The sequence below is a fragment of the Nyctibius grandis genome, chromosome 9 (assembly GCF_013368605.1).
Source record: "Nyctibius grandis isolate bNycGra1 chromosome 9, bNycGra1.pri, whole genome shotgun sequence".
NCBI lineage: Eukaryota > Metazoa > Chordata > Aves > Nyctibiiformes > Nyctibiidae > Nyctibius > Nyctibius grandis.
In genome coordinates, this window is record NC_090666.1 from 32,296,658 (window position 1) to 33,317,280 (window position 1,020,623).

At 44.0% G+C, this 1,020,623-nt stretch overlaps 10 protein-coding genes across 14 annotated transcripts; 3 read left to right on the forward strand and 7 right to left on the reverse strand.

Moving 5' to 3' along the window:
* The first annotated feature begins 17,856 nt into the window (after positions 1-17,856).
* On the forward strand, positions 17,857-544,243 carry KALRN (kalirin RhoGEF kinase). The gene is given in 64 exon segments (XM_068408148.1): positions 17,857-17,935; positions 184,887-184,961; positions 197,845-197,959; positions 228,445-228,637; positions 232,754-233,266; positions 254,798-254,920; positions 264,842-265,033; positions 271,927-272,058; positions 275,039-275,269; positions 300,225-300,347; positions 322,969-323,160; positions 337,158-337,327; positions 343,337-343,511; positions 355,164-355,359; positions 361,089-361,255; positions 367,232-367,344; positions 370,084-370,309; positions 373,694-373,843; positions 374,793-374,907; positions 377,508-377,623; positions 378,189-378,311; positions 380,862-381,044; positions 382,120-382,238; positions 383,486-383,552; positions 384,454-384,563; positions 386,390-386,459; positions 388,162-388,251; positions 392,555-392,647; positions 393,842-393,953; positions 395,752-395,942; positions 396,362-396,463; positions 397,169-397,311; positions 398,680-398,782; positions 439,547-439,576; positions 441,157-441,403; positions 481,801-482,084; positions 482,943-483,047; positions 487,056-487,125; positions 487,128-487,150; positions 488,820-488,888; positions 488,890-488,951; positions 492,693-492,723; positions 492,725-492,760; positions 494,045-494,148; positions 496,681-496,750; positions 497,321-497,407; positions 498,182-498,274; positions 499,334-499,384; positions 499,728-499,805; positions 500,726-500,911; positions 504,462-504,633; positions 509,020-509,258; positions 510,162-510,409; positions 513,593-513,716; positions 515,061-515,120; positions 523,924-523,951; positions 524,349-524,520; positions 527,100-527,220; positions 528,718-528,850; positions 530,619-530,783; positions 531,665-531,743; positions 532,931-533,131; positions 534,046-534,184; positions 538,938-544,243. Coding segments are annotated over 64 exon segments (8,949 nt in total). The 5' UTR covers positions 17,857-17,862; the 3' UTR covers positions 539,484-544,243.
* A 674-nt stretch (positions 544,244-544,917) lies between these two features.
* UMPS (uridine monophosphate synthetase) lies at positions 544,918-550,923 on the forward strand. Its single transcript, XM_068407915.1, has 6 exons — positions 544,918-545,067; positions 545,529-545,682; positions 547,242-547,910; positions 548,596-548,771; positions 549,321-549,435; positions 550,221-550,923. The coding sequence occupies exons 1-6, from the start codon at positions 544,924-544,926 to the stop codon at positions 550,400-550,402; spliced, it is 1,440 nt and encodes a 479-aa protein (XP_068264016.1). The 5' UTR covers positions 544,918-544,923; the 3' UTR covers positions 550,403-550,923.
* A 19,672-nt stretch (positions 550,924-570,595) lies between these two features.
* Positions 570,596-634,825, reverse strand: ITGB5 (integrin subunit beta 5). The gene is made up of 15 exons (XM_068407338.1): positions 634,685-634,825; positions 630,501-630,586; positions 622,002-622,206; positions 616,447-616,696; positions 612,545-612,713; positions 606,300-606,461; positions 604,762-604,857; positions 603,601-603,690; positions 600,415-600,549; positions 596,495-596,924; positions 577,580-577,802; positions 576,794-576,897; positions 573,115-573,231; positions 571,772-571,938; positions 570,596-571,190 (listed from the first exon to the last, which is right to left on the reverse strand). The coding sequence occupies exons 1-15, from the start codon at positions 634,794-634,796 to the stop codon at positions 571,095-571,097; spliced, it is 2,442 nt and encodes an 813-aa protein (XP_068263439.1). The 5' UTR covers positions 634,797-634,825; the 3' UTR covers positions 570,596-571,094.
* A 13,663-nt stretch (positions 634,826-648,488) lies between these two features.
* Positions 648,489-661,598, reverse strand: MUC13 (mucin 13, cell surface associated). The gene is made up of 10 exons (XM_068407209.1): positions 661,457-661,598; positions 660,437-660,543; positions 658,768-658,826; positions 657,184-657,329; positions 655,737-655,862; positions 654,468-654,579; positions 653,345-653,382; positions 651,067-651,154; positions 649,795-650,002; positions 648,489-648,539 (listed from the first exon to the last, which is right to left on the reverse strand). The coding sequence occupies exons 1-10, from the start codon at positions 661,596-661,598 to the stop codon at positions 648,489-648,491; spliced, it is 1,077 nt and encodes a 358-aa protein (XP_068263310.1).
* Positions 661,599-681,840: 20,242 nt separating this feature from the next.
* HEG1 (heart development protein with EGF like domains 1) lies at positions 681,841-739,877 on the reverse strand. Of its 2 annotated transcripts, none has more exons than XM_068407385.1 (23): positions 739,483-739,877; positions 720,305-720,583; positions 719,054-719,284; positions 718,384-718,677; positions 716,357-716,554; positions 715,548-715,856; positions 714,820-715,134; positions 713,063-713,395; positions 711,850-712,158; positions 710,808-711,134; positions 709,772-710,077; positions 708,912-709,253; positions 706,550-707,914; positions 704,262-704,381; positions 702,540-702,634; positions 700,726-700,784; positions 700,110-700,270; positions 698,129-698,263; positions 692,885-692,927; positions 692,736-692,773; positions 691,714-691,801; positions 690,061-690,235; positions 681,841-688,453 (listed from the first exon to the last, which is right to left on the reverse strand). In XM_068407385.1, exons 1-23 carry the CDS (start codon positions 739,649-739,651, stop codon positions 688,304-688,306), a joined length of 5,841 nt encoding a protein of 1,946 aa, XP_068263486.1. In that variant the 5' UTR covers positions 739,652-739,877; the 3' UTR covers positions 681,841-688,303. The 2 variants fall into 2 exon arrangements, with proteins under 2 accessions (XP_068263486.1, XP_068263485.1); XM_068407384.1 differs by having other exon boundaries at positions 710,808-711,137.
* An 8,956-nt stretch (positions 739,878-748,833) lies between these two features.
* Positions 748,834-808,605, reverse strand: SLC12A8 (solute carrier family 12 member 8). Its single transcript, XM_068407853.1, has 14 exons — positions 808,542-808,605; positions 800,075-800,294; positions 799,294-799,440; positions 796,254-796,445; positions 792,548-792,779; positions 773,618-773,731; positions 766,114-766,201; positions 765,089-765,176; positions 761,806-761,952; positions 758,242-758,917; positions 757,045-757,142; positions 754,725-754,842; positions 752,431-752,491; positions 748,834-749,837 (listed from the first exon to the last, which is right to left on the reverse strand). The coding sequence occupies exons 2-14, from the start codon at positions 800,141-800,143 to the stop codon at positions 749,672-749,674; spliced, it is 2,196 nt and encodes a 731-aa protein (XP_068263954.1). The 5' UTR covers positions 800,144-800,294; positions 808,542-808,605; the 3' UTR covers positions 748,834-749,671.
* Positions 808,606-814,091: 5,486 nt separating this feature from the next.
* On the reverse strand, positions 814,092-855,904 carry ZNF148 (zinc finger protein 148). The gene is given in 8 exon segments (XM_068407817.1): positions 814,092-819,379; positions 819,381-819,794; positions 820,139-820,257; positions 826,302-826,385; positions 827,052-827,175; positions 830,220-830,345; positions 831,553-831,898; positions 855,828-855,904. Coding segments are annotated over 7 exon segments (2,376 nt in total). The 5' UTR covers positions 831,883-831,898; positions 855,828-855,904; the 3' UTR covers positions 814,092-818,200.
* Positions 855,905-882,032: 26,128 nt separating this feature from the next.
* On the reverse strand, positions 882,033-917,951 carry SNX4 (sorting nexin 4). The gene is given in 15 exon segments (XM_068407628.1): positions 882,033-883,971; positions 884,290-884,404; positions 885,796-885,941; positions 886,755-886,854; positions 888,118-888,207; positions 892,315-892,380; positions 893,885-893,946; positions 895,498-895,570; positions 900,155-900,210; positions 903,912-903,959; positions 905,071-905,220; positions 905,297-905,435; positions 916,509-916,624; positions 917,642-917,770; positions 917,772-917,951. Coding segments are annotated over 15 exon segments (1,386 nt in total). The 5' UTR covers positions 917,820-917,951; the 3' UTR covers positions 882,033-883,923.
* Positions 917,952-925,343: 7,392 nt separating this feature from the next.
* On the forward strand, positions 925,344-961,147 carry LOC137667399 (TGF-beta receptor type-2-like). 3 transcript variants are annotated; one of them, XM_068408131.1, is made up of 8 exons: positions 925,454-925,520; positions 937,560-937,699; positions 944,676-944,826; positions 950,495-950,697; positions 954,347-955,155; positions 955,271-955,412; positions 956,667-956,794; positions 960,643-961,147. In XM_068408131.1, exons 2-8 carry the CDS (start codon positions 937,594-937,596, stop codon positions 960,853-960,855), a joined length of 1,752 nt encoding a protein of 583 aa, XP_068264232.1. In that variant the 5' UTR covers positions 925,454-925,520; positions 937,560-937,593; the 3' UTR covers positions 960,856-961,147. The 3 variants fall into 3 exon arrangements, with proteins under 3 accessions (XP_068264234.1, XP_068264232.1, XP_068264235.1); XM_068408133.1 differs by lacking the exon at positions 937,560-937,699 and having other exon boundaries at positions 925,344-925,520; XM_068408134.1 differs by lacking the exon at positions 960,643-961,147 and having other exon boundaries at positions 954,347-955,159; positions 956,667-956,745.
* Positions 961,148-964,299: 3,152 nt separating this feature from the next.
* On the reverse strand, positions 964,300-1,007,968 carry OSBPL11 (oxysterol binding protein like 11). 2 transcript variants are annotated; one of them, XM_068408055.1, is made up of 13 exons: positions 1,007,798-1,007,968; positions 990,988-991,056; positions 989,715-989,890; positions 988,853-988,932; positions 988,372-988,554; positions 984,030-984,231; positions 980,294-980,439; positions 978,151-978,291; positions 975,424-975,922; positions 972,927-973,113; positions 968,942-969,124; positions 968,170-968,323; positions 964,300-966,258 (listed from the first exon to the last, which is right to left on the reverse strand). In XM_068408055.1, the coding sequence occupies exons 1-13, from the start codon at positions 1,007,920-1,007,922 to the stop codon at positions 966,181-966,183; spliced, it is 2,223 nt and encodes a 740-aa protein (XP_068264156.1). In that variant the 5' UTR covers positions 1,007,923-1,007,968; the 3' UTR covers positions 964,300-966,180. The 2 variants fall into 2 exon arrangements, with proteins under 2 accessions (XP_068264156.1, XP_068264157.1); XM_068408056.1 differs by lacking the exons at positions 990,988-991,056; positions 1,007,798-1,007,968 and having other exon boundaries at positions 988,372-988,528; positions 989,715-989,803.
* Positions 1,007,969-1,020,623: the final 12,655 nt, after the last annotated feature.

The window sequence follows — 1,020,623 nt, forward strand, 5'->3', positions numbered from 1 at the left end:
GGAAAACCAGACATATTTTGGGGAATGTAAACCTCTTTTTAGGGAAAAGTATTGCAAAGACCTGAAGGAAGACTTATGCACCCAAAAGCATATCTGATATTTTCCAATTATATCTGCTGAACTAATAAAAGATACTCCTTGTCTTTGGAGACCATATCTCTTTTTGTAATAGCAGTGTGTCTTAAGATACAGGATCTTTGCATTTTATCCTATTTAGTTCTGCTCATCCTCTGTGATGTGGAGCAGCTGGAGGAGCCCATTGCTGCCTTACTTTTAATCTATCATGGGAGAAATGCCAGGTGACTTAATAAATTACAGTTGGAGAGAGAGGTTTTAGTAAGAGCTCACTATTTTCTAGCTGTTCTGTCCCTTGTGACCCGACACAGAGCAAGGGCTGGAATAGCTGTGAGGTTTTGGTAAAAGCCTGAAGCGGGAGGACCATTAAGGTAGTGAAAAGCCACCTTGGCGTTACATCTCACTTTCATTTTTTCTCGCCTTTAGATAAGGAATAAACAAAGTTGAAAGGAGGTATATGTAAAGAAGGAATTTTATCTTGCCTCCTTGTATTTCAATGTGTGTTTTCTCTTTGCTTGAAATAAACGGCTTTTGTTAGTGGTTAAAACATCCAGAACTTTCAAGGCTAACTTAAGACAATAAACCTTGTGTCTAAAGACAAGCACAGCTGAATCCCAAATCTTTCTGGCCACATCATGAAGACAGTTTAGAAGTAAAAGTTTTGGAAATATTTCCAAACTTTGCCAAGTCTTTCTTTAACACCAAAACCCGCTTTATTCACTGCAGATGCTTTTCACTTTAGTGTGGTCTGAAATACACAACTTTTCCTTTTATTTTATTTTTTACCTTCTTCCTCAATTACTTATTTCCTTCCTCCTCTAAAATGAAAAACCTGGGTGGAGGAAAAAAATGTGTAATTGTATGTGCTCATTAATCCCTGTGATTCTAATTATACACAAGGCAGGATAATTGTAGTTTGAACTCAAGGCTGGCTGTACAGGTCTCATCATCGAATTTTAAAATATGTTTCTGACAAATGGTTTTAATTAGATTCAAGTGATGGTGCTGCTATTTTGGGTATGTAATCTTCACAAACTATTTGTCCATGAAGATTCAAAAGAAAAACAATAAAATGTTTTTGAACTTTAAAAGAAGTTTTCATCCCTAGAAAAAGCTGTCCTAAGAGTGGTCAGTGGCACACTTTAAATATGCAGCTATGGTATTTCTTTTTCTTAGTCATGATAATGTCAAATTCAGAAATGCTTGGAAGTGATATTGAACTTGTGTTCTCTTTTACTAGCTCTGAAATTTTAGGCTAATGATTCACATTCATATATTTTAAACTAATGCAGATTTATGGGACTTCAAACACAAAGAGCCACATGCTTCCTCAAGCAGTAGAGCACGGGGTGAATAAGACACTGGAAACAGGCTCCCCAAAGCGCCTGACACATGCTTTCTTGCACAAAAGAAAAAAAATTCTGTGTGTTAAAACACAGTCACGATTTCAAACCCTTAAAGGCTGCAGAGCGCAAAGATCTGATCCATAGCTCAGTGAAATCAGTGAGGATTTTTCTATTAATTTCAACCAGTGGTAAAATGAGAGGAGGAGCTTTGTCCAAACTCAAGAGTAGAGAGTGTGTTAAAACAAATTGGCTGAGAAGCCTTATCCTGCGTAATTAAAATCAGTAGAAAATGAAAGTTCTCTCATTCCTTCCTGTAAATAAATATTTTAGAGAAAGGATAAAAGGGCCATTAACTTTCAAATTGCTCTCTAAATAGCTGGGAAATTTGGAGGTGTATGAATCTTCTCTGTTCTGTGGATCTTGAGGATCTTTGTCAAAGATGCTGCTGCCTGTGCAAATGCCAGCTGGGTCCAGGGGTGATGTTCCCACACGTGCCTGCCCTCCGCCCCTCCTTTGCTGGACTCCCCTTGCTGCTGATTGCTTTGAACCGTAGAAGGGACTAAGAAAGAGGGAAGGCAATTTTAAATTGCCTCCCAGCAGGAATTTTGTATGAAAAATCTAGCAGCTACATTCTCTTTCTCCATTACTAGAATATTGCAGAAAAGATGGAAGAGGCTTTTTTTCTTAAATTACAAATCTCTAGTTGCAAAGGAATAAAGCCTTTGAAGAGAGCAATTTGGTGCTGAGGCAACTTCTTTCTGTCCTCTGCTCAATAGCGATCTATTTTTAGATCATTTGGATAAAATTACGTTCAGCCTCTTTGGTCTTTGACAGAGGATCAGAGTTTGTTTGAAGACTTTCTGTGCAAGCCCAGCACCTCGTCAATGAGCGCGTTTGGTTCTTCAGCTGAGAAATAAGGTAGTTCTTGTAACGAAAGACTGCGTTATTCAATAATCTGCAGTCCCATGCACGTAGAGTTCAGCCTGGTAAATCTCCTCATGAATCACCTTCTTGTTTATTTTCCACTCTCACTGATTAATTCCTTGAATTCCTCAGTGCCAATGTTTGTAATGGGAGGCTGTTCAGAAGGTCAAAATACCTCTCACTGGGCACTTACTATTTCTGTTTTCCCTTTGCCACTAGGAAGCAAGAGTGTGATCAGTGGCAGAAAGGTTTGTTCATGTGTTTATTTTTTTAAGGTAATGGACGCAGCTATCCATTTAATGCTTACTTACGACTACAGCTAGAATTAAAGCCTATGGATACCTTACTGGTTTTTTATATATTAAAAAAAAGGCATCTTATTTCACTGGATATTCTTTCCACTGCATTGCTAGGGAACATAATAATTTGGTTATGCCACTCTGAAAACATGCGGGTTTTTGTTGTGTTTTTTTTTGATTAGTTGAATTATTGTTAATGACTTGGATTGTATCACCTGTAATAAGAAATAATGAATATTTACAGTAGAGGGAGCAATAGTACCATTGCTGCTCTGTTTCTCTCTGGGTATCTGTCAGTTGTGTTATAGCTTTATATAGCAGATATGTAGAAAAACAGCAATTATCTAGATGAAATGATGTGGTCTTTTCTGTAGTAAAGTTTCCCACATGATTCATATTAACTATTAAAATAATACTTTATTTTAGAAGAAGCAGAAAATTTTGCTTAGGGAGTTGTCTTACAATACAGCTGGATGAGCTGAACAGCAATACTGTTTCTACCTGAAAGAGATTTCCTTTTTCAATTGCTACCTTAAAATTATGCTCTTATCAAGAATTTTAAATTATAATCAGTGCATTTGGAACCTTCTTTTCGAGGCTTGCTGAATGGTTTAAAACCTTTGTGAGTGTTTGTGCTACCTGTGGTTAACAAGACCCTTCTGGTGTTGCTATGGAAATCGTGAGGTTACAGTGTGCACATGCTGGATCCTCTGCACACTCAAATGGGAGTGGGAGAGGTGACGGTGGCTCAGCATCTCTTTGCTCAATCAAATGACCCTTAAGTGGGAGGAAGTCAGAAAAATTAGGAAATGATTTGGGGAAAGGCATCTTAATACAGGATGTGTCTTAAGACTTCTATCTAGTGCAGTGTCCCTTACAGGCTGTTTGTAATATATGCATCAGCCTTCCCAGCTTGGAATTTAACTGCAGGTCAAATAAAAATCAATGCCATTACTGGGCAACCCATTTTCACTAATCCTTTGGGTGGTCACTTGAGAAAGATTTCTGTATAGTAGAATATATTTCCTTACATGAAAGAGCCTCTTGAAAAGGAGGAAGAGGATGTGTTTGGCACTGACGCCAGCTGAAGTTTATGTGGGAGGCTGCGGGGCTGCACACTGGTGTAGGGTTCAAGCTGGTGCCTCTCCAAATGCACAAGTCTGGACAATGCAGCTGAGAACAGAAATGTGCCTAAATGCTGGTCTGAATTGCAGCTTCTGCACCATCTTCACTTCAGTGCAATTACAGGAAGGATATTTCTCCTATATGGGTTGAGACTTCTGAACAGATTGGCTCCTACAATGTGTGGTGGCTTATTTAGGGCAGAGATGTGACACATCATGGGAAGTAGTTCAGGCTGGAGGACTAATCGTAGGTGAAAATGAAGGGGTGAGGGATTTGGCCTGAAAGAAAGAAACAAACAAACAAATTTGGAGTTTTCCATCATAAAATGGAAGAAAAAAGAAAGTAGACAAATCTGGAATTTTCCCATGGGGAAATTTGGAATTTGGAAGAGTATTTTTCCTTAAAAAGTAATACTTAAATTGAAACTTCCCAGTGAGTTCTGCTGTTCAGGCTACAAACTCTTCCAAACCAGGAACTGTCTGCACATACAGTCTAGATGATAGTACGTGGCAAGATAAGGCTCTGATCTTAGCTCGGTCTCTAGATATTACAGTAAAATGAGACATTATAGGCAAAAAAACGTATGAATATAGCTTCTCTCTGGTGATCACTGACAATGAATAAATATTGGTCTCCAGAGTGCTGTCTTTATGAAACCACTCTTCTTATCAGAAATGCACTTTATAATCTCTTTGGAAGGTGATTATACTTACAAATACCTTAGGGGTGGGTGTCAAGAGGATGGGGCCAGACTTTTCTCAGTGGTGCACAGCAACAGGACAAGGGGCAATGGGCACAAACCGAAACATGGGAAGTTTGAAGATGAGGAGAAACTTCTTTACTTTGTGGGTGGCAGAGCCCTGGAACAGGCTGCCCAGGGAGGGTGGGGAGTCTCCTTCTCTGGAGATAGATACTCAAAACCCGCCTGGACACGACCCTGTGCAATGTGCTCTAAGGGAACCTGCTTTGGCAGGGGGTTGGACTGAATCATCTCCAGAGGTCCCTTCCAACCCTGACCATTCTGTGATTCTGTGATTCAGGGAGCGAAAATAAAAAAAAGGCTTATGGCTCAGATGATCCTTTTGCCATTCAAGATTAACTGTCAAAACATTGTCATTTATTGTAACTGACTCATTTAAAAAAGCTGAATCACAAATGCATAACTGGCTCTCGTTCATAACATGATTTAAATGGAATGTCTTTCATTTTGTTTTATAATTAGGACATCATGCCGTCTTTGCAGAATCGTGTTGGTGTCACTTCCATTTTCCTGTTAAATGTTGCTTATCAACAATTCACAGCATTGTCCTTTCATTTCACTTTGACAATCCAGCATTACCTCCATATGTGCACACTGACATTGTTTCATTCTGGTATCATAACGTCATCTTGATAGAACCATGGAAACGTTGTTTTGTCTCCATAGCGGTGTTATAATTACATCATACTGTCTTGAAGCAATTAGTATTACAATAATATGCTACAAAAAGTATATGTGATTTGTGCATAGCAGTCTGTGCTGTAGCATTTGTTAGGATTGTAGTGAAGTTTGTTTGCAGGTCTCTAAAGAGTAGTAGTTTGTAATAAATGTTTACACGCTAATTAGTGTTTGGGTACCTTTCAGCAAAAATCCCAAACTTCCTACCTTGTCATAAGTAATTGCCTTATCTGTGTTAACTCAAAAAGGACTGACTTATTAAAGCTATTTTTAACCTAGAGGATGACTGCAAGGTTGACAATTTATGAACCAATTAACTCTCCACTTTTCTTTAGCACTCCTTGAGCATCTCGGAACTATAAATTGAAACGAGGGCTCCTTGCCACTCCTATGAGGCAAATAAGTATCAGTATAACCACTTTACAGAAGTATAGAAGAGAGGCACAGAACTGTGAATTGCCTGAGGTCATTTTGCAAATCCATAGAAGAATTGTTACAAGAACCAGAGATTCCTGTGCGTGTATAAGAATGTGCGTGCACACACACACACAGAGTAACTCATATATGTGCAAATCACCCACAGGCTTTATGTATGAAAATGTGGTAGTATTTAAATCTTATAAATAGCAAAATATATTTAAGGCAAAAAAAAAATCCAAATCTTTGTGTTCATGTTCAGTGCATTCCTCCTGACCAGAGCTACCCTGTTTCTCCCTTGTGGACTGTGTAACTAGAAGGCAGAGAAGGGCACAGGACTGGGAGGGAACTACTGGGTCATCAAGCCCTTCCACCTACTGCTGACAACTCTGTCACGCAGTTGAGTTTTACTGATCAGCCCCCAACTTCATTTTTTGTTTAGATACTTTGTCTTTCATTAAGATAACAGAGAAGAAGATGGGAAAATGAGATTTCTAAAAATATGGGTAGAAAACGGCCAATTGCAGCGAAACAGAAAGTGTTGCCCTAAAGAATCACAAATTACAAATAAGAGTCAAACCCTGCAGTTCTCTGTTTGAAATCTGGAAGAAGGCCAGTGGCAATTTTGCTTTAGCTGAGAGTATTTCCAAAATGAATAAGGAAGTGACAGCTCTGGAGCTTGAACTGTATTTCTGTTGACTTCTATGAAAACTATACTGGGCTCTGAAGAAGTGCATGTCTTTGGTTGGGGGGTGGACAGAAAGCAATGTCTGTTGGGCAGGCTCAGCTGGAGGTTTCTGAAACCTTTTCATGGATCAATTTCTCAGAGGCTGTGGAAAACTCTTTTCCAGAGGGGAACTTTGGAGTTCACAGCAGATTCTGAGTCAGTAGCTCCTCTGCCTGATGTTAGTGTCTAAAAATGTCCACCCACACTGTTACGGACAAAACTATAGCAAGGAGGCAGCTCCACGCCTTGGCAAAGTGTGGCAGATATAGTCATTTCTTTAGGGATATTTGAAATTATTTTCAGGGTCTTTGGCAGTTCATCTCTACAGAACTGTAATGGGAGTGGAGTGCCTAACTCTACCAGGCTCTTAGCATAATCCCAGTGTGGTGATGCCTTCCCTCCTTCCTTCATCTTTTCCTTCTCATTTGTCTCCCTCTCCCCAACTGGCTTTGCAGGAGATGGCAAGAGCTCCTAGAAGGGAGAACATCTTCCCAGGTACAAGGAGGACTAAAGCAAATGCAGGCACCAGTGATGCAGTGGGGATATTCAGCTCCCTTGCACCAGAAGCGTTAGAAGCATTAGGCTCTATTTTGAGTGTGTGCTGTTTTGTTAGCATACTATAAACAACAGAAAGTGTTACTGGGCCTGGAACAACAAACCACTGAGCCCCTGGTGAGGATGGGAGGTCCATCTAACTTTCGTTTTCTTTAGGGATGTATGTTGGAGTATTTTTCTAATGCTTTCATGGTTGTGTTTCTTGCACCGCTAAATGTATCCAGCAAAATCCAATTCAATCTTAAGAATAATCACTTTGTAATGTATCAAATGTACCTTTCAATACACTTCATAAGGAACTAGAAGATTAATTGAATGATGAGGTGGTGAAACCAAGCAAGAAAGTATGGAGGACTGGGAGGATGTCCAGAAGGATTTAATAAAACTGGATGACTGGGCAATGTGATGGCAAATGAAATTCAGTGAAGATAAACACACAATAATGCATTTGGGGAAATAATTTAAGCTGCTCATGTGCACTGATGAATTCTGAATTAGCTGCAACTTCTCAAGTGTAAGAACTTGGTGTTATTGTGGGTAGTACAAGGTCTAATAACTGATGCAGAAGAAAGTAGTGGGGGAGATCCTGGAGCACATTAGTACAGGGTGGAAGGATAATTTTCTGAACAATACTGTTTACTAAAAACATACAGAAAGGAACAAATGTTGTTTTTAATTAAAGTAAGAGAAATTGCTCCTGACTAGACTTCCTAATATTAGTTCCAGTTTCACAATCTAAATGGATGATGAGTTGTGCTGATAGTAGTATTTGAACCTGGGATTTTCAGCAATAAAAACATCTTATACTAATCAGAATGAAAAGCATTTGTATGAAATCTGGTCTCCTTGATGTTAGGGGGACTTTTGCTTTTAATTTCACTAGGCCTGGGATTTTACTCCAGTTCCACAGTTAAAGTCAATAGTAGACTTACGACACTTAGTTACACTACTGACTAAAACTAAATGCTGTTGTTGTGCCAATGTTGCAGATGCAAGGTGTAGAAAACCTCTATAGTCTAATAAGTTAGACAAGATAATAGCTATTGGTAAATAAAAAAAAATATTTAGTAGAGAACTTTAATCTTCATTGCCAAAATTAGTTTTACTTTGGTTCCCCACACTTTAAAGAATATATATATATAAAAATAAGAAGTCTGTGTGAAATTCTCCTTTCCATCGACTGGAGGAGAATCAGCCCAAATATGCGTGTATATACATATGTATATAAAGGGAGCAGGAAGGATGGCCTTGGCAGGAGATTAAAATAAAAGAATTAAAATGCCATTACATATAAACAAATATGAATTCATGGATTTTGAATTATATTTGACTGCGTAAATGATAATAATGACTGCAGTGTTTACTTCTGTTGCCTAGGAAAGCCGCGTATGTTTACAATATTGACATTTGAATCTTAAATGCATTTGTCATGTTGTGCTGTTCCATTTTATAACTGATGAAGCGATTTATCTTTGAGATAAAAGCTTCTCCTGGCAGAACTTGCAATCGGATATTATTTAGCTCTTCCAGAACATCAGACTTGGAGCAGAGGTGGCGGGTTTTTGGGTGTCACTCCTGTGAGCAAATGGGGACCAATGTGGCTATGGCCCAGACTGTGCTTGCAGTGCTGGCTGGGAGGAGTAAACAGAAGCTGGAAGGGGAATGTGTGTCTTTTGGGCACCAAAATATCCTGCTATAGCTCTATACCACCCACCATAAATGGGAATGTGGAATTCACCTCTATGCAAAGGATCCGCCAAGGCTTCTCATAGCAGTAAAATTCACCCTGAAGTAGTGTGTCATTCAGCTGCAGATCTAAGAATATTTCACTGAACCATAATGAATTTAGCCTTTCCCTGAAGGAAAGAATACACTATAGCACTGTTGCGGATGATAGGTTAATTATTATTTAGAGAGGTAATTGTTCTCTGGAAGGTCACAGTTCACAGCACAAAGAAACCTTGGATTTGAATCTAAGAATCCCTACTCCCAATATTTGTTTCTACCTAATATATATTTGTTGTTCTGGTTTTGGCACTGGAGTAAAAGTATTTTTTCTTTGGCTGCATACCACACTGAATATCGTTGAGCATGTACTGCATGTACGCAGGTTCAGAGTTTTTCCAGTAGCCATAACTGCTCGAGATGCACAGGCATCCTGTATCTGTTTCACTTTCAGGATACTTGCCTTGTCTTTAACCACAAACCATTTAAAACAAAAGTCTCGGAAGAAAAAAAACCCCAACATTTTCAGATAGACAGTCAAAATGTCAAATTTCAAAAGGAAAACATTCTGAATTCTTTCTCACTACTTCTAGCGGAATTCTTTTATTCAGTTTTACCAAAGCTGTGTGTTACAGCAAATTTATTAGATGTTAAGAACTGATATTAGCCCAACTCTGCCTTGCACTGCAACAAGAAAGGCTGCCCAGCCTTCTCTTTCTGGGTATTTGTTTGGTATCCTGATCTCCCTGCTGCTGCCCCAGACAGCACTACCCAAGAAATGAAGTCCTTCTTCATTATTAGTTATGCTTTCTCGGATCACTGACAAGACAGAGTAGGAAGCCCTTTGTAGACTTCTGTCTGTGTTATACACCAGGTCTGCTGGCAAAAAACATGGTTCTACCAGGATCAAAGAGGCTTGGTCCAAAGATGCTGGATCTTGGTAGCCAGATGGCCAGTGGCCTGTAGCTTGGAATTCTTGTAGCTCTGGACTGTGAGCTGTCTAGTGCTGTCTGTGAAATAAAGTGCACTAACATAGCATAGCATGGGTTGGGTCTCTTCCAGATGTTCACCAGAGCAGAGGGAAGAGCTGACATGACATACTCAAAGAAAGGAAGATGGTTGGTACTTGTGTACAGTTTCTAGATTCATTATGTCAGTCATAACGATACAGAGAGCTTCCTTTTAGCAGATATCAGTGTTTCTAAACAGATCCAGATGACCACTGAAGGTTTACCCTTTGAAGGAAGGGAGTACTTCAGCTCCAGCAGCTGTGAGGCATTATGTTTTCAAAGAAAGATATTCAGAATCATGTGTGGTCCTTAAGAATTTATAGCACAGCTTCCCTGGAGGGCAATTTTGATACCAGCCTCTATCAGACCGACAGATGGGGCTGTAGAAATACTTACCTTGAAGGCAGCTCTTCGACTGCAGAAACTATGTCAGCCTTACCTGCTGTCATATAAATGACCTCCTTCTCAGAGCAAGTGTCACAGTGGTTAGGAACATTATTGTTTTGAAAATAGTATCTTCAGATACTGTCTTGCCCCTTCTGCAGAACACTATCATCTGTGACTTCCCATCTGGTTCCTAATTTTATCTCCTTCTAAGTTCTCAGCACACCAGGTCTGCACTTCTGCATGAATCTTGGTCCCATCAGCACTGGAACTAAAAATACAAATATCAAAGTGGCAGTTGGTACTGAACCCCCCAATTTGGCTTTTGGGCCTTTCTGTGGTACTGAGGTTCTTCCTTGAATGTTCTGCCACTGAAGCATCTCTTGTAGGGTGAAAAACATTCATATCTGAGTTGTTGGAACTGGCACAAACCTCATCAGGAATCTCCAATGTATCACATGCACATTATCATCCCTGTCTGTCTGTCTAAGTCTCCTTGTGAACCATGGGAATCCATCCCTGACCTTTTAATGCATGGACAGTGTAAGATACCCTGAGCAAGACGTGGTGGCAGTAGAGACCTACTTTTAAAATTCAGAGATAAGGTGGACTTTGAACCGGGTGAGATCTGAAGTACCACTGCAAGCAGCTAAGCACCAGGTCTGTAATCATTGTGGAGCGGGGTGGAAGGCTGGCCCTCAGCCCAGGGGGGCAGGGAAGCACAAGGATGTGGCTGGTTGGACATATCTTCCTCCTTGCCTAGTTACTACTCTTTGGTTGCAGTCACATGTGCTTTGTTTGTGCTCCCAGTGTCCCAACACCTTCCCTCCTTCACACTTGCCTGTAGCAAGCAATACTGAGAGGAAGCTGGAGCTACTCTCTGTTCATGTGAACCCCTGTTTACAGGCACCAGAGAAAGGAGACCTGCTATTAGATGGAAAAGAAAAAGCCAGAAGGATAACAAATGAAGGAGAACATCTGGAAACTCTCCAGCCATAGCTGTAAGCCAGGCTGAAAAGATATCTGGGGAAGGTGGCAGCAGAGGAGATGTGCTCAGCAAGGCTCTTAAAGCTCTCTGGAGAGAAGTAGTTACTGGAAAGCAGGGAGACGCTGAATAACCGACCCCTGCTCCTGGTGTCAGGAAGAGTTATGACTGCCCCTGAAATGTAGTGGAAAGCAACGGCTGTGTGTGCTTGCAGGATCGTGGGTGACAACTCAAAGTCACTGAATGACTCCGGTGCATCAGATTTGGCCTCAGTAATTTATTGATTGCTGCCTTCAGTAACACTAATTCTGTTTTAAAAAAAAAACAAAATCCAAACTGCCACAAAAAAACAACTGAGGGGCATCTTGTGACAGTTCCTCATGTGAGGCTCTGCAGATAAGACTTATCCAAATTTGTTACATGAGCGATACTGTGATGTTCACTTAAAAACAAAACAAAATTTATTTGATTAACCTTATTAAGTAATTCAGGAAAAGCCATTCCAGTTACTGGCTGGAGTCTGGTGTGAACATTACAATGTCCATTTTCAGTGTTATAGATCTTGTAAAGCACTAAGCAGGATAAACAGCTGCCAGGTATAGGGTCCGTAAAGACTGCTGGCAGGATTTATCAGGACTGTATAGTATAGTTGTAGTAAGGAGGTCCAGGGGACTTTGAAAAGTTGTAAAAGATGACACCACCTGATTCAATAAGAATGCATGAATCATTTGATGTCCTAAGGATACTTTTAATGTGTTAGCTGATTAATTTTAGGTTTACTAGGGCTTCTTAGGAGAATCCAAAGCCTAAATACTTTAACACATTTAGATATCCAATAATTTAGTTTTCTAACTTTTTATAAAAATAATAAACCAAGCTCATATTGTTTTTGCTTTTGCATACAACACCACGGCTTTTCTTTATCCCAGGAAGAAACTTCTTTCTCACACTAATTTATACTGGTGAAATGGAAAACAGGTTAGTATTTATGTCCAATCATGTGTGAAATTAGTATCCTACAAGTGCATTGAAATGAATGCTTGTGGTAATAAAGTGCTAGTCACTGTTTAATTTTAATGCATGCTTCACCTTAAAATTGGTTTTCTGAATAGCTACTATGTACATTTACATTCTTCCCAAAACACTGCAATATTTAATACTTCCTTTTCTGGTCTAGTTCTGTCACTCTTTCTGCACTGGGCAGAACTTGCCTGGGAGGTTGCATTGAGTTTAGGAGCTCCTGGTAAATACTGCTCAGGATCACTAAGAATCTGGCAAAATTGCAGAATCAGGATTAAATGTTTGCAGGAAACTTAGTTAGAATTAAGTGTTCCATCTTAACAGTGCTTAAGACTGATGTTCTTTATGTACATAAAAATACAGCGTAGACTTGGCCAACACAAGCTTCTCTTTTCTACCCTGCTGTAGCAAGCAGAGCCTGTCTAAGGGAGACCGCCTTTGTGATTAGATTTTTTTTTTCATTAGTTAACAGAATCTGTGATCCATTAGCACTAGAAACTTACTTAACAAATGTATCCAAATAGGTACTGGGGAGAAAAGAATTTTCAGTCACTATTGACTCTTTCCAGATTCATATCTGTAAACTTAGAGAAAGACCTGTATCCTCTTCTTGGACGCATCAGCTGTTTTGCTTGCTGCTAATTCTGTTTAAGCTTCTGTGGCCAGAGTGGCAAATGCAGTTCTGTATCTTATGGAAGAGGCACATTTGTCTTTCTGTCTGATGCTAGCAAACCTCTGCATTGCCACAGTGATAAAACTACTCTATATTTTTTAAATTGTCTTGCTAATTGTTATCACTTCTGCATGGGGTGGTGTTTCTGAAGAGGAGTGATTATTGCTCAGCTTTCTGTCCAAGTTCAGGGAAACTGGAACTAATGTCGACTCTGGAAGCAGAAGACTAGATGGCAACTGAGTAGTCCTTCCCACTTCAGCCTTGATCCAGATGGGGAGGATAACAATAGAAGAGATGATGCTGGAACAAGGGCTTTGGCATGGGATTAGAGCTTGCACTATGCCTGCCCATACAGCTGTTCCACATCTGAGCAAAGGGTAGAGCTAACCTATGTGTGTAAATGTATATGTGAGTGCTGCAAAGCCAACCTTGATGTGCATGTGCTGTCTACTGAGAGCAGAAATAATCTCTGGTGTAGATGTGTGCATTTGAGTCTAAGCATATGAAACATGCCTTCTGCCTCCTCCATCCTGCCCTAGAGGCATCTCTGCGTGACATGTTTCTGGAGACTTGCAGGTTTTCCCTTGCAGCATTCCTGGTAGTCTAGAATACGGATGGAAACTTCCACCCCCTACGCCTGGTCCCATTTAAGAGCATAGTAATTTCAACTCTAATACCTAGACATAGGTCTGAACAGGTCTCTGGGTGCGAGAAATTATTCTCACATACCCGAGAATGTAGCTGCAAAGAACTTATTAACAAGGCAGCCTTAGGTGCTTTTAAGACTTGTTTTCCTGCTCTGCTATTCAGGTTTTCTCTTTGATCCTCCCTATTAACACTGTATTTAGACATTGCTGTGACACTGAAAGGGAGGGACTTTCTGCACAAATAACGGGCTCTGCAGCACCTTGCAGACTGCAGGTCGTCTGCTGAGCCTGGCAGGATGGTTTTTCTCCCTGTACCTCTTTGAATGAGAACCCTTGGCGCGTGTACTGTGTTTTGCAGCACTTGACTCCTGATCCTTTGTGCAGGACACCCACGTTGCATGTGCTTTCTTGGAGTGCTGTGCTGTTTCCAGCAGTGCAGCTGTCCTAGAGCCTTCAAATAGATTTCTCCTGTCTTGGATCTGCTGTCTTGGAAAGATGAATTTTACTGATTTCTTGTTAAAATTCTTCTCCCTCTTCCCATTCTATAGTTTGCAAGCTCATGAGATATAGCTAAAAAATGTTTCAGCTCAGATGCCACCTATTGCCATCTCATTGGAAAACTTGACTGTAGCAGAGGCCTTAAATCAAAAGCCTGTGTGACAGTTTCTGATCTTTCAGCACCTTTAGGGGCTGTCACAAATAAAAACGTTCATACCTAGTTAAACTAAGTTGTTTGGTATGGATTGAGGGATTTGTCAAGCAGAGTCATGCAAAAGATTAAAGCAGTGTCTGTCAGTGAAACTGGTGTATTTTGGCTTACGTAATTCTACAGGGTTTTTTTTCTTGTTCTGTTTTTCAAGGAAACAGTAGGTGCCTTCAGCATTATATCTAAAAAGTGAATTATACATTGCAGAAAGTATTTCGTTCTATATTTAACAGCTCTTCTTTGAACAACAAAAACCGTAAACTTGTCTCTGAGACTTGAACTGAAGTCGTGGTGGTTTCTAGTTGTTAATGATATTTTACAGTGACAGCCCTGTTCTGCTTGCAACGTTAATAGAAACAGTAGCTCACTTAATGTCTGGGGTTGCACTAAAATTTACTGATATCCGAATGTGGTACTCCCCGTCCTGCATTGCCATGGTGTGTGTATATGAGAGGTGTGTGCAAAATGTGACAGCAGGACTGTTGCTTCAATGATAATGCCGTGAAAACAGTGAATATATTATGCAGGGCTTCCCTGGCCAGTGGAGCTGCAAGCACAGAACAAACTTGCTGTGCCTTGCACAGCAGACATGGGCAACAAAAATGCATGTCTAAGTCTTGATATACTTTAATGAAACTGGATTTAAAAAACCCAAACACCTTTATTCTTTAAAAAGTGGAAATTCCCATTTGTTTCACAGTATGAGAGATCTGGGACGATTCTTGTTCTAATGAAGTTCTTCTTTGAAGAAAAAAAAAATCATTTGTTTTCAGAAGATATCAGTATTTTATATGGTTAAAAATGTAAGTGCCTTAACTGGTTTAATCATTAACCAGGAATCCACGTAGGTATCAGGATAGTAGGTCAGCTAAATGAACTGCTCTCCCTCCCTCAGCATTTTCTAATGCATTTGATTGCAGGTTATTCAAAGATGCTTTCTGTAGCCTATATGATTTCTACAACTGATGCTGTAGGCCATGCCTGCAGGGTTCATAATGAAAGGGGAATATAAATTTCTCTGTCATTGACAACATTAATTCCCTTTGGATGATGCTAAACCTTCCCTGCTTGCTTACAGGTAACTCATGTCTAGCTTCCAAGAATGCTCCTGAAGGAGGAATGCTTTGACTCTAAAAACCACCAGATTGTACAAAATCCTGAGTGGATTCAAAGTGCTTCACGAGGAAGCCACGTTCTTCCCAGCTACGAAGGCTTTAGCCCACACTCACAAATCAACCTGTATGTAAGAGTCTGGGGGAGAATGAGGGTTAAGGAGGGAATTGGTTGTGCGTAGTGAATGTTCAGAGATGAGATCTCAAGGCGGGATTTGAAATGACGCAGCTTGCTTAAGGCTGGAAGATGGAAGGCTTTTCTGCATCGTAGTGTGATGTGGAAGAAGGGGTGAATGGTCACTGAAGGAAGTCTGGTGCCCAAAAGACTGATTGTAGTCAGGTGCTTTCACTGTGGCAATGCCTTACTGCTGGCCCTCCTGATATGGAGGTTGTCCTGGCATCCTGGTTGTCCTAAGGAGGTGAGCTCAGAGGCAGCACAGAGGTCTGCAATGAGCTTTGGCAGCCTGGACATACCTTTTGTGTTGATATTTTCTGCAGATATAGTTGTGAAGTGACCCTTTTTATCCATGAACATAAAAAGATAAAAGGCTTCAGTTAAAACCAGCTGGCGTTAGGCTTGGGAAACGGGCAGTCGACCAGAAGGGAGGGAATAAGGCAACCAGAGGGAAACTAAATGCTAGATAGATCTCTATAGGATGTTTGCTCTGATTTCTGCAGTCCCCAGGCATGACATATGATTTACTTCTCAGTTCTGTTTCAATTCCAGTAGCAAAGAGTAAGGTCAGAGAAGATGTGCCAGGGATCTCTGTGCTCAGCCTGCCTGGTCAATGCCATTTTGACAGTTAAGTTTCTGCAGGGAAAGTTTCAGCCTTTTTATCAAGTGCAATATATCTAGTCCGTGAGTGTACATCCAAATCCAGCCTTCCTCTACACTTTATTGAGATCAGATGGAGGAAACCCATGTTCCTCTGTTGTCTGAAATATTCTGGGCTGAAACAGGAAAGGTTCTGCCAGCCTCAGCTGCTAACCCACCTGACAGATTGAGATCTGATCCTAACAGTGACTGTTTGGAGAATTTTCTTTCTTGAGATGCACTAGCCTGATGCTTAGCTCTTTTGAAGAGCTCCAGTGAGTCCCTCTGTGGTGACCGGGTTCCCAGAGATGTTTTGTCCTCATCTCCTACAGCTGACTTCCTCCTGCGCACCTATGGAGTCCCTTAAACATCAGAGTTTTTCAGTCACAAAGGAGTGGTGACTGGGCATTACCCCCACAGGATAATGACACTGAGGGCATGGGGACACACTGGCTAAAAGACTCTTGGTCTTGAGAGCAGGGGATGCTATTTTGCAGCAAGGATGGGTTATCCAAGGGTGATACAACCCGAGGGGTGACTACTACAACAGTTGCTTTTTCTTTCTCATGGTAGAGGTAGCAAAGACAAGCAACTGTGAGGTGTGAGAGTAACACTCCTGTTTTACAACGGTGTTTTGAATAGGTGGTACAGCAACATTTCTCCTTAAGCAGGCTGCTAGTTCTAGAGCTGTTACACAATTATAGAAGAATGAGGAGCTGGTGAGACTTCAAATAGGTGAACAGGAGAAGAAAGTGCCCAAATGGCAACCATCTGTCTTTATCTCTGCCTGTCTGTGCTTGAAATCTTGATAGCTGGGCTCAGGGAATAATATTTAACACAGCTGCTAACAAAGTACAAACAAGTATTCCTCGCAGCACTCCTTTTGAGACAACAATTATTGTCCCAAATCACAAATATTGGCTCTACAGCAGAGAAATAAAAATAATTTAGCTAGTTGAATCGATGTCTGAGCTGGGACCAGGATCTTGGCTTTTCAAACTCCTTTTTGGCTCTCTAGTCATCTAGGACTGTAAAGAATAAAATATGAAGGCATACCTGCAACAACGTGCAGTTTCAGTGATCGTTCCCAAAGCAATCGTGCCCCACAGCCCATGAACAACCCCCAACCCCCAAAACAAAGAACTGTTTTTCCCTGTGAGCACACCGGCATTCACTTTGGCTCCCCGAGTACCTGCCCAGCTGACAGCCGAGCGCCGCGCCGTGCCCCCTCATCAGAGGGGAGCCATGGCAGCGGTGCAGACGGCTGATGCACATCAATCCGGCTGCGGAGCGCACAGGGGTAGGCAACAAAAAAATCCACCCCCGGCTGAGGCGCCCGTGCCCGCACCTGTGCCCGCCCCGCCCCGCCGGCAGCAGCCGGACCCGCGCTGCTGCGCGGAGCGACCGCGCCCCGCGGAGGGGCTGCCCCGGCGGCGGGGGGCGCCGCAGCCCGCCTGGCCGCCCCGGCCTGGCTCAGGAAGTGCCGGTAGGGAAGCGGCGGGGGCGGCCGCCGGGGGCTGGGCTGCGCTGTCAGCGCTGCGAGGGGCAGCGGCGGCGGGGGGGAGCGGAGAGGAGCAGGTCGGAACAATAGCGGGTGGAGGGGAGGGGGCCGGCGGCGGGGCTCGGCACCCGCACCCCGCCCCGGGCCGCGCCGCCCAGGGCAGCCCGGGGGCAGCGCAGCCCAGCCCCGGGGCAGCCGCCCCGCAGGCACCGCGGAAGGGATGATCCGGGCGGCGCTCGGCTGGGCTCGCTGCTAAACGCGCCTCCATCCCTCCCTCTCTCCTTTCCTCCCTCCCTCTTTCTCTCTCTCTCTGCTCTCCTCCTCCCTAACTCACTGGATATTACCAGCCGCCGGGCTCGCCGCCGCCTCTCCCTCAGCCATGAATCCCGCCGAAGGGGCGGCGGAGGAAGGCGCTGTCCCCGACTCCGAGGTGGATGCTTTCTTCCGAACAGGTAGGGGAGCCGCGGGGAAGGGGCCGGGGCAGCGCCGGGCCCTGCCTCCGCCGCGGGATGCGGGGCTGGCGGCAGCGGCGCGGGCACCGCCGGCAGCGCAGCCGCGGGGAGGGGAGCGGAGGGGAATGGAGGGGGTCCCTGCCTGCCTCCTCGCTTTGTCCGCCGCAGCCCCTCGGCTCCTCCGTGCCCCGGTCCTCGCTCCCACCCCCGGGAGGATGCTACCGCGGGGCTGCACTACCGCCGCCGACCGCCTCGGGAAAGGACCGGACGGACCCCCGCCCGGGCTGGCACAAAAGCCCCGCGGGGATGCTCGGGGAGAGCCGCCGCCTTGTCGCCCCCGCAGCAGGCTGCGCTGGCTGGGTCCCGTCGGGCCCCGCCCCGGGCAGCGGCGGCCGCCTGGGCACCGGCCGGTATTTGGAAGCGGAGCCGGCTGCCTGCCCTGCCCGCTCCGCCCGGGCGCAGCGCTGGGCGCTTCCCCTGTCGCCCTCGGGTGGGCAGCGAGGGCAGGGGCGCCCCGGGCAGCGCCTGCCCGCAGCTCCGCTGCCGGCCGGGGATGCTGACTGCGCGGGGACGGGGTGGCAAAGTATCTCAGGGCTGGGTGAGAGCCATGCGTTTCGCTCTCGGGTTTCAGAGGACGCTGAAGTGGGGCGGAAGGGTAGCTGTGCTACAGCAGAGCGTGGCGTGGGGCCTTTGCTAATGATGCAGTGGTTAATTAAATTCTCTGGGCAATGGGTATGTGTTGGGGTCCCCACTGCGCCACCAGTTCATGAGGTGGTGTTTGTGTGGGAGCCCTCAGCTCCTAAACATGGCTTTGCCACAGGATCAGCATCTCAACTGAAACAACTTTCAGTCTGCTTCTCCCCCACCTCCCTGCTTCTATAGACAAAGTCTTGAGAAAGTATTATAGGCTTCTTGGTAGATTTTTAATTAAAAATTATGAAGGATTAAATGCTTGTTTCATGAGGGGATTGACCCTTTTAGGCTAGGACTGACACTTATTGCCACAGCTGTTTGTCAAGACTTGGCTTTTCAGCTGTTTTCCTCCTTCTACCTGCTCATTAGCTACATGCAGTGCTTTGAGCTCCAGTTACAAAAAAATAATTATGTAATGACCAAAACTTTAAAGAATTAAAATCCTGAAGGCCTGCAGCAGGTCCCTGCTGTGGTAGACTGCACCCCATTTATGTGAAAACCCTTTGATCTAGAGGATAACTATAATAAGGTCTGGCTGTGTGTATCTTGTGATCCACAAGCCGTTAAGCTATAGGATATTTGCCTGTTGATAGCCTGCCTGGTTACAAGCTAATTTCCTAAGTCTTAACAATGACAGATTTGTTTTAAAAAAGAAAAATAATCCACCAATTTTCATTTTAAAAGGAATCTGTTAATTAAGGTTCCCCCCACCTTTTTTCTCTCTTCCCTCCTTCACCCAAAGCTGAATCATTTCTCTGCCACAGCCTGCTCACCATGAGCATGTTAGCAGAATTGAATTTGGAGAGGGGCAGGTCTGTGTAGCTTCTATGAAAAAAGTATTCCTAAATGAGGAAAAAGCACAGGGAGCCACGTGACTAGACACTTCTCCCACTCTACCTCCTTCACCTGAAATTTCACCTGTAGATCCATGAATACTCTTGGCACCTGCCTTACACAGTTAACCTGGAGATTTCAGAAAGTCTCCTAACACTTCTGCTTCTCGAGGAAACAAAATCCCAGGAACCTGGGCTTGGAACAGGGGCCTGGGCCACATCCTTGCTCTGAAGCACGTGTGCATAGGCCCGTCCTCAATGGTTGTCTTATCTACCTTAAGCTTCATTGAAGGAGATGGCAAAATTCTTGTTCCTGTGCTGTTATGTAGCATCTTGTGTCCAAAAAGATGACATAAAAACCCCCAAACTATTAGTAATTAATTTTGATTGTCAGCTGTTACAATGGCCAGGCAACATCATTGAGATATGGGGAAAAAAGCACGAGAGCAGGCACGACTCACGTGAAATCGCAGTGTTGGTTTCCTGCGTTGTTTGCGCACCGTTCACTTCTGGGGTTTGTGCGCTGCTGTTGTGCCTGTCTGAAGGTGGCTTTAATGGGTGGCAGAGAGAACAGCTGATGTGGGGCTTAGGAGAGCAACTGTAGACAGGACACAACTGACTCTCCCACTCCTCTTTTTGGCTGTCAATGGCAACCTTGCCTGAATAAGGATTGTGAGACGGAGTGATTTGTAATAGCGGCAGAGACTGGCATTGACTTAGCATCCTTTCCCCCTTAACTTTAGCTTTTTTTCTTTTATTCCTTCTCTCCTGACTTGTATTCTGGATTTGTAAAGTATAACCATTGTGGCTTACATGCCCTTGCACATTCACATCAAATAAAAAATGAATATGTGTGGTTTAAAGATTAGCTGCTCCAATAGCACAAGTGTACACTAAACTGCTTAAACTCCTCCTGAATTCATAGCTACTACATGAAAAAGCATGAACTCATTATTCTCAGTAAAAAAGCCCCAGAGTCCAAACAACTAATACCTCACTCAGAGGCTTTTAGCAAGCAGCTGGGCTTTGCACTGAGCCAGGAGGCTGGACAGGCTGCTCGTGAGTACCAGCAGAGGAGGCTAATGCTGGGAACGGCTCCGTGCACTGAGCGGCTCCCCCAGCAGCACCCAAACACTGGGAGGTAGCAGTCCCTTATCAGCGATGACAGCTGAGATAGTAGCTCTCAGAGCTGTACCTGGAAAGTAAAACTGAAGGAATTAACATGAGGTAATAAAGGAGGGTCTATTCTGGTGCTTACACTGCTGAGAACTGGGAATGACTAAGGGTGGATTTAACACCTGTGTGGTTGATGCTGGCAGTCAGTTAAACCTCCCTGAGAGAGGCAGGGTAGGGACTATTCTAATTTTCACCATCAGATATACACAGAGAGTAATTCAGTCTTCTCTTAGAGAATCACTCTCATGTAATCGGGGTAAAAATTAACAGGCAGAGGGACTTTAAGGGCAGAAATGACTATTTCAGTCTCCAGCTCTGATTTCTGGGATAACACTGGCTGCTGAATTGAGGCAATAATTTCTGTGTGGTATCTTGCCAGTTCTGTTTGAGCTTATGTTTGAGTAGGAAACCAAGTCTATGCCTAGGTATGCCTTATTAAGTTTCTTATGTCTATTTTGGTGACAGATAATAAAATATGAGCAAGTTCTCTGGAGCTCTCAGTAGTCTATATTACACGCAATATAAAAGTCTCGGTACACGTTTAACTGAATCCAAATACTTGTTGTTTCAAACATAAAATAAGTCACTTTGTAAAGCGTACAAATGACAGATCCCTTGGATATAGACACAGAAGGAAAGCTTTACCTTTGTGCCTAAGATGCAGGAATTTCTGCAGTGTATTTTGGAAGCAGAAGTGAAACATATAAGGAAATGCTGTACCAAAATTTTAAATATTTATAGAGGTCAGTGACAGAACAATTTAGCAAACTACCAATTACTGGCAAGGGTAATCATCAATATTTCTTATCCACTAGCAGGTACAGTTTTATTTTCTAATTTATTTTTCTGGCACTTAAGTATAACATCGATTATGTTTGATACGAAGATGCCGACTTTGTCATCGATACTTCCTGTGAGTGAGTTGAAAATTGATATTGTTCCATCTCCTTTGACTGTGATGAATTATTCTGTTTGCTTTCTGCTTTCCACCAGCCGGTTATACTTCCAGCGTTGTTCATTTGTGCACTAGTGACTGGCAGCTCTGGTACTAAATAACTTTAAAATGATTGGCAGTGGCTGGGCTGTTTGATCAATAGATGTGCTTGAAATGATGTCTACAGAGAAGTGCTCCTCGAGGTTGATGGAATCAAGTGTCTCCTCGTAGAGCAGATAAATTGATTCAATCGAGTTGTCACTGGGAGTGAGGTGCTTGCCTGGCTTCCGCACCTTTATAAGGCCCAGTCTGGTAATGTGTGCTGATAAAGGAGGCTCTGTTGTAGAAAAGACTGTCAGGTTGTGCCTACCACTTGGACAGCTCCTGTGTTCTTTAAGGTGATGCTGTTAATTAATATCTGTACTGCTCTCTGGAGGCTTTGACCTCTGACCCTGTCAGGAGTATGAGTTTTGTTCCTTTCTTTCCTTATTATCTAATGTAGGTGTGTTTTCCTGTGATTGACGTGGGGGAGGAGGATGGTTATCTCACTACATGTGAGGACCCATATCCTCCCAAGCCTCTGTCACCGGGTACCCCAGTGCATGGGGAAGGCTGTGTGGCTCTGCCATGCGGTTGTCCCATCTCCTCCTCCTCAGGACTCTTGGAGGGAGCTCTGCTAGTCCGGGAATTGGCACGTAGACGTGGCAAAAGATGTGTAGGTGAATCAAGAGGTCTTGGTGGGAATGACTGTTCTCTTCCCCCTCTCGCCCTGCAGACGCTGCTCAGAAATGGGGCAGAACCTGCTGATTTGTGGGGTTTTATGACAAAAGAAAAGGATCTGTTTTTGTCTGATCCTGGAAGGGAGCAATTTAAATTGGTGGTTTATGTTCAGAAAAGCATTTCTTTCCTGTACTCCTTCCTTCCTCCTCACTTAGAAGTACATACAGGGCAACAGGGGTGACATCTGATAGTCATTTACAATGTGTTTCTTCTGGTTGAGATTGCATTGTGTTATAGACCAGTAGGAAGATATTTATTCTATTTGATATTGTCAATTAATGCTGAACGGAATTACTTCTGGAGGAAGAGGCCTTTCACACCCAGCTTCTGTTCAGAGCCGGTATGTACTGAAGTTCACAATCATTGATTTCCAGGACAGGGTGCAATATGGAACATAAACTTATAGCACAGACATTAGTTAAGTGCACAGGTGATGCAATAAGGCTCGATATGGCACCTGCAGAAGTTATTGGGGGGGAAACCTGTTGCCTGTGCTGTGTTTTGGGGTTGAAACTCTGAGACAAGAAAAGTGCTATCCCAAAGTCATCAGAGGAGCCTTGTACAACCCTCCCAGTGCTTGTGTAGACCCTTGTGCATGTGGCCTTAGTTGGCCATGCGTATCTTGGCATGATGAGCCGCATGGATACAAGCAAGCATCCAACTTGGCCAGGCAAATATCACTATTCCTCCTCCCCCACCTCCCATAGTGTATTTTATCAAGTCCCATAATAATAACCTTCTGGGGAAACATGAGGGTTTAAAAATGGGAGCAACTTTGATGGATTTTGTGGTTTTGTTTTTTTTTGGTTTAATTTCCAAGCACGCCCTTGTGTTAAGAGCCCGCTGGGGACTCCTCCAGCCGGACAGGTGCTCTGGGCCTCTTGAAGGTTGGGGATGAAGTATTCTGTTGTTTCAGCTGCTGTGACCTTACAGTCCCTAGGAAGGTTGATTATGGATGTATAGCAGCTTTATTGCTCCATGGTGACACGTACCATACAGTACCCAGTGGTGTTTTAAGTACTTCATAGTTATATCAAAGAAAATACTTATGGAGTATTAGGCCTTATAAACCCATAGCGCTGTGCATTTTATGGCTGGAACTTTAAGTCATGAAACAACTTAGAGGTATTTGTGCTTTTGTTTGATTTGGACTCGTGTCCTGCTTTTAATATTTCTTTGGATAAACAACTCCCGTTTTACAGCCTTGCATGGCACACGCGCCCTGTGTTTAACTGAAGGGACTCTGGCACTTGGGGAATTTTGCCTAGCGAATCTGGCAAGAATAACAGCGAATATTATGATATATGTGTTGCAAAAGAAAGCTGGATACGAAAAGAGAAGTCAAATGGTCTGAATGGAGAACCCTAGAATGCGGTGGGCTGTAAAAGAAAAGTCATAAGATTTTGGAGTTATTTTTTTTCCACTCAGTTCTGGGACAGATTGTGTTACTGTCGTGCAGGTCCAGAGGACTTCAGAGGAATTGTTTGGGAGTTTTCATGGGTGTAACTGAAGTTGGCCCAGGCACTGCAATGGCAATCGTAAATCTAGGTTCGAGTCAATCACCTGTGCGATATGTGGACTGCAGTGTGCTGCAATGGGATTTAAAGCATTTCGTGCTAAGAATGGAGTAATAGTTCAGCAAAATATCTAAGTTTTCATGTTGTATTTCAGATTTGGTTCAGAATGAGCCCTGTATTTGAATCCAGGGCAAAGACTTTCTTCTGTTGTAGGTCATTGTGAAAGTTATGTATGTGACTGCTGTGGAGTAACATCAGTTTCAGTTGCTCTTCATTTATTTTATTTTGAACTATTCAGTGAAGATTCAAAGTGGTGTATTAAAATTATGTACATTGAATGCTGGAGTGTGAAATACCATGTAAAACATTTACTAAAGTTTAAATGATTCCTGTGTCCTAGCCAAGGGCTTAGGAGATAATTCTGTTTCTACATTTAAATATAAATATTCATTTTCTGTGCTCATTTTCATTAACTAGTGCCTAGAATAAATTGAGGTTTGTTGGGGTTCTTTCTCCCTTATCAACGCGTGTGGTTTTGTTACTAAAATCTAGGAGTATTTTCTGTTTCTTCCAAGCTACACAATATAGTGACTGAGAACATAAAGCTACCTAGGCCTAATTTGTCACAGTCCCACTTCAGGGCAACAAATTGCCTTTAAAACTAAAAACGAAATATTTTTTTTTTGTAACCTTAATTATATGAACCAGCATTTCAGTTTCACTGATGGAACAAAACTACCATAATTAGCCAGACTGTAGTTTTTAGTGTAAGGTCACATCATGCTTTGCTGAGAATAATAAGAGGAAATGATCTTCAATTTAACATCTCCGTGACTGACAGACCAGCTGCTCTGGTCATTTCTGTTAGCGAAGTGGCCTTGGGGAAAAGGGTGAGTGTGTGGTGTTTGTGAGAGAAATTAAATTAACCTCGTCACGTAATTGGTACCCATGTAGACTTAGTGGTGTTTTCAGGTTTTTTAAACTACTTCTTTTTTGTGTGTGTGGAATAAGCTGTGCTGAAGTAGCAGAAGACATGCCTTACCTTTTAAATAATAAAAAAAATCATTATAAGGAAAGATTTGACTCCAAGATGTTGCTCTCTTCGGGGGGTTGTGAGCCTTTCTTTGCAAGGTGAGTGCTCGGTAAAACAGTAAAGGCAGTAGGTGAGGCATGCTCCGGTGCAGCCAGGATATGAAGAGTGGTAGTTGGCCCAGGTTGGTTTGTTACCTGAAATCAGAATATATATAGCAAAAAGAGCTTTGTAAAGGTTCCCTGGTAATATCAGCACTGCTGGCGTGGTTCCTGACTCCTGGAGTGTACCCTGGCACTCCTGCTGTTTTAATGGCAACTGGCAGCCTTCATGGGGAGCAGCATCGTCAGCTGGAAACAATAGTGTCTGATTCGTGTTTGTCAGCTGGGACAATAGCCCTGCTGATGGGCTGCAGTGGAGGAGAGTGGGCTCCCTTTGTATGGCAGCGCAGGCATGGCAGATGGCTAATTGGACATGATAAACCACGGGGGCAATGGGGGAGAAAAAGGGGATCTGCAGGGATTATCGGCTTGTATCCTCCACATTAGGGGGGAGAAAAAATATGTATTTTAAAGATGTCATCAACTTTAGCTCTTTGCCATGAATATATCATTCAAGAACGAAGAAGAGGACACTCTAACTAAAGTCTTTCCTCAGCTGATGTGAAGTCTACTCGATTAGCTGGGAGCAAACCATATTTCTGTATGGGAAGGTAGGCAAATGCATGGCCCCCGGAGATGCTGGCATGGCACTTAGGAAAATTAGCAGTGCACATTTTTCACCAGTCTTGTAAGTGAATGTCAAACTGTTGTGCCAAACAGCATCCAAGCTGAAAACAAAGACCTTTGCAGCAGTGCTTTTCAGGAGTGGAAAGTTACTCTCTACCATAGTTTGTCTTGATACAATTAGACGTCCATTATTGTTGGAGCACTGAAAAGCTAAGCTGATTAACGAAGACAGAATTTATTTATTTAAATGTATTTTATTAGACTTAATAGAGTACATATGATGAAGCCAAAACCTGAGGCCCTTGTGCAAACAAACTTTTGCTTATTTAAAACAGCTTAGTGAAAAATGGAATGAAAGCCTCAAGGTTAGGACCACAAAAATGATCAAAGAGGTAGGACACCTCTCCTATGAGGGAAGGCTGAGAGAGTTGGGGCTGTTCATCCTGGAGGAGAACGTGGCTCCAGGGAGTCCTTATTGTGGCCTTTCAGTACTTAAAGGGGGCTTATGAGAAAGTTGGGGACAGACTTTTTAGTAGGGCTTGTAGTGATAGGACCAGGGGTAATAGTTTTAAACTAAAAGATGGTAGATTTAGACTAGATATAAGGAAGAAATTTTTTATGATGCGGGTGGTGAAACACTGGAACAGATTGCCTGGAAAGGTGGTAGATGCCTCATCCCTAGAAACACTCAAGGTCAAGTTGGATGAGGCTCTGAGCCACCTGAACTAGTTGCAGATGTCCCTGCTCACTGTAGGGGGTTGGACTAGATGGCCTTTAAAGGTCCCTTCCAACCCAGATTATTCTATGATTCTAAGGTGTGTGTCAATCCCAGGTAGTTTTAGGTACGAGATGTGTAAACTTAGCTGGTGGCTTCAGTGGCTCTGGGCTATGAGCACAAGGCTGTGCCTACAGCCCAGTAGCAGCAGGCAGAAGTTCATCTCATTGGATGCATTTTAATTCCTTTTTTGCTCCCCCCTAGTTAAACAGCAAGAGAAATCACACCACAGCTTTGGGAGTAATGCCACAATTTTTGCTCATCTTCCACAGAGGAGGTATAAGAAAGAAGGCTGAAAGGGTGTCATGTGCATTGGCGGCTGCTGCAGTGATTGCAGTCATCGCTGGCTTTAATTCCCTGTTTTGTAAAATGGTATCAAGTGCCTAGAATACTTTGCTGTTTTAGCGTCTCTCATAATAATAATGTTATGGCATATAACAGATACATTTAAATTGTAGTAAAAATAAATCTGCAAGAAGTTAAAAATAATAGCTAGCAAGAAATATGCAGCACTCTGTGGAAGGAGATTTACTTTCTGTGGAAATGTCTGGACTGTGTTTCTCTTCCACTGTTTACTACTGTCTTTTCCCACGGGACAAGTTTAGTGGAAACTCCAGATGAAAAGTTTCAGCGCTTGCCATTGGTTTCAGCAGGCCCTTCAAGGGCTGTGCCTGTCACTCTGTGTAGCTTTTGAAGCTATGGGTGCAGGAGACCATTTGAAGGATTGTGAGTGGATGCAACAAAATGTCCAATAGGGCTATCCTCCTATAGGACCTACAGTGTTGTCATTATGCTACAATGGTTCTCTGCCAGAGTTTATTATTTGTATTATTGTCTCAGTCACTGATTAGTTCCTTCTGAAGTAAATGCTGCGTGGAAAAAAAAGATGATTCCTGCCATCAAGTGCTTATGATAAGAGCTGTCCAGTGGATTGTGAGTTCGTTTAACCAAAGAGTTGTCTTTTGCTTTGCTTTTAAACATGTCTGAAGGACAAGCCAGAGTTACAGCATCTAGCACTGGGTGTGGAGCAGAGGGAATGGCTGAGAATGAGGTAGAAGAAGAAAAATAGGGGAAAAATGAGAAAACTGTAGGGAAGCCTAAAAAAACATGGAAGAATGCAACACAGTTATCTAGCAGAGCACTTCAGAGCTCGAGGGCACTTGGCTGAGAAAGGGATTGCAGCCTGCATGCCTGCGTCCTCCATGGAAGGGAAGCGGGTGATATCAGTGTGGGGAAGGTCAGAAGCCAAAGGAAATCACAGAAATGAGACAATAAGAGGTTTGATTGGAATTATAGCTTTTGGGATGGAAAACCAAAGGTGGATTTTCTGACACATTAGAGAAAAAAAAAATTGTTAGACTTTGGCTGGGTACATAGTTAAAGGAGGGAACAGGCAAATCCTGTGCATGTACCGTGCTCAGAACAGGGAAGGTGGCAATAGGAGGTACTGCAAAGCACAGGAAAAATAGCAAGGTTTTCTCTTCTAGCAGATGCTCCTCACCGTCGAAGACCATTATTATCACACTGCAGTCTTTTAATGGTGACTGCACCAAATGCCTGTCTTGCTTTGATGCTGCAGAAAGAAAGCATTTCCCTATGAAGCAAAGACACGGAGCCAAAATCCTTGGGTGTTCTGCTTCACGTTTAATGCCTCTTGGTCACAGAAATATGTCACGAAGAGCAAGCCTCCTTGGAACTGGCTGCCACTGTGTTCACATCAATTTAACTTTCCTGCTCTGCTTTTCTGTGCTGAGGCAGAGTTCAGGAGTGATGCTAATAGAGTCTGTCTGAAGCATTCAGATAAATTTAGTCTGAAGGAGCAAGTCAGGCCTACTGGGTAAATAGTAATGATCTTGTGAGCTTTGAGGACTTAGATCTACAGTGTGCGAATCTCCTGTTAACAGCTTGCTCCTATTCAACACAGTCCTGCTTGAAAGTTAGCTGGGGTGTTAAATAGGTCAGCTACCTGTTACAGATTCCTGTTAGTCTGTAATCTGTCTGCTGCTTCAGGTTATTTATCAAATACATGATGAGTTGGTCTTGAACTATTTGAGGCCAGGAGAAAATTGTTAACACCGGCTCGGTTTAAAACACCTCTGGTGCTAAAACTGAACAGAGGGAAAACTGTGTTGGTTAGATGAGTTCAAATCAATTAGAACTGATGTGTTGTAATGGGAGTTTGTAAAAATGACGCTTCCCAGCGTGTAAGCCCTTATCATGGGAAAAGTTGTGGGTTTGTTTTAAAAAGCTGCTTGTCTACATCATTGAGTTGTGCAGTAAGGTGTAACTGGCAGCTTGAACCTGGTTGCTGTGATCAGGATTGATTTCAGTGCTTGATCCAGCTCCAGCTCCGTCGTAATGTTGTGCCTGGGAGCCTTATGATGCTCATGTGCAATAATTCAAAACCAATGGCTGGCAGGTTCTTACTGGAGTAGTCAAATGACAGGTTTCTACAGCATTCACCTCGGAAGTCAGGCAGTGCTCAAGATGGGCAGGATGAACAATAATTACTTTGCCTGGCTCAGCCATCCTCAGCTCCCCTTGGTAATGGGGATGATAATAATTAGAAATAATACACAGAATTTGGACAGCATTTCAGAACACTTAAATAGTCACAGTCTTTGTGTAGAATAGGGAAGTATCACCAGACCCATCTGTAAAAGTGGAATATTCAGGCACAAAACTGTAGCAAGTGGTTTTCTTGAGGTTGTATGGACTTCCTGCACGTGCTCTTGAAAAACCCACGTCCTGGTGGTGGAGCGAACCCTGACAAAGTGCTGCATGGCTTTACCTTCTATGGGCAGGGCACAGGCCAGGAAAAGCACAGCAATCCCTTTTTTCTGTAGGATTGTCAAAAGTCATGGCTAAAGTGACAGGTGAAATCAGAGATGTGCAAACACTCAGCTCTTCTTAAACCACTTTATGGGTGCCTATATATGGATGTGGGTGACCTACTTCAGACAGGTTGTACGTCTCGGCCTTACTCCTGGAAATGGGATTAACACACCTTGCCTATGTCCACACCAACCAGTCAAACTGTCTTAAGATTTTTATTACACTGACCCTATTTTTAAATATACTTAGGTCAGAGCCACATCTGGTATAAAAAATGGCCCGATGCCAGTGACAGCAGAGGAGCTGCAGTAATTTACACAGGCGGAAATTCTGGCCTGTGTTCAGCTGACAGACTTGTGTGGGGATGGGGCCAAAGAGGACTGGTAGCAAAGTAAGGATATTTCTAATTTAATGTGTTAAGACATCAAGATGATTTTGCTCATCACTGTGGTACCTGAATGCTGACAAAATGAGGCACTTGGGCTCTGGGTCTGTTCTGCTCTCTATTTGGTAGGGTCTCCTGTGCCTTTTTTTGTAATGAGCGTGCTGCTGTGAAAGTTATGTCTATTAAATGCTAAATGTAAGAGAGATTTAATGACATGCTATTAAAAAGTTCCACCTACCTAAAAATGCTTTGCTTTCCAGCCCAGGTTTGCTAATATATTCCGTATTTCATAGAGATCTCTTCATGAAGAGAATGGTCAGGAGCCATTTACAGCTCTGATCCTGATTTTGTTGTCTTTTATGAGTGCCAGATTCCCTTTCACTGCAGAACCAACCCCTCTGCCACGAAGTTTATGCTATGGATGTCTCCCGTGGGTACGTTAGTTACTTGGGGCATGGGAAGGTACCTCCCGACTGGTTCCATACAGCGGAGTTTAACGGAGCTATAACCGTAGTATATGATTTCCTTTTCTTGGTCTCATTTTTCCTCATACTTTTTCCTCTTGGCATATACCTAGCAAATGTAAAACCTGTGTGTTGCTATTCCAAATGGTGCCGTTGGCTTAACATGGCGTTGTCTGGGGTAGAATAAATACCCATGGCCTTCCGAAGAGCGCTGAATTGATTGCACATACCACCTGTATTTACCAGTAACGTTTCCCATGTAACACGTGAATGAGAGAACTGCAAAGAGTTGTCATTAAGTGTGACTCTGAAGAGTAATTTTCACACTGACAAGAAATAGAAAGTCATGTTGCATCTTCCTGTGGGAATATATAGACAAAGGAAAGTTTCCTCTTTGGAGATTATCTTTATATTTCTTTTCTTTAGACACAGAAGCTGTGGGAGGTATAGCACAGGCAGTGGTCACCAGCCTGTGGACTGCAGAGATTGGTGCGGGAGCTCTCTGCCCCTGTAAATGCAACTGCCCTTCCATTGCTCCCCAGTCCAGAGCACAGCCCTTACTTTTTGCTGGCTGCAGCTCCCCAGCAAAGGCTTCCTTTGACTCACGTATACCTGGATGATTTAAGAAGGAGCAAACCTGCTCCCTGGCTCTGTTTTCTAGATGTCCCCAATTCAAAAGGGCCTCCGTCTTGTTGAACTGAATGAGAGAGTGCTATGGGGGGAGTCTGTCGCTGCTTTTCCTCTTGTCCTGCTCCGGGGGTGCTCAGTGACCTCTGTTTGCACACCAACTAGCTGCATGTCAAAAGGACAAGACAAACTTTATACAGATTAAACTGAAAATCTTGAAACTAATAGGATAGCATGGAGGGCAGACGTAGGGTGCCTAACTAGCAGGCATGCAAAGTGCACAGGTGAACAAAGCAGGACTAAGATCTTTTTTTTTTCTTTTTCTTCATCAAACATGCAGCTACATTAATAGCTGCAGATAATGAGTTCTGAAGGGGTCTCTTCTCCTGGCTCCCTTTTTGCTCTTCCAAGGTATGCATGCATTTTCCCTGAGATGAGAGCTGTTTCAGGAGCTGAATTAAAACTTCTGTAGCCATTATTTTCCTTTTGGTGTGTGGACACCCTGTGAACGGTGGCTTGGGCAGCAGCCTGAAGCAGTTAGGTTTCAGAGGAAGCCAACTGTAGCAATCTATTTTTAAAAGGTTATTTTGATGAATTGGATTTTGTGACCTGATCTGAACTGCTCTTGGGCACTCACGTGTTGTGCTGCTGCAGCCTGAACCCACAGGAGCATCACTCTTTGCTGTTTTGCCATTGCAATCCTATCTTTCTGTATCAGACAGCATTAAATTATTTGCTCTATCCTCAATCTTGCTTGTCTTGTGTGTTGATAGTGGAGAGTTGCAGATCTTTTGCTGGGGAAAGCAAAACTATGCTTGTCATATTGTAGTTTCTGGTCTGTCCTCTTTCCCTTCGAGCAGTGGGGGTCTGTAGTTGGGGCTGTCATCTTTTATGAAACAATATTACATTTTTTATTTTGACTATCTGTAGAAAATGATTTTAAAATACTCTATGGCCAAAGAGTTTATGCAGGAGTTTACAGAAGTTTCATCCTTAACTTTGCTATAGAGTTACAGATATAGGTACTATGTAAGACCTTAAAACACCAGTTACAAGCACCCACACCTCTCAGCTACAGTAAATGAAACTTGAACAACCTTGATGCAGAAAGCCATGGGCTGTTGCAGCATCAGTCCCTGATGCCTTATCTAGATGCACCCTTGCACAGCTGCTCTTAACATCAGTGGCGCAGGAGCTTTACAGTGGGACTTTGGTGGGCACTGGCCTGGGCTTCTACCTCCTTACAGGAGGCATTCAGCATGTAGGAGTGAATATAAATCTTATACTCAGTCTCTTGAAACTGTCTCAATATTTTTATTTTGTAATTCTACACAATATTTCTATTGTGCTGAAGTAACGTGAGTTTATTCTCAATCCAGAAACAAATGGGAAAGCTGTAATGGATTGCTTTGAATTAGGTATTGATGCTCAAGAAAGCTGTCTGTTTCAGTGTCACCTTTTTACACATGGCTAAGTAAATGAATGTGTTAGTTTGGAAGTTTAGGACTTGTCATGGAGGTGTTTATCATACTGTAGTCCTGCTGGGACTCTGATGATAAATGGAATTTTTGTATAGAAAGCTTCTCTGGATGAGTAGGTGCTGATGGCTCTGTTGTTGGCACCCATCCATTTGAGCCCCTAAGAGACACTTAGATATTAAAACTACACTTTTTTTTTAAGTTAAGACTTGAGGTTCACAGTTTTGAAGCTGTTGGTGCAAATAAGGAACCTCCCTGAGCAATTTATGGAAAGGAAGGCTGTGTTCCTAATATCCTGGCCAGATTCCTCTTGGGATGGCTGTATTCTTCTCTTGCTTTTCTACATTTCTACTCTGAGGTTATGCTTTGTGATGCTGGTGTGCATGAATAGTTGCTGAATTTGCCTGTATGAATTGCTGCGTTTTAGTGTTGAGAGGTAATTTGTATCTGTGACTCTTCCATAGGGCTTCAGGATGAAGATGCTGTTATTCTTAGCACCTCCACTCTCTTTGCATAACCTCTCTCACTTTAGGCAAGGTAAAACAAACACAGCCTCTGGCAGCTCTGCATCAGGAACAGCACATGCAGACACCACGTCCAGGCACCTCATCCTTCCCAGCTGCTACCGAAGCCGTCCGGGAACTCGCGGGCTTCCCCTGCGTCACGCCCCAGCCTGTACGCCTGAAGGAAACCTCCTCGTATCTGCAGCTCTTCCTGTCCAGCTGCGCACAGGTCCAGCAAGTCACAGCTCATTGTTTAAGATGGCAAAGTGCATTGCAGTCCTGCAGCATGAGAGGGGCTGTAAAATGTGAAATGATGTTATTGTTGCTAAAGAAGTTTATAAGCTATTAAACACCATGTGTTGATCAGGCAGAGCTTTCCTATTTCCACTGCCTGATAAGAGGCTTGTGATTGAACACCCGCTGTATGCAAAGAAGGGCAAAGGCAGGCTCTGGTTGCCTCCAGTGTCCCAAATCAATGGGTGTTTTTTCTGGTGCTGACTGGAGCTGAGTTCCTAATATCTCAGCCCTCTTCTGCTTTTTGGTGTGTAGTGTTCATATAGGGTTAAATTAGGGCGCAGCAGCAGAATTGCAAGCTTTTCTGACAGGAGCTCTTGTGTGCTTCTGCATCCGTAACTTTCCTGAGGCTCCCTTAGGCAAAGCCTGGCATGCTTTATCTGACAGACAGCTCAACTGATATTTCTAATGGCTTACTCTGCCAATGTCAGTCTGTCTAGGTGCAGCCAGAAACTTTCATCCTAAAGTTGTAGGCATCCCCAAGTTACATTTACAAGTGGCAATGTTCTGACCGAAATGCCTCCGCAGCAAGGCTGTGGTACAAGAATGAGTGTCACATCCCTGTAAGATGAAACGGTTGTACCATTTGGGTGGGAACCATGATATGGATACAGGAATCTTATGTGCTAGAACAGCATCTTTTACCGGGCTCTTAATTTTATGCATCTCCTCTTTTCTGGTCTATGTCAGACCAGAAGGTTCCTCAATTATTCTTGTTCATCTTAAATATCAGTTACCCCTTGCTGTGAAAACCGATCCATTGCAGAACAAGGGGTTTTTTTGCATTGGAGTAATCCTAAGAGAAAAGATTGCTGCTGTGAAAAGCAAAGCCCTTGGTCTTGTTGTTCTGTGTTCCTCTTGTCATCTTAGAGCTCTTCGTGTTAGACCGTGAGCAGCCCACATCATCACTGGCTTTCCCTGCTGCTGGAGCCTGCAGTGAGACCATAATCCTGCATTTGCCATCACAGTATCTTCCCATATAGTGTGATTTTGACAAATCTAATATTGTGCTTTCTCTACAGGAACAACAGCAACAAGAAGGTAGGCTGCAAATAGCAATGGTAGCAGAAGTAAGCAAGTATCCTGTTGTCTGAAAGTGCTGACCAAACAGCAGCTAATTTTCACCTTGTAGTACCAAGGTTGTAGATAAGTTTAGTGGATAATGTAAAATTCTGGAGATGAAGGTCTTACTTCTGCTGTGGCCTACTGGATGACGTTAAGCAATTAGCGTTGCTCCGTGCCTCAGTTTTCCGCTGAGAATTGGGTAATTGACTGTGGATGAAAAGCCCTATAAAATAATAACACTTAGAGCAGTGCATATAACAGTTATTAATGCAGAAAGCTGTCATCATCTCCACTTTATAAATGTGAGGAACTGAGGCAGAAAATGGTTTGCCAAAAGCTATTGATGCAGTTGGGGCAAGAGTCCTCATTAGACCTCTGGAGCTGGCGGCTGGCCGGCCTGCCTGCAGGCTTCGTGCTGCTCATCACCCTCCTGCCCCTGCCTTTGAGTGCCCCAGCACTGGTTAAATGCCCAGGACTTTGGGGTGTGGAACAGATTTAGGCTCATTCCTTTCACTGTTCCTGCTGAGTGAATTGGCAAAGTAATAAACAAAATGGTTTTTATCTATGAAAAAGGTTTTAGAGCCCTCCATTTTTAACAAGCATACATTAATAGTACAAAGTATATGGGAAAGCATTGTCCTAATTAGTTTTCCGTCAAAATTAACGACCCTTGAGTTCAACAGGAACAGATTTAGGCCAACACAGTGTCTTTGAAAAATTCACAGGACTTTTTGCTCTGTGGTTTTGAATATGAGCTGAAGCTTCACCATCATGGAACTTCCTCTGAGCAGAGCTTTACTCTTAATTTAAAATGTTCTCCCTCTTTAAAAGCCAGCTTCTTAGTGTAATTTGAATCCATCTTATTTTAGGGTATATATTTAGTATCCAGCTGATTTTTTTCCCTCTAAAGTTCTTGGACAGCAAGTCCATTAAGAAATCTCAGTGTTGCCAAACCAGTTTAAGACATTTGGAACTTCAATTACCTGCTGAACTCTTAAAAAGTAATTTGGTAATGAAAGCAGTGAATGCATTCTGCAGTGTTTAAGGATTGCTTACAGAGATAAAATGGTTTTGGCTGCATGTCAGATAAATACTTTTATGCTGAAGCGTACGTGCAACCAGTTCTTCACCTTTTTTTGAATGAATCTGAGAGTCTAATCCTTCAGAATATCCCCAAACAAATTCTGGGTTACTAGATCCCGTGTTCTTAAACAAAGATAATTTAGTATTTTGTACCTGAGGAACATCTTTCATCTCTGGATCTTGATGATTTTACAAAGCCAGATATGTTCAGTCCAACCAAACTTCTGGGAAACAAGAAAATATAATTTCCCATTTTACAGCTATGTTAGCCAGCAGGAGGACAGGATCTGGCTCTCACATCAGGCTGGTAGCAGAGATTGCTGGAAGATGAGATGGGCTGGCATGCTTAGGTAAGAAACTTGGGGAACAGATTCTTGGAGTCTCACTATTTTTGACACTGACTAGAATGTGATCCTGGACATGGGTCTGATGCTTCTTGCAGGTGAACAAAAGAAGGGTGCAAAACTGTTTCCCTCCCAGTCTAAGCTGCAGATTACATTTGCTATGGGGCCCTCGGCGAGGTCTGCCCATGCCTGGGAAGCCAACCAAGGGCTCTGGTGTGTGAGACAGCAGCCAGCGCAGGGGAGAGAAAGAGCTGAACTGCCTTGCTACCGTACAGGTAACTACAGGTAACAGATGGCGCTTTGCTTATGGGAGAGAAGCTTCCCAGCTCTTCCAGTGTGATTCCATTTTAAAATTCATCTTTCTGGAGCTGAGTTGGCTGAAACAAATGCACACTTAGCTCTGGTTAGGGAGGGGATTGAAGCATGCCCTGTACTGTGAGATGCCTATCTGTGTGTGGCAATGTACATTTAACAAGCCAACCCTAGTTATCCTAAAATGAAGAATTTAGTTGAAAAATGAAGACCATTAGTACCAGCATATTTTTTTTCTTGTGATAATGGAATCCAAAACTGAGTGGTGTTTCTCATTAATCATACCCTAACTTTTTACACTACATAGTTCATCTGTGACACTGAATGAATCCTCATATGCCATTTTTTTCCTGAACAATATCTACAGCTGTGGCCAGATGTGCTGCTTGGCTTGCAGCTGAGCTGGGTTCAAAGGCTTTGAACCCGAGCCAGGCTCAAACTGCCAGTAGGGAAAAAACCAGCCACTACCAGGCTCAAAGTGGCTGGGCACTGTCCCCACTGCTGCAGGGTCGGTATCTGCAGGCATAGCTGCACGTGCAGTCCTTCTCTAACCCAATTCATTCAAAATGATCTGGGTTAAAGAAAACCCTCATGCTTTTAAATAGTAAGCCAACCTGGATCATTTTGACACAACCGGGTTAGGGAGCGACTGCGTACAGCTACAGTGACAGATTGGAGGGGGTGGTGGGAACCCAGCTCTTCTGCAGCCGAGCTGTGAGTTGGACCACAGGCTGAGGAACGCTGATTGTGGGTGCGTTCAGCAAGCCGTCCTGACTTTTGTTCTATACAATAGCCTTATTTTATAGGAAATAATGAAATAGTCGAAGGGCTAGAAATGCAGCTGATGTTTCCCAGGTTTGGCCTCTGATTATCAGTTTGCAGTCTGATGCTGTCTACAGTAGATGTACTTGTGTGTCCTGCCCAAGGGCCTGGTAGTGGCTGTTTTTTTCCCCTACAGGCAATTTAGAGCAACTTCAAAGTTTGCCTAAACTGCACTTGCTTTCATGTGCTGTAAGGAAGCTGCTACCCAGGCAATATTTTCTGGATAATAGCAGTGATTTCCAGGTGTTTATGCATGCAACCAACACATGTGGTCTTGACATGAGTGAGGCTCTGTGGGTTTTCACAGCTTTCTAAACATGCTGATAAAGGGCAGATATATCAAGGCTTTCTGCAAAAACCGAATGGAAACATTCAACTTTTAGTTCACAGAGGACAGCATAAAAATCCCTGTAATGCTACCTTGGGCAGGTTTGTAAAAGTGTGTGTTTGACATTGGGCTTGACAGTGATCTCATTGATTTCTGCTGTGCTGAGACTCAGTTACTCTGGTTTGACATCAGTGTGCATGAGAGCAGAGTTCGGTCTGCTGAAAGGATAGATACTTTCACCTTGGGGAACCTGTTGGCAGTGGTTGTGCAGGTCATGTCCACGTGCTGTGACCTATCTACATGACAAGCCACCACTATGTGTCACTTGCCAGCAGATGTTTCCAAGATAACCTCAGCTATAAAAGAGCATCTTCTCACCTGGTCTCCCCTCCCCAGGACATACAATCCACTTGCTCCTGTAGCACATGCACTGGATACTGTGATCTAGCTCCTCACCAGGGCAACATGTTCTGGCCAACACAGGACCTCTTTTAAGTTGCTGGTGGAGGCAACAGTAGGGGAATCCTATTTTGGTGCATAGGCTCATTCAGGAGAGTTGAGCATCCATGTAAATAAATGGAAGAAGCCATGCTGCAGTGAGGTGTATGGTGCATGGTGGTGAGGAGAGATGCTTGGGCCATTGGACAGGGTGCCTCTGAATGCCGGAGCCCATCTCGTTGTCTTCAGTAGTCCCATCTGATGCATGTTGCAGGTGTGTTGATGATGGTGTGTGACAGATTCATGTCTTCTAGCCCTGAAGTTGATGACAAGCAAAGAGAAATCTTTTTCCCTTTTCAGTGTTTACTTCCAAATGCGTTCACAGTGCGACTTGGTGCTTCCCCAGCTCTGGCTGGCTGAGGCGAAGGCTTGACCTCTCCTTCTTTCAGCTCTCTTGACATTTACTTGTAACGAACAGACCTAGATGTTGCAGTATGTTTTTCTGGGTCACCGAATGCATTATATGCTTGTCCTTCACAGAAGAAATATAATATCTTTCGTCTCAGCCCATCAGCTTGGTTTTATTGGTTTTAATTTTGTTGTAGTTGTTTAAACCCAGTGGTTTTGTCAATAGGCATTATTCATATGTGGAGAAAGAAATTGATTCTTACTTGAAGCGCATGCCCTTGCGCACACACACAGGGTTGTAGCACCAGGGAACAGCCACAAGTGCAACCCAAAGGGCTGACACTGCTGCTGTGCAGCCTTTGGGCTCATTTACACCTGTGAGGATGGGATGCAAAATCCCATGGCGGTGCTCAGACACTGGTGTGGCTGAGCAGTCCCAGAGTGGAGTCTGGCCTCAGCTGGTTGCCTTTGGCAAATCTACAATTTCTCCTGTGTTATGAGCGTGTGCTCCCAGTCCAGGTCCTCCTGTTTGCTATGTTATATGCGGAGGCAAGTCTATATGCAGCCTACAGGCTGTCTTCAGCATTTTGGAAACTCTGTGCATGAATAGTTTATCTGTATTTCTGGAAACGAGCTCGATTGACACAAAAACACAGGAAAAGCTGCATCCCAGGTGCTTCCACTATGATTTGGTTGTGTTTTCTGGGAATACTTGGCATTTGTAGCACTGTGTGGTCTCCTTCAAATCATATACCTGCCTGGAGGCCAGGATTCTGCGAGCTCATGGCTTGAGCTGGAACTGGCTACCTCCAACTTTAAACACTACTTTTCTGCAACAACTGTCTTTTATTTGTAGAATTTCAGTCCAATTTCATGGTATTCAGGCTGTTTCACTTACCATTTCTTATGCTTTTTCCATGCTATCTCTGCATCCCAGTAGTGCAATGGTCTCCACATCATCTCATCCTGAAAATTTTGGTGGTAACAGTAAAAATGTCCATGTTTATTGATGGTTTCCGGAGAAGCCTCTTCGGCTTTCAGCTGAAAAAAAGAAAAACAGATGAATTGATGTGCTGGACAAAACCACTAATAACTGAAAAATTTTGTTTGAAAACTTATCAGAAATAACAGAAATTGTCAGTTCATGAGTGGTTTGCATTTTCCAACAAAAATACTGGGTTTTTTGGAGACCAAGTGGCACTTTCCTTTGATTATTTTGCTAAGTCAAAGTCATATTTCATAGTGAGGAGAAAATTTTGCTGGAAACTCCTTGTTCATCCCTGCTCCTTCAACTAGTTTGTTAAGCATCTCCATCTGCTTATGTTACTAGTAAATTACCATGCTTTAACATTTACGTTTAAAATGAGGCTGATTATATTAAAAAACAAACAAGCAAGCAAGCCTGCGAGCTGCACGTGCCAGAGTTAATGGAGCTGTCGGCTCTGTTCGTGCTATAGTGATTGATGGGTGCTCTGATGGAGTTGCCTCTTCCCTCTCTCTGTCTTGTCTGCTTGTTAACGCTCCCACTCATTGAATAATGATGTACTTTAATACAGATTTGTCTTATTTTTGTCTCTGAGCGCTGGCAGAGATGGGGTTATGTCTGTGTTTCTCTGAAGCACTCTTGTATGCTTCTGGTCAGTTGGAATAAGTCAGCAGGAAGAATTTTACCTAGAGATGAGTACACCCCTGCCTTACAGGAGCACCAACCAGTGAAACCAGTTGCCATGTTGTATTTCAGTGAATCTGCAGATTTGGTGCTAGGGGTGGAGGGGTTCCATATCTCAGAGCATATGGGATTGCATGGATGTGCGTGGGTATGCCTGGCATTTTGGCATGGTTTCAGCATGACAGAGACGTGGGTTAGAGGGTATGAGCAGCACACAATGGGCTGTTGGTGGGCTTCTTGCAGGAGTTTCCCCAGGCAGCTTGTGGGGGAACCCCTGTGTAGAGAACATACAGGCAGATCTAAGCCCATGTTGTACTCGTGTCTGCTCCTGAGCCAATTTTTGAGGACCTGTGTGGACACAACCAGTGGAGTTCTACATGATTCCCTTGTGGATGTGCTGGCTGAGTTATACCTCACATGATGGATGCACTTGGCTTTTATGTTTCAAGTACAGGCATCCAAAGCTCATGTAAACCTTCAGAAGCAAAGGGTCTCTCTGTGGACATGATTCCTTATGGAAGGATGTTCATAATGCCCTCAAAAGAGTCCAGAGCTTTTCCTTGTGACAAAGATGCTCCAAGGGCTTGCAAATTTAATAACATGCTGAGCTGGGCCTACCATAAATAACTATATCACAGAAGGTAGTATCAAGTAGGACAAACCAGAGGCCCATTGCATCAGGAAGGCTATATACTGTCATCCCACAGATAAGTGAATAAATAATGATACAGAATCATAGAATTGTTTTGGAAAGGACCTTTTAGATCATCAAGTCCAACCATCAACCTAGCATTGCCAAGTCCACCACTAAACCATGTCCCTCAGCACCACATCTACACGTCTTTTAAATCCCTCCAGGGATAACTCCAACACTTCCCTGGGCAGCCTGTGCCAATGTTTGATAAACCTTTCGGTGAAGAAATTTTTCCTGATATCCAATCTAAACCTCCCCTGGCACAACTTGAGGCTGTTTCCTCTCATCCTATCACTTGTTACTTTCCAACCAAAACAATTCTATGATTCTATATTGCTATTTATTCACTTCTCTGTGGGATGAGGGCAGATAGTCTCCCTGATGCAATGGGCCTCTGGTTTGTCCTACTCGATACTACCATCTCTGATAGTTGTTTATGGTAGGGCCAGCTCAGTGTGTTATTAAATTTGTAAGGCCTTTGTTCTATCATTAGTAAGAATAAATATTTCAAAAGACAAGGGCAATTTAGACATCTTGGGTTAGGTGTAGCAATTCAAGCAGCAAAGGCAACTGATACTCTGAATGGCGTGTACAGAGACTGGATATTTGACAGTGTGGGAGGAAGGGGGCTTCAGGGACCTATGGCACCAGCGAGTATGGGATAGTTTCGAAGACTGCAGAAAGACCTTAAGATATTTGGATGAACTACTGCCTGTATGATTACAGTGTGTGAGGAATAATTAATTTTTAATTTTTACAATTTAAAAATTTTACTTTTTAAAATGATATTTTGGAAGTCTGGTGGGTCAAAGAGGTCCTGGGGCTGCTGTCTGTGTAGAATACTTGGAAATCAGTAGACCTAAGAATAGTAATTATTTCTAGATGGCAATTCCCCCCCCTTGCTCACTTACTTCACAGATAAGTCTTGAAATAAAAGAAAAACCCCTGCTCCCACTGACATATATTGCAGAATATAGCATGAATATATATAGTGTGTGTGGGGGGAAAGCAGCAATTTACCACATAGCTGCAGTCAATTTTCTAGCTGTTTGGAAGTCATAAAATATCACGGTTCCAGAAGGAGAACAGAGGCTGCAGTTTGCACACTCTGCTCCCTCCTGCTCTCCTGCAGTATTTATTCACCAAACCGTGCAAAGTGCTGTTAGCCACCAAGGCAGCTTGGGATTTATCTCCCTTGCTTGCTTTGTTTCACTAAGGGTTATGGAGCTTTCATCCCTTCATCAAGCTACTCTGGAGAGGTTTAGTATTGCGAATATGCCAGTGCATGGTACAGCTGTCATATTCCTGCTGCTCGAGCAGAAATTTATGGCAAGGAAAGACAGATACATGTGGTGTTGGGTTATGAGACTGACAGATTTGCTGTCATGTCTAATAGCAGTTTAGGTGAGATAAAGCTGGTTTTTATTTATTTTATTTTGTCATAGAGTGCAAAACTTGAGCAGAAATAAGGGATGTTTAACAAGTAAATGGAGCCTAATTCTCCTATGAGTGTGAATTTGGAATTTCCCCACTGATTACAGATGACTAAAAAAAATTAAAGCTCACTGAAGTAACTCAGAGGAAGGAGACAGCGTACCAGGCAGTGATAAGCACAACCTCCAGCACGCTGGGGATGGCATCCCAACCCTCACTTGGGACATGAGCAGCGTGCATCTGCAACGGGGTTATCACAACTTGATTGAAGTTGTTTTCATGTGTGAATTGTTGTCTTCCTTGCAGAAGCTGTCAAAATCCTGCCTTGGGTAACATCTCAGAGCAGTCTGATCCTGCTGCAGGAGGCCACGCAAGCCTGGCTCCCCTGAGAGTTTGTTACATGTGGCTGATCCCACGGAAAGATGTGATACGCAACATTTAAATGAAGCAATTAGGGAAAAACCTGGAAACTGGGTTTTAAGCCAAGATTTTGAATAGTTGCTACCAACTTATTAAATTTTCTGGGGCCTGCTGGTAATTCCTAAAAAGGTGTTTAGAAACCTGTTCTAGTCCATGCTGTAGCATCTTTTGTGGTGGTTTTTGGTTAGTATTTATGTTCTGAGGCCATATATGTGACTATCATCTCAGAAGCTCTTGCCTTAAGCAAACCAAGTAGTGAAATAAAGGTCAGAGTTTCCTTCTCCTCTTCTGCACCTTCACAGTAGGTCTGTATGCCCATAAACTGTCCATTGAATGTGATTTAGGATGTCTAAGTGGGAAAGGATATTTTTCCTCTATATATCAGTGAATTTTTGTCTCTGAAGTAAATGTGAAGAATTAAAAGGAAAAAAACCATTCATTATGTAATTTCCTCTCCCACTTATTGTATTTCCTTTGAAAAATGTAATCCATATGACACTTGGATGTTACAGTGAATTTGTTTTAAAAATCTAACAGGTGATTCCAAATACTTATTACTTCCTTAGTGGAAAATCAGTTTCTAGAGACTTCTTGGCAAATGTCTTTTTTTTTTTTCATTTTTTTCCTACATCATGATCACACTTTCTTGTCTAATTTATTTCCAGAAAAATAAAGCCAGCTTTCTACATTTATTTATTTGCTCTGCGTCTGGCTTGGGTATCATTCAGCCTTGCTCCTATTTGGATAGTTCCAGCTTTTTAACTTGTCTTCACGTCCTCTTTGTTTCTATGGGGTGGATTGTGTTACGCTCCTCAGTCCTTCTTCACAAGTTTCAGTATTCCCACAGCAGGGCTGGTCTGGATAGCACAGCGTACTAGCATGGGCAATTACTGGCCTTGCCCTGGGAGGGTGAACAGAAAGAATTAAGATAAATACTGGACATTGTGCTCTGGAAAAGCAGCAGTCTGGAGCAGGAGAACAGTAATATTGATATTTGCATGGCTTACTGAAGATGTGGAATATAAATCTTATTTATTCTAGGAGTTTTAGTTTTGCATTTAAAAAAATAAATTCAGATGTACTTTTTTTTTTTTTGACTTGTCATACTTGGCATGACCAGAGCCATAGAGAGAACATTGAACTGGTTGTGGCTTGAAGCATCAGAAAATCTGCTCCATCCTTCAGGCTGTGATGATTCCTTTGGGATTGCTTAGAAAAGTTGGCAACTGTTATAGCCTTGTCTACCCTGGACATGACTTACATGTGCATGTTGGAGTGCCTTGGCATTAGTGCAGGTTCTGCATTTACCACATTGCCAGGGTGGCACGATGTATTGCTACAAGCTGTCTTTTGTAACGCTTAACTTCATTCTGTAGGACTTCTGCCAAATGTAATTTTTTTCCCCTTTGTCTTGCATATCTCTCTGTATCCCAACAGAAAAGCTGCTCTGTGTATAGGTCTTAAATAATAGTGTTTTTCTGATCCAGATACTCAGCTCTCTGAAAAGGAGACCACCCTATTTTGGTCCAATATACATGTCCTAAAAAGGAAAAAACCATAACCTTCATGATTGCATTGAAAATCTTGACATTCACTGCCATTTTTTAGTGAATGGATTTCTTAGATGCCTTTTCCCATAGAGGAACCAGAAACTGAATGTCTGCAATATTTGCTGCTTTTTGTTATTTTTATATTTTTAGTACTTCAGGAAGAAATTCTGGTATTGGGGAAAAAAGCCTGAGATGTTTTTTCCTGCTCATCTCTGAAGTTGTCAAACTCTTTTGTTTAAAACCTGATATTAAAATGTGTTGAACATCTTCTGGTGCCTTTGGTTGCGAATGGGCATCAGTTCATATTGTGCCTCGGGTGAGGCATTTTGTTCTTAGCTTCCTGAAGGTTAATTTCTGCGTTACCTGGAGTATTCCTTCAGCTATTGCAGCAGTTTATGGTTCTCTCTCCTTTTTCCTTTAGACCAACAGGAATTGTTGACATCTAAACACCTTTAAGTAAAATATCAAACCTCATTGCTTCATTCACTAGGCTGCTGAAGTGCATATACGCTGGCAAATTTGCTATATTGCTGTGAGCCTTTAGTAACTAATATACTATGTATCACCATTTTGTTAAACAAAACCCCAAACCAGCCCTATTGAGTACCTAAAGTAACCCAATTGTTACAAGCACCAATGCTGCAATTTGTAAGCAACACATAAAGGTCTCTTCTCCATCATGGTGAAAATGTGTTGATACCAGAGGCCTTATGGATGCGTAGGCTAAAAGATTCAGATTGCAGTTCCTAATATTAGACATGAAAGTACCTTTTGGACTTGTATATGAGTTGAGACTGCGTTTTGGAAAAGAGCAGTAACAGCTCGCTCTGGCTTCGAAAAATGAAGTCACTTGTTCAAGAATGTGAAATAGGTCTCCAATGTTAAGTAGCCAAGTTGTTGGCGGTAGCTTTCAGAGTGTATGAGATATGGAATAACTTACACTGGTGGTTAGCTGGAGCATCCCTACGCCCACCGTGGGGGCAGGACTTGTGAGGAGCAGCCTGTGGTGGTGTGCCGAGTGCTCACGCAGTGCAAACGATGAGGTAGTTTTGTCTGTTCTGAACAAGCCGAGAGACAGAAATACTTCTGGTCTGATTCATTAATAATAGCATGTTTGAGCTTCCACACCAAATAAGGCTGTGGTAGCAACAAAAGGTCAGATTTCTGTGACTTTTGCTATCCATGGTTGCTGTTACTGCTTAGTTTGGTGATCAGGTGCTGTGATAGAGCAGTTCACTTAATGTCTCAGACATGCAGCGTAGAGCCTAGTGCAGAGAAAATTTAAGAAGAAAAAATATGTTTTCTCTAAACAGTGCAATTAGGAGCTTAGAAAGACAAATGCAGCTCTGGCAAGTATTAAATGGTGGGTCTCAGACCCTTTTCTGTTCCAGTTTGTTCTTCATGGAGTGAATTCGTAACTGGCTAAAATGTCAATGTTGTCAAAGGTTAACGCCCTTCAAAGAAGCAAGGACTTTGTAGGTTATTAAAATGATAGTTAGAATCTGCGATCCTGACACCTCTAGTGTAGCTGTTTTCAGTAATCCTCCTTCCAGTGAAGTCAATGAGAGCTTTGCCACTGCCTTCAGTAAGGTTAGATCATTCTGCAGCAGCGAGGAACAGAAAGAGCAGTGATTTCCTGAGCCAGCCAGGTCTGCTTCAACCACCAAAAATTCCCTTTCCTGTAGTCGCCAGACCCTTTCTTTCATTGCTGTTCTAGCAGAGATTAAAAGCAGCAGTGTAGCAGCAATATTGGAGGCTTGCTCAAATTCACATCTATCTGCTGATGTATCAAAGCTCTGTGTCCTGGTATCTGCAAGTTTTCCCCAAATTATAAAGTGTGCACATACAGAGAGGTTTCCCTCTGTCTCTCCCCAGTGCCATCTGGGCTCTGTTTATCTGTGTGTGAAGTGGGAGATTTTATGTGGCCTCCTTGTGGGTAGCCTGGTGAAAGAAGTGGCTTTTGCATCCTGCGATGGAGGTACTGGAGATCATGATCTTGATTTTTTTTTTTTTTTTAAAAAAAAAATTTTGTTTTATTTCCTCCCTGAGTTTCCATTGCCTGTGACCGAGGGAATATTGCCTCCTGGAGAAGCAGGGAGCTCACTTGCAGTGAGTAATCTGGGATGAAACCCAAGTCTTCGGGCTCAGTGTTCCTTGTTGCTGCGCCATCCTAGTGCTTGTGGACTCGGCTAACTCGCACATGAAATAAGCTGGGTGCTGCGAGTCACAGCCCCTCAGCACTGAGGCTTTCACCAGGAAAGCGAAGGCTCAGCATGTGCTCAGCTGGTGCCAAGCTGCCCTCCAGACCCATATCTTCCCAATCTTGAGGATGCAGTATGAACAGTTTGGGGGATGTTGGGAAGGCAGCTGAAATGTTTGAGCTTTCATTTGGTGTTTTGTGCTCCCATGAGCCTAGATCTACTCGGTCTTTCCTCCAGTTCCATCCATTGCAGTTTATTCAGAGTTGTCCCCCGACAAAACAGCCTATGACAGTTTACACGAGCTGAAGAATAGCTCCTGTCTGTAATTTTGCCTTCGCACCAAGTCACACGGTGCTTTTTAAACCAATTGAGGACTAAAAAATAGAACCAAATGTTACAAGAGGCTATTCTCTGTGCATGAAACAAGGGGCTGCCTGTCTGTCCCTCTCAACATATCTGCAGTGCTGCCCATCCTCCTGAGTGTCAGGGCTGAAAAAGTGTGTTCTTGCTCTGCAGTGGTTTCTCTCTTTGATGCTCCGTGCTGGACTGGGAGGCTGCAGTGGGAAAGTTAGAATTTAAACTTTAAATCACGTTCCTACAAGGTGATGCTATGGAAATATGGAAAGTGAACTAATTATTTGGTGGCTGTTATTTGTTGACTATGGCCTTTCTATGTTTTGATTTGATTTGTTTTGTGTTGTTTTGGTTTTTTTTTTTTTTAACAATAAAATCCAGTTTGGGTTTTTCCAAATTCTTGAAATCTCCAGTCCCACTTTCTGTGAAGCAGAGTATGACCCAAACTGGACTGCAAAGGCTATTCTTGCACAAGTAGCAAGGAAACCACATATGGTCACAAACCTGATCTTACTTGAGATCATTTGAGATCTCACTTTACCACACACCATCCTGAGCTGTCAGTTACATTAAAGCTGATAAGATAAATATATTTCACTGGATTTCCTGCTCTGAAAGGAGCTGTATATTTTGCTGACGTGGTTTGATTTTGCTGAAATTGTGACAGAAGTTGTACCTTTCCCAGGGTCCCCAGTGTGGAGCCAGCCAGCTGTGCAAACCGCTGTGGGGCTTGCGATGCCCTCCTGGGAGGGTACGTGGTGCCAGGGCAGCTGGGCATGCAGACCACCACGGGGTGGAGGATCCTGGCATCACAGGATCTGTGGCTCAGGAGCAGTCTGCCAAGCCACTGGGGCCCCATTTGTCTTTTGGAAGAAAACTAGGTTTCTAAATACTGAAATCCTGCATTAGGCAACAGCCTTTCTCTTCTCAGTGCTAGTTATTCCTGACCCAGAAGGAAAAGGACCATCCCAAATCCCCTTCTCTCAACAGTTCCTTGGATGTTTCCCATTTAAGTATTTGTTTAATGTGCTCTTTAAATCCCAACAGAAGGAGACACAGCCCAGACAACATGAGAGAAGTCCATTCAGTCTGAAGCAAACTGTATGAAAACTTCCTTGGTTATGCCATGAAGTTCTGCAAAATCTACCATGACGGCTTTTTAGTTTTAGGATCTGCTATGGTTATAAAACTGTTGCTGTCTCACATTTAGGAAGCCGAGTGAAATATGTAGTATAAACATGCACTTTGTGTGCAGGCTTATCCAGTACAACTGAAGGATGAAGGCTTTGGGCTGGCATTGTTTCGCATTACAGAACTGTTTAATACTAGTCCAACAGGAGACATAACCACAATCAGCAGTAGGCAGCAATACGGCAACACTCATTAAAGCAGGGTGAAAATTATATATTGATTAGAAGTTTTGTCGTATGTGACAGATGGTTGATTTATAGGCAGGGAAAGGTTATTTGCTTTCATTTATTTATTTCAGCCATTAAAACACACTCAGTTGCAAGACCTGGAGAATGTGTGCGGTAATTAATAAACTGACAAAGAAAAGAGGTGATGTTGTGTACATCCTGTTAGCTCCCGTCACCAGTACTGAAACGCTGCTGAGCCCTGGTGAGTTAATTCATAGAACAGCTGTGAGACGTGGGGGATTATTAGCATCTCTGTTTTACAGATGGCACTGAAGCATGGAGAGGTGGATGAAATGCTAAGATTTGTCAGTGGTGGGGGAACAGAAATAGAACTAATTTTCTCTTGGTTAACTGCAGGACCTCCTTTCTCCCACTGCAGCCTCTTGCAATAGAAAGTAGAACCTGGCTCTGACGTGGTCCAAGTTTTGCTTGAGCATTTTGTTTGGTACTCCTTGAGTTAGTAGTAAAGGAGGACGGAGAAAGGCTTTCACAGATCTGGACCCTCAGAGGGATTGCTTGCCTGTTAATGGGTTGGATTATAAACAAGAAACCAGTGAGAAGCTGGTCAGCCTGGCTCCCTTAAGCTTCCTCCTCCTGTTGCCCCAAGCAAGCAGAAAGCTGCTGGCTCTGTTAGGTGAAATAACCCCTCTGTCACCCATGTAGTAACCTCAGACAGGCTCTGGGAAAGTAATGGTCAGAAAAACTGTCTGCATTTGATGGAAGTGAGAACTGAAGGGGATACATCTGCCTATTTTGGCAGCCTCACATGCGCTTTTCCAACAGAAAGATGATCTCTCATATGTGATATACTGGTGCAGATCATAACAGCCTGAGCCTGCTTTGTTGGATTTCAAAGAAGAGAGCAGAAGCACTACAGTAATAATAGCTACCCTTATAAGCATCTGCCAGGCAGTCGAGAAAACCAGGTTTTCAGCACCAAGCCTTCACGCTGCCCCATTAATGTAAGTGCACTGCCCAGACTCCTCCATGAGCTTCCTTGCTTCTTTGTCCTCTAAAAGAAGGCAGAACTCCTTGAGACCCTCAGTGATGGTGAAGTCATTACCCTTGTGGTTTGATGGCAAGCAGAGGTAGTTGATTTTTTTATTTATTGCAAAAAAATTGAGGCCTCAGTCAGATCTGGCTGTATTGGTCATTCAGGTGGTATGTGACAGTCTACACCAGCAAGTATTGAGCTCACTATATGCATGAGGTGGGACAGATGACAATGAACAGTTCAGATGAGTACAGAGGGAGAAGAAGTTAGAGATAACAATGATGGATCCATGAAATCGTGTACACAGCGGTTGTCGAAATGAATGACAACTTGTAAATAATAGTAATTTTAAAAGCTCATCATCTCTGGGAATGCATGGTTTGCTCCATGAGCTTGCTTGACTGCCTGGCATCACTATGATAAGCTATGCTCTGTGCTTGTATTTTTTTTTTTTTTTTTTAAATAAAAACAAACTCTTTTGAGTGGTGTCTGTGTTTCCTGAATGCTGGCATTAGCAACATACGGTTCTGAACAGTCATCGCATAAATAGAAGGCAGTGATCTTCAGAGAGCTACATGCTCGTCTTAAGAAATAAGTTAGCTTTCAGGGAATAATGTGTCGGATGTCCCTCTAAGCTTGTCCGACTGGAGCATTTGGCACATATGAGTGAAGTTCTGAGATTCCACTTAAAGCCATTGTCTTCAGCCATCCCTCAACACTGGGACCAACGGGATTCCCCTCATTTCTTTCCTTTTCTTTGTTGTCTTGTAGTGAGTTTCTCTGTATCCTGGGCACATCTGTCCTTTCTATCACTGGCAGTTTTGGAGGGTGGTTTTTAGCAGGTGAAGATCATCTTCATGTATAAAGAGCTGGTGGATTAAGAGCTTTTCAAAATCTTTTAAAAGGGCTGAAATTCTCCAAGTTCTAGTTTCAGATTTCTCATTTAGACAAACAGTGATGGATGACATTTCTTGTTCACCATTGCGCTGGTGCGTAATTCTAAAAACAAGGTGAGGGAGGTACCCACTTTGCTCTTTTTCTCTGTGTATGAAAAAGTTAATCCCCAGTTTGTCAGCTCCCAGCTTCAATTTTATAATTTGGAGTTAGTCAAAGTACAGTTTGTTCAGCACCCTCATTAGGTATTTACATTTATAACTGCTGATTTAAACAGTTTCAGCTTGCAAAGAGCCTCAGAAATCTTCAAAGAGTATTTACCAAAGGACACAGACAACAAAGTTCTTCTAATTGTATCCTAAATTCAGCAGGGACATTATGCTGCTGGTTTCATGCTAAAAATATTATTTGTATTCAACAAAAGAGACACTTCCAATTTGCACATCTATCGCTTCTTACAGAGCACAGTTGTTTTCTCAGGATATTTCTTACCTGTACACTAATAAATAAATAAATAAACCAACACAACTTGTAAAATGGGCTGAGAAATAGAATTTCTCTAAAAATACAGGGAATGCCAAGCCAGCTTGTGTGTGGGCTAGATAGCGATACGGGGTGGTGTAGAGGACTAAATGGTAGTGTATCAGATCCTCTAAAATGACATAAAACAAAGCTACTCTTCTGATCATAGTTTTGGAGAGATTGTGTTGCCCAGAGTGCAAGTTTTATAGCACTTTAGTGGTTGCTTTTGTCTGTGACACAGTTTTTAGGAAGCTGTAGCTAAAAGTAAGAGAGAGATAAAGACTGGAGGCGAAACTCTAAACGTTCTGGTCTAATTTGTAGATAAGGGGACACATTTTGGTGAATTTAGAAGATGGAGGTTTCTTGCTGAGTAAACCCAGGCTCTCTAGCACCACATTTTATTCTGTTACAGCATTGCTCAGCTACAGTGAATCCATTTTTATCAGTTAAGGTACTGAGTGATATATTAGAGCCAAATTTACTGCTCTGGGGATTAAAAAGACGTAACAGTGCAAAGCTGAAAGGAGTATGTGTATCTAAGTAGGGCAAATCAGCTTTCTGTCATTCTAGAATTCATATAAAACAGCTTAGTCACATTGAGGCATTGCTACAAGAAGTACAAATTCAATTCTGAATGCACTTCTTCGCTTGCCCTGTTGGGCAGTATAAAGGTCAAGTTAACCAAAGGACATCATGAGATGATACAGAAAAGATACAGTAGGAGAAAATAATTGAAAGTGAGTACCCAGTTACTTGTTCCGATCCATTTCGTAAGCGGTAAGAGAGGGATGGAGTAATGCCATTAGTGCACAGTTGCTGTAGCTGTGACTGACATCCTTCCATGCACTGTCATGTTGAAGCATGGAGGTTAAAAAACAAAACAACAAAAAAACCACTAACTTTGCAGACGGTTAAAGCGGATTAATTTGTATTAAGTGTTTTGTTTTGGAATTACAGTTTTTAGCAACAGAAAGTCCTTACTGTGCTGACTTTTCCTTATTTTGGTGTTACAAATGAAAATAGAGATGTTATGTAGTCCCAAGAAGGACATGACAGAGTCCTCTGGCTGATTTGCAAAAGCAGAGCTGCTTATCAGGTCTTGCATCTTCTGAGCAGAGTAGGAAGGTCTTTATCATGTCTCAGTGAACATCGCAAAGACGTGGTGTTCGCCCAGTAATGATTTAAACCAGACAGTGGATACTACGAGGAATTATCTCAAACATGAGAATTTTTCCTTCTTTTACTGGGAAAGCTCAGCAAGCTCTTATCGAGTCACTGGTGACATTTGAAGGCAACCATCAGGGTGATAACTGCCCTGGGAAAAAGCAAGGGAAGTTTCAGGGGGTGGCATGCATCTCAGGGAAAGCAGAGCAGCATCTGAAGTGCATTGCTTGATGATGTCTTTGGCATACTGCGTACTTGACAGGTCCCAACAGGCGTCTTCTGAAAATTGGTCCTTTCAGTAGTTATTTTGTGTAAAGGTATAAACAAGGTTTGCTTGTCAGGATTTTACATGTGTTTCTCATAAACTCCACGTCCAGGTATCTAAGGAACAGTTTACAACTTAGCAATATGTGAGAATGGAAAATATTATTTTTCTTGTAAGTATTATTGGCTGGGTGACTGAAGTTTCTCATAAAGCATCCAGTGCTTCTGAGGTGCCGGTGTCCCTGAGGAGCCTCTGTGCTCGGAAATGGATGTAACTCGTGGCTCAGGACTGACTGCATCACACACTCGATAGGAATTTGAAATTTCCATAGGAACTGAAATGCTGTATGTCATTCAAGCTAGACATTTTTTGGCCTTTTGAAAGTTTTCAGTCTACACAGGCCGGGTCTGAACCTGCTCTCATTAAGGCTATTGGGAGATTTGCCATCAACTTAATGGGAGTAGGAAAGAATCTGTCACAAGCTGTGCCTACCCAAGCCATGGATTATTTTGTACAAGTCAAGGTCTTTGCTTTAGTTGCTCTTTTTCTCATTGCTAGTTTTTTCGTTCTTATTTGTATTCCAAGCGTACCTAGAGACCCTGACTGAGATCACAGCTTTACTATGCTGTGCACTGTACAAACAGGTACTTGGAGGGGAAACCTGCCCCAAAGAGCTGTCATGTAAATAGGAAGATACAGGAGAGCTGGCAGGCGAACGACAAGGGGTGTGCAGAAGGGACACAGCTTGGTTGGAGTGGCAGGCAAGGATGAGGATTGCAGCCAAGTCTCTTCGGTCCAGGTTCAGTGCTCCAAGTGCACTACTCTGTTCTATCCTGGACTAATTTTGGATCTATTCTGATGGAATTGAGGGAGTTTTGCAACTGATTTCAGCTGGAGCACTATCTGCCCTTTACTGTCTGAGGGCAGCAGGAGAAGGGACAGACTCTTGTCTAATGGGGAATTACAGTGCCTGTTATCATGGGGAATAGAAGGCACTTATGCCATTTCTCTTGGGCTTATCTGGTCCCGTGAATAACCATTTGCCTTCTCAGGAAAGTTGTCCTGATGCTGAATGGTTCAATGTGCTGTGTGGTGGAGTGCCAATAAGATAAATAAATCGAAGTTTTTCCTATTGGCTTTTCAGAAATGCCAGAGATCCTTGTTAAAACAGGAGGGAAGTAAGGCTGCTGGAAACAAAATGCACCATTATAATTAGTCTTAGATGTTTTCAAGGTGGCTGTCATTTGGGTTTCTTTATTCATTAGCTTGTGTTGGAGAGGAGGAAATGTATATTTTCATTTGGTTCATTATTAGTGAAAGTTCCTTAACTTCAACTACTGCAAAGTTTATTACTTTCATTCCTGTACTACTTGTAATTATTTTCTTTACAGCTCTATGGCTTTACATATCCACAGCTTCTTCAGGAAAGAAGATTTCTTTTCTGTTGTTACACACGGGCTGTTTTATTCCCTGGACCAGTCTTCACCTGTTGGAGAAATGAATTAGCGAAGCTTAACAAGTACTGAGTTTGCCTCAACTAATTCATCTAGTCTCTTCAGGGCAATATCCCAGGCTTTTCTGACTATAAGGCAAACATGGTATCTGTTTAGCACAGGAGAACACGAATTTCAACTGTGAGCAAAGACTACATTGCCCACATAGGTATATTTGTTTTAAATATGTTGGTACCAGACTTCATGCCAGGATGAAAATCACTTTCTGCTTTCCAAAGTTTAGAAATGGCTGAAAACTCACTTCCCAAGTTGATGTTGGGGGACATTTTTGTGCTAAATTTTGAGTGAAATTAATTCACTCTTGCAATAAGAAAAATGACAAACCAATCTGCTTCGTCCCCGTAGCAAAAATTGCCAACATGTACAACGTGACAAGTTGGCATTGCTGTTAGGAGCTTTCTTTGGTATGTGATACTATTTGAGAAATGGAATGCTATGGTGTATTTAAAGGCTGTGTTGTAAAATGCATATGCACAGGGGGTAAAATTAAGGTTGCCTGGGCAACCTTAATTCTGGCATTTCCTGATTTTTGAATGCTATTTTGTGCAACCTTCTCATTGCCTCGGAGTGGTGCTTGCACTGGGTTCTGTTTATATGCAGACGGTATAAACTAAAATAAATGTTTTGTAATGTTAGTGTTGGATTTCAGCTAGTTATTTGTTCTTCATTTCATGCTGGAATTGTTTTGTCTTTTGGGTTTGTTTTTGAACATTTTTAGCAGTTAATATTCACAAGAAAATGTTATCGATTTTGTCCTTACTGTACTGAAGACAGCTCTTTTCAATTGAACCTGGTTGTGCAGGGGTAAATCAGGAAAGAATTTGGCTCAAATGATTTCTATTTCCTTTGGTATTTTTCTCCCTGTTTTGCAGTAGTTCTGTATGCAGCTTTTCAATGAGCAATATGTTTCTCCTACGGTTTCACTTTACTAGAGAGATCGAGGTGGAAAACGTAACATCCAATCAAAGTGATGTAATCTCCAAGGGAAAAGTTTTTTCAGCCTGCTATAAGTAGAAATTGCATTTCTTTTTAGCAGGTTTCCTGGATCAAGCTGACTAGGGCTTCTAGAAGGGAGTGATTGCATCCAAATGGATCTTCTCCAAAGTAAAATGTTCTCTTTTTTTTTTGGCTGTGCTTTTAATAGCAAAAGTTATTTTAACCCTCATCAATTTCTAATAAGTCGGAACAGTGAAGTTCACTGAATCATCTGAAAATATAGCTGATAGGTAATCTTAAAAATCAAACTGAGCAAACAAGGACTGCAGAGTAACCTGTGATGTATGGGGAGCTCAGGGAAGCAAAGGTGAATGAAATGGGTTTTATTGGAGATGGGAGCGGGAAGGCAGCAGGTGGGTAGAGCTAGCTCTAAATCAGGTAGTTGTAAATATGGTCCAGGTTATTTTTAATATTATGTCACTGTTTCTTCTAATGTTGGGGAAAGTATTTTTATTTCCTGAGGCCCAATGACTGAACAGTGAAACAAATGTTGTTCGCAGCCATGACTGATGGTGAAATCAGACTTCCAAGATAACTAAGGGAAGAACCAGGTCAGTAATTAATTAATCTTGACTACCAAGCTCAGTAAATCTCATTGCCCTTTTGAACATGAGGGATGAGGGCGGGTAAACACCTTCCCAAAGGCGTGGAGGGGTGCAGTGCTGCAGTAGCACCTCCATCCACGAGCTCATGGCTTTCACCAGCCCTGTGTCCAACCCACTAGATGTGACCTCTTTCTAAAAAATGTTTGCTAGTACTGTGATTTAAAATTAGCAATCCACTCCGGCACATCATATGATTTTCTAGCAGGGGTAGAGTGAATAAGAGTGTTCAGGACACTCCCAATATCAGCTGCTTTAATCTAAGTACAACTAAGGAGGGGTTCAGTGTCCCTGGGACCTGCTTTCTAGGCTGGAACATGCTGTTCCTTTCTCCAATCCTGAGATTTACAGCATTCTTTGGGCCAAATTGTCTGCTGAAGTAAACAGCCAGAGTACCATTTGAGTTTATACAATCCCAGACAGGTCTTCCTCCCCATGGGGGCTGGGGGAGGGTGGGGAGTATTGTATCGTGACTTCCCCAAATCTAAGCACTGCAAGCACAGGGAGCTTGGAGTTAAGGAGACATTTAAAATAAATTAGTATGATATTATAAGAAATGCACAATTAAGTCAGTCAAATAATCTACTTCATACAGTAGTATACAGATTATAGCCCCGCAATAATGTGATATGCAATAAATATGTGATTAAGGCATTTTAGTGGTTGTGGTCCTAGAATAGATGCAACTGGTTATAAGGCACATTCGAGTTATTTCTTCTTCTTCTTGTCATGTCTTCTAAGACAGAGACATTTCCTGCGAGACAGAGGAATTGAATCCTTGATTTAATTTGTAAAATGAAATTCAGCCTAAGTATGGATTTTCTCGGAGTACTGTCATAGTAAGATCATGCAATGACTTGCAGCATTTTGTGCCAGCTTCTGTTTCCATCAAGATCCCTGGGAACTTTGTCACTGATTTCCTTGGGAGCAACTCTGGGCTGTTCACATGTACTTGTAGTGCTACTGCTCCCACTTACCAGGGCCTGAGGACAAACTGGTCTTGCAGGTGACAGTTCACTGCTCAGAAAGCCAGTGGGGAGAGATGTAGATTTTTTGATGCGAGGTTTTCAGTCACTTCCCGGACCAGTTGTAGCCTCAATGCCAGGTGGTTATCACCACTAAGCTCCTGTATCCACCGCTGCTCTTCTGGCCAAAGGCCCTTGCACAGGTGCACCTCTACCAGCACAGCTGCGCTCATCCTGCCCTGGAAAAGACTAGTATAAATCTGACAAGCCATTTTACCTTTTTTTTTTTTTACTTATAAATGCTGTGCCCACAGCCCCATCAGCACAGTTGTCCTGGTTTAATTGCATTGACTTGAAACTCTTACACTGGCACAGCTCTGTGAGCTGGAGCAAAGACCTCGGCGCATCCCTAACGGATACAGTGTGCAGGCAAATATACATGGGCATTTCGACACCTGCTTTGTGCTGCTTTTAGCTTTCACTTTCCTGTTTCCTTTTCTCCAGACCATGACATCCCCAGTGATTAAAATACAGTTCTTTATAAAGGAGTGACATAAACTGGTCTTGCTCTGGAGATCTGCTCACTGCACACGGTGAAAGTAAGTTCTTGGAATTTGTTACTCTGCTGTACAGACCCACCACAACTCTGACCAAAAAACCTGAAACCTATCCTATTTATACGCTATCAGAACTGCTGTTATCTGCATTTATCTTGCAAAGCCACCTGTGTAAACTCATTGTCTTCATATTTACAAGCTCATTGTCTCCAAATTACACTGCCAGTGACACATGTACAACCCCAAAGAAGGAAATAGAGTTGGCCAGATGACACAGGAGACATAATTCACTAGTAATGGATTTACACAGCACTGGACCTGAAAGGATTTGACTTACTACTGATGATACATGAGCCAGAAAAAAATTGAACTTGACTTCCAACCCAGGGTGAAGTTTGTAGCAGTGTTGTTTTACTTTTAATCTCAAGGTCTTGCCGTAGTGGTTCTTAATAGTTGTACAAGCCATGTAGACCTGTTGTGCAGAGTCACTGTGTGGGGCTGAATGACACCACACAGGAAGACAGCAACCCGGAACAAAAGGAAAGCTCTTCCTAAAGAGGCAACAGTCCTCTGATGAGGAAGACAAAACTTTTTTTTTCTTTTTTGACCATGAAAATATGTGATGGAATCTGAAAGTCAGGAATTCTTTCCATCTCCTAATTCACAACTTTCAGAGCAACATCAGGGTATGTCATTGTTCAGAAAATTAATAGCTTCAAGCTGAGTTTTGTCACAACATCCACAAGTTGTCCTTTATAGCCCAGCAAAAGCACAGACAGTGCTGGTTAAATTGCTCTCTTGGTCAAATCTTCTGTTTTATTTACTTCAGCATTGTTTAGTTACTAAATGTAATTTTAGGGCCTGAGTTTTCAATGTTAACACTTGGGTTAACTCTGTTGTAATTCATTTGAAGCCAGTGATGCTACATTGTCATAAGAATGAAGTAAAAGAGAAATCTCTCGCTTCCATCTAAGGAGCTACTGGGTGCTAACAGTTATGAGGAGAAAGGGCCAATATTTTCAACGCAGCATCCCAAAAAACTTAGCCATTTAAATCCATATATGGACATGTCATTAACACATGCCTACTTTCAGACATACTGAATCTCTGCAGCGCTTGTTAACATAAATGGAAATCAAGATGTTTGTTGCTTATGCTCATGTAAGGCTTTGGGTCTGCTTTACACATGTGCATGCCCAGTACTGGAGCATCCAGGACTTAGAGCCAGATGTTGAGCTCCCAGCTCTCTGGGCTGGGTGGGCTTGCCACTAGCTCTTCCTTTTTGATTGATTTCCTGTAGCAGCCCTCAAAATTTGTGAGCAAATAAACCAGCTTGAAAGCATAGAAGACCATGACAAGGCTTTCTTCAAATCTCATCAGTGCTTTTCCTTATTATCTAGTTTCTAGCTCCCAGGCCATAAGATCGGGGCCAAAGTGGGCTGTTGGTCAACAACATGAGATGTACACTTTTCTGAAATAAGCTGCTTCTGTTGCCTCTTGAGTGCTCTCAGCCCTGGGAGCAGCCAACAAGGACCATCATTCAGACGTGGCTTGGCACAGAGGTGCAGTCACTAAGCTTTCGGGCTGGCTACAAGTTGGTTCAGTTGAGCAATTTTATACAAGGCCAATGCAATTATTCTAATTATTCTTTTTTTCTTTTCTTTTCTGTTTTTGCCTGTAAGTGAAGAAAAAATTCAGATTCTTTGAGCTTGATTGGAAAGAAAATGATCCTCTACTACTGGATTTCCCAAACTTCCATGTAATCCAAATCATTCTGGATCTGATTGAATTCCCCTAAGAGGCTTAGTGATATCTGAGCCATTGTTTTAACTTAATGCTGTCTGATGGGATGATTATACCTGGTGCTGCAATGCTTAGAGTTTTGTTTTCTTCGTTAAATTGTGGATAAAGACGTTCATTTGAAGATGAGGTCCCTTTAGTCTCTTTTAGAAATGAACAAGTCCAGTAATTGTTCATTTGAGGAGTAACAGTTTGTGGGCTGTCTCACTGCACGGGCTTTTCAAGTTGCTTTCCAAATTTGCACTTCTGATCAAGGATCTGTATGATTTTGGTGGATCTGTGTGCATAAGGCATGATGATCTTTTGGCTGTTTCAGTTCTTTATCGCAAGTGTCTTGCTTAGTGGGAGTCAAATAGTAAACTGAAACTGTCAAAGGGCATATTACTAGAAGCAGAAAAATAACTCTGTGCGGATCTGATATCGTATAGTAAAGAATTTTTTCCTAAGAACTTTACCATCAACTATTGGTGTCAGGAGAATATTATAAATTGGCATCATTATAGTTGCAGTGCCCAAATTGTGTTCCCACTCGTGTTAGATGTAAACGACCAGAGCAAATTCACAGCATAATGATGGAGTTATTAAACACTGAACCAGATTGTGTCCTAGTTATTACCACCATGAATGTGTTCTGATCAAGTGGATATTTCATGAGGGGATGTGCACCCGTCTGGTCACGTGGCAGGAAAGGCACGTGCCTCTCCCCTGTGCTGCGCTCCCAGCATCAGCTACGCGTCCTGCCCTGATTCCAGGCCTGTCCTTGATGCTGGTTGGGAACGAGTTTTGCATCATGAGGGCTCTGGGAATAACAGGTTCTTTAATTATAACATCACCTGGCCAGGAGAGAGTTGATACCAGCGGGACATGTGAAACTGACAACCAAAGAGGTTCTGGAGAAAGAGGAAAATTGATTCCCCCTTCTCATGCAGGTATCTTGTCTGATATTTAAGTGACATTTGCATTGATTAAATAGATAGAGAGGATCTGTAAACCTGTGATTTAAGTTTTTAAAAAATTTTTTATTTTAAAAAAAGCTCATTGGGGATTTGGAAGAAAACCTTTACGGTCTCTTTAGTTATCAGTAGGGGAAGAACTGTTACTACGCCAGCTCATGAGAGGCTGGTCTCATGGCCTCTCTTTTCCTGAAGAAATAACTGTCTCAGCTGTAGTTTGAACTAACCAAAAAAGTATTGCACACTGGGGAACTGCTCTTTCCAGCCTCACTTTTTTCTGTTATTTGTATGAACAATGCCACGTCTCTGACAAAAATGTGTCGTGTGTTAGCATCATATACTTCCCGTGTTCTTGCCATATTTTGAAGAATCAAATTCATCTTTCTTTCCCTCCTCCTTGATGTTTTCTGTGCTGTTGCATTCCTGGTGTTTCAATCGATCCCATATGAGCTAATGACAGCAGGCAGTTATAATTCTGATCATTTTATGTGTTTATCATTTAGTGACACCAAAAGCCTCAAGGAGGGTCTGAGGTCCTGTACAGGTGCCTGCTGCCTGGCATCCAGATTTGAGAATGTATTTATGCACCTAACTTTTATTTTAAGCTCCTACGTCCCTACTGAAATGAGTAAGAATTCAGGGTCCAGATTCATCGGAATATTTAGGCTTTTATTTTCCATTGATTTCAGTAGCTAGAGCCTATATATGAAGACTTACTAAGTCAGTAAGTGCTGTAGCCTTTTAAGTATTTTAATAATAGTCCATAAGTAAACTCTTAATGAGTCACATGTCAAAATGCCTTTTGAAATCTGTGCTTTGCTGTATTAACTGCTACAGCTGAGGCACACGATCCTCTCGATGTGGCCTGGCAGCAGGGGGGACAGCGCACCAAGTCCTGCTCATGTTGATTAAGTACCTCCAGAAGGGAAAGGTCTTTCCTTGCCAAAATTATAACCTCTACACCGGGACACTAGTCCTGTTTATAACTTAAACGGACACATATGGAGCTAGTTTTCCAATTGGCAATAGCAGCTTATTTTTATTTGATGGCACTTGAATCCTAAGTGGGGAATATGCTATTATTAATGACTTATGAAAATCTTTCGTAGCGAATTTATCGCTAATGCAAAATGTATTTTTCTTTTTTTTGGAATAGCTTCTCTGATTGCTTGTTGCATACTGATGGATATGGGGGCAACGGCCTACGTAGAAACTTGGATTCGTGGTAACAATTTCTTCTCTGCCGTCTTTGAAGCGATTACATTGGAAACTTACTGGTTTCATTTTGTCATTATTATTAATGTAAATCTGAACTGTAACTTCTAGTTATTCACCAAATGTTTCTCATAGGTACTGTAACCAATAGCTAAATTTGGCAGGGAGGGGGTCCTATCCGAAACCCACAGAGAGCAGTGAGGCAGAGATCGCGTTGTCGCACGCAGTTGTGTTGCTGGTATTACGGTATATATGAACAGCCACATTCAGGGCCCCATTACATTAGCGGCTGCTCGTTCACACCTGGGATAAGAGGTGTAACCCTCACCTACCAGGAGGAACTTCGTCTCTTAATAGACAAGGCATACAAATTGTGGGGAAGAGAGACTAATATAAAGCCCTAAAAGCAGGCAGGTGACACTCCTGCTGTCTGTACCTCTCTGAAGCATTTTGTTTAAGACTGAGGGTGACTTTAGGGCAGGATCAGGAGATTTTGGTCACCAGCTAACCTTCAAGGGGAGAAAAAAACCCTTGAAGGACAAAGTGCTTATTTACTCACTGTGCTGTACATCTGCATGCTGCTTCTCAGCAGGTTTTTATTTCAGAGGGGAACATATGATATCCCTCTGCCCCTGCCTGAATCTATTCTTTTAAATTTATCTTGCCAGAGCCTTGGAGCTGCTGCCCCAGTTTCTGTGATACCAGAGTCAGGGCAGCGTAGCATGTTGTGCGGATGGCTACCCATGCCCCACCAGCTGTGGCTGCCCTTGGCTGGTCTTCATGAAGGCCCCATGGCCCATGCTACAAGGCACAGATCCTCACTGGGATTTGCAAGGCACTGGTTATCCATCTCACTTTATTTTCAGTAAGATCTCAGTGCTGTTTCACCTTCCCCTTGCTTGCTTGGAAGTTGCACCCTGACTCCTTCCCGAGCAGGGTAGAGGAGCTGTGCCCTGCGCGCAAAACTGATGTCTCGTATCAAAAAGGAGGGCTGAGGTGCAAATGGAGTTAAGAAACCTTAACAAATCTCCATTGATGTTTTTCAGTCCTAATAAACACTTTTAGTATAATCTCTCAGACTGCTGGAGAAAGGCACTGAGATGGAACTAGTGTAGCCTTACACCTTTGAAGGGAAATAATAAGTAACTGCTCAATGAAGTAGGCTGATACTCAAATGCAGTCGGTTCAGTGATGAAGAAGAGCTGTTTAGTTACATACTGCATCTCTCCTGTGCTCCGACATGTAAATTCATCTGTGTTAGCTCTCAGTTAGGTTCCCGTGCCATCAGGTGCCTTTCAAAGCCTAGTGCTAGTTTTGATGCCATCGCGTCAGGGCAGTGGTGCCCACATCAGCAGCGGGCGTCTGGGGAGCCTCTTCAAACACAGCCTCAAAATGTGCAGCCCGTTTGTGCTGCCTGGAGAAAAGGGCTTGTAAGGTCCTACATCACTCTTGCAAGCACCAAATTTAGAGGGTTCTTGTGTCATTACAGATAGGTTTGTTGTTTGCAGGCAAAAGAGGTCATTCTGGAGACCTCTCCTTTCCATAGATGTTAGTTTTTCATTAGTGTCAAAGAGACTGTTTGTGCTTCTCAACCTGAACATAAGGCCAGAGTGATAACTGCTCTTACTCTTACAAACTACTTCAAGCAGAAAGAGGAAATGTCTGAATTTGTATATTCCAGCTTTGAAAAAACATTGGCTTTCCCTTTGTAAGAAGAAAGATTTTGTGTTGAAGGAGAAATGAAAAACATTCCCAGACCTGGGTAAGGCTCTTACATAAGCCGTCCTTTCTTTTCAGATGCCTGGCAGTAAATGATGCAAATGAAAAAGATACAGTGTGGGGAGTACTATTTCAGTGTAATCTTCCACCTCATGACTGATGCCTGAATGATTTTATTATAAGAACAGCATGGTTTGGGGCACAGTGTCAGAAAGTCAGCTCTTGCCTGGAGCACGCATTTAAACATCAGTAACCCCTCTGTTGCCAGTTGTCCAGAGAAATCCTGTTTCCTTATCTTTTAAAACTTTTTTTCTCTCTCTCTCTGTGCTGGATCCTACCACTGAATTTCAAACACAAACTCACTGAAAAGGGCAATGCCCTCATGTGGACTGGCTTTTCAGTGCCATTACCGAATAGGCTGTAACATATGTGGATTGCTTCTTGTTAGTGTAAATTAATATTAGACATCAATGTTTATGATGCCTAATGTCAATGATGTCAATGACTAGATCTTACCAGGTTGTGATGGAATGGCTTCGCCACCGTCACTTGCTTCAGGAAACTCCTGCAGGTGCTCTTTGGGAGGGTGCTATGTTAGGGAGAAACGTGTTTCATCTGCTCTGTGCAAGGTGGGCTATAACAGTGGTTCGTGGCACTGCAAGTATGAGGAGGTGTAGAGGTATTGCACGAGTGACTTTGGGTTTCAGCCTTCCCCCGAAAAGGGCTTTTTCTTCAGAAAAATGCATGCTGTGTTGGTACTGCAGGAACAGTTTGCTCGCATCAGGGAGAAAATACAATCCCAGAGACCGTGCGGAGGGATAAATGAGCATCAGTGAGATTTACCTTATGTAAACATATACTAGGCAAACTGTCAGTGCTCTGTAGCTTGTGCTGTCCTTTGGGGGCTACACCAAAGCCTGTTTATTTTGGGAGAAGGACATCCCGTCTTGACTCTTGACTTAGTGTCTAGAGGGTATGTGCTATAAGGAGCAGCTGAGGGAACTGAGATTGTTTAGCCTGGAGGAAAGGAGGCTGAGGGGAGACCTTATCACTCTCTACAGCTACCTGAAAGGAGGTTGTAGCGGGGTGGGGGGTTGGCCTCTTCTCCCAGGCAACTAATGGCAGGACTAGAGGACATAGCCTTAAGCTGCACCAGGGGAGGTTCAGGTTAGACATTAGGAAAAATTTCTTCACAGAAAGGATTATTAGGCATTGGAATGGGCTACCCAGGGAGGTGGTGGAGTCACGATCCCTGGAGGTGTTTAGGAAAAGACGGGACATGGCACTTAGTGCCATGGTCTAGTTGACACAGTGGTGTTAGGTCAAAGGTTGGACTCGATGATCCCAGAGGCTTCTTCCAACCTGATTGATTCTGTGATTCTGTGACTCATGAGTGCCAGCTATATTGAGGGATATAAATAATTTTAAGTATGTGATCAGTCCATACCATACCTTACCTTCAGGCCAGTGCAGAAGTGTTGTACTGAATTACAGCCTCCCACAGGGAGTACCAAATGGGTGTAACTTGCAGAAATAACCACCTTTCTAAGACAACACGGGGCCTGTCCTCCTGCAGCAGCTTGGGTTGCCCCATACTGCTCCCTGCTTGGGACAGGGAGATGCTGAACCGAATTCTCTCAGTCTCTGCTTGTCATCTTATTTCAGACGTTACGCTGTGTGGAGTGGATGTTGTCTTGACTGTGTGTATGGTGGCCAGCTCAGTTTTGGTTGAAAGCTTTAGCTGCTGCTGCTGTATCACAAACAATAGTGAAAAGGCAAATAGCTGCTGCTGGAAGGAACACGGCCTGTGCCGCTGACCCAGAGAAGCAGGCATGGGGGGCTGCTCTCCCACCCTCTGTACAGATCGTGTGGACCCTCAAAGGAGAGTAGCCTTCCTCACCCAACAAAAGCGCTGGCCTTTGTTTTCTGGGAATCAAATAAACCCCAGGGTGGCTGGGATGAGAGAAGCAGCAGCAGGAGTACAAGCAGGAGCAGGAAACCTTTGGCTGGCGTACAAGAAGGGGTTTACATTGCCTTCGGGAACATGCGAGGAAGGTTGCAATGGAGCAACTGCTGCAAAGTGGAGGGGTTTGGGTGCTGGCGAGCTGACATGTTAAATGATGATTCAGTGGCTGATATTCAGACCTGCTCACCTGGCCACTCTAGCTAATAGAAAACTTGATGAACGTTTTTCTCTGGTGTAATTTTTAACTAAAGCATGTTTCCCTTGAAGAACATGCCTCCTTTCCCTTTCCAGCCTCCTCCTCTGTTTGGTGCCCAGCCCCAGGCAGCAATGGGTTCCCAGGGCTGTAGAGATGAAGCTTTCAGCACTTTTCAGCTTCTGCACTTTTGAACCTCACATTAAAACCTTTACTCTTGGCTGGCTGTGTAGGGCCAGTCTTTTAAAAGACTGAGGGTGTCTTGCACGACAGGAAAGTATTGGAAGTGAAGGAAATAGTTTTTCTGCCCAGCACATACATAGGAAATTCATTGTCACAGGAGGTTGTAGGGATTGAAATGATAAATGGATTCAGAAAGGGATTAAATGAATTCATGACAGAGAAGTCCAGCAAAAAAGTTTACAAAACAGTTTAATTAGAATCTGTTTCTGAGAAAACTCTTGAACCACTGCTTGCTGGAAGAAGGGTCACTTGGCAGGTGTCTGGGTCTTATACCCACTCTTTGAGGTTCCTCTAGTTATATCAGTCCTTCTTTGGCTCAGGCTTAGGGCTGAGCAAGTATCCGAGCATCAGAGCCTCAGCACTGATGTTCTCCAGTATGATGCCTGTTTCTTGGTGGCTTAAGAATTATTTTTTTTTGCCGTGCAAAGTATGAGGATAAAGAGTTAATAGGATAAATAAAGGTGAGACAAGTGCATGTATATTCTCTCTGGTCTCAAGACACCAGCACAGCGAGGGCTCTCCCAAAAAACAGAAGCAGCTTCTTGGGACCCATGAGCACGAGTCTCGTGGATGTGGATGCTCTGTTCCTGCTCACGGCTCTTTGTGTGTCCTGTGCAAACTGAGCGTTAAAGACAGCATAGAAGCATTTTTTTTCTGCCTTAACTCACTGTGCAGGTATTGTTTGGCAAATTATTTTAAGCAGCAACACATTTGAGAAAATCTGCAAGGTTTTGTTTGAGTAATCTGTAAACAAAATTAGAGGCTTAATTTGGCAACTGAATTAGTTACTCTGAAGCTTTTGCTGGTCTCTGATTTTAGGCCAGGTAGTATTATTTTTGTAGTGATATTGCTGACGTACCTATTTAAATGTCATCATGCCTTATTGAACTCTAAATATGTCACTTGTAGTAATGTGTAAGGAGTCAATGCATTTTGTTTTTTTTTTATCAAGCATGGGAAAATACTTGATTTCCTTTACATCTTCTTTAAGCGCTTAACAACTGCAAAAATGCAACTTCAAACACTTCCTGCAACTACTTAGGGATTAATTTGAATTAAGATAATTCAAGTGTTGGCATATAACTACATGTTGTGCTTTTAAAAAAAAAATCTTTGCAAAATGAAAGGATTCGATTTTTTTCCTAATAAAAACAAACAGCTGTGTGTCCCATATGGTATTCTCTTGTAAAATATTTACATTTGAAAGGCGCCCAGACTCCTTGCAGTAGAATACAATTTAAACAATGAACGTAAGTGAACAAAAATCTATTGTTGTCAGCTCTGATCGCAAAGGTTTTTAACATGCACCTTCCCCCTTCTGACCCCTCTGCGCTCGGCATTAGGCTATCGTCTTTGTGTTGGAAGATTTCCCCTGTTGAGTAACTCAGTGTTTCCTTTTCTGAAGAAATAATAATTTTCATCAAGGCTCAACCTGGTGCAAGTCAAAGAGTGTGTGTGAGAAGAAGGATATTACGAAGGAATTGGGAGGAAAAAAAAGGATGAAGGAAGGGAACGAACTATTAGTACATGAAGTTTTGTAATGGTTCACTACTCTGAAGTGCAGAAAAGTTGGCTGTAGGAGAGTCTCCCTGGAAGCACCGTCGCTCCTTGGTTAGTGGAAGCAGTTTCCTTGGCTGCCTGGCTGCCAGAGTCTGTCTTTTTTAGCCTACTGCAAGGATAAATGTTAACTTTCCAGCTGGAATTGCTCTGTTTGCTTTCACAGTGAAAACAGAACTAACAATTCTGGTAATGTTATTAAAAAATATTTGTCATGTCAAAAAGTCTTGCTGCCTGTAATTACATTTAAACATCCCAAACTGAACAGCAACATTCAAGCTCAGCTCGAGTATTTGATTAGGCTCAGTTCATAGTTACTAATGGGTGTGCAGCTTTTATGTATGACTCGAAGGAGAGAATGGGGGAATTAATGGCAAGCTGTGAATGACTGAAGAGCTACGAAGTCTTGAACCTCATCCTGTCCTATGCATAGGCAGAGGGGGGCCTAGTGCCAGCCCTGTTTCATAAAGCAAAGGGTCTGATTTTACCAGATTAAGGCAAGATCTTAACAGAAAACAAAAACAGGTTTTATGTCTGATGAATGCAAGGGTGATGGGATTTTCTTTTTTCTTGCCTTTTTTTTTCCCTAATTTTAAAAAAGTTTCTGTTTTGTCTCAAGCCCACAGCAATCTCTTTGCTGGCTCTGTTTGCTGTTGACGTTATGCTCTGCAGAGCGACAGGGACCTCAGTCTGTAGTGTTTCAGCAACAAACTATGATTAACAGGCTCTTTCATGGTGTGGGACACATCATCTCCTGAGTTTGCCAGATACCCACAGTAGTTGACTGAGGCCTTGCCTCTTGGGGAGTTGTATCACTAGTAACACCACCAGCGCTGCTAAAGCAATATATTGCTCTCTAATGTAGCCACAGTTTGGATAAAGGCGCTTTTCACAGAAGAGGCAGTTCCCCAGGGCAAGGTCTATCTGCACGGATAGAGGTGAGCACTGCAGTCATTCAGTGATGTCCACAGCAGGGCTTAAGCTGGGACAATGTGTTTGTAACTGTATTGGTATAAAATCACACTCTGGCCAGCAGTCACATGTGGAGGAAAACTGGGTGGAGACCTGGCTTTGGTAATTAGAGAAGTCCATGCAGTTTCGGTATTCATTTTATGTCACTCCTGTTTACCAAGGCCCCTTGGTTTAAGCCTCGCTAAGCTCCCCTGCAGTCCATGAAGATGTAGAAGTGTATTATGAAGGAGGTTGTTTTACCTTATGTGGTCATTGTGACATCCCAAAGAATTAGTTTCCAGCACAACTTCAGCCTTTCCCCTGGTTTTCCTGTTCTTCCCATTCTGAGTGAGCGGTTTCCTAGTCATAGCAAAAGAGTATTTCCCTTTTGAATTATTTATCAGCTCCATCCAATGCATGTTGCTCTTCAGGAATAAACATGAACTCCTGATAGGAAGACAGTTTTATGCTTTTTGGCAATAAGCCACAAGATGGTCCAAAAACGTGCATCTTTTTATTATATGCGATGTTTGGACTTTGGGAATAGTTTATATTCAGAAATAATATATTGCTAGTGCCTTGAGAAAAGCCGTAAGACTAAAGAATGCTTGTTTTTGTTGCTTAAAAAAGATTGTAAGGATAATGTTTATGACACATCTGATGTTTGAGACAAACTTGTTATTGGGGTGTGAAGTAGCATGTTGGTTTACTTGCTGTTTTGAATGGAGGAATTCAACGTTCTGGGTTTACAAATGCATTTTTTCTTAATTGAAAATGAGAATCTCAAGAAGTCGGAATACACGAGCAGATAATCTGCATGCTAAACTGGTGGTGTCTTTGAATAAGTCTGGATGATGGATTTCTGACACAAGGGCTGGAAACTAGTGACCGTTTGAAAAGAAACACAGGAAAGACACAGCTATTTTATAGTGGGAAGGAGAGCACCTGGCGTGTTTGCATTTGTTTCAGAGACCTACATCACCCGTCTGTGCTTCTGGACAGGTCTGGAGGAGGTGGCAGGAAGATAATAGCAAGTTCAAGGGGTGCTGCTTACAGCAAAAAAACCCAAAGCAATGTTTTTAACCCCTTGCTGGCTGCTGCTTTTCTCTTTCGCCCTGTGTTGCCCTGGCACAGCTGTCGGCAGCTCTGAGCTCACCAGGCTCAAAGCACACAAAGGCTCGGCGACACGGAGGTTATGACCTAATGTTAATAGTGCTGCCATTTATTGTGTGGCTGCCACGGGACTTCCCCTGCTTTGTCTAGGGTCCTGCCTAACCTAATATTCTCTTTAAAAGGCTTCCTTGCACAAGGAAGAATTATGAAATCAAACTTTCTCTTTTATTGAAGCAGTTTGTGTTTACTCTTGATGTGCTTTCTCAGAAAAGCTATTTTTGTCATGGCTGGGGAAAAGAGAGGAGGTTCCTGTGCATCCTGTTTAATCAGAGTTTCAAATGGTTGTTTTCTAGAGGACAAAAAAAAATCAGGTCAGTAGTTAAGGGATCTTTTTATGTGGATGGTGACATTTTTTATTCTGCAGAAGTTATCTAGATGAAAGAGGCAAATATACTTGGGGACAGATATCTGGCTCTGCAGAGTAAAAATGTTAAGCGTTGCTGCAAGGCTGAACGTAAGTCTTTTTCAGTCAAGTGCTCTCCTGTATTCAAACATATAGTGGTGTAATTTTTCACCATAGATTTTTGCCTTCAAATTTGCCTGTTGAGATCAGCGTGTAAAGTCTATGCACATCTGGTTTTAAACTAGCTGTAGTTTACTGCTTCCTACCAATCAGATGGTGGGAGGCATATACTTACTACATGCTTGGGGGTGTCTGTTATATTCCTGCAATGATAATGTGAATAAATACAGCAGATCAGCTATGATTAATGATGATAATAATAATTTAAAAAATCAGTCCTTAGATATCTAGAAGATGTCTATCTATCTGTCTATCTATCTAGAAGATCTTCTATCTTATCTGCAATAGTAGATAAGCCCAGTTCCAAAAGGGCAGCAAGGATGGAGCATTGTCCTCCAGTTCCAAAAGCAAAAGCTCTTTGCCAGTAGCATCTGTTCAAATTTGTCTGGGGTTATTAAAGTATAGCTGATGTGTAGTGCATATTTGGGCAGTTCTTTTCGGTATGGTGAAGAGCAGTAGTGCATATACATGCTCACCAATTCATTATAATTAGTTTTGCAAACTGGGAAATCTAGAAGAGCAAAGGTTGATTGAGCACAGCATAATTGGAGCTGCAGAATTCGGTAAAATAGTATTAGGTTTTTACTGTGCCCAAGGGATACCTAGAGGAAAAGCAGATTATAGATACATCATGGTAGAGACAATGCGATACAGTCCTGTCCAGAATTATACTCGATTTTTTATTTGTCTGTAGTTAAACTTTGCCTTTGGTTAGACAGATTTAACTTGAGATTCCAGTGCTAGAATGAGTAACATATAATTCAGGTTCTTGTATCTCTTGCCTCTAGCTGGTGCCTGAAACTGAGGTGCCTGAAATAACTATGTGCTTGTTAAAATCTTCATGTCGGGTTTTCATTCAGAAAATGATAAATGGATGGGCAGGAACAGGAAACATTTAAATCCTGTGAGCATAAAAGCCTCATGTGGCAGTAGAAACAGAATAGCGGCATTTTGCCAAATGCCTGGGACAGACGCAGGGCCCTGAGCACCCCCACATACTTGTGATGCCGGCGCTCAGCCACATGGTGAAATTCTAGCTCACCAACTTTGTTTCATTACTTGGAGAATCTGTTTCAAATTTACTTATGAAAAAAAAAAACCCAACCTATTAAATATGGCTCATTACCAAGTTTAAAGGATATCTGTAATGGATATTTCTCAAACTTGCAGGTAATAGAGGCTGCCCTTTGGAGAGTTACCTAAAATGACCCTTTCTATGTTTAAACCATTTGCTACCACCACTGCAAAATGAATTATAAGGATATTTTAAAGGAAACATGTATTGATTAACAGACTCCTGGGATTCTTTAGCTGTGGTTCAGATTTGTCACAACGATGATGCTGTCAGGTGTCTGATGTTTCACAGCTGGATGTTGCATAGGGGGACACTCAATGTTTTATGTCACCAGAGGTATACAAAAGCCCAGCGTCTCGGACAGGGGCCAGTGGTGTGGCATGTTGTTCAGCTTCAACATATTACCTTTTGAAAAGTTGCTTACCAAAGTTGTTGGCAGGTTGTTTGCAAAGCAAATAATAAAAAATATAAACCTCAAGAGGTTGTCTAGTCTGTTCCCTGCTTCACAGTGGGGATGGTGACTCTTGCGTTATATCTAGCAGCTCCAGCGAGGAGATGGCACAGCCCTCACAGTGGGGTCTATTCCAGCACTTCACTATGCCTCGTTTTCAAACATTTTTCCCAAAACTTTATTTCATTTGCAGAAATTTAAGCAGGAATCTGCAAGTTTGAAGCTGTCCTTTCACAAATTTGTTTGAAAACCCTTAGTGTGTCTTTTCGTAGTCCCTTCTGATGAAATAAAACCAATTCTTGTAGTCTTTCCCAAGAGCTTGTGTGCTCTGAACCTCTGCACATTTCATTTCACATTTCGTCTGCACCTTTCTCTTCTGGCCTCTCTCCAATATGACCATATCTCTTTTTTTTTTTTTTTTTTTTTTTTTTTGGTGGGCAGGTAAGTTACAGAGTATTTGCGAACAGATGATTGGGTAAAACAGAAGGCAAAACTGAAGAATTAACATTTTATTATGCAGCTAATTCAGCTTGTTCCAGGTGGCCCAGTGCCAATTTAATGAATTTATTGTAATTCTGATGCAAGTGATTGGCATGCCTTCATTTCCTGAATGTTGTAATTCACTTGTTGTCTCTTTATTCTCTCCTGCTCTGTTCTAAAGTATTTACTTGCTGCTAATTTTCAGATGGGATTTTTGAGTAATTGAGAATGGAATGAAGAGGTCCAGCATAAGAAAGTGGAAATTACAGGCTGCTTTGTTCCATCCCATCCGCACAGTGATTTATCTCTATCTTCATCTGTAAAGCAGCTGCCCTTTCTACTTTCTAACTCTGATTCTGTTCTCCTTGCTATTGTTGCAAGATGAGATATAAGAAAACTTCTCGCCTGGGAAAGAAAACTTGAAAACTTGTTGTCTGGGATATAAGAAAACTTCTCTTGTGTTTCCTTGCTGTCCTAAGACTGCTGAGGTTCTATCATAGCTTTTACTTTGTGTCCAAGAACAAAAGTTTCAGCCACAGAAATAACCTGACCTTAATTTTTCTGTTTGTGAATGTAAATCTTGGATGGCTGTTTGCTGAGACCAGCGATCCTTGTGGCTATAAATGAGAACAGAATATGGTCCTGCTTGTTTATAGAAAAAAAGAAAACCCGCATGGTTTGGGCTTTCAGTGATGTTATCTTTTGGTTGCTGATCTGTCCAATGGTTTTCAAATTATGATTTCTAAAAAGTTACTCATAAGGCATCTGCTGAAGGATTTTTGGCCTAAGCAGTTTGGCAAAGTGCTGGTTTTATGGGATCTATATCTGGGTTCTTGACTGTTGTTGCCTCTAGTGGGTTCTTGACTGTTGTTGCCTCTACTGGCTTATCATTTCTATGCTGATTTGCCGCTCTGAGTTGTGGTTACCTGCAGTAATAACTTTGGCCCTTTCCACTGAACAAATGGACCACATTCAGAAGGGGAGTTGCAGAGAGGTTGCAAATGAGGGCCACATGTATAGACTTAATATTTGCAGGAGTATGGATTGAAGGCACATTTCTGTCAGGGGAAACATGCCAAACAGGACGGTGTCTGATGGAAGCCAAAAATTTGGGTTCTGTAGTGAAAATGCTCCAGTTGCAGTGGTGCTGAGATGACCTGGGAGAATGGCTCTTACCTAAGTTGGCAACAAGACCATGAAGAAAACATCTCAAAGAGCACTGCCCTTTATGAGAGAGAGGCAGCAACCCTTGCAGTTGTGCAAGCCTCAGAATGAAACAGCTCCTGTGATGGCTGCATGTCTTCTTCCAGTGTTCTTGGTTTTGTAACACAATGTGAGAGAAATTCTCATTAACCTAATATTGTAGAATAAATTTCTGTCATATCTCTGTGCAGAAAAAAAAAGAAAGAAAAAAAAGAACTGAATTTTCCCAAACCTCAGAGTGGTGTCTTGGGATGATGAAATGGATAATGGAGACCTGTGCATGACTGTCCCCTTTCTGCATGTTTAGTAGCCACAGGGTGCAATGTGGTGACAACAGGCATTTCCTGACTGGGCTTGTGATTCTGAGAGTAGAGTATTTTCCATGCCTAGAATACGATAAGATCTGAATGTCCTCTTTTTATAGCTGAAGAAAACCATCTATCTGACCAGTCATTTTGTTCACTTACTCGCTGTGCTCGGGACTTTCCAATCCACATTCGAGTAAGTGATAGAGAATAGTTGGATCGGACTTTCAGTCTTGAAAAATGCATCTTGTGGAAGGCACCTCATGCTGTTTCTGCTTTTGGAGCTCAGGACACTCAGAAGTGATGGGGAATCCCCAACTGGTACGTGCTGCTACATGTACAGTAGCAAATAGTGTGCAAGAGGGAGTGAATCTGCAGTGAGAGACGGTGTGGAGGAGCCTGTGTTTGCATGCTGTGCATTTCAACTGTTGCACTTTGGAGTGGCCCCGTGGATGCCCAGATCACCCGTTTGTGATGGGTATGCATCAGCCATTTGAACATCATCCAAAAGGATGGACTTTGGATGCCCCGAGACCACTCTGCAGCACAAATCAAAGCACGGTAAGTGGGGCCAGTTGGGAGATTTTTTCCACAGTGCATTCCTGACCCATGCTGTGGTGCCAAAGCAGCTGCACTTACTCTCACCCTAGTGAGTGTGAGGGGCCACTGCCTGTGCGCCCACTTTATCACTTCTGTTCCTCTAACCAGCGATGATAATTATTGCGGCTCTGAGGGATGGATGCACCTCTGAAACTTCTTCTTTATGTTCCACTTCTTCAGTGTATTGCGTTTGCCTCTGGCATCATCTCCTCACGATGCAGCCCCCACCATCTGTCACATGGGCTGTGCTCTGCCTTCTCAGCCAGGCGAAGAGCAAGCATCCAGCTTCCCCCGCCCAGCCCCTCCACCTCCATCTCTCCCAGGAACATCCATGCACACATCAGCACTGCTCCCACTCAAGTGGTTGCTATTTTGGAAAAGAGCAGAGAGGATATCAGCCCCTGTGTAAGAGCACTTACTGGAAGTGCCTCACTGACTCACAGCAATTACTGGGGTATCTGAGGTTAAGGGAGTGATGAGTAATTGAGGTCTTTTTCACTTCAGGGATGTCAGATCTGGGCTCCCTGTGCACCCTATGGAGACAAGTAATTTGCAAGCCTTAAGTAAGAATTTATAACAGGTGGATTTCTTTTTCCCCCCAATAAGACTAGCAGTGTCTGAAAAATGTCCCTTTGCATTGACTGGAGGTGTTAGCAAGGGCAGAGGGGGCTGCACACTGCATCCTCCATGAGAGGGGTGCAGGGCTGTGCTCTATACCAGACCCGCAAAAATTGTCCTGAGAACTGACCTTTTCCTGTGTAGCCCCTGGGAAAGGTAAGTTTTGTATCATGTACCACACAGGGTCATGCCTAAAATTTACCTCTGGGTCAGCGTCTATGGAGCAAGAGACCAATGAAACCAGGGAGGATCAGAGTCTTGTTCATAATCTTCCAAGAGTGCTGTGCGCCTCTTCTTTATCAACTGGTGCGACACGTCCTCGGCAGACTAACGATTGATGCCTGATAGCAGACGTTCCTGGGAATACAAATCCCCACGCTGCCATGTTATGCATTCATAAGGCAATTATCAAAATGGAGGTGATCTTGCTGAGCGTATAATTTGGATGCTGAATAATCTCACTCAAATGTAGTATCAGTGCAGAGTGAAGGAGGTGTTTTTCATGCCTGAATATGTATATCTGAAAGCAGAGAATACAGCCCAGCAGATCTGGTAGATGAAGCTTGTTAGTGCTGTGCATCCACAGTCAGAATCTATTTACTGCAGTTGCCTCACCCATTCTTCCTGAAGCAGGTTATGTTGCAGAAATGCTTAGCAATTTATCTGACACTGTATATTCCTATGGATTATTGACTCCTGTATGCAATTCCATCAGACATACTAGATGGTTGCTGCTTCTTTTCTTTTTAGACTCAACATGGTTTTACTTTGGGCTTTTCCATGTGTCTATAAGATTCAGAGCAAGTTTGGCTGTCGTTAGTCTCTTGCCTGCCTTCCGTCACCAACTTTCCTTTCCTTTGTCGTGATGCCTGCTGTGCCATCTCCTCCTGGAGGATGCCTGCCACAAGGGACTGGAGCTGCAGCCCATACACACTTAATTCTCAAACTAAAAATACAGAGATGTCATTCCAGTCACTTCTACCCTGAGGCCAGACAGGCTTGTGGGGGTTTTTATCATGTAATGAAATGCTTCCAGTGACACAGTCTAAATGAAGAATAATCTCTTATGCATCTTGGGGAAATAAATTCAAAACTGAAACGTAATTAAAATAGCTTTTAAAGGAGGACAAATCATGCTGAATTAAAAATACAGAAAATTTCTGTTTAAACACTCACTTTTCTGAAGAATGTTGGGTTTGGGTCTGATTCATTGAAATAATGAGAGGTTTTCGGAGATCAATGTTTGTCTAAAAAATATTGGCTTCCAGTTATGTAGACCGCATGCAACCTGAGTGGATGAGACCTTTCCCTGGAGAACAAGTCTTGGTATCGCTATTTAAAAGCAAGTAAAGCAAAGAAAGCTTTGCTTGAATAAAAACCTTCATCCTAAGCTCTGGGCAGAGTAGATCTGGGACTGAGGAGTAGCTTGGAGGGTCACAGCTTCATCCTTTCTTCTTAGGATCGAGGGAAAGTGAGCTGTGGCAGCTTCTGAGTTTTGTTGCTTTATGGGGCTGTGTATAGTGTGGGTTCACAAGGCAAACCTCCTCTGGCATCACACTTCCCAAAACTTTCTGAACTTGGAGGGGGTCTTCTATCACACTCATTAAGCTTGAGATCTAAACCCAGAAATGAGCCAAATTAAAGCATTTTTTCCTTGGTGATACTAAGCCTGGTTATGCAGGGTGGTTTTCTGACTATTTTTTGGGGCTTACACCAGGAGCCCATCACGGCTCTTGGGCTTTCCGCATCCCGAGCAGGGCGCAGGGGGGCTGACCCTGGGCAGACCCAGCTTTCTGCACCAGCAGCCGTTCAGCCACAGCCTGCACAGTAATTGTGCAGCCAATTACTCTTTGTTGCAAGCATCTGTGACAAAATATACTTTGTTTTAATAACAAGCTTTATTTGACAAGCCACTGAAAATTAAAACAGATGCAGCTATTATATAGCTGCTTACATTTTGGTGGCTTCTACCTGCTTTCTTCAGTCATGAGTGAAATTGTAGCTTGTTCAGGGAATATGACAGACCCCTAAATATGGTGATCAGGCAAAATATTTTCACCTGGCTGCCTTCACACAGAGGAGCTCACACATGCCTGTGCTCCCAGTGGCTCAGAGTGAGACAGCGAGCTGACAGATTTCTGAATTCAAAATAAATTCAAGTCAGCCTCAAAGGCAGTGACGGGAGGGAAGCCTGCCTCTCTCTCTCCCCCTCTTCCCTCGTGTGAGTGTTAGGTCTTGGTAAAGCTCCAAATTCATATATAATATGCAGGTTATAGTTGTGTGACCATTTTTGTGCTTTTGAAAAATTTTCTCCCAGGAATTCAATTAAAAAAAAAAAAACTTTCCTCCACCTGTAATGGTGGGAATGTGTTTTCTGGTAATAACAATACCCGCAGTTATTGTTCTTTACATTGTTCAGAGACTATCCGTTATTTTCAAGGGAAGAATGTGTAAGAAAAAAATGCATCAGCTGAACTCTATTTGTATGAGAAATACTGTTTGAAAATGTCTGTGTCATGGTTAAGAAGAGAGCAATGTCTTGTCTCAAAGCCTGTGATTATATTCTTCCATTTTCTTAACATGCTTATTATCAGATAACACTGCAGTGGGGCATATAAGAAATGCTTATATCTGCTATGAGAAGTAAAGGGGACTTACTGAATGTTTTCAGTGTATTGTTGTCTAGAGAATATGAGAGACCAGGAAAGGACTTAAATGAGAGAGATGTTTCAGTTTAGTGCAAGCCACACTTGCTTTTTCCACGTTGGCCCTTATTTGCCCAAAGTTCCCTTCCTTTTGGTGCACAGTCCATGCCATGATCTCATATGAACAGCAAGGTCCATATTCTTCATTTGCTAAGGAGAAAAACAATGGTATTCTGTTCTTTTTCTAACCTTCATCCTTCACATCAGATCCTTCTTCAGACATCTCTCTTCCTCATCTGTCCTTATTGCCTCCCTTTTTCTGACTGTTCCCTGAAGTTACAGTTCTCAGTAATGAGCACTAGTTACAGACTTAGTGCTTCATGGGGAGCACCAGGATATGTAAAAGGAGAGAAACCCATATAGCGATCTTTAGTTGTTGCCCCTCATTCTCCTTTTCTTAATGTTTCCCACTGTGCCATGTGTCCAGTAGCATCCAGTTAAGCCAGTACCAGAGCATTTCTATTAAAATCAGTGGGATGAGTAGTGTCAGCAAAAACTACTCACCCAAGGAAGACCTAAAGCATTACACTGGAATTGCAAGTTAGATCTCCTTAGGGACCTATTGGCTTTTATTTCTATTTTCTTAATTTTGTAAGGCATAGTAAATGTTGGTGATATCAGGGACATGAAGTGAGGAGATAACACTCCCGAGCAAACGCGAGTGCTGAATTTGTGGTGTCCGTCAGCAGAACACAGAGGTGATGTGATGGAGTTGGTGCTGGGCGTGTGCCAAGGTCTGCCTGAAAGGGCTCTTAGCTGCAAGCCTGTATCTCATAGATTCATAGAATGGTTTGGGTTGGAAGGGAACTTAAAGATCATCTAGTTCTAACCCCCCTGCCACAGGCAGGGACATCTTCCACTAGACCAGGTTGCTCAAAGACCCATCCAACCTGGCCTTAAACGCTGCCAGGGAGGGGGCAGCCACAACCTCTCTGGGCAACCTGTTCCAGTGTCTCACCACCCCCCCCCCCAGTAAAGAATTTCTTCCTAATATCTAATCTAAATCCACCCTCTCTCAGTTTAAAACCACTGCCCCTCGTCCTATCACTACATGCCATTGTAAAAAGTTGCTCTCCGGCTTTCCTGTAGGCCCCCCTGGCAGTGCTGGCCCAGTTCAGGGTCTCATCAATCTTTTGTGCAGGTCCTTTGCAGTGGGAAAGAAGCTTCTCCATTGTTGTTCCTCTGGATGTCAGTGCTAAAAAGATCCTTAAATGACTTTTATTAATTAGAAAACCAAAAAAACCAATAGCGGAAGAGATGCATACACAGAGTATATAACTTTGGAAAGTTGATTAGGAACCATAGAAAATCTGCTGTAAGTACCTTAGGAGACCTTACAAGTGAATCTCCCAGACCTTTCATAAAATAATTGTTCCTAACCATAGTTTTGTAGAGGAAGTTGCTGAGTAGAAACTTTTTCCACATTTTTCAAGTGATAATCTGGGATGCAGTCATGTTAGTGGACTTGTCCAAAACGCAGACAGACAGTTTCAGAAGGAGATTAAGAGAGCAGGAATTCCTGGCTCTTGGCCCTGCGTTCAGACCGTTTGCCCTAACAGAGAAGAGGAAACCACAACACACCAGGCACTTGAAGTACACTCCATTAAAGAGAACATGAGACTTTTAAATTAGACCCTATTTCAGCAAGGTGCTTTCAGCGTGCACTTAATGTTGTGTGATTTATGCAACGATTTCACATGTTTTCCACAGGGTTACTCATGCTTAATGTTCTTTGTTTGCTGAATCAGGGCCTAAATCAGATCTTTTAAAACTTTCTAGTTAATTAGAGATCTCATCTTATCTTGTGCCCAGAGCAGTTTCCAAACTGGCATTTTAGAGCCTGTGGGTACAGTTAGCTTAAAGTAATCAAGATAAATGTTAGATTTGGAATGCTAGTCCTATCCAAATTGCCTGTTAACTAAAATACTGTTTGGATAAGCACTATTGAATGCAAATAACATTAAAGAACTGAACTGGCCCGTGCGTATAATTTAGGAGATGTTAAAGATGAGGAAGAAGAGGGAATAAACAAGAAAGCTATTGACATATTCAACAATAAAACACTTATTTCTGTCAGACTTGTGACACAAGGTTTTGTAGTATCTAGAGACCAGTATTTTTCTCCAACTATTGTAACTTGGCTTAACTTTAAGGTTAATTTGTCAGTTAAAGTAGAAGCATAAGACAATGGAGGAAGAGTGGTAATGTGATTATGCTACGTGACAGAAAGTCTGCGTTCAGTTCTTGTCCTTGCTATAAATGTCCTTTTGGACCATGGGCAAATCTCTTAAGCTTTGTGTGCCTCAGCTCTCTGTCTTCTTCTTCAAGTTTCTTTTATCCTTTGGTTGCATTATCCAGAGTTTGGGCTTTTCAGGACACAGCCCAGTGTGTGTATAAAATTTTAGCACAATGGGCACTACATCTGATTAATATATGTAGGTGTATACAAATAATAACGTCAGCCTAGCCTCATGAGACCTAGCCTATGAAACTAAATAATCCCAATTACACTTTAGAAGCACCACAGAGTAAGTTCAGATGAAATGGTTAAAGAATGAATGCCATCTTGTCATCATTTTAATATTTTTGATATAATAGTAGAATTGTATTTGTTTGCTTGGCATTGGTGCTGATATAACACTCTTGTGCATTAACTCTGAAAGCAAGAGGATGTATTTAAAGTTCATCTTTATCACATAGGGTTTCAATTTCAATGTGATGTAGCTTCCAAACCAGTTAGGAAGTATGGAAAAATTTACTCACTGTGTAGAAGTCATCTATTAATTTGAACTGCAATAGAAGTCTGTGTAGATGATTTTAATCTGCATGTTACCAGTAGTTCTCTATGGTGGAGTAAGATGACATTTTATGATCTGCCAAAGTTGTCTGCATTTTTGACACAGATACATGGCATTACTAAGGTTAAGTGAGAGGAACCTGAGGGAATTAAACATGAAAAATTTATTTAAGGCAGAGAGAAAAATGTTCTTAGTATAAGTAAAACGACAGCCACCCATCACCGATAGTCAGAAACTGAAATAGATGGACTTTTTTTTTCCTAGAGTCCTTGCAAAATAATCCTGGAACTGTCCCAGACTATTCAGGGAATCTCTTTATGGCGAGAAGTATGAAAATGTATTGCAAATCTTGCATCACTTTTCAAGCTGTCATATTAAGCATTGCTAAGATAGAGAGAAGGAATTTGTGAATATCCTCATTGTCAGCCTGCCTCATCCTCTCTGATTTTTGAATTGAAGTTTTACCAACAATATCTGTAGGGAAGCCTGACCGACAAAGAGCTCTGAATGCACCCTTTTCACCTTATACAGCCAGCCTATAGATGATCCAATGCTATTGGGTCATGAATGTGTATTCATCCCCGGGAATACACAGAAAAAAAGGCATTGCATAATGCATAAGGCTTCACATCAGCAGAACTCCTGAATGTCTGCTTAAGCACAGGATTTTTTTTATTGGTACCCGAACAGACGTTTACAGGGGCTGCATCGTTGAGGATGTAGTTATTTGGCCAGCAGTATGCAGCTGCACTAATGCAGAACCTAAAGCATGATTTGCAGCTAGAACTGGAAAATTAGTCTCTGGCTTTTATACCTGTATATTAATCTGAGATATGTAAATACCTCATTTGTAAGTTCATTCAGATACAAAGACAGCTGACTGATCTCTCCAGAAAAAACTGCAGGTGTAAAAAGGTCCTTAACAATATTCCATGAAAACAAAGGGATAAACCAGATGCCCAGCTGATTTGAAATTAACTTGGAATTGCAGGTCGTCAAGGTTTGCCTGAAAGTCCGTTGAACTTGATGGAGGGATTCTCATTGCATTACCTAGGACTTGTGTTTGAGTGCAAGTGTACACCAATATTTTAGAAGTGTAAAATACGAATAATTGTCAAAGCAGCATATGAAAGTACAGCAGACAGTCTAAAAAGCTGATGAATGAATTAATTAAGGAGATCCTCCACAGATTCTCTATTTTGTGTTACAGTGCTGGGGGTTTGGAGATAATAGTATGTGAGGTATAATTAAAGGGCTTTTCAATTTAATGCTCCAAAGTTTGAGGTCTGCATGGTAGATTATCAATCACTTAGCCCAGATTTTATTACGTGCCCTATGCAGCTCAACAGCTTCTGAAGAATACTAATTTAAATGCTCTGGAATGTAACAGTGCAAAATTGATTTGATGTATATCCTACTCAATTTGAAGATGGAGAGCAATGTTAGCCTCTGTGGTCTTTTTCCTGGATTCCTGTGGACAACACATGGTATATCCATCCATGAAGCAATCATTGAAATCAACAAAGTTTCACGGGCAGAACAAGTGCACGGTCCACGGTGCTGCTCCCCAAGGGTCTTCCTGGCTTTTGGCAGACCAGCATACCGTTCTGCCATTTGAGTAAAGACATTACCAGTGGGGAAAAAAGTCCCATTCTCAGTTAAACTTGTGTCAAGTCATCAACATCACTCAGGTTAAAGGGGATTTAACTGCATGGGGAGATTTAACTGCAGGCAGAACTTGACAAAAATGAGAAAATTATATGGAAAATAATAAGTTTTGAGCTTGGGAATAACTGATCAGGCCTTGTGAGCATTTAATGGATAATTTTCATTCATCAGTCCCCTTTTTCTCCCTTCTAAAGATTGGTTATGATGACTTGTGGATTTTTTTTTTTTTGTTTGGCTCAAAAGACTTCTCTCAACTGATTTTTGTCTTTTTGTGTTTTTTTTTGTTTGGTTGTTTGGTTGGGTTTTTTAATCAAACCATGTTGCAAAGATTATGTGCAGGGGGGAGCAGTAGCATCCAAATCCACTCAGAATAGGTTTTGGACAGTACTTTGCTGAACTGCATGTTGTGGGGCTGCTCCCTCGTGCAGATAACATTCAGATGCCAATGCAATTGTACAGGTGTGAAAAATTTATCTGTGGTATAGAAGTGGCTCAAACCAGCTGTTCTTTGATAAGGTATTTACAGATCCTTCGTTTGCATTTAATACCATATAGTATCACTGAGGCAATGCAAAAGGTTGTTGCCTGCAGTTACAATGGCACTAATGCTCATGGGACTGAGATGATAAATGTTGACTAAAGTGAGTAAACGGACCAGATAGTGAAAGGCTTCTCTGTAGTTCTGTGTGAGGGGTACAATAATAATTTGCATTTTGTTTGTACTTTGTGGGAAACCTCCAGTTCCTGAGGAAGTATCGTTACTGGCATGGGTCTTCTCATGTTGCATCGTGAGCTGTTTCTATCAATATAGTGGGAATTTCAGCATTTCCATTAATGAAGAAGTGGTTTGAAAACCTGTGGATCTTTGCAAGCAGTGTTTCATGCTGCCTTGCAGCGTGCATACGAGCTCTCAAAGTAGACAAAAACAAGTCAACAGGCTTAGGGTGAAATTTTGCGTGTTTTACGTGAAATAAGATACAGGAGGGTTTGAGCAGGCACTCAGTGTTGAGTAACAGGAAAGTCTGTGGGAAATGCAGCCAAACAGCTTTAAGGTGCTTTAGGGGAATGAAGGAGGCTGTCAGCAATTGAAGGAGTTAGGAGGTTTTAATCATTTAGAAATGTGTGTGGGACTGTCATCACCAGCCACCGCTGACCATAAAAGCCCATTCCTGCAGCCCTTAGGCAAGGCTTTCCGTGCCTGAAATAGTTGTACAATCACACCTAAACCGCCCCACCGGTGTTAATGTCTGGCAGGCCATTTCACAAAGCAGCTTTTGGTTATAACTATGTAAGCATCTTTGAGCTCCCAATAACTAAACATTATTATTAGCTAGTGGTTAGTAGCTTATAGCTTGTGCTGCCTGTCCACAGACGAGACCGAATGTATTTACATTTCAGCACAGACGCAAATTATATTGGGATGCTTTGGTAAGCATTTATAGATAGTCTAACAGCTCCCATGCCATAAAGAACCACATAAAAAGAACGTTTCTTGACATGGCCCACACAGTTATGTTTGATGAACCATAGAAACCTTGCAATGTTTTGTCTAATTGTCACAAAATAATAATGATATATCCAAGTTGCTGTTGTTTTCCAAAATACAGCAGTAATAACGAATAAGGAATCAAATCTTACCAGAATCTTGAAGAATGATGTAATATGTTTAAATATGTAAACTGTGTAAGTGGCCCTCTGTATGATTTGAAGGAAGTCTATAAAAAGAAATTGAACATTACCCTTGTTTGCCATGCAGGGAGGGTCCTCTCAGCATTTTGGTGTGCTCAGGGTGGTCACTGGTGCCCGTGGGACATCTCTGACTGGGGGCTCAGTGCTCCTCTCTCCATTTCTCAGAAGTAGACCATGCCAGGTGCCAGCTCTTGAGTCCCCATCATCTACAGGCTGGCTGAGCGGGTGATTTATGTTGTTAAATGGCAGTTTAGTGCTGGTGAGAGTCCCGAAGGCTGAAGTCATTTATTTATGCAGGAAGCCGTCCTGCACACAGCAGCATAGTGTCTGGCCCCACATGAGGAAGCACCCAGGGGTGCACGGGACCCGGCGGTCCTAAGCATCCTGGTGACTTTCTGACATGGACGTGTGCTCAGAGGAACTGGCCAAAGGCCACTAATGCTTCTCCCATCCACCTACAGTTCCTGGGCTGAGCTGGGAAGGGTCTTGGTGGTCGTCCCTCGGGATGGGTGACTCAGGCAGCCCCGAGCTGCAGCCGTGCTTCCAGCTGCCAAAGTGCCTTGTAGGGTGGCTGTGGAAATGCTGGAGTTTTGCATGTAAGCAGTGGCCAGAGCGGGCACGTGTGTGAATGGCATGGGAGGTGTCTCATAAATGAGAGCAAAAGAGAAGTTGTTTTGGGAAAGTCTGGAAAACATGAATGCTATAGAATCATAGAATCGTTTTGGTTGGAAAGGACCATTAAGATCATCGAGTCCAACCATTAACCTAACACTACAAAGTCCACCACTAAACCATATTCCTAAGTACCACATCTACTCGTCTTTTAAGTGCCTCCAGGGATGGTGACTATAGTACAACCTTAAGGCAGCACAGGGCTTTTGCTCCTGGGATACCTGAGACAGGCTTGAGCTGGTGACTTGGAAGTGGCTGCATGCTGCTCCCCATGCCCTGAGTTGTCCCACTCCACCTGAGGAATTGCTATAATATATATTGGCATTTGTCATAGCTGCAGTGCCAGTAAACAGTTTCTTAAGGCAGTCACAGACTGGCAGAACAGTTAATTTATGGGTTGTTTTTTTCCTTTGTCCAGTCCATATTCTGCTTCTCACTGGAAACAAAGATGTTTACAGTTGAGCTGGATTACCGAACTTCCACTGATGTTATCAGGAGTAATGATTTAGCATTTATTTATACCCACCCCTTAGGAAGTGATGGACAGTGATGCTTCTGGCAGTCCACACCCACTATTATTTAAAGAAGCCAGTCACAATTTCATGCAATCGTGGCTTCTTGTTGTTGTCTCAGAAAGCAATTAAAAATTTAATTAAAATCAGCACTGTCTTTATTGGCTACAACTGTAAATATCTTAAAATGATCAGACATGTGTCTGCAGCCTTTAGAATTGTGAATAGTGAATGGTTGCCAAACGCTGAAATGAAGGAAAGTGTTGGCATGCATTTAAAACCAATATAAATGCTAAATTAAATCTTTTAGATTGGATAATAATCTCCATATTTTTTAAAAACTATTTTAAGTATATCTGTCTCAAAATAAAGCAAGGAGGCAAAGGGAACGACATATACTTTAGACAGAACAACATTACTCATCAGGCCTTTAACGTTAATGATCACAAGGCTTTTAAAAGACTCTCTGTGCAATAGTGTAATGTAGACCATATTTTCAGCTGAGTATTTAGGACAAATAAAGTCAGTTGCTAGAAGACAGAGTTCAGCCTCCAAGAATAAGCTTTTGAGAGGCACTGGGACGGCACCGCGGTGGGGAGAAGCTGGTTGCTTCTCGTGTAGTTCTCTTCTCCTTCCCATTACATGTAGTCCTGATTTAAAGCTCAGTAGATTATGGAGTTAGATTATGTTTACTTTTTAAAAACTGTAGTAGACTTTTGTTGAATTCATATTTCTTCTATTTTAATTTATGTCTTCAATTTAAGAAGGTTTTGGCGTATATTACAGGCAAAGAGTTGTTCAGGAGAAACATGGTTTGAGGAGGAAACTACCAGCATGGCCTGGGTCTAAGTGAGTGCAGATGTATAGATTTAAACTAATGTGGATATACATTGGAAAACTTCCTCTATTTTGCTAGTTAAAGGTTAAATCACAGGCTCAGTAGCTAACCTCTCCTTGATTAAAGGAAGATGTAGAGCCAAGGAACATCTGCATTCATGAGGTGCCAGGCTGTCAGCAAAATGGAGGAAAGAATCAAAGACAATGTAAAAAAAAAAAATTATTTTTTTTAAATGTCCCTTCTGTTTTGCATCCTTGACCCTGACGGTCTCAGCAGCCCTGCAGGAGAGGAGTGTCCTTCACTTTCAGACGGCATCTCAGGGTTACCCAACGGATCTCACCCAGGATGTCATAAAAGCCCTTATGGTCCATGTTGTGGGATTTAAAACCGTGGGATGCTTGAGTGTTTGCCTTGTTTGTTGTGTTTTTTTGCATGCGAATAGGAAACCTCAGAAATGTGCATAATTACTAATACTAAAGAGTCAGTGTGCGGTAAAAATAACATTAGATCTTGGTGGAGTTATAGCCACAGAGCTGTTCTTGCTGGTAACAGCCACGTGCTCAGCCACTCCATCAGATTATGTCTGCCAAGAGCCTATTGGCAGTCTGTTCTGCAGCCTGTATGTACAGAGACTATTCTGCAGTCTATATGTACATAGAGACTGTTGCTGTGGACAGAGCTGTTATTAAAAAGGCACAGAAATGATGCTTTCTGTTTTTTCTGTCCCACCCTGAAATTGCCCTCCCAGTGCCCATTGCAGGAGTTGGTTGGTGTGGGAAGTCAGAGGTGCTGAGAGGAAAGAGTTTGCATTTTCTCTTCTGTACGTGGGTGCTCTGCTCAGGGCTAGCCGTTGATTGCAGCATGATAGTGCTGTTTTTTCTGTGTTAGAAGGTAATATTTTTCATGATATATGTGACTCAGTAACACAGAGAAGTCTAGATTTCCTTCTGTCGCTGAGGCAGGCGTTCTTCAAGTGTAGCCCCATTCTTCTGGCCTGCTTTTGTTAATCGTTATCATAAAAATTCCTAAACAGGCCAAAAACCTCATCTCTCAGAAAGGAGAAAGTAGCAACAGTTCTTTTGGTCAGTGATGTGTAGAAGGAAACATGAACAAAAGTCCTCGACCTGAAATGTGGGAAATGTAGAAGTGCATGTTTTGAAATATGTATGTGGCAGAGAGCAAAAGAAAAACCAAATTTTAAAGGAATTCAGAATCTAAATCTTAGTTTTGCAGGCTGGACTCTGCACCGGTGAAGTTTATTCCCAGAGAAGTGTTGCAAGTGGGCTTCAGGCAATAAGATCAGTTCAGCATAAACTTGATAAGCATCAGTAGTGTCCTGGTACCAGGATGAAAGCAGTAATAGTAACAGAATAAGATGTTCAATAATGGAAAACTTGAAAAATATCTTGTGTTCTGTGCTTATAGTTGTAAACATATCTAAATTGAACCTCTATTTCTCATCTTCCTATCAGTTAAAAGATATCACCAGACGTGAGGGTTGTTTAGGTGTGCAAGTTTTCACCTTCCTTTCTGGCATATGATAGGGATCATTTAATAAACATAGTTAGCTGGAAGCCTTAGGTAGTGCTGTGAACCTCAGGCTTTCAAAAATTGTGGGCTGGGTTCACCAATGCCTTAAAAATGAGATTTGCAAACAGTATACGTTTGCTTGCTTTTTATATATGTATTCTGGACTTTAAACCTCTAGGATCTGTCCTTTTCAAGTTTACAGTGATAACGAGTTTCAAGGGAAGTTTCAGGAGGCTTGTGCTAAAATCAGGAACAATCCAATCTCTGTTTTATAGTACGTTAAGTCCAGTATGAATAGTAATATAGAGCTGAAGTTTTACATAATTTTCTCTTATGTGTAATATACATACTTCCAGATGAGACACAAATGGGACTTGTTGATATTCATCCAACACAATGCACTGATCATAATTTAATCATATGCAGTAATATTTCACAGACTTTATTGAGATAAAATTTTGGAGTATGGAAACAAATTAGTCTGGCTTATTTGAACACATTCAAATAGACACTCTGGGAACCTGCAGAGCTCTGGGTATTTTCCATTTCTTGTAAGATCTCCAAGGCCAAATTAGAGCAAAATGCATCATTAAAAGGCCATATAACTGCCACTATTGTCTCTCACCAACCTGTAATTACAAATAGTTCCCACCGATTTGCCCCACTGATCTCCAGTGAAGGCAAACGAGCGTTTATTTGGCACTGTGTTGCAAACTGTCCTGCGTGTTTCCTGTTGTATGTTGAACTTTTTATTCTTTCTGCTTTGTTTCTTTGTTTTTTGGGGAATCATGCGTTGGTAGTATTTGCCTAAAAGTTATAAAAACAGGAGAAAGAAAAATTTGAAACTGAAGGGGGAATGTGTTGGCAGAAAAAATCCGTTTGAAGTCACTGGGGAATTCCTACTGTCACTTGAAATGGCTTTTGTGGGGGAGGATAATACAAAGGCCTGGATTTTAAAATGTGATTAAGATAAACAAGCAGTGTTTCTTATCCTTGAGCTGGTTACAATCTAATCCAAGCAGCTCAGTGTAAAAGTGCATTTTTGGCCTTAATTGATATTTTTACTAATGTCAGTGCACAGTCTGGAACGATCACATTTTGCTTTGACAGCGTAAAGCGTTGTGTAAGTTTTCATCCGTACCAGTGAACTATAAACATTGCCTTAGCCAGCCCACCAGAGCTTGAACGTTTGAACTGGGAGCCGTCTTGCCACGAGGATGGGAAGGGAGCTGTTTTTCTTGCCGAGAGCAGAGTTGTCCGTGGTGGTTTGGGGGGACATCAGCAGGGGCTGGTTGCAAAAGTTTTAGATTATATGGGTCTGATCCCATAACCTGCCTGGCCCTGAACTCTCAGGGCAGGCGAAGAAGTTGTGTGTGTATGAAAGCCAGGTAGGACTAGACCCTGACATAGTTTAACGTCAACTGCCTGTTTGTGGTGCAATTTTAGTATTAACTGTGAAGAGAGACATTCTTTAAGTACTGATGGATGCTAAAGCTCCTGCGTGATGCCTGTCACAATATATCCTCCCTGGTTATTTGCTTTAAGAGTGTTAAGTCCATCTTATTTCTTTTTAAGTCTGAGGCTAAAGTTTTTGTTGGAATCCTTATCCATGAACAGTGCCTCCACTACAGGTGGGTTATTCCTCCTGGCCCTGGAGCATGCTCACTTCCAGCCAAACAGGACTTCTGCCAGAAGGTGGTTCCCTCTTACTTAGAGCCACACTGCCCTGTGCTTAGAGGGGCAACAAAGAAGAAGGATCTCAAAAGAAAAAGTGAATCCTTATTTTTCTTATTCATGGTACAAATCAATACTTTGTCTGCTTGTTGCTGTTCCCAGGGTGTGGGGAGCAGGTGGTGGTTGCAGAAGCTGCTGTAGGTGCTGAGAACCATCCAAGTTTCTTCTCTGAGTTTAGATGCTCTTGAAAGCTTTGGGTAGCAGGGCATTGCTTCCAGACTGCTACCCCAGTGCAGGGGGCCTGTCTGTTCCGGACCTGGCTGAAACAATGCTGATATAGGTAATATTATAATGTAATACAAAGAGATTTGCAGGCTTTCTGCAGCAATTTCCATCACTTGAGTTCAACTCTTCCATTTCAGTACTTTGGCACCTCAGCTTCTGCCCTGTCCCCAAACCCGAGGGAGCACAGAGGGTGAAATCTACAGGAGGGACAAAAGACAACTATTCCAAGCAGCAGTTATGGTTTGATTTAGAGTTGATTGAGGGGAAAAAAAAACCTCACCAAGAAACAACAGAAAACCAAAAGAAATCAAAGCAGAATGCAGCAACATTAAAAAAAAAAAACAAAACAAAACAGGAAGGGAAGATAAAGTAATGTTCTGTTTGCTTTTGAATTAAAAAAAAAAAAAATCAGAATTATTTTGACAGGCCACATTCACAGGGTAGTGGTAAATAGCTCCTTCTGAAACTCGCAACCTGTCACAAGTGGGGTCCCCCAGGGATCGATACTGGGCCCAACATTTTAATATCTTCATAAGTGATCTGGATGATGGGATCAAGTGTACCCTGATGAAGTTTGCGGATGATACCAAACTGAATGGGGAAGTGGACACTTTGTGAGAGCCATCCTGCAGGAATCACAGAATCACAGAATCACAGAATGTTAGGGATTGGGAGGGACCTCGAAAGATCATCTAGTCCAATCCCCCTGCCGGAGCAGGATTACCTAGATCATATCACACACGAACGTGTCCAGGCGGGTTTTGAATGTCTCCAGAGAAGGAGACTCCACAACCTCTCTGGGCAGCCTGTTCCAGTGTTCAGTTACCCTCACCATAAAGAAGTTTTTCCTCATATTTATGTGGAACCTCCTGTGTTCCAGCTTGCACCCATTGCCCCTTGTCCTGTCAATGGATGTCACTGAGAAGAGCCTGGCTCCATCTTCATGACATTTGCCCTTTACTTATTTATAAATAAATATGGCTGGATAAGCTGGATAAGCTGGAAGAGTGTGCTAACAAGAACCTTACGAAGTTCAACAAGGGCAAGTGTGAGGTCTTGCACCTGGGAACACATAATCCGGGAGTGCAGCACAGGCTGGGATCTACCAGCTGGGGAACAGCTCTGTGGAAAGGGACCTGGGGGTCCTGGCAGACAGCAAGCTCAGTAAAAGTGAACAGTGTGCTGCAGCGGCAAAGAAAGCCAACAGGATGTTGGGTTGCATCAACAAGAGCATCACCAGTGGAAGTAAAGAAGTCATTATCCCACTCTACTCAGCGCCTGTCAGGCCACACCTGGAATACTGTGTTCAGTGTTAGTCCCCACTATGGAAAAATGATGTGGACAGGCTGGAGAGGGTCCAGAGAAGGGCCACGAAGATGATCAAAGGACTGGGAAGCCTGCCATATGAGGAAAGGCTGAGAGAACTGGGTTTGTTCAGCCTTGAGAAAAGAAGGCTTAGGGGAGACCTCATCACCATGTTCCACTATTTAAAGGGTGGCTACAAAGAAGATGGAGACTCCCTTTTTACAAGGAGTCACATGGAAAAGATGAGGGGTAATGGGTCCAAGTTACTCCTGGGGAGATTCCGATTGGACACAAGAGAAAATTTTTCACAATGAGAAAAATTGGCCATTGGAACAATCTCCCCAGGGAAGTGGTGGATTCCCCAACATTGGACGCTTTTAAGATTCAGCTGGATATGGTACTGGGCCATCTTGTCTAGACTGTGCTTTTGCCAAGAAAGGTTGGACCAGATGCTCCTTGAGGTCCCTTCCAGCCTGGTATTCTATGACTCTATGATTCTATGAAATTTCATAATGCTGTAAAACTGCATCAGTTTTATCTTAACCCATTTTCTTTATTTGTAGTAGGAAAAGTTTTTCCTTGTATTCACTTACTAAAACAAACTTATTTTTTATTTTGGTGTAATTAGTGTTTATGGGGATGCAGGATAATGTTGCTGAGAGCCAAGCACCATATGCAAACATTGTAGGCTCCCCACGTCAGTGTTCAATGAGGGCCAGACTCTGAGCCATTTAGGACATCTATAACTCCCACTGAAGTAATTTAAAGTTCTGCCATCCAGTACCTTCCACCTATATTGTTTTTCCTTTAAATCTATTTGCAGTGTATCTGTCATTGTCCTTTTAAAAGAAATTTCTTAATACTTCCCTTTGTTTTCAGAAGCATGAGATGGTTGGTTTTGATGGTTAAGAGTTTCAAAAGAAAAGAAACACACTAATTTGCTTCATGCAGTTTGTTTAAACAAATGAGCAATGACATTCTTTTTATTATTACTGCTTCATTCTAAATCCATATATCTCTTTTACAGTCTTCAGTGGCCTAAAATAAATATAAATAAAATTTTAAAGTTAGTTTGCCTGTGGGAAAGAAAACTTGGGACAAGCTGGCTGTGCAATCATCAGGCCAAACCTACAGTGTCAGATGAAAGAGCTGAGAGCAAGCGCTACTGAGCAGAAGGTACACAAATGAAGGCACAGCTCCAGTGAGAAGGCATGAAATGGGTTAAACTTCAAAGCTGTGGCACATGAGAGTAAATGCGAAATGAGATGTGCAAATGCCATACCTCTGTGTGTACAAATGCAAATGAAGTTTGTCTTGACCATAAAAGCCGATGTTGACATGACAGAGCCCATCCATACATTCCAAGGCTGATCTGCGCAAGGGAGAGCACTGGGCTGTTACCAGCTTGTCCTCTTGCGTTCTTTTGTGCGTCTGTGAGATGACAGGAGCTGTGGTCATGCTTGACTCCATCACGAGAAAACTCGGAGCTCTGAGTGCTGAGCGAGCTGGGATTTTAAGAAAAGGAACAGCTTAGATACATGTGTTTGCATCCAGGGGCTGCTACTGTGCATGTCCTCCTTTTGCCTGCTTCCAGTGCTGTAAAGCACAGGGTTGCTCTGAGTTTCCTCTCGGTTCATTGCTCCCAGTGTACAAGCGCTTCAATTCATTCAAAATATAAAGTCAGGAATCCCTCTGGACCAGTTCCTTCTTGCTCAGTTAGGTATATAGTAAACTCAAGAAAAATTGTTACTACCATGTGAAACACTGTGCTCGCTGTGTCTGTGCTGACTCTGCATCACCAGCCAGCTGGCTCCTCAGGAAGAATTTTAGTCCCCTCTGAAACCTGTGAAACACTTCACAAGTTCACACAGCCTCAGTAGCCAGATCTTGCCAAGGTTGGCTGGGATCCACGCCACCTTGCATGTGTGTAGTTCAGCATGCCAGACTCCTGAGCAGTTTATTTGGAGCTGGTTGATGACTGTGTATTTACCAAACAAACCTTGTCTGATTATATTAATTCACATCTTCTTTGTGTATCATTATCAAATGATGTATTAATCTCTTCTTAGTTTCCATGACACACATCTGCTCTGGGACGGGGACCATAGACAACTGTACACAAACTCAAGGTCTGGTGTCCAGCTAAAAACTGTCTTTTCACATGGTCTTCCTATGTCCGTCTTGGTATCTTCCATGCCAGTTAAGAACTCTTTCTACTGTCCGATAACGTCTGTTCTGATCCAGTGATAAGTGGCAATATGACCATGATTTTCACTGCACAAGATCTAATTCATTGCACCACATTCTGTTTTATTTCTTTGCAATTTCGAGATCATCAACGAGGATCAGTTCCATGAAGGCACTCTTTAAGACATGGCTTTCCAGAGGGCACGACAACCTAGCCAGCCGTCTGAGCAGGAAGTTTATTGGCACATATGAATCAACTTTAAGTAATACAGGCAGTATTCCTACTTTAGACCTGTCTACTGTCAAGGAAATAAAAAATATTATTACTTATGTTCTAGAATGGCCAGGGCCAATGTGGGATTTGGAGCTCCTATATGCACACCATCCCAGCCCAGGGATCTTCAAGAAAATCAGAAAGCTCCGACTAAAATAGATTTAACATCCCTAACACAGTTAAGACATTTTGGTTCTTCAGCCTTTGATATATGGACTCTACAGTTTCTTATAATAATTTTTCTTAATCCTGAATTTAATCTCCTAGAGACAAGGCCAGGTTCAGCACCCTCCATGTCACCAAATGGGTATTGAATGGCTCTTTGGAAGAGGGAGCTCACATAAATATTCAAGACATCCTCACCTGCAGCAGAATAGGCTCAATTAGAAACACTTACCTGGCAAGGTAGGAAAGGATTTCAGTTTGGCTCACTGACATCTTCTATCTCTATCCAAAGCACAGAGCCAAGGTATTTTGGGCTTGCCAGTGCTGAAGAAGTCAGGCCCCCCAACGAGATCACCAGAAGTTCTATTTTAGAAATGGTCTGGTTTTGCCTTCTGCAAAGATACAGGTTTAAAATATTTAAGAAAGGAACATGCATCTTCCAGGGCCCATAACTCAATCTTGATGGGACTTCTGAGACAAATTTTGCAACCGGTGTCCTCATTCTTTCCATTCCGCTTATAGGTGAATGGAAGAGCTGCAAAGTTTTAACAGCAGGGCTCCTTTCCAGTCTTTTATGTGCATATATCGCATAGAGGCCTCCCAGATGCCTATCAAAAGTGAATTCCATCCAAACTGGCCAATATATCCATCAATATTCTTTCCAGAACTTGAAGAAACATGGAAAAGCTGAGCTTACAGGACATTTGGGTACACTGAACTTTAGACAGACATATATTTTAGATCTACTCCTCAGCTTTTTGCATCTTCTGCAATAATAATAATAATAATTATTATTATTTTTAAAAGCCTATCTGTATCAGCATAAGGTAAACTAAGCCCAGCTCAGCCTGCGTTTTGGAGACATCCTCTTCACCAGACAGCTTGTGGCACATGTAGGGCTCAGCTCTGCATGGACTGCTCAGAGGACCAACACTTCCCAGGATGCACGTCTTTTACTCCAAGGGTGCTCACAACTGCAAAGCTCTTGGTCTGTCTGCAGTGGGTTGTAAGAAATACCTGAGCTAACTTGGGTACCAAAGCAGCCTCACTGCAGCCAGGAGTTCCCAGCAGGCTCGTTTCTCAGAAAAACATAGGTGAGTTCTGAGCAGTCACAGCTTTAGTGGTTCTGGTGCTCATACTATCTCTTTGCACTGTAGAAATACTCTGTGACACTTTAGGTTGGATACAAGTTGGTAAAAATCAGATACAGAAGCAAATGCAATCCTGATGAGCCATAGCGAGTGTGCAGGTAAATAATCGTTTAGATTTGCTTTGGTAAATTATCAATTTCATCATTATCTGTTAGTGGAGTGTTATCAGTCATGACTGAACTGATCTAAACTATTCTCTGCTGTGTTGCAGTGTCCTCCCTCTGATCTACAGGTCATGGTATTGAAATAGTCCTACAAGCAAACGTATTTGGAGTTGTTCATTCCCCAGTGTCCAAATAGACCTCTTTTGCTAGCAACTGCAAAGAAATGAAGACAAGAATTCCTTAAAGTTAAAATATGCCTTTGTGACGGTTCAAATTAATGCTTAGTGATGAGTTTGTGGGGGTTGGGGTTTTTTTGGTTTTTCACTCAAGCAATCTATCAGAAGAGCACGTTTGCTTACTGCTTTTCAGCTATAATCTGTGATAAAAATTAAGATCGTTTTCTTAACTCAGGATCAGCTATGGTAAACTTCAACAATGTGTGTGTATGTGCATGAGAAAGTGAAAGAAAACGTAAATGTTAAGAGAAAGACTTAACGAGTAGAAAGCTAGGAGCTGTGTTGGTTACAGTACAGTAAGTCTTTTGCTTCAGACATAAGTGGTGGAGGCTGGTAAAGCGTAGTTGATTGAGGACAAAGACACTGAAGTTATTGAAAACATCCAGCAAGTGGGTAACTTCTTTGTTCATGGTGATGCATTTCCCTAAATCAGTTTGCTTAGAATGAGTTGTCTGATAACAACTTTGCTTGTTGTTTGAACGAGAAGTGGGGATATTTAATTTGTGTAATCAGAGGTTTGATAATGCTAAATCAAGGCGACTGTGCTGACAGATGGGAATGCTTAATCACAACCAGGTGCTTTAGGAGTAAGTCTATGATCTATCAGTACAAGTACGTTTGTTTTCTTACAAATGATAAGGGTACAAGAGACCCTCTACAGAAGCATTGATTAGGTATTATTTTCTCTCCTAATGCCTTAAAGTTCATCTGATCCTTCGTAAGAACATGTGTCTTCCTATCCTATTTAATTTAATGGAATACTTTAAGGCAATCGAGTTATCCACAGGTAGTACAGAAGCACTGATAAAAAGCTGATATAAGTGTCTCTTTCAGCAGCAAAATTTTCTTATTTTACTGAGGCTTGGAGGAGAAATAGATGCCGACACTGAGAGAAAGCCCCGCTGGTGTGCTGGATGCATTCATGGCAATTAGTCAAGGAGCTACCAGCAGGAATTCTTACATTTCTTTTTTCTGTGGCATCTTGAGAATATCCTTTCCCAAAGTACAATAAACTTTAGGAGGGAAAGAACGCTACAAGGAAATTCCAGATACGAAATCCAGTGCTTCTTCAGTGTTACGGTGAGGAGAATATTTGGGCTTGTAAGAGCATGGAGACTGCAATACTAGATCAGGCCAATAGTCCCTTCGGTGCAAATTTCTGGGTGTTTTTTTTTTCTGTGCTTTTAATAGTCCTTTGTTTTTTTTCTGTGTCTTTTTATTTATTTCATCTCTGCTTATTGAGAAGGAAGTGCATGTAAAACACGTAACAAAAGTAATGATGCTGTTTTATTTCAGAGTGTTACATTTGTCATATAATTATCAATCTATTTGGTGGAACAGTTTCATAGCATGCTTTGATTGCAGCAGCTATTGAGAAATGGAGGTTTCTATCAGCTTGTATGTCTACTTCTTTTCTTTAATGATTGCAATCTTCTGCCATTAAATTCATTGTAAAACTAACAATCTTAGCGGAAACAGGATTTCACCTAATGTCTGTGTGTATGCAGAAAGATCTAATCATCTAGCCTGAATGAACACAATGAATACATTGACACAAAGTTAGGATTCATAAGGAAAGTCTCACAAAAGCGTCGTCAATTTGGGTCTGAATTTGAACAATTTGAACTTTTTTGAACCGACATCCTCCCTCCCAAAAGCCACAAGAAAGTTTTCAAGGCCAAATGATTTGTCATGAAAAACTGCATCTGGCTCAGGGACTATGGTCTGGGCTCCCCTGAGCCGGGGTTGCTTAGGGGGCCACAACAGCAAATTCAAAATGTCCACCATTGTTGGACATTTTCAGGGGAGCACGAGTGGGAGGGAATTTGTGTCTGGGGAGGGGGAATTTGCTGGAGAAGAGAGGAAGGGAGCAAATGGAGGAATTGCAGGAGGAAAAAAGGGTTAATCTGTGGGCTTTGTGATCTCCTTTGATGATGCATTTAGGGGTTCACCACTGTAAAAGCTGTAAAGGCTTGATGGGTACCTCAGTGTCCCTTGGCATATACACAGGTTGTGGTGTAGCACTGTATCCAGATGCTCCCGGAGCAAAGAACTTGTCCTTCATTACTGTCCTCTGAAGATTTTGCCCCTCACTGAAACAGTATTTGGGTTCATTCCTCAGCATACTCTTTTGCAACCTCAATTAAGAAAAAGTTCAAGCAAAAGCTCTGTATGCAACCCCTTGAAAAAAACGCTGTGGCCTTGAATCTTTCCTCCCTCTTCAGATGTTGCTGGGGACGCATTCTTTCAAACGCTGATATTGCGTTGCTTCCAGACTGAACCATTTTAGGATTGTGGTTAAATATCATATTGTTGAAATTACTGCTGTTGATATTAAATTGGCTGGATGGTGACTCTTGCTTGGGGTTAGCACAAGAATAAATTCCTTCTCTAACAATTGCTTTCAGGTTCAGCGCCACTAACATTGTGCAGCAAATCTGTTCTGAATGTGCTTAACTAAACCTCTTGGCATTAACAGATGTGTTGCTTCCACTGGTCTACACAAAACAGATCTTGCAGAATTTCTTTGTTTTGGGAAATCTGGAGTCCTGAAATCGAAGAGGTGAACTGAATGTTTAGAATAGATTTATATATGTTTTAATTCTTGCCCTGTGGAAATACCATACTGTCTCTTAGATGAGATACCTTTAGATTTACGTCCAATACCGTTGACAAGATGTCTCTTAAAATTTGACATCTCTGTACTGAGTCACATACTATTTCAATGTGGAAAACTTTTCATTCATTTTATATTCATTTAAAACCTACTAGTGCCCACAAAGAACCCCTAAAAAGTAGTACTTCACTGCCAAAGTAAGCTTGGAGATACACAGGGGATAGAGCATGAGAAATGCAATGCTCTGCTCTACTATTTCTCATTTGCTTGTTAGAAGCAACATTTCCATCTCGGTTCTTCTGTTTGGGTTGTCTGACATATGTGGATGTTGCTGTGTATTTGTTAAGCACTTGTCATTTTCAGAACACTGTAAGAGATGCAAATATCACAATAATCCCTTCCTCTGGGATTTCACAGCCCAGAAAACAGAAAAACAAAATAAGCACCTGAGTCAGTATGTAGATAAGTTGCCCAACCTAACTCAAGGGGACAGAGCAGCCCTATAGAAAATTTACATATGTACGTGAAATGTATGTTCTGATCTTGGGAAAGAAATAAACCTCTTGGAGAGGTCAATATAAATGGAGAACATGAACTGTACCAATGTTTGGGTGAGGGGGAACTGTTGGATTGGTTTTTTTGGATAGTAGCTGCAGAGCATAAGTCAGGGAGGCAGACTGAGCTGGGAGAGGTGGGACCTGTGTATGCTGCAGTTTGTCAAGCACATGAAGTGAAAGCAAAGGTGGTAGGTGGGCAACCTACAGTAAGTTGACTGAATGAGCCATCCTTGAGATGGTGGGTGGTGAGGAGGCCATGGCTCAGCTCGAGGACAGGGTGGCCATGGTCAGCATTAGGTGTCTTCCTAGGCAGCCTGTTAGCCACTGTGTTTAGCTCAAAGGTCCTCTGCGGGGATTTGCAGCCTTGCACCTTCTGGCAAGAGGGTCCTGTCTTCTGAACAGAGAAAGGCTGGATTGGAGAGGATCACAAAGCAGAGTGTGATTTGTTTTGATGATTACTTTCTGACTGTTGTTTACACTACTGATATGTAAACTCTTTCCTATCTCTCTCCTCTCTTTTGTACCATCTCCTGCAATCTGCAGCATCCAAGTGACACTAGTTATGTTTATTTAAACAAACTTTTATATTCTGCCCCTCTTACAGCTTGCTTCAAGTCTCTCTTGATTTACTTGAGCCACTACTAGTGTGACTCCAAAGGGCAAATAATCTTCAGAATTATTCCTGGTGCCTGCAGGGACAAAAGTTCTGTGAGATGACCTAGGTGCTTAATTTTGTCAATCTGATATAATTCCCAATAAAATGGTAGAAGGCCAATATGCCAGTCAGAATGAGTATATGCAAAATGTATCTTGTCAAGCTAATTTGACAAGAGGGCTGGGAAGTTGGACTAGATGACCTTTAAAGGCCCCTTCCAACTCAAACCATTCCATGATTCTGTAATGTGGGAGTCACTGTCTTAACAGACCCTTCTGAAGACTAACAAAAAGCAATTGCTTAACCAAGGGGGAGTCAACTTGTACTCTATGCACATGGAGTGATTTTGGGGTGTTCTCTTAGCAGGGGAGATTGCTTAATGACAAAGGCTCTGCTAGAAGAGTTCACTGTGCATTAAAAAGTGTCAGATTTTTATTTATAATGTGAAACTGAGTAATTTGCTCCTTTCATTAACCTGTAAAAGTGCGATTGCCAGAGGTCTAACAAAATCAGCAGAGCTGAGGCCTCCCTAATAATTACAATCAGTTTCCAGCTTTAAGTTATGAAAAAGAAACATGATAGTATTATGTGCGAAGCCATTATTAACTGTGTAAGTCTTGTAATTAATTTTCTGCCTTCTCCTAACAGTCTTTTTGCCTTGGTCATTTGCATTATAAATCTTTCCTGCAATGCCATGGGTTTAAATTTTTAAAATTGAATGTAATTAGTGTATACATAAGTCCCTTTGTGTTGTAAACAAAGATAGGAATCCTGACTGAATAACTAAACAGATCTTTTAATTCTTCTGTTGTTACTAGACTACCAAACACTGTCAAGAATTTTAACACCATCATCCGTAGTGATGGATCTGATATAAATTGCTAGACAAAAATCTTCTTAAAGCCTAAGTTTTCCATTGTTTACATAGTCCAAGTTAGCTATTCACGGAGCATAATCAGCTCAGATAAACTGCTGGCATGTTTAGAAATACCTGGGATGTGCAAACTGTGACATCTCTATACAGAGCAGGAGAAGATGTAGAAAAGGCTTTGCAAAATTTATTGATAAGCAACTGCACAAATCCAGTTTGTTTCTTAGCCCAGATTCTGTATGACCAACACCATTGTGGTGGTTGAGAGATACTGCCAGTTCTCCGGATAATAATTTTTGAGCCCAGTGGGAAAAGGCTGGCTATGAATCGAGTTATATCACTGTTAGACCGCAGAGAAGCCCTATTGTAAAGGGCGGTTCTGAAAGCTCAAGCTGTAGAGAAGGCTTTGGATCGAAATGTGTCTTACACCCCAGGGAACCCCTCCGCAAGACAGAAACCCATAAGAAATGGGCATTGTTAATGCTAGTGTTGATTTTATTTAATTAGAGCATGAAGCAAGGAAGCAGTAAATCTGTTTGTTGGTTGGGTTGGTTTTTTTCCTCACTCTGACCTTGGCTTGCTTCAACTGCTTGGGTTATTTTTTTTTTACCCTCTTGGATAATCTTTAAAAGGATTAGGAAGTTTTGCTCTCTCCTACTCATGGCAATAACATTATGCTTTACCTAGAGAAAAGGTATTTAGGCTTTGTGTCTTCCAGACCCACTTTTCAATACTACGAGTGTGATATTAACGAGGATATTCCTGGAGACTTATTCAGCCAAACGAGAAGGGCAGCGTTACTGAACTTGGATACTTACAATTTATTTGACCCTACAGGAAGCTTGATCTAGTATTAGCATAAGGCCCTTTCAGAGGTTGGAAGGGCCAAAAAAAAGCTCTTTTGTGCCATCATTATTATTTCTAGGGAAGCACAAACACTAAGCCAGTGTTAAGGTTAGGGTGGAATCTTTCTGAGTAGAATCAGTGGAAGCTTTCCCAATTGCTTTGGTAAACCCAAGCTTTTAACATATTGATTGTTAAATATTCTCATTTATAACTCATGTTAAATTATTCTCTCATTAATTGATAATTAATGAGAGAAAATCCTCACAAGGAAACTCAAGCAGCACACTTTCTACCTTGGAAGTTCAAACTCAATTTACACTTTGATGAAAACAAGAGAATGTTAACAAGTTTGGAAATACCCCCTGGAAATGAACAAACCATAAGCCTCGCCCTGACTGTGCTTTTCATCCATACTTCAGGCTGTTAACCTAATAGGAACTCATTGATAAGAGCACTAAAAACCTATTGACAAATTGATTAGAGAGGTCATGAAAAACAGATGGGCCTGGGAAGACTCTGTTCCCAGCTCCATATCAATCTCAGATACCTTCCAGCCTTTGAGCAACCAATCTGAAAAGCCGATTACTTTCAGACATATCAGGATGGAGTTCTAGCAGCTGGACCTGAGTGAATAATTACTTCAATTAAAATGCATTCAGCAAGAGGTCAGTGAATATTTGGTGTAACAACATATATAGTACTTAGCAGCTTAAATGTGTGCAGATTTTTCAGCTATGTATATATACAAAGTGTCACTTTGCGCCAATTGTGAGAAGCTCAGGATAGCAGCCAGGAGGTCTGTTTTTTTACAGCCTTGCTGTCAGTGGTGATTGTGGTGGGTTGTGGGGCTGGAGGTGCAACGGGGGGAACAGCAAGCCACAGGTGAGGTGCTGCCCTCCCTGGGATGGGGCTTGGAGAAAACTCCATTGCGTGTCTTGGAGTAGGAATGCAGACTTAGTGACACCCGAGACATTATGTTTGAACGATACTGAGCACGCAGCTGGGTTGCCCTCTGTTATTATTATGCAATAACTGCACAAAAATGCTATTAAGCTACACATGAAATTAATTGAAGATAATATGGAACAGTCTGTCTCCATGGTCTGTCTGGGACACCATGGTCTGGTATCCACAAATACGGATTTATTTCTAGGTCTTTTAACCCATTTTAGTTGTGACAGTTAGTTAAGGCACCTGACAGGGTGTTCAGGGAAAAGCGTGTCCTAACTCCTCAGTGACCCACTTGTCCTATTTGTGAAGTAGAGATATTAATTCTATCCGTCTAAAGACCATGAACACTTTATCTAGATGGAAAATATTAATTTGAAAGCACTTTCCTTTCCTCTATTTTTAGCCTTTCACTATCAGTATCACTGTCTGCAAATCTTTTCTCCTTTCCCCCTTTTTTCTTTTTGTCTTGCAAATTGAATGGTTCAAATCGTTGAGCCTACACCATCTGAAGGGCAGCAGGGTGCTGCCCAGGTAAGGGGTCAGACCTGAATTATTCATGCACCGAGTTCACAGTTAATCATCGAGGAGTCTGTTGTGTGACAAACAGAGGATCACACCATTAAGCTTTGCTGCTGTGTTTTGGATTAAGTAGGAGACTGTGGGTCAAGATGCATCTATTGACTTTCACACTGATTGCACAACTTTCTGAAGGAATATATTTTACTCAGCCAGGGTCATTAAAGATCTGAGCCTTAGCAGTTCAATTCACTTGGCTTTTTTTTTTTTTTTTTTTCCTGGAACAAAAATCCAATTTGATACAAAGATAATGAGAATGGGAGAATTGACTTAGGTCTTCCTACAGTCAATCCTATGGCCAGTCGTGCTCTTTCTATAGTATTTACCATCTGAAATTTTTTTATAAGTGGCAGTAGTTAGACCCTGTAACGCAGTCAGATGTTTCATTATGTAAACTAAGCTTTTTAAAGTCTCATTGTAATATTTTTTTTCTATACTATGATTTTTTTTTTGATGGCAGTTTTCTGCATCACTTCCTAAATTTCGATCTCACTGTAGCAATACCAGTTATAATCTGCAGCAGTTTTCCAGTTGTTCTCCTTTTGCAGTCCTCTGCAGATCCCTGTTGCAACATCCCTTAATAAAGGACTTGGGTTCAGCTGCTGTAGCTCATTAACCTAAATTCCTTCAGAGCTTCTGCCTTCCAGAGAGAAATCCCACTTTCCTGCTCACCTTGTTTCTTGTATCATTTTTCACCTTGCTGTGTGAAAATACATGGTTTTGGAATGGATTCCCAAGCAACCCAGACAGCTGCTGTATTAGACTGTCCTGCTTTCATCACCACTTGCTGCTTTACCAGGCTCTGTATAAATCAGGCATTATATTACCAGCAAAGTTACTTTTACCTCCTGAACACTGATGAAAATGTTCAGTGGCTTCAAGCATAATAATAATTCCTGAAGAAACCTCTGCAAACACTCATCCCTCATGTGCAGTTCCCCACTGATAAATAATTTTGAGATCTGTCAGTTAGCCAGGTCTGAATTCATTTAATGCACACTTTATTGGTACTCTATCATGCTAATTTTTAATACGAGTGTTGCAGTACACTAAATCAAACATTTTATAAAAAGATAAGTGCACTATATCAATACAGCCAGACTTCAGCAGCCAAAGTTGCAACCTCATTAAAGAATGAAGTCAGATTTGTTTGACAAGATATTTCAGCGATTGAAATATGCTCTGAGGTATTGACCGTATTCATCTTCATCAGTTGCATTTTGTATTAACTTTTACATTCATCTGCCTGAGGTTGATGTCAGACTCTATAGTTTATAGTTGTCCTAAATGTCTGCTTGCACTTTTTCAGTGTTGGCGCAGCATTAATTCTCTGGTAAATATTTTTCCCTGGCGTAATTTGCAGGCCAAACTTCTTAGCTAGGCTTTAAGACCTTTGAGTCTTGCTGCTTTATGTTTTTTTCTTTCCCATAGATGCTGCCTGACAATGTTTTCAGTTTTTCATTACCTGGAGATGGGTTCATCATCTTCACATGATGGGAATTCATTGTCCTTCTTTCAGGGCACAGTGCTTTTGTCACTGCTAACAATTCAACCTCTACTGTCTAGCAAAAAGGGCCTACATAATTGCTAGGATTATAATTGCTGGGATTTCTTTTTCTGTAAAAGTTTATATCAAAATTTAAAGTGTACAGAAATAACAACTGAGGAAGAATAATTTACTGTGGGAAGTAGATGATCACTCTGTTCTTACAGAATGCTCGTATCTAAAATGAAAGTTCAACTTGGTTTCTGGAGCAGCATGCTGGGTAGTTTTCCCTTTAAAGACTTTTCCTCCTTTTGCAGTGAAGTCTTTTCATGTAGGGCTTTGCTTCCTTGAGCAGATCTCATGCTGCTTAATGTCAGTAGATACACCCACGGCTAGTCAGAAGGTAGATGTCAGAAAGGCGTCCTGCTGGGTTTGGATTCCCAAGGCAAGCAGGGTGCCCTGTTCAAGGAAAGGAAAGCAGCTGAACGCTGCCTCTTGCAGCAGTCAGTAATTTTCCTTGGTTAAAATGAAGCTTTGAATATAAAGCCCCATACTCCCTCCCCCACAAGCCTAATGGAAATACTTCTTTTGTTTAAAAAACAGAAATCACTATCATTTCATGTACTTGTGCATGGCTTAAGCCGAAGCTATCTACTTGTTCGTTATAAAGACCTATATTATTGTGACTTGTATTATATTTGCTTTTTGCTGTTTGAACTTTTAGTCTTTGATGTTATCGTGATCTGTAACAGTATGGCCAGTAACTCATGTTTCCTTCTGTCCTATCCTGTCCTGCCCTGTTGTATCCTATCCTATCCAATGTTTGTGTACTGTGCTCATCATATCCAGAGCTGATTGTCTTCCAGTGGTGCATTAGGCAATCTGAAGAAGGGATGAAACACATGACAGCATTACCACAGCTTAAGGAATTGCTATGGTTTAATGAATAACTGACTACTACAAAGACACAGTACTCCCAGCCTCAGTATAAGACGCTATTAATGAAATATGTACAGAAGCCTGGACATCTCTGTTCAAGAAAGGTGCCAAGAAGGGCTACTAGGATCATCAGAAAACGGGAAAAGATATATGTGGGGATTTCATTGAAAAGATACTGAAGATGTGGCTTGTTTATTTATCTAGAAGAATGAAAACTGAGGGTAGATAAGGTTTGTTTTCCTGTAAATACAGGAGGAGATACTCTATTACTCCACCACTAAAAGAAATTGAATTCCATGTTCTTGTCTAATCCAGTTTGTCCCAGAATATCAGATGAAGTTAGATTGGGTTAGTAGCTGGTCTTTGAACTTTTCTGTGAGTTTTCTAGGAAACAAGAAGCTTGAACTTGGTCATCATTTGTGAGAACGTTGTGAAGTTCTTCAAAGGTCCAGATAGATCGTTTCAAATCATGATCTGTGTCTAGTGGGCTGGATCAGACATCTTGGCGTAACTTGGTTTCCTGTGGCTTGCAAGCATCGTGTAAATACTTTTAATGATAGACAAAAGGAGAAGATGGAGGGTCCTGTGACCTACCAAGCACTAGGTACATGTACTGCATGGCTTAACTAGTGCACAGATGTGACTCTTGTTTCGATCAGCTTGTACAGAAAGTGGGAGACTGTGGAAACCATGGGTGGTTATTACCTACACGAAAAGCAAATTCTGGGCTGTGGCCAATCATCGTTGACTGGTCCTCCCCTTCCTACCCTGCTGGACTGTGGACCCAGGAGCCCAGTCTTCAGAGAGCATGATTGGTGTTGCTCAGCAAAGGCTGCTGTTATGGCTGGTCCTCCTGTACTCCCTAAATCCCCACAGCTCCTACCACTGCTGGGAACACAGCAAAACCAGGCACAAAAGTTTCAGTGAGAGCATCTTTACAGTGCTTTTAATTGTCATCCAGTTGATCACCTGCCTTCCCCCTCAATGTTTTCTGACTGATCGGTAATTTGATAGATTCAGGATGATCTTGCAAATATGCTTGGAAGACTTTTTTGTCTTTTGTTTTGTTTTGTTCAAAGATAAATAATTAATTACCCTCCTGCTGAATTCAATTCTGTTGCAACTTAGTTTTTATGCCTCATCTTACCACTTGACAGGCAAATATGTTTGTGTAAGAACTGGCTTATTAAAGTGGGATAGCCCAATAAACCAGAAATAAACCCATTGAATCCCAGTAATATCCTTGCCTAACAAAAGCCAAATCCCATGCAAGTGTCCTTGTTTATTGTTTTAGATTACATAAAAGTTGTGCCAGCCAGTGATGGGAACTAAACTCTTGTTTTTCTTCTGATATTTGAGTTTGCGGGTAAAAGAAAAGAGGAAATATTCAGCTCTTTGAACGGGAATGCCATCTAACCCCAACCCTGAGGTAGAAGCCAGACGTCTGGATGCTGTCTGTGTGCCTATCCTGGAGGTCTGTGGGAGGGTAATTTCAGGACAGAGATGATCTAAATTGTTGGGTGCCAGATAGCTGGATACTGACCACAAATATTCAGTCACATTTGGATGACCTATGTTTGTGTTATTCTGGAGGTAAGTGTTTCTTTTTGTCTTTTTTCTACTGCTAGGGCTTTGTCTTTTCATGAACATCTCTGGTGAGGGGGAGGCAGAGCTGTTGAGTGCAGCAGGTCGGCAGCAGTTCCATCGTTTAGAGTAGTCTCAAGCTGTTCGGAGAGAATAACCTTCCTTTCTCCTTATTAAATGCTAATACCACATTGGCTTTTGAAAACCTTTCTTTGGTCAGGTATTTGGCTGGCATCTGCGAATCCTGGTATTGTACGGAGGTGGGCTGAATATTTCAGTAGCTGCAGAGTGCTGTGTTCCCATAGCAATGGAGAAACCTTCATACCTTGCACAGGCACTTGCATGATTCACAGTACGGAGAGGCAATCAAGGGAAAAAAGTGGCAAATCCTACACAATCCTAGCTCTTTGGGACAGTTTGTCATGTCTGTTCCTTGCTGAGGGGAAATGCTGATGTGGCAGCGCTTGATAAGTTGATCAAATCAAGCTGAAAAGGAAGACGGCTGGTATGATTGCGCATATGGGGGTGACAGTGCGCACCTGGATGCATGTTTAGTATCCTGGCTGTCCTGTCCACCACTGACCACAGGCAGGGTCGTCCTGTTTGTGTTTGACCACCACACTTTGCCTGAGGAGAAGGAATCTGGGGATAGCATTTTCTCTGTAGTGCCATTCTCCACTCAACCTTCATTTTACTCAATGCAGAGTAAAGAAACTATGCATTGTGAATACTGATGCACTGGGGTATTGAGCATACAGCTGCCTAGTTATGGTTTTGCCAACTTTCAGGAGCAGCCAAATTTGGGAGAGAGTCTGACACAATGAATCAAGAGAGAGAAGTATCTGCATATATTTTCTGTAAAATAATCTATTATTTTTATAGGGTTTTTTTGCTTGATAAAACACAGAACCAGAGAAGCAGGGAAAAAGGGAATCTGGATTGTGTAGCCAGATTGTCTTCTTCTGAACAATGGATCTTAACAGATAACCCCAAGCAGGCTGGAGAGCCCCTCAAACTCCTCCCTTAACAACCTCTCTCTCTTTGGGAACAGAGGTTACAGCCATATCACCTGGGTTTGGTGGCAGAAAGGTTTGCTTGGACAAGGACATCAAGGGCTGGGTGCCATCGAGTACTTGAAAGCAGGTTAGGGCAATTTGTGCCCTATCAGTAATGCAATGGGGATGTGCCAGGATGCATTACTCTGGCTTGCCAGACAGAAGCAACGATGACTCTGTATGTGTGAATGTGCAAGAAGGAGCTTCAAGGGCTTCTAGACAGCACAACCCTTGAGACCACTGTTGTAGTGACCTTTAAGACCATTTGTGAAAACAAGGCTCAGAAATCACCCATGAATACTTAAAGGAGGGTATACTATATTAAAGAGCTTAATTAGTAGGAACAGGCATATTGAGATCCCCTATTTGGAAGCTGAAGTCAGATAAACTGAAACAAGAAAGATGGGTAACACTTTAGCAATCAGGGTTATAGCATCTGCAGTAGCTTACCAGTGGATGTGGGAAGTTCTTTAATTACCTGGAATAGTTCAATAAAGATTAAATATATTTCTGAAGTAAATGATCTAATGTGACCACAGCATGTAGCTTAATTTCTCAAGAAATGCTAGGAAGTTTTTTCAACTTGTCTGAAGTGGCGGATCTAAATTCCTGTGCTTATGATAGTCTCTTCTTGCTTCAGAACATAGGTATCTATGCGTTGATTTTTTCTGCGGATACCTAAGTAGTAAAATTAAGGGGGTTGATAAAGCAATTGATTGACACCAATTTCTGGACTTTGTACTTTTAGACCTAAAGAATTCTCAGGATGAGTTTCAAAACACTTTTTGCCTGAGGCATATTTATTATACGTGTCTTACTGGTGAAAAGAAAAAGCATGCTGAAGTAAGGTGCTATGCGTAAGGTCACAAAGGAGTGCTGTGACGTGACTGAGACTGGAAACCTGTCTTGATTGATGGTGTTTGGTTTTTTTTTCAGCACTGAGGAGAGCCCATAACATCTATGCTGGTATATTCTCTGCAGTTAAATTAGCTCGGTAATACTGTTACCTGATCTGGTGATCTGGAGAATTAGAGTCCTCTGCCCATTGCTAAGAAATAATGGGCGAAAAATGCAAGACTCATTCATTTTGCAAGTCTCATTCATTTTGCATCCAATTCCTGAGCTGAAAGAAAGGTTTAGCTCATGAATTTAAATCGCTGTTAGCAGGTACTCTTAGCTGGCTGGCTGAAAGAACCTTGGCAGAAGTTGTAGTAAAAGCAGATGAGAGATATTGAATATTTTTCACTGCATATAACTTTTGACCATCTATGACGGTCTACTGATAGATTCTGGCAAAGACAGACCAACAGAATCATCATGTGCGTGCCATTTTTGTATTTAATAATATGATATTTCCTCTATCAAATCAGCAGAGGTGAAGTTTGAAGCTCTTTCTCAAGGCTGCCCATAGTGTTCCTAAAAAAAGAAATGCACAATCGTGCCTTTTTACTACATTAATTAATGAAGAGCAACACAATGGGAATACATATAGTGCCTTTTGTTTCTCAGCTTTACAATACATAACAGAGGTAGATAACCTTCTATATTCATTCACAGGGAGAAAAATAAAGGTGAGGACCACGTAACTCAGTGAATCAAACAGTGCTAGAGCTGACAGCAAAGTTCCTCAAGTTCAGCTCCACTTACAAGTGGTTGTCAGCTACCAATAATCAATCCATTCAATCATGACTTGTGGCTTCTGTTTTGTGATTTGACTGATGACACTGGAATGCATAACTTGAGCTCATTTTCCAAGTCTGAGCCATAAACAATTTTAAGAGCAAGTCTTCTTAATTGTCTATCAACATCACCTGCCATTTTTAAATATTCAGGCCTGTTTTCATATAAATGTTGTTGATCTCTTTGTCTTCTCAGGAAAATAACATGTACTTTTGGGCTGATTTCAATCTGAGGAAAGCCAAGCTATCACAATCATTCCCTCTAGCAGAAAGAATATGTTGTTACCTGAAGTATCAGAGGGATGAAGTTTAGCTTTTCAAAGAATTTAATGTAAATCTTGAAATGTATCAAAGAGCACAGTGAATCAGCAGAGCTTACCTACAGCCTTCTAGAAGTTCTCCTTTAATGTTCACTCTACTGAACTACTGCTTCTGAAGGTATTTAAGAAGTCTGAGAAGTCTCTTTCTCTTTTTATGGAACCCTCTCTTGATTTACCCCGTGAGCAACAACTGTGAAATTAAATAGCCCACTGTGGCAAGTTTTTTTAGCAAGAAAGAAAAAAAATATGGTTTTAGAATAAAACTAGAAGGTTGTTAATGCATTTCTCGTGCATTAATAAGATTTCCTAAGAGCTTCTGCATAGATGTATACAGATTGGAGTAATTTTTAACCCAAGTGGATATTAGAATAAATATTTAATCAAACCGCTTATAATGTGAATCATAGAGTGAAACATAAATCTCATGTACAAACTCTCTATTTCTTGTTCTGAATTTTGATGCAATATTTATTAAGATCAAGTTAAATCATTTTGGCTAGCATGGCTGGATTTCCCAGAGTTATATGTATCTTGCTTGTCATTTACTCAGCAAACCACCTATGCACATACCTTGTTTGCTGTCGTTCCTTCAGGAACAAATTAAATAATAAATTTCCCAGTATTTTTCATTTCTGCATCATGAACTTACAATCAGTAAAACTAAAAGTAGAGATAGTGTCAATAGGTTGCTCAGTAACAAAAGGGGAAGAAAGCAAACACAGCTGTAATTCACTGACGTTTTTGGTCTCAAGTGTCTCTTCAGCAGGTTGGTTCGGGTTTTATTGTCTGGTTGCGCTATGAAGAGTATTAATGATATAAACCAATGCATACCTGCATTGTTAGAGTGTTTCAGGAGACTGGGCTGTCCCCAAGCTGCCTGTTAGAGAAAGTAAGACAGTTTGAGCATCTGATGTCTGCTGATGTGGTACACTCTAAATTCTTTTTGGTTTCATAAATATACAGGCAAGTGCCTCTTCTTCCTCCCAACTCTCTGATACCTGAAGATGTTTCTGTGGCCTGGTGTCTTAGCTCCCTTTTTGGACATATAAAGTTCCCAGTTGTCTACTGGCCTTGGGGCAATATAGCATTTTTTTTTTTTTTTGCTACTTAATATCTATAATTTGAGGCTAAAGTGATTGCTTGTAGTCAGTTTCTTGCAGAGGAGATGTTCTGATCTACATCCAAAGTACTTCTGGTTTGATCCCTCACTTAGTAGTGAGGCAGATGGCCCAATTACTGAGAGGGTACAGAGCCGCTTTCCTGATGTGCTGCTCACAAATAAACATTTTATGCTGCTTCTAAACCAAATCCTGAGACTTTCCTGCACTTCCCATTCAGTGCTGTCACCCTAGTGCTACAGGGGAAAGGGTGGAACCTGACTTTTGGTGTGAGAAACTGAACCTTGTGTAGGAGGCCCCTAAGTGATCCGGTGAGTGTGGTTGAGCTCTGAAGTGCAGCAATTTTTCTGTAAGTTGCCCTGGCTCCTTTGCTACTCAGGTACTTTAGTGATAAGCATAGTATAAGCATTAGGATCAAGAAGTTAGAATGAAAAAGAAGCAGAAGAAGGAATTTTGAGCACTGTGGATAAAGAAGAAGCTTTTGAAGGATTAAAAAAAAAAATGAAGTGTTTCTGACCATAGGGATCTCAGATACCAGATTTTGATTGGCAAAGTAAATCTGTGCTTTATGCAGTATAAACATACAGAGCAGCAGTGACCAAACAAAAATGAAATCCATCTCTTGTCATTGAATTATAAATAATGTCTAACATATGCCTGTAATTATGACCAGGATTACATATATACAGAGAGCCAAGGGAGAGCTGTAACATCTATGCTTAAAGAACCAGGAAGATCTTTCCAGTTCTGTAGGGACTACATGACAGCGTGTTAATTTTACAAATATGTTTGTGGTCCTAATACACCAATTTCTGTTCCTGTTGAGTTACTGTTGTCTTACCTCTTATCTTGACAGATGTTTAACCTAGAGATCCTTAGTAACGTTGTCTGGGAGACCTGGAAAACTCAGGAGACAGATGAAGGGTTAAACTTCAAGGCCAGGTTGTCCTCAGATGCCATATGTGTACGTACCCTGCTGAACAAAACACTGACTGTGACAAGGACTGAGCAAGTGAAAAAATGGGAGAGATGAAAACTTGATGAGAATGTAACCAAAATGGTAGCAAATCTGTGGTTAGTTTTGTAAGTGGTTTCTTCACTTGTGACCAAATTACTGCGCCGTTCACTCTTATTAAAACGGCAACACCTGGACCACTCTCACATCTCTGCTACTGGCATTAAGTGTCAGACGCAGCAGAGAAAATCCAACTGCCCAACAGAGAGATAAGGAATGCCTCTCATTTGATAGCAGCTGAGCTGCTTATTGCACATATTATGACTGATAGTTATCCTTTAAAAGCCATGTATATCACTTGTTTAAGCAGGCAGGGAAAGTCCATTAGTTTTCTCTGCTGCCTCTTGGAATAGAATTCAGTTAGCACTTGGTTGCTTTTAGGAGAGGTGGCCAACTTGAAACTCTCACCATTAGAAGGTCCCTCCTTACTTCATGAGTCCGGATATATCCTGCCTGAGAAAGATCTTGCTCTCCCTGACGTCATGTGCCTCTTGGCAGTGCCCCTGGTGTGAGCTGCTGGTCAAGGAACACAACAGCAGCGTGAAGAGCAGGAGAAAGGATGGAGCCTCCTATTCCCATTGATATGCAACACTGGTCAGACCCTTGCATACTTTAACTCCTGAGTACTTTCGCACCAAACCCACTAATGTCTGCAGTTGTATTTTTTGAAAATCAGTTATTTGTTTGCATTTCTGGTCATGATAATGCAAAACAGAAAAAAATAACAGTCACCTTAGATTTCCTACCAGGATAAGGCAGGCAATTTTCCCCTGCAGCTTAGTTGTAGATCCTTAGGGACTAATAAAAATTATAATACTGTATCTTGTTTAAATCATTAAGTAACTTTATCCAGTTTTGTAGAAGAAAATACTGTCAGATTATCTGCCTGCTTTGATGGAGAAACTTTTCCTTGGGTAAAGCTTTTTCCATTGAAATCTTATTCATGTCATTTTTATTATTTTATTGTTTTCACACGTGGACCCTATTATCAGCTTAGGGATGAAATGGTTCTTCTATATTCCTTTAAATAGAGAGTTCAATGAAAATATTATTAATCTTTCTGGGATATTTACCCAGCATTACGAGTAGCGTATCTGTGGCGTCAGTGTTAATGATTTTATGTAGGAAGGAATGACATCTCTCTGTTGACCCTAAAACACTGTGGGTTTGCCAACTATTATTTTGCAGCGCAGACATCTACTACTGATTACTCTGGTCCCATGGAAGGGTGTATTAGCTGTAACATTGATTTTTCTTGTGCTCTTACATAGATAGGAAAAACTGTGTTTGCTACAATTCATTTGAAGGGGAATCGAACAAGTTTTTTGCATTCCCCCAGCCTCAGCTGACAGGAAAGCTTGGGTCCTGCCTGCCTAGGTGGTAGCGCAAGAAAGGGTAGATTTTTAAATCATGGGATAAAGAGCTCCGTGTGAAACTTTGTGAGCCTGTGCTGCCTTCTTCTACTGGAAACTGGGGTGGAAAAAAAGAAAAAGTTGGCTTTCCCCAGGAAAAAGCAAAAGTCAAGCTCTGAAATGGAGGGTGGTAGTGTGAGCTGGTGCGGCATCCTGGCCAGGACATGACCACTGCCCACAGTGGAGGATGCCGGAGAAATTGTTATGGGCATATGTGTTCTCTGAGCAGATCAGTTCTGTAGCTGCAGAAGGCATTATGGGCCCCCAGTGCTGCAATTTAACTCTTGTCATGCCATCAGGCCTGGATCTGGCTCCCGACTTTATTTTTAGAAGTGATTTGACAGAGAGAGAAGTGCCGAGACTTGCCCTTTCCCTGTCGGAGGGGAGCTCTGATTATCCCTTTAGCTGTGGCATTCTTGTTTGGCTGTCTCTAATCTAATCTACCTCTGGAGGCATTTCTATACTGTGCTCATTACTGTGGTATGTGAGCACTTTGTGCAGTGAGATGAAGAGCAGAGTGAGAAACAAAAATCCCCTGGGCAGGATCCTGCTCCATGTTCCACTTCTGCTTCTCTGTTTTTAGGGAGGTGGTGGGTGGGGGACTGTTGAGTTTGCCATCCGCTTTCTGTGCCTTCTGTATCTGGCCCCAGGGTGGTTATGGCTTGCTGTGTTTCCTGTCCCACCACCACATGCTGGGAGGAATTCCTACGTGGAGGTTTCCACCAGTACCTATAGGTCCAACTTGCCATAGTGACATTGACTGTGATGGGGCTACTCCAGCTCTACCTGAATAGTACCCCTGAGCTTCAAGCCCCTGATATCCTGCATTAGCAGCAGCACATTTTCTCCTTTGGACCATTTCAAAGTGACGGGTGTTTTAAAGTCTCTTGTTTCACGTGCTTTGAACTGCCGATTCGCCCTCCTTCTCCAGCTTGGGCAGTGATGTAGCTTCCCACAACCCGTGACACTTCCCTTACAAAGAGGTCTTTATCTTTTCCCTCTCATGTGCCTGTATGATCCTTTAATTGCAGTGTGGTCTGCCCGTGCCTGGGTTTGGTCACGAGGCTCACTGTGTGTTTGTTTCGTGTACTTAATACCTGGAGGAGGGCGGGTTTTGTCCTATCCCTTGGTGCAGGGGTGAATTGCTGCTGCCAGATATGCAGAGTGGAGAAGAGCCATGCACAGAAAAGTAGAAACACAGCCAGCTCACACACTTGGTGGCAACCTGGCATGTTAGGGTCACGTTTTCGTGCAACTTTCCCCCTATTATGTCCAGCGTATTAGAAAAAAAAAAGAGGCTGAAAAGTGCCAGTTTGGCTTGGAGCCTGGGTCTCCAGAAGATGCAGTTCACTATGCTGGCTTGCTGGCTACCCACTGCCGTTCATGGTGCTGCTGAGGTGCCTATTCTTCTCAGGTAGGTCTCCCAGTGCAGCGTTACAAAGAAATGTACTTGTCTGTGGTGGTTCAAGTGCTCTGGTAACTGCTGAGGTGTTTCTTTTTTCCTCTTTTTGGCAAGGGATCCCTGTGAGGTGGAATTACTTCTGTTTTCAGCAGTGATGGAGAGAATAAGAGGTACTCGTTTTCCATCTGCTTAGCTCCACTTAAATTGTTATTCCTTCATGCTTTCTCCACCCTTTAAAACATAAAATTGGCAGAAACAAATGGAGCTGTAAAATAACAGCTCTGAATTAATAAAGCATAATTGTACCAAGTGCTGTTAAGAGAGCATTGCCCTCAGTACGCTCTTAACACTTCAACTGTTACGGCCGCTAGGAAGAGAGGAAAGTTGTTCATTTTTACCTGCCTTGGGTACTGTGGGGTTAATAGACCTCACGCTAGGTCTGTCAGTGTTAAAATCTTGTCTGGAACAAGTGGAAATCCTGTGGAAACAGCTACGAACGCAACTGAGGAGCACCAGCTAAATAGCCTGGCTGTTAATACCTGGATCTATGGAATTGCCATTGAAAATACCCAGAAATGGGCTGGGCACTGCTTAGATGAAAAACCTAGTAGGAGCATGCACAGTGCTGCTGGGAAAGGGGTGGGATTTTTACTTGAGTCATCGAAGACTGATGTGGGTGTCATGTCTCTTGGATGAGACTAACTGAGCAGTGTAATGCTGATCTATCATAAACATTTGTTTGAAGTCTTCCAGGAGACTAACCCAAACCCAGGCAGGGGTCCCGGTGCTTTAGCTGACTGTCAAGTAAAACGGCTTTGTATTTGTAGGCAGGTAGCAGCGTGTCTGAAAATCAGCCAGATTTTCTATTTAATTATCTACGGGGGCTGTTTCACCATTAGGGCTGTTTCCTATTTTGCATTCTCTGAGGAAACACAAGAACAAGCTCTCTCTGCCAGTTACAGGCAAGCTCAAGGATGCCAAGGAAGAGTGGCTTTGCTGGGACTGGAACTGTTAGGGCTGGTCAGAAAAATTTTGGCAGAGTCCACGCGCTGTGCATTGAAGCTGAAATGTTTTGTGGTAACATACTGGTCTCAGGGATGTTTTCTAAAGGAAGAATTTGGGAAACAATGTAGACCCTGTTTGCTTCTGGAAAGAAGGAGAAAGGTCATCTCTATCAAACCCCTCACTTTTTCTACCTTGAAATAGTTATTTTGACTGTAGTAGTTTTCCTGTAAAATTTGAAAAGGTTTTCAGTCCAATGATGAACTCAAAGAAAAGAACCTAAAATTTCTTGCAAATTGAAATTATCCTTTGTTCAGCTCTACGTTATGTTAGAGCAAGGAGATTCATAGGCCAACACATCTGAGAACCTAAAAGCCTGTCTTTGTTTTTGTCAGTCAGAGGGCACGTGTCCTGTGAAGCACAGGCTGAAAAATATCTTTAAAGACACATGCTGATTTTCACTGAGGTTGAGGTTGTTTCTTTCTTTTCTTTTGATTATCAATTGTTGCTTTCCTCCAAGGTAAGGAAAACTGGTCACTCAGAGCAATAATCTCAAGCCTGCGCTTGTCAGATAAAGATGTGTGGTTAATTGGCTGGAGCGAGAAGGGTGTCTCATTTAGATTATTGGTTTGGTGATACTGTCGTGGGGCTACAGGTGAGACTGTAGCTGACCGGCTAATTACAGCCGCCTAAAGGTCCTGTAGCAGGACTGTCGCTTATAGGTAGCAGTAAGTCTGGAAGCTGCACTGCACTTTTATTTGCATGTCAGGTCTATGCACTAAACATGATTTATTTGGAGCCTGATGGAAATATTAGACGGTAGAATAAAATGAACAGATCTGGTTGCCAATGTTCTGAGTTATTTAAAAATTCAAATTAGAGGTCTTAGAGTGCAGTGCTCCCAAGAAGCAGAATATCCAGGGGATTAAATCAAGAAAAGCTGAGCTCAGATTCCAGCTCCACCACTGACATAGTGGATAGTGCTGGGAAAATAATTTTCCTTAACATTTTTCAAAGGCGGGCATTTGCTTTGGGTTACAGAAGCTAAAGTGCTGTGTGCTTGGTTTTCAATGCCAGAGCCGGGAGCCAGTGCAAACGCTTAGGGCTCACCACTTCTGAGGATTTGTCATGGCCATCCTCATATTTGACGTGAGGACATTAAAGAGCTCAGAGGCATGGATGCCTTTTGAAAACTCTGGTGACGGGCATGTGTAGAACTGGGGTGGCAGTACATGCCTTAGAGGTGCTCTGAGTTATCCTTCAGCATCTTTCAATCCCTCATACAGATACTGAGGAAAATGGCAGATTAAATGGAGAAAATAGCAGCAAGGATTTTGGTACAGTAAAGCAAGTAGAAAGATGAAATTTGCAGAATTTACAGTGGTTCAGCCTTGAAAGCCTTTGGAAATCAATGGGAAATACAAGATTTATTTACTTATTCAGGCAAAGTATGTTCCTGGTGTACCCTTTCCTTCAGAAAGGGGTGTTAGTGAGTGAGCCTTGGTTCAAGAAGTTATCTTGAGAATTAATTTTTTAGGTCAGAGAGGAAAAATAAAAGCGCTTTATGGACATTCAGGGAAACTTAGATTGAGAGCAGGTCAAGGTGCAAAAGAGGCACTACTCTACCCTTTCCCTGCAACTTCATACAAATAACTGGAAAAATACATTAGCAGATGCTGCACTTTTCTGAGGAGAGTGAAAGATGCCATAATTAAGAGAGGGCTGATGTATTATTTAAGAGTAATTTGCAATTAGTGTTCCTAAGTGCTGTGATGTATTATTAGTTTCTTTTCTCTGTCTTGATCAAATGCAGTTGGATAATCTGCAAACTAACAATGATGGAAAATTCACTATGAGTACAGCTCTGACTCTCTGGACTGACAAAGAGCTGGAAGAGAAACTGGCAGTTTGCTACTCCGGTTGCAGAGGGTGAGTGGCAGCACGATGGTGGTGGGACCCTGGGGCACCATGGGCATGAGAGATTTGGAAGGAAGTTGGTGTCTGGGACTTTTCAACCAGTCCAAAGCTGTGATGGCAGGAGCCTTGTGCAAAGGTCCTGTGGGACCACAATTCTGTGAACACTTCCCCTCCTAGGGATGGGATCTCTGCACAGCAGGAGAAGCAGAACTTTGATCTCAGACCTCCTGGATGTTTTCTAGAAGAGAAACCCACCTGTCCTCACCCCCCTCACCTGATCCTAACTTTATCCCTGTGAATTTGATGGAAAAGGTCATAATTATGCTTCAAATGCCCAGTGATAATTGGGCAAATGCCCATGGCTTAATTATTTTCCTTAAGGTTATTGGTGTTGAAAAAATGGATGTATCTTCCAGTGTCCATGTGTCTCTACCTACATGCTTTGGGACCACAGAAAAGTTTTCTGAAGTCTGTTGGAAGCTCTTTCTCCATGTAGACAGGAGGCGGCACATGTCGCCACTGTCACATAGTGCCAAATGAACAAGTTTCTCAAGCTCTTTGTCACCTTCTTGTGTTGTCACATTTTCCTTTCCTTTGGCAGATTTATCCTTGCAGTGGCTATGGCTGAGAATAATAAAATATAATTGATTGTTTCAGTCTGTTCCCCACTGTTCATGGCTTTAATAATGTGGTAGGAATATAAGTGTTCAACCTGTAATGTCAGTGCCAGGAATTAAGTATTTATCATATGTATAGTATTCTAGGGAGTGATTCAGAAGTGATTAACATGTAGATTTGCATACAGGAGTATTAAGAAACTCCACAAAGTGGACCATTCATTTCTAAAAATATATGCAGAAACATGTTTTGTTTTAAAATTTTCAGATATATGTGTTTAAAAGAACCCTAAAGAACTTCGATTGACATGATCTTATAATTCTACGGGCTTCAATGTCTGATTATGCTACATATCCCGTAGGGTGGTTATCTCAAAAGCTTTTGGTCTATCTGTGACTGTCAGTCTTGACTGTTTCTTTCTGAATCAGCAGCAGTTTTAATTTGAGCTGGTGTCACCATGAGCACGTAGTCTTTCAGCTAACAGAATAATGATGCATTTACATGGTTGGAAGCAGTCAAATAGATGTGGCTTAGCAGATTCTAGTTTGTCGGGCAAAACATGCTAATCTACTGTTAGTGTGCTCTTAGCTTACTCCAGTTGCTAACGTGGTGGGTTTAAACCTGTGTGAAACAGCTACAGATATCCCCTGAAGCACGTTTCCAGCAAATATATTTTATTTCAGTGCTGAAGTGGGCTTAAAGTGCGCACATAGTTATTGCAACTCAGTGGATGGGCAGTAAATTGCTGAGCTGTACAGCTCAATTATTTTTGGTTATGGGAATGTATCTACGCTTTCTGGTTTTATTAAGAGTTTGATTTTTTGTTATAGGCCATATTTGACTTGGCAATGGCAAGCTGGAAATGCTTTTGATTCTTTTTCAAAATCAAGCAGAACAACTTCACTTGCAATATTTTAAAGTGTTTTATATTCATTGTCACTAGTGCTACCTCACTATATAAGCAGAGGAGCTCATTTCTTCCATCTGGGTGAATGAACTTGCTATCCAGAATAGAAAACCAGGAGGATTTAAACCCCTTTTCACTAAAAGGGTATTTCAGTCTCTCCTATGTTTAGGCCGGCAGTAAGTGAGACACACACCCGAGAGTTAAAGACCTGTTTTTTTCTCTAAGCTGGGTGTATTAATGCATTTGACACTGGTCTGGCTTGTAGAGCTTGTGCTGAATCCTGCTGTGGACCTGGCAGTTCTCTTGCAGCGATCACGTCCCATCGTCCTGTCAGAGGTTACGGCCGATGGAAGATGTGTCTGTTCTGTAGCTCTCAATTATCTTTCCCTCTCCAGAAAGATAGGAAGAACTGTCTTTCATCCCACAAAGCTCTACAGATGTTAGAGGGAAATACAGAATAGAACTGAACTAACTTACAGGTATTGCCATATCTACCTTGCTATCAAGTTTTAACAGAAAACTGTGGCTTTCAAAAAGCCTTTTGCATTTAATTAAGGTAAAGAACTACAACTGGAGTCCCCCCATCACGGCTGTAATCCTAATAATAACAATTTCCAGCATGTTTGCAATAGTCAGTGTGGCTTGAGGTGTTTAAGAATAGTAACTAGTCAGAATTGCCATAATCTCTTTTACCTAATATTCCCTCCATTTCAAGTTTCTCATCTCCTGGGGGAAGAGTGGATACCTACAGGTGACCAGAGGCCCAGAGATGCAGATCATACTAACTTATTTCCTGTCTTATGAACAATATTGGTTCTAAGCAGTGGCTTTTTTTTAAAAACTGATTTCCTCTAGAGTTATGAGGTTTATTTGTTGCAATAGGCTTTTCTTGTGATAGACTTGGCTTAAATATCCAAGATCTGTAAATGTCCAATACATAAATGTTGCTGTTTTCTTTCGTCTTTTAAGTGTCTAGAGCACCAGTGTGATACGATGCTGGGACTTTGGTTATTAATAATAGATACAGTGATGCTACTCTGAGGATTAAATTAGACTCAAGGTACAGCCAACAATGCTCATTCAGTTTCTGACTTTCTTGTAGAATTCAGACTAATGAGGAACACACTTGATAGAGAGTTATCATTTTTATGTACCATCTTGAGCGTGATGGGGTAGCACGTGGTTGAATCAGCTGGTTTTACAGCCCACGTACCAATCCTGTGGTGTTGATTACATTCCATAGAAAGGAAAAATAAATGGAAAAGAATAAAATCATGAACTAAGAGATGAAATATTTTATGAAACACATGTTAAATCTCCCTGCTTTAGGACCAGTGGCCTACAATGGAGCAGAGCACTGGGCCAGAAAGAGTAAATCTTACTGTAAATGGGTGAGACAATTTTATGCACAGCATGAATTTAGAAAGGGGAGGAAGGGAGGAGGCCCTAAGACCAAAACAAAGCTTAGCAGGAACAGAAAGAGGTAGAATATGTCTGTGAGAGAATGCAATTGTAAAAGGAAAGGAAAATTAACACAATATGAACAAAATGAGATGAACTCGCTTTTTTTTTTTATTCTATGGCACTTTGTCTTCCACATCAAATCTTATTATACCATTACATCATTCGTGTGCTGAGCACTAAGCTGTGCTTTCACTTGGTCGTATGTTGTTCCCAGGAACTTTACTACCAATTCAGATCACCTCGAGCCTTGATTTTGCATTACGTCAGTGATACTGGGGTTAGTCCTGATTTATATCATTCTAATCATATAAAAGTCGCACACTTCATTGGTAACACTTAGCATTTCTTTAGAGTTTATCATTCACTGATCTCGGAGCACTCTGTAGCAGTAAATAATGATCATTTCCATCGTGCAGCAGAAGATTAAAAAAAAATAGGAAATCACAGAGCACTTGCATGTTTTGCCTGTGATCACATGGCATGTCGGGGAACACAACCCAGATCTCCTGATGCCTTGCCTATGAGATCATGCTGCCTCCCTAAATAAAATTAAAATGGAGTTCTGTAGTAAAAAGGAATGACTCTGCTTTGATACCAGTTGTAGTGAGATCAGCAGTGGGCCTCTGCTTAATAACACCACGTTACTGCCGGGTTCACTGGGAACACTATTAGACTCAATAACTGGAGAAGAAAGTGCCTGAGCTTTGGTTCCCATCTGTACACAAAATGCTGTAGCACAACATGTCAGGAGTGCTTCAGCAGGTGAAAAAACAGTCCGTCACCTCACAGTTTACATAGCAAACAAAGTATTTGCTATATCCATCCAATTTATACCGTAGCCCAAAAAAACCACTGTTTTTTTCCCTAAGGTGGCAGTGCTCCATATTTATCTGTGATCTTAGGAGGCTCAGCTGTCTTCAGTGGGATGCATGTGTATCCCACTACCTCTCTCCTCCTCTTTCTGCCCCATTCTGATTGGAAGTGGTTTTAATATTGTGAAACAGCAATTGTGTTTCCATGCTACTAGTGCCACAGGAAACTCAGCCCTTACTAATAAAAAAAAATTACTTAGTGATTCACTCGGAAGGGAGTTCAGGACAAGTACAGTGTACGTGGGAGCTGGTCTGGTGTCCCACCACGGTGATGCAAGGACATGGGAGCTGGGCAGTGATGGCCACTGGCAAGGGCTTCGGCCATGTGGAAAATACACCGCAACAGGAAAAAGAAAAAGCAATATCAGGATATGAAGTGGTTGGGATGGCTGCTTAGGCCTGTCCTAGTCAATGTGCTCAGATGCTCAGTTGGCGCCATGTTTGCTGCCGCACGGTGATGCTTCATGGAGAAATGGAGGTGCCAGGGTCATGTTGCTGAAGGACACTGAGCTCATAAATTCCCCAGTCAAAATTATAAATTTGGGTCTTCACACTCCAAGGTGAGCGATGTATCCTGTAGACAAAACTATTTACGCCAGTGTTTTCCATATGAAAGAAAGGGAGAGAGAAAAAGAGGTTACTGTTTCACTGTTTTTAGGTCTACCATTTTTCTGGTTTTCTCTGGAAATATAGTCTTTTTATCCTCCTGGATTTTTTTTCCCCCTGCTCAAGAAATGCTTTATATCAAAAGGTCTGGACAAATGGTCCTAGCAGATGTTTAGGCCACCTTGGTGCACATCTGTTTATTTGTGTTGGACCTGTTGGGCTCTGTGTGGTGTGTGGTCCAAAGATCCTGCCCACCCTCGGCAGAAAAGTTCTGCTTAAGGAGAACAGAGAGTCTCTGCTCCACAGTGCAGACAACACCCCAGTTCTGCTCACCTTTTCCGTGTGTGTAGCCCATGGCTAATGGTAGAGGCATGAAGGGGCTCGAGGGTTTGTGTCAAGTGGCCTGACCTCAAGGTATGTGCTGGTGACTTCTGCAGTAAAGCTGCCTGATATCAATGCAAGCAAATGGGAGGGTGCCCTTAATTAAGATGCAATTTGCTGGGAAATAATAAACTTAGGGGCAATGGAGCCGATGTACATCAACATCAAGTAGTCTGTGATAAAAGACAGGACAAAGGCATAGTGCTGGTTCCCTGAAATGGAGCCTCTGTTTTTATACCTTTAGAAAATACAGTGATGATTCATCTTTGTGGGTTAAGGTTTGTGATCCAGTAGAGGAACATGTAGGAATCTGACTGTGAAGTATCCTAATATTGCAAAATTGACCTGCAATACTGAATTTCTGTGGTGGCTTGCAGTGACCTATGGCACTTTCACGTGCTTCTTCACAGGTGTGCATGGTCGGGGCACCTCCTGAGATACTTCTTTTGTGATAACGTGTTTGATGTGTGGCAAACTAGGTCTGTGGTGGGCCTTAGGTGCTTTGCAAAGGCTGACCATGAGGGCTGTGTTTTCTTAAAGGGTTTTAAAAGACATATTTAATATATGTTTCCTTGATGGCAGTAAAATAATTTGATTGCTTTAAAACATCATAATAGGAACCAAGAGCAACTTAGAAGTTGGTGTGGAGTTCTGGCCTTCCTCTGCTTCAGTACTTCAGATTTATACAGAAAAGAAATACTGGGTCGCTATGGTAACTGCTTTTTCACAGGTTCACCCTGTGTAACATGCTATAAATCTTTCTTATGTGCTAGATGGATGAAGAAAAGGAGGTAAAATCTAGGCTCAGAGATCAATGTATGGAAAGGTAAGTATAAAGTGTGGTCACATGGTAATTCCAGCAGTGCAGAGCACACAAACTGTGCCAAGCTATCTGTATGTCTCTCTATTTTATTTAATTAATATTCCTCTCTCAGGAATACCTGCTTCATTGAGTTCCCCTTATTCATAGGCCATCCAGTGGAACCGAAATTGTAATGTTACGGCTGTGTCATGTGGCTCATGGTTTTCTTAACAACCACTGCAGCCATCTACTTATTGGTGGGATTGGCTCAAAGCAAACTGATAAACAGTGTCTGTGATGACCTCTGTGGGAAATCATTACTGCCTTGCAAGGCAGTTAGTGTCCCATAAATCAGCACGATTATAACTCCAGTGCTCTCCACAAAACACAACCTCTGCCTCTGCCTCCTCGGTTACCCTGCTGGATTTGCACGTGTTTGCTGGGGATAGTGCTGGGATAATCTCCCATTGCAGGAGCAGATTTTCTGCTAAGTTTTTCAGACCTGTTCAGCATGTAATTTGTAACTAGTGTCTAAATCCTAGCAAGGAAAAGCTTTAAAATACAGAAAACCGTGTATCATAACTGGCAAACATCACTTGGTTATTTTTGGTATTGTGGAGCACCATTCTGGCATTAGTGATTTCTGCCTTGAAAAACCTCCAGACTAAACGGAGGCAGCAAACAAAAGCTCTGAGCGTAAAAAGGAGACATGCAGGGGTGAAAGAGCTTGCCAAAGGGCCTGTGGGGGTGAAGCAACATAGTGGGAGGACAGAGGGGAGCTGAGCCCTTGGTCCATCTTGCTGTGAGGCATCCCCCAGGTTTGTCCTCAGTGCAGGATTCTGCACTGATTTCTGTCCCATCATGATTTTGCATGGGACAGAAAATTGAACTTCTCACTGTCCCCAGGTGATTGTAAAATTGGTGTATGTTGCAGGGTGAAGCAGGCTGAAAACTCTGAAGTAAGAATCTTTTGAGTGAAAAACTATGAAATGGTTTATTAGCATTTGTCCCAGATTTCAATGTCATCGTGGGTGCTTACAGAGGAATATGAAAAAAAGCAGTCCCTGGCCACACACTGTTGTGGTAGTGCTCTCCCAGGTGTTTGAGAACCTGGTATTAATGAGTTTCTCTTGCTCACCTCATCTTTCCACTGTTTTTCATTTGTGGGGAATGTGTTTGTAGTGAAATACAGCATGAGAGACAGTACGTTAAAACATGAATAACTGGGAACATACAGTACTTCTCTGCAACAGGTAGATCAAAACAGCCCACAACCTCCAACAAAAGCCTGGCTTTGAGTTCCCTTTCTATTTTTACTGATGGCATGAAAGCCTAATGAAAACCTTGATAGAAAGCAAGGGCATGGAGCTGTTTGGCTTCATCTCTTTCTTAACAGATACTGAAAGGCAATTTTGCTAGAGCTATGAATTCTCGATCTGTGCTTCACCGGTTTGGTATAAAGTGAGATCTGACACCTAAAATACTGGTTTCAAAGGCTGTCCCATGTTCCTCTGATGGTCTGCAGCACTACAGCACCACATTGGTTTTCACCAGTGTGGTGAAAACCCGTTTCACCTCTTTTTGCCAGGCAATAAACTGAGTTGAGCAAATTACCCACATTTCATAATTATGTTAGAAGTGTTGTGACAGATTGTAAATATCCGTATTGTCTTTAGTTATTCTGGACCTAGGGAGCAGCTCAGACAAAAACCTAAGACTGAGACTCTACTTAGTGAAGGAAAAAAGTTGGACAGTGTCTGATTTTGTTTGTATTGATTGCTTTATCCATTAAGCTTACATACAGGAAAGCTTTTGTGAATGAGTATCAGGCTGTAGGTAGGCAGCACGAAAGAGCTGCTAGCAGGATGCTTTGCTTATTACCAGACATGCTATGGATGGGGGCATCAATTGCCAGGAAAGTATTGAACGGTGAGACAAATGGCTGACCTTGTAATGGGCAGCGTTAGGGACTTGTTATGGACCATTTCCTCCACAAGTCAGGCACTTTGGCACCAGTCTCATCCCCATCGACACTAGAAACAAAAGTGCCTGAGAACCAGAGCCAGCCTTGGCCGCCGGGCTGTTCACAGCACAGGGCAGGGTCACTTTCTGAGATTGCTTGGGAGCTTCTATGTGTAAAGAGAAGTAGCTGCAGCCTTCACCAGACCCCAAAAAATTTATCCTTAAAAAAGGGTGACAGATACTAATAATTAAAAAAAAATTATAATGTACATTCTAGAGGATGAGGTTGAAAAATGACAGAGCAGAGGTGGCTGGGTCACCAAAGACCTTTACAGGCTTCCTGGGTGCTGAGTTTTTTCAACCTTCTATGAGTCTGGAGTCCCAAATGATTTAACTGGTGCTGAAGCAGGCAGGGCTGTGCCCTGCAGTCCTGATCATTCAATGTGTTAGAGCATAGCTTGGGTTTCCTGAGTTACCAAGGTTTTCCTCCAGTTGAAAACAGGACCTGGAGAGGAGACAGTGGGACTTAGCACTTGCCCTGACATTAAGCTGGGATATGGCCAGAGTATACATTCAGAGCAGGAGCTGGGAAAATTTCCCAGACACCATAGTTTAGATGTGCCCATGTAAACAGTCTGCTTTTCCTGATTTATTTGATGGTGTCACCTGGATAAACTTCTACAATGCTAGGCAGTACCTTTGAAACTCAGTCTCCAATGGGGAATACTCGCATCCTGATTTTAGGCATTTGATCCAAGTACTTCAATGAGCAACGTAGGTGATCTGTATGAACTCACTGGAGTCTCCAGAGGCAATTCAGAGCCTCTAAGCATCAAAATAGAAGCCACTTCTAAAGGGTAGGGTTTTTTACATGCCTTTTTCTAGATCTGAAACAATGCAATAATGCTGTTTAACTGCATTGTTGGAGTCTTAGAAGAACTCATTCAGTGACTGTTACGAGAGACCTGGGACAAAAAGATAAAAAACATCTTCACTCTTACTGCGGCTGACTGTGTTGCAGCCAGATGGAGGATAATCCCAGTTAACTATGTCTCAGCAAGGAGCGTATTAGGTTCCTAGGTGGTCTGACATTAGAGGGAGCAAAGCACAAGGTGAAATTAGTATCGGAGATGATGAGGATGTCGACTTTGAACACGCGCAACAGAGTAGAGATGATCGTATTTTTCTAGTGGTCGCATAAAGCTTTGTTAGGAGGTGGAAGTGAGGCCTTCTGTCTAGTTGAGGTCACTCAGTTTCTGCGTTAAGAGATGAAATCTTATGCAACTTCTGACCAGCTTGAAAGGTTTTGTGAAGCACTGAATATCTTTTCAGCCTGGGTCTCATACAGAGCATGGCACAGTGAAACCCTCATCTGGAAAGGGATGTTGTGTTGTCACTGTGCTTTTAATACGTGTGCTTCTTGGGTAAAACTTCGTGGCTTTGTTTGCACTTGATTGAGCTTCATGTAGAAGTTCCAGATGCATCCATGATTTTGTTAGTAAGAGAACTAAAACCAGTTTACAAACAGAAGGCATCCTCTCCTGTTGTCATGATTCTTTTTAATGCATCAGTAAAAGATGATAGACAATTTTTCTAGAGAATATGTTTTTCATGCACTGAAGTTTACTCATACTGTCATTTCTTCAAAAGGAAAAAAAAATGTAGTTTCTTTGGTTTTGCTGGGTGCAATCATCAAATCGTTAACACAAAAAAGGATAAAGCAGCAATGAAGTGGAAATAATTTAAGTGAACCATATTTAAAGATTTATATATCTGCCTCATTACTGTTTGTCTGCCTTTTTCCTTTCTAACTCCAATCTATGGCAGATTTCGAAAAATTGAAAGCTTTTCTTATTTCTCCACCTTTCAGAAATCTGTATGGTAGGCAAAACATACAGGCACATGCACAAATCTGTTAATGAATTAGCATCCTATTTGATTTTAAAGACTCCATCAGGAGACAAACCAGAAATAGTCAGTTATGAAATTGTGCCTTTATATGTAAACTACCTACCAGATTCCCTCAAAAGAAGATACAGCCCAATGAAAATTATATGCCTGTGTCCTTGTATATCCAAAGCATGTAACATAACCTTTCCTTTAAACGTTTATAGTGATTAAATATAAGCTCATTGTATTTTTTTGAAGTATCCATAATTGATTGACCTTACGGAAGTGTGACAGCAATTCCTCTTTTAGGAAAGTATGTTGCTTTGCATTAATCATACTTGGTTGCAGGGAGAAGAGTGGGTGTGACTTTCCAAATTAAGCAGCCACAGAGGAAAACACTTAGTGATTTTCTTCAAGTAAGTTAATGTTTTGAAAATTATTTTAATTTGAAAGCCAAACAATCTTGAGATCTGGGTTGGAGAAGGAGGAGCAATGTTTTATTTTTATTCTCATTTAGAATTCCAGCCTCTTTCTTGCCTTTTTTGTTGCTCTAAAAAAATTAATTAACTTAATTGAGTTCATTTGGAAATAGTAACAGAAGGATGACAGACGCGTTTGTCACCCCTCTCCCTAATGAGGGAGCATTGTCTCATTCAGGAGCTGCCCAGCGCCATGTGTATGTGGAAGGAGTACAGTGGTGGTCCCTCTCCCTCTGCCTCTTAATGAGCAGAAAACATCTCCCCGCTTCATCACCAGTCTGCAAATAATAGCTGCCAAGATGGTCCTGCTGGTCCCCTGCCGTGGGTGGCAAGGACCATCTCTCTGGTCCCCATGTGGGGGCTTCGTTCTCTAGGCATCCAGAGCAAACAACTTTTAATAGGACAAAATTCACTTGTTTTACTGCGTGTTTGCACAGTAACGTGCATGCTGATTCCTGATTGCAGTCTGAGCCTCCAGGTGCAACTGGTCTGCGAATAATAATTCTGTACACATGAGTAAAAAGCTTCACCTGTAACAGGAGGGTCACTCGCAGGGAACCATCCAGTGTGAAGTTTTAGTTTATGCTGGGAGTCTGATCATGCAGTAGCAGCTGACTAGACAGAAGACTGAAATAATCATTTGGGCATTGAGTCTTTTTACTCACATGGATCATCCTTTTAAAAAGAAATACCATTTTCCAGTTAATTTCAAAGCTGAAACTGAGGTAACTTTTTTTTTTCTTCTCTCTCTATTTAATCTCTATTTAATCCAAGGAGACAGCCCAGAAGTCAGGAATGGGCACAGGGGGGTTGGGGGTTGTCTTTTGTGGCTCATCACGCCACTGGGGTTTAGGCATCCTCCTCCTCCCCCTGACCGCAGTGGAGGGGCTCAGTTGCCTGCGTTGGGGCAGCAGTGCAGGCACGGGCGAAGGCAGCTCCTCTCCCTCCTGAAGCCTCACATGAACCTCCTGAGGTCCAAGTTTGTCTCATCATTTATGGTTTCAGCCTGGATGTTGAAAACATCTGCTAACCTGTCCACAGGCATGAATAAAAGGGGGATTTATGTATTTTAGTCAACTTGATTTAAAGGGGTAAGAGTTATTGTGAGACAAGGAGGTATCAACTGTTCTTCCTCGTAGAGGGAAAGCCACCACATGGCTGCAGAGGACTGTTTTTTGGCAAGAATAGCTGAAGTGCAATAATGTGTGTGTGTTTCCTATGAAACTCAGGGGATCAGCCATGAAAAATGCCGAGAAACTCTGCAGGGGCAAGGCACGCTCGGCTTTCCTCGCTGCCGAGCCCCGTACCCCCAGGGTGCTTCAGCTCCTGAGACCTCGGTTTACCACACCTCCCCTGTGCAGCAGAACACAGGCGCACATGCTTGATGTTAAACGTACTCCGAAGTCTTAGATAACTCATTAAATACAAGCATATGCGTTTAAATGCTCTCCTGAGTGACACCCTCACAGCACATGCCAGCAAGCATGTATTTAATTTCATGCATTTGGTGAAATGTTGATTTTGTTTTATTTATTTTTGTGCGTGGTGGGAGAGAACAGTTTTGTTACTTGATTTTGCTGTAACTTTCTGTATAAGGAGTATTGAAAATAAGGAGCTTTGCTACCTACTAAATCTAATTACTTCCCCCTGCAGTTTTTAAAATGAATAGTGATTTCTAAATTAGTGCAGTATGTAATAAATTAGGTTATTTTCATGGCAGCTTGTATATTTAATATCTGGCTATAAGGTAAGAGGTGTTAACAAGTGTAAAAGAAGATGCATCATTCCCAGGGCCCAGTATACCTTTGACAATGAACAAGCAGTTACATTTATGCATTAGAGAAGGAACATGTATTCCTGCAAATGAGATGCTACCATAGAGTCCCAGCTCCGCTGAAAACATCCTGGCTTTGCTCGAATGTTGCATGAGCACAACTTTACTGGAGCAAGGGAGAATTTTGAGGAGATTTCTCATACGCTTTTCTTCCCGGTTAACACCAACTTCCCCCTCGCATGAGCTGTGCAGTTTCCCTATTTAGATTGGGCTGATCATTACAGGCTTAGTTCAGCAAAGCTTTTAAGTATGTTCTTAACTTCAGTGTGAAGTTAATGAGCATGCTTTGATGCTTGTGGGTTCATCGCTGTCCTACCTGCCACTGGGACTTGAAGCCAGATAAAACTATTGCTGAGGCAGGACTAGAGTTACCGTGCTTCAGACATGTCTGGGTCCAACACTTCCAGGGAGCGTTGGGTGGACCTGCTTGGCATCTGCTGCCCAGTTTGCTGCATGCTGCATGTGAACAGCAAATTTGGCATGTCCAAAACTCCTCCTGGTAATTTTCAGGCCTGGAAATCCCACACAGGAGTGTTAGATGCATAAAACTCAACTGTTGAAATTTCTGATCTACAAGTGAATGGCAGTAGGTCCTGTAAGAGTGGAGTGGAAAGCATGGTGTCTAAGATCTCACTGCTGGTAGGCCCTCTTTAATATTTGTATCAGTGATGGAGGAAGGAGACTTTGGCCTAATTGCTGGATGCTAGGTGTGAGCTGACAGCACGCCTGTCACTGTGAGCGAGCATGTTAAATTTGCATCAAGGACTGGTACAGTTCTAATTAGAGTCATATAAAATGGCGTTAGTCATCAAGCAGCCGAAAAAGACCACTAACCAAAGTCTTTATAGCCTTTAACAAATGTTAGAAACATCATTGTAAAGCATTCAACCCTTCTACTGGGCATCTTGCCCACAGCTCTGATGGTATTTTATAAAGGGCGTCAGTGTGATATGTGAATATGTCAAGTCTGGTCCTTTAGACTTTCCGTCTAATGTACATCTGAAATAGCTTCAAAACAAGTCAGTGTAGGTAGACTTTGTGAAACTTGTTTTAACGAAAGACTGGGCCACCAAGGAAGAATCTAGAGCAACCTGCAAGGGCTTGAGTATGTGTGGTTTGGGAGCCGTAGTGCTTCAACATGCAGGTTGACATGGGATGGTGCCCATTCGTCTGGGATGCTCAGGGAGAGACTTGGATTTATCATGTGTCTGAAACCTCTGGGTTTGTGGTGTCTGCCATAGCCTTGCTGTTAATCTAACATAAAATATTTTCTTTAAAATAATATACCAATATCTAAAAACATAAGAGGAAGAACAATGAAGGAAAAAATGAGACTTTTTTTACAGTAATGCTGTGATAAGAGCTCTTAAATTAATACAAGTGGGCCAGTTTGTATCAGCAGAGGTTTTGGCCTAGGGTCTACATGGGGAAAGATGAAATGCCTCTGCTTTTCTAAAAGTTGTATTACTGTATTACTCGAAATCTATATTGATACAAATGCATGTAATTGCATATATTCATCTCTTTTGGACACAGGAGGGAATTCTTCTTGTTCATCTTTAAAGGTCATTGTCCCTGGTCTAACTAATAACAAAATATTAATTAGGGTCACTAGTATAATCTACTTTTATTCCGGAGAATCTTCTTAAGCCTACATAACCTTGCAGGCTTACTGCGAAATTTTAGTGAGTGCAAAAGATGCCTTGGGTTTGTGGTCGTGATCATTTCTTGTGCTGTAAGTAAATGAAATGTTCAAAATACACGAGCAGTCTGACATTAATTGTATGAAGTACAGTTCTGTTGAGAGTTAAACAGAAGAGAAATTCACTGCTGGAGACTCCTTGTCTTTAAGATTGATGATACGTGGGACAACAGCCTTAAAGTTCATTACTTAAAGTTCATTGGAGGCTGCTGACAGGGGAGGCCATCTCGATGAAATGCACTCTTCATGTGGGATTTCCTAGTTTCCCAAACAGGGCTTGGGCTTCAAAGAAGAGCATGTTAACAGAAATTAGTTCTTTCGGGTTTTCCTTATGGTATCCGTAATCCCCAGCAAATCTGTGTGGCTGCCTCGTATTCTTGGATTCAGAAATGAGGTGGTGCAGGTATAGACAGGTGCTTAGTTCACTCTATTTTAAAAATGACATTTCCATTGCTGTTTGGAAGCAAAAGCACTGTGAAGCTTATTAGTGCTCAATTAACATAATATATTGCAGTTATTATTCTCAGAATGATACCAGACATCCCCCTCGGAGGGGGTAAATTGAATCCTGATAACTGGCATTTAAACAAAACTGGAAACCAGCACTTCATAATAGGCAGTAAAAATACAGAATATCATTGTTCCTCCTTTTTTGAATTCAGTTAAGTCTGGTTATGGGTGAAGAATTGACCACAGACTTCCATCTTTTGTTAAGAAAAAGTAAAAAACAAAGCAAACCTTATGCTGAAATAATCATTATGCTTCATAAGATGGTTTGCTGTCAGTACAGAGCTTAGAAAGGAGGAAGGTTTTATGGTTCTTGGCCTAGTGCTGGATGGACATTTATGGACTTTATCAGGCATTCCTTCCCAGGCCCTGCTCTCATTTTGTTAAAAGACAAGGATAATAATTTTTCAGTCTGCTGCAATCTCCTAGACCTCTTAATGTGATCCTTTAGTGCTAATACAGAAAAAAAAAAAAGTGTGTTCCAGCTAAAGCCTTAGGCAGAATCCTCTGTGTCCTCTGCAACACGATCCTGAAAAAGTCCAGTGTTACGTTAATGCCTCAGAAAGAGGAATTCAATGGCGTCTGTGTTGTCCACAAATCAATATGATTTTCAGGCTTCTGAACAGAGCTTGGAAATGTTTTGATGTTACAAACAGTTTATGTGAAAATCTTTTTCTGTATATATGTGTTTTTTCCATGATCCCCAAATCACATTCTTTTAAACAAAATCATTATTGCAGATACAGGAAGTTTTAAGACATTACAGTGAATTGCATTTAGTCAGTTCTTCCTCATGCCTAAAAGAGAGGTTGCCCCAGCGAGCTGCCAAAGCTGTGTACGTACATTGGTGTGCTCTGTAGGCTGAGCTCAGTGCAGGAAAAACTCAGGTTGGGAACGACCTGTTGCTTCCATTAGAGAGCACTTGGGTGGGAGGTTCTCCCATCACTTCATTCAGCGGTGTCTCTCTGTGACGTGGGGTGCTACTCAAGTAAGAATATTCGGCACACAACATTTTGGAGAACTATCCTTGATTTAAAATGTAGCCCCTTCTAGAAAACGCGAGCTGGAAAATTTGTCAGTTGGAAAATTGGAAAATATACAGGGAAAGAAAGCGGAGTTGCAAGACGTGTTAAAGATGTGGGGATTTATGAAACAGGAAAAAACGGTGATGGGTCTGAGGGTATTTAGTTATTTTCATCACACATAAAACCCAACAGAAATAACTTATTAGGTTATTTCATGTCTAACCTGAAGTAATTATGACAAATGGCAGAGGAGCTGCCTTCATGGGCCAGTAGTGACCACACTCTCCTCTGCACCACACTTTTCCCAGGTCCTTGTTCACCACACACTCACATTCAGCAAGATGCTTGAGGCCATGCTTACATCTGTTAAAGCACACATCAACATATGATTGAGTATCTTATTAAATAGAAGCCTTTGCTGAATTGGGGTGGTCGGTACCAAGTCAGCCTTTACTCCGATTTGCTGTGGTTCACCCCATCCATGGGGCTGCATGCCCTCAGCAGAGCCAATCCCCTCTGCTGTGCAGCAGCTTTGCACGGTGTTGAAGGCTTGATTAGTGTTTGTGAAATGATTTTAAATCCATGGAAGGAAGTTGTCACAGGAAGGCAAAATATTACAAAATATGTATGTTCTGCTGTACTTGTTAATAGGTTCTGGGATCCCTTGGAGATGGAAAGTGTTACATAAATGTGAAATTTTAATTATTTCATGTAGCATTACTCATGCAAAGGTACTGCAGACCTGCTTCTATCTGATTAACATCTGTGCTGTTTCATTTCAAATATGTTTAAATATTGTTATTGGACAAATTGAAACTATAGACAAAGCCTAATTTGTTGTTTTATATTGATGGTAAAACTCCATTATTATTTTTAATGTAACTTAATAAAGATTATGTGCATGTATTAATTATGAATAAAATTTTACAATGGAATGGGTCATGAATGTCCAGTGATTAAAATAACAAAGCACAGTGGAAAGAAACATAAATAAACTGAGACTCATTTTTAACTAATATCAGTCTCTTTTGAAACATGTCATGCAGGTCAGAGAGTTGTGCTGCCGATGTCCACTGCAGTTTAATAGCCTCCTTTGTGTGGTTCCAATATGCATGAGATTTACTTGGGAATTGCTTCTGCTAGCTGCTATTTTGGGAAGACAAAAGGGACCAAGTATGGTGCTGTAGCTCAAGCATAGGGCAGGATTTCAAGAGCTGAACCCCGATGGGCTTTGTATGGCTGTCAGGCCGCTTTGTTTGCCTGAGCTGCTCCGGTCCGAACGCTGAGCTTGCGAGCTTTCCGTCTTACAGAACAGAAATAATAATAGTTCAGTTATTTCTAAAAATAGAAATAATAGAAAGTCCCATTTTCATTGGACCCCAGGCATTTAATAATCTTTTAATGATTTCTGCAAGTTTTGAAGATGGGGAATTGCAGCTTCTTTATAGCACATGAAGCACAAATAAGTGTCTGCATGAGCTCCTTACCCCTGCCCTGGAAGCCCTGTTCCCAGTGCAAGGAGTGGGGCAGTGCCCAAGCCCTTCTAGGATGGCTGTTTCCCTACCTGGGAACCCAGCTGCCTCCCCAGGGTCCTGCAGGAAGGGTGTGAAGTGTGTTGGATAGGAGGCAAGGGTATATAAGGGACATGGATATACTAAGGAGAGTGTGACTGTGTATTTGACATACTGCAGTATAACCATAGCCCACAGGGCCGGCTAGAGAAAAGGCTGTAAGGTTGAGACATCATCACTGAATTATGTTTGTGGCCTTTCCAGCCCCAGGGTGGTGGGATCTGGGGTGAGCAGAGAGGGCTTTGAGCCACCCAAGGCTCCTCTTCCCCATCGTCTGTTTGCTTTATGCTGCAGGTCATAGCACGGTATTATGGCAGGTCACCTTATTGAAGTGACTCTTCATGGGCAGCTCATTGCATTTTATTTCTGTAGGGACTGCAGTCTTCTGGGTTTTTTTCTTTATGACACTGGCTGAAGCTAGCTTCTTATGTAAGTGTGAACATGGCTGCGTGTGCATGTAACACCAACTTGACAAGCCTGTGAAGGGGTACAGGTACGGTACCAGTCATGTCAAGGGTACCATCCAACAGAAGATCAAAGGTGGGAAGTGTAGTTTACACCATAGCCCTTGACATCTCTGTTGAGTTTGCAGGCAAGGTTGTCAGGCAGTGCTGGTGGTAAAGTGATTTTGGGGATATAAGACCTATTTAGCAGCATCAGCACAAAAAGTTTACAAATTTGAAGTGGCTGAAGATGTAAAATCTAAATAAACAGAAAGAAAAGCTCAGCTGAAAAATGGAGGGTGTTGTGGCAGGTTTCTATACGGTCTTCAAAGTAGACACATAACTCTAGCACCATCTGAGCCTCTTGGAGAGGCCAGTCCTGCACGGTCCAGATACTTGTAGGAAGCAGAGCGTTGGTGGGAACTGAGATGACGGAGCTCCTGGCAGGATGAGACCAGGAGCTGGCATGTTTCACAAGTGGCTCTTTTTGCTGTTAGCAACCAGCTCTTCTTTGACGAGTAGGAAAATAAAATGAGTGATGTGCTTTTTTGGTTCAAGGAAGAATTTTAAAATGTGGTGGAGAGCTGCCAGGATAGGAGCAGCACTCCTCCCTTGCTTTGCTTTTGATATGCAGCGAAGATGAAGGCATTGCCTTGAAATAGTCTCCTGCACTGGGCAAGCAGGAGAAGATGAAAGGCAAGAAAAGTGGGAAAACTGTCCTGGTTTAGACCATGGCAAAGGCACAGTGCAGAATAGCCTCTGTAAAATGTGTCACGATAGGAAATCAATTTTGAATTACACTGACGCATACTGTATTTTCCATCCTTCATTATAATGAGCAAGCACACCCTTACATAATGATGGCTTTTTAAGAGATTGCCTTTGACTGAATTTATTGCCAGACAGATCTATCCCATGGCATTTAAACTTCATAATGCTATGAAATGTGCAAGCTGGCTGAAGCAGTGGGAGGATGCTTGTAAAACTTCATGCCAGTGAGGGCCATCTTTCTTTTACTCTTATGCCTCATTGATCTCTTGCAATGGGTGAAAAACAACACAAATCGATGCCACGTATCTCTTGGAGGAGTTGAGTTTCACCTCCCTTTTGCTGTACCGCAGCAGCAGCAATGCTGCTGTAACAGGAAGAGGTTTTCCGTAGCATTGAGGTCCTATGTCCATGTAGCATGTCCTACATGTCTGTACCAGCAAGGCTGAATAGCTGGTGTGGCCGAGCATGCAAAGATGGTGACAATTGTTGAAATAACTCTTTGCACAACACTGGGTAGAGAAGCTCATGCTATGTGTGTGGAAATCCCCAAACGGCTTGGAAGTGACTTGCTGGAAGTTGTTGGCATGCAATGTTGGCAGTTTCCCATTCCCCCTCAAGAGATTTGGGCACATTTTCCAGTGTTACCCCTGTTTTGAGGCACAACAGTGGCCTTGAGTGAGCCTGTTGGAGCAAACGGAGGGGTGACACACTCATCTTCCATGCACATTTGCTTCCTCAGCCTTGCAGCTGAGGATGCCAGCAAGGATGCAGGTTGTGATAGTGGCATTTAGCATGTGGGCGTCTGTCCCTTCCAAAGCTGATGGATGGAAATCGTTTCATGGAAGCCAGATATTGCGTGTGGATAATAACTTTTACAGGCTGGATTTGAACTAGATCACTGTGGAGGGAGTGCTGTACTAGTTGGTTGCTACCTTCCAGCAGCCAAGCAAATGCACTTGAACTTGAAATTGCAATGAATTGTCCTCATTGTTTTAGGGGGTATTCGTAATTGACATGACAGATAAGATGTTCACATTTTCTGTATTTTTGTTACTAACTCTCTTTCTACAAATAATGTAGTGAAATTCCTCCTCTCTTCTTTTCTTTGCAGAAACTGGAGTAATATTTAATTAACATGAACTCCCTTTCAGCTTGGGTAACGTTTTCAGCAATGCCCAAAATGAAACTCAGTGATTTATTTACTTCTGGAAATTTTAGCTGGAAATCGCTAACCATCCAAAATTCACCCTGGAATGTCAGAATGCTTCTCACTGAGTCGTGTTATAACCCCGCTCAGCTCCATGAGATGCCAATTCACTAAAAACACAAAAACTGAGGACCTGATTCCTGGATTTATACAGTGAATTAAAATGATAATTTGAATTAGAAATGTTTTTGAGTGTCCATATTGGAATCTAAACTGGACTTGGTTGGATTATTCACTGTTCTTGCAAATTCTTTGAAGAATGTTGGTATGTGTTCTAGACGTGTCCATTGAAATGAGGAGGTATCTCCTGGGTCTGAGATAGGTGAGAGGTTCCCAGTGTGGAGCCTTGTCCTGACAGGTGTACAGGAGCTCTTCAGTGTAAATTCTCTCAGCAGCCCCACTTCACTGGCTCTATAAGGGTTACTTCCCTCATGTTGAGAAGGTCAAAATGCCAGGAGGAAATTGAACATAACTTCTTGACATTTGAGATAGTGAATTTTCCTTTTGAATAAGAGCAATAAATTTGCAAGTTAGTAAGAATAAAACTCTAAACCCTTCAGATGGTTCAGGGAGGAGGAGGGGGCTCTAATTAAATACTCCACATCAAGCAGTCATCGCTCGCCTGGTTTGATTTTGGTGAGCTGCCTGAATTGGTGTGTATAGAAGCACGCCGCTGTTTGTTTTGTTTCCCAAAGCACAACTGGTACGAATCCCCCAGTGACAACAGTGGACTTGGACATGACCTGCTGTGGCAGATTGATCGTCTTGGCTTGCCCGTGCACTACCCTCTGCGTCACTGGTTGTTTGCATAGCACGTAGGGATGGATATACATCACTTTATCCCTTAGAAGCGTGGTGAGCTGGAGTTCCCCAGCAATATAGACTAGGGGATGCTTAAGTGCAGATCTTGTTTGTACCTGAACAACATTGTCCTCCCTGTCTCCTTTGTGCCTTCACCTTGTCCCAGCTGGTCCAGAGGGTTGTAGGGTTTGTGTTTGTGAAGTGGTGGGGGCAGGAATTTGGTTTGCCCACGAGGACACACAGTCTGTCCAAGGCTGCTCTCTCCATCCTAACATGCACAGGGCCTGCATGTGTTATCTCTTGTCGGGGAAGGAGAGCCACCACCAGAAACCAGTGTCCCCCTGCATTTGCTCATGTGAGATGTCAAGGAGAAGTAATTCCTGTACTGCAGCATAAGGCTAATTAATCACCATTTTATTGAGAAAGCCACTGAACTTAGGCTTGGGAGTACATCTGGACCAACAAGTTGAATGTCATCGAGACTGTTGTCTAGCAGTGATGGCATCTGGCATTGGACAGCCCAGGTCTGTGATGATGCCGTGGTATAGTCTCCAAAGCAGGGTGGCTACATGCAAATTGCTCATGGGGAATGGTCCATGGCCTGTGCTGCCCTGCTTGGAAATTGTTTAGGAAAGTGCTGCGCTGCCCAAGCCAAAATCCTGCCAGGCACCATTTATTCAACAGCAAAGAACATTGGCCTTCCAACCTGCATTTAGTTTACTCATCAAATGCAACCTGTGTAGTCTGAGTTCAAACAAATGGCTATATCATGGGCAAACCACCTATTCCAGCTTCTGGAGGAGGCGAGAGGAACTGGCTGCTCCCCAGCTCCTGCAGACACCAGGAGGCCAAACTCCCCCAGCACATCCTGCAAGGTGAGCAGGAAAACCGGAGTTGTCTGAAGAAAGTGTGAGACCTGGGCTTTTTCTAGTCTGGCTGGGATCGAAAATTGCTGCGCCGATGCAGAATAGTGCAGTATTTTATTAGAATTTTCCCAGGGAAGCACGGAGTGGTCAGTGAGGGTGTCTGGAAGCAGAAATGAGCTCTGTTTGATCCATTTGTATAAACAAGTGGTAAATCTAAAGCCAAATTCAGCTCTGGTTTGCAGCATGTAATCCCCCTTGGCTTAACTAGGGTTAACAAGGTCTAACCCTGGGCTGGTAATGGTCCCCGAGAGTTTCCTACTCATCTCTATAATGGACCATAGATTCCGCTTTGCTCACTGATAATTATTTTTACAACAGTGCTGGTTCCAGAGCCAGGAGATCTATTTGTTCTACATAACAGAACAACTTTCCAATTTATCTATGTGTTTTACATTGCTATTTTTGTTAACACTGAACTTACCCAATCAGTCTCTTCCAGTTCCAGTTTCTATAGGTATTTGCAGTACAACTGTACTGCAGATACAAATAGGGAGCATTTCTCATACCTCCACTGTCTCCTAGAGGGGGTGCCCCCAGATTTTTGGGTGGTTTTGTTATCCCTTCCTACACAGGTATGTTTCGGCTCACAGTCCTCGCTTCATCCCCTTAGTCCTTATGGGGTCTTCGGTCTGTGTCTGAGCAAAGCATGGAGCCTTCCTGGCTCATGGTCTAATGTGTGAGCATAGGAATATTAGGCACCTAAATGGGACAAATATTAAGTCATATATTTTCTAAGAACTACTTCTATCTACTTTCCTGTATGGTGTCACATCTTCCAAGATTTTAATGACTTTTTGTTTTCTTTTCAAAGACAAATATTTCCTTTCCTTTTACATGCTTCATGCAGCTTTTCAGAAACACACAGGGGAGTTTAACACACCAGCTGTTTCCTTTCAAAATCTCTTTGAAGGTTCCTGGGCCATGTACTCCTTACTCAGCTCCTGGGTAGCTGCAGAGTCCATGCTCTGTGCAGGCTGCAGTGGAACAGTTTCCAGCCTCTCAGCCTCACCCAAGGGTACCTGGGGCTGTCTTGTCTCCGACTTGTGACAACTCAGTCATCCTGGTCCCACCGTGGTGGAAGCAAGTAACATATGTATGACTGTCAGTGATAAAAATTCCTGTTTCTTGTGCCCTGCGAGATGTGTGTTCATGTTAAAGAGCAGCCATGGAAAACATTTATTGTCCGTGAGAAAATGCATCCCCATGCAATTTGCAGTTAGAATCTGGATAAAAATTATATAGGAGAGGTGGAAATTATCACAGCTGGCCTGTCCTAAAGAATGAAGGGCTACAGCAGATAAGATGTGCTCAGCCTTCAAAAAGTCTAAAGACACCTGCTGAGAGCTGCCAGTGAGGAAATGTAGGAATGCTAATGCCGGACTTGCTTCTGGAAACATCCCATTGCAGTCACGGGAAGACTGTAATGGTTGTCAGGTTAATGTCCTGACTGTCCCCTGGCACATTTCTGGGCATGTCCTGCATTTGGTGACATTACTGCCGTGCTGGAGCTTCCCCCATGAGCACCACTCCCATGACAGCAACATGTCTGGCGTTCCCATCACATTGATGCTGCCCATGCCTGGACACAGCCCATCATCGCAGAAAGGTTGCTTCTGCAGGGATGGACATCCCTCCTCACCGGCTCTGTGCCAAAATCCTTATACAGCCAAGAGCCTTGACATGTGTTTGAAGCTGAGAAGAGGCAAACTGCAGCTTAGTCCCTCCATGAAGGGGATGGCGTTGCATGGGAAGGTGATGGGGTCCCTGGCTGTGCTGTGAATATTGCCCTCCACAGTCCCACCTAATTGCCTCCATCCCTCTGTCGGTCCCACAGAGAGGACCTGTCTGTTTAGCCCACTCCCAGGGCTAAACAATAATCTGTTGTTCTATCACCCAATCTCCCCTCCCTAAGCAAGAAAGGGAATTGAGAAAAGGAGGGAGACCCGTGGGTTGAAATTTAAACAGATTCAATAAAATAATAATAAATACTAATACAAAAGACACAAAATTATACTTATCTCATAGAGTGGTGGCAAGTCTCTCCAGGGATCACAACCATCAGGGGGAGAAGGAGGGCAAAGAGCCCTGTCTACAGCAGCTTTCCCATTTATAGTGACCCTGACGTTAATGTTACAGAATACACCTGTGGGCCAGCCTGGGGCAGCTGCCCTGGATTTAACTGCTAATGGCCTTGATCACCATCCCACAGCTGGCCACAAACTGAAACAAAATGGAACAGAAAAGTGATTCTGTAATTTTATTCCCACAAAACCAGGACAGGACCTAAGGTGCTCTGGCTGCCCCTGTGCAGTTGCAGCTCTGTGGCTCGGCCATTGATGGCATCCCAGCATCTGAGTGGTCTCTGGACTTTGCAGCCGCCACAGAAGTGCAGGTTGGCTGTGTCCATGCTGGTATATCCATCACCACACAATGCAGGAAGTTTTCCTCCCTGAATGATGCTCCATCATTAAGAATATTAGCACCAGGTGTAACTATTAAAGCACAATTATGAAATATTTGTTCTAATGATGAATTCACAGTGTTGCCTTTGTTGCTCTCAACAAAGGTAATCACTTAGGTCTCTGGAAGACCCTGCAGCTAAGAGATAACCATGGCCTTTCTACTGCAAATATGCCTATGGGTAACTTTTTACACATATGCAGCCTCATTAAGCCATATGTAGAAAATTAGCCTGCTTAGTGCATAATTGTTTGCAGGAACAGGAACCGGGTTCATTGCCTTTGTAACAAAAATTGTATATCTGTCTAGAGACAGATGACTTTATTTTAATTTACATCAAGGCCATGGTAATGAAGTAGGCTTGATGAAAATGAAAAGCAGACTATGAGAACCTGGCATTGGTGGTGAACTACTTATAACATGGTCTCGTTTTCAGTTCATCCTGGGACTGTGTTGTGCTAGTGCTGGGAAAGTGTCAGCTCCTTACTTGTATCCCGAGAACATCAGTCTTTTAAAGATCTGTATGCCAATACTGATGTTGTGTTCTCACTAGTTATACCCATATACAAGTATTTTTTTTTAAAGGAAATATATATTAGAATTTTCCTTTTTTTTTTCTTTTCACAGAATCACAGAATGTTAGGGATTGGAAGGGACCTCGAAAGATCATCTAGTCCAATCCCCCTGCCGGAGCAGGATTGCCTAGACCATATCACACAGGAACGCGTCCAGGCGGGTTTTGAATGTCTCCAGAGAAGGAGACTCCACAACCTCTCCGGGCAGCCTGTTCCAGTGTTCGGTCACCCTCACCGTAAAGAAGTTTTTCCTCATATTTATGTGGAACCTCCTGTGTTCCAACTTGCACCCATTGCCCCTTGTCCTGTCAATGGATGTCACTGAGAAGAGCCTGGCTCCATCCTCATGACACTTGCCCTTTACATATTTATAAACATTAATGAGGTCACCCCTCAGTCTCCTCTTCTCTAAGCTAAAGAGACCCAGCTCCCTCAGCCTCTCCTCATAAGGGAGATGTTCCACCCCCTTAATCATCTTCGTGGCTCTGCGCTGGACTCTCTCTAGCAGTTCCCTGTCCTTCTTGAACTGAGGGGCCCAGAACTGGACACAATATTCCAGATGCGGCCTCACCAGGGCAGAGTAGAGGGGGAGGAGAACCTCTCTTGACCTGCTGACCACACCCCTTCTAATACACCCCAGGATGCCATTGGCCTTCTTGGCCACAAGGGCACACTGCTGGCTCATGGTCATCCTGCTGTCCACTAGGACCCCCAGGTCCCTTTCCCCTACGCTGGTCTCCAACAGGTCTGCCCCCAACTTGTACTGGTACATGGGATTGTTCTTGCCCAGATGCCCGACTCTACACTTGCCCTTGTTATATTTCATTAAATTTCTCCCCACCCAACTCTCCAGCCTGTCCAGGTCTCTCTGAATGGCTGCGCAGCGTTCCGGTGTGTCAGCCACTCCTCCCAGTTTTGTGTCATCAGCGATGACACAAACCTTTTCTCTGGGAAAGGAAGGACAGTCCTTTACTTGAGCACTTTACACTGGATTGAGACAATTTAATTCCCAGTTTTTCATCTCTCTGATACTGCAGTTTGCTCATGGCATAAATAGGATCATGCTCCTTCCATTCTCCTATTCTGTGTGTATTTTCTTTAGAGATTGGCTTGTCCTTGGGAGTTGTTAACTCCTCAGGTTCCCAGCTAACGCAAGCAGAGGTTGCCAAAGGAGGGGCTGGCATGTCCCACGTGCCTAGAATTTAATCCTAAGTGCAGCCTGACTTTGCCCACCTATGCACAAACCTTTCAGTGGAGGCTGCTAGAAAGCAGAGCTCGTTGCTGCGCTGGTGACCACAATGTGAGGCAACACACAATGCACTTGGGTGTCTACCATGTGTTAGACACTCAAAGTTTGGCGGCTTAAGTTAGCCAGCAGAGAGGTTTCAAACATATGGATGGTTGTTACACCATCAGCATTTGCCTAAACTGTTGAAAATCTTCCTTTATGCCACGGTTAGAAACCTGTGCTGTTTTCCAAAGTGTTCACCCTCTAAATCAGGTGTTGTGCTTTTGGGCCTAAACACGCTGGTTTACTGCTAATGGCAAGACTCCAGGCAGAGGAAACTCAAAGACAGCCAAGCAGCTCGGCTCTCTGAAGGTGCTGTGGGTGGGATTGATGGATCCCACTTCATAAGTTTACAGCATTTACACCTGCATCTGGGCTAATCAGGAATCTCTTTGTTGTTAATTACGATATATAGACACTCTTAGAGTGATGCATCCAGGTTTTTTTAGATGTCTCCTTTAAATAAGGTTAATTGTCCCCTATATCGCCCCATTTCTCTGTTCTCTCCTTTGATTCTGTTGTAAGCCATTTGCACCCAATGAAGGAAAACCACCGAATGTTGGCCTCTACAGTTGTCTTCCAGCGCCCTGCTGCGAAGGGAGAGCTTGCACGCACCACGGCCCTGTGCAAAGCAAAGGCTCAGCAGGGATGGAGGAGTTAGGAACGCTCCAAAGTGTTCTTAACTGGAAAAAACAGTGATCAAAACCCACAACTGAACGTATTCCTGAGCTCTCACAGTGCCATAGGGCTTTACTGCTTTCTGTGCAGTGTATCTTCGCAACCTACTCGATTTCCCTCACTCACTTTTCTTCTGCTTTACTTGATCAAGGAGCATCTTTGACTTGGAAGGAAGCAGCGAGAGACTGCAGTGATCTGCACTCTTCCACTCTACGTGCTATTTGCAGATGAAAGGGAAAAGCTACTTGAGATGGAAACCTCCCAGCTTGCATTTTGCCACAACGTGCAGCCGTATATTATAGTCAGGGAAGCAGATATTGCAAATGGGGAGCTGATTTATTTCATACCATGCTCTTGTGAGGCAACCATAGATTGAAGTGGAAGCACACAAATAGGGCAACGCCATTAGAGGGCCTTAATGAATATTAATATAAGTGTGTGCTTTCCTGCTAAGAAAGAGTGACTGGTGAGCAGAGTGCGTGCTAGCAGCTGTGCACAAATTAAGCTGTTCTGTTTGCTGAGTTCATGTATGGCCACAGAATTACAGGGGGAGAGGAGATGCACCAAGGTGGGCAGATGCACCCTTAACGTCATCGCACTGAGTGTCCATCTAGTCTCTAGAATTAACGTGAGAAGTGTCTTTGTTTTTCATTTTTCCTTTTTGATCTTTTTATGAGTGAGGCTTGGTTTGGTGTTATTTAGTAAACAGAAGGACATGATGATTTGCCCAAGTACATAATTTACACCAAATCTGGCAGGTTTTGCCAGCAAGAGAATACACTCTACCCAAATGTAAGTAATTACGTAGCTTCAAATTTCTTTGTCAGATTTTCAACTTTTAGGCTTTAATCACTTAGAAAATAGTGAACAACTTTATTTTTATTTACCAGCTTGCTTTTCATTCTTGATTTGTAACAAACTTGCTAAGGATTGGATTCAGTCAAATTGGATTTCAGTCAAAATGCAGAAAACCTGCACTGTAAAATTGCTTTAGTATTAGTTTAGTAAAGGTACTTTACTTGTGCTGGATGCAAGAGTTTTTTGGTTGTGTTTTTTTTGTTGTTGTTGGTTTTTTTGTTGTTTTTTTTTACTAATCCAAGTATATTTGTATTTCAAAATGTTTAAAATATTATTTCTAGGTAATAAACTAGGCTGATTATTTTTGGTCAGCCTGTCCTTCCGAATTATTAGATCCCAGTTTTCCACACCCATTTCTTTTTCATGTGTCAGAAGCAGAAAACAAATCTTCCTGTCGTTTTTTTTTCCCCAATATTCGGTCGTTTTTTTAATCCTGGATGAACTGATTACACTGGCTTTATTGAACTAAATTAACATAAACTAAATGTATCATCCCATTCAGACAGTAAATGTTTGCAAGGGTGGCAGAATCTGGCCCTATGATAGATAAAACAGTATCAAAAGGAAATAGATTTACTAGATTTTAACATTTCCAGTACTTGATGATTATTTTCCAGACCTTGAAATGTTAAAGTTTTCTGTAAAACTGTATTCACCTGAATGCCTAGCTCAGGCATTCCTAGGTCCCTAATGATCAATTGGTGTTATTTGTTATTGATTCCCAGTGCTATTTTTGATCTAAAATGGATGAGAATTGATTTTAGAATGGTACGTAGCACTTTTAAATGAGTTTAAAGTTTTTTTATGTCCAGAAATATTCACTAAGAGATCTAACCTAAGTGTATAACCATCATATGATTTCAAAGTTTAATATAAGTATAAACCGAAAGACTTTTTATCGCTAACAGTTGATATTTAATACAGAGTTCTAATTATTTATCTTTAAGGTTTGTAAAGCTAAGAGTTGTTTATTGGAAGTCAAATACAAAATAAGTATTTTATATGCAAAAGAAAAAAAGACATGTAAATATATTGGGTTGGATTTAGTTGTGAGAGGTTATTAAATTATTCAGTTCTTCATGTGATATTTAGATAAATAAAGTCTCATTTTCCACTATGCAGCTGATCTCATTAAAGGGGGAAAAAAAACCCTTTAATGTTTAAACCATCCTCTAATTCTGAGCAAATCCCTAAGAATGTTCTAAGGAGAGAGAATTCTTAAATCGCTGGATTTTGTATCCTAATTAAATCTCTTGACAGGTCTCCGCATTATGTGCAGCAGGGGCTCAGTGCAATACAGGAGGTGGAGTTCAGCTTTTCATAGTTCTCATTTTTTACAAAATAAGGCTTATATTTCCTTTTTATTCTGTGTACTGCGGAGTCCCGTTTCCGGGTGATCCAAGTTCAGTTACTCCTTGGAGATGTATGGTTTTTTTGGGGCTTTTTCTTGGATGGGAAAAGGGGACTATCCAGAGGAGGGGTGGATGTTGCTAGTAGTGCAACAAATTAGGAGGAGGAGTGGAACCGTTTCTGAAGTTGTGTTAAGAATGAAGTATGGGATTTGACTGATAGATTTTTAACTGTAAATGGATTAATTAGAGTGTGACTGAGGTCATGTATAAAAAAGGAGCAAGCTAATTAAGTCTGAGCAGTGCTCCAAATGCCTTTTGTACTGATGACTGGAGATCAAAGGCTAGAGCAAGTTTTAAAGATTATTATTTCTATAAATGAATAAATGAGCCTTACTAAGGGTGGACAGGGCACTCCTTTCAGAGGAGCACAGACAATCCAGGCATATTTTCTACCTGGTTGATACGCTTAGAAGTGTCTTGTTTTTAATTGATGCTTGGGTATTCAGATACTTTATGCCCCCATGCATTATGTCAGAATAGATTTGCAGTTTTGCTTAATTTAAATGCAAGGATTTTTCTGCTATGCCTTGGGCTCAATTGTCAGAGATTGTGGAAATTGTGTTTGTTATGATTAGACTGTGTTTATTAAGGTTAGATTGTAGCTGCACCAATCCAGGAGTTGGGTGTGCCTGAGTGACTCACTTGTTCTCCCTTCTTTTGAGGGATACAGTCAGATATTCTCCTGTCCTCTGTCCCACCTCTCTGCTGCATGCTCTCCTTTCTGCAGCTACATGGGAGGTGGCTATAGATACACAACCAGATTTGGGTTTTGTGGAAGTTTATGGCAGCCAAGTTATAGTCGTCTTGTATCGCTTTGTAATGTCACTTAGGACAAACTACACCCATGTCTTCTTGTTTTGCACCAGGCTTTCGAAGAGTTATGGATTCAAGGCCGTAGTAATGCACAATAAAAAGCATCTCCTGTGATGTGCTGAATGCCTGCAATCAGCACTGAAGTCAAGGGAAACTAAGGGCACTCAGCTCAATACAAAGGAACCCTGAATGTCGGTGAGGATTAAGAGTCTAAATTTCTTTAAAATTCCATTACTGCAGTTTAAAGAGAAATGATGATTTCCTTGAGCAGAACAAGCTAAACCCAGATACAATCTTGTGGAAGTAAGGAGTCAGTAGCGAGGCAACTTTAAGGCAGAAGGACAGTTGTACACCTCACTGAAATCTGCTTCTCTCCGTCAACAGTCACAACAAACCTATTTAGTATAGTTTTCATACGCTGTGTTTGGAGATGTTTTTGCACAGTTATTTCTCATTTTTTGACCTGATACAGCATGATACTTAGATGTTGACTTTGGCATTTCCACATGTGTGTGATGTTGATGTAACTTTTCTGTGTTGAAGTTGAGGGAATTTTTTTCTTCTAGACAAGAAAAAGGCAGGGAGGGGGTTGCTAAGTTTTGACAACTCCATTCTAAAATGAGAGTTATTTCCATTTGGATTTTGAAGTGAAAAGAGTAGGTTTTTGCCTGTTGTGGGGGTGGCATAGACCAAATGATGTCTTGAGGTCCTGTGTTTTGATTTTGCTGAATATGTCTTAGAAGTGACCCAACCATTCAGAGTTGCACCATTTAATTCATGAGGTTTATCCCTTTTCCTGTCCTGTGGTTCAGCTACCAAAATTTGAAGGATCATTTAAGGCAATGAGAGTCACTGGCTGATGCCCAGGTGTACGTGCAGAGTCTCCTGCTAGGGGTGCTGAAAAGCTGGACAGCAGATGAGATTTATAAGATATTGCTCCTGGCAATCTCATCGGTCAGATTTAGTCTGATGGGCGAAGACTTGTGAATAGGATTGAAGGAGGATTTATTGTCCTCCTACCCTGGATGGCCAGAGGTGGAGTGCTGTTCTCCAGTCTATGGATTGTTTGCACCATCTCTGTTGCTTCCCATGCATCACAGCACAAACTGCTTCAGTCTGTAATGCTCTTAGAGAAATATAACCTTTTGATGACAGTAAACATCACTTGATGGATACTCCAAAAGAGGTTTTATTGACCTTTGTGTCTTTTTGTATTTTCTGATTTGTTTCTTTTTCTGAAAATCGTGGCTGGGATAATCCATTGTAGAACTATATAGTTTCAGAAATGAGAGTAGCTGCTAGCTGGAGGCTTGAGAGCATCTCCTATTGCCAGATTTAACCAGCAACATAGGAAAATAGGAAATAGTTGATTCCTCAGCATTTTCCTCTTGTATGCAGACTGAGTTGATGTTTGATGTCTTTCAAATCTCGGCACTGATTTAAGCCAAGAAGGGCCTCCACCGCCCTCTTTGCAGATGGGTGCTCTGCAAGCACCTCTTTCTTTCTCCACCTCAAAATAGAGCACCCAAAAAATGGTTGCAGATGCTGACAGTGGTACTCAGACACTGGTGAGCCCACAGTGCAGCCTTCAGGATGGTGTTTTTTAAACCTACTCAATAGCAGAGGCGTCCTTTGAGTATCCAAATCAACAGCAGAACTCCTAGACTTGAAAAAAATCCTAAATACATCTAAGGACAAATCTGTGTATGAAGAAGTGTAAACATTACCTCGTGTGTCTCGCCAAAGCCACTTAAACAGCTTTCCTATATCTGCAGGCTTTTTTTATTTGGAAGACAGATGACTATCAGCCTGTGCTTGAGCCATGTCTGCCTTTCTCAGGGCCTAATTAAATGAGATGATGCCTCACAAGCATTTTTATTTCCAAATAAAACTGCTAGAAAGCATATTATGGACAAAGGAAGAATTCTGCAGAGAGGGAGATGGGTTATATTATGCCTGATCATAGAAATTTAAACTGGGTTATTCAGAGGGGCACAGCATGCATACAACTGCCTGTATTATGGAACATTATTACTGTATGCAGTAGAAACAAATTCAAGTGCTATTAGATAAAAACGTTATCATCTCTGTTATTCTAAGACCAATGGCCGTTTTGCCCAGTTCCGGTGCTGTGAAACAGCGCTGGAGCCACTCTCCAAGTGTACAAAGGCATTCAGGTGGCAAAAAGCTGTTTGTTGCTCAGTTGCTTGTCACATACTGAGAAACAAGTCTACAGTAATGCCTTGTATTCAGGTACATCAGCATGAGCAAATCTGTTATAAAATTGGGATGGTATTTCCATTCTCTGCAGAAATGTTAAGTGAAGGTACATTAGGGACTTTAAAGTTATCAGGAGTTACAGTGGAAAGGACAATTCATTTCTATGTAAGAGTACAGTGTTACTCAGCCTCTGGAATCAACCGTGTCACTCACAACATCTCAATCTGCTGGCAGCCGAAAAGAGTCAGGCCATGGATGCAACACAGCCTGCTTTTGGACGTATGGCATACACCATCTGTGGAGCCAGAGCAACACACACAGTGAGTCCGCATCCTGTGGAAAGCCAGATATCTCACAGATACAGATGGCAAAGCAAAAAACCCCCTCCGTGCAAAGGCATCTCCAAAAATTCTCTCTCTCAACTCCTAGCAGTGTTGTACTTCTTTTACATAGGCTGGTAATCTGACATGTTCATACCATGCATACCTATATATATATGTATATATGGATGTGTGTATACATATATAGGTGTGTATATATATGCATACCTATACATATACGCACGTACGCCTATACATGCATACACACATCCATATATACATATATATATAGATATGCATTGTATACACACATGCATATACACACACATGCTCAGTTGCCTCTGGCTGTATTTCACAACCCTTGACTTTTGCAAGTGGCCTGTACACCACATTTATAACGCAAGTTACATTCTTTGATTATTTTTTTTCTTGTTATCTGGACGAGTTTCTAAGCGGTGCTCTCACTGCCCTCTCTGAGCCGTGCTGGTGACTAGGAGCTTGCTTTAACATGGTACAAGCAGAAACCTGAGTTTGATCTATGCAGCAAGTAGTCAAAGCGATTTGAGATTATTGCATGGAAGAGGTGACGGTTAATGCAGAGCACCTGGGTACAGCTTTTGAAGCCCTGAGCCTTTCTTGTGGTTTTGAAACTTGTAAATGAATTTAGGGTGCAAATCAGAATATTCTCTAGGTCTTTGATTTGCAACCACGCAGAAGCAGAAAGCAGCACAAGTATTCAGCCTGGCTCTTCCTTCTCAAAGGCTCGCACACAAATGGGGGTGCCCTAATTATGCAGGAAGCAAAAATACACCTGCAAAACGCAGTTCTCATTTGAAATCTAGCCCTGTGTGAAATGCAAGACGGAAAGGAAATCTGGTTTTGTCAGTGAATTGGGAAAATGTGGAACTTAAGTCAGAGCGACTGCTCTTGTATGTGCTGCTGCTGTTCGTCTTTCACGGGAATAAAATTTAATACGAATATGTTTATTATTACCTCATAAAGCCAAGCAGCATTTTAGAGTGGAGTAAGTGAATATCTTTGATGGATTGTTTTCGCCCATTGAAATGAAATCCCAGTGAAAACAATAACATGTTTAAGGAGTCCTTCGGGAAGCAGAGGATGACGGGGCTGGAAAGCCTTCTGCTGTTTCACACAGGTCTGTAAATAAGCTCACGTCTCTCTTCTGACTCTTCATGTCTCTATCCACCTGGGAAGAGGTTTATTTTTAGGACACTACCTATATTTATATTACTGTCTCTGGAACTAGAAGTAGTTGTTGTACTTATGGGATTTATCTTTAAAACTGTGCATATAAATTAGAGTTGTCCTGTCCCTTTTTAGAGTTACTTGGATGTGCAAGTCCCATTGTATTTCACACCTCCAACTGCTTGTAGGGCAGGGTAACGTGCGTGTGTGCTGGGGGGAGTTTTGCAGCTGAGGTGGATCCTATTCTTGGGGTGTGTAGGCGGCAGTGGCCGTATCCACTCCTCTGTCTGTGTGCTTTGCTCACAGTGAGGTGCTTCTTTTTTTTTCTGATGGCAAGAAACCTGGTCCTGGTTCTTCTCTATCTCTCTGCTTGTAGGACATAGGCATGGACACAAATCACTTTGAAGTTTACAGGGTAACTTCTTTGATTTTAATGGACACTGGCTCTTCACCATCGTTGATCTCTTCAAATCAATGTGAGATCTTAAAATGAAAAGTGCTAAAAAGGTGAACAGTATTTTCCCTCCGACACATACTAGAATGACCTTATTTTTCTGCTTAGTGATTTGAAGGGTTGGTTCTTTACCACTTGGTAGAAGAGCACCATAATCTGTTCCTGTCTATACAGAAATATAGGCAATTTGAGTAAAAAAAAAAAACCCCAACAAACACAAATAACCTTCACTACTAGTCATCAAAGGTATTAGTAAATAGAGCACATAAATTTTATGTTGACTATGTGTCTTAAATATTACAAGCCCTGCAAGATAACCTTCATTATAAGGATTGACCTGTCTGTGTGTTGAACTTGTTATAGAATTGTAGCAATGCCCTGAGCAAGCATTACATGGGGGAAGCAGCTTAAATTACCTGTAGATTTTAAGGTTTTCTTTTTTTTAAAAAAAGACAAAGAAAAGCCAAACCCGTTGCCTCAAGATTCGTGGGGGGGAAATAACCCTTTAGAAAAGGAGAAAATTTAATTAAAAGATTGGGCTTGGAGGCAGCAGCTGAATCAGATTTATATTCTGAAGATCTGCATCTCTTCAATCTGTATCACTTGCCTGTTTGGAAAGGAATTTTTGTGCTGTAGATGGTTTACTATTACTAAAGACACAGCTAACATTCATAAAGCAACTGAAATGAAAATGCTTAAAAGAAAAAAAAGAACACTTCAGGGCAGTGAGCTGTCTTGCCCTGGCCCTTGCTGAACGTCAGCTTTGGTTGTGATGTTTTCATTGTGTCTTGCTGTGTTTTCATACAAGGCCACTTTTCTATTCATCCTCTCAGAGATGTCATAGAATCGTTTTGGTTGGAAAAGCCCTTTAAGATTATCAAGTCCAACCATTAACCTAACACTGCCAAGTCCACAACTAAACCATGTCCCTAAGGTCCCCACATCTACATGTCTTTTAAATCCCTCCAGGGATGGTGACTCCACCACTTCCCTGGGCAGCCTGTTCAAATGTTTGATAACCCTTTCCATGAAGAAATTGTTCCTGATATCCAATCTAAACCTCCCCTGGCACAACTTGAGGCTCTTTCCTCTCATCCTATCACTTGTTACTTGGGAGAAGAGACCAGCACCCACCTCCCTACAACCTCCTTTCAGATAGTTGTAGAGAGTGATAAGGTCTCCCTTCAGCCTCCTTTTCTCTAGACTAAACAACCCCAGTTCCCTAATCTCCTCCCAGCAAACCTCTGTACTGTAGAAGCTAGAGATCTAGGTGGTCTTGTCCTCCATCTGTCCCTTGCAGAGTATTGTTCTTGGGTATAGTTATCGTTTGCTACTTCATTATGTTAAAATTGGGTAAGTGGACACACTGCTGGAGATTAAAGTAATTTGAAAGTGCTGTCTTTCAAGGTGTTGAGCATCCTTGTGTCCATTAAAGTCAGTGGGAATTGATAGCACTTAACACGTCATAGGAGGCATTTAACACCCTGGAGGGTTTGAGTTGTACATTACAAAGCCACTCAGGGAGGGACTCTGTCATGATTTATTTGTCTTTGAATCTCCAAAGTCCCCTATGGTGCTATATAAATAACAACAGGCTTCCAGAAATGCCATTCTCAGTCTTTCATAGCTGACCCACTTATCTTAAACATCTTAAACTTCTTTGCTACTGTTAGGCTTGAGGGTGCAATGTTTGTTCTCTCAAGTGTGCTGAGCAGGGGGGTGCTGGGGGACATGTGGGGCACCCAGACCAGCAACCTCCCCTTCAGCATCACACTGCGGGATGGGCTCAGGGGCTTCCCCCGCCCTGGGAGTGTGCAAGTGCCTCACTCTTCATTAAAAGTTTAGATGGAAACTAGTTTATCAAAGAGGTGACCTGCAAACAGTGAAGAACAGAGAATTTTAGGACAGTGTTTCAAATGTCTCAAAGACTGAGCAGGTGGGGGAGACTCATGGTTTGTTACCTCCCTGTCCTCCTTAATGGGCTCCCAGCTGCTGTTTTGGGTGGCTGGTGCAGGATACACTCCGCTGCCTGTATCATGGCATTGGGGCAAGTGCTCATCCTCCACCACTGAACATGACTGTGTTTTGCCACTGGTTTGGTCAGAGTTTGGTTTGAATAGTATAGCAGACTAGCTCACCCTTGCCTTGGCATCCTGCTTCCAGCCTGCAGTGGGGTGTCATCGTCACGTCAACTTTCCCCTGAGAGGCTGGGTCCCTCCGGGTGATCCACACAAGGTGCATCACTGCTCACTTCCACAAGCCTGATGAAGCGTCCGTGTCCTCAAGTGGAAGCATGTGAGACCCACTGTCTAGACTTGGCGGAGAGGAAAAGAAAAAGATAAAATCTGCATCAGTTCTGTGTCAGATGCCCTCCTTATCCTGCTGCTCAGCACGTCGACTGACTTACAGATTTACTGCAGAGAATGAAGGCTCCCCCTTTTAACACAGCCCAATTGATGCAGGTTTAGAGGGCTAATTTGCTAGCTCCTTCGGATAGAAAGGACAAATATTCCTTTGTTCGTAGCAAGTGAGTCCTCAGCAACTGCAGAAACCCTCAGAGGGGTGCTGCACGTGCGTTCGGCACTGGGAGCACGCAAGGTGGCGAGGCAGGACACCGGCTGCTGTGGGAACTAGTGTGTGTCTCTGCGAAACTGCATGTGATATTTATTTGTTTTTTTTCAGGAAGCAGCAAAGAGTTTGTATTTACTTCAGTGGGGCAGGGGTAGGATTTCGGGCTCAGCTTTCTGCAGCTCGAGGTGACCGTATGCTCTCAGTTAAGTGTGGTAGGTCACAATGCAACCCAGGCACTATTAGTGCTGTCATTAGAGCAAACTCGTTTGCTTCTCACCCATCTTCAGCTCAGGATGGGGCTACCCTGGGGCTTGTGGCACAGCAGTGAACGCAGCCATGCAGGAGGGAGTTTTCCACTTATTTTTGGACATTTTGCATTCCCCAGTTTAAGTTTACCTGGTCCTTAGTTAATTCAAATATTTCATTTTTATACTCTGCTGTTGTTTCCTCCAGGGGTACGTGGAGGCTGAGCAGAAACGCGATTTTCTTCTAGCCATACCAGCCCCACCATTTCAGCAACGGCAGGAGCTCCATAAAAGCTTTTATACATAGATTATGAGAGGATTGCTTCATACTAAAGTGCTTTCTGATCAATGGCTATCAAGGTCAGCTATTACTCTGTAGAAGTTTCAAACCTACTTGTTAAATTAGGAAATATTTTAGGCATGCAGTCCTGGAAGTGCTGCAGATCAGGTGTGTACAGTCCTCTGGCAGAAAAAGCTTCCAGTCTACCTCAAAAATACTTACTTCTGTTTTTCAGTCATTTTACAGCTTTCTTTTTCCCTCTTTATTACATGTTCATCACTAATTAAAAAAAAAGGAGAATCTAAAATCCAAAGTTCACTTCTGTGGTCAAATAATATTTTTGTCTCACGTGGAAAAGTTTTGCTGCTAAATGCGTTATCTGCTGCAGGAGGCAGAGCCGCGAGGCTCTGGGCTGGGAGTTCGACTGTTAAATCCTACTGACAAGGTTGTTGATGACTTTGACAGATAGCATGGCTTTTATGTTGTGGCTCAGCTTCACATTCAGATTTTCTTAACCTCATAATATCGAGATCTTCTCATGAGGAGATTCTCTGAGAAGGTGAAATATTATTTCAGTGGTTGCCTGCCACACACACCTGCTTATCAAAAATAAATCCTTTTGGCTTTCTCTGTAATTATGCAATGGGACAGGGAGGCCCACAAGGTGCTCGGTGACAGTAGAGGGCTTGCTTGGGGACATATCTGTTGATGAACGTCTGAGGCTTGTCTTTAAAGTACCTCTGCGAGGGAAGTCAGGACCACACAGAGGCCATGGGACACCCCAGGGCTGGGTTGCATCACAGAGTGACATGATATCCAACCTATAAGTGCAGAAAAGGGGCCCAGGGGTAAACCGTTGTGCGTTGCACACCCTCCTCCCCATGCTGAAGAGCCCTGAATAGCAGAAGCTTTTCTCCCTCTCTCATGCAAAGGGATGGGTTTATCCATGGATTTTGGAGACACTTCTCCCCCAAGAGCCTGGCAGCCATCCCCTGCACAGCTCTTCCTCTTCCCGTGTGGCCATTTTAGCTCCATGGCTGATGATTCTCGCCCTCTGCACAGAGGCCGGCCCTCAGCACAGAGGCCGGCCCTCAGCATCCTGCAAACGCCGCTTCTCTGCTGCGGCACATGCACTGCCACGGACGGGGACAGGCGGTCCCCGCAGTGTCTGAAGGGTACACATCAGAAAAGCAACAGAATGAGACCAAGGGAAAACCACTGAAGTGTGGGGGCTGGTCTGTGAAAGTATATTTGAGAGGTGTCATGATGGCTGTCCAGACTAGTCTTGCACAAAGTACCTTGAGGTTCATCTCTGCCTGTGACGTTACTTCCCAAGTAGCTCACAGCTTCCTCTGGTCATTACATTGTGTTGCATTTCGGAGAAAAGTAAAAAGGTTGTTTTTCCTCCTTTTTCTGTGTAGGGGATTCAAATCTACAAAGTGCTGAGCTTTATGTAGGACTCACTTGTGCCAGTGAATGAATTACAGAGTCATGGTGATGCAGCTGATTTATATGCATTGGATGCTGTAATGTAGGAAAATGCACAGCATTATCCAGTGCAAAGACTGGTGCTTCAAAGTATGAAAGGATCCCACGCAGGGGTTTATCTCCCCACCCAAATGTGGCGCAGGGTTGCACAGCCAGGTAGCAGCTCAGTGGAGTCTTTCCTTCCTCTCCTCCCTTTAAAGTGTCAACCCCTTGTGCTGCAAAGCCAGATGGCAGACTCGATGGCACCGCAGCCTTGCTCCCTGGTGAAGCTGCTTCCCTTATGATGTGATCTCTCTTGTGCTGTGATCTTCAGCTGGGACAAATCATAACAGGTCCCTGGGTTTCACTGAAGTGATGTGAAGTTACAGCTGCTGACTCCAGCTGCTGAGGATCCGGCCAGTACCAAACAAAGAGCCCAATGAAAACCTTAGCTCATGGAGATGGCTGCCAAAAATTGAGATAAACAGCTGTAAATCCAAAAGCAAATCCGGGCTGTGATTTCATTGCTCACCATTGTACTATTGTACCAGTGCTTTAAAACCTGATGTTGTGATAAATGCAGTAACAGTGCTGGCTACACCTGCACAAATCCCCTTTAGAGCCCAGGGCCTCGCAAGTCTGCGCAGACGTACCTGAAGTCAAAATTTGGTGCTTGGCTTTCCACCTCATGCCTTTGCTGCCTACTGTTGGCTCCTTTGACAGGCACTGGCTGGCCCTTTGCCTTTTGCCTGGCTCGGTTTTGGTGAGCAACACTTTACCTCCATGCTATAGGTGGACAGCCAGTTGTGACGTGTTTATTCTTGTTGAACTGGTGAAACACTCAGTTGGGAGAAAAGCCTACCAGTGAATTTGGTAAGAACGGGACCATTTCTCATGTTGTGCCATTCCTGACGTAAAAGCCACAAGTCCCCTCACACCCGCAGGAGAGGCTCTGGGGTACAGTTCCATGCAGGGTTTTGGAAGATGCCCACCGAGCTGTGAATGAAGGGCTCCAGTTGATTTCAGCACGGCTTTGGTCCCAAAGCATCCAGGGTTTCTGGCAGCAGACTTCTTCCAGCATCACACTTTATATGTATACATAAATATATATATTGGATCTCACTTAGTCGTGAGTGTTTTTCTTTTACAGGAAGGAGGAGATATACAGAAAGGAAATGTAATGGCTTCATATAGGAAAAATATTACTTTCTTTGGCTTTAAAAGTTTAGTTCCTACTAACCTCAGGAATATTCCTCCTCCCACTGGGAGAGTCAGGTTTTGTCTGGGTATCATGTCATCTGTCCACATTTATTTTGGATCCAGAAGAAATTATTAAAAGTGATTGAAAAATCAGGCTTTGAAACAGTTGGTATAGAAGTGTGAGACCTGTCTATCACCTTCCATCAAAGAAGTCTTGGCACCTTTCTCTCCATCTGACAGTTCCCCTCACCCTGCTTCTGTAAAACAGAAATGCTGGCTGCTTTGGTAGGGGTGCACAACCTAGCTGATGCCAGCAGACATGCCATGCTCATCATGTGACCTGTTGGCAAGTACCCCCATTAGAAAATTAATCCTTTTAAAAGAGAATTAAGGAGACTGGAGGCTACCACTGTACCCTGTGAAACATATTGGTCTCTGGGATATGGTCCACAGAAAACCTTTTTCTGCTTTTCGTAAAGGAGGTGCTGTTCACCAGTGATGCTTTACCATCATCAAGGTAGCTGGGTTTCATCCTTTCAGCTATTTGTTTTCCAGCATTATCCCCCCTCTCCTGTGTTCTCAGAAGTGAGTGATCAAGCGATTTTCTTGTTTCTTCATGTCTCTGCATCTGGTCTTCCCCTGTGTTATTACTAGCAAGCTGAAGTGTCACACACTAATCTAGGAGAACAGCTCTGTCCCAAAGAGGCATAGCCATATGCCTAAGTGCCTTCTCAAGTTTAGACCTAAATCCATGGCCTTCTCCTGTTGTCCCCTGCCAAGAGTGAGCTGTTTCCAAACTAAGACTCGTGTCACAAACCTGGGGCTGCTGCAGGATCAGTATGTGGAGTCAGTTTGGCAGCCCCAAGCCGTGATTAGGTTAGAGACTGGGATTCAGAGCTGTTAACTACTCTGCTAAACAGCTCATAGGCACCTGAGCGGCTGCAAGATGGGAGCAGCAACTTTGGGCTTGGTGCTGACACAGCCTTTCGATAACCAGATGTCACGGACACAGAACACCTCTATATACAATAATACATATATACAGCTTTATATACAATAAGGAGAATTAGCCCACATATGTTACTTTTTCCCCTCCTAATAAGTTATCACATATCTACACTGTCTTCTCCACTTGCTGTCATTGATTACAGAGATCATACTTGCCTGCTGAAAACCAAGTCAACGAGATTGGCTTATTCATCCTGGGTCTGTATTCATTGTCATCTCCCTACAGGAAAAAAAATAGGTCTGTCCACCTTGACATCCCTCCTGTGAATGTGTGTCACTCTTTATTCAAGTTACTGCCAGTAGCTTTTCCCATTGCTAAGGCCAGGCTCAGGGAGCCCAATGTTCCCCACTCTTGGTCCTGAACCTGAGCTCGCCCAGTCTCTTGTCTCTTCCTCATATGCTTCCACCATACAAGTTCTTCTTCAGACTATCGCTCCTGCCTTGCTGATCCCCGTCCCCTTCAGAGCATTGTCTGCTTATAATTGTTCTTATCTCTTTTTTCTTTCATTTGACATACTTGGGTGTTATCTTGCATTTAATTCATTTTTCATTTTCTGCCCCCGTGAAATTTCTCTCCATTTTTGGCATGTTTCGCTCATTCTCCCCGCAGAACACTGAGTCAAAGAAATCATTTAGTTTCCTAGCAATATCCACCTCATCTGTCACTGAGAGATAAAATTACTAAAACAATGAACAAAAGGTTAAAAAAAACCTGGATGTCCCCAACTGCCGGATTGTAGGTCCCTGCAGTCAAATACTGGTTGCGTGTATATTTTCCCCGTATGCCTTCACATTTGCCTCCTGCCCACTCTCTCCTCTGTGCTGAAACAGCTTGGTTTGATCCGACCCATCTTTCTTATCTGGAGAACTGGATAGGAATCTCTTCTGAAAGCATCATTTTTGTTGATGTTGCAGATGGAAGATCTTTCTGGGGATGTCTCTCTGTTGACTGTCATTAAAAGGAAGTTTGGAGTGGTTTGTAGCACTAGAAATTTTATTGGGATGCTTGTGAGTGGGAACGGGTAAGCGCCTTTGCCCTTTCTAAGCACGCAGGTAATGCTCAAAACATTAGGCAGGCAAAGCCAAAAGTAAGGAGGAACAAGACGTGAGGCTGCTTACTGGGAAAAGAGGAAATTCTTGTTTTATTGTTATTCATACTGTAAATGAAAGTGGTTTTCTTGGCCAGCAGATTATACACAGCAGAGTATTAGTGCTGAGGACAAGGATTTCCAAGTGGATATCCCTACTGTCATGGGTACAGAAACTCCTCTGGATGACAGTGGTTTACACAGACGTGATGTACGTAGCGAATGACTGATGGCTTCCTCCGGTTTGCCTTCTGGCTTTTGAGAAAGCAGTTGTTAAGCGTGGTGTGCTGCGAGGTCCTCATCGAGCTGGGTGTGGGAGGAGAGTGCCAGGGCCAGGCTCTGCCCGCTGTTGGGTGGGTGCAAACCCAGAGGTCTCAGGGGAGTTACACCAGATTGACACTCGCATAGGTCTGGTGTGCTTTCTTCTAACTGGGAATTGGTTGAAGATCAGGTCTGTGAAAATTAACTTGCAGGTTTTTCACAAGAGTTATGTCGTAAGTTTGAACAAAAAGTTGTCCGAGTTGTCTAAAATTTGTACTGGGGAGATTTTGTTCAACAGAATGAGGCTACCTCATACGTTTCAAACAGCTGTCAGGCTGAAGCTTGCTTTTGTCCCAGATGTGTGAATTTCCAGCAATGTCATTAACTGGATTGTTCATCCTCAGTGCTGTATGAAATTCTTTCCTGCTATTGCCATTGAAGGAAACAAATAAAGAAAGAAAAGGCTGTGTGTGGGGCTTGCGGGGTGTCTTCTGCTTTTCTAGAGTGATTATAGAATAAAGGTTCTGACAAAGCCAGACTCTGTGCAAGTCAGTGGATACATTTCATATGATAAAGACAAAAAGGGGGAAAAATCTCTATTTTGTGTCAGTTTTGAGAGTTCTGCTTTAGGCTTCTGGTAATTTTGGTGGTTATTTTAAAGGTGGAATCCAAAAAGTGTAGAAGCGTGTGATGGCTTTGTGACGTGTTAGCACTGGCCAAAGCCACTGAGTCACCCCTAGCAAATGGGGGAAAAGTATTTTTCAAGCCGTGACAGCAAATATCTTCATGTTTTCTGTTCAAGCTGTGGTTCAGTTTGCGCTCTTTGAAGATCTCCTCTGTGCTTCTCTGGGTTGGGATTTTCTCTTTTAATATGTGACAAGGAACTTTTCCTGATTGAGAAATGGCCATGACCATGTCCTTATAGTCCATTGCTTTCCATATTGTTTAAGCACATGCTTAAATAACCCCACAGAGCAAAGAAATATTACCAAATCATGATCTTTATTTACAGACTAAGTATATATTGGTAAACATCAAGTTTATATCAAGAAGTCAGAGGAAAGACTTGTGTCTGGTCACTGATTGTCCAGAAAGCATGTGTGTGGTCTGTCCTTTACAGCTTGTGGCCGTACTCTGTTATGAATTTGCCAGAAGAACTGGTCTTTTAAAAAATGTGTATTTTTCCAGACTGCTATGGGAGTAGTCCTAGACCACTTTCTATTCCATAGCTCAGGTTAGTAAAACACTGTAAGTTTGCTTTTCTCATTGTAGCTTGATGACCTGCGATGAACAAAAATTGTGCAAGGTATTCCAGTTTATTTCCCATGTGCATTTTAATTCTGCATCTAATGTGGGTTACTGCATCAATTTATATTTTTCTTAAATCAAGCGTTGCTATTCAGTTTTTCCAGGTATTTCGGCTGTTTAAATTTTGCTCTTTTAAATGCCCAGTAAAACATCAGGATGACAGTTGGTCAACATTTGGAAGTCTGTTTCATGGAAAATTTTGACATTACCAAATTTGTTTTCTTTCAAAATTAGAATAAAGCCAACCTTGTTTGAATTTCTCTTTGGAACAGAATTTGCAAAGCTAGAGGTGAAATACCACTCCTTCCACCATAATGAAAACTGGCAGAGGGCTAAAAAAGGCTACGGGAATCAAACCCCATCTGTTGGCAGCACAGGCGGAACTCCACTACTTTCTAAAAGATGAGGGAAGGAGAGGGATTGCACAGGAGACCTGAATTTTGAATCCATCTCCATGGTGTGTGCCAATTGTTGCTATTGCTTCGTTGCATTTAGCTTCAGTGCCCATCAAGGCGTGCTCCCCGTCCCTGCAAATGTGGCAGATGGGGACAGGGTCCTGGAGAACAGCAGGACTCTGAGCAGAACACCAATTAGGCAGGAGCTAAAAGCACCTTTCTGGAAGACCTGTCCAGAGAGCAGACATCCAAGGGGACAAGGGTTTGTCTTTTTGCCTCCTCTTTATCTCTCTTTTTCTTGTTTTTAAATGGACAACTCCAGTGAACTGTAGTATGAATCACCAGGAGAAAACATATGACTCCTTTTATGTTTTTATTCAAAGGAACTGGGATTCTAAGGTGACATTTCTGGAAGTCTCTAGTGAGCAGGTTTGTAACATGTACGAGCATATGTATGTTCTAGTATAAAATGTCTACATTATGCTGGGGCACCATGTGACTTCACACTGTAAATGTCATTAGTGCCTTGTATGTTAACAACTGTAATTGCTTTCAGTGCTCTGTTGTGAATTGTTAACTGAGGACATTAGTTCTTAACAGGAGAAGTTACACTAATTGCCCAGCTTTCTCAGGTTGGCTAAAACCTGTTGGCCTTTTGAAGTTTGTGTGTGTGTATGTAATCTTTGTTAATGGCATACAGATCATTAACAGAGCATTCAGCTGTGCTAGCATCCTCTAACAGGGACTACAGACCTTAGTGGTTACTACCAGTGAGTTCCTGGGAAGAGACAGTCAGATGATAACTTGACTCTGGCTGCAGTGTCTTTATGCTCAGAAGCTCCTGTAGAAAAAAGACACTACAGGACCTCACATTTGTGTGAGCCCTTGTTTAGCTTTGAATTATTTGGGATATCATTTCTTGGAATCTGAGATCACATTATACAAACATACTTCAGCCATAAAATCTGCAGATTTGTAGAAGCGGTTACAAAAACCAATGCTCTAAAGTGGTGGAAGCCCTTCTTTGGTGCTTTAAATGATGTCTCAGTTATTTGCAGCTGGTGAGATACAGCTCCAAAAATTAATTTCTTAATGAAAGGAAATTCTGTACTAAATAATTCTGACATCTGTAAAGCAACTAAGAATAACAGCCATCTTCAAAGTAACGTGACTTACAAATTTCTGGTTACTTGCACCTCTTTGCTCTTTTCTTCCCAGAGATATGGGATGTAGAAAGCCAAAATAACTTACTGCTGTTCTGACTCTGCAAGATGCATTTTTGCAGTTTCAGGATGAGGGCCATGACGAAAAAGCTATTTCAGCATGACTCTGAGCTTCACCTCTGGCATTTGCTGGCTGCAGTGGCTTCAAGTTGCTGTAATAGTTGGGTGCTACTGCATGTGCATGTTTGTTTTCTCTTAGGTCATCTGCAAGACTCAGGCAATCACTATTGGCTTTCAGATGTTTTTTTAGGGCAGAATTACATGCTTCAGACACTCGTATAGGAGATGTTGATCCCGCTGGAGAGCACCCACTATTATCAAACAGCTTCTGAGGGCTGGTGGTAATTAAACAAGCCTCTGTGTGTTCGTGTCACTTCTTTGAACTTATTACTGCAGATTTTATGTAGGTAGGAACAAAGAACAGATGGAAATGTTTCTGAGGTGCACTGATGAAATGTGAGCATTTGTCCTTGAATCTCAGGCAGAATGTCTCCAGAGGAAGATCGTAGGGATGATCCAGGATGGTAGAGCCACTAACAGATAAATATACGCTGACCAGCTCTCTTATTTGTTGAGTACAGCTGATAGGGGATTTTCTGATTTTTGGCTCCATAGGCTGTGCCTATGCACCTATCAGCATAAAGATCTCATGAGAGTAATTTAATGACAAAAGGGGATTTGGACCAGAAGAGCAGGAAAAACAACTTAGGGGACAGAAAGCATTTCTCTTGCTGAGCAGCTACTAGAGCGAATCCCTCTGCTGCCTGGTTCAGCACTTCCCACCTATGGGAATTTTGTCCTGCCATATTGAACCTGACTGTAAGGTTCCCTGAGCCAGGCTTGTAACAGTGATGTCCCTGTCCACAGCATCACTTCATGCTGCTCTGTGGTGACAAATAGCAAAGCTGACAGGAGATGCCTGGACCCAGGTAGATGTGCTGGCCAGCAGCGAGCCCTGCTCAAACTGCTGTCCTGGGGCCACGGGAGGCAGAGGCTGGGGGCAGCAGTCTGCAAACAGCAACCTGATGGTTACTGGCAGAAAATGAGCCAAGGTCTGGGGAACTCTTCTGGTTTTAAGGTAACCAAGGGGAAGGAGGTTATTTTTTGGCACAAAACTCCATTTCCATCAACCTGTGTTAACAGAGCAATTGTAACTCCCTCATACTTGTCGCATAGATTTTTTTTCCAAAGAAACAAAAAAAGTAATAGATTCTGAAAATGTAAGACTTTGCAGTGCTTGTGTTTTGATTTATGGCTTCTAATGGTGAAGGAAGCAATACTGTGTGAACAAATGATTCAGAGATCAAAAAAAGCCAGGGGGAGGGGGAGATGGAGAAAACAAGAGACCACTAAAGAAAGTTGCCTGAAGAGGCACCTAAAGTGATTCCTGTTTCCCAGTGGAGGGCTGGGATCAAGTGTGCAGCACTGAAACGCAACTGAGCAGGTCCCAGATGTATGTACAGCAATGCAGAAAGAGGAGGCAGTAGTGGAAAGCAGAAATGTTAAATGTGGGAGGAAGGGGGATGTTTGGTGTTTGGGGGTAGGAGAGGATTTTTTTGTGTGTGTTATGTGGTGCTGCTCTTGCAGCAGTGGGAATTAAGAGGCTGCCTGGTACCACAGCAGGTCTGTTGAGGACTCCAGTCTCAACCAGTACTTCAGCATTCATGATACATAGACTGAAGTGCTGACAGTCCATTCAGCGGGACATGTGAAAAGGACAAAACTGCCTGTGTTCTGCTCAGCTGCACTGCTCTCTGTTTCGGACTAATTGAAAAACTCCCCTCCCATAGTAAAAGGAAACTCACATCAGAGTGTAAAGCCTGATTCTCACTAGCAGTGGATTCAGCAAGCCTTGGTTGTATCTGATATTCCAGCTGCTGAAGTGTGGGGTGAGACATCAGGACGTTATGCTTTTAGAATTGCAGGTTGAAAGAGTTTGTCATTCAATAATCTGATTATACAATTCTCTTTAATCTCTTTTCCTAGTAGAGTCATTAAGTACATGGGAATGTTTGGCAGAGAAATGATGGAGTGTGATATATCTTATTTTGGGAACTGACATTCCTTTTTAATAACAATGAACATTTTTTCCGTCCATCACTTTTGAGACTGACACAGGAGATGTAGTAAAACGCCTGTTTAGAAGAAGTGTTAGGTCAAGCTGCAGCATTGCCTACATACAGAAACAGATAACATCATTGTCTGGATAAACCCCTCAGATTTACAGCCAAGTGCTTGTTTGAACTTCCTAAGTGTGCCGAAAGATTGATTTTAATGGAAATGGGACCTGCTTGCAGCACTGACAGAAACCCCTGTTTGCTTTAGTGGGAGCAGGAGAAGGATGCAGAGGGGATCAGATGCAGGAGGCTGTGCCTGATACAGCATGGACTGAGATGTCACCAGTGGAACCAGATGTTTTGAGGGTTTATATTTTCAAGTTACTTGCTCGAGCTTCCTAACAGGAGGCTAGGTTTAGAGCATGCTCATAGCTTGTCTTCTTTAAATCTCTACTCCTTATAGGTCTTCTGCAGTTGCTAAGAAACTAGGATCCCCAAATGGACATCCCTTTGAAAATCCTAGTCTATTATTAGAAGCCTTTGTGGTATTTCAAAACAGCCACAAAATGCTCAATAGTGCTTTTTGTTAATTTTGGTTTGCTGCTATGGGCAAGAATAAAAAGAACCATCTTTTCTTTTCATGGAGATACCTGACAGATGAGAAATTTGGCAGAAGAAAGGATGTCCGTCATCGCTGGGCTTACGATTGTGATTCTTTCATAATACAAGGAAATCGATCCATGTACACAGGGCCAACTTAACACAACCCCACCTCACTCAGGTCTTTTTTCCAAGCCTGCGTGGCTAATAGTGGTGAGAGGGGACTGTGGGGGCAGAGCAAGGAGCATCTTCATCCTGAAGCAGTATCCAGCTGTTGCTGCTCAGGCTCTGCTTTTTCACCACCCTGAGTATCACCATTCCAGACCCAAACTCCTGCAGTGAACAGGCTCAAAGAACAGATGCTGGATGGCAGAGTTGTTCTTGTGGTTACAGTGGCAAAGTGGCCGAGAGGTTGGCTCAAATGGGGCTAACTCAGACACAAGTGACACAGCAGGTTGAGCAAGTCATTTCTCTTGTCTAGAAGATGGGCAATGTCTCTGCCAAGCTTTTTACTGTGGTAGCTTCTCAAGTGCACTTATAGGTGCTTGATTACCTGTACACTCCACTGCTGTTTGACCTGAAGACGTCCTCATGTGAGCTGTCCCCCAGATCCTTCTCTGCTTCCCTGCTCTGCACCCACAGAAGTGGAAAGGCATCATCACACTTTGCACTAACATGGTTTTGTGTTCTTCCCTGAGAAAACAGACATCATTTGAGCCTATCGCCAGTCTCTAGCTTGCTCCATTTTCTGTTTAAAGACATATTATCTTCAAAAATATAAATGAAGGACAAGCTGCTTCTCTGATTTGTACACTCCATGCTGCTACCTAGTCCTGAATCTGTAATCACTCCATGTCAAGATTTCCCATCTCTTTCAGAGGGTGTTTCATGCGTGGATGGTACATATTGACTTGGCCTTATAATGATATGTTTGCTTGCAGTATGTTATGTAGTTGCTAGTTATCTTTGCGCACTGTAGAGAAATTCAGACAAGATTTGCTGCTTGGTAAACAGGAAGGCACGGTAGCAACCAAAACCATTTTATTCACTTAAACTGCTTTAGGTTATTTCTTCAACAAATTTCTTCTCTAAGAAAACAATGCGTGACAGGAGTAAAACAGGTACAAAGTGATCATGAATTTTCACCTTGGGCAAGAAATTGCATATTGCTTTTATTCCAGATTCTGGATTTGAACATTATCTTGTCTGGAAAGGTTTGATGAGGTTTTACTGCCAAATATCAGCACATTCTTATCAACCCCACACCCTGTCTTCTGATCAGTTCAGAAAAATGGATCAGTCAGGCCTGGTTTGTGTCCAAAAAGGGAGTTTATAACTTGAGCAAGTTAGCCTGGAATAAAGAATTATGGCTTGGGTGTATGTCTTCCTCATCTGCATGAATTTACAACATCAATTTGAACTGGCACTGATTTATAGTCTTTAAAATAGCACAGGGCATTTAACTGAAGAGGACTGACAATATTCAAGGAATAATAGGCTGTGAAAGGAATAATTGATTATGAGTTTACATTGCTAGAGGTTTTCTTTTTCTTTGTAATTTGCCTTTAAGCCAAAGTTACATTTCCTTTTCTGTGCATATAAGATACACCATAGTTATTGGTCTTGTTTGAAATGATTTCTTGATTTCATTAAGGGTCAAAATCATCATTCTAGAAAAAGAGAGGTACAGCCCCTGTGCACAAACCACACTGGGCCAGGACTATGGGTCTGTGATGATGTGTTGGCCTCAGACTCATGGATTCCTCCCTTGGTTTCTAGATCTCCTTGCTATCAGGTTTCTTCTCTTTAATTATTTTCTTTTTTTTTTTAAACTTCTTTTTTTTCTTCTAAAAACGCTTTCCACTATAGTATCATCCTAGCATGGCCACTGACTGTTGGGTGTCTCTCATAAAAATATGGACACAGGTCCTATCCATGCATCTAGAGAAAGCATGCTGTGAATTTTCTGTTTCCCATGAGTTGGATATTGGGGCATAGCTGTAAGTGATGACCCAAGTAACCAACAGTAAGTTACTAGTCTGTTTGTAAGCAGAGAGAAAGGGGAAGAAAAAGAAAGGACACTTGTGTTCAACAAATTATTCTGAAGCTTTTCCCCATCATCTTAACTGTTAGTTCCTCATGATTTCCTTCCATAAGTAATCATGAAGGAGAAAAGTCATAAAATATAACTTAATTTGCCCTAATTAATGTTGAATGATCAGTGCAGTTCGCAGTATTGAGTGATTCAGCTGCACTAATGGATTGTGGTGAAAATGGGTTTCTGACACATTATATAATGCTCTGTTATTGTCTTTAGCTCAGCTGATGAGATGTTAGAAAATCTCTTATTTGTGCTTGCTTGGAAGCTGCAGCCTGTCTCAGTTTGCCAAGCAAATTATGTGGGTTTTCTCCTCAATGCTGTTACCAGGAATCCTGACAAAGTCCAAAGCAGGAAATGGCTGAATTTCTTATTCAAGGGTTATCTTTATGGCAAAAAAACAATATGGACTCATTACAGATAAGTGTATTTACTATATCTTTCTCTAAGATCATGATCTTATATATTAATTTCCACGACTACCAATTTCCCAACTGTTTGACGGAGATCTGCAAAAGCCATTGATAAGAGTTTATTTCCTGTCATGAGACCAGACTCTGTTTCCAATTACCATCCTACAGTTTTATGTGCAACAGATTATTGACTATTTAGAAGACAGGATTAAAAAAAATCTGTATAAAAATGTAATTCTTTTAACTTGTACCATGTTCAAATTTTCTTCTTTTGACTTTTAATCATGCAATTTAGCAGGATAATATTTTATTAAAAAGCATGAGAGTCTTCCTTTCTCATTTTCTATTTTTTGACTCATTGTCCTCATTTTCACTGATCAGCTGTCTGTTTTCACCCCAGCTTTCAGTTACAAAGGCCTGGCAGTTCTGAGCTATCACACAATCTTCTTCTTTTAGGAAAGTCCTACATACACCGTTAAATTCCAATAAATTCTGGTTGGGTTAAAAGAAGAACATGGGATAGCTGGATTACCCTGTTTTTAAGCAATAATGTGTATCTGTGGCTTGAATAAAAAAGTATGCAGTCTGAATAAATGATCAGCTTCATCTCCCAGATGGCACAAGTTCTCTAACAAGAACTTCCTATAAACAGATAGTGCTCCAGCCTGGAGAGCTTGGAGATGAGCATGTCTCTTTATGACTTGCTGACTGGCTTTCAGCACAAGTCCCCTCACAATAAAATCCAGATCTTGGCCTAAAGAAGGCCTTGAAAAGGCCTTGGAATTTGGCCTTCTGTGCCAGAAGAGCATGTGTCTGGGACCTATGGTGGTAGAGGTGCATTTGAGATCTTGTTCCTCCTGTTTGGAGGAACATATTTGACTCACAGCTACAACCAGTCCTGTGTGAGACCTGGTTTCCCTCACAGGAAAGTGGGACGAAGGACAAAGATTATCTAGTCGTTGGTATCTTCATATAACATTTCTCTGTTCCCCATTGCCATTTTCCCCCCATTTTTATATGAATTTCTTTTTAATTTCTTTGGCCACATTATTAGTTAGCTGACCCAATTTAAAATCATAGACTCTATCAAACCCAGTATTTCTCGAGTAGGAAGATATAGTGCAACTAATGAGTTTTCTCTTTAGCAATATTGGATTTGGTCTAGACATGACTCTGGAAGACTGAAAGCAGGGGAAGCTTTTCTTTTATTTTCTGCATAAGTCTTTGTTTTTTAGCCACATGTCAAAGACCACTGGCGGCCAGCTTCCTCACCGTGCCCTGCTTAGCACCTCACATGCAGCCTCATGGGACAAGCACTTTAAATGAGAGGTAATTTGGTGCCAATTCTGCTTCATCTGAGTCTCACCTGAGTAGAGACCAACAACTGATGACTCCATATTTCAATGCGTAGGTTTTCCTATTGAGTACAGTATCTTCAGACTCATTTCACTGAAAATCTCACACAGAACTGGGGCATATGTCTTAAAAGTTGAAGGTGATAGTTTTGGTAACCAGGTGTTCTCACTTCTGCAAAAAAACATTTTACAGAAGACTTGTGCTTGTTGCCCCACACTGCAGCTCCTTTTTGCAACTGTGTTGGCAGCTTTCAGGCTTGTAGATAGAGAAATTATATGGTCCAGCACCCAGGTGATTAAGTACATGGTTTCATGTTTTATTTTCAAATCTGCCAACTTTTGGAGCTATTATTGCTCAGAAATTTGGTGCAGTCATTGTCAGATGTAAGGAAGGCTTGAGGAGGAAGGGATCTGGACTAACACCCACTTTATGCTTAAATGCCTCTTCCACCACGCAGACTACGCGTGGTACCACTCCATACCTTCTGAAGATCACTACTTGCTGTGGTGGGAATTTCAGATCTAATGAAATGTTTGAAAGCCCAGAAGACTGAGAATGTGTAAACAGACTCCTGAGACAAGCACCTTTTTGAAGTGTTTATTAAAAATGCCTGTAAACATCTGCAGCGTGGAGGATAAGCAAGTGACTGATTCAGTCCTGGTCTTCGTCAGGGGAGGCAGTGCATGGTGCATGGCACAGGGCTCTGCGCAAGGGGCGAGGGGCTTATCCTGAGCCTGTGATAACCCCATGCATGACCTCAATGAGGGACTTGGTTTTCCCATGCTGCTCTTCCTTCACCCTCACAGTAGATGCACTTTGCCTCCAAGCACACCGTTCTCCATGGCGTCCGCTCTGGGATATAAGCGATCCTGCTCAAGGACGTGCATGTTAAAAGCTCAGGGATGACTCAGACAAACTGATTCTCTTTCTGAATGCAGTATTCTCCACTCTTATTTCTCATTTACCCCACTAAAAATTGGCACTGGGTTGTGGGTTGCACCTCAAGGTCTTCACTGGATCAAAACAGGCCAGTGGGGCAGCTGAGAATAGCTGTCTGTGACCACCATGTGCTGGAAACGTCCTGTGGCTTGGACTGATGGTAAGTTAGATTACACTCAGTGAAGTTCAAGCAGTCAGCAGACTAATTGCTCGAGTCTTTACTTGGCAGCATTGCTAAATGAGTGGCACTTGAATATTTTCTCAGCTTTCTAGAGCTGGACATGTTTTCTTTCAAGAACAGCTTTACATCTTTTCTCTCTGCCTTTTAATTTCCCTTTGAGCAAACGGTACAGAGAAAACACCCACTTACCACTGATGGTAAGAAATTTTCTTGGCCGCTGAAAAGACAAGATGCTGCTTCCAGGCTCTGCGGCTGCTCTCAGGAGGTAAGGAAACACGCTGTCCCCAGCATATGGGTGAACTGAGATGCAGGAAGAGCGAACGATTTGCATGTGATCACGTTACGTCTGTGGCCAGGATTCAAAAGCAAATGTTTCAGGCTAACCCCAGTAACCATTATCTTTCCTTATCTTGGGACCATCAAGGAAAATGTCAGAGCTTCCTGGAGACCAGAGTTGGCACAGCAAGACCCCAGGCAGAGCTGCATGGAGCTGGGGGAAGGTCTCACATATTGGGCCACCTGCAGCTTTTATCGTCGCTGTGACATGAGTTAGTTCCTTCACAGGCATTTGGAGAGGGTACGCCAAGGAAGAGAAGGATGTTTCTTTCCAAGGAATAAATCGCAAGTGTGGATTCAGTGTTAGTTTCTGGAGAGCTCTCTTAAACGAGCCACAGAAAAGGGTTGAGACCTGCACTGATGTCTGGGCATCTCCACCAGCTCCTGTTTTTGCAGGAGAATAGGTAAATGAAAGGTTAGAAACATCCCGTGTTTATGAGGCAGTAACTGTTTCCTGGGCTAAATTAATTTATAAGCAACTTCCGAGTAAGATATACATCCTGAGGCTTTGAGCCAAGGGATTGTCCATGATGGCTTTATTACCAGATTAATGTGGTATACCTCCGTGTTACTCTTAGCAGACAGATATGTGGTCTCCTTTTTCTCATCCTAAAATAATTTGATAAGGGAAAGATAAAAAATGAAATGGGCTTTCAATATCAATGTAATCTGCAGCTATCAGTAGTACTGCACACTAGCCATAGCTGTGCACTTGTTCCCTGGTACCCCCGAAGGCTCTCTGCAGAGTTGCTGGTATGCCTCAACGCTGATTTCCATACCTTAGCCTTGGTTTGCTTTTACATTTAACTCAGCTCTGAAATTTCTGGATTTCTCTTGGTTGTCTGGAAAAATTACAGCTTCCCACAAAATGTTACTTTTGCTTTCAGATATCTGAATTTACTGATATTAAACTCAAATTTACTGTTATTTTTCTTGAGAATCCAGCAGTAAGCATTGAGGTCTGAGTCGGTAACTGTGCAATGTCCTGCATGGTAAATGGCAAGGCAAATCCATTTCTTCTTATAAGGAATTAAAATAATTCACAGAGAAACCATGAGGAAAGTTATACAGAAGTGTGGAACTGAAGGTTGGTTTCAGTGCGGTAAATCTGTAGGTCTCTGAAAACTGCATAGAGCTGCTGCTCTCTGCATCGGCATGACTAAGGACAGGGCTTAATCCAAAGTCTAAAGCCAGTAGTATTGGGAGAGCTCTGTTTTCCTTCCAGCCCAAAGCATTTCATTGCCTACCGTCCTACCATCCCATCCATACAAGGCCCCTTCCCCCCGATATCAAACAGCCCCCGGCTCTTCAGGACTCAGCTCAGCTTGAAGCATCATGAGAGAGGCTGAGCTCTAAGCCTGCGAGCAGAAATGCTGTATTACTGGTTGGGAACTATTTGCATTCTCAGATGGGGATGACTCAAATAGCACGAGCTGTGACTACGTGCTGGGAAAATATCATCCGGAGGATGGAGTGAGCCACAAGTACGCCCGTTCCTTCTCGCTGTGCTCGTTTCAGCGTCCCCCTGACAGTTTATGAAGGCAAGTCAGCAGTGGCTTGTTTGCAGGAGCAACAACCTTGTCTTGCATGACTATGGGTTTCTAAAATCTCCAGGCAGCTTTCATCATTGCAAGCAACACCTTGACTGGGGAAAAGTGGGAAAGGATTGGCAATTGCCTGGCACTAAATAGCTCTGTGATTGAAGAGGCCCTGGAAGGAGCTCCTTGGGACTGAATATGTCCTAAGCAGTGCAATTAGCATTTGAGGCTGCACTTTCCATTTGCTTTACACCTGATTACAGAGAGCCAGAGAACAGAAATACATCTCTCAGCGCCATAACCGCTGTAACTGGCCTGATGTTACATCAATCACAGTGCTCCTTAATGATGAAAGCCAGGCGCGGTGCTTTCCAAATCAACAATTGTACACTTAGCTAAAAATGATAACATTAGGATTTAATTAAACACCCTTGCTTATCCATGTTGGAGGAGGATAGGAAAGGGAGGAGAGCCACAGTAAAGCTGCAAGGATGGCCTGGTAGGACTGCCTCTGCAAGGAGGCACCTCCAGCTTGTGAAACCAGTGTGGAAAGGCCGGGTGTGTAAAACTGGCTAATAGTTTGGAAAGTTCCTCCAAACTCACTAACTCGGTACATCTGTAAATGTTGTCCATGTTCCCAGCCTTTATTTTCAACCCACTTTTCCTGTAAGCTCTTATGCATGATCTCTTTGGTTGCCATCAGACATTGTCATTACATCCCAAAGGCGCAAGGCAGGAGGAGGCAAAGCCCAGATCCAGACGGGGTGGTCAGCATTAACGCAGCTGTACCATGGGTCATGGAGGAATGCTTCGTGACAACTGGTTAATGGGGCAAATATTCCCTCGATTTACCCTCGGTAAATCTGTGTTTCACATACAGCTGTTAGCTAAGGCTCCTTCAAATCCTTTGCAAAGCTCAAGGCAACCATCATACTGGGGTCCACAGAGCAGCACTGGGGGTATAATATATGTTTGACTGGTGGCATCCAAAACCAGTTTGCACAGGAGCCCAGAAGGAAAGACCTGGACATATTGAGGGGATGAAATGGGGAGAAGCAAAGGCATGGCTGAAAAGTGGAGGTTTTGCTGTAGGGAGCTCGTAGACAAAGAGTTGGAGGATCTGTGTGTCAACATGGTAGGATGCTAATCCATCGCAAACCAGGTTTCAGGAGTTCCTCTTCCCCTAGAACAGCTTCTTTCTTTCATGTGCATGATAGCGGGGCTCAGACACCTGATTACGACCCGTAGGAGTTGCCATGAGGGAACCCTGCTAACCCCTACAACGCTGAGGTTTTACAGACAGACAGCTGGGGAATGGTTAAGTTACATGTACACACATGTGTCTGTGTAAGCAAGTTGGCGATGTCTGTAATGCAATAATTTGCAGCTGTCAAATAGTTAATGTAGACTCAGCTTGCAGACTCATAAATTTTAGTTTAACATGCAATTCTGCTCCGACAAGTGTCTATATAAAAATAGCACCTTCCTACTGAAATGATCTGCTATCTGTGTGTCATCACATGCAAATCTGATTAATTTCCTGACTAAATTAAGGGGAACAGTTTTGAAAAATGGATGCCTAAAGTTAGGTACATATTCCTTAGGTACCTAAATATGCAGTAAGATTTTAAGTGGTACTTAAGTCTTGACACTTTGAGTTGCCCTTGGAGTAGCTTTTAAAATTAGATTACCTTTCTGGAGCCCTGAAGCGCAGAATTAGGTAAGTGGGTTTGAAAATATTGTCTTCATTTTTATTCCTTATTGTCTCTGTTGAAGCTGGAAATACACAGCCATGCCAGGAGTGGGCAAGCAGAATTCTTTTTCATTCCTGTTACAGTTGTACAAGTCAAAAAGATGACAACTTAACTTCTAGATCCCAGCATGAATTTGTAGACCTGGTAGTTGGAAAAACAAACCAATCATCTTTTTTACTTGTAAACTGACTGCATTTGATCTGGAAATCATTGAGATGCAATAAACATGAACTCCATTATCCTATTTTTATGGAGTCAGTTTTCCGAGTAGAACCACACTTAACAAAACAATCATTATAAATGAATAGCAGTGCTTGTGAAAAGGGCTGGATTGAAAACACTGATGACAGAAGCCTTCTGTTTATCCCTGGAACAGCAGTGACAGTGGTAGCATAAGCAACAGCACACTATTCCTCAAACAATTGACACCCAAGGGACTAACTGGTGTTACAGCTTCAAGTGCGCTATTTTGGTGGGGACATGTTTTCTAGCAGTGGTGGGTGCTCCTGAGCTAGTGGTAGTGCAAGTGGTTGCACAGCCACGTTGCTAAGCAGGTAGAGGTGGCTGAGGGCACTTCAATTTGCTGGCCCTTTTGTAGCTACACTATTGCTAAACAGTTTTTGGAAGCAAAGGGTTGAGGAGGTACCTCAGTTGCTATTGCTTATTTGGTCTCCACGCATAAGCTCACTGCTCTTTTGTCAATTACTGCTGGATGCACAGAGCTTGGACTTTATTTTTCCCCCCTATCTTTTTATGCTGACATCTGTCTGTCAGGCATCAAAGCGCAATCTTTCAAAGCCACAAAGTCATATGACTTACTGAACACTTAAGGGATGATCTGTACAAATGCAGGCAGGCTTGCTCCTGGAGGAGGCATTCTTCTGTCATGATGCGTTAAAACAGCTCTTTGTATTTGAGCAATAACAAAGATTCATTTGAAAGTATTAGCTATCATCAGGGCTTGACCTCTTCGGGAAGTATTCTTTAGTGAGGGTTTTAAAGTGGATTTGGAAAGATAATTATTCTTGTCCTTGGGTAGAATATGGGCAATTTATGTGCTCAGCTGACTTGCCACGTTGGCTTCAATGGATATTTATTCCCATAACGCAGGATTTCTGTGCATGGTTGTGTTGTGGCGGCTGAGGATGATGGTAATGGACAGATTAGATACGTGCAGACAGAGATACTGCTCAGGGTGACACATCCTTAATTGTCAGTAGTCTTATAGTAGGCAGTGTGCTCAGTACTGTAGCTCTTCAGTGCAGGGGAAGAAGAGACTATTTATCTCTTTGTTTTTCTCTCTGTGAGTTCACAAAACATTTCCAAAGAAGCATTTCATTGCTTTGAAAAGGTTGTTTGTCTGTATCATTGAAGCCAGTATACAACTCAGAAAATTGAATTTTGTACCTCTCCTGCATGGCAACTTGCTTTCCATAATATTTCAATATTCATTTTTTTATTCACGAGCGTGTCATTATTGCATCTTGTGTGCGTGTCATCCTGCAGCTTTCATTAGTTGTCAGTGTCATGTATCTCAGCTTTCTAGAGTTAATGTATACCTTGCTATAAATTAATATTGCAACAGTTGATAGGGCTTCCCAGGGAAGTGATAGAGAGGGTAGACGTATTTCCGCAGGCTGCATTTTCATTAGATCACAAAATTTAAGCAGGCATTACCAAGAGGACATTTTTCTGGCCCTCTCAGTCCCATGTAATATCCCCAAACCCTGCTGATGGGCACTCGGCCAAATCCTGCGGTGGGATCCACCAGGTGAGGTATAAAACAGATCTGTGGACTCATGAACATTTCCACGATATGTTCCTCAGGAACAAAAGTTCTGGCTGAGAAGTTCTAGCTACTTTTCCAGTGCAGGTCTATAAATTTCAGGTTTATAAAATGTTATTATAAATGTCCTGCCTCAAATCCTTGGCCATGACACCTGCGCTCTGCCATCAGTCCGCTGCCATGAAATATGGGAAATGCCATTACATGTTTGGTTGTCTCCAACCATAGTTGGCTGTGGCCATTTTAGGCACTTTTGGGCAGAAACTGCTCTCCACGATGCTTTTGTGCAGGCCTGTACCAGTGATGCTGACCGGACCCCATGACAAAGCTGCAGGCCAGGCAGGATGCAGACGTAAGATGGATGGTGAGGGGCATCAGCACAACTACTATTTCCTATGACTGACACCCGCATGTTGTACCAGCTGGTGGTGGCAGAGGGGTGGAAACACATCTTCTTAATGTGCACCTGCTAATATAAATTAATTATTATCATAACGAAGCCAAACCATGATGAATCTGTTCTCTCCAGCCCATCTTTCCTTCTGCCTTTGCTTTGGAAGCAGGCAGAAAAATATCTGTGCATTTCTTTCTTTTCCTTTGTGCAGTTAACTTGCCATTTTTGTTTTGTCATTGCTCCTAATATTTCATTGACTTCTGACTGTGACTTGTCATTTATTCAAAGCCCTATTAGCGTGGTAGTGTGTAATAGTTGTTGAACAACTAACATAATGGACAAGTCATTCCAGCAGCAGAGCTGGAATATGCAGGAAAAGGTCATGGAAACCCCGGGCCAAGTCATAGGCTGGAAACATGGACAAGGTCTGTCCTTTTATCAGTAAATCTGGAGCTAAAATATGAGAACATGCATGTTGGTGCATGTTTGTGTTGGAGAGCAGGGATGCCTTGAATGAGATGTGTATGCAGGATCGACTCCTGGCTGGGGAAAAATATAAAAATGGGTTATTAAATCTGGTGTGTTTTCCCCTCACCTTTAGTTTACTGAAGGTAACAAATGTCCTTTTGTTGACTTAGCTGGGTTTAGATTGGGGTCTGCTCCTCAGTATGGTACTCAAATGAGGCTTGACCGCCGCCTCTAGCAACTTCCTGGTAAGAAACCGCAGGCTGCAATAGGTTGTCTGCGATCAATGTATAATTTCACTATCTTTAGGAGACCTTTCTAATGAACTTTGTGGACTATTACTGACACTTTGCATGTGACGGTTTTCTCCTGCCTGGAATTGCTGTTTTTTGCAGAGTGTGCTGTTCAGCGAAACTGAAATCAGGGAAACCACCGACCAGTAAAATCACTTCAGAAGCAGGGAAGATGTACATGGGAAAAGGATTTTCTAATGCAATCTGTGAGATTAAAAAAACGTTGCCAATATATTGCACTTCTGTCACCTCTGTTGAAAAAAAAAATGAGACAATGTTACGTCTGTGGCTGTTGCATTTGCAACATGGCAGTGGGCTGGGAAGAGGGGCCCCAGACTATTTCCCCGTGTTCTAGGGATGAGCTGGATGGTCATTTGACTCCAGCTGTCGAGGATCTATAGAGCAGCAGCTTGCACCCTCTGGAGATCAGTCAGATCTCATTAACCTGTAGCCAGTTATTTGTGCAGCTCTGAGCTCCCCCTTAGTGAAAAGAAGCCAATTTACTGAGTTTAGGCGATTATCTTGTCAGATATATTTTAGCCCCTTCCATAAAGAAAAGTACGTTCGGGATGAAGAACATATTTCTAGTAACTCTGGCATCTAGTCTCACGGTCTAATGGGATATGTGAGATGAGATTAAATGCGTATCCTCTGTCTTTGAAGGCTGCCCAGTGGCTTTGTGTAACTCTACCTTCTGGTGACTATCATTTCAGCAAATTTAAGGACTGCTTGTCCAGGAAGAGATCCAGACAGCTAGTGAGGCTTTAATCCCAGTCATCTCTTTATATGTGTCCTTAGCTGGAACAAACTAAAGGAAAGCTGCATTTTCAATCCATTGGTGATCCTTTTCTATTTAACATTACAGAAACATTGCACATTTTTACCACAAAAATGTCAAGCTTCTTACAGCAGTAAGTCTTAGGGCTAGAAACATTTATACTAGCACGCTAAAGAGATTTGGGCATAAGGGGACCTACTGGCATTAGGGAGCGGCTGAAAATATGAGTAGGCTGCTAACATTAGATTAAGCAGAGGCAGGCAGTAATTTAATTGGCATTTATACATTGAGAGAAGGAGAAAATAGTAAGTTTAAAAAAAAAAGGCAGCTAGGAAGCTTTTAGAAATCAGGGAGGTAATTTGCTTTCCAAAATGATTCACAGCATCTCGTGTTAGCTAATTAACAAAGCAGCAGGTTTGTGAATTTAACAGCAGCGGGGTTAGGACTCAGTGGGCTCAGTTCTCCTCCATGTGCGCGTTAGGGTCTCTTCAGCCCCCTCGGTGCTTTTGCTCTGCTCTTTGGCATTTGGGGTAGTCCGGCCTCTTTCAGGGGACAGAGTTATAAGTGGCTGCGCTCCACGATAGGAGCCAGACTATGAAGTGAAATGATAGGAGCCAGTGAAAGGGGCAGGTGGAGAGGCAGGAGATTATGCATTGACTGGCATGACTCAGCCATCCATAAAATGATTTTCGTTAATGTTTAATGCGTGTCAAAAATGTCAGCATCCGCAAGAGAGGCAGATAAATTATTTAGTTTTGTGAGTGTCTTGCCATCCCCCTCCCGCTGATGTATGTAAAATGTTTGCCCTGGCTTTGTTTAGATTTAGGATGTTGTCAGGGAAGTTAAACCTATCACTGTTACACCCAGAGCGTTTCCTTGCGAGACCCTCGGAGGAGCTGCTGCTGACGCCGCTTTACAGTTCAGTGCTTCGTTAGAGAGGTCTGGGCAATCTGAAGTCAGCTGTGAGTGCGTTATGCACAGTCCCTGTTGGTGGGCTGGGGTTGTTTTTAGATTGGTTTGCAGAGGAGTAGACCCTGGGAAACTGAAATAAGGACAGACGAGTGGGATGTGAAGGGAGGTCCTGCTCTCCAGGTAAGGGCTGCGGGGAGCTGCTGTCAGAGCAGCCCAGCATCACAGCGTAGCCCGTGCGCCTTCCCTGTGCTCCTGTGGGTATGTGCTGCAGCTGATCTTAGCTCGAGTGCTTTCTTCTGCCATTCGTGCTGCCTTGGTTTTGCTGATTTTGTCTGGAGGTGCATGACCCAGAGACCTGTGACCACCTAGTCTGGATTAAGTGTGTCCTGCTCAGGGGTGGGGACAGCCTCTGCGATCCTGGCAGGGCTTTGGCTGCCCTCCCATGTACGCCTCTGCAGGGATGGTTTCTACTTGTCTGTCCTGTTTCGAGAGCTTAGGGCATGGATCTTGCTTTATCCCTAGCTGGGAAACTCATGCACAGGAAGGGAAAACTCCCCTTTGAGTTGCAGGTTTGGGTTTTCGTTTTGTTAATTCTTTTTAAAATCAGCTTCATGGTATGACACAGTAGCTGCAAGCTGAAATCGTAAGCCCTAGCAGAAAGAAAGAGGGATTGAAGGGGATGAGCAAAGGAAGAAATATATCTGATCAGATGGGATTTGAGGCGAGGTGAGACAGAGGGAAATCACAGAATCACAGAATCACAGAATGTTAGGGATTGGAAGGGACCTCGAAAGATCATCTAGTCCAATCCCCCTGCCGGAGCAGGATTACCTAGACCATATCACACAGGAACGCATCCAGGCGGGTTTTGAATGTCTCCAGAGAAGGAGACTCCACAACCTCTCCGGGCAGCCTGTTCCACTGTTCAGTTACCCTCACCGTAAAGAAGTTTTTCCTCATATTTATATGGAACCTCCTGTGTTCCAGCTTGCACCCATTGCGCCTTGTCCTGTCAATGGATGTCACTGAGAAGAGCCTGGCTCCATCCTCATGACACTTGCCCTTTACATATTTATAAACATTAATGAGGTCACCCCTCAGTCTCCTCTTCTCTAAGCTAAAGAGACCCAGCTCCCTCAGCCTCTCCTCATAAGGGAGATGTTCCACTCCCTTAATCATCTTCATGGCTCTGCGCTGGACTCTCTCCTAATGTAAGCCTAATTAATAGTGAGGCACTAGTTTGTGAATATTGGATGAACCACAATCAAAAATGACTAATTTAACACCCACTCTGACACATGCACCAGACACAAACATCCTTCCTGGGCAGGGATCTTTCTGCAGGCAATGGGAACTTTGTCAGCCTGTGCATCTGTTCGGATGGGGCACGTTGAACCTTGTCAGAAAAATTAAAAAGATAACTTTGTGTTAAAAGAGAAAATGTACAGATTGTTTTTAAACATGGGGGCAAATGCAATTGCTTTGTTTGTTTGGGGTTTTTTTTTTCTTTTTTAGAGAAGTCACAGGCCTTGGGACAAGGATCTCAATTGGCCTCTAATTAAAGTTGCTTTCTTACTGTCTGGCATGCAATCCCCCTGAGAGGCAGATGTTTGCAAAGCACACTTGAGGCACTGGCATATGGTTCCTTTGTAAGGCTGGCGTTTCAGCAAAGTGCCTCCTGAATGTTGTACATAATTAGATATTTTATTTTATTTTTTTTGTCCCGGAGAAGTTACTGGCGGCTGGGGACCGCCAGGATTCGAGAGGGAGGCTTTCTGAGAGACGGATGGGAAGTCCTAAGCACGTCAGTGATACGTGACAGGTGCTGGCAGATGCCCTGCTGCAGCTTTTTGGAAAAAGCCGGTCGACTAAACCAATGCTGGTTAAAGGAAATTATTCTAACCTACAGAATTTAATAGAGGACGAGACCCTGGGCACCCAACCTCTACAACTTCGCAGAGGACTTCCATGCTTTCTACAGTAATCCATCAGCAGGTCTAAACTTTTTACAGGATTATAAAATTCTGAGGCATGTTTCCATAAGGAATCCAACTGTAACTGAGAGGGGAGTGAAATGAAAAGAAAATATTCATACACACTAGGCTTGAGAGAAACCATGGCCATGCTGAAAATGTGACTTCAGATTACAAATGGCCCACAGCTCTTTATTAACACCATAAAAGACTGTTGCATCTGGGTGGTCACTGATGCTTAGTGCAATCTACAGCAAGACACAATGACTGGAAAGCTCAAGGTGTTGAATACACTCATTTCCCTCTGGGGCAGCACATCCATCCCTTGCACAGTTAAGAAATAAAACACAGGATTTTGTGTCACATGACCTAATTTTTCCAATTCTCTTAACATCTCCCTCTCCTGCCCAAAAAATCCTTTCTGTGATCACCAGAGCAAGTTTTTCCTACTGTCAGTGCCTCATTTTTGCCTATCTATAAAAGTACACTGCAACAGTTCCCTGCCTCAGAAAGGTTTTTTGAGACAAAATTGATTCATGTTTGTAAGGTGCTTTTGAGGTCTGTGGACCTGACTGTGCTTTACTAATGTGGGCAGTCATTATTTCCATTCTGTAGAGAGGAAAACCAAGATCTAGCACAGTTAAAACAGCTTGTTCGGCACCACAAAGCAGTTTAGGAGCAGAACCACAAACAGAGCCAAGTCTTTTGACTAGCAGTCAGATGTGCAATCCACGGGGCTACCTATAATGTCTAATTATTTCTCTAAGGGTGGGAACTGAAAGATCTCAGCCTGATTCCAAAGTCCTGATGAAAATAAAAAGGAAATGCATAAAAGATTGACTTACAGCCATTGCATTCTCTTAGCATCTCTATTAGTGTATGTTTAAAATGAAATTAATAAAATCCCCCATGGATGGAGATGAAGCAGAGCCTTCGCTGCAGATTGTGCATTAATTTAGTATCCCTCTGATGCTTTGAATGGTTTTGTGCCACGTATGAAAAGGCAAAACCTGGGTGTTGGCCTAGGTGGGGTGTACAGGGTGTGATGTTTTAGGCTTCAGATGCTGAACGCAGCTTATGAGAGGCCACATGTGCGCAGAGGCTAATGACTTTGCATGCTTGCTTCAAGCGGCTGTATCTTTCTTGAAGCCTTGCCTATTCTTTGGCGTGCTTTCAAGCTGAGGCTACTGTTTAAATGTGTGGACGTTCAAAGGCTGTGCTGGGAGGCTGGATGCTGCCAAGTACCTCGTGGAAGGAATAACAATCTCAGCAATTAGCAAGCTCCCCCAAAGCCCAGCCCTGCCTCTCTCGGTGTTACAGGCAGGGGAGGGAAGGGGGCTGTGCTGGCAGTGGCTGTCCATTTGCAGGGATTCAAGCAGTGGGAAATCAGAGGGACTGACCTGTCGGTGTAGAGGGGACAGAAAAGCAGCTGGACCTCTGGCAAGCACTGGCAAAACTTGGAAGTGGAACTAGCCTGTAGTATTGCCATCCAATAGCTGTGACCAGAAGGATGTTCCAGGGAGCAGTAGCGGTGTATAATTAATAAAAGGAAGGACAGAATAAGGAAACACAGAGAAAATAATATTAATCTTTGTCTGAGCCTAGGTATTACATATAAAAACAACATTAATCTTTTCATTTTAGAATAAAAGCAGCAATGTAATGAGCATGACTTTTGTCTCAGCTGGGATAAAGTGCTTGGCATGTGGTGCAGTGATATTAGTCTTCTGTGCAGACCATCTACTTAGTGTCCATGGTTCTTGCAACTTTTGAGGCTATGGCATGGGTCTGTGTGTCAGTCTGTGGACTGGATCTGGTGACGTGAAAACATTTACTCCGTATAAGACTAACAGGAGTACTAGATATCAGATTCACAGCAGATTTATGGTTGGATCCTCTATGAGATACCTGTAACCACTTTGCATACCTATAAGTCTATAATCCTGTGTTTATCTACACTTACACGTGCGGAAATAAGTAGACTTCAGCCACAAGCTTAAATGCTATGTGGGTCTTCAGTTATATAGCAGGAAAGCCATCATAAGCCTGCAAAGGTCCCAGGGAATATTTACATTTCCATTGCAGAGCTGAAAGCAACCTCTAGCCCCGGCTCTGCATGGGGTGAGAAACACAGCCAATGCCAGCTGTGCTTCCACGGAAAATATCGGCAATGTCCGTGTTAGCTTTTGCTGGTCTCCTCAGATGAGTGTTGCATGCTGTGACCACGCTTACTGCTCAAGGTGTGTCGGATGCAGACAGTCTGTTTGCTGCACTCGTTCGTTTAGGAAGGGTGGACATGTCAGGAGCACCAGGTGAGAGGTTCTTGCTTGAGCAAGTGAACTGAGGATGGAGGGGGACAGCCGCCATCCTTGCCCAAGGGCTATGGTGTTAGTCCAACCTGCCTTTTACCCTGTCCCTGCCACACTCTGACCTGCAGTCCTAGGACTATAAATGCTTCCTGTGAGGTATTACTTTTTATTGGTTATTAAGGAGAATAATAAACTTTGTTAGTGAAGTATATAGCTCTGGGTTAATCTTCAATAATAGTTGGTAATGATATTTACAGATTAATTTTGTATTTTTTCTGGCTGGTGCTGCTTTTAGATTCAATTCCATTCAATCCTTCCTTCCTTCCTTCCTTCCTCTGTGAAGTCAAAACCTGCTCTTCTGCTGCCTGCAGTGGGGAAGCGTGGCAGGAGAGCCTCGCAGGCTCCTGGGGGGCTCAGGGAACTAAAATGCTCTTTCTTTGCATCAGGGATCAGGCTGTTGTCCACAGAGGAGTGATCGGCAGATGCAGAGTGTCCAGCCCCATTTATCTCTGCCAGATGGTGTTAAAATACTAGTCCGGAGCACATGTTGCTTCTATTCAACCAAATGCTTGTGCCATGCTGTGGCCTCTCTGCCTCTCAACCAATGAGCCTCAGCCAGGAAAATCCCAGTGGAAAAGGCCCTGAGAGCCCTTGGCTAAGTCCCCCTCCATGGCTTGTAGCAGAGAAATTAAACTAGGAAGGCTCACAGCCCTGCGGGGACAGATAATAGCATGCAGGAAAGGGAGGAAGGGGTTAAAGAGGGTTTAGCATAGACAAAAAAGTAAATATTTGAGGCAGAAATGCAGAAAGAAAGAATAATGGAGAGAGAAGGGCAGGAGGAGGAAGCAAGAAGTGTAAAGAGAAGAAAAAAGGAGGATTATATTCTGCCAGAAAACAAAGGGATGGTTGTGTGAGAAAAGCTTTGGGGAAGCAGTGGGGAGATGAGGGTTCAGCTCTGCACAAACTGTCTGTCTGACACTGGACAAGTCAATCTCTCTGTGTCTCAGTTTGCAAAGGCTACAATGGGAATAATAAAGTCTCCTTTGTTCTGCCTCTCTCTGCTCCCATCAGACGTCCCTTCTGTTTGTATGTTGTAGAAAGCCAAGATGCTAACGTACTGCAAACAAACCCAAAATCCACGGAGACTTTGAGGGAAAAAAAAAGAGGTAGGAAGGCAAATAGGCTATGGTAAACCTAGGAGATAACAGCTCCAAAAACTGGGGAGGGAGGGTGAGGGAGAAGTACGGGAGAGGCCTTTACTGAGGGAAGAAGAAAGAAACAATATGGACCAGATTAATCCTACTGTTGCCTCCTGGACTCCAGTAGAGTTCCTCGAGGGATGGGTTTAGCCCAAGGAGTTCAGTTTTGTTTGGTTAAAGAAACTTCATGCCAAAGTTTTTAAATAGTCAAATCTGTTCTCAGAACTACGAGAATGTGGGCTGCCTTTCCTGAAACATTGCATGGGACTTGGGATGAACAACTCTCGCTGAAGGCATCAGGAGCCGAGTGATTAAGCCCCATGCGGTGCTCTGACAGGAGGCCTTCTTCTTGCCTACACATACTTTTTTTAAGTGTAGAAAGTATTTCCATATTTCCAGCAGCTGATCTTTATATGAAGCCAAGAGCTGCATTTTTCAGATTAGAACTGAAGCTTTTCTAGGAAAAGCCCCTCTGGAGCAGACCATTGGTCCATCTAGCCCAAGACGGTGTCTCCAGCAGAGGCCCTGCACTCTGCTTAGAGAAGGAAATCCTAAAGCCCACAGGGACCCCTCCAGGGATAATTTATATTTCATTCCAATAGTTAGAGTTTGGCTTTCACTCCAAAGTCTGTAGGCTTATATTCTTTCCAAAACCCTTGCTTATTTTATTAATCTTTACAGTTCCCTGGAGATGTTTGTTGTTTGCATACCTCTAACCCGTTCAAGAAGCCCCTTGAGCTGCTGCGGCAGCAAGTTCCCCAGGCCAAATGGAACATTTGTGTGGGGAGAAAGGAATTTTCTCAGTTTCAGGTTTGCTGCATTTAACGTGGAAGCATGTCTTAAGCTTCCCATCTCACCCAGCTGGCTTCTCATTACAGCATATCGCCTGCAACTGTGAGCTGCTTCTGCTGTGCAGGGAATCCCTGCTAGGAGATGGGCTGTGCATGTGTGACACTGCTCTGCCCTGAAATGTGACTCAGCCATGCTGAGGATCCACTTTTAAAATTTTTCAGTGCTTCCAAGTTTACCAGAATACATTATTCTGTCATCTGCTCCCACGGGCATGGTGTGTTTTCTTCTCGTGTCACTGGAGTAATAAAAGCTTGTGGATAATCATAGTGTCCCCACTGTGTGGACAGCACACTAAGCCAGGACATGATAAAGGTGTGGGGGACTGCAGGGTGACTGGGACATGGCACCATGCTCTCTCTGCCTCTCTTTTGGTAAAGAGGTAATTGCAATGCTCAAGCTTCTTTGTAGACCATGGTGAGACTTGCAGGCAGAAGGGCAAGAGGGACACCGTTGTGTAGTTCCATGCTTATGTTGATGGTGAACCAGCAAACCAGCACATGGACAGTGGGCAGGATGACTCAGTGTTCAGCCTGCCCTTGCTTTGTCCATCTGTCCTTCTGCCGCAGAAGGGCTCGGGTCTTACAGGGGTAGGAGAGAGGTGTAGGGCAGGATACAAAGTACAGCCTTCGTCATCGTCTAGTAATGAACTGGCTGGATGGTTGTATGCCCGGGGCTCTGTGACAAAAATTAGATGGTGCTATGCAGACATGGCTCCGGATCCAGCACACAAACAAGCAAAACAAATGTATTAGAAACAGCTGGGGAATAGGATGAAAATGAGCATTATTAGGGCTGTGCTTATAATAACTTATGAACTGGAGAATGCATCATTGCTGCACTGGGCCCTCCTGGAGACAGATTTGCTGTTGCTTTTGGAGCCCTTCTTACAGCCATTGGCTTTCCCATTTATGCATCCTTTCCCCCAGCCCTTGTTGGAAAACCTGACAGCGTGCTCTGAGATGTAGCTGCTAACGCGAGGGTTTTGTCAGGAGCTGAAGTGACCTCTGAAAGAAGCAGCCATGGCCTCATCTGTGGGTCATGAGCTGCCACTTGGGTGAGCACGTACATCACCCAGAGCAAGGGCACTGCTTTAGGCACTGATCTACCTTCAGGAGTTTCCTTCCTCATCCTAAGGGAAGTTTTGCAGCTCTTGTGAGTTTTTATTGATTCCCTGGCTGTAGGACAGGCTCACAGTTTTCTAATTCATTCACCATTTTGGAGCGTGACTGACCTGTCCTGGGAGATACTGAGAAAGGTGAAAACACCTGCTGGCAGCACTGTCCCCATTCGTGTCTTTTCTTGCCTCTTCTGTGCACAGTCAGAACACTGAGGCTGTTAGCAGTGAGCCCCTTGCCTGCAGCCTGCCCTGCTGCAGCTCAGGAGGTGACGCGTTTTTCTCCTGTTCTTCATGCATGTTACCTCTGTGAGATGCAGTCCTTCCTCGTGGGAGAGTGTTTGAAATTGTCCTTCAGCCCTCAGCATAGTGGGCTCTTGCTAAGAAGTCCTTACTGTGTGTTTTAGCCATATGAATACTGCACCAACTGACATTTTTTTGATGTTCACTAATACTTCAGTTGTATAATGTCTACTGCACAGTTAAGTGCCTAAGAATTGACTTTGCTGTTTCCCTGACAAATTTAACAAATATTGGCCAGAACTCAACTTGCACTGACACTGCTGATCTTGCAGCTGGAGAAATTTGGCCCAGTACTCCGCTTCAGTGTCTTCAAGCCATCGTGATGTGTCTAACACGTTGGCTGTTCTTGTTTGCTTCATGGTTGGATGAGATTCTTGTATACAAAGCTGCTTAAATTCCAAATGTTGCCTGTGGCTGAATGGTTCCTACCTTTGATGTGAGTGCTACCCACAGCCTAGGATCTGAGAGGTTATTCTTATTAAGAGGATAAGTTAACAGCAAAGTCTCATATATTTAACACAGAGTGCACAAAGTCCTGCTTACTTGAACACAGAAAGAGTTCAGGAACCAGGACTAGTTTCCCTGGTGCCAGAACACTTTACTGACACAAAGCAGTCTTTAGGGATCTCTCAGGATCATGGTCCAATGTCTGTTTGAATTGTAGTTACATTGGGCTTGGCCTTGCATTGAATTACCTTATCCTTTGTGTGCTGATTTTCATGAGCACAGGCTCAGCGGGTGAATTTGCTCATCTTCTGGAGCTGAGTGTCGCAGAGGTGACACCTGAGAGCATGTGGGGACATAGAGAGGTAGTTGTAGCCATTGGTCGCCAGTGAGGGACATATTTGCATGTACAAGGCAGTCTTGTTGCACAAGCTGACTGTGAATGGCAAATGCTACCTCATTTGCCATGAACAGTAACTCAACTATAATAATAACAGTACTTGTAGGTACACAGGTTCAGCTGCAGTTGAAAATGGCTGTTATAGTCTTCATCCTGTCTGTTCCATATGTCTGCAAGGATCAAACCACTGTACCTTTGCAGGCTGCGTGATGCAAGAAACAGATGACAATATATAGAGGGGGCTTTTATCCCCATTCCCACTTTCAGACGCAGATGGTCCGGTGTCATCTGCTGTGTTCAGCAAGGAAGATGTGATGGCTGGAGCAATGTTGCTTTGTTTCTAGCCAGTCAAGAAAGCTGCTTAGTAAAAAGACCTTCTTGCCCTGGTACCACATCAGAAGAATGGTGGTTGCTGCCTGCCTGTGAAAGGCAGAAAGTAAAAATACAGGGTTTCAAATGTATTGTACTCTTTGATGAACTGGAAAAGATTTAAGGCCATATTGAAGATCACATCATGATGGGTATTCACTACCCAGTGACGGATGAGTTGTTTTTCAGAGCAACTGCAAAGATGTCCTTCAAACCCACCTTTTGTTTTGTAATAGCGCTGATGGAATAACAGTGTCTGGCTTGATGTGGCGTGATCTGTTACTGCTGGTCTTTTGCAAAGCAGAAAGGTGCTGCTGGTGGCTGAAACCATCGGCATTTTTTTTTCCTAAGGCTTCCAGGAGAGTAAAAATCTGGGATTTCTTTGGTGAAGTTTCAGGAGACATGAAATAACTTGGCACTACAGGGAAGGCAAATGGCCTCTGCAAGTATATTTAACATGTAATCAAACAGCATGAATTACACGAGGATGTGCTGTGTCTTCAAACCACTCCTTACCCAGGGAAAACTTTGGTTGGCTCGTAAGGAGCATGTCCTCCCTCTGAGCGTGGTCCCCAGCTTGAGCTGCTCCATCTCCAGCTGTGCTGTGTAGAGCAGAAAGGGGGGAAGGAGAAAAGCCTTTTTTAAGCCAGTCCCTGTGCAAATGTGTCTCAAGAGCTGATGCTAAATGGATGTGTATGTACTGTAAAGTTCCCTGCAATTTTACCTGGACTGTGTTCAAAACAGTGAAGGGAGAAGGCTCCTGGCTCAGTTTGCAAGCTGGGCATCTCCCAGGCTCAACAGTATGATCTGTGAAAAAGGCAGTGGGGATATATCTGGTTACTTGGTGGGAAATTTGTTAACCTTTCAGAACTTCTGAAGGATACAGTGATGAGCTGATTCTCTATATTTTCTTTTTACAAACATATGTCTATTGATGATAATGCTGTTTGTGTATCAGCCATTAGGGTCTGTTTCTTGGTGCTTTTATGTAATTTATAGACTTTTTCCAGGCTGAATTTGAGAAAGATGAAGTGTCCATGAAGCTGGGAGCAAGGACATGCTGCTCTCTTCTAATGTGGCTTTCCTGTTTTTCTCTGTTTTGCAGGTTCTTTTCGAAATGATGGTTTAAAAGCTGCTGATGTCCTTCCTATACTGAAGGAGAAAGTGGCCTTCGTGTCAGGTGAGCACATCTTTTCTGGATCCCTCCAGCCCAGCATGAGCACTGCCTGCTGCATCCTGGTCCTTATGATGCTGCAGAGTCATGAGGGACCAGTTTCATGTTTGGACTTGGTAGTACTTACATTAGCTCTGCTGCTAAGGAAAGGGCTGTATGTGAAGCAGGGCTATCCAGCAATATTCAGTGTGTTGGAAACTGGCCCATGTTGATTTTCTTCATATTCTGAGAAACAGGTAAACGGGCAGCACAGGTGGGATGAAGTGCAACTTCTCAGCTCCAGCCCAGACCTGTGCTGTCTCAGCCTTCAGAGCGGTTCAGGGATCTTGCTTTGGGTTCAAGGTCAGTGAATAGCATTAATTCCTGTTTGTAGGAAGCGCTCAGACCTGTAAATCACTGGTGTTTCATTTGCAATCCCAATCAACTTGTGGTTAAAACTACCATTGATGCTGCATTTACATAATAACTCAGATGCTCAGAGATCTCCTGCCATCCCCTACAAAGATTTACAGCCTTCATTCAGGAGACAGATCTCAAGGACCTGGGGGTGGATGAGGACTAGACAATATGGAAAAGGCTTTGAGAATGGCTTGGATGATATTGTTTCTGGCATGAATTACAACTTGTCAGGGAAAGGGGGAAGAGAAAGTCTGTAGCAACCATAATCTTGCACGAAGTCACTCAAATTGGCAGGATAAAACCAGGGTATTTCCAGTGCCAGCATTTCTGATTATTGCAAACCATTGAAGCTGCTTTTGATGATCTTCCCTGTTGCAATGAGAAAACCTGCATCAAAAGTAGCCAGTCCCCTTGTTTGCAGTCCTTGCTTTTTGTTTCCTTTGTCTCCGCAGCAATGCTGACTGCAGAGGGGAGGAGAGTAGCAGCGAGGCTGTTAGCTGCCCTGACTCTTCCTCCCTGACTCTTCCTCCCCGGGTGCTGGAGTGGGGCCCATGATGGGGCTCATCAGCCTGCTGAGCCATGGAGATGACTGGCCAGGCAGGAAAAGCTTTTGCCTTGACTAATCGTTGGTGTGAGATGTCTTCCCATGTAGCAACAGTTAAATGGTCCAGGGATCATGAGTCCAGCAGTGACTGGGGCAAATGATTTGTGGCTCTATAAACTCTGAACTTTCTGACCAATGACATGAAAATCCAGGACTTTGAGGGAAGTTTGCGAGACACCAAAAGCCTTGTGTGAAAACCCAAGACTATCCCAGCAGTACTCATGTGCACGACTACTTTACCTTGCACTGGTGTCTCATTCTGAATGTCCTGAAATGTTTTACGTGGTTGTTGTGTTTCACTGCTCTGAAGAGGGGAACATAGTCATAAAAACACAGTCTTGTGTACCTGCAGATTTGTTTGCAACACAAAGCTGAACCGGGCGCTCTGGGGAAGTGAAAGGGAGGAATTTATGCAGGGACTGTACAGGAATTTAGTTCTTGGCTCCTGCTGTTGCTTCACATGGAAATGACTGCAGGATCATTTGGTAATTCATGGAATATTTAATAACGACAACCTGTCTGGAGCGTTTATATAGCCCCTTCTGTGGATGGTGCCTGCATTCAGCTCTGAGCCACAGGGTCTCGCACCAAATCATCAGCTCATTAGATGCTGTCCTGGGCCAAGCTTGCCTTGTGGGCAGGCATTAAACAAGCAGCACTGAAATGATCCCCTAGGGTTTCAAACCGTGATTAGCTGCAGGCAAGGGACAGCTCGCTCTTGGTAGACTCACCAGCCTCCAGACTTGTATCTGCTCAAACGTGCCTGTTCCTGACAGCTAGCAGTCCTAGGATTTACACCTCCTCTCCATGCTCTCCAAACGCAATGGCTACAGGCAACAATTGTCAGGGGTCTTTGCAGATAGAATGCTCTGAGCTGCTAGTGTCTTATTGCAATAGCCCCAGCATCGCCCTCCAGCCCAGAGTTTAAGTACTGCCCAGTCTTCCCCTGGGTTGTTGTAATAAAGAAGATTAAGAAAAGGATTTGAGCACTTAACTGATGGACAAGTTTTTTTAATTAAAATGGAATAACTTCCTAGAGTATGCTTTGAGCACAGAAGAGAAAATGTTTGCCCAAACAGAAAAATCAAATAGCTGGACTTTGCAAGATAAAAAAAAAAAATTGTTCTGTAGTTAGCAGACTGTGGGAGCACATTGCGTTTGTAATCAGGCATCCTCGAGGAAAAGGAGAGTTTTATTGAGTCTTCTTCAGAGTTTTATACTACAGTTAATTTTAACAATAACAGTACAGTGAAGTTGTCAAGGGGGTTCTCCTTACACCAGCAGAATTTATCAGCATGCACAAAAAAATCCCAGCTGAACATCTCAGTTACATAGTTTATTTCTTTTCTCATCTGCTGTGGCTCACCAGCTTGTTTTTTAGTCCATGATTCGACAGGAAAGCTGCAGAGAACAAACAAGGTCCTTCAGGCAGGGGCTATACCATGCCTTGTGTTGCAGTGTTGTGGATGCTCCACGCCTGGACCACACGGAGCAGCAGGGCAGAACAGGCAGGAAAGTGACACTGGCTGCCCCCTGCTCCAGAGCAGGCACAACAGGACCTGCCTGCACAGACGTGTAATTTCAGAGGAGCACTCAAGCTTTCAGAAAGGCATTTAATTTCAGAGTTGAAATACAGCTCTAACTAGCTGGGCATGGATTCATCCAGCCTAAATGCTGTCTGGGGCTCTGTGCCTGGAGCATCTCCTCGGCTGGCTCAGCCGGCAGCGAGCAGCAGGCGCGGGGCTCTGCATCTGCATCCCTGCGCACCGGGAGAGTTGAGGGGCAGATAATGTTAGGATTATTTCCTGGAACTGGTTCTTGATTTCTTCCAGTGATCTCATGTATGAGCTAGACTGAACCTGAGCAAAGTTCATGTGTATGTGTGTCTAAACAGCCCCTGAAAATCCCATTGCAGCACTCGTAAGCAGAGAGATGGCCTGAGCAGTCGAGGGCACAGTGCATCCCGGCCGTCAGCGTCTGATTGCTCCCATCGCTGACCTCGTGGTAGCAGATTAAGCAGGGGGTTGGCAGGGGGGAGGCTTTGGCCACCTCCTTGTTACCTAAACCCTAATAAAATCTTGGCTTTGCCTGGGTGGTTCACTGTGTTGCTTCCAGCAATGGAATGGCTTTGGGAACCATTAGGGAGCGAGCTACAGGCTGGAGACTGATTTTTGTATTCTGAGAAGGAGCTGAGTGCAGAGGAAAGGAAATAAAACAGGTTGTAGATTATTTTAGGTGGGTTTTTTTCAGTAAGAGATGGTGAAATATTTTGGAAGCTGGGCTTATAGTCTTTCCTAGGAAACATAGATGCTGTTTTAGAAGAGTGGTTTAGCTTGGGATGTTGTTCAGCTGCTTGATTATATTTATAGGAGATTTTCTATTGATGAGTGCAATATGGGAGGAAGCATACGAGGCTCTCAGGAGAGGGAGGGGAGTGTGTTGCCATGTTCCCTTCCTGTGCATGGAGCTTTTCATACACTTAGGCTGTGAAAAGCTTGTTATTTGACTAATGCCGTGGGTCTCACTGAAAGCATTTGCCCTTTCCCCACATCCCCACCCAGAGGAGGTTCTCAAGATCCTTCCCAGCACCTCCCGTTCCCCTGAGGGCTCAGAAGAGCGGCAGAGCGTGGGCTCCCGCCTCTCACCCAGGTACTGTCTGCTCATCTGCTGAGGTGGGAGTACAAAGGAGGAGGCTGGCCAGGTTTCTGAGAGGGTGGATGTGCATGGAGGAATCAACAGCGAAAGGCAGAAGGGTGTAATGAGCCGGTGAGCTCTGCAGCTGTGACAAGCAGAGCTCCCAACATGTGTTCGGCAAAGCAGGAGGTTTTTCTGTGGACTTTCGGCAACAAAAGGCACGGGGCAGGCAGAAGTGGATGTGGTGACAGTTCAGCCATCTCCATCCTTCAAAAGCCCACTGTCCCCAGCCCCACATGTCTCGGGAGCAGCCTCGTGAGCTGGGTCACAGCAACGTCTGAGCCTGGCTGAGAGCCTGAAGGAAAAACAGAGAGAGATTTCCCGAAAGGTCTTTCAGAGGAGGAATTTCAGTGTAAGTAGATCAGATGAAAGGACAACTTTGCAATTAGGTTCCACTAAATTTAGGCCAGCAGGATGAATCAAAGAGGAAGGCTCAGAGGGGAAGACACTGACCTTCCCAAAAACTTGTCTGAAGACACCACAGGTCACTTAGTGCCAGAGGTACACGGGACCACATGTGGAGAGGCATGTTTTTTCTTTTTCTGCGATGGATACACTTCACTCTTCAGAGAAAGGGTTGAAATGAGACCCCAGGGCCCTCCGGGCACTGGAAGAGTTCAGATCCAGGTTTCAGGGGGTCTCAGATACTGATTTGTGGACGCTGGAATTTGTATTGGGTTGGGAATAGAACTAACCAAAATATTTAATTTTTGAATGATGTAAATGTTTTGTATTTGCCCAAAAAGTTTTGATTTAAGTTAAAAGTTTCCATTCTTCTCCTCCTCTGGAACGGAAATTTCAAATGAAACATCAACAATTCTTCTATATTTTGTCACAGAAAAATGTCTTCCATTTTATACCATTCCCTGATGTAGTTTGAAATCAACAGAAGTTCCAAAAAGAGGAAATATGCTATTAGAAAAACATAGCATTGCTTGACTATTGAATTTTCCTAGTGGTTTGGGCCATCATGCTTTCATCTAGAATTTGCTGCTGCATTGATGCAGATTTTTCTTTGAAGAAGAAAACGAGGAAGTTTAGACTGTAAAATTTCCAGGTCTTTTGATGAGGTCTGAGACCGCAGAGGTTTTTTGTTGTTTATTTTTTTTCCTTTTGTTTTTCAAGAGTGTTAGGTCATTTCTGAGCATAAAGAAGAGCCTTTACCTATAGGGGCTGTTTAGATATCCTCATCAGGACTTTAAGGTTAAAGTAGAAATCAAAATGTTTCCTGGGATTTCTGATTTCATTTACAGGTTGTAAATGTAGTGTGCAGAATCAGTTGCTGTATTTCATTCCATGTGATTTAACCATAGCCATGGACTGAATTATACAATTTCTGTGGAGAATGTCTAGTCACTTCCGGCACTTACTGTCCTGGCTCTTGGACACCAGCAGCTTGCCAAGATCCACCAATATCTCCTTAGAGCAGGGAAATTTCTTCTTTATGTACATCCTTAATTAGCATGAGTGAGATTAGTGGTGCAACCTGTGCTGCGTTGTGGAGAGGCAGAAAGGTTCAAGTGCCTTACAAAACTGGGCAAAAAAACAGCCCAATCAAAATTTCTATCCAAAAAGACTCGCAAGAACTTGTGGGATCACGAGTCATTGATTGAGTGTCATCCAAATGTACTGGAGTCTGACCACCTCCTGGTCGATGGGTCCCTGCATCCTGTCACATAGGTATAGCTTCTCGATTAATGATAGGGGCTTTCAAAATAACAATAAGAGGAAGGAACTGAGCCCTGTGAAGCAAGAAGGTCTGTATACATCCCATCCTGTTCCAACTCACAGGGTTTTCTCATCCTTAAAGACACAGTGAGCTCCATATGTATCTCAGCAAAGGTCTCGTCTTCATTTATGCAGGCAGTCAAGAGTTGTCCTTATATAGAAATAAAGGCTGGGAGCTTATACATCAATATAAGGACTCAGGGAGGTGACTGTAGCACTTGAGATAATGAATACAATAACAACCAACCATTTTGCTCATTTTGCAGTAAGGTGTGCTCTTCTGTCCCACTAATGAGACTTGTCACTGCTGAAAACGTCCTTATTTCTATGAAAGCGCTTTGGTTTCTAGGCTTATGTTTTTTTCCTAAGGAAACAATTTTAACTGAGAAGAAGCACTGAAATTCACAACTGGACATCCTCTCTGTATTAGCAATGCTTGGGGTTTCTTTAATACGTTTTTCTTGTGGGAAAAGATAATCTATTTGAAATGAAAATACTTTGCTGGAATGTGCAATTTCAGAAACATTTTAATCCGCCAGTGTTTTCTAGCTCTAGGATGAATTTCTTCTTAAAACCAGAGGGGAAAAAGACTTCCTAATAGCAATTATGTAAGTAAGCCCAATAGCTTGGACTCTCCCCTGAACTTTCATTAATTTGTAGGATCCTCTACTTGGCTGTAGCTGTTGAGGACTTACCTGCTGGGGATGTGTCAAACCTGAGCAGCCAGTTATATTAAATCAATTTGTCACATATTTCACTTTGCTGATGAACATCAGAAACTTTGCCATTGCTGTTTCTCTGTGCTTATCTCAAACAAGGAAGACAAACTGTGCGTGATCAGGGGGAATTTGATTTGATGTGTGTTTGGAGTGCCTGTCGATACCACCATCAGCAGCGTGACTGGCATTACCACATGCTGTGTTGTTCCCTTCCCTTCTCCAGGGACAAGAGGGTGTGCAGTGGGGTGTTTTGTTTGAGAAGATTTGGGGTTTGCTTTGTTCATTTTCTCTATTGTTTTTAAAATATATACAGCTATTCCCATACATCTGCAGTAGAGGAGGTGAGATCAAAAAACCTAATTTGCAGCTGGGGCAGAAGGCAGCGAGGTTTGCATAGGTGTGAGTAAAGGTCAGCGTTGAAGAGGAGGGTACTGGTGCTCCCTTGATACTTCATGGCAAACCAGCTTCTTCCAGAGGAAGAAACGGGCTCCTCTGGACTCTCTGTTGAAGTTTTGCCTTCCACATGAAGAAGCTCTTCCTTCGTTTTAATGAGTCTCACTTGTCCTTAGTTTTGCTTTGCTGGGGCAATAACTTTCTCCGTGAGAAATGAGACAATTTTTCCAGTGGCTTGTTGGCAAGTAAACATTTAAAATTAAGGAAGTACCCCAAAATACTAGCATAAATCAGTGAAGGTGTATTACAAGCCACAACAGGTTGTCTCTTCAAATCTATGAGTGGCTCTGGGTGATTGTGGAACAAATCTACCTGGTGGGAAATGGGATCCTCTGGTGGCTGCTCTGAGCACCCCATCTACAGCCTCTGATCTGCTTTGCCAAGGGATCTTCTGGTGGGAACATACAGCCTTGTTTTTGGAGTCATTAACCTTAAATGTAATGTTACAAATGTTGGCTGTTAGGATTTGATTCAGGCAGTTGATTCTAGGATATGGGATGCTGCAAAGAGCTGCACGCTGGAGGCTCAGGCCCTGGTGACTGCATTGCAACTGTGTTAATTTGCCTCTGGGCTTGTTGGGGGAGCTTAAATTGCCGTCACTGTTGCACTAGAATCACCTGCTTTGGAACCAACTGGATTTGAGAGTGGTCATGCAGATAATCCTATATATGACCCTTACAACAAATTAGTCCTTCTTGAAGCTGGAGGAGTTTTAGCATAGAGGTCTGTTCACAGGAGGCCTGGTAGCAAGCAGACTTGCACAGAGCTCAGCTATGACAGGAATATTATTTTAAGACTCTGGATACCAATTCCTTGATACTTTGCTTTCCTAGGAAGTCTGTCGATTAGATTTAGAAATCCAGAGCATGTTGTTTGTCATTTTATCGAGGCGCCTGACATCGGCTGAGCTCATTCTGTCTCCCAGTTCTCTTCATTGTCATTCATTTTTTCACCATCTTCTGGACTGAAATACCTTTTGAGGAGTATTTCAGCTCCTCTGGAAACTCACTTATGGTCTCAGCAGAGTCTGCCACATCAAGATTAATCAGCTTATGATCTGCAGGGCTCAGATGAAGCAGTGTATTCATTTGAACTGCAGTAGACATCTGAATGGAGGCCAGAGACACTGTGTACTGCTTCTGTCTCCATTGCTGATGTGTTGCAGGACCTTAGACAAGGTACTCAGGAGCCTTTACGTGTGTGGACATTTGTCTGTGTCTATGGTTAATCCTTTTGAATTCATGCTTATAAAGAGAGTGCAAAAGGAAGCAGGGGGCTTGAATCCTTAAATATAGATAAATACAAACAGGTAAGTATCACGGTAGAATGGCTGATAGAACTGGAGAGGTGCAGCTTGAAAACAGAGGTTGATAAAATCATTGTCAGTTGTGTACAAGAAGTCTGCATTAAAGGAAACTGATAGTTTTCTGTCCTAAACAGGATTACACAAAGCTGGAATTTCAGCTTTTTGTGTATTATCAGGGATAGATGTGCCTCAGGACTTGAAATTGGGAAGGCCCGGACACAGAGTTCACATTAATAATGCTCTGGGTTGGCCAACGTCTTGACTTACCTGTGGGCAGTTGGAGCCACCATAGGCAGAAACATTTGGGCCCACCACTGAGGGGATTAAGTCGTCAGTTCAAGCTGCTGCCAGGACAGGGATCTTGTGTCTGGAGTCGCTTTCCTCTTGGTTGCAGGCTTGACCAGAAAAGTGGTCATCAGAAGGTCACTGACTGTGCTGCCTACTTCCATGCAGGTTTTTTGAGGTTTCTTTAACGTTTTCTTTTGATGTGGTATGCATCACGATGCCTTGTGCCATCACTGCAATATCCCCTGTATGATTTGTGGAGGACAAATGATATAATCCTACTGCTGGGAACAAATGCTGAATTTAGCAACAGTTTCTGTGTAGGCTAGAAGAAAGAGAGATGGGAAGAACCAGCAAGCAAGACACTGACAGGCAAGGCCATCCACAAAGCATTTTGTAGGAGGAATGTAAGACATCTATGGCTAAATATTTGTTCTCAGTGTGCTTTGTGCCCTGAAGAACATGTGTTTTTCTGTCTCCTGTTTCCAGAGCACTAATAACTAGACCATCTGTTTGCCTCTCTAAATCAGAGCAAAGCCCATGAAAACCCACCTTGAAAAACACTTAGAAATTATCAGCTGTTTGTTTTAGCATTTAATAACTGTAATTAGCAAACCTAATGGCATGTTTGATTATTGAATCCCATGTCTGTGAGCCCAGTGGGAGGCAGGAGATGGGACATATTGATTAGAGCAATTGAGACTCTTTACTTCCTTCCATTTTTTATTTTCTTTTAAAACAATATGCTGGGTAGTTGACTGAAGAGACTGTGCATGTAAAATTGATGTTGAGATCATGGCTGACTTGGGGCAAGATTAGCCTCCTTGGGTGGATTTCTAACAAGGAGAGACAGAGTTTCTATAATGTTCTTAATTTCTGCCTTTTAGCTGAAGCACTACAAAGCTCTAACACAGTGGACTGACTCAGAAAACTTCATTTCTACTCCTGGTTCTTCAAGTGACTTGCTGTGGGATCTGGGCTGAATTTCTTCCCCTCTCCTGTACCTCACTATTCCCCTCAGTAAAAAATGAGACGATAATAAAGAAGAGGAAAGGTATAGACTCCCTGTACAGCCAATGCCAAAAGGTTTTCTTCTCTTTTAGTGGCTGTTGCTACCTGGAGGCTCCGTCAGAGGAGATGAGGGTCCTAACATATAGGCATGTTAGGTGTGTAAAGTTTGACGGTGGTAATATCCCATTTAATCTGCCTAGAAAAGCTGAGATTTGTGATTAGAAAGTGCAATGGAAAACCTACATATTATTAGCATTTAAGAGCGTAAACCACAGTTACTGAACTCCGCAAGTCTTATGGTGAATTAAACATACCATGGTTTGTTCTGGAAGAAACCTGACGTTTCTTCATACAGGCTCTTCATAAAATTATAAATTATGCAGGCATTCATAAAAATTAGGGATTGCTCATGAATAATTTGGAAACAAATAAAGGATTTTAATATGTACGATGCACTTGTAATAGTAATTTCACCCTATTGCTCAAAGCATAGAGCAGTACTTCTATCACAAATGAGAAACATTTGTTTCTAAACCTCACATTTCTTGAGACTGGCCCCATGTCTCCTTGTTCTTCTGTGCCATAGGACTAGAAGGAATCGGTCCAGGCACTTATTTATCTTTCCATCATCCAGAAACCTCCAACCAGGTCATCATGTAACCTTCCTCCTCCAATGGGAAATTAACCCATTTTCTGTGGTCTGTCCTGGTAACTTCTGACTCTGCGCTAGAGCCTTATTTATCCTGCTCTCCTGAGGACAGTTTAGATGAACTGTTGAGGGACAATTTTTATCCTGAAGCAAAGACAGGACAGGAATGTTCTGGACCCTGTTTCCTTTTCTGTAGCTGAAATCCTTGTGTTACTCTTAGTAAAAGGGTCAAGAATTTTCTGATTTAACTTTTTCAGCCTACCAGAATTTGGATAACTTTTTTTTTTATTTATCTTTTTTGCAGAGCTCACTTTGGTGGAACTGTAGATGGGAGAGGGGTCTCTGGCCAGAAACGCAATTTTTGGTTTAGTAAGCTGAGGTGAATGGCCAGCATCAGAGTGATCAGGGCTGCTAGGCTATGGGAAGCTCATGGCCTCTCCTGGGTGTTTCATATCCTGGGAGAGGATTATAACTGTGTACTTGGATGTCTTCTGATCTCATCTCTTAGTGCTTTTCCACTTTGTAGAAATATTTAAATAATTGGGAATGGAGGAGGAGAGGAAGCCTGACTGAGTAATGGGTAGCACGTTCTTCTGGGATGCAATTCAAGTTCAGGTCTCTGCTTCACTGAATATCTGGAAGCTTTTGAAAGCCCTGGTTACATCTTGATATGACGGGAAATTTTTCAAAACCTTGAAAAGCTTCCTGTGTTGAAAAAATATTTCCCTCCACTCCAGCTTTAGTTACTACATTGATTTGCCATTCTATAGGCTGGCTTGCTTTTCTGTTGGACACATCATGCATGATATAATGGTTTTGGCATTGTTACAGCGTATGAAAGAATCTTGACAAAGGGAGAATGTGCTTGAAACCAGGGAACTTTTTTTATATTTATATATGCATATAGGTCTGTAAATTAAAAATGAGCTTATTTCCCTATAAATTGAATCCTTGTTAGATTACAGCCCCATTCTCATGCTATGTGGCAGAGGCATGGGTCATCCACAGTGACACTGAATTCCCATGGACCTTTCGCACCTTCACGGTGTGAAGCCAAAGGCAAACATCACGCACAGAGATTTGGGTGGAGATTAGGCAGGACAGTTTTTGGACTCCATATGTACCCCTGGCTGCATGAGGGCATCTCTTGTTTGCCTCTCCACTTGTACCCTTGGACAAATCAGACATGACCTGCCTCCAGTGGAGAGTTGCACAACGTAGCCCTTCAGATACATAGCATCCATTGAAAGCAATGGGAATTTCAATGCTGATGAACCATAGCACAGGGTAACACTGGCATCTGTATAGATGAAGTTTATGTAACAGATTTTGACTTATACAGTCTGCAGTGCTGTACAAAATTCTTTAGACAGGACTTAGCAATTTAAAAAAATTATATATATTTAAAAAGATATAGTAACAACATTGCTATTTTTAGCTGCTTCTGTGTGACTCTGGTCATGTAGAGAGACACTTTGTGCTAGAATGTGAGCTTGTACCTATCATGGCATCAACTGAATGGACACTTTCAGAAAAAATGGACAGGGGGTATGTTGTCAGATGGGAGCTGGATCTACAAGTGACTTCTCTGTTCTGTAAGCAGGGCCAGCTGGAAAACCTGTGCCTTGGGGATACGTACGTGTATCTCATCAGTCGGGTTTCTCATTTGTCCACCTGCAGGAACTCCTGCCATATGAGGCACCTCCTTGATTCATGATCTAAATTCTGCCCAGAGCAATTCTTTGTCCTGTGGTGATCCAGGATACTGTTTTTCCAAGTGCACATGTGCTCTCATGCTGATCCTACTCTTACAGCAGAGCCTCTTAGGACTCTTCCTCCTGAATTAGGGTGTTTAGGACCCCTACAGAAGTCATGGCCCCACAGAGTGCGGGCATCCTGTGTTCTGCACGAGAGAATGCAGCATGGATCGGCGCTGGAGATGTCTGTGTCTTTTAATAGCTTTTTCTTCATGTTGGCCAGGTAAATTAGTTCAGAGAAGCACGTGATTTTCCTTTCTCAGAAGTGGTATTTCTGTTAAAGGGATTATACTTTCAATTGAAAAGTGCAAACTCATCTGCATTTTTATGGCTTATTTGCAAGGTCCTTGCAGTTCTGTGCTAGCTTTTTGAACTGTAGTTTTGCTGTGACTTTTTTCCTAGATATCAATGCAAACACATATCTAACAACACACAATTCCTGAAAAAATCCTGTGACAATATGTGAAGAAAGAACTAAACACTGAGTGAGGCACTAGATTTCAGTTTCAAGCTTACTAAACTTCACTCACAGCAGATAATAAAATAAGGTACTGTAGAATAGATTGCACTCACCTCTATATTTGTGATTGTGTAATTCAGGGTATAGTCATTCCTTTATGGTTAAGCCTTTTCACAATTTCTGTAAAAGACGAAGTGCCAGACACTGGCAGTTTAAAAGGAGGGGATTTTAAGACAGGAAAGCTACAGGAAAAAAAAACAAACCAAAAATCATTCCAATTGCCAACAACACTCTCTAAATAGAAAGCATAGGAGGCATGAACTTCTAATCAAAATTTCAATTTCTAATGAATTGCCAGATAGATTAGGACATTTTACTGCATAAACATTACTGGGATACATCACTTCTAACTGGCAGGACATTGTAAACTGTCTGGCAATGAACGATGCAACACGCTGAGTAACAGTGATAAAGACTTTCACTTTCTTGGTGTTGACTGGTTTAAAACTATCCCCACAGTAGGATTTCATTAGCATTGCTTGGATTGGCAGTTATGTTAGATTTGATGGGATTAGGTGAAAGTCAGAAGAAATGCTAGTAGCAATTTTCCTTGTGAGTCCTTTTTTTTAAATTATTTTTTTATTTTCCCCCTTTGGAGCTCCAGCAAACGCAAGCATGTCTTCCTCAATTAGGCAAGCCCAAAAGCTACAAAGAGTGCACAGGCTCTTGAATGTGCTGTAATTTCTGTTTATCAATTCAGCGCACATAGTTTTTTTGACATGTGCTTCCTGCCTGATTTTCTAACAATCCTTTATTTTCCGCAGGTGGCCGTGATAAACGAGGTGGTCCTGTCTTGACCTTCCCAGCCCGCAGCAATCACGACAGAATAAGGCAGGAAGACCTTCGGAAACTTGTGACTTATTTGGCCAGCGTGCCAAGGTAAAGTTAGAAAGAAAACACTTCAAAGCTTAGGGTGGATGGGTGGGTGGGGAACTTGTTCTTGGCAGTTGCTGATTTCCAAGTATTAACATTTAGTACCTTCAGTTCTTGGGACAGAGGAACAAAAGTGTTCCCTTCCTCCTCCTGTGTATGCTCTGATGGTTTTTATCGCACACGCGGCAATGCAGGAGCCCCAGAGCAGAGACAGTGGGAGCAAACCCAGGCTTCAGGCTAGCGAGAGCAACGAGGAGCAGCTCTCATTCCCCATGCTTCTGTGTGACTCTTCTAGAGGAGTGGCACAGGAGTGCTAAGAGGTCTGCAGTTAAATATAGCAAGCTGGGGAGAGCCTGCTGTCTGCTGTTACTTTTTAATACCTTGTGGGAGGTTCAGGAGAGCTGGGGTAGGGGACTGTAGTTGCTGGAGAGGAGAGCCTGCCCCATGCAAGGAGGCAGATCTTCCTGCTCCAGCACTTCCCAGAGCTTTCTCCAGGCTCGGGAAGGAACATGGGTGGACTAAGGGAGAAGCTTTCAAAGAAAGGCATTTCAAATGGTTCTGCATGTAAACCAGCACCTTTCTCTGCGTTAGTCCCCATGTCCCTCCTCCAACATGCAGGTCCACTTCCCTTTCCCAGGGCACTGGGGGAAAGGTCTGTTGCCAGTGCATACTTATCTTTGCAAACTCTGGGAGACAGTTTATAGGGCTCAGTGCCCAGGTGGGTGTTTCTGAGCCAATGTTTAATGTCTCCAAGAGTACAAGGCTATGTACACCCTCATTCAGCTTCCTTCCCCAGTTTTCAAGCTTGCCAAATATCCTTACCCAATAACCACTGCACCGGTTATTGAGGTGGAGGTTATCCCAGGGCAAGTGAGGGGCTGAGAAGGGATGTTCAGGGTTGCAGTAACACACCCTGTGCCACCCAGGAGCTCCTTCTTTTTTAAACCCATGGTATGACCTATTAAACAGTGCTCATATTTTTGCAGAGTGTGAAGTTAACCCCTAAGGGCAGAGGGGTTGGCTGCATCTCAAAGTCAAGAGGTAAGGGTCTCGGAAATGCACTCAGTTCCTTAAATGTGCGATGTGCAGAGAACAAAGGTCCCATGTTTGATGTGGAAGAGAGTTGAGGGCTGTTCGGAGACTCATCACTCAGCTGTGGAGAGTGAGCGGCAAACGCAGCCGCATGTGCCAGATCTGCCAGTGCTCGTCTCCTGGACTTCGCAAGTCCTCTGGCGATGAATTTTGTTCTGCATTGGACTTTTGCTCATCAAGGTTTTACTAATAAGCTGAATTGGTTTGTTTTTCTCCCCACCCCCTACCCTTTTTTTCTCTAGCCAGCTCTATTTTCAACCATATTGTGAGAGAGATTATGGACATGCTGCAGGGCTGGGAGAGCAGTAGGGTCACTCCCTGGGAGTGCGTGTCCCAGGGCTCAGCAATCCCCCTCCAGCTGCTGCAGTAATGAAACTGCTCCCTTACATCTTATCATTTTTTGCATGGTCGCAAGTACAAAGATATGACATTGCTTGGGGTTGCAAGGAATTGCGCGGCAAAAATTACCTTCTAACATGTCAACTTTTTCTATTAATTGCTCTTCCCTCATGGAGGTGGCAGTAATAGCAAGATACATCCCTTCTGTTCCCCGCTCTCACACAAGTAAATCGATTAGCTCAGTCTTTGATGCTGCTTTTGGTTGCCTCACTCTGAATCAGTCCAGCAATGGTTTTTCTCTGATGATGCAGAAGCTGAGGGACAGAGGTACACGCTGAAGGAGCTAATGCAAGATCCAGCTGCTTATCTCTCTAGAAAAATTAAGAAAAGCATTCCCCCTCGTGGTCCCCACTGCAAAGCCTTGTTCTGCCCTCATGTGTGATGTCTTTGAAGAACATCTTTCTAGTTATACCAGAGAACATTTCTTCCTCTGTGGTACAACCTCCCATCATGAAAATGTGCCTGGCAGTGAAGGACTGGCTACTTATGAAGGACTTTCACCAGTTTCTCAAGGATCCTTGCAGATTGGTACTGTGGAGACATTAACTGGGGTACTGTCTTCTGTTTGGAATATTGCACATCGAGAGGTGTGGAGCAGAAAGCAGCAAGAGTGGTCAGAAGTCTTGAAAAAGTGGCCTGTCAAGGAAGGATTGAAAGGGTAGAGTTGCTCAGCCTAGAGAACAGAAGAGAGTGGGAAGAGTCTTTGAAAGCACATTGTGATGCTGCAAAAAGAAAGGGTTCGTAGGGTTAGGACAAGAAAAAGAAGTTTTGTACTGAAGCAAGGGAAGCTTAGGCTGGACATGAGGAAGAAATTTTTAATGGATTCCTGTTAGCACTAGGATGAGTCATCTAATCTCTTCTTTAAATCCTCCACAACTCTATAGGCAAACCTCTGGCACGGGTATAAATGTTAGGGAGAGGGGATGATGAATCAGGAGGTGACTTCTTTAGGTTCCTCCTAGTCCTGTTTTGTCTGGTGTGAGCTCACAGCCCACAGCTCCACAGCTGTGAGCTCACTGCTGTAGGAGGGAAACGTGACCACAAACTTCGTGGGTTTGGCACGCAGGATTGTGTAACCTGTGTGATGTGAGAAAACACTGAAAACTCATTTTTCCATAAACATTTTGTTCACTTTAACAAGGGCAACCAGCAGAGCTTTCAAATTTACTTACTTTTTGGAAACAAGTATATGGAAGGAACAGTTTGAATTCATATCACTGGCTCCCACCTCATATTTATTCCAAGATGAGTGCTGTAATGAATAATTGCATCAGCCATCCACCAAAATAAACAGTTTCATTAGCAGAGACTCTGAACAGGATGTCAGGAGAAACTGCTCTGATGTTCAGAGTGCTAAAAGGGGGAGAGTTTTCTGTGCTAGTGAAAAACTAGAAATCCTTCTTTAGGAAAAAAAGAGACTGTAATTTATCATATTGACACTAGTATAATAATTCTTTCTTTATTCCCGGTGTAATGATTTTTGAGTGAGACAGATTGCTATCCACATTGATACTATCTGTCACTTAACCCATGTTTTATATCGTAATGGAGGGGGCAGAGGTGGCGCATTGCTGGGACCTTTGAACAGGTATGAGATTGGTGATGAAATATGATGATAGATTAGGGGAAGTGAAACCAGGGTCTTGCAAGCAGTTTTCAAAGTTTCTGATTCAGCTTTCTACAATTCCTTCTTCAAAATCAGAATAATAATGTGTTTTTTCTGAAAGCAGCAATGTGTGTTTGAGTTAGAGCAGAATAGCGAGTGCTTTCATGCAGCTGGGAGCCATGGTCAGGCAGGTGCCTGCAGTCAGTGGGATTTCCTGCGTGGCTGAGGATGGCTGCTGGGGGGTTAACACTTCAGATCTAGGAACGGGTTTGTTCATATCCCAAAAAGGTAACCTTGCAGTCCATAGTATCTGGGGTGACTTAGGGGTCCTGGAAGATTAAAAAGCCTGATCCTGCTGTCTTGGGTACTAGGAGGAGGTTGTGAGTGGGTATCTGACACTGGGGACAAATGAGGTCCTGGTTCCGTGCTGTACACTGGTTCTTTCAGGCATATCATGGGGTCCTTTTCTCCAAACAGTTCCACTATAATTAGTTACTAAGAAACGAAGACACTATTCATTAGAAGTAAAGATAATTGCCATGGATGCCAGGTTTCTACCACTCTAGCATTTTCTGCTTGTTTCACATTTTCTCTAATGCTTTCTGGATAGGCGAGGCTGTATTTCTTGTGAATCAGATAGCTGCTTTTTACATGCAAATTTAAATGGGATGTGATGTTTAGAAATTTGGAGGGCGTGACTGAATGCAGGATAACACGGTGTTTATGATTGGGGGAGCTGAGGGGGAATTTTCTGGCCTCGCTGAGGATTTTATTTTTTAACACCAGTGCAGTGCCATCTATTCCGGTAGACTGAGCTTTGATTTATATGTGTGTAAATGAAACTAGCACTGGGCCAATCTCCCCTGCAAGCCCTTGGGAGTTACAAATTAAGTTATGCGTAGGCTATAGGAGGGTAAAAAGGAGACAGAATATTATTAGCCTGAGTTATCTCCTCGCATGGCGAAGCAATACGATGAAGGAAATGTTCTCTGTCAGCTATAGTGAATCTTCCGGCTGAACACATCAATCTGTTTTGGAGCCAGGATAAGCAGTCTTCTGTGCTCGCTGCAGAGGGGGAAACCCGAGATGCCTCGGAGGCCTGTATTTTTAAAGACATCTACTTTTTATTTGTCCTCTGTTTTAAAACCTGCTCAAATATTTCCCTGTTCTGGGGGACATCCAGGGCTCATAACAGCAACAAAATGTTTCCAAGGGACAGCCCTGTGCGTTTGAACAGCTCCTCAGAGCTGCCCGAGTTCGCTGAAAGGTGCTGGGATCAGTAAAACAACTTGAGTGCCTCTAATAATTAGTTCAGTGATCGGGGCTTTATAAAATTCAAAGAACAATACAGGGGATGGTAAAATGTAGCAACACTCACCCACTCTCGGATTTATTTTAAGCTCTTCTCTGATGACCTGTGGTACTGTGTATATTAGCTCCTCTGGCTGGGAGTAAGTAGTGTGAAACTCATTTTGTTGATTGATTGATAGGAATTAAACCCTAGAGCTCTACTTTCTGTTACATGATCCTAGCACAAAAGAAGCTTTCGAGTATAATTTTTTTTTCTGGAGGCTATTGTAGATCTACAAAAATAACCATCTATTTTAAAAATAACACTAGGGACTTCATACTAATTTTAGTAACTAAGTATCTGATGCCATCTATAAGATAATTATCCCACCATACACTTGTATCAAAATACCACAGTAAAAAATGAAGTGAAGCTAAAAGGCTAATGGAGGTTTAGTATTTTCTTCAGATATAACTTGATTTTTTAAAAAAAAATTTTAAGTGTATTTTGGAGAAAGCTCATTGGGACTATATAACTGACATGAATGCTAGTGAATTTAAGAGCCTTTTGCCACTCAATAGCCAGTTCAAATCCAGCCTCCACTATATGTGGCGTTGGTACGTGATGTTATTATCACCATCTATTAGGGACTGAGGGACTTCTGTGGAAATAGTCAGTGGTCTCACCTTGTCCTGTTAGAAGGCTTCTGACCACATCACTCTGTTTTGCTTCCTGTGTCCCTTTACTGATCACCTCAGGACCAAGTTACGTGTTCACCTCTTGTTGGAGATCAGCTCTTCAAAAGAGGATCTCTGATTTCCTTCCAGCTGCAGTAATGACCTGTTGAGACATTTCATTCTGTATAGTGGCTATAATTGATGTTGGAATTCTGCAGTAAGTGTCTACAGCTGCCAGCCCGATGAGCTCCCCTGTTTACCAGAAGTTGCTAGAAAATGTGGACTTCCTAGAAGTGCAGAGGGAACAAGAAGAGCCATCAGAGCCTGGGGAGCAGGAGTTACGCGAAGAGATTGAAAGTGTTGGGGAATGCTCAGGTTAAAGAGAGGGAAAGTAAAAGTTACATGATTACAATCCAGTACACAAGACTGAGCTAAAGGAAACAATTTGGTTGATTCTGTGATTCTGTGATTCTGTGGTCTTGGTGTACATGGCAAATGGGACAAAAAGAAATGGATTAAAATCATAAATTGAAGAAATGAAGGAGGTTTCTGTAGCATCTCCATCTTGGAGACCCTGTTAGAAAGTGTATTAGGAATGACCCAGGTATTGTCACTCCTGTCTTGCAGCAGAGGGATGAAAACAACGGCCTCTCCAGCTCTTGTGTCGATCTTGTATAAATCTGTGGGTTTTTTTAAATAGGTACAAGATTTTCATTTCCCATGTTTGTTTATTTTTAATCCCTGAAATATTTTTGAAAATTAGTCCTAACCCAAGGTAAATGAGGGCTTTCTGTATCAGTTTCCAAATTACTTCCTGCTTTCATTGCCTGTTGCTCTTTTCCTGGGTAGTGTAAGGACCGATACTGCACAGCTCTGGACCTAAAGCAAATGTCCTCTATTCCTCTGCCCTCCGTGGGAGTTGAGAGTGCTCTCAGACTGGTTCCAGCTTGGTTAGCTGCTGAGCCCTGCTCTGCCTTCCAGCTGGATAACACTGCAAGTGTTTTCAGACTGGCTTTGTGATGAACACCACAAATAGCATGATACAGAGCTTTGTAGTTAATGTACTGTGAATTGCACAGCTCATGTAGCCTTTTTCTTCTAAAGACCAATAAAAGGCAGGGTAAGCTGGGCTCTGCGTATCACTTCTACCAGCAATCATCGATATCTTCTGTTTGGTCTAGCAGAACTATCTCTCATCTCTCATATTGTGAAATAGAGGCAAATGAGAGTAACACAATGTTGATATTGAGACAAACTCATGGAGAATTTGATTGTCTTTTTTCAGAACATGAGTTTGGGGACTCAAATAAATAAAATAAAGGTTGATGTTATTTCAAGACTGAATTCCTTATTTGAAATAAATTCCTTAAAGGACATAGAAAATACTTTGCAAATCCCTTTGTCAGTTGTCTATTTTGTATCCAAAAATATTTGCACCATTTTAGAAGACCTGAAAATCTGTTGCTGTTTTTTCACACTAACTTCTTCAGTATTTCTATGTTCTTAAGTAGGAGCTTGCTCCATATTATTATATATTAATTGTATTCCAATAAATAATTGAAATTACTGATGGCCACATGCAGAGAAACTAGAATTTCAACTTGCCATTGTGTTTTTAAGCATTCTATTCAACACTCAACATCTGCTTAATTTTAGACTATAAATCTGCAATTGAAAACAGTTAATATGAAGGAATCCCTCATTTATTGTGTCTGAATTATTTCCAAGGCAATTGTTCCTTTTTACAGGGTAGAGGATGGGGTCCAGTTTTCTCTTACTGACAACCATGCAGACTCATGCTGAGATTTCAAAGTCATATTGGGTTCTTTCTGGTTCATCTAACGTCGCCAGCATAAAGATTCTCCAGCAAGTTACTCATTTGACAATTTAGGATTGCAGAGGTAGCCCTGCAGGCCAGGTTTAACGTACAAAGAAAATGCACAGGTCTGGAAGAGAAGTTCCTGTTCCCAGCAATGTGCTGCTTTTCCAGCCCAGTGAGAGCTCAGTCATGCCTTCTTCAGCGGAGTCAGCGGATAGGGCTCAACGAGGGGACACATCTGATGAAATAAAAGGTCACTGTTTTACTTTGTGCTCTTCCCAGTCAGCAAAGCAAGTGTCTCTATCTGGTTCAGGTCCAATGCCTTTTTGGTTTTACTGGTCTGGCCTTTTTTGCTCGAGCCCTACCCTCCCAGCTGCGGGCTGTTTCTCCTCCACAGGCAGCACATTCAGGCTGCAAATTCAGAGCAGTCAGAAGGACGGCAGTGAGTGGAGTCCTTCTCTGCAGCCCCCATCTTTCCAGGTCGACCGCACAGAAAATAGCCAACAGGCTGCTGCTGCCGAGCCAGAGCTCCACAGCATCACCGCACCCGGCTTCTCTCTTTCTCACTGAGAGAGGAGGGACTGGAGGGCTCCTGAAACCCTCTAAGCAGAGGCAGAGATGCCTGTGGCAGTGCTTCCCAGCAAAGGCATGGCCAAGGAGGGGCTGACCTGGAAACAACAACCTCCTGTAAGGATTGTGACCCCATGCAGCAGCATCAGCTGAGCCTCCTCAAGGTGTCCTGAGGGGCTGATGGCACAGGGGTCTGAGCTTTGCCAAGGCACTGAGGAAACCCCAGCTGTCTTCTTGGGGGACCCTCAGACACTGCGGCATGCGCTGGAGGCTGCTGATCTCTGGCTTTCCTACACGGGATGGGTGCCTGTCCTGAGCAGCCTCTCCCAGCGTTGCTGTATTACTGTTAGCAATGTTGTAGGTAGTGTCTGACTGCATTTCCAACAGGAGGTTCGGGCTCGGAAAGATTCTGCTTGGATTTCTCCCAGTCTGGAGCAAACAGCAAAAAAAACCCCCTCACCGTGCTCACCGCCACTGCTAGGATGTAGGAGCCACCATGACCAAGTGACACCCGCTGGAGGGGTCTGGGGCCTGATCCCATCCCCTGAGCTGTCTCACGTAGAGCTGCGCTGCTGCACTCTGCTTCTTGAGCTCTGTCCAAGCCCTCGATCTGGGGATTAGATCAGCATTGTTCCTCCTTGCTAAATGGCTTTTGCATATTGGTTGTACTGGCATTTTCTGCCTGGAAGAAGGAGCTGAGGTGATGGAGAAAAGGCAGAAATTTGTAAACTAGGATATATCCTGCACCCGTTCACTGGTGAGGGAGCCAGTGGGCACCACAGCCTGCTGTAAATTTTATGCAGAGCATCATTTTCTCCATCCTCTTCCTCAGTGGCTCTCTGACAAGTAGTCTGTGAGTCTCTGCAGCACACTTTGCCATGCTGCCCTCTCTGGCCTTTTCCATGCTAGTGCTGATTTAAAGCTGTCGCGTGCTCCTCATGGGCTTTTTAACCACCAGATTTGTGGCTCTGCAACACTCTGAGGGGTCCAGGCAGCAGCGACCTGGAGATTTCCGTGGAGAAGGCAGGTTTGCCCTAATGTGAGCAGTAATTCAGAAGAGCTAAAATTAGCAAACAGAGACCTTTTGTGGGAGTGGTGTGCTGGCAGCAGAGCCGGCACCGGCTGCGTGAGGTTCCCTCCTGAAGCTGTCAGCAGAATATGCAGCGGTTCAGCCAATCCTAACTTTTCTTTTTGGTGATCTCTTTCCTACGGTTTTTGCAGAGACTATAAAATGGTTTTTGTCTCATTCCAGCATGGGTGCTTGTGTTCCTCATCAGTAACTCCAGTACGTGCTACATCCTTTTCACTCTTAGAAATTATTATCATTTGGAAGTGTCTTATGCCACCCTCTTCATGGATGTCATTAGAAGCAGGAAAACAGCTGCTGTGCTCTACACTCTGCTTTGTAATGGGAATATTGTCAAAGGTATCTTAATGTCAATGGAAAGCTCTTCTAAACTCCCATGGAGAATGGATGAGACCTTTACTGTGTGCCAATATGGAGCAAATAATGGGAGACACAGAAGTGGAGTCATCTCAGTCTGGAATGCCTGGTCCTTATCCTCATCAGATGGATGGAGGTGTTGTGGATGTTGCTCCAAAGTGCACAGCTTGGATAGGACTGAAGATATTCCCGTTTTCAGGAAGATATTTTTAGCCTTGTCTCCAAATGATAAAAAGCTTACTCAGTCGCACTGTCAGTCAGTCACTGTTTAAACCAAATCTGTCAGAGAAGACTCTCAAGAATATTAAATGCCTACAAATTTAATGAGAGTAGACAGCTGCATCAAGGAAAGAAACCTAATTAGTGTCCACAAAGAGGGAAAGGTGGTCTGAACTCACCCCTTCTTAGAGACTGGAGGTAGAGGGGATATCTCCAGAGCATGTAAGAGGCAAATTTGCTATTAAATGTTAGAGAATCAATGTGCAAACCACTACCAAGTGTTCGGCAGTTCCCGTGCTCATAAAAGCGCGTGCTACTTTATGGTATTAGAAAATTGGATCATACTAAAATAGAACAATGACCAATTCATGGTAACATATGGTATTGAGCAGGCTGATGCTCTTATAGCATGGAAAGTATGGGTTTGGGACTGGCAAAATTTGTCTCAGAGGTTGGGATGATGCTCAATTCCCTGCTGTTTGCAGAGGGAATTGGTATCCAAGTTTGGTAGGCAGTTGTAAATCTCGTCAATGGTTTCTTCTCATTTTCCACAAGGTGCTCCTAACCAAGTCAGTCTGTGGTATTTTGTTTTCCTTGTGGATCCTGGCACAGAGTTCCCTGTGGATCCTGTAATGCTGTGTGCAGCAAAACATAATTGTAACTATGTGGTGTGAGGCTGTTGGGCTACTTAGATTAAGGAAGAAAAAAAGAGACAGAGAAATACCTTAATACAAAATAAAATCATAAATAAGAAAAATAATTCTAGAATCTTTCCTTCCCCCCCAAGAAAAGGCAGAAAAGTGTAACTCAAATATGCTTTTGGCTCGGCAGATATTGTCTGGTCTGCAACGTGTGCCACAGTGTACTTTTCTACTATTAACAAGGGAGCAATGTTTTCCCTGCCTGTGTACACAGGGCTTTATTTTATGTCTATGTTTAAAGAGAAACCTTAGTCTCTGGAGAATTTTCCAGCGATGTAATATTTTAGAAAGCTCCTTTGTGGTACTTCCTCAAAACAGCTTTCCCTTGTCCTGCAGCTGCATTCAGGGAAATATCCTGCACCTCTGCCACACACACTTCAAGAAAGATGTTGAGGTGTTGGAGCGAGTCCAGAGGAGGGCGACCAAGCTGGTGAAGGGTCTGGAGGGTCTGACCTATGAGGAACAGCTGAGGGAGCTGGGGTTGTTTAGCCTGGAGAAGAGGAGGCTCAGAGGTAACCTTATTGCAGTCTACAACTACCTGAAGGGAGGTTGTAGTGAAGTGGGAGTTGGCCTCTTCTCCCGGACAGCTAGTGATAGGACAAGAGGACACAGCCTCAAGCTTCGCCAGGGGAGGTTCAGGTTGGACATTAGGAAGAATTTCTTTTCAGAAAGGGTTATTAGACATTGGAATGGGCTGCCCAGGGAGGTGGAGGAGTTACCATCTCTGGATGTGTTTAAGAAAAGACTGGACATGGCACTTAGTGCCAAGGTCTAGTTGACAGGGTGGTGTCAGGGCAACGGTTGGACTCGATGATCCGAGAGGTCTCTTCCAACCTGGTTGATTCTGTGATTCTGTGAACCTGCTGTAGGCTCAATGCAATGTTTACAAGGGACATCTTTGCTGAATGGTACTTTTGGTTAAAGTCATTGAACAGAAATCATAGTAGAACATTGGCTTTGTAGAACAATTGCATCTCTCTCTGAAAATTGTAACAGCAGCAGCAGTTCATCTCCAGCCAAATTCAGGCTGCTTTCATATGCCTTTCCTGCACACTACTCAAGTGTGTATGTGATGGTCATATAATGTAGCTCCCCTCTATCACCCTGTTTCCCATGAGAATACAAGAATGGACAATCTCGAACATCTATGCAGTGGTATTAGCACTTAGTCTTTTAGTAGAAGGATGAGTTAAGTTTGATTGTTTATTTACTTGAGCATTGGGCAGGCCAGATGCCTCTGCTATTGATGTTCACAGAATCACAGAATCAACCAGGTTGGAAGAGACCTCTCGGATCATCGAGTCCAACCGTTGCCCTGTCACCACCCTGTCAACTAGACCATGGCACTAAGTGCCATGTCCAGTCTTTTCTTAAACACATCCAGAGATGGTGACTCCACCACCTCCCTGGGCAGCCCATTCCAATGTCTAATAACCCTTTCTGAAAAGAAATTCTTCCTAATGTCCAACCTGAACCTCCCCTGGCGAAGCTTGAGGCTGTGTCCTCTTGTCCTATCGCTAGCTGCCTGGGAGAAGAGGCCAACTCCCACTTCACTACAACCTTCCTTCAGGTAGTTGTAGACTGCAATAAGGTCACCTCTGAGCCTCCTCTTCTCCAGGCTAAACAACCGCAGCTCCCTCAGCCGTTCCTCATAGGTCAGACCCTCCAGACCCTTCACCAGCTTGGTCGCCCTCCTCTGGACTCGCTCCAACACCTCAACATCTTTCTTGAAGTGCAGGGCCCAGAACTGAACACAGTACTCAAGATGCGGCCTCACCAGTGCCGAGTACAGAGGGACGATCACTTCCCTAGACCGGCTGGCTACACTATTCCTAATAGAGGCCAGGATGCCATTGGCCTTCTTGGCCACCTGGGCACACTGCTGGCTCATGTTTAGCTGGCTGTCGATCAGCATCCCCAGGTCTCTTTCCACCGGGCCGCTTTCTAACCACTCTTCCCCCAGCCTGTAGAGCTGCATGGGGTTGTTGTGGCCGAAGTGTAGGACCCGGCACTTATTCTTGTTGAACCTCATGCCGTTGGTCTCGGCCCATCTATCTAACCTGTCCAAATCCCTCTGTAGGGCCTTCCTACCCACCCAGCTTGGTGTCATCTGCAAATTTGCTGAGGGTGCACTCAACCCCTACGTCTAGATCATCTGTAAAGATACTGAACAGCACCGGCCCCAGAACTGAGCCCTGGGGAACACCGCTAGTGACTGGCTGCCAGTTGGACTTTGCCTCATTCACCACCACTCTCTGGGCTCGGCCATCCAGCCAGTTTTTAACCCATTTAAGAGTCCACCCATCCAAGCCCTGGGCAGCCAGTTTGTCTAGGAGGATGCTGTGGGAGACAGTGTCGAATGCCTTACTGAAGTCTAGATAGACTACATACACAGCCCTGCCCTCATCTGCTAAGCGGGTCACTTGGTCATAGAAGGAGACCAGGTTGGTCTAGCAGGACCTGCCTTTCATGAATCCATGTTGGCTGGCCCCGATGCCCCGATTGTCCTGCATGTGCCATGTAATGGCACTCAGGATGATCTGTTCCATCACCTTGCCTGGCACCGAGGTCAGGCTGACAGGCCTATAGTTCCCTGGATCGTCCTTCCGACCCTTCTTGTAGATGGGCGTTACATTTGCTAATTTCCAGTCAGCTGGAACTTCTCCAGTTAACCAGGACTGCCGGTAGATAATCGAGAATGGTTTGGCAAGTTCGTTTGCCAGTTCCTTCATTACTCTGGGGTGAATCCCATCCGGGCCCATAGCCTTGTGGGTGTCCAACTGGCACAGCAGGTCACTAACCGTCTCCTCCTGGATTATGGGAGGTTCACACAGCCCCCCCGTCCCTAATTTCAGGCTCTGGGGGCCGAGTCTCCTGAGGACAACCGGTCTTGACATTAAAGACCGAGGCAAAGAAGGCATTGAGCACCTCTGCCTTTTCCTCATCCGCTGACACTACACTACCCTCCTCATTCAGCAAGTGGTGGAGGCTCTCCTTGACCCTCCTTTTGCTGTTGGTGTATTTGTAAAAGCTTTTTTTGTTATCTTTGACTGTAGCAGCCAAATCAAGCTCTAATTGAGCTTTGGCCCTTCTAATCTTCTCCCTACACGACCTGGCCACATCCCTATAGACCTCCCAAGTTACCCGACCCTTCTTCCAGAGCAAGTAGGTTCTCTTTTTTTCCTTAAGTTCTAGCCTAAGTTCTCTGTTTAACCAGGCCGGTCTTTTTCCCCGACGGCTTGTCTTCCTACACACCGGGACAGCCTGCTTCTGAATATTTAGCAATTCCCTTTTGAAGCACGTCCAGCCTTCCTGGACTCCTTTGCCCTTCAGGACCAATTGCCAAGGGATTCGGTCCACCAGCCTCTTAAACAGGCTAAAGTCAGCCCGCCGGAAATCTAAGGCAGAAGTTCTACTCTTGCCCCTCCTTACTTCCCCCACTATCGAAAACTCTAACATTTCATGGTCGCTACTCCCAAGACGGCCACCGACCCTCACATCTCCCACTAGTCCTTCTCTGTTCACAAACAACAGGTCAAGCAGGGCCCCTCCTCTAGTGGGCTCATTTACCACTTGCATGAGGAAGTTGTCCTCCACACATTCGAGGAATCTCCTAGATTGCTTCGTCTCTGCCATGTTGTATTTCCAGCAGAAATGTTGTCGGGGATCAAATAAATATTACTTTTTGAAATTTAGTTTGAAAGAATTACTCATTAAAAATCTTTGCTTGGTAAAATTCAACCCTTCTTCCTCCTCCAGTCCTAAACCAGGGTCCAGCATCCAAGCAGTTATTAAATGTATCCGTTTAAGGAATAGAGATAATAAGGATACCAACGCAGCATTAATATGGAGATGGGTGGGTTCCTTAGCAGGAACTTTATGGCATTTTAAAATACACATTGTACCCATGGGGCTGTGATACTTTGGCACTCCAGGGAGTGATTTCAAATTTTCTCTGCAGGTTAACATTCTGCAAAGCATGGTGAATGGCTTTGGTGATCCTGGGGGATGATCAGCAAAATACTTTGTTTCTGGTCACAGATGAATGCTATGTTCGGAAGTGCTGTTGCATGGCATCACGCAGCTCAGTGGGCAAACATCACGTCCCACTAGGAATCAAAGTTATTTTCCCTTAGAGACCTCCAAATGGGCTTCCTGTACAGGTTTCATCTACCATGCACTTTGTATGTCACATGAAAAAGGCATACCATCAGTAACAGTGGATGGAGACTTTTGCATTCCATATTTTCAAATATTCTTTAAATTATTTTAGTATAAACTATACCTCTAAAATAGTTTCCTACCATTCCTCTCTATTTGGATGTTAATTTAATGCTAGTGAAAGATTAGCTGCAAGAAATGTAGGCTTATGGTACTGATTACTATTCTTTCTTGGCAAAGTACCACCAACATCCCTGGCTAGGATGATTTAATAGGTCTCCTCTGTCTCAGTCTTCTGTGATTCAGCAGTTGACCGCCCTAGAGGCCAAAGTCCTCTGCTAATGCAGCTATGCAAATTTTTCCTTCCATTGTTTTTCTATTGTGAGTCAATCCTAATTGGAGACTAAAATTCTGTTTCCTTTTCAGCAGCCTTAGCAGCTCTGCTTAGACCACCGACAGAGGACTGTGTTTATTAGCAGCTCTGCTTGTGTCTTTTGTGATCTTTGTAGACGGTAATCAGATGGGAGCCTCAGGTTTAATTTAGGCTACCCATTTAGGTCACATTTGCACTAAGGTAGGTGCCATCCTGGAACATCAGGGAAGACAAACAGTCAGAGCTTCCCAAATTTAGTTCTGGACTCAACATTGAGTTCTCTTCTCCCTTGCTTTAACTGTATGGCCTGAATTTACCAGTCCGTACAGGAGACACCTCACAAAGGTTTGGGAAACCAAATTAGCTAATATTTTTACATCTTGAAGATAGAAAACCATAAGTGGTTTTATTCTAGTTATGCTGCATGAGGCAGAAATACAGGTCCCTTTAATAGTACACACTGATTAGACCTCTCATTTCTGGGAAGCAAGGTCTTTAAAGTTGCATTTCCTAATACTGTCTTGGGAGCACCATGTAAGAAATTGGCCATGTACTGTGTCACCTCCTGATCTTAGAAAATGAACTTGATAAAAGCATCTCATTACAAATTCACCATTTTGCCATTCAGCGAGTCTAGGGAGTAGAAGAAGAACTTACAGAAGAACTGTAATTCCAAAACACAATCTAAATAAAAAGCAGGTACCTGATAAACTAATGAGTGGTCTTACGCATAGGAAGAATGGCTGGAAATGCTGCCTTGTTAGTAAACTGTTAGTCTAAGAATTAATCAAATAGGCAATATGTCCTTTTTCTTTAAGACTTCTTTTCCTCCATTCTCAAGACAGAAGTGAACTCTTACAACACTGATTAATCACATCCAATTTTGTGGTTATGTTCCCTTATTTCTCCATTCTTCTGTTTCTACAACATTTGTAATTTAGTTCAGAAACTGCACCTGGAGAAGCAAACGTCTCTGGGATCACAGATTAGATTTTGCTTCCCACTGGAGATTTGTGGGTAGGAGCTGCAATTCCATTCCAAAAGCTAATTATAAAGCAGGTACATAGGAAAGTAGCGAACAATCTTGCCCATAGGAAGAATGTCTGAAAGCTCCGTTTTGTTAATGAACTGTTAGACTAGGAATCAAATACACAAGCAATATGTGCATGTTTTTTAGGGTTTCTTTCTTCTCCGCTCACAAGGCAGAACTCAACTATTATATCACACTTACCAGGCTTACTGGAAATCTCAGTTTCTCCTTAATTTCCAGAACAGCCAGCCCAATGATTTTGCAGTGTCAGATGGTGCCTGGTAGGTGACAGGAAAATAGGATCAGCTAAAATGGTTTCCTGGGATTCTCATTTAGGAATGAATTCTGTAGGACACTTCATCTCTGTAGTTTTATGGACTGTTAAATTGCATCTGTGGTATATTAGCATCGGCAGCACTTCTCTGATGACTTGTTGGGCACTACTAATTATATGAAAAAGGCATACATTTTTGTTAGGTAAAATCAACTCAGTACCTTTGAGAAAGAGGCCACTTGAGGATCCACCTGCCCTAACTTAGACACTAGGTTTAGAAATATTTACCTTAGTGAATAAGATGCTAATTGTCCTCATGTTAAAATAGGTATCATGTATTTCATATATTCACAGTGGCACTTGAAAATTAAAGCAGACATATTTGAATAAGGTACAGAAGACGAAGCAATATAAATCAAATAAATGTATCGGATACAGTACCAGTGCAGAGTTGTCTTGATGTCCATTTCTGGGCTTTTAAAATTGGTGGCAAGTCAGTATTTCTAGAAGCTGAAGTCCATCTTGCCAACATTGTGCTCACTTTGCCCACTTAAAGGTAGTTGACTTATAAGTGTTTTTACAAATGAAAGCACATTTTTGCCTTTTTTGGGGGAGGACACAAATGCACAAAAGAACTTTAACTGTGTTCATGCTGCCTTGAAAACATGCCAAAAGTCAGATGTGTAATTAAGGATTCTGTTAAAAGTCTAATTCCTGCACCTGTGAACATTTTTTGGCACACAGCTTTTTAAGTCCTTGCTTTTCTTCTCATATTTCTCATTTTCTTGGCCAAGCATTCAGTTCCTTTTCAAAGGAAATTGTCAAAGATCTTCTGGGGTGTATTTTGTTCTTTGTCTAAGTCCAATACAAAAAGGCGTTCCCTCTGCTTTTGTTGTTGAGTGAAATAGTCTAAAGCATACTATTAGACCCTGTTTTATTTAACGCCTGATTACTCATGGCAAAGCTCTTTAAGATCCTTCAAGATGAAAGATGGTACAACAGGTTATGACAGCATTTTTATAATATAGGTTTGTTCTCCCAATGCTAAAAGTAATGTGTGGGGCACTTTAAGTTTTGCATCACATAGATTCAAATATTGATCAAGTTCTAACAAAGCTGATGATAAAATATTTTAGTTCAATGGGGCAGAGTGAGGAGCAAAGAAGTCATTATCACCAGATGATGTAAAAGGATTTTTTTGGGTGGATTTTAAAGTAGCTGGAAACAAATTAATATATCAGGTAATTTTATGAGTGAGTCTGGATTGATTTCTCAAACTGTTTCTCTTTAGCCCACACCCAGGGCTAAGCAATAACCAGTTGTTCTATCACCCAATCTCCCCTCCCCAACTGAGAAAGTGAATTGGGAAAAGGAGGAAGACTTGTGGGTTGAAATTTAAACAGATTTAATAAAACAAGAAAACCAATATTGATACTAATACAAAAGACAAAATTATACTTAGCTCATAGAGTGGTGGCAAGTCCCTCCCAGGATAGTAACCCTTGAGAAGAGACTAGAAGGACAGAGAAGGAGAAAAGCAGAGAGGGAGGACAAAGAGCCCCCCATCTCCAGCAGCTTTCCCATTTATAGTGACCCTGACGTTAATGTTACAGAATACACCTTGTGGGCCAGCCTGGGGCAGCTGCCCTGGATTTAACTGCTAATGGCCTTGATCACCATCCTACAACTGGACACAAACTGAAACAACATGGAATAGAAAAGTGATTCTATAATTTTATCCCCACAAAACCAGGACACAAACCATTAGTTCTTCCTACCTTTGATAGGTGCCTCCTGTAAAAATCACAGGATTCATCTGTTGGTTCTTCCAGGCTACAGCTGACTTTGACAGAATCTGAACGTACTGGAAATATATATCTGCTCTTATCTCAAAATAACAGACTAGAGAGGATCTGTCTAGGCAGCCATTCACCAAGCCTACGACCCTTCCACAACTCTCTTACATCTTATGACACAACAAAGATATTTATAAATTGCGTAAATTGCCAGGGGTGTAAAAAGGAAATAAACAAAGTGGAAACATTCATTCACCATATCTGCTCTTAGTCACAAATTAAAGAAGAATATCAATACTTTTTTAGGCTAACATGTTAATTTACTAAAATAAACTTGCAAATCAATGCAAGAAGTCAACTGAAGCGGTAAAAGGCCTGCCTGGCCTGCAGGCTTCTACTTCCCATGTCCTTTTCCTAATTCCTGTTTAAGTACTGTGATCCTCCTCCAGAAAAGCAGTCGAGTGTGTACGTAAGTCCATCCATATCCAGCAAGTGTAAACATGTGCTTCATGCACCATCTTAGTTGCTTAATCAAGCTCCCTGTATTGTGAGGCACAACCATACAAACAGGAACCAGATGGAAGGTTTTCTTCAGGCAGACCATAGGATTAAAGAAGTTGGTCATTGCACATTAATGTCCCTTAAAAACCCAGTGTTGGGATATGACTGCATCCACGCAGCATCCCCACAAGGTGATAATTCAGGCAGCAACCATTGTCATAAACTCAGACTCAATATTACCTCATTATTTTCAGATATCAACAACCTGTGTGAGCTTGCTTGATGGACATAAACATACATGGTTAATGATTTTAGGAGAGCTTATATGAAAGAGGGTTGAAACAGTTATTCAAGTTTGGAATCAGTAATTACAGAAAATGCAGGAATAGTCAGTTCTTTTTAGAGTCATTAGTTTTGTGGGTGATTTTAGCATTGAAATACTATGAATTGTTACAGTGTCACTCTCATAAGAGACCAGTGCAGTATTCTTGTTATTTTCAAGTGGTAGGAAAAAGCCTGAGTCTATTTGAGCTATGGTTTCTATGCTGTTTGTAAAGCATGTCATAGCAACAGATATTTTAATGTGTTTTCCTTAGTTTTATATCATAAGGCACTTAAAATTATATATTAGGCTGGTGCTCCTGTGGGTTCTGCACCAAATCCAAAGTAATTGTGGTTTTGCAATCTTTTCCACTATAGGCTTCTACTACTCGTTGTCTGATAACGCTGTGATCAGTGCTTTTACTCCACATATTAAAAAAGGAGCAAAATCCTTGATTATAATTGAAGGCATATATATTTGACCAGGTAGTTGCCTGGTCCTGATTCACAGCCTGAATTGCACAGCATGGTCATCAAAATGGGCAAGAGCTTATGTGAATAATTCAGGGCATTGACAAGGATTTTATCTGCAGGTTTGGTGGCAAAATTAACAGCAATGAAATAGTTAAGAATCCTGGTATTTAGGAGTCAGAATTGGCTTTTTAGTTAACACCCCAATAAGATGGAGGGTGCAAGTTCGCTGTTCTTCTAGTCTCATTGTTTCTTTCCACTGGCTGCAGATTCAGCAAGACAAATGTGCATTAGTTTGTATTGTCAAGGCTATCTTTGCAAGCAGATGGGCTGGAAATCTAATTAAAAAAACCAAAAGCTTTGATTCTGGCAAAAAAAAAGCAAAATCTGTGGGACGTCCCTAAATCCTCTGAATTAAATGGATGTTCTATGTCAATGCAGTTCTATTGTCCCACTTCATAAATAAAATATGAAGGGCTCTACTCTCACATAGACCCATAAAAGTGCTCATTTATGAGTTTAATAAAGCATGTGTATTCAGTACAATTAGATAAGCATATGCATAGAGCAATAAATGCTCCCTATATAAAATCAGCACATGTGTAACAGAGAATATAGCCCAGCATGGATAAATAAGTACATGCTTAGATTATTAAGTGATCTCTCTTAAACTTTTGCGAATTAACCATGAAGCAGCCGTGACTATTTGCAATTTGTAATTCTCTTGCAATTATGTATCCTACCTGTGTCTGAAAATGTGGTAAATATGATACATTCATTGGAAGAATGCATTAATTTTCAATAAAGAAAAGTACGGTAACATCCATTTTACAGATGAAAAAAACTAAAGGTAGAGTTGAGCTATAACACAGAAACACAAGAAGCAGGCAAGCAACCCAGCTAGGATCACCTGACTCTCAGTCTCATCCCCTGGACTGCAGTGCTCCAGTCAGATGTAAAAAATTAATAAATTGTGAAGCTATAATTGAAAGGAAAATACTTACATTTATTTGTGTTATCTCAGTGTCAGGGAGATATACTTAGTAGGCTTTTCTTATACTGGGTGATGTGTCCAATGTGAGGCTAGAGGTTTGCAGAGCAACTGCAAAATGCTTTCTGTTGTTTCTCTCCAGTTGTTGTCCAGGGGGGTGACTATGGTGGTTCAACTTGCTACAGAAACCCACTGCATTAGGCCCATTTCTACACAGGATGTTGTATGGCATTAGTTTAACTCACAGGTAGGAAACCCATTAGTTCAGTGGAGTAGATGTGGCCTGTGACATATCTTTGATGTGTCTCTTCCATACCAAATAAGCCACTCCATATTAGGCCAAATATCCTTAGGTGCAGTGCTCCATGAATCTGCTCTGTGGTTTTTATTACCATGGGCTGGCTGATATCTACAATAAATTGTAAGAGTTTTCTGACTAGCAGATTCTTATCATTCCTACCCTGGCATACTTTAATTTGTCAATATAAGTTTCAGGTCTGGCAGCAGGAAAAGCACCACCTAGGGTACGCAGTTCCTGAGATGAACAGGATGATGCACGTTCACATGTGGCACTTGTAGATGGACTTGCCTGTGAAGTTTTATTCTGCTTTTGGATAGAGAAGCAGTTTAGCTAATAAGGGAAAGGGAGCAGGCAGTTGAAACCAGGCAATTACTTTTCGGAGCATTTGTCTGAACCTGCTTTAGTTGATGAAACAATTACTCTGGGTTTTTCCAATTAGTGGTGACTGATGGGAAGAGGTAGTGATGGACAATTGAAATTATTAATGGTCATGATGGAAATTCAGGATCATAAGGGAAGCAACCTTAAAAGTATGTTGGCATGACACCAATATGTGAGTTCCTATCAGGGTGGGAAAGTGCCTTAGGACCACACACAGGCATCTAAGGAGCTCAATCTCCTACAAAGGTGAAAGTATCCAAGGCTGGAGAAATACCTCAAGTGCTCTTGGGAAGACAGGCAGAGTGTTAGCTCAGAGACTCAGTCAAGATCTGTATGGTTATTTCCAGGTTTTGGTTCCGTTATTTGACTGTTGGATTCATCTTTACTCTCCAGAAGCTTTTTGGATCCAGCTTTCTCACTCTGGGGGTATCTTTTGGGTCTTCTGTTCCCTTTGAAATACTGAGTTATTGACTTGTTTGTGCTTAGTCAGCATCAGTGATTTTGATCTATCACACATTTATGTCTCCATACAAATAATAAGGGATACCTCACATCAAGTAGTTTCATTCACAAGGTTTAGTCCCCCTTGCTAGACAGAGTGAGGGAGCCTGGCCTTGCTATGAGAGAGATTCAGAAAAAATTGGACATGAGCTAGATGTTTTGAAGCTGGATTGTGAATAGCACATCAGTATCCACTGTCTCTTGAGGATGCAGTAAAAAGGACTTTTTCTCCTCTCAGTATCATCATGGTAGTTATTTGAAAGAATGAGTAAAGTCTGCTGTGTAAAGGAATACACAAAAATTGATTTTACAAGTGTATCTTATAACACAGGTTGATTCTGTAACTTCAGAGCAAGCCCTTCTTGATGTAATACCACAGGCAGTCTTCACCCAGCCTGGCATGGCAGGAAGGATCTATCTGATAAGTGAACTATTTTGGGTAAATCATTGTGCCTACAAAGACTTGCATTGTTTGTGTATGGGTGGAGCTCAAAAAAAAATGAGTACCACTGATTTGTTAGTCATAGTCAGTCCTCGTTGTCCAGCCTGGGGAAAATGTAGGCATCAGCTTTTAAATCGTACACTTCTAAAGAGAACTCAAGTTTTCACGTAGTGTCTTAGCAAAACAGGCTCATTGCAGGGACCGCAAAGTGTTTCTGGGATGTAGCACTCAACCTTTCCTCCTAACAGATGCACTTGGATCTAGTGTGTGCCCTTAAATAAAATGAGAGTGTGGACTCCGGCCAAAATCTTCTAAGCCTCAAAGAATGGTTATATCACTTCTGCTTAGGAGATAAAAAGTGCAAAGCAAATCTCATGCTGAACTCCACACTGCAAATGGGCAGAAGCTGAGTTAGTTACTTCTGGAAGAATCTGCTATTTTGAAGTGTAGATTTTTAAATAAGGAAAAATCCAAAAGCTTTAGAAATTTCTCACCAAAAATACCTCTAAAATATTTTGTTCTAATGAAATTGGAAGTTTTTGTTCTTTTTTTTTTATGTTGTCTGATCAAAAAAAAAAGGAACAAAATGAAAAAAAGGCATTTCATCTGAAAAGGCCTAAACAGAATATTTTGCTGTTATAAAAGCCTTTTTTCATTTTTTAATTCAGTACAAACTTTAATAAGAACCTGCACTCATCATGAAACATCTTATTTTGAATTAATGTGTAATTTCTCATATTCTCTCCTTAGTTCCTTATTTTAATTACAGCTCTTCTGTACATGGATGTACATTGCTCTCCTGTACTGCCAGGAGCAGTGTATGAGACCTGCTGAGTGCTTACTGCAAGAAATGTCAATACTACTTAGAAAAAGTGATTTTAGCATCTTTGAAGAGTATTTTTTCCTATCCTCATCTATGAGCCCAATTGAGCCCTGGATCAAGTGTGCTAGTCCGAGAGTGGTTATACCTGCTTACATCAGGACTGAATTTGGCACGGTGTCTGCCCCTGGACATATATTGGATTTCACCAGGTGCTGCTGTCTATTGTCTAAACCTACATTAATCATTTTTTTGCATGAGCCAAACATGTTTGCAGACTTATATTTCTGTAAAAGGTCTTTCCACTATGGGTAACCTACCTCCCACAATGCATTTCAACGAAATGTATGTATTTGCAATCTGGAGACTTTCCATTCTGGGATGACTGTGTTTTACTATGATGACTGGAATTCCTGGAGCTGCTCACCATGCTCCATTCACTCCCTTGTTAAGTCACTGATGCCTTGAACTGATAAATCAGTATCCCGGGTCTAAGAGCCCCAAGCAGTCATTGCCCAGATGAAGTATCCTTTTCCTTATGTGAAAATCTGGCAGTGTTGACTGTAGACTAAACTTTATAGCGACTGCATGTGAAATGGACTTCATGGTCTCCTTGCTTGAACTACAAAAAATGCTTAAAGTGCAGGCAAAAAGATAGGTTTATTTTTTAAATCTTACTAGTTTGGCTGTGCTAAGCACAACCATATATATTTATTTCTCACCTGGAATCCAATGGATTTGAATCTCCAAACATATTCTCAATGGCTGTGCTCATCCAAACACTTTCAAGAATGGGGTGTTTATATTTCAACACAACTCTAATATTTATTTTTTCCAGCAAATGTCAATAACATATAATTTTCATTTAGTAAAGCGTTTTTGTTTTGTTTCTGCTAAATCATCTCAAACACAAGACTTTAAATGCTCAAGAGATAGTTGAATGGTACTTACTGTTCAAATATTTCTTTGTTGTAATAACAAATCTTTAAATGTAGCCCTGCTTCAACAAAAACAAAGCCCTGATTAATTTCTTATTTATCTCAGCAGCTGTTTGAAGGAAGACCTGCCAGATATTGATCCAAATATAGTAGATGTGGGGCAACAAAAGGGGAAGAGGGTAAAGGGATTTATATGAAGGCATCATTTACCAGCAGAAACTTAATAGGAATGTGAAAAATTATAATATTCGTCCTCCAGATTTGGCTTTAACAGCTGCAATCATGCATTCTTGGACACAGCTGTGTTTTATATCTTTGCTATTTGAATGAAGACAGGAAGCTTTTCAAATAGTGTTTATTTGCTCAATTAAATAGGAAGACGAATGCCTGCAGAGCTCTGGGTCCCAGTTCTGGTCCGGGGTGTAATGATGTAGATCAGGATTTTCACCTGGGGAGAAGAGAACACAACACAACCCTGCTGAAGCCTGACAGAGATACCATATGGGATCTGCACCTCTCACAACAACTCTCAGGAGCTCACAGGATCATGATTACATATTGGGATTACATATTCTTACACCTAGCTGGTGTCTGAGTTCTTCCTAGCTTACATCACTTTACAACAGAATTGCTTTGACTTCAGAGCCATTTTTCTTAGAAGTAAAAATCAAATACTAAAATAAGTTAGTTGCTTGAGAATAGCAGGAGCACCCATTCTGGCACCAGTTACCTCTGCCAAAATATTTGGAGTTTTTTCTGTCTTTCTGTTCCCTCCTGTTGACATGGGACCAGAGGAGGGGGTTGAATGTGGACATTGTGCAGCCCACACATCTGCATTCTTGTGCCATTTGCAATCACACCTCATGTCCCCTAAGAGCAGTGGCTGGAAACCAGAGACAGGAGGTTTGTCTCTGACTGGACCTCACTGGCTCCAAGGCTTTTTACAATATGTCACTGAAATTTCTCTAGATCGCTGCTTTATGTCCAGCTCCAGCCAGTGTGAAACTGGCTTCGATTTCTTTCTTTTTCTTTTTAAAAAAGAAAAGTGAGAATGAGTGATTCCTTTTCAGCGCTGAAAGAGAAGAAACAAATTTAGGTCACAGTAAGGAAGAAAGGATTAATTGGAAATGGGGGCTGGATGACTGTTTCTCTTCTAATTACAAAAAAGCATTGTGAAACCAAGTTAGAAAATGTAAGAAGGAAAATTTAGGATGAAGTCTGTCTACCTACAGCCTTTAGGTAGCTGAAGTTCTCTGGTGGGAGCTTTCTGTGAATTGTTATTCCAGAGTAACAGTGATCTCAGGATGTGCATCACCGACTTCCGCCGCCAGTCACTGATATACCAGCACGTAAGGGAGACGTGAGGATTAGCAGTCACAGATGTCCTGGGATCTTGAGAAGCCAAACTGCCTCATCACACCAAACAGCCACAGTCACTAGGGGATGTGGGTGGCAACTCAGACTGACATGTGTGAAAGTTCAGGAACATACCTGGTAACTGTGATAATGAGCAAGGTACATTTTGCTGAGAATTATTAAATGGAGTAAAATATTTCAATAAATAATCCTGATTCAGGAGTGCTTGACAAACAGATTGGAAAGTATATTGTGAATATAGATTACTATTTCTATTGACAAAGTGATCTTCAGGCTCAACATAGTAATGTAGAACCAAAGTATGAAAGTCAGTAAGTGATGATGATTATAAACCTCCCCATCTAGCTTCATTTTTGAGCTGAGTAAACAAACCACAGACAAGATGAACAAAAATTACAATTGATCAAAAATATTAACACCTAAGTTACCAAAGTGATCCTTGGCACGTTTTGATATAGAAACTAGGCAGTGGAGTTAGTTTGGTCTCAGTATGAAATGAGGCCTTTGGGATAACAGTCTGTGCTTGGAGACTTTCACATACCCATTTTTCTCCTCTTCCTCTCCCTTTTCCACCCTCAGCTTGTGAATCAGTTGGCTGACTACAGCCACATTTGTCAAAGGAATGGTGATCTCAAAAATAATTAAGTTCCTGCAGGTTTCTGCTTAGAAATTGATGCTTGTAGAGCTACTTGTTATGCTGAGAGTGTCTCCTGACAAGGTTACACTGACCGTCCTTAAAGGAGATCTTGCTCTCACTGTTAAAAAAATCATATTTTGAATGAGATGCTATACCTGTCAGATCTGTGCTTTTAGTGGTCTAACAGGCGTGCTAAATGTGCTGCTTTGTCATTAACTCATGACTGCAAAATGGGAATGGAGATATTATGTTATTTCAGCTAATCAAGTGCTGAAGCTTCTAAATGCCAGAAGCTTTGGCCAAACCATAAGCATGAAAAATACACATAATCAATGATAGGTATTTGAAAGATTAATCAGAAAGCGAAGTCCTTAAACTCATTTGGTACCCAGCAAGCCAGCTCTTGCCAAAGAAAATACAATTTAGAATGTGCCTGAATTAAAGAGGAAATTTGAGAAAATAACTTTATGAAAGTACCCTAGAAACCAAAATAGAGGCATTTATTTTGACAAAATTATCACATCTGCTTCTGAGTTTCAATTTTATGCTTTTTTTTTTTTTAAATCCAGATTGTAAGTATTGTTTTCACAAATATTCCAGGGTATTTTTATTAAACTTAGAAGCTGGTCTTTGTCTTTGCTTAAAAGCAGTGTAGCAACTGAAATGACATATCAACTGTCAAATACTTTGTGCTCACCGTTGCAAATCTAGTCCAGATGAGCACAGCCAAAAGGCTGATGGATTGTCCAAATACCTTGATCTGAGTGTTTTCTCCAGTTTCTGGTCAAATATCAATACCGGAAAAAATTAAGCACCACAATCAACATTAATTGCTATCCTAAAATAATTACTTGTGCGTAATAGTTCTGTGGATTGATGTAGCATCTTGGGAGCCAGGGATAAAGCACGTCTTGCTCAGGCAGTGTGGAGAAAGCTTGATTGCTACTGATGCTTTTCCCAATCAATTGCTAAACTAGGAAGAGTTTGAGTTGTTGCTTTTAAACAATAAATTTAATAAGCATGGCTAGACTGTTCAAAAGGAACCTAGGGTCATTTCCTCAATGCATGTTGAGGTAACTGAAGAAAAATGACTGTCAAAGGTGACAGATCTTCACAGATTGCTCTGACTCACCAGAGTTTATGAGTGCTTCATTATGTCTACACAAGGCCAACTTTTTTAGGACCCTGTCAATAGCTGTAAATACTTGGCTATTGCAACTTAAATTTTGGCCTTTTTTATTTTTTTTTAACTAAATTGACTATGAGGTGTCCCCATATCTGTGTAAGCCTTTTGTATTTTCACATACGTGTTCAGTTGTGTTTTTGCAGACTGTTATTACTCATTATTTTTAATTCTTTGGATTTGCATTTATAGTTTCCTGAAGAGCAGTTTTTTGGAGTCCATTCTAGACAGCTGAACACTGTAGTGTTGAGTATAGGTACCTGGAGGCCTCCACCAAGGCAGGCTCCTTAGACAAACACAGCATGGCAGATGGTCCCTGCCCTGAAGAGTTTACAATCTAAATAGTTTCTTATCTCCCTCTTCTTTCTCTGAGGTATTAGTACCTGATTAGTATCCAGCTGCCTGCTTGTATAGTATAAGTGCTCTCAAAGGCACACCTCTCCACAGCATGCTCGGCAACTGGAAGTAGAAATAATGAGCAGGCAGCTTTCTGGCTTGCAACGGTTTAAACACTGTTAAATAATAGTTTTTGACAACTAAGTTTAGAAATCAGGTCCTAATTTTCTGCAAAGAGTCAGAGAAGGATGTGTAGAATTATCACTGTGTTGGGGAGATCAAATTCTGTAGATGAGACTACAGACCCACAGGTCTTGTTACAGGTTAGTACCATTCATCTCATTAAAGAAAAAAAGTGCAAGCAGAGCCACTTCTGCAAGACTGTGAGCAAGGTTCTTGAAACAGAGTTAGATTTGCTCAAAATGATAAATACCATCCATTTGTACATTATCTGCACTATAACTGAAAAGGGGTATCTACCTTTTCACTTATTTTATTTCATACAGGAACTTACATGCCTATGTGACCAATCAAGTAGGGAAATCCTCTTTGTAATTAAGAGGATTGTACTGAGTTTTGTATTACTCGTGAAATAGTTGTTACTTGTTGATGTGTTTTGAACCTAAGAAATCTATGATTATTTTCCTTCCTTTCCTCCTTCTCCATCCCTGCATCTTATCAGTTTCGTAGTTGAAAATGTACGAAGTTGTTGAAAATTTGGTCTAGTTACAAGGAATATGGATAGTGATGGTAGGGAATGACTGCTTATTATCAGGAAGCATCTTGACCCTTACCCATGGGCTGGTGTCCCAGCCTGGCCCACAGGGTCAGTGGCTGTTCTGTGTCCACCAGAAAAAGCTGGGGAATCATTACCCTTTCTTCTTCCACTGAAAACATACTGTGAAGTCTCCAAAAACCTGAAAGTAGGTATTTAGGGTGTGGTGGAGCTTTTTTTCACGCACACATGCTTAGGCATGGTGTGCTGATGGGAATGGGCAGCAGTACTGTCAGCTCCCTCCACTGCTTCTCTGCACCTCCAGGGTCCGGGGAGGCTGTAAACCTTCAGTAAACACAGAATCCAGCCCATAGTTACATCTCTTAGTTCCCTATCTGCAATATCTATCTTACTGCAGGCTGAACTTCCAGTTATGGTGGTATGTAATTGTGGGTGTCAAGATGATATCACACTGCCTATGCTCTAAAGCTGGGGGCAGGGTCTGATTTTGGGTCTAAGACTTTAGTTCACGTTCATAAATGGAAGACGTTAGTCCCTCAGGACATTCCTGTTCTGCTTACTGAAACAAGTTTTTCTGTTGTTCATCAGTAAGTATTAAGTTATTGTTTTAGATCAGCTTTGGTAAGTTGTCAGGTTGGCAGCAGCCATGGGGAGTTGGAATGAAGTTAATATTGGCTATGCCTTGCTGTGGTTGCAATGGGGAGTGGGTGGGTGGGTATTTATTTATTTGTGTCAGAAAAGACAGATTGTGCTTACCTGTTACTGTGTCTGCTGTTGGGGCTGTCCACGTGCCCGTATGGCTCCTGGATCTCTTCACCAAGTGTTTGAAGAAAAATCAGTCCTTGGAAAAGTCAGTTCAGTATAACAGGAATCGGTGACTTGGCAGAAGTTACTGAAGACCCTATAAACCTTTGCAAGAAAAAAAAAAAACAGCAAAACACAAAACTCCTTCTCTTCATCGCTTTCTGATTGATTCTTTGTCTCAGCTCTCTTTCCAAAGGGCAAGAGGCAGTAGCACCACCAACAAAGCTTCTTTTACAGCCTTTTTGGCATTAGTTACGGAAGGATCAGATGTCTGACCTTTCAGCAGTAGGTAAAAGGAGAATAAAAAGATCTATATTCCTGACAGTGTCTGGAAGTGCCTGGCCTCCCTAGTTTTTCTTTGTACTGACTGTTGTATGTGGTGTGCTCTAGATGTGCCAGTAATGTTAAGGCAGAGGACCAAGTTTGTTGGCTTTGACTGCTCCTTCCTGGCACTAAGTTGAGACTGTTCAAGTTAGCAAACTCTTAACATGGCAAAATCTGCTTTGCCATGGGTGGTCCATCTGTGCACAAACCTTTCTAGATACCGGTAAGGTAACCAAGGACTCTTAAGTTATATGTGTTAATCCAGTGTGCCTCCTATGAAGGACATCCCTGTCCTTGTTCCAGCCCAGAAACCTAGTTATGATTTTTATAGACTTGTTTTCAGTGAGATATGTAGGAGCTGGATCTTATTAGCAGAGAGAGTGCTTTAAGAATTTAGAGAGGTAGAGTATAGTGAAAATCATCCTGCGTGTTTGTGCACTGAGAGTATTTGTGTGGAGGCTAAACAGTCTTACAACTTCTGCATTATAAGCATACTTAATAATATCTGTCCTCAGCATATTTCAGATTCATTCCAGTGATATCAACACTTACTATTTTAAATTACCTTACATATGCCTTTATGTCCACAGTATTCATCCTATTTGTGTTGATGGTCAGTTTGCAGAAAGGTCAAAGGTACTATATTCGTGTATTAAAGAGGATTTTTTGTTCTGTACCTCACTGTTGCATTTATTATACAAAATTTGTTCATGTTCTGCCATGTTTCTCTTCTTTATCAACTGTTCTTTCTGTTTTCATCTTTCTTTCTTCTTTCCACACTTCCTTTCTTCCAACAGCTTCTCCTTCTTTGGAAAAGGCTGTGACCTCCACTCTACCTTAAAAGAAAAAGCAAACAAAAATAAGATCAGTAGGTAGACTATTCTGGCATTTTTAGTGCATCACCAATGAATTCTACTCATTTACCATACCAATAATGTTGCTGGGGATGGAGAATTTCACATTTTCTGAAAGCGCTTGAGGCCTAAAGCAGGCACCATAGCTCTCAAGACTTCAATGCCATGTATGGCAGATATATGAGCCCGTCAGTCAGAGGAGTAGACTCTTCCTAAATCTCATCAAATGTTGGATGCTGAAGATGGAGGATGACACTTTTAAGCCATACCTCTTTTTCTGAGGAGCAATACCACATCCCTGGAAAAGCTATGCTGAAAGCTGCCCAGATTTGACTTGAATCAACGTGTCCTTTTATTCTTTCTCCTCTCTTCTCCTGAGGAAAAAGGGGGGATGTGTTTGCAAGCTAATGCTCTGGTGCTTTTGGACCGCATGCATTGGCAATGACCAGGCCAGATAACTGTCTTGAACTTTTGAGAAGCAAGGAGCACAGGCTGGCAGAAAAATATGACTGCAGATTGAAAAAGATCCTGCAACATTTGGAAGATCAATCAGGAGGGGAAAGGGCCCCGATTTTAACAGTGCACATGCTGAGTCACAAGGACCTTCCTTGCAGGGAATGATTGCCAGGCACTTTTCTGGAAATTACACTTTTTAAAAAGCGCTTAAAGGGTCCTCTAAAAATGAAGGCACACAAATTTACAAGTGGCCAGCAATGTTAAGGCACAGGACCCTGCTTGTTGGCTTTGGCTGTGGATTGCATTCAATATGTTGAAAGCAGAATCGGTTGTGTGTACACATAAGTAGCTTCTATACAGATATATTTGATTCTGTTTTCAATTGTGTGAAAGTATGTATGTTTTCAGGGAAAATTTGAATTACATGTATTTGGGAAATTAGAGATTAAACTGTAATATATACACTTGAATTTCATGTAAATTAGATTATGGTAAAATTAATATAGCCTTTCATATAGCCTTTATGCTGTGCTATCTTTTGCCTTTTATTTTGAAGTATATAATTTCTTGCTTTGCTCTGAAGCACTGAACTCTAGAAACAAAAGTTAAGTCTCAGTGTGACTGTCCACAATATTAATTATCTTGACATGCTTTTATTCCTACAGCGAAGATGTTTGTAAACGAGGATTCACTGTTATTATCGATATGCGGGGATCCAAATGGGATTTGATCAAGCCTCTCCTAAAGACCCTTCAAGAAGCCTTTCCTGCTGAGATTCATGTTGCCCTGATTATAAAACCCGATAATTTCTGGCAGAAGCAGAAAACTAACTTCGGCAGTTCCAAGTTTATCTTTGAGGTAAGAGCCATATGAGAGACATATGGTAAAGCATTATCTCTGATAAGAAATTTTCTTCGGGTAAAAAAAAATTCCCAAGCCCTGTGACTGAGAGGAAAAAAAAGACATCTGAGGACTGTTTGCAGGAGCGGGGTGATGCCCTGGCATCAGGTTGCCTTCTGAGCACACTGGTGGAACAGGATGCACGTTTTATCTCAGAGGTTCACGTAGATAGTTCATGTTGGTGAGGGTTTTTTGTTGTATTTATTTTTGGTGGTGTTGCATTGAGTCTTTCCTTTGTTTCTCTTAGTAAAAAACCCCACCAAATCAGTCAATATACTAAAGACAAAGTTCTCTAGATGCTAATGTATGAGTTTGTTAGTTGACCTCTACCCAAATTCAGGTAGTGGCTTTTTTTAATAAAAGACATTTATACTAAATTTATCTATATATTGTTACCGCTTTAATTTAATTGAGATTTACAATTCAAAGGTAACATTAACAACTCATTTTAATGATAAGTTGCCTTGGCAGGTTCTTTGAGCAGTAACCAATATACAAGAACTGTATAACTAAAGGGATTTTACTAACTTTGTCATTGGTGAAGACAAACCAGCTGTGTTCTCTTAGTGCATTTTTGGTTTCTGTGAATTTCAGCTTCTTACCCAAAGAGAAGCAAAGTTGAGGTGCATGAAGTGCTCATACATCAGTCATGCCCAGCCATGAGTTAGTCGTGGTGTTTGTTTTTTTTTAATTTGCTGAGAAACAATTCTGTCATTGGCCGTCTTACTTACCAATCTAATTTCAGAGAGACACTCAGATTCTGCATCTCTGGAACTCAGAAGAGAATTTGACTATAGTTCTTAATGTTGACTGCAGTGGAAGACTATATTTAAGTACATATTTAAGATCTGTTGAAGTCAGTGTGATATAAATATGTCCTTATTTTCAACCTCTTCTTAAAAGCACTCTTGAATTGCAACAGGCAACTGGATTGGTGTTAAGCATTAACAATTCCTCACACTTACTGAAATCGCTGCCCTGGCAGAAGTGGCTGCCATTACAGTGCAATGAGATTGGCAATGCTGCCTGTGGGGAATGAGAGGGATCGAGGCAGTGGGAAGGAGAAAGGAGATGTGTCGGTACAGAAGAATGTGGAGCAGGAGGGAGCCTGTGCATAGACTAGTAATAGAATAGGTTTTGGTGATGAGGAGCTTCTGTTTAAAATATATATGGGCACTAAGGGGCAGTCCCATAGTAGCCCAAGAAAAGACAGTTTATGCATGTATATCCAACACTGAATTTCAATCCTTTAGTGCTTTAGTAAACAAAAGCAATGTCTTCCTAGAGCTTCAAAACCCAGACGTAAAGTAACAGAGTTCAAATATATATTTTTAGAACATTTGTTTGTTCTTAAAATGAGTTAATACTTTCTGGAGGTTTGACATATTTTTTTATTGTGTGGAGCTGGTGTGATGATAGTGATGATAGTGAATCACTATGATAGTGATGATAGTGAAGAGTAAACTGTGGTCAAGCTATTCTTCATAGTTACAGCTCTGAGTCTGTATTGTGTGAAAAGCTCTGGACTCATTTGCCGTACATGCTGGCACGCATTAAAGGTATATTCATTTTGTGTGTGTGCCTTTGAGCCTTAGTCTGTCTGCTGGGCTATTCACATGGGTGTCTGTAACGGTTCACAAATTTTTTGACTGGATGAGGAGAGTCAGTGCTTTCGCTGTCTGTTGGACCACCTGCAGACACCCAGAACTGATGAGTCCTTCAATTCTATGATTTTAAAAAGATTTCTTAAGCTGTGGTCCACTGTACAGTAGACCCCCTGCAATATACACACCACAATCCAGGAACTTCTGTTTTAAAGGATTCTTGTGGATGCTGCTGCTTATCGGTAGGCTCTGGGGCAGCTCACGCTCACTTGTAAGAACTGTGAATATCAAATAAGCATCGCAGGTCAATATGACTTACATTTATTTGATTTCTGTGGGGCAGCACACGGGTACCCTCTCTGCACTGAACCATCATGGTGATTTCCCACAGCTGTGATCAAACACAAGGTCCTTGGCAGGAACAGACTGCAGTGGAAGGCAATGGAAGTCTCTGTTGAATACCCCCATCTACAAACTCAGCAGTAACCAGTGTCAGTTTTAAGGGCAGATTCTGCTTTTGAGCTTAATGAAGCATTATGCATGTGCCAGGGCAGTGTATGACCCTTAGTGGAGGCTAATGATCTGGAATTTGTGTTGTGAGACTCTGGCAGAATGATTCTGTCACAGTCCAGGGAGTGAAGCATGCCCGCAGATCATCATGTGAAGAGAAGAGGAAGAAAAGGCTTTGGCTGACGTATGTGGACTCCAGAGCTTCCTGTCACTTTGAGGAATGGACCAGGCAGCTTAGTTAGCATTAAATCAGAAGCGCCTTCAAGATTATTTTCTTTCTCCTGCCAAAAGGGTTTAAATAGTGGGCAGCACTTTTTAAAGTGATTTCTAAGAGAAAGATGGGTGACGCCTAAGAGACAGCTACTTACCACTTACCTGCCTAAATGAGGTTGTTTTCATGAGAGTTTCAAGAACAACTTAAAGAAACAAATCTGAATAAAGAAATCTGCTGCAGAATTCATGAAATGAAAAGCCTTTCTGCTATATCATCATGTCAAATTCTGTTCATGATAAGAGCAGTACTTGCATTAGCATGACACACTGCAGGGGGAATGCCCAGGTATTAGCCATGAAGATAAGCCTTTTCGTGACAGGCAGTTAAACTCTAAACTGAATTATCTTCAAGGGGTCAGTGTCCAGGTCAAGAGGTTTAGAAATTTGAAATCCCTCTGAAGCTACATACTTACCTTCCCATTGTTTGTTGGCTCTTCCCTCTCTCCTCCCCCTTCCCCAAAGCAAGGAACATTGCAAGAAAGTTTTAAAATAATCTTTCTGCTGAGCATAAGTTCAATACAATCTCAATTTTAATACATTGCAGAATGCCTGATATTTTTAGATGGATACAAATTGGAAGAAAAGCCTATTATTAACTTTAAACCAGTGGGCAGCCTGCTATTTTGGACATAATTTAGGATAATGGACAGGACCTGAGGTATTTTTCTTTGTAGATGACTTTTACAAGATTGCTGTGATTATTGGGTGCCTCCACTTCCAAAGAGCACGAACTCTGACATTCTTTAGGGCCTGATCTTTAGGGGACAGATGTGCAGTCACTGATGAATATCACAGGCTCTAAAGGGCTGCCAACTTGGGTGTTAACATGACAGAACTGAAAATCTCTAGTAACATACGAAACCCTGTGCTCATATGTCAGAAAAAAATAATTTGTCTAAAATAAATTGGAGCAGCCATCAGTTGTTGAGTCCTTCAGCTGTAATCTGCTTTCCAGGCACACAGTGCATTTCTCTATCACTGATTACTGAATCTGAATGAATTAAAACCTTCTCTCATTGATTGTGTATGATTCGTGAGCAGTACTTTGTATTAGCAATAAATTCGAATTGTTAATACTCCAATGACATTTCACTTTTACATTGATTTTGGCTTAATTACATTAGAAATTACTAATATGAAAGAGATCCGCCTGTGGCAAAAGCCAACTGGAATAATCTGGAAGAAAAAAACAGCACATTCTGTGTTTTGGCAGGTCACAATACCTGCTTTGGTTCATATGCCTAAAACTTTTGCTGCTCTGTAGCCACTAGCCTGAGTGTAACACAAGTAGCAGAATCCCTGTAATCCCACGTATCTGTTTAGTGAACAGTCATGTCCAGATATCCAACAGCTGCAGTAAGAACTCTTCAGTGTCCAACTGGGTTAAAGTAATCTGTGGCAGAAGCATTCTCATAATGTGTTTTTGATAGTCAGGCCAGCTGAAAAAGATAGCTATTATTCCAGTAAATATCATGTCTCTTAATAAATACATAAATAAGTGCCATTAATAGAAGAGTTTTCAATCCAATTAATTCATCAAAATAAACACAGTCCTCATCATCTTTTACAATGTTCCTTCAAATATATATTGATGAGGAGAATAATCCCTTCATGCTATTTATGGATTGCACTGTTATTTCTGATTAGACAGTCACTGATTCAAATGCTGTCATTTTCCCTTCCTTAGACAAGTATGGTATCTGTTGAAGGCCTGGCAAAACTCGTAGATCCTTCTCAACTGACGGATGAGTTTGAAGGATCCTTGGATTACAACCATGATGAATGGATAGAGTTGCGTGTCTCCTTGGAAGAGTTTTTCAACAGTGCCATCCATTTATTATCAAGGCTGGAGGATCTCCAGGAAATGCTGGCTAGGAAGGAGTTTCCAGTTGATGTTGAGGGTTCAAGAAGGCTGATTGATGAACACACACAGCTTAAGAAAAAAGTTATTAAAGCTCCTGTGGAAGAACTGGATCGTGAGGGTCAGAGGTTATTACAATGCATAAGAAGCAGTGATGGTTTTTCTGGTAGAAACTGCATTCCTGGAAGTGCAGATTTTCAAAGTCTTGTGCCAAAGATCACCAGCCTTTTAGACAAGCTGCATTCTACCCGGCAACACTTGCATCAGATGTGGCATGTCCGCAAGTTGAAATTGGACCAGTGCTTTCAACTCCGGCTTTTTGAGCAAGATGCTGAGAAGGTAGGGAATAATCTCTTCCTTTCATACTTTGACCAAGACTTTATTGCAAGGACACTGTCATCATATTTCTATAATTAGCAACATGAGGTTGCCACATTATAGGTGTAAATCTCATGTTGCCAGCAGATGTACTTGATGTGACTTGTAAACCAAATTCACTGAACTAATTGTTGGAGGTAGCAGGCATAATAATAGCCAAGAATAACTTGTCTGTGTCACTTTTGATGAAAGTTAACCTGCTTTTTTGTGCCACAATGGGTACATTTGGTAGACATTAGCACGAGAATCAGGCTTTTTTTCCAGGTTTCTTTTACTAAGCCTATGAATATATTTATCTACATGTCACAGCACCTACAGAAGAATGATTTTAGGGTTTGATTCACTATGATTATTGTTTGCACTTCTTGTGAGTCTATGGGAAATTTGTAGTTTAAATCCTCCTAATTGTTATCTCGAACAACATTTTCATTTTCCCTTTCCTGGGAAATCGCAACTGAATTTGCAACTGGTAAAATCTTTAGTAATGGCTTTGTACAAAGGACATGGCCACTTAGTTCCCACAGCATGAGATCTGAGACTGTGTTTAGGTTAAATATATAAACAGACCAAGAGAAAGTATTCTGAAATGACAGCAGCATGCAAAACTCAGTGTGGCTGTTTTGCATTAAAAAGCACATAAGGATGGCATTTAAATTCATATCTGACACTGAGTCAGTGGCCAAGATTCCTGTTCACCAGCACAAGACTTTATCTGAGAAATATTTAACATTAAATTATTTCATAGAGATTGCATTGCAACTTTGTATTTCTTAGATGTTTGTAATGTAGCGTATCAGCCTGAAAAGCACATAGGGTGTCTCGAAATGAAACACAGTATACAAAAGTATTTAGAGCAGCAGAAGCACAGGTAAGTAACGTGGCTTTAGGAAGCTGTAGTTTCACAGGTGTGCAATACCGCTGCGGAGTTACATCCCCACTCCCTGCCTCTTCAGAAGATACTAATTCAGGAACCTGTAGTAGATAGGGAAGGTCCCTGCAAGCAAAGCAGAATAGCTTGTCATGTTTGTTAAAAGGCTGGCTAAAAACCAACCAGAGTTCCCTAACCAGGTCTCATACACAACATCACCTCCAAATTTCAGTAATACACAGTAAAGCAAGCTTCTTACTACTTCTAGTATTTGTCTGCTGTTTGCCTCTGGAAGCATATGCAGGTACTGATTTCAGTGAATTTATTTTAGAAAACTGTGTTGTGCTAGAGTCTTGGCAGTCTCACTTTCTTAACACAGAAGTGCTTGACATCTGGTTAAGTGGTTTCGTGAGAAGTCTTTGCTGCACATTTAAAATTCTAGGCCACAGAAGCAGGATATTCTCAGTGAAAGGTACTGAGCTCTTGGACTCATGTTTTTCTAGTCTGTATATCCATCAAAAGCACCAGTCTCTGAATCTTCTCCACTTAATGTATGATCCAGTTGTTTGACTTCTGTGTCTGCCTGGACCCAGGAGGAACAGCGAAAGAAACGGAGACCTCATGTGCAGGGGGTTCTCACTGAAGATTATTTTTTTAATCAGCTGCAAATTAATATTATTTTTAAAACATCAGGGAGAAGCTGAAACAAATCTAATCTTCAGTAGTGCAGAGCAAGACAAGACATTGGTTTTCAATGCATATACTAAATATATCTAAGGGAGGCTAGGACTGGAAAGGCTCCGTCATTGTATGATCAATCCTCCTATTGGGAAAACTTTGAATTCAGATGAGTCCCTCTAAAATGCGAGTCACTGCAGCATCACTCAAGAATGCATAAGAGCAGAGTTTTTCCTCCAAATGCTACAATTTTTTCTTCTTCTTCCTTTTCCTTCTGTGTCACATGCTATAAGGATAGCCCTCACTGCTGTCCTTCCCAGCGGTGGCTGTGTTTCACTCAGTGCTTCGGTTTGGATTTTCAGTTTCTTTGGGATTATTCAGATGACCACTGCTTACTAACATAAATTTTAATTTTTATTTGTGATTATTATTTGCTAATAATATTAGCCAATTATTATTTTTTAGCAAATTATTATTATTATTAAAGTTATAAGCTGTAAGGCTCTCAGATCGAGTGAGTGTCTGAGAAGTTGTTGTTGCCAAGCACTGTTCTGTAATGTTGAAGGAAGTCTCCGATATATTTTTCCTTTCTGTCTCCTGAACAGGCATAAAAGGATAGTGTGATTCAAGTCTGAGCATTGTGACAGCTAGGTTCTTTGCATTTGTTATTCTGAGGCTGTTCAGTGTAAAGTTTAGGCAAGTCAGCAGCTAAATGAAACTTTTGAGGTGAAGAAAGAAACAGTGAGAACGCGATTCCTGCCTTTTTAACACTGTCTGCCTTGAGCAATTCCTGATTGATAAAACTGGCATTTTGATCTTCTCGCTCTCTCTTGTTCATCCATCTCACATTCACTAAACACACAGTCTTGCTTTGGCTTCTCTGAGTGGCCCTGCTTGCATTTCCTTGACTACTACATTTGCTCGAATAATAGAAAATATTTTGTGGTTTTATACTATCAGATCAGTGTTTTTAATCTTTTCAGTTTCTGAGTCCCTAAAATTCTTCCAGGGAAGGTTGCAGACCCTTTTACTTCACATTTTGCACGTGTAGATGTAAAATATTGATGTGCTTATTCTCCTTAGCTGCCTTTTCCAGATCTCTTTGAAGTAGTCTGACCATCCCAGACTGGAAAATACTTGTCTCATAAAATGTTCAGAGCTAAATCCAGTCTGAGCGCTGTCTCCACTGTATAAATAGCCACCACAGTGTGTCTGTGTCTTGAATTTTAAAGTTTCCTGGTACCTCCATTTGCTCAGTTGCACTCTACCCTCTACAATTAGGTATGGTAGTAGAGCCAGGATGGTCTTCGTCTCCTGGGGAGAGGCACAGCTCTTTCCGTATAACCTGGATATGTCATTTAGTGCTAATCAAATGACAGCTCTAATACCCTGTGAAAGCTCAAACTCTTAACATAAAATTCTGACTATAAATAAGGTTTGGGGGCCTTTTAAAATATCTCTGTATACTCGTTAGGTGATATTTTAGGAAACCTGTTCTAATAAGGAGAAAATGGACAAAGACTTTCCGTTTTCTGGACACCTCTGATTTTAAAAAGTTCAGATGTCCTCATTGCCTCAAAAGTTCCTAAAGTCAGAAAAAACAAGGGGACACAAGAAGGAAAAAACACACAGTATTTTAAGGTAGGTTAATTTTTGAACCCCTTGGTATTAAAATACCCCAGATGTTCAAAGCAAATCAATTCATTTTTTTCCACCCTATAGATCCCCTCTATTGGAACATTTATAAATGACAGTCACTGGCTGGACACAAATTATTCAAATTACAGGTATTAGAACTTACAGAAGGTCTGTATAGTTGTGTGCTGAGCAACTCATATTATTAGCAAAATAAAAGGAGGTGGTGACAGTCACACCCTGGCTTCTCCCACTCAGGTCAACGGGAGAGAGCAGAGCTGTCTGTGGAGAAACTTTGTCTCCAAGTCAAGCCTTTTGGGTTTTATTTTGCTGTGCTGGGGCCAAGGGAGAGGAAGAGTTGGGCTCTCACATAGGCACAAGCAGTGCAGTGAGACTGAATCCCCAGATGGAGACTGGAAGCTCCTTGAAGCTCAAGTCAGCAGGCGGGTCAGCCACATGGGGAGCTTTGGCAGAATGGTGTGAGGAAGTTCACATGCTGTGCAGCGCTGACTGTAATGATCTGCTGATAAATAACACATTTCAGCCGCTGGTGTAGCCCTGACCCTCACCGCTCAACAAATTCATTCCTCACCAACTAATATATACATATGTATGTACATATATATCATTTTGAAACTAGAACTGAGGCTTCACTGTGTTTTTACTGAGTAACAGGGAAAATATTTTTAGCCATTAGTAACATGAAAAAATGTTTTCCAGTCTAAATTGAATATTGTTTAGAACAAAAAACCCACAATCAACTTAGATCCAACTGTTAGAACTATCTGAGAAATGTTAATTGGTTGGTTGAAAGCTGGACAGGGAGAAGAATTCAGGCAAGAGTCCACATGTTTTGCACTTGAATAAATACCAAAAAAAGACGAAAAATATCCTTACACTCTGCACTTTCCAGCTCTTCTGGAAATCATTTGTAACTGGAACCCAACTTGACTTTTGTAGGAATTTCCCCATCATTCTGGGTTGGTTCCATATCAATTTTACTACCCTGGCATGTATGTGAATGAGAAACAGTTATTGTGATCAACATTGTCCACGTTAAGTATAAACAATATAGTCATCAACTGGACTGAACCAAGGATCTCTACTGTAAACTTGTTACACCAGAGCAAAGAAGGAGCAGGCTGCTGTAATATCATTAGGGTCAGCCTCTAACGGGAGGCAGAGGAGACCTCACATGCTCTCTCTGTCCCCTCCTTCCTGACTTTCTACAGTAGAGAGTCCACTACACAAAGACAAACTCCAAAAGATGGCAATGGTAGTTAGAAAATGCTATGAGTTAATTTCACTGGAAGTTTGCAGTGGGAGAAATATTTTATTTGGATAGGGCCAGCTCTGTGGAAAGTCTAGAGGGAAACCACAGGCCACATCTAGTCTTCAAGGGGCAGTGAATTAGCAGGCTTGCAGTCAAAACCGTCTGCCTCATCCATACTAAAGCCTTCCTTTGAAAAACACAGCTCTGCCTCTGATTTTCCCTGTGGAGCAGGCTATGGGAAGTTGTGCTGGCTGCCGGGGGCTACTGTGGTACTGCTGCTCTGCGGGTGGCTGCAGTGAGAGGGAGCGGAGGGCATGGCCTGTAGCTCCTACCTGGAGTTCCTGGTTTAGAATCTAACTTAACACCATACAGAGTTAGTCTAGAAAAATACAGAGACGCTCCAGCTCCACAGCAAAGTCAAAGGGAGAGAAGATTATCCAAGAAGTGTATAATCTGAGTATTTGAACCATGCTCACACTGTTATTGGAGTATTACACCTGCCAAAGGTTCATGTTCCTCAGAAGGAAGGAATGCTCTGCAAGCTACTCTTTGTCTAAAAAGATGCAGGATAACTTTGATGGAATAATAGAATGCAAAATGTGGAAAATTACCCTGTGGTTTAGGGGGAAAAAAGATGGTTTTCAGAAAGAAATATTGATATATTGCTGTTTGAGAGAAGGGAAACTATCAGTGCATATGTGATTGTATAATACATATCCACTTCAACGGTTTCATACATTACTTCCCCTTTTGCTGCACTTAAAAATTCTGATGCTGTATGTTCTGTAATAAAATGCATTGCAAATCTGATGATATGATCCTTCTAGCTAATAGGAAGCGGTTTATTTTATTACAGTCCATTAAGTAGAGCAATTGTAGCTGCTCCTTTAGCAAGTGATGCTGTGTGAGGAAGCATTTCCTAGAAATGCGTCTTAGCTGACTTTCTGAAAAAGCAGCATAAGAAAGATTAAAAAGATCGGCAATACCTTCACTTCTTTATTTCCCATCACCTCTACATTTTCTTCTTCTAGCAGTGTTGAAAGACCCTGAGAGTGATGCATCAGCAGACGATAGAGTTTTCCTGTTTACAACATGTCGTATTAACCCTCAAGGATTTGTGCAATGCCAAAAGCCATAGCACCTGGGACAGACTCCTCTGACTGAGATGAAATCCACTTAGTGAAGGACCATTTCCCCTCTCTTATTTCACTGCTGGAAGCACTTGCTTTCTTTGATCTGTTCTATGTGCCATATATACAATTGCCTCCAAGATTTCATGTGAAATGTTGGCTTAGAAATCACAGTAAGGGGGACGTGTCCCAGGGAGTGAGACTGGGAAACCAGTGAGGAAAGTACTGAGGAGGTGATGTTGGGAGCCGTCATATGTGAAATGAGTACCAAGCGCATGAGTTCTGGGGAGGTGGTTAACTAGGACCGGGGAGGAGGCAGGAAGCATATTAAGAGGGGAAAGAACCAGAATCAGGATTAATAACGAGAGCACATCCTTAGTGTCTTGCACCAAGGAGAAGTACATACACCTCCTGTGCTGTTCCACTGCGAAAGGATTTGTTACTGAATGAATGGTATTTAACAGTTAACAGTAATAATCATACAGGCATAATAAGCATGGATTAGACATGGATTTTTGCATAGGATTTAGATTTCATTTAAGCTACATGAACACCGCATTTGTGTGCAGAACTCAGCATGTCCTGGATTTGCCATCGAAGTACTTACACCATGGATATCGTAACAGCACAGTAAGTGAGTGTCACAGTAAGGAGCTTTCCTGGAGATTTTGAACATGGGGGGTGTGGTTAGACCTGAGGTAAGCTCCATAAGACTTTCACAATAAAAGGAGTCAATAAAGCTTAGTGTCTTCTGCAGAGATATTTGACTGAGGGTCTAAGTGAGGCTCATTTAAGCGTGTTACTTTCATCCTTAGCCCATCCCAAATGCCTGTGCAGACAAAGAAGGACAGAGGCCTTGGGGTACAGATACTGAACGGGAAAGGCACTGAATTGGGGCCTGTGTTTGTGAACATGCATGTGTTTGCAGAGAGCTTTATAAGAAGAGTGACCAAGAATTTACTGCTAAGCATAAATGAAATCCCTTACCCATAGTCCCAGAAAAAGAGTTCTCAGAGATCACAAGGGCTCCATTTGTTGTTGCTACCTAACCCTCTCAACCCAAAGCAGCTGCTTCTCTATTCATCAGGTGAAACCACTCAGTTTCAGGCTAGTCTTAGCTGCAGCCCCTGACCTGACTGCATTTTGGTACTTGAGGTCTCCCTGAGTTGTCTGCTAAAAAGACAGAGGCCTGGTCCTGTAAAGCAGAGAGAGTCTCAGCTTCTATTGAAATTAGTGAAAGACTCACGGTCTCTTACAGAGTTCCCACTGACAGGTATTCAGTGAGCCAGTGCTGTTAGAGCCCAACGTCCAGGAGCCGTGTAGCCACCATCCCTGGCTACTGTCTCTGGCTCTAGCCTTACTGATTGCAGGGTTAGCAACTCTGCCACCCACTTACAGAAACGGGACCTTATTTCCAGCTGTCTGTGCTGGTGCCTCTCTGCAGTATTCTAGTTATGTTAGTACACATTTGCAACATTATGGGCAGCCTGATTTGCCAGCGCTTGCAATAGTCCTAACATAAGAAAATCAAGCTTTGCAAGTGTTCCTCACACAATTGGTTCTTATTTTTAAGCTATAGAAGAAATACACAGATCTCTACATTTATGGATCTGGAATAAACATTGCTCAAGAGCAACATTTAGTCAAAGTATTTTAACTTGCTTTAGCCAGTCTTTTTCTCTGTCTTTTCTCGTGCATATGGACTCTTGCACAGAGCACATAGTGTCTCTCCTCTCCTGAAACCGTGTTTCCATATCTGGCATCTACTATCTCATACTGCCAGTGAAAAATGCTTTCTTTTATCATCTGAAGTTTCCCTTAGCATATGGTGCCTTTTTTGGTATAGAGATTCTCACTAGATGACTGTTCTTCCCCATTAATAAAATCAGACTTGGGATGCCAATGCTGGGAAGGAAAGTCAGATATCCATCTAAATAAGCTGCCGTATGAATACAAGTTCATCATCTTGTGCCATCCTTTGTACTTAAGCCCTCTCTGAAACTAAAACAGCAGAGAGGATAAGCTCCATGTTCAACATGAAGTGTTTGCTCTGACAGAATTTCTAATACCAGGCAGAACACGAAAAATGGGTGCAGATAGGTCCCTAAATTGTTGAATTGGCAGACACCATCTTACAGTATCAGATCCTAAAGTGTTGGAAAGATAATTATATAGAGGATATGGAAAGCAGGCTTAAATTGAGGTTGAACTGGGTGCACAAACAGTAGTTAAGTGCATGTTCATATGGCACCTAGCGCAGTAAGGTACTGAATCTGGTTGGGGTATTGGCCATTTCCAACAAAGTAATGCAGATTTACAGTTGAAAATTGCCCTTGGAGATGTGGGGGTATGGAAACATTCCTACTGAATACAGATATGTGTATATGATTTGGGTTGCTTTAGTGTAGTACTGGGAATATTCTGCTTCACTTAAGATGTTTTGTGCAAGACCTTTCTAATAGCATTGATCAAGGACAAAGGATCAACACAGGAAAATCATATCAAAGGGAGAAACTGTATATCCATCCTTAAAAATCTGTGTATTTCCCCAAATGAACCTATGCCAAATGTAATCACTTTTATTTAATTACTTCACACATCTTAGAACAAAGGAGGCTCTAATAAAACAGGTGAGAACTGAAAGCATGTAGCCATTACTCTATTGTAACAGCAGTTTTTCATTAATTTTCAGTGTTTATTCAAATGTGTTCTCTGTCATGTTTCTTTTTTTTTGCATTTTAAAATAATTGAACTCTTGCTACTGAGTACTGCTCCTGCTTTGTCTTGAAGCACATCAGTGCTCTCTGTCACGGATGAGCCACTATGAGGTATTCCGATGCAGCCGAATAAACAGTATGATGTTCTGAATGCTTCTTTACTGATTTTTTTTCTGAAGCTTGGTGGTAGCAAAACATGGCTTAGGTTCATGGATTCCCCAAATTACTGGGTTTATCTAGTCTCAGACTTATTTTTTTCCCTTTTTTTTAAAAAAACAAACAAAAGAACATAGTTTGCCTAGAAGCAGAAAAAAATGTTATAACAAGGGGTGGTTTTGCACGGAGTGTGTGTTGACAGTTCCTTGCAATGCTGTGAGCATAGATGTCATGTGCTGAAGTTTTCAGAGTGGGATCAGCACTTTCCACTTTGGAAGGCTCTGAGAGTGGCAGCTAAACTGTGGCAAATCTGCAATCTCCCTCACCTAGTCATGGACATGAAAGAATTATTGGGGAGATGTGGGGTAAATCCTCTTTGGCATCTATAAGGATAAATTACCTGCAAAAACCTTCATCTCTTAACAGGAAGATGAATCCTGCATAGCTGATATCTTTCAGTTCAGGAACCTACATGCTGGGACTTAAGTCTTTGCAGACTCTGGCTCTGAATTAAAGATGCAGCCAGCTGACGTTTGCTCTGTTTAATATGAAGTAGGCTTCTGACAGGTTGCTAATGCCAGCCTCAGTTTGTTGCCCCCCAGTCTAAAGTGGAGAGTTGCTGGAGTAAGAAGTAATCGTGGGGGGCTCTGTGGGAACTGTTCATTACTTTGACCACTGCTAGTCACATTTAACAAGATCTTGTTCTTGGTATCTGCAGGAACGAACAGATTTTTGCAAGACCAGGAGATCATTATAGAAGTTTTTAACTTCCCTCAAAGCACAGAGTTAATTTCTTCTAATTGGATTGTAAAATCAAAATGTCTTCACTATTAGTGATATTCCAAAGGAGCCTGCAGCTTTTTCACAGTGTTAGGCTTTTATCCTGCTACTTTCTTATTTATCAATCAAGGCCACAGGGGGTGTTCCCCTATGTACCAACAGCTTTTCTGCCTTTCCATCCACTAGTAGAAAGTTTGGGGACAAATCTAATAACAACAGGACAAATTCACAAGTACGTACCAACTGCTTTGTGCTGCTCCTACAACTGAAAGCAGCTACAAACCCAGTTTTGCCATCTGGTTTCAGGAAGTGTGGAATTGCCTTGCCTGCTGAGCAGAGCAGTACAGGGAACTGGATAAATATATAGCAGAAATCGTCTTCCTGGTGGATGTTATTCTAGCGGTGAATGTCACCCACCCTTGTTGTAACCATCGTTTCTTTCCCTGTGGAGGAGGGGGCAGGACTCTGTTTGGAGCCTACCACTGACATTTCTGTTTCTGCTGCAGCGAGTCTGTTGCTGGTTTGACAACTCTGAGGGTACAAACTTTCTTCTGTAACACTTCCATGACCTGAGTTCAGACTCCACAACCAAAGCACATAAGAATCTTCTGAAGGCATTTGTGGTGCTGATTTTTCAAATGTGGACAGCTGTCCATCAGGAAGGGCAGTCATCTGCCAGAGACTGATTGCTGTTGAGCTGGTTTGGCCTTGGAGCAGCAAAATGAAAGTATAAAGGATGCAAAGTTCAAAGCTAAAAGTTAGGAATGAAAAACCACAGGGGTTAACTGCCTTGCCTCCTGTCACACAGGAAGCCTGTCCTGCAGTAGGAGTCCCGATCTGATGTATAAAATGGATATCTCAGTGCTTTCCATCTTTCTTTATCAATTCATTCTGCCCTGTGCTGCCAAATCAGCTTTACTTTGCAGACAGCTAAATAGGTTGCCTCCACAGCACTTGGAATTGAACCTGATCTTTTTGATGGGAATATAAAAACAATAACGCCTCTCTCCACTGCTGCAGCTAGGGATGAGGAGGACTTGCGCATTTCCTTCACGCTAGGTGTGCCCTATAGCATAGTTACAGCAGTCTGGGGCCACTTTCTATCTGATTTGCACTGGATCATCCAACACACTTGTGACCTTTCAGTGCAAGAGGACAGAACATTAACCGAGTGATGGCGTAGTTCCTGCTTTATGTTTCCAGACTCTGGCAACAGTCACCTCACAGTCCGTCAGCTCCTGACTGTAAGGAAACGGCTCTGAAGCTGCTGAAACTGGAACATGGTGTGCTGTGCTATTTGTAGTTTCCTGCTGCCGACACTGGATATGCAGTTACTATTCCTCTTGCTTCCTCCATGAACATTAGAATGAGTCCAAAAATAATTGAAGGCAGTATGGTCTGATGGAATATATTTGCATTTGCACAAATTTCCTCTTTATTTTGCTTGCCAATTATGATAGGGAGCATTTCAAGGCTGTTTCAGCTTCTCCAACTTGGCACCGCTGGGAGGCACAGGAATGCTCCCCTGATCAGTATGGCAAGAGAAAGTGTTTTGGCATCTAAATACAGACTTAAAACTCATTTTTAAGGATGAATATAGCATATTATAACCACAAAATTCTGCTTTAACTAAAGAAGACAAGAAGACCCAAATGCTCTAAAGGGCAACGAAGCCCACACATCTAGAAAAAGAGAAGAAAGAGGCCTGCGCATATAGAAAAAAGAGAAGAAAGCTGCTTTTTTTTTTAATTTATTGCTTTGATCCTCAAGATGGTTAGGTGATAAGAGCCTAGCTGTCAGGAAATAATGTTATTAAACTGTGCATGAGGTTCACAGACTTATTGTGTGGCATCTTTCAGATGTAGCTATGTCATTATTCCTAAATGAGTGTCTTCCTGGCCTGGCTGAAATGCTTTAAATGGCCCACACTTGGCAGAGCTTTGGGTCTTAAAAGTATATCTTAAATTAGCCTTCATATCTATTTATAGGGAACACATAAGGGTGGGTGTGCAGTTGAGAGGTTGTCTCCTCAGGAGCTGCTGGTAGTTTAAGAGGTGAAACCAGGAGCATGGTTAGTGAATCGTTTCCAGGAGTATCAGTGTCATTTTAAACCAGGTCACTCTGGCTTTTCTTCTTACATATCATGCACATTATGAAAACTAATTCAGAAATGTTTTCTTCAACCTTCATGTATTGCAAGGCCCGTCCATATTGCTTGGCATTGAAATCCTGGATGGCTTATGTCCTACACAGGTGCTGAAAAGATGTCACAAGCAAAACAGTCTCGAGTTGAGGAATTTTGCTCAATTTATTGCTAATCAACACAAACTTCTGATCTCAATTTGGGTGTTGAGAGGACAAAGTAGGACACACTCCCATAAACAACTGTTCTTCCCCAATTTCCCTGATTTTTGTCATGGTTTATACCCAGCCCATCAAAATTCTTCTGGTGGGGTGACAGGCAGCGGGGGATGTCAGGGATAGTATTTGCAAGAATTTCTTTCTGCTGCTGTTACAGCTGTTCTCTGATTCTTAGATTTTTTCTGCTGCTGTTCCTTAGTGTCCCTGCCCTGGCACGGGCCACCCGCCATCCCTTGGGGCTGTCCCTGCCCCCTTGGCCATGCAGGACCCCACAGAGCGTCCCCAGCCCTCAGCAGCCGCCATTTTCTTTCCCTCACACCTTGTACCCAGGCGCTTCTCTGGCTGAGGCCGTTTTGGCGGGACGGGCGGGCTCTGCCCTGTGGTGGTTTTCCCCGCTGGGGCCCCCTCAGTGCCAGAGCTGGCGGGAACCGGCCGGGACCGGCTTGGGGCAGCTCACGGCCTCCTGACAGGCCGCCCTGCTGCCCAGCCTGTCACGGTCATTGCACAGGGGAATGGGCGAGCACCCTTACACCCAGCCAGATTAGCTTTTACCGTCCTTTCAGCCCTGGGGAATCAGAAATCACTGTGAGGGGTGAGTTGGATTTTAAGGTTTTTACCAACAAGACTGTTCACTGAGGTAGGCCCGAAGGCAGCCCCATGAAAACCAGGGGCACCGCTGAGGGGACAGTGAGGCCTGGTGCCAGCTGTGGAGCGCCTGCCCCCAGGCCCGGATGCCATCCGCCCTCCCAGCTTGCCAGGTTTGCCAGCGTCAAGGGAAAACATTGAACCAGTTGGGGAAATAGCTGGGGCACAGGGGTAGGCAGTGCTGGACACCCCAAAATCCAGCAGAGAGCTGATGTCCTTTGCTTTCCGTCTGTGCAGAAATCCCTGCTCCAGCCCCAAAGTGTTATGTCATATCAAGAGTTTTAACCTATGATGACACCACAGCTGTATCTCTGGGTCTCAGACACAGGTGATTTTGGTAGGGGAAATGCCATGCTTCTGATAAAGCAGTAAACATCTGTCTGGCCGTTTTGTTTTTAATGGCGGCTATTTGGAGTCACAGGAATGTCGTCGCACATTAAGCCAGGAACAGAACCAGGGTCTATAATAAAGTCACCAAACTTGTACAGCATTTTCAACTGAATGAAATTGTATCATCTCAGAGATTCTGAAAGCTGAGAGGAAGATCCCTCATCTGGGGACCCACTCTGGTCTTTTAATAATTTACACTTTTTTCCATTCATGAGGCTGTTGTCTATTTATCTCTTTTACTGTTACAGATCCTATCCAGCCAATGAATTAATTTGCACTTAGACAGCAAGCCATTCTCTGTAGATGATCTATGCCCAGGAAAGGCCATTTCCATTTTAAGGAACAGAAAATCCTTTCTAGGAATGCCTGAGTGTTTGATGTCACTTAAGTATGGTGGAAAGGTACAATATTTCAAAAAAGCAAAGCAAACACGCGGATGCCTAAAACACGCCCAGATATCATTAGTCATATTTATGTGTTAAGTATCTGTAATTTTCTCCCACCTTCAATAATAAAATTATTGCTTCTCTATTCGGCATTATAGGAATCACATGCCTTACTTTGTGCGTGGCTGTGGCTTGATATCTGTCAGGAAAAAAACACAGATCTCTTACTCTGGCATTGAACATTTAGCGTGAGCATGTTGGAAATGGTGCTCTGATATTAATACAAAGCTATTTGTCACATCACACATCTAGCTAATTTTCTAGTGGGTTGACATTTGGGCCCATTGTCTGGAATAATTTAATGTGTTGTAGCTTAAACTTACTGTACTCTATGAATCATATACACAGATATTTATAATGGAAAAACTGTGTTCATTCAGCATCGAGGTTACACAAATACAGCTGTGGGTCTGGATCTTCAGCTGGTGTAAATTGGCCTCATTGGAACAACACCAATTTACCCTGGCTGTGGACCGCACCGAACACATGTGAAAGGGAAAGATCTGGCAGAAGCATCAACTTGTCCGTCACCATCTGTAAACAAGAGACAAATACAAAAACAAACACAACTTTGTATTTAGGCCCTGGCTTAGCAAAGCATTTAGATGTATGCTGAGTTCTATTCTGAACCTACAAATACTTTGATTTAATTAAGGCTGTATTTGTAGAGCAGCAATAAGAATTACAGCAGATTGGGATTTTTTTCTGTTGAAGAAGTTTTCATCAAAACTATTGATTCATGAAAAAAGATGAAATGTGCTATCAAAGTTTTCTTTAAGTCCAAAATTTATTCTGGGGCCAGTACACTCCTGTCTGCGAACAGCCATTTTCCTAGTGATCCTTCATGTAACCAGCCCAGGGTCAGGGCCCTGTGGGCACTGATGGGTGTTAATGGCCCTGACCAGCCTCACCTGGGGCCTCCCCAATCTCTACCCGTGGGCCAGGAGCCCCATTGTGGCTCAGGTGTGGGATATCAGCCTCCAGCTTTGCCACAGCCCAGCCCTGCCCTGCCTGGCCATCGGCCCTGCTGAGCAGACACTGATCCATCAGCTGATTTTGTGGCATGACCTGGTATGTGTTGTCCCTGCGGACCTGTGCTGTGATCATGGGGCTGTGTCTGAGCCTGGTTACCCTCACTGTACCTGATCCTGACATGCTCATTGACTTCCTAGCTTAAGCTTGGACTTGTCTTCTCACCACAACTTGTCTGATGATTTCTTGATTAAATCTGGCTGCTATTAGTGCTTGGGGGTTGTAGGACGGGCTCTGACTAACGAGGCCCCTGCCCAACCTGCTGGGTTTTTGTTCCTGGCTCCTCAGAATCCTTTAGGGAGCAGCTAGCCTGGACAGCCAGCATCAGCCATTGTTCTGCTGAATTTAGCTTGGATGCTTGAGTGGAGGGATTTTTCTGTATTCCAGGTAAATGTCCTGATTCTTTAGACTGTTGGCTCTTCTCAGGTGCTCCTTTGTGGAGGTGTTGCAATTCTGCTGGCCTTTTCCAGATGTACAGGTGACCTTGGTATGGCTGGTTCCAATGAAACTCTAGGTGTGATTCTTGTCTGGAGGAACTAGGGAGCTTTCTTGATTGATTGCCTTTTATAAAGGTAGCTCATGTGGAACTCTTTTTCAGGATCAGGCCCTCACATATTAGTATAGCCTGCTTACATACCACAACTCTGTTGCATGGTATTCTTTTTATTCAAATACTGGCTAAATTCAATTGCAAGAGATGTAAGGAATATGGCTTGATTTATCTTTAATTGAAGTGTTGTGGGTAGTTCAACTTGCTTAATGAGATACTGTATTTGAGCATTGTATTTGGAAATTTAGTAAACCTCGAGAGTGACTCTGACAGTTACTGTTCTAGGTGTTATTTTGTTTATATTGTGGAAACGTATGAAAATGAACTTGCTTGGCTGTAGATGTCCTCAGAGCGGAACTTTCCACTTTCTGTTGTAGATTCATCAATTTAACACTGGCTGGATAGTTTTGAAAATCTAAAAGGTGGATGGACTTTTATATAGACCTATCTTTAATAAGCAATTTATGCTTATCTCCAGCATTTTACAACCTGTGGATCATGGATATTAAGTTACTTAGTAGTTGGTGAAGGTATTCAATAAAACAGAGTTATTGTCCATAGACTTTAATTTGCTATAGCACTTGCCTTGAAAAATTTTATGGAGTCCACAAATTGGAAGAGATTGAAAAGCACTTACCTAACAGGGATTTCAGCTGTCACCTGCCCTCTACTCAACTACAGGCAAGACATTATTTTAGATTAATTTTTTTTTCTCTTTGTTAGCAGCATATGGACTCGTAGTGGGAGAATATATTTATGCCTGGTGCATTATATGCAAGACTGTCTGGAGTTTATTACAAAACCCTGCTTTATATTGTTTCCAAGTGCTCCTGAATTTGCTCTTCTTATTTGCGACATAACCCGAGTTGCGCTTGTCAGAGCAAATCCAGTAAACACTGCTGGTCTTTGTCAATATTTATGCAGGAGGCTACCAAGAGAAAAGATAGTGAGGTAATGCAGAAGGTACTGATGTTGATTCAGTAGCTGTTGATCTCCCATTTTTGTATCTTCTTGTCTAAAGTTGATGCCAGAAGCACTGCACAGGTGATCCTAAATTATGTCAGCTGGAGTATTTCCAAAAAAAAAATCAATATTCCACAAAGTCCTATTAGGACCTTAGCTTGCATAGAACGATAACCGTGAACTAGAACAAGTGCAGAGAGAGGCTGTGTATCTTATGAAGAAATAAAAGAGCTGGGCTCTAGTGAAACAAACAGCAGGAGAGACAATGAACACACCAGAAAAGGTTAAGCACCTGGGAGGAGAATCCTTTTACTTAAAGGACAGTGTTGACCTAAGGGTAAATGTGTATAAACTGGCCATGAGTCTGGTTTAGAACTGCTATTCATAGGAGGAGCTCAGCTGAGGCACTCAACTAGTTGTCAGGTGGAGCTTCATCCCTTTATGAAAGAAAATTTTATACTGTGGTTAGCTGCCAAAAGCAGTGATTGGACTTGACCTGAATGTCCCTTTGGGACTGTTTTCTTGATATGTATCCTATATTGTTCTTCAAGATGGTGTGGTTATAATGGTTATCGTTCTGCCCTTACTTAACTGTATGATTTTGATATTTATGGCTGAGAACTTACAGAGAAGATGATTTGCTACAAGCAGGTTCATAATTAATTCCAGCCCTAGTATAGTGTTAGATGGATTTGGGATTTAGTATTTTTAGCATGTATAAACAATTTTGTTAATAAATATATTAAGTTCACTGGCTGCCAAAACCATGAGGGCTGTAATCCTCCCATCAATACCACTTGGCATAGGATGTGCTGCCAGCTATGTGATGGGAACACCATCCTGTTTCAGAATCCAGCACTAATGCTCCTCAGCAAGCTCTGACAAAAGCCTGAGAGCAGAGGTCATTATTTGAAATGATGTTATAAATCTCATTTTATCTGAGGTAGGGCTGGACTGCACACAGTCTGCAAACATGCTGTTCCATATCTGTGTGTTTCTTCTCTTCTCTCAAACAGCTGTTCTCGCCCTGTACTCACTAGCCTGCCAGATGGTACAAATCCAAGGAAAGTATGGAGCCACATTCTCCCTCTGTAGGACTTAGTCATGACCAGCTTGAGTCCTGCTGTTTGGTCTAACACTTAACCTGGATTTTCTAGTAACTCATCAACTATGATGACAAAACATGAGGTTAAGAACTCATTGTTGCCAGCATGACTGACATTGGAGATATGATCTGATACCCTCACTCTCAAGTGAAGTGGCCTCAAGACCACATGTGTAATAATTACTGCTGGTGCATGTATGATCTTTAATGACCGTTAGGGTAGATGCTTTAGCAAAGCATTGGGCAGAGACCCTTTGGATCATTCTTAGTTCTTCTGACTCTCTCATAAGAGACTAATTTTCTTAATTAAATGTAGCACTTAACGTTCTTGAACATATGCATTCACTTTCCTTTATGTATTGTTAGAAACAGGGACTAAAAAAGATAATCACATTGAAAGTTTATATTCTGTTTTAAGTACACGTAACTCCTCCCCCCAGCTACTCAGTCACTGAAAACCTCTTGACTACTTAATTGGTCTCCAGGTTATCTGCAGCACAGTGGAGAGGTGCCAGTCTGGGAGACACTGAGGACAGTTGGCTCACATGTTTTAAGGGATGTAGTGTCCAATCTTCATTATTCTGCTCTTCTGTTCAGTGTGAATTCATGACTGCAGGAATGATTAGCAGACTTAGAGAAGAATTAAGTCACTGGCAGTCAGCATGACTCCCAATTAAGAAGTAAGTCAAAGAAATAATTAAAGATCCATTAATTTTATGATAATCACTAGGCTACGTGTTTTAGGGCAGTCTTTTTCATGAATGGGATGTGATCAACTGATACAGTGCTGTATAGCAATGTTAAATCTCAGTTAGCTGAGACACTGTATCTGGTTTTAGCTGATCTCACAGGGCACATTCTCCAGACTCTGCTATTTACTGAATTAAAAACTCATTCCTTTGTCAGGGAAACTAACTTATCAAAGGATGTTGAACATTTTTCCAGGAGCCCAAGTTAGCCCCTTGAAACCAGGGCAGTCCTCGCAGGGTTGCGTAAAATAGCAGCTGTTGGGTCACTGCCATGCTCACATCCTTAATGGTGTACTTTAATTAAGCAAACTAGGCAGCACACTCACTTCAGGAACACAGGAAGCATCAGTGTTCCTCATGTGGAAAACAAGTTTGACTTGAAAGCTTTCAGGAAATATTGCTAGTAATATGGGCTAGGCCAGACAACGTTGACAGACCTTCATATTGAAACCTCCTTGCCGCACATTGCAAACTCTCACAGCATCATCACAAGTCACCCAACATCTGGTATTTTCAGAGCCTCGACTTTCAGTCATATTATTATGAGAAAATTGTTTAAGTCCATTTGTAGACTTTGTGGTCAAAGAGAAAAGTTTAAAAACACAATCCATTAGATCTCAAAAGCAAATAAGACCCCTCTTTTATCTATGTATGTATTTAAATCCCATGATTGTTGGGCAAATCTCATGATCTGTGGGACTGTGTGATACTTACAATTTCCACACATCCTTGATTAGGAGGGTGAAAGTACAAAGTTTTCCATGGTGCCAGACCTGTGCAATAAAGAAAACCCAATACTATCTTCTGGGTATTTGGGAAAATATCTACAGTTAAGTAAGCATGAAGCAGAAATGCTTGAGAAGTCTCTGAAGGAACCAGCCCTGGAAACAAGAGCACTATAGTCAAAGCCAAGCAGTACTGTGCCCAGTTTTGGAGGGTCAAGGTAGTATTTCCACGTAGCACTGAACTGTGCCATGCAGAGGTACCAATTCATCTGGGATTTGTTTGGGTATCTCAGATACAGTAAGGCATTGCATAAGGTAGACATGTCTGCAGTCTTGCAAAGCCCTGGTTGCTGTGTAAAGCAAGAGTGATTGTAAATACTGCTTATTATTTATTAAGAGCCAAGAACAATGAAAGTTTTTACAGAGCAAAGTGCATAATTAACCCTACTTTAGACCGTAGTGAATCTGCATCTTTTTTTCTCTGCATTCATTCCTAGGCATCTTGCTATATTTTCTCCCTGCTCCAAACCACATGAAACACAAAGCTCTTAATTCTCTGGACTTTCAAGTGAGACTTGAGAGAGTTGGAGAGAGACCCAGACCATATTGATGGGGGATAATTTGCTACAGGCATAGGCTAGCTGAAACCAAAGTAATTTTTTATGAAGAACATAATAGAAAGATGCAAAGTCTAAACTGAAATTGAGTCTCTTCCAAAATATGCTATTGTCCATGAATAGAAGTTTAAAAAACATACTGTTTTGGAAGATGGTACAGATCTCATCATTGAGGTCTGTTGCTCAAAATCCCTGAAGGTCATCCTTTCAACTGCTATTGTGTATTTCAGTTGATTAAACAAGACAAAAAGATTAATCATCTTTTAAATTTCCTTTTTTTTGCCTTGATGGTTTATTATTGTATTTTAAAAGGCAGAAGCATGGTTTAACTTAACCTAGATTCTCATCCAATAATATGCGTATAGATTAGATGGAGGAAATGCTCCCTATCCACAGAGTAATAGATTACTAGTTTAAATTGCTTGTCTTAAAAAGATCCTGATTCGGCTTTGCTGAGCATAAAATATTAGATTTACTGTTTATTTTTAGTGGATTGCTGCCAGTTTTCTTCTCCCTGAATGTCTTTAGATTGTTTAAAACATTAAAAAATGTTCACATCAAACATGTATCTACTTACAAGAAATCTGTGTTGGTTTCTCAGCCAAGATGTAAAAGCTTGTTTTTGGGACATGAACTTTGCTGTTATGGAATTTTTTTTTCTTTATTGGCTTTATGGCTTTTTTCCTTTAAGCTCACAAGTGTGGCAAATTATTTTGTGCTTATGTTGCTTATTAATTATTCATAAAGTGAGTAAAAGGAATCCAATGAGAAAACTTGAGGTGTCTCTTCAGGTTATATTAGGTTGTTTCATTCTGTTTAATTGGCAGTAACATTTGAAATCCCTGACCTCATCCTTGCAAAAATCTTGTTATTTATACTTTCTGAAAAAATGACGATAGGCCTGATTTTGATCAGGTACAGATGAGAAAGTAACAGTGTCAATGATACTACTTTGGACTGCATCATTGTAACTGGAACCAAATTTAGCCTTTAAGAGTATTCCTCAACACAAAATACAAGCTAGTGTAGACTCTGTGTTTGCAATTGTATTTTCATAAATAAAAGATTAAGAAGTCAGGCATACGCGACAGATTTTTGGAACCAGGTCAGTGTAGTGTGTCTGGTGGCATTGGAGCACTTGCAATGTTTATTTCCATTTTGATGAAAGGGATATTCAATATTCTTTCTCCAAATCCCCTTCATAAAGTAGTGCACTCCCATGCCAAATTGAGTGCTCAGCATGAAGTGCTGAATTTATTGCAGGAATCTCAGGTGACCCATACAGGGCCTTTTCTCTACTCTTAGGAGCACCATCTCTACAGGGAATGGATAACTTGCCCTGAGAAACTACAGCAACATACAGTGCCTGAGCAGTGGGCTCTGAGTGTTCTTCATCTGTCACAGGTCAAAAATTGTTATTCAGTGCTAAAGAACAAAACAGCTCTTGACTGGAGGACACTTAAATGTTATCACAAAGATTTGGCCTGATCCTTTGACTGTAAGGTGGCTGCTTAAAAGCTGCATCACTTGCCTTTTCACCTTAAAACACTTTCTTTAACACCAAGGACTGTATTGACCTGACTTCCACTGGCTCTATAATTAGTTTTTCTTTCCTTGTAATGAATTAATAAGTTGGTTTTCTTATTATGAGAGAGTCCTTATTAATGCACAGTTCCCCAGCTTGCTGGGATGGAGATAAGGGAACATGATTCTTTAGAAAAATGTTTGCAGAAAAGAAGAAATATGAGATCGTAATGCCTGCAGAGCTGTAGACAGGAGCAAAGAATGAAAGGTTCTCACTCTGAATGCATTTAGTCTCTAACAACACAGAACAAGCCAAAACATGAGCACACTATCTCCTAGCTGACTTGTGACAGCTTATAATGAATGAACGTGATGCAGATTGAAGTGTCACGTTAACGTGCTACAAAATAAGGAATGAGTTTCACCAGCTTTATTCAATATATTTCTATCTGTGTCTGAAGTGCTGAACTATCCATTTTACTTGGAAATATATTTGGAAGTGGGAGAAGTTGAAATGTGTACTCTTTATAGATATTAATAAAATACTTTTTTTTCTTTTTCTTTCTTCATCCCAAAAATAATAAGTGGAAGATGATAGACTGGGTTCTGGCTTTGGAATTGCAAAGATCTAGGAAATATAAGTGTAGGAAGTCATCTGGCTATTTGGATGTAACATTTGGAAACTTCACATATAGACAGAAAAAAAAAAAGGGAGCAAGAAAATCCCATCAATAATATTTATGGAATTTTTGGTCCATTTCTGGATTAACGGTACTTTATGAACTGCTAGATCTCTGGTCAGTGGAGCAACCCCTGATTTTAGGTCTCTCTGCTGCTGTCTTTCTATATATGAAATTCTCATTACTTATAGGAAAAGACTATGGGATTAGCTTACTGAGGAACATGCTTTATGAGTTATCTTTCCTGACCTATCATTCTGTTAATAATGAAATACGGTGATAATTTAAATGCTCCTACTGCTCGACAACAGCCCATTTTTATGAGGAACATAAATGAGTTTTTTTTTGTCTGTGTTGTATATACATTTGTTTCAGAACTGTGGATTTTTACATTTTGTACTCTCTAACTTTCTTCAATCCCATTCTAACACTTTTTTTCCCCCCTCTGTCCTGTGTGAATACTTCTAGATGTTTGACTGGATCAGCCACAACAAGGAATTGTTCCTGCAAAGTCACACGGAGATCGGCGTGAGCTACCAACATGCCCTTGACCTCCAGACGCAGCACAATCACTTTGCCATGAATTCCATGGTGAGTTGAGGGCACGCTGTGAACTGTGGGTCTGTGTGCGTGAGTGAGGAAAGGGCCGGCACATGAGGCCACCTCCAGTTTAGAGACCACTGTGGACCAGTGAGAGGTGAAGTAAGGAAGGTCAGGCTGGGCTGTGGCAGCAGCCCTCTTTCTGGGAAGCAAAGTGTTGCTCTGTCCACCCAGACACTGATACATGATTATTTCCTTGACTTAAGAGCAGCACAGTCCTGTGGAGTTTGTTTACATTTTGGAGAGCAAATGCAATATTTTTTTGACATTTCTTTGACTGGGAATTAATGAGAGCTGTAGGTGGCACCTTAATAATTTATGCTTCTTCACCCATACCCTGCAAAGGTACTTTTCAAAACCTTAAAAATCAGACACTAATCAAGCTGTCAATTGTGGCCACAGAGAGATTTTGGCTTTTTCAGTAATTAATTGGTCATTCTTTTTGAATGCAACTCAATTTACCTTAGGGGTTTTTTCTTAAAAAAAAAAAAAAAAAGACATCATTATATATTTATAAGTGCTTTGCTCACTTTCTTATTCTTTCCAGGCATAAGGTATTTGTTCTGGAAACTGCTCTGCTTTCAGCACAGAAATGAGGACAGAATGTATTGGTGTTTTGATTGTTGCACTGGGTTAGAAAAGTGCATGCATACCCCTCCTGCTGGAATTGCACAATGCAGAGATGAGCCCTCTCTGAATACTCTGTCAACTACACAAAAGCTTTCCTTGAATAAACCAACTCCTACAGGTGTACCTCTTCATGCTGTGCATGGTCAAACTACAGTTGCACTGGGGCTGAGATCTCAAAGGTGGTGGTTGACGTTTAAGTTGTTGGTGTAAGTCACTAGAGAGCCACACCCTACTCTGCTGCCAAAGGGCAAGGTACTTGAGAGCAGCTGTCTGAAATGGGAAAAAGAGGTCCTGACTACCTGAGGTCATTAAAGACCGCACACTGCTTTCATAAGACTACAGGTGTTAATCCTGGTATTCTGGCCAAATTCCAGATCAGGTAGTTAACTTCTCTGACCTAAATTCCACATGCCATTTCCACCTACCTTGCTATTCCTCACTAAAGCACTGTGCTTCACTAGGGCATTGAGTAACAGTGGAAGATGAGAAATGTTTTTAATGTCTATTGATGTATTTATTGTGATTGAAAGGAGCACTGGAAAACAGGCTCTAGGCACCTGATTGTTAAGTTTGCCATCACAATGCCATCTAGCAAAATACAGGATAGCACAGCCTCCATATAACGCTGCTTCTCACAGAGTCCTAACAAATAACTGTGTCCCGGAGGTTAGTGCATTAGAAGTCGTTTGGATTATGACAGATGCAAAGTCAGTCATAATTCTTCAGAAAACACCACTAGAGTCAAGCTGGAGGACCTCCCTTTGTCTTTTTTGTGGTACTGTCTGGTATGATTTTCTTAAAATAACTGGGAGTTAAATTTGGAAAGAGATAATTTTTGTTAATAGAAAATTAATGAGTGACAGGGAGGGTGCCACCTAATGGAAGGAAATTTATTTTCCTCCATTCTTCTATCTGTCCCCAAGTGAACTTTTGGGAATGAGGAATGCAAGGAAGCAAGACATTTGCAAAGATCTTAGGGGAACTTGTGGGGGCAGGGACCTCTCAGTGGCTGCGCTGTGGCTTGCAGCTATACCTCCTCACCATCTCAGTGCTGCCAAACTCCTGTCTGATAGAGCTGCCCAGGAGAAAGCCCTTTTCAGCTGAGGGGAAAGAGTGCGACACATGATGCACCTCCCATTTTGCGCTGTCTCTAGTATAACCCACGCACGTGTGTAGTCATATGGAAGCCCGTACAGTCAGCGTGAATCAATCTACAAAGAAAATTGTCTCCTCCACCTCCTTAGCATAGAGGATCTATGTGGAAGGGCGTGAATACTGGGCACCTTTAACTTTCAACCTATAAGTATGGTGAGAGATGGCACTCAATCCTGCTCTAATTAATTGGACTGAAATATATGACTCTGTGGAGGAATCCCACAATATAATGAATATGCCAAAAAATATATATATGTTCTCAGATAATCTTTCTTATAGGAATATAACTCAAAGAGCAGTACACCTGTATGTCATTTTCGATATGCTACTTTTCTTTTAGCTTTAGTTTAATTTTAGACCTAGAATCCCCTCTGATGATGGGGTGATGTCTTCCTTTTGGTTTTGGATCAACATCGATTCATATAGCAAAGTGGCACAGTTCATTCAGCTTAGATTTATATTTTAAAAAATTCTTGTGATGTGCTCTCTCAGTAGGAACTTTTTTAAAAAGTTCTTCAAGAGATTTCAGTTGTCAAACAGAGGTTACATAAGGAGTTGTGGTATCGTTATGGACATTATGGCAAAGTCAGGATAAAAAAGACTGTAGAAATATTTCAGGATACAGATGCAACTCAGGACTACACTTTTCATTTTTTTTCTTTCATTTTTTTCTTTTTTTTTAAATACCATGGAGGCCTCATTTAGATTTAATCAGAAATATCAGAGGTTTACTCAGTGCTTGAAATTTCTTATGATGAAATAGGTTTCTCAAGACTTTCCATATTGCTGAAAGTCCTGTATTTGGGTTATGTGTCTGCACAATGGCCTTTCTAGAGGGGATTTCAATGCCAGGGTTGTGCAGGCTGGCAAATGAGGGGAGTTTTACAGCCTGGTGAGGTTGGGTTGTGGAACTAAACAGGGCTGCTGTTTTGCAGAGGGCTGGGCATCCTATTTTTGGAATACCAGGCGTGGGGGTATATCAAGCTGAAAGAACGTTTGGAAATAGTGGGAAAAAGGTAATAACCTTAAGCTGCAGGCTACTTGAACTAACCTGGAGCTGCTGTTCCTATGTCAGTTTAGTGCTGCTGTCAGCAGTGATGCTCTTTTTTTTAGATGGTGTGTATTCTTTGCTAGAAGAATGTGGAGTGACTCCTGGTGTCCCCAAAAGTCAGTATTGTGAATATGAAGGTGTTGGCATGCAGGAGATATCAGCTTGCTGCCTAAGGGTGTTGAGCTCCTTACTACTCACTCCATTTGTGGTAAAGCAAGCAGGCAGAGCAAGAGGAGACTGAAACTAAAATGACCATTTCCTGGGCACAGCCCAGCTCCTGTGTTTGATGGTTGTTTTGTCTCTTGGCACGCACAAGAACTCTGTGCAAGCCTATGTGAAGACACTGTAGTAAGGATGATGCCCCTGCATGTGTTCAAGGCAAGAGGCAGTGATGATAAGCAATGGACTCAGGACAGATCGACTTGCTTGAACAAAGTAAAACCAGAGAAAGTTTGGTGATGACTCGGAACATAGTGGAGGATATTATATACCCCAAGCCTACACAGCGACCTGAGCCATACTTTAGTTGTCAGAGAAGCAGGGCTAGAAATATGGATGAGGTCTGTTTCATGTGTAACAACATTTTAGTGAAGGAGAGTCTGGCTGATAACAGAGAAACTAGTGGGAAAGAACCACCATAGCTAACTGTAGCTTCTTGAGGCAAGATATACAAAGTCTGTATGTTTTGCCAGGTTTTCTGATGCACGGTCGGGTTACGTGGGGTTTGTTTTTTTTATCCAATATCATTTTCTCTAAGAAAATTACAATCAGTGGTGTTAGAAGTACATAATCATGCAATTGCTACTGCACAACTGCCTTCATTCAACTATCTTCTTTTTATGGTGACATCTTAGTTCAGTTGTTCATACTACCATTTGATTTCTTTTGGAGACTGTTGGAAAATGGCTAGAGCACATTATTTGATAATATTTACATTACGGTAAAAGTAGGAGGTTTATGTCACTGTTCTAGGTGTTGTACGCTTTCAAAGGAAGAAATGGTCTTTGCCTTACAGTCTGTTGCCATCAAGAATCTTCTTGCATTCAGTTACCTACTGATAAATATTTGTGAAGTTAAGGATTAGGATTAAGTAATATAATGCAGAAGGTGTTAGAGAGAAAACTATACCTCTGGTGAATTTACTATTAGATATGTACTCATTTGTGTTTATAATCCAGTATTCCTCAATCTCTTCATGTAATACCCTTGGCTGCAAAAAGAAAATGACAGGAATCCTTTCCCATTTCTTTACCAGAGAATGGGGAGTTTATTACCCTCAGATCTGTTTGCAGTCCCAGGTAGAGTATTGTGCCCCACCCAAGACTGCAAACTTAAGATTCTGGTGAGTTCTAATAAATTAAAACATTCATATCATTCATATCAGATTCATATCTGATGAGTCTTCAAGCTCTTCCGTGCTAATTACAGAACTCAAATATTTAGCTACCATGCTTCGGGCTCGAGACATGGAGCTTGGTTCAAGAAGAATGGCTTTTCAAACCCGGTTAAATGATGCTGTGTGGGTTTTTTTTTTAATAAATCTTTTGATTTCTGAGTCTCAAGGGTGAACTAGATCATGCTATAAACTTTTTCTCTGAGAATTTGCTTTATAATTGTGCTTTTTATAGAAATTTGCTTTATAATTTAGCTAGATATTTTTTTTTTTATGCAGTATATTAGTCCCAGCAACTGTTGGATTGAGAATAGTTCAGCTATCATGAATCTGAGCAACAAAATAATGAAAACTTGAAGCACTGTTATTTGTTTTGGGGCTTGGGGTTGTTTATGGCTTTTGGGATTTGTGTGGGTTTTTTTTGTCAATACGTTGAAATCAGTATTGAGAAAAGATATGGAGGAGGGCAGTGTAGCTGAGGATGGCTGTATGTTTTGCAGGGAAAAACTCTACAAACTTCAGTGGAAGTTGGATCAGATCTTGGATCTCTAAGGTGTTTTGATTTTTTTTCTTTACTCTATGCCTAGTGTCTTTTTAAACCTGGCATAACTAGTAATAGTTAAAATATTCTCTTCAGTTCCTCTAGAAAATACACTCTCCAAATGTTTATTGGGTCATGCCTTTTGTTGCATGCTCTTCCTATACATCTCTCTAGGCATGCTGTGACCAAAGCTCCTCTTGGAAAAGCAATTTATTATTCTTTTTTTACAATAATAATTCTTCCTTTTAAATGAACAATGTGGGATGTGGAAAAGTCATGTATTTGAGGTAATAAACTGTAGTGTGGTATTTTTCTTTCAAATAAGGACCATAGATTATTTTTTTCAGTGATTCAAGGCAGTGTTTGTTTTCACTTCAGTTTCAAAATAAATTATGTTAGTCTTTATCACAGCTATATAGTGTTATACTGAAGCAATAACACTTTTCACGAAGATGAATATTCAGCTCCAACATTTTGTGAGTTATCTCAGTAATCTAGTAAATTCAGTAGAGAAAAAACACCAGTGTTTCAATATGACACAAAACATACTGGTTTTAGCTCTGCACTTGGATACAAGTTATTTGTATTTCTTTTGCCAGGACCTTTTTATGCCTGGCTTTGTTAACCTCCTTAAAGAATGATTTATCACTTTCTGTGGGATGTGCATAAAAATGGCAGTGTTCAGTGCTGGCATTGCTGCCTGTCCTGCTGTCAGGGAGTTAGCTGTCTGACACTAGATGGAGATGCATGTTGTCCTAAGAAAGTTGCAATATATTTCAAACATGTTTACAATTACCATGTAAAGGCTAGTGATCTGTTGAAAATTCCCAACATTTATCTTAAATAAGTGATGTTTTTCTCTATGTAGGCTGAGCTAAAATGCCATCCAATATTATTCTGCAACAAGCTATGTGTAATTGGCCTTGTTAGAGAAACCTAGAGGTTTTAAAGATATCTCATGAGTTTATTTTGTCACTGAAACATTCTGCTTTGGATTTATGTGTTAGATTAATTTCACAGATGATTTCTAAACTCACAGTAATACAGTGCAAGCTGGTTATTTTTTTTTATTTTATTTTAAAGAAGAGCTCTTCAACAATCAAATTTCACCTTCAAAACCCTTTTCTTGCAGCCCACCTTCGCTGCTTGCCATCACAATACCTCAACTAGTTCTCTAGGAAATGAGATGAACTCAGCCAAGTTCCTTGCAGAATTAATGCTTCTCACTGCTCATTTTTCTTTTGTGAGTGGAAGATATTCTTTTTATATGTGTTAGAAGAAAGTATTGTTCCAGCTAGAGTTGGAGGGTTTAATTAAGAGGGAAGGTCTCCCAGCATGCCTGCTAGATGATCAGGACTGAATTAGTGTATTTCCCTCTGGGAGATCATTCCACAATTGAAACTCCACTACTGTCAGTGCTTATTGCTGAGACTGAGTGCTGTTATCCTACCAGGTGTTAGGGACCTTAGCAGTGATCGCTTACACTGATATGTTATAGACATTGATGACCAGAATCAAGGCCTTGTTTAGGTGACAGAAATGGACTAAGAATTGGTGGACAAAGAGGGGTATGTCCACTTGCAAGGCATTTGCACAAGGCTTTCCTAAACTGTAAAAGAAACTCTTGCATATTATGATGCTGATATACATGTGGGGAAATCTTTCTTTTGTTTGCCAGTCAAGTGATCTTTAGAAGGGAAAAATACCCTTTTTTGACTAAAGTTTCAAAGTTGAAATAAAGTCAGTGAAAAATTAACTCTAACATGGGGAATGCTTTTGGAAAGTCTGCAAATACATGTAAAATAAAGGTTTTTTCAATGATAAAGGAAATATATTAGCCAAAACTTGGGTGTATCCTAGTGTCACTACAACACAATGTCAACTGAAGTGCTTTTACCTTTACTTCTAGACAGTAATATATTGTTTTCTCATTGTTTGACCTATTGTAGTCCTATATAGCCATAAATCAGTGATGGCTTGCAGTCCTCTTTGGGGACACCTCTCTGTTTTGAAAAAAAAAAATGAGGCCTTAGATTACATTTAAAGTGAGACTCTCTATGAACCTGCTAGCAGTGGATTTTCCAGCCTAAAGGAAAAATAAAGTCACAGGCATTAGTTGCTCAATTTAATTTATTTCCTGTTAGGATAAAAATTTCTATACAATAGTGACATAGGAAAATCTCAATTTTAAAAAACCTCAGTTTTTAGCAGTGAACAAACCAGACTAAAAGGAAGGTTTAACTTTGTGAAGTGCCAACAGTTGAATTTTGTCAGCATGGATTTTTGTTCTGTTTTACTCAGAACATTACATGTTGGCAGATAAAGATGAATAAAGTGGCTTACAATTTTATTCTACTTCAAGATGGAAAAGAAATGTCTTGCATTTCTTACATAGTGGTCAATTAAATGTTTTTCTCCTGAAACCAAATTCTGAAGTGCCTTGAATCCATAATGCATTTTACCTCAATCCACAACAGAGATCCCATCTTTCCCAATAATAGTGACACTGGGTAAAGGTCCTGAGATTGTAAAATGTGTTATGCCTGGTAGGATGTGCTATCCCAAGTTCCAGATCTTTAGCCAAGTGTTTGCTCTGTCTTGTTTTTCTGTGAAGCCTTGGACAACTCTTATGTGTCCAAGCCCCACTTCAATGTCTCTGCTTCACTAAAGTGGAGCAAATAAAGCAGAGGTAAAGAATGCATGTGTCCAAGAGTAGGAGGTATCTCCATTGCACTACCTGTTGGAGCTATACGGAAGAGCACATCACATGTGATATTGCACTTCAATCCATTTATTGCTCAGAAAGCAACAGGAGAAGCTCAGGGGTCTCTGTTTCCTGAGCCAGTTCCACTTGGTACACTAAGAACAGAGGTGTGAGCAGGTGACTCCCAAACTGCTCCTTGCTTTGTGTTGGAAAAGGTACGGAGTTAGTGGGTTGGCTACAGGATGGGTTGATACTCTTCCATGAAAAATTCTCATCTAGGAAAGTCAAATTTCATCCATGAAAATCCTCATCTCTGTATAAAAATATAAAAAAGAGACATAACAATATATAAATCTCCCTAACTTATAAAACAGACTCTAAGAACATCTGCTGTATTTCAACTAATCTTACCTTTATCCTTCTACTAGTTAATACATCTATATACTGTAACTACAGGGAACCAAGGAATTCAAAGTTATTTTCCTCCATGCTCATTGTATTGCAATGGCTGAGATAATTCTGCAGGGGAAAAAAAATAAAAGCAAGATGAAGGCAACTATTTTTTACATAAATCAAAACTTATTCAGCAACTTTCCTTTTCCTTCAAACAGCAACGTTCCATCTCTCCATTTGGTGCAACCCATCCAAGCTCTAGCAGCTGTAGTGATGCTACATTGCTTTCTACCAGAAGAGCTGACCTGAAATGTTGCAAAATGGTCTTGGCTGGGGCTCAGTCATGAAGACTTTCTGGGAGAAAGGCTTAAATATTTAGTCTAAATTCCAGTTTCTAACCTAGAGGGACACAAAGTAGTTGACTGCGACTGGTGGTCAAAATTCCAAATCAGAATATCTTTTTAGTATACTTTAAACTCCAGAAGAATTTTGATCAGTTTCTCTAATTGTACCGGAAAAAAAAAAATATTTCTTTAAAACTAATCTAACCATTTTGAGCCAAATGCAATTTTTGAGAAAAGCTATGTTATAAGGGGGGAAAACACAAAACTAGAGGCTGGGTATTGCTTTAGATCTGTGTTATTTATCTGACAGCTGTCACAGTCATGGTTCTACCAGGGAGAGCAGAGTGGCTGTAAGGGCTGTGGCCCCATCCTTCTTTCCTTTAGCACCTACAGGTATGATGAATGTACTTTGTAGTTATCCCACACACTTTGTAGACATACTCCGCCCTGCTTCACAACTTAGTTTGGACCTGTGCTTGCCTTGGCAGTGCTCTGTTGTGTTTCATGTTTGGATTGGCAGATACCTTTCCACATTGTGCTCCCACTCACTATGATGAGATCCTGCTCCAACAAACACTTCCACCTCTGATTTATTATTTGCCCATGAGTAATACTGTTAAAAATCATCAGGGCTGTGTCTGTCCTTGTCCATAAGGGCCTTACAGATTCTACTCTCTGAAATTCCTAAAGCCCTTTTGAAATACTTTGGTGAGACAAGAAAGCAGTGAGTCAACATTAGCAAAACATCTCAAATTCTGGGATGTTCCTTTCCTCTGGTGAGGAGGAAAGAGAAAGGAGAAGTGTTTACATCAAATGACATTCCGGAAATCTGCAAGACAGTTGTCATTTGTCTTTTGGTGATGCATCTTTGTAAGACGTTGTCATGATGGCTATTTATTTTCAGGTTTACGTTCCTATGCAGAACAGGGGTATTGTAATGCAATTACATTGCTGTCTGCAGTTCAGTTTGAGAAAAAGCTATCCTTCCACTGCTTCAAGCTGAATAAAAACATCATGGAAAATTCTTATGAAAGAACAGAAAATATTACTCCTTTAGTAGGCTTTTTGAATCATTCTAAATTCAGAAAGTAGTTAAATGATATCTCTGCTGAGGAACAGCTTAAAATAACCTGCAGAAAAGATAACATTTTAACTGAAAAAACAATTTAATAGACATTTCTATGGAAACTCTTATATTTCTATAGAATATCCTTATGAGCTCTTTTAAATTCTATAAGACTTTTCCATTTGTTGACACTGCATTTCTGTAAAGGATTGTCAGAGAGTTCTCAAAGGACAGAAAGCAAACATTTCACTTATGAATATGTGGATTTAGCATTCAGAAGTATGAAGTAATGCAACACAAATATCAAGAATAAAATATACGCAATGAGTAGACCCTAACAGGTGAGTAAATAGCTAAAGTATGGCAAATTAGTTTTACATAAATAAATTCAAGGGGAGAGGGGAAGATAACGGTGTTAGATAATGGCATAGATGTGCAAAAAGATGCCCGAGGGACGTATTTTTAGAGTGGAAGGTAGTATGCCTGCTATTCATGCATATTTAAGCGGGTGGTTGATTGCTCTCACTGAACTGCTCGGCTTTACTCCAGCTGATGGTATTTGGAATGTGTAATGAAGGCAGAGGGTGGTCACGGTTGTTCCTTCTCTTTATTTATGTGTGCTTTTTAATTTTCAGAATGCCTATGTCAACATCAATCGGATCATGTCTGTTGCGTCAAGGCTTTCCGAGGCAGGCCATTATGCTTCTCAGCAAATTAAGCAAATATCTAGCCAGCTGGATCAAGAGTGGAAGAGTTTTGCTGCAGCTCTGGATGAGCGCAGCACCATCTTAGCCATGTCTGCCGTCTTTCACCAGAAAGCTGAACAGGTGAGCTGCTTTTGTGACTGGCAAAATGATCCACTGCTACTTTGATAATGATGATGCAGCAATTATTACCTGACGGCTTTTGGCTTGTATGCAGTGAGGTTAAGAGCCTTGTTCCTAGTGGATCAGTGTCTCAAAAACAAATAGTAACATTTCCCCAAAAAAACTGGCACATGTTCCCTGAGTGGGTAAGAAAATATGTTTATGCCTTAGTGATGAGAAAGAATCTGATCATAAGTGAAGTGCACTCATGCAGTAACATGTCGACTTGTTGCCTAATATGTCACCAATGCTGTGGATAAATTCATTATTATTACGGTCAGGAAAACAGTATGATCTGCACTCACATGTATATGTGGTGTGCGCTATGTGCACGGGAATATTCACGCATATGACATAGACCCATACCAGCAGGCAATTTCTAGGAGCCCAAGCACATTATTGTTAATGAAACTTATGGAATTCGTTCCACCACCTACTCTTGCAGTGCTCTCCATAGCCCCAAACTTTGTTAGACCTCACTACATAGAGACTTCCAAGACAGCTAGGAACATCTAAGAAAATTTCCCATGTCCCTGAGCTCTGGTTTGTGTCTTTAACAACTACCAAAATTGTTCCATAATTTCATAGCTACAAAAGATTTGAAATATGTCAGTGAATAAACCTGCTTTTTTTACACCTAAACCAGGTCCACTTTTTGAACCAGGACAGTTCAACTTTGATCATATGTTGATTACATTCATTTTCTAGTGACAAACACTGCTTTGGGGCTCTCTTCAGTATTGTTGTGTGCTTGTTTTTCCAAGTAGTTAATATCAAAGCTACTAAGTGGGTGTGCTTGATATTTACAAAATGACCTATACTTCAAGTGTCTGAAGAAGAAATTATAACTGATAAGCCAGAAACTGTGCCTCATAAGCCAGAATATATGTATGGAAAGGTTTAGCTTGAAGAGTAAAGATTTTCTTTATTGTTTGTTTCTGGCCATAGAATTATAATGGAATTTTCTTTATTTTGTGTTTCCTATTGACAGCAGGCCATAGCATAGAGCAATTACTCACCCTACTGGGCACTTACTCATGTCAGCACACTCAACGGCTCTGATGAGACTAACACACCAAGAAAATGCCCAGTACAAGTACTTTTATCTTTCTGCAATGAGCACTGTAGTGTTTAGGTGTAGTCTTCATGTTAAGAATTGTCAGTCATCATATGCTCTTAAAGAAAAATCAAAAAAGGATTTATATCCAGTTTATAGTCACAATAAGAATGTTTAAGGTTTATTAATGAATTAGTTCTTTCTTGTTTGTTTTGGTTTGTTTGATGTTTGGGTTTGATTTTTTTTTTCCTCTTTTCTTTTTTTTTTTTTTTTTTTCCAAGTGATCCCCTATTTTTTCTGAAGTGTCAGTCCTGTTTGCAATTTATGAGGAGTTACTGAGGTATTGGATAGCATGCTTGGACTGATGACTGATGATCTTAAAGGTGCTTTCCAACCAAAACGATTCTATGATTCTATGAAAGGCAATAAAACAGCAAGCTATACTGAACTGCTTGTCAAGCTGGAGGTGAATTTTTTTTTTTTTGTCTTCTTACCTTTTGGATGCTGTCAAAGGGGGTATTTTTCCTCAGCTTTAACTTGAAAAAAAGCTACACTAATGTCACTTTCAGCTTTGGGTCTTTTTTCTGTACAATTGTAGGGATGGGTCTGAAAAACCCAGTCCTGCCTTGGTACCTCTTCATAAGGAAGGGAATTTTGTGCTGCCTGACAGAAGCTAGTCTCGCATTTCTAAGCAGACAAGAGAATTTGCTAATTGTGAATAGCAGTTGCTCGTCACTTGCAATAAGGGACAATTCAGTGGAAGATAAGTGCTGATGTGAAGCCTGTAAACTCAGACTGCTGCAAAAAAGAAATGTGAGGGTCAGCGTGTCCATTAGTCAGGATTAAAATTTCGGCCTTGCTTTAGTAACTCGTAGGATAAGCCAGTGACTTCAATGCTAATAATTTAGTCATTTGACCTCTGTATAGTATAAAAAGGGAGGTGTTTGGGGTTTGGTGTACAACTCAGTTTGTTGTCTACCAAACATTCATTATTTGGCATCACCCAGGGTTTGTTTTTTGTGTGGTTTTTTTTTTTTTTTAACTCAAATCAGGGCTTCATTATTTTACAATAAATAAGGCTTAAATCTCTGAAGCAAAGATGTAGATAAACCCACTATTTCCTCTGTCCCAGATCAAATCTTTTTTTGCTTCCTTTGTTCTGTCAGTAAAGGTAGTCTTGTCGCGGATCCAACCATTTCTCCCACAGCGCATCCCTGCTTCCCTCATACCGATCTGATATGCAGATTGTCTTTCCTTCTCCAGTGCAATAAGCTGCTACGGTCTCTTTGTTCATTCCTTCCTATTGATTGAAGCTCTCTGTGATGCCAACAGGAAGCAAGTCTATTAGAACGGTAATCTTTCAGCCTTTGGCACACCCCAGCCTGCAAGGAAGTTGTTTGCTTGGGACAGAGATTTATGAAAAGCTCTGCGATTTCTATAATATGCAAGCTGAGCAGGAAGCAACTTGTTTTTCAAGGTCTCTTCCTAAAAAGACCCCACACAGAAAACTGCACAGAATACAATTTGTCTGGCTTGGAAGGATGAAAGGCTGAGTCAACCCTGCTGGGAATTGAACCTCACATCTGTCTTCACGTGCCTCAGAATCGCATTGCTTTCCTGGCTCTTATAGCAGATACATGTGGCATGTTGAATGGAACTTGGCTGAATGTGTTCCTGGATCAAAGTTGTTTTTTTTTTTTCTTTGTTTCTTTCTTTCTCTTTTATTTGTGTGTGTGTTTGTGTGCATGTGTGTGTCTTAATTTTTTTAAACACAACTTCTACATACCAAACCATCATAAAGAAAAGGAAAAGAAAGAAAGAAAGAAAAGACAAATCTTGCCAACTAAGCCTCCAGCCAGGTTCCCTTCAGCACGTGTGTTTGATCAAAAGCCAGTAAACTAAACTCCAAACAACCACTATATCCAGGTCAAGGTGCAACTCAGGATACTCAGTGGAGGTGTTTCCCAAATGTCCCTTAATTCCACCTGCTACAAATCTCTTGGTATTTATTTTTTTAAATCTTTTCTCTTTTTTTTCTGTTTGTTCCCCGCCCCCCCCCCCCCCCCCCCCCCCCCTTTCTTATGCTAGCATGAAGATTTTCTAGTGCAAAAGAGAATCTGCTTCTGTATCTTTAGGTATGTCTGAGGCTATTCAAATTTTCAAGAGAGAAGGTGGCATGTAAGAGAACATGCCTTGTCTCGCTGTGATTTTGAGAGAACTGTGCTGATTTACACCAGATGAGATTCTGGCCCACTAACTGCCAGATGGGTGAAGCAGACATTCCAGTTGTCCTCCCTTTCCTGGATGTAATCTCTGAAAATGTGCTAAAGTATTCATAAGGTGCTTACTCTACAGATCCTGTCAGAATGAACAAATTAATGTCTTCAATCAGCTGAGAGATCTCAACTAATTAATTCTGGGTCAGAGTCTACCCTCAGAAGTGCACAAGAAGAGTTACTGTTTAAGGTAGTAGATGCTAGGTGCACACATTAGACATTTATGTTGATTGTCTGAAGACTGACCCCTGACCATTTGTTTCGTATTACCTTACTCCACAACCAAGACAATCACTGTTCTCATCTCTGCCTGGATCTCTCTAAGTACATCCTGAACTCCCCTATTTGAGGAAAGGAAATGAAAAAGAGAGGAAAAGAAAAAAGGGGGGAAGAATTTGAGGAAAGGAAAAGCCAGTTGATATCTATAAGATGCAGGGATAAGACCAAGATAACTTCTGCATTAGACAGGGAAATTCCAGGAACAACAACAGGAAATATACAATTAGCCTCATACAAAAAATTCAGGGCATCAAGAGATGTTATAAGTCACTGAGGAAAACAATTGCATAGCCTTCTTCCCATCTTTCTCTACAGCCATTCTGGAGCATGAAAATACACTAGAGTTTGGTTTTAATTTCTCTGGGGCCTAGGTGAACCACCCTGGTTGGCCTGCAGCTTCCATGCAGAGGCCTAGCAAGCCATAAGAAAGGACTGTGCAAAAAATGTGGAGAAATATGGACTGTAAAATGTCTGAGCTGTGTTTTGGAGAAACCATGTGATACAGCATAGCAGTAGGAAAGCTAGTAAGAAGTGGTCTGAGAATACATTATTACCTGACCTAATAAAGAATTTGCAACTTAAATGAATAGGTTGTGAATCAGGAGTAAGCATAGGTCATTACTTTAAAGTTACTTTTGGATTGGATCAGAGGCACAAAGGTATCTTAGGGACTTCTTTATTTTTTAGGAGAAATTTTTCTTGATCTTTCTTGAAGTCTTGAAAAACATGGACAATTATTGGAGCCTGTGATTTCAAATCATATTTAAGCAGCTTTTATGTTCCAAATAAGAGCTATTCTAGTCTATGGGCTAACTAGAAATTTAAGCAATTAATTTAAATGGTATTGAGTATCCAGTGGACAGTAACAGCTCCTGTTCCAACCTAACAGTTAGCAATTTACAATTTTAATGAATCTTTTTTCAACTCAGTCAAATGGTGATTTTTGTGATATGAATATGTTTCTAGCATGAAGGGTTACATTTAATAAAGCTTTTTGTGTCTGCCACAGTGTGTGACAAATAATAAAAATTAACATAGCTGCTTTTTTTCAAAATACCTAAATCAATAGTCCTATGGTATGAACTAACACTTTGCAAAAATCCTTAAAAAAAACTTTGCTCTCCCTCCATGAATCTACACACAGAGAACAGACCACCATGCACTCTTTCAGGGTATCAGAGTAAAATGCTGGCAGGCTGCATTTCTTAAAATGTCTTAAACTGGATGGTGTCAACTGCTCCTGCTAGTGGCAGAAGTGAAATTACTGATGTAATTGTTGATGTGACATGGTCTATATACAACAGATTCACAAAAGAAAGATAGATGTGAGACAACAAGGTGGAAATGTGGTTATGTGCATAGGATCTTCTTGAAACTTCTCCCACCTACTGTGCAAATCCCAGTCTGGGGATATGGCACTATATGAGTAACAGGACTGTAAGAGCTTGTACTAAAATTGGTAGAATCCAACAGTGTGATTCCAGCAGCAGGGACAAAGGTCTATAAGGTGTAAAGGTCTTTTCTTCGCCGTTTTGACCAAGAGGTTCATGTAACAGCCCCAAAAGGGATTGATCTCAACTCCATGCTCTTAAAACTACATAGGAAATGATGTGAATTCCACTGCTTTGGCACAAAATATGATGACTTCAGCTCATGTTGCAGGTGTTTGGGGATTTCAGCTGAAGAGATGCAACAGATCAGGAGTCAAACCAACACAAGAGAACCTGCCATCCTTGCCTCCAGTCTTCTAGAAAGCACAGTTTTCACTGGTAGATTTGTACTTTATAGACATGAACGTTTAGGAATTCATCTTTGTCACTGAATCTTTGTGCACTGAAAAGAAGTGTTTACAATGCAAACACTTTATAGCCTTGATTACACAGCAGCATAGTAAATAGCTTTACACTGCTAATAAAAAAGGATGCTGATGCTAGAGCTAGAGTTGAATTGAAATTCTTTGCTTTGAATCTCACAACCCTTCACGCTGTGAGCAAGTGCTTTGCTAACAAGCCACAGGTGAACACTTCAGGAGGGGATAAAGCTGTGATCCTGGGGTGGTTTTGTGGCACTATACATTCACCCTACAGGGCACTGCATCTGTTGTATAATCAGCTGTTCTTTTTTTATAAAAAGCCTCAAAGTATGGCAGGATGGTTTAACAGAAACATGGAGGAAGAGAAAGTATTAATGAGAAGTAATGAGGTGGCATTAGGCAGTTAGTATGGACAAAATATGAACATGTGAGCTGTGTCATTGAAGTAAGCCCTGCTTAAAAGAAAAACAGGATAGGAGCCTTAGAGACTAAATTCCTCTTTTCTATTACAGAACAGTCAGCACCCAGGAGAGCTTCCCCAATTTGTTCTGCCAAAGTGCATCAGCATTGCTCTGGAGGCCTTTAAGAGTGGAAAAATATTTTTTTTCCATCCCTCTGCTCCCTGAACCCGTGCAGTTTCTGGCTGTCTGTTAAGGCTTCCAACCAAGGTGCTAAACCATATCAATTGCAATGGCAATGATTTTTTTCTCCCTTTTCGTGGATGTCTGCCCACTAGGAACTGGACTGAGACCAGCAGCTCATTTTGCCTTGGCTGTTTAGCAGCCGTCAGATGGTAATGGTATCTGATCACTGCTGACCTGGGCAAGAATCAAATGTGTGACCCGGGGGTTTAAAGCCTTGGTATCCTATTAGCAATCCCACTGAGCTGGCCCTGGGTTGGGAACTGCTTGAATACAGACTGTTTACCTTTCACTGAAATGAATGTCAGCAGTGATTTTAATGGGAGCTTTCTATTGCCCAAATTATAGTAGCGTTAAGGACAGGTAAGTGACTCAGGGAAGACTGACAGCCAAGACAATGCCAAATACAGCTGGAGCTGTAACTGTGTCCTTTTGTGCTTCATGCTGATGTTTTTTTATAATTATGTTGCAGCCTCCCTTTTTGGAATGCAATGTAGCCTCCCTCTGTGGTATGCAAAGACTCTTAGAATGGATGTTTTCTGAGCCTGGTTAAAGGAGCATTTGTTTTTAATCCAGAAGAAACAGAAAATATTCCTTTGGATCTAGGTGTTCTTCAGGTACTGAGGAGGTGACAGGAATGTGCTGTTCCAGGGTGCCCAAAAGGACTCCTTTCTAACTGTTATGTTTTCCTCAGTCCACGCTGCAGTCATCTGTGGCACTCTATAAACAGTTTTCTAATGTTGATGAGATGTTGTTCTGTGTCACTCATTGTTCTGGAATTGTTTCAGTTCCTTTCAGGTGTGGATGCCTGGTGCAAAATGTGCAGTGAAGGAGGCCTCCCCTCAGAAATGCAAGACCTGGAACTGGCCATCCATCATCATCAGACCCTGTATGAACAAGTAACACAGGCCTATACAGAGGTATGTGCTTCCCAGAGAAGAATGTGAGTATCTGTTAAGCAATAACAGATATTTGACTGCATTTTGGACCTTAGCTTTTCTATAATGAGATAGGTTCTGCTTTCCTTTTTTGCAACTTTTTCAAAGAAGGAGCCAGATCTAATCCCAGGCTGTAGGAGGTGACTCCAAGCAATTTGCTTGTAAGGGCACAACAGAACAATCTGGGAGACAAACCCCATACAGAAATGAAATCTAGAACTAGCGTTGGCACTCCAAAGAAGAGCCACATCACTGCCTTGGCTGAACAGGGAACCCCTTTAAGCCCCCAGTAGCTTTACTGCTTTTGCTTTCCTTCTGTGAATGAGTCCTGGCTCTAGCACACGTATGCTGATGGGAACAGAGGATGCCAAAGGCTTTTTCCTTCAATATGCAAAGTCACAGGAATGTCAGGTCCTCATTACAATGAATGCTGCAAGAGACTGTCCTTTAGATAGAAACGTAGAATCTAGAATCACGTAGGTAGGAAAAGACTCTTAAGATCATTGAGTCCAACCGTTAACTTAGTGCTACCGAGTCCATCACTAAACCATGTCCCTGCGTGCCACTTCAGATGTACTTGTATGTACTATTGTCAAATATCTCAGACCTAAAAAGCAGGGCATATAAACTGTTGCCTTTGAAACAATCTTTTTGTTCTGTTGCTCCTGCCACTGAGACTTCTTATTGTAAAGGCCTTGTTGGACATATTCAGCCACTAGTCAGTTCTGGAAAAGAGCACTTTTTTGTAAGATGACTGAATTTAGTCTGGTGTTTTGATCAGTCATGATTAGTATACAGAATATTTCACTCAAGGATCTGGCCCCTCGAAAGGGAAGAATTGCAGGATTATACCTCTGGGAGGCAAAAAACTGACATGCAGGCCCTGCACTTGGGAGATGTATAGGTATGAATAGGTCTATATTATGGCACAAAGTTCCCAGGAAAATTTTCCCGAGTAAAGCATGTCTGTCATATTGTCTGTGCAATCACATATCTCTTACTGGTAAACTTTTGAACCTTTATTTTTAGTCCTGATTCTGCTGTGATTTCTATCTGTGTAAATCAGCAGGGACTATACTAAAAGCATTGTAACACTACTCAGGGACAAATTCAGACCAACTGTAAGCCCAAAGGCCAGTAACAGGAACATAGTGAATTCACACAGTGAATTTAGCCAGTGCAAAGAATGAGTTTCTGGTCTAATAGGCTGCTCCCAAGTGTGTGCATAGCCTTGATTTCCTGTTCCCAGTGATTAAATTGTTGCTGATTATCTTCCCACAGATAAAATAGGATGTAGCATGCCTTGTCTCCTTCCCTGTCTAGAAGCTGCTTCTTCCTGCCTAGCAGTTATTGCCACCTCCATAATGTTGCCAAGGTAACACCTGTGCCTCAGTGTTTCTTCCTAAAATCTCCCCCATATTGCCACTATCCACTGCTGTCAGCGAGTTCATTCCCTCTGTGACCCCAGTAGGCTTCAGCATGTGCAAATTGTTCCAGCTGGTCTTCAGCAGCAACTGAATTTGAGTATGGAAAGCCACTCCCTATAGACTCTCCAGTTATTTCCTGATCTAATTCCAAATTGCCCTGAATATTTAAAAAATCTCCAAGGATCTGCCTAAGCCCACCTAATAGTCACATAATATGATGACATTTGACTCCTACTTTTACCAGTGTAAATCTCAAAGGCCCTCTTGATTTCTCTGAAAATGCACCAGATATACACTGCTACAACAGACTGGGATGGTGGCAAGGCTTGCCAAAAGACACAGGTTTGGATATTAAAGGATCTTTGCTACTTTTGAACAAGCAACTTATAATACAGAAATAAATGAGACTTGGAAATCCTTAAGATGTGTTTTAAATTTGATAATGTTCAAAATATAAATTAGATGAAAAACCTTCATTACGCCATTCTCTAGCAAGGTTGATGATTGTGCTTGCATAGAAATAAAAACAGTTTTCAGAAAATGTTGTCATTTTCACTGCAGTTTGTTTCAGAGGGAAAAGAGAAAAGTGGGTTGGGAAGAGGAGGGAGGATTCCAATAGTGTCCTTGTTTACCATTTCTGTTGAACAAAATATTTTAACTTTGCAATCTGCAACTGAAAAATATTTCAGAAAGCCATTTTTAGAGAACTAGTGCATGTACACATTTGTTAATAGCAGTTTGGTTTGTATGGTTCCATTTTTCATTTTGCCCCTGCCATATGAAAATGCTCCAGGAACGTTCCAGGAAAAAATCTGACATTAAAAAATCTGGCATTCTGGGTTTTTTTTTAATGCCCAAATACCTCTGCATCTGCAAATGTGTTTTAACATGCTCAAAAAAGGTTACATGTGTGCAGAGGGCTTTGCATTTGCCAACAAACTTTGTAGCCCATTGAAAATGGAGACTGTAGGTCCCTCTGAGCTGTTCCTAGGTAAGAAAAGAATCACTGTCATATACTAATCTATTTTTCACTGCCACTGAATGAAATACAGAATTGGAATGTCACACTTCTCAACATACATACATACTTAGTGATCCTATGAAGAAAGGACCCTCCCTCATCATACAGAATATGAATGACTCTACCATCTGTGGTTTTCTTACAATGCCACCTCCTCACAAAAATAGGCCCGCTATTGCAAATGCCACCTGTCATCAACTAGTACATGTCAAGAATTTTCAGTGCCCAAGTGTCAGAAAGGAATACAGTCTTGGGATCTCTGTCTCTATGTATGCAGTCCCAGCAGTGCAGTATCTGTGCTCCTGCTGGGTGACACAGCAGGCCCACTGGGAAGCGAAGGCAAGTGCTGAATGCATAAGTACAAATCAAAAAAAAAGATGCTATGAGGTCTTTCTTCCTTTTTGACTAAAATAAGGAAAACATACAGGGGAAAAAGAATCAGCTAGACTGTTCTCTGTCAGCTGTTGGATGTTTAAGTATCAGTGCAGTGAAGTAGACCTATTTCTTCACTCAGGTGAGCCAGGATGGAAAAGCTTTACTGGATGTCCTACAGCGTCCCTTGAGCCCTGGGAATTCTGAATCCCTCACTGCTACTGCAAACTACTCCAAGGCCGTTCACCAGGTGTTGGATGTGGTACATGAGGTCCTGCATCACCAGCGGCGCTTAGAGAGCATCTGGCAACACAGAAAGGTCCGGCTACATCAAAGGCTGCAGCTCTGTGTTTTCCAGCAGGACGTTCAACAGGTAATCATTACTAAGGGAGATAAAGAATGGTCCTTTCTTTGCAGCCTTAAAGATTGTTTGGTGACTCATCTAGAGGATACTGCCACAACCAAGATTTCACACACAGGTCTACCTATGCTAGAAATATGCTAAAATCCTAATGCGCCTTTCAGTACCTCTTGGTTTCATGTTGGAAATCATCAGTCAGTACATTGATTATTGGTCAGTCCATTGCTCACAAGAATGTGACACTATTTTTAGCAGTTAATTTTTCACAAGTGAGCAATTAGCTGTAGGTACTCCACTGTTCTTGAGGAAATTATGTTTAACAGAAAAAAGAATTTCAAGTGTAAAAAGCAATTGAACTGTGGTGTATTTCACCTTCCTATGTAGAAACAATAGAGATACCAGGATTTAGTGGTGGTTAGATGATCTTTGCATTATTACCACTTATGGAGTCCACATAAGTTTGTTGGCTCATATGAACTGCGCAACCCAATGTGCAGAGCCCACCTCACAGAAATACAGTTTATACTGTACAGGCTCACCTCTGAGAACTCAGGCTCCAGATTAGCAACTTTTCTCTCCCAAAGGAATCCATTGGAATACCAGCACAACACCGTAACTGACGGTAAGTATGAGATGCCGTGTTCGTAGCTGCCAAATATGCAAGCACAATCAACAATGTTACAGGACTGCTCATTCAGGATGGTGTGGTTTGTTTAAGGGCCCCATTACAGCCCAAAGCAGATGTTGATAGCAATATGGTACTTGCTTTAAATGAAGAGGCTGAATGCTCTAATTATGTTTATGGAGCATTCTAATGTCTCTGGGGTTCTTTATGTCATTGCCTTCCTCTAAGTGAAAAATGAGGTGTAGACGGAGCGACAAAGCTGTCACATGCAAAATAGACATGCACCAGCAAGGACAGGAGACAGGCAACATGCAAATTTGTGGTCCTGTTAGTGCCACAGTTGAAGTCCACCAGCACAGACAGAACTGCAGCTATAGATATCCTTTGCAAATATGTATGACCATTTCTTTGGCAGTTTTGAAAAGTTTGCCAGACTGTCTACCTGCTCAGTTTTTCCTATAAAATCACACAAATATTTATGCTATATATATAACTAAAACTGGAATTGAATGTAACAGATGTTTAATTTAAGCAGGAAATGTAAAAGATGTTTAATTTAAGGAGGAAATTTAATATTTTCATTATGTATCAGCAAACACACTGCATGGTAATGAAATTCATAAGCTATATATTAAATAGAGTATGTACTTGGAATTCAGTTAGAATATTCTCTGCAAACTACATGAAGTTTGATGTATTATCTTAATACAGTTTTGGGGTTAAAATCTGAAAAAATTCAGTGTTGTAAATTCTGAAGTTACTATGCTTTTTGCATTTGTGGTATATAATATCAATAAGAATCAATATTATCTTAAGTATTTTTCATCCCCAAGGGTGATTTACATTTTTGTTGAATCCTTCCAACCCAAAACTTTCTCTCTTACATCCTCTGAAATCAGTAGAATTGTTTATGAGGTTCATTCATGAAACAGATTCAGACTTTTACTTCCCACCTATGCAAGGCAATGAGGCTGTGTCACTGGTTTTCAAAAGGAACGCGTCATTTGTACATACTGCGACTTTTGGTGAGAGGAAAAGAAAAAAGCAGTAAGAGTCACGGGACTACAATCACTTTAGAGAGCATCAGTCTGTGTGAGTTCCGTTGGCAGCAATCTTTCCAAATTTTTCTCTTAATGGGTAGTTATTATCTGGGAAGCAACAGCTTAATGACAGACATGTTTCTGTCCTAGCAAACGCTTCCTGGAGGCATCTCTTTGTCCTACTTAGAAAGTGGAGAGGAAGAGATGAATCATTCTGTTCACTAAACATCTGTACTATTCAAGATAAATGCTTTGTAACTCATAAATGAAATTATCAGCTAAACAGAAATATGAAGTGTAGATTCCATGAGGAGGAGGAAGATATCTGAGTATGTTGATGGGTTTTTTTTTAAAAAAATCACCTCCTGTGTATCTGTCATGCAATTCCTATTATGCTTATTTTGTTAAATGCCCATCAGTTGGCAAGTGAAGCTGTCTACTTGTATGTTGTCACTAATCATAAGTAGCATTTATGTATAATAATTTGTTGCCTTGTCAAAATTTAATAACCTTACTCTAAGTTCTTCTTGGTTCAAGGCTAAAATGAAAAGATGTGGAAGAACAAATCCTGACAGGAGAGCCCTGAGTTTATTAGACCTCACTGTCTTCTAGACAAGTGATGATACAGTGTAGTTTCTCTAAGGAAGATGTTCCTCTTCCCTTTCCACCCAGCTCAAAATTAAGCGTGTTCTCACAAATGCAGTTTTCCCTGTCAGGATGTCCCATGGCTCACCCTCTTCAGCTGTTGGCCACTGCAGTAAAAGTTCTGGTGAAAGATGATCTGTCTCAGAACTTACACTCCCTCACTTATTCAGCTATACCTCTCTGTTCATCTCAGCTGTTCTGCATCGATCTTGTCTTAAAAGCAGATGTGAATAGGGACAGGTTTTGTTGTGTTGCATGTTCTTAATACAGACTCCAGGATTATTTTGCATCCTCTCAGTCTGCCATTAAGAGCATTAATAGCTTCTGGCAAAGACACATCTCCAAGAAGAGATTCTTATGAATCTTGGGAGATCAATTATACCTTCCCTAACTACTCTAGTTAGTCTTGCCAGAGGGATCAAGTATTTAGGCATGCAATATCAAGTGTTCATAGGGAAGTCTTGCAAAACTGGTTAGCTGGATGAAGGCTTTATGTAGGTCAAGTGTGTGCCTTTTGAACTGGAATTAAGGGTTAAGCTGTGTTAAAGAGGGCTTATTCATGTCATTCCTAGTGTATTCTGCACCATTTGCAAGGCCAGAGTACACGCTGTATGCATTGCTGGCAGGTGAGGGCTATGTTGTCAGATAACTTCCCACTGTCAAGGAAATGCTTTTGATTCTAACTGGGTTTCGGTTTGAACAGCACAAAACCTGAAAACATTGAAAATGATGGATTAAAAGATATAAAAGTAATTTTTATTCTGAGATAGAAAGTCAGGCATCCTTACAGCCATGTCATAGCCAAAATACAATTTGTGCTTTAGGAAAAAAAAAGTTTAAATAAACACTGTGGATTGCCAAGTTACAATATTAATGTAAGAAATGTTATGCTATAAAATATCATTACAAGGAATCACTACCTTACACCATCAGACATTTTACGACATTATTTGCTATTACATCTATGTATTAATACAATTACATCAATTTGCGCATGTGAACCAAGGTCAATAATGGTGTGCTAAGGACAGTGAGTTATGAATGTATAGCAATTTAAAGAAGGAAAGAAAATGTACGGCATGAAACTGCATTTGACGTCTTCACAGGAAATGGAGCGCTATTCACACAAAAGGCATAACAGATAAGACTATTTGTGAGCTGTTATGAGGCTCTACGCGGGCAGGAACTGACAAGGAACTCTTTTAACACCAAAAGTATTTAGGATAATTATAAAAATGTTGGGTTGTCGAGTGTGTAAAATACTTCATTGCTTCAGTTGTTTTTTGGAAGCTCACTACCATTTCAGACAGGGAAGAGCTTGCACTGTGTGACCCTTTTAGAACACAGCTGTGGGAGGAGGTGCTGAGATTCTGTCCTGCAAGGGAGGAAAAAAATCCCTTTGACATTCATACTGATATTCTGTTATTACTGCAGATGCTTTAGCCCATTTTTGGTAGCTTTTCCTTTGCCCCACCTAGCTCTGGGTCTTCCCCTTTTGCAGACTGTTTACCAGAAAATTAACACCATTTCCATTTCTGTTGAGATTTTTAATTGTTCTCAGGTTGTCTCCAATTTCCACTGTTTTCCACTGTTACATCCTGAACAGCAACACTGAAGCAGCAAGGGTCACATAAGGGTTGTACCATGAGCAGATGTTACCAAGCAGCCTTAGAAATAGCTGAAGTAAGTTTATAACACTGTTCTTCACCCCGTTGCCTCTCCCATCCCCTTTGTTTCATATGGGCAAGAATTTTGTCTGAATTCTCTCACTTCATAAACTCATTCAAGTGAAGCTGTAAAGCCTGAAGCATGCCTGTTAAAAGTAGAAGGAAAATGGAGACCCATCAGATGCATTATTGAAATGGTCTGTGCAAGCCTTGAACTTGGTATTTTAAAGCCCTTTTGTAGCAGAATAGTTGAACTGCTACTCTTATTCTGCAGGCTTCATTCCATCTCAGGGAAATTCTCAGTCTTTCCATCATTTCCGTACATACTCACCAACATGTAGCCTGACACGAGCAGCCTTTTTCTGCACAGATTCACATGATTCTCTCAGGGTCACTGCTGGTGCTGCTTCCTTTTCGCTTCACTTTGGTTATGATGGTTGTCTGTAAAGGAAGGGCTGGAAGATAGGTGGATGTAGAGGTACTGTGTGTGCTGGTGGAGTTTCTTGGATATGTACAAAGCCTTGTGTTATCTGGGGTGGCTCTGCATGGCAAAACGAAACAGGCCGCTCGTGCCAGATGAAGACCTTTGGTAAACAGCAAGATGACACTACCTAACGCTTACTGGCAAGAGGGTAGGCACATGCTAAGAAAGCTAGGACTGTTGCCACACCAGCTGTAGTGATGTCTCAAATCCTCTTTGTTATTGAAAAGGTCATGCTAGACCAGTGTCAGGTTCATCTGGATTTCTCTAAATTTGTGGATCTGCGTTCTGTTGGCTTCGCGCCCAGATACATTAATGGACATAGCTTTGGTTTCCTTGTGTGGTTATCTGCCTCTGGTGATGGATACAAAGGCCATGTGGCCATACTGATATTACATTTACCAGCTGCCATTGTTGTGGGAGACTGCAAAATATTGCAGAGGAAAAGCTGTCTCTCTTCATAACCAAGCACTTGTAATGTGTCTGGCTTTTACTGGCCGAGAAAACAGATCAGGGCATGATCCTGACATCACTTGTATGGAAAAATGTCCTGCCAACATCTAGCTGTCTCCATACAATATCTGAGAACACTGAACACTTCATGTGTTGCATGTGATCTACGTAGTCCATTTGCAGAAGAATGCTAGGATATTTGAGGCAGTTCATGATTCATTTAGCGCTCACTCAAGATTTTAGAGGATTAGGTCTGTACATCCCCCCACACATGCATGCATACACTCAGTTGTTTTGATCAGTTCAAGGCGATGAAGAGTTCTCCAAAATTCTGTAGGTTTCCAACTTGTCATAGTTTATTTTAAAGACAGAAGAAATCAGACTATATATATCCTTTTATGCTTTGTTTACAGTAATACCTTCACTGGGTTTGGTAAAACAAGAGATTTATTTGTAAACAATAGCTAAGAAAAAAGAACATTATAATCAAGTCAAGATTATATTTACTACCATATGACTTCAGCCACAGCACGAAAAATGCATCACATGCTCTGTGCGCCATCTGAGCAGATTTAGCCTGTAAATAGCTACCACTGACAGATCAGTAATTAAAACATTACAATTCAAAGCATCCTAGAGAATTTTCATAGCCCCTTTGGTAAATATATCAAGTAACGAGATGCACTTAAAGTTTGTCACTTATATGTTTACATTTTCAAAATATTACTGCTATACTTTCTCTGAGCTTAGAAGGTATATATGACCCTACCAGCCATAAGGTTGACCTGTTACTTGATAGTGAGTAGGGATTCTAACTATGGTTGTATTGTCTCCAAAAATTAATGAAAAGGGAACTCAGGAGTCAATACTCGTGAAACTACTTGGCAACCTTCTCCCAAAGGGATGTAAGAGGAGAGAAAACAACCTTTTGTTATCCATGACTGAGAGATAAATACCCCTGTTTCCCTAACCCCATCCTTCCAGCAATTGTTGAGGCCAGAGTGTCCACACCTGGTTATTATCTGATATAAATATCTCACCATGCAATTCTGATTGACCATACCACTTTTTTTCTGTACTGACTATACAACTTTTACCTACATAGCTCTGAAGGACTAACTTAATAAGATGTGCACATGTTTCCAAACCCGCATTATGTCCTTAACAGCCTCTTATTTAGTACTTGTCTGCGTTGTTATTTATGCCATAAAGGATGGTATATTGGTAGTAAAAGGACTTTTTGTTTGTTTCCATCCACTTTTTGTCACAGACCATGCAATAAAACATGTTGGCAACTGCTTCTTTAGAGCAATTTTCATTTCATTCCTTTTGTTCCTGCCAATGGAACTGGCATGTTTTCAGGCGAAACGAGTGAAAGTCTAGGCAATGAAGAGATTTATGGCCCCACTCATCTTCTGAAGAGGACTAACAAGTAACACTGACACTGATTTGAAAGTAAAGTGGTGGTATATTTGTGCTGATTAGTATCCTGCAGATATTATGAAATGAAGTAATAATGACATGGCCATTTAAATAACACCAGGGTTGCTGAGTGACTTAGTTGCTTATTTTGAGCTGTTAAAAAAGGACTGTCATTCCTTAATTTGAACTCACAGTGCATGGGATTATGCAGAAATATCAGATGATTTCTACTGGCTATATGTGTATCTCTAAGCTCTGGTGGCAGCAGAGTAGTAGAATAAGAGCACCCTGCACAGCTATACAAACCCTATTACTCAATGACCAGATTGTGTTGGATTTGCCGCACACAGCAGCCATGCTAGGAAGGAGAATATTGCCCACATATTTCTTCAGTGGCTGGTGATTTCATACGGATGTTTCTCTAATTCCTTTAGCTTGCAAAGACACATAGCATTTACAAACAGCGTGCTTAGGGTTGTCCAAACCAGACAGGACAGGGTTCTTGGAAAAAGAACATAGCTGACAGAAGGAACACATATTTTTCCTCTTTACCAGTGAGTCTGGCATAGAAATCTGCCCTTCGAAGGGCCACAGCATAGCTTCCCAAGTGAGGAATGCAAATATGTGGCACTTTGATATTTGAGCATGTTCAGACAATGGCTGTTGGTATAGAGCTAGGCTCAGTGTTTCTGTGCAGGCAGTCACATTTTCACCCTGTAACCAGTGATCAGTGTATGGTATAAAAACATCTAAGAGATGTCTCAGGTTATCAGCCTAAGAAGTTAATTGCTTTAAATACTTCAAACTCATGTGAGAGAGGGGGAGCTCTGTTCTAAACTTCTGACAATGCTCTTTGAATATAGATCATTTTTATCTTGTATTTTTTGTGCCACAACTCTTCACAAAGAACTACCACTTTAAATTATTACATTTTCATTTAATGGTATTTATTCTGGAAATTCCTTAAGAGTTGCTCATTAACAATACTCTATCCTCTTCATAATTTGATTTAAAGTGTAACTTGAAATTATCTGGAAACAACCTTTGTGTCTTTCTTCCTCTATATATTTATTAAGCCAAGCAGATAATTGTTCTTTGTGCTTTTAAAGAGTCACTGATTAAAAAATAATAATGATAACTTTTTAATTTACACACAGAGCAGTAGTGCTAGGGATATCAAACTTCAGGGGCCAGCTTCAGTTACCAACTGAAGTTTACTTAGCATTGATGTATAAGCAGTGCGAGAACACTTTGATGAGCTCCACAGCTGTCTTGGGAAATAGGATCTGAAGAAATCTGAACCAGCCAGCGTGATCTCTGAACCTATTGAAGTGAGAAGAGGAACTGGAAAAAAAAACCCACCCCTTTGTGCCCCAAAAGGTGTTTTTCTTGTTTAGAGCACTGTCTGTCCTTCAAGACCTAGTCCTTTCAGATGGTCTGTTTTGCTGTTTCCTGAGCTGCAAATGTTTGGATTCTTACTGAGAGCTTAGGAACCTCTAAGAAGGTCTTCTGAAAACCCTCTGAAATCCTACCGACTCTTTGAGATTTTGGATCTACCTCATAGTGGATGAACAGGACATAATTCATAGTATAAAAAAATGGAGAAGGTGATATAAAGATACAGTTAGTTTTCTGTAGGTAGATGCAGTTATCCATGGTCTGGATTTATCCTGCCTATTTTTAGGAGTGTAACTGAATCATCCAAGTCAGGAGCCTAATGCATAGTCTCCTTTTATAGTCAATGGAGAGACATTGGCATCTTCAGAGAATGACTCTGTATAAGATCTGAGTTGTACCCTGGATACGTCCCTCTCTTACTGTTGATTATCGGGGAAATAATGATAAGGTAGTGTCTTCAGACAAGACCTTCAGTTTATAACCTAATGTTGGGTGAGCTGTATTAGGATGCAAGAGCCCGATCCTGTGTGGTGTGCAGCACCTCTAGCCATCATGCCAGGCCACTCAGTGCCTTTCTGATCCAGGATGTGCTTTGCAGCAAACTGCAAGGAAGTCAGTCCTAGGCAAGCTGCTAAAATTTGCTGTTACGCTTAAGCAGAATCGTCCTCCTTATATAGCATATACTCATTGTCTATTTCTATCCCAGGATTGTTTGCATGTCAGCATCCCTGAAAATATGATGTGTAGTTTATTGTTTCTGAAAGGAATCGTTGGCTTTCATTGTCATGGCAAAGGAGGAGAAAGACTCGGGCTTGTCTGTTACTGATTAGGCCTACAAAAATAGTAGGGCTGCGTGGGGAAGGAAGAGAAATGAAGTAGAGTTTTCTCCAGAAATATGTATATTTTTTGAAAGCAGTTGCTAGAATGAGTAATCGTCACCAAGAACATCAAGAAAAATAAGGTATTTGAATAAACGTAGGCTGGAATGCCAGAAGGCTTTCTCCCCTGTAACTTTAAGAAGTAACAATAACAGTAGTACTTCTTGCTTATTGTGGCTTCTTTCATCTCAGGATTATGGGTTTTCTAAAAGGTTGATGTTCAGCGACTTGCCAAAGGTCACTGAAAGCTTCATGACTAGAACTTTTCACGTCAGGATGTCTGACTCACAAATCCCTGCTCTAAACCCTCAAAGTCGTTGCTACTCCGGTTTTACCCGTTATGAAAAGGTCTTATAGGATTTATTGGGACTACCTACGAATGAAATAAGGGTCTGTTATGCTAAGAAGTAAATATGCTAGTTTAGGCATTGATTTAAGAGTCCAAAATAGTCACTCTTTTCTACTCCATTTGTTTCCCTTGATCTTTCCTCCCAATTATCTTCTCACATGGCCTTTCAGCTTTTTCATGATCCTGCCTGTCACTCAGAGTGATCAATCCTCTTTCATATTGCTTTTGACTGATGGCCAACAAAAGGTAGTTTCATTAAAGTGAGAAAAAACCTTGCCAGACAACAAAGAGGGTAATGATAGCTAGTTCCTAAAGTACAACTATAACAATTTCACTGTGTTTTCCCCCACGGAGCAGCTGCTCAGCAGCTGGTTACTTTCCCCCTCTGGTAATGAATTGCATTCATGATTTGAGATTATTATGTATTGTTGGGTAGCAAGGCCCAGTTTAGGTTGAGCTGATCTGGCACCATGACCTGTTTCTGATAGCTGTTCCTCTCCGTGCTAGTCATTCCCACTAGCTCTCCTCCTTCTAGCAGCTGTACCTTACTCCATGTCACAAACTGCTTTTACTAGCTCTGCTCCATATGGCTGAGCTCTGCAGCAGCTCGCTCTTCTGTTAGCATCTCCTGTTGGCTGTGCCTTTTTTCAGTAGCTGCCCCACCTACCCAACCTGACTGAAGAGTTCTGGTATTATTTCTGTCCTTGGAAGAGAGATTGTGCACTATTTAGGACTAAATACAGTGTTTTAGCTCACAGGAGACTTTTAAGCAACTACTTTTGTTTCATATTCCTCATAGGGAACTCTTACACAAAGCTCTGCTTATTTGCTTTTTTAAAGTTGTAATCTTTGGATTGTAGTTCTGGAAGCTATTGCCTAGGCTGGGGTGACCCTTCAGGCACATTTAGACAGAGGTGGTTGGCTCAAACTCCTGTATACTATTACAGCTATAAACTTTCTTTTATGTTACGCTATGGTTCCCTTTTAACAAAAATGTCCTTCAAGTGTAAAAACATGCAAACCAAACATATTTCAGGCCTGTCCATTGGTCTTTTACCTTTCTCCTCCCTTTGTTTTGATAGTTCTTTACTTGTTGTTTCTCTCCTGCCTTTTAGATTTTTTTGGATGGGATGTGTGTTGAGGGATGGAGAAAATAACTTTTATTTTTGGCTTCAGCAACATACAAAACATTCTGACCTTGAGACAGTTCCCTTCCCAAATAAGGAGGAAAGTTGCGGGGGGAGAGGGAACCACAAAATGAAACTTTTTTTTTTTAAAATGCCCTCTCACTCCAGCAAAAACTAACTTTAAACAATCAAAATGTATTTTGGGGTATTGTTTCTGCTTGCTTACCTCCTCAGGTTTTCAAAGTGCATGAGGTGTCAGGAAACCAGAAGAGAAGGAAGTTCAGGATGAGGGAATGCCATATTCTGTCAGCCACCAAGCTAGGAGAAAAAGATAAGAAAGCAAGCAGTTTTTCACAGAAAACTTCAGTCTGGGGGAAACTGAACTTTTCATTTAAAAGGTGCTCTTAGGGAAAGTCCCCAACCACTTCTGTCCATCACTCTGCCCATGACTCTCACTCCTGGAGTCTTTCAGGTGGCTCCTCTTCTCTCTTGAACAGCTCAAGGTTGTTCCTTGCTGAAAGGGCTTTTCATAAGTCTGGTCCTGCTTGCACATATATTCTAGTTTATTATTGCATCTCTACCGGTCTGCCAGGGGACTCATGGCTCAGCATCCATTTGTTTACCTCCCCACAAACATTGCTATTATCCATGGCCTCCTTTGGTGAATCTGTAAGGTCATTGGCCTTTCACCCTTCAAAACCCTCACAGGATCCATTTCTGCTATGACATGTAGAAGAAATCAGCCATACTGTTATGGGTAGAATACCCAGGGATGCAAACATCCTGGGCTTTTTATTTCAGCTCTGCTGTGTCTTGCATCCTGAGTACCTACCTCAGCATGGAGTCTGTACGCTACATGCAAAGCTTCTCACACACCAAGGCAGCTTAGCCTTTTTCCCCACTTATTTGCAGTACTGAGCTGTGACTTCTTTGCCCTGGGACACCATGTGTAAGGCACAGCTGGTTTGCCTGAGCAGTGATTGATAGACAGGCAGTGCAAGTAGAAGAGATGCTGCAGTGGCCCTACAGCAGGAGAAATGCTGTGAAGCAGGTTTGAATCCCTGGGCAGGACCCAGTGGCAGAGGACCCCTGCCAGGAGGTCAAACACAGCCTTGTGCTGCATTCCTTTCTCCCTGCACGCAGCCTGACACATAGAGTATCTTAAACTGGGAGATAAAATGTTTGAGACATCAGGCTATTTATTTAAAAGACAAAGAAGAGGTCCTAGAAAAGTCCCTGATGGAGAATAGCCACTCCTGGCATTCAGGGCACTTCTTCCATCCTTGTTCTCCTACTTCTCCTTCCCTACATGGTTTGAACTTTGATATTTTGCCTCTAGTCTCAAATGAGGTCAGACCCTCATGGGGGAAAGGTTATGTTTTCCTAGGTGTTGTCATGATGCGCAGCCCCAAGGGGCTCTGACACTGGCAGGGGTGTTTAAGACTACTGCAGCATTGTACCATCCTGGTGAGTTTTTCTGTTACTGAGATGAGACTATGCACCAAGACCCATTTGTCCCAGTTGGGATTAGTTCTCTTACTAAACCTGTCTTTGATGTGTGCTGAGATTACAAGCCTTGTTAAACCAAGGTGATAAGATCATCTGCTCCCAACAGTAACCTAAAGCAGCACTTTAATATCCTGGTCAATCAGCAGTTTTCTCTGTGGTGAAGCAGCCAACTCAAACACAGTGGGGAGTGCCTATACGGGGCCTAGAGCATAGTGCTTGCATTAAAGACTACTCTGTTGTAAAGCTCATCCTTGCTTTATCAGTCCTTTCTAAGTGTTAATTGCCTTTAAATATCTTGTTTAAACTAGTGACAGTTTAGGTGGGTTGATACTATCAAAATGTAGACAGTACTGTCTTAATTCATGTCTAAATTAGGAGAGCAATCTCAGGTTAGTACAGTGGTAGCAGTTGCAGACAGTGAACCAGAACACTGAAATTTGGAGCCAACCATGTAGGGTGCTTTTTTCCTACTGAGTAGATGAGAAGTGTGTTTCCCAAGGTAGGTGCCTACCCGACTTAGCTTTAACTATTACACTTCTGCCTACACTAACACAGTTATGCTCTGGTTACAGCTGGAGCTGAAGAAACACATAGTAAATGTGTTCGGGGTTTATTTTGTTTTTTTCCCCTGAGTGTTTAGTGGCTACCACTGAACATTTAATGGTAGCAGTAATGATATCATTATCTTAGTCTGACATTTATCTATCAGGGGATTTCTTTCTTCATTGTACAGACAGGGAAACCAAGGCACTGAAAGGGCCACTCTCTATTAGTTTTGTTTTGTTTCCTCTCTTGAAGCCCATAGGCACATCTGTCACTGGCAGAGTTAAAATCAATTGCTCTGTTTACATACTTGGGGATAACGTACTTTTCTAAAGAGTTCACATAGCTCCTTTTCTCCCTCCTGTGTACTTGCTGTATTTCTTGGGGACCTTTTACATTTTGGACAGTCCCACTGAGAAAAAAAATGAAGCAAACATATGCTTTGGAAATACATCACAAGCCACAAAAGGCCACACTTTGAAGTGCACAAATTTCTCTATAGGATCGGAATGCTTTTCCTCACAGACATGAAAATCAGCGCTGTGATGCTGTGTTCATAAGCATGAAAATTAGCTGTGATGATAGCTGTCATTAGTAACAACAACTTGGAGGTCAACATCTTAGAAATCTACAATCTGCTCCATCAGGGGGATTGGACTAGATGATCTTTCGAGGTCCCTTCCAATCCCTAACATCCTGTGATTCTGTGAAATCAGAGCTTCCAATCAGAAACCTAAATCAGCTGGGTCCCACGGGTGTCTGTACTTACTATCAGGTCTGCAAATGCTGTTTTTCTGTTGGTCTGATGCCAGAGAAGCAAAATAGAGTTACTAGAGGTAGGAGAAAACACAAGGTACTAAATAATTATTTGAGGAATTTCAAAAGCCCCTAGTACACAAGGTCACAGCATAGTCTGAGCACAGTTAACTCAGCATACAAGAGGTTTCTAATAATTAGGATATTGTTTCGTCTGTTTATGCTTAAGATGCCCTACTTCTGTGCACATGAGGAAGAAGCTGGGCCAGACATGGAGCGTGCTCAGGTATTTCTCTTCCTGGGAGCTCCAGAGCACAAGCTAAAATGGTGGAAACAACTGTAGTGGAAAATAAAAGGGAGGTTTACTTGAGCAAAAAATCAAGAGCTTTTCAGGTTGACTTTGCTTCAATGCCTGCTCTGCCTGGGACAATGTCCTTCCCCATCCTCTTGAGCTGTGAGAGACCTGGGATATTCTTTCAGAAAACTCTGATTATGTCCAAGCAAACAGCTCAGAGAGGGGGGGAGCCAGACCTAAGACTGGAGCTGGCCCCAGCCCTGACTGACCTGGCAGCTGGGACCTGTAAAACTGATCTGGAAGGACAAACATGGGACAAGAAGTGGAGACCTGGGGAAAGCGTGTTAGCCTCAGAAGGAACAAAATCACTGTTCTAACCAGTGCTATGGGCAGCAACAACCAAGATCTTCTATATGCCCTAGGTAATAAAATATTTCTGTATTTCTGAATATTACCATTGATAAGAGACTGACAGTTCTGATTTGTTGTATTGCTAATTCATCACACTACAGCTAAGTGCCAGGTATGTTTCCTGAGAGTTGGAGAAAAGACTCACAAACAGCAACACTGGCAGTATAACTGCAAAAGAAATAATCTACCTGCCAGTCTCAAGAAGCCTCATGCAGAGCACAGCAGCATCTTTCTGTGCTGATGCAGAGCACATTTTCTGTGTCTTTTATAGAAAGCACATGCACAAATGTGGTTATTTATAGCTTCTCCACCCACACGCAGCTTTGAAACTTGCTCTAAAAGAAGTTCAGTGTTTAAAGAATACAACAATTTTTTTAACGTGAAGATATTTTTTTTCTTCTTTTGATTTCCTTTAAAAACAATATTCTGGGAACATTAGTAACAATTCAAGCATTAAGGAAGAAACATGAGTTCTTCATTTGTCTGTCTATTGTTCTCTTACTTGGAATGTTTTTAGAGAGGCAGTTGCCAAATTTTATCAAGTAAAACATTTAATCAAGAGAAAGATAAGTGGGATACATTTGATGAATGGGAACTTCACCAAAGGAAAGCAATGTTAAGCTGAAAGAAGTTCTTTCTCAGGGTAAGAGAGGCATGTGTATTCCCCCTCTCTTCTGAGGAGCTTGCATCCTAGATGACAGCATTTGGTGAAGCAGCAGGTTGGGGCTGCATGACCCTAGCCAGTGTTCAGAGGAAATGGGCAAGTACTGCTCTCAAAATGCCCAGCCTACACTCAGCCAAATCTGGCAGAGCCCTGAGCTGAACGTGCTGTTCCCAAGAGAGACACATGACTAAATCCTGCATCTGCCTAATTACTAGGGCTGGGATCAGCTCTTTTGTTTACATGGCCTGAAGGTGGATAGGGCCAGAACACATCCTATTCTCACTCTTCTCCAAATGCATGTCGGTTTTAAACCATTATAATATGTTTATAGATGTGAAGAACTGTACAAGGTACATAATAGCCATCTGCAGAAAGGAGACATGAGGTTATTTTCGCCATATAAGCCTGTGGAAAGGTAAGGAGTTAAGGTGGAGCAGCTGTGTGGGAGACTGTGCATACCTCATCATCGCATGAAGTGAGCAGCCATGTTGCCCATGGGAGGGCGGCATATCTGGGAGCAGACGAGTATTTGTGACTATTGTACAGGTTACAGGTCTACGGTAATATGAAAGCTTTAGGAGGGGGGTGGGGAATGGAAGAGCAATGCTACTGCAAGCTAAGGCCTGAATCAGCAAGTCACCATGAACTTCTGAGACTCTGCTGGAAAAGTTGGGAACAGTCTTGTTGGTGCTCAGACCATTGCCATGGGAGATATTGAGGATGTCTTCACTCAGTCACACACTTAACTCTGGAGCCTTTTCACAACTTTTTTTGCATACTGCTGCAATACAAGCTGCTAAAAATAGGGTAGCCAGGGGGAGTTGTTATTCTGTAGCGATTTCTACTGCAGAAGCTGTTGATGAACAAGGAGCCTGCTGCAGGGACTGTCTGGTCTGGACAAACTCCTACAGCCCTGTTTCCAGATGGGCTTGTAGGCTATCAGTGGGTGCTAGAAGCTTTGAGGAGTCTGAAGAAAACTATGTGTATGTATTTTTGCATATCGAGGACTTTTCTGACACTCTTCTAAATTGGTGGACCCACACATCTCAGCAGTTGCATAGTTTACTCAGATGTGTTCACTAGTATCAACTGTGCTTTGCAAGGCTGTCCCCACTGGAAAGAACATAATATGAATGTTCTGCTTTTGGCGAACTACTGGGTTTTTAACTACAGAGGTTAGATTTTTGTTGTTAAAATGAGAAATTGCACAGAGGTGAAACTTTCACATAATGTCCAGAAAGCTTATAAAACCACCTACAGTCTGATTTCATGGGGAGTTCTTTTTTTGGTTGAATGTAGACAAGGGAACAAAAGAAGTTTTTTAAATGTTGTAATTGGCTCTGCATTTAATTCTTCTTGTTAAGTTAGTTGCACTGTGCAGCAAAATCCTGATAGGTCTGTAAGGTTGCTTTTCCCTTCAAGGGTAAAAGGGACTGCATGGTTTTTTCTTTTTGAAAAGACCTCTTCAATTATGTGGTGGTATTTGGAATAACTACAATTAGAGGGGAAAAGCAGAGAGTGATTAAAAAATCATACTTAATAGCAGCTGCATTAGTTCTCTGGCTTTTGAAAGAGACCCAGCTGAGTACATACCACACAGAGGAGTTGTGGTGAAAAAGAAAGGCAAAACGGAGGTGATAAACTTTTGACTGACTTCAGGGAAGGTTGTCTGTTGTAGCATTTTAAGAGATCTTCCTTGGGAAATGATTGAAGAAGTATCAAAATTCATCTTTCTTGTCCAGTCCTCAGACTGTGTTAATGAGTGTAGTTCTGTTCACTCCATTCCACCTCTTCTTTAAAAAAAAGCCAAAAAAAAACCCCCAAAACCCCAACAAAACCTCAGATTGCTTGATTGGTGATAGTGGGATACACTGATTAGGTCTCTAACCAATTTGAAAGAAGTGATTCTTACGACTGACCGTCTGCGCTGAATTAAATACAGAAGAACTTGGTTGGCTGGCTATATTATTTTCTGAAGATGAATTAGTCATCATCACACAGACAGGTCAAGCTATAGTATTTCAGGATTTATAGCTATATACTCAGCAATTAGGCATTTATACCACAGTGAATTTCGAGCAACTAATACCTGATTTTAAAGCCCTGCCTTTCGATGGATTGCCTACTCACTTTTGTACAGCTGCCATGATGTTGTTTACGATTTATGATGTTTCAGTATGTTCCCGTATTGGAAACGGTTCCTAGAATCCCAACCAAATTTGGAGCTACATATTGCTAGAAGCTGCAAGAACTTAAAGTAAAAGGCAGCTTTCACACCAAACACTTTCGTTGTCAGCCTTGTTTGTTTTAACTGTAACTGTGGTTAATGCCATTTTAGAAATGAGAATGGAGGCGGGGAAGTTGAGTCATTTACTGAACTGCAGTGCTGGGCATTGAACCAAATCACTTGAAATCCAGTCTACTTTTGATATGAAATCCTTGTTGCTTTTTGCTTATTTCTTCAAACTTTTGCATAATTTGACATGCTTAACCAAAGAGAGTGAACAGACAAAGGCGCTGTTGCCTTCCACTGCTACTGAACTGCATTAGCAGAGCTGTATCTGTACATTAGGAGTGCACTTATCTGCATTAACCTATGCAGCTTGTAACATGCTGTCATGCAAACTACATTTGTTCAGAAGTTGCTAAATGGGAAATAGAACATGGTGTTCAGGTGTGTGTCCAGAGGCTCAGATTCTGCTGGATGCGTAACTCGCCCTTGCCTATGAACTTTACAAACATGGGGTCTTTGATCCACATTTACTGAAGTCAGTTGAAACTTTGCTGTGGATTTTGGTGGGAACAAGATCTGAGTTTGAGTCAGGTATAGATGTCTCTGAAATGAAAAGTAATGGAGCCAAAGATGATGTTTCTGGTTTAAACATGAGGTGTGATTTCCTTCTTCAAAAAACGGTTTTTTAAAATACTTTACTGTGCCACCAACTTAAAACTGTAATGAAGAAAGAAGTGAAAAATGGAGCTCAGTTTTTATTAGGAGGTAAAAACCACAAATGAGAATGTCTGAGTTTTGTTTTGGGTTCTATTATAAACCATTAATAATAGCAGGAAAAGCCAGAGGATAAGTTCCTTTGTATTTTGGTGTATTTTCTCAGCTAGACCTTTACTTGACATTACCCTGCTGTGACAGGGCCAGGGATAGGAGGGAAAAGACATCTATTTTCAGCAATGATTTGGAATACAACAAAGAAACTATATTTTAATTTAAATCAGACTTGGTGTGCATTTTACTCATTAAAGAGGTTTAGGATTTATTAAGTCTCCCTGAGTTGTTGTGGGTTTGGGGGGATTTTTTGTTTTGTGTTTCTTCTAATTCTCAGTGTTTTTTCTGTCTTCTCTGGTGCTGTTGCTGCCACCAAATTCTCCTGGAGGGCATCTTAGCAAGTCAGGGATTGGGCTGCCCATGCCAGCCTGCACAGAACAACATTATCCAGGAGCAGTTGTAATTGCAATGGATAGAAGTTGACAATCCCACACTGGCTACTGCCTCCACCCAGACATTCAGTGTTCTCCCTGGCAAATGTGCACTCTTTATCGCTTAGAGTCCATTTCCTTTTACCTCCCAAGAAGGGAGTGGTTTGTGAGTATCCTGAGAGCACGCCTACTTTGAATTGTGTTGCTCATAAATGCATATATGATGTGTGGCTTCTAGTTCTTCAGTTGTAAGAAAATTAATTCTTTCTCTTCTGCCAAGAGATTATCTGTCTTGTATCTACAAATTCTAGTTCAGCCAGTAAGCTACTAACTAGGCTTGTACAATTTTGAAGGGCTTTAACAGAAAAGATTGGAATTTGTTGCTGTGCGGTATGACAAAACATTTACAATAAGCTTTGGATGTAAAGTACCTGTGAAAGCACGGTGTGAAACATGAACCTTTTAACTATACTTCCTGGTTACAGAAAGCATGGTTGGCAAAGGCAGAGTTTCTGGAATACATGCAAGGCCTTGGAGTTACTCAGCATTCATAATAGCAGCTACAGAAAAGTTAAATATAAGGTTTGATTATTGTGACTGGAAATGGTGATGAGACTATAAACCCCCAAGTTTTGAAGTGCCATATGAATTCCTGGTATCACACCGGAACTCTAGTTAGCCCATAGTATCTCAAGAGCAAGCAATAAAGTGCACATAGTGGCAACTTGATACTGTTTGGCTTCCTTTCACTGACATAAGCCTAGCAGATTTTGGAGGCTCTGTCCATGTGTTTAAAGTTAGGCAATGCTTATGCACCTATTTGAAATGGGGCCTCATTTAAAAAGCTGAATAAATTGGGTGTACTTCACTGGAATTGCTCTGGAATTTATTACAACTCTGCTAGAGTTACCAAAGAGTTAATCTAACCCTTTTGAGTTTTGCCAGGTTTGTACCATTTTGAGAGCAAGATCTGACTCTTAGCTGCTTAAAGTGTAAAATGTTGTAATTTATTTTCAGTTTTCAGAGTAACCTACTTTTAAGAGTCACGATGGCAACAACAGTGGGTCTTAGAGTAACAAAGATTAATGATTTCCTTGACCAAGGCACTTCAATGGGTCATCTCGCTCGGGAGCAATGCAATTGTTCACAAATGCCGAAGTCAGGGTGCCCCGTCACTACTAGCACAAAGCGCTGCATCTTATTATTACTTGTTTAGTCACCAGCTTACACTTCTCGTCTCCTTCCTGTAGGACAAGGGCAGGGTTCAGTAACTGGTGTATTTGAGCAAGCCTTTGTGTTCAGGCTGCCCAGAGAAGTGGTGGAGTCACCATCCCTGGAGGTATTTAAAAGAAGACGTGTAGATGTGGTGCTTTAGGGACATGGTTTAGTGGTGGACTTGGCAGTGTTAGGTTAACAGTTGGACTTGATCTTAAAGGTCCTTTCCAACCTAAATGACTATGATTCTTACCCAAGTCATTCTCATTTCATCTTCATTCATTGCTGCTAAAAGAAATACAATTTAAAAGATGAGAAAATGCAGAAATTTTTCAACTACAACAACAGATATAGTTCCTTAAAGAAATGGCTTTACTAATCCTTTCACATTTTGTGTTCATGTAAAATGGGAGCAGAGCATGGGAACTTGCTAGGAAAGAGTTGGTTCCCAAGGAGATTTTAATTTCAAGTCAGATAAAGTTATGAAGTGCTTCTTAGTTTTCACATTTACTGATTAAGATAGATACCTACAGGAAGAGGCTTCATTTTCAAAGAGCTACATTGAAAAGTCTGCTCTTTAAAAACAGTGCCTGTTGCTTTTTTTTTAATTGAAAAATCAAATTAAGTTTTTAAGCTATTAAAAGAATTGACCTTAACTGTACTAATGAAATCATCTTGCCATATTCCCTTCATACAAATTAGCCTAGAGGAAGAGCAATTATCATCCCAGAACTTTGCTTAATTATAGCCTGATTGCTTCTTCAACCTTTTTCCTTTAAAACCATTCTTCCATTTCTTTCTTCCTATGTTTTCCTACCTTGTCCCGTACAAACTGTCACCATTCTCTGCAAATGGACTCTCAAGTATGTTTTTCCCTGACCTCACCTGGGCAGTATTTATTTTGCCAGTTTAGGTATGCCATAGGTCTGACTTCCCATAGGCAAGAGTTCGATCATCAGCAAAAAGGAGTGTGGAGAGGCCTCTGGAAGCATTTCTCTTCTAAGCACCTGCTTCCTGATGCTGTTCTGAGATGAAACCTGTCTGAATTGCCACTAGTAGTATTTTTGCAGTTACACAGATCATTCAAAAGGGACAACAAGGGCTGTTCTTCCTCCAGCTAGCATTTTGAATCTTGTGGTTATCCAGCCATATAATGACTGTAATAGCTAGTGCAGGCAGCCTTCTGTAATTGTACTGGACCTTTATTTAATTTTCTTGGTGACCTGGGTTTGCTGCTTATTTTGTTGGGTGGGTAATTGTGCCCCTGAGGACATAAGGAGAGAGGACATGCATATCATTATAGAAAGAAAATAACACTCCTACCACTTTTGATCTTAAAGTAGGTGAAATAAAAAAAGAGATATTAACACGTTAACATGTGTGTATCCTGCAGTATTCCCGCCAGTAAGTATTGCTGACATCAGATGTGCTTCTTGGGCATTTGGTTTATGTCGTTCTTCTGTTAACAGGCGCCTAGCAAACATTTCATGCTTTTGAGCCTGGTGCTGTATAAACCTTTACTAGCTGGGAATTAAACACAGAATTATGAAGCTCCATCCAGAAAAGAAAGGTAGATGCCTTCTCACCTCCTAGCCTCACATTTTCTGGAGTCCCATGCAAGCCACCATCAGAGTAAATGGAACAGCTCATTTATTTCCTCCCATGGACATCTTATGGAACTGGGCAGAGGAACAGCAGAAACAGCTACCCCAGTCAACTCACTGATAGCAATTGGGTCAGTAAGGTGTGGGATGGGGATTTGCCACAGGTGAAGGTAAAATACCAAAACTTTATTATCCTCCAGTTGTTTCAGAAGGTGTTTGTGAGTTATAAAGTTTCCTAGGCGATTCCAGGGACAGCTTTTTACCCATGCTTGGAGATGTGCCTTGAAGTTTGAACTTGGCTACGTTTTTATTAATGTAGTATTATCTAATGGACAGCAGCCTGGACTGGGAAAAGCTGTCCTATGTGGGAAGTGTGTCCACACAGCAGTTAGCCTGTATTTAAATTGCAGTCAGGCAGGATCAGGCTTTACTGTGCTAGGAGCTGCAAAGCAGGAGGGAGGTCCTGGCCCCTGTCCCAAGCACCTTTCAAACTAGTGGAAGTGCAGTAGTAAATGCATACTAGAGAGAGAGTTGGCATATACCGGAGTTAAAAATATGTTTCAAGGAACACCTCTGATGATGGATCTGTCTGTAGCACAGTATTTTCATTCCAAAGAATTCATGACTTACAGCCTTTTTCTAGCTGTTTTAAGAAAAAATAGCTTGGCAATAAAGGACAATTAGGAGATTTGAAGATGTAATTTGGAAAACAGTCTTAATGGCAGTTTAAATAGCATCTTCAAGCTGTTTCTGTTTTTAAGGAGTAACTAAATTATTTGAACTAAGTCACTGTAACTTCAATGGCTAACTGTATCTCAGGACGTTAATTTTCAGCAGTTCAGTAAGTGATACGGTCCATGCCCTCAATTAAAATGTTAAATGTTTATCTTGAATTATTACACAGTTATGCTAGTTGTAAAGACATTTCCTTTTTTCGGGGTAAGGGAGAATGTCTCCAAACACACTGACAGGTAGTTGTTTACAAGTGCTGGTGATTTCAGGTTTAACTGTGACCTTTCAGAGTTGTTCCTGCATTTGCCACAGACTCATTGCTTAACATTTCTCATTGTTTTCACTGGAGAGTAAGTGCTTTGTGTCTCCATCCAGATTTATTCTTGCTGTTGCTTTACTCACTCAGTTATCCTCATTTAGTGTAAAATTTTGTGCCTTGTATGATGGAAACAAAGATGTGATATTTCTCCATGTTTGCAAATTATTGTGAGCTTATTAGATGGCAAATGCTTTATATAAGGAAAAACATATTAGCTGCTCATATAAATGCCAAGGATTCTTTTGATAGGGCTGTCAGAGCATCATGCTAACATCCTGTCCTCCGCCGACTTCCTGGGACACCTCAGCAATTCACTTAGTCTCTTTATATATTTTTTTCCTCCCCTCTTCTATGCAAAATGAAATTATAGCATTTATGTATTTAACAGAATGGTTGTGAAAGCAAATGCATTGAAGACTGGAGCGCTCAAATATGTTAACATGAGTTTCAGAGCCACAGAAAATACTGTTAAGCAAGTTATTCTTTAAAAAGTCATGATTTGTTTCTTGTGGGAATCATGGCAGAAGTAGAGTTTATGGAAAAATTTGAACCAGAAATTTTTAAAGAGCAGATAGGGTCTATGAAATTTGAGCCATGGCACTTGAAGCAGGGAAATGGCATAGGAAAGAAGTAGTCAAATAGGGTGTTACAGCCAGTGTCATTAGTGGATGGTTTATAGATTTTATTTCTTTTTTTTAAATCTTGTTTGCTCACGTAGTGTTGATTTATTAAGTGGATATACAATTTTGTCTTCTCAAGGAGGATTTTATGTCTAATCTTATAAACTAAAGGATTTGGAAACCTAATCAATACCTGCATATATGACTTCAAAGGGAAGATTTCATGTTACAGGAAGGATTTGGTGAATCCCCAGATGATGCCCTTCTGTGTCGGGCAGTATGGAATAACTGCCCAAATGTAACATGAGACTTTGCTGCAGAAGTTGCCAGCTCCTGGATGAGTCCTGGAACAAAGGTTTATTCCCTATGGATTAACGTCCTAGCACTTTGGTTGGTTGGTGGTTGTTTTGTGTTGAGAGTAAAATATCCATGTTTTGACCAGTATTCTGGCCTAGGTTAATTGCCTTTGTTTTCCTCTTTGTCTAAAGTGGGCATCATATGTTGTATTTCTTGTTTTGAATTGAAGCATGTAACAAAAGATCCATTTATAAAATAAAAGTGGCAATCTCTGTCAATAGTCGTCTAACAGTGATTAAAGCAGCCCAATATAACATTGGTTGGGATAAAAATTTTATCGTTATGTGATTACTACTTTAATGCTATAAGCATGAAAAAGTTACTAGAATAATTTGCTGTAGAATTACAGTGAGTGGCTATGAAATATTAATAAATAGAAAGCACATACTGCATACTAACTTCATATGAAATGTTTGAATTAAAGCCATTTGCCATTTAAAAAATGTTTTAAAAATGAGGCCTCATTAGATGAGATTTTTTCAAAATTGAGTTTTGATCTGGTTCCATTTTTAATAGATAAGTTGAAAACTCCTGACAAGAGGAAAGAGGTTGTTAATGGAATTATTTACAGACTGTTAATGACACAAATTCTAGAAGGCTACCCTCCAATAATTAATGTTATTACAAGTTATATACAGATTCCTGGTCAAGAATATATTTCAGAAAAGCTCTTAGCAGACCAACTGGCACACGGCTCTCAGACAGTTTGAAGGAATGTATTTGGGATTCTCTACCTGGAGCAAATGGGAAACGAACTGATCAGAGAAAGGGGAGTACGAAGTGGTGACTGAACTGCCAACACACCTGGTCCTGCTTCCTCATCCCTGTGACATCACTTATGCCAAATATGTGTTGTCCCTGCAGGACATAAAGTGCTTTGATACCCCATTGTGTGAAATGATTTGTTCTCTGTGGATGAAAAATACCTTGTAAGCACAAAATATTAATTAAAAAAATGCTTTTTCCAGCAAAGAAATAGGGTTGGGAAAAAAGTATATGTGTGTAAAGCTTTGTTTGTACTTCGAACTTCTTATAAAAATATGCTTGGGATCTACAGTACAGAAAAGACTCAAAGCCCAGGTGGTTTAGATTCTGTACAACCAAGCCATGAAATAGCTTTACTTGCCTGAAATAAAAAAATTATCACATTCTCCATTTTTCCAGTCTTAGGTTTCTAGGCTTAGTCAATAATATCTGCTCTTTTATCGGCCCCACACAAGACAAGTGGCTCTTTGCACAGCAGCTCCCTCCCTCCTCGGTTCTGTGCCCTGGTACCAGAGCACTTCTCAGGCCAAGCTGCCCCGAGTTGCAAGGCGTCCGGCAGCCCCTGCCCGGCATCACTGGGGCCGTGCTTACTGCTCGCACCCCAGCACTGCACAAAGAAAGGATGCAGCTCTGAGGCCATTTGCAGGTCCAGCACTCTGTGGTAGTATCACTATCCTGGGGATGCTTGTGGTGTCTTCTCCCTCGAGCGTGACAGAAATATCAGCTACTCTTTGCTAGTCGATTAGCATCAGTAGCAGTGAGGATTAACAGCTCGCTGTGAGTGCAGGGCTCCTTGCTGAAAGAAGTCCCAGCTACTTACACAAATACCGGTACTGATCTAGTACTATTTATTCTCTTAGCCTCTGTGTATTGGGAAAGAGATGTAGAAAGAGTGGAGATCACATCCTGAAGTTTCCCAGTCTCATATTGTCAAGTTCAATTTTTTTTTCCAATGTGTAGTAGACCCTGAGCAGATTTGATCTAAATTTTAGTGCCAGTGTTATTGTGAGAAGGAGCTCCAAATGGATGGTGCTCATACAGTTGATCTGTTTTTCAAAGAAAATCCTCTTTAACTCCCAGAATATCAGATTTGCCACTTTTGCATAAGTATCCGGTTAAATTTGGAACTGAAAACCTGAAAGACTTGGAAGGTGCATACCATGGCCTGCCGTGAAGGATTCTTAGCCTTTTTATTCTACTTACTCTGAGAATGCTTTCTCCCCACATCAAAATAAATTTTAATTGATTCCTATATCATGCTTTTGGACTGATTTAAGATGCTTCCTATTGACGTCTGCTGTTTTTCAGTTTACACAAGGAGCTCTTAAGAGGAGGGTTCTTGTTGTAAAAGATTCCAGGTTTCTGATTTCTTCCCCAAAATTCATTTATGTGAAAGTAAATATTTAATATCTGCGAGGCTCAAATAACTAAGCTGCACTTCAAAATAAATTGAGTAGTAAAAATCCAATAATGCTAATTTACCAGTAACATCTATAAACATTTATCTTCTATCCAGCTGGAATGGACTTTGACAGATCTGCATGTGTTTAGCCATAGCAAGCACAAAGCAATACCTCTGCAGCTGTTTTATCCTCGCCTTGAGAATTTCTGTGTGCTGCTGAGACAGGAGAGGTAATTGGATGTTCTTCTTTCCTGGCAGGTACTGGACTGGATTGAAAATCACGGGGAAGCCTTTCTGAGTAAACATACAGGAGTGGGGAAGTCTCTACACAGAGCACGTGCGCTGCAGAAAAGACATGATGATTTTGAAGAGGTAGCACAGGTAAGAGTCTGAATCAGAGGCTTCTGCTTTCTGGCTTGATTTTTGTTACTCCTCTTGTATATTGAGAAAAAAACTATTCCTGTTTTGGATCACACTGCTCTCTTCAAACATTTGGAGCTGACCAGGATCCTGTCTCCCAGGTTTGAAAGTTAGCAGGCACATTGCAGAGCATGGTAGCAGCAGGACTTACAATCAGAAAATCACCACATTGGGTCAATGGGAGGTCTCAAAGCCTATGAGAAATTGCAAGCAGTTTACGGGACAGTAATGCAAAGTGTTGGGACATAAAGGAGGATATTTATGAGCAAGAGTGATAAAAAAATCAATTGTAACTCCTACGGTGGAAACTGAGGACCTTGAGAATATGGTGGAAAGCAGCAGCTGGTAAAGAAGCAGGGGAAACACTGGAGTGTGTTTGCAGGAAGGGCAACTACCCTTCCACTCTTCCCAAGAGTACAGTGTATTATGTGGAAGGGTTTTTTGTTTGTTTTGGAATGCAAGGCAATAATTACAGGTAGTCATTATTATTATTAATGTTATTATTATTTTCCTTATAGCACAGTGTAAGCAAGGCTTGTCCAGGAATTTTGGTATGAAGCCAAAAGCTTCCACCTAAAAGCTTATAACTTTTCCTTGAAGCATGATGATAGTACATGTTTGGGGTTTTTTTTTAAGTATCTTACGGCCAGAAATTATCCAATCTCAGCTCTGGCTGTCAGATCATGTTACATCATTTTGGTTTAGATTTGAAGCATCCTCTACCAGAAATCGATCTTCTGTAAAGGTACTTCTGCTTTGAGTATTTCAGATAAAATCCTGATTAATCTGTGTAAAGCAGAATGTATCAAATGCTTTGTCTTCCCTATGCACAGAAGGCAGGTTATTGCTCAAATACTCCACTGTGGCATAAGACAAAAATGTAGTAGTATTGGTTTTATGTATATAGTTTTGGTTTTCTGTAGTACCCTTCCCATGTGCTGGCCTAGTTTAGTTGTAAGATGTTTCCAGCAACAGGGACATACCTCTTTCACTGTGCCTTCAGGGAAACTGTTTCACTGCCTGATGGCAGCTACTGGTTAGATATTTTTTTTCGTCTCCCTCATATTCAATCCATATTTGTCTCAATCTCCTCCCCCTCCCCCATTTATATCCCTTTAGTCTTATTTATCTTTCTTAAGGAGATAAATGCCAGGGAAGGAAATGAATTACTAACCCTATCTAATATCTGTAGAATATTAGCATGTCTTCTCCTACGTGCCTCTTAACCATGTTAAACATATTTAATTCTGCTAGCATGTTCTTATTAACCAATCCCTTAAATATCTTTTGTTACCTATTTCTTTGGATCCATTCAGTTTGCCAACATCCTTCTTTTAATTAGATGTTCAGCTCTTGATGGAATATTCCATTGCTTGGCTTGCTAGTGAACTTCAGTGTTACCTTTCAGCTGTGATGGGATGTCTTTGAATACCATTGACAAATCACACAGCCTGAAAGCAGCAGTTCTAGATTGGTAGGTCTCTAAAATTTCATGGTACCTCCTGTGGATTTAAGTCTTCTGGTAATAGGCTTCAATTTCTAGAATTACCTTTTGCAAATTTATTAAAATAGACCTTAGGCTGGAGGTTGCAAACCACATTTCTACAAGGCCTCATCCAAAAGCACAAGTTAGCGGGAGGTTTCGTCCTGAAATCAACATTAGGTGCCTTTCCAGAAAATGTGCTTGAGTGAGCTGTTACTGGATGCAATACTGGGGTAATGAACGAAAATGAAGATCATGCAATATACAGGAGCTGAAACTAGGTGATTTAATGTCCTTTGTGGCATTAATATTTTCTAAATCTCCCTTTTCTATGATACATTAGCTTCGTAATTCCAGTTATATCTTGTATCTCTGGATCACAGCTTTTTTTTTTTTTTTTACCTCCTCTTTGGATAGTACTTGACTGGACATGTAGGAAACAACTTAAGAACAAGTGAGAAAAAAACAGAAAAATAACATACTCTTGACAATAGAGATGAGAGCAAGCTTGTGTAACTTCTGCACATGGAAACAACAGCTCACTTAAGGCTTGCTTCACTTGATGATGTAATTGGGAGATACATCCCCTCATCAGGGTTTAGGAACCTTACAGATGTGCAGCTTGCATGCGTAGGTACTAGGGTAAGTCAGAATAGAATTATTTCATTTAAGACTTTTCTAACCCCTCTGTTAGTTCTCCTTCTATACTATTTCAGCATGTCTGTCTGTGAACAACTTTAGACACGTTTCCACTCACTTCACGAGGCCAAATTCAGAGCAAAGTGTATGAATCTAGTTCACTGGATGACCACATGTGTTCAAATGAAGGCAAGTGTTTGGGAGGAGAATGGAGAGGAAAGAGAAAAGTATAGTTTGCATGGGTATAGAGTCTCTTAGGTTCCTCTGAATCTGATTCTTTTACATCTTATGTGATAGTATCAATGACTGTCTCATTGCTGCCTGGACAATTGTGAACAGTCATGATCAGTCCTGCACTCTGAGTATGAAGTTTATGGTACCTCCTAATTAGAAATATCTGACACAAGTCGAACTTGGTTACTTCCCCCCTGATTTTGACAGGAATAGTTTCCTCTGGTGCATTCACACCAGAATACCATTGCTAATTTATGAGGCCTGTCTGCAGTGTGACACTGGAATGTGGAGCTGGCAAATGGACATGGGGACATGTGCTGAGGGGAAGTGAAAGGAATCTCAGGCTTTATCCGAGGTCAAGGACTTAAGAATATAATACTCTGCTTTGGAAAGAGTAATAGCAAGGGTAAGAGGGGAGGCCATAAATTTATCACACCTGGAGTTCTCCTGCAGAAGCTTCTAGTGAGGTCGATTTTGTGGTTGGGGAATAAATCTCCTCCCGACTCTGATTATGACCAGCTTTTATTCTTCCTAACTCCCTTCTTGATGCTTAACTCTTTAGACTTGGTTGGTAGTTAATTCTAATTTAAGTTTAATTATTTGTCCTTTTTCTCAAGATAGCGAATATCTTTGCCATGGCTAGGGTGGATAACTCGCATCGCTTATTCACAATATAGCCATATAATAAAGCACATGTGCTAAGATCCTTGTCACGGTTTAAAGCTGGGCCAGCTATTAAACCTGTGGCAGATGCTCTCTGTTAACCCTTCTTCCCCCTTCAGAAGGGAAAGGGAAAGGGAAAAGGGAGAGAGACTTACGGGTTGGAAAGTTAAAACAGTTTTAATAAACTATAATAATGAAAAAGAGTATAATAATAATATTGTAATAATCAAATATATACAAATATATACAAAACCAAGATCGAGCTACCCCGGTGTCGGCCACGTCACCCCCAGCACTGCAGGGCAGGCTCCGGGAAGGCCCAGGCTGGGCCTAGCAACGGTCAAGAGCTGGATTCAGGGATGCACGGATCAGGATCAGGGGCAGCAGGAAAACGGACAGAGTCCTCTTTGGACACCGGCCATACCAGAAGGGCAAGAAGGGAGCAGAAAGGGCCGAAGGCTCAAGCAGCAGAAGCAGCCCAAGCCTCAAGCAGAACCCCGAGACCCCCGTGATCCCCCTGCTTTATACTGAGAATGACGTGTATGGGATGGAATACCTTCGTTGGTCAATTTTGGGTCACCTGCCCTGTCCGCTCCTCCCTGCAGGTGCGACCCCCCTTCGGCTCTTCACTCGTAAGCAGTGAGGAATTTAGCAGTGACCTTGGTTTCTCTAAGACTAAGTACAGCAAGAGCCTTTCTGCATAACATCCCTGCCGGTGCCTCAGTGATAATTATCAAACTTTGAGCGTTATCAGTCCTAGAAGCAGACACTGTCTGCAAAACATGCAGTTAGTTTCAGAACCATACTGTATAAATTTATTCTTCAAAATTGACTTTCTTTTGGCTCTGATATATTTGTTCTTATCTACTACTGTTTGAGGAAAGCATTTGCAAAGGTCAGACCAGAAGCAATTTTCATGAGTTTTCTTGATATTTTCAACAGTGGGCAAAACATTCCATGTTTTTGAATGCAGCCTCACTGCATGTAAAGAAGAGTGGTGTATCTGGGATTGCTGTGCTGAGAAATGCTCTGATTGACTGACCTGCCAAGGCACTAGACTGAGAGGTGGAACGTGCTCCCTCCCTCTATGTCTGATTAGAAACTCCACAGATTTATAAATCTGGATGTAATGATCCAATCAGGCATGGCCCAAATAGATCACATTCCTGTATACAGCTGGGCTTGGAAAATGTCAGTGGTTTTAGAGCACTGCATTGTGGGCATAGGAAATATAATTTGGGGTCCCTTTCTCTCATAACTGCTGTTTAGACAATGCTCTGGCAATTTTTCTGACTGTATTTATTCTACATGGAACACACAGATGGCAAATGTTTGAATTTGGATTAAAAAGCCTGAGCTCCTGGGACGGGGGTTGTTGTTTTGTATATACCTGCAACCGTTTCTCAGACAGTGCTGATGCTGTTCACAGACTGCCACCCTGAAAATGCCAACCTTAGGCACAGTGCCTGCTGCACAGTGAAATTTAGTAGTCAGGCATTATCGATGAGGTAGGTATCAAGATACCACTAAAGAAAGACCACTCTGTGGATGTAGTTGCAATGTTCCTGCAATGACAGCCTCTTTGTCTGGAATTACTTTGTGTGAATCAGGTAACCATAGCTCAGCCAGTTATGATTGTAAATCCAAAGATAATTTCATTTTAGACTCTGTCGTTTCCTTATTCAGGGCTTTTATCCTGAAAACCAGTGTGCCTTCCAACTGGAAAATTCTGTTAGCTGGCTTGCGTTCCCAAAATCTCCCAATGCTTCAGCACTACTGAGTTGAGCTGCATGTGTTGGAAACCGTTCTCCTGTTCTTTGTATATGCAGAGATCGGCCACAGGTCATTCTCCTCCCCCTTGACATTCCCACAGTTGAGGTTAAAGTGGCCTTCTCAACATCCTCTTCAGCTCACAGAGGGCATCACTGCATTTGTGCCTGTGCAGAATTAGGAAAGATACCAGGGAAACTGCTCTGTTAATCCCTTGCACTCTGCTGCCGCATGACTGAGTGCTTTTGTGCTTTGAATGATTTGAAACAAGCATTTCTGTAGTCTTGCTGCATTTATGAGCTTTCCCATCAGATGTGCTGTTAAGATTTCCTATCGGGCAGGTTTCTCCGCATTTTTGGCATGCGTGCGCCCTCCTGTACGTACTTGAGCCTGCAGATGGCACTCGCAATGCGTTAGAAAAGCCTTTCACTCCCCTAATGGGAAACAGAGCTGAGGTTTCTAACCCAAACTAACCAAACATTGTCTCGAAGTAAAATGAAGCAGAAGTGGAAGCTGGCTCGCACGCTGTCCCCTTGGTGTTCTCCCACCCCTGCCAAAACTCACGTTGTTCAAGGTCACCCAGAAAAACAACCCTCCTGTTATTTTTTTTTAAATGCAAAGCTGGGCGGTCCATGCTTCAGTGCAAGGTGGTGCTTGTCATCTGTGTTTATGGGATAAGCTGCTCTCGGATCTGTGGAGCTACTTTCAAGGCTCTTGGGCCACATTATGCTCAGAGCTACAACTGAGTTTTGTACTTAGTACCTGTGTGAATGTTTGCATGCAATAGTTGGTGTATTTTTCATGGTAATCCAAAGACGCTGATGTTTACAAGGTAAAATATCACAACTCCAGCATGCAACAAAGCACATGTTCTGAACAACCTTGGTTCAAATTGTGCGGAGTTGTCCCTCATTATCAAACGCAATGAGAAGGTTGACTGGAGGCTGAGCTGTGGCCATCAAAGTTCATGGGACTTGTCTGTATGTCCAGTGCGGCAGCTCTTGGTTCAGGCCTTGTGACTAAACCAGTTTTGATTTAGGTACATGGCTGGGTCCTGTATTCCTGACTTTGAAAGTTTTACAGGATCCATTTTGCCAAGGTATACATGCAATGCAGTAGACTATTCTTGAATTATTACAAAGGAAGAGCGCCAGACAAAATGCGAGCAAAAATGCTGAGCTGGGCAGTATGCCATTTGGGAAGCTGTTCAGTTTTCCTGATCTTGGGTGTCTATGCTTGCTTTCCTGCAAGGCAACTTTTGGAAGATGATGATTAAACACCTGAACACTGGCTTTAAACCGTCAAAGTTAACCTTATGTGTACATATATAGTTCCTTTAAGATTCAGCTCTTCCTTTTATTCTTCTCAGGGAGGTAAATGTATTTCCTGCAAGGGAAGGCTTTCAGAGGAGACCTTGAAAGCCAAGGGCCTGTATTGTCTACTAGAAATCAAAGATCAGATGGTGTACTTCATCTGAGAAGCAATTTGTGCTCCAGTGTTCCTGCATAGTGTATTCCCTTCCTCCATTATTCCTAAAATGCTGTCAGTTCAGAGTTTTTAAAACGCTCTTGAAGATAAGAAGAACTTTAAGTGTAAATATGTAGAAAAATATGATTAAGTTGTTTGTCATGTGAAATATCCAGTGGATTCAGTAGAAACCCTGCAGGTAAAAATGGTATTCTGTGATATCTTAGTCCCACATAGTTTTACTTGAACTGCTTTAAAACTAAGTGAGGTAATGGAATAGTCAGGCCAAAGCTGAATTACAAACAGCTACTTGTTTGGCCTTCAGGATAAAAACCTAGTGCTTTCCCATACAAATTCCAGCTCTGTTGGATGTCATTGTTCTAAAGTTTGGCATGGAGTTCAGTACTGATGTAAAACAACTAGGCATAAATTAGGAGCCCGTGTTGATAATGAGCACTTAGGGAGCTCTGTCCCAGGGTAATTTTTTTTTAACTATTGTAATTACTTTTTTAAATTTTGTGACCTACCTGATTGTTGAAAGGAATAACTGACTGGACATAATGGATTTTTCCCTTTGGTTGGGTGACTAAAATCCTGTGTAGGATGAAATACTAGGCCAAAACAGGGAGAAAGCAGACAATTAAAGCTGGTAAGAACTATGCTCGAAGTTAGCAATAACAACTGTGGTTTCAGTAATGCCAAATCCTTTTAAAAATAACAAAAACATGAAACAGGCAACAAAAAATCAGTCCTGCTCTTATCTTCATCATCTTTTGCATAGTCACTGGCAAGTTCTGAAGCTATAATCTGCAGTTTCCTGTTCACTTCATTTATGTAAATGTATTTACTTCTACACAAAGAAGAAGAAATGCCCACTGGCAGCAGATTGCACAGGCCTTTGCACAGTGGTGCAGGAGCTCTGGGCTCCAGAGCTCTTGGTTTCTTCTCCTGGCTGGCAGCAGGCTGCACCGGGCGGTCACAGGCAGCAGAGAAAAATGAAACTGTCTATATATGGGTTGTCTGAAGCTGGAGAGTCAGATATTTTATCATGGAAGCACTAGTATAACTTTTTGCATGAAGTCTAGCAGCTTCTGGGTGACTCAGGACATATCTGCATTGCAAGTGCAGAGGTACTGGAACTGTTCTGCACAGCCTGAGCCAGGAACCAGAAAGGCTGGGAAGGGCAGAGCAGTATAGCAGTGTTAGCTGTAATGCTATGGGGACTCGGCTGCCAGACCTAAGTCAGACACAGGTCATGTAAGATATGTTTTCCCTGAGGAAGTGTGATACTCCTCAGAGTACGCTGTGGATGTTAGTACCATGCTCCACTGCATGATCTAGACATACCCATGGGGACTTCATTAGCAGGGGGTGCTGAAAGAGCATCTTGGCTAATCTTGTGGAAGTTTGCACAGCAATGTAATTGAGTTGGTGGCTGTTGCTACTCCACGATCTAGTGGTAATAGGGAACCTGTTTTTAGAGAGGCCCTATAACGGCACAGAAATCTTCCTGGAAATCACTTGAAGAGCTGTGCCTATTATGCCACGTCTCTGAGTTTGCATTTCAGTGTCTTTCTCCTTGAGTTAGAGGTGATTTTTTTTTTCCTATTTCTTCTCTTCCAAAATCACATGACAGCTGGATCTTTTCATTAAACTGCCTGCAGCATGATTCACAATCTAAATACTCCCTATAAAATCTCAAGGCTTGGCAACACAATACATTTTTGACAATTGCCAGGAGCTAGCTTCCTATCGCTGGTTTATTTGGGTAGGTTTATTTTTGTACCTTTAAAATATGTTCCTTTACTTTGCCTATAAATGCAGAATGCTGTTCCCATGGCAGACTGGGAGAACAATGAAGCTATTTAAGAAATATGTATTTTTAATTCTAGAGGCTCTGGAAAATGGAATTTCTATTGTGCGGGGAATTCTGAGTTTTTGAATTCATTTCATTTTGAATCAGAAAAGAAAGCCAAAATGTCCTAAAGAAGAAAAATCCTGGAATTTGTTTTTTCAAGGCCATAGATTTCTTCGACAACATTGGAAAATTATAACACTGATGCATTATATAACATGCATACTAAAAATACATTCGATATGGTACTGATGTCTCAACTGAATAAACATCCAGCTGAAACAGAAGATATTTACCACTGACAGTCTCTGTGAAATACACTTGAATGAACCATAGCTGTTTAGACTGACCTGTGTACGTTGGTGAAAACCATTGTCATCTAAAGGCTTTTGATCACTTCTGATCGTTTTTCTTTGTGCTGTCATTGGCAGGTCAGTGGGTTATCAAACTGTACCTATTGATTCAGGAAGATTAATTGCAGCAATGTCCAAATCTCATTTGTAATGATGGTGGACTAGTACTCTTCAGTTCAATTTCTTGTAGCTACTTATAGCAGAGGGGCTCATGGGGAGAAGGGTGACACTATGAATCTGATCGACGTTTTTACTTTCTGATTTTGTCATAGGGCAGTAGAAGGAGCTGCTTGTGGCTGTGCTGCTCCCTCCCAGCCAGCCAGTGGTGTCTTTAGGAGAATGGCACATTAGCCATAGCATCTGTATTGTGACATTGCTGCAAATCACAAATATGCTGCTTTGCAGACAAAGAAAATTCCATGTAGATTAAGCCAATATCAGAGAGATTTGTATTCAGTAACAGAGCAAAATATTTTTCAAGGACAGGTTTTAAGTGGTCATTGTCATTGTGCAAATGTTCTGGGAATAGAATAACCGGGTCCGATTGATCACTCTGCTGCACAAGATTTAGAACAAAATCACACTTCCAATTTCAGATAACTTGCTTATAATTAATTTGTTCTAAAGAATGGAGAATCCAGTTCAGTGTCTGTATCTATACTGCAGAGAAGCTGCTTGGCAGTGTGGTTGTTCCTCTCTTCTTTTCCTGTCACAGGTCCCTAATTGTCCAGATGAAGGATGTCCTGTTATTCCCACATAAGGTGTTTGAATTGCCTAAAAACTGAACTTGCATTATGAGACTATTGCAAATGTTTTATACTGATTATATATAAATAGAAAGTATTCAACCAACATTTTATTGCATATAAACTTATTTTAAAAATTTATTTCCCTGGGATAGAGTTCAGATCTCAGTTTCTCTTGTATAGAAATAGGGCAGCATCAGTGGATTTATAGAGGTCTTTTGGAATTACATGTGTGTGAACAGGGACAAAAATCCTAATGTGTCTATAAATAATTCACTTGTTGATTCAGGGTGTGTAATCCAGCCATTAATATTACCCTCCGTAACTGTGGTCTGTGAGGTCTGGTTTTGCATAACCAAGCCCCAGGAAAGCACTGGTTTGTGTCACTATGGAAATGGTATATGGTTTGAGGCATTTAGGCATCTTTGTTTAGTGTCTGGTTCAGAGCACTACCACATGCAAAAGCTCAGGTTCCTCTCCCTGTACTGCCTCTGCTGAGCTAGGGAGAGAAATTCTAAGATTAACATGAGAAAAGCAAGCAGAATCAGCCTTCTTGTGTCGCTACACTTATAATGGAGCTTGTTTGGGGAGAAAGAAATTGCAGAATTTGCAAGAAGTCAGGGACTGAGACAGGAGGTGTTTCTGAACTGTCAGAGTGTGTGTGCATGTGTTTGTCTAGCGTGGTAGCCTATATTAGTATGCAGCTAATACAAGAGAAACCGCTATGCGCTCCAGTGACACCGTGCCCTATTAACATGCAACCCTCATTATTATTAGAGTGTTTGTTCAATGCATAAGGGTTGTTTTTTCTGCGCAGTGTAGGTAACTCCGCGTGATATTAGCGAGATCCACAGCTATGCAGCAAACGGAGAACAGAGCCTGCTTTTGCCTCCCCCGGCGTAATATTAGGGCTGGCTGCAAAAGTGCACAGCGTAAAAGGGCATTTGTGACTCATTAATATCAGGGAATGGAAAGTGCAACCGTCACGTAGAATGTGTCAATTTGAGAGCTGAAGCGAATGCATTGAGTGTTCAGTGAAATGAAGGTTGTTTCTGCATGGAGAGGAGAGATGGCTGAGCGCTAGTTTTTGGCGACTGGCTCCTGGTTGTTTTGCCTGTGGCCGGGATTTATATTGACAACCAGAACTTGGATTTGTTAATGCCCACATATCAAAGTTGAGTGCAGGAAGGACTTGAAACCTGCAGTGCTCCATGGTTTTACTTTGAAATAGGTGATATTAAGTGGGGAGAGAGGTCTAGTACAATTTCAGTGTTACTCTCTGTTGCCTTCTGGGGTTTGTTTTAGGCTCAAAATGGACCTCGTTGAATCCTTTTTAAAATCAGGGGTAGCTGTTTGTTCGCACCACAAAAGCGGCTCAAACAAATACTGCCCTGCCAGGAATGCATTCACACCATTCCTCCTTTGTAAAAAGTAACCATTGCTGACTGGTTTCACAGGGTGGCAAACTGTCCCTCCCAGTGCCAGGCCCTTTCCCGAAGGATTCCTAGTTATATCTGTGCCACAGCACAGTTTCTGGGAGCACACCGAGTGATGGGCTCCATTCCCGCTCCACTCCTCTGTCATGCATGGAAAACCAAATGGGAGAGAAGCAGCCTCACAGCACAGCCAGGGCTGTGCAGCCATGCTGAAATATCAGTCAACTCACCAGAGTGTGTGCTGCCCCTTGGGACTGGTAATTGGGTCACTAGGTCATTTAATCACTGTAAATTTAGTTTTCTTGTAGTCGCATGTAAATGTGGGACAGAAAAAGATACTTCAGAGCACAGAGCAGAATCCAATTTGTATGCTAGGATAGGGACACAAAATAAGTGAGATTATTTTGGGATGAGAATGGTGAGAGGAGTGTGAATTTCTGCTTGGACCTGCTGGGCATGCCTCCAGGGATGGGGGCAGGTGCCCAGATCCCACTGCTTGGGGTTTGGCACAAAACTGGGACTTCGGGATAGCAGGCAGAGAGAGATCAAAAGACAACTCAAAGATATTTTCTCTGATCTTTTTGTCTCATATTATGTCCAGTCTTATCCTTTGGGGGCCTGATTTAGGATTTTTGGAGGAAGGGGGATTGGATAGGGAGAGGGAAGAATTTGGCAACATTAAATGTACACTAGAAAGCTCTCAGGATTTTTTACAGTAAAAAATTTGGCAGATGTTGACTGTACAGGCAGTATCTCATATGCCTGCAATATTCTTGGAGATCATCTACATGCCAAAAGTCAATACATTTTATAGCATGAAGATCTCTGGTGGGAGTACTGTTCTGTACCAGATCTCTCATTGTAAGTCATTATTACAACGTATTTATCTCAGATCATGTGCGGTCGCCTAATAAGAGCCAGAAATAAAAAAAAATGTTATCTTTCTAAATCTTTGTTGTGATTATGGATAACCTGAAGAGTAGAACACATTTTTAAAATGCACCCCATATGAATGCTTTCTGACCAACATGAAAAATGTTAGTTCCTGTCTGGAACTTTTCTGAAGTATATGAATAAGTCTGGTATAAAATAAATAAATAAAATTGTTTATGACTTGCAGGGTAGTGAAAACCCCTTTTATTTTTCCTCATTATAAATATGCAGTACTTCTCACTAGCTGTTACAGAATATTTTAATCTTTTTAAGTTTTAGGGAAGAGAAAGCCCTTAGTCCATTTTGCTTTGGTGGCACCTCTGAAGAACTAATTTGATGGGTAAGCTGTACAGACAGTTCACATGTCAGGGAAATAACAGTGGTGAAAAATTGGTTTATAAATCTAATAAGAGTCAGAGAATGGTTTCTACTCATTTGAAACAAATTCCAATGTGTAAGCCGTGACTGAGAGCTGAATTAATGTTGACAGTGAAGAGATTCTGACTATCTTGCTGACCTCCTAAGGATGCTGAGCTGGAACAAGGAGATGAAGTAAAAAGTTAGTCCAACTTTAATTGAAGCTGGGGAGGCTTCTTTATTCTTGTAGACAGCAGAGGGGCATTCGCCATCAAATTAATCTGAGGTCCAGAGAGTAGGGGGATGGGGACAGAGGTTATCTGAATGGTGGGCAAGTGGTGTGTTACCGTTCCTGTTCACAGGGTATGTTGAGAAACCTCCTCCTGCCAAATGGATATATCCAAATTGTCAACAAAACAGAGGTGTTGGTGTTTTATTGTCGTCATGTGTTTTGTCTTCAGCAGGCAGTGTACTGAAGTGTGAGGTTTACTCGGGATGGAAAGACCAATTTTTAAGTGAATCTTTGCTACAAGTTAAACTTACCTGGGCAAATAGAAGGGATCCAGGAGAACACCAAGGGACTCCCTGCTTCCCTCCGAGTCTAGAGAGAATATAGACAGTGCTAGCACATGGTACTAACTCAGCTGCACCCCAAGACATGATGCCCATTTCCTGCACCACTCCCACCTGGGTCAGTGCATGGGAACTGATGCAATCCAGTGTGTCAGGGAGGGAATCTGTGTTTCACAGGAGCAGCAGCAAAAATGTCATTAAATCTCTGTATCCTTCCTGAGGTAGCAGCAGTGCACTAACCCTGCTAAAAGCCTTTGGCATATCTTCCTCTGTATTTTTTCTGCCAAACATCAGTTTGCTTGTCAGAGGTGGCCTTTAACTTATGGCAAAATAGAGTTCACTGCAAATCTCGAGGTCCTATGATGCATTCGTGGTAGACTTACCTTTTTGCAGAAGCTTGTGTTGCATATAGTAATAATTTTGTCATGTATTACCAGACAGAAAGGAAGTATGATTGTTAAGTGATGTGTTGTGCTCCAGACTGCCTAGTCTCTATACCTGGCTATACAGGAATTCTTAAGCTGAAAGCTTTGGAGAATTTGGGACAAAGTTTTGCTGAATTTTCTTCTGTTAAACATTATTGCATTCTATGAACAGTCCCGTGTCCCTCAAAATGTGCTTCAGGAAAGATGTTATAACCTGTCTCTACATTAATGGAAATAAAGGCACAGCTGAGTCAAGGTAGTGGCTCTGGGGGAAACAGGGAGAGGAAATGCTTTGCTGTTTTATTTAAAGCGGGTTTCATAAAAACCTAGACACTAGAAACAAAGCCAGGCAGTTTACAGAATTTACGTCCTCGTAGGTTTATTTCTGCCTCTGTTTTCAAGGCAGCAGTGCTGTCAGTTGTATTTGGTACTGACTTTTCCCAATGCTGCTGACAGTCTGAAGCCTTTTAATACTGTAATTGCTGTGTCTTTGAAATCTCCAGACTGTGAGCATGATATTAAACCCTGAAGTTATTTCAATTCAGGAGACCAGCAGGACTTGATAAAGCTGTCATGATTGTACTCATGTCTGCAGGGCTCAGAAAAGATGTGAGCTGAGCCTTTGGGACAGAAAACAATACTGTGCCCTCCTAGATTGCTGCTCACCTCTGAGCTGCCACATGTTTCTTTGTTTCTCCACTCACCTTCCCTTTTCCCCCTATCAAAAAGAAGTTGTGGGGCTTTGCTGTGAACTGTCTGGGCTTGTTGATGATATTTATCATTTGAGAAGCTTTCAAAATGCTGCATTTCCCTCCTGACAGTTTGCCTTCTTGTGCTCCCTTGTCATATCTACAAAAAAAAATGCTTTCCTCACCTTTGCTGAGTTTCAAAGGCTCAGTTGCCTTGTAGTCACCTGAGCAGCTCTCATTCATACACTCTGCTAATTACCCAATTATCAAGTCATTGTGCAGTGGTAATACTGTTTTACTGGCACACTCACAGTGCCGCATAACACTAACCAATATCAGATTATATTTTTTTGGGGGGCCTTAAAACCAGTTTGGTTTCATGTCTGATACCAGAGCTACTGTATAATGGCATCTCAGTTGGTTATGTTTTCTTCATGGTTCTGCTGTCCTTGCTGTTGCTCACGTCCATGTGCCTGTTACTTTGCAAGGATGTTCTCAGAGAGAAGAGATCAAGCTCTTTTTATGGATACTACCAAGGATCAAATGCTAGAATAAAACTTTGCCAATAATCATCAATTTCAGATATCTTCCCTAATTCTTATACATCCTTATAGAGTCCATGAAATATTGAAAATATTTAGCAGCAACAGGAGTATTTCATCATCTCATTTTAATATGCTGTTTAGGTGTGCTTCTCCCAGAAGAGCAGTAAGGTGACAGAAAAAAAATATTCTGAAGAGTATTAATCGAACTTTACCTGCATAACCCTGTCATCATATTTCCTACTCCTTCCCCTATAAGCACAAAATGAGCCTCCATATTAAGCAGACACTCTTTAGGGTGCCTAATATTTAGGGTGCCTTAAGGTGCCAAAGTGAGGCATAACTGCTGGCTTTGAAGGGCTGTGAGACCACCTCAGTTAAAACTGTCAAGTTTTTTCAGTGCAGTCTCTGAAAAGTGTTTCCTCTGATGGTTCTTTAGTTTGTAAATGAAGTTGTTTGTGTGTTAGACCGAGTGGATGAGCCTTCTTGGGGCAGCACTGCTGTCTCAACTGGCAACCTCTCTTGCCTCAGCAAAGATGCCGAAGATGGTTTTGTGGGATTAAAACGTCATTCTTGTTCATCCAGCGCCTATGTGGAGTTTTGTAGATCAAAACTTCTTAAATCTCATCTCACAAAGTGTAAGGGTGCATGTATTTCTGGTAGCTTAAACTGCACCTTCTTTAAGGATGTGTATCAGACTCCAGTGAACTCCCACAATGATATACACTCCTTATAACATGAAGTGTGCAAATTGCTTCCCTGGAAAGAGTAGGACTATTTACTTATCTCATGTAAAGCAAGTGCTTAGTGGTTTATTTAATAGAGGAGATAAAATAGGGAGGAAAGAGGATGTTTACCAGGCTTCAGGTGAAGCCTTTGGTGGGTGTAGTCTTTCTGCTTACAAAAAGAATGAAATCCCTTTTCTTCCTCCTTGCAACAAAAATAAAAATGAATCTTGCAACATTTAAAAATAAAATCTAAGCAGAGAAAAGTCTAGGTCTTTTTGCCAAATATGCTTTTGAGCATTCTGATTTAGAAGAAGAAAATAGCTTTGGAAGCATTCAAAGTAAAGTCCTTGCATAAATGGTACTTCTCAGTAGTGACAGAAGAATTCAGTGATGGTTAAGCTGACCACACTGAGCTAAGAAGTTAGCTTGTTCTTTGTGTGTGTGTGGTATGTGCATGCACGTTGCATCTATGTGTCTTTGCATACTTATTAATATTGGATATGATGTGTGATATTAGATGGCATTTAAAACATATTTCACTATATGTTTCACTGGCATTTCATTGAATAATGGTTTTGATCACACTGGAGTTAATTAGCTTGATTGTGGTAATAAGAGTATTCTCTACTTGATGTATGACTGCACTCCTGATTGAGATGAACAGTTGATGTGATAAAATGTACCATAGGCAACATTTTTTTAATCTAAAGTAAGCACTCAGTATGAAATAGCACAAAGAAGAATTATTTTAGCTAATGTATTTCCAGCTGTTAATTCTAATCTTGCTTATTTATTAGTTTGGAGGTCTAAGGTAGCTTTTACACAATTTATCTGGGGTTTCAGCATTTGATATAATGTTTAAGTGTCATTCTTTTAAATTCAAATAATAAATTCATCTCAATTTGTATGTGAACCCTGAGGGAAAATCATAAATAAAAGATAACGATACATGAAAAAATATCTGTTTCTTGGCGATGGTTAGTGAGGATGCTGTGTGATATCCACCTCGTCATTCCTGGGAACTGTTTATTTCTAATTTATGATGAAAAATCCCTTATGCTTAGATAATCCACTGAAATGATGGAATTACTGGAGGTGTAAAGCAGTAATTAGTGCCAGGGTGGTATTATATCTGGCCTCTTAGCCATCTGAAATGGGAGCAAACTTCACATTCCCCAAATCTGTGGATGTTCCTGAGCTGAGCTGAGCTAAGCTTCAAATGTCAGCGAGGAAAGAAGTAAATACAGATTCTCAGCCAGAAAATGTCTGAAGAAAAATAATTTAAAATATTGTGAATGAGCCATAGTCCCACAATGGGAGATGAGAGGCGTGAAAACCTTTCAACCCCATGTACCAGGTGCAAAGATGACTTTTCCAGGAGTTGAGAGAGAGGTTTTCTATGCATTGCTGGTGTGCTGAAGCATAGGTGACATTCCAGGCACTCTGGTTCCTAGACTGCGTTTGCAAGTAGATGCAGTTCTGAGAATAGTAGTAATTTCGTTGAAACTGTCAAGTGGTTGATACTTGGACACACACTCACACATGCTTGCACTTACAAACTTACCTGAGACCCTCATTTGTTAAACTACTTAAACAGATGGGATTCACTCATTTAAAGGTAGGCATGTTCTTACATGTCCATCAAAAGATGAATATAGCAGGCTGTAGTATTTGAAGAGCTCAAACTTCAAGGGCGGTGCAAGGAGAACTGGGGCAAAATTATGACAAGAAAAACTTAAGATGAATTGCCATATCTAAGGGAAGAACAGTCTGCAAAAGAAAGTGATGGAAACTTCATTAACCTGGATATTTTTTAAAAAGGTCTGGAGAAGTTTCCAGTCTAGTGTACAGTAGGGAACAATCCTGTCCTTGATAGAGCAAGTGGCTGCATGACCTCAGAGAGATGTTCTGCCTTTAACTTCTGTAACTGTAATTCCTGGTAAGTCTGTTTTGAATTAGAGCAATAGAGCACAAGTAAGAATACAGGTCTTGATTTGATTACATGAAATTCAAACTGTATAAAATCACATCTTACATTAGATCATCATATGCACTTAGCCTTTGCCCTTCTTAAGGGAGGAGGAATTTTGACAAAGATGGATGCTTCCTTAAACCCCAGATTTATTTATCAAAGAAATTGCTTCATTGTGGTCACTCATTTTAGCTTTAGAATATCAAATTGCTAAATATATAATTCTCCACAAAAGCCTGACTGTGAGATCACTTAACCTAAACAAAAAACTGGAGCTAATTTTAACAAAATGGCTTGAGCAAAGAATCTGATAGCAGTAACCGAGCTTGATAATCAAGGATAACAATAGTTTATAAGGATTGAGAAGAAATGCAGAATCAACTCCTTAATTACCATTTTATGAATGTGGATTGTGCTAGAGTTTCTGCAGGGAGGAGTGCTACCTGCTGTCAGTGTACAGAACAGGGGTGCGAGACTTCTGGAGTTCTATTTTTAGCCCTTTGCCATTTTTTGTCTCCTCCTGTGATCTTGAGTAAATGTCTAGGAGACTGACCCAGTTCTCACTGAAGTCAGGAAGATCCTTTTTACTGTTTTCAGTGAGAGATAGATCAGGCTTTGAACTTCGTCTCAACATCCCATCTTCACAGCAGGAGTAATAATACTACGATTTCATCTTTGGTGTTGAAGAGTCAAGTCATGACCCTAAAGAACATAAAGGAGGTATCACATCAGATAAAGCCTGAGCTTCAGCCTACAGGCATAAGGTGGGATTCACATCACTAGTGTTTAGTCAGGAAGATCAGATCTAAGCTAGTCATCTAAGTTCTCTCTCTAGTCAGTACTTACTGGCCTCTAGAGATGCCATGTCTTCCTTTTACATGGTAAAACCTAGGTGACAAAGCTCTCCGAATCAATATGAGGAACCTTTGCCTGGAACTGCCTTTCACAGCCCCAGAACTTGATTAACACAGAATAATGCAAACCAGTGCTGCCTCATTCCCCTTCAGCATATCTAAACATCTACTTAGGAAGTGCAGTGTCTAGGGTATGTCACTTGTGTTTAATGAGATAGTGTGTCTGATCACTTGCCCCATTCCCCTACCCCATGTTTCTCCTGATGCATACAGCTAGACGTATTTCTCTGGCTGATTGGCGTGGTTCATAACACATTGGAGACCTTGGAGACAGTTACCATGAAAACCTCTCAAATGAAATAAACAATAAACAGCTGTAAAATACTGTGCAAGGGGAGATTATTCTGGAAAAAAAATGCCCAGATTTGGGCCACAAACTCTGCCCTGGACTACCATTAGACACAACTATTTTCAATGTAATCTGCCTAGAAAGAAGCAGCAATAAAGTAGTTACAAGTGTAGTTGCTAGGAGTAGAGGGAAAACTACATGGAACCGTTTTCTGAAAATGCACTTGGGTTGGAATCAAAACGCTGCACTACATTGATTGATGCCTTAAAAATGTGGGGAGGGCTCAGTGAAAAGCACAAATACGTATGATCGGCATGTTTCTTTTGGAGAAAAGTATTTTGGAGAAAAGGAGGCTGAGAGGTGACCTCATGGCTCTCTGCCATGGCTTCCTGAGGAGGGTAAGTAGAGAGGGAGGTGGTGACCTCTTCTCCCTGGGTTCCAGTGACAGGACGCGTGGGAAAAGTTCAAAACTGCACCGGGGGAGGTTTAGGCTGGCCATTAGGAAGCATTTCTTTACTGAGAAGGTGGTCTAACCCTGGAACAGGCTTCCTAGAGAGGTGATTGATGCCCCAAGATCAGTGTTTAAGAGACATTTGGACAATGCCTTTAGCAGCATGCTTTAAGTTTTGGTCAGCCCTGAAGTGGTCAGGCAGTTGGAATAGATGACCATTGTAGGTCCCTTCCAACTGAACTAGTCTATTCCATTCCATTCCATTCCATTCCATTCCATTCTAATTTGTTTATAAGTGACTAAGACATTAGACTTCTTTAGCTTCAATACATATCATAAGAAAGGCAAAATATTTCTGTTCTGCTGCCTCTAACCATATACTGGTCCAAGAATTAACTAATGCATTATTCATTTTTTTTTTCCATTTAATTCATTTTTTCATTTAATTTTTTTTTAATTAGGAAAAAAATGCCAAATACTTTCAAACCAGAACTGGGGCCCTTTTGTTGATCTGTACTGAGCACTGCAATGCTATTTTCTGTATAACAGATCAGGCCAAGCACAAACTGCATGCAGGCAGCACGCTCTGATGTTGAGAATCAGTGCAAGTCCTACTGTGGGTGAAAAAGATTTGGAGAGAACAATTGATGAAACGCTTCTCTGGCACAAAGATTATGGACAAAGTAATGTTTGTTTCAACTTTAAAGAAATCTCTTGGGCAGTTTGCTGAAAGACCTGTGTTTGGATAGTGCATTTCCAATGCAGCGATGGCTTCATACGCATTAGCATGGAGACACAGTGGAATCTCAGCTGAGATCTGCTACCTGGGTCAGAGATGGAAATGGATCCTTACATTTTGGTGCTTGTTGGTCTGAAATGCAAAGGAAAGCATGATAAATGTAACAGGCAAATTTCACATCAGCTTTTTCATAAACCATTTTTTTCACCTTGCTACAGAATATCAGACTCTTAACAATTAATGAACCAAGGTTATAGGAATCCTGTCAGTAAATATTGCCATGGGATAAGACAACAATCACCTCTGATTCCAAATTGTGGAGGGGATTGTATAGGTTTTGTTAGTCTATCTCTTTTCCATAATTGTTTCTTTTTGGTTATTTGCAAGAAACAGAAGAGAGATAAAAGCCTCTTGGTTCTGTCTAAGATGAATTCCAAGAGCATATATTACAGCCATTTCCATTCTAAAACCTGAAGGGTGCAGTTTCATTTTCTTGTGATTGCAGATTTCATTATTGAAATAGGTGATTATGCAAAGATCAGTATAGAAAGATTATTAAGAGATTTGAGATGGAAGTTGGTTTTGTGCTTGAAACGGTGCAGAAGTATGTAATGTCAGTTAGCAAATCACTGAGAATTTCAAGGGTTTACACATGACAGTTCTCTCAGGGGTTAATGTAACGTTAGGAAAAGATGCCACACACCCCTGAAGTTTCACAGAGCATATAATTTTATAACTCATAGATTATATTTCTGTGGAACTTGTGCTATTATTGTTTGACAGGAGCTAATTTCCACAGATGTAGAAGAGAGATTCTTCATGGGATCCTCCCTTTGGAGGGATTAGCCATTTTTGATGTCACCTTCCTCAGGATGCCACAGAAAACCTTCCATGGGTCTGCGATTTGCAGAAAAGAGGACAGCCATGATTGTCCTTCTAGTAGCAAAAATTTCCTTCCACAATTGTATTAGCTCTTACCTTCTTCCAAAGTTTGGAATCTTGATGCCAGTTTGGAGTTGTACTTAGATCCCGTGCACCTGGTAGATCCTTCCAGATGTCAGAAGGGCTGGGAATTTGAGGTAACCTCTTCTGGCTGGGGGTAGCAGGACAAGGAGGCATTACATGCTTTTCTTCATCATGAGACTTAATTCTCTTTTGGATTCCCACCCTGCGTGACCCAGGGTTATGTCACACCAAGAAAGTATGAAGTGCTTCAAACAAATGAAATTAGGATCTCTAAAATACAGCAAAGCTGTATTCATACTGTATTTCAGCAAAGGTATTTGTGTCTCAAATCTGTGCCATAAGCGGAGAGTGAATGCCTTTGAAAATATACTAAATATTATAAGTAAAAGCAGAGGACAGCCTTCTGCCCAGGGAGCTGGACTGGTGTTTGAGCTGTTGTAGTGGTAATGTGTGAAAAACCCTAAAGTGGAGTAGACTTTGAAAAATAGTGCTAGCTTTGGCATTTGCTCCAAATACTATTGGAAGAGGATCATTCAGAAAGGATACTGTTAAGTGAAACTGGACCCTAATTCAGATCATATGAAGTGGAACATTTTTTACAAATTCTCAGCTAAAGAGGTTTCAAAAAAATGATTGTTAAAACATAAAATTTTGCCACTGTTAACAACCTAACCATTACAGCAGTGGCCTGAAAGTGAGGGAATAAAAATTTACTATTGGTAACAAAACTGTCTAGAATATGTTCTTCACAGTCCAAAAGGAGAAATGCAAAACTGTATATTTATAGTTAGCCCTCAGAAACTGGGAAAATGAACAGTGAATGAGCTGTTTTCTTTCTGCTTTTTATAACTGGAAATATTTCCCCACATTAAACACTTGGAGGCCAGCGTTCCATCTTTGTATTGAGTATTTTCTCCAGCAACTGTTATTGACTGCAGCAGGATATTATCTAAGTAAGAACAACATGACTTGATTCATGGCTTTTATGTTTGGCAGTGTTCCTTTAATGCTCAGAAGTACATGTGTGTCCACAGTGTTCAAAGGTATTTTGTGCATATGTGTAAAGTTAATGCATTTTTAAACTGAGAAGGACTCTCAGTAGGAAATTGAAAAGGAAACTGCTACAATTGCTTCTGTTGATGGGGAGGTTAAAATTCCCACTGAGAGCAGTCTTAGGCCAACGCTGAGCATTTCTGAAGATCTCACCCGGTGCTGGAAACACCCTTAAGCTGATATCTTTGTCTCTCCTTATTTTTGTTAGGTTTTAAATGCCACAGAGCTGTTGGCCTCAACTTGAGTGAAGAAAGCTTTTCTATGACAGCAAGGGCTGGCTATGTTTAGTTAGCTAATTGTAGCTGACTAAACTGTTGCCCCATGGCTATGGAGAAGATGTCTGCACTCCCTTTCCATTTCTGCTGTTCTTTATGAGACTCTCCGGTGTATTAGTTCAGTGGTGTTTTCCAGAAATGTGAAAGAGAGAGAGAAAGATGGACAGATAGTTTGAAAGCTGAGATAAGTTTGATGCAATTCACCTCTGTTCCTCCAGTCTGGCATGACTTGGGTACAACGTTTAGCTTCTGCGTTCTTCAGTTCCCTCTCTATAAAGTAGGGGTAATACATCTCATGTATTGCAAAGGCCATGGCTATGGGATAAATCTGTTCAGAATGGTGAAGTGTTCAAATTCTTATGTAATGGATGGCAGGTATGTACCTCGGACAGACTGGAAATGACACCCCTTGAAAGCAATCTGAGCATTGCATATTCGCAGCTGCAAGCTAATCAAATAGACTTACTCCGTTTAGAAATATGATGCAGAACAGTAGACGAGAGGAAAAAACGTAGAAGAAACTTGAAGAGACAGTCTTCTCAAGTTATCTCAAAAGCCAGTGGAAGGCAAATGTTTCTTGAGGCTGAGACATCTCTGGCCAACGTGATTACGTGCTGTAATGTGATAGCTGTTGGGAGGCCTTTGCAACAAGCTCGTAGCCGAGTGTCACGTGAGGCACCGTAGGCTTCTGAGAAGGTTCGTCCCACTTACTTCATCACATTATCTTTGAGAAATTCCAGGGGACTTGGAAATAAACAAGTGCACAGTCCTGTTCCTGTGCCTAGCAGGATTGGGCTGGGATGGTGTGTTTCAAATAAGAAATTATTTCATGTATACTCAGGGATTAATCTATGTGGCTTTATACATTTTCCTTTCCCAGATGGCAGTACCAGTAGGAATTATTACTATTGTTTTAAAACTCTGGTAATCGCTTGCTTTCATGCCTTTGAAAGTATAAACAGTCTATTTCAGAGTTTTGCTTGCCACAGTTGTATTACTCATACTCTGTTTCTTGCTTTTTTGCTGGTAGAATACGTACACCAATGCAGACAAGCTTTTGGAGGCTGCAGAGCAGTTGGCTCAGACTGGGGAATGTGACCCTGAAGAGATCTATAAAGCAGCCCGGCATCTGGAAGTACGGATTCAGGACTTTGTCCGGAGGGTGGAACAGAGAAAACTTCTCTTGGACATGTCAGTCTCCTTCCATACCCACACCAAAGAGGTAAGATGTGCATGAGGGCATTTTTCTGTGTATTGCAGAGTGCTGCAAGAGGCTGACTCTGAAAACTCAGATGACATAGAAAAGGCATCTTCACTGTGCAGGGCTGATATACAGTTCATCTGATGCATATGAGTAACTGTTGTAAAGAGGAATCAAAATGTGAATGAAATATATAATGATACAGTACACTAAAACGTAGGGACAGCATATCTAACATATCAAGTGGTGTTTAATTCACAACTAGACTGTATTGTTATAAAGCAAGAATTCTCTTGTAAGAACATGAGTTGATATTAACACATTAGGTATAAACATGCTAGCAATGTCACACATATCCTCAGAGGGATCCATTTGAATGTAATGTTAATTAATGTAGCCATTATTAAGTGTTACTGGAAATCTTACATTTTTTAATGAGGCAGACACCACTTTTCAAAATTACGGTTAAAGAGCAAATAGCCACATACTGATACAGTGAATCAGTGAGGACCTGAATAAATGCTGTTTAGTGTAATTGAAAAATAGCCAGAGATAAGGCTGTCTCGCCAGAGATACAGTGGACAGGACATCAAATTGGAGGCCACTGGGGATGTAATTAAAGCATACTTCACATTTTTCTGCAGACCAAAGGCCATTCAGTGATGAGTGACTTTTAAAGATAGGGTTTCTGCTGAGAGAGATTAATTTAGTTAGAATGGTTGTTTTCATGCTCTGCAGCATCTGTTTGCAAAAACACACTTGATCAGAAAGATGCTCTTAGAAGCTGAAAGCTTTGCATGTGTTTGTTGATTTACATGTTACAAAGAAGTTGTGTATAGCAGGCTTCAGCGTGTTGGGTAGCCTCCTTCAATAGGTGTATGCACACGTTCATGTATATTTATGGAAGATAGTTGGAGTTACAGTGTGTCCGTTATAACTTTTGCTGCATGAAGGTTTTCCTTTTACATCCTGCTTCTGCAATATACTAAAATCTAGTTACTTTAAGCTTGTGAATAGCACTATTGTTTCCAGAGTAGCTCAAACGCTTGCAGCTATGCTTGTTTGCCACAGGGGAAACTTAATTGGTTATTTCCTCAGTCAAAATTATTTCATAAGTTTCCTACTGTGATTAACCTTGCTTCACCTATGCAGGTGGTGACTAGTAACACAAAGATAGGCATGAGTCCAGGAAGTTATCAGTATAATATGTTTTCTATCATCTGAATTTCTTCTGATTATTACTGGTACTGTGTAGCCTAATTTGGGTTTGGGAACTAGAGCTTCTCTGTATGAAGGGGTTTGGATTGCAGTGCACTGTATTCACTTCTACCCTTCTTCAACAAGAAGGGAATTTGCCTGCTTCACTCACCTGGTTTTAACGATCCCTGTGTTGGTGTATAGAAATGCAGATGTATAAAAATGCACATTTTTTTGAAATTATTAAAAAACCAGTCTTTTGTGAGCGTGTCAATGCTGTTTACTAGATATTGAGAGCAAACTCTAAATCTCTGTCTCGTTGATGTTTACCCATGGGACAGACTGGTGCTGTGATGCCTTTTTGGGAAGCTCAGTAAGTACTTGCTGTCAGTTTTAGGGAGATCCAGAGTGGACAGGCTCCAGGTGCCCCTCTGTCTCCAGAGGGAGAGACGAGGGAGCTGTAGCATAAAACTGGGACATCACCAAAGTCAGGGTGGACCCAGGAATCCACATTCATCAGAATGAATGACAGCCATTGGGTTGGCTGCAAAGAGGCTGCTAAAGTTACTGCAGTCTCCAGCAGCACCCCACCGTTGGAGGATGCACAGTAGCTCTGCAAGAGAAAGGAAGTTTTCACTTCCTTACCCCTGTGTTAATTCACTCCTGTGGGGGCCAAACACTCTGGTTTTCTGAAGGTTCATTGAATTTCATTGTGTGACACTACCTGCCTCCTTCAGTGGCACTTTTCTGCACTGGTGGGAGTCACACAGCCCAATACCTTTTTTTTTTTGCCAAAAATAGTAAGTGAGGAGATCACTGCGGTTTTAGTATTTGTCTGCCAGCTGTGAGGATCCCCACAGACACAGTGAAGTAACCAAAGACTGCCAGGGAGGACCTGGTGCAAAGAGCAAAGCATTACAACAAGAGAGCCTTAGCACATGTTTGGATCTATATTGGCCTTTTAATGCTATAAATGGATTGGCTCAAGTAGAAATTACTCATTTCTTGGCCTTGCTTGGCCCTTCATGTCTATTGTAAAATGGTGAGTTAACCAATGTAATTGTCATTTTCAATATGAATATGAAACAGATAGCTAGATTCCACAAAAATGAAGAAATACAAATGTCCTTCCTTTGCTACCATGCCTGTGACAGTATGTCCTTTTTCTGTTTCATACCAACTGATCTCAGTTGGTTCCTCCCTGGGCTCTGCCTAGGAAATGTGCTTGGCCCCAGTGAGAGCTCCCAGCCTACACAGCTGGGCTAGACCAAATGCAGGTCCTTGCTCTAGCCACTCTCCTACTTGTCCAGGTCAGATCTGCACCATCCATGCTCATTTTATGAAACTGCTTAAAAATAATTTTGCTCTATTTGCTGTGATTTCAGTCCCAAACAACAAAGATAACATTAGATTCCAATTTTAAAGTCAGGATTTATCAACCAAAATTCCCTTTGAGTGAGTAGCAGTTTTAGTTGGGTTAAAGAGTTTGGAGTCAGATTTAAATTCCAGCAGATGTCAAGGCAAAAAATCCTTTTGCTGCAGCAGTAAAATACAGGGAGATCTGAGATCCATTGCTGCTGTTTTACCAGGAGGCATTCCAGTTACAGTGTGGACACATGCCTCCCTGATTAACCTTGCCCCTCCTGCCTGCCATGCTGTGCCTGATGTTGGACTGTGCCCATCCAAACCCATCAACTGGGAGTATCTTGGGTTGAGGAGAAAGTAGTTTGGCTGGCATGTTAACATGTTTAACAACTGACATATTTTCCATTATTCTAGAAGGCATTATTAATTATGTAATAATAACCATCATTATTCACTTCACCCTTTGTGGTTCTTAAAACAATTTCTGAAACTATTAACAACTGTTTCTCTTATGTCCTTGGAAATGAATAAACAGTTCCCTTCATGTTTTCTTGGCAATAATGAAGGAAACTATGGCCTAGATGTATTTTTCATCTAAGTTTCCCAAATTCTCATTATTTCTTGATATATTAATCTACTGAGACAGAACTGGTGAAAGGGAGAATTAAGTATAAATAATTGGTCTTACTGACATGGTTTTTATGGAAATATTCTAAATATCTTTCTGCAACGAACATGTCACTTCTGCCAGTCTTCCTAGAACAGATGAATTACATTTCTGATGCGATAATTCCCAGGCGTGGATGAGTGCATTGATTGTGAACTTCTCACTGCTTCACCTGTACTCTGCCCACCCCTTCATCTCCACGTGTGACTACTCAGATTCCCAGCACCTGAGAAATTTTTACCAGCTCCCTTTTTTAAAAAGTGATCTTGTCAAAGAAATGTTTCCTTTTGTAATCTGCCTTGCTAGAATTTCTTCAGGACAATATATAGTGTTGAATTAGGGAACCATTTAAATCTGGATATCCCACAAGCAATGAAAGTTAAGAGTGGCTTTTTTATAGTACAGTAGACTTGAGTCACTGCCCATTTAACGTGAAAACATTATAAGAGGATTCCTGCCGCTAAACACTGACTTATACAGTTGAAGGAATATGGAAAAGGCTGTCAATTAAGCATAACAATAATTTTGATATATTTTTTTAAGTGGCTTTACTTAAGAATACATGCAATAGGCTGAAATTATGACTTTCTGGTATGGTAAAAACATTTTAGACGCATAAATTTAGAGCAGTTCCCTAAGTGGTTGTTAGTGTCATAACTCATGAGAAATATAGTTGTCCTATTGCCATGCCTATAAAAGAGATGTTGTGTGTCCCACTGTCCTACAATATTTATTATGCTCTCTTAGTTTATAGTCAATAGTTTCATACCCTTTTAGGCCAAGGCATTCTTGATGGTGTGAGCAGAAACCTGGTACCTTGGGAATCAAATCCAATTATCTGCATGGCAGGGTAAAGTTATAAATTATTATCAGTGGGATAAATGCATTCAACAGACTTGTACCCAAATAATTTCTCTCAGGATTAAGTGTGATTGAATTCAGATTCTTAATTCAGATCTGAATCAATTATTGGCAGGATTGTCAGATCTTGCAGTTTTATCATAGATCTCATGATAGTTGATGTTTTTCTGTAAGCTCTCAGCTGCTAGGATCAAATGATGATACAAGATTCTTGGCTGTCATTTCATTTTGTTTAAAAGAGAATAGTTTTTGAGCCTTATGGAGAAAAGGTTGCAGATGGGATAAAATCACACCCTGAAGACTTAAAATCTTCAAGACAAATAATAAAAACATCTCATAATTCATTCTCTGAATCTTAGTATTTTGCATTGGTCTCACAGTTTTATACTTATGGTTCTGAAGTGTACTTTACAATTCCAAGTATAAAAATGTAGACACAAAAGAGCAGTCATCATTTCCGTGTCATTAAAAACTTCTAAAATCCTCTTGCATAATTAAATGACAACTTAGCATCTTGTAAATGTCTTTACTTTCCATAAAGATCTTCTCTATTTAGCAATCATAGTTTTGTTTTTCCTGGCTTAAAGTGGGAGGAAATACTGCTACCAGCAGTTTCTGATACAGCTTCAGTGCAGGGGTTTTAAACAGCAGTATAGAAAGGCCTGGGAATTACTTTTGTCAAGTAAGTGTTGAGATGAGGCTACACATAGATAGCTGGGTGTGACGTCTACATGCAAATAAATTCTTGGCTTCATCGGCGGGATTTTAAACTTTTAGGATTAATGTAGGTGTTTAAGAGCAAGTATATGTACCTCAGTGTATTCTCTATATAACTGAAGTAAAGGTTTGTTGTGTTACTTGTTGTATTGGCTGATAATGAAGTTGCTAATTTAAGAACAAGAAGGTACTTCACTGAATTTAGATCCATTTACAGTATATGGGTGTTACCTGAATGAAAAAGGAGTTTTGCAATTGCTTCATAGCTCTTCGGGGCATTAAAAGCATGTTTTACCACCTATAGGTTTCTCATACCTCAGTTGGTTTCAGATTACCAGTTTTGTGTTGTCTTGAGTCCTGCAAAACAGCAGCAAAAAGCAGGAGCGGCAGTACTGTGGTTTCAGGCCATGTGCCCTGTGCTTTGTTGGCCCTTGGTAGGTCAAAAGAGCAATAGCATGAGGTGCTTAGTGCTTGCAGTTCCACGTGGAGCCTGCCAGGTCTATCTGGCCCACATAATAGGGGGATGAGTATGCTCAGGAAATATTTAATGTTGAGAAAAATGAACTGCCAAACTCTTAACAGGTTCTTACTGAACATGTGCAAGCTGGAACTTGGCGGAGGTCTTCTGAGTGACCAAATTTGGGCAAATTTTCAGAGGGATGACATAATGTATGTTCTTGACATCAAGGCTAAACCCTGCAAAATTTCAAACCCTTGCTTAAAAGCGTGGAGGCTCTGGAGCATCTCATATGAGCAGAAATAAGACTCCTTTTCTAACACAGGCAAAGTAAGTCCTTTTTCCCCTTCCTCTCATTTTGGACCTTTTACCTCAAAATTCATCAAGTTCAGCCTTAGGCAGATAGCTGGTATGGAAAGTTTCACTCTGAACAGCTTGTCTGATAAGGCCATGAGAAAACGAGAGCAAAGTCCTGGACCATTAAGTGTCAGGCAGCTTCCTATATAGACCTAAATTATTTGTGTTCAGCAGGTCACCTTGGTCACCCCATAGATATCAGTGAGGTTACTCAATTGAGTAATGGGAGTGGGTTTACCCTGTCAGTTAGGAACAGTAACAGTGTTTTATTGCAGGCACTGCTAACTTAATTTTACTTGATAACCAAGGCCTGTGAAATTAAATTCTCTCTGCTTCAGTTGAATATCTGAATATAGGAGATGATTTCAGTGCAAGTCACAATTTTGACAGGGCTTGGCCCTTGTGTTGTGGCAGAGTTGCTGGGAAGCAGGGAGCAGAAAGCTCATGGGGCTAAGGTCTGCTGCTGTTGACTCTCATCAGAAGAGTTGACCGAATGAATCAAAGTTAATCATGGAGCAAACATGACAGTAGTTCTGGGATATATTGTATAATCCTGTCATTCATTGTAAATTGACCCAGGATTCAAAGTTAATGTTACTGAACTTAATAATTTGTTGTTTGACTTTAACTGTTAATATTGACATTTCAGAGCAATTGCCCATTAGATAGTAGAGACTTGTGGTGAAGGGGATAATCAGTTTAGCAATTCCACTTGCTGGCAACTTCTAGAAGTCCTGAAAAGGTCTTGATCTCTGAAGATGTCTGCCACAAACTATTTGTCTTGCACACTCGTGCACTACTCCTGTCCGGGACAGTGCTTTTGTTCCTTTTCTCATATTACAGCAAGATTTAAAAACCAATGAAAGCATAAAACACTAAAATGACCCAAACTGTCTCTCTGCACATAAGTTATCCACCGACTGGCCATTTCACATCCCAGCACTTTTCAGGGTTAGCACCACATGCCTTGTTCAAAAGCTAGAAATTTTGTTCCTTCAATGGGATAAAATGAACAGCTGAAATACATACAAAGCAGCATACAAAATCGGACTTTGAGAATACCTGCCCCTCCTCTCACTGCAGGGCTGTGAAACATCAAACCTTAAATTTATGCCTCTTACAAGTATGAATGTTGATTTTGCTGGGAGCTGAATCAGTGTAGTTTGATGGGTGGGTATTGTAAGCAGAGAAATAACAAGACAAGGGGGTGAAAAAAGCAAATGCTTTTATAAGGGTTTAAGTAAATGCTGATTTTTAAAAAAACAAATGCTCAGTTCATAAACATTCTGATATTCCCATCAGAGGTGGATTTGCAGGCAGAGAGCAGAGGACTCTTGTCTGTAAAGCTACCAAAGATCTGGGACTGAGGAACCAGGACAGCTGGGGTGATGTGGGTTGCCCCTCTTTGCTGTCCATTTGTTGTCTAGAAGCAAGGTTTTTTCATGAAGGATTAAGAAGCTGGGAATGGAGAGAGCTGTGGTATCCTGGCAGCACATCCTGCTCTTGAGCAGGGGAGTTTGAAGCACAGCCAGACTGCTAGTGAATAAAATTCTTCCATCTGTGATGGCAAAAAATTGCGAGACAGAATCAAGGTAATAAGAGTTAAATGTTTGTAAATGCAGCCATATAGACCAAATCTCAGGAAGCTGAACCTACCCTTCCATGCACCAAAGGGCAGGTGCATAGAAGAGAAGTACTTTCCATCATTCTGCTATGTGGTAGACAAAGGATTCCTATAGACTGCATTTAAGTTCACACTTTGCTGTCTGCATTTTTCAGGCCATTCAGCAGCATCTTGACTGACTGCTTGGCTTCACTCAAATACCATCATTGGCTTTTGAGGGCTTTTGCATGTGTTTTATGGAGATGGGTCTCCAGCCTGTATGCCTTGCACTCTGCAAGGTTCATGCTGCAGCTAGAAGGGTGTTTTATGAGCACCTTTAAATAGGATATGCCAACTCTCATAAAGTACCCTTTTATTAGTCATATTACAGCCCATTTTCCTGATTTCCTGAAGCTGAGGAAGATGATCTTCTCCCAGTTCCAGCATGTGGCCTTGCAGCTTCTACTGCTGTGTACAAAGCCAACAGAGTGGGCAGCCAGTGCCTGTGATAATTTGCGTACTGAGTAAATCTTCATCAAAGCTGTACAGGGACACTCCTGTAATTCACTCATCTCTCAGAAGATGCATTCTGTTGTGCCTTAAGTACACGTATGCAACGGAGTCTACACAGCTAGTTTAAAATTATTAGTGTCAGCGTAATGGTTCAAGTTGATGGATCCAGTAAGACTGTTTGGTTAGAGAAAGGTGCCACAGTTTGTTTAAACCTTAGCAAGTTTCAGAATGATTCAGAATTGTCACAAGTGATTTATTTCTGAGATTCCTTTGGGCGCAGAGTTGCACAAAAGGCTCAAAGTGGCATATCAGGGTAAGACTGCAAGTGATATGGCCAGTCACTGGAAAAAGCACAGAGGGAAGAGGTAGGGCAACTCCCATTTGAGACGTAATGAAATGTTTAGCACCAGTGAACAATTTAGAGGAAAATGTAATTGTACCTGCATTTATTTAAGTAAATTGCTGAATTTGTAGTGTATATTTTACAGCTATGGAAAGCTCCTCCTGCACCAAATTGTACTGTGTTAAACTGGTGTAAATCTGAGTTGATCTTTTGATGTAGGAAGAACTTGATCAAGTGCAGAATTTGGTTTGTTTAGTACAATTACTACAGTTAATTACATCCAGATTCATAATTAAAAATAAGTTCTATTAAAATTATACTAGAAGAGGAACATGTTTCTATAATTCGTGATGGTAGCAGAAGAAGAACAGAACATGTACATCTGATTCTTCAGTTATAAGCCAACTTTCTCTCCTAGAGCGAATAGTCCCTGAATTACATTTACATGACCTTGGGCTGGGGATCTACACACTCCCTGATGTAAGCACGGCTACCCAAATCATGTTTCCCTTGAGAGGAGATTATTTTGTGCTGTATCAATCTGGTCCATGCAGGACTTGGAAAAAGCATCAGATGTTTAGGCATTGCAAATCCTTTTGCCATAGGCAAGGTTACTAATTAAAAAGTATCAGCATACAGAAGCACCAGATGCAGCCCAACCAAGGATGAATGTCAAGAAATTGGCAAGGAAAAGGGAAAAAGCAAGAAAGAGGTTAGGGAAAGATCAGATGGATTTTTTTCACAGAATGTTCCCTTTCTTTCCACTTGTCGTTTCTTCCCAACCAGTTTGGTGGTATCTGACAATGTTACTTCTTGCAGCAGGGTGTCTCGTCAGCTGTATCTTACTGTGGAAGTCGCATATTGTGGCATTTCATATGTAGCGTCTGGTCATATCCCATCTTGTCACATTTTATTAGGTATGCTGTCATTGTGTGACACTTCACTGGTGGCATGTGGTCACATTACAGCTCATCGTTACATACATTGTTTTCTGTTTACTTTGACATTTCCATGAGACCTTGAATGTGACTTTGGAAAATGTTGTTGAGATATGCTTCCAGTTTATAAAGACCATCAGTTTTTTCAACTGAAACAGCACTGGATGCATTTTAAGTGTGAATAAATATCAGCTGATGAAGGTTAATTGTGCTGAAAAGTTTTATTATCTCCACCATGTTGGTGCAGGGAAATCGAGGTAGAAAAAGCAATTTCCTAAAGGCTGCGCAGTGAAGCCAGATTCACAACAGCATTTGAACAGATGCTTAAACCTAAGCACAGGCTTAAGTCCTGCCATAAATTAACCTGAACTTGGGGTCTAAGTGACTTCCTAATGCGTATTACGAAAAAGCTAGACGTTAGTGCTCAAAATAGGATTGTATAAGCCTGGCATAGTAGCAGAGGAAAATAGGGCCGATGGACATCTCTCTCTGGAGCAATTCTGTTTGTGTTTGCTTTTTTCCCCTCAACCCGCCCTTGGTTCTCTGCACGCTTATGTTACAACTCATGGAGTGGAAGCAGTGCAAATCAGGTGGGAAAAGAGGGTCCCCATATTTCACTGAATTCTTCTGCATTCTACTCGAGCCTTCATTGCTGTGATGGATGTTCACTTTACTGAGTTGGCACGAGCATCCTTTTGGGGTGTGCTCTGCCACACGTGACACTTCTCTGACACAGTAAAGGGGTAGAACATATACCCTGGAAGGTTGCTTGTTTACGTTAACATCCTTCTTTTGAACAACTAGCAAAAATGTTGTACAGTGGTAATTCTCATGGATTGAACTGACTGGTTCTTTGCTTTTCACTGGTCTCACTACTCAGTGTTTTTAAACTCGTTTTGAGGGGATTAAAACTCATCTCTGGCATTTGCAAATAGCAGTGTATAAACACCGAGTGTTTAATAGGGATTCCAAACACGCAGGCAAGATTTTCTTAGCAATCTCTTTAGGTTTTAGATTTTGTTTAAAGTGGTCCCTTGCTTGAAGTCAGAAGCATTAATTTCTAGGTAACAGGCACAGATGTCCTTCAAACCTCCAGTAAGTGGTCTCATTAAATACTTGAGTGAAATGAAGGGTATGGCATCAGATGAAATAGCTGGGAATAAAGAGCTGTATTGTCTTTTGGATGGAGGGAAACTGCCTGTGTTTTATATCCAAGAAAGATGCAGAAGTTGTTACAATGCATGAGAGGTGCCAGATGCTCCCCCAAAAGAAGGCGGGAGGGGGGGGTGTCATCTTTTCCACTGGTCTAGTAATCAGAAGAGAATTGTTTTTCTTGTTTAAAGCCATAGTTACCTTGATAAATAAAGCCTCAATTCTGGAGCCTCTATGGACCTTCAGCATGGACGTTTTAGGGCTAGGTATTTGCCTTAGACTTTTGTGTAGCTGACAACTATAACATTTTTAGTTTGCATGAGTCAGATTTGTGGCTCCATCTCTCTGAGGGACTTAACGCAGGTTTTACCACTAATGCATTAGTATTTCCATATCCAGTTAATCATACCAAAGCATAGATCGATTTGAAGGAAGCACAAAAACTATTTTTGTGTTATTTCTTCATTGTTTTCCAGGATTTTTTATCTTTGGTTTAGTCCATATTAAGTAATGCAATGCAGAAATTTTCTCCCTTTCTGGATGTGCAAGCTTATTAAAAGTCACCACAGCTGGATGTGGAAATATTGTGTTAGTATTTGAAATGTTTGTATGCATCTACATATGCCCCCTGTACAGGATCAAGTGATACATTAGCAGTAGTTTGGAGTATGTATGTGAATGGGACAGCTGCTCACAGATTTTGCTCGTGCTAAGAATAAAAGAACAAAGTCAGTTTCTGCAAATATGAGATAAAAGTTGTCCTGTGTAATAATCAAATTTCAATGAAAAATTGAAACGGTTCACTCGGTCTAAGCTAGCTAGCTGTTTAGAGTAGGTCACAGCATGAATTAGTAAATGCACAAGGCATCTGGTGATTTGGGGTTTTAATAGTCAGGATTTTTTAAAATCAATTGAATAGTTGCATTGGAATTAAACATCCAACCCTAATAGGGACTGATTTTCCTCAGCTGTGACAAACAGGATGTGTTTTCGGTTTTATGATTAACAGCTCTTCTGACTCTGGTGTTGCAGTGACCTGGAGTTCATCTTTTCATTGCTGTGGCATTCACAAGTGGGGCTTGGTAGTAATTTATTTCAGGTGATGTTAGTTGTAACACATAACCTAGGAGGTTTTTGAATCAGGTTCCTATTGTAAATTGTTCCTGAAAGATCTTCCTAATCTTATTAATATTGACTGATTCTTTGTATTAGGATTTCCCAGGGATTGGTGGAGTCTAAAGGATTAAAGGCCTCTGAGTCAAGGATGACCTAGATTCTGATAGATTTTATTATGCAAATCCTTACAATCAGAGGTCATTAATGGAAACATCTGAAGCTAATATGAGTTAATACATTTGAGTGCTCTCTGAAATTAATGTGTTTTGGTTCCAGGTGAGTACAGTACAGTTTAAGTATTTCAACACTGCTTTAATTTAGAAGTGTACTCAAAAAGTGACTTAGGAACTTAAATGTCCAAATCCTTTTTGCTGCTGCTGAAAGTGGCATTCTGGAGACACTTTTGAAAACTGGGTTTTCCTCTGAAGTCACAATAGGGGATCAGAAACTTTCTCCTCCACCCTTTCCAACGTGATAATTTCAAGAAAACAGTAGATTCCTAACAATGAAGCAAGTTCTCAGTTTCACTTTCATTTTTGTAAAGGAAGTTCCCTGAGCTTTTTTTGTTATCTTAAGTGGAAAAATGAAATATGATGAAGAACAGCAAGAAATTAAAAAGCCACTGGCTTTCCCAGCTGGAGGCAGAAGGATGATTTATACGCATGGCCATTTTTCTTTTCTATATTTACAAAGTACTCTATTACTTGAAGATATGATAAGCAGAGAAAATAATATTCCCAAACAACCTGGTCCTCGCCAGTTATAGTCCAGCTGTCCCTACTGTTTGATTGGGTGCAGGGACCAGATCAAACCCAGGAAGATTCTGAATGTAACTCATATATAAAAACATTAATGCATTTTTGTTTATGGTGGCTTTCCAGAGTTCAGCACCTGGACCTCAGGCCACATATGAAAATGCTCTCTATTTAGTTCTTTAAATATGTTTTTGTTTTTTTATTTATTTCATAAGCCTGACTACTTAATTATATTTGTTTCTTTCGTTAATACTTGCCTTTTGAAATCATGCCTGTCTCCTGAGAATGTGAAAATATGTAAATAAACTGAGCAAAGACATTCAGTTTTAGGCTAGTAGTAGGGTAGGCCATTGTGGTTATGCTGTTTATGAATAAACAGAGGCATTTACCCAAAATATTCAAAGCTGACTCTGACAATCTAACTGAAAAACCTTCAAATTAAGCATATGTTTTAAAACTTGTTTTCGTAGGTGGCTTATAGTCTGTCAAGCAAGACAGAGTTGGTAGCGGAGGTGGGGACAGAGCACAGGGAGCTGGGCTCTCCCTTTTCTGATGTCATGAGCAATGATGGGAAAGGTTTTGATTTTTGTTACTTTGGTTTAGATCGGGGTGATATCCTTGAAGTCAGCAGCATGCCTTTAGTGTAGTGTTTGATGACTGGCCTTAGGTTTGGACCCTAATGGCGAGAAGCCTTGCCAGCTGGTGCTTAAAACACCTCCCTCTCCTCTCATTTTACATAGACGTGCAGAATTCTCAGTCTCTGAAGAAATCCTGTAGGATTTGTGTGCCTTGTTCTGAACAGAAACGTTTTTACCAGCTCTTTTGCTACCCCTACACAACGTCTGTCGTCCTCATGTGTACCTCCAGCTCCCTTTGAGACAAGTTGCTTTCCAGCTCCTTGGAATGGCAGGCAAAAGTGCAGCCCGGCTGCTGCCAGCACCACGTCCTTTGACATTTCCCAGTGCAGTGATGCAACGTGTTGTTTCTCGCTCCTGTACTTCTCTGCTACTTTGCAGAATATACCAGCAGAATGTGGGTTAATGGGGCAGGCATGGCACAGAAAATAGTCTCTCTGGTGGAGTCATTAGGATTTGCTGGCAGAGTGCCAGCTCAGTTGGTGCGATTTTACACTCACTTTTCAGAGCATGCTTAAAGGGGAAACCTCTGTTCGCTTTAAGCCTTTACAGCCAACGAGAGGCTGCTGGGGCTTACCTGCCACTGTCCAGATGTCTGATGAACAGCTGGCTGGAAAGTCTCATCTAAGCACTTACTCAAATGGTTTGTTGTTGTTGTTTTGAAATTGGTAGTCAAGGCTATTTAAAATTAATGGATCTGCATGGGATTGATTGGTGATATTGCTCTCTGCTACATTTGGATTTTCCCAAAGTTAAAAAGCAGAGTTTGAGGTACATTTTGAGGAGGAGGGTAAGTAGCAGAAACCCACAAAAAAAACCAACCAAACAAGCAAAAAAACCCCAAAACCTCCACAAACGCTTCTGCCTGGGAAGGCATAGCTGGGCAGGCAGAGCTAGACTTCAGCCAGTACCATACATACATACCAAAGATTTTAGGTCTGTTCTGCAACAGGCTTCAGCTGCATGTGAAATTAGTAGCAGCTGATAGCACACAGCTCCTGAAAGGGTCAGGTTTTCAGAGCTGTAGGGCATTGTAATTTGTTTCTTGTGTAAAGAGTTAATCAGAATAATGTAATTAGTTATTGTCATATAATAAACTGAAATGCAAATTAATTTTGGAAAAAAAATGACCTGATATTATATTTACTTTACTTTGTTGCTTAAAATGGAATTGCATCAACCAGAATCAATAATCAATGTATCTTTTTGTTTTTAGAAACTTTAGGTCAGTTTTCATGTGAAACATGCAGCCCTAGTTAATGCTTACTGATCTGGAATTAGAGTGCAAAAGGGTTAAATCTCAATCCCTCTCTGATTTATATTTCCCTCCCCTCCTTCCCAGCTGTGGACATGGATGGAAGATCTGCAGAAGGAGCTCTTAGAGGATGTCTGTGCCGACTCTGTGGATGCAGTTCAGGAGCTTATCAAGCAGTTTCAGCAGCAACAAACAGCCACCTTGGATGCTACCCTCAATGTTATTAAAGAAGGGGAAGATCTAATCCAACAGCTCAGGTAAGCATCCACCTGGAGGACAGGTGCTGAGAAATCTGATGTATGCTGTGGTTTAGGTGTGCATAAATAGGGAACTGTAAGTTAGGATTAATTGGGAGAGTTTATTTATTCTTTGCTTATTTATGATTCCTCAAATTCTTTGAGTATTTGATTGAAATTGCAAGGAGTGATTTGTGTGGACTGATTAGAGTAGTCTGTGGATCAGCATGGGTTCCTGTTTGACAGAGAGATTATTTATAGACACAGTGAATTGAATTGAAATAAATGTGTTTCAGGTGAATATTTTTAGTTGGTATTTATAGCAGATTGTTAAATGGTTGTGAGCTGAGGCCCCATGATTTATATGGTTACTCCTGATGTAGAAGTATATTCCTCTTAATAAAATATACATGTGTGTAACAATCTTCACTCTTTCATTTTGTATGCAGCACCCTTCCATTTATCTTTGTTCATGTGAGGTTTATTCGTACTGTCAAAGAGAGTCTTATACTGCCAGTTCTACTTGTATTATGAATTAAACCAGCTCATTTTACCTGATTTAAGATACATGAAGAGACTGGCTCCAAGAAGTTGGGTTTTTTTTTTGCTTTCTCAGTTTGTGAGTGTAGTAGAACGAATGTTTACAGAGTAAGCTTACACAAAACTTGCAGTTGTGAGATCTCTGTCATTTGTTCTTATTTACAGTGGTTTTCTAAGGCTTTAACTTTGACAGCAGTGGAGTTTTCCTGCCTTTTAGTGATGTTACTGAGCTCAAAACCAAGTCCAATACATCACTTATTTTTTAAAACTTTGTATTGTTACAAATTGCCCTTATCTATATGTACATAGTGTGTATGTTCTGTATACGTATATAATATGCAAGTCTGCCAGGTTTTATGCTTTTCACCAAAGGCTGTCCCAGAGAGTTCTGTCATCCTCCTCACCCTGAGCTTTCCTAATCTGATGCCTTCAGTTCTCACGTGGGAAGTGCAGAAAACCATGAGCCACGATAGGAAAAGCCTAAGGTGCTCTAGAGCAGAGCCGATAATGAACTACCCTGGTGTGGCTCTGCCCTAAAGAGCCCCCCTGGAGTCCCTGAGTCTTCTACTACAGCCACGTGCTGAGCTTTCCTCTATACTTTTTCCGCTCACCCTGGATGCAGAGTCGTCTCCACTGGGTCAGAAAAAAAAAAGATGAGAGATTTGAAAGGGCTTCTCTAGGTTTTGATTGTCATTGAGCCCTAGGCAGGCACACAGGAGAGCCTGTGTAAATTCCTAGCCTTGCTGTATGTGGCTTGCCTGCATCACAGAGGGAGAGTGAGGGACGCGAGCTGTGGTACTGCTGGCTGAGATCAGAGATGGAAAGGAAGGATCAGGAGTAGATACAGCTAGGCTCCATCCATCCATTCATCTTTGCTGATGAGATAAGTAGGAAGGAAACATGCTGTGTTCGGTAAGTGAGCTGCCAGGAGGAGAGGGTTTTAGATAAGAACATATGTGTGGCCAGCCGTAACAGGTCAGTCAAAGGTCTGCATGGTAATTTCCCTTTATGCAAAGAAACTTTTTGCAAATTTTAGGGCAATTCTATGAGATCACAAAAAGGGCAGTGAAATTCTGGACTAAAGATTTTTTTGTTGTTCATCCCACCTATTGGCATAACATCATTTCAGTGTGAACACCCATGGGGAAGAACCTGAAAGGGACCCTGTGTAAGCCCATCAGGTGGAGTGTGAAGTGGTTTGTGGGGTTGCAGAAACTGTGTGTATTGAAGGAGTCCTGGTGCTGGCTGTAGGATGGTCCTAAAGGCTTTTTGCCTGCACCTGAGTTAGTAGGAAAGTGGCATGTGGAGTTGGAGAGTGGCCAGGGCAATGTTTGGAGCTGAGAAGTCAGTGGAGCATCAGTATGAATAAGTTATTGGAGAAACACTGGTGTACCGGCTGCAAGGTCATGCAGGGGAAGAGGTGAACTGGGAGATGGAGTGTGGGACTTCAGCTTTTTTTAATGTATACTTAGTCAATTAGTTTCAGTCTTTGAAAAGTAAAGGTGGCCTCAGGTTTGAGACTTTTTTGGAATTGGTGTCATGTCTGAACCTTTGTGAAATGCCAAGACAGGTTTTGTGGCGGCTGCTTTTAACAAAGAAATAGTGTTGGTGGGATCTGGCTTGTATTCTAGGCAGTGAGCAAGGTGGAACTGGGTGAACATATTTGTGCAACGTGATCCTCTGCTTCTGATAAAGTTAAGACCAAACACAGAGAGAACATTTGTCTGAAGGACAGAAGCCCTGAACAGACGCAAAGATTTGCAGAGCTGAACTGTCAAGACTATCTCTGATTCAAGTGTGGGTTTTGAGCACTCTAACTGCAAAGCCTGTAATGTGATCCTGGACTCTTTCAAAAAGTGAAGCAGAACTATGTAAGAAAAATATGAAACCACCTCTGTGTGTGCCCACTCTAATAGCTTTTGTGACTGCCAGCAAAAGTAAAGAACACACAGATAAAGGAAAAGAGGAAAAATTGGATTTGCTGCAATCTTTCCTTAACACAGCATTGCATTTCACAGTGTGGATCACCTTGTACCTGCCATGAAGAATAGCTGAAGCTTGCAAACGCTACAGCAATGAAGAGAATTAAATACACTGCTCTTATCAAGCATGTCATAGCACAGGTTAAAACCAATAAAATTAATGGGGCCTTGAAAAAGTTTACTTTTCTTGTCTTTATCTCTGAGAGCACAGATATTGGTTTAGAGAAGATCATTTGTGTAATAGCACTCTGTGTCTCCTCCAGATAGCTTAGAAAAAGCTCAGCTGGCTGAACTAGTTGAATACAGTGCCTGGGACTACTCTTTATAGAAGGTCTTCAGGGCCTTCAGTGACTCTTTGAATCAGGAGACCATACCTATCAGGAGTACAACAGGCCTGGCTTGCTACACCATATATATAATGGTTAGCACTGGAAACACTTTTTCCGCTCTTCCTTATCAGTATTTACCTGAGGTGATCATCATTCTCAGCAGTCAACATGTAGCACATCTTTTAAACTGCATTTCTGGGAGTGCTGCTGGGGGCAATATTTTTGCACATTTGTGAAAGGCAAAACAATGACTTGCTCCAGTGAGATGTGAAAGAACAGGAATGTTAGGGACAGAAAAAAAAGACAGTGAAGAGTTATGTATCTTACTTTTTTACAGTAGTTCACCATATGAGCTTTTGATGATGGGTATGTTTCACTAAGCTTTCTCCCAGTTAAAGCACTGAAAGTGGTTTCAGGAGCACAGTGTTCATTCTGAACAAACTCAACAGCAATGAACTAAGCCCAATTTTATGTTCCCCAAAGTTTATTTTGTATTTTTTTTCAATAATTTCTCTGCATTTTATAAATCTAAGTCATAACCTTTCAGAGACTAGTAGGGATCTTCTATTAATTCTTTCCCAGAATTTCTCATCACCAGACAGAGCAAGAAATCTTGTGGTGGAAGCAACCAATCTCAGAAATTTCTTTTTCCGGAAGGACATCTTTCTCAAACCAGACTATATAGGGATTGTCAAGTTCTTACCTGAGGAGACTGTGAAAAAATACCAGATTATTACACTTAAATTTTTGTATTGCATCAGCCACTGAAATGCAAGTGTGGCTTGATTTGAAGAGTGAAATGTTTAATGAAAAGGAATTTCTAAACCAAGTGTATCTTTAGATCCCGTGAGAGATTATTCAACACCAGTCTTGAATAATTCATTGAGTCATTTAGATAATATATGAATAGTAATAAACCTGCATTTGAATGAAGACATATTTCATGTCCTTTTATAGAAGACAGGTGCTGACTGAAGGAAACAGAACTTGATTGAATGTTGCCTCAGATTAAGCTGTACTTTCAAAATCTTACCTTATCTTCATTCATCCTTCCTCTGTACAACCCTAATGTGGAGGCAGAGAGAGACCTTGTGGTCACCAAGAAGGTGAAAACATAAGACTGACAGAGTGGGGCAGAAACCGTATCACCTGCAGAGACTGATATTGGTGTAATATTCCATAATAAGCATGGGAAGTTGATAGTATTGCTTCAGAATAATGCTGGAGCATCTGAAGATCAGTGTGTCAGACATAAAGTATTTGAGGGAAAAGAGGTGAAACACATCCAAAGAGCAAACTACTATGCAGTTAATACTATACTGTATTTTTAATTTTATTCTTAGGCTTCAGATGTTCAGGCAAATGCTTCAAGACACATAATGAAAGCAGAATAACGTGTGTGTTTTGTTGCCATAGAACCTCAAAGGTGTGTTTTAAACTTGCCTAAAATGACTCTGTGTGTCAGTGCCTAGTTTCAATCTAAGGTATCTGTAAAAGGTTATACTTTTTTTTTTTCTCAATTATGTTCACTGGCAATGTTCAATTAACATTTAAGTTGACTGTATGTTGTTTTGATCTGGCCCTACATGATGATAATTTGCAAAGAGCAAGGCACAAGCATTTCAGTCAAGTTCAGTAGAAAGCTACGAATGCTTTGCTAGATGTTTAAGGAGGGAAAATTCAATCCAGAAAAGGGAAATAAAACCCCCAAAATTAGGAGCTAGCACTATTCCACAGTGGGGAGACTCCGTGGGCACCTCTACTCAGCAGCCCAGGTTAGCTGGCCAGAAGAATGGCTCCCAGCCACACTTGGTCCCTGTGGGACAATGCGGTGACCTGGCAACATTACCTGACACTTCGCTTGTCCTCCTATATTATCAGCCGGTTCGCTGCACATGTGGCAGTTTGTTGGTGCACCAGTAGCCCAGTATGTGCTGTCGGGTTTGTAATTGTCTCCTCCACCTTCTCTCGGGCAGAACTGGAGATTAATAGGAAATATTGATGGTAAGACCTGCTGGCTTACCCACTTCATCCTGTTACCCTGCCAGTGCACAGGTCTTTCCAACAGTGTATTTGATAGTGTTTTCTGTTGGCTTGGTTTAAGTATGCCAAATAATGAAGCTGCTATCACACACCTCTGAGCGGGATGGACAGAGGAAACCATTGCGTCTACATATTGTTTTAGCTGAAGTACCAAAGCCAAGATTAAATTATGGCTTCAGAGTTTCCTTCCTGGTTCTTGTTAAAGTTGAGGGACCTTTTGTGGCACATTTGAGGATAGATTTCAGCTCTTTATGCTTGCAGAGGCTCTTTATCCATAGAACACCCACTGAAAAAAATTTACTGAAGATGTAACAGGCTGTAGGGGAGCCTATTAATGTATGTGAGAGCACAAGTAGAAAAGAAACTGTCGGGACTGTCCTATGTCCATGCTAAGACTTATTTCAGGTACAGAAAATTCTCCTTGGTCCTAGCCCACCAGTTAAAGGGCTTGCTCACCCCTGCTGCTTGTATAGGGAAGGTGCAGATGGAGCAGTATCTGCCCTCTCACAGGCATGTCTCCTTTCACTTACCCTAGTGGAAGGACAAGTGAGTGTGTGTCTTAGTGTCTGAAAGGTGTTTTCCTTCAGTGGAGTTTTTTGCACTGTATTCTGCATCTATTGCCATACCACGTTATCCAGAGGAAATCAAGGCATACCTACCCCTTAGTCTAAAATGCTGGTAATTCTGATTCAATTAGTCTGTAAGTAATAAAGCAAATGCTCAAAATTAACTTGTAAAGGTCCAGGTGGCTAAATAGCATCTCTGAGCTTTGTGCCTCTGAGGCATTGCGAGTGTAGGCTGGAGCAGGTCACTCTGTAGGATTAAAGGGGATTGCCAGCCAGTGTCCTCAAGAGAGCCATTGAGATTGGTGTGCCATTCTCCCCTCGCCCCCCTCAAATGTGTAAGGTCACAGTGTAATGACACAAGAAAGGATGATCCCCTTGTTCAAACTTTCTGCCGAGTTCAGGAGCTGCAGGATTTCAGCGAGCAGAAGAGATGAGTGTTGCATACACCTTCACTCAGCCCTTTGTGCTTGGGTTTGCTTCTCAGCAGCACGCAGAATCACAAATGTGTAGTTCTTGCTCTTTTGCCTGCCTTAAAGCTCAGCTTTAACCATGCTCTCTGCCTTGCTACAGGGACTCAGCTGTTTCCAACAATAAGACTCCACACAATAGCTCCATCAGCCACATTGAATCGGTCCTTCAGCAGCTCGATGAGGCCCAGGTACAGATGGAAGAGCTCTTCCATGAGAGGAAGATTAAGCTAGACATTTTCCTTCAGCTCCGGATTTTTGAACAGTACACCATTGAGGTAAGAGCTGGCTGCATGACAGGAGAAAGGTAGGATGTGGGAGAGGGAGTATATGTAAACATACTCTGTTTGGATACACCTGGAGGAGTTTGATTGTGCTCAGCTGTCCAGTGAGAAAAAGGGAAACTTACAACCAGGTTTTAAATTTGGCATGTTGAAGCTAAAAATATGCTTTAGGATATACTGCTAGAATGCACTGAAATAGATTCATGTCTGCTTAACTGACCATGCTGAGAATCTGCCTGCTTTGCAGAGAAGCTTTATAAGATGCCCTTGTTATAACTCTGTATTGACACTAGTCACTCAGGGATTTGAAAGTTCAGTATCACTTGTCAGTGAAGTTTGTCTCTTCAGATACAAACATAGATGCATACAAACAGATACATGCTTGGCTTTAAACCACTGAGTGAAAAACATGTTATGCATGAAAGGAATGGATATTTAAAAGATGGGCTTTAAGCATCACAGTAAATTTATTTAAAAAGGAAAGGAATAAAAAGGGGAAAGTTAATTTTTATGTCCTCATGCAAAAAAGATCTTTTGGTTTGGTTTTGTACTGCTGGTTTGAAATCAAAAGCACTGGATGGAAAACTTATCAAAACATTAATAATTGAGGTATTGGACAGAGAAACTTTAAAGAGACTCTAGCCGATCTCATTAATTACTTGCTGTAATTCTGATAGAACATGATGCAAAAAGAACAACATGTAAACTAACTTGTGCACAAAATCTGTGAAAGCCATGTGTCAGCACTTATGGCCCTTCTGGGGTGTGTTTCTCCTACTGTATCCCACTGGTGCTTATTCAGTTCCTGGAGCACTTTTAAGTGGTTTGATGATATATTCCTGAAAGTATTGTTTGTAAATCTGTAGGTAATCTCAAGGTGGGTACTGAAAATTAATGGGAGCTTTAGAATGCTGTGTTATACTTTGTAAGTGTTTAATACATGGCACGATGAATTATAGTGGAATAAATAATAATAATAAAAGGCTGAAAACAAGGGGGTTTAGGTTTGGATGCCAGAGAGAGAAATCAGTGAGGAGTATCTGAGCTTTCCTGTTGTGACTGAATAGTTAGGTATTGTACTGAAGTCTATTCTACAGTTCTTGTTATTTATGTAAATGAGAATAGTTTAATTTTACGTACCAGTTACATACAGCCTTCTTGATACTGGGAGATAGTATTCTTTATTAGTGTGTGTGTGTAAGTCTAAATGTATGTATTTCTATGTCAGATAACATACTTTACTGTGTGAGCAGTGGTTGCCTTAAGAATGCTACATTCAAAATTCAGGAGCCTGCAGTAACTGTAGTATCTCCTATGTTTAAATAGAAGATACTTCGATACAACTGTGTGGCAAATGTTGAATAATTGAGACGTTTACTCTAAAGATATAAATGGTGTGTGACTGCATATATTTGTACATACCTTTAAATGGCACCTGTGTTTTCAAAAATTAAGCAAAAAAAAAAAGAAAAACTCTGTGCTTCTGTAACACCCAAATGTGTCTGTGGGCAGTATATGGTGAGCCCATGCGAGTCATTTGTTAAGATCTCAGCCTCTCTGTGTTCACTGCAAATTCTAGATCTGAACCTAGAATTATGTTGGTTTAAGTAAAGGTCTAAAAAAACCAACAAACAAACAAAAAGCCCCTTTTTTCAAATTCTTTTTCTTTGTACATAGTCTTTCAATCAAAGATGTCAAAGGCCATTACCACCTTGGATTGCTTTACTGATGGGGCAACTGAGACATCAGGAGATGATGTGACTTATCCTAGTCCCCTCCATATGTGGTGCCAGAGATGAGAATACTGTGTGGATCCCTCTGGTTTGTTTCTGCGTGAATCCTACCTCTGTGTATTCACAGACACATTTGGAGTGGCTGTGATACATTAAGATATTTAAAATTGGAAGTGTGCTTCAGAGTCTTCTAAAATCAGATTAGCTAGAAAGGATTTTAAAGAAAATCACCACTTAGTTGTCACTGTAGATTTGCTATTTTTTAATCATAAGAACATCTGAATTCCCTCTGCAAGATTAATATTACAGGGAAATCTGAGAACATGTTTCATAGGGAGTCTATGGGCAGATGATTTTATTTAGAAAGCTCCCTGTTTCTGAAAAATATTTATTTTAGAATAATTTTGATATTTTATTTATAACTGAACACACAATGAAAAATACATCCAGGTCAGTATCTTAAATTTTACAAGTACATTTTGTGCTTAAACAAGAAAAACAGTTTGGTGGATAATAAAAAGAAAGGCAATTTGAAATAAAATATTAAATGACACGTGTATGCTATGCCTTTCAAACAACAGCTGAATTGGCTCAAATTGACACAGTAATGATCCTTAGAAAGTGGATTGCAGTCAGTTGCCTCAGCTGTATAATAAAGATTCCAGTTCACTAGGAAACTGTTATCAAAATTAACAAAATTATCTCACGCTGTTGTTGAGAAGCAAAAAGGTTTTTTCATCACAGTAATTAAAAAGCACGTAGTATTTCTGATGGTTGACTATTCCAAGCTTTTAAGGGAAAAAGATAATGAAATTTAAACCAGGAAATTAAGTATTTTTTCTACTAAAGACAAATAGCTTGAAATATGACTGGAAATATATTTAGGTTTTAATTTTCCATAATAGCCTAGATTCTGCATAGATTAAGAATAGTGAAATAATGTGTACCAGTGTGATTGTCAAATTAATTTCTCCATTTCTAGTCCAGATAAGTCCCCTTCCATCTGCCCAAAGAGCAGTACCATATTGAACGCATCCTTAACAAAGCCCCTCTACCTGCTGCAGCCATGTAAATCTCTCTCCTTCCTGCACTCACACAAACATTTTGCAAAAAGCGGGCCCTCCACCTCCCAAACTTGAACACTTTTGTCCTCTTTGCTGCATCTGTTTTGTCAAGCATTGAGTTTTCCATTTTTCTCCCTTAGGTCTGTGTTCTCACCCTTGGTTCTTGGGTTTTTGTGCTCCAGGGAGTCCTTTATGATGAAGACCCTTCCCTGGGAGCTCTGATGAGAGAGAAAACTTCCATCTCTCCAGTGGAAGCCAGAGGGATGCAGCTGTGGGAGCCCATCTGCTTCCATCTCTCCAGTGGAAGCCAGAGGGATGCAGCTGTGGGAGCCCATCTGCTTCCAACAGCTTTAGGGAAGGCTGTGCATTACAGCTCGGTCTCAGAGAATAGTTACATCTCGTGTTGTCTCTTTCTGTCTGGTTTTGGTACCAAGTATTTTTGATTCCATTAGTTTTCCCTGCTACCCACTCCCTCTCTCCTTTCTAATTAATAATGCAAACTGAAAGTATCAGGAATTTTTCAAACTCGTAAATAGCAATTGAGTGATTGGCCTGTAGTTTTATTTAGAAAGTGTCTGACTGTCATTTGTTCTTTGGAAGCTTTCTGGCTTTTACAGTTCTCCAAAGATACTGAAGTTCATGCCATAGACCACGTAACCATTTCCTTTGGCACTTCTTCCTTTACTTGCACTGTACCCGTTTGCTTTGTAGCCCTCCTGGTTTTTGAGCTTTTCTGTAATCTTCTGTTCTTGACAGAGGTTTGGGGTCCAAATAAACTTCAGAATTAATGATTACTGCACAAGCAACACTTCCTTCCATCTATTTAGGCATCATTGGACCTTTTCTTCTATTTCAGTGAAATCTGTCAGCTATTGTTGCATTTTCTCTTCAGGAAAAGCATTTTACCTAAAGAGAAGCCACCTGCCTATTTCTTTGGCAGGACAGACCAGCTGCGTTCGTTTAGAACTTCTGAGGACTTCTAAGCCTCACAGGCAACTTTTGTGTTGTACTTGAGTCAAGGCAGGTTTGTCAGATATGAATTTGGATACGAACCCACAGGCACATAGCATGTGCTGCCTGTTCTTTCTTGCCTTAATCTCGTTATATTGACTGATATTTACACTCTGGCTTCTTGGGATAAAGTATGAAATCCAAACTTTGACAACACCTGGAAACAGGCATAACAGAAACATGAGAGAGCCTAGCTGTCCCTATGGGAGGCTGTTCTGCCTTAGGTTTTAAAACCATAAAATGACAACCCATTCTTTATTTAGGAAACGTGTCTAACTTTGATGCCTGATATGTTTTATTCCTTTACCAAGTCATTGCGCATTTCAACAGAAGATGGAATCATTAGGATTATATGGTTGGGCTTTCTATATGATGCAGACTTCAGCTGTGTTCATGCAGCCAACCAAGTAACTCGGGAGATTTCACGCAACATGAATGTGGTAGCTGATCCACTACAAGGAAATAGGATGTAAGACTCAAGGGACGATAGCTGGCAGGCTTTAGAGGCAGTGCTGGCACCACACTGAGCACATTATACATATGAAGCACAGTCTTATATCAGAGTTATATCCTCAGTAAAATCTGTCAAGTATACTTTGTCCTTTGCTCCAGCAATAGTCATTTAAAGGCTTATTATCCATTATTTGCATGAGTACTAATATACAGTAAAGTGTTGAGTAAATGCGTAAGAAAGGAATGGTAAAATGCACTGAGTTGCAACCCCTAACAAAATTACTGCCATCCAGAGTCTTTCTGCATATTTTTTCTTTGTATCTTTTGTAGAGAGATGATCAGATTCACCTGTAAGCTTCTATAAAACTCTGTGACTGAGAACAGAAATTATGTCAGCCAATATCTGTCTGGCAATAGTCGTTGGTTGCATCCAAAGAAACTTCCCCCTCCCTTTCCAAGAGCTGCCCAGCTCCTTCCCTTGTGTGTGTTGTTCTGTTTCCTGCAATGCACATGGATCTATGCACGCTAGAGAGAGCCTATGCACTGCAGTCTTAAAGCAACGTGGTTCCTAGGCCAAGACATAGTCCTGAAAGGGATTATGGGGGTTCCCACTTTACAATATAAATTTGATCTTGTATGTTGTTTGTTATCTTTCAAAAAGCCCTGTGATCACTAAAATCTTCACCTATCTAATTTTCCAATCTCTTTTCTAATTCAATCTCTTTGGCTCCATTTCACCTGCTAATTGAATTTTTCAGCCTTGATTTCATTTGCTGACTCTTTTGGCTGTTCGCATCCATCCCTGAGCATGAGTTTAGAAGGGAACAGGAGCCAGCTTTCAGACATTAGTTTACTTCACTGTTATTTACGACTCACTTGAGTTCCCATTCCAGGTTTGTAACATTAGCAGAATTGTTCAAGTGAATTAGCTACCTGCGTGAAGGTACGAGATGTTTTATAGCCCCTCACTGACTTATAGCTGGCACTCAGATGTGAGCTTCTTTATGAGAAATAAGAGTTACAGAGATCTTGAGAGACGTTTGAAAGAAAAGGAAAGGTGAGAAAAAATTCAGCCTCTTCTGTTCATAAGCTGGAATCCTGTGATGATTCACGTGAATATCCTGAACTCATGTTCAGTGAGCTTTTGTTTTTCTTTTCCATATGTACCTAGTTTTCAAACTCTCCATCACTTCACTTTAACGGAAGGCGGGCACTAAGCTGTCCTGGGCACCCTGTCTGTCTCTTGGAGCTGAGTTCCATAGTTTCTCTTGATATTTTTGGGATTCAGGAGCCAAAAGCACCAAAGCAGAATCATCACTGTGGCAGCCTTTTCATACTTCAGTGGCCCAGGTTCCCACTAAGGCAGTGTGGCATCTCTGTCTCTTGTCAAAAAAATGGGTGACAGTGTTGTCATACTGCCCAGCGTCAACCCAAACCGAGGCCTGAGAAGAAGGAACAGCAAACTTTCTGCTTACATGATCTGTAGAAGTGACAGGTTCGGTCACCCCTTCCTACCTACATCTTCTCTACCATATACCTTCAGTATTAGTCTGCTCACAGATCCACTTACAGTGTCACATCCAGTCCTCTGCTCTTCTAGCCTGCTCTGAACGCTGAAGCAGAGCTGAGTGCTGTCGCCCCTGACACCCCTGGTGCCCAGCCTCTAGCATGTGCCTTAGAGATCTGTTCTCCCCTACTCCATTATAAGCCCTTTCTTTCTGCACTCGCAGACACTCCTTTAGCATCCAGGAGTCAGAATTACCTTTACTGATTCCTTCCTGGATCACATCTGACCTCTCATCTCATCCACCCTCACTCTCTGCTCATGGCAGATGTATGGCTCCCACCTTTTTTTCTCTTGAAATGAGGTTGATATTCCCTTTTCTTGATTCTGAGATCTGCACAGATCTGCCCTGTGCCTACGTGACTGTCCTGCCTCATTCCCATGCTCTACCCACTCTTCTCACCTTTGCTCCTCCTCCTACTTGCACCATCATTTCTCTTGCAACCTGCCTCCTACATTTGCTTGTTCTTCCCAAGCGTCTTTACTCTTTTTTGGATCCCTCTCATAAGCCTACCCTCTTTGTGTTGATAACTTCTGCTCCCAAGATAGAAGTTGCTTTCCCTCCTCCTCATATGCCCTTCCCCAGCCCATACGTCAAAATATCAGCCCCTATGTGATTAATTCACCACATAACATTTGTTTTCTTTTGCTTGATTCCTCATTTCCCCTTTCTACCTCCTTCAATTGGCAAACAAAATTTTCTGGTTGGCATTAAACAAGATGCCTTAGGTGTCAAATGCTGAATTTAGGCCAACTAAGCAGCATTCAAGGCTCAGCAGCACCATTTTGTAGCAAATCTCAGCAGCATCATCAAAAAAGAAGATACTTAGGATTTACTTAGATATGAAATTATTGCAAATGTGCAGTTGCCTGCACAGCAGCTGCTGCAGCTCGGGTAGTCTCTTTGGCCTAATTCACAACCACACTGCAATGTAGGCAGGAGATGGCTGGACTGCTACTGTTGTTATTATTACTGCTATTACTTTTCACCTGCGTACCTCTTCCCTATACCTCTTCTCTTTCTGCAGGATTGAAGACGAACATGTCTCTCTCCCTTCAGTCATGTTATCTGCTGGTGTTGCAACATGATAAATCCAGGAAGCAGCAAATGCAGCAATATTGCAGCAGTGGGAATTTGGGTGTATTAAGTTGCTGCTTTAGGAAGATGTCTGCTTAAAGAGTATGTGGTCTAGACTGTGGTCACTGTGTCTGCATGAACCACAGACCTGGCTGACATAAAAGTGTTAGAGCCTTGTGATAGTAGCATGGAGCTCAGCACAAACCCAGTATTTGATTGCATGCTGAAGTGAACTCTTGTGCTGCCTCTGTTGCTCTGATGAGGATATCTCAGGTAGCTCATTTAGTACTAGATTAGGTTCACTACCAGTATTAGCTCCCCTCCTGTTATGGCTGTGGGAGCATCTCTTTCAGGTGAAGAATAAAGAAATGTGCTTTCTAGTCTCATTGTCAATCAATAGCTTTGTTGTGTCTTCCTCACTCATTAGTACTCTGGAGTCACTTGACCTTCCTTTAGTATTAGGAAGCTGTTTCTTGGCCACCAACCTTGTATGACCTGCAAGGAAGGAGTGTGGCTCCTTCCAAGGAGTCAGCCAGACTGTGGCTGATGATGAGGCACGTGTGCAGCTTTTTTTGAACAGTGTGGGCAGCTGGGGAGAAGTCTGCTGCTTTTGCTAATGCAGACCTGTGCACTGCCACTGTTGCTGCTTTCATGACCCTTCTGCTTTGGTACGATTTCTCACTCATGCCACAGCAGAACAGAGCAGAGCTTGGGGCTTCCCTTCCAGAAGGGCTTCTCTTCTTTCAAGGCATGTGAGGGATGCTAAGGTCTATTTAGAATTACAAACACTGGGAAGTAAAGTGAATAAACATAAGAAGTGCTGTCAGTTCTTCCCACCAAAAATCTAGCAGATGAACAGTTCATGACCACGTGAGCCTCATTTATGAGACAATTCCTGACACAGAGCCGGTGCAATTGGTTCTTACCACAGCTTAGGAGACAGGACACTTTCATCTGATGCAGTCCAAGTTTCATCATACATGTCAATGCCTGACCCAATCTGTGAAAGCATCCAAGGTCCTTTTTTAGACTTGAAAAATATACTTCTGTAGTTAACAGAGCTGCCTAATTACAGCATCTTCCTGAAGAAAAAGAAATAATTTTCCCTATACCCAAGTCAAACCAGTTAGGGACTCAAATTCAGACTCAGGGACAATTTCCAGATGGTCCAGTTTGAAGTACAGAAACTGCTGGGATTTTGAGGCATTGGCTGTACAGACAGAAAAGGAAATGTCTTAATGAGATATGCAAAGCAGCATGGTCTCTGGGATAGGGCACCAGATTGGGATTCAGGAAACCTGGGTTGTTATCACAGCGCTCTATTGCTTCTTTGCCTTCGTGTGCTTTAGATTCTCTTCTAGCCATCTGTTTGTCTCAGTTACTCAGAGCAATGTACCCAACCTTCCTGTACAGACTTCATCTGAGAAATCTGATGATTTTCCACCTCTCGCTGTGCCTGACTCCTTCCTCTCTTCCCCTCACCCAGCACATGGGATGATTATCACTCCTTCATCAGCCTCCACTCGAAGGCAACTTCCTTCCTTTCTTCCTTCCTTCTCCCTGCCATTGGTGGCTGTGCTCCTGGCCTTGGCAGAGCTGGCACTGGGCTCACAAGCCCCACTGAACCTATCCAACTGTCCAGAGCCACTCAGGTGCAGTCTTAGCCCCTGTTCCTGGTCCTGGCAATATGACATGGAGCACCATGGGCTGGCCTTGCATCCCATGTTGTTTATCAGCTTGTGTGCTGCCTGCCTTTACTGTCCTTTCCTCTTTAATTGGAACCACTGATTTGAGCTGGGGAGTGTGGATAATGGAGCATAAACCCTTCAGTGCTTTGCAATGGCTGATAGGACAGGTAGATATTTAGGAGCAGCACCTCCTGTGCGGGGAGCCTGGTGAAAACTGGATGCCAACGTTGAGTATCAGGAGCACTGGTTGCCTGGGGAGGTAGTCCTTCTTTTGAGTGTTTGTAGATGCCTCTCTGCTAGAGACCTGTCTTGGACACTCGAGCCTAAGCAGCAAAAAGCACTACATCAGGAACAGCCATTTCGCTGTCCTTGGGTGGGAATTGTTGTAGATTTAACGACAGAAGTAATGCTGCTCAGTGTCCCTTCCACAGCCAAGTGGTGAAGTTACAAAGAGAAACAGCACCACAGCAGAGGAGTTTACCCAGGCAGTTCTGTAGAAGTGCTGGATCTCAGCATACTTGTGGGAACATCTGTTGATTCCTTCATACGTCCGTCTTCAACTCCCTTGACAGTTCAACCCTCCAAAAGATTTGTATTTTCCTGTCCTGGAGATGATGTCCATAGACATAAATGGGATGGAGAGATTTTGTTCTGATCAGAATCCCCCTATCACAGCTGCAAGAGCAAACTAATGTAACATATTCTTTGATTGTTTTAATCTTTTCTATTACTGTTACTTATAAATGCTTTCATACGTCTTCCTGAGTGCACATGCATGGGAATGTTCACAGAAAATCGGAAAGTACTTTGTGAGCCCTTTCATAATTTCAAATTATTATGTTTTAGCAGCCTGACAATCAGTGCAATGAATTCAGACAGTATTTTTAATAGCTCATAAAGAAGAAAATTCCTCTAATTCAATTATATCACGTGCCTTTCCATTAAATTCTATGAGCAAAAAGGGCTTTGCATTGAACTTTTAAGTGTTATTGTCATGACTGTAGGAACCTGTGCTTACTCTAAATTCATTCTGTTGTTTGTAGTTTGAAACAAGATCCAGACCACCTCAATTCTGATTACTGTTAGCTGAGGATCTGTCTCTAAATGTAAATGTATCTAGTAAAACCCTTCTCCGGCGTCTACTTTGACCATTTCTACATAACTGTTAAATCTGCCAGTAAGTCTCCACCGTCCAGGGACTTCAGCTACGATGTGTGAATGAATCAGAGGCTGCTGGAATCAGGAACGGGGCCAAAGAGACTGTAGAGGTAGCTATTATTTAAAGGTAATTGAGTGGAATGGGCAACAGAACAAGCTGAAGAAAAATAGAAGCCCCTCAGGATGTCCACACTCTGCCTTTCACCCTGCAGCTGAGGTCCCAGGTTCTTGGTTGAGTAAATCTGCTTTTCTGCTTCTCTCAAAAAAGAGCCTAAAAACTGCTTATGTTTTCCCTTCTAATGCAAAGCTGTGTACTGCCATCCATGCTAATGTGAGAAGGGCTGAGAGCCGGTCTGTTTGGGATGCCTACCTGTGCCTGTGTTGGATATAATGTATGCTTTCTGGAAAGAAAAAGGAATGGAAAATTTTTAGTCTTGGCTGCTTGGGAAGTTAAGCATCTCACTGCACACAGGCACTGAAGAGCACTTTTAGTGAGAAACAGAACTTTTCACTACATCACATTGTGCACAAGTGTGAATTTAGATACCTAGTTTTAGGTCTCCTGAATCTAGCTATGAGGAATTGACCTACGAATCAGAATTAAGGCATTTATTTAATAATTTTTAAGTACTTAAAAAAATTGTATTCTGCTCAGTACTAGCCTATATGCATGATTTAATTTCGATTTCCCTTGTCCCCCCTCCCTCATTCATTGTCACTAGCACGTTCCCTCTTTTTTTGTCCGCAGTAGCAGAATGTAGTTTGAGGTGAGACTGTGCTGTTGTGTGGGGGCTAGATCTTGCTTTAATTGAACAAGCAAAACCAGAGAAGGACTTTGATACTGGTTGGCTACTTGTGGGCTAAAATGTAAAATACAGAAGATACAGTAAGTGGACTGCTAAAATCATCAGTCTGTGTGCTATAATCAAGAAGCAAAGAAACCAACAGAAGATTTTGCATGTTCCCATGAGTTATTGGCAGGTAATAGACGTCTTTGGTTAAAGCCAGGTACCATTTGTCATTCTACTGGTGATTCACCTAGCATAGGGTATGATGTTTCTGTGCTGTGCTTTCCCTCCTTGTAAAAGTGAGTTATTTATATTCTTTCCCCAGTGTGAAAGCTTTCAGATCCACAGGAGAAAAAAGTTATACAGGGCCTGTTCCCAAGTCCACTGAAGACAACAGACAGACCCTTATAAAAGACTGTGAGTCCCTGAAAGCACAGGGTGGGACTCAATGCAACTGCAATCAATGCCGTGGGGGCTAATTCACAAATTCATAATAAAAGATCTAGTGTCATGATGCATTTTCTGTGAAAAATGGGTAGATACTGTTCGGAGTACATTATATCAATAATAATAATAATAATTCTGAAAATGTATTAGTTATCCCTGGTTTAGGGCTTGATGGAAGCAGCTTATCATTTCAATTCAATTAAGATAGAATAAATAATATTTCCATTTGTAATATGTAACATACAGCGCATTGCAAAATATTTTTAGAAATGTTCAGGCCTTTTTGGGATTATGTGGTCACAGGTGTTACAAATTGTTTTGCAATTCTGTAAGCATTACTTCTTCATTTAAATTTGTATTTATTCAATAACATTACCATCAATGTGAATACAGTGAGTCTTCTCTTACAGTGCCCTTTGGAATGTGTAAGGGAAAAAGAAGATGTCAGGTTCTTGTTGGACGGATGATCTTTTCATGGATCCTCACCTAAGCAAGGTGTTAAGCATGACCATTAAGTGGGCAGGACCCAGAGTGTACTGAGGGTTTGAGGGTTTCTGGATCAGAGTCAAAATGTGAAGTACTTTTGTGATCCAAACACAGTTTGAGAATAAGATTTTTCATTGATCTTGAGTGAATACAGTGTCTGTCTTCTGCCCATGAAGGTTACAGCAGAGTTAGATGCCTGGAATGAAGATCTGCTGAGACAAATGAATGATTTTAATACCGAAGACCTCACTCTGGCTGAGCAGCGTTTGCAGCGTCACACCGAGCGGAAGTTGGCCATGAACAACATGACCTTTGAAGTCGTCCAGCAAGGGCAAGATTTACACCAATACATCATGGAGGTCCAGGCTTCAGGTGAGCAGAAAAATTTGATCTCTGTTTTACATGAGAAAAAAAAAAACAAAAAACAAGAAAAACACCAAAAATGCATATCAAGCAAAAATAGCTCAATACATACCAAATACATCACCTTTTAACATAAATAAGTATGGGCAATACCTGTCTCTCCACTCCCAGAACTGTTCCACCAGTTTTGAGAATTCTTTGATTCAGGGTTATGTGTCAGAAATTGCTGTTTTTTTGAGACAGAAACTCATTGAGGAAATAAAGCTGACTTTCAAGTTTCAGTCAGAAAGGTTCACGACTGCAGGATGGAGTTCATGATCAATTCCAAAGTGGATGGAGAGGAGAGGGCAAGACAAGTTACACTGGTAGGTCCTTGTCCTTGCACCAGCTCAGAAACAAGCACTGCAGAGCGAGTCATGAGTTACAGATACTTGAGCTGGGCAGTCAGACCTCAGGTCTGGATGAAGTGTAGCCATTCTAGACTCCTAAGCTTGTTAACCTTTCTGCAACTAGACTTTATTGAGAGGCAAACTGACCACATGTGCTGGCTTCATTGTCCACAGACTTGAGTACCTTTTCCCTGCGCTACATTTCAGGTGCAGACATACCCCAGGGGGAGAGAGAGAGAGGGGCGAGGGGAGAAAGAAGCTAGTTATCCAAGAGCCCTCTGGGAAAGAATCAAAATATGAGAGCCTTGAAACTGGTCATGAAATGGAACTCTTGTTTCCAGCCAGCTCTAATTGGAACTATTTTGTATAAAAATGGAATATGATAAACCATACTGGAATTTTCCTTTTCCGTGTCCACTTGAAAGTTAAAGGTAGCAACTTGGATATAAAAAAACCCCTTTGACCTGTGCTTTTAAATGACAGACTTGATTCATGTTGATAGGGAGCCTGTCTGATACTTTTACTCTGCTTCTCAGCAGTAGGATCCTATTTCTAAGGCATCCTGTGAGTCAGGATTTTTGTATCCTTGCATTTTGCATTTGGAAAAGGAATATCATAATTCAGATTAATCACTTCATAAAGTCCAGAAATGAATGTTACTTGTGAAGTGTTTTAACATTCTTAAATGTCTGGAAGGAGTGCAAAGCAAGAGCAATTCCTGTTCTTTCCCTCCCAATTTGCAGTTTCAAATTAAAAAGGATTTTTATGATTTTATTCTTTGGCAAACATTTTACCTCTAGGCACCCACCTCTAAAAATTCTGGCAGTATCCAGCCTGATTTGGCAAGCTGCACTCAACAGAGACTTAAGGACGGCTACAAGAGTATGTTGTGAACCAGACAATTCAGTGCATTGTGTGAACCATGTGTGTGAGCTCTGCCCACAGTACACTTGATCCTGTGCTTCAGCTCCTTTGCTTTCTGGGATAGAAAACTTGTCTGAATACATCAGTTAAGATGCTTTTTATTTTTTTTTTTAGATCCTAGAAGAATCTTAATATGAGTAGGAATTCATAGGAGGTAAAGAATATGATCCAGAACAGAGCACAGTCAGGAGTCTCAGTGACTGATTTTTAGGGCGGGGGGGAAAAAAACCTGTGTTTGTCAAGAAGTTAGAAACAACTTCTTTTGGATCGCAGACAAAAGATAAACAACTAAATGAAGTGACTTTTAAAATGTTTTTATAAGATTATCTAAGATCACTTTCTGGGAAGCCTACCCAATGAAAAGCCATAGGCCACAAAGGCAAAGAAGCAGAAGCCTCATGGGGATGTAGAGTGACTGTAGTTAATCAAAGGTAATGGTCATGTCTGCCATGCACGGAATGCTGAATGCTGGGAGAATGGCAAAATAAGGGAGAGAAATTGCTCTTGGGAGCCTACTGTTTCATATTTCAATAAAGGACAGTTATATGCCATAAAAAATTAATTTAATTTTTCTCCCTCTTCCTGAATCCTGTATCATAGTCGTTCTGTGCATAAGTTAAGGGATGATTGTTCTTACTGCCAGAGCTGTGAACTTGCAGGGGTTCTGGGAAATCAGGTGCTATTGCTGCTTCCTATTGTACAGCATCACCACTGCTACAATCAAAACTCAGCTGTAGCCACAGAAGATAAAGCCAGAAAACAATGTGATTTCTCAGGGACATTCTACCTAACCAGCCACCCTTAATTGACCAAGTTTCTTCCTTTCCGTATAATTGTCTTTGATCTTTATTCTTTTTATCATGTCACACGGGAAACTGATTCAATTTTGATCACTCTGGTGTTTGGCTTGGAGGTCTTTAAGCTAGTAAGTCTGTCAGATAAAATTACATCTAGGTGTTTCCATGCATGATGCCTTTTCCACTTGGAAATCTTGTGCAGGTAGAAAAAGAAGGTTTTAGACATTTGCCCATGATTTTTGCATGTCCGATGAAGATTTGGAGCAGTGATTCTTATCAGGCTGTGGAGTGTCTGGAAATACCTGTGAACATGGTCATGTTGGTACAATAAATCCAGTGGTCCTGTTATGCACCATATCAGACTCTGTGCAGATATTCAGAGCATCAGTGCATGTGAGGCATCTATGCAAGTCTGGTATTTCCAAAGCTCCATACAGCTCAGAGTTATGTTCCTGTGATTCCTTCCCCTACTCCAGCACATGTGGGTGAGCCTGGTTTGGATTAGCCTGTTTTCACCAATAGAATAATTATTTTTCAAATAAATGTTTGTTTTTGTTAGGGGATATGTAAGATCTGAAAGTCAGGTCGTGTTTTCTGAAATTTTGCAGTACTTTCAAATTGTAGTCATGTCTCATTAAAATCTGTGTCCTTCAAGAAACATATTTGCATTTAGAGAATATTATAACAGTATTCTCAAGAAGACTGGACTTTTTAATGGGCCAACACTTTTTATTTCAACAAACCTATCTTCTATTTTTCCAGTTTGATTGTAGCTCTGCTACTGATAACAAAGCTAAATACGTGGCCAAATATTCTCAAAAATGGATATTGATTTTTGAGTGTCTAACTTGATATGTTGAAAGAGACTGGTGTTTCCAAAAGTGGCAGCTTAGACATTTCTGAGAAATCCATTTCCTATGGAAAGTTTAGGATCATAATTCAGCAGTGATTTAACACCTCGACCCGAGCTGCAGTGATGATGTGTTCATGTAATCCTTTAGCATACACACCTTAGTCATTCTGCTTCTAGGTACTAAAAGTAGTTACACTCTAATAGGTGATTAATTGATTGCACAAATTTGATTATTAAAGTCCATTTGCATTGTCAGTGTCATTGTCATAATGAGCACCACAGTTAAGAGTCGCTCATGCTTTCCAGAGCTACATTTTTAAGTCTTAGAAGCAAATTGTCTAAGTCAAGCCTCAAATACACTGAAAAGCTGACGTTGAGGAAATTTATACAATCCCAACCTGTTATGTGGAAAATTCAAAGCCCTTTTGTTTCCTGCTTGCCAAGCTGAAATCATTCATGTCTTTTCCCAGTGTTGTATTGCTTAAAAGGGAAATGCAAGTCTATTTCATTTTGTTTGTGATGTCGTTTATAGTTAGTTATAACTGTAGTTTATATTGCAAGGAAGAGGATACCAAACTTTCCTGTTACAGGCTTTAATAGTTCAGCCTAAGAACACGTTCAAAGCAGTTTCAAAACAGCTTTGTAAAGGTCAAGAAGCAATACTCCTTCCTTACACTGAATAGTATCTCACATTGCAAATAGCTCAGATGTAATTAGTGTATATTTTGTAGAATGCCAGTTAGCGTGGCTTGGTACTCTCTTCTGTCATACTTTTAAAAAACATTTTCAGTTCATTATCTTTCACTTGATATCTGCTGCACTAGCTGAGACATTAGAGGAAAACGGCAACCAAGTTCAGTTTATCAGAAAATCAGCTGTGCTTTTCTGTCTATCAAAACACAATGTAAGGATAATATGTATGAAATTATTCTGAAAACAAAGCTTTCTATTTTGCAAACCCATCTTTGAGAAGAATAAGTGCTCTCACCACATGCGCTGGCACTATAGAAAAAATCTGCATGACATATAACAAGAAAGAAAGGGCAGATCATTCATCATAGGGAGCGCAGGCTGCCCTTGGATAGCATCCCAGGCAGTTCACTGGTTGCTGATGATGAGTTAGCACAATCAAAACCGTACCAGCTGAGTGTGCACGAAGGAAAACTCTGCATTTAATATCGAATAGGTGTGGTGAAGTCAAGCATACAAAAAGCCAACATGTCTTGAGGATACAGAACCATATGCAGGCTAATTGTAGCAACAATGCCTGGTGTCTGGCACTTGAAAAGAGCTTCACTCCCAAGAACAGAAACATATATTAAGTTTCCAGTTCTAAATGGGAAGCCAGGGGCCATTCCACTTTATTTGGTAATGAAGAAACTGTTTTGTTTTGGCTAGGAAAGGGAATAAGCCAATCACTTGCGTTCCCATGTGCTTTTTCTGATAAAACCAGAAACCAGGAAAAAGGGGATGGGTTCAATGGTAAGGTCGTATTTATTTTGTGTACTGTCCTCTGTAGATATCGCTGTGAGAGAGAATGAAAGTCACAAGTCTCTGAAGAGGATAAAGGGGGAAGAAAAGGCATCTTTCTAAATGGTTTTTAAAAGTAGTGTCCAAGCCTTTTGTACAGCAGCTTCTAATTAACACATTTCTTTTTTAATGTCTTATTATTCCATAAAATCAAATGGCTTTGGAGAAAAGTGTAGTGTTTTCTCAGCATTACTGCAATCTGATTATTTTTATATTAGGTTCCCGGTCCTCCCTGTATTGAGGCCAATGGCAAAATTCCGATAGACCTCAATAAGGGAAGAGTCGGGTCTTTATTAGTTTATAATAACAGGGATTACAGTAACATGGGATGACATCATACTTCCTCCAGGCCAAACTTTCACAATTACACTGGTAATATACCCAGCAATGCTATTGCACCAGTGTAATAAAGAAAGGAGATGTGAAGCTCTGTCTTGTATTTCATGTAACCACTACACACAAGGCTCTTAGGGTCATAAGAAAATTCAGGAGATAGGAAGGGACTCAGGAGGTCTCTATTTCAACCTCCTGATCAAGTCAGAGTCAGCTGTGAAATCAGACCAGGTCATTCAAGGGTTTATCAACTTCATGCAGGATGTGAGGGATGAGGAATGTGGTATTGAGCCACCTTTTCTCTCTAGTATGTGAGGATTGGATGAAGTCACTCTGTGGAATAATTCTAAATGAGCTATAGGTTGGTTTAAACTAAATTGTTGTTAATGATCCTCTGAAGTGCCCAGATGGAAAAAAAGTTTGCACTGTGGAGTTCCATGCACTTGTGGCACTACTGTAGATCTGGCGACTAGAGTTTGCTTCCTTTATTTCACTTTTCTATTTTCTTCCTCATCTTTTTTCTTTTCTAAGTTCTTTTCTACATGCATTTCTAAAGTATAAGTTAATGAATTACTGTAAGAAAGGAAGGGTTTTTCTGTCTTTCTTTTTTCCATTCAATGTTCATGCAAGTTTTTGAGCAAGGCTGTGGTTAAATCATGTCCTGCTAGCCAGATGCTGATGGGTGAGATGAGCAATGATCACCAGAGAAACATTACTTTGTAGGAAAACGTAGTGATGCGGAATAGGAAACTGGGAAAGCCAAATATTACATGTGAGAGAGTTTAGTGAGAAAGAATTATGCACAGAGTTGCAAATTAATTTTTAAGTGGCAAAAAATTTTGAAGCTTTTATTTGTGCAACAACTGGAATTTCGAATAAGTGCAATGATCTCTCTTTTCTGGCATGTTGCAGGCATTGAGCTGATCTGTGAAAAAGACATTGATCTTGCGACACAGGTTCAAGAACTGCTGGAATTCCTTCATGAGAAACAGCACGAGCTGGAGCTTAATGCTGACCAAACTCACAAGAGGTTAGAGCAGTGCCTACAGCTCCGGCACCTACAGGCTGAAGTCAAGCAGGTGAGAGTTTTTAACTACACATAAGGGTCTTAAACGCGTTTTCAGCCGATACATACATGCAAACTGCTGAACCAGCCTCTGCCAAGTCACATACTTTTAGGTGGACAATCTTAATCCCCCTTTCCTTAACAGTACTTGATTTGCTGACAGATTGCAGCATGACCCTTTACAATAACAAAGGGCTCTGTTCCCTCTAGTGTGCATATATTTGGCTTCATGCATAGTTATGGGAAGTTTGTGCAGAGCTGACCCCATAACTTCTCAGCTGGAGAAGCTGCCTCAAACTCCATGTGTTCTGGGAATATAATGATATGATTTGGGATCCAGACTTAAGCAGTTGCAGAGAATTGGCCCAAAGCAAAGGAAAACTGAGCTGCAAGTTCTGAGTATGACATTACAGTAGTTTCACCTTTTCATTCGTTGCTATACATCTGTTGACCTGCAGGAATCTTTAACATCTTCTGGGTGAGATAAAAAATTCTGTCTGTGGTCTCTAGATCCTAGGACTTGTTTAGCCATCTTAGTATTGTTACATGCCTGCCTTCCAGTTTTCATCCTAGCGCAGGCAGTCATGTTCTGCCTCCCTAGGTTTCCCCTGATATTTAACTGGGATGCCTCACATTTCTTTGTTTTCCTGTGCTACACAGGATAATGCTACGCTTCCTGCTTCCTAATCCATGGTGGCTTCACACTTCAGTGTATGTCTGGATTTCAATGTAATGGTCTTGGTTTCATTTGGAAAACCAGGAACATTTTTCCAGACACCTGGAATATCCAGGTTTCCATTTTACCAGTACAAATGGGGTTTCTTTGTGGTTTTTTTTTCCTAAATACTACAAGGTGTTCATGACAAAGATTTTCTTCTTTGTTTACTAAAAAAATAAACAGAATATACTGAGTGCTCAGTAACACATGATTGTAGTTATTCTTTCTTCAAAAGTGAGTACTTCAGTTACTCTTTATCTGAATGGTTTTATCATTGCTGGCAAAAAATCCTTCATTCTCAGACAAGTCTCAAGCTAGAAGCTGGCAGCACCAACACCAGTGCATACATTTTTCCTTTCGAAGGTCCACTTTGATGTGAGTATTTTGCAACCCTAAACAAAGTAGCACAGAACTCTCCTAAATTTTTATTTTGAGAATGTAGTCATTTTTCAGTTGTGATAATTGAAGTCTAACTCCTCATGAAGCTCCAGAGCTCTATAGAGTGCTTTGGCTTTCTTCTGGGGAAAAAAGAGACTCTGTGATATTAATAATCACCACCTTAATGCGATTATGAAGTGTATCCTTTTTTCCATAGGTTTCCAGATTTTCTTTTTGGAGTTTTGTGCTGTATATTTATGATGAGCAGAGCCATTTTAACTTATGATAGAAAATAGCGAGGATAATATGTGTAGCAGAAATGATAGAATGTAGGTTATCACTAGCAGATCAAGTCTCACCAGCCCAGTTGACCAGGGATGAGGTGCCAGTCAGCCCTGTGGCTGCTTCTGGGAGCCATACAGTGGCAGTGCAGCACTCTCTGCAGGTACCTGATGTTATTTGCCTCATTATTGAGTATCTGCTGGACCTTAACTATTTCACAAACCAAAATCTAACCAAAGGAAATGGTTTTAGGACTGAACTATCTAATACTTACTGTGAAAGGAGAACAGCTGCCTTGAATTAGTATTTCCTTAACAGAGCTTGGGACCATCAGAGCCTTCATTACTATGTGACCTTTCAGCAAATCTGTAGTGAAGAATCATTTTATTTGTTCAGCTGAATACTAAGGACTCCTTTGCTTTTTAACCTATAAATTACCACAGCTACAGTATCCCTTAGAAAGAGGCAAGTTAATATATATCTGTGCCCTGTCTATTTGGTTTCCTGTAGGTGAGTCATATTCCCAACCATTCAGTAAAATTGGGAAATATATTGATTTTGGCTTGTAATTCATCTCCAGTCTGATCCAGATTTCATTCACTTTCATTTTAGTGCATCTGAGATGATAGATGATCTCATTACCAAATTGCTCTCACTCTTGTGAATCAGTTGAGATGTGGTTGCCGCAAGATACCTGCTGTAGCTGTGGTTAACTTCTGCTGACACAGTAAAATTGGTCAAGGCTGCTACGTGTACATGTGTTTGCGTTTTGATATAATGGCTCATGGAAATACTAAGTCTTTTAACTGTCTCTATCTATTTAAGTCTTAGTTACCAGGGATTTCTGGCTTATATCATATGCACCAAGGGTTTGAATGCCAAGACAATGAATTGAAGTTTGGGGCCATGAAAGCGGAACAATTCCAAACAAGATGTTCTGTGAACTGCTTTAGAGTGGAAATAGTATAGATCAGTGATTCACAAAATCTTTGTTATTAAGAAATGCCTGCCCAAGACTGATTCCCCCTCATTTAGATCCCACTCATTTCCAACAGAAACTACAGAGCTTGGATTGCTTACATAAAAGTAATAGCAGAATAGAGTTGTGGAGATCAGTTTAAAACCCAAACTCTCTAATGCTGTGCTTGCAGCTGTTTGGCTTCCCTAACCCCTTATTTTTTCTTTGCATGTTTTATTTCTTTTTTTGATAAGTGTTGAACTTGACCTAATGTACTCCCAGATATCCTCACAGTGTCCCACTACACTTATTTTCCAGGCTGTTTTGAAGTGTATTTATTCTTTTTCTTGTGCCTGTTATGCATCCGCTTTTGCTATTTGGCATTAGATTTGCTTGCAGACGAATACACCCAAAAGATGATGAGAAGTAGTCATTTGAGAGACACTGAGTATATTTGGTTTTTTCCCAATCTCATGTCACAGATCTCCTGGAAACCTGATGCAGTTTTGAACATGGCTAAAATTACCAGAAGGTGTCCTTGCTGGTGGTTGTGTCTGTGGTAGTAAGAGCCTCTCAAAGCAGCTGAAAAGGGACTGGACATGTAAAAGATTCACGTACATTATTTTACCTTTTAAACTTAAAAACCTTTTCCAACATAATTTGACGGGTATCATTAGCAAGGCCTTAAGGCTTTTTAGAAACATCAAGGAAGGCATTCTGAATAAACTGAACCAGCAGACAGAAACACTACATGACACAGAGCTCTCATTTCTTAAGGAAGGTTGCACAAGAAGTGCCTCGCTTTTTATTTTCCTGTAGCATCTGATTCTGTGTTTATTGAAGATGGCAGAGTTTCAGGGTATGAATTTTAGAAGAATTTAGTACTGTTATTTAATTACAGAGGAGCCATATACAGAAGTAGCCTGTTTTAAGCAAATTCGAGTCAAAGGTGGGAGTTGTTTCAGAACTGTGGTGGTTGCCATGTTAGACAACCCATGCCTTGCAGTGTAATTGTTCTCCAGTGGCAAGTGGCTTTTATCTAAGATGCTGTCAATGTGTTTCTGCTTCTCCGTTATAAAAAAAATGGTTAGGTTTTTTAAGAGAGTCTTTCGGGATTTATTTAACTCCAGAACTGTTTAATCACTACTTCTACAAAGTTGATAAAGTCTGTAATTTGTAGGAAATGTCTGTTTAGAGCCATCTTTTGCTGTTGGTCTGCACATTGCCAGATAATGGTGAATCTGTTAATACAGGAAATGATTGGAGAAGTGTCTTGGTGTTGTATTACCAGCTTCTATAAGTATTTTAAGGAAAAGGTATTAAGCACCATATAAGTAGGAGTCAATTTGTGACCAGGTCTTGTAAACCAGATACAAATGTGTAAATACTGTCTTCCAGCCATTTCACAGTCTACTTGCAAAGCAGTGACACAATGAAAAGCTCTGCAGGTGACTGTTTTTGCACTTAAACTTAAGAAGCTTTGGGTGTGCAACTGGATTTTTTCTTACTATGTGTAAATGACACACACAAAAGAAGAGGAGGAAAAAAAAAATAAGAGAAAAGTATTACTATGGAAAAAGCTGATGCAATCCCAGTTGAGGCGCTGATAGTTAAGTGTTAGACTTTTGGAAGTAGAATGGGGTCATTATTTAAGTTCTTTCAAGCAAAATTTGCTAGTGCTTGGGTTTCACTGGGCTTGGAAGGGGGAGTGCAGAAGCCCCACAGTGAACACCTGAACCCACGTTCTCGAGGAAGAAGAGGGGGACACAACTCAGGGCTGGCAGCAGGCTTGGTCTAGACTGCTGTAAGCATTGCTGACAAGGTGTAGTCCATCAGAGCCTGACCTGAACTGCTTTACCCTGAATATTTTTGAGTACACAAGGCAGTTGTACAAAGGAATGCACATGTATCATTAACACTAGCGGAAACCTGGCTGCTTTCAGTTGTGTGGTCCCTCTTCCTCCTACTCAAACTTGTTGCTTGTTAGCTTTTTGCTAATTGAATTGCTAAGGCTGAGGTTTGCAGTGATTTTTTTTTTTACTATTTAGAGACTCATATATTTGTATGAAATCTGCATCAAAACCTCTGTGGCAGGTTTTGAAAATTTCAGCTCAAATGAAAGCTGCTCCCAAGAGGACCCTGTCATGCCCATATTGTATTGTTTAAAAAAAAAATTAAACTGCTGCATTTTTAGCATACATACTCAGTATTTTCTACACTCAAAGTGGCCCAAGCCAGGATATATCACGGTATATAAAATGTGAAAGCATGTCTTGCTTTATGATATCCTCACTTCAAGTCTTTCCCAGATACAGTGATCCTTTGGTTAACTTCAGCTTTTGATACCATGTAGTCGGTAATAATGTAGCTTTCTTGTCTGATGGATTATAGAAACCGCCAGCCAAAAAGATTGCCATGTGATAACCCGATTTCTTTTCCTTTAAATCTTTGTTGCATTTCCCACAGGAACAATAACACCTGCTGATGAAAGAGAGAAAGCTGACAAATGAAATCTTCCACACTGTTGTACTGAGCAGAATGTAATTTTCTACAAATTAGGGTCAGCTACATGTGTAGATGGCTCCTCTTTCTTTCTCCTAGGGAAAACTCATTTTCCTACCCTACAGGGAACTGAATGGCTATAACTAGGGTGATACATGATGTAGGGATAAAAACCAAAACAACAGAAAATCCCTATTTCTTTCAGACAATTTAGTGGATCACTTGGTGAAAACGGATTGCACAAAAGGGAAAATTACTATGTAGAATATTGCAGCAAAGTAAATTATGGAGCTTTTGTAAATCATGAGCTAATATTTAGGACAGTGATTGGGCAAGTCAGGATTTCCTGTACATCTGTGAATTGAATTCAGCAACTTTCTGGCGTTATTGGAATAATTTGACAGCCACACAGGTAGAAAATAGGCTTTGAGACAACACAGCAAAGAACTTGCACATGTGTTCTGGGTGTTAATTTTCCAAACACGTGTCTTAAAATAGCAGAAAATGTTGCTGCTTAAATGAATAAATACAAGCTTGATAGATTAATTATGTATATTTAGGATTTGATTCTGCCTGCTTGGACATAAAATGCAAGACCTGGGATTTTTTCCTAGCTCTGCATGCAGGTGGAAACTCCAACTGCATCTTAACTCCATGTCAGATGAAACCAACTGTGTCTTCTCCCTCCTCACGCCTAAACTCTGACTTTTGTGTGAAAGAAACACAGGCAAGTGGAGCAGAAAATTCCATGATTTCAGTTGGAAATTTGAAAGAGAGAGATATTTATTTTTAATTTCAAATCTCCCTCATTATGCTTTGTGGGTTTGCCCTGGGGTATTTGCATAGGGGAACATTCATTTTTGTGATCAAACCTTGGAAATGAAAGCTCTTTGCTATCCAAATATCCATAATACCCATTAAAACTTTGGGAGTTTAATTCAAGCAATAACTTCTTCCATAAGATCTTTGACCTCTAAAAATTTATTTCACTAAGTCCTTATCCTAGGATTTCTTCCTGCTTACTGCTTCACCCTGAGACCACACTGGGCAAAGTACCTTTTTGTCAGCCAGGCTGAAGCATTTTCTGATCAGTGACTACATAAACCTTTGTACTGAAGCAACCTTTCCTTAAGCACATCCTTTCTTTACAGGTGCTTGGCTGGATCAGGAATGGTGAATCAATGCTGAATGCAAGCCTTGTCAATGCAAGCTCCCTCTCTGAAGCTGAGCAGCTCCAGCGGGAGCATGAGCAATTTCAGCTGGCCCATAGAGGTAACACTTAATAAGTTAACTTTGTTTCTCCTTCCCAGGTGAACATCATTCAAAAGGTTATCTCTTCGGCATCAATTGTTGCTTGCTTGAAGAAGGGAAGCAATAAAACTTTAGAAAATCAACTTCATCATTAAACTTGTAATGCAGCCAGAGGTAATAGTGAAATAAATTATTTGTCATCTGCAGCTAATTCTTCTGCTGTCAGATATCAGCCTTTCCATTCATGAAAATGACACTCGCACATGTCCTGATAATTTTCTTTGGTAGAAAGTAAGAAGATTAAAATTCACAAAGTGATCGGAAATGAAAATTTTGTGAAGTCAGTTTGTTCCCACATCCATGATTTGCACATGATTTCACAGCATTCATTTATGAATATCTTGTTACTGGATAATGCTCTCACATGAAATCTTTGTTTCATTCAACCTCTCTTTGTTGACAGCAGGAGAGACATTCATTCAAAACCCATATTCTCAATAACTTTACATTGAAGAGGAGGCAAGAGGGGCGATTTTTAAGACTTGCCTGCTAAACTGAGCTTTTGCCCCTGCAAGTAGCACATCCCTGGAGTAGCACATCCCTGGAGTAGCACATCCCTGGAGTAGCACATCTTTGACCTGGCCCTTGAAAACTAATTGTGAGCCAACTCATTTGTCTCACTCATGGGGCCAGGACACAGCAGGAGGAACAGCACCTCTTCTGAGCTGCTTTCCTTTGGATGAGGAGGTAGTGGAGGGCTATGTGCTCCCCTGAGCAGGGCACTACAAGCCTCACAGTTCATCTCAGTACTTTATATATCTTTGTCATTGTGAACAAACCCTCCGCTCACAGGGTGTGCTCGCTCCAGTTGCAAGAAGGAGGGTCCATTGCTTTCTCCTGTTCCTGCTGAACAAGGTCTATATGCTTCCCAGATTATGTTGTTACCTTTTTACAGAACAAAGAACAAGTTGCAAAATCCCTTTCTGTGGTTTATATATATTTGAAAATAACCAAAACTAAACCAAACTTTAAACTATGAAAATAATATTTCTATAATGGAGTTTTGAAGAGATGCGTGATTTAGGGGGCGGAAGTGGTTTTATGTCTTCTGGTAAACTTTAAATAAGTCAATATACATTATAATGTCCCTAGTAATTATGGAGTTTAAATCTCAGCTAATTACCTATTTTGATCCATCTCCACTCATGCTAAGGAGGGAGCAGCTGTTGCAGCTCCTAAGGGAAAAGGAAGAAGTTTTCTATCAATTCTGTGTGAGCTGGCTGGTACTAAGCTCTGCTGACCTCATCTTGGCAGCCATCACCAGACGGCAGTGGGGAACAAGACACCCACTGACTGTTATCGCAGCTTGCTGCCGTTGGGGTAGTGCTTGTATTTGGTGGTAAATGCAAATCACAGAGGGAGAAGAGGGTTACGCCGCAGTAAGGGGAAAATAAGTTTTCAAAGGGAGAAAACAGTAGATTAAATATTTAAAGTGTTTAAACCTCAATATGGGAAAGAGATCAGCAAAGCATACAGGGCAGACTGTTCTCTAAAGGCATTCTGGATGTGGAACTGATTTTCAGTTGAAATCCTTTAAAGTCTATTTAAAACAAGTAGTACGACTCTAACACCAGTAAAGCAGCTGGATATTAAATTTAACCAGTTGTTCTTTAACATCTTCCTAAGTGTTTCTGCCAAGTATTAATCCTTTTTTTGCTAATAGCTTTCTCTACATTGCATTATTCATAGTGTATTACCAGATGATTTCAAGCTTCTTTCCAGGTTCAAGGATTAGATCATAAAAGTATCACATGAGAATTTGTCAGCAGCAGTTACAAATGGGATGCAGAACAGAGGAGTCTTTGGGAGATTTTAGGGTATCTGTTCAGAAGACTAAAATCAAGTATTGAGCTAAACCGTGCCTGAACACAGTTACTCAGGAGGCTGTGAAGGGCCGGGGCCTATTTTTCTCTCAGCAACCCACAGAGGAAGGTGTAACCACCACTTGGTTACTCTGAGAGGAGCTGGTGTAGGCTGGGGAATGGGGCAGATAATTCAGTCCTGCCTATAAAGTGGCTACTGAGTAAATTGGGGAATGGTGGAGAAAATGGCTTGAGTCTCCCCAGCTCTGCCCTTAAAGGTAGCACAGGGTAGCTCAAATATGAGTGACCTGATTTCAGAAATGTATCTTGTAGAGGCTGATACTTGTGATATAGTTCATGTCATTTAATAAGGCATCTTCCTGTCTCCTGGGGTTGATGTTTTGTACCCTGCAGACAGGACAATTAGGCACATGAGTAAAGCTGCTGATGCCAGCAAACTGCCTGGCAAGAGTCAAATTAGGGTGATTAGGCCCACAGTTTGCTAACTCGTTGGTGTTTGCTTTTGTATCTGTAGATTGTGTGGGATGCAGTCAGCACTGAGCACAGGCTGGGTGGGAGCTCAGCACAACAGCTGCATGCATTGGGGTTGTCAAAATGGATCCACTGGGAACCCCACCCAGGTGGTTGCCCAAGGGGCAGTAGCTGATCAGTGGAGCAAACCCATCTTAGCCAGTGCTTGCCTGTCCCAAGCTTTAATAACGTCGCAAATGTGTGTGAATAATTGAAACTAAAATGCTTTGCAGAAAGTAACTGTTAACTGAAGGTAACTCTGAAAATGTCTCGCTTTCTCGCATCTCCATGCTCACACCTTGCTTCACCTTTCTGTCATACATCTGGCACATCTGTACAACCTCTCTTTCCTCCCCTCATATACAGTCCCTCTTTCATGCCACTTCCTTACAGAAGACACACCAGAGTGCCCTGCAGGTCCAGCAGAAAGCTGAAGTGTTACTACAGGCTGGACATTATGATGCCGATGCTATCAGAGAGTGTGCCGAAAAGGTGGCCCTGCACTGGCAGCAGCTGATGCTGAAGATGGAGGACAGGCTCAAACTTGTCAATGCCTCAGTGGCCTTCTATAAAACCTCTGAGCAGGTGAGTTGAACAGTATCATATCTGTATCATAGCATATTGCTACAGCCTGGGGTTTAGCTCCCAGTGTATAGTGTGAAGGTCTTGCCTCTCAGCAAGATCAGCGGTGCAGTCTCTCCACTCTTCCAGAGTGTTGAACTGTTCCAAATACCTGCTCTGCTAATATCACTAAAGAGCAGTGCTCGTTCTTCTCCCTTTTCCTTGAGTAATCCCAAATGTAGAAGAGTGTGGCTTCAGACAGCCCTGCTTGCCCTAAAAAGCTGCCCTTCGTCTTTTTACATATGTTTCCAGGTCTCCATCTACGCATTAGGTACGTAGAAACCTTTGTGTCACCTGAATAGGGTCAGTGTTGAGCCCTCAGGTGACTCCCAACTGGTAAACACCAATGTGAGTGCACTCCATGATGTAGCCAGCGCTGCTAGGTGTGGGTTTTTCTACTGTGACCCTGAGTGCAGACAGTCGTCTTTCCAGCAAGGATCCCACAGCACTGGCAAAATTAACTGAAAGGACATTTGCTCCATTGGCATATCAATGCTAAGCCACACATGGAAACCAAAGTTTGAGCTAGTCAAAATTGTTTCTCTGACAAGTCTTGTAACAAAAAAACCCAGAAGAAACAAACAAAAAAAAGGCAGCAGTTTGCAATAACATTCATCTTCACGTTTTCAGTGAAGCAATGTAATTCTTGATTTTTTTTTTTTCTAATTGTCCCCTTTCCAACGGGAAGAATTTCTGAAATCCCATCATTTTCGTTTCAAGTTCTCATGATATCAGAGTTAACTTTGAGGAATATAAAACTGCTCTTCCTTGAGAACTGCTTGCAATTTATAACTTGTTACTTTGTGAGCAGTACTAGCCAGTGTTTTCACTAGTAGTTAAACACCACCATGCCGAAAAAGGTGACAAGATATGAAGGGATTTCTCTTCATTCCTTCTGCAACACAGATAATTACAGCAGTAACCATTATATGTTGACACAACTTTACTTAATTCCAGGCGTCCATGAATTGCAAAACACATTCCAGTTGGCTGCTGGTACAGTGGGATTATTCATCCCTTGCACAAACAGGTGCTGTTTATACTGTAGTCAGTGAGAATTAGTGTCCTAGTGTGGATACCTCGAATAGCCTTGCCTGATGTAATCATGCAGTCAGGCAGTTTTGTGTTAGCATGGACGTTGCAGGAACCTGTGGTTTTATACAAAAGGCAGCAGTCATTTCCATTAAATTTTCTATTGTTATTATCACACAGTAGTTCCTCAATTAGAGACCAGACACGGGAAGTTTTTTAGCACAACTAAATATATCATTATTGAAAGGGCTTATTTTTTTCTTAACATCGAGACTGTAGATGATCCTTGGGCCACTTTTTGGTGTCATTTGTTTAATGCATTTTTAAGATTGTTTAAGAATAATTCATTCCTTATAATGAATGTCTTTCACTGTGAAGAGTTTCAAACAGATTTACAGTCCCTGATGCATTCAAGATTGAAATGAATTACTGCTGGTGGAAGATTGTGAGAAATGAAAACCATTAAGGGATTCATTAGTGCTTTAGACAGTCAAATGTGGTGGCCAAAATATGCATAGCCAGTAATTTATCAATTCAGTCTCTCTTCCTGTTTCCAAGTCATAGACAAGCATACTGCAGTGCCCACCAGCTCATTCATTAATTGTGTCTATTCAGCAAATGTTTAGGGCAAAGATCGTTCAGTCTTTGAATGCTCATAAACTCACTGCTGCATGTAGTCTGTCGTCTTCTCTTGGGTTGCATGACTGATCTACGGTCCTTAATGGTCTGCTCCCTGACTGGATGACAGTGGATTAAGTAATTTACTGATCCTGAATTCTCCAAGTATCTAGAAAAAGCAGCTAAAAGGGTGGAGAGACTGTCACAACTAGCCAAACTTTTTCATGCCTGTCTTCCCCAAGCATACTATGTTCTTGATATAACTGGTGTAGCCCTGGCTTTCAAACAGCCCAGTTTCTCTCTGACTTCATTGACAGCCAACTTCATATTAATTTCTCTCATCGTCTTAACAGAAAGATGATATTTGCATGTGCAGGTCCCATCCTTTCTGAAAAGATGTGGACCCCAGGCAGTCCATCTACTTTCATTTTTTGAGTCACCGAAGTCCAATAGCGTACCAAAGTTTTCATAAACTAAGAAGTAAAATGGAAATGCTTTTCTGTGCCTGAATAACACATGGGGCACTTGCTCTCCAATAAATCTTTGAGTGTGAATGCTGGTTTGCATCCAAGCAAGAAGATAATTTCAGATTGTCAGATGCATAAGGTCCTTGAACAGCCTGGCAACAGAGTAAGTTGATCAGTTCACCTCAGTTCAACAGTTTTAAAACTGAATTTTGTGTGTTCATGAATGGAGTTATATGAAAATTCCTGTGATAGTGGGGAGGACTGGTGGGTGATGCTGAAGTCTCTTCCAGATTATGCTCTTGAGCATGTAGTGTCCTCTGAATTATAACTGTATTCATATAAAAGATGCAGGAGTGAGCGAGAAAAGGGTGAACATGGTTAGCTGGACCCCCAGCAATAACTGACTGGATCTTGAGTAACCTCAGCAGTGGAGTGTGTAGGGAAGGCCCTCTGGGAGAGAAAAGAAAGTTCCAAATGGCCCTGAAAACTTTTGCAGTGTTTTTGGTGTCTGCACAGGCCACTAAGAGTCATTCCCAGGATCTGCAAAGCAAAAGAGTCAGCCTTGTCTAAGGCCACTGCACGCACAGTTTCCAGACTGTGTTGGTTTATTTACCTCATTCCCATTATTCTACAAAGGTAGAAGATACTTGTGTAAGCCCTGTACAGTGGAACACCTGCATCCACCTAGGTTGGACACTGATTTAATGTCTGTTGGTTTCCATCAGTCTTTACAAAAGCTGTATAGGGAGCAACAAACATGCAGCTGAAGAGAATTAGTTCCAGCTTCAGACTTTGTTTCAGGAAAGTATTTAAGCATGTGTTTTTCTTTAAGTATGTGCTAAGTCCTTCGACTTCAGTGGGATTTAAACACATCTAAAACACTGTTCCGGAATAGGGATTGTTTCCTGAATGATCCCTTGGGGCCAACACTGACCCCTGCCTTGGTTCAACCTTTTGAGCTTCCCCCCAATTATCCATTGGAAGAGAAGAAGGATTTATCACCCTTAAACCAGATGAATTGCATCCCAAACAGTAGAGATCCCTATGGGTAATGAGAACTGCTAGATCATTCTGTCCAGGGCCTATTTCATGTTGACTTATCCTCCATGCCATGGCCCATAGTCCAAAACATTTAGATTTGAAATGTTATTGATCATAAACTTTTACTGAATATGTTCCTCCTGATTATGATTGTAGATAACTGAATTGTTGTACTATGGGCATGTTTCAGGTGTGCAGTGTATTAGAGAGCTTGGAGCAAGAATACAGACGGGATGAAGACTGGTGTGGAGGTCGAGATAAACTTGGACCAGCAGCCGAGATAGACCACGTCATCCCTCTGATCAGCAAACACCTGGAACAGAAGGAGGCTTTTCTCAAGGTCTCATTTTAGTTCTCTAATAAATCAGGAAAACTCCCCATTAAGCAGTCAATTTAGAGCAGTGTTGGAGAGTTTGAGAGGAGGCTCTGAGGTGTAATTCCAGTTCAGCTACTGGCTCGCTGTATAAGCCTTAGGCCTATTTCACACTGTTATAGTAGGGGTAGTAAGCATTACCATCAATGCATATCTCAGAGAGATATCATCAGGACTAATTAGATGGTATTTGCATTGCACTTGGAGGATGTTAGTTGTTGTGCTGGTTCAAAGTTCAAATTCTCAAAATTGCATATGATGAGCATTATAAATGACAGGTATTATACGGCATTTTGGTATTGGCTTATACAAACCATCCAGCATTTCAAATTCTGTCCTGCAAGCCAATAACTGAAGAACTAGTAACAACTGAAGCAATTGTGTCTCTGCAGGGCAGCACCAGGATGGAGACAGAGATTTCCTCCTGTGTGCCAGGTGCTGCTTTATAAGAATTGTAGAGCTGACAGGCTGACAAGTCAATTGACAGCCAGCCTCCCACCTTCCACTAAAACTGATATACAACATGAAACTATGCTTGCAGGCAAGGCTTAAGAAATTATGCCTCTAGATTGTACGTTTTTTGAAACAATGAGTACTTTTCTTGAGAGATGAGTTAGCTTTGGTTAGATTGAAAATGTATGATACACTAGCTCTTTACAACCAGTTATTTTCTTACGGTCATTAATTTGCCTTAATATATAAAATCAGCCACTATATTCAAAATTACTTGTGTTTTAATACATTTATGACGCTGTTAGTTTATTAGCTGAGTTTATTGACTCTTAGCTGAAGCTCTCATGTTCCCCTATGAAAGATAACTTCTTCCTGCAAAATAAGCAGAGCAACTCCCTTGGGTCTCCTTTGCTTTCTTTGCTCATCTTTACTGATTCTTTTTGGTGGGGGCTATTTGTCTTAGGCCTGTACGCTGGCACGAAGGAACGCTGAGGTATTCCTCAAGTACATCCACCGGAACAACGTCAGCATGCCCGGAGTAGCAAGCCATACAAGGGGGCCCGAGCAGCAAGTGAAAGGTTGGTGCACTGGTGCAGTGATCAGCATGAAGTTTTGTTTGCTGCCCTCCTCTACTGTGGTGGTCATCCTAAAGTTTGTGAACATCCTCAGGAGGCACCTGAAGTTTTGCCATCTGCTGTCGCTAAAATGAGACATATGGCCTGACACCGTTAGCAATGGTAGTGAGGCCTCTCAGAAAGTGGATCCCTCCTCTGCTAGGCATGAGTTCTTATACAGAACTCTGCTGCTGCAAGTGGTGGCAGGGGGAAAAAAAGGAAAGGGGTTTGAAACATGGGCTCTGTCTGGGTCCTTCTTGTAAGAGAAGAGTCCATGGAGTGACACTGTGCCATCCCCCATCGCTGTATGTTGTCAGCTGAGATGATCAGACACTATTGTACCTTAATATCTAAAAAAGCATAATCAAATAAGCACATATCAAATACAAGGTCTAGATGCATCCTGTTGCTGCTGAGCACTGGAAAAACAATGAACCCCATACTGTTTGTCCCTAGATGGATCTGCTATTTTTTTGTCCCTGGAATCCTTTTTGATGTCCCACCACATCATACAATCACCAGCAGAAGTATCTGCCTGTAGTTAGTTTCCTTTGGTCAAAAGAGCACTGTTTACAATCAGATCATACATCTGAGATGTTTGAAATGTTTCCACTCCTCTGCTTAAATTAACATTGTTAACCTGGCCTAGCAATGCTGCAAGGTACTGATAAGAATGAGCAAAGTGATTCTGCAGAAATAAACCATTTTTTGTTATTATTATTGGCTTTCTTACAAACTGCAGAAAGATACAGGTTAAAAGCAGTGCAGTCATTATATATAATATGTGGGAGGGATGGGAATTTTCATTATACACAGAAGATGAAAAGGTTGCTGCTGAAGAGATTATTTTCCTTCTTTTCTTTCAATACCAGCTCTCAATGTTAACATAACTTTGTTCAACTTTCCTCACACTACTGTGTCAAATGCTTGTTGTTGTTGTGGACTTTTGTTCCCTACAGTTGAAAATCATGGGAAAATTAGTTAAATCCTTACTCAGCAAGCCTTAAATATGCACCTGATAGAGTTTGTGAGTGTTCCGTCAACCGAGCTTGTTTTAATGACTCACTTATACAAAAATCAGCTTGTATATTAGACTTTTTCTAAGCCAAATGTGTAATTCTTATGCTTGGCGAGTCTATACCAGAAGATCTTTGAGTGGACACTTTAGTTCAGATATAACCACCATTTAGTAGGAAACTTATGTGTTTTCCAAAGCAAAGTCATTCATACAGAACAGAATTAGTTTTATTTGGCATAAACTGTTTATGCAGAGACCTGATCTAGAGCACCCATGACAAGCTTCAAGTTCATTTTGTCATTCAGACAAAGTTCCTTCAGCAGGGACTGGACTAGGTTTTGCAATTAACTGACGTATTCCATTTTTTTTAACATATCATTTTCACACTTGTAATGGAGAGGGATACATCCAATCTGTTTTCTGCCACCAGTGCTGATACATAAGCAATGAATATCAGTACATCAGAAGGCTTGGGTGTGAAGAGATTATTAACAGGTGGTTGAGAAGCCAGACTCCATGTTTAATATAAGTGAGTTTGGCTGCTGCTCGGCTGCATGTGCCTAACCCCCCTCTAATGGATGCTCCACTTTGAGGATAAGGGCAGGAGAGCTGCCATGCCCTTATCATGAGCTCCGGACATGACTGGGATGAGCCACACTGCTGCCAGCTACACATGACTGAGCTCAGTTTAATTAGAAAAGCTCAGGCTTTATGGCAATTATATAGTGTAAATCTCTTGCACTCTCTCTGCATGTAATCTTTTCAGTCAAACCCATGGTACTTTTTAAAGAGTTAAATCACACCCTTTTATCAAGTTGATACAGTCTGGCTGAGCACTTGGATTTTGAAGGAGAACACATATGTCCTAGACTCCGAGGAGCAGCAGGTCTCCTGCTAGTCTCTTCCTGAATCTGAGTGTCTGTCACATCCCTGTCACACGGAAAACAGCTTAGAGGACCAATACCAGGCCCCGACCCAAAATTGTAGCCCAGCAATAACTGCACAGGGAGCAGCACACAGAGGATTGCCAGACAGCACAGCTGTATAAGAAACCTTACCAGGTATGTCAAACTGGGGGCTCAGGTCTCAGTTAAATTCAGTCATGACCAGAGCTCTGCATGGGACTGTAGGCTTTGGTGCCAAGTGCTGGGTAGCCTGTGGCCAGAGCAACAGACAAGGCAGTAAAATCACAACTTCTCCTATGTCAACCAGTACTCAACTCCTGAAATAAGCAACAGAAGAGAACGAAAGAACTAGAAATCATGTACCCCTGTGTATTTACTGGGATAAATCCCAAACTCTGTTCTAGCATCTTCTCCTTTACCAGATAACCCTGCAACTGCACTTTTTTTGTTGGTTTTTAGCTGCTTGGGTTTTTTTAAGCAGCCCCTTTGAATTAATCCTTGGTTTTAAGAAGTACAATCTCAGGGACTCTGCTCTTGGGAGTGTGGTCCAGGCACAGTGAGTAAATTCAGCTTTTTGTGGGTTATTTCTGTATGCACTCACAGAATCACTAATCATGCAGACATTTTCCTTTGCCCTACAGCCATTCTGAGTGAGCTACTGCAGAGGGAGAACCGGGTCCTTCACTTCTGGACCCTGAAGAAGCGGAGATTAGATCAGTGCCAGCAATATGTTGTCTTTGAGCGCAGTGCCAAGCAGGTAGTGTAAAAACCTCACTTTGTCTTTCTGTCCTGACAGTGTGTAAATATTTCTTGTATCTGTGTAGTGCCTCTGTGCGGGGTTCCTGTTGCAATCTCAAGTTGTATCTAAACACTGTAACACTTGAGAACATGGCAAATGTAGATTTTTAAAACAATTTAAGAAATTTCCAGAACCCAACAACGAAACTCAGTATTTTTGACAGGTCAGATTAAATTCTGGATTTGTTCATTTGGTTGAAAATAAATATAAGAGCAAACTTGTTTTATTGAGCTATTACTGAATGAGAAAACTACTTTCCCTTCATGCAGATTTATCTGTATATGGGTAGAATTCCCTAAATTCCTTTTTCTCCTAGGAAACATACAGCACCTTTTGTATGCTCTCCCCCCTGCTTTGATGTCTTCTTTTTATGTGTTCCTAGACAGTGTTTTAGTATACACAGCATTACATCGCAATGGATTTAATATCCTTTATTTGACAGATTTTTTTGTCAGAGGATTAGTTCTTGAAATACAAAGACTGTTTGTTTTGTTTTTCATTTGGTTGTTTTTGACATTCACAGGCCTTAGACTGGATCCAAGAAACAGGTGAATATTACCTCTCTACTCACAACTCCACAGGGGAATCAGCAGAAGAAACTCAGGAACTCCTGAAGGAATATGGGGAATTCAGAGTACCTGCCAAGGTAAACAGTGACTTTAATCCAATTATGGCATCTGCCTTAGTCTATGTTTATGATCCTGTTTCAATGCCTTAAATCTCTGTAATAATATTCTCTTGATTTTGTATTTTCCTCCTGACATTCCTAGCCCAAAAGATAAATGTCTTTTGAGAACTGTGACCTTTCATTTTTAGCAAGACATAGACACAAAAAGGAGGTTTTCTCCCCCTTGGTCTGTACTGGTTATGGAGCATTTTTGTTCTGATCAGAAGAAAGAGAAAGTCCATTTGCATATAGAGTTCATAGCAACCTAATTAGACATACCCTAATTCCATCCTCAAACAATCATACAAGAATGGCATACTAATTGATCTGAAGATATTGAGGTTGTCTTGGATTCCCTATCTCTTTCTTCTGTCATTACAACCACAATTTATTTCATTAATTCCAGCTGGGCTGGTCACAGATGGTCATTTATCTCATTAGAAATAATCTGCTGATCCCAGCAAAATACTTTAAATAAATACGTTTGTAAACTCTGGGGTGAACATTTTTTAATACAAAACTGCATTACCAAGAATCTATTAATTCATATGGAACAATTCTGAGAAATCTGGTGGGGTTTACAGAGGAATGGTGATTGGATCTGATTCAGGCAAATTAATTCAAACCATAGGTAATTCACAGACAGTGAATCCACAGGGGTATTAACAGTCACCGATAAGGATCTAAATTGCAAAGTCGAACTGCAGCAAGACCATGGCTTTGGTATTATGTAGTTTCATTTCACCATGCCCTGAAATTGGTCTTCTGTAATCCTTAAATTCCCATTAGGCTGTCCATACTTGCATGGGTTTGATTCACAGGCTTTGTGGTGTTCTTGTCCCCTTCTTTTTTCCTTAGCTTGCATTGTGAAAATCGGAGATAACTAGCAGTGGGTGGAAGTTAATTTAATCAGACAGGACCTGTACAACATTTCTTTAAACAGTACTCCTGGCCTCTAACCACCCATAATCAGTCTGCCTGAAATCATGTTTCAGTTTATAATTTAATTTTGATCAGAATAATCCCTAATAATCCTGAAGTTTCCAAACTATTTCTGCTTTTGACTTAGCCTAGGATTGAGTTTTATACCTTGTTCCTTATTGACCGTTACTGGCTGTTCCTTACACTGACTCATCTAGTCTTGCTCCCTAGGGCTCTAGTAAATCACTTTCCTACTGCTGACCTAGAATATTTTCACTGCCATGTGTAATCTGGTAAATGCATGTCACTCCCAGACCGAAGTTATTCTCAAGTTAAGCTGTAATGAAAAGCCTTCCTGATACCAACAACTTTCTGGCCAAACCAGTTGATTGGAAAGCAAAAACACCAGTAACTTTCGGGAATGAAACACCCTTTAAATATAACAGATATATTTTTACTTCTCCATAACTAGCCTTGCTTAAGTACTCGATTAATTTGTTGAGATGACATCTGATTCAGTTGTTAATTTATTTTGCTGGTGAAATTTCTTTAATTTAGTTTTGTGTTTGAAATCTGCTAGATGTTTTCTAGTCTGACCTGCATTTCTCCATTTGTGGCCAGATTGCTGATGATGTCAAGTACCTGATAGCGTGTCTTGCTTCAGGCAGTGTGGAAAGTTCTCCCCATCTCTGAAAAGCAGCTTGCCAGTACCTCTGGGGATACGACTGATTCTCCTGTTGCTTTTGAGGGTTAACATGTGCGTTACAGCTGAAGTGCAGTCTGTACAGTTGATATCTCAGTTTTTATAAGCATTTTGCACTTGAATTGGCTCAACCATAGGGTCCAGGCACCTTCAGTTCCTAGGATAGGTTTGGAATCTAAGCTAAAATTTAGAACTAGCTCTTCTGTGCCTGATTTGCACAAAATTCCTCAACATGGAAAACCGTAGCGACTAAGGGGCAGACAGAGCCCAAGTGGAATAGAAAAGACCTCTGGAAGTTTTGTGGTCTCAGCGTACGTTTTGGAGTTCAGGCATCTTTTAGTTTGTAATGTTCTAACTGGAACTAAAATACTGATGGGAGATTTTATAGTAGACAAGGAATATGGATTTAAATTCTGCTTGTTTCTGAAACAGAGTAGCAGTGACTCAAACTCACTTCCTGGACTGATATCTGGTGTATTAATGACCTGCCTACACAGGTTTGCAGAGCCACCTAGGTATAGATTCAGAGTAACTTGGTGTGTTTTATGAGGTGTGATTTTTGAATCCTGCCTTCTACTCCAAGCCTCACAAAAAATAAGTTTTCGGTTATAGAAAGGAGGCATGTCTACCTTCCAACATGTTTTCCTTATGTGTTTGTGTGTGTGTGGTTTCAAAAACTTGACTTTTTCTATCTCCTGTAGCTTCATAAGTGTCCTTATAAAAATTTCATTCTTTTCATGTTTGACTGGCCAAAGTTTAAAGCATCTTAGCCTGTGTACGATGAAGTACAGGCACTCTTTAATGATGTATTAAAAATTGTGAGCTGCTTCTGACTGCTGTGTGAGTTAAAAGCAAAGGAAATAATAATAATAATGCAACATAACCAAGGACCATATTTTGGGCAGCAAACAAAGGAGAAAGTGAAGCTCCTCATCCAGCTGGCTGACAGCTTTGTAGAAAAAGGACATATACACGCCACTGAAATTAGGAAGTGGGTCACCACCGTTGACAAACGCTACCGTGACTTCTCTCTCAGGATGGGGAAATACCGCTACTCCCTGGAAAAAGCGCTTGGAATCAATACAGAGGTACTGTAAGTGCATGTCCTGCCGGGGTTTTATACCAAAGCTGAAAGTCACAGAGGGAAGTGAAGGCTATGTTATGAATGCTGCAGGTTATCATGTGTCTGTTAGAAATACTTAAAACCTAGCCAACCTACCTAGCCAAGCTCAAAACTGTTTCTGAAGAGAAAAAGTTTTTTTGTGGCAGATCAGTGATATGAGGAGGAGACAGATGAAGATTAGAAAGACTTTCTAAACAAACGTTTGCGCCATTCTCCAGGAGACCATACAGCTACTGGAAAAGAGGGGGAAGCACATTGTTTGAACAGAACTCTGTGAGAATGTTAGCGTAAGCCATAAATCCTGCTCCCACACCATTATTTTGAATCAAGCTTAGGCTTTGACTGTAAATTTCCATTTTCTCATCCTTTAACTGACCAAAAAATTGGTCCCCAACCTCATCTCTGAGCTCTTTTAGGTGAAATAGAGCAACACAAGAGAAACAAAAATTAGAATCTCTTGCTATTCCCTGGCCACAGTATTAAGGGGGAGTGCCAGAAGCAGAAACACTTAAAAACATTTTGGTCAACCATCCTTCAAAATTAAGTACCAAAGAAAGAGAAATAAATTCCCTCACTTACACCCTCAAGATACCTTAAATGTACTGTTACTTGTAGGGTCTCTGGTTTACACAAAGCTACTAACCGCATCTGGAAAGGTATTTCCATGGCAGAAGGCCATTGACAGTTGGGGTTGTCTCTACATAGTGCCCTACTTTATCAGACAATTTATGAAGTCCCATACTAGGCAACTAATGTAGGTGTGAAGAAGCAAGGTAAAATTTAGACATTTGTTGTCAATACCTGTTTCTAGATATAAGACTATAATAAATCTCATAGTTGGTGTTTTTTTAAGATTTCTCTCTCACCTTCTTCCTTCTCGCTGTAGTTCTTCTAAGTCACTTTGAATTTCCTTCTTTCTGACATTGGTATCTTTATCTTACTTTTGTCCCTTCTTATCCGTTTGATCTCATGAACATGCTGCATTTTGCACAACAGTAGGCTTACAATGAATTTAAAATATGTACTGTCACTTTTTCTAGGATAACAAGGACCTAGAACTAGATATTATTCCAGCAAGTCTTTCAGACCGGGAGGTAAAGCTGCGAGATGCAAATCATGAAGTCAATGAAGAAAAAAGAAAGTCAGCCAGAAAGAAAGAGTATGTCCCCAAATGCTCACAGTCTGCTATGACACATTATCTAAGAGTGATTTTATGGTATTTACATGACCAGGACTGACTGACAGTCCCATAACTTCCAGCTGCGGAGCTATTGAGATAAGTCTACAGGTGTAGGGCAGAAGTTGTGACTTGTAGGCTAGAGAATTTCAGAACATACAAGTTGAATTTTTTTTGGTTTTAATCAGAACTTACTTTTGGAAAGGGAAAGGAGCGAGTCAGGCACTTCGATTAGACCCTGATGTCACTGAGATACTCCTTGTAATGATTTGTTTCTGGCTGTATGTGAAAGGTAAAATGAACAGAAAAAGTGAAAAGCATCTTTATATGGCTAGGTATCATGTAAACTCCAATGACAATCAGAGGAGTTAACTGGGTTTCAGTGCCACAAGAGTTCACTTGAAGTTTAGGTTCAAATTTCAGTGGGTGTAGAACTGAGAGAATTGGAAATGTTTCATGCTAGAGGAAATATTTGGAGAGTGCTTGTTGCACTTAAATCTAGAAACAGTCTAATTTCACAGTATTTTGCCTTAATTTTTGTGTGAGAACGTTCTGTAAGGCATTTGTATGTGCGATGCTTCTCAGCCCTCTGAAATTGTCACTGAAATTGTGCATAACCTTGATAAGAAAACGTTTCTTCTTTAGGGAACAGTGGTTACACTTGGTCTGCCTGTGGCATATTTTCACAACATTGGGTATTTCAACTTTGAGGTACCCAGGCACTACAGATGTGGTTTTTGGGCTTCTGAGCAGTCTGAATTTTCTCCAGTCAGATACTAAGCTGTTGAAACCTCTTCAAAGTAGTGGTGTCTCGAAAATCCATCTGTATTGCCACTGAAGTTCAAGTTTCAGGGTGACTTACCATTGACTGTTAGTGAAAATGCAAGTGTTGTTGGTGAATCTCAAGTCCTTATGCCCAGGGAAAAAAAATTCTGAAAATCAGTTGACTGCTAAGGATGGGCATGTAGATAATAAATCACACCTCAGGGTTGCAGGAATACAGCTTAATAAAATTTTATGCAGAAAAGGTATTTAGCAAATAACCTTACAAGGGACTAGACTATGAAGTGGTATTTCATTCCTGGAGCTAAAAGGTGCAAAGTGAGGCAGCTGAAGGCTTACAGTGGAAGTACACTGATTCATGAAGACAACAGAAGGATGTTTTGGTTTCTGTTCATTGTACGAATGCCTATAATGTCCAAAACACCTGAAATACTGTCTTTTTTCAGATTCATTATGGCTGAGCTGCTTCAGACAGAAAAAGCTTATGTCAGGGACTTACATGAATGTTTAGAGGTAAGTTACAGCCCAGGAAGTCTCCAGTATTTTCAAGAAGGACATGGTGTCCTTTGCAGTGGTGATGTTCACTATACTGCAAAGGCTGACCTTGACAGGAGTCTGTGTGAGGGTAGCACCGCCATGCCCTGCTGGTGGTGGGAGGTGGGTGGGCAGCAGAGGAAGCTTGTCTCCCACTGGCAGAACCCTGCTCTGTGCTCCCCACACATGGCTGCAAATGCCTGCACCTCCAGGGACACCTGAGTGTGCCTTTATTTACAAAGCTGCGCTGACCCCTGCAGAGTGAGAGCCATGTCCTGGGACTCTGTAAAGAGCAATATATTTGTATGTTGACCTGAAATTTGTTGATTTCTAGTCTTTTTTGAATCATGGAGCATTTCTTAAGAATTCAAATCTATTCCTTTGGATCATCTCATGCTAGAGAAAGAGGTGGATTTGCATTGTCAAATACCTTGCCTAGCTCTACAGCAGGGTGTTCCTGAAGCAGACTGGGATATTCAGGGCAAAGAGCAGAGTGTATTTGAGTGAAATCTGTCAGCTTTCACATTCCTGCAGTTTGAAAGAGAGATTTATGTATCTAATGCTACTGAAGTGGCAAATCCAGCTTATCTTTCAACTGTTTCTGCCTGCAGTTTTTGGACACCATCAGTTGGACAGCAAAGACAGGTGGTGTTGGCATGTTTCTGCTTTTTCTTCAGACAACTTCTGAGTGTCAGCACTTTGAATCTCTCTGGAAAGCTTTCTGTGACACTGGAAGATTTTTTTTTTTTTTTGAGCTTGTTTGTTTAATCTCAAAGTATATAGTTCCCTTGTCAGCCTGTGCCTTTGGCAATAAAACAGGGAGATCTATTCTTTTTCACTGCATTTATTCACAAAGCTAAGAATTGTTGGTGTCTTCCAGACTTACCTTTGGGAAATGACAAGTGGAGTGGAAGAAATACCTGCTGGGATCCTTAATAAAGAACACATCATCTTTGGCAATATTCAGGAGATCTATGACTTTCATAACAGGTAGGTTTTCCTAACAGTTCTGTTAACGTTTACTGACTAAGGAAACCAAAGGCATGTGTATATCTGTACATCTATGTGGTGTCTGCACCACATCTATGTACATCTATGTGGTGTGAACACCTACAGTATAATGCACACAGGAGTGTAAAGTAATTGATTTGCAAAATAACGTGTGATTTCTTGTTTTGTTTCTTTTACAAAAATGAATTGCATCTTAGTTTAAACTTCACCTTCAGCTGATTAACCATGTTAAAGTCGTATTATAGCAATGCTTTGTAGTCCTCACTGCACTAGATCTAGTCTGGAAGCTTGCTTGTCAAAAGTATGATCTCATGGAAAACACGAGGGGAAAAAAATGGTTGACATGAGCTGGGTTAGTAAGTAACTTCCCTGCCACTTCTTGGAGACACTCTCTATTTAATCTGTAGCTAACAGTACTCCCTTTTATCAAGATGAGGCTGTGTATCAGATCAGCCTAGAGGGCATTGTTTCCCTGCTATAATGTGAATGCATCAGCAGTTATAAACTTAACATTTAGGGGTGCTGCATCCCACAAGTTCAGTCTGAATTTCGAAGTCTGGCTTCAAGTTACACATCAAAATCAAAGCAGTTTGAAAAACAAATCAGAAAAATCTTTCCCTGTTGAAGGTCTGGGAGCCTTTCAGTGCTTCAGCCAGATAAATGCGCCATCCTGTGCACATAAATATGACCATCACATACACGTAAATGTGGTCCAGCAGAGGCTGCCATAGGCATGCTTTTGTGCAAGCAGCTTCAAAGCATAGCGGGATAGTAGATTCAAACTATGTATTACATTAAAAAGGCCTTAAGTAATAGACGAATTGACTTCCAGCCCACAAGAATTGCCCTGTCATATGAGTAAGTATTCTCCTATTTAAAACTATGCTAGGATCAACAATTGCCTTCCCAATTCCTCTCTCTTTGTGGTGCTATATCTTCTTTTTAGTGACCCTGACTGATGCCATCTGATTTCTCTCCTTTTTGACTTTCCCTTGGTCCCAGCTAACACCCCTTCAACACTCAGTCATGTCCCTCAACTCCCTGCTGCTGTCATTTGTCCTTTCTCTGACCCATCCTCCCCCAGCCTGCTGCTTTTGCATAATCCTTTTCCCACTAAAACTTCTAGCAGCACTAAAATAAATTGCCCCACCTTGCCTCCCCCAGCATCCTCCACAATCTTCTCCTTTGGCTGGTGATGTTAAGGCATCCCCCAGCCTGAGCCAGGGCTGAGGAAACAGCACATTCAGTTGCTTCTCCTTCTGCAATTTCTGTTTCACGTTCCTCTTTCCACACAGGCATTGTACAGGGGACTATCTGCAACCAGAGATGTCTCTCATAGTACAAGGTGTTGGGAGACAGTTGATTACAAAATCTGTATTTTGGGCGTTTACTACTTACCTATGAAGTATTAAGTTTGTTTAAATTGTTGTCCTTTGTCCAGTGTGCTGAGTTTGGTGATGGGAAGCTGGCAGCTGTGGTCTTCTCTTTTTGCTCTTCCTCTGAACCACTGCACAAGATGTTTTTGCAGATTCACGATCTGGGTCTTGAATATCACTTTGCAGACCTGAATACACTGTCCCCCTACTAGGGATCGCTACCTTTTCCTTTCTAGTTGAGTCAGGCATGACTGTGCTAAAAACCAAAGCATACCTTGGCAAGGACACACTTTTTCCACAGTCAGGACATTTGATTAGCCTCATAATTAAGATACAAGTATTGATCATAGCACTGATTAACTCACTGGTCATTCTGCTTCTCCTGGGCATTTGACTGTAAATAATTACATCGGTGTCTTCTTTTTTCAGCATTTTTCTGAAAGAACTAGAGAAATACGAACAACTGCCTGAAGATGTGGGCCACTGCTTTGTCACCTGGGTAATGAGGCTTCTTCTTTTCATTATTTATTCCAATTAATTCCTCCAACATGGATGGAAACAAGATGGGAATTGGTGCAAGGGTTATTTCCTTAGCGATAAGTGAGATTAGGAGCTAATCTGGAACTACGACTGCTTTGTCCTTCACCTCTCCCAGGGTGAAAGGTTCCCTCCCTTGACTCTTCTCCTGGGCAGTGGCAGGGGCTTTCCAGAGCCTCTTTCCTTGTCCTGCACTGACCAGCACAGCTTTTACCTCTGCTGGTTCCTGTTTAACAGGACTTCGTCAAACCAAACCTGTGTTTAGGGGTGACATTCATTTCTTTGCAAAGGGCCCTGGGAGGGTGGATGTTTAAAATCTTTTTATACCCTCCTTAGAGAATTTTAGTCATGCCATGAGACCTCTATAAAAGCATGAACAACACATTTTATCAACATTTTTCTTCAGAAATTAGTGTCAAATTGCTGAGCCGCTGTGCTCTCTCATTCCATTACCCAATGCCAGGATAATTTCCAACAGGACTTTGAAATCTTGATGCTAAGAGTCTTCAGGCGCATAGGAGGCTCCAGGAATTGGCTACAGTAATTTATCTGTATGAAAGCTGTTCTCTTCTCAAAATATTTACCACAGAAGTCAGCCATCTTTATGTTTTCTCTGATGGTTTTATTCATATTTCAAAGCTGGAAATTAGTGTTTTAAAAGTCATTATGGAACATTTTTACTTACCAAAAAAATGAGCATGTTTTGATGATTTCAAATGGGTTTTTAATTTAAAAACATGACACAAATATTGATGAAATGGATTCAGAAATATTGTCTACAAAGAAGAGGTTACATATTTATGAAAGATGGACACATTTACGTATCATTCTGTGCAAAATCTTCACGGTACTTTTAAGATACTGCCACATCATCTCAGCAATAGTACATGTCCAGAGCTGTGTGTGTGGTTACAGACATACATACAAAGCTGCCTGCCCAATTGTAGGGTCCTATTATTTAGATACCTGGTATACAAAATGCAATAGTAATAAAAGGAGGCCATCTTCCTCTTCTGTTTGCCTGCCTCTTCCTGAGACCAGAGTTCAGTAATGTGAAACTGCTCTAAGGCAGGAGTGCACAGATGCTTTTAATTTCCTCTTAAAAATAAATAAATTAGGAAACGAAATGCAAAACACTCCTAGCACAACATAAAGTTTGAGCCATTAAAGTCTGAACCAAGGTAGGAAAGGCAAGTTTGGGACAGGCGTCACAAATCTGAGCCAGTCTCAATTCAAAAATGTTGACTCGAGCTACTTTAAGCTAGGTGAGTCTTTTGCCCTGAGTTTGTACACTGGCTTGGTGGTAGAGCCAACATTTCATGACTGAGTTTTGAGACCTGCAGACTTCTGGATACAATCTGTGTAACATCATTAGAGCTCTTAGAAATTATTTTATAGCTGGATTAAAGTTTTAGGCCTTCCCTCTGTGACACTTGTTAAAGAAAGCCTCCCATAGCTGTTACACAGTGCACCTCATTCCCCTCAGAACTGCTCAGGTAAGGTATGAACTATCTATAAGTCTTCTGTTCTTAATTTGCAATCCTTATGTTGCTTTGAGAGGTAGGGGGTTTATCACCTGTATTCATCCTGGTGAGCCTTAATGAAAGACTGTGCGAGCAGTGAAATAGCTTATCTTGCTTTTCCCTTGATGTTTGTTTTCACAGGCAGATAAATTTCAGATGTATGTCACCTACTGCAAAAACAAGCCTGACTCCAACCAGCTCATCCTGGAACATGCAGGGACTTTCTTTGATGTAAGCAGCCATTGCCATTTTCCTTCAGCACACATAGTGCAGCTGAAACACCTCCTCTTTACATCTGAGCAACGGATTCCTTTTTGTGCTTTGGCATTTGGGTTTTTCCCAAATTCCACTGCAGATACCACATGCTGTGAAAACTGATAGGCTGTGGTGTGATGTGTGATCTTCATCAATGTGGCAAGTCATTTTTAATGGAGACACGCATTCTTATGGGAACGTTTGGGCGTTTTTCAGACTCAATCTTTCTAAAGGTCTGGTTTAGATATATGCTCTACTTCTAGGTTTAGTGGTAAAATGAAAAGCAGATCCCATTGTATTTTATGACCCGAAATCCCTAAGTCCAAAATAAGATCCTGTCCTCCTGTTCTGCAAATTTTACCCACCCTATTAAACCTTTGCTTCATCGTGCTAGTAAGAGACTCCATTGACTGCAATTAGACTATTTCCCTTACAAGCACTACACCTGGTGATAAACATTTGCAGGCTTCAAACCCAGTTTTGTAGGCTCAGAAAAATCTTTAAAGTTTTTGAGTACTTTTAAACTAAGCTTTCCCTCTGATTTTTGGATCCTCATCCATTTTGCCATGCTTGTCTGCTAGCTTATAGCTTTAATTAGTTGTCTTTCTGAAAAAAAATGCCAAGACCTCTTTTCCAAAGCATTGAAAATCTTTTTACAAATGTAACCACTCATCAGGATCCAACCTGCCTGACACAAATCAGCTACTCTGGGTTTTGTAAGTGCCAATGATTATAGCATTTCAATTAAACTCAGCACTGAAAGATCTCACATGAGCCAGAAGAAAAGTGATGAACACCTTTTTCTTTTGCCTTGTTTTTTGCCTTGTTATCAAATGGTCTAAAAGTAGAATTGAACTGAAAGGGATTTTCCAGGAGGTGGCGCTTGAGCCTGTTGAATGGTTTGTACTGGTTGGTGACTTGTGGAGGGTTTGAGCCGCCTGAGGCTGTTAGCACAAGTTAAAAGTGTTTCCTCTGTTAAACTTTTCCACCCCAGCTCTGTGTATGGGCTAGAAACCTGCCTGATGTTGCTTAATAGAGAATATTCATGTGTCAGCACCTGCTGTTTTGCAAGGAGAGATGTTTTCCTTCCATTGGTGTGAATTTCACTGGACTACCAGGTGATGCCTGAGCAAAAAGAGAAAGCTGGCTATCCTCCCAAAAAAATCCTCTAGGAGTCACTCAATCTGACTAAGGTAGTGCGAAGTACCTGTAGATCCTTCTTATCTTGATCTTGGAGTGGCAGGACAGGGGAAAGTCTGGCCCAAGGAATACAGAGAGAATGGCTGGTTCTTTTCTTCCAGGAAGAACCTGGAATTTCCCAAAACACCCTGATGATGAGAGTGAGTTATCTAGAATAACACTCCTTAGTAAGAAGCCTGCTTGAATATCACAAGTGTACAACCCCTTTAAATTGCATGAACAGTCACAAAAAGCCGCCTTTGAGATGAAAAAAAGTAGTCCCAGTAATCTATCTGAACCCTTCAAGTCCATGGAAAATTCACAGCTTCAAGGCTTGCCGCAAGGGCTTCAGCTGGTGGAAATCAGCATATTATTGAGGTGATTTTAGTGTCTGTTATTTAAGCAAGCTTTGGTCCTCAGGACAAAGTCAGAGTTTGGTTCAGTCATCTACATGCTTCTGCCATTTTGAATATTTTTTTCCTCTAATCTTGGAAAGGATCAGTTGTTATATTCAAGAAGCCACAGGGCACCTTTAATTTGCATGACCAGCATTTACAGAGTGGAACACGGTAAAGCTTTTTGACAGGTAGCATTGCAGAGCATTGTGTTTCTGTGTGGATGATGGTTCTTGGACAGTTTCTCCGCTGAGCTAGAGTGACCCTTAGGAAATGGGCAGAGGTGCAAGCAGGGTCTCATTTTGTCCGTAGTAATACTTTTTTCTGAAATTGCTCACCAAAGATTTGTGTCATGCATTACAAAACCTAAATGTTTCATGAGATTTTTAGTGCTGAATCAGTCTACTCAGCAAGCCATTGGTCTCTACACCCAGTTTGGGATGCAGTTTGTCCTACTACTAAGCAACTGTACACAATTAGCTGACTTATCTTAATTTGTGAATCTCTTTAGACATTTGATACAAAATCTGGGCACTTTATCACTGCTTCGTGGTAAATTCAGCAATTCTTACGGTATGAAATTGTATTCAAGTATTCCTGTCTCCATGTTGTCCATCCAAGGGCCTCTGAGGGTCCCGTGCTACCCTATGCAGAGGATGTTTTTGGTGTTTTTCTGGGATTCTGTCATTGCATGTAAGACTTTACATGTTGATCCAGTTCTGTAGCTCATCTAATTTGCAACACACAACTGCCAGCACATGGTGCCTGTCAGATACCTTCATTTCATACAGGCCCTTGAGACACTTTTCCACCCAAGGAATAACTAAAGTTGTGTCTAATGGTGAGCCATGGTGCACTATAACATGAACCAAGCTTGCTTTAAACAAGAAGCAGGGCAAAGTAGAGAGCACAGAGTCCTGTGGCTAGCTTGCTTCTGAAATCTGCCAGTTGCTTCAAAGCTAGCCCAGATATCTCTCTGCTTCATGTTACTTAGAGGGGTGGGAGATATCTCTGCACTACCCTGCTCTACCCTTCACAGTCCTTTCCAATTTCCACCTCCACCCACAGTAAGTTCAGACCTCTCCAGCTGTTACAAAGCCATCCCAAGACATGCTCCAGCAGGCTGCCATCTTACTCCAACACTTCAGGGACCAGAGGAAGGAGCTGCAGGGAGAAGGTCCCTCCACCAACCCACTCTGTCTCTGCACAGTCAGGCTGGGGAGCATCCTGGCAGAACAAGGAACGCCTGAAGGGCATGCATCTTGCTTGGAGCATGCCTTGCTATTCAGAGAGCTGGGAGGAAGGAATAGCGCTAAATTCATTACTTGGATCCTACAAAACAAGTGTACTTAGCCAGCTCCAGGAAGCTCACAGACATGGCTGAGGTCTTGCTGGCTCCCACAGTTACTAATTGAGTCCCAGCCATGTGCTCTGCAGACACTGTCCCTGTTTGGAGCCAGCCATGACTCAGCTTCATGCAAACCCCATTAACCCCCACACAGAGCCCCTTCCCTTTTGGGTCTTGTTCATGGCACCAGAGATATTTTTTTTCTAAAACAAACTTGCCTAGTACAAAAAAAAAAAATCTGTTGGCACATTATGTGAAAAGTGGCTATTTTTACGTCCCAGCATAAAGATAAACAGTGGAGCTAAAAACACCAGTAACCTCCCTCGTACTCAGCAGAAAATCAGACTGTATACAGAAAGAAAATCTCTGTTCTTGGCAGCTCTTCCTCCTTCATCTTCTGTAACTTCTTCCCTTTACAGCCTCAAATTTACCCTCCAGTAGCTACAGATAAGTCCCATTCCCCCTCCCCATCTGCTCCCTTAGGAATCAAGGATTTCCTGATGGCCAGGAGCAAGGATGGGCATGCCCAGGGCCTGGCAGAGACAGAAGGAATTCCAACCTGTTCTATTTCAGCAGAGAGCTGCCCCTGTAGGGCTTGAATTTGCAGTCTTTTAGATGGCTAAATATGTGCATTAGGTAGGATTTTCAGGAGCTCCTAACTCCCACTGGAACCAGTTGAAGGGAGGAAGCTAGGCCCTTTGCAGACTTCACCAGGTACCTGTCTGCAGTGTCTCCAGAAGTTCATGAGCACATCACACTGATCAGCGTCGACATTTTGTTTGAGATTCAGGTGACAAAACAGAAGTATTCAGTGCTGTAAAAGGTATCATAAGTGTATCTCTCCTGCCCCCGAGGTGCCACCTTAGAATAGCATAGTTCTGTCAGCACAGTGTCAGACCTGTTACTCCCAGGTGGATATTTCAGCTACCCCAGGTAGCTCTCAAATGGTACTAGATGCTTATGTTTAAACAGCTAAATTACACCCTATGCATGCAATCTAATGTAATGTCACTCCATTTTAATTAAACATTAAGACTCTGCTTTCAGCCTTCATAGCTAGAAGAAACCAGTTGACATGACAGATAAGTCATATTTAAATCGAAGCCTGTGTAGTTTACTCAACATAGCCTTAGCTTGACTTGCGTAGGGCCCAGGCAATTTAAGTGGCCTTAGGGGGACTTGGCAGTTTATTGCCAGCCTCTCTGAAACCACAGGTATTTGCATGTGAGCTTAAAGAGAGTTAAAAAAACTAAACAAAGAAATGCAGAGATCCAGAGCTAAAATTAGTTATGGGTGGTTCTGTCTGGCAGGGGGTTAATAGTTTTCCATGACTGACTGCTGTTTTTATCTCTTCTAGGAAATTCAGCAAAGACATGGTCTGGCCAACTCTATCTCTTCTTATTTAATCAAACCTGTCCAGAGGATCACAAAATACCAACTCCTACTGAAGGTACCTTAGTGAGCTGCCCAAACCAGCTCATGCAGAACAGTTCCCAGGTGTGATGAGTTAACTTATCCTTAAGGGAGCTGTTCCATCACCTGTTCATTACCTGTAAGCAGCTACTGCTGAGCTGCTACTGCTGCTTCCCAGGCCTGAGCATGGCAATAAAGTGTTTTAAAGGAAAAGACTCATAGAAAGAAAAAAAAAAAACAGTAAAAAACTGATCACCTGTTTCAACTGGGCTTTTTTGTATCCAAGTGGACTTAACCCTAAAAAGCGAGAACTGGGAAAGGGCCATTGAAGGGATGACAGAACTGTTTACTTTCCTTGTTGCTAAGTTTGTGACACGTAATAATTCGATTAAAGGCTTCAATGACATCAGTAATGAACTTTGGGAAATTTCACTAACTCTTGGCTGAGATTCCTTCACTGTTGTCAGATTCTATTTGGGAGCTGATGCTTTTTGATGTTTGAAAAACAAGGAAAAGCTTCATATGCAAAGCAATGGACTTCCAAGTGAAACATTAACATTTTCCATTAAAAAAAAAACACCTTTGTTGATTTGTAAATTGGTTACAGGTCTTTGCAGTATCTTGTGAGTAGGTGAATTTTAGATGTAACTTAACCAGCCACTGTTCACTTCAAAACTAGTAAACCAGAGAAGAAAAAATATCTGGAGGATAAGGGAAGAGACAGATTCTGACTTTGAGAAGCTAGGACCAGGTATAATACTTGCATCTCTTTAAAGCTTCCTGTGTATATATCAAAGGAGTGATATGCTGTACTAGGAAGGTACTTATTGAGTATGTCTCCTTCTCAGGTGAATCTTTCCTGAAGGGACCTCCCTGCCCTGGGCACAGCACACTGCCTGCACTGTGGTACTCACCAGCACTGCTGGATCAGGCGGGGGTCCCTGCAACCTGGCTGGCACAGCTGGACTGACTGATATCTGCTGCGTAGACATAAGTCCCCAGAAACCTTCTGAGCGCACAGTCTCACTCAAGAGCACCTTGTTTTGTCTTACTTTGTAGTCATTCCCATTTGATCCCCACTATCTGTGAGCATCCACAGTGGGTTTTGATGCAGTTCAGCTTTCTCCTGTCACTGTTAGTGAAGCAGTTGCACGTACCAAGTAACAGAATTGGAAATAAAACCAGCATGTTGGTCAGAGTTTGTTTATAGGTGTTCTGCATTGCTTCTTAGGAGCTGCTAACTTGCTGCGAGGAGGGCAAAGGGGAACTCAAAGATGGTCTGGAAGTGATGCTCAGTGTCCCAAAGAAGGCCAATGACGCAATGCACGTCAGCATGCTGGAAGGTAGTGGATGGGCAGGTGGCCGGGGCAGGGGAGGGACCCGCTGATAAATGAAGCCTTCTTGTAATTTGTGTAGAAAGTTAGTACAGGTTAACTGTAGCAATAATGTTGATTGATCATAATTTTCAAGTACTTTCTAGCTCCTTTCTGATATTTCTCCAAAAATCTTGGAAGAAAAGCTGGCTAGGGAGTTTTGGGGTTTTATTTATTTATATCTTGTCTGTGTGTATGTATTTATATGTGTATATATATATATGTACATACACGTATGTGTGTGTATGCATATACAATGTACATATATACTTGGTTAAAACATTCTTACTTAATGAAACAAAAAAAAACCCTCCTGAAACAGTGTCAGTTTAGCTGCTGGCAGCCATAACGATTATTGGATGAAAACGATGAAAACATTTCTAAATACTGTCTCAACATTTCAAAAGAAAAAGTCCTGGTTTTCTGAGTCAAAACAGCTTGTGTTTCAAAATGTTAGTATAATTATCACAAAGATTAAAAAAAAAGAAAAAAGCATTATTAAAAAGTATTTCAAAATTACAGAAAAAAAATATTTTGATTGCCCCAAAGTTAAGTCTTTTATTGGCTTTTTGATTTGTGGAGTATTTCTAAAATTTTAAAATTGTATTCTGGACAGAGATGCTTTATTGTCTCTCAAACATTTTGTTGGCCTGGGAAAATCATTTCCAGCCTGGCTTGAGTCAGAACCAGGAAACAAGAAGAATACTAAAGCAGGCAAGAAAAAGGAAATGGTGCCAGTAGCTAAGCAGCACATTAAGACCAGGTGATTGAAATTGCAGGGGGGCAAACTGACCCAGCATAGACAGAAACACTGTAAAGATGGTTTTAACTGTGGTGTCTGGTGAAAAGCAAGGCTTCCCAAAATAACACCTGGATAATCTGTCCCTATGAGATGACCTGCACCATGCAATAATAAAGAAGCAGGGATGACTTTGTTAGGGTAGATAATCACTTGAACAGTTGTCTTCTGAATAAAACATTATTCCTGAATATTTGGAGCAAGGACCAGGGCTGCTTGCTGCTCTCCCAGGGCTATCTCGCATGAGCAACAGCAGGCTGTGCTAGTGGAGGAGCAGTCCCCAGCTTTGGAGAGAAGTGTGATCCACAAGCTGCTGAGGCAGCAGCTGCTGAGTCAGCAGCTTGGAGGGCACCTTGCACTAGGGACTCACTTTTCCCTCAAGCCTCCCAGTTATGTGGGGGGAGTCCTGTGATCCTTAGCCATGTGAAGGTGTTTTTGACAGCTTGGAAGGTGAGAAACTCCTCCTGGAAAGCTTGTTTCAGACACCATACCTATTCGCTCTCCTAGATGTAGCTCCCCCATGCTATTGCTGGGGACTCACAGGCCCTTGAAGTTTGAGTTAGCATGCTTGAAGACATCATGGTATGATGAGGCATTTCCAGCTACCACGTCATGTTTCTCTGAATTTGCATTGACGTGCATAAGATTCCTTGCATTGCAGTTCTGTGTACAGTAACCACCACTGAAATCTTTATAATATTTATCTACGTGATTACTACTACACTTCAGCAGCAGTTTCATTTAGCACGTATGACGTATTTGCTTCTGGAGAAATAATTATTGCAGTAGGGGGAAAAAAAAAAAAAGAAAAATATTTTCACTGGGGCAATGGATGCCCATTAATGTCCTTTCAGAATATGCATAAAAAAAAGAGAAAGACCCTTTTATTTCGAGTCCTTACTGCTCTGGCATTCCTGGGCATTACTGGTCCCACGAACAAATACAAGCCAATGTATTTTGTGGTTTTAGGGTTTGATGAGAACCTGGACGTCCAGGGAGAGCTGATTCTTCAGGATTCCTTCCAAGTGTGGGATCCCAAGTCTCTCATTCGGAAAGGCCGTGAGAGGCATTTGTTTCTCTTTGAAATCTCTTTGGTGTTTAGCAAAGAGATCAAAGATTCTTCAGGACACACAAAATACGTTTACAAGAACAAGTTACTGGTAGGTTGGCTGCAAAGAAAATATACTGGGTGTTGTGTTTCTTGTAAGTAGAGGTGGAGTTTGGGGGATGGCTCACATGTCCCCATGCTGGGTTGGGGGTACTCATGCCACCTGGAAGGACAGGCTCTGGGCCCTGTGAGGCTTACCTGGAAGCCAAGCTTGCAGTGAGTCTGGAGAGGTTTAAGATAGTGAGATGTGAAGGGTGGGTGGAAAATGCAAGTAGGATCTCTCAAGCCGTTCACTTCCTTGCCATACCCTTCTGGTTTTCTGTTTCTTTTATCTGTGTGTAGCAAAGCAGAGACAAGATTTCACTCCCCTATCCATCCCTGTCTCCCCACTTCTCCCTACAAATGTAAGGTTTTCTGGACTCATGAAGCTTCATATATATGAAATCTCTCATCATCTCTCCTCCACACTAGACCTCAGAACTGGGAGTGACTGAACATGTTGAAGGAGATCCCTGTAAATTTGCTTTGTGGTCTGGACGAACACCATCCTCAGACAATAAAACAGTGCTGAAAGTAAGTCTTTTCTGCTTGTTTTCTTTGCCTTTAGAGCTGCTAGTTGAGGCCTTGGGAGCACTAAATGAAAGGTCAGTTTCTTCCCTCCTAGTATTCGCATGGCTTCCATGTCTGTCAGCAGGGTCGTGCCTGCATCAGGAGCAATTCGGCTCTAAGGCCTCAGTATGAATCAAGACAGTGCAGTTGTGCAGCCTTGCTGAAATTGCATCTCCTCTTGCAACCTGGTCTGAGCAACTGCACACTGACACAGGGCATGTCTCAGGGTGTTTGGCTGGGAGGTATAATTCTCTTAGTCCCTTGCCACTGGGCTTATTGACAATCAACCTATTCTTCAAACCTCCAGAGCTGACAGCCATTTCTGTCAAGTGAGTTTCTAATGAAGAATTCATGTTATAGTTATTTTGTATGAGGAAATCCCAGCTGTGCACTGATAACCTATTTCCCCTCCACAGAGTGTTGTCTATTGCTAGCATTATATATATTTAACCAGAGCTTAGTTGCTTTACTGTTGCTTGCCAAGTAGGTCTGGTAAAAATACTTCAGTTCTCCTGGGATTACCAGGTATTCCAGCAGCTAAAACAATACAGCAGAGAGAAGAAACAGTTAATCATGCATTTTCATCAGCCAACCACGATTCTTCTACATAGGAGGTGACATGCTGGGAATATGATAAAGTGTCTGTCTTTCTGCCTTGTGGAACTTCAGGCATCCAGTATTGAAACAAAACAGGAATGGATCAAAAATATCCGGGAAGTCATTCAAGAAAGGATTATCCACCTGAAAGGAGCTCTGAAAGAGCCAATTCAGCTCCCCAAGACACCAGCAAAGCAGCGAAACAACAGTAGAAGGTAACCTCAGTCGTTCCATACAACATGAAATCACTAGCATTTTCTTGACCAACAGCAGTGTAGTGTCTGTGGGCTTTTGACTGGATTCACTTACCTTTTCTTACTGTAGTCAAAAGCAGTTTTCATCATCTTTGGTTTTTATATGTTGTCTTGGCAAAAGTAGCTAGAAAGCTTTTCTATGATATACATACAGAGGTCTTTTATTTTAGTACTCCAAAGTATTGGAGAGAAATGAACAGTAAAAGTTCTTCAGAGTCCAAGGTTATGTTTCTTTCCCGAAGTAGAATTTACTTCTTCATATTTGAGTATTAGCAGATTTTTTTTTTCCCTGTTTGGCATTTTGAATTGTTTGACAATGAAAATCTCAGCTGGTCATGACAATATATTACAGCAGTGGAGAATCTGTGTTTTGTCATCAAACACAAACTCATTTCAGCCTGTGAAGTAATATTAATTTTTTTTTGTCAACTTCTTTGAATCATGGATTAAATAGAAATTATGGAAAATGAATTGTTCTTTTGCTGTCATGCTGGCGTTCCCAAAAGCCACCTGTAATTCGAGCATCTCCATTTCCTCATCAAGTTTTATCACTCTCTTACTTCAGGCTGTATTATAGAGGCATCTAAAGCATGAGTAACCAAGGTCACCCAGGAGATCTGTAGCAAGGCAGAGATCCAGACATTTCTTCCTGGAGACATGCACCAATACAAGTGTTTTCTAGTCCAGAACAGGGATCTTACTTTTCTTTTCCTTTGTTCTTGAATATGTATTTTGTATTATTTAAATGTTTATTTTGAAAGACCATTAAAAATGTAGGAGAACTATATCTATACAACAAAAGAGAATACCCTGTTAGCAGACTCATAGAGGTAGACTTGTAGAGCTCTACACTGTCTTTATTTATGTTTGTTTGGATATAATTTTTATGGTTTAGGATTAAACTCTTGTAGATGAGGTTCCTGTGAGACAAGAGAAGTACCCCTTCCTTCAGTGTCATGTGTAGCCTGGGCTGAATGGTTTTGGTTAAGGCAGAAATCTAATTGAAGGAAAATTTCTGCCTGACACCCTCATTACAGAACTATTTCTGAACACCAGAATTTTCTGTGCTGCAAATATGCAGGCAACAGCCATCCTGTTTCCAGCAGCAAACGTTGTGATTATGTGCTAATCCCAACCCTATAGCTGAGGGTGACATAATTTTAAATTACAAGCTACATAGCAACATGGGCTGCATCAGGGAGGTAATTTTAGCACAAAGCCAGCTCTGGCATGCTGACTCGGCACTTTGAAATCCACCTATAAAGTAGTGCACATTCCAAGGAGGTGTGTTAAGTAAGTATCGTTGCTTCCCTATTATGTCTTTTGCAGAGATGGAGTAGATGATGCAGACAGCCAAGGAGATGGCAGCAGTCAACCCGACACCATTTCCATTGCATCCAGGACATCACAGAACACAGTGGACAGCGATAAGGTAGGACTGAAATGTGAAAATACACTGCAGCTAATCGTCCCCAGAAAAATGTAAGCGAAGAGCAGAATAGAAGACAAAATAAACCCACCTGTCTTCTTCTGAGTGAGTCGAAACTTGTATTCCCTTATGGTAGGCTATTAAAATCCAGTCTGTTTCTAGGTGCTCATCAGTACTGCTGTTTTACATGGTAACATCTCTGTTGCTGCAGCTTCTTTGTGTGTAACACACAGAGGTTGAATTGGCGCTGAAGAAATGCAGCCCAGAGCAACCTTTTCTTCCCTAGTAGAACTTGCCCTGTGGGAGCCAACTTCTGAATCAGCAAACAGTTGGTTATGTTCCATATTTGCCCTCTGAGCTAAAATCAGTAGTTTGTTGGAGGGAATACAGGTGCATACACACCAATTAATACAGCAAAATTGGGATCCTGGCTGGTATCTTGAGAGCCTGGGAGACCTACCCTTTCCAGAGACTGTGATTCTGGACCCCTCTCCTCACGGACATATGGTGGAGCATATGGATAGCCCTGAGACGCGTTAGATTCTCTTGGAATGCTGCACGCTGTCAGCACGTACGTACTCGTCATTTTACTTATCAGACAATCTGAGTCCAGATTCCCAGCTCCACTAGGATGGCTGACTTGAATTTGTCACCCCAATACCTCCAACTGTGGTCTTCAGCTGAATTAGCAGTTGGTGGTAGGAGTAAATGGGCTGTTAGTAATAACTGACCTTAGCTACGCTGTTGGGATTTGCCATATCCTCCAAGAGTGTCCATATTGTCTTCATGTGTTGTTTTGAAATAATGTGTAACTTGCAAGAGGATGAATTCTACAGAACTGTTAAGAATTTATCTGTTTGTCGGGGCTTTAGTTATGCTACTACTTACAAAAGGTAGAAGGGCGTCTTGACAAAATCAGGATTCAAGTTTATGGTTTTAAAGTTCACAAGTAAGGTTCAGTGCAGATGTTATTTTGAAAGCTGGACTCAGAAATAGGAGTTAATTACAAATAAATTACCTTTGTGAGACCACCTGTTGTATTTATCTTAAAGGCATATTCCCATGCTTTTGCTTTTTTTGACCAATAATGTGTATTAGAAAAGTATTAATCTTCATAATCCAAAGGCCACTGTAATGTATGCAAATACTTTGCCTGATGTCAAAGTGTTTTCTTATGTCTTCAGTCCACATGGACTTGCCCTGCTTTTCCATGTTTTTCACATTTATCATTCCTGAGAAAGGCCATGACTTAGTAGAATATTGAGCTCATGCTTAATTTTAAGCATTCGCATAAGCTTTGCTCATTACCCCAAGCTCATTGACTCAGTTGCATGAATTATGGTAGACAGACAAGGTCTAGGTAAGGTGCTCCATAGTGCATGCTGCTGCTGCATACAAGATCTATAGTGCCGCCAGCACAGGAAACAATCAGACTGTACCCTGAAAGAGCCCATCATGGCAACAGTTGGTTCAAGGATGCAAGACTGGAAAGGGTTATAGGAATTTCTATCTAAAACCTTGTTTGAACTGAATGGCAAATGTGTATGAGATAAATTGAGTACCGAATCATACAGGGAAAAAAATGTTACCGCTGGGAAAAGGCTGAATCAGTTCTAGGGTAGTGTCATGTTTTTTATTTTTTTTAAGGTGGGTAGGTTCACTTGCTTACTTAAGGCTATCTGTGTGTCTGTGTGTCCTTATATGCAATTAACGTACAGAAACAAATGCCAGTGTACCACTAAAGCTTAAATATACATATATGTGTTTTGTCAAATTTGAGCAACTAGCATATCATCCTTAGACAGAGAGGCAGTTCTTGCTGAACAGTTTCCTTATTGTCACTGATGCTAATGACAGAATACTGTGGAGAATTCAGCCCCAGAGTGCTGCATTACTGTGTCTTTGCTCCAAGGAAAATGAACTCCCTGCATCGCTTTATAGTTCTCTCTCAGTTTTTCTACACAACGTTACCCAAATTAACGACAGGTGGAGCTGGATTGCCTTACTTCCCATTGAAGTGGCATGGAGGCATGCCTACGTTCAGACTCAGTACAGACATTGGTTCTTGTGCTGCTTGCACAAAGCCCTTAGCACATGTTAGCATCTGCTGTGAGAGCACTCTGTTAGCAGATCCCAAAACTGTGCAAGGACCTAACAGACACAAGACTCCCAGTGATGACGTTTCACCATGAGGGGACAATTCACTATCATTTGAAGCTATTTTACTCTACAACTTTGAAACGGGATTTTTTCCTTCAGTGTGTAGTTGTGCTTATCTTCTAGGATGGTCTGTGTGAATCTTGTTGAACTGGGAAAATTTATCTTCTCACATAGACTGGTACTGAGTTATCGGCATTGGAAGACTGTACCATATCATGATCTCTAGCTAAGGTTTCTTGGCACAGTTGATAGTGCTTGGTAAACATGCTGTAAATAACTCATGTGGTACAGATAGCAGCACTGACAGGTCACATGTTCAGCAAATAGTGGTTTCCCTACCTATTTAACTTCAGCATAGTCAGCAGAATTACTCCCAGGAGTTCAAATTCAGGCTGAGTTTTTCCACAGCTGTAGCCTCCGTGGGTGACCTCTCTGTGTGCCCCAGTGAGATCTCCATCCAGAGGAGCCAGAAGAAAGAGCTCTCACCTTTAAAAAAAAACCTCTCAAAGATTTCCAATTTCAAGTAGCACTTCTGCTTAATAACACTCCTTGTGCCTCAAGATATATGTATTTCTTTCAACCTATTTGTGAGCCAACTCCTTCTGGGTTTTAAGTAGCGATGCTGTCTCCTCTCTCATCATCGCGCAGCCCCAGAGCAAAGCTTTACCTTTGCGTTTCAAACTCCTAAAAAGGCAGAAGGTTTTTTGTTTTTAAGTGGGAATGAGAGAACATTACTGTAAATTCAGCAAAGATTTTGCTTTCTCTCAAGACAGCTGAACCTAGCCATTACATTTATGGGGGGATCATTTCATGCAGAGGATAGAGCACTTGACTGGGGGCCAGAAGAGATGACTCCTAGTTCTGCTCTGTCACTCACATGTTGGATGCCATCACAAATTGCATCTGATGGCACGTTGCACTTTTTTTTCCTTGTTTGGGTTAGGAATCTAGAGGGGGAACAGGAATTCTTGCAGGCATTACATTTGTACATTAATTATAGCATTGTCTTGTGTTGTCCCAACAAACGATACAGACCCAAATTCAGAGCCCTTTTTTTTATATTGAAGGAAATTCACAGCAATCTTTATGGTACCAGACTCTGCTTTGAAAATATTCTTAATTATATGCCTGACTCCAAAAGTGTTACTAAGTCTTTCAATATTCAGGCTTTCCCGGCTGCAGGCAGTGGTCAGGTGATTATATGAGACTCTTCAGATTAAACAAAGTCTAAGTCTGTTTAAAAAAAAAAAAAAAGATTACTCCTGTTTTTTAAATTAAATACATGTTTAAGTAGCTTCTTAAATCTGAATCTTAGTCCTTAATATCTTTAATTTTCTTGCATTTTTCTCTCTCAAAAATATATAAAGCAATTATCCCCGGGCTCAAACATTTCATTTTCATAAAATACTGCATAGTAGAAACACAGATTTCAAGTAAGGTCTGTAAGTCTGCACCATTGTAAAAGGAAAGAAAGAGAGAACATGTAAAATGATGTTTTTCCCATTTGCAATCTATGACTTTTTCTATATACAATCTATAATCTAAAATATTTTATATACTGAGAAAGAATTATTCGGATTGTCATTTGGGAAAGTATTATAGAGAGGGAAAAAGTGGGTTCATGAACTGGACTCAGCACTGAAGAATCAGTAGGTAATGAATACTACTATTTTAAATGTAATTCTCATTGAGCATCCAGGTCAGGTCCTAGGTAACCTACTATGCAAAATTTCTTCATCCTTTTCCAAAAGGCAAACTAGATGGCTTTTGTTCTATACAATAAGCCCTCTTCAGCATGTTATCTAAAAACCTGTCCTTAGGGAGAAATCCTTGCCCTATTCAATTCACGGCAGACAGGATTTCAGTCTTTGTATTTGGGTTCAAAGCAGTGGGGAATTGCATGAAGAAAATGCTAGCATGCAGGGCTTTCTTATTTGTTAAGCCCATTGATCTATTGGCTTATAAAACAGCTGTTTCTGGCGATACTGGTCCATCTTCTAATGGCTTTTTTTTTTGTTGGCTCTTGCAGAACACTGAGCAGAGCAGTTCTCATTTCCTCCTGTTGTTTTTGGATGTGGAAAAAAGCTCTGAAATGTGGACCAAAAAGTTTTTACTCTCTTAAAAATAAATATACATGATATACTTTAGCTTTTCCATTAGATACTGGACTCAGCTCATCATTCAGCAGTCATGAGACTGAGATCTTGACCTCTTCCACATCGGTGGTATTACATAAAATCTGGGAATAACAATTTTTCTAATTGAAGGTAATTGGTATAAGAGGGGAGATTTTAGAATTAAAGCTTGTTGGAACAAGTCACCTAGGGGTGGATTCTCTTTTCTTGACAGGCTTCTAATCAAGGCAAAATAGCTTTCTCCCTGTGATATTGTTACTGAAGCAGAAGTTCAGATCTGATGCAGGAAGCACTGCTTCAGATTCTTCGTTAGGAAGAATTCTCAGTTCCTTAGACATTTCCTTTGCAAGTAACACAGATATGAAAAGTGCCTTGATCCCCCACTTTCTTCCTTGAGGCTACAAATCATTTTGGGTTTGAACTCCATAAAGTCGTGCACCAACATGCTGCATGTTTTTCTAAATAGGTGGTATTTCCTTGAACTATTGCCTGGTGTTAATATGTGCGGTTTCAAAAAAAAACAAAATTACCAAATGGAAATGCCCACTCATTTAGGAGTAAAGGAAACTTCTTCTATTACATATTTCACAAGGAGGACATAAGGAAAATAACTATGTCTATTAGATATCACCATCAATATATGCAATACAAAGTGGTCAATCATTGCTTCCCAGCATAAATTAATCTGGAAATTAAGTATTGAAATTAAAGTGCCTAAAACCAAAGTTGAAAAGCCAAAGATCCCACTCTGACCAGGCAACTTGTAAAGAAATTAAGTATGTTAAGGTGAGCAGGAAGTTTATAAATACTACCTTCTCTGAAACTGTTGATCCCACCAGCTGGAGTTCAGCCACTTGCTTCCAGCAGTGGGAGTTAGAAACCTGACTATGGTAGGTAGGGAACTCCTGGTTGCTAATGGCTGGCATCATTCCCTAAATGTCACTGAGGCTTCTCCCTCATACTAGTGCAAAGCTGACCTAACCGCCCACCACAGTACGTGCCCTGCTCTCCCCCTCACAGGACCTGGATCCTGCAGATAAAAGGTGGGTTTCCACGGTTTGTGTTGACATGAAGGCACAGGCACTTCAGAGTAGGGTCCAGTTGCATATTTGTATTTACACATGAGCCCAGCTCTCTAGCCACTTGAAGGTGGAACTAGCCCCTTGGAGCATGCTAGCCCTGGGACCATGATCCCTGCTACTACCAGCATTGCACATCAGCTCTGCCTGGATCATAAAGCTGATCCCACCAGAGATTTCTCTGGCTTTGGTACTGATAACATTCTTCTCTTCTGTGCTCTCAGACTGGCCTGGAATCAGCAGCAAGCCTAAGGCTCCCCTCAAAGGTGGAATGACTTTGAAAAGCTTAGTTTAAAGAAATGAAAGCATTTGCTACAAAATAATGAAATAATAATAATAATAATATTTCAAATAAAATCCCCTTGAAATTTTGAAATAAGAACATCAGCATAAGGAAAAAACATTTTAAAAAACTGATGTCCATATGAATCATTACCTTGTCAGAGACAGAAAATGCAGACCTCAGATAAAAATGAGAAATATCTCCATTTTCAGAGAGGGAATTAAAGGCACAGAGAAATTAAAAACAATACCATAAGGCAAATGTATACATTAATTTTGCTAACAAGAGCACTCTTGCTAAGACTGAGCTGACAATTTAATTTCTACTTAGTTTCTCAGCAAGGGAACTGGTATACCCATCAGAACTAAAAACTGTATAGCAGATCTCTGTCACTCTTCAGTGCTGTTTTTCTGTAGCTTTCAGTTATATACTTTACTTTCCTGAAGTATTTTTTCCTTTGAACACCTGTTACTAAGGATTTTAAGATCATCTCTAGGCTCTTATGAAGTATTTACACAGCTAGTGATCCAAGCCCTCTATCTCTCTGGTATTATTATGGCACAATGTGTGCATCCCATGATCCGAGTTTCAGCCTTTTCCATCTCTGCTAGTGACTTCTGTATTGACTCATGTTCAAGAGACACGTTCTACTGCAGCACTGGAGAAATTTCAAGGGACAAGAGCTGTTGACCCCCACGAGTGCTTGTGTATGGTCAAAACATGTACACTATGGACAGAAGTCTAGGCAGTACTTGAGCAGTGGGACTGAACTGAATAGAAAACACCCATCAGCAGAAAGTCACTCTGCCAGTGGTTAATGGCTGCTATAGACTGTAGCTGATGTGAAGGAAGTTGGAATGTATGATGTAAACTCTGGCTATGGCAGAGCTAAGGGAGAGCATGATCATGGGAATATGGAGTGGGTCGTAAAGCAGGTAGTCACTTAAATACACAATCTGGAGTATTTCTTTAGAAATCTTTCTGTTTTCTGGAGCCCTGTGAAAGGTGATGCATATAGAGTTGTCTGACAGGTGAGGCTGGGCATTGACTTGAGGAGATTTCTTCCTCCAACCTATATATTTTACTTTCATTAAGTTAGATTTGATTTAGCAATTGTGAGTTTCTAAAGGGCAAAAGAAGGGGGTCTCATTTATGTAAGTATTGTGGTTATTCTGCACTGATCCTGTCCAGGCAAGTGATGTGCCAGAATTCAGCAGTATATTGTGTGGAGTGCTGCTCCCTTACAGCAACTGATGATTTGTGGTACCACAAGTAAAATTAAATTTATGTAATAGAAATGACTGCTGACTGTTAAGTGATTTTTTTTTTCCTGTGAAGATATGATAAAGAAAAGAGGAGTGAATTATGACCCCAGAGGATATATGTCTGTTGCCTAGCATTAGTGCAGTTGTCATACTGAGTTCTTACTGCCCTCACCTGTGGAAAAGGGAGAACATGATAGCTAGCAAAGGAAATCCTGACATAAAATATTTTGGCACTTTAATCAGCCTCCTTTAATGCTCACTAGCTATAGGTTGTTAACTCTTTTCAAGATACTGTCATGTAGTAGTAAAATGTTTATCTTATCAAGGAAATAAATTGTTCAGCCAGGAGCTGACATCTCTCTCTCTAATGGTAGAGTCTTCAAATTTCCTTAGGCTTTGTGAGACTGCCTCTCAGTTCTTGCTCTAAATCTTGTCTGGGACCCCTGTAAATTCAACTCTTCCCTGGGAAAAATACGCAAATATACGTATCTTTTGTTTGTTTGTTTGTTTGTTTTAACTGTGAACGGCTCCCTGAAACTGTGATCATTGAAGGGACACTTGGAGCTGATAAAATAAGACTGTTTCATCTCTGCTCGGAATGCCTTCTTCGATGTAAACTTGCCTTTCTAATCATTCATGCTCAGTAATATTACTGTGGCACCTTTTTATTTTTTCCCCTCTCTTTCCTAAGTGTAAGTAAGGACTTTCCCTTTGCTTCCTGTGTTTCTTATCAGGAATGCAGCACTGCCAGCATCATTAAATGTTCCAGCTTTTGAATTGCAGGGCTGTACTTGTCTGTCTCCATTCGAGATTTTTCAGTCTTTTGGGAAAAAAAAAATTGAGCCTCTTGGAGTGAAAAATAATACACTCAAACAGACAAGGTTTGAATTACATCTTTAGATTTCCAAATGCGGCCATCCCAAGACTGAAGTACTACACACACCTTATTTGACTCATTGTGCAAAGGTGGATCGGCACTCACAGAAAACTGTGAACCCCAGATGTGATCCAAGTAGTTGAAACTGTCCCTTGCTCAGAGAGTCAGTGTCAGGCCTACGCTCTGCCTTGGTGTAACTTAATCTCTGTTTTGGGGACTTGGATGATAGGTCTCACATTGCCTTTTTTTTCTCTGTACACTGGTCACTGTGACTTGCAGGTTTACAGGAATTTACCAACCTGTCATCTACAAGTGGAGTCAGTCAACAGCTCTTCTTTTGGATTTATAATGCATGTAGCACACGATCTGCAGCTCCTCAGCACAGGTATTAATACTGGCACTGCCTACAACACAAATCTCCCAGGACAATTCTGGGGCCTTTGGCCCTTTTTACCTCGGAGAACTTTATAAAAATGGACTTTGGTCTTCCCTGGATTGGAACCAGATTTCAAAACAAGGGAAAATGTAATTCTTACCAACCTTGGTTTTCAGCTAAGTTTAATCCTGGCTTGAATTACGTGTTATCTGTCTTCTCCAGCACCCATTCCTAAATGTAACAAGGAGATGATCAAAAGGTTTACCTCTGAGAACTGATCTGTCAAGGGTGCAAGTGCTGCTGAGAGTAGGGACATTTGTTTTCTGTTGTTGCCAGCAAGTATTTGTTGCAGCTGTGGGTGGAGGCAGCACTAAAGACAGGCTGTCTTGTTTTGAAGAGCTTTCTCAGAAAAGGTGTGTGTATTCTTTTGAAAAACAAAGTAAAACATGAGCAGCTGCTTTTAAAACATCACACTTGTTGCAAGCACTTGCAAACTTCATAGTTAATTCCTCAGGAACTTTGTCTAAAGTCTTAACCATGTAGTGGAGCCTTATCCATTTCTTATTGTACTGCATGCCTGGACAATTCCCCTCACATCTACTTGAGAGATCATAACAGTGGATGAATTTCACCAAAGGCCCCCATTTTTATCCGGTAATTGAAGTTTAGGAAGAAATTTCCCAGAGGTTTAAATGTTTCATGCAACCCTGGCTTCATCACTGTGAAAATATAGCAAAGCCAAAACAAAGGAAAGAAGGTGGCACAAGCTTTGCAAGCGGTTCTTTCTTTGTCACCTCAAAGAATATTTAAAGTAATATGAATAGTGTCATATTTTAAATTACATGATATAAATTTTTTTTTAATCCCAGTGTAATCATTTCTAATGTGCCTAATGCACACTGAAATAATAAAAAAAGAAAACAACGGGCTGCCTATGGAGAGTTCCTGCCTATGGAGAGCTTGCTGGCTGTGGAGCAGCCTGTGGTTTCATTTCATGAACAAAAATGAATGAATATCTGGAAATGCAGAACATCTGTAATGTCCATGGGAATAGAAATCATATTGTCCATTGGGTAATATTCCTGGGAAATAACTTCATAAAAGGCACGCATGAAATTTGCCATGCATCTTCAATATCTCAGCTGGGCTTTCGGAAACTGCTGTTGAACTTTCGTGGGACCTCTGCTGTCAAAATACTTGGGCGCAGTCCCCAAAGGAAAGCCATTCCTCTGGTGGTCTGTGAAGGGTAACTGGTCAGCACTCACAGGTTTATTTCCAGACCAGTGCAGAAGCAGCAGATATTTTCTTAACACCTCTCCTCGTTTCTTATTTGCAGCTATAAATAACTGCAGCTATGAATCCAGATTCAGTTGGGTGATCGGATGCTGAGAAGAGATTCAATTGAAAGGCCCTGAAAGTGCAGTTATAGGGCAGGAGATCCTTCAAAGATTTCTTTTCAACATTTTCCTCCATGCAAAACTGGCAGTTACACCCAGGGCAGATTAAGTACACTCCACTTCTTATAAATTGCATTCTTCTGTAACTTTTCCGTTCTGTTGCTATCCATTTCATAAAGAACATTTGTTACTGATTTTCATAGAATTTTTTTTCATTTAGGAAATAAGAATCAGCATTCAGTCTGCTTTCAGTCTTATTCTTAGATTCTAAATCATGCTCTGTATCCATAAATCTATATTACCAAACAAAAAAAAAATGTTTTGATGCCTTCTGCAAAGCAAAAGGATGTTTAAGTTATGGGGGTGTTTAAGTGAATCAGTTTGATTCAATCAAAACAGAATAAGAAGAAAGGAATGCAGTAAAATCCCTCTTTCTTTGAAAGACATCACCAACCCGAGTTTAGTACATTTTAAAATAGAAGGATTCAAATAAATTTTTTATTTCCACAGAAGAATTAAAGGATATTCTGTTTTTCAACTCTAAAGAGAGACCAGCTGTTGTTTGACTTTTATAAATGTGCTGTGATTTTCAAAGAATCAGATGTCAAAGATTTGTTACCATTTATGTTACATTAGAAACTGAGTGGGATTTCAAATGGCAGAGGAGCTTCTAGATCTGAATTCATCTTTGACTGAATGGGAAAGAGTTAAAATTGATTCAGGTTAGTCAAAAATAGTATTTTTTTTCCCAGTAAGATTCCGTCTGTAATGGTTAGACAAAAATACATATATTAAGAGATCAAGTGGCTGAGTTCCTTTTTCCTCTAAATATATGCTAATGAGAATGCAAGCTGAACTGTAAGTCATTGAAGGTCTAATGAACAATTCCTGTTCACTTTTGTTCTTGCACCTCTTGCACAGCATAGAATGACAGTATTGGGCTATGACACTGGTGAGGTGATTCCTCTGCTGTCCTCAGACATACTTGCCTTGTCATATCTAATGAGAGTACACTGGCACCTGCTGAGACCTATGGTCTGAAAGGCCCGAGCACCACTTTGTAAGCAAGCCTGCTCAAGACATGAAATAGATGCTCCTGGTTCAGCATCATGCTGTTTTTGCAAATTTGTCTGTTGATAGAAAGGACAAAAGGGTTAATTAGAAGTGGACAGATTATATGGTCCCTCCAAAATGAGGAGATAAATAGAATAGGAAGTGTCCATCAGTATTCTGGGGTTGTCTTTGTAGCCATTCTTGGGCCAGACACTAGATCATCAAAAGTGCTAGGCTTAGACAGAAAGGAGCAAGCAGGATTCAGAACTTGTTTTAAAGAAGAGAAATTTTTTTTTTAGCTCAAGTTGTACCTTCCATGTTGTCATTAAGCAAGAAGCTGTTCTTCATCTAAACCTGATCATTCTCCTGTTCTTCAAAGAACTTGAGTTCATATTTATTTATCCTGTGCTGTTGTTTTGAGTTGTTTCTGAGGTTTCATTCTGGTGATTACAGCATGTTTGTTTTATTTGGCTGTACAATATTAAATACATCCCTCTGGAGGAACAATATGTTTTCTTGTTGGCAAAGATTTTTTTTCCTTTTAGAATTCATCATTTTTGTGTGGTTAATGCTTATTAGCTGTAAAGTGCCAGGTTTGTTCAGGAAACTTAGAAAACCTTGGAATGGCATGGTTCCAGCTATAAAGGGCGTACAGGGATAACACAGTGTAACTGTCTAGAAAGGAAGAAAAGTTTAAGCATGATCAGAAATTAGTGTTAAGAACAGGTCTTTGAGCAACACTGTTAGAGTTCATTGATCAAGGATGTTAGAGGACAATGGAGATCATCCAAGTTCAAAGTTAGTATTAGCAAGAGGTTTGATATTGGAAACAAAACTGTGTGTGAAGGAAGGGGATAAGGGGAGAGAGTTGCAAATTCCCTTTTTCGTCATGTAGGGGATCAAGTCAGAAAAATGCAGATCACAGCCAATATTTATAAGAACACCTCTAATTCAGGAGTGGAGGGTTGTACTGGTGTGCAGTAGCTCTTAGGTGTTCAGAAAGTCTTGGAGGGTCCTTTCTTTCATCAGTTGTATATGTGTATTTGCATACAGCAGTCACTGCCTTCTTGATTGTAGTCTGAGTTATACAACCAGTTGTTGTTGCTGCTGTGTGCTGGTGGCCTTATCCAGATTTGGTTGACTCTTGGTGCACTGAGTTTATCAGTTCCTGGGGAAACTTGTCTCCAGAGCTGATCAGTTCTTGGGAAAATTTCACAACCTATTGTCTCAGCTTGTACTTTTCCTCTCTTCAGGGTGCTGTTTGCTCATAACCATTTCTCCATCCAAACCTGCATATAAAACCTGTATAAAACTCATTCACACATTCTCATGTGGAAGAGGCCTTTATGGCATGGCCTCATAAAAGGTGCGATGCCTGAATATGGGCAAATGGGAGCAGACAGACAGTGAGTTAATTGATTTTAACTCTTTGAGCAAAGCCACATCTACCTCAGTCTTCATGTGTTGCCTGGCCAAGTACAGCTGTGAGCATGGAGGACCACGAAGCATCACAAGAACATAGATACTGGAGTGGGAGGCAATAGAAGGAGGCAGAAGAACATGGAGGGCAAGCCCCAGGGAAGCACAGAGCTGGGCAGGCAGCAGAGGGAGGTGAGAGCTTTCATGAGAAATAGAGATGTTAGATGTGAGGGGACCGGAGGAAGAGATCACACCATGCAATGTGCCATTATTTTGTTTTCTCTTTCCCCTTAGATCTCAGTAATTGTTTACCTCTTCTCACCCCTAAGTCAAGTAGGGAAGAAAAGGCTTTAAGTTATGGGGAGGGATATTCTGGTTGCTTCTGCTAGTCCACAAACTCACAGTCTTTTCAGTGATCTGAGGCAGTATTTATTCTGGAGCCAAGTATTTTTGCTGTAGGATGCCCCAGGAGGTACTTCCCTGCCTTGGAGTCAGCATTCTCCCCACCTTGTAAACCGCATGCATGCCTTGCTACTGGCAAACTACAGCTGAGAGAGAGACATCCAAAGCTTTCCCCAAGCCTCGGTTTCCAGAATTACAGTGCTGCTGCTCTCCAGACCAACTTTATTTTTCTGTTTGGATCTTGCATTAATTTAAAACCCACCAACAATCAAAATCAAACTTACCCTCTTCAAATATGTGCGGGCGAGAAACAGAGGGGTGTGAAACTTATGGCACAACTCCACAACCCCTTTTCTCCTTGGGTTCATTTTTCCTGACACTACAGCATCACTTCCTGACCGTACTCACAAATAAACAATTATTGAAAGAGCATGGCTGGACCACACATGCATATTTTCCACTCTTGCAGAGAAAAGCTGTGTGTCGGCTGGTGGTTATTTATTTTCACGAGAGGTGGTTGGGTTTGTTGTCATGTCTCTAGGGCACCATCTCTCGAGGTGCTGAGCCTTCTCAGCTTGCAGAGGCTGCAGGAAGAATTGAGGGTGGGAACCAGCTGTGCCCCACAGATCTCGGGCCTCAGTTGGCGTTATTACTTCTAAAAGTTTTCCAGTGTTGATATTTACTACGTGATCTTGAGAAGTCAATAGAAAAGGACAGCAGGGGGTCTACCAAGGGAAGGAACACTTTCCTTAACCAAACCATGTGATGTTCCTTTAAACTTGGAGTTGTTAAACCATCAGTTAGAAGTGTGACATAGAGAGAAGAAAGTAAATTGAAATACACACAGAGAAACTTCAGCTTTCTGGCTTGCTACAGATAATGCAGTGAGACCTGATTTTCCTATGATTTGAACTGATTCTCCTTAGAAAGATAAAGGGCCACATTCCATATCTGTTGCTACACAGAAAATGAGAAAAGTGGCATTCAGCTGGCTGGTCTTCGCCTTCACAGCTGGGCACCGCACACCACGGAGGATCTGCCACTATGCAGGCTGTCCATGTGTGGAGGCACTTGAAAGGCTGAGCACCCTGTCTCTGCCACCCCCATACCTCCCCAGCGGCAGACCCAGCCAGGGGACACCTTCCCCCAGCTTTGTGCTGGCTTAGACACCTGCTGACTGCAGGGTACAGGTTAGGGGCTGAGGGCTGTGGTTCATGAATCACCTTTTGTTGCTCAGTCGTTTTTGTTGCAATGGTGAGCAGACTACGGCTGCATCCCCCCTCCCTCTGTGGCTGAAATATCACAGAGGCTGTGAACCAGGCCTTCAGTGGTTGTTTTTCCAGGTTATCTTTTGAAATCTGTGAGGTTTTTTATTCTTTCAGAGGTCCTGGTCTCAGTGCTACATGCAGTTATTTTGCAGAAACTCTCTTCCAACCCTGAAGTTGTTGCTCCCTGGCAACTGAACCTTTGGTACCTTTCACCTTTATGAAACCTCTCCCCTTAAAGCTTTCTAGGAGAGAAATTTCAGGACTGAGAAAGGACTTTAAAAATCAAACCTTTCTGAAGCTTATCGAGTTGCGCCTTTGTGACCCTCTCATTGTGTGATGCCTATGTGTTATTTATGAGTACTTGGTCGCTTATTTCCATAAAAAAGATAACATTGTTGAAACCGAAATGCAATTAGTTATGAGGTACTGCAAAGAGGGAGGAAGGGGACAATGTGAGCTGTTGCACTGGGTTAGGCAGCTGCTAGGGTCAGACATGCAAGGCAGAAAAGATAAGTCAATTAAAGAATCAGAGAGAAAACAGGATGAAATGTAAGTCAGTTTTGTTTCACCGAGTCAAGGAAACCACTTCACTATGCACCAGATGAATATCTGGCTCTGAGCATCTCATAGCTCCATGCCACATCCAGCCCTTCAGGAATCTGTTGGCTGCTCAGGGTTTTGTTTTGGTAGGAGCAGGATTTGCCTCCAGCCTTTGAACAAAACACTTTGCCTTTGCAGGGAGAGAGAAATGAATAAAAATAGTTCAGTAAGAGCTGGGCTAAAGCGGATGTCTTCTAAACAAATATACAACTTATTTTCCATCTGCTAGTTCCTGGTCCTTGGTTGCTGTAAGAGAGAAAGAGTAGCAATGTTGTGTTTCAGGGGAACCAGGCTGTGCCTTCCAGGGTGCAGATCTGAAAGGTGGCCACTTGCATCCATGAACCTGGCGTTTTTGTTGATAGGAGTAATATAGTAACTGCTGAAATTGATCCTAATGAATGAGAGCTTTCCTTTGCATTTCTTAATGTTGTATCTGACAAATTCCCCAAAGAATTCTTCTGGGTATCCCATCCCTATGTAAAGACTAAGGCTAAGTGACTTAATAGGATAAGTGCTTTATAAAGCAGCTCTGTAATATTTTAGTTGTCTTCTTTCATTTCAGTAACAAGCATAAGGGAGGCTAATGTCCCAGTAGACAGGGATTTGTAATCACCATTAATGGAGATAATTCCCTTCATGGGACACAATATAAAACACCATTGCAAGAGCTAGAACACTTTTCTAGCTTTTCTTTTCAATCACAACAGATTGGGTCTCTCTTGCTAAGTTTCTTTGTGCTGTAAAAGAGAAAATAAATCTAGCAGAGAGAAGTGATTTTAAATCCTTAAGATAAACTCTTGTTGGGGGACAATAAAGGAGTGATTCTGAGTGTCCCAAGGCAGCATCTGTATGATTGAGAAAAATGAAATAAAATCGTGGCAGCTGATAGCAGTTTAGTGAGTATTAAATGAGTCCTGAGCGATGGCAAAATTAGGAAGAGTTTTTACCTTTTTCACATTGTTATCACTAACAGGAGCGGTCTCACTTGCTTTTCATTTCATTTGATGGTAAATCCTGATTTAACCAATATGCAGACAAGCTGCAAAAGAGCAACTAACTTCAATTGCATGGCATGTCTGTCTTATATTCTGTATTCATAGATCTCAAAGTCTCCTGCAAAGCAGCCGGAGTCATTTTATGGCTGAGAAAACCACGTCACAGAGCAGTGATGTGATTTGCCAGAGCTCACACTGCTGGCCCAGCATGAAGAGAAGTTCTGTTTCAGTCTCACTTTATGCTGAATCCACTGGACACCCTTTCTTATGGGAGATCAATGGACAGTACTTGTTCAGAGATTTTCCTGACATTTTCATAGTGGTACAATTCAAAATGTTATTTGTGTGCATCTTGTCTTCCCCACCTTCAAGTTTGGTCTGAATTAGTGGGCCAGATTTATCTATTTTCATTATTCAAACTCTAGTTAGGCGAAACCTTCACAGATAGGGTTTGCATTTCTGCTTTGAGAGAGAAATTTGGCCCATTTCAGGAAAGATTAGATAGCCACCCCATCTGGAAACAAATTACCTGCTTAAGGAATGTTAGTGTCCACGCATTTAGGATCCATTAAAAGCTACAAGTGAGCCATGAAATTATTTCTGAATCCAAATGCTTATTTTCCCGAGATCGTAGTTGTCCCATGCCAGAATTTCAACTCAGCAGTTTTGTTAAGCATCATATTTTAGTGGCAAATAAGATCAATTTAGTTTAAAGCCTAGCTTTATTAAGGAGTGATTCAGTTTTCTGTAAATGGGTCTGAGCAGCTGTGGAAGCAACTAGCAGCAAGGTTAACAAGCCAGGAGAAGAGAGTGTTCCTACTGAATCTTGAGCAACTGATGGGAGGCTTGGCATCCCATGCCAGTGACACAACACGTGACCCATACAGCAAAAATTAGAAAAAGATTTTCTATTTTGCTTTGTTGGAGGAAGAGCAATGAACAGTGAATCAGACTGTGTTTAATATAGTCAAAGATGGACAATGAACTGCGAGGGATTTTTTTTAAATCTATATTGAAGTTCTTCATCAAGATAGAATTTCATATGAAATTTCTTACCTTACTGCTTGAGACAGAGCTGAAGTCATGCTCTTACCTGCATTTACCTGCGGGAAGAGCAAATCACTTTAGCCATCAGGTTTGTAGAGGCTGCCAGCCACCGTTGCTCCACCACGGGGGCTGAGAGAGAATCACTTGCCGTGTCCTACATTTTTTCCAGGTACTTTATGTGTTCCTAAGAAAGCACTGGGCAAGGCTTGATTTGGCACTTTGTAGATTTAACCAGAAATCTGTAAGTGTAGCAAGAACCTTGTTTCATTCCTGGAAGCATTTTTGAGTTGGGAAGAAAAAACCTCTCTGGGGCTGAATGCCAGGTTACAAATGAAATGTGCTGTAAGAATGAGAACATGCAAAGGAGGAAGCCTTTAAAAAGCTGATTTAATGTTATTTCTTCTTTCTTTTCAAAATGCAGAAGCAGCTTGCAGTGCTCAGAAGCTCTTAGAATCTGTTTTTCATGTCTTTAAAATATACGGCAGCGGAGATTAATACATTGGTTTGTTTTTTAATGAAGTGAATCTTGGAACTGGGTTTGAACATTTGCTGCAAACTCTTCTATTTAAATGCTTTCTTATTTATGGTGCCACGCTTGGAATGTTATACATAGCATTATCTGACTCTGAAGTCTTACAACAAGATGGATTTTAGGATTAAATAAATTGTGTGCAGTCCTTTTAAATTCCTGGAGCCAAAAGGGTTAGGCATGTTAGAATATCCAGCTGCAGCCATTCCCCCTGCACAGCCCCGTGGCATGTTACAGGGACAGTGGTGGCTGAGCAGGAGGGAAGAAGCCGCTGGAAGCAGCAGCTGGATGTGGAGTTTGAATTGCACATCCTCTACTCACCACATAGGGTAGGTGGCCTAACTGTTTCACCAGCAGCAGGCAGAGAGAAGGAATGGTAGCCTTGATTCAGCACGATATAAGCTCCGTGCTGGGCATGTATTTATCATCCTTTGAAGTCAGTGAGATTTGAACCTTATGTGCTTTGTTTGCGAAGTTGTGGTCAGTACGACAAGTTACTCTTTTTGCATTACCAGGTTAGAGACAGCATTGTGGGCTGGTGTAATGTGCTAATGCAAGTGGTTATTCCAGGAGCTGTTGGAGGGGCAGCATGTGTGACTGGTCACATATTTTGGTGCAGAAAAATAGATGTTTTCTCTTTTAATCGATTGCAATATAGCAAATACAGAACTCACTCATGTAAAAGCGTTGTGTAAAAGTGCATATATGAGCTGTCTTGGATTCAGCTGCCCATCACACCTGTGAGTTCCCACCTCCACTTTTGGAAACCAGTTATGAGTCCAGGCCAAACCCTGTCCCTTTTAAGCATGTGGGAACTGTCTTTAGCAGGACCTGAATTTGTCTCGCCTCACAAGCAGGTTATTGCTTTGAGCCTTTATGCTTGAAACTGGAGAGTTTTATGAGCCTGATGTTGGCTTTGAGCCAACACTAATGTTTTAGTCAAACAAGGAAGAGTCATGTTTTTAGATCCAAAGATTAAACATTTCCTTCCTGCTGTCACACCTGTTTCCATTGAAGGGTGTTAATTGGATAAAGAGTTGCTACCATTTACAGTCATCTCTTCCTTGGAACAAGTCATCTTCTGTACACTCCTCTCCAGCTTCCGCTAAAGTGTGTTCTTGGGTGATTAAGTCTTACGCAAACAAAATCTTGACTGGATGATCATTTCCTTACCTGATCTCTCATATTCATGTGTTATTCTCCTGTCTGCTGCATAGTACATAGTGGTTAACGCCATCTTCAGTTTTTTGAATAAAAAAATGAAATTTCCTATCCTTCATTTCTCCATACATCAAGGATGTAAGATTCAGCCTCTTCATTGCCAGGAACTTTGTTCACTGATGCTGATTAGTCAATGAAGTGCTTTAGTCCCACCATGCAGTTTTAATTTCATCTAGTGATTTGGCTGGATGAAATGACTGGTGCAGCTACTCAGGTCAGTATGGCTTGGTTGTACCTGCAGGCAGGGATTTTTTTGTCACAAAATGTAGTCATGCAAAGGTATGTGGTTTATCTTATTTTGTTGACTTCAAATACAGCAGAAATCAATGTCAAGTTAAATGTCATTGTTGAGTAAGGCTTTTGTGTTAATGGAAAAGGAGAAGGAACAGGAAGAGGGAGGACAGTAAATAGTGAGCTGCTCAGTTCCAAAGAAATGACAACAAGGGATGTGAAATTTAGTAAGAGAGAACTAGCAGAAAGAGGAGAAGGTATCAGGTGAACCTGTCTCTTAGATCAGTGGATAAATTGGGCATGTTTCAGCAAAATGGGCAATGAGAGCAAATGATACTGTGACTTTCTGGTCTGTTCTATAGACTCGAACAGTAATGTGACTGTTTTGTCTGAGATTCCCTGTAAAATGGAGAGCACGGGGTACTTGTGACAGCTCTTTGGTCTCACCGCCATGGCTGGTATTTTGCAAAGATCAGAAGCACTGTCAGGCAGCGTGACTGCCTAGCAAGAGGTGGGAATGAGGAATCATGCCTAAAGAGGAAAAGGTGGGGAGCAGGAGAATGGGAATAGCAATAAAGCCTAGAGGCTGAGATGAGAAGAAGAGCAGGGAGTGAGGGCATATGAAACAGCCCCAAGAAGTGGATGGGTGTCCCTCACAGAGCAGAGGGATGGGCAAAGCCCCACCAGGTCCACAGCCCTCTGGGAGACTGGCTGTGCCCGAGTGGCCAAATGTGTCTTGCTCACCTGAGAGGAGCCTTGTGAGAGCAACCCATAGCAAAGGACCCACTGATTTGGTTGTCCAGCTGCAGCTGAGGAAAAGTCTGAGACCCTCCAAGGATACCAGGGAGCCTGTTGGCTGAGATTGCTTCTCTAGAAATGAGACGGTATCACTTAAAGATGCATTTTGTTCTGTTGTGCTAATGTCTTTCACAGAAGAGTAGGAGAAATGACAGAATACTGTCTTTTGGAGTAGGCTCATTGCGAGCAAATTATAGACCGTGAGTAATGAATGCATTTAACAGCAGAGCTTTTCATTTTACAACACATTCATAACACCTTGGAGCACTTAGTACCTTGTTAACCCAATTAGCATATACGCTAAAACTGCCAAAGCAATCTGAACAGCTATTAATCACATGCCAAACTGTCCCAAGATCATGCTTTGTTATTACTGTAGAGGCAGCTAAGAGTAGATCGGGAAAGAAGCATCTTTAAATGACTAAATGCACAGACAGTTGGTTACAGTAAAGCCAAAGAATACTGAATCAGAAATAGATACAATAAAACAAGCCATCATACCACAAGCTGTCATGCGTCACAGGCAGTGGAAGAGCTATAGTAGTGTTTAAGTGGAAGTTGCTTATCCTGAAGCTATAAAAAGAGCCCTGAATGGTTTGTGCTGAGCAATATCTGATAGTACTGCTCCATCCCGTAGGCTGTGCAGGTTGTTTCTAGAATGTTGCTGAAAAAGGAAGCGTTAGTGAAACATGACTGCAGTGTGCAAGCAAACAGATGTGCACCTATGCTTGCGCTTACGTACTTGTATTGAGCAACTTCAGATTATACCCATCGTGAGTCATTTTCAGTCTTTAGGGTTCACGGCTAACGTTAAAGTACAGTTCAGCTGTACAGGTGATCCTGGACCGCAGTTGCAAGATAGCTTTTAAAGTTGTTAATGTAATGGGATCATTTGGTCCTGTCCAGAAGGACTGGGACAAGGGACCTCTGTCACAAATAGGCTGCATTACCATGTCCATAAGGGAGTTACTTTCCAATTTCTGTTCAAGTTCTCATAGCAGAGTCTCTTGTGCTAGAAGAATTGTCTAACTTACAGTAGTCAAAACTGATGTGGTTTCTAATGACACAGTAATGGGTATCTGTGTTCCTGCGTGAGATATAAATAATACAAAAGATCCTGAGAAACCTTCAGAAATGGCATTTGACCTAAAAATGAAAATACTAAGAGGATTCACAAGTGTCAAATCATTCCACTTCACCTGTGACTTGATGAAGAGATTGCAGTTCTCAAAATCCGCTATGTCTCATTTTTAGTTAATACAACTGAATTGCAAACCTGGGATACTGACTCCAGGTATAATAATGAAACCACAAATAAAGAGCATGAGATAACGATGCATTAAATCCGGTTCATGTAAGTAATGCCAGTTAGCACCTGTTTGTAGAAAATAAAACAAAACTAGCTTGGTGTTTTTTTAATGAGGTTATAATTCAGCTAATAGAGGAAATAGTGTCTCAGTGATAGACTTTTGTGGGCATTTGATTTGGGCTACATGATATTTTTACTGACAAAGCAGAACAATAGAAAATAAACATGGCATGTATTAAATGGATTGAAACTTGGCTAGTTAACAGATATAGATATAAATAGAATTATTATAGGGCAGGAAAGTTTATAGAGAAATCCTGAAGAGATTTGTCCTTACCGTTGTGATAGGAGAAAGTTTTTAACCTAATTTACTAAGGAAACAAGGTTTTCTTTCTTGTTTTCTACATCTGTTTGTGTTCTGCCCTCTAATAACTTTTGTACCAATTGGACAAATTTCAAGCAAATTGGCAGAAGCTTCTGATCTCAAAAATAATTGCTGTGGAGATCAGCATAAGGATAGGAAGAGAGACACAGAAGCTGCTTTCATTAGGAGAAATGCAGTAGTGTGAACACGTGTATTTGTGGACACACACATTACTAGAGAATCCACGTGGCTGAGAGACCTCATAGATGCTTGAGCTGCAGAAAAAGCTTCCACTGTAGCTGGAGACTGACCACACAGCCCTGATCTGTGGGGAGCTGGACTGCACTGGTTCTGCTCCATGTGGACTACTAGTTATCTGTGAGAAGCTGAAAAAATAGAAGTATGCCAGTAATGCAGCTGGGTGAGCAGTCAGGATCAAAGAGAACAGCCTGCTCATCCAAATACCTTGGTAAGCTTGGCGTAGGTAAACAGGACAAGCCCTAATACCTGCAGATCTCATCGTCATGGAGGGAAGAATATCAGCCACGCTCATAGGCGCAGGGGTTAGCAATGGTGTTGAGGAGACTGATGATTTCACCAAAGTTGTGGTGGCTTTTACAGTGCTAGAAATGTGCTAATCCAAACTGAATGTTTGTTGCAAAAATACCTGTTAGTTCAAACGCAAGCTTGTACTCAGTCTCACAAAAATGTGACTGGCACTGTTTCTGTTTCCAGGACACAGAAAGGATATAGGAGAGTGAAGTGGTCCACGTTAAACACTGGACAAGAGGCAGAGTTGGAGTTAAAACCAAGATCTTCTATGTTCCAGGCAGTGGCCTTCTGCTAGGCTATTTTAGCTTTCATATCTGTATGTTCCCATCTTTAAGCAGCAAAGCAATCCATGTGAACATAAAAAAAAGCACCTTCCTTATATGAAAGTTCATAACAGCCCGGGGCACTCAGCACTCTTGAGACATAATTATGCTCTGCACTGTTGCTAACTCTTTAAGATTTTAATTATTTTGAAAACACATCTGTAACAGCATATACAAGAGCAACAGGGTATCAATAACAATAAAGTTGTGTTGTGTTCTTGGTATAAACTCTTTGGTTTGGGGTTTATGATTTATGTGTTCTGGAACTGGATTATTGCCTCATAAAACAATGCAGCAGCCTTTTCTCATTTAGTTAGCCATCCATTTTTATTAGGGTGCTCTATAGAATGCCTGCAATAATATTATAAAGGTGCAGAAGGTTCGTTATTTCACAACAAGCGGCTAGCCAAGACCATTATTATTTTTACAACAGCCGGGCTTGCTATTGAAATATAGTTTTGATTATAACCTTTTTTTTCCTCCTCCTTCTTTCTCTTTTCTCTACCAAAAGCGGTGATGTGCAATTGTTCCTTTTCAGATTGCTTTTCCACTGCCCCACAAACATGTCATTTTCAGGGAAATGGATGGATTATAATGGGAACAGATCAGTGATAATGCGTTACTGGAATACAGCCATCCCCGAGAGAGCTTATAATAATAATATCCAGTCTTCCTAAGCTTTAAAATCTGCAGTTTGGACAGCCTATAGTTCTAATATGGAATCTAGTTCTGAATTTTCCCTGCACTTACAATTCTTTGATGCTCAGTTATTGTTTGGGCTCTCCCCTCCCTGTCACGTTGCCGTGACAACTGCCTTGCATAAAATCCAGCCCTCAGACAATACAGCCACTGCTTTAGAGAGGGGCTTCGGGCTCATAAAAGTTGAAATTGTTGCTCAAAGAGATTACTGGAGATTAATGACTCTGCTCTGAGCACCGCAGAGCAAATTTCCGAAAATCATGGTAATTGAATAAAAAATATATGCAGGTGATACATTCTCCGAGTCAGGAGTGTTGGCACCTTCTCGGAGTGGTGGAGTTACTGTAAATCTGTAGTTAAAACATCTGTGGGTATTATTCCTCCATATAGTTTCTTTATGCTAAATAGCTACGGTGTTTAATTAGCTGTGGTGCTTTTCCTTCGTCCGTTCTGTGGCTGTAAATTGAACATACTGACCAGGGCATGCTGGAGCGGGTTGGCTTGTCCTGGGCTGGTGCTGTGTGCCGTACTGGTTCAGCCTAATGGCCCTGTTGATGAGACCAGTGCTCCGTTTCCTGCCACCGGCCTGTTGTAATTTCATGGGCACATTACTGCTCGTAAGGAAAATGAACACAGAGCTGCAAATTGCTTGTGCTGAATCACGAAACAGGACTTGTTTCATGAGCCCGTTAAGCACATGCCCCTAATGTTAAGCATATGCTGTGCTCTGCTCAACAGGAATAGAGTTAGCACTGGCTTGAGGTTAAGTATGTTTTTTAAAGTCCTGCACTGGTTTGAGGGTCTTAAGAGTTGTGAACCTCACTGGGACGATGAATTAAATACATTGATTATATTTGCAAAAGTGTTAGCTATTTTCATATTCCGTAATAACATCCTTAATATTACATGCCATGTTACTTGTAACCAGCTGTCATGCAGCAGGATTTAAAATGATCTTAACAGGAGTCAAGGAAAGGCAATTTGTCTTCCCCAAAGACAATAGTACACCGTTGGTTTAGAGTTTGCTTCCCTCTGAAGGTGAGCTGTACTCCTCAGGATAGGCTCCAGAATCACATCTGTTTGAGAGCAGTATATTACAACCTTATGTTGCTAAAATCAGAAGAAACATGTGTACTAGGAAAAGCCTAGCTTAGGAAAAAATCTCATGTATTCTGAGGGGATAAAAATATTAATCCAAACCAGATGCACAAAGGCTAGGGCCATCTTTGTTCACTATAGCAGATCTTTCAAAATCTGTTTCATGTAGGGGCTGTCTGCCACTAAGATCTCTGTTTGTGCCCATCAAGAATCCTTCAAGTACAAGGAATTAATGACAAACTCAGAAAGCGTCCACGCTGCCAAGCAAAGAAGAAATACATGCAGTCTGAAAGGCAACAGTAGTTCATTTTGAGATCTAAACCTGTTTTTAAATTAGCTGTTTGTATGTTAACTTCCTCAAATCAGCAGCTTAGCCATCTGTTTCAGTTAATTAGTTAGCCTTTGGCTGAAGTTTAATCATTGTAGGAACAAGAGGTAGGGGAATTAGTAGTCCTAAAGGGTTCACAGGGACTATGCCCATGAGATTGAATTTACCATCAAGCCTCAGTGCTTAAATAAAGGGTGTACTTGCGTTGCTGCACAGGGTAAAATCCCTGCCGGGACCAGCGTGCTGGTGCGGATGCGCAGGTGTAGTGAAACCTATTTCAGTGCTCCTTGAAGATTCTCGGGTTTTGTTTCCATAGCCAGGATGTGATCCTCTTTGAGGACTGCTAGATTCTCCCTCGAAGCAGTGAGAATAGCAATGATAATAAATAAATTTGGCCCTGCGCATTTGCTAACCTGGTGTTCATGGCTGAACTACTCTGGCCTTCTCCTGTTTGGTGAGCTGTATGCTTGGGGTAAATTGTAGCAAAAACCGACGAAGCGTTCAGGCAGCTGGGCCAGCCTTTTCCATTGGTGTTATTTCATGTCAATTGCTGCAAATTAGACACATATAAAATTTATAATGTGTGGGTGCCTGTGCACAGAAATTTAGCTTCTTCAGTATTTACAGAACATAAAACAGTCCTCCTTGTTTAAGGCTAGGATGAACGTTTCTGTCACATTAGGAAGGAAACCTTATTTCATTCTGCAGCTGCTATCTAAACATTACGAGATCTCTTTTTAATCTTCGGCAAAGTTCAAAACAAGATGTTTCAAACATCTGCTAACTATTAGGGGCTATGCCTGCTAGTAGAGGTAATAAATTATAGCCAAGAAGAGAATCAAATGTCTTAATAGTGTTTTTTGTTCATTGCTTCAAAGTTTGTCCTCTTTCAGTGTTATCTGTTCTCTTTTTTAGCATGGTAGTCAACATGCCTGCAAAGAACATTGTGCTGTGGGTGAGGTGGGTGGGATGAGGGTGACACCCTCTATTTTAAGTTAGGGGAAAAACAACAAACAACTTGGCTTCTCTTTTCCAGAGCAGAGAGAAATTGAAATCAATCACAAAAACTCACCCTCTGTGCTACGTGCCAAAAACAAGATGGGTGGTTCTAGCAGAATATGGGAGAGAGGGCATTTCGGTTTCCTCCAAAGGGGAGATAACAGATCAGCTTTCTCATTTGTCATGGAAACCTTTTGTCAACCCAGTAACAATGACGTCAAGGTGGCAGTGGTACGGAGACAGGGTTAGCTAATATAGCACACACCTGTTGAACTGCCAGAGGGGAAGGTATGTTGGCTTTTACAATTTCCAACTTGGGGTGAAGGTTTAGAAAGTGTTATTCAAGTCCCAGGGCAGTTTTCCTGAGCTGTAGCAGATCCATTCTGTGAGCAGGTGGTTCTGGAGCTTTCACTCACGAAGAAATCCAGCTAAGAGGCATTTGCTCGAGCAATGCCATTCTACAGACCCTCCTAGTTTGGGTATCCTTTTGGAGGGTGGTGAGATCTGACTTGTACCTCAGAAGAACACCAAATTCCTTCAGTGTATTTGTTTTGCTTGAGAGTAAAGGTTTTGCTAGTGTTTACCAAAGGAGCTTCTTAGAAACACTTCTATAAAAAGGGGAAACCAAACCTATATTTATTACGCCACATCTATAGGTGTAGATGTATAGCAATAAGCTGTAGCCCATTTTTGGAATGACTGTTTTCCTGCCAATTTTTTACTGTAATGTTTTCATGTTTAGTGTTGTTGACTGGCTGCATTTTCTTTTTGTAAAGTGAGATTAGATTGCTTTTTCACTTCATTCAGTGTTGCTTTTGTGACTGCCTTCCCGGTTTTAGAAATTAAAAAAATGCTTTACCAATTTATTTAAAAAATAAGCTTACCTCTTTTCACAAGAAAAATGTGTTAACGGGGAAAGCAGTCTCTTTTTGATGGACTGTTCATGTTTACCAGCAAAATGATAGATGATGTGTTTGCAAAAGACTTTGAATCAGTTAAAGAATTGCACTGTGTCAATAGTTGATGCAGTTTCTGTTACCATGGCTAAAACATGAATTTACATTAGTTGCATTTCTTGTCTATGGTAACACATGATAATTCTAATAAATTAAAGTGTGCCCTTGTTGCTAAACAATATGCATGAAACTGAATATTTCCTATCATATAATTTGTAAGAGGAGAAGAAAAGCTTATGATATGGATGATGATTCAAATTATATTGGGTTGCAAAGTGGAATTAAGGCTGAGAAAAAGAATGGCTTAAAATGACATAGGGTGATCAGAAAAGGAAAATGGAGTCAGCCAATGTAAATGCCATTTACTATACAAATAGCAACCAAACATATATAGCAGAGCCAGCAAGTTGTAGAAATCTTTGCAAGAGAGAACCATCTGGGATTGTAATTTTCCAAATAGCCAACGAATTAAGATAAGTGTTCAACTGATAACCCATGGCATCCTAATAGAGACAGATGATGTGAAATGGCTGCCAAGTTTCAAGGAGGTAGAAAAAAAAAATGGGTGGTAAATATTTTGGTTTGGTAAAAGATGAAGTTGTCCTTCATGTGAAAGGAATAAGGTTTAGCTACATGAGCACTTAGTGCCATGGTCTAGTTGACATGATGGTGTCAGGGCAATGGTTGAACTCAATGATCCCAGAGGTCTCTTCCAACCTGATTGATTCTGTGATTCTGTGATACTATTGCTGTTGTGGTGAATATGCATAATTACTCTGGAAATATCTACATAGATCTATAATTCCCTTTGGCTTCAGTTTGGCAAATGTTGTACACTCCTCTATTTTTTTTTAAACTCCTGACTGGTGGTTTCAGCCTTACAGAAAGATATTTTGTGTGATCTAAAGTCTCTGTAGTATCATTAAATTTTACTTGGGGACTATGTGGCTGGAAGACAAGAAAAAGGCTTTATAGACATTCTTGAAATAAGACTCAAAGTTCTTTCTACCACTGATAGGGAAACTGAGACATCGCAAAATGTACGGTCTAGTTTTGCAGGTGCTCCTTTTGCCTCCATCATCGATATCCATGAGATATGACTGCGGTCTCTATAATGAAGTTGCCACGTGCTCGGTGTAGCACAGAGAGGAGAAACAGAGACTGGGGGATAGAACAAAGTCTTTTATTTCTCAGTGACCCACATCCCTCTCTCCAGACATAAAATAGCATCCACCCCATACGGATACTGCAGAATCATGTGATCAAATGGTCTCACCAAATACTTAAATGCTTCTCCATATTTATGGACTGCTCCTTGTTTTGTCCTGATTGCAAGTACTCACATCAGTCCTGACTCACAAAAGAACACAATTTACAATTTAAGTCCTATCAATTTTTACTGAGCTTGTGCATATGTGTGGGTGCTCTCCTGAATCAGACCTGCAGTGGGTGCCTCTTGCATCAAATTCTTTAAATTCAGGGGAGGAGCATGAGACATTTGTTAGGGTACTGAAGTATCTGTTTGCCCCTCTACTTTTCTTTCAAGTTTTCTGTGCAAAACTGTCTCTCCAGATCCTGCAATTTAGGGATTTTTTTTTTAAAACGGAGAAGAATTTTGGCAAAAAACATTATCCTGATTTTTTTTCTCAGCCATCTCCTTTTCTTTAAAGCTCATCTAGCTGGAAAGTGGATGAAAAGTCGGTACTGCTCCAGCTGACAGAGCACTCTTCACTTTTTGAGACCAGCAAACTCCAGGAGTTTTTTAAAACTTTTAAGATTTGGCCATTTGATTGATATTTACTCTATCCAACATTAGGCATTAAAAGCAGGTTACCTGCAATGCCAGGGAAGGGGCCTGTCTCAGAGGACCGCCGCATCTCCTGCTCCCCATCCCCAACAGCTGTAGGCCAACTCTCAGGACTCAGGAACCACAACTGTCCCCTGCTGCCCCTGCCCTCCGTGGGGAGCAGCCCGGGTCCCCGACCCAGCAGGAGCAGGGCAGTGGGGCAGGCTGTCCCTGGGGAGCCCAGGAGAGCAGGAGATGGCTTGCTGCTGCAGTTGGACGGTGATACTGTGGTGGCCAAAAACCTCTGCCTGTCTGCCAAGAACTGGCCTGCCTCTCAGTCCAGTTTCCCCTGAGTTCCTCTGTTTTCTGCTGGGACTTTTCAGACTCTCTTTGCATTTTTCCCATGCCCCAATGGTGCATATTATGAAGGAAAATACCTTTGATATAGAAAAGAGGTGAATTAATTTATCTGCACCTTAGATCAATCCAGACATTAGTTATGGTACAATACAAACCAATGTGATAAACAGTCCTTTTTTTGCTCAAGGGACAGAAAAAGGAATCAGAAAGAAGAGAAGGAAACAATGCAGGCTGTGCTAAGTTACGTACGTGCTCTTAATAGGGTCACTACTTGCTAAGGCCATGCGTGCAAACCCTGAGAATGAAAGAAAGATGTTTTACATTGTGCTTTCATAATTTTCTTGCAGAAAATTATCATTGAAAGAGCCACTAGCTCATAATTATGGTGCTATGTGTGGTGATGCAACAGTAAAATCCCTTTCACGCAGTAAAGGCTAAGTTCATTCTCTTTTAGTTCAAGCATGTTTTCCATCCACTTAGGACTCCTTCTGGCAACCAGAGCATTTCAGCAGTTTTTTCTTTAGATTGGGTAGTGGTTAATAAGGTATGGACAGACAGCTCTGCTACTGTATTGCCTGGAATAGAGGAAACTGCTTACTTACTATTTATCATTATCATTCTTGTCCAAAATGTGCTCACACTTTATGAAAGGAAACAGATGCTTATGCCAAAAATCTTACCACATAAATGAAGAAATAATGAATTAGTGAAATGAAATTTATTAAGGGAACACAATTCTGTGACTGGAAAAGGAGATATTCAGCCAAGGAAGTGTCCTGTTGGCTATTCAAGTTAAGTAGGTGCAATTAATATAATGTTAATACCGTACAAACACATGTACGGAGGGTAGGCTGTGGATGTTAAGAGTAATAGTGGAGTTTAAGAAAAGGTTAATCCTTTCTTTCCTCATTTTAGGGTTCTCCAATATGCAGTTTGGGAAACTTATCTCCAAGTGAATCAAGGTTTTGGATGTGAATTGCGCAGTTTCATTACAAGTGCTGGTCAGCACTGAGGGCTTTTTATTGACCTGTTAGTTACTACTGCTGGTATTCACCATCTTCCCTTGTCCAACCCCAGGCCCTCATTTTGTCACCTGTCCTCCATCTCTGCAGCCCCAGTTCTGCCACAGCCCTGTGCTTTTCCCATGCCTACACTCCATGCATGGGCTTTGGTTGTCCCTCTCGTCTGCAGCTAGGATGCCACGAAATCCCTTGCTATTCCAGCTGAAACAAAGCAAGTCAGATCCACTGTCAAACTCTATGAATTCACTGTCTTTCTGCAATAGGATTTCTTACACAGTTTATCTTTATTTCCCAATTGCTAGCAAAAGGCCAAGTGTAGTTCCCCTGAGCACATATCTTTATATCTGCCAATTATAAGGATAAGATATTTAGTCTAGGATTTTCAAAAGAAACCCAAAGGAAGTAAATGTTCAATTCACACTGAACTTCACTGACTTCAGGCTCTACCCCTCCTCTGTGCCTCTGAAATCCCCAGCAGTAGCTCTCCAATTAAGCTGCCCTGAACACATCCTCCACATGGCTTTAGAGCCTCACTGAATATGGTAATGTCAAACTTTAAGTGCATTTGGATCTCATGCTGAGAATTTTACACTTGTCTACCAAAATCTTTTGTTTATCCTGGACACAGTTGCATTTCACACTGTTAAATACCCTGAGAGTGTTTTAAGCTCAGTTCATGTCACCTTCCTCTGCATGTGTTGTGTGCAGAAGAGAAATGTGATTTTGGGGAACTAAAGAACACGTGCGTGAGTGTTGTGGGTAAACGTAGACATCTGTCTTTGAAAATTGAGGCCTCTGTATTGATCAAACTGAGTCTAGCAAGAACAGAAACGAATGTATTTGTTGGGAACTATTTGCATATAACAGTGATTGCACAGGACAGAGTATTTTATCTGAAGTGTCTTCAGTGAAAGAAATGAAGCAGGAGCTGGGAATGTACTTATCAATAGACCTTATTGTTCTGCTCATCCTTTGATAAATGAACATAGCAAGTTCTTTCAGACTCCCCTCAATCTTCTGCTTGTTTGTGCTGGACTTCATTGATCCATATTTAGCTCTCCTTGATAATGTGACATGACAGCAAATGTAAAAGGCAAAGTCAACGAGCATTTCCTTTCAATTGAAACAAAGCAAGTCAGATCGACTATCAAGCTCTTTGGATTTATATTCTTGTTTGAAATAGAATTTATTACCTTGTTAGAAACTAAAACAAAACACAAAAAAAATGTGCAACCATTTTTTGTTATTGTAGTTAAAGGAGAACAATTTTATGGGAGGCGTGTCCTCTGGGCATGCTCCAGTCAACTCTGTCAAACAGAGAGGCCAAGAGCGATAACATTCAAAATCTGCAGCTGCTGGTTCCTTTAGGAGTCACATTACAGTAGTACAAGCAACGGTCTGTCATTTTAAAAAGGGAAGCATACAACTGCAGCCAAAGGCCTTTCAACGCTATTTTAGGTAAGCTGATCTGCATAAAGACCATTGTAATCTCTTGTGCTGCTCAGGTTTTAGGCGATATTTTTGTTTCATAATGCTGTTTCTGTGTCCACTGAAAACATCTGCTTAGATGTGCCAGGCTCAATCGTGCACCCTGTTACATCACTTGGCAAATGAGGTCACCTCAAGTAAATAGCAGTATTATGGAGAGGAGAATGAAAGCCCCAAGATTTAACTGTTAGGATGCAAGCTGCAACCCATCGTGATGGCTGAAAGTGATGCAGCAATGCTGAAAAGGCTCAGTGGCTGCAGTGGATGAGCCAAGCAATAGGGAGGACTCAAACACAAGTAATCATGTCTCTCAAGATCCTTTTTCCACAGTGCCAAACACTGACCGAGGGCATGGGCATGCAGATGTTGTGCAAACTCTCCTGCTCAGAGTCAGCATTGCTTCATGTGGAGTCATCCCTGCAGCCTATGTGTAGCAGCAGTAGTGTGTTTTCACATGGTCATTAATTCACATGGTGATTCACTAAGCTGGAGCATATTGTTAAGATGAGACTTTAATATAACAACAAGCAAACTACAGGTATTAGAGAAAACAGCTTGGGAGAGAGGGAGAAGGGTCTGTGGGATTGCCTGGCTGCCTCCAACCGCTACCAGACTAACTGCAACCACCTCACCCAAACAGGGTCCAGAGCTTGCACCGCAGCCCCAATCTCCTGAAGTATGCTTAAAATGTACCAGGAGGATTACGGCTTTCAACTGATGAAAATTCACGGGCTCTATTGGGTGCGATAGAAGTAGGCACTAGACAGCCAGGCTGTGCTGAACCCAGCCGTGTGCCCACTGTGGTGCTGGGGCAGGGCGATGCCCTCAGCCATCACACCTTCATTCAGCCTGAGGCCTGCCTGGCACCCAGCGCTGTCTAACAATCTTGTTAGGAAAATGTGCCAGCTGGGACCAGGTCTTCCTTCAGCAGCTTGGGTATGAATGCCACTCACTGTCGTCATCCTTCTCGATGCATTTTCTGTCATCTCAAATCTACATTTCCCTTTATGTTCTGTTGGACCAACCGACTACTGAAAACCATTGAAAGCAACTTATCCAAATCCACCTTCGAGTTAGTTTTGGGCCCGAGGCCCTGATTTATAGTAACAGGACCTAGGGACCAACAATAAAAAAGAAAAATAGCAGCTATTAAATCTGTAAAAAGGAAACGACTTGGAAAAGGAGAGGGATGCCAAGCTAGCCTCTCCAGCAATGGGCAGGGGGGAGTCAGACTTACAGGACCATATGGCTTAAACATAGTTTGAATAATCCCCTCCAATTAAAAATAAAGCCAGTTTTATATAAAACATCTGTTCTGTGACTTCAACAATTTGGGAAAAAAAACCATCAGGGGATACTTTTAAGTCCTTCATCGTGTTTTTGGTTTCTCTGTTCAGATCCTTACCCATATTGAGAAGCCAATATCCCTGAAGGAGGAGTGTTGTGGTTTCCTATGATGCTACCAAGCATCAGTGCAGGCTTTTGCATTTCTGTGTGCTGGGCTCCCCATCTATGCTGCCTTCAGATATCCAACCTTCATTGCAAAGGTGCGTGTGTTTTAGGAGAGCCCAGAGCACCCGAGGCAGGCCAGCGAAGATCAGCAGAGGGTCTTCAGTGAAGGGGCAGCGCTGGGGCTGAGCTGAGACACAGGAAGGCAGATCCTCCCACCAGCCCTGTGTGCTGCTCTCTAACAGTGCTGGGAGCTGGGCATGGCTGTCCGCCGGAGAGGGTATCTATCTAATGTAATCAGGCTTATATGTATCTAAAACACAGTGGTACTTAGCCACTAAATCCTGATTCCTGCACGTTAGCAGAGGTAAAGAAGAGACCACAAAATTATCCCTTTTCTGCCTTCACACAAACCCTTCTTACAGCAGGACCATAACAAGAAAACATAGCTTTGAAGCTATCTACAACTGCTTGTCTTAGAAATGTCTGGGTTTTATTTGACAAGGGAGACTTGTTGCAGGTATTGTTTGAAATTATATCACTTTTCATAACTCCATTAGAAGTGTAACTGTGCAGACAGCAACATACCTGTCTAAAATAATTATCTAGATTACAAAGGAAGTACAATCTGGGGATATGTGTATCAAGCAAATTTGATCCAGTGCGCAAACTGAGTTTTGCTTTGTTCTAAAGCATCCCTAGGGTGATCGTATTGTGCTTTTCCTCTGAATATCATTTGCTTCCTTCTCAAGAGGACAACTGATTGTTGTGAGCCATTGTTCCTAGTTCTTCAGGTAACTATTTTTATTTCAATGTAATTTAAAAGCAGAGGTAGTTAATCAGGGACCTGTAGGTCCCAATCATTCCCTGATGTTGACATCAGGGAAGCTGTAGATTCTCTGCTGACAAGCAAATAGCGGGGGTCATACCCAGCTGGGAACACTGTCTGATTGGGGAACAGGGCTACTGGAACATTGTTTGATTCCTCCCTTCTCAAAACTCTGGCCAGGGCAGAACACCCTGGTTATCACACAGAATCACAGAATGTTAGGGATTGGAAGGGACCTCGAAAGATCATCTAGTCCAATCCCCCTGCCGGAGCAGGATTGCCTAGACCATATCACACAGGAACGCGTCCAGGCAGGTTTTGAATGTCTCCAGAGAAGGAGACTCCACAACCTCTCTGGGCAGCCTGTTCCAGTGTTCGGTCACCCTCACCGTAAAGAAGTTTTTCCTCATATTTATGTGGAACCTCCTGTGCTCCAGCTTGCACCCATTGCCCCTTGTCCTGTCAAGGGATGTCACTGAGAAGAGCCTGGCTCCATCCTCATGACACTTGCCCTTTACATATTTAAAAACATTAATGAGGTCACCCCTCAGTCTCCTCTTCTCTAAGCTAAAGAGACCCAGCTCCCTCAGCCTCTTCTCATAAGGGAGATGTTCCACCCCCTTAATCATCTTCGTGGCTCTGTGCTGGACTCTCTCTAGCAGTTCCCTGTCCTTCTTGAACTGAGGGGCCCAGAACTGGACACAATATTGCAGATGCGGCCTCACCAGGGCAGAGTAGAGGGGGAGGAGAACCTCTCTTGACCTGCTAACCACACCCCTTCTAATACACCCCAGGATGCCATTGGCCTTCTTGGCCACAAGGGCACACTGCTGGCTCATGGTCATCCTGCTGTCCACTGGGACCCCCAGGTCCCTTTCCCCTATGCTGGTCTCCAACAGGTCTGCCCCCAACTTGTACTGGTACATAGGGTTGTTCTTGCCCAGATGCAGGACTCTACACTTGCCCTTGTTATATTTCATAAACAAAGTGGGTTAGATAAAGACAGATGTGCACAGTGCCCACGCTTTGCCCTTGGAAAGTGTGCTTTGCCCTTGTCTTTCTAAAGCTTCTGTTGGACTTGAATTCTCCTTCTCCAATGGTACCAGGTATGCGATGCAGACAACTCGGTTTCTATTTTAAACTCATCAGCTGTGTAGACCTATTACTGTGCACCCTTCACCTGTGCTGTTTGTACCTTGTTTCTCAAAGCTCCTGGCCAGAATACATGATCAGATTTTGTGTACTTGCTAGCAGTGTCTTGGGAACTGATGTCTGATGAATCATCTGTTGACTGAAACCCCTGGCCTCCCGGGTCAAGACTGTCTGCTTTGCTCAGACTGTGCTGGACATACGAAAGAAAGCACCTGGTCAGTACTCCTGATTTCAGTCTATCCTTGTGCTTTTATTAACCTTGGGTGAGTTTTAAACATCTTGTGGCTGTGAAATATAGCAGGTGGGGATTACCTTGGAGGATTTCAGCCATCTGCCTTTCTCACCTTCTGCAACACTGGTTGCAAAGGGATTTGGAGCCAGTTGTGCTGGCTCTGTGTCACTGAGGAAACACAGATTATATCTGCTCCATTTTGTGCTTCTCCAGGGAAGGGAAAGGAATGGAATTTGGGTACCAGCTCTGTGAGCCAAATGCCATGAGAAAACCTTCAATCTTATAGGATCAAACACAGACTGACGCTCTGGTTCAATTCATTGGGTGAAACAAAGTGAGTCTGGTCGTCTTTATCTTCAAAAGCATTTTTTATAGTTGGATGTGCAGTTTAATTTGCGTCGACTTTCGTCTTACTTTCTGGAAAAAAGGCTCCAGAAATAATTCAGACAGCTTCGTTCAAGCTGTTCTGCAGATGTCAGCATATGCCAGAGTCCAAAATTCAGCACAAATCAGGATATGGTCGTCTAGTTGGGACTCCAGCAAGAGGTGCTGGACAGGAAAGATATGTGCTATTTGAGACCATAACACCAGATTTCCTTTCCGTTAGCATATTTATATGTCCCACATGCCATCTCTGTCTCTTTTTCCCGCTGTGGAATAACTTATTGTCTCTTGATTTATTGAATGCTGCACATCCAGATGCCTCTGTTGTTATCTCCTCACTGAGAGGAGCAAAGTTGGTACATTTGGGCTACAGGGCTGTCACCATGATCCCAGCCATGTGTTTAACTAATTGCTTAAATATAAAGAGACCTCCTGGTGAAGCTCAGGCAGTGTTCATCTTTGGTCAGCAAAACAGAAAGGGTGGGAAGCACCAACTCCTTCTTACTGGAAGATGGGTAGAGGGGCCTGAGGACCAAGGAAGACTCAGAGATGAGCCAGGTATTCTCCACCGAATTTCTGGTTCTGAACTCAATCTGAAGCAATTCTGCTGACTGTAACAGGTTATCTCTGGTTCAGCTCATAGCTCCTGAAGTACAGTCCGTCCCCATAGAAACACCTCCGTACCGATGCAAAGAAGCATTCACCAGAATTGACAGGGCACTCAGCTCAGCTCAGCGTCCTTTAGAGCTGTAGAGACTTTAGAGGGAGGAACATGGGTGACTCGGTGTTTGCACTCCAAGCAGAGCCTGTTACAAAGTAAGAACACTAAAGCAATTTTCTGGTACTGAAATTCCTCAAAGGCTTCTTCTGAACTTGATCTCTCTCTCTAACCTCCCAGTAAAAAGAAAATCTCTACAAAATTATAGAAATTTTCACAAAGAACTCTGTGGGGGATAAGATTTCTCATGCCCGTCCCCCAGCTAGAGTGACAGCTCCTGGATCTGTTTCAGTGCAGACAGAATCAACGCCTAAGCGGTCTTATTCACTTTTTTTAATCTCTTGATAAGAATGCAAATGCCATTCTTGCTCCCACTGCCTCTCTCAGCCTCTTGAAAGAGGCTGTTTATGGTGACTAAATGCTTCTCTCCAAAACTGGCTGTCATCCAAAACCAGATGGGCAGAAAGCCTAAGAGCAACAGAAAACTAGCAATTTATATTAGGACACAGTGCTGCACCACACAGAATGCTTTGTTTAAACTAACAGAGCTCTGTGTCCTGTTGAATATATGTAAATAACCAGCTAGTGTGGATTTCTACAACGATGTTGGCATATTTCAAAATACTTAAATACTCTGAGCAGCTCTTCTGACCCTGATAGATTCATTCTCTGTTGCTGATTCTTCGAAAATCAGATGTTGGCTTGAGATTTGTACTGCAGAGCCAACAACTTCTTACCTACCCGAAATATACTGGGTTTTACCTCCATCTGCAGATGCTGTGCACTGCTGATTCTGCTTCTGAATATGATTTTATGATTGAAAAATATACTGAAGGGGAAATGGAAGCATTTTAGGAGCAGAAAAAGGAAAAGGAGATAAATATGAACAAATGATACAGCAATTTTAGTAACAGAGTACGCTGGATAATTTAGTATAGTGCATTGGGCTGGGCATGGTTCTTTATATTTTAATCTATTTTAAATAGCTTAATATTGCATGAGAAGGTAGTCGTGTGTTATGTACTGACAGCATTTTTGGCAGTCGCGAGCCCTTAGGCCGGACAAATGACAGTCTATAGGCTTTGGCAAAGGTACGGCAGCTTGAGCTTACTGCATTTTCGGGCAGTGTGACACGCAAAAGGAGTTGATGCAGAGGTGAGAGACAGGTATAATGCACTGACATTGATTCTCCTGTTCTCTGTTACTACTCAGTTGTGAGAAGGGTCTGACCAAACCATAGGCATATTTGGAAATGGGGAACGCCAGGTATAACTGATCTGTGTACTTCACTTGGCAGTGAGTGGTGACTGGCAATGAGATTGCTTGAGCTGTAGCCATTCCTCAGCATCCAGCCCAGGGATTCAAAAACAGCTCGGAGCCAAAGGAACCACTCAGGCACACACAGCATCTGCCCCAGGGCTGTCTGGCAGGAGATAGCAGCATCAAAACCCTGGCTGTGGTCCAGCTCACAGGGTCTCCCATGAGCATCAAATGTAGTTCCCTGAGGGAATAGGCAGACAGGTTGTCTGTTATATGCCTTCACATGTACAGACCACAGCGTGGTTCGCAAGCCTCTAACAAACTTAAGACCTTAATTACAAAAAGACTAAAACCTTAATTATGGCACTGTGCCACAGGAGAGGAGACCAAGCACACCAATATTTTGCACCCTTGCAGAAACGGACGATTGAAATGCTGTTGCATTTGCTGGGGCAGCTGGTATTTGTTCACTTATGCTGACATAGCCACCACAGTATCACTATTACCAGTTCTCTGCCTTTCAGAGCTTGGTTTCATCTTTTAGAACCAGTGGGAGATCCATTGTGATTTGAAGGATAAACCATTTAGTTACCTGTTTAAGAGTGCCTGAGGAATCCTTCTCCAGACACCTATCTCCCAAATCCCTGCTCACCCTGTTAGAGAGCTGTTCATTCCCACTTTTCTTTCAACTGGTGTGGATTTAATACTAGTTAAGATCTATTTTAGAGGGAAGGAAGGACAGCCTGTGACTTGATAGGTCTTTTCCATCTGCAGTGTAATGATAAATATGCCTCTGGTGTTCAGCCTTCCTTCCTCTGGCTGCTGCTTTGTGGCTGGAAACTAAACAGATGCAGCAGTGGCCGTGCACACACACACACACACGCACTGTGATTCAGGAAAGACCATCTCATGGTAATCCTGCACTAACTGGTACCTGCTGGTCCCTGGAGCTGAGCTGGCTCCTGCGCTTGGAGCAGCCTGGATGTCCCTGCAGCAGGATTTGTCCGTGCCTGGGATCGTTTTGGTGGCTTGCACTTCACCCTCCCATAGCTGACAGGCAGTCAGTTGGGTGTTCCCAGAAGCAAAAAGGCTCATGTAAGTCAAGACAAAACTCATTCACCAGCGTCAGTGCCTGACATAAACTGCTCACATGGGTGCACAGAGGTTAGAATATCCTGCAGTACGGAGGGGAACTTTCAGTTGCTGTGTGGCTGGGTCCCTGCCTGCACTGGTGACACAGGGCAAGCCTCTGTTCTAGCTCAGGTTTGGTCTGTTTTAGAACATTGTGATGAGAACACTTACGTGCTGAATGCACAGGATGCTTTCTAGCCCAGGCACAAGGGAACGCAGAGGATGGGAGATGGTTTGCTGGTGGCAGGCGGCATGGAGACAGGCTGCGGCTCCTGCTAGCTGCTTTCAGGACATACAGCACGTTTGCTCTGGACTGCTTGAGGCCCTCTTGCTTCCTCATTGCATTTTGCTATTTGCTTCTGCCATTGCCTTTTCTTCCTGATTTTAAGGCTATTGCTTTCTGCGTAATTCATTAGATTTGTCCGTGTGTCAGATCTTTCAGTTACGCCTTGTGCTCTGCAAAGACATGCTGCATTGTCATTTTTATTTTAATGTCTCTCACCGATCTTGTTGTACCATACACAGATTAGACTGCTGTCTGGGTTTTAAATATATCCAGTCAGTGGCTTTAATGGTGTTTTTTTATCACAGGAATAATAAAAGTGAATGTTACATGTTAAAATATGGAGACAGTTACCTGTGAAGTTCAACCTTAAGGGCATTCTCTATTTTCTTTCTCTTTCCAAACCAAATGCAATATGTGTGAGAAACCAGCAGCCCATCTGTATTCCAATTTGCATGCTCCGAGGTAGAGAGAAGCATGATGTACTTCTCTGAGGTTGGAAAATTACTCTCTAAAAACAAATTAAGTAACTAATAGCTTGAGGGATCACTTCATAGGTGAAAGGATTTCTGTCATTGGGAATCAGATGTATTTGCATTATTCCTCAGTGGCTTACAATTTGTATACATATTTGTATGATACAAGCTTTCTAGAGGCATTACTTTGCTGTGGATTAATTTGGTAAGTAAATGTTCTTTGTGGTGTGGTGGTATGTAAGACACAGAACAGGCATGGTAAGCACTTAGAAGTCCTTGGCAAAAGGAAGGAGCTCCTTTTCTGTTGTTTGTGGCCAGCACCTATAAACCTAAAATCTGTGGGCCCCCACGTGAGCTAACTTCTTGCACCTACCACCCGCACCTGTAAAAGGGAACCTGCTTAATTCCTCCTGCCAAAGAGGGGTTTTTCCCAGAAAATGTGTTATTTTAGCACCAGCTCCTCCAGCAGTGAGTTGGAACATGGGGAAACCCTGGTCCATGTTTCCATCCAGACGATGTTGGAGGAACAAGTGATATAAATTCATACAGTTTCCAGGGAGGTCAGCTCCCCCCATCACATATCAAAGGTAGGCTTCTAAAGCCGAGGGGGAGACTATCTCCCCTGCTGAGGAAGAGCTTGGTCACACCAGGCACCAAGCAGCTCCTAGAGGGGATTATTACTTCCCGTTCTCAGTATATTAAATAGCTATTTCTAATGAATCAGAGGAAAACAAGAGCTCAGGGCTAGATGGTACCTGAGGGTCATGAAGCACACCTGCCTCCCCTGGGGTAATGTTTACAGGTGTTGCCCTAACTGAAGCATCTGTTTGTATCACAGATGTTTAGTTATTTGAGGAGGTATTGACAAAGGCCTGTGACAGAGTGGTTTTAGGTTAGCTGCCCCTTGGGCTGCCCAGTGGAGGGCAGCATCGCAGGTGGGGAGTGAGGAGCTGTTTAGGGCAGCACTTCCCAGGCTGATGCTCCCTAGAAAGTACCTTGTGACTCCATTCAGCCCACACCCAGGGCTAAACAATAGCCAGTTGTTCTGTCACCCAAGACACCTCCCCAGCTGAGAAAGGGAATTGGGAAAAGGAGGGAGACTTGTGGGTTGGAATTTAAAGAGATTTAATAAAATAAGAAAACCAATATCAACACTAATACAAAAGACACAGAGTTATACTCAGCCCCTGGAGTGGTGGCAAGTCCCTCCAGGGATCACAGCCATTGAGAAGAGAGAAAAATGGAAAGAGAGCAAAGAACCCCCCCTCCCCAGCAGCTTTCCTGTTTATAGTGACCCTGACATTAATGTTACAGAATACACCTGTGGGCCAGCCTGGGGGCAGCTGCCCTGGCTTTCACTGCTGATGGCCTTGATCACCATCCCACAGCTGGCCACAAACTGAAACAAAATGGAACAGAAAAGTGATTCTGTAATTTTATCCCCACGAAACCAGGGCACCTTGTTAGTCCCAAACTTTCCCAAGTGCTGTCTTCACCAAGCCTTTTTCCCTGTGATATTTCAGGGTTGTTTCACCTTTCCTGCTTAAGCAATAAAAATGATTTATTTTTCAAAAATCAACCTGAACCATCTGAAGAATTTTTTTTTTAATATTCTGGAACATCCTCTGCCCATATCATTGGAAACGATGGGTCTTGGGATCCTGTCTGAACCAGCTCCTTCATGCCCAGACACCGCACATCACGCTTAGATATGCACTTCGAAGTCAAGCGAGAGTTAATTCTTTATAGCAAATTAGCTTGCTGTGTGATGGCAAACACGGACACCTAGTGGTACCCGAGCGCAGGGCAGGGAGGTGCTTTCAATTTATCTCTGGAAGAGAAGTACATACAGCAGTGTTTGGTTACATGTTTTCCCCTAAAAGAAGGAGAGATTTGATTATTTTCAGAGAAAATATCATAGATAGCATAATGTGGGGAAAGCAACATTTTCTTGGCAAGAAGTAGTGAAAGAATTAGGGGAAAATCATCACATTTGGTAAGATTTGTCAGTGTATTTACTAAGAAGTAATCAGGTTTTTTTTCTTGTGTCTTAAATATCTCATACCATACCAGATCAGACACCATATTGGATCAGAAAGGTTTTCTACTCCTAAATTAGTCCATAGCAAAGAAATCTCAGTAAATATTATAGCAATACCTTATTCTTACCATACTTGTGAATGTTTGCACTCCAGTTGTGGGGAGATTATGTGAGCGGGATGAATGGTGGGTTTGCTGATAAACTGCAGAGCTAGGTGCTAAACTGATCTCTTGTGCTCTTTCATCAACCCCCTGAGCTCTTTCTGCCAGGATTAATGCGAGCGCTCTGTCTGAATGGCCTCAAACAGCTGCCATGGTTTGTTTTGTTTGTTTTTTCTATTTATTTACAAATAATCTTTCAGAGAACTATTTCCTTCTTCTTCCCCAAATCTAGCATTTCGTCTACGGCAGAGACACAGGACAGGTGAGAACCAGTCCTTGTCCACTGACCCCTTTCTGTAATTGTAACTATCCCCTCTGTGAATGGGATTTCTTTCACACCTGCCTTAGACACACAAACCACTGTGCCACTGAGTGGGGAGACGGGCTGTTCCCATGGGAGTGTGCATTCGGGGCTGCTTGGGCTACGATAAGGGATTTTGAGATTGTACCAGCTGAAGAGTGAGGTCTGTAGAGATGAGTGTGCTCTCCTCAGGGGCTCCCCCATTCAAACTGATAAGCAGATCCTGGTTCTCATTGATTTCACAGAGATACTCAGCATCTTACAAAATTTCTCCCAATTCAGTTGTATTTAGAAGCTGTTACTTTAAAAAACATTTTATAATGTGCTTGGGTTAAACTTCATATCCTAAGAAATAGGGAGATTTGTGGTATTACACTGGTTTGAATCAGCTTGTACTATTCTCATCTTAATAACTTTTGAATCAGTGGACTAATTTCCATCAAATTTAACAGTGGAATAAGGATCTCAAAGGTTTCTGCATGCTTCAGGGAAGCAGGCAGCACATAGAGGAGAAAGACCCAAGAGAGCCCCTAATGACAGACAAACAGCAAGAAATCCACACTGCAGAGGAGCATTAAGAAAGGTTCCTCGCACCAGAAAAACTTAGATTTGTGCTTGCACCTTTTCAGACACCAAGAATCACCCCTGAGATCCAAATCTGTAAGAGAACAAGCTTCATTAGCTCTGCTGCTTGTGCAGTGACCTACTCTGTTTTGTTCTGCTGTGTGCACAAGCGCTTATATATCCGGTCTCTGGTTATATAGAGACTATGATTAAACAGAGACCAGTATTGTTCATCGAGAGTCGCAGGGTGTGAGGCTGAAGGAAAGCAGCAGGTTGCCAGCGCTCAGTACGGAAGTAAGACGATACATTTATTCTTAGATACAAATCCTGGAAGTCAGCATATAATCAATCACTCTGTGTTTATATATTTACACCTCTGTTTTCCATCAGAGAGCAAGGGAGGAGCTTTTCTGATCTGCCCGGTCAGGATTCCCTAGTCTCCCAAGAGGTCCCTAGAGCGAGTTTGGGAAGATGAGGGCACGTTTCTTGTCTTGCAAAAAATTTGTAGCTGTTTCCTCACTGCACTGGTGGCATGTGGGAATGTGTCTAGCTCATGCTGTAGAGGGGTGATCTGGAATTTGTCCTGCCATGAGGGCACAGCGCTGAGGCAGCCTAGGCTATTGTCAGTCTAGAAAGTCACACCAGAAACTAAAGCAAGAGAAAAAGCAAGGTTTCTGATGGACACCCACAGCTAGAAGATTCAGAGCTAGAAAATTCACCCACAGCTAGCATTCAAAAGGTTGCTGGGTGGGTAGCTTTGATTTCTCACTTCAGCACAGCAGAATCAATAAGGAGTAAAGGAAACCAGGGCCACAACATGTTGACCTTTGACAAAAGAAATGATTAACTTGGCTTCTAAGGAATACAAATCCTGTCTTTGCCAGTGTAAATATGATGCAAAGATGATTGCCTTCATCCTGCCCTCTCTAACTTCTATTCCTGTTCCTTTTTTTTTTTTTCCTGTTGAACCTGGGCAGTTGTCTGGAGGGTGTGAACTAACCGTGGTGCTCCAGGACTTCACAGCGGGCCACAGCAGCGAGCTGAGCATTCAGGTGGGGCAGACAGTGGAGCTGCTGGAGAGGCCAAGCGAAAGGCCAGGCTGGTGTTTGGTCCGGACCACGGAGCGGAGCCCGCCTCAGGAGGGTCTGGTCCCCAGCAGCGCGCTCTGCATTTCCCATTCCCGCAGCAGCGTGGAGATGGATTGCTTCTTCCCTTCAGGAAAAGGTAGGCAACAGTCTGGCAGGTTTAAGACTGTTTTGGATTTCCCCTTTTGTATCATGTAAGTGCAAAGCTGCTTGGGCTGCTCTTGCAGTCGGCATGGGTAAAAGACTGTTTAGTCATGAGTGAGTTTTGTTACCAGATCTCTGTGAATCGGCACAGCACTGGCCTAACTCCATTTCCATGAATCTATGTTTGTACGTGTGCGTCTTTTGCTGTGTGGCAATCATTCTTGTCTTGAGATTCTGGGTAAAAAAAAAAGACCTTTAAACAACAAAGGGACTGGTTTTAGTGCCTAAAAGCCTAGAGGGAGGGAAAGTCATGTGGTATATACACCCAGGGTGCCCCAAATTGTGGATATGTTATTTTATGAGTACCACAGTGTACACTAGTGCATGGTCTTTTAGTATATCCCTGCTGCCTGTCTATTATTGCAAACAAGGCACCAGTGAGTACCGGTACACTCTATTGACTCGTGAACTGGGGACTTTGGGTATAATGTCACAGCACAACGGGGAAAGATTCCTTTACAATTAACGTGCAGCAAAACACATCCCTGGTATTATCCTGAGAACTTGGGCTTCACCCGCAATGAATGGTGAAATATTGTTTGTCTCTGTGGTGTCTGTGGCCTATTTAGTTGATGTTCTGTTCTGAGCAATGTGTGTCCCACATACGGCATCCACACACCCAGGTGTAGGAGGCACCTCAGACTGATAGACCAGAACCAGTTCAGTTCAGCGTGGCCAGAGCAGGTCTCCTTTCGGCTGTGCCCCAGCTTTTGGCCATGCACAACGCAAGTAAGTTCCAGGGAGGAAACGTTCCTGTCATCCCACTCCCAACTTCAAGCCCACAACCTGAACTGGCTTTTTAAATTTTTTTTTCCCTCTACATTAAGGGAAATAGAATTTGATCCGTTCTTGTTTGAGCAAGGTAAGCTTAGTGGTTTTGTTTGTTTTGAGAGCAAGCATTGAACCCGGGCTGTAGTCCATCCTTGCTGCCTGCCTGCATTCCCACTGCAGAGGAGTGGGGCACCCCCAGGACAGAGCAGCGCAGGAGGGCCAGGGTCTGCAATCAGAGTTTCCCTTAAAGAGCCTTCTGATCCAAACCGGGGGGAGGAGAGCTCAGCTTTTCCTCTCAGATTTGATCCCCTCAGTCAGTCTCATTCAGGTAGGTGCTTCCCCCTGCCCTGCTTTGCAAGAGGGAGGAGGTGAAGTCAGTGCTGGCTGTCAGCTCTGTCTGCGGTGCAAACTCCAAACTCGTCACGCGCTTCTTAGACCCGCTGCCGCCTCTCCTCCCTGCCTCGTGCCTGGGGACTTGCCCTTCTTCTGCTGCCACAGAAGCCTGTCCTGGTCCTCAGCTGTCCTCTGAGCACTGCAGTTGCTTACATGCAAATTCAATCTGTGAATAAACAGAAGGGTAAAGCTGAAAATCAGCCTGGTCTGCATAAGAGAAGTCACTGCTTGATATGACTCATAGGAAGCCAGAGACGTGTCTGCTGGCTGCATGGTCTGAAGGACACTGTGAGACACCATTCAAACCTCATTTGAGTGCCAAAGGTTGAAGAGTTCCTCCTCAAATGAAGCAGAACAAAAAAATTGCAGTAGGCTGTGGAAAGGGAGGCAGAAAATCCCGAGGACGATGGAGACAGGGTGGTGCAGGGGCTGAGGGCTGGCAGGGGGCATGGGGACTCTACCTCCAGCATGATTGCGTGAGCTTCAGGGCACAACTACACTGCAGGTACAGTGTGATGGGCACAATGCCAGGCTGCAGCTGGTGGACCAGAGCCGACCGATGCCTGGAAGCCACCAGGCTGTGTCAGCACAGCGCCGAGCCTGCGCTAGCACGCTTTGCCTGCCTGCGGGGCAGGTTATCTCACATAACGCACTGCGACTGCTTCCAGGTAGGAGCTGGCTCTTGTCCCATCATCTCCAAACAGGTGGAGAGTGAGTCTGGGGCCGGCTGGCTCCAGCCATGGCCTTTATTTCCTTACATCTCCTTTCCCCTCGGCCTCAGTTTTCTTCCTGCACATACCAAAGCTGTATCAGGGAGCCTCAGTATTAATGGGATCTCCAGAAGTGCTGCTAGAAATAATAAAAATAACCACCCAATCCACAGTTTTGGCCAAAGTACAGCAAATAGGTTCTCCCTCTATTAGGAAAACAGGAAATTTTTTAAACTGAATGAACAGATGCTGGGAATAAAGGAAGAGGGGTAAGTTTAAAGGGGAAAATGCAGTAGTTACTGGAAGAGCCTGCTGATGACATGAGATGCTGGAAGGATTAGCTTGATAAATGGCTTCTGACTATTCAGATTCGTGTCCTTCTCTACTTCCAGTAGCATTAGGCATGGGTTGGACTCAGAATCTCTTGGTCCAGGCTTCCAAAATTTCTGGCCTTTCTCTACAACCCAGAACAAAGGCTGGCACATTTTATATCAACATCAAATGGTGTCCCCTTCTGTTTCAAGTGTGTAAACACACACAGTTGCAGAAGAGCAGGTTAGTAGCTGAATTTTGCTTGTAATTACCAAGACACATAATTCCTTGCTTCTACAAGCACTGTAATTTCAAGAACAGAAAGTATCTGTACTCAAAACTTAACATTTCTAATAATAGAATTTGCCACCTATGATAGAAACATGCAGAGTTTTGACAAGTGTTAAAACATAGTTACATCTGCTTAGTGGGAAATGGCAAATTACTGTGTTTGGTCCTGTTATGAGTTATGGTGGACTATAAATATAAATCATGTGTCTCATAGAAGCTACCTACCATCCTTGAAATGAAAGAGTAAAGAAAGTAATATGTCAGCCAACACCTGAACAGATGAAGGATTGAAAGATTTGGTGAGGTCACCAGAACATTTTGTAGAGCATCAATGCAAATCCTCATCAAACAAAAAAATAAGCCTTTTTAAAGTGCAAATATAAGAGGACAATCTGAAAGAGAACACTTCCTACCTTTTGTAATGAAATATCTTTACAGATTTCTCTTGTTGTTGATGAGTAAAAGAGCAGAGACTTTAAGGACTGGTCTCCCAGCCTTCCGTCTGACTGCTGGCTGCGTTCCTTTGGACGATACACATTTGATTTCTTCATGACTTGACTACAGCTCAGAGCCCTAGTCCTGCCTGTCCTTCCTTTCTGAAAATCTGACAGTGTTTGTAGTCACCCTCTGTAAAAAGGCAAAGAGGTCTCTGGGATTCACCTTTTGCAAGTGATTTACAGATGACTGAGTAAAAGGGACTTGTCTGCAGTCTCTGGTACTGTACTCAATTTGTGGGATGTTTTTTCTTCTAACTAGCATTCCTAGGAAGGAAAAAGAAAGACCTGTGACACTAGGAATGAAGCTCTGTTTGAACTATCCCACATGGCTAATTACAGGAAAGCTGTGACTTTTATTCCTGTCTCTTTTACCCTATAATTGAGCTCTATGGTATTAAGCTATAAATTTCAAATTAAGAGAGAAATCCACATGGATAGAAAGCAACTTAATGACCTAGCCAATATTCATTAAGCACACTGCGACAAGCATATTCCTGGTGTCAGCCTGTAAGCTTTGACTGAGTGATTCCAAATTTCAGTTTGGCCCATGAAAAATTTAGATGAAATCTTGATCTTACAACTCCTCACCCGGCATTTGCCTTGTAACATCAAAGTCACAATGTTAATTCAAAGAGTAACAAAGGCTAGTTCTTGCAGTAATTTTAAGCAACCTCCATCACCAAAGGGAAAAGAAAGCATTAAAAAAAAGGGTTTTATGGCAGTTGTTTTGGACTGATGATATGCGAAGGGGTCCCATTCAGGGCCCCAGACCAGATCCTGCTGCAGGATGCCTGTGTCTGGTACATCCTCTGGAGAGATGAGGAATATATTTTTTTAAGATGATCTGCAAACATCTTGCTGTGCAGGCAGATGGCCACTTAACAGCAGGGCTTTGGTGGCAGTGGTGGGTCCTTGTAACAGAGCAAACTGAGAAGCAGTTGGGTCTCTTCCAACTGAGAAAGGAACATAGGTCTCACAAGGTGTATGTTAGCAGGATAAACATCTCGCCTGCACTTCCCAGATGGGTCACATTGGCCCTGGTGCATCACCTGGGAGAGCATGAGACTTCCGTCAGGAGGGACAGGAATTTCGGAGCTGCTCAGGTGACAGCTTGTACATTTAGGGGGTTGCCTACCCGATCCTACAGCCAGGGAGAGCCTGTGGCTGGTAGGTGCGATGGCAGGCTGGGCTATGAAAGAAGGAAGCAGAATAAGGACTTAACAAGGCTGGTGAGAAGAAGAATGGTATCAATGAAAAAGAGGTCATGGTGAGACCTGCGTTTTTGTGACTGCTCCTTGTGGGAAAGAGCAGATCATTTAATGGGTTAGTGTGCAAAGCCGGTGAGGCTAATCTGGCTCTTGTTGGGGTTGGAAGTCTTTCCTCCAGTCCCTATGTAGGGAAAAGCATAATTGTTTCTTCACATGTCTCTGTTCTTAAAAACATCATGGATTTTAGTGGGGGAAAAGAGTCTAGGCTGCTTTTATTGTGTCCCTGTTCCTGTCGAGTATTAAATTGCGATCTGCATTGGCTCACACACTTTCTCTGTTGTGTTTTAAACAATCTCTTTTGCAAAACATATTCGATGGTAATGATTCCTGATGTCCTGGGGGAGCTGTGTGAGGACAATTCAGAAGTTTTAGTGCACTGCATTAAACCTTCAGTCGTCTTTGTAGAGGCTGAGAAATTGTGTTTGGTTTTGAAGGTCTTAATTAAGAGCAGTCGATTAAAATGATTGTAAGGCTCTGAACTAAAGGAAACATTTCATTAGGTAACACAGTTAATTTAACTGACACATAAACAGGTCATGGGGTTTCTATTAAGCAAACAATGTTCAGGCTCCCATTGTCAATATAAATATGCAGTATTTAAATAAAAAAACAAACCCTCACCTTTGTTCCTAATACCATTCCAACAAGGATATTTGGAGTCAAAATTTCATAGTATAGACTGTCTTTCAAGAGAGGTCATGTGGACCCCTCCTGCTGGCATTTATGGCCTCATGGCATCCTTGTTACAAGTTCAGGACATGGCTTACGTAGAAAAATCACATCAGGAAAGTTTTTGCTGCATTTTCATTGCTTTTCAATTATGATAGAGCAGCTGGAAACAAGTTGGCTAACCAGCACGGTGTAACACAGCTGCTCTCTATGGACTGGCACCAAGGGCTGCCAGGGCCCAGCTTGGGACCACTGCTCTACCTCAACATGGAAGTGTGGCTCCGTGCAGTCGTGAAAGGAATGGAAATAGGAAGATGAAAGAACTCAGAACTACTTTACTATTTCAATCAGGTCACCGTTTCCCTTGTTTTTTCTCCACTGTGTCTCCCTCCTCTCTCTCATCAAACAATGGCTGTTTGTCTTCACTTTCACAGCCTTTCACAGCTTCTCCCCACCATATTGCTCCTTTCTACCTCAGTGGGCAATGTCTGCCCCAGTGCTGGAGAGCTGATGATGCCTTGCTCCCCTACCTACTAGTATCTTTTGATCCCAGACCTCTGTGCGTTCTCGTACTTCATAGTCACCCTGTGGAAGAACTCAGATACCCATTGTCCTGGTTTTGCAGGGATAAAATGTATAGAATCAATTTTCTGTTCCATTTTGTTTCAGTTTGTGGCCAGCTGTGGGATGGTGATCAAGGCCATTAGCAGTTAAATCCAGAGCAGCTGCCCCAGGCTGGCCCACAGGTGTATTCTATAACATTAATGTCAGGGTCACTATAAATGGGAAAGCTGGTGGAAAGCAGGGCTCTTTGCTCTGCTCTCCTCTCTCTTCTTCTCATTGCCTCTCAACTATTACTATATGTGGAGGGACTTGCCACCACTCTATGAGCTAAGTATAATTTTGTGTCTTTTGTATTAGTGTTGATATTGGTTTTTCTGATTTTATTAAATCTGTTTAAATTTCAACCCATGAGTTTCCCTCCTTTTCCCAATTCCCTTTCTTGGTTGGGGAGGGGAGATTGGGTGATAGAACAACTGGTTATTGTTTAGCCCTGGGTGCAGGCTAAATGGAGACACCCATAAAGTATCCATCCTTGGTGTTGTTTATGCATACACCTTCTCCTGGACTCTGTTATCTCCAAAATAATTTTAAAAACCCCAAATATTTAGCAGCAGTTGGCAATATGGGTGATATGTTCTGATTTTTGTTGTTTCTAAGAGGTAGGCTAAGCCTAAGAGGATGAGCAATATCTGTGTAGGGGTATTCATATCACTGTGACAGTAGCTCTATCAGGGATTTTACCTGTTGGGTGCATCACTACATCAAGAAGAAAAACTTATGCTGACAAATCCTTGCATAGTCAAGCTCTAGAGGCGGCATCAATCCAAGCACCACCTGAGTAACTAGATAAGCTAGGCACGGCCTGGCCAGGCATGGCAAATACTTGTCCTCCGCAGTAAGTTGCAGCAGCTACAAGTCATGGATGCAGATTGTAAGCAGGCTGTTGGACCCATGTTATGATGGCTTGTGAATACCCATATTTCTCAGACTTGGTGTTTCTATTTCATTATTTTTTCTTATTTTCACTATGGCATATGGCATCACTAGATATTTAAAGCTAGATTCAGCCATGTGGACTTGTTTAGGACATATCAGGTACCAGTAAAGTCAATCATACTTATTGCTTCAGCTGCTCTGTTATCTAATCAAAGTAAAAGGCCTCTGGTGTTCTGCCTGGAACTTTATTTTTGTGGAGAAGCACAATTTTGATGAATGCTTTGATAAAACAGGAAAGGCTATTTTGGGGGAAGTTGCTTTGCTTTTGTACAGTGGATTTTTATTATTTTAAACACAGGAGTCTTTGTTTAAAACAGAGAAGGCCTGCAAATTTTCTTATTTACTTTGCCTTTGCTTCCCCATCTGACAGAGGGTAAAACTTTATCCATCTAGTCCCCTGTCAGCTTAATCCCAACTTTCACTGTACAGTGGCCGTGCTGTTTTTTTCACTTAAAAAAAAAAAACAAAACAAAACAAAAAAAACACAAAAAGGGGAGGGAATTTAAAATGCTGTGGCCAGCCGAGCTCATCAAGAATGCCAAAGGGTTCAGCACCTGGTCTGGCAGAGAAACTGGGGAGGAAACTCCGCAGTGGTACCTACAGTGCTGTAACCCACATGTACTGTGATCACAAATGATCTGATCAGGATTAGACCATTGATGCTGCAATATTTGGATATGTCACCATTTGTTGGGCCTGATTCTCCTTATTAATGTGGGACCCGTCTACCTGCTTTTCCTGCTTTCTTCTCCCATCATTTCCATAGGTCACCCTCACTATGTGTGTACCAGGAACAACTTGGGGAGTGCAGCAAATAAGGAGAGCACAGGATAAAGCTGGGCATAATTCAGTAGCTGATATTGCATAAAGGTCAGGGCACCTGAGCTAAAGGTCCCTTCTGGCATTACAGTCTCTGACAGCTTTATTATTTTGCAACTCATGCTCAGTTTTGTAATGCATAGCTTACAGCACCTTTGGGACGTTTGCTTAATTTGGCTGGAAGGCTTTCAGGGAACAGGGTTTCCTGGTAGCAGATATCCTTTTGATCACCTGTATCTCATCATTAGCATACTGGCACCAGCATCCTAGGCTGTGGCTGAATATGGAGTAGAAGTGCTGCCTATTGAGATAATAAATCATTCTGGTTTTAGCATCAGATTAGTCAAGGCCAGCTAAAAAAAAGGAGGAAAACTGACAGAGACACCCTAATAGTGGTCAAATGGGAAAGCATCAGTGAAAATGTAGTGCAGGATGTTTCCAAACTCTGTGTGGATCTGTAAAAGGACAGAAACATTCACATTTCAGAAGGGTTAAATGCTAGTCTTTGTGGAAGGAAGCCATGGCTATCATGTGTCGCTGCTACAAGGGTTCCTGTTAACACTGTGCAGAGTGATGCTCATGAGATATCTATTTCCAAAATGAGGAGTCTTCTCTCAAGATAAAGGGTCGTTTGTTTCCTTTAGATATGTGTGTGGGTTTGTTGGTCAGGCAGTTCTTGGAAGAGAGTAGACTTACTTATTGCAGCTCTTCTGTGTTGTGGAGAGATGGTGGTACAGCTGGCCGGGCAGACTGGGTCTTCCTGTCAAGGACTGGAGCTGTAGGGAGTGAGGGGAAGGTAGAGAGGGAATGCAGCTCTGAAGAGGCTTTCTCTTATGGCCTCCCTGGACATGTTTCCTCTCTTCACTTGTCTTATTTCTGTCTGAGACGTTGAGAGCAATGCTTAAGGAAATGTGGCTAAGTGTTTTAAGATGAGGCAGAGAAGGAGAATTGAGTTGTCGAGACATAGCCATGCCTTCTCCCAACTCTTTGATCTTCCTTTAAGACTCTCACGTCTTGCTGAAGTTTGCTTGTAAAGTCATTGTTAGAAGACACTTTCATGCTTCCCTTCAGGAAAAAAAAAAAAAAAAAAAAAAGAAAATGTAACACAGAGACCACATTTCCTCCCAGAGCTTCTGCCAAAGACCAGGGTCAGAAATTCTCCATGCCCTCCTGGCTCTCCTGCCTGCCTTCTCAGCTTTCTTTCCTAGGGCCAGCCCATGCTTTTCAGGGCCAGGTTAAGCCAACCCAGATATTCAGAGCTCTGTGCAATGATACAGGGTTGTGCTTCTCAGCATAGGTGTTGAGAAGCCCCAGAGCATCCCTATCCTGCAGAGAAGCAAGAATCTCCCTCTTCAGCTGCAGCCAACTCACAGACAAAGGGGGGGTCCTTGACAGTCCCTGCTGCCAGGACCTAGCTGTGTAGGTGAGGGGTGAATGGGTGGCCACAGCCCTCTCCTGGCCCCATGAGCCATCTGAGAGGACTTCAGCTGTGCATACCTGGACAAACAAGGCTGCACTGGTCCTATTTTCCCAACTTGTCTTCAAAGACATGCTGGAAAAAGGAGTCTTTAATTTTTATTGCTCATATAGTGATGTCCCAACTATTGGGACATCACAAAGGCCAAAGACAGTTCTACTGAGTAAACACTATACTTTTAATTCATTAAGTGAGATAGTTTCCCAGAGGAGTGTGGACTCTGCAGCATCCCATATGGCCTGGGGAAGACCAGAGGGGTCTACCATACAAAGGACCCTAAGCTGGGAGAGGACTGTGCTGCCCAGTCCCCAGCTCTTCCAGTGATCCGAATACATGTGCTTTCACAAAATGGCTGAGCTCAGCCTTCCCTTGGGTCAGAGCAGAGAGAGGGGCCTTGAAGAGAGTCCACAAAAAGTGCTGATTGAGTCTGAGCAATGGTGGTTGTGCTGAGAAAGGACTCAGGCTCCTGCTGTGGTGCTGAGGTTCAAGAGATCAGGTCAGGTATTATCCAAGGCTCTCTGCACAGTGATCCGGGGGGGCACCTACTGAAAATGGTCTGAATAAAATGCCTGTTTCTTTTTATTAACTGCATAGGAACCTTAGAGATGCATTCTGTTCCTTCTCCTCCTTGGAGCTGTGGTACCTCGGTGCATTGCAAACAGCAGAGTGACCAGGCGGAGCAGCAAGTTCAGTTTTAGCATGAAGTTTTATATTAGCTCTGACCTGAAGCCAGCAGCCATAACATCTTCATGCCTCTGCCCCACTAGTGAAAAACAAGCAGCCTGGAGGAAGCGTATAAAAATAGCTCCTTGAGTAAAATCTATTTCCTCTGTCTTTAGTTGTGTGTCTTGAAATATATGTAGTGTGGTGGGAAGGAGGGAGCTGGTCTGTAGCACTTGGCCCATCGAGCTAACAGGAAGGTTATCCTGGAAGAGCGACAGGAGCATGTGCATGGCTTGCGTCTTGTGTTTCCTCAGAGGCCAGACTAAATTTAGCAGGTTCACAGATGGACATCGGACCGTAATCCATCTGGGACTGCGGGGAAAGAGTGGGATCTGGGTTGTTTGCCTAGGCTTTTTGCTGTGTAACCAGCTTCAACGAGCCACCATTCATTATTATGTTCCTCATGGTTTTCTGCATTGCTGAATATGCTGTAACTTGCTGCCTGATCCTTTTTCCCTGAAATGTTTAAAGTTTAAGCATGAAGTAAAAATAAACTGCTGGTTCTGGGTTCATGCCTAACATCCCTACTAGCTTAATGTCCAACTGTGGATGTACTTTTTAATAGCATCATCACAAAGGTTGGACCTATAACTGGTACTTGCAAGAATGGCAGTAACACAAATACTAATGACTGATGATTTTGGCTTCCGCAAAATGTTGTCTCCTCACTCTTTCAGCTTCCAGACAGTTAAAGGGACTAATCCTAAATGCAGTATTTGCACCCTGCAAGGGCCTGTACGCGGCTGGGCTGGTACTTCCGTTGCTAATCTTAAACAAATATTTTATGAGTATGTTTTGAAGTGAACTAGCTCTGCTAAAAATCCCATTTCCCTGACCAGTCTGAGCCGGAGATAGACAGACTGCAATGTGTATTAAATAATGTATTTCAAGTAATTGAAATTATGTTTCTGTGTATCTGCTTCAGCACGCTGCACAGATTTGATATATTGATCCTGATGCAAGAAGCCTGATTTTCCTGTCGTTTGCACAAGCGTTTTGTCAGAGCGGTTATTCCCAGGTTACACATTTTGCAAAAGAGCCTGAACCACTGTCAGCTTTGCCTAGTTCAGATTAATCCCAAATTTTAGAAAATAGAGTTAATTTTATTGTTACTATGATGGTCTAAAAGTCTAGGGCAGGAGGTTATTTTCATAAACACCAGTGTATTTTTTTCTGTTCGTATTAACTGGTCTCATAAAAGATATTATCTCTTCTTATAAAAGTTGCCTTTAACTCCAGAATTGCATTTTTCTTTTCTTTAAGGCAGAGTCCATATTTGACTATATTTTTCTTAAATCTGTTTAAATAAGTCTCTCACAGTTCAGAACAGCTAAATAACAGTTCCCTTTTTTATTATAAGAGGTTAATCCATTCTTGTCTTTAGTTGTCCTCAGCATTTATTAAAAGGCTTTATCTTACATGTGTAAAATACATATGTATTGTTCATAAATGCACTGAAGAAGTGCTGATTCTGTAAAATTGTAATGCAGTGAAATAAGTATTTTCTTTCTTTCTGGAGTTTGCAGAATACAAATTACATTTCCAGCAGCATAAAAAAAAAAAAAAAAAAAAGAAGGATAATTGCTTGCATATTGCGGTAAAGCTTGGGATGGTATTTCTTCTGTTTTCTAGACTAGGGAGGAACACTGAAATCTTTCAATTCAAGACAGACTTTTAAAGAATATTCTTAGATCTTCATACACCAGTTTTATTCCTTCCAGACTGTACCCAGCTCTTTATTTTCTCTGCAGATTTCATGAATCTTCAGAATTTTAAGTTAATAGCTGCATTTTGCCAAGGAATATATACCCAGTTTCCTTGGAAATCTATGGGAATTGCATTTAGGTATCAGAGAACAGATTCTGGCCTTAAGAGCCAAACGGCATTCTTCGGAAAAGCACTGAAGAGTTTATTAACTCTGCAGGACTCTTACTCAGTGAAATATGTACATTTTTCCTTCCACTGACTGCAAAAGTCAAATTAAGTTTCATGCAGTGCAAAGGAATCAGGGCACTCTTGCTGCGAAGGAAGGGCATTCTCACCCATGAAAAAGCTCAGTAAAAAAAAGTTTTGTGCATGGATGGCAGGGGAAGGTAGTTCAGGCTTTACACCTCGGTAGTCTTTATGGCCATTGCACATCGCTTCAGACAAACCTGCTGTAGTTGTGCTGTGCACATGCAGTGCTGCCCCACAGGACAACTGCTTTGTACACAGCCTACACCTGGGAGCTATTACACGTTCTGCAATGTTCAGTCTGCTACAGCCTTCCCTTATTTCGAAGATGTGTCTTTCTGCACGTAAAGATGCAAAAATGTGCATTCCACTCCCTTTCAGCTTGCTCATTGCCATCATAAAACTTGCTATGGGACATGCAGGCACAAGAGAGATGGGCCTGACCTCAGCAGCACTGGGGGCTGGGGCTTCCCTCTGCTGAGCAACAGATAGTCGGCCAGATGGAGGTACCCATTTTGTCTTGCACGGGGAGGCTGATCCTCTCTGAGCATCAGATATGTGTCCTGTGCCTACCCGAGCAGCCAGGATCTACCATAGTGAGTGGGATCACTGAAACCAGGAGATAGTACACCAGTACAGGTGATGCGTCAGTCATATAGCTTGAGGCTTTTTCAGTAAAATCTGAATAATCATGACAGGAGAGCCGAGGCAGATCAAGGAACCAAGCTGGGCTAAAATGAACTTTTTTTTCCACCCAAGGTTAATTTTAACCCGGATCCGTTTGCAGATCATATTCACTGTGAGGCTGCACAAACATTTCTGTTGGCACAGGGGAAGCAGCAGGAAGGAGCAGGCACCTGGGAAAGCCAGAAAAGGCAACAAAGGGTTTTGGCAGGGCTCTTGGCTCTTGACAACTCAAAGTGCTTATGGAACTATCATGTAATGTGGAGCTGTTACGTACCAAGAAATCGGCTGAATATAGGAATTAAAAAACACTCCATGACATCATGTACTTGTCCCTCTCACAGAAAGACAACGGGTTTTTCTATCTTGTGGTGACTGGAAATGCCCATGTGTAGAATTCTGGCTTTTGGCAATGTCTGATGGTACCAAGCAGAAGGGGCATTTCTAGAGTATTTGGTGCTAGATTAGCAATTGCTCGCTGACATTCCCAGGAGCAGCATTTCTGTAGAGGACATGAGCAGAAATCCTGCCTGCCAGAGAGCTAGCATCCTAAAAATGCCATTATTGCTACTATGTGGACACTAAAGAATGAAAGCAGGCAGAGGTGCTCCACACTGATGAAAGCAGAGGGGTTGTTTTCCAGCCAGTTATTCCACCAGCTGATAAAAACAGCTTAAAACCTATTTTTTTAAAAAATTCTCTGCACAGCAGGCTGCCTGTTATGTGTGCCCTTGTTATTTATACCCACCATAAGTTTCAATAACAGCTTTACAGATTCTTTTATGCTTGTCTTAGATCTGGTATTGTAAATCGGAAAGCTTTGCCATCCTAAACATTGCCTGGTAAGAACTCCTCTGCGTTCTTTTTACCCTAGGAAAAAAAGTGAAGTGGAAAATACAGTTAATGCAATAATTTGGCCCAAAAAATCAAAAGCTTTTACAATATTGACATTGAATTTTATTTTAATTCCAGTCCAATTCCTCCAGACTGGCCAAACAGAGAAAATTTTCTCTCTAACTAGCAAATGTTGTGTGCCAGTTTTTTAGTTTTTCTTTTAGCTTGCCTTGAACCATAATTGTGTTGGATACTGGGTGGGGATAGGTGATGAACAGAACTTGCAATTTGCTGCAAAACATCCCCGGAAAATAGTCTGAATACTCTTCCATAAAAACAAACGAACGAACAAACCCCAAAACAGGTAACAACTTACTCTAAGGAAGGAGCAATGCCATTTAAAGAGAAAATCAGCTGTGGTTTCTACCATCCAAAAAGAACAACCTCAGGCAAGTTGAGACAGGCCGGTCAGGAATACTTTGTTATGCTATTAGTCTGTAGTTGCTAAAACAACAACTCACCTTTGTCATGCAGAAGTGGGTGAGGCTCCTGTTTGTCTTGGAAAGCAGACCATGATGGGCTGAGATAGGCTCCTGATTTCCCTGCTGAGGCCCAACACGGTAAGACAGGAGTCAAAACATATCCAAAAGGCAGTGCTTTAATGCTTTGTGTCTTCCCTCCTTGGGTAGTGCAGTAACTCCCAAAGATGTGTCTCTGCTCTAATGGAGATAAGTGCTTCAGGAAATGAACACAAAACCTGCTTTAAATTTTTATTTCACTCTTTTCTGCTGAAGGGTTGGGGTTTTTTATTCTGACCAGTAGCTTGTTCAGGATGTGTCCACCATCCAGCGTAGCTCTCCAGCAACCAATCAATACTGTACTAACATAATGTGGTATGTAGCTCCACTTACTGGACCTCTTACCTTAAACTGCTTTGTGAAGTGAGGGTCTTTTCTGCAGCCTCATCTGAGTGTAACTCATCTGGTGGTACTGCTGGCGAGTCAGGCAAGTCCTCTCTGCTCACACAAGACCTTGCTGAAGCAGTAGGGCCAGTCCAGGGGCAGGTGACCCTGCATTGAGGTCTTGGAGGAAGGCAGCGGGGCAGGACCGTACGCCAGCTTCTAACTGTTTTCTTAAGCATCTCACTGTCAGCAAATGGTTACTGCTTAGAAAGAAGCTGTATATATAGTGGAATTGGTCCTGTGCCCAGGAAACCAGAGGAACTGAACAATGTAGGAATTTGTTCTGAGATATCTGAGAGGCAAAGTTAGGCTGGAGGTTGAAGGGACATGTGTTCTGCAGGTCTGTTCTGCTCCCGAGAGCGGGTGAAACTCTCCTAGATTATACCTACATGAATATTTTGGGTGCAACTCCCAAGTTCCCTTGAAACAGATTGAATCACGTGAAAGCAAGTGTATGTATCTTATTCTGCAGTCTGCTCTACAGCCACGTACCTCATGCTGTTTATTTGGTGAACTTTTTAAGACACTTTCAGGCATAAGTCTCCAAGCAACTTCTCTTTTTTTTTCGGAGGCTCTTCCTTCTTTATAGGATGCAGAGAAACTAAAAAGATGGGTTATAAATTAGGAAAAAAAGTTAGTCTAGTGTTAGTAGGGGACTTCTGATGTTTGGGAGAGGTGGGTTGTGCGGTACATAAAGGTGAGGTCCATCTCAGCAGAGCAGACAGGTCTGGCTGTGGCCTTTAAGGCTTTACAGTAGAATTGGTGGGCCAGGGTGCTGTTTGCTCATGGCAGCTCTTCTAAATTGCCATAAACCCATCCCATGACGACGTCTAGAGCAGAGGGATCAGGAATGATATATTCTAACATTTGCTGAACATATGCTTACATTGCAGTTCAGCGTGGAGTTTGTGCTGGACTGTCTAAATTTCTTCTTAATTTGTTTGTTTTAGCTAGTTGAGAATGTTCTTTTTTTGCCTACCACTGTGCTGAACTGAGGAGCCAAAAACCCCTCCTTGGAGTTGTGCTCCCTTGCGCCAGGAGGGAATAAGACTCTATTTATTTATTTATTTTTAATTTATTTGATCTGTTTTAGTACCCAATAAAGTTGTTGTTTTTTCCAATTGGCACGACAAGGCTCTGGCTATTTTTAAAGAACGTGGTTCATTTGATTTAATCTAATGAATGTTTAGTGCTGTTGAAAATAGCTGGAGCCAGAGCCAAGAATAATGTACTGAAATGTGCTGGTTGAGCAAGGACTGCTTCACTCTGCCAGTCTGCTTTCCCTCCAATTGTTCAGATTTACCTGGTTTTTGCAAGTAGCATTTGCAGGCAAAACATATTGATCGAGGTGCTTTTTAATACTAAATCTAAAGGACGATAATGTCAGAGCCATATTTTGCCACACTCGTTTCAAAACACATCAAACAATAACAACTCTTCTTGTTGTTCAGCGTAGGATGTCTAATCTCTGTTTCAGACCACTTTAAAGGAATGTGAAATGCTAGTATCCTTTTATTGCACAGAGGACAATTGAGGCATGAAATGGTCATTTTTTTCCCGAAAGTCAGTCAGAAAGCAAGTGGGAGAATCAGTGATGAAAGTAGTCAGCTAGCATCTATGGAGCTCTAAGCAGCTGTGTAACTCTTCATTTCGCCATGAACTGAAACAAGACCATAATCAGAAAACAAGTTCTGCTAAGTCCTTGCTCCTGGTGTTTCTCACTGACTGGTTCCCAGCATGTCCATGTCTACTGTCCTGGCTGCACCATCTGAATTGCTCTCCCTATTAACAAAGCTTAAATTTCATGCACATCCTTTCACTATCTGAATATGTCTCTGCGAGACATATCACATGGTTAAATGATGGATTTAAAACTGTACAAATCCATCTTCCTTTTGCCATCCATGAGTTATTTCTGTTAGTTGGTTTCCTATTCCTTCCTAAGAAATTAGTAGCTAATACTTAAGCTTCATTGGATTAAAAAATTAAATCAGCCGTAATACATCTTACTCCATGATAGCGGTGCCCGTAGGGATGGATTTTCTGCAGAGATCACTTTACACCCTAAAGCACAATGTAGGACTGACTTGCATAAGTAACGAACAGATGCTCCTGATGGCTATTACATTATTCATCTCTATACGTGATGGGGGGAAGGCAACAGCACCTGCTACTATGGGAGAAATGTTGTTGCTGCTGTTCCGCATTACAGACCTCCAGGGCAATCTGGGCCAGGCATGTTTCACTGCATCTCTATTGACCCAAATGAAGCCATGCCAGTTTATATCCACTAGTTATTTTGTCCTGTGTTTCCCTCAGATAGGTCCCTTGGTTTATAACCTAAGAAAATGAAATAGCTGCTACAGGTATGAGGGAGCACTGGAGACAGTGTAAAAATTGATATGTTCCATCTTTCACCCCAAAATTTTCACAAGAGGATTGGGTATTAGAACTTATTTCCCCTCTACAGCAAAGGTAATTTCTACAGACTCTCAGATTTCATATGAAAGCAACTCTCATGCCTGGGGACTTTCTAAAGATGTATTTAAGAGCAGACAGAACTAATGTCCTCTTCATCCTGACATTAGACTGAGATTACTTGCCTTCATCGTCTGCATTGCACAGGGCAGCACACTTGGCCCACAGTGCAGGCACATTGCTAATAGCCTTAGCTTCAGATGCAGCGAGTCAGGACCCTAAAATTTTCTCAGCCACTCCACTGCAGATAACAGCGATTGTGCTTGGAGTGTCGTGCCAGGAGATGTTTCCTCGAAGAATTCCTGTGACTCAGGCATAGCTTAGAGCAAGGGCAGGAATGTGTTCTTTGCCAGGGGACATACAGGTTATTCGGGGACCACGGAGTCACACATTAATGCACCTTGTCTAATAATAACAAGAAAAATATAATGCAAACATAGGAAGTGAGGTTAAGGATCCTTTCTAGTCCCAGGCGAGTGCCTCCTCACCTAGGGCAAGAGGACGGGGCAGATTTCCGCCCCCCGCCCCGGTGGGATCTCTGCAACACTTGTACTTCCCAAAGGCTGAACTCCCTACTTGAAGCTAAAGGCTCAGTGCAGTTGGCAGCATAGTTCCCACTGATGCTGATGACAGAAGTCTTCCTCTGCCAGGGCTGAAGCTGAGCTAGTCTGTGCCCACAGCATGCCTCCTCCTCTGCTTCATAGGAACTAATTGATATGATGTGATTATTAAGAATATGTCTTTCAGGCTTATTTTGTGAAACATTTATTGCATGTATAATTCATCAGTGAGTATGCATAGATACACATATTTTTAAAGAGTAACTTTTCAGATATAACCTTCACAATATTGCTAGAACTGTAGGTTGGGGGTGGGGGAAGCCTGCTTCCCCCCACAATAATGACTTTAATTCTCTTTTAATTAAGCAGTTTTTCAGAGCGGAGGTTGCACCTTAATTATGTTTTAAAGTTTGGCTGCAAATACAAGAGCTACTAACTTGCTTCAAAACCCTCCTGAGAGTCTCCAGCTCCACTGCCTGAGCACTGTTTCACTGACACTTCACCCCCAAGCATCGTGTTATTGCTGTGCCTTTGCCGTAACACGCACCACATTTCTCAGGTGCGCTCTCTGGGCCCAGTGGCTCAGACACTCCTCCAGTGAGACCAGCCGAGCCCCTCTCCGCTCCCAGCAGCGCGGATGGGTTCACCCTCTGCTGTGTCAGGCCTTGTCACTGGGTGTCCCTGCCAACCGCCCGGTTCTGGGGGCAGTGGCACCCCGGGCCGGTGCTGGTGGGGGCCCACACACCCCCCAGCCCAGGCTGCTGCCAGCGACATGGGTGCTTGTAGCAGCCAGCTCCTCCAAGAGCCGCAGGAATTTAGGAGTGAAATGCTCCTTTTATGATGTTTCCCAGTTTCTTGAATGAGGAAGCTTAAAGATTTTCTTATGATGACTTTTAAAACCTACCAAGAGCAGGGCTCTGGCATACTGGGCACTATATAGGGACTGCTCCTGCCTCAGAGCCCGTATCGCCCATCCAGGCAGACACCACATGAACAGCAAGACCCCAGTGAAGGGCATATTCATCTCGCCCCCTTTTTCCATTTGCACAAAGCGGGCTGAGTTCAGGCGGGAGGCAGCCAACCGTAGGGCAGAAGGTGGATGTGGTATGAGAGAGTGGATTAGAAAAGAGAGATATGTGGTATGAAGCAGAAAGCAGAGGAGAAGTGAAGAGCTGCCTTCTCAAAAGAGCCCTGCTACAAGTTTCCTGAATCACTCAGAGGCCCCAAGCTGGTGCCTTCTTACTGCCAAAACAGCCACCTGAAGAGCTGCTGTCCCGGGGCACCGTGGCAGGGACAAACAGTCTATAGGGAAAGGGAGAGGAGCAGAAGTGTGGGGGTGTCCTAGCTGGTTCCCAGTCCACCTCTTCCTTCTCCAGATGCAGCTGCGGTTTCTGCTTCCAGTGAGACGTGCTATCTCCTCGCTACAGGCACAAGAGCCCTGAGTGCCCCCCCGAGACATTCCCTTGCATCTCCCAGATAGGCAAAGACCCAAGTCAAAGAAAGACACAACACACAGCAAAGTGGAAACAGAGTTAAGCTTCCCTTCACTCTTATTTATTCAAAAGCACCTTGGTGCTCAAGGGCATTGGCAGGAAAATTTTGTGCACTCCAGGCTTGTTATGAGGTTGCCAGTCCTTCCAGTGAGGCTGTAGTCAAAGAACAGTTCCTACAGCGCAGCCAGAAGAGGAGCAGGAAGGTTTCATATTTGCCATTGTGGTGGAGGGAGTCTCTCATGGAGGGTCTCTGGCACCCTGCTGGGACCAGGTACTGGAGACCTTCTGCCAGGGTGGCTCTAGAGTCTGCAGGATCCCACCTGACAGCTACATGAAGTCACCCAGCACAGGCCTCCCCCTGGCCAGCACCACCCACTACATAGGTGCAACCCAAGATGGGTTTGCGAACACTGTGCTGAAGCTGCATCCCTCACCTCCTGTCCAGAAATGGCCCTTGGCCCACAGGAGTGTTGCTTACTCCAAAGCCATTACACAGCAAACCAAAAGCCTTAGTCCTGCTCACCAGTCTGTGGCATTGGTACAGCCATGCCTGCTCAGGCTGAAGTCCTGGCACACAGGGGCACAAGACACAGCACTTCTCCCCTCTGCTGCTCCCTCTCCATATGTATTTACACCTGGGAGAAGCAGCTCGTTGGGTTTGTTCAGCTTTCGATGCAAGAGCACAAAACTATGATGCTGCCGCTCTGGAATCCTGCCCGACCTCTCCTACCAGCCGCCTCCAGCAAGGTTCGGGATGTTTTTGGCACCTCCAGTTTTCCATGCTTTAGGTGGGAAATCCTAACACAACAGGCTGGCACCTTCCAAAGCAAGCTGTGCTTCTGGATCTCAGGTGTCTCGGTCCGTGTGTCAGAAGGGTAATAAGCATTTATGCTGCAGTGCTTCAGGCAGGTCTCCTACTGCAGCAAACAGGCAGAGCTGCAACAGGCTAGTTAGTATTTTCGACTAGTTGTAAAACGCTTTAGCTGTCAGATGCTTAAGCTAAGGAATGGGGAAAAAAAAAAGTTGTGAACTTTAAAAAAAAAACCAACCCATGGCAATACAAGTTTTGCCTTTTAAAGACTTTGGAGGAACCTCCCTCCACCACACAGCAGAGCTTTAGCGAACTTCCTCCCAGGCAGTTTTTCTTTCTCGCTACCGGCTTCGGATGCCGCCCGCCTGAGCGCAGCTACAGCATTTCTCCCCCCTGAAAACTCCTCGTCCTCCCGGGGGGGGCGGGAGCCCCGTCTCGCCGCAGCCCCCCCCCGCCCGGCCGCGCGGGGCGCTCCGCCCGCCGCCGCCCCGTTGCATAAGGCGGCGCAGTGGCCGCGGGCCGCGCTCCGCCCCCGGAGCTGCGCGGCGGGGACAGCGGCCGGTGGGCGAGCGGCTCGGGCGCTTATCTCGGCTATTTTTAAATATTTTGTTGGCTTTACAGCTTTTTTCTTCTTTTTTTTTTTTTTTTTTAATTGTGATTTGTTGTTTTTCCCAAGCGGGCCGGTGGCTCCTTGCCATGAGCAGCCCGAAGGCAGCATGAAAGCGGGCAGGCGCGGCTATCCCGCCCGCTCCGGTGTAGGATGGCTCTTGGCGAAGTGCTGCTGCTGCTGCTCCTGCAAAGGTCGGTGGCGGCCGGGGTGTGGGAGCGGGTCCGCGGCGGGCCGGGAGCTCAGCGGTGCCCGCGGCAGGGCAGCATCCCCCCGCCGCCTGCGCCGGGGACGGGCGGAGGGAAGGGGCGGGTGAAGGCGGAGAGCAGCCGTGCTCGGCAGCGGGGGGGCGGCCGGGACCCCCCGGCGCGGCCGGAGCACACCCCTGCCCCGAGAGCCGCGGGGCCGCTGCCCGGAGGGGCGGGTGAGCCGGCCAGGGGCATCGCGGGGAGAGGGCTAAAGTTGACAGGACACATTTTATCCTTGCTGGTAGGAAACACCCTGGGACTGTAAGGTCAATAGGGCGGGGAGAAATATTTGCTTAAATGAGATTTCTTTTTTTTTTTTTTCCCCTTTTCCAGTCTGTCTTGGGCTTGGATAGGAGCAAAATGCTTTGAGAACATCTGTTTCTCACAGTTCATCTGAATGGTGATGTGGGAAGGTCTGGGGAAGCTGGCTGAGCTGAAACGCTGAGTGAGATGTGGGAAAGCCGCGGCAGCTAGAGCGCCTTGTAAAAATAAAATAAAAATGTGGCTTTTACAAGGAGGAACAGTGCAGCTCAGAGGCATTGACCAAAGATTTCCCAGCCTGCAGTCTTTATGCGGTGTTATGGCTCTTGAACTTGTTCTGGATAATGTGAGTTTTTTGGAGATGTGTGTGTGGTATTTCAGTGTTTGCTGTTCTTTGAATGGCCAAGCAAAAATGTCCCAAATAAAACTTGCTTTTTCTTTTGTTTTGGGTTCCATTTTTAAAACTAAAGCTTTTAAATGCAGGTTATTGATAATCATGGAACCCATTCGTACATCCCCAGATAAAGATGACTTTGAGGATAGGTGGGCTTACTAATTTCTTGAGGCACACATTTGCGATGCAGGAGCCCTGTTTCCCCAGTTATTGAACTAGAATCACACTGATGTGGTGACAGCAGTGAACTAGTTGGTGATGGAGTTTGCCATGATTTCATAAGACGTTGATCTTTTTCAGCCTGGGGAGAGCACACTACTTCATGCCAAAAAAGTGACTCTTGAGGTCAATGCAGAAAACCCCGCTGTTTTGCAGCCTTTAAGAAGCAACGTGTAACCTGGTTGTAGGGGTAGGGCTGCTAACAGAAGGGCTGTGGTACTGAATTACTGGGAAAGCCAAGTCTCTCGGACAGCCTCTGCTTTAATGTGTTGGCCCATGCAGCAGGCTGGAGCAGTATTCAAGCTCTCTGACATGGCTCTGGTCTTTAAAATACTGATTCTAACAGATTAAAGTCTCCCTGCTGCCTGTCCTGCCTGCAAATGTCTCTAGAAGGGGGAAGGGGAAACAGCTGGCTCTTCTCTCTCTTTTTGAAATGTTAACTGTGTTTGCAGTTCTACTTTACCAGGTTAGTAACAAAAGGTGTTTTGTGATACCGCTTGCTTTACTTCTTTCTTGTCTTTGGTAGTAAACTTTGGGCAAAAAGTTGTAAAAGGCTGTCTGTTATGCTGTATTTATTAAAGAAAACCAGAGGTAGTCAGATGGTGGAAATACTCCCTGAATGTAAGCAAGTACCAAACTTGACATTTGATGAGGGTTTTGGGTGCCCCAGACTACAGCATCAGTGTGCTGTTGTTGGCAGCTTCTGCCATTAACCTTGGAGATGCTTTAATGTGGCAACCAGACCTTTGAAGCTCTAACTTTATGTATTCTGCGTTGTCAGTCATCATCTTTGCATCTGGGGGGACGCTGTTCGTCCCAGGGCTTCTCACTGATCTTAGACTCGCAGTGCAAACAGGTGACTGTAGGTTGTATATAGGATGGATGTGAAGCACCTGGGAGCTGTACTCACTCTGCCCCATAAATGACTACATTTGCCTTTGAAAATGTGGCTCTGCTTTTTCCTGGTGACAGATGCCTGGTGTATTGAACCTTTGCAACAACTGAGTAGGTTTTGTTGTGCCGATAAGAACTGTCCGGTGAGGGAAATTGAGAAGATGAGCGTACAGTCTCTGCTCGAACAGAGGTTGTGTCAGTACAAGCTGTGTCAGTGCTTTTTATGCTGTGGAGCTTGGAAGTGGTGTGGATACTTGATCTCCTCAATAGCAACACTAATGCAGAGCTGAAGAAACCCAAACTCTAGGTCCCCAGTGTATCATGAAATATGTAAATTTTGTGTAACTGGGCATTTCTCTGAAGGATTTTGATGGATAACTCAAACTACTCCTTTGCATTAATCTGATCCTGTCTGTTGCAGCAGTAGAGACCTCGATACTGCTTTTTTGCTTGTTTCTCTTGGTGAGTTTCTGATTTTGTCAGCTTTGCCCGTGTACAAAGCTATTGGGATCAATCCAGAGAAAGCAACTGACACTTAGTACCATTTGCAGTTTTGCTCTGACCCCGATAGTCCCCTGCATGAACTAAATAAGGACTACTTGTCTGTTCTGAAATATGGAGAGCTATGAATCCTAATATAGGAGTGCCTCAGAGCAAGAGTCTGTCACTTGCTTTCAGCCATAAAAAGGGGTAGTTAAGAGCAGTAGATTTGCACAGCCTTTAGGCCAATGGCTTAATCAGCCAAGAGTGGGCAAGCAAGGCTTTTTGCAGTATCTCCTAAATGCACAAATGCAGTGACCTAGTGTAATGGGATGCTTCTTAATGCTGCAATGCTGGCCCTGAAAGCAGACTGATAAGAGGGTTCAAATTCTGATGGTCTTCTGATAACTAGAGAGTCATTGAACTCTCCTTAGAAATCAGTCCAGGATTTGCAATTGAATATACCTTATTTTCTTTTAACATGGAGCCCATCTCCTCTGTTACCTATGTGGTTCAGATTAGAGGCTCCTTTAAAAGGGTCAGTGATGAGGGAAAGCGAAGAAATTGGAGGGATTCCTGCCTTGTGAAATGTATTTTCTAAAGCAAATGGTCAGCTGCATGCCTTTGTTGTGATAAGGTCAAAACTTGCCGTTAAGCACAGAGCAAAGTCCAGTGGGTGAGTGCCATAACTCTGCAGTACCTTCAGCACAGAGCTCTGCAGCTCAGCAGTGCACGGAGCTTGGGTCAGGTGGAGACTGAACTCCAGGCTCTGGTGCACGGGGGGGGGGGGGCTGTAAAGACTAGTCAGTCACTCAGATTTAACCTAGAAGTTAAATTTGATGTGCTGTGTTGTAGCCAGGGCCTTATTTAGAGGACATTTCTTTGTAGTAGTTCAGATCATTCAGTTCTAGACCTACCTGGAGCACACTGGGGTCTCATTGCCCTAAGGGGCACCAGGAAAGTGGAAAGCACTAACAAGGTGTAGGAAATGCTTTTCTTTGAGCATAAGTAGAGAGATGTTCCCATCTGTTGGACTTGATGCACTCATAGCTAGCTTCTCAGGTACAGCCCAAAGAACAGGGTCTGTGGTTGAAAGTAATCTATTGTCAGCATAACTTCACGGTGCAACACCTTACACCCTGTTCTAGGTAATATGTGGCTGCAGAGTGGCTTCAGGTGAGAATACAGAATGCTTTTTACTTGAGGGTAGACAGAAACAGGGAAGGTGGATTTAAATAGATGCATCGTATCGGCTTCAATAAAGAACATGTCCCTCTACCTCCTTGAACAGTTGCTCTTCTGAGCAGGCTGCTGGTCACAGCCATTTCAGAACAAAAGAAACTTAATCTGAATGTCAAACCTTTAATCTCACTGTGTTAAAAACAAAAGATTGAGTGGGTTTGTGTCCGTGCTAATCTCCTGGTAAAGCTCTTATTTAAATTTCCTATCCCTCTGGCTTCTCCTCTCTTCCATCTCCTACAGTTTTGCTCTCCCTTCTGCATGTTTTTGTTTTACAATCTTCTTTTTCTTTCTTTCCTTCCTTTTCCTTTTCTTGCTATCCTTCCCTGAGTCTCTAATTTGTTACTGGCTCAGTCTGGTGAACCTGTAAGATTAACAAAGTAAGCTTCTCTCAACAGAGTGGTGGTGACTAATGCGCAGTGAAGGGAGTTCAGCCAGCCACCTTGTACATCTTTGCTAGCTGGTCAGAAACAGAGCCTTAACTGGAAGTTGGGCAAACCAGCATCATTACAAAGGCTGTCAACAGCATGTTAATAAAAGTTATTTCTTCATTAGGTAAAAAGTGAGATCTGATGGTGCTTTTTATAGAAGGTGCTGACACTGTTACAGCGAGCTGCAGAGCTTTGCTAAGGAAACTGGTACCTTTTGCCTAGTGGTAGCAAGAGAGTGATCTGCAGTAATATATTCAAGCCCATAACATTTCCTAATTTGAACATATTTTATTTAGTGTTTCAGGCTGAGCCATGGTTACACTGTGTAAAGCGTAATGGAATGCATGGCCAAAGCAGTTCCGTCAAAATTGAGGCAGAGGAGAAAACAATAGTAAAATTAAGGGTGTCAACCAAAGTTCGCTTAGCTTCCTGGTCCTTCCTGAATGAGAAAAATGAGGAAACTGTTGCCTTCCCCAAATGTACTTCTTGGGTGAAGTCCATCTGTTGCTCATTAGTTGCATCTCAGTAAAGTCAAGAGGATCAAGTGTACTGGTCTTCTGTGGGCAGTTTCTCTCTCATGCCAGAGTTGTGCTCGGCTCTTTCTCCTGGCAGGTTCACAAGCAAATGGCTGTGGTGAGGTTTGGGAGAGTTGTTGTTATTTTCTTCCAGTTCTATTAAGAGAAAACTGGTAAGCCCATGACAGGAACGTCTCTTCCAAGTCCTGTGTTTTCCCACCTCCGCAGGCTGAGTCAGGAGTCGGAGTAGGTCATGGCAGATGGTTTTTGGAAGGGACAAAGAGTTGATGAAAATGCTGCTCAGTTGAGCAAGCGGGATTAACATGAAAATGTGAATACTGTTAGCAAAAAAATAGCTCTTTTGTTAGTCTGGAAACGTGCTTTCCCACATCTGCTCTACACCCTCCTGACAGATAGTCTTGAGTTAAGTGTGTCCCAAAAGCGTGCCTGACAGTCCCCATGCCAGTCTTTTGGGGTATATAAAGACTCATTGATCTGAACCTGTTAGTATTTGTGTGTGCGGGCATGTCGTCCCTTGAATGTGGCAATGAGACGTAGGAGGATTTCAGCAGGAGAAGTCCTGAGGCTGACAAGCAACCTCCGAATGTGGACAGTTGAAGGAGAAGCATGGCCTCTGCTCTGTGGCCAGGCTGGGGGAACTGTGAGCTCTTTTTAGGATTATTTAGTTTTAAGTGTTGTTAAATCTAAGTGTTGTTAAATCTTACCTGTTCGCAGGAGGGTTTTTTGAGGGTAGAAGCCTTGTTCATGTATATATCGGGTCAAGTTTTCAGTGGGTCAGTGTTACTGCAAAATATAAAGTGTCCAAGAGCACAGGAGGTTTGAGGTTTTTCAAAGTGCTGGTTGCTGCACGTGAATCTCTGCTCACCGCTCTCATCTTCTGCCGGCCACTTTCTGTAAATCTTATGCTTATCGTATCAGTGCCGCTGTTCAGGATGCTTTAACAATTTTCTCTCCGTTCCCAAGATCCAAGTAATACCAGTGTTATTTTCTTCTTTATTGAAACTTACACTGCTAGCAAACCCTAACTCTCCTGACACAAGTTAGCCCTTCATCCTCAGACTTTGTGTCTCCCTTTTGCGACTGATCTTGCAGCCTTATCTTTTGAGTTGTGGTTATATACACGATGTGAGAAAAGTTGTGCAGAAAATAAACTTTCAGACCTTAATTCATATGTGTAACATAGAAAGAGCTTCTATAAGATCAGCTTTCAGTTACTAGTCTGGGGCTGAATGCGTGGTGGGGATCCTTATTATTCAGATTGCTGCATTGTTTTCAATTTTGATAAATTCATCCAGCTTTCAAGAAACATGGGGTTTGATTTTACAGAAGCAAATCTCCTAAACTTCCCATTTGCTCCAAGAAGCACATAAGAATTCACAAGGCTTTATTCATCTTGTCAAAAGCCTGAAGAAGGGAGACTTTATTCTAAGGGAAAGAGAACAGATAATAGTGAAAAATATAGCTTGAGTAACTCCCTGTTCACTGCAAAGGCTGTGGGGTAACTAAACATGCTGCTTTCCTATAAAATAGCTGCCAGATAGATGTATTGTTTAGGAATTCAATGCACGGATGCTGAAATAAAATCTATCCCTTTGGAAGTGGAACAAAAAGGGCAGTTATTTCACATGACCCCAGAAGGATTTGATTTTTTTTCCAAACTGTTATGTTTCAGCATACACCTTGTTAAAACTTGTGTATGTATTAGGAAAACTAATCTATCATTTTAAAGTTAAAAAAACCCCAAACCTCAAAATGCTTCAGTCTAAAAATAGCATCAAGATACTTCTCAAACACACCAGAACACTGTTACATTGTTACATTTCAGTGTCATTCTTGTCTGTTAACAGGCTTTATGAAAATATTTTTGTCTTTGGCAAAGGTTGCATTTTTTTTTCAAAAGAGAAGAACTGGTTGGGCAGTTAGTGATTACAGCAGGGATTTACAGATGTGGTTTTCAGTTCAGTAAGGAAATCCAATTCTCTGCCAGTTTAGCCACTATTTCTATTGCAGTTGCTATTGCAGAACAGTTCAATTGCTAATATTGCATCACTCAATTCCATGTCATGTAAAGATACTTTTTAAAACAACTACAGAAGCACATCTGGCTGTTTTCTTAAAGAAGATCTGTGGATCATGAGTAGGACTTCAGCACGTGTAAAGGATTATTAGAAAATACCTAACGAGCTATGCTCAAAAACGTCTCCCTTGGCTAATGTTCTTTCCCATTAGAAAACCACAAACCAAAAATTAACCTGTTTGCTTTTAGTTCATAATGTTTGATGTGGTTGATTATGCTGAAACACAAAATGTTCCTTGGATTAACGGTAGTTAGTGCATCCCATCGTCTCCCCTGTCCAGTCGATGTGCCTCCCACTCCGTCAGCCTCTGCCCTGGACCAGCCCCACAATCCTCTCTGCGGCAGACTGAGAACACGGAAATCACACACATCACCTGGGCTTCTTTCAGATAATTAGGACAAAATGTGAAAACTTCACCAGTGAAGTCCTAATGAGATGAGAAATAGAACTGCAAACTGAATTACTGCAGGTGATAGTAGAATAGCCATAGGGGTTTCCTCTCTTTGATGGGGAGAGCGCCATTATATATGCATCAGTTTATGTACTTGTCATTTGCTTTTCTCTAACGTGGCATGTGTAACATCACGTTGCAGAAAGCTCACTATAGCTCTGGCGGGTGTCTTGCTCCCTCACCTCCCAGCACTTCCCAATGCTTACGGGTGCTCCTCTACTGTACAGGAACTGTGGTTGCTCAGTGCTTTTGGAAAATGGAAAAAATACATCTCCTGTTTTGTGTGTTGCCACATGAGGAGTTAGTAATTGCTGTTCTGTTGCCTTTACTGCACCCCAATGAGTTTGGTTGTTCCATGTGTTACAGCCGTTGCTAGTGTTGGTACAACTGTGAAATCTTGGATCCCTGCAAAATGATCTTCCAGGCTGTGTAAGGCTGTAAAGTTGCACAAAGGGGTGAAGCTGGGGAGCCAAACCTGCTGGGAACCCATTAGCAAATGGGATCCTGAGGAGCCAGTCGGTGGTTTCTGGTGGAAATTGTTATCTTTTGTATTGGAAGGCTGTGAGTTAAACATGGGAATTTAATGTTGGTGTATGCAGGAAAGCACAAGTACAGTCTGTATGTCAGTTTTGAGCAAAGATCCCTTGTTGGCTAGCACAAGACAGCGCTGAAGTAAACATTTAGGAAAGAGATGGACTCTGACCTGTGATAAGAAGGGACTGGATTTATCGACCCTGGAGGTGTCTCCAATGTTAAGTTTACGGGAATTTTTCCATGTTCAGATTTCTCATGGAGCAAGCAGCTCTGAGCACACAAGGAGAGCTGGGAGTGGCACATCCCCAGCTACAGCTAAATCCACTGAGGATACTTTTGCATGCAGTTTAGGCTTGCTGACAATTACAGCCATAGAGTATAGCAGCCAAGGATGTGCCCTGGTATGCTGTGTTGTTTTTTTTTCTCCTCCCTTCACAATGCACATGCCGCTTTAGTGAACAGAGGTTTCCTGCATCCCCAAGACATGTGTTAGTCTTAACCCATCTGAAAAAACACTACAGGTCAGTGAGCGCTCCGAAACTATCTTGAGGTCACATAGGAAATTGGTGACAAAATGAGCATTGAATAATCAGCAGTTACAGCTTCCAGATTTCTATCTACCAGTTGATTTCAGCCTTTTAATAGACATGCGTGTCCTAGGAAGCACATCACACGTACCCGAGATCATCTGGTTCAGCAGCACCAGTTAACTGTGCCCCCGCTGCGCAGTGGGGAGCAGCAGGGTTGCATTAGGGGGGAAGGCAGCGTCTAGGTGGTTGTGAGGCCAAGAGCATGAACCAGCATGTGTGTTCCTCCTCGTTGGCCGGGGTTCACTGCGGTCCTGAATCAGATTTGCCCATGTTGAGCACCCTGACGAACAAGGCCCCGGCTGTCTGCTGTCGCAGAAGCGTGCGCCCAGGCAGGCTATGAAAAGTGTTGCACAACCCAGTGTAATTTAACCACATGCTGAATAAATACACTTTTGAGAACTCTTTTGAAGAGATGTTGCCTAATTAATCCTGCAGGGGGTATAATGTGTATATTTTTGAAATCCAGTTTTAGCATCATGCAATTAGCTTTTATGGCCTAAGGATTTTGATTTAAGACATTCTTTAGTTACTAATGGTAATCTGTTTTAATTAGAAATGCAAATGTATTTTAGATCCAAATGTATCTGAGAGGTACAGTGTAAAAAGATGATTCACAGCTAATACCATGAAGTGCCTCAAGTCTGGTATTCTTTGTGCCTTCTGTAGTTTGAACCCTGAGGATCAGCACAATATTCAAACATTGCTCTCAGCTGAAGCATGTGGAAGCTGAATAGATTTCTTTAGGAAATTGAGTAAGTATTAATCAACAGGGATCCTTTTTAGGGCAGCAGAAGGAAAATCATAGCTTTAGGCAAGAAGGAGGCAGACACTTTGAATGTTACAGTAGTAACTTCAGCTCCGCAATAGCAGAGCACAGGTCCTGCCAGGGCGCAGGTGCTAAGCAGGCAGCAGCGTCATCGTTGATTTTGTCTTAGTATCAGAGAACTTACTCAGGCTTGAACATCCCGGGCTGCTCAGGGAGGGCTGTAGCTGCTCATAGCTGTGCTGCTGTAAAATTTGATCTGGCAGTGTGTCTAAGAAAAGCCTCAAGCAAGGCAAGCTCCAGACAAACATCTAAAGGCTAATGCTTGCTGAATATTTACTGCAGTCACTTGTCCTGGAAATACTAAACTATCAGGCAGGTGGATGTCTGTGATCAGAAATTGTACCTTGCAGTAAGAGATCACCCGTATTCGACAAAGGCTTTCCAGAATCAAAGAGCCTCTGCTGCTAGACCAGTCCAGCCCTTGCTGTTGTGTTCAAATAAGTGTTTCTTTTTCCTAATTACTTTGAAAGATGGGGTCAAAAGAAAGCAACTACTCAGCAATAGTGATGATGGCTTTTGTAATGATAATCACTTATTAGGATAGGTTGCTTGGTAGAGCCTTTTTACAAGTATTTGCGATTAGACGCAGTGATGCAGCTGGGAATGAAGCAGTGCAGTTTACGCAGTGCACCTCTCCACATGTCTGCTAAGCTGGACCTAGAATTTTTTCTGTGAGGAGGCTGCTGGTAAGGAGCAATAGTGTAGGCACCGTAAAAGCCATGGGAGGCTCCGTGTAGCCCTCTAGAAGTCAAAATCAATGAGTTTCTCAGGATTAGCCTTATTGGGAAGGCCGGCGGCAGGGTCAAGGCACTCGCACAGCTTCAGAGGGCTGAGACCTCGGCAGGGTGCTGCAGAGAGCTCTCCTGTTCCCATGCAGCAGATGCTCTCTGAGAATTTAAGTTCCATCCTGTCTTTCTTGATGACGCAGATAGAGTGTAGTAGTGATTTTGTCACCTGAAATTTGATAAACTTGTTGACCGGCACCATGAGGAAGGTTCCTCACAGAACTGCTCCCTGCCCTGGAGAGCTGTCAAATGAAAAACCAAGACGTAGATCGCGTGAGCCTGTTATATGGGACAGCAAGTGATGTTCTGATTTTCCTACTTAAGCTGAGTGAATTAAAGCTTCTCACAAGTCTGATAGTCTTGAGTGTGCAGTTAAAAGTCTCCGAGCTGCTTAGCCATTTCCCTGTGCCGTGTTCAACGAGCAAAACATCACAAGCACTAGCAGTTCTTATCTGTGTGTTTTATTTCCAAACCGCTGTTTGCATTTACTTCATTCATTACTTCTTTTAATTCATCCCAACCAGTACCTTTGCTGTGAGCTTGTATTTTCCGCTGGTATTTCTGGAGGACAAGGGCGTGGAGGAAGCTGCTTTGGGCACCAGCCCTGGAGGCTCTGGCTGCAGTGTGTCTGTCGTCAAACACCCCAACCTCGTTGTTCTTGGTGGTTACGTGGTGTCCGCTCTTGCCCTGCACCACTTGCAACTTATTCTTATTCCGTTCTTTTCTTTTCAGGGGCTGTCAGAGCCTGAATAATTTAAGAGTGAACAAATGAGAACCGTTCATGGAGGACTCTGTTCTTACCTAGGCACAATTTGACAAGCATGTAGATTGCCTTGGGTTTCCACTGCACCTACCACAACTTTACTAAGAGAAAAGCCCCCTTTCCTAGACATCTGTGTCACTCTTGCTTAGTAAAGTTATTCAAGATCAGCGCCTTTGGAATTGGTTGGTAAATGGACAAAGACTTTCTCTTTGCCCGGAGCTCCTGACAGCCTCCAAGTACCAAAGAGAACTCCACAGCACTAGAAAGCAAGAGACAGCTGCTGAATGTTGGAAGCTACTGCATTTGGCAAAAGAAGCTGACGCTAAGATGCACACAGTTGTGTTTGTTTGTTCTGCTTGTTTTTTGTGCTTTCTGAGCCCTGTGTGTGCCTGGAAAGTTGAATGACCAATTCCTTCTTTCTCAACATGCAGTTTTTCTTCCAATCCCAAAAAGCTTTGGGTTCTGTTCTTGCTTTTTTTTTTCCCCAATTCCAATTTATTTTGTCACTGATACTCTTCTGTTATTTCCATGAGGAATTGTTTGGGTACATAGCCACAGTTTCCTCTGAGGTAGGGAGACACAAATACGATGTTCAAGTGTCATCGTCCTCCCTCCTCTCCCCCCATTCAGCAAAGTGGTCCACCTTGTCGTAGAGGTTGCTGGCTTCAGGCATAAGGCAGAGTTGACCTTATCAATGATATCATTTAACTGAGAAATTACTTCAAAATTCTTACAGTAGCTCAATTTGGGAGCTGCTGAATGAAGCTGACCCTTGACACTTCGCAAAAGAATAAGGCTTGTGTTGTACTAACAGCTGCTTGGAAACCATGTGTAATAAAGTTTGGTTTTGTGCCCACCACCAGGATAAAAGATGGTATTTGCCGACTCTGGTACCCTTATGCTCCCAGCAGAGTAAAACTGCTTAGATCAAAGTTTAAAAGTCTGCTTCTATGTGGGTGTCTTAAGCATTTCACAGTTCCTTATGCTAAAAGTAAGTGTACTTGCAAAGGCCAGCAAATGCTGCTCTTCTTGTTCAGCTTCAAACATGATATTTTCCCCCTCCATCCCATATCGGTTTCCATAAAGGTTCAGGGTTAAAACTTTTTTACAGAACATGCGTAAGTCTCCTATCAAAATATATTGGGGGGATTTTTGCTTTGTGTTTGGGGCTTTGTTCTTTTTGCTGCTAGCGACACTTATTCTAGAAACTTCAGGGTTGGGAATCACTTTATTTTTGTCACAGAACGAGGACAGTGTACATACAAAATGTAAAGTAGAACTTCTTGAAGTGCTTCAACGAGTTGTTTGACTAAATTGAAATAAATGTTGATTTGTTCAAAAAAAAAAAAACAAACATGCCCTTTCTGGATCTTGTTAGTCTTGACTTTTTATTTCCTTTCTTTGCTAAAGCAAAAAGCGTGCCTCTTGCCTTCAGAAATCTGCTCTCCCAGCTGTGAGGCATTACGGGAAGGCTACTCCAACGTGCGCTCCCAGCAGATGTGTTGGACTTGCTCTCGCTGTGCTCTGGGCTGGTTCGGGATGAGTGCTGGGCACAAACCCGAGGCAAGAGAATGGGTGAATGCAATCGAGTGCTTAGAAATACTGCGTCTGGCCTCAAACTCTGCTGTGTGGAGCAACTTTTTCTGAGCTTTTCCACATCCTTTTATTCAGGAAAAACCTATTCTAAAAAGTTGTTGCTTTGTTGGGGAGATAAGCGAGGTTCTCTTGAAGGACTCAAGGCAGGCCAGTAAGGTACCTATCTCATAGTATTTTGGGATAGGAGCTGGCTAGGAGTACCTCACTTACCAGTAGGTTGGTGGATTCACTCTGGATGTTTGTTCTTTTATTATTCCTGTTATGAACTCACAGCAGCTTCTGTGAAGGGTCAAATGGGACTCGGAAGCAGGACGAATTTTTCCAGCTGATAAATGGAGAGAAGAAGGCTCAAACCTCCCACCGGAGAAGTCATAGATACGTGTCACAGTTGTAAGCTATTATATGGAAACACGTTTCTGAGAGGGACGCCCAGAGAGGAGGACTGCAGATGTTTCAGCTGCTGTTCAAGTGCTTGGTGCTGTGGGGTTGAGCAGCACACTTCCCTGAGAGTCTCTTCAGAGGCACAAGAACATGTTCTGCCTTCATGTGCAGCAGCTCCTTGGTTAAATGCTCATCTGTAGGAAACAAGACCCTGCCCTGTATTCACCGGAGGACTCATCTTCCTCTTTTCCCTGTGCCCTCCATACAGTCACCTCTGACAATAGCTTTAGGTCCATGTGAAGCAGCAGATACAATAGAAATTACTTCTGTAGCTGTTCCTCTCACTAGGCACTCTTGGACAGTAATGAAGTCATGTTTTATTTCAGCGGGCTCTCTGTGCCTTCCCCTTGTGCTGTTTCTCTCCCTGGAGACCCTGCTCACTCATTCAGCACACTCTCAGGATTTCAGTAACTTTTCTTGCAAGATCTCTTGAGACCGTGCGCCTCTGTGCTGTTTCTCCAGGCTTTTGGTTTTCTCTGACTTTGAAACTTTCCCAGAACTGCAGTGACTTTTCTCTGACCTCCAGGAACTGGAGCTCTCGAGCCCTGACACTCCGACTGGCACGACCAAGACCTGGAGACTACTTTGGGATGTCAGCTTTCCCAGCGCATGCTGGATGAAAGCTGCATCTGAGCAACACCAGCTAAAAATAAAAGCTATTCAACTGAAGCTAATGGCGGGTTGCCATGAGTTATTGCTCATTAAAGTGAATTGTCAGATGCTTAACTTGAGCTAATCATTTCCTGCTGCGAGATTGGCCTGGTATGAAACATACTCAAATGTGGGAAGGGGGTTCACAATAACTAAATTTAGCTAAGGGTGTAATTTCCTCGGACTCCCTCTGTAGTTAATGGAAAGAGAGAGGTTCCTACGGGGGGTGATTCCCGCTCCATGTCACCCTTGGATAGCAGTGCCCGCGGCTCCTTGACTGCCGGAGCCTGGGGTGAGCTGCTGCCTGCCACAAACATGAGCTTCGCCAAGTAACGGTGCTTGCCCCAGCTAGGTTAGTGCTTGTTTTCCTAAGCCTTCCTAGGCTTAGGTTTCTACCTGGAAGTAATGATCAGGAAGTTGAATATTAAAACCAACAGATTGGTGACCATTTCCCAAAGACAAAACCCATACGCAAAATCTCCCAGGAGCATCCCTTGCTTTGCAGTGTAGCTAAAGGGAACTCTGCAGATAATCCTCTCTCTCAAAGCAATTCTTCTTTCCCATTTCCAAGAAATACCAGCTACTCTATAAAGAAACAGTGCATTCTGATTGTTGTGTGACTATTTTGGTTTTAAGTCCTTTTTTTCCCCTGTTCTTTTTGGAAGTTAGTCTTGTTTGCATGTTTGGCAGTGAAACAGAAAGTCAAAATTTGAGTTTTTGCATTACAGTGACTGGAAAGTTTGTCAAGTACATCTGCTTTTAGCAGTATAGGGTACTTTCTCTATAGGACTAGAAACTTTTGCATAAAATATTTAACTCCATCCCACTCTTCTTGAATTTGGACAGAATTCATTTCATCCATGTAAACAGAATTGTGAGAATCCTGCCAGATTGATTTGTGCCTTTTGATGTTACTTCCAGCTTGAAGCTTCAAATGATACTCCAAGACACAAACAAATTCAGTTGAACCTTCTCAATTCTTCTCCAATTCCAGGAGATCATAAAGTTAGGGAGAACATTTGAGCCTCAGAGCAAGATTTGCATTTAGATTTCAATGGCGTAGTTTGAATGTGCCTTTACCCTCTGGTGTGAACCCAGGTCCTACATGGTCTCATCTCATTTTTCCCTCGAGCCAAAGCGTGGGACAGGTCTGCGGTTGGACACGTGTAGAGCAGCTGAGCAGAGCTGGGAGCGAATGGGGAGCGGTGGAGGACTCCAGGGCGAGTTTTGCAATTCCATTGCAGAAGTTTAACATACTTCTAATCCAAAGGGCTTTTCAAGCCAGTTGTCCTCTATCTTTGTCTGACATGGGCACTGAAAATTTCCTCATGTTCACTTACGTTCTTCGCTAGAGCCTTTTTTGGAGGCAGTGCCTGAGGAGACAGTTTATCTGTTGACATTAAAAGTTGTCCGATTCATTATTTATGTTGGTATGAACTAGTGTTTTCGTTTGAGGAATAGCTGTGAAGTGACTTTGTATTATCCAAATGTTGTTACTTCCCGAATTTTTGCAAATCCATGCCAGGTTTTACAGGCAGAACAGGCTCTAACACTAAAACTGGGATCAGTACTGTCATCTGCCTAAGCCACAAAGTTTTGTAATGCTGACTCGTGCCAATAAAAATGTCTCGCTGAATGTGTTTTGGACATTTAATACAAAAGCACAGAAGAGACCAAAGAAGCAGTTTTCATACCTCTTTCTGCCATGTTTGTGTCCATTGAGTAGAGCTTCAGCCCTGAAGCCCTCGAGCAGATCCAAGGTGGCTCTCACAGCAACTTTTCCCGAGGGAGAGTATAAAGCCTCAAGGGGCTGAGAGCTGTGAACTGGAGCCTACAGCCTGTATGGTGAAGGAGATGCTCTTGAAAAGGGCGGGAGAGGGTGCATTTTGATGGTTTAGATGATTCTTGTTTGTTTAGTGTGAAATACTAACATAGAGGCTTTGTTTGTGCATCAGATGGGTCTAGATGACTTCTGCTTTCCAAGATTTTCTGGTACAGAGATTCCCGTTCTTCAGGAAGTAATGGCTCGAGTAAAGACTGAATCAGTCTTTCACCCCCATCTGATTCAATTCCATCTTTGTCAGAAATGTTATTTTACAGGAATCACTAAATACGGAAAATGGGCTCTGTCAAGCACAGCAGAGCTAATTTATGTGCTCATCGGTCAGATTGTCGTTATTGGCTTTCATTCATGAGTGGAATTATTTCTGAAAAAAAATGTTGATTTAAATGCACATGCTAATAGAATTACAGAGTTCCCATTCTGGCTCATCTTCTTTGACTTCTGTGGAAAAATCCTTTTCTCTCAGGCTGTTTTTCTGGAGTGAGAAATGGAGCCATACATAAATCAGAAGAAGATTCACCTCTTCTCTCCTAAAGCAAGATTGTGTCCTGCTTGTCACCTGTCTTCATAGCTATATTCTGTACTAAGTTCTGATCATGGAAGTGTATTTCCTTCCTATCATATATGATCCGTGGTTCGTACGGATCAAAAAGAGAAACCTGATGTTTTCTTCGGAGTTGCTCTGAGAAGCCTTTCCCTTTCCCCCTTAGAGATCTGAGTTCCTGTAGATGAGTCTGGTGCTGCATGAGACTGATCAGACAGACGTCCCCTCCCATGCGTGCTCTGGGGAACAGGGAAGTAAAAATAAAATGCCTGGTATTTATGTTCCAGCAGTAATTCCTACTGACTCAAATGGGAATACAACTGTGCCTCTAAAACGGTTCTATGAGATATTCATTTTTCCTTTCACCCAAGGTTGCACTGAACTGGAATCTTCCATTTTTCAAGTAAAAGAGCTGTGCTTTTATAGACGTCTGTTCATTTGAGCAACAGCAACAAATATTTCATGCCTCTGGTGGTGCAAAAGCTCCGAATGTTAAAGCTCTTTGGTCTGGCTGAGTATCTGTCGCAGTCCTATTGCCAGAAGTTTCTTGGAGGTTTGCTTAGGGGTGTTTTGGAAACCATCATTTCTTCTGTCTGAATGAATGGTTTGGCCAGGAAATCAATCTAGCCACACTAGTCTGCTGACCTCCCTACACCCATTTCGCTTCACCAAATACCTTTTTTAGACGCGTGTGTCCCGGAACATTGGTGGCAGGATGGCTGCTCGCTGCAGCTCTCTGCCGAGCCCTGACGTTCCTGCAGACCCGCTGCAGTGCGAGGGCAGCCACTGCTTTGCTGGTCCTTGCGGGCAGTGGTGGCTGCCTGAATTACCATGCAATGTGCTGCCGTGTCTTCTCCAAAGTGCTCTCTGGCTTTTCTTAAGCAAACTGTGTTTCCAAACAGCTCTGCCAATACAGTTGGCAAAGCACCTACGTGCTAGTGCTTTGCCAGAAGAGCACGGTAACATGTCCTCCTTTTCCTCCTGATCCACCTGGTGTCTGGATCTCAGGCGCGTATCAAGTGTCGTGGTTAATGTGTTTGTAGCTGTACGTGCCACGGAAGCAGTGGAGCTCACACAGGCACGGCTTAGGAGGTTGTCTCCAAAGTCTTTCCTGGGAGATTTTGTGTGTTGCATGTTTCTGTCTCTCATTTCATGAGCTCTTCCCTTCCTTGAGCTCCAGTCCTGCCTCTGCGATCATGGCGAGGTGACCTGCTTTATGTGCAAAGGAAATCATTCTCAGCAGGGCTGGCAAACAGCAAGTGTGACGTGTTCACAAATGTGTCCGTATTTGCAGTTCCTTTAAAAGAGAGAAGGAAAAAAGGTTATGAATATTGTGCGTGGACTCTCGGTGTGGTTTTTGGATAGTGCATGTTTGGCAGTGGTGGGAAGTGGGATGATGAGATGGGAGTGCTTTGTATGTGTGTAGGGTGCTGGGCAGAGCAAGCTCACCCCACCTCGAGGGGCTCTCATGGTGGCTGGGGAGCAGGGGAATTTATACCTCTCTGCCTGTCCTCCAGCCAGTGGAGAGTACATTACATGTAAAGGCAAGATAAGGCCTCCAGTATCGGGCTGCATGGGCCAAGCGAAGCCCAGGCTCTGTCCCAGATGCCTTACAGTGGTCAGCCAGGGCACTTCAGTGGACAAGGAGAAAGAAGGAGACTTCATATCTGCCAGGGCAGCATACAGCATGGCACGACCAAGATTTAGTAACCCCTTGGTAAATAGCCTTTTTCATCACCAACAGCATGACCTTAAACGGGGAAATCCAGAGCCTTGTTCAAGTGGGATCGTTGCACGGTGTAACACACCTCCCTCTGGAGACCTTTGGGTTGGCTTTCCTCATGGCTTGTGGCTCTGGAGGCCTGATGTTTGGTCTGCAGAGGTGTCCTGGCTCTAGGTTACACTTTGGACAACATTCCTGCAGCAGGCAGGGTGGGCTGTGGGCCAGCTCAGGACTTGGGCTGTTTCTGCCCACCCGCTGCCTTCCCCGGGATGATGGGGGACAATGACTGACTGTCACTTCCCTGGGACGGCCTTGAGCAAAGAGCTGTGGTGTGAGAGGTGCTGTGTGCCTGTCCTTGCCCTGGCCATGCTGTCTGGGGAAAGGAGAGGGAGGCAGCAGGCTGGGGCTTGGCCCTGCTCATAAAACCAGGGGTGTTTCCTGGTGGGAAGGGAGGTCCCTGCACCTTCCATCACGGACTTCGGGGTTCCTGCGTTTGGCTCTGTCTCGAGCCCGCTGGGCTGAGTAGGATTGCGTGTCTCCGTAACAAGTCCTTGGGGCGGAGGGGGTTGTTCCAGACTCCATTTAGCCTCCTGTCAGATCCCTCCCTTGCTAAAAGTTAAATTGGCAAGGTGCCGTCAACTGGAGGTAGGGGTTTGGACTGTGTTACTTCCAAGCCGTAGCAAAAACCTCTCTGTACATTAATCAACCGAGACGTGGGAAGATCAGCTTGTCCTCGGTTCTCCTCAACTTCCCCCTGAGCCCAGTCCTCAGCAAAGGCGGTGAGTCCGTGATGTGGCTGCTCGCCCCAAACCATCCCTGACAGTGGCAGCCTCCACAGAGCAATCGCTTCCAGCACTTCTCCTTCCCTGACTGCGGCCCGGCTCCCTCTGCACCAGTAATTCCCAAAGTTAATCCTCCCGCAGCGGCAGTGGGAGCGTGAGCACCTGAGGGCACCCAGCGCGGCGCAGCCCCTTGGTGAGGAGCCCTCGTGCTTCCCCTGCCACCTGCGAGACTTTCGGTGCTGCTGGGGGGACCTGGAAAATCAAATCACCATCGCGAAACCCTGAATGTTGCTGACACAAGGTGAGCTGATAAACTCCCAGAGCATCACGTGGAGCCTGCGAGAGGAGCCTATCTGAAGCCTATTGAGTGGAAGATAAGCTGGCCACTGACAAATATTATCTTGCGCTAGTTGATTTAACGCCACTTCGTGTGCATAAAATAACATCAACGGGAGCTGGCTAAACCCAGGCCTTTTTGAGGTAAGACTGCTGCTTTGCCCTTACGGAGGAATGTCAGAAAAACCCCAGCAGCTCCACCTGGGATCCGTCCTCCTCCCAGCCCCTCTCACGCTTGCTCCTGTTGTCACAAGACAGATGATTTGGATTTTCTTCCTTTCTGGGAAATGAACTTTGACTTCCTCTAGCTTGTTACAATTATTTCCGTATGTTCTAAAAACCTAACTTTTGACCTCAGGTATGTAATAAATTATTGGTTCAACTGCTGACTGTGGCTCTCTATGGTTATAAAATATTATAAAATGCTATAACTCTCACAGTTCTGCGTTTTACAAGCTGGCAGATGAGGCAGGCTGCAATCTCTGCTTGGTGCATAGCTGGCCATGAGCAGCAGCTCTGCCTGGCAGGTAGGAGCTCTGCATGCAGGCAGCAGGAACTGGCTTCTACAACAATATAGGTAACGATTCTCTGGGAGAGTGGCTCTCCCTCAGCGTGTGTACTACCCAGTGTCTCTAATGATTTTTATTGCTGAACTGAGAATATCTGGATGCACCAGGCCATTTTCATGTGTTGTAACTTGTCTTTTCTTTTTCTGCTGGAGCTGATAAAAGATTCAGAGATAACCATCTAAAAATGTTTAATAACATCAGCTGACTGCTTTCTGATGTGCAGTCTGAGATGTCTCTTACAGGAGTGTGACAGTTGCTTAATTCTGTAAAAAAATTTTGTCTTAAACTGTGTGGGATTAAAACATCTTGGTCCCCTGATTGCTCCTGGGAGAGAATTGCCTTGCCATGGCTTCAGAAAGGTGAAAGCGGGGCACTTGTTCCTAAAGGGCAATTGAGAAATCTTCAAGCAACTTGTTTGCTTTTGTTTTAAGGACTTATTGACATTGGCACATCTTTGGTCTGTTGCTTTTAGGGGGAGTAAGGGAGGTTGAACCCATCTGTAAGGTGCTAGTCTGAACGTGTATATTGATAATTGCAGTTGGATACAGTTCAGCACAATCTCCTGCTCAGATATAATGGAAATATTTTTAATTTAAGCCTGCTTTGTACCTCCTTCTTGGGAGTTTCCTTCGGTTTGAACAATTTGTAATCTTTGTAACTGTTCACTCCAGTTTCTTAGTTCTAGGGAAGGTGTGAAGTCTTCTGACAAATTGCTTTCAGAGGCAAAGGAGATAATTTTAAGGCGCTTCAAATAACCTTCAGAAGTAATAAGTAGTCTAACTAACAGTAATGTCATTGGGGTCTGGAAACGGCTCAGAAACGTTTATTGGAATCGGAACCTGACAAAGCGTTGGTGGCTGTCAGGTCTCCTATAGTAATCCTGCTTTTGTGCTTATTTTTTCTTCCTGGCAATTCACAACGAAATCTGTGGGAGGAAGCTGAGAAATTCAGCACTTAGCATGAATTCAGGCTTTCATCGAAAACTAGGCTAACTTTGTTGTCTGTGATCTTTCATACGGACAGACAGCGTGGCAGGAAATGAGAGAGTGTGTAAGATTGTGAAAATGCCTGTTGCGGGGCATATTCCCTCTCTGGTATGCAATAAAGTTTACGCAATGTCCATAGATCACAAAACCTTTCATTGGGCAGCTTGGATTTTCATGCCTTAGGACTGCTGAGCGCTTGAGTGCACTAGGAAATAGAGGAGGTGCTGGTATGATCTCTCACCTGCATTGTTTCCTTCCAGACGCATATTCAGTCTCTTCCAACGACAACGGGGGCAAGTCTGATTCAGTGGCCAACTTACAACCTCAGCCGTCCCTCAACTCCATCCAGAGCTCTCCTGGCCCTAAGCGCTCAACCAACACCCTGAAGAAATGGTTGACGAGTCCTGTGCGGCCGGCTGAACAGCGGGAAGGCCGAGAGCAACACAAGAAACAAAAGAAGGTGCGAGATGGCAGGAAGAGCTTTGACCTCGGCTCACCAAAGACCGGAGATGAAACCACTCCTCAAGGAGACAGTGCAGATGAGGTGTGTGTTGGTGTTGTTGCAGGAAAGACATATCTTGATAGTCTTCTCTGTGGTGTGTGATTCACACTTGGGTAAATGCAGTTCCCTTAGGGTCTAGAGGGAACGGCGACTCATATGTAAAATGCCATGACGGAAACTGTGTTGCAAACAGCATTGTTGTTCCAAAGAACAATGGAATATACAGGAACAAGCGTTTCAAAGTCAACATATATTATTGTCCTTTGACTAGATTTTTTTAATAGCCTAGTAGGAAAGCTGCCAAGGATAGAAATGAAGTTGCTCTTGAGCATCTGTTATCACTTTTTGCTGAGGGTCATATCACTTTTATCCTGCCATGGCAGTGTAATTCCTTACTGAAAGAAAACACTCAGAGAAATTAGCCATGTTCTGTTAAAATCTGCTATGTATTTGTAGCCGAAGTTTCTCTGCAGGCATGTTCTTTGCCAGAATGGCTCTTTCTGATAAGGTGAATAAGGAGTTACAAGCCAAAAACGGAGAAGATACTAACTTGAACACAAATAGAGGAACACATTTTTAAACTGAACGTTGAGCTGTTCTCATTTAAATCAAAAAATACTTTTCCATCAGCACACAGCAGCTGTAACTTGCCTTAGCTGCTTGGGCGACCTATAAACTGTATTTCTTGTAACTCTTAGAATGCACCAGGATTAACCGGCAAAACCTTACATCTTTATTGCTTCGCTTCCATGATGCTTAGCATTACTTGCAATTCTCTCCACCCAACGCAACGTTGAGCCATTAGTTCGAACAGACTCAAAGACTGATGGTAGGGCTCAGATATCTAAAAAGATAAAAGAAACCCATCCCTGCTTCTAATTATATTTAACTTTTCTTCAGAAGAGCAAGAAGGGTTGGGGAGAAGATGAACCAGATGAAGAGTCTCACACACCTCTTCCTCCTCCTATGAAGATTTTTGACAATGATCCAACCCCAGATGAGATGGTAAGGCCTCCTCTACTCTATCAGTTTGCTGTTTAAGTGCATTTCTCACATAGCCATCTCACAGTGGTTTCGTAGTGGTCATCTTAAGTATCCAGGGCCTAGACTTGTGGTTATAAGAGACTCTTACGTGCAAATCATAATCTAATACCTTTCACCAACTGGCTTTACAAATAGTGCTGGATAAGCAATTTAGCCCTGGCGTCTCATTTGATGGCAGGTCGATCATGTGATTGTGTTGTATGTGGTCAGAAATTCCACTCAGGCTGATAATGCATGTTCTCCACGTCTGTTTTAAAAGTGCTGTTGGTGTCTGGCAGTAGCAGCAGAAGTGGTATTTGGTGGCAGCCTGAGCCCGAGGAGTAGGACAGATGCTGGAGTCTGCTTGAATTCAGAAATACCAGCAGTACCAAGAGTTAGCTAGCTTGGGCTCTCCACTCAGGCTTTGTTTGTGATTGGGGTCCAGGAACATTGTCAGTCTGTGCCCCACCATCCACCCTCCATTCTGAAGTGCTTTAAAACTTGCAGATGGAAAAGCCTGCCCAGTGCTATCGTTTGGCATTTTTGGCGTATGTGGCTGATCATCACTGAATGGTCCATCAGCTTCACTTAGTTCAGAAGCCCACAAGGTACCTGAAGTTGCTCTCAGGAGGGTGGGAAGGGCTTATGTCTGCCCATCTTTGTGCACCATGCTGGTGGTGGTAGTTCTCTGCTGTTAGCTAGGGTCTCTTGAATGTTAAGTCAGCATTTGCTGTGGTAGATGGTGCAGTGGCTTGCAGAGTCCTTCAGTTGCTTTCTTGGGCTTGGGGTGAGAATCTGTGAATACAGCTATGACGGTGGTTTGCATTCACAGTCAATGCAGGTCCTGTTTGCACATGTCCTCCCCCACCCTTTCCTGGTGCTGTCGTCTCCCTTGTAGAAATCCATCCTCCTGTTTAGCTGTTTCCTGCTTTCCTGCTGGCATCTGTTTTTAGCACTGCCACTCCTGTATCTCCATCCTCTGATTGTAATTACTGCATGCAAAGAAGCAAGGATAGGGGAGATTAATAAATTGTCAAAAGAAAAACAACCCAGAATGTTCTTGGGGAAGGTTCAGGCAGGAGTTTGGAAATACACAGAGAGAAGGGCGCAAATATTTCTGGGATGCGAGGAGCAGAATGATGGAGGAAATGATTTGGGGGTTTGCTGGTAATCTGTCAGGAAATGTTGACATCGTGGTGGCAGTGAGACCAGAAGCAAGCAGCTGGAGTCATGGACTCTTGCCCTTTGAGTGCTGTGTGTGCTGCTGGCTGTCTGGTGAGGGGCAGAGGCGAAAGGTCGGCGAAGCAGAGCCGTGGTGGATCCATGCCCAGCGCAAGAGCGGTTGCTCCTGGCTTTTTCCCCGTGGTGTTTAGCTAAATGTTTTGGGGTTAGTTTGTTTTTTGTTTTTTGGGGGGGTTGTTTTGTTGTTTGTTTTTTTTTAAAGAAAAAAAAGCTGCTTTAGTCAGGTCACTATTTTTGATTTTTAACATGCCATGTGATTTCAGTATTTCTTAAATACATTTCTGACAGCGCCAGTGTTGTGGAACTAAACGGTTTTCCGCTCCAGATGTCTAAGCTTTATAGAGCGTTTTGGCGTCCTGTTTCTTCACCTGCTCCTGAAAGAGAAGATTAAATAGAGCAAGATGCATCTGAAACCCTTTTTCTCTCTCTTTTTCTTCCCCTACTCACTTTTTGTCAAGGGGGAAAAAAACTTAAGCTCACAAACATGGCTCCCGAATTCCCTGGCACAGGAGCACCACGTTTGAGTCATGCTGGAGCCAAAAGCTCTGTAACGGTGTTAATTTGGGCAGAGCTCCCTGCTCGTGTCCTGTACTGCTTACAGGCACGGGCTTTGGTTGGAGCACCAGCAATGTGGGGAAGCAGCAGTGGTAGGTGGGAGATGTCTGCATGGTGCAGGGGGTGGCACCTTTCCCTGAGCCCATCTGCAAGGCAGCAGTAATCATGCCTTGCTGCTCCTGGAGGCTCTTAAACAGATAAATTGCAAGATATCTTCATATTAGAAATTAATCATTTACTTCCTGGGAAACAGAAATACCATTTTTCGATTTGCTCCACACAAACCAGACTCTCTCGTCAATCACAGAAGAGTTTTATTTTACCCTGAAAGACTTGCAGGCAGCAAATGTTTCCCTGCTCCCTTCAAAACCCTGCAGATATTTACTTTTCAGAGATATTGAGCAACTTCAGCTAAAGAAATGAGAGCAACAGCTGGTTAATGCCTCCAAAAATGGACTTCTCCTGCTAGAATGGTTATGTTTGATGGTTATTGTCTATGTATTTGTCCCGTATCTCTCCAAGTCCCTATTTGTTCGTTTTTTTCCCTAGACACGCCTGTCCGCATTGCAGGTGAAACAGGCTGTCTGAGCCTTACATTTGTATGAGGTTCCTGCGTTACCAGCCTAATTCCTCAATTACCAGCCTAGATTACCTGTAGATTTTATTGTTGTTGTAATTAGAAACTGCTGATATAGCTGTACCACTTTGTGAAAGATGGACGATGAGTGGCAGGCTGTTCGTGCTTCTGCTCGTCACAAGGCTTCTGGTTGGGATTGGTCTCCTTTGCCTTTTTTTTCTCCTTCCGGGGCTGTGTCACTCAACACGAGCAACCTCTCCAAAGGGCCGCTTAAAGACGTGGCCAGCTGCCTAATTGCTGCCATCACATTTCCACGTCTCACTCCCCAGCACTATTTAATCTCGGATGCGTGTTCGTCAGCACCTGCACGGTGACTTTGCTGAAATAGGTGCTCTCCAGGAGACCTTTATTAAGCGTCTGAGAGATGTGTAAGTTTTTAATGTTTTCATGCAGAATTTGTAAAAATTTAGGCATGCTTTAGTCTGGTGTCAGCCTGCCCAAAAGCAGGTTATCAAAGGGCTGTATAGTCAGTGCTATTGTTTCATTAGATGAAGTGTGCATACAGGTGAACTAATAAATACCAATTCCCATACCTATCGCATGAGTTTGGGTTTTCAAAGTGAGGTTTCTTAGGACAAAGACCAAGGGGTGAAGAGGCCCATGTAGAGCAAAAACCTTAAGCTGAATATTTCACACACAGGCCAGTCTTCACAGCGCCATGCGGGAGTGCTTGGGTAGCACATTGATAAGGTCTGGCGTTTCGGGAGATTTGGGAACAGCCAGCAGCTATTAGCTGTGGCTACTGAATGTGGAGACATCCAAAGACATTACAGGATAGTCAGGCACCTAAAATTGAATTACCTGCAACCAACAAACAGACACAGAGAAGTGAGACTGAGAAAATATTCTAACTAATGGTCAATAGGGAAAAGTGGCCATCTCCAAAGAGGTGTTTTCTGCCCTCCTGGGCCAGGTACCTAGGAGAGACAAGATACGTAGTAGTGTTTTCTCTCCACTGATTGCAGAGAGGGGTGAGAAAATATACACATTTGGATGGCTGAAGTTGCAATGAATGTGGGGTGTCATCTGAGTTCATTTGGAGTTGCAATTGATCTGTGGGAAAGGGAGGGGGGATGATTTGTTCCCCCCTGCTTCCCTCCCCTGTTGCCTGTTAACTCCATGTGTACCTTGTATTTAACTGCATTTATTAAATATTTATGTATGGGGGAGGGGTAATTTTCTTACATCTGCAGTAGAAAGATCAATTTTCTGGAGCTTATAAGACTGTAGATGATCCTTTGAAGGAGGAACCCAACAGATATTAAGGAGTATTGTAGCCTGCTTGCAAATGAACTTCAGCTCTTTGATGCCTGCTCCCTGGTTCCCAGCCTTTGGAACTGCCGCAGGGGGATGTGCAGCCAGAAGTGGATGGCAATTCCGTGCTTGTCTGACACAGCGACACTTACTCACCTGACCATGCATGTGGTCCTCTAACCCTCCTGCTCCCCTTCCACATTCATTCTCCTGTCTCAGAAGCTGCTTCACTGACTGCTGGTTTCTTACTTCCCGCTCATTCCTGCTAACTTGCTTTTCCTTTGCAACCTGGTGTCTTGCAGTCCTCTTCTTTGCTAGCTGCTCGACAGAGCTCCTCAGATGTCCCAACTGCTGCGGATCTTGTCAGTGCAATAGAAAGTTGGTCAAAAGTAAGCTGGTAAGTTTAGTGTTGTGAAAACTGTGTACCCCAACAGGTCTAATGTAACTTCAGGGAAGGGCTTTAAAGTCTGCCTCTTGTTTTCTGGTTTCCTTGCTTTTCACCTTCATCTGCTATGCTTTTATTAACCCAATGTGCTCTGCTTCTTAGTAGAGTATCTAATATATTTGCTCCACACGTGAGATGAAGCCTACATCTCGCATTGCCACGTAGGCTCTGCGCTGCAAAGTTGAACGGCACCTTTTGGAGCGAGCTTTGCAGAGTATGAGCTACTGGACTGTACTCTTTTCTGGGTCTTGGTGGTATTCTTTCAAATATTTTTACACAGTGAGATGTTTTGTTTTGTTATTGTTTAAAGCTTGTTCTGAGGCATAGGAGTTTTATTACCAACATCGTGAATTTGTTTGGTATTCTGGCTTCCGCGGAAAAGACCCTCTAAAGAGTTGAACTGCTTGAAGTATCACAGCTGTGCTTTAATTTTACAAAGATTCGTGTGTCACTTTAATCTGCCTTGTCAACTCTATCTGACAGGGAGTGGAATAAGCTATAAAAATGCTCTGGGTTTAATTTGTTCAAAATTTCAGTATCGCGCACTCTCCCTTTCTGGTCCCATGTCTGTTGGACAAGGAGCAAATCCTGTTTCGTATCTTGGCTTCTCTTACGTTTTCCCTGAGACAGTTCAAAATGTTAATATAAAAGCTAAACCTTTTTCTACCTGTCCCACGACCTCTAAAATTAGGTAAATGCTTGCTTTGAGCAATTAACAAGTCAGGATTTAAAGCAGGGTTATGATGAGCCTACAAAGGTTCATTTTCTCATGTATACTGGAAGGATGAAAGAGTAAAAGCAAAACAAAAAAACCTGCAGTGATCTTTGCGCTACTGTAACTATCTGCAAGCAGCTTTATCTAGCGAATCATTTCAGAGGGTTTTGGTATTTTGTCAGTTTGAGATGTTGGTACATGAAGATAGCCCGTGTTCATAGGGTGCTTGATAAGGAGTAAGTGGTGAAGGAGCTCTTTGTGACATGGGAAAACCTGAGAAGGACATTCCCAGAAATTTTACTCAAATAGCTTTTATTCCATCGAGGGAATAACAAATTGAAAAGTATTTTCGTTAATCCAGTTAGATGTATTTTCGGAGGATATTGTATTTTCTCTCCCCCGCATGCAGGCTGTTAGGTCACTTGCAATTACTTTCCAGGGATTTGGGGGAATTTTAATTATTGTGGAATGTTACTATGTACCCATGTATTTCTGTTTCATTTTGTGTTTTCACTTTTCTATGAAGAATCCTCCTACAGTCTTTTGCAGAGAAACACTGACCACATGTAGCCTAACACTGATTCTGATTGAGACACCAGGATATTTTCAGGTTGTTTTGAAATAATTTGGAAGAGTTTTCTTATCCTGGAGCTACTGGAACATCTTTTTCCACCTTCTGGCAAAAGGATATCTTCTCTGTTTTAATGTTTTTTTTGGGGAGGTCTTATATCAACTTAAAACTAGTTTGGTTGTGTCTCACTAAGCCCTGCGGTAAAGTATTGCTGAATACTCTGCTTGGTTTTAGACTGCAGTGTTGATTGCAGAACTGGCTTGAAACGGAAGATAACACTGATGCTGGAGTTCAAGGATAACGTTTATTCTATCGTTCTTTGGGATTTTTTTTAGACCCTTGAAGGAGGATCTTACCGAGGAAGCTTAAAAGATGCCACTGGCTGCTTAAATGAAGGAATGACCGCCTTCAACTCCCCCACGAAACCTTGAAGAGGAACAAAAAGCCAAAGCAATGAGAGGCAGGATGTAAGTTGTCTTGCTGGTTCTTCTTTCTGAAACATTGCACCCAAGGGGGGCACATAGCTGCACTGAAAGAATACTTCGTAGTCAGTGAATGAGCACGGATAACTGGGAGCAAAATGTGCTCTGCTTGCTTCTGGTTTTTCTTAACCTGTAAAATACTTTATAAAAGCACTTGCACACCCAGGAAGTTCATCATCACTCTTTAAAATGTGCAGCTTTTACCCCAAGTAGTCAAATATCTGTTCCCGTAAAAGCCTCCTGAACAGCTAGACAAGTATTACTGAGATGTTTGCCTTGGTAATTACCTGCGTTGCCAGCGGTGAAATGAGCTCTCAAAGGGGGATATGTGTCTGACCTTGTTAGCTACCTTCAAGGAAAGAGCAGAGAATCCAACTAGGATTTTTTGAATGAGCTATTAGGAAAGAAAGGGGCAGAATTCAGATGCATTTGTGGTGAAACCACGCCACTGAAGAGCGAGTTTTCTATTTGGGAAACCCTCATGTTCATGGTAATGGGAAAGGAAAGAAATGGTGACAGCTCATGAAAGTTTTTTTTTTTTGAAATTTTCTGTACACTCCCATAAATGTGACAGAAATAACACTTGTGCCTTCAAAAACTTATCATGATTAAAGCATTTCTTAAAGGGTTAGGCTGAAGGACACAGAAAGTGGGGAAACAGAATCAAGAATTATATGAAATAGCTCAGGTAGCTGTTTTCTTTATACTGCCTCTTACACTAACACCGGGAACTGCAATCATCTAATCAAATCATACATTGTTGGGAAAAGTAACGGGCCATACAGGTTCTCATTGAGTGTGGGTAAGGTGAGAGGCAGAAGAAGAGCAGCCCACTTGGGAAGATGCCAAGCAGGGAAGGAAACCAAGTCAGGGGAGGACGAGGAGGTAGTTAAGTGTTAGACAAGGAAGGCAGGAGCAAAGTGTCACAGTCTTGTGAAAAGCCATCATTTGCTCCTGCAGTTTGTTGTGGGAAGCCAGAGAAGCAATACAGCGAAGGACTGGATCAACATCCCAGCAGGCATGGCAGGGATGTGACACTCCTGTGCTGTGTTTCTGAATAGGAGAAGTTTTCTACTAGACAGCTGTCAGCCTTCCCGCAGGGAACATCTCTGCCCACGCCTGTCTCCTAAAAGCTCCTCAAAATTGCAAGTTCTTGAGTTCCTCTGGTAGCAATTTCATTCATTAGATAACTGCCAACTACTGCAGGTTGCAGTTTTAGTGCCAAGACGTTTTGCCACTGTAAGTGCAGACACAGTAACAATTTCTAGCCTGCAATGCTTCTGGCAGGGGTCTGGCAGCGAGTTACACGTAATTAGTGGCTGCCTTCGTCCAGATTTCCTAAACGCCAGGATGTTTAGGAACACTCTAGTGGCTTTTCAGCACAAGACATCTGTCTCCTCTCCAGCAACTTTGTGTCTGTGTTCTGTATCTCTGCCGCTCGCTGTGTTTAATTCCATAGCCATGTGAGGCAGCTGAGCTCCAAACCTGAGCTACGACCCCTCATTCCCCACAAACCAGCAGCTGAATCCCTGCACAGGCGTGGGCAGTAATTCCCGTGTCTCTGGCAGCACATGCGTACCAGCATTAGCCTTAGTGTTAGGAAACCCCTATTCCACCAAGACTTGCTTGCTGCATTTCTATGAGCAATAAGGCAATAGTCTCATGAGTAGCATTGTTCAGTGTAGATTTAATACAGAGTTACCAAGATATCCAGATATTCAGACTTACTCAGAAGTGAGGAGCTCTATCCTTGTTCCAGTTCATGCCATTTTAAATAACAGCTGTGTGGTCAGTACCTGCTGGTTGACCAGGACAGGCACTTTCAAGCAATTGCCTGCCCTTGCTCCGTGTTCTCAGATGAGGAGATGAGTGAACTTCAATTTTTGGTAGCACGCATCTTAGAAACCTTAAATTTGGGAGTACCTCTAAGGTCCTGTGTCAGGTAGGCTTCAGAGAACTAACAGAGAGTGTCAGGTCATTTTTCTGCTTGCTAGGAAGAGGGGGGCTGGGGGAACACTGTGCTGACTTTAAGTGTAAGCAAGTGGAGATGCAGACCCAGGTTCCTAAAAGAGGTGTAAATTTGCAGGTTTAGTCTGCTCACCTGACAGACACTTGGTCGCTGGACTGATTTTTGATTCACACCCACCTGCCTGCATGTGCGGCAACATGAAGCACTACAAGTACCTTCTTTTCTTCACTTTTAGAGCAGGATTTGGCCAGAGGTATCACTTGCAGTAAACTCAACCAAAGGAGTCTGGGTGTGGGAGAGGTGGTGGGCAGATGGGAGAGGTTCTCCCCATCTTCTCAGAAGCTCTGTGTTCACAGGAGCAATGCAGACGGAGGTGGTGCGAGCCAAAAAAGTAACCTCCCAGCGGTGCCTCCCCGCGCGGAGGAGACGTGGCCAGCCTTTTTGTAAGGGCACCGTAGGTCAGCCAGCGAGAGGGGACTGTACAGCGTACACTTGTTTCAGGCCACACGCTGCTGCTTTGTAAGAGAGCAGCCTTTTGCCCTGTGCATGTTTACTACCCAGGCACACAACTTGGCAGGGGCGCTTCGGAGAGCACAAGCATCTGGCATCGCTGCTGGCCAGCCCTGCCTTTCTGCCAAGGGGGCTGGATTTCATTCTCAAATGAACAAGAAGCTGTTTGACCTCTTCCTGCCACGTGTCTTAAGGATCTCCTCAGCTCTGTCTGAGCAAGGGACACGTTGGGAGTGCAGTGGGGAGCAGGATTTATTTTCTCAGTAACCTCTTATAACTGAGTCTCTCCTTGCAACACCAGTCTACTTTTTTTTTTTCCCCTAGATATTTTCAACCAGGCTTTTATCTTAGCACTGTTTGGCCCGTAGCCCTATCATTTCAAGTGGCTCACTCTGCTGATTGATGTGAACAGAGTGATATTAGGCATGAAAGCACTCCCCTATCTTGTTAGCCTTGTTACCGCCGTAGCGAATTTGAGCACAGAATGGAGTTTATTTGTCACGTGCCAAATCTATGTATTGGTGTAATTGAGAGCAAACTGTCTGCAGCAAGCTGTAACTTTTTGAAATTGTCCTCGAAAGAACATTTTTGTGATTAGTCAGTTTGACTTACAAAGGAGGGGATTCTTTTAGCTTGCTGTTGTTGCATGCATCAGGCCTTCGTTAGGTGACTCTCCTGCCCAGGTATTATTAGCTCTGAAATCAGCATGAAGCATTTGACACCCACACATAGATTACCTAGTCTGAAAGATTAAAGCTCTTGGTTATGACAGGAGGGGGTATTTTGTTTTCCAAGTGTTTTTAAACTTCCAAATTAAAACTTCGTTGATGAATCTTGGGCAAAGCCTAGAGGGACTGGGGCAAGAAATCCTCTCCTGCTTGCTGCAAAACGGTCAGGACACGTCTCCCATCGCCATCAGGAGAGCTGCATGGGGGTGGAGGAGAGGAGAGCAGGAAGGGTAGTTCAAAGTACAGGCAGCTGGTTGTGCTGCGTGCTCTTGCACCCATCTCCTGGGATGTGGGGGGAAAGGGGTAGGAGGGAAAGAGTGGTTAAGAGAATTGAAACTACCCGGCACCTGAAATGTGACGGTTTTGTCAGTCACATTCCACTGAGCTGTAAGTGAGTTGAAGAGTGAGTCCTGTGCTACGTGACCTGGAATGATGGTGGGGTAGTATGTGGTAAGACGGAGCAAACAGTTAAACATCAGGAATATGGTCAAATATGTGTGTGTTCTGTTTTCAATATAGGTTTGTCTTAAATGAGCTGGTACAGACTGAAAAAAGACTACGTCAAAGACTTGGGAACTGTCGTGGAGGTGAGCTGAAGCAAACCCTGCTATGCAAGATATTTTTCCCACTAAAAGCACCATGCTGAAAAGTGACAACAACAGAAAATACCAGCATGAGAAACAAAGTGGCTTTATTTTGCACTCTGCTTCCATGGTCCCCTTCTTGTGTTGACAGAAACAAGGAGAAATGCCTTTGGAAACTATTTTTGTTTCCATCTAACAAATGCTGTATTTTAGGTTTCAACTCCAGCATGCAAAGGTTTTTCTTGGCTACCCTGCTTGTGACAAACTCTTTCTGCTCTAATGCAGCCTTGAGGGCAGTAGTGGAGAATAACTTATGCTCCTGCCACTTATTTCATGTTTTTCTTGCTGTCATATTGAGTAATGGTAACACATACTTTACTTGTGTTTGCACCTGGACTAAAGTTCCTGCATCTGTGTACCTTTTCAGAAGCTGAGTTTGGATCTGTGCTAAGGTGCATATGTAGCCCATGGATTATTGTTTTGCAAAAAAAACCCCTTGAGATAAAATAGGGTTTGGGTTTTTTTTTCTGTTAAAGAACAGTCATAGTTTTTTAAGCTTCAGCTTGTAAAGACCTGGCTGATCCCTGGGGATCACCTGTCCGAGCCAACTCATGTGCAGGGTCCAGTTTTTTTCCCAGCGAGGACTCACTAGAGGCATTTGATTGAAGTGGGCTTTTGGCAATGCTTTTGCCATTCACTAGTCTAAGGAGAATTATCAGCCCATCTCACAGTGATTTTCAACAGCTTCCAACTTGAAGACCTTTGTGTTATCTTCTGTTTGCATCATGCTCCACTGGCAAACCTCACAGGGCTGCAGTGCTCCAAAGGCTTATAAAGAAACTCTCAGGAGGTGTGAGAAATCCTATTCATATGACTCTTTAAACTTACTGCTTGACTTCGTGCTCTCACAAAATGTTCATGGTGATGAATGGAAGAACTCTGTGCAGTCAGGTTGCTGCTTCTTGCTAGAGAAGCCAAAAGCTTAATAAACTACTTTTGTTTAACTTTTATCTTCTAATTGCACTTGTGACTTCAATGACATCTAATAATGGTTTGTAGATATTCAGAACAAATCCTTTAAAGTTTTCTTTTAAACGAATTGTGTAATTTAAACTATCTAGATGGATTTCTGGTTTTAAATTGTACAAAAGCTATTTTAAGCAATTTCAATGTAAAATATCCTAACATTAAACTTTTTTTAAACTTCTGCTTCTTTGAAAAAATGAGTGTAATTATGCTCCCCCTTCAAATGAACCCTTTGCTAATCACTGATCATTAATCCTAAAGGGCTTCATGAAGAGGATAGAAGAAAAAGGAGTTTCTGAAGATATGAAAGGGAAAGACAAGATAGTATTTGGCAATATTCACCAGATCTATGACTGGCACAAAGAGTAAGTTTTTTGGTTTAGTTCCTTTATAAGCACGTTTCTAACTGCTCATCCATAAAGAATTGGGGTATATGGTGTCTGTACATGTAAGCTGCTTTTAATTGAACGTCAGCAGGTCATTCAGGGCTGAACTTCTGAAGGACGTTGCCTCACTTTTAAGTGGTCTCTGTTGGTTTGTAAGTGCTGCTTAATAACTTCACAAATCATGGCTACTTGAATCCTGAGAACATGTTCTAATTCATGTGCTTTTAACCACAGTTTCACGATACACTAGATCCTGATACAGGGCTTTGTCTACCCAGTTAAAAATCACACAACTGCATGATGCAAAGCATTGGTCCTTACATAAAATCCTTTTTTCCCAGTGAAAAAAACCTTTGGAGGGCTGTAGCTTTGCACTGCCTGGCTTCATGGGAGGGTATTTGTGGTGCTGCCTCTCACCAGATACAAGCTTTATGCTGGCTCAAACACCATGCCAGGAGTGCTGGTCAGTGTGACAGAAATGTTGTTGCACAAAAGAGAGTCTGCTCTGTGTCAGTGCTGTGCTGCCAGTGGCTCTGCCATTCCTTGCTGGGGAGCCACAACAAAAGGCTCCAATGGGAGATATCACTGTGGTCCATCCACAGCTCCTGAGCTACTGCTCATAAGCAGTCCCAACATGGCTCCCACAGAGCTGCTGCTCGTGGGGTACTTGCTGGATCCTCAGAAAAGCTACTGAGGCTGCCATAATACGTAATATGTACATTGGAACAGGCTGCCCAGGGAAGTGGTGGAGTCACCATCCCTGGAGGTATTTTAAAAGACATGTGGATGTGGTGCCTAGGGACATGGTTTAGTGGTAGACTTGGCAGTGCTCGGGTTAACCGTGGGACTTGATCTTAAAGGTTCTTTCCAACCAAAATGATTCTATGATTCTATAATTGTGTTTCTTGGGTCACAGCTGTAGGCTCAGTTCACCCTGCTAATGAGCAGTAGCAATGCTGAAAAGTCATGGTTTACCTTCTCGTGTCTTGTGGTTCTCAGCAATGCAAACATCTTCACATGCAGCTGACAAGATCACGAAGGCTGACCATACCAGTAATATTTGGCTAGTAGGGTGTATAAAATGCAAAATACCTTCCAGATCCTTCTAGGTGTAAAGCTCTGACATGCTTTGGCATAGTTGATGCTTTTGACTCTGAGTTAGGAACTCTGTTCCTTGGAAATCTTACTCTGTCCTTATACAAGTAGCTTTTGAAAAGCTGCTGGAAACATGAGGCTTATTTCAAACCCTGGACCATTTCTGCTGCAACTTTATGAACAGCAATGTCTTGCTTATGGACAATACGGTCATCATTTAAACCCTGCCACTCAGAAATACTGTACAGCTCCAGCTAACTAGAATTTGAGCATGCATGTGCAAACTTGAGCAATGGGCACCAGGCTGGGATTTTCTTTCAGCTCTGGATATTTCCCTCAGCCAAGGGAAACACGGTGTCCTTCCCCATCATGTGTCCCACAGGTACTTATCTCATGGCCTGAGCCTGTCCTTATGTTCTGACAGATTGCCCTTGTGAGCACAAAAAAAAATGTCAGAAAAGCTTCACCATATATTAAGTTGATACTCAGGAACAGAGTGTTTTTACCAGTGCCATTCATTGTTTGTGTGATGACAGGAGTTTTCTGTAACACATAGGGAGGGATTTCCTATTTTTAGTTCTGCATATCTGGGTCAAGAAGTCTATTTAAATGCAGATGAATTTAACATTTATAGAGGACTGAGTTACGGAACTAGCTGTATCTGATGGTAGCGATAGGGATGTTTATTTGTGACAGTTGTCCAGTGTGCATCCTCCTTTTGAGGAGATTGTCAGGATTTGCCTGCCAGTTACAAAAACCTACCAGGATTTCTAAAGTTTAGTTTAGCTGCTTTAATCTCACTTTTAGGCATGCCAGTATATTCTTGGTAAGGGCATTCAAGCTAGAATGAATGACCTTCCCAAAGCTGCAGGTCCAGATAGAGACAATGTTTATGAATTACTATTGCTATTATGCATTAATAGAGAGAGAAACAGCGAAAACGAGAACATACCAAAACTCCACCAGCAAAAACGTGTTGATTTGTTTATTCAAGTGGAAACTTCTGCATCTCTTTCATATTGACCAGTACTCCAAATCTGCTTGTGCAACTGAGAACTCCTGGTAAAGCTTCAGTTGAATTTTCTAAGTGTTTTGGTATATGGAAAAGTTTTATTTCGGGAGTTCTCAGTGAAGCAAAGCAACTTGTGCAATTAGGTAGTAATTGGCACTTTTTAAAAATTAAAACCACTGTAATAGTAAAGAGCAGCAGATAGTTTGCAAGACAAGACCTCCATATTTCACAGCTTTCATCTAATGTTTTAGAAATGCCACCATTAAGGGCTGAAGCCAAGCTTACCTTTTCATTTAGAATTGAATACTATAGCTAAAATTACATTGATGTATCTGAAGGATGACTAGTTTGCTGCTGGGATGACCTGAAGAAGTGTTCTGAAATCTGGATATCCTTTCTTTCAGCTTTTTCCTGGCTGAACTGGAAAAATGTCTTCAAGAGCCTGACCGTTTAGCACAGCTTTTTATTAAGCATGTAAGTTTTATATTGTTACCTCTCTCTAGTATAATCATCATTTAGGGTGTGATGACTCCAAAAACATCTATTTGTGTCAGCTTGATACTTTTACATGTCTAGACCTAATTTAAATGTGAAGTAGCCTTATAGTTACGCATCTTCAGTGAGCAGCTGGATTGAACTAAAGCATTAATCATTGCCTTCTTCAGACTTCTTATTTTGGGGGCAAAATTGGTGTGGCCAAAAACATCTGCCAAAATATAATTATGCAGGTACTTGCCAACTGCTACGATTGACAAGTCCATGTGATATTAGCTAGAGCAGAACACTGTAGCAAATTTCAGACCCACCAGTTCAGGGACGACATTTCTAACTGATTACCCCCATGGAAACCTTCCCTTGCATAAGGTGCAGAAGTGGAGAACAGAACCAGTGATCAACTTTCCTACTTCAGCAAACTAAATCTTTGATTAAACCAAAAATAAGGAAGACCAAGCAGAACATCATAGCAACTTTCTGCCAGCTTTTAATGCAGAACAGAATGGTAGCCAACATCTCACCAGGCTGCTGTGCATCTTGCTTTCACAGGAGCGGCGATTACACATGTATGTGGTATATTGCCAAAACAAGCCACGATCTGAATATATAGTAGCTGAGTATGAGGCATACTTTGAGGTAAGCATGGCTCATTATACATTCCTGCTACATACAGCTGTGAGTCCTAGTCAAGTTGACTATTGTGTGATCTGTGGGGTTTGTCTAAAACAAATTCTAGAGGATTTTGATACTGCACATGCTGCTAAAGTCTCTGCTACAGGAAAAAAATATTTCATTTATTTCAAATTCTCATGTTGTTAATTTCTAATAAATATTTAATCCAGTACTAACTGTCTGTGGCCCTCAGAGTGCCACAACTGAACTGATTTCTGTCCAAAATAAAATAAGACTTTTTAATCTGTAGTCTACAAACAGGGGAGGAGGTAAACATCATTGGAGCTGGGTAGCGCCTCTCATAAATCCCCAATAACTTTGTCTGTTTCAAGGGGACTAGACACATGTAGATATGCATGTGAAAGGAGCTTGTTTAACAAGTGAAAGATGTTTTGCTTCACCCAAGGGCATGAAGCACGCTCTGCAGGACTTGTTTGTGAGCTAATCCCCGCTGCAGTGGGAAGAGCGGTCTCCAGACCATGCAATCCTGCCCAGTCAGCTCAAAGGGGGAAGGGATCCTGTGCTTTCCAACGCCTTCCAGCTCAGTCATGACTTTTACCCAGTCCTTGCCTAAATAGGATATGCTAGATTTTTAAATCCTGTGAAATTCCCTCTTGCAAACAAAAGATTAAGAACAGACCAACTTTCTGTGGAAATAAGTCTCTGCTGAGACGTTCTATCATGTTCTCTGTCTTCCTCTGTGATTGTTTGCAATTGTTTTTAATCCTCAATTTTTAGGAGGTTCAACAGGAAATAAGCCAACGGCTAACCATCAGTGACTTTCTGATCAAACCCATTCAAAGAATAACTAAATACCAGCTTCTTCTCAAGGTGAGTGGAAAGATACAGTCTGCATCTTGCATTAGCTGCTGTTATTTTAAATCAGACTTAGTTTAATCTGAAGAATAACTTCATCAAATTAAGAGGAAACAGGAGTCTGCTTAGACATGGGCATACAATGACAGAGTCCCATGGAAAATGTCCAGAGAGCAGGAGGGCCACGTCTGTGGGCATAGTTTGCAATTGATGATAATCAAAAGATTTTTTTAAATTTACTATTGGATTTTTTTTTATAGAAGAGTAAATTTCAAATAAGAATTTTCTTCCTCTGAAGTGTCAGAACAAACTTTCATTCAATTTTTTAAAATTACAATAAAGATGCACAGGAGTGTTAATAAAGCCTGTCTTTGGTGCTGAATGGTATATTTCTAATAAACACTGTAGCCTCCATTTCTGAATGTCTCTCTGCAAATTCGCTTGAGAGACTTATTTCCAGAATATTCTGATGTCTGAAAATGTGGGGAGCCCACCGTAATTTTTTTCCCAAGGAGTCTGACCACTCTGGCTTCTGCTGCCTTTATCCACAATGCCAATCACTCAGCATTTCTGAAAATTCATCCCTAGGGGTCTCAAGCTAATATCTAAAATTAGGTGTGTCTGAGCCATACCCTGTAATCTCCAGCAGTACCAGGGCTCTGAGATGGTTTCTTCTCTTTTTTGAACTAGGCTGAAGCAGGCTGCCTTCAGCCACAGTTTGGTAATTGCACACTTGCAAAGAGACAGCAGCATGTTGCCTGAAATGCCAAAAGGAAAAGAAAAATCTTCAAGTGTGTGTGGTCTTGTGGCTTCAGACAGGGACCAAGTCAGCATTCCCAAGGGCTAATCCCAGCTTTGTCTTTTTTCTGTGATGTTTTCAGCGACCATCCACACCCCTTTTCCATATCTATAAAGCGGTTGTAACGTTCAGCAACCTCTGAAGATGAATTTATTCATATTGGCAAGTTCCTTCTCAGAAAATCACATGCTAAATATGCTTTTTCTCTTTCAAACTGGCATCTTTTGTCTTCTCTTTCTGAAGTGCCTTAATGCAAACCTTTCTGCCTTCTCCAGGACTTCCTGAGGTACAGTGAAAAAGCTGGCCTGGAGTGCTCTGATATAGAGGTACGTTTTCATGTCCTGGACAATAGTGCTGTGCTGTCTAATGGCACTTTGTACGGAGGAATGAAAACCCCAGTTTTCCTTTGACAATAGCTGAAGATCCCGCTGGTATTCTAAATGTGGTATTTCTCTTAGCTTAAGTCAGAAGCAAAAGATGAAGGCACAGTCCTGCATTGTAGGTGCACCATCCTCTTTTAGACATTACCATACATCTTCAGTGCGTGAGGGGCCTCACCATGAATAACTGCTAGCTGTGATCATGCTATTAAAGTTCATTATTTGACACTTTGCTTTTAGCAACCCTCTGATTCTCTTGTAACAATACAACATCATTTTTCCTTAACAGAAAGCAGTTGAATTAATGTGCCTTGTACCGAAACGTTGCAATGATATGATGAACCTGGGTCGCCTCCAAGGCTTTGAGGTATGCATTTGCATTCTGCTTATAATAACATCTAGGCAAGGAAAAGTATTTTGTCTTTCTATGATTGTCTCTATAATCTGCCCTACTCCAGGCTGTTTATCTACTGCTTGTTCTTCTCCAGTGCTGAGCTCTGCATGCTTTGGTGAGGTTTTTGAAGGTGGGAGTGATATACCTCTCACTCTAAACTTGTGACAATCTGTCTATTGTTTCTTCAAAATGTGAGTTCTGTAAAAGCTTCTGCAAGTTTAAGTTACACTTCTTGTATCTATTGCCAGAGCAAAATAAGCAGGGATCCAGAATGCTCTGCCTGTTACTAAGGTCACCTAGCATTAACATGTTAACAGCTCCCTTCGAGTTTGGCAGCCTCCAGGAGGGGACATGTGAGTTATAACCCCACAGGTTACAGCTTGTGGTTTGTAACTAAGCCATGTAGACTTTGGCAGTCCTGGTGAGATGTCTTATCTCCAAAATGAAGTCAAGTTTGTCTTACCATCTTATGCATCGTAGCATTCCTGCCAACAGGTAGGTCCTGGTTTTTTGCACCTTCAGAGGTGTTGTGTCACTGCCTACTGGCTTAAAGGGTGATGGAGAACTCATGACTAGAGGGAATCCAAGGCTCTACAATAACAAACTACATATAGGAACAGTGTTTGAAATTAAATACAAAACAGTCTTCTCGAGACCTCTTGCTTTTGGTTTCATATGCACAATTAGTGGCAATGAGAACAAAGAAAACCTGTTATTTTCCTTAAACTGAGCTCCTGATTAACAAGATTGCTGCTTTGGTAACTTAGAGGGGATATGTCTCACATGAATTCAGTGCTGCCTGGAAAACTTGGCCTGCATGAAACATAGCAGATTGTCTCGTGGGATCATGGTGGGTCAGGGTTTGTAATGTTCGTGCCTTGTCTGCTTCTTAGGGCAAGCTGACAGCTCAAGGCAAGCTGCTGCAGCAGGACACCTTCTATGTGACGGAGCAGGATTCTGGAGTTCAGTCTCGACCGAAGGAGCGTAGGGTGTTTCTCTTTGAGCAAATAGTTATCTTCAGTGAACTCCTTAGAAAAGGCTCTTTAACGCCAGGCTACATGTTCAAGAAAAGCATAAAGGTAAGAAACAGAGAGGAAGAGGCATATTCTGGTCATGTAAGGGAATCTTACCAATTTTCTATACTGTGAGACTGGTCCATCCTGTCATAGGTGGACAACAATTTGCAGAAAACATTTGCATCTACTTTTCAGTGGATCAGAAGCCTTAGAGTTTATTCAGAGATGGTAATTTCCTGGGTATTTTTTACTGGGTAATTTTTACAAGGAACACAGCCAGGGCAGGATCTCTGTCATTTATGGCTCTGAGTTAGCACATATCGCTACAAAGCCTGCAGTAGTTAAATAAAGTATACAATAGTTGCTTTTAAGCAGTATCATAAAAGGTGGGGGAAGGTGTAGTATCCAAAACAGTCATCTTAGGACAAACCGTAAGTCAATATTAAGTCTCTGTGTGACATTACTGGAAATACCCTCCCTAATGGAGGGAAGGCTCTTAGTACAAATGCGAATGTTGCAAGAAAACAGAACTATTTCAAAAACAAACAAAAATACACACAGTTCTAATAGTGCAGCTATGAGGAATTATAAAACCAGCTTAACTATAAAGAAAGTTTTAGGAAATTAATTTTGGTTTTAAATAATCTTTCCAGATTACGGGGTTGGGACTAAAAGTAAAAACTGAAAGTAACCAGGGAAAATACTTATTTGGTTATTTGTTTGTTTAAGGGGTTTTATGCTTGTTTAACAAATGCAAAGTAAACCTCTGAAATGGTAAGTGAAGGTGAATGAAAGGTACACCTCTCCTGGTAGAACAGCCTTTGCTGTGCCTGCAGAAAGAGCAAAGTCACTGGTTCATTTGAATGTCTCGATCGTTCCAAGCTGAGAAACCAGTCTGGGATTGATTTGCTTTTCAAAGATACATGTTAAAAAGAGATGTGGGAAAATGCATTGTGATTGCTCTAAATTTTAAATGGTACATTAATATGAAATAGAAGAGAACAATATCATGTGAAATAATGTATATTAACCATATAACTAAACAAATTAAGATAAACAGCATATTTACTGAAATGAAAGCATCTTCTTGGCTGACAGAAACTGCAGCATTTACTGAAAAGCCTATATCCATTTGCAAAGCAGTGTATTTCATAGTCTCCAACCAAATAATAAGCTATAAAGGAAAAACCTAAAATGTACAAATAAACAGTCATCTTGATTTAGATGATCAGCTTTGATTTTATCTTATTGCTGATTTAAATCATTATTAAAGTTGGAGATGGAAATAACATGAATCATTTTTACTTCAGTTTATTGTATGTATAACAATGAGGCTTTTATCTGCAGGAAACAATTCCTGAATTGTAGATAAAGAGAGAAAAATAAATCTCTCCTAATGTCAATAAAATTAGCTTGCCTCAAGGGTATGAGTTGCTTTTCTAGTTAAACAGCCTGTGAACGTAATGCTGTTCCCACTGCTTGAGTCTTAAAATTTTTGTGTGATAATTTTCCAGTCCCTCTTTTCTTCCACTTGGCAAACAGCTCATTCTCCTGTTGAGTGCCTACAGCGAGTGTGGGACCTCCTGTGGCTCCATGTGCATCTCCCCCACCGCAGTGTGGAGTCTGTGTGCCGGCAGCTCTCACACCCTGCCTCCCAACTTCTGCCTGCTTTTGCCTTTCTCTCGTGCTTTCCCACAGAGATGAGCTGTGGCCCACAGCAGAGTGGGAGCATCCCTGCCTCTCTGTGCCATGGGTATCCTCACCTTGCAGTGCAGCTTCAGCCTGAGCCGGGTGGTTCCCCAGTGAGAGGCACTTTGTCCAAAGGTGTCACATAAACAGGCTGCCTCAGCGCCCGTCTTTCACAACCCTGCCCTAAGTGGGCATACAGAAATTGCATCTGATCTGAGTTCATGAGCTGGATTTTCAGGAGACTTTACACTGTCATCTAGGACCAAGTTTCTCTGACCTTGGTTCGAGTGCTGACAAGATTCTGCTGGGCAGGTTGAATCCATCTTTGCACCAGTTACCAGGACTGACCAGCCATCTTTGGCTAGCTTTGATACCATCTGCGGTCATGGTTGTCCAGTTCTCTGGGAGACACTCCCTGAGAGCTGTAGGCAGTCTCCCTGCTGGTCACATCCTCCCACACAGCAGAAGGACCTAGCCAGCACCGGAGATCCCATGTCTTTGCTCTTGTCTTTCCTCTGTGTCACAGACACTGCTGAGCACTGATGTCTCTCCGTTAGAGTAAGAAGTGCATATGACTTCAAATGCAGCTGTTCTGGTCTCTCAGGGAGATGAGACTCCTAAATATTGTTCTCCAAGGTCTGTCACACTCAGACTGTGATAGAAGCTTCATCACGATGTCCTACATTAGCGAAGAACCCTTCTTTATGCAGTGAGGTAGTTAGCGTTCAGAAATAGCACATCTCTTCTTGGATACTTCTCAGTTGGATACCTTTCAGACTCTCAAAATACCTAAGTGGGTAACCTTGGCAAATGCATCTCCCTGAGACACAAATAGGAGGCTGGGGACTCTGACCTACAAGTCTTTTTCCTAGAGTCATACTAGGATTGACTTGCTTGCTTTGGCTATCAACCAGAGGAGCAAGAGCTCGGAACAAGAGGAAGAGCACTGACCAGGCTCACTGTTCATCCTTTTCCTTGTCCCCATGTCAGAGGAGTTCCTGCCTGTCCCTATAACTTCACAGGGACCCCCAGAAGAGAAGGAAGAGGCTCCTTCCGTCTTGCAGTTTGAATGCTGGACAGTATTCAGATGTGGAGTGGATCTTTCCATACCTTGACAGATATTCAGAGCACTTGGAGATAGACTTCTTCCAGAGGGACGTTATTGCCTTAGTCTTCAGAGCCGTCTACTTTTGAAATGAAGACTCTCTCTCTCTTTTTTTGAAAGGCTATGCCAACTTATTCTTGTTTGCTATCATAGATATAAGTAGCTCAGGAAAAGTTAAAGTTATGGGTACACTTAAACAGAAGCCTCAAATGGGCAAGAGAGCAGCCGAAATTGCCATCCATGAGGTTTCCAGAAAGAGTATCTGTGACTACAGTCAAGTGAAGTGACTGTGCACAGATGACAATGTAATCTGCTAGAAATAAGAAGATCTGTTGGAGTATCAGGGGAGGATTGCTCTTTTTTTTCGGTATATCCCTGTGCACCATCCATTCCATTTTTAAAATACTCTAATGACTGAGACTTTCTTTCCCGTGGAGGACAAGAAATGTAAACACTTATTTAAATTGGAGGAACGATAGACTTTATTAACATCTTAATAGGAATATCTTAACTCTATTTACAGGTTACAGTAAATTTTTAGCATATCAGTCAGGTCTATATTACCTTAAAATAGAAGCTGTAATTCAAGACAAGGCAGGCGGATGTCTGGTACATCTGTCAGAGCTTTATTAAGCATCGTATTTAAGCTTAAGATTTATCTGCCTAAATCTAGATGAGGCAAGTTCTTCTGATTATGATCTGACAGTCTGCTATCGGACTCAGTTATTTTCAGGAACTTTTCACAACAATTTTATTCTGATTCTTGAGTAATGTTAACTCATGCTCCATGTAACACATGCTTACCTTGGCTTGTTTCAGATGAACTACCTTATCATTGAAGAAAACGTGGAGAATGATCCCTGCAAGTTTGCTCTAATGAGCCGGGAAACATCAGAGAGAGTCATTTTACAGGCAGCTAATCCAGAAATTCAACAAGCTTGGGTACAGGACATCAACCAGGTCCTGGACACACAAAGAGATTTCCTAAATGGTATGTACATGGTCTTCCCACTGTTTCCCAAACTGTGACACTAACTGGGATTTAGAATCTTTGTGTCTTTGTTCCCTCTATGAGAAAAACATTCAAAAACTTCTTTCATAAGGAAAATCCTAAGGAGAAAAACTGGAGCCCAGTCTGCCTGTCATTAAGCAGTGGGTCAAGTGGTATTCACAGAGTACGTGGGAAAAAGTCCTCATAATTTACAGCTGGTCTTTGAAAAGAGACCACCTCAGTGCCACTGTATAGAGGTCTCTGTCCTGCATGCCAGTCTTCTGGTGGGAAGGTGAAGAATGGGAGAAGGGCCAGGCAAGCTTGATCTGAACTGCTGTGTGGCCCTGGAGCCCACCCTGAGAAGCTGCTGGAGCCTCATCTTGCTTAAAAGACTGCAGGTCACTCTGGCCTGGCTCCATTAGCAGCACCTCATGGACTGTTTTTGGCAGCCTTGCTTGAACAGGTGGTGGGTCTCTGTACAGTTGCCCTGCATGTATCAGTCAGGTTCATGTTCAGGTCTCAAATCCCTCCATCAGTGATGTGCCTTTGGTAGTACTTTTGTGCAAGATCTTTTAAAAATGCTGGGGTTTGCAGGGCTGTGTTGCCTGGTGCTTTCCATTCTACAGGAAGATTTTAAATCTAATCCCTTCCCAAGACCGCGTCAGGTTGCCATTGTATCTGTACAGTATCTGCCACTTAGTCAGAGCAAGCCTTATCCCCAGGAACCTCCTATTCAACATCACCATGTGCTACAAGCTGAGGACATGATGTGGGATGAAGGCTGCCTCACCATCCACCCACTTACAGGTCCAAACTCTGCAGGGCAGCAGCTGCTTTCAGCAAAAACTGAAAGAGGGGGCAAGGAAAAATCTGGGCTTGCTTCTCCTAGGAACCGTGGGAGCTGTACATGAACAGGGGCCTTCCCAAAATGTCAGCTTTGCTTTAGGAATAGATGTGGAGTGGTTTGAAATAATATTTCAAATTAAAGCTGTGTTTCTGAAAAGAAAACCCAAAAACCACACACTATAAACAAAAGTGTGGATTTTTAAAAGAGAGAGGAATCAAATTCAGTTAACAATTTTAGCTTGTTCTTGCTCATGATTGGGTGAGGGAAAGAAGGGGAACGAGGATGAGAGGAAAAATTTAAAAATAGTATCTCTTTGTTTGTAAGCAGCAAAGTGGGAATCATTACTTTGGAAGCTTCCAAAATTGTTTTGTACTATTCATTTCAAAACAGCTTTTTTTTTTTTTTTTAATGGAGCTTATATTAGAAAAGAGTTCTATATTTAGAAACAATACATGCTCAATAAAGAATCTTATTTGCTTGAATCAAAATGTTCTGGCTTAGCACAATCTGTTAGCTTGTTTGATTTTGGGTTTTGGTGTTCTGTTTTGTGGATTTTTTGTTGCAAAATCTGAAGAGGCTCTTTCAGTTCACATCAAAACAAAGGTTCCCTTTTCTTCAATGTGGAGGTTTTGTAGTCCTTCTAAAATTTTCATTTAGCTTAGTTTTACTTTTCAAAAGTTAACTGGGAAAGGGTTACAGGCAAAAGCGGTTTGTGACAGTTCAAAAACTATGGCTGAGCGGAGAAGCGAAACTGTGTTTAACACGTGATTCCAAAACTTGATATTGGATTTTCGTGACTTGGCATTGTGAAAGGGCCTGGTACAACCGCTGTAAACTGATTCCTTAAGTACATGGGTGAGATGAGCAGTCTGAGTTCTTCGGTTTGACCAGTGGGTACCAAAACTTGCCGGCTTTGTGTCGATTAAGTTGGCTTTGAATGAGGGCTTATTGGAATAAAAATAAGTTCTAGTAATGGTTAGCTACAGAAATTTTTTTTAACCTTGTGAGAACTCCACAGACACTACTGCAGGGGTTTCTGTCCCTTCCACATCTTTCTTTCTTATTATTTTATTTTTTATATATTCTCTCCTATCCTCCCAGGACTTGCTGCCCTGTGAGCCCCTTTTTCTACTGAAGCATCTTCATAGCCCCTATTTAGCCTGTCTTCTGTGAGGCCAGTGAGGAATTTGGTGGGTTAGGAACATATCCATATCTCTAAAGGTAGAAGGAAAAATAGATTTATATTGAAACACAGGCTTAAGGATTTACTTTAAACCTATAAATAAGATCCAAGAAAATTATATTGTATCCAGTAGAGCCTGTCCAGTCCAGAATAATTTAAGTGGCTTTTAGAATGTAATCTTATTGAGGCTGACTAATCTTCAAATACGTTCTTTAGCTTTTCATTTCATTAAAGCGGATGTTTTCTGTCTTTAAAATCATATTAAATCCACACTGAGCCAATGCTGTGTAAACTTAATAACAAAATATTCCCTGTGAGTTCTTGCCCAAGCTGTCTCTGATTTTCTCTCTTCAACAGGGAAGCCCTAAAGAGTATGGGGTTATGTACAGAGCATAGAATTTGCATCCACAGTTCATAAATGTAAAACTTGGTGCAATTACACTGTAATATTCAAGCTTTTCATATTTTTCCTCGGAAAAGCAAAAGCTGCTGAGCTTGAGAAACAGACTGCGCACCAAATGATTGGCTATAGTGACTGTTCTTTTGTTTTGCTTTAAGCAGCAAGCTGTAAAGAAAATATGTCACTGATGAATATATTTCATAAGGAAAACACCATTGACCTGTACCTCTTTTTTAATCATGTTTGCGGGGGGGGTTTGAGAGAGAAAGAGAAAGCACGCAGGTATGTGGACATTGGTAGTTGCCAGAAGCCTGTAAGGATACTAACAGATGTGAACAGGGGGGCTGGAAGCCAGCATTGCTGTGATAGTTAACGGTGAGAATTAGTAAGTCACAAGTGGCACTCAACTAAATACCCTTTAAAAGCACTGAGTAGCATAGATTATTTCGAGATAGATTGATTAAGTTTCATTCAGCTCTTACTGATAAAGACCTTGCAGCCTAATCTACTGTATATACTAGAAAAAATGTTCACTGTCAAAAGTCATTGTCAAAGTTCTCCCCAACCTTCCTCCTACTCATGGCTGATCTGCAGCAGGACTAACCCAATTTTCAGCTGCAGTTGAGGTAAGCGAGTGAAAACTGGTAGTCCACTGTGGCATAAATACAAATCACTTCTGTGACAAGGGTCACTGTGTAAGTTTTGGAGTCAAAGTAACTTTCCAGATTGCTACAGATCTATGTTTGTGTCCTTTTGAAGAAAAATAGTGATCTGGCATCCTCCTGGATTTTTTTTTTTAGTGTCTTGTTCTTTCATGTTAAGTGATTTCTTGTTGGAGTAGTCCTGCCTTTCTCAGAAGGGGAATGCTAGAGAGTATGCTGTGGTGGTGCTGAGCCTTTCTGTTTTTCTTTCCTTTTCCTTTGTTGGGAAAGACATTCCTTCTGTTGTGGTTCCCTGGTTGGGCTGTTGCTGTGACATTGTGTCCTCCGTCTGCCTCTTGCTAGACTAGTCTCTCTGCATTCCAGGAGGTTTAGTCTGATGCATGTATATGGTATTAACTGACTATAAATCATCCATTAAAGCCACATGACATGCAAAAAACCAAACCCATAGGTCTGGGGATGGTAGTCTGAGCCCAGCAAATCTGTTTCCTTTCCCATTCACTGTGAGTCCCCGCCCTGATCCCTTTTCCTCCAAACATAACAAATTCTTTAGTTCTTTACCATCTGGCATTTTTATCCTTCCTTTTCCCAGTGTAAGCTCTCTCCATGACTATGAAATGTACACTCTCACAAACAGACTTTTTTTTAAGGCTTGTGAAGCTGTTCAATGTTGCTTGTGTTATTTTTCTGGAGAGGTCTGGACTGCTGGGATTAGTTGTCTTTGAGCCGTCTGTATGTCCTCACTTGCTGGTCATTTCCTGCGATTTCCTTGAACCAATGTAGTTAATATAGAAAGACACAGAGAGACAAGTTGCAGTGCATCATGTCTGAGGAGTATTTAGTAGTCATACTCCCTTGGGAATATGCAAATGAGATTTACGGGTCTTGACCTGTTGTTTTCTGATGATAGCAAAATCCACTGGAAATGAGCTGTGCATCTCTTATCAGGCTTTTATTTATTTTGACTACAGGAGGGTGATTAATTTGTGCAATTTCAAAGCAAAATTAATGCAATTATGTGTGCAATGAGTGGCAAATATTTTAGCCCACTGCGCTGGTTAGAGAAGCTGTTCTTCACAGTAGCATGGAGTGCTGTGTTCGGTTCACGCACAGTATAACGTAACACGCTTGCGTCCTGTCTAGCCATGAATCTGTGTGCTTCATGGGTGGCACCTCCTGTTCCTGTTTGGTTTGCAGCTTATGTGTCTGTTCTGATTGAACCACCCCACACACTCTCTGCAGCCCTTTGCGATGTCATTGAAAGCACTTAGCTAATTCATGTCCTCTTTTGCAGCGCTACAGTCTCCTATAGAGTACCAACGCAAAGAAAGTAGCTCAGCGGTGCTGAGGCCCCAGGCCAGTAGGGTCCCTCAGCCCAACACCAGACCCTATTCTTCTGTTCCAGTAGGGTCTGAGAAGCCTTTGAAGGCTACAAGCCGTAACCCATCTCTCCCACCCCTGAAGATATCTACCTCCAACGGCAGCACAGGGTATGAACACTCACAGCCCGGAGACAAGTATGAACAAAGCAAGGTACTGAGCTCACCTGATAAAACATGATTTCATAGCCCATTTCTTATACCATAGATGATCTGTGAAGTTAGCTTTAATTATCAGCTAACCAGGTCAACAGGAATCAACACACTGAAGCAATGCATGTGTAAAAATGTGATTTGGGGATTAAACAGAGACTGCGAAAGCTCTGGCATCCAAGCGGGTGGCACTTCAGCGGGAAATGGAGACAGGGCCTGACCCTGGAGCACTGATCCCAGTGTTTTTTGGGGGCACTGTGTTTGCACACCTGGTGAACTGACTATCCATTTGCAGTACCAGCAGGCAGCAATATTCAGGCTTCCCTAATACCCATTAACCACCCATTTCCTGAAGAGGTCTACTCTGACGGTATAGAAGAATTAGACCTTTTCCCATGTAACAGCTCGCAGGGTGCCAGTTTGAAGGTTATAATTTGGGTGCATGTGCACTGCACACAAACCACCGGAGTTAGTAACCATCAGCGGTGTTTGGACCCTGCTGCTGGCTGCGGTTGACCAAAGCCACTTTGCAGTATGACCTCTATTTAAGATCATGAGATGTGTGAGTATTCATTCGGCTTCTAACGTTGAGCCTTTGTTGGTCTTTCCCCCCATTTGGCTCAGCACAGATGGTTCATCTGTAACACCATACAAATAAGAACGTGGCTGGGGCACCATCACTAGCAGCTGTGAAATCTAGTATGAAATAGGAGGCTGGTTTGTATCAAATTACTGCCACCTTTCAGATCCTTAAAATCCTTTTCTACCGATGTGAACTTTAAGTGTTTTTTATCTTTTTCCCTGGCACAGTTAGGCTGGAAATGAAGCGGTGGGATCACTGCCGGAAAAGGCAGGCTCCTCCGTGCCGCCTGCTCACCGGTTTCTGTTGTGTCCGTTTTCACAGACTGATTTGGGAGGGTGCAATGGGACCTCTTCCATGGTGGTGATTAAAGATTACTATGCACTGAAGGAGAATGAGATCTGTGTCAATCAAGGAGAGGTGGTTCAGATCCTTGCTGTCAACCAGCAGAACATGTTCCTGGTGTACCAGCCTGCAAACGACCACTCTCCAGCCGCTGAAGGATGGATCCCCGGCAATATCTTGGCTCCCCTCACTAAATCCACTACAGATAATAGCGACGGAAGCATCAAGTAAGTGCCATGTTGGCTTCGCTGGGAGCACTATGTGGATTTTTTGAGGAAAAAAAAAAAAAAAAAAAAAAAAAACAAAATGAAATGTAGGGAATTCCTGCTGATTTTTACCTACAGTGCCATTGGAACAAGCTGAGTGGTCAATCCGCAGCGTCGGGGCAGCCATGGTGGATAGCTCGGGTTTTGCTTATTTTCATTTTATGGGGTTTTTGTTTATACTTTGGAGAGAAATAAAACCATAGATGGTTACGTTTTACGTTACACCATTTTACACCAACATGGACCTGCTTGGACTGGACTTATATTTATGTTGTATTAAGTTACTAATCTATCTATTGGTTATAACAGCATCTAGCAAAAAAAAACCCCACAAAAAATCCAGGCCCTGTGTTGGACTGAGGTTTGCTTCTCAAGGAGGAGAGATTTTATTGTCTATGGCAATTTCCTTGTACAGCTTGTATCTTTTTTTATTTTGTTTTGGTTTGGTTTTCTTTTCTGTTCGCAGTAACTTTTGTAATATATTTTTTGGTTTGCAAGACCCCCATCCAAGTACATTCCTGTATAAAGTATTTTGCACTATTTAAAAAAAAAAAAAAAGAAACAAACTCATATTGATGAAGTCAGGTTGTGCAATATAATGGATAGTCGCAATGTTCATCATTGTACCTGTAATGTAACTAATTTTAAATGTACTATTTTAAGTATGTAAAATAAATTTTCACCATGAGTATGTTTTAATGAGGTAAAAGAACTAGTTTGACCCTTTTTTGGTTTTGTTTTGTTTTTGTTTTTTTTTTGTTTATAACATTCTGTTGCTTATTTAACAAATGTGTGGATATATATTTTTCTTTTCTGATTTTTAGAAATTTGTCAGTCTGAAATGACTAATGCAAGAAAGTGTTTTTTTGGTATTAAATACAGAAGGTACAACCCTCTTTTCAGTAATACCTGTTGATTTCTTTTAACATCTGAAATGACTAGATGGTAATGCATGACGTATGCTACAAATGGTGTTACCTTACACGAGTACCTCGAGGAGCAGAATTGAACACAAGGAAAGGTTTTGTGATAGATTCCCTAAAAAGAACAATTTGATCTCTGCTGCAGCTTCAGTTAAGAAAAATGATGACTTCACCTGTCAGTCAGTAATGAATGCTACTGTGAATTGCATGTTAAGCCAAAGGAATTGCTTAGCACGTCTCTTGCACATCCGCCACGGCCATTCCCGGGTTCCTCTCTAACCACGATATGCAACCACTTGCCCTTACCTCCATCCATGGCACCAGGCTCCTGGTGAGGACTCTGATTTCATGGCAGCTGTACAGTCAAATTCTGTGTCAAATTATGTACTTGGATGAATTGTGGCCAGGAAGGCATAACAAAATTGAAAGACACATGCATTGCACTTCCCTCTTTCTCACTGCAGTGAGATTTAAAGTCTTGAATCATGTTTTCAGACTCAAACAGCTAAAACAACCCTGAAACCAAAAAGATGCTTGAATAATAGTAGTCCTATGGGTAAAAAACAACCTGGCGTGGGTGTTATCTTCAGCCCTGTCTAGCCTGCCAGATCATATTGACTAATTAGTATAAGAAATAAAACTGTTTCTTCTGTTGACAAATACTGTGTACAAAATACGTGGTCGATCCAGTAGTGTTGGCACCATGTATTATTCACCCATAGGTCAGGGACTCCACCAGCCATGTCCTTGACTCTTACCATATCTTAAACGAAAATGTAAGAGTCCTGAAGTGTTGGATAACTTCCCCTGCTCTGCACATCTGATTTGGACATCCTCCAGAAACGCCCCAATATCAGACAGCATTTACTGTCTGGCTGAGATGTGCAGGGTGCTCTGGTGCTCCTTGTGCTCAAACGTGACTGCCCGGGCCAGCTGTTTGCAGTGCAGACACTCATCCTGGTTGCAAAAACAGTCGATGCAACCCAGTTCAGTCTTGTGACAGTGCAGGCAGCTGTTGGGAGGCCGTTAGTTTTCTTTTTTTTTAATTTAGCTATTGTAAGTATAACCAAAACCCACTTAGGAATCAGAGCGTTCACGGGGGAGCGTCGGCTGTGCGGGGCATCCTTTGGGTCCTACCTTGCTAACATACCTGCGTTTTATTGGCATCGCAGGTGAACGTTGGATTACATGCAACTTGCTTTGTAAAATGTATCAAGGTACTGTAGACATGACACATGCCAAACATTGGGCTTGAACATGCAAATCAAATTTGCATGACTTAAAGGTGGGCAGATGCTTTGAACCTGGATCCCACCTCATGACACTGCTGGTTTGAGAGCTTTCTGCTTTGGATAACATACCCCTTCCCACATCCCCCCCACCCTGTCCACTATTTAAACTAAATGAAATCCATATTAAGAAATGTTTTGGGTTTTTTTCTTAATTTTTTATGTCTGCTTTGATATGCAATTTCTGTTGTCAACACGGCATTGCTCTTACAAAGGGTGACTCTCGTTTTTTTCCCAAGAGTAAGGTCATAGGAGCAGTAATGATGGGTGAAAAGTGTACTGGAAATAGTGCCTGCTGTGCTGCTAGCCAAAAGCCATGGGCTGACTGCTGTCCTCTCTAACCGGATTGGCAAAATCGACTGGGAAATTCTTGGTTTTGAGAGGCACAGCATTCTAGGGAATGACTTTGCTCTTGGAAAGTTAATGATGTAGCTCCTGTTTGTTGAGCTGTTCATGTTCTGAGCAACATGTAGGGAGCAACACTTTGAATTTCTTAATTTTTTTTTAATTTGCTCACTGAATAATCTATTAAGACCATTCTCCTGTATTTACATTTGTTTCACTGCTTTTAACCAACAAGACTCAGGACCAAATTGACCTTTTAACTGTAGCAAAAATAAAATAAATCTCTATTTGTGGCAATGAAAGGTAAAGTCCCTGAAGCCAGATGATCAATTTCTAGTTGCCTGCTTCCATCGTGGGCATTTTTTTTCCTGCTCCATGCATTTAAACAGCAAGTGTGGCACAACATCTGCTTTGGTTTGGTTTTTAACTTCAACTCTCATTGCTCAGATGGAGATAGGCGTATTGCCTGTGGCTTTCCCCTTCTAGGGAATTGCAGTAATCGCAAATGTGGATGCTGGTTCCCCTTTCCAAATCCTTCCATCCTGCTATGATTTGCCGTTTGATTGCTGCGTTTTTTGGTACAACAGGAAGTCATGTTCATGGCATACCCTGCGCATGAGAAAGCGGGCGGAAAAGGAGAGCAGTGGCAAAAATGAAGCCAATGGGCCACGTAAATCCAAGGATATTCTGGGGAACAAAGTCTCTGTTAAAGTGAGTAAGGCCATCTGAAAGCTGTGTGCTGCTCTCCTGCTTCCCATCCTCTTCACCCGCTATAGCGTCCTCTCCTGAGAGGGAGGGGGTGGCAATTTTGGGTTTGGTTTTGTTTTTTTTTAAGTTTTCTTCCACTTTAGTTATCTTTTTTTTTCTTTTTTTGTAGTATCCATTTTAGCAGGATTTTTGCATGCAAGATAAATGCAGCCTTTGTTTTTCGTTTTCTTTTTCCTGGCATCCCACATGCAAGTAAGTAATCATTGTTAAAAAAAAAACCTATTTATAAGATTAAATAACTGTTCTTAAAATTGGGACAATAGTGATTTTCTGACCTCAGACCTAGCCCGATCTGCAGCTCTACCAGAGGAGCTGCAGCGGTGAGGGAGCCACGGGGTGAACCTGTGGCCCCACTGAAGTTGATGGGTTTTCTTTGGGCCAGTATTTCACCACGTCTTAAGATAAGGGGTTCTCAACCTTGAGATGTTTAAGATTTTATGCCTGGGGAGATGGTCTCAATGACCTTTTTCTTTCCCTATTATCAGACAGGGAAGAGATGCTGACTCGGTCGTGCCAGGAGAGGGTTTCGTGTGTGTCTGTGTGTGTGCGTGTGTCTGTTTCTCTCTCTCTCTCTGCGATCTCCCAGTATGGAAAAGGTTGAGAACTGTGGGGTTAAGCTCCATCTTCTGCTCTGGGTGCCTGACTACTGTGCTCCAATTCAGAGGATCCATCCCTATAAACCGACCACGAGGCCTGCTCAGGACTAGTCTGGGGCTTTCCCTCCCAACAGAGGCAAGAAAACACTGGTGATTTTGACTCAACCAAAGCCCAGCCTTGATTCAGGAAAGCACTTGAGCATGTCCTGTGGATCCACCCCTCTCCAGGAGAGCCTGTGATTAAGTGTTTTCCTTTGCAGAGGCTTTCCCTCTTGTAAACCCAGTGAAATAGCCACGGCATGTGCACAGGGAGGAACCCTGCCTCCGCAGCCTGGGCGCCCCTCGCACCTGCCACACAGCTGCCCTGCAGCCCCGCCATGAGCTGGGGAAGGATCAGGCCCGAGGGAAGCGGTGGCTCCAGCATGGTGGCCACAGAGCTTCCTCCTGTTGCTTCCTCACTGTTTTTACTACCTGAACGACTTGCAGAATACTGCTGCTTCTTTGGCAAAAGCATGTCTTTGCCTTTGCTTCCCTTGGTTTGTTGTTGGTTTGGGTTTTGTTTGGTTTTTTAAGAGTGTTTTCTGTACTGTTACCCGTTTCCATGCTGCTCACAACTCCTGTGCTGCCCTGTCTAACCAATCTCTCTTCTAATCTCTTGTTCTCTTTCTTCCTCTTCATGCTGCCAAACAAGGAGACAAACAGCTCAGAGGAATCAGAGTGTGATGACCTTGACCCCAATACTAGCATGGAGGTAGAGACAATCATCCTTGTGATTTTCTTTTTTCCAAGAACTTGTGCCTGTTTTGAAATGCCTTTGCTCGAAGGGGAGCTGGTGGGTCTGTACCGCTCGTGAACATATGTGCCAATTAAGTGGGAGTCACACAAAGCGCCAATTCTGGTTTTGCCAAGCATTGAACTGGAGTTTGGTCTGCCTTTGTGGTGGGAGCAGTGGAGGAAGCTGAGGAACAAGCTCCTGCTGAGCTGGAGGCTCACCTAGCCACCCCCAGTCGCTGTTTTCCACCTGGGACCTCATGCAATGAAACAATAATGCATGCATGTTCACTGCCAAGAAACATAGCAGCTTTCTATATTAAAAACACCTCTTGCCCTGGCAATACATGGTGAGCTGCTAGTCAGGCTTGTGTTATAAATCACTGGAGCAAATGTTGCACCACAACTAGTGCTTTAAATTATCTAGAAGATCAGAAAAGGCAACTTTTCTTTTTTCTTCTAGCAGAGGGGGAAATTGCAATTCTGTAAAGGTACTGAAGGAGACTGGTGAAACTGGTTGCGTCAATGTACCCGTATTACAGACAAGGCTGATACAGATAGGTGGACCCAAATTATGATACATTATACTACTCTTTTTCCAGTGTGAAGCCACCAGTTCTAGTGGAGTGACTGAGACATGCCCTGTTAAGAGGGCCCGAAGGAGCTTAAAATCATCATAAAGAGTTATATATCTGGTCCAGCTAAGAGATCTTGGGTGGGAGGGATTGCTGATACCCAGTATGAACTAAACAAAAACATCCAGAGGGAGCAGAGCAAGGGTGGGCTCATAAAATGCTCATGAAGCCCTAGAAGAGGCCACGGGGAAGTCTAGTCTGTAAAGGTCTGGGGTATTCACTACTGGAAGCCACAGTGGTTCTCCCTTCCCTTCATTATGGGTGTTTTGATGCTCCTTTTCAAAGGTGTTATGAGAAAGGAACTATATTAAGGCCTTGGGAGCTAAAGTCTTGCAAGGCAAGCTAGTTCCAGTGCCAAAGCCTGGTTCAGGGCTTCATCGGTCTGTTAGACTTTGTGTCTTAGGCTTAAATAATTGTTAAACAGCTGCGCTACCCTGCCATCCCAACCTGCGTGTGCACTGAAAATCAGTATCTCATCTGGTTTTCTTTTCCCTACCCCGTGTGGTACATCCCAGCAGAGCCGCTGGTGAGCTCCCAGGGGAGCTGGAGACAGTGTGACTGGCTGCCCAAGGAAGGGGAAGACCTTGTCCTCACACCTGGCTCAGCTCGTGACCAATTTTATAGACACTGGGAGTGCTGGTAGGAGACTGTGTCCTGGCCATCAGCATTCAGAGGTGCATAAGGCCGTCCCCGTGTCATTAAGGCGGAGTGTCTGTAGCTATTATTACAGCCAGGTAATAACAGGGCAAGTCACTTGGCTTCTCCTACAGGACTGTCAGCCCTGACATCCCTCTTCCTCTTGTCGTGCATGAGAACGTGCACCCCATGCTGGAATAGAGAGCACAGTCTCTAAATGCAAAGTGGACGTATTAATTACTTGGAAATGTCAGTGCAATTTACCTCCAGCCTACTCACTGCACAAGAAGTTGGTAAGCTGATTGTAGTATCCATGACATCCCACAGCTACTGGGGTCTTTCAGATCTGGCTTTGCTTTCTATTTATAAAATACCACATATCTGTTCAGTAGATTCCATATTTCTGAAGCACTTTGCCTTTGCTTTGTTTCAAGGGGCAACACAGACAGAAAAGAAATGTGGAGAACATATATAGTGAGAGCAGGAAACTGAAATTCTGAGTGATTCTTTAAAAGAGCTAAAATGCCATTACTGTGTTTTTGCCTACATAGGGACATGGAGAACTCTTCGTGGCTGTTTCTTTTCTCTGTTTATCAACACGTAATGAAAGTGCATAAGGAGGGCAATGAGATGTTTTCCCCTAGTTTTCTGCTTTGCACAGTTGTTTCACAAAACAGAAGGTGCAAACTCACCTGTTAGGCATGTGAGTAGGTAGGAGCAGTCATTTAAGGAGCATGTGTAGCCTCGTGAGGGATAGGAGTAACCTATATTTAAGACAGATCAGAGACTCCCTTTCCACCTGTCTGTAGCTAATTGCACAGGGACAGGCAGCTCCACTTCTGGGAAGAAGGTGTATGCCCTTGTGAATCAGTAAATATCGTCCACACCCAAGTCTGGGGTCCTGGACAATGACAAGACTAATTGTCCTACAGTTCTGTGTCGTAACGTCTCATGGGGTTTCAATATTGCGTAAGGGATCATAAGTCAACTGTGCAAATCCCATCGGGCTACCTCTCTTGTCTAAGTGAATGTCCTTCCAGCAGTCAGAAGACCTGACTGAGCTAAACCTCCCTAAATTCAGCAGCAGTTCTTCCAGGCTTTGGGGTGGACCTCACATGTAGGGATCTGATATGGGTCCAGACGTCTTGTTTCGCACAGTGCAACTCCAACTGCAGTGCATTACAGGTAATCGTAACCAACACACAACTGTCACCGAGTGTCTACTGTTTATTCCAGTTCTTTAGCTGTGCAAAGGAGAGATGAAGTCCAGGCCCACCCCGAGTCAGTGGAAGTGCTATCATTAGATTAGTGAGCTGGGATATGGCCAAGGTATGCAAGTTGGGTTTCATAATCTATTTTTCTCAGTTACGACATTTTAGCATGTTAAGAACTACTCAGAGACACTTAGAACAAGATAAGCGCTAGGAAACATACTGTAGGGAAGAATATTGTGTTAGCACCCCCATAGTCCAAGTGGTTGGGTAAGTAATGGTTTGGTGGCTACAGCACTGGCTCCAAGCCAACACTCAGCTCAGGCCAAGAATTCCCAAGTGCTTTAGGCAAATGCCTTCACCCTCTGCCTTGAGTCGTCCATCTCCAGAGCAGATCTAACATACTTGCTTTGCAAGATCTCCTACAATATTGGTAAGAAAGTCCTTCCTGGCCTGTTATCACAGTATGAATGAGTACAACCCTGAGAACCTCCTGGGGTGGCCTCCATGGGTGACACCACTGTCCTGCTGCCCTGAGTGGCCAGGGATTGCTGAGACTGACCAGGAAGGTGGCTCATCAGGTGTGAGACATAGCCTGAGCTGGCAGCCCAGGCACTGTGGTTTAGCTTTTGGAAGAGGAAGAAGTGACCTACTTCATCTGCAGGAAGGGGGTAGAGTGCTACAATGTGGTGCCTGGAGTACAGAGACATCCCACAGCTACACCCACTGAAGCACACCAGCTGTTAGGGCCTTGCAGTGAGAGCGTGACATGGGGAAGAGGACTTTTTCTTTGCAATGATGCACGTACAAGAGTCAGCATCCCTTATGGCTGCTCCATCAGTCTCAAAGGCAGCTGAGCCCATCCATGCTGGGTGCCAGAAGGCATCCCCCATCCCCACCAAAAGGCTGATGCCGTGGGACGTTTCATCACATACCATTCCCCCATTTTATATTCTATTTTCCCTTTGGCAGATCTGTCCAGATGTAGTGGGATACTTAGTTGCTCCTTTTATCAGGAAATTTCTCTTGTTAATTTGTGGTTGTTAGGAGGGATGGGGGGAACACTGTGAACTTGTCCCCCTAAAAGTCTCAAAGTAAAAGTTGACCTAGCCAGAGATGGATTGATAGATCTTTTCCTACAAATTAGACTTGGCTTAATTCCTCTGTAACCCTTTTCATTTTTTTCCTGAGAATCATTAATGTTTTTCTTTTTTTTTTGAGTGAGGGAGCAAGGAACATGCTGCTGACTCTGCTACCTGCATGTGCAAATGCACCAATATTTTATTTTAACTCGGTGAACAAGTGCCATGAAGTGTTTACAAAATGCCGAGTTGCTTGTCTTGGAGTAAACATGCCCTCTACTGTTTAGCTAAAGGATGGATCTGGTTACAGAGGGCTTGGTTTGCAGCCTGGCCTTAAGCTCTCGCTAAGAATTAGGGCAGTCGGAGTCACTTTGCAAGTGGACTTTGCTGCCCCTGCTGCAGGTGCCTTTCTATCTTTATAACGTGAGCTTAACAAACCAGGAAACATGCGGCCCAGTACTGCAAAATAGTGAGTTGGTGGATGCAGCATCTACGCTGCTTTTCGAAAGCCCGGCTGTTACACTGGCAAAGTGGCTCCTTTTTTTTCACTAAAGATGCACTACTCTAAACAAGCTGACACAAAATCTGGCAGAACATGTCTGGAAGCCCAGCGGCCTGGTGGCCTGACCCTTTGCAGGCATTTGCTTAGGTGTTACGGGTGAATTTGGCAATAATATCCAAACCCTGGTTTTGCAAAAAAAAAAAAAGTAATTTAGAACCTAAATTGCTTAGATCCTTGCCGGTCCCTGAAGGCCTTCACATACGCGCCTCGTGTGCCTTTCTTGGTTTGAGCCCTGACACAATGCAGGCTGGAGAAGGGAGAAGCAAGGTCTATTTCTGGCTTTTTTATTGAAAAACCCTGACCCGTCCTCCCATTTCTTTACCTCAGCCCTCCTCCCTCCGGCTCCCTGTCTTTGCCTGGTCAGCATTAGACCCCACATCGCTTGAGCAGAGGCCGTTTCATGGTCTGTCTTTGTCACCTTGTGTGGGGTGTCCATTTTTAGCCATCATTGTAGCAGCAACAGAAACTCTCCCGGCCATGGAGGGAGCGTTACAAGTTTTCACCCACCCTGAACCAAGCCGCAGGTACTTCATCCAATGAAAAAAAGAAAATCTATCTCATTTCAACTAAATTTATGTTCCTAGAAAAAACAGCCGGCCGTGTGTCTTACCTGAAGAGTGAGTGCATTGCTGACCGAGTTTCATCCCTTAGGGTTTGTGTTTGCCCAGTGTGGACCGATGCTGAAGGTGGAGTGAGGAGTTTTTGCGTTGGGTGGTTCCATCTCCGTGGGTTTGTTGCTCGCAGGCCAGGCTGGCAGCGGTGCAGGTGGTGTTTGCTGGGATTTCTTCGGGGAGCCCTTGTCAGCATGAGGCCCCGGGACACCATCCCCCACTCATGGCCACCGTGGCCAGGGATGCTTGGCTGAGGGCTGTTTGACATCCTCGTTCAAACCACTACGGCCCGAGTGGGGTTTCAGGGCTGAGCCTCTTGTTGCTTTTCAGAGAGAAGTAAAGTAAAATTCCACCAAATCCACATAACCACCTGGGTTTTTTTCCACCTGTTAATCTCAAAGCAGTGCAGAGCATTCCCTGGGTGAGTGATGTGCAGAAGCCAGGGCTCCTGCATCACCCCCACAAACACCACTGCTGCCCTTCAGCTTGTGTGGGACCTCCTTAGGGTGAACAGGGGCCTTAATAGGGGGAAAAACATGCTGGAGAGGGCCATCTTTCACCTCCTTTTCTCTGAGAGAGAAGTCCCTTAGATCTGGAGCCCACCAGATCGCCTGCGCGAGCATCTCTGGCCGCATCGTGTGCCGCAGGTGCAGCATGCTGGTCCCCAAGCCTCAGCGGCTGCTGGGGGGCTGCACCCCCTGCCCATAACCCCCATTTCAGTGCACGGCACCTCACCCTGCTCGCCAGCAGCCCGCCCCGGGCCCCTCGCTGGCAGGGATTTCTGCTCTTCAGAGCAACACGGCCCAGCTTTCATCTCTCTGTGAAAGCCCTAAGAAAGAGGAATATAATTGGGAAGAGTTACTTGCATGGATTTTGGCAGCTTTTGCAGCTTTTTGCACACAGCATCATTTTCAAGAGGCTCTGGGAGGTGCTTGGCAAGTCCGTCCATAAGGGAAACCAGCCCCAGCACTGGCAGGAGGCTGTGCGGACAAGAGGTACGTGAGCTCCCGTCCTCCAAGGGCAGTGGGGCCACACTCTGGAGCACTCCTTTCCACCCACAGGGATTAAAAACCTATTTAGCAAATGCAGAAGTCATCTCCAAAGGTCTTGCACTTAATCTAGAAGAACTCTGTGGAGTCTGTCATCTCCTGTCATCCACCCATGGGCTGGAAATTCCTAATTCCCTAATTAAGCGATGTATTAAATCACTTTGGTAGCACTTAAACATTACTCTTGCAAACAGGCTTTTATTTTTGTCTAAACTTACAGCAGGCAAAAGCTGCAACGTGGCTGGGGAGGGTGTTGTTAGGTAACATTTTACTAATTAACAGATGAAGTTTTAGCAAGGAAATGTAAATTTTACCCACAGACTCTTCCAATATTATCTAGCAGCAGTAATTTTCTTTCTGATGTTCCCATGGTGAGGCAAGGGAAAAAAAACTTTGGTAAGGCAATTATTATAAATGATTGTTCCTTGGAAGTCATTAGAAATGTAGCATTATTTATTTAAAGACATATTCCATTCTATTCATCATTGTAGCTGCATCTTCTAATGAATCCTTTAGAGTTATAAAATTAATACAAAGTGTTAGGAGCATTGCTTTCTCCCGATCTCTAATCCTACAAGGATGGAAATCGGTGAATAATAAGGGAATTTAGTGCATGCTGCAGGGAAGGAAGGGGAGAGCTTCAGAGGAAAGATGTGTATTCCAGTTAAGCCAACAACTACACAAATGAAGATGTATGTGCAAATGAGCTGACGCCTGGGGTTACGGAGCTGTTAAGTAGATGGTCTCACTGAGTGAACAGTGGCAGGCAGTGGTTATCCACAGAACAGCTTTTTCTTCCTTTGCGGTGTTGTGCGAGTGATACAACTTCATCATGAAGATCCATCTCTCCTTTTCCACATGCACAGGTGGGACAGATGTTCTTCTTCATCCAGTGCCCTCTTGTGCCCCGATTCTTCCTGCCCGTGGGATCCAGGGGGCCGTAGGTGGGTCCTGGACCCTGTGGAGCAGCAATCCTTGCCTTTGAGCCACTCACCCTCTTGGAGGCTCCCAGGGTGGCGGGCTGGAGGTCCGCATCCTGGCATCGGTGCCCAGCTGCACCCTTCAGATGGGGCTTTGTGCTTCCCAAGCGAAACCAGGGCCAGGAGGTGTACCTGGGAAGAGGAAGACCCAATGCAAGACCCAAATCTCACCAGCTCAGGCTCCTGCCTGCTGAGCCAAGTCATCCCATCGCAGGGGTGGCATGCTCTTCTGCCCCCTTCCCACTGCAGAGGTGCTTCCCAATATGGCTTTTTTAAAAAAAGAAGCCCTAAATATAGTAATAGTCCTCAAAGAGCCCTCTTCAGGGATGTAGGCAGAGGTTGGCTCCTTCCAGGATGCTGGGAATTAAACGTTTGAAATTTCAGCACTCTTGGGAGCATCTGAGAGTCCAAACCATCATGCTTTTACCCACCAGGTACAGACCTTTAGGACCGACTGAGTATGTGGTAGGGACTGAAACCTGCTTTGCCTACAAGCAGCAGCCCCTACTCGTTTCTGGAATGCCGAGTGTAAAGCACTGGCATTGACTGGTTGTTTCAGCCGGTACCATGAACATTGTGTTCTTTGTAGATGTGTCCTGAAGGATCAAATTCTGCCTATTGCTAGGACAAAGGATAGTCTCAGTCTCAAATGGTGAGGAATTTGTTGAGGTAAGGTATGTTTCTATTAGGGAAAAAAAAAATGAACCTTTGTGAGTGGCGAGTCTGCCTTGTGCCTGGTTCATTTGGCCTTTCTGGTGGTGATGGGGGAAAACAGACCCTGAGCTTTCAGTGCTGGTACCAGAAGTTTGCCTGGGGCTATGAAACCAGAATGAACCTGAATATGCTTGAGTGCCTCCTTGAATGGCACCCTGAGCCTTTCACCTTGGAAAACTATTTATCAAGCCAAAACAGAAATATAAATCTTGAGAAGTATCTATGTTATTCTGAAGGGTTATTGCTTCTGCTTCATGTCCTGGTTTCTGAGCAACTGCAAAAACTCCAGTCAGCTTTGGCAGACCACGAATTAGGTCACTGCTTCATTGGCATCTTTCAAAATAGCTCTGAAATAGATAGTAACAAAGATGTTTAAGATGAGATAAACCACACCTGTATTTATCATGCTTGATATCAAATTACTAGTTTGAATTCAGATAACAAGGCCTTATGAGATTATAAAACAGTTAATGAGGGCTAAAACCTCTATACTATTGTACAGCATTATGTAGTTAGGGTTGATGCGGCGTGTGAGAACTTATTGGCATTGTCTTTGCTATTCCCAACTTTGCTTCCAGGGTTACCTGAGGTAATTGGCATATATAGGCCACAGAGACACAGTAGCTTTTCGAGTCTTTGCTAACTTGATCAATTAACTAGTTAGATAAAATAACTCGTCAGTTCTCCAAACTTAGTTTCAAGTTGGAAAGTTTCCAGCAGTCCAATGAAATAAGTGGAATTTTACTCATTGTGATAGACTAGGACTTGTTGCAGGACTGATACTTGTCAGTAGGCAAAAAGAAGGCAGTATTTTTGTGCTTTAACTTTTTTTCCTGAAGCTGAGAAGTTAAAAGACATCTCCCCAAAGCTGGTTAGTGGCCAGAGCGCTGGCAAGACGCCCCAGGTGTGTGGTGGCTGCAGGGGCTGTGTGACATGGGTCTGGAGCCGAGCACAGCGGGGCACAAACCACCTCTGGGAAAGAAAGGAGTTAATGGCTTGACCATTGTCACCCAAGCAAAGAGAAACCATGTCCACCCTCCTCAGCCTTACTGTCGTGCCTGTTACCTGTGATGCTTTATCAGGGTTCAAGCAGCCGTAGCTTTCATTTACTTTCCCAGCTGTGCACGGGCTTGTTCCGTTGTCACCAGAACTTGCTGCGTCTGCTGGTTGTTAGAGGTTGCTTGTAGCCAGTGGTCAGGGCTTCTGCGGTGCTGGTCAGGTTCACCACGTTACCGTGTGAAACCAGATATCTCTTTGTCACTGTCCAGAAAAATAAATGCTTTTATTTCTTTGTATTTTTCAGATAATCAACCCCAATTTCATTCAAGAAGGTGAGTTAAGGACAGCTGTGCCCTGACTGGCATGGAGGGGCAAGTCAGCAGCTGTGATTTACTCCGGTACAACAGCATGCTCTGCACCCATCAGCATTTACAGCAAAGGCAGCTCTCCACCGCTTGGTCCCCAGGGAAAGCAGACCTTCTGCTGGCTGCTCGGCTCAGAGCACACGGCTGGGGGGCGGACAGTCCCCCCTACCTCCTTTGTTGAGCTGACGACAGCTGGCTTTTAGTGAAGGGGGAGTTTTGGTAACATAATCCCAGGACCGCCAGCTGTTTGGGACCCAGAACCCATCGTTGGTCCTATAATGTATTTTCTAGGCTTGTATGGGGAACATCCTCGCCTGTAGATTAAAAGAAGGTGTCATATTTGTGTCCCCATGTTTTTTTCCAGTGGCTCCAGAGTTTCTTGTGCCATTAGTGGACATCACCTGCCTGCTTGGCGACACAGTGATGCTGCAGTGCAAAGTCTGTGGACGGCCCAAACCAACAATAGCCTGGAAAGGACCAGATCAAAACATTCTTGACAATGACAACAGCACGGCTACTTACACGGTGTCATCTTGGTAAGGTCCTGCCTTTGGATCCCAGCGTAGCTGGTCATGACGGTTGTGTGGCCCTCAAATATGGCACCAGCCAGGCTACAAAGCTCATTAGAAATGCAGTTAATCAAGTCTGGCATGAGGTATGGGCACATTGCTGCCAGAAAGGGTCAAACTTTGGGGCTCAGGTAGCTCTATAGTTCCTCACAGAAACTATATCCACAGAGTGTGCTCCTCGCAGTCGTGAGCTTTCTCTGGCTGTGCTCTGCCCCAGGCGGCCATGACCTCCTGCAAGCCAGAAGTCAATGTTTCCAACATACTAGTTTGGATAATTTTGCCTCCACGTTCTCTCCTTGACTTTAATGCCATGCTCCCTGTCCTGGTTTCATGGGGATAAAATTTATAGAATCACTTTTTCTGTTACATTTTGTTTCAGTTTGTGTCCAGCTGTGGGATGGTGATCAAGGCCATTAGCAGTGAAAGCCAGGGCAGCTGCCCCAGGCTGGCCCACAGGTGTATTCTGTAACATTAACGTCAGGGTCACTATAAAAGGGAAAGCTGCTGGGGATGGGGGGCCTGTTTTTGCTCTGCTCCCCTGCCTTTTTCTCCTTCTCAACGACTGCTATTCTTGGAGCAACTTGCCACAACTGTGTAGCTAAGTATAATTTTGCATGTTTTGTATTAGCATTGATATTGGTTTCTTTATTTTATTAAATCTGTTTAAATTTAACCCACGAGTCTCCCTCCTTTTCCCAGTTCCCTTCCTCGGTCAGGGAAGGAACATTGGGTGAGAGAACAACTGCTTATTGTTTAGCCCTGGGTGTGGGCTAAATGGAGACACCTTTGGTAGGAATGGGAGTCAAGAAGGGCAAGCTCTCACTGGCTTGCAATACCCATATCATTGGGTGTTTTCTTATCTCATGGGCAGAGGTGGTAACTCCTGCAGTTTTCCTGAGCCCTTCCTCAGCTGTTCCTAAAGGAGCCTACATGTGCCCCTGGGAAGGCTACATCTGGCTGTGCTTGGACAGAAAGGTGCTTGTCATGATGTTCCCGTCTTGGCTTGCAGGGAGGAAAGCCATCTTTACAACAAGCACTGGGAAGATCCAAAAAGATCTGGAGTTGAATTCAGGTCAGGTAACAGCCTGCTGCTGGATGCTCATCTGCAGCTTATATAAGTGATTTGGGTCAAACTGCAGCGGAAATCTCCAGGAGGCAATCTTTCATGTGAACTTTTCAGCACTTCTGGCTCAGGCTGAGATGAATCCAGGGAGTACAAAGTCACTGAGAGTGAAAAATGAACACTAAGAGAGAAGGGATTTTACATGTTCAATAAAAAAAATTACATCTGATCAAGAGCTTCCTTCAGAGACCATTGGCTTGTGCAGCTGCTCCAGAGCACACAAAATGTCTTTTTAGCCATTACTCAGTAGATCGCTAGTGCCCTATCTTCAGGCTTCTGGCTGGGGTTGGAATGGGGGATATTTCCATACAGGGTTCTGTTTTCCATCAGTCTTTCGCCTGTGCATTGGCTCCCTGTGCACTATCAGCACTGGTAATTGCCTTGTTATTCCTATGTGGTTTCAGTGCAGACACTGCCTGCAAGGAGAGGCCCAGCACATCAGCTGTCTTACAAATCTTGCTGGCATGAGTGTCTGGATTGCGGGGGAAGGGATGTTTCTGTCCTGTTTTTAAACCAGCATAGGCAGGCCAGCAAAAGCTGCAGTGTTCATGCAGTTAAACCAGTAACTGTGTTTCTGATAGCTCATGCATTCAAGAACTAGTCCACTTTTACATTAAGGGAATTTACTGTTGGCTCTAAGCGGGTCTCCAGTAACAGCTAAAGCAGTTACACAAGGAAAATCCTTTAATTCACACCAACTCCATTAAATTGCATATTAAAGACTGCAGTATGCAAACCAAAGTGACTACGTACAGACCTGCTATAAATTCACTAGACTCTGTAGAGCTGTTTATTTTCTCAGATGGAGTGTCTCTCACAAACTTGGTGCTGGTGTTCTTTATCCCTAGCTGTTGTGAGATGTCCAGGCTTCTGACTGGCAGCCACATTAGCTCAATGGCACATGCTCCAGGGGTCTGAAGCTCCCCAGAAATGTCAGGCACCCTGAGCTCTGTGACTGCCTTCTGCATCTGTGGGAAGCTCAATTTGTCCAGCATGTGTTGGACTTAACTGCAGAGACACAGCAGCTCAGCATCGCCTGAGACAGGGAAGATGTGCCTGGGGAAATCTTTCCAGATATATGGAGTCTAAGCATCCAGCTCTGGACAGGCACAGCAAATGTTCAGCTCCTGGACTTTGCTTGCTGCTTGAGTGATCCTTCCCCATCTCATCTGAGGTCACAGCAGACAAGCAGATTTGCCTGGCAGGCAATTTGGACCATTCTGCTTGAAGGTTTCATTAACGGCCTAATCCTGACATTCGGAGGGGTTGTACATGGGTACCGGATTGCTGGGGGGATGTTCCTTCAAAGGAGTTAACAGGATTTGTGTGCACGTGTGTTTGTAATGAGGCAGGACAAGAACTGGTATAAAAAGTATTAGCAAGTGAAGCAGTGCTTTATAATCAGGGCTTCCTGCATCCACAGTGACTCCGGGGAGCTCACTTTGAAGATCTGCAACCTGATGCCTCAGGACAGCGGCATTTACACCTGCGTGGCAACCAACGAACACGGAACCGCATCAACCTCTGCAACCATCAAAGTCAAGGTAGAGCATCTGACCTTAACGCCCAGGATTTTCGTGTACGGGGTCCCCTTGTTGGGGGCTGGGAGCACACAGGAATGGCCGGTGCAAAGGCAGCCAGACGTGGAGCTGTGCCAGGTGAATTGAGATGTTAAAATCATACAAGCGTTCCTCAGCCAAGACTCCCACTCATGGCTGAAGGCACTGCAGACTCTTTGTGGTTGATTAAGTCATCTGATCATAAGCATCACATCTGGGAAATGAAAATGTGTTGGCACTGGTTCAGCTCCTGCTCCTGCGTTCCCAGGGGCTCGGTAAGGTCGGCCAGGGGAAGCTGAGCTCCCTCGGGCTGCTGAGCCCCTGGGGAGATGATGCCCCGGCTGCCTGCAGAGAGCTCTGGGCTTTAGAATCTGCCTGGAGTGGGGGGACCTGGGATCCAGTGACACTGATTTTCAGCCTCCCCTCCTCTGTGGGATACAGAGGAGGCCAGAGTAAGATTTGGCCTGGGTGAACTGTTCTGCAGGGATTCAACTCGGAGACATGTCTCTGAGCCTGAATTCTCAGCACTGTAATTAGTGACCCATCTAACTGTAATGAATAAAATGATGAGTTGATGCCCATGACCTCCAGCTCTGGGAAGGGATCTGTTAGCATGAGAGATGAGGGGCGCCTGCTGCGCTAAAGGGGATGGCACAGAGACGAATGTCTAACTGGTGACTTACAGATGCAGGAGTGTCATGAGCATTTAGAAGTAGATTTGTTTGGTCTCACAAACTGCCCTAGAGATATAATTTCACCAATTTATCAAAGCAAGTTAGTGGCTGCACTAACTACTCCTGTGCTGAAAGGAGCCCTGAGCAAAGCACGGAAGAATTGCTGGTCATTTGTCAATCTGCTGCCACACATGCCAAGCGCCATACACACAGAAGCACTCTGAGTATCTTTCTTGTGTCATTTTTGGACACTTCAAGGGTAACAGCCTCCCCACCTCCAGAATCTCACTCGCTGCTTGGTGAAGTCCATGGGAATATTTGTGTTCCTCAGTTCCATGGGCTTTGTACCAGGTCTTCAGCTGGAGCAAAACTTAGCAGCAGAAGGTGGCAGGTAGAGAGGCTCTGCCTTTACAGCAGCTGAGCTTGGACAGATCCTCTACACCCAAGGGGTGATTCTCCCGGCTGGTCTCTGGGGCATCGCAGTGCATTTGACCACCAGCTGTGAGCAAGAAGAAATTCCTCCTGTGCTGTTGTGAGACCCCGTTGAAGCAGCGGGGCTTGCAAGCACCATGGTTCTCTCCTAGCTGCTAGTATGGGAGTAACAGACCCACGGTGGTAGGTGAATGGGACCGTGACATTGCCTTTCCTCTGCTTGTGCTGGTGACCCAGTGTAAACCAGAGCGCTCCCTCTGCAAGGCACAGCTGCCCCATAGTGACCTGATGCACCTGATACACCTGATCTTCAGAATAAAGCACTAGCGCTTGTTGATGTGATGCTGGAGTTGGTACTTGTTTTTCTCTTCCCAAGGTGTCCCCAGCTGCCCCAAACCGCCCCATTGCTCAGGAGAGAAGCTGCACCTCTGTTATCCTACGCTGGCTGCCCCCATCCAGTACAGGCAATTGCACCATTTCAGGCTACACTGTGGAGTACAGAGAAGAAGGTAAGTGGTTTGAGCTGTGATCGCATGCTGGGAGAATGAGTCTCCTTTATGGCCCAGCAGGTCCCAAAAGCTTCCTTGCCACCACTGGGATGCCACTAGCTGTTCTCACAGATCCCAAAGTCTACGGCCAAAAGAAGCCCTTCTATCATCCAGTCCAACTTCTCATATATTACAGACCTTTCTGTTTCTTCCATCACTTATGGCAAGTAAAGCATGCTAAGCTAAAACATAGCCATCACTAAGGCATCCTTTCATCATTTGCATTCTACCACCACGGTATCCATCCTTTCTGGTGGATGTTTCCTGGGAATGCAAAAACAAAGCAACCTCGTTTTTTTTTTTTTGATACGGAGAGAGTTGCAGATCCCTGCATACTTTTCAAGCTCAGCTCTGAAATCCATTTGTTCTTAAATCCAACCAGCCTTTTCCCCTGAAGAATTAAATAGATATTAAATGCACTGTTTTCCCAATATGCATAGGCAGGTGCTCTTGAAAAGGGCATTTGAAATGATTCACATCCGTTTTTGCATTCTTCCTGCAAAGGTGTGAGGGTCCTATGGGCAGTAAACCCTTGCCTTAGGTATGTGGCCTCTTTTTTTTTTTTCCCCTTCATCCTTCAAAAAATCCTACCTCATGTTAGTAAATGTGCAAACTTAATCACTCCATCATATTAATACCTTCTCTTAGCAAATTCTCTGCCTTGACCCTCACTGTTGCCATCAGCATGACTGGCATTTTTGTGAAAGAATAAAAGCTCATCTATTAACAACAAGCTACCAAAACAAACAGCAAAAAACACAGCAGTGTTCTCAGTTTTCAGTATTCCTCCCACTCCAAAGGAAATCACTGACTCTCTCCTGTAAAACCAACCTGACCTTGTGAGACCTGGGCAATCAGGAATTTCTCCACAGTGCACACAAAATATATGGTCATGTTAAATAATGTAAAGGTAAAAAGCCCTGAACTTCCCTAAATAATATAAAATTCTAATATTCTTGAAAGAAATCATAGACTGTGACAGGGCTTAGTGTCCCAGGGGTCCTTTTCTGTTCTGTGACCCTGTGCAGATGAATAAATCATTGCTCCTGTGGATGCCACAGGTTGGGCAATAGTTGGGTTTCTGTCAGGTGCAGAAACATGTGCCAAAGACACACATTTCTTTGCTGCAGTCCTGCTCATCTGCAAAAAGCCCATACTAAGCCTCAGAAAGCTGGTTCTCCTCCTGCAGCTCTGGATTTCACTGTAGCCGTCACATCTTCTGAAAAGACTTCATCTGCAAAAGCACTTGGATTGCACTGCCGCCCTGTCTCAGCTTCATCTGGGACTTCCCTTGTCTGTATTTTTTTTTGCAGTATTTCTGCTACCGTTTCTCTCATAGCAGAGCTGTCATCAGGTCAGCCCTCCATTCCTGTCTTATCACGCTGCCCTGAGGCATCGCTTGTAGCACACAGCCACAGCCAGACTGCTGGAGAGATGAACTTGTCCCTGGGCTGCGTTTTTTTTCCAACATTATCAGTCAAGTGAGGGGCATTTCCTTCTTCCCTCATTTAGCCAGACTGGAAGGTGGCTGCAACACAAAGTAGCTTCCCGTGGTCCGGTTCTGGTTTAACAGAAATACATCAGTGTGCCATAACGTTGCCTTTAAAAAACGCTGTGGATTTTAAACTCCTGGGGTACTGCATGAGTTGGGCAGAGAAAGCCTCTGCTCTAAGTTCACGTATTAAGACTGATTCCTTTGTCTCTCCTTCTCTCCCTCTGTAAAACGCAGGCTCGCAGGTCTGGCAGCAGTCAGTAGCCTCGACTCTGGACACGTACCTCGTCATTGAGGACCTGACCCCAGGCTGCCAGTATCAGTTTCGAGTGAGCGCCAGCAATCCCTGGGGGATCAGTTTGCCCAGTGACCCATCCGAATTTGTGAGGCTCCCGGAGTACGGTGAGTGGGCACGGCGAGGAGGGGCTGGTGCACACAGGTCTGTACGGTGTGCTTTGATGAGTCCCAATAAAAACATTGATTCTGGAGCTGGGAGGAAGACAAGAGAAAGCCTGGGAGATGCTCAGAGCCAGCTTCTGTCACTAGAAAGGCTTTTCACTTCTGCTCCTCTAGCAGAGATCACAGCCTACCTCTGTCACAGAAGCTATTGCAGTGTCCTAGCAGGTCCCTGCTTTCTATCCCAAGACCATTTCTCGTCTTTATCTCCGTGTCCTGGTCCATGTCCCCTCTGCCTTTCCAGCAATGCCAGCAGCACCAGGGGCTTCTGCTGGGCAGCCCAGTTGGGGTCTGCAAGTCAGCTTGCAAAACACACCCCCGCAAGCAATGCATCCAGCATAGGAAGGCTGCGATGGAGGCGAGCCCCCAGCACGCGGTGCTGCAGGAATCTGGGGTAGAGCTCACTCACAACAGTGCTGTGAGCAGAGCCCACATTTCCCCATGTTTTAGCAGCTCCAGTGCATAACTAGGTCTGTGACTGGCTTGGGTAGCCTGTGCTGGATTAAAATGAGAGCTCACACAGCATAGCTCTACCTCCCCAGTTACACACAGACATGCCCTTAGACTGTCTGGGTGGCCCTTTTCAGCCCAAAATTGCAAGGACAGATTTGAATCCCCCTTATCCGTACCTTCCTCTGGGGAGCTCTGGCTTTTGGTGGTCCAACACATTGGAGCTGTGCCTGAGCAGTATGAAACTGGACTCCTAGTGGTAATGTTTGCTGTTTTAGGTAATATAGTCTCCCACAATTTTAAAATATGCCATTTATAGTCCACAGGAAACTGTCTTTAACTTCGTGCTTTCTTGAATGTGCTTTGTTCTCTCAAAGACTCTGCTGCCGATGGTGCCACTATTTCATGGAAGGATAACTTTGACCTCGCTTATGCAGAGCTGCATGAGATTGGGAGGTAATATTAACCCTGCTTATCACTGCAATAAAACACTGAAACAATGGGTTGAAGCTTTTTCCCTAGAGGAAAGTTTAGGTTGCTTTTTGTAGTTAGCTTGCAAACTGCTGCTCCTTTCAAAGAACTTTGCACCTTAAATACTGATTAAAATATAGACTGGTTAAAATACTGACTAATTTTTTCTTTTTCAAGATCAGTTGTGATTTGAGCATTGCAACTTGGCAAACCTGTGAACAATTAGGCTGCCAAATCTCTGACAGCCACTGTAGCTCTCGCTGGTAACTCCTCTGTCATCTCTGATTTGATGTGAGCTTTTGAAGTCATGACAATTTGCTGGTTCTGGATAAGCTTAACCTCAAAGACCGAGTTTGCCAAAGCACTTAGGCATGTGACTGACTTAAATCACATGCTGAAGCACTTTGCTGATTGGGATGGTCAGTTGAACAGGAGCCTAAATTGGGGCTGCATACATTGTCAGCCCTGGTGCTCTGGGCAGACAACAGATAAGGGGCACGCAAACAACTCAGGCTACTGCAGTTAGCTCTTCATCTCCGACATCAGAGGCAAGTAATTCTGGGGCTGAAAGGACAGGAGTCTCTCTGGTTCTGTAGAATGAAGTGATGTATTAAGAAGAGGCTAAGACCATGCTTTCATTGAGTAGTTTTACTTTCAGGAGTGGTACTAGGCACTAGTCTGTATGAATTTCCTAAATGCTTTCATACTAGCTTTTTTCGTTATTTCTTACTGTGTGCCTGAAACAGTGAGACAAAATGATTGCTTAGTGACTATTTAACAAGGCTTTTCTTTTAGTTGTCTGAGAAAGTCTGGGCTCTTTATTAAAGCAGCTGGAGATGGGAGACCCACAGCTAAAAAAAGAGACAGAACCCGTAAAAGTGGCAGCAAATTGAACCCAGGGGAGATTGTTAGAGGACATCAGTATGGCTGCACAAAGCAAAGTGACACTGTTTGCTCTCAGTGTTTGCTAATCCCCAAAGAATCTACAACCAGGGCAAGAGACTGAGGCTCTTTGTTGGAAAAGGTTATGAACAACTAGTTAAATCTGATTCCTTGTGAAATATTAATGTGCCGAATCAAATAACACTTTGAAAATCTGTCTGTTATTGCACTGAAAACCAGGTGTGATTTATTCATAAGGTCCTTAATTATTCTGGTGGGTTTTTTTTCAGGGGACGATTCTCCATAGTAAAGAAATGCGTTCACAAAGCCACCCGGAAAGATGTTGCTGTGAAATTCATTGCTAAAAAAATGAAGAAGAAAGAGCAAGCAGCACACGAAGCAGCTTTGTTACAGCACTTACAGCATCCTCAGTACATCACTATCCATGATACCTACGAGTCTCCTAGTTCTTACATCTTAGTTTTGGAACTGTAAGTACGTGGAGATTGAATTCAAGTGTCTGGATAGGAATCACGGCCATATTAAAGACAAGGATAAAATTCACCCTGATGTCAGCAGGGCGAAGGTTTTGTCATCTGTTTTTTACTGATTGTGATGTCAAATGAAATAGCCATTTTCTGCTGAGCTTCCACTGCCTTTTCTTTACAGTAAATAAGATTCAGAGGGACAAATAAAACTGCTTTCTACTCTGGTGAAGCTTGGGTAATTGTATCAGCAGTTTGTCCCATTTATTCAGATTTTATTTTGGGCAGTTCTGTCCACTTATTATGTTCGAGTAGATGTGCTTCAGCTAGATTGAAGCCTACATTGTTCTAATACTTCTTAGTGAAGAAAGCTGTGTAGCAACTATGCTTGCCCCTACAATGAGAAATAGCAAACAAGTTCCAAAATGGTTCTTTGTTACAGTATATCCAACAAAGTATATTTGGGCTATTTGCTTGTTTGTTTATACAGATGAATAAAACGAGGTGGAAAACTTTTATTGGGTTAGTTTTCCCACAGAACATATTAACAGCTGAAAATGTCAGTGATTTTTTTCTGCATTATGCAACCAGCTCTATAAATAAAAAGTTGAATCCAAATAATTAAATCTGTTTTCAAAGGAATTGCCTCCATCTATCGAATGCATCCTTAAGCAAATGAGTTTACTTTGAGACTGATGCTAAATTTTTCAAGGACCAGAGATAACAATTGAGGTTTAATTATTCTACCACTTCCATGGCCTGCAGTATCTTGAGATATCATTAAATACTCATCAGATCTTGCCTTTTAGTTTCTTCCATTTTTAGGTCATGAAGTTTCCATTGCGATTTTGTTTTCAAATATTAACTGTTTCTAGAGATACCATGTGATCTTTCATGTATGGGGTTTGATCTGTTTGTAGGATGGATGATGGTCGTCTTTTAGATTATCTAATGAACCATGATGAACTTATGGAGGAAAAAGTTGCTTTCTATATAAGAGACACAATGGAAGCCTTGCAGTATCTTCACAATTGCAGAGTGGCTCACTTAGACATAAAGGTAAGAAGAAAGGAGAATGACGCTATTATTGAGAGCCCTGGTACAGAGAGTTCCCAGCTGCACAGACACAGAGGAGGTGCAGTCTGTACCCCAAAGAGATGATCACTAAATGGACAAGCACAACCTTTCAGACCTATTGACCAGAGAAAGGACTTACTGACCTGCAGTGCAAGGTCTTCTTCCTTCAGACAAGAGATGCACTATTTCCTTGATTCACTGGTTTGTTCTCAAGGGCTTTCCAGATTTAATGGAGAAGGAGGATGTCTGAGACAAGAGTGAGATGTCACTAACACCTGAGTGAAGGGGAATTATAAGATAAACCCACAGGGTATGGTGCGGCGGGCGGCAAGGAAGGCACAGACTCTGAGATCGAGGATGCAAGGGCCTGAAGCTGAAAGGCCTAAGGCTTTTTATTGTTATGCTACTACCCTATTTAACTGCTACAATGCAGGAGCCAGACTAGGCAGTTCAAGATACATCAATATTCACACGCTAAGCGCTCATCACCCATCCTGGGAAGAGCCCATAGTGTCCTGGGCTCAAAACATCAACAACCATTCCTTGTTTTCAGCTCTGTGTTCAGAACTGACCTTCAACACATGTTTACTTCTTTCATGCCTCAAAAAGCCCTGTGAACTGGTCTCGGCTCCTTTATCTTAGAAGCAAGCAAAAACTATTCTCAGTGCAGTGTTCCCAAGCAAATCTTATGCTCCCCAAGTAAATCACAGAATCACAGAATCACAGAATGTTAGGGATTGGAAGGGACCTCGAAAGATCATCTAGTCCAATCCCCCTGCCGGGGCAGGATTGCCTAGACCATATCACACAGGAACGCGTCCAGGCGGGTTTTGAATGTCTCCAGAGAAGGAGACTCCACAACCTCTCTGGGCAGCCCGTTCCAGTGTTCAGTCACCCTTACAGTAAAGAAGTTTTTCCTCAAATTTAAGTGGAACCTCCTGTGCTCCAGCTTGCACCCATTGCCCCTTGTCCTGTCAAGGGATGTCACTGAGAAGAGCCTGGCTCCATCCTCTTGACACTTGCCCTTTACATATTTATAAACATTAATGAGGTCACCCCTCAGTCTCCTCTTCTCTAAGCTAAAGAGACCCAGCTCCCTCAGCCTCTCCTCATAAGGGAGATGTTCCACCCCCTTAATCATCTTCGTGGCTCTGCGCTGGACTCTCTCTAGCAGTTCCCTGTCCTTCTTGAACTGAGGGGCCCAGAACTGGACACAATATTCCAGATGCGGCCTCACCAGGGCAGAGTAGAGGGGGAGGAGAACCTCTCTCGACCTGCTGACCACACCCCTTCTTATCCACCCCAGGATGCCATTGGCCTTCTTGGCCACAAGGGCACACTGCTGGCTCATGGTCATCCTGTTGTCCACTAGGACCCCCAGGTCCCTTTCCCCTACGCTGCTCTCCAACAGGTCTGTCTCCAACTTGTACTCATACATGGGGTTGTTCTTGCCCAGATGCAGGACTCTACACTTGCCCTTGTTATATTTCATTAAATTTCTCCCCGCCCAACTCTCCAGCCTGTCCAGGTCCCTCTGAATGGCTGCGCAGCCTTCCGGCATCTCAGCCACTCCTCCCAGTTTTGTGTCATCAGCGAACTTGCTGACAGCGCACTCTATTCCCTCATCCAAGTCATTAATGAATATATTGAATAGAACTGGTCCCAGAACCGACCCTTGCGGAACTCCGCTAGACACAGACCTCCAACTGGACTCTGTCCCGCTGACCACTACTCTCTGGCTTCTTTCCTTCAGCCAGTTCACAATCCACCTCACTACCCGATCATCCAGACCACACTTCCTCAGTTTAGCTGCGAGGATGCTGTGGGAGACCGTGTCAAACGCTTTACTGAAATCGAGATAGACCACATCCACAGCTTTACCATCATCTATCCACCGGGTAACATCCTCATAAAAGGCTATCAAGTTGGTTGAGCAAGACTTCCCGTTGGTGAAGCCATGTTGACTGCCCCTAATGATCCCCCTATCCTTGATGTGCCTAGAGACAGCACCAAGAACAAGTTGCTCCATCACCTTTCCGGGGATGGAGGTGAGGCTGACCGGTCTATAGTTACCCGGGTCCTCCTTCCTGCCCTTTTTGAAGACTGGAGTGACATTCGCTTTCCTCCAGTCCTCAGGCACCTCTCCTGTTGCCCACGACTTAGCAAAGATGATGGAGAGTGGCCTAGCAATGACTTCGCCAGCTCCCTCAGCACCCGCGGATGCATCCCATCAGGGCCCATGGATTTATGGACATCCAGGTTGCTTAATTGGTCCCTGACCCAGCCCTCATCAACCAAGACAGATTCCTCCTCTATCCTGACTTCTTCTGAGGCCGCAGGGGTCCAGGGCTCCTCATGGACAGCTTCCAACAGTATAGACAGAGCAAAGAAGGCATTCAGTAACTCCGCCTTCTTTTTATCCTCTGTCTCCAGGACCCCCACCTCATTTCATCAGTGGGCCTACATTGCCTCTAGTGTTGGCTTTACCTGAAATGTATTTGAAGAAGCCCTTTCTGTGTCCTTGACCTCTCTTGCAAGGTTTAATTCCAGGAGGCTTTAGCTTTCCTAGTTGCCTCCCTACATCCTCTGAAACAGACTTATATTCCTTCCCAAGTGGCCAGCCCTCCTTCCACGATCTGTACACCTTCTTCTTCCACTTGAGTTTGCCCAGCAGTTCCCTGTTCAACCATGCAGGTCTCCTGGTACCCTTCCTTCCAAAAAGCACAGCTCTTTGCAGGCTGAGGGTCTTCCACAGTATGGTTTGAACTCACACCTGTACCAACTAGGCTACCAGGCTTCCTGAGCAGAGCTGGCTTGTGCCCAGGCAGCTCAGGGCAGGGCAGGAGGAGCGCAAGTCTCCCTCACATCTGCAGCAGTGCCCTAGAGAGCCTAAAGCAAGGGGAGGGGAGGGTGCAGGGGAGCAGGAGGTGGGGAGGGCTGGCAGGGACAAAGGAAAGCAGCACGCTGCATTGTGCTGCAGAGCCTGAGGGAGAGGTTCAGAGGAAGAACGAGCTGCATTGTGGATAAGAAATTCAGGCAGTCTCTTACATCATGGTCAGTTAAATTAGCACAGCTTGTACCTCCTTTTGTTAGTGCACATGGCAGGAGGCACCGTACTGTCCTGGATTTGGCATTGTACTGCTCTCCTCACCAACATCTCAGTTATCTCGGATGACAGAGAATTAGTGATTGAAGTTATGATCAAGTGTTTTGTGTTTTTTGATCTGCAACATTGATTCTGGTTGTCAGGGGTATCAGATAATCTGTAAGTCTTTTTCAGACTTAAATGCCAATTAAAAATGGAAAATGAGAGATGAATTTAACTTTCTTGTATAGTGGACAGTCCAGCTCCACAGAGGTCTCTTCTCAACTCTCCAAGCCCCAGGCATGTCAGATGAACTGATGCTTTCATTCTTCTGCTGCCTACTACCAGTACAAAACAAAGACTCCTTTTATACAGCATCTTATGTGAGCATTAGTCCCAAAAGGCTAATTATCCTGGTTTCTTTCAGTAAAATTGTTTGTATTTTCTGCTGTGTTTATAGGATCTGTCAGAAAGTAGGTATCACTTGGAGGTAAGAAACTGCACTGAATTCTCTATTTGATCATAAGATACTTTCCAAAAACAAGGTGGGAAGCCAATTTTCTGTGACCTATTTACAGTTCTTCTGAATGAGGGATGCTAAATAAAGCACCTTCTGTTGCTAGGTGGGAAGCAGGAGATGCATTGGTAGTGACAGCAGACCTAGCCATGGACTGTCTTGTCTCGGGACTCTGCTTAGGAACATGTTGATTTTGTCAATGCAGACTGCACAAGAGAAGAGCAAGCAGAAAGATTTGAACAGCAGTGTGGTGAACTTTGCTTTATATATATAGCCATGAGGCAGCAGTAAAATATGCGTGAGGATGAGGGGCTATAGGACAGAAAAGCGAGTCTAGAGAGGGTGCAAGAAGTAAATTCAGAAATCATCTCAGAGCCAACAAAGGAAGCAAAATCCATTCTAAGTCCCCAGAGCGGAGTGTATAGGCAGTGCTCAGCATCTCCCACTGAGAGAGAGAGAGATCTTAAATACTGAAAGAGTTGGTAAAACAGAGGGAAAACGAACTGGGATGAAATATAGTTGCACTCTGGCTTGGAAGGCATGACTGTGTGCTGGTATTTATAACGGAACACTGGCAGCTCCATTCATGTCAACTGACAGCAACAGTGATGGCACGCACCGGAGTCCCTCCCAGCACCCATTGTAGCGGGAGCAAAGTTGAACATTTACTTCAGGAAGAATATTTCTGCTACAGGTTACACAAGCTTAGGTAGCCAGTTGTCATGTAAACAAATGGAATCTAAATAAACTGATGAGATACACAAGTCTTGTCTCAAAATTCAAAAATCTGTCAGTGCTTTTAATCAGTAGATGTTAGTTTGGGAAAATAAACTAGATTTGGGGCAACGTGCAAAATCCCACCGGGTTGCCCCAGCACAAAATGAGGATGTTGTCATTGCAACTTCAGCAGTGATCTGAATTTACAGCAATGTAAAGAGCAGCTGAGCTGGTTCCTTGTCATTCACTCTCCTGATCTGTTCCTCCCACATCTGCTTAAATGTGAGTTTTGATTGGCTATTAAACCTAAAAAGCAAAGCTAAATATTTGGATAGGGGCTTATCTAGAATGAAATCTACACATTTTATTTACAAAAATATAATATAATTAAGTTTTTGTTATTATCTTTTCAACAGCCAGAAAATCTGCTCATTGATTTAAGGATCCCAGTACCTCGTGTCAAGATCATTGATTTGGAAGATGCAGTTCAGATCACAGGTCATTACCATGTCCACCACCTCCTCGGAAACCCAGAGTTTGCAGCTCCTGAAGTTATCCAAGGCCTTCCTGTCTCCCTGAGCACGGATATCTGGAGCATTGGGGTCCTCACCTACGTCATGTTAAGTGGTGTCTCTCCGTTCCTGGATGAAAGCAAAGAGGAGACTTGTATCAATGTGTGCAGAGTAGATTTCAGCTTCCCGCCCGAGTACTTCTCTGACGTGAGTCATGCTGCCAGGGATTTCATCAACGTTATCCTCCAGGAAGACTTCAGGAGAAGGCCGACAGCAGCCACTTGTTTACAGCATCCGTGGCTGCAACCGCACAATGGCAGCTATTCCAAGATCCCACTGGATACCTCCCGCTTGGCTTCCTTCATCGAGCGCCGCAGGCACCAGTACGACGTGCACCCGGTTCCCAGCGTCAAGAGTTACCTGATGAGCAGGCTGAACCCAGGCACATAGTGCCTCCATCTCTGGGGTCCTACGCTGCTGGTCCTGAGGCAAGGTGCAGGGAGCGAGCAGGCACAAAGCAGATCTGTCTGTACATAGTCCCATATTCGGCGTTTGCATTTCACGTGGCTTCCCCAGCCGCAGGGTACAAATCATTGCGGAGGTGGCAGTACCTGCCCAGTTCCTTGGGACCAAAGCAAAGAGGGGTAGTGGTGGCAGGTATCCACTGCCTCCCCTTGTCAGGCTCCTCTTGGGACGTGCTATTGTCACATCCACCGTGAAACAGGACTGCGGGAAGCAAACACCAACTGGAAACAAGAGCCAAAATTGCAGTTGCCTTAATCTTTATGAGGCAGCCTTATAAGAAATCCTCTTGATCTTGCTGAACTGGTTTCAAAATGGACGAGAGAGATTAGGAGTAGGATAGTGGGGGGGAGTGAGACTAGACTGAGCTTAGCGTGTACTGCAGAACTGAACCACGGTCAGTTTTTGCTGAAATCATTGCAAGCCTGCTCCAGGGTAACAGACGGATTTTGCACGCTCTGTATGCCCAGGTCTGCCATGATTTCAGTGGGGACTTTGCCTGCGTAGGACATGCAAGATCAGGCCCTAGTCACTGCTGGATCGCCTTCCATGGTGGCATGGCTTAGATACACTCTCGTTGCACGGTAGTGCTCAGACCAAAACCCCCCGTAAATCCTTGGGCTTTCTGCTGTGTCAGGGCACCATGCAGTACCTTTCGGAGCTACAATTAAGGCAATGAATTCATTGGCGCATACAGCTGGTTTTGACTAAGCACAATGGGACTATGATGGGTTTTTTAAAAGCATTTTATAAACACTGTACAGAAATCTTTTGCAAAACCTGTGTATCGAGAAAAGGCTGTGTCCAATTTTTGCAGTATCTGTAAACTAGATGATGATGATGAAGACAATTTTTTCTATCACAGGTTTTCAGTATACATATATTGTATCATATATATAAATATATATATAAAGGATCGTGTTCCATTTCTAGCTTCAGAATTGCTTTGCCCAAAGTCCATCAAAGCCTTTCAGAGTGCAGTAGGAGTGGTGAGTTCATCCTTGTGCTTACAGCTTGAAAATCATTTTCAGTGTTTAAAGTACGTCATTTGTTTCATTTCCAAACTTGTAAATATCTCTCAGCTGCTGTTAGCACCTCATCACCAAAGCATTCGTGAGGATATTTTTATGTCCAAAGCCTAATTTGTAATAAAATAAAAAATATTCACAATTAAAACATTTCTCTCTGGCACACCGAGTTGCAACATCATCACATTGATGTTACAGTGACGGAGCCAGCCTTACCTATAACCAACGCAGGGAGTCTGCAGTGACAAATAGCAGTTGGAGCACTGGCCAAACCTTCCTCTCTAGCAGTGGGACTGGGAGGGGAAACACCTCCCTGGCTGGGGCTTCCCCATCCTGTGTCCACACCATAAAACTCCACAGGCTGACGATCAAAGAGATTCCCCCCCTCCCCAGGCACGCAAGGACTTTGTCTCGGTGCTGAGTGCTGTTGCTGTGCCTGCAATGGGAAATGTCAGTCGTTACCAAAGGTTTTCCTAAGGAAAAGGGCTTGATCTGACCGTGTGCTCAGTATTGTGTGCACTCAGTATTGACTCTCTTGTAAGGGAAAGAGTCAAATTCAATTCACCATCCAAGTAACTGCACTGTGAGCCTGCAATATATCTGCAGGAGCAAAAGCTGACCCTGCCAGCAGGTGCTGGAGACACTCTGCAAGTGCTGTTAAATTCCCCGGGCTCTGCTAGCCCTTCTTTTGATCCACCTCCAAACTCAGTTTCACGGCAGGCAGGAGACCTGGCCCTTGCTCTGTCAGTATGCTGGAGTGGTCAGTATTTTGCTAGTGGAGAAAAAAGGAGGCAAAGCAAAAATAAAAAAAACACGTTCAGCACCATGTGCGTGCGATACAAGAACAGACCTTGAGGTCGGGGAGCCACAGTCAGAAGGGTGAGCCCGGGTGCCTGAGCAGAGTCAGAAGCAGTGTAGGAGGCTGTCTGGGTGATGGAGATCTAATATAGGGGGAAGTTGTGGAAAGACTTGAAAGAAATGGTGTTCACAGAAGGCTAAACCTTCTGGATCAGCTAGAACCTGTCTCAGTTTCCCTCTGCAGTGGAGCAGCTAATTTTCTAAGCAATCCAGCAGCACCTCTTAGACAAAGATCAGGCTCTCATCCTGAACAAGAGTGTGAAGTATGTGATTTCTTAGCAACTGAAACTTCTTCAGACAGCAGTCATCAAGGGGTGTTGTTAATTAGCACCAGCCTCAGGTACTTACTCACTACAGGACTGTTTGTACTTCTTCCTATTTCTCAAATCTGGCTCTTCGTTCTGTGATTCTGCTGCCCTTAAAAAAATGTTTATGGAAGTGTGGTTTATAAAACCCATAGCTTTTATTAGGCCTGTGGGTACAGTTTAAGCCACAGTCTTTCTGCTTGGCATTAATACAAAGAAATTCTTATGTACCACATGAAATCTGGAGTTATTTATCATTTTATTTTTCCTACCTCCTGCATTCATATCTCCAACTGCAACAGCAGACAGTTTGGATGCACAGGGGGAAAAAGCTGGATTGTTTAGGGAAATATTTAAGCCTCTCTGCTATCAAATGACATAAAAAAAAACCCCAAAGTCTGAAAGAGGATACATGTCTAGTTATTGGTGCTCAGATTCAAAGAAGAGATTACTTTTCGAGGGAGAGATGGAGTTGTTGAACTCTGACGATTTTGAATATTAGGGGGTTACTTTCCTTCGTGGTTCTGCTTTTTCCATATTCACGTCAGAGAACTCTTCTTCCTGGGCACGGCTCTTCTTACAGCACATTCAGGAAAACTGGAACCTGTTAGTACTTCCAGATATGTTTGTGATTATCAACGATTCTTGCATTTTATCTCAAAGATTTCTTTTGCCTGAATAGTATCAAGCTGACATGAAATGATGCTGTGTGATAAATACAGAGGAAGTATTCTCACCTTGCTCTCTCCAGGCCTTTTTTAGCTAACCTGTGGCCTCTCTCCGGATCCAACAGGTCCTATAACTCTGTTGTAACTCTGTTGTAAACTGTAACTCTGTTGCAAAGAGATTACAGAGCTCAATAAGTAGGCCTGGAGTGAGACCACTGAGGGAGAGGCACCACAGCCAAACCCCTTTGCACCACAGCCAAACCCCTTTGCAGCATTCTGCAACTACTGGATTTTTTTTGTGTGTCAAATCTTGCCTGTAACAAACATGGGGAAACACAGTTTCTCATAAAGCTCTGTCAGTCATTGAAGAGGAACTCTGATTGCCTGTGTAAAGGTGTCAGCTCCCATCAGGTGTCCAAAGCACTCATTGCTCTATGGGAGATCCCCACCTCTCCACCATGCTGCCAAGCCTCCTACACATGTCACTACAGGGATGACACACAGCCAGTCTGGGGTTTCAGACTTTAATATTTTAAAGGAACCCAGGCTTTAAAATTTATAAAATTCCTCTCTTCCTACTTGTACCAACAAGTCTTGTTTAGTCTTACTGCTTTTTTATTTAAAATTAATTTTTTTCAGTAACATTTATCTTTAAAAGCATTTTACTTTTCAACTAAGTTAATGCTGAGACAAAGTCTGTGCCCTCAACTGACCTGTACAAGTTCTCCGGCTTCACTGGAGTTCATTAGCATTTCTGACGATGCTCTTAGGCCTTTGTTATGAATACCGTGAATAAAAGCTAAATGCAGAACTGCACATTACGACCTGACTATATATAACCATACTTTAATACCCTTGCAATGAGGGGACTGCATCAAATGACCTGGGATAATATAAACTTTAGAGACAGATGAAAAGGCTAGTCTGTATATACGAAGGTCTAACAGATAATGAACGTGCACAGGAGCGAACCACCTGCTTTTGTTTCACTCAGAGGTAGATTCTCCTCTAACATGGGGCTTGGATTTATTTTCCAGCTCGTTCTTTCATGTCCCATCAGAAAATGGTGCTTTCCCAAGGAAATAAAATAAAATCCCATCTCTACTAGGCTGACTGCACACTGCCATCAAGTGATGAATTCTCGTTCTGGGATCTGTATAGTGGTGAGTGTTACCATAGCGTCAGGATGCTGAATATTCACTGTAACTGTAGTCTTTATTACGAAGCTAGTGAAAAACCAACATCTTCTCTACTCAAGCCATATCTCACCTTCATCTCCAACTTCTGATGCTGGTGCTTTTACTTCTCTTTCTACCAAACTGTTCGGCATTGCTCTGCCACTGAGGTCAATTTGCTGATAACTTTTGGAAGGCAAATACAATAGAAAGTGCAAAAAAAAATAAAATTAAATCTCAGACTTACTCACTGAGATGAGAGCAAACAGTTGGAATATATTGATGCTTTTCAATCTTTGCAACAATCAACTGAAGGAGGAAAAAAGAAACAGTATTGCTAACAGCTCAGCATTTTCAAGGTGCAAAGTAATTCCACAGCCTTAATTATTTCAGTGATTGCTGGTCTGCCTTAAATGTATCTTCAGTTTTATTGCAAATTTCATTTTGTATGCACACAATGTTGTTTTGTAAACATAAGTTTGTAAATATTTCCTTTGTACGTCTAATCACTCGTGTACTGTTGTGAGGTGATTACTTGCTGTCCCATGTTGTTATTACTATACTGCAGTATATATGATCATCTACAGATGTAGCTTCAAACTGTACATCTTCTGTCCTTGCATTCCTATAAATAGAGTATACTAATGACGCAGTTTCTGGGCTTTTTTGATTAAATACAATTGTTCAGAAAAAAACGGATCTGTCTTATTTCACACGTATGGCAACCTGTCTGAGGCCTTGAAGACTCAGAGCTTGCAGATCGCTTTATTCAGCTCATCTTTTCCAGAGAGATGCTCACAGGAAACCACAGCAAGGGACTATCACTCCAGCCAACTCTCAGCCTTGCCTACGCCAACCCAGAAACCGAGCAGCCTTTGGGGAGTCGCTCCGAGAGCCGAAGCGCGAAGCCTCGGGTCACAGCAAACCCTCCCTGCTGCGCTGCCGCGTGCCGGCACGGGGGTTTCTGCTTCCCTGGGGAAAGGGCTGCTGCCTAAGGGGGGACGGGGCAGGGGGGCAGGCCCTGAACGCCTCCCCCGGGCCGCTGGGCCCCGTACCTCCTGCAGCGGGGTCCCCTGTCCCCTGAGGCCGGGCCCCGGCGAGCCGCGGGCTGGGCCTCACGCCGTGGGGAGCTGGGCGCGGGGAAGCCGGGCCCACAGGGCAGGCGGGCGGGCCCGGGCCCCGCGGGGATCAGTCCCAGGGGGGCCGGGGGGCGCCCTGACACCCCGCTCCCCTCAGGACATCCCGCCCTCCTCCTGCGCATGCGCACAGCGCGCACCGCCCCTCCCATCCCGCGCGGCTCCGTCATCTCCCGGCGCCGGGGCGGCACGCGGGGCATGGCGGCGGCCGGGCGCGTGGCGGCGGCGCTGCGCGAGGCGGGCGCTCTGCGCTTCGGCGAGTTCGTGCTGAAGAGCGGCCGGGCCTCCCCCGTCTACATCGACCTGCGCGGCCTCGTCTCCCACCCGCTGCTCCTCCGCCAGGTGCGGGGCTGGGTGCGGGGGGCAATCCTGAGCTGCGGCCGGTCGGTGTCGGGGGCGAGCGGCCGGGCCGGGTCCTGCCAGCGGAGAGGGCCCGGGGTGCCCGGCAGCGCTCGTCGCTGCCTCAGGGGTGCTCGTCTGTGCCGGCACCCGGGAGGTGTCGGGTCTCTCTGTGCCTCTCTGAAGGGTAAAGAACTTCTTGTAGCTGAAGGAGGGGAGGAGGCGCGGGAGCGCTGCCGGGGCCTCTCCGGAGAGCCCTGCCTGGGGCTGGGGGCGCGGGCTGCCGGCCAGGGGCCCGCTGGGCACAGCCCGAGGGCTGTCTGCTCGCTGTAGGGGCAGCGACAGTCAGGTCATGCAACGGAGAGAGGTTTCCATGGATTTGCATTGCTTCCCTTGCTAATACATTTGTTTAGTCGTGATCGCTGCGGACTGACTCCTAAAAAATACCTGGTTTTCCTTTTCAGGTGGCAGATCTTCTCTTTCAAACAGCCAGAGGTGCTGGTCTCGAGTATGACTGCGTGTGCGGCGTTCCTTACACAGCGCTGCCGTTGGCCACGATTATCTGCTCTGAAAATCAGATTCCAATGCTCGTAAGGAGGAAGGAAGCAAAGGACTATGGTAAAACCTTCACATCAAGAATTTGTGTTTACTTGTTGTCTCGTTTGAGAAATGACTTTATATATTTGTGGTTCTTCTGTAACGTGCAGCATCTCCATTCCAGTTTAACGCTACCACTCCAATTCAAAAAGCAGCCCCTTTTCCCCCTAAAACGTACCACCCACAGCATCCCAGCCTGGTCAGGCTCTCCCAGCTGCAGCTTGAATCCTGCTGTAGTAGGTTTGGAGACTCTTGAAGGGCGGTTTTTTGTTTCTTTGTTTTTGTTTGTGGCTTGTGTTGTTTTGTTTTGTTTTGTTTTTCTTCAGGAGTGTCTTTTTTTGCTTGGCACCATTACCATGATTCTGGGTTACTTGCATCTTCCAGAAACTCAGATTTGTAGCTCAGTTTCTCTGATATGCTGAGACCAGTGCCACATTTCACTCCCAAACAGAACTTTTTGCATATTGACTCTAAGAGGAACCTTTTTAGTCTTCATTTACCTCTCAAACCCCTTTTTCTTTCATATCCTATAGGCAGCAAGCATGGTGGACCCGGTGAGAAGCAGTCAGTTCTCTCCCCAATGAACCATTTATTTGATTTTGATAGAGGAAGGGGGAGACAAAACTGAAGCATTAACTTACCATAGCAACTGGATTTCTACATGTGATAAGAGCTGTGCTCTTCCAACAGTAATTAGAAAGTATGCTTGTCACAACTAAATGTTAATCCTATGTTAGTCAGTGTGCCAGGCATGAAAACATTTGCTGTTCCTTCTTGTGAAGGACAAGTCAATTGTGACAGCAGTTAACCGCATGGCACAAGGTTTCTGGTGTCACATGGATTGCAAAGCTGTACATCATGGTCAAAGCACCGCGCACTGGGTGATGTTTGCCTGCTGCTCACTGCTTCCTGGGAAAGCTAGGCATCCTTTGTTGTTGCCCCCCAGGAGGCCTTTCATAGACGTGTGCCTGTTGGTGGTTAGGGCAAAGGCATTTGGGGCTTTACTCCCTCTGATTGTTCTAACAGGCATATTTAAGCAGAGAATACTGCCTGTGGAAAACAGGAAATGTGCTGAAGAGTACCAATAACTTGACTGCTTTAAAGACATCTTAAATAACTGTAGAAAATAATTTTGTAATTCTGATCTTTCAATTCATGGCAATAGTAAACTTCTGTAGTCATACAAAGATTTAAATTTGTGCAGTTAACAGTATGTCAGTTTTGTTAATGGAACATAACTTCTGGAAACATAAAGAAGTATTTTATTAACTTGGAGAAGTAACAGTCTATATGAATCGAATTACAAGTCAGTGAGTGATCTGTGGTAAGAACTGTGACAACTGGTATCGGGTAATAACTAAACAAATTACCTCTCCATACTGACAGTCAACGTGAAATTCTTATTCTCTTGAAGTCCAGTTCTGCTGGGCTTCAGGATATGCTGCAGCGTACGCTTGTATGTGGAACAAATATGATCTTTACATTAGTACAGCAAGTTAAAGTTTTGATGCTTCTAGGGTTTTTTGGGGGGTCTTTGAAACTTTCTTCATTTAGCGGAGTGTTTGCCTTTTATTTTTAAGGTACGAAGCGGCTGGTAGAAGGTACCATTAATCCAGGAGAAACATGCTTGATCATAGAAGATGTGGTAACAAGTGGATCTAGTGTACTGGAAACTGCGGAAGTTCTTCAGAAAGAAGGACTAAAAGTCACGGATGCTGTAGTGCTGTTGGACAGGGAGCAGGGTGGGAAGGCCAGGTTAGAGGAACGTGGAATTCGCCTGCACTCTGTGTGCACATTGTCTGGGGTGTTGGAGGTTCTCCAGCAGCAGGGAGAAGTGGCCATTGAGATGGTTGAAAAGGTGAAGAAATTCATTCAGGGAAGTGTGTTTGAGCCAGTGGCTCGGAACGGTCCCGCTCCCGTGAAGAGACTATGTAAAGAGCTGAGCTTCAGCGCTCGTGCTGAGCTACCAGGGGTACATCCTATTGCAGCCAGGCTTCTTGTGCTCATGGAAAAGAAGCAAACGAACTTGTGCCTTTCTGCTGATGTCACCAGCTGCAAAGAGCTGCTGCAGTTAGCTGCCATCCTGGGCCCCAGCATTTGTATCCTGAAGACTCATATAGACATCCTGAATGATTTTACCCAAGAGGTAGTAAAGGAGTTGAGAACGCTTGCAAATCAACATGAATTCTTGATTTTTGAAGACAGGAAATTTGCAGACATTGGAAACACAGTGAAACATCAATATGAAGGTGACTATCATCAACCTCGATTTACTGTAACTTTGCTGCTGGTGTGTGTAACTGCAGCACTGGCACAGGTTGCCAGGAGAGATTGTGGAATCTCCAGCCTTGGAGAAGACTTAAGGGGACAAGGCCCTGAGCAATCTGATCTAGCTTTGAAGTTAACCCTTCTGAGAGGGCAAGACCTCCAGAGGTCCCTTCCAACCTAAACCTTTTTACTAATCTATGGTTGGGCTCAGTAAGTACTTCTGAGTAGTTGCTTGCTGTGAGAAAACGCAGCGTGACTTCTTAAGGCAGCCTGCTGTTGTATACTTGTGTGCTCATGGCTTTCATTCAATACTGCATCTGCAACCGTAGAGCAGTTTTTTCTGATCCGTGTGTCCCATATGATCTACATGCTGTATTGAAGGGTAGCACCTGTGACAGTAGATTTTTAGGTTACCATAAATGCCTCAATGAATATTAAAGGCGAGATACTAAGAAGTGTTTGTGAAAAGTAAAACTGAGAGATTACACTTTGTGGTTAGACCGCTGTCAGGACTGTCTGATGAGACTGAACGTGTGGCTGTCAAGCTTCAGTAGTAAAACTGTCTTTTAAAATGTGAATGATTTAGCATGCAGCTTGTTTAACTCGTGTTTCCTGTTTAATGTTTCTAATAACACTTTGCCTATGTCTTCCTATCCATGTCCTCAGGTGGTGTGTTCAAAATTGCATCCTGGTCAGACATTGTTAATGCCCATGTGGTTCCAGGCTCTGGAGTTGTGAAAGGTCTGAAGGAAGTAGGTCTTCCTCTCCAGCGCGGCTGTCTTCTGATTGCCGAGATGAGTTCTGAAGGGTCACTTGCAAAGGGGGAATACACAAAAGCTGCAGTAAGTAGGCAGTCTTGTTTTGGGTTAAAAGCTTGTAAAGTGTTGTCACAGGCAGGTTTTGTGTGCTTCTAATATTTGCACTTCCCAAAGTCTCTCTAGCTCTAACTGTTACAGATTTTTTTCCTGTGGAGGAGACTCAGGAGTCTGACAGTGTGGCATTTAAAGGTTGCAGCCCTGGGCTAGTGGTGTGAGTGAGGTGGTTGGAGTTCACACTGTGAATTCTAGTAAACATGCCAAGTTTGCTATTGTGTGTGTCCCCCCCCCCCCTTTTTTTTTTTTCTTAAGCAAGAGATTTCTAGTTAGTTTAAGTTCATCCACTATATTATTTATAACATAGAAAGAAACATAACATTCATGTTCCTGGCTGCAAGTGCAGCAAGATCAGTGAGGGGTGGGTCAGCTCTGGGTGACTTTATATTGGTAAAGCAAGAACAGGTGTTTCATATCCCTGCCTTGCACTGCTTCGTATGTCAAAGGGTGGATGAGAAACAGGTTACTAGTCAAGCTTAATTCTAGGTATATCACTTGTAACTGTTTACTGATCTTCAGGTACAGATGGCTGAAGACAACTCTGATTTTGTTTTTGGATTCATATCTGGATCTAGAGTTAGTAATAAACCGGAATTTCTTCACTTAACTCCAGGGGTGCAGCTGCAAGCTGGAGGTAACTTTTTCTGAAATATTTATAGTCTGTTTATAAATACAGTAAGTGATCTAGCCTTCAGTGAAAAAGTGACTTCTGGAGAGGGTTTGGTTGCTAATTCTCTGGTGGGAGGAGTCTGTGTTTGCCATTGTAGGCTGCCTTCTGTATTTCTGTGTACTCTGATCCCTTTCCTGGGAGATCTGAAAAGCAAACAGCAGGCTACGCCACTTTGTCTGTCTGCTGAGTCCTGTGCATACCACAAAGCACAGTCCTTAATACATGTGAAATGTCTTCAGATGGGTATCAGGTTGGATGTACAACTACACAGTAGGAGTAGAAAAAAAGATTTTTAACAAATACAGAAGTCTAACTGTGACACTTGATAGAGATGCAGTATCAATGAGTTGGAAGTCTTACACTGACTAAACAGGTTATCACTGAACCAGGTAGGGGAGATGTTTCTCTGCAATACTTAATTCTTCTGAAACCTGAAGTGAAATCATAAGCTTTTACATGAATGTTTGGGGGGTTTGCTGCTTCTAAGAAGGCTAAGGCTTATTTCAGTCATCCTGATTGGTGCTTCTTTGTGTGACTGTTCCATCTATTGTGACTGGTAAATCATGTAAAAGGAGGGCACTCTGGGTAATAGGGGGTTTGTTAGTTGGAGACACAGTTTCTAGTTATGTCTGTGGATTGTTAGGGTGAGAGCTGGAACAGCATACCTGTTCTCTGTTCCAGTAGCTCTTTGAAGGTTTTTAGTAGATACAGTTTTGTATGAACTAAAAAAAATGGTGTCTCTATTTCAGGTGATAACCTTGGACAGAAGTACCTAAGCCCCAAGGAAGTTATTAGCGAAAAAGGTTCAGATATCATTATTGTGGGACGTGGCATCTTGTCAGCTTCAGACCGTCTTCAAGAAGCAGAGAAGTACAGGAAGGCAGCTTGGGAGAGCTACGTAAGCAGACTTGGTGCTTGTGCAGAAGACTGAAAGCTGGCCGCTTTCCTAGTCAATAAGTGAAGCTGATGGAGCTGCCAATCATCATGAGACTTCCAGTTAAATACATAAGCACTTCAGCCAGTAGAAGACTGCCCTTTTGGAGAAAAATCTGTTACTAACTAAATTATTTTTAATCACACACACACAGATGAAGCAGTACATGCCATAGTTGTTTTTTTAATACTTGAATATATGAAACCAAAACTTCATGCCCAGTTTTTAGCCTTAATGCTTTTCTCTGCTGAAAAATGTTGCAGGAAGCACTCCAATGGTATTTAGTTGGCTGTTGTTGCTTTTGTTTCTTTTCCCCACCCTCAAATTCCTTCTGTCTGTGGAAACAGTATTTTACTGTTCTCAGTAAACGTCACCTGCAGACCTGACCTGCTGCTCCACTCTCACAGGATTACTCAGCTCTGCTATTTCCAAGGAGCAAGTATGGGTCTTAATCCCACACTGTGAAATTGCATAATGTGTTGTTTAGTAAATACTTTTTTGCTACTGTTTTCCTTTCATTGGGTCTATGTGTCTTCCTTCTGTGGCAGTGTGAAATACTGTTTTCAGAACCCTGTTATAAAAAGTCATTCTAGTGTGTTTGGGACTGCAGGAGTTACTCATGATTCTGTTTACGGGAGCTACAAAGAATTTGTCAGAGCAACTGGTGGTTGTGTGCTTAATTACAGTGGAGCTGTTGATTCCTCTAGTGAGAAACAAAAATGTACTTTACTGACTTCTTGTGACAATAGCTGGAATGCTTCCAGGAATTACTTTCCGCTCTTTACGATGAATAGGGAGAAGTAGAAATGTCTTGTATGATTGGCTTTGATTAGAAAGGATGGAGTAACCTTAAATATATCTAGTGTATGTGTGGGTGGAAATCAGCTTAAATTTTCATTGCTATGAAGAAGGCAAAGACAAATGATGATGCGGTTCCAGCCTGTTGCTGTTTCTGTGCTGATGCAAAGTGCAGAGAAAACGGGGTGCTTTTGTTAATACTCTTACCCGTAGACTAGGAACAACTGTATCTAGTGAGAAGAGTTTTTTGGCATTAGTACTGGACTCTTCACTAAGCCTTTCAAAATAGGAGATGGGAGTTATGCTGAAGTTCAAAAGGAGTGTTTTTGTTGATTGTTGCCTGGATTAATCTATGCAGAGTGTCTAAGACCAAGATAAGCAGGCTCGGGTTTGAGGGCTTTGCGTTATGATGCTTGTATTTGTGACACTGTGCTCTGTTGGCAGTAAGACTTCAGAAACACGCAACCGAAAAACTTTCTCACTGTCTGGGCGTGTTGAGGGTGATGACCATAGCCTTCCATGTGCCCTGGAAGTGTGCTTCCACTCTCCTTGGTGAAGGGCCTTCTTATGGGGCTTGGAAGTTGGTTACAATGGGGAGAATATTATAACTTAGTCAGGGGGTGTGTTTTGTTTTCCTTGGGGCTACCATTTGGTTCGTGAGTCTTATGTACCATAATGTACATCTGGAGAACACCACCCAGGAAAGGTGAAGGCTCTCCTGGCCACCTTCCACAGCTGGAACTTGGTGAGTGCACTGCCTTGTGCAGCTGCCCTGCAACATTCTTTGAGTCTGATATTTCACATCAACATCTAAGAAGTTCCAGTCCTAAGTGAGTGGAGGATTTGGGATTTGTTTACTGTCTCATCTTAATTATCTCATGGCCTTGAGGCCTGTGGCAGAAACACCACTTTCTCACTTAAACTGTTTTGCAGAAAATGACTGTTTCCACCAGAGGGAGCTGAGACTCTGCTTTTTGGGATCGTTGACGCCCTGACTCTTTTACAGCTGATAGACTCCAATGATTATACCAACTCTAGATACACTTAGGGTGAAAATCTGTCTGGTTTTCAACAAGTTACACCCTTGCTGATGCCCTCATTTAAAACAGTAGAGTTTACCAGATAGCTACCTCAGGCTGGAGGCCAGCACTGTACTTTGTAGGCTCACTGTTACAGCACAAGCAGAATTTTGTGAATTCAGTATTTTCCACTATGCTGAATCACGTTACGTGGGTGGCTGACATCTATGCATCTCAATCCCAGAGTGGGGTCTTCTGAGAGCTAGTTTGCCAGCTGAAAAAATAGCAACTGGATTTAGAGAGATCGATGTGATCTAATATTCAGTTACTTTTAGAGGATATTTGCAATTCATTTTCTTTACAAAACAAGTTCTGAGGAACGGATCGATTGGATAACTTCATTTCACAGTCCTTCATTGTGCACTCAGTAAATCATCCAGAAAGGGCTGTATTCTGGTACTTCATTTGACACCAATGTCCCAAACATTTCAATTAGTAAAATAAAGACGTTACCTCCTCTATGCATGCTTCTGTCAGAATGGTTATAGTAAACATGCATGTGCACTTTCTTTGAGGCACCTGAAAGTGATTAAAAATCCATTTCAAATTAAGAACAAATGTTAATTTCCTTACTTGCCCCCGCTGCTCACATTCATTGCATAGTTCCTGCTGTTGGTCCCAACTGTTCCTAACATGGGAACTAGGTCACAATTTACAAAACTCATTTGCATCATAATATACGAATCTGAAAGTCTTGCAGTTTGCTCTCTGATCTGATTGAGTCTGGGGTAGAGGCACAAGGCTGTATTTAAATTTCTGGGTTATCATGTGATTTACATTATCTGGCAAGTAGACATTTATATGAAATTGTGATCCTTCATCCACTCTGGAGTATGGTTTATAACAGAATGAAAGGATGTCACACTTTTTCATAGTGACATAAGACTGGTCAAGCGTTGCCAGTGCTTGCAGCAAAGAGGACTGACCTGCTGCTATTTCTAAGCAAGTCATAGCAGGAACTGCGTGAGAGACCAGCACAAGCTGGAACCATTAAGAAATTGTTATGTAGCTTTTGATATTTTTATGTAAAGCTCACTCTGTCTCTCTGAGGTTGTGGATATCTCTGTCTATCACGAGGAGTGCTGTGTCAAGAGAACCCAGGCTGGGCATTTTAATCAGTGTACCTGCATAAGTACAGTGCTTTACTTGGACTTAAAATTCTTGCAAAATCTTAGTAAACCCAGCACCAAATTAAAAACAGCTGAGTTTTTGTCCTTAGAAGTGTGATTTGTATGTCAGTATCAACATAACCAATAATTGACAGGTCATATTATAGTTTCCATAGCCTATTCTATGAAAATTTATTTAAGACTTAATCCCAGAAAAAATAACTGAATCACTTCCTTTTAAATTTACTTGGAAAGCTTGTTGCTGTGGATTTTTTTTAGCAAGCAACACAAACATTGCATTTAGGGAACGGGACCAAAGGAATGTGAAACACCCAGAGGAGGTTTGTTTCCAGATCTGAGTTTTGGAGGTCACTGTCTCAGGGAAATGGTCTGTTTTGGAAGGCTTGTAACTGGGCTGCGGACTAGACAGGCTGGATGTTTGGTTGGTTTGTAATCACTGTTGGTTCTTGGTCAGTGTGTATCACAGTGACAAGTAGAGCTTCATGTTCGAACGCTGCAGTGAATTAAAACTCGGCCTAGTGCCTGCTGCAGCCTCAGGTTTTCCTCCGACTCTTTTGGCAGGCGTTTGCAGGCTGGGAGCGGTGACTGGGTTGACTTTGTCCTCAGTCTTGGTTCTCTGTTTCTGCATGACCCATGTCCTCCCCTGAACTTTTTCTCATAAGCTGATGCTGTCCACAGTCAGGCTGTGAAAATGCAGGGCTGTAGGTGGAGGCTGGCCAGTGCAGAGACCAGGAGGAAGCCCAAGCAAGGCTGTAACTGCAAAGTTCATGCTTATAGCATGGTCTCCTGAGCCAAAGTGTGATGGTGTGCCATAGGTTGTGTTTAGCCCAAATAGGTATTGCAGGAGGAGAAGCTAAGCCAGTGCAGTCACTTTTAATCTGCTCCTGAAGAACTAGCAGTCACTATACAAAGAATAATTTCACAAGCAGGACTGTTTAGACAAGAAAATTCTGCGGTGTTCCCTGCAGCTGATCATTTCTGCTTTGCTGAGAGGTATCATTTTAGGCTGATGATGGGAGCAGCCATAAAGGTGACCTGGTTATAAGGGGGGAAAATATTGAACAGAAGAAGATGTCTGCTCAAATAGCGACAGAGAAAATGCCTGCCAGCCTGGGAACCAGGCCTGGGAACCAGAAGCATCCTTGAGGAGTGCAGCTGGCAGCTTTGAAGTGCAGCTGGATACGGAAAAATCGGAGACATCCTGAGATACCATTGATAAGTGCAAAAACAAGGAACTGTAACAGCAACTTATCATCTGGAAAGGTGAAAAAAAAGTCTGAAAAAGGGGGAAAAAACATCCTGAGAAAGTAAGTGTTCGTAACTGCCTTTGGCTGTTCTAACTCACAGAACAGAAAAACAGTCTGATAAAACAAAAATTGGTCTGAGAAAACCGAAAACATCACCAGTTATTGGCTGTGCCAGGTGAAAAACAGAAATTAGCAGCATCTATTGGCTGTTCCGGGTGGTGGTGTCCTACGCCCCTTTATGTCTCTATGATATAAAAAGGACTTAACTTTTTGCACGAAAATGGAGCCTCTTTCCTGCACACAAACCCCTTTTCCCCGTGAGATTTCCTCGGCAGAGCAGACCCTCACTGGGGACACTGGGCTGACTCTGTGTTCTGTGATGTGGATCATCGTCCAGCAAGACTTCATCCGTTGTTGACTGGCCCCACTTCTGGGGTGGGTTTGATTGGCCCCACTGCTGGGATCGGTTTGATGAGCACTTGGTACCGGTAACATTTTTATATATATATATATAAAAATAAAGGCCTGCATGTAAGTAATTACTGATAAGTATATTTGCTGCTTTACTAGTGGTAATTCTGCAGTAATTTGTAACATTGAAATATAGACTTGCTGCTAATATCGATTGCTGCTGCTGTGGAAATATATGTTTGCTTTCTGGTAGTGATTTGCAGTAACTTATAGTATAGATATACTTGTTTTGGCAATCGTAACTATACTTGCCTTGATAGTAGTGAACTGTAATGAAGTAAAGAACACAGGTAATAAATCCTCTGTGTCTTCGTGCGTGACAGAGTCCTGCAGACGGTTGCAATCTTTGCACGCCCGCAGGCCAGGTAACCCGTCTGGGTTGTGGCATTAATTGGTGTGAGAAGTGGGGTTCTGTGATACACGGGTCATGGATGTTTGGGAGAAGGCAGTAGAAGAGCAGCGACAATGGCAAGAGGCTAAGGGGTGGAAAAGCCCTCGGTGGGACAGGGACTGGGTGTCTGAGAACTGGTTGAACTGGGAAACGCTGCGAGCAGAGTTTCAGAAGTGGCAGGACGCTCATGAATGCAAAGCAGAGGATGGCAAGGGAGCCTTCATCGGGCTTCTCACAGAGGCGCTGGCGGCCGCAGGCGCTTTGTTTAACACTGCTAGGCAGGACCTGGAAGCTTTGCAGCGAGCTAAGGATGCAGAAGCGCGAGCAGTTGCCTTTGAATCCCATAGTTTTGTTACAAACCAATTACTTGAACAGTTAGAAACGAACCTCAGACCTCTGGCTATACAACAGCTACAGCAAGAGCCTACGTGCCTGGTCTCAGAGCGTGAGATCACTGAAAAGATAAACATACTGAACATGGATGACGAGGAGGAGGGCTTTGATTCTGGCAGCGGGTCTTCCACCCCCGCTTCGTTACCAGAGCATCGTCTGGATAACGCAGCCTCCTTGTACCCTAGCATTAAAACTTTCCCAGCACAACTCCTGGCTCCTGCTGGAGAGGAAGGCTCTCCCCTGCAGCCTGGGGTCACGGTGACCGCTGAGAATTTTAACGCAGAACAGCTAAGGCAGCTCTCTTTGCAGTACGGCAAAAAGCCCCGTGAGGACTGGGTGGGATGGGTGGCACGGTGCTACCAGCTTGGGGCTGGAGCCGTGATCCTTAATGAAACTGAGGCCGGACAGATATTCCTGGGAGGAAGAATATTTCTCCGAAATCCCAATGCAGGGGCCCGAGTGAATACCTTCTCCCTGTTATCATCCGTAATACAGGCTGTTAGAAAAATGCCAGGACCATGGGGATATCTCCCTCCCCCTCCCTGGAGTACTCCCGATGGGTTCTCTGGCTGGACGATGAGGCTGGCTGCTCGGGATGTCCTTAAGGGACAAGGGGATATACCCCGGGACATGATGGCTGTGCCAGCAACAGAAGAAGGGAAACTAAAACTCTTGCGAAATGCAGCTCCCGGAGGGCCAAAGAACCTGGCCATAATGTTACGCCATGAAACCTGGGACTGGAACACCATAATGGCCCAAGGGCTGCAAAATTGGACAGCCCTTATGGGGAGGCGACGAGGATGGGAAAGCACCCCCGAAATGATAGTCTGTAAAAGGGAAGGTCAGGTCAGGGTCGTCCAGATGCTAAGGGGAGGTCAGAATAATAAGAATAAGGGACAAAATGCTCGAAATGCTGTAATTAATCGATGTGACACAAAACGACCCCCTGGCAAACAAGAGCGCGATGCGGAACGGCAACGCTTATGGGATCTGCTGCGAGGAATAGGCTTCACAGCGGGCCAGTTAGAGGGGATGCCCGTGTTCGTCTTGCAGAGACTGTGGGATAACCGTGACGGGGGTGGCACCAGCAGCCCGGGGGCGGGGAAGGTGCTGGGTGCTGTTAGTCCTCCTGCTTCCCCCATCCCAGACAACCTTGTTTTGCCTGCTCCCCAAGCCCCGCTACCCGAAAACGAATAGAGGAGCTCCCACTGTTGGCCCAGGGAGTCCCCACAACCCCTCTCAGGGGGCCAAAAATTTTTTAAGTAATATTAGCACCCTTGTATACCATTAACAGCAAAAGGCAAATACTCATCTCTTTTGTTATGGGCACAGGAGCCTCAATACCAATGATTAAAGCTGAGGATGCCCCTGGGTTAATTCAGAAATCTCAAAAAAGGATTTCTGTAGTAGTGATTACCAGGAAAAGATGAGAGCTCCCCGTGGTCAGGATAAAATTTTCTCTGTCTGGTGGAAGGACGTTGAGACCCATAGTGGCAGTAGGGCTCTTAAGTATTTTGAGTATGGATATATTAAAATCCCAGAGTATTAATGCTCCGTTAGGCTCTTGGGTCCCAAACCCTCACACACAGAACTCTGTAATTTCTATCGATAAAATGCCTGCTGTGGAGGCTATTCCTTTTCTGTTAGAGGCAGCACCCAAGTTACCTTACCAAGTCCATTCACCCACGTGTGACAGTACTGTATGAGCCCTGAAGCCTCACAAGGCATAACTGCTCTCATCCAGGATTTAGGACAAAGGGGTATTATTCAGCAGAAAACTCATTCACTGCATAACTCCCCTGTACGGCCTGTCTGTAAGTCTAACAACACCTGGTGTTTGATGGTAAACTGTTGTAAATTAAATGAAAACACTGAACCCTTACATGCTCCTGTCCCCTCTATTACAGATCTTATTTTTTCTATAGAGCAATAGAGCAACAGCCCAGCCTTGCATGGCTACCTTGGATATAAAAGATGTGTTTTCCACAGTCCCATTACAACCTGAGAATCAAGAGAGATTCACTTTTACGTGGGGCAGAGTACAGTTTGCTTTTACCCAATTACCCCAAGGGTTCAAATGTAGTCCTGCATCATCACACCAGGCTTTAGCTAGGGAGCCAGGGGCAACAGTACATCAATACCCAGGTGACACTTTAAATGGAGGCAACTCCCCCAATAAGGTCAGAATAACACGTGATTGCTCTGGGAACTGTAGGATTCCGGCAAACACATTTTCCAGAGTTTGGTATAATTCATAGAATCACAGAATCGTTTTGGTAGGAAAGGACCTTTAAGATCATTAACCCAGCACTGCCAAGACCACCACTAAACCATGTCCCTCAGCACCACATCTACATGGCTTTTAAATCCCTCCAGGGATGGTGACTCCACTGCTGCCCTGGGCAGCCTGTGCCAAGGCTTGACAATCCTTTTGGTGAAGAAATTTTTCCTGATATCCAACCTAAACCTCCCCTGGCCCAACTTGAGGCTGTTTCCTTTTGTCCTGTCACTTATTATTGCTCAACCCTTACACCGTCTGTTAAAGAGCTGCACTACTGGGGAACGGGCAGTTATTCATGAAGAAGCATTTCATTTATTGATACAAAGTGTTTCAGAATATCAAGCTATGGGCCCTGTAATACCAAGAGCCTGCATATAGGACATACAGAGAGAGGATATCAATAGGGATTGTAGCAACACGTTCCTGATAAAGCCCAATTAACTCCCATACCATTCGGATGAAACGGTGGCAAGGTTCCCAGTCCTGGTATTTGCCTTGGGAAAAACCCTTGCTGATGCTGATACAGCCCTGTTAGATCCAGAGCCCATTGCCTGAGGCACACCTTTAGAAATATGAGCCTTGTTCACTGTTCCTAAAAGAAGCAGAGTCTGCTCCTGTTCCTTAGGGATAGAATGGAATAAGGCAGTTGGAAGGAACCTGCAATGATCATCTAGTTCAACTGACTGACCACTTCAGGGCTGACCAATATTTAAAGCAGTTGTTAAGGGCATTGTCCAAATGTCTCTTAAACACTGACAGGCCTGGGGCATCAACCACCTCTTTAGGAAGCCTGTTCCAGTGTTTGGCCACCCTCTCAGTAAAGAAATGCTTCCTAATGTCTGGTCTAAACTCTCTTGATGCAGCTTTGAACCGTTCCCATGCATCCTGTCACTGGATCTCAGGGAGAAGAGCTCAGCACCTCCCTCTCCACTTCCCCTCCTCAGGAAGCTGCGAGAGCAACGAGTTCACCCCTCAGCCTCCTTTTCTCCAAACTAGAAAACTCAGAGTCCTCAGCTGCTCCTCACAGGACATTCTTTCCAGCCCTCCACTGGACACATTCAAGTACCTTCACATCCTTCTTAAATTGTGGGGCCCAGAACTACACACAGTACTCAAGGTGAGGCTGTGCCAACGCTGAATACAGCAGGATAGTCACCTCTTGACCAGCTGTTTGTGCTGTGTTCATTGCACCCCAGGATGTGGTTTGCTCTTTTGGCTGCCAGGGCACGCTGCTGACTCCTGTTGAGCCTGCTATCGACCAGCACCCCCAGATCACTTTCTGCAGGGCTGTTCTTCACTGCCAGTTTGTGCTTGTGCCCAGCGTTACTCCACCCTAGGTACAGAATCTGGCATTTGGACTTAGTAAATTTCATCCCATTAATCATTGCCCAATGCTCCAGTCTATTTAGATCCCTCTGCAAGGCCTGTTGTCCCTCAAGAGAGTCAACAGCATCTCCCAGTTTGGTATCATCAGCAAACTTGCTAATGGTGCGTTCAACTCCTGCATCCATATGATTAATAAATACAGTAACAGGACGGGCCATAGAATTAAACCCTGAGGAACACCACTGTTCCTGGTGTTTCTGTTCCAGGCTACATCTGTTGCCAGCCAGATGTAGCCCCATTCACTGCAACCCTTTGAGCTCTGCCCTTCAGCCAGTTCTTCACCCAGTGCACCATGAACCCGTTCATCCCACAGTTGGACAACTTGTCCAGAAGGATGCTGTGAGAGACAGTATCAAAAGCCTTACTAAAATCCAGCAAAACCACACCCACCACCTTCCCTTCATCCACTAAGTGGGTGACCTCATCGTAGAAGGATATCAAATTAGTTAAACAAGACTTTACCTTGGGAACCCATGTTGATTGTGCTTGATGATTGCATTGTTCTTTAAATACCTTTCAATAGTACCCAGTATGTTCTTCTCACTGTAGTTTCCTGGCTCTTCTTCCCTCATGCCTCATGGAGCTTGAGAGCTGATCCCTTACAATTTCAGTGTCCACAAATGGAAAGTCACTGTTCCTGCACTCATGGTCCTGCGACCGGGCAGTCCAAGATCTAAAGACTGAGGCAAAAAAGCATTGAATGCCTCTGCTCTATCTTCATCCCTATTAGTTAGGTGGCCACAGAATCACAGAATGGTAAGGGTTGGAAGGGACCTCTGTAGGTCATCTAGTCCAACATCCCCCCCCACCCATGCTAAAGCAGGTTCACCTACAGCAGGTTGCACAGGGTTGCGGCCAGGCGGGTTTTGAATCTCTCCGGATATCTCTGTTCCAGGGCTCTGTCACCCTCAAAGGAAAGAAGTTTTTTCCTCGTATTCAGATGGAACTTCTCGTGTTTCAGTTTGTGCCCATTGCCCCCTGTCCTGTCGCTGGGCACCACTGAGAAGAGTCTGGCGCCATCCTCTTGACACCCACCCCTAAGGTATCTGTAAGCATTGATAAGATCCCCCCCCTCAGTCTTCTCTTCTCCAGACTAAACAGACCCAGCTCTCTCACCCTTTCCTCAGAGATGCTACAGTCCTCTGATCATCTTTGTAGCCCTCCGCTGGACTCTCTCCAGTAGTTCCTTGTCTTTCTTGAAGTGGGGGACCCGGAACTGGACACAGTACTCCAGGTGTGGCCTCACTAGGGCCGTGTAGAGGGGGAGGAGAACATCCCTTGACCTGCTGGCCATGCTCTTCCTAATGCACCCCAGGACATCATTGGCCTTCCTGGCCACAAGGGCACATTGTTGGCTCATGGTGAGCTTGTTGTCCACCAGAACTCCCAGGTCTTTCTCCGCAGAGCTGCTTTCCAGAAGGTCAACCCCCAAACTGGACTGGTGCATGGGGTTATTCCTCCCTATGTGCAGGACCCTACACTTGCCTTTGTTGAATTTCATTATGTTCCTTGCCGCCCAACTCTCTGGTCTGTCCAGGTCCCGCTGAATGGCAGCACAGCCTTCTGGTGCATTGGCCACTCCTCCCAGTTTTGTGTCATCAGCAAAGGTACTGAGGGTACACCCTGTCCCTTCATCCAGGTCATTGATGAGTAAGTTGAACAAGACTGGACCCAGTACTGACCCCTGGGGAACACCGCTAGCTACAGGCCTCCAACTAGACTCTGTGCAGCTGATCACAACCCTAATTCTCACCCAGAGGCTCTCAACCACATCATCACTGTCAGGGCTGTACAATCAAACCTCTCCCTTACACAGAGTGACACCTCCACCTTGCCTGCCCTGCCTATCCCTCCTGAACAGCCCGTAGTCCTCCATCCCGGCACTCCAATCGTGGGACACATTCCACAAAGTCTCACTAATACCAATGATATCGTAGCTCTGGGAGCTGACCAATGCTTCCAGTTCATCCTGTTTGGTTCTCATACTGCGTGCATTGTGTACAAGAATTTCAGATGTGCTCCTGAGCCCTTTGTGCTCTCTGGAGCAGCATAAATGTTCCCACTACAATCATCACCCTCAGGCGATGCCATTGGCTTACCTTCAGCTCTCCCGTCAGTATCCCCTCCCCATCGATTCTAGTTTAAAGCCCTCTCAATCCGTCCCACCATCTGAGGACCAAAGACACGTTTTTCCCCCATTAGGACTGGTTGATCCTGTCAGGCCCCAGCATACCTTGTGCCTTGAAGACTCTTCCATGGTTATAAACCCCAAAGTTTTAGTGGAGGCACCAGTTCTAGAGCCAGGTATTGATATCTTGGGCTCACCTGTTTCTTCCAAAGTTTCTCCCCATTACTGAGAAGATCAAGGAAACCACTACCTGTGCTCCTGAGTTTTTTAGCGTTCTTCCTAGGGCCCTGAAATCTCTTTTAATCAACCTTATGAGGAGAGAAAACAACGGACTCCACACAATTCAATATGAATCAAGTGAAAGCCAATTTATTAAGCAAAACTATCCCTTTTTATACAATTTTTACTTTCCCTACACACGATCACGCATATTCTTATTGGTTATAATTCTTGTCCACGAGGCAGCCACGCGTCTTAGCGAACTATTGATTGGTTTATGCAATATAGCAAGTCTCTTATGATTGGTCCTTCTTACTCTGCTCTTCATCGGTTACTTTTCGCTAATTTCTCAGTTCTTAGTTGCTTAACTGCTGATTTCTCGTTTTCTCTCCTCAAGGCTGCTGACTCCTCAAAGTTGCTTCTGCCGCTTGCTATGTGCTTAGTCCCAGGTCTCAAATGGCTGGCTCGGTACATGTCCGTTTTCCTCCAAATACGTCCCTACAGACCTTAGACTTTTTGTTGCAATATCATTAGTACCCACATGAAAGAGCAGGAGTGGATAATAGTCCAAAGGCTGTACTAAGCTCTTCAGTTTTCTGGTGACATCCCTAATTCTGGCCCCAGGGAGGCAGCAAACTTCCCTGAAAGAGGGTCTGGTCTGCAAATAGATGCTTCTGTTCCGCACAGGAAGGAGCCACCAATGACCACAACTCGCCTTTGTTTCTTCTTGGTGCTGGTCTTAATGTAGGTCTTGTTGCGAGGGGGAGTTGGTCAATCTGACCTTGGCAAGAGTGCTTGCATAGGTTCCTCTTCTGTCTTATGTGCTTTGTCTACCATGTCCAGGGCCTTGTACCTCTTCTGTAAGGTTATCTAGTGAGTAAGGAGGGGTTTCTCTTACAGCTCTATGCATTAACCTTCTTCCATCCCCTTCCAATCCCTCATAATGCTGCCTTTCTTCTAGTTCAAAACAGGTCCTGGACCTGGTTCCGTAGCGGTCACCCTGAGTTGGCTTGCATACATCAGAGATGGCAGAGCACAGCTCCATTGGTCAATCTCCTTCTTGGACTCTTGGATGCTCCTCAGTCTGCTCACCTCTCCTGGAGCTCGGCCACCATGCAGAGCAGTGCATTTACCTGGTCACACCTCCCACAGGCTTGCTTGCTATAAGCCTCCATCCTCAGGAATATTGTTTTAGCCTGTTTAAATCACCTGCTCTGCCAGGTTTCCCTCAGTCACTCAGGGAATGCCCGATGTTCAGTCGTAGTCTTGTCTTGTCCTCATGTGTCCCTCACCACTGCTGGCTGCCCCGCTGCTGGTGCTCCTCGCACTGCTCTGCCATCTGTTGCACACACAGTGCCATCCAGGAGATGGTGACGCACAGAGCACATTGCAGCTGGATCGAGGGGACACCTGGGCTTATGGGGGGAATTGACAGCACAATATGCAAAGGCAAGGGGTGCTGAGCCCAGTGCTGATGCAATATATATAATGATTGGAAAACTAAAAGATGGAAAATTAAAGGAAGGTGCTCGATCACCAGGGTGACGAGCATCTCATTTCTAAGTGATAGATATCCAAATTACCTAATATCCAAAAGGAATGAAGCGATTTTGTTTTTCTTTCAGGTCACCCTAACTGCAACATCAGCAACCGGAAACAGATTATTCTCCCTGGATTTTGGTCCTGCCTTATTCATCGTGCTGATTCAGGAAGGTGGCATGAAATGAAACAACGTCATGAGGACTTTTATTTCTTATAATTGTTTTATTATATACACAATGATTGGATCATATCTAGTAATTACACTATTGCTTGTTCCCATATCTCAAGGATGGAATAGCGATCACATTGTTCAATTTATGAATACATTTTCTCAATCAGGCAACAAATTGGATTGTTGTTATTGCTTACACCATCCTTGATCATTAGATGCCAAATTTTGGTGCCTAGCAGAATCTGTCCCTGAAGCATCTTGTTTTCAAGCTAGTTTGCATACTTACTCCCCAGCACATCAAATTATTGACAACAACCTTTCAAAGCACATTTGTGTGATAAGGCCCCATGGTGCATTATGATGCCCTGGGACACAAATTCAGCTTGTGTAGGGAAGACAAGCAATTACAATCACACCCAAGCATGGTTTCAATGTCAATGTGACAGAGCACAAGCTTGTATTGGTTCTCATCTGGAAATCTCATGGACCTGAAATAATGAATCAGCAATTACAAACAAAGGGTTTTTTAATGGACTCTGGCATCTTACATGGACATTAATAACATGAATCGTCAAAGATACTATAATCTCTGATCCCAATCTGGTCCCAGTTCTACATGCTGTTGTCTACAGAGTAATGGTTGGCTTAGTGCTAATGATAATTGGGATGTATGTGGCCAAAACAACATACCTAGCTGTATAGATTGTAACCCCTTTTGGACACGCTGATTAATGTGCTTAATGAAATTGAATTGTTTTTCTAATCCATGGTGTTTGTTCTGCAAACATGGCAATGGCTCTGGGTGAAGCTTGTGGCCAACATTTTAACACCTGGGTGGTTCTGGCTTTGTGGCACTAATGCCTCTAAGAGTCTACCACCACAGCAGACAGGCACCGGTACCATAGCACGTCTCACTCCTTAGGCATTTCAATCTCAAGATCTGACATTTAACTTCCAACACAACCATTACCCTGGAGGTAATCATGGCAGAGGGTCTAAGCCCGCAGTAACAAGACCATCTAAGTTTCCTAAGTTTGTATGTGTGCTGTTTCCACACTTGGGTGTCACTGAATTAGAATGAGCTGTCGTTAGTATTTCTGCTACACTTGAAATTACTCAAAATGCTACTATGGATGCTTTAAAGAACCTACAGACAGAGATTAACTCGCTCTCACTGTTGGCCACTGTTGCAGGTGAATTATTAAGAGAAGTCATTGTTGTGGAATTAACTAAAAGGGTTTTATTAATGATCCAATGATGATCAAATGGAAATCAATGATTGAATGAAAATCAAATGGTAATCAAATAGTAATGAAGCAATAACTGAATATTAATTAAACAGTGATTTAACAATGATCTGACAATGATTTAAAAGATGATTTAAATGATAATTTAGATGGTTATTAGGCAATTATTTAGACAATGGTAAAACACTCTACTACTTACTACGCTTCTAATAATTAAGCTAGAGCTGGATATATAGATGTTGCTAGCATACAATATCCCTTTAGGACTAATGTAAAATGTTGCTTACTTTGTTATAGACATCAGATGTCTGGTCACGGGTGTCTCAACCTCAAGGAGCAATCTTGAGAGACATCCCTGCCCAAGGGGAGATCACTTCTGTGCAGCCTGCTTCCATGCAGGAGAGCTCAGTGGGCTCGGGGGGCTACAGATATCTATATCATAAAATGATGGACTTGTAATCAACTCCCCCCCCCCCCCCCGCCCCGTCTTAGTCTATGTGCAGGTGTGCAGCTGTAGCAGATTTAGTTTTGTGTAGTCCCAGCTCGGGCTGGTGCTGTTAGTCCTGATAAGACGTGACCTAGACTCCTTAGTCTCTGAGAAGATGTGGTCTAGCATCGTTCCCACAGTTTGCACAGCAGGGCTGATTTCAGCCAGGGCTGCTTGTTGGTGATGCTTGAACCAAGGTACTGCTCACTCACTCAGAGTGGGGGCATCCATCACAGCTGCCCAAAATTGCTGGGCCTTGGATTATTTTTTAGGCTCCCAAAATGTGAACACACATTATTTGTGTGTTCATGAATATTACCTGTTGCTTCTATGCTAACAAAGTCAAACAAATCGAATATGAAGTGAATGTTATGCAGCACCACATTCACCGAATAGCCCAAGAGCAGCCCTTCCCCAGGGACCGGACAGCTGGACAGTCATGGCCATCATCTTGGCTGCCAGACCCTGGAGCATGGACACGATGCTTCTCAATGCCATCAGCTCTCGTCCTAGCTGTAGGATTCAAACTTTTCTGTAGTGTATCATCTCATATCAAAGCACTGTCTGTATCACTTTTGTCCAAACCGGTACTGTATACTCGTGCCTCAACCAACAAACCCTCTCAGGAGCTGCAACAACATTGGGCCTGACACGGACATGGTCTCCTCCGCCTCACGCATTAGGAGGCAAGAGAGACGCACCAGGCAGGGTGTAGTCTCACTCCTAGTGACCCATCAGTGGCCATAGGCCAAAGGGTGGAGCCATAAAGGCGACCTGGTTATAAGGGGGAAAATACTGAACAGAAGAAGATGTCAGCTCAAATAGTGACAGAGAAGATGCCTGCCAGCCTGGGAACAGAAGCATCCTTGAGGAGCACAGCTGGCGTCTTTGAAGTGCAGCTGCGTACCAAGAAATCGGAGACAGCCCAAGACACTACTGATGCAAAGTGCAAGAACAAGGAACTGTAACAACAACCTATCGTCTGGAATGGTAAAAAAAAAAAAGGATGGAAAAGGGGGAAAACATCCTGAGAAAGGAAGAGTCAGTAGCTGCCATTGGCTGTTCTAACTGACAGAACAGAAAAACAGTCTGGAAATACAAAAATAGGTCCAAGAGAATAGAAAACATCATCATTTATTGACTGTGCCAGGTGAAAAATAGAAATTTGCAGCATCTATTGGCTGTTCCAGGTGGTGGTGTCCTTCAACCTCTTAAGTCTCCATGATATAAAAAGGACTTACTTTTTTACCCCAAAAGGAGCCTCTTTCTCTGAGAAGTGCCTGTGCACGAACCCCTGTTCCCCACGACATTTCCTCGGCAGAGCAGACACTCACCAGGGACGCTGGGCTGACTCCAGGCTCCGTGATGCAGGTCATGGACCGAGTGAGACTTTGTCTGATTGGCCCCACTTCTGGGATGGGTTTGATGAGCACTTGGTGCCGGTAACATTTTTTATATAGAGAGATATATATACAGACACGTATGTGTGTATTTATGTACATATATCTATATCTATCTATCTATCTCTATATATGTAGGCATACATATAAGTGATTACTGATAAGTATATTTGCTTCTTTACTAGTGGTAATTCTGTAGTAACTTGTAATACTGAAATATAGACGTGCTACTAATATTGACTGTACTGTTGTTGAAATATATATATTTGCTTTCTGGCAGTAATTTGTGGTACAGATATACTAATCATAAGTGTACTTGCCTTGATAGTGATGACCTGTAGTAGAATGCAATAAAGTAATTTAGGAAATTAATCCTCCTTGTCCTTCTGCGTGATGGAGTCCTGTGAACCCACAGTTCCAACCTTTGCCCACCCACAAGCTGGGTAACCCTTCTGGGTCATGACAGTTGACTCGAGGAGTTTCTGTGGGGCTGCATCCAGTGGATACCAGCACTAGCTAGTGGGCACAGAGAAAGGGACAGGATGAAATCAAACCCTCTGTCTCTATTGTATTGTATTGTTTTGGCTTTTTTGCAGGCTGGCAGTGAAGAGGACAGTCAATTCCAGTTCAAAGTGTGTTCAGATACAGAGATGATGCTGGAATATAGGGGTAAGGAGATGCTGCTGGGCTGCAGATGCAGCCAGTTATCTCGCTTTGGTATTTCTTTACAGGAATCTTAGTGATCACCTCCTCCATACACTAACTCTTTTGCTTTCCACATGGCTGGAGAAATGCAAGGTTAAACAGGTTGAGAAGTGTGAGACATTCATCTCCCCAAGCTTGGGCTTAGCCCTCAGCTGTTGAGCACCTTCTCACTCAACCATACAGGGCAAAGAGGACACAGAGCAGGCGTGCCTCGCTCCAGCTTGTGTTACAGCGAAGGGTTACGGTGCATCTCCACAATTAACAAAGCAAATAATGCTGCCGTTGGCCTTGACTTTTCCCAAGGTGTGATGTGATGCTCTCTCCCCCAGAAACACCAGCAGCACGGGGAAAACGCACTGGTGAGCCCCAGCCCCGGTGCCGGTGCTGGCGCAGCAGCAGCCTCCAGCTGTGGCTGGGGAAGCAGGAGGAGCTGATGTTGCAATGGCATCCGGATTCCAGCTTGGCCAGACGAGCGCTGACATTTTTCCATCACATGCGACCCGTTGATGCCTTCTGCTGTAGTTTTCATTCAGGAATGCTAGCTGTGGTCAGGCTGCCTGTATTTACAGACACAAATAAACTGCTGCTGACTGAAATACACCATTCCCATGACTGCACTTGGCACTAACCTTGCAAGGGTAAAGGCAGATCTGCTTACACAGTAAAGCAAAGCCTTCTTGATCTTAGCAGCACTTCCTCTTTTCTTTTTTTGTTTTAGATGCAACCTTGTGGAGTAGCTAAATTTGGAGGGGCAGCGTCTATAAAAATTAGAAACAATAAATTGTTTCTCTTATTTATTTATATAGTTTCTGTGGTACCTTCCGACAGTAGAAGTGACATGCAGAAAGCCTGACCGAGAAGCTGAAGCCTTCCTGCACCCAGGCACGGCAGCTGCTGTCCTCATGGGACAGGCACCCGTGGTGGTGCCTAGCCCAGCGCCGTGGGCAGCAGGATGCTCTTTGCTGACAGCAACGAACCCTGTTTCCCTCTTTTTTTTGCCACACTTTCTTGGACGCCTGCCCTGTAGCACCCTTCCCTCACCTACTCACTCCCCATGTTACTCCCTGGCTACTCCGCAGAGCAGTTTGCTATACAGTGGAGTCTCCCCTTGCAGGGGAGGGAGGGCACTTGCAGTCCTGTCCCCAGGCCCTCTCTCCTCCTCTGTGCTGTCCCTACCCAAACCACCCCTTAGCAATGAGTCAAACCTCAGCTCCCCACGGCTGCCTTGAGTGTCCTGTCTCCCAGCACTAACCCGGCGTGCTGGGAAATGCCGAAGCATAAAGGTAATCTGCAAGGGAAAGGGGTGCAGGGGGGCACTGCCTGGGCCTTCCCTTTCGGAGTGCAAAGAAGGCAAGCAAAGGGGTTGGTTTTGTTTTTAAACTGCTTGGTCCCTTGCAACTTAACTGCAGCAGAGCTGTATTCACAGTGCTGCTTTGGGTGGCAAAGCTGGTTTAAACTGTTCCTGCCCTTCCTTTCCCTCTGCTTTCCTTCCTGCTCCCCCTTTCCGTGCCTGGGGCAGTACGGCTCACATGAGGCAGTCACAGGAACCAAGCTAAAACTTGCTTTGTCTAGTTGCAATGATTATTTTTTGTCTGTTTTCTATTTTTCTTTTGTAATAGTGATGCAATCTCTCTTGCCAGCATGGCACTAGGCAGTGGGATGGCCACAAAACCAGAATTTACCCCTTGGATGCTCCCTCCCAGGCAGCAGCGTTAGTCCTAGATATTCAATACGCAACATCTCAGCCTGCAAGCTTTGGCCTTGGACTTCAATATTGTGCAGGGAACACGGAGCTCTGACGAGCTGCCCCTCTGCAGCGCTCAGGCCTGCCCGATCGCTGTGGCACTGCGGGGAGGAGGCAGCGCAGCCCCCAGCCCACGCACGGGTGGGTTACACCAAGGCAGCACTGCCATTTAACCAGAGCCTGCCCTTGCACTTATTTTCAGGATGTATGCGCTCTCCTCCCCTGCTAGGGCAGATTTAGTGGGAATCAAGTGGGAAGCCAGGGCACGGATTTCATTTATTTGGGATTTTGGGTTTTTTACCCTACCTGATCAGTGTTGATGATGCCAGTGTGCCACTTGCTACACTCCTAAAAATCCTTGTTCCGAGCTATTTTTAGTGTGGTACTGCTGGTATGAGGAAGGGGGGACCATCAGCTTCTCAAAGGAGAGCTGTTTATACTGAGCAAAGAAGAGCTTCTGTTTATAAAGGCAAAAACAAATACTAAAAAAAAAAAATAAATCCGGAAGGATGGGCCCATGGCCCTTTTCCAATGAGAAGAGCAAGTCAAAACAATGAACACCATTTGTTTTTGTTTATCCCTGGCAAGCTTCCTTCAGCTGACTGTTGCATGATCTGTTCAGGGCAAAGAGACAAGAAAAAAGAAAAAAAAAACCTAAGCAGGCAGTAGCAATTGCTCGGGTTTCTTTCTCCTGCCGGCGGCTGCAGCCCCGCTGCAGTCTGTGTGGGTTTAAAGCTGCAGCTGCCTGCCGGGGTAACCCAAACCCCAGCTCCAGAGCAAAACAGATGGGGCTAGGGGAACAGCTTTGGGGGGGCGGAGGGGGGGGAAACAAAACCAAACCAAAGCCAAATGTGTGTTGTGAAGCAACAACCTTGGGTTTTATCCAGCTCCTTTTCCAGCCAAAAGCTCAAGGCTCCCCTGATTTTCCAGCTGGGCTCCACTGGACCGCACAGCTCTAGTCCTCTGGTCCAAGGTCTGGATGAGCTGCTGCGTGCTCCCAGCTGCCTCCCCCGCAGGCACTCAGGCCCGACACCTACTTGCACACCCCAAGGAATGGGTGTTTAATTCGGTTTCCTCAGCCTAAACTCCCATTTCCCTCAGGCTCCCACCCATTTCCCATGTGTTTAACATCACCAGCAAAGAGCGAGAGCTCCTTGTGGTACTCCCCACCCTGGGTCAACACCAGGGTATTAAATCAACACACCTTCTGCGGCAGTCGCTGCGGCTCCAGCTTCTATTTTTATAGCCATACTTTGATCGATGAGGCTCTATTAATAAATCGATCAGGCAGCACCACTGTTGCTTGCAGGAGCAAGCTCCAGTTTCGGTGGGGGGGCTCAGCAAGGAAACAATGAACTCTACCCACAGCATCATATATGCACAATAGTTTTATTTTGTTTTTTATATAAAAAAAAATTCCTAAAGACTGCAGACCTCTTGTATCCTAATTTCTTACACAAATGCTTCCAACACCCTCTTCTTTTTAAGCTAATTCCCCTCTAACAACTTGCAATGGCGTGGGTTCCCCTGATTTTTTTGACCTAGTCACCCTTTCTAACAGGATATGTCTAAAGCTGCAATATGGCACTTGGTTGACTTAGTTGGCAGGTTTAATACATCCAGAAAGCTGGGGTATGGAGTCGCACACGGCTCGGAGTCCATCAGCACAGGCGGGGAGCCTGCCTTCGCGTCTGTGCCTCCAGAATGAACTAGAGGTTTCTCCTTACTGTGCAAATAACAGGCTTTGGTCATCGACCAGTCCTGTCGTAAGGGATTCTTGCCCCTGGAGAGAATCCCATCTTCAAGTGGGGAAGCAGCACATACAGTCAAAGCAATTGTCCACAGCAGTCCCAGGTGCCAAGACCCCCATCAGTCAACTGTACCATTGTAAGACTTGTTGAGCTTGTTGAATGTGAACTCTACGTTATGCGTGGAAATAGGCTTTCGGTAGAGAGGATTGGATGCCTTTGGAGAAATGAGCGGACAAAAACAACAAAGGTGAGGAAAAAAATCCATATCATGGCAAAATATATATAATCCCCTCTTCCTGCACCAATTAATCTGGAGATAGCACTGCATTTGGCTTTGGCTGAAATGTGCAGTCAGATCCAAAAGCAGTGTTGTTTGTCCATCAGACCCATCTTCCGTCCTGTCTGCAGGCAAGGTGATGCCCTCAAATGCCGGCCAACCCCACCTAAAGCCTCCCAGAAGGGCTCCCTTGTAGATCTGACCGACCTGGCTGCCACCACGGTCAAAGCTTGGTCCCCGCTCCCCTACCTCCCTCAGCCCTCCAGCACCGCTGGGAAATACATGATGAAACCAAAGGCTGGGTATAATTTTGCAGAGTAGTTGTAACTTGCCAAGGGGAAGGGCAGCGTGAGGTGCCGGACCCTGAAGCTCTGCTGCGAGGCACTGCAGGGCACGGGCACCCGCATCTCTTGTGCCTGCCACCCCTCTCCATCGCTCCAGAGCTGTTTGCTGCCGGCATATCCCAATAGCTCCACCCCGCCCCCCATACACCAGCAGCACCCCCATCCCAGGCTCACCATTTCATATCTGGCCCGGGAGCGTTCGGTCTGGAATCGGTCAAACTCCCGTCTGTCGTGAATGGTGACGAGCAGCTTCCAGAGCCCCAGCAGGATGATGCCGATGAGCACCACGCTGCCGATCACCGCCAGCACGATTGTCACAGCGCTGGGGGCTGAGCTGCACGCTGGTAACGAGGAAGAGAAGGTAATTAGCTCTGGTGCAAGTGTATCCTGGATCAGGATACCAGGACATAACGACCTGGACCGCAGCCACTGAGCAAGTGACCTCAGGGCAGTGCTAGCAGCAATGACTAAATTAAAAAAAGCAACTCTCCCCTCTGAAAGGGATTTTTTTTATTATTAAATAAATTCCTGGCCAGAGGCAGGTCAAAGGCACAGCTCTCATGGACGTCACCAGAGCTGGGATGTCACATAGCGCTTCAAGGGAAGAGCAGTGCTGCAATGCCACCGTCCAACAGTGACGCCTGGTTTTAATGCCAGGTGACCCATGTGGGACACAGAGGGTTAAGGTGCCTCTGGCAAAAGCCAGCTCAGCTTCTGACCCACACGGAGACAGGTGATCACTAAGCACTTTAAATAAGTGTATTAACTGCCAGCTAATCAACTGGTCTTTCAATTAAGTGCAAGCCGCGGCACAAATGAAATAAATAAAATGTGCAGTATCTCAGTCTTTCCCATACTGGCCTGTGCCTTGGAGGACCAGAGCAGATTGTGAGAAGCTACTGCTGGGTACTCGCCAGCTTGTCCTGCAACACCACGTGGGGTTTTCTTTGAGAAACAGCATTGCATGTGATTAAAATAATGCTGGGAAGCAGAGCTGTCTGCAGCAGCCTGGGGAGGGGAGCAGGGACACACAGCCCTTACACTGCCTGAACCAGAGCCAGCTCTGGAAATGCAGAAATCCATAAGTGGTGTGGGGTTTTCCTAACACCCCAACTTAACCAGCAGAGCGCCAGGTGTCCTCTTCTGATTTTTTTTTTTGTTGCTCACAGTGGTTGTATCACCAAATCAGTACATGGCATGCGTTTTGCAACGTAAATAGCCTGGGTTTAATTTCAGCATCCTGAGCTGGCAGGAAGCCCTTCAGCCACTTGCGAGCAACGCTGGCAGCTCAGGTGAGTATTTCACTCTTGGTCACAGTCCTTTTCTACTCACTTGGGAGCATTTGGAGCTGGGGTTCAACACTATGAAACACCTCATTTTTTTAAATTATCCTGGTTCATCTGCTTGCACATGCCTTCATGCAGCCACTGAAACCAGCCTTTCTGCCCCCCCCAGCAGCCTGTCACCTCTCGCGAGGCAGCCTGTGCTATTAAAAGGAAACCCAAGGGAGGGCCAACCTGGCTCTTTGAGGACGGTGAGGTTGGATTTCCCACTGGCAAGCTCTGAGTAGGTGAACTTCATGACGCAGTTGTTTACCGGGTAGGCGCAGAGGATCGCGTTCGGGTCATCCGTTTCTGGAATGAGATGCAGAGTTGCAGAGGTTTATTTTGTTTTTTATATAAAAAAAATTCCTAAAGACTGCAGAACTCTTTTATCCTCATTTCTTACACAAATGCTTCTAACACCCTCTTCTTTTTAAGCTAATTGCCCCTAACAACTTCTAATGGTGTGGGTTCCCCTGATTTTGACCTACTCCCCCTTTCTAATGGGATATGTCTAAAGCTGCAATATGGCACTTGGTTGACTTAGTTGGCAGGTTTAATATTAGGAATTAGCACAATTCTCCTCTGCAAGCTGAGCGGGGCTTCCCACGGGTGCCAGGGAGCGGAGGAACAGGGAGTGAGCCTGGAAAGCAGCACAGTTTGATAATGATTCGTGCAAATTGTAACTGAGCAGCGTCCAGACTTACTGCTCGAGAAAATGTGGCACTCAGCAAACGCTGCATGGCAAACAGACATAACCTCACATGTACACACACTCTTCCTTCGCACAAGTCTGCTTTGGCAATAAACGCCATTTTCTTCTTCATTTGCTAAATTTCTTGAAGAGTGGAAGCTGAAGAGAAAGCGAGGGGCAGCCTGCAAGGACACGGATGGGGCCATCGGCAGCAGCAGCCCATGGCTGGCTCGTGCTCCAGCTGTGCTGAACAGCTCCAGCTCCGGAAACAGTTGAGAAGTTTGTTTTTAAAGAGTGAGACAGAAGAGGAAAATGGGGAGGGGAGGAGGGAGGGAGGGGGAAGGGAGCAGCTGGTTGGAGGGGGTGATGCAGAGATGGAGGACTTGCAAGAAATGAGACTACTTGATTCCCATGGCCGTAAGGATGCTCTTTGTTTGCCTGTTTAACACATCACAGCACCATGCAGAGCCTGTTGCTGCTCTGGTCACTGTGAGATGCTTCCTGAGGCAGGCTGCTTCACAAAAGCCATTACAAAGTTCCAGCAAAGCCATCAGCTGAGGTTTGCAGCTCTCGCTTCAGGGATGATGTCAGCAGAGCCACTGCCCTGTGTGGCCACAGCTCGTGGGGTGTCCCTGCTGCAGGGACAGTGCCTGGAGGGAGACGGGGCAACACCTCCAGCCACGCCAGGGAGCTCTGCAGGAGCACATCTCCGTAGGGCCTGCAGGGGCTGAGAGCTTCCAGTGAGAGGAAGGGATGTGGGCACCCAGTGCTATTGGCTGGCAAAGACGTGACCTTGGCTTAGGCACCTGGAGAATGCTTCCCACAGCTCTCCTCCTCACTCGTATCCGTGCCCGACTGTCACGCTGAAAAATGATCACGTTAATGACCACTGCTCTTCCAGCTCCTTATCTCTCTCCTGGCTGTTTGTCTTTCCTTTCAATGCCTTTGTCCTGCTTCCAGTAGAAAGATTAATGCCCTCCATTTCAACAGCTCTGAGTCCAGATGGAACTGCCCTTCTGATGAGTCCTGACAGGTTCCTGGTGTGGACAAACCTCAGCTGTTCCCACCTCAGGACAGGAGAACCTGCTCTACCTACACAGTGGTAACTAAGGCAGGGCTAGAGAAGTGCCGATTGTTACAAAGCAAAATAGTAATTAGATTAATATTGATAAAACTTCCATCTTTCTTGACTAACGCCATTCTGAGTTGAGCAGCAAATCTTAGTTCTTCCAAGCCCAGCTGCTTTCAATCCCATCCTTGCACCATTATTCTGCTAAAACAGATAGTGATTAAAGCCTTGATAGTAATGATCTTCGTTGGTCTTCACTGGGTTTCAGAGATCACATGTCCACAGAGAGAGAGGCATGATGGCCCCATTGAGCTTTCAGGTCCACAGATGTGCATTGTTGGCAGCTTCATTTCACCATTGGACCTGTCATGCTCCTCTCGTGTTGAAAGCTCCTCTCTGGAACCATCAGGAATGGAAATGTAATATTGCAGAAGTGAAGGCGATCCTGTGGAATCCAATGCAAGTCATGTAAGCCTCCCAAAAGGCATAGTTCTGGCTCGTCAGTCCAATGATAGATGCCTCTGCTCTACAAAGCTTTGAAGCACTGGGGCTGCTTCATACCCAGAGCCAAAAGGCACGTGGGATCTTCCAGGATATGTTCATTGCAACATGATATTTAAGAAGATCCCATCCTCCACTGCCAGGACAATGCAGACCTATGTCTTCTGTGACAAATATCACCATTTGGCCTCTCAGCAGGGACTTTTAACACATGCTACATAATACAAAAAAAGCACTTGCACACCAGGATTTGGCTGACTCTGCCTGTAAAGAAGCCCATACTCCCCAGGCACTTTCTCTAGGAATATTTTGCTTTACTTCCCTCTAGTAGCCCAAATCTCCAAGCTGCAGAGTGCCCTGAGCTACCAAGAGCTCAGCACCACCCACAATCTGACTGCAATAGCTCAACAGAGGAATAAGCATAATTCCCAAAAATGTCTTAAAACGGAAATTTGGCTGTGTTTTTCTCTGAAAGACATGTGAGGGGTTGGCAAACCACAGCCCAGCCTCACCTCCCAGGGCACAGTCAGCACAAAAGCTGGCTTTGGCATTGTGCAACACCCAGGCAGGAGAGTTAAGCTTTAATCCCCAGTATTTGCTGGCTGCTAGGAAACACCGGCCAGCCAGGCACCAGGAAGGAGCTTCATGTGGTTTGGAAGTGCCTTGTAACCTCTCACAGTGTGCTGGTGTAGGTGCACTCCCCAGTAAACTGCAGGGAGGATGGAAAGAATGAGAGCAAGTCTCCCAAAGGGAAAGGTAAGAGACTCCACTGGTCGTAATTTAAAAGCTAGACACTGGATATGAGAGGAGTAAATGGGAGAAACATCACTTGCAGGCAGCTCAGGAGGAAGGGAGAGAAAGGGCTAGCAAGGTAGAGCATTCCTACCTCTCTAAACTACGGGAAGAGGAGGAAATGTCAGATGTGGACAATAATTTATCCCTGCTTGATCTCCATCCTTCCCTCCAAGGGGTATTGCTAAAGCCAGGGTCAGGATTGAGATTAAAGCTGCCACAATTTGGGGCCCCGCTACTCCCCCAGAGAGCAACCAGGGACTCCCAGAGTGGAGCTTGAGAAGGAGGAGAAAGTCATCTGCTGAGGGAAGGACATGTGGCGTGACATCTAGAAGAGGACATAGAGGGCAGAAGAGGAGCAGTCCATTCCACCAAAGCAGAACTCATCATCTCCAAAACAGCCTTGCCTTCTCTTGCAAGCTCACTTCATGTAAGATAAATTCTTGGAAGATTAGAGAATGCCTTTTTTGAGTGATACTTTGTCATTTTTGCACTCTCTCGTGGCTCATCTGATCTGTCTCATTTACTCTCATCCTACTCTCTTTACTCCTTGCACTGACAGTAGTGGTCCTCACACATCTTGATTTTAGGAGGTTATTAAAAATCACATTTTTTTTTACTTCAATATAGATTACAGCCCAGAGAGAGGTTCACACATACTCCATATGCACATATACATACTACATATACACATACAATTCTAAATACCAGGTGTTCCCTGAGGCTTTCTTTACAGATATGTTTTGGTCTGGTTAAGAGGAGTTCAATGTCACAGCTGCTGGCTCCAACCATCTGCAGTCCTGCTGCTGCGTACTTACCGAGAACATCCACAGTGGTGATGATCTCATCCTTGCAGTGCTTTTGGCAGGTTTGGTTATCAGCCAGTCTTCCTGAGTTAAACAGCTTGCACTCAATGCAGTCCCTGCAGAAAGACACATGGAGGGGAAGATTAAGCACCCATCAGAAACCGTATGCATATAGAGACGGCCCTCTCAAAAAGGGACTCCCTGGGTGTTGGCTTGGAGGCTGCACATCTGCACCAGAGGGAAAGAGACACTTCAGGGCCAAGCATCTCCATCTCAAGGAGGAGGGGGGCAATTCAATGGAGGTGCAAAACAGCTGGTAGGTTTGGGGACTGTTTGCCCATCAGCTACTGCAAAATCCATCCTGCCTGAGACCAAGGCAGATAGCATTGCTGCTCTGTGCCAGTCTGAGGCTGATGCCCAGGACACCTCTGTTGCTGCGAGGCAGGCAGTCATCCTGTCATCACCTCCCCTACAGCTCACAGCTCTCTGGGCCCAGACATTTGCAACTCAGGGTGAAGCAAAACGGGGGTTGCTATCCTTTCTGCAGAGCAGGACAGCACTGGAAATGAACAGGGACATGAACCTCCATGAGGACTTGGGCAGCAACGCTTGTTGCTTCTCTACCTGGGATACTCCTGGGTTGCTTAGTGTGGGCTCCAAGCAGCAGCAAGCTTGCGTGGGGCTAATCACCCCTGTTTAACGAAGCAGGAGTAGTTCCTTAGCTGAAAAGTCTCCCATGAACCAAAGAGCTGCCATTCCCACCAGCGAGAAATCCCTCCTGAACCCCGCCATGAGTACCTTTTAGTGCTACAGACGCCTGGGCAGGTGGGACACTTCTCACACGTCTCTCCAAAAGCCCCTGGCTCGGTGCACTGACACTTCCCACAGACACAGGTGCCCCTGCCGCTGCACATCTGCCCGTCGCTGGAAACACAGCCGTCCGTCTCGGTGGAGCAGTTGCAGTTGTCCCCGATGTAACCGGCGTGGCACTTGCACTCCCCGCAGTGACACTCTCCGTGGCCTGAAGGCGAGAGCAGGGAGGAGGTGTCAGCAGCATCCCGGGCCAGCGCCCGGTGCCGTAGCTGCTCCTGTGCAGGAGGGACCAGCAGCCCAGCAGGAAAAGCTGCCAGAGAGACCTTACTTGGCAGAGTATCAAACAGATGGCGATGGGAGACACCTAGATATCAAATAATTATCTACATTTAGCAGTAAAAATACCTACTCGCAGCTCCTCCAGCTTCCCTGTAGAGTCACTCAAGACAAGTGGGCACCTCTCCCTTCCTAGGTGGGACCAGGTGGCCAGGACAGGGGCACAAACTGCCTTTGGGAGGTCCCAGCAGTGATGGTGGCCACGGGGAGAACAGGGCAGCTTCCTTCGAGCAGACACAGGCTGCAGGTGCGGGAGGTCCCCAAGTCCCCCTGGAACCTCCCGCTCAGCATAGCACTGTCATCCTTCTGCAGGTGGAGGACACGGTTCCATGTGAGGAACAACCACCTACTATTGCAGAACCCAAGCAGGATTAGCTGGTAGAGACCGCATGCTCCGGCCAGGTGTCAAACTTGCTACCCTCTTACTTTCCTCTCTCTGTATGAGGGTTCCCCAGTATCTTCCTCTTTTTGGGGTGCCCTCTTGCACCCTCCTCGTTTGCCTCCATTCAGTGCTCGACACCACCAAGCAAACATTAACACCTGAGAGCACGTTTCAGCAGCGTGTTGTCACAAGCCTTTCTTACCCACAGAGTGAATATCCCCCACCTCTGCCTCCCGGTGCCCAGCAGTGCACAGCTGGGCTTTGCGGAGAGCTACACCTCCCACCTCCACAGAAGACGAGCCCCATCTCTGTCACTCAGTCCCCAACACTTCATAAGCACCGCTCGGCTTCACTCACGTGCCCACCTGAAGGCGCTGGCTAAGCTAGGAGGGTTATGTGCAGTTTAGTACCATAATTTCTACTGCTACTAGCAAAAATATTCAGGCTGATGAAGGCAGCAGCTTTCGAAATACTGCTTCTCAAACCAGATGTGTCCATCTCAGAGGCATGGCACTGGGCGGACAAATACTTCAGGGCACCAGAGGATGTGGCAGAGTCAATGATGTGATCTGGCTGCTCACCGCATGAGCTGGACAGGAGATGGCATAGCCAGACCGTGGCCAGTTTTCTGCTTGGTCTTGCTACAGCAGCAGGTTTTGCTAGCAGAGCCGCTGTGCCAGTAAATGTGGGCCCAAGCCACACTTTCAGCCTAGTCTTCTCCAAACCACACCACTCAGCAAGAAGTTTTCTCCTCCTCCACGCTTCCTTGCCCACTGCAGACCCTGAGCTTTGGAGACCACTATTACTGCTGGGCACTCAAAATGGTGTAAAAGAGGGGGGTTCCTGTGAGGGCTTCTGTGCTTACTGGGCTGGCTGGTCTTTTGTACAAATTAATCTCCTCTTTCTCTGTCTACATCAAGAGAAATGAAGATGGGAATGGAGCAGCGCTTCCTTGCTGGTTTTGAACCCAGGGTTTAGCAGCAAAAAGCCCAGGAGGTCAACTATGTCATAGGGTCTTTCCTACTCTGCTTTCTGAACAGTTTTACTTAAGAAGCACTCCCAAAAACCTTAAAACACCTTAAAAAATTTAAATCAACAAGCACCATCTCCTGTGTCCAAGCGAGACCTCTACGTCCCAGTCAGTACCATGAAGGTTGCTGGGACCAGCTGAACCTCACCCAGGGAGCAGGTTGGGGCAGCTCACAGCAGAGATGAAAGAAGAAAACAATCCAGTAAGGGTTCTCCTCTGCCAAAGCATCCCCTTGCAGCTACGGGGTTTAGCAACGGGCTGAGAAAGTCAACAGGCTCAAAGGCATTCAGTGACGGTAAGTGGAGTGGCTGGCTGCCGAGCATCTGGTTTCAGAAAGGCATCCATCAGCTTGCTGGAAATACTGCTCGAATTCCTCCTTGGTCGGTCCCTAGGAGAAGGGATGCCTTTGAAGGCATAGTTTATAGAGCTGAAGGGTTTATATACGAGGCTCATCAGCAACCTAATTAGAGTTTAGCTTTCCCACTGGAAACAGCCTCAAGTGCCTCAGACAAGATAAATTACATACACGCTCCTTTCATCGGCACAAACCGCTGATCTCCCTGCCTCTCCCATCACTCCAAGATTACCAGAGAGGCTGTGGATTGTCAGGCTATATCCCTTGCCAAAAGTCATGGGAACACCTTCTGTTTTACAAGGCATCTCATATGTCCCAGCACATCACAAGTTGCCCTCCTACAGCCTCTTCTGCACTCCCACCGTTTGCTTTGGATCCAGCCTGCAAACGCAAACATTACTAGACAGAGGAAATTATGTTTACAAGATCTCCTGAGGTGACCTTCTTCCCTGCCTACAGCTGATGGAGAGTAAAATTCCCTCCCTCCGTTTGCCTTCACGACGACAGCCTTGCCCTTGCCCCAGACACATCCGTACAGGCAGGTTTGGTTTGCCCGTTCCCTATGAAGCTCCGGTTTTGAGCCCACGGGACACAGCTACATCCACCACTGCTGCTGCTCGGGGCGCAGCTGCAGAGCGGGGACCCCCTGCGTCCTCCACTTCACAAGTGAACTGAATGGGGTGGCTGGCTTTGATTCACAATTAATTCAGGCAATCAGGCTCTCTTACACAGCAAATTAGCTATAAATCACATTTTTCTTAAATGGGCATTATTTCAAGGAATCCACAGCAGCTGGCATTGGGAATCCATGTATATGGCATTTAGTAAATGTGCTCACGCTTGAATTTGAGCTGTGAGGGCCAAGAGATGCAAGTTGATTGCATTCACACCATACCATGGTCCCGACCTGGTGGGAGCCACCCTGCTCCTCTTGGGCAGAGGAGCAGAGGCCCTGCATCGTCAGTCCCCCCATGACACCACAGAGCCCAGCACAAGCTGTGAATCCATTGGAAATCTGTCTCTGGAAGTTATATTGCTCGTGAAATGGTTCAGTTTTTAAAGCCACCAGTGCCAGGCCAGTATAGGAGGCTAAAAAGCCCGCACAACCCTTCCAGCCCCTGGCAGGCTGGGGATGGAGCCTGGAATGACTGACCTGGGGAAGGGAAACAGCCATTTCCAAATAATGCATCCTGTTAAAACACTGTGATTGGAAAAGTTAAGAAACAGCATCTTAAAGCAAATGGGTGTGTCTACTGAAGGCGATGAAGAAAAAGCCCTTCTATATGAGGGTGACTAAGTGTGGGGTGTGAGCCTGAAATCTAAAAACATGTTTTCTGCCTCGGCCACACTGGCTCAACATGCAAGAAGTCACTGGCTGAAGCTCATCGCAGGGAATGTGCCAAGAGTGGGAATTTCCATATTGACCTTTAACAGCAAAGATGTTACAATCTTCACTGCCTGCAACAGCTCGAAGGAGTGGCGACTCCTGCACGCACCACGAGCTCCACTTCTGGTGCTCTCCATCCATCTCCCACTCAGCCTAAAGACTGGAGAAACATGGTGAGCGGGATACATTTATTTCTCATATGGACATGACAAGAGCACCTGGAGCACTGGAAATGGGAATCCACTCCGTCCTCTTGCTCAGGACACAAGAAGAGAGGAGCCCCGAGCCAATGTGGCAGTGAGTCTTTTGGTGATGGCGACCCAGAGCTGAGGTTTGCAGCATGCAGAGTGCTACCTGGTACTCGTATTTTGCAGCAAACTGTGCGGCATGTTTCCAGTCACAGCTATCCTATGGTCACACGCAGCGCTGATGTGGTTAAGCAGTCTCTGTGGCATGCAGGATCATGCCTGTGGGAAGCCTTCCACCACTATGACGATGATGAACATAGTTTCACTTCCCAGTTTCATTTCCAAGATGAAAATGCATCCTCGAGGAGGGTGTTTCAAAACACCTCTGCACCAGCAGAAGTCTCATGGTGCAGGACATTACCCTGGCTTTTAACCCCCTTGAACCCTTTGCGTTTGCATGTTCTCTATTAAAGCTGGTTTGTGAAGCCAAAAGACATTAATTATGTTCTCCAAACACAACAAGAGATGTTTTCTTCTGTTCCCATCCTTGAAATGAGACGAGCTTAGATGTTTAAAAGATCCAGATCTAACTGGGAAATGAAATGCTCCCTCTGAATTTGATAACATACTTTCCAGCCAGCTCTTTGTAGGTGGGGGGGCTAACAGAAAACACATGTCAGGGAGGCTGCAGAAACACGCTGGGAGGGTGTAGCAGAGGAAAGCAATGCTTCTAGTGGGGGACAGCATTCCCCAGACTAGGTTTGGACTAATCTGGGCTCCACTGGGGTGGGAGCCATGGGGCACACTGCTGCTTGGAGGCACCCTCTTCCCAAGGAGGCCACCAAGGTGGACCAAGACCCGCAGCCCAGCTGGTCCCTCCATCTCTCTCCCTGCCCTGAAATACATCCCCATCCCACTGCCATGCCCCGGCTGGGCTGCACATCTCGCTGTCACTCGGCGGCTGTTGGCAGGATGTCCAACCGTCCTCGTTTCACCCCAGCTGCCTCTGCCTCTCCCCCTCGACTGCCCGCCGGGATGACAGCCGCAGACCAAACCCCCTCTGCCCTCACCCCGCCTTGGCCCGATGCCAGCACTCCGTGCAGTGTCTCCAGTCCCCAAGCAGCTGCTCCTCTGCAGCAAGCCAGGCTTCGCCCCGGCTCTGCGCTCGTTGCCGGCAAGTAGGAACCGGGATAGCAGCTTCTGGCAGAAACTTCCAGCCTCTGACCCTGAGTTCATCCCGGGCTTCCTGACAGCAGGCTGCAAAGCGGGACCCCGCGGTGGCCGCAGCCCGTCTGCCCTCTGCGATAACTTTGTTTGCCTTTGAGGAATTGCATGGACCACTGCTGCACCAGGAGGTCTGAAACTCACTGCACTAAAAGCTCTGTCGCTTGGTCTTTTGATAGGAAGTGGTTTTCCTAAAGCCCCCTAACTTTTGGGGACCACAAAATTATGCAAAAACACCAGCTTTCTTTTGAGACAAATAAAAAATGACCCCAGCTTTTATGGAGAGGGAGAAAGGGCTTGAAAACAAGCCCCTCCAACACTCCTTTTACTCCCACCTTCTAAAAAATTACATGGATGTGCTCACCATACAAGAAAAAAATAATCCTTATGATTTTTCAGCCACTTTCTTGGTTGCTGAGGCACTCAGGAGGGGAAAGGTCATTTTGTTCCCATTAAATTAAGCCACTTAATTTTGTGTCTCCATGCTCACGTCCAGGCTTTGGGTCAGGACCTTCAAAATGCTGTGCTTTTGTTGTTTTTGGTTACTTGAACAACTACTTTGAAAAAAAAAAACCCACAAAAAACCCCACAGGAAAACCAATTAAGAGAAATAAGTTATGGCAAGCCATTTCCAGATGCCCCGGTGCCACCCCTTAAGGAGCCCTGGCTGCTGTGCCCATCACCTGGAGAGCCCCGACGCAGAAGCCACAGGTTGTTTGTGCTCCCTAGGGCTGAAGGCACCAAACCCACCTGGTTATGAAAGCAGCAGCACTCAAACCTGACATGGGGCACTGCTTGAGCATCCTTCTCTGGAGACTTTCAAGACCCATCTGGATGCATTCCTGTGTAACCTGCCCTAGATTGGTCCTGCTCTGGCAGGGGGGTTGGACTCGATCTCCAGAGGTCTCTTCCAACCCCTAACATTCTATGATTCTATGATCCCTTTTGTACCATCCCGTCCAATCTCCCAGCGATAGCATCTGACGTCTGCAGGAGAGGCACCGGGAACAACACATTTTGAGTAGAAGGAGAAAGGGCAGCGGACGAGGCTTTGAACACTTGGAAAACGTAGACCCTTCTGCTTGGAAAAGGGCTATGGTAAGACACGGCGCCTGCTAAGGCAAATAAATCATTGACTTCCCCACTAATCTCTTTCCATGACTCAAAGCAGCCGGCGCTGCACACCAAGAGGCCAGGCGAGGAGAGGCAGCCTGCCCACGGCACGGCTCAGGCTCGCAGTGCCGTCCTGCTGCCAGATGGTCGGCACCGGTAGGAAGTCAGGGAGAGCTCGGGAAATTTTAAAGTGGAGATGGGCTTAGGATCCATTCCTTGGGTGACACCGGTCTGGCAGGGAAAAAAAGGGTGGCAGGCTGGCAGAAGCATCCCCAACTCCTGGAGCCTACAGAGCACAACCACCTCCCTGTGAAAAGGAGGTTACTATATAAACACAGACAGACAAACGTCAAGGGTCCAGGATTTCTGTGTAAACTGAAACGCATCCCCTGTCCGCCTCCATTCCCACCAGCAGAGAGCTCATCCACGCTCATTTATCTGCAACAGAATACCGAAACAACAAAACACTAAGAGGCTAGTAATAGGTAAATAGTGCTTTTCTGTGAGTTATTTACCAGACACCAGTTCTCCACCAGACACCACGGATCTGTGCATCTTCCCATTGCATCGATTTCAGTGGATATTTATGTCTCGAAGCATACCGGTTTGGCCAAGAATCGACAATGAGCCTTTATTTCAACCTCAGCACTGGTTGAGCTCACCAATCATCCAAAATAGCACCAGATGTACAGACTAATGAAACCAAAGGTGCTGCTAATTCAGCCTTGGGTACCACAAGCCCCATCACCAGCTCCGTGTTACTGCCAGCATCCCCCGTGTTGCAGCACAGCAATTAAAAAGAAAAACCTTCCGTCCCTCCAATTTCTCACTCACTTGGGAACTTCTGGGTTAAATGAGAACTGGGCAGGGAAAACAGGGCTTTGGAAACTGCTGTCTCATGAAGGCAGCTGAAAGCGATCCGGGGCAGGCAGATTTCCTGCGGCAGCCCTGGCCAGCCTTTCCTCATTCTCCTTCTCCCTGCTACAGAAGGGGAGCTGAAACGCAATCACGAGATATGGCTGATGATCCACCAAAAAGCCAAAACGGGCAGCGACGAGTCATTTCCTGAAGGAGATCTAAAGCTGCATTTCTTAAAATAAAGCCTTCCTTTTTTTTTTTTTTTTTTTTTTTGAAGCAAGCTCTGCACTCCACAAATCTCTTGACTTCTGCTTACGTTAGTGCCTCAGCCGAGCCTGCCACACGTGGCCTTTTGGATGGAGACCCAGAGCTGGGAATTGGAGCTTTTAGGTCCTGCTGCCGACTCTGCTACCGATGCAGGGAGCGGTGCGGGGAGAGGGCTGCTGCCAGACCCTCCCAGAGACACAGTGCTTCATCCTGAATGGGGTCAATCGGGATGGGTGCGCCGGTTCCCTTCGAGCCATGGGTCCAAATACCATCCCACCAAAGTGGGCACATGCTCATCCTTGGCTTCGTTACCCCTTAAGCACCTGACACAAAAGGCACTGCAGAAACTGATAATAATTCTTATTATTCCTTAAGCCAGATAGGAAGGTACATATGCGTGTGTGGAATCATGTTTTTTCCCCCTCCTATGTTTCCCTCCAGTCCTCTAACTCAAAAAGGGCTCTGTGCCACTGACCTCCATCCCCTTCAATGCAAGTGGTTATTGGGTCTCCCATGGGACACACCATCTCTCCCACCATGGTGCTCCCTGCTCCAGCCAACTCTCCAGCCCCACAGGCACATTAAGGAATTTCATGTGCAAACCCCTAACAGACAAGATCCGCTCTTCCCGTGCGCAAAACCCCCTCACTGCAGCTCCCCCCACTTGTTTCCTTTCACCCCCAAAAGCCTGACAAAGGAAGCTGCTTGGCAAAGAGCCACTTTCAGTTGGCTTTCCCAACCCTGCATATACCACCAACACCCATCGGTCCAGAACCAGGAGCTTCTCCCTCACTTACATACTTCTTGGCCCATCTCTTTACCCTAGGTCTGCTTATATAACTCTACATTTAACCTTCAGCTTTTGTCACCGTGAAGGCTCTGGAAGATTTAGAAACATGAGGGGACATATGGTGAGCATGCAGTCAGATGAAACGCAGATACAGGGCTTGAGAAAAGCTATAGTGCTGCTACTCTTCCACCAATGCATGGTGCCTCCAGGACAGATGAGCCTCGTCTCCCTGCTCTGGGGCCCAAGCAGGCTCCTACCACCCAAAAACCTCCAGATTTGTTCTTAAAATGAAACTTGGCTCCAAAATAAAGCTGAACAATCCCAAATGCCTGAATGCCAAGGCCAAATTCGATGGTTCAGGTCCATCCTTCAAATGAAAAGCAGGCTAATTCCCAGCCTGCCAAAGCCCAAATGGGCTGAATGTCCTTTCAGCTGGACCTCATTAAGAGGGGTGGGCTCTGGAGCAGAGAGAGATTCTTTCTCTGCAAAATCCCATGCCATGGGAGCCTTGCCCAGTTCTGTGTTTGATGCAAACACATAATCTGGTGCAAGTTCACCAAAGGTCCATGGTTTTGGAACGGATTTCTCTCTTCCCAAAGAAGCTGGCAGAAGTCAGAATATCATTCAAAATAAAACAAAAAAAAAAGGAGACAGAACGAACCTGCAGTCTGTGCTGCACTTCCCTTTCAGGTCAACTGATTAAATTCCATTTTTTAAACCAAACGGAGCAAAATTCACAGGTTGCCAGTGCATGTCCACAAGAAACGCAGAGACGCAGAATTTCACTCACCTGTTGGTTTGAGGCTTTCATCTGCCTGTAAATCCCAAATACAGCATTCATTTCCAAATGTTTATTTCTGTTAATTACTATAATCAGAAGGACCGAACACAAATGTCAAGCTCGGTGGGACGCTGGCCATAAAGGCAGAGCATTTAAGTGAGTTCATTCTAAGGCCATCTTCTCTCTTTGGGGAGCGAGTAGGCAATGTGCTGTGTTTTCAAGGTTCATTTTGGTATTCTTTTGGAGCTTTCCACTTTCCGAGATACGAGGTTCCTGGTGGTGGGAGGGGGTGGCTGAGGCAGCATGGGGGGTTTAGGTACGTGCATGCACCATCAGATGACACCTCTGGTTGCAACCTACACACTGTGCCGCTTTAAGAGCAGAGACGCACACATGGAGCTCTGGCTCTCGTAAAGATGTCAAAGACGTCACTTCTTTATTCTTTAACTCTACCCTGGCATTTAATGCCTCATTAGCATGCATTAACACTTGCAAAAGGTCTGCTCAAGGACAAGGAGAAACCCCAGTGAAAAGAGGCAGGAACAGCAGCACTCTGTGCGGGTTGGTCCTCCAAGGAGCTGCTGCCAGATTTTGGGAGAGCTGCAAGGCTTTGACAGCAATGAGGGGCCGGGCAAGGGGAAAGGAGGGGTAAGAAAAGACAGCCTTGCCCTTTCGTGCCAGGAATGGAAACTCTGGCGAAGCTGTACTCGATCTGCTGGGGAAAGAAAGTCCAACTCAACTGAGGTTTCTGTGTGAAGAACCAACACAAACCTTGGCATGAGCAAGGTGGGGCAGGCAGGGTATACCTGCCACCAGAAACACAAAGGAAGATGAAGAATAAACACAGCACTGAGCAGAAACACAAATGGAAATATCATTTGTGTTCCCATAAGAAATCCATGCAAAGATCATAAAATATCTCGAGTTGGAAGGGACCCATAAGGAGCATCGAGTCCAACTCCCAAACAATCAACAATATTTAACACACAACGATGTAACGGTAATGCCTGGTAGTGTAATACCTAATACTGCATTTATTTTGAAAGAAGTCCAGAGGAGCATATACATTAAGCACAGAACATTCTAGCTAAGAACCATCCACCTGCCCTGAAACACAGCCACCGCCGACCTGAAACACAGCAGCTGCACCAGGCGACACGGGAGGTCGTTAGCAGAGCCATCAGAGCGGGGAGCCGGGCATTTTTACATGCTGAAGCTACAAGCATTGGCCATGCTTTTGCAGATCATGGATGACGGGTGAGGGTCATCCCGTGCCATTTGCCCCAGGCTAGTGGCCATTTGAACCTCTTGGGATCTTCAGCCTTTTTGGGAGCAGGACGGGGAGGCACATGCTCTCAGAGGAGAGCAGCACATGTTTCAGGATTAAATTGGAAAGAGAACAGAAACCAGGTTAAAGTGGAAAAAAGTTCAGAGAGGAAGCAGAAAAGAGAGACTGGGGAAGGATGGAAATGATGCCCCAAGGGGGAAGTGGTGGGGAGGTTTCAGGAGCCTGGCAAGGACTGGAGATGTGAGGAAACACAGGTACTGAGTCACCCCCATGCTCCTCCAAAGGCCACTGAGGATTTGTGTTCCAGGGAAATAGAGACTTCATGAAGATGAAATTTGGGATGCAAACACCTCCCACCCGGCTCTCAGCCCCTCTCTGCACCAGGGCTCTGAGCCACGGCTCCTGGAGATGAGCACACCCAGAACCACATGGGACACGCTGCTGGATTTGGTAGCTTAAGGCAGAGAGACCTCAAAGCCACCTGCAAAGAGTGAAGGAGCTGTCGGGAGTGAGAGGCTGGCTGCACAGATACCAGTGAGACAGCGTGAAGGACGGGTCCCTTCCGAGGCGGTGGTTTATGGGGTGCCCGTCTCTCTCGACTTAGGGCTGCCAAGAGGAGGGAGCCAAAGCCCATCCATGTGAGCCAGAAAGCCTGCAGTGGTAGAGGGTGTCTTTTAAATAAAAATCCTCCTTGGCTTCTCTGTTACAAATAACAAGCAATTCACTAACACGTGGTGACGGGTATCAGTGGTCAGCAGTAACACACCAACAAGGTGTGAGTGCCCTCATCTCCCTGCCTGCCACAGCCCTCCAAATAGTGGTTGATGCTCAGGAACCACTTGCTTGTAAGGAAAATTCAAACACCGCTAGAGAGGGATGCTAATGCCAGCCAGCCACCATACAGCTCCTGGGGAGCCCTCTCCACCCTTTCAAATTATCTGGAAGCCCAGGGCTGGGTGTCCCTGTTTCCCATCGTAGAAGGTGCCACCCCAGCGCAGGATGCAAGCGCGGGGCACCACAGGCTGCCCGCAGTGGCTAAGTGCGTCCTGTACATGTTCCTGTGGTTTCTCATCCTCTTCACGCCGTGTAAAGAGCAGAGAGTTTCTCAATGACGTCCCCCATTAAAGGCTGAGAGGTTTCGAGTGTTGCTCTCAAGAGTTCACTGTCCCCAGGCCAAGCACGGCGAGACCCAACCTTCAGGAAAGCACCACAGGAAGCAGCCCGGGATGACCCCAGGGCTCAGCCACTGGCTCCCGTCGCTGGAGTGAGACCTAAAAGCCACCATCCCAGCTGTGACGGCAGCAGTGGGCTCCTCCATGGTTCCTTCCTCGCCTGTGGAAACGTTTTCCAAATCACCACTTGAGCAATCATACTCTGCCTCCCCAAAATGCTGCAACAGCATGGCAGCCCCCACGCTCTGCAGGAGGTCAAGCAGGAATGTTGGAATATCAACAACACAGATCAGAAAAGATCTGGTTTATAAAAACACACTTTGGTGAAAAAAAAAGAGTTTTTCCTGATTTGGGGCTCAGATGTTGTGCAAACGACATCAGACACACAGCCAAACAGCATCTGCAGGGAGCTTGTACGCAGGGTGAGAGCAGTGTTGGTCCGAGCGGGGTGAAGGTGAACTGACTGCTCTTCCAGTTAATCCCATCTCAGCCCTCAGCCCTGCCTGTCCCAGCTGACCTGGACCTTACATTTCTTTAGGCTGACCCACAGGACAGAGGTAAACAGAGCTGACCTAAACTTTACATTTCTTCATGGTAATCCATGTGATGAAAGTAAGTGGAACATGCTCAGCTTCACAGTTTAACCCCCCAAAAGGAAGAGGAGAGCGGAGGTCCCCCATTTGACTCATTACTTGTTAAATGTTAGCAGTCTATATAAATTCTTGTTGGAGCCAAAATGTTTCACAGGTGTAGGGGGGCTGTAGGCTGGAGAGGGGATGCCCACCCAACAGCGATGCCAGGCACGGGTGCTCCAGCCTCAGTTCATCACTGCTCCAGGACACAGCAAGTCAGAGGTTTATTTTTAACTCTTACTCAGGGGGATTTTTTTCTTTTATACATTTCTCAGGTGTGAAGACACCTCGGTGCGAGGGCTTTGACTGAGTAGCTTCTGTAGGTGATAAAGGCTTATTCTGGCCATAAGGTCCCTCTGGGCTATGCAGCAGCTCTGTAGGCAGGAGACTCTAGATGCTTGAAACCAGGTTTGTTGGCCGCTAAGAAGCAGCGATGGACACCCAGTACCCACACAGCGTGATGACACATGCATGCTTCTCTGCTTTCTAGCCCAACATCATCTGGTGTTTCGCTCCCTGTCCCACACTCTGCCCTTTGGTGGGGAAAAGAGACACTCGCACAACCTATAACACACCCTAATCGAAAAGGGTTTTGGCTCAGAGGACTTTACTAGGTTCACCTCACCCCAAACCGCCCTCCCATGCCCTGCAGCCCCGACAGCACATGCAGCCACTGCCTACCCCCCGCCCCGAGCCCCCCACCTGCTGCTAATCACTGGGACCACTAACAAAGTAATCGGCACCGTGAGGTTGCACCACGGTGACCCGAGCTGACACTTCATCCTCTGTCACCAAAATAAGCCTCAAAAATGCTGGTAGACGTGCGCTCTCTAATCCTCCTCCAGTCCGGGGAGCAGAGCAGGACCGACCTGCGGGGCAGACGCCCCAGAGCCACATCTCCTCCGCAGCTGCGTGGCTCACGACTGCACATGCACTTAGCAGCAACCAAAGGATTATTTCTAACTTCTGTGTCTTACATGGTCCTTTTGTCTCTCCCCTTCAGTCCTGCTTTACTAAGCAGTGCTCAGATTCCGCCTTTTTACACAAACTAAATGAAAACCCGCCCAAAATCCCCCAAATCAAAAACCTAAAGATAACAAGACTTGGCATGACTTAAAAGAAAACATTGCAGATGTGGTTTAAGCTCTGTTCCCTATCCTCTTTCTGACACAGGCCACCCTCTTCCCTTCTGGCAGGGGCTACATGTGCTTAATGCCACCCCCTCCTTGGCACTGCCACAGGCAGCGGCCACAGGCAAGCGCCCCTTCCTCCCCAAACCACACTCAACCCATCACCTGCACCTCAGAGGTTCATAAATCGAATATTACCCATTTCTTTCCTAACAGCAGCTTCTGGTAAAAGCTTACACGCTAGGAACGAAGAGAATTAAGACAAGAAAAGAAATGTTAAAGCTGGATCACCTTTATTCTCACATCTGAGCCTTCAGATGCACACCAGCATCCTCCGTCCAGGCACTACCACTGGGTAGGTGAATAATAACTACAGAAGTAAGCATGGGAAAAAGTCTGTTTCCATAAGATGTGTCCATGGGCACAGTGATTCGTATGGCAACAGACCCCACCAGAAACCCCACGGTGGAGAGACCAGGGGTGCCATCAAACCCGAGTGCTGCTCTCAAAGCGCAGGGCTCTGTCACACAACCAGAAGCTGCCACACTGGCACTGGAGCCATCGTCCCACCAGACCTCTTGCAAACACAGCGCCATGGAACGCCGTTACGGCGCCCGGGATGAGGAATGACAAAAACAAATTGCAGAAGCAGGAGATTTCTAATCTGAAGCTGTGTTAATACAGGAAACCCTTATCTCACTGCGCCTTAGTACAGGCTAAAACCTCACAGTGCTTCCCCATTTAATAAAACCCAGAAAGGGAAGCATTCAGAAATAACCACTGAGCACTTGTACGTCCTCAGCAGTTTTTGAAGTGGTTTCTGCAGGGCAGCTGGAGTCACATCCCCCGTCAGCTTGGCTATTCTCTGTGAAACAAGCCATGGATTTTCAATGAGCTGTCACTTCCTAAATCCCGTTTCAGAAGTGATTCTGGCACTTGCATGTATTTGCAGATTTGACACTCGATGCTCTATTGTTGACCCAAGCTTTTCGTGTCACTGGAAGCCCTGCACCGGCAAGCAAGGCTGGATTCCTGGCTCCTGCACGCCGGGGCATCGCCATCTCACTGTGCTGTAGCCAGCCACAATCTTTAGCCACCTTAATCAGTTCAGATGCTCTCAGCTGCTTAGGAGCTAGAAAGAAGTTGCAGGGCTTTATTTACAATTGCAAAGTGTTTATAAATCTGATTTATTGTCTAATTTAAAAAATAATGGAGAACAGAAACCACAAAAGACCTGATCCCACAAAGCTGCACCAACATCAGCAGTCTATGTGTTGCTTGGGCAGTACAGAGTTTTGGGACAAGATCCTTTGTTTTAGGGGGAGAAACAGCTCGCAGCATGGCAAGTGCTCTTTCCTTATCCTTCGGTAGCACTTAGAGGCTGGGATATTCCTGTACAGTCTCAACACAACCACAGCCCTGGGCTGAAGAGTGCACAAATGACACCCACACGGGAGCTGAGTGACAGCGGTGATGGTTAAGGGGAAATTTCTCTAAAGACACCAAAGTAAAGACGATGCTGTACTACCCTGCATCACCCCCTCCAAAAAAAAAAGTCTGCAGCACCGAAGTTACCGAAGCTTGGCCTCCGGCGAGCCAGTCTCTCTTCATTAGAGGCAAACGTGTGATGCCCTCACCGGGGCCTCTCCTCCCCCTCACCACCTAGTTTTATGGGACCTTCAGGAATGCAATTAGCGCCGAGATGTTTCCTCCTTTGTCCAACTGCCTGGCAGGCAGCCCAGGGGTTCAAAAGCCGCGGGGCCACACAGCCAGCTGCCCCTTCCCGAGCTGGCTGCGGGCAGGAGGGCAGGCACGGTAGGCTGCAGGCAGGAGGGGCCTCCTCTCCCCTCCCGCAACCACCCACACCACAGAGTAGAGGCCAGAACGGCGTGCCGAAGGTCTCAATGCAAGAGGGTAACTCCTCCATCTGGAGAAAAACTGGGAGTGAAGCATTCAGGGCTTTGGGAAGCGACTGCCTCCTTTGTCAGAGCATGATGCTGTGGGTAACCCAGCTGCATCTCTTTTGGAGGAACCAAGCACTTGTGCAAGCCATCCCCAATGGCCCTTCCAGAAGCTGGATTAATGGTTTGAAACAGCTACTCTGGAGCTGTTAACGGGACTCGGGGAGCAGCAGAACAAATGCCACTCATTAGTGACTAAACGGCATTGACTAAGAGTTGGATGCAACTTGAATCAACATTTACAATATGTTATAAATGATTCCTTTTCCTGCCTGCCTCACAGATGCAGGAGGCACATTAAGCCTCCCACTAACAGGAATAAAATTCTTGCTTCTCGTTTAGATTATCTCCCACCCAAAATCTGCTTCTCCACTTCACGATGGGGCTACGAAAGGACAGGAGCTGTACGCAGCACTGTCTGCAGATGCCTCTCCTCTCAAATGCTGACAAAATGAGGTGCCAATATTTATAAATGGACCCAGGAATGAAAACACTTTTGCAGGCCAAAGGACTGAGCAGCATGAGACAAGAAGCTCGAAGTTTATTTCAGAGTATTTCAAACCTGCTGTGGCTTTTGCCAGGAATATGGGATGCCTGAGTGCAACCTGCCACCCAGCCCTGTGTCATGGCAGTGACTCGATGGGGATGGCTTCACTCCAGATCATAAAAGGAAGAAATGCCCAGGCTGGTTGGCAACGGGCTTGTGGTGCCTCTGAGCCAAGGCATACAAAAAGCACAGCCATGTACATACAAAGCAGTGTGTGTGTGTGTAGATTTTTACTTCTCACCTTGGGAAACTGTGCGTTCTTCCTCATGCGCCCCCAAACCTCGGGTAGGGTTGGACTGGCTGCTCTCCCACCTGCTCTGGCTGGGGTGGGCACTCAGAGGTTCATGATATCATACTGTTCAACAGCTTGGGCAAGTGTAAATGCATTTAACGGGGGACACCACAGCCCGTGTGCTAAAACTGAGGTTGGGTTCCTTTGGGGTGAAAACACTCTTCAAAATATGGTCATCAGAAATGCACTGAGAGGCATTAAGTGCCTTCTACACTACCAGAAGATTCATACAGCATAAATAAAGCCCTCGACAACAGTGATGAGTTCTCCTCATGGGTCCAAGCCAAGCAACTCCCAAGCAAGGACGGAGACAACAACGATCTGCAGCAAAACGACAGCTCCATACACGCTGCCTTTTTGGCTTCTGCATTTGCTAAAACCTGTTGGTCTCCCCTCGTGGTGGGATTCAGCCTGTGAGAGTTGTGGGCACCAGGATGCTGGGGCCTTCCAGGGACAGACATTGTGCCCAGGAGAAGACAGAAAGAGGGCAGGGTGTCATTTCTCCCCCTTGCAGGAATAAAAGCAGAGACTGGACCCCACACAACTGCCCCAGGGGACACCTTGCACCCAAGGCGTGACCCCAACTCCCCTGACCACCACGTCTACATGTGCTGGTGGACTGAGACATTCAGTGCTGAGCTAAACACATGGTCTTTTTTCAAGAAGACCCCATTTGTAGGGAGGAGAGAGCATGTGTCTGCTGGAAGCCACCAGAGATGCTTGTGTAGCAGAGGGCTGTTGGTTAGGGGCAGCTTTGGACACAGCCCTGCTGTGCACGCTCAGACACTTCTGGTGGGCTGGTGAAGCCCCGAGCCTCTTGGGCTGACAAAACCACCTCAAAATGCTATGCCATTGGCATGGCATTGCTACAGTTCAGATTTAGCACTGTAACTGCTGGAATTTATAAAAAAAAAAAGCCAACAAGCCAACAGCAACAGAAATACCAGGAGGCACAGGGAGAACCACCCCACACAGCTGTGCCAGACTCCATCCCATCCCTGAAGCAAAGAGGCCACTTGGCCTCAGCCTACCCTTTGTTTTCTTTCATAGCTATAAAAAGGACTTTTAAACGACTTTAAAAAAACTCTGGCAAATCCCAAACCAGCTATGCTGCTCCTCCCAGCAGCAGAAGCCCTCCCCAGGGACAGAAAAAAACAGGTACAACAGAAGACACACAGATTGTTTTCCTGTGGAGGGGCAGAGCTCTGGCTCTCCCGATGAAATGGAAATTCACGTAAAGGGGTGTCCTTCTCTTGCAGTACCAACAGCTACACCAGTGACTTCCAACCTCTCTTAAGCATCACTGCCCTGCTTGCTATTAAATATACTCCATTTGGAAGGGATGATGCTACCCATATAGTCATACAGAGAACCCCCACGCAGTATTGCTCGTAATTACTTCCACAGTTAAGTTTATTTTTTCTCCGTCTACCTTCAAAATGCCTTTTTCCTGCTTGGTCACCGCTCTCCGCTCCTGCATCAGGGCCTGGTTAGTACTTGAATGGGAGATCACCTGGGAATACCAGGTGCTGTAGGCTTTACGTGTATGGGCTGGAATACCCTCGTTGGTCAATTTTGGGTCACCTGCCCTGTCCGCTCCTCCCTGCAGGTGCGACCCCCCCTTCGGCTCTTCACTCATAAGCAGTGAGGAATTTAGCAGTGACCTTGGTTTCTCTAAGACTAAGTACAGCAAGAGCCTTTCTGCAAAACATCCCTACCGGTGCCTCAGCGATAACTACAAACTTCGAGCATTATCAGTCCTGGAAGCAGACACTGTCTGCAGAACATGCAGTTAGTTTCAGAAAGTGCAGTTACTTAGAAGAGACTTAGCTGAAAGTAAAAATCACTGAAAGGAAAATTGGCCTGGTTTAGGCCAAACCAGGACATTCAGCAAGGAGAGCTCCAGCCCTCCTGGTCCAGGACAGTCGCTGTGGAAGGCGGTACCTGCCTTTCTCACTGCTCTGTGACGGGGAGTCCCAGGGAAACGCCAAAAACCGGGGTATCGCCTGCCCCATCTTCAGCAGTGCCGAAACATCACTAGCCAGGCTACAGGAAAATGAGCACGAACATCCTCTACAACATAAACTAACATCCCGCCTAAGAACACGACCATCTCAAACAGCTAGAAACTTGCAACCAAAAGGTGCCCCATCACTTAACTGCCCAGCTCAGAAACATGCAGGGCAAGATAAACAGTGGGGAAAAAACCCACCACTTCACCAGAGAAAATATGAAAAATAGCTATTTTTCTAAGCTTATGCTTGTTTTGGAAATTATATCCAAGATTTTCAGTTAAGGAAACATGTTACTTGCTTGAAAGCAGGCAAGTTTTAAAGAATAACCTTTTGCCCAGCTCCAACTGAGGGAATTATGTCTGAGGGCTAATCCAGGCAATTACGTGCCAGGTAAATTATGTGACCTCAGACTGACAAGGAATTAAAGCCATTTTAGCAAATACAGCTAAATAACTCTTCTACCTTTGCTTAAGCAAAGCTGACAGGCTACATCTTTCCCAGTGAGTGATTTGTTTTCCCAGTGGGCAGAAAAATCTATACGTAAAATACCTTCAGGAATCTTCAACACAGATTTTCTCTAATAAGTAACAGGCTGAAACACAACCTTTCCTTTCACCTGTGCTGCACCAGGGGATTACTTCAAACGCTTCATCTTTAGAAAAAGATTGTTTCTGCCTATGCAGGGAAGGATGGCACATGTAGAAGAAATTCAATCTAAGATGACACCAAAAAGCTTCAGAGGATTCAAGCCTGTGCTGGTTTACTCTTTCTTAGGGATATAGTTCAGCGTGCAAGAGATGTGCATGGTTACGTCAAAATAACAACACCAAGACTCTGCTCATCTCCATGGGACCCAGGCAGAGGACAAGCCTGCAAGGAGAGAACCTTTCACTCTAATGCTGGAAACTCAGTTCTGATGAGGATAATGCACTTTGTGCTCATTAGTGTGGATGCACTTACACCTCTCCCTCCTTTTTTCCCTAAGGAAAAGAGAGGAGCACAGATTCCTCCAGAAACAGGGCAGATTTCGGCAGGTGGGGCAGGCACAGCCCCTCGCCCACGCTGCACGCACCAGCCCAGCAGCCTTCCCCACTTTGGGGCGGTTTCCCCATCCCCATGAAGCGGAAGGCGCAAGGGAAGAAAGGCTCCTACCTGAGCAGAGCGCTCCCTTGTACCTGGCGCAGGAGAAGTCGTCGCACTCGCAGAAGGGCCCGTAGATGTTCCCGAACTCACTCTCGTAGCAGAGGCACTGGTTGCAGCTGCACTCCCCTCTCCCACTGCAGAGGGGTTTGCCCTCGGCCTCCCGGCACATGGCGTGGTGCATGTCCCCGCTGGCACCCTCCTCGCACTCGCACTTGGCCCCCAGGTAGCCGGCGTCGCACTCGCACAGCCCGCAGGTGTAGGTCCCGTTGCCGCTGCACTTGCCGCTGGCCGGCGCAGCGCGGCCGGTGCACCCGCAGAGGCAGTTGTAGGTCACCGCCACCTCCAGCGTGTCCCGAAAGCCGGCAGGCTTGATGGTGAAGGCATGGGAGGTGTCCTCGGTGGGGCAGCTCCGCGCCTCCACGGCCACCTCGAAGGAAACCTGGGGGGGCAAGCTGAGATGTAAGTTAACATGCACGGCCCCAAAACGGCCGTCAGGGGTGTCCTGGGAAGGAAGGTGGGAGGGAAGGGCAAATGTCCCAAGGAAAAGCCGTGGAGGGACTCCCTGGAGCAGGGCCATGCTCAGCACATTGAGATTCACTCCCAGGTGTGAAAAACACCCCCAAAACAATCACACATCTAGCGAGGGCATCTGCGGCTCAGCGCACCGACACCTGCCAGTCCCACGAGGGGTTTGGCACCCTTAACGCTTTAAAAATCTTTACTGTCAGCCATCAGCAGTAATTCTTCCCATCAGGGACCATTGGTCTCTGCAAAGCGGGAAGGAGCCAGCCTATTCCCGTGAAATAAACAGGGTAAAACTCTAGCAAACAGCCCACTTTTCATGCTATTAAAAATAAGAACCTTTATTGAAACTAGGCACTAGCAAGGATCTAACTGATGCAGCACAAGGGCCTGAGGTGCCTACAAGGTCATGGATTGAGGTAGTTTTACAGCAATCCTGATCTGTACAGAGAGATGTGCAACAGTCACACAGCCCCAACCTCCCAGTGCTCTGCTAACGGGCCAGTTTTGATGGATGCTTCTGTTAAGACTGGCTTCAGAAGGGTTATACATTGTTATACGCTTGTACATCACCCACAGAATCCCAGACTGGTTGGGGTTGGAAGGGACCTCTGGAGATCATCTAGTCCAACCCCCTGCCAAAGCAGGGTCACCCAGAGCACGTTGCACAGGGTCGCATCCAGGCGGGTTTTGAGTATCTCCAGAGAAGGAGACTCCAGAGCCTCTCTGGGCAGCCTGTTCCAGTGCTCTGTCACCCTCAAAGTAAAGAAGTTTTTCCTCATCATCATCACCCCCCTACTCATTTTCTCTTGCTACAAACCAATGTCAGGGATTTTCTCCTTGGGAAAGCCAAGAGCATCCAATGGCTGGTTGCTTGGCCCCTGATTTAATCCTGCTGTTTGGTGGGGGTCTCAGACTGGACGGAGATGCCCAGAGCTGCTGGTTAGCAAAGAGAATTAACCTTATTCCAAGGAAACAAGCCCCTCTCCTAGGCAACAGGAGGGAATAATTTTTCTCTGCAGACATTTGGAGTCATCTCGAGCCCTCACTGCCTGCACTGTCCCACATGCCAAGGGGCAACATGCAGACGGCAGCACAGCAGCCACCTCCAGCTGGGAAAGCTGCACCCCATGACGCTTTCCTTGGCCCCGCCTCCCATTCCTAAGGCCTGAAGCAATTAGGTAATGAGCTCAAATATAGAGGAGAAGGAGATCAGAAAGCAAGCTAAGGGGATCAGGGTAATCCTGCTCCCTTTCACCTGCTGACACCCACACCCCCAGAACTAAACCCCAGCAGATTAGGATCCAGTGCCAGAGTTATCCTCTTTGGGGAAACTTCCTTAGCAGGAGCCAAATCTTGATCCATGTGGAAGCAAAGGGGACAAGAGGAGCTGAACAAAAGGGGATGGAGGGACAGGACACCCATGATCCTGTGGCATGTCTGCCTGTGCAGGCACCTTGATACTTGGGTGCACATAAAATGGGAGAGGTGCCAGTGCTGGCTCCCTGCTGCACCCCAAATCTTCTGCCGCCTTGGCAGAAGGTACCCCCAGTTCATCCGGATCAGGAGAACCAGTCATTCCCACTCACGCCATCAGCCTCTGTGGACACAGGCATGCATGTACCCGCTGTCAAAACCCTTTACGGCACGAGCCGCAGTGGCTGGAACGACCAACCTGCTCGTGCCAAAGCCGGGAGCCCAGGATCACCCACCAAATTAACTCTGCTACCTCGGGGGCTCAGGCTTTGCTGTGGGAACAAGGAGGGCACGTGCTCAGCGTGGCAGCTCTCCAGGGATTGCTTTTAGCTGCCCATCAGAGTAAAGTCAGCTAAAAAAGCAGACGCCACCTCCCTTTTTAACACTTCACATGATCCTTATTTGGCAGGGTAAAAATCCAGCTACTGTTGACTTTTTCAAACTATTTTTATAGTCCTGAGTGCTTAGAGCTCTGGTATGTTTGCAGAGCCGCTCTTCTCAAATAAGGCAACCAGGCTGCTAACGAACCCGCACCCGCGTCCTCGCAGACAGCAAAAGCCTGGAGAAGGGGAGGGGGCTCCCAGCTGGTCTGAGTCCTCCTGCCCCAGCCCTGCAGCCCAGCAACTCATTTATCTGCATCAATATTAAATTTTAACAAGCAAAGGTTAGCTTCTCTGTTTTTTTATAAAAAAGCACAGGATGGATTATGCCACGTATACTGTTAACATTAAGGAGAAAACTATATTTTTAGTCTGTGCTGCCATCCAATAACCCTAGGACCTGGACACACGAGAGGAGGGCTGCTGCCTTTCTGAGCACCCTGTCTTTTTTTGCAGTACCTCCAAAGTTAACCACGACCTCTTCACTCCAGGAAGGACAAGTTTAGATTAGAATCACAGAATCATTTAGGTTGGAAAAGACCCTTAAGATCATCGAGTCCAACTGTAAACCTAATACTGCCAAGTCCACCACTAACCCATGTCCCTAAGCACCACATCTACATGTCTTTTAAATCCCTCCAGGGACAGTGATTCCACCACTGCCCTGGGCAGCCTGTTCCACTGCTTGACAACCCTTTCAGTACAGAAATTTTTCCTAATATCCAATCTAAACCTCCCCTGGTGCAACTTGAGGCCGTTTCCTCTTGTCCTATCACTTGTTACCTGGGAGAAGAGACCAACCCCCACCTCGCTACAACCTCCTTTCAGGCAGTTGTAGACAACGATAAGGTCTCCCATGAGCCTCCTTTTCTCCAGACTAAACAACACCAGTTCCCTCAGCCTCTCCTCATAAGACTTGTGCTCCAGACCCTTCACCAGCGTTGTTGCCCTTCTTTGGACTCTCTCCAGAACCTCAATATCTTTCTTGTAGCAAGTGGCTCAAAACTGAACACAGGATTCGAGGTGCAGCCTCACCAGTGCTGAGTACAGAGGGACGATCACTTCCCTAGTCCTGCTGGCCACACTAGTGCTGATACAAGCCAGGGTGCTAATACAAGTCAGGATTCTCAAACAATAACAAGAAAACCTTGAATATTAACAGACTAGGAAAAGACCAGCAGACCATGGCAATAAAAATTTCACAGGTGAGAGAGTGACGTGACTATCTGGGATTACAGGAAAAAAAAGCCCATTCTTGACTATTGCATCCTGCTGCCTGACCAAGACCTTTTGGCTCAGGGTGCTGTAGACAAGATACCTGTATTTCCTCTTTCCTCACAGCAGACCTTGGGCTGATCTATACCGCCTAGAGCCACTTCTAGCAGAGCCATTCTCCATGGGTTTCTATATTAACATGGCACGGCAGGAGGAGAGCAGAGGAAGATGAGCAAAGCTGTATTTTAGCACCCAGGACCACTCATCGAGAGAGGTATGCATCTACACAGGGGGTGAAACAGCGTCTCCAGGGGACGGACTGAAAGGCAGACTCACCGTATCTCCTATTTTGAGATCCCCGCACTTCCTGAGCCCGGGATAGGACAAACCATCCTGGCACGTGGCAGTGAAGGTCAAGCCAATGTCCTCAGGGCTGTCCCAGACTGTGAGCTCCACCTTGGACCGAATACTCTAGAAACACAACGGGAAAGCAAACCGTCAGGTTCCCAAAGGCAGGCGGGTTTCTTCTGCATGTCTCTTCTCCTGATGTTTTCAGAGGTGGCTAGGACATCTCTGCACCTATATGAAAAAGAAATGACCCGTGCACACACATTGACTCAACCAGCTCGGGAGACTTCTGATGAATGCAGCTAGACTCATGGGGAGCTGCCTACAAACCCCATGGGTAGCTTATGCCCTCTAGGACAGTCATGATGACCACTGTAGCCAGTATTGAAAAAATATGGACACAGAAGAAAAAGAAAGAAGAAAACATTCTTGACCACAAACGGAGCATCTCTGAGCCGAAGGTCAGAGCCTCGTGCGCACATCTGCACCTCCTCCTCCCCATAAACCAGCCCCTTAGCAAAGTGCAAAGCCTGATTCTCCACTGGCAGTCATCCTGTGACGTCTGTCATACAGCACAGAGAAGGTGTAAAACTGCACTAACTCTGTCCTGCTTTCTTGCTTTCAACCAACTGGTCAGAAAAATGTATCTTACCTCTTAGGAGAAAATGGCAAACAAAAAGTACCCTTTCAGATGTGTCAGCTGGAAACACCACCATGGGAAAAAATAACGAAAAAATCTCTTTCTCTAGGTCTCTCCAGCAGCCTGCTGCACCCTCAGGGATGAGCAGAGGATGCTGGAGAGACCTAGAGGAAGGACCTGGTCCTGAGATGGAGCAATGTCTCTGCCTGAAACAAAGCTGTCTGCTATAGCCTGGGGGAAATTCAAAGGATGGATCGTTTCAGTGTAAAACCAAGGAAATCCTGAACTGGCAGCAGCTCCAGGGATGGCTGATGTGAAGGCCACCCGTTGCCTGACACAGGAAACCCATCGGTGGTGTAACACATCTGTGATCTACCTGGATTTGGTTTAGGAAAGTGATTTTTAAACCAGTGTCCCGTTTGCTCCCTTCAGTCCAAACCCAGCCTGTGTGCCCATGCAGAGACCCCCCCAGGGCCGTGCCAGCCCAGGCACAGCCCCCAAGGAACCTCTCCATCTTGCAGGCATCTTGAGATCTGGGGAAAAAGGCTTTTTTCTTAGGGAGGACAGACTAAAAAAGTTGTTCCTGTTCTGTTTCATGTCCCTCCAGATGAGGGAGAGGTGACAGCACACCGGGCAGAAGAAAAAGGGAGACAGAAGATGTAGACATGGGGGAAAGGGATCTTGGGGGTAACGTAAACAAGTCTGATGTATGCGTTGGTGGAGGGAAGCAGATGAGAGAGGACCAGAGATGGCCAAAGCACTGAAGGGGAGAGGCTGAACCCTGGGCCCAGGGCACCAGCCACTGCCACCCTGCAGAAGATGGTCCCTGTTGCAGATGCAGTGTTTCTCCAGGCTCAGAGTTTCCTTTCTGTGAGGAATGAAAAAAGGTTCACTCCCACTTGGGAAACAGAAATGTCAGCCTTCTCCCTCAGTGAGAACTTCTTCCTTCATTTCAGGAAAAAACAAAGCTACCAAGAGGAGCCAGGCTGGGCAGGCGCCAGGTTTCCCACAGCCCCAGGCTGCTTGTGGCATGGGCAGGAGCTGCCAGCTCCCAGCAGCACATCTGGGGGTCCCAGCCCACACCCATCACCCCGCTGAAGAGGCAAGAAACCAGCCCTGGTCCCAGCAGCAGTTCACCCCACACTGCTCCTTCTGTGGGGCACCTTGGTCTCAGTGTCCTGGTGGTTTCCAGCCAGCTGCACTGGAAAGCTCACAACAAAGAGAGGGAGGGAGCAGGGGTGGGGGCATCAGATCCCCAACAGTTTTCATCAGCTTATATCTATCTGCAAAGGCTCAAAGGGTGGTGAAATGGAGGCACGGATGCATGTTACAGCCAGGAAAACGAGGCAAAGGGAGGTTTTCAGGCGATGGCACTGAGACCACATGTGAAGTCAATGTGGAGTGAAGGTTCATTTCCTTCTCCCCAGTCAAGCACCTTAGCCACAAAGTCCTTCTTCCTCAAGGGGACAAACTGGGACAACTGGGCTTTTGTTTTGCAGTATGTCCGGGGCCTCATTAGCAGCATTAACTGCTCATTGCGTTTCCTCACAGAGTGAAGCCTTGGGAAGCACTGTTCCCAAGGGCATAACCAAAGGCTGCTTTAACTGCAGGCAGCTGTGGGGGAAGGAAAGATGAACGTTACAGGTCATGCCAAGCACAGCATAACCCTACATGAGATCTGGATCTGTAAACTCCTCCAAAAAAGTCCTTTCTCGCCCCCTTGCACTAATGAACATAGTACCAAGCAGAAGGGCTTGCAGCCATCGGAATTCATGTTCACAAGCCCCTGCATGAAGAACCCTACCTGAAGGCTGACCCGTTATGGGGTCAGATCTCCATGCCCAGCACCTAAACAGCAATATCCTTTCAGGAGTGCGAAGAGCCAACCCGTAAGAACTCGGGGAGAAGTCAACAGAAATGTTCACAACTAACTACCCGAGAAATGTGCAATTCAGCTGCTTCTAATTGATCTGCTCCCCTGATCTCCATGGAGATGGACAACATCAGGTCAGCAGTACAACTGCAGGTCCTTTGCTGTCCCCCATGGGCCCTATCACAGTGGGGCAGGCTGCACTGGCAACGCTGCATAGGCAGGGCTCCTTTGGGACCCAAGAGACATGGCCACGATCATGGGTTGCTGTGGACAAACTCGCACTGGACAGAGACCAATGAAAACATGCGACCTCAGCCAGAGCCCAGTCACGTCCTCCGAACATCAAATGCAAAAGAAATAAGCTATTTTATCTACTGGGGGGGGTGCTCTTTAGATCAGGGCTATATTTCGAGGGTAATTCTGCACGAGAGACATGGGGTGAAATCTCTGCTTTGCTGCAGGCTCCCTTGGGCATCCCTGTGCTCCTTCTCCACCTCACACACCTCATTTCCCTCCCCAGGGTGGATGCTCCAGCCTCAGTGGTGCGCAGAGGACCGGGGAGGGAGGTGGCCACGACGGGTGGAGCACGGTGGGGAGAGGCGAGCTGGCCGAGCTCTTGGCACTGTGCACGATAGCAGCTGCGGTATTAAAATGCACTTACGTTGTAGGCCTTGACAATCAGCTCGATGATATTCTTGGAGTCTTTGTGCAAAATCTCCACTGTTGTCCCAGGAATCAAGGCAGTAAAATTCTTGGAAAGAAAAAAAAAAAAGCAAATGAAATTAAATGCTGAGATGCAGAGAGGAAAGCGGAGGGCGAGGATGGACCGACCCCACGCCAGGGACATTGGCGCGACACCCTGCCCTGTCGTCTGGTGGTGTACACAGCATGGCTTGGCTCCTGTTAACGAGCAGCTTTTGGAAGCAAAGCATTGCTAACAGGGCACGTTTAATGCTAAACAAAGCTTGTGGCCAAAGGACAGGGACTAACGGACCAGCGTCTGCTGCTGGAGAGGACAAGACCCAGCCGCTGCGCACTCGGGAGAGACAGCACTGCGGGGAGGGAGGTACGGCCGCCCCGTCTGCCTCTCGACCAGCGAGCATCCCCGGGAGAGGGGGTGGAGGATGAGCTCAGCCCTCCCGATCTCTGCGGGCGAGCAGCAGCATCTCGACCGTAGCAACGCGGCTGCTTGTTGTTTTCGCTTGAGCCTCGAAAGATGGAGCAGAGGTTTCCGAAAGCGACCCCGCCTGAAACACCTCCCTGCATCCACAGAGGAGCGAAAACCCGTGGGGCAGCTCCAGACACAGGCCGGCCCATGCTGCTCAGGTCGCCTGTTCCTTTCGAGGGAGTTCGAATTGGATGTGGCGCTTGGGGGCCCTGGACTCCGTGATGGAAAAACACAGCTGGGCAGAAACACTGCATGCGATTAGGTAATGGGATTAAGTCACTGCAGAATGGGTTGAACAGGTTTCTGCTCTCTCGCACGCTGCACGGCTGGCAGCCATCCGACCATCAAGATTAAGCTGGAGTCTATTTTAGGTCTCACATGCTCACTAACATATATATATCTGTTTGCTCTAAGAAGCTTTAGTGCTTTTCGCTGAAAGGACTGAGCGGGGAGGGATGAAGGACTGCTGAGCCTCGCCTGCCTGCATCTGCCTGCCCCTGCCAGCCCCGCGGGCAGCGCCTGCCCACGTGCACGCACGCTTACGCCTGCACACACGCACGTCTGCGGCTGCCTCTGCTCCTTTGTGCCGGCAGGAAGATGCTTTCATGCAGCATTTAAATCTCCCCCCAGCCCGGGCGGCTCAGCAGCACTTACCTTGTACAGGACATAATGACTTTTTGTAACAGCAAAAATCAGGTGGATGTTGTTTTCAGCCAGTTTCTCCCCAAGAAGCGCCAGGGAAGGATAATCCTAGGGGGACAAAAAGGGCAGAAAGACTGATGGGTAACACAGAAACAAAGACTATTTCCTTGCTCTTCTCCTCCCAACAGCCACATTCGTTCCAGAAACATGGCATGTTTCGCTGCGGGATGAAGTCCCTGATGTACCAGCAGAATCCCAGCTCAAATAGCAGAAATTCTGTCATCCCTTAAACATTTCTGCTACACCCTTCACTAGAATATAAGACTGACAACACCATTAGCTACAGCAATACCTGAAACACTGGATTCCTTTCTTTCCTCCTTCTGCTTTCCCATCAGCAGGCATGGGTGTAACAAGCTGGCTGCTATCTCCAGGGATGTAAGGCAGAGAGATCTAGAACTGCAGTTAAGTGGAAATGTATGATTTTCCTCCCAAAGCAGAAACATCCACTGCCTGTTCTTTCTGCATACTGGAACCATAGAGAGATTACGATAAGCTCTTTAATTCTGCAGGCTTCCCAGACAGGGAGGGTGGCAGGAAGACTCTGCTCTAGCTATCCACAAGCAACAAAATAATGAACCAGAGTTCACTTTCAAGAGACCAGTTTGGGATTTTAAACCCAAGCTGCTTCTGAAGTGCTGCCCTCAGAAAAAAACACCTTGTTTACTTGCAGACTGGGGGGCTGATTGAGAGCCTCTAAGACTCAAACATGGAAACACCAAGGCAGCATCCCCACACCAGCTACCCAGCATAACTCCACGTCAGTATGGGGGCTGTGCTCCCTTACATATACACTTGCTAGGATTGCACAGGGGGTTAGAAAGAGGATTTCTCCAGAAACACCTCCCCTTACAGGGTGACATCCATGCAGGAACAAAAATGATAATTAGTGCTTGTGATCTGCTGAATAAAGCACCGTTCTGCAGAAGGATGTGATAATTAAGTGGCAGGCAAGTGCTCATTCACCCCAGAAGTTTCCTCCACTGAGTTTAAATTAAAAAAAAAAAGGGCCAGTTTGTCTCTTTATTACTAAGACCTATGTTAGTGTTGTACTCAAAGGCTCTCAGTAAGAGGAGCATCCTGTTGTGCTTGCTAGTGTTGGCACATCAAGGTAGGCTCAGCCTCCCCAGGGAGAAGCTGACAGTCAACTGGACATTTTAGAAAAGGGATGACATATTTTATCTTTCCTCTAGACTTTGCAGGCAAATCTGATGCATCTCAGGACACCGAGTTACTTTTCCCTCCCTTGCAATGAGCCCTGAAGGAACTCGCTAAGCTCCTAACCCATTTTTGAGCATCAGAGAAGCATTCACTGTGGGGGGATGCCCAAGGGGAATAGCAAATTTTATCTGAAAACTGCTGGACCAGGTGAAACCATGCTGGTCAGGGGCTGTGTTTGCCAAAAGCTGACGGAGTCAGGGGTGGCTGATCTCCAGAAAGGTCCACCAACACCCCAAGTTCTCCAAGGCCGCCCCCATGTGCCCCCTCACCAGCTGGCTGGACGCGCTGTACTCGTTGGCTTCATTCAGGTGGCACTGGCCATCGTGGGGCTGCACCAGCCCCCCCAGCTTCCCATCCAAGGCTATGTGGGGCACATCATCTGTCGTGAAGACCAGCAGGTGAGATGCCTCCTTACGCCAGCCGATCTTCTCCTGAGGGAAAACAAACCCTGTGAGACAGCTGGTCTGCCCCTGGCAAGCCCATGCTTCGCCCCTCACCCTGCACATGGTCCCAGCCATGTGCCCATCCAGCAGCAGATCCATTAGCACTAATTTGAAGAGTACCATGCTCCTGTCCACCCATCCCTGGTAAGAAAACAAAATGTCAGGGGCCCATCTAGTATTTCCCAGCATCTCCTTCCAACACACTTACTTAGAAAGGCATGAGGAGGTATGCGGACTGTCCACCAGACCTTCTCTACCCAGATCCAAGAATAAGAATTTCAGCTGCTTTTATAGCCAAAGGACACCTGCCAACTTCCTCCACACACATTTAATCTGACCTTGTTTCCTCAGCTCTGCAGAGAGGCCAAGGCAACAGTTAGAGCTACCCCACTCAGCATTTTCATTACCACTAGCTCATAAAGGCTGTTTCTGAGCTGTGATGCACGAAGTGAGGTCCCTGCCCGAGGGGGCTGGCTTTAGTGCACCCACATGCATGCACAAGCACTCTGCCCTGGTCCCCTTCTGCACACATCTGGAAGCCATGGTCCCTCCAAGCCTCCTGCCGTTTCCTTGTGCACCACTATGTGTGTCCCGAACAGCTCAACCCTCCCTGCACCACAGCCCAGAAGAGCAGGGACACACACAGCTGGAGCAGAGCGCGGCAGGGGGACCTTTGGCAGTGGTTGCCTGCACTAATCCACGCACAACTGCCTCGCACAGCTCTGCTGTGAGCAACTTCTGTGTATGTAAAAACATGCTAATCCCAAGCCATGCTCTAGTGGTCCCTATGAAAGCAGTGAGATGCCAAGCACAGCACAAGAAGTGTCCTTTGAACCCTCCTTGGTCCCTCTGTGCAAGAACCAGACATTACCACCATCTTTCATGGAGAGAGATGCCGGGACAGATTTTTTTCCAAGTAAAGGGATAAGATTTAGGTGGTAAACATTTCCCCCCACGGAGCTTGCCCAGGTTTCCGGCTTTGCGTTGGCCCAAGAAGCAGATCTGTGCCTACAACAGCACACCGAAGCAGTTTGTTGCAATGGAAGTGGAAGGAAACAGAGAAGCTCAAAGGAAATTTTTGGAAACCATAGCGCTGCAGCACACTCCCCTGCGTTCGCTGGCTGCTCCCACTGCCAGCTCACGCCAAGCCAGGCGGGCCGAGGTCCTGCCTGCCAACCACGGCAGTGAGATCCTGCCACGGCAGAGACTGGAGCCAAAGGCCCCATCTCCCAGAGCTTCCCCTTGGGCTGGCCACCCTGCCCGTCCGCCGGCGAAGACGCAGCCCCACGCCTTCCCTCCCCACACACACCCTCCAGCCCCCGCCTCAGAGCAACACAGCACAAATCCCTCGGGAAGGGATGAGGGAAAAGCTGGTAAAAGCTTCCTGATGGGAACACAGTGTAGATGAATATACCCAACTCCTCCAGAGCTTACTGCTCAGCTTGTTTAGCAGAATCTGAACTCTGCCTTGTTTCACAGCAAGATGCTAGCCTAGGAGCTGCCAAGCCCGGCTGCAAAGGCACTTCCCATGGAAGGCGCCGGCGTGGGCAGGGCAGGAGGGCAGAGCAGGCAGAAGGATGCAGGATGACGGCTGCCTGCGCAATTTTCGCCTGCAAATGTGAGTCATAGCCCAAAGCCTGCTGATCTTTCCAATAAATATAACTCTTGCTTCAGGGACACTATTCCAGAGTAGATTTCTTTGTCCTCCCTATTGCAGAAGGCATTTTTTCTTTAATGGCATTTTAAAGACCGATACACAACACAAATAAGGCCATAGGAAGACATCTTTGGTGACACACATCCTTTGCCATGTACCAGCACATTACGGTCCAGCTCAGTATGCAAGGAGGACTTTTTTGCTGTGGGAAGCAGGAGTCATTCCACTGAAGTGACCCCACTGGACAAAAGGCAAAATATTCATGCCAAAATGTAATTTCTGAAGAACTTAGCTCAAAAGTGATTATGGCTCTTAACAATGCAAGAGGCAGTCCTTGGTCTACTCAGCCACCAGACAGAAGCCCATCCAGTTCACTTTTCTTTGCATATCCAAAGCTGATTTCTTTTTTTTTTTCCAATGATTGAGGCCAAGGAACTCCTGTTTCCTTAGAAATGCGTTAAACACAAAGAAAACGAGCTGCCTTCAAGCAGCACTCACAAAGCCGCTTCAGGGGTGATGCTGCTCTTCACCTGCCTGCTAAGCCCACGTTAAATCAAGGGCTAAGTATCCCTTTGCAGACAAACTCTCTGTGCTTCCAACACACACTTTCCCATATAAACAACATCAAAACAGCTTTGGTTGCCCAGTTCAGGAATTTACTTCCAAAAAGCAACGAGCACCCACAGTTTTGGTGCCAATATCCGGCACTGAGAGCATTTGATGCCTTGGAGCATCGGACCAGGGTGTCTCAGATGGGGTGGCCGAGCTGGTGCCGACGCCACACCGAAAGAGCTAGAGACCCATGGAAAAGGTACCCGGAGAGGCTGTCGCGCCGAGGAGCCGCCGCATCTCACGCTGCCTCCACCAGCAGCTTCCAGGCGCTGGAAAATACAGCTCTTCAGCACACAGTTTCCACCGCGAAACCCAGAGCAGCACTCTGCTCCGCTTAAAACAAATAACCACAGAGACTGCCATTTATTTTTACTGGACTGGGACTGTTGAACAAAAAAACCTGCACTGACATCTGCCCCCTTATCTGGTTTTTGATTCTCATGGGACAGAAAGGATTTTGAAAGCAGGGGTGGGACCTGACCCAAAGCAGAGTGAGCCCATGTCTCCGCAGGGCTGGGCACGCAATGGATCCTACCCCTACTCCTGTAACCAGTTGCAGTTGCCTCCTGTACCCCGAAAGACCAACATCTCACTCCTTACAGCCGACAGCGACTGGCAAAACTGCACAGCCCGGCTCTCCACAGCCTATTGAAAAGGCTGCAAAACCCTGCATCAGTATTTCCAAGCCTGGAATAAATATCTAAATTTATGCTTTGGGCGCTGAATAAAAAGGGTTTAATTGCCAAGGCACAAACTGCCAGGAGACCCCCCTGGATTCATCAGTGTGTCTAAAACTCCACCAGCTTCCCCAGTGCAGACATTTTTGGAAGAAAGAAACAGATACAGGTGCAGGACAAGTATGCCTTAGAGGTGAAAAGCCAAAACCACCTTCATTTTGCATAGCTCTGAAAGGCACCTCAGTGTCTCCCAGATGTCTTTGCCACCTCCACATACCAGTGTCTAGCAAGCACGGATCAAAACTATCTCAAAAGACACTTGATTTTCTAATCCAGCATTATCTCCTTGCTGCATCTTAGCATATAAGATCTGAAACTTATACATACCACCAAGCCATATGATGCTCGCACTTAAAGAATGGCAGAAAACCAAAATACTGCAAATGGAAAATGTAATTACAGAAGGCTGATTAATATTCCTGGCTAACCATTTTAGCATCAGGATAAAGGCTTATTGTCTCTGGCTCTTTCATGGCCTCCAGAATAACATTTACCATATCTTCATCTTTCAGAAAGGAGCCAAACCTCGGGCCCGCTCGTTAGTCTGTATTAGCTGTACAAACTTTCCCCATTCCTTGGATTGAAAACCAGGCCAAAAAACGACTTGAGCATTACAGAGCTCTTAGACAGCTCATGCAGAAGAAATGCTTGATATGAATTACAGCATAAAAATACCTAGTCAACAGAGTAGGTATTGTTTCTGCCACCTCAGCGCTTGAAGGGGAGGAGAAGACCACACTCAGACACCACGGCTTGGAAACAGCGAGGCTCTGCCATGCCGTGACCAGCTCTCACCGGGATGTCCCCCTTGACACCACAAACTCTGCTGCTGAGCACAAAGTACTTCATGGTCAACACGATGCATTGCCCCAAAGGCAAGGGACTTTCTAAGGTCATAACTGCCCTAAACCTTGGGTTTTAAATATGGCAGAGAGGGTGAAAGCTGGAAAAAGCTGGAGCGTGCCAGAGACATGCAATGGGGTACCACAGTAGTGATGAGGAAACCCACCCCAGAAGTCACCAAGGTATCTCTATGCTGCTCTTCCTGCACCAGGGGAAAATAGTTCCTGAGTTACTAGAAACTACTGTCTGTGCAGGGTTTAGTCCCCACGATACTTCATTAATCACCGCTGGATGCAAAGCGCCAGTAGTTGCAGCAAAGAACATCTTCACCAAGAAGCAGCACTCCACCACCACCCCACATGTCTGCCACCTTCACCCGCCTTGACGGTGCTGAGCCCCACCACAACCCACGGCCGCCGACTGGTCTGGGCCACCACTCAGCTGCCATAAGGGAAATAAATCACTAAGCTCCCATTTTGGCTACGGGGCTTATGAGGTCAATCAGCTGGCCCAGAATTTTGGCTATTCTGACTCTGGATGGATGGAGCCTTCACTGCTCATGCCTGTGATCAGCAGGCAGCTGCTCCACCCACAGCAAGCGGCTGCCAAGGCAGTGCGAGTTATGGCACAGCCGGTTCTCCTGCCTCACACACTGGTCCCATGGACTTTCTTTCCCACCCCCAAGCTCCAGTGATTAATTAACCACTGCGGCTGCAGAAATTCCTCTGTCAATGACCTGCCACATCACGTCAAGAGCCACATAAGCACACACACTCACCTCTGCTCACCCTTCTTAGAGGATGCTCAGTCCTCAATTTAGATGGCACCAGCATCTAAATTAATCTTCTGAATTTAGAAGGGACCAGGCTGTGCACTCAAGAGCCACAGTCAACAGTTTTAGTCCTTACCAACAGTTTGAGACTGGAACAAACATGCAGGAAATATCTTGCAGGTCTCCTGCCTTCCAGCAACAGCTTCAAACCAAGCCCTTGTGATACACACTGCAGTATTTCTGCACTTTAGGGAAATGTTGTCCCTGTTTTGCAATAACATGGTGGAAGGGACTGCAAAAACCCACACGGTGGGTGGCACAACCGAGTCACCATCGTGCGATGTCTCTGCTCTAACCATGGAGCCACCCCTCCAAAACTGAGAAACACTTTATGCCCAGACGAGCACTGTAGTTGTGCCAACAACAATATCTGTGCCAGGCTGGGAGAGGGAAGATGACTGTTGGGTGGCATCAGATCCAACTGGGCAGGTTCAGTCCTGCTGAGAGCATGAAGTGTAAATGAAGCAAACCCAGGCGAGGGAAGATCTGGTTTCCCACAAGCCTGTGTCCCATCACTCCTGCTGACAATGCCTATCTCCCAACTCCCAAAATCCAGACCCAGAAGAAAACTTGCCCAACCAAAACGACTACGCAAGGTTGGAGCAACCAAAAACCAAAATGTATGTCAAGAGGGGAAAAAGCAACCGGAGCCATCCCTGGCGAGCAGGGCAGCTCAGCCACATGGCGAAGAGGAGCAAACACTTCCATGCCTGATGCACACAGGGATATGGAGCAACCCACTTACTTGTTCCAGGAAGATCTTGAAGCAAACATCTCCAAAAACCCTATGGGCGTGGCTAACATGGCACCAAGCTAATGAACTCTGTCTTTAATTACTGCTCACAGCTCCAGTTCTGCTGACAAAGAGGGAGAGCAGGCTATCAGTGCCTGGAGGTGGGACCATCCAGCCCCACACGCCAAAGGGGGCGGGTATGAGCAGTAGGAACCAGCTCCAACCCTCAACATGGGTCAACCACTGCAAGATGTACTTAACACACACTTAAATGCATTAAGCCAACACACGGTGCTGCTGCACACAAGTGTACACGAGTCTTAAAGGATTTCATCCCAGGAGCTCAGGGATCAGCACCTACAAGTCTAAGCATGTAATCAAATCTCAGCCCTAAATTTCATTTGCAAAAGCTCCTGTTTTACCCCTTTAAACTAGAAAAGATATTAACCTTTTTTTCTTTGTCTGTTCATGTACAAAAGCACATGAAAACAATAGCATCTACTTTTCAAGGCATTTTTCATGGTTTCTGCAAGAAAAATTCAGTAGTTACTTCCAAGAAATGACATATTGAGGCTTCACCCTGGCCCAAGAATAGAGCAGAAGAAAACTCTTCCTCTTTTGCTTTGCTTTGAAACCCCAGCAATCAGAGTGACTCACCTTGCACACAGCAGCCTGCAAAATCGCATCAAAACCACCCTCTGGAGCATCTCGGTTGCGGGAAACCTTCTGTTTCTGAACTTCTTCATTGAAACGGTCAACTTTATCCGTTAGGGACAAGAGGTGGCGGAAGCCAAAGGATGGGACACAGCTGGGGAACAGCTTGTAACTGCAAGAGGAACAGAGGAATGGTCAGCTAGGAGGAACTCTACCAGCAGCCAAGAGCCGCAGAAGCTCCCAGCTCTACCAGGCTGGTCTCCAAACCTCTGTTCAGAGGGATGAAATACTTCCACAAGGCTTCGTGTTTTGGACGCTTCAATTTCTGGCTATTTATCTACATAACTCTACAGTAGAACCCATCTTTCAGTCCCCTCCCAGGGGCTTTGAGCAGCTGAAGTTTCCAGAGATCTCACCAAGACCAAACATCTCTCTCCTCGTAAAGTCCAAGTGGAGACACCAAGCACCCAGCCATGCAACTCCGGAGTTTCAGCACCCATAAAGTGGGTTTCACACTGGAAGTCTGCAGTGCAGGATGTGACCTGCAGTGATGCGGAGGAGGGCCAGAGCCACCGTCCCCAGCAGCCCAGGATGGTCAGCTGGTGTCAAAGGGCACCACGCAGGAGCGTCGCTGCCGACAGTTACTTTTCCCCTATTTTTCAATATGCATTTTCACTCTGTCATCCAGTTTTCTTGGCAATACGTGCCACTCCACACCCATTGCACGTCAGCGGGCACCTGGCAACTGCACGCCACGAGATGCGTTAATAACTAACACCAACTCGCGCATCCTCCCACTCTCCCTGCAAGCCAGTGAGCAAACACCGTCTCTGCTTTCCAGAGAGCTGCTGAAGCAGAAAAGTAGGAGTGGCACCCTAAGGCAGAGAAATGCCTCGGCAGGCTACCAGGAAAAGTTCTTTTTCCCTATAAAACAGGAGGCAGCTTTGGTGCTCACTGAGTGGCCGCGAGAGTTCAGCAGAGCAGCTCCTGCAGCGTGGGAAATGAGTGAGTGTGTGCAGGGGAGAGGGATGAGAAGGGTTAAGAAGAAAATGTGTTTAAAAAGGAGTTGGGCTGGCACTAATTCACTCTTATCTTCAAAGATAAAACCCCTGAGAACAATTAAAGGCCTCTGCTGACACATGACCCACTACGGGTAAGTTGTAAGAGGCTTTTTACACAAAGGAGCATTTAAGATTTACCACCCCTGGGAACTCAAATCCTTCACAAGGGACCCCAGAGCAGGGATTTCCACCCACATAGCCATGCACAAATCCTCCCCATGGGGCAGGTCCCACTGCCATGGGCCCAGCTGGCAATTAGAGCCATCCCTTGTGATCAGCCACATGTTCAGACTTGCATCCCACTCGCACCCAGGGCCAAGGCAAGGAGCATGCAATGTCTGAAACCTCTGCACTGCAGGGTCTCACCAAGCAGCCCTTAACTCATATGATACCTCCAGGTGCTCAGTTTGCCAGAGCCTTGGTCCAGGAAGAAAATACTGACACACTAGGGGGTCCCACATCCCATGAAGATGTAGAATTTAATCCTTTTGTGTTTGTTTCACACCTCAGGTTTGATGGCAGAAGCTGAAGGCAGCAGCAGGACAGATGATGGATAGCTAAGTGACTACGCAAGGGCTCACAGCAGTGCGGGTGGGTTATCTCAGGCTGTAACCTCCCCAAGTCGTATCACAGATGGATGGGCAATTGGGTCTTCAGTTGAACCCTCTGCCTTCCTTATCTTTTTTAATTTAGTGTTTGTTTCCTTCATATTATCTCTCTTGAATGACACTGTGGCTGTGAGAGGCCACGTCCCGGCTCCCCAGGAGGTCCCACCCGGGATGCTGAGCCAGGAGCAGGGGCGAGCAGTGAGCTGGGGTGGGATGGAGGAGGCACGAGGGATCCCAGTCAGACCCCACACAAAACACAGCCGCATCCACCGGGATGGTGATCACCATGAGGAGGAGGAGAGAGCCAGGACAGCGGGCAAAAAACACCCACCGCAGCTCATGTTTACTTGCAGCTTTTTTTAGATACGAGCAGGCCACTGGACAAAGTCTGCTTTGACACTAGAAATAGCTGCAAACAAAACCACTTCTGACAACCCACCTCGCTGCCGCATCAGTGAGCCACCTGGCAGCAGCGACAGCCCGCTCACAGAGCAGGTAGGGCAAGCCAATGCTGCTAGAGAACAACGAGGAGCCAGCACCCCTGGTTTGGATGAAGAGGAGACAGATGGTGACTGGAAGGAGCACCCACCAGGTGAGCTGCATTGCACAATCCTTCCTAAATGGTTTCTCAAGACCAGGCTGGCTTAATGTAACCCATAAACAGAAAAGCAACCACCTGGGTAAAACCAAAAGGACATGCAGATAGCCTGACCATGGTGGGAGAAGATGAGGCGACATCTCTGGATGACCTTGATGAAAGGCCACCAGCAGTTTCAGGCATGCCTCGTTGCAGAGTTGTCCAGCTCCACCCTCCCCTCCTGCACATTTCACCCTATTTCACTCAGCAAAAGCCATGTCACTTCAATTAAATCACACATCAGCCAAACAAAGTTTTCGCTGGAGCGAAACCCCATTCCCAGCCCGCGAGCAACATGAGCGGGTGATGGCGACCGAGGACAATGGAGATCACTGAGCACATCCCTCCGAGGCCATGCCACATTTTCAGAGGGAAGAGCTATGAAGAGCGTGGTGAACAGTGGATTTGCTTCATGGCCAAATCATGAGTTTTCAGTGTTAAAATCTATTTGACTTTCCTCTCTGGACAGAACTGGTGAAAAGAGAATACAGATAGTTTTGGCTCGTCAACGGTCAATGTGCACTGAGATGCCAAATGCTTGGTCAATGCCAAAATGTGCCTAGAAACTCATAGCTGATGCAAGCTCTCTTTAATCTGCCTCTCATACGGAAAACTTAAAGCATGCATGCTTGCAGAGCTTGGCATCCGTCTGTGCTGTGATCTTACACTGTAAGTATCCACGAATGGCTCAAACAAAAGCACTAACCTTACTGCCCTTACAGGACTAGGAAGCACCCCAAGGATGGATGAGATGAAGACAGCACCACAAAGGTAACTGTCAATGGTGACACTCTCCCAGGAGGGCACTTGCTGCTGTATCTATCCTTTTGTGCCAACATCCAAACCCATCTGAGCCTGGACACCCTCCACTACACCCAATTTCACTCTAGCATAATCTTTGATTCAATTTACTTGATCCTGACTCTGGCAGTTAAAGAGCAAACAAAAAGACTCCAGCGGAAAAAAAAGGAGGAAGGCTCTGATATCACCTCAAAGCAAACCACATCATTTGTGTCTTTTGCAACTGCCAGTTTGCTTTCCTTCCACAGCAATAAAGATGAAAAAAACCTGCCTGACATCTTCAAAACACTTTGCAAGAACTCATTAATCAGTCCTACAGGCCCTCACAAATCTCACTTCCCCCAAACACTTCTGTTTGGAATGACTTAACATTGCCTTGCTCTCCTTATCTGTAAAACGGAGTCAAACAGCTTAATCGATCTACTCAAAGCCAAACTATGACTCAGAGCTAGGATGAGAAATCAGGAATTTCTGGCTCTTGCTTCTTTTTCTTACAGCCTGTAAAAAAGCCTGCTATGCCTCCATCCTCATCAAGTACTTAAAAATAGATTCAGGCTCCTGATACAACAGTTCCCCATCTCTAGACACAGAGATTTCCCAACAGTCACTGCAAAATTGGAAACTGTCCTATTCTGAATCTCTCTGGAGCATCACAGCAACAGCCACGGCTAAACAGCACTCCCAAAAGCTGGGGCTTAAATGTGGTTTGTTATTTAAAACTAGAATGGGAATAGAAGACTTCAGCCAGGCTCTGTGCAAACACGGGGTTTGTCCCTTCGGGGTACACCGACCACTTACCCAATGCAGGGATTGTTTTGGTATCTTGGTGCCGTGTAGGAGAAAGGAGAAATGTTTTTGTCCACAAAAGAGCCAAACCCCAGGCGGAAATTGCTAGTGAGCTTTCGCATCTCTTCAGCCAGCTTGGTCCCCAGATTGCGAATATTATCTAGGTCGTCGTTCATGGACAGGGAGAGATCCATCAGGTAGTAGAGGTCCACAGGATAGTCCTCCACTTGCCGAACCTGAACTCGGAAGGAGGTCTGGTCACCTGCACACACACAAGAGTTGAGAGCGGTGAAAAGAAAACTCCTAGCACACATAAAATCCAGTCCATGTGCTTATTCTTTTCCCTCTCTTGCAGACCAGACAGGTCACTTGCAAAAGAAGAGGATGAGGGGAACAAGCTTTTCCAAATCCACCCCTTAGGAGACTAACAGCAAAGCAGGTAGTGACTTTGGGTCCTTTTAAGCTATGTGGTTTCCTGGCTAGCAAGAAAAAGACACATCTATAGAGTGCATGTCTCTATTTTACTTCGAAGATATGGGAAAGGGTCTTTCCATCTCAGCTGAGAGAACGTCTAAGGGGGTACACATGAAAAATGCTGCTGCATTTTCCTAGAAAACTGGAAAGAAAAGCAAGCAGAGTGAACCTCAAATGGATGTTTCATGGACTACTGAAAGAGGGACCCGGCACACGCTTACTTGGGTACATCCTGAAAGCAAATCACAGGCAGTCCAAGAAGTCCTGTACAAAAGAGAGGAGGAGGTGGAGCAGAAGAAGGAAGAGGGTCAGGAGAAAACAGTCAGCATGGGTGAATGCAAGATGTCCTCTGAGCTGTGCAAGGAAGTCAAGTCAAAGCAGACACAGAAGAAACACATTTGAGAAGGACCTCTCCCCCGGAAAAGAGCTGTGCCGCTCTGATTCTGGAGAAAGCAGGGCAAAAGGGAAATGAACTGGAAAAAGAAGGTTGTTAGGGTCACCAGGGGAAGCAGGAGGCAGAGATGAACACAAGTGAAGGAGCTGACAGGGCTGAGTCATAGGCTGCACGAATGTGAAGAAGAGCAGAGGAAAGACTTTCCCCGACCTTCCCCTTCGCCAAACCGCTTTCACCAGCGATACCCTCCAGAAGGGGTCCCTGGGAGGGGAGGCCACCGCCGGCACTGCCCACGCCTCGAGAAAGGTGAAGCAGTTTCAAAGTGAACTCAACTTCACACCAGACAGACCTCGGTGTGGAGCCAGAGAGGAGGTGGCAAATGTTTGCCTTACCCTTTGGTGAGAGAGGGGTCTAAATGGAAATCCCAGACTCCAGCACCCTCAGACCCCAAGCTAGTTTGGAGATCCCACATCCCAGCTGCCACCTCAGACCCTTTTCCAGCTCAGCGGGGTCTCAGACCCAGGGACTCAGATCCTTTCAAGACCAAGCTCCCCCTCCTGCCCACCTCTCCCAGCTCTTCACGGCCAAGGCTGAACTTCGGGCACTGGTAGGTTCTGTAGAACACTTGTGGTTTCCTCTCCTCTTCCCCAGAAATGAAACATTTTTTCGTACTGTGAAAAAATTTCCCTGGATGTTTTATTGTTCCCTTCATTGTCCGGAGCAGCACAGCTGCTCCCACTTAATTCCAGCCCAACAACATGCAGCGACAGCATCCCAAAACCACCGCACTGGTGAGACACGGCACAAGGGGCTTTGCAGCCTGGAAGGGCTGGGGTCATGCTGTGCCGAGATGCACACAGGGCCAAACACCCTCCCTGGCTCCTGGATCTGCTTTGTAGTGATTCCTGCAGCCGTCCCCATGTGCGGGGAGCGAGCAGACACTCTCTCCCAGCCCTCAGCAGCAGCATCCTCAGCGAAGGAGCTGGGGTCCCAGCACCCAGGGGGACACGCATACAGGTCAGAGCCTGCCTCTTCTACAAACAAAGTGTGAAGGGTTTAGATCCACGTCTGTGCTCTTTGCTCCACCAGTTCCCTGTGCATCTCAGCCAGCTCGGTGTTGGGGTACCAGAGGAGTCAGTGACAGCTCCTAAACCAAGACCTTCCCTCTAATGATTTCCCTGCACATTTAGATCAAGGGTGGCTTCCAAGCCAGGGCTTCTCTTTTTACAGGTAATTGCTCCCCGCTGCATGTGCTACAACCCTGCCTGGCAAAGGCACTGTCTGCAAACATACACACGTAGGTATTGCCCAGGCACTGGCTGTAGGAAGCAGGAAACTCTTGCCATAAATATCCCTCCTTATTCTTCCCGGCTTTGGTTTCCCACAGGAGCAGGACCTTCCCGGCACAGCATGGAGATGTGCCATGCAGCAAGGTACAACTCAGCACAGGGCCTGCAGCAAGCAAGGCTGTTGAGGTTGCTCAATCAAATTAGGTGGGCCTGATGCTGTACCTGGCACGCATTTGGTGGGGGGGAAAAAGGAGAACGTCGTTCATATCATGCAATAGCTGTCAGCACTGATTGCAGGGTACGAAACCATGATTGTAAACTTGGCTTTAATTCAGTGCTGCAGGAATGTGTTTAACTCCAGGAAAATTCATTCCTATGCCTGTTTTTTTCACTCCTACATATTTTTCCCACTTGAATACTCAACCCTTTCAGAAAAAGAGGATGTGTCCTTCTGCATGTGATGCTCCCAGCATTTCAGTTTCCAGAACCGTCTTCTTCCTGAGCAGGTCTTAAGATGGGAATTCCTGTGCCAGAAAGCGTATTTGGGATGCTCTGATCATAGAATCACAGAATCATTTTGGTTGGAAAGGACCTTTAAGATCATCGAGTCCAACCGTTAACCTAACACTACCAAGTCTACCACTAAACCATGTCCCTAAGCACCACATCTACTCATCTTTCAAATACCTCCAGGGATGGTGACTCCACCACTTCCCTGGGCAGCCTGTTCCACTGCTTGATAACCCTTTCCGTGAAGAAATTTTTCCTAATATCCAATGTAAACCTCCCCTGGCGTAACCTTCAGACCTTCTTCTCTTAATAGTTATGAATTTATTAGTCCCTGAGAAGCACCAAAAATAACAGGATCCTGGGCCTGGTTCTTCTGTCATTCCTAACTGCACAAATCGATTATCTCAGAGCAAATATTGCTAAGGTATGTAGCTGTAAGTGCAAAAGAATTTATTATTCTCTGTGCACAGTGTAACTTTCACGCTCCCAGGGGTAATCCAGCCCTTTTCTCCACATACTGTCACCACCATCCTCTCCTTAGGGCTTTTACTGAAAAGTTTTTAACTCAAAACTTAACTCAGAAATGTTTCCTGGGTACTGTCACACAGAGGCAGTGCAGAAACTGGAAGAACTGCTTTTGGCCAGTTTACAAACACAAACTCGACAACCATGCTTATCCATGAAAAGCTGCTCTTTCTGCTTGGTGAGGCTGAAGGCTCAATGGACAATAAAACCTGAATCTATTTGTTTCTTTTAATTCCTTTTACACTCTTCATATTTTTCATCTAACCAGGACACTCTGCTGGACACAAGATTAAAAAGCAATATTATAAAAACTAAATGCTCGATTTGAAAGCTACCCTGTGAAGGACATCCATTTAGAGCCTTTGGAAATCAGCTGTGGGCACCGAGATTTGGGGATGTGACTTCTGCCACGGGACGATTAGATCAAACTGCCTGGGTGGGAATGGCAAACAATTCACAATTCGCTCCCTTCTGCTTCTGCTTAGCGGTCTAAGAATAAAAGATCACCATTGCCACAGACCACCGTGTGAATTCATCTTTGAAACAGTACACCCTTCCCGCCCAAAATTAAATCAACATTGTCTCCTTTTTGTCTTGGGTTCACAGGGTGAAACCCATTCTCAAGCTCAAGGATTAATGGATAATTTAAACTGGGGATGCTAATACAAGGGTTTAGGAAGTCATCAGCCCTAAGATGGAGTGCTGCCGACATCAAAAAGAGAGGAAAAATGGGAGATAGGATTACAAACACCTAGGTATGTTCCTCCTCCTGCAACGACTCTGATGCTCTGCAAGACGAGCACAGGGAGGGGAGCTCCCCAGCTCAGCATGAGAATCGCTGCGGGGGCCCTCGGGGTGATTCCTGCAGCTCAGCCCAGACCTGGAGGGCTTCGCCGCCGCCCAAGGAGAACTGAAGGTGGCCACGAGCGTGGTCCTCAGCGAGGGCTGGCAGGAACAGCACACCAGCCCTGCGCAGTCCAAAGCATCTGCCAGCGCAGCCCCAGGACACAACACAGAGACGGACCCCCACGCCCTGCCGTACAGCAGGACCCCCGCGCCCTGCCGCGGACCGGAGTGGTGGGGATCCACGCCTCTGCCTGGGCAAAGCTGCCGGGGACTGGGCAAGGGGAATTTGCTGAGCACTGCACGTGAAGGAGGGTCTGGGGGAGGCGAGATGTGGAAGCTGAGCCAGCCCTTTCTGCCAGGAATGGCCTCCAGAAACAGGACTAGTAACAACTCGCTTTCGTTTATGGGAACAAACCTGTTTCATCAGCAATGTTCAGTTGCAGAAGCCATGCACCTAGCCACGCAGCCAGTGATAACCACCCTCGGGTACCTGCTTTTAAGGCTTTGAAGCAGAATTTTTTCATGTTTGAGGGCCTGACTGATGACAGCAGTCATACTGCTGACGAAGAGTTAAGAGAGGACAGCTATCCAACCCACAGAATTAAAACAAAAAGTCCTGCAGCAACGGGTAGGCTCTGGGAGAGCACTGGTAGCACGAGCACCAGCTCAAACTCCTATTTTTCTTGGGCAAAACATCATATTTCATTTTTCTGTATGCTCATGAGAGCTGTCACAAAACTGTAAGCCTTAGAAACCCACACCAATTGCTTATAATGAATCGAGCTTTTATATTTGCTTCTTAACTTTGCAATAAAGAGCTTTTTTTTCCCCCCCTTCAGAAATATTGACTGCCAAATTTTTGCAAGAATTCTGAACCCACATTAAAGCCTCCCCCCACCATGCAAAAACTTTTGATAACAGGCATGCTCGCATGGCTCAGCCCAGCCGTTCCCTTCTAATTTTTAATTAAAAGGAAGAGATTGAAGAAAAGTGATGGCTCAGGGGAATGAAACAGGGATCTGGCTCCAGTCCAAGGCCTGAGTCACAAGTTCAAATCTCCATCTTCTGCCTTGATCCCACGGCTCCTTTGCATACCGACAGAAAACAGATATGTGGTTTTGTTTCCAATTTACAGAAGGAGCTGTCTCAGTTTAGAGTCAAGTACTGTCAGCTTGGTGGAGGATCCAAAGTTATTTTAACTCCTTCCATCCAGCGATTACATTTTTTAAGTCAAGCACATTCCTTTTAAACACATGCAAGGGTTAAGACGAGTATTGGTAACAGTTTTGGGCAGGATTTGACTGACCTGGCATAACAGCAGTGTCCTCCCATAGAGAACATACACCTCAGCCCCAAACCTGTTCGCGATGCACCACCGAAGCTCACGGGCTCTGGAAGGGGCCAGCAGCCACCTGCTTTAGTGGGCTACAAGGTCAGGGGCTACAACACGCTCTCAGCATGTCCCAGCCACCCCTTCCCACCCTCACAAACACATGCCAGCCTACGGCTCACAGCCGCTGGGGACTCACCAGGACGAAGATTCAAGGCAACCTTCTGAGGCGTGATCTGCGTGACATCCAGGTGGGTCTGGCCGGACCCTTTGCTACTCAGAGGGACATTCTTCACCACGCTGATGCTGCTGCTGGGGTTTTCGATGGCTCCGGCACAACCGTTTGCAATCAGGTTCTGCAGGAAGTCGCACCGCGACGTGATGGACTTTGTGCTGCCGAACTCCTGAGGGGGTGAAGAACGGGAAGAACGGACAAAAGGGAAGGGGAGAGAGAAACATAAATCCCACAGCAGGAGCTTTGTTTTGACATGCTGGTATCCGACCCAAACAGGAGATGACAAGGAGAAGGTGGTGTCATTTGTGGTGGCTGTACTCAAAAGCAGCCTGCACTGAGCCTTGAGCCTGTCAAAGGGATCCACCAAAAAAGAAATCCTGCAAGGGTTTGAAAATTGAATTTGCTCTCAGACCACCGCAGCAGAAAGCTAAGCCTGGGTCTTCACCCCAGCCACAGCAGCAGCACTTGCTCCCCGCCCTGTGAAAGCACGGCAAAGTGTTTGGCTTGCTGCCTGGACAGCCGATTGCCATCTCTTTGAGGGGAAGAGGTGAGAAGCTGTTAATTTTTGCACATGCATCGCCTGGAAGGAGCTTTGCAGAAGAGAGAAGAGAGGACAAGGAGGTGGCACCGCAGGAAGCAGGACAAACCCACCAACCGAGAGAGCCAAGTCAGGATGTGAAGCTGGAGACTGAGGCTGGGTGGCTCCAGCAACCTGCACCCTCTTCCCCAGATGAGACGCCCTATGTCCCCATGCAAGCACCGCGTGTCCCTCCTCCCTCACACCTCCGCACTGCAGCTCTTGGCATGACACCATCACATGGGAAAAAAAAAGCGACCACAGCAAGTGGTCCTTGAAGCAGAGCACAGATGGAAAGATTTGCCATGGGCAGGCTGTCCTGGGCGGCTTTGCTGGAGAATAAGGGCAATGGGAGATCCTGCGTGGGAAGTGGTCAAAAGGCAGCCCATGCCCGCCGCAGGCAGCCGCTTGTTCCTGAGGGACGGGCTGCCATGGCAGGGGGTCTCCCAGCGCCTGTCCCCAGAGCTCCAGCCATCGCTGCGGGCCCCGTGCGTGGTGCACAATGCAGCCTTGTGCGGGCGGCGCTCGGGAACAGCCGACCTGCACAATGCAGCCTTTTGCGAAGAGCCCGTTCGTTAGAATGCCTTTTTTTTTTAAAGGGGTCAAAGGGAGCAAGTCGCATGCCCAAAACTTATTGAATTTTCAACAGCTGATTCCTACTTATTTCTGCACTATAACAATAGAGACAACCATCTTCTGCTCCACGTCTCACCAACTAAAATGACATGAAATAATGCCGAGAAGATGCTTGCAGCCACGCCAGTCCCTCCTTCAGCCACACAGCATGGCAGAGGACAGGGGAGACACTGAGGAGGGAGAGGTCATCCAACAGATCTTGCCTTCACACCCCACAGGGTGCTCCGGGGGTCCCCCAAGGACAGCCTCGGCCGTGGGGCCTGAGGACATAGGCAGAGGCTCTCGGCTGCATTTTCTCACTACGAGGTCCCAACGCTATTTGAAAAATGCAAGATTTGCATTCCAGCATCCAGCAGCGGGGATCAGCCAAGGAGACGGCACGTCGGATGGATGCGAACACAAATTTCTTGGAAGGCATTGTGTAAACAGATGAGCTTCCAGAAAGGAGGACTGGGACTATTTAAATCATCTCCAGCATGACAAAATAGAAATCAGAATCCCTCACAAAACCGAAAACAACTCACAGCCTTTCAGAGCAGCACGTTTAGCGCAGCCTAAGAGAAAAGTCTCTCTTGGATGTGGTTTGACCTAAAGTCAGTGAAAAGCCAGCGGAGTCCAGGCGTTCTCCCTTGCTGGTCCACCCAGCAGCAGGGCACATGCGGGGAGATGCTCTCCTGCTCTCGCAGTGCCTGGACCATGGCTCCAGGTGAGCACTTCTGTCAGCTCATTTCTGCTGGCCACCTATTAGAAAGGACACTCTGGCTGCGCAAAACCCAACACAAACAGCACCAGGAGTGCAGCTGGGAACCTTTAGTTATTCCCCAGGAATTACCACTGGAGAGAAGCATCCAAATAGGACGATATTTAGGGCTGCTCGTGCAATTGCAGCCTTTATCAGGCGTTTCCAATCCTCCCCGGGGTCTGCTCCAAAGCCTCTTGATGTGAACGGAAAGACTCGACTTCAAAAGGCTTTGAATTAGGGCTTAATTTTCTGGCTGGGGCTGGAGGGGTGGGCAGCCCGGGGAGAGGAGGATGGCGGCTTCCTCCCCCAGCTGCTACTCTTTAGCAGTCGAGCTCATAACACCACGAGAGACGGCGCTGGGTATGGTACTGGTTATACCCATGTTCATCATCCCAGTGAGGGGCGTACACGAAAGCAGCATCCGCACGCCAAGGACGAGGCAGCACCGGCGCAGGGCGAGGAGCCTGCCCGTGTGGGACCTGCCTGGAGCTTTTTTGGGGTAGGGCGCCCGTGCATGTGCAAGCCTGTTTGCACGGCGGTGAGAAATGGTTACTGATGCCATGTGCTCTCCTGCAGCCTCCATGACAGAAGTTCTCCAAAGGAAGCCCAGGAGGTTGGGGGAAAGCCCCTGCACAACCCCTCCTGACGGGAGCTGCACAAAGCTCTCAGGTCAGCAGCACCTCTGCACAGGTCCCCCTCGCTTGACCCAGCTATTTTCTCTTGAACGTTCTTCTAAAATGGGCCCAGAGGACTTGCCACAGGACAAGCTGCAGCTCAGATCAAATCCAGGCCCTTTCTTGTTTGGTGAAATGCTGCATTACTCAGGGTAGAAAAAATAACCCCTCTTCAGGGGTGCAAAAGCCCCGGGGAAGGGGGTGCAGCTCAGCACCCAGGGACTGCAGGACTGACCCCTACTTCTGCTTCGGTTTCTAACCCAGGCAGGGTGACACCGAGCAGGGGAATGACAGTGGCCTCGGGAAAGCCCCAGCAATGGCCGCAGCACCCAGCAAACACCCTTCGCATGCACCCACAGGTCAAAACCCAAAGCCAGAACTGTGTCTACGAGGTACCATCCAGCTCAAGCGCAAAGTTTTCTGCGACAGAGAAAATCGAGGCTCACGGAGGTTAAATGAAAGGAAAAAAGGATGAGAAGATTTGAGGAGCAAAGGGTATCGCACAGCTCCAAATAATTCATGAGCAACCGAGTGGAAAGGCAGCCCCTCACCAGCTCAGACGTGGCACGCTGGTTCAAACCCCAATTCCCCCTGGGCAGAGGACACCTCACAGTTAGTTAAGCAATTCCATGCACCCAAATACCTGCCAACCACCTGCCTGCATCAGCGAGAAATGCAGCAGGTACCCCACAGCAAGCAGGAACCGCCCCAAGCACTGCTTTGTGCCACGGAGAAGCATCGGTTTGGGAAGATCCCACCTAGTGCTGGTTGGTAACGCCGGCTGCTCGCAGCCCTGTGGGCACTTTGCGGTCTGGCCTCTGCGCTGACAAGCTCACAAAAGCAAATGGATGCAAGCAGCCCAAGTGAATGGCAACGGCAGTGGGACAATTACATGCTCATCAGTTGACAGTTTTAAGACAAATTGCTTGGTTCATGCCATAAAAATGGAGAACAGCACGGACTGTATGTAACTGACTATATCTAGCTCCTGACATGTCCCTACCATTTGTGCTTTAATCGATCCAGTTCTGCATTAATTCAGTCTGAACTACGCTTTCTTTCTCCATTTAAAAAAATTGACATGTTCTCTCTAGGAACATGCTTGATTTTCCTTCCTCATTCTCCAGGCACACATTCCTGAGATGGGAGAGGATGGGGTACAAGCAATCTGCTGGCAAACAGAGGGTGCCCAATGAGTGAATTTCAGTTCAGTTAACCAAAAGGGAAATTTCAGTTTAATTAATGTAATTAATGTGCACCTCTATTTTGCATGTACACGTATAAATGCATCCTCATAAGTAATGCATGGACGAATACACAGTGTACACACATCTAACAAACAAGAGGAACCTCTGCACGTTTGCTCCCCAAAGCAGCAATCAGAAGATAACGGCACCGTAATGACATAATTTCCGCCCCCCATATCAGTACCCCCAAATGCTCTTTTGGAGAGCCTCTCCCCTGCAATCACTCCAGGTTGATTTCTCATGAACACAAACCCCACCTGTCTATCCCACCCCACCTGGCAGCTCAGAGGACACCACTGAAGCCACTTCCAGAGCTCCCTGCTGTCCCCAGCAAGCCCAGCTAGCCCTGGTGAGCCTGGGCAACCTGACAGCACCACAGAAGATCAACGAGCATCCTCCTCCTCTCCCACCCACAAAAACCAGGCTGCCGCAGAGATCGCAGCAACCCCATGGGCCAGAGTGCAGCTTCCAGCCAGAGTCTTTCACCAGCAGTGTGTCAGCAATTTCTAGTCATTACCAGCTTCTGGAGCTTGCAGGAGAAGTTGAGGAATCTCCTCAGATTCCAGCACAGATGGAAAGGCTGCAGCAGTCTCCGTCACCTAAGAGTCACATATTTCCCCCAGACAGCCCTGTTTCAAGGCACGCTAAGGTGACAGTTAAGGACGCTCACATATACCTCCTCTTTTAAGTGCCATTTAAGCAGATTACCCCATTTAAGTCCTGCCTTTCAAGGTATTCTTCCACGAGCCAGCAGAATCAATGTTGGCTTCCAAATTTCCAACAGCCCAAAGACTTGTGGTTAGCTCAGGAGCCCCTGGGGGCTCCGGGGCTGCCGGATACCAGAAGCTGCTATCATCAACTCATCCATCATTACCCTCTCTGATGGGAGCAGAGATGCTGAACACAAGCAGAAGTGAATAGAGGCTGATTCAAGCCGAGGGGACGTGGTGCACGCTGTACTAACAGGTTAGGAGTTACAAATTTGTGGCATGTTGACTACTCTGCTGTAAGCGCCTATCTATACACATGCTCTTACCCTCACAATTCAAGGCAGTGTAGACACAAGGAACTTTATTCCCCTTGGAAAGCCATCGGGACAGGGCTCCTCACATCGCAGAATTGCTTTCGCACACTCCTAACCCCTGTTTACAATCCATGGGTGCTCGAGACTTTCTGCTCCTCTGCGGTCACGTGGAGCCTGGATCTGGGAGTGCAGAGGGTGATGGAGGAGGACGCAACACTGCGGGAGGTTGTGTGAACCGTGGTCATCTCTGGGAAACAGCACGGCTTTCCTGCTCGTACCGCTCCTCTCCCACAGCTGGGGTGTCCCTCACAGCGCTGGCACTGCTGGGCACCCAGGGGGACAGAGAACAAACAGGTATGATGGCACCACCAAGTGCTGTTATTCCCCAAAGGGAGGAATATTATATATAAGAAGGTATATATAGGAATAAATGTTACATTTTTTATATATATTTTATATATTATATAAGAAGGTATATATACATGGGAAGGTATAATAATATAGGAGGAGCACCGCCAAGTGCTGTTATTCCCCAAAGGGAGGAATATTATATATAAGAAGGTATATAGAGGAATATATATTATATATTTTTATATATATATTATATTATATGATATATAAGAAGGTATATATACATGGGAAGGTATAATAATATATGAGGAGTGGCTGAGGGAACTGGGGTTGTTTAGTCTGGAGAAAAGGAGGCTCAGAGGAGACCTTATCACTCTCTACAACTGCCTGAAAGGAGGTTGTAGCGGGGTGGGGGTTGGTCTCTTCTCCCAAGTAACAAGCGATAGGACAAGAGAAAACAGCCTCAAGTTGTGCCAGGGGAGGTTTAGATTGGATATTAGGAAAAATTTCTTCACTGAAAGGGTTGTCAAGCATTGGCACAGGCTGCCCAGGGAAGTGGTGGAGTCACCATCCCTGGAGGGATTTAAAAGCCGAGTAGATGTGGTGCTGAGGGACATGGTTTAGTGGTGGGCTTGGCAGTGCTGGGTTAACGGTTGGACTCGATGATTTTAAAGGTCCTTTCCAACCAAAACAATTCTATGATTCTATATATAAGTATATTTCATTTATATATACACTATATAAATTACACTTCCCATGTATATAATACATCTATACATATTATAATATATATTTATATACAGAATTATATTATATATACTTATATACTCCTATTATATATACTTCCTGACAAAATTATTACTTGTTGCCTACAAAGATGACAACATCTGACCCAATTTGCTTCCAAACCTGTTAAGTAAATGCAAAGGGAGCAGAAAATACCCACTAATCAGCTGATCATGCTTCTACCACAGTAGAGACCCCTCCAATACCTTAGCCTTGCTACTTAAAGCATCTACTTAAAACAGCAGCAGAGCTAAAGAATTTGACTGGCATATATGCTCCCGGGCAACATACACAGTGAATGACAGCTAATGAAAATAGAGTAGGAAAACAGGCTAAAAGCAATCTAATAAGCGTACCTGGCTAGGCTGAGGCAGAGGGCAGGGAAATAAGGCAGTGAAATGACTATGCAAAGCAAGCGGATATTGAGAGTTTATAATATTACTTTAAAACTTCTGAAGTCAAAAACCTCCAGATATCTTTTGCAATCCCATTACCTCACCTGATGGTCTCAGTTAAAGATTTAGAGTTTCAAACAGTAAATCCTAAAACAAATAAATGTAGAATCAGAATAAGAACTCACTAAGTTTTAGCATGCAGCGTGTAATGGGGACAGCAGCTTTTAAACACGTAGCTCTTGGCACAAAACACCTTGACATGTATTTTTAAATAGCCGCTGCAGGCTAAAGGTCAGGAAGTATTACAGCACTTCCCTGTAAACACCCGCCTTCCTTCTTGGCCCCTCCATTCCATTTAGGAGTATTTTTTTTTGGTAACTCTCCTGTTTGGAAGATAAGAGTCAGGCTGCCAGTCCCATGGGCTGCCTTACAATTAGTGGTCACAGCGACCACCAGATAAACATTTCCACTGGCAGCATTTTGCAAAAAGTTGTATTTTGAGGTCAAGAATTAAAAAAAATAAACCCCCAAAAAGCAAGCTATCGGGTACCCATGGCTTAATAGCCAGCGTTCCTGGATCCAGTCTCACCACCGCAGATTAGCTGGCTGGAAGACGAGCTCTTACAGCTGTTTACAAGATGTCTCAAAAGCGGGATGTATTGCTTTACCCTTTCCCTTCTGCACACCACCCGCCTTGCTGGAAAAAAAACCATGAAAGCTATTACGCTGTCAGGTAGCATGGTGTTAGCGGCATTAGGAGGTTTTACTTGGAGAGCTGTGGCTGTGCCTATGAGTAAGTGAAAACCCAGTAAAAGAGACTCAGAGAGACAGAGACCAGGGTACCTGAAGAGACACAGACAAACCGTGGGGCTCAGGAGCTTCCCCATCCCCATCTCCATCCTGATCCTTGGCCCTGAGAGGCTGCAGCCACCCCAGGCAGGGCTGGCAGGAGGAGGGGTGGGAGCAGCATCACCAGCTACAGCTGGAAGGTGAAGTGTGTGCTCTATCCAACTGCTTGCCTCCCCCGAAGCAGGACCAGGACAGGGTCAGTCGTACTAGAGGAAAAAAGGTCAGCAGGGAACAGGAGAGCATCACTGCTGGCCACGCCCATCAAGAGGTTCAAGAACATCCACTGCTCTGGGGTTTCTCACAGCCCAAAGCTGGTTCCTGGCACAGCAGCTGTGCCTGCAAGTAGGCAGGGTCTTTCCCTGCCGCTGTAAGCGTCCTTATTTCTCTCTTAAACACTTAGGACAGATGCAGCACTAAGCAGAGAACAGCTGTCTATGGGTTAGACGTTATCAGGTCTTTCGCACACCTTGTCCTCTAGAAATCACAAGTCTCCATGATAAGATGTATATTTTATACGAGATACATATATATCTAAACTCATGAGCAGTTCTTAGGGAGCAGGGAAAGATACTTGCAATTTTTCACAAACCAAGGAGGCCCAATTAAATTATGGGCGAGGAGCTCCAGCACCAACATAAGGATGCATTTTCGCCCCGAAGCGCACAGTTAAGCTGTGTAACCCACAGCACGGCACGAACACCAGAAGCACGGGTTGGTTCCCAAAATGTCACAATAGCTTCAGAGAGGAGAATTATCTTTGTTACAGACAAAGAGCCCGTGCCATGCCAAGCCATGCAACAAGGGACACGTAGCAGGACACCAGCCGGGGGCTTGGGGCTTTTTAGGGAGAGAACTTTCGAGCAAGGCTCCCTGCAGCACAGAGACCGTGCAGGGACCCAGCACCCACCGAAAACAAGAAGGTAATTGAAGGGACAGAAGGACTGAAGGAACAGTGCTGCTCTGTTGAGGATGCACAGGGGCCAGCAGGGTCAGAGACTTATTTCCTACAGTGTCAAAGAGCTGGAGAGTCACATACACCCAAAATACACTCGGCGTGGGAGCACCCGCTGCCCTCACCCACCCCTTCTGGCACAGGACGGTGTCAGGAACAGGCGAGGGAGGGAATAGCTCCCTTCCCATGTTACAAAAAGCCCGCAAGACCAACGAAGTCTGCCCACCTACCTCCTTGGAGCACCAGGCACACTTGGGGTGGATGAGGAGACATTCTTCACAGGACGTGGCGCTTCCGCTCGTGCACAGATTGAGACCTTCAGCAAGAGAGAATGACATAGAGTGAGGTGGGCTGAATGGTTACTTCACTCTAAAACAGTGTTCAGGGGTCTTCTGAGATGTTCTTAATGCTGAATATATTGTAAGTTCAAACAGTTTCAAGAGCAAAGAATCTCCTGGGAGCTTAAAAGGCTGGAGAAGGAATAAACCTCTCTTCACCTATAAGGAGCTCTCATTCTCTTTCCCTTCCCCAAGAAAAAAAGAAAAGGACAGAAATTGGTTTTGAGGGGCTGAGAACCACCAAAATACAACTCTGGTGATGTTTCTTCCCTCTTTTTCAGTTGTTTCTGGTTAAGCAAAGAGCTCATCTATTCATCTTCTTAATGAAGTACTCCCATTACTGTGGACAGAACGCACTAGCTGTTCTACTAGCCTGAAATACAGAGGTGGCTGTCTGAACCCCCCCCCAAGATGCTGACTTTTAGGCACATCTCCGGAATGTTTTCAGCTGAACAGACGGAGGTCCCCTCCCTAAAATTTTCATCTTAAAGCAGCCTTGGAAGATATTCATCTCCCCCTTCCACCCATGCGATTTCCACAGTGGATTCATGTTACAGTAAATTATTTTTAATTTATTACGGGAGTCACTTCCACAGGATATCCAGGTCAAGCCAGCCAGCGTGTTCGCACTGGGGCACATCCCAGGCTGGCCAGGGTGGGAGACACCATGCCGTGGCTGAGGGCTCTCCTCGCCTGTGATGCCAGCAAGGGCTCTGCGCCCACCGAGGCGGCAGCAACCAGGGCAGCGGTGATGGTCTTTGCTCCTGGCTTGCTGGTGTACCGAGCGAGTTTTGCTTGCAAAATCTACAATTTGAGCTTTGGGCTTTAAAAATAAAGTGGAACCACACAAGTTAAGCCGAAGCAACCATCAATGGCACCGGCTCTGAATGCAGCAGCTTGTTTAAGCATGCCTGTGGCTATGAATGTGCCCTTCGATACCGCCCATGCCCCAGCTCCCCCGGGTCCAGCTATTAACTTCTACTGTCAATAGCTGATTAAACAAACCTTCAGCTGAAGATTCAGCACAGAGGTTGCACACTCCAAATGAAATGCCTCAGGCTCAGACTCCGAGATTGCTATTTTTTCCAACCCAAAAGTCAATAAAAGCATTGTCAGGCCCCTATTTTCAGGCAGTTGCATCTGCAGATACCATTGCACCATGCTGCTGCTGGGTATAAGCTGCAGATTGTGCAGACTTGCTGCCGGCTGCTGAAGAGCCACATGGAGTTTTCTCCTGTCCCAAGAACTTTCTGCCTCAAGAGCTTTGGAAAAGGGAGTTTTGCTGTATCCCATGTGAATATTCCACCGAAAAATGAAAAGCGGTGGCTGCCTGGGTAGCTCCCGCACGGGGCTGGGCTGTGAGCGCAGGAAGCAGTGAATCCAGCTGGAGGAAAACTTCGCATGCCCTAGGCTAAAAACAAAAAGAGGATAAGTAGGTCCTGTCAGTAATTCTCAGCCATCGCCAAGGCATGGCCGTGTCAGAGCCCTGCGCTGACGGCTCTCTGCTGCCCGCAAGGTGGTTAACTCTAACCCGGGAGCACCAAGCCCCGGCCTTTCTCTATGGCTCTCATTCAGACCAGCTGCTTGGGCTCATTCAGACTGAACAAGAGCCTTCTTAGGTTTTTTTTCGCTGGCTGTTACCACACACCCAGTGTTTCAATCCTTGTTCACATTCACAAGTTATATTCCAGCTCCTGGACGTTGCAAGAGCTCAGAACATAAATATGTAATATAAAGTAAAACATAACCTGTTCGACTGAGTTACAATTTGCACTGAGATTAACACTCGCCTTTGCAAACCCTACAACACAGCTGAAAGCTTCTCCTCAAGAGCTGCTGCTCTGGTAGAGGTGCGCTGGGTAACGCAGGAAAAATAATGGGCTTATAAAGCAAACACTTGCAGTCGTACCCTGGCTACCCAGCCCTGGCTCTCCCACGGCTTCACTCGCCCATCTGCATGGAAATAGGGTAATCCTTACCGCCATTCCTGACTGCTGGATTTTTGGGACTTTACTTAGTAATGGTAATATCTGAATGAAAACCAAGGTCTCCTGCCACCAGGTACCATGACCAAAGCAGCCCACGCTCCTGTGGCCAGCCATGGGGTGACATTCCTCCCGGTGGCAGCTTTTGAAGTTTCCAAGTATGCTTTTCTTTCCACTCTGGAGTAAAACCAAACCGTTTCCCGCATTGTTGTGAAAACGGAGCTTTGTGAAGCCCTCCGATTTTAGGCTGAAACCTGAGCTTTTTGAGCTGGAGTAAAAACATGCAGGATTTTCCAGATGCAAGTCTTTGCTGTGCTCAATTCAGCTCAGTCTTTCCTGAATCGGGCAAAGGAAGGACCTGAAGATGCTCATGGTAGTTCAGATCCTTCCACATGCTGGGACGAGTCACCCAGTAAGACTGGAAGAAACTCAGTCTGCTCCTTGATTCTGATATATTTAATGAAACCATTCCCAAACTTTGACTAAACTTCTTATAATGGGGAAAATTCCATCCAGGATTTAGTTGGGATTACTCCAAAGGAAAATAATCCACCCCTCCTGGATGGCTGAGCTCCACACCCCGCACACAGTTCTTCACACTGATGCTGCTGAGTCCTAAACCCTGTGCCCAGTTTTGTTTTGCAAAGCAGCGTCCAGCAGGCATGAAGAGCATCTCCAGACAACATCCTTCCCTCGGGCTGAGCCGCAAGAGAGCCCAAAAAAGCAGAGGAAGACAGCACATCCCACTAGACAGCTGGGATTTTAATACATCAAACTACCGATGCAGAGCAAGATGGGAACTCTCATGAAAGGTACTCAACCAACTTACTCATAAAGATGCTCCAGGCAATCAGACCTCATCTTAAACCTGTTCTGCAAGAAATCCTAGTTGGGGCAGCTCCTCCAACTGAGATGAATGTACTGGCTTGCTCAGGGGAAAAAAAAAAAAAAAAAGTGTTGTACTTTATTCTTTATACAGCTAAGTGTGAAAAAAGATCATTTTTTTAATGCTTGCAATAAGCATTCCAACAGCCCCGTCCCCGAGACAGTCTGCTGCACTATTGAATCATCAATTCTAAGGATCAGACCCACTAAATAAGAAAAACTACAAGAACCTCTTCCAAGTTTTTGCAGTTGAGTGCCACAGTACTCTGCAAGATGAGCCTCTTGTTAAGTTAACTCATTAAAACATTAAGCACTGAGAGTAAGTACCGGCATGGTGGGCTCAGGCATTTTGTGGGCTCCCTTTATATAAAAAGTTTCCCTGAGTGCTCAGAGAGCAGAAAAAAACCATGTCCAGTACTAGGGGAGCAGACACAAACCACGCTGCGGTCCCGGAGTGCGTTCAGGAGCCCGGAGAGCATCCTCGGTGGGGACAAGGACCGCTCCCTGGGCACAGAGCTTATGTGGGGGAATGATACAAGCTGAGAGCATGGAGATCGGACGCTGGCAAGAGCGAACGTCTGTGGTTTTATGCTGCTGTTCCTCATCCAATTAATTAATACACATTGCTCAGACAAACATCCCGGGGAAGTGTTTTTCCGTGATCAGAAGCTGTTATAGCTGGTTCCATTAAAGTGTATATATATAGAGGGAGGTATATATAGCAGTTCCACGCTTTTTAAGGCGAAGGTTTAAGATCCAGCACCGCAAAGCCCACGGATGCGGTCCATGCCCCACCGCGCTGCCGAAGCGCGGGTCCCCACCGCCCCGCAATTGGGGGCACAGCGGGCGGGGGGACCCGGGATGCGGAGCCCGGGGCGGCTCGGGGATGCCCCGAGGGCCGGAGGGGGAAGCGCAGAGAGCCCCGGCACCGGCTGCCGCCCCCCCCCCTCCCCCTCCCGGGGCAGGGGGGCAGCGGGGGCACGAGCCGCGTCCCGCCGGCACCGGGGGCTGGAGGGGGAGCGGCGCAGGGCGGCGGTGGGGAGGTGGGAGCGGGGCTGAGGCAGCCGGAAAGCGGGGGAAAAGGGGAGGAAAAAATATAAATGGGACCAGAAGTGCCCCGAGGCGGGCTGGGGGATAATCCGCCTTCCCGGGGCGGCGTTCGCAGGGCCCGGAGCGGCGGGGAGAGCGGAGCGGAGCGGCCCTTACCTCTGCCGGGCTGCAGCGGGGCGGCCAGGAGGAGGAGGCGGAGGAGGAGGAGGAGCGGGGGGGGCCGGCGGGCGGCGGCGGGGGCCGGCAGCCCCCCTGGGCACCGGGGCATGGTGCGGGCGGCCGGGGCGGCCGGGCAGCCCTTCCCGGCCGGGCCCTCCCCGCCGCCTTTTGTGCAGCCGCGGCGGCGGCGGGGGCGGAGGAGGAGGCGGGGGCGGCGCCGCGGGGCTGCCCCGGGGACGGCGGGAGCCGCGGCGGGCCGGGCCGGGCCGGGCCGGGCCGGGCGCGCGTGTCGGTGTGTGTGTGTCTGCCGGTCTGTCCCGCTGCCCAGGGAGCGCTGCCACCTCCCCGCCCCGCCGCGCAGGGAGGCGTAACCCCGGCCCCGCGGGCGCGGAGCGGGCACGGCCGGGCCCGCGCACACGCGTGGATGCGTGTGCACAGGGACACGCACACACACACAATCCGTACATACACCCGCGCTCATACACACGCACACGTGCGTACGTGCATGCCCGCATGTGCGTGCCCATGTCACACGCGTGTACACGTGCACATTCCATACACGCACATAGACTCATAGAGTCGCTTTGGTTGGAAAGGACCTTTAAGATCATCGAGTCCAACCGTTAACCCAGCACTGCCAAGCCCACCACTAAACCATGTCCCTCAGCACCACATCTACTCGGCTTTTAAATCCCTCCAGGGATGGTGACTCCACCACTTCCCTGGGCAGCCTGTGCCAAGGCTTGACAATCCTTTCAGTACAGAAATTTTTCCTAATATCCAATCTAAACCTCCCCTGACGCAACTTGAGGCCATTGCCTCTTGTCCTATCTCTCGTTACCTCCGAGAAGACACTACCACCCGCCTCACTACAACTTCCTTTCAGGCAGTTGTATACAGCGATAAGGTCTCTCCTGAGCCTCCTTTTCTCCAGACTAAACAACCCCAGTTCCCTCAGCTGCTCCTCATCAGACTTGTGCTCCAGACCCTTCACCAGCTTCGTTGACCTTCTTTGGACTCTCTCCAGCACCTCAATGTCTTTCTTGTAGTTCGGGGACCAAAATTGAATGCAGTATTCAAGGTGCATATGCTTACATATATGCATTGACCTGCACACAGCTGCATGCAGATGTGCGCACACGCATGCATAACGTGCACAGACACACACACAGATGCATACACACACGCACACCCAGACGCATCCATGCACACAGTGTGCACAGGCTCACACACAGACACACAGGCGTACGTACTCACAGGCACATGAACAATGCACGCCCTCCGCTGGTGTCCCCACGGGTCAGTGGCCGCTCTTACGTGGCATTTTCCTGCTTCAGGGATTTTCTCTGTGCAAACAAACTGCGTCCCATCTGTTAAACAGCTCCCTAGGCAAGGGCACCCGGGCAGCGCTGCCCTGCCTGCCAGCTTTTTGGCTCTCTCCACACAGCCACCGCCTGACCCTGGCGCGATGCGACATCAACACTTCAGATCTAAAGGAAACGGCGGATTTATGATTGTGTTTGGGTTGCTGGGGAGCTTTCTGTTCTCTTTTGTTTTTAAAAGAAATCATAAATCAACCGTAGGGCTGATCACTGATTTTAAAGGCAATTTGTTAACTGCCCACGGCCTGCAGACCTTCGTGCCAGTTTAGCATAATGTTTACTAGATCTCACCACTAGATTTTTCCTAAAACACATGCCCTCAATCCAATACGTTGCATTGCTGTTCTCAGCAAGAAGAGATTCACTGTAATGCCACCTGCCAAAATTTCCCCTTATTTGCACTGATTTCGTTGCTTTCATAAACCTCACTGATTTCTTCAGCCTCTCCATACCCCTGGAAGACACCAGGTTTGGGTTTGAAGTGGCTATTTGTTGTTTTAGGAAATACCCGCCTACAAAAGTTGTTAATTTTTAACTGTCCTGGTGCTGCTAAATCTGAGTAACTCCTGGTGCGGCTGTACGAGCATCACAAGGGTATTGCTTGTCACCAGCGCAAAAACATCATTGAATGCCTCACCAAATCATCTGCTGTGGTAGGAATGTGGTGCGTGGGCCAGGCTGTGACCTACGGGCTGCCCTCGAGCTGCTGCCTCTGCGTGAGCAAGGGGCAGCATCAGCTCTACCTCTTATCCCAAGAGCCCGATAAGGTGGATCCCGTCACCCTTTATTAATAATAAAAGTAATACCGGCCACGATGTGACTGATCTGGAAATGCAAGACATGGCGTGAGGGGACTTCAAAGCGGGTTGCTCCTCTGCGACATACTTTTCGTATTTCTGTGAAGAGAAAGAAAATGAAATGCAGATCCTATGTTTGCACAAGATAAAATACCTAATGCGAGCCTCAGCGCCCAGAGATGCCTCGTGTAGACCTAGAAGCCCCTCCTCAGTTCTTCTGGCCATGCCCAAGTACCCCGAGACACAACCATGTGTACAAACATACATAGATTGTATGTGAGAGCTTTAATCTCCTTGGTCGTAGGAGCAGGGAGACCCTCATCCCTTGTCCCTTGTCCCTATATCCTGCCATGCCACCCAGGGAGCGCTGGTGGGGAGGAGCAGATGCACAGGGGCAAGCGGTGAATGAGCAAGAGGGAGAAAGGAAAAGCAGGGTCGTGGGAGGAGGAAACTACTTGGAGGGAAGTAATCCACCTTGTGCGACCTGACTGTGGCATCTCAAGCAGCGCAGAAGAGGATTTGAGGAAGAGAGGGACGACTTTCAGAAGGAATGTGTTGCCTTGGGACCGGAGCCAGGTGAGGCGTAGGAGCTCACCAGTCACCGGTTATATTTAGCTGGGCTCAGCCAAGGTCGGGTGCCTGCCCTCGCTTTCCGTGGGCATCGCCATGAGCACCCGGTGCCCGCCGTACCCAGGCTGGCCTCACCCCCCAGACCCCACGAGAAACCCCTGAGAGAACGGGGAAGGTCAGGAGCTGCTGCTATGCATTTTTTGAGCCGTGGGGTGTTGTCAGTGCTCAACATCTGCTATCAGTCACGTACCCTTATCATCATATTTTTCAAGCCAAACCCCTGCGAAGGTCCCGCAGATTCACAGGCCATATGTCTCATCCCAGTAGATCAGCACTCACCTCCAGACCATGCTGTGGGCCCAGGGCTCTACAGGGAAAGACCCCACAGAGCTGCAGGAGAGGAAGCGCTGCTGCTTCCCCGATGAGAACAACATTAATACCCTTCTCTGAAGCCAGTGCTGTGCTCTTGCCCCCACGGGCAGCAAAGAAGAGGATGTAGTTGCAGTAAAGACCAAGTGAGCAGCTGTACCCTCAAGAGGGGGACTTTGTGGTGGTTGAACATGGTTTAACATGGGGAATGCACCCACCGCAGGGTGGGCAGCTCAGCTCTGGAGCAAGCAGGCAGCCTCGTGTCCCTCAGGTCAGCTGCAGACCAAGAAATGAAGCATCAGCAGAAGCAATGTGTGGCCTGAAATGAGGTCCCCGGAGAGGGTGTTTGTGTTAATCCTTCCTGCTTACCCATGATGAGGGTGCTGGGCCAATGTGTGCTGGCTGCTTTTCTGGAGTCAGGGACAGGGTGACAGCAGATGCTCAAAAAGATGATTGCCTCTGTGTATGAAACCAGATGAGCCCTTCATCTTCCTACTGGGATTCAGTCCCTGAATAAGGGACTGAGAAAGAAAGCTTTTAGTGCCCATGTGTTAACAGGACTGTTGAGGACAAATGGTTCATACAAACCAGTAGAAGATGAGTTTGATGCAGCACCACGATTTTGGGATGGGAACTCAAAGAAGAACTCTATCACCTGGGGATTGCGAAAGGATGACCTGCAAGAAAGCCGCTCTTGATCTCCAGGAACAGCTGCCACTGCTGCCTATGTATTTTCTCTCTTGACCATCATGTCTCCTGTCTACAAAATACCGTTCTTGAGGATCACTTAGTCCATGGGACTGAGAACCCTCAGGTTCCTTCAAGTATTTAGGTACCACATAAGCCCTTGAACTTGGGTTTTGTGTATCATTGCACAGTTCTGCTGGAACAGAGAGAGGAAAACGCCTGGGCTGGAAAGACCTGATCTTTATGCTTGCTTTCTTATCACTTGCATTTTAAAGCTATGGTCAAAGCAGGACAAAAACCCAGTGTATCTGACCTAGGCATGCATTTGCAAGCAATGCAATTGTAAGTTAGTTCTTTGGCTCTTTTATTATCAGTCAAAACAAATAAAATGCTTTATCAGAGATACTTTACGTGGTTTAAAGATAGGTTTTCATTGTCATATCTTCCTCGTGGCAGTAAGGGTGGATAAAAGCATCTGAGTCACATCTAGATGTCTGCCATGGCACCGAAGAGGTTCTAGATTTTCAACTATGACTCCTCTTTCTGCATCAGTCCAAGGAAAATGCTGGTCCCAGGGCCCCAGCCCATGGCCACAGCCTGTTGCAGGGTGACACTGCACCTTTGCCTTAATGTTTCACAAACTATTGCCTTGATCCAGCAGTAAAATCCCAGGACACCTCTGACTTTCTCCTGTTTCTAGACTCTGTGGCATAAGTTTAGGGTTGCTACGTACTAGCAGCTCCAGCTGGAAGAGACATCTGACTGGATATAAATCATTATAACCTCATTATAGCCTCATTATTGGATATAACTCATTCATCCACCATATCTGCAGTGAGTTCAGAAGCCACAGGATCTCAAGCACAGCTTTCTCGTGTGCCAGAAAGACCAGCTAAGACAGCTGAGGTTACCCATTTCCAGAAGTCCCAATGAAGCCGGTGGTGGCTGGAAGGGGAATCCAGATGCAACCTGGCCTCGGTCACCGCCAGCACACAGCAGGTCCTGAATATCCCTCAGTCCTTTAGTCCAAGCAGCTCTTCATACAATGAAAGATGGGCAAAACGGGAACCTAGATGATGATCAAGCTGAGCTGATTTATGGTTTTCATAAAAAGGAGTTATGGGGGGAGCTGGGGTCAAGCTGGGGGGTAGGATCAGGGATATGAAATAAAAGGCAAACTCGTTTGAACCTTGGGGATCTCCACCGTGTTACACACAGTTCTTGTATTAGGAAAACACTTTCTCTTCCTGTCCAGTTCCTCACTGTGCTGTTTGCTGGTCCTGCTGGCTGTGCCGCAGTGGGAGGTGGGAGCACAGAGGCACACGCCGTGGGTACTGTGCGGCTCTGCCGTCCCCACGCTGCCTCCCCCACAGGCCAGCCCACAGGTCTGGCTGCTGGGGTTTTCACAACCATGGGAAAGGTTTGTCTCCTGCTTTTTCTGTGGAAGCTACAAAAAAATTCCAATTGACACAAAGTCCTTGTCAGTAATAGGCAACAATCGCATGCCAAAAAATGACAATCATGAATTTCATCCTTTCTTAAACAGAATGTGCTCTCCTCGAGCTAAAGATGCAGTTCATGTTGCTGCTGCCTACTACAAAAATAGATAAAAAATATCTATTTTTACCATGTGAGGACCAGCCTCTGTTGTCAGCTACTCAAGAGCAATGCTACCACTCCCGACCTGCTGAGAAGCAGCATTGCAATAATGATGGGAAGCAGAGAATGGCACCTGAAGTTGTCTTGCCAAGCTTTGTCCCTCTCCTGTGTGAAAAAAAGCAGGGTTCAGAATAAACCTCTGTGCAAGTCCGTGCCTGGAGCAGCTGGGCTGGAAAGCGGGGGAGGTACACCGGGGAGATCTTCTTTGTGCCCCTAAGGTACATAAACATGAGTCCTTCAAACAGTGGCCATGGAACCAGACCAAACCTGGCAAGTTTTGGTGTTCTTACAGCTCCCGGAGCAGGCTGGGGGGCACTTGGCTGCCTGAGCAGCTGTTTTCAGGAGGGGCTCACTGATGTGCTGAACTGAAATGAGTGATGGATGTCTCCAGCCATGAGCCACCCCGAAAAATGTGCCCCTATCCCGAGTTAAGGAGCGTGCTATCAAGGGGATGGGCGTGAGGATACACAAGGCTGTGACATAGGAGAGGGTTAAAAATTCACTGGAAATCTACCTGTGGTTTCTGTTAATGGTCAGCTCCAATTAAAATGTGCTCATTAAAAGGTTTTGCCTTTCGTGTGGTTGTCCTGCAACTGCAGAGAGCCAGCTCCATCTTGTGGCCAGGGACTCTGCCAAGTCACAGCGAGGAGGGTTTGATAGCCTCAAGGGTCCATCCCTACTGCCTGGCATGGTGTATTAAGAAATGTTCTCTCTTCCTGCACATCTTGCCCCAAATAAACTGGACTCATTTTGATTGAGACTATGGGAGAGCCACAAAAGCCAGGAGCATTTACTGCATGCATCAGGCAGAGAGTTTCTCGTAAAACCCGAACAGAATGGAAAGACCAAAGAGATACCCTTTGTATGCGTGTGGGGCAAGGATCATTAAGTATGATTTAATATGTCAGAAGGCAGAGCCAGCTAGGCTCAGCTCCACTGAAATCTCTGTCAAAATCCCCACTGAGGGGAGGAAAAGCCCAGGTCCCAAGCGCTCGGGCGAGCAGAGTGCTCCGGAGGTACAAACAGCTTTCCAAGAAACTCACCCTGGATCTGCGTGGTTTGGGCCTCCCGCTGCCCCACGCAGCTTTTTCAAATCTCAGTTGATGTTTAGCTATTTAATCACTATCTGAAGTAAGTCATTGGACGCTGGTTTTTTGCTTGTTTTTCTGGCAAACATTTTCTCCCCAGCATGAGCTTGCTGCAGACTCTGTTCAAACCAACCTTAGAAGGACAAAACAGTGGAGAAATGATGAAAAGTCTACAAGGAAAGACCTTGCTTTGAAAAGAATAATAGTGTACTGTTACACATGTGCAACACAAGCCCTGTTTCATTTATAGGAATGATATATAGGCTCAGGTCCACAATTCCTCCTCTGGGACCCGTCTTCCCATTAATGTCCATACAAGTTAGGCACTGAAATACCTGCCTGGATTTGACCCCTGATTCCCACCAATTTAAACATTCCTCTAGTTGAGAGGGAATTAGGTACCTTAGCACTATAATAACTTCTTGAATTTGTTGACTGTCCCAGATATGAAATATTTTTTAAAATTTTTGGCTGATTTACCCCATAAAAGGATCTCTACATACAAAAGACTTCAGAGAAAGCTTTTTTTTTCCAAAGTCTCATTTATGCGGCAGACTTTCTTTCACCAGCTGCACATGGATATCCACGACTAAAGGAGAGGCAGAAATTCCTTAATATTTAACCAGGCTGATGTCAGCGGGCACAGGGCAGGAAGCAATGATACCGGCGAGGGTCTAGGGGAGCCATGTCAGAAGAACTGAGAGGTTTCCTCGCCCTCCCTGCCTCACCTAGACATGATGGACATTACTTTGGGAAGCTGTTAATGTCACTTTAGAAAACCGACTGCCAAAGCAATGATCAAACTGGGAAACCTGCTGGGACAAATCTCTCTCAAGGTGCTACCAGAGGTATTAATGTTTTAGACCAGGCAAAAAGTGAAGAAGATTCTCCGTTGCCATAGATGCCCACCAAAGGCAATGTCAGACTGTCACAGCCCTCTCTGGAGTCTTGGGCAAAATTTCTTACTCCTCTCAGTGCTCTATTTTCCCTTTGCCTCCTTACCTGGCCCTGCAAGTCCCCCAGCTCCCCTGGGGAAATCTCCACTGTGTTTGGGCCAGCAGCTGGGCAGATATTTTCTCTCCACTGCCCTTGATGTCACCCACCTTGGCGGGTGCCGTGGGGGACACTGCCCGGGGTTTGGGGACACTGCCTAGGGTTTAAGGACAGAGAGGAGCAGGAGAGACACAGCTCCTTCGCAAGCTATTTTGATTCCACCAGGAGAGGGAGGGTTGGAGCTGCCGGTCTTGGTTTGCTTTTCATGGAGAGGGATAAACTTTGCTCTCTAGAGGTTGCTCTTTGGAGCTTGCGTGTGCAAGGCAGCACCTTTTGGGCTTGAAAGCAGGAAGCATTTTGCTTTTTTTGAGTTATCACCTGCTTCAAAAATTTTCTCTTGTTTCTTTTATGAGGCTGTTTTTACACAACCAGTAAAGAGCCCAGTATACAGCACCTTATGCTCCACCAAACACCTCCATGGTTTATGAACAGCCTGGGCACAATTAGGGCATACAAGACACGCTATGTATGCACACACTAGGCATCACCTTTCAGCCCGTGCTGCCATTGAATAAAGCAGGTCAATGAGTTCAGAAGGTGAGAAATGTCCCCCTGGCCCAGGTTGTCCGTCCAACCCCAGGCTCTGCTCCAGGGGCTGCTACAGGAGGGGCTATCCTAGGGGCCTGGCGCCTTTTACAGCCCCTTCCTCCAGCACCTCCACTTTCTCATCCTGTTGTTAGAGGGTACATCTCTGCAGGCATTTGAATCCTTGAATTTGCCTAATCTCTTTTTGAACCTGCAGATACAGTGTCCACAACCCCCTGTGGCAGCAAGTTCACCACCTGTGCCTGTAAAGTTTTTTTTTCTGTCTGCTTTATGCTGACCTCCTTTAGCTTTGCGTACCCCCAAATTCTGGTGGGTGTTTGGCTGCCACCTGGAGTCAATGGTTTCAGAGACCCATCAGTGATGGCTCAGCATGTCCCAGTGAGTGTATGGGCTGGCTGTGCCTGGGAACGCAGCTGGGAACCACAGCCCCATGTACTGCTGGGCTGCAGCACACCGTGTTGCTCCTTTGGGTCCCCTGGATCAGCACTGCCTGGTCCTGGTCACTTATTAAGAACCACTTTATCTATTTGACCTTATACCTCCTGTTACCTGGTTACTTCCCTTACTTTCCATACTCCTGCTACCTCTTTACTCCATGTTACCTTTTTACTTCTGATTGCTCTGGCTCTTCCGGCTGACCCACTGCAGAGTGTGACAGATATGGGAAGCTCCCCAACAGCTTCAGCTGTAAAAACAGCCGCAAAGAAATCACTGAGCGCCTCTGCTACATCTTCATTGTGCCTGTCTGCCCCTTTTATACCCTTGTCATCAGCATTCCCACCAATTTCCTAGCTGTCTTTGTGGCTTTGATATATTTAAAGAGCCTTTTAGCAGCAGTTAGAGCATCCTTTGCAAGGCAACTTATGTATTTGTTGTTTTTAGCCCTATTTATTTCCTGCTTAATTGTGACCTGACATGTTTTATGGGCTTCCTTGTTTTTAGACCACTTTAGCCTTTTAGGGTTGGGTTTGTGGATTTTTTTTTGACTGGTTGCTGCAAAAATCAGTATCTTCAGCTCACACTCCCAAAACCTGGGGGAAGTCAATTTAATCCTCCTGGGAACCCTTAATAAGCAAAGCTGCTCCATCCGCAGCACCAGACACAAGGCTTTGAAACAGGGAGCATTACTGGGCTAAAAATAAGGGGGAGGGGTAGGAAATAGGAAAAAATAGCAATTGATGACTTGAGAGCTGCTAAACTTGACAAATGACAGTCCTCCTCTCACAGGAGTGGCAAATGAGTAAGGCAGTGCTCGGCTTGCCTCGCTTGCCTTTCTGTAGTTTGTGGCCATGGGCTAACGAACCTTAAATTTCAGGGAGGTTGTGTTGCCTGTCCCTGGTTGTCTGTCCCTGGTTGTGCTGGGTTCCAGTCACCTTCCTGAGCCTGGGACGAAGCCAAGGTGGTCTCCCCAAAACCAGCCAGGGACCACGATGCTCACTGGGGCATCTGCCTGAATCCCTCCAGCCCTCGCCTGAGTTTCCCTAAAAGCTCTCCATAGCGAAGGTTTCTGTTGGGGAAGCCTCTCCTAGCGAGGAGAGGAGCACTTCTCACTAGAGGGGAGGCTCCTTTTCCCTTACCCTGTTCCTCCTGTTGGAAGGAATGCTATCATTCACCCTGAAAACAATAAGCCATCAAAATCAAAGGAAGTACACAAGAAGTGAAAAGTCAAGCCCTTGGGTCTGCAATGCTGTCTTACCTTCATCGCTTGCTCTGACTTGTTTATGTCTCCAGCCTGGCACATCGATTCTGTGATTCTGTGATCACTTGCAGGATCCATGTAAAAACAGTCTCCTAAAGGGAACAGGGAGTGATTTTCACCAGCAGGTAACCAGAAAAATGCAAAACACTTTCTGTTTCAAGGCCTGAAAGGTGCTGCCTTTCACATGCCGGTTTGGGTGCTGGGGAGTGTGTGGATGCAGGGCTTTATTGTTGAGGTTGGTTCCAGACATAAGCAGTGCAAACAGCACAAGATCTGTCAGGCCCGATTAAGCCTGTCCTTATCCCACTGTCCCATCACGTTGATGTGGGACAGCTCCTCTAAGGCATCTTCCCAGTCCCAGGCTCTTACCCCACAGCCATTCACAGCACCGTACCCCTCCCCTCCCACCCCCCATCCTTGAATATGCTCAGGTGAATCCAAATAAATTAAGAATGTGACTTAAGTGATCCCAATACCTCCATACAAGTATGTGTTATAACCATGCAAACCTCTGTCCCAACTCCTTTTAGTGCTGTTTAGTACACCCTGTGCAGATGTGCCAAAAAATTATGCTCTCCAGTGTAATTTTTGGTCTAGGATAAAAGCAGGTGGCACACTTGAGTGGCACCATCTTCCCACCTCCTCTGTGGGTCAAGTACCAGCAGGACACCCTGTATCTCAGGGGAGAAGATGGATGGGAGATCCCAGGATGTGAAACGAGTTGTGGCAGTTCCCTGAAGCCTCTCACCCCACCTGCAGGCATGTCCTCTCTCACACTGACGGGTGAGGGTCACACTGAGCTCCGTTTCCCATGCCCAGTTGGATTCTGAAGGATGGGCAGCTGAAACAAAGCGTGAGCCAAGCAGCAGCAGTCATAAAACACCACAAAGAGCTATTTTCCATGATCACTTTTCCCAACAGAATCACATGTTGCTAACAGCCAAAGAGAACTGAAACATCTGAGAGCTTGCCCTTTCGGTACATAATTCCAGTCCAGATAAAATAGCTGTAGCATACTTTGAAATGCTAAACAATAGTAGGCTTACAGTACTACCTGACAGCCCCTCCCCAGCACAGGCTAAATGAGAATTGGTTGCAGTTGCAGAAATTAGCTTTGAACTAGAGCAATGAAAATTCCTCTGCAGTTAAATGACGCACACACCTGACTACTTTTGCTGCCTTTATTACCAGTGACAGCAGAAGTCTAGATATCACACCCTCAATAAAGTTTTACTGCATTAAAGTTTCATTTATCATTGAGCTTTCAGCACTATTTCCAACCCTTATTGCTCTGAGAAAGAGTAAGAGATAACACTTAAAAGCCTTTTCCTGTGCCTCTGTAGCAGGCTCCTGTTACATGTATTTTAAGGATCCTCTGCACTATGCTGATGGAACCAGCCAATTTACCTCAATGAAAGACCACAATGCATGGGCTGTTACTCTTGGCATAGAGACATGTTTTTATTAGACTCCACGTAACCCCACATTTCATTCTGCCATACAAAGAAGAGGAAGACGGGGTATCCAAGCAAAAGCAGCCAGCTGAACGACGTAGAAGTCTACACTGAGCTTCATGGCTTTTTGCCATTTCTTCTGCCTGTATCCCACCCGTTTTTCAGTGCCTCACCCTGTGCAAACTCCCCAGAGTGTTCTACTGGAACCAGAACCTTTTCCTGCTGCTGAAAAATCAGGAAAAAGGGGAAAAGGAAAAGGCATAGCAGAGGGATTAGAAGCAGGGAGCATCTCCTTCACCCAGGGGATGGTGGGGACACCCAGGGCTCAAATAAAAAGAAGGGGGCAGCAGGCATGGGGGCTATACATTAATGAAACTGTTAATGAAACTGTTGTGGACGGGAGCTGGTCCCCCTCATAGGGCTTTTTGAGCTGGAGAAAGGACAGGGCCTCTCTGCCTCTTGTGCTAAGGGTAGCTACCATGCCTTGCTTCACTCCTCACGGGTGAGTACTCTCAGAGGAAACATCAAGAAAATAAGACCAGACCTCTAACATCCTTTGAATAAGGTGTCATGAATAGCTAAATCCAGCTAGCCCTGCTCGCATGGAGTAAAGGTCTCCTTGTGCATGTTGAGATGCACACAGCCAGTGGAGGGTGGCTAAGGCCACCAGAACCTGGTCTCCTATTGACACCTGCCAACAGCAGGCGCTGTGCAGCCAGGTGATAGCAGCAAGGGTGACAGGAGTCAACCGGAAGGAAGAAATTCTGCCAGTTAGCAGTGAAAACCCAGGAAAACAACAGAGAGAAACTTGCACCTTTTCTCACCAGGTTACTTCTCTGAACTGCTCATTGCAGGCAGTCCTGAGAAAGCAAGGTCTGTCTTCTTTTGTTAGAGAAGCCACATGAGAAAGATCAGGACCATTTAGTTCCCAGTTTCCAACCACATAACTGGCGAGTGGGAGCTGGTTTTGATCACTGACAGCACTAGAACAACCCATCTGCATGCACCTCCTGCTGACCTCTCACAGCCACATACAGTGGTCTCTACCACGGGCCCCCAAACTTGTCCTTCAAGTTGGAAGACACATCTATTTTTAGCTGTGTCATATTATCAGACTGATACGCACAAAGCTGCCATCACAGGGAGAAGCTTGTCCGGCACTTTCAAAGGAGAGCCAGCTGCACTAACTATGCAATTCCCATCAAAAGCAATCACAAAAAATTGTTGCCAGCCCTACAACAATAAATATTTTAGCTTCATTAGGATTCAATAATATTTCTAATCGGAACCTCCGAGTGAAAGCTGGGTGCCGATGCAACCAATCTGTGCACACTTGCGTCTAAACTCCACACAAGTTTCAACATAAAATAGTCTCTGGAGTTGTAAAAAAGCCACTTACACCACAGGGCAGCAACATAAGAAAGCCTTGGTACTGAGAAACAATAATGTTTAATAAGAAAAGTTAATCTGCATATATAAAAACCGAAACACAAAATATAACATGGAATTAAATGATGCTTTAAATGAACTTAATCTATAAATATATGTACATATTTATGCATATATAAACTATATATATAAAAGGAAATGTTAATGCTAGTCAATAGATAATGCACACTCAGTAAAATATGGTAAAATGTGGATTATTTTACAGATGGATTTATTGAGTGTATGTAAGAAAGGAAAAATAAAAAGACTTAAGATGATTCAATAAAAATATAAAGAATGTAAGAGAAAAAAAATGCTAGCACTTTCCACAGGAGCTGAGAATGTAAATTCAACATAGTTGTGCAAGATGGAGAACAACAGTGTTTGTTTGGAGATATTGTTTCTTGTCATTTTATTGGGAAGGAAGGCTGCATAAAAGGTCAGACAAGTACCATTGTCTCACACAACGCATGTCAGCAGAGATCTGAACTGAATGCTTTCAGATAGGAAATATTGGGGGGTTGAGGAGGAGAAAAAGACTGTGTCTGATATAGTAAAGAGAAACAGGTTAGGTTCTCATGAAGAACAGTTTTGGTCTCACTTTGATCAGCCCAAAGCCATGCAGGCTGCCTGTAGCTGAAATGGAGTGAGCACAAATACAGGCAAAGCTCTGGGTGCTGATGTTGTTCAGCATCACACGTATTGCCTGGACCATCTTCCAGAAGAACTGAAAAACAGCAGGGTTAAAATCCTGGTGTCTTGTCTACACTCACTCTCTTACCAATGTACTGGCCTCCTGAAAGAAGTCTAATATTTATTGGAGCCTGTTAGTTCTTTTAAAAGTCCTCCTCTTCTCCCCTACCCTCTGCTTCATTTTTCCCCGTATTTCAGAGAGTTGTCCATAATTTCTTTCAAGCAGGGGTCTTGCTTTAGAAAATCCTCAGAGAATCTGGGGTTATGGACTTTGTTGTCTCTTCTGCTGAAGTAACTGCATTGGTGAGAAGCTGCGAAACTCTTTGGTCTGACCCATTGTCGCAGTGGTCGTCCATCCTTCTACTGCTCTGGTCGCTTAGTATCTTCTCTGCATCCTAAAGCCCTCAGGCTCCCGTGATATTTCGTACTACAGAGAATTTGAACAAGAAAAGAAAAGAAATAAAGAGTAGCTCTGGGTCAGAAAGCTCCTTTCTCAGTCTAGTTCAGCACGTAGCACACTGCACATGACAGCCCTCTCTCTATGACACACCAGCCCTCAAGGGAAACCAAACAGGCAGATTTCCATCAGTGAAAAGTTGACATATTTGGAAACTTAGAAATGCCAAAATCCATGTGAATCTGATCAATCAACTAACTAAATGGATGTTTTGCTTCTCTTAACTGGCAGCTTTTTAAAAGCTTTTTTTGTTTGTTTTTAAACATCAGGTTTCTGTGTTGCTTCTGTCACAGTTTAGGCCTCAATTCTGCAAAACACGTAAGTGTATTACAATTAAACAGATGTTCTTCACTAAACAGGGGTAGTTTTTTCCATGGCAGAGGTGGAGCTAAAATGTCATTTAAACGAGTTTTGAATAGACAATGTGCTTCCTATTTACTCGATGCATGCAAAACCCAGCAAATCAATCATATCACAGTGTAGCACTCCTCAAGACTCTGCTCCCTCCACAGCTCCCTTGCAGACAGAGTTCAAGGATAAAACGGGCAGTTTTTTCAGAACACACCTTCCAGTTAATGACACGCCTCTGCTGAACAGGCTCCTCTGGGCTACATTGATGCTAAAGCTGTTCTAGCTTTTTTTGTGGCATTTTTTACATTTTACCCCTTTGCAATGCTGCAGCAACCACAGAGGATCTTGCTGTGAACTAGGCAGTGGCAGAGCGGGTGGGAGGACACCGACCCTCTGGGCAGCTGTGCCAGCTGAAACTGACTATGAGTCTTGCACGAGGCTGCAACTGGGAAGTGCCACTGCAGCACCTATTGACACTACATCTGGCTTAAAAGCAGTGCAGGTTGTAACAGCCCGTGATGCTTGCATGCGTGCCTGTGCGGAAGGATGTGTTCGGTCAATGCAGACCAATGTCCTACAACACAGCAGACCACCGGGCAGCCAAATTGTAGCTTTGAGCCTTGCTTTTCACATATCCCTCCTGTGACTCAAGGATGACTACTGGGGCTCTAGAAAGTTCTTCATGAGAGCTGATCTCTGTATTAAGGGAAATTTTTTGAGCTGCAGCTACAGTTGTTTGGTCGTCTTTATACCACTTTGGCCTTCTAGATCAAGGGATGATGGACAGAGTGGAGTTTAGGTTCCAACAATGTCTGTAGCCCACAACACTACAGTTCAGGAACACGATTCCCATAGGTCTGTGTGAAACACTTACCAAATCATCATAATCTCTCTCTGGAAAACGATCTCTATTTGCGGAACGCATCTCATATGGGTTGTTTGGCTGATATCCTGGGTTCGCATGGCCAGAAGTGGTCTGGACTCTGGGGAACATCGTGGTCGGTCTATCATCAGAGGTATTTGGGTTGGAATATCCTGACTTTATCAGGCTCCTCTTCTCTGGATCTTGTTTGTGTTTGGCTCTTCAGAGTAAATGAAAGAAGAAAGGAGGTTGTAAGAGACCTTTTAGTGTGCCTTACTTATTGAGTAAGTCCAACTTACTGAGTTGTCCACTCCCACCTTATTTGAATGTTTAGTCCTGTTCTGAAACATGCAATGGATTTTTCTAGCATACCTATTGCAAAACCCTTGTTATCAATGATAGAGTACAAAGTTTGGCATCTCTTATCACAGATGGGGCTAAGCTGCTAGGAAAGACAGAGGGGGACTTTGGCCTCTTTCAACTAGTTCCTAGAGTGAAGGAGTTTCTCTAACTAACTGACACTTCAGGGGAAGAACTGAGACATTCATTAGGCCCAGTTAAGAAAAGTTGCCCTCATGCCTGCAGCCAAAGATGGAGTCTCAAATGATGCATTTAAATTGTCTGTGATCACAAGTCCATATATCGCTCACACACTTGGCACCAGCTTGTGCACCTGCTGGCAAGCTATGCCTGCTATGGGCAGTCTTGTAGGCATCTTTACCTGGGCAGTGCTGAGTGCAAAGACAGAGGAGCTGCTTGAGTGTCTCTATATTTATTGTGTGGAGAGAAGTGAGGAGGTGGTACTGCAATGGGGTATTTGCCAGTACACTAGGAATAGCAAGCTTTAAAGAGATGCTTGGCTGGAAATGCCACCTGTATTGAGCTGAAAGGGGAATGCCAGCCCTTGAGCTGAAGTGCTAGCAGGGAAAGCTGCAGAGGGTCTGAATTTGGGCCACACAGTCTTCCAATATCAGCATCCTTCTTCAGTCTCATCCAGATGCCATATCAGTACTGGCTAGGACAAGATTAGGATTAATGGGTCAGGCATGTATTTTGAAGACTTGGCTGAAGCTTTCACAGTTGAATTCACAACAAGAGAATAATACTTCTGGGAAGAGCACACAGGCAAAACAAAATTCTAATGGCTACTTGACCTAAATGAATTTGTCTGCCCAACTAGGCATGCAACCACATTCACAGCCCTGCCCCTCTCTAAATTTCTGCTTAGTTCTCTACGAGCATGCAGCAGTGCAGCTTCTATTCAACTGTAAGAGATACTCTTACCTTACTGAAACAATAGACACTGCTATCACTAAACTCAGGATAATGGCTCCAAACACTGTACCCACTATTATAAGGATGAGTTCACTATCTGGAAAAAAATAAAACAAAAACAAACAAGAAACATCAATTGAAAATTCATGGCAAATCTTGAAAACCAAGTCCTGTCCCTGTCCTCTTAGAAGGAAAGAAGGATGAAAGAAGAATGAAAGAAGGATGAAAGAAGGATGAAAGAAGGATGAAAGAAGGATGAAAGAAGGATGAAAGAAGGATGAAAGATGATGTTATTTATTCCCAGGTTCCTGGTGCTGTCTTGGTACAACTGTCTGTGGGTACGGAAAGATGTAAATTAAGGAACTGATCTGCATTAAAGACCGTCTCTTCTGGATGGCTATTTTGATCCCAGCTCCAGTTCCTAATCCCATGCACTGAATGGCTTCACACATAGTTATAGCTGAGGGACAGGAACAACTGGGAAGGTGTAGGGGTTGCTTAGGCTAGTATTGCTGCTAAAATATGCAGTTAGGTGTCAAATAAGCTCTTACCATGCCCTAGGCACATAGGGCACACTGATTTGAGGTGTCTATTATATGGCACTATGAACACTACATAAATATCCCATATCTGAATAAAAGTTTGACAAGGAAAATTAATTTTCACTGATCTTGCTGCAGAACCAGCATGACTAAGGGAGGAAGATGTGGATTTTGTATATCTTCCTTCAACTGTGAGTGGAATAGCTACTAAAACCTAGTCTTAGCTCTGCGTAGCCATTGTAAGGAAAAAGGAAGAGAATTGTGTCCTGCAGGGCCTAATGTCAAGATAAGGATGTGAAGAGTAAGACAGTCTCTTGAGCTACCCAACCTTACTGGTGGTACCTGCTTGAAGACCCCAGTCTGGATTTATGAATTTGCTATTTAATACACTGAATGCTCGTACTGGAGATACACAACATGAGACCACCAACTGTGCCATTACCAGTAGAACAATCCAGAACATTTAAGCATAGGACCATACATCGAGACAACAGGGAATATGATTTCTTGAAAGAACATTATGCCAAACACATGTAAAGTATCCTTGGTTATTGCTCAGCAAACTTTTTACATCAGTACCCACCAAGTGCCATATGGAGAAGATAAGGCTATTAGTGGAGTTTATTATTAGCAGGTCCCAAATTCGTGTTTAAACTCACAATGTGTTGATTTTGTGCTGATTTAGCATTTTCATTTTCTTTATGAAAAAGGCCTTAAAATTCCCCAAACTTTCTCTAGAAAAATATGTTCCGTGTCATGAAAAATATCCTTCCTGCCAAACATTTACACCTGGCAAGATTCACTGTTCTGCACTACAACTACCATTTGCCAATCTCCAAAACTTTTAGCAAAACCAGAAGAAAACCCTTGAAGATTTCAAAGCTGCAGACACAGGTATATTAAACATGTATAAGTTTAAGAATGCAGCAGTGCAAGACTCCAAAGGGCCACATGAGGATATACCTTTTGATCAAATAAAGCCAAAGGAGGTGTGAGAAGTGAAGAACCATAACTCTTTCTTTTTCAACCTGCCTTTGACTGTATTAGATGTTCTGAGTTTGGGCGCATGCAAACACTAGAAGGCATAAAGAATGTCTTCGCCTAATCTATAAAATGGTGGAAAGTGGAGAAGGTGCAGCAAACAGCTGCAAAACTTACTCATAAAAAGGAAAAAGCTTTGGAAGGCCTGTCTGATTAGCTTGTCCAGATGATTACAATTATGGGATAACACCCATAACTCGGGGCCATCATCTCTTCACCGGTATAGAATACTAGATAATACGCAGTGCTTGCAAGGTAAAGCACAAACAAGAACCAGTGGTTGAATATTAAAGCAGAAACATTTCAAATCAGAGTAATCCACTGATGTTTTAATAGAGAGAGTGATTAATTACAGGAGAAACTAATCCACTAGTGGTGCTGAGTTCAGCATTGCATGCCTTTAGATGCGGACTAAATGTTTTTTTGTAAAATAAACTGTGTTTGACTGAAAGCTACAGGGCTTAATGAAGAGGTCACCAGAGGAAATGCTACTGTCTGTCTGAACGTGAGTTTCAAGAGGAGTTTTTCCTTCCAGGCAACAGTGGAATTTCACTCTTCTTTTTCCCTAACATTTTCCTGCTACCAATACAGGATGGTGGCACTCCTAAAGGCTACTACTTGTTATTTTTGTTATCTCAGGCAGATTAAACATTACCAGGTATTTTTCCATGCTGTAATCAAAAATCAGAAATTCTTGTACTTACTGTTGTTGCAGTTCTCCCCAGAGTAGCCCACTGGACAACTACATGAGAGAAAAAAGGGGAAGGAAAGAAAGAAAAGAAAGATAATGTCATTAAGCAGATGATCACAAAACAATACTATATTTCCACCTTTTATCAGCAATTTCTCCACAAGGTGTGTTCATTACAGGTTTCCTCTTTAATGCTATCTTAATATTGGATTCTTTAGTTTCATTGTTAAAGTAAAACAATCTGAGATTTTCAGAATGGCTGGTGAGCCGGGCACTCAAAGGTTCAGGTTCTCAGCCTGAAAAATGTTAAAAGGGCCTAATTTCTCCAAAGAACAAAGCCCTACACCTCTGAGCCACTTGGAATTTCTACCCACTGTCTTTATCAAAAGCCTCAGGGTAAAGTCTATAAGGACTGGCTGCTCTTGATCTTCCTCCCATACTAGTTTCTTATATTTAAAATATATCAACTTTATCATAAGAAGTGTTCAGTGTGTAGCAGCAATAACTACAGAAAGAGCTGAATTAATGGATATGGGAAGTAAGGTCCCTCTGCTTATCCACAGGAGCAGAGCACACCCAGTCTTACTCAGCTTCACCAGCAAACAGCGCTGCTCTGTTCTGATCCTGACCTGACAGAAATACTTGCAGAGAGAAAAACCAAGGTGAAATAACATAGGTCGGAAAGTTATCAGGAAATAGAGTCCCCACTGATATCAGTGGAAACTTTCTAGGAATTTGAGGCAAGTCTTGCTCTAATGCCTGTTGCTTACTGAATGCTTCAGTATACCAGTTCCCAAGGCTCAATTACTCTGAAGGAATAGTTTATGTTTATGTGGGCAACGCACAAAATAAGCGTGAAGTAGTTTATCCTCTTCACTGACTCACAGATGACCTTGGATCTCCTTGACTTGCCTCTGAGGTATTATGAGTGCACACCAACAGCTAATGCCAAGCAATTGAAATGCCATGACTTGTGACACCATGGGAATTAGTCCACCTGCTAACCACCTTAGGCACCTCCCTGATTCCCATAGCTGCAGCCTGTTCTTCTAGATTGAGGGTGACCCTGTGTTAGATGGTATTCTCCCCCATCTTTGCCTAGAACACAGAAATGCAAGAAAAAGCTGAGTACTCACGATACACATTTTTCATCCTTCTTTTCAAAGTTAGGCAAGCATTTGCATGCTGGAACCCCTTGTTCTTTTGCACAGAATTTGTTTTCTTCTTCAGTACAGTCTTCACTGCAATCTGTATTTTCAGAGGGAAAAAATACAGAGTGAATTGAAGATAGCCCCCAAAAAAATCAACATTGGAGAAAATCCCTTGCCCTTTTTTTTTTTATTGCACTGTAAACACACACAACTTTGTTGTGCTTCAAAGCACCAGAATGTCTTTTTTAGGGCTATACCTATGTAGAACAGAAACTGAAATACAAAAGCACAAAATTAGAAGTTAACAGTCTTTGTTTAAAACCATTCAGCTCATCAGAATGGAAATCTGGCTAGGCTGCATCTTACACAGGCAAGCAATGACCTGCAGTTTGATCTCACAGCAGATGATTTGTATTGCAACTGATCTAAAACTGGGTCAGATTTAGACAGGTTAGGGGCCACAAAGGTCTGCACTGGATACATCTCACTGGCCTTTATTGTAGCCAGTTTTCATAATTTTATCATGAGTGTTCACAATATTTGTTGTTTTTCTTAATATCTCATATCTTAGACTTTTTTTCTGTAGTGTGAAAATTTTAGTTTAGTTTTCATAAGAAGAAAATAAAGTACATCTCAGCGCTCTGGAGGGTAGATAAAAATATGAACAGAGTACTCATTAAAAGATTCAAAACCAGCAAGCAAATAAAACCCCAACAACTAACAGTTCCTAAAATTCACATAAATCATTCCTCCCACAAAAACCTGTCTAAACACAGGTAATGCAATCCTAGAACTACCAACAAGGGACAGAGATTTAACAGATCATTGTAGTGCATCATGAGACTTCCAAATCTGTCAGCATCCCCATAGCTGCCTCCAGGTAGCATATAGAATTTATTCCCAAAATATGTCCTAGCAGAGAAGGCTGTGAATATAGGATTCATTTTGTTCCATCCTTTATCTATTTAGGTTTCAATTCTTACCAAGAGTTTAACAATGCATTTAAAGAGTTGCCCACTCACTGGTTTCAGTGATAATTTTCTCAGGCTTTAGTATTTTATTCTACTGGAATAGAATTATGGTTGTGTTTAAAGTGAAATGTGAGAATGTGATTCTATGGCTTTCTTAGTAAGACACATATTCCCTGATTTGTAGAGGTCAGGACATTTGCAGAGTGCCCTTTTCAAAAAGGGACCGAAACAGGGAATAACCAGGTCAGCCTTTCAGGGATAGATAAAGTAGCAAGGTTCTTACCTGAACAAGAACGATCATCCCATTCTGTCTTTGTGTAATTACTTTTGCATATGCATCTTGGAAACATATTTTCTTGGCAGTATGTGGTTCGAAGATCACAATTAAAAGCATCACAATAGGTTGCAACTTTAAAATAGAAACAGTCAAGCAGCAAACCTGAGTACTAATAATATCATTTCATAGAAAGCAGTGCACTTGCTCAGTAAATCATAAACCATTTATTTAGTAATTCTGAAAAAAACCTTGTAAATCTTTTTTTGGGGGCATCAATACTGCAGGCATTTGGACCAGCCCTTTCTTTTCCTTTCCTCTTTACCAGTTAAGGTCCTGTTTCCATCACATTTTCTGACCTTCTGTTTCTCAGCCTCCTACAAATGCCTCCAAACCTTCCTGCCCCCAGTCCATGAAGAGGGAAATTCTACCCGTAAGCTCATATTCTGTACACTGACTTTCTGACTCACCTTAAAAAACCTATAGAAAAACCCCAGCACTATTCCCTTAGTTTTTCTACAACAGAATTGTGAGGCCCAACTCCCACACAGTTCTACATACATATAAATATTTGTGGGCATGCAGCTCATTTCATGAGCAATATTAGTATGCTCTTTGCCCAGCATGTTGCTCCTTAGATCCGTGTCCCAGTGGTGGGAATGGTTTACAAACCTCAGTGGGTGGCATGCAGTGGAGGGATGTGATTGCACTGGTGCTTTGGGAGCTCTCAGGTATTTTCTATTTTCCCCTCATGTTTAGGAGCAGCACACAGGCAATGTCATAGCTGAACATGACTGTATCCACCTCAGAGACCAAACTCAGGCTATAAGCCATGAAATGGACTCCTTTAATTATTAGCTATGCCTTTTGTGAAAGCTGATTTCAAAATAGGAGTATATTAAAAAAAAAAAGAGAAAAAAAACATATTTTATTTAGAAAATCATTCCCCAAGTACTACACTTTTACTAAGGCAAGACCTTAGTTTACTGGTTTAGACCAATGAATCACTTAGCTCAGTAGCTAATCAGTAAGCCCTCATTTCAATTACCATGGTTAATTATGGATGAAGAAGTCTAAAGAGAGTTTCTTCCTATTTTGCCAGTAAAATACTGGCTTATTCTCAGAAGCACAATATATGTCTGTACATATTTTGTCCTGCTTTTTCCAGCCACTTAACACTCAGCAGGTTAAAATCAACATGTCATTGCTTACTCGGAAGCAAGTATTTTCCTTCTCTTCTTTACATCAAAAGTAGAAAGACTTAGTAAGACAGAAAAGCCCAGCACTGAATGGTTGAGTCTTCAAAATTACCTAAGACTGAATATTCAGCTCCTTAAAATCAACAAGGCTTATGCTCTGATGGGCTTTACTGCACACATAAACGTTCTAACCAGCTTTGAAGATAGGAACCTCTGTTTCTACCGATTATTTACTTCCACAGTAAGGAATTACGTACCTCTATACTGAGAGACATAGCTCGAATTTACTGTTGCATTACTTATTGCAGAACTAACTGTGTCATTGTCTGCAGTTGAGTTCTCCATAAACAGGTTTATCACTGTTACACTCACTGGAAGAGAAGCTCTGCTTTCTTTTAGAAGTCTGAAAAGTACAGAGAGCATCATTTTAGAGTCTCATATAATCCATATGGATATCAAGCTAGACGCAAAGACAAGAGAAGATTTCTGCGAAACCTCCCTCTCTCCCCTAGCTTCTTTCATCTCACAATGTAGGTAGTTGCTAAGACACCTGAAAATGAGTTCAAGTCTTGCTTAGGAATCCATTAATGGCCATATTTCCAGTAGATCCAGAAGCAAATATGTCAAGCAAGATGGAAATATGTAAGCAAAGGCTGTTGGATTTAAAGCTAACAACACCACGCCTTTGTGTGCTGTTGACACACAATTGATACTTTTATACTGGGCTAACCTCAAGCCGGGTTCAGTGTGGAGGACCTAATCTGTTAGACCCTAACCTTTACATGCTCGCATCAGCCGGTGGTGTCATCCAGGCGTGATATGGAGAACCCATCCTGAAGCGTGGTGAGGATAAGTCAGGGTATGACCACAATGAATTCAGAAGGGTCTGTTTGCAATGTAGCAGTATCTATGCTAACTGCATGCTAGCTGGGTTGGGTTCAGCTAGATGGCAATCTCCCTGTGGTGAGGTGGAGAGCAGCAGTGACTACCTTGTTCTTCTGCTGAACTTCATGCTGCTGGGATATGCATACAAATACCTTGAAGTGGTAGATTGCTGTAGTGCCTTAAGATGTTACTGTGCCCATGTGTTTTTTACAACCACTCTGCTGGAAGTTACTGCCCTCACAACTCTGCTAGAGCAACAGTCTGCTTAACTGCTTAATCCATGGGGTTCATTGAAAGGGTTTACACTGCTGTGTGTGCTAGCATGCCAGGTTTTGCTTGATGTGGGTTAGGGAGCACTACAGAGAAGCTGGCAGAGCTCTGGGGACAGTAACCTGTAACAGATGGGGATGGGAAGAGAGGGACATCTTACAGTGGCTGCCTAGATCAGCAAAGGACCTATGCCCACAGCTGCAGTCACCACAGCCCATTCAATAATGTTTTTGCTCAGCCTGCCATCAGGAGAGACCATCAAATGCACAATGAGGTGCAGTGAGCTTCTGCGGTGAGGAGTTTCTTAAATTAAACTGGTACTCCAAGTTGGACCTGTTCATAGGAGCCTCAGAGTTAACTGTTACAATTTCAGAGGCATGGCAGATATCACAGGGACTGCTAGTTATAGCACAGTGCTATATCCTACATGGTGCTAAAAGTGGGAGATCCACTGTGAAGCTGTCTCAGCCAGCCCACTTCACAGACATACTGGAAATCCATGGGGTAAAAATGGGGCCAGCATCCCAGAAACCTTAAAAACACAGAAGGAGTGGCCTCATTTAGCAGGAGGCATACCGACCTGAACTCATCCCATATCCTTTCTTGAACTGAGTACCCCATGGGAAACAGATTAAAATGGTGTGTGGGAAGCCCACACTGTGCAAAAACCAAACTGGCAAACTTACTGAATTTCCACGATGACAGTCTGTGCAAAGCCTGTTAAATTGTCGAAGGCATTCTTAAACTGTAGAAGATAAATGAATCGGTGTTAAAGGCAAGCAGAAACATAGACCAAAATCACAGGAAGCACTGAGGCTTCAGCTGAAAAGTTTCAATCCAGAACATGCTACTATAGGCACAAATAAAGCAAGCTGACCAGTTTGCTTCCATGCAAGGTATTGCAGAAGAAGAGCAGTGTGGTGGTGCTGTGAAACAGGGAATATAAGAGAGCAGTGGAGAGATGGAGAAACATGAGTTAAATGAATATCAGGCAGTGCATTAGGGTTGACTGGCTGGATAGCTACAGATACCCCCTTGCAGACTCATCCCTTAGAAGGGTGTCTCCAGAGTACCAACCTACATACGAGTAGAGGGAAGAGGGAGAAGTAGGCATCCTTACAGAGGGCATGTGTCCCTAAGATGCAGTGAAGTGGGATCATTAGGGGTTGATCTTGTGGGGAGAAGCACAGCGCTGACGAAAGCACTGGGGCTTGGATGGGGTCAGTAGAAAAGTCACTGTTGTCCCTCATCCCATGTGAAGCAGGGAACAATTGGTGGAGGCAGCTGCCTCCAACTGCCACACAAGCAGGGGGCACCATGAGAAAAGGATAAGATGTCTAAGTCAACTGAAATGAAAGATAAACTATCCTTCTTTACAACACAATAAAAATTATTTTCTATGCTATTTGCACTTTTGCGTACTATTACATATCTATTCTAGTGCTGCATATCATGCACTTCTGTAGCCATGTCATGAAAAAATGTTGTACAGAGAAATTGGGGAAAATATTTTTTAACATTCTGGAGGGACAATTTTTGTTGCTTTCTGATAAAACATTCATAGGAAGCAATATAATAATGTGAAGAATTTGGTAAACATTTTTGATGAATTCTTGTTAATATTTGGTGAATATTTTTTGATCAGCTGTCTGGTAGAGTTGCACACTTCTTCTTCCTTACTTCCAGAAAGCAACATAAGCAAATCCACTTGTTTCAACATGGCAGTATATATTGAAGTGTTCATCTTATTTCTCCAGGAAATCCATTACCAGATTTTATCTATAATCATAGAATGCTCAAAATGTGTAATATCCATTTCACTAATAGCATTAAAATACTAATACTGGTATGCTTATTGAAGTGGCTCATTATTTAGGTATTTTGATACAGCTGGAAAGCCATTCTGAAAAGTTTGTGCTGTGTGGAAACAATAGCTTTCTTTAAAAAAAAAAAATTCATTTTTACTTATACCACTCTCCCAAACAGCGGAGATCAGAAACTAAATGGGTTGGAAAACTTTGCTCAGCCCCATGGTTTCTGGAGAGACAATGGTGAAAGATACAGAGCAATTCATGTGAGAACTTCCCAGAATAGAAGTGGCACTAAAAATGCAGATATCACTTATTTCAGGTACATCCCTTCACTTCAGCAAGAGCTATGCATGTACTCATCTGAGGGCAAAATTCAAGTCTTTTATGAATAGGTCTAAACCAGTGTGAAGCATTCTTTGAAAGAAGTAGATTTCTCAAGTGAAACTATTCTAGGCTCCATGTTAAAGGTGGCGTGTATCCCCTCTGTCTGCATGACATTCAGGATAGCATTAAATACACAGAAAAAAAAAACATCGTCACTCACAAACACTGTTATATTTTGGAACACCTCTTCATACTCCATGGAATCTACAGCTTGAACACTATCACTGTAAAATGCTTTCAATATAATGACACCAGGGAATATTTTTGCTGGAATGAGAACAGAGAATATTAATTAATTAGAAAACATTCAAGTGAGTCAGGTTTCACTTTAGAGTTCTCCAGCCTTCAGAGATGGGGAAATACAATGCAGAAATCAATCAGTGCTATTTTTCATATACTGGAGGAAACAGTAGGGAACAAATGTTTGCTCAATCAATTAAGTCATAATGGGCGACATACTCAGGCTACCTGGGAAGCAAGCAGGATCCTGGGGTCAACCAAACTGGCCAGACTATAAAACTGAGCAACATTAAACTATAAGCATGGCCTGAAGCTAACAAAAGACTCCATCTGAGATGTTACAGCATTTAGTGAGGAAATACGTATATTGAGGACTCCAAATCTGCAGCCACTAAGCAGCTAACGTGGTTCACCATGTCTAAGAAAGTGATTCAGTGTCTACCTGCTTCTTTAGGCTCACAAGTAAATTCAAGAATCCTGCCTGCTGGCACTTAAATAAGAAGCCCCATTTGCTCACACACTTGGCCTTCACCAGCATCCCAGAGATGCATTTCAACCAGAGTGTTTAGCAATAGGAAAAATCAAGCCTGTTGTTCAGAGGTCTTCATGGGTTTAGGCCTTTTTAAATCCTGGCCATTAATATTGATATCAGGTTTACACTTGCATTTTTCCTGCTTTTCACTCATTTTAATCTCCAGCACCCTTGACAGAGAACTCACCTTCTTTTCCTAGCACATTAACCTCTTTGGCTCTTACTGTTTTGTGAGATAACAATCTAGGTCATTGTAGCAGTGGCTCTCTGCAAAGGCAGTATTCAGCAGTCACTTTCCCAGACTGGTTATGTTTTCAGTTATGAGAACCAGGCATATAGGAAGAAAAATTCACCTGAGCAGTTATCTGTGAAGTAACTAAAACTATAGATTGCCCTTCTGCAACTCACCTCTGTGACAATCCTTGTTGCTGTAGTAGAATCCATATTGGCACAGACAGATAGAAATGCTGTTTAAAGCAACACATTTAGCCAAATTTGATCCACAAGAGTCTGGATTGCATAAGTCCCCTGATACAAAGATGAAAGACATTGACATCAAGATTTCTAGGAAATTGCAATAGCCAGTTCATATATAAAGTAGTTCATATATTAAATAGTTCATATATACTTCTACTAAAGGAAACGACCAGGTTTGTTTTATAGAGTATAGATGCAATTAAAGGGCACATGGCTATGTCTTGCTTGCTTAATGTCTGTACAGTAACTGTTTTCCCTACACAAGCCAGCAGGATATCACAGTGAGGACACAGAGCAAGGCTGAAATTTGTTATCTGTCATACTGAGCATTCACGACTTAACTCTACTTAATACAACTAAAACCAAAACAAACACAAAAAGTATATCGAGGGTTGCCAAAATCAGTGACCAAGTTAGAAAAAGGCAGACTACAATAGCCTGTGTGTCTTTAATACTTCGTTGGCATGTACTTGCCTTATTATAATACAGTGTCATGGTAGGGTCCTTTACTGCAGACACATTCATAAAATGAAGGCTCCCAAGTTAATCATCATAGTATACACACCTCAACAGATATCAGAGTATGCTGCTAAGGAATTTGTTGCAAGGCTTACAGCTGTCACCATAATATAACTATATTAAGTGACCACTATATCATACTTCTACAGCAGTAAAACTTCATGGATTTGTGCTGACTGCTGCCTTGTACTTACTTGTTGGAGTTGTCGCTGAAGATGATGTTGTGTTCATTCCTGGAAAAGGGAGAATAACTTAATACAAGAGCCCTGTTAGTGCCTTAGTTACACGGAGGCCATCGGGGCACTGTGGTACGATGCCTCAAAACCTTTCCCAAACCTGCTTCAACCTTGCCCCATACTCCAGCCAGTGCCTTGCCCTTAATTCCTGCAAGCTGTTGCTCAGTGTGATTTATCCTGCTTGCCTGTCTGTGATACCTCTTCTCTGGCAACATTTCTCTCCACTTGATTTGCCCTCTCCCAGCAAATTTTCTCTGCCTGAAAGCTCTGCAGGCTCGGCAGACCTCTCCCACTCCCTCAATGCCAAGCTTGTCATTGATACCCAAATACCAGGGCAAGGTTCTTCTTTCTGCTCTCACAGCATGTTCAGTGTATCCAGAGCATCCTGTGGCTTATGCCAAGCAGGAAAAAAGCAGCCTTTTCAAATCTTCCTCAACACTTTCCCCTTGCAGCAAAGGCAGCAGGGAAAGAGGGAAGAGTGGAGAGCATTCACAGCCTTGATCTGGGCACCTTTGTCTCCCTTGTCTCCCCTGGGAGATGAACTCAGGAAAAATTGAGCAGGGGACCTCGTCGCTGCCTGTGGGGACTGCAGAGCTCCCTGGGATGAGTGACCCCAACCTCTCCTCATAAGGGCCTGACTGAGGGCTTTTGCTCCTTACCTGCAGTTTCTGGGGTTGTCGGAGGTGAAGCAGTAACTGTGTCAGTGTCGTTTCCTGATGAAGGAAAAAGAAGAGAGATGGCAGCACTGCTTAGTGTTGAGTGGAGGAAAGGCTTGGGGAACTCTGTGTGCCGCACAACCTCTGAGCAGAGAAGTGGGAGACTTGCATGGGGCTGAGCAGCCAAAGCCCTGGACATCCTTGCCCTGCCTTTGGGCTCTCCCTGGCCATGATGCCTATGTAGTCTGACATGTCCATGGCCCCTTCTCCCCCACATCCCAGGGCTTGAGCACATGCCTCACACGGGCAGTGTATTGCCCCCAGTTCTGCTGCACTCGCTGGCAATGGCCAGCAAGGCCACCAGCACATGCACATCTCCCAGCAGGAAAGCTCCGTCTCCCTGCCCAAGGCAGCACCACACAGCCAACACTGGCTGCCAGAAGAGGCTGAGGGCACCCATCAGGCCATGAATGTGCTAGCCATGATGGCCTGCTTGGTGACACTGTTTTGGGAAACTGCGAAGCAGAAAATGTTCCTCCATAGCAAGGGTGTGTGAAACAGATGTGGGTCTAGGGGTTTGTTCAAGGAGGCAAAGGCACCAAGCAGGAGGGGACAGAGTGGCCAAAATCACCACCAACACTTTCCCCTTGCAGCAAAAAACCAAGAAGGCCAAAGAAGGAAGACAGGAGAGGAGATGCAGACTTGGTCTGGGACTCTGCAGCTCCACCTGTAGAGGAACTCGGGGAAAATGGGCAGGGGTACTCATCCCTGCCTGTGGGCACTGCAGAGCTCCCTGGGATGAGTGACTCCAACCTGTCCTCATAAGGGTCTGCCTGAGGTCTTTTGCTCCTTACCTGTGGTTTCTGGGGTTGTTGGAGGTGAGGCAGTAGCTGTGTCAGTGTCGTTTCCTGATGAAGGAAAAAGAAGAGAGATGGCAGCACTGCTTAGTGTTGAGTGGAGGAAAAGCCTTGTTGAACTCTGTGTGCAGGACTACCTCTGAGCAGGTAAGTGGGGCCCTGTATGAGGCTGAGCAGCCAAATGCCTTGGCATCCTTGCCCTGCCTTTGGGCTCTCCCTGGCCATGATGCCTGTGTAGTCTGACGTGTCCATAGCCCCTTCTCCCTCAAATCCCAAGGCTTGAGCACATGCAACCTACGGGCAACATATTGCCCCCTGCTCAGCTGCACTCGCTGGCCACAGCCAGCTCAACCACTGGCACACGCATGTCACTGTGAAGAAAAGCTTCCTCCCCCTGCCCAATGTAGCACCACACAGCCAACACTGGCTGTCAGAAGAGGCTGAGGGCACCCATCCAGCCATGAATGTGCTAGCCATGATGGCCTGCTTGGTGACACTGTTTTGGGAAAACTGTGATACAGCAACTGTTCCTGCATGGCAAGGGTGTGTGAAACAGATGTGGGTCTTGGGGTCTGTTCAAGAAGGCAAAGGCACCAAGCAGGAGTGGCCAAAATCACCATTAACACGTTCTCCTAGCAACAAAGACCAGGAGGGGTAGAGAAGGAAGGCAGGAGAGGAGATGCAGATTTGGTCTGGGGCTCTGCAACTCCACCAGTAGAGGAACTCGGGGAAAATGGGCAGGGGTACTCGTCCCTGCTTGTGGGCACTGTAGAGCTCCCTAAGACTGTCACTCCAACCTGTCCTCGTGAGGGGCTGCCAGAGGTCTTTTGCTCCTTACCTGCAGTTTCTGGGGTTGTTGGAGGTGAGGCAGTAGCTGTGTCAGTGTCATTTCCTGATGAAGGAAAAAGAAGAGAGATGGCAGCATTGCTTAGTGTTGAGTGGAGGAAAGGTCTTGTTGAACTCTGTGGGCAGGACTACCTCTGAGCACGTAAGTGGGGCCCTGCATGGGGCTGAGCAGCCAAATGCCTTGGCATCCTTGCCCTGCCTTTGGGCTCTCCCTGGCCATGATGCCTGTGTAGTCTGACATGTCCATGGCTCATTCTCCCTCAGAAGCCAGGGCTTGGGCATATACCCCACAGAGGCAGTGTATTGCCCCCAGCTCATCTGCACTCGCTGGCCACAGCTGTCTCACCCACCAGCACACACGTGTCTCCCTGCAGGAAAGCTCCCTCTGCCTGCCCGAGGCAGCACCACACAGCCGGGGCCAGCTGCCAGAGGAGGTTGGGGGGTGCCATCAGACTGCATACAGCCAGCACACCCTCTGCTCCCCCATAGCGGCTTTCTTCCCAGGATCATTTGGAGGAATGTCTGAGTCAGGTGGTCTCTCCAGGTGGTGGCCAGTGTGATGGGAAAGTGCAGTGCTGGCAGGAAGGATGTGCTCCTCCAATCCCACCATGGAGGAAGAGCTGAGGGGATGGGCAGGCTTCCCCTCCTCAGGGTGACCCCGGCAGGAGCTTCAACCCACATGCATGGGGCTGCCCAGCACCACACTGGGACAGGGGGTTTGGTGGGGCATGGAGGATTCCTGGCAGGGACTGCTCTGTGGTCCCTGGTCATGGACCCTGGCACTCAGCCCCATGCTGGTGTGTGCCCCAGCTCCCTCCCTGCCCGAGCTCCAACAAGCCACAGGAACAACTCCCTGCAGGGCCCTATCACCAGCGTGCCCTGGGCACCATATCTGCAAGGATCCTCTTGCACCCGGGACTGGTGCGGGAGGCAAAGGCACCAAGCAGGAAAAGAGCAGCGTCTTCAAATCTTCTCCAACACTTTCCCCTTGCAGCAAAGGCCAGCAGGGAAAGAGGGAAGAGTGGAGAGGGTTCACAGCCTTGATCTGGGCACCTTTGTCTCCCCTGGGAGACGAACTCGGAGAAAACTGGACAGGGGAACTCATCACTGCCTGTGGGCACTGCAGAGCTCCCTGGGATGAGTGACCCCAACCTCTCCTCATAAGGGGCTGACTGGGGACTTTTGCTCCTTACCTGCAGTTTCTGGGGTTGGTGGAGGTGAAGCAGTAGTTGTGTCAGTGTCGTTTCCTGATGAAGGAAAAAGAAGAGAGGTGGTGGCACTGCTTAGTGTCATGTGGAGGAAAGGTCTTGGGGAGCTCTGTGTGCAGCACAACCTCTGAGGAGGTCACTGGGGCACCTGCGTGGGGCTGAGAAGCCAAAGCCCTGGGCATCCTTGCCCTGCCTTTGGGCTCTCCCTGGCCATGATGCCTGTGTAGTCTGACGTGTCCATAGCCCCTTCTCCCTCAAATCCCAAGGCTTGAGCACATGCAAAGTACGGGCAACATATTGCCCCCTGCTCAGCTGCACTGGCTGACCGCAGCCAGCTGAACCACTGGCACACGCATGTCACTGTGAAGAAAAGCTTCCTCCCCCTGCCCAATGTAGCACCACACAGCCAACACTGGCTGTCAGAAGAGGCTGAGGGCACCCATCCAGCCATGAATGTGCTAGCCATGATGGCCTGCTTGGTGACACTGTTTTGGGAAAACTGTGATACAGCAACTGTTCCTGCATGGCAAGGGTGTGTGAAACAGATGTGGGTCTTGGGGTCTGTTCAAGAAGGCAAAGGCACCAAGCAGGAGGGGACAGAGTGGCCAAAATCACCATTAACATGTTCTCCTAGCAACAAAGACCAGGAGGGGCAGAGAAGGGAGGCAAGACAGGAGATGCAGATTTGGTCTGGGGCTCTGCAACTCCATCAGCAGAGGAACTAAGGGAAAATGGGCAGGGGTACTCGTCCCTGCTTGTGGGCACTGTAGAGCTCCCTAAGACTGTCACTCCAACCTGTCCTCGTGAGGGGCTGCCAGAGGTCTTTTGCTCCTTACCTGCAGTTTCTGGGGTTGTTGGAGGTGAGGCAGTAGCTGTGTCAGTGTCATTTCCTGATGAAGGAAAAAGAAGAGAGATGGCAGCACTGCTTAGTGTTGAGTGGAGGAAAAGCCTTGTTGAACTCTGTGGGCAGCTCAACCTCTGAGCACGTAAGTGGGGCCCTGCATGGGGCTGAGCAGCCAAATGCCTTGGCATCCTTGCCCTGCCTTTGGGCTCTCCCTGGCCATGATGCCTGTGTAGTCTGACATGTCCATGGCTCATTCTTCCTCAGAAGCCAGGGGTTGAGCACATGTCCCACACGGGCAGTGTATTGCCCCCAGCTCATCTGCACTCGCTGGCCACAGCTGTCTCACCCACCAGCACACACGTGTCTCCCTGCAGGAAAGCTCCCTCTGCCTGCCCGAGGCAGCACCACACAGCCGGGGCCAGCTGCCAGAGGAGGTTGGGGGGTGCCATCAGACTGCATACAACCAGCACACCCTCTGCTCCCCCATAGCGGCTTTCTTCCCAGGATCATTTGGAGGAATGTCTGAGTCAGGTGGTCTCTCCAGGTGGTGGCCAGTGTGATGGGAAAGTGCAGTGCTGGCAGGAAGGATGTGCTCCTCCAATCCCACCATGGAGGAAGAGCTGAGGGGATGGGCAGGCTTCCCCTCCTCAGGGTGACCCCGGCAGGAGCTTCAACCCACATGCATGGGGCTGCCCAGCACCACACTGGGACAGGGGGTTTGGTGGGGCATGGAGGATTCCTGGCAGGGACTGCTCTGTGGTCCCTGGTCATGGACCCTGGCACTCAGCCCCATGCTGGTGTGTGCCCCAGCTCCCTCCCTGCCCGAGCTCCAACAAGCCACAGGAACAACTCCCTGCAGGGCCCTGTCACCAGCGTGCCCTGGGCACCATATCTGCAAGGATCCTCTTGCACCCGGGACTGGTGCGGGAGGCAAAGGCACCAAGCAGGAAAAGAGCAGCCTCTTCAAATCTTCTCCAACACTTTCCCCTTGCAGCAAAGGCCAGCAGGGAAAGAGGGAAGAGTGGAGAGGGTTCACAGCCTTGATCTGGGCACCTTTGTCTCCCCTGGGAGACGAACTTGGAGAAAACTGGACAGGGCAACTTATCCCTGCCTGTGGGCACTGCAGAGCTCCCTGGGATGAGTGACCCCAACCTCTCCTCATAAGGGGCTGCCTGAGGTCTTTTGCTCCTTACCTGCAGTTTCTGGGGTTGGTGGAGGTGAAGCGGTAGTTGTGTCAGTGTCGTTTCCTGATGAAGGAAAAAGAAGAGAGATATTAGCACTGCTTAGTGTTGAGTGGAGGAAAAGGCTTGGGGAACTGTCTGCAGGTGTCTCTGAGCAGAGAAGAGGGGGACCTGCGTGGGGCTGAGAAGCCAAAGCCCTGGGCAGCCTTGCCCTGCCTTTGGGCTCTCCCTGGCCATGATGCCTATGTAGTCTGACATGTCCATGGCCCCTTCTCCCCCACATCCCAGGGCTTGAGCACATGCACCACATGGGCAGTGTATTGCCCCCAGCTCAGCTGCACTCTCTCAGCACCGGCACACGCATGTCACTCTGCAGGAAACCTCCCTTCCCCTGCCCAAGGCAGCACCACACAGCCAGCACTGGCTGCCAGAAGAGGCTGAGGGCACCCATCAGGCCATGAATGTGCTAGCCATGATGGCCTGCTTGATGACACTGTTTTGGGAAAACTGCAAAGCAGCAACTGTTCCTGCATGGCAAGCATGGTGAAACATGATTCTTGGGGTCTGTTCAAGGAGGCAAAAGCACCAAGCAGGAAGGGACAGAGTGGTCAAAATCATCACCAACTTTTTTGCCTTGCAGCAAAAAACAGGAGGGCCAGAGAAGGAAGGCAGGAGAGGAGATGAAGACTTGATCTGGGGTTCTGTAACTACATCAGCAGAGGAACTCAGGGAAAACCGGGCAGGGGAACTTGTCCCTGCCTGTGGGGACTGCAGAGCTCCCTAAGACTGTCACTCCAACCTGTCCTCATAAGGGGCTGACTGAGGTCTTTTGCTCCTTACCTGGAGTTTCTGGGGTTGTTGGAGGTGAGGCAGTAGCTGTGTCAGTGTCATTTCCTGACGAAGGGAAAGAAGAGAGATGGCAGCACTGCTTAGCGTTGTGTGGAGTTTTTCTCTTGGGTAACTCTGAGGGCAGCACAACCTCTGAGCATGTTCAGTGGGAAACCTGCGTGGTGCTGAGCAACCAAATGCCTTGGCATCCTTGCCCTGCCTTTGGGCTCTCCCTGGCCATGATGCCTGTGTAGTCTGACATGTCCATGGCCCCTTCTCCCCCACATCCCAGGTCTTGAGCACATGCCCCACACGGGCACTGTATGGCCCCAGTTCTGCTGCACTGTCTCAGCTGCCAGCACATGCACATCTCCCAGCAGGAAAACTCCATCTCCCTGCCCAACGTAGCACCACACAGCCAACACTGGCTGCCAGAAGAGGCTGAGGGCACCCATCCAGCCATGAATGTGCTAGTAATGAAGGCCTGCTTGGTGACACTGTTTTGGGAAAATTGTGATACAGCAACTGTTCCTCCATGGCAAGGGTGTGTGAAACAGATGTGGGTCTTGGGGTCTGTTCAAGGAGGCAAAGGCACCAAGCAGGAGGGGACAGAGTGGCCAAAATCACCACCAACACTTTCCCCTTGCAGCAAAAAACAAGAAGGCCAAAGAGGAAGACAGGAGAGGAGATGCAGACTTGGTCTGGGGCTCTGCAACTCCACCAGTAGAGGAACTAAGGGAAAATGGGCAGGGGTACTCATCCCTGCTTGTGGGCACTGTAGAGCTCCCTAAGACTGTCACTCCAACCTGTCCTCGTGAGGGGCTGCCAGAGGTCTTTTGCTCCTTACCTGCAGTTTCTGGGGTTGTTGGAGGTGAGGCAGTAGCTGTGTCAGTGTCATTTCCTGATGAAGGAAAAAGAAGAGAGATGGCAGCACTGCTTAGTGTTGAGTGGAGGAAAAGCCTTGTTGAACTCTGTGTGCAGGACTACCTCTGAGCAGGTAAGTGGGGCCCTGCATGGGGCTGAGCAACCAAATGCCTTGGCATCCTTGCCCTGCCTTTGGGCTCTCCCTGGCCATGATGCCTGTGTAGTCTGACATGTCCATGGCTCATTCTTCCTCAGAAGCCAGGGCTTGAGCACGTACCCCACAGAGGCAGTGTATTGGCCCCAGCTCAGCTGCACTCGCTGGCCACAGCTGTCTCACCCACCAGCACACACGTGTCTCCCTGCAGGAAAGCTCCCTCTGCCTGCCCGAGGCAGCACCACACAGCCGGGGCCAGCTGCCAGAGGAGGTTGGGGGGTGCCATCAGACTGCATACAGCCAGCACACCCTCCGCTCCCCCATAGCAGCTTTCTTCCCAGGATCATTTGGAGGAATGTCTGAGTCAGGTGGTCTCTCCAGGTGGTGGCCAGTGTGATGGGAAAGTGCAGTGCTGGCAGGAAGGATGTGTTCCTCCAATCCCACCATGGAGGAAGAGCTGAGGGGATGGGCAGGCTTCCCCTCCTCAGGGTGACCCCAGCAGGAGCTTCAACCCACATGCATGGGGCTGCCCAGCACCACACTGGGACAGGGGGTTTGGTGGGGCATGGAGGATTCCTGGCAGGGACTGCTCTGTGGTCCCTGGTCATGGACCCTGGCACTCAGCCCCATGCTGGTGTGTGCCCCAGCTACCTCCCTGCCCGTGCTCCAACAAGCCACAGGAACAACTCCCTGCAGGGCCCTGTCACCAACGTGCCCTGGGTACCTCATCTGCAAGGATCCTCTTGCACCCGGGACTGGTGCGGGAGGCAAAGGCACCAAGCAGGAAAAGAGCAGCCTCTTCAAATCTTCTCCAACACTTTCCCCTTGCAGCAAAGGCCAGCAGGGAAAGAGGGAAGAATAGAGAGGGTTCACAGCCTTGATCTGGGCACCTTTGTCTCCCCTGGGAGATGAAGTTGGAGAAAACTGGACAGGGGAACTCATCACTGCCTGTGGGCACTGCAGAGCTCCTGGGATGAGTGACCCCAACCTCTCCTCATAAGGGGCTGACTGGGGACTTTTGCTCCTTACCTGCAGTTTCTGGGGTTGTCGGAGGTGAAGCAGTAGTTGTGTCAGTGTCGTTTCCTGATGAAGGAAAAAGAAGAGAGGTGGTGGCACTGCTTAGTGTCATGTGGAGGAAAGGTCTTGGGGAGCTCTGTGTGCAGCACAACCTCTGAGGAGGTCACTGGGGCACCTGCGTGGGGCTGAGAAGCCAAAGCCCTGGGCATCCTTGCCCTGCCTTTGGGCTCTCCCTGGCCATGATGCCTGTGTAGTCTGACGTGTCCATAGCCCCTTCTCCCTCAAATCCCAAGGCTTGAGCACATGCAAAGTACGGGCAACATATTGCCCCCTGCTCAGCTGCACTGGCTGACCGCAGCCAGCTGAACCACTGGCACACGCATGTCACTGTGAAGAAAAGCTTCCTCCCCCTGCCCAATGTAGCACCACACAGCCAACACTGGCTGTCAGAAGAGGCTGAGGGCACCCATCCAGCCATGAATGTGCTAGCCATGATGGCCTGCTTGGTGACACTGTTTTGGGAAAACTGTGATACAGCAACTGTTCCTGCATGGCAAGGGTGTGTGAAACAGATGTGGGTCTTGGGGTCTGTTCAAGAAGGCAAAGGCACCAAGCAGGAGGGGACAGAGTGGCCAAAATCACCATTAACATGTTCTCCTAGCAACAAAGACCAGGAGGGGCAGAGAAGGGAGGCAAGACAGGAGATGCAGATTTGGTCTGGGGCTCTGCAACTCCATCAGCAGAGGAACTAAGGGAAAATGGGCAGGGGTACTCGTCCCTGCTTGTGGGCACTGTAGAGCTCCCTAAGACTGTCACTCCAACCTGTCCTCGTGAGGGGCTGCCAGAGGTCTTTTGCTCCTTACCTGCAGTTTCTGGGGTTGTTGGAGGTGAGGCAGTAGCTGTGTCAGTGTCATCTCCTGATGAAGGAAAAAGAAGAGAGATGGCAGCACTGCTTAGTGTTGAGTGGAGGAAAAGCCTTGTTGAACTCTGTGGGCAGCACAACCTCTGAGCACGTAAGTGGGGCCCTGCATGGGGCTGAGCAGCCAAATGCCTTGGCATCCTTGCCCTGCCTTTGGGCTCTCCCTGGCCATGATGCCTGTGTAGTCTGACATGTCCATGGCTCATTCTCCCTCAGAAGCCAGGGCTTGGGCACGTACCCCACAGAGGCAGTGTATTGCCCCCAGCTCATCTGCACTCGCTGGCCACAGCTGTCTCACCCACCAGCACACACGTGTCTCCCTGCAGGAAAGCTCCCTCTGCCTGCCCGAGGCAGCACCACACAGCCGGGGACAGCTGCCAGAGGAGGTTGGGGGGGTGCCATCAGACCACGTAGAGCCAGCACACCCTCCACTCCCCCATAGTGACCTTCTCCCCAGGATCATTTGGGTGAAAGTGTGTCGCAGCTGTTGTTTCCAGATGGTGGCCAGTGTGATGGGAAAGTGCAGTGCTGGCAGGAAGGATGTGCTCCTCCAATCCCACCATGGAGGAAGAGCTGAGGGGATGGGCAGGTTTCTCCTCCTCAGGGTGACCCCGGCAGGAGCTTCAACCCACGTGCATGGGGCTGCCCAGCACCACACTGGGACAGGGGGTTTGGTGGGGCATGGAGGATTCCTGGCAGGGACTGCTCTGTGGTCCCTGGTCATGGACCCCGGCACTCAGCCCCATGCTGGCGTATGTCCCGGCTCCCTCCCTGCCCGTGCTCCAACAAGCCACAGGAACAACTCCCTGCAGGGCCCTGTCACCAGCGTGCCCTGGGCACCTCATCTGCAAGGATCCTCTTGCACCCGGGACTGGTGCGGGAGGCAAAGGCACCAAGCAGGAAAAAAGCAGCGTCTTCAAATCTTCTCCAACACTTTCCCCTTGCAGCAAAGGCCAGCAGGGAAAGAGGGAAGAGTGGAGAGGGTTCACAGCCTTGATCTGGGCACCTTTGTCTCCCCTGGGAGACGAACTCGGAGAAAACTGGACAGGGGAACTCATCACTGCCTGTGGGCACTGCAGAGCTCCCTGGGATGAGTGACCCCAACCTCTCCTCATAAGGGGCTGACTGGGGACTTTTACTCCTTACCTGCAGTTTCTGGGGTTGTCGGAGGTGAAGCAGTAGCTGTGTCAGTGTCGTTTCCTGATGAAGGAAAAAGAAGAGAGGTGGTGGCACTGCTTAGTGTTGAGTGGAGGAAGTCTTGTTGAACTCTGTGTGCAGCACAACCTCTGAGGAGGTCACTGGGGGACCTGCGTGGGGCTGAGCAGCCATGTCCCTGGGCAGCCTTGCCTTGCCTTTGTTCTGTCCCCACACCCAGTGCTTCACTGGTGTCACATTTTCCCTTGTAGTCCTTCTGCCACACCCTGGCTTTTGGCTCCTTCCCACCAACAGCAGTGTTGTACCCTTCCTGACTTTCACCTCTAGGCCATTGTGGCATGCTGAGTTGCTAGCACACACATGTCTCCCTGCAGGAAAGCTCCCTCCGCCTTCCCAAAGTGGCACCACATGGCCAGTGCTGGCTGCCAGAGCAGGGCCAAGGGCATCTCATTCCCTACCGCTTATGCCCGAGCCTGAGAACTAGCAGAGCTCTGCTCTGACCTAGTGCCAGGGTTGCCGCCTTCTCTCTCTATGTCAATTTGCTTTTCTCATCCCTTAAACAAGCAGTGCTTTTACCATTATGCATCTTCAGTAGTTGCACTGTTTTTAATTAGATTTAAATGACATTGCACTCCACAGTTAACATGTTCACGGTGACTCTTCAGATTCTGCTCTAGACCTCAGCTAAGTCCACAAAAAACACATTATCTGCAAGATATACATATATAGATATTTTGCAGCTGTGGAGGATGCTCTCAGGAGGAGCATCATTAAAAACTCTATATGGACTCTTTCAGAGCAGTGGTGGAAGAATGACTGCCTTTGCTAACATCTCCTATGCTGTAACAAATTCAAGTGGGCATTGAGAGCAGAGTATTTTTATTCAAAGAATGCATATTCTGCTAAATTATCACCAGTGGTATCCAGACCCTCTTTTCAGGACTACACTTCCATGCAGTTATGATAGTGTACATTATTTTTTTGTCATTTTTTTCCTTCCTTGTTATAATTCTTTCTGAATAAAGAGAAACCTGGCAGATACCAGACAACAGCTGAAGAAAATTTTCCTCACATTTTGGTTTCAGCGTTACCTGTTACTGTGTTTACTCTTCCGAAGTATTTTACCCATTTATTTTTAGGAAGTTTATTTTATATTTAAACTGTGTCATTCTTAACTCTTGATATAAGGAATGTTTTGGGGTTTTTTTTTTGTCTAGAAGTATGGAGAACAAATAATGAAACAGCCTTGCTGATAAATGTGTGATACTGACAAATGGCCAGTTTGGATCATATGATCTAACTTTAATCTGAATTAGTTAATAAATGAGTGAGGAATAAACATATTTACTCTGAGTTAATGCCACTGGAAACATAATTTAATCTAATTCATTAACCGCATGTGGCTGGAAGACTAATGTATTTGTGGCTAAAATCCTTGGCACTAACACACTCTTGTAGCTGGTATGTTAAAAAAATATTGCAAATCTCAACAGACATTTGAAAAACAGACTCCACTTTTCAAGAGGTTTGTAGGCTTTGAAAATCCAATGTGAGGCAAATTTTATAAACTTTTTTCTTCTGATCAATAAAGCTGACGTAGAAAAGGCATATCAAAAAGACACAACCTGAAGTAATCCATTAGTCTCTTCTAGGTGAAGAGGAAATACAAGCAATTGTGACAGTTCTCTGCCAAGGCTTCTGCTTCCACTGATCACTGAGTCCTATAGGCAGTATTATTGTTCCCATCAATGTGAAGAAATGTACGTTTTTCCTATAACCCTGATAATATGAACCTGTGTTGGCCACAGGCCATGGCTTTGGAGTGGTATTTAGACTGTCTTCTCAAAATGGATGTTGGGGCAGTAACCTCTTACAGAGCTTGTCCTTAGTCCTTGTAGAGGCTCTGGCTAACACTTGTCCAGGAGTACCCTTTGAACCCGGGAAGAATCGCATCCGTGGTGACAGCAGAGCACATGAGCTGCAATTTAACCTTGCTGATGGACCTGTCAAAGGTAACCTGAGCAAAGGTGGCTATTTTATGGCTTTGCCTAGACCCAACCTTCTGTGTAAGGAAACAGGATGTGTAATAGGCTTAGGCCTTCACTACGGAGATAAAGAAATGGATGTTACGACCAAGGTTATGGAATAACAGAGACATCTGGCTCCTGAGCAGAGCAGGGCCTTTACCAGTAATATTCAAATGGCACATCCTGCAAAGCTCTTACAATGTTTGCTTAGAATGAAAAAGGTTTCTGGGCAGGGCCATCCTGATGCAAGTCTGTTCAAGCAAGTGAAAGACTCACATTGCTTTCAGCAGCTCTTGGGTCAAGATTTTTCACATCTTGCTGTTACCCACAAGCCTCCAAGCAGAAAAACAAACAAGTGACAGTCTTGAAGACTTCTATGCTTATAATTTATAGCTAAAAATTAGAGTCACAGAATCGTTTTTGTTGGAAAGGACCTTTAAGATCACCGAATCCAACCGTTAACATAGTGCTGCCAAATCCACCTGTCAAGCTCACCACTAAACTATGTCCCTAAGCACCACATCTACATGTCTTTTAAATACCTCCAGGGATGGTGACTCCACCACTTCCCTAGGCAGCCTGTGCCAACCCTTTCAGTGAAGAAATTTTTCTTAATATCCAATCTAAACCTCCCCTGGCGCAACTTGAGGCCATTTCCTCTTGTCCTATCGCTTGTTACTTCAGAGAAGAGGCAGACCCCCCCACTCCACTACAACCTCCTTTCAGGTAGCTGTAGAGAGCTATAAGGTCTCCCACGAGCCTCCTTTTCTCCAGACTAAACACCCCCAGTTCCCTCAGCCTCTCCTCATAAGACTTGTGCTCTAGATTTGGTCTGTAGCATGTTGTAGATGTTGCTGGACATACATATGTTCACTTGCAGTAATCAAAAGAGACCCACAACCATCTGTCACCAGTTGAAAGCTTAACAGCATCAGTGAAGGTCTTAATTTGGCTCATATCTCTGTACCTTTATCTCTGCATTAGCTGGGAGTTCTTGTCCTCTCACAGCTCCAAGTTACCACGAAACTCTTCAGTTAGTTGCCTTAACTCTACTTCCGCTAATGCCTTCGCTCCCTCGTGTGTGTCACTGAATATCGGAGGCAGGCAAGTTCAGGCGGACGCTCTGGCCCACAACTACCAAATTTGTCACAATGCCAGAAAAAGTAGTAAGTGGCGTAAGGAATGACACCTGCCCTTCCGTTTGAATAGACCACGGTGCAACCCTCTGCCAGCCAAGTTCGTGGTGAAGTTCCCATTAATTAATTTCAACAGGCGGGAACAAATGCTCTGTGAGTCAGCTCAGGCAGCGCTGCTTTCCAGACTGTTTAAGGAGCCTCGGCCGGAAAGCCAGCTGGGTACTGGGGTGGAACAGTCGCACCTTTTGTGATGACTGTAATAGAGCTTGAATTACCGGGGTTTAGTGTGCAGCTCTTGAAAACTGCTCTTGGAATAGACTAAACTAGGTTAATCACAAGCACCAGTACTTCTGCATTGTTCTGTGAACAAGGAAAGCTGTTGGCTTGCAGTGACATTTTTTGTCGTTAATTAATCAAAATCTAGACATGCTGAATTGTGTATCGCCACTGACCTCCAGCCTCTCAGCAGCTGCTGAAAGTACTACGCAATCCATTCACCGTCACAGAATAGCTACCCTGATAAATCCCAAACCAGAAGACAGTGTTCCTTACCTTTCGAGAGGCTCAACACCAGGCTGAGCAACACAGCGAGGAATACGGAGCGCCTCATCGCTGCTGTTGTTGCTGCTGCTACTTGCTGCTAAACCTAAGAGAAAGTGCTTTTCTCTTCTGGCGTCAGCTCATTTAAGGTCCCAGCCACAGGTAGAGAGTTCAGCCCAGAGCTGACGTCATGGTGGCAAGCGGCAAATGATCGATCCAAGCTGTGTTTTCCTTCCTCCTCAGGCTGGGAGGAGATTTCTGGACCTGCAGTGTTTTTCCTTTAAGTCATAAATGCTTGAGACCTGTTGACACAAGGAAGTTACTGCTAAATAAGCTGATGTGGGAACTGACAGCACACCAGCTATCCCCTGCCAGCTCTCCATACAGACACCTTCAGTGCAAATTAAATGGAGGGTGCTGTATAATCTGTTCTTAAAGTGGAAGAAGCTATCCCATCCGAAGGCATGCTACTTATGCCCTTGGAGCAGAGTACCTGGGATCCACATGCTCACTTCCTTTGCAATAAATTACCAGTACAGACAAGCTCTATGCCTCAGATCCCAATTGTTCTTCCCTTATAAACCAAATTCTATGCCAAAGCACTTCTTACTGCTCAACAGGGTAAAAAGCAACAGACAACACCTACATCTTTGACATCAAAGAAACAGGACTGACCTTGATTCTTCTGGCAGCGATTATGGCTGTTTTGTTTGCTGCTATCTTATGTGTGTTACAGGCTCACTATAGCAGTGTGGCAAGAGAAGGGGGAGCAGGCAGAAGAGCCGACAGTTGTTTGACTTTATCTGGGTGGCAGCCCTCCTTTCTTGAGAGGAAGCACGTTTGTGCCAGATTGGTCAGGCTGGAGCAGGGAGCTTTCTCTAGCAATGGGAAATAGTCCAGAAGGCCATGGAGCAGGTAACACACCTGTGACACAGGGAAAATAGGTGGGAGGCAGAGACTTTTTGACATTGCATCCCAGGAAGCCTCTAAAAATTGCTACATAGAGACCAAGATGGGGAAAAAAGGTCTCTGCGAGCAGGATCTGTTTTTCCCAAACCCTCTTATTTTTAGCTGCCTCACCTGCCCGAGTTCTCTAGCTGAACAGTGTGTTTGTTCTGCTTTGTGCTCCAGTAAAATGCACTGCTTGAGACCATTGGAAATCGGATGGCCCACGGTGGTTTCCAGTTCCTCCTTTTCAGGAAAAAGTGTAATTTCTCTCGCTTTGAAGGTCTGGGTGACCCTGAATCCTGCCACAACTGTCAGTAAAGTCTTTCTGTGGAATAAACACAGGTTATCCTGTCATTATCAGACATGGACAAGAAGGATGAGCAACCCATCGGTGTATACCCTGCAAAGCCACCTCTAATGGCTGTGGAGCTGGTCTCCTCTGCAAACTCCACTGCCAGCAACACTGGCAGGTTATGAACATGTTTCCAAATGTGAAGTAACAGCTCTGTGTGTCAAACACCTCTCCCCTTCCTTCACCTGCCTTTGTTTGATCTGCGTTTCAAGAACAAGGCATGCAGTCTTACGTACTAGTCTCATACATTCAGAGTGTGGCTTTCCTTGTATGAAGGAGGGTGGGAGAGACCAGAAGTATTACTCAAGTCACTCCTGAGCTTAGGGTTGTCCGAAACTGTTAACCTGCACCAAACCAGGAAACAATGGTTGGGTGCTTCTCTGCCGGCATGGGGAATGAGCAGCCCCATCCCTCTGTGCCGTGCCACATGGACCTGCTCAGGGCCCTGAGCCCGAACTGCGGGGTGTTTTGTCTGCATCCTTTGCCCCTCCAGCCTTAAAGCCTCCCCAGTGCAGCCTTCTCCCCGCACCTACCCCCAGGCCCCACAGTGACCCACTGGCAGCACCGGCCCTGTCCCATGGAAGCCTGGGACTGGCCCGCAGCTCCTGAGGGGGCCCCGGGGCAGACACCCTGCATGGTCGGCAGGGTGGTTATGTGGGGTGGAAGAAATGCCAAGCTGCGAGGGGAGGCCGGTAGTGGGGTCTCAAGGTGCCCCCCTTGCCAGGGGGTCAGTGCCAGGCCCAGGGCCTGGTCATGGGGGCTGCCCCCGGCCTTCCCCAGGGCGGTGGGCCTGCCCAGGGTGGGGGATCAGGCCAGGTTAGGGGCTCCCTCAGGAGCCGGCGCTGGGGGACACGGCCCTGGGCTTGAGGCAGCCCATGCTTGCTGTCGAGCTGCGGGGCCGAGGGCGGTGGGGGACCAGTAGCAGCTAGGGGCCATCCCATTGCCCCCAGCCAGGGAGCAGGGCTGGCCTGCGAGGGTGGCCATGGTCAGAGGCAGCCCTGGGGGCCAGGGGCATGCTTGGGGCCCCCACAACCCTCCTATCACTCCGGCCGCCCCTCTGGGCCATGCTGGATCCAGCTCCTGCCGCTGCTGCTGCTTGCTCCCATGCCAGTCACCCAGCCTGGCCCCTTCGGTTCCTCCAGACCCCTCCTTAAACCCCCCTTTTCCCGGGGAGCTGACAGAGAACGGGAAGGAAATGCCTGGGAAGCGTTTGTCTCTGCCCCAGGCCACCACCACCCTCCCAGTTTCGCCTCACACAGGGCAGGGGCACCCAAAAACTAAACCCGAAGTCATGCTCAAATAAAGCATTTCAGTCCTGAGCAGACTGTGCTGTGAGCCTCTGGGGACACCCAGTGCCCCCGGACACCAGCCATGTGGGGAGCCACAGCATGTGCTTCAGCTGGAAACCGGTGTGCAGGGGGGGACAAACCTGGCTGTGGAGGGTGTTTGACAGAGCTGCATGCCACCGGTCCTCTGGCAATGTCCATCTCCCATATCTAGACTCTTCAGTCATCACAATACGTTCAGATTTTCCAATGCTGCCTCAAGGTGTAATTAGACTGATCCAGGTCTTAAAATCTCCCTGTTGGCTGTGAAGCAAGCGTGTAGGACCAAGAAAACTTCCCAGAGCACTATTGAAAATGAGAGTCAGGTCTTCAGCAGGTGTAAATAGTGCAGCTTTGCTGGCTACACTGGTTATCTACTGGTTGAGTGTGTAGTCCTGCACATTAAAACTGTTCTCTACAGTGAATGCAGGTCAGGAGCTGGCATATTACCTGTATTTTTAGAGTTCACTTCCATTCTTACCTGGTTGTTCCTGTTTATCACAATCGCAGTTTGGGAAGTGTGAATCATTTGCAATGCAGAAGCACCAGTTCCTCCTGGTGAACAGACATACGCCTTCACGTACCAATCTTTTTGTCTCTGCTTGCCCTTCCCCATCCATTTTGTGACATGCTGGTGGTCACAACAGGCTCTCCCTGGGAAAAAGGGGGGTGACAGGCTGCACGTACCCCATTGCTTGTCAATTTGTGGGGGAATTAGTAATAGAGGTTTGATGGCTTAGGAGAACGGACACAGAGAATTACCAAAACAGGAGAACTTATGTCAGTGAAACATCAGCAGCTCTAATGCATTTATTAATGAAGTTATTAAGCACACATTTGGACAATAAGTAGTTGACTGTTTCAGTCCAGACAGACTCGCACAGCCACAGCAGTTGTGATGTCCTATAAGGAACTACAGAGAAAACTTTCTTTGCAGAAATAACTAAATCACTTTCCAGAAGCAGTAAAACCACACTGTTGCGCGTCAAACCTCAGATATGGCAATCAAGACCACTGACGAATTATTATTATGGAATAAAAAGTGTGCTATATTTAGTAACGACATGGTAGCTGTTCTTTTGTCTTGATCTTTGTTTATGGCAGGAAAAAGAAGTATCAAAGGTAAAAGGCCTTGTTTATCTAGAAGGTGCATAGTCCTGTGCAGCCTCATTATTTAACTGTAAGTTGCATGCAATCAAGGAGCAATCATGCTGCCAGAAGACATATGTTAAAGTAAGAGCAAGTGTCTTTTACAGCTCTTCACATGCATCAGCTGGATACTTTCTTCCTGTGTATTTTTTCAATCCTATTCTTTACTAGGTTCTTGTATATTTTGTTAGCTCATGTAAATTTGGTTAATCCACTGTATATTACATACACTAGCAGAAATATATGCTATAATTAGTTACAAGTTAAAAAACCCTCCAGAAAGTCTAAGTCAGAGTGCTATATACATACCAATTCACCCATAATCAGGGGAAGCAGATGCACTTTGACTTCTTTTCACGTGGTTCCCAAGATGGTTGAGGTCACACACTATGGATGCATTTGATGGTCTCAGAGGAACTGATATGCAAATCTGAAGCAGGCAGGACTGTTAAATCATGTGCTTGTCCATAACTGCGAAGGTCTTTTACCTAGTCTCATGGCAATGATGTGACCAGTCCTTTTGCACTGCCAATTTCCTTAAAAGATAGCAACGTCACACAGAAAATAGAACAACTTGCAATAGTATTGGTAACAAAACTGAGGCACTATTAACAGTTCTTCTCTTGCAAATGAACAGAACCTCAGGATTTAATCGGGTTACTCTCTATTTTCCCACTGGAGCCTTATTAGACAAGGAGCAGGCACATAACACAATTCTGCACTGTATCACAGTAGAAAGTAGACTAAAGTTTTGGGATGTAGCAAGAAGTATGTTCTAGACTCACCATTTCTCTGCCAGTGGCACTCACTTCATCTAGGGCAGCTGTCCAGTGTGAGGTCTTGTGACACTACTGTCAGGGTGAGAGATATGTTACCATGAAGTGAGCTACTCTCTGTGGACACTTGTCTCTTTTCATGGCTACTGGATGAGCCAGGTAGTGGGTTCAAACTGGCCACTTAATTTTTGGTAGAGCAGATGAATCCCAACTTAGTCCCATCCGATTGCTGTCGCAGTTGAGCGTTGTACTCCTCTGGAGCAATGTAGGAAAAGATTGTCCCAGATGAACGCACCTGCCATTACTCCAGATGCTCTTCCACATCACGCCTCTCCCCAGCAGCCTGGGCTGGACATTGTGTTCATCTGTATTCAAGGTACTCTCCTTCTTCCCCTGAGAGACACTCGGCTGTATATTCTTCACTGTCCTCAGTAGCACTTACTGAGGTGGGACTGATCTCACTGTGATCAGGTCCAGCCCCTTGCCCTTGCAAACAGCCCTGCTGCACCAACCTCTCCTGAGGTTTCCCTCCCCTCCAACATGCACTCACACTCGCAAACACACAACTTCACCAGTTCTCCTGCAATTCCAGCAGGATGAAAAATTAAATTGAGGAAAAAAATTAAATTAAACTGAGTTACTTAATGCTACTGAAATAAATGTATCAGAACACAACTTGTGTCTCCGCTGAGCAGTTCGTTTAGCACGACTAACAGAACATACCCATTTCCTCTTTGCTTTTCATTTTGATTATACAATCACCAAGCACCACCAGAAAAACAAAAGAACTATAGAATTTATTTTTTTCTAGATTAGATCTCTTATTATAATTAAAACCATCTAAAAGTTGCATAGGTATCTCTTTACAGGGAAAGCTAAACACAATAAAAAAGCTGAGACATAGTAATATTCATAGTTTTATTGTATCCTTTTATAATACTGACTAGAACGCCAGATTTAATAATATTGGATGCAGGTATAAAAATAATCCAATCCTTAAAAATTATATTTCACTACTACAGTACTGTATAATTAGTGGAGGCTGAAAATATGATACAACTTTAAATAATACTGGTTTGGAAAATGTCCTCAGAACCCCAGCGACTTGGAAGCAAACATTCAGAGATACAGAGAAGGAAACAGGGCAATGTCAAGCACATAAAACAGGTTTACACTCAGGTTGATAGAAGAAGTACAAACAACTGCTGAAAATTTACTTTTGAAATAGAGCTCACAAAAGGTGAGCTTTACTACTGCAATTCTGAAAGCTGCTCAAATAAATCATTATGATTTTACACAACAAGTTTGACCTTTTGTTAGGAGAAAGTCCTGTAAAATTTAACAGGGCTTAAAACAAACGACTGAGTTTAACAGAATTTCCTTTTTAAAAAGGAAACTACTAAGTATTTATTCTATTGTGTTTTTTTTTTTTCCTTTAAAGTAAACTCATCCTAGCAGATTTTATTGGAGACCTTTTATGTCAGGTGAATTCTATGGCACTGTTCAAGAGAAGTGACCAGTTTTTACTATACTCCATAGGATTTCCATATAGGATTTTGCAGATCAGGGGGCTGCCTGCTGCAGTCATTAACCCAGGCAAGACTCCCATCCCTTCTAGCATTTTACCAGAATAAAGACCAAGGGACTTAGCGTTTACACACTACTTCTGAGGAACATCAGGCACCCTTCTCCAAGTCTTCCCTCAACAGGGATATTACACTCACGCAACATGAACTAGACACAGAAGAGGTGTCATCCTACATATGACCTTACAGCACAGAAGCCACACTCACTTTAGGTGTTTATTTCTGCATAACAAGTAAGCATATCCCTTTCTTCTTTTTTTTTTTGTTATTTCTCACCCCTTCATGGATTTCTGTCCTGATTTTCAATTTCAGCAGTTCAAGGGAATGAAGAATTAAATACACATTGCAAAGCTCCTGAAATCTTACAAGCACACGGCACATACCCCTTTTGAAACTGGGGAGATCTTGCTTCATTTCTCAAGGGACAAGTAAGAGTGAACTGAAAAGCAGTTCTTATCTGTGACTGCAGGAAGCACCTCTACATCCCTACAAGATCTTACACAATAGGAAACAGGTTGGCTGATCAGTAAAACAACTCTACAAAATTCACGTTCATTCTCTTCTCAGGAAGGTGTTTCAGATCTTGAACCTGTTTTGTTCAATCTCACATAATACAGGTCCTGCTACAGTAATAAGTAGAGTTTTAAAAAATAAATACAACATGGAAAGGCAGCAACCGTATCACAGACACAGGCAGAACACAGAGCCATTGGAAAGCGTGTACTACACACAGGGGACCTTGGTGGTGGAATAATTCAGGCCTAAAAACAACTTCATTACAGACCATGGGAGAGTTACCCCGGTCATTATAATGGATGCTGGATTAGGTCCTTTGTGTGTAAGGAGGAAAAAACATTAGTCAGCATAGGAAGAGCATTTAAGTAAAATGCATCCATTCCTGTTAACTTAAGGAAGAAAACTAAAGATTAAACATCACTATGAGGGAATGAGAAGCCCAGCTGGATTCAGAACGGATATGGAGACAAGTCCTGGGGAAGCACTTGGTGTGCCTGCAGCAATGTCCAAACCCTCTCTGCCGCTCACTCAGGTCCTGGCAAACCACCTTCACAAGCACTGGCAGAAGCAATTTCACAATGACAAACACCTCTCTCTAACTGCAACTCATTGCTATTTCTTACAGCCTTTTACTACCACACAGCGTGGAGTAAATACTTTGTAAAAGGCTCATCACGAGTCGTGACTCAGCACATTACCGTGACAGTGGGACGTATGGGAAGTGCCGTAACAGCAATGAGATTCATCGCTGCTGTGTTACCTAATGCTCTAAATGTGGAGGGCAAAGGGCATCAAAATGCCCCTGCTCTGTTCCCTGGGGCTGCCTCTCCTAGGCCGGCTGCTGAGGGTATTTCTGTGGGTGAGGGGCTTTTGTCAGTGCAATTGGCAGAGCACGATAGCAGCAATTGTGTGCCTCCCACATCTTTTCCTGTCAAGCAACAGAATCAGCATATTTTCCACAGTTCATCAAAAATACACCCACGTAACGGCCCACGGGCCCTTGCTAACTGCTCCCCTAGCTTTCCACGCCAGCCAGGAGCAAGAGCAGATGTCTGTGCAGTGTTGGTGTAGTTTTTCTTCCCTTCCCCACATCTGTCTGAACCACTTGCATCCTCCTTACAAGAAACATGCCACTTCTATCTTATCCTCTTGGACAGCAGAGAGCAATTCCCCTTGGCAAAAACATCTAGTATACTCAAAATTTGCAATTTGGGGTAGCTAAAAGTAATCTAAACAGTCTGAGAAATAAGCTGCATTTATTTAGACATCCTACGGGGTGTTAGGCACTGAACAGAGAGGCATCCGCATTTGAAAGTGAGCTTGAGGGCGTGTGAAGACCCCTCTCACATCTGACAGGATTGACCAACCCCACTCTGCTTCCAGAGAGTGCTTAGTGTACGGCAGAGATGGAAACAGAGAGGATCCCGGTGGCAGCTTTAACAGAGGCAAGCTGCACAGAAACAGGTCACATCCCTGCCGCGGCCAGGCAAGCCCAGTGCTGCTGGGATGTGGTAGTAAATAATTACAGTAAAATAACTGTCATAAATTGTGATGAAACACACTGCACTGCACCCACCCCTTCTGCCCCAGTGGAGCTGGGAGCTGGTGGGGCTTGGGTGAAGACAGAAAAATTGCAGCACTGGGAGCAGGTGGGCTGGTGGAGACCCGGGGGGTTGAATCACTCCGGGTTGCGTCCCCCAGCTCCACAAAGACTTCCTGGATCACCACGTGGGAAAGCACCTGCACTCACCCCGGTGCTGACACCTGCCTAAATCCTCTCCTGCCTGGTGAGTGGGGCCTCCCAGGACACCCAGAGAAGGTGCTGCAGGTCAGGAGAGACCCTTTTCCTCCTGTGGACTATGCATTGGCTCCATGACTTGTTTCTTACCAAAGCTAAAAGGAAGGTCGGGCTGCAATGGATACATTCTCATAAGAAATTTCCCAATGTTTACCCACTCTGGAAAAGAGAAAATTTCAGTGCAATAAAGTTATCTCTTTTGGAAAAAGCCAAGTTTTGCAGTCCTCACTCAGAAAATCCTGCTGGGTTTACTGAGACCCTTTCACTCCAGATACAGCATTAAGAAGATTTTAAAGATAGTTAAGAAATGAAAATTAAATACTTGCAAACTTTTGTGTGATCTCAATTAGGAATAGTCCTGTCTCATTTCCACTCAAATCCCTCGCAATTTGCTGCGAGACACAGACCAGGAGGTTTGTTCATATAGTCCATGTTACTCTTTATACAGAAGGATTGATCTCCAATTGTGAGTTGGTATTTCCTACCTTGTCCTTTGTGCTTGGAACACACAGGAACATTTCCCAGTCTTTGAACTAACCAAGCAATTAAACGTATTTGCCCATAAGCATGTGCCTGAATTCTTCCCTATCTGATGAAATGCTGGCACGTGGTTAAATCCTACCATCATTGCTGGGACACTCTTCCTTTTTGCTAAGCTGCTTTAGCAAATAGGGACAGAGCCCAGTGCTCGTCTATACGCTTTGGATTTAGACTTAGCACGAATCCCAGCTTTCCCCTTCCTTTTGTAACACAGGCAAAACCCTCCCCCATACCATAGGAAATGCAGACCTTTCTGTCCTGGGCACTCTCAAAAACAAAGGCAACTCACCCACACAGAAACGCCCGTGCCAATGTCCTCTCTGAAGGATCCCACAGCACAGCAGAGTCAAGCCCTTAGTTCACATCATCTAATGGATCCTGTGTAATTAAGATATTGGCTGCTAATGAAAGGGAAAAGATCATTTTGGACTGGAAACACTGATCAACGTGGCAGGGAAGCGCTAGTTCTTGTGCTTTACCTGTTAAACTATTTTGGATACTGTAACTAGAGTTTCCTTCCCATGAGCATCCCTTCGTTTCTTCCCTACAGTTGAGATAAGCTGTGTACTACCACCTGTGAGGCTGGTAATGGATCAGACAGGCATGAAGTTACATGCGTCGTCACCATAAGATCATGTAAGTGCAAAGGATACTGCCGTAGGCATCCCTAAAGATCTGTTTTTCTGCAAGCCCACCCTGCTCTTTCTACATAGTAGATAAGGAGTGAGGCATAAAAAGACACTGCATTTGTGTGCTATGGCTGGTGCACCGAACTATGTCTTCTCAAGCACATTTGTGGTGCCTTTCCTGCCTTGCAGTTTTGAGAAAACAGAAGCAAATGTGAGCAGGGACCAGAAACCTCCTAGCTCACGCAGCTGATGACTGCCCTGTGCTAGCTCCCCTTCCTCTGGGTAGCTGTTGCTCACTTTTGATAGGGAACACAACAGCCTTCGGAGTGCTGGGAAAGGACCTAGGAACTCTCACCACCTGTAGGACGCAAGTACCTGCTCCCTGACGGAGGGCTCCTCATCACCCCAGGTTTGTCTCCAGTGAGCAGCGACACAACACATCAGCATCTGAACTGCTGTTCTTACTTGGGGTTGGGTGCTTTGGGGGACACATCCCATGGTCCTTAGTGCTTCAGTGAGCTGAGCTACCTTATGAACTTACTTGTAGGCACTGTATGTTTTCAAGCATGGCAGAGGAGAAGGGAGTATCAGAAGGTATGTGCCCTTCAGTAAAACTAGCTTATGTACAGACTACAGAGATGGTGGGTTAATGGCTAAGGAATAGTGCTATTTGTTATCCTCATACAAGCAGCCACCTTGAATTAAAAGCAGTCACATTCGGGGGAAGGATCTGTATCTGGACTCCGTACCTGGACAGGTTTGGATGACTCAGGTTAACACTGCAGTAAAGATAAGCGATAAATATACGTCATTAATACGATCTCTTTCAACATCCAGCTCAGGTTAGAATGCAGTCCACGAGCTTTCAATCTGATCTTTGGTGAGAAATATAATAACTTATATTCTTCAGCTTTTGCCAAGGTGATTAATAGGAATTAACACACCTAGGTGAGGAAACCTTCCTGGTCTGAATCACCTGAAACTAGGATGGAAGAAAGGAAAACACTTCAACATACCTGATCTTTGTTCCGCCAGGATGGAAAGCATGTTTTTCTCTCCCTAAAATGCAACTGACTGCAGTGAGCCTTATTTTCCAAGGTACTGAAAAAGCCTCCACAGCTCCTACATGAGTCAAGGTGGGCTGTGGAGGCTTGAAAACTATGTCCCACCTGCAGTGCCCAGAATTCAGGTTCCACTGCCCAGCCAGGGCTATAGCATTATTGCTCCTTCACAGATTTCTCGTAAGGAGCATGCTGAATTCCCAGCTCAGCTTTTTCTTTCCTGTGAGCAATTATTTAACATTATATTGCTGTTTCTGCAGGCATTTAAATCCCTGCAGTGAAACAGCCCATAAGATCCTATACAGAAGCACTATGATGATGTGTAGTGGCATCACTTCTGAACAACGTTGGTTGACAAAACAACATACTCTGACTCTTCCCTATATACAGGAAGCTTTCAAAGAGGCACATAGGGTCAACTGTGTCTTTTTTCAGTTAAATTGCAGTGGTATGTCTAACTTTCACACACTCCTTGGAGACAATCAACCCATGATTTCAGCCAACATTGCCAGGCACCAGGCTTCAGCAAGGACCCAGCCATCTGGAGAACTTCTACCAGTAAGAAGGAAAGGGCCAGAGGACAAGCCAGCTTCCCTGTCATGTACGAAGCAGAAAGCAATGCAGCAATGTAAAAGGGAGTGGACAAACTTGCCCTACCGAAAGCAGTTGCACAGTGAATCTTTGCATGAAGGTTGGCTAAGAAGACAAGCACAGTCAACAGTGAACAAGATCTGTAAACAAAACACTCCCTAGTGGTATTCAATGCAGAGTGCTGGGCACAGTTCATCTGCCTGTACTGATCCATGCTTGCCATGTAGCGTAAAGGGTGAAGAAGCAGCACAGAACAAATCCGGAGTACATGTGTTAACTTCCATCTGGGTCTTTTAGTGATGTGCACCTTGAGCCATTCCCTCCTTCTCCTCCTTCTCTCTGCTGCTCAGCAAGTGTAACCACTTCTCAGGGCAGCAACACTCGGCACGGAGTTCAAAGTCCTTCCTGTTAAATGGGAAGAGTAAGATTGATGTGGGCTGAACTGCCCAGGTGACAGATTGTACCTGGGGATCAAGGGCCACAAAACTGTGTCAATCTTCCACTCCCTCTCCACTCCCTGCTAAAAATAGTCTCTTCTTCTGGTTTCGTCACTAATGAAGGATGGATTGTACTGTCCAGGGTAGATGCATGAATGTCGAGATCCAGGCAAACCAGTGTAGGGAGGATAAAGTCCGTTTCTTTCCAGTTCAGGATTTCTCAGTCCAGTTGGCTGTATTAGCAAAAAAATTAAATAAAAAGGGTCTTATTCTCACACTCAAATCCTCCTTCAGGCACAGCCTTACCACCTTTCCCAGCAGTTATTTCAGTAGCTAGAAGAAATAACGTGATCGCTAATGATCTCTAGAACCTAGAATGATTTTTACTGTGGCAGTTATGCATTGCCTGAAGGGATGGATTATTCTGATGCAATCTAGTTTCGACATCTTGCCAATTAGCAGACTTGAAGTTTACTTGACTCCACCAAGTGCAGTCTAAGTGCAGTTAATTTTTAATCCAAGAGAATTGCGCTGATGAGCTCAGGCATTGAAACAACTCTCACAAAAAGGATATTGTCCCAGAGCCATCCTTAAAGGAAACACTTCTAGAAAATCAAAGTTAGTCTCCTGCTTTGGGTATTACCTGAGAGCACTTCTCTCCCCATTAACCACAGGTACCTACTCTCCCAACACAGGCACTTGAATTATATGTCAAATACAAAGTGATCTGACCTTCCTTTCTCTTCCCTTCTCTCCTGGGGACACTTGGTTGAGGAATTTTGACATCTAAGACCAAGACTATACAATCCTTCCACCCAGTAAATAACATCAAGCCACCTGGTTTGATCTGTTACAGAGCAGATCCATGCAAAGCCCTCATCACCTACTCCTTGATAAAAAGCTCCCTCCCCTTTCTAGTCGCCAGCATAATAAAAGTCTTAAAAAACATTCAGGAAATGCATTTTCATTTCCAAATCTCTCATTCTTACTGGAAGCAGGAGGGAGGATTATTTCCCTTCATGCTGTGCAACCCAGTAAACTTGCTTACCGGAAAACTTAAAATGCAAGCCAGAAAAAAAGTATTGCTCTCTGCTCAACAAAGCAGAAGTCCAGAACATGCGATTTGGGTGAAATCCTGCAATGTTCACTCATATAAGTAACCCCCACACACGGTAAGTACATCCAGTATGTTGCTGTAGATCAGTGACAGGTGATACACCAGCATCACACCTCTGGATACAGACATTACCAGATGGTACCAACCATGACAGCAGGTCTTGTGCTTGTGTCTCTCTGTCCTACACAGCCTATTACTCCTCCAGTGCTTCTTCCCTGACACTTGTTCCCTCAGAGCTGAAGGGATGCTTCTTATGCACCCTTTCTGCTGCAGAAAGGGGCCTGTACCCTGGAGAGGGGTGGAAGAAAAGAGGGGTCCTCAGTGACCAGCATCTTCCCATCTTGGGGGGAAGTCCCCCAGGCAGAAGTCTCAACCTTCCAGCATCATCAGTGAGGGTGGAAGGGAGAAAACTACTCACACAAATCCCTAGCAGTCTGTCCAGAACCTCTAACTGTCCTTCTCTACTCTAGGATTGGGCTTTTTGGGCATCTACCAAAACGTTCCTAAACATTTCCCTAGGACTCTTCCTAATAACTTCTCTTTGTGATATTCACCACGTGTAATGGCTAGAGTCCACAGGACTCGCAATGCCTTGCTGTCTATGGAAGTCATTTGCTTTGCTCTTTTATTTTGCAGGAAAGGGATTTGTACTTCCAAAAATAAAGCAATGTGTCTTTCCTGTATCAGGCACAAAGGGTTAGTAGTTAAGCTATGGATAGATACCGAATAATACACATCTGTCATCTGCAACAGGTTCTTGGTGCTTCCATTCTCCTGCATCTCGATGGTCTCTCTGCCCCACTCCTGTCCCCGGGGGTTCTTCGGATATTCAGCATATGGTGACATCTGGAAATCCCCACTCTTGAAAATAAGTTTACTTATGTCATTTTTATTCTTCCTGTTTATAAAAGAATGAAGGAAAGTGAAAACATACAACTTAACTTATCCTGCTATCTTGTATGCACTTCTGACATGATCTCAGGAGATTTACTTCATGTTATGCACCTTGACTGGATGCAAAGATTGCCCCAGAAGGACTATAGTCCAATCTTCTGCTCTGAAGCAAAATCAGATACGAGGTCAGATCATGCTACTCAGGATATTATCTGGTGGGATTTCAAATCCCCAAGGATGGAGATGGCATAACTTCTCTGAGCAACCTGTTCCACTGCCTTACTGTCCTCTTGGTGAAAGAGTTCTTCCCTACATTCAGTTTGAACCTCTCCTCTTCCAACTTATGCCCATTGTCTCTTAAAAATGCACGTGTTCACCTGAGTCAATGAAAAAGTCACGGATATCTAGGAAGAAAGAAAAACGTATGGGAGCCCCCATGATATTCAAGTCTCCAGGTGCTTAACTACAGCATTTCTAGGCACTATGTTAATTGCTAAGAAGGAAGACCTGCAGGGGGCCGGTTTGAATGACACCAAATGCCCCTACATGACTACCATGTTGTATGAGTGGACTTTGGCAACACTTCCAGTTCAAAGCAGAGTACCCTCCAGGAAGTCACATAATCTGCCAAAGGCCAGGACTCATGAGAAGAACAGTCCATCCCTGCAGAGATCTGCACTCTGGGGCCTGGGGTGTACTGGCCGTCACACCTCCTGGCTGGGGCCTATTGGCATCCCCCTGGCTCAAAACATGGGGGAACAAGCACAAACCACTGTGCCAACCAAACCACTGTCATGTCTATGTTACTGATAAATTCAGCTGCTGACTTTAACCAGAGTGCCTCAAAATCCTAGATTTGGGGGCTGGAATGGTGGGGAGAGGGTGTTACTGCAAGGCAGCCCTTTTCATGATATGTAAATCATGAAGCAGAGCTTCCTTGGCAAGCACATCCTGCCTCTAGTCCGAAGCTACCTGCTGGTACGGGAACTACGTGTGTACGTGTATGTGTGAGTCTGAGAGGGAGAGACACACAGAGTGAGAGCACTTGCAGGATTTGTCCATAAAGGAAAATGAAAATAGCCTGAAATACACTCAAACACCACTTAAGCAGTGGTCAGTAACCCCTCCTGTTGCCTAAACTTCTCCTTTCTACTTAGCTTGCTGTTTGGAGGCTGCTCCCTGGCTGCCTTACAGCCCTGAGTGGGAAGAACTCCTTTGCCTCACCATCCTTAGAGGACATGATTGCCAGGCACACCCTTAAGAGACACCCAGTTCAATTTTTTAGCCTGGTTGCTGGGAAAAAAAAGATATGCCCCAAATGAAAGCACAATGTAATACTTCAGTATCTCAGATTAACCCACTTGCTTAGCTCTCCTGTTTTCACCTTTGTTTTGGTCCTTCAGGGTTCACGTGTGGAGCACTAAGTGTGGTGTAACCCACTGAGAGGATGCCACGCGAGCTGGGGCTGGTGGCAGTACCTACCGGCAGCAGGTGACAATCAGTGCTATGCCCATGATAAGCAGAAGTCCCCCTCCTGCAGCCGCGATCACCACGGTGATGAGCTGATAAGCTACAGAAGGGAAAGACAGAGATTTACTTAGAAACAGCGATGTGGTTGTAAATACTAATGTAGACATATCCACAGTCCTCATGCAAAGGGATTAACTGTTTACTTCCCATCTTCCCTCCCTCTGTAAGCAATCCTGCCTTAAATTTTCAAGTGAAATGGACACAGTTGGTGATCTCCTGCTGAAGGAAGAACAAGCTCTTGTATCCCTAGGGGACGGATTCCCTTCACTGATAGATCAGAATAATTCAAACAATATTTCATGGATTCGACTCTGAATATCTCGCTTCCAGAGTGCCCACTATATGTGCTATCATGACAGAGTATCCAGAGAAAGGAGATCACAGAATCACAGAATCAATCAGGTTGGAAGAGACCTCTGGGATCATCGAGTCCAACCATTGCCCTGACACCACCATGGCAACTAGACCATGGCACTAAGTGCCATGTCCAGGCTTTTCTTAAACACATCCAGAGATGGTGACTCCACCACCTCCCTGGGCAGCCCATTCCAATGGCTAATGACCCTTTCTGAGAGGAACTACTTCCTAATGTCCAACCTGAACCTCCCCTGGCAAAGCTTGAGACTATGTCCTCTTGTCCTATTGCTAGTTGCCTGGGAGAAGGGGCCGACTCCCACTCCACTACAACCTCCCTTCAGGTAGTTGTAGACTGCAATAAGGTCACCTCTGAGCCTCCTCTTCTCCAGGCTAAACAACCCCAGCTCCCTCAGCCGTTCCTCATAGGTCAGATAATATTAAGTCAACTTTGCCAAAGAAGGTCAACAAAATAATTTTCAGCAGAAATGATGAAACAAAAACCTCTGACAAGTAGCGTGACCCTACTGCATTTTAGACATAGTCATTTGCAATTACTTGTTTCAAATTTCCCATTTCTGACGCTGTGGAAATTAAAAGAAACAAAACTCGGCACTTACGGTTTCCACAGTTGAATCCACCTAAGCCAAATGGGCAGCTGGGAACAGAAAATAACAGGGAGTTTCAGCGGCTTAGTTGTGCCAACAGGTCACCACAGCAATATTAAGAAGGATGATGGGGTAGGAGAAGGGCAGAACAGTCACCATACCTCACACAGGTCTCATTTTCCAGCTTATATCCATCTTCACAGGCTGAAAACAGAAGAGAGAAGGGCCATGAGCACTGCACAGCGGTGCAGGGGAGGCATTTCCCATCGCTGCTTCCCACGGCAGCCTCACCCCAAACAACCTTGGGGACCGACAAGCCGGTCTGCGCTGCTGGCACAGCAGGAACGCGATGCAGTCTAATGTGATGCAATATCTCCTCTGGTTCAGGCAAAACACCCTGCACTTAAATTCACCTCCCACTGGCTTTGATGGGACCATTTCAGGGCTTCCCAGCAGAGCTAGCCCGGAGCCTGGCACAGGGTGGGCAGCTGGTAACGTAATTCCCAGCAGAACCTCTTCTTGCCCGAATGGAAACTCACTGCACACTTGTATCCCTTCCCACAAAACATCAGTGTAAAAAATCCGCAAGTGTCTCCAGATTTTGTTTTGAAACCTCATTTGAACAGTGCTACTTTAACATTGATGCACATTATTCATTACTTTTAAATGTTAGTACTGCAACAAAACGCCATGCTAACAGTCATGGTTAACCCCAAGTCATATGTTATGTTTTGCCTCATGAAAAATGTCCCTTTTTTTTTTTCTTTATTTCAAATTTGGAGCTAAATCAAATTTTTACATATCATATTTTACTATAGCATAGAAATTAAATTTTTTACTGGGTTTAAAGCACCCAGAAAACTTCTATGTACAAAAAGTTGGTAAAAAACCTGAACACATCACTTCAAAATGACTGCTGTGCTTCAGGGACAGCTATCTCATCACCTGAATTATCTGAGAAAATTATACTACCCTTCTGATGAACAGCAGAGGTGATGATACATTGGACACACAATTACCAGCTGCAAATTACTGATAAGATCACCGCTTTTCTCAGCGATAGTCACACCAGAGCTCCTGCAGACCCACTGCCTTTTGCAGAGGCAGTGAAGGTGGTCGCCTGAGACAGCTCAGACAGAGACCTGGGGAGGAGTAACACGGACGGAGTCACTTTGGGCAGAGGGACAAGCCAGGGCCAGCACGTGCAGCAACCCTCAGGAGTCTGCAAGACATCACCCAGAGGTCTGGGAAATCCCTGCAACACACTCCACAGGGAATAAAACTAGATTGTTAACAGAAATAAAACATGCCCATGGATTTTTTTTTTACCCTCAAACATTATACGCTTAAAAATGGTGAGGCAGCAGCTCTGAAGCCCTCCTCCCTCCACCTTGCTCTCTAACCATAGGGATAACCTGCAGCCAAAAGCTCGGGTGCTCTCTAACCCCAGCAAGCGTGAGGAAATCTGCAGGGAGAGGAGGGGGCTGCCCTGGGGAGGACCCAGCTAAGCCACAGCAAAGCTCTCACCTCCTCTCCTCCTCTGCTGCTCCCAGCACACCAGATGCCTTCTCCTCTCTGGCACTTTGTATTTTCAGAAGCACTTAGCACAGGAGAGGAGGAAGGAAGAAAAGAAGGACAAATGTGCAACGTTGTCCATTAGGATGGGCTGGCAATATCATAGTAAAGCAAGAGAGAGCACTAGTTTTCTGGCTGGATTCAGAAGTTAATGGCTCTTCCAGCACCAATAACAGGTGCTACTGATGCCAGTAGGGAGCAATGTGACTGTGACCTCCCCCTCATAATACAGGTCACAGAACTTCCCTAAATTTAATTCCAGTTTCAAATCAAATAGTTAACTGGAACTACATTTTAGAGAATCATCCAAGATTGATTTTAATATTTTCAGTGACAGACAATCAACCACAACCCTGGATCAGATGCTCATAAAGTTAATTTCCCCAGCCATTAAAAACATTCACCTTCTTTCTGGTCTGGAATTATCCCAGTGTCAAATTCCAGCCTCTGGATGTTTTCTTGCTAGGCTGGGACAGGTTATACGATCACATTTCTCCTCCTCACCATCACATCACTCCTTTGCCTTTAATAATGCCAAGTACACTGAGATCTTTGAGTCTCTCTGGTTATTGCAGTCTCTCTCTGAATGCTCACAGATTCTCTTTGGCCCTTTTGATTTCTGGTTCCCAGAAATAGATGTCATAAGCCCAGGGATAACAAAACTTCCCCTCTTGTGCCTGCCTGTGCCCCCTAAATGCACCCAGGGACCATATTAGCCTTACAAGCCAGAACTGGGGACCTATTCTTTACCTGCCAAGCCCTCTTTGCAGCTCTGCCCAAGTCCCTGCTTTCCAGGAGTCGTGACCCACAGTGTACTTGGCACTCTGCTCTGGGATGCCTGGCCTTGCTTGTGGTCATACTGAAATGTTGTTTGCCTATATCCCATGTACTAAGCGTCTCGTGTCACCAAGCATGCCGCTTTCCCCTGCAGAGCGTGGATGCAGACGGGTGATGCACTCAACATTGTGAATATCGCAGCTCTAGGCACAGACTTGCTGTAGCAACTGGCACCAGTGATGACGGGGGGCTGATGTCCATGATAGCTGGTCTTGCATCCCTTTCTCTGCCCTATATAGCTTCACTACTCCTCCACCACCTCTTTCACTCCATTTGTTCCCCCAGAGCTGGGGATAGGGAGAGTGAGGCTCTTTACATAATCCCCCCCCCCGCTGCATCTCTTCGTGATGCTTTTTGCACTGGATTTATTTCTATGTAAGATGGTTTCTTTGAAGTCAAGGAAGAGACCAGAGGTAACTGGACAAGCATTAAGAGCCTCAGTCAACCAACAGCCAAGGCAAGAGCAGTAAATCCCAAAGGATCCTTGCCAGGCTCATTCATAACACCGAGGCACTAGCAAAATGGGACTGGATGGGTTGCTCTGTTCACTTGCTAACAAAAGCAGACCGAAAACATTATAGAGCAAATGTTCTACCAAAGCGCGCCACAAGATCAGGCAATAATGAAATCTGCAGTGAAGGGGAGGGAGGCATCGCCTTGACAGCTCGCTGGAGTTGCCTTCTCCAATGAGCGCAGCAGCCCCATGCGCCCCAGCATCCTTCGAACACGCTCCCAGGAGAGCTCACACTGTCACACTCACTCGGCAACCTTTCAAACATGAGCAGGGAACAGAGGAAAGGCTTAAGTGTCAGGGGCCAAGCAAAGTGATCGAGTTTTGCTTTTCTACTCAGGATTCCTTTGCCTTTGCCTTCCTGAAAGAGACTCAGGGGTCTCTTTGGAAACCTGCTTTGCTGCTCCTTCCTTAGCTCTGGAAACACTCTGTACTATTAAAAACAGCGTGCCATGGAAAAGCTGGCACATTGGGTTTGTCACCCTGTTTCTAAAACAGCCCTGAAGATACCAGGAAGGTTGAAAACCAGCAACAACCCAGAGAAAACCGATCTGCCCACCGAGCGGTACCACAGCCAACATCTCATCTCAAAACTCCTGTGGCTCAGAGACCCGACCCTTCCTTGGTCCAGCGGATGCTTTTTCGAGCATGACCCAGGGGACAGACACTGCAAGGCAGCACAAAACAATCCTGAGGGGTCAGGGCAGCAGATCCCCCATGCCCCGGTGGCTCACCCAGTCGCACCCGCCTTCCCACGGGGAAGACCGGACAGGGCAGCACAATAGCCATTTCCCTCTTTACAAATACTATAATTGGAGCTACAGTGCCACATTTTCATGACCCACAATGAGGGTCAGATGCTCAGGAGACCTTGGTTCCTGTTTAGTCACTAAGGGGGCAGAGATTTTCAAAGAGGCTGGCATATTGTATGCTATATTTACCAGAAAATAGCCCGAAATATCAAATGAGGGCCATAGCTTGGCTTTTGAAAAAGCCTTTAAAAATCCCAACCACATGGCTTACCCAGATGGGAACACAGTGATGCTGAAAATCTGGTATCTTGCTGGAGTGTGACACCATGCAGTCAGTGCTACCCTCACGCCACTGCACTGCAGCCTAAATCCCACATCAATCATGTCCCTCGGACACTCTCAAACTGGTCAATCAGATGTTTCCTACTGACAGCAGAAGCTGAAGGTGGAATTGAGGCCTCACTGTGTGCAGGTAGGGTTTTTTTATATTCTGAACAGCAAACAAGACCCATAAGAAGGGAGTAACCACACGTACAAGATGTTAGATCTCCTACTCCTCTGCAACCATCGCATCTGAGTGCCTCACAGCCTTTTGGGTATTTATCTTCACAACACTGCTTGGCAAGAGACATGGACAAGAAAAAGGGAGTAACTCGCCCTGGGTCCCTGCCATTGATGATGGAGCAAAAACTGGGCAAAAGCCTCCCACGTTTCAGCTCAGCTCCCCACTCACTACATAAGCTCTTCTCTGCCTTTCAAGGGTCAGTGGAGATGGTCAGTATTTCCTAATAGAAATCCTTCCCCCAACATACAAGATGAAGGGAGGGAAGGAAAAGACTAAGGAGAAAGGTTTTGCCGGAGTTGCAGAGCAGAGGAGAGGCAGGACCATGGCCCAGGACCCAGAGATGTCCATCTCAGAGATGTCCATCCCAGGGCCTGAAGCACATGAGTTATTTCCAGACACATTTTTCTCACTCTCTGATCAGATTTGGAATCGACAAAGCATCTCCTCCTATTTCAACAGCAACCCAGCAGACACTGCCAGAAACAATATATAACCACTATTGCAATTCTTACTGACATGTCATCAGAAAACTCAATTTCTTAAGAAGCCCTGCAACGACTACTGGAACTATGGAATGGACACCCTGATCCTACAGAAGTCATTTTGACCACTGGCACATGGACAAAGACCTTGTTTAAAACGTAGCAAAACTCAGATTTCATAATCTGAGGAGTAGCTAAAAAATAATATAACCCTTAAGCTTAAAATTCATATTAGGAACCCAGATGAAAAATAAATTCATAATCCTTTTCAGATACTTATTTTAAAAATATTGATGATGTATTAATATAAGCTTGTGAGTTTAAAGCACTTCTCCTAAGTTCACTGAGAGTTCAGACAAAATCAAAACAGGCAGAGCTGCACGTCATCTCTGCTCTGTGCCACTGAACTGGAGCCCAAAGCAGTCGGGCCCCTTTCTCCCTCTTCTCGATCACTGTGACTCACAGTGTGCTCCAGAAAGAGATAATATTATTCCTAGAGAGAGTCTGTACCTTCAGTGTCTGCTGAAAAATCCCCTAACTAAATAAAAGAAACTTGAGCTGCTAATATTTATTCATAATATTGAGCTGCTTGTGTGCACAGTGATACACACACACACTCATTTCCATTGGAACAAAAAGTTTAAGCAAAATTCAGGCAAAATACACCGCATAAAGAGCAATACCTCTGCAGGAGTGGTCCATCTTGTTGTATTTGAAGTACCCGCTTTTGCACTGGCAGAGCGCAACCCCATCAAAGTCGGTGCATTCAGATGTTTCCTTGTCACATTCGGGGTCTTTCTGCTTGCACAAGCTGCCAACTGTGGGGGAGACGCACCCAACATCAGCTGCTTGCTTTTTTTTTTTTAATAATACTTGTTCCATTAGGAGACAGTCAACATTACACTATGTCATCATTTCTTGCGTATCTACTGCCATTTGTACAGGCAAATAGTTGGGGTGAATAATAAATATTTCAGCTTTGAGGCAGAAGGGGAAATAAAAAAGAAAAATTTTGGTTGGCTCAAGCTGAAACACATTCAACCCCTGAGACAGTTCAACAAATCAATTTTTAAGTTTATATCAACTAAAACATTTTGCTCAGCCCAAAACATTTTTTTTTCCATTTCAATATTAAGCACTGGATTTTTTCCTTTTTCAAACAAAGAATTTGTCCTTTCATTTACATTACTTTGAAGCAGTCAAAGTGAGATTTGTTACAATGAGCATTCAGCAAAACTGTGGGTAAATGATGGAAATTGTGTCACCGAATTTACATTTTTTACTGGGAGGTCAGACAAAATGGAATGAATAAATGAAAAAATATTAATGAGAAATAGGATTTTATGGAAAACGTGCCACTCATTTGGCACTCACCTTTTACTAACCTCTCCCTGCTAGATCCATCAACTTCTTTTTTTTTTTGATCTGACATCTTTTCTTGTAAGTACTTACACAAGAACATAATTTGTTTCTTATTCTGCTTATTTCAAGTTAGAAGTAGACTTTACCAGAAGCATTGTATCAGAGGTAACAGACAGATATAATCCGGGCGAGTCTACCAAAATAATTTAATTCAATCCATGGTGGAGTGTGGCTTTAATATATGGCACGTTAAAATAAAAGCACACGCTAGATTTCATGGAATCATTTTGGTTGGAAAGGACCTTTAAGATCATTAAGTCTAACCATTAACCCAGCACTCCTAAGCCCACCACTAAACCATGTCCCTAAGCACCACATCTACACATCTTTTATATACCTCTAGGGATGATGACTCCACCACTTCCCGGGGAAGTGGTTCTGGAAAATTTCTCATCTTTGTGTTGACTTTTCCAAAACAATCCAAGGGGGGTTTTCCACTACACCCAGGCTAAGTGCTGCCACCCTTCATCCTCAAAGCCAAACCTCAAAGCCTCAAACCCTGAAGTCACAGAGCTCCTTGCAGGAGCCCATCTTTCAAGGGTGCTCACTCCCTGAATCCCGACGGTACCTCTCACGGCTAAATCACCTCTATCACTCCCTCGGAAAGCAAGGACTGGGAGGTGAAGGGCACAGGGCCACCAGCACCAATGGGGTTCACCTGAAGAAGGTCCTGCACAAGACTGATGTGCTTCTCCAGGCCTCTCTGTGCTGCACCCACGTTCCCCTTCGGCAGGTAAAGGATTCGGTACAGAAATTGAAAGCTCTTAATTGTGAGCTATTTTTACACCCTCCAGCAATGAAATCCAGTGGGCAGGAGAGCGAAGCTCCCCTCATGGCCTCTAGCAGCTCTAATCAACTTGACTGTGGGCTTTTGTCTCTCAGCTTTCACACCGTTTCCCCAGCTCCCAGCCACGCAGGCAGAATAAGACTTATGGTTTTTTTGATCTGGCCAGGGCTCGGTGTCACATCCCAGAGATGAAAGGCTGCCCTACAATGCCTCTAATCCTGTGCTGTGTGATGTTTTCACAGAGGCAGATTTCTCACACATGTGGTGAAGATAAGGCTTAATATCTGCATCCCTTTTGTACTGCGGTGGTCTTAAGACGACTCCCATTTAAATAAGATAAAAAAAGAATCAGAGGGGTTTCTCCAAAGGCAAAAATCTTTCTCCCCCTGTTATAAAAGAAGCCAAATAAAACACCCCCTTCCCTTCCCATCACAGTTCCTCCAGAAGCTATTTACCTCTGTGGAGCGTTTTCAGGCTGGAGATGAACTGGCAGGCTTCAGTGGGGGATTTGCAAGCTCGAATGTAGCTTTTCACGCTGCTGACAACGTCGTAGAAAGTCACGTTGGATGCTAAAGAGAACGTGGATTGCACTGAAACATGCACAAAATTTGCCTCCCTAACAGAAAACAAAACAAAACAGCCCTGAGTACCACGGGTCAGTCTGATGTCATCGTTAGCACCTTATACAGAGGACTCTCATTAACGCAAGCAATGCTTATCACAGACACAATATTGCATACCTACTGAAACAGCCGTGCATTGTAACAGACCTTAAAAACAGGACAAACTTACGCACAGAGAGGTAAATTTGGGGCTGGAAGGGGTGCTGGTAGCTTACTTTGGAGCCAGCTATAAATCTCCCCCTGGGCAGCTTGCAAGCCCGTCCCCAAGCCACTCAGGCCAGGAGGAGGGTACCAGGAGAGCTGGGCAAGGTGGTCAGGCATTCCCCACGCCCTGTGCTACCACTGGGCCAGATTGCATCAAGCCCAGCACTGACTCAAAACGGAGAATGTGGATCTCAAGTTGAACATCCCAAACACTCATTTCTCATTCTTCCCCTGGTAGCCTTACCTGGTTGCCTTAACTGTGGAGTGGTGGTACCCCGGCAAGCCCGACAGCGATGCATCGAGCTGCAAGGAAGGAGAGAGCAGCTGTTAGTGCCCTGAGGGATGATGGAGGGAGGCAGCCTGGTGGGACATAGCACAGGACGGCCCTCCTGGGTCACTGACACCATCCTCTGCGTTCGCCAGAGCTGCTTGCTGAGGCCAAGGGGGCTCTGAGCATCCCAGCAATTCACCCGCTCAGTAAGAAAGATGTGCCATCCTGTTGCCAGCAAAGGACGGCCAAAGTCACCATCGTGCAGCCTTGGATGGGAATAAAGACCTGGGGATTTTGACATGAGCATCTGCAATGGCCGCAAAGGCCAAGGACAAGCCAGAAGCCAGTGGGGAGAGAGCCCCACGCGAGGCCGAGCTCAAAGCGGCTCAGAGACTGCACGTCTTCCAAGGAGCCTCCCTGCCCCTGGATCTGCGCGGTTGCATGTGTTCACTCCCCATCACAAGCCGTGCAAGCACATCTCCATTCAGCTCACACCCAGGGCTAAACAATAACCAGTTGTTCTGTCACCCTATCTCCCCTCCCCAGCTGAGAAAGGGAATTGGGAAAAGAAGGGAGACTCATGGGTTAAAATTTAAACAGTTTTAATAAAATAAGAAAACCAATATTGATACTAATACAAAAGACACGAAGTTATACTTAGCTCATAGAGTGGTGGCAAGTCCCTCCCAGGATAGTAACCATTGAGAAAAGGGCAAAGAGGGAGGGGAGGGGAAAGCAAAGAGCCCTCCATCCCCAGCAGCTTTCCAATTTATAGTGAACGTGACATTAATGTTACAGAATACACCTGTGGGCCAGCCTGGGGCAGCTGCCCTGGATATAACTGCTAATGGCCTTGACCACCGTACCATGGCCAGCCACAAAATAAAACAAAATGTAACAGAAAATTGATTCTGTAATTTTATCCCTGTGAAACCAGGACAAAGCAGCATCAAGGTGACTCACCCCAGCTCCCCCCTCCTTTGGCAGCATCCCCAAATCACCTACTCCAAAAAGAGCTGGGATGAAGTGCAGCCAACCCAGGGACTGCTAACGGGACAAACTCATGCATGCAATGATCTGCCTAAAAAACGCACAGAGATGTACCTATCCACAGCCCAGGGGTCTTTTTTGGAGCAACTGATGGCACAGCATATGGAGAAGCCACCAGCTCATGCAGCGCTTGCTCTCAACTGACCGAGAGCCACATGGTTGCAATAGCATGGCTGTGAAACTCCACCAAGAGGAAGGTATGTTTGGGTGGGTGCTGCTGCTGTGCTTCAACCCATGGGGTCTGGCTAAGAGTAAGGTGGCACCAGCTGCAGTCCAACCCACCCCAGCACATGCAAGATTTATTGATGAACGATGAAGCCCAGAGTCACTGTTTCAATGTTTGACCTTGGAGGAGCACTAATGCCATTTCAAGGTCTGGAAAAGGCAATGCAGCCAGAAGACACTAGGAAAGGATGGAGGCCACAGAAGAGTGAACCCAGCCACACCACTTCACAAAAAGGGCTTCAGGATTTTCTGGGCAGATATGCTGTCTTCAGCCCCACAGGAGCTGAATCTCTCCACTGCTGTCTTGACAGTGTGGGCAGAGCAGGTGAGAGAAGCGTGCTGGGATTTAAAAGCATACGTCTCACCAGTCCTACTTACACCAGACCAGGATGGGTCAATGATTAAAAAGGCTAAATCCACACTACAGTCTCATGGCTTCCCATGACAACCGTAAGAGGAGCGAAGGGGGCCTGTCCCATCAGCATCGCCAAAGTCCCGGCAATGACACTCACCATCGCCAGGATTTCACTCTCGACGTGGAGGAGCTCTGCGTACTTCCCATGGGTAATATTAAGTTTCAGGGGGACCCGGCCGATAAATATTCTTACTAAAAAGGGGAATAAGACAAGTTAGTCGGAACACTTGTCTCCATGCCATGTGTAGCTGCAGTTTCATCTGCCTGACACGAGAGACTGTCTGCATGGAAAATCCCTTCACACAGCAGACAGAAAACTCACGTCTGAGAGTCACTGCCCCAATAAAGCAAAGTCCCAGCCCTGGGATTTTTCCCAAGGGTTGCTGCGATGTTCCCACAGTCCCAGTCAAATTCCAGAGTTCGGTGCTGCTGAACAGCCAGCATTTCACCGCAGCGTTCACACATTTCACACAGAAACACAGACTAATTTAAAAGGCCCCCTGAACAGAGAGAGATGGGTAAATTTAGTAACAAGACAGTTTCAGGTACCAAAGGTATTTATAACAATTTGGGGTAAACATGTCAAATCTCTTACCCCTCCCTGCTATGGAAGGAAGGCAAATCAGCAAGTCAAAATAAAGGACTGTAGAAAGGACATTTTCATTTTTCAAATTGTTGGACAGAATGAGCAATGACATTTGAAAAGAGGTCCAAAAGATGCATTTTTCTTTGCTTAGATTCAGATTTGATTCATGGCAGCAGAATGCAATAGTCTGAGTTGTCCAGACTCAGAGAGATAATATTCTTAAATCTTGTATTAAGTGTCATGAGATACTCGGTGGAAATGAGAACTCAGAGCTCCAGTTTTATGTTCCACCAGAATAACAAATACGGTTGCAGATAACATTATAAAGCCTCCAATTCTTTCCCATTTTTTCCCATCCACAGAGCCTATCTTCACCACAAATCTTATATCAGACAGCTCTAATGTAACAACTCTGAGTAAAAATGAGAATCACCTTCACACTATTTATATAATCTGCCTGTATCCCAGTTCAAGGCATAATCAAAACAACTCTCTAAATTAGAAGCTGACACATTCCAACCCGAAGAAATGTTTCAAAACACCCTTCAGGGACACCTCACCCGTGTTTCCTTAGCAAAATTTCCATGCCTCTAATCCTCGCTGATTAAGGGTCAGAAAAAACTCTAGCAAAACAAATTCCCCTTCACAATGGGACATTGTAAGTCCCTGAGATTGAGAGTCCTCTAATAGAAAGGAGGGGATCAGAACCTGAGTTCCAGCTAATAACCGTGCTGCATGAAAAATGCTAAAGGTACGAAACAAGACCTTGATCTTACAAAGACTTTCACGGCTGCTTAATTTTCTGCACATGGCTGATCCCACTGAAGCCAGGTTACACAATAGCCCCACTCACTTCTTCCAAGCCAAGCGCCGCCACCCGGCATTGCAGGGCTGGGAGCTACCGTGAGCTGCTGAAGGCTTTTTGGGGGTTGTAAAACACATTAGGAACAGAAAGGGCACATCTGTCCTTACTAACAAGCCTGAGCCCACCGCGCTGTTGCTGTGTTTTTAGGAAACCCTCAGCTATCCCTGCGCCTGCTCCCCAGGGCACCCCAACACGACAGGCATTAGACACTGCACTTGTATAAACAGTAAAAGGCTCTTGTTAAAAGTGGTGGCTGGGAGGAACACGGAGCTCCTGAACTAGTCTGAGCCTAGGTTAATTTCTTTTAGAAGATTACAGATAATTATTTCCATCTTTTCTCCCCTGGTTTTTCACTTTTGTTTTCTTACCTAAATTGCACTTTCCTTTTTCCAGCTCATATCCAAGAGGACACTGACAGATATAGGAGCCATGGGTGTTGTTGCAGGTGGCCAGCGCAGGACAAGGGTTGGAAATACATTTATCCACATCTACAAAAGCAGAAAAAAACTCAGGTTATAGTTACAGAAATCACAAAAATCATCAACTGTTGGGCTAAAAAGGATCAACTTGGCTCCTCTTCTGTGACCCCTGAGCATTATCAGATGCTTCATTGCATCATTTGCACTTACTATTTATCCTGTTCTTAATTATTCTGTTGGAGCTGAAAGAATAAATACAAACCACTTTCTCTTGAATATTCATTCAAAAGCCCTTGGGATCCAGTGTTGATCCATGTTAAGACGAACACTCAGCTTGTCTAAAGCAATGCTCACCTGCAGATCTTGGGGTGCTTTTCAAAGACAAACAACCCTACAGCTATGGATGGAGAGACCAAAGAAGGGACCTCAACAGCCAGAGCTAGACACGAGAGTACAGGCTGCTTCACCAAAGTCCTGCCCTCTTCATCCAAGCCCTGTTTCCATGATCCAAAGCTAGTGCTTGAACACTGATGCTGTCTGTAGATTACCCAGTTATGAGGGGGGCAGCCCTGGCTGCCATCACCTCCTTTACCGGGGCTGCAGCCTCCTCTGTGCCAGGCTGGGGATGGTCACAGCAGCGATACCTGCCTGTGCCACCAGTCATAATGCACTTCCCACTGGGTGAGCAAGGGCTTGGGGAGCAGTCATCAACTGTGAAATACGGTGTATCGGGGATTAATGACTATAGTTTCAGATGCTTCATAGATTAGCCAACTCAAGCTGCAAATTCTGGAGAAGATATCCAATTTTTTCTCTTTGAAAAAACCCATGTCCTGGTCAAAAACGCTCCTCTTGCTGTGCGTATGACTCACACAAGCCCAAATGCTCATCACACACTCGTGCAAGGGCAGACCGTAGGCAGGACTGTGGATTTGTTGGCAACGTGGTGCTACAAGACGAGCAAGACAGCTTACACACCACTCACACCTATTTTGTGGCCGCTGCCGAGCGCTGCAGCAGAGACAGGAAGGACGGGCTTTGTGGTTAAAGCACAAAGCGCAAAAGCCAAACTCGTGTGTGTATTTCTGACAGTGCCATGTTACCCCGTAGCATCACACAGGCCCTGCAGACCAGACTGTCCTGAGCCGACTTCCGTGTCAGGACACACCATTTGATGTGCTCTCCGTGTCTCGACTAGCCTGGCATGGCTACCTCAGCATCAGCGAGAAGGAGATTTGGTGTCTGTGATCTGAGCAGCCAGAAATGAGTGGACGTATATTAAAACATTGGCTTTCACTTTGCTGTCCTTCAGCTTGCGCTTTGTACAGTGGGGACCAGGGCTGCTGCCTCTCTCGTGGCAGTGAGTGCCCATGTACAAAGCACCACGTCCAAGGCAGCCGAAGGACCTTTTGCATTCTGGTGAATGGCAAAACTAGATATTGAAAGGAAAGAGTAACTGGGCAAAAGTGTGAATCAGTTGGTAAAAAGGATACGTTACCTTAACTTTTCAATTAAAAAAATCCATTCCCCTACAGTGAATTTTTTTGCATGAAGCCATATCTATAATTAAAACCAATCAGCCTGAGAAATAACCTCCAAATACTTAATTATTGTACGGAATATATACTATTGCCAGTATTTCACTGAGATAATTCAATTAGCACACACAATATCCTACAGTGGCATGAGGGCCAGGCTCCTGAACTTTAAACGCACAATCAAATTCATATAAAACTTCAGTCAATGTATTTACTTGAGGAGATAAGGAGCCTGGCAGCAGTAATAAATGATTGTAACAACACACTCAGCAAGCCTACCAGGAGAAGCAACAGGTCCTTGAGTAGCAGATTATTTAGTGAGGTGGGGAGAAAACGACCACAGGTCATAATAACAGAAGAAGTTCCAACACAAATACCAAATGCTGGCCAGTCGTCTTTTCTCATGAATAAGATAGATATTGTCAATATCAATCAACATTTTTGACTGAACAACAAATATAAAGTGCATCCTATGGTTACCTAGAATGCTCAACCTTTTCCAACAGTTCAGCTTGACTGCTAAACCCTTAGCTTAAAAATACCAACATGGAGACAGAGTTCTTATCCTCAAACCCTGCTGACAACAGACTTGTGATACATACATACATAACTCTTCAAACACCCTTAAAGTGGGACCCAGGTGTTCCTGGCCCCCTCGTCCCTGGTCCCACCACTGATGAGCACCATTAGACACGTTACCTGTTGATGGAGACAATGTCCTCAGCCCGGTTGTGCTACTCAATGGAGGAACAGTGGTTGGTTTGGTAGCAGCCAAAGTAGTTGCAATCCTCACAGTAGTCTTGCTGGTTGGAGGGGCTTCAGAAGGACTCGTAACAGGGATGTTTTCCTCAGTGACTTTACCAGGCCTTGCAGTGGTGGGATCCACAGCTTCTGTGCTTTCACTAGTGGTATACACGTGCTTAGTGGCAGCAGGTGTTTGAGCTCTGTGGGCTTTCGTGGTACTAGCATCACTTGGGGTTGGCCGGCTACTGGCCAGTGTTGTCAACACAGGAGATTTCACTGTGGTCAGTGCCACCGCAGGGATGATGATGCTGTGGTTTGTTGCACTTGGTGAGGGATTGAGGGGTCCATCCGTCGGCCCAGCCTGTGGGGCATCACTGGCCGTGGTGAGCAGGGTGGTTGCCTTCCTAAAGGTGCCTCCCTGGGTGGTGGTGGCTCTCGGCGAGGCAGTCTCTGTTACTGTCACAGGAGCGGATACGGACACTATGTGTCCACCACGCTGTTCCATGGGTGCTGTAGGGAGAGGAGACCTGGTGGTGGTGAAGGTGGTGCTGTTTTGGGGCTGGTGCGTGACATTGTGCCTGCTGGTCCCTCTGGGTGAGCTCCCGGCCACAGCAGCTGTGGAGGGCACCCGCCTGACCACAGTCGTAGCTACAGAGGTGCTTCCTTGATCACTATCATTGGACAGCGAGACAGATGATGGTGACGAAAACAGAGGCAATAAAGATGCTAATGAATAAGATGGAGAAAGCAATGAGGAAGTCGGCAAGGAGGACGACAAAGGCTGCAGAGGGGGTGAAGATGCCATCAGAGAGGACGAGAGTGACTCAGTTGATTCTGATGATGTAAACGTATAAGTTGGTGGTGGTGTTGATGACAGCAAGTCATGCAGCGATGACAGTGAGGAAGAGGCTGGAAATGCTGATGAAGATGGAGATGATCTGCCAGTGGTCAACAACTCAGAGTCAGTGTTGAAGAGAGTTGTATTTTGTACGCTGCCTGCAGAAGCAGAAGTCAACAGTTTGGAAGAGTGTACCAGCAACGGCTCTGTAGATGGTTCAACAAAACTGCCATTGCTGGATACGTTGCTCCTCCTGTCCTGTGCCACAGAAGACTTCAATGAATCAGAAGGGTTGGAAATTTCAGAAAAAAAGGTGGAACTTTCCGAGGAGTCAGCAGAGGTGCTGCTATTGGAGATAGACAGGAGGGTCCTTTCTCCTCCTCTGGTATATGTCGTTGAAATGTATGTGCCATCCGTATGAGAAACCGAGGTCCTTTTCTCAGCATCAATGCTACTGACTGGCTGATGGCTACTTGAAAAGCCTGGAGTAAAAGGACAAAATATATTAGAAAGAAAGAGTAATATGAAAGTATTTTGATGTCATATTAAAATCATTTGCTAAACAAATAAAATGTTCTTGTCTGTGAACTGGCCCATGCTCTGCTAACAATTTAGAGCACCATGCAAGCATCGCTATCAAATTAGGAGTCTTCTGCACTTAATTCGTTCTAAAACAGTGAAGTCAGACAGACTCAAGGCTTCCATGAAACATGTAGGTTTCTAAAACACTATTCTTCCAGTATTGCTTTTCTAACAGGATTGAGCACTTAGTGTTCTGTGATGTTTTGTGGTAAGCTAAGCAGGAAAACTCATCTGTTCTCTTTATCACTCAATTTAGAAAACTAATATAATCTCTCTCTTATCCTCCATTCCCAACTAAAGAATATTCATCTTCTTCAGTTGGTTTGTTTTTAGACACAAGTGAACTTCATGCCTCTGCAGGATGAAATTACTACATTATGTTAATTTGCAGCTTATCATGAACTCATCGATTGAAAACTTTGCAGTCAGGAAATCCTAAATGAGTAGCACATCAGTCTGCAAAAAATTCAGACTATTTAGCATAGAAGGTGCAGTCAATCTTATAATACAAATTTCAGGACATATAGCTAAGTCCAGCAATCTCTAAAAATAAAAAGACAGGGTATTGAAAATTTGATTTAATTCTACAATTGAATCAGGTCATCATGAAACAATTCTGAAAGCATCACCCAAAAGAAATCATTTATGCTGCAAAAAAATAATGAGGCCATCAGAACAGGAAAGTTTCCCTGCTCAGGTTCGGCTTCACTTCTGGAACGATTCCCCAGCCAGGTGGGGTTTGGCTTCGAGTCCTTTGATGAAAACATCCCCTTGAGTGCACCTGCAGGTGGCATTGCATGTACTAATGAATAAGAACTTTGTATACAACATAGATAAATGCAGGACAATGTGAACTTCTCTCCCCCTAAAAATGTACACTGGGAGACACTAACTTACTTGTGAGATCATTTTGGAAAGAAGAGTAAGTGGGTATCTTGGAAGAACGTGTGAAGAGGGTCTCCGTCGCAAAGCCTGTGAAGCCCCTGCTGCTGACGGAGGTGTTGGCCGTCCCGCTCTGCTCCACTGACACTGGCTGTGCCAGGCCCGGAGAGCTGGAGGTTTCAGCATAGGAAGCGGAGCTCTCTGTGCCACCGGCCAGCACATCATCCGTCACTGAGTGCAGCGTCCTCTCTCCACCACCAGCAGATGTGGATGACCTGTATGCAGGATCAGTGATGGGGCTGGACATCCTTTCCTTGGCACTCGAGCTGCTTAGGGAGTGCTGGCTGCTGCCCGCGGCTAGAATAGGATCGAAAAGCAAGCATCTGATTTTATCATCTCAGCAGAGAGCACTTCTGAGTTCTACAATAATTCTGTTTGGAAATGCAGATTTATAAAATTGCACAGATAAATACAGATTAAGCAGATCTTGCATATCACCTTAAATGTGGATTTAACACACAAAGCCTACTCCAAAGAAACAGGACTGTCCAAATACAGAGGGACAATCGGTACCATTAGTGTCATAATGGGGTATTTGTGTTATTTATAATCATTACCCGAACACAGGCAGCTAGCAGATGTCTCCTACAGCAAAAACTACACATCTCATTCCTGAGACTTTTTTGTTAAGCACCAGCAGCTGCAGATACACAACACCAAGAAGCAGAATCACCACTACTTATAAATCCTGCCCATGACATCCACAATAGCTCTGACACGTGTTGATGGTTATATCAGCCCCACAGAGGGGAGGGAGGGAGAGGGAGCAGGTTTTTTACTAATTCAAATGCCATCCTGGAGTTCAGAAAACTCACTGGAAGGTTCACCGGCAGCCGAGAAGTAGGTGGAAACCCTGGATGAAAGGGTGACCTCAGGCTCTGTGTACCCCGCATCGCTGGACGAGACATGTCCCGCCCCGGGCCATGCCGTGGAGGACGGGAGAGGGCTGGTGCGGGGCTCTCCAGCCGTGTCTGGGTGAGACGTGGGGCTTGCTGCTGCTGTGCCCCATGTGCTGTGCTTAGCAGCAGCCTGAGATGTCTCCTCCTGATGGCTGGAGAGTGTGGTCGAGATGTATGTGGTCTCAGTAGGAGCACCAGAAACTCTTTTTCCTCTCTCTGGAACTGCAAAGCAGAGATATACACACATACATATATATATATATATATATATATATATATATATATAAAATACATATTTTCTATATTAACAATACCTTTGGGGCCTCTACAGGGACTAAAATCTGAATATTTAAATTCCCACAGCAAAGGTGGCGCTTGGTGACCAACATCACTTATTTGCTAAGTGGGGCTCCCAAGCGATCTGTTCTTTTCCCCTTTATAACAGAAAAATAAAACAGGTTGGGGTGCATGGCATTTCTGAAGGAGAATGGTGGCAGGGAGGTAGGATCTGGTCTTGGACTTCCTGCAGAAAATCCCCTTGGGAGGACCAGCAGGTTTCAAACCAGCTCTGGTGAGACCCTGGAAGCAGAGACAAGGCTGAAACACATGATAACTGGGATATAAGGAAAGGCAAAAGGTCCACTGATCCCTCGCCACATCTCATACAAGGCTCCCCTGGTTTGAGGGCTGAGGTCAAGGGTCCATGGCAGCCTTCACGTGTTGCCCAAAAGAGCTGCCTGGCCCTCTAGTTCCTGACATGAGAAGCGCTGCCCCAAGTACCATGAGGCAAATAACTCGCCAGCCGTGCAGTGCTCAGACGCCCTTCTCTACAAACCAGGCTTGCTAAAAAGACAAATCTAGTTTAAAGCTAGAAAAAGGAAGGCAGAGGCTCAAGAGGGGTGTGAGGAGGAGGGATGCCCTCCATGGCAAACCAGGAAACCATAAGACCCACCTGAAGCACTTGGTGAAGGTGAAGGCACTGAAACGCCTGGAGGAAACGCAGGCAGAGGCTTTGTTGCAAGGTCACCGACTCTGGCACCACTCTGCGAAACGTTGCTTTGCCTCCCAGGCCCTTCTGCTGATGAGGACGGCAGAAGGACCACATCCAAGGACCTGGTGTGGGATGAAGCGGGAGCAGAGCTCCCTGCCATGCTGGGTGCTGCAGGAGTGTCTGACATGGGCACCGTGGTACTCTCTGCACTGCTGACAGATGTCACTGAGCTGGGCGTACTGGTGAGAGAAGCATCGGACAGGTGTCCTCCCGTAGCCGAGGTCCCTTCTGCTGAGAAAGGTCAAAGCAAAACGGATTTATGCACACTAAGCTATAAACAGGTGGGCGTGCTCTCTTCCATCACCACCCTTAGGCTGATGGCACAGATACAACGTGCAGAAGATCTCAACCTGGAGAAAACTGTGAAGACACAACCTGTTCCTGTGCAAGGAAGTGCTGCTCACAGGAGGACACCCTGAAGAGGGCACTAGGAACAAGTCATGGGAGCGCTGTTGGGTTTGCTTCTCTTCGGCACTGCTCCTGGAACTGCACTCCAGCCGTGGGCACCACATGCCTGCACCACCACCACAGCACCCGTGGCGAGTGAGGTGGGGTTACAGCAGCACCTGACTCCCTGATACTTGAAACAAAGCACAGCCTGCTTGTATGGGATCAGTAAATACTGCATTTGTGTCCCAGGGTGGGAGTTAGGAACGAGTGGTGTTGCCTCCCGCTTGTATAAACACAGCCAACGGGGCAGTCTTGAAATTGTGCTGTCTCAGAAAACACACCAAATCTTGGGGCCAGACTGCTCTTGCAGTAAGGCTGGGTTTTTCTGGTGACTAAATGCAAAAAACAGCTAACACATTTTAGGAAGTTGAAATTTTCCACCATAATGCCCAATGCCATTGTCCAGCACCTTCTAGCATGCCCTCACTCCTCCATACAGAGCAGATGTTTGAGGTCTACAGGAAGAAGCCCCATGGGGACAGTCAGAGCTCACCTGGGGAAGCGCTTTCCGAAGAGGATGGTGAGCCTGTGAACAACGGGTCCGTGGACAACACAGTGGCACGACTGCCACCACCACCCTGGGCTCCCAAAGAGGATTGGGTATGGTCTGGAGAGCTGATGGTTTCAGTACCAGTGGTGGAAACCTCTAGTGTTTGGGCCAGTCTGGTGCTGGCTGACAGAGACCTTAATGTCCTCCCTCCAGCCTTGGTGGCTGTTGTGGAAACAGAGGTACTCGTGGTAGGGAAATCGGTTCTTCTCTCTGTTGACAGGATGCTGAATGGCACAGGGCTGCTTCCAGTAGCTAAGATGTGATAAAGAAACAATTTACATTTTTACACATGTGAAACTATAAATAAACAGACGAGCTTTCTTCCAGTAACACCCAGAGGCAGCAAGTACATGTGCAAGTAGAAAATATGAGAAGATGTCAATCCAGGGAAAATAGGAAATTTCCAAAGACATTAATCCTTCCTACAGAAATTTGTCTTCTAAAAAACATGGTTTGATGCTGAAAAAAGTGCTATTTTATAAAAACTGTTGAACTAACGCTTGATTTCACCGTTATGTGCTGAGTGCACTCCATGCTGCTAGAACAAATACCCTAACAACCCAGAAAATCCTGGAAATCAGTTCAGACAAGGCACAACGCTGAGCAGTGTGAAGGTCTTGGAGAAGAAGTCTGAAGAAACAGGATCAGGGGGATCAGACCCCTTCAGCACCGCAGCGGGGTCTAGGACCAAACAGTGGCATGAAGGACCTCAGAGACCACATTCAAAGTTGCCCTAAATTTGTTGAGCTGGTTCAATTTCTGGGAAGTAGCATGGTCCAAGGGGTAGGACAGAGGGCAGAAACGCAAGTCTGGTCCTTGGGACTGCAGGGACATGATCTAATCCTTGCTTGCTTAGTTTTCTTGCCTATAAAATGGAGATAGCAACTGGAGATAGTAAAAAAAGACTCGTGATTTGAAAGTTAATTATTTCTCTTGGCGTAATGAAACTTTCCACACAGGTGCCCTTTCTGTGAAAAACCCAAACCACATTTTTTGGTCAAGCAAGAGTTGAAATATTTCAGACACAACATCACACTGCATCCTTCCAAGCAATATATTCTACATAGCAGAAAAGAGTCAGGCATGTGTGACATACAGTAACAGTCCTCCTTTGACTTACAAGAAAAATGGTATTTCACTTCTAACTTGAGCTCACCTGGGGAAGGACCTTCTGAAGGAGAGTGAGAGTGTGTTAGCAAAGGGTCTGCCACCCGCTCGGTGAAATCCGTGACTTCTCTGGACCCATGAACTCTGTAGGTCTCTCTCACAGAAGACACGGACGAGGATCGGATCGTGCCCAAGGTCCTGTACATGCCACTTCTGGACGTGGAGACTTCTGCTGCCCATCGGCTGCTGCCTGTGGCAGACCTCGGGGGCCTCCCGCTGCTGCTAGTGGCCGTGGCTGACATGAAAGTGCTGGTGGGAGAGGAAGCGAGGGGGTTCTTCTCTGTTGTTGAGCTGTGAACTGGTCGGTGGCTGCTTCTGACACCTGAGATACAATAAAATCAGGTTTGACTTACTCATATAGAGCTATACATTTGAGGGATTGTTTGTACAGCATACATTTTATACTATTCATTGGGAAATTGAATAGACCAAGTTCTCAAGCTGGAAAAGGCGCTGCTCTGGGAACAGGTGAATCCCTTACATTCAAGCACACGTGGCTTACAAAAAGCCATGAAAGTCTCAACTTAAAGCCATGTTTTTTAACTGCAGGCTATGCATGATACACACTTGTCTCCCTTTAGCTGTCACCAAGGGCTAAACAATAACCAGTTGTTCTGTCACCCAAGACCCCTCCCCAGCTGAGAAAGGGAATTGGGAAAAGGAGGGAGATTCGTGGGTTGAAATTTAAACAGATTTAATAAAATAAGAAACCCAATATCAATACTAATACAAAAGACACGAAGTTATGCCTGGGGCAGCTGCCCTGGCTTTCCCTGCTGATGGCCTTGATCACCATCCCACAGCTGGCCACAAACTGAAACAAAATGTAACAGAAAATTGATTCTATAAATTTTATCCCTGCAAAACCAGGACAATGATTTATGCATTTAAGCTGCCTTCGAGGCTGTTTAAATCAGAAATATACACCTCCAACTTCAACTCAAATCCAGAGGATGAGCTAAATCAGGCCTGGTTTAGGTTTTCTAGTGACAGCCCAGAGAGCCAAGCTGCCATCTCAGTGCCGGGCTGACAGCACGGCCATGGGGCTAACCTCCCCACAGCACCAGGCACCCAGGACCACGCAGGGCTAGGCACAGCCTCACCCATAAGATGCTCAGAAACACCCCGGCGCCCCAGCCTGGCGTTGAGCCCAGCCTGATGCACCCCATGTTTAGCAGGCGTGCTGTCCCAGGGCTCTCCCAAACCACCGTGCTGGGGACGCCGGTATTTCACCAGCTCACCAGGAGCAGGAGCTGCACAACGACTCGCAGAGCGAAGGGCTTAATTGTGAATTAATGGTGAATGGTGGGGCAGAGCTTGCTAGGGACCACTCCAAGGGCACAGGGCGAGCCAGCGCTGTCATGGCTGCAGGGACTCCCAAAATGGCATTTATCTTGCAGACCAACCTGCATGGCAGACACAGCACCAGGCCACAGCTGCAAACCCCCAGCAAAAGCCTCTCTGGCAGGGAAAAAGTACATGCATGTATTTCTAACCCACGGCTGCTTTTCCCAGCACGGGAGTTTCATTAGCAATAAGGACATGGATGTTTTTTCACTCTTTCACCCAAAAGCTGAGAGCTACTCCCATCCTTCCCACCAGCCCCGCTGCCAGCCCAATGCAGCCAGTAATAAAAATACCCATGTATCCAACAGCGACTGATGGCCATATCTAAAGGAAAACAGTGTGGGGATGCGAAATCTCATCCAGCCCCAAAGCAGCCAAGTTTCAGACTAACAAATTTACCTCTGAAAGTACTTTCGGAGGCAGAGAGGGAGCTTGTGAGCAAAGGTTCCCCGGAAGGCGCTGGGAGATCAGTGGCTTCCCGTGAGCCGTTGGGACGGTGTGTCCCGGCCCCTGAGGAGGAGAAGGTCCCCCCCAAAGAGCTGGTGGGGTCAGCCCTGGTGGCAGAGTCCCTTGTCACCCCGGCTGTGTGGCCATTTGTAGGGGACCCCACTGCCCCCGCTGCCACACTGGGCATGTCAGCACCGTGAGTGTCCAAGTGCAGTGTCGCTTCTTCTGCAGCTGGGATGCTCTTGGGTTCGTAATTGCTACTAAAGGCTAAAAAAAAAAGGAGAAAAGAAATACAAAACTGCATACATGTAAATGAAAACAGCTGGATAAGTTTCATCCTGCTGTCAGTAGACGTAGATAATGTATGTGTGAATATTCAATACGGAAATACTTAATACTGGGAAATCATTAAGACAGGGGGAAAAAATGGTCTCTATGTAGGAACTCCTGAAGTTATTGCTTGCAAAATTCAACTGAAAGTTTTCAAGGAAAATCTATCCTCCTCTTCCAACAAGAATAATATTTATCCATACTTTCATTTCTGTGAAATGTTTTTAAATGTACAGAATGTGCCAAATACAATATTATTCCTCCTTTCTTTAAAATAAAAAGGATGTATTTTGTTTATAAAGAGTCTTTAAATAATGTTCCGAGTTATACAGCTAGCCATCAAAACTCACTCGTGGAAGCTCTTTCCGAAGCAGACGCCGAGCCCGTGAGCAATGGGTCTGTGGCACCTCTGCCACCACCACCCTGGGCTCCTGAGGACATCCCAGGGGACCAGGTCTGGTCTGAAGAGCTGGTGATTTCAGTACCAGAGGTGGAAATCTCTGCTGTGTTGGCCAGCCTGGTGCTGACTGGCAGAGACCTTAACGTCCTCCCTCCACCCTTGCTGGCTGTTGTGGAAACAGAGGTGCTGGTGGTGGGGAAATCTGAAACTCTCCTCTCTGAGGCTGAGATGTTGGATGGCTGGTAACTGCTTCCAATGGCTACGGCACAATAAAAAAACCTGGATTTATACATATGAAATTATAAACAGATGGATCCATTTTCTTCCCAGATGCTTACAGCGCACATACGGATATTAAGCATAGGAAGTTTTCAATCTGGACAAAGTGCTCTTTTGGAAAGGCATGAATCCCCTCGCCGCAGGAAGACCTTCCACAAAACCTGGGGCTCACTGCCAGGACAGCATGGCTTCGTGAGAGCCGTGGCGGCTCGGCCAGCAGGAAACCCCATGGGACAAGGATTGCGGGGACTTGCCTTTAAATCCCACCTTTGCTCTAAGACTGGTGGAAATCAGCCCAGGCTCTCCTGGTAATTTTTTGTAGCTTGAACACGGCATCAAACAGCAAAGGAGGGAAACTTGAGCGCGGCCACATTCCCATATGAGCCTGCAGCTCACTACACATCCCCGGGGTTAACAGAACACAGGGAAAAATGCTTAAGGAAGCACAAAATAGGGTAAAGCAACAAATCGTAGGCTAACCAAGCTCATCCGTGGCAGTGCTTTCTGAAGCCAGGCGAGAAGAGGTGAGCTGGTGTGCTGTGGAGGGCCCGGGGAAACGTCCCCACGCCGGGGCCACCGAGGAGGGGTCCGAGGCTGAGGGCTGAGCTGCGGAGCTGGGCGCTGCCCTTCGGATACCAGACCTTGGGTTTTCTGCAGCCGCACTGCTGCTCCCAGCAGCTGTGACAGAGGGAAGGGATGTGTTAATGTGAGAGCCCTGGGGATGCATTTGCTCCTGGCAAGCACTGGGCACAGGATAAGTACTGGGCAACGCCGAGGTTTTCAATAAGTTCACGTGGTATGGGGCAAAGGGTCTGTTTTTGAGAGCTCCAGAAATACAATCATAGAATAGTTTGGGTTGGAAGGGACCTTTAAAGGCCATCTAGTCCAACAACCCTGCAATGAGCAGGGACATCTTCAAAAAGATCAGGTTGCTCAGAGCTCCATCCAGCCTGACCTTGAAAGTTTCCAGGGATGGGGCATCTGCCACCTCTCTGGGCAACCTGTTCCAGTGTCTCACCACCCTCATCATAAAAGATTTCTTCCTTATATCTAGTCTAAATCTACCTTCTTTTAGTTTAAAACCATTACCCCTTGTGTTACTGCAACGGGCCCTGCTAAATAGTTTGTCCCCATCTTTCTTATAGGCCCCCTTCAGGTACTGGAACGCTCCCCGGAGCCTTCTCTTCTCCAGACTGAACAGCCCCAACTCTCTCAACCTGTCTTCATAGGAGAGGTGCTCCAGTCCCCTGATCATCTTCATGGCCTCCTCTGGACTCGTTCCAATAGCTCCATGTCCTTCTGTTGGGGGCCCCAGAGCTGGACGCAGTACTGCAGGTGGGGTCTCACCAGAGCGGAGCAGAGGGGCAGAATCACCTCCCTCGACCTGCTGGCCACGCTGCTTTTGATGCAGCCCAGGATACAGTTGGCTTTCTGGGCTGCAAGCGCACATTGCCAGCTCATGCCCAGCTTTTCATCCACCAATACCCCCAAGTCCTTCTTGGCAGGGCTGCTCTCAATCCCTTCATCCCCCAGCCTGTACTGATACCGGGGATTGCCCTGATCCAGGTGCAAGACCTTGCATGTGGCCTTGTTGAACCTCAATGAGGTTCACACAGGTCCATTTCTCAAGCTTGTCCAGGTCCCTCTTGGATTGCATCCGATCCCTCAGGCATGTCAACCACACCACTACAGATGTCAGCAAGTGTCATCTGTAAACTTGCTGAGGGTGCACTCAATCCCACTGCCTATGTCATTGATAAAGATATTAAAAGGTACCGGTCCCAGCACAGACCCCTGAGGGACACCACTTGTCACCAGTCTGCATCTGGACATTGAGCCGTTGACCACTACCCTCTGGATGCGACCATCCAACCAATTCCTCATCCATCGAACAGTCCACCCATCAAATCCATCTCTCTCCAATTTAGAGAGAAGGATGTTGTGGGGGACCATGTCAAAGGCCTTACAGAAGTCTAGACAGATGACATCTGTAGCTCAAACAGCTGCTTGCAAAGCAAGTGAGGTGAAGATGTGAAACCCAGGGATCTCAGATGTGTTGTCCCGTACAGGTTGTTGAAGCACAAGCATCTCACCCCGTCTAGCTGAGAGCAAACCCACACAGCGTGGCTGTGAGTGTGGGTTACTGACCACACACCCCACTACAGCACCGCTCAGGTGGGACACATGGCTCAGATGGGGCTGGGACGTCGCCTTTGCTCTGCAGCTGGGCACTGAACCAGCCGAGACATTTCTCTGCTGCAGTTGCCCACCCTGCAGAAAACACAGGGATAAGGTCTGAAGACTTTTTTTTTTTAAGTGGAAAATGTTGTGGGTTTTTGAACAAATTATTTTTTCTGTTGCTTTTTCCTGCTTTCAGCAGAGAATTTCAGCTACCCATCCAAATAAGGACAGAGCATATGCACAACGCAGCATCTTCTCTGTTTCACAAAAGCTATATAAAGGCTTTTTAAAGCTGTAAAACAAATCTGTGGGCCAGCAAAGCTCACCTCCGAAAGCGCTGTCCATGGCAGGCGATGCTGTGAGCGCAGGGCTTGTGGAGTCCCCCATGACATCCCTGGGGTGTAGCATGATGTGGTTTGCACCAGTCTGCATACTGGAAGCTCGGGGGGAGGACTGGGGCTGTCCCGGAGAGCCGGGGAGAGGGGTGCTGGGGAGGGACCGCAGCGTCCCCCCACCGCTCCCCGAGAGGCTGGGTGAAGTGGTTGCAGTGCCCGTGGGAGGGCTGCCAGGTGGCTCCCTGCCCACCCAGCCGCTCGCCAGTCGAGAGGGGATGTCGGTGCCTGCAAGGCAATAGGGGAAAGCAAATGAGAGCACAGAGATGGGCTGAGCTGCCCACCCAGCATCCTCCGCTGTCACCCTCTGCCTCCCCCTGCAGCCCGCAGTCCCCTTGCCTCTACTCCGCCTACAGCAACTTCATGTTTGGGAGCTGCACTGAGTAATTCATAATTTTCAAGGCCAGGAGAAGCCACATGGATCCTTCTCTCCCCCCTCGTGCATGAAGCAAGCCAGAAAACCGCCCTGAGCACACGGTAAGGATGGAGGGACGGATCCAGCGCACAAAGCTCTAGCAATGCAGGGGGGCCAGGCTCAACCGACGCCCAGTTTCTCTGGGGAACAGCATCTACCTTGTTCCCAGGTTGAACTGGGATGGCTCACCCAGGAGATGAGGCTCCGTGGATGAAGGCAGCAGCACTGTCCTCGTCTCGTTGTCAAACCCCGCCACGTCCCAGGCCCCGTGGCGCCCGCCCAGCGTTATCTCGGCCGAATCGGTGCTGACGGCTGCCAAAACCGGCGGTGTCCTCTCAGCAGCTGCAGGGGTGCTGGGAGAAGACAGAGCCCTCTTGCCTCTCTCCCGGCTGCCTTCAGCATGGGGATGGCTTCCAGCGGCTGGAAAGCAACACAGAGAGGGTCATGTTCCCCCTGGACAAGTTAATGTGTCTCAGCTGGGGTAGCAGCAGCATCACTCACAGTGGTACCCAGCCCTACCAAACACAACAGGTAGGGTCACAGCTGCATCCCCCATGTTCCCTCTATTTAACACAGAGCAAGCTGCAAGAGGCAGTGCTGGGAACAGAGAGTTTCTGTCACCAAAAATTATTGGTATTTCAAAATTTGTCTTCATTTGTGCATGGCAAAAGAAACTCAGATTTTTTTAGAAAAACATCAAAAATGCAGAAGGCAGTAAGGAGCTTACGCCAGGACAGCCAGCAGCTGGCAGCCTGGGCATGCCAGCTCCACACTCTAATCTCTCAGCAGGAAAAAAAATGAGGAATTAAAAAATTAAAGACAACCTCTATGCTCATATCTCAGCAAGACACTTCTTTCACCCAGCGATATTAAGAAAAAACCTGAAATGGGGACAGGGCAATCAGCACAGGCTTGTCCTGCTGGAGTGGGAAATAGGCTTTGATTTAGTGAATGCTTAAAAAAGTACATTAGTTTACTCATGGCCACAGTCCCACCAAACGTGGTGAAGACTATGAACATGCCCAAAGTGTTCACTTGAACAACTTACACGTGAGGACCTCAGCTACAAATCATGATGCAGCTGGTCAGATATTTTTAGCACGGGTGTTTATAATCTAGGCTGGGTTTGCAATGGGGTTCAGCTCCTCCCAGGAGGAGGTGTGGGGATGCAGGGGGGTCTCCACTCCGCGCACAGGCTTTGAGCTCCATGGATGGGCAGGACTGTCTGGGCTGCTGCTGGGTGGTGAACAATGACAGCGGCATCTCCCGAGAATCACCTTCATTGTAACGTTTAAAAAAAATCTGCTTTCCGGGGATTGGATTTTTTTCAAAAACGTGAATTTCTAGTAGCAGGGTGGGAATACTTCCTAACCCTCCAGCTACACTCGATCTGTGGGCTGGGTACGGCAAACAGGGACTTTTCACATAGATACAACTCACCGGGAAGATGGCTGTGGGCGAGCAGACGGGTCACTGTCCCAGCAGATGGGCTGTCCGGGGGTCCTGCTCCCGGTGGGGTAACACCGCCATCACTGGCAGGGGGACCGACGTGTCCCATGGCCCCACTCACCACCTGCACCACACCGTGCCTGGCAGGCAGCGATGCCTGCTCCCCACTCCTGGCCAGCATCGTCACCAGCTCCACACTGTCCACAAGAGAACCAGAAGTCCTTATCTCCACGTCTGAACTTCTTCTCACCTGATGGCTGCTTTCAATGACTGAAAGGAAAAAAAACAAGAAAAAAATTAAAATCCCATCAATGGCACACGTGCAGGCTTGGCTCATTGCAGTGACACTGAGGCCAAGCTCTGATCTCATTTACACTAGAGAAAATTTTGTATAATCAAAACACAGACATGAAATTTATTTTTGGAGTCACACCAGTGGAAATTAGATTGGTTTGGGGGACCAAATGCTAAAACCCACCTTTGTGCGTAACATTAATTCAATTTACCACCCCCATAGTTTTTTGTGTGTTAGGAGAAATAGATCTTTAAAGGAAAAAAGCCTTAAACAAACAATTGATGGAGATATGTGCAGTGTGCAGTCCATGGGAGGAGTGTGTAGGTCTCCAGAGTTGATGGCCAGCTGGAGCCCAGTGCAGCTCATATGCCCCATCCCGAGGGTGGGATGGGAGCAGGGAGGGCCCCGTAGCTCTTCCTCTTTCTCCACTCGGCCGGTGCTTGCTGGACACCTGACCTCGAATGCCCCTGCCTCCAGTGAGACAGCATGAAGCTGTCTGAGAACTGCAAGGCAAACAGGAGGGTTGGCACAACCCATCCAGTCACCACGAGGTGCCAGGATGGAAGAGATCGACGTCTGGTGTGGATTACACTGGGCATCCAGGTCCTGAAGCACTCCAAGGTGATGGACATTTTGACGTATCTGACATTAATGTCTACCAGAGCATGAGAAATAAGATGGAGAAGATGTTCGTGCATCCACAGGTCTATTTTCTGTGAGCTAACGTGGCCAGAGCCCCTGCTCTATCCTAAAAGTGTTTGGGTCTGCTCTCTTGCTCCTGCTGGAAGGCTGCTCCAAACTCCCACCCCTCCCATCACCCAGAATAATTTTCTCTTTTCATTAGAAAATGAATAAATATTTTTATGGAATAAAAGTTGGTTCCCAAGCTAGCACTATCCTTTAGCTTAGCTAGCTCTTCCCCTCCCTCCACTTGCTCCCCACCATGCCGATGTGTAACAGCAGCAACCTCATCCCCTCTTTCCACAAGTTTCTCCTGCATTTCTACCACCTGCTGTATCTCATGGACCCAAAAATGGCGTCTTCCAGGGAGGTCAACAGGCATTACATGCTTTACAGCATCTCCAAAAGTACAATATAAACACGTTCCCAAATTGGGCCCTAAGCAAGGACTGAAGACATTACTCAGTAGCCAACTTCTCGACTCAGTCATTAAGGCTGACCACTGGCAGCAGCAGCAGGATCAGTGCAGTAGCTGTACCTTCAGCCTTGGGTCTGCCATCCAGCCCGATACCACCTGGAGTAGAGCATCTAGTGACAGCTGCCATGAGCGGTTCCAGTGAGATTTGCTAGGGGAATCGGGGTTTCCAGCCCGCGGTACCAGCCAGGGCTGCGCAAGGATTTCCCTGCACATCAGTCATGTGAAAACCAGCAGCGACTGTCCCTGCCCTACGTTGCAGTCCCAAGGCTTGGCTGGTGCTGCAGCCTCAGATGCTCTTCAAAGTCCACAGCAAGTCAAAGTGAGTCCAAATCACGGCTGTCTCATCTGAAACAGCGAGGTCCCAGTTTTGCCCATCTTCCTTATAACCAAAACGTAATCTCTGGGCTGGAATAGTTGAGCAGGCAGAGTGGGAGCCTGGCTAGGGAAACTGCAATTTAGATCGACAGGGTCTGAAGCCTCTCAAGACGCTGAGAAAAGTCATATAGGGGGAGGAACTCTCCCCACTTTGCAGCTCAGAGATCCACCAGGCTACAGGAGGTGTCCTGCCTGGCATGCACATGGCATCTCCAAACAGGGCTGCGGATGATACATAGGCAGTGGCTAAAGGCATCGCTCGGTCTCTGCCCAAAAGCTCTGATGTTCAAGGTTAAGCCTTGCACATCTGTCCTTGGCCTAGAAGCACTTTCTGTAAGAAAGCTGTGCCTCGGAGAAACACCCACAGGACACCTACTCCTCCTTGCCTTGCGTGTCTCCTTTGGGGTTGCTGTACTTGCCACACCAGGTGGCAATTTCAGGAGTGGTGTCCTCTCTCCATCTGCAATAGCTTCAGTGGGAACTCACCAAGAAAAGTCGCAGGGGACACTCGCTACGCTCATTTGCAAGCCAATACCCAGCCTGTAATTGTAGTCTGCAAGTCCATTTATAGCAGCCCCCAATGCTGAAAAATATGGGTGTGCTGGAGGGCGGTGCACTGCACTGCTCTGCCTTCCCCTCTCGCTAAAAGCTTTCAGGTGTGCAACCCATGATTACCGTGCCCCAGCAGCCGGCTGTGCTGCACAGAGGAAAGGCAAAGCAGCAGTCACTTGAAGAAACCCTTAGGGGATGAGTACAGACAGGGGGAAATTTGCTTTCTCAGGTTGCCAGGTCATTTCTCAACAAGGGCTCTGGCCAGGCATGCTAAAATATATAGCAGGGCATTTAATTCCCATTTCTTAAAAGTAACCCTGGAAATGCCAGCAAGCAGTACCTTCATCTACGACCCTTGATTGAATGCATCTGGTTTGAAAGCAAAATGCTGCTCATTGCTTGTCTGGTTGCTGTTCACCCTGCAAATCCACCCTGGAGTTTTCTCTATCCTCTTTTGGCTCTGCAGAGCTGCTGGGAATAAACTTAAGCAAACCCCTTCCCCTTATCATGGGCACCAGCAAACCTGGCTTTGAGCGCAGCCAGGGAGTGGATGGGCTGAATAAGAAGGTTTTATTTACACAGGCTTTTTATTGTCATCTGGCATTTTTAACTCTGCCCTGCAAGGTATGCCAGGCCCCCGGGCAGGGAGGAAAACCTCATGTCAGCACAGGCTCAGCTCCCCGGTTCGGTGGGTGCAGAGCATGAGCCGTGTTGGAAAATCCAACCTACAGCCTCTAGTAAGGAAACCCGAAAAAATCAGGCTGCTCAACAAAATAGACATGAAATCTCAGCTCATCACACAGCCATCAAGCCTGCCAGAGATGCAAGACAACCACATCTCCTCTTTGACTTGCCTTCAGAAATTAGCCTTCAAAGATGACCCACCACAGCAGCGGATGGCCCAGATGCAAACTTCTTCCAAAAAAACACACGTGGGACCATCTGGCCTCCCCTGATGCATTAAAGGCTTAAAGCAGAGGGGCCCTTTAGCTCAGGTACCGACCTGTCACTAAGGATTTCATCACATCCCAAGCTGCCAACTGCCTTCCGCAGTTTAACTTGACACGACCACAGCCGTCAAGAGAAATATTTGACTTCCAGTGAAAAACCCTCCTGCCACCCACCGGAACGGTGTGTTTTCCTTCCCAGTTAAAACTAGCAGTGATGCTCACCAGACAGGTCGAGCCTCGGAGTTACTTTTTCTTCGCAAGCATAACAAGTCCGCAGCTTGCTGGGAGCCGAGTTATAATGTGTGGCCAGGACAAACAGATCAAGTTCCAGCTGATTTCTCAAGGCTTTGGCTTTGCCCCTGCCAGCCCAGTGGGATGTCTACCTTGTGAGACTCTTGAAATATCCCCTTTGGACCAGCTGTTTTCTGTCTCCATCCCTGGGTGCAGCATGGCCCAGGCATTGCTCTGGCCAGGAGGTACCTGCTGCCAGGGCCACGTCATGGTGATGCTCGAGGTTCAACCATGGGACAGCACAACACCGAAAAGCACAACGCTGTAAGTTTTCAGCAGTGTCGGCGATCGCTCACGGACATTTTAGGGCAGGGAGTGAGGAGGGATGTGTCCTGCTAATGCCAGGGGAGCAGGATCCGCGGGGACAGCACTTGGCACGAGCATCGCAGCCAGCCAAGGCGCACCACGAGCTATCCCAGCCCCGCTGCTTTCCTGCAGAAGGGATTTTTCTCCTCAAAGGGCAGAAAAACACTCCCTTGACTGGAGAACAAAAATTTAATCCGTGTTTGTAACAAGAAAGCCAAGAGTGGTTGTTTAGTTGCCCAGAGCAGCCCTTTACCCCAGAGCAGTCCCTCCTCGGGAGGGTGGCGATCCCCCAGGGACCGTTCCTGGTACGGCCGCCCATGCAGCGGCTCTTTTGCCAGGGCTACGGGAGCATCCCATGCTGAGCTGGGCGCGCGGGAAGCTACAGCAGGCTCCTCCCGAGGACAGGCAGCTATAATTATAAACCCCACATCTGTTAACATTGCATAATCTTAACATCATCCGAAGCTCGTGGAGGGAAAAAAACCTCATCTCAACTTAGAAAACTCCTTGCTGGCTGTAGGAAAAGGTCAGGAAGAAAGGCAGGCAGCGAGGGAGGAGAAGCGGGGGGCAAAGCTGGGGCTGCCAGCCCCGCAGCGGGTGGCACGGGTGGCTGCCGGTCCCCACCGGGGCCGGGGCCAGGCTCTGCGCTGTGTTTTGAACGGCTGCTGCGGATGTCGGGATCATGGGCGGAGGCCGGTTAGGAGCCAAGTGAGTTTGTGTGAACAAAAGCTACAGCCCTAAATCTGGACTGTCCAGGGCTCTCTGGGATTTTCAATTTCCTTCCTTGTTCTTGCCCTGAAAGAAGCAGTTCGAGGTGGGGGGAAGCCAGGGGGGGCTGAAATGGAGCTTAAAAAAAAAAAATTTCATGCTTGAGATGGGTCAGTACAGAGTAAACACGTTGATAATATTGCTCGGGGAAGGTCCCTCGTGTGTGCTAAGCACGGGAAGAATGCAAGAGGTTTTTAACCACATGCGGTCAACCCTTTTTGCTAATTCTTTCAATATTAATAAAGAGAATTATTCAGGCTGGATGAAGAAAGGTGGCAAGAGAGGGCGGGTGGGGAAGCGAAGAGGTGTGGGAAAGCCTTGCCGGTGCCTCCCACCCTGCTGCAGGGCTCAATTTGGATGGAGTGCCCTAGAGACACATTCCCTGGCAGCGCCCTACTCTGCTCCTCATCCTCCTCGTCCGCTCCCCACCGGGTACCACCCAGTGCAAGACAGCAATTTGCAGGACATTAAATCATTTTAACCATAATACAAAGGATTTACGCAGCCACCAAAGGTGGCAGGAACTTTAATATGTCAGCTTGAGAAAGGTGATGGGGGCTTATTAGCAGCAGCAGACCCTGCAAGCTCTGAGTGCCAAGGTCCAGGTGGTTAATGCCCACCCAGCTGCTATGGGTGATGGGTACCCATGGGGCTGGGGACATCGGCATCGTCCTCAGCCCCTCCTATGCTGGGCTGTGCACTTTGCTTGCAGTGCTGCTTTATAAGACACAAACAGACTGCACTTCCACACCACCTCCCCTCCGGGACCTGTAAAACCACGGGGGATGCTAAAGGCCATTTTAGCTTCCTACCCGTTTTTTATTCGCAGCACGTTCATGATCCCAGAGCCTGATGCTCATAGATACCATAAGAAAAAAAAAGGTTCTAATTATTGCTCTTAAGAGCAGTACCCTAAAGCAGAGAAACAAAATAAAGAGCACACAGAAACCTGCGGCCGTTTCCAAAGGCGTGGGGTGCATACATACCGCCTGCCTGCAACTGGGCATGAAACCTGTGCAGTGCAGGGACAGGATATTGTCCTGATTATCCAGTGGTTTCCAACCTCTTAATTTTGGTGTCCTAAACATTTCCCTGGGGACTTGCAGGCTCCCAGATCACCAACTCAAGCCTCTGAAACCCTGAGCTTCTTACTCATCTTTCTGGGACAGTTTGGGTTCAATCCACAGATCCCTGGGACCGCACGGACCCACGCTGCCTGAAAACCACCAGCCCAGGGCTCAGACCAATGCCCTAAACCTCTTTTCATGAGCTTTTGTTTTTAAATAGCTTTTGGCAACTGAATTAAAAAAAAAAAAGTCCTGCTTTATTGTCAAGTCTTTGGAAAACACTTTCAAATACAAGTCCACTTCCAACAGGGATAAGCTGTCTCATGCCTACCCATACTCTCAAAAAACGCCCATAACCACACCGAGACTCTAGTAAAATCCCAATCCATCCATCCATACCACCAGTGAAGAGGAGACTGAGCCTCCAGCCCCAGAGAGGCCCTGGGACCCGTGTGCCTCCTGCCTTTCCTGAGCAGAAAGCCCAAAATAGCTGTATTTGCTTGCTTGCCGGCTCGTTTATTTTCTACCTCAGAAGTGTCCCCTCCCACGTTGTCACCCGGTGTTAATGCCGGAAAAGCCCCTGCAGCCCCAGGGTGTGCGAAGGCAGCTCTGCCCCAGCACCAGCTCACGGGGCCCAGGAGCACTTACCAAAGGGATTTATTTCTCACCGTTATCAGTAAACTTTAATAAAAATAAGCCCAAAGAAATCTCCCAAATGGCATGGCTCTCCGAGCATCCATCCCCTCTCCAGCCACCCGGCGATGCTGAAAGGTCTCCAAGTACCCTGCCCGCAAGGTCCCAAATGCTAAAGCCCAGCACCACCTAAGCCACTTCTAAAACCCTCCAGGCTTTTCTGCAATGTCCTGCAGAAATGTTACAGAAAATATCACCCACACAACACTTCTCCTTCCTCTTTCCAGGGTTTTTGAAGTCCCCTGGAAGCTTTGCTCAGTGGGAAGGTGACGGTACCCTCGCCAGCACTCGCAAGGGCAGAGCAAAAGCCATGCAGGGACTCAGTCCGGTGTCGTTTCAACGTGTGCTCGCATCCGAGGGCAGTGCTGCTGGAGACTGTCAGACGGTTCAGGGAGGAAGTCTCCTGGCAGGGCTCCACCAAAGTGGAGTTGCTAGGTCACTGGAACAATAAAAAGGCAAGAAAAAACATCCTGGCTGCAAAAAAGAAAGGGGGGAGAAAGAAAAAAAGGAAAAAAGCCATGGTAGTGCATACAGCGCTGGTTAAGTGGAAAGAAACAGGGCTGGAGAGAGCAGGATGATGCTGCTGTTGGCTTTTCTAAGCATGCGACAATTTCTAATGTGGCCCTTTCTCCAGAGCTCTCACAGGAATAATTCCCAAAACCTGGAATTCCTCTGCAAAGTTTGAAACTGGTAAAAATCTCACATGGAGCTTGCCAGAACAGTATTTCCAGGGAAGCCAGCCCGCTGCTGCTATGGAGAGATTAATTACCCGTTGCATGTTAACTAGGGCATCACACTCCATCTCACGGCTTTCTTGCACCATCACACACCCCCAGCAGCTGCCCGCCTTCATTTAAACCGCTGATATAAGAAAAGTGCCTCCAAGCAGGGCTGTATTTCAGCGATAAGGGGCTGAACAGCCTCCCAAGGTGCAGAGCGCTGCGCAGCCCTGGGGCTCGGGCTCCTCCGTAAAGAAAGGTGCCGGCAGCTTAGAAGCTGCAGGATGAAATTTTACTTTCTGAAAAGTGATTTCAAGGCCAGAAGGGAGCATTAGCTCATTCTGTCTGACCTCATACATAACAGAAGTCACTCAGTGGAGCTTATTTACTCCCTGATAAAAGCTCGGTGACTTGTATTTGACTTAAATGGATCTTGCAGGGAAAAAACCCCAAACTATTGGATTTTTTATTATTTGGGATCATGTTCAAACCCTCCAGAACTACGGGCTGAAGCACAGATTTTTCTGCACAAAACCTCAATGCGCATCAAAAAGTGATGCCCAGCGGCGTGAAGCGTATGCGCGGAAGGAGCCGTCCGCCCCAGAAGCCAAGAACTCAGGTCCTTTGCAGACCCAGGAAAAAAGAGGTGGTATTTTCACATCAGACTCTGGAAACAAAATCACAAGTCCCTGCTCCAAAGAGGTCTGGGCCCAGGAGCTGGTTCCCACAGCCAAGAGGGGACAATAAGTACCAGGAAGACGGAGGAGGGAGTAGGAAAATGACTGCTGCCACGCTGTGAGGTCACGCCGGGAGCAGCCAGGGGCTGCCACGGGTCCGTGGGGGACGAGCGATGCTGCCCACTGCTGCAGGGTGGGCTTTGGTCCAGGTGTCTTGGCCAGAGCCTCGCTCCAGCAATGCACTTAAGAAGAGCTCCCCGGGGAACTATTCCCCGTGCTTAACACCAAGCACGCGCCAAAGAGCTTTGCTGGCCAGTGGCCGCACCGGGGGTTGATGACCAACCTGGGAACTAAGTAACTTCTCAAGGACACGGTGGGGATGAGGGGGATGACGAGGAGGATCCTCTCGGATGCAGGAGGATCACAAGGCCATCAAGGGGTGGATGCATTTTGGTGACACACAGATACAAGGCTCGCTGGATTCTTCCCTTCACGTGGATTAGCAAAACCCAATGCCATCCCAGGGGAAAACTGACAGCAGCCCAAGCCTTACGCCCAGGTCTCGCCTCCCAGCTGAAGGCGGGATGCAGGGCACGGTGTCACAGTAGTGGGAACCACGGATCCTCTCGTAGCTCCTGCTCTTCCAGCAAGACAGTGAGACTTGCGAGCAAATGGAGAAAAAGGCAAACAGGCAAAAAAATAAAGCAGCTTAAAGATAAATTAATCCCCAGAAAAGATAAGGGCCCCCAGCTCCCTTCCCCCATCTGCTGCAAAAGGATGATGATCTAAATCGCATTTCCTAGATGACACCGCACCGATCTGCAGCCGGAAGCGGCGGTGGCAGGGCTCAGGATGGCGCCGGACCTCCTTCTGCCAGGGGACGAGCCAGGCCCTGCCCTGCTGGCACCCACCGGCCTGCTGCCACCGAGGAGGAGCAGCGTGCCCCGGGGTGGCTGGAGCGGGCTTCCCTCCCGCTGTCCCCCACTGCTCTGCTGCCGCCTCTGCGGCCACACGTTTCCTTTCTGAGAACCGGGGGGGAAGGGATTTACCATTTCCAGTGCCTTTCCGCACGTGTTTTGGGAAGGTTGAAAACAAAACGCCTTCGTTCGGCAGCATGCGGGTCTCTGGGCAGCCCCACAGCCAGCACTGGAAATGGGTGATGGAGAAGGGCAGGATTGGGCCGTCACCCCCCGAGCCATCACTGAGGATTCACAGGGAGTCCAGGGTCAGGTCACAGCCTGCCTTGGTGCACACGGGCACTGTGTGCTGAGCAAGGCAGCGCAGAGGACCAGGAGGCCAGAAATCTGCACCCAAATGCCATCTGCCCACACGCTGACCCATATTACCCAGGTGAGAGCCACCTCACACCGACTGCCTCAGCACCCTTTTGCCATCAAGTGACCATCAACTTCGGTCTTAACCCAGCATGTGATGCGGCTTACCCAGCACCGTACGATCTCCAGGCGTACCAGCAACTTGCAGGACAGGATTATGAGGATCTCTGTCTGCATGGTATGGACCATTCTTGGAGGCCGTAAAATTGATGGTACTCCCATTCCCCAGGTCAGAAGCCTCCTGGTCCTCATTTCGATTTCTTCATGCATCGTATTTGCTCCATGTCCCTCAGAAAAGACCGTCTTCATGATTATTCTGCACTCTCTGATCAAGTTTCTCTCCTAAGAAACATCCTTTCAAAGGGCTTTTATCTGCAGGCTTGGCTGCCAGTCTAATACTGCAGCCCCATTCTCTATTTGCTGAAAGAGCTGATAATGTCCTAAAAAGAATTAACATTTAGATGTTAGTCCTGTAACCGAATCCGAATCAAACAACGATGACTGTTCAAATGCCTAAAGCTACTCAGGGGTATTTTCCTTTGAGCCCTTCCAAGCCTGTACCAGGGGTAAGAAGCTTTCTAAAGATGCCTTTGTGAGCACCAGCTACTGAAACCCTTCTCCTTGTCCCTCCAGACACAGACACAATTATGCCCAGCTCCAGCACAAAGATAAAGGCTGAATTACAAGAGCAGTATTATGCTCCACAATCAGGGTCCTTGATTCCAATTGACAAGGAAAGCAAATCATGCGCAGTTGGTTCGCTGATGGTTCCGCTCCTGGAAATTCATTCCCGTCACAGCGGAAGAAATTGGTTCAATACCCAGGGTTACCTTTTGTGTTACCTGCCCAGATTGCTAAATTACCTTAACTTGTCAGTTCATGAGGTCTTACAAGTTATGCAGGGTCAAACCTGGCCACCACTGGTATGGGATATCTTTCTTTGCAGAAGGTTTAATTACCATCTGCTACAGTTTCCCTGATAAGAAAGTGTTTTCTTACCTATAATGGCACGGATGTAGTGGGACAGCTATTCACAGAAGCTGTGAAACCTTTCTCTGGAGTAAATTTTTAAAAACATGTTAGATAAACATCTTCTGAGGTGAACCTGCAAGGAGATATGTCTAGAGATCCCATGGGAGATATCTTGAGACCCCTTCTAGATCTGCCTTTTGCTTTTGTAGAGTGCTCAAAAAACACAACCAAACCAAAAACCCCTCAAATATCCAAACTCCAACATCCACCCCTCAACTTACACATACTCCTGCCCCCAAGACAGGTCCTGCCGTCCTGGGTGGGCTGCAGTACCCTGCTGCTAGGCTATCACAGAAAGTATCTTTCCAATAATATATTGAAGCCAAATCTTCAATTTAGTGTGATTCATCCCCACTTCAGCAAAGTTCAACAGAGCGTGACGTTTCACGCTGGTCCTCGGGGCTTAAGAGATTTTCCACAAGAGGAAGGGTGTTAACGCCAGCGTCCTAACAAGCGGTGACGTGGATAATTGTGCTCTATAGATCCAAATTCCTCTTGTCACTCCAGATACAGAAGTGCCTTTTAGCACACTCTTCAGGAAAAAAAAAAAAGAGCCCTCCTTCGCTACTGGCAACCAAAGGACCCTGTCCATCAGCCCAAAACTCCTGCACAGAGTTTCTTCCATGTTCTGGAGATCCCTGAGGGAATTTGAGGGTGGTTCCAGTAGCAGAAATGACAACGATGTCCACCTTGTTATAGAGGCAAGAGGTCAGACTGATTCCTGTAACGCCTTTAAAACCTTTGCCATCCCACCATGCTGAAAAATGCTGAGAAAAATACCCTGAATGTATGTGTGCAACACGATGTCCTCTGGGAGATGCAGCCTGGGCTGCACCCCTGGGACAACCGTTAATGCTGCTCAGTTAACCCTTCATCTATCAAACCACTTAATATTCCTCCTCAGTCCTTTCCCAGCTGATTTAATCCCAGAGCTAAATTAGCTCAGGGTTAAAAAGAAAAGACTATTTTCTCCCAAACTTCAGCTGCGAGATCCTCGTTGCCATCTAACCACTGTGCAAAAGGTCCCTCAAACATCTCCGTGTTTGCCTTGGTGAAAGAACCACAAAGGTCATGGCGTTTCCAGAGGACTTTTTGCAAGCGCTGACTTGGGAGCCCAAGACGGGCTGCTCACGCAGAGGGGCCAAGGGAAGGACCTGCAGCATCTGGTTGCATCGCGAGTGACATGGTCACCCGCAAACACCTTAAACTGGCCAGACCACAATCGGGATGCTGCGAAGGCAGTTTTAAAAGTCCTCCTAGCTTCACATCCTTGTGAAGAATGTAAATACAGATGGAGCTTGCTTCTCCCCGCGGAGAGTCAATCTGCCAAGGTCAAGGTGCTTGCGCAAAGTATTTGGAGAGCTGGACAGAAAACCACTGGGTTGGCATCCCGTTTTCCTGCTGCTCTGCCCAGCACCTCTTTGCACACCCTCTCTTCTCCTAGCAAAGCAAGACCATTAAGATGGTTGCACTTCTCCTGCAGACACATAGGCAGAGCCCTGCCAAGCAGGAGTGTCTGAAACGGCCCCTCTGTCTGGACTCAAAAGCCTCTGGAGATCAGCTTTGAACTAGTGGTATTTTTAAATACAGCCAACCTGGACTTCTTGTGTGTCTCCTGGATTTGCAGTTCACGTTTTCAGGGGGTTTTTATCCACCACCTCAACAGCCAGAAGCTCTTTTTCTCCCCCTCTAAGCGATTCTCCTGTAACGACAACTCCAGGAGTTGGGGTTTTAAGGAAAGACAGCCAAATCTTAGGAGGCTCTCCACACAGCTCCTGCCTTTTGGCAGCAGCGCTCCCTCGCCCACAGCCGAGATGCTGACTGCAGCTTGGGAGATGCTTAAGTAACCAACTGCAAAACTATTTATCAAATGATTCAAAGTCAAGGGCACAGAGGATGCAGAAGCAGATATAACCCTCCTCAACAGCCCTGCCTGTGCAGAGGACAGGCAACAGGGAATACCTTCATCCAAAGCCACGGGAGGGACTGAGGCAGCAGCACAGGAGCGGTGACAGCTTGTAGGATATTGGGTTTTGCATTTTGAGGCACTTTTGAAAATATATTTTTTTATCATCTCCTGCATTTTATACTGGTTTCTGAAGAGATGAAGCTTCTGAGACTGCATAGTCTTGTCCACCTATCTATCTCCTCCAGTACATTGAAACAAATTAGCCTGGAAGGCAGAGACGTCCAGGACAGCGAGTTCCTACAGGTTTCATGAAGACGGGCACCATACTTGAGAAAACTCCAGTGAGCGTCCAGCGTCCAGCTTGGGGAGCTGCTGCACCTGGACCAAGGAGGGTCCCTGTGGTTCGGTTCATGAACCAGCCATGGGACCCGTACACACTCAGCACCCACAGAGCCCAAAATAAACCATGGCACACACTAATGCCACCCACCCCGTGGTGAGCAGAAGCGAGCAAACCACAGGTGCTGCTCACAGAGTAACTTCATCACGTGTCTCTCCTTTGCATGGGTTTGCCCAAACACTGTCAGCTCTAAAAATGAACCTCCTTCTCCCCTGGTTTTACACAACCAGACTTTTGACCCCAGCACCCCAGTCAGTGGAAACCTTGCAGTCATTTTACCTTCCTCCAGCTGATCCCTCTGCTCACCCTGGCTCTGCCTGCCCCTCTCCAAGCTCTTCAGGACCAGGGGTGACTGTCACCACATCCAGCACCCAGCTGAGATAAAACCCAAATTAACAGCAAAGAAGGGATGGGACCCAAATCCTAAAACCTTCATTATAAACCCCACAGTATCCAGATCCTACAAGAGGTCCTCATTTTAAGCAGGAACTGGATCTTACTCCTTTTTCCTCAGAGACGGGGTCTGACAGCAGCGTTACTATAATGCAGGCAACAGCTACACTAACAGCTTGGAGGAGCTGAAGTTTACAGAGCTTCCTTTACTCGAGGGAACTGCATTTTTCTAAGATTATATTATTTCTTGGGCTGGTCGCTCAGTAACGCAACATCATTTCCCTTTTGGGTGGGAAAGTTCTCTCCTTGTCCTCGGCCGCAAATGATTTCAGCCTGAAACGATGAACGTGAACTCTCTGCATAATCAAAGTGAACCGTGCCCCTTGCTGAAGCAGTGGGATGTTATGGTATAATACCTGGGCATTAAAAATACATAGTGATGGGTGTACACACATCAGCTGTATGTATGCAGAACAGGGTGAGAGGGAAGGGTGGCCAGATGTGACAAAACCATTTTCTCCTGATAGGCAACCACAGACTTCATTCTTTCCCTGAGCCTGTGCTTTTAGCCCTCTTGCATCTGCTCTGGATGAATATCCCAGCAAATGAACCTCTCATATTTATGGAAACAGCAAATTACAATGCAAATGTCACAAAACTGCTCAGAGAAATAAAAATTTGAATTTGTAATCAGGTCTACTGCAACTGAAAATTGGATTCTGCCTTTTACGCTCAGCTGATCTGGAAAGAGAAAAAACATATCGTATGACCTACATCTTCAATCAAATGTAAATAACTGGGCCTGTGGTTGGAGTATTAAAGCCTCGTGACGAGCTTGCTCACGAGCTACAGACTATTGACTTTGTATCGGACGTTATCAGGGGAATATTACAAACGACATACCTTTAATTCGCTTGGAGCACCTTCTGACCCTCTGGCTGGTCAAACTGCCCCGAAAGCTTCTTTGCACCATCGCAACAGCAGAAAGACACCACACCAGGTGCCAGGATCTGGCCAGAGGAGCTCTGTGCGTGTCCGAGTGGATCAGCCCAGGTGCGAGCACCCAGACCCTCCTCACCCACCATACCCCAGAAACACTCTTGAAACTACGCGGGGAAGCAAAGTCAGCATCCAGAGGGTATACCCTGGCTATCTATGATCCATCCAGCTCGGGATCATTTCCCCGGGGTATTTAGGAGGTTGCAGCCCTGCCCTGAGCACCCCACGCATTGCAGGGGCAGCCGGATGGGGTGCAGCACCCCATGCCCCCCTCTGTGCATAGATATAGGCAGAAAGACAGCTTTTTTGTGCTGCAAAAGGCAGCAGCCTCAGCCATAGCTGAGACCTACCTATCCTTATTTTGGCAATGGTACGCAGCTACCATCGATGGGCAACCCACAGCACTGGCCAATGGGTCCTTCCAGCAGCGACTCCAGAAGAGCTGCAGACTTCAGCGGTGCCTCAGTCTCTACACCACAGCACTGAAACGCTACTGCTACACTCACAGGGTTTATTGGCTTGATTAACTTGTCCATTGAAATAGTGCTTTATTCTGGGGGTTTTTTGTATTAGCTTGGATGAAAGCTTCATTAAAACCATCACAAAGAGACTGATGCCACCAAGGCTTCAGCCCAACCACTCCTGTACAGCCATGAGAGCAGTGAGCAGGGCCAGAAACAGCTCCGGCAGCTCCGGGCAGCAGCACCCAAACAGGCAGCCAGCACGCACCCACAGCCGGCCGCGCTTTGGTCTCCGCGTTCACCCAAGGGACAGCTCAGCGCCTGGTTTGGTGGCTCACAGGACAGAGCAATCCCCTGCTCCTACTGCCCAGACACCTCCCAAAATCCCTTTTGCAGGACTGCCTGAAACGCTGCAGGTTTGAAAAAGCGGCTTTATGTTTCGGAAGCACAGGCACAGTCCCAGCATCGATTCGAGTTTTGCTCTACAACCACACCAAGACCGAGTGCCTTTCTAGCCTGGTACCACACCCTCTCCACCGAATGAGCATCATCCTCTGCCACCCCCTAGAGATGTGGTGGTGATGGAGCCATTAGCCTCCGCACGGCGCTCAGCTGCTGTGACGTGCCCCCCGTAGATGAACGGGACCAGGAGGATGGAGGCAGCACACAGAATGGCTTGGGAGCTCAATCACGGAGGGTTTCTGCCTGCCAGCCCAAAAATTGGGATCTGTAAGAGCAGGTGAAGGAAACACGTTGTCCCAGAAACCCCACGCTCCTCTAAACTCATCAGTATCTGCAACTTTTGATACAGAAAATAATATTCCCTGAGGAAGGCACCCCTGCACCAGCAAGGCTAGCATCAGCCCCTGAAGACACAGCAGCAACCACCTGTCTCCCTCATCCTCCCAGCCATGGGAGAAAATTAAAGCAAATTAAATTATCCCTCTGAAGTGGTGGTGGCTGGTGGAGCAGAGTGTGCTGCGAATGCCTGCTGAAGGGGCACGGGCTGGCTCTGGCAGTTTGCTACTGGGAAATGAAACTTTGCAGAGAGCCCAATAATGGGCTTTAGCTACAGCAGCTATGCCCTTACCCACTCTGCCCTGGTCACAGCTTAGCACTCACATCCACTGTGTATGGAGGTGTGAATCGATACCCATCACTATGTGCTCTCTGCCAGTGGGGTTGTACAATTATCTCTCGGACGGTATTCATTTACCGTTTAAATATCATGCAAAGTGCTTTCACAGGCTGGTGTGAACCCAGGCAGTCAGTGCACAATCCTTGTTACCCTCAGGGGCTCGGAATGGGGGACGGGCAGGGAAGCTGATCTCTTATCTCCCTCATTTTCTCAGACTCTTTTTTTTACTTTCTTTTCTCTTTTTTTTGCTTTTAATTACGTACCCCAAAGGAGCAGAGCTAAATCTATACAACCCCAGGGATTTCATGTTCACAGCACACCAACGAAATCCACTTACAGCTCGCAAAGAGGAGCAGCAAAGGTGCCCAAGAAAAGAAAACCCCGCAGCCTACGGGCCTTCTGATAGCAATGTGGAGGCGCGGGAGACAATCCTTCCTTGTCCCCATGCTGCAGTGGGAGGAAGCATCCTTCCTGCACCACCCGCGGTCACCTGAAATCCTATCAAAGCTAAACAGCAGCATCATACACCTCTCTGCACAGAGAGCCCGGCTTCTGCCCCCAGGAGCCACAAAATGCGTACTGTGGAATTTGAGGCAAGTTTGGAGGCAACATCATAGTTCTGTGCAAATGGGCATCCTCCTCATCCTCTTCCCTCACTCCTACATTTGCTTCTTCCACACACAGAGAGTTTCAAAGACAGAAAGTTAAATAAATACATAAATAAATAAATACAGACTGTTCTGCCCCTCTAAGAGGGTTGGAAAGTTTCTCTTAGCAGACAGCCGAAATCTCTGCTGCAGGCTAAGCTGATTCCTGCTCGGGTGATTTCACACCTTATTTCCAGAGCTCCCACCAGGGAAGCTGCAAAGAAAGGTGGCAGCTGGCATGGGAAGGAGGGGAAGGGACGGAAGGCCAGACACAGATGGCAGAAAAGCAGATCAACTTCTCAGGGCAAGCCCACCACCGGCAGCCCCGCGCTGTGCCAGCAGCGTGGCAGGGCACCGGTGCGGGACAGAAGGGAAAAGGGACATTGCAGAAACGGGGGCAGACCCCAGCCATAGTGACTTTGTCGGGGACTCGGTGCTACCTCCACTGTCCCCGGGGTGTCACGGGAATGATTCCCATTTTACAGATGGGAAACCTGAAATAAGGAGACCTGCAGGAGGACAGAGCTCGTAAGCGAACCCCCGCCCGACCCAGACCAGGGGCAGATGGTGCCCTCGGGCTCACCCGGCGCAGATGCAAAACAGCTGCCAGGAAGAATTTCACAGAGGGGCTTGATGATGCTTTAACTTTACTATCACCAGCTTTCTCGCTTCCTACTTCACCTATTTTTTTTTTCCTATGTTCCTCTCTCCGGGTTCAGCCTGTACTTTAAACAACACATGAAAGCCATCTGTCCTCATTTCTTCCCCAGACGAGCCCGCGGTGGGTTTGGCAGGGAGGGGCGGCAGATGCGGTCCGAGGCGCAGGCAGGCCGGGGAAGGCAGCGAGGCTCTGCAGGGCAGCCCGGCTCCCACCCTGCTCCCTCGCCCCACGCTTTGTGCGAGACTCAAAAGCCCCATTTCTGCTCCCACCGCCTCACCATCTGCTCGCTAAGCCCTGCCTGAGAAAGGGATTTTGCCTCCTAACCTCAGACTTTTTTCAAACAGAGATGTAATCTTCATTTCCACATAGCGCCGGGGTGATGAGTTCACAAGAAATGCTCCCCCCTCCCCACCCCAGCTTCAAGCAAGAGTTTTCAAAGGTGAAAAACATCTCAGAGGGGCAGAAGCAGTAGTGAGACAGAGAACAGGGATTTCTCAGGCATTGACAGTCCAACCTGAGGGCTATTCAGGAGATTCCATCAGCCCCCTCCTGTAACACCAAACAATCCCCTTGACTGACAAGCATAGAGCTGTAGCTAACAGCGAGTGAATCGCGGCTGTCAGGACCCAGCGTAATTCATGATGCCGTTTGCTAGGGAGCGAGCTACTGCCAGGCTATTTATCACTCCTTCACGATGCATCCCCTGTTCCTTCTGGATGGGGTTGACATGATTCACGAGCACCTGTAGCTGCCGAGCATGGGCTGCACAGAGCAAAGCCTCCGCCGCTGAGCCGGGCGGCCAGACGCTGGTAGCCAGACAAATGGCTTTTCCAGTGTATGGACAGATAGTTCGAGCTTTTCAGACTCTAACAAAGGAAACGCATTCCTTCGCTGACTCTCAGGAGTCATCAAGGTCACAGGAAAGGATGCCAGATCGAAAGCTTTGATGAAATTAAATAGTTCTTTCTGTCCACTGAGGAATTTATGCAGTTCTCATCAAATAATAGGCGAGCACTTTGCTGGCAACTTGCAGATTTTATCTTCACAAGGTTGATAGCAGGTAAGACAGTGTTATTCTCTCCCAGTTTGGAGGACAAACCGACACTTGGAGTGGCACAAAGAGGTGGCTGAGCTGGGAACAGACTCAAATCTCCTTCATTTCGGTGCAGTATCCTAGTCACCAGGCTGATCTCACGCAAACACTGTTAGTTAGGAGCTCTCTCATCCACCGCAGGGTACATTCCAGTCAGTATCCCCAACTATGCATTTTGTTTAGCAGGGATACATCTTACAAAGGTAGAATCTTTGTGAAGAAAACAAAAATGTTATAGATGCAGTTTTGTCACACTTCCTGAAATGGTATAGCTCCGTGCAAGTAAACTTAACCCCAAGTACCAAAGCATGATATTGCCTCCACATCAGAAATTAAAAGATGAAATTTGACAGTCCAGCTCAGGCAAGGCAAACAATCTTAAAACCAACTTAAGACCTACACAGGACTAATTTGACATATTGGATTTCCTTATACCACCTGCAGACACCCAGTGCTTTCCAAACTCGTCAAGAATTAGTCATCCTTAGAGCTATGTGTCTTCTTTGGCAAGTATGTGGAGCAGTTTACTGAGTGACACTTGAAATGAGCCCTGCTTGTTCTGGGAAAAATATGGTTTATCCTGTGCTAGAACTAAATTCAGCGTCATTTGTAAAGCACCGAACTAGTCATTGTTCCTGATAACGATGCTGTAGATGTGGCATGCAAGGCAAAAATGTGACTTTATACATGACTAATCTGACAGTCCGTAGGCGACGCAGAGAGAGAGGGTATTTATAGAGAGATGATGGCATCTGTCCCCACACCTGGATGTGGGTCAGCACCTAAGGTGAGATGAGGGCACGTCTGAAGATGAGCAGTAGGGGATTCAGACCATGAAGACCACCTATGGGGGCCACCGATTTCACATGTGGGAAGCATTTTGGTGGGCGGACACGTGTCGGCCGTGCCCCTGGTACCCACCAGAGCCTTCCTCAAGTTCACCAGAGCCTTCCTCAAGTTCCTCTGTGAAGTTCCCACCGCTTGCCTTAGAGTCAGTCCATGCAGCTCCGACGTGTTTATGGTTTCCCACCCACGATTCCCATCCCAAACTTTCACCCACTGAAGCGCTTGCCTGTACCACGATGGGCTGGGCAAGGTTAAAAAGGGAGAGGGATTTTGGAGGGGAGGGATTTGCACCTCGCAGCCGAGGCAGCTCAGGGTGATGCCGGGATGCTCAGCACCCCTCGGTCGTGGTGCCAGGACCAAATCCCATCCCCATCCCCATCCCCACGGCACAGCGGGGCACTCACCCGGGCTGCCGGCGTGTCCCGCGGCGGGAGGCGAGCAAGGGCGACCGAGGCGGCTTCGGGACGGAGGAGGAGGAGGAGGAAGACGCTGGGGGGAAGCGAGGGGCAGCGACCCGGCCGGCGGGACCAGCCCCAGCAGCAGCAGCAGCAGCAGGGTGCAGGCTGCCGGCATGGCGCTGGGGGTGGATGGAGGTGGGGGGGGCGGGGGTGGTGGTTGTTCACATGCCCGGAGCGGGGCAATGAATAACCACGTAAACAGCGATTTTTAATTAATTCACGGTGCCCCCCCCCTCGGGGCGGCGCAGAGGGCGGCCGCCCCGGCCTTAAAAGTGCGGGGTGCCCATAGCGGAGGGGGTGAGGGGGGGGGCCCGGCCAGCAGCGGCAGCAGCCTGCGGCCAAGTGCCGGCGCCCGAAAGTAAAAGGGCAGGCGGCGGAGGCTCCTCCTCGGGCCTGACATCACCCCGCCGCGGCTCGGCTCCGCTCGGCGCGGCCCGGCTCCGCACGGCCCCCCCGGCCCGGCCCGGCCCCGAGCGGCCGCCCCCTCCCACCCCGCGCAGCCGTCGGGCCGCCCGCTCCCGCACCCCGCTGCGCGCACCATTATTATCAGCATTATTATTATTTTTACTTTTACTTTATTTTTCCTGATGTATTTCTCAGCTGCACCGGGCGAGCAGGAAACCCCCTTGCCGCCCACCCCTCCCGCCGCAAGCCGCCGAGGAGGTGCGCGGGCGCCGCAGCGTTACCTCTACCGCGCTTCAATGCAGGCAGCGCGCAACTCCCGCGCGCCGCGCAGCCGCCCCTGGCGGGCTGCGGCGGCCCCGCTCCGGGCACGGCACCCCCGGCTCCCAGCACGGCCCCCCCTGCTCCGGAGCAGCCGCGCCCCGCTCCCGGCACGGGCACCCCCCTTGTCGCCCCGCGGCCCCGGCTGCCGCCCGAAGGCGTTTCTCTCCGCAGGGCCCCGCTCGCCTCCTTCCCCCTCCAGGCCCTACCCGAGCCGGGGGTCGCGGGGAGCGGGCCAAAACCACCCGGCTGCCCCGGTCCCGCGCAGGGCTAGGGGGCAGGCGGCTCCGTTACGCTCCCGCGCTTGTGTTTGAGCTACGGGGAAACAAAGCCATCATTGATGGCTCGATCGATCGATCGAGTCCAATATCACATCTCTGGCTGCGACCGTACAGCTTCTGGAGCAGATGAAAACCTGGCCAGTTGTGCAGCGCTCTGCCTGAGTGAAAAGTTTCTTTGCAGATGAGTGTGGTGAGCATTAGATAGCCCCAAACCTAATTCCCATTGAGATCAAGTCCTTGCCTTCAAATCTTTTATTGGTTATAAGCTAACCCACTCCCTTTTAAATGCCAGCAGCAGCGTTCAGGGCTGCAGCTTCTTGCGGTGGTGAATTTCCCAGGCTGGGCTGTACGGGAGGCAAAGGATTTCCCTTCATTGTTCTGAAATCCCCTTTCATAACTTCATGCTCCCTGTTCTGCGAGAGCACACGCCAGGGAGCGGCAGGCCAGGCTGTGCCAAGGCTGCCGGCATCCCGAGCTGAGCTCTCCCTCCCCAGGGAACACAAACCCATCCCGGGCAGCCTCTCCCCTCTGAGATGCTCCTGGGCCCGTCGCTTTTCCCTCGAACTATTTCAGAATCAGGCTTAATTTCCACAAGCCAAGCAGAATCTGACCTTTCAAAGGGGGGTGACAAGTGACAATACACCACATCCAGATAGCTGCAGCCTCGGACAAAACCCAGATCTGGTCCGCAGCCCCCTACTCTTCCCTCCCCAAAAGCAGAAGTCGATGGCTGACAAACACAAACTCTCCCGAAAGCCTCTTTCCACCCAAAAGGTGGCACTGATGAGCCCCCACCAGTGCGTTAATGACCTTGGCGTTACCCAGACACAGGGTCCGTGTCCCCTGCTCCTATGCTTTTCTCTCAACGCCTGGGTGCTTTCTGCACCTTCCCACACAGCTTTGCACTGAAGCACACTTCAAATCTTCACCCTGATGCTTGCAACCACAGATGAAAGCCCTGGAAAAGGCAGCCCTTTGAGGCATCCCTCTCTCAACCCATTCTCTTATTCTACTCCTGACAACTTTTGGCATCTTCTTGCTTCAAATTTGCTTAAACTCAAGGAACAAGCCAAGCTAATGTCAGTTTGGGAAGTACTACACGTTAGGAAATGAAGCACAAACAAATCACGATGACACTTCTAATTATACAAGTAAACATCCACGTCCTGGCAACTCAGGACACCTGAGTGACCCAGAAACCACAGGCAGTGACCACCAAGGTGCATGATCCACACAGGACATCTTTAGGCTCCTTCAGCCTATGTCAATGTAGTTATCCATTCTTTACGGAATAGGTTGGGTAAAAAAAAGCTTCCTCATCGATAAGATGGAGAGACCAATACACAACTAAGTAACACGCCATCATGGGATTGAGTTAAAACTCAGCTGAAGAGCTGTGAAGTATTTTGATACTTTGGGAGATGGCGCAGGGAGCATACAGCAACAGCTCAAATACTTGGGGATACCTTTATACAGGAAATGCAGGGCTCCACGTTACCGATTCCTAAGGTAATAAGTGATACCAGTAATAATTATGATTCTTCAGAAAGTTTTGTTAGTTCCTGGAACGAAAGTCTTGCCAACAAGCAAATCTGACACTTCCCTACATCCTTTAACTACGCGATAAAGGTGAGGCAGGAGGAGCAAAGAAACCTCTCCAAGGTCAACGATACACGATCAGGGCTGCCTGGGGCAAATCAAAGCCAAACCCAGCCCTGATGTGACACGGAAGCTCTCGTGTCCGCTCACTCTCAAGCTTGAGAGCCATAACACCAAGCCTACAAGCTCTCATCCCTTTCCCCCCACCTTTCCCAAGAGACTTCCCTAAGGTCTAAGCCACGTAGTAGCTCCCCGCTCTTACTGCATCCTCCCACGCTGTAAATCCAACCAGCAGGAAGCTCGGTATAGAATGCTTTTCCAAAAAAACCTCAATAAATTCTTCCTATTGTTTTACTCAACAGGCACATCGAGAGCAATAGCAGAAGCAGGCAAATGCAAAATAAATGTTACTGAAAGAACAACTGGTGTCCGTATCGAATGGCTCCATCTCCCCGTGCCCCTATGGCGCATCCATAGCACGACCCACCGTTCCGTGCCATGCTGCTGGCTGTAAAAGCAGTGAAGACCCAGATTAACCCCCTCTGTGTGGGGGGGCAGCTAACACTGTCTCCCAAATTGCCATTAAACCTGCCCAAGCTGCCACAACGCTGCATTTCTGAACCAAACGGGGCATTTGAGACCGACAGGGGGGTGACCATGAGGACCCTATGCCCATACGCATGGCTAGCACCAGGAAACACTGGCCGAAGGGCCCCGCGCTGCGCTTAAACCGGCCGCAGAGCTTAATATAGGTGGGAAAACACACCACCGGGCCAGCCCTGCACTGGGGAGGCTGCTGCCTTCACCAGCCCGCAGTGTGAACCTGTGCATTTGAACCAGTATTTACCATCAGAAAATAATCTCTCTCCTCTCTCCATCACGGTTCCAGTCACAAGCAGCACGTTATTCACAAGCACCTGGAAAGGAAACACCGATATTCAGGTAGTTTCAGACTTCCCAAATGCAATCCCTTCCCCCCTAGCAGATGCCTAATTTGCCAAGGTTTAGTGGCTGTAAATTTAAGGCTACTGTGTTTTCCTGCCATGTTATTTTATTCCTACCTTCACCGCTTCGTAAGGAATATCCCTGCACTGAAGAAGTCAATTTATGACTGATACTTTTGAGCTCCAGCTCCAACAGCCACATGAAAACATGGAGGAAAAAAAAAAATCTCACTTTTTTTTAAATAAAAAGGTGGCTTTTTTTTTTATCCATTGGGGCTGCAGCAGGTAGTGTGGTGGGGATACCACACCTGCCACCCACATGCCACATTAGACACCCTCCTGGGAGGCCCGGGGAGAAGCATCGGTGGTGGGAGGAGGATGCGCTGCAGCGGGATGAAGGTGGCTGCGTGGAGTGTGAGAGCTCAGCAAAGGCCACCGGCGCTTGGCTTTTCCTCACATGGTCCTGGAATTGTTTATCCCCGTGGCACAACTGCACGCTCCGTTGCTGCATCCTTCTAATAATTGTTACAGGACAGCTCCGGGCTGAGGGCTGCTCCCCTCCCTCCTTCAGAGCACAGAACTAATAGGGGATTTAAATGCATGAAATCCTGCCTGAGGAGTCGGATGGACCAGGCAAACCCTGATGTAAAATAATGCCACCACTTCCTCCCGAAAGAGGCTGTGACCTCAAACGTCTCCCCGAATTATGTATAAAATACATCTAACGCTTCCATCTGAAAGCAACCAGCACAGTCAACACACAAAGGAGTTAAAAACAAACAAACAAACAAACAACCTCATTAACACAGGCAGCTTCTAACATAACTATATAAAACATGATTGATATTATATGCTGATTAATTGAATCCCATCCATCCCCTTGTTGTAGGGGAGGAAAAACATAGTTTGTTTTTATTTCATCTTGATTTCCACTTTCCAGACTGAGGGGCTGGAGACACACGACCAAATTTGCCCAGTTCTGCATTTTCTCAGTCTGAAATCACTGAAAACCCCCAGAGTCTCTACAGAAGAGGCATCTCTGTAGCACTTCGTCAGGATCGCATTGACTGGTCCCTGCTCTTCGGTTCTACAGGAGCCTTTCACAGCCCCAGCCAATGTCATGAAACTCCTGCAGCTCCCTTGAAACTCAGCCCAGATCTGTCCAAAACTTGGATCAGGCTCATAAACCTCAGACAAGTTTTAAGCTGATGATGAATTAAGGTACAAAGTGAATATTTTCTACTCCTGGAATTTGTTATTAAAAGTCCTGAGTTTCCGAAGCGGACAGATAGTTCCTAACCAAGTAATTAATTACCTTCCCCATCTCCTCTCGATGCCGTAAGCCATCCATTACTGGACCCCAGTCATCCAAAAGGCACTTAGTACCTGACCATTTTTCTTGAAGTTTTGGGGGTGGTGGTATTTTATTGATTTATTTTTACAAGAACTGCTTGCCTTGTACCTCCCTTGGAAGCAGCTTGTTCCAGATACTTGACATTTGGAGGTCAGGATGGATACGAGTCTTGTGATCTCTTCTCATCCCTCACAGAAAAATGCACAACAAATTAAAATGACGTTGCATTTTGAATCCTGTCACTGGAAATAAATCCTGTATTTTCTGGGGGGGAAAAAAAAATATCAGCCATTTAAATCTAGCTGGGAAGAAGCAATTCTAAATTTCTGATTTATTTCTTCTAGGACACTTTTCAGCCAGCTCTGGTTTGGAGCGCATCAAGAAAAACCCAGCCATTGCAGAGCTGAGCAAAACACTGCACAGCAGCACCCTTAAAATCCAAAACCAAGCCCCTGCCAAAGTTTACGAGCAACATTTGGATCCGATAAAGTTACAGGTGCGCTCCTTGACAGCAGCGTTTCTGGGAGTGCACCCGTGCTTCCCTTTGCTCTCGCACGAGGGGGCAAATTCCAGGTTCTAGGGGGTATGTGCGTGAAAATCACGTGGAAAAAAAAACACGAGAAGCAGAAGGGAAGGAGCCTCTCTTGTGCCGTATGGGCTTTAAAGCTATTTATTTCTAGCGCACAGTTTGCTGCTAGAGCCTCTTGTCCATAGCTTTTAAGGCTGTTACCACTGAGGTCTCACCTCGCCTCAGGTTTAAGTGATGCTACGCCAAATCTGGGTCTCAGCAACACTCCGCTGTGAGGTCAGGAATATAGCAAGTCCATTATACATCTCTTTTATATGGAGTTACCAAATTTATAGATTGTCTGAAAAATTTTCTCTTTTATCCCAGTAACTGCCTTTTCTAAAATTCACCAGGCAAAGGCAATAATTCAAATACCCTCGGTTTCCCACTACCCTAAATGTTAATCCTAGGCTGGCTCCTGTGATTCAGCAAATCTCTTCCGACCTTGCAGGTGTAAGTATGATGCTGTTTAAGAACCTCTGCCTGTCTGAACCCGAGGTGCATGGGTGAGAGCATGCCAGCTCACGGGGCACAGAGAGCCCCTCCCCGTGCCCAAATTCAGCCATGCACAGAAGCATCATTTCGTATTTTGTCATAATTCTTTGTTCCTCCAACACTGTGGTCACAACTATCTGCTATGAATAAGTGAGTGTGGCAGGTGTGTGATATTTTTGGGCACCGTACACCACAAAGACCATCCAAGGAAACTCAAAGCTGATGAAGAAAGAGTCAGGAGGGCAGGAAAAAAAAGATGGATTTGAGCTAAGCTATGGATTTAAGGAGCTTGGTTCTCCCCGTGCAAACTCCTAATGGGACACACAGGCAGATCCAGGGGGATTATGACAATTTATACCAACTGAGGAGCTGTCTCTTAATGCCAACGTCGCAATAAAACTTCACATTTCTCCTGCTCATTCTTAGCCTTGACTATTTGTGCTGCAAGTTTTTTGAGGCAGAAGATTCTGATTTCTGTACCCGTTTAGTGCTGTGGGATCACAAACACAGCATGAGCTTCCAGGCAATACTGCAAGGCAAGTAATAAAATATTTATCCTCCACTGCCTTCTGTGCTTGTATGCTCTGCAAAGGGAGCCGTCAAAACTAGAGCCACCAATTTACAGTTGGAGACTTCAAAAAGAAACTAAACCAGAACTTTTACATCCACGTCTCTCTCAAAAACAAATGTTTTCACACCCTGATCCATTGCAAAACATTCTCTTTTCTTACATAATAATAATTAAAAAATCAAATTTCCGACTGAAAGGACAATAATTATAGATGCTAACAAAGCTTACATGGCTCAGAAGATAGGAGGGCCTTTCCATAAGGATATTAACCAAGCTGCAATCTATACAGGATACATGATGCTCAGAGTTGGGTCCTAAACCCACCTTCAGGGAACCTGAAGCTTCATGAAAGCCGAAGCATCTGGAGTCACAGCCTGGTTCCTGGGGGGGTGAAAGCAGCACATTCCCACTCGCAGCAGCAATCCCCACCTGCATTTCTTCCCTTCAACCACTAAACATGAAGCTGATAAACTCCTACCCCTAATTTCACCCATCTTTTTTAGAGTGCTACAGAAGCTACAGTCATTTTTGACATGACACTCCGATCTCTGGCAATGCAACTGCTCTTTCTTTCTCTCTGGAAAAGCTTCTTTGACGTGCAAAGCCCTGCATATCCCTACAGCCTGAACTCACCAAGTCTCCAACGTTAGCCACTCTGTGGGGTTATTGGTGCTAAAACAAGGCTTCCCTCCACTCTTACCATTAACTACACCCCAGAAAACATCGGCGCATCCCTTTTCAACCACAAAACAGGAAAGTTGCTCTACTCATAACCTGTAACGGCAGCAGGGAAACCAGCCCTATGCGATGCTTTCCTCCCTTGCAGATACGAGGGGAGGAAAGCACAAGTGCTCGTACTTACCGGGTGGTGGAGGGAGCTGGTACCTGCAGTGCTGGTGGTGCCAGTGAAGGATGTGGAAGAGTTTCTCTAGCAGCAGCACGTGGAGCCCAAAGACCAGAACCCCCGGCACGATGTGCTCTGCAGAGCATCTCCTCCGCTGCCAGGTCCCGATAGCAGCTATTGCCATCTGGCGCTGATGCCAGCCCTGCCGCTGCCTTTTTCCAGAAATACCATGGCACGACCCATCCCTGCACCCCAGAGCCCTCCGGACGGCCTCTCACCGAGCCCCTGCACAGCACGGTGCCTTCCTCTGGCAGCTGGTGGAGGCTTCGCCAGCAGCAAACACAACCAGAGTTGTTTCAAAGGACCCTCGGATGCAAAGGGCTGCAGGAGCTAAAGGAGCAGGACCGGTGGTGACAGGGAAGGGGACAGTTGCTGCAGACTTAGTCAGCTGAAAACAAAGCTGTGGGGCACCTTCCCAATACTGCCAGCCCAAGGGACAAGCTGCTTGTACTTCTGGCCCATCATGTCCCAGTTTTGGGGACGAGTGGGGACCGCGGTGTTGGAAAGGCAAACACTCCCCACTACCAAGCCATCTGGCTTCAACCAGTGCAGCTCCCAGGCCAAGGAACACGGCCAAGGAACCTTTCCCCTCCTCCCTCTCTGGATCGCCGGATTGCTGCCTTATTTTAAGAAGGGAACTAAATTATTTAGGAGCTAACAAAGAAGTTAACCCAGCAATTTCTGCCCATTAATCACTTCATGCCATGCTCTGGGGTTTTCTTCTGTTCAATCTACAGAGAAAACACAGGACTGGGCAATGCCTGTCTTGGGAGGGAAGGCACCCCACAATAGTTTGATGCATCAGGACTTTATGAAATACAAGATTTTACAGTAATGGCATTATGGTTGTGTATCAAACTGTAACGGGATAACACAGCACCATGTGGCTTGCCAGCAGTGGATCAGCATCGAGGAGCATTTGGAGTTTGCACAACAGCAGTAGCTGCTAAGGTCGAGGATGCTACGAGCACAGGAAGGGCTCCCTGGAGCTGCTGGTCCCAGGGAACCCAGGGGAAGCTTCAGCACAGAGCCACATCCCAACAACAGATCCAGACTCTTTGGAACCCAAAGGCAAAAGGCAATGGAAGGAAGGAATCCTGGAATGGCGTTTCCAACACAGAACGATTGACTTGAGGCGGCTCAGAGCTGGCCACACAAGCATAACTTCCCTCTTGCCTCTATTGAGATAATTAAGGATAAAAACACTTAGTAAAAGACTCACAACCTTGAAAAATGAATATGCTTTCTGCAGTGCACTAGGATTGCTCTTCTTCATCTCTGTAGAAAGCCTCCTTTGCTTCCCTCTGTAAGGAAACTGGAAGAGCCAAAGCTGAAGCCAGTCAGACCATGACATGGGATGAGGAGTGTCCCCAAGGCTGGTAACACCAGGGTGCCGAGCGCCAGCAAGCGAAATGGTGCTCAAAGGCATTGAGCACACCTACAGCAAGCACGGAGAGGAGTTCCTGGTGTCTCAAGATTTTATTGCACAGAAGGAGAAATAAATAATCTACAGGCTGAAATGATCAAAGATGAAAGGAAGTGAAAGGCAGTGATTTCCCCTTCCTTTCAGCATCAGAACAGTTTGTGCTGCTGGGGCTTGCCTCAACCCAGAGCCCTCCCTCGCACCTCCCCTGGTCTCTGCCAGGACTGCTGCTTACAGGCAGTGCTCAGCAAAGGGGTTTTTCCCTGGGGAGAAGAAGCGATGGTGACAGGGGCATCCAGGCAAGACCTCAACCCACCCCACCGCCACTGCCCACCAACGCTAAGGTCTGCGCAGGAAATCCTGCAGCATCCCCCGCTGAGCCTCCCGCATCCCAAATCACAGCAGCAGGAGAAATGTCTCCTCGTGGGAGCTCACTATGGGATGGGCTTTAAGCAAAATTAGCAAAGATGAGGCTAAACATATTTTATTAAGGCGCTTCTGAATCATCTGTCCCTTCAGCCAGGAGAAGCTCTATTTGGACCCAGCTATGTTGTCAGGCCCCAGGTGTCATGTCAGAAAGGATGTGGGAAATCATAGCTTCTAAGACATCATTTTACAGTGTCACAGTAGAGGTAATTACACTGCATTCCTGCAGTTAAATGTGCGATTCCAGTTGTGATTATATTTCATAATCTTCTTGCACTTGCCACTGATTCTGGCCTATTGTCTAATGCCTTAAAGTACTTTCTAAAACCTGGGAAATTGAAATGCTGAGGTAGAAAATTACTGTATTACAAGCAGGCAAATTCATGCCGAGAGGAGAAGTGAATTGACCTGGAAGGTCGCATCCATCCGTGGCACAGCTGGGAGCTGGGCGCTGGCTCCTGCTGCCGAGGTCCCCGCTCGCAGACACAAAGCATCCCTGGTCACCCAGAGGACGTTTGCAATGGGGTTCGAAATAAGCTTTTATAGCCGTGATGGTCTTTAGAGCTCAATAGCGCTTATAATTGAATTCTTTAAAAGCATTACACTGTCCTCACTAACTCATCGCTTCCCTGGACTGGCCCTTTCATTTGCATTTTTTCCCCCATTTTGGATAAGACTTGAAACCCAGCAATGTTGTAGTTCGCATAAACAAACAAGCCTCGAATATATAAATAACCTTTCACATCCTTCTCGTATATATATTCAAGTACTTCACAGGGCACCGTGGCAGCCATTAGCATTTCCAAACCCTTTTTGAAGTGACAGCTTGATATTGGCTTTTTGTCCTTTACTGGAACTGATTCACAAACTCCTCTCTGCTGATAAGCGAGGACTGGTGATAGCGGTCCCGCGAGGCAAAGTCTGCGTTCTCCTCGGTGAGCTGCGTCGTCTCCATGCCAACTGTTGCAAAGGACGGTGTCACCACGATCTGCTCCTTGGGAGATGGCCTTCTCCTGCAAACACAAGAAGCAGAGGCGCCTGCGTCACCCCTTGTTTGCCACCCATCAGCAGCCGTGCTCCTGGCTGCGCAAACAAGGCAGGGCGCTTCGGGAAGAGGCTACATCCTTCTCGGCGCCCTCGGGAGGCACAGAGCTCATCTGAAAACGCTTTTACTAGAAGGTGCACAAAAAAAACATACTCACTTCCCTCAGCAAACTCTGGAAAATATACATTTTCTTAACAAATATGTTTCCTCTTTGGACTCGCTCCAATTGTTGGCTATGGCAAACACTTTCCACACCATGGACAAAAAGAAGGAGCTTGAACCATTTCTAATGAAAAATACCCTTCTTACAGTTTTCTAAGCTTTAGTGTACATTCCAACTATTTTTGTAACTCTTTTAAATGCAAGAGGGGATTTTCCTGCCATCTCTTTATCACAGAGGCTGATTAATAAAAAAACCTTATTGCACATCTGTAAATCAAAATCGCAAGAGCGTATAGCACCGACTCAGACCTCCTTGAGCACCTAAAAGCCTTAGAGGTGCCGAGGATCCTTGGTTGCCTCCAACTCTTTTGCGCTCTAACGGGATTTCTTCTTTACCTCCAATTCATTAAAATGTCTTGCCTGGATTTCAAGAAAACAAAGCTTCAGAAAAAACAGCAAATTACTTCAATGCAATTTCTTGCAGTGTAGCAAAGGTGGGCTTCAAAATGACCCACCTGACCCCCCAAGCAGAGCTGAAATTGTCTTTGTGCCAGCATGAGCAGGAGCCCTGGCACTAGGATGCGGTGACCAAGCTGGCTGGCTGACCCAGAAATGGCACCCTTTGAGGAGAGACAAACAGGATCAGTCTCTGCCTTGGGCAGTCACCAGCTCCCCGCTCAGCCCTCCTCAGCAGGGTCTTTGCTCATCGCTTGCACTGATCAAAGCACTAGGACTGTGCTGGTCTGGTAACCCGCAAGCCCACGAGAAGCAGGGCTGCCTCTGTGGGAGGGACAGTTTCTCCTTTTCACACATGGTAACTCTCCGTGAAGCCTTGCATCTCAACCAGCCTCCCATGGGGAACCTCTGACCACAGGCAGGAGATAGGGCTGAGATTCACTGAGGGACAACCAGGAGGAAAATCCCGCTCTATCATCATAGCTGCACCAAGCTCAAATGACCTGCCACAAATCTGCCCGTCTGCTGAGGTGGAACTGGACAGACAAGTGCCCAGGATATGAAGCAGCAGGGTCTGACTCGCTGGGCCATGAGTAATTCAGGCACTGCCTCAGCACAGCCCCGTGCGCCCTGTTCCCATCCTCATCTCCTCACCCTCAGCTTGGGCTCACGTCCCCAGTCCAGCAGACGTTGTGAACCCCTCACTCCAAATGAGATATTCAGAAAACATAGTGTACACCCTCTGCACCCCCTCACTCCTCCTCTGGGTAGTCTGTCTAACCTGGGCTTTTCACAGGTGCCGTGAGAGGCAGCAGTAGCTGTTCGTGGCAGGAGGTGTGCAGGACAGGTGGGTCTTCAGGGACCCAGTCCCATACTCGGAGACATCCGCTCATCTGGCAGAGGGATGGATGGATGTGATGCAGGAGAACAGACTTGTCTTTTCTCGGCCATGCCACAGACCTGCTGTGGGGACCTAAGAGAGGTCCTGTCACCCCTGGCTTCTCTCCCAAGCCACCTCCGCTACCAAAGGCATGTGGCTATGTTATATGGACTGTGGGCAGAGGCAGGAACTGGCAAGACAGCCACGTGTGTGCCAATGTGCTTAAATGCCTGGACTTTCATTTATTTTAAAGAAGCCACCCAATTTGCACACATCATGCATGGCAGCTCGTGTTGTGCAGTCCTTACTACAGTGTTCACTCACTGCAACAAAAACACAATCCAACAGATTGAGAACCTCCAAATCCCACTGCATTGTACAGTGGCAGAGATGGTTACTACCCTCTGTGGGAAACCCAAATGTGATGGAATTAATAATTAATAGGATCAAAACAGATTAACAAAACTAGTTAATAGCCAACCAAACAAAAATTTTAAGGTCTTCCGGGAAGGAAAACCCCAAGACAACGCTACTGCAGTCCCATGCAAACTCAGTAACGAATGGTTCCTTCACTGTTTATTGTATTTGCCCTGTAGCTATTGCGCCTTCCCCCCGAATTTCCTCTCTGAAACTCGAGCACAGCTGCCACATATGCCTGTTCCACCACTACCATAGTAATTTGCTTTCAATGGGTGATGGGTGGAAGAGATGGAGTCTCCTGTTCCTCATTTCCTACCAGATTTTCCTGTTCAACCTGAGCCTCCAAGGCTGAGCACAGACCTTTAGGGTAAGATAAAGCTTCAGGCACCGAGATACGGTTATCAGCTAACACATCCATGCATAATAAGGCAGAGGAGACTCCAGCTCTCCCACTTACGTGGCCAGCCATACGCCAGGCTAACGGGAGCAGTTATTTTTTACCATTAAGAATAACTTTGAGTATGCAAGAAGGGATTGCTTAAGGTAATAAGTCAGTCAGCTCTGCCACCCCTCTCTGTGCACATCAGTGGGTCACATGAACAACGAGCACCACCTCGGTCACCACCAAGTGACTGGTACCAACCTGCACGAGGTGATCAAAACCAACTTAATCCAGCTGAAGAAACTGAAATTCGCTGCTGCTCCTGCAGAGAAGAGGCACGAGAAGTCAGCATGCTGCTAATGCTCTCATAATAGCATTATGCCATTGAATTTTCTGCATAAAATCTCAAACCAACATGCTTGTTATTAGCTTTCAGTACACAAAGATTTTGCAATGGTGAAAACACTCCTGCAGTCTTCCCCCACGCTGCTGCTTTTAAACAATTTCAAGAAATGAACCCGAATTTCCCATGGAGAACAGCTATCCCTTCCCAGACCGACAGCTTTTTACACCCCAGTAAAGCCGTGAGCAAAGCACAGACACCCGCTGCAGTACTTTTTCCTCCCTGGATTGCAAAGATCATTCCCACTGCAGGGATGGGGAGATGGGAGGAGCCATTTGGCCAACCTCAGCCAGGGTGGCTGTGGGCTCACCACTCATTCCCTCCCGTCTGACCCCATGGAGAGCTGGCTTAGCTTATTACATCCACAACAAATTTTTTGTGGTGTCTCTGTAGAGTTAGTTTCCTGCACTGGCTCACTGCAGGGCAGGGAAGTGCTGGAGCTGGCAGCAAAAGCAGCAGAAGTTTGTGGTGAGGGACAGGGAGGAGAATAGAGACTCAGCAGTGCCTGCTGGATCTGGCTTAGGCTGTTGGGGAGAAAGAGAGAGGAGAAGGGACATGTCAAAATCCCAGAGCATTTCTGCTCCCAAGGTCTTCATCTATTCCTTAATCCAGAGCAAAGCCAGTGTCTCCCAACCTTTCCAGACAGAAGAGTCATGCAGTCTTCTGGAGAACAAACTCACAGATCATTGGATGCCATGTGACCACAAAATAACGTTCACTCACAGCCAAATAAAAATCAGGCTGAACTTTGAGTCTTCATTTCTAACTTCTTCTTTGCTGTGCATTGTTTTAGTGTATGCATGGGAACACATGTGCAAAGGATACCACAAAAAAAATGTCTAATTATGCTGCCATTTCTCAGATCACCTTCCAAAGCCTCTACACACTGAGAAATTCTTTTTAAAGTCATTTTTAGTAAATATTTCGAAAGCGGATAATAGAGATATAGTATGGTGAATACCTAAAGGCAAAGAAAACTCCAAAGCCTGAAAACATTATTTGTGTTTTGTATACGGGGGCCGTAAAAGACTTTGTTAAAACTTAGATACATTTCAAAAGATACAAATTAGGAAGTACTATCCACAGTGTCAGCTCTTTTCTACTATTCCAGACAGATAAATAGAAAAGATGTCAGAGTAGAAAGAGAAGCATTGGTGAGCAATGTTTTGATGGTTACCAAGTGACAACTATATTTTGGTTTCTCATCGTTTGGGTCTCTGAACTCTAGTACCTGCTTCCCTAGTGTCTAATCATCTTTCATCAAAATAAACACAGGTAGCTATTTCTGCATTGCTTAGAAGACACATGAACTCAGGTTCTTTTGACTTTTCTCATCTTGGTTTCTCATCTTGGACAAGAAATTGCACATCTACGCGTGCAGGTACTTATGCATCATGCACCTACGTATGTAAGTATGCACCTATAGATGTATGCACGCATGAGAACATGAGCACGCGCCCACTGCGTGCGTATCACCCTCTCCCTTCAGAGACACAGACCAATGCAAACCCCTCCTGCGGCCGTGCCAAGGAGCTGTAGGCTCTCAGGAGCTGCCTTCTGAATGTGCTTCCCTGTTTAATTTTGAACTTGTTTAAGCCGATCACATGCGCAGACCTTTCTAATGCCCTCTACCTAAGAGTATTTTCCCAGATTACGTTCCCGACATATTCAACCTGTTTAGTTCTGGAATCAAAAGGCTCTCTTGTTCTGCAGTTATGAATGCAGAGATTTAATGAGATACTCGTCACAATTCCCATTTTCATTAAAGTTTGCTCAGGTGTGTTTAGACTGATTAATTAAGTTTATTAAAAAATATTTACGGCAGATTTTTGTCATTGCTGTGATACATTTACAATCTGCTATCCCTGTTAAGTCTTGATATTAGTATCTGGTTTTGCCATTTAAAGTACAATATATTAAAGGAATAAGCACAATGTTCAAACTACCAAACCAATGCTAGTTACAGTTAGAATCCAATAGAAAATCAAAGAGTCAGAGAGAAAATGTATGAAAGCTAGCAATGAAACAAAACCTCATCATTCACTGTGTCACCTGCATATTAAACACAACAGTCTCGCGTCCTAATTAAGTTAAATTAAAGCTTAATGAATTTTTAAGCAGATTTAATAATACAGAAAGAAAAAATACTCACCAAGGGGGAGTCCTGGGCTCACTTGGCCGATGTAGAAATACAGAATAACTGCCGCACCCAGGCTGATGAGGGTGTAGATCCACTGAATGACAAACATTATGATGAGGGACACGAACGCCTGTTGGAAGGACACGGTTTGGGGTTACCAATCTGACAGTCCTTTTTTTGCAAAGCCCAGCGGCTCCATTGACCTCCCAGTGCGCGGGGAGGGCTGCTCGCCTTCAGACACAGCCTGACACCGGGTCAGCAGTTTGTCCCACAACCTGGCACGATGAACAGCATTGCAACTCTAACTGAAACGCTTCAATAACTGAGGCAGTGATGGGGCTTTCAAGTTGTTATGAGAGCATCAGTAAATGCTCTTTTTTTTGGCCAGAAACGCTGCATCTTGGTTTTAAATGCATGCAAACCCAGTGCTTTGATGGCATCTTCACACCTCTGTCTTTCTCAGGGTCTTCTTGGGAGCGTCATGTAAGAGCCATGCACAGTCAGGACCCAGGATGCAACCACTCAGCGTTATCCCAATCAGTGTTTCCTTTTAGGTGTCTCCCTCCTAATGATGTCCCAGCAAGGGGACACAACAGAGGCCCTCCTTGCAGAAGACCTGCTGCACAGCCCGGGTCCTGCCCATGGGAGGAATGATGGCAGCCACAGCCACATGGGTGGATGGATGCTCCTGGGCATCAGTAGCTGAGGCCAGTGGTGCAGCAGGACCCCTGGGGAACCACATCATCTCCTGCCTGCAAAACACTCCATGGTGCATGGCTTTTGGCCACACGTAGAGCATTTCCACCCAGTATTACCAGAAAAGATTTGGGTATGACACAGCTGAGGTTTCTCGGTAATGAGGTTCCTGTGTTATAGGGAGCCTCGTTTGGTCTCGCTGTTAAAAGGACAGCATAGGTTTACAGTGTCATCTTCAGCAGCACAGAGGTAGCTGACAGTGAGCTACCTTGAGTCCTAGAGGCAGTGTGGGCCTCGGGTCCTTGGGCTAGTCCAAGAGGAGTATCCAGAGGCTCACCAGTGCAGGAGGTAGGTTTGGCTCCAGGGGCATATGAACAGGGCAGGGGTAGCATCTTCATGGATCAGGGCAGGAGCAGCAAGGGGCAGCGTGCAAAGAAAGAGCTAAATGGGTCCAGACTGACATCATCAGTGAAGTTGGAAAAGGGCAGAGTGGAAAGGAGCTGGGATGAGTAAGTGCATCTGATTTTTGCTTCTGTGATTTTATTTCGCATCCTTGATCCCTTCTGAGCTCTGCTGCAAGCTCCTCCCAAACCTGACTATTGACAGGAAACCAAATCTGCTTTAATGAACACATCAGGCATCTCCGAAAGCAAATTCCCCCGCGAAGGCAGGGAGCTGACCGCTCCGCAAGGACACGGGCTTGGGAACCACGTTAGTTACCGAGCCCGGAGCCAGCATAAGCATGCAACCTCCTAAAGGTGTCATCGCTACAGAGGAGCCTCCAGCATCCGTCCCACCCCTGGCACCGCAATCTGGCAGGACCCCTCACCAGGAGCTGGCTGCTGGCAGCAGCAGCAGTGAATTTGAAAAGTAGGTGTCAAACCCCATCTGAGGATCAAACTAAAAGGGTCCAGTGTGTTGTTCGAGTGGGTTTGTTACATTTTACGCGCAGCTATGAAATCCCCATGCATGCAGCAAAGCCATATGGTTCATTCATTATGCATATCTGACCCTTTCCCTGTCATCTGCCCATTAATCCATCTTCCCAAGAGGAATTTAAATGTCCTAAACTCCTCAGCAGCTTGAGACAGAAGCTATTGAAAAGTTATTTATTTTTTAAAGTAACTTGCTGGAGGAATGCTCCACTTTCCTCCCTCAAAAGGTGGAATTTCACAGCCGGGCTGCTGTTATCAGGAGGTCAGGGCTAATGAAACCTCACCCTGAACTTGCAGAAACTGGCTCATAAATAAAAGCAACACAGCTTTACAGCTGATGTCTCACTCCATCTCACGGCAAGAAAAAGCAGGCTGGCCCATACTGAAAAGAGGGACACTCATTTTTTCCCAGCCAGACACACATCTCTCAAGTCCTAAAATGCCAGACTTTGAGTTTGTATCTTTTTGGTTTGGGCTGGGGTTTTTTTGCTGTTGTCTGAAATAATACATCATCTGGCTTTCTCTGAACTTGAACTGCTGGACGCATGGTACCTTGAGTACTTCAACTCAGGTGGCCTGGAACAGTAGAAACAAAAGCCATTTTAAAGTACTGGAGTGTATTTATACTGCAGTAAGTGATGAATTTTCATCCGTTTTCTACAATCACAAACCAGTGCTCAAAATAAAAGAAAATTACTTACACCGGCAAAGGAAACCCAGTGGTTGCAGAATTTGGAGTAGAAGGATTCTGGTATTTGCTGAATTCCCAGCTCTGGATTTTGTTGCTTTATAGATGATTCTAAAGAAAAAAGAGAAAAAAAAAAGATACATCAGCAAGGAGCTACAGTGTTTTTTTTTTCCCCTCCTACTTTACATTACTAGATTGCAGAAAACCAAAGCAGAAATTCTAGCTGACAGCTGGGTATGGCAGAGCTTAACCAAACCTTCTAAAATGAAAGAAGTGAAAAGAAAAAAAAAAGTTGCCAGCTCTGGTGCTGAGTCCATTTGAAGGCTACATCTGCCTATGTCTGCCTCAGTTTCCCTATTTGTGAAAGAATAGGGATAAGGCTTTTCTCCACTGGAAGGTTTTACGAAGCTTAATTGAATAATGCTGGTAAAACACTACGGCACTGAGATGACAAGTTCCAAGCAAACACACAGTATCAAAAACGGCCTCAAGTTGCACCAGGGGAGGTTTAGATTGGATATCAGGAAAAATTTCTTCACCAAAAGGGTTATCAAGCATTGGAACAGGCTTCCCAGGGCAGTGGTGGAGTCACCATCCCTGGAGATATTTAAAAGCCGTGTAGATGTGGTGCTTAGGGACATGGGTTAGTGGTGGGCTTGGCAGTGCTGGGTTAACCATTGGATTTGATGATCTTAAAGGTCTTTTCCAACCAAAATGATTCTATGATTCTATGAAATACCCACATCACCAGCAGAACAAATTCAGACCCTTAGCTGTGGATGTTAAATTACAGACTCCACCCATGGCATGGGGACCATTGCATTTTGATAGCACCTGAGTTTTAGACCCGCACGGCTCCATCCCGCCTACCCCGCACCAGGATGCAGTAAACCCCAAGATACACTCAAAATCTTTTTAACGTACAGCATTTTTAACGTACAGCATTAAGTGTGCATGTGTAGAATAATGAGTATATAGTAAACAACCCTACACTAAATATAGTCCTGCCTGCTTTCCTGGGATTAATCTTCCATAGGAAATTGCATTGGAACGTCTCCTGTGATGTACTGCGACGAACCGTACCATCACCAGGAATAAATTATATTATTGCTATGGATCACTGAATGACAGCCCCGTATACTGCTAGTTTCATACCTTCCTCCAGGAACGCACCGTGAGCATGGAGATGTCCATCTCCTACAGCCCTTACCTTCTCCCCTCTCACTGGGGAGTGCGGGCGCGTCACTGCAGAGCTGCTCCCCCTGCTCCAGCAGCCCAGGTGTCCGCTGGGCACCCACAGCGGGTGATGAGCACGGACCCACATCACGCCGACAGCCCGGCTCAGCCAGGTCCTGCTGGCTCTCGCTGTGGGGCTCCACGGTCTCACCCCAGCCATACTGAGCCAGGGGAGCATCGTGATGGAGATCCAGGAGAAAGCTGTCTTGTAACGTCTGCTTGGCTGCCTTCTTTGCCTTCTTTTGTTTGACCTTTTGGGTTAAATTCTCAGCTCCTCCTTTTTTGCAAGTACTTGGCTCACTACGAAATGGTTTAAAAAGCTGGTCCATGTCTTTTGTGAATTCCAGCAAGGTGCCGTTTGATCTGCTTTGAATTACTCCATCTGCTGCACGTCTGGAGGGCTTGTTGAAAATTAAAGGCTGGGAAAAGTGAGCAGGCCTAGTGTTTTCCATCTGTGTCCCATCAGGTTTCTGCTGAACGTTGTAGCTCAAGGAGACCGAAAAATAGGAATAGTCTACAGCAATATACGTCAACATGAAGTTGATGGTGACTATGGGAGCCAGAACGTTCACTTGCCCAATGAAGACAAAAGCCATGGTGATGAGACTTGTTAAGCAAATCGCAGCCACTGGAGTCTTGTTGGGTCCTTTCTAGTTCATAAACAAAAAAACCCCTTACATTTAAATTAATAGCCATGAGCCTCACCATGAGGATTCCCCGCTTGCTCAGCTGCCATGGGTGGTCACCTGAGCGGTCTGCAGTCACCCCTTAGTCATGAAATACATGCATGCAGGCTCACCAGCTTAATAAATTAAAGACCAGGCTGTAAGCCAAAAGCTGCTGAGCTCCCACCTCACCTCCGAGCCTTACTCGAGCTTTGTCTTTGGAAAATTCATCCACTCTCACTCTGTATCTCCACGGTAATACAATGTCATTAAAGCAGCAATAAACCTTCAGAGAGATTTGTGGGACTTACGGGAAGTCTGGCAATAAAACGTGCTAATTAGAGTTAACGGTTTGTCTCTAATTTCTCTACAGGACTCCACATCGCTGCCTACCCAAAAGGCTCCCGCACACTGCCATTGGAAAGGCTTCGACTGATGGATACAGTCAGTGAAGCTCTGCCTGTATCCATGGTCTGCTGACTGCACTTGGGGTTTCCCTCCTTTCTTCCACCCAAGCTGCATCTGCCCAGTGGCAGGAGGAAAGCAGCAGAGAGGTTGGGTGGCCGAGGATGCTGGAGGGCGGGAGTCAGCCCCAGTGATGCCAGGTGTGCGTCGAGAAGGCAGGCAGCCAGGAGAAACACTGCCTGCTCTGCTCCTTTGGGGTGGGGTGAAGGTAGGGAGAAGAGAGAAAAAGAAAGACAAAGCAAAGGGCATCATGGGGTGGAAAGACTTGAGCCATGAGCTCATGAACTTTAATCCCAGGTCTAACATGCCCTTCCTTGGACCAGGCACTGTCTCGTTGTTTCAGTACCTGAGAAGCTTGTGCAGGCTGCGTGAAGACCTCACTGGAAAATATCTTACAAGATATCTTACAAAATGTCTTAGATTTTCACTTACTGCATGTGCTGCTTTAATAAACACATGGCTCAAATGGAAACTATTTCTATTTCCTCCACTCTTATTTATTAATAGGAGAGGGGACCAATTCTGGACTTTACGTCTTTTCACAATGCAACAGAAATACATCTCAGGGATAAAGGAACACTGTTCTCAGAAAGCATCTTCGGTATCAGAAGGATGTACTGAGATGGGGAACAGATGGTACCATCTCAGAATGCCTCTGGCTTGGGTTTAACTCTACAGAAAACAGTCGTGTCCTTCACATCAGCTGGGGTTATGGCGACTACAACACTTTCTTCAACCGTGGAAAAGAAGAACTGATGTGGAACAGATTGGTAAGGGCAAACTAAATTTGTTAATTCCATAAACCAAATCCAGACAATTCTCAAGATGGCAGAGAGAAGGATGGGGGAAAAGTGATCTGCCTTTGATTTCTCACCTCTTCTTGAGCCCTTCCCATTGTGGCACTCTGCCCGGACAGAGTTCAGAGCAGAAAATTTGACAGAAAGACAGAAAACTATCAGAGAAGAGAGGGAATCAGCTTTGCAGACAAATTTGCTAAATCACTGAGAATTAGCAAAGGATTGCTAAGTGGAGAACAGCCTGTTCTGCCATCGCCTGACAACTGCCTGCAGGAGCTGGAAGTTTTTGTTGTCGTTATTGTTCCTGCTTCACTTATAATTATTACTATTTTTTATTATTATTGCTATTATTATGACTTAAATTTTAGAATATTACATTGAGAAACATTTTTAAAAGTATAGAAAATGATTATACCTATAAAAATTTTAAACATTTAAGCCATTCATAAATACCAATATTGTAAAATATTTTTCTGTATTCACAAGCTGCTCTGAAGGAGCAAAACATCGTAAGATTTTTCCAGCTGCTCAGTACAGACAGTTAGGTGCTGCAGGTTATTGAGAGTGAGGGAATTATTTTCTGCCTGTTTAGAAGTAAGAGAAAGCCATAAAAAAGTAGTTTGCTCTGAATGTATAGCCCAAGACTACGGAGTCCTCAGTGACTGGTACTTTGATCTCAGTGGAACAACTCATGAATGAGGATTACTTATGAAGACAAGGAAAAAGCCTCTTGTCATATTCAAAGTAAGGCTTTGTTTCAAAGCATATCTAAAGCTTAGCAGCCCTTTAACTTAACCTTTGAAATCTATTCTTCGTTTTTATTCTACAGTGTCCAAAAGGCACCTTATCTTACAAAGAAGTGTCCTCTTCTCCAGTGCACACGGACTGAATCCACTGCACCAGGACTAGTCACATACTCAGCTATGAGGTTACCAAAGAGGACAGGAACAGCTGAAACAAAAGGTGCAGGAAAGAAGAAAGGAAAAAAGAAAAAAAAGATAAAGTGGCAGTTACCATTTCACCAAAGTGCTTGGACAAAAGCTTCAGGCCTCTGCCCTGGATGGGAGGGCAGAGAAGAGCTCGGTACCTCCCTCGGTCACAGTTAGGATCAGCACCAGCATAGATAAGGAGTTTGCAAAAAAAAGTTGCAGGCAAAGTTATACGATAAGTGGCTGTTTTTACTGGGGACATCTCAAAAGAAGCCGGTCCAAGGGAGGGAGGGGACCAATGGCAGTACAGGAAGGCCTGTCTGTGTGCAGGGACAGGACAGAGAGCCCCGGGGCGCAGAGGAGGGTGAGCGAGGTGCTGGGGTGAAGCGGGGCTGTTCCTGCTGCTGCCGAGCCCCACGGGAGGGCTCGGGGCAGAGGCCAGGCAGCGCGGGGGACAGGCAGGGAAAGGAGAGCAGCAGACGGGCTCTTCTTACTTTTTTTTTAATAAAACCACCCATTTCCTGGCTTTTCTGCCTACTCTAGGGCACCAGATCCCAAGCCTTCCCCTCCTCTATTTTCACACATCCCCCATCTAACCCCACAGACACACAGAAATCCTGGCTTCTTAAATCCCCAGTTTTCCTTCAGGTTTGACAGCAGTCTCGGAGAAAGGATGACTAACCCCACGTCCAAGGCAGGCGAGCATGGGGATCACATTCTCCTGGGCGATGCACTGCAGGATCCTGGGTGCTCCGTACAGCCCTCCCATGCAGGAGGCCAGGGACGAGATGTACAGCCCTAGCAAAAACAAGAAACCCACCAAGGATACCTGGAGGAAGCAGAGAGAACGCAAAGTTGATTATATCGTTCTTTAAAGACCCCCGAGCAGTTTTAAAGACATATATTTTAAGAGATCACATATCTTTTGTAACATTGCAAACGAACAGAGCGAGCCCTGGGAAAGCAGCAATTTAACTGGTCTGTGGTATAAAGTGCAAGCAATTAATACAGGAAAATTATCCCATAAAAGTAATTTAATACTGAACATCCTGTACCGACAGGGCCATTTGACAAGCTCATATCCAAGAAATTCTTTGTCACTTGGAGCAATTGCAGCAAAGCAGCAGCTATTAGATTCCCCTTAAGTAACTGGAAGTGAGTTTATTTCAGGAGAGATCACTTATATACAGAGCACATCATACAGGAAAAGCTGCCCAGGCTTCCAACCATCCAAAACAGGAAGACAAACCCCTGTGTCCCAGAGGGGAAAACCAATCCTGAAAGAAAATCCACAGTAAAACCAAATCAAAATTGCCGCTTAAACAAATGGCATCTCAAAGAATACGCTCTGAAGGATATAATACAATGACCTTATTTTCCTGTCTTCAATGAGAAAAGAATTTCCTTTGGCCAAAGTGAAACTTAAAAAAAATCTTTAAAGCCACAGTGCTAACAAGGCTGGGTTTACTACCGGTTTCTAGTGAGCATCCTTTCAAAGTGGGAGCATCTCCTGCAGGCGTGGAGGGAAAGGAGGGCAGCTTGTGGCCTATCACACAGAAGTAAGGACTGGGGTCCCCACTTTCAAGAGCTGCATCTCTAAAAAAAACCCACCCATATGCATGAAACCCCACAATATGAACACTGTGCAAGAAAGCTTTGGAATGGGAGTGCTCCTGGTACCACGGTGTAAGGACGTGGGCAGACACAGCCAAGGAGACTAAGGTCTAGGGTCATCTGAGCCATCCCCAGGTCCTGCAAGACCACACGAGTCTGACAGCCACCAGCCAGCCAGAGAGAAAGGCAAGGCATGGCAGGTAACACCAGCCCAAAGGCTAGGCAGGGAAAAAAACCCCAAATTTCAGTTCAGATCCATCCTGCCCATACTCCACTGAAGCGAGCTGCTGGAGGTACAGATGGACATCTGTGGCAGAGGACGTCACCAAATGCAGGTCCCTCAGGTCCCACGTGTCCTTCACTCCCACCCCTCTTCTCGTGGAAAATAAGGTCTAAATGAACATGAGTCCTCCCAGCTTCTGCTCCTGTTCAAGTCAGGTGGCACATGCTTTATTAGAAGGAATTACAAAAATTTACATGGCTAAAGATGATTCAAGCTACATCTGCCTTTTCCTCATCTATGAAATCCGCAGGCAGGGAAGAAGAGATTGAGTACAAAGCCATAAAATGCTTCCCGTTAGGGGAAGGCATGTAAAATTGATGTCATGGTCCAGAACCATACAGAGTTCCTACCACAACATTTCTCTTCTCCATGAAAATCCACTTGGCCTTGTGAATTTTATCTTGAGGGACAGAAGAAACCTGAGGCAAAGATGAGCAGATATCAGCTTCCATTAGACCAAAGGACAGACACTCCATAAGGAATCTTCCTCACCCTCTAATCCTGCCCTGCTCTGAGAAATACTTGGAAGAAACAATCACTTGTGCCAGACATCATATATTATTTTAGCTGCCAAAAATGCTTGCATTTAAATGTACTACTTGACATTCAAATCAGGGTTAGAGGGGAAGAGTCCTGTTCACTGAGGCTGATGAAAGGGGTTTGCTGGGGGTTTTGAGCACGGAGAGCATGAATACTTTGTAAGAAATTGGCACTTTGAGCTCATTAGAAGTGAAATTACGGAATCTCATTTTTATGTTTAAAAAACCAAACAAGTATTGTGAGGGAGAAAAGCAGCCAAGCACTCGCTCACCTGCAAGTGACAGAAAGGGAGATTGTGCATGTTGGATGTGTAAAGATCGCTCCTCCTCCCCCCCTCAAACAAAGTCATTAAAATCTAAAGCAGCTTGTAATAACTCAAAGCAGCAACATGAATATTGGGACTGCACCATTGTTTTGTTCCACACTAAAGAAAAGAGAACTGAATTTGCTTTTTTGGTTGGTTGGTTGGTTTGTTTTATATTAAATATCTTCACATTCTTTACTGGGAGATTTTTCATTTCCCCCCGTCCCCCTCAAGAGGGTTTTTGAAGTTAAAACACATCTTTAACAACCTCTTTCTCTTCAGTTGATTCATTTAGAGCTGAGTCTTTCACTTATTGTATTTTTTACCCACTAAGTCTGTCACACTGACATACAAAGATGTTGCCTGAGAGAAGGCAGGCTCATTCTTTTTTCGCCTGAAACAGAGACAATTTTTTACCTTAGCAGGAAACGGCAGGAGCCCCACCAATAATCTGGAGTTTATTTGGGGGGCTGGAGGAAGTCTAGAGCTACAATTACTCAGAAAGAAAAGCCAGAGTTTCAAATTGATATTAAAACCACGTTACAAATCAAATAAATGGCAAACACCTCAATTTTAAATTAATCACAAGAAATAGTGTCAAATATGGTGAACCCAAGAGTTTGGATAATGCCAAGTAACAGAAAATTAGCCCTTCCATATCCCATTTAAAGACAGACAATGGCACACACCAAAATCTTTTGCTCTCTTTTTAAAGGCCTGCAATGATAAGGTTCACTGCCTGTAACACGACAAACCTCCCTCATGTATATACACCCATGTGGAATGTCTCGAGTTTAATAACCCTATTGCTCGTCCCGCAATTACAGCCCACTAGATACGGAAATGCCAGCTTCGCTTGACTCAGGCAAAATAAGCAGTGGGGTTCTTTAGAGTTTTCTATTTGGTCTCAGCCTTCACCAACGAGAAAGGATACGCTGAATAAAATATAGCATTTGTCATTAGACCACATTAGCGTATTTTAGCTCTTCAAGATACCACTGGGTGATTACGCCACAATTAAGTATTACTGGCTATGCTGGTGAATGCAAAGCTATTAAAATCAATTGTACACTGGGATTTGCAATGGGGAAATCCCCCTGAATTTCAGTGCAGGGTGGGTACCCAAATTCCCTAGGCTTTTGGAAAATTCAAGCATTCAATAGGCAGATGGCAACCCGAAAGCACCATTATATAAAACCGTGCTGGGTTATTCGAACAAGTTACCTTCTCTGCTATCATGAAGTCATAGCGGAGTGACTGACGGGTACAAACGGCTCCCAGCAAGAAAACAAAGACCATGTACAGAAACCACCTGCAAACAATAAAAATAAACTATTTTTTTGCCAACAAGACAAGAACATTTAGAATTCTTCCCCTGAGCAGAGCCAGGAGAAGGTCAAGTACCCGCAAGTTGGGTCTTCAATCACTCTGCATGGGCTGTTCCTCCAAGATTTACCCTCAGGGCTAAATTTAACGTTGGTCCACATTACTTACCTACTACACTGTACCAGGGACAGCTGCAGCGTGACCATACGGTACCCCTGAGGGGAAGCTACCTGCACTCTCAATGTGTGCATGGGGGGAATAACCCAGTCCTGAGGACAGACTTTTTGGTAGGGCCTGTAACAATTGGACAAGGGGTAATGGTTTTAAACTAAAAGCAGCTTAGGTGGCAATGAAAACAGGCAGGAACTTACTGAGTTGGTTTTTTTTTTAATATGTAACAGCATTTTATTTCTGGAAAGCAGCATTTCCTGGAGAGAGCACTGCTCAGGGATGCAGGGCTCCTGTGTTCCCCTGGCCTTGCAGGTGGGTAGGTCAACGCACCTGCCTTGGCTCCATTTTCCCCAATAATAAAAATTATAGTTTTATATTTTTTTTTTTTATTTTCTATTTATACAGAAAAAGAAAGCCCTTTGAAGTCAAGAGCAAGAAGTGACAAAATCACATGCCCCAAGCCTTTGAGAACTTTGCATCCCACTCTGGGACAGCTGGGCTGTAGCAGTGCAACTGCTGTAGCACCAACACACATTGCACCCGGCGGGGGAAGGACTGATTATATCCGCATTAATGAACGTCTTCTCTAACCCACCCAGAGTAGGTGGTGGTAACGGATTAAAATTAGAATGAGAGCCAGACTTTAATTTTCCAGATGGCTGAGTAATAAAAGGTTGATGGGAATATGAAATGGACTGGTCACATCCAGGGCAGTCTCCAAAGAGTAAATTTTCTCCAAGTCTATGACTTACGAGGTGCCAATAGCGGCCAGAGACCCCAGGGGGATGTTGGTAGCAGGCTTCTGGAGATCTCCGCTCATATTGAACCCAGCCATCACACCTGTATTTTGTAGACATAAATGCCATTTAGAGTTAATCTAAGTTATATGTATATATAATACATATTATAATATGTAATACAATGTAATCAGTTAATTGATTGCTTTAGAACAGTAACTATATGACTTCATTGTACTTCCCTACACATGAATACTGGCTCCCATCGATTGCTTGGTAAGAAGCTGTTCACATCTTTAATAGAAGCAAGCCACCACTAACACGTCCACAAAGAACCCTTTGTCCAGTTTGAACAATGCTGTGGGGAAAGGAAAAAAAGCAGAAATCTGAACAAAACCCATCTTATCTTAATGCAAACCTCACAGAAGACAGTGCTGTCCGATTGTTGAAAAGAAAAATGCTACTGTTCATCACGGCAGCGCATTCAGCAGGTGGTACTACCCCCCCAGGCCAGATCCATTACAGGTCCCTGCATTCATGAGGAACAACCGCCGTCACAAAACAGCCTGTCCTTGTCCGTGTTTAATGACGATCACATGCCCCTTTAGCGGAGGGAATAACAGTGCTCAGCACGTAGGTGGCACCTTCCAGCCAAGGGACCTGCTTTGGAAGGAGGCATTATCTCTGCTTCGCAGATAGGGAAACAGAAGCGCTCAGCGGGCACGTGATTGTCCCGGCGTCACGTAGAAAACCCGTGGTGGGACTAAGAATAAAGTACTGAACTGTTATTTTAGGCCAGAGTACAGGGTATTGTACAATCAGGGACAGTCCTTAGCCTAAAAAATTACCATCTAAAGATGGGAGAAAGGGAAACATGACAGAGCAAAGGACTACATGTTGAGGCTAGGAACCCAAGGTACAAATTGGTTAATAGGCTTTGCCCAGAGTTGAAGGAGGAGTCATACCAGACTCGGCAAGAAAACACAACTTCTCTTGTCACATTGTCCCAAAACTTTTCCTAGAAGACTTCAGATATCTGCTATAAAGAAAAAACTTTTTAAAAAAAATCTGTGATTTAGAATCCTGATGAGAATTTGGACAATTTGAAGTCAGGACAGAAGAGCCTCTTTAAGACACTGAGTTCTGCCCACCACTGTCCCACCCCTTGGATGTAAGACTAATGTCTTCACGAGGACGCATGGGCCAGGTGCCAGCCAACAGTGCTCATGGGACGGTCCCTGGGAGCCGGGGTGAGATCAGCACAGAACAACAATGAGAAGGAGGATGCCAACGCCACGGCACTCACAGCATCTGCCAGCCCCAGCAGCAGGGGACCGGCCGCGCGTCAGTCTGCCACTCATCTGCCAAGTCCAGCCGTCATTCCTCGTTTTCAGAGGGCACAAGAATGACGAAGTCAGTCTCTCGGGCTGCAAATCTGAGTGACTACAGCTCTAAATCAGCAACAACCCATTGCATTTTAAAGCTCAAACACTGATTGCTGCTTGGGAGGGTTTTCTCCCAAGACGAATGGCAGACAGGAGCCATGGGACAAATCCCAGGGTAAAGGGAACAATCCCAGCTCAGCCAGATGGCTGCCTTCCCTACAGACTTTGCATGGCCACTGACGGACTGCCAACAGGGAGCAATGGTTGGGTTGCTATTTGGGGAACAGGGGCTCATCTCCCTGCTCTGTCCTAGGCTTTGCTATGCATCTTCATAGCTCTATGTCCCCATCTGCTCAATGGGAATTGTAACGCTTCCTCTCCTCGCTGTGCTGCTGTGAGGATAGCACGTTAATGAGCATAAGGCACTCACATGTTGCCAAACACATTAGCTAAGCATCTAGGGCTTTATTTATTTATTAGTATTATTTTTGCCTTGATCATCATTTTTCCCCCCTTGATCATCCCACCCAGCAGACATCTTTTTCTGTCCTCTTCTCCACCACAGAGCCAAAGCCCCAACAGTCTCCACGGGCTCCTGGCATTCCTCAGCTCCAGGAAGAGCTGTCTTCCAGATTCAGACCAGATTTGAATCCTTGACACCATACCGAAAACATTACAAATCAAAATGAGTTGTTAATTTTCTCCTGGAAGACTATTGCATGGACGTACTTCTGAACAGCACTGCTAAAAGCCCATCAACTGGTGTGCTTTTCCCCGGATAAAGCTTCCAAGTGCCGTTCAAGCACTGCTCCTTTTAAACAGCTACACAATAGGCCTAGCTGGAGGTGAGAAACGTTAGGAAGGCAGAAGTCCGTGGAAATGGTCACAAACTTCATGCTAAATGAAGCCTCTATGAAGCCCTCTTCAGTGACATGCTACTTGGCAATTCAAGGGCAAAGCAGAAAGCTGAGAATACTCTGAATTTTTCTTGCAAAGGGAGCAAACTATTGTCAGAAGGACAGCTGTTAATCTCATGTGCCTCTTGGCCAAGTTTCCCAAACATCTGGCACCACCTCTAAATCTTCAAGCTTGACTCACCTCTTCCTCATCCAAACTCCTACCTCAGCAAAGCACTGGGGAAACACCAAAGTGGCATTTTCTGGACTGAATATGAAAAAAAGTTGAGGACACGTGAGTCATCTGTGCAGCGATGACTGCACAGCCCAGGCCGCCTCATTGCCTCCCTCCCACAGACCCACACATATGCAGAAGCAGCCAGGAGATGACCTGCCAGAGACCACATAAATGGGATCTTGAGATGCATGACTGACCTCCGGCTCAGCAGCGACCAGGGGTCAGACCCAGGCCAGTGCACACCATTAGCTTCTGTCAGGACCCCCAGGAGGTCACCAGAGTCTCATGGCTTTCACTGACGAAGGCCGAGACCACCACAGAAGGAACGAAGACAGATATTCTCAGCCACTCAGGCCAAAGCCATCTCCTCCGTGCTGCAACTACACCTCAGACCTGACTAGCACAGAAGTATGGACAATCTGCTAGCACAGGCATATGGACAATGCCAAAGCCACCTCTCCACCATCACCCAAAAAGTAAGTTTCCAGACAGGATGACAGCTGCCAAAGAGCAGTAGTGAGAAGGTCTTTTGCGAGCAGTGGGCTAACCACCCCACTTTTCAATGAAAGGACAACCTGATTAATTTAAAAAAAACCTAATCAATCTCCACCATCCATAGCTTCGGTCACCCCCTACCAGAGAGCTGGTCTGACTTGTGAGTAGCCACAAACAGCCTTTCCAGAGACTCTAGCCACTCAACAGAAGAAAAACCCTACACTTGCATATAAAATTCAACAACATAAAGAAGTTGGGACATTCCTTCCTCCAGACACAGACCTGTCCCATAGGGAAATGGCCAATCCCTTCTGAACTCAAGCAATCATATCTGCAGATTGTCCACGGAGAAAATTATCCACCTCTCTGTTTCAGCGAGATAGCAGGCTGGATTTTCCACACTGGCTATTATCTCAGAGAGCAGCAGATAATGACAAAGCTTCTGGACAAGGAAGCATGAAAACACAGTCAACTCAGCCAGGAAATTATGGCTGAGACAGTCTGTACATTGCTGCTATTCCCAGCGTAATCCTGTCCTGGGCTTCAGCCAGGCGGTAGATACGTGCACGAGGGGACCACCTACATTGTACATTAGACACAACCATCAGCTCCACCAGCTCCGGCTTCTAACTCCACCAGCTATGGTTTAAAGCCATAGATATGACTGGTTGCAAACACCCATTGCATTTTCCAGTGAATTTACTACAAAATATAAAAGAGAGGTTTTTTTCCTTCACCCAAGAGATGAAGAATGGAAAATCTTATCTAAGAATTGTAGCTAATTTTTTAAAAGGGCCAAATTCTCCACTGATGTAAGCTGGCACCTCTCCATAGACTTCAATGGAGTTGTGCCAGTTTACATCATCTGATAACTTTGCCCAAAACTTCTAAATCTATTTGCTGTCATTTTGCAAGTGCCAAATACGGTTTATTTCAGAACTGGTTTCAGTAGGATGATTATTTTCCACTAACGCTGCTTCAAACGTCGTCTTACTTTCTTGTATCACATGACAACACACTTCTTTCATTAGACGGAAAACCTGGGGGATTTAGTAGAAAAAGAAAACCACTCTCTGCACAACAGAACCAATGCTTAACTTCATTTTAAAGGTGCGCTGATGGTTGCACCGCTGCTGCTACTGTCGTTGTGCAGCCCTAGGAGCTGAACGTCGGCAGGCAGCTCCCGAGACTCCTTCCCCGCGCCAAGCTCTGGTTAGATGGGCAGCTGGGTGCTTGTGTATCACAGCACAGCAGCAAAACACGTGCGTTAAGAAGGTATTTACAACCATGCACAAAAACATCTGGGTAATGCCCAGAATCTCTACAGGGATATGTTCACATCTTCTGTAGCGAGTACGTTAGTCTTTCTGATTGAAGCCGCCAAATCTGAGTCTTCCCACTCCCACTTAGGCCAGCTCTAGATGTATGTTTTGGAACTCTCAGCTACTTCTTGATTATTAAATGACAAACTTGGGGGAATAAAGCCAGCTGCACTGCACATCCAGCTGAAATGGTTTAAATAGCTGGTTACCCAGGAAGCGAACGAACCTGCCTCTGCTCCCCACTGCCCAACTGTAAAACCAGGGTAACTTCACTCACTTTGCTGGAGTTGTACCAATAAAATACAGAGAAACGCAGAAAATAACTGGACTTGGAACAAAATGATCCAACGAGGATGCTCATAGGAGGCAGCATGTTGCTATCGGTCTACAAAAGGCTGGGATGACCATCCTTGGCCACAGTGCCCTGGCCAAGGCAGTGGCTCCTCCTGTCTGCTCGGTCCCGGCACGGGTGTCCCTGCAGGTCCTGCTCCCCTTTCCCAAAGCAACTGCCCCTCTGCTTTTACAGCCACCAGCCTGTATTTCTGAAGTTTCCATTTCACTGCTATTTCTGGTGGAAATGGGCAACTTCAAACTACTTTTCCGTACATCCTAGAGACCAAACTTAAACGGGTTGAATTGAGACAGCCATTGTGGAGGGTGAATAAAGAGCTTATCCTGAAGAGATCAAAATAGTTTCACTTCAAAGAGGAACATTTCATCTCAGAAAGGCCCAAACATCTCATTTCACAATTTCCTAAACATTTTTTTTAAAAAAAACGTTATCAAAGCAGCATCTTAGACTGTAAACTAGCATATGCTAAAAATTAAAAAGAGTAAACACAAGATTTAGTAATAAAAGATAAACAGAACATTGCTTTGGGTCAAAGAAATGTTTCGAACTGGCTCAAAGAAACCCCTCAAAACTAAACAACATATTGTTTCTCTGAAACTCTCCCCAAATTTCTGTTGCATCTAACTTAACACATAGGATTTTGCTTCCAGTGCTTTGGCCGCATCACTGCGGGGTCCCAGCAGAGGTGGGTACCATTTGGGGATGGTGCTGGGCAGGAGCAGGAGCACGAGCTGGAGGTGACAGCCTGGGAGTGACATTTGCATGTCCCTGTGGCTCCTTTTCACCCAGAGGTGATGGAGACTGACACTGCCATTCACTTGCAACCTGCATCAGGCTGCCTGCCCTGCAAATCCTATCACATCTCTCCAGCCTGCTACTAATGCCGCTGCCAAACCCATCCCTGAAATGTCATCTCCATCTCACAGACCGCCTGTCCTGCTGGCGGGCTCGGGCTGCGTCCTGGCAGTGCCCGCGATGCGGTGGGAAGCAGCTCTGCTCCAGCACATGGGACCCCGAGAAACCCGGGGTCCTCTCTGCAGCCCTGGCATCACACCCCCATCACGGGGAGGAGGCAAGCTAAGACAGCATGGGTCAGGCAAGACGGGGGGGAACCACAGACCTCACTCATTGCCCCAGCCCTAGGAGATGTGAGCTTTATTCCCAGCACTTCTGAAGTTGCACTGGGCTCCCCATTTGTGATCTAGAGTAAAGAAGTCTTGTCTCCCAACTTAAAAATTCCTTGATCAGATCACAAGTTCTTCCGTGTAGAGCACCAAACACGACCCTACGTTTTATGAGGCTCCTGAACTCGACAGTGCTACAAACAGCAATATCAAGAGCAATGATATATGGTACCACTGGCACCGCTACTCCAAAGGAATAATTTAAATCCTGTAAATAACCAAGCAATTAAAAAGAACGCATGAAAAAACTGTGTAGCAATCAGAGTAATTATACATCAGCCCAAACTGTATTTTCGAAGAACGTTTAACATTGCTACTGGTATTACTACTGCTAACTAACAAAGCAACAGGCTGCCAGGGCTTTAAATAAATTCTATCTATTAGCTTTGGCCCTCTTCCTAGCAGCCAGGCATTAGCAGTGATGAAGAACCATTTCATATGGCTAATCACAGTAATTCTCCGCACAGCTTTGTTGTAACTGTTCCTTCTTCTATAATGAGGGAGCTGGAAAAAACTGCTTTCCTGCATCGGAGTCAGGGCTCATGGGGAAGGTCTCTTTCTTTGGCTGTGGGACTTGCTTGGGCCAGGCAGAACGACAAAAAAAGAGGGCAGAAGCCAACTTCTCCACGGTGTCAGTTCAGGCAGGTAAGTTTTCCAGGAAGAAGTCTACACGGAGGCAATAGCCAGCATGATAAACTGGGAGAAAGAATTTCAAAGGAAAATTTGAAGTCCTGCACTAGTCGCACCTGACAAAGTTACTTCTTCTGCTAGCAGATCATTCCTCCAGCCCACCTGTTTCACAAACCCCTTTTGTTTGTCTCCCTGTACCACACCAATTCTGCGAACAACTTCCAGCGAGTTGCTTAGAGCTAATCCTCTGAAAATTCATTCTGCAATCCAAGGATTCATCACTATGGAAACTGCTTATAATCAGTACTTTTTATAGCTTAAAAAAATGCAGCATCAACAAAAGGTATTGTAACTCCAGTTGATAGTTATTTCATTCCCACTGGAGATTGCCAGCTTTGGAAAGGGACATGGATCTTCCTGGTAATTTAAGGGAATGAATAATATGAAAGCATTCAGTTAAGCTCATAAGCGTGAGCTCTGTTGACACGCAAAGATGCATCTGTGATGCCATGTGGAGAGTGGTGGGTCAGCATCATGAGCGATGGTATCATACCGGCTCGGCCACCCTCCCACAGTAAGGTTGGATGGAAAGCCCTCCTGTGCTCTTCCTACCCTCCCAGTACAATCAAGTCATAAGGTTTATCTAATAAGATAAATCATGATCAGCCCTTTTAAAAAGGCTTGATACCTTGTGGCCTGACAACATTGGCCAAGACTGGTGCCTGAGCCTCGTCCTTGGCAAGGAGGGATTTACACCACCACATCAACCCATAGAGTTGACCAGCAGTTTCTGACCACAGCGAGACAGAAGAGCATATTAAAGTGAACAGGACAGGAGTGTGCAAAATTTGAGATACTGGAGGAAAGCCTGAACATTTTGAACTGACCACATGAGTCTGCTACAGCTGAGTATGGTCCCACTCACCCCACCGAGCCACCCAGAGTAACTCCCCTTGCTTCTGCTCATCTCTGAGATGTGACTGTGAGGGAGAGCGAAGAGGAAAAAACTTACGGTACCTGTGGCAGCTGGGAAAAACACTCCAAAAACAGTGAAGAAAGACTCCCCCTGGCTGTAGTCTGGCAGCGTGTTGTTGAACATAAGCTCTTCGGAGTATCCAACGAAGCCGTGCTCTGCAAAGACATGGCAGGCGAGAGGAGAACCTCAGAAACTACAGGGACTGCAGGAGACCCTCCAGCCTGCTCTTGGTGACCACGCATCCTCTAAACACATGCAACAGCAGCAGCTGTTTCCAGGGACAGTCTGAAAGGATGAATGTGAACTTATTTGGTGGGGGCAGAAGGCAGGGAAGAGGTCAGTGCGGTTACAAGGGTGCCAATGCCAGGGAAAGGCATAGTTGATGAAGGCCAGTAGGCTGAGCAGCACCAGCAGGCTGGGAGGCTCTCGCCAAGCCAGAACATGGATCATATTGAGTCCTGTCTGCAAGCAAGCAGGACATCTTCCTGTAAAACCTGTCCATGGAGGAGAACTGGCTGCAGGGATCAGCTAATATGTATACTTATTTATCCACACCACTTTAATCTGCATTCCAAATAGAGCAAAATTATGCTGCCATAAGACAACTGCATCCCTGAGCAAGCCCTCACACCGTATCCCAATTCTGTGTTTCTGCCAGTCAAGCTCCTGCACAGGCAAGACCAGAGATGTGCCCATGCTGTGAAGCTGCTACCAACACATCCGATTTATATACTGGTTGCCAATGAGGCCAGAGCCAATAAAGCCAGGGCTCTGACCTACAAGACAGGTTTCCCAGTGGAGAAGGGATACGGTGCTCTAAAACTGCCCAGTGCTCTGATGCCACGTTGTGCACTTACCCTCCTGATGTCATTGCTCTCCCATTGCTGCGTTATCACCTCCAAACCAAGGCTAAACATGGGGTGGTACATCACAACCACCCACCCCCCTCTCAGATCTTCTACAGATGTTTATCAAGGCGCAGCAAGGAGCAAACGCCGAGACCTTGGGCTGTGCCCCTCTCCCCACACCAACTTCTGCCAAGTTTTTCCAAGGTCATACACACACGGGTTTTACTTTCCAAACAAAAAGTTTTACAGAAGATGGGAGAGGGGGGAAAGCAATGGGTAGGATATCAATGTCATGCAACTAGTTTACTGGGTATGTAATGGAAGATCCTGCTCCCTCACTTCACACTGGAAGGACAGGTCAAATCCTTCCACAAACCTGGATTTGTTAGGAATAGTTGAGTCCAACAGTGACATGCCGGCAGGGCATTTCTTAGGAAAGGTTTTAGATGCTCATACTTAGAAGAGATAACTCATGAAAAGCAGGTTAAGGAAGTAATGATATGTCTATGAAATGAATAATTTCATGTTCAACAGGCAAGACTGCTTTTTAATGGAGTTTCTTAATCTGTGGAAACTTCTCCTCCCTGTCAGTAATCCAAACGCTCATGCCAGCTGGGGTGGGAGTTGAGCAAAGTTGGTTCCTTTTTTCCTTCTGCCACTACAATCTATTTCCACTACACATGTGACTGCAATAACTTGAATTTTCTCATTAGCAGGCAGGATGTTGTTTAAGTCTGCACAGGGTGATGGCCAGAAATTAAAAAAAGACTCCATCAAAGCTGTCCCATGCCTAAAAAAAAAAAAAAAAACCATTAATGATGTTTGGACAATAGATTAAACCGGAAAATTAAATCAGAGCTCTGAATGCAAGACATATCCATTTAAGTCTCAGAATATAACTAACCACAGAGCTTTGAAGTTGCCACAGAAAAATCCTATAGATAATCAGAAGTTTCCTACTACATCTGCATTCATTGTGTTGCCTAAACATGGATGGAAACACACTGATAGAAAAGGTCTCCTGCTGCTAGGCTTTTTAAAAGCGCCGGCTGTCTTCACTAGGAACAAGTCCCAGGTGAGATTTAAAGGGAATAAGCTCAGTGCCACACACTGACATCTGGACCTCATGGATGTCTGCAGAAAGTGCAGCTTCTGGAGAAATAAAGGGGCAATTTGCATAGGTTGTACATTCCTGCAAGACCAGACCAGAGCTCCTTCAACTGGAATTCGTGCCCACGATGGCATGGCACATGGGCTGGCTGCAAAACTCCCACCAAACTGCTCAAGGAAAATTTCAGTCCCTGGCCAAGGGATTTTTTCACAAGTATGTGCTCCTCATAGAAATGTTAATGTCTCATTAGTAAAACAAAAGGGGTGGGCAAAATATTCATCTCACCCCAAAGAGATCTGCAGACCTTCTCCAACCTGTGCTTCGCAGCAGCAGCATCAAATATATCTATGTCACTCTTGACAAAAGTTTGCCCCACTGATTCTTAAACATCTCCTGTGAAGCAGACTCTAGCCTGTCTTGATGGTTTACTCTCATATTTTCCTGTCTTTGTCATTTAGGTTTCCCCTACTGTCAAACCAAAATCACCTCGTTTGAAGTTCGTGACGCTATGTCTTGCCTGATCCATAAGTTATTTGCATTTTTTAATAGTATCCTTTCACCTACTGGAAACAGTCCCCATCCTGCACTGGCACAGCTGACGGTTTCTGCCAGGCTGTAAAACTTTATGTTTGTCTTCATCAAGCCACAAATCGTCCTTTTCATACCACTTCCCCAGCTTGTGCAAGGTCTTCTGGAAGTCTGACTCTCAGCCAGGCTGCTGCAAGCCCTTCCCAGCTGGGGGCCATCTGCAAATTGAATCTGCATATTCTTTTTTCCATCATCCACACAGTTAAGGAAAATACCAAATAACACCAAACCAAAACCAGACCCTTGCAGAACCTCACCAGACACAGCCTCCTGCTTTACAAGTGAAGCATCTCCAACTGTGATCTTCCAACAGGGTTTGGGGGCTATATAATTCAACAATGGGCTGATCCAGGCACTTTGGCTGCCTTATGTCTCCTTTCTCACATAAAAGGCCAAGTACACAACCAGACTACATTTTCTGTGATACCGTTTTGACCATACCATGGCCAAAGAGAGACCGTGAGAGCCATGAGTCCAACATCTGACTTGCACCTGTGTGCGTCTGAGCCCTACTAATCTTAAGAAACCAAACGATCCCTCGTGCTCCATCCATTCATCTGCTGTTCCCTTTTCTACTTTATCCCCCTAAGTGTAAATCCTGGATGGAAGAGACAAAGCCTGAAACCATGACAGATGTTACTGGAACCACAGAAAATGACAGCTGGGGATTTGTTGAAAGAGTCACCGGATGCGCCTACGATTCCATCCCACTTCTGCTTCCTTTCCTCGCGGCTCTGGCGGGCGAGAGGAAGCCCAGCCATTCCACATTTCACCTTTATACAGGACCAGGAGCTTTCTTGTCTAATTAAAGAAAAGTTCATCCAAATGTTATTTGTTATTGCAATCTCATTTCTCAGTCAATCACCCTCCCGTGAAGCAAATCTCATGTCCCTTGTAACCGGTTTTACGCCAGGATTTGCAATCGCCGTCAATTTAAGCAAGCTATCGTCACGCGACCACGGAGCTGAGAACAACTCGCTGTGAGTATCTCCTGGCTGCCCTCGTGCCTGCGACCAGAGAGAGTCATCTGTGACCTTTCAGCTGTCATATTAATGGGACTAATTGTAGCTGACGGGGCAATTGGGCTGAAAATCATCCAAAACAAAACAGGAATCAGCAACTGAGACCAATCGGTTAAACCAACAGAGCACTCGGTCGGTTGTTCACAGAGTCAATTATCCACATCCCATTGAAAGTGCACTTCAAAAGGACGAGCTTCGGAAGCAGGAGGGAAGGAAACGCGATAGGGTCTATATTTGGCTCTCTGATCTCCAAACAAGGCAAGATCATTTTATTAATTTTTTTTTTCTTTGTAAGAGGATCTTTTCCTCCAGCTAAGTGCTGGTACATGAGATCCAAGCCAGATTCCTCCCTCCTTGCTCACTACAAAATGTTTGTCTGACAAATTTTGCTCTCAATTAATATATGCAACCCCACAGCCTCTAAATCCTGCCTTTAATGATCCTGCCCTCGGTTGGCTTGCAGAGGGCTGGAGCTGAAGTGCTATAAACAATCTTCCCAGTGTCATGCTAGAAGGAAAATAATCTGGTTCCTTCCCTGTGCCGTGTCAGCCTTATGGGAAATGCACAATAAAGAGTGGCAACAATTTATTTTCATCATTAGATACTCAATAAGAAGCAGGGAAATAATGGATTTGTCAAGCGGCTGAGCTGAAGTAAATAAATAACAGGGGAAAAAATTGACTTAGAGCAACAGCTGAATTATTCCTGTGAATTTTGATAAATTAAGTCCTTCCAGTTGCACTTATTAAAATGATGTAATAAACAATAAAAAACACCTAGTAATTTTCAAATGGAAGAGCTTCCAGGATAAGCATCCTCCATTCACAAGCGCAGGGGGACCACAGGGGGCTGCACATCAGCCTGATGCAGGCAGAGAAGGAGGAGGAAGATGGCCAGAATTCTCATGTCACCTTGGCCACCACAGATGCCTACAAGGGGGTAACAGCCTTCACCTGGTTGCCATCACTGCATCCCCCCTCCACCCTGGCTGGTTTCCATGTTTGAGCTTTTCTTGCCACTTTCTCCCACCTCTCCCCCCGTGGAAGAGGATGAAAGCAGCCAAGGTGGTTTTCGGCACTCAGCACCCACCTTCGTATGGTGGCCCCTCCATGAAGCCCAGGGTTTCAAAGCAGGACTCAAGGAGGTTGGAGGAGGGGCGTGAGGCGAAGCCGTGGTTACGTGGGGTCAGGCCATTATGCAACGGCACAGAGGATGACGGCACTGCCAAGTTCCAGGCAACCTCTGGAGCTCATTACAGATTAGTCAAGTCTTGGCCAAATTCAATAAGCCTGTTCACAAGCTTAAGGTTAAGTAAACCCTGGCACTGAGGCATGGGCTAAATAATGCAAAAATGGAAAACCACCTCAAGAAACAGCTCCCAGAAGAGGGTCACATATTGTGCTCTGCTTGTGATTAGAGATTTTAATTACGAAGGTGGATGCTGAAGGCTTGAAGTGGTGAGATTTTTTTCTTTTCCTAAACAAGTAAGCCTACACGTTCCCGCCTGGAAGGTACTTGCTGAGATTTGCTTTCAGAGGAACAGCTGGAAGTGTTTGTCTTGAAGCACATTTCCCAGGTCTGACCCCAGCATTTTCGGGATCCTGTGTGATGTAAGAGGTAGAGAGGCAAAGAGTAATTATATATTCTTGGCATAATTATCTCCTCTCTCTCTTTTTCCTTCTTCTTCTTCCATGTCTAAACCCTTCTGGCACAAACTCCAAAATCCAGTCATTCCCCTTGAACACCAGTCCAAGCGCATGCCTGGAGTGAGGTCCTGGTGTGGCTGCTGGAGGTACCTGGGCACACGGGTGTGGAGGAAACAGGAATGGTCCTCACAGCCTGGTCCCACAGCTTCCATCCTCACCTGAACACACACCTTCACGATAAGATGAAGTTTCACTTCTCGCCAGCCACATGCTTGCATTTTCTTCCTCCAAACTCTTAGCCAAGGGCAAGGTACAAGCCCAGTTAACTCCCCGGTGGGCAAGTCAAGCCCTGTCAGGTCGGTAACTCTCAGAAGCTGCGGTCCATCAATCAGATGACTGTTGGGTGGCCTAAACCAAATTAATTTCTACATAGCTCGAAGTGCTCTATGGCAGGGAAGAAATGAAATTCTCCCTGCAAAAGCCCTTGCAATACTAATTCTGCCCCTGCCTGCAGAAGTTCATCCATGGATGGTCTAGTGGTCACCAAACTCACCAAAGTGCATGTCACGGTTTTAAAGCTGGGCCAGCTATTAAACCTGTGGCAGATGCCCTCTCTTATTCCCCCCCCCTCCCCCCAAAGGGAAAGGGAAAGGGAAAAGGGAGAGAGACTTCCGGGTTGGAAAGTTAAAACAGTTTTAATAAACTATAATAATGAAAAAGAGTATAATAATAATAATAGAAATAATCAAATATATACAAATATATATACAAAACCAAGATTGAGCTCCCCTGAAGTCAGCCACGTCACCACCGGCACTGCAGGTCAGGCTCCGGGAAGGCCCAGGCTGGGCCTAGCGACGGTCGAGAGCTGGATTCAGGAACGCACGGATCGGGATCGGGGGCAGCAGGAAAACAGACGGAGTCCTCCTTGGACACCGGCCATAGCAGAAAGAGAGCGAGACCCTCGTGATCCCCCCCCTTTATACCGAGAATGACGTGTATGGGATGGAATACCCTCGTTGGTCAATTTTGGGTCACCTGCCCTGTCTGCTCCCCGCTGCAGCTGCAACCCCCCTTCGGCTCTTCACTTGTAAGCAGTGAGGAATTCAGCAGTGACCTTGGTTTCTCTAAGAATAAGTACAGCAAGAGCCTTACTGCAAAACATCCCTACCGGCGCCTCAGTGATAACTACAAACTTCGAGCGTTATCAGTCCTGGAAGCAGACACTGTCTGCAAACATGCAGTTAGTTTCAGAAAGTGCAGTTACTTAGAGGAGACTTAGCTGAAAGTAAAAATCACTGAAAGGAAAATCGGCCTGGTTTAGGCCAAACCAGGACAGTGTACTTCCTACCCATAGCCTATCATACAAGAACAACACATTCACTTGTCGAGGGAAGGTCAGGTGTGCCTGGCTTTAACTGTTGTAGAAATTTTCACATAATTGTTGTAGAAGTTCTCACGAATTAAGCAAATAAGAATCAATAGAGATGAAATAGAATTAAGAATAGAATAATTAATATAAGTCTATCTGAATAAACACAGGTGGGTTTCCACAATCCATGAATATTGTTCTCAAAGCTCCTTTGTATAATCCTGACCTATGACTGAACAAATCATCAGTCAAAGCTTAATGAGTAGCTAACCAGAAGTAGGCCTAGAAGTATTAATTTCTGATGATTCTAGTAAAAAGCATGTATGGTTAACCTTTTTTTACCTTAAAAGAATACAGAATACTTAGAAATAAGAATTATTAGAAATAAGGTTCTAAATAGACTTTAGCTATTTTAGGTTAATATTTAGGAGACATTGGCAGTGGAAAGCAGACTCTGGTCAACCCAGATCAAGACAGGACACTGATCACAGCAAGAACATTAAGGATGGGGTGTTGACTGAAGCCAAAGTGGAACCAGAAGATAAAGATCAGCTGACCAATGGAGAAGAATGGACTTTTGTGGACTCTTGACAAATGAAGAAAGAGGAATTGAAATAGTTAGTGGAATTTTAGCAGAAGCTCATGAGAAGTTTGTGATGTACCTACTTATTAGTTTCTATAGAAACTGATAGTGAATTTGGGTCAGGTACCACTCACTGCGGTGCTGGTCCAATTCTGAGTTGCTTCAATAAAGAATCAGCAAACCTAGAGACCCGAACTCTGCCAATTTTCTTTAACATAACAAAGCAACCTTTCAGCATCAAAACACCACCACCAATAGGTTTTTCAGCATCTCAGAGTGCACTTGCAGACACACGGGACCAACCATCCACATAGAAACTGTACATGTGAAGACATGGATGCAAAGCCATGAATGTCATCCAACCCCCACGGCCTTTTTATCTTTGCCTTCCCCCCACACTATGCAAATGCTGAAATGTAACTTGAGGCAAGAAGCAGCACAGGATCCTCTGAGGCAACAGTTCTGAATGATGCTCTGCACTGACACAGCTGCGCTCCAGAGAGCTCTGGGCTCCCCCAGCAAAGGGGGTACTCACACGTGCCGGAGAACGACATGGGTCCGGATGACTGTAACCAGCCCAGCAACACCATGCAGCACACCCAAGGAAGGTCATTGAAAACGGTGCACCTCTCCAGCGGATTGGCATCATCAGAGAGGCATGAAGAGGGCACCGGGGTCATGAATGACACTTGAATCTCCTTTCCCAACAGAATAAATAATAAATCAAAGCAGTGCAGTCGCAAGCCCCATCCCTCTGCATCCTTCTATGCACACATTTGGTTTCCTGTGTTTGGGCTTGTTTGACATTAACAATCACATTTCCAATGCTCTTCCAAGGCTGGGCTGCTTCTGCAGCCATGCCTTTGCAACCACCCAGGTTCCGAGGTCCTCCCAATTTTTTTTTCTCCAGGCAAGTCCAACACTACCACTGCTGCTCCCAGGCATTGTCTTACTGCTGCCAGCCTGGTACAGGGCAGGCAGAGGCAAAGATGTATAAGAAAAACATGGAAAGGTTGGGAAGGAAAACAGTGAGAGGGAAGCAGTGCTGGAGGTAGACAGAGGACAGTATGGTGTTTTTTCCATGTCATCAAGCTCAACTTGCTGTGGGATGACACTCGGCCTGTGTGGTGCATGAACAGCTTTTGACCAGAACATCGCCAGTCCTCTAAGAAACGGGGAAGTGATGTGTCATGAAAGCAAAGCTCGTTAAGAGGCAGAGCTGCGCTGGCAGGTACGGGGAACAAACATAACCTTTGCTGAACTCTTATGGGGATACAAAAATGTTTTAACATCTTCCAGGACACCTCCTGCTTCACCTTTGGATATACAAGTTCTGGCTGGAAGACTGGAAAGAAATAGACAGAAAAAAAGAAGAGCTGCAGGGGAGCAGAGCTGGAGGAGGATGGATGGACTGAAGAGATCAACGCTCCTGTCTCCTGACAGCTACCGCTGGTCTCACCTACCCAGGAGACTGCATTCACCAAACCCAGGTTGCCCTTTTCTGCAGCCCCAGTGTAACGTGTGTACCGCGTGAGTCAGCGTGGATCAGTGCACATTTCCTACGAGCCAGGAGCATGTCTGCTCCATGCAGGACTTGTGGGCAGCAGCACAGCTCCACAGCTGGAGGTGGGGCACATGCAGCCCAGCCCAGACGGAGAAAAGCAAACACAAGACTTCTGATACCTGTCCCTGCAGATTCACCCTCCATGTGTCACAGATGACATCATGCCTTGGCTTCATCTCAGACTTCAGGGCCACATCCTACCTGCTGACAGCTCCCACAGCCTCAGTATTTCTCCTTTGGGAGCCTTAAACTAGGCGAGGAAAAAAACAGAGAGGAATTTTTGTGTTGAATACATGTAGGTCGATGATTATGCAGTGATAAAAACACAGCTATTATGCAATTAACCCAACGGTACGTGGCCACACTGATAGATCAGTGCAGAAAGACTGCAGAGCATCTGCTCGAGCTGCCAGGGCACTGAGCGGTGGGGGATGCAGGAGCTCCCCAGCTCCTGCTCTACCCCAACCCACACCGCTGCTGGCAGCCCTAAGTACAAAGTACTGGGAAGAAGAGGAGGTAAGAACGGGAAGGGACTAAATTCCCTCTGTAATTTCATCCCTAAATCCCAGTTAAACACATTTACTGTCAAAAGAGCTCAGAGCCACCACATCCTGACCCACAGGCAGCAGGAGCAAAAGCAGCAGCTCTGCCTCTCCCCGCACAGCAGGATGGTGCCAGCTGAAAACTAAGCGCTGGGTGCCATAGCTGGCATCTCCCCACGCCTCACTGGCCACAGCAAGTGGCATCCTCAAAAATGCCAAAGCTGAGCAGCAAGAGGCAGCCCAGGGCAGGGAGAGGAGACCATTGCTATTTTTCCACTTGTGGTGGAGAAATAAGCTTCTATTTTATCATTAGCACTAGGGAGATGGTTTCATAAATTGGGACAAACAGCACACTTACGTTTCAAATTCGTCAGAGCTGCAAGCAACAAAAAATTGACAGGTTTTAGTGAAAAAAAATCTGGCGAGAGGTAGGTGGGGGGAGAAGGATCAGAGCAATTTTAAAGAAAGAAGGAAAGGAGTTCCCTTGCCCAAGACTTTCTCTGCACCCATAATAAGCCGGGCAAACCCAAAATGAGAGATTATGTAAAGTCTGTAATTGAAGGAGTGAAAGCCACAGTTAAAACAATCTAAAAAGGCCAAGCCCTGAGAAAGGCAACTCAAATCCCTTATCTTTTGATGGAAAAGAATGTGCTCCCTGAGATTAATGACGTGTTTACCCAAAAGGAAATCGCCGCCCTTCTGAAGCAGCGAGTGTTTGTTCCTCCCGAGCCCCTGTTTTCTGCTCCAGAGCTGATCTCCCAAACCTCCTGTTTAAAGTCAACACACAATACGGCTTCCTGCCACCATGGGCTCTGAGGGATCCCACCATTAACCCTGTCCCGAAAACCACCCTCCACCACACCTGTCTGTCCCGGCCACCACTGACAGGGACAAAAATGGGGTATTTAGATCACACTTTGAGTGCCGGCATGGAGACAGGCATCACGCCGATGGCTGCCAGCAAGTTTGCTGCAGGGCGATGAATCACCCTCGTGCATAAATACTTCTCAGTTGAGCAGACAACTTAGCAAGCGTGGAGACTGACAGCGCTGTCGAGGGGAAGCACTCACTTGTTTCGCTCTTCTCCGAAGTCTCCGGACACGGCAGGCAACCTCTTCTCAAGCTGCTTGGGGTTTTGGCAGCATGCCCTGCAGCCTGGCCCGCTGCAGGATGCTCTTGGAAAGAGGTTTAACGCCGGCCAGTGCAATGGTCTGCTGTGTTATGGGAGGCATGGAGGAGCATGGGATTTGTGCACTGAAAACCCTCAAGCAAGCAAGAAAGCCTAGAGCAGAAGCACTGGGGGTGACCTGTTTGAGGAACCTCCAAAAAACCCGCTTGGTGACCATCAGTCCTTTGCATGTGTGACCAACCCAAGCATTTGCATCATCCCCCTCTCCCAGTAAATGCACTCACACTCCAACCCCAATCTCCTTGTGGAGCATCCCAGCCACGAGAGCCATCAGGTCACGAGCATCCTCCTCTCCCTAAAGCCAACGGACCTGCAATAACGGGTGCTGGCCAACAGCTAAAAATAGCACAGAAAGCAGAATAAACAAAGGGAGCTGCTTAAAGGTGTCTCCGACGTTCGTATTTAGCTAATGGGGCAATTTTCATTTGCGGGATGCTGTCACCTCTCTCAGATCGTGAAGCAGCCTACGCTCCCCCCAAGCTCTCCCCAGTCACATCACGTCTCCTGCGGGACCGGGCTGGGTGGGAGGAAACGCTAATTTCTGCCCAACTCGCCGTGCGCCTGCTTTGTCTCAACCTCGGCTTCTCGGGAGGACGGAGAAGTGGAAAATCACCAGCATACACAAGAGTACAGACAGAGCCTGAAAGCGCCCACATGGGCAGCCCCTCATCACGAAAGCCCAGCGCACCGGTACTGCTTAAATAAAGGAAAACTCAGGAATGTGCCTGTGGAAGTAGCTAGTAGAGCTGTTTGGCACTTACTCTGTTCTACAGGTTGGTGGGTTTTAATTATTTTTTGCAAAAAAGCCAAAAAACGGATATTTTCTGCAGGTGGAAAATCTGAAATTTTGGTTAGGATAAAAAAGGAAGAGATTTTAACATGGGTATTTCAACTTTATAAAGTCTGCTTATGTTTTATATTATTTAACGCTAAGCACCTGACTTGCCATAATATATAAAATCCTTCCATTACTATTTTATTTTTTGACGTGGTATCCGCTACCTGGCTTGTTCAGCGCTATTCAAACCAGCCAGTGGAAATGGTTTTATTCATTACAAAGAGGACGAGAAGTAAAACGTCCCTTGCTTCATCCTTTTTCTAGGAAGACAGTTTGCATCAACGAGATACTATTATTAATTATAGAGTGGTATTTCTTAGAAGTCATGCCCAGAGTCCCCAGTTGTGGGAGGCTCTGCAGAACTCCGATGAAAAAGCCCAGCCTTCAGAAATCAGAATTTAGGCTGAGTCAAGGCACAACAATTGGAGGAAAATGAATGGCCATTGAGCGGCAGCGGCAATGACACACATCCTTTGGACTCGTTGGAGTGACCTCCTTTCTAACTCGGAGCTACTCCCTGTATTGCTTGGGACAAAGCCCAATCCATGTCGATCAAATACCCACCTTTCAAAAGAAAGCAGTTAACCAAAATGTAACATAATCCACTGGACCCTGCCATAGTCTACAGAGTCTTCTGCCATGGTCTACAGAGTCTTCTGCCATACTCATGACTAGAGCATCCCGTACATCCAAATTATAGATGTATTATCCAGATGACAATGGTATTTCAAAAGAAAACTATTCTGTTTGGTGATTTTTTGATTCTGTGTCCAAAATGATAGTTTGATTTTATTTTTGCGAGGTTTTCATTATGCTCTATACAACACACACAGCTACAGCTTCAAGTCTAGTTTCAAACTGCAAATCAACCTGGAAATCAAACAGTGTTTGATTTTGGAAAGGTTGAGCAAGATGTTGACACCTAAAAGGATTTTTTTGTGTTTGTTTGAAACTATTAATTGAATTCAGTTTAAATCAGAGAACACATTTTCCCTACCAAAATCACGTTTTTCAATGAATGCATTTCCCCTTTGAGTAGTAAAGAAAACCAGCAAGAACCACCAGGCCACCATCCAGGCCAGTAAAGGTACAATCAGGCAAAAATCTCTTACCTACAGACAAAAAAGGCCAAAAATTGTTAACACAAGCTAGCCGAGAAGACGATGAGCAGTAGATAAGGACCCATGTCCCACGCAATATTTTCCCTTTAGCCTAGGAGAGCAATATGAACTAGAAGTGAAGCAGCTGGAGAAAGTCTAATAGCTAGAAATTACCTTCATAAATTAAATCCCTAAATAAGGAAAGCTGATTCAGGGCACAGCTGAACTGTGACTGGAATTAAACAATGGGGGAATGAAAAAAGAGGAGGTAAAATACCTCCATCATTTGAAAACAATTATGTAGTGGCACCAAAAAAAAGAGAAAAAAAATCAATGCAATTAAATAAAGCTGTCCCATTTAAACACAGCAACGGGAAGAGATGGAGAGATTATGGGATGAGTTGTATCTTCCTCAAGCCAGTTGGTTTTATTAGGTCTCTAGCATTAAACAAGTTGCTGCTGAACGGAGAGCCTGCACAGGAGGTTTTATGGGGGGAGCGGGTGGGGAAAGCCCACGTGAAGGCAGCGCCTAGCAGGGGAAAAAGCCAGCCAAGCTATTTCAGGATTTATTTACAAGCTCTAGGAAGACAAGCTTAGCATTGCCTTGCAGGGAATCAGTAAAGAAATTAAAGGTTAAATCAACCATGTACAAAATCTCCTGTACAAATCAGGAGCAGTATTACCTATTAAGCAAGTTTAAACCTGTAACAACCTCAGAAAACCCTCTCCCCCACCTAGGATGGACCCAGGCCAGCCCGGCCCTGACAGCACTGTGCAGCGGCACGTTTTAGTGTGTCAAATGAGGCCAGGACCCTCCTCCTCCTCCTTGGCAGCATGGCTCCCATGCCCCACATGGCTGCTCAGATGGTGCAGCCTGGAGAAGAGAAGGCTGAAGAGGAGCACAAGAGGTCTTCCAAGCAAGGTGGTTTAATGCAGAAAGGAAGGACATCAGCTGGTCCCCAAGAGACCCAAAGCAGTGGGTTTTGGCTGCAGAAGGGGTGGTTAGTCTGAGATAGCTGTGACTAGAGCACAGTCCCCAAAAATGCACTGGAAGAACAATCACTGGAAATTTTTAAGAGCAGGTTAGATGCACAGGGCAACCCCAGTGCAGCCCAGCGGGTGCCAGAGGGCAGAGAAGGCCCCAAGCTCTCCTCCCCTCCTCCTTCCCCACCTGCTGGGAGATGCTTCAGGAAGGTGGGCTCAGAAATCCCGCCTGGCCTCGGTGGAGCAAGGGCACAGGGATACCAGCTTCAGCCCCCGGCAAGCAGCATCTGCACCGACACCTTGAGCATCTGCCAGCAGGCAAGACCGCTGTTCCTCAACAAAGTCCTGCTGCCGGGTGTCCTCCAGCGAGGAAGCACCATGAAAACCTGCCCACAAACAGGGCAGCAGAGTGGAACCACGCAGCAAAGTTACATCTCAACCTATTTTTTTTAATTTTTTTTTTTTTTTTAAATAAACTGCTTTAAATACCTACTTCAGAGAGCCTGGACAGAGTGGCATAGCTTTCCTCTCACTATCTAAATAAGGCCCCTAACAATGTTATCACTTTTCAAAACACATCTGTCCCGCAGCTCCTAGCCCAGACAATTGGCAGGTAACCAGTTAATAAATGTCTTCGCCAGACTGTTGAATAGGTTGGCCCCAGCTCAAGAGTGATGTCAGGGCCATTCAATGCACTATAATTGGAAAAACCTGGGGAAAGCAATCCCGTGTTTTTTAATAAATAAAGAGCGTATTAGCAGCCTCCTGCTTTTATTCACCACGGTGTCTACCTTGTTCAGTAGCAAAGTGGGATTTTTTTTCTGCTGCCGCTCGCTCTGTGATTTCTACTCGGAATTTGATGCCAGTTTCCAGATGTGTCTCAGGCCAGGAAGTCAGCAATCAGCCTGGATAAAGCCTCTGGGATTAGCTGCAGATCATCTTCTGACACATACATCCTTCCTGCACCCTGAAATTGGGGCACACCCCTCATGCCCAAAAGTAAAATAAAACAACCCAAAGCCTAGCAAAAGCCCCTCATTACAGAATCACAGAATCAACTAGGTTGGAAGAGATCTCTGGGATCATCGAGTCCAACCTTTGACCTAACATCACTGTGTCAACTAGACGATGGTATTAAGTCCATTAGGACCCTTTGATTGGGAATATATTTAATTAGTTCAATCCATCAAAGCCTCCGAGGCACCGTTTGAGGGATCTTTACAACACCGGAGTGTTTATATACATAAATCACTTTAACAATTGCAGGTTCCCTGTCTGCAGGAGCAGCCCCAGGAGAAGCTCAACTCCCACAGCTCCTCACCAGTGGTACCCATGGGAGAGCATCACCAGTGGTACCCACGGGAGAGCATCAGCTCCCCCAGTTTGGCCATAGAACACCTGAGGGGGATGAACCCTCCAAAGGATTCATCCTCAGAGGAAGAAGAATAATAAATATGTTTTCTGGGCTCTGTGTGAGCAGCTTCAGGAAGTTAAACCCAAGCGAGTGACATGAAGGATGTGGTTTGCGTGGAAAATAATCCCAAGCAGAAGCACCCTGACAGCATCACACCTTTCAGGCCTCCCCGTGTCCCTGAGAAATGAACTAGGTGGGTTCCCCTGCCGGGGGAGAGGGGCTCAGCCCCATGCAGCCAGGCTCCACGCTCGCCCCAGCCACGTGGCACTGTCTGCTGCAGGACGGGGGGTCCCAGGCGTCGGACCCCCACCCTCCAATTACTGAATCCCCAACAAAATAATTAATTTTTTTCCCCCAGGAATTTAAGAGGCTGTTGTCAGGCCCCATTTGCTCTTGTTGTGATTCCTTTCATCTCCCCAACAAAGCACAACCAAATTAACACCAGCTCTCCCCCCAAAATCCTCCCCGCCTCAACGTGCTCCCGCAGCCGCTCGGCTCTAACAGGGCACCTGAGAGCCACTGCCAAAACAGGAAAGCAGGCGCCTAACTGAAAGGGAGTATTTGGGAGTCACCCTACACAAAAATTAGCAGAGATATGCTAGGAAAATAAAAGTGTGGGCATTAACGGCGGGCTTATCTTCTTTTTCCATGACTCTAACGTTCGGGACGTGAAGAGGCCAAAAAGTTTCACATGCTGTTCTGAGGAGCTGGTCACGGAGAGGAGCATCCTCTCCTTTACGTTCACGGCTCCCCCCAGAATAACTCAGGCTGATTTTGAGGTGTGGGCCTCCAGAATTAAAATGCAAATATACGCAAGCTGAGAAAACCCTGCGTCGCTCCTATGCAATCGTGTAGCAAGTACTGTGTCTTGGTTATGGGTGGAGAAGTCGAGCTCTGCCTGATTTCAATTCACCTGTGTTAGGTTTGGTAAAAACAGTAGGCTGTGCCCAGGGAGAAAGAGAATACGGATATTTTCTGTCCCGAGGAAGGAGCGCAGGGGTATTCGTTTCTGGAGGTGGGACTGAATTTTAAGGTGAGTGGCCAGAGACAGCTCGACAAGGCTGGTTTTCAGACAGCCCAGGGAGCCCCTCTCCTCGCTACTCACCCCTGGCCAAGGTCCCAGCCTGGGACCATGACCCGTCCCTGGGGGAAGCGCCAGCCGGAGCCAAGGGGAGGATTTAGGACGAACTCCAAAAGCGCAGCCAGTCCCACCCCACCCTGCAGGCAGCCTGCGGGAAGGAGCAGAAGCCCTCGGGGCCAGGCAGAGGGACAGACAGCGTGGCAGGGAGCAGGCAGGCCTGCCTGCAGTCTCAGTGGGATCGGCAGCATCTGCACAAGCGACCCTGAGGACTCCTTGTCTGCTGGAGCTGCTCAGCTCCTCCAGCCCCAGCTCCGGGCTGCAGGAGCCTGGCCGGCTCTCGGAGCGGGAGTGAATCATGGTGATAGAGAGAAAGGAAAAGGAGAAAAAGCAGCGGGCAGCCCTGCTGAGAAGCCCCCTTTTGTGTAAACACGCTCCGTCCTCAGACTAAAAATAAAGGCAAACCACAGGAAGGGAGTGAGTGCTTGGACAATATCCGATTTGGTGTGTGCCTGGGTGTGAGCTGAGGGAACGGGGAGAGGAGCAGGGGACTCCACCCAGCACAACCACACAAAGGCAGCCGCTTCAGACCTTCAAGATGGACAGGCATTCCTGGAGATCATTTAAATCCAACTGACTGCTGCTTGGCAGATGCGCAGCCCTCTGGTATGTGCGCAGTGCTTGGAAATGTGAAGTGAGGGAAGAGGCTGCCATGGCAGGAGCAGGAGAGGCAGGGTGACTGCACGAGGCCCACAGTACAGTTCAGAGACTGAGACCTGAGGCTGTGAACTGAAACCCCATAAACCCATAATAAAACAAGGAAACAACCCAGACAAGATATCAGCTGAAATCTTTCCAGCTCACAGGTCCGTCCTCAAAAACTGCCTCTCCCTGCACGCTGCCCTTCGCACCTCAGTCACCGCCGCAGCCGAAGAACCAAACCCCAAACAACTGCACATGCGTGAAGGCTGCGGAGAGCTGATCAGTTGCCTGCCCACCCCAAAGGGGTCTCAAATGCTTCCTCAGGTGCTGGGCTTCGATGCACCGCACCCCGCTATTGCCATCAGATGACTTTCAAGGACGGAGCTTCACTGACACCCATGTGTCCCACCCGCAGCCTCCTTGCAGGAGGGATGCTTTGCTGACGGGTGCAATTGCACCCAAGAGACAAGCACCCACCCATGCCATGCAGACAGCGTGCAAGACGGAGTGAGGAGGTTCCCTGAAGCCCAGCGCTCACCGTTGGTGCTGACACACCACTCAGAGGCCTTCTGGGGAAATGCAGGACTTGGGAGGAACCAACCCTTCATCCTGGCTCAAACAGTTCTCTCACACAGAAGCGGTCTGTGAAAGCGCAGAAACCCACAGCTCTCCCCAGGCAGCCTTATGGCTGCAGGTCCCACCGTACGGGCAGCACTGCTCTGGGGTACTGGTGGTCAGGGCTTGGATCTGGCCACCACCAGCCCGATGTTCTTCCATGCACTGGAAACCCTCTTCTCTTTAGGCAGCCACAGCTAAAGTGCAGCATCTGCAATGCTCAACCACCTCATTTCCCTTCCTTTCTCTATTTTCTGTCAGAAGAAAAATGACATGGTGCTCGGCAGTGGAGGAAATCAAAGACAACTATGTTGACCTCAACTTGGGCACATTTCCTGCTGACGTTTGTATTCCTCTAACTCTCTCCTCCTGGTCCCATATTCACTTTCCTACGATCAGGTCTCACCCCGAGTATTCGTTTTCTCTCTACTATTAGAAAGGTCTCTAGGTCCGCATTAAAGGTCTCCTCTGAGCACAACCAAAACGCAAACATCCCCTGTTTCCTTTAGAAAACAACTTCCTACGAAACACAGCTGTTTGAAGCAGGTCAGTTGCTTTCTCTGCAAAACACACCACACCGAGCACAACTGTCCTCGCTTCGGTCTTGTTTGCAAGTGTCTGCTGAGACATTCACCAGCTTTCATTTGGGGCATTTCTTACATGTTAAATAGAAAATGCAAATGCCTTTCCACAAGGCTCCCTCCAAGAGAGGAGCAGCTGCCAGCGTCCTTGCACACCGTACCGGCAGCACAAAGTAACACAGCAGTGCAAAAAGACAGCCGCCCCATCGGCACCGTGAACACATATGTGACTCGCCTCTTGGCGGCTCAGTCCTGACTGTAAACCAAAACTGAAGAGCTATCCTTTAAACCGACTTTAGCAGGTCCCTTGCAACCCCCCTAAGGTGCTGCTGGTCACGGGGGAAGCCAAGAAAAAGGTGACACCTTCTGTTTCCTCAGCTAATTACACTTTGTTATTGCTGGAGTGGCCGCTGCAGCACTCATAGACCCCTTCCATCACGATTCCCTGTGTCTTGAGATGTGGTTCCCTGCAAATATCTCTTGGGATAAGGATAAAGGGAGGGGACGGGGACTCGAGGTGCAAGCAGGGCTGCAGGTGGGAGCCCCGAACCTACGCCTTGCCCGAGCTGGAGCAGCCGCTGCAGGCTGAAGTCAGGCTGGGGAAGGTTAACGAAGGGGACTTGCAACCATGGTTCCTTGAAAGCCCAGCAGTCACCTGCCCCAGCCCACCCAGCTCCCTCCTCAGCTCCCCAGCACAGCCCTGGGCAGCACATCCAGCAGTGTGCAGCCCGGGGCCAGCACTGATGGCACAGCTCGGCACATCCGGGGTCTAAGTGACCTCAGGGGCACCTGGGGAGAAAATCTCCTTAAATCAAAGCCGCAATCCTCAGTTTTCATAGGCAAAATGCTTAACGCCGAGTTAGACAGAGGAAGGCTACAAACAGACCACAAATGCAGCCACTCTCGTTAGAAAACCTCCGAGTGCCACCCAAGCGTAACAAGTGCACTCACTGAGAGCTCGATTCCTGGGGTTAAACACCCAAATTAACAAGGCATCTTCAGTCACTCTCTGGAAATACTTATTCCTTGCAAAATTACGGGTCGCCTCTAAAAGATCGGTACCAAAGGACAGAAGGCACACATGGAAGCGCTGAACTCCACCTCTGCCCAGAGGTGTAACTTCACAAAGAGATCTGAGAAAACCCCGGGGGATTAACGCCTCCTGACCCCAATGTGACGAACCTCCAGTTTTACCTGGATCAAGGTGTGTAAAGGACCCGATGACAAAGTCCAGTGTCGAGACAGCCAACAGGAAGAGCAGCAGGAGCTGGAGCCTGATGATCCACTTCACCCCGGCCAGGTTGATCCCCAGCAGGCCCAGCAGGACAGCCAGCGAGATCCCCCGTACCGCCCAGATGTTGCTGAGGCTCAGCACGTCCGCGATGGACTCCGCAAAGCCTGTGATGTACATGGCACCTGCAACGCACTAAAGGACAGAGGTCTGTGAGTGCCCCATGGGAGAGCAAGGGAACCCCACCCACAGCCCCCATGCCGGGCTGGGGGGTCTCTGTTCAGACAGACAGACGTTTGCTGTCACAATACAGCACTTAATGTTACTCTGATCTGCAGGGACCAAACCGTATCACTGTAGGAGAGGACACTGTCAGGGCAGCATACCTACTGCTTGGGTAAACAGAGCAGGCTGGGCACTAGGGCCAGCAGCCCAGCAATTTTCCACTGACTTTCAAATTTACCCTCCATTAATGCTCCAGGAGAAACCACATTGGCTTCTCCAAGGGAGAAAAGGGTGAATCAACCTCTAAGCTTCTTCCCTTCTTCTGTTTCTCTGAAGCAAAGGGTCCCAGCTCAACACCTGCCTGGCGAACAGCAGTTTGCTTCCCCCTTCATTGCCTCCTAGGGTTTATTTTTAACTCAGTGTTTAGTTTGGATGTAAAGTCTGATGTTTCACCGGCTCCCCATCTCGTTGCTGGAACGAAGCCTGCACTTTTGAGGAGAGCGCATTGTGCAAGCCGTGCCCCCGAGCTCCTGGGAACCTGCTTGTTTGTCTTGCTGCAGAACGGGGCGGGCGCGCTGCCCTGGGTGGCTGCGAGTCTGCAGGATGGGACATCTGCAGCACGGGTTCAGGCCTCAAACCCCACCATGGGGCAGCAACCCTAAATACCAGGACGTTTCCCTCCAGAGGTTCCCATTAGGTGACATTTCAGCATCAACCCTACCCAGTGCATGGTATCCCTGACAAACCAGGTCAGCATGGGTGGTGTGACCTTGGGTCCTGTGACCCCATCGAGGGATGTGCAGCACAGCTCCCACACAACTGGACGCGAGAAAACCCCCACCCAAGCCAGCAAGAGTCAGTGCAGACCCCTCCTGCACTGCAGATCCCCCTTGGACTGACCCAGCACTGCTCCACTGAGGGTGTACAGGGCGACCTGACCCTTACCAGGAGCTGCGGGTTCATGTGCAGTTTCTGGCAAGCAAGGTGTGTGGGATTCACCTGTTTGGACTCAGCCACCTACACCTCGGAGATCCTGGAGAAGGATTCACCTTCCCCATAGGCAGACACCTAGCATAGATCGGGTGAACTACACCCTGAAAGTCTCTCCTTCTCCTTGCTGGTAGCCCCAACATGAATGTCACCACCAGAGAAGCCTCAGACTCTGCAAGATAGTCCCCACATAAGTGGATGTATTCTTGTTTAGCATGGCCTACACCACCACTGAGTGGACCACGCACATCCTACACGGGCACCTTCTCTGGACAACAGGTCCCTCCTGAGCTAGCAGAGGACAACACCCTGCACCAGCACAGCTCCCCTTGGGGCACCCACAAAAACTGTACTTGAGACCTGGAATCAAAAACCCCACACAGAATGTAACTTCAATAACCACATTAAAACCATGTGCCTCTCGCACGAAGAAAAGCCCCGGAGACAGAAAGCAGTAGCACCTAGCCCCAACTCCCTGTACCTGACCAACATCGGTTTTTGAAGGAGTTTTCTTGAATAAATAAGTTTTCTTTCCTTTCACGCCAAGGACAGCAACGTACAAGAAGGACACTCTGAAGGGAACAGAGCAGAGAGAGCCTCCAACAGTCTCAGCACTACAAGCCTCCGTGAATCCTTTCCTCTGATGAACCATGAGCACCAGCAGCAGAACGGAGCAGCCGGGTGCCCACAGACATCCTGCTGCTCTGCGCACAGGGCTGGTTTCTCATGGACTACCCATCTTGAAATCAGAACTGAGTTCTAGGCTGAAATTTGCAGAAATCAGCCCTTTACGATTTCTGCACGCTTTGCTGGGCGAGGAACATAATTGCTTTTCCACACCCAGACAAACGCTGCCGCTCTCTTTGCTTTTGGGATTTTAGGGCTGGACCCTGGAAAACCTCTGCTTGCACAGACAGGTCTTACTGCAAACCGCTCCAGGAAAGGAGACTGTAGAGCAGAGCACCAAACCCCAGCTCATGGTTAGAGCTGCAGTGACCAAACACGTGTCGGTCTCTGTAGGACCTGGTAGATGTGTGCTGGCTCGTTTAAGGCAATCTGATTAAGCCTCTCCTCTGGAGCGTCCCAGGAGGACAGCAAAGCCAAACCGGGTCTCAGCTCACCATGGCTGATGCAGCACGTCCCCAGGGCACTGAGCAACCTCTCATCTCCCAAGGCATCAGCAGCACGTGGCCAGTCATTCCCCGCTTGCCCCAGTCACACCAGTGAATGGGGAATACCCCCATTTCTGGCTGGACTCGCCTCATGATGGAGGTTACAGCATCTTGTAGCGGGGGAGCAGCCTGCAGCTGATGCAAGGCACGTTGGGCAGAAAGCATGGCCAAAGAGAAGGGAAAGGCACCAGCCTTCTGGAGCGGGCAAAGCCTTCCTAAGCTGCCAGCTCCCACCCCACAGCCCCCACACGCACAGGATGCCTAGGCAGGGGCTGGGGCTGCCGCAGCCCGGCTTTTACAACCCTTGGGACAGGCTGCAACCTGATTGCTTTCCCAGACGGGGTTCGCTCGGAGAGCGAGAGTGGAAAATATGACAGGAAGGATTCTCATGTGTGGCCCATTTCCATATCTTGGCTTGTAACTGTGTGCAGTTTGCATTTTATGGACACTTGCTTTTAATCTGGAGTGAGAGGAGAAGAGGGGATTATTTTTGGTTTGGGGGTTTTTAAGGGTTTTCGGAGATCGCTGCAAGCCAGTCAGTTAAAAACAAACCTCAATAAAAATGCTTCTCTGCTCACCACATTTTATACTGCTCGTAACAGCTTTATGGGGGGAGGGGGTTAAGTTACTGCAGGTTTAAGAGATTACTTTCCATTCTTTATGTTTACTACTTGGGTATTTCAGTGCTCCACCACCATGACGGCTCCTTGGGGACCTTCAGAGAACCCAGAACTGTGCCTTTCGGATCTCAGTCAATGAGCTGTGGCCCTTACCACTGTCCAGCTCTCCTCCCATACCAGCTCCACTGCTGCTGGCTCCCGTGGAGAAGCAGCCAAGGCTTGCCCAGTCCCTAAGGGCGCAGGGAGCACGCCAAGGCCAACCTGCCAGCCCACAGCCGCTCACTGTGCTTCAGGTGGCCACCCTGGCCTCTCCCGCTTGGGTTTAAGTGAAGTCTCTTGCCAGCAAGGGCATGTCCTGGCAAGGGGGGTAATTTGGGATGGGAGGGCATGTCCTGCACGGTTTGCTTGTTCAGACACCCAGTTCCTCTACCGTTGTGACCCATGCCAGGCGGCATATTGCCGTGCACAGGCTTGCTCTTGGGGAGCAGAGTGGGGCTGAATGCTCCCCGTGGTGCTCTCCTAAGCTGTCCACCATACCGGAGTGTTACTCGGATTTTACTTGGAGCATTACTTCCTGTTCCAGGAAAGCACAAGATTAATATCTGCATTGCAAAGTTTCTAAACTTTCTTTAAGTAACTTTTTTTTTTTTTTTTGTAATTACCTGGCCAAAAATATAAAGGAGGCCAACGGTCCCGCCTACTTGACCTCCAAGGACAGTAGAAATCATGGAGTAGACTCCTCCACTTCCAATGCTGCACTTCTCACACACCCCAATTCCAGATAAGACCGTCACCAGGGCAACCAGGATGACAAAGGACACCAGAAACATGCCCATGACAATGCCAGTGTTTCCCTGGAATGAAAAAAAATCCACACCTAAATAAAGATCAACTCACACCATGAAGATTAGTCAAGACAGAAAGAGGACCTATCTGCTCCTAGTCACTAGTGATCAATAAATCTGGAGTCATCACAGATTAAAAGAAAAACCACACCCCACACACTTATCTATTTAACATAATTGATTGCCAAATTTACAGATCCTATCAACGCCCCTCTGAAGAAGACCTGCCTCGTCCTGGGGCTGGATAGATCTTTGCATGATCAGGTTCTGCTCTGTCACCAGGCTCCTGCAGATTTTGTCCTCTGGTTTAAAAAGAACGAGGTCAAACAATGAGCAGCCACCATGGGTAGGGGATCACCACCTATGTGCATGTTTTAGAATGACATGCTTTAAAAAAAAAACACTTTCATAACAAAAAGTAGTTTCAAAATTGAACCTCTGGGATTTGCCACAGCTGAGCTATTAACAGCATCAAGCTCACATTTTAATTTTTCAGAACATTTACCTTTAAAAGCTCTGATCCTCCCAAACAATGAGATACCAAAGAACAAAACCCCAAAGGCAACACGGCGTGGAAGATAAATAACACCCTCACAAACCAGCGCCCGCTGGCCCGTATCTGCACGACACACACCGCGTGGCAGGCGGCTCTCGCCCTCCCCGTGCTCGGGGCAGTTCTGTGCGGAGGGTTCAGCCCCACTGAAATAAAAACAACCCTTCCTGCTTGGGCTGGAGGGAGGAGCTGCTGCAGCAGCCATGGTCTCACTGGGGGTGAGGAGCAAAAGCCTCTGAACAAACCCAGCTGCAGGTCCCTGTGGCAGCTTTAAGGGCCACCTCTATTTTTGAGGGTTCAGTTGGCCATTTAGGTTGGATTTTCAGAAAGAGAAGGCGCTTAGTACCTCCAAAAGCATTCAAGCACCTCTTCTGAGCCCGGGACCTTCCAGCCCTCTTGCACGTGGCTGTAATTTATTTTCCAGGGTCAAAAGTTTTCCCTCTTCCCCTGCTGACAAACCGCTCAGCTCGCTGCACAGTGATTCCAACCGTACGATCAGAAACCTCCTCCCGTGCCCAGTGCTTCGTGAATGGCTGGCTTCCCTTCCCCTGCCTTTCCTCACCTTACGGGCCATGTCCACAGCCCTCCTTCCCAGCCTTGCTCCAGCAATGCTCTTCCCTGAGGTCATGCGAGCCTTGGTGGGGTTTGTTTACCACCAGCACTAAAAGGCTGCTCCTCAGCTTTGGGGTTGGTTGAAATCCCAGATTTTTTTTTTTCTTTTCTCTTTTTTTGTGAAACAACAGAAACATATCCAGGATGTTGCTATCATCATAAAATCCTATTTTGGTTCAGCATCCTGCTGCCTTTGACAGAGACTTTATCTGGTCAGGAGGGAACAGAGCCAAGGTTTGCTATAAATGCAGCTGCTGGCTGGGTCAGCACCATAGCCCACTACAACTCGATACTCCTTTTTTAAAAGGACAATTGTTCTTTTACTTCAACAGCTTACTCTTAGAGGTTAAAAGGGTTAATAAATACGACATGCTTCAGCTAAAAAAAAAATAGCACACGTATGCAAACATACATGTAGCCTTGGGCTTGCCCAGAATCTGCTGGTGGCACCAGGCTATGGCAGCAGCCAGTTAATGGGCAACCCAACGGTTCCCACAGAAGAAAGGGTTAACACAGAGATCAGGGAGGAAGGCTGGGCTCACAGCAACACCAGCAAGCAGAGGAAGTGGGGAGAAAAAGCCCCCATTAAACACTGATGCCTATTTACACATGCGTGCTGGAAGGGGTCAGTGCAGCGTTACAATAGCTGTTGAACACTTGGGCAAGATTAGGGTTCCCTGGAACTGCAAAGCTTTACCAGCCCCGGCTCTGGAAATTTATAGCAAAAGCCGGACTCTGCGAGCGGCTCGACATATGACTGTCCTCTGCCAGGGGAGCTCTCTGCCAACCCCGACTTCTCCTCCCTTCCCTTTTATGCTAGCTTCCAGCTGTTTCAGTTTTTCTTTTATTTACTAGCTTTATTTTTGTGTTCGCTCCAGCAAGAACTTGCTTTCAAAGGAGATGTGGAGGAAATAAGATCAGGAGGAAAAGGGAGCTAGGAAAATCGTCCCGACTTCTCCACCACGACGACTGTAGCTCCCCTCAAAGCCTCCAGCAAAGCCATTTTCAATACAGAGTGCACGTGTCTTCCTGCTCCTTTTGGAAGATGTCCACCGTGCCTATGACATGAACTCAAGCCTGTGACATGAACTCTGCTCAAAGCTCAAATTCCACCCATCCCTGGAGGAGCTTTCCTTCTTCTAAGTGGAAATTTTAAGGGACAAGACAACATTTTGCATCGGAAGGGAAGCAGAGACACTCTTCTAGGCTCTGACCCTCGGTGAGGTACTATTCCAGATCCACATGTGGAAGTCCCTTCAATAGCGATGACAATTTCACCTGACCAAGCACCGCCATTCAAGACATCGGGGACTCCAATGTTGACATGTTTGGAAGAGACCTACTTCAGGGTGTTGGAAAGATGGCTGAGTAGCTGTAACCGTGGCAATACGCTTTACCTGAAAAGCTGTTATTTCACCTCAACAAGACAACATAAGGGTGTCCTTGTTCATTGTCAAGGGTGGTTGTTGTGTTTTCCTTTTTCTTTCCTAAAATAGGAAACAGCTTACAAAGACCACTTCAGCTTTCCTTTTTAGTGGAACTTCTTGAAAAGCTGCAAAATACCAGAGGACGTAACCAGCTCACTGCCTACAATGAGCAGCACAGAATCCAAAACACCTGGGTGGCGATGGAGATACGAGGTAAGGGGGAAAACGCCTATTCACATGTTCAACCAAGTCAGCACTCACTCACCACGAGCCATCCTGTCCTCAGGAAAAGGACCACTCCAAAAATGTTGATCATGCAGGAGGTGAAGACACCATCCCATGTTCCAAAAAGCACTGGCTCCCATACAAACAGCTGGATCTTCCACCAGGGCTTGGTCTGCGTTTGAGATACCTAGAGGAAAGCAAAGCCTTCGGTTTTACCTCTCGTGCTTTACAGGCAGGCTGCAGAAGTGGTGCAACAGCCAGCCACCAACGGTGGGATGGCCACCAACAGCTGCTGAGACACCACTTTGCTGCAAGTTGTCTCTAAGATGAAGGAGCAGCAGAGCTGTTGGGATCCCTGGGCCCTGGAAGAGAGGGTTCCCTATTTATAATCCCCTATTTATATTCTTGTACGATAAGCAGCAACAGAATCCTACTCAGCCTCACCTGATGCTGTTACATGAACCAAAACCACCATTCAAGGGGTCCCTTACAGAGCTTGCAGCTATACATTATGCTTCTCCTTCTATCCCTGCCAAGTACCCCACCAAGACAGGCAGGGTCCTCAGTGCACTGCAGAAGTCTTTGAGATGAGACGACAAACTAGGCTGGATAGACTGGGACTGACAGAGTGGGTTAAGATGGCCCACCCATCACACACAGCCATCTCCGACTGATCTGGGGATCACAACACTATGTTTCTAGAGGAGATATGGTACTTGGGGGGCCAGTGAGTTTCAGAGGGCAGAAAGGGTGGTGACCAGGTGGAGAGACCACCAGAGATGGAAACTTGGACTGTGAAGGGAAACGGCTCTCCAACATACCTGCTGTGCTTCCTCGTGGAACAGCTCTTGGACATAACCCTCACTTCTGGCCCCGTTCAGGCTGAACATCGTATCCTTCGCCTTGCCTCCACCTGCCCAACATGCAGCTGTAACACTACAGCACGCGAGGCTGATCCGAGCAGGTCAGCTATTCTCCTCCGTCAAATTCCTGAGGTGCTGGATCCTCCGTTGCAGAAGATTCATGATTTTATTGCACTTACTGTGAAAGCAGGGAAGACAGAAGACACTGCTGTTGCTTTCTTAGTCTGCAAAAGCACAAGGCTATCACCTCGATGGAGCCGACAGCAGCTCATAGCAGATGCTGAACCACAGAGTGACACCAGAGCAAGCAGGGAGCAATACTCCCCGCCCCAGCACCCTCCCTGAGCCTGCCCATGGCACAGGCTCTGTCATCAGCCCTACATTTAAAGGCCCTTGGTGGCCTTTTCTGAATCTGCCCGCACCCCCGGCACCCCTCGCATCCTGCAGCACTAGCTCCACAGCTTCACCGTGTGCCGTCTGGGAAAAGTATTTCCTTTCGCTGGTTTTAAATCTGGCACCTGGTCATTTCATTCCATGCCCCCGTGCTCCAGTGACATGGGACATACGGACCATTCACTTCCCAGCACCACTAATCACTTCACAGCCTTGATCATACCCCTTTCAGCTGTGCCTTTCTTTTCAGCACTTTCTCCATCCTGTCTTTATTATTCTATTTTTAAATACCCAATAACAAATAACTAATGCTGCTGCTGCTCCACCACAGTGTTTCAGCTGCAGAAGGTCTCCTGCAGCTGCAGTACAATGGCCAGCACGGGAGGTTTTTCTTCACCCTGTCCACGTGGCCGGTTAAGCAGCACCAAAACTGTAAGAGTTCATTGATTCCCTGCTGCTCCTTCCCCTTTTTTTGACGCAAATAACCCTTCACAATATCACAAATGGCTGCTGTTATGGGGAGATTGGGGCTTCAAGCAGGGCAAAAGCAGAAGGAGCAGATGAACTCTAAAGAAACAAAGCACATGTTTTTATGCAAATAGCCATAGTAATAAAAAAAAGAAGAAAATACACGACATGAAAGAAGATTACAACTAAGGAGCCATATTCTCCTGATTCCCCAGCGCAGCCCTTCCTCGCCAGAGATTTCACTCAGTGAAGGGTTCCCCACAGCCATCCAAACTCCCGTCTTTCACAGCAGCTCCAGCGGGATGTAGGAAGAGGCTGCAGCCCTGCAGCCCCCGCCTCTCCTACACTACTCCACTGAGGGAGCCCAGAAGGAGGTGGCCCCAACCCGTTGCAGCAGCTCAGAGTGGCTGAAGGCGCTCAGTCAGCGTGCCTGGTGTGTGACAGCACGGGGCGGTTTGATGCACCCGTATTATCAATCTGAAACTTGTAAAATACAGAGAGAAGGGCTCCATGCATGGATTTCACAACCGGAGCTCACCTCGCAGGAAACATTACCCTCCTAGACATCAGGAACCTAATGAAATTCAACAAAGGCAAGGGTAGGGTCCTGCATCTAGGTAGGAATAACCCCATGCACCAGTACAGGCTGGGGGTTGACCTGCTGGAAAGCAGCCCTGTGGAGAGGGACCTGGGAGTTCTGGTGGACAAGCAGCTCACCATGAGCCAACAATGTGCCCTTGGGGCCAAGAAGGCCAATGGTGTCCTGGGGTGCATGAGGAAGAGTGTGGCCAGCAGGTCAAGGGAGGTTCTCCTCCCCCTCTACACGGCCCTGGTGAGGCCACAACTGGAGTAACTGTGTCCAGCTCTGGGCCCCCCAGTTCAAGAAAGACAAGGAGCTACTGGACAGAGTCCAGCAGAGGGCTACAAAGATGATCAAAGGACTGGAGCATCTCTCCTACGAGGAGAGGCTGAGGAAGCTGGGTCTGTTCAGCCTGGAGAAGAGAAGACTGAGGGGGGATCTTATCAATGCTTACAAATACCTTAGGGGCAGGTGTCAAGAGGATGGGGCCAGACTCTTCTCAGTGGTGCCCAGTGACAGGACAAGCGGCAACGGGCACAAACTGAAACATGGGAAGTTTCATCTGAATATGAGGAAAAACTTCTTTACTTTGAGGATGCCAGAGCACTGGAACAGGCTGCCCAGGGAGGGTGCGGAGTCTCCTTCTCTGGAGATACTCAAAACCCACCTGGACACGATCCTCTGCAACGTGCTCTGGGTGAACCTGCTTTGGCAGGGGGTTGGATTGGATGATCTCCAGAGGTCCCTTCCAACCCCAACCAGTCTGTGATTCTGTGATTTAAACCCCCTTATCTCACCATTTCTTTCCTTTCTCTCAGCGTTAAAACCCCTCTCCGGCCCTGTGTTCCCGTGCCCTTTCCGCTTAGCCCCGCTCCCGCTCAGTGTAAGAGCTTTCTCCTCCGCAATCGCAGGAAATTGCCTCTCTACTATTGCTCCTCTGTGGCGTTTCCAACCGCCTCACACCTTATTACTCAATTCTCCAATTGTTTACATCCCTCCGCAACGTACGGATCCGGTCAGCCCGACGAGGCAACCGAAGCAAACACAGGAGGGGCTGTAAAGCGCAGAAGCAAGAGCTGAACAAACAGGCCAGGATGGCCACCGCACGCATGGCCACGTCCCGATCCACGCGAGGTGCTGCAATTCAGGGTCTGAAAGCGGGAAGCCCTCGGGGCGGGAGCCTTCCTCTTGTCCCGTGCCGCACGCTACCAGCGCAGCATGGTTTCAGCGGCACAGCACCGAGGTGTTCTCGGGCAGTATGACCTATCTAGGTCACCAACCCAGCAGAAGCTGTTTCTCCTACACACGCCAGTCTGCCAAAAAAACAAACAGGCATAATTTTCCTCTAATACAAGCGAGCCTCTAACTCAAATGTTAACTGATATAACTTTTCCTAAAGCTTTTGCCAAAGACACTAACCAGCCTACAAATTAAAGAACGCTTGTTTTAATCTTTCCATACCATTTAGCGCTCGAGAGAGCAGAAGAGCATTAGCAAACCTCCTCGCAGAGACATTATAAAGGCTCGTCTCCTTTTCCTGCGACACTTCTCTATTTAATTACAAAACCGGATTCCTACAGATGAAATTTCCGTGCCCCGCACATCCCTTCAAAGCAATAATATTTTATTAATTGTCACATTAAAGCCATTTCTGAGCTAAGCGTCGCTGCTCTGAGCTACTCACCAGCTGGCTGATTTTGAAAGAGGAAAGGTTAACGCCTTCCCCAGCACAACTGCGTGTGGTCCCACGACCTCCGGAGCCTCGTCCCTGCCAGAGGAGGTACTTCCAAGCCTCCCTCCCTCAAGGGACCCAGCAGCCAACAGCACTTTAGCTTTAATAAATCCCCTCAACTCTTCTCCAGGTCAAGTTCTTAAAAACACCTAATTTAGGGGACCCTGACGAAGGCAGGAATTAAAGGGAAATAAAGCAGCCACCAGTGCAATGAAGGTAACACCACTTGGTTATTCCCAGTTACTCCCAGTTATTCATTTACCGCAGTAGCCGAACAACTACCCAACTCTTTGTTTTTACATAGCTCTGCAGCACAACTAACGCTGCAGAACACGAGAGGTGGGAAACAAGCCCGGGCTCACCCCAGCAGCTGTAATTTCCCGGGGCGGTCAGACGGCTCCGGCCTCACCGAGGCGGTGCCAGCACCTTCGTGCCCCCGCCCGCGGCCGCCGGCCCGGCCCGGCCCGGCCCAGCGCCGCACCGGGGCTGCGCCCACCCCTGCCCGGAAAACGCCGCAAGTACCTGCTGGCGCTTCCTTTTCGTTTTCTTTTTTTTTTTCTTTTCTTTTGCCTTTTTTTTGGTCTTTTCTTTTTTTTCTCTCCTTTTTTTTTTGCTTTCTTTTTTTGCTTTTTTTTCCCCCTTTTCTTTTGTCTTTTTTTCCGTTTTTTCTTTTTTTTTTTGCTTTCCTTTTTTTACTTTTCTTTTATCTTTTCTTTTTTTCCCTGCTTTTTTTACTTTTCTTTTTTTCTGCTTTTTTTTCCCTTTTTTTTTGCTTTTTCTTTTGCCTTTTTATTCGCCTTTCTTTTGCCACCCCCCCTCCCTTTTTGTTTTTTAGCTTTTCTTTCCCCCTTTCCCCCGTCCCCCCCCAGAGCGAGCTACTCCAACGCCCCAGCCGGAGGGAGCAGCGGGCAGAGCAAAGCAAAGCAAGGTGCCCCCTGCGCGGTCCCCGGGCTGCCCCCGCCGCTTAGGCTTATCTTCCCCAGCCTCCCCGGGCTCGGCCCCGTTGTGGGGGGGGGGGGGGGGGCGCGGGTGCCGCCGCCGCCCCGGCCCCACTCACCTGGCGCCGCCCGGGCCCTCCCGCCTTCCCGCCGCCGCCCCCGGCCCACTCTGCCCGCGGCGCCGCCTCCCGCTCAGGGCCGGCCCCGGCCGGCTGCCACGTCTACCCGGGCAGCGCTGCCCGCCCCCGACCCCCGCGCCGCCCCGTGCTGGGAGCTGGAGCTCACCCGTGGGGACCCCCCTGCCTACCTGCTCGGGTTTGGCAGTTTCCACTCGCACTCGGGGGACACGTCGGTTTATTTCTTCCGGGAGGGGCCGAGACGCTGCAGTGCCAAAGGGATCGGCAGCAGCACCCGTGTCGCTGGATGTAGGAAACCGAACTAATTAGGGTTCAGGAGCAGACCTCCACTAAATCTGAAATTCTCAGGAGTCTGACAAAAAAAATAAATAATAAAATTCATGGCTGCTGGGTTTCAGCAGGAGGGAAAGCTGCCAACCACAGGGAAATGGGACTCTGATTCCGCATAGGAGTGGTTGCAACCTGGTTTCAATACGAACTCACTTCAGCGTAACTTCCCTGTTCAGGGCTGCCAAGAAACCCTTTGACCCTGCATAGACATAGCTCCATCTGAATTAAAGGCACGAATTTTGGATAGTCTCAATGTAAACAGGATCAAATCTAACGCTAGACACCCTTCCTTAGAGCTTGGATAGCATTCACTAACTTAATTTACTTCCAAAATTAAGGCAAAATTAGTTAGGGCCATTTTAATTTGCAATGAAGTATCCATACAAGTCACCCATGTAACCTAGCAAACCCAGTTTGATTTTCCAGAGTGTCCTGCAGAGGCAAAGTGTAAACAAGCCTTTACTCTTGGACAGAAACAGCAAGGCCGAGCGAGTGGCAGAAAAGGAAAGCAGGAAAGCAAGAGTTCAGAGCACACAGACCACTCTTCTCAAAGGAGGATGAAGCCTAACTGAGGAAATCAGCAGATTTCTCTCTGAGATATCCCATTGCTGGAATATTTTGGAAGCTCTCCTCTGGCTCCCTTCAAAGAGTACGCCCTTTACAACGACCAGGGAACAGGTTCAGCCAGATTCTCTCATCTTGAGGGCCAGTGCAAAATCTGAAATAAGTATCTTCGATTTGTTTGGTGAAGAGTCACTAATTCACTAAGGACCAAGTCCTGTGGCCTGCCTGCAGGCACGTCTGCCGCTGCATACGCATGCACACGCTAAGCAAGAGCTGAAGAAGTTTCTCGGGGCAGTTGCCACTGCCACCCCCCACTGCTGAACACTCCTTTAGGAAATCCTGCCTCCACGACTGCAGAAATCCAGCAAAAGAGATTTTCAAGGACCACTGACACATTAAAATCACCAAGCACCGCTGTTAAAAAGCCCTTTCAGGAGTGCTCGGTGTTGGTCTCTGTCCGCTCCTGTTCAAGTCATGTCAATTCTCAACATTTTCCTTCTGGGCAGGAGAATCCAGTGGACAGCAGTCCTTCCGTGGGGCTGCGTGCGTTCCCGAGGAGCCCGCTGCTTTTCCATACTGTGCACGTGAGCAAAACCACAGCCTGGCACACACTGTCCCTTCTCCAAGGGCAACCAGCAAGCGGCGGTCATGCGCACAGCAGCCTGCTTTCTTTAAAGAACAGGCTTTGAAAATAAAGAGGTGGCCTGAACACAAGAGAAGCGGCTCTTAGCTTACTCGTAACAAATACGAGATGATGTGGAATGGTATAGATTGCCCCAGCGCACGCTCGGGATGGTTGCGTGACTCACAGCTGGCTCAGCCACCAGCGTGTTCCTGTGAGCTGTCCTCCATACCGCTCTGAGGTCTGCATCACCTTCCAGGAACACCACCGCAAACCACTGGAGGAAGTTTTTTAAAAGGCCTAATTAAAAATTCTCTCACCTTATGCTGAGCACCTTAGCTCTACTTGGAGGAAAAAGGGGGAGCAAAGGCAACTAGAAGTTAACATTTTTTTATCAAAGTCCAACTCTTGGATGCTTTCAGGGCTAGCAATGAACCCTGTGAGTTCCACAGACCAGGAGGAATCCTTTCCCTCAAGTCACGCAGGTCCTCGGGACTGTCAGATGGACCATCCGAAGCCTGGCAGGCCCAAGTGCCAGCCATCCTAAACTGTGATTTGAGGACTTTAGACAGCCCATATGGTGTCACTTGGTGGAAACTGCTCCAGGGGATGGAGTGTGAGATGGATTTCAGAGAGTGAAGGAGGTGACAAAAGGTTATGTGGGATAAAAGGTAAGGGAAAAATACAGAAGTGTCAAAGATACAAACACAGCCTCTAAAAACAGGGAAAATAGCAGCGCAGAGGTCGGTCAGCAAGAGATGTGAATGGGAAACATCCACAGGTCTGAGCCACCCTGTGAAATGTGGAAAGGATTGATCCTTAGTAGAATGGATGTTAATTATCACATACCTTGTCACCATCTTCTTCAGTTGCCAGACTTCCCTAACACAGCAACACGCAAGCTGATTTCCACGTACACACAGAGCACCAATGGTGAATAAACTATGCGATTTAACTAATCACATCACTTAATGACCTACAGACAAACCCTGGATCAACAGTAAAACAGGCTGTTACACGTAAAGACTATATTCCCAGACTAAATGAAGAGCCAGCCTTTTTCTAGTCGAGTTCACTTGTAAACTACTGTAAATGCATTTTTACCTGCTTTAGTTCAGTGCGTGATAACAGCAGTCAGCGATATGGTACCTGAGCATCACCACAAACAACATTCTTGCTTCAATTCCTTAAAATGGAGGTTCAGGCAACAAGAACACACCTGACGTGGGGACTCACACTGCGCTTATGGCTCATTTTCAAGTAGCTGCAACAACCACCACTCTAGCTACGCGTTTGACTAGGGGACTGATCATCCTGTTTACTTTGACGCTTTCCTTTAAGCTACCAAATGCCGTCCTAAAGAAAATCCTCCCGAGTCCTGTTTTGGAGGAAAAGATCACTTTGGCACACTGGTATCCTTCCACTTGCTTATCCCTCTTTCCCTGCTGTAACTTTCTTAGGCTGTTCTGACATCTCTATAATTAGCTTTATAACAAAGATGATTTCAGGAACTGGCAAGACAAATGGAAGAAAACACAGGACTTGAGAGAAAACAAACAAGCCATCCTTTGAGCTTCCAATGACATCCTCTGCTTTGTTCTTACACGTTGCTGTGTGGTCAAGATTACCTTGCAATTACCCTGAATACATTCCCAGCACTCGTAGCTGTTGCTTTATCATCTCCTGTGACTCAGTTCATCTTCTGACAAGACAGATCGATTAAAGAAGTGCTGCTCCTGAAGAGCTTTCAGAGTGTAAAAATTATACATCTGTAACAGTTGTTACTCATATTACAACACACAAGTATTTTTTATAAGTGACACTGCTAAAATAATGGAACCCTCTCGGTTTCACTGAGGCCAGGCTGGTGCTCTTGATCTAACAGCAGTTGCAAAAGCTCTGTTACTTCTGCCTCTCTGAAATGGCACCAATGATCACATCTGACCATGAGAAAAAAAATGTATACACAAATAGAAGTGAAAAATAACGTGTCCAGTGGCACAGCTTGCACTTCCACAACTGGGCCAGCTCACCTCTCTCAGGCTGTGCAGTTGAGAGGGTATTACCTCCTCTAAATGAAGGCAGCTACGTACAAGCTACTGCCAATGCACTGACCTATGTCAAAAGATATTAGCACAAAGCTTGGTTTGGGACTAGGCACCCCCATTTCTAGCTGAGAGGCTTGAAAGGTGCAGGTGCTGGGCAAACAAAAGCCAAGCCGCTGGGCTAGCAGCAGGCAGCAGCACACAATTACCACGCAGCAACATGCCTTGGCTTTTCTGCCTGTGACAGGTAGAGCGGCCCGGGGAGACGGACCCCGAGTGGAAAAAACAGCAGTTACTTGTACACCCAGCAAATGTCCAGAAGCAAGTACAAATAATGGGGGGAGGAACTGGGTCCCATGCTTTTTGCATGACGCGCACGGCTGCAGACACTGGCAAAAGTGATGTAGTTGACTAGACTGTAAAATATACACACACACATTTTAAGACAGAATCTCACCAAACCATCGTGTTTAATTTCTGCCAGTGACTTGTATGTGTACGCATTCGCCTGCCTTTGAAATTCAACAGCTAGAGCAGATGCTGCAGCAGGGACGTTATGAGCCCGAAGACCAGCCCTGATGCGAAAGGGGACAACGCTGTGGCAGAGGGAACTTACCCGAGCAACCAGGGCAGGGCTGCTGGCTTCCGAAGGACAGCACACACAGGCTCCGCTTTAACCCCCTGCTCCAGTGGAAAGCTCTCTTCTTGAAACTCCAAATCTTGGCAACTAAAGCAGACAAAAAAGCAAACAATATTCTATAGGAAACTATCTTCTGTTCATTTGGCAAGTGCAATGCAGAAGATAACCAACACATTGGACACTCTTCCAGACTACCTCCCTAAACCAACCCACCTCCAAATCTCTCTACTTCCATAAACTGTTGCCTATCCTGGAGCTACAAAACAGTTTCTCCTCTGCAGTGCAAGAAAAATACTAATTTCAGAGAGATTTTTTTTTTCAGCCCTCTAAATAAATAAATAACCTATTATTTAAACATAAAACTTTCCTTCTCCTAGCAAAAACAGAAAGCGAATTTAATGGATTATTTTTCTCACTCAACACAAAATGTAGGTTCTGGCAATTGTTTTTAACATCAAAATATTGGAAAATGTCTTCTTTTCAGTATCACTTTACTATTAGACAATTTTAATCCTGAAAGCCAATAAGCAGAAACTACCAGCTTTGATTTCTTATTTCCACCGCATAATTAAAACAAATGAAAATCAGTATAACTAACGTAAGCAAACATAACAAAACTGAAGACAAGCAGGATGGCTGAGTACACAGGCACTGCTTACTCAGGCACATTGCAAAGCACACCCACAATTTAAAACTATTAAACTCGAAACCATTAAAAGTAGTTACTACACTGGTTGGATATTAACATACCACGTTAAGCTCTTGACAGGCTATTTTAAAAACCAATACCAAAACATGCACACGGGAGTCATATTGAAACAAAGTCACACCAAGCCACGTCACTGTACTCACTCCATACTTCAGAAGCATGTAAAGGCACTACGAGACAGCAACACCTCTGGCCTCACGCAGCCAAGAGGGGCTGAATGAGGGCAGCATTCCTAAGGCCAGTTTCAGATAGTCCCTGCAGAAACCTCCGTGCTGATTTAACCGCCTTGCGGCGGTGCGCGGCCATCCCTGCTAGGGCTGCTGGCCCCTGGGTAAGACACTACAGCAAATCTCTTGAGCACCCTTTCTCTGCTACCACGCAAATTCAGTCAACTGGGTTAAACATCCTCAGCAGGGGTTTAGGCTGAGGTTTAGGCTGAGGCTGACGAAAAGCTCCTCTGGCACAGCCACCGCTGCCCAGGGAGGGTTCCCCACGGTGGCTGGTGGAGAACGCCCAGGCAAGGAGCCACTCACATCCTAGACCCACACAGACCCACACATCCTAGACCTTTCCACTGCGCATCTGATCATGGCTCAAGTTTTAGCACAGAACTTCACAAGAGTTTTTTTCTCTTTCTCTGTGCGAAATGTGTAACATTTTCTTATACAAAACTTGTTCTTACACAAAGTAAAATCAAGAGAGCCACGCGTTTCACAAAAATCAAGTCTTTATCAGAAACGATCCTAAAAGATTCAGGGAAAACAATGCCTTTAACACGTGAATAAATAAAGGCAAAAACCCTAAATTATCAGTAATTAATACTACAGGGCACATTTCTGGTTTTGTAAGTGCATAAATGCTATGATCATCAATGTGTTTTACATATTTGCTTCAACAATAGAAAAAATATGTTACATATTAAATACTCTGTATACTACAAAATCATGTAGTGCACACATGGCATGTTGTTGCCCAATAGACTAAAAACTTAAGTAATAAAGTTCACTTTTCTTGCAACTGAGACTAAAACAAAGTCCTGATTCTCATTTGCATGAAGAGTTACTGGCACTGAGTAAATTCCCTCTAGTGTAAACAAGAATCACAAAAGGAAAGCCGGTCTAGTACTAGGTGTTTCTATTAAAGGGATTCCAGTGCAATCTTCTTAGAAGTCCAGGATTAAAATTAAGGTTGGATATTCTGCTTCCTATAATCAAAGGAGGCAAGAAGGATATCCAACGGGGAAGAAAACCCAAATAAGTTTTATACATCTCAAGTCAAATATTTAAATATTCCACTTAATTGTTGAAAGTATCCACTTCAGTTCTTGCACAACAATACGTATCTTTACATGCCTTCATCTGCCTCATTAAGAAAGATTTTGTTTGAAATTATCTAACATGAAAAATACTGCTAAGTCTATTCATAAAACAGTATTCTATATTTTTATTTTTCAAACAGCAAGTGACCACATTTAAAATGCATCATTTGCAAATATAAATTATCAAACTATTAGTTTAATTAAAAATAAAGCAAAAACATAACTTCCCTTAGTATCACAATACATAGAAGGGTATTATAAACCCCAAAAGACTAAGTTAACCATTAAAACAATAATGTCAAAAGTGATGAAACTCATTAAGTCACTTAATGAATAAATCAATCCTAAGAATACAATACCATTCACCATGATTATGTAAAAAAAAAAAAAAGCAATCTTTCATTGTACTATACAGATAAAACAATCCAATCCTTCATGCCACATTTTGTAAACCATGATATAAATTACACTCACAGTCAAATGAACAGGAAGACTAACTCCCAAAATATTTTAAGTTGCTTTTAGGGCAGAAATAAAGGCAGAAATAGAATCATTTAAAATATATCAAGTTTAACCAAAAAAAAAATTCATTTGGTCAAGCCTGCTATCCAAATAGTTTTGTTCCCTGCAAAACTATTGTTGTCTTTTTTGATTTATGAAATTTAAACGTTTCTTTTACATATTAAATGTAAGTGATGTGAACTACATTAAATCCTTTTATACTTGTATCATTTTTGCCATGAGAGCTAAAAATCTTTCATGTACCTACGTACATACATACACACACCCCCCCCACACACACTCTCTTGGTATCAGGAAATTCCTCATTTCACAGGAATAAAGAGACTCATGTACTGATTTCTGTCAGAAACATAAGGAATATACAAACTCATACTTTTCAGGTGTGTACAAAACCATCTCTCACCTATATACATACTTTTACTGATGGAATTCAGGTTATGGTCTTTTGTCTGATAATAAAGGGACGGAATAGATGTTGCAGGATAAAGAAATACTGTATAATCATTGAAATAAACCTATTATCCTAAATTTATCTATACGGATTAATTTTTTTTTTATTAATTGTAATACAAAGAAGGCATATGAACTTCAGGAAAATAACACTATATCCGAAAATGCACTGTAACAGTGTTCCACTGTATATCATCAGGTTTTTCGTAACACAATTTCTTCTGTACACTAGATTTTGTACTAATTTCTCTGTCTTCAAATTCATCATATTTCCAGATCCAATTCAGCACTACATAGTATGCCTTCAAAATAAAAGGAGGTCACTTGCTTTATTGAACACCAAGTTTCCCGTCAGACAGCATTAAAAGAAAGACAAGACTACACAGACAAAGTCCAGTATAATTCATTTCTGACAATGAAAATTTCAACCCCTCATACTGTTGCAAAATTCCTCCTACTGAAATGCTTTACTACAATAATAATAATAATAGTAATAATAATAATAATAAAAAGCATACATTACATATAAAAGATAACCAGTGTACTAAAAGTGACAGAAGTGGACTAGCAAATCCTTCAAAGCACATATTATATAAATGACTAGCATTTAAAACATTTTTTCTATAAAATGTAGGTCATATACATTTATAAATTGGGGGTGGGGGGTTCTAAAGCACTGATGACTGTTCAAATAGTTACACTGCTCTGTACAGTCTAATACCTATTCAATTCAAACTATAAGTTTGACGTTTAGTTTATTGGAATAAACCCATCTCATCATCTCATAGCTCTTAATTTGAAAAATACGCAACTCAAATGAAGATGCGACTTGTAAGTTCACTGTTTATCTGCATATGAAATAAGAAGAGAACTACTCCTTTCTACCGGAGGCCCAAGTCTCATCAGTTCAACACCAGGACTTAAAGACTCCAAATTTAAGTAGAGGAATTGTCAGGGATCAGCACAGAAGCAGAACAAGATCTCTCATCCTTTAGAGACACAGCTATTCAACTTTTGCAGTCTTCCTCATCTCGCAGAAGTGCAGCCAAGCCATTCCTTTCTTACTCAAAGTGTGTACGGATGAAGCCATAGATCTAAAGACTGTCCCCTCTGTGACTGAAATTGTGCTGTGTAAACAACGTTATATACTCCAGCAGGAGGACATTTGAATTTATTTATAAAAATGATTAAGAATATTCATTAACTCAAACAAGGCTATTAACTCCCAAAGGTATTTTTGGAACTTATCCTTATGCTACTTGTAAAGTTAGCACTGTCATGTATTATTGCTTACAAACAGTACATCATCCTATGCCTTCTAACAGAGCAGTACTGTGATCAGTTCGTTCCTATTTACAGGCTTTTTTGTTTTTTTTTAAACAAGCTATAAAAACATTACATACTTTACAGACAATACAAATACTCAAGTCAAACAAATGGAATGCATAACAATAAGAAACGTCATAAAGGAAGACTGACATAAGTCCTTGATTGTCAAGACACATTTATATTTATATATAAACTCTAGCTGTGCAGAATCAAAGATTCAATCATAGGTACATCCTTATTTGATAAATCATATTTACAGCATGGTATTGCATAAAAAAATAAAATAATGTTGTTTACACAATATTACCTTTCCATCCATTGGATTAAGGAAAGCAAGAAACAACTCTTAGAAATGTTTGCTTGCCTCAGTTTGTGTTTCCTACCAAAAGACGCAATTTTAAAAAGGAAACATAAGGTTTTATATGCCGAGTAGAGCAAAAGCGACTATAAATTCATTTCCCTGACACAAAGCAAATTAAAATTGATCAAAAGTTTAGATTTTAACTTAAAGACATGTCTTTTCATTAGCAGTAATACTTTCTTAGCATTTGTCCTTTGCAAAGTGAGGTTTAGCTAAATGCATTACACGCCTAACATAAACATGCATTAGCATTAAGTTGAAGGAACTTTCAAAGTTACAAGGCTTCATTTTAGTAAAACATTTAACACTAGGAAACTGTAACATTATTCATTTGCTTCAGTACCAACCATGTAATTTGAAAGTTCACATGTGTGCTGGTACCGACTGCATAAGCGTATTTCTGCCTGTTTCCAAACGGATTCCCAGGAGTATGAGGATTTTCCCTGCGATTTGTAACGGTATTAAAACAAGCAAACAAAGAAGAATAAAAATCAAAGCTCTCAAAGCCAAGAAAATTTAGTTAGCAAATATACGTACATAAAGTAATCCAACGCTGCAAAATTCAGTGTGGATTCATCCAAATATTCTGATTCATTTCAAATCGTTACTACACATGGTACAAATACTATAAAAATATTTTGAACAAGCATGGAATATAATGTATCTGTCCAGGTGGAAAGTTTTCATAGGAGAACATGGACACTTTAGAATAAACTCCAAAAGTTACAGCAGAACCCCAATAATTCGCAGCAATGCCTTAGAAATCCTTTACAAATGACAATTTTGAAAATAGCGAAGCAGGAGGCAATAAAAGCAAGGATGTCACATCACAAAATGTACTTTGTTCATTTATTTTCACAACTGTAATTTAGTTTTCAATACTTCTACCTCCTAGTATACTAATATAGATTCTATAGTATACTTGGGTGAAGTAGTACAGTATTACTAATACGAGACCTCGCTACAGTACTTTTTAGACCATTGCAGAGAGGTGGGGAAGAGACCATCGGGGACGTATAAACCTATCGGATGCTCTGATTAGCAGTCAGCGAATTAGCAAGATTTTACTGTACTTCTCAATTAACAATGACAAGCTCCCGTCATCCAAAAAATTGACAAGTACAATATAAAAATAATACAAGTGTTATTTCACAGGAATACTTTCTTGTCCTATTTTCTTCTTGAAACACAGTTTTCCTAAAGACAACACTAGGAGACACGAGATCATAAACATAATTCTTTTATCATCCAATTTAAATTGTTTATGTTATTTGTGAACCAACATACAGTGATACACATGGTTAATCCTTCTCCCCAAACCTTGTAATTTATGATTAATTCATTCTCAAACCAAATAAAGAAAATGTAAATGCCTATTAGTATACCATTACAAGCGGATTCCTTCATGGTCTGTTCTACTAATGGTAAAACATATCAAAGGATTCATGCTAAAAGGGACACTGTCGAGTAATTTAGGACCAAAGCACGGCCTATTAATATGTGCGTATACATATACACACACACGTATGGTGTATATATATAGTTTGGTAATAAATGTCATCAATTTCCTCTTTTTTAAAATCATCATTGCCCTGTCACTAGGAGATATCCCCATAAAATTCCACCTCACACACACACACACATTCAGTGCTTGCATGACCTTTAAGTAAGAACGTCTGTTGTGAGCTCTGTGGAACATAAATGTTCGCCCCAGCCTTACGCTGACTGACTGAACAGTATCAGAACAAGAACAGAACGGAACACCAGAGTCGCTTTTTTCAAGATATACCCAGAAAACCGACAAAAATGAACGCAGACCAGATCAAAATGAAGAGTGTGCATCTGCGGCATATTAAAAGCAGCAAAACATAAGCAGTGGAAAATGTTATTAAATAATGTAATTATTAAACAAGCATGAGCTTTTTACATTGTTAAACCTCCAAGAACTACATACACACTTATTCCAGAATAAAAGGGCATGCACTCAGGAAATCATAGCAGTATATTTGGCTAACTCCTCCAGTACAGAAAGCTTCAAGCACTAGCAGATCAACTACTCACACTACTACTTTAATTGTACATGTGGAAGAACCCTATGAGATAGTCCCCGTGGGCTAGATGGGGACTTCACAACCTGTCCTAAAGCACAGAGTACAGCTGTAATGGCTCAGCAGCAGGCTAGGGAATGAGCTGTGACACAAGGAATAACAGTTCCTCATCTGATTCCTGCTTTGCTCCGGGGAAGAGCAAGTTTCCTTCACTCTGTAAAATAGCTTGCTCACTCACGCACAGAACAGCGATTCCTAAGTGTTGAAGGCAGCATGGAGCGAGAGTTACTCCCTTCTACTCCTCAATCACTTTCTCACAGCAGAGTATCAATGCAATAACTTCTTAAAACAAAGCTGAGGCAATCTCCTTCGGGAGAAGCAGGCTTTATTCCTCTTACCTCCCCATGGGGCCAGAGAAGTGCAGTAATAATCCAGCCCTTTTATTCTATTTTGGCTTTTGCTGCTTGATGTATTTAACAAACAGTACCATTAACGGCCACCTACTTGCAACAACAGGACACTAGAACAAAGATGCCAACACGGTATTATTCAGGCAGCACAAGCTAGGATGTCATGGAAATGAAACACTGAAAACGAAACATGCGTTAACAAGAGATGGCTTCCTGGGATATAGGGGCCATGAGTATGATAATGTCTGTGCAAACTAGAATGAAAAGTCAAAAAAACAAACTGACCATAAAGGAAGAAGAACAGAGAGACATGAATCAGTTTAAAATCATTCCTTCCAAAAAGTTTGTTTACATGTATCGTTAATAATCCATAAGGAATTTACTATTCTCCCTTGATGCTCATTCTTCTTAATTCAGGGCCAAATATTCAGACAAAATTACTGGTAAATCACAGAACGCTGAAACACCTTCCTATACTATACACAGTGTCAATGCATCAAAACAGAACCTGTTTGCTTATACAAAAGCACTATGTAAAAAGTTTACGTAAATTGTATTTCTTGTCAATATAAGCAGCAAGCTGTGGATAACAAATGCACTTTCTCCCTCAACTGTACCAAGTGAAGTTAGTGCTGTAATAGTGACACCGTAAGGGAAAAAAGACAGAGTGGGATCAGTTTCCTAGTAATGCAAACGAAGAAAAATATTGCTACTGCTTTAGGGAGAGGGGAGAACTGTTGTATGTCCTGCTCAAGTCCTGTCTTAAAAGACAGGATATATTTTAGTCCCTTGAGATGCAGTCTTTTCTCCTAGCTGATGGCTTCATCTGAGAGATACTAGCTAGCAATACTGCCCTAAAAGGATGTATGTAATCCTATTAAAAAAACAAAACAAAACATATACATACATACCTATATACATATACACGTGTGTGTGTGTGTGTGTGTTTTTCCCTGGTTCATCAGCCTACATTAGGCTTAAACTGCCTTGAACTACCAGACAGTGTCCCTTTAGGGAAGGTGCAATAGAATGAACATACAGTTCAAAAATCTGTAATTTGTTAACTTAAACTACACAATAGTTATGCTACTCAAATCTTACCACCTTAAAAATGCACACAGAACTACTTATCGTACCATACTGCATACTTCAAGACAAAGTACTATTCAAAAAAAAACATATTCATGGTACAGGGATAAACTTTGTAGTTTATTTATACTGTGAAATGCAACGAAAACTTCTGATCACTCGCCTATGCTGGAAAAAGAAACCCTGTTCACTAGCATTATTCACCGGTTTTGGTTGGTAAAATTGTCACGACTTTCACTAAGCAAACACTAAAAAGATCGGGAATTTGAATGCCCACCTCTTCAGCTTTCGGGGATACTTCAATAATTTAATGATCTGAATTGTCAGAGAATTAAACCAGCTTTTACAGAAGCTAAGAATACCCAATCTCAATGTATATTGAAAAGAAGGAGCTGTATGAGATGAAAATGATGCAACCGTATCAAACCTAAAAATGGTTTTATTTTTTGAGAAATCAAAAACTATCAAGTTGACTAAGTGCTCTATGTTAATTATTATGAGTATGTAGGGTACGGTACAATTAAGCTTTTAAATCTGGAATACACAGTTTGTGTAAGCATTATGCAATTGGGAATGTCATCTACAGAGTATTTTAACTAAAAGTTCAAAATCTTGATATCTGCGTATGAAAAAGTCATTAAAAAGTTACATCTAGATTCAGCTATACAAAGAAATACACATTACTTCAGGAATGAAGTAAAGGCTTTAGCAGTTAGGCATTTTGCTTAAAAAAGTGTTTAAAGTATTTTAAATTAATTAGGCTTTTAAATAGTAGAGTTAGTCTATCAGAATTCATTTTTTCCTCCAAACACAATTCAAGGTAATACAAAGCAGAAATAAAGGGCACATGGTCTAAAATTGTTTTTGGGAGAGATGGAAGAAATATTATTTTTCTAGAAAATGCCATCTTTTAAAGCCATATTTGCTTGACTTTGAAACTTATTGTTTAGTCTGTGTGTTTAGTACACGTTGATTCCCTGCTGAAGAGCAATGACTATGCTGCCAAGCTTAGAAATAACAATATGAATACTATCAGACAATAAAATGTCCTCCCAAAGCATACAAGGAAACCAGTAAGGAAACAATTGTGGGGGAAAGCCTTACCTGGGGATTTTGTTTATTTAAAATTTCATAGAAGGTAAAATATTGTCTGGATTCAAACAAGTGAATAATAAACTGCCTTTGATAGGGGCACCAATATCAGGCAGTTCAATGACTGGTGACTAACCAAAAAAAAAAGGAAAAAAAAAAGAAAGAAGCAGTTATTGGTCTTGCTAATATCAGCTTACTTTTGTTTTAACATAGCGCTCTTAAAAGCTGTACAGAACTCCGTCTTACACAGAGCAACCCCCTTTTGACAAATGTGTTCTAAAGTGCCAGTATTATTTACAAAGATTCCTTAGCCAAAAGTCTGGCCCGTTGTGGCGTCAGGTGAAGAAGTCATCCCAGCTCTGCTATCATTTACATTCACCAAGGGAAATTCTGGGAAATCAGCACTTGTCCCTGGTCCCCGAAGGTTCACCTGTCCATTGGCAGTGCTAAACTGAGATGATATTCCAGCTCTTGCCCCATGGTACTGAGCTCTAAAGGGCTGCTCAAAGGAGCTAATTTGATATGCTTGATGAACTGGCTGCGCCTCTGCTTTCTTCTGAGAAGTTACTTGATCCAAGAAGTCCTGTGTAGAAGAGGAAGAAGAATGATTTGCCTCATCACCTGAAAAGGGAAAAGGGTGCTGCGAATCACTAACCATTAGTCCAAAATGAGACTTGTCTGGAGTTGTTCTCAATGGAGAGTTCATTCCCGATCGAAAGCTATTGACCGGTATAGATGTGTAGACCTTCTCCATGGAAGGAAATGCTGGCTGGGTTGTAAGAGTCTGGTTATCAGTCACAAAATTAAGGCTCGGGTTGTTCAAATAGGCATCATTTTGGCTAGTTCTGTCCAAAGCTTGTTGTAAAAACTTTGAATATTCTTGTAACATACTAGCTTTATCTGATGAGGAAGCTTGAGAGCTTGTTCCAACTGTCTCAGATTGGGTGACCTCAGATACCTCAGAAGAATTGATTGATATACTGGAGGTCACCTCAGTGTCAGCCACACTGAAAGATATCTCATGTTGTCCATTAGCCTTGTGTGAATAATGATCTAACAGAGTTTGCAGTACCTCATCTGGAATGACGTTTTTGTCATGGTTACCTTTAATTTCAACATTCAGTGCCTGTGTGTCTAATATTGAGGCTGTAGCAGTTTCATCAATGACGCTGGCCACAGCTGCCTGTGTTACCGAAGGTTGAGATGCTATGGTACTTACATTCAAGGCATATTCTCTACTGCTATTACTAGCTGCTTGCAGATACCTCTTTTTCTTTAAAAACTGCATTGCATCATCATAATTAGTGCTGCTGTGTACAGGTTTACTGGGCCCTTCCTGTAATGTGTCAACTTGATCAATGTCAGCATTACCTTCAGAGTCCAGTAAACTTTGCTTATCCACAAGATCAAAGGCATACTTTGAAACCTTGTTGTCTTCATACGTAGATAAAGGTGAAATGGTTTGACTTTGCTCAAGTGGCTGTTTTTAGACTCCTCTTGCTGTTCACTTTTTTGAGAACAAGCTTAGGTGGGTGTATTTCTCCAGAATTTGCTTCTTCTAAGTGCGTCCCGCCGACCGAAGAATGTGGCATCTCAACAGCATATTCCGCTACCATATATTCATCTTTTACTTTAGTACTAGAAGAGTACAAAGGCAAGTAGTCATTTTTGTCCTTCTTGTGTTCTGATTTATCTATACTTTCCTTATCCCCCGATTTTGTTTTCTCTGTTTTCTGCCTTTTCTTCTTTGGCAAGGAGCTGTCTTTCATAGGCGTAGAGAAACCAGAATCTTCCTCCGATGGCAAAAAGCCAACTTTGGTGGCACTTCTGTTCGGTTTCTTGTCGCGGTTTTCATGGCACATACGTTTATGTTTCAGCACACGATCGGTCCTGGAGAAATACTGCAAAAGATTTTTATCATTATTATTATAAAAAAATAAATATATTAGCAGAAAGAAAAGAAACCTTTCATTCTAACAAATTTATTTGACAATTCATGCACTTTGCTGACTTCTAAGGAAGTGTCAAACAACAGTATATAATCAATAACATCAAGCGCAGACAGTTGTGGCTCTGCTCTACCTGTGCACTGAGGACTTGCCGACCTTCACAGGAAACAACATTCTTTACACGTTCATTTGTATGCACGTGACTACAACACCTGGAGAAAGTCCTATCTGTACTACTTGGGAATTGACTGGCGTTTTGGTTTTTAATTGAGGAAGATTTCATTAAGTCATCTTACCTGCAAACAATATTCACACTGGTAAGGCTTCTCTCCACTGTGAGTTCTTTTGTGCCTTTCCATGTGATACTTCTGAATAAATCTCATACCACATTCATCACAACGAAATGGCTTCTCACCTGATAAAAAACACGTAGCGATATTAATCTAAAAAAATAAATCAATGTTCTTCTATACAATTACCAGGTCTGTTGCTATTGAAAAATAACATAGGGCTTGCTCACATCAGTATTTCCCCAGGACTCAGTCGTTGATGCTTCACAATTATTACTAAAAACCTTTAAAACTAGATTTTCTCCCCTTCTGTCTAACGTAGGTGCAGATATCTGTCTTAAACCTAACAAATTAACAACTACAAAGATAGTCTTCCTGAACTGTTGCTACGTATATTTTTATGGCAGAAGATTGTATAAAAACACCTCAATTCTCTCACGAGCTCATTTAACTCAAACCCATCCCTTCTAGAAGAGAGTTATGCATTTCCAAGCTTTTAATTTCAAATTTTTGTAGGGTACTCTGTATTTTCCATATTTTTTTTCCCTTATCTGTATTTAGAACTGAAATAACTGCTCTGAAAAAAAAATTTAAAACTTTGGTTGGAACCCAAATTTATTTATATTATTTTAGTTCTTAAAAAATAATTAATTAATTTAAAATATTTCATTTAAAAAATTAATATGAAAACAAGAAACCTCTGTAGCTGAACTGATGCTGGCAAAGTCACAGGTTTTTCTGTTTGGCTGTTTTGTTTGTTTGTTTTGTTTTTTACTTTCATGAAGTATTTGTTCAGACAACATTTATTGCCCTGAATTCATTTTCAGTTCTCCCCTTATTTTTCCTCACAAAGAAGCCCTACAATGATCCTTTCAGAACATGTAGTAACTCTACCTTTATATTTCTTTTAACTGATGCCTTACATCTTCCCTCTGATGTTTTCATTTTCTAGGTTTCTCTGACAAAACCTAAAAATTCCAAGTGCATTGAAAAGTTAGGTTTGCTTTTACAAAAGTTCACTATTATTTAACAGAACTCACCCTGAACAACAGTAATTTTTCCCTTAATATTTACTATGAAATCTTTAGAATTGATTAGAGATCAGGGATTGTCTTGGCAGCATCTGTCAAGATCCTCTTTGTTCTGGATACTGTACTGTACTGATTTTTGGAATACAAACCATCTGTCTTTTGTTTGCAGAAATATGAAGACTATTTCTATTTTTTTGAGGCAGTTTTATTCTTAAAAAATATCTTCTTGACTAATTTTATTAAATTATTACTAATAATTACTTATTAAAACGTTAATACATTTTATTATTTAAAATGTTGTTAGAGTGCATATTTTCCATTTAGAACAGAGATATTTAGCCACATCCTTTGACAAAGGGAAATATGGTACCTTAAAATAAGATGCCAGTATTTATAGAAACTAGGATGGAAAATATCTGTATCACCCACACATTTGCTCCTAGTCAGATCATTAATGCCCAGAGTTTCAACCTTCTTAATTCCAAGCAATTTCTAAATCTCTCTCTTTGTAAGCCTATGCCCCATTTCCGATTATTAATTCTTACCTCTCTATGTGGCTTATCAGCCAATTCCTTTCTTGGAAGAAATTATTCCAATATATTCTCTCCTAAACCAAATTATCTCCTCTCCCAAGATCTCTCAGCTTCCATGAGTTCTTTTTCTACAGGCTCACAACCTCGGCATCCTAACTCCTCTTTCACATTTAGTCAGAGACTAACTTTTACCATTTCTTGCTTATTAATAATCAGCATAAAATTTCGCTTTTTTCAGCACTCTTTATAAATTATAACGCCTATCATATAATCCTCTCTAGTACTGCCTATAAGCAAATCCTCCTCTCTGGCCTATTTCTTAACTTTCAAACTCCTGTTTCATGCTTCATGTTCTCTTTACTCGTTAGGCACCCTTACTACTATGGTGTTTTACTTGCACCAAGCCTGCTGAGACTTTCTGAATTAAATTTCAATCCCTGTCTTCACTTTTAAAGAAGATGAGGCATGAGGTTTAGGTCTCGTTGTTCTAGTTTAATACGTGGGAACCATTCCATTCCCAAAGACAACTGCTTAATCCTTGTGACTTACTGTGTTCTTTCCCTTTGCTCCACTATTCTACTCTGTGTTTCTTTTCTTCACAGAAAGGGTCATTAGACATTGGAACGGGCTGCCCAGGGAGGTGGTGGAGTCACCATCTCTGGAGGTGTTTAAGAAAAGACTGGACACGGCACTTAGTGACATGGTCTAGTTGACCTGTTGGTGTCAGGGCAATTGTTGGACTCGATGATCCCAGAGGTCTCTTCCAACCTGATTGACTCTGTGGTTCTGTGATTCTTTTAAGTCACCCCTTTGAACAACTCTCCTTACGTTGTCTGGAAGTTTGCTTTCACATCTCAAACTTTGTTAGAGAAAGGAGGAGCTGTTTGAGATGAAAACTACCCTGGAGCCTTACAGAAGCCACACCAAGTCAGAGAAGTAAGACAGCTCAGTCCTGTTCTAGCTTTGAAGAGCCCTCTAAGGAGCTATCCCAGGAAGGCTCGAATGCAGAGCACTGCACTGACACACTTACCTTCAGCCTTATACCCATTCCTGTAAGTGAATGGTCACAGAGTTCCTTAACATTTGTCTACTCGAGCTGGCTATTTACTGGCAGCAGACTCTCACAACTATCTGTTCCCTTTTCAAGGCTTAAATAGGGCCAAACAGGGCTTCTGAGGTTTTTCATTGTAGAGTACTACCACCAGCAGCTATTTTGGAGACTTTGAGAGTACATACAAAGGCACTGCTGGCCACGCCTCAACAGGAAGAAAAGTTTGGGGACACTGCCCTTGAATTACTCAGTACGGCACAGAAAATAGTATTTTTCAGTAGAATTCCAGAAAACTCTGGTAGTTAAGATTAAGAAACACTTTGTGAAACTGATACCATACTTAACTCTTGCTTTAATCTTCATAATATTAGAAAAATATTAAAAATTAATATGAAGATATGTTTCCTATAATAATTTCTTCCTAGCAGAAGCGTGAAACTTCTGATGCCTTCTGAAATTTTGTTGTACTTTTCAAACAGGATCTATCACAAATGGAGGAGATCATTAATAAAAACCTTTTGCTGATGCAGGGAGAATCCAGGACATACTTTTCTGAAATGGCTTGGTGAGTGGGAAAGAATCATTGTAGAAAAAAAGGTCAAAATTTAAAAATACAGTACAATAATTATATGCATTATTTATTAAAACAGTCTATGTTTTGTGTCTACACTGGAAATCTATTAAAACTGAGCAACAGAACTACTTATGTGTATGAAGGCTGTAACAATTATAAACCCTCAGGCATTTTAAAATCTAAACAGACAAAATACAAATTATAAAATACCAATGAAGGCAATAAAAAAGCAACATGACTGAATAATAAGGCGCTTGAATTGTTAGCCCCAACGTTGCTTTATTTTTTTAAAAATGTAATCTTATTTTTTGTGTTTAAAATGGAAAGTAGGGTGGGTTACAGAATTAGGACATATGAATGGATGAGTGGGTAAGGTGTATAGAAACATCTATAAACAAAAAGAAAGCAGACATATTTGGGAAAAAAAACATTCAGCATCTTTGTGAGCTTAGTAAACTCAAAATATGAAAATATTTGTGTACCAATGACTCCTCCCTCTCTTTCAACTGAAATGGTGATTTTCTGTACCATTAGTGACAAGTTTAGCAGCCGGGTTCTAGCACTGCTGCCTTCCTCTACATACAATTATTTCTAGTAAGTGAATTTTGTATTAATGCAATGTCTGCTTTTAGATACAACTATTTAATTATTTACACAGAATAAGGCTGTTCATTGATTGTTTCCTAACTCCCTCCTAACATTTCATTTGAAGGAGCGTTTCAGAGAACTGAGCTCAAATCACACTGGAATTAGTTGGAGCACATGTAAATTCAGGGCTTGTAACAGACATAAAATGGAGCTTCTAAGTGTTACTGCTGTCTTCAATTGGCTTAAAATAAACTGGAAAATTTGATAAACATCTTTAAAAAATTAAGAAACATCCTGTTCTTCATCAGTGTTTTGAACACTGTACAAAAGCTGGTGCTGGTCATTCAGAGAGATAAAAATGCAAAATAAAAATCAAAAAATACAATATTGAATTTGTAAGGAATATTTCTTAAAAGAGTATGAATAACATAAAGAGAGCTTTTCTTTACTTCCATCAAAGTGAAGCACAGACCCACTGCTCACCTGGTGAGAGAAGCAAGCTGAAAATTCAGCTTTTCTGGGTGGGTTCAATTATGCAGTCCTGAGCCACAGAGGAACGCTAAATAAATAGCTAAGGCCCTGTAGTGAGTATTGTCACATAGAAGTGAAAGCGCAGACAGGTATGCAGAATGCCAATTAGCTATACAATAACTGGGCCAAGTCAAAAATTAAGCAGTAGTCAAATACTTGCTAACTAAATGGACTTCAAGAAAGCTTTTTCCACTCCTGAAAGCTGGGTCTTACATGTTTTCTCCTAACCAGCTACTAGTTGTCACCGAGGAAAACACCCGTAATTCAACAATTGAAACACAATCACCATCTTCAATTTTCTGAGAAACACCCAAACTATACCTCAGGATGCTGAGGAAAGGAGGAAAACATAGTTATCTAAAAAGTCAGATAACAATATGGTTAATTTGTTAAATGGCAGTTTATTCTCTGCTAAACAAAGTCTAGTATGTGTAAGAGCTGGCAAAAAAACCCTGCAACCCCACCACCACCACACCCTCCCTCCAAAGCTTACAATCAACACAGAATTCTCATTAGAGCTAGAAGTTGAATTTAAAAAGACAATTACCTCCATTTATAAAATATTTGCAGTCAAGTGTTAATTAACTATATTGCCCAGACTCTCATTTTCAAAGCCACGTACAGGGAATAATCCTCATTTAAAAAAAAAAAAAAAAAAATCTGAAAAATGTGAAGACCGCACTTAAATTTTTGCCTTTTTTTGGGGGAGGGGGGTAGGCAGATAGGCGGAAGAGAGTGAATGAGCATTCTTTTCAAGAATAATGTCTACACAAAGTGAAGGCAGCATGGTTCACCAATTCAGAGCCAGAGGAAAGACTAGAAGCAGAACACAAAGACACTGGACAGAAGAATGGAGGACTCTTCTGTGGCTGCCTGGCTGAAGGAAACCTACTTAGTCTGGACTCATGGCAACCTAGGATACAAAAATCTCATAAACAACAGGGCATTTGTGCATGTAACTCCCTGTACACTGCTCTGAAAATTCATTTTGCAGAGTTTTTTTTTCTCCCTCTCAACTCTTACACATGCACACACTGCACTGCGTGTTAGTAGCTTTCATATCCATTTAAATGCTACAGCCAAGAAACACTGTGCACATTCACCAGCTCTGCTTTTCTGAAAGAGGCTGAGAAATTGGCATCTAGTCCAAAGGGACCATATTACAAAATATTTAAAGAGGGATTGAAAGGCCATGCACCAAAATGCCAAAAACCCAATGAAGCCAAACCTGTTAAAGAATGTTGTTTTGTGCAGTGCAAGAAGATAAAAAAAATAAACATGTACAAACTTTAACTCTCTTTGGCTTAAAACTTCGGGCCTTATTTGACCTATATTGCGTATTTTTAAACTGAGGTTGTTATTTTTAGAACAGTTCTGAATTAAACCTTTCAAAAAAAAAAAGTGAAAAGAAAAGCTGATACTAATACCTTTGGGGTTAGGCATTTTGGCCATTTTAGTCCTGGCATTTTTCCACCAAATTCCAAAATAAATAAACAAATAAATTTCCTGAAATGCAATTTGGACATCCCCATTATCTGAATTAAGTTGATACAACGAAAGAGAGAACTGCTTAACAAACCTTGACTTTTATGAATGCACAAACTTCAGGATTTGCTACTCTGGGTTATTTATAGAATACTACTTTGAGATTTGCTCACTAGAGTTTATACTCACTTTACAGCCAAAGAAAAGTGGAGCAAGTTGAAAGCACAAAACTAATTTATTTTTAAAAGTTTTATAACATCTGTTAAAACAAACTACAGCAGGGTTTTAGGCTGCATACTTATTACCAGAAACCTTGCCTGAGTGGGGAAACAGTTTTTAAGCACGCCAGTAAAGATACTCAAGGCACTATACTCACCAGTATGAATCTTCTCATGCCTCTGTAGCAGGTACTTCTGTATGAAACGCATGTCGCACTGACTGCACTGAAATGGTTTTTCACCTTGAACAATATAATTCCACATCCATAAGTTAATAACTACACACTGTTGTTTCTGATAACTACTTTTGAGGAATATTAAAAAGTCTATTAAAAAACCAGCATCTGAGCGAATTCCAAAAATACTCTCAATACCAAAAAAACATTAGCCTTACTAAGTATATGAACTGCAGAATTCTCTCCATGATCCTAAGAGTCACATTAAGACTAGCACGGAAGAGTGATCTGAAATGGCTGTAATTTCCTCACAAACAAGATCAATCATGATGCTGGTATAAGACTGCATTCAGGATACTGGCAAGCTATTATAATAGTAAGTACCTTTTTCACTTCTCCGAACCAGAGAGATACCTCATCAGGCAAATAAGCAGCCGGAGCACATTTTACAAAGGGGTCAATTTTGGCACTTAGGCTACAAGTCAACCCATTACTTTCTGATAAAGAAAGAAAAGAAACCTTGTAAACAGTTAGGTCTTCAGTTTATTAAACATATGTTGATTTTTTTTTTTCTGGTATTCTTTTGACACTTTGGTGCATGGAATCTCTAAGCTTAGATGCCAAGTTAGCTACACTCTTAAAACTGAAATTCGCATAGAGCTGAAAACATTCTTAACATAAGTAAACAACTCTTTATATAGTAGAAAAGACAAATTTGAAGTCAAGCAGTACCTGTATGAATGAAGACATGTCTCTGTAAATGGTAGTTGGTTCTAAAGGCAGCATTGCAATGCTCACAAACATGAGATTTGTGGGTTTTCGGACCAAGTGATCCATCCTCATTTATTGTAAGGATCTATTTTAAAAAGAGTAAAATTTGTTCTCACACTACCCTCTAAAGATGTCTTATTAACTACAAAAAAAAAAACATTAATTTTTTCGATACAGAAAATTTAAATATTGCAGGTAAAACAATGCTAATTTCTACAAAGCTACGTGTTACGCTTTTAGTACACATTTCCAATTGCAGTCCAATCCAACTTGTGTCTCGTTGAGTATTAGGAGGTATTTCAACAGGACGGAGACAAAAGCAGCTCATGGAAAATCAGCTTAGAGCTCCCCTATTCACAGCTGAGTCACTTTATATGCTACTGTTTACTTTGTCCGTCTGTTGGAAAGGATGCAAAGTAACCAAACCACCTCTGGGCACTGAACCATGGATAATCATGTTTTAAAGCAAAAGTGAAAAGTTACATTCTTTTTTCAAATCACAACTGTTAATGTTTGCTAAAAGGCATTAAAACTTATCCAGGATAGTCATACAAATTATCTACATCTACATAATACCAACAGTCTCGGAGACAAAATTATATTTTAAAAACCACAACCCCAAAGCCAAACAACCAAGAAAATAACATTATTCTTCTTGTCTTTCAAGTTTTTCACTCAATAAAATATTGCTCTCTCAATATACACATTAGAGCATTTCTTTGATGAATTCAACTTGCCATACTCAATTGCTCTGCTGTCAAACAAAGCTGCTATTTTAATATAAAGTTGAAAAAACTTAAATGAAAAGAATTGCACCATATCTATCTTATTCAATAAAGCTCATCACAGGTTTTCTCTAATTTGTCAAAAAGAAAAAAAAATAAACCCCAAACTCTCTACTATCTCTGGCAAGAGAATAAGAAAACCCATAAACAAATTACATTTCCAAAAGTCTTACTTAACTGGAAACATAACTATACAGAAAAGCTTAAGCAACCTTAAGTAAAACAGTTTAGTCCCTTGTTATTAACAAAAAATAAAAGTCTGCTGGGGAAACACATCTGCAATTTGATTAGCTACAATGTTTAGGTTTTATGATAATGACAGTGATGAGAAAGAGAGAGTCAATAACTGAAATAGTATCTCTACAATAGCAGCAAATACTGTAGGATCTACTTAAACAATTTTTAATTCTGCTGCATCAAAACTCAGCATGAGTGAAAGTCTTCAAGCTAACAAATTCTTGTGCATTCACTCTGAAGGACAAGCACATTCATACGTTCGTAAGATTGGTATGCTACAGCTCCAGTAAGTCACAGATACAGACAATTATAAAAACTCTGTTCTGTAACAACGTACAGCTAATGAAACACTGACTGGTTATTTAAAATAAATTTAAATACACGTTATGAAATGTTTTTCATATATTATATTGAAATTTTAAAATAATTGTGCAGAAATACACTTAATTTCACAGTTATCCTAAACCTAGGCTCTTCTACTACATCCATTCATTGTACCACCTCTTAAATGAAGAAAGTTAACTTTGCCATAGCAGTTTTCCTAATAAAAGCAACAAAAAAGCATGTGTGCGTGCATGCCTGTGGGTATGTATGTGCACTTGTGTTTGTGTGCATGGAAGAGGGAAAGGTAGACAGGATTCATAAAAGCTACTGACTTTTTATTTATATGATGACTATATCAATATTAAACAAAATTTTAAATGTTTCAGTATGTTAATTGACTTCCATTTGTAAAAGTCCCAGCTGCCGTTTGGATGGAAAACTCAATCCCCTTACTCTGGGAATGCTAACTTAAACTGCAGTAGGCTCTCACCTATGTCAGTCCTTCAGCTTCTTTCTGCCTTTCTACTCTGACAAGTTTGAAAAAAGGGGAAGAGAGACTTAAAAAGAACCTGTTTAACAATTCTCCTGATCATTTTTCAATCTTCTGTCATCTCAAAAGACTAACGCTGCAGATAAGGAGATAAAAAGGAAGCATGCAAGTATATGTCTGTAGAAAGAGGGACATGTGCCTCTCCTACCTTGCAGTGTTTCCATGGAAGTGATCTGTGGAGGTACTCAACCTACATCTCCTTTTCTATCAAAGGGAGAAGCATCTTGATGCACAGGATTTGGAACCTGCTTCCACATCCAATCTGAAACAACTTCTCAACTTTCCAAGGATACTACAGCTGCACCCTAATTTGACAGTGCTTTGAGGAGGACTGAGGGGCCCCCTCCCAGGCCAACAAAAAGGAGGTTTTGGAGTTTTTCTTGGTGTCAAGGTGAGTCTTCCTTCACTGTATACACAGTCCGGGTTGATTTCAGAGTAGGCTTATTTTAATGCTGCTGTGTGATCATACATAACTGATTTTTGCCTATCAGAGCAGCCTGTATATGTTCTGTTTTAAGTCTGAAGTTTAATACTGATTTGGGGAATTACTAGAAGATATAACATTGCTACCTCATGAGGTGAAATGATTCTGGTTTTATCTGAAGTGCGTCTCAATAGAAGAAAATTGTTTTCAGACATACAGGGATACATATTCTTCATGAATGGATCTACAAAACAAATTTTGAAGTAACAAACCAGCAGCTATGGTAAGAATCTTTTGATACAAATAAATACATATATGAAGATGATTATGACCACAGGAATATTCCCTACTGGTAAATTATTTTATATATATTAGTAAACTTTTTAGAATTTTCAAAACTACCATTTTAGATTTATTTTTAAAAACTTTTCACTACTATGCATGAAGCATATAAAATTACCAGGCTCACAGAAAAGCACAACTATTATTAGATAGATACAGAGTAATGATTTATAAATTGTCTACAAAGCTACTGACTCATAATTTAAAAAAAAAAAATATTTGGAGAGAGAACTGCCTGGAGAGACAGATGTTAAAATATGTCAAGGGTTCATGTTGCAAAAAGAGTTCAAAGAAAAACACTGTTATATCAGGTTTTGTTTTGGGTCTCTGGTGAACTTCAGAACTGCATCTTTACTGAGCAAACAAACAATTTTCAGCCTAACTACTTCAAATGCTAATGAAATTAGTCATAGTCAACCAAATCTTCAGGTTCTTTTAATCTTGGTTTTGCCAAATCAATGTCTTACTTTTGCTGGTGAACGCTGTTTTCTTTTCTTCTTTTTCTGCAAATCTACTGGCTCTCGTATTTGTTTTTTGTCTCGTTTCTGTTGTTCAGATGCATCAGTAAAGGTAATTTCTTGCTTTACACTGATCTGTTAAGATACCAAGTGCCAGTTTCAGGTAAGGTTCTCACTACAGAAAAGCAATTTTTCAATTTTAGAAGATGACAAACTGCTGAAACAGAAAACCTTTTACTAAGGGAATTATCTTGTGGCTTCATTCTTTCAGGAATTTAAGTGAAAGGAATAATAAGTATCTTAAATAAAAAGGGCATAGTTAATTTCTACAGTGACATTTTGATGTATCCTTTCATTCATCTCCCAAAGTCTTTTTTCCTTCTGACCTGTGGTGATTTTGAGATCAGTTCTTATATTAAAATCACTTCCATCTGTAAAACCATTCAGTTTTTCATACCTATTTTACTTTAGTCCGTGTGTTGTCAATGCAAGATTTAACGGAATAGTTTATTGTATATTTAAGACAGAAGTATTTTTTAAGAAAACAAGGATAGTGCTAATGAAGTTTTTTTCCAAAAAATAATCTCATGTAAACTTTAATAAAGAGCATGATACTCTTACGTTTTTCTAATGCCTGAATCACCTGGTCTACAGCTAACAGAGTAGTGTTTTAACAATGCTACCTTTCTAAAGGTTATTCTTCGTATATAAGGCTATCTACATTTAAAGTCCTGGTAAGTATCCTTTACGTTTGAAGGGTAACAGTGATGATGTGCTGCATTACAGACAGATGCTCTGTTTTCAAAAAGGAAGTCATCTATATTCTCTCTGGGAAAACTGAGGTACACCTTCTATGAGATATCAAGGAGGGGCATATTTATGGTTATGTATGAAGTGTCACAGTCCAACCTGCAGTGTGAATGCAAGTGCTAAGCGTCCACATACTTGGAAAACATACAAGATGCTTCCTATAGCAGAAGAAACTAAATAGCACTATGAACAGCATAAACAGTATGCACCTTTTAATAATGCTATTTATTCTGGTTTGTAGTTACCCTTGAACATTAAATATATTTAAAAGAGCACATTTTAACGCATTAATTCTATGGTAACAGCCTGCTTATAAAATATTTATAAAACAGATACTTAAAGATTATACTTAATTGGCAAAATTTATCCACAGCCAGAGGCAAATGACATTTTCATAAATAGCATCCATTCATAAATATTGTGATAATCAAAATCCAAACAAGCAATTAATAGATTCTTGCCAGAGTAGGATTAGACTACCAGATCAAGCTTCCTAGTAATTTCTCCAATATTTCACAAAGAAATTGCTTACAGGGACATTAACAGCATACTGCAGCCCTGGAGGAAGTCTATCTTGCGTATCCATGTCATCGTCATTTTTTACCGTCTCCTCATGGACCATGAGTTCATCGTGTGAAATCATCTCTTGCTGTCGAAGTTCACTTTCCTGTAACACTTCGTCTGTCGCAAGAATTTCTTGGTGTGCCATAGTCCGATCTTGAAGCACTGCCTCTTGCCGTTCTCCCGATACTCCAGACTGGTCAGATACTGCACCCATCCCTACCATAGCCCTGGATGACTGCATTTGGTCTATGCCACCACATTTAAGAAATAATCCTCCCAGCTTGTCTTCAATGTTCATTCTTAAGTGCAATAACCTACAAAGAAAGTTTTAATAGTAAACATCTACAATTGGTGCTCTTGCTTAAAATTTTTTTACTTAAAAACATTTTATAAGAACTCAATCAGTACTCAACATACACACATGCACTCCTAAAACTGATACCCAAATAAAAGCAAAAAGTTGGGTATCTTGGTTCAACATGAAAAGATTCTCCTTTCACACACATGCATGTGTACACAATTGAACACTTTCAAATAAAAATTTTCAAATCAAAGTGCATTCTGATTACTGGCAAAATTCTGGTAATTAAATGATAGCTAATTCCTCTTTCTCGTTCCTTAGAAACCGTTTTTTTTCCTGCGTGTCCTTTTTACTCTGTTCCCTTTTTCCATTTTTACTGTCCTTTACAAATGCCTCTTTCATATTGGTCCTATTCTCCCTACATCCTTGTCCTTTAAGTGCCCTTTCACTGCTGCTACCCCAGGGCATACTGTAGTTGCTGGGACATCTTAATATCCACAAGTGAGAGAAAACTGGGCTGCATCAAAAGCAGCGTGGCCAGCAGGTTGAGGGAGGGGATTCTGCCCCTCTACTCTGCTCTGGTGAGACCCCACCTGCAGTTCTGCGTCCAGCTCTGAGGCCCTCAGCACAGGAAAGACATGGACCTGTTGGAGCGGGTCCAGAGGAGGGCCACAAAAATGATCAGAGGGCTGGAGCACCTCTGCTATGAGGACAGGCTGAGTTGGGGCTGTTCAGCCTGGAGAAGAGAAGGCTCCAGTGAGACCTTATCGCAGCCTTTCAGTACCTGAAGGGGGCCTATAAGAAAGATGGGGAGCCTGTTGCGATAACACAAGGGGTGATGGTTTTCGACTAAAAGAGGGTCGATTCAGACTAGATATAAGGAAGAAATTTTTTACAATGAGGGGGGTGGGACACTGGAACGTGTTGCCCGGAGAGGTGGTAGATGCCCCATCCCTGGAAACGTTCAAGGTCAGGTTGGATGGAGCTCTGAGCAACCTGATCTAGATCCCTGCTCACTGCAGGGGGGGGTGGACTAGATGGCCTTTAAAGGTCCCTTCTAACCCAAACTATTCTATGATTCTATGAAAATGCAACTTTCTGGCTAAAGGTATATGTCAAATAAAGACTATAGAGAGATCAAATCTGTTTATAAAAAAGGCATTCACTTTCACACCCACTAAGCACGAGCATTGGTCAGGAAATATGAATTCCAGTCATGAATAGCAATACCATTACATTGACTTATGGTACACAGACAGACATAAAATCGTAATATTCCAATAAGTGTCATGACATTATTAATTGGTTTTTAACATAGGGCAGCAGGCTGTTGTGAAGCCGGAAGTGGCAGCATCTTCTTATTCTACTTATTATTATATATGCAAGACAGTCCTAAGACTCTCCTTCTCCTTGGCATATTGGATGTCCTGTCACAGCAGTCAGCCTCCTTCACCCTATTCCCAGGTCCATAACTCCTACCCATTCCACAGTGCTCTGGCCTGCTCCTTCAGACAGACAGACATCCTTCCTCCATCCCTCTATCTTCCCCCAGCTGGAGGGCAAAGGCTATACAAAGGCTACAGCAGACACAAAAATGGGAGCAGAGGCACAGCGGAGTGGGACAACACAGAGCAGGCTTAGCCAAAGCACAAGATGGGTATCTTGGGGAGTGTTACGATAGCATCAGCACCTTTGATTTTGATGCATTCAGAATCATGATATAGATGTGATGTTGGTATACTGCTAGTCATCAGCTTCAAATTCTTTTCCCCTAAGAGTGCAGCATGGTGAAAGGCTCCATCTCCACTCAAGTTTTAAGTCAGAGGCTATGCTTCTTTCCCTGCAGCTCTCAATGACAACTCATAACCAAAGAAATCAAGTCCCTCTGCCAAGAACCAGCACGGCCATCACCCTGCAGAACTGCACCTCTATAACCCCCTGCCAGTTTAACAGCCTGTCAACATGCAAAAAGACTGGATCAAACAAATGTACATGAAATGTTTAAATTTCAATTTTCAGTTTGATCCATTTGATCACTTTCCAAATCATTTTCTTCACCAGGAAAACCTTCTGAAAATTCTCCATGTATCTTAAACATTTGTGAAGATTTGTTTATACCAAGCTACACTGAGTTTGCAAAATAAATAGTGGTCTTTCTTCAGGTGAGAACCTGGAGTACTTGGTAGGAATGCAAGCCACCAGCAGAAACAGCTGAAAAATATCCCCAAGTTCTCCTACATTACGCTTTGTTCCAAATACTATTAGTTCTTAACATTCTGAAAGTAAAATTCACTCAATTTCTTAAAAAAAAAAGAAATAAACAAAGAAACAAACCAATCCACCACACACCCCAACAAATAAAAAAGAAAAAAGCCCATTAGCACCATCTGGTAGCAACTCATGTCATACAACCCAAAAGTGAAAGAATATTTATCCCTATTCTCTGTCGTGAGAGGTTCTAAATTTCTGAATATATCATGGAAAGGCTGACAGACAGGATGGTCTGACTTCTCTGAGTTTCAGATATTTAAAAGGCACGCCAAAGAAAGAAGCTTTTCAGTCAATTAGATATTTATTTTTTTTTTTTTTTTAGTAAGCCTTCCTCTGCTGGAAGTCAGGACAGTCAGAGTCACCAAGCTAAATCTGTTTATATATGACAATGTCATCAAAATTTTTAATATTCTTCCTTCCTACATAAAAAGCACATTCTAGGGATCAAAAAAGCCTCTGACAGGATGAAAACATGGCAAAAATTTCTGTTCAGAACATTCACGCTTGCAATTTCTCCTTTTTTGTTCTTCTGCAATTCTAACGTAAAGAAGTTTGAAATCTTACTCTTGATTTTCACAGCATCTGTCTTCAAATACAGACAACAATTCCTTAATGCCTTGAGCAGGCTCAGGTAGTGCTAGGTGACAAGTTTACTCCCAAGATAATCCACTTTATAGTAAAAGAACGAGATTTCATGTGTCTTCAAGGGGAAATGCACATCTGGTATGCCGCACAGCCACCTGCAGACATTATACAATCCATGAAGTATTTTTTGGAGGTAACTGGGAAACCATACTGATAGTTTCTCAGCAATAACAAAAACAAACAAACATTAAAAAAACCCTGGCACAGCACTAAGGCTGTGTTTCTTCCACCAATGCAGATCTCCCAGAGAGATCTTGCAACAACATCCTAAAAGAAAAAAATGAGGATGAATTTATCATCTTATCGGTGTGGAATATCCTGTGTCAAGTAAGAAATGTGAGAAGGAACTGAAGTTCTTCAGAACCTGTCTCCCATGGAGCCATTATTTGATAAGAGATGGCGCAAAAGATCTAAGGTTGAGACTGGTTTCTTAGGTAGGGCATTTTAACTATGCAGCGTGAGAGAGAGCCTCCAAGGAAGACAAGCAGATATATTTATTAATTTCAGCCTTTATCCCAAGTTAATCCACACTTGGGGTACATCTCACAGATTGTCATCCACTATGCTTTTGTTCCACACTACAGAAATGTGACAGCATAAGCTCACTGCAGAGTCTTTAAAGGAACGACATGGACAGGCACTAGAATACAAGAACTCAAGATGCTGAAACACATTCAAGGGAGAAGAAACAGCATCAAGTGTGAGAACACAGTGGCCCTATAATCTGTCTGCTCAAGCCACTGACGAAAACAGCACAGAAGGTTGTTCCACATGGAGGATACTGCCTTAAAGCTCTGAAATTAGGTATGAATTGCGGAAATCCTGGATTTAAAGCTATTTCCTGGCAGGAAGGTAGGCAGGCAAATGCAGATAGAGAGCCTGAGTGTTTAACAGTGCAGAAGAGCCTGCTCCTCTCACCAACAGAGGCGGGAAGACTCGTGACATGCAGAATCTTAGGACAGCTGGTGAGATACAGCAGCTGCCCAGAAGACAGGCTAGCAGTGTACTGGTGTTTATTGGTCTTGTTAGTTCTCTCAGTTGCCAAGGATGTGGAAGCTTTTTCTTTCTCACCCTGACCAGTAGGCTTAGTAAAGTCACACAACCGAAAGCACTCAAGTTGTTTTCCAGTCATGATCTTGAGTCACATCAGAAGCTGGTACAGCGAGTGTACTGCTTATTAAATCAGGCTTTCAAACATCAGGCTTTTCATTGAAAAATAATGAAAACTCATAGTGTTCGGCTGCATATTCTAGAGTGATGAAATGCAATGTAAATTATATGACACACAGGCACTATTTTAAAATGAAGAACCACAAAAAAAAAAAAGAAGCTATTACTCCAAACAAAAAGTATCCCAATTGCAATCAATTCAGTAAAACACGTATAATTTGTCAACTGACACCTTTTGGCTCACGTAAAAGGAATCTTATCATTTAAATGGAAGATGAGAAGTGTTCTTTAAAGACTGACAGTGTGATAAAGAAAATGTAAGTTAAAAGCATTCAAACAAGCTCGCTTTACGAAGAATGCAAAGATTAAATAAATGCTTTAAGTGCAAGAGGCATCTGTGAAATAAAGATCAACTTATTTTGAGACTATTTTGAGGAAAGCTACAACAATACAAACCACATACTAAACACACACAAGCACGTTTCTTGGCATAAAACATTGTTATCCTTATTGCAGAGAAGTTTTCCATGGCATTTCAGAACTTTTATTAAGCTTCACCGAATAATCATATGATTTTTCTTTGAATATATGGTTTCTCTACATACTGAGAGGAAAAAAAAAGCTGTCAACAAAACCTTTAAAGTATCCATTTTGCCTGGTAGAGGTTCTCCAAACCTTTACTCTAGGCAAAGCATTTCACAAGACACATCTCCAGGCAGAGCTTCCTGGGTATGCACACATTTTGGGGGAGAAGGAAGGGGAAGGGGAGGGACAGCACGGAAAAGGTCTCAGCAGTTCACCCCAGCACCTTCTCTTTTCACACAGTGCTCCACAGCTGCTTGCAGAACATCCACAGCCAGTGAACCATGTTGCTTCATTTCAAAAACCTGCTGCTAGGCCAAACCCTACGGCAGTACTTCAGGAATATTCATTTCAGTAACCCTGACATCAGTTTTTCCAAAGATTACTGGTGCAGTGAGTTGGAGAGTGAAGTGGTAAAGACAATATTCCTAATTAAAGAAACAGACATTTAAACAAAAATGTACTAAATGAAAAGTGTGACAACCTTTTTAATTCAGAATCAAAAATTAAAATACAATTAAGAGAAAACATTAATGGATTTTAACAGTCTGCTGGGATGGTGGCGGCTATGAAGAAAAGCTGAACAGAGACCCTGAAGGAAAGTGGCAGACCTTGTTAGCTACCAGAGTACAACACATGGTCCAGCTCTTTTTCTCCACTTTGACTGATGGTGGGTAAGGGTTATTCTGTCTTCTCCCTTCTTTTCTTAAGCAAGTAGTAAAGCATTATTTAATTTAATGAGCAAGTACCCAGAGATGCTAATTGGGTTCACTTTAAAAATAAAATTCATATGTGCCGTACTGGGTTGAGTTTCTGTAGTTAGGATTTAAAAGATTATTTATGAAAGACAAAAAAAGAAAATATGCTTAAGGATTAGTAACAGACAAAATATGAAAATCATCTGCATTTTAATATCTGTTTGTAGAACAGAACTAATTTAACGATTTTGCTCTGTTTTTTAAAGTAAGATGGACTTTTTCTATTTGTCAACAATTTCCTGAAAAAGTCTTTGTTGTTTTAAGACTACTTTTTTTTTTTTAAGCATTAAAAAGCAGGATTTGCTACTTTCTATATCCATATCCCACTCCACTTCTTTCCCATATTAACTTCTCCCTGTTTTTCCCAGGCAAAATAGAATGAAAGGTTGAAGGAGACAGGAAAATAAAGTCTGTCAAAATTTAATTATTTTTCTGGGTTAAACCTTAGGTTCCTCTGAAGGATTCTAACAAAGACTTGACACAGGAATACTACTTCTGCATACTCCCTTTGACCGTATTTTCTAAGATTCAACAACCCAAACACATGAGCCAGGATGCCCCAGAGCAATTCTAACATGCCTTTAGCAACTCCATACGGTTCTGACAAAAACATCTACCTCCGAGATTCCCCTCACAAAAGCTGAGGCCGAGCTCAATTCAAGGTATTAAATGGTTTCAGGGTAACCTTACACTGGAAGTAGCCCGATGACATTATTTTAGTTCCACATTTTTGGAAGTCTGTTTTTGTTTAAGGTAAGACAAGGCAAACATCCTAAGGAACAAATACCTGAAGCTACAGAGGATGTGGTAGGAATGTGGGCAGGTACATATTTTCTTCCACAACAGCCTTTGGAAGAACGAGCGCACGCTGGGCCCAAACAACAAACTGTATAAAGGCTACTAGTGCAAAATGTACGTACAATAAACTTTAAAAACATCAATCTATGGAAATCCCTGAGCATATTTTGCTTCTTAGGGCTCATCTCTATGGTCATACTACAACAATTTGTGCTAAACTGCAAACTTAAATGAATATAATGTATATAAATCTACAGAACTTCCTAAGTGAACATTCTTTTTCTAGGACAGAATTGATTTTTTTTCCTTCTCTATTTAGTGTAATTCACTTTGGAATTACACTTTTCATTTTTGAATTAAACCTGTGGAAAGGTTTAAGCTAAATGAAAAAAGCCAATCATTATGCAATCAGAGCAGTTTTACTAGCATTGCTAATAAAAACTTTCAAAGCAGACGAACTCCTACAAAATGCAGCTACAACTGAGACCCTACTAGATTGCTACCGTGCCAAGAGAGGTTCACATTCTTCTACCAGAAAGACTAAAATAAATCCATTATGAAATTCAGATAGGGAAGCAAACAACCAAAAGGCCATTCCAATGAGACATTTGGTGTGTTTTCTTATTTGGAAAAGGTCAACCCAACTCTCAATGATACAACTGCAAGAAACAATCTGCTACACGGGCTCCCTGCCTAGAGAGGTAGTGCCCTGCACCTCTGCCCCGCTTAGACCTTCTTGTTGCCTTCACTGGGTTGAGCACAGCACTGTGCAACTAAGGAGCTGGACAAAACCGTACCCCCCAGAAAAGCCACTAGCTTTCCTCTGGATCAGTAGGGCTGGGCAGGCAGGGTGTACAGGAGACGGACAAGTGGAGAAGCAGGGAGGAGGGAAAAGGACCGCTCCTTTCAGCAGTGGTCAGCGGTGAGATTAGATTAAAGCATGTTGTGAAACCGCTCCACAAGCGCAATGTACACACACAAACGAACAAGTTACAGCTGCCGCGCAGACATACCTAACAGCTCTGCCAAATTTAGATCAGGGGAAAAACGTATATCTACATTCTCAAATGCTTTCTTCCTAAAAGGAAGTAAAAAAGTCACAAATAATTCTGCAATTCCTAATGCAACATGGCCTAACAGCATATTTAAAACTAGTTACGTTTAAGAATTACCATGAATAAAACTGCCATCAACACAATCCTCTCCAAAAGAAAGAAAAAATTAGAACTTGACAGGTTCCTAACGTCCACATAAAAACCCTATCAGACCATGAAACATGTTCAGTATTTTCACATCAGAAAATGTATTTATTTGCACTACTAAAATATGGATATAGTCCAATATAAAAGGAAACACAGCCAGCTTTCACAATATCAAAAGTTCAGTTTTTAACATATTGCAGAAGCCTGGAAAGTAAAAAATAATACCCTACTTAATGGTACTAAATAAAGAACATTAAATAAAACCATCTCTTTTCCCTACTCAAAAAACAAGTCATAGCTAAAATAAAGATTTTGAAATTAACACACAAATGTTTGTAAGAATGAATTAAAATGTGTTGACTTGCAAAAAAGAAAGTAATCAAACATAAATCCTTGTGAAAAGGTTCACAGATCATAAAATTAACACATTCTGAAATGTAACATATGATACAAAGCACTCTTAAGACTTGTTGCACAGTTATTTCTAAACACTCCATGTTGCTGAACACATGCCAGTACAGGGCCTGATCCCACAAAGATTTACCCTCATACTGAGCTGTGAGTAGTCCTATTACAATCGACAGGATTATTCACAGAAAATCTACTTATCGTGCATAAAATTATCCATTCGTGAAAATCTTTGCCACCTTGCTTATCCTAAAATCAGCATTAGATCATCTTCTAAAATCAAACGTCCGTATCGGAAAGCTTTTGATACTACATTAACAAAGCCACAGTTACACATCAAAATGCACAGGAATGTCACCAGTGTAGCAAATATACTTCAAATATTCCAAAAATCACAGGCAATGCTACTTTTTATCTGGGAAAAAAGCCCACTGATTTTGTGGCATTAAATTATAAACTACTAGAAAATAGTTAATTTTGAGAATTTATATGGTAATTTCTACCAGTGGACAGTTAACCCCAAAAGAACAATGCAAAATTTCTGCCCTTACACTATGAAACTCAGGCACTCAAAAGTGCTCACTCCAGAGACTTCTGATGAAATTCATATGCAGGACAGAAAGCACTACACATGACTAAGGCTAGCCAGCAGCTTCTAAGTACTTCTAGTTGTTTATAACTTCAGTCCAACTAGTTCAGATCTTGTGGAATTTCATGCCTCAAGCTGAATCGTTGTAAAAATATTTCAGATCATGTATCAAATATTTTTTTCATTTGATTTTGATAACAGGGCAGTGATATGACGTAGCTGAGCCAACCTAACAGCTGTGGATGTTCTGCTCCCTCCTCCTAGCTGTCAGAGTCCACTCTATCTTTCGTGCCTACTCTGATGCTCATATAAAGACATACTGGTTTGTAGATTCCACCAGCCTGGCAATTTTTTTTTTCCCAGTTACTAATTTTCTGCCAGGTTAACTCACTGACTGGATTTACCATAAAGACAGTGTGTCAGAAGCAGCTCAAAACAGGGTGCAGGAGTGGGCCCTTCCCTGTTCAGCATTCACAGCCTAACTGTCTCAGTCCATCTCATATAATTTCACCCTGAAAATAAACAGAAAAGAAAAATATGTTGCTTTTTAAAAACTGTGATTTCTTTTTTTGACAAGCCCTTAAATTCCTTGGGTCTCACCACTCCTCTGCTATCTGTGTAGCAGTATCTGTGAAGCATCTCTTCTCATCACTAGCACTATGCTAGCGTTGTTTCACAGAAGATGACAACCTGCTGTTGCTATCAGTTACCCTACCGGCCCAAATGGCAAAGGTTATACATATATGTATGTATAACACAATTTCTGGTGTTTCTTTCCAGATTGCTTTTTAAAAATCCTTAAAACATTATACACTAAAACCCCTGGGAAAATAAAAGAAGTTGCATGCAAACATACAGAGGTTTCAGGGACTACCACGACTAAGGTACCTTGGTTCATCATAATTCGCCTCTGTAGCCTACTGGCACTGCGATTTTTTTTTTTAATAAAAAGAGCGCACGTGTGTGTGTGTGTGTGTGTGTATCTTTTTCTACAAAGCACCATTTCCTTCAGCACACTGGATGGAACTGCTCCATAGAAATAGGTGAGAATAGCAAAACAGCTTATAATACCCTTGCTCCATTTGTTGCCAAGGGCTGAAACGTGTGTAAATGAGACATAGAGAGCAGGAAAAGAAAGTCAAGACCATTTAAGCTGTTGAATGCTGTCTTGCAAAATAGGATCCTATCCTTGATCCTGCCAGAGATCTTACACAAGTCTACACAAGCCATTTCTACTAAACTTTTTTTTTAAAATAGGTGATCATTTCCTCACTTTCTGGGTGCTTACTCTGACATGTTTGGGTCAGATTTGCCCTAAATGCTGAGTACTCAAGGCTGCAATTAAATCAACGACAGCAATACTTTGAAAATACAAAGATGAACGCAATGCTCTATGTTATTTTTTTTAAAAAAAAGCTCTTAAAGAGCTCAATAGACATCCACACCAAACACTAATTTTCATCTTACTCCCAGGCATCAATTCTCCAGCCATAAAATAAGAAATCCATTTCATTTCCCTGAGGCATAGTGAAATACTTGTAATAATAAGCAACGTTCAGAGATCACAAGGGTGAACTAATCAGTTTACTGTGTGCTCGTTCCTGCAGCCAGCACAGCTCCTGAGGGGAGAAGGTGGCACACTTAAGATGGAAAGGTAAGCCCACATCAGTTACTTAGGTAACTGCTGTGAGAAGGCAGGCAAAAGGGGTCTGGCCTCTTCTGGGACCTAATCACCTATGAGAAAGCGCAACCAACCAGGAGGTTTCCAACTACCATAGAGTAGCCACTTTGGTGGAGAATCACTGGAGGAATGTGGGCACACAGATGCAAGACTGTCATCAAGAAAAGGTAAGCACGACAGTAAGACTGAAGAGAGAAACGCAGGTTACCACCATGATGTTGTAACAGAATTGTAAGAGATTTGCTTTTCTTCTCATCTCTGCCACTGCTCTTGGGCAAATGTGTTATCTTGGCAAATCATTCCCTGCCCCGTATTTCCACTTCCTTGCCTCCAAAACAGGGCCAATGACCCACCTAGGATTTAGGTGTGAAGTGCCTCACAAACCTACTGATAACTGCTACAGAAATTTCACAAAGAAATATATTCATTCTGCCTTCAGAGCAGGATTAAGCAGAGCACAGTAAGAGAACACACATTATGCAATGAGAAGAAAGTAAATTACACAGCAGCTGCTTATTCAATAAGTGGCATGTATCCTGTACGTTCAATAAGGTAGGAGCTTCTGGGGCGGGGGAAATACTGTGCTCATGCACCACGAAAGACTACAATATAATATTAAAGTACAATATATTAGTAATAGAGTGATGTACATACACTTACGATGGCAAAATTAAGGTGGTACAGGTAAAGCTCAATGCTGCAATTTTAACATTTGTGTGCTTGACTTATACCTGAAACTATTCTTTTAAGAGCATGCTTTTCTTGTCTGTAATATCTTTACTTCAGCTTCACTGTTAACTAAAAGGCCGTGTACATGCATCAAAGAAAAATAGTAATTACCGAAAAATTCAAGCCAATTACTTAATAAGTCTGTGTCAAAATAACATTAGACAATAAACTAGCAGAAGTACAATCAAAAAGGTACTGATCCAACAGATTTGAAGTTAGCAGCAAAAGCAGTCTCAGAGATTCTGGAAGACATCCCTCATTTACACACATGACAGCGTAAGGAAAACTTTCAGGAAACTACCGACAGTAATCTAAACCATAGGTGAGAAGGACATAGATAACGGATACAAAACAGAACTTACGGAGCACAGGCAATATTTCTAGATCTTACTTCAGTATCTGAAAGCATCATTTCAACACGGGCGCTCAGGTGGTGAGGGCAATGCAAGTGTTTTAGAACACAGGAACTATTCTCCTAAGTTACAATTTCAATTTTGGGACATCGGCATGCACAAAGTACACATTTTTTCCCCTAATTTCATTACAGTGACATTTTTTGTTACAAGGTTACATTCTGTGTAACATTCAGAAACAAGTTCTGATAAATACCCTTGGCTCTCTGTAGACTAACTTTTCACATAGTGGTACTGGCAAGGAACTTTTTCCCATTTAAATCTGCTGAGGAGGCAGTGTCATATCGCAGAGTAACTTTATTTTTAATGTATATTTATTGCATTTTAGCTGTGTTTCAAACATACCCTTCACCTACACATGGAACAGTAACCTCAAAAAATCCAATTAGTCCGAAACATGACAGAATGAACACCTCTTTAGTGAAAGATTCACTGCAGGCAGACCAAGCAAATCCTACGCTTCTGTATTGTTTTTCAAACACCACAGTGTTACCTTCAGTGGCCATCTTTCAAAGCCACCAGTTATCTGGGCCAGAAGATTTAAAAGAGCCCTCCCTAAACCTCAAAGACATAGATCTCGGTTGACTGCTTCATTCCACTCCTCAAACGACATAGGTCTACCCTATCTACAACAAAAATAAAGGCCTTCAGGGACCTATTCCACAAGACTAATACACCTAGCAACTGAAAATTACGAAACTAAACATGAAACATAGAAAATAAACTACTTCAAGCACATAAATAAGCTTATCTGCTTCACTTTGCTAACATAAACACAAGGCAACACACACATAACACAGCCAATGGAAAAAATAAGCCCATATAATAATCCCCTGAAGAAAGAAAAAGAATCACAGATGACAGTTACTAATCATAATGCACAAGACATTTCCATAAGGTGTTTGGACCCTTCAGGTATGACAGCTGTGTAAGAATGTAAAAACAGTGAAGCGACAATAATGTAGGTACCCTTAGAAGCAGCATCTCGGGCAGTATGTTCTGGTGGTAGCCCTTTCTTTCTTTTAAAGCATGATGAAAAACAAGGAGCAGAGGATCTTGCAGTGCTCCATCAGGGAGACCACTGACCAACAGTGAACAACAACAACAAAATCTACCACTGTTCTTCAAAGTATTCAACCAGTTATGAACTGGGCACCAAGGAACAATTTTCATCAGCAGAATCAGAGATTGTGTGGCCTAACCAGCACTCTGTTACAACAGCATCAGGACAGTATCATGCGTCTTCATCAAGAATAAACAGAGGAGTCAGCACATAAACGGACACGTGTTAGTATTTAAAGACAGTATGGAATCAGCCAGAGGGGAAAGGAGTAGAAATAAACTCTAAATTCATGGAAGTGAGCAACTAGGTCACTTTCTCAAAACCCACTCTTGGGAACATAAGCATGTTACAGAACACGTAAATTTTGTGAGACAACAAAGAAGTTTTTTAAGAGTACACTTCTGTACAGTTCAGGGGTTTTTCCACATTGTTGCAACAAATGCACCACCTCCCTATTGATAACCAACATTTGTGGTCAGATAGATTAAAGCAACTAAGAACTGTTCCTATCATGCTTACATAAAATTCCAGAATTGTAAGTCAGCGTCTTTTAATCTGGCTGATCCTCGGGGAAAAAAAAAAAGCCAAATCAAGTAACTATTAAATCCAGTGTGCTTCTGCAACGTATCCTCTTCAAAAGACTATCCACAACCCCAAGAAGCGCTTCCAGGTAACTCTTCACCTTGATACTCCGAGAACAGCATGAACAAGGAATCCCGCTGGCTTCTACCACATACCTCAAGGTGATTACTCCTCATTACAGTTTTACGTTTCTCAAACAATTTTAAAACACTTAAGCCCATTTTCAGATCAAGGCAAGCCAAAACATGAGATGTCTAGAAGCCATTTAATAACAGCAATAATAACATAGATATCCTGGCCCATTAACTAACATTGAAAATAATCCAAAAAATAAAATTCAGACTTCTCAAGATTGTTCCCTCCTGAATAAAAAGATTGGGGAAACTGGATTCTACCTCAACGACTTTGGTACCCTGCAGCTAATTCTCGCTAATTAAGTGCTAGAATACACTAAAACAGAAATTCAGATTGATCAAAAGATATGATTCATGTTTATAATAACTCCTGTAATTATTAGGAACAAAAATCTTGAAGGTTCTTGATGCCATTAACTCACAGGCTAACAATTAAAAGCTACCATCACAAACAGGTCTGAAATTTCTGAGAACCAATAGTTAAATAACTTCACGATGAAGCCAAGTCTTAGTGAAATACATTCTATACAATCCACATTACTAAGCAAGCAGGGAACCAACCTGTAAAGTAAGAAAATATTCTTACAGGATTCCAGTAAAAGAAAAACCCAGCATGTCCTGTGTTTACGGACTGCTTTCCAGGAACTATTTTCTCATCCAACCATGTTAAGAGTCTCAAGTCCTCAAGCCCTCAACCAGCTGATGCAGCTGCACTCACGCAGGTTCCCTCAATGCGCTGATGTCTCCCGCAGGTAACAGGGCAACAATTTCAGGCGCCCAAGATGCAAGCGCTGGAGCTGAGACCGCTTTGCTGAACTTGTGTCCAACCAAAGAGAGGAAATGAAGATTTGCCCAAAATTACAGCAAATTTTAGGCATGTAACCCGTAACTGCAACATACTCCATGCTTCCTGGCTATGCAGCTATACACTCATCACCAGCACAACTGTGGAAAGCCCCACGCCTGTCCCATAAGGAATGTAAGCCGGGGATGACACCAAGACTCACTAGACAGCCAACTACAGGGTCATGCAAAAAACTGAGAGGTTAGGTTTTCTGTCAGCTTGTCCTTTTACATTACTGTTCCTTGAAAAGTGACAGTAAACTCACACTTCAAGCTGCCTCATCTTTGATCCAATAGAGCGTATGTAACACTGAGTATAGGTTCCTAACACAGAATCACAGAATCACAGAATGTCAGGGATTGGAAGGGACCTTGAAAGATCATCTAGTCCAATCCCCCTGCCGGAGAAGGATAGCCTAGACCATATCACACAGGAACGTGTCCAGGCAGGTTTTGAATGTCTCCAGAGAAGGAGACTCCACAACCTCTCCGGGCAGCCTGTTCCAGTGTTCGGTCACCCTCACCGTAAAGAAGTTTTTCCTCATATTTAAGTGGAACCTCCTGTGTTCCAGCTTGCACCCATTGCCCCTTGTCCTGTCAAGGGATGTCACTGAGAAGAGCCTGGCTCCATCCTCTTGACACTTGCCCTTTACATATTTATAAACATTAATGAGGTCACCCCTCAGTCTCCTCTTCTCTAAGCTAAAGAGACCCAGCTCCCTCAGCCTCTCCTCATAAGGGAGATGTTCCACCCCCTTAATCATCTTTGTGGCTCTGCACTGGACTCTCTCTAGCAGTTCCCTGTCCTTCTTGAACTGAGGGGCCCAGAACTGGACACAATATTCCAGATGCGGCCTCACCAGGGCAGAGTAGAGGGGGAGGAGAACCTCTCTCGACCTGCTAACCACACCCCTTCTAATACACCCCAGGATGCCATTGGCCTTCTTGGCCACAAGGGCACACTGCTGGCTCATGGTCATCCTGTTGTCCACTAGGACCCCCAGGTCCCTTTCCCCTACGCTGGTCTCCAACAGCTCTGCCCCCAACTTGTACTGGTACATGGGGTTGTTCTTGCCCAGATGCAGGACTCTACACTTGCCCTTGTTCTCTTTCATTAAATTTCTCCCCGCCCAACTCTCCAGCCTGTCCAGATCTCTCTGAATGGCTGCGCAGTCTTCCGGCGCGTCAGCCACTCCTCCCAGTTTTGTGTCATCAGCGAACTTGCTGACAGTGCACTCTAATCCCTCATCCAAGTCATTAATGAATATATTGAATAGAACTGGTCCCAGAACCGACCCTTGCGGGACTCCGCTAGACACAGACCTCCAACTGGACTCTGTCCCATTGACCACCACTCTCTGGCTTCTTTCCTTCAGCCAGTTCACAATCCACCTCACTACCCGATCATCCAGACCACACTTCCCCAGTTTAGCTGCGAGGATGCTGTTGGAGACCGTGTCAAATGCTTTACTGAAATTGAGATAGACCACATCCACAGCTTTACCATCATCTATCCACCGGGTAACATCCTCATAAAAGGCTATCAAGTTGGTTGAGCAAGACTTCCCGTTGGTGAAGCCATGCTGAGTGCCCCTAATGATCCCCCTATCCTTGATGTGCCTAGAGACAGCACCAAGGACAAGTTGTTCCATCACCTTTCCGGGGATGGAGGTGAGGCTGACCGGTCTATAGTTACCCGGGTCCTCCTTCTTGCCCTTTTTGAAGACTGGAGTGACATTCGCTTTCCTCCAGTCCTCAGGCACCTCTCCCGTTGCCCACGACTTAGCAAAGATGATGGAGAGTGGCCTAGCAATGACTTCCGCCAGCTCCCTCAGCACCCGCGGGTGCATCCCATCAGGGCCCATGGATTTATGGACGTCCAGGTTGCTTAATTGGTCCCTGACCCAGCCCTCATCTACCAAGACAGATTCCTCCTCTATCCTGACTTCTTCTGAGGCCTCAGAGGTCCGGGGCTCCTCAGGACAGCCTCCAGCAGTATAGACAGAGGCAAAGAAGGCATTCAGTAACTCCGCCTTCTTTTTATCCTCTGTCTCCAGGACCCCCACCTCATTCATCAGTGGGCCTACATTGCCTCTAGTGTTGGCTTTACCTGCAATGTATTTGAAGAAGCCCTTTGTGTTGTCCTTGACCTCTCTTGCAAGGTTTAATTCCAAGGAGGCCTTAGCTTTCCTAGTTGCCTCCCTACATCCTCTGACAACAGACTTATATTCCTCCCAAGTGGCCAGCCCCTCCTTCCACGATCTGTACACCCTCTTCTTCCACTTGAGTTTGCCCAGCAGTTCCCTGTTCAACCATGCAGGTCTCCTGGTACCCTTCCTTGACTTCCTACTTGTTGGGATGCTCTGGTCTTGAGCTCGGAAGAAGCAGTCCTTGAACGCTAACCAACTATCTTGGGCCCCCTTACCTTCTAGTACCCTGTCCCATGGGATTTCCCCTAGCAATTGCCTGAAAAGGCCAAAGTTGGCCCTCCTGAAGTTCAGGGTTGTGATTCTGCTAGCTATTCTGTTCCTGCCACATGAGATCCTGAACTCTACCATCTCATGGTCACTACAACCAAGGCTGCCCTCAACCTTCACCTCTTCAACCAGACCCTCCTTGTTAGTGAGGATAAGATCCAGCAGCGCTCCTCTCCTAGTTGGCTCATCCACCATTTGCATCAGAAAGTTATCATCAACGCACTGGAGGAACCTCCTGGACTGGGGATGGCTGGCTGAGTAGTCCTCCCAGCAAATAACAGGGTAGTTGAAATCCCCCACGACAACCAGGCCCTGTAATTGCGAGACTGTTCTCAGCTGCCTGTAGAAGGCCTCATCACCCTCCTCATCCTGATCCGGTGGCCTGTAATAGACACCCACAACAGTATCACCCCTGCCAGCCTGCCCCTTAATTCGCACCCACAAACTCTCAACTCGCTCCTGATCTGCCCCTGGACAGAACTCAATACATTCTAGCTGCTCACTCACATAAAGAGCAACTCCACCACCTCTCCTTAGCGGCCTGTCTTTCCTGAACAGGACATAGCCATCCATGACCACATTCCAGTCATGCGAGGCGTCCCACCAAGTCTCTGTAATTGCCACTAGATCATAGCCCCCCGACCGAACACGGATTTCTAACTCCTCCTGCTTATTCCCCATGCTGCGTGCATTGGTGTACAGGCATTTCAGGGAGCGCAGAAACAGGCACCAGAAAAGCTTGAACATGCCTGGTTTGCATGATCTGCTTTTAACTATCAGATTAAGACAAGCCCGCTGGTTTTGTCTACAAATTGCCACCTATCCTACATATTCAAGCAGTACACCGTGACAACTAGATGTTCATCCTCTGCATGCTCCTTTTCTCTAAACTATTTCGTTCCCCCTCCCAATCTCTTAATTTCATGTCAGGTCTAAATAATGGGTGATCATAAAAAAAATACATTTTAAACACATAAAAATTCTTTTCTACGAGTCATTTAAAAAGAAAACTTCATATTCTCTACAAGAAAAAAGCAACATTAAACCTAAGTAGCTTTCCTTTACTTCCTTATACCCCCAACAATATAAGCTTTCCCGATCCCCAGAACACAATCACATAACTTTCACATCTTTTTGCTGACCCAGACGAAAATTCATCACAGAGTATAACTGTCAGGTTCACCAGGCACAGAGGAAGCTCCTGAGAACAGCAGCCTAATAAAGCTTTCCTCCTTGAGGGATGACGGCAGTCTTTTTCCCATATGAATGATTCATTTTTGTTTGATATTGTTAAAGTAATATTCACACAGGGCACCTTCACACTAGATTTTACTCAAAAAAAAGGGCTATAAGGTCAAAACATAAGTTGAAAACCAATATTCCACAGACACTTCTAGAAAATCTGTGAGTGATTGTGGTCTAAAATAATTGTATCACATCTTGGTACCCTGAGGACTGACCACCTCCCTCTACAGTTGATCTGCTGTGGTCATTACAAAAATTTTCTTCAAGGTAAAAAGTGTAAGATTACTCTAGCAAAAAGGGAGTTAGTTGAGTTTACCAATCTTTCATGAAGAACTTCTTTGTTAAAAGAAACTTTAAGGACCAAAATGAGAAGATTTCTTAAATGTATTTATATAGTTACTGTTGTATCTAGAAATGCTCAGTGCTATAAATGACCCGATTTAAAAGCCTGACAATTGTCAACCATCTCACATATATTTCATCTGACAGAGACTCACAGATAACAGTGACCTATGATAGGAACCACTCTGTATGTGGTCAAAAACAGGGGAGAATCATACTTCAGGAGGTCAGCAACAGAGACAGTAATTTTCTTTAGAGTACTCTTATTTGAAAAACTGAAATCATCCACTGCATCTGGAAACACTGACTGTTATAGTGCTTACAGACTAAAAAATCATCCATGGATCCCGTGAAATGTACTCATTTCTTGGCTTTAACATTCATTTTGCTCCCTCTCCCCTCCCTTTACAAAACAGAAGAATGTTTGCAGTGCAATACTACAGATTCACTTGTTGAAAGCAAGACTAAATAGTTTTCACTACCAAAGGAAGCCTGCAGAAAGACGGTGAATTTGTAAGTTGCTTACTTGCTTCGTCCCTTCCCAGTAAACTACAAAACACAGCTACATCCCAGACAGCTAACCCGCCTAACACATTGCTTACTGTCTGGCAAAATAAACTTCACCTTCTGCTGAACACTTCTCCTACTCAATGACTAGAGCTTTAGGCCAGAGATCATCATAAATACCTGCTAAAAGTGCTTTATATACATACATACATACATACGCACAAACAGCTTTTAGGAGCACATCACCACTTTCTTGTTTCAAATCTAATCCCAACAACAGAAAAAAAGAAATCTCACAAATTTTCAGGGCAATCACGTAGCAGTTAAATCCAGAGAGTGCAAGAAGACATTTGTTTCCCCTTTCTTAAATACTGCTAGAGAACATATCACTATGTCTAATCTGCCCAGCGTCAGTATTTCTTACTTCACTTCTTGCACTAAGGTAACATGACCTGGTCATGATGTTACTGGTATTGTAAACCTTTCTAATGATGTCTTTTACACCCATTTTAGGGTACGTAAGTCGTAGAAGTTAATAAAGACTTTATCGGAAATCATTATAAAAACATTAAGATACTTGTCAAAATTTTTATGAATGGGCATCTTTTCACCTTACAGATGTAGCTGCCATTTGGAACAATTTCAGAGCAGAAGGCTGATCAGCCTCATATCCCAGTTCACTCACACAGATATCACAACAGCTTCACGCATTAGTAATATCATATGATATGAAGAAATTATTTTGTTTTCCAGACATTTTGCAGGCACCTTGACTTTTGTTTGGGTTTTTTTTTCTCCCCCCAGTGCAAGAGATCTAGACAGTTTATATTTGATAGGCTGTTCATAAATTATACCCTACTGCTGTCTGCAGGTTGGAACTTCTTCCCACAGAGACTTCATTTTATCATCAGACTGTTTAATTCTGTGCTTATAAAAATGTCATCCTAGTCATAAGGGAAGAATTAGACAGTACTGTCTTAAAAGTTTTCTGCACAAACTGTGACAAGATGCAGATACTGTAATACTAATACACCAGTAGAGTATATCAGTTGCAGGATCAGGCCAATATATATATACTCCCTTAAAAAGCTATGTCTTGCTGTTTTCCAAAGTGCAATGAAATCATGAAGTAATATAAATTAGTAATACATTAACTATATTACAGTATTCGCACTTTTACCTTCTGATACCATAGCCTTGACTACATTAACACACTGATAATATCATAAGAGTACACTAAAAGTCATTTCTGAGCAAAACCAATATCAGTCTCTATATTATCTCCCAGAGTAAAATTCTGACAGTATGGAAGAAGATATCAGGAGATTCTAACCCTTCTGCATGTTGTGCTTTCCACCGTCTTTCTAAACAACAGTGAATTTCCCCTTGGGACACACTTACAATCAAGTTCTGTGAAAACATATTAAGGATTTTTCCAGATATTTTATCCAACTTGCTGAATGATATATGTAAAATGTCCCTCTATGCAGTCAGGGGAAGACAATTTAATCACTTACAATACTGGAATACTCACATAATTTATTGTATTTTAATTTGTACAATAATTTGTAATTTAAATAGGTTAAACCTATGTCACTTGCGTAGTTTATGGCATTATTGCTGATGTATAAAACATTCTGTTCTATGTAGATGATGAAAATATTGTATATTTAAAATGTATATAGAGTACAAATGAGCTAAACAGATGGAGTTGTGTTTTTAACTTCACTGGATATTACTGAAATAAAGTAACTAACAGCATTTGTGTAAATGAAAATAAATCTCATGAAAATCTGAATGGATTTTCTTTTGTTAGACAGAAGTTTGTGCTTGGCATATAACTATATATATATTCCAGACAATGGCTGTGTTTTGCTGACATGGCCTGTCAATAGCTATATCTCAGCTCTTAAAAACCAGTGAGTTAAATGTACGAACTCAATACTAGTTCAAGGGTTTATGCATAGGTTCCAATACACAGAAGCGAAAAAGAAAATAAATTAAAAGAAAAAAAATATTTCATGAATCTCAGTACTCCAGGAAATAGTATTTTCCCAAAAGTATTTCTGTCAAAAAAACAAACAAATTAAAGTGCAAGTTAATCACAATATTGTTCCTTCACTTAAGCCCTGCAACCTGATAAAAGCAGACACCCATGTCTACTTACATCCATGGAGACTTTGTGAGACTTCACTTGTCTCACAAATGTCTCACATTTAAACACTCAGTTATGCAAATCAGACTGCAAGCCAACAGCGTCAATCTATTTCATCATAAATGATGCTGGTTTGAAAGGCAGCTATCATTAAAATGCCAAACAAAGGCACAAAAAAGCACTTACTTTAAATAAAACATATCTATTTCTCTGTTAGATCCACTTAAGAATCTTCAAAGTAAAAAATATTTCCAATGGCATTTACTTCTCATTCCTTGTCCCATTCATTTAATATAAAAGACATTGTTAAATTTGGACAAGAAAGTTGGACATCTCGGTTTCACGTTTAGAGCCTCCGAACAACAGCAGTATGTTTATTTATCAAAGACGTTATACAAACATTACTATTTCTTATTTTACTTTTGTTACTTCACACACAAAAATGTATTTTATATTGCAGCCAAAATCAAACCAAAGTTAATCCCAAATTATGCTAAATAATTAAAGTGGTTTTCATAGATTAAGACTCACTCCATCAAGCTACTCCATACACACAGGTCTCCATTTGTAATATTTACAATGGGACAACAGCCCACAGAGCGGTCCTCACCAGAGGAAGACTCTACAAAGATCCTAGTCACAAAAAACATCACAAATTTCTAGCCACAGATGCAGAAGACAATCCCACTTTGCTTTTCCCCCAAAATACTAGAGCACAACAAACCCTTCCTCCCCATTAGTAAATTTTAAAATGTTTTACCTAAACCCATACACTAACAATCGATACCCTGAACTTCACTATTTGCAAATCTACATTATCGAACCTGTGGTGCAAAGAACCCATCTAGAAGTGAGCTAAACTGTTTTAGATGTACTGTCAGCGTATTTCACTAGAGTAATATACTCTTAGTATTCTCGTAGCTCAACTCTAACATTACTGGTACACAGAAGTTCTCAGCTGGAAGTAAGAACTACCAACCTCAATGGTTTTACAATGCCAGCTGTCTCTAGAATACACGCACGCTCCACAGAGCTTTAAATCCTCATACCAATAAATTTATATACACTGAACTGAGAAGGAAAATAATCTTTTGAGAAGCTACATAATAATGTTAGAGAAGTAATGTTCCTTCAGGTGACCAGTTCAGCCTGCAATATAACTTTTCACATTCTGAGTAATTTTTCTTCCAATTTTTTTTTTAACCATTGTGGTTCTTCAAGTAGCTACTTACCTACTTATGATTTGATTTCATAATCCATTATATTAGGGATTTTCTATAAATAGAATATGGTTGCAATACAGTAGAAATTAAACACACACAGACAAGAAGGACAATAACAGAAACACAGATTACATATACATCTGTTCTCTCAGGCCTCAGCCTGAGGAGCGAAGACAGAAAAAGTATACGTGCACATGGCAGCTAAATACAAGAGGTCAGCCTCATCTTTTTTAGCTTTATTCAGTTATATGAGCTCACCGACTAACGACATGGATATTTGGGGAAGAGGGGCATGTAGACATCCAGAAACAAGTACGAGGAAAATACTTTTGGAAACTGAATACACATGTACATTCAGTTGAATATTCATCAAGAAAGGCCGTGAGAACTGTTTTCAGGAAATTGTGCAATTTAAACACTAATTTTAGAGTTTTCCTTAATCACCACAACAAGAGCAGGGTCGGCCTGGCTCTGCTATGAATCTGTCTGTACTCTGTACCAGGAGTCTGCAGATCCCGTGAGATCCACAGGGCTCTACAGCTTCCCAGCACAGCCAAAGCTGCTGCAGATGACAGCTGTCACTGGACGCATGCACAAATCCCAGACACTGGAAGTGGAACACTGAAAAACTAACACTGCCCAAAGGTATGCAAACTTTTCACATAGCAGGATAGGTTTTAAATCCAGACTGGCCTATTAGTTTATCTAGTCCGATCCCGAGTACAGCCTAAGAACACCTGCAAAAACTGATCCAGGTTAGCACTATTTTTCCGCCTCTTTCCTTCACGAGGTATGCATCACCAAACTGATGGAGAACGACTGCAAGAGTTGTATCACTTACAAGGATGAAATTGGATATGGGCACTCCAAAATGTTTAAGCACGACAGGCCCAGGTACATATTCCTAGCAAGCTTGTAAAGTATTACTGAAATTTGTGAGTAAGTACAGCAAATAAACAAAGCAACCAAGATCCTACTCAAAAGAAAAACCATAGCCCTCTGTCATTTGTCTTTTCAGTACCAATGGTGTAGATGCTGCTCGTCAGTAATAAGACATTTCTCCCACCTAAAACTTCTTGGACCAGAGTGTCACATGTACGCAGAGAGATAGGTCATGCTCCAGGTAGACTTTCAAAGCAAGACTAAAGCTGTGATCACTGCATTCCACCTATCTACTTTTTTATTCATTGTGCAAAAGCCCTCACAGCTGCTCTGAACAGTTTACAAAAATGAAGTGATCAGAGAGATGATTTACATTTGCGACATAAATGTCTTCCCTTTTTATGAGCCAGCTTAATAGAGACATTGCTGCACTCATCCCAGCTGAGGCTTGGCAGGAATTCGGGGAGGAAAGAGGATGAAGAGTGAAAGTGTTTAAAGCTCGACTAATTTCTCCTCAACTCCTGCTGGTCCCTGCTGCCCTCCCAACCACTTCCAGCCTGGCACTTGTTAGCAGCTCCCGACGCTGCAGAAAGGTCCCTTGCAAAAGCTTCCTCCGAGCTGCTGAGAGGAGACTCGGAGAAGCGTTATTTAACACATAAAATTAAATTCAATAAATCTTCACGAGTCGGTACACTTCACCTATCTTACACCAGGAACAATGGAGACGCGGGCAGCGGCAGGATACGGCCGCCCGGTAGGACGGGGCCGCGGGGACACGCTGCCTGCCCGCCTGTCCGTCCGTCCACAGCTCCCCCGGCTCTTTGTGTGTCCGTCTGTCAGACGGCCCCGCTAGCAGCGCCGGCCCCATCCCCAGCTCCCCGGCGAGGCCTGCTTGGCCCCGCGGCTCCCGGCGCGCCGCGCGGGAGGCAGGCTCCGCCGGGGAAGCCCCGCCGCCGGCCGGAGGCAGCGGAAGGGAGCTCCCGGCGCCCCCCTGCGCGGCGGGGAGCGGGAGGGAGCAGGGCGCCCGCCGCCTCTCTCCTCATCCCCGGCCTCTCCGCCGCCGGGGCCAAGCGCGGCCCATGCGGGCGGGACGCGCCCGGCCGGGCCGCGCCGAGCCGCGGCCCCCCCTTCCCTTCCCTCTCCTCCTCCCTCCTTCCCTCCCTCCGCGCACCTCCCGCCGCGGCGGCGGCAGGCGGGCCCGGCCGGACCCGGCCAGCTCCCGCTCCCGCCCGCCGGCACTTACCGGCCGCAGAGCTGCGAAGAGAAGGCGGGCCGGGCCGGGGCGCGGCGGCAGCGGCTCAGAGTGCCCGTGCCGCGGCCCCGGGCATGGCGGGGCGGCGGCGGGGCACGGGGGAGGGGAGGCGGCGGCGGCGGGGGAGGGGAGGCCGAGGGGAAGTTGGCGGCGGCGGCGGCTTCTTCCTGCTCCGGCGGGGCGAGCGGCGCCTTCCCTCAGCCTCCTCCTGGCGGTGACAGCGACAGCCCGGCCAGAGCGCCGCCGCGCCGCGGTGCAGCATGGGAAACACGCCCGGAGGACCGGCGGGCGCCCGGGCGCGGCGGGTCCGCGGCGCGGCGAAGCGAGGAGGAGGAGAGGGGAGCCGGGCCGCGCCGCGCCGGGCGGGCCTCCAGCCAGGGCCGGGGCTGGACCGGGGCTGGGGCCGGGGCGGGCGGTGCCGGCGACCCGGGTTACGCGCGGGTCAGGAGGCCGGCGCGGCCGTGGGAAGCCCCGCCGAGCGGGCCCGGCCGAGCGCTGCCCTGTGCCGGCCCTGAGGGGAGGTGGGGCGGGACAGGCTCTTCGGTCGTGCGGGGTGGCCAGGCCTGGGGCGCTGCCGGAGGGGCTGGGGGGGAGTGCTTGGGGTGCCCCCCCCCCGCCCCCGGTGTCGTTCCGGCGGCCTCATGTCGGAGGAGAGGGGGCCGGCACGGCCGCGGTCGGTGCCGGGGAGGAGGCTGAAGTAAACCCCGACGCCCCTGAGCCCGGTTCCCTTCTCTCCACGCACCCCGCTTCTCTCGGGGGAGGCCGGGGCCTTCTAGGGCTGAGGGGTGCGGGCCCGGTGAAGGAGGCCCCGGTGCATACGGAGGTGGTGGCTGTGGGACCCCCGGGGCCTCCAAATCCATCGAGAAGTCCCGAGATGAGTTTTCTGCGCTGTAATCTCCGTGATCGTGATGTCCTTCATGATGCCACACAGTAAACAATTTGGAGAATTGCTAGAGGCCAAATCTTCAAGCCCTCGCGTTCCTTGGAATAGCTCTGCACCCGAACTGTCCGCGCCCTTACAGCTGTGGCTCTGCTTGGTCTCTCTTGCGCCTCTCAACTTCATCTCTTGTGGGGGTTACCAACATATCCACGTTTCTCTAAATAAAGTCTTTAGCCCAGTAACAGACTTAAACACGTGCTTAACTAAATTGCTTTATGTCACTTGCTTATAATTAAGCATGTGCTTAAGTGCTCTGCTGGATTGAAGCCAAAATCTGCATAAACTCTATGGGGTAAAATTTACCAGCTTCATTGGGCTTAGCTTTGTGAGTCATTCAATCAACAGCAGCCCAAAGCTTTTTGCTACAAGCTTAGTTATTCCCAGGTTGTCCTACAAGATCACCCTGTCTCCGCGGCAAGGCTTAAGTCCTTCGTTCAGGTCCTGTTAGAAGTGAGATGCATCTGCCTGGTGAGTCAGCTTTATGTAGGGTTTCTGGTTCCTTTAACGAGATGCATTAATAAGGTTCTGCATCCTTATGCAGGTCATAGGTTGTGCCATCCAGTTACAGTGTAATAAATTGCACTAAGAAGAAAATACTAGTGACATAAAGACCTAGTTTGAAGGTCTGCCCTGACTTTATGCAATGTGTATATTTCAAAAAAATTGCATCGAGTACTTGATCTGTATGAACAGAGAAAGGAGTTAATAAAATGTGGCTACATTTCATGCAGTCATCTACAGTTTTACATAAATACAAGGAGTGTCATTAACCTGCTTGCTGGATAAAATGGGAAACTTTTGTTTTCCAAAAATAGAGTTTTAGAAACCGAGGGAAGCTGTACATTTATGCAGCTTTGATTTTTTTTCTTCCCTTCAAAGACAATTAAATTGGTGAATTTATTCATTTTTACTTGTCAAAAAAAATCTTTTGAATTTCATTAAGTCTGAGCCAGGAAGCTCCACGCTAAAGCCTTATTTTAAAATACACTGAGGAATTAAAGCTTTCTGCAGGGTGAGCACAAGTCTTTCTCCAAGGACACATGAATTGGAACCTGCTTTTCAAAAAATTTTGTTTGGCAATTAACAGTGTAATATGAAGAAGAAAGACTGTCTTGTGTTTAAAGCAAAGAAGTAAGACTCAGCAGATTTGAGTTCTGTTCATTACTCTCCTACCATCCTTCTATGACCTTAATCAAGACATGCTCCAATTTTCCAACATCAGTTTGGGTTAGAGTGGAGTTTGTTGTTGTTTTAAGAGGAGCTGAGCACCTACAAATCGTCGAGTTCAGTGAGAATCTTACAGTGCTTTGTTCATCTGAAAGTCCCCCCCACCGAGGCAGGGGTAGCGAAGGAACACATCAGACCTCGGACCTTTACCTCTTTGCCACCCATATTTTCAAATGATGGTAGCTTCTCACCCAGTCACGCAGCTACGGCACTGACGTTCGTATTACACATTTAATACTGCGGTGTTTCTTTATTAATATTAGTGTTTGGACATAACAAAATGTAAAAGGAGTATATAAAGTCAGTAGCTTGAGAAGCTTAAAAGAGTACTTGCATTTTGACCTATTTTTTTTTCTTATGCCACTCTGTAAATAGCAGACAAACTCTGCTCTTCCCTAGGGAAAAATTTAATAGTCTTTAATATAGTCTTCCCTCTCCCTTATGAATTCCAGAAGTTGCCCACCCATGAGAAACCCTTTAAAAGGCAATGTGTGCACAGCGTAGAGCTGAATACATTTCAGTTTCCTTTTTTTAGGAGGGCTAAATAATGGAAAGTGAAAGGCACTTCTTTCCCGCCTCCCCTCTTTTTCTGTATAAATCCAGAAACCAAGAAAAATAGGAAGCACAAGTGGGCTATGTAGTAAAAAGAGTGGCTTTTGGGAACCATTGGAGAATATACGTGTGTTTTCAAGGTCTTAAAGAGGAAGTGGCTTCAGAAGTAACTGTGTAGAACAAGCAGAACCATCTCATTTGATCTCCTGCATTGCAAACTGAAGGATTTCCTTCAGAAATTTATGCATCAAGCCAGTATATTCCAGTGAAGCAGCAGGTGATCTGGAAAGATCCAGTCTGGGAATTTGAGAGGGAACTCCACCGGTTAGGTAGGTTTTTGAGATGACCACTTAGCCTAACTCTTGAAGTTATGCCTTCATATTTGTCCAAATTCATCTAGCCTGAGCTTCTAATCATTAGTTTTAGCTATTAGGTTTAAGGACTGTGTATCAGAATTTTTAACTCTTTTCCAGGTCTTGCTTTATCCTTGTAGCACTTTTTAAATCCCCTTCCAGTTTTTCAAAAAGCATTTTTTGTTTGTTTAAAAATACTGTTAGCGTGGGCCTACTGCTCAATCATTGAGCCCACAGACAGGTAAATCAATGAACATCAAGTGTAGCTTTTTCTCCCCTGATTCCATATCCACATAACCTTTTATCTGTGCCTTTGGAGTGGTGTACAAAGTCCAGTGATGTGGCTTGTCCTACTGACTCTGCCTGGGGTGAAGTTTTCTTGCTGCTTGTCTGTCCTTCCTTATGTAAAACAAGGATACATGTCCATCTTGTCCCCTTCCCCGTGCGGATGTCACACCTCACAGTTAATAGTCTCATTCCTTCAAACACACATGCTTTTCTCGAGTAAAAAGAAAGTCTGTTGAACTATTTATGTCTGTACATGGCTACAGGATCAGGACAAAGGAAAAGTGAAATGCAATCTGCATGTCAACAATATTTTTACTGAGTATTTTATAACCATGCTAAGTCTCAAAAGAAACAAGACAAGATTATCAGTGAAGAGTTCATGTCAGTAATTTATATATGGAGAACACTGCCCGAAAAATCTTTATGTTCTCAAAAAAAAGCTATTTGCAAACAGTTCAAGGTAAATCCAAGAGAAAGCATGGGGTATTAAGATGTGGAAATACACAATTCATCTTCCCAAACAATGCTAAACCAGCCTTTTTCTGTGTTTGTGGAATCATCAAACAATTGAAGTTAATAACTTTGGTGCAGGATGAGATTAACTTGACTTTGAGAGATAACAGATGTATTCTCCTCCACCCACTTGGGTTATTCTTTCAATGTGAAAATTATTTTAAGCTTTAGTCTCTGTGTTAACACCAGTCTACATGCTGGGCATGACCTGCAATTTTGCCTGGAAATCCTTTGACAAAAATTAGTACCAAATCATGACTGTATAAAGGAACAGTAATCATCATTAGGACTAAAACCAGGATGGAGAGAAAGAAGTAAATATAAACTGGTTTATTGTAAATAGCTTGTCGCCACAGAAGGGGAGATGATAAACACTGGTTAGCCCTCATCACAGATTTATGTCTCATTCCCTGTTCAGCCACAGAGCCAAACACATGTCGCTTCAAAAAATGCAAATATCCCATTGAATTAAATGGAGCTATCTGATATTGAATCAGAAAGAAAACTGAACATCGCCTTCAATTTCTCTCCTCCCCTCCTTCCTTGGACCACTAAGGTCACTGTAGCCCTGGTTAATACTAGTATGTGCCAGTGATACAATGAGCGATGCTTCAGAAATGCCTAGATGAATGCCTGACATTTCAACAGAGGGTGCAATCAGGGAATGATTGCTATTGAAAGCTAGAAAATGTTCTATTTTTTCAATTCAAATATTTCACCAGGGCTTTAACTAGCACAAATATTCAGTGCAGAAAATTAAACGAATCAATTGTCTGAGCATCCACTCACATTGTCTGTAAATTGCTCATTTTCATTTCAACATCCCTGATTGAATTTGTGGTTTAATTATTTTTTTTTTTTATAGCAGGCTTTCCATTCATGATCCCATGTAAGCCCGACTCAATCTGCATTGCTCTGTAGTGCCAGCAGATCAGGAATCAATCATAACGCTATCAGTCATGTAGGTGTACGGTATGCTTGTCCTGACATTAACTGATGCAGGGAAATGTGGTGATGCGGTATGTCTCAAAATACCTGTGCATCTGATGCTTGTAAACAAAAATAATTAATTATGGAAAATATTGGTCAGAAGGAGAGGGTGCATTAAAGTCACCTGGCTCTTTTCCTCGTTTCCGAAGTCTTTTCTGTTCCCAAATGTATTTTGAGGAGAACACTGTTCCACTTCCACCCGAGCCCTGAAGAAGTCTTCATATCAGATTAGTTTCTAATGCCACAAACGTGACTGACTTGACTCATTCATTTGTTTTACAATAATACAGCAGCTTGAAGTGCTTTAAAACCTGAGCTGAAAACAGCACAAAAATCCCAGAGAAAATGCAAAGTAATGGTTTGATGAGACATATACCTGTCTGAAAAGATAGCAAGTCAGTGTCAGTCAGGATGGTTTTGTGTAGACACAAGACATTCAGTTATCCGTAGTATGTTTGACTCAGTCCCACACGGCATTCCTATAAAATTAGCATTATAGATCTCCAGATTAAAAGAAATGAGGATGTTTAATTGCGCATGCTGAGATGCCTAATAGGCAGAAAAAGCAACAAAAATGATGATAATGTAGTACTCTGCCTAACATAAATTGTCAAATGACACAACGAGGCGGAATTTAGAGAATGAATTTTTCTGTCTTAAAACACACGTTACAAGCAGAGCAGAAAACCATCCACTCTTAACTTAGATTGGCTGTCTACCTAAGATATTTAAGTTGAATTAACTGCAGATGGGAAAGTAAGAGGGCCTTAAACCCCAGCATGAACATTTTAGAATTAAGCCTTTCAGAATTAAATGTAAAGGAAACTAGGGATATTTTATCTGTAACACTGTAAAAGAGAGAGCATCCACACAGGGATTTGGTGGGCTTTAACTAATGCAATTTAATGTCACACCTTTACTTAATTCATCTTAATCTTTCCCAAATGTCCCACTGCAGCTGAGTTCTTTAGTTTGAAGTATTACAGTGGATCTAATTCAAAAGACAGCATTAACTTAACCATTAGCTAAAGGCTTGTCCATATGGGGAGGTTACTCAGTGCAGAGTAACCAGCTACTTCATATCTACTTTGTGCCAGTGCTCTTAGTTTCCATCAAAGTGCTGTAGGCTGCATCACACCACCTAACGTGCACTGAGAGTTTGTGCAAAACAACTGCTGTAATTTAAATTCAGATTCACACCTCTTCTACAAGTCTAACATTTACCTGATTAAAAGTGAGACTCAAAGATTCAAAGAGCAGGTAGGATTCCAGACTGTGATGCGGTGATAATGATGGGAGATTGACACTTACTAACCAAAAGTTCAAAGTTCAAACAGGAAAACGATTTAAAAAAATTAAGCCTTTTTGAGATGACATGGATACTGATGAAAACAATGAAGCCCAGCAGGATGTACAGTCCCAGGGTGACAAGGATCAAGCCATTATGCTAAATGGGACATTTCCATGCATTATTTGAGCCAATAGGAATGTCAATAGAGTACGGAAATCTGAATCTATGAAAGCCAGTAAAAAGGAAAATCTCAAATTTCAGTGGGTGGTGAAGAAAGGAAAAATGAGAAGGGCACAAATGGACCTTGAAGACCAAATGGGGAGAGATTCTTGAAGTCAAGAAGTAAAAATGCCTTAAAAAGCTGGAACTGGGACTCTCTTAGTTAATTGCGTAGCACAGCAAGTATAAGTGATTAAAAAAAAAAACAGGGGGGTTTAGGATTTTGCAATCTCATAATCAAAAACACCATAGAGTTGCCCTGCCTTTACTGGGCTTCTCTGGTACTACTCTCAAAAATTGCATCAGAATAATAAAGAAATGTTGGAACAAGACAGGCTGTTACCATTCTCCAAATCACACAGAGCTTATCCGTGACCGTCAGAAGTTGAAATAGCTGGGCTGCCAGCAAAACTGTGCAGCCACATGTCTTTACCTGCAAATCAGTCAAAATTGTCTTTCAAAACATTTGGAAGATCATGTATGTCATGGCAAGTAAGGTTTTGTAAATGAAAATCAGATCTCACTATTCTCTTAGAATTATTGATTGTATCGGTAAGGTAAGGAATAAAGAAAACCATAAGTTTACTTTGTCTTCCAAAATATATTTAACAATTTATGATGTCAGAATTTGTCCAGGAGACAGAAAGCAGAGCAGGGGGTTAGGTGGTCACTTTTCAACAGGGCATCAAGTTAACAGCAAAGACCTCAGCCTTCCATCCTAAATCCATTTCACGTTGTTTGTTACAGTAGAGATTGGGAAAAGATGAGTGCTAAATATATGATATATGATAGATATAAATAGGAAACATAGGTATGAATTTATTAACTTAACCAGGCCCCAGAGAGGACTAAAGGAAACTTCAGAGACCTTCAAAAAACCTAGATGAATGGACAACGTGATGGTCAAGGAAGTTCATTATAGCTGCATGAAGTTACACATTTAGGAGAAAGGCAAACCGCTAAGATACCTTACAAATGAAAAATGGCTCAGGTACATCTTCAGGTGAGGGGTTCTTCTTGGCAGGGAAAGGCAAGAAGGTAAAGCTGTTGATAAGTAATTTTATCACATGCCTTATTTTTCTCATAAAATGAGAAGCGGACTAGATGAAATCTCTCTAAGGCCAATGCAAAGCACATCAGTAAACCTTTCTTGAAAGTAGTTACGATTGATTTTCTTTCAAACTATACGGATGCATTGAATGGAATCACTCAGGACTTGTACCAGACTATTCAGTGCTTCAGCTGGAGGATGAAGACTGCTAAATTTTCAGGCTGCATCAAGCTGGAGATGGCTGCAAGAATGGCTGGGGTCCATGTTCAGGTCCAACCTCCCCTTGATAATCTAGCCGTAAGCTGGAGAAGATGGAGCTCAGCTCAGTAAGGACAGAGGAAAGGACCTGCACTGAATCTATGGCTGAGCTACAGGACAGCAGTGTTTCAGAAGGTGGTTTAGTAGGGCAGCAGAGTTGTTCACAAGCTGGATATGAACTGATATGATGCAGTCACAAACAAAAGTGTACATCATGCTATGTATGAACTGGCTTATACCTTGTAAGACACAAAGGAATTATTTCTGTTCGGTCTACACAGCGTTGTTAAAATTGCAGGTAGAAGTATTGTGTCTGGTTCATGAAAGACATGGCCCAGTCAGAGATGACAGTGAGAATGATAAGAGATCTAGAAAATATGACCAAAAAGGCACAAATGAACTACACTTGTTCCTGAGGTGAATGCTAAAGGGGAAACATGATGAGAGCCTTCAAATATGTGAGAGGCCATTGCACAAACAAGTGGAAGAAGCTGTTTTCCCTGCCCATAGGAGATGTATAAGACGTAAATTGGAGTAAGGAAGCTTTAGGTTAGGTATTTTTCTGCCTTTCTAACAGCAAAGGTCACAAAACACTGGGATGGCCTATAGGGCTGTGGAGTTACTAGAGGTCTTTAGGAACAGATGGAACAAATATACAAGGAATACTTTAGGAAGTAACCTAGGTCATTGCCTTTGCCCTGAAGTGTCACCCAGCCTTGTTTTCTGTTGTGCAACAGAAAGCTCAACAACTCCATCCCTTCAGTGTGCAGATAAAATAAGCGAGCAGATAAAATGGAATACCTTGACATAGATCTGTGGTACAACCTCAAGCAGACTGCTGTGGTCCAGCCATCTCCAGCCATCTCAAAGAGACTGGGAACTTCAGAGGATTCAAAGAAGAGCAACAAGTAGGATCAAGGGCATAGCAATTCATGAAAGACTGAAAAGATTGGAATGATTATCTTCAGAGAAAAACAAGGGAGACAGAATAAAAGTATATGAAGTAATGTCTGGTACAGAATGATCAGGAACTTTTCTTCCTGTCTTACACTGTAGAATAAAAGGACCTTCTCTGAACTGTTAAACTAAAGGTGGGATATTCAAAACTAAAAAAAAACAAACAAACCAAAAAACCCCACCAACCAAAAAAAAAACAACCTAAAAAAGAAACAAAGGAAGTACACAGCAAGAGATTAAAATGGAGAACGTCTCTGCTATGGTATATCCAAAGCATTGACGCTAAAACCAAAACGATTCAGAAAGAAAACAGCTCACTAACATAGGTATATGAGACACTAAAATATACAAAAAAAAGTCGGCTTCAGCTTGCCGGACATCAGCTCTTTGCACCACTCTCTGCTGTCCCTCATGGGCCCTTTATGGCTGCGCTCCATCCCTCCAGAGCTGTTCGTTAGCGAAACAAGACGAGTCACTGCAGGAAGGATGCACGGACTTCTGCCACCAGCCACGGTGCTCCCACCAGCCTGAGGACTGAGGCAAGAGCCACCAAACCCATCCTGGCCGGCATCCCCCTAAACCACAGGGATCTCTCACCCCAAACCCAGCTAGCTGCTGGCAGCCGCAGAACAGGCGTGCAATGGGGGAAAGCAGTCAAAAAGCCTAAGTTTCAGGTATTGCTCTTTTAAAAGACAGCAAAAGGGCCAGAAAAAAGGACTACTTGTTTTTAAGAGGACACTGTTCATCCCGGTAGGCTGAGGACTGGCTGGTCATACTTGTGCATTGCTGAAAGAACAGAGGACAGGTCTGATCCAAGCACTTTCTGTCTGAGGTACATAACGTGTCCTGAGCCAAAAAGACTGCTTTGCCCCAAAGCAGTAACTTGAACAGACTTTGCAAAGTTGTGGCCTTGTTATCAGCCTAGGAAAACTGAGTGTATGTATCAAGGAGGTGTATCTAGCTGTTTCTGTGTGTCTAGCTTATCCAATAATGAACAATCAGTGACAACTGACCTCCAACCCGGATGACAGCATTGACAGTAGCTATAAACAGAAGGGCAAAGGTCTTCATTGCAAAGTCTTACCCAAAGTTAACTTAAATCTATTTATTACTGAATAACTCCAACTATTAAATTTTCAATTATTTATACATTTCAGCTAGTGCCTATGAAGAACTGAAGGGGGATCGGTTTAAGGACACATCTCAGAGGCATACCAGAAATTTTGCCAGAAATTTGTTTAAAACACAAAACAAACATCAAGAGACCAATTTCTGGGAAGAAATGGGGTGCTGTGCGTGGGCATTAAGAAAACTGTGACCTTTGTCATGCTGATAGATCACAGTATTTTAACATTGCAAAAGAGGTCCCTCCTCAGCTTTTCTCCGTGGGTCAACTTTGGTAGGGAAGGGATGCTGCACATGGTATGGTCTCTCCGTAGATGATGTCATTAGTGGCAGCAGTTGCTTTTTGACATTACAGCTAGTGATGTAGCAACAACAGACTATTTTCAGATAACAGCACTGATGTGGTTTTCAAACTGTACAAGACTTCCAACTAGCTTGATGGAAGAGCACCTGTTCTCACGGTCTCCTAGAGCTCACAGGTTCTAGAGCATCACACCTGGTACGGCATTTGCAAAGTCCCTTTTCATGCTGGCGTGAGCCTTTAGAAGGCTTCGATGAGGAATAAGGAGGACCAACTGCATCCTGCAGGTGAGACCCTGGAGAAGGATGGCACACCCTCACGTTTCGTGCTCAGGCAGATTCAGAAAGCCCAGGAGGTTGGTCAGGAGGCTGGCCTGTGTAACACCAGCTCAGAAAGCCTCCAGAATAGCAATTACTGCCTGCTTGGGACATCTAGGGAGCTTGGCTGAGCCTTAGGGACAACGTAAAATGAAAGTGGTCGGAAGAACATCAAAATGGTTTGACTGTGGATATCCCAAGACAATAAAGACTGTTTGGTAAGTGCTGCTTTCCATCTGCAAAGCAGATGAGAGTTCAATGCTGACAATAACTTAAAAGTCACATAAGTGATTTTAAATGGCTTGTAATAAATAAAACCATGTTTCTTTGTAAAGTGAACTGGCCTTGTTTGCTGGCTGGATGCATACACACCAAACCAGACAAGCAGATGAAGAAAAACCAGTCCCTGGGTGGAAGGAGGGACTCTTGCCCAGCCTGAGGAAAGCTGCAGTAAATGGTGGAAGAAAACATCCCATCAGTGCTTCAAAGGGCCGGTGGAAAAGGAGCTGGTGAGGGGATGAAAGCACATAACTGGAGAGGACAAATGGTGACAGCAGACTGGGAGGTAATGCACTGGATTTTTTTCTGGGTCAAAGCCGTGGGGAAAAGCCTTGTCCCAAGACAAGAGGCAGCTGCCCTTTCCCGCAGCCCCTCCAGTGGGCTGACAAGCATTGCAGAGCTGCTGGTCGTTGTGCAGTTGGTCCTACACTGACAGACAAAGTTAACTCTCCATTTTCAGGAGCCAGAGGCACAGAGGAAATAGACCCTGAAAAAATACCTAGCTGCTAACCTTGCCAAAATGGCAAAAATAAATAAATAGAGGCAGGAGATTCTGGGTCACTCGTTGAATACAAAAGGGCAAACCCAACAAGGTGACCCAAAATCCATACATCTCTGGGGGAAAAAAAATTGCTTTATTAAAAAAAAAATCCACATATTATCAAAGACTCCTTATCAACACTAGTAGATGCAAGCTGACAGGCTGCAATCAATGCCAGCTATTGGAATATGACAGCATGATAAAAAGCTACATCTTCCTTTGAAAAATGTATATTTAGCCATAGATCAAGGATACTTTCATTTGTCAGCTTGACCATTTTTGATCCACTCGCTTAGCATATTTAATTAAAGATACAGTAGTCAATCTTGTTCCTAATTGCATGCAAAGTGGCAATATTGTGCAGATCGGTTTCTGCTTGGGAAATGTGTCCGTTTGTAGTACAGCCCACTTGTGTACTAAAATGGCTGCTTTTTCCCCACAGTTTACAGAGAAGTTTACAAAGCTGGAGCTGTCAAAAAATAAAACATCCTGTGCTGTAGCTGTGCATACTAATGAGTAGTCTTAATGCTGGTGAATTTTTCATGTAGAAATCAGTAAGTCAATGTCCTTAAAAAGGAAGAAAAACAGGTCTTATTTAGTGCCGAAGCAGAGAAATAAAATCACTTGGGGGGGAGGATGATGAAAAAACACAAAGCAAGTTCAAAATATCATTTTTCTTTTAAATAGAATGTGTTATTGAAGTAAGTTATGTTGGTAACACAAAAGTTATCTGAATCACCAATAAAAGAACTAGAAGAGTAGGGTGTAGCATAGGGTGAAACATCGTTAAAATATTAAACGCAAAAATAGCAAACGGGCTGGGTTAAAACAGAAAGAGGATCTCGCTGCGTCTTCACCACAGAAACACCGATCATAGGCATATAAAATGGTTAATATTGCAACTTCAAAGTTTAGTCTAGTGCAAGATGGTTTTCATAATACTTTGGAGCTATGAGAAGGTGTCCTTTGAAGCTAAAACAGAAAAAGGCAAAGGTATAATAGCTTCACTTGACCTTGCAGGAGCGGTGCCCTGAAGCCAATGACGGGCACCAGCCGCTCAGTTACACCAGACACAAATTCCTACAGGTAGCGGCTCAGGGTGGTTCAGCCCTTTAAAACAACACAGAGCAAAAAAACCACAGGTGCTGTTTACTGTTGGAAATCGTTAATAGTCTCAACTTACCAAATCTTTTAATACATCAAGTCATTCCTAACTAATTGGGATTGTGGTACCACCTGGGAGGTCCTGCTGGAACCAAAGACCTGCTTGTGCTGGACACCACTGTCGAAAGCAAGTGATGTCTGTCCATCCTCAGGTCTACTATAACACGTAACGACACAGCCGCCAACAGGAATACAACGTGCTCGGTCTCTTATTGCTGAATTTATACATCTTCCTACCATTCCCTGTAAGATGTCTGTTTTTTATAGCTACAACTAAATTAACGAATGAAGGAACATTAACCTGGAGCCACCTACCGCAGCTCAGGAATTTGGGGAGGAGAGAGGGAGAGCGGGGAGCTGCTCTGGTCCTCTCCTGTGACGTGCCTGACCCCGATCAGCAGCTGCTGGTAAAAGCACCACCTTGCACGGTCAGGCTGTCCCTTTGTGTTTGCGTAGTTTCTAGGGAGGGTCATGGCTTCGGTGTCCAGGAAAAAACTTGTTTGCATGGTGGATGCCTTTTCAGACCATAGTAAAGCCTGTAGCAGCAAAACAGCAGCAACACAGAGCACGCACCTAAATGAATTAGCAAGTTTTTGTGATTCGTCTTAGGTCAGTCGTTCCCTTTTACTCTTAGTAGATCTTAAGTTTAAAGAAATTTGCATCAGAGTGTGAAAAGGAATCTCAATCGCCCTCTAGAAAATGAGATACTGGTCATTAAACATTGCACTTCATTTAATAGCCATCACATTGTGAGTAAGAGCAGTCATGCTGGCACAAATTGCAGTTTAATTGTTCGCAAAAATACTCAAACTACACAACATGCCCCTGTTTGACCCCAGAGCCACTGACATGGCAGCCAAGCCTTGAAACGTGCTCACAAGCCCTGTTTGAGGAGCAGTAACCCCCGGCGCCGGCTTCGAAACACCGCGGGGGCTGTTATCCCCTGTACGCTGCTGGCTGCACTGTGCCCAGGCCCTGCGTGCCCCCGTGTCGGGCCGTCCCCCCACCCACAGGTCACCACCTCACCCGCAGTCCCACCAGATGGGAACTGGTCCCCTATGATGCTGCCCTTCCCCGTAGCCTCCACACAGACAAGCGTTCCCTTGCACAGGTGGCCGCAGGTCCTGCCTGTCCCCAGTCTCCCCCACAACACCTTAAAACCCTTAAATCACTCTTTAAACTGCTTCCTCCCACAGAGACACTTCAGGCCACATCACAGCCCACTAGAAGCTACCAGTGGCCCAGATTTATTCCCTAGGGACTTCTTCCAACCTGGGAAAGGTAGGATCAGATGCTGCCCACTGCCACACCACTAAGCACACTAACTTGCAGCTGGGTTTTATTCTAGACCCCTTATAAGATTGCCTGGCTTCACAATTAGCAAAGAACACAAATACCCAGGCTACGGCAAACATGGCACCAGGGAAACGGGGCCACAGCAGCTGCAGCACCCCCTTTGTGGTGTGAAATTTGTTTCTGAAGATGAACATGAAGAGGAGGAGGCTGCAGCCAGGAGCTATACCCAGAGGAGCAAAGGGGGAGCTATGGGGACAGTGGTTTTGCAGGGAAGAGGCGGTAAGAAAAGCAGAGGAACTGAGGGAGAGCTAGCAGGCACCTTTTCAGAGATGCCCTTCCTCCATCAAGCAGCTGCTCTCCAGCCCCAGCTGGGCACAGCATCCTTCCAGACAGGGACAGTCCCAGGTCCCCAGTAGCTCGGGAGAACCATGGCAAGCAGTGGGAGAGTAACGGGTGGGTGGGGGAAGGAGAAGCCCCTGGGGCCGTGGCTGTACTGGACCACACTCACAGGAGAGGAGGCTCCCATGGCAGCTGGTGTGCTTTCCAATCAGTCGTACACTTACCCTGGGAATTACCATAGCTGCTACTGGAGAGCACTGGTTAAACTGCTGGAGGGCTCTGGGAGGAAGAGATTACAAGTAGCTGCCATCTGCAGCGCAGCAGCAGTTGCAGGGCAGGGCAATCCACACAGAGAGCAAAATACAGGCGGTCTCAGCCCAAAAGAACTTTACCTGCCGTCTCCTTGATTACAAGCTAGTCGCATGCTTCATTGCACAACCTAAAGTAGCATCCATGGCATGTTTTTCCTTCCAGATTCACAGCATCAGGCACCAGGCACTGAGCTGATACGAAATACAAGTTTAGAGGACCATGGTACAAAGAGGGAACTTACCTTCAGCTTATTTCCTAAAGCGGGGAGGCTGCGGTGGTCACGGTGCCTGGCAGTTCGTCTTTCCATTTCCCCTTCCTTCTCTTGTAACTTCTGCAGCCACCTGGCAGGGACAGGCAGGTTTGCACCTCCCTGGCCCCGAGGGATCGGGCAGCCACCCCAGCCTCTGGGTACAGTCCTTACCCTGTGGAGAAAGATTGTCCCCGAGGGGTGGAAAATTTGTGTAAGTCAACTTTGTTGGCAGAGCAGTGGGATGCAAATCTGAGCCCCTCTTAAACCAGTGTTCAAGGACACCAGCAAGTCCCAGTGTACCTCGTATTGGCACCAACTTGCAACCATAAAATACTCAGACTCAATCAAAAGGCTGTCGCTAGATGAGGTCCTTCTGAATCTCAGGATTTATGGCCACACCCATACCAGCAGTGCCATGGCCAGGATGGCAGGGACTCACCCACAGCGTAGCTCCTTCAGCTGCTCTGAAAAATGGCAGAAACAGTGAGGATGAGGCAAAGAGCAAGTCACAAGGAACAAGGAGATAAATTATCAAATAATTGAAGGAAAAAAAATTACAAAACCAAAGAAAACAAGGGCCTGATTGTTGCTAACTTCAGTCAAGAAGGGGAGCGGAAGAAGCATCTCCAACCAGGCTGGAAGAAGTCAGCACAGAAGAGGGCTGCAGGAGAGAGGAGCACCTGGACTGCACACTCTCCGCCCTGGGGTGTTTTGTTTGTTTTGTCTAAACAGAAGGTACAAGTCCAGGCTCTGCTCCCAAAGTTCCTGTTGGAGATGGTCCCCAGCCAAGTGGGAGATCCAAAACACCTCTCAGAGCAGCTGGAACAAAGCTTTGCATCTGGAGCCATGTACGACAGAAAAGCTCAAATCTGCTTGCTCCAAACATTGAGGAAGTTTGGATGGGGGTGGAAGCGTGATGGCCAAGATCTGCCTTTCCTCTGACAGGTTAGCCATAAGCAAAGAAGTTATTTCTCTCATTTTTAACTCTCCAGGCCCAGAAATGGAAATGGTTTCTCTCAAAGACACTATCCAGTAGGAAAAACTTGAGCTGAAGGAGTTTCTTTTCATGGTTAAAGCAAAGACAATATATCAGTTTGCAAGGCAAGGCCAACAGTGAGCACGTATTAGATGACTTTTGTTGGGTTTTAGATGACTTCTTATTTTTTTAGATTACTTTTTTGGGGTTTTTTTGATTGTTGTTTTATGTTTCTTTTATAAGCCAGTCTGCCTAGCAAGCGTCACTTCCCTGTGAGTGCTGGTGAGCGGCAGAGGTGGCTTCTCCTCCCCTGCCCTCCCCGCTGCACTGATTGCAATCGAACATCTGCCGTTTGCAAACGCTTATTCCGTAACGGCGACTGCTGCGCAGCGGGCAAAGGTCTCCAGATTTATTTCAATTCCCAAAATTCGTGAGGGGTAATCTGTTTTTCAGAGAAAATCTAAGGGCTACCTAAGAAAGCCAAAGACGAAACCCAGAAACAACCATTTACCTCGTGAAAAGCACACCTTAAATCTTTCTTTTTCTTTTCTTTTTGGCTTTGTTTAGTCTAGTTTGGGGTTCCTCTGCTGAAGCCATCTGGATCAAAAGGCACTTGTTTGAATAAGGCACGCAGTGCGTTTGCTTCGCGCGCTCCCTCGCCGTGCCACGTGCGTCCTCACCAAAGCCGTGCCGGGGGCTCACCCACCGTGGGAGCGGCATCGATAAGTGCTTGTGCTAAAAAGCTGAGGTTTGGGAGAATTCACAAATACGCTTGCAAACACCTGGGAGACAACCAAACAACGACGTGGCAGCAAATTACAGGTTTGTAAGGGCAGCTGGAGAGCAGCGGTTAGCACGGCGCTGCAGACGCGGTGGGGCGGGTCAGCGAGCGCCGACGAACACGCGAGAGGAGACACATCGTATTGCAAAACCACACGTGGGCTGTCGCTTTACCCTGGTGCCTTCACACTCACGCCTCAACCCCCCGGCTCCGCCTGCCCAAGACCCTCCGACCCAAGGAGCGATGCTGACTCGGAGCCAGGCAAGAAACGCGCCCGGCGCTGCCGGGAACCGGCCCCGGGCCAGGCTGACAAGGCAGCACTGCAATTTGGCTCCGGCAGGAGCAAACGAGCGCAGGTACGGACAAGATTAATTTTTCCTGTTGGAACACATTCGTCTGCAGATTAGGGGCTGCTCTGCGCACTCCGAGTCCAGATTAACTCTCCTCTGCCAGCCTGCAGCCGCCCCGCGAGGCAAAACACCTACACAGCAACAGTACCCAGCTCCCCAGCCAGCGTCTGGTTCCTCAGGATCACTGCTCTGTGCATCAAACACAAACCCAGGTGCCAGGGGCACACTGACCTGCAATTTTTAATTTTTTTTTTTTTTTTAACTTTTGAGAGAAAGAGAGAGAAAGAAACATCTCTAAGACAGGGGTTCCCTTTCCTAGAGAACACCAAAGCTGGTGTTTCTGGACCAAATCCAAGAAGGATCTGTAAAATGCCCAGTTTCTAATTTTTACAGAGAAAAAAAAGAGGCCAAAATCTTCAAAAGCAAACCCACAGCAATCCACTACAGCTTCTGTTGCTTATTTAGGGTAGACTACATCTGAAATCTAATTATCTCTCTGCAACTCCCTCTGCAGTCAAGGCAGACAGAGAGGGATCTCCAGGGAGCAATTCCTTCAACCTACCTTAGACACCTACCTTGGGCCATGACTGACTCCGTCTCACATCCAGCACCCAGGGATGCTGCACAGAAACAACTCCAGACCCCATTTTCTGCAACGCAGGGGTCAGACTGCCCCTTTACACATTGCAGAGCAGCTTATCCTTCCAAATATTAGCCACTTCAAACCTTGGAGATGAAGAAATATCTTCGGCATATGTTGACCCAAGGGACTAGCAGCAGTGGTGAGATCAGTCAGCGAGAGGAGGCAATTTCACGCTTTGTGCTTTATTTTCCTCCTTCTTCCCTCAGATTATGGCAATCTAATAACTGGATTTGATGTTCCCATACAGCCACACAGCAGTTTGCTTTTCCATTCACAGGATCCAGAAATGTCCCTTGTTCAGGGACAGCTGCTGAGATGTAAAGAGAAGTGAATGCTGGTTACCGTGCTACAAGAAAATTAATGATCTGGAAGCTGAACATTGACTCAGCAGTTGGAGAATTCTTGGACAACCGAGCTGGAGAGGACTTGCCACCCACTCTGTAAGAAAGGTGGGGGAAAAAGTGTCTGCAAGGGACATGGTTCATATGAAAGCTAAGCGGAAGTCGGCAGTTTTCAAACATGAGACAAAAGGACAAAGCACCGTTGGCTGGAGACAGAAGAGGAAAGGGCAGAAAGACAAATGGTGAGAGGAAAAGCACTACTGAACATGGCTGCTCAACCCAACCTGAAAGGCAACCCATGCTGCCTACAGAGAGCTCTTCAATCACTGCAAAAAAACACTTCTTTCTGAATAACAGAACTTGAAGGGACACAGTTCCTGCCTCTCTAGAGCCAGGAACATATACATGAGTACATAAGATGTAATTAAGCTTAAACTTCCAGGGACAGTTGGTTTTGGAGCCACCTGTAAAGAAGCAGTGCCATCAATGCCAACGTGCATCCCAGGAGACTGGGCATGTTGGTGAGGACTTTAGAGGACTCTGCACAACACAAAGAAGCAGGTATCTCAGCTGCGTTTGTTGAGACCCTTCCCATCCTTAATCAATGAAGTTGCATTGTGAAGTGAGAGATGAAGGTTTTGTAGCACGCTGTTCCAGCGGGAGGGGAGGCTGTGTACCGTGGATGGACACCATATCAGTAAAAGCCACCCCAATTTTTTGAGCAGCAGGCTGAGGCAGACTGAACAGCTCGAAAGGCATCGAACTAGCACAAAGGGAGGATGAAAGGGAGTAGCCATTGAGCCAGGACGTTCAGAACAAAAGCGATGAAGGAAACAGGCCAGTTGGCAACACACAAAATCAACTGTTATGACACATTTGCAGGCACAGACTTGTCACAGTGGTGTTACCAACACCCGGTGGAAAGATTCACATGCCAAAGCATTAACACCAATGGAAGGCAGAAAGGTAGATGGCAAGAGAGGAGGGAAAGGGGCATCCTCTGGCAAATCCGATAGGAATCACTTTTGAACCAACAACTGTGTGTACCCAGGCAGCTCAACCTGCCCAGGACACCAAAATGTGCCCTCTCACCCCACACAGGCCCCTCTGACCTGAGGTGCCAAACCCTGCTCTGTCTCTCAGAGCCAGGGCACCTACATCCCATATGTTGCTCCTCGGATAGAACAAGTAACCCCAACTCAGCTCCCAAGCAGGGCCATCTCCTAACTATGGCACGTTCACGTGAAAGTCAGTCCTGGAAGACAAATTTAGAAATAAACTCTTCCACCAGCTAAGCCTGTATTTGCCAAACCCAGCCTTACCCAAACCTCCAGCTGGGCTTGCAGAGCTCTGTGGCTTCTTTCCCCATGCTTATCTCCAACCCTGCTCCTATTAACAGCTGATTTCTCCTCTATATCCGTATCTGCCTCCACAAAGTAAGATCTTTGCAACACAGAAGTTATCAGCTCCCGAAGGCGGGCTCCTGGGGCAGCTCATCACCCTCCGCTCACACCAGACCAGACAAATCCTGCTAACACCCCTAAACCAGGAACCTGCTGCCCCGTGACCCTCCAGGAGCATCTCTGTTAGACCCGGCTCGCTGATTCCTGCATGTTTGCCGGGGATATCTGGTACCGCAGTGCAAATACCATCCCGCTCCGATAACGGGGCACAGGCAGGAGGGAGAAGATTCACCTAAATCAAGTAAAAAATTCTCCAGGACCGTCTGCTGAGGACCACCACCAAGGACCACCACCGAGGCATCTGTCCTGCCGCTCACACATTTGCTGGCAATTAGGCCCCGCTCCTTGGCTCACCATCTTTTTTATTTAACTCCAGCACAGAAAGCTCTATAGTGGACATCAACATGGGAGAGAAAAAGGAAATGTTTTCAAATTTAAGTGACATGAAACCAAGCGACCACTAAATTGCCTTGTAATTGCAATCATGATATTTGTAGGAAGGAAACAGAAAAAGACCCAGCTAAGCACTATGTATTTAGCATTTTAAAGCTAAAAATAGCAGTGACTACACCAGCAGGGAGAAGGAGTTTGAACACAAAGTGAATGATCACCAGCAATTATTTCAGAATATTTAAGTAAGTGCCCTGGAATTGGAAAAGGCAACACATGTTAAAATCCCTGTCCCGGCTTAGAGGAAAAATAGAAACAGGTGAAGTATTATGGAGGGGGGAGGAAGGGTAAAGCCAACCATAAAGAGAAGTTAGAGGTTAGGAAAGATCAATTATCTATAAGGAAGCAAGATGTACTTAGGGAAGATTTAACGCTGAGAAGGATTTTAGATTTTGAAGGGAAGATTCCTCATCTCCTCTAATAGTTCAGCTTTCCAGACTAAATAGTGTCTCCTGGTCCATGAACAAATCCCCTCTGCCAGTGAATATTCCTGACACTTCACATGGCTCAAAGGTTAATTAAGCACTTCAGTTCTGAGATGTTGGAGAATTTGGTCAAACTTCAGCAACAGCATAGAGTTATAATGTAATAACATGTAAACTACGTAAGGACATTCTTTTCACTTCATTTAGGATGCTAAAACTGAATCATGCTCCGTGTGCACTCTCCATCAACCATAGCTGTGCATTAGCTCCATCACAAGGAGATAATTTCTCCTGAGTCACACCCAGGGTGCTGCCCTCGACATCAGCTGCTTAAATTAACGCCTGTATCTGTAAACCCATATAGCTTCTTCTCAAGCTTATAGAAATCCCGACAGAAGAGATCTCTGAACCATGGATGCTGACTTTCAACAAGTCTTGAATTTCAGGAGAAATTCCACAAGGGTGGAAGCAGGCTAATATTTTGCCTATATATATATATATAATTAGAAAGAGTGGATTATTATAGGCCTGTCACTCTGAAAGTGACCCCTGAGAAAATAGTAGTTGATATAGAGTTAAGAGATTAATGCCAATCAACATATTGATGGAAAACAGATGTTGTCAAATTAAGCCTCATTTTAATAGATGACAGTTTCCTTGATAGAGCAGTGGTACTAATGAAGCAATCCGCCGTACCGCGGCTTTCCTCACGTAGGTTGGGCCAGTCCTGCTCTGAATAAGAAAGCAGAGAGCCAGCCTAGCACACCTTAAAATAAATTAAAATCTACCCAAAGGTTTCAGGATGTCACTGGAAACAGGAACTCTTTGGGGTAGTGGGGTCCCGCTGGGGTCTCGCATTAGCTCTGTGCTGGTTAATGTCTTTACTACCAGCCTGGGCAGTAAGGGCATTACTGAGACCACGGGTGATGGAGGTGAGAGAGAAGGCTCCAGGGAGACCTCATAGCAGCCTTCCAGTACCTGAAGGGGGCCTACAGGAAAGCAGGAGAGGGACTTTTGACAAGGACAGGTAGTGAGGGGGGAACGGTTTTAAACTGAGAGAGGGTAGATTTAGATTAGATATTAGGAAGAAATTCTTTCTTGTGAGGGTGGTGAGACACTGGCCCAGGTTGCCCAGAGAAGCTGTGGATGCCCCCTCCCTGGCAGTGTTTAAGGCCAGGCTGGCTGGGGCTTTGAGTGACCTGGTCTAGTGGAAAGGTGTCCCTGCCTGTGGCAGGGGAGTTGGAACTAGATGATCTTTAAGGTCCCTTCCAACCCAGACCATTCTATGATTCTATGAAGATGAACTGCAGACTGCCCAGGAAGACTGGGGGCTGCTGGTATGATAACTTTGGTCAATGGGACAGAGTCCAGTTGGAGGTCTGTGTCTAGCAGAGTCCCTCAAGGGTCGGTACTAGGACCAGTTCTATTCAATATATTCATTAATGACTTGGATGAGGGAATAGAGTGCACTGTCAGCAAGTTTGCTGATGACACAAAACTGGGAGGAGTGGCTGACACAACGGAAGGCTGCGCAGCCATTCAGAGAGACCTGGACAGGCTGGAGAGTTGGGCGGGGAGAAATTTAATGAAATATAACAAGGGCAAGTGTAGAGTCCTGCATCTGGGCAAGAACAACCCCATGTACCAGTACAAGTTGGGGGCAGAGCTGTTGGAGACCAGCGTAGGGGAAAGGGACCTGGGGGTCCTAGTGGACAGCAGGATGACCATGAGCCAGCAGTGTGCCCTTGTGGCCAAGGAGGCCAATGGCATCCTGGGCTGTATTAGAAGGGGTGTGGTCAGCAGGTCAAGAGAGGTTCTCCTCCCTCTCTACTCTGCCCTGGTGAGGCCGCATCTGGAATATTGTGTCCAGTTCTGGGCCCCTCAGTTCAAGAAGGACAGGGAACTGCTAGAGAGAGTCCAGTGCAGAGCCACAAAGATGATTAAGGGGGTGGAACATCTCCCTTATGAGGAGAGGCTGAGGGAGCTGGGTCTCTATAGCTTAGAGAAGAGGAGACTGAGGGGTGACCTCATTAATGTTTATAAATATGTAAAGGGCAAGTGTCATGAGGATGGAGCCAGGCTCTTCTCAGTGACATCCCTTGACAGGACACGGGGCAATGGGTGCAAGCTGGAACACAGGAGGTTCCACTTAAATATGAGGAAAAACTTCTTTACGGTGAGGGTGACCGAACACTGGAACAGGCTGCCCAGAGAGGTTGTGGAGTCTCCTTCTCTGGAGACATTCAAAACCCGCCTGGACGCATTGCTGTGTGATATGGTCTAGGTAATCCTGCTCCGGCAGGGGGATTGGACTAGATGATCTTTCAAGGTCCCTTCCAATCCCTGACATTCTGTGATTCTGTGATTCTATGATTCTATGAAACAGCGGCTCAATGCCAGACCCGGCACGGCTCTGTGCAGCCCCAGTGCAGTCAGCCTGGGGGAAGAGGTCCTCTAAAAGACAGCAGGAGCTCCAGACGTGGCTTGAAATGAGCAGTGACAGCCTCAGGGGCTGACGTGACCCACGGAGGAGAGCAGGGGACCTCTCACAGGAGTGGGAATGCTGCTGTGGCTATTGCAGTGGCCACTCCAGTTTGGCAAATGCAGGATGAGAGGGACACATGGCTCTGTGTTCCTTCTGACCGTGCAGCCAGCACTGCTTCCAAGCAGTTATTAAAAAAATAAATAAAATACTGCTAGCTCAGAACCCTGTGTTTTCAAGTCCAACTCACGGCAGTGTTTTCCTGGTGTGGAAGGCGCCTGAGGAACCTGCACACAAGCTGCAAATGACAGTGTAAAACACGGAATTATTAATAGCAACCTACAGCAAGGCATGAATTCACCACTAAATCCTGCACGGATACCTCTTCCAGTATAACCATCCCTTCGTATTTAGGCACTCATCACGCTACGGCTGTTGCGATGGCCCTCGCACCTCTGAGTGCGGGAGGGGAGGAGGTGGCATTTGCAGAGTTTTATTCGGGCCCCTGCAAGCCCGAGCTAGAGACCCACAAGAGGGCGGTCGGGGTTGCCTTTTCCCTTCAACTACATCATTTTCCACTTTAGCATCCTGGGGAGGCTCCCCACGAAGTCACTTTTCATCTTCCGTGGCCACTTACAGCTACTTTCTGAAGGGAACACAATAGGTGTTATCTGTGCTGCGGTATATACAGAGCGTTTGCTGCAGATGAAGCAGCTATTTATGAACCGTAGTCCCTGGGATGTTTGCGGAACATGGGGCAGCCTGTTTTAGAGCTGCACTAGCCAGTCAGCAGGCCCCCAGATCACGTGGCTCATCATGCTGGTGTTTGTAGGATCGGGGTGTCAACAACATCTGTGCTGGGCTTTTGAAAACTGAAGCAGCTTCTCCTACTTTATTTATTCAGAAAATTAAAAGCAATCATATTAAAGATAGATATAAAATATTAGACAAAATTAAATCTCTCCTGAGCTCAAGAGAAATGTTACACCATTATCAGTGTTGAACTAGCTTTAAGACCTCAGTCACCACCACAAGTTTCATTCAGACCTAGATCCTACCACCATACTATCATCAGTATTACAGAGTTCCGTCTTTTGACACATCTTGAAATTTCATTATCTCCCATTTCCACCTCCCTCACTTTTTTTTTTTTTTACCCCTCCAAAACAGGGTCAACACAGTGCTGCTTTCCCCTTCTCCTGCACAGCACAGCCCACAGGTACAGCAGCTTGCCATCTGTTCTCTCCAGTTCCTCCACCCATTCCATCTCTGCTCTCCTTCCTGTCTGTTCACCTTCTCTCCTCCTTACCTCCTCACCCTCTTGTGCATCTCTCCTCAAAACCCTGTCTTCCCTCATGTGCATGCAGCTTAACCCCCCCCCTTGCCTCTCCCAGCATGGTGCCATCTCCCCTTACCTCCAAATACTCTGCACTTTCACTGTCTGGAGTTGGTTTCCTCCAAATCCACCCAAGATCCTTTCCAATTTGGCTTTGTTTTGTGGTTTAGATACCTCCTACAACCAGTCAAAGCAAAAAGATTTTTTTTTGAAAGAAAATACAGCATTGGGAAAGCCAGTCTATGTAAGTCATTCCAAAGCAATTAAAAGGCAGCAAAATAGGGTTTCTCTTCTGCATTTGACCCTACAGAAGTCACAATTGCAAAATCCTTTTGATACCACTGTATCATACCAAGAAGCACCAGAAAGCGGCAGCCAAAGTGTCACAGCCCTTTGCTTACGCAGGAACTCGAGGCTCTCCAGACCGCCCAAGGCAGAAGACGGCCCCCACCACAGCCACACCGCAGAGGGGACATCCGTAAAACCTCCCTGTTTCAGCTGGGGGACACTGAAGCCTCTGCCATCTAAAGAGAGACATGTGCCATCGCAGCGAGCATCCTGCCCTCCCCGGTGGCCACCCACTAGAGGGAAGCAGCTCACGCAAGTTAATTCTCCTGCGGTGCCCAGGTCTCTACAGGAGCTGGATCAGGAGTGGAGATACCCCTGCCCTGAGCAACCCCAGCTCTGCTGGGGCAGCGGGAGGGGACCCGCCGGGCAGGAGCGCTCTCAGTGCAGGGTCAAAAGCAGGCGTTAACTTTGTGGCAGCAGGAGTGACCACTTCCGAAGGTGACCACTTTTGCTGGGGATACCCGAGAGTGCTGTACTTGGTCTCAGCCACGAAGCTTGGGCTCACGTTTTCCTAGCTCGTTACGCCTGCTTCCTTTCCCTGCATCGTTTCTACGGCAGCCCTGTACGAGGATCTTCGTTACACAGACAGCAGCTCCCCACAGAGCTCTAGGAGCAAATACAATGTCGACAGAGGCACCAGGGATGTGCAGAACAGGGGGGCATAAGAACACATGAATTAGAGCCCTGCCTTGCCCTTGTGTGACAAGCGTGGGGAATTAAGACAACTTCCTTCCCTGTAATCCTTTAAGGGACGTTAGAAAGCCTCTCGTTTCTTCAGCTAAAATGCACAAAGGAATTCCGGTGGTAGGGAGAGTCAGACAGGAAAATAAGGTCTCTCCTAGGATGCTGTGCTCAGCCCAGCCAACTGCTCTGGGAGCTCAGCCTCGCTCCGCTGGCTCTGCCACGTGTTTGGCCACGGCCACCACTTTCCTCTGGCTCACCTGCACGAGGCAGGCTCCTCAGTGTGGACTCGAGCTCCGAGATCTGCTCTGCGCTTGCCAAGGCAGTCCCTGCACACAGCTGCTAGGTTAACTCTGCTTTGGCTGACATGCCAAATACTGAAATAATACATTTAAAAAAAAAAAAAAGTTCTGAAAAATCTCCTCTTTTCATTTCAGCTGTCTCCTTTACCCCAGCTACACTTCAGGAGCAGACAACAGTAGCAACTAAAATGTACTGACAAGTCAAGGTCCCACTAGTAATGGGGAAGGTCAGGGACAGCATGAGCAGTGATAATCCACCCAGCAAAGCTGCCTGGGACAGAAGTGACAGCTCCATCAGCAAATCAGATGATCCATGTAGGTAAACTCTTGCATATACAAGCATTTTGTCGAGATTAAGTTAAAATGGTCTACCTACCTGCTATTGTTCTCAAGGCCTTCCACCAATTTTTGATGTTTACTGGATAACTGAAGGAAGCTTCTCAAGGCAAAGTGGACTGAGTTACAGAAGTTAAATCTGCGCTGTAACTGGAAAAATGCACGCTTCACAAATGTGCATTTGCCATGTGGACTCTATTAACCACATGGAAACAGCCATTCATTAGATGATTTCCCCTTAATAAGTTAAAAAGCTAAAAGACAGAGAGAAACCGCCACTGTTCACTAAGATCCACAAGTATAGGGACCGCATGCAATGCTTTTCTGGAAACAGCAGAAGTAGAAATAAAGTTATTGAGAATTATCCTTAACTCGCTTTTCACCCAATTTCCATCAAACAACACAAACCCTTTTCAAACGCATCTTCTCTTACCTAGATGAAGACATGCATGAAATTCAGACAGCTAGTTCTGTCTGGGCAAAAACAAAGCAGGGATTGAAGCTGGCTTGTAACAAGCATCTAATTTCGGCCCTCACACGATGTTTTTCACCTAAAAGGCAAATCAGCTAGTTGTGCACAATTTACTTAAATTTTAAACCCAAGTGTGGAGGCCATTTGAGAGCTTAGATGGACAAGAACCTATTTCAAGAAATTGAACAGCAGTTGTCAGAGTTGGGAAGACAGTATTTTTACAGAAAAAAACAACATAACAAAAATATCAAAGAGCAATTTTATTTAGCTTATTTGGCACAAAACTTACAAGAACTGTTTTGTTCCCTTCTTAAATTTAGTACAACTAGCAAGGAAAAAAAAGGCATACTAATACATTTAATAAGCTGTACAGCAAGTGAAGTGTGGAAAGAGGCACCAGAAATATCTACCAAAAAATCAAAGTGCATGAAAAATACCTACTCTGAGCGCCTCACGGTATTGTATTAAGGCACCACTCCTTTAGAAGGTTTACTGAATACATCAAGTATGCAACTTCTTGGTTTGGAATGTAAGAGTCCTTCAGCCTGTATCGGAACTGAATACCGCAACCTCTGAACGGAACAACACTTCTCCTTGTAAATGTTCTACGGAGAGACCTCTTTCTGCCTAACATCATCTCTCAGCCAGGAGTGTCACTGTCATATGGTTTGAAAAAGCCAAGATAGGTTATCAGAGTGATCAGCATTTTACTTCAGAGTTTTAAGCTGTCGCATACACCAGGCCTGCGAATTCTTTACAATGGTTTTATAGAAAAGAAATGCTGCAGAGACAAAAGTAACATGGGACATATCAGTGACTACGTTACTGAAAATTTATCAAAAGAACATTTAAGGACTTCCTGGAATATCTCTTAAAAATCAAAATCTGAGTAGTGTTATCATCCAGAATAATTAAATACACTTTTCCACAGATATTACAAAGCTTCCTTTAGGACTAGCAATCAAGTCTGACAAATTCCACAAGACTTCAAGAACTTTAAGTATGTAGAAAGAGCCCAATATTAGACAGTGGTAAGTGTTTTTCAAAACTGGAAACATTTAATGCAAGTACCTGTAACTGCAAATCATGTTATACTGGTGTATATATATGCACATATATATACACACACACACTGAAACAGACATATACACACACTGAAACATCAAGAGCCAAAACAGACACCTTGGTCCCTTATGGATTCTGCACATCACTGCTCTTAAGTACTACAGAAGTTGCACCAGGTTTTTTATTTCAGCATCTTCATTAAATCTATTCTTTTAAGAACCAAACCACTTCAGTTACAAGAAGAGGTACCACAGGCCACATTCATGTCTAGTGTAAACAGGTTCCAAACAACCAAACAGAAGTTGCATCTGCTTCTTACCAGCTTTGACTTTGGTTTTGCTGCTCAGCTGGGTCACCAGTCTCCTTTACTTGCAGGAAGAAGTTTGATAAGAAATCAATGCCCATATCAAAACTTAAGTGGGAACCAGTAAATGCAGAATATTGTATCAAACCATTGTACAACACCTCTACTGTAGAGAGTTTCAAACATCTCAGGAGCTTGAGACTGCTTAACCTGAACTCTGGAAAAGCACATTTCTCTATGGACATGCAAAGGCATTTAAATATGAACCCCAGGCATTACAATATTTCATTTTTTGTCCTCTTATGGTGTAGACCTCAAGAACACAACTGTGTCCCCCATTATAAAACCAAATCACCCTTGAGCATTACAAATTCTGAACAGCAAGGGCTGAAAAGAAGGGCATCTGGAAGTGATCTACACATCACAGGGCATGGTGTTTCACAAGTCTCAGAAGAGTTCAGTTCATACTTTCTGGGTTAACTTTCCCTATACCTTTGCCCCAATACAGAGCTGGAGTTTTCAGTAACTCTTTTACCCCTGAATTATTTGCTACCACATATAAAACATGCCACAGAAGTGGCAGTCAGGGCAAAACATTTAATAACATGTCCTTTTTGTCCTTTATTAACAATTACAATCAGCAGAAAGAAAAATTATTCACTCAATTATTTCATGATTTATATGTAAGTCATGTAGCAACTTAACGTTGATGTTATACATTTGTGCTTCCGTTCTCTGGCACTTGGAGGAGGAATTCATTTCCAGATAATCACATCTTGCTGAAGCATTCCTTTGCATTGGTCCAAACTTGAATTCCCTTTAAAAAAAGTTAAAGATCAATAGGTGGAAATATACTTTGTTTGCAAACCTCATCAACAGACTTTCTTCCACAGAAGACTGTACAAAAAAGTCCCACAGAACTTCATACAAGAATAAGGCAGAGACCACACTGCTTATTATATGTATTAACATTAATATGTCACTGAGTTACAGTAGGATGGAATACATGGGAAGTTTTACACTAGTGACTTCCAACCTTCTGTGACTGCAAAGTTCCTAGTTACTGAAAGTTTGCATCTGATCCCCTGCTGATATGATAAATACACGAGCCTGACCTTTCACAAGCTAAACGTACCTTTTTGCACATGCTAATCTGCATAACAGCATAGCTTATAAGCGCCTCCTTCAAATCATGATTCTTTTGCTCTTTAAACCGTTCAATGTCAGCCCAGGCACTTTTCACAAAGTCTCTGGAATTAAAAGCAATATTTCTGTTAGTAAGTGTTTTACACGTTCCATCCTCAGCTCATCTTCCTTCCTCTGGACCCTCAGCAGAGAAGCTACGTACAACAGAGCGCTCCATTTTTCAGTCAGTAAACCAAGTCTTGTGATTATTATGCATCCCACAGTGTCCTAATTTTATAATTGGCACGACTACCTAATTCTCCATCTTCTTAAGGTTTTTAAAACTGGAGAATCAGTTTCACAGGATGCACTGGGTTGTTTGGTTAGTTGTTTTTTTCCCCAGTAAGCATCACTGCCGTAGAACCAGCATAATTCAGAATATACTTTTTTTCCTCAGATTCCATTGGGGTAACTAAGTAGCTTCATGGTAACATTCAGCACGCAACATTGCACATTTCTTTGTCAGTTCTCAAGTCAGAATCTTGGTCTTTCCAACGTGAAAACTCACTTGTCATCAGGATTTGAGACACTCAAGCCCAACAAACATTTACAATGCAAACTTGACTTGGACAATTCACTTCAGGAATTAATTTTGTTGGTTTGGTGATGCGTCTTCAGGCCTCCTTAACTAAAATGGAGGTAGATTTCTGTAATTCATAGCTTTCATTTGTGCTGGACTATACATACAAGGCAAGTATTCACTTGAAAATTGCTTCCAGAGCTACAACAGCAGAACTCCAGTACTTCTGTCAAAATGATTAAGAAATTGCATTTACTGAGCGTCCTGTTGTTTTGAACTATTCATGAACCAGTCTTATCTTTCCAGCTCTAATCCTAACATATTAGGAGATACCACGTTTACCCCTTGTGTTATACGATGAACATGTTCCGACACAATCACACTGCTTTAGGAACATTAGTTCCCATTTTTCACGTTCGCATTCCTGAAGAAAATTGCATTAGAGTACCAAGAAGCAGTTATTCCAACACAACTCACCAGAACTTCTAATCTCTTTCAAACAGGAGTCAGTTGTCCCCCATATAAAAAGGTGCAGAATATTAGCTCAGGACCCATACACATAACCCAAACTAAATACTATATTTGAAGGAAATCAGCTTTTGAGTCTTAGGCTATTCAGCTGCAGACCTACAAGGCCACCTGCTAAACATATTACTAGCTGAACATAAAAGCATTCAAGTCAGCCATTGGAGTGGGCTCAGTAACTGGGAAAGTCATCAGGCTTTACATAAGCCATACACTCAGACCAGAAGCTAACTTCATGTACTGTACTTTATTTCACAACTTGCAGCTGACAGGAGCTTTTATAGACAGCTCATAAACACCAAGAATATATTAAAAACACTTATAAAATGCAAACACCTTCAAGAGCATCCAGTCAAGGACTTTTGCAAAGACAAGCCCTGTGTTTTCTTTGAAAAAGTCAAGGCCATTTACCTGCCTTCCAGATTTTTAGACTTAAGTTGTTCTTCTCCTTCCTGTATCTGCTCTTCTAGGACCTTTAGCTTGGCTTCCCTCTGCTCAGGGGTTTCCTGCCCGAAGAGCTTGCTGGTCATCCCTTTCAGGGAGAATGTTCTCACAGTCTACAAAAAACAAAGACACTCTAGGTCTGGGATTCTTGAGCACAGCCACAAGTCATTATGTGATTTTTACCAGCATTTGGGCTTATCCTTAATATTCAGCTGATTTGTGGCTTTAACTTCCATTTCACGAATGTCCCACCAATAAGTAGCTATAGAGGTACCGTGGCTCACATCAGACTGAGCAAAGTGGGCAAGAAGTAATTTCGTGTTCAAACTTCTAAAGCTGGTCTGTGGACTGGACCATAAGTGAGCCATTCCACTGACATGGGTAACCTTTCAGAGTAATTTTCTTACTGAAGTAGGAAGGAACCTAAGTCTTGTGTTCTGTACGAGAAAGAAAAGCCATAAAGTAGTTGCACATAGAGCATCAATAGATCCAACAGCAATATTAAGAATTCTAAACACTTTTTTGAAGTTATCACTTTAAGATAATGTGTTAAGTAACATTATCTTCCGTATAAAAGAGACTAGCCACATATCAGTAATATCCACCTTTCAAAAGGCAGAGGAAGCCTTTCAGAATTTTGATCTTTAGGATAGAGTTGCTTGTGTTATTCTGCTCAGGTCATATTTCCTGCAACCCTTTACTTGCTCAGTATTCAATAAAAGAAGTTTGGTACAAACAGCTTATGTCACCAAGAACCAAGTTACTTTAAACCTCAGATGCCTACAGCTCATATGATACTGCTTCTCAGCAGCAGCAGCCAGCATGTTAGTGCCATTTAAATGTCATTCTGAGTAACTTGGCTCAAATAAAAAAAAAAAGAAAAAAAAAAAGAGAGGCATCTTGGAGAAGAAAGTGGAAAGACTCACTCCTGTTGCCAGCTCCTCACACTGCTGTTTCTTAGATGTTAGGTCCTGTGCAGCCATTTCCAAGTCATATTGCATTAGTTCGTGTTTCCTGCAAACTGCCCTGAAAAGCAAGCAATGAAAGATCTGTCACGTAATGCTCTGTTTTGCTACGTTTTCCTCCATTTGAACTTTACAAATGGCATCACGCTTTTTTTTTTGGCAGGCAGCACATTCAATTATTTATCTAACTCGAATTCAACAGCCTTATCACAGAATGCATAACTCTGCAAATGCTGTAGTTAAGCAAGCCTGGATTAAAGTATAAAGAAAGCTCTTAGTACAGCAGCATTCTGCTCTTCTGCTCCTCTTTTTAGACTCATTCTGAGACACTCTCAGCAATACAAGCCCTACCTCCTACTTAAGGACACCACTGTCGAATAATTTTATTTAAAACATATTACAGAAAAATCACAACCATGACAAAAGGTACCTGGAGATGGTACCTGTCACAGCAGCAATATATCAGTCCATCATAAAATACTTCACATTTTATTTTTTAAACAATGAAACAAGAAACAGTGCTCCTAGATTCATACAGTGCCTTTCATCTGGAAAAGAGCAGAGTTTCTTCTAGCCACCTGCAGTAAGTCCCAGTCCTGTGTGGGCTGACGATGCTACATCCGTACTCCAAGGCCAGATGCACATTCATCTCCCAGGAGAGGCTACTTGTGCTCTGGGCTCCCACACAGCAGCCATCACACTTGCCAACCCAATTCTCTACAGCACTACCGGACCTCTCCAAGAGGTCCAGACCTAGCCTGTGGAGAGCACAACAGCTTTAGGTGCAATCTTACAGCATAAAGCAATTTGCTTTTGTACCCACGCTTGCAACGGGGGACTGCCCTATAAAAGCTAATGTAAAAAAAAAAAAAAAAAATCAAATCAAATCAGTATTAAGCTGCACAATATTGCACAGCAGATGAAAGTTATATAAGGGCACTCTGAAACTTGCTGGAATTTGTAATGGCTGCAGCAGCTCTGTTTGGCCTATCATTTGAAAGCTAAAACTTTCAGCACATTGAGGCAATATTATACCAGAAGCCAAGGTAACCAGAGGAATAAACAGCATTACCTTCCACAGTATACAGAGTTTAACGTTTCTGTCATTTCACTATTGATCAGCTCAGTTCTCATTTTTTTTTGCCTCCTACATGGCAATCAAATACGAGTAAACAAAATAAGAGGTGAGAACATGGAGATTCCACAACATTGAAATTTCTACTTGTCAGAGAACAGAAGAGGATACCAAACTAAATTCAGCATCAACACAATGTCAGAGGAAAGGACTACGGCTTCCATTTGAGCTATACACTTCTGTACATACCGTAATGCTTCTGCATAGAAGAGATATTCTTTCAGTTGATCTGCATAATGTTCCTCTTCTTCCAGTATGTCATCAATAGAAGCAGCATATCTGGTGAAAAACAGCCATGGTTAAATATAAAATTCCTTAATTTAACCTTTAAGGACAACACATACAGTAACAAGGGAGGACACCTGTTTGACAGAAACACCCATCACAAAGTAAAACAGTGAAAGGCACTTCCAAAAAGGGTTTTTCCTTTGGTTTCAATTAAACTCTGAATCAGCTAATATAAACACTCCTGCAGGCCTGTTTCTTTGGTTGTTACTGCAATGAATCTTTTGACAAGTACAAGATCTATCATAAGTTTCCTGCTGAAGATGAGGCAGTTTTTATTATAGGAAAGAAAAACAATTTATTCCTTTTCTTCAGTGGACTGTCAACAGGCAGCACCAAGGCAAACAAGACATGGTGCAGAAGAAATCCTGCAAGGCTTAAAGCATGAAGGCATAGGAATGGGAACGTCATACCTTCTGAAGGGCAAAGAGGCTGCTTTCATTGTTCATTACTCAGCCCGAGTACAAGAGAACTCACAGCGGTGCTCTGAACCCCACGACATTAAGTCCTTCAGCTCCTTGAAATCTGCTGCTTTGTCTGCTGTGTAAGTCAGGCATGTCAATTCAGAGCAACAAGAAGTTTAAACCTTCCTTTTAGGGAGAAATTTGAAGTACAAGGGCTTGGACCAACTCTGCAGCTCTTGTATTCACCAAGAGTTTTGTCGTTTAGGCTGATGTCTCCTAAAAATGGGAAAGAGCACTTTCTTTTTCTAGTTTATATTGCTTATTGGACAGTATTTAATAGGTTCTCACTAACCAAGATGACTGTGCTTGGACACATTTGCAGGGACAGGCCTACAGCTAAAAGGTAACTGCATGTCTCACTTGGCACAGTGATAGAAATAGGATGCCACCTTAGCCAGCAATACAGGGCATGTGCCACTGGAGATAAACAGAATGAATGAGATCCCATCACAAATGCCTTCCTCTATTCTGCCCACTCAGTCTGGATTCTCAAGTATGTGTCAATCCCTTGCACAGCTGCAGGCTCTCAGAAGCGAGCATATGCCCACGCTTGTCTAGTGACCAGCACAACGTGACCCAAATGTTAATTACAGCACCTCTAGGCTTTAAAGCTTTTGCAAAGTCTGAGTTTTCCCCTTTCTTCCTCTGCCTCTCCAGTAACTGGCTCTATGGAAGAAGTAGCAAGACTCTCAAGCTGAAAGGGAACTAGTAACATGACTTGGGAGAGAACAAGAAATCCTCCCATGCAAGCTTTAAAAGAAACAACGTCACTTAAACCCCTGGGAATCTAAGGGAGGTATCTGAGGGAGACACTCCTGCTGAAAGTTATGATCATCCTGAGGCCTGCTCAGGAGGGCACGTGAAATAAGGCTCTTCTAAGAGGGAATGGCTGCTTGCAGAATAACTGAAAGAATGGGGAGACTGAGGAAGAGTTGCAGACATGCCCATCTGTTCAAGTGTGAATTCTGTAAGTACACAAGCAAGATGATTTGATGCTCTGTGAAATCAAAGACATGGCACATCCAGGAAAGGCCCTGCCAAGGCTATTTGGGATAAATAAGCATAACGTATGAAGTGACCAGCAACAGCAGATCAGTTTAAGTAGAAGGTATAAAAGAACAGGCAGAACAAGGATTCACATTATGAATCAAAGTAAGAAAGAGGTCCAAACTGTTGAAAAATATACTCGTTCTGAAAAAATCCTGCAGCCACACATGTCCTAAGTGGCTTAACCCTCTCTATTTTTAAGTTCTGAAGTGCAATAATTTTACTATAGTGGTTAGATTTCTCAGGGCAGCAGATGGGCCACATTTCAGTTTCAAGTTCGTTCTAAGTTTAGAGCAGTGCTAGAGCTCATCTGTGGCAGAACAACTCTCCAAAAAAACAAACAAAAACCCACCTTACCTAGACAGGGTTTTCGTAATGACACTTGAGTTTGATTTGAAAAAAAAGTACTAAGACAAGCTTTATTTCTGGCTGCCTAAGCTGGAGTTTAAATACTGGTTTATCCTAAGCAGGTAGGCAAACCAGGGAAAATCTGAAGGAGAAACACTGCAGTATGTTCTAAAGGTACCTAGTATGCTCCCACTCTTCATGGGAATCATCAACTAAACCCCTGTTTTAGTTTAGACTGCTTCCACCTGCAATGACAGTCTAGTTGATACAGAGATAAAGGGTCACTCATTAATAGCATAAAGGACAGAAGTCAAAGGTCCAGCATTTTTTCTTTCATCTTTTAAATGACAGAATTACAGCCATTCACTCGAGCTTTCTCAGCGTACTCGGTTGTTTTTTATCACTTTAGCAAGCCTCATCCTGTTATACAATACACTCCCAGAGGTGCTTTGGGATGTCTTCTCCAAATATTAAGCGGTTTTAGATCATACTAAACAATAACAACTCAAAAGTTTAAATAAACATCCAGTAAAGACTACAGCATATGGGGTAGATAGAGAATAATTAAATTAGCCTTGAAGTTTAACATCTATATTAAGCAACCTTCTTGAAATAGCTTTCTGTTGCAATAAACTCCTGTCCAATGTTATGGGAATGGTAACTCAACTGGTAAGTTATACTTTCAAGAGATCATAGATATGATCCTTACTGGTTGGAGACCACACAGGTCACTGAATCAAGTTCCTGAATCTCACAGCTGCTGCTTCTTGCTTGACCATCACTATGAGATTATTGTTGTAAGAGAGTGCCAGAGCAGAAGAGATGACAGACAATGAAAGCTACCTCAGACTTCATGCAGTGATTAAAGTTACCCAAAAACTCACTGTCATTACTCTAGATCTTTAACCCTAACTGTGTTACAGACACATTTAACATCTCAGATGTGTGGAGAGGGTTCAGCCTCCTGACTGAGAGGTCAGACCCACTTTTTTTAGTTGGTTATGCATTTCTGGGTGTTTGACATCTAGTGTCGTGTATCTGAACCACTTGTGCCTCCTTAACTCCTCTGTATTATACCATGTTTTCATAATCTCTTCAATTTCTGCATACTATAGTAGGTGTTTACCATTGTATTCCACCTCTACCTCAACAATTTTATTCTGAAAGCAGAATGCATTCTCTATTTCTTTATTCTCACCAGAGCCCTCTGCCTAAAAAATATTATTGCTTTTTTTAGGTGCAAACCACCATGTTAGCCAAAACACAGAAGCGTGAATCAATTATTTAGAGGGTTTCAAGTTCTTAAAGATGTGATAAAACCAGAATTATTCTGAAGAAGCTGAGGGCAGAGTTTGGCATGGCTCTTCAAACCCTTCCACTTGACAAGGCATCACACCAATTACAACCAGGCAGTAGTACATATGTAGATCTGCACTGCAAACTAAAACTGATAACTTCCACACAAATTACACTTTATCAGTAAGACTATTGTATGAAGAAGTGTCAAACAGCTTCCGTCTCTTGCTGGAGTTGTTACTTATCTGTACTGTGCAATTATAGAAGAGGAATCAGAACAATGAGAAATTATAGTTTCACTTACTGTATATGACTACCTGGAAAGCAGAAAGCATGAGCCTAGGATACAACTTCAGTGAGCACTCTGAAGTGCTAGACTCTTATTTTGAAGGCTGGGTTTTGCATACTCTGCCAACTGACTCCGAAGATGCAAAGAGGGAGGATTCTCTACTTTATTAGACCCAGTCAGTATTTGTTTCAAGAATCCATTAGAGTTTTGGTGCTGATTAATTAAATTTCTTAACTTTCTGTAATTAAGTCCAAATCTGTGTACCATCTACTGCATGGTACAAAATGCTGCTATCAAAACCAAATGGATCTCATCAGGTCTGCAGTACATTAAAGTTGTATTCCACTAGTTTCTGGCATAGTAGCTTAGAAGAAAAACTGGAAGAATTCCAAACACTTCTACAATTTCAAAATAATAATAAAAAAAGAAACCCCTCTGGTTCTCCTGAGACCTTTTGAGCTACTTAATACAGTACATGGATGCTAAAATTGTGCCTGCATCCAAGTCACAGAGACACTGTATACCTAAAAACAACGCACCCCCAACTTTCTCAGTGCACTACTTGTAGAACTCTCCCTCTTTCCTTTCTTTTCCCTCAACCCCGAAGTACATACATCTGGCTTACATCAAACTATCAGATATTCAGTCAGTACTTACACATCCATGTGGTGGCCAGCACTCTGCAACCCATCCCCCATCTCCTTTTCTATTGCACTCCACTCACTGTAGGAAAAACAAACGAGAAACAACATCACACGTGAAGGGTAAGGGAAGTTAATAAGCTGCATCCTGTATATAGTTTCTTTCCAGGTGACACCTGAATGGAAACTGCCTCAAAGTTAGACTTGGCCAAACTGTTTTCCTCTTCTAAGCAGCAACACTGACAACGTGGCAAGGCTATTTACGGCACTCCATTAAATGTCCCTGCCACCTAAACTCATCCTCACAAATATACTTAGTTTGGGACTGGTTTTGAGCAGAGTCTTGTTTAAACAGCTAAAACTCAATTTAAAAAACAGAAAAAAAAAAAAAAAAGAAGATACTAGCACTTAAAATACAAGGCGGGGGGAACCTTCTAAAACAGAATTTGGTCTAACATGCTCATCAAGAAGCAGCTAAGCTTTCCAGACTCGCAACACATCAGATAGAAGCCTCTCAGTCCAAAAACCAGAAGGTAGGATTTGACATTTGTGAGCATTTTACTGCTTCTGAAACCGTTTGCTGTATGTTGTTTTCTGTTTTCATAGTAGAGTGCTGTTTAGTTCTATTCATTGAAAGAAAAAAAAAAAAAAAAATCAACTTACAATCGTCTCATTACTGCAACTAGCTATTCACGTTAGGGAGATCATTTAGATACAGAAGGAAACAGATCTACAATAAAGATAGCAAAAGACTTGTTCTGGACACCCAAGTATGTACAGTGCAATTTTAATTATGTTCTCAGCTTTGTGAAACCTTATGAGATTTCTTAGTTACAGGAATCACATCCACAACTCTTTTTACAAGAAAAAAGAAGGGGGTCCCCTTATATTTCACACAAGTTATGGCTAATGCATCTATTCTGTCCTTCACTGTTTCATAAACATTCGACTCTGCTTATGTTGACATTTGTTTGTCTTTGTGTTATTATAGAACTACACCTAATTTCACTTTAAAACCCCCAATGAGAAAGACATCTGCAATCCATTAACCCAGAGAATTAAATTTAGCACTCGAACAGTGTGTAGAAGCAGGAGGTTTCCCTTTACCAGAAGTTTAGATTCTTTAATTCTCCAGTGAGATGGAAAACTTGAGCATGCAATTCACTCATATAAATCAAAAACCGATTGGCAAATTCGCTTAAAAAAAGGTACTAAAATTGGATATAGTTGTTGATTTTTAACCCTTAAGAAGCCCTAGAAGCTTTTTCAGAGTCAACTGTATGAAAATAGGTAGTAAGTTAAATTCTGAAGAAACAGAATGCCAACGCAACAACAAAAGCCCCACAGGTCTGGAATATAAAACGAAAAGCTAAAGTCTTCCACTAGAGACTAAGCTCAGCAGATCCAGAGATCGCTAAATCCAACACAGAAATCTCATTAGTACTCCAAGACGAAATTTTTCAAGGCAGACATTGAAACGTTTCATATATACTTTTCAAAAGCATAACAACAAAACCAACAAATTCTCCTTTTCTCTCCACATCTCTCTGTCTATGTATATATTTAAAAACGGGATGAACTCTTACCTGAATACTCTTCCATAGTTGCCATGGACTTTATAGACACCATATAGCCGGTCTGCTACCCTCTAAAACATTTGAGAGTCAGGTTTTGGTCATCAACATTAAGTGCAATTGCTTTGTGAAAACCCAAATACAAATTTCAAGCTAAAGCTTTAATGTTTTTACACAAGTATATAAGATTAGGCCTAAATCTAATCTAAGCCACTACTGAAGGAAAAATCAACAGCATTAAGTTTTTGAAGACTGAAGTCACAATCAAGGCTATACTGAGAAGTAACATTTCAAGTACTACTTTGGAAGCACTCGCATATAGGATATGCCTATGGAGACCACAAATAATCAAGTTACCTTCAGTTTTTGACAACCAGATGTAAGGCATAGCCTCCTTTACCCGAATAATGCCAAATTTATACACACACATGCTTATTTAACATAAGGATGGCAAGACAAAACTCCATCCTGTCATCGAGAGTGTAGGGACAGCTTCAGTAGAATTCTAACAAGTGACTTGATTTTTCCATCCAGCTCAGCAAAACAAAGGAAAGGAAATGAGCTATCCATTGCAGAACTTCTTGCTAAAGCTAGATACGTCATTTCAGCCGCTTGGAGAGTCAGTACCTGCTGCAGCCAGTACTACAATGCTGGCAACAACCTCAGAAGAAAAGACCACATGTACACTCTGAAGTGTGACTTGTAATCCAGATAATGCCCTTGTAATTGTGATGTACCAATGAATGAGACTGAAGTTTGGTAAGAGTTACCATTATTGGTCTGTCAAAGCAGTAAAAAAGAAACGTAAGCAAGTTGCCCAACAGATCTCACGCACACACAGCCCTGAGAAAAAAGCAATGTCAGTAGCACACCAGTGATTAATCCTCTCAAGAACCTCAGCTCAACAGGGCAATCAATTACCATCCTCTCTGCCGCACAGTTTCCATCAAAAATTAAATCCTTGTTGAACATACTAAGAAGCAGTATCATGCTCGTCATTACTGGAATTGTAATTTCCCATTTCCTTTTTGTGACTTTAAAAAAATAAATCTTCCACTCTCAACCCACAGAGTATCTTGATGCATGACATAATTGTTCTCATCATTAGAAAGAACATTATTCATTACAGATCGAAGAATAAGCCAAAAAAAAAAAAAAGAAAAAGTGTGCTGGGAAGCGTACACGAGTCATACTACAAGCTCTGGAAAACAAAGTATTGTACGTTTGACCAGAAAACTGTGTTTTGGGGCCCTTCCCAGCCCAGATACCCAGAAAAAGCAACTTGTCTGCTGAGTAGAGAAAAGCAGACAGCTTGATCCTCTTTAAAACACCTCCCTCTGATACGTGACCATCAGGAGATAGGGCAGATTAGCAACATGCATGTGTTTCCTCCTCCAACGACTGTCAAAATCAACCATCATATCTGGAACTCTTTCCTCCCCAAATCTGTACAAAGTCAGCACCCCCAGCCTTGCTGTCTCCTGCCCCACACTCCACAGCCAGACTCTCTCAGGCAAAACTGCCCTTATTCTAGAACACATATGCCAGTTCTCCTGACTAAGCAAGAAATACTGCCTTATAAATAAATTATAGTATTTGTCACGACACACATGGGAAATACTTACAGCTCTGACTCGCAGAAGGTGTGATATGACAGACTGCAGTTCATCGCTATAGTGTTTTAGCTCAGTAAATCTCCTGGGAGCAGGAAACAGATAGTACATCATTAGCCATCATGAAAGCAAGTTTTCACACAATGCAAGATAGAGCCACAACGCTATAGCCAGCGAGATGGAGCGCGGATTATGTTGAGGTGGAATTAGCTGAAGACTCCTCAAGAAGTCTGCAGAGTTTAATTTCCCTAAAGCAGACAACCCAACACTTGCATAACTGCTATTTATGTAAATGATGAAGGTTCAGAACAATTTAAGAGATAGATTTTTATGAAACAGAAGTCATTAACTGAAATTACTACATCATTGTGTTGGGTATTTTTAAAGATGGGATTTATAAAGGCAAGCATGAGTGAACAGGAAAGCTTTAAATACGTACAAAGCCAAAATCTGCTGAAGCATACATACTTTTTAATAAAAAAGAGTTCACATTTGCAACCTGACAAAGATACTTTACTTTCAAGCTGCCATCTAGCCAGTTGTACTTACAGCCTTTCAGAAGTTCAAGGAGGCATTCACAATTACCACAATTCCTCTAAGGCTAAGCCATATGGTAACTGTAACTAGTTACATACGAAACCCTGTTGAGACCTGTACCTGCAGAGGAGTCACACACGGCTAAAAGCCATCACATCACTACAGCTTAGGAAGGTACCCCATCACCAGTGACCATGTGCACACTGCTGGCCTGCCACTACTGCAGGGAAGAGGCATTTTATCAGCAACCCCAGTTAAGCCTTGGTGGTAGTTTAAGTTGATACATTCAGCTCATGCTAATGATGAAGCTTGCCACAGCTTTCCTAGTCACAGGTAACCAACTAAGCCAGAGCAACAGCCACTTCTGTATACGTAAACCCTCCCTACTACACACAAGTCTAACTCATGGCCTACTTTGGTACACAAGAACGTATTTGATCAAGATGGGAAGCCAGAAACAGCTTTACCTAAACTACTGCACAATGATCTGAAAATAAACACACACAGAAGAACATAACTAGAATTAAGGAATGGGAGACTAAGGTTAGCCTTCCAGGTTGATGTTCAAGCATTAAAACCTTCACCCCATCTCCCACCACAGGCACACAGACAGACTTTGTATTTCAGAATAGTTTGTACCCAAGAGGTCTTACTGAAATGAGTCGGGTCACTTGTTTTGGATGACCAAGTATGAAACGCCAGGGTTTTTCATTTAACACCTCTTCTTCCCCTGCCAGGAAGTCTTCCCCTAAAATATTCTCCTCCTTACATTCAGGAAGTAGGAGCTTTATTACCATTTCTAATATTTTTGATCTCCAAGGAGCATCTTTTATAAGATTATGACACACAGAGGGTTAAAGTACATAAAAAGATTTAAAAGTCAGCAGAGAAACTGGATGGGAAAAATAAATACAGTCATTGATCTGCACAGTGGGGTTTAGAGAGCAATCTTTTCAGTTTACACTTTATAAAATATGCACCAGGGCTGCATGTCAGACAGCTGCAGACACGTACAGTGAAGATATTTGAAATAATTGAACTAAAAACAAAAGATTAAAAAGCATGCCTTCACCTCAGGAAGACTCCTCTTTCCACTCCAGGAATTTATAATGAAAAGTTTTATTTATCCTGTTTTGTGGCAAGAAAACTTTTAGGAATGCCGTACTCCCTGAAGGCAAGAGTCAGGAACCTAAGAGGATTTTCAGTATCCTGGACTCCAGCAGCAATACATCTTCTCCCATGCCAGTTCCTCCCCCATTAAAAAATAAAATAATAATAATTTAAAAAAAAAAAAAAAAATCAACACTTCAGAACCAAGCTGTCTTCTTTTTATTGTCTCAGAAAAACAGAAACCAAAGCAATGCTATTTTTTGCCCAATCTTCCTTGAAGGCTGAAGGTTTCACAAACATAATTTTTCAGGAAAAACTGTTTTTAAGAGACTGGTGGTGTTGCAGATCAAAGGTTTATTTCTCAAGTATTTGCTTAAGTCCTACTCATTGCTCATGCAAAAAAAATACATAATTATAAAATAATTTCCAGACTGAGTTTGGCGAGGCACACAAAGGGATGTTTACTTCCCAGTGCATCACAACAGAAGTGTGAAACGAGACATAGTTTTGGTACTCAGCAACTGAAGCAAGCCTAGCGCTTTTCCCTTGGTTTTACTGGTTCTGCAACGTTACCAACAGTCTAGATATTTAATTGAGCTATTAAGGAGAACTTCAGATGCAAATGAAGAACAGATCAGGCCACATTTCTGTAGGAACACCACGAGGTTTCTTCTCAAAAATATCTTTTATGGTAATGGCAAAGAAGAAAATGTCATTTACAGTAGAAAGTATTTCAATATAAGTTATTTACTTTGTGCATTTTGCTCAGCAGGACTCCTCCCTACATCAGGGAAGGCAGTACCATTTTCCTGTTCTGTGAAGGAAGATATTACAAGAACAGAACTGTTCACTAAAGAACAAGCCACTTGTCCAATGAACCAGACAAAAAAAAAAAAAAAAAACACCCAACAAAACAAAAAGGAGAGTTACTCTATTTTTTTTTTTAATTCTGCCTTAGGAAAGGATTTAGTGTTTTCTAAAGAAACTTTTCACCAATAAGAAAGCCATTGTTTTAATTACAGCACAGAATGAGAACAAGAGGATTGGTGCCATGAGGCCGAATTAGAGAGGTCTGCAGTACATACAAATTTACCTCTGAGTATCAGAATACCATCACCACATAATTCCACCATTAAAGATATGAATTGCTTCCCACAGGAGGAGATTTGGTTTCCAGTCTACATTTGAACTCCTAGAGCAGCATCGTTTCAGCTGTTCAAAGGTCCTCACGTTGCCCTAAGCTGAAGGGTGCAGCTCCACTGCACCATCAGGCAATCTGGACTGGGAGCTGCAGGTATTCTTCACCTGAACCCTTCCTGGTCCAGGAACTTGAAAGCCTACACTCCACACAGCAGTCGGATCTTTTGTTTCGGAAAGGTGAGCTTGCTGAACCCACTTTACCACCCGGTCACACAAGCACCAAAGGTAACGCAGATGGGTAAGGTGTCAAGATTCCAAGCAGCTCAAGCATTAAATGTGCTAGGCAGAGCAAGGCACCATTCCTCCTGTTAGAGCCACACATGCTATACTAAATGCTCTCCCTGAATTTAAAAAAAAAAAAAAAAAAAAAAAAGAGTTATGCTCATCAGTTATTTATTAAACAACTTGTATCCAAAAGTTCCATTTGGAAGCTATGTAGCTGGCGGAACACAACAGAAAGCATGTGCCATATCTCTTAAGTGCTGTGAAGTCTCTATTGAGACACATGCTCAGCAACTGCTTTTGTTACAAGCCCTTCCTCATGTTTTTCTTGTATTAACTCTTTTCCTGCTTTTTACCAAGCCAAAGAATCACCACAGCTCTGATTTCTGAAACATTAAGTTACCTCGAAAGATAACAGTATATTCCTCATCTCAGCCTTAACAAGGCTTGCCCACCTATGCCTATAGGCAGACTACTGGCAAAGTTTCCCTGCTGTGAAAGCAGGACAAGCTAACTCCTACTAGCCACAGACAAAGATGATTGAGGATGAAGCATTTAAACAAGGAGCCAATTTCACCTGTAGCTACTGAGAGAACTGCTGGCTTTCGATCTCACTTGTGAATGTTATCTTTATATTAAATCCTAGCTAAAAGCTTCCTTGCTGCCACAGAAGGCTGCAAAAGCAAACACAATAAAAAAGGAGGGACTGCACCAATTCACAGGTAAGTCTATAAAGAGGTTCAGAAAGGCATGTACCCTCTAACGTCCTTAATACCATAGCCATAGATGCTAGGGAAGCACAAAGGCAGCAGACAACAGAAAGCAATCGGGCACGTGGGCTCTCCCTAAATAGTATTTCCTACTGCCACTATTGGACAGCAGATGAACCCAGAAGGGCACTTTGTATGGGACTCTTGTTTACAGATGGCAACAGCAACATCTTTTGACCCTATTGCTGCACACTAATGCTTCTAACTATTGCAGAAATAGAAACTCTCATTTTACCCTCCTCACATCACCTAGGGTGTGATGAACCTCCCACTACATACCCTGACAATTCTGACCAGTTTTTTAATCCAGCAGATTGCTCTAGTGCCTGTCCCAGAGCTTCCTAAACAGCAACAGAGCTGAACTGACCTCTGGACTTTCAAAAGCATCTGTGAAAATTGGCAGCTTGGAAAGAACTATGAACTGCAACACCAGGGCGCGTGCATCCAGAATTGCACACTAGCAGATTTTTGGAAAGACCTACTATCAATCTGCATTCTGTTCACGCTTGTAAAGATTTCTTTACAAACAAACATTAAGAGGTTCTTTTCCTGAGGTTTTTTTTTCAGTCACTTTCTTTTAATCTAGCTAAAAGGAAAGACTCATTTTGCATAAAGTGATGGCAGTTTTCTGAATGTTTCCTGCTCCTAGAAACAAGATTTATCAAACCTTTTCACACTACCTCCTTACTGGGCTTCTGTTAAGATTTGAAGTGCAGAAAGATAATTCATCTTTTCTGATTTTATTCTAAGGATATAGAATATTCTGTCATCTGAAGCTACAGTTGTAACTGAGAAAAGGAAAGGGAGGGAGTAAGGATGTGGAATCTTACTTGTCTGGGTTTTTCACTCTGAATGTTGCATTAAGAGCTTTTAATCTGGAATCTGCCTGAAAAAAGGGGAAAAAAAAAGCTTTGTTAATTTAATGCAATTAAATTCCAGTGACAAAAAATCTCAGCCTTCTGGCAGCACCATTAGAAAAAAATCCTGCCTTCCTGGCATATTTAAATCTTCAAACATTGAACAAGCTGACACTAGCTGCCCTGTACGTCAGATTTTTATTAAAAAGTCAAAAAACTAAGCTATTTTTGTGAACTAGGATGTAAACAGTATCCACTAAAATTAAGCTGGTATAATCCAAATCCCACAAAAATAGTCCCTTCTCAAAATGTTACACAAATCACGGAGTTAAGATACACAACCCTACATTCTTTTTAGATGAAGCAATTAGGTAACATAAGACCATATGGACAAACTATTTTATATTTTTCAAACCAAATAAAACCAGTGGTAGAGTGACCTCTATATGCTCTTTATTACTAGGATCAGTTCCCCAGTGAAATCAAAATCTTCATATATGGTGTTCTTATTTTATGACTTGCTTTACAGAAAATATATAATTCGTATATCAGAATAGAGCCATTTTTAATGCAATGTTCTTTTCTATAACAGAACATAATAAATCTCTACAGAATAAAGTTCAATGCCTAATTAAAAACACTAATTGGCTACTGTACTTTTTGAGGTGTTGGTTTACCAACAACTGCAACAGCACTATGGAACCTCTCTAAGGAGGTAGGTTTTTTTCAGTTTAATTGAACATTGAACTGTGCAAGGGGTATTTACTCTTAATAAGACACCAACACAGATGAGATATCCCAGCCTCATCCACAGAGGTCCCACATCACCACAACTTTTCATTTCTATATGGCATTTTACATACAGCTCACCCATGGCTCATCTATGCTGCATGAAAACTCCAACTCCAGGAAATGGCTGGAGTTTACTTTTTAATTTGACAGTGAAGGGAACAGAGTGTTTTCCCAAATCAAGAACAGAGTCCTTCTTTTAGGGCCCTTGCAATAATGGCTACAGATGAGAGAGGCACAGTTTAAGACTGTTTCACCTTCCACTGCACTGGGGCTGAGCCGAAGATACCCATATTTGAGTATCACTGCAAGTTCCTTTCACCTGGAACCAGCTCCGTATCTGGAGGACACTTAGGAGAGCATCCAAGTTGAGGGAAAATCAGCTTCTTCCTTGCAACTAGGATGAGAGGTACTGATGGAAGTCTTGCTAACTTTAGCTGTCCTTCTTCCAATCACCAAACCACCAATACAAAATATAATCCACAAACCAAAAGGTAAGTGAATGAAACCTGCAAGACAAAGACTGACTGACCGATATTGGCAGAAAACAGGTTCAAGCAGCGCTCCTCTAAGAATATCTTGCAAAGGGAAGACAAAAGGCAGCATGGGGAAGCATGTCCAAGATAGCCCAAGAAACACAAAACTGCAGTAACTCCAAGCCCCAGCCTTTATGTTTATTCAGAGTGCTCCAGGGGCTTGTATGGCCTTCAACCTCCACTGCTATATCCTGACAAGTCATTACACAAGCCAGTTAGATTTCAGGGTGTTCAGACACACCTACACATACTTCTCATACATTCTCTCACAGTACAAACACCACCCAGGTACACCGACGTTAAATCAGAGTCCTTCCCTCTAAGTAACTGTTTCACAAAATACTGTATGTTCAAACAGCAGGCACCAAAGCCATTGGAGTTTGTTGGGACAGCATGCACATTCAACAGGTTTACATTTGAAAAGGATCACTCCCTACATTACCGTGCTTTTGTTACGGACACATGGAGTGCTCTGAAGGAAGAGTTCAGTAAGCATACAAGCACTGTCAGGCAGGAACCAAGATCCTGCCAATGCTCAACTGTCTAAGTAGGGTTATTTCCTTCTCGCTGTTAACAGCACAGTAACTCCCACGCACCACTGTTGAGCATTTGCACCACACAGAGTTATGCTGTTAGAAAAATGTCTGTCCAGTCTTAAACTTGATTTAAGACTAATACAATGCACAAGCATTTCAGAGATGAACTCCCCATCAAATGAGGTACAGTCGAGGAGTTTTCAGACAGTTAATTTGTACTATGATCCTATAATCATTTAAGTAAACTAAAGAGAGAGGGGAATTTTCTCCTTCCTAAAGAAGGGTTAAAATCCCAAGTGACAAATCCCTTAAAGAATAAAATTAAGTGCTGGGGGTGGGAGAGAGGAAAGGCATGATTTAATGATACAGTTGGCAGAGTGAACAGTCTCTAACATCAACATTCAACTATAACATGCTACACTGCATTAATGCCTAATTTAAAGTTTAGCTCGCCTGGTTCAAACCCTTTGGGACAAAAGACACATCCTGCTTCAATGCATCAGCAGCAGAGACAGCAGCAGCATGTAAACCAGTGGTCTGATTCTAGTCTAAGAGATGTAGTGAAAAGAGGTTTGTCCTCCAGTGTAGGGCTAAATAACCTCCAGTCTCAAGGGGTTTATACTTCAGATGTTGAATAAAGGAAAGATGCTTTTTCCCAGGTTTTTGCAAAGAGTTATTTTTCTTTCCTAAGGAAACAGGAACTGTAAAGGGAAACTATACACACAATCAAATCTAGAAGGAAAACAGGACTTGCTCTTCTCTCATTTAATCTACAATATGGTTTCAAGTACGAAAATGTTCTCAGCATTCTGCTGTGACTTTTCTTCATACACGCACCACTGCGTGCACTCCTGAACATACCCTGCCAGCACAAACTTTCTGAACTCCTGTGAGTGTAAGCTGAAATAAAGATGTGTTGACTAGGAAAACACAGCCTGAGAGCTTTGTATTTTTTTTTGCATTATAAATACTAGCAATATGCAAGCCCTACCATGATGGAAGAGAATTACTGTCAACTTAAGTTATCAACATTAAGTGTCAGTATCCAAGCCCCTTGGACATTGAGGACAAGAGCACCAGTGATTTTCTTTAGCTCTCACTATTCAGAATAATTCTTCATAATCCACCTAGGTTTCAGTTGTGGTTTCATGAGAGCTGATCGTGTGACAATGAAGAAAAAGCTCAGTATTTGTCCCCATATAGTAACTTTTCCAGACACAGGCCAGCAATCTATCAGCTTCTCACAGATTCTTATTCTGTACAGACACACGACCTTTGATCATTTATTCCTGCAAGTCTTCCACCAGTTTACCCAGCCACAAACTCACTGATGTCACTGGAGACAAGTACTACTTCAAGACACATTCTGTTAAACAGTTAAGGGGCACCAAATCCACCTTTCTCAGTCCCTTTCAGCAACTTATCCTGGTAGAGAAGTCCTACCGTTCAGATCCCTTTGCTTGCCTTTTTTTTTTGTTTGTTTTGTTTTGATACCTTTCACCTCTTACCAGGGTAAATCTGACACTCATCTTTAAAATGATGTTAAACTAAGCTAACAACATACAAACGCACTGCTATGGGCTCAAGTTCATTAGTTTTAAAGCTTATAAGGATCATAATTCTACATTACTAGCAGAATCACAAGGTTGAGCATCAAACATAGGCACATATTAACAAGCCTGCTAGAGAACTTAACAGCTGAAGTCTTACCTATTACATGCTAATACACCACTGTTTTTTGTAGTTACAAGTATACATAAAGCAATGCCCTTAACTCTTTCTAACAGCCTTTCATAAATAGCCTAAAACACGTTTGCTGTAGTATTTCTGTGTCACAGCAGTCATGAGACAAACAATTACAGTAATTACCTTTAATTGAAATCCAGTCTCATTCACCATTTCTTTCCATCCACCTTCCTAAAAATACAGGAAAAGAACGTTTGGTTAGAGTGATTTAGGAGTGCCACAGCTTTTGCAAGTCCCTATATCAGCCCCTATCAGAAGAGCTTCTCCAGTAAGCCTGGGTTCTGCCTCAGGTACCCTCTCCATGTCTTTTCAAGAATCTGGGTTAAGAATAACATGTCATTATGTTGTGCTTGCACACTAACCTCCCCCCAAAAATTCTCTCCTCTTCACTACTCAATTACCTTATTCTATCAACTGGGGGCAGGAGCCACACAGCTTTGTCTAAAGAAGTAGCTCAGGTCTTTAGAAAGAAGGGTAGTTATCATCTGTTGCCTATTAGATTATTAGCAGCTCCAAGGACCTTTGCAGCTTGAGGCAGACAGCATATAGAGAACATACAAGTGACAACTGTTTACAGTGCACATGCAGTCACTCCACTCATGTGTTGTGGTTGGTTGTCCACTGTTTTCAGTTCCCATACACTGGTTTATCTACATACTATACTGTGCTGCAGTAAACACAGCTGCTTTGGCCACTATCTGGGAATCTCTCATCAAAGCACAGAAAAAAGAAACATCCAACATCTCCTAAAGCTGAAAACTGCAGAATGCAATGCTTTAGCTGACAATTGGATCACAACTTTTGTGATAACATATTGTACGGGTTTTGGATCACGACACATACGAACAGATCATGATTCAAACCACAAAGCTAAAGAGACCATGGATATCCAAAATGTGAATTGGAAGCCGGTACTGTCTCTGCAGCCAGCTGTATAGCACATTATTTCAGCTTTAGTCCTAGAGAAGCTTTCCCAACCAACACGCATTAAGTTCCCAATATGCTGTTCCAAAGAGGTGGAAATTCTCTCTTAGGAGCCTTAAAACTAGGCTGGAAGAGAGTCATAAGGTACATTGGAAGGCCAATTGTACAACTGCAGTGGGCTGTCAAGATGCTTTTAGATAGACAAGCCTTTTCCACCTCAAGTTTATTCACATTGTCTATCCTCCTTCTAGACACAGAACAAGCTATGGGTCAATGGGAAGGAAGATAGCAAAAGGACATTATCTTAAATAAATAATCACTAAAGAATGTATTTAGAAAGCACATCACTTTACTATACCTGCGTTAAAAATGAATAAAAGATTTTGTCTTGGCAAAGAACAGGATGTGAAGCCACACGTAACAAGAAGTTTTCCAAACCGATTCTTCTTCTTTCCACAAAATCTGGATCCATATTATCTGCTGATAGCTTATGCCATACAAAGTCAGCCTATTTGAACAGAAAAGCGTTAACAGTAAATAAATTACAAAAAATACAAAGCAAGCTGCAGCCTCAGCTTCCTTACCCTTTTTTCTGGCAAAGGCGGAACAACAATATGTGGATAGGTAACTGACAAATAATTCCTCAACAACTCAAATTCACTGTAACGTCGCCATAGGGAGTCCACTGGGGCGCACTGTCCCTCACTCTGGGACTCAACAGCTCTGAAAGATACAGCAGCAAATTGGAGCATTAGTAAGCTATCACCTTCTCCCTCATACCATCAGTACAATTATAGCAAAGGCCCTAAAAATAGTTACCCAGTAACGATTACTGCGTAACTTGCCCACAATCTAAAGTAACCTTAACTAATTTCATGTCTACATACTTCATTTAAAAATATTTATAATTTCTGCCTGATAGCACTCAAATTTTTTAGGAACACAGGAAAAGTCAACGTATTTTCATCACACCACAAACAAACAGGTAGGTCACAGTCAAGTAAACAGTCACACAAGTGACTTAGTTCACATCACTACAGAATTAGACATATTTCTCTTGGAACAGTGTTATGCTCCAAGCCGTGGACTTCATGAGTAGCTGAAGGATACAGAGTATTACAAGAAGGAATTTACTATTCAATGAGGAAGTCTTCAGACAATAAAAATTGTCTTGCCTGCAACAGCTAGAACAGTTAAAAATATAACTTTAAAAATATTAAGAAATTTTAAAGGATATTTTTAGAAAAATGTAGCATATTTCAAAGCACTTCCAATTTCTTTTGTTCAAAGTTGTATCTTTTTATATCTAAGGACTAAGAACTTGCAGTCTAACAAACTAGCTAAAGACAGAGTAAGCAGGTACAAAATTGATGCATCTGAAAAAATTGTTGAAAACTTAAAGCCAATATCACCTAGCAAGGTATTAAAGGATTTTATGTTACTATAAAAGGAGAAATCATATAATATTATAGGATTGAAAAGTAATACAGATACTTGAAAAAAAAAGATCATTCTTCATACAAGGTGTTTAAAGCAACAGAAATACTTTGCAATATCATAAAATAAGCATCAGGTCAGTAACACTTCTTGGCAGTTAGCATATGCCAGAACAAACAGAGAGAATTCAGACAAGGCACTTAATATACAGACATCACTGGTTTCTGTTAAGTGACTAATTAGCATACAAAGCACTGGCAAAAACTTACATGAAACAGAATTAACTACGTCATGAGACTATCACAGATTAGTTGAGGTTGGAAGGGAGCTCTGCACGCCTGTAGTCCAACTCCCTTGCTCAAAGCAGGTTGCTCAGAGCCATGTCCAGATGGGTTTTGAGTATCTCCGAGGACAGATTCTACCACCACACTGGGCAACCCATTTCCATGTTTGACCACCCTCACAGTACAGAGGTTTTCTTACATTTAAATGGAATTTCCTATATTTGAATTTTTGGCTGCTGCCTCTTGTCCTCTCTCTGTGTATCACAGAAAGAGTCTTACTCCATCTTTTTTACATCCCCCACCAGGTACTGATACACATCGCTAAGATTCCCTGAGCTGTCTCTTTCAGAGGCTCAGCACCCCATCTCTTTCAGCCTCTCCCTGCACATCAGATGCCCCAAGCCCATAATCATCTTCATGGCCCTTCACTGGACTTGCTTCAGTACATCCACATCCTTCTTGTACTGGGGAGCCCAGAACTGGGCACAGTAAGTTATGAACTACAAATACTTACTCATATAGTATTCAGAGAACAGGGTACTACATTATTTCTTCCACCAAGATTCAGGCTACACAGTTCTTGAATTCGTAAGAACTTTCTCAAGTAAAGTTTTAAAAGATATAAATAGCACACAAATTATTGATTTTTAAGCTATTCTTAACCTACAAGGTTGGATTTCTAATGACCTTACCGAAAACCAAAACAATCCCGCTTCAGAGCGGCCCCAATAATTTGATACACTTAAACAAAATACAAGAAGCCTTTGTCATCCATTTCTGAACTCTCATTAGAGAGCAGAAGCCTTGCTATATGCTTGAGGGGTTTTTTTTAAAAAGAAAAAAAGCACAGTTACATCTTGAGACTGAAGTGATGTAATACAGAATTACACAAAAGGAATTTTTTTAAATGAGTAAGGCAGACATTTGCTGTATATCTATCTGTGCTGGGACAGAGTTAATTTTCTTCATAGTAGCTAGTATGGGGCTATGTTTTGGATTTGTGCTGAAAACAAGTGTCGATAATGCAGAGACGTTTTCGTTACTGCTGAGCAGTGCTTACACAGAGTCAAGGTCTTTTCTGCTTCTCAGCCCGCTCCACCAGCGAGCAGGCTGGGGGTACACAAGAAGTTGGGAGGGGGACACAGCTGGGACAGCTGACCCCAACTGGCCAAAGGGATATTCCATACCGTATGATGTCACACTCAGCATAAAAAGCTGGTGGAAGAAGAAGGAAGGGGGAGACGTTTGGAGCGATGGCATTTGTCTTCCCAAGTAACCGTTACAGGTGATGGAGCCCAGCTTTCCTGGAGATGGCTGAACACCTGCCTGCCCATGGGAAGTGGTGAATGAATTCCTTGATTTTGCTTTGCTTGCATGTGCAGCTTTTGCTTTACCTATTGAACTGTCTCTATCTCAACCCACAAGTTTTCTCACTTTTACTCTTCCGATTCTCTCCCCCATCCACTGGAGTGGAGCGAGTAAGCGGCTGTGTGGTGCTTAGTCACTGGCTAGGGTTACACCACAGCACTGTCCTTGCCTTGTGGAAAGGACATTTATTCCAGGTGACTGAACTTGTAGAAAAAAAAAATTTCACAAGGAGGAAGAAAAAAGGATGTATTCATAAGCATTCAACACAAACTGCTGCAGATTAAAACTGTTTGAGACTGACAAGAAAAAAAAAAAAAAGGTGAGCACACTGCTGACAGCCACTAAATTGCACTGCCAACATCCCACGGAATTCTTACCTATTAGAGTATTTTGATTCAATAAAGTTGCAACTACAACCACCGAGTTTTGAAGAGGGTAAGCTCAGTTTAGCACTGGGCTGACAGGCTGTGCAGCATTCCTCCCTACATGAACATTGCACAATTTAAACATTTCAAGAACACTTCAGCTAAAAGCAGGCATCTAGTGATTGTACTAGTGCTGAGTTGGAGGAAAATTTAAATAGATAAAGAATTAAGCTACAACGCCCCGAAGATTAGTTGTTTAGTCAAAAGCTGAAGGCACAAACCTCACTTTTTAGAGGAGAAACTCCCAGCAGGGTTTGGTAAACAACCTGGCCATTCAAGACACTCACGTAAAAGTACTTCAGCAGTAGGGATCCTTTTAATCTCCAGCTTCAGCAGCTATCAACCAGCTGCACTGATTTACACCATGGGTTTCAAGAGCACTTCTGCATGGGTTACTATCAACCTTTAAGCAAGACTGCCACCATCAATACATCACAGGATTACGTGGACTCTGCTTGAGAACATACTGTACAAGCAAACATGAAAAGGGAGATGAGAAAAACACAGGCCAGGACTGCCCTGAGAACTCAGCCACAGCCCAGGAGGACCCATCTGTGCAGCAGACATAGATGCTGCTGCGCCAGCAGGAAGACACTGGAGACTCACCTAGGGCTAAGGCAGACACATTGCACAGAGTGACGCAGGCTGTGGCCACCCTTACTCTAAAGGCAGGAAGATTACAGATCCAGGTCTCAGATCTGGAACAAGAAGTACTCCATAATATAATGGATGTTTTATCAGACAAGAAAGAGAGGAAGGAAAAAAAAAAAACCACACAAACCTGCAGGACGTATTTGGTCCACTGCTATTAAATGTCTCTGTCATTCCTATGCAACACCATTTCCTGGCCACAGCAAATGAAACCCTGGGACTGGCACAAGAGTTGTGTTTAACTAGCTCTTCTTTCCAGTTTTGATTTTCTGTAATAGTACAGTTTCATTATTCATCTTTTTAATTTAGCTGAAGTGTAAGACTGACTGCACCACCTCGTAACTAGAGGCAGACCAGGTGTGCACACACTACTGACAGTGTATGGCAGCCTAACACATTTCAGACAGTTACAGAGGCTTAAGAAGGTACCACTAAAGGTAAACTGCAAGAAGAACAGTTCACTTTATTTTTTAAATATCATTCTTATTTTTCTTGTCAATATGAGCCCCTAAGGAAAAGCACTGCTAGCTGCAATTATTTTTCATCTCCACTTAACTTATTCTATGGGCTTACACTGCCATTGGCAACTTCAAATACAAAGTTTTCCACCTCCTGAATACGAGGTACTTAGAAAAGTTCATTTGGGTGTTTCATTTCAACACAGCGTGTACTTAATTGTTATCTTCTGCCTCTAACCCAATCAATTCCCAATGCAGTGCAAGTCTGATCTTACATTTATCACTTTCTGAATAACCTACAACATCAATGAGGTCAGCATAGTGAAGAATGAAAAGGAGTTTATCTTTCAAGGAAGTTTCTGGTCCAGCCGTTCCTACTCTGTTTTCAAGTGCACTTCTGTAGAAATCTAACTTCACCAGAAGTTAGAAGAGAACTATCCTGAATTTTGGTAGTATGCATTTGTAAGTGGCCTCAATATAGCCATTTCATATCAAACACAATTACAGTAATAAACATTAGTAATATAAAGTTTGGTAGCTTGTCTTCCATAGTTGATCTGCCTTAACTCATCCTGCTCTGCCTCCCATTCCTCCACACACCCATTTTTGCCAAGTCAGCTTTATCGTGTATTTTTCTTAGAACTCCCAACTCCTGCAGTCAAGAGAGTCACATTATCGTAAATTTCAATAGTTTTAACACCACGAGTGTGAGAAAAGAACTAAAGAATAGTGCTCTGCTACAAGCTAACAGGAGAAAAAGAAATAAAGTCAAGAATAATGTCTTTAGAATTTTAAAGGTGACTTCACAGATTCAAGTCTGGGGAACGACATATATTCTACTTAGGCAGTGCAGATTACAGGTTAGAAGAGAATGCACTTAGATTTCACTCTCCTATCCTACAAGTATTGAAGGAAGGCAAATACACCAATAGGATCACCACATATTTTAACAGTGTAGCAGTCCATTTATCATTTGTAAGGTTCAGGCCAACACACCATCAGTAAGCTGTCATTGTAAGAGATCACAGCCTTCTGACAAGAGAATGTTCCAGTGTAAATTATGCTCTTAATGCTTCATGACTGTTTTACAGAGTTAATTATAAACTAAAAGCAACAAAGACCATGTGGAGCCTTAACTGTGCAAAAAATTTCTAAACGTGCCTGCTGTATCAGTTTTGTATTTGTCAGAATTAACAAGAACACATCAGTTATTTAAAAACCACTAAAAACACAATAATCAGAGCAGCAACATCACAGTCTACACACACAAATATCAAGCAGAAAAATAGGAACCAAAATTTTTAAGAAGTCATCTAGGAGTGTAGCACTTCAGCAGGGAAGGACCAGAGCCTTATAAAGAAGCCTAGCCCTATGTCTGAACAAACCACGACTACCCCACAACAGAGATGCAGGCAACCTGTGACTTGAAGTTTTATGTCCACATGGGCCCTCAAGAACTCAAGGAGGAAGGAAACAGACTGCGAGACCAGATCATGCCACTCGCCACATCTTCCCTGCCCAGAAACTGAAGAAACTAAGGAAGTTTACTACATCTAAAGCCTACTGTCAATTTATTCTGACAAAGCAGATCTGTGGACAACACGCTAGGCTTCCCTAAGTCTAAGTTAATCAAGCTTTACAACACTCATGAGGGACACACAAGCCTCACATTATACCCTGAAGAAAAAGGTTCAATTACTACTACTAGAGAAGCCTGAAGGTCAACCCTGCCTGCGTAGTTTGTTCTTTTTTACATAGATGGCATCTGATACAACCTCCTCAACGCAGTCTGTGTTAAACAGCCTGACGTTATTTCTGAGATCATACCTACTTCCTTTATTCTAACATGCATTTATTCTCACTGTCTTAGAAGTGCGAATGCTGCCTTTTTTGTTGTAGTTGTTGCTTTTATCTTTATCTAACACAGTTCTTGTTTTGGGTGAAAAGCAGTTAAGATACAACAGGTAAAGCAAGCAAGCGTGACATCAAAACAGACAGATGCTTGTCCAGAGAAATGTCTGGATGTTCTTCTTTGCCGTTGCAAAAAGCTGCACCCTAACAGCTGCGCCTCAGTGAGAGCCTGCCACCACACTGCCCCATCTCTGCAGGATGGACACCTCTGCTGCCTCTGCCACCACACCACCCACTCTAGTTGTTTTTTTCTCCAACAGGCTGTGAAACATCAGTTTAGTGACTTTTAGTGACTGGAGAGGGAAGACAACATTTCAGGAGTGCAGCTGAGTAGCACCCAACAAAGCAGCAATGCTTTTTAAGTTAATCCATTTGAATAAATTCAAGACACATTTTGAAATTATTAATACTAGTTTAAGATTCCCCCTTCCACTCAGGCTTTGATAAAATAAAAGCAGCCAGATTCTGCTCTCTAGAGAAAGGGCAAAACTGTGGTGGGAAAGTACTGTAGAGCCCTCAATTATGAGCCTGCATCCACACCACTGCCTTTTAAATGGGGTAGTAATGTTTGAAATTGCATGGATGGATTTGTGACAGGCAAGTAAGATGAGAGAAACAATTTTTTTTTGTTTTTAATCACACCAAAAATGTCTCCACCTGGTTACATATGAGACCATAAAACATCACCAATTACAAGAGCATTTCTTCCCAGGAACCCCATTCCAGGAAGGAAGTAGAAATCCACAAAGGTACTCATTACACTTAATACCTTCATTACCATCTAATTTTTTAGACCACATTATGAACTCCACCATTAAATGCAAGTACTGGAGACCAGTTTCAATTAAGATTATAATCACTTGTTGACATTCAGTCAAACTTCTCAATTTGTTTTGGTTTTAAAAACACAATATAATACTTGTACAGTCTTCAGGCAGGAAAACCATATGGTTCCCCTCTAAGTACAGTTTTAACAATGCACGTTATTCATTGAATGAACCAACCTGCCTGAAAAAAAAATTAAAAAGACAAAATTGAAACCTTCAGCTTTTAGGTTCATAAGTGATATTATCACAAGCAATTAGAAGATTACATTGCTCCAAAAGTCACGTTCATTTGCCTTAATTCAAAGTGCCAATGTGAAAACTTTAGTCCAGCTAATTAACCTCTTCCCACTTCCCATTTAAAACTAATTATCTTAAATGAGCCATTAAACAATTCTGAATGCAATAAAAGGAGGAATGGCTACAAAATGTTAAATCAGACAAGAAGGAAATACATTGGTTTGTTTCCTTGTAAAAGCCATCACCCCTCCAACCGCAGGAGCAGTAACCTTGCCTTCAGCCTTTGCCCTTCCAGTGTAGAGAAGTGACACACCCCTACAGCAAGGGTCACTCTCTGCGCCGAGGAATACCATTTCAGAGGGCTGGGCAACTTTTTCCGTTAGCAATTTAGAAACGGTCTCTGTAGTTAGGCCCCTCAACAGACAGAGGAGCAGTCATTACAGATCAATTATGTATACTTTGTAAACCACCAAAAGTTACCTGACAAGCTGTATGACAAAGAGGCAGTTCTCTTGTCAGAAGATTTTCACAGCCAGGTGATTTTATTTTATACTGTCACCTAAACAATTTACTGTATTTAACTAAAACACACATCCACTAGGCAGGTTAATGATTCATCATTATCAATTAAGTACAAACCAGCAGTAACATAAGTTTTCAATTCCTCCATCTTCTTTCATCTCCTGACTCTCCCCTGTTTAAAGCTCATGCTGAATTCAGACTTTCTTCCTTTTTTTCCTAATACCTCCTTTGGAGGGAGCAGACAAGTCTTCCTGAATCTCAGTGACCAAAATCTGCATTTTGTTGTTTTATCAGAAGACAGCATGCCTCTGTGGGCATTCGTTCTGTGCCTCTCCCCAGGAAACGCATGCCTGGGCTCTGCACCTAGCCCAGCACGGAACGGGAGACTTTGGGAAAGGAACTCAAACAAAACATAACAAAGGAAAAACTCCTGAAGTCCCGTGGTGCAGCATTGCTACCACTGAACTGGGACCTGGCTGGCTACTGATTTCCAAGTTCATTTCTCTCACAGAAACTTTCTTTAGAAGTTCTTACACTTTGTATGGGCAATCCAAGGTCTTAAGGGAGAAGCAGGTATCGCTCATGTCACAATTTAACTAATGGAAAACTTTCCAAATACTGAAAGCAGAAATAAGATCAGTAACTTCCCCAGCCATACTGGGGGAGTAACAAGCAAATACAGTGAGCCACCCTGTCAAAATACTTCAAAAGGAAGTAAAGACTAGTAACCAGTAATTACAAAAGGAAGTAAAGGCTAGAAACCGGGGATCCTGCTATTAAGTAGTCAGCTACCAGGCTGCACAAAGTTGTGTTATTTTTTTCCTAAAGCCATGTTTAGAAAAAAAAACAAAAACAAAACACCCACCACACTTTTGTCATCGTATTGTGTGACCAGAAGGACCAGGCTAGAGATCTGAACAACAGCAGGGACAGAACCAAAGTTAACTAAATGGAAGTGTCCTGCTAATACAGAAGAAATTGTTTACTTTGAAGGAGAATAGGAAAAAAAAGGCATTCCTGTATGTACTATAATTAAAAGTCCATCAGCACAGAGCACTTAAGAGGTGCTCTGCATTATGATTAACTTCCAGCTCTGTCATGGAAAACAAAGGGTATAAGACCAGGAGTCAAATTCAGGGTTTTATACTATCTCAGTTCTTTTAGTTTCATGCAGACTCTGGTACAAGACACAGCTGCCTAAATTTCTAAAGCAAGCAAATCTGAATTTAAGTGAGGTCCTGGATATTTGCAATTTCCATTACAGAAAGCAAGTGACATCCTGAGCACCTACATCTAAAGGAATATTTAGTTACACATCTTAATTATAAGAATTTGTATTTGCCTTAATGCCATTTACCACAGAGGTGGAAGCATTCATCTGTTCTCATAGGGAGAATACAAAAACTGAGTTGTTTTTAAATAACTGTATAGTTTAATGGAAGCTGTGAAACAAACTGACTTTAAGACTAATTGAACAGAAATAGCTCACCACAAAAATCTACTTAGCTAATGCAGAAAGGCATAAACCAAGAATAAAGGAGATGCTTTCAGGAAGCACAACCCTTGCAATTTGCCGAGGCTCTGCTGTCTACAGTAGCGTAGTTCATTTTGTCTCAAAGAAAATCTACATTGAGGTGTAATATCACTTTAAAAAAAATAAACAAAAGTCACATGTAAGTGTGAGAACGGTAATAAATCTTTTCATTTTGAAAAGAAAAAGGAAGCAACACCATCACATGCATTTTGAAAACAGTTTCATCAGCACTAGTGAAACTAACGTGTTAAAAGTTTAGGTACTCAGCTCCTGTTCAGTAACAAATATACAGTGGTTGTAATTGCATCCATCTTGTGTCTCTTATTCACCCAGATGCATGCAATTCCTCAAATCAAATTGAAATTAAATCCTAGATAGCAGTAACAGCAGAAACCCCAGTTCACATAAACATAACACAACTATTACTAAATGGTCTTCCTTTAATATTACTATAAACTGAGTTTTATTCTTTAGCTACAAAATATCCTATTACCACAGACAAATTGCTGCGAAGCCCACCTACAGCTACAGGCTCAGCAGGAAGCACATTTAATAGCCAGCAATTATATTTATGCTAGAAATTTTGCCTTCTCAGCAAAAGGAATAGAGACCCTATTTTATTCGAGATGTGACAAACCCACATTTTCAATAGTTCTGTGACAAACATGTAATTGGTCTCGGTATTTGCTGACCACAGAATAAAATAAATCTTAATGAAAGAAAGCAATCTGGGCAGCAAAATACAGTTTTGCCACTACGAAACAACCACTGGGAAAGACCAGCAGGAGCGAGTCTAAAGTAATGTAAGGATGACTGGGAAAGGAGATGCAGTCAGCATGTTCTGGGGCTGCATAAAGATGCCCCAGAGTACACTTCACATCACAATTAGACACCAATGATCCGGATTTTCTTCTCTTTTCCTTCAGAAATATCACTAAAAGAAAAATAGTATCACTTATGTGACAAGATGTGATCTTTAATATCAATATACTGTAAAAGTATTTTTTTAAACATATGAGTAACTGCCAAAGAGCTACAATATTTGAAAAAAATAATGTATGTCTATTTCGGATTTTATTCTTAAAGTTTAGCAAAATATAGTAAATATATCCCAGTAGGTCTGCAGCCAGTGTGACTGCTGCGTCCCTTCATCAGTTAAACAAGCTAAGAAGCCTTTTGCTAGTAACTAGAAGACTTATGTGACAGTATTACAATTTGAACTCTTCAGAGCCTTTGCAAAATGCAACTGCTTTGTTTCCGAAGGTTTTAGCTGTACAGCAGATCATTGCTGAGGCAAGGCCCAAAGGTTAAAAACTGTTAATATAAAGAAGAGAGACAAAACTCCTAATAAAATCTAATTTTGAAATTCTTGCTTCAGCTGAGTCACATGATCCTGCATAACAGGAGTCACCTGTGACTGTCTGGGAAGTAACAGTAAGTCAGAAGAGATTTTAAAGCTTTGTTTACTACTTAATACTTAAAATTGCAAGTTGCCTTTGAGGTACCAAGCATGTCCACCATACTTGTATTATTAATCTTGTTAACAGAAGAAGACTGAAAGCAGTAAGCTCTCCAGTAAAAGTTCAAGCTAGTACGAAGGAAGGAAATAGTTAATTAACCCTAACCCTTAGAGCATCTACAAGGAGTATGTGGTGATCAGATCAAGCAAAACACTTCAAATAGTAGTGGAGCCGTAAATTTTGACCCCATGACATAAGTCATAAGACTGCTTTATTTTCATGTGATCTCAAACATGCCTAACCATTACTTTAGACCACAATGCACAACCTTTCTCACATACAAGCTGCACATACAACCTCATATATATATATAGATATATTTATCCAACCCATGTCTAAGAAATAACCAAGCAGTTGTTAACACCATATTAAAGCAACATCTTTCAAGCACACATGTTTTCCACCCAGCTCCAAATGAAGAATTACAGTACACAGTTACACAACAGCAGTATTACTATTGAACTGGAGATCAGATGCCAAGTTTTCACAGCAAAAGATCCTCCAGAGTAGGCTGATAAATCCTCTCATCAACTGTACATGAATATTTTTAGGGGTGGAAGGAGGGAGAATGTGTTTGGAAGAGCACATCCACGTACTCTGAGACTGAGCTCTCATCACCCACCTTGTCTCAATGAGGTAAGCAGTGTATGTTTCTTGCATGTTCATGGCATTCCTCCCAGTCCGTTTTTCGGCTTCTGAAACAGTGATTTCCATTTTTTTTGCCAAACAGTCTTCCATCTTTTTAGAGGAGGAAAATAAATATTCGTGTAACATTAGCCACACAAGGCAAAGGCTACTAACCCTGCCTCCCCTTCTCCCACACCACATTCATTCAAATAAGGCATCTATAGGACAAAGGCTTCGCCAGGGCTTCGTTTTATACCTATGTTCTGTATCACATTTGCAAATGAAAACAGAAAACCTGGGGAAAAACCCAAACTCAACAAATAGGCAACTTCGGATATCAAAAGCCATCACGAGCCAGGAAGATACAGAAAGGAGAAATATTTTTCCTTACAGGTAACAAAGTAACCTTTTTTAAAAACAAACCAACCAACCCCAGTACTTTCTACCCAAACAATTCCCAACTACCGGTGAATACCTCCTCAGGACACCTGGTACACATGTAAACACCTCCCCCCTTTCGCAGGAAAGGGAATACATCCGGACCGAGATGTTTTCCTTTTAATCTCTCTGAGGAGAATCATTATCTTTTACACATTGGCAGGCAGAAGTCAGTCAGGACCACACGCCCGCCCTGGAAAGGCAGAGCTCTCGGAACCTCCAGCTGAATTCAGAAGCGAGGGGGATTTAGTTGTGAAACTGGCAAGCGAGCAACAAATTGAGAAATAACGACAATAATAATAGTAATAATCTGGCACAAGGGATGAGGGCAGACGGCACACAAAGCCCTCCAACAGCGGCCAGAGAGGGACTGGAAGGAGGCGAACGCCACTGCTGGGAGGGACGGGCTGCACAGCTCAGCCCCCGGCTCCTCCGGGCAGGGGCTCGGCCCTGGGGAGGCAGAGGGAGAGCTCGCCCCACCTGTAGCCCCTTCGCGCTACCGCCCGGCCCCGGCCTCCCCGCGCCGGCCGAGCCCCGCGCCCCTCCCCGCCCGCCCCGGGCCGGCGGCGCGGCGGCCGGGTAGCGCACTCAGGAAAGCCCGGTGCTCGTCCCCGCCGGAGTAGGCCGTGCCGAGGCCGGCGGCCCGCGGGGGTTACGCTGCCCCGCCGCCGCCACCCCCCGCACCCTCACCGTGGCCGTCGCAGCTACGGGCTGCTCCGGAGGCGGGAAGCCGCTGCGGGGCGCGGCGTCGTCCTCCTCCGGGCGGCTATCGCTCGGCTCGGCCTCGGCGCTCTCCATGGGGATAATAAGGGGCTCGGCCGCCTCCCTCCGCGCAGGCGCTGAGGCCGGCTCCGGCGGGCAAACTCATCGCAGGCCCTAGAGAGAGCGGCCGGGGCGGGGGTGTGTGTCCGCTCGGGGGCTGGCGCTGCCCACGGCCGCCGCCGGGGCGCTGGGCGAGGCGAGCTGAGGCGAGGCGGGCCCCGCCGGCCCTCGGCCTTCCCCGGCCCTCCGCTGCCGCCCGCCCCGGCTGGTGCTCGTGGATTGACTTGATCTAAGCCCTCTCTAGGCTGCTGGCGTCCTGCCCAAAATGGCCTTGTTAGGTACCCGGCGGCGGGCACCTCTTCACCGACGCGGGGGTGAAGCTGCCCCTCGCTGTTGTAACGTTCCGCTCGCCCGAAGCCAGGCAGCCCGAGCCTCCTGTCCGGGAGAGGGACAGACCTTCCACTGTCCCCAGGGTGCTCATCCTCGCTCATACAGCTGTAAATGTTTATTTCTAAGATTTATTTTTGTGGTTGTTCCTCTCTTCGTTCTCAGGTCACTGAAGAGTTTCTGATGCTCCCATGCTGTGGCTTATCTTTCGCCCATAGCAGGACAACATGTCATTTTGCTTTATGGACTCTCTTTCAGCAGCTATTAACTTTCCCACAGAATGTTTGTTAACATTAGGCAGCTCGGGTTATTTTTTTAAAGCCCACCAGCCCGTTACTTCCCCACTCTCACTCCTTTACAAGCAGCAAAGGATTCAGTCATGCTGTGTTCGCTTTTACTTACCCTCCCGTCTGCCCTGCCTTCTCCATCAGCTCCCTCCCGGCAGTGGTACGACATCCAGGAGGGCCTTCTCCTGCCCACCACCTCTGCGGGCTGACACCGAAGTGTGTCCTGTCCTGCCACGCTTCCCCAGGAGGGCCCTGAGTAGTTAAAATCCCTCGAGTTCGGCTCTGGGGAAGCCTCTGTCATTTATTTAATGAAAGCCCCAGCTGTCTCATCTCTTCTCCTTGAGCAGGAGCAAACCTTACAGTGCATTTCTGTGGTTCTTATTCTGTCTTTTTGGAGAGATGTTCAGCAAGTCTGGCCCGCAGCTCCTACTGAACATCAGTTAATATATCACACTATATATATATATATATATATGTATATACCTTCATTATTGCACCCTTTGGGTGTATACCCTCACACCCCATGGTGCCCACACAGGCCTTGTGGGGCCGGCAAACTGGAGAGGTTCTTCGTATTTATTCCTCGTACTCCAAACATCATTTGGGACACTCAGGAGCAGCCCCATCGTTCTCTGGTTTGCATATCACATCGCTCCCTTGAGATTTCCCATCTTTGCACCAGATTCATGTCCTTTGATTCAGGCACTACATTTTCTATTATTCTCATGTAGCTTTTTTTCTTTTCCTGACCTTTTGAAACCCAGGTTAAAGGCTACCTCAGGGGATTGAAGAGTTGATATTATAGGTTTCTTTGCTTTGCTTTTTTCTGCTTTGACTAGGAAATGGTTTTTTTAGTGTTGACCAGAGCTGAATTTGCATGCATTTTTCATTCAAAAATTAATCTTTTTCTTTCAACAACAATTAAAATAAGTCTCAAAATCCCCTTTGAAGACTCCATGAATTAATATTTGGCGTCTGGTTTCTATTCTGTTGTCTTCAATGTTTATTCAACTTTTTCCTCAGATTGTTTGAACTGATACCTCGATCCCTCCTTTCCCACCCCTCCACCACTGTAGCTGGATGGAGTTTCCCAAGCTTTTCCACAAAAGGCTTTCCTAGAACAAAAGTTTTTTACAAGTATGTGAACTGTGATTTGTCCTCTGAATAGGACTGATTTAAGATTTGTTTTCTAAACCCAAAGTCTAGTTTAGATGTAAAAGCATGATTACACATTGTAAGACAAAGTCTGTTTTCCATTAGGGTATGGTTTTCTTATGTTTACTCAAGATGTACATTAAGATACATACCTTGTATCAATTACACTTGCATTTGCAGGATGTGCATACTGAAATTTTTCTGATCCGTATCAGCGATATAATGGAAATATTTATGTGAAGCTCATGCAGAATCTCATACTTTGTGTTAAATATTTTTATTATGGAAACAACATTATCAATAAAGTACAGTAATATTTTGCAGGTCTAACATTCAGTCATTTCAAAAACTATTTTCAGCTTTGAATTTTCTTAATACAACCGAGATGTGGAGAAGAGTTAAAACACTACGTCTGTAGGAGGAGGATAAAGACAAAAGTGCCCTAATCAAGATGACCAACAGCCTGGGTAGCCCTCATGTACATTATAGCCTGGGGAGCTTTAGAGGAGAGTGTAAGATGTCCTGACAAATTAGTGTGCAATGAATAAGTCTTCAATAAGCACCAAAGTCTCCAACAAAGTGCTCTTCGTAAGCCACGTCTCCCCTGCAAAGTGGGCTGACGGTATTTTCTCCCAGAAAAATGGCCCAGCACAGTACTGCTTTCAGGTGTACTTCCAGGACTTGCACTGCTTTGGTCAAAATAGGCTTTCGTGTTTCCCCCCTAGCTAGGCACAATCACTAGTGCAGTCAGGTTCTCTTTGAAGCCCCTCTTGTCAGGATGTGAGTCTGATTTCCTGCAGGTTGCTCTAACCAGGAGACTCTCCTGCTCTTCAGCATCTTCACTAGGCAGCATGTCCCTTGTTCTTCAGCCATAAGAAGGCAAGCTCAACTCAACTTCCTACCTATAAGTCCCTTCAGTCTCTGAAGCTGTCATCAGAGAGGCAGGTTTTCTCAAAAACAACCTTTTCACATCAAAGCACTATTAACTTCCTTACCAGAGTGTTACACATCTTACAGGAGAGAAAACAATACCCCAAGTTCACCGAACACAGATGCTCCTTTTTGCAAGTCTTAGTATGCTTTCTCTAAGTCATGACACCATCTGTAGAAGAATCAGACTGCCCCATTGCCCTCCCCTCAGCTGTTCCTGACTCCCGGCACAGTCTCTGGCAAACAGGGACCCCATCTTTTTCTAGCCTGTAAGTCCATTTTTTTTAATCCTACTGTTACTCTGGATAAACTGTTTTTTGACTGAAGAAAGCTAAGCAAGGTATATTACTATATAACTAGAAAGCCAACACTAATCCACATTTTTGAAAGAATCTGTACAAGCACATCGATAGTATGAATGAAAGTGAAAAGTAGCTTCAAAAGCAGCAAAAAGAGAACAGTGAGAAAAACTCAGAACTTCATAGGGAGAAAGCGAGAAGATTCAGGACAGAACTGAACAGGAAAAAAAAAAAACCAACTCAATAACATTGTAAATGGTAGAGATGGACAAATTCGACCTTTACTTAATCTTGATGCAGCTTTGGTCAAGGAGCCTGTTGCATACAGCCTAAGACAAATTAGAAGTTAGGCCAGTGTTTCTCGACTACGGAAAGACTTCAATAAAAGTCAGGCATCACTTAGAAAATGCATTTATCCTGTTTGGCTACCAAACTGAGCATTAGCTGAGAGGCAGGAGCATGGGGAAGTTGGCAGGGCTAAGGGGAGGTGATGTGGCAATGCCGACAAGGCCACCTGTGCCCAAAGGAGGTATAGCTGTGTCCCTCAGGATGCATTGCTGGCTTTGATTGCACTCCTCATGCTATCTGATCATCAAAGGTTACCACACCATGGCTGGGACAAGCTGCAGCAAGAGAATGGAAAATGCCAAAGGTCAAGTCATGGCGTTTTCCTGTAGGTGACAGCAAGGAGCACAAACCATAGTACCACATACATGAGCTCAAACAAACACCAAAACACCGTGAAACTGTGACAGCGGGAAGGTAACGAGAACTTTCCCCATAGAGCAATGGGCACCCTCAGAGCCCACCAGGCAATGGCGTTTGGATTTATTCGACCCTGCCAGGACTGGAGCCAGTGTCCTTGTGAATGCAGGATGGAGATGGCAGCTGGATTGGATCCACAGCACAGGGTGGACATCCTTCTCAGGCAACTGTTGCTGATGGCACGGTGGAACCAAGGCCATGCTTATAAAATGCAGAAGTGATGACACTGAAATTCCTGTGGTTTAATTAACTGCCAGAACAACTTGGGAGTAGTTCAATACAACACACAATATATGCACATAAATGAAGAGTACGGATTTGTGCTCCCTAACAGAAGCTAAGTCTTGATCCTATCAGGTAGCCATTTTCCTTAGACCTGCCTTTTAAAACTTCAAAGCATAAAACAAATCCTCTTACAACAGAAACACTCATGGACCTTATCTGAAGCCAAACATCACTACAGATATCAACAGATTAAAAAAAGAACAAAGCAGATGCAACAGATAGATATTAGTCCAGTCGTGTAACGTGCAAGCAATCAAGAGGGCCAAGGGAACATCTTCTGATTGCAGAAGTAAACCCAATACATTTTGTTGTAGTCGGTCATTTTAAACCCAATGCCCCTGCTATGATCTCTGCGGTCTAGCAGGCATGGAGGAGGTCCAGGGAAGCTCAGGAGCGTTGGCCCTTGCATTAGCACTGTCTGGGGCATGGCTATGTGGTTCTCTTCTCCTTCTCTCTCTTCGTGCCCCTTGTCACATGAAGGTGGCCTTTGCCCCTGGGAAGAGTAAGAGGTTTGACTCACCTGGGTCTGGCACATGTCCGTCGTGATGTTACCCTGCACAAGGGTGTTCAGTGCCTATGTTGGGAGCTTCAAATCTATTGACTGATTGCAGAACCTTGCCTCCCACAGTGGAAAACCAGGCTGTTTGAAACCTTCATTTAAATATATGTTATATTGTTTCAGGTGTCCAAAGTTTTATTTTACTTCTCTAGTAAATATCTTCCAGCTCCTAAACGAGAACTTTGGGAAAACTGCTCCCACAATGCAACTTAAAAATCACCCTGCAGAGACCTTACGTTCCTCAGCCTAAATCCAGCCTTCAGTGTGTCTTGAGTTATGAGGTTGTCCAGACCACTAATAGAGGAGCAGGGGAATTTACACCAAAAGGCATAAACAAGCCAACAATAAAAATAACCATTTATCTCTTCTTCCTCCCCAATGTCTTACTCCAAAGGTCACTGTGTTCTCTCATGGAGAGAAAGCTCTATAATGTGAGTTCAGGCACTTTAAGCTAAATCCCAGAGTTCTTACTCACTTTTCCCTGAGTAACTTTGGTGGATTTTTAGTATGCATTTTTTCCTTGGATAAGGTCGAGAAATAAGCAGGGGCTCCAGAACAGAGCTGTTGGGCAGAGAAAAGCCCAGGTCAGTGGGGGACATGCTGCGTGGCTCCCCGCTCAACACGGGGTGACTCAAGCCATAGCGTTAGGAAAGAAAAAAGCTCCCAGCCTCGCGTTCTCCCTGTTTTGCAGTTGAGGTTTGCTTACAATAGCCTCAGCTCACTGGACCAAAAATGCAGGTTATAGGAGGGTACATCTAGCTCTGTGCAATCTTACATGCAGCAAGGGCCAACCAGACAGGTTCCCTCTGTGCAGAAAGCAGCCTGCAGAGCCCAGCACCCAGTGCATGAAAGCAAACCCCTGCCCGTGTCACCACGACACCATATTTTACTAAGCAGCAGGTCTAACACCATCTAGAAATAAGTACAGCCATTTAGGAAGAGCAGGAAACATTGCTCCCCAAAAGCTTCCCCTTGCAGAGCTTCCTGTAGAAACCCAACTGCCTTGTAAAGATGCCATCGCGTGGGACAGCTACTGCCTTTCCTCTCATTTCGGTGAGCTCCGGCCCCAAACCTCTCCCTAAGATTATTCTTCGGACAGGATGAAGCATTTTACAGGGTTCAGTTGGGCCCAGTTGTTGTTAGGGATTGCCTGGGCTTTTGGAAAACGCAGCTCCCGTGGCTCAGGGTCCCTGGCTGCAGGGACGTTGTGCAGGCTTCCTGCTGCCTTCCCAGGTTCTGCTGTTAAAAAAATAATATCCCTTGCTTCCCTTGCACCTCCAAATCATACAGCGTGTTTTATCAATGTCCACCATGGTTTAAAGCCCATCCAGGCTCCTGCTGGGGACATTATTTCTCTCCAAGTTTCATAGGCAGTGGGGGATTCTTCCTGATTTTAAAGAGGGCTCCCATGGATCATGAATAATCTGTGGCGTTCCTAACACAAGCCTTACCCAGCTGTCTTGTAGCACACAGAAAGGCTCATGTCAGAAAATCCAACCGGCAGTCTGAGCGATCTGAGGGCATTTTGAAATGCTCTGAATCAGAAAGAGGAGAGTTGGCAGGTCATCCAAAGAAACCACTGGGCACACAGCAGTTCCAATATGCTTATTGGAAAATAATGTCTTTCTGAAAGTTTGCTAAACATTTGCTCATCCTTAGCCCTCAAAGGCCATACCTCAGCTGTCATAACTCAGGCCAAGCCATCTCTTCTTGATTAATACTACATTGCACATAAAAGATGCCCGGTTTGATGTAAACACAGCCAAGCGGGGGATGGCAATGTTGCACCTTGCCTGGGACTCCTGGAAGAGTCTCCCTAACAGAATAACTTATATAAATAGTTTACAAAACAAGTGGGATCAGTTTATCAGAAAGGTTCATACAAAGAAAGGACCTTCAAGTCCAACGGAGCAAAACGCTCACCGGTAATGATCACACATGCACACAAGCATATACAGATACACCATGTATCCGCCACATACTGATTAATGAAGTAAAAGACTAACTGTAAAATGGGTAAAGAAAAAGCTGGAGATTCACTGAATTAGTGTGTTGTGTATGCATTAGAAATTAATCAATATATTTGTCAATAACTATAAAAAATTAGCCTCACCTTAGGGCAGGCATTTTGTCTGCAAAAAGCCTTAATGACAACATCTCTTTCTCTGCCACACTCGATTACATTGATCATTATTTTAATACAACCTGAAGGATTGGGGTAGATCATAGGGCAAGAGTTTGAGGATTTTACTCCTCCTTTTGCCACTGATGGATTGTGTTAACAACCAAGGCAAGTCAGATTTCTGCTACGTTTCACAGTTTCCCTTTTGTAAGTGGGATAATATTTCTTACAAGTTTTTGTAAAGCAGTTTGAGATCTTGGGGAGAAAGCAGCTATTTAAATGCTCTATGTTATTATTTTAGGCCCTGATTCAGGAAAACATATAAATCCTGCTGTTTTAATGGGTCAAAAGTACCTACTTTATGCTAAGCTCATATTGATGTGGTCTTTCTGAAAAAGCTGCCCTAAAACTTCTAATTATCCTTATTAAAAATATAGCCTGTTGAAGCTTATTTAAAAGATAGAGTTAATTTCTAAAAGCGGGGGGGGGGGGAAGGTAGCGAATTAATGGCAGCTCAGCATATTGAAGCGTTACCTTCCGTGTTTTATTCAGATGAAAGAGGCATGCAGGAGTACCCAGGACTTTTTGATTAGACATTAGGTCCCCTTCAAAGATAGTTGGGCCGTACGGAGCCAGGAGCAGCTCCGTGTGTCATTGGAAAAAAAAAATCAAACTCTTTTTCTCAGAGCCAGGCTTCTTCCCCCTGGCTCCCCCCTCCCATATTTGTATATACTTCGAGAGGAGAGTCAGGCTTAGTTTGTTCATAAACTGCAGTTCCTGGGCGGACCCCACACACAGCTGGGCTTTAGCGACTGGATCCGCCTTCCCGGCAAGCCTAGCCGGGAGCCTCGCAAACTCGGGGCTCCGGGCTTGACAGCCGAAACGCAGGAGACTGGCTGCACCGAGAGAAGATGAATTGGTCAACGCCGTGAAGTCGGGCTTCTGGTCGCTGGCGGGATCCAGAAAATGGGTAACTGGAGGAGACCGGGGCTGCTTTCCTTACTGCTGCTCTCCTTCTGTGAGTAGAAAAATGTTTCTGGTTAGACAATGTTAAGCAACGTACTCCGAGAGGTCGTTTATTTTTCCTTCCTCCAGCAAAATAGCGGATCTTTGATTTCTCCCCTGACAGCAATTAGCCGGAGGATTGGAAATAGCTGAGAAAGTAGTAGAATAGACTGCTACGACTGCCATCAGCTGTGTCTTTCTCTTACGGTGAAGGGCGAGCGATTGCCTTGGTGGAAAGCGCTGCGTGCTCGCTTGGAGCAGATCGCAGATGTCAGTGTTTACAGTGCAAAAATATATATAGGTCAGCATTACTCGTTGGAAGTTTTTATTTTATTGAGGGAGATTAAAAGCAACTGAAGTGCACCGCTGAATGACCTGGCTTCGACAGCGTCCAGACGTGGTGAAGTTTGCAGCTTAGAACGTTTATCAGCCCCGGTTTATGCGCAGAATTAATCGAACTATTAAAGAAGGAAAGAAGTGGGGAGAGGGGGGAGGAGAAGTGTCTTTGCAACAACATCTGGTTATTCGGCAAACGTTTCCAGCACTTACGTAAAGATTTCTTTGTAATAAGTGCCCTGTTTAGGTTTTGATAGCACTTCTTCAATACTGTAGATAAAACCCTCCAGCAGCACTTGAAAATGTGCCCATCCGTGGTTTAACTTCTCTTGTTTATATCTTGATGATTGTTTCATAACAGGGAATAGATTTGTATATAAGTGAGTGTTATATACGCATCTCCTAAGTATGTGTGTGTGTCTTTCTGTATATACAGTGCCTATGTATGTGTATACACACATACATCCCTATATAGGATATATTTATATATTCGCACAGACAATGGCACTTTTTACCATGAACTCTTTTACAAACACAGACCCGTTCCCCTCACTATAGAAATTCCGATGCAACTAAAATTGCTTTTTGCTCAAAGCAATGAAGTAGGAGGATTATAATTCCAGTATTTTTGCATCCAAATGAAATAACTGGGGGCAGGGATCTGTATCTACATTCACTTTACATGGGTCCCCCTATCTACAGGAACAGGGAATGAAAGAATATGATCGGTCGGTAATTTGTGTGTAGGCAAATATAAGCCTTGGTGCAACTGTTGAAGCAGAGAGACCCAGATGGGGCGATTTAGGACATAAGGTCTGGTTGGTTTTAAAAAGTTGTGGAGATATATAGTATTCATTATTGTAGACAATACCCTAAAATGTGGTTTGAAATGTAGGACGCTATACCGATAACATCCTGCTAAATGAATTGCATTTGGAGCAGAACTGAAGGAATTACTACAAGGTATTATTTAAAGGACAGTCTTGGGTTGTTTTTGGTAAGAAATAAGACCACTAATTATCCTTCAGAAATACCTAATTTTGGAGTTATTTAACTTATGGTTTCCTTTTTCTGAAAGGCAAGGTTTTAATCTGAAAGAAGCCAAACCAAAACATATCATGATTACTAAGTTCATCTGAAAGGTTACGTGAGTGATATGATGACAAAATTTGCCTCTGTATGGGGAAAAAAAAATAAACCAAGGCTTGCTCTCTCTGATTCAGCTCAACGATGATATATGTTTTCTGGGGCTACATCCACTTCCCTTGCATATCGTGTTAAGATCGACCATACAGCCCTTCTGAGACAGTAAAAGTAGCCTGGGAGCCCACTTTGCATTGACATTAAGAGAGAAGGGAACAGCAAGTGCCCCAAAATGACAGAAAATACACATTTGGTTATTCTTCAAGCAACAAATCCTACCGCTGATCTAGCCTCTGTTTAAAGAGTGACAGCAGCAAAGTCGCTTCTCTTCCCACAGAGATTTAAGACCTGCCATAGAGAACATGGCCCAAATTGCATCTCAGGTAGCCCAGAATAACTCCCTCGAGGCCAGCTGCACACCTTTAGGGGCTCTGCTGCTCTCCCTAAGAGTTTACACCGGGGCAGCAGAGACCCCAATTTGCACTTCACACTGCATTTCTCTATGCCTTTAATCACCAACATGGTTGAGTGGTCATCAGACAGCACATCTGGCCGCTTTTGTCCATACACACTGGGAAAAAGGACTGTAGTCTGATAGACAGCTGAAATTTTAGCTACTAGATTTCCCTAATTCTCTCTGGCCAGCCCTAGCAAGGCTTCAAAATATCTACCCTTAAACTTCTGCTCAGTGGCAGTGGCTGCTGGAGGGCAGCATTTTTGCATGGCTGTCTCAGGAGAAGGTGCAGACAGGAGCTGTAGCTTCACCACTGCTAATGCAAACCCACACGCAGGGGAGCAGAGAATCCTTCCAGGGCAGAGAGCTGGCGCAGTTCTGGATTTACCTAGCCCAGGACACAAAAAAAATACAAGGATTGTTCAGGATTGGAAAAACCTGTCTTACAGTGGGGGTTGCTGAAAGCTTTCAGTGTCTTTAGTTTGGCCAGGAGAGAGCTGGGAGGTGAGCTGGTCATCATCGATAACCAGGTCCTGGAGAGATGCTTTCTGGCAGAGGGCTTCCTCTTGTATGGGACAGAGGAAAAACAAGATTTACATGCTGGAGGCTGAAACCAGGAGCTATTGTGTTAGAGCACAACATAGTGAAGTTGTTCCAGCAAGTAATTACTCAGGCTCAGGATGTGGTGGATTTTTGTTGCTCAAAAGCTTTCAATGACTGCAAGACTATCCGCTCGGTAGACTATAACCTAGAAGTTACGGACGTGATCTAGGGATTACTGTATTGTGCACATGGAAACACTCTGGCCTTAAAGTTAATAATTAGGAGTTTTCCTGCCCTGGTTTGCATCAGAATCAGGAAAGTCTCCCCCGTGCTCCGTCTGTCGGGGATAGGGCTCAGGTCAGGCCACGCAAGCATGAGACTGAGCAAAATCTCGTCTCACGGAGAGGAAAGCACCACAACTCTCTGAGCTGTTGAGACAATCTCAAGAACGTGAGCTAAGTGTCACTGGTGTGACGACAGCTCTCAGGGCATGAAGAGCCCCAGGAGCCCAGCAGAGTGCCTTTGGGCATCCAGCCTCCAAAAGAGGACGTGAAACTCAGAATCTGCCAGGGCACGTAGTGCTTACCAAGGGACAGCTGTACCCCATGTGATCTGCTGAAGCTCCAAAGAAAAAGAGGGTTTGTGAAAGGAGGGAAGGTTGCAGGTCTGCTGCCCTGAGTCCAGAGCTCCCAGCTCCAGGAGTTTGGGTCTGCTTCCCCATAAATCAGCCTCCCATTAAAATCCTGGCCTGCTAAAATATCCTGACATTTTTTGCTGTGAGTCTCCTGGGTTCCCTTTGCCACACTCCCTCAAGGCACTTCAATGGCTCCGCAGAGAGTGCATTCGAGGGGGGGATCTCTGGGTAGATGGTGGCTCTCTGAAGCCACATGCTCTTTCCTGCTTGCACAAACCAGCCCCTCTTCCCCCAATGAGCCTCTTCAGCTAAACATACAGAGCATATATAATTCATAAATCATGACAGGGAGCTCCGGGGCTGTCAGAAAAACATCTCTGGCTTTTGATCTGCTCAAGAAATCTCTGACCTATCCCAGGCTCCTCACGCAGCTCGTTCAAGAAGTCAGCCTCTTATTTCTAAGGTCACCAGAGCTAAAACCAGGGGTTGTGCTGACACCGAAACACCAGCCTGCTCCTTGGAGCTATCGGGATTGCACCCCAAAGCCAGTGCACACACAAATCAGGAACACGGGGTGAAACCTGAGATGGTGAGAGGATAAAGGAAGAGTCACCCTCCGTTTCACAGGCAAATACATCCATTAGCAGAAAGGGGCTTTGCAGGTCCAAGGCTGAGCCGGAGCACCAGAGCAGACATCTTCTCCCAGGCTACGCAGCACACGGAGGTGGGTGCTGCCCACCCCGGGACACATGGCTGCAGGATTGGTTGTGACAGTCCTTCTCACGTAGCACCATATTTTGCTTCGGTGTTGTTTTAAGACAGCCAAAACACCAAGGAAGAAATTATCACTCTCAAAAGAAACCAAGAGGCTGCAAGGGCCCTGCGTTGTCTGGGTGTAGGTAGCTGAGCTGGGAGCAGGAGCAGCATCCCACCGCCTGAAGGAGAAACTTATGCACCCTACCATGAAGCTAAATAAGAACAAAGTTACAACAAATTCTCCAGTTAGGAAATAGAAGGGGAAAGCACAAGAAAAACCTAGGCCATGCAAAACCAGAGCCCTCTGCCGTGTTGCAAGTGGCATGAGACTCAGCAAGGCAAGCAACGGATTATTTTGAATTCACCTTTACACTTCTCCAAACCAGTTTCAGCCCTTGGCGTGAGTTAGACTAACTGAAGGCTGAGAAAGCTGGCAGCGTACAGCTATGTCAGAGTTACGAAAGCGGGATTTCCTCTCCCCTTGCACCTCCAGCTTTGCTCAGACTTGACGCAGGCTGGTCATCATTAAAGCTGCTCAAATCTGTATTTTAGTGGGGGGCTTTGTGGAGGAAAGTCCTTTTTGAAATATAATTCCATGGAACTTGAAATTAAAACACACCGTTCTCAAAAAAAAAAAAAAAAAAAGCTGATTTTTACTGGTGTTTTACTGGTGTTATCACTATTTAATGATGGTCACAAAGACATTTTTGTGTATTAGTAGTAAAAAAGTTCAGCCAGCTGCAGTCATGATACTTGTTACTCCCATTAGAGATGGAGTCCTGAACAGATGTATCCCACATATTCACTGGATATGCAGAAAACAAACATTGGCGTTAAAAACAGGTGACTGGGGGCTTTTATTCTGAGAAAGTATTCAACTCTACTGCCTGTCCTCCACAGCTTTATATTGTTCCATGTTTTGCTCTGTTGAGTTTATTTCCTCAGGACATTATTTTCCTCTCCCCTTAGTGATAACTCTTTGCCATGACATTTGCTTTCAGCTGGGCTCCACAGTGTTGCAACTTGCCGTAAACTAATGAACTCTCCCATAGCTTGTCATGTTTTCAAGGAAGCGCAACATCTGATCTTTTTATTTAAGAAAAAAAAAAAACAAAACAGTCCCACCAAGGAGACAAAATCAGCAGCTCCCACATGCTTTGCTCTTTTCACATCCAGCGTTCAGCGCTGTGTGCCAAGCGAAAGCCTCGCGCTGAAAGGGGCCTCCGTGTAGAGGGGAGATAACACCACTGATGGCTGCCTGCCTTATCAAACCTGTGGATTACAGCTACGTTATCTCCAGGCTGGACCCCAACTGTGGGATAACATTTCCTTAGGGACCCTCAGGGGAAAATGAAGGGGTGGCTGAAAGCTGCCTTGGCCCTGCTCACATGCACATCGCTGAATTCAGAGATGGCCATTGTGATCCTGCCTCTGGAAAGGATCTGTAAGATCTATCGGAGTCGTGTTTCTTCTTCTTCAGTTGGTTCATCTTTTTGTTACAGCCCATGTAGGGCTGAAACTCTCCTGCCAGCTGCTGGTAGCTGTCAAGCTTTTAGGAGAAGTGGGAGCGCCTGCTTATCGTGCGATCCCCTCTGCAGCCCATGCTCCCACCGATTACGCCACTCCAGGACTTACCCTTTCATGGAGCTCTTCCACTGCAGTGTTTTGCTTCCCATTGATAAGCCAGGAACACGCCTGACAGATGACAGCTGATTTATACTACAGCAAATGCATCTCGGCGTTGGGGCAATTAACATGTCCAGCTGTACACCACAGCCTGCCAGTCTGCCCTGGACAGAGGACTATCGCCCACATGGATCCCAGCAGCTCTGAGGATATGCCTCCGCCCAGGGGTTATCCTTGACTAGACAGGATTATTTACAGCTGGACTTGATTAAAATAATAATTTTTTTTTAAAAAAAAAAAGATGTTTTCAACATTTCCGCTGTGCAGTTTGCAGCTATCAGCAGCAGCAAGCTGTAACGGGGAGCTGATAGGCGGCCCCAGTGGTGGCAGCTGCCGGGTCTCACTTTGCAGAGTCCCGCGCTCCAGTTCAACCCACGCCTTGGCCATCACTCTGGAAGTGGTTGAAGCATCTTCGTACTGGACGTGCTCTTCCTGGGCCTGTGGCAAGACCTCTCACCTTGCCATGCTGGGGATGGAGGTGTTCCCTTTAGCTCCATGTCATTTACTCTCCACCAGGTCCAAAACTCCAGCTGTTCTGGGTAAGCAGAGGTCCAAAAAAAGCCATCCCCAGCAGCTTCCACCCTGGCTCAGAGTCAGTGCTGATGAAGCCTGAAGGTGTCTGAAGGAAACGCCTGCCCGCCTTCACTCAGCCTGCAAAGAGCTGACGTCCTCCCCTTGCAGCGTATGATGGCAAGTCCTCTGACCATGCCTGGGAGCTGGAGAGTCTGTGCCTCCAGGATCATCACACCCTAATACATGCCCTGCATGCAAAGCAGTGCTGATGAGCTTGTGCCAGCAAGCACAGCAGTCAGCAAACAGGGCTGGCTTATTGCCCTGCTCCAGGGTCCAGGCGGGGCTCAGCCCTGAAGCAGTCACCTGAAGTGACACCAACTGATGTGATCCGATCATTGATAAGGCAACTCCTTGCCCCAATATCTGAGCACCTCCTGATCTTTTCAGTTCCCCCAACACCCCTATGAAGATGTTCCCTCTGGGAATAACACACTTTTCTCATATCTTTGCTTCTGGGAGGCCCAGAGACATCTGCTGAAGTTCCTGGCCTGCTGGTTGTTATACCACTAAGAGAGGCCTTTTCCTTAGATCAACAATGCAAAACCCTGAGATATTGATAGGGATCCTTTCTCACTGCAGCCATCCCAAACCAGACAGCTTGACTGTGTCCTGCATTGCCTTGGCACACCATGCACCCCATCAGAAAGTTGATACTGCTAATGTGAATTCATACCATGCCTGGCGCTGGAAATCCAGAGAAAAAAATCTTCTCTTTTCCTGCAAAATCAGGAACTCAGACCCCTTCCCAGGAACGCTTCTTGGGAGTGCCATGACTACAAGTCCTTCTGGGGTCTTTACAACTATTACGGGTATAGATATGTCTTTAAAAACATCCATTGCTGTTTTCAGGTGGATCGTTTAATAAAATGCCACCCATTTATGGTGGGCACTTGAATGAATGAATGCCTGTGTCCCTTGACAAGTGTTTGACAGAGCAGGTCACCAGCCAGCACAGTTGGGACACGATGAGGAACATCTGTCTGATGTTGATTGATAAAACTTCCTGCCTGGGAGACTCTGAACACCAGCATCCAGCTTGGAAGAAACTGAATCAGCTGCTGTCTTGCTGCATAAAGCATTTTTTCCATGCTAGATCTATCCCAAAATTAGCCCCAACCAGTCCACGATAGCAAACAAGACCCTTCTTCTTACAATAGGAAGTGACACACAGAGCCATAAGCAAGGAGCAGTTTAATGAATCATCCTTCCTCAAATAGGCCCAGGGTACAAGCGTCCACAGAAATAAGACCAATGGATCCCCTGGGAGCTCAGTTCCTGCCATGTCTTTAATATGTCAAAAGGCACTCGGTGGTGGTAGAAGATGGCCACAGACGTTCCCACCAAAGGCACAAGATATTTTCTTGGGGGTGAGATCTCCCCAGCACACGTTTACTCTCATTTTGTATATTTGTGATCACCTGTTTGTAAAAGATCGGCACAAGCGGCACAAGCTTTTCTTTCACCCTTGCCGGGGCTATTACATCTCCAACAGGCTGCTGCTGGGGAGGCGGCTCTTGGGCAGAAGTACTGCTCAGCAACGTTCAGACCACGGCATGTTTCAGGAGGTATCCTGGGGCAGGACACTGAGTTGAAAAGGCAACGCGCTACTGCCAAACGATGAGATCTCAAAGCGGGAGATGGCGAATGGAGAGCGTTCCCCTCTTTGTCTGTTCCTCCGTGCTGGAGGAGCAGCGTCGCCCCCTGCACCTTGTCCCCTCCAGCTGCTGATGTTCCTCGGAGCTGTGTGGCAGATCTACCGAGAGGCTGGGACTTGCAGGAACCCTCTCCTTCTCCTGCAGGAGGGGTCGCTGGAGAGGCATCACACAGACGCACAAGCTGCCATTACTTTCATGTGTGGAGAAAAAGCACTTCAGGCCCTGTCAACAGGACTCTTGGTCCCATTCCTGCAAAAATTCCTTTCCAAAAACCTACTTCCCTCTGCCCTCCTGCCATAACTCTCTTCTGCTTTAGAAAAATGCAAAATATTCAAGTTGAATTCAGCCCTATTGGGCAGTGCTTTTTAGTAGGTTACAACACAAGCTCCTTAAAAGATATTTTTTTAAGAGATCAAGAAAGAAAGAGAAGAATACACCATCTATTTACGCACTAAATGTGGGACACTTTAGGAAAAGCGAGAAAGTTTTTAGCGCCTGTAATCCAGGCTAGCCTCAAGTTCAAGTTCCCTCTGACAGCGCAAATTACTTAATTACTGTTAGAACCAGTCTACATGAGGGCAAAACTTGACTCTACGTAATAATTTTAACAGACATAAAGAACAGGCAGTGCTGGAACAACTTGATGACAGCACATTGATGGAGAATTAACAGAGCATCTCTGCCCCAGCAGCTCATCGCACAGTCCCTTGCAAGCCTTGCTTCTCCTCGGGAATCAAAATCATACAAACGCAAAAAAATACAAACTAGTCAATCACTAAAAGTCTGCCCAAGATATGAAGAGCAGCTCCAGTCTAATGTCTTTTTGTGGGCTCATCAAAGTCCTTCTAGCAGATGGTAAATCAAACGTGTGCCAGGAATTTCAAACACTCCTCAGGAAGTTCATCTAAATCATCAGTAAACCATTTGCACTTAAAACAGAGCGAACCCTGTTGCCCAAATGTGACCCAGATAATGTTTCTGACATGTTTACCTATTTCAACAATATCTTGAAATTTCACTTCCATCTATTCACGGAGATCCAGGATTCCTGCAGAGCCTGAAAAATATACATAAAACTGGATTCCACGGTATAATATGATGATAATAGTAAAAAAAAAAAACTGATGTGCAGTAGTTTTACTTAGATTGACAGAGCAACGTCTGCAACTGATGTGCAGCTCACTTGCTTTTGCTGTTATGTTGATTGCTGCTGCTTTTTCTATGTAGAGAGAGGGGCTCGTCTCTGCTGGGTCTTCCTGAAAATGAGATGCAGAAGCTGCAGTTAAATATACCAGATATGGGATACACTGTTGATGGCTCTGGAGAAACAAGACCAACAAAAATGATGGCAACAGCATTATGGAGTCAGTTGACTCTTACCTTCTGCCATTCAGCTCCCAGACCTGCGAGTGCTGTTAAATCCTCAGCAATTTCTGCAACGACTTGTGACAAGATGAGCTCAAACCACCCGTGCATGGCCAGGCTGTGACTCCTCCTAAGCACAGTGGGAGGTGGGAAGAAGGGACTCATTTTTAAGACCAGGATTTAGTTAAAACTGGATCACTGCAAGGCACTCTTCAGAGGGCTGAAATGTCAGAGCCCTCTGGAACACAATGTGCAAATCCCCGTTCATCAGAAGGCACTTTCCACGGGGGACATGCTAGCTTAGCCCTCTGCAAACCCCACCAGCAGCCTACACACACCACGCTATGCCATACACTAACGCATTGTGTTACCCTGCAGAGCCCCAGGTAAGCAGAGGCACCGGCAGAGCTGCTAAAATTGCTTACGAACATTGTCCTCAGCAGTTTTCCCCCTCCTCAGACCTTGAATAAATTGCTGTACTTTCCATCCACCGGAAGAAATGGCATGGGTCGTCCAGGCTGGTGGGATTTGCTGTGGCAGCGGGGCCGTGATGTGGTGCTGGTGGAGTTTACCACACAGGACTGGGTGTATATATGGTTTTTCCTTGGGCTGACACCCAGCTGTGGGGAGTTTTTCCCTCCCAGACCCCAAACTTGTTGTTCAAGCTGCACTGCCGGCTCAGCTTCCTTTCTCAGGGCTTTTCCAATGCCAAGCGTGGGTGGGAAGGACAGCAAAAGATACGAAAGAGAAAGGAATAGGGGCAATAGGTACAATGAAAGGTACTTGTTGCCAGCCGAGATCTTGTGTTGCATCTTCAGACGCAGGATGGCTGTGAGCCTTCATTTGCGTCGTAGCTCCTCGCGTTTGACTTTCGTAGCCCAGTACTTACCCGTCAGCTGCCAAATGCCTAATGGGATGAGTACAGCTATTACCGGGCAAACTCACAACTGCGTTTGTCTGCCAGGGCAGTTTTTGCCTGGCGTGGTAATGGCTTTGGAGGTACCGGCCGTAATTACACAGCAACACACAACAGCCAGCACACACTCAGCACTTAGGGAATGAAAAAACCCTGTGTTAAGCTGCTGTCCTGTGAGACTTAAGGGACTCCTGGGCTAACCTTCAACCCTCCCTCTGGTGCCTTTTCAGTGAAGGATGCAGGGCATCCCTGCTCATCTCCCAAGGGGATAAGTGAGCCTCCTGAACAGCAGACAAACCCCTAACTTGTGGATTCCCACCTGCTTTTAGGACAACTTGGTTCATCTAGTGAGTCGGCACAAGGCTACATGCAGTAGTAACACCCACGTGGAGCTGCAAACTTGCCCACCACCATCGCCTTCAGGGCTGTCCTGACCTGCCCCTTCACAACCCATCATCTGCCCCGGGGATCCACAGCTTGGTGCCACCTTTATGTTCAAATTGCAGCCTGGCAAGTGGCAAATGCTGTTATGTGATCCATCAGCCCAGCCAGGCCTAATTCAGCAATTCAACTTCACTTACACTTACCTACTTGCCTAGGTGAAGCAAGTGCTTGGGCACCTTAGGGGCTTAGTGAAAAATCATGCAAATAACATGCAACCAGGCATCCCCCAGCTGCCAACTTTGCTGATGTTTCAGTGAAGGTTAAGTGCATCGGTGACATGGATTCAGAAATACACACAACATTTTCAGACATTGCTGAATGTTTCAAAGACACTGAGGAAAACAAACAAAATGCTCCAGGGCCACTAGGGCTGTGTTTTATCCATTCCATGTTCCTTCATCCTCAGCTCAACATCTCAGGGTGCAAATTAGTGTTAATGTGAAGGACGTTGTCTGTAACACCAGAAGAGTGCTCCTGAAAGAGCTCGAGTTCAGAGGCTAATGAGGGTATAGCTTTTGCCTAGTACTTACAGTCCTTCCAAAGCTGAGCAAGGGCAGAACATCCTCCTCATCATGTTGGGTCGGGTCCTGCTGGGCTTTGCGATCTCAGCACTGCAGGGCTGGCTTGCTTTGTTTTTTCAAACTTGAATGCCAAACTTTCTTTGGAGAGTAATTTTCACATTTGAAGGAATGCTCCAGCTAAAAGAGAAACAGCATGCCAGCGTAACGTATTTCAAGGAGCAGCAGAAATCCACGAAGAGACTTTAAAATAATTAAGTAAAATAAACTTCATCTTAATCATTTCATGCGGAGAGTAAACAGAGAGGATTTGCTTATAACGCCCTGTCGTGTACAACATGCAGTTTTTCCATAACTCTTTTCTAATGGGTTGCATGAGAGCCTGGATGCAAAGTAGCTGTTTGGAGACAGGGAAGATCCTCCAGGAATTGCTTTGCGTGTGGAAATGAATTTCAGTTTAGCCACTTCAGAACATTTTTTTTGTTTACTTTCCACTGACATGAAGTCAGCCGTGCTTGCATCGCACACGGAATTGGTTAGCCAGTTACATAATGCTTAATAAATCCGAGAGAAATAATATAAAACACATCACCCAGTCTGGGAAGAGTAACAGTATCTCAGCCGGTGTCAATAACCCGCCCGGACCAGGCATCGGTGAAGCATCTGAACCGATGCTGGAGAGGGATGTAGGGTTGTGCTGCTGCATGAGAGATGTGATTAGCAAAAAATGCTTATGGCATGTTTAGAAGCCTTGAAGATAGACAGATTGCCTGGACAGACTGTCTGTAGGGGTAAGGGTATCCCGAAAAGCAGAGCTCACGCTCCCACAGGGAGGGCAGCTCACCCTGTCCCACAGGGCAAGGCAGGCACGTGCTCACGCGCTCAGCTCCAGCCGTATCTGCTGCTCGCGCAGGGTTTTACTTCACCCTATTAATTTTCCTCTGAGTACTTCGTAAAATCATAACAGCCCTGTAAACAGAAAGAGCAAGATTTGGTGATTAAATTATTTACTGCAGATTATTTCCGCAGTGGCGGTGTGGAGGAGAGAGGACGTTTCACTGAGATGTCAGCACTGGTGGTCCCCGGGGAGCGAGAAGGAAAGGGAGCCGAGCCAGGACGGGGCTGCCAGGCTAAACACAAGAGGGTGGTGCTGCCTTGCACCCAGAAAGGTGGGGTGTGCATGAAGAGTGCAGGTACCTCCAGCTCTGCAGTGCCAGCACCCCGGCTCTCCCAGGAAAGCTGTCCAGCCCATGGGTGCATCACCCCAAGCACCCTCCACTGCTTTGCACAGACAAGCTATTCTCCTCCTTTCCCACGTTTCCCTGCCTGCTCTGCTTTGCTTCTAGTCCCAGGGGAGACCTGCTGCTGCCTGCACCCATGCTATGGTTAAATACCAACAGAGGAAAAGCTGGGGACGAAGGGGTTAATTACTACAGGCTCAGCACAAGCCAAGTCTGTAAGTGACTCCCTATTGCTATTTCGAAAAGAGGCTGCCTGGAAAGGGAAAGGAAAAAAAAAAGAGAGGTTTACTTTACAACCATCATTATTTCATCTGCAGAGTTTATACAACGGAAAATAAAAGCCAGGGTATGCGAAGTCAAATAATTTCTGTTTCATTAATGGTATGGAAATCGTTTTGTTTTTATAGGGGAAAAACAAATGTGAACTTGATGCGTGTGTGTGCGCGCGTGCAACTCCCTTCATTGCAAAGGGCAGAGCAGTGAAATCCAGAAATAAAAAATGACTCAGAGGCCGTAGGATCTATGAGTCAGTTGAGCTGTTGTTGTTTTTAAACACAAGCGAGAGCACGATATGGCAGATAATTGCCCGTGCAGCCCTCCCGTCGCAGGCGTCCCCGCCAGCCGCGGCAGCACACCCGCTCCCTGCCAGCCCACGCTGGTGGTGGGCACCGGCCGGGCCCTGCACCAGCCCCCACACCGCCGGGACAAACACGGGCCCAGAATGGAGGGTGGGTTTGGGAGCAGCTTTGGGGGACAGAAAGTGAAATCTGGGGCAGGAAATTTGAGGTGTCCCGGAGGGGAAGCATCTTGCTGCAGGCAGAGGAAAGGGGTCCATGGTGTCGCCTGATGTCAGTGCCTTGGGCATGAGCAAGATGGGCTGTCATGGTGGATGGAGGAGATGACCAGCTCCAAGGACAGAGAGAGGAGCGTGGGGTCATGCGTGTTACCCCTGCCCTCACCCGCAGGCACAGGCATCAACTGACCAAAATCAAAGAGAAACTGCTCCAGCCAAATCCTCCCCGCAGAGTGCTGGGCATCACCTCGCTGGCCCCCGGCGCTCCAGCTCGCCCGGATGGTGCTGGCTTTGTCAGGGCATGACCATGGGGTACCTCTGCATGAGATGGCCCAACACAAAGCAGAGTCATTGTGCCAACATGTAGACAACTTGCAAAAAGTACCTGAGAAATACCGGAGGTTACCAAAGCAGGACAGACCATATTCTGCAGAGCTCGTCTCTCCCCGGGGTGAAGTTAGATCATGATGTAATTTAAGCATCTGAAAGAGATTGGAGAAGTCTGCTGGTACGATCCATACCCAATTTACTTTGTAATGGGACTAAGCAGTACTTGCTAAACACTTAATTTAAAGGGATATTTTCACAAAGGAAGAATAAGTGGTGGAATAAGTCAGTTAGCAGCCTGTTTGAAGAAGGTCCAAGCAAACCAGAAATGTATACTGCACGTCTTTCTGGCACCAGGAAGCACTGATGTCTAACGCAATCAAAATCAGTCCTTTTTTATTCACCAGGAAACATTATTGGCTCATTCCTTGTTCCATACTGTACTCTGCCAAGTACAGTATTTATTATGTAGGACGATGTGGGACCACATACCTGAGGGCAGAGCCTGGTCCTCTGAACCGAATGCAGCGTGAGCGCTGCTGGGTTTCCTGCGGGAGTCGGGGGCTTGTGCCTCATGGGGCAAAAAATGGGATGATAAGATTTTTTGAGCTCCATTTGGTCTGCCCTACCTCTTCTACGAAGATGAAGATACAGTGTTTGTAAAACACATGGATGGAGAAGACTGGCCCGATACTAAAAATCTCTTTGGTTCAGCAGCTGAAAGTAGCACCAGATCCCACCACTGGAGAACAGAACTGAGCTCCATCTGAAATGACAGTACAGCACCTTGAAGTCTAGTTCTGGGGAGATCCTGCAACACCGCGGGATGCCGCAGCAAGACCGGGCACTTTCTGACAGATTGGATCTAGCTCAAGCTGGAGCTGACTGCGGGAAGTCTGGGATCTCTGTTACACAGGTCACACTGGACAATTGCAAGGGGGACTTCTGACCCTGCACAGGATCTCCTGGAAATCGAGGACATAGGAATTACCCCGATGTAGCCCATCCATGGCACTGGTGGTTGCTTTGTGGAGGAGGCAGCTCAGGATTAACCTGCAATGGAGAACACTGAGGTCCTAGTGTTCTCGCATGGGTCAGCGAGAGAGCGGAGCCCATCAGCCCAGCTGTTGTTTTAATCTTAAAAACAAGTAGTGTATATAATAGGGAAGGAATTTGTTTGTTCTCATAATAATTTTATGAGAGGCTCTGTTATTGCGTAGTCATGTCATTAGCCATGGATGAAAGCCCAAGGCAAAGCCTAATCCTAAACTCAGCAGCAGACGAAGGACTTGCTGCTGAGCCCGGGCTCACCCAGGTGGGAAAGCAGGTCTCAGTGCAGGTTGGGTTTCCATCAGGGCACCTACCTGGGGGCTTTCCAGGGGCAACGTGGCTGCAAGATTGAGATACAGGTGCTCCCCAATCCTGTGCTTAAGCATGCCGCTGATTAGAGAAAGCCTCAGAGCATGGCAGCTAAACTCCCAGGCCTTAGTCTTTCTGAGTGCGAAGCTTGGGGATTACAGACTGACCTGCATGGAAAGATGATGCAGAGAGGTCCTGGAGCTGCTGCGGTAATGGCAAGTTGGGAAGCCCTCTGCAATTGCTGAGTTAGGATCAGCCCCACCTTAGTATGCTTAGAGACACACGGAAAAGAGGGGTTAGAGCTCACTGTAAAGCATTTATGATGTAAAAATGATCAAATTTTCTTTGTCCTTGAAAAATAAAAGCAATTTAAGGGCAATTTTCTACTGAAAGATAGAGCATAAGCTGAAGTGCACATGGAAGTCCTATGTGGTGGAAACCTTGGTCCACTTCCACCTTGGGAGGGGGAGTGCTGAGTGTTTTAGTCTCCCACCAAGCACCTTTCCTTAAGCCCATCTGGTGTTTAGATGTCACAAAACAGCATGCCAGAGAAAACATTTGAGAACTAAAGCTGCTCATTCTGCCCCCCAGCAAAAATGAGTTGCCTGCACACGGCAGCGCTTTGGCTACAAAGTGTCTTCTCCTTCCCTGTAACGAATGCATGGTGCCTCCACCTCCTTGCACCCCAGGCTTGCTCCTTAGTGATTCCTCCTCCCTGGGGACTGCAGCATGCAGAAAGCTGGAGCCAAAGTTAGGTGGTGGATGACCTACCTGCTATCTGGGGCTGCATTGGTAGAGACCAGCTAATGAGAGCCCTATTTATCCCGCTGGGTTCTTACAGCTGTAGTCACCATTGTGAGCTGAGCACCTGGCAAGTGAGCAAAGAGCTTATCTGTTGGGAGCTGCTTGCTTCCATGGCTGCAGTGACGGGACTGGTACAAAATTCTCTTGGAGAGCTGTTTTACATGACTCTTTTACAGGGGAAGAGGATGGGTTATTGACTACAGCGGTGGTGCTTCAACAGGCCTTGCAGGTGGCCAAGTGGAGAGCGCGGATGCCCTGTGGGTAGTGAGAGGCTGGAGGGCTGCCCCAACACGCGTGAAAAATGATCCCCATGTCCTTGGGTGGTGATATCACCCCTGCTGCTCTTGCAGGAGAGACTCAGGCGCTTTTGGCGTAGTTTTTTCCCTTTATTCCTCTACTTGAAAATCATCTCATATTCTCTCAGTAACCTCTCTGGGGTCTCAGTTATAGATACCAGAAGACTTGATCCCACTCTTGTGCACAAGAGAACAAGCCTTCCTATTGATAGGAAGCCAAGCTCGCTGTGAGTCCACCTATCGCTGACTTCAAACCCTCTTTCCAACTGTGGTTCCACAATAACTTTGACTAACTGTACTATTTATTGGCTCACATCACATCCTTATGTCTTCAATTTATTTTTGGAAAACTCAACCCACATTTAATTAGTTTATAGTTTGTTCCAAGTTTTGCTTATCCAGCTTTTTTTTTTGTCCTTTTTTTTTTTTTTTTTTTGAAGTTTGTATTTTGATGTTTAGAATTTGCCTTGGCAACATCTGGAACCCCTTTATGGAAGTGTATTGTTACTTTTACTGCTCGTGCAGCTTTATTAAATCATCTGAGTATTAATATTGAAAGTGTTCATCTGGGTCTAATCAGGGCCAAGATGAGTGATGTGGCAGTTAAATTGCACCTACGAGCTAATGGTTCAAGGACACAAAGTCCTGAAGAAACTTGCAGTGGGCTTTGTGCTCTTCTTTTTAGCTTCCTAGGAGAAGAAGGGGAAGGGGGGGTGGAAGATATTCCTGCTCTGACCTTTCTTGCAGAGCAGATAACAGAATCACAGCCTGAGCTAGTTTAGAACAATTTGTCTCCAAAGAATTTTGTCCAGTTACTGCTATATTTCTGGATCTTGTTTCCATATTTAACCCCTTCATCTGCCCTGGCTTCTCCACTCCACAGTGCAAACGACTGCTAAGTCAAGATCCCCACCACGCGCACCAGTACAAAACTACCGGGGCTGACGTTTCGCTCTGAGACCTCAAGCAAACCCTTGATATAAATAAGTAAATAACATACCTGGTGGGTATAAATATATAAATAACAAGCTCCATCGCTCTTCTGCGCCAGCAACTTCTACAACCTGGATTTGTCCATTTGCTTCTCCTCCGCAGGGCCCCCAAACATCCTGGGGTGATGGTGCTGAGCCTGCGGTCCTGCACGAGCCCACCATGAGCACAGCATGAGCCAGGGCGTGGATGGGTTGAGCTGAGGGGGTGAAAGCACAAATATGGGATCGACACCCCCAGAGCACAGCCCTGGCTGTGGTGGGGCTGGGTTTTGGGGGGAGAAGCCAATTTACCTTCAATGCTCTGTTCCCGCGTAATAACATCGATGGAGTTTGTAGAGCGTGGCGGCTGTCGCTGTATATCAAGAGCCTCACACAAATGCTTTTTTCTCATCCACCCCCAAAACTTGTGTCCTCGAGAGGAGTTTTGCCCAGGATCCTGCGAGTCCTGCCACAGCAGAGCGAGGTGGGGAGGCGAGGGTGGCTGACGCTGGCTGCAGGTGCTGGAAATCCCTGCTGAAGTCATGATTTTGGTAGCTAACCCTTGGATGGATGCGGGGTGTTGGGCCTGTTGAGGTCACCCACAAAATCCCTGTGTGCCTGGGCAGGGCCAGAGCAGCCCCACAGACAGGGAGGGGTGCTGGGCGAGAAGTTGTGGGCAGCATCCTCACCCGCTCTGCTCCCAGCTCCCCCACTGCCTTGCACAACACGATCCCTGCTGAGCTGCGTTTTAAGCCTCGCATGGGTCATTTAAACCAAAATTTCCTCTTTCCAACCTTCAGATGCAACAGGCTTCTCTTCTGCAGCCAGGTTTCCCCTCCGCCGTTAACCTTGGCCCTTCGTACGAGGCCGCAGGAGCTTGTAAATGGTTTATTTCTGTGTGGGAGCCTTCCAGCAGCTCTTTTACAGCTGTCTCGTGGAGGGGGGTCTGGGCCAGCGAGGGAAGCGGAGCAGGCACGCGAGATGCTGCCGGAGAAGGCTGCATGCCCCAGATTTGGGGAGCAGAGAAGTTAAAAAGCCCTTTTTGCTGTGAGACAGTATATGCGTTAAAAAAGGAAAGGGACCGTAGGCTCATCCGTTGGCCACGGGCAGGTCGTAGATGTGACCACCAAGAACACAGGAGGTCCTGCAGGTCACCCACAGACCCAGGGTGCCCATGGGTGAGCTCCTCTATCTGCAGGGCCTTGATTGCAAGGGCTGAGGCTTCCCGAGTGACGGTTGGGGATTTTGCAGTTTGTTTCTTGTTCGAACTAATGGTTGGTGATGGAAAACCCCTGTGATGGCTGTGGCAGCCCAGTGAGCCCCGACTGCCCTTTTCAGAGGGGCTGGGAGCACCCAGCACTGCTGGGCAGCTCAGGGAAGCAGCAGCCTGAGAAGCACAGATGGCCCAAACCTTCAAAAAATCAGCTGCTGTAGTTCAGGTTCCTACCTGAATGCTCGAGTGTATTTATTTAAGTAAAAATTTATAAATATATATTTCTACATAAGCCACTTAGTGGCTAAACATTTAGCAGCCTTAAAACAGGAAGTTTAAATTTAGCTGGGATTTATCCCTTAACCGAGCATAGTTCGTTCACCCTTTGTATAAAAATAGAGATAATTTTCTGCCCGTGAGATACACACAGAGCAGCTCCACACGGGCAGCAGTCAGTCCTGCTGCTGCAACTGGATGTGGCACTCCAGGGGCAGGAGAGCATCGTGTGCCAGGTCAGGGCAGAGGGGGCAATGGAGCCCCGGAGGGAGCAGCCCCTGTCGCTCCAGAGCTCGGGAAGTCTCAGTCCATCGTTTCTGCCCAAAACACAGATGCTCGGGGAGGGGGTGGCAAACACATTCCCCAGCTGCCCCAGCCTGGGCGTGCATCCCTCCCCAGCACTTCTCTCCCCCCAGGGAGGGGAATAAATAAAGCCTTCAGGAATGCAGAGACCCAGAGATGTCCCTTTTCGGACACTGCATCCACTCAGGATGAAGGGAGATGCTGATTTGAGCCTAGGTTGTAGAGGAAGAAATAAACTTCCCCTTGACAATAAACAGTATGGGAAACACATAGGGAAAACGTGGTTCTTTGGGGCTTCCCAGGCTCTGCAAAGCTCTTTTCTGGCAGGACCTGCCTCTGCGCCGCCAGCATCCCTCCATCTCCTCTTGGCTTTGGCATAATCTAAAGCACATTTGACCAAGCAATGGAGCAAAATGAAAGCTATATACAAATGCATGGAGAAATAGGGTTAATTCAGGCTCCTTCTCCACTGGTTGTGTGAATCCCTGAAAATGGTGCTTATTTTTCCCCACTCTGGACAAGCACGGCCACGCTCACCCTCCACCACCTCTCTGCCCCCCAGCCTGCTGTGCCAGTGCCCGCCGCAGCCTGAAGACCAACCTCTGCAAGTGGTGCGACTCCACGCCGCCGGCCTGCGAGGAGAAGGTGTGCTACAGCAACTGCAACCTCAACTCCTACTGCGAGGACCCCTACGAGATCTGTGTGGCCATATGGTAAGTGGCAACCCCCTCGCCAAGGGGGTACGTGGGGGAAAAAGGGGTTCGCGGGGCGGCAGCTCATGGAAACGCACAGGTATGTACCCCTGCACTTGAATTATTGAATTAATTCAGGACTTTCTCTTCCTCTCCTTTTGACTCCATTATAATCAAAATTACAATACACAGTAAAAAATTATTTTGTCTGCCTTATTAGTACCAGTTTATTTTCTAAATAAATTAAGCATTTAAGCGCCGACACAAAGTGTGGCAAGTTTGCTATAGGACCTCTAAACGCCCATAAACCCCTGAATTTAGCTTTACATGCTGAACCCACTGGGCAACATTAGCAGCCCTGACCCCCAACCCATGATATCCTCCCGCATCAGGCTGGTGAAACCCCGGTTCACGTGCAGGGGTGCAGCCGAGGTCTGTCCCCATCAGGCGCATGGACGTCTAAGCTCTTACCAAACTGGGGTTTAACCCACTGGGTTCAACCCACCTCCTTCCCATCCCCTGGAAAAAAGACTTTTTTTGGTTCTCCTGGAGATGCCTGGAAGGGAAACGCAATCTTGCATTTCAGGCCAAGCGTGCGCCGCATCGTTTGGCCCGGAAGAGTGCCTCCCCCAGCTTTTTGGTCCCCATGAGCAAAACTGAAAAACACATCCATTTTGGGTCTGCCCAGAGTGATTTTCCTCCTCTTTTCCTTTTAATTTGGCTGCCAAAGTGAAAGCCAGCCAAGCACTTATCGCTAGGCTTCATCTCAACCTGCTAATTAGCGTGAATGCTGTACGCCCCACTTTCAGTAGGAGTTTGCCTCAACATAATTGTTGCATTATGGACTTAAAAAAAAACAAAACACAAACCCAACAAGAAACCCAAACAAGCAAACAAAATCCACCCCCTGCCCCAAATTCTCCTACATGCACATGGAGAAACCACCTTAAATCCTGGGTAGGCAATCCAGCATCTTGCTGTGTTTTCCCATTGACAGCCTACACGTACAGGAAAAAGCAAGACCCCTGCAGCATAAATCCCCACACCAGGAAAGCAATCCCATGGCATGGGATGGGGCTGCACCTCGCACCACATATCGGCTGGGGTGAGGCAGCTGTGGAGTCACAAATCACCAGTGGAGTGGCTGGTGGTGAAACCCTGCCGGCCCCACAGCCTCCTCCAAGCATCTCCCACCCCATCCTAAGACCCATCCTGAGATCCCTGCAGGCAGGGCTCACCTCCAAGACAGCCTCACTGCCTGTTGCTGACTTGCAGAGGCATATTTGGATCATCTGAACTTGTCTTGCGTGGGTATCGCAGTCACAGCAGCAGCTTTGGCCCCATGCTCATGAGCAACACGCTCACGTCCTCCAGCGTGCTCAGCCTGGGCAGTCCACAGAGGAGGGATCACACCCCCCTGGCACCCTTCAGCTGGAAGCTCGTCTGACAAATTACCTGGGAGCCCCAAGAAAACAGAGCTGAGGCTGGGGGACCTTCCATGCTCTGCGCCAGGAAAAGGATGACAAATTTGGGTTCTTCCCCCTACTTTTATTTCTGACTTCCCAGGGGACCCCAAAGGCATCATGAAACCTCTCCATATGCTCACCCTCCCACTTCGCACCGCTAGGTCAGGAAGCGGAGGCTGGAAAAGTTGTTAACAGCTCTAATTTCCTTTGAACACCCCCAGGAGTGGCTGCAACGCTCACCAGCCGCCCATAGCCCACACCGGGCTGGTCGTTCCCCATCCGCTTGTCCTCGCCCCAGGGCTGCCCTGCAAACCCGACTGGTGCCGGGTTATCCTGCCTCCGCTGGGGAAGGCTCTGGAAACAAGGGTCAAACCCTGGTACTCTGCTCTTAGCTCTTAATTAGCTTTTAATTACCCACTGGCTCTGCAAGGCAGGTGCTGATCCTCCCCGTAGGAGAAGGGCCACATCCCAGGTTGCGTTTCCCTGATGGTGCCAGCAGGACAGGAGCCGTCCGGCTCGGAGGTACCCGGCGCGTCTCACGTGCCATGCCAGCAGCCTGCGTCAGCTCTGCTCCAGCTCTCCGAGGGCAAGAGGCTCCATCACAACACCAACAGCTGCCTCCTGATCCCATCTCCAAGCTCCAGCTCCTTTCAGCTGCCACCATCCACCCCATAAAGAGACATAACCCAGTTCATGCTCAGCCATTCCTAAATCCATCTGGGCGCCCCAGATTTTAAGGATCTCCACCGTTTGCTCCCCAAACCTCTTCCATCACCCAGCTTGGTAAGGGCAAAGCCATCTCCCAGCCCATGGCCCCAGGGTCCTGCCTCTGCACTGCCCCAACTGTCTCCAGCCTCTGCCTATTGCTTTGGGGGACAGCAAACCCCCACAAAGAGTGATTTCTGTCCCCACATCATCTTGTTTTTCTCAAAATCAGCTCCTTCCAAAAGGGTCATACCCCATGGTAGCTTAGAAATAGACTTTTTTTTTATTTTTTTAATAACATCTGGCTACCAACAAAACCAGCAGCGAGACACCCAAAGAGGGATGAAGTTCTAATGTGCTCCCACTCTGCCCAATTGATTCTTACCTTAATCACCATTTTGTCGGTGGTGGCCAACACTGGTAGGTGAGCTTAAAGAACAGGCAGAGATGAAGCCTTGAGTCCAACAAGGATGGCTCTCCCACACACCAAAATAAGGGGGCTCCCATGTGCTGGGACACAGCTATGCCGGACCCTCTCGCCAAGCCGCCTTGTGTTGAGCCAACGCTGCCCAGATCTGTTGACAGCTGGAGTTTTCCAGCAAAACTCCTGTGCTTGAGGAGTCGGACCACAGCCAGAGCCAAACCCATCCTTTAGCTCTATGTGTGACACATTTCCATAGCTTTAATGGGACCCCAGTCTAGGTGCTGCTGAGCAAACATGTGGCACATGAGAAGGATCTATCTTGGCTACTGAGCACTGGTGGTTAAAAAAGCTCAAAGGACACTGGCAGTACAGAGCTCAACCTGGTGCTACGAGCCATGCTTCCATGAGCAACTAGAGTTTCATGAATGAGACTGTCAGTATTAGGCCTTGAAAGATTTCACTTGTTCTCACTGCGCTTGCGGAATGCTTGTGCGCAGTTAAACGCAATGCTCCCTCTTAATTACCTAAATGGAAATGAGGAGCTAGGGCTGATTTGCCATTGCATCCATGGCTGTGCCAAGCCCCAGCACTCCTCTGTCCCAGACCCGGCAAGGACCAGGACATCACCGCCACAGGTGTCATTTGTAGTTGCTCGGTGTCTGAAGCCATGGTATAGACGCAGACACAGCCCTATGCTCCAGCAGTCATATCACCTTCACATTATAATTTAGCAGCTCTAGAGGTCAAGCTGTTTCTAGAAATAGCCCCAACCAGCGACTGCAGGTCACAGGAGGCAGGAGCAAATGGTCCTGCAAGGACAGGGCACGACAACCAGCAATTAGTTGAGAGAGAGAATCCAAGAAATGAGATGGTGCTTATGGGCTCCACCTGCATGCATGGGTTGAGAGGAGCAGGAGGGAAGCACAAGCCAAGCAGGCATTTTGGCCCCCATGTCCCCTGCCTCTCCCCTGCACAGGTGAAATTTGGGCAGCAGAGAGCCTGGCCCCTCCTGAGACAGATGTTGTGACTTGTATTGCAGCAGAGGTGACATACGAGGTGGGACCCTCATTTTGGAGGGTTTCCTTAGGACCATACAGCCCCAAAACCTGCTGGCCTAGCAGCTGGTATTGGTAAAGGAGGGGTTTTGCCCCAAATCCCACGCAGACACTCAGGGTTAGCACTACCTGATCCAAGGCATGACTATGAACTGGTGAATTATCTACTGGAAACAAGCAGAGTCTCTGGTTCCCATCCTACTATTGGCGCATGCTAAACATTTATCTTGTCACCATTTAGAAGAGATAAAGGGCTTTAACAAAGCCCCTCCAAAACATATATAATTAGAATTATACCAGAGCCACCACAAACAAGTCATTACCTACACAGCTTAAAACTAATGATCTTAAAACCAGGTTTAAGATGACATGAAGGATGAGCCGCTAGACTAACGCTTCACAGAATCACAGGATGTTAGGGATTGGAAGGGACCTCGAAAGATCATCTAGTCCAATCCCCCTGCCGGAGAAGGATTGCCTAGACCATATCACACAGGAACGCGTCCAGGCGGGTTTTGAATGTCTCCAGAGAAGGAGACTCCACAACCTCTCTGGGCAGCCTGTTCCAGTGTTCGGTCACCCTCACCGTAAAGAAGTTTTTCCTCATATTTAAGTGGAACCTCCTGTGTTCCAGCTTGCACCCATTGCCCCTTGTCCTGTCAAGGGATGTCACTGAGAAGAGCCTGGCTCCATCCTCATGACACTTGCCCTTTCCATATTTATAAACATTAATGAGGTCACCCCTCAGTCTCCTCTTCTCCAAGCTAAAGAGACCCAGCTCCCTCAGCCTCTCCTCATAAGGGAGATGTTCCACTCCCTTAATCATCTTCGTGGCTCTGCGCTGGACTCTCTCTAGCAATTCCCTGTCCTTCTTGAACTGAGGGGCCCAGAACTGGACACAATATTCCAGATGCGGCCTCACCAGGGCAGAGTAGAGGGGGAGGAGAACCTCTCTTGACCTGCTGACCACACCCCTTCTAATACACCCCAGGATGCCATTGGCCTCCTTGGCCACAAGGGCACACTGCTGGCTCATGGTCATCCTGCTGTCCACTAGGACCCCCAGGTCCCTTTCCCCTACACTGGTCTCCAACAGGTCTGCCCCCAACTTGTACTGGTACATGGGGTTGTTCTTGCCCAGATGCAGGACTCTACACTTGCCCTTGTTATATTTCATTAAATTTCTCCCCGCCCAACTCTCCAGCCTGTCCAGGTCTCTCTGAATGGCTGCGCAGCCTTCCGGCACATCAGCCACTCCTCCCAGTTTTGTGTCATCAGCGAACTTGCTGACAGCGCACTCTAATCCCTCATCCAAGTCATTAATGAATATATTGAATAGAACTGGTCCCAGTACCGACCCTTGCGGGACTCCGCTAGACACAGACCTCCAACTGGACTCAGTCCCATTGACCACCACTCTCTGGCTTCTTTCCTTCAGCCAGTTCACAATCCACCTCACTACCCGATCATCCAGACCACACTTCCCCAGTTTAGCTGCGAGGATGCTGTGGGAGACCGTGTCAAACGCTTTACTGAAATCGAGATAGACCACATCCACAGCTTTACCATCATCTATCCATCGGGTTACGTCCTCATAAAAGGCTATCAAGTTGGTTGAGCAAGACTTCCCGTTGGTGAAGCCATGCTGAGTGCCCCTAATGATCCCCCTATCCTTGATGTGCCTAGAGACAGCACCAAGGACAAGTTGTTCCATCACCTTTCCGGGGATGGAGGTGAGGCTGACCGGTCTATAGTTACCCGGGTCCTCCTTCTTGCCCTTTTTGAAGACTGGAGTGACATTCGCTTTCCTCCAGTCCTCAGGCACCTCTCCCGTTGCCCACGACTTAGCAAAGATGATGGAGAGTGGCCTAGCAATGACTTCCGCCAGCTCCCTCAGCACCCGCGGGTGCATCCCATCAGGGCCCATGGATTTACGGACGTCCAGATTGCTTAATTGGTCCCTGACCCAGCCCTCATCAACCAAGACAGATTCCTCCTCTATCCTGACTTCTTCTGTTCGGTTCATTTGGCATGCGCAGGAGACAGGACAACGAGAGCATCAGGATCAGCACGCTCTGCCACAACCCCCACCGCCCCATCGAAAACCTCATGGTCCCCAACTACAACACCTCACGCTGCATCATGACCCATCAGCCCAGCGAGGATGGGATCATCTACATCTGCGGCTGCGTGGACGAGCAGGAGTGCAACGATAAACTTATCTTTGAAAACCACACCAATGGTGAGTGCTTTTGTTAACGGTATTTATCGGGGGAGAAGCACCCAACGCTAATGACAAAGAACTTGTATTTCCAATAGAGTAGGAGGTGCAATGCCAGAAGGAGCTCTTTCAGCATCTTCTTTGACCTCTTTATATAGAACCCAGGTAAAATTTGTACCCCATTACTGAGTGCAGTATTTTTTCTGTGGCTAAACCATCCCTCCCAGCAATGCCTCCAGCCTTGGTCTAGAAACATCAGGAGATGGAAAATCCACTGTATCTCTCGGTCAGCTGTGCCCTTCAGCGCAGGGCAAATCAACCGGGGAACCCAGAAGCTGATGTAACCCAGCGTGAGTCAATGCTCTGAAAGCTTCAAATAAATTGCACTGGAGCAAATCCTGCCCCGACAAAACCCACAGGAACCGCTGGCATCCTCCACAGCTGCAACCCAAAAAGGTGGTGGTGCCGGGGCACGAGGCTCAGCACGCAGCGGTGCCTGCCCTGGCACTCTCCTGGGGATTTCTGCAGTGGCGTTCCCCCTGGACAGCAACGGCCAGAGCCACCCCAGTGCCATACACATACGTGAGCATGGCTTGGCACACCTGTAGATGCTTCTACAGATGGCTGGAGATCCAACAGGAGCTGTAAATCCACAGGAGGGAAAATGAAGAGGCAGCTCATTTCTAAACCTCAGGAGGGTTGTGTACTTTGGAAACACTTCCAGCTAGATCCTGAGCCTTTAGGGGCTTGTCCATAGATTCATAGAATCATAGAATGGTTTGGGTTGGAGGGGACCTTAAAGATCATCTAGTTCCAACCCCCCTGCCACAGGCAGGGACACCTTCCACAAGACCAGGTTGCTCAATGCTCCATCGAACCTGGCCTTGAACACGGCCAGGGAGGGGGCATCCACAGCTTCTCTGGGCAACCTGGGCCAGTGTCTCACCACCCTCACAGGAAAGAGTTGCTTCCTAATATCTAATCTAAATCTCCCCTCTTTCAGTTTAAAACCATTCCCCCTCGTCCTGTCACTACTCGTCCTTGTAAAAAGTCCCTCTCCAGCTTTCCTGTAGCCCCTTCAGATACTGGAAGGCTGCTATAAAGTCTCCCTGGACCCTTCTCTTCTCCAGGCTGAAGAGCCCCAGCTCTCTCAGCCTGTCTACATAGGCGAGGTACTCCAGCCCCCTGATCATCTTCATGGCCTCCTCTGGACTCGCTCCAACAGGTCCATGTCTTTCTTGTGCTGAGCACTGCAGAGCTGGATGCAGCGCTGCAGGTGGGGTCCCACAAGAGCAGAGTAGAGGGGGAGAATGGCCACACTTCTTTTCATGCAGCCAAACGTCCAAACCTCCCTAACTCCAAAAGGACCAGGTTTATCCAAGTGCCCATGAAGAATGTGACCCATAACAAAAGCAAAGTGAAACCCCTCTGATTTTTTGTATTTACAGAGCAGAGAGATGCTGAAAATGAGCCCAAGCATAACGTGCAAGTCAGTGTCATAGCTTCTCCCGCAACGCAAAGGAAAATGAAAAAAATAAAAACACATAAAATGCAAATTCTCAGAACAAACAAGCCACTTTTAACGAAGGCAAATGATGCTAATTTTGGCAGTTCTTTGCTGCTTCTCGAGCCAAACATAACAGGTACGCACACTTCGAGGGAGAGATAGTCAAATCCCAAAGCCGGTGCTGGGATATGTAATTTCACAGAAAAATGACAACTGGCTCATTGGAAATGCCTCCCCCACCGAAGGCTCCTACAAACAGCCTCCTCCTGCCAGCCAGCACGTAAAGTGCTGAAACTCAGAGCGAGAGCAGCACGGGCCTTGAACAATTATCTCCTCTTTGATTTGGTTTGTGGGATCAGCTTGGGAAGCCCCAGACTTAGAGACCCCATTGCTTACATCCTTTCCTTCTGCTTTAAAGGATTGTTTGCATTTTAAATGTTAACTTATGATCACCTTCAATGGTGTAGACAAACACCGAGCAGAGAAATACCTAACAGAGATGAGCATTTCTCCAGCAGCTAAAGTAGGTGGATTTTTTTTTCCCATTTCTTGATGAGCCTTAAGCCCTGCTTTCAGGTCTGGGCTGCTGTGTGGCACTGCTCTGGACCCCATCAGAGCTCAGAGATGACCCTCATGAATACATGGAGGCATCGCTTCCTGAAGCCGTGCAAGGAGACCAGCAGACACCTTGGGAAGACATTGGGTAGGGTTGAGCACACAGAGTCCTCTCCACCCCTGTGCCAGCTGAGCCTGGCCCTGGAGGTCCACCTGGCCCTGGAGGTCCACCTCCCCCTGGCAGGGATGGAAAGACCCACGCAGCGATGCTCAACAAGACGTGGGTTTACAGACCCACAGTTATCACCAGAGCAGCTACATTTGCTCTCCATGGAAGGGGTCTAAGCCATGCTGCAACCCCTCCATATCCAAGGGCTTGCATCGGGAAGGGGCATCCTCACAAATGAATTTGCTGAAGTTGCGTTAACTTCCCCTTTTAGGACTTGTGCATGCAACTCCCTTAAAAATATCTTCTCTTTCTTCAGAGTTTCAAAGACGGGATCTTAAGCATCGGGTAAATCCATTAAAGCAGTAGGTGATATCCAGGCCTAAAGCTTTCCAAAACAAACATATTCCTGAGTTAGTTATTGATTTATATCAGTTTAGGTTGATCTTGTGGTTTGAACCTGATGCCTATTTTAGAAACGCTTTCACAGCCTTGCAGAAATTAGCTGCAGCACATTTTTTTGAAATTTGCCAAGGAAAATAGCTAAACGCTCTGTTTTTCCAGAACCTGAATTATGATCTACACACACTGAGGTCAAGCAGCAAGAGTTTTGCTTATGGAATGATTCTTATCCCTCTTCCCCTGGGTTATTATACTTGGCAGAAAAACCTCTGAGTAAGATTTTACTTGAATATCTCTACTGAAGTCAGCATGTTTATTCCAGGAATCGCGAACATCAAAGGATCAGACAATTATATGTTGTGCGAGGGTTAGGGCTTTTTGTGTGCTCCCCCCGCCGACGATCTGAAGGCTGACAGAGGTTTAAAAGAGATAAAACAAAAGCAGCCATGCCTGCTCAGTTGACGGGGGTCAGTGTCGTAACACGGCGAGGAAGGAGATGCCAACACTGGCAGACAGCACTGAAACAATGCTCCATTACGCTAATTACTGTGCAAAGCACATCGGTGTGCCCCCAGGATGCACAGTCCTGCACGCTGCCCACCCTCCCCAGCAGCCCTCCTGTCCCATGGAGGTCCAGCAAAGCCCCAGTCCCAAACCCCCTCAGAGATTTGCTCCATTCGAGCCTTACCTCAGCTTTATCGCTGTTATTTCCATCCCAGCTCCCCTCGCCGTGAGCACAAGCTGAAGGGCAGCGGAGCCATTCTGGTGGCAGTGGCGGGGTCTCACAGGCCGCACCACCTGGCCCAGTGAACACGGGCCGGTGCCCTGAACCCCGGCTTGATAAACAGAGCTAAATTTGAGCAGCCCCCTTAATAACTGCCCGCAGCTGGGTTCTTTGCAGGATAGGGTCTGTGCGCTGTGGCCCCGTGAAGGGCTGCGCTTCATTAACAGCTTCGCACGTTTTCCTCCTCTGCGTGACGAAAACGAGCTGTTGCAGACCCGCGGCAGCAGCGCCCTGGCCTTTGCTTTCCTCCCCGCAGGCTACTCCATGCTGCAGAGCAAAGAGGTGATCCCGGTGGCCGCCATCAGCCTCCTGCCCCCGCTGCTGGTGGCAGTGATGATCACGGTGACGTTTTACCTCTGCCGCACGCAGAAGCGACGCAAGAGAGCCAAGGCGTGGGGTGGGAAACCGGGGCAGCCCCCGGCGCTGCCGGAGCCGGGGAGGTCCGCCGAGCGGGAGGAGAAGCTGTCCGTGCTGATGGACGAGAGCCCGGCCGGCGCCAGCCCCACCTGCGCCAGCAGCCGCCCCGCCGAGCTGCTCCCCATCGAGCTGGACGAGATGGTGGGCAAAGGGCAGTTCGCGGAGGTGTGGAGGGCCAAGCTGAGCCACAGCCGCTCGGGGCAGTACGAGACAGTGGCCGTGAAGATCTTCCCCTGCGAGGAGTACTCCTCCTGGAAGAACGAGAGCCAGATCTTCACCGACGCCAGCCTCAAGCACGACAGCGTCCTGCGGTTCCTCACCGCTGAGGACCGGGGCGTGGGGCCCCGCCGGGAGTACTGGCTCATCACCGCCTACCACAGCCGGGGTAACCTCAAGGACTACCTCTCCCACCATGTCCTGAGCTGGATGGACCTGCAGAAGATGGCAGGCTCCCTGGTGAGCGGGGTGGCCCACCTCCACAGTGACTACACCACCTGCGGCAGGCCAAAAATCCCCATCGCCCACCGGGACATCAAAAGCACCAATGTCCTGGTGAAGAACGAGCAGGAGTGCGTGCTCTGCGACTTCGGCATTGCCATACGCCTCGACCCTTCCCTGACGGTGGATGACTTTGCCAACAGCGGGCAGGCAAGTATGACCTGACAGCCCTCCCCAGAGGGACCCTTTGCAAACCACCCCTGGTTGCCCCGCGGCCAAAGTCCTCACCCACCCCTGCTAACGCCTCTCTCCTCTTTGCGGGCAGGTGGGCACTGCCAGATACATGGCCCCAGAGGTCCTGGAGTCCAGGGTGAACCTGGAAGACCTGGAGTCTTTCAAGCAGATGGATGTCTACTCCATGGCCCTCGTTTTGTGGGAAATGGCCTCCAGATGTGAAGTGGTAGGAGGTAGGAGCATCGCACTGGGGTTGCCACGCGCCTTTTTGCTCCCTTCCTCCCTGTACAGGGATGTGGCTCACCCTCGCGTCCCCAGAGGTAGCCCAGGACCTGATTTGGGGTGGCTTGGCTCTCTGCAGGGGTGCTAAGAGCTGGCAGCAGATCCTCCTCCATGGCTGCCTGCTCTGCATGCTGTGGCTCAAGGGGGCTGGCTCAGTGGCCGAGGACCAGGACAGGACCCCGGGGGGTCATCTGGTCCAACCCCCCACTGAAAGCTGGCCAGTTGCCAAGTCAGATCTGAGCCAGTGCTGGCGATGCAAAGCAAACCAAGCAGGAAGAGCCAAAAGCTGCCTCCCCCTCCCCGGCCACAAGCACTTTTCAGATAACAGCAGAGGGTTTATATTGCAACGGGGACTCGCAAACTCCAGCCTCTGACAGAGCCACGTCCCCCCTCACTTCCCAGAGCCACATCCTGGCATCTGAAATTGCGTGTAGCAAAACATTTCATTATCTGCCCTGCTGTTAGCTCCTGCCTGCCCTTCTGCCTGCTCCTCTCCCTCCCATTTTTAGCTCTCTCCAGTTCCTTCCCTATCCCACTTACTTGCAATACAAGCCCACAGAGCTGCAAGAAGCCCAATCCTTGGCAAGAAAGCTGCCCCAACTGCCCCGCATGCCCCATGCTCGGCGGCGGGAGAGCCTTACCTGGCTCAGATGCCCTGTGCATCCTTTGCTCCCGAGCCAGCGTCCCAGGCCATCCTTCCCCACTCATATTTCACCAGCATTTGCATCCGGACAGGAGCTGGCAGAAACCAGGGTGGCCTCTCACCTCTGCAACAGGGAGCTTCTCCTTGGCCTCCTACGAAATGGGGTTGCTCTTCTGGAAGGGCCATTTCTCCTCTAACGCAATCCCTGCCCGCAGCAGGACTCTGGATGCTGGTATTGTAGTTGCCTCTCCCATCTTTCACCAGCACAACACATTTTACCTGCTCAAAATATGTCTCACCCAAAGACAGACCAAGTCCTTCGTAGTGCACCTCTTGGGTTCAGGAAGGTGGTCAGATGGTTCCTCTTCAGTCCTGTCTCTGAAAACAACCTCTACATGAAAACCCACCACTACGTTTCTGTGTTCAAATTATAATCGTTTCCAGATCCATTTATTTTTGCAGACCGGTAAAAACAAATTTATCCTTATCCAATGGACCATACCAAAGCGAAGCGGCGAATGCATGAAAAACATGCTGTAATGCTGCTGTTGCTTCCTTGCAGAGGTAAAGAATTATGAGCTGCCTTTTGGGTCAAAAGTCCAGGAGCAGCCCTGCGTGGATACCATGAGGGACATCGTGCTGCATGGCAGAGGACGCCCCGAGATCCCGAGCAGCTGGCTGGTGCATCAGGTAAACTGGGAGTAGCTGGTTCAGAAAAGAGCAACCCATGTTGCCCTACTTTAGCCTAAAAATCATTACAGCTGTAATCAAAGCAAAAGCAGGCAGAACTCCTGGACCCTACTTACAGCTCCTTCTTGGCTGTCTGAACCCACATAAGCCCCACAAGACCCAGATCCCTGCTGTTTAAAAGCCACCAGCCAGGGGTACAGCAAAATATAATGATGAATAAATTGCCCTCGTCAGGAAGCGTTACGAATGCCAAGAGATAGTGTTCGGTTATCTTGCAGGTAACAGCAAAATGGAGCATTTCAGTGCAAGCTATTCTCATGAAATGGTAAATCATTTGAGTCCACCCCATTTCTTCCATAACCACACTACCCAGAAAGCTCTAGCTCAGGAAACACACAGTCCCTCGCACACAGCCATCTCACAGCAGGGACAGAGGGGAGGGAAGGTGCATCCAGCCTCTTGCCCACTTGGCTGTGGAGATTTCAAGCTCAATATTACCTCTGAGATGAGAAGTCAGGACTTGACATTTGAAAAGAAGGACTTCTGCAAGGAAAGCATCTCCCTTGAGTGAAACAATCAGGGAACCTGCTAGGCTCGAGTCTTGTCAAGGGGGAAGTCTTTCACCAGCCTTCAGCTCAGAGGGTCTGAAAGCACAGCATTTCAGCACAGAAAGCATAACCCAGCGCTCTAGAAGAGAAATACTTCAGCAATGATGAGATGTGCTCTGTTAAAACCATCCCCAAGCACACCCAGATCAACCAGCTCCAGAAACATAGCTACCTCCTGGCTCTGACATGGTCTTCTCTCCTCCAGGTCCAGTACTTTCTTCCATACACTGAGGACACAAGGGGTAATGGGCACACTGACCAGGATTTTCAAATCTTGCCTGACTTTGGTACTTCTTAAATTCCACGTGTCCTGTAGAAAAACACCGTCCGCTGATCAACAATTCAGTTAATCTGAAAAACAAGCTGAAACATGGAGCCTGCTGGCTCACAGAGCCTTGCAGTGTTTGGTGCATCATTTTGCAGCATTCCCCAAAACCCACGTTGCTACTGCTTCCACTCTGCCTGGATGGCCTATAAAGCCAGGCTTTTCAAGAGCAGAGATGTAATTTCATGATCTTAGAAGGCCACGTGCTCCCTACAATATCTCCTCTCAAAACCATGTTTGTCCAAAGACTCACAACCGACCTGACCGACCAAAGCTGCAAACAGCATCAAATGAAGCTGTGGTTTCTCCTGGACCATCAGTGAGTTTATCAGTTGGCAAGTCCATTTCTGAAGTTCATCCAGCCTTTTTCCTTGATGAAGGCAAATACTGGACCTTCAATCAGTACTGCTACATATTTGAAGCCTTTGAGTATTCATCACAGACGTTCACCTCCCAGGGTCTCTGATAAACTTTGAAACCACAGGAAAAATATATGGAGGCTTGGGTTGTCAAAAATCACGCTCTGATAGAGCCTGACCATAACTGCGCTGTTTGCTGAGCTGAAGAAGGGCTGATTGCCATCACCTCCGAGAAATAACGTTGCTATAGTTGAGTTGGTCTAGCACATAAACAGGGCAAGGCTTATAAGGTAGTAACTTTTACTAGACTGCTTGATAGTCGCTGGGGAAGAGGAACAGAAAAGCCACATTGTGTTCCTGAAAGTTTGCCGCTGACTAATCTTAGCTGGTCTAACAAACATCTCCTCACAAGCCTGGCTTTACGTGATTTTCCGGGCATTCTGCAAGCGGTCCCCCCAGGATGCAGCATAGGGCAGCACCATCTGCTGGGAAGCAGCAGAAAGCCACCAGTTTGGGCCACTCCTGGGGTCAAGGGCTTCCTGCGGGAGGAAGCGTTGGGCAACACCAAGAAACACAGACAAATCGCTCACCTGAAGCACCCATATATGTTCCCACCAACGAAAATAAGTTTGATGCAGAGCTCCAAACGCTACTTCCACGTTTCAACCATCAGGATCACTCTCAGTCAAGTGAGGACCTACATTGTTGGCCACAGTTTAAGACTTTCAGTAGACATAAGCATTAATTTCCCTGGCAGAGCTGACTCACCCAGTGTGCTGCCCATCAGCAGCTCCAGGGCAACTGCTTGCAAGGCTGCACAAGAAAGCCCATTGAAGAAATTTAACCCCAAAGTTTCGCTTCACACCCCACCACATGTAAAAAAAAAAAAAAAAGTGGTTATTTAGGCCAGGTAAATTCCTGGATCTGGTTCATGAAGCAGCTGAACAGACTGTTGTACTGGCACAACCAAAGGGCTGGTGCAGGACAGGAAGGAGCAGTGGGAGCTCAAGTCAATATTGGCACTAAAAATATATGTGTAAAACCCAGAATCCTTTGGAAACCTGAGATATCAAATATAAAACCCAAACTAAGTCCATTTTGTGAGCATAACAAGGTGTTCCACTTGTACCATTCAAAAGAGCATCATCGCTACTGACAAGGCAAACTGCAAATAAATGTTGTGATTTCAGGGCAAAATAAGCACAGAAAATCTCATGACTAAACCATATGACAGTGCCACGTTCTCTTTGAGAAAAGGCTTATTTTAAAAGCTTCAGCTAAGCTAGCTCATTTTTGCATGTTAATCAATTACCCTCAAATCCTTTCAACTAAGCTAATAAATGAGCGACGCAAGAGGTACTGAACCCACCATCTGTCAGTTTTACTGCACAATCCTGTTCTCCCTAATCTGTGTCCATTATGGAAGATGTAGCACGATGAACCTCAGCGGAGAGCAGCGAGTTCAGAGAACGGTGCAGAAGGACAGATGACACGGATGGTACATCTCTGTAGGACTTGCATTTTCCTCTTGTGTTGGTCCATATGAGACTTTTGGGTTCTCTTAATTGCAAATCAAGAAATAAAAAAAAAACACACTGAAAAGCATGAAGCTTTATTTAGAATAATGATTTTTCCACTGTGTTGCAACCTTGGTTGACAATGATGCAAAAAGCAAGAGCAGACGATAGGAATTAATAGGCAAAGGAAGGTTCAACATAGCTTCTGGTGCTAGCTGTGTTCCTAGATTAAGAGGGGGAAAAATACCAGCTGAATACTGCCATTCTGTGTCTAAGCCCAAAATACTGTGAGTCTCTTCAGAGCACTACACAATTGGAAAAAAAATGTATTACTGTGAGGCATAACTATTGTGATGGAGAGGAACAGAACGTGTTCTGGAGCACACTGAGAAGCACCCAATCCCACCTAAACCGAGACGCTATTTTGTGGTGAGAAAAAGTTCCACCACATCCTGCAATGACTATTTGGCACGGCGCACCCTTTCCAAAAGCTGCTAGAACAAGAAGTTAGATTTAAGAAGTTTAATTCCAAACTTGCCTTTGAATCCTCCCACTCCTACCCTCCATCCAGGTGTAACAGCCAGGGCACAGGCTTGAAACCCAGAGACCTGGGCTCAGCTGCCAGCCTGCAGGTCACCATCTGCACCTCTCCTGTCCCTCCCAATTTTAGGATGTTCTATTCTGAACAAGCAAGGCTGAGGCAGGAGACGGAAGGCCTATTTCCTTCTGGCCCCTATTTAAGTCCTACAGTCAACACAAATCAATTTCCAGGGAGGATTTCCAGGAGCGTGGAAAACGCTTGGGACCAGATCCCAGGTGAGCTGAGGCTGCTGCTCTAACACCAGCAGTGCCAGTAACAGTGCGAGTGTTGGCACTAACTTACCAAGGCTGTTTCCTCCTGTGCTTAAGCTTGACCAAAAAAAGCGTTTCAGCAGGAAGCTGTCAAAAGTATGGTTAAAACACTGTGATTGCCTTAGATCAGCTTCTAGCTCCTCTTCCTCCTGCCTTCAGATCTTAATTTCCACCCTTCTGCCTGCAGGGAATGCGTTTTCTGTGCGACACCATCACGGAGTGCTGGGACCACGACCCCGAGGCTCGCCTCACCGCCCACTGCGTGGCCGAGCGCTTCAACCTGATGGCACAGATGGATTGTGACGACATCCTCAACAACAACACGGACAACGAGGCCAACAAAACAGCTTCTCCAGGCGGGGAGCACCAGGACAGTGATGGGAGCAGAAATATGCCATGACACAGCAGGCAAAAGCCTCATCGTGAGAAATGAGAAGATAAGCAAGAAGCGTTTCGCTTGTGGGAAAAAAACCTCGCTCCATTTTTTCAAAATGGAACTAAGATCTAGTATATAACTTATTTATAAGATCTGTTTCCTCCCACAGATACAGTGAACTGTGGAACCAACACTTTGGTTAAAGTGCAACATTATATACGAACTGATTTTGTACTTACTTTAAATGTATAATGATGCAAAGCGTTCCTTTTATTATTTTTTAAAATAATAATGTTTAATCTTTTATTAATAAGCACCTGAATTCCATGTCTATCTTTCAAAGTCCTTCCATATCACCATCACGAGTTTCTCTTCTAACTGCTTATTCTGCAAAGATCAAGACAATTTTCAATTTTCCTTTTGTAATGGCCTCCACACACACACAAAAAAAAAAAATCTTGAGATGTAACATACTCTCAGTGGAAGAAATGCTGGCACCCAAGAAAATTATTCATTGATCAGACAGTCCTTAATACAGTGTAAAGATACCCGATAACCCAGTTTGCAAAAGCCTGATTTGCTGCAACCCCAACACACCTCTTTTCACTGAGGAATTCCTGGGTGTACTTGATAGTTCAGGTGGGTGCGTGAAGTTTCTTCAACAGGAAAAAAAAAAGTCACCAGAGTAGACAATGCTGTTTCACCCTGAGAAGTCTCCATAGAGGATATCTAGACAACTCTTTCCCCGCACCAGTCCAGTTTCCAGCCACCTCTAGCCAACAGATTTGTGCCACAGCAATAGTATCAACACAAACGTGTTGGCTAATTCTTCTTGCAACTCTTCCGCACCCCTCTGCCGCGTTACTTAACCTGAAGAAACGTGATCAGACAGAACCAGGACCTTTACTCCCGTAACCGTCAGACCAAGCTGCCTGTGTAGTGGAAAGGCAATTAAGGAAAGGTAAGTCATACCTCCCTCTGAACCCTGGCACTGTGCAAATCTTAATCCCTCTACCCTTGGCAGCAAAAGGTAATAAAAACCTTAGCTGCTACTAAGGTGGCCTGCAAGCCCATACCTGACACTCACCTACACAGAGGTGTATCCTTCAGGATAGCATCCCAGAGGAGTACTTTGCTTGCCAGCACACAGCTGCATGGATCAACCCCTACAAGAGAGCGGAAGGGAGAAAACCATACAACAACCACGAGCTTTCTACAGCTGAGGCTCCCCCATTGTGGAGCAGGGAAGCAGATCTGCAGGGCTGGTTTGGTTTTCTAAAATGCACAGCTACGCCAGCACCAGCCCATACAAAAAGCTTTTCCTCTCTATTATTTCCACCTCTTTGGACAGTTTCCACAGGTCCTAAATTAAAAGCCTAGAACAAAATTGTCTCTAATCCCTTTGAAGAAGGATGGAAGGGGAATGAATTAGGTTGCATCAAATCTAAATAATAAAAACTTAACTTCAGTTACCATGTAGAAGTGTCCACCTGTAACTGTGACCATACCTTTCATTTTAGGGACATGGTTTAGTGGTGGACTTGGCAGTGTTAGGTTTACAGTTGGACTCAATGATCTTAAAGGTCTTTTCCAACCTAAATGACACTATGATTCTTACCAATTCCCCACCTGGCTGCTCCCTCCTGTCACCTTAGGATTTTTTCAAGCTAACCCCCTTCTCTTGAAGCACATCCTCCCCAGTTCACCATAAACACAGCCCTTCCACCCATCTGACTTCAGTCTCATTTCTTTACTGTATTAACCACTGCTCTGCTGCATGAATGCCCAAGAGAAACAGAGAGCACGGGGCAGCTTCTCTGACATGGAGATACGAAACTATGGGAATACACTGAACTCCTCCCAGGCTGTCCAATCTTTCCTTCCCGTAATATTCAGTGCAGAATTTCCCCTACCAAGTTTTGCACCAAGTTGTTTGGCTGTCAGATTGATGAAGATGTTTACTTGTTCTTCCAAGTTCAGTTCAAAAGACACTCTGACCTGTTCTTCCACAGGTGACTGGGACAGAGGGGAATCAGCCCACACAAACGAGACATTGAAGGCTGCATCTCCGATTCTGATGGCTGAAATCCAAATTCTCCTGGGGAGAGAGACATAATCCCAGGCTTGACAGTTTATACTGTAAATATGATGAAAGACTTCTCAATCTATTCTCCTCCCCATGCCTAAAATCTTGAACACTCCGATTTACATATTGCGCTTTTTTTTTTCCATGAAAACCAAGTCCAGAATCGAGCTTTCAGGACTACGTGCTCGAATGCCTGCATTAAATAGGAGTGACTTGTCACACTCTTGTTTTTCCATGAGCAGCGGGGTTCACAGCACCTCTGAAGAGAGCCACTTATTTAAGCTCCAAGATCTGTTTGTAACTCAGGGAGCCTAAAACCACTGAGATCAATTAAGAATTTTGCTCTAACTTCAGTGGAGCCTGATCAAGGCCAAAAGACAGAAGGGAACATAAGCCAAAATCCTACATTTTGCCATGCTCCCCGTTGAACACACTGTGATTCTAGCAAATATCTACCTAGGAAGTAGAGTGAGCCCTTCCCTTCGCTCCAGAAGGTACAAGATAGAAACAACAGCAGTTATGCAAGAGAATCAAATCCAGTGAGAGTTAAAAATACATACATTAGTCTGTAGGGTGCTTGCAACTCTCAGAAGAATCACAAATATCTTACAATTTAAGCTGGATATTTAGTGGCTAGAATTTTTTTAAACTGTTTTCAACTATGCCCTTTATTTCTAGATGTAACTAGAAGTTTGCATCGTAACTAAATCCACATCACGAAGCCATTCCGGTTCTTGTGATCATCTGAGCAAACTTTTTCTAGCAGCATCCCCATCTTAAAAGAAATCATTCCATGTATTTTAAAAGACCACTTCTTCAGCGTTGGGTCTATTTTTACACAACAAAATTAATAACAGCTTTCTCAGTGTGAAACCACAAGCATACCACATGAGGGTGGAAGAGAAATAACTAATAATATTATATAAGGAACACAAATGGGTTTATGGTCAACACGGGAGCTTTTCAGTCTGTTTTACAGCTGTCACCTTGACAAATTCCCCAATCAAAATTTTAAAGCAGAGCTCAGTGACTGAATCAGAGGTCTATATTTTAGTAAGCACAAGTTTGATCCCTGGAGCACACTCAGCTGATAAAGGTTTGTTTTCTGCTCTGATCACTGCAGTATTAAAAGCTGGGCCTTGCACCACAGCCCTTGTTGTTTGTTTAAAGCAAATCTGCCATGTAACACACATAAACCAACTATGAAACACATTCAGTGTCATCAATTTATTTTCTGTCCCTCTACCACCCCCAGTTTGGTGCAGGTACCAATAAGCCATGGAAGTTCACACGTTGCTACCATAATTCCTACCCCAAATCCTGGAATTGGCCAAGGAGCACACCCCAAATGTGCCACGGACCCAGAAACAAGGAGGAACTAATTCCACTGTTTTGATTTTTATTTTTATTCCTGGTTAAACATGAAAATGCCCAAGAGATATCCAAAACTAACACAACAGGATGGTTGTATAGATTATCACAAACAAGACAGCAGGGCCTAAAACATTCTTCTGCTGGAGAATATAGTTACTACTCAAGTGCACAGTGCCAAAATATCCCACTTCAAGGGCCAAGGAAAGCCCTGACAGACAGATCTCCAGCATAAGAGATAACAACAACCTACTCTTCCTGGTCACCTGATCTCTAGGAAAGCAGACAGAACAAATGAATCATTTCGTAGTTTTATTATCCCCACCCCCACTTCTCACAAACGGACTATGACTCGCATTGAGATCTCAGTGCATTTCACAGCAAAAAAAAAATGTACAAGAAGATCAAAATAGTTGTGCATAAACCCAACTTTTTTTTTTTTTTTTTCTCCACAATTTACAGTTTGTGTTGAAAGTTCAACACGGTTATTTAAACCTTCTGATGCATTCTTACACTTGGATCTTCTCCATGGAAAACATCTTACCAGATCACACAAGTTGTGAGTTCTCATGATGCTGGATCAGGTGCAGCCATTGCCATGGCTGGGAAGTGGCAGATAATGTTATATACACTGATTGGAAGACTACATCAGAAGAAAAAATGAGTAAGGCACCACTGTTGGAAAAATTAAGGTAGCTTGTAGTTACAACAATAATGAAAGCCATAATAAGTACTATTCTTAATTGCCAGCAATTCTTATACTTCAATAAAATAGTTATTAAAAAAAAAAAAACCCCAAAGGATGTTTGTACCTGAATACAGTTTCCTGATATCTGATTGTGTTTCAAATCAATACCCAGTCCTCAGCATAATCAGCTTTTTTTTTTTTCATGGTAAGATGAAAAACCAGGACCTAGAGCCCATGTATTCACAGGTCACATTTCACTGCTTTGTTCTGAATAACACCACAGGAGAAAAACCAAAACAACCCAAAGTACAGTTTGTAACACTGATACTTCACCTCTGAGATGATTAGATGGGCAGAGAACTTTAAATACAAAACTGTACGTTTTCTGTTCATTTTGAAAGCCTTAGTCCTCGGGAAGGGAAGGTGAAGGAGGAAAAAAAAAGGCCAAACCTCATTACATTATAACATGAGAAAAATCAAAGTCACTCAAAGAGATTTAATAAAATCAGGAGTTGAAAAGTGTTCAAATTACTTTTCCAATTCAAGTCAATTATTTCAAGTATATTAAAACGTTTCAGAGGAAAAATTTCTCCATGGTTACAATTCTAATTGCTTTTATAAATCCATAAAAAAGAAAGGTAGTCTCTACATATATCCCATGTTCCTCTGATGCATGCACACGTTCTCTCTGAAGAAAAAAATCATCACGATCCAGTTGTTTCTTAACACTGATTTCAGGCACATCTTCCAAACACCCCTCCAGTTTTCGCCAGAAAGGTTAATCACTGGGCATAAAAGTATCAATTTTTTGTTGCTGTTGTCTACATGGGTACTGAGCAGGTTTCAGTTATTAAAGAGCTTGATGCAGATTCTGAAAAAAGTTCCCATGTCACTCCAAAATCCAACAGTTCCTTCTTCTCTTAGGCAGCTTTTGCAATCAGATCTACTTAGAAGAATCTTACACAATTCAGATAAAATCTCTTGTATCATACAAAAAACAAGTTGGTTAAATGTACCTGGCAAGTTTGTCTCTACAACTTATGGTTTTTTTCATAGCTTTAAAGTGCCCTAGTATATTTACTTCTTTATGCTCATTTAAACTTTCACAATTACATAAAAAGGGGACACTCAGTGCGATTACTGTGTTTTGAGAGGCAGAGGAAAAGGAGAGGAAACCCAGAAAACTCATCTTAAAGCAGCTTTTCTAGTTAGTGTCCGTTTGCTGAGTTTGTGCAGCAGAGGCTGTTTTCCAGAGGGGTTTATGATAAACCCAGCCATCCCCCTGCAATTTAAAGAGAAAATATGGTTATAATAAAGACGCTGCCCCAGAAGAATTCCCTTGACACAGTTATTAGACTGATAGCTGTGAAAACCAGAGGGACATAGCTTATACCTTTAACTCCCACAGATTAACCTGCAGGTTTCCGAGACTACTCCAGAACATGTACGGACTCTTGCCGAGCCACTGCGCTCTCTGGGAATCGATTGCATTTGTAATTAACCCAGATGGAAAGCCACTCTTCTCAACTCCATGATCCAATTACTTTAAAAAGCCAAACAAGAAGCCAGCAGAGAGGCAGCCATCCAGGACTACCAGTTATAACACAGCCCAACTGCTTACCCAGAAGTGAAGTAGCTCAGGATAACGTTTAAATGTTTTCTGAGTAGATCTGTATCTCGGATTAGCCACAGAATTTCACCTCTTCTAAATCTAGATACTAATAATACAAATACCTAAATCTAAGCTAATCATACTAACATAGCTTTAGAGAACAAAAAACTTTATTGGAGCCAACAGATAGTCCTGAACGTTAGAACACAAAACCAGAAATAAACAAAGAGAAAACCCTTTTTAGCCTATGTTTTGAACATTTGCTAGACCACAGATATGGGAAGAAGGAGGAGGAGTTACATTGCTGCAGTTTAACAGATAAAGCTTTTACTACAAGGAGAATCTAAACTAAATTTATTTACAGCATAAATTTTAGTTGAGTCCTCCCCTCTTGCACAGGGCTCAGCAAAGCTCTCTACACAAGCAGGGTCTCATCATCTGGATCACAAGGAAAGCTTGTTTCAAAGTTATCATACCAGCAGTCCCCAGTCTTCCTGGGCAGTCTGCAGTTCGTCTTCATAGAATCATGGAATGGTTTTGGCTGGAAGGGACCTTAAAGATTATCTAGTTCCAACCCCCCTGCCATGGGCAGGGACACCTTTCCTATAAACCAGGTTGCTCAAAGCCTCATCCAACCTGGCCTTAAACATGGCCAGGGAGGGGGCAGCCACAACTTCTCTGGGCAACCTGGGCCAGTGTCTCACAACCCTCACAGGAAACAATTTCTTCCTAATATCTAATCTAAATCTACCCTCTGAGTTTAAAACCATTCCCCCTCGTCCTGTCATTACTTCTCCTTGTAAAAAGCCCCTCTCCCGCTTTCCTGTAGCCCCTTCAGATACTGGAAGGCTGCTACGAGGTCTCTCCGGAGCCTTCTCTTCTTCAGGCTGAACAGCCCCAACTCTCTCAGCCTGTCTTCATAGGAGAGGTGCTCCAGCCCTCTGATCATCTTCGTGGCCCTCCTCTGGACTCGCTCCAACAGCTCCATGTCCTTCTTATGTTGGGGTCCCAGAGCTGAACGCAGTACTCCATCTGTTTTTTAATCTTGTTAAAAGTCTTACTATATTATTATTACTACCATTACTGATGTATAGGTTAAGCCATTGAACAAATAAGCTCCATCCAAAATGTAACATACAAGAACACAAAAAGTTCTAAGCTGAGAATGAACTCATGTTCCTTCTTACTAACAGTAATATCTTGGGTTCGTAACATGAGCAAAATTAGTACTACTGATTATTTTCTTTGGGTATGTACTGTTACAGTCTATTTACATGCATACATGTAAAGCTGTTTTCCATATGCCTTGAGGAAGTGCTGGGTAAAAGAAACTGAACCACAAAACAGTCAAACATTTTGTTGCAAGGGACTCGCAAAACCAAAGTGTTTGGGAAGTGAAGGGTAAAGTCACACCTTTCGATGTTTGGGAGTGCTCATGTCACCTTACTCCTATGGATCCCACAGAGCTAAACTATAAGATCTAAGGTCAAATACTCTATTCTGACAGGACACAGACCCATATGTGCACCTGCTTTCATTGTAGCTTTGCCTTTATCAACAGCTAACTGCTTGGGAACGTACTTCTTTAAGGAAGTATTTGGTACACCAAGGTGTTTCTGTTTCAGCACGAAGCCTCTCTTCATTCCTCTGTCGTTCTTCAAGGGCCCGCTTGTGCTCTGTAGCCTTATCAATGTCTCCATCCCGCAGAGACTCTGTTACATGCTGCCACAGCCTCCTACAAAACAAATTGTCAGCTTCAGTTTTCAAAAGTTTTCTCAGCCCGTCACCTCGAACTACAGGATCACTGCGTGCAGTTCTTTCAGAACAGGAGCACTCCCTCCGCTCACGCATCGCAAACCAACCCAGGTCAGAGCACAAGGATGCAGCACAGGTGGAAGAGCTCATGGCTGAGTCTTACAGCTATGCTAACAATTGGGAGCAGATAGGAACAGCTCTGAGGTTTTGGCTGTGCCACTCTAATGTCTGTTTGTACACCCTTTAAAGTTGCTATGGAAGTGTTAGTCAACAGGCAGTCTCTTGTGAGGGCCTCCCTTGTCAGGAGCTGCCCTGCTGTGTAGCTAATGGTTAAAAATAAAACAAATAAGGAGGCTCTGTTCTAGCAGGCACTTTATGAGCAAAAAAGACAAGATAAATGACCATGTGCCTGCACTTGTTTTTTGCACTTTTTATTACGCAATTGTTTTTTGGGGTTTTTTGTTTGTTTGTTTTTTAAAAAAATAAGATCACTGGTGCTAAGCACTATCCCCAGTATCTACGTTTGCAGGTTTTCCTAAGGCATTCACCAGACTGCTGAGGACAAAAAGGGTCAGACAATAGTAAACACATACTCTACCTAGATTCAAACGGTCCTTGTTTCTCAAGGGGCCGGACTCGTTTTCTTGTCACAGACAGCTTTGTCAAGTCCACATATTTTGTCTCCCCATTGTTGTAGGTGAACTCAAGCACGTTGTTCCACTCCCCTTGTACTCTGCACACCACTGTGTTCGTCATGTTCTGCTTTACTTCACCTGTGACTCTAGGAAAGCAATTTATTTTCAAAAGGCCATGGCTGAAGACACCTGAGGACTATTCCTTGCATAATCACTTAACTTAATTCTGAATGAGTTTACAAACTTGTCACACTGTCTTGAAAAATGTTAGTTACTTGAATTGCATTTGCATGGAGAAGCTCAAAGAACAAAGTGACTTTCACTCATTGCTCTAGTTCTCTTCATGTTACCCAGGAAACTCCATTTTTGGCTTCAGCTTAAACTTATTTCAAAAGAAACTAACACAATCTGGTTCACATGTAACAAGCAGTTGATCATTTCCACTTGAAACATCACATTAGATATGTAGTTCAGGCTTAAAAAATAAAAATTAAACTTTCTAGCAAGAATGTATCTCACTACCTGCTGGCACTTTATCTCACATCTTTATATCTCAGTGTACTCCATATGTAGGTGGTCTCATTTTTATGTTGCTCACATAAGCAGCAGACACACAAAGGCAGAAAGCAAGGTAGGAAATCAGGAATCAGAAGAACTGCTTTTCTTTCCTGTCTCTTCCACAGAAACCTCTGCCAATAACAAGATATTAAAAATGTCTTTCTAATATGCAATATTTCATTAAAAGTGTTGCACAGGTGCTCAAGTATCACCATAATTAGACACACTGAGGCATATTTTTCTTCTCAACATCAAGACTGTCCAAAGACCTCCTGACACTCACTTCATGCTGAATTAAGGAGCGGAAGCTTACTGAGCATTGCTAGGCAAGCAAATCACCACCCTCAAAGAGAACTTTTCTCCTAGAAAGAAGAAACAAAAGGGTCTGCACACTACGCAAACAAGACTTGAGACATCCTCACTTGTAAAGTGCTGCAGGATTCACAAAGGACACTCTCTCCAGCTCCAATTAAACTGCAATTACCTGTACACAAGCTCTCTACAACACACCACTCTCCAGCTCCCCTTCCCGCATTTCATCCACGCTCACACAAAGTACGTCACATCTCCTTTCACACCTACATTATGTGCAGCTAATAACAGCTAACTTGCACACCACCAGTTTGCTGTTATTTCCTTTGAACAACTGCATAGAGAAGAGGGGGAAGCAGCTCTTCTGTGCTCCCGCCTTGCCCACGCTGGCTGTGTGGTGCCACGCTCAGAGGAAGAAGGGAGAGCACAGGACACATAAATGCCACTTCCCTTCTTCCACGTGCACCGGTCACTTCCAGCTGCGTCTGCATTGACCTGTCCCCCCTCAAGCCTGGCATCAAAACAGAGAAATTAATTTCTCAGGCAACAAAACAAGTATCACAGGCCAGACCTTCCAGCACAGAGATACTGGATGCCAGTCAAATCAGACCTGCAGGGAATCCCCAGGGCAAGCGGGGAAAGCTCGCAGCCAGCTCAGAACAGGAGGCAGCAGCCAGGGCTTCTGCCACATCTTGCATGAGGGAGGCAGCAGGAGCCACATCATGGTCCAGCAGCTCAAACCTAATTTAACTTTATTAGAAAGATCTTGCAAAAACACAGACTGATAAGTATGTGCTCCTCAGGCACAGTTTTCTACTACAAAAATTTAAGATTCATTCAAGAAAAACAGGCCAGAGTTGAAGCAACATGAGCAATAAGAGTACATTTACACTGAACTATTAAGCTTTTTTTGGTGGAAGTTAACAAGCACTAACATTTCTGAAAATAACTGAAAGAGTAGGCAACAAGCAAGCAGCCTTCATTTTGTGCCGCTTTTTCATCCTGTGACTCCCACACCTCACCAAAGCTATTACACATGAAGTCCCTGTCCTCCTCCCAAAAGATCTCTGAACAGACTGAATCCACAGGATGCCACAGACCACCCCATTTGGACTTTGCAGTGACATCTTCACAAGTTTAAGAGCTTGATTTTTCCAAGTGCTGTGTGGTTACAACACAATACTGCCATCCAGTACATTAATATCAATCACAAAATTACTGTCTCCGCTCAGCTTAAAGAAAACAAGGTTATATCACTCACTACTAAGGTGCAGTATCAAGCTGCTACATTAAATTCACATTGCAACTTATATTTCTTCAAGTTGCGTTGCTCTGTGATGCACAACCATTCCCAACATTGCAGATGGTAATATCTGCTTGACCTAATATTAGTGATAAAAATCTGCTAGCATTTATTTGTAAGCTTAGCATGATTGATACATGCCTAGCTGTTCGTTACCATCATCCTCTATTCCATCAGGCTAAAGAGGTACAGGACCAAGGAGCCAATATCCAGCAGAGGTCTAACAACAAGGGTCACTCTACAAAATAATCTATAAGATTGCCATAGCAACTCACTTGCACTCTGCGTAACCATGACAACACTGCTGCTTCCCCATCAAGAGATTCTTTTGGCAATGTCTGATCATCACCATGTCAAATTTTCAATAGTTACAGTTCCTTGAACAGATCTGTCTTTAAAAAGCCACTATATCTGTGACAAATTTCAGAGAGGCAAATAAGAAAACAGTTTCCAAAATTAAATCACTGAAGTAAAATTGCATCCTATTGCTTATTTTTTATGGCACAACAGGACCTACTGCAAGGTGGAAGACAGATTGTAAGCAATGGAAACAAAAATCCCAAAAGATGTATCACTTTTAAATTGTGTCAAGTGACACAGAGCTACATGTAAGCTTCAGTTCTCCAGATGCCATTGGGACAAGGCAGCTATGGTTGAAAGCTAAATTTAAAGCATATATGGGAATTTACGGGGCAAAGCGCTTCAAGATGAAGGTTTTGATGGGGTTTTTTGCATTCCTTTAAACAATAAGTATGGCCTTACCCTACTGTTTCAGGAAAAGGGATTTAGAGAAGACTGCTGATTTTTTTGCAACCTGCGAGAGCAAGCCACGTTTAGGAAGTTCTGATGTTCTAGGCTGTTACATATTTCATTATTGTCTCTCACACATTTAATCTAAGAAAGGTTTAAACAACCACGGTCCAGTAAATGGCTGAGAGCAAAATGCTTTGGAATCAGATATTCTTTGTGTGACTACTACTTAATCGTCTCCTTCTTTAATTAATTGTCTCTATATTAGCACAAGGCTAATCTGCAGCAGTCTTACTACACAATCTCTAAAAACATCAACGTTAATGAGTTCTGAAAGCTTTTGCACCAAGTGTGCAGACGCTTCCTAGAATCTGCTAGAAGTAACCCCAAGCAAACTTTCCCTGGATCTTCTTTCTTCTACCTGTTAGTTTTTCACCATGTGTACACATGAAGAATTACCACTACAACAATTATCATTTTTGTCTTTGAAAAAGGTATTTTTATCTAGAGGTTTTCTAGGTGCTTAAACTTGATAGCCTTATGTTTCTTATACAGAAATCCTAAGACCAATAAGTAACAGAAGACTATTTGCTATAATTCCCGACAGTGCAACCCTTTAAGACAGCAAGATCAACCTAATTTCAAACAAGGAGCAAACTGAAAAATAGGAAACACTAATCAACTTCTAATAGAAATAGAGAATCTGTGGCAGCCAGGAATAAAAGCCAGGAGCTCTGTCTTCCTGGTGGTTTGAACACAGAGTCAGACAAACATAGAATTTCCTTTAAATTATTTTGTCTTTAAAAGCAACCTGATTTTTCCTCAAGGATCACATGAGGTGCAGTTGTTTAGCTATGACATTGTTTAAGAACACAGTAATACACCTTCAAGTGTTTATGAACAGGAAAAAAATATGTTTTTCTCAAGACTATGAAATGAGTATTATTCAGCACAGGGGTGTTACACAGCTACTACAGTTCTAGAGTGTGGATTACATGGAAAAACAGAAAAAAAAGGGTTCTCACCGATGCAATTTGCCACCATAGAAGGGCTTGGTGTGAAAGTTAATACTTGCAGAATACCCAGTCTTCGCACAGTTAATGTTGACTTTTCCTCCCAGTTCTACCCAGGGAACAGTTAAAATTGACCGAGCATACGCACAGGGCAGAGAGAATGTGTATTCTTCCCCATGTTCCAAGAGACTTAAGAGACCTGTGTGAAGAAATACAAGAATCCCTAAATCAGCACCATTTTAGAAAAGACCAAACAAGTTATTGAAACAGATATCCAATACTATATCTGACTACTTTTCCTCATAGTCCTTCACACCAAAAAGGAAAAAAAAAAACCCCACACCCCAAAAAAGTGATATTTTTTATATATTCTAGATATATTTTCATTAAAGTACTAACCTGAGTAACATGTATTTATGTTTCTTTTGGGAAAAGATGTACATCCTAATAATAGTGCTCCATAAAGTAAAATATTGTGCTGGGCAACATACTTTTCAGTAGTATGTAAAAGGGCTGGTCACTCTCGTATTGATGATCCTGGAGCACAGCAACACAAGACTAGACTTATGCTGCCAAAAGCAAATAATGAACGAATATCCTGAACTGCAGATCCTGAGGAAGATGTCCTCGGGATGGAAGATCCATCCGAGGAGGATGCCATTTTGGCCAATGGCATCCTGGCCTCTATTAGGAATAGTGTAGCCAGCCGGTCTAGGGAAGTGATCGTCCCTCTGTACTCGGCACTGGTGAGGCCGCACCTTGAATACTGTGTCCAGTTGTGGGCCCCACACTTCAAGAAAGACGTTGAGACGTTGGAGCGAGTCCAGAGGAGGGCTACCAAGCTGGTGAAGGGTCTGGAGGGTCTGACCTACGAGGAACGGCTGAGGGAGCTGGGGGTTGTTTAGCCTGGAGAAGAGGAGGCTCAGAGGTGACCTTATTGCAGTCTACAACTACCTGAAGGGAGGTTGTAGTGAAGTGGGAGTTGGCCTCTTCTCCCAGGCAACTAGCAATAGGACAAGAGGACACAGCCTCAAGCTTCGCCAGGGGAGGTTCAGATTGGACATGAGGAAGAATTTCTTCTCAGAAAGGGTTATTAGACATTGGAAGGGGCTGCCCAGGGAGGTGGTGGAGTCACCATCTCTGGAGGTGTTTAAGAAAAGACTGGACATGGCACTTAGTGCCATGGTCTAGTTGACATGGTGGTGACAGGGCAACGGTTGGACTCTATGATCCCTGAGGTCTCTTCCAACCTGGTTGATTCTGTGATTCTGCGGAGGCCAATATTCCTCTTCCGTTTTCCCTCTCTGTAATACATCCTACCCTACCCAAAGGCAGGTAGCAGAGACAATCCTCCTTACTGCACCTCTCTGCCAAGATAAACCCAACTCTTTCCCGACAGTAGCTTTTGCCATAAATGTCAAGAATCTCATAAAAACTAGAATTTTTCTTTGGCTTTTAAGATGTGTGGGTTTGCTTGATTCCTGTTAAAAACAACAACAAAAAAACAACAACAAAAAAAAAACACAACAACAAAAAAAACCACACAAAATCTACTTCTTGCCATCACAAGAGCATAGCACGACAACTGACTGGTGCCTGCATCAACATATGTCTCTGTAGCATATTATCACTCTGTGTCTGATGTTACTTTTCAGAAATTCTCATGCTTTTCATACTCATGACACGATCTGAGAAATGCCCTAGGGAAGATACTAACTTCAGACATTACCTGATACAGGCAAAGCACCAAGATGTGTCTTCCACATCCCCTGCCATGCCCATTCCCCTGTCAGATACGCAGTTTACAGGCAAGTGCCTGGAATGCCCAGATGCTGAGCAATATACACAGGGGACACAGAATGGGAGATGCTGTCTCACATCTTGCAGTAACGACTAGTACTAAAGGGAAATGATAGTTTAAGGGAAGTTAACCTTCTCTGTCCCTAAAGGATTCAATTTCTCTAGTTAAAGAAAATTAAAACTTACATAGTAAGATACATAAGTGCAATATATGCTTCTATTTAATTAATGTCGGACAAATTAATTTGTCCGATGCTTTAGAATCATTCACAAATATCAGTTTACATTACAGTAACTGCCCTTTGGATTAAAAGTAAAAATTTTATTTCCAAATATAATCCTGATTTTTGGCAGAGCATAAACCTATCTAGTTTTTTCCACATAAGAAAACTTGCTGTTTATAATGAGGACTTGAAGTATCTTCTGTACTTTGTAAACAGTAAAAATAAAGTAAGAAATCACTGAATGACTGTACAGTAAGGCTTGCAGATCACAAAGACTACAGATTAAAAAGTACATGAAAAACAAATCTGAAAACACAACAGCAGCTGACATCTCTGCAAGCAAATTTTTTTGAGAAGTCTTTGAAAGAAAACTACTGACCAGTATTCATTTGTACTTCTGCCAGAGGCACACAACATGAAATTTCCTCTCAAACTAGTATTTTAATAGCTTTATAAAATTAATAAAGGACAAAAGTCACACTTACCCTCACCAACCATTGTCACTCCTATTGACATTCCTAAGAATTTACTTTTTGTCCAGACGTGGGCACTGACACACATCTTTCTCTCTACACATTCAGCATAAAACCCTGAGACAGGAGGATGGTGGGACACTTGCTCGGCTACAAATTTTACTGTATAGTAGTCCAGCTCTGTTTGGCCTTCCAGATCTTTCGACAGAATGACTTGCTCTGAGGGGGAGAGAGCAGAGAAGCTACTGCCAGCATCAGTGGGTACTTCGCTCTTCGGCATCCTCCAGGAGCAGTGAAACGTTTCCCCAATGATGGGGTTGTATGGTTTCTTTGCAATAGCTCCTTTGCGACCTTCGTGAAATGAAGTGAGATAATACTCAACAAAGCGGATCATCCTCTCCTCAGGAGTAGCGCCATTTGTGATTGCAATGAAGAGATCTGGATGGGACATGAAGTCCGCATACATCTCCAACAACGATCGCTTCTCTAAAATGAAAGTGGGAAGAACCACCTGAAATAAAAGAAAACCCAGAAAGCTCTAGTAAGTAAAACAAAGAGACAGGTGTTTTTATAAAGGGAAGTTCTCAGGTGGAGGATTCTGTCCTGTTTTGGACACCACACTTTCAGACTGAACTTTCTTGTCCCTCTTATAAGATGTGAGCAAAATACAGTGATCAGAGGTCCCAGAAAAGCAATTTACAAGGAGAAAAAAGGCCCACAAGTACTATTAGGACTACAGAGGCTGAAAGGGACTAAGCATCCCTCAAAAAAAAAAAAAAAACAAACCCAACCATGAAAGAGCTGCAAAAAGATAATGTGTTCCATATGTCTGTGGAAGAGAAAACAAGCAGGAAGGAGCTCCAACTATAGCAAGGAAGGTTCAAAGCAGAGGTTATGAAAGGTTTTGCCTAATGGAGAGAAAAGCAAGCAGTCTCTCTCACCACAGCAACTAGGACAAGCATCCATGAGAAATAACATACCATACGTTGATCCTGTACCTCTGAGCAGAGGACCTTATACTTTCCCAGTTACATTCACCCCTATAAAAAACAGCTGTCCTGTCCTTTGCTGGGTCAAGACCAATACTGTAGAGTAAAAGGCTGTGGGTATCATCTGTCTTTTCCTTCCCTGTAGTGACAACTAACCTCACGTAACTAACTGTTCTAAAGAGCAACACAGGGTGTCTCAACCATGAGATCAAGACAGTCCATTTAAATCAGCTGCATTCAAAGAGGTAGAGCACAGACATAAGACTCCTAATAGATACACGACTTAGGCTGAATACACTTGTCAAGTTGTTGCAACACCAACCGGAAATATTAAAGTTGCTTTTCATTTCAGTACCCTGATATTTAAGTTAAATGCAATTCTAACAACTTCATTACCTGTTTTGAAGTCAGGTTTGTCACATTTCAGTGCTTTGCCTGCTCTGAACTAAAGACAATTCTACACACATAGCTGAAAGTCACAACTGGGAGACAGACTTGACAATTTGTTCCAACTAAGAGAAAAAAATAGACCAAATCCAGTCTTCAGTATAAGTGAACTAATGACTTAATGAATTCCTGATTAAACAGCAGGGATTTAAGTTTGGCCCACAGGCAGTAGGGCCTGTTCATACCACCTTTTTTTTCTGAATTGTGAAATGTAAGCTCCACAATACAAGTGTTTCTAGTGGCCAAGTAGCTAGTACTCAAAAAACATTGCTTGAAAAAAATAATTATAATCCATAATTCCAAGAAAGAGAACGCTTTCCTCATTCCATGCCACTGTAAAATCCATTTTTGCTTTTAAAGTGTCTAGTGCTTATTGTAAGAAGTCTTTACAGGAGTGACTGAACACTGTGAGTTTTAAGGGTGACTGAACACTGGAACAGGCTGCCCAGAGAGGTTGTGGAGTCTCCTTCTCTGGAGACATTCAAAACCCGCCTGGACGCGTTCCTGTGTGATATGGTCTAGGCAATCCTGCCCCGGCAGGGGGATTGGACTAGATGATCTTTCGAGGTCCCTTCCAATCCCTAACATTCTGTGATTCTGTGATTCTGTGAGTGAATTGAACATAAGCTGGTAGCAGCCCAATTTTCCCTAAGTTACTGCCCAAGTTGTCTAGTAGCAACCAAGTATTTATTTTTCAAAGCTGCTTGCTTTTGAGATCTGCACTGAAGCGTCAAACCTAATTCTCTCCAGTGTAACTTTGTTCCTGCTTGCTATAGCTGTGAGCAAACACAGAAATGAGAATAGGACAGAGACGTAAACAGACATCCGAGGACAGATAATGGGGAACGAGGATAGATAATGGGGAACCAAAAGAGAACTTATTTTCAGAAGCAGCATGAATACAGGTGTAGGGTTATGCAAGTTGTGTGTAAAAGCATTATCAAGTGAGAAAAAAGGAAAGTAGAAAGACCAAAATATGAGAAGGCTGTGGAAAACAGCATGGAAAGAGTAAGGTGCAAACACAGGAAAGAAAACAGGCCATTATAGGAAAGCCAACAAAAACATAGTAGAAAATACAAAGAGAATGTAATAGAAAAAGATATGGCCAGTTGCATTAAAGAAAATCCACTCCCTCAGCACATTTCACTTAAAACCTGCACCAAACTGGGACATCAGATCTTGGGTCCTGAAGTTGCTACAGACCACAGTTTCATATTAAACTCAATATTGTTCAATACAGGAGCTGAGTTTAAAATGGCACTTCACTTTTACTGCAGCCAGTCTTCACACTTCAGTTACTTACTCTTGTTAAGTCCATGCCAAGTTTCAGCTGAGACAAGAGATGCAAGATAACACTGCGCTGCTCTTCCACCGCTCCTAGATCATCTTCTTTATCATCACAGGTATCCTCCAGCTCCTCATCTGGGTTTATTTCTTCAGGTTCCTGGGATAAAAGCCATAAACATCAGCTCAAAGATGTGACGGGCCAAATGATATCCAAAAAGGACTTCATGTTGTTTTTAACTGTCCATGTATGAAAAAAAAAGAAACAAACCCCTGCAGAGAGCCACACAATGGAATCTACCCCAGGATAAACAACAGTTGAAGAATTTAGAGGGACATTAAGGTAACTCAGTGCAGATTTCATCTAGAGGATTCAGGCTAAGATTTCTCACCATCTTTCACATGAGTCAGAGGGGAAAAAAAAAAGCTTAAAAGCAAATACAACCTGTGTTCCTGTAAGTTTTGTGAGCTAACAGAAGGCAAGCATCTAACACACACACACAAACAGCAAAGCAAATGCTAGCAGAAATTCTGACCACCTCAATAACACCTCTCCACCTCCACACTACTTGAGGCTTTCCAGTGTTGCCATCATTACCCCAAAGGCTGTAGCAAACAGTAGTTCTTAATTACTTGCTTACTGTCATGCCTGATGACAAGCAATTAACATATCTCCAGGCTAGTCTTCACAAGCACTATCAATGTGGCTGCTAGTGCCAATACATAACAGCAAAGGAAAAAGGAAAGTACCTTGGAGTAGTTTTACAAAAACAACCACCAAAAAACCACACATACACACACTGGTCGTCTGTTAGTGTAACTACAGCACCTAGACAGACCAGCAGAAATTATATTAGTGCTGTTTTAACAACGACCACCCTGCAAGCAGGAAGTCGAACCCTTCAGGTGGAAGGGATGGTGGTATCCCTAGAGCTCTGAGCAGCATCCTCCTGGGGCAAACAGCTGGAGGGAGGCAGATGCAGAGGGGAGAGGCACTGAATGCCACAGGAGGGCAGCAATATGCATCTACCCAAGCAAAGCCCCTTGTCCTGGAACAGCTGCCCTCAAGACATATTTATGAACACTCAACCACCAAAACCAGGGGGCCAAGCCCGCACACAGAGCTCGAACCCTGATGAAAACTGCAATATCGCACACGTGACTCCTTTCCAAGGATGCTATGCTGTTCTGCTATCATAAACAAGGGAGCTGAAAATATCTAAGGGGAGTGATACAACTAGTCATATCCCAAATACAAACAGCAATATACATTAAGCACTTGAACTGTAACTTGCTTAATTAGTAGAAGGAAGGAATTATGTGATTTATTTGAAAGCTCCTGGTTTGTTTAATTTTTTCCTTTTTTAACTTAGTAGCAACTACTCAGAATCATTTTCAAAAAAATCTGTAAACTATAGCAACTGAAAAAATGTTTCGATTTTGCTAGAAGACAGCACAGTGCTGTTGCAGAGACATACAACAGTACATTATCTTTTCACAACGATACAGTCTCATCCAAACAACTGTGTGAAGCCAACTAGTATAAAGAGAATGCAATTATGATTTTCTAGCTTAATTAGGAAAACATGTTCTTTATCATAATCTCTGCTGTTTTTTTACTTTAGTATTTTGCACTTCAAATCAATTTTGACAGTTATAATGATACACACTGTAGCTGTATTTCAAATACATTAAGCCATTCTGAACTGATGAGAGTTGCTCAGATTAAGAAAAACAGACACAGCAAGAGCTAGAGAAGAAAGATGGGGAGATTTAATAGCTAAAGACCAGCAATTTTGTCTTTTATCTGCTTAGGCAGTTCTTCTTGGGCCTGTTTTGAGTGTGTCATGAATTCCAGTCAGTTTTTTTGCACTTCAGTTTGCAAAAATGCAAGGGAATACTGCCTATTTCCACACCTTGCATCACCGGCTCAACTGGCTCCCTCCACCTGACAGCTAGTTACAGAAAGCGGCAAAAATTACTGAAAAAACAACTAGAAAGTTTCATTTACTGCAACTGCACTCATTCTTCCTCCAGCGCAGATAGTCAAAAAGTGTGAGAAGAATTGCCATTAAATCATTTTCATATAATATGACTGAAACATTTTACAGATATTCCTGAAAATAATTCCCTACAGAAATGGGATGTTCACATTACCTTACCCTTGTTAGGTGGCAGGGCTCTGCAATGGACTGCTCTTCTCTGACAGATGCTGGCTTGTTTATCTCTGCTGGGAAATTCTGAGCTGCTCCATTTTTGAAGTGGTTTGACAGAGATATCTTTGGTTCCAACCAACTGATCGTCGTTCCTGAAGTAAAAGAAAGTTTGCGCTGAAACTTGCTCATCCTCTGGAAGGTCAGTAAATAGCAGTTTTTACAAAAGAGGTTTTTTTTAAAGGAATAAGCAGAAAGCAGCCAATTCCTCCTGCAGCCAATCCCTTCAGCAGCTGCTAAACAAAGGTGGTGCAATGAGACACCACCTTCAGTGACCATTAGCACAAACCCTGCGATTGGTGAGCTGTAATACATGCAACTTGGACTGGAGAAACTAGTTGGTGTCACGAAAGGTGTAATCAGACACCACAAGAAGAACCCAGTACCACGGGAATGTTAAGTAACCCTTACAATTTTCTTTAACTAGTACCAAAAACAAAAGCCCATCACTTATCAAGTTCTCAAACCCAGCTTCTAGACTAAAAAGAGCTAAAGCAGAAAAAGTTTTGTTGCCAGTGTTTTCTCAGGAGAGAGTACTTGTCTGTTCTCAGCTGCAGAGAAGGCAAGCACATAGTGTTGAATAAATAATAGTTGCTCAAACAAAAAAAAAAAATAGCTGCAGGGCTTGGAAAGCTATTACCCACTCAATGATTCCAGCATCTCTAGTTACTACCAGCTAATTCATCAGAACAGATCGAGTTCCTCATTAATAATACAAATGTTCCATTCTTTTTCAAAGGCTAATAAATGTACAGGTGACTCCAATCAGTTTTTACTGACGAATACACAAACTGACAAACCATCTTGGCTGGGTTGCAAACACAGAAATTATCAGGCAGTCTGGATTTCTACCATCACACAGCAGCTTCCTGTGCTTAGGAACCTACACCGAGGCGGCTCTTGTCTCTTTCTATATGATACACAATCTTTTATTTCCAGACCTCTGTTATCTGGAACTAGGTCACATCTTCAACCACAACAGGCAGAGCAAGCTTAATTCAGATAAACGGCAGCATTTCCACCAGGAAAATACTGGGGCAGGAAAAAAGTCCAGCTTTACTAATGGGGCAAGGCAACATTTTTTGCAGCAAGATAGTTTATTTTCATCAAGTCTATTACTCATGAATCCATTACATAGTAAGAAACAAGAATCCCTCAGCAGTTTAAACTATTTAAACAGAAGTTTCAAAGTCGTCAAAAAAATACGATGCCCAGAATAGACTTAAAAAAAATTCTTTGCAATCCTAGAAAGGAACAAATGTATTACAGTATCTCTAGAAAGTCCATGCCAGTGGGATAGTGGAAGGCTGCAGAAAGGCACACGCATTCCTTTAATGGTGTGTTTTTAACTCTGGCCTCAGTAATGCAGCATCCAATCTGCTGCTCGCCCCTCTCCATCCTTCTCTCTACAATATCACCAGAAATCTGCAAGATTTGGACATCTTCAAGCAATGTTTTTAGATTTGGCCATCAACATGCAGATACCAAATGAACAGCAATCAGATGAATTGAGCTTTTCCCTGCATAGTTTAAAAATTTAAAACACACCAAAAACACCAAAAACCACCCTATCTTCTTCATAAGTCATTACAGTGGTGCTCGTTGGGCCCTACTTATTTCCCCAGATACAGTAATGGGAAAAAAAAAAAACACAACACCTTAGTAGCACACATGAAAATGCCAAAACAAAAAGACTTCTGATGTGCACCTCCCACAGTTATGCATCAACAGTTAAAAAAAAAAATCAGAGGGAATAGGAAGAGTTCTTTCAGCATGAGTAACTCTGGAGTTCAGACAAAGTTTTGGAGAGGTGCCATCCGGTTTTTAATTTATAAAATGAAATTTTGAACTGAAACAGGAAAAAAGTTAATCCATCCTATTCACATATTCTCTTTTAATGCCTGTGGTGGTTTAAGAATCATAAACTATTTTTATATAGTTTTAACACTTTTATACAACATATTTTTTCATCTTAGAAGCTAAATTAATTACCACTCCAAAATAATATGCACTGTCAAAGTAAGTACCACAAATACAATAGGAATATGGGAAAGATAAGGTAAGAGACAACTTATGAGTGTGCTTTGTTACAGACTTACCATATCTACCGTGTCTGTTGTGTAAAAGAAGCATTTGATAATACTCAAAAGCTTTTTGCTCATAAAAAGCCACAAAGTAAACACGTGAAAAAAATCACAATAAGATGCAAAAGAATTTACAAACAGGAAAGAACACATTCAGTTCCATACACAGCACACAAATTAGGTGGAACAATTCTGGTAAGCACCTACCTTGTGCAGAAGTGATCGATGGTGCAGACATAGCAACATATTTGTCTGCTGTCTATGAATGCATGTTATTCCACACCCATTAGCGTTTGGGGGGGTTTTTTTGGTTCGTTGGTGGGGGGAATGGTGGGGTGGTGGTAGTTGGTTTGTTATGAAAAGAGATTTTTTCTTTTTTTTTTTTTTACCTTTAACCAATTTGCATTTGCTTACAAGTCTGTTCTGGCCTCAGAATGGAATGCGACACTTGGCCCATGTTTTAGACTAGGATGTTAACTCAAAATAAGAATACTGATACACAAACAGTATTAATAATAACCTGTGCAAAAGTAGAGCTTTGTATTTTAATGCTTAACTAGAAATGAAAGCTACAGACATGTAAATGCTTATAATAGGTATTTAGTGTGTAAAAAAAAGTCAGAAAAGCATGACATTTGACAGAGCTGTACTGGACACCACATATCCTAGAATCTATAATCCCATAAAATTCCCCCTCTATTATTACCGTTCATGCATGGCCAGTTACATCCCAAAGGCAGCCTTCTTCTTGTGCTGCCTTTATGTGCTCTATTCTGTTGTGAGATTTTTTTCTCATAACAGCTTTAATTCTGTTTTCTCATAACAGCTTTATTCTGTTCTGAGGCCCCTCACTACAAGGAAGACATTGAGGTGCTGGAGTGAGTCCAAAGAAGGGCAACAAAGCTGGTGAAGGGTCTGGAGCACAAGTCTGATGAGGAGCAGCTGAGGGAACTGGGGTTGTTTAGCCTGGAGAAAAGGAGGCTCAGGGGAGACCTTATCATTGTCTACAAGTACCTGAAAGGAGGCTGTAGCGGGGTGGGGGTAGGTCTCTTCTCCCAGGTAACAAGCAATAGGACAAGAGGAAACAGCCTCAAGCTGCATCAGGGGAAGTTTACATTGGATATTAGGAAAAATTTCTTCACTGAAAGGGTTATCAAGCAGTGGAACAGGCTGCCCAGGGAAGTGGTGGAGTCACCATCCCTGGAGGTACTTAAAAGATGAGTAGATGTGCTGCTTAGGGATATTGTTTAGTGGTGGGCTTGGCAGTGTTAGGTTAATGGTTGGACTCGATCTTAAAGGTCCTTTCAAACAAAAACGATTCTGTAGTTCTGTGATGCTCCACAACAATTGGATGTTACATTTATTCAGCTGCTGCCAGAGACTTCTTGATAGAATAAACAATAAAAAAAAAAAAATACAATATGCGTGGAGTTCTACCCAACACCGGCAAGTTGCACTCTGGGAAAACTCAAATGAAACCAGGCAGCCAGCAGTTTTCTCTGACCATATGAAACTGGATTTAGTGGAACAAGAATTTGTGCAAGAAGGAAAGGATTCGTATTTGTTACAGGGTTCTGCTCTTTGTGAGCATCTATACCCACCTGCTGGTAAGGATCCCTTTTGTTGAGAAGCATGTTGTAACTGGAGAATATGGAAACAGTCACTTAAGCAGTTCATGGTTGCCATGGAAGTTGCTTTCAGCATTAATAGGTCTTGATCCAAGGATGTAAGGTGACCGGAGACAGGAAGGCATTCTATGCTCCTGATCAAGTCTCTCTGCTGGCCCTCAGCCTGAGACATCATCTGTCAAACAAAACAGTCGTTTATCAGGTAATGGAAGTGTGTCATGTGGTACGTGTCTAGCTGTGCACACAGAGAATCTGAAATGATTTTATGAAGATAATAAAACTAAAAGATAATAGATTATGTACAGTTAACTGCACTTTTTTTTCTTGATGCAGCTACTAAAGAGTCATTGAATGCATGATGAAATTCCCATGGCAATACATGACACCTTATTAAAAAGCAAAAGAATATCAAAGTGACTTCAAAAAAAAGCAAAGAGGAATTTGAACATGATACTTGCTGCAGTAAATGTCAAACACTTTCATGCTTGGTTGATAGGGATGGGGGGAAAAAAAAACACCCCACACACTCTGTGTGAGAAGTAATTAAGCTCTGTGCTCTGGAAGAGGATCTATAAGGTCCTATCCGTGGGTATCAAGATCTTTTCACTCCCTAGAAGAAGAGATCCAGCGCTGTAAAGGAAAAGATCTGTGTCACTCAGTTTGGCTCAAACCATACAGGATTCTCATTCATTGTCTGCAGTGCCACCATGCTTAGGATCACTATCTCACTGTTTACTTTGAGGAGGGGGAAGAAAAAGCAGTAGGTTTTTCCCCTTCATTATGTGTTCAAATTACAGCTTTCCTCATGTCATTGTCCCCTTTCTTCTCCCCCAAGCTCCTTTATTCCTTCCTTCTGACACAGAGCACCCCTACATCACAGCACCTGCAACAGCACATTTGCCTGCAAGAGGTATAGCGGCAAAGCACACCAGCCATCAAGCAGCACGCTGTGGTCTTCCAAAAACCCACATACTTTCCTCCTTGTACTCACAGAAGCAAAATATTGTCCGATTGTGAATCATGGGGATGAAGGCAAACTTCTACACGTGCTAGTCCGTTTTCTGGGGAGGTACAACAAGATGCGCTGACGTAACTGGACAGCGCTACTCTGCGATCATTACGTGTTCTGGCAGTTAAGTTAAATGTAATAACAGGTTGATTTAGCAGAGCAGAATGATTTCTTTAAAGAATCTGAGATGCATTCATGGGTTTAACTGGTATGGCACTGCTTAGTTTTTTAATTCACCAATCCTAGCAGTATCTTACTGATTTTTTTTTTTTTTTAAGTACCTTTGCCTGCAATCCCTTCCAGGAACTGCTTTTAAGGCTTTACACAATAAATACTTAGGCAATATGTATTCATCCAAGTTCACCGTATGTGGTATTTGGAACATTTTAGGGCTTGGCTACATAGCATGTTACGGTGTGAATTTGCAGAGCATTGGCTCTTTGGAAGTGGAGTTAACTGTGCACAGTCAGCCTTAGCATGTCCCAAGAGTGACAGGGCAGAAAGCTAGTGAAACATGTAGTTATATAGCCTTGCCTATGCAAACACATCAGTTGCTATCAGAACGTGGTGTCTTATCTTCTTTCAGTCATGAACGTGACATAAGTCTTTGTGCTCAAGTTTTTTTCCTTTGAAAAACTCTGCTGGATTAAAAAAAAAAAAACCAAACAAACAAAAAAAAAAGACACAGATAATTAGTTGACAAATCACTACAATCCTGGTGATCTTCAGTGTTAGTAATTTACTATGTGGTAGCATCCAAGTACTTCATTCCAGGATCAGGCCAGACAACAGGACAAGCCATGTTATACTGAGCACTGAAGTTCGAATAGGCACATCTCCCCTTTCAAAGAACATACTTTGAACAGTCCTATATTTTTCCTGCTTGAATACTCAGATTTGTTAAAAAAAAAAAAAAAAAGAAGAAGAAATAGTGCCAGGGGAGGAAAAAGCACTGTGATTCAAAACTCAAGATCTATCAGAAATACACAGGCACCCGCATTTAGTGCGAGTCATCATAAAGATCCTCTTAGACATCCTGTTTAGCGAGGTATCTAAGTCAGCAGCGTAACAGATATTCAGCCAAGAACAAGGAAAAGTAGAAGGGAAAGGGACTGATGGAAGAACCAGCTACAGGTCAATCCACAGGAAAATTAAAAAAAGATCAACATGCAGCAGATCCTTTGAAAGAGCAGCTGTTCTTCTCACAGTTCCTCAAACAATTTACAAATATTCAAGCTGTATTATGCTGAAGTGTAACAGGCATGCACCTGCCCTTTAAGTATTTTAACTATATCTAAAAAAAAAAAAAGTGGGCATTGTATCCAACAAGCATTTTAGCATCAAAAAGGTAAGCAAATTAACTTTGACATTCAGAAAAGCTACCATTACTGAGGATTCTTCATCTGAACAGGTCAAAAATTTTCAAGTTGATAAATAATCATACTGTGTCACCAAACTCAACAATCAAAACAGCACATGAATAGTCTTCTGTGCTCTCTGCGGTGCTGAGAAAAACTGTTCCACTTTATTCCCCACCCAGTGAGAATCCCAATTAGAGGATGCAAGCCACTGCTTCAGTGCTCCAGCTCGCATACTCTCCTCTTTCCTCCCTCAAAATTTGAATGCCATATTGCCATTTGAAAAGTCAAAAAGTTAAAAAGCCATTTCTGAAACGTTACCTCACATAAACAGGATAGCTTCTCAAACACCAAAATACAGTAACACATAAAAGAAAGAAAAACTGCTAAGAGAGCTATAAGCATAAATTCTGTAAATATTAATGCCATATTCTGTATTGTTGCTGTTTTCATGCAATAGGTAGGAAAGTGCAAATACTATTAAGCTGACCATATGTTGTAACTGTTGTACTACACTAGTAAGAAGTTTATCACAACTAAGAAGTAACTTCATGAATCAAACTGAAAGACAACTACCTGTATAGCTTCAGTTTTAAAATTCATTTGGAAGAAAAACTTCTCTTTCAGAAGAGAAAGCCGATGAACCAGCTCATAAAAACCAGAAGCCACAGGATGCCAGCTGAAGCTTTCCTGGATACCTGACAGGACTTCACATGTCTTTGCATTAGCACTACAGGAGACTTTACTGTTATTAGAGGATACAAACAGGATGGCAGCAATTACCCTTTTGCAAGACATCTGCAAGAACAGTCTGCTGTGGACAGAGAGATTCACAGATTATAAGGTCTAAAGAGGCAGTCACCTTGTCTAGCTTACTGAATAGTTATGCCACAGCACTTGATTTAAATCAAGGAACAATGACAATGGCAGCATACTGTACCAGGGAAAGTATTTTCAATACTCATTTACAGCTTCCCAGCGATGAACTTTCCACAATGCTCAGCCACATATTTTAAGGTTAATGACGCTCACAATACAGAGCACTCTTCTGTTCCCGCTTGTCTAAGTTCCATTTCTAACTATTCACACTTCCTAGATCCTTATTTCCTAAATTAAAAATCCCTCCATTAGTCACTTATTTTTGCCAAGAAATGTATTGCACTACACTAATTATACTGCTAACATGAAAATATTCATTAATATCATTACTACTACTAACACAGGTTTGTAATTCAGCAACGAATTTGTTTTAGTATTAGCTTTAGATTGCATGATCTACCCTGTAAATACTCACAAGTTAAATCAAGCAGTAGTCAGTCCGCTCTGTCAGTCAAGATGGGAAGGTAATTATTTCTCTTTTTTTTTTTTTCCAAGATATACTACACCTGAACAAGTAGTGAAAAAAAGCATGCTTCTGAACTGCTCATTTTATTTTGCTCTCTTTTCAGTCACATCCATCCCTAGATATTTTGCCCACGTGAATTAGCATACCGGAAAGTGGTATTAGTATTCTTAAACACCAGTCATGACCAATTTCTCGTTAGTTATAGGAGATACAAGTACAGCTTAGTCAACTCTTCCATAGCTTGGCATGGGATGAAAACAGTGTATGATGTAACAGTCTCATAGTATGGGATGTTATACCTTAAGGTATCCTTAAGGATATTCCCTTGTCACCTGTAGTGCTAGGCCTTGCAAGGCTGAGAACATGCAAAATTCTAACTTGAGCATCACGATATTATTGCAGAGTACAAAAGTCACAGAATATACACCACATACTTCTACAGTTAGCCAAGGCAAGTTACTTACCCTCACACAGCTACACAGTAATAGCTTAGGACATGCTATTGACAATATATCCAACTAAGAATAGCAGGTTCCTCCACGGTCCCACAAATAATAGAACAGCTCTTTCAAAAGATTATAAGATAATTTAAGGCATACAAACCTCTCTAACATCTACAAGGTGATCTGGCTGTATAATAGGAACTCTTTTTCCAGCTGGCAATCTGTGATGTCCAACATTGAAAAAGGAAACTGCGTTTTGACTGAGTCTTCTTTGCACACCAGGAGAGTTGGCACTTCCTTGGGATGCAAGAGAAAAGCTGCGAGATTTCAGGGGAGGGTTGTTCTAGTGAATAAATAAGCATATTGAGAAACATTTACAATTAATTCCTAATAACCAGCAAATATTCTAATCTGAAAGGTACAGCAAAACAGTTTCACTCTTAATTTTTGTTTCATTCCTCAAGCATATTTCTTTTATGAGTCAGCTATTACTCAGAAAAATGTTTCTTGATGGAAGTTTCAAGCCCAGCCACACGCCCTTTTGCAGTATTTGTCTTAGGTAACAGGATAATTGTATTTGCAACTACTTCTACCACAAGCCCAAATTATTTTTGCCCATGAAAATATCAGTCATACGATACCTTTCCAATAGCTTCCGTGTGATGCTGTGTGCATATCTGTAGCCTGCTAACCCAGTGTTGCCGTTCTTTAGCATCAGTAGCTAATAAAAGCAAACCAAAAGGATTATGTAAATGAAGACATTTCAAAGTATGGGCAAAAAGGACTGCTTAATTCTTTAAAACAGGCACAAGACTTTAACAGTGCAAAGTGATCTAAAACTTGTTCAGCTGACCTGTAATTAACTTTAACATTAAATCAAGTTCTACAGAAAAGGCATGTACTTTTTTTTTAATTTTGTAACACAGAAATAACTTCAACAAATAATAACTCCCCTCACACATATTTGAATCAAACAACATGACACATTTTCCTGGAATAAGAGTAAAGTACCCTGAATTAGAAAATGACAGCAAGTCTTCAAGGGAAGAAATACTAAGAGATATTAGCCCAGATTTCCATAGCCTACAAAACCAGAGAATGGACTTCTATAACCACCACGAGAAGGCTAACAAGTTGAACATTAGGAATAATGTAGTTCTCTGCAAGCATCAGCACAGTACTGTTACCTACAATGATTTAGAAAACTTTGAATCAGTACAATTTAAGGACACTACACATGAAGATTAAACCCCATTCTACCCATCTGAAGTTCACGATCTTCTGAAATTCATCAAATCCAAAGAGTACGGAACCATCCTTAAAGAAGGACAGTTCCTAACTGAAGAGCAGGATGAAAGTTTCACATGTAACTCTAATCACGGCAGTCTGCCAAACAAGTTCTCTTGCTTTGGACCTGCTGCCAAGCCCAGCAGAGCAGCCACAGGTGAGGGCCAGGAATGTCCTCTAGTGGAAGAATCCCCTGCCCAAGAATCTAGGTCCTACCTCTCAGTTTATACTGCTCCCCGCTGGCAGCATTCACTGTAAAGGTGTGAGAGTCTTCATCACTGGGTGAAATTACAGCTCCAGCTAGTTGCAGAGTACCCCTGGGCTTCAGATGTCGGGACTGCTCATTCACAAAGTACTCCAGCAGGCCAGCATCATTGTTTAAAACAAAAAATCTGCAATGATAAAGCAAATACACTAAATAACACCAGCTCGTTCTCTCTCCTCTTTTTTTTTTTTTTTTTTTTTTTTTTTGAGGGGGAGGGAGTGGGGTGGTACTGGGGGGAACTCAAGACTTTCATTACAAGTTGGCACAGATGGGGTTGGGATGCAAAGACTTGAGTCAATACAACCCCAAACATAATTAATATGTCCCCAACAAGACTGCACAAAAATTAAGTTCTTACCAATTTTTTCCCGGAGACCTGGGATTGCACAACAGAACAGGTGTGCCCACAGAAGAATGCTATTGCAAGATTTTGGGAACCAAAAGAATATCCTGAATCTCTAAGGCTTACTACATCCTTAAACTACATAAATTAAGGGTAAAACAGCCCCAGGTACAAAATAGTTGAGATACAAAACTGTGAAACTGAAGCAATTCCAGATTTAAAAAAAATAAAGTAGACACTACACTTCAACTATTCAATTGAGTTTAACAATAAGTGTATTGACACAAGTCACTGCATGCCAGTGGTAGCACAGGAATTTGGCCAGTGTGGTGTGCTAAGGACTTGTCTCTCCAATAGTAATTTAGTTGCACTGTGCAGCTCTAGGAACAGCACCAAGCAGGAAGCCTGACCAGAGAATTTCACCTGTCAAAGAAAAGCAAGTTGTTCCAGAGGAGACGGACATCCTGGGGAACTGAAGGGAAATGCTTGCTTGAGTTTGAATTTTCAGTAAAGAAGTCTTAATTTAAAAACATGACATGATTTGGCATAAAGCTGAAGACTCCACAGAAAAAAAAGACAATATTTTTAATGGAAAAGGAGAAAAAAATTAATGCTGTACATACATACAGGCATAGTTATAAGCCACCAAATGAGTTACCTGCTTCATACTTCCTATGCATTTTTTCATTATTCATGTATTAATACAAATATTATTCATCTTCACATTAGCTTAATCTAAATTGAGGAAAGCATAAGACTCTTCCATAACATTTGCCTAACAGAAAAAGGGAAATCCAAGTACTATTAAGAAAAAATCTGAAACATGTTCATTTAGATGCTGCAAAGACCAATGTTACTAAAAAGCACCGTAAAAAACTTACCGATATTGCCAACCAGTGACGAGATTGGTATATTTCATTAAGTAGCCACAAATATTTTCCATGTGATCACTGTTAAAAAAAAACAAACAACAATAAGAGAGAAAAGCAATCAGATGATACCAAACAAATTTTAGATCTTCCCAGCTTTTGATCATCATTATCTATTCTCAGAAAATGATTTTTCACCTTCATTTTTTGAATGGCACTACCATTAATAAAACTACCAACACTTAACAGATTTTTCAAATCTCGTTTCTATAATAATTTCATAAGATAGTTTAATCAGACTTACTAAACTCCAAACAATTTCAAGTCATAATTAGTTTCACCAATACTTGAGTTCTCTTCAGCAGGCACTTCTGGACACATTAATAACTTAATTAATAACTTAGTATCCATGCTGCTTTTGGTTCCTGCTCCCTCTTCTAAGCAAGCTTTGTATTTTTGGACTCCTGAATAAAATTAACTTTCACTAGCTTATTAACAGAAACTTGATCATGGTGACTAACTAAAAACAGTCCCTAGGTACCCCTGCACCAATGTTGTTTTATTTATCTTTAATGTCCAGAATCCTTCCCGACTACATGAACAATCATGCTCTTGGAACAGATGTTCTACAAAACACAACATGTGGGTGCAGGTCACATCAAGATATTCTGAAATGTAGAACAGGAGTTGAAACATCTCCTCCTCTGGCCTGGCAGGAAAATCAGGTAGTTTCTCTTTCAAAGCCACAACTTGCAACATCCACTAAAAACTAGAACCCATCGACAGCATTCGGCACAGAGGCTTAATATCACTACAGGCAAAATACATTACCACTTCTGAAAATCAATTGTCCTAAATAAGGCTTACAAGTCTTACAGCTATGAACTAATGATCTTAAAACCACAGTTTAAAGACCTACTTTATACCGTACATTCCTATAATTCTAGAAATGCCACCTCAATGCCCTCGTCCCTTGCAGTAGGGCATAATCCTCCATTGAAGAAAACACTCTTGATAGACAGTTCAGGTCCAGCATGAGAAAAGAAGTTCCTATTATCCCAATGAAGAACTGAAACAATGACCCAAATATCAGAGGTGAACTATTTGCTTTTTTAAAAGAAACTTGTATTTAAGCCATCTTATTTAGATTTTAAATTAAAATTTCTGTAGCTCGTGGTATGTTGAAGATTAAATGAAAATTATTCAGAGTACATTGGAGCAGTAGCCTGTCTTGGTCGTTAAGAGGTCCAAGTACCCCCATAACAGCAAAGGTGGAAAGGGGAAGAAAAATAGGACTACCAGAGCCAAGGGACCACCTTCATTAGTGGATTTTGGTTGCAAACATAATCAGACCAAGTATGGGGGTAAATTTCAAATTATAGCTGAAGCTGCTGTCTACACTTCATTTACAGTGTCAGTATCATGAGATTAGTTAGATACCTGAAAATTCACTCAATAACATAAATAAGTTTCCTCCTAATAGGAAGCTATTTAGGATGCCACTAAAAAAGATAATCTCAGAGTAAATCACCGCTATATGAATCAATGTCCTATCACTGCCATTCAGTAATACTATTCAAAGAAGAGATGCAAGAATGTACATTTTTGAAGAAAAACCAAGTTGCTGATTTTTAATGTTACATTTAAAAACAAAAATATGTGTTCTGGCTATTACTGCAGCAATCAGTATTGCAGTAATATCCTGCAATGGAGAGCAGCCAGCGGGACTATCTACGAATTTAATTTCTAATCGCTCATTAAGTGGTACTACAGATAAAAATAAAACCAAGGAGAGCAGACGGTATCCAGGCTATCATATATTTTAAATGTATAAAAATGCTAAAGGAGACATAACCAAACTCATCCTCTGCAGACGCCTCTCATTTGTTATTATTGGCATACAAGGGAAGTACAGTTTAGACTTGCCCGCTGTCTTAATTTAGCTGAAAATTATGAGATTGCACAGCAATAAAAATGTATGAGCTTGGGTTTTAATCGTCTGAAAATTGTCCCTAGTCACAGCTAATTGTTTTTCAGTTTTAGTGAATGCAAGCTTCACCCTTGCTTTTCACTTAGGCATTGTTCAGAGCCCTGCACGCTCGGGCTACAGCTGCTGCACTCTCCCATTAACTCCCTGCCCATATCACAGGTATGTTTAACAGAAGCCATGAAAAATCAGAGAAGTAACTTCAGACTGCAATGAATACAGCAGCACTACATGTATGGCCTTGGAAGTCCATTCATCTCACAAGGGTACATTAAACAGTCTTTGATCAAAATAATTTGACTTTTTTTGAGTGTGACAGATGTCAGTCTTTAGAAAAAGGAAAAATTCACCGTAGAAGGGAATGCAGCCCTTTCAGTGATGTACTTCCACATCAGATGAGCACTTGACTACATTTTGCCTTCATCTGCATGTTCTTCTCCACTTGGATTTTCACTTTGACTAGACTCAAACTTCTCCAAATGCCTTCTCTTCAGTAATTCCTACATCTAGCCTCAGCAGTCCGAAAAGTTGATGGTTTAACTGGAAAACTTTGAAAACAGTCCCCCAGAGAGGTCTGAGAAAGTGACCAAGGACAAGCAAGCCCATCACCTCCAGCACTGTGGACACTGCCAATCTGGAAGGAGCGTGTTGCAGCAAATGAACACAAGTGCAAGTGCACGATGTTAAACACACTGACCAGCTGTGTTTCAGAATCCCTGACTTTGCATGCAAGGGGTCCCCAAACCCCGTATCTCACACAAAAAAGCTGTAACTCCATGTACAAGGTAAAGCTCAGAAGTACATTGAGCAGGGATCTCCCATTCACAAGCAAAAAGACCTCATCCGCCTGCACAGGATGATAGAAACATACTAAGCACCGATGGCCAAACCTCAGTACAGAAGAGCCCAACAAGCAGCGGCGGTGGCTGGTGCAGATCCCAAGCCACACTACAGCCAGCTGCGGGGGGATTCCTTACGGACTGACCTCTGCAGCAGGGAAGGAACACAACATGCCGACTGCCAGGGATGACAGACTGACCTGTGGCTTGCTTTTTGGGAGACTGGAGAATGTTAGAAGACCTGAAGTCGAAGAGATGGAGCATGAGCAGAGGTCCCTGCTAAATGAGACGCCTCTTGGACAATATCGATAAGATTATTTTCCTTATTAATTGTGTTCATGCATCTGCAATAGAACTGCACAAACCCAACGGACTATATTTAATTTTCACCCTGCCAAAGGCTGAGCAAACTTTTAGCACCCATGCAATGAAAGGATTAGCCTGCCTGAAGGGTATGAAAAACCTGGTTGATATTTAAAACATTTTCCTTGACAGTATAGGGGCCTAGAGGCAAAAAAATAAGCAAATAAAAGAGTAAAAGCACAGACCTTACAGGCACTAATCATACTCTCCCAGCACAAATTCCCACACCACGTGGGCCAGAGAATTTTCAACATTTGAACTAAGGCTTATTTTTAAATAAGTAACATTTTTATACACTAAAGAGATTTAAATCCAGTCTGCAAATTGCAATTCACAAAAGGTAGATCCTATAACTGTACACAAACCCAGGTTAACTACAGTTAACCTCTTCATCTTCTTCTGGGTAAGCACTACCACTTTCCTATGAATACCGAAAAACATTCTCACTATTATTTATGAACAAGAAGGCCATGGAACTATAACTAAAGCATTTCTTCAATGATTTTAAGATCAGTGCCTCCACAGCAAAAGTTAAACTAAAATATTTGTTGTTGCTAAAGCAGTGTTGTAAGGCAGTTAACATTGTATAAAAAAAAAAAAAACACACAAAACCCCCATAATATTTCACTAGTACAGAATTAATAGCAAAGCTCTTCAGAGCACTTCAGAAAGCTTTTAAGATAGACCTTGAGAACAAGATGTTGAGGTTCAGACACTGGCTCTGCTCACAAATAACCACAGTTCATAAAATATGAGTAAGATCTTCCTTAAAGCCCTTACCAACATTGTTTCTAATGAAACAACAGTAAAACCTGTTTCGAAGTCACCTGTGTACTTCAGAAGCTTCCACAATTCCTCACATTGGGGTTTTTCACTTCTAGAAAAGAGATTTCAGAAGTGATTTGACACAAAACACCGAGCAACTTATCTCAACGTTGACAGTGAGGCCTGACTGCACAAGGATCCTTCCCAACTTTAAGAACACCTTTGCATTCACGCTGCTGCCTACGTGCATGTACATGTACCTATAGGTACGTGTATCTTTTCATAGCCAAGATCCTGTTGTTGCCATTGAAAATGCTCACGGCAGTCTCAGATTGTCAAAAGATCAGCAACAGCTCAGCAACGATGAGTCAACAGCCCCTAAAGTCCGTAGAAATTCACGAGTCCAGAGGAGGGCGACCAAGCTGGTGAAGGGTCTGACCTATGAGGAACGGCTGAGGGAGCTGGGGTTGTTTAGCCTGGAGAAGAGGAGGCTCAGAGGTGACCGTATTGCAGTCTACAACTATCTGAAGGGAGGTTGTAGTGAAGTGGGAGTCGGCCTCTTCTCCTGGGCAACTAGCGATACGACAAGAGGACACAGCCTCAAGCTTCGCCAGGGGAGGTTCAGGTTGGACATTAGGAAGCATTTTTTCTCAGAAAGGGTCACTAGACATTGGAACGGGCTGCCCAGGGAGGTGGAGTCACCATCTCTGGATGTGTTTAAGAAAAGACTGGACATGGCACTTAGTGCCATGATCTAGTTGACATGGTGGAGTCAGGGCAATGGTTGGACTCGATGATCCCAGAGGTCTCTTCCAACCTGACTCTGTGATTCTGTGTCCTTCTGTCAAAGAATGACCAAAAAAAAGTGTTGCAACAGATCTGCCACACCCTTAAAGATGTAAAAAAAATTCATTTTAACTTTTGCTGGACTACTTTAAGTGACAATACTGTGCAAATCACAATCCAGGTAAAAATTATGCAGGAACTCGTGGGACAACATCTGAACTCTAGCCCAGCACATTTACCATCCCCCAAAATCTGAGTTTTTTTCCATAGGCTGAACACCACTGAACTTGGCTGCCCATTTATCACAGTTGTTTAGTTTATAAACATTGTGAGATGGATTGAAAGTGTCCCTGTAAGCAAATGACTGAAGTCTATGAAAAATCACAAACCAATTCACATTCTTTCCAGAAAACTATCCCTCCCCAACTTCAAAGTTGTTTACCAAAGCCAGATTTCTACATATCTAAGTGCTACTAAAATACAACAGGAATAAAACATTCACAAAGGATTACTGTTAGTTTATTTATCCTTTTGTAGTTTTATTTGTCCTTTTCTAGTTTTATTTGTCCTTTTCTAGTATGCCTCTTAAGTTGCAGCAGCTGTCAGTGCCTTGCAGGCCGGTCTCCTGTCCTGGGGAAGGAATAAGATGGCAATAGTCAGGCCAAATTCCCCCTGTATCCTGTTTACGTGCAGCACCCAAGTCTTGAACGCAGATGCTGAGGAACAGCAGTCCCAGAATGACATCTTTCAGGAGCTTCAGCCAAGACACCCAGGTTCACACCTGACAAGTGCTTGGCCAACATTTTCTCCAAGAAGAAACACCAATGCAGGTGGCCTCCCCACCCTTTTTTCATACCCCTCACGGTGCAGCTCTCCTCGAAAGCCCCACACAAACACATCACCACTAGCAGTGGCACAAAATTACACCCATCTGCAAAGCGACTATAGAAAACCTCCAAGACTGCCCTTCTGATGATTTTAGTTTTGCTGGGAACCAGACAGCACTGAATGGGATACTTTGAGCAGCCAGGTCTCTGAAGACCCAACAGCTGTTTGAAGAGCAAACAGAGAGGCCAAAGGCTTCCCCATGGACTTGCATAAGGCCTGGCTTCAAGCGGTAGCTGAGTATGTGTGGATTTGCTTCCAGCAGGAAGGACGACAAGGAGCCCAGAGCCCACACAGATGTCGAGGAAGGCTCCTGAAGTGGGATCCTGCCTCCATAGCTGCCACCACCAGCGTTATGACAGTACCTTCAGGCCATGGCCAAGGGAAGAGGCTCCTTTCTACTGAGCTCACAGCAAGATGTAAAAACCTCACGAAAGAGTCTGTCTTCAGATTAAAAGGTAGCAAAGGATAAAGAAAAGGAGAGAAAGAAATCAGGATCGTAACAGTGCAAACCAATGAGTGGTTTTGGCTACGTAGTTTGAAAAAAGCAGTAACCATTTTCACTGAACTTGTTCATCTCTATCCGCCCACGGGCTCACCGTCTGTAGTCGCTTGCTTTTTCCTCACTGACCACTGCAAAGTGCTTATCTACAGCACACTGATTCCCCTTTTTGTTACATGGAAGGGAAGGGCAGGGAAGAACAGAAAGAAAAAAACCTATGTCAGCAGCTGAAACTTTGAGCATATCTTCTGCAACTACAAAGATCACTTGCTCCCAAGAAACCACCACCACACTAAGCACACCCCAGTCCGCTGGCTTGTTGGTACAAGTGTGGGCTCCCCAGTACACCCAGCAAGGTAAGGCAGAAGCCTCCATGTTGCTTACAGAGTATCTACATCAAATTAGCTCTGCTTTTCCAAATGGCTTTTGGAAGAAAGAAAAAGCTAGCCTTGCTGTGCAATGCACCAGCAGTGCCCTACAGTCAACTGTCAAGTGGCAGCAAAGCTCCTGCTCTTCAGCTCGTGTGTTTGACTATTCAATTATAAGTTTAGAAACCAACAAGTGCAAGGAAAAAACATCCAACAATACAAGAACATTGGCAGTAGACCCTGGGGATGCTTCAGAATACCACTTGGCCGCAAGCGTGCTAGCAACACACAGATCCTCAATAGATACACAAACTTCTCTTAATACGTACTCCTGCAAGCCCTCGAGAGGACAGACATGCGTTGGAAGAGACGTGCAGGCTTGCCACGAAGGAAGGGTGCGGCAGAGCCGAAATGAGCTGTCAGCTGTGAGCCCGGCATGACGCAGCCCAGGCTTCGATCCAGGGGTGATGGGCTCTCCCATCGCCCAGCTCCGCCAGCCCTCTGCTATCAACACAACACTTGTGGTCACACCTAAAGTTTCTATCAATACTAATTCTCAAGGGGAATGATAAATCAAGCTTACAGGTTTTTTAAAAACTGTCCTAATTAAACTTGCATTCGATTCTCCTCTTTTGTGCATTAATGCCACAGGTCAATTATACACAAATGAAACTGTACTGTAACGCTTTTGCGGGGTAGCAACAGAAAAAAAAAGGAAGGAGATAATATTTAATTAATAAGTAGCAAAACACTGCTCTCGCTGGACTGCTAGAAAGTTGATTATTTAACTACTTTATTATTTAAAGACCTCTTTAGCTCTCAAAATACATCTGCCTGGAAAAAAACTGCAGTGAGTTTCAGCTAAGCAATTTCTCTTGCACGTACATGAACACCTCAAGTCAGCAAGAACTCCACTCACGTACCATTTCTTTGTGGATTTGTGTCAGCGTAACACAACCGAAGCTGGACCCAAGAGTCAGTAGCCAACCCTGCAGATTCTTCTCCAATGATAACTACTACTCAAGCTATTGCTGGAAAAATAACTGTAGATTTAGCCAACAACTTTCAGAGCTGGAGCATACAAAACCCAGGCACCTCAAAAGGTCTGAACTCTCCACTTGATATTCTGGAAAATTATTTTTGCTTGCAGCTTTGCTACCATTTATGTTACCAGTTTACATTAGCACATCATAACGCACAGTTTCACATATTATTGTTACCAAAACCCAAAACTTTCCCTTTGAAGTCTAGTTTCAGAGAGCTCAAGCAGTCAAATTAAAGCTACTCTGCTCAGTGAACAGTACTGGCAGAACATAAAGCAAGCAAACACACTGATGGATGAGCATCTCTGCCATTTTGGACTATCTGCTGCCTACACCACCGCAGAAAGCAGCAGGCCCTGGTAAGCACAAGTCACATAAACCAGTGGAGAAAATCTCTGCATCGCTTAGTTACTCTAAGCACAGTCCAACAGGGTTTAGCTTACTACACATTCCATCCCAAGGCATTTTGGTCCACTTCTAGTCTAATAGCTCTTATCCTATCAGAAATATAAAGATGTGCTCTTCCAGTTTTAAGATGTGTTTGTGATTATGCCTTTAAAAAGATTATATTGACAATGACACATCGTCATCCTGGACCTCGCAGCAAGAAAACGCTGGCTATTAAATGGAAGGTAAATACACTGATCAGCTACTGCAGATAAGCCTCTTGCCTTTTTAATTATTTTTGAACCACTTCTGAGACATTTCAGATTAAATACAGAGGACAATAATTATTACCACCTTCCAAGCCAGCAAGAACACACTCAGTTGACTATGTTACCTAAATATTCAGAAAGACGATAAGCCTGGAGTACAACACAGGCAAAAATCTGTGTGGACCACCAGACTCATGAAGCAACAGCCAATAGTTTGAAGTCTAACTAGCAAGTGCTGCACCTCAGGGGTCAATACCGCTCCATGTCTCCGAGCTGGCCAATGGACCAGCATGCACTCTATACAACCTCTCAGGTGAGCCCAAACCTAGGGGAGCAGTCAGGATGCAGTAGGGTGGGCTGTCTTTCTGGGAGATCCTGACTGTCCAGAGGAACAGGCTGAAGAAGACCACCTGAACTTTGACAAAAGCAATGCAAAGCCTTGCACCTGGCATGGACTAACCCATGGATCAGTGCAAGCTAGGTATGTTGTGCCAGACGAGAAAGGGCTGAGGGATCTGGGTCTGTTCAGCCTCCTTTAGAAGCAGGGAAGGCTTAATGGGGATCTCACCTCTGTCTTCCCTACATGTGGAGAAGACAGAGACAGACTCTTTTCAGAGGTGCACAGCAGAAGGGCAAGCGGCAATGGTCTCAAGTTGTAGCAAAAAAATTCCTTGACACAAAGAAAAATTCTTCACAATGAGGGGGGACAAGCCCTGGGCCAGGAGGCCAGAGAGGGCTGTGGCATCTCCATCCTTGAAGACGCCCCAAACTCAACCAGTGGGCCTGAACAACCTCTCCTAACTTTGAAGCTGGCCCTGCTTTGAGCAGGAGGCTGGACTAGAGATTTCCCAGAGGTCACTCCCAACCCAAACTATTCTATAATTCTTGGACACAGAGAAATTAAACAAAAATATTCCTACATTAAAATTGAAGCATAAGGTACTCAGAAGGTTTAAACTCTAACTAAGAAAGCACAAGTGTTAACCACCTGTGATTATGACAATACATAAAAAGAGCAGGACTACTTTCTTGTTCAGTGCTTTAAGTGGACAGTGATTCCTAGACAAAGAATTATTCAAAACTGCTCTTTTTCGTCGTGCAATGAGCACCAGGTATTATTAATTTAGCACTCATGCACTAATACAGAGTTTCCTTATGGTTTTCTTCTCTTGTGCTTGTCATCAACATGTATGAAGGAGTCACATACCGAACAATAAAAGGATGAGGACATTATCATTCCATTTTACATATAGGGAACTGAAGTGCAATGAATTTTCAGCCTCTCTAACTTCAAGATAGTTGTGGCCCATTTTTTTTTTATTTTATTCATACATTCAAATCACAGCGTCTGCTGATTGCAGCTGCAGCTGTGACCCTGCGAAAGTTTTGCAAAACCAGAGCCAACTGTTCCAAACTAGGCCTCTGAGAAAAAGAGGAACACACAGTTAGTGATTACAGGGGAAAAACAGTTTAAACAGTATGACTATTACCACAGAGGAAGTCAGAGCCAGGGTCAGAAACCAGCTCCTTAATATAGCATCCTGCAATTCTGCCCAGCACATCTCATGCTTTCTGTTACACCTCCACTGCAACGACTGAAACCAACTTCCCAATGCAAACTGGGCTCTTCAGGAAACTGATCTGTCAATGCCTAAACATTAATCAAGATTTTAAAGATTCCCAGTCTCATTGAAAACTCAGGAACTTACACCTGGAAGGAAAAAGAAAACATGCATACATGCAGCAAAAAGCCTTCCCCCTGACACTGACAGTCCTGCTCCAAAGCAGGTTGTCAAATACAAGTTTGTCAGCTTAACAAAATGAAAAAACAGCATTTCTCCTACCCCACTTCAGCCTGCCCTCCCCTCCCATTTCAGCATTGGACATAGAGCACAGAAAATCCGAAACGGTACAAGTTTTGCAAGCACCCTAAAAAGAAAACTGTCCGGCAGCATTACCAGCAGGCAGTGATACCCTACAAGAAGAATTCATCAGCGCTGGCAGGTGATCAGAGTGCATGTCAAGGCAAGGTCCGTAAGCAAACAGGGGTCCCTGCACGTGTGCCTTAATTTTCATGGTACGATGCGTACAAGAACCTACTCAGGATAAGCTAACAGCAGCAGCTGGCACTTTCTGCTTGTGCATTAAGCAATGTGATTAGGTCAGCCACATGCAGTTTGTTTTTCATCTTCTCTCTGGGGAGAGAACGTGTGTGGCAGAGCAGGATGTTAATGTTGTAGGCAATTTTAATTAACTTGCTGCTACATAATTACATTAGAAAAGGTGAAGTTGAAAAATACCCTTTGCACTTAGTGAAGGATAGACATTTGTAACGGCCATTAACTCCTGCAGAAATCTATGCCGTGGAAAGCACAAATTATTTCTTATTTAGAAGCTATTCAAAAGTTTGTGCTTCTTCAGGTTAGCTTAATTTGAATTCTAAATTAATATCCTGGTATTAACACAACTATCCTGCAATGTCAGAACCAAGTTCCACATTTGTCACCCCTGCCCCAGCAAATTTTCAGCCTGCCGGTTCAACACGGGGATGCTCTGAGAAGCTGGAGAGGGACAGTGCTCTTGATAGCCACTCACCGAGGAGCCACAGGGCTAAAGAAAGGAACTCAGACCTTGCTGATCCGGTTCAGGAATTGGGTTCAGGTTCCTGATTAGAACATCAGCCATCATGAAGCTCCTGTTTAAATTACCCAAACCTGTTTCCCCAAGTCTATCCACTTACTACCCCTCACACAAAGATTTACTTCTCTTAATTTACAACTCATCTGATCTTCCATCTGCTCCAGCCCCCATTCTTCCAGGTCGTAAATACATGTGTGAACATGAATGGCTCACATGCCTTTTGAGAACTGCTTGAGGCTTCAGCAACTGATAAAATCACCTTGATAAAAGATGACCTGTACATTTTAATAACACAGAATGGATCCTGAGGTGGATATAACCAGCTGATCATTCTAAATACAGGCTTCTTGTCTATTCTAATGAGCAAATCATATGAAGTGCAGGAAAGCATGTGAAGCATTATGAATATGGTGTACTCTTTAAGCAAAGACTTAAATGAGGACAAAGAAATTCAGCCATTTCCCTCCAGCATATCAAACAAATGTGACAGCCGTCCTAATCCGATTTTCACTAATACAAAGGAATACAACACACAAAATTGCAAAAATATATTCTGAATTTCACAGCAACCACTTGAGAAACTCTTCTTTTCAGCACCCAGTTCACCACACCTCAAAAGGCCAGCAACAAGTCAGAAAGCAAGCAGCTAGGGCTTTCTGATGGCCATGCAGTGATGAAGTATCTCCACAGATCATCAGAAACTGACGCAAGGAAGGTCAGGGCTCACTTTGACACAAGAATGACATCAGAGCCACCAGCTAACCCAAGAACTGCCAGCAGAAGCATAACATCAGGGGCAGCAGAAACCCCATCCCCACTGGTGGCTGGTGCCTTAAGGTCACAATGCCAGCAGGTTCTCAGGACAGCAGGAAACCGAGGAAGTGGGGTGGGCTGTGAGAGCAGGGGAAAGTCGAAGCAGGAGCAGCCCTTGCCAGACCTCCCAGGTAACACCACAAAATTACAGTTTCTCTCCCCCTCGGTGGTTGTGCACAACAAGGAGGGGGTTTACAGTTATCGACTACAGTGAACATACAAAAATTCCATGTAGGATCCCAAAGAATTTTGTTTTAAGCAGTGCAGAAAGAAAACTCAGAACAAGGGAGATGGGTAATAAAAAGGAAGTACTAGGAGTATCAGCATCAGAGAGAACTGTCCTACGATGACGCTAACATTTACATGAAGGTTCGGGAGGTTTCTTTTCTTCTACTTATTAAGTGATAGGGACTTTAACTTAAATTCTGGCCTGCTCTCAGGAGTCCAGAGTTAATTAGGTCAGCTAACACACTCTCTTGCAGCCTAAGCAAGAAGTCAATGCTTACATTTAAACTACGATGAGAAATGCTAAGTTCATAGACAAGAACGGAGGACCAGCAAGGGAGAGGTTTGCAACACGAAGCGTAGTTGAACACTGTGCTGCCATTATCTCCTGTATCTGTTTCTACCAAGCTGGTTTCAGCTTTAAAGGCCAAAGAGATGAAATTTATCCTCCCAAGATCAAACATTCTTGGAATGATAGTAGAAATGCACAGAAACTAGAAAAACTCTATATGTTTTCCTGCAACTAAGACTGACATCAATGCCACCCTCAATAAAAAGGATTCTTATCAACATCCACTCAAGAAGATTGTACCAGTTTTAAGACACTGCCCTTTATTACTATAATTAGATCATTTTTGCAAGATAGCATGAATAGAAACCATAAACGCTTCCATAGTCTAGCTCAGTCTCACATGTTTTGCTTCCACATGTTTGAAGTGCAAAGGATTGTCAGTCACCCCCCAAGTTAACTGGGATCAAACTCAGAAATGAGCATTTCCTTTAAAACACGTCCTATGGGATGACTTTATAAAGAAGAGGTCATGATCATCTCGAAGTGCAGAATTAAAATATATTCATGTGTTTCAGCTACCAGTTCTTCTGTTCCGTTATCACACGCTGACCTGCTCAAACACAGGAGACTGAATTAAGGTCAGTAATTGCTTACTCCATTTTTTCAGTATTGATGAAGAGTGCTTACGCAGTGCCAACTGCAAAATAAACAAAGCCCTTAAAAGAAGACTGGTGACCAGTTCACCTGCTTTAAATTTGTTACACTTTTGCATTTGACAATGGAAAAAAAATTTACCATGTTACTCTTTTTGCCAAAACCCTTCTCTGCTGTTTGTTTGCTGTTTGTTAACTAACATTAACTTGCTTCCTTAAAAAAGAGCAAAAGACATACAATCTGTAGCATTTTATAAATATATATGGCTAAATCCACAGTGAGCAGATGTGAAAACCACTTCAGAAATAAGGAACAAAGGCAGTTATCTACAAAAATACATGCAGAACTGAAATGGAAATAGGTTTTGAAATATAACTTGTAAGCTTAAAAATCAGCAATCATTTGGGAAATTCATGAACATTTTACATTATTTCTACTGGCAAGTGAAGAAATGCCGGGAATCCTTTTAATAGCTGAATTGATTTATGCATTTGAGAGCAGAAGCACTAAGAAAAACATAAAGACGATGGCACATTAGCATGTCTCCAACTGGGAAAGACAATCTTGTTTCTCCAGTCAACCACAGTGCTCTGAACTTTTAATTTCGTAGATAAATGTGAACCGGTTATTGCAATTCATTTTTCTGAAAATTATCTGAAAGCCCCTCAAGCCAGCCTGAAATGCCTTGTTATACTTCTCTGGCATGTATTCTGACCAGCTCTCCATTTAGCTCATAGACACAGATTCTGCTTTCTGGTTGTGAAATTTTAATGTTATTTGAATGACTATGATTCATAATGTCGCAGAAGTACTTGCCAAAGCTGTCTCCTTTTTCTCACTGCTTTGAAACTACTCTGTTCATTTAACCTAGAGCAAGGCAAAAACCAAATTAAGATGGTCAAGAGTAAAAGCAGAATTATTGAATCCAAATAATTCTTTATATGGGCAATGCTACACTTACTTCCTAGCTTGATTACTGCTGAAAATGAAGCAGCTGTTTAGAAAACATTATAATATCAAGTAATCTCCTAATAATTTGAAGTTATTCAGAAGTCTCACCTCATGGTAACTGTTTCACTAAATGAAAATAGGGATGAAGAGTTTAGCATGCAGCACAGCCTCTCAGGCTCTCTTTATCTACTTAATTGCACATTAGCATTCAAGCTATTCCTGATCCCAGTCAGCAAGATGCAGCTGAGGGTTGGTTGCTCTCAGACACACTCGGACCCTGATCATATATTCATAAATAAACAAGATCATTTCCTGTCAGATGTCTAGAAGAGCAGTTTCTCAAAAACTCTTAACTTCTATTAGTCAAAAAAAAAGTATCTTCCTGCCCTCTGAAGAAGCTGAGCCCTTACAAATGTCAAAGGAGGCATTGCTGTACTGGCTGCCTAAACTCACCATACACAGGCTACAGGCAGGAGGTCTGCAAAGAGATTCATCTGTATCTCTGCATCATCTGAAGTCTCTGGCAGCCTCTAGTTTTCTCTTCTTCTCCACTGTGATAAATGTTTGGTCTAACTCTATCACAGCTATTTAAAAATCTCCCTACTATTCCCCTATGAAAATATAAAGTTAGATGTTCTGCTTCATTTTTTATTTTCTAGACATGCACTGTACCCCAAGGACATGGGACTTTCCAGCTCCTTGAGAGATTCAGTTTTCATTATTTCAGGTTCCAGCACTGCTGGAGATGTATTTCTTTTCCATAGTCACAATTCTCCATTAGGAGCATTAAAGTATCAAGTACCTGTTGCCCCATTTGTCTGACAACTATGCTACAGCTGTTTCAACAAGATGCTTCACCAAATACAGATCTATATTTCTGCACCAGATGCTGTCAACGCTGAGTGAGTACTTCAGGACCCTACTTCTGCCAAGCTGCACGACCACACACTGCTCTTACTCTGTGCTATAAAAGATCAAACTTCCTCTAGCAGCTCCCAGCAAATCTGTCTCTAAACTTCTTATTTTAGAACAGAAGTAATCCACAAAGTGAAAACTAAGCTACAGCATCCTGTCCAGGAGACCATCCTATGGAGGTAGGGGGGAAAGGTGACATCTTGTGGGTAATTAAATATAGAGACAAACATAGGAGTAAATAATTGATTCCCAATAGAGCAGAGATTAACAGTCAGGTACCTCAAGAGTCTACAATAATACAATCAGTACATTCAACTTATCCCAATGATCTAGAAAGAAAAAATAGAAAGAATACTTTGCACCAGAGTATTAGAGCAAATTAAACCAGCTATTGATAGCTGCAAGGAATAACATGGACAGTTCCCACTTACAGCTGTCAAGCCACCAAACTGGGTATCACTCAGAGTCAGTTCAACTTTTGCCCTACAAGCCACAGCACTGAAAGAATAAACACTGGGATGGATCATTTTAAAAAGTGGAATTTCACTGCAAAGCACTGACCTGTGACCACCATCTCAAACATCCTATAGCAAAAAGGGGTTCAGGCAAATCAGGTATCTCAACCCTTCCACTGTCTCTGATTCCACACAAAAATATAAAGTACTTCCATTTTGATTGCATAAACTAACTCCTGTGTTTCACATGTGAAACACATGGACAGTCAGTGCTTGGTCACAGTGATAGTAATTTTCATAAGAAAATGCATAGGTATACTTGAATCCAGAGTTTTTGAAAAAGTTTCGAAGTGACTGGAAACAACGGATAAGACAACCAATAACCGAATCTGACAAGAAGCTTTCCCCATTTAACAGCCTGAAACACTGGCCCTGAAATCACCACTTTGCTTTCTGGCCCTAGTCACCAGAAAAGGAAATTACTTGTGACCCAGATTCTCAGCGACGACCGAGCTGTTCGCTCCCTATTAAGATCATCAGGCACTTCAGTGCCTTCACAGCCTGGGTGCTCATTTGCCTAAGCCATCGGAAGGCCCTCCATCCCGTGCAGCACACGCAGATGTACCACACTCCGGCTTTGCTGTCTCCACACGCAGGAAACAGAAAGCCAGTCCATCTGGGCTGGCAGATGACAGCTTTGGAGAGTCTCTGTTTGACGGAGAAGTGTGCAAACTTCACATAACAGCGGTATTGTCAACAGCAACATTGCAGAACTCCAGTCAAGGATGAGAGACCTAAAAGCATAGATTCGGAAATCTCTCAAGCGATGGCTTAGAGAGCCTGCTATCAGCATGTGAGTGGAAACTCTTTCAACCAGAAAGCACAGCAGAAAAAAGTACATGAAAACCGCCTAAATCTCTCAAACGCCCAGGCAGGACATTCAAAGGAAGCATTTTGGTTTGAATCCATTTCTATCTAACGCTGTGTGCTCAGCTTCTCCCGCTTTCTCTGCTCTCTTCTGCTGTATTTGCTGTACCTGAGTAATCACCCAGATTTATGCTAAGCGCAGCGGTTCTTAAAATAAGTCAGATAAGACAGAAACTCCGTGCGTGCTCCGACTTCCGCTACCAGCGACAAATAGAAAGCATCAATAAAAAGACTATCGCTAAGTTCTTAAAGAAGACACCCCACCAAGCTAAAATTCGGGGCAAAGTTTAGCTTTTCGGAAAGGCCGGGGAGCGAGGGAGCGCCTTCAGCAACTCCAAACTGGCCTCCACATTCCGCGAGGGAAAACCAAGAACTGAAAGGAAGGAGCAGAGGCACAACCCCTGGCAGCATGTGCAGACGAGGGGCTTTGTCCTAATACACAGGTAGATGAAAACTGGAGCGGGGTGACAGGGAGCACACTGCGGCCCCGAAAGGGCACGGAACGGCGAGAGCGAGCGGGCGGCGCCAGCCCGGGGCCGGTGTTTGCGTTCCTCCCCCGCCCGCGCTACCCCGCGGCGGGTCTCTCAGCCGAGGGTGTCTAAAGCCGGGGCAGCTGCGCCGACAACCCAGGCTCAAGGCACAGGCAGCCCTGCCATGGCGGGCACGGGCGTTTCCAGCGCCCCACGCCGGGCTCGGCAGCACCGGCAGCTCCCGGGCCCGCAGCCCCTCACCTCCCCCTCAGCCCGCCGCGCCCACCTGTACTGCCAGCCCTTGGCGCCGCGGCTGCCGCTGCTCTTGCTCTGTCCCGCCGGCGGTGGCTGCTCCGGCTTGCCCTCGCCCTCCGGCCCCTTCATGGCCGCCGCGGGGTCCGCGCCCTGCATGGCGCCGCGGCTCCCCGCCCCCTCAGGGGCGCCCCCGGCCCAGGGCGGGCCGCCCGCCGGGGAGGGAGCCTGCCCCAGCGGCCCGCCGGCCCCGCTCAGGCCGCGCCGGGGCCCGGCCGCGCCCGTCCCATGCGGGCTGCGATGGCGGCGGCTGCCGGCACCCGCGGGCCCCGCTCAGCTCAGCTCGCCTCGGCTCCCGGCACGGCCACGGCGGGTTGGAGAAACCCGCCCTCCCGCTCCCTCACCCCGCGGCCCGGGCCGGCCGCCCCTTCCGGGTTAGCGCCACCGCCATCTTTAGTGCGGGCAGCAGTGCCCGTTCTAGGCCCCTGTCCCCTCCTACCGCGCTTAAAGCGATAGCAGCCCTGTAAAATCATTTTAAACTCATGGCTGCCAGCACTCTCCCCCCAAAAAAAGAGAGGAATAAGAAGAGTGAGGGATCCAATGTGTTGTATACAGGTTGTTATGAGCAGGGACATGAAAGCCCCTGTCTGGGATCTCGCTGAGTGTTGTTACGGAGACCCGTACAGCAGGGCTGAAAGCAGCAGTTTACTGACCACACAAAGCCACGGCATGTCCTGGCCTCGAGAGGAAATACATTTTTCCTCCGAGTTTTTCCTCCAATTAATGCATATGGGCAACACCTAAGAGGTTTTTTTCCTTCATAGAATAATAGCAGAGCTGACTGGGAGAGACTGGTTTGGTTATGTGTCATCTTTCAGGCCAGGCATGGCTTTTGGACAAACAAAACTTAATTGACTACAGCTGTGTTATTTCCTAAAATCGGGGGCAGAGGATCCAATTGATTGGCTTTAATCAATCGGCACATGAAGAAGAGGAAGGCAGAATCAAACTCAGCTGTGGTTAGCGAGGTTGTGGTTCTGCTCCACATCTCATCTTACCCAAACGCCCTCCTCCACTCTCTGGCTCTTTTATTACCCATAATATTATAAACAACCATTATACAAAATATGCTAAAAATTCCCTGTGTGAGAATCTACATAGAAGCAAAAATGTAAAGAACAGATTTCAGACAGTTTATTTACCTAGAGCATCCACCCTGGTAGCAGCTTCGTACCCCATGAAAGCTGCCCTGGCTTTCCCATCTTCCCACTTTCCCAGTGACATTCAAAACATCATTGCCTTTGGCCATCAAATGAGAATAGCACGTTATGAGCATCATGTCTTTAAAATATATTTATAAACTTTAAACTGGCTCTAAATTAGCACATATCCATACCTCCTTGTCAAGCGCATACACGCGTAATCTCAGCTAACAGACCCCAGGTGAGGATTGCCTGTTGCACCTACACCTATAATCTCTTTTTGCGAAACATAATGTTACCACTGCACAGGCACAAAATCCCCCACTTTTGCCTTTTTAGAAGCACATTTGTGACTGCAGGGGGAAAAAAAAAGGGCTTTTTCAGCTGCATTTTTCTGCTGTGGAACCACAGGCAAACAGATCAGCAGAGTCATGCTGTCCATCAAAGAATGTTTTGGCCAGAACTGCAGTCCTGTTGCCCTCCAAACATGTTAGTTCCTTCTCTGCTGATCACTTGACATTTTCACAGAATCACAGAATCACAGAATCACAGAATGTTAGGGATTGGAAGGGACCTCGAAAGATCATCTAGTCCAATCCCCCTGCCGGGGCAGGATTGCCTAGACCATATCACACAGGAACGCGTCCAGGCGGGTTTTGAATGTCTCCAGAGAAGGAGACTCCACAACCTCTCTGGGCAGCCTGTTCCAGTGTTCAGTCACCCTCACCGTAAAGAAGTTTTTCCTCAAATTTAAGTGGAACCTCCTGTGCTCCAGCTTGCACCCATTGCCCCTTGTCCTGTCAAGGGATGTCACTGAGAAGAGCCTGGCTCCATCCTCTTGACACTTGCTCTTTACATATTTATAAACATTGATGAGGTCACCCCTCAGTCTCCTCTTCTCTAAGCTAAAGAGACCCAGCTCCCTCAGCCTCTCCTCATAAGGGAGATGTTCCACTCCCTTAATCATCTTCGTGGCTCTGCGCTGGACTCTCTCTAGCAGTTCCCTGTCCTTCTTGAACTGAGGGGCCCAGAACTGGACACAATACTCCAGATGCGGCCTCACCAGGGCAGAGTAGAGGGGGAGGAGAACCTCTCTCGACCTACTAACCACACCCCTTCTAATACACCCCAGGATGCCATTGGCCTTCTTGGCCACAAGGGCACATTGCTGGCTCATGGTCATCCTGCTGTCCACTAGGACCCCCAGGTCCCTTTCCCCTACGCTGGTCTCCAACAGCTCTGCCCCCAACTTGTACTGGTACATGGGGTTGTTCTTGCCCAGATGCAGGACTCTACACTTGCCCTTGTTATATTTCATTAAATTTCTCCCCGCCCAACTCTCCAGCCTGTCCAGGTCTCTCTGAATGGCTGCGCAGCCTTCCGTTGTGTCAGCCACTCCTCCCAGTTTTGTGTCATCAGCGAACTTGCTGACAGTGCACTCTAATCCCTCATCCAAGTCATTAATGAATATATTGAATAGAACTGGTCCCAGAACCGACCCTTGCGGGACTCCGCTAGACACAGACCTCCAACTGGACTCAGTCCCATTGACCACCACTCTCTGGCTTCTTTCCTTCAGCCAGTTCACAATCCACCTCACTACCCGATCATCCAGACCACACTTCCCCAGTTTAGCTGCGAGGATGCTGTGGGAGACCGTGTCAAACGCTTTACTGAAATCGAGATAGACCACATCCACAGCTTTACCATCATCTATCCACCGGGTAACATCCTCATAAAAGGCTATCAAGTTGGTTGAGCATGACTTCCCGTTGGTGAAGCCATGCTGAGTGCCCCTAATGATCCCCCTATCCTTGATGTGCCTAGAGACAGCACCAAGGACAAGTTGTTCCATCACCTTTCCGGGGATGGAGGTGAGGCTGACTGGTCTATAGTTACCCGGGTCCTCCTTCTTGCCCTTTTTGAAGACTGGAGTGACATTCGCTTTCCTCCAGTCCTCAGGCACCTCTCCCGTTGCCCACGACTTAGCAAAGATGATGGAGAGTGGCCTAGCAATGACTTCCGCCAGCTCCCTCAGCACCCGCGGGTGCATCCCATCAGGGCCCATGGATTTATGGACGTCCAGGTTGCTTAATTGGTCCCTGACCCAGCCCTCATCAACCAAGACAGATTCCTCCTCTATCCTGACTTCTTCTGAGGCCGCAGGGGTCCAGGGCTCCTCAGGACAGCCTCCAACAGTATAGACAGAGGCAAAGGCAGCATTCAGTAACTCCGCCTTCTTTTTATCCTCTGTCTCCAGGACCCCCACCTCATTCATCAGTGGGCCTACATTGCCTCTAGTGTTGGCTTTACCTGCAATGTATTTGAAGAAGCCCTTTGTGTTGTCCTTGACCTCTCTTGCAAGGTTTAATTCCAAGGAGGCCTTAGCTTTCCTAGTTGCCTCCCTACATCCTCTGACAACAGACTTATATTCCTCCCAAGTGGCCAGCCCCTCCTTCCACGATCTGTACACCCTCTTCTTCCACTTGAGTTTGCCCAGCAGTTCCCTGTTCAACCATGCAGGTCTCCTGGTACCCTTCCTTGGCTTCCTACCTGTTGGGATGCTCTGATCTTGAGCACGGAAGAAGCAGTCCTTGAATGCTAACCAACTATCTTGGGCCCCCTTACCTTCTAGTACCCTGTCCCATGGGATTTCCCCTAGCAATTGCATGAAAAGGCCAAAGTTGGCCCTCCTGAAGTTCAGGGTTGTGATTCTGCTAGCTATTCTGTTCCTGCCACATGAGATCCTGAACTCTGCCATCTCATGGTCACTACAACCAAGGCTGCCCTCAACCTTCATCTCTTCAACCAGACCCTCCTTGTTAGTGAGGATCAGATCCAGCAGCGCTCCTCTCCTAGTTGGCTCATCCACCATTTGCATCAGAAAGTTATCATCAACGCACTGGAGGAACCTCCTGGACTGGGGATGGCTGGCTGAGTAGGCCTCCCAGCAAATATCAGGGTAGTTGAAATCCCCCACAACAACCAGGCCCTGTAATTGAGAGACTGCTCTCAATTAAAGTATTTATCTAAATTAATCTAAATTAAAATATTTTTAATTGAAAATATAGTATATTTGCATGGTAGCATAATGCATGCCAACACCACTGAAATTTTCCTGGGAAAATTTGAAGCAAAAGCAACTCAGGCAAGAATCCCACTTGTGTGTTTTATTTCCCCCTGCTTGAGGACAAATCCAGTCCCAACAGAGGCATAGCTTCACCCGTGCTAGACCTTTCATAACCATCACAGATGGTTGGTAGGACGTTCCTCCACCTAGGACTGCTTCAACACCCGAGACAGGACAGCAGTCCTTACTGCATGTTTCTGCAGCCCTCATCATCTGGTCCCTGAAAACAGGGCGGTAAACTCAGGTTTGCTTCCCCCATGCGTTTGCTTTTTTCTCTTAAAAAACGGTGTTGCACTCGCAGTACCAGAGGCTGTCGTAAGGTGGCATTCACAAAATACTTAATAGCATAGGAAGGCTAAGAGCTTAACCACATTTGCTAAGGATTTACAGTTCAAGCTGCCTTTTATCTTTAGTTTACGGTTGCTACTAATTACAACTTGTGTTCAAGTTCACTGGTCTCAGCCTCCTTCCCCAGTTATAATTCAGTGGCTCAAAGTTACCAAAATCCCACCCTGGCCCTTGCAAACTCAGCAGAGGGAGAGCGCTGAGGTCCCACAGCAGTGCCCTGCCTGCAGCCCACCTGAGCCTTGACACTTGCTGTGATTTCTAGGTCCGAAGGAAGAAGATCTGGAGGAGGAAAGCATGAATAGGCTAACATATGTGTATCAGCATTTGTCAAATCGAATCCTTGCAGGCCCGATTATGGGTACGAGCTGAAGTGGATTGTATTTTATTATAACTCATGTTAAAGCAAAATTGCCAGATTTGCCATAATTTATCATCCTGTTAATTTCAGGAAACTGACCAGGATCTCATCAAAACCATGTACCACTCTTGCTGATTTCTTCCGAAGCTTATAGTCTGGCTATACATGCTTATCATCTCTTCAGATCAGTATCATTTCCTCAGAGCAGCAAGATCTATCCATGTTCAAAGAGTAAATCTCTAAAATCCATCATATCTTTCATCACCTGTGAGGTTAAAAAAAAAAGTGTGTTTTTTTTTTTAAATAGAAATGATGATACAAGTTTTCTACCACTCCCTTGTCAGTTGGACAGATCTTTTTTTTCCTGACCTAAAAAGTATCTTTGAATGAGACCAAGTTTCACATAGTTTTAAACCTGTGCCCTCCTCTGGTAGCTGGTCCACTGAAGATAAGCAATTACCGCTTCTGTCTGCTAAAGGAGCTGCATCCTCTACAGGTCCGCGGAGGAATGACTGCACTCCTGGGAAAGGAAAGACAGAATTGCAGCCTGCCTTTATCGCACAAGGAGTGCCATTTTTGCTAATCGTTGCTGAACTGGGAAAGCTGCTGGTTAATGATAAAATGACCAGAAAAAAATAACGTTGCTAATAGTGCTTCACATCTGCATTTGTTATTGTACAATCAATGGTTCTTAGGGTTAGATTCTTTCTCAAGGCAACTGATACTTGAGTTTATTAGTCTGGGAAACATTTTATGTTTTCTGGGCTCTTCCAGATAATGAACATGAAAGAACTTCCTGTTCTTACTAAGATCAAAAGATACCTGCCTACTAAAACTCTAGACCCCGTGACACAAGAACAAGAAAGGAAATTCAATTAAAAGAACAGCCTTTCTCCTACAATGTACTGAGCACATGACTATATTCTCCCGACCGTAGGAGAAAACGGCCAGTAAGGTCAGGTAAATGTAATACAAATTATTTCAGCCTCCAGAGTATTTGACACTGTAGCAACCATTTGACAGAATGCTTTGATTTTGGAGCTTTACAGATATCACTGAGTCACTGGGTCTGTGGCTTTGATGTAACTTAGCGTGCATATGAAACTGCTCTGTTTGACATGCAGGATCTCTGGTGCCTGCTTTTAATGGTTATTCATCATTCCTTCTGTAGTCTTGATGAGTCAAAACCTTTTTTCATTTGGGCTTTTCAGTCATCTTCTCATTTCCTTGCTCTTCTCTATCAATCCCTCTGCATCATATTCTGCTGTAATGCAGGTCCAGCTGAAAGCACCAGACTCACGGGCGGCAGCAGCTCACATCGCCTACAAAGTTTGCCTCCCCATCCACAACCCCATTTGCATCCTTCACTCTCACATTTGGCACCATTTCCAGTTGCACTCAGTGTGACTTTGCACTGAGTCATGCTCCAGGCTCCAGCCTTACGTCACCTCAACACAATCCAGATGTGGAAATGTAAACTGGGGCAGCAGCAAAGGCTCGGTCTGGCTGGAAGTCGAGAGTGTAATCCCGGTAGCTTCCCACCTTGTGAGGCACCCTCTGAGGAAAGGACCGTGCCCTGGGGGCTCAGTGAAGAGTAGGACTGAAGGACCTTGTGTTTGCCCCCGGAGCAGCTTCTTTGGAGTTGCTGCCTGTGTACGGCTGTTTTTCTTTAATGCTTCTGTGTGGAGAGAGGCTTGCCACAGCCTGGAGCTGTCACCCTTGTCATGCAGCCACGAGGCTGCAAAAGTAGCAGAAGTGATGCTGTTCTGCGCTCGTTGCACAAGATTGAAGTCCACAGCCACCCTGTCCCTCTCCACACTGGCATGTTGCAGCCAGCACACTCACATTGCCTTTTATCTTTTAGACCTCGACAGCCTGCGGTTCTGCCCACCACCCAGCCGCACCACCTGGGAACAGTTAAAGCACTTACACCCAGTCTTGGCAGGGACTTCCAAGTCTCCGCACAGACTAAAGCATGTCCCAGAGAGGCAGCTCACCAGCAGCAGCAGGAGATAACTGTGTTATGACTCGAATCTGGGACATTCCTGTACCCACAGCACCGATGAGCACTTCAGCTCAGTCCCTTTGCCCGTGCTTGCACAGCTGCCCAGCACGCAGCAGCAGGGTTTCTGGAAGCAGGCATGGTTTTAATCTGTCAGTCTGCTGGAGCCAGTGCTGACAGCTGGATGTGCGTCCCGAGTCTTCCCCGAGCACCAGCTCTCTGCTTGCTCAAGTCGCACAGGGACACCTCCCTGCCCTCTTCTCTCCAACTCGTGAGCAGGCAGCCTCACTGCCCACTGCAGCAAAGTGCAAGCTGTCCTAGCACAAAGGGCGACGGCTGGAGCCCATCACCTCTGTCTGGTCCTTCTGCACCACGGGAGGGCTCGCCTTCTACCCTGCCTCAACAGTTCCCAGCTGACTCTGCTCTCTGAGCTCAAGGGGATCTTTTCCACGATGTTACTCACCCCAACAGAGAGTGAAACAGACACTTCCTCCAGACAGTTCCCTACTCAAGCTCTTTGGGTGAGGAATTAAAAACTACACATTCGTATGCTTAGGGCCTGACTCCCTCTTCAATAAATGTAGCCACGTGTGAGTCCATCATTGAGGAGTCAACCCTGTAGTGCAGTGGGACCACCCAAGAGGTTCTCCACATGGGGACAGTGAGCAGGTACTGAATGAGCAGGGCTGAGTCACCTCCTGAGCACATATGGACCTGCTGCAGAGAGAGGAGGCCAAGGAGAGCACATCCCCTTATCACCAGCCTGGGTCTGGTGTGTGCTCAGCAGGTGCAAGGGGAGCATGCACCGTGGTTGCAGTTGAGGAGCTTCCCAGCTTTTTCATACATCTCATGGCCATCTCCAGCCTTTCTCTAAAGACTTTTTCTGCCCTACCCTGTGGCACTACATGGCATTGCTGCCTTCAACTGTTCTGCAGCTCACCGTTAGGACTCCTTTCCTCCATGAGTCTCAATTTCCTGAAAAGCTAAGGGGCTTTTATTAATGTCTCAACTAACCTTAACAGCTGCTGAGTGAATTCAGTTCTTCAGTCACTAGCCCCTTCTCCTAGAAGCTTTTCTGTGCCATGCTTTACTCCCACACACTTATTTTCCTGCATGGTTTCTATGGCAACATGAGCATCTCTCCATCTGCTGTAGATCACCGTTATCATGTTTAGCTGCTTGTTATCTCAGTCAAATGCCATTTCCAGGTGTATCATGATAACAAGATCAGTTTGGAAAACAAGCCAAAGCACTTGGTAATTTTTATAGGTAAACCTGTCCGTAATATCACTGTTGTGTTTCTGCATAAGCTCTGCTTGTGGGATACTGATACTGAGCTATTCTCATTACCAGATCTCCTGCTTGTATCTGCATGCTCTAACCAATTCTGCATCCACTTCATAATTTCCAAATGACATCCTTCCTTCTCGTTGCAGCCTGTGCTGCCTGCAGAGTAGGTACATTTGGATTCTGGAAAGTCTTTGTAGGTCTGTTGCCTGTGGTTTGACATCTATTTTATGGAAAATTAACTCGAAGTTACCAGTACTGTTTTTCTTCCAGCAAATGTATTTTTCAGTTCTCCTATAGTCCTGTTGCCTCTCCTGAAAACCTTCTCTGTTGGATTACAGAAAGCCCTAAAGAGTACAAGGCCTCTCAGTCTGTTCTGCTTGAATTCCTTAAATTACTTGGAATTACATAGATTTCTATAGGGCTAAAATCCTGACTCATTTTCTGCTAAGTACCTTTTTGGAGAACTAATTTAAGTTTGAAAAAAAAGTTGTTCCTGTATAATCCGATCAGAACCTGCAGCAGAGAACTCGACTAAATAAAATGAGTGGAGTAAAAACTTCACTGTTGATTTGTTTTCTAGATCCCATGAGTCAGTAAAAGCAGACTGCAAGAAGTCCATGTGGAAGCTGTAAAGCTGTAAGTAATTTGGACTGTCAGCTCTTAGAGACATAAACTGATATTATTTATTTGTACCTAACATCCTGGAGGAGCTGCTTTGAGAGATTACATGCTACCTCAGCATAAATGGTGATTATTTACCACCTATAATTAAAAGTAATTAAGCATACAATAATTTTGTGCTTATATATATACATTTAAAACCATGCGAATCTTCCATTTATAATATAATTCAGGGAAAGATTATGTGAAAAAATTTTCCAGAGGAAAAGGAAGATGCTCGTGATATATGAGTGATTTTGAGGCTGATGCTGTCCAGTGTACAGTGAGGATCAGCTGCGGCGCTTGCCGTTTGAATAGAGAGGAAATGGTAGGTTCTTCATGGTCTGCAGACCTCGGCCAGGGGAAGGTTTCTGTGGACAGTCACACCAGCCAGGCTCCTCGCGCGCGCCCAGGCTGAACTTGGAAACCCTAACTCCAGACCTACCCCAGCCTTAACTCCACCCATGGCTCCACAGGTGAGAAAACTCAACGTTGCTTGTGAGTCCTGCTGACATCAGCCCACAAGGTTCAGCAAAAAAAGCTCAATTTCTAGCTCCTCATTCCCTAAACTCTGAAGCCTGCATTCCTAGGGATGCTAAGGAGCGATTCTGTCTGGTCACCACCTCAGGGAGTGCAAAATTCATATTCTGCTTTGCTTTCAAGTAGTCACAAGATGGAAGAGGCTCCCTGAATCTTACTTCTCTCCAAAGAGATCAGAGAAAATAAGGCAGAATATTACCCATAGCTCCATATGCCCACACAGGATGTGAACTGTGATGCAGACAGTGCAGGACATCTTAGGAATATGCAGAGAGTCTAGAGAAAAAAAGGAGAAAGGAGTGACATGCAGAGAAAAATATCCTTCAAACATCCAAAATTAAAGGCACGGCTCAAAATCAAAACCAATCAGACCTGCACAGGGAAGGAAAACAAGAACAAAAGGGGTTTAGCTGCATGATCATAAAGGAAAAAAAAGGAAAGCATCACCAACAATAATAGCAGGGCAGATACCTAAAAGCTAAAGAAATATATTGCTTCAGTTTCCCTAAGGAAGCAAATGTAACCCCAGAGAGCAGAGGCAGCACACTTACTGGGCTGAAGGGCATGGGTATGGAAATTACCGCATGCAACACAGCCACAAAACTCCAGAGCTCTTTACCCTTCACTTCTGAAGACTGAATAATCTCCATTGCTGAAATCTCCAGGCTTTTTAGAGCAAATGTTAGCCATGAGGAACAAAAGACACGGAGGGAAACAGAAAATGGGTTAACGTGCAAGCTAGGCATGTTATATGTAGACTAACCCAGTATCTTTCTCTGATAAGATAATTGCATTTGGGGACAAAGGAAACTAATAAATCTTATCAACATGGACTTTGGTAAAGCATTTGATTTGGTATTACTTAGATAATTATTAGTTAAGAATGTGAGGGTTAACATAAACACTATAAAATGCCGAAGGAATCGTATTGGAGGTGAAAACTGCTGATGGGGTTGAGAGCAAAATTATAGGACCAGAGGAACTGGTCTTAGTGAATAATATCATTAGTTAGCTTGGCTCAAAAAAAAGACGAGTGGGATAATGAAATTTGCTAACAACAAAGCTGGGAGACATTTTCAATAGAAAGGAAATCCTACAGGAAGAATTATGATTGTTATGCCCTAGTAACAGACATGGGATGAAATGTAACAGTGTAAAATGCAGCGATATGAACTGAGAGACTGATAAAATTTCTGCTGTAAATTACTATTTATCCACTATGGACAACAGAAGAGGAAGAGCCACGTGCCTGATGGAGTTATTAAAAAGGTAAATGTAGTCTTACACATTAGCAAGACACATATTTCCAGGAACAATAAGTAAATATATACAAGGCACCGGGTAAAATTCCACTGAGATTTTAGGGCATCATTCAGGTTATTGATGTTCAGCAAGCCTGAATTCATGCTGGAACAGGTACAGAGAAGTGCCATCCAGATAATTAGAGGAAGGGAAAAGAGGAGATAAAAGAGCATGTCTTGCTGAGCTTGGCAAAATGAACGGTGAGAAGGGATCCAGTTCCTCCCTGTAAATACATTTGGGGTTTAAGGCAGGCAGAGGGGCAGAATAAGCACCAGGGAAGAAGAATCATTCACATTTATAGACAGCACTTGTGCTCGAGCAGATGGGCACACGTTGGATAGGAAATGGGGAGAAGAGCTCTCCCTGCAAGAGGGGTAATGGTCTCAAACAGCATCTCAGCTGGAGAAGAGGAGGCAAAAAAACCAACCAGTTTTAAGATGGAGCACGATAAGGCTGTGAGCTGGCAGCAAGAACTGGGCAGAGAGTGTCCTTCCAGCACAGCTCCAGCTCATCTGGGGAAGAACAGAGGACTGGCCCTATCCCACACTCACCTGGTTTACCCTACACACCAATAATATAGAGTGCCCAAACATCCCCAACCAGTGGCCACGGAAGCAAAGCATGCAATGGCTATATCTGTGGCATGGGGCAGAGCACACTGCCCTTTACCTTGCCCTCAAGTCCCTCTCTACAGAGCACCCAGCCCCATCTCTCCTCCCTGCCCGTCCTCTGCCTGGCACCTGCAGAGTTTGGCACTTCTCAGTCACATTTTTCAGGGTGTTCAAAGACCACGTTGCCACCCTAGAAAGAGCCACACCTGGCTTAAAAAAAAAAAAGCCCTGGCTTTGTAGCACTGACAGTGAGGTTTTTTCTCTTTGCAGCAGCTGCTAGGCAGAGGAAAACTGTTCAGCTGTGTGATCTCTGGCTGCTGACACATGCAGGACCCATTAGGTGCAGAAGATCAGGTGAGCTTGGGTGGGGGTGACCTCGAGAGAGTTGTCTTTATCCTCCCTATTAAGCGGACTGAGCTTTTATGTCTCTTGTGAACTAATGACTCACACTTGAGAGGTAGTGCTCGTGGGCTTATGTGAAACACAAACAGCGTGTCTTTCTGGGAAAGAACAGATCCTTCTCCTTGCCTGATAAAACAACAGTCGTCAGCATCCACCAGTGTGTGCTATATGGCTCCAGGGCTCAGAAATCCGACAAAGGACCCACTTCTAGGGGCCATTCTGTGTCCCCACACAACACTGCCACTGAGACAGCCTTGACATCCGAACCTGCCACGTAAAACTGCCTGCAGACAGCCTGGAACAGTCCTTTGTATGTGAACGCTTTCCTATCCATCTCCATGGAGCAGTGACTGCACAAATCCAGAGGACAGATCAGCAGCAGCACAAGTTATCTACTTTCATGGGCAGTTAGTGTCACAGATGTGTAAGCTAATGCATGCACTCACAGTCTCAGGCTGCATCCTCTGCTCTTCACAAGTGCTGCTGTATCCATCTGCCAGCTCGTCCCTTGCCAATCTCACCCCTGCCAGCTTCTGTGCACCCACCAAATGGTCAGTGCAAACTGAATGTGGGGGGCACATAAATCTATCAGTCCAGAGGCCACCAAACTGATACAGTTCTCCTTTGTAATTAAAAGTTTCCACATTAGTTTAGATGAAACCATTACAGTTTGCAATTCTTATGTACTGTGTAGACTAGGGACATCTTCTGTTGCATGAACTAGTTGCAGAAGCCAGTACTTCAGTGAGTGTGTCCTCCCCTTAGGGCCTGGGAACTCACCAGGACAGAAGAGCTTGCAACAAGCAGAGAAATCTCAGGGGGAGAATGGGGCAAGGATGATGGCTTCTCCTCAGCCCCACAGTAGATCTTCTTCACAAGGGTGGAATAAGTAAAAGGTAGAAGAGAGCTAAAAGACACAGAGGAGCTATACAGCCAGGGAAAGAGCAAATCATGGTGAAAAAGTAGGAGACTGCAGGAAATGCACCTGGAACCGGAAAAAGGCTCTTGTGCCTTG

Excerpts from the sequence above, each read along its gene's own strand:
- MUC13 (XM_068407209.1), bottom strand. The coding sequence starts at position 661,598 with ATGTCTTTCATCTTTGTATCAGGGGACTTATGCAATCCAGACTCTTGT. Across the intron at positions 653,383-654,467 it reads AAGGATGAAAAATGTGTATC|TTGTCCAGTGGGCTACTCTG; the intron begins GTGAGTACTCAG and ends TCTCTCATGTAG. Across the intron at positions 650,003-651,066 it reads GTGTCTATTGTTTCAGTAAG|AGCCAAACACAAACAAGATC; the intron begins GTAAGAGTATCT and ends TTTACTCTGAAG.
- UMPS (XM_068407915.1), top strand. The coding sequence starts at position 544,924 with ATGGCGGCGGCCGGGCGCGTGGCGGCGGCGCTGCGCGAGGCGGGCGCT. Across the intron at positions 545,068-545,528 it reads ACCCGCTGCTCCTCCGCCAG|GTGGCAGATCTTCTCTTTCA; the intron begins GTGCGGGGCTGG and ends TTTCCTTTTCAG. Across the intron at positions 549,436-550,220 it reads GGTGCAGCTGCAAGCTGGAG|GTGATAACCTTGGACAGAAG; the intron begins GTAACTTTTTCT and ends TCTCTATTTCAG.
- ITGB5 (XM_068407338.1), bottom strand. The coding sequence starts at position 634,796 with ATGCCCCGGTGCCCAGGGGGGCTGCCGGCCCCCGCCGCCGCCCGCCGG. Across the intron at positions 616,697-622,001 it reads TGCCTTGAATCTTCGTCCTG|GTGACCAGACCTCCTTCCGA; the intron begins GTGAGTCCCCAG and ends GTGTGTGTGCAG. Across the intron at positions 596,925-600,414 it reads ATCTCAAAATAGGAGATACG|GTTTCCTTCGAGGTGGCCGT; the intron begins GTGAGTCTGCCT and ends TTGCCCCCCCAG.
- OSBPL11 (XM_068408055.1), bottom strand. The coding sequence starts at position 1,007,922 with ATGCAGGGCGCGGACCCCGCGGCGGCCATGAAGGGGCCGGAGGGCGAG. Across the intron at positions 989,891-990,987 it reads GTCACTGGTTGGCAATATCG|ATTTTTTGTTTTAAACAATG; the intron begins GTAAGTTTTTTA and ends TTATCATTGCAG. Across the intron at positions 968,324-968,941 it reads CAAGGACCGTTTGAATCTAG|GAGGCTGTGGCAGCATGTAA; the intron begins GTAGAGTATGTG and ends TTTGTTTTGTAG.
- SLC12A8 (XM_068407853.1), bottom strand. The coding sequence starts at position 800,143 with ATGTTCAGCCTGAACGGGGCCAGAAGTGAGGGTTATGTCCAAGAGCTG. Across the intron at positions 796,446-799,293 it reads TGAGGACAGGATGGCTCGTG|GGAAACACTGGCATTGTCAT; the intron begins GTGAGTGAGTGC and ends TTTTCATTCCAG. Across the intron at positions 749,838-752,430 it reads GTTTTGATCACCTCGTGCAG|GAGAAGGCCATCTCCCAAGG; the intron begins GTTGGTACCAGT and ends TTGTGTTTGCAG.
- HEG1 (XM_068407384.1), bottom strand. The coding sequence starts at position 739,651 with ATGCCGGCAGCCTGCACCCTGCTGCTGCTGCTGCTGCTGGGGCTGGTC. Across the intron at positions 712,159-713,062 it reads TTCAGAAGGTCCTTCCCCAG|CTACTGGAAGCAGCCCTGTG; the intron begins GTGAGCTCAAGT and ends ATCACATCTTAG. Across the intron at positions 688,454-690,060 it reads TGACAGATGTGTATTATTCG|CCAACTGGACTGAGAAATCC; the intron begins GTATCTATCCAT and ends TTGCTAATACAG.
- LOC137667399 (XM_068408131.1), top strand. The coding sequence starts at position 937,594 with ATGTCAGCACTGGTGGTCCCCGGGGAGCGAGAAGGAAAGGGAGCCGAG. Across the intron at positions 944,827-950,494 it reads GAGATCTGTGTGGCCATATG|GAGACAGGACAACGAGAGCA; the intron begins GTAAGTGGCAAC and ends TGGCATGCGCAG. Across the intron at positions 955,156-955,270 it reads ACTTTGCCAACAGCGGGCAG|GTGGGCACTGCCAGATACAT; the intron begins GCAAGTATGACC and ends CTTTGCGGGCAG.